At 47.2% G+C, this 980,757-nt stretch overlaps 9 protein-coding genes and 1 pseudogene across 16 annotated transcripts in view; 5 read left to right on the forward strand and 5 right to left on the reverse strand.

Annotated features, from left to right (window-relative positions):
* Positions 1-36,186, forward strand: part of VAMP1 (vesicle associated membrane protein 1) — a 73,350-nt gene extending 37,164 nt beyond the window's left edge. The window contains exon 6 of the mRNA XM_032874794.1: positions 35,762-36,186. Within this exon, the coding sequence (XP_032730685.1) occupies positions 35,762-35,814 (53 nt within the window). The 3' untranslated portion in view covers positions 35,815-36,186. The remainder of the gene's footprint in view (positions 1-35,761) is intronic.
* Positions 7,179-22,224, reverse strand: LOC116877535 (annotated as a pseudogene).
* Positions 36,187-39,570: 3,384 nt separating the features above from the next.
* LTBR (lymphotoxin beta receptor) lies at positions 39,571-45,673 on the reverse strand. The gene is made up of 10 exons (XM_032874800.1): positions 45,356-45,673; positions 45,118-45,214; positions 44,775-44,900; positions 44,542-44,694; positions 44,112-44,208; positions 43,884-43,975; positions 41,198-41,305; positions 40,906-40,931; positions 40,110-40,335; positions 39,571-39,931 (listed from the first exon to the last, which is right to left on the reverse strand). The coding sequence occupies exons 1-10, from the start codon at positions 45,449-45,451 to the stop codon at positions 39,690-39,692; spliced, it is 1,263 nt and encodes a 420-aa protein (XP_032730691.1). The 5' UTR covers positions 45,452-45,673; the 3' UTR covers positions 39,571-39,689.
* Positions 45,674-52,594: 6,921 nt separating this feature from the next.
* Positions 52,595-78,479, forward strand: SCNN1A (sodium channel epithelial 1 subunit alpha). 3 transcript variants are annotated; one of them, XM_032874797.1, is made up of 14 exons: positions 52,595-52,725; positions 53,308-53,349; positions 54,001-54,360; positions 65,220-65,487; positions 66,341-66,531; positions 70,945-71,048; positions 71,454-71,617; positions 71,990-72,088; positions 72,274-72,391; positions 76,002-76,080; positions 76,213-76,270; positions 76,434-76,489; positions 76,637-76,712; positions 77,069-78,479. In XM_032874797.1, the coding sequence occupies exons 1-14, from the start codon at positions 52,625-52,627 to the stop codon at positions 77,447-77,449; spliced, it is 2,097 nt and encodes a 698-aa protein (XP_032730688.1). In that variant the 5' UTR covers positions 52,595-52,624; the 3' UTR covers positions 77,450-78,479. The 3 variants fall into 3 exon arrangements, with proteins under 3 accessions (XP_032730688.1, XP_032730689.1, XP_032730690.1); XM_032874798.1 differs by lacking the exon at positions 53,308-53,349; XM_032874799.1 differs by lacking the exons at positions 52,595-52,725; positions 53,308-53,349 and adding an exon at positions 53,683-53,818.
* A 3,417-nt stretch (positions 78,480-81,896) lies between these two features.
* On the forward strand, positions 81,897-111,790 carry TNFRSF1A (TNF receptor superfamily member 1A). 2 transcript variants are annotated; one of them, XR_004384713.1, is made up of 11 exons: positions 81,897-82,380; positions 89,655-89,808; positions 90,059-90,187; positions 90,404-90,553; positions 90,798-90,876; positions 92,712-92,785; positions 92,912-93,022; positions 93,330-93,358; positions 93,537-93,813; positions 93,968-94,501; positions 111,780-111,790. XR_004384713.1 is itself a non-coding variant. In XM_032874806.1 (10 exons), the coding sequence occupies exons 1-10, from the start codon at positions 82,342-82,344 to the stop codon at positions 94,282-94,284; spliced, it is 1,359 nt and encodes a 452-aa protein (XP_032730697.1). In that variant the 5' UTR covers positions 81,897-82,341; the 3' UTR covers positions 94,285-94,865. The 2 variants fall into 2 exon arrangements, 1 of the variants encoding a protein (XP_032730697.1); XM_032874806.1 differs by lacking the exon at positions 111,780-111,790 and having other exon boundaries at positions 93,968-94,865.
* PLEKHG6 (pleckstrin homology and RhoGEF domain containing G6) lies at positions 95,062-111,655 on the reverse strand. 4 transcript variants are annotated; one of them, XM_032874804.1, is made up of 16 exons: positions 111,541-111,655; positions 109,361-109,566; positions 107,969-108,124; positions 107,240-107,404; positions 106,788-106,883; positions 106,457-106,507; positions 105,918-106,067; positions 104,886-104,996; positions 104,583-104,732; positions 104,242-104,379; positions 103,836-103,955; positions 103,307-103,439; positions 103,074-103,189; positions 96,901-97,046; positions 95,493-96,185; positions 95,062-95,288 (listed from the first exon to the last, which is right to left on the reverse strand). In XM_032874804.1, exons 2-16 carry the CDS (start codon positions 109,496-109,498, stop codon positions 95,279-95,281), a joined length of 2,373 nt encoding a protein of 790 aa, XP_032730695.1. In that variant the 5' UTR covers positions 109,499-109,566; positions 111,541-111,655; the 3' UTR covers positions 95,062-95,278. The 4 variants fall into 4 exon arrangements, with proteins under 4 accessions (XP_032730695.1, XP_032730694.1, XP_032730693.1 ...); XM_032874803.1 differs by lacking the exon at positions 111,541-111,655 and adding an exon at positions 111,369-111,388; XM_032874802.1 differs by lacking the exon at positions 111,541-111,655 and adding an exon at positions 111,004-111,052.
* A 64,822-nt stretch (positions 111,791-176,612) lies between the features above and the next one.
* CD9 (CD9 molecule) lies at positions 176,613-208,240 on the reverse strand. Its single transcript, XM_032874807.1, has 8 exons — positions 208,031-208,240; positions 187,856-187,958; positions 181,493-181,590; positions 180,700-180,774; positions 178,811-178,909; positions 178,588-178,677; positions 177,975-178,058; positions 176,613-176,815 (listed from the first exon to the last, which is right to left on the reverse strand). Exons 1-8 carry the CDS (start codon positions 208,094-208,096, stop codon positions 176,750-176,752), a joined length of 681 nt encoding a protein of 226 aa, XP_032730698.1. The 5' UTR covers positions 208,097-208,240; the 3' UTR covers positions 176,613-176,749.
* Positions 208,241-260,795: 52,555 nt separating this feature from the next.
* Positions 260,796-395,105, forward strand: VWF (von Willebrand factor). Of its 2 annotated transcripts, XM_032874808.1 has the most exons (52): positions 260,796-260,976; positions 262,152-262,206; positions 263,645-263,809; positions 273,394-273,496; positions 274,054-274,262; positions 281,342-281,466; positions 294,354-294,570; positions 296,188-296,310; positions 297,197-297,308; positions 298,218-298,264; positions 305,878-306,014; positions 306,476-306,614; positions 307,262-307,362; positions 310,904-311,099; positions 311,778-311,993; positions 315,535-315,775; positions 321,990-322,084; positions 325,595-325,755; positions 334,052-334,155; positions 335,365-335,503; positions 338,098-338,232; positions 340,270-340,416; positions 342,840-342,980; positions 343,193-343,306; positions 344,726-344,882; positions 345,685-345,843; positions 346,523-346,658; positions 348,712-350,090; positions 351,429-351,545; positions 351,626-351,766; positions 352,031-352,174; positions 354,696-354,860; positions 355,782-355,825; positions 356,163-356,340; positions 360,551-360,771; positions 361,995-362,187; positions 362,355-362,696; positions 364,363-364,562; positions 371,453-371,555; positions 371,976-372,050; positions 373,251-373,355; positions 374,678-374,883; positions 377,120-377,269; positions 381,966-382,076; positions 382,994-383,174; positions 383,867-383,907; positions 384,421-384,537; positions 391,085-391,183; positions 391,835-391,963; positions 392,482-392,521; positions 394,446-394,543; positions 394,763-394,951. In XM_032874808.1, exons 2-52 carry the CDS (start codon positions 262,152-262,154, stop codon positions 394,949-394,951), a joined length of 8,442 nt encoding a protein of 2,813 aa, XP_032730699.1. In that variant the 5' UTR covers positions 260,796-260,976. The 2 variants fall into 2 exon arrangements, with proteins under 2 accessions (XP_032730699.1, XP_032730700.1); XM_032874809.1 differs by lacking the exon at positions 260,796-260,976 and having other exon boundaries at positions 394,763-395,105.
* Positions 395,106-398,549: 3,444 nt separating this feature from the next.
* On the forward strand, positions 398,550-755,697 carry ANO2 (anoctamin 2). Its single transcript, XM_032874339.1, has 25 exons — positions 398,550-398,571; positions 433,006-433,277; positions 434,455-434,781; positions 499,384-499,482; positions 519,006-519,157; positions 521,678-521,732; positions 524,221-524,272; positions 536,573-536,628; positions 537,625-537,666; positions 544,292-544,356; positions 591,854-591,988; positions 598,340-598,500; positions 603,096-603,178; positions 608,727-608,837; positions 682,747-682,821; positions 692,675-692,870; positions 707,435-707,546; positions 709,783-709,840; positions 709,997-710,097; positions 720,078-720,223; positions 739,812-739,964; positions 740,327-740,379; positions 742,289-742,470; positions 753,349-753,454; positions 755,381-755,697. The coding sequence occupies exons 1-25, from the start codon at positions 398,550-398,552 to the stop codon at positions 755,648-755,650; spliced, it is 3,084 nt and encodes a 1,027-aa protein (XP_032730230.1). The 3' UTR covers positions 755,651-755,697.
* A 66,800-nt stretch (positions 755,698-822,497) lies between these two features.
* Positions 822,498-889,622, reverse strand: NTF3 (neurotrophin 3). The gene is made up of 2 exons (XM_032874810.1): positions 889,371-889,622; positions 822,498-823,604 (listed from the first exon to the last, which is right to left on the reverse strand). Exons 1-2 carry the CDS (start codon positions 889,620-889,622, stop codon positions 822,810-822,812), a joined length of 1,047 nt encoding a protein of 348 aa, XP_032730701.1. The 3' UTR covers positions 822,498-822,809.
* Between the last annotated feature and the right edge of the window lie 91,135 nt (positions 889,623-980,757).

Raw genomic sequence — 980,757 nt, forward strand, 5'->3', positions numbered from 1 at the left:
AACCCACTGAGCCACCCAGGCGCCCCTCCATTTACTTTTTTTTTTTTTTAAAGATTTTATTTATTTATTTGAGAGAGAATGAGTGAGAGAGAGCATGAGAGAGGAGAAGGTCAGAGGGAGAAGCAGACTCCCCAAGGATCTGGGAGCCCCATGTGGGATTCGATCCTGGAAGTCCGGGATCATGACCTGAGCTGAAGGCAGTCGCTCAACCAACTGAGCCACCCAGGCGCCCCTCCATTTACTTTTTAAAGTAATTACTGCTAAGAAGGACGTACTTTTGTCATTGTGCTATATTTTTTTTATATGTGTTGTAGATTTTTTTGTCCCTCAATTCATGCATTTCTGTCTTCTTTTGTACTTAATTGATTCTTTGTAGTGAAATATTTAGGGAAATAATGAAATATTACAGTGAAATTTGGGGCATACATTTAAGATCCTGAAGTTATAATACTTTCGTTTGAACCTATACTGGCTTAAATGATACACAAAAACTCTGCTCTTTTATAGTTCATCTCCATCTCCTTTCAGTTGTTGATGTCACAGAATTACATTTTATACATCGTGTGCCCCCAAACATAAACTAATAATTCTTTTAAATGCATTATTTTCTTATATTATGGAGAAAACAAGATTTGGAGTCATAAACAATAAGTTAGAGTGATACTTGTTTTTCCAGTAATAATTTTTTTCTTTAAACATATTAATCTCTTAAATCATATAGAAAACAAAAAGTGAAGCTACAAACCACTCTCATGATTATACTAGCTTTTATAATTGGCCATGTATTTACCTTTATTGAGATCTTTATTTTCCATTCAGTTTTGAGTTACTGTCTAGTGTCCTTTCATTTCACCTTGCTGGACTCCCTGTCTTTCAGGGCAGGTCTAGTGGTCTTGAACCCCCTCAGCTTTTGTTTACCTAAGAATGTCTTAATTTGTCTCTCATGTTTGAAGGATAGTTTTGCTGGATATAGTATTCTTAGTCAATTTTTTTTTCTTTTAGCTCTTGGAATGTATTGGCCCACTGTCTTTCTGATGAGAAATCTACTAATAATCTCATTGAGCATCCCCTGTATGGGATGAGTCCCTTCTCTCTTGCTGCTTTCAAGATTCTCTTCATTTTTTGCCCTTTGAAAGTTTGATTATATATGTCCCGGTATGATTCTCTTTGAATTTATCTTACTTGGAGTTCACTGAGCTTCTTTGATGTCTTTCATCAAATTTGGGAAGTTTTCAGCCATTATTTCTTCAAATATTTTCTCTGCCCCTTTCTCTCTCCCCTCAGCCTTCTGGACCCCCTTGATGCATATGTTGATCCTCTTGATGATGTCCCACGGTCTCCATTGGCCCTGTTTACTTTTCTTATTTCTTTTTTCCTATTCCTCAGACTTGATAATTTTCATAATTTTATCTTCAAGTTCACTGATTCTTTTTTTCTGCCTGCTCACATCTGCCTTGAATCCCTCTAGTGAAATTCTCATTTCAGTTATTATACTTTTTCAGCTCCAGAGTTTCTTCTTGGTTTCTTTTCAAGTTTTCTATGTCTTTATTGACATTTCCATTTTATTCAACACCATATTTTCTTTTCTCCTTTTTTCTTTTTTAAGATTTTATTTATTTGAGAGAGCAAGATAGAGAGAGCAAGAGAGCACAATCAGGATGAGGGGCAGAGGGAAGAGCAGGCTTTCTGTTGAGCAGGGAGCCTGATGTGGGAATCGATCTCAGGACTTTGGGATCATGACTGGAGCTGAAGGCAGATTATTAACCAACTGAACCACCCAGGTGTCCCATATTTTCTTTTTTTAAAGAAATATTTTATTAGAGAGAGAGAGAGCATGCACCAGAGAAAGTACATGAGCAGTGGGGAGGAGCAGAGGGAGAAGGAGAAGCAGGCTCCCCACTAAGCAGGGATCCTGATGTGGTGCTCAATCCCAGAACCTGAGCCAAAGGCAGATGCTTAACTGATTGAGCCACCCAGGTGCCCCTCAACACCATATTTTCTTGCCTTTCTCCACATCTTCCTTTAGTTCTTTGATCATTTTTAAGACAGACTGTTTTAAAGTCTCTGTCTAATATATGTGCTATTAGGATTGTTTCAGGGACAGTTTCTTTAGATGTGTTTATTTCCTTTGAATGGGTTATATTTTCCTACATCCTTGTGATTTTTTTGTTGAACACTGGACATTTGAATCTAATAATGTGATAACTGTGGAGATCAGATTTCCCCCCTTCCTCAGGGTCTGTTTGTTTTGTTATTGTTATTTTTTTCTGTTATTATTATTTTTTTTAAGATTCTACTTACTTATTTGACAGACAGAGATCACAAGTAGGCAGAGAGAGGGGGCGGGCAGAAGCAGGCTTCCTGCTGAGCAGAAAGCCCGATGTAGGGCTGGATCCCAGGACCCTGGGATCATGACCTGAACTGAAGGCAGAGGCTTTAACCCACTGAGCCACCCAGGTGACCTTTTCTTTTTTTCCCCTGTTTTTTTTTTGTTTGTTTTTTGTTTGTTTTGTTTTGTTTTCGTTGTTGTTGGTTCTCTCCACACTGAATATCAGCCTGAAGTATAAATTTAAAAGTTTTCTCAGGTCTTTTCTGGGTCTTTCCTGGGCATACATTGTCACTTTCTAGTTTTCCCCATATATGCAGTTGCTTTTGAATGTCCTATTTGTTATTGTCTGGCTCCTGCAGGGGAAAGAGTAAATAAATGAAGAGCGGGGGAAGGGCAGTTGTCCTAGCACCCCAAGCTGACCTTAACAGCATCATGGCTGCTGCCTTGATTCTGCCTTTCTCCCTTTCCAATCTCATACATCTCTCTTGTGGCCAATCTTAACCTTGAACTGTTTGAAAACTGTGGCTTCATCTCCGCAAAGCTGACGTGGTACCAAGCCACCCTGTTAATTCCAAACCTTCTTGTAGTTAAAAGGACATCTCTCTGCTTCAGGGAGCAGTTTTCCTAGCTCATGTGGACAGTGTATGATCATGATCTGTAATTACCCTCTCAAGAAGGCTGAAGTTGTCTATTTGCCTGAGATTTGAGGTTAGGATGCCCCACCTGTACCCACAAACATCTGTCTAAGTGGGTCTCCTTAACTGAGTGTGCTAAGTTCCCTTACGTGTTTTAAACTCCATTTATAAATTTAATATTTTGATTTTATCTAAGTTCATATTCTTCTGATGGGTTTAGATTTGAGCTTGCCTTCTGTATCCAAATTGCAGCCTCACTATAGAATACATGGCAGTCTGGGTTCCCCACTCAAGCTGCAACTACTCTTGGTAACTCTTGCCTATGGCCTAATGACTGTTGATCCTTTCCTTATTCTTGTCTGAGTGGGTCACAACTATAGAGATGTTCCAATGACATCTTATGTCATTGTGCTCCCAACCTGGAAATCATACTGAGGATTCCGAACACTGGGTAAGGACCCTGCAAAATCCCAGGAGTAACTCCAAGGCAGTGGAGAGAAGTGTGTGCACTATGTATACCCAGGATCAGGATCATAATTCATATTACACATCCAGGGTAGAGCCAGGGAGGAATGTAGGGTTCAAGGCCACCTCTAGGAAAAGGGCTGAAGCCAGCAACAACCACATGCAAACTTTTCAGAAAGAGCAGTGAGGCCCCCTGTGGGACACTGGGCGTGGGTGAAAAGACTTTGTGGACCAGTTGTATAACCAGGAATTTAATGCTTAGTGTCTGGGGGACTCTGCTCTTGAGTCCTACACTCAGATTTGAGCGGAGGCAGGATGCTTGTTGTTCTGTCTGGGCTTTGGGTGCCACCTTGTGGTGGAGTAATGATCCTGGGCTTCGGAGAGTCCCATGCCCTCAGAGGAACCCCATCTTCTGGCTCCAAGGCCATTACTGCTAAAACACAAGGGCAGAGGTGCCAGTCACCTGACCTCTCCCCAAAGCTTTTCTGTGTCTGAGGAGCAGGCTGGGTTTCAGCGAGTCCTAGGGATTTGGGGAAGCTCCCAAGTGAAGTCAACTGATATGAAGGGAGGGACTTAGTCCCAAAGACTCCAGTCTGTAGCTGTTGAGGATTCTGTCTTTAATATAACTCCAAAGAATGTGCCAGAACATTATCTGATCTTAAAAGCCCCTGTACTTTCCAGCTTATTTTAGCCCAGGCTGTAGACCAGTGGCTCTTACTTAGCTCTTTTCAGGTCAAGGGGCTCCCCTGAGGTTCCAAAGAAAGATGTGGATTTTCCTCCAGAAAATGCACAAGCATGCGATATTGTGAATAGAACTTCAGGGAGTTAGTGAACTCTTCGGGGATCCAGGGATGCCTATACTTTGTAAAAACCCCTACCCTAGATTCCTGCTTCTGTTAGTGTTTCAGAGGCTTGATGCCCTCACATAGGTTAGCTGTCCTTCTGAGGAGATTGGCAGTGTCCACATAAAGACGAGACATCTGGAGATGGAGAAAGGACACGGTAAAACTTCTTTTACCGTGGGAATAAGTAGCATTGTGTTGAGAAACAGATGTTCCTTTTGTGAAAGTATCTGAGAAAGACAAATAATAAAAATAGGTGACTCATGTGATAAGGCGGAAAGCAAGTCATTCTTTGGAAGGGTTTCCTAAAGCAAGTGTTAGACTCTATTTCAGACAGTTTGAAATGTCTCTGAAGGACTTCCAGAGGAAAGGCAAAATATTTAAGAGATTCAGAAACTCACACTGGCCTGCTTCTAGAATAAAACTTAACATAATGATCCATGATCCTTTAAGGCACATCTTTTTTTTTTTTTTTAAGATTTTATTTATTTATTTGACAGACAGAAATCACAAGTAGGCAGAGAGAGAAGGGGAAGCAGGCTCCCCGCTGAGCAGAGAGCCCAACACAGGTCTGGATCCCAGGACCCTGGGATCATGACCTGAGCCGAAGGCAAAGGCTTAACCTACTGAGCCACCCAGGCGCCCCTTAAGGCACATCTTTAAAGGGATTTTCTTTTGGTTTGGTGCTATTCATTTGCTCAACAGATATTTACTTAATGCATACTGGGAAGGAGAAGTTTGGAGTTGGCAGAAACTTCAGGCATGTTACTCGGATTCCTTTATTCTCGGACAAGCAACATGAGGACCAGAGGGGTAAAATGTCACTCATTCATTTATTCATCGTTCAAGCTTAGCAGTCACTTTCTCTGTGTCAGGAACTGGACCTTGTAGGAGGAATAAAAGAGGAAAAACTGAGAATCTAATGGGATAGAGAGGTATTTAGTAATTCATTAAAGTTAATTATTTTAATGGAGGCTCTTCAAAAAGCAGAGGCAGCTTAGCAAACAAACCAGTTATATCTGCTTTAGTAAGATGACTTTACAGAGGAAGTAGCACTTGGGCTTGCAACTTGACGGATGAATGGAGGTTTGCTAGGTGGACTAGCTCTGTTTGTTCCAAGCTTCAGAAATGCTATCCAGGTTGGTCAATCCAGTATGGCATGGGGCCAAGGAATGAGTGGGGCATGAAATCCAGCCTGCACTCTCCTGGGAGGAAGAGGTACCTTTTCCTATTTTGCACAAAGGCACTGTGTGGGTCTCCAGCCCTGAGATGTGGGCAAAGGCAGAGACTTGTAGAAGAATAAGGTATGTTCTGAGAACTATAAGCCCTGAGGAGTGTTAGCTCAGAGCTGCTAGCACAAAAGTGAGTGGGAGGTGATGAGTCCCGACAGCTGAGTGAGGCCTGGTGAGGAAGGGTTTTGTCTGTCACCAGAGTTAGTGGCGGTCATGTTGGGAATGGGACCTGGGTACCTTCCTTCCCGACCATGACCTTTCTGCAGCACCAAATTGCGTCTGAGGAGACACTGAGCTCTGTCCCGGGTGCTGGGGAGCACACAGTGAGGAAAATGCACAGGCCTGGGGGGCAGGGTCTACAGTCAGGGCTGAACACAAGACCTACAGATGGAGGCTAAGAACAGCAAACTGTGATAGGGAGCAAACAGGAGGAAAAGGAGCACAGGGCACAAACTCGGTGCCTAGAAGCACTTTGCCTCAGGCCAGGGGCCAGGCCACCTGAGCAGGATTCAAGGTCAGGGCTGCCTGACTTCAAAGCCTTAACAATGCCCACGCTCTAACTCAGCAACTCCTCTGGTAGGAACCAGTCCGAAGGAAGTAAACAAAGGTATATTGAAAGCTATAAGGACAGTCTGTTAACCAATTTCTGTAACATTAAAACATTAAAAAACATTATAAACAAAAGAAGTAACTTAAAAACAAAACAAAGCAAAACACTAAACATTGGGGAAAAAAGGAAATAATCTAAATGTCCAACAATAAGAGATTGGGTAAGTGTATTTTATCAAAATTGATGGAATATAAAGTAGGTATTAAAAAGACATTTTATTTTTTTAAAGGATTTTATTTATTTATTTTAGAGAGGGTTACAGAGGGAGAGTGGGTGGGGGGAGGGGCAGATGGAAAAGAGAATCTCAAGCAGACTCCGCACTGAGCACAGAGCCAGTTGCAGGACTTGATCTCAGGACCCTGATATCATGACCTGAGCCGAAATCAAGCATCAGACTCAACCGACTGTGCCACCCAGGTGCCCGTAAAACGGTGTTTTTAAAAGTATATTTATTTATCAATAGGGGAAATGTTCAATACATTATTGAATGAAATGAGTCGATTAAACTACATACTGCATAATACTGTTTTTATAAAGATATTAAAGAACATATACGTGGTAGGGCACAATAGTGATTAACTGAAAGGGTTGTGATGATGGGTGACTTTTATTTTCTGTATTTTTGCTCACCTGCATCTTCCAATTTTTCCTATAATGAGTAGGTCTTATTTATGCAACAACAACAAATAAAGTTATAGCAGAGTATTATACGAAGAGTTTCTATCTCCTCCCTGATAAGCTGGGGGCATCTGTTAGGATTAAGTAAGATAAAGCATTTAAACATTCAGCATGGGGCTTGGCATATAGTTAAGCATCATTAAATGTTAGCTACCAATGCTATTATAGTAACCACTACAGCATTAATTACCACGGTGACTCTACTTACTAGTCTTATTGCAACAACACTACTAGGCTATCACTATCACCATTGTTACTGGCTCTGGTTCAGGGCCAGGACTAGAAAGAATAGTCTGGAGCTGTGATTCTGGTTTTCAGGACAAGCTCCAATCAGAGCTTTGTTTTGGATGTGAGGCAGAGTTAGAGATTAGAAAATAGAGCAGACACTCAGTTCTCAGGCCAGCTCCTGACCTTGGGGATGTCAGGTTCAGTGCCAACGTGCTGGGTTGGAGCTGCAGGTGCCAGGGGAGGGCCTGGACATGGGAGGGGGGGCTGCAGAGGCTGAGGACTCCTCAGAGACTCTCACTAAGCCTGTGATTGCCATGAAGGCCCAGTCACTCTTGCTTTGGTCCATTTTCCATCTAAACCCAGACCCACTGAGAATCCTGCTCCCCCTTTCTTGAGTCCACCCCAGTGGAGATCTTGCCCACCAAAACAGATCCCCCTTGCCCTTTGTACCACCTCCCTCCAAGTTCTTACTCAGCTAGGAGTTCTCTTTCCAAAGCCAGACCTTATCTAATCTTTCTTTTTTTTTCTTAAGATTTTATTTATTTATTTGAGACAGAGAGAGTGAGGGTGAACATGAGTGGAGGTGGCAGGGGAAGCAGACGGAGAGGGAAAAGCAGACTCCCCACTGAGCAGGGAACTTGTTGCAGGACTAGATCAGAGGACTCTGGGATCAGGACCTGAGAGGAAGGTAGACGCTTTACCTACTGAGCCACCCAGGTGCCCCAAACCTTATCCAATTTCTCACCACTTCCCAAGTCTGCAACAGTTGGTGGTGCTTTCTGGAATACCTTCCTCTTCAAAAATTGCTTCCCACTATGAGGTATTGGACGATCCCCCTAGCATCTTAGGCTATGCCAGCTAAATCCAACCACTTCTGGCTGTTTAATTGATTTAACAGTAGATTCCTAACTCTTAATGCCCCAACGATAGATGATTGATTGTACATTCTTCATCTCTGATAGCATTTTCTGAGAAGACATGCAGCAGGGCAGGGTGCAAAGGCACCTGAAAAGAGCTTGATTTTTTTGCTTTAAAGAAGCTGGCATTTGCTTCGAAGTGTAATTTATGTGCAATACAACACATGATGTTAGGTGTTTGATGAATCTTGACAATTGCATGTGCACATGTTACACCATTCTAATTGAGTTATGGAATATTTCCATCACTCTGGGAGGTTCCTGTGTCCCTGTTTCCAACGGGTGTCTCCCCTACCCCACCAAATACAACGGTTGTTCTAATTTTTATCATCACAGATTAGTTCTACCTGTTCTAGAATGTGATATAAATGGAATAATTGATTTTGTCTAGCTTCTTTTTTTTTTTTTTTAAAGATTTTTATTTATTTGACAAACAGGTCACAAGTAGGCAGAGAGGCAGGCAGAGAGAGAGAGGAGGAGGAGGCAGGCTCCCTGCTGAGCAGAGAGCCCGATGTGAGGCTCGATCCCAGGACCCTGGGATCATGACCTGAGCCGAAGGCAGAGGCTTTAACCACTGAGCCACACAGGTGCCCCTTGTCTAGCTTCTTTTGCCCAACATAATGTTTTTTTTTTAATTAAAAAAATTTTTAAAGATTTTATTTATTTGACAGAGAGAGTAACAAGTAAGCAGAGAGGCAGGCAGAGAGAGAGAGAGAAGAGGAAACAGGCTCCCCACTGAGCAGAGAACCCGATGTGGGGCTCGATCCCAGGACCCTGAGATCATGACCTGAGCCGAAGGCAGAGTAACCCACTGAGCCACCCAGGTGCCCCTGCCCAACATAATGTTTCTGAGACTCATCTGTGTTGCTGCCTGTATCCGTAGTTTCCTTTTACTGTTGAGTGTATTCCATCATGTGAATATATGACAATTTGCTTATCCACTCACTTCTTGGTGAAAATGTGGGTTGTTTCCAGTTTTTGGCTAATAGTGTCGAAGCTGCTGTGAACATTCTAATACAAGTGTCTTCGATATATAGTATTTTTCTTTTTCTTTTTTTTTAAAAGATTTATTTTTTTTTAAATTTATTTGGCAGACAGAGATCACAAGTAGGTGGAGAGACAGGCAGAGAGGAGGAAGCAGGCTCCCTGCTGAGCAGAGAGCCCAATGTGGGGCTCTGATTCTAGGACCCTGGCATCATGACCTGAGCTGAAGGCAGAGGCTTTAACCCACTGAGCTACCTAGGCGCCCAGATATATGGTATTTTTCTTAAACATATATTTAGGAGTGGAATTTCTTGGTCATAGGTATATGGTTAGCCTTCTAAGAAACTCCCAAAGAGGGGCCCTGCATCGGGCTCCTGGCTCAGCAAAGAGCCCGCTTCTCCCTCTCCCATTTCCCCTGCTTGCGTTCCCTCTCTCTCTGTCAAGTAAATAAATAAAATCTTAACAAAAAAAAGAAACTCCAAGGAGTTTTCCAAAGTAGTTTCAATATTTCAGACTTGACTAGCAATTCAGGAGCATTCCAGTTCTACCTACGTGCTATGATCTGTGGTTGTCTGCTTTTAAAATTTTAGCCAAGCTCTTTCATTAGCTTTGCATTTTATTAATGCAGCAGTGACACAAATTCTCCTTTACCTTTAAAAAATGTTATGACTTTAAGTTATGGCTTATTTTGATTGTGGAATAAATATGTGAATGAGAAAACCCACAGAAAGCATTAAAAAAAACCTCCACAATGCTACACACTGGTAAGTGTTTAATGGTATCTCATAATACCTTTGGATTATTTAGAAGTGTTTCACTCAACTTTCAATTATTGGGGGGATTTTTTGATATTACTTCTAATTTAATTCTGTTAAGTCAGAGAACATAATCTTTTATTTTTATTTCTTTTAAAGATTTATTTATTTACTTTAGAGAGAGAGAGAATGAGAGAGAGAGAGTGGGGGCTGGGCAGGAAGTGCAAAGGGAGAGGGAGAGAGAGAATCTCAAGCAGACTCCCTGCTTGATCCCACAACCCATGAGATCATGACCTGAGCTGAAATCATGAGTTATACTCTTAACTGACTGAGCCACCCAGGTGCCTTGAAACATAATCTTTTAAATTCAGTCCTTTCAAATGGGTGAGATTTGCTTAAAGACCAGCCTATGATATATTTTAGTGAAAGTTCTATGTGCACTTGGAAAGAATGCATATTTTGCTGTTGTTGGGTGGAGTGTGCTCTGAATTTATGTTAGATTAGATTCGTTGCTACCATTCAAGTCTTCTACATCTTTCCTGATTTTCTTTTTCTTTCTTTCTTTTCTTCTTCTTCTTTTTTTTTTTTTTTTTTTTTTTGGTCTATGTGGTCTATCAGTTACTGAGAGGAATTTCTATTATTTTTTTTATTTTTTAAGGATTTTATTTATTTATTTATTTGACACAGAGAGAGAGAGCATGCGCAGGAACAGGGGGAGGAGCAGAGGGAGCGGGAGAAGCAGGCTCCCCACTGAGCAGGGAGCCTGATGTGGGGCTCGATCCCAGGACCCTGGGATCATTACCTGAGCTGAAGGCAGATGCTTAATGACTGAGCCACCCAAGTGCCCCAAGAGAAGAATTTTTAAATCTTCAACTATGATTGTCTATTTCTTCCTGTAATATTTTGGTTTCATTTATTTTGAAGTTCTGTTTTAAGATTATTATACACTTAGTCTTATTAATTCTTAATTGTTCATAATTAATTCTTCTTAGTGAATTGACTTTTTTATCATTATAAAATGAGCTTTGAAAAAATCTCTGTAATACTTAGATTGAAACTAGCTGGAGCATCTGGGTGTCTCAGTTGGTTAAGCGTCTGCCATCAGCTTAGGTCATAATCCCAGGGTCCTTGTATCAAACCCCATATCAGGCTTCCTGCGCAGTGGGGAGTCTGATTATCCTCTCCTTCTGCTTGCTGCTCCCCCTGCTTGTGTGCAAATAAATACATAAAAATGTTAAAAAAAAAAACAACTAGCCGTCTTACATTTATTGTGTACATGGTATATATATACTTTCCATCCTTTATTGTTAACCCATCTTCCTCTATTTTGAGTGTGTCTCTTATAAAAAGCATACAATTGGGCCTTGGTTTTTAAGAATCCAGTCTGATAACCTTTTACATAGAGTGTTTAATCCATTTACATTTAATGCACTTGTCAATATGGTTGGGTTTAGGTTCACCATCTTATGATTTTTGTATGTACACTCTGCAGTACTGACCTTAGACAGAAGAAAGACTGTCCAGGTTCCCACACCTCAGGTGCCCTTGTGTTTTGGAGTGGCTTTCTCAGGAATTGTAAGTCTCCCTCCAGTGCCTTGGACCAGTGGGCCTGGCAGGGTGCCTCGGCACCAGACCTGGTCCTGTATGGATGGATCCCTGCCACCAGAATGGTGCTAATACACTGGTTTGGGGTGATTCTCAAGTTGGACATCTCAGAGCCCTGGGATATTAACGTGGCCATTGCCAACCTTTGGGCTTGAGTCATATGTGTGGGCCTGTGGGTGGGCCCTCCTCTGTTCATGTTACTACCATGGTGTTGCCTCTAGTCTGTAGTGCTCAAAAGGGGAGAGGATGAGCAGACATCCTACCCTATGTCATCCCCCCACACTCCAAAGGCAGTCACCCCAACCCCTGTGCAGGTTCTGAGCTCTGAGTCCTCCCTTGGCTGCAGCTGATGTAGAAATGTGTGCTTTTGTCTCAGTCTTTTTTTTTTTAACCAGTTTTGAGATATAATTCAGTTATATCTGAATCATACAGTCATACAGTTCACCTATTTGAAGTGTGCAAGTCGATAGTGTTTAGAGTATTCACAGAATTATGCAGCCATCCCTACAATTTTAGAGCACTTTCATCATCCCCAAAAGAAACCTTGTGGCCATTAGCAGTCACTCCCTATTTCCCTCATTAAGGCAGCCCTAGGCCACCATTAACCTACTTTCTGTTTCTATGGGTTTGCCTATTGTGCACATTTCCTATAAGTGGAATCATATGATATGTGCTCTTTTATGATTGGCTTCTTTCACTTAATGTAATGCTTCTGAGGTTTATCTATGTTGTTCCATATATTAGTACTTCATTCCTTTTCATTGCCAAATAATATCCCATTACTATACCATGTAAATTTTTAAAGAAGATTTATTTATTTATTTCAGAGAGAGAGAGCAGAAATGGGAGGGGCAGAAGGAAAGAGAGAATCCCAAGTAGACTCCACACAGCATGGACCTCACATGGGGGTCAGTCTCACGACCATGAGATCGGGACCTGAGCCCAAAGCAAGAGTTGGACACTTAACTGACTGAGCCACCCAGTGCCCCTCTTGTCATTCCTGAAGAATATGCACCCATCACCACAGTCAGTTTTAGAACATTTTCATTATTTCCCCCAAAAGAATGTCCACACTCCTGAGCCATCACCACTCATTTTCCCTCAAACCCTCCCGGTCCTAAACAATAGCCAATCTACTTCCTATTTCTATGGATTTTCTTATTCCCAACATTTCATATAGATGAAATCTTACAATATATAGTCCTCTGTGATTGATTTCTTTGACTTAGCATCATGTTTTCTTGCTTTACCCATGTTGTACTTCCTGTCACTGAGTAATACTTCATTGCATGGATATACCACATTTTATTTACCTATTTCTCAGTTGATGGACATTTACATTGTTTCATCTTTTGAGCTGTTATGCGTAATGGTGCCATCAACATTTGTGTACAATTGTACAGCTGTTTTGTGTATGGACACACACAAAACCTGTTTTCTTTCAGGTGTATACCTATGAGCAGGATTGTTGCGTCATGTGGTAATTTTTTTTTTTTAAGATTTTATTTATTTATTTGACAGACAGAGATTACAAGTAGGCAAGAGAGGCAGGCAGAGAGGGAGGAAGCAGGCTCTCCGCGGAGCAGAGAGCCTGATGTGGGGCTCAATCCTAGGACCCTGGGATCATGACCTGAGCTGAAAGCAGAGGCTTTAACCCACTGAGCCACCCAGGTGCCCCGGTCATGTGGTAATTTTATGTTTAATCTCTTTAAGAGCCACTAGATTGTTTTCCAAAGTGACTGCAACATTTGACATTGTCACTAGCAGTGTATGAAGTTTCTAGTTTCTCGATATTGTTACCAACACTAGTTATTATCTGTCTTTTTAAAATTGTAATCGTCTTAGTCAGTGGTATCTCATTGTGGTTTTTACATGCATTTCTCTAAGCTCTGATGATGTTGAACATCTTTCCATGGCTTGTTAGCCATTTATACATCTTCTTTGGAGAAATATCTATTCAAGTCCTTTACCCGTTAAAATTTTTTTTTTTTTTAAGTAATCTCTACATTCCAACATGGGGCTCAAACTCACAACCCTGAGAGTCACATGCTCCACCAACTGAGCCATTGTTTGTCCTTTTTAAAACTTGTGTCATAGGAATTCTTTATATATATTTAGATACAAGTGCCTCATCAGGTGTGTGATTTTCAAATATATTCTCCCATTCTGGGGTTGTCTTTTCACTCTCTTGATGGTATCCTTTGAAGTACAAAAAATTTTAATTTTGATGAAGTCCAATTTATGCTTTTTTCCTTTGTTGCTTGTGCTTTTATTGTCATATTAAAAAAAAACAAAACCAAAACCATTGCCTAATTGGGGTAAAACAGATTACACCCATATTCCTTCTAGGAGTTTTATAGCTTTATTTTTTGCATTTAGGTATTAGGTATTTTATCCACTTTGAGTTACACTTTTTAAAAGATTTTATTTATTTATTTGAGAGGGAGAGAGAGAGCCAGGGGAGGGGCAGAGGGAGAGGAAGAGAATCCTCAAGCAGACTCCCCACTGAGGGCAGAGCCTGATGCAGGGATCAATTCCAGGACCCTGAGATCATGACTGGAGCCAAAATCAAGAGTCAGATGGTTAACTGATTAACCACCCAGGTGCCCCAATGCTGGGTTAATCTTAAACCATGCCTGATGAGGAATGAACATTCTTGTGATTGGCTCCTTGGAGTATTGCTCCATAGTTCAGGAGTCATTTAAGGATTTGAGGGGTTCGCTGATTTGGGGGCTCTCCTCTTCTTCCTTCTTTTCTGAGAGTACCCTTCCGTTTCCAGCTGAGCTGACAATACCAAACTTGGACTCGTTAGCAAGAGTGCCAATTTCTTCTTTGGCTCTATCCACCCCTCCCCCATGTACATCATGAAAACCTGTAAAAGCCAGGTAATATGGCTCTCAATCAGTATGTTTTTCTTTTCTTTTTTTTTCCTTTTTTTTAAGCACTAAATCTCTTCCAGTTTCTACCCTTTAGGTAATTCCCCAATGTCTTCAAATAATTGCTTTTGAATATTTTATTGAGAGTTTATAAATATATACAGTAGTCTGCCCCTTCTTATCTGTGGGGGATACCTAAGAACACAGATAGTACTGAACCTATATATACTATGTGTTTTCCTATACATACAGACCTATGATAAAGTTTAATTCATAAATTAAGCATGGGAGTTAATAACAATTGATAACAAAACAACAGAACAATGATAACAACATGCTATAAGTTATGTAATGTGGTCTCACATGTACACACACATACACAACACATCTTTTTGTACTCTTCTCACGCTTCTTGCGATACTGTGAGATGACAAAATGCCTCTGTGATGAGATAACACAAAGTCAATGAGGTAGGCACTGTGATATGGTGTTAGGCCACCTTCTGAGGCTGCTTGAGAGGAAGGATCATCTATTTCCAGCCTGTGGTTGGCCAGCGGTAACTGAAACCACAGCAAATGAGACCACGGATAAGAGGGGACTACTGTATTCAATACAAGCTGCCCTGCCCTTATCAGAACAGTCTGATCTATATATAACCTCATTGTCAGACGTCAGCTGGTCTGCCTACAAGAATGTGGAAGGATCAGCTGTTTTCAGGACTGGAAAGTCCAAAATTCTGGCCGAGCCTCAATCTTCAAGGGAAATCAGCTCACTGGCTCCTCTTTCTAACACTCAGATTCATTACCACGGATTTGACATGAAGCGCTAGGCTAGCAGGAGGAATGTCTGAGACATGGTTCCTGTCTTCAAGTTTACATCTAGTGAAGAAACAAACATGGGTGTGGTGTTTCACTGTTTACAGAGCACACGTTTTGTCACGTTTGATTATCACTGCAACTCCCATGTCCCGACTTTACAGAGATGGAAACTCTTTGACCACAACCTCCTGTTCTTGCTCAACCACGCCCACTGCACCTGGTCTTCCCTCTGGCCGCCAGTCCCCTGCCTCTCCACTTGATTTTCAGCCATTAGCTCCTTCCATTTTCACTTCCCTGTCCCTCTTAGATTTGACAGCCCACCACTACTTTCATCACTCTCTTGTTGCTATTATAAAATCCTTTGTGTCCCTGACCTTTTATCACACCTTTGTGGAAGCAGCCTGATCCCGGATGGATGAATGATTTCCTTCTCTGTGCATACAACTGGGTGTCTGAGTACACTGGGTGATCTCACAGGTCTGCATAGCTTCCAAGTTTACGGTCACCAGGAGAGCCTTCAACACTATCTGGTGATCCTGCCCCATCCCTCTGGCGAATATGTTCTTTGCCTCTGTTCGATGACTGCTCACACTTCCTCCATTCAAACTTCCCAGTCCTATCTCATCCTCTTGCTCTCAATAGCTGACTTGGCATCCATCTTTACTAAAGAATCAAATTCACCACCAAATTTACAAATACACCTGCATTTATGCATGTCCTCACTCCCTGTCCTCCTTTATAATGGACAAAGGTCCCTCCTCCTATCAATTCCTCCACATGCACCCTAAACCCCACTTCTTGCAGCCTGCTCCGTAATCTCATATTGATGATTCTCTGCCTTTTGAGGTTTCAATCTCTTCTCTACTGGCTCCTTCCCCAAAACTTTTAAATATGCTCGAGCTTCTCCTCATCTTAAGAAAATAAAACAAAAACAAAACCCAAAAACGCTTCCACTCCATATTGTTCAATAATAGTTCTTCTCAACCTCATCCATAGATTCAACACAATCCTGATCAAAATCCCAGCACGTTGTTTTGTGTATATTGACAAACCAATCTAAAGTTAAAAAAGATCCAAGGTGTGCCTGGCTGGCTCAGTCGGAAGAGCTTGAGGTTCTTGATCTCAGGGTTGTGAGTTTGAGCCTTACATTGGGTGTAGAAATTACTTAAAAAAAAAAAAAGAGGGGGCTCCTGCATGTCTCAGTTGGTTAAGCGTCTGCCTTCAGCTCGGGTCATGATCCTGGAATCCTGTGATCAAGCCCCACATCGGGCTCTCCGCTTAGCTGGAAGTCTGCTTCTCTCTTTTCCTCTCCTTCTGTGATCTCTCTTGCTTTCACTCTCTCATATAAATAAATAAAATCTTAAAAAAGAGAGAGAGAGACTCAGAGTAACTAATTCAGTATTGAAGGAGAAGGACAAAAGTCAGAAGAAGACTGACACTACCTGCTTCAAGTCTTACTATAAAGCTTCAGTAATTAGGATAGTATAGGATGGTGGGGCACCTGGGTGGCTCAGTGGGTTAAAGCCTCTTCTATTGGCTCAGGTCATGATCTCAGGGTCCTGGGAATGAGCGCCACATCTGGTTCTCTGCTCAGAAGGGAGCCTACTTCCCCCTCTCTCTCTCTGCCTGCCTCTCTGCCTACTTGTGATCTCTGTCAAATAAATAAATAAAATCTTTTAAAAAATAGCATAGGATGGGCAAAAGAATAAATGAATAGATAAATGGAACCGAATAGAAGGCCTAGAAATAGATACAGAGAAATATAATCAACTGATTTTTTGCAAGGGACTAAAGGCAATCAATGGAGAAAAGATAGTTTTTTCAACAAATGGTGCTAGAACAACTGGACATACAAAAAAAGAGACTAGAATAGGGATGCCTGGGTGGCTCAGTTGGCTGCGCATCTTTGGTTTGTTTTGGGTTTGGTTTGGGTTGTGATCCCAAGGTCCTGGGATCAAGTCCCGCATCAGGCTACCTGCTCAGTATGGAGCCTCATTCTCTCCCTGCCTCTGCTTGCTGCTCCCCTGCTTGTGCTCTCTCTCTCTGACAAATAAATAAAAATATTACAGAGAAAGAGAGAGACTAGAATAGACCTTATACGTTTCACAAAAATTAACTCAAAATGGGTAATAGACCTAAATGTAAAATGTAAAACTATAAAAGTACCAGAAGATAGTATGGGAAAAAACCTAGGAGACCTTGAACTTGGCAGTGACTTTTTAAATACAACAGCGAAAGTAGTGTTTGTGAAAGAAAAAAAAAAACTGACAAATGAGATTCCCATTAAATTGAAAAATTTCTGCTCTGTGAAAGACACTGTTAAAAGAATGAGGACAAGTGACAGACTGAAAAAAATATTGGCAAGACACAAATCTAATAAAGAACGCATGTTAAAAACTTACAAAGAACTGTTTAAGCTCAACAATATGAAAATAGGCAATTTAATTTAAAAAATGGACCCCCCAATGGGCAAAAAGATCTGAACAGACACTTCCCAAAGATGTACAGCTGGTAAATAAGCATATGAAAAAGAAAAGATGCTAAACCTCATATGTTATTAAAGAATTGCAAATGAAAGCAACAAGATAATATTGCACACCTATTAGAATGGCTAAAATCCCAAACACCAATCTCCCGTGAGTATACAGAACAGCAGGAACTCTCCTTCATTTCTGTTGGGAATACAAAATGGCAGAACCAACTTGGAAGACAGTTTGGCAATTTCTTACAAAGCTATACGTAGTCTTATCACATGATCTGGCAATTTTGTACTTCAGTATTTGCCCAAAAGAGTTGAAAACTTCTGTCTACACAAAAACCTGCCCACATATGTTTCAGTAGCTTTATTCATAATTGCCAAAACTTAGAAGTAACCAAGATATTCTTATATGGTTGAATGGTTAAAAAATAGTGGTACATCTAGATCATGAGATATTATTCTGCAAAAAAAGAAATGAGCCATTGAGCCACAAAAAACAAAAACCAAAACCAGGGAATAACCTGAATGCATATTGCTAAGAGAAAGAAGCCAGTTTGAGAAGGCTACATATTGTGTGATTCCAACTATGACATTCTAGAAAAAGCAAAACTATAGAGACAATAAAAAGAATCAGAGTTTGCCAGGGGCTTGTGGAGCGGGAGGGATAAAAATGTGCATCATAGGGGATTTTTAGGGTAGTGAAAGTACTTGGTACCATATGATACTATAATAATGGATATATGACATTATACCTTCGTCAAGCCCACAGAACAGAGTGAACTCTAATGTTAACTATGAACTTTATTTAGTAACAATGTATCGGTTTGGTTCAAAAGCTGTAACAAGTGTACCACGCTAATGCAAGATGTTAGTAGTAGAGGAAGTGGTGTGTGGAGGGGAAGAAAGAGTATATGGACACTCTGTATTTTCTGTGCAATTTTTCTGGAAACCAAAGCTTTAAGAAATAAAGTTAATTAAATTAGGTTAAATTAAACAAAACAAAATAAACACTACCTTCCTTCAATTCCATATCCCCTTGTAGCTATTGTCATTTCTCTGTTCCCATGATGGCCATGCTTTTGAAAGTGTTTGTCTAAGTACTACAGAAAATGATAATTTACATTGATCGAATGCTTATTATGAGCTGAAATGTAGAGTGTTGTATTCACCTCTCACAACAGTCCTATCGCGTTGGTATTATTTTTATAGATTTGGACCCTGAGGTGTGAAATGTTTGAGCCACTTGAGCAACCTCACATTGTTAGTAAGTGTTGCAACCAGTGTTTGAGGACAGGCTGTTGGACCTTATGGGTAATGCTCTTAAATCACTCTACTCATGGGCTCCATTTTCTCTCCAGGGGCTCGGCATCGGATAACTCCACAGACCACGTTATTCTGTAGTCTGTGTAAATGGTGCTTCCTCGGGCGTCATTTGAAAGGAGCTGTCCAGGGTTGTGCCATGTGGCAGCCCTGCTTACCTCCCACTCATCCTTCATCTCACTTCATTCCCATCTCTTCATTGGATCTATTCTCACTAAGGTGCATGACTACATTTTAATAAATCCAACAGACACTCTTCCATCTTCTTATTTAACCCCTGAGCAGCATTTGACATGGTTGAATGCCCCTTTCTTCTTGAAACATTTTTCCTCCCCAAACATCATGTTTCCTTGGTTTCTTCCTCCTTTGGGTGTTCTGATTCAATTTCCTTTGCCAGCTCTTCCTCCTCTCCCTGGCCATTGAATGTGGAAGTTCTGCAGGGTCTTGTCTTGGCCCTCTTCTCTTGTTACCCTCATAGACCTTGTAGGTGATCTATTCTTACTCTTTTCTTTAGTTTTTATTTAAATCCCAGTTAGTTAACGTACAGTGTAATATTAGTTTTAGGTGTACAAACAGTAATACAACACTTCATACAACATCTGGTACTCATCGCTCCAACTGCCCTCCCTAATCCCTTTCACCTGCTTAACTCATCCCTCTATCCTCCTTCCCACTGATAACTAGCTGTTTGTTCTCTATAGTTAAGAGTCTGTGGCTGAACACCTCCTTAAAATATATATATATATGTATATATATATATATATTTTTTTTTTTTGGGTGTTGGTTTTCTTCATTAGTGAGTTGCCCATTCCTATTCTTTGCCTGTTTTTCTGTCAGATTGTTTGTCTTTATCTTACTGATCTTTTTCTTTTAAACATTCTGGATGGTAATTCTTTGTCAGTCATATGAATTGTAAGTATCGTCATAGTCTGTGTTTATATTGTCTTTCAGTGGACAAAATTTTACATTTTTAATATAACCAAATTTATTAACAAATAGATAACAATGAAAAGAAATCCCCCCAAAACACAGAAAACAAACAAAAGAAATCAGCAAAAAAAGATGGCAAACAAGATGGCTTATTTTAATCTAACTATCAATAATCACATTAGATATGAATAGTCTAAACATACTACTTAAAAGATAGAGTTTAGGAAGCAAGACCCAACTATACGCTGTGTACCAGAAATTCACTTTAAATATAGAGTATTCAACAGGTTAAAAATAAAAGAGTAGAGAAAGATGTACCATAAAAACACGAGTCAAAAGAAACATGGAATGTTCATATTAATTTCACATAAAGTAGACTTCAGAACAAGAACAGATCAGGGATAAAGAGGGACACAATAGACTGATTAAAGGGTCATTTCTTCAAGAAGACATAGTAATCTCAGGAGCCTGGGTGGCTCAGTGGGTTAAAGCCTCTGCCTTTGGCTCGGGTCATAGTCCCGGGATCCTGGGATCGAGTCCCACATTGCGCTGTCTGTTCAGCGGGAGTCTGCTTCCTCCTCTCTCTCTGCCTTCCTCTCTGCCTACTTGTAATCTCTGTCAAATAAATAAATAAAATCTTAAAAAAAAAAAGACATAGTAATCTTAAACGTATATGCACCTAACAGTAGAGCTGCAAAATATATGAAGCAAAACTAAAAGATCTAAGGGAGAAATAAAAAGATTTATCATTGTAATTTCTTGAGTGATAAAAATGTCTTTTGTTATTTATTTATTTATTTATATAGAAATTCAGTTTTTTTATAAAGATTTTATTTATTTATTCGACAGACAGAGATCACAAGCAGGCAGAGAAATAGGCAGAGAGAGAGGAGGAGGAAGCAGGCTCTCTGCCAAGCAGAGAGCCCGATGTGGGGCTCGATCCCAGAACCCTGGGACCATGACCTGAGCCGAAGGCAGAGTTTTAACCCACTGAGCCACCCAGGCACCCTAGAAATTCAGGTTTTATTTTTACTTATTCTTACACTGGTGGGAGCCGATGTCAGGAACTTACAGGTGAACAATAAATTTTGTTAGCTGAATGAAAAGAAACACAATGTGGCATTATCGTTAGGCAAGACTTGCTTTTTCACTTTTCACACATGAATGCGATATTACCCTTTCTGGAACAAAATGCCCAGATTGCTAAAGAAACCATCTTTGGAGGAAGTGTTTAATAAGCATATTCTATTTAAATAAATCCTCCAGGAGGAAATGGGAGAATTCATTGCCTCTTCTTAGAAGAAGGCTGTTTGTAGTTATCTGTCAAATTCATCTGTGCAGTTCACCAACATCTCCTTATTGGGAACATCAGTATTTCCACACCACGGTTCCCAAAATGACTTCTGATTTTATCTTAATTTAAAAAAAAAGATTTTAGTTATTTGTTTGTCAGAGAGAGAGAGAGAGCACAAGCAGGGGGAGTGTCAGGCAGAGGGAGAGGCCGACTCCTGGCTGGGCAGGGAACCTGATGTGGGACTTGATTCTGGGACCCTGGGATCATGACCTGAGCCAAAGGTAGACACTTAACCAACTAAACCACCCAGACATCCCACCAAAATGACTTTAAAATCCCAAAATTCTGTGGGGCACCTTGGTTGCTCGGTGGATTAAGCCTCTGCCTTCGGCTCAGGTCATGTTTTCAAGGTCCTAGGATGGAGCCCCACATCAGGCTCCCTGCTCAGCAGGGAACCAGCTTCCCCCTCTCTCTCTGCCTACTTGTGATGTCTCTATCAAATAAATAAATAAACTCTTTTAAAAAATAAAAAATAAAAAATAAAATCCCAAAATTCTGTGTCTCCTTTGGCTTCTCTCTTGATTCCACCAAGGCATTTTAATAGTTCACTTTCATCATCTCCATCTTCATAATTTTCTTTAGAGGATCCACCAGTCCTTCAGTAGGATGTATTTCCTACTGATGGGTGCTGTGGGAGGGCTTTTCTTTTTGCATTCTTTTTTCAACTTGAGTCAGGTAGTCCCACCGCGTGTTTTCGGCGTTCTTTCTACATAAGAACTGTATCTGTCTTGAATTTTTTTGAATTGCCTTCCACGGAGATGGGTTTCAAGAGATTGTTCACGACCATGGAGTGACTCTTCCCATTCAGATTCTTTACCAAAAGATCAAATGAGGTCTCTGTGAAATGCACGTGTGCGTTCTCAGTGGGGACTTGATGAACTCAACCTAAGATGAGGTAGATCTTCACAAATTTATCTGCCGATCCCATCCACAATCACTGATTTTCACTGTACATCCCGTTGTCAAGGGAGCCACCATGGCGGCTGGCTTTTCATTGTCAAGAGGTTCTGCTGCTCTCTGCAATTTCAGCAGCATCTTGGTCTTGATTTCTGTCTCCATCTTGGACTTTCAAAGGTAAGGGCATCGCATACTCTTTCTGGCGGCCTTTTCCAGCAGCACCTTCACTTCCTCTGGGTCTTTATGTAGCCCTTCCAAAGCTGCAGCCATGGTCATCTGGGCCCGCAAGGCAAGGCCCGGAGCTGCAGCCACGGCCTGGAGCTGCAGCCACACGGGGGAGAGAACAAGAAACAACGCAGGGAGGCTGCTTGCTCAGAGGCAGAGCCTGAGCCCGCCCTGGCAGGAGTCCCAGCCCAGCGCCTGCTGCCTGTCTGCACAGCCAACCCTGAGGCAGCTGTGACCGGCTTCTGCACATGGCGCCTCTCAAGTGCGTTTTGTTTTCACGTGGTGACTCTTGGTGGGCTCTTGGATGGCTTCAGAGTCATAACTGGTCACCAGGAAGGTTAAGCCATAATTAGAAGTTTGGAACTTCTAGCTCTATCCACCCACCCTCCAGGAAGGGAAGGAGGCTAGAGACTGAATTAATAATAGTTCTGTTTAGGATAAGGCTGCCTTAAAAATCCCTAAACTAAGGGGTTCAGAGAACTTGCAGGTTGGTGAACGCATTCATGAGCTGGGACCGTGGGGCAGAAGCTTGTGCTCTGGACTCTTCCAGACCTTGCCCTATGTCCCTCTTTGGTTGCTTGTTTGTATCCTTTATAATATTCTTTGTAATAAACCTGTCACTAGTTAGTAAAGGAGTTCCCTGAATTCCGTTAAACCGTTCTAGCAAATTATTGTAGTTGAAGACGGGGGTCTTGGGAACCCTGATTTGTAGGAAACTTGGACAGAAGTGTTGGTAACCTACAAGCTCTGGGTCATTAGTGTCAAAATTGAGCTAAATTAGAGGACACTAAGTTGGTATCTGCAGAGAACTGGAGAATCTGCTGTGGAAAATGCACACATTTGGTGTCACAAGTGTTGTGAGTAGAAACAGATCCTGTAAATTGGTGTCAGAGGAGTGGGATTTGCTCAAACAGCCATGGCTCACAGAAGCATTGGCTTGGGAAGAGAAAGTAAGGAAGGGGAGGAGATAAGGGATCTTTGACCCCTGCACGGCCACCTAGTCAGTCCCTCATGGTCTGAAACAGCAGCTGTGCTGTTAGAAGAGATCATCTCTCCATGGGCTCAGCTGCGTGCTGTTCTCTAGCAGTGATGCAAGAGTTGAACACTGGTTAAAAGTCCCTGTGTTTGGTTTTTTACAGATTCATGGGCAGTAGCCAGTGGCCTGGCCATGGGGTCATGGTAGATGGTCAAGGGAAAATGGGACTATTAAGGGGATGCCTGGATAGGGTGTGGCCATGCAGAAATCACTCTGGGAATTTAAGGGGCACACGAAAGCAGGGCAGATCAATGCCCACCAGAAGAACTCCCTTCCAGATTTAGAAGGTGATTGGCAACACGAAGTCCACGTTTTGGGGCACTCCCTTGAGGTGAGTGGACATGTGGCTGCTGCAGCTGTAAGTAAGGGCTGAATCTAGACATCTTCCTCTTGCACTGTCTGCGGCACAAAATGCCACAAGAGAAAGACTGTAGATGGCTCTGGGAAAGGTGCTGGGGGGAGGGGGAAAGGAAGACCATGCACACAGCTTGTGTGTGAACTACGCTGGACCAATGCTGGTAGCCCCAGGGAACTGTACATAGGTTCTAATAGGAATAGACCCTTATGCTGGACTGGGCTTTGTATACTTGATAGTAGACCCAAATGTTAAAAATACTGTGATATAGTGATGTTGGTAAAATTCAACTACTTCATGCAAACGATCAAACGTATTGGGGGATTAAATTAAAGCCTCCTCAGGATGTAATACCTATGGAAAATGATTGGCCTGAGGAAGACCTGGATCTAGCAGACCATTAGCTGATCTCTATGCTAAATAGTAACATATAAACTTACTATAAGGTACAAATAGCAGTAAATTAAGGGGGAAAGTGAGTAATCAAATTAGTACAAGAATATAAAATGTATGTAATGGCTCTCCAGAACATGCTAGTTGTTTCTGTTCTTCTATCCCTATTACATACTGGCTTGTCCTAATGTTAGGTATGTTGTGTTGGTACTAGCTCTGTGTCTGTTCTGTAAATGCTACACCAAATGAAAATGCTCTGACAGGTATGATCATTTTGCTCTAAGGAATCTGTGACCAGAACATCTTTTCAATATACTGGATGTCCTGGCCAATGTAATAAGGCAAGAAAATAAAAGTTTTACAGATTAGAAAGGAAGACATAAAACTGTTTTTGTTTGAAAATGCCATAATTATCTGTGTAAAAATCCCAAAGGATCTACAAAAATGTTCCTAGAACTAATATGTAAGTTTAGGAAGTTTGTCGGATACAGGGCCAATATACAAAAGTCAAACATATTTCCATATATCAGCAGTAGACAATTAGAATTTGAAATTTAAAAATACTATTTATAATAGTCCCCCACCTCCCACCCCCCACTTAAGTATTGAAGTATACATATAACAAAGTATGGCCGGGATCTGTATACTAAAAACTATCAAACAGTAATAAAAAAAATCAACAATGATGTAAATAAATGGAGAGATATACTGTGTTCATGGGGTTGGAAAATTCAATATTGCATGGATGTCATTTCTCCCCAGTTCAATTTAAAGAGTCAGTGTATCTTCAATCAAAATCACAGCAGGCCTTTTTAGTATTTTTCTGATAGAAATTGGCAAGTGGATTCTAAAATTTATACGGAAAAGAAAAGGAACTGAAAGGAACTAAAAAAGGAACACCAGTTGGAGAAACTACCCTATTGAATTTTAAGACTTATTAGGAAACTACAGTCATCAAGATAGTGTGGTATTAGCAAAAGGGTAGACCCATAGGCCTGCAGTGCCAAGAGAGCCCAGAAATAAACCCACACAAGTATTATCAACTGGGTTTTGAAAAGATGCAAAGAAAATTTGATGTAGAAAGAACAGTCTTTTCAACCACAAAAAACCAAACTTCAACATATACCTCATACCTACACAAAGAGTAACAGCTCATAAGCTTAAACTGAAAGAATGAAGTGACAAAATATTTAGAAGAAAACGCAGGAGAGGGGCACCTGGGTGGCCCAGCTGGTTGGGCACCCGGGGATCAAACCCCGTGTTGTGCTCCCTGCTCCTCGGGGAGTCTGCTTCTCCCTCTCCCGCTACACGCTCTCTCTCAAATAAATAAATAAACAAACAAAACAAACAAATAAATAAATAAAATCTTAAAAAAAAAACCACAGGAGAAAATCTGCATTAACTTTGGGTTTGGGTTTGGTGATCAGATTGCAGATACTACATCCAAAATGCAATCCATGGGGCACCTGGATGGCTCAGTCGGTGGAGTATGCCACTTTTGATCTTGGGGATGTGGGTTTGAGCCCCAAGTTGGGTGTAGAGATTATTTAAAAGAAAACGCAATCCATAAAAGAAAAAATTGATAATGTAGATCATATAAAAATTTAAAAACTGCTTTGTGACAGATATGTTAAGAGAATAAATAGGTAAACCACAGGCTAAGAAAAAACGTTTGCAGATTGCATGTCTGATAATGGACTTGTATCTGGAATGCATAAAGAATTCTAAAAACTGAATAAAAAAAATGACCCAATTTAAAAATAGGCAAAAGATTTAAAGAGCCACTTTGGCAAATAAGCATGTGAAAATATGGTCAACATTAGTCATTAGAGAAATGCAAATTAAAAATCACAATGAGGGACCGCTGTTCACCTCCCATAATTGCTTAAAACCAACACCACCACCACGAAATGTAATGGAGCAAAAGGAATTCTGATTGCAGGTGGAAATGTGAAAGGGTATACTATAGTCACTTTGGAAGACAGTTTGGCAGTTTCTAGTCCTGAGAAAACATCACAAAAACCCAAACTGCAGGACATTCTGCAAGTAACTGATTAGCGCGCTTCAAAACTGCCAAGGAAAAAATAAGAAAAGAAAAAAAAGAAAGGAAGAAACTGTCACAGATCAGACTAAAGGGTCATGACCACTAATACAATGTAGTATCTTGGATTAGATCCTGTACCAGTAAAAGGACATTAGAGAAAAACTGGTGCAATCTGAGTAAAGTCTATAGCTTAATTAGTATTTCAACAGTGTTAATTTCTTGCTTTTAACTAATGAATCATGAGTGTGTAAGATATTAAAATAAGGGAGGCTGCGTGGAGGATATCCAAACTCTGTACCATCTGCAACTTTTTTGTAATTCTAAATTTATCCTAAAGGAAATAATCTACTGAGAAAAGAAACCCCAAGTGAGTAATAGACCCACTAAAGTGGCTAATATCAAGGTGAGTAACAATCCCAAGTTAAGGTACATATGTGAAGTAATGCAGATCTCAAGCATTGCTAGTGGGATTGTAAATTACTTCCATCCTTTTAGAAATGTTTTAGCAGTATTAACTAAAACTATACAGATTTCCATCTTATGATTTAGCAGTTCTACTTCTAGGTATATACTCAAGAGAAAGGAGTGCATATGTCTGTAAAAAGACATGTATAGGAATATTTGTAGGGGCGCCTGGGTGGCTCAGTGGGTTAAAGCCTCTGCCTTCGGCTCAGGTCATGATCTCAGGGTCCTGAGATCGAGCCCCGCATCGGGCTCTCTGCTCAGCAGGGAACCTGCTTCCTCCTCTCTGCCTAGTTGCGATCTGTCAAATAAATAAAATCTTTAAAAAAAAAAAAAAAAAAAAAGAATATTTGTAGTAACTTTATTCAGAATTGCTCAAAACTTGAAACAACCCTTAAGTTAGAAAGAACCAAGAGAATGGACAAATTCAGGTGTATTCATACAGTGGAATACTACATGACAAAATTATTATTTTTATTTTTTAGAGAGAGAATGAGAGAGTGTGAGCAGGAGGGAGACTCAGAGAGAGAGAACCCCAAGGAGACTCCACAGCGCAGAGCCTGATGCCAGATTGATCTCATGACTCCGAGATGATGACTGAGCCGAATAAGGAGTCAGACACTTAACTGATGAAGCCACAGGCACCCCTACATGGCAAAATTTTAAAAAGAAACCAAACTATCAATACTAGCAACAGCAAGGATACATCTCGAAAACATGACATTGATTAAAAGAAGTCAGACATAAAATGGCTAAATAGGCAGTTTAATAGACTAATTGATGGGGATAAGTCACAAGTTAAATCGTGAGTATCTCTATAGACTAATTGACGGGGACAAGTCATAAGATGAATAGTGAACATCTCTGGAGATATCCTGTATCTCAAGATATATATATATATATATATATTTTTTTTTTAAGATTTTATTTATTTATTTGACAGAGAGATCACAAGTAGGCAGAGAGGCAGGCAGAGAGAGAGGAGGAAGCAGTCTCCCTGCTGAGCAGAGAGCCCGATGTGGGGCTCGATCCCAGGACCCTGAGATCATGACCCAAGCCCAAGGCAGAGGCTTTAACCCACTTTAACGCCCCATCTCAAGATATATTACCTATCTCCCAGAATGTTAACTGAGACCCAAGCAGTAAGGATTACTGAGGGGGGAGGGGCGTGAAGTCTTCTGGGGCGCTGAGAAGGTTCTGTATCTTCTGGGATGTAACCCAGTTGTAACACTTCTTCAGGCTGTACACTTAAGATCAGTACACTTTACATAGTTCACCGTATGTATCTTATGACTTAATTAAATGTGAAATGAAGAAGAATTAAAAACTAAAGTGTGGGAGGAAAAAGAAATTTAAGTGGTTTCCTATTGTTGTTAAAGTCCAAAATCGTTATTATAGTTTGTAAGTCAGGCTGATCAGCTTCCTACCTACTTCTCCAGCTTCATCTCTCTGTTCCCAAACTCCAGCCCGTATTCTTCCGATTATGGGACCTTGGCACGCACCGTTCCCTCCTTCCACTGGGAGAATTCTCTCCTCCCCACTTCACCTAGCTCACCTTAATTATTTTGCAGGTCACATCCTGAATTTCCTCAGGGAAGCTTATCCTGATCCTCAAGCTTAGATTAGGTTTCTGATGATATGGTATGTTTCTACTTTATAGCACTTACTTTACTGTAATTATTTTTCAAGCTTTGGAAGGTTAGGTAGTAAGTCCGTCTTGTTTGTGTTATCTTCCGATGCCCGGTATATAGTAAATACTCATTTCATACTTACCGAATGCTAATTTTAAAAGTGAGCCTTGGATTAGTTTAACAAATGAGTAGTCCAAGGCCACAGAGTATGAGCTGAGACCCAAGGCCATCAACAAGTCCTGCTGACTCTGTTTCCAAGGGATATCTTCAAACGGTACACTCTCCCCATCTGTCTATCACAGGAGCCTTCTACCTGGTCTCTCGGGTTCCAGTCTTTATTCATTACCCACTGGATTATTACAGACAATAATGCCCTATTGTCTATTCTCTCAAAGCAGCCAGATTGATCCTTTTTAACATGGAAAGAGATGGCACTTCTCCCTTGCTCAAAACCTTCCAATGGCTGCTCTGAATTTAGAATATAATGAAAGTCCTTATCTTGGTTTATGAAGCCCACTGTGATATGACTGACTCCATCTGGAGCGCCCTCACCCACCCAACTCTAGCCCAGACGTGTATTCCCCTAACTCTGACGTCCCAAGGTCTCAGGCACTTTCACACTAGCTGAATATTCTAAGAGGAACGCTGGTTCCTTCTGGGTGTTCAGTTCAGATGCCCCCTCCTCGAAAAGACTTCCATGAACTCTTGTCTAAAGTAGCTGGGTAGTTACTCTCACTTTCCCTATTTCAGTTTTCAGCTTAACACTTACTGTTCCCGATTTATTTTGATCATCCCTCTCATCTAATGAGAGCAAGAGCGTGCCCTTATGGTCTGCTTAGCTCTGTATCTTTGATACCTAGAACAATGTTTAGCACATAGTAGGTGCTCAGTAGTTAAATATTTGAGATTTGATGAATCCATGAATACCTCAATGCCTGGGCTCTTTGTTCCTTCCCAGCTGTTGGTAACCATAGGCTCATTGAATCTGGTTTCTTCATAGACCACTTAGAGCTATGCTAGAGTCTAGTGTGGTAGCCACTAGCCACATGTAGCTATTTAAGTATAAAATTAGATTGGGGCGCCTGGGTGGCTCAGTGGGTTAAAGCCTCTGCCTTCGGCTCAGGTCATGATCCCAGGGTCCTGGGATCGAGCCCCACATCGGGCTCTCTGCTCGGCGGGGAGCCTACCTCCCCCTCTCTCTGTGCCTACCTCTCTGCCTACTTGTGATTTCTGTCAAATAAATAAATAAAATCTTTAAAAATATATAAAATTAGATTAAATTTAAAATTTAGTTCCTTCAGGGGTGCCTGGGTGGCATAGTCGGTTGAGTGGCTGACTCTTGGTTTCTGCTCGGGTCACGTTCTGAGGTCCTGGGATGGAGCCCTGCATTGGGCTCTGGGCTGAGAGCAGAGTCAGCTTGACACTCTTTCTCCCTCTCCATCTACCCCTCCCTTCTGCATGCCCATGCTCTCTCTCTCTCAAATAAGTAAATAAATAAGTCAATCTTTAAAATAAAGTTCGGTTCCTGCACTGCGCTAATCACATGTCAGGCACCCATTAGCCACACGTGGCTGGCAGCTCCCATATTGGACAACACAGATAATAATTTTTATCATTACAGAAAGTTCTGTTGGACAATGCTGATAGAGTTTTTTACAAATGGATTAATCCCAAAGGGAGTTGTTAGGCCTTGAGTATAAAAATAGTTGCCTTTTGAGGTCTTGTTGCTCTGGAATGGCTGCCTTGTTTTTCCTCCTTTGGACTGGTTTCTGCATGAATTGTCCTACTTGATTGGACAAGCTGTTTTATCAAACAGGTGTGTGTGTGTGTGTGTGTGTGTGTGTGTGTGTGTGTTTAATGTTATGTTAGTCACCATATAGTACACCATTAGTTTTTGATGTACGGTTCCATGATTCATTGTTTGCGTATAACAGCCAGTGCTCCATGATATACGTGCCCTCCTTAATACCCATCACTGGGCTCACCCAACCCCCCCACCCCCAAAACCCTCAGTTTGTTTCCTGGAGCCCATAGTCTCTCATGGTTTGTCTCCGTCTCTGATCCCACCCCCCTTCATTTTTCCCTTCCTTCTCCTAGTGTCCTCCATGCTATTCCTTATGTTCCACATATGAGTGAAACCATATGATAATTGGCTTTCTCTGATTGACTTATTTCACTTAGCATAATCTCCTCCAGTCCTGTCCATGTTGATGCAAAAGTTGGGTAGTTATCCTTTCTGATGGCTGAGTAATATTCCATTGTATGTACCAAGATATGGACCACATCTTCTTTATCCATTCGTCTGTTGAAGAGCATCTCAGCTCCTTCCACAGTTTGGCTATTGTGGCCATTGCTCTATGAACACTGGGGGGCATATGGCCCTTCTTTTCACTACATCTGTATCTTTGGGGTAAATACCCAGTAGTACAATTGCTGGGTCATATGGTAGCTCTATTTTTAATTTTTTGAGGAACCTCTGCACTGTTTTCCAGAGTGGCTGCACCAACTTGCATTCCCACCAATAGTGTAAGAGGGCTCCCCTTTCTCCACAACCTCTCCAACATTTGTTTTCTTGCCTTGTCAATTTTTACCGTTCTAACTGGCATAAGGTTGTGTCTCAATGTGGCTTTAATTTGAATTTCCCTGATGGCTAATGATGATGAACATTTTTTCACGTGTCTATTAGCCATTTGTATGTCTTCTTTGGAGAAGTGTCTGTTCATGTCTTCTGCCCATTTTTTGACTTGATTATATGTTTTTTGGGTGTTGAGTTTGAGAAGTTCTTTATAGATCTTGGATATCAGCCTTTTGTAGTGTCATTTGCAAATATCTTCTCCCATTCTGTGGGTTGCCTCTTTGTTTTTTTGACTGTTTCCTTTGCTGTGCAGAAGCTTTTTTATCTTGATGAAGTCCCAAAAGTTCATTCTTGCTTTTGCTTCTCTTGTCTTTGGAGACGGGTCTTAAAAGAAGTGGCTATGGCTAATGTCAAAGAGGTTACCGCCTAGGTTCTCCTCTAGGATTTTGATGGATTCATGTCTCACACTGAGGTCTTTCATCCATTTTGAGTTTATCTTTTTGAATGATGTAAGAGAATGGTTGAGTTTCATTCTTCTGCATGTGGCTGTCCAATTTTCCCAGCACCATTTATTGTCTTTTTCCCACTGGATATTTTTTTCCTGCTTAGTCAAAGATTATTTGACTGTAGAGTTGAGGGTCCATATCTGGTCTCTACTCTGTTCCACTGGTCTGTGTGTCTGTTTTTGTGCCAATACCATGCTGTCTTGGTGATCACAGCTTTGTAGTATAGCTTGAAATCAGGCAATGTGATGCCCAGCTTTGCTTTTCTTTTTCAACATTTCCTTGGCTATTCGGGGTCTTTTCTGGTTCCATACAAATTTTGGGATTCAAGCAGGTGTTTTGAGGGTCAGTCCATAATTTGAGGATCTCAGAGGTATACAACTTAGAACAAGTAAATCCTTTCATGATAAGCACATAAAAACGAACAGGTGCCTAGAAGACACCGAACTATATAACTCTGTTGAGAGAAGCATGGTTAGGGGATGTGTTGACCTTGGGTTGGGGGAGGTGAGAGGCTGGCAGTCCTAGATACTCAACTAAATTAACTCTAAGGTAGAATTCCTTTAAGATGAAGGGTTCTGTCAGAAATATAAATATAATTATAAAGCTATGAGCAACATTAAACAGACCAATATTATAGGCCCAGTTCATGAATGAGAATCTGAAGTAAAATATTAGCAAACAGGATCCCAGAGGTCCATTCAAAGAAAAAACAGAACAAGATCAAGTGTAGGTTTCTTCAGAAAAGTAAAGATAGTTTAACACCAGGAAACTGATTTATGTAATTTATCAGGTGGATAGATATATAACGAACTCTTCAGAAGCTTAAATGTGTTTGCTTTTTGTAAAGATTCAATATCCATTGTTAGTTTAAAACCTCAGTGAAATAGGGGTGCCTGGGTGGCTCAGTCGGTAAAGCATCTGCCTTCAGCTTGGGTCATGATCCCAAGGTCCTGGAATCCAGCCCCGGATCGGGCTCCTTGCTCAGCGGGGAGCCTGCTTCTCCCTCGCCCTCTGTCCCTGCTTGTGTTCTCTCTCTTTCTCTCAAATAAATTAATAAAATCTTTAAAAAATAAAAATCTCATAAATAAAATCTAAAAGAAAAAAAAAAAAGGGACGTCTGGGTGGCTCAGTCAGCTGGGCCACTGCCTTCGGCTCAGGTCATGATCCCGGGGTCCTGGAACGAGTCTCACATTTGGGTTCCTTGCTCAGCAGGGAGCCTGCTTCTCTTTCTGGCCTCTGCCTGCCACTCTGCCTGCTTGTACACTCTCTCACTCTCTCTCTCTCTCTGACAAATAATAAATAAAATCTAAAAAATAAAAACCTCAGTGAAATAGTAAGTGATGGATATTTTCTTAGTGTAATAAAAATAAATCTATTACAACTCCTGCTAAATGGGGAAATACTAAAAGTATTCCCCTTAAAATCAGGGAGAAGACAGTAATGTTCATTAATGCCGTTGACCATTTAACATTGTTCTGAAGGTACTAAGCAATGTATTTAGATGAGAGTAAAATGTCTTAGAAGTATAAAAATTAGATAGTAGAGAATAATTTCACAGTATTTAAAGGAGATGACCCAAGTGCATCAACTGAAAAGCTCTTATAGATGCTAAGAGAATTCAGTAGGTAGCAGGGTTAAAAAAAATTAAGTCAGAAAAGATCCCATTTCTGTAGCATTTATAAAGATAAAACACCTAGGGCCGCCTGGGTGGCTCAGTGGGTTAAAGTCTCTGCCTTTGGCTCAGGTCATGATCTCAGGGTTATGGGATCCAGCCCCACATCAGGCTCTCTGCTTATTGGGGAGCCTAGATCCCCCCACTCTCTCTCTCTGCCTGCCTCTCTGCCTACTTGTGATCTCTGTGTGTCAAATAAATAAATAAAATCTTTAAAAAAAAGATAAAACACCTAGGAATGGACTTAGCAAGAAATACTCACACAATTTATATTAAAAAAAATTAAACATTAAAACACTAACAAGCCACACAAAAGGAATCAACACATTGAAAATCACCATGTTCTGGGCATCTGCCCTTGGCTCAGGTCTTGATCCCAGGCTCCTGACACGCATGGAGCCCTGCCTGGACCCTCCCACTTCCCCAGCACAGAGCCGAGCGAGCAGCGGAGCAGAGCCAGTCCCCCTGCTCAGTGGGAAGCCTGCTTATCTTTCTCTCCCTCTGTCTGCTGCTCCCCCTGCTTCTTCTCTCTCTTTCTCTCTATCAAATAAATACATAAGATATTTTTAAAAAATATATCATAATGTTCTTGAAAAGGAGCCAGCGTGAGGAACATGTTAGTTCTCTCTTGAGTAAGATATAAATCTGGTGCGATCTCAATACAAATACCAGTGGGAGCTTTTTTAGGGGAAGGGGGACTAAAGACGCTGATCTTGAAGTTTATTCAGAAAAGGAAGTAAGAAAACATTAGAACATTCTGGAAAAGGAGATCAAAAGGAGCTCTAATAGATATTAAAATATAAAGCTAAATTAATTGGAAGTCTGTGGGTGCTAGCATATTAAAAAGACAGATCAAAAGAGGAAACCTGAAAACCCAGAAGTAAATGCAAATTCTTACACAAATTTGGTTTATGCTAATGGTAGTGTTACCAGTTAGTGAATAAATAAATCACTGTTTAATAGGTGATTTCAAGGATAGCAAGATAACATTTGGAAATTGTTCTATAGAAAAATAGAGATGAACAGACAGTGGAAAGTAAATTACAAATGACTCTTTTTTAAAAAATTTTTAAAAGATTTTATTTATTTATTTGACAGAGAGAGATCACAAGGAGGCAGAGAGGCAGGCAGAGAGAGAGGGAGAAGCAGGCTCCCTGCTGAGCAGAAAGCCCGATATGGGGCTCCATCCCAGGACCCTGAGATCATGACCCGAGCTGAAGGCAGAGGCTTTAACCCACTGACCCACCCAGGCGCCCCATTTTAAAGATTTCATTTATTTATTTGACAGAGAGAGAGACACAGCGAGAAAGGGAATACAAGCAAAGGGAGTGGGAGACGGGGAAGCAGGCTTCCTCCTGAGCAGGGACCTCGAGATGAGGTGGGGCACGATCCCAGTACCCTGGGATCATGACCTGAGCCCAAGGCAGATGCTTAACGACCTACTCACCAAGGCACCCCAAATTACTCTTAACATAATGAAAATATTTACCAGCAATAAAATGAAAAAGTTCACTCATAATAAGAAATGCAAATAAAAATTATACTCAGATAACATTTTTCACCTTTCAGATTGGCAAAGATCAAAATGTTTGATAACACACTAAAGTTGGTGTTTGCATATGGAAATGGACACTCTTAAAAATAGCTCATATTCAGGGACACCTGGGTGGCTTAGTCGATTAAGCGTCTCCCTTCAGTTCAGGTCTTGATCCCAAGGTCCTGGAATCAAACCCTGAGCCCAGCATCAGGCTCCCTGATCATCAGGGAGTCTGCTTCTGCTGCTCCCCCTGCTTGTGCTCATTCTCTCTCAAATAAATAAATAAATAAATAAATAAATAAATAAATACCTTTAAAAAATAGCTCATGTTCAGTCTCTATGGAGGGCGATTTAGTAATGCTATCAAAATAAAATATACCTACCCTTTGACCTCCAATTTTATTTCTAGCAATTAAAAAAAAAGATTTTATATATTTATTTGGCACAAAGAGAGAGATAGCAAGAGGGAGAATAAAAGTAGGGGGAGTGGGAGAGGGAGAAGCAGGCTTCCCGCTGAGTAGGGATCCCAGGACCCGGGGATCATGACCTGAGCCGAGGGCAAACACTTAACAACTGAGCCACCCAGGTGCCTCTCTAGAAATTTTTTGATAGCAATACTCCCACATGTGTAAAACAAAATATGTTATTATTGTGGAACTTAAAAGAAAAGGATTTATTTATTTATTCGAGAGAGATTGAGCATGCATCTGTGAAAGCAGGGGAGGGGCAGAAGGAGAGGGAGAGAGAGATTCTCAAGCAGACTCCCGACTGAGCACACAGCCCAGCTATGTACGGGCTCTATCTCATGACCCTGAGATCATGACCTGAGCTGAAACCAAGAGTCAGACACTGAACCAGCTGAGCCACCCAGATGTCCCTGAAATTGTTTTTAATAGTAAGATTGGAAATGAATTAAAATGCCTCAAAGGGATCTAGTTAAATGGGGTGACTGATATAATGGAATACTACGTAGAAGCAGATATAACAATTAACGAGGGAGCTTTTTGATACTGACATGGAATTATGGCCAAGCTATTTTCTAAGTGAAAAAGACAAGGGGAAGGATATACAGAGAATGTGGAAAAAAGGAGGAAGGGAATATAAGTGTATATATTTGTAAATTACCTCTGGAAAAAACATCAGAAACAGTGACAGTGGTTGCTTCCAGGGAGGGCACTGTGGTGTTTGAGGGTCAGGAGTGGAAGAGAGACATTCCACTGTTTACTTGTTGATATTTTCTGAATTTTGATCCATATGAATACCCAAAGAAAGGAAATAAAGTTAAAACCAGAAAAGAAAACGAAAACGTAACTTGCTCTGATTTACACAAAAAGAATGTCTCATGAACCATGTTCTTTTCTTTTCTTCCAGGACCTCCATCCTCAGAGGATTGGCTTTTAATCAACCTGGACTTTTCCTCATGATAGCAAGATGGCTGCCACAGCTCAGGCATTATGTTCTCACACAAACATCCTCCACACAAGAAAGAAGGGACAAAGAAAGCCAAACACTTTCTCCTAATGATGTTTTTTGTCCTGGGAAGGAAGACTTCCCTATATACACCATTGGTCAGAAATGGACCTCATGTCCATCCTAAACCAATTTCTGGCAGAAGGAAATGGGTTTACTGGCTCCTGGGATTAGGGAAAGGGCCTCTTCTGCTAATATCATGGAATCTTTGTCCTAGTGCAGAAATGGGGTTCTGTTCCTAGGAAAGGTACAGAAGTCTGCTGGGGGGGTTTGCAGAAAGAATTTATCACAGTCGTCAATGTGAACCACTCCATCTTTTGAAAATAAATAAATAAATAAATAAATAAATAAATAAATAAAAACTTCATTACCCTAGGACAACATAGCCCCACATCTCCCACTGCCAGTACTCTATACCCAGTTATGTCCATCTCTCTTATGGACTGCTGCCTTAGCCTCCTTCATGGGCTCCCTGCAGCCATGCTGTCATCAGTCTGTGTTGCCTTTGTCCCCTGTGTGATATAGGAGTGGCATTCTCAGAAGTCAAGTATGGGAGGCTAGCTGGATTCAGATCCAATTGTCCCCTTCTCACCTCTTCTTGTATATGGTTCTTTCATTCATTCATTCTTTCTTTCTTTTTTTTTTTTTTAAAGATTTTATTTATTTATTTGACAGACAGAGATCACAAGTAGCCAGAGAAGCAGGCAGAAAGAGAGGAGGAAGCAGGCTCCCTGCTGAGCAGAGAGCCTGATGTGGGGCTCAATCCCATGACCCTGGGGTCATGACCTGAGCTGAAGGCAGAAGCTTTTAACCCACTGAGCCACCCAAGCACCCCTGGTTCTTTCTTTTGAAGATAACAATCAACAGGCTGTCCTCATTGCTTTTCTATCAGCTTTCATTCTAGGGAGAGCTCCTCTCAATATAAAACATGCTCTGTTGGTGTGGCTTGGAGCCTGTTAACTCAGCTCTGGTAAAATAATCATGGGCTGTGTTATAGGCTGAATCATGTCCCCCCAAATTCATATGTGGAGGTCCTATACCCCAGTACCTCAGGACACGACTGTGCTTGGACATAGTCTTTAAAGAGGTAATTAAATTAAACTGAGGTCATTAGGGTGGGCCCTTATGCAATCTGACCGGTGTCTTTTTTTTTTTTTTTTAAGATTTTATTTATTTATTTGACAGACAGAGATCACAAGTAGGCAGAGAGGCAGGCACAGAGAAAGGGGGAAGCAGGCTCCCCGCTGAGCGGAGAGCCCGATGCGGGGCTCGATCCCAGGACCCTGGGATCATGACCTGAGCCGAAGGCAGAGGCTTTAACCCACTGAGCCACCCAGGCGCCCCTGACCAGTGTCTTTATAAGAGGAGGAGATTAGGGGTCCCTGGGTGGCTCAGCTGGTTGAATGTCCGGCTCAGGTCATGATCTCCTGAGATGGCACTCTGCACTGGGCTCGTGCTCAGCACAGAGTCTGCTTGTCCCTCTCTCTCTCTGCTCTTTCTCTCATTAAAGAAAAAAGGAGATCAGGACACAAACAGGAGGGAGAAGACCACGTGCAGGGAGAAGGCAGCTATCAGGAAGCCAAGGAGAGAAGCCTCAGAAGAAACCCACCCTGCTGACACCTTGATCTTGGACTTCTAGCCTCCAGACTGGTGAGAAAATACTTTTCTGTTCTTGAAGCCCCCAGCTTGCAGTGCTTTGTGATGGCAGCCCTAAGAAATTCACACAGACTGGTGTGGTCCTAAGTGTGAACGGTGCCCCCTAGGGCCTTAGCACCGTTTCTTTAAAAAAGCTTTCATCTGTTTTATTTTGTTGAAAAATGTATAAAATTTGGTTTTTATCTAAATACATTGGAGCAATGTTTAAGGATTCACGTAGTCTGGCTCTGGCATACTGGAAGAGAGGGGGGATTAACTCTAAAGATACAGCTCTCTATAGCTTTAAAAAAAAAAACACTTAAAAATTTTTTTTTTATTTTATTAGAGAGAGAAAAAGAACAGGGGGAGGGGCAGAGGGAGAAGCAGACTCCCCGCTGAGCAGGGAGCCTGACTCAGGACTCAATCCCAGGACCCCGGGATCATGACCTGAGCCAAGGGCAGATGTTAAACTGACTGAGCCACCCAGGTGCCCCATGACTTAATTCTTAAAAAAGGAATTTGGATCTAATACTTTCATGGTCAACCTTAAATAACCCATCCGCTCCATTGGCTCAGATGGCTACGTGTCCCGCAGCCACGCCATCCTGATGAGCGCCAGCGACAGAGTTCTTAACACTAGACCCACACAGTGGCCTTTTATGGAAGGCGAAGTCCTCTGGCAGCTTCTTCCCTCACAATCCTTCATGTGCAGGTTGTCTCCACCAGGCAGTGAGATAGATAAATTCTAGGGCCCAAACATTTCCTAGTAGAAGAGCTTGAGAAGATTTAAAGTCCTTTTGGGGAGCAAAATAAGACAAAACGGAATAAACAAGTAAAAATCACGAGAGCCCCTTCTGAAGGAGCACCGAAGGAGGTCGGCCTGGATCTCTTCACCGACAGAATGTGAACTTGGTCTCTCATATTTTATCTCTGAAGTGCGTGTCTTTCCCTTTGACCGGCCAGGTTGAAAGAACACTCTTCCACTTTGCACTGTGGCTGGGGGTGTGAGAGTTGGCTCCGACTGAATGCCTGGGGGACGTAAAGGAGATCTGCTTATTTGAGAAAACCAGTCCCCCGCCCCGCCCCCACCTACTCCTCCCCACCACCACTTTTTTTTTTTTTTTTAAACCTTTTCCGGGGGAAATTCTATACAGGTGTGTGGTTTGTGAAGGTTTTACCTCCAGAGCCAGACTGACTGGGTGGAAATCCAGCTTTGCCGTTTGCAGCTGAATTGGGCAAGTCATTTACCCTCTCTGAGTCTCAGTTTCCCCATTTGTTCAAGGAGAATATTGAAAGTATCTCTCTCAGGGAGATGCAGTGAGGATTGCATAAGTTAGTATTATAAAGTGTCTGGAGCACTGTCTGCCACCTTGTCAGCGATCCCAGGCTACCACTGTTATCACCTAAATTACATACACCAGCCCTTTGTAGGATTGTATTTTAATGTTTTGACCTTTGCCTTTGACATTGCCCCAGTGGAACAGCGTTTCTCTGAGAATCCCAAGAAAATGAGTGATCTAGGTCTCAATCTCTTTATTTGCATGTGGTTACAATTTATAAATACACTTGCCATTTTCCTCCCCCTCCCAAACTCTCCCTTCTACCCAGTAACTGTGTCCAAACCCCCCAGTTGTCAGTCATTCCCTTTCCCATCCAGGCAGAGAGGGGAGGGGCGGTCCTCCATGAACCCCATCTTCCTACAGAGTCTACTTCAGTCCGTGTGAAGGGTGGGCTCTCAAAGGGCCTCTGAAGCTTGGGGATGAGCACCACGAATCTGCTGGAGGTCCCGCGGATGTCCTCGTCTGTAACCATGTGACCGGCTTCCTGCTCGGCCATGCGGAGGCTGCCGAGTGCCGTGGTGGGCAGCAGTGAGCATCACATGCCCGGTCTGTGCTGGAAGCTGAGCTGTCTCAGGCCCCGTGGGCAGGAGGGTCTGCAATGAAGTCTCAGGCCCGCTCAGCTGCTGGTGAGAGTCTTGTGGGGGGTACCTACCCAGCCAGTGCCCGGCCCTGCTCTCGGAGGTGCGTCTGAGGCCTGGCCCCTCACGGTCTGCCTCTTAGGGGCCCGACCCAGGCCCTCGGTCAGTCCTGGGTGGGTAGGGCAGCCTCAGGGAGAAGGTGCTCTTGCACGTCCCTTCTCCTGACTGTTCCCAGACACCAAGAGGCATGGGTGACAAGTTGGGTCCTTGGCTCTGTTAGAGGGCGTGGCAGCCCAGTGTCTCTGTTTCAGCCAGATGCCAAGCTTTGCCATCCTCCTGGTAGGGTGTGGAGAGTCCAGGAGGGCCAGGGGCACCCTCTTCAGGGGTGGGGTATGGAGGCTCTGGGGAAGCAGGGGGGTCTCCGGGGCCCCGTGCTCCCCCCAGGACTGGCCCATTGTAGATGTAGATGTTGCCGGTGACAGTCACAGACCCACCGGTGACATGAATGCCGCTGGTACCTGTGGGAAAGGAGGCCGACTGAGAGGGGCTGATGGCAAGCTGTTGGGAGTCTCTGTCTTGCTCTGCTTCAGTCTTCTTATTTCTGTCTGGCCCACACTTGCCTCCTGCCCACCATCCCTCCCACCCCACCCTTCCTTCCCTCCCCAGTCTCCTCCCTTCTACCTGCCCTAGGCTCACCATGGGCCACCTGGCTTTGCTCTGGGAGCTCGGGCTCCAGCTCCCTGGCCTGGCTGAGAGGACTCTGTTGCTGCAGCATCTCTTCCTCCAAACCTGGGGGTGCTGGGAGCCTGGCCGAGGCGGGGGCCATGTCTCCAAAGGGCAGAAGTGGCTTTACCAGGTCAGGGAAATGTGGGTTGACCCTTGGAGGCTCCCAGCTTCCATCAGCGGTATTTGAGTCCTCTCCCTGGAGGAGAGAGGCAGAGAACCAACTGATGACATGGGTCTTGGATCCCAGCTTTCTTGAATTCCCACACCCCATCCCATGCTTAGGCAGCTCACTGTTCTCCTCTACTCCACTTCATGCTCCCTGCCACAGGGCCTTTGCACTTGATGCCCCTCTTCCTGGGGCACTTTCCCCGAGATGTTCTGATGGATGGCTCCCTCATTTCTTCAGCTCTCTGCTCAGATATCAGTTTGTCAGAGAGGCCCTCTCTGTCTACTCTAAGATAATGTACCCCCACCCTTTGCCACTCACTGTCCCCCTACTGAGCTTTATTTAGCAACTATCATCCACTGATACGTATTTCTTTAACTTTAGTCTTGCTCCCTTGGCCCATAACTCCAGGAGGGCAGGAACTTTGCTTTGTTCACTGCTATATCCATGGTGCCCAGAACAGAGCCTGGCACATGGTAGGCTCAATCACTTATTAGTTGAGTGGATATTGAAGCCTACACACTCTTACCCTGCCTACCCCACCCTGTTCACTTAGCCCAGCCTGGCCCTCCCTGCTGCCTTCTCAGCCTTCCCCATTACCTCTGGACGCCTCTTCAGCAGAGATCCTGCAACAGAAAATGAAATGGGGGTCAGGCCTCCAGTAGGCCCTAGGCCCCCTGGCTTGCTCCGTTCACAGCCTACCGGGGTGTATGCCCCCCACCGTGGGTTCCCAGGGCTATCGTTGCCCTTATCTCCAGCCTAAAAATAGGGGGCTGGGTGGAGAGAGTGTCCATGCTGGGGGCGGGCATTGCAAGTCTTCCCTCCCTCATGCAGGTTGAGGGCAGCCAGCTGGCCAGGCCTGCCTCCCTGCCTGTATCCAGCTTCTTCCTACCTAGCTTCCTGCAGAGAGAGGGGTGGCTCTTCCAGGTGCAGGCCAGGACGGTGGTGAGGAGCAGGAATGAGGCCAGTGGCAGCAGGATGGCCAGCACCATCATAGTTCCTGTGGGGACAGCAGACAGGAGAGCCATGAGGACACTGGAAAGGGCAGGGTGGGCGGGGTGGGGAGGTAGCTAAGGACCAGGTTTCCAGTAGTCTGGGCGACCTACAGAAAAGGGGGAGCAGCTTTTCCCTTCCAGACCCACTACAGCTCCTAAAGGCAGAATTAGAGAAATTTCCCTTGGGTTACAGAGAAGGGAAACCAAGTCGGACTTGGAGAGGACCTGCTGACAGCCAGGAGCAACTCACGGATGGAGATCTTTGGGGGTGGTGCTGGTGGCCACCACATAGAGACCAGGGAAAGAGGCAGTTTGTGGGTGAGAACAGATGCATGCTCAGTTGGGTTTCCAGGGCTGGAAGAGGGGGTGGGAGGCGGTACAGGGAGGGTGGGGCTTGGGTTTGTAAGCAACTCAGGACACAGGGTAGAGCAACACTTCTGTGGACGTGCCCATCCTAGAGAGAGGCCACTGTAGGGGATGAGATTGCCCCTCTGTCTCTGTGGGGGTGTTTCTGGGGGTGAGAGAGGAGAGGCTGCAAGTTCCCCATCTCCTTGCTTAGGGCCAGTTCCAGGAGCGGGAGGGAAGGGAGGCTGGGACTTGGGTTTCTCAGATTCCGGTATGTAGCCTTGGTAATTTCTGTCTTTCACAGCAGAGTCTATAGTGCCCATCACATGTGTCTGGAGAAGGTTAGGAAGGATTGGAGAGCTGCATCCTGGAAGCTTGCCCTTTCTGATCCACCTAAACCTAGGGTTTAAGGGAGGATAGAGTCGGAGGCCTGGGAAAAAAACTGAACCTGGAGTCCTAGACATCTGGGTTCCAGCCCAGTTGGGTGACTTTTTATCATTCCTCCTTTTGGAGCATATCAAAGGTAAAATGAGGGGGTTAGGTACATACGGTCTAAAATTCCAGCTCTAAAGTGCCAGTGGCATGATGCATGGTTATAAAGTAACAAGAGGACATGGAAAAAGATTTAGGATATATTTGAGTGAAAAATCAAGTTACAAAATATTCAAATGACTCCACTTTTAGAAAAACAACTGGAAGGATATATTAAGAAATGTTAAGAGTGGATATGCTAAGTGATGGTCCTGTGGGTGGTTTTTAGTTTTGTTTCTCTGAATTTTCTGATTTTCTACAGTATGCATACATTTATGGCACAGGCTCTGGAGTAAGAAAGAACCGAGTATAGGTTTTCATAACATCAGTTACCACCTGTGTGATCTGGGGCAAGTCACATGAACTCTGCCGAGCCTCCTTCCCTCCGTGAGCATAATAACAGAACTACAGTTGACCCCGGAACAACATAGGTGTTAGGGGCGCCGACCACCGTGCAGTCGAAAATCCATGTATAACTTTTGATTCCCAAGAAGTCTTCACTCTGAATAGTCTGCCGTTGGCTAGAAGCCTTACCAGTAACACAGCTGATTAATGCAGGTTATGTATTTATATACTGTGCTCTCACAATAAAGTGAGAGCAAAGAAAATGTTAGAGAAAATCATAAGAAAGAGAAAATGATTTACAGCACTGTGCTGTATTTTTTGAAAAAAAAGCCACATATAAGTGAAACTGCGCAGTCATGTTGTTCAAGGGTCATCTGTACTTTGTAGAGTCATTAAGCAAGATTAAAAGAGTTAGGGACGCCTGGGTGGCTCAGTGAGTTAAACATCTGACTTTGGCTCGGGTCATGATCCCAGTGTCCTGGGATGGAACCCTGCTTCAGACTCCTTGCTCAGTGGGGAGCCTGCTTCTCCCTCTCCCTGCCTCTCCCCCTGTGTGTGCTCTCTCTCTGTCTCAAATAAATATTAAAATCTTAAAAATATATATTAAATGAGTTAGTGATTGTCAGGTGCCGACAGAGTGTCTGACACACTAGCTCTCGATAAATGAAAGATATCATTATTTGGTAACTTAAAAAAAGTTAATAAACTCTCTCCCAACTTATAATCTTTATAGTCATTAGAAATATCCCTCAATCATTTGCTGGGCTAGGAAACCAATAAGTTCACAGAAAAAAACAAACAAACAAACAAAAAGCAACAAACTGAGAAAGAGTCAAATGTGGGGTGAATTTTCTAATAATATAAGCGTGTAATCTAATAAACAGATTCTCAGTCTAGTAAGTAGATTATATGACGGTGGCAGGTCCAAAGTGATGACAGTGATGTCAGCTACAATTTCATGTCAGTAGGAGTGGTCCTTGGCACACATTGTATGTAACTTACAAGTTATATGTATATATATAACATTATATATATGTGTATACATATATATGTGTATATATATGTTATATATATGTTATATATGTGTGTGTTATATGTAACATATATATAACATATGTATACGCTATATATATAATATAACATATATAGTGTATACATATGTATATATATAACATAGAAAGAGTATATGTTAAGTTCGCCTAGGGATACTCCCTAAGGAACTTCTCCACTTGCCCCAATTCTGAGATGCATTCAGCTTTTCCCCACTTTTTGAGATAGAAGGAATAAAGGCATCTTCCAAGACTTCCCTCCCCACCCCCCGCCCCGCCCCTCCCCATGTGCCCCTCAGCCTCAGGCCCTCACCTGGCATCTCCGAGTGCTCTGGGGGATTTCTGCAGCTGGCGTCAGACCGGGCAGTGCCTGGAACTGCCTCCACCAGGCCCTGCTCCTCACACCTGCAGCAGAAAGAGAGGCCCAATTCAGGTGGGCACAGGGCTGGGAGTGGCAGGGTGAGCCCATGGGTGTGAGCATAGGGTGGTCAGCAGCTGGCACTTCTAGGATGGTGGGGGAGTGGGGTGGAGGGACACTCACCTTGTATGGGGCTGGCAGCGGGCCCTGGGGGAGGAGGTGTTCTGGAAGTGGCCTGCCTTACAGGGCACACAGTTTCTGTTAACTACCCCGACTTCATCTGGCAAGAGAAAAGCAAGGCCAGCCACGGTGAGTGGGCAAGGGTGGGGGGCGGGTCTTTCCATGCTGTGAATTTCCACCGTTCCCTGCCTGCCCGCCCATCTCATTCCTCGGCACCTTTCCTGATCTCCCTCTTGCTGAGAGAAGCTTTCTGAGATTCTGCCTCTGTCCAGGTGTCTCTGCAGACCCCTGTGGTGGGTCTTTCACAGGGAGAGAGAGGCAGCTCTTTATACCCAAGAGAACTACCTGGGGGGCTCCCCCCTCACCCCCCGCCCTGGATGGTGCTCCCTGCACCCAGCATCCTTCCTGCCCTCCTCCCACAGCAACCTCTGACCTGTCAGCTTGGCCTCAGTGCCTGGTGGGCAGTCTGAGAGTGGCTCACAGTGTACACACTCCGTGTCCCAGTGCACGCAGAACATTCCTGGTTGGCAGCGGCACTGGGTCTTCTGTCTGCTGGTGCAAGGCATGGTCTCCTCGAAGCCCAGCACTGGCAGGGAGACAGGAGAGCTCAGCGGAGGGCCCACGCTCTGGGAGATCCCAGCCTCCCCCAAGCCCCCTGCTACTCACTCTGGTCACAGGGGCGGCACAGCTGGCAGATGGAGAGATGGTTCCAGTGCTCGTTGTAGGAATTTTCGGGACACTGGGCACAAACGGTGTTCTGGCTGGGGCTGCATTCCACGGAGACGTGTGTGCCTGGAATGGGAGTGGGGCCCTGCAGTGTCAGGGGAGCCCGGATCCCCACTTGCCTCTGCAGCTCCGCTAGCTGCAAGACCCTGTCCTCTGCAGAGCCACCCACGAAGGATGGCTGCCTGGCTTTCCTGGGAGATGGTGTCTGTCTTCCCTCCGAGGCAGCAGTGGGGTGGGCCAGAGTCCCCTGCCACTCACCTCCCGTCGGGCCATTGCCTCTCACCTGGGGGGCAGCGGGAGCAGCAGACCTGATGCTTGGGTTCGTAGTACTCCTTTTCCCGGTCCCAGCACGTTCGGTTCTCTGTGTGGTATGGGGGCTCCTTCACAGGGAGATGGAGGTGGGGGGTAGAATTACTCAGGGGTCTGCTGGGGAGGGCAGAGGGACTAGAAAGAGGGCTGTGCAGACCCCCTTTTGCCCTCCCAAGCCAGCCACCACCCACCTACATGGGCCCCTCCCTCACCAGTCGGGCCTGGGATGCTGCCAGGAGACCGCAGAGGCCCAGGATGAGAGGCCCCCAGGCCAGGCCGCAGGGGGAGGCGGCCCATGGCAGGCGCATGGCGGCCAGTAGGCCAGTCGGCCAGATGGGTGGAGGCCGGGGCAGGAAGGTGGGAGGCCTGCACGTCCTGGGCAGTGGTGGCAGCAAGCTCCCAAGCCCAGGGCCTGGGACTGGGCTTGGGCTGACGTGCCCCCGAGGGCCGTGCGGCCGGCCCTGGCCTGGCCTCCAGGGCTCCAGCGCCGGCTCAGGAAGTGGGAGTGGAGTGAGCCGGCCTTCGGGGCGGGGACAGGGAGCTCTGGGAGCAGAGGCAGCTGTCGCAATCGGGGAAGAGGAACAGGCTTGGCCGCCCCGATGCAGGGCGGGAGGGGGCGGCCGGGAAAGCACGTGAGGGCAGCAGGGCCGGAACCAGGCCTCCTCCCTTCTTCGGAAGCCTGGCCAGCAGGGGAGGACTGCAAGGGTCGGCTAGGTGGGAAAGGGCAGCAGAGTCAGTGGACAATGCTCAGATGGGCCTCGGAGAGCAGGGCAGAGCTGGCTTGGAACAGAGAGAGACAGAGCTGTGTCCAGCTGGGTGCCAGCTCTGAAAGTGGAAGGGCCTGTGGTTGACAGACGTGGGGAGTGCAGGGACCCCCAGGGACCCACAGTCAGCCAGCCAGCCAGCTGCAGCATCTGGGAAACAGAAGTCCCATTTGGCATCCATCTGGATGCCTGGGAGTTCCTGCCCTGTTGTGTGACTTTTTAAAAGACAAGCTACAAAGGCATAACAAGTCAGACAGCCCTCCCTGTGCGTGATCCATTCCTGTGCCCACGTTAGTGGGCGCAGGTCACCAAGAAGACACTGCGGAGAGGGCAGCGGTCCCCGCTCCCCTGTTCTTAGATGACAGGGAAGAACGGGCAGACCCAGTACCGGAAGATGAGTAGGGGCAGCTGCCCTGGAGCTGGACAACCTTGGCCCTCAGTCCCAGCTTCCTCACCCAGGAGACTGAATCCCTCTGCATGGGAGGAGACTGAGAGCCCACCCGTCCAGCCCCCTCGCCTCAAGGGTGAGAAGACGGAGGCTGAGGGGGCCACTGAGAGGAGACCGGGATTCCAGGGGGTTTGGTCTTGTCCCTACCCCCTTTCTTCCCATCATTTCCCTGCGACCCATTAACAGCACCCTGATGTCCCCTGATGCCAGGCTCTCTGGTCTTTAGGTCTCTGTGCTCCTGGCTAGCTCCCATCTGTCCTTGAGCTTCAGCGGGGCTCTGGGGAGCACCCCCCCACCCCACCCAGGCTGCTCGGCTCCCACCCGACTGCAGTCTGGGACCTGCTGCTTTCTGCCTCCTGCCCCACCAGGCTGTGAACTCAGCAATGGTCTGGGTGGAATCTTTAAGTCCGGCTCCCAGTGCTTAGCCCAGTCTGGCCCATGCTCAGTGTTCGGTATGTATTTATGGAGTAAACGACGAGGCCTTGCTCATATCACCCAGACAGTCTGTGCAGACCCAGCCTGGAGTTCAGAGTTCCTGATTCCTGGGTTCCAAGCTCAACCAGCAACCATGTTGCCTCCTTGTGACTTGGACTGTGTCCTTTGGCGTGAGGGTCTGACTTACTCTCCGGAGATAGGTTGCCTAGGCACCGTACCACCCCTCTCCCTGCAGGGCCTTGCACTCATCCTTGCATTGGTTGGTCTGACTGGCTGGATAGGTCTTGGTGGGGAGCTGGGAAGTCCTGGTGCAAGAGTATGTCTGGGGAGGAGGGCTCCCAAGAGAGTGAAGGGCCTGCCTGAGTGTAGACAGCTCAGTTCACTCTCCTGGTACAAGCCTGAGATCTGTACTCTGTGGGCAAATGTTTATCCAGAGGGTCCAAGGCTGCCTGGAAAGGCAAGACATTTCAGAGCAGCATGCACAGCGTGGGGCTGCTGCTCTTTCCCGGTCAAGGAAACTGGGGGCTGGGACTGGACTCAGCACTGAGCTCTCCAGTGCATCGAGGCATGTCTGTGTGTGTGGGGTCCCCAGAGCCTTTTTTCTCCTTTTTCTTTTTTTACATTTTATTATGGAAATTTGCACTAGTATATACGTACACAAAAGGGGAGAAAATAATATTGTGAACTCCAGCTTGGGCTCATGGCAGTTTCCTCCATACAGCCTTCCTCCATTCTTCCAATCTTCCCTTGATTATTTAGAAGCAAACCCCAGACACAGATCATGTCATTTGAAAATATGGCAGGATTTGATCCAAAAGACAGGAGGAACTCCTGTTTCTTTTAACTGAGGTATAATTCATAAACAACGAAATGCATAAAGTACACTAATCTTATGCATACAGATCAGTGAATTTTCACTTTTGTATGTTTTTGTGTATCTCCCTACGACACTTCCTGTACTTCAAAAGGTTTCTGCTTCACAGGTAAGCACTATCTCAGATCTTTTTAAAGCCCAACTGGCTGGACTACGTTCTTTTTTCTGCTGCCAATCTCATGCTGTCACGTCAGCCTTCAAGGACTCTCTGGATCCTAGACGAGAGCCTTAAGATCTGGACTTTTATCCTGGTCCCATCACTTCCTCTCTCTGGGCCCCCCCCCCCCCCCCCCGCCTTTTGTCAGTCACCTGCAGGTTTGCTTACAGATCTGTTCTCTAGTTTCCTCGGCTCTGTGCTGTATTACTACTGGAAACTACATTTCCCAGATTCCTTTTTCCCCCAGCTTCTGGGTAGGTTCCGCCAATAGGAAGACAGATGGGAGGAAGACAGGTAGGTGGGAGGAGGAAAGAAGCCAGGCTCTTTCTCCCTGTCTCTCTGCTTTCAGACATCAGACCTCACCTGCGGTTGGTTGTGCTTCCTCCTTCTCTCCTTTCATAATCCCATCTCCTCTCAGGCAGCCCCCACCATTTACTTCCTGCCGAATGGCTTAGGAGGCCTCCAGGTCTATAATGCTACATGACCCTGCTGGTTTTCCAGTCCTGGAGGTGAGGTGGCTTCCTGCTTTGCTGCATTCTGGGTTGTCTGCTGTCCCCCTTGGCTTCTTATCTCCTTCATCACCCATGGACCAATCCCCTGGGTTAAATTTCTTCCACTTGAAAGACTCAGAGCTTTTCCTGTTTCTAGGCTGGACCACGATGGACAAAGCTTAGCAAGAAATGGTTATTATGCCCATCCAGCCCTCTCCAGGAGGATGAAGGAAACTCACAGTGGAGATCCATGAATTCTTTACGGACAGGGCATTGTCTTGGTTTCTTTCCTTTGTGTTCTTCGCCAGCTTCCTTCAAGTTGTACTGATTTTCTTTGGGCAGCGCCAGGCCTGGACGGTGTACCCCACAGATTCTCAGAACATTTGGGAGTGGGGCCCTTCTCTCAGGCCTTCCTCCAAGGGGCCTGCTGAGACATCCTTCTTCCCAGAGGTCCAGGAAGAATCCAAAAAGGGGGTTGGTGGGAATGGATTATTTAAAAATTTTTTTTAAAAAGATTTTATTTATTTATTTGACAGAGCACAAGTGGTGTGTGTGTGTGGGGGGGGGTGGCAGGCAGAAGGAGAGGAAGAAGCAGGCTCTCCGATGAGCAGGGGCTCAATCTCAGGAGGGCTTAATCCTAGGACCCTGGGATCATGACCTGAGTTGAAGGCAGAGGCGTAACTGACTGCGCCACCCAGGCGCCCCACGAATGGATTCTTTTGGATACTCTTTCTTTTTTTCCTCTTCCCCACACTGCTCTTAGCCAACTAGTGCCCTTAGAAGGGGTCTGGGAAACGCTGAGAGATGAGTCATGGGTGAGGGCCAGCCTCCTCCAGGTTGTTTGCATTTTCACTGGGGACCATCCTTCTCTATAATCCCAAAGAATCATCCAGTTGTCATTTGTGCCAAGGTAGAGAAATCCTGCTTTGACCCAAAGGAATAAACTTCTAATGGTGAACTTCTAAGCCTCCTGCCAGGTGACCGGAGTGGGAGTTGCAAGGAGGAATTTTCCATACCATGTAAGCGCAGATAGAAGTATCACTGTTTTCCACAGTGGGCAGCCCAGTGTTGAAACGCTAATTAGCTCTAAGTAGTGAGAACAGAGAGTTGCATTTAATTGAGTGACTCATTTTTTACACTAGAAAGGATAGAAGCTGAAATGGAAAAAGTGAAGGAAATGTAGATAAATTAATAGATGACAAATTAATAAGTTATCCAAGGAAATCAGAATGTTTGATGGAGATGCTTTCTTCTAGCGCATCGCTCTCTGTCAAAGATGAACCTTGAGTCTGAAGATGCTGATTTTGTGGTCTTCCGCAGAGTGGGTCAACAAAGAGTGACCAGTAGACAGTGGGGCAACCAAGACGAATAAGCCTAGCCCCTATTCTTAGAGAACTTAGCAGGATCTGTGCACACGCAGGCACACAAACCCACACATGCACACACGCACAAGTTAATAGTATCCAGCAGTAAGTGCCGCCATAGAATTCTCAAGGCTTCTCTGGGAGTGTGGGTGAGAAAGTGATTATTTCCATCATGTCCTGTTCCCCAGGGAGCAAGAGGCCAGAAGACCCTTTAAACTCAGGACCCTCATCACTGCAGACCCTCTATTTTACTTCTCTCCCTGTAGCCTTTTCCCATTTTATGGTCAAAGCCTAGGGTCAGGGGATGGCTAGAGCTGGGAGGGAAGGAACAGCTTCGTTTTTGGGAGAGTCTGGGGGAACTTCCAAACTGAGGACAATAAGGCCCTGGGTCCACAGCAGAGCAAGACTCCAGTTCTTTGGAAGTCAGGAGAACAACACTGAGCAGGGAAAAAAGAAGAGGCTCAGCTGTCCTACTGGCTTCCCTCCTAACTCCTGGGTGACTTTGGGCATGTCACTTTGCTTCTCCGGGGCTGTGGTTCCTTCTTGCATTAAGTCAATTGGAAGGGGCCTTTGGGACCATCTGGGCTGCCTCACCCTCACTTGCCCCTGCCATTTCACTTTTCAGATGAGAGCACAGGGGCCCAGAGAGGTAAAGTGCCTTTTTCAAAGTCACATAGTTTAAAGGCAAATATGGGAGGCACAGAATACCTATGACATGGTCCCATTTACGAAAAAAAAAAAAAAATACATGTAGGCCTATAAAAGCACACAAAAAGATCCAGACCAATATATAGATTATGACTGCTCTCCTTGGGCGGAGGGGTGGTGGGAAATGGAGCAAAGGGGAGCTTTTGTCATTCTGTGTATTTCTGTATTGCTGGAAAGCTGCAATGCCACAACAATGTGTTTGGGCATGATTTCTGCACTTTCAAAGATCATGTTTTATTTTACTTTTATTTATTTTATTTATTTATTTCAAAATTTTATTTATTTATTTGGCAGATGGAGAGAGAGCAGGAACACAAGCCCGGGGAGTGTGAGAGGGAGAAGCAGATTCCCTGCTGAGCAGGGAGCCCCATGTGGGGCTGGATCATAGGACCCTGGGATCATGACCTGAGTAGAAGGCAGACGCTTAACGACGGGGCCACCCAGGTGCCCCTCAAAGATAATAATGGAGCCAGGACAGAAACAGAAGTGTAGGTCTCAGAAACAGAAACAGGTCTCAGATTTCCATTTCTCACAACAACAAACTTGATCTGGCCCATTCCAGATCTAGGACACATTCTCGAAGCCCGAGCTCCCTCCCAGTACCCTGCCAGGTAGTTCCAGGGGCACCACGTGCTCCTGCTCAGCCCAGCCAGCCCTTGCAATTCTGCTCACAGAGCCCTTGGAGTTGAAAACTCTGTGCTATGCTGCTTTAAGCCACGGCTGGATATCAGACACTAGCAAGGGAATACAGAAGACAGGGAAGTGCCTCTGGGAAACTTCCGGATCAGACAGGCAGGGTGCTGCATACCCTGTTTGTAGGTAGGATCGATCCTTGTTTAGGGACCTGACTTCAGGGAGAATGGGGGATCTAGGGGTGTCAGGGTCCCACGGGAACGTGGGGATGGTGTAACGAGAGCTTTTCACAGAGTCAGGTAGAGAATTGGGGACCCAGATTGCTGAGGAGCCCAGGCACTCTGTGTGGGAACCTTCATGACTTTCAAAACCAGGTGCAGGGGAGCTCCAATTCCCCGTGAGTCTCTGGCTGGTTCATCATGGGAAATAAATGGCATATGCCCTAAGCAGACAATCCCACAGGAAGAGAATTCTGATTTTGTGTTTCACTTGGCTGCCATTTTGTTCTGTGCCCTCAGAAAACTGGCTTCTTCTTGTGGAGGGTCAGTTTCTTCATCTGGAAAATGAAGGAAAACCCAGCCTTTCCCTTCCTAGGAGGGGGCTGTCCCCCACAGGCATCCAGGGAAGCCATGGGACTGGGCTGGGAATCCTGGTTGACAGCAGCTCTCACTTTAAGAGGCCACAAGAGAACTCCTGTCCCAAGAGGAAGCCCCAGGACCCAGCTGCCCCCTGAGTTTGGAGTACCCCACTTCCCTCTCGTGTGCCTGGTAGACTCCTCCATATTCCTCAAGATGCAGCTGAGATGCTGCCTTCTCCAGGAAGTCTTCCTGAGTTTCCTCAGGGTGAGTGCCTCTCGCTGCCCCTCCCCGGGGCTCCCTCAGCCCTTAGTTCTTATCTCGGCCCAGAGAGAGTCTTTATCTTCTGCTGCCTGCCTGCCTGCCGGTCTTCTTCTCCCTGCCTGCGTCAGTGCTCAGGCGGGGCCTGTGTCTGCCTATCCCAGGTCTACTCCCCCCAGGGAGGTGGCAGCAGCCAGTGACGAGTACTGGGGCTGCCTCTGGTAGGGGTCCACTGTGGCTGACCTGCCCTCAGGCTCAGGGTCTGGGCTGTGTGGTTGTGTCTCCTATGCCTCCCTGGGCTTCTCTCTGGGACATCGCCCTGCGCCTTCCGTCTCTGCGTGCTCACTGCTTACACTTCACTCTTTATCCTCTTGCTGGATTAAGTTTGGAGCTGAGATTTTGGAGGAAAAACACAGCCCCGACCAGTGAGTTTTTCCTTCCTTCCAGGGCTGGAGCAGACAGGGCTTCCTCCGTGACGCCCAGTGCTGCCCACATGCCTCCCTGTCCCCTCGGTGTCAGCTGTCCCTAATGTGCCCTGGGCTCCAGGTCTGTGCCCGGGTGCCCTGCCTGGCCCCTGTGCTGCCTCTCGGTGACCACATTCCTGCAACCCCGTGACCACAACAGGGGACATTACACATTCCTGGCCTGGCAGCCAATGGTGTAAAAAAGAACAGAATGTCCCAGGGCCCCGCCCAAGCTTCAGCTTCACCTGGGCCCCTCCCTGGCCTGGACAAGGTAGGGGGTGGTAGCGAGGAGTCAGGAGGGAAGAGGATGGACCAGGAGGGAAGGCAGTGGGGCCAGGATGTGTTCCCACTTTATTGGGGAAGGAGGAAACTTGCAGATAACCCCTTCTTCTTCTGCAAGACCTGGGGGTGAGACTGACCCAGGGGTGCCTTTGGAAGGAGTCCCCAGGGAGAGAAACTAGCTCCTAGAAGCCCACTTGGGGCTTCCTCCCCTTGATCTCCTGCCAGGGAGGGGAGAGACCATTCAGGGCTGCCTCCCTCCCCATCACCCTCATCTCTCTGCCACTCCTCCAACTCTGCCCTCCCTCCCGGGCCTCCATTCTGTCCTCCTCCATGGATCTCTCTTTTTCTGCCTTCTCTGTCCTCCTGGTCTCCCCGGCTTTAGTCCCCCTCATCCTGATTGGTTCTTCTTCCTTTGTTTTGCCCTCCTGGCTTGGTGTTCAGGATTTCTCTCCTAGTCCATGATCTCTGGCCCTGCCCTGTCCATCTGTTTCTGGTCTCCTCGTCTGTCAGCACCCCCCACCGTTACTTTTCTGGGTGGGGGGCTCTTGCCTTCTCCAGTCCCGGGGAGTCCAGACTCCCCTGGCACCTGCGCTCAGGAGCCTTCCGCCCTTTGGAGAACTCTTAGCTCAAACTCCTCCTTTGCCCCTCCCCCTGCCCTGCTCACCTTTAATTGAGATGCTAATGAGGCTTCTGTAGCTTCCATCCCAGCCTGGCGGGCGGGCTCCCTAGCCTGGCCGCTGCACCTGTCAGGTGAGGGGGAGGAGAGGCTTGCCTGCCAGATTCAACTGGAAAGGAACCAGTCCCAGTCCAGCCACAACCTGGGAGCTGGGAGCAGGAGGCAGTCCAGACGTCCTGGAGACCTTTAGGCCCTGGGACAGAGGGAGTCAGGACACAGTCCAAGGCCAGGGCCAGAGACACAGGAGAGAGCCCACCCAGACTGAGAGGGGGCAAGGCGGGGAGGAAGAGGAAGAGGCAGGATCAGAGAGCCTGGCACATATGGCACATAGACAGGAGACAGGCAAGGAAGAAGAGAGCTGAGAAAGAGACCCAAAGAGAAGCAGAAAGGACAGAGAGAGGGGGAGCACGAGGTCCTGCAGGAAGGAGACTAAAGACAGGGCAGACTGATCGCTGAGACAGAAAGGGAGGTGCTGGGACAGAACCCCAAAGGTAGCTTCCCAGGGAAGCCCAGCTACAGCTCTTCTGGCCCCGACTCCTGCAGGTCAGCCGGCTCCTGGGAAGGTGGAGGGAGGGAGGGAGGGAGGGAGGGGCAGAGAAGAGGGGGCTCCCAACGGGGTGTGGGCCTGGCCAGGAGCACCCTCACTCTGGGTCAAGGTGATGATGGGGGAGGCACCAGGGCCCAGAACTTCAGCACTGACCCACCCCGCCCCATGACCCTCCAAGGCTCATGAAAGGAGAGCAGCCTGAGGAGCAGGGGCCGGGCCCCGAACCCGCGGCCCCCCCGCAGCCCACAGAAGAGGAGGAGGCCCTGATCGAGTTCCACCGCTCCTACCGAGAGCTCTTCCAGTTCTTCTGCAACAACACCACCATCCACGGCGCCATCCGACTGGTGTGCTCCCAGCACAACCGCATGAAGACGGCCTTCTGGGCCGTGCTGTGGCTCTGCGCCTTCTGCATGATGTACTGGCAGTTCGGCCAGCTGTTCGGGGAGTACTTCAGCTACCCCGTCAGCCTCAACATCAACCTCAACTCCGACAAGCTCGTCTTCCCCGCGGTCACCATCTGCAACCTCAACCCCTACAGGTCGGTCCGCTGTGCGGGGGCGAGGCTGGGCCAGAGCGGGCAGGGGCGGACCGCACATGCGGCGGGAGGAGGGGGTACTCCTGTCCCCAAGGAGATAGGGACTCCCTGACTTGATGGGCTGGGGGCACTGCCCACGGCTTATCCACAGTGTGGTTGTTGGAGCAGCAGTGCCCTCCCCTTCGCGTCCCTTCTACCTCCCATGGGTGGGGGGGGAGTGCTGATGGAGGGAGATGCGGCTACCCTGAAGGGCAGGGTAGAGATCATTCCTGTCCCTTCCCCAGATTCCCCAGAGCAAGAGGAGGGTGAAAGACAAGGCCTCCTCCACCTTCAGAGAAGAATGTGGTGGAGAGGGGAAGCTGTGGCTGGTGCTGTGGGTCGTGGGTGGTGGGTGGGAGCCGGCAGGCCCGTCTCTTGGTGTTGGTATAGAAAGGGGAGTTTGTTTTGGAGAAAGTGACGTGGGGGGTGGCAGCCAAGCAGTCCCAGAGCACTGAGGCTGGGGTGGAGCCAGAGGAGACCAGGACAGGATGGAATCCAGCCCCCTGGTCCTCTGTCCCTGCAAAGACCCAGGTGACCCCTGAGGTGCTTTCTAGCTCACCTGCCCTGGTGCCTGACTTTTAAGTGCTGGGTGTGTCCTGCAGTTTTGGGTTTCATTGCTGTTCTTTGCCAGCTTTTCTTCTGGAAGCTGGAGGGGATGGTGACCACAGAGAAGAAAGGAGGGCAGGGCTGGGTGTTTATATACACCTTTTATTTGTGTTCATTCACTGGGTCACCTTTGCTAGCACCTGGAACTTGCCCCCACACAGTGTGAGGCCCTAGGCAGATGGGATCACTCATTCATTCATCCAGTCTTCCCCGAAGGCAGGTAGGTTCTGGGGGCCAGAGGATAAAATAAGATAGAAGAGACAGGCAGCACAAATAACAGCAGGATGAAAAACAAAGGAACAAACCAACCCCCAAAACCAAAACACAGGGCCTGAGTGATCAGTCCAATAAAGACTGTGAGAGTCATAGTCTCTGCCTTCAGGGAGTGTAAGATTTATGGGTGCCTGCGGGTGTGACCGCACGAGAGTGTGTGCGTGTGTGTGCGCCCCATTACTGATGATGGAGATTGGTCACATACTAAGGGTGGGGGGCCCCCCCATGCATTCTGTTTGTGTCCTAAGGTGTGTCACGGACCAATAAGGGTTGGGACATCCTGTGCCCCAGAGAAAACACTGCGGGCCATTCCAGGGATTGGCCTTCATATGCCCTCCTGGCAAAGGGCCCATTTCGTGCACCAGCCACCGCTAAGTACTCTGCAGTACCCCCAACTCCCCCACCAACCCCATGAGGCAGGGACTGTTATTATCCCTATTTTACTTTGGAGGAAACCGAGGCAAAGACAGAGAGAGAAGGCCACCGAGATAGTGACCTAGATGTGACTCACCTTCTGTCAGGTCACAAACCCTTCCTCTTCCTAATTCCCTAGGTGCAGGACATAGAATAGATGAAGTCTGTAGTCAGACATTTACATGTCATTTCCTGGCTCTCCTTCCCCTCCCCCTGCCCGGGGTCAGCCTCACTTTTCTTCCATAGTGCCCATGGGCTTTTGCTTCTCTTCTTCTTGACCCTCTGCTGCTTCCCTGCCCTGATCTTTCCCCCACTTATTCCCCTTCACCCTGTTGGGCCATGGTGGACCACTCCGAGCCAGCAGGGAGGGGAAGGCAGGCAGGCGGGAGGGACCATAGGCTGGGTAGCAGGCTCGTGATAAACGCTTGTGCTTGGAAGGCACAGGTGCGAGACGGAGAGGGCCGGGCTCCGTCTTTTGTGGCCTGTATATTACCTAAGGTTCTGCAGGGGCTGGGGTCATGGGTAGGGGTAATGGGCAGGCCAGGAAGAAGCCCCAGGGATTGAGACCAGAGCAGCAGACTGGGAGGCAGGTGTCCACAATAGAAAGAATCTCTCTGGCATGACTGATGGCCTCAGGGCTTAGCAGAGAGAGTGCGCCTCAGGACGGGAGGGGAGTCTGGGAAGGCCCCCTAGCCCGAAAAACAATGTGGACCTTCTGGCATGGGCTCACCCCTGTGCTGTGTGCTTTATTTATTTATTTTTTAAAGCTTCTTCTTCTTCTTCTTCTTTTTTTTTTTTTTTTAATTTGAGAGAGAGACAGAGATAGTGAGAGAGATATTGAAAAAAAGCATGAGTGGGGAGGAGAGGGAGAAGCAGGCTCCCCACTGAGCAGGGAGCCCCATGGCTCCATCCCAGGGCCCTGGGATCATGAACTGCAGGCAGATGCTTAACCAAATGAGCCACGGGGTGCCCCTGGGTGCTTCATAAGGACTGTCTCATTGAAACTTGGCAAGTCTGGGTAAGACATTATTATTATTTCCCTTTGGAAATGGAGGTGACATGATTTGAGTTAGTAAACTGAGCAATTTGAACAAATAATAAAGAAATAACAACAACAATAGCTAATATACTAATTCTATAGTACTTAATGTGTGCCAGATAGAAGTTTACATTTTATGTGAAATTATTTAATTCTCACAAAAGACTTCTGAAGTCGGTACTAATATTAGGCCCACGTTATATATGAGGAGCCGGAGGCCCAGAGAGGTTGAGTAACCTGCCGGAGTCACACAGGTGAACAGTCACCCTGCCACACCCACCCACCCACCCACCCCACCGAGCAGCCAGTGCATCTCAGGTTACCGCTGAGTCACAAACCCAGTGTGTTTGATTTCAAGGCTCTTTCTCCCTCTGCACTTTGAGGAAGAGCCCGGTGAAGTGCCACAGGGTTGAGGCTGCTGGTGGGGTCCTATGAGGAAGAGCAGGAACAAGATGAGGGGTACTTGGGGCGCCTGGAATGGTTCAGTTAGTTAGGCGTTAAGCGTCTGTCTTTGGCTAGGTCAGGATCCCAGGGTCCTGGGGTTGAGCCCCATATTGGGCTCCCCGCTCACTGCAGAGCCTGCTTCTCCCTTTACCTCCCACCCCACCAGCGCATGCTGTCCCAAATAAATAAATAAAATCTTAAAAAAAAAAAAAAAAAAAAGGCTGAGGAGTACTCATCAGGTGTGCCACAGAGGGATCCAGGGCTCTTGGCTCCTGTTCTAGGAGAGAGGCAGGGGTGGGTGGTGACCCGAGTGTGAATCATGGCTGCTGGCTGGCGGCAGGTGCAGGGGATGGGCCAGATGTATGATTCCTCCAGGGAAGTAGCAGGGAGAAGGTGGAGACCAGTGGACAGGACAGAAGAGCTGGGGAGGGAACAGGAATGAGGCAGAGTCAGAGCAGGGGTGCCCACAGCCAGTAGCCGGATGTCCCCGGCCAGCAGAGATGGAGCGGTCCTAGGCTGCTTGGTCATTTCCAGAAGAGGGGGCGAGGGGCTGAAGACCTTCCATACTAAGCAAGGAAGCGCTAAGAATCCGGTGTGAAGGGTCAGCCAGAGCAGTCCCTTTCTTTCTTGTCAACAAAGGGCTTTTCTCACCTGAGAGAGAGCCGGTCATATCCGCATCATGGGAAAACAGAGCCCGAGAACATATTTTTCATTTAGTCCCAAGAGGGACTGAGGCTGGACCTAAGGAAGAGCTTGAGATTCTCAGACAGCAAAGGAGGTCATGGGATCCTTTCCCAAAGATGGTAAATCCCTTCCCAAGATTGCGCAGGGGTGGGATGAGGAGAGGGGCAGTTCCCCAAAGAGAGACGCTGTTGGTGGGGAGGGCTCTGAGCTGGGCCTTCTATGCCTAACCCTGCAGGGTCTGGAAATCAGGCTTTGTGGGTCACAGGCTGGGCAAGGACAAGAGCCCAGACTCTTAGGACTGCCCTCCTCGGCCCCCAGTGATGGGCTCCTTCTCGTGTCAGGACCCTACCCACCTCTGTAGCAGCTGTCCTTAGAAAGTTCTTCCTTAGGGGCGCACCTGGGTGGCTCATTTGGTTGAGCATCTGCCTTCGGCTCAGGTCACGGTCTCTGGGTCCTGGGATCGAGCCCTGTGTTGGGCTCCATGATGGGCTTGGAGTCTGCTTAGGATGCTCTGTCTCCCTCTCTGCCCCTCTGCCCTCCCCCACCCCTGCACCTGTGCACCCTCCCTCTACAAACAAACCAAACCAAAACAAAAAACCAAAACTTTCTTCCTTAAATAGAGCTGCAGTTGACCTCGTTAAAACTTCTAGCCTCTGCTTCTGGTTCTGTCTCTTTGAAGCAACCCTAAAGATACCTTCTCACCCACTGACTAGGACAACAGCACTTGCCTGCAGCTTGCAAAGTCCATTATCAGATTCGGATCCTCCTAACAAGCTCCTTAGATAAGGAAGGAGAGTCCTCTCTACCCCATGCCCCCCACCCCTGCCCCCCCAAGTCAGATGGGCAAACCGAGACTCTGAGAACCTATAGGCTTTGCAAAGGTCTCCCAGCTGTTAGACAGAGGGGCCAGGATTGGAATCTGCTCTTAGGCTCTACCTTTTTAAGCCCACAGAATTCCATGGTGGATAAGTAGCAGGCAGGACCCCCGTGTCTCCGTGGCCTGCTCTTCTCCACCAATAGCAGTGAGAATAAGACAACAGCAGGAGCTGCACAGTGCCTCCTCCGCCGGGTGTTTTTCTCAGGACTTTTCCTGTATTAACTCATTTACTCCCCATAATAACCTGATGCCGCAAGTACTATGAATAGTCCCATTTTACAGGTGGTGAAGCAGAAGCACAGAGGGTAAGTGACTGCTCCAAGGCAAACCATCTAAACCGTGGGCAGGGCTCAGACATCTGTCTGCAGAGCCGAGTAGAACTTAGTTTCTTAGTTTTTGGATGAAATGGTTTCTCAAGCTTTCAGTCCCTGGGCTGTCCCTCCTCAGGACAAGCATTTGTTTGGGAACATGTATTGTTCTTAAAATGTTGCAGCCGGGACTGAGTTGAACATGCGGTCTGAGAGCTCAGAACTGATTGTAGAGGGGCTGACTCTGGCTTCATAGGGGTGGGCGGGGGGCGGGGGGAGTCACTGCTAAGGGACTGCTCCAGGGCACCTGCACGTGAACACAGTGTGGTGAAGGCTGAGTTCCCAGAGGTGGGGTGTGTGTGTGTGTTGAAGGGTTCTATCGGGGCTGTCTGTTCCCAGCCTGCTGGGAGGCAGGTTGAGGGTGCTGAGATTTGGAGGAGAATGGGGCTGAGGAAGGGGTCAAAGAAAGGGAAGTCAAGGATTCTAGGTGGTCCCTGGAGGACGGAGGGAGGAGAGTAGGTCCCCAGATGCACACTGACTAGAGAGGAAGCTGATGAGTTTCTAGTGCTCATCCTGCCTAGTGCATCCGGAAGGCTGAGTGCAAATGTTCTGCTAGGGTCCTCTGGGGGTGGGATGAAGGCCTAGGCAAATCCAAGGCTGCCCAGTGAGAAGGGCTCTCCCGTGAGAGGAGGCCACCGAGGGGAAAGAGGGAGGGAGGAGAGGCACACGGGGAGGCAGCTGGGGTCTCAGGCCCTAAGTCTCTCAGTCTGCCTGCTCCTCCTAGTCTATCCTGAGCAGGAGAAGAGGGGCTGGAGGGGAGATGGACAGGTGCTGAGAAAGGAGATTTTGCTCCCCATTCTCAAGTGCTTCTGAGCCCAGCGGCAGAAGTAGTGGGAAAAGCAGGGACCATGAAGTTGGACAGGCCTGGGCTCAGATCTTGGCTCTGGGACTTCCTTGCTGAGTGGCCCTGGAGAAGCTGCCCGTGTGATGGTTGGTCCTCAGTTTCTTCAGCTGTCAAATGGAGATAGTAGTGTCTGCCTGGCTGAATTGTGGGAGGGTGTGGGAGCTGGGTAGTGACCATGGCTGGGTAGGAGGTCAAGGTCAAGGTTTGAAGTCTGGACTGTTTTGCTGAAGCCCCCACGTTTGCATTCTTTATTCCCTCCTCTGCCCTGCTCTCTTTCCAGTGCCCTCCTGCTTGCAGGATAAGATCTGATGTCATTAGTGGGTTTTACTCCGCATCACTTCTCTTAGTTCTAGCTGTCAGCCGAAAGGCAGGGAGAGATTTATTTTCTGAAGGGGGAATGTGGGAATGCTTCTCCCTTCCTTAAGCAACTCCCCATCAACCAAAAGGAGAGAGGCAGACCTTGGGGGAGGGAGTGTGTTTTCTGTGGAGCCTGGCCTCTTCTGGAGGTGGGATTGGGGTCTCATCAGAGACCTCTCTGGAAGAGGCAGGAAGGAGCCAAATAGGAAGGGGGACTGTCAAGGGGGAAACTGGCATAGGGATAGCCTGGGGCTCTGTGGGGAGGAGCAGTGTGGCTAGAGGAGATGATAGACTTTCTGAGTCGAAGATGAGGGTGAGGAGAGTGTACAAGTCAGAAGATGGACACAGAGGAACTTGAGACAGCTTAAGGGGGTGTGGAAAGGGAATGCTCAGCCAGAGATGTGGTGGCATATGTGACAATAACTCCAGCCAAGGTGGCAGACCTGGATTCTTCCTATGTGAGTGGGAGAAAGACGGTTGCGTTTCTCAGGCTTCGGACTCCTGTCCATGTCTTTCAGATACTCAGTATCCTGTTCATTTCGTGTCACTGAATATTTTCTTACTTAACCCCCTGAGACCTTCACATGGTATGGAGATCTAGTGTTATGACCCTTTTACAGGTGGGGAGACTGAGGCTGGATTCAGAAAGGGTGAGTTACTTACCAACATGACCCAGCTGGAAGTGTGTGGTGGGAACACCAGGACGCACATCTAGTTAATTCTGGGTCCAGTGCTCCTTCTGGGGCAGCTTGTCAACCTCCTAAAATAGCCAGCGCTGGCAGGGAAAGAGTGGAGGACAGTATGATGGCTGGAGTGCTTTCTGACCCGGTTCCTGGCTGGGTTACCTTGAACAAGACACCTGCCTCAGGTTTTTCACCTGCGAAAAGGAATGACAATAGTATTAGCTGACAGTGGCCAGCAGTTTGCTGAATTATACTGAAGATTACATTAAATTATGTCCTTTCTAATACCACAGCTCCTGGCTCAGAGTAAGTGCTCAATAAAGACTAGCCAATTCTGCCATCCTTTGAATTACCCAATCACAAGCAAGTCTCTGGGAATGTCAGACACACACCTCTGACCTGAGCTACATTTTCTGAAGAGATGAGGGGCAGCTGGGGCTGATGCCTGCGGCCCAGCCTGCTAGACTTTATGAAGGAGGGAGAAACCGAGCCTAGTAGAGGAGACAGTGAGGGTATGGCCTAGAGACTGGTTAGGGCCCCTGGGGTTCTTGTAAAACAACCTTGTTTGGGCCCCACCCTTTCCTACGAAACCCGAATCTCTGGCAGTACCCCTGACACACACGTATTTGACCTCTTCTGTTCTCTTCTGTTCTCTTCTATTCCCTTCCTCTCCTCTCCTTCCTCTCCTCTCCTCTTCTCTCTCCTTCCTTCCATTCTTCCTTCCTTCCTTCCTTTCTCTTATTTTTTTTTTTTTTTTTTTTTTTTTAGAGACAGACAAAGTGTGAGTGAGGGGAGGGGCAGAGGAAGAGGGAGAGAGAGAATCTTAAGCAGGCTCCATGCCTAGCCTGGAGCCCAATGTGGGGCTTGATCTCACCACCCTGAGATCATGACCCGAGCCAAAACCAAGAGTCAGATGCTCAACCAACTGAGCCACCCAGGTACCCCTTGACTTTTTCTTTAATTGAAGTATAACTGGGCACCTGGGTGGCTCAGTCGGTTAAACATCAGCCCTGGGCTCCAGTCATGATCCCACAGTCCTGGGATGGAGTCCCATGTGGGGCTCCCTGCTCAGTGATGATTCTGCTTCTCCCTCTCCCTCTGCCCCTCTTCCTGCTCCTTCTCTCAGATAAATAAAATCTTAAAAAAAAAATGGAGGTATAGTTGATATACAGTAACATGCACAAATCTTAAGTCCTCACTGAAGTTTGACTATCAAGATCCTGAACATTTCCATTATCTGGTGGCCCTTTGAAGTCCATTCCTCTCCCTCTCCCACTGTCATTCTCTTACTTATATCACCATCAGTTAGTTTGACCTATTCTCAGATTTTTTAAAGGAAATCACACTTTTTTTTTTTTTTTGCATGTGTCTGGCTCAACTTACTGATTACTGTATTTCTGAAATTCTCCCATGCTTTTTGCCTGTATCAGCCTCCTTTTATTGCTGAGTAGTATTGATGGACACTTGGGTTGTTTTCAAGCTTTTTGCTCTTATGAATAAAGCTGCTATGAATAAAGCTGCTATGAACATTCACGTACAAGTCTTTATGTTTTCATTGTGCTTGAATAAATAGCTAGGAGTGGAATCGGGTAGAATATCCGGAAGTAAAATTGCTGGGTCATAAGGTAGATGGGTGTTTAACTTTGGTAGTCGAGGGCTACCAGGCGGCCCTCGACTGTGCCATTATAGACTCCCACCAGCTGCAACTCCAGCTGCTCTCCATTCTCACCGGCATTTGACTTTGTCAGTCTTTTAGGTTTAGCCTTTTTTTTTTTTTTTAAAGTAGGTCCCATGCTGGGTGTGGAGCCCAATGCATGGCTTGAACTCAGGACCTTGAGATCAAGACCTGAGCTGAAATTAAGAGTCAGATGCTTAACTGACTGAGCCACCCAGGTGTCCTTAGGTTTAGCTTTTCTAATGGATGTTAAATGGTGCCTCATTCTTTTTTTTTTTTTTTTTTAGAAGTTTGCCTTTCTTAAAATTTATATTTTTTGTTGAAGTGTATGTAGTGAGGACTAATTATGTTGAGCACCTTTTCTTTCTTTCTTTTTTTAAAGATTTTATTTATTTATTTGACAGACAGGGATCACAAGTAAGCAGAGAGGCAGGCAGAGAGAGAGAGAGGGAAGCAGGCTCCCTGCTGAGCAGAGAGCCTGATGAGGGACTCGATCCCAGTACGGTGAGATCATGACCTGAGCCGAAGGCAGCGGCTTAACCCACTGAGCCACCCAGGTGCCCCTGTTGAGCACCTTTTCATGTGTTAGTGTCTATTTGTGTATATCTTTTGGTGCATTTTTACTTTTATTGTCTTTTTTTGGATTTGTTTTCGGTTCATTTAAAAACAATTTGCCTTTTTATTGCTGATTTGTAAGAGACCTTTATATTGCAGGATAAGTTCTTCCTAAGGTATTTTAAATTTTATTTTACTTAAATTCAATTAATTAACATATAGCATATTATTAGTTTCAGAAATGGAGCTTAATGATCCATCAGTTGCTTCCTTAGATATATATATATGTGTATATATATAATATGTATAATACATATATATGCACATGTATATTATATATGTATATATAATATATGTATATGTATTATAAACATATATAATATATATTTAAATATATATTTTTTTCAAAAAAAATTTTTTTTAACCAAAAAACATAACCTTAAGATCATGAAGGTGTATCTTTGATGTTTCCTTCTAGAATCTTTCTGCTTCTGAATTTTATGTTTGGGTCTATGATCCAACCTGATTTAATATTTGTGTATAAACTGAGGTGGAAGTTGAGTTTCCTTTTTTTTTTTTTTTTGTTTTTCTTCTCAACACAGCATACAGTTGTTCCAGCACCATCTCTTTGAAAAAATTATTTTCATTAGGTTTTGTCAAAACTCAGTTGATTGTATACGTGTGAGTTTATTTCTGGACTTTATTCTGTTCCATTAATCTATTGTCTATCCTTACAGAAGCACTGCCCTGTTTTGCTGACTGTGGCTTCACAGTGAGTTTGAAGTCAGATAGAGTTAAGGACTCCAGCTTTGCTCTTTTCCAAAATTGCTTTGAGGGATGCCTGGCTGGCTCAGAAGAATATGGGACTCTTGATTTCAGGGTCTGAGTTCGAGGCCCACATGAGGTGTAGAGATTACTTAAAAATAAATAAATAAACTTAAAAACAGAATTGTTTTGACCACTGTACATTCTTCCCATTTCCACATACACCTTAGAATCAGCCTGTGGGTTTCTTCAGAGTGTCTGCTGACCCATGAACTCATGTAACTCTCCATTCATTTTGGCCTTTGAGTTCTGTCAGCATGATTTTCAGGATAAAGCTCTTGCCTGCCTTTCATTAAATTTATTCCTGGTATTTGATGTTGTTTATTTTATTTTATATGGTGTTGTTTTGTGATTTCATTTTTCCATATTTTTGTTGCTATTATCTAGAAATACAGTGAATTTTTGTACATTGGTTTTGTATCCTACAACCTTGTTGAATTTATTAACGTGTGTTTTGTTTTGGTAGATTCTAGCCCTAAGGCACTGCTATTATGGACTTTCATGATGGAGAGGGTAATAGGGCCTGTACGAGAAGGAATGTGATGATTTACACTGGACAGTGTTTAACTTCTGGTGTTTGGGCCCCACCCATCACTCATTAAAACTGAGTCTTTGATGGGGAGGGGCCGTGTGCGGCATCTGTAGTTTTAAAGTTTCTGGGGAAGTTTTAGAAGTGCAGCTAAGCACCCCTAATTTAGCAGGTGCTAGGTGGCAGACGGGCCCAAAGGCCACTTCGGGGGGCCCGCGGGGACCCGGGTGGGATGACCCGCACAGCGCGGGTCCGAGGGAGCGTGTAGGCGCAGGACGAGGCCACACCCTGTCCCTGCTTTGGAAAAGGGCAGAGGAGTTCCGGGCTCCCCTCTCCGCCAGGGCGAGTGGGAGGAGAGCGCCCCCCAGACAGGCGCCTCCCGCCTCTCCCTTCTGATAAACAGGCCGTAATAACGCCGTCACCGCAGAGGCTCACAGTCGCCTTCACTGCCCCCGCGGAACACCTTGTCTACACCCCCACGTCCCCCGCCCTCCGAGAGAGCCCTGGGGCCACCAGAGCTATTCCCCGCAGGCTTCTCCTTGATGAACCGACCTCACCGGTTTCGGGCGAGGAAACTGAGGCCCTCAGGGGCCAGGGACTCGCGCGAGGCCGACCCCCCAGACCGACCCCCTTCCCATCGCCCCTTCCAGGGACACGCAAATTAAAGGAGAGCTGGAGGAACTGGACCGCATCACCGAGCAGACTCTCTACGATCTGTACAAGTACAACTCTTCCAGCACCGTGGGGGCCCACCCCCGCGGTCGTCGCGACCTCGGGGAGACTTGGCCGCACCCCCTACAGCGCCTGGCGGTCCCGGCCCCGCCCTCCCGGGCCCGCCAAGCCCGCAGCGCCAAATCGATTGTGCAGGACAACAACCCCCAAGTGGACAGGAAGGACTGGAAGATCGGCTTCCAGCTGGTAAGGCCCCGCCCCCTGAGCCCGGGAGGCCCCGCCCACCGCCCCGCCCCGGCGCCCGGGCCCCGGGGGCCCCCGGGTTCCTCCTTCCCTCCCCGCCCCGCCTGCCTTTCCGGACCCCGCTTCAGTTGCCTAGCGACAGGAGGCGGGATCTTGTAGGTCCGCAAAATAATTAATTAACTAACACCTCTCTGTGTGCGGGCTTGTGGGGTCTCCTCGCCCCGGCCTCTGTGGGTGCGTTCCAGCGGCCGGAAGTCAGATCTGTTGTGAAAAAAGCACCTTTCTGAATTGTCAGTCTCCGCCGGTGGGGCTCAGCTGGGACCCACCAGTAGGGAAGTGGGGCTCTGCCGGCCTAAGAGAGAAGAAGGAGACAGGAGAAAGACTTAAAAAGATTGTTTTAATAAAAAGTAAAATGGAGAATAAGCGGAAGTGGGGGGAGTAAGAGAGGAAAGAAGAGAGACCCTGTTTGGGGAGAGTGGACCATACAGCCCGGAGACCTGGGTTCTCGTCCTAGCTCAGTTACTAGGGCAAACTTCTTGATTCCTCCGTCTTGCCATCGGTAAAATGGGGAGACGAATGCTTGCTCCACCCTCTTGCAGAGGCTGTAGAAATGACCCACAAGGTGTGTACAGCTCCCCGTCTCCTTGGCCAACCACTCCCTTAAGTCCATGCTTTCCTCTGAGCCATTCTCCTCCGAGCTTCAGCTTCTGTCTGCCTTCTGTTCTAACCTCCTCCTGGCTCCCCACCCCATCTATTAGCCCTGGGGACCCCAGACCACTCCATGTTTGACTTCAGCCTGTCCTGCAACCTGTCCCCTGCTGCCGGCCCTCTGACACTCTGTGGTCTCTGTGTCTAGTGCAACCAGAACAAATCCGACTGCTTTTACCAGACTTACTCGTCAGGGGTGGATGCAGTGAGGGAGTGGTACCGTTTCCACTACATCAACATTCTTGCGAGACTTCGAGACACTTCTCCGGCCCCGGGGGAGGACATGCTGGACAACTTCATCTTCGCCTGCCGCTTCAACCAGGCCTCCTGCAGTCAGGCGTGAGTCCCTCGTGCCTGCCCTCCGTGCTCCCCACAGGGTCTCCTTCCCCAAGGCCAATCTGAGGCCCATGTGGGTGGCACCCGGGAAATGCTCGGTGCCAAGAGGAGAGGAGGGGCATGCACCTACCTCGCTCAGGTCCAAACCTCTGTCCTGTGGATTATCCTGCAGGGGTTCTTGGTCTGAGTGAGGCAGCCTAATAGGGATGCCCTGGAAAGGCTGGATGGAGTTGAGGTCTGGCTTTCAGACTCCCATGGCTGGAAGCATGCATCTCCATCTTTCTAAGGCCTCTTTGTCACTAGCCCCAAACTCAAAAGTGCCTGGGAGGTCATCTTCTCAGAGGAGGTGGACAGTAATGGTTTGGTGGAAATAGCATGGATTGAATCAGGGAGTGAGCCTGAGTCCCTGCTCTGGCTCTGTAACTTCCCAGCCAGGTGACTCAAGGCATTTGACACCGCTCTGCAGAGAGCGTTTCTTTGTTTATAAAATGGGGGAAAATAAGATCCGTTCAAAGTTCATTCAGCAAATACTGTTTACTATCTGGGCTGTGTGCCAGTCAGTGTTCTAGGAATTTGGGATACACCAAATAGGAAAATATATATAACTTTTGGCCTTTTGGCATTTCTATTCAAGCGATGAAGATGTTGATTATACCCATCTCCAAGTTCATGAGATAAGTGTGCATTTTGTAAACTGCAGGGAGACTTGGGTCGCATCGCCCTTGAACTCCAACAGGTAGATGTGGCTTGCCCTAGGTTTCCAGGGCAGCCCTAGCTAAGGATCCTTCCCACTCCCCTGCAGTGCCCACCAGGCATTACCTGGGCCAGAACTCCAGTCATTACGTCCTCGAAAAGAGGTCGTGGCAGGTGGCAGCCTCTGGCCCCTCCTACCCCTGCCTTCCCCTCTTACTAGTGCTCCTTGAGCTTCACCATTTCAGGGGCCATCTGGCTGTCTCTGCCTGGCTGAGGAAGGGTGCTGAGGCAGCATCTCCACTCTTTAGGGGCCTTTCCTTCCCATGTTACTGCAGCATGGCAGCAAGGACAGATGTCACCTGCTTCTGCCCCCACCCTCACCTGGCATACACACTCTGGCCCGCGTACGGGGGATTTTGTTCTTGTTTCTCGTCTTCATGTTTGTTTGAAGACAGGAGCAACCTCCTGGGAAGCTCACACCTGCCACCGAGTGTCTCTAAATGTCCTTCCCAAAGGTCCTCTCACTGTGCCAGCCCCCTGCTCGTACCTCCCCATCAGTGGGAAAGTCCAGAGTTCATCTCTGTCTTGACGGTTAGGTCACTTCCTTAGCTCAGAGCCTGGAGCCTCGTCATGTCTCACCCAGCTTATTATAATCCCCTCCCCTCCCATTGTCTTTTGGACTCCAGATCCTCTCTTTATTCTGCAACTACCCCAGTTAGTCCTGCTTAAAATCCTCCATGGTCTCTCATGGCCTCTGGAATCGAGTTAAAGCCCCTTATCATGGCTTTTCCTTTTCTCTGTAATCTTTTCTCTAATAACAGCTTGATTGAGATACAACACACCATAAAATTCATCCTTTAAATATATACCATTCAGTGATTTATAGTGTATTCACAGAAATGTGCAAGCACGATCTAATTTTAGAACATTCTCCTCACCCCAAAAAGAAACCCTGCACCTACCAGCAGTCACTCCCCATTCCCTCCCCTCCTCCAAGCCCTGGAAACCAGGAATCTACTTTCCATCTATATGTATTTCCTGTTGTGGGCATTTCATATACATAGAATCATATGTCTCTGGCTTCTTTCACTCAACATGATGTTTTCAAGCCTGTCCACGTTGTAGCATGTATCAACACTTCATTCTTATAAATTTTTTAAAAAAATATTTTATTTATTTATTTGACAGAGAGAGTACGAGAACACAAGCAGGGGGAGCAGAGGGAGAGGGGCAAGCAGAGGGAGAGGGAGAAGCAGGCTCTCCATTGAGCAGGGAGCCCGAGGTGGGGCTTGATCCCAGGATCTTGGGATCACAATCTGAGCTGAAGGCAGACACCCAATGACTGAGCCACCCAGGTGCCCCCATTCTTTCTAATTTGAAATTTTATTTATTTTTTAAAAATTTTACTTATTTATTAGAGAGAGAGAGCGAGCATGAGTGGGGTTCTGGGGTGGCAGAGGGAGAGGGAGAAGCAGACTCCCTACTGAGCAGGGAGCCTGGCACAGGTCTTGCTCCCAGGACCCTGAGATCATGACCTGAGCTGAAAATAGATGGTAAACTGACTGAGCCACCCAGGCGCTCCCGCCCCCAACCTTTTTAAAAAAGATTTATTTATCTGTTGGGGGGAAGGGCAGAAGAAGAAGAAGAGAGAATCTTCAAGGAGACTTCCCACTGAGCATGGAGCCTGACATAGGGCTCGATCCCACCACCCATGAGAGCACGATCTGAGCCAAGGTAGAGAATTGGACGCTCAACTGACTGAGCCACCCAGGCGCCCCAGCAGTTTGTTCTCTTGATGGCTGCGTAATACTCCGTTGTATGGCTAGCCCGCATTTTATTTATCTGTTCCTCAGTTGATGGACATATGGATTGTTTCCACTTCTTGCCTATTACGAGTAACGTTGTTATGAACATTTCCGTACAGTTTTTTGTTGGGATGAATCTTTTGATTTCTCCAAGGCATCCACCTGGAAGTGGAATTGCTGGGTCATAGGGTAATTCTGTATTTAACGTTTTGAGGAACTGGCAGACTGTTTTCCAAGTGGTCATCATCCCAGTTTACATTTCCCCAGCAGTGTATGAGGGTTCTAAACCTTCCCCTTCCTTTACTTGCTACCATCTTTTTTACTTTATAACCTTAATAGCAAACTTATATAGCTCTTCCTAAGTGCTAAGCCTCATTCAAAGGGTGATTTCATCCTTACCACACCCTCGTGAGGTAAGTACTGTTATCATCCCTGTTTTACTGAAGAGGAAACTGCAGTGCAGAGAGATGAAGTAACTTGGTGGGTCCCACGGCTCCTGCTTGTTCAAGCTGGGGTTCACATGTGTGTAGTTGAGTTCCAAAGTCTGTGCTCTTAACTGTCCCGTTCTATTGCTTCTCATAGATTCCCCTATTGTGCTGAATGTGTATCTCTTTACATGTGTTTTTTGCAAAATGTGATTGAGATGTATGTGTAAGTGGTGGTGCCTCATTTCACCTTTTTTTTCCTTAAAGATTTTATTTATTTGAGAGAGGAAGAGAGGGTGAGAGGGAGAGAGCATGGGGATGAGGGGATGAAGGGGAGGAGCAGGCTCCCCACTGGGCAGAGAGCCCAACGCAGGGCTTGATCCAGGACCCTGGGATCAGGACCTGAGTTGAAGGCAAACACAGCTGACTGAGCCACCGAGGTGTCCCTCGCCTTTTATTTATTTATTTATTTATTTATTTAGCTCTATTTTAAGGTGCATCCGTGTTGTTCCATCTAATCTGTTGATTCCACCTGCCGCATAGAGCCCGTGGTGGGCATCCACAACGTTGTACCTGTCTGTCCCCTCTCTCCCCTGAGCAGGGCTCACAGGCCTTCCAGGACGGGCCTCTGTTCACTTCCGGAGCCTCTTCTTTCCCTCCCTGAACCCAGCCTTTGCTCTGGAAATGCTGGCTTGCTAGCATTTCCCAGAATGGGCACCCATCTTTCACATCTCTGGGCTTTTGTTCTTTAAGGCCAGTGGAATATTCCAGATCATCTAGTTCCAATCTCCTCATTTGACAGACGAGGAAAATAAGCTTAGAGAAAATGACTTGCTCAAGGCCATCCCAGCAGAACCCTGCTCATTCCTGCCCTGGGTGCTGACCTTCTTCCTCTCAGCTCTGTGCTCACTGCTGGTCTCACCGTCTCCTCCAACCCTGTTCGCTCCCAGTTCTCCACTTCATTCGTTTGGCCCCTGTTTATTAACCATCTCCTCTATTGTCTGTATGCCAGGAACTGTGCAGTTAACCCAGAGACGATACAGAGATGATTGAGATGTGACCCCTGTCCTCAAGGAGATCACAGTCCAAATGGGGAACTAAGATATAGATACATGAAAAGCTAGGGACACTGCCAAAGTCTTCGTAATGCAGCACAGCAACACCAGAGAGGTCACAAGGCCAGTGAGGTCAGGTGGCCTGGTGGGAGAAGACTGGACTAGAAGGTAGAGGACCTGTTTTTGAGTCCCAAGTTTGTCATCATTGTTTGTGTGACCCTGGGCGGCTCCTTGACCTCTCTGTGCCCTGGCTTCCTCTTCTGTGATGTGGGGATGATCCCTCACAGGCGATTGGTAAGAGTGGCTTAGGGAGCATGGGTAAAGCTCCCACGGTGTGCCAGCACATAGTAGGTGATCAGGAAACCAAGGTCACTGAAAGTTCTCTCTCTGATCCCCTACACTTCCCTTTCTGATCCTACTTTCCCTCCTCCTGGATAGGAATTACTCTCACTTTCATCACCCGATGTATGGGAACTGCTACACTTTCAATGGCAAGAACAGCTCTAACCTCTGGATGTCTTCTATGCCTGGGATAAAAAATGGTGAGCCATTCCTCATTCCTGCCATCCCTGACCTCTGCCTCAGGACTTCCTGCCGCCCTGCTCACCCCCACTTACCCACCCCGTGCTCATGTCCTAGAGATGCTATGTGCCTCTGGGCTCCCCTATAACATGCCTGTCTCTATCCTGGAAGGAGTCTTCTCTGTTCTTTGTCCCCCATGGGCACCACTGAGTCCACTCCAGGTGTGCTAGGAATCCCTGTCCCAATTCTGCTTGCCCACCGCCCCCGAATCCAGTCCAGGGGTTGCCAAATCCCTATGTAGGTCTTCCTGGCCTGCAGGAAGGCCCTCCTCAGGAACAGTAGAGACTAGGCAGGTGGGAGAGGGGGTTTCCGTCCCCTAACATGTCTCCAACTCTGCCCCCACTCTGCTCCCTCTGTACCCACAGGTCTGTCCCTAACACTGCGCACAGAGCAGAATGACTTCATCCCGCTGCTGTCCACAGTGACTGGGGCCAGGGTCATGGTCCACGGGCAGGATGAGCCCGCCTTCATGGATGACGGCGGCTTTAACTTGCGGCCTGGTGTGGAGACCTCCATCAGCATGAGGAAGGCAAGGGTGCTGCCAGGGAGGCCTGGGAGGGGAGAGCCACAGGTCGGAGAGAGCAGGAGAGGTGACTTGACAGCTGGAAGCCCGTAGAGGGAGATCATGTGGGGTGGGTCTGGGGCTGGTGGAGGTCTTTAGGAGCAGCATCGAGGACAAGGGGCTGGAGAAGTAGGGAGCCAGTGTCCTTGAAAGTAGCCCTGGGATAGTCGTTGGGGGCCCCTGGGGGCATGTTTGGAAATGGTCAGGCAGACAGGAAGGGCTGGTGGGTAGGAAATATAAACCCTCTGGACTGAGGGAAGACAGAGAATTCAGGAAGGGGCCTGGGCCACTGGCTCTAAACCTCTGACCTCTGACTTCATTGTGCATACGGGTATGCAGGAAGCACTGGACAGGCTTGGGGGCAACTATGGTGACTGTACCAAGAATGGCAGTGATATCCCTGTGGAGAACCTTTATCTTTCCAAGTACACACAGCAGGTAAGACCAGCCTGTTTCTATGGCAACCATCTCCCAGGCCTGCTCTGTAGGTCAGTTGAAAGTTGGAGGGGTATATTTGTGTGTGTATGTATGTGTGTGTTACAGGTGGAAAGAGGGGTTCCCTTCCCTGCTGTGTCGGGAGGGCAGGCCTGAACCCCCTTTCCCATCACCCCCCTCTCCTCCAGGTGTGCATCCGCTCCTGCTTCCAGGAGCACATGATCAAGCAGTGTGGCTGTGCCTACATCTTCTATCCACTGCCCAAGAATGCGGAGTTTTGTGACTACAGGAAGCACAATTCTTGGGGTGAGCCTGCAGGGAGCCCCAGTCTGACCCTGGACCCCAGGACTTTCTTGGAGTGGGAGTGAGCACTCCCCTCTGGGACCCTCTGGGATGCTAATTCTCTCTCTCCCCTGTGTTCCAGCCCTTAGACTCACCTCTTGGTTTCCTCTCACTCTCTCTCTTCTATCCCTGTTCCTCCCTCTCAGCTTCCCTCTTTGCATTCTGGTTTCTGTTTGTTTATAGAGAATTGCCCCCATTTAAAAATAACTCACAGCATAAGGAAGGAAAAGCACGTGAGGAAAGTCTTTGATGTCCTGAGGTCCCAGTGCATACTTTGCCTATAGCTTCCCCATCTCACTTGCCAGGTGCTGGGCAAGGCACAAGATCGCTCACTGGGTGCCGGAAGAAAATACTAGAAGTTATATGGATCTCTCCATCTTCCGTTCTGTATATGTTTTATAATGTACCTACTGGATCAGTTCTTTAGTAGCAAGTATGGACTTTATAAATCAATACATAGAGAGTTACTTATTTAAGATTTTTTTAAAAAAGATTTATTCATTTATTTGGGAGAGAGAGAGCGCGCGCGCGTGCGTGCGCGCGCACATGGTAGGGTAGGGGGAGGTGCAGAAAGAGAGGGAGAGAGGAACCCAAGCAGACTCCTTGCTGAGTGCAGAGCCTGATGTGGGGCTCGATGTCCCAACTCTGAGATCACCACCTGAGCTGAAACCAGGTGCCCCAATTTAAGAATTTTTTTTTACCTACAGGAGGGCACAATCAAAAAAGTTTGGAGAGCACTGAAATCTCCAGGTTTAGGAGTAGACCAATCCCTGTTCCTTTCTGTAGTTATAGTTGAATCATGCTGTGTGGAAGCTCTGTACCAAGAAGCTGAGAGAGAAAGAAAATCCCAAACAAGAAACTAGAAAGTAGAGGGTTGGCAGTCGTGGTGCGCATGCTCTCACCTGGTTCCACTGACTGGTCCTCCTCCCTGGGCTCCCCTGGGCCCAGCTCTCCTCTCACTGGTGGCTCTTGCTGGAGGAGGTGAGCCTCCGCACGTGTGAGGGGACCGGGCAGACCGCGGAGGTTAGCGTCTGCCTCTTTTGGTTCTGTCCCTGTGGATCTTTCTGCCTCCTCCCTTCCCTGGGTGTGCTCCCCACAGGTCTCTCCCCCTGCCCTGTAGTTGGGAGTCCCTGCCTTCCTGTTCTCCTCTCTCCTACCTTAGGTCAGAGAACACCAGAGCTGGAGGGAAACTCAGGGGCCATCTGGCCTCACTGTCTCCTTTCTCAGATGAGCAAGCCAAGGCCCAGGGGGAAGATGTGATGTGATGTCTCCCTCCCATGTGCCCCTGCCCACTGCTCCTTGCTGCCCTCAATGATTTCTGAGTGGCTGTGAGTCTGAGATTCTGGGAGAGAAAAGAAACAATGCTGATTGCTGAGAAGCCAGGAGGATAGGGGAGAAGAATGGGGGAGTGGGGGGAAACACGATCTGCTGTTCCCTAAGGATCTGCTGTTCCCTAAGGATTCCTGACTTCCCAGAGGAAGCGGCCCAGCTGCCCCCCTGCTTTGCCTTTCCAGACCTACCCCCCACCCGCCCCCGTCCTGGCAGACAGGGGGATTTGAGTCAGAAATGGAGGACTTCCAGAACGGGCAACTGAAAGTAGCAGGAATGACACAATAACCTTACTTAGAACTTGGTAAATAGGGGAGAAGGGGGATGTGTAGAGTCATCTCCCCTCCCTTTTTTAGGTAACAGCTTATTGAGATCATTTATCTCCCATTTAATTCACCCATTTAAAGTGCGCAATTTGATTTTAGTATAGTTTTAGTTTTCAGTATACTCACGGAGCTGTGTGGCAGCCACAGTCAACTTGAGAACATTTCTAACACTCCCAAAGGAAACTCTTTTTTTTAAAGTTTTTTTTTAAAGATTTTATTTATTTATTTGATAGACAGAGATCATAAGCAGGCAGAGAGAGAGGCAGAGAGAGAGGAGGAAGCAGGCTCCCCGCTGAGCAGAGAATTCAATAAGGGGCTCCATCCTAGGACCCTAGGATCATGACCTGAGCCGAAGGCAGAGGCTTTAACCCACTGAGCCACCCGGGTGCCCCTAAAAGGTTTTATTTATTTATTTGTCAGAGATTGAGCACAAGCAGGGGGAGCGGCAGGCAGAGGGAGAAGCAGGCTCCCTGCTGAGCGGGGAGCCTGATGCGGGGCTCCATCCCAGGACCCTGGGATCATGACCTGAGCCTAAGGCAGATGCTTAATGGATTGAGCCACCTAGGTGTCCCCCCAAAGAAACTTTTTACCCATTAGCACTCTGAGCTCCCCATGTCCCGCACCCACAGCCCCCCTGCCCCAGCCCAGGAACCACTAATCCACTTTCTGTCTCTACAGATTTGCCCATTCTGGACATTTCATGGGACCGGAATCCTGTACTGTGTGGTCCTTTGTGACTGCTTCCTGTATTTATTAATTTATTAAAAGATTTTATTTATTTATTTGACAGACAGGGATCACAAGTAGGCAGACAGGCAGGCAGAGGAGGTGGGGGGAACAGGCCTGCTGAGCAGGGAGCCTGATGTGGGGCTCGATCCCAGGACTCTGAGATCATGACCTGAGCCGAAGGCAAAGTCTTAACCCACTGAGCCACCCAGGCACCCCTGCTTCCTGTATTTAGCATATCATTTTCCAGGGCCGTCCACGTGGTGGGACCTAGGGGTACTGGGTTCCTTCTCAGGGCTGAAGAATAGTCCATGGTACAGCTTTGTCTCGCATGTTTACCCATTCATCAGTTGACAGACACTTGGCTTGTTCTATGTCCTGTTTCTATTTCATGTGTGAACATGTGTTTCAGTTCTCTTGGGCATATACCTAGAAGTGGCGTTTCTGGGTCATATCATAACTCCGTGTTCAACATTTTGAGGAACTGCCAGACTCTTTTCCAAAGTGGCTGCACCATTTCACGTTCCCAGCAGCAAAGAAGGACCATTCTAGCTTCTTCACATCCTCCTGGGCACTTATTTATTTATTTATTTATTTACCCCCCCCCCACTTATTTATTTTTTTAATGGCCATCCTGGTGGGTGTGAAGTGGCATCTCACTGTGGTTTAAGCTCGTGCTTCTTACACAGTTGTTCCCAGTTTTCTTTCTCACTTTAAGATTTTTGTACATATCCTAGTCATCTTTACACGGATGTGTCCTGAGTTGTTTTTTGGTTTGGATTTTTAATTTTTTTTTTGATTTTTTTTTTTAATTTTCCTGACTTAGCTTAATTTCTTTTTTTTTTTCAAAGATTTTATTTATTTATTTGACAGACAGAGATCACAGGTAGGCAGAGAGGCAAGCAGAGAGATAGTAGGAAGCAGGCTCCCTGCTGAGCAGAGAGCCTGATGCGGGGCTCGATCCCAGGACCCTGAGATCAAGACCTGAGCTGAAGGCAGAGGCTTTAACCCACTGAGCCACCCAGGCGCCCCCTTAGCTTATTTCTTAAACAGTTTTTGGTGCCCCCACTTGGGTGGCATTGCTATAATGCAACTTGGGGTGTGGGTACCCACATATCTTGGGAGACCTCTTGGATCTGGGGTGGAGAAGGTGGAGGTGCCCCAGGAAAATGGGGACGTCTCTGCACCCACAGGTTACTGTTACTATAAGCTCCAGGATGCCTTTTCCTCAGACCGCCTGGGCTGTTTCACCAAGTGCCGGAAGCCATGCAGGTGAGTGTCTCCTTCCCCTGGGTCACGGGTTGGGCAGCTGGCCACTTGGCTGGGGAGAGTACAGGGTACTTGGCTAAGCCTTTGAGTGGGGGACCCTCACCACAAGCACTGAGCTCCTTTCTCCATCTCCAGTGTGACCGGCTACCAGCTATCTGCTGGTTATTCACGATGGCCCTCAGTGACATCTCAGGTAAAGTAGGGAAAAGGGGACGTGTGTGTGTGTGTGTGTGTGTGTGTGTGTGTAACACTGTGGTCTTCTCTGGGTATGTATATAGATGTGTTTGATGCCACACCGTACTCTGTAAGCCTGAAGAATATGGGGTGACCCCATTGACACCCCCATTCTTTTCCAGGACTGGGTCTTCCGGATGCTATCCCAACAGAACAATTATACTATTAACAACAAAAGGTCAGTCCTACCCTGATCTGGCTGGGGAAAGGAGTCCGTGGGAGGGAAAATGAATCTAGGAAGAGGATGTGATCAGGGGAGGGTGTTTATGAGGGTCTGAGAAGTTAATCCATTGCCATTTCTTCTACCCTCTCCTCGACTCCAAAGAAATGGCGTTGCCAAACTCAACATCTTCTTCAAGGAGCTGAAATACAAAACCAACTCTGAGTCTCCCTCCGTCACAGTATGTCCTTACTGAGCCTGTGATTGATTCTCTTGGAGGTCTTAGTGGGTAGCTGTGAGGGAAAACAAGGGGGTGCCCCTGGGGGGCCACAGGGGTCTACGCCTTGAAGGTAGGGGATAAGGAAAGGAGAGGGGACAAGGGTGAAGGTTGAGAAGGTTGGAAGAAGGGGAACTTGGACAGAAGAAGTCTCTGGGTACGGTGACAGGGAAGGGTGTGCCAGATGGGTATGACTTGGACAGAAGGGGTCCAGGGAACCACCAAGAGGCCGAAAGGGGTGGGTGTGGCCTCGCGGAAGGAGGGATGGGGCTCTTCTTCCACCTTGGCCCTCGTGGTCAGTGTGCCCTTTTCCCTCACAGATGGTCACCCTCCTGTCCAACCTGGGCAGCCAGTGGAGCCTGTGGTTCGGCTCCTCGGTGCTGTCTGTGGTGGAGATGGCTGAGCTCATCTTTGACCTCCTGGTCATTACAGTCCTCATGCTACTCCGGAGGCTCCGAAGCCGCTACTGGTCTCCAGGCCGAGGGGGCAGGGGCGCCCGGGAGGTGGCCTCCACTCCAGCCTCCTCCGTCCCCTCCCATTTCTGCCCCCACGCCACATCCCCCTCCTCATCCCCACCAGGCCCTGCGACTTCCCCAGCCTTGACAGCCCCTCCCCCTGCCTATGCCTCCTTGGACCCCTGCCCATCTCCATCCAGCTTGGTGAGGACCAGCGCCTCCGTCTGTACTCTGGGGGAGCCCTGAGAGGGAAGGAGAGTGTCCCCCTCCACCCAAGGCAGGCGCTTCCCCTGGTGGGAGGGGGAAGGCTTGGCAGGATGAGAGAAAGTTTGGGGACTTCCTGTCAGAGCTGCCCAACTGCCTTTGGTGTGGGGGAGGGAAGCAGGATGGGTAAGGGGCTACAGAAATGGCCCAGTGAGCAGGGGCCAAGGAACCTGCCCAGAATGGCCCTGTCTCCTGCCCTGTACCCTCTGGTCCTGCCTTGAGAAGATGCTAATTTCCCTCCCCAAGTGCAAATAAGTCTGCCTTTCCCTTGGATCAGCCAGGCCACACTTGGAGCTTCGACAAGGAACCTTCCCTGGAAACCGCTGGCAACCGGAAACAAAACACAAGCAAGAGAACACAAAGGCATGCACATTTCCTACCCAGCCCCAGGCCTGGCCATGCTGCTTTCCAGTAGACACATTAGCACCTCTTCTTGAACTTGAGTGGGGAACACCACCCAAAAGCCCCCTTTGTTAGTTCTTGGGCAATTCCCCTTCCCAGGGCAGGGACTGGAGCAGACCAGTGTAGGAAAGGCTTGGCCATTCTTAGGTGGCCCCAGGACTCTTCCAGTCTCATCTACCCTACGTCCCCACAGAGCCATACCCCCGTGCCTCTGCATCCTTTATACCTCTGCATATTTGCTCCAGTTCTCTGCTCAGCCTGGAAGCTTTCCTCACCATCTGGAGAATTCCTCCACATCCCTTAGAACCCTACTCCGACACCACTACTTCTGCAAAGACTTTGGTTCCTTCTTGTCTTCCCCAGAGTTGATCACTTCCCTCTCCCCTGGACTCCCATAGCACAGCATAACATCTGTTTTAGAGCTGATGTTGCCTGATGTTTAGAGCTGATGATGTATGCTTTCTTGTTCCTTTGTGCCTGCCTCCCCAACTAGACTGTGAGCTCCTTGGGGTCGGGGACGGAGTCTTGTTCATTTATGTATCCTCAGGGTGTAGCCCGGTGTCCCGCTTAGAGCAAGTAGGCAGGAGCTCAATAAACGTTTGCTGCATAAGGAATGCCTGGAGAGCTGTACAGGGACACCATCGAGGGGGTAGGGAGTGGATACAAGTCCTTGGGTCACTGCCCAAGCTTGTCGGAGGTCCCAGGGTGGGGCAAGGAGACAGACCCTCCAAAGCCCTTGGCTTCACAATGGAAGCAGCCATTCTTCAGGGGTCTTGGCAGAGACCAACTGTACCACCAGCTCCTCTGTGGGCATCGCTGAGCACCTGTTAGGTGGCCATCACCATGTTAGGGTGGGACGGTGAAGCCATGGTGCTGTCCCCCTTAGGACACCTACTGGGCAGTGATTGGGATGACTCACACTCGTCCACTGTTTGAACTTCCTTTCCCTCCCCAACTTTACTTACGTCATCAGTCATCCACCTCTCCCAACTGCTAAGTGCAATTGGAGTGACTCTGCACTCAGTCTCAAGATAATGCCCTCACCTGCCATCTCCCCATCAACTGCCCAGTAGTTTGTTAGGAGGGGTGGGGTGTGGGAGAGGATGAGACACAGGCCAGTTTGAACCTTCTGGAACCTCCAAGCCTGGTATATTCTTATCCTCTCATCATTGCAGAGAGCAGCAGCAGGAACCCTCCTGCTTGTATTAAAGGAGCAATGGGGATGTGAGTGGAACCCCGGTTTTTGGAATCCCGGTTCCTTCCTCCATTCTAGCATCATACCCGAAAGCCGGAAGTTACTCTTCCTCATCATCTTCGAGGACAAGTCCCTGCTGCCTTGGTCTTACCCCTCTCAATTACAATCTTCCCTGTCCTGAGGAGCCACAGGAACCTTGGAGAAGAAGGGGTAGGCAGTAAAAGGAACGGAGAGGTAGAAAAGGTTGTGACAGGAACTGACGTGAGGACTTCTGACTTCCCTTTCCTAGACTTGAGCTGATGAGGGGAAAATGGTGGTGTCACAACCTCTGTCCGAACCCTCAGGTTCAGCTTGTCTTTGCTCTCTGGGCCTTTCCTCTCCCGGGCCCCAGACCCTCTCCTCTGGCTGCAGGACAAAGCATGGAAGAGAGTGATCAGCTCCTCCTCCCCTCCCCCGACAACCCACACTGGAGTTTCTCCTGGCCCATTGCATTTCCACCCTGAGCTGTTTATCTCTTATCTGTACAGACCCTTGGACCCCAGGGTTAGGAGTCAGAATGGGTGTCAGAGAAGAAAGTCTTTAGGTTGCTTTCTTTTCCTTATTGAGGTTGGCAGGTGAAGTGACTTGCCCAAGCTTCTAATTCTTACAGAACCAGCAAGGTCTCCTGCTATGACCCATCCCGGCTCCCTGTGAGACATGGAGTCATGTGATGGGGCTGGGGCTAGAAACCAAGTCACCCAGACTTGGAGCAGTGTCCTTTTGATCACTCTGCTGCTACTGTGTGTGTGTGTGTGTGTGTGTGAGAGAGAGAGAGAGAGACACACACACACACACACACACACACACACACACACACACGTGGCATGGGGGGAGGGGTCTCTGCTCTTTTCCCTTCATCTGTTACTTCACAAGCCCTAACAGCCAATTCCATCATGCCTTAGTTCACCCCTCTCCTGTTTCTCCATCTCTTCCATTCCCTCCCTCACCATTATTTCTTCTTCCCCTGGAGGGGTCATGTCCACTATCTCACCTCCTCCATGAGACTAGTTAGCCTTTCATATGCCTACAAGCACCCACCTCTCACCATCTTTTTAAGGCAGAATTTTATTGAACAATTTAATACCAAATTTTTCAAAATTTAAAGTAAATACACATTTAACCGAAACGATGAAAGAAACTCTCTTTTTGTGCCAGGCTATGTGTAATGGCTTTGACCGGTGACGCAGACTATTAAAAATTCATCGTAACATTAAAAACAGGACATTAAAGTTGTTCTTTTTTTAAATTTTTTAAAAAAGATTTTATTTATTTATTTGACAGAGAGAGATCACAAGTAGACGGAGAGGCAGGAAGAGAGAGAGAGGGAAGCAGGCTCCTTGCTGAGCAGAGAGCCCGATGCGGGGCTCGATGTGGGGCTCGATCCCAGGACCCTGAGACCTTGACCTGAGCCAAAGGCAGCGGCTTAACCCACTGAGCCACCCAGGCGCCCCATTAAAGTTGTTCTTAATTGGGAATACTGTTAATTGTGCAATTACTAACATTGCTACCACTTATTGAATGCTTAATGTATGGTAAGCACTTCTTGTTTTAGAAGCTGGAGGGTGGGGTGAAGTCAGCCCTGGGGAGCAGGCATGTGTGCTCCATTCCCTTCTACAGATGCCATGCCCTCAGGATCAAAGAGGGGAGGCCATTGAGAGCCAGGGAGGATGGAGTACAAGAGGTGGGGTCAGCTGGTAGATCCAGGAGAGAAGGGGCCAGGAGCTCTGGTTCCAAGTCACAAAGACCTCTCCGGTTTCCCTTTGTGTGTGTGGGGGGGTACTCATGCCTGGGCTGGGCACTATGAAAGTCATTGTGCCCAGAGGTTATTAGGGTGAAAGTTGTACCCTTGTTGTGGGACTCATCTGGGAGATATCCTGCACAAAGGAAAGTGGCCTGAAATACCCAGAGGATGGTGTCTGACTCAAGGGGACAGATAGAAAAGTGGCAATGTTGTCTATCATAGTAAAATGGGCCCTTGGGCTGAAGTTGGGGCTCCCGGGTTTCGGCTGGCATGCAGAGAACCTGCATGTGTATCTCCAGGCCTCAATTTTCTTACTTATAAAACAGAAGGCTGTGGTAGATCATGTTCAAGGTCAATTAGGATTGATATAATATTTGGGAGAGGGGCACTGAGAATGTACTGGTAAAACGTGATCGAGGTATCTTTAATTTCCAAGGCATTTTCACAGATACGATCTCATTAATCCTCATGACATCATTCCCCCCATGTAGGTGGGCCAGGCAATGTTACTCTCACTTAGTAAATGAGCCTCGGAGGAGGTTTTGCCTCAGGTCCCTCGATTTTTTGTGGGGGAGCCAGGATCAGCAGCTGGGGCCCCAGCCAGGCAGGGTGGATGAGAACAGAGTAGGGGGGGGAGGGTGTCAGGGCCCCAGTCAGGATGGAAAACTAGGGTGAGGGTTCCCTCTGAGTCTGGGTTGGAGGGATAAACACCCAAGAAAGTGGGAGACTAGGGTGTCAGTGGAGAACTTGGGGGACAAGGGAAGAGCTACTAAGGAGCACTGAGTACCTGTCATGGGTCAGACACTCAACCTGTTTTGTCTCAGTAAAACCCTTACACCTACCCCTTGAGCTAGGTTCTCTCCATGTGGCAAATTGGAAGACAGACTCGCAGAGCATAGTTTGCTGGTCCAGGACCACCGAGCTAAAAAGTAGAGCCTTCTGAGCTGGAACCCAGTAACTGTGACTCCAAAGCCCTGAGTCGGTGTTCACGTGGGAAAGGTCGGTGACCGGGTGAGTGAGGAGGGAGGGGCTTAGGGTCCCTTGGTGTTGGCTCGGGAGGGGTCGGATTGGTGGGTTGGGGGCCAGAGGCCGCTGGATCCAGGACTCCGGTGCCTCTGACTGAGCTCCAAAGGGTTACAGCCCTTCGCCCCCTCCTCCCGCCTCCTCCCTTCTCCTCCCCCAGGCTCTTCCTGTCCCGCAGTTGCAACACCCCATCTGCCGCTCTCCTTTCCCTCCCACCTCCTCGCTCCTTTCTGCTTTAATTTTCTCCCAGTTCTCAGGACTCGGGCTCCAGCTCCGGCCTTTGGGGTTGGAGATCCCGGCCCGGGACTGAGCCGTGATCCTCCTCCCAGTCTCCACCTCAGCTCCCCTGCCAGCGGCCCCAGGCTGCTCTTGGGACCCAGCGGGCCCGCACATCCCGGACTCCGCCGCCGCCGCCGCCGCCGCCACCACTGCCTGAGCCCTGATGGGGGAGTAAGAGGCCACCGCTGGCCGGTCATGGGCCTCCCCACCGTGCCTGGCCTGCTGCTGCCACTGGTGAGCCCTGGGACGGGGGCCGAGTGGGCTGGGGAAAGGGGAGGAGGAGGGGGAGGGGGAGGAGGGGTAAAGAGAGAAGGGGAGGACGCCGCCTCGCCCCAGTGGGCCCTTCTCCCGGCCCCCGGCCTCGGGCCAGCGTGGCCTCACTTCAAACGCGGCCAGAAGTTCGGGTTCCTCATTCGGGCCGCCGGCCCTGAGTCGGAGGCCAGGGGGACAGTGAAAGGGAACCTGAGGACAACCAAGGAAGTTTGCTGGGGCTAGGAGGTGGCCAGGAATGTGGGGGCAGGTGATCCCCGAGGGTGGGGCAGATTCCGGAGAGTAAGGAAAGGAATGGAAGAAGGGCATTCAGCCCTCGGAGTCCCCATGATTCAGAGTTCTGTCCTCTGGTCAGCTGGCCAGCGGGTGTGTGTGTGGGGTGGACCGTGTGCGGGGAGGCTGCCCTTGGGCCTGGGCTGAGTAAACCGTGGCAGAGGATAGGAATTGGATGCTAGTGAAGGGGGAAACTGAGTCCGGGAATGGCTATGGGTTGTGGGTAAGTTTGGGATGCTATGGGTTTTTGCCTGTGTGGAGGGGCATATTTGGGAGTAGAGTGGGAACTGGTCAGGGGCAGGGCAACCCCACAGAGAGTGTCCCCAGTGCACTCCCTGGGGCCAGGACGCCCACCTGAAGGCATTCTGCACCCCCTGCCTCTGGCTCAGCTTCTAGATGGGTGGCCTCTGTTGGACAACTAGCCCCACCTCCACCTGGTCCAGTCCTGTCCCTGTGCCAGCCTTCCGGCCCCCTTCCCATAGGCCTAAACAACAATCTCTTGGTTTCTTCTTTTACAGCATGGTTTGGGGAAGTTAGTAGAAAGTTGTTTTCGTCACTGGAAAATGCCCCTTTCTTGTGCCTCAGCCTCATTTCAGTGTATCCTTGATCTCCCTGCCTGTCCTGGAGTCATCCTGTGTCATACTCCAAGCTCCTTTCTCCCACCTGCTGGGGTGGATTTTCCTGGCGTGTGCTGGCTGGTTTCTTCTAGGTCTCTGCCCTTCCCTAGCCTAGGTCTTCCCCACTCTCCTCTCCTCCCCTCTTCTCTGGGTCTTGTCCTGTTTCTCCTAAGCATTCCCATCTTTTCTATCGGTTTCCCCATGAGAGTCTCCTTTTTTGAAACTTTTTCTCTTTGGTTCTTCCCTCTCCCTCTCTTCTGTGCTGGAGTCCACATTTCTAGACCCTGATCCCCCCAGTCAGCACCTCTCTCCATTTGGGCCTCACTGTTCTTCTCACTCTCCCACCTCCTGTCTCCCCAGCCCCCTCTCTTGACTTCTCTCAAGGTTGTCCTTCTCCCAGGCTCCCTCTGCCCCCCTCCAGCTGCCTGGTCTTACTTCTGTTCTCTCTTAAGGGGTAGATCACTTGTATTTAAATCCTGGCTCCCTCACTGACTAGTTGCCTGAACTTGGGCAGGCTACAGAACCTTCCATGTCCTAGTTTTTTTATCTCTAAAACGTATCTAATAAACACTACCTCCAAATGTCGTTCTGAAGATTAAGTAGATTGATACACAGTTGACCTTTGAACAACAGGGGTTTGAACCACACAGGTCCACTTATGTGCAGATTTTCCCCATTAACTACAGAACTGTAAATGTATTTTCTGTTTATGATTTTCTTAATGACATTTTCATTTCTCTACCCTACTTGATGGTAAAAATATGGTATAAACACAGAACATACAAAATGTGTGTTAATCAATTGTTTCCGCCCTTGGTTTGGCTTCCAGTCAAAGGTAGGCTATGAGTCGTTAAGTTTTGGGGGAGTCAAAAGTTACACATGGAGTTTTCATTAAGGGAGGGGTGTTGCCCGGTGCTCCTAACTTCTCTGTTGTTCAAGGTCAACTGTGGGTTAAGTATTCAACTTATCAAGTGCTGGGTCTGTACTAGACATTATTTTAAGTGCTGGGATGACAGCAGTGAACAAAATCTCTGTCCCCATGGAGTCTACATTCTAGTAGAGGACTAAGGTATAGCAAGTGGAAAGCACTTAGATTTGTCTTGTTCGTGTTAGTAGTATTGTTTGGTGGCTACTGTGTTTAGAAAACAGAAGGTATGGGTAGTCTCCACAGACAAAGGAAAGTCCTTGGGGGCTGGGGTGGAGACGGTGAGGGACCCAGGCTCAGCTCTGTGGGACCCAAGCTCCGCCTGGAGCCGGAGGGGAAACAGAAGGTATGGAGGTCTGTCCGAGCTTTTCAGTTGCTCGCCATTCAGTGGGCAACACTGAGCACTGGAGTTATGCTTGTGTGGGGGGATACTGGGGAAGAATACTGGAGAGACTGGGACAAAGCCCGTAGGATTTTGCCGTTCTCAAGGAGTTTATAGTCTGGGACCCAAGACAACTTACAGACAAAAAATGGTTTCAGCACAGTCTAGGGGGAAAATACCCACAAAAGCGTTTTGGTGTGGTGTCCTAGAACACTGATCGGGAGATGGGAGGCAGAACCAGGGAAGGGAATGAGCGTCACCCAGCTGCCTCCACTCTGGTGGTGCTCCAGGAGCACCCTCTGCCTAGACCGCTGTCTCTGACCCAGCAGAGAATGGGACGCATGAGCAGTGGTGCTCCCTAACTCTTTGTTGCATGAATCAAGGAACAGGCATGGGTCAGATGGAATGAGGAAGGGAAAACCTCACAGAAAAGTGGTTTTGGGGCTGAGATTCGAAGTCAGTGGCTGGCAGCGTGGCTGGAAAGAAGGGAGACTGGTTTGGGGAGAGGAGGGGAAGGGAGAGGTGGGATTTTGTGTTGGGAGTAGGTAGGGATGGAAGGACCCCTTGGCTGGAGTGGAAGGAACAGGTTGAGGAACAAGAAGAAATGAGAATGAGAAAACTGGAGGGATTGGGGGAGGAAATGAAGAGAGAATCTTAATGGGGTCCGAGGTAGAGGAATCCATCCATCCATTCATTCATTCATTCTTTCTTTCATTCATTCAGAAACACTTCTCTGAGGGCCCATGGCATCTGAGAATGTTCAGAATAGCAGCAAGGGACCTCTGCAAGTGCTCATTCAGGGAAGGAGGGACCTGTGGACATGATGTTCCAGGTCAAGCTCTGGAGAAGTACAAGCTGAAGCGTGAACACAGACAGAGTGTGTAGGATGGATTGGAGCAGTCAGCGGGAAGACAGTTGCAATAATCCAAGTGTGAGGCAACCCGTGGGTATGGCAGGACTGAGAGATCACAGAAGGAGGACTGGCAAGATGAACCGGCAGACCCAATGGATTGGGACTGGGTGGGGAGGTGCGGTGGGGAGGGCGCTCGAGGAGAGAAGGGCCCCAGAGCTTTCAGCACTGGTGCTGAGAAGTATGTTGTGTGACATTTGTCTAGCCCAGGAGATGGATCCATTGAGTATGGGGCACCTTAAGAGTTTGGGAATAGCCAGATGAAGTACGCAACTAACAGGCTAGAGCGGGGCTTCTCAAAGTCCGTATGGGCTGCCTTCAGTCAGCAGTGATGCTCAGGAGAGGAACACTCATCAGACTCTCCGTCGGGGGAGCGTGTGGGTGGGTGTGCATGTGTGTGGGAAGGACTGGGCATGGTTTGAAAACTCTCCCCGGGAGGCAAGTCTGTTCTTACAAGGGGCGCTGACTCTCTCCTTCCCTCTCTGGGAAGCAGTGGCTTCAGCTGGAGGGGAGCACAGATGAGTTGTTAGACTGGCCAACCCATCATTACTTACTTTGCTCCTCTCATTTTGGGAGCTGAGGAGATACCCAGGAGGATAAGATGCTATCTCTGACCACACTCTCTCTCTGATCGCTCATCTCATAGAGTTTATGGTCTGTTTGGGGAGATCATATCTACTCCCCAGGATAATTATAACAAGAGCCAAAAGTAGATATTGTTAATCCGCGGTATTGAGGATCACAGGGGGCTGAGCATCTAATGAGCTTGAGCGGGGGAAGTGGGATTAATGGGGGGCTTCAGGGGAAGGAGGTGGGATTGCAACTGAGCTCTTGGAGGAGAAGCTGTCATAAAACTCCCCAAAAATTTTGACATTCCAAGAACAAACACATTTTCATTTAATGAACAAATTAATGCAGGGGAAGGGCCCAGCTAAGGTCCGGAGGTGCTGGGCCAGAGTTAGACCCCAGGGTCCCTCACACTCTCTCGGTTTCTCCTCAGGCTTCTCCGCCCCCTTTGCAGCCCCAGCACAGGAAGTCACACTTTAAAGTCTCCCAAGGCGGAAGTTGTGGGGGAGTCAGAGGGGTGCTGGGCCACCCCCTCAACTGGCTCTCCACAGGCACCTCCCAGCTTCCTGCCTTTCCCCTGCTCCTGATGACAGGTGCAGGCTGGCTGGGGTCTTGGGGCTCAGAGCTTGCTTACCTCCTAATTTAGCTGCAGGGTACAGTGACTGAGGACCTGCTGCTTGAAGCCAGCCCGTGCCTGAGGCCCTGGCTACTAGGGGTCAGAGAGGGCTGGCTGGGGCATTGTGGGGGCTACAGAGACCTGGGAAATAGGGCTGGCCCTCTTCCATCTCTTCTCGCCTGCTTCCTCACTCCTGGACATGGGTGTTCAGGGTTCTGGAATGTTTCCTCAGCTGCCAGTGGACTTGCTGGGGCAGGAGAGAGGGCTGTGGAGACTCAGAACTGGCCTTATTTCCTAAGGGTTGTTTGGGGACCCCAGGGAAGTCCCCAACCCCAACCCCACTGGTTAGAACGAGCCAGGCTGTGGGAATGCAGTGAACCCCGGGTGGGAGGGCAGCCTTGGTTTGCTTTCTTTTGGAGCTGGGGAGTGTCAGGAGGCTCCTGTGAGAACCCAGGGAAAGGGCCTGTCGGTTGGGGACTGGTCGAATGGGGAGGAGGAACCAGGGCGGGGCCTGGTCTAAAGGAAGGATGCTGATGGGCGGGAAGGAGCTGAGAGGCCCCTCAGGGAGGGGTGGGTAGTGACCCCGATGGGAGGAAGCCAGGGGTTGAGGAGACTTCCCTTTGGGATGGAATGGGAGAGGGAGCCATTTCCCGAAATACGTGGCCCAAGTGGGTCAGGGGTCCTTTGCCTGGCTCTTTTGAGAGCGAGGGGGAGGGGAAGGAAGTGTACTCCGAGTGGGGATTGGAGGGAGAGCCTGGCACACAGGATGAAGGGCTCACATGGGGTCTTAATGGCTGGCTAGTCCCTCTGTCTTTGTGCTGACTCATGACCCTTGAGGAGCTGGGGAAGCTGCTCGTTCTCTCTCCCTTCCCCTAGATGCCCTCCCTCCCTGGCCTGAGTCACTGGGCGGAGCTGCTGGGAAAAGATTTCCCTTTCCCGGATCTGACTTAACCCCCAAAGTGCTGGAGAGGGAAGGAGACACTAGGCTTCAGAAAGCCTAATGTCTCCCTCCCTCACTCCCATTCCTGGGAAGCTTATACCTCACAGGCCAGTGGTCCCCGAAAAGCTCCCCACCAAGGCTGTCCCAGAACTGGAGCCCCTAGTTTTTCTCCCTGACTCTGTCTCTGCTGCTTGGCTATGCTCCTGGGGGTGGAGGGGTGGGCGGGCTCCCATGGAATTTTAAGTGCCAGTAACCTTAGGCGCTGAGAGCTCTTCTTCAGGGAAAGGAACCACACTTTCAGGATTGGGAAGTTCTTCCCATAACCACCCCAAACTCTTCCTGTTGTCCTGAATGCCCCAATCTTGTTCAGGGGAGATGGCAGTTCCGGAGTGGGCCAAGGAGGGTGCTGCCCTCTCAACAGCCCTTGCTGCTGTGTTGCACAGGGTGGTTTCTGTTCTTGGCTGAGCCTCCAGCTTCCAGGCTGCAGCGTCCCCCAGAGGGTGCCTCAGAGCATGACCTCCCTACCTGCCTACCTGCCTGCCTGCCCAGGCGGTGGGCTGCCATGCCCTCCTGTCCCAGATGGGGGTTTCCGTGATCTGATTATTAGCCTGTTGCTTCCCAGTGTTTAACACAGTTTGAAGACATCCTCTTATCTTGACATAAAGTGGCTTGTATAACAGAGGGAAAAACAAATCCAGGCCCAGGGAGAGTCAGAAAGAGGCTGACCGGAGATCAAGGGACAAAGCCTGGGTTGGAACTCGACCCCCACTCCTGGCTTTGCTGTTCCTGGCTCTGAGGCCAGAACGGAGCAGGTGATTCTGTTGCCGTGCGCTTGCGCGAGACTGTGAACATGCCTCCCAGAATGCCCTGGTGTGCAGAGGGCTTCAGGACTCCCACATCCACCCTCAGCTCTAGACTTGCTGGTCCTTTGAGCCCGACCACCCACTTCTGGCCAGCTCCAGCTGCGTGGAACCTACATGCCTTTGTCCTCTCCTAAACTTCATCAGTCACCTACCTCATTCCTGACCCAGAACTTTCCCTTTTACTCCCCTCCCCATTTGCCCTGGCCAGCCTGGGGCCTCTGCAGATTTAGTGGTGGAAGGGGATATGGCCTGGAGGCCCAGGGCAAAATCCTAAGTGAGGTTCTTTTTTTTTTTTTTTTTAAGATTTTTAAATTTATTTGACAGAGAGAGGTCACAAATAGGCAGAGAGGCAGGCAAAGAGAAAGAGGGGAAGCAGGCTCCCTGCTGAGCAGAGAGCATGATCATGACCTGAGCCGAAGGCAGAGGCTTTAATGCACTCAGCCACCCAGGCACCCTCCTAAGTGAGGTTCTGATAAAGATGTATAAAGAAATTCTTCCTTTTGCTTCTGCCCACTCCCCAGGAATGGTGCCCACAGAAACATCACTTACTTCCACGCCAATCTGATTTTATAAAAAACGTTTTTGCCGATAGAACACAATCCAGGCAAGTGCACAGATCCTACCTAACTGTTCACCTCTGTAAATGTTCACAAGGCGAATACACTGTGATCATAGAGTCCTGATGGAGAAACGTCACCCCAGTTCTTAGGGCTCCTTGTTGGAAGGAAGGGCCATAACTGAAGTCACTTGCTAGTTCCCGATCAAAACAACAACAACAACAACAACAACAACAACCACCACCACCACCACCACCACCACCACCCTTCCTTAAACACCTGCCCCGTGTCCAGCACTATTAGCTGCTATGGGGAAAGAAGGATGAAATAATAGAGCTCAGGCCTGGGGTCCACTAGCCTTGACCTGGAAGGACAAAAATTAGTCCACAGAACAACTAGGGAAGAATTAAGCGCTGGATCACATGGGGCCACCTGTCTGAGCTTACATGGAGTGTGAGCAGGAGTGGCCTGGGGAGAATGTTCCACTGAGAAAGGACTTGTGCTGGGAAGGCTTTGACTTGCTACCTCCAAGGCTCCCATCCACCCTCTCCTGATGGGATGGATCTCCTCTGTCTGACTCTTCCCCAGGTGCTCCTGGCCTTGTTGGTGGAAATATACCCCTTAAAGGTTATGGCACTGGTCCCTCACGTCAGGGACCGGGAGAAGAGAGCTGTTCCGTGTCCCCAAGGAAAATATAGTCACCCTCAAGATAATTCCATTTGCTGTACGAAGTGCCACAAAGGTAGGAGAAAGTGGTAACAGCGAACCTGCTCAGTGATGGGGTCCTGCTTCTTCTTTTGCCTTTTCCAGAGGTTCTAGAACCTGGAACCTTACCTCCAGTCTCCTGACTTTGCTGCCTCTCCTGGACTGGGATTTTGTCCCTTCTTTTCTCTCTTAGACACTGGGGTGGCGGGGGGATCCTGGCTGTTCTCTCTAGCGGGGGTTCCTTCCTTGAGCTCTCGCTGTTACCTAACCCTGCTACTCCATCATAGGGACCTACCTGTACAAGGACTGTCCCGGCCTGGGGCTGGACACAGACTGCAGGGAATGTGAAAACGGCACCTTTACAGCTTCGGAGAACCACCTCAGACAGTGCCTCAGTTGCTCCAAATGCCGAAAAGGTGAGTCTTAGGAGGCGGCAAGGGCTCTGAACAGAGTGTCAGGTAGCTAGGTTAGAGCAGTGCGTGCGCCTATGTGCGAGGGCAGACAGATCTCTGCAGGTGGGTGTGGGGGGGAATGCTTGTGCACGGGTGAGTGTGTGGGTGGGGACGTGTGTACAGAGAAAGACACACACTGCTGTGGGGCAGGGGTTAACACTCCATCTCCTCCCTCTCCAGAAATGAACCAGGTGGAGATTTCTCCTTGCACTGTGTCCCAGGACACTGTGTGCGGCTGCCGGGAGAACCAGTACCGGCGTTACTGGGGTGACACCCTTTTCCAGTGCGTGAACTGCGGCCTCTGCCTCAATGGCACAGTGCACATCTCCTGTGAGCATGGCTCTCCCAACCCCAGTCTCCTCCTTGCCTCGGGGTGGCCCTGGCTCAGGCTCAGGAGGAAGCTCTCCGCCTCTCTGCCGCCCCTGTCCACGCAACATTTTCACTCCTTCCCATCCCGAAGTCCGTGGGACCACCTCCACTCTGGCCATCTACCCCCTGCCCCTTCTGGTTTTCCCCGTGATCCTTGGGGTTGCAGGGAGGCCCTTCCCTAGCTGTGCTGCATCTCTCCTTACAGGCACAGAGAAACAGAACACAGTGTGCACCTGCCACGCGGGTTTCTTTCTAAGAGACCATGAATGCATACCCTGTGTTCAGTGAGTATCTCTGCCATCTGCTGGGCACTGGATTGCGTGGGGAGGGGGTTTGGGGTGGGACGGGGTGGCTGCAGGTGAGAGCCACCAGCAGAGCAAGGAAGAAACCCCAAGATGCTCTGGCTCTTACTGGCTGTTTGAGTGGCTGACACTTCATGTCAGTACACCAGACAGTCCTTCCTGCTACTCCTTCCCCCAACCCCCTGGGGACTTGCTTCTAAAATCTGAAGAAGTCTTTGGGAATGGAGGCTCATACTTCACAGACTTGCAGTTCTTTTAATTCAGACATTTGGATTTTGGGGTGACAGGATCTACTACAGTTCATTGATTTCTGGGACGTGCATTTTCACATCTCTGAAATCAGGCTTCATCTAATAATTGATGAGGTATCATGGTTTAACTGGCAGCTGTGTGTGTGTGTGTGTGTGTGTGTGTGTGTGTGTGTGTGTAGTGATGGTGCTTCTTATCACTGATGGCATCTTTGCTGCAATATGGTATTTCTTCCCCAGTCTCTGTTCAGGCCTCCTTACCTCTTTTGGCTCCATGGAGCCCAGTCTTACATACTTGCTTGCAAAGAAGGAACTCTGAAGGTTCTAAAGTTCAGTTGATCTGGGTTTAAATATCAGTGGAGCCACTTAGGCTGTGTGACCTTGGGCAAGTTACTTAACATCTCGGAGCTTTAGTTTTCTCACCTTTAAAGTAAAGCTGATGACATTCACTTGGATGGTTGTAGAGCTACAAAGTGTCTGACACTGAACTATTTGTTTTCTTTTTTTTTTTTGTAAAGATTTTATTTATTTGACAGACAGAGATCACAAGTAGGCAGAGAGGCAGGCGGCGGCGGGGTGGGGGGGGTGGGGAAGCAGGCTCCCTACTGAGCAGAGAGCCCCATGCGGGGCTCTATCCCAGGACCCTGGGATCATGACCTGAGCTGAAGGCAGAAACTTTAACCCACTGAGCCACCCAGACACCCCTTTTTTTTTTTCTACTGAGTCTTTTCTGCTGCTTCAGAGAGCTTTCACATTCATTCCATGAGGTTCTCACCAGGAGCTTGTGAGGTGGGCAAAAGTGCCTCTTCCTGCTTTCAGATTCCCACTGAGAACTCACCTTCCCCTGAGCTCCTTTTAGCCCTCCATGGAATTCTTATCACTCCATGCTCACCGGGGGCAACAGCACTGTGGTACCTGTAGACAAGGCAGGCTGTGGTCAGAGGGAAAGATGTGCTTGTTCGAGAGTACTCTCTGGCTGCCCCCAACAATATGTATTTCAAAACTTTTCACATGCATGTTTGACCCCTCTCTCAAAGTCAGGGATTATTTATCTCAAGAAAAAGCTCTCCAGTCTCTCTTTACCATGGGATTCTCATCAGTAAAACAATTCAGTTGCTGTTACCATTTATTGAGCACTTAATATATGTCAGGTAGACGGATCTCACTTAACTCCTCAATTCTGGCAGGTGGGCAAGAGCCTTATTTTACAGATCAGCAAACTGAAGCTTACCGGTTAAATGACTTGCTTGGAGTCACACTGCTAGCCGATGAAGGGGCTGCAATTCATGCCCCGCCTCTCACTGCTTTTAACTTTTTTTCTACACAGCCTCCTGGAGATCAGTTCTAAAATTTAATGATTTTGTGATTAACTTGGATTTCATGCCTCTCCATCAGGAGCAGTTTAATTTCCCAGCAGAGGTTTCATTTTCCATTATATCAAGAGAGAGCTAAAATAATCATAAAGCAAAGGATTTGCAACACTGTGGAGTTTTTTTTGTTTTTTGTCTTTCCCCCCTGTCTTCCTCTTATGGGAGGAACCCTATTTACCTGTGCTATCTCTTCTTTTAGCTGTAAGGAAAACACAGAGTGCACAAAGTTGTGTCTTCTCCCTGTGGAAAAGGTTACGGTCCCTCAGGACCCAGGTGAGGATAGATCACCCTGTTCCCATGCTCATCTGCCCTGCCCTAATCCTTGACCTTCCACCCACCCAGCCAGCCCTGCTGCCTCCTGCTGGCCCCTCCTCTGACCACAGCCTGCCTTGTCTGTAGGTACCACAGTGCTGTTGCCCCTGGTGATCTTCTTTGGCATTTGTGTTTTATCCTTCTCCATTGTTTTAATGTGCCGCTACCAACGGCAGATGCCCAGGTTCTTCTCCACTGGTGAGTGAGTGGGACCTTTGGGAGGGGAAAGCATGCTGGCAGGGATGTGGGAGGAGGGTGAATGGGCAAGATGGACCAACATGGAGGGGTATGAGGAGTGTCCCCTTAGTTTGCTGCTGAGAACCTTGTTGGCAGGAGATAGCTCCGATGGCTTGTGAAAGGTCACATTGCATCAGTAGTTCTCTTGTCCCTGGGGCCACTTTAGCCCTGAAGCATGTCACCACAAGTCCCCATGGCCAGCCCCAGTATGGGCGCCAGGGCTGAGAGAGGAAGTGAAATTTGTGACGCTTTGTTTCTTTTTTCTCAGTTTGTGGGAAATTGACACCTACAAAGGAGGTAAGATGAAACTAGGAACCTACCCCCAACCTTCCCTGATTTTCCATTATAATCCTGTGGTACCCAAATGAACACCCCCCCACCGCTAACTCTCTCTAATCCCAGCCCCCTTCAAGATTAAAGAGGGTTAGGGCTGTTTTTCCTCTCCTTTGCTAATGCTGTGCCTTCTCTCTTTTAGGGGGAGCCTGAGATCCTGGCCTCGGTTCCAGGTTTCAGTCCCACCACAGGCTTCAGTCCCACCACGGGCTTCAGTCCCATCCCCAACCCCACCTTCACCCCCAGGTCCGTCTTCACCCCACATGACTGGTCTAAGTTAAGGGCTCCGTCAGACTCTGGAGAGATGGCCCCACCCTACCAGGAGGCTGGCCCCATCCTCACCGCGGCTCCAGCCTCCACCCCCATTCCCACCCCAGTTCAGAAGTGGCAGGACAGCACCCACAGTCAGCGCGCAGAAGGTGAGTTCCCAGCCGCAGCAGGTGGGCGGGGCTCCTAGAGTGCGCGTGCGCGTAGATGGGGTGGGGGGAGCGGGGGGCGGGCCGGGCGGCCGCTGTCGCCGGCCTGTGGGAGGCTCGCCGGCTTGTGGGAGGCTCACCGCCTGCTTCCCCGCAGCCGACCCCGCGGACCCGGCGACGCTGTATGCCGTGGTGGACGGCGTGCCCCCGTCGCGCTGGAAGGAGTTTGTGCGCCGGCTGGGGCTGAGCGAGCACGAGATCGAGCGGCTGGAGCTGCAGAACGGGCGCTGCCTGCGGGAGGCCCACTACAGCATGCTGGCGGCCTGGCGGCGGCGCATGCCGCGGCGCGAGGCCACGCTGGAGCTGCTGGGCCGCGTGCTCCGCGACATGGACCTGCTGGGCTGCCTGGAGGACATCGAGGAGGCGCTGTGTGCCCCAGCCTCCCTCTCGCCGGCGCCCCGCCTCCTGCGATGAGGGCACGACCCTCCCCGGGAGGGGCCTGCCCTTAGGACCGCTGCCTCCTCGCGGGGGGCCGGAAGGACCGTGCTGGATGCCCTTCGGACCCTTTTTCTGGATGAGGGCCTTGGAAGGGCAAGCATGGCTGCCAGCCACCTACTTGGTGCTACTCTCCAAGTGTATATAGATTTTCTCAGCTGCCGGAGCGCTGCCAGGGGCTCAGCCTTGTGTGTGTGTGTGTGTGTGTGTGTGTGTGTCTGATCCTGAGAGAGGCTGAGTGTGCCAGAAGCCCAAGCTTGTGGCTGCAGAGATGGGGTGCCCCGCCTCACCGCCTATTTTGGGTTTGGAGAACCAAAGGCAGCTTAGGGGCCTCTGGTTGGTCCCTGGGCCTTTTTCACAGTAGATAAGCAATCTTTGTATCATTTATGTTACACTAATAGAAACTGGGCACCCCTCTGCCCCCTGCCTGCACAAGCAAAGAATGAGCCGACCTGTCCCCAAGGCAGGCGCGAGCACAGAACAATGGGGCTGCCAGCTGGAGCGCTGGACTTTTGTAAATACACTAAAACTCTGGAATTAAAGCTCTGCTCTGGAGGGGATGGTCCTTCTGAGTGGTGGGTGTGGAAGGCTGGGGCAGAGACCAGCGCCTGATGTGGGGTGGGGGATGGGAAAGGCCCTGAGATTGGGCCAGGCACCCCATCAGCTGACAGAGTAGCCTGTGCAAATTCTGTGATTCTGTGACCCCCTCCCCATCAGGTTCTTTCTGCCCTTGTCTAGGGATGACCAGGCAGTCACTTTTATGCACGACTTTATGTGGGGCTCTGCTATGTCCACGGTACAAAAATGTACAGCACTTGATCTCAAAGCCCTCAGAGCAGGAGAGGCAGAGTGCCTGAGCCAGGCTTCTCAGTGGGAGGTGTGGTCCTTGAGGTAGAGTCCAGGGGTGGGTGGTGACCAGCACTCTTGGGGAGAAATTTCCTCTGGGAGAAATGCCAGAAGTCCTGAGGGTTCCTCATACCTCTCTGAAAAGAAAGGAGGTGGGAGTCGGGTCAAGTCCGATGTGGCGTGAAGAGTGAGGCTGAGTGCCCTTCCTTGCCATCGCCCCCACTCTGGTATTGCCCTCTTCTACTGACTCTGTCCCCACTGAGGTCCTATTCTGACACCCCCTCCCGCTCCATACCAGCCTTCTTTGCTCCCTCCCAGGCCACATTCCCTTCGGCACTTACGACACGGATATGGGGGTGTCCAGCTGTACGATGCAGGATCCACGCATCCTCTGCAGTTGGCGCCGGGTCAGCTTCCAAGGCCTGCTGTTCCCAAGCTCGGGGATGCCCTCGATCCTTTGGCTGGCTAGGTCTTCCCGGATCTCTCTGAGCATATCTTCAGCCTGGAGGGTACGGGAGTGGGGGGTGCAGCCAGTTCCCAGGAAGAGGTACTCCTCTTCCTCATCCCCTGAGGACTCCCAGGGGCTTTCCCCAGCAGAGTCTGTGTGGGTCGGGGATGGGGGGAGCTTTCCCCGAAGTTGGGCCCGATGCAAGGTTTCCACTACCACGTTCCCTCCCACTAAGGTCCCGTCTTCTTCCTCCGACCAGGTTGGTGCATCACCCCTGGGAAGGCTGCTTCCTCTTTGGATAACTTCCCTTGGCAGTTCAGGGGCACTTCGGCGTTGGGGAGCTTGGGGGTTAGGAGGCTGAGGGCGCAGAGGAACATCTCGGAGGTCCAGGGTGGAGAAGGTGAGGCGAGGGTCACGCCGAAGGGCCTGTGGGCGTAGTCGGCTCAAATGGTAGGGCCCTTTGGGGGAGCCTGGGATCAGGGTGCCATAGCCAGAGTCTGAGGTATCATCTGGAACCAACAGAGAGTCTTCATCTGTGTCTTCTGTCACTACCAGGTGGGGGATGATGGTGGAGAACTCAGGGGTCCTACAAGTAACCATAATAGTAAATGGTTAGAGTCCCATGCCGAGGGGTCAAGTTCAAGTCCAGGAAGTCACATCCCATCCAGAAATGGCCCCTCCTCCAAACTTGCTTCGGTATCACCTTTAAACCGTAAGGTTATGTTCTCATCTTGGGGGCTAGACTGTAAGCTCCCCTAAGGCATTTTAGCCACAGCACCTGGGTCAGGACCTCGTACCAAGCAGGTGCTCAGGTATTTGCCAAAGGCTGCCTGAGTTCCCCTGAGGTTATCCCCCAGTGACAGGTCTTTTTTTCCTTAACCATGATGCTGAACAGCTGTGTCACTGTGAATGAACCTCTCACCCTCTCTGGGGATTTGGACTCACCAGATCCCTGCAGCTGGAACATTCTGCAAATCCACATTGGCTTTCCCTCTCCATCCCCGGCCTGGGGAGCCTGCTCCTCTCAGGGAGCTCACGTTGCTTGGGTCTGTTTCCTTTGCTGCCTCCCACCCCACCTCCAGGCAGCCAGAGACTGACTCATCCCCAAGGCTGTCCCATGTGGTTCTTAGCAGGACTGATGCAAACCTGTTCTGCTCTAACCCATAGCCTGGGTTCCTCAATCTCTTCCCAGTGCCCCTGAAAGCTGTGTTGACATTTCTCTGCCTTGTGGGTTTCTCTTCCCTCCCTTCCTCCCCACAGCCCCCCTACTTTGAGAGACCTGTGGTCCCTGTGGGTCTTACCTCCCCTCTGCGCTGCTCTGAGAGCCCTCCAGGGAAGGCGAGGAGGGCCTGGTGCCTGGGGACTCCTGGTCCTGGTCCCGGTAGAGAGCCAGGAGCTCCCTCTTCTGTTGGACATACTCCTCTGCCTTCAGCTTTTGCAGGGTGACCTGGGATAGCCATACTTTCATTGATGAAGACTTGCTGTATGCCAGACTGGTGCTAAGTGTGCTACAGACATTATTTCATTTAATCCTCACAGATTCTGAATATATTATGAAGCCTATGAGGCAGATACTCTTTATTCCTCCTAATTTATTATGGAAAAACTCAGGATAAGTAACTGTCAAGGTCACAAAGCAAAAGACAGTGGGATGGAGCCAGGATCTGAACTCCTGAGCTGGCCCTGGGAGGGGTGGGTGGGGTGAACAGAAGTCTCCTTTTCCGGCTTGCACAGTTCTTCCTGCTTCTCATGTCCCCTTTGCCAGCCCTCTATCCAGTCTGTGCCCTCCTTTAGGAAGCCCTCCCTGATAGTGATGGCGATGTAAGTGTTCTGAATGGTGCTGGGCCTCGACTTACTACTGCCACTAGGGTGGACAGGGTCAGGCTCTCTCCTCTGTTCTCCTTCAGGGATGAAAACAAGACCATTGCAAGAGGAATGGAGAGAGGATACACTGTATTTTCTGTCTTCTTCCCCCAGGTGCCCTTTCACACAGGTGCCCTCAGAATCAAGTAGTGACGTCTGAGAAGTGGCTGATAGGGCCCCTCCGCAGGCCTGCGGTAATCTGATACACACCATCACCCTTCAGGGTGGGTAGCATGCATACCAGCCCATTTTACAGATGAGGAAACAGGACCTAGAGAGGCAAAGGCTTTGCTCGAGGTCCCACGGGAAGAGAAGCAGAACTGGGACCGGGCCTTCTCTTTGAGTCCTGGTTTGGCAACTGCACGGAAGGGCAGCCTTAAAGGGTGGAAAGTTGCTAAAGGACAATGTTTGCTTGTGGAGGGGGAGGGAAAGCAGCAGAACCTGCAGAGAGGTTGAAGGCAGAGGCTGGGCAAAAAGGAGGTGCTTTGGCAGCTGTGGGCAGCTTTGGTATCAGTACTCTCTAGTATGGCCATATCATTGTTTAAATATTGGAGTACTTCCATAATTGCTCTCTCAGCCTCCTGTCTCCCTTCCCTAGGACTACCCCATCCCTCAAGATCCAGTGGCTAGAGTGATAACATGGCACAGCGGAGGGTCTCTAGGGCACCCCTCACCCCCAAGATGCCCCACTCTAATTCGATAATGACCATGCCATACTGATTGTTAAATATTTTGATTATCTCCCCAGCTTGAGGTATATGAACTCGCAACTCCTGGACACTTGGGCCTTCTCAAAGCCTCTCCAGAAACACAGCGGGCATCTGGGTCAGGACAGAGACATGTTGGAAAAATGGATGAACAGGGATAGGAAACTAGCATCAGGTTTATATGGCAAGTTTCCTTTCTCTGGGTGTCCAGTCCCTCAGTCTCATGAGTGAAAAAGCAGGCAAAGATTCTTAGCAGTCTCAAAAGACTAGAGAGTTGGCCAGAGCAAGGGATGATGGTGCCTGGGGGTAGGAAACCAGCATATCAGGGCCACGTTCTATGATCTCCTCCCTCCTCTCCAGTGTGGGATGGAACAAGAAATAAGGATGGTGGGCGGAGTGGTTCTTGGGGCCAGGGTGGAGCTGGAGCAGTCTGCTGGGTGGCTGAGATGCTGTGCCCTTGGCCCCACAAGACCCAAGTTCAATAGAGTGTTTGGGAAGTCCAGGACAGGGATGGTGTGGGGAAGGAAAGAACTGGAAGGAAGGGGTGGGGTAATATAGGCATCTCCACTCACTGTGCCCCTGGCCCAACCATAGGAAAAAGCAGGGAGGGAGGCATCAGAAACCCGGCTGTTTGAGGTCCTCCCAGACATGCCAAGCCTCCCCAGCAACCCTGGGAGGATCTTCTCAGTTTGGGGAAGAGGACAGACAAGTTGGGAAGGGAAGAGGAAATTGGTTCCTGAGCCAAAATGCGACCCCTCCACAAAGCCAAGAAGAGGAAGGGAGGGCTTCCCCAGCAGGATTCTTCTTCCTTTGCTCTGGTAGAGAACACAGCCTTGACCGGAAACGCCTCTTCTTCCCGCTGCTGCCTCTGGGGTGGCTCCTAGATGCATCTGCTCCTCCCAGAGCTGCCCAAGTGGACTAGCACGGATCTCTCAAGGTGCCCACAGACTCTGATCCGCTGTGAGGCCTTTCCCCAGTCAGCACACAGCCCTGCCCAGGCACCACTGACCGCCACTGTCTTCTAGTGATGACAATAACAAACATTTATGTAGCGCCATTAAGTGCTGGGACTCGTGCCAAGCGGCAATAATAATTGTCCCATCACTCCTGCACAGAGGTGCCCACTATCACTGCAATTCCCCAGATGGGGACTGGGGTTGGAGACGTGATGTAACTTCCGTGAGAGCAACAGTAACAGGTGAGAGCTGGGCTCTAGCTAGTTCCTCAGCTGCCTGCTTCAGCCTCCCTCTGGCCATTTTTCGACCTCTGTCTCTGACGGCTTTTTTTGTTTCCACCACTGGTTCCTTTTTCCACTTCCCAGACCCTAAGCGTGGACCTTTCCCAGGATTTAGTCTGTCTTCCCTGGAGAAGTTCATTTTTTCCTAAAAGCTTAGGCTGTCCAGGCTAGACCTGTAGGAATAAAGCTGCACCTACATTTCTGTGGGGGGAGAAAGCAGTAGTCCATCCCTGGACGGTTGCTCTATCGAGGGGCCCCACAGACGTTCTACTGCCCTCATCAGTTTACAAAGACTGGTGGCAATACAGAGCAGTTTTCTTTTAAGAATTCGCTGTGAGACAACAGCAGGACAAACTAATTTCAGTTTCTTTGTCCTTCACTTTGCTAAATGAGGCCAGGAAGCTTGTGTGCTGCCTGGTTATGTATCAGAAGTGACCTCCTTTCCCCTGTTACCCAGGAGTGAGACTTCTGAAGGTGAATTGGTTGGAATAAAATCCTAATAGTTTGTAGGGGTCCCCTGGGGGTGGGGTGGGTATGTGTCAACTTGGGACTGGGAACCAAAGGAAGAAGAGAAAGTTCTGACAGTGGGGTGGTGAAGGAAAGGGGCTCCAGTAAGGGCCCCCCACCTGCTGCCTGGGGAGTTCTGTGGCTTGTTTAGGTATTCAAGGAAGTGGCAGTCCTGCAGGGCTGAAAGACACAAGATCTTGAAGCCCTGTCTTTCATTCTTCTTTCTTTCTTTTTTTAATGGCAAAATCCTCATATTTATTTTTTACTCTCCTAATTCATAGTTTTCAATATACTATTTAAACAGAGACTAAGCTCTAAATTTCCTTCTCTTAAATAAGCTCTCCACATAATGATACGGTATTATAGATAAGACAGCAGGAAGGATGCTTAAAATTGTTTTAAAAAAAATTAAAAAAATTTAAAAAAACAATGCTTAAAATTGTTTAAAGAACAAAACTATTTTCACAAGTTCCAGAAGCCCTAATGACCTAATGTGCCAATGACAAATCATTATTATTCTATTCATTAAAGCAAGCGCTATGAGAACCACTAATTTGATTTAAACTGTAAAAATAATGAAGTTGCATTCTTTAGAAATAGTCTTTCTTTGTTCAAAATGTCCCCTTTTTTGGTAACCGAGATATAATTGACATATAACATTATATTAGTTTTGGGTGTACAGAATAATGATCCAATATTTGTATATATTACAAAATAATCACCTCAGTAAGTCTCATTAATATCTGTCACTATACACTTCACAAAAAAAATTTTTTTTCTCTTGTGGTAAGAGATCTTAAGATCTATTCTCTTAGCAACTTTCATAGTTCATTCTTTGTCCCCACTTGAACCTCAGGACTGTGTTTCTATCCTTTCCAAAGCCCCTAAGATATCTCCACTTGGCTACCCCCCACTACATCCTTTTCAAAGTGCTTCTGCTTACTGAATAGTACCCTAGACTCACCCCTCCCAGGAAGCAATAACTAATTCAACAGGTTTCTCTCTTTGTTAAGATTTCATTTCACTCGGGGGTTCCATTGCCAAAGCAATCTTTCAAATGGGAACTTTGGGAAGGAAGTCATGCTTTGTCCTTTCTAACCTGTGACCTGCATCAGGAGCGTTTACCTAGGGCTGGGTAGTAGGCTGCCTGCTTAATCAGAATGACTTATTTGACTCTTCCCCATGAGGCAAGGACTGTTATTATTTAAGTCCACTGCAGGTGAAGACATGGAAGCTTGGGGGGTGGGGTGGGCACACAATTCACCCAAATCACCCAGCTAGGAAGAGGTAGAACTGGTGTCTGAACCAGTTCTTGCATTCAGTGTGGGCTTTTAACCACAGCCTCCCAAAAGCTCACCTGTCTCTTCCTTCTTCTTTAGCTCCTTTCTCTACCCCCATCCCCTACACATTTTTCCCCCTTTTTGCAACATGTTCCTAAGAACATGGCACTAAACCTCTGTATTTCACACCAAAACCAGTACAGCAAATCTCCTGCCACCAATCTCTTCCTCCTCCAGCCCACCTATCACCCTGCCAGCTGTCAATTCAAGATTGACATGGGTTTCACCATGGCAATTTCTTGCTCAAGAATCTATGGTGGCTGTCTTGTCAACCCACTCAATTCAACCTTGTCCTGTCTACACGCTTCTGTAGCTCTTGGGAGTCCTATAGAACCTGGCCTCTCATCACTTGCTCACACAAATCCTTTGTTCCAGACTTAGACAGACATTGTCACTGTCCCCAAAATAATTCAACCCAACTGCTCCCTTGACGTTCTGCTCACGGTCTTCCCTAGACTTAAAAGGCCAATTTAAATCTTTACTCTTTGGCCATTCTGCTCCAGTGGTGGGTTGAATAGTGGCCCCAGAAAGATACGTCTAGGTCCTCACCCTAGAACCTATTTGGAAGGTTCTACACTTATTTGGAAAAAGGGTCTTTGCAGATGTGCAAAGATCTTCAATTAAGGATCTCATGATGAGATAATCCTGGCTTTAGGATAGACTGGTGTCTGTGTAAGTGATGGGAGTGGGAGATTTGGACACAGAGACATACAGAGAGGAAGGGCACAAGAAGACAGAGGCAGAGACTGGAGTGAGATGGACACAAGCTAAGGAACACTTGAAACCACCAGAAGCTGGAGAGGCAAAGAAGGATTCTCCCCTAGCGTCCTGAAGGGGAAATAAGTGGGCTTGCTGACACTTTGATGTCTAAATTCTGGCTTCCACAACTGTGAGAGAATAAGCTTCTGCTGCTTTAAGCCATTAAGTTTGTGGTAACTAGTACAGCTCCATTTGGATCTTTTGAATTCCTCTAGCTTTTATCACATGAATCTGTCCTGTTAAATACCTTCACTTGTTCCTTGTTATCTATAGGACAAAGTTCAACTTCCTTAGCATAGCATCCAGTAGTAGGCACGATCTGGTAGTACCTACCTCCCAGCCTCTCTGCCACTACACCTGCCCTTGGACTTCATATCCTGGTAATATGAACTCCTAGGCCAGTGGTTCTCTCCACACACATGGTGTTTCATGTTTTCCACATCAGCACATTCTGCTTCTCCATTTGGAATACCTTCTTTCCCATCCTTGTTCCCCTACAAACTCCTAGATATCCCCACAAATGGTGATCAGACCATCACCCCTTTGTCAAGGTGTCACAGCATCTGACCTCTGTGCTGTCCCTTTCCCAACCAACCCACCAGACAGAACGAATTACTCCCTCCTTGGCCACAGTTCCATTCTGCATACATGTTTCCATTATTTGTATACTAATCTGTCTAGCTAGGCTGCCGGCCATGTTCCCTGAGGGGCAGGATGATGCTTTATTCTTTTCTGAGTCCCTAGCACCCAGCCAGTGCCTGCACCTAGCAAGGGCTCCACTGGTGTCAAATGGAAGATGAAGTTCCGAACATCATTGTTTTGGGGTGTAAAGACCTTTAGGGGATGCTGTCTTGGGCTCTCCCAGTGACTGGTACAGTTGTTGGCCAAAGGCTTTCTTTCCTGCTCTTGTCGATGGTCAAGGCTATGTCTCCCTCCCGAGGGGCCGAACTGGACTGAACCCGCATCCATCCCAGCCTCTTTCTCTTCCTCCTTCCCTCTTGCGCTCCCATCTCTGACCTCTGAGGACCCCTCCACCCCTCCCACTTCTGGCTTTCACATACCTGGGCCTGCTGGGTCTTCTCTAGCCACTGGGCACGGTCTGTAGCACTGGGACACTGCACAGTGAGGGCACTGGAGACACAGTGGAATTCAGTGAGATGGATCACCAGGAAGCTGTCTGGGTGGAGGAGAAGGTCTGCTCAAGGGCTAGACCTTATTTGATGCCCATCCTGACTGCTCCTTCCCCTTGCCAAGAGGAAAGGAGAAGGAAAAGGTCCCCAAAGAAGAGACATACTAGGGTCCCGTAGTGGTCGGCACACAAGCTTCTCCAGCATGAGTGGGGGGCGGATGACCTTGGCTTTGTTGACCTTGCGTTGGGGCTTGGTCACTAGGAGCACGTCAGAGAAGAGGAAGAGGTACACGTCCAGCTGGGAAGCCATGCGTAGAAGAAAGAGACAGGGTCAGCTGGAGCAGGGGAAGAGAGTGGGACACGGATCAGGCCCCGCGTTGTGTGTGTGCATGGGTGCACATGTGCACAGGGGACAAGTGCACAACTGTGGAGTGCTAGAGCTGGAAGGGGTGTCACTTTGGTCCTGTCTCTAGCTTTACAGTCCAGGAACGTGGCTGACTCAGGGGCATACAAACAACCAGAGCTTCACCACACCATGTCCTTCTCCCAACACACACAGACACAGACAGACAGACACACGAACACATCTCTGTGCCCATTTCCAGCTTTCCTGATTCTTATTCTGTCTCCTGGGATCCCTCCCTTCTCTGCGATATACATCTCATCTTCTCCAAGGTTCCCCATAGCCCCTCACCTTCCCTTCTCGCCCCTCCTTCACTCGCACGGGTCCTTCCAGCAGCAGCTGCCTGATGTACTCAGAAGCAACCCCCAGCATGGGGGACGTCAGGTCCAGGGTGCAGAACGGACGCAGGTTCTGAGGGACATGGGGTGGGGAGGATCGTGGGGCTGGGCAGGGCTGCCTCCCCCTCCCAGCCATGGTGGTTCTTTGCTCTGTCACTGGCACCTTGCCTTCTCATCCTTGCCCTCTTGGAGGGAGAAGAAGCATTGAGTACTTCCTTCTCACTCTCTGGAACTCCTCATGTGGGAGGAGTGATGCACACGGCCCCTCTGCGGCCCCCTCAGAGCCCCAGGCCTCTGCTTCTTCTGTTTCCCTGGGGACCTTGCTTGTTCTGCGCCTCCTTGCCTCTGCCCTCCCTCACCTTCTGCACCTCCTCGCTGGACGGCTCCAGCACGTCGTAGGGCCCGATGCGTCGGACTGCAGCCACCAGGCTCTCCTGCTCTTCGTGCCGGTGGACCAGCTGGTTGATGTGTCGCAGGAATGACTCCACAGCGGCAATCTACGTGATGGGTGGGGTGTGGAAGGAGGAAGAGCTCAGCCCCTTACCCTGTACGTCTCCCCTAGTCAGTGACAGCACGGGCGGCCAGCCGGTGCCACATGGCCACATACGTATGAAGAAAGAGACCCCTGAGAGTTCCTAGAAATCAGTTCCCACAGGCCAGTCCCCAGCACCCGAGGCCATGGCACTGCCAGGCCACCTACCATGGCTCTCAGTGCTTCCTGGACGTGTGCCTCAGGACTCCTCTTAAGCACAGCCTGGAGCAGCAGTGGGTACTTGGTGACTCGCTGGTGGGGCTTGATGAGCAGGTCCCCCAGCATCTGTCTCCCTGAGAGCTTGTGCTTCTCACACCACTGCCAGCAGAGGAGGGCAGGGGGTCAGGAGTCGGCAAGCCCTCTGCTGCCCCATTCCAGTGATGGCCTCAGCCTCAGACCCAGCTGGAGATCAGGGATGACCTGGAGGTCTAGGGTCCGCCCCACCCCCCTTCCCAGCAGCCCCTCTCCCACCTGCACAAAGGCATGGAAGAGAGGATTATTGTCTTGCTGCTCCCGGGCGTAAGCCATGGTCCGCTTCACTTGCAGGCAGTATTGGACATAGGGCTGGAACCGCTGGCTGAACTGAGGGAGAGACATGGGCAGGCAGGGGAAGAAGGTCATGAAATCTGGCCTCCAGCTGCAGAGCATGGGGAGCAGGGGGGGAGAGCCTCTCATTGACCCTTAGTCCAGCTCTCGCCAATCTCTAACCCCCATGATGCTTTCCCCTACCTGTGACTGCCAGTCCCTTTCTCTGGAGTCCAGGAGAAGCGGAGGTCCCCAGAGGCAGAAGCTGAGGTCCCCACTGCTACTCTTTCAGGCCCCATGCACAGCCCCTGATGTACCCTGCCACTCTGGACGTACTCTCCCACCATCAATAATTCAGCTGGAATGTTTGCAGGACTCTGCAGGTCCTGTCTCACATGGGTGGCGGCTAGTGACCTGAGTCTTGCCCAGAAGCCCTGTTCCTGGGCTTGTTCCCAGGAGATGAGTGCTCCCCCCAACCTCTGTACCCCCTTCGGGCTCTGCAAGGCCCACGTCTTCCTGGTTAGGTAAAATTGTGGAAGAAAGTCTGACCCCAGGCCTCTTGCTTTCTCTTGTCCCATTTCTCCATGCTCTGGGTGATCTGGAGCCTTTTACGGCCCCTCCCTCATTTACCCAGAAGATGCCTTGCTTAGACCCCATTCTTCTCCCAGCTCTTTGGCAATGCATCTCTAGCCAAGAAGTAAGATTGTGTAGTTAAGAGATCAGGTATAACCCTTCCCTGAGATAGCTGCGTTTCATTTCGAAAGAGTCATCCAAAGACCAAAGATCTTTTGGGACAGAGGTCATACCTGTGGAATGAAGGGCAGGAGGCGAGGAGATATTCTGGGGTGGGGGCTGTGCTCTCAGACCCCCTTCAAGCCATAGAGGAATTCAAGTGACAGAGGCATACCCTGCAGGCAGGACCTCTCTGGGCCCTCCCAGGCCTGCCCCAGCCAGATGTAGCCCTTTGCCATGTCTCACCGTCAAGAAGCCCTTTTGCAGGCTGACAGGGTCCAGAGGCTGGCCTGAGGCTCGAGTCTCCCCCAGGGTGGGCCCCAGCACCTCCTCCCAAAAGCTCTTGTGGGCTCGAATCAGGCTGGGGACATTTCCAAAGAGGGTCTCAGCTGATACCTGGAGGAGGGAGCAGAACTCAGCCACAAGCCTTGGCAGGTCACCGTCAGACAGCTCTGGCCATGGACAGACAAGGACCCATAAGCTTGGCTGGTGGAGGGTGGGCTCAGGATGAAACTTTCAGGGGAGCTGAGAGATCTAAGGGGCTAGGGTTTTCCCTTCTACTCCTCTGGCACTTGGGCTGAGCTCTGCTGAGTCCTAGAAAAGAGCAGAGGCCAGCCTGCTTGGGGTCTAGAGCAGGAAGGGGAGTAGGAGGGCAGGGGGTATCCTGGAAAATGAGGCCATGGGAATCAAGACAGAGCAGCCTGGGGGGGCTCTCTGGGAGCCCACCCCCACTCTGTGGCCTCAGAGCTTGGGATGTGGCCAGGTCCTCCTGAGTGCCCACTCACCTCAGTCAGCAGTCCCACTCGCTGCAAATTCAGCAGGCCGGCAGTCAGGAGCTGGAGGCAGGGAAAGCCAAGGGTGTCAGCACCTGACTCCTCCTCTGGGGACCCCAACCTAGCCCTTCAATGTATCCCCATCCCAGCTTCACCACTGCTAACCTGATTCCCAAGATCCCCAGCAGGTCTCCAATGGGGGGATCTCCTGGTTAAGTGTCCCCGCCTTCCCTCCACCCCTCTCCATGGCCCTCACTTCCTGGCCTGGGGGAGTGGGAGACCATGTAAGGGAGATGGGTGGATGGCTGAGGTGTTGCCTGGGCTGGGGATGGGAGCAACTCACATTGGTCATGATCTTGAGCTTCCGCACATAGATCAGCTCGGTGGTCAGCAGCTCCCAAAGCGCTTCCTGTTGGTGGCAAAGCTCTCGGCTCATCTCCTGGGGTGGGGACAGCACTGGTTCAGTTGGGGAATGATAACAAGAACAGCAGCTGGCACCTGTTTAAATGCTACTAGATCTACCTCACAGATGATGACCTTTTAATCCTCAAGTGTGTAGGTGGTTTTATCCCCATTTTACAGATGAAGGCACTGAGGCCCAGAGAGGCTTCCTGTCTCCATCAAGTTGTCACTAGTAAGTGGCAGACCCAGGAGTAGAACCTACAGCAAGTTGTCTCCAAATGCTTTCCCCACGTGACCCTACTTCCCAAGGCCTTTCCCCCCTTCCAGGGCAGACGTGAGGTGTCTGTGGGCATCTATGATACTGGAGGGACAGACTCTGTGTTCCAGGCCCACCTTATGCCCAGGCACCAGCTCCTTCCAGGACTTCTCAATGACCAGGCTGCTGTCGCTGCCCTCTCCGATCTCCCAGTGCCGCCGTTCCTCAGGGGGCAGGCGGGGCATCCCAAACATGCTGAATGTATGCAGCCTCATCTCCAGCTGGCGGGCCTTGCTGACTTCCTGGGGGAGCGGAAAAGGGGATTAATCCTGGCCATATCCTGGGCACGCAGACCCCCGGCCTGGGGATGGCTGTGCGCGCAGGTACGTACGTGAGTGCGTGCGTGCATGCGCATGCGTGCCTGCGTGTGTCTGGGAATGGGAGGTGGCAAGTAGCACTGTCACCTGAGTGGGGACGCAGAAGCCTGGGGGACAGGGGAAAGGGCGTTGCTGGAATATGGACAGAGAGGCACCTTGGCCTGCCAAAAACGTGCCAGACGGAGGAGTCTGACCGAGGCTCCCTGACCGGAAAGACTCTTTCTAGGGCTCTTCTGAGTCAGAACCCCCTCACAGGGACCTGCAGGTGGAGACCAAGGGACCTGTGGTCTCAGGCAACATTCTGACATTTGCCTACAAAACGGACATTTTTATGAGGCAGCATGGCTTGCAGATGTGTCCCTGAGAGGGTCTCTCCACAGAACCGAATCCCGCGCTGTACAGGGGCTGGCCACTCTCTCCACTCTGATCATCTGTGGACAATACAGCTCAGGCTATGAGCCTGGGGACAGGAGAAGAGGGACCTCTTACCTTGAATTTAGGGGAGTGTGGTGGGCCAGACCCAAAAGGGCCTCCATACTTCTTCTCGGGCTCTGGTTCTCGCATCTTCAGAGGAGACACACCTCGGACCTGGCCAGAGCCCTTGGCAAAGGGGACATAGCCATGGAGGTGTCGGCGACCAGGATCCTGGAGGAGGAGGAAGAGCAGGGTAAGTTCTTAGGGGGCCTCCCTTCTCCCCGAAGTCCCAGAGAGGTAGCGGGGCCAGGCTTGACTGCAGGTGGTGTCCCCTACCCCTGCAAGTGGGGCTGGCTCACCTCTCCCCTCAAACCAGTCTGGGGTGAGTCACTCATGCTCTGAGTCACAGCAGCTGCTGCCAGGGAGGCCAAGCTGAGCTGGGCAGGGGCCTGCCCACTTGGCTCCCCTAGTGGGCCCAGGGGCAGAAGTGGGGGCCTCTAGAGCAGGAGCACAGGCACCTACAAGCCTGGGATCTGGTGTGGACACTCCCCCAAGGGCCCACCCGCTCACATGTGTGCTCCCTATCCTGCGGGCGTGCATGCATAAAGCACAGTGCGGGCTGCATTCTGGGTCCTTCCCAGCTCACCCTGCGTGGGAACGGCTTCCCTCGCATGCGGGGATGAGGGCACACACATGTGTGGCCTCCTCCCCAGGGGCATGCGGCCCGTGTCCTTTCCAGCTGGGAGTGGCTGTGCTTCCTCATGAGAGATTGAGACCATGGCCACAAATCTCCTCCTGGGCAGGCCTGGTCACATTCCTTGATCTGCCTGTGGCCTAACAGCACATACTTCCTAGTCTCCCTTCCAGCCCTCAGCCCGGGAGAATCCCCAACTGTCCTCCCTGTCTCCCAGGGCCGAATCTTATTCCAGGAAGGCAGGGAATACCCCCAGTGGGAAGCAGAACTGTCCTCAGGGTGCAGGGGCTGCTTGGAGGCTGAAGGAAAGGCATTTCAGGCAGGCCAGGGGGGTGGAGCTGCGGGGAAGCCAAGGCAGGCCCCCACACCCCTCCCCACTTGCAGAGTAGAGACACCCTGAACCTTTGCTCTTCCTTCAGTGCTGACTCAGACAGAGCAGGCCTCAGGGAACCCACAGGCTCCTCCCAAGTAGAGGCGGGAGTCTGGGAAGTGCCAGGTTCCCTGCTCCCCGTGACCCTCCCCAACCAACTCCAGGCCTCAGACCTGTCTAAAAGCACCTCCTCCAAGGCCTGGCTTCACCCATCTGCCTGGGATGGGTGTGGAGTCCTGAGAGCCTGGATCAACACTAACCTGCTCTCCCTCGCAACCCAGGAAAGAAGGCAGGGGTGAGGGACAGGAATAGACCACCTCATGAAGCTGCAAGAGAGATGTGAAAGCCTCACTATTCTCCCTCCTGCCCCTCCCAGGTCACTCTTGGGGCAGCCTGGACTCACCAGCCCAGGGGCAACTTGGGAATGGAGACGGTCAGCAGAACCCTGGTTGGAGGCCTGATAACGGCCCCCGTAAGTCTCAATGCGGGATGCCACAAGTCCTTGGAAGGGACCCTCATCTGGAGGAACAAAGGTCTGCATCTCTTCTTTCCTGGGTCACCTCTGAAGGGTCATAGCTTCAATGTCAAGGAGAAAAGGTTCTCCTGAGGCTGCAAAGATTTTAAAAAAAAAAAAAAAAGGAATGGAAGGGCCAGCCTTGATCAGTGGGTGGCACCAGGTTGGGGACCAAGAGGGGGAGGGGGATGGGGAAGATGATGGAGTCGTGGAGGAAGGGCCAAGGGCTTGTCACTTACTGCAGGAGTATAGCTGCCTACCTGTGACTTGGTGGGGGTAGGATATGGCCATGCATGCTGGGGAGGGAGCCCCATGGAGCTATGCCTCCTCCCTTACATGTAAGCACATCTGGCATACCAGCTCCCTCAATGGCATCAAAGGATGCTGTAGTCCTCAGAGCAGCTGGGAGCAAGGGTCACAGGCAGGTCCCCAGGCTTTCTGGATGTCCCTCCTTTCCAGGCACCTAGCCATACCCTCCCTGTGGCCTAGGGAAGAGGTGCTGGGAAGCCCTCGGGTGGGGGCACGCTGGAGACTGTGCCACCTACCCACTATTTCTGTATAGCCCTAAACTAAGAATGCTTTTGACATGAGGAAATAATTGGAAAAAAAATTAAAAGAAGAATAATATTCCATAACACATGGAAAGTATATAAAATTCAAATCTCAGGGTCCCTATCAAGTTTTCTTTTTCTTTCATTTTTTTTTAAGATTTTATTTATTTATTTGACAGAGATCACAAGTAGGCAGAGAGGCAGGTGGTGGGGGGGGGGGAAGCAGGCTCCCTGCAGAGCAGAGAGCCGGATGTGGGGCTCAATCCCAGGACCCTGGGATCATGACCTGAGCCGAAGGCAGAGGTTTTAACCCACTGAGCCACCCAGGTGCCCCCCTAAATCCATTTTTCTTGGAACACAGCCACATTTACACATCTCCAGTTATCTACCACTTTCTTGCTAGTTGTGACAGAGACTGTCCCTATAGACTTCAAGTCTGAAATATTTACTGTCTGGCTCTTTACTAACAGTTTGCTCGCCCCTTACCTGGACCCTCCTGCCCAGACAGGGAGGGGAGGGAGGACAGTTATCAGGTGGCTGGGCTTAGAGACAGCAGGCTATGTTTGGTCTCCCCCCCCCCCCCCCCCCCCCCCCCCCCGGCCTCTGGGAAACCTCCATGGAGCTGGGAGCCAGCCGGGGGCTCCATCCCTTCCCCTTAAACCTGGATAGAGGACCCACCCTTTGAGTGGGCAGGACCTGGAGAGCAGAGGCCTAAGCAGGTGCTTGTTCCCCTTCAGATGGGCTTGAGGCCCCTGCTCAGCCCTCCCCTTACTTTTCTCTGATTTATGAGCGAAAGAGGAAAAAGTTCATTGTCTCCCCGGCCCCTTCCCAATAATCCTCCCTGCGAGGGCTGCCTCCGTCTCCTTTGCCCTCTCCCTCCCCCTGGTCCTTTTCGAGCTGGGACGCCGGCTGGCCTCAGCCTCTCGCCCCAGCGCCGCCAGCCCGCCCCGCCCCCGACCGCCCGGCCCCGCCGCGGCTCACCTGTGTCCGCAGGTGTCCCCGTGCCCGCCGCCCGCGCTGCCGCCCGCCGCCCGCGGGGCTCCCGGTCCCCGACGGCTCCCGCGGCAATGTCGGCCCCGCTGCCCGGCCTGGGTCTGGGACCGAGCGGCCCGTGGGACCGGTGCAGCGAAGGGCCGGGCCGGGAGGTAAGGTGGCGGGAGAGGGGCGGGGACGCGGGCTGGCGCCGCCCTCTCACCACGGGCCCGGGACCGGCCGTGCCGTGTGGGCGCCCGTGTGGCCCTGGGGACGGAGGGTCCGGTGCCCGTGACGCAGCCGCCACGCTCCCCGGGAAAGAAGAGCTCACTGCGCAGGGCTCCTCTTCCCCTCCCTCCTTCGCACCTGAGCACCTGAACTCGCCAGCCACCTGGCCCGGGCGGAAGGCCGGGAACCTCGCGCCACCCTGGCGCTCTCTCCTCGTGGCCAAACCCCTTCCGGGCACCAGAGTAATGAGGCACACATGCGAGGCTGGGCGTCGCAGGAGGCGGCGAGAGTAATGACCCGGTGTTCTCTGGTGTCCACCTTGCTTCCAGGTGCAGCGAGTGGCCGGCTCTAGGGGAGTGGGACTGCCAGTGAGTGCGGCTTCTGTGCCCCCTCGTGCCCATTCTGGGCTGAGTCCAAAGTGTGACCCTTATCTCTCACATGCTTGCCCTGGCCATCAGGTGGAAGGATATGTCTGGACTTTGCCTTTGCTCCAGGGATGGTACCAGGCAAAGACCTGACCCAAAGCTTCTCCCACTACCCGAGACTGTGGGTGGGAGGACAGGGGTGTCAGATGGGGGCGTCTGCACCCTTCACTGGCCAACAGGCATGTCCCAGGCTCCACCTGCAGTGAGGGTGTCATCCCAGCCCCCGCTGGGGCTGCTGACATAGAGGCCTTCAAGGAAGGGCACTGGCGGGGCACTGTATGAAAGGACCACATTCTCACATTCCCACCCACCGCCTGACAGGAGTGCTGGGTATTGGTGATCACAAGTGTCCACGGTGCAGGGTCATTGTGATCTTACAATCAAGAAGCCAAAGAGTCTGTGGTGGGGTGGGGAGGGGTGCAGGCCCCAGCACCTCCACCCTGCCCTGTGGTCTTCCTGCCACGGCCAGCCATGCAGTGACCCATGGGCCTCCTTCCATTTGTAGAGCATTCGGGAATTTATGAAGCACTTTCAAAAGCATAATCTCATTGTAGCACTAGGGAAAGGGTCCTCCATGCTCCTCTCCTGTCTGCCAGCTTAAATCCATAAGCGATTGGAAGTGTTCTAGTCCTCATGTGGACTCTGATGACTCCGTTTTGTTTGGGAGAGGAATGTTTATGGGATGATTTCTAATTTCCTCTACCTAACTCTCCTCCTAAAACCATGGGATGGTTTCTAATTTCCTCCGCCTTCCTCCTATTTGCCCTCCCAAATCCTCTTTTCTCTGAGCTTGCTGTTTTGTGATTGCTCCATTGTTTCAGAAGAGTTCCTCCAGCTTCCCGCATCTTACCTCTTGCTTCTGGCCTCTGGGTTGATCAGCATTGGTTTCCCAGAGAGGAGTCGAGTAGGGCGGAACTATACTGAAGAGAAGCCCTTTTCTCTTCCATTCACAGCTCATGTGTGTCAATGTGTGTGTGTGTGAGAGAGAGAGATTTAGGGGTGACAAGAGTAGCCATGAGGGAGAGAGAGGTAATAAACCAGGAGATGGTGATTACAGGCAGTATTAAATGACACCCCAGAGAGAGCTGGTGCCAAGGGGCCCCTAGCTTCTGTTCCCAAAGTCAGAAGAAGGGGGAAGGAGGAGTAAGTGGGAAAGGGAGATTGAGAGAACACCAGAGACAGGCCTGGACTTATAGCGCTCTGGGCGAGCTGGCTGGACTGGCCCAGTGGACACACGGAGAGTTAACCCTTTCACTTTCCTCAAGTCTGAGATCCAATCTCTGCCCGACACTGCCTTGGGGCCTGTCTTCAGCCTCTCTGGGAGGAGAGGTTCCCAGGGAAACCTGGAGTCTAAAAGTGGGAGGTGTGGCTGGGTGCAAGCTGTCAGCTGAGAGGCAGAACTCCTGGCTTCTAGTCCTTCTTTTCTGGCTTTGTCAGATCCTTGCCCTCACAACCTCTGTTTCCCCAGAGCCCTGCCTCTGCTGTGGAGAGCTGCCTTCAGACAGACTGAGGGGGAACCCAGCTCAGACAGCTGAATGAAGCCCAGAGAGCCAGAGGGTTGGAGGGTTGGCCTCAACTCTGGGGCCCTGGGGAGCACCTGGCCCTTGGCCCAGAGAGGGGCACCTGGATGATTGTTTTTCCTCCTGGCCGGCCCGGGCTTTTCTCCCACCTCTGGCTTGAGTCCTATTCCTTCTCTGAGCCCGAGTTTCTCCCTTAGCATGGAAACCCTTCATCAAGGGATGCCCCAGCTCCACACCACAGCTGATGAGAAAGGGTCTGTCTGTCCAAGATCAGAGCTTTGTGGATCCAGAGCGTGAGGGTGATTTTCTGGGGCTCCATGTCCTTCCTCCCTTCCCTCACAGGGAGACTCACTTGAGCCCAGAGCTCTGCCTGGCCGGCACCTCTCAGGGCAGGGCGGAGGCCATCCGGGTTAATGAGGTGCTAGCAGGGGCATCCTCCTTGGCCCAGGGTCAGGAAGAGGAGGGAACCTGAGGGCTCGAGCTGGGAGGCACCAGGGCACGTGAGGAAGCTTATCACCAGGAAGCCAGGCCACTGGGCACAGATCAGAACTGATGTCCTCCTTCCCTTTGCTGCTTTCCTTCTGCCCCCCTCGCTCTGGGCCTTCCACACTTACTGACAGTGTTCATCTGCACCAGAAGGTACGAGGAATGTATAGAACACATATTCCCAGTATGAGGAATAGTCCTCTTCCTAGTATAAGAGACAGTTCTTGGCCTCCAGGAGGCCACAGACTAGTGCAGAGACAGACGGATGGTGAACAGGACACTGATGTACAAGTCGTACATATAAGGAACGAGCCAAGAGCTATGTATGGGAGCACTTTGGAGGGACTAACAGTGACATAAAGGAGCCAGGGAAGCTTCATAGAGGAGGTGAACTTTGAGCTGGGACTTTAAGGATGAGTAGGAGTTTGCTGCGCCAAGGAGGAGGAAAGGGCATTTCCGGAGGAGGGAACAGTGTGAACAAAGACCCTGACACGTGGAGGAGCATGTTTAAAAGGCAAGGGGGAAAGGGCAGGCTTTCCCGAAGACCTCCTGAAAGTCAGCTGTGGAGGCTTCCTGGGGACCTCGTACCCTCAAAGCAGCGGATCTCTGGGCCGTGGCTTGGGAGGACAAACCCTCTTCCTGGCATTCAAGGACCTCCTCAATATGACCCCAATGACACTTCCTGCCTTTTTCTTGCTACTTCCCTACTCCATCCCTGGACATGTCCCCAGTCTCTGAGTCTGCCTTAGTGGCCCTGATTCCATGCCTTTGCTCAAGCCCTTCCTCTCAGCTGGCACAATGTTCTTGGCCCTTTGTCCTCCCATCTCCATCTCTGCCCCCTTCAGGGTCCTTCCCATCAGCTGTTTCCTTCATGAACCATTTCCTGCTGGTTCCCCAACCAAAGGGACCACGTTCCTCTCTGCTTTCGAGGCTCCCTGCTTTGGCCTCTGTGTTTCTTTCTTTTCTTTCTTTCTTCCTTCCTTCCTTTCTTTTTTTTTTTTTTTTTAAGATTTTTATGTATTTGACAGAGAGAGAAAGCACAAGCAGGGGGAGTGGGAGAGGGAGAAGCAGGCTCCCCGCTGAGCAGGGAGTCTGAAGTGGGACTAGATCCGAGGACGCTGGGATCACAACCTGAGCTGAAGACAGATGCTTAACCATCTGAGCCACCCAGACATCTCTGCTATGTTTCTTTAAAAGAAACACTCTCAGGGCACCTGGCTGCCTTAGTCATTAGGCATCTACCTTCTGCTCAGGTTGTGATCCCAGACTCCTGGGATCGAGCCCCCTATTGGGCTCCCTCCTCCATGGGGAGTCTTCTTCTCCCTCTCCTGCTTCTGCTGCTTGTGTTTCCTCTCTCCTTGTCTCTCTCTCTGTCAAATGAATAAAATCTTTTTTTTTTTTTTAAGACACTGCTCTTATCCTGCCCAGTACTGTTGCTATTCCATATGTCCATGTCCCTCACTAGACTCTAAGCCCTTTGAGGGCAGCCAGCGCCCAGCATAAGGCCTAGGACTGGCCCGACCAGTGTCTGTGGTGTTGAACTGTATTGATTCGTGAGAGGATCCAGATAGAATCGACTGGTGGGTAGGCTTGCCTATTCTGTCATCTCTCTGCCCTGGCTCAAAGGAACCACCTTTGTTTTTTAAATATCTTGGAGTCTTCCCTAACTTTAGTTTGGCATTCCTGCTTCATTACAGAGTTTTAACATTTCCTCGGTGCTCCTGCTAAAGGATTCTGACCCGTTAGGATGAACACACCATGTAAGTTTTACCTTGCACATCACTGCTGATGGATTAGTACCGGTTTCCCTAGAATATTATGGCAAGGAGGATTCTGTGGATGATGAAGGCTCAGGAGGTCTTTGGGAAAGCCTGCCCTTTCCCCCTTGCCTTTTAAACACGCTCCTCCTCATGTCAGGGTCTTTGTTCACACTGTTCCCTCCTCCGGAAATGCCCTTTCCTCCTCCTTGCCACGTGAGGAGGCAGGGCTCCCTCTGCCTTCTGTTAGTCCATCAGATCTTTACTTCCATGAAGCCAAGACTGGAGCACTGGGAGAGCCTGGGGCCTTTGCCTTCAGTGGGAGCTTAGGGAGGACAGTGAGCAGAAGAGCTGATTCCTATCTCCTCCTAGGCAGCTGAGGCTTCAAGAATGAAAGAGGGGCACCTGGGTGGCTCAGTCGATTAAGCATCTGACTCTGATTTTGGCTCAGGTCGCGAACTCAGGGTTGTGAGATCAAGCCCTGGGATGGGCTCCCTGCTCAGGGCGGAGTCTGCTTGTCCCTGTCCCTCCCCATCTCTGCCTCTTGAGTGTGCGTGCCTTCTCTCGCTCTCAAATAAATAAATAAAATCTTTTTTTTTTTGAAAGGTTTTATTTATTTATTTGATAGAGAGCACAAGTAGGCAGAGTGGCAGGCAGAGGGAGAGGGAGAAGCAGACACCCCACTCAGCAGGGAGCCTAATGCAGTGCTTGATCCCAAGACCTTGGAATCATGACCTGAGCCAAAGGCAGCCGCTTAACCAACTGAGCCACCCAGGTGCCCCTAAATAAATAAATAAAATCTTTAAAAAAAAATTTAAAAGGGGCGCCTGGGTGGCTCAGTGGTTAAATCCTCTGCCTTTGGCTCGGGTCATGATCTCAGGGTCCTGGGATCGAGCCCCACATCGGGCTCTCTGCTCAGCAGGAAACCTGCTTCCTCCACTCTCTCTCTATGCCTACTTGTGATCTCTGTCTGTCAAATAAATAAATAAAATCTTTAAAAAAATTTTAAAAGAATGACAAAAATGTATCAAAAGTGATTAATATCTAATAATATTTTATTTCCCAGCTTCCTATCTTTGCTCCATTGCACTTGAGGGCCATGGTTTCCCCTAGTGGCATCCCCTGGAAAGGCTATGACTTGGTTTCTGGGGCCAGGAGTGGGCACGCCCCCAAGCCCTACCCTTTCCCACTTGAATGGACCCATGCGCTCTTGCAACCCAACATGCCTCCTCAGGCAAGAACACTGGCTAATGACCTTGGCAGACAGCCCTGGCCTCTACCTGATAACTTTCTGCAATGCTGCTCCCAGAGTCTGTGCTTTTGTTCAGGTGGTTTTTATTAGTAGGGGCGTGCTCACTTCCTTCAAGCCCCTTTCCTCCTGAGGAGTCATTTGATTTTCTCCCTCAGGTCTATGCTGACCATGATTCCCCACCTCTTCAGCCTGAGGTTAACTCAAAAGTACTTGTAATTGTGAAGTTTAAGGCTTCAGTGGGTCTTTGCAGATGTTCTCCAAGTTAGAAGAGCTTGGCTCCCTGCCATGGTCAACTTCTAGCTCTGTGGCTGCCAGCCCTTGCTCATGGCACGTGTATTTTGAGGCTCATTTGTCCAGGACAGCTGACTGTCTCTTCCCATCTCATTATGACACATCTTGCCCAGTCCAGGAAGATGGGCGGGTATTTTATCCTTTGAGTGGATGCCAGCACCACAGTCCTAACCATTATTTCTAATTTAATTGGACAACCCTGATTTTCAGGAAGTTCTTTCTCATCTCTGACCCAAATGCCTCCAGCTCAAACTTAAGATAATTTCCTCATATGCCTGGACCTGGCCTTCTCTGTAGCATGAACCCCTTTCCAGATCATTGAACCACAGTCTGGGTCATTTTAGAGACCATCCTTCAGAGACCCTGGTTCTCAGTTTGGGTTCACGTGGACAGACACCCAAGGCTGAGGCACCTTGGTCTGTATGCCAGGCATGGTGTTGGATGCCCCGTGTAGATTAACCAGCCTTCTCTTGCTACAACCTAAAGCAAACAGTTACAACTGGTATCATCCCATTTGCTAGATGCAAGGCTGAGTCTTGGAGGTAAAGTAACTTGGCTAAGGTCACAAAGCTAGCATGTGGCACAACTGGGATATTATCTCCACATCTAACAGAGCTCTAGAGCTGGGAGTTGGTCCAAACCCTAGCCTCCAAATAAGAAACCTCTGTGAGCATTTAGGACAGATGTCTTCCTCTGACCTTCCTTCCATTGTACATTGGTTTCCACCCTAGTTTTGCCTTAATCCTTTCTACCTGCTTGATTAACCTTCAGTCATGGCCTTACGCATTCTTTCTGGCTCTTTGTTCCGCGTGTCTTTGTTCAAAGGTGAGCCCTTCTCAAGGACTTCTGGGGCAAAAGGAATTGACTTCTCTATGTCTCCATTCTTATATGTGAAATGAGGACAATAATATTAAATTTTAGGATCATTATGATAATCACAGCTAATATTTTAATAAAGCAGTTACTCTGTGCAGGCATAATTAAGCACTTCACAGGTTTCATTTCATTTAACCCTCCCCAAAGTTCTGAGTCAGATATTACCCTCCTAGAACATATGAGGAAATAGGCTCAGAGCAGTTACCTGACATGCTTCAGGTGACTGAGTCAGCAGGAAGAAAAGCCAAAATTTGAACTCCGATTTGTCTCACTCCAAAGCCTGCACCTTGTACCACTATCCTATGGGAAAATAAATGGGTGGCTGTGTGTAGCTTGCCGTATCACAAGAAAACCAAGGAACACCAACTGTCTTGTTTCAACTCTTAAGGTCATCTCAGTATTCAAAGAAACAGAAGCCTTGAGAAGTAACATTGGTCTTTGTTAAAGGCTGTTGACCTAGGGCACAGGGTCTTGCGGCTTACCACACAGAAACATTTCTTAAAAAGAAGCCTCTTTGCATGTCATTCTCTGTCCCCCAAAAATCCCTCCTGATAGCCTCTGTTCAGACCTCTAGCATCCTCCTTTCTGTTTCCTTCGAACCCCTCTGCCTGGTCCTTCCCTCCCTAGCTCCATTCTTTTTCCTTTTCAAAGCCATCCATTCTCATCTTCCCTTCTGCAGCTCCGTCCCCCCTTCTGCTCAGTAAAACCAAAGATTTTTCAGAGCCTACTATTCTCTAAAGAGGGAAGAAAACCCGTATACAAATTGAATAGGATTGGCCTTGGCATACTGGGCACAGAATGCTTGTCCAAGCAACCCAGGAACTGAGGACAGAGTGGAGAGGGGATTTAAAAATTGACTTTCTGGGGCACCTGGGTAGCTCAGTGGGTTAAAGCCTCTGCCTTCGGCTTAGGTCATGATCTCGGGGTCCTGGGATCGAGCCCCACATCGGGTTCTCTGCTCAGTGGGAAGCCTGCTTCCTCCCTCTCTCTCTGCCTGCCTCCTTGTGATCTCTCTCTGTCAAATAAGTAAATACATAAAATATTTTAAAAAATTGACTTTCCTCCTGGGTCCCCCATTCCATCTCTTGTTATCCCCCACCTTTAGTACCTGGGGGAGGGAGGAGAACGTGGAGTGATCTGTCCCTCCTTACTCACCATCCGAGTCAATGTTGAACATTTGTGCAAGACCCAAATGAACCCCCGCCCGACCTCCACTTCTCCAGTGCACAGTGCCCTTTTCTACCTTTGGTTCCCATTGCTTTTGCCCCCCTACCAGTTGTCTTGCTTTTCTTGTCACCAAGCCTTCCAAAGTGGTCTCCTCTTCTTAGCTAGACTCTAGGCTCCTTGAAAGTAAGACCTTGTCTCGCCATAGTGCCCACCGAGGTGCTGGGTGCATGAAATGATGGAACTTGAAATGGATGCTCTGAAAGATTTGCTAGGGAGGTGGCTGGGAAATAATGGTAAGAGAGGTCTCTGAAATGTTCTCCCTGGGTCCCTCACCGTGGCTGATCGTCCCCGGGTTTTTATGCCTCTGTGGCTCTCTGCGTCTGAGAGCACCCTCCCACACTCCCTCTGAACCTGGCCTGGTGATTTGCTTTGGCCAATAGAGTGGTAGAGTGATGAAGTACTAGCTCCAGTCCCAGGCCTCAAAAGGCTTTGTGCACTTGTATCCTCCTGGAAATCTTCCCACCATCATAACAATAAGCCCAAGGTAGCCTATGGGAGGACGAGAGACCACGAGGAGAACAGTCAAGTTATCCCGATTGAGACTAGGCAGAGTACATGACCCCCCATGGCCACAAATGCATGAGTGAGCCCAGCTTCAGGGCCTGGCCTGGTCCAAATCAGCAGACCTTCTTAGCCAATGGAGAGATTCACGCACAAAACTAATTACTTATCACTGGCCTGTTATTTGAGGTTTTGTGGATGCTTGTTATGCAGCATTAATGGGGCAGCAGAGAACTGATACAGCCGTTTACCAGCTCTGTGACCTTGGGCCAGCTATTCAAAGATTTTAATTAAATAATTAAAGAATTAATCTGAGGGACAGTGGGAAAGAGAGAGCGAGAGAGCACAAGCAGGGAGAGCGGCAGAGGGAGAGAAGCAGGTTGCTTCTCTCTGAGCAGGGAGCCCCATGTAGGGTTCTATCCCAGGACCCTGGGATCATGACCTGAGCTGAAGCAGCAGATGCTTAATGGACTGAGACACCCAGAGGGCCCCTGGGCAAGCTGTTTCATCTCCATGAACCTCAGCTTCCTTATCTGTGAAATGGGGGTGCATTGTTGATAACTTGCAGCGGAGTCTCCCCTTCCATGGATTTCTTCAGCTGAAGAGCTGCCTTACTCACATGTCTGCCCCCTCCTCTGGAATAGCTTATATCCAATGACTGGCTTATGTGCAAGTATAGAGTTCTGACCCCCTTGTCCCAATCTGGGACAACTCTGCAGGGCCATCCCAGCTCCGGGGCTGCCTGTGGGGTCAGCTAAGGCTTTTCTTGCAGCTATGTCATCTCCCTACTTCTCCCTCTGCCTAGTCCTGCTTCATTTGCCTTCCACAAGGGTTGAGGCCAAGAGTGCTTCCAACGAGCCTCTTCCATTCATATCTTCAACTTAGAGTCCTATTTCCGGGAACTCACCCTTGACCAGGTCGGCCAGTGACTGCATGGTGAGTTCTGACCAGTGGGGTAGAAAGCAAAAGAATCACATGGCAGTTTCCTTACTATTCCTTATTAAAACTGTTCTCTTCAAACTTTGTTACTACTACCAAAAGAATTTTGGAAAACGATATAGATCCTTGAGTATTTTTTGGATCTAACATTTTTCTTTATAGATTTAAATGTAACTTTTAGTGTATTAACATCAAAAAAGAATTTTTTATGTTAACTGATTTTAAAAACATTTTTTTTTAAAGTTGCAAAACAGGGATGCCTGGGTGGCTCAGTTGGTTAAGCCACTGCCTTTGGCTCAGGTCATGATCCTAGCATCCTGGGATCGAGTCCCACATCGGGCTCGTTGCTCAGCAGGGAGCCTGCTTCTCTCTCTGCCTCTGCCTGCCATTCTGCCTGCTTGTGCTCACTCTCTCTGACAAATACATAAACAAAATCTTTAAAAAAAAGTTGCAAAATAGGGCGCCTGGGTGGCTCAGTGGGTTAGGCTGCTGCCTTCGGCTCAGGTCATGGTCTCAGGGTCCTGGGATCGAGTCCCGCATCGGGCTCTCTGCTCAGCGGGGAGCCTGCTTCCCTCTCTCTCTCTCTCTCTCTGCCTGCCTCTCTGTCTGCTTGTGATCTCTCTCTGTCAAATCAATAAATAAAAAATCTTAAAAAAAAAGTTGCAAAATAATACAATGACTTCTCATATGCACTTTCCTTAGATTCATCAACTATCGATATTTTGTCCTATTTGCTGTCTCCCATACTCTACACATCGTTAGAATGATTAGAATGAAATTGATCAAAACCAGAAATATATTTCAGGGCGCCTGGGTGGCTCAGTGGGTTGAGCCGCTGCCTTCGGCTCAGGTCATGATCTCAGGGTCCTGGGATCGAGTCCCGCATCGGGCTCTCTGCTCAGCAGGGAGCCTGCTTCCCTCTCTCTCTCTCTGTCTACTTGTGATCTCTCTCTGTCAAATCAATAAATAAAATCTTTAAAAAAAAAAAAAGAAATATATTTCAAATTCACATTGAACTTAGAAGTTTATTGGGAATGTACTTTCCCAGTGAGATGGACAGAGCTTCCCCCTGACCTAAATTTTTTTTTAGAGAGGCATCAGAGTGCAAGTGTTTAGCTCATGAGTGGAGTCACGCAGCCTGGACTGGAAGCCTGGTTCTGCCTCTTATTAGCCGTTTGGCTTTGGGCAAGTTATTTAATCTCTCTGTGTCTCAGTATCTCCATAATAATATCTATCACATATGGTTGTGATGAGGACATAAGAAGTTAATATTATAAGGTCTTTAGAGCTTTACCTGATCTATTGTAAGTACAATTTATGTGTATGATGCAAATAGAATGCATCAATGGACACCTAATTATTTATTCCTAAAATAATTAAGGTTTGGAGCAAATTAACAAGAAAATATGGATTAGCAGAAAATTGGAGGCTTACGAAAGATGTATTAATGATTGTTGTTGAATGCAGTATTTACAGGAGAGCACATCACAGATGTTATTAAATTAATCTAGTAGCAACACGGTTGGAATGAATAAATGAGCCAGGAAGTGATTGATAATTGACAGCAAGCAGGAGACTCGTACCCAAATTAGAGAGAAGAAAAGACCATGACTTTCTATCTTCCAATAATTTGGGGGTAAAGTAGATGAAAATTTTTTCTACAAGTCAATAAATGTTCACGAAAATGTGAAACCCTGAAATGCCTTTGATATAAGTTCTTTTTATTTAAAGATGTTGTGTTCATCTGTTGAAAGTAAATGTGAAACTTTTCACTTCCTCCTCCTTGAAGTCATGCAAATATGCAAAGGAGAACAGACCCAGACCGGATGGCTGAGGGTTCTGGCTTGCCACACTCTGTCTGACCCTGGGTTTCTCAGTGAAGGCGCGGAGTGGGCTTCAGAGCAGGTCAGCACTGTCCAGATCCTTTTTAGGAATCACAAATAGGTTTTTTTTTTTTTTTTAAGATTTTATTTATTTATTTGAAAGAGCGAGCAAGAGAGCACAAGCAGGGGGGAGGGGTAGAGGGAGAAGCAGAATCCCCACTGAGCAGGGATCCTAATGGGGAAATTGGTCCCATCATGACCAAAGCAGAAGGCAGACGCTTAACTGACTGAGCCACCCAGGTGCCCATACATAGATTTAAAAAAAAAAAGATTTATTTGGGGGGGGGGCGGAGGGAGGAGAGAATCCTCAAGCAGACTCCCCGCTTGAGCACAGTGCTCAATCCCAGAACCCTGGGATCATGACCTCAGTGGAAATCAAGAGATGGATGCCCAACTCACTGAGCCACCCAGGAACCCCTACGAATAGATTTTTAAGTACTCTTTATACCCAACGTGGGGCTAGAACTCACAACCCTGAGATTAAGAGTCATAGGGTCTATTAAATGAGCCTGCCAGGTGCCCTTGGGAATCATGGATAGTTTTAAGATGGATAGATCTGCTATGGTAGCACCTGCATGATAGAAGATACCTTTAGTATTTCATTGCTTTGTGCTAAGGGATTCTCCCTCAAGACTTAGGCATTCTGGGATAACTTGGGGCCCAGTTAATACTGCCACCCTGCTGCACTGCACTATGCTCGAACCAAATCCAGAATACTCTACATGGGCCATGCTAGCTTCCTTTTAATTTTGCAGCATGCCCATAACAAAAATATATACATGACAGAGAAGACATGAAGACCTATCATAGGTTCGTGTTGATTTGATTATAAGGAGATTCACCAAAACCTGTATTTTGGTGTCTTTTTTTGTTTGGGGCCTCCAAGCTTTTTGACTCTAAGCATTATATATATATATACATATACATATATATATATATATATTTAAAGATTTTATTTATTCATTTGACAGAGAGAGAGAAAGCGTACAAGTAGGGGGAGAGGCAGGGGGAAAGGGAGAAGCAGGCTCTCTGCTTAGCAGGGAGCTTAGCAGGGAGCCTGATGTGGGGCTCAATCCTAGGACCCTGGGATTATGACCTGAACCCAAGGCAGATACTTAACCTACTGAGCCACCAAGGTGCCCTCTAAGCATTATATCTTAATAAAAGTCGGGAGGTATGAGAGGCTGAGGCTGATATGTTTGACAATGTGTGGATTATGTTTTTAACACCTTTCTCCTCTTTTAGACAAAATTATTTTCCGCAGTAATCGTGAAATGAACTGACTTCATTTCATCCCTCCTCTTACTAAACAAAATTGTCCCACTTGGAATCAATCCTCCTTTTCACTGTTTTAAATTTTAAACACAAATAAAAAGTCCAAGTAGCCAGAGGTAAAATAATTTGATTTACTTCTTCTGTCTTTACATTCTCAGCCCTGTCATCCCTTCCTTTGACTCTCCTGTTTAAACGTGGGCATGAGTAGTTTGCCCAGATGGATGTGCAGACCCAGTGAAGAGGTCTTACAACTGGAAAGGGGCACACTTGCCTGAGTCAGGAGTCAAGGGGCCGCTGTATCACTGGAAATCCCAGAAGTGAAATTCTCCGTAGAATATAATGTTTCTTAAAAACACGTTATAAAAAATGTTAATTGGCTAATACCTATTGTTGAAAGCCAGTGGTCACTGCCATTTTAGCTTAGATTTAGAACTTAGACCCACCAAATATTTTTTCGGGAAAGGAATATTTTATCACTGATGTTGTTTGGAATTGCTGCTTGAGGTGATAAGAAAGACCAGCAGGCTTTTGGCTGATCACTGTTTTAAATTCTCTCCAGTGCACCCCCCAGCCTGCCCATGGTGGTGGGGCGACAGTTCCCACTTCCCTGCTCTTGCACACGTTGATAAGAGGTCTTATAAAGTGGCGGAACCATGGTGAATGCCAGGAGGCAGGTGGGATGGGAGAATTGGCAGTTGCCTTGACTGCAGGCAGGAATGTCTCAGGAAGGGGGCGACAGGATGGGAGCTGGTGGAAAGAAGTCAGTTGCCTTCCAATGGTGCCGAGTACCTGTTGGCAGGTTTAATGGCCTGTTTTATACAGCAGCTAGCACAAGCCCTCGGTCCTGTTTTTACTTGCTCGTGTCTCCAGTCCTGCTTTCTGGAGCAGATCCGGTCATCCTGGATCATGAGGCTGAGGGACTCACCTGTAGGGCTGGCAGTGTGGGAAGGAGCCTGGGACCCCGAGGACTCCATGAAAAGTACCCTGTATCTCCAGACTTTACTCAAGTGAGAGAGAAATAAGATTCCCTGTTTTCTGGGGTTCTGATACTTCCGAGGGTGGGGAAGGCCCTGACATTTAAGGGACCTGAGGTGTAAAGGATGAATAGGTGTTTTCTGAGTCAAAGGAAGAAGAGATTTCCGGGAGCGGGAAGCTCAGGTAGGAAAGTCAAGAGACAGCATGGTGAGTTTGTGGAAAGGAAAGAAGCTCAAGATGGGGAAGCTCAAAGTTCAAGAGGATATTGGGGGTCTTGAGAAGGAACCCCAGAAGAATGGCAAATGATATATCTGTGTGTGTGAGCCTTACCTAATAACCTAGTTGGGACCTCTGATGTCCTAGGAGGTTCTCAGAGGCCAAACCAAGTGATCCAGGGCCCTGCCCTCCCAGAGTTGCCCCAGGCAACTTCTGTTAGTAAAGAATCCTGTTTATTATCCTCTGACTCAGAGTCACCTGTGGTTCCCATGGTTGCCACGCACAATATAGCAGAAATCCAGTCCTGGAGGGTAGGGTCTGCAGGTGGGGCTCTTCTCTCCCTTGTCTGGTTCAGCACGAGGGACAAGGACCGCTGAGCTGCCCAGGATATAGCAGAGAGGGGTTGGTGGGGAGAATGTCTTTGTCTACAGTATCTCAGGTGTGAGTTTCCTTGGGAGAGGAGGAAAGAAGCTGGGGCATGGAGCTGTCCTCAGGCCCGGGTGGTGGTGGGGTGGTAATACGCAGTGTGTGACTAAGAACCGTGCAGCCTCCGCTTTCTCCAAATACTTATGGGAAGACTCCAGGAAATGGAGAGACAGGGAACATTGGGACACAGAAGGGTCAGAGCAGGATTTGGGAGACCTGGCAACCTTCTTCACCAGGGACAAGCAGGGTTTGTACCCTATTACAGGCCAAATTTATAAATGCAAAGCCAGGAGGAATGGACTACTTGACAAATGGTGGGGTTATACGCAAAGGAACCAAAAGAAGGGGAAGCCACAATATAGATCTTAAAAGTTATCTCATCTAATGCATTTGCACAGTCTTACAGATCTACACAATAGATACTTGTGTACCTATTGTCTCATTTGCTTTTCACAGAAGCCCTGGGAGGAAGCCAGGACAAAAAATACCAATCTATTTTAAAATGGGGAGGCTAGGGCTTATAGAAATTAACATAGCCAAGGTCAATACCAGGACTAAAATCTAGCCTTCCTGGCTCCCAATCCAATGTTCTTTTTATTAATTCAGTATTTCTCAAACTTTGGCATCCATAGACCATTTTAATGGATGTCTGTTACACATAAAATACCTGAATTTTTGATACATTTAAAAAATTGTCACAAAATTTAAACTAATGTAATAAAATGTTTAAGAAGTAACATCGATGGGTTTTAAAAAGTTATTTATTTATTTGAGCGAGAGAGAGTGAGCAAGAGCGTGTAAGCAGGGGAAGGGATGGGGAGAGGGAGAAGCAGACTCCCCACTGAGCAGGGAGCCCAATGCGGGCTCCATCCAGGACCCCTGGATCATGACCTGAGCCGAAGGCAGATGCTTCACCCGCTGAGCCACCCAGGCACCCCAATGTCTTTGTTTTAAGTCAATGAGGAAGATATATTTGGAATCTTTGCTTAAGTATTTGTATTCAGCTTGATGTCAGATAGTTTGAGCCATAGCTGAGATCCTATATGCAGTAGTGTTTTTTTTTTTGTTTGTTTGTTTAACCATTTCTACGAAGTTAGGAAAATTGAAAGAATGGTGTCAAGTGTTTCATCAGACAGTCCTGGGTAAGCAGATTAAACTTGGATTTAGAACTGTGGGAGAGCATTCTCAGTGAAAATGGTTTGCCAAACTATTAGGACCTAGGTCTGTAAGCACATTATGCACAAAAGTTGGAATATTGACTGTTTCAACCTAGGAGTGGGGGGCAAATGGATTCCTTATCCATTCCGGGGCTTTGTTTGGCACTGGAAAGCACTCTTGTTATGATGTAGAATTTCAAGGGCTTCTGTGTGTGTGTGCGTGTGTGTGTGTGTGTGTGTGTGTGTGAAAATATAACATAACATAAAGCTTTCCATTTACCAAAGTGGTTTTAAATATGGCCAATAGTATGTTTTTTATTTCTTTCTTAAATAAATCAAATGTTGGGAAATAGTAAAGCTTTGATGCTGCTACTGGGCCAGAGTTCTAGTTTTGAGACAGCCCAGTATTGTATCCCCAAATATCCCCAACACTACAATTGTGAAATTTTGGTCCGGATAAGTTCTGATATATCACTAAGGTACATTGTGTGAGTAGATGGTTTGGAGTTGGACAAATGTTTTTTGTTGGCATTATCAATGTCACAAAGCATCACCTGGCATTTAAAAAACTCATGTAATGAGAAGGAAGTAGTTAACTATCTTTATTGGCAGAGGACATGACCTTCTATATAGAAGATCCTACAGAATTTATAAAAACACCAATTGGAGCTAATTATTAAGTTCAGCAAAGTTGCAGGATACAAGATCAATATACAAAAACCAGTTGTGTTTCAATACACTAACAATGTATAATCTGAAAGTGAAATTAAAAAAACAATTTCATTTGTAATAGCATAAAACATAATAAAAATACTTAGGGATAAATCTAACCGAAAAATTGCAAGACCTGTACACTCTGAAACACTGTTAAAAGAAATTAAAGATGATCTATGTATATCTAAGAACATCTTATGTTCACTGTCTGGAAAATTTGATATTGTTAAGATGGCAAAACTTGCCAAGTTGATCTCCAGGTTCAATGCAATCCCTGTGAAAACTGCATTTTTCCCCCCTTGGAAATGGGCAAGCTGACCTTAAATTTCATATAGAGTTGCAAGGGACGAAGAATAACCAAAACAATCTTGAAAAAGAACAAAATTGAAAGACTCACATTCCCAATTTCAAAACTTACCACAAAGCTACAGTAATCATGACAGTGTGGTACTGGTATAAGGATAGACCGATGGAGTAGAATTAAGAGTCCAGAAACAAACTCATACATTGATGGTCAATTGATTTTTGACAAGGGTGCCAGGACCATTCAATGGTGACAAAACTTTTTCAACAGATGATACTGGGATAAGTGGATATCCACATGCAAAAGAATCATTTTGGAGTTCTATCTCATGCCATACAAAAACTTAACTCAAAGTGGACCAAAGATCTAAATAAAAGAACTGAGAATAGAAAACTTTTGGAAGGAAACACAGGTGAAACTCTGTGTGGTTTCATATTAGGCAATGGTTTCTTAGCGCACCAAAAGAACAAACAAACAAATAACATCAAAATTAAAAACTTTTGTGGACCAAAGCACACTAACAAGAATCTGAAAAGATAACACACAGAATGAGGGAAATATTTGCAAATCATATATCTGATAAGGGCGTAGTATCCAGAATATATAAAGAACTTTTACAATTCAACAGTAAAAAAGATAACCCAATTTAAAAAAAAGGCAAAGGATTTGAATAGGCATTTCTCCAAAGAGATATAAGTGGCCAATAAACACATGGAGAAATGCTCAACCATCATTAGTTATTAGAGAAATGCAAATCAAAACCACAATGAGATGGCACTTCACACGCACTAGAATAGTTAAAAGAATAATAGTAACGACAAAAAGAAAAATAACAAGTGTTGATGAGAAAGAGGAATTGGAACCCTCTTACGCTGCTGTTGGGAACGTAAACTGGTTCAGCGGCTGTGGAAGACAGTTTGGCAATTCCTCAGAGGGTTATAGAATTCTCATATGACCTAGCAATTCCACTCCTAGGCATATGCCCAAAAGAACTGATAACATGTTCACGGGAAAACTTGTACGTGAATATGCATAGTAGCATTACTCACTATAGCCAAGAAGTAGAACCAACACAATGTTCGTCAAGCAATGTGATATAGTCATTTCGTGGAATATTATTCAGCCATAAAAGGAATGAAGTACTGACACCTGCTACAGCATGGGAGAACCTTGAAAACAGTGTGCTAAGTGAAAGAAGCCAACCCCAAAAGACCAGCTACTGTATGATTCCATTGATATAAAATGTCCTGAGTAGGCAAATTCATAGACAAAGTAAATTAGCAGTTGCCAGGGGATCGGGGAGGGAGGGAATTTGGACTGACTGCTAATAGGGGTAGGGTTTCTTTTGGGGGTGATAGAGAGGTTTTGGATTTAGTGCTGATGGTTGCACAACATAGTACATAGACAAAAACTTCTGGAACATACGATTGAAAATGACGAATTTTATGTTATGTGAGTTACATCTCAATAAAAACGTTAAAATAGAACAGAACAAATTCATGTGAGTACCTTTGCCCTCTAGAGTCAGCGTACTTTCTAGGTGTTGGGAGGAGGAAGCAGTTTCTTCTATGTGCTGCTTGTTTCTACCTGAACACATTGGAAAGAATCCGTCCTTGGTGACTGCAACCTGAATCACGATGAAATGTTTCTATTTCCTTCAACACTAAATTGGATTCAGGAGGCATATTGAAGACACTCGGGGGTTCTCTGTGAATTAAAGTGTTCCAACTGACATTCATGTGATGCTCACAATAATAATCTTTATTGAGTCCTTGCTGTCTGCCAGACATTCCTACGGACTTTGTATTTCTTATCTAATCCTTACCCTTTATACTAATCCTTACCCCAACTGCATGAAATAGGTATTGTTATTACTAATAGTATCATCATCCTTTCCAATTTTTAGAGGGAAAAAACAAGCACAGAGAGGTAAACTTTTTTTTAATTTAAGATTTAAAAAAAATTATTTTTGAGAGAGAGAATGAGCACAAATGGCAGAGGGAGAGGGAGAGGCAGACTCCCTGCTGAGCAGGGAGCCCGATAGGGGCTCCATCCCAGGACCCTGAGAGCATGACCTGAGCCAAAGGCAGATGCTTAATGGACAGAACCACCTAGCTGCCCAGTAAACTTCCTTTATTACAGCTTCAGCCTCCGACCTTCTTGCTCCCAAAGCCAGTGCTCCAGCTGTACTGATACTCACCGCTAATTACAAGATATTTCTCTCTAGTAGTCGGGAATTTTAGAGATAAGCAGAACAAAACTTCACTATTTTGCCATCCTATCTGTTGTCCTCACGCTCACAAGAATTTCACAGTTCGTGTTAGTGCCTGATCTGCCAGCTATGTGATATCCAGCCTGTGGTGTTTGATAAAGCTGCTTTCTCTTTAAGTGTTTAGGTCATTAACTTCACAATTGGGTCGTCTGTCTTCTCTGTTTGTTGTGGCCTTGTATCTGTATTTGCTCGAATGAGTGAGGACAATTAAGAGATGTGCTCTATTATATCTGGTGCCTTCTTCTGACTTTGGCACAAAATTAAATTTTTATTCTGGGAAGTGCTATTTTGTGCTTTTTCTTTTCTTTCTTTCTCTCTCTCTCTCTCTCTCTTTTTTTTTGGTTGTTGTCTTTCTTCTTTTGCACTAATGGTTTCTTTTTTTTTTTTCCTGTGCTTATTTTGAAAAAAAAAAAAAAGAAAGAAAGAAACCAGTAGGCTCTGTCTATGACCGATATACAAGTTTTGATGACTTTGAACCATAATTTGACATTTCACAGCTGATAATGCTTTGGGGACAAGGGAAGAATCGTCAATAAAACCTAGTTTCCAGGTAATCTTTGTGGCAGCTCCTATCTGCAGTTTCTTTTTTGCTTGTTGTGCAAAATAATCATTATTACATTTTCCTTTGTCTCGGTACATGCAGACATATTATATTCCCACAGAAATCCTGTTCGCCGTATATGCATGACATTGTTCTGAGTTGTCAGATTTATATATTACTATCGTCATTGCTACTTTTATGACTCTATAAAGCTCTTTTGAACCATTAATGATTTTTAATAATCTGGGGATATTACATAGCACAACAGTGTGAACACACAAAGTACATTTTAAAATATAAGCAAAAGCATCGTAAGCTGGTTCCTGTAATTAAAGCAGTCCTGAAATCTTCAGGAATGTAATAATTATTAACATAATGAGATGTCTGTGACAGCCACAGTCGATGTCATATTTCAAACTTGTGAAACGGGAGCAGAACTGTTTATCGTTTTTTTTTTTTTTTTTTTTCCCCTGAAACTACCAGTCTTCAGTTGGTAAACTGTTCTTGGAAACATTTCACTTCTCCAAGAGATTTTTATGGGGCAGAGATGGGCCGCGGGGAAGGTGACTGAAGGAGAAATAGGTAGACACAGGCCGTGGTAAGGGTTGAGGGTACATGCCCAAGGCGGAGCACATTCCCAGGGAATCCTGCCCTTCCTCTGGCCCGGAAGTCCTAGGCCAGAATTACAGCCCATCACCACTAGGGGGCACTGTACCATTAGGGGACGCCAGCCGCGTTCTTCTGAGAGTCCGTCTGGAATGCTGTTTGCGACAGGCATTCTCGAAAGCTACCAGGCCTCAGCAATATAATCCTATTTGTTTTGTTTTTCTCCTTGATATTGAGGGTTCGTAACCTGGTGATTCTGGTCAGTGAACATCTAGACCTTATATATAAAATATGCCTGTGATAAGCTGCATATTTCTAGTTAGAGGAAAATTTTATAGATTTTTTTTTTTTTTTAAAAAGACTTTATTTATTCTTGTGTGGGAGAGAGAGAGAGCGCCAGCATGAGCTGGGGCGAGGGGCAGAGGGAGAAGCAGACTTCCTGCTGAGCAAGGAGCCCAGTGCAGAACTCCATCCCAGGACCCCGGGATCATGACCTGAGCCAAAGGCAGATGTTTAATCAACTGAGCCACCCAAGTGCCTAAGTTTCATATTTTTAATCAAACTATCAAAGGGATTTGTGACGTGTTGACAGCCAACCTCCTCCCCCCGCCCCAAACCCGAAAGCAGTACTATCCCCTTGACGGTATCAAATGCACTGATGTCAGGTACTCATTTGTTGACGGCTACCTGTGGCAAGCACTTAATATATGTTGTTTAACATAATCCTCAAAACTACCTCGTGAGACACCTTCACTTCACAGATAAAGAACCCGAAGTTCAAAGAGGCGAAAGTGCTTTTTGCTCCAGGCCACACTGCTATTTAGTGGGGAGGCTGGGATTTAAATCTGGGAGTGGTTCAAGCTCACTGATGTGGTTTTGGAACATTTGTGAAGTTCGGTGGGGTCCGGAGCCAACGACCAAGAAGGATTTCTTGAGATGTCTTTGGTGCAAATAAGCGGGGACAAGGCTGGGGTTGGGGGCGGGGGCAGGGCTGGGGTTGGGGGCGGGGGCAGAAAGAGCTGCACTCGGGGAGTGAGGGGTGGCTGATTATATACTGTGGGGCTGGGGGAGTAAGGAAAAGGGAGGTTTCAAAAGAACCTTCTTGTGCTAAAGAAGACCTATCAGATACCTGAGGCCTTGTCATTGTCAAGTTAAGGTTGTTTTTCCCCCTCTAGGAAGGTATTAACTTTAAGGTAGTTGGGAGATTTCTAGAAGAATCACACACGTCCCACCCAGGAGTGGGGGTGGGGGAGGTTGCAGAGGGTCACCTTCTGCTTTGTCTTCAGCCAGCCTTCTGCTCCCTCCTCATCACTGGGGAAAAGGAGCAATTGGGACCCACTCACCTGCAAACATACAGGAGGCGCTAGCGTGTGTCCAGCAGCGTGCTGGGTGTCAGGGGGAAGGGGGGGGAATGGGACAGACTTGCTTCCTGCTTTCCTGAACTTAATGCCAGGAGGAGGTGCTGGTAGTGGCAGTCGTGTTAGTGGGAAACAGAGAGTAAACATACACGCATGCAACTGCAAATTAAGGAAAGTGCTCTGAAGGAAATAAACAGGGGACAGCAACATGGAAAAATGGGGAAATCTCTGAGGAGGTTGGCTAGGGGAGGCCTGAGGAAATAGCAGCTCAGCTGAGACTAAGGGATAAAACAAGGGTGCCTGAGTGGCTCAGCCCATTAAGCGTCTTGCCTTCAGCTCAAGTCCTGATCTCAGGGTCCTGGGATTGAGTGGGACTCAGTGGGGAGTCTGCTTGCCCCTTCCCCTGCTCTGTGCCCTCTCTCTCATTCTCTCTAGCTCTCTCAAATAAATAGATGGAGTATTAAAAAAATAAATAAATAAATAAAAGAGGCAGAAACAGAGCTTTCCAGGGAGGGAAGAGCCTGGCCTGGGTGTCCATCTGAGAGGCTGAGCAGGGGCTCAGCGGGGAACCAGGAGCAGAGCTGAGGGTGTCAGGGAAGCAGAAGTCACATTTGATGTGGGCAACAAAGGCAGAAGGAAATGTTGATAAAATTAAATGTCCTTATGACCTGCAGCCCACTGACAAACACTGAGGCAGGCAGATGATAACCTTCCTTCAGGAAGCTCCCAACTGTCTTAAGGGGAATGCTTTGCTAGAGGGAAAGACAACCTTAGGTATCCGGTGAATCTTCTTTAGCTTATGAAAATCCTTTTGGCTGTCAGCTCTGGACCTCACCAACACTTCTCCACAAAAACTACATCAATATTCTCAGGGAAAGGAGACACCGTTGTAGGGTTTAAAACAGGCGAGAAACGCCCCCTTGTTTAAGTTTTTCTTATTTTATTTTTAACTGTAAAAATAAACACATGGAATAAAATTTACCATCTTCACCATTTGGTGAGTTTACAGCTCAGTAGTTTAAGTACATTCACATTGTGCAATGGACTTCTAGAAGTCTTTTGGCAAAATTAAGACTCTACACCCCTTAAATAACAAATCTCCCCCTACCCCACCCACTTCCCAGCCCCCCACAATCCTATTGTCCTTCTGTCTCTATGAATTTGACTACTCCAGGCGCCCCATATAAATGGAATCAAACGGTACACACAAACACTGTATTTTCTGATGACTGGCTTATTTCACTGAGTGTTATGTCCTCAGGGTTCATCCAGGTTGTACCCTGGGTCAGAATTTCCTTCCTTTTTAAGGCTGAATAATATTCCAGGGTATGTATGTCACATTTTGTTTCCCTAGTCATCTGTCAAAGGACACTGGGTTGTTTCCACCTTTTGGCCATGGTGAGCAATGCTACTGGGAGCATGAGTATCTCTTCCAGATCCTGCTTTTGATTGCTTTTCTTTTCTTTTTAATTCATGTTTTAGAAATGATAATGCACAAGCTTGAGATAAATTTCAAAAGTCACAAAATCACTCTGTCTGGGGGGAAGGGTTGGAGAAAGCCCAAAGTACAAGGATGGTATGGGGTCCAGGTCAGTGACAGGGTGGCCTGGCCTGCTGATGGGGAAGAGTGGACAGTGTTGTTCCATTTTTAAAGTCCTGGGAGGCCTGCAAGGGACCATGTCAGTAGGCAGTTGGGTGAGTCTTGTGGGGAGGAGAGAGACTCCAGGAGTTGCGGTGACATAGATGATATCTGAGGTGGTGGGGATGGTGGAGATGGCTGAGGCAGAGCACACTGGAGAAGATGGGGGCCTAGGACAAGACCTTGATGTTTACAGTTGGCTGGAAGAGGCAGATGCTGAGGACTAGAAGGAGAAGGAGGAAGCATGGGGCCCAGGGGCTGAGAGGAGGTTGTGCTCCACTGTGGGGTGGTCGCTGTGACAATGGAAGGCAGAGTAGAAGCACCCCCTGGGCTGGGCCACATGGAGCTGTTGGTGACAAGAGCAGTCCTAGCCCAAGCTAGGCGCAGAGTCCAGCAGGAGGGAGAACAGGGGTACGGGAGTGCAGACAGCTCTCTCAAGAAGCTAGGCTCTCAAGATCGACAGAGAAAGGGACAGTTCTGGGCAAGAGGGATGTGGAGAAAGAACAGGGGTTCTGGTAGTTGTTTTGGCTTTTAAAATGCTTTCCACTGTGGAAAACAGTATGGTGTTCTTCAACAGTTTTAAAATAGAAAGAGCATTAGGATCCAGTAATTCCACTATTGGGTATTTGCTCAGAGAAAACGAAAACTACTAATCCCGAAAGATACAGGCACCCGATGTCCACTGCAGCATTATTTACAATGGCCCAGATGAGGAAACAATGCAAGTGTCCATCGGCAGATGAATTGGATAAAGAAGGTGTAGTAGATAGACAATGGACTATTATCAGCCATAAAATGGAATGATATCTTGCCATTTGCAATGACATGGATGGACCTAGAGGTCATTATGCTAAGTGGAATAAATCAGACAGAGACAAATACCATAGGATCTCTTATATGTGGAATCCAAAAAACCAAACAAATGAACAAACAAACAGAAACAGATTCATAAATACAGAGGATGACCTGGTGCCTGCCAGAGGGGAGAGGATGGAGGGTGGACGGAACACATGAAGGGGGCTAAGAGGTACAAACTTCCAATTATAAAATAAATAAATCATGGGGATGAATAGCACAGGGAATATAGTCAATAATATCATAATGACCTTGTGCGGTGACAGGTGGTAACTACGCTTATCATGATGAGCATGTCACGAAGTATAGAGCTGTAGAGTCACTGTGTTGCCCACCGGAAACTAATATAATGTGTGTCAACTGTACTTCAATATAAATAAAAATAAAGAAAATGTAACTAGAAAGCCAATGCACTTATAGGAGCATGTGTGATGTTGGAGGGAAGGATGCGGGTGGCAGAGAGAATGAAGACAGCTGGCAGAGAGGGCTAAGAGGAGAAGTCGAGAGGGTGGGATGGATCCAGGGCTCTCAGGGACTGCTGGTTTCTGGGTGGAGGGATCCGTCCTCCATGGTGTCTGGAGAGGAAAAGGGGATGGGGTCTGGTGTAGGGGGGTGAATTTGGTCATTGGAGGTTGAGAAAGCTCTTGTGTGATGGCTCTGTGTTCCTGGGAAGTGAGAAGAAATCTGTCTGGTGAGATTCCGGAGTGGGAGAGGGAGCTTGCCTCAAAAACGTCTTAGGGGGACACCTGGGTGGCTCAGTGGGTTAAAGCCTCTGCCTTCAGCTCAGGTCATGATCCCAGAGTCCTGGGATCGAGCCCCACGTCGGGCTCTCTGCTCAGCAGGGGGCCTGCTTCCTCCTCTCTCTCTCTACCTGCCTCTCTGCCTACTCATGATCTCTGTCAAATAAATAAATTAAAAAAATCTAAAAAAAAAAAAAAAAGTCTTAGGATGGTTGGCTGCTACTGGGGCCCCCCGGAAGGTGGTAAGCAAGAAATCATGGCAATGCCATCTGCCTGGCTGCTGTGTGCGCGCCCGCAATTCTCGACTCTGTGTGGCCTGCAGAAGTTCATTCGGGGCTTAGGATTTGTTAGGCGGGTATGATGGGAGGGAAGGGAGGGGATTGAGGACTTGTGGAAGGGAGTGAGCCTAATGAGGATCCACCGACTCTTTGCTGGTGGAGAGCGAAGAGAAGCCAGAGGAGGGGCTACAGGCTGGAGGTCTCTGTGACACCAAAGGATTGGTTTACAGGCAGTCTCTGAGCAGGTGACGGGAGCTAAGATGATGGGACACGTGTCTGGGGAGGTGGGGCAGTTTCAGGTACATGATAAGATCCAGGGTGTGGCTCAGGAGTGGGAAGTTGAGGGGGGAGAAATTTGTCATCAGGAAGGAAGGGGACCAGGAAAAGAGAGGCCACAGCGATGGCAGGTCGCATGTGTGGATGCTGAGGCTGCTTGAAGGAACAGGAGGAAGGGGGTGGAGAGCAAGATGGGGACCAGAAGCTCAGTCTTCAGGGAAGCAAGGGGAGTAGCTAGGAGGCCAGAAGATGCCACAAGAGGGAGGACAATGCATTATAAAGCTGGATGCCCGAATTCTTCAAGGATGTTTATAAGGGATGGCAAGGAGGGTGACGGGATGTAATTTCTGGAAGCAGCCACGAAGAGCCAGAAGGATGCCAACCCTACTTCTGGCCCTTAAAGTATGTGGGGAATGTGAGAGTATGTTCAAGGCTAGATTTGAAGAAGAAATTTCCGACCTTGACAGGGCATGAGGCACGAAGACTGGCAGCTGACAGAGCCCTAGGAAGTGTCCTTTCTTCCTGGAGAGGATTAGGAGTACAACTGTTCCCTGTCTCCCAATCCTTCATTTCCCTATCTTCCAATCTTTTTGAAGTCTGTTAGGGGCCACCTGACCTCATTTGGTGTAGAGACTGGATTCATTCCACGGGATTCTACTGAGCCTCAGCTTTGTAGACTGTTCCAGGCACTGCAGAGACAGCAGGGAACGTAACACAGAAAAAGAAATCCCTGTCCCAAGAAGCTGGCGGCTTAGCAGGGGGATTTGTTGAGGTTGTTGTTGTTTTAAAAGATTTTATTTATTTTAGAGAGAGAGAGAGCCAGTGAGCTGAAGGAGGAACAGAGCGGGAGGGACAAGCAGCCTCCATGCTGCTTGTGGGGTGGGGAGCCAGGCGCAGGGCTAGATCACATAACCTTGAGATCACCACTTGAGCGAAAATCACGAGTCAGAACCCTTAACTGATTGAGCCACCCAGGCACCCTTGTTTTTTGTTTTGTTTTGTTTTTTAAGATTTCATCTATTTACTTGACAGACAGAGATCACAAGTAGGCAGAGAGGCAGGCAGAGAGAGAGAGGAGGAAGCAGGCTCCCCGCGGAGCAGAGAGCCTGATGCAGGGCTTGATTCCAGGACCCTGGGACCGTGACCTGAGCCGAAGGCAGAGGCCCTAACCCACTGAGCCACCCAGGCACCCCTAGGTTTGTTTTTGAAGCAAAAGCTACCAGCAGGGTAAATTACTCACGGGTGCTGGAATCTGGATGTAGAGTGGATTAAGAGAGTGAGTCACTCTTGTTGCTCAGGGGGTAGAAAGAGGTGGGGTGACCCTGCACAGAGACAGAAAGAACACCAGGGGCTCCATGTCTGAGGGCTGGGGTTCTGTGATCTTGAATAAATCATTTATTTTTTTTTTAAAGCCTTGTCCTGTTGGCTGAATTGTAAAGCAGGAGAATAATCTCTCATTCCTTGGATTGTTGTGGAATTAAAAGAAAGTGTTGCTTAAATAATTAAGTTCTTTACAAATTGTCATTATGCTATTAAGTCTTCATCTCTTTCTCTGAGTATGGACACATAACAGCACTTCCCCCAGGTGGCTGTGAGCATTAAATAACATAAAGCACATAAAAGGCTTAGCAAGATGTTTGGTACACGTACTGGGTAAATGTTGGCCACTATCATTAGTCCCCTGTTCATCTCCAGAGAATTCTTTGCTGTCTGACTACAAAGCTCCACCAGGACGAGTAAATGGGTAATTGTGCCAGGCTGAGGGCTGGGGTTCAGGATGCTGGGGGCCAGGCCTGGGATCCCCCTGGGCCTGACATGGTGAGCAGGCAATGCGTGGTGGGGGCTCACAGTAGTGTCTTCGTTCCTTGAGGATGAAGGAGGAGGAAGAGGGCCACTGATGAGGAAGTCTCGTGAGACTTCTAGGGCTAAGTGTAGCTGGAGGAGTGGATGGAGACCCCTGCTGTCCTTTTGCTTGTTCCTTTCTCCTGCACTCCGAAGTCCCTCACCCATTCATTCATTGGGTACATTTTCATGGAGGGCCTACTGGATGAAAATCCTGCGCTTTGCATGCGGGGAGGGGGATGTGGGGGTGTGGTGGGGTAGATGGGGGTGGGGGTGGGGGTAAGCCAGAGAGGCTCACTGTTCCCCGGGCCCACATCCCAGGTGGGGACAGAGGTGGAGAGGAGTTGTAGGTGGTAGCCTAGGTCATTGGTCTTCTCCCTGGAAGCTAAGGGACTGGTCTTTCCTCCTGGGGCTTGGGGTGGGTGGGGAGGCCCTCCCAGCTTCCGGCTCCAATGTGACATTGGCTTGGGGTCCCCGAGAGGGCCCAGAAACTCATCTTTTAAAAGGACAATGCATTGTGGGAAGACAGAAGGAGAGGCACAGAGAGAGAGAGAGAGACAGAGACCGAGACCGAGACAGAGACAGAGAGACACTCCCCACTCAGCGGCGGGCGGAGCAGAGGGGGGACAGCGGGCGTGGAGACCCGGGCGACGCGTCCCGTGTGACCGCGAGGGGGCGCCGCGGGCCAGGCGTCGGGGCAGAGCCGGCAGCGTGGGGCGGCCGCGCCCGCGGGTGACTCACCGCGGCGGTGGGAGGATGAGTCAGCTGTCCCGCGCCGCGTCCGGACCTCGTTTTCCCCCCTCCGCGGGCCCTGGCCCAGCGCAGCAAGCTGGCCCCGGGAGCCTGTCGGGCCTGGGCGCCGCCCTGTCGACGTGCACCCTCTCCTCAGGCTTGGCCCTTTCGGGACTCATTTTGGACCCAGCCCAGGAACTCTAGGCCTTCCCGAAGCCGGGGTGCGCGTTGGACCCAGCGGCCCGCAGTTTTTCTTTGTGCGACGAGGGCTTCAGGAGGAGACTCTGTGCTTGCCTGGGCCCTGGGCGCCCCCGGGATTCCAGGACTGCCGCACCCTCTAAGCCCGCTATGCGCCCCCCCCCCACCCCCGCCCCGTTCCGCAGGCCCTGGCAGCCCCGAGGGGGGGTCCTGCGGCACGGCCCGGGTGGCATTTTCTACGGCGCAGGGTGTCCTCCCGTCGGGAATTGCTTCCCTCTAGAAGGGACTCAGAGCCCCGCCTTGGCCTGGACCGGGATCTGCGGGCCTTCTCTGTGCATCAGGGCTGGGCTGTGGGCGTAGCGCAGAGGGAACACTTGCCCCCAGCCAAAACCACACGGGGAAGAGCCTGTTCTGTTTCTTGGGCGTGCCCGGGTGTTTTTACCTCTTCTCAGAGAAAGTTGGAAAGAATAGGAAGCCCTGGGTTCTAGCTGCAGGTTGAAGAAGGCGACCCCGGAGGGTCTGGCTCAGAACTTTGGGCTGTAAAGGCTTCCGGAAACCTGGGCTAAGAGCCTCGCTTTGGAGATCCCTCCCCGGAAGGGCTGTGGCTTGTCCCAGGGCCTGGGAGAGGGAACCCAGAGCTCCTGGGTCTGGGCCTCCCACTCACAAGGTGCATGGACAGAGCCCAAAATAGTGCCTGGCACCTAGTCAGCCACTATATATTTATGTAGCTCACCTTTATAGGGCTCTTACTGTATGCCTGGTATTGCTCCAAGTGTTCTTCACCTATTAGTGATCTTACTGGATTCTCACAACTACATAGAGACATAAAGACTAGATTACATATGGCAGCTGAGTAAACAGAGATTCAGAGAACTTAGGTAACTTGCACAAGATCACACAGCGAGCAAGTACAGTGTGGGATTAAACCTAGATCCACTGCCTTTAGACACCCTGTGTACGTGACTGACTTTGAATGAGTGGCATCTGGTAATACACTGGAAATGGTTTTGTTCAGGGTATCCGAAGAGGACAGCGTTAACCCAGCACCAGAGGGACAAGCCATTTTCCTCTGGCCTTGTCAGCTCTGCAGGTCCTGCCAGAGGCCCAAGCTCTGTGCCTTTCCTGAGGTGCCACAGGCCAGAAGAGAACCGCTGCTTGGCACACTTGTCCCATTGCTGACCATCTGCATTGTGCCAAGACCCGGCCTCTGGCCTCCACCATTATCCCCATTATCCCTGCTGGTTTGGTAGGCCACACTTATTGCTTTAAGGAAAGTTACCTTTAGCAGGTTTCTCAAATACTTGTCCACAGAGTGAGGTGGACTTGGGATTCATTGGAGTCCGTTAGAGAGTCTGTTAAACACACAGATCCCTAGCCCACCTGAGAGCAGACATTCTCAGCCTTGGTCCTACACGGATACTCAGTGAGGATATATACTTCAGAACTTGAAGAAAGCCTAGAGATACTGGTTGACTAGATCTGGGAGTCCGCCTGAACACTGGGATGATTCCGGTGTGCAGCTGAGATGGGGCGCCGCCGTTTCAAGGACTGAGCCAGTAGGGTTGAGGTGGCCCCAGGAATCGGTAATTTTAAGAGACAGCCGCTGCCATTTTCTTGGGAAGCCATGTTCGCCACCACTGGTGTAGAACTCAGTTTCTTCTTCTTTTTAAAATTTTCTGTGTAAATTCAATTTAGCCAACACATAGGACTTCATTAATTTCAGATGTAGGGTTCAGTAATTCATCAGTTGCCTACAACATCCCATGCTCATCCCATCACATGCCCTCCTTAATGCCCACCCCCCACATTACCCCATCCACCACTGACACCAAACCCACTTTCTTCTAACTGGCCTTGAACAGCGTCCCAGAGTCTTCCAGTGGAAATATCTGTGTCACTGCTTTGAAGTCGTGTGCTTTTCAACCTCTCCTGGCCACTGCCTCAGTTTATAGGATTTCTCCTCTTTCCCAGGCACTGGCATTCTCACCCACCAAGTAGGGTTCACTCCTCGCTTGTCCTGGGCAGGGCGATCACACCTCTGAGCTTGTCAGCTGGAACTGTGACCCTTGAGCTCTGGTGACTTCGACCAGCCTGCGGGCAGCCTCAGGACCTCAGTGAACCCTCATATCTATCTTCTTTCCCCAGGTCTCTGGTAGACTGTGTTATCAAGACAACCTGTGAGCTGGGTAGAATGATCACTTTCCCTTCCCTTGCTCACATTGTTTATCCCTCTCATGCAGTATCATAGTCCACCTTGGAGTAAAGTTGTATCTGTCATCTCCCAGTCTGATAGCCTCTTTTTTTCTTTTTTTCTTTCAGAGAAAGAGAGGATGGAGATAGACAAGGGAAGAGGGAGAGAGAGAATCTTTTTTTTTTTTTTTAAGATTTTATTTATTTATTTGTCAGAGAGAGATCACAAGTGGGCAGAGAGGCAGGCAGAGAGAGAGAGGAGGAAGCAGGCTCCCTGTTGAGCAGAGAGCCCGATGCGGGACTCGATCCCAGGACCTTGAGATCATGACCTGAGCTGAAGGCAGAGGCTTAACCCAGTGAGCCACCTAGGGGCCCCAAGAGAGAGAATCTTAAGCAGGCTTGATTCCTAGTGCAGAGTCTGATGTGGGGCTCGATCTCACAACCCTGAGATTATGACCTCAGCCAAAATCAAAAGTCAGATGCTTAACTGACTGAGCCACCCAGGTGCCCCTGGGTACTAAGTGTTTTAAAACTGGATGCTAGGTGCATACTATAGTAAGTGTTAGGCTAGGAGACTAGGGATCTATCTGTGTGCTGAACTAATTGTGTGCCCTGGGTCACATCACTTAACCTCTCTGCCCCTCAAATTCTGCATCTGTTCGATGGTCACAAGTTTTCTGTGTGGTTCAAATGAGCTAGTCTGTAAAGGTGTGCTTTGGTGACTGGAAATCAGTCGTGACACTGATGTTGTCTATATTCATTGAGTTGGAGAAGCTGAGCTCTCTCTTTCCCAGTTGGCAGAAAGAGCAGAGTTCCCTCTCATAGGGAATAACCAAGATGGCAACAGCTGACAGTAAAGATCCTGACAGTGGTATATCTTAGAAGCTTGCCTCCCATCCTCATTGAATCAGAGTGTACTTGCTGAGAGCCTACTCTATGTTCCTGGTATGGAGTTAGGCGTGAGAGGGTTCTAGGCTTTTTGTTGGGAAACAAGGCAATCCGTATAGAAAAAAAGTGGGTAATGCTGGGTGAAAACTAAGGGCTATAAGCAGTGTATGCTCTGGCATTTCAGAGGGAGAGTGTACCGTTAATGGCCAGGGGAAAAATACTTTGTGCCGATAAAGAACGGGAATCAGCTAAGTCTAGGAGGACAGGTTGGAACTGGGTGGAGGGAGGGGGGGATGTGGGTAAATGGGCCATGAGAGGAGCTGCCAAGCTGGGCTAAGGGGGCCCTGAGGGTGAGAGAGTGCATTTACAGGCCACCCCTTGTCCTGATTTCTACCATATCCCAGCTCAGCAGGATTGACCCGGGACCTGGAGGCCTCTTAGGCACCACCATCACAAAGGGGTGTCATATAAATGCTCACCAAATGAGGCTCTGGCCCCTTCCTTTCCTTTTCCAAGCAAAAACGCAAATCCTTCTAGTAATCTTCTCTGAAGAGAGACCTGGTGCCATGCCCTTCTAGAATCTGTCGCTCACTGGTAACCATTTTGGGTGCACTGACAAGGAAGGATGAATGAAAGCCTTCTTCCTCTCATCTCCCTGGCCGGGGGGAAGGGGCATGGCAGTCATAGTTTGATATGTCCTTGTGGGGCCAACACAGTCAAAGTTGCTTATTGACAACCATCTAAACATGTGAGGTTGCCAGGTCACCCCTTATAGAGGACTCCCCCACAACTGACTCTCCTTCTCACTGGGTTCTCTGGCATCCCCTGTGCTACCTCATTCTGTTACTTCCTCCCCAACAGAACATCATTTGTCACTACCTAAAGGCCGCCTGCCCTCCCGCGGCTGCCATCCATTGTTCTCTTAAAAAACGCTCTTTGGAAATGGAGGAAACAAGGGAAGTTACTCTGGGACTGAGGAGGAAGGAAAGAGGGACAGGAATGGAATGGGTGGGTGATGGAAAAAGTGACTTCCAGCCATTTCCAGGGCTTGGGTCTGGTAGGCAGTGCCGTGGTTGCCGTGGTGATGTTCAGACAAGCACACTGCTGTTTCCCCTCTTCTCAGGACTGAACAATGTTTGTTGTGCCTTTTCCTTGAGACTCGAAAACCTTAAGCCCGTGCCTGGTATGGAGTACAGATGCCCTAGGTTTAGCGGTTGGGCCTCAGTTTCCCAGCCTGACCAAAGGAAGACAAAGAGAGTATGTTGGCTCTTCTGTTTGTCCCTCCATACTTCTTCTCCACCTGCTCTGCACCCCAGCAAGCTGATGGTTGTGGACCTCTTCCAGTGGGCTCCTTTGCCCTCTGGCTTCTCATCAGCCTCTGGGAGACACCCCAGGGCCTGGAGGATGACAGGAAAATGGGATGGGCCCTCATGCCCCTGACTCACTTGCCACTGGGGTGCTGAGTGGCAGAGGCTTTGTTCCTCTCCTGAAGTCCCCAGTTCCTGGAAGTTAAGGTTCCCCTGAAGCTCCAGGCCTTGCTGGCTCCTGCTTCCTTGCCCTGACTTCTTCATGCCTCAGAGAAGCAGAGGCTGCCAGCTCTGGCCAGCCCTGGGGTGCTTCACCATCCCTAGGTGGTTTCCTTCAACCTGCCTGTCACCCTGTGGTTAGCCCCTGCATTAAACTCTTCTCAGTCACCCCTTTTGGATGCATTCTCTGTCACTGAGATGCTGACAGATCCAGACAGTGTCTTAACAATGAGGAAGGAAGGTGGTAGTCTCAGGACTCCTCTGTGGTCAGGACTGGCTGTGTGGGTGGAGTAGCTTCCTTGGCGTCATCGGAGATGCACCCAGAAGAGTGCCCAGCTCAGAAATAGCCAGGCTGAAACCCTCAAGTCAGAGGAGGGACATTTCTCTGAATTAAAATGTTTATCTGTAAAGATGACACACTTCCTAGGAAGGGGAGCATGTTATCTTGTCATTCATTTCTCAACATGTCTTAATTTCATCAGATGAGAAGCTTGACTGTAAGCTTCATGAATGCAAGGTCTGTGTCTTCATTGTGTAGACATAGGTGTCATGGGGCTTGGTGAAGGGTAATTTTAAATAAATATCTAAATGGTGTATAAATTTAGTCATCATTCAGCAACTGCTTCCTGAGTGCCTACTCTGTTCCTGGCACAGTTCTGGGTGCTTGGGATATATCAATGAATAAAATAGACAAAGATCCCCATCGGGGAGAAAGACAATAAATTATATTTACATATAATGTTGGAAGACGATGACTGCCATAGAAAAAATTAAAAGAGCAGGTAGAGGAGGGGTGGCTGGGTGGCACAGTTGGTTAGGCATCCGACTCTTGGTTTTGGCTCAGGTCTGATCTCAAGGTTGTGGGATCGAGCCCCGCATCAGGCTCCACACTCAGCACAGACTCTGCTTGGGTTTCTCTCTCCTTCTCCCTCTGCCTTCCCCCTGCTCCCATGTCTCTCTTAAATAAATCAATAAATCTTTAAAAAAAAAAAAAGAGCAGGATACAGGAGATAAGTGGTGCGGGGCAGGTGAGATTGAAATTTTATGTAGGGTGTTTGGGCTAAGCCTTATGGAGAAGTTGACATTTGAGCAGACTGGAGAAGGTGATGAGGGATGTTGGCAGCTAGTAGAAGGGGAGAGTGATACACACAGAAGGAAAAGCCAGAGCAAGGGCTCTTCAGCTGGAACCTGCCTGGCACCACTGAGACACAATAAAAAGCCCAGTGTGTTCAGCACAGAGTGAGCAAGGGGAAGTGGTTTGCTGTGATATCTTCTTGCTTCCTTTTCTGTGTCTGACCTACATTTTAGGTCTCACACACCAGCCCTTAGGCCTCCAAGAAAGTCCCTGGAGAACCTCACTGAAGCCCATAACTCAATACAAGTGATCTCTGTTCCTGCTGCTCTAAGTAGCCAAATCTCCTCCTGTTTCCTTACTGCATCTGATCTCATGGACAGTGGACAAGGAAAGCAAAGGCTCCTAATCAGTGCAACAAAGGTTGCTCCTAGGAGTCTTTAAAGTGGATATTTTATACTCAATTCCACATTGGTGAAATTTAATGCAGTGTAACAGACTGTATTAGAGACAACCAGGTAGGGTGCCTGGGTGGCTCAGTGGGATAAGCCTCTGCCTTTGGCTCAGGTCATGATCCCAGGGTCATGGGATCGAGTCCTACATCGGGATCTCTGCTCAGCAGGGAGCCTACTTCCCCCTCTCTCTCTGCCTGCCTCTCTGCCTACTTGTGATCTCTCTCTGTGTGTCAAATAAATAAAATCTTAAAGAAAAAAAAAAAAAAGAAACAACTAGGTACTGCCTGGTCCAAGACGGCAGCATAGGAGGCTCCTATACTCACCTCCTCCCAAAGGACTCACCTAATTTATAGCTACACATGGAGCAGTTTGCTCTGAAAGAGATCCAGAAATCAAATCAGTGATTTCTATATGGTGGATAGATACATCAAAATGGTTAGGAAAGCCTGGGACAGACTCTTGCCATCACACCTACCCACCATGACACAGCAACATGCAGTTGGGAGACAACCCACAATTCCCAATTTCTCCCTGAAGAGCAAGGGGCTTAGACCCAATATCTTACTTTTAAGACTTCTACTTGAGGGCTAGGGTCCCCAAATACCTACCTCTGAAAACCAGTGGGGCTTGCATCCATAGGACCCACAAGGCTATAGCAAACAAAGAAATGGTCCTTAATGGGATGCCCCCAGGGCTCAGCATGGAGAGAGCAGATAGAAATGTTCAACTCTGTATTTCCCAGAAAGAGGCATATTTGCATGCTTTAAAATCTGCTGCCTGAGGGTTAGCCTTCTAAATTAGCACACATCTAGGGGCTAACTTGTGATCCTCCCAGAGAGCAGAGCTGGAGAGGCTGGCAGGGTTGTCTCTGTGTTCATCCTCTGGCCTGATCCAGGTAGCCTGTGTCTCCTTGGAAAGAGCCTGTGCACATGTTTGATGCTCTGGCTTTTGCAGCTGCTACCTAGAGGATGCAGCCCTTGATCACTTGGGTCTGGTGGCTAGAAGAGCTTGTATTTGTGGATCCCACAGAATTGTGTCCAAAGGAGAAAAGAAAGAGAAAGAAAGAATGAAAAGGAAAGAAACAGAGCATGGAGCCTGATGTGGGGTTCAATCCCAGGATCCCGAGATCATGATCTAAGCCAAAATCACGAGTTGGATGCTTAACCAACTGAATCACCCATGTGCGCCAAAAGAAACAGTTCTTAACCAGCTATCCTCCTAGGGCTCAGAGAGAGCAGACAGAAGTGTCCATCTCTCAGTCTTTCTCTGAAGGAGATCTACTTGCATACTTTAAAAGCTGCTGCCTGAGGGTCCAGCTTCCAATAAGCTTGCACCTAAGTGCTGACTAAAGTCTTCCCCTCTGGGACACCGACAGGTTTTGGCACACCCTAAATTGCTGGGAGCCACTGTGAACAAAGAAGGTGGCTTGGACAATCACATAGTTTTGAGAGACAACCAAGGGCTCAGACTGGGCTGAACAATAAGGTTCATCTTCTACATGATACCCATTCTTCAAGACTGGGAGTGAAGGCTGTTTTATCTAATGTGCAGAATCCAATGCAAAGAGTCAAGAAAAGTGGAGAAACAGAGGGATATGTTGCAAACAAAACGAGGTATTGAAGGAACATACCTCAACACCACAGAGGCCATGTATGTCAAGCCCACAGCTGACATCATGTTCAACAGTGAAAACTGAAGGGTTTTCCCTCTAGGATCACAGACAAGACAAGAGTGCCCACTCTTTACCACATTTATTCAACATAGTACAAGAAATCCTATCCAGAGCAGTTAGACAAGAAAGAGAAATAAAAGGCATCCAAATTGTAAAGGAAGAAGTAAAGCTGTCTCTAATAGCAGACGACTTGATATTATGTATATAAAATCCTGGGGCGCCTGGGTGGCTCAGTGGGTTAAAGCCTCTGCCTTCGGCTCGGGTCATGATCCCAGAATCCTGGGATCGAGCCCCTCGTTGGGCTCTCTGCTCAGCAGGGAGCCTGCTTCCTCCTCTCTCTCTCTGCCTGCCTCTCTGCCTACTTGTGATCTCTGTCTGTCAGATAAAATAAATAAAATATTAAAAAAAATAAATTAAAATCCTAAAGAAGCCACCAAAAAACAGAACTAATAAACAAATTCAGTAAAGTTGCAGGATACAAAATCCATATACCACCAACCCTTGAATAACACGGTGTTAAACTGTATAGGTGTGCTTACATGTGGATTTTTTCCCAGATAAATACAGTATTGTAAATGTATTTTCTCTTCCTAATGGTTTACTTCATAACATTTTCTTTTCTCTACCTTACTTTATTATCAGAATACAGTAAATAATACATATATAAATTTTGTGTTAATCAATTATTTATGTTATCGGTAAGGCTTCTGATCAACAGTAGGCTATTAGTAGTTAACTTTTGGGGGACCAGAAGTTATACAAGGACTTTCTTTTTTTCTTTTTTTAAGATTTTATTTATTCATTTGTCAGAGAGAGAGAGTACAAGCAGGGGGAGCAGCAGGCACAGGGAGAAGCAGGCTTCCTGCTGAGCAAGGAGCCTGATACAGGACATGATCACCGGACTCTGGGATCATGACCGGAGTTGAAGGCACCTTCTTAACGGACTGAGCCACCCTGGCATCCCTATACAAGGATTTTCAACTGTGTTAGGGTCAACACTTCTAACTCCTGCATTGTTGAAGGGTCAACTCCACAAAAATCAGTTAGGTTTATATATGCTAATAAGGAACTATCAGAAAGAGAAATTAAGAAAGCACTCTTATGTGTGGGGTGCCTGGGTGGCTCAGTTGGTTAAGCATCCAATTCTTGATTTTGGCTCAGGTCATAATCTCAAGGTTGTGATTGAACCCCATATCAGTCCCCATACTGGGTGTGGAGCCTGCTTAAGTTTCTCTCTTTCCCTTTCCCTATGCCCCCCCACCCCTCTCTAAAAGAGAAAAGAAAAGATTCCCATTTGCAATTGCATCAAAAAGAATAAAATACCTGGGAATAAATTTAAACCAAGGAGGCGAAAGATCTGTACATTGAAAACTGTAAGACATTGATCAAAGAAATTGAAGAAGACACAAGTAAATAGAAGGATAGTTCATGTTCATATATGTAAGAACTGATATTGTTAAAATGTTCATACTACCGAAAGCAATCTATAGATCCAATGCAATCTCTATCAAAATTCCAATGGCATTTTTTTACAGAAATAGAGAAAACAATTCTAAAATTTGTATGGAGCCACAAAAGACTTTGCATAACTAAAGCAATCTTGAGAATGAAGAACAAAGCTGTAGGCATCATGCTTCCTGATTTCAGACTATATTGCAAAGTTACAGTAATCAGAACAGTTTGGTATTGGCATAAAAACAAGCATACAGATCGATCAAACAGAATAGAGAGCCCAGAAATAAACCCACACATATTTAGTCAATTGATTTATGACAAAGGAGACAAGAATATACAATGAGGAAAAGATAATTTCTTCAATAAATGGTGCTGGAAAAATTAAAAAGCCACATGCAAAAGAATGAAACTGATCCCTAACTCACATCATACACAAATATCCACTCAAAATAGATTCGAGACTTGAATGTAAAACCTGAAACCATAAAACTTCCAGAAAAAAACATAGGGGATACGTTCCTTGACATCAGCCTGGGTAATGATTTTTTGATTTGACACCAATGTGAAGGCAACAAAAGCAAAAATAAATAAGAGGGATTGCATCAAATGAAAAAAGCTTTTCCACAGCAAAGGAAGACATCAATAAAATGAAAAGTTAATTTATGGAATGGGATATTTGCAAATCATCCCTGCTAAGGGGCTAGTATGTAACATATATAAAGAACTTGTACACTTCAATAGCAAACAAACAAAATCCACAAAAAAACTCCTCATTGGATTAAAAATGGCCAGATGAACTGAACAGGTATTTTTCTAAAAAAGGCACACAAATGGCCAATAGGTATAAGAAAAGGTTCTCAACGTCACCAGTTATCAGGGAAATGCAATCAAAACCATAATGAGATACCACATTACACGTATTAGAATGGTTCTCACCAAAAAATACAAGAATAATTGTCAGTGAAGATGTGGAGAAAAGAGAATCCTGTGCACTGTTGGTGGGAATATAAATTGGTGCTACTGTGGAAAACAGTGCGGAGGTTCCTCAAGAAATGAAAAATAGAATTACCTTTCGATCTAGAAATCCCACTTCTGCGTATCTACCTAAAGGAAGAGAAACAGGATATTGAAGAGATATCTGCACTCCTGTGCTCATTATTTACAAAAGTCAAGGTATGGAAGCAACCTGAGTGTCCATCAGTGCATGAAAGGATAAAGAAGATGTGATATATATGTATGTATATGTGTGTATATATGCACATACACATATGTATGTGTGTATGTACATATGTATACACACAGGGGATATGTGTATGTATATATACCATATACACACACAGAGGGGAATATTATTCAGTCATGAGGAAGAGGGAAATCCTACTGTTTGTAACAACATGGATGGATCTTGCAGGCATTATGCTGAGTGAAATAAACCAGGCAGAGAAAGACAAATACTACGTGATATTACTTATAAGTGGAATCTTAAAAAGGAAACAAAACTCACAGAAACAGAATGAAGAACAGCGGATGCCAGGGGATGGGGGCTGGGGGAAGTAGGGAGAGGTTAGTTAAAGGATATAAACTTTCAGCTATAACATGAATAAGGTCTGAGGCTCTAATGTAGAGCATAGTGACTATAAGTAACTATAATGTGTTGTACAATTGGAATTGTTGAGAGATTAGAACTTAAATGTTCTCAGCAAGAAAAGAAAAGAAAAAAAAAGGAAGGAAGGAAGGGAAGGAGGGAGAGAAGGAAGGAAAACAAGGAAAGGAAGGAAGGAAAGAAAAGAGGGAAAGGAAAGGAAGGAAGGAAAGAAAGGAAGGAAGGGAAGAAGGATTGGTAAATATGTGGATATGTGGGGTGATGGAGATGTTAATGAACTAGAATAGGGGTACCCTTTCTCAATGCATATGTATATCAAATCATCACAATGATGTACACTTGAACTATCCTATGGCTTTATATGCCAATTACACCTTGATAAGGCTGAAATAAAAACAATCAGATACTGTACATGTTGTGTGTGTATCAATGTCCTTAGTTGCAAATATAGAAGTCATTCCTGTTGTGGTCAGAAAAGGAATTTATTTTGGAATATTTGATTCCTGGGGAACCTCGGGGAGGACCAGGGAAGCTAGTTTGCAGTTTACCCAGACCCTATCTCTGACTACATCAGAAAGGCCCGCCACCCTCCCTGGTCACGGCCAGTGCTTCTCAGGCTGCCCATGCTGGACCCAGACACGGGAACTGCCCCTCCAGCAGCCCCCAGACCCCAGTGCCTCTATCTCCTCCATCACCCGGATGTGCGGCCCATGTGGTAGCTGCCTCCTTCTTCACTGGCAAGGTGCCTCTGGTTGGTGGGGCACCGGTCACATGCCTGCTACCTAGCTCCAAAGGAGGCTGGTAAAGCAAGTTTTCCTACTGCTACCTTGGAAAAGGGGAATTCCCCAGACACAGGGAGGGTATTCAAAGTGTTGGGCCGTGAGAAACCAGGACAAATATCCCCCACTGTAGAGCTATGTGGGGGCTGGGAGGTGAGGGTGAGAGAGAGTCACGGTCTCTATCAGAACTATGTTCTCTGCGGCAGCCAACAGAGACAGACTCTGGTGAACTCAAGTCAGGGGACTTTATTGCAGGGAAGATGGAAGAGTAAAAGTGCATGGAGAGGGGGAAGGGGTAAGAATTATTTGTGGAGTATTTTCTATGTGCTTTGTTGCACACATTCTTTCTTTGAATTCTCCTGTCAACCTTGTGAATTAGCCATCGTTGCTCCCTCTTCACAGGTAAAGAGACAGGTTCAGTGAGGTCAAGTGACCCAAGATTGGACAGCTAGAGAGTCGCCGATGTAGAAATCACATTGTGAGCTTTCTGTTGTAAAAATCCCATGCTGCCTCTGTGGTTTGTTTCTCTTTACTTTTGTGTGCATGGATTGTCCAAAATCTCCAAATATTTTTCTGACTGCTGAAGGCTGGCAAAGGCAGGAAGTGGGGGTGGCCCCCGAGGCTGTGGAGGAGGAGGAGAGAGGAGGCAGGGGTGTGCCTGTGTGGGGCCCTTTGTAGTCAGGTATTTATAAATCTGGACCTTCTCCCTTGTAGCAAACATTGGAGCTATTTCTTCTGGCTCTTAGACTTGGGGAAGGTGTCCACACCAGTGTTCACAGGAGCTCATCCAAGAGGGGCCGTGCTGGGGGTCAGGTGAGGCCAGTCCAGCCTGGAGGTGTCCTGGAGACTTTGTGGTGTACCATATGACCACCCTGCCCTCAGGCCTTCTGAGAGGAACCATCCTGAACCAGGGACCTGCGGTGGGGCTTTGGTGTCAGGACTGTGCCCACAAGGGACTGACCGTGAGGGGCTGGACCTTCTGACAGAGAGGGGGCACAAGCAAGAAGCCGCCTGGGGGGCGTGGGTAAAGCGACAGCCCTCCAAGAGATGATCCAGGCTCCAGAGTGCCCTGGGTCCGGAGCACTGTCCCCTTCCTGAATTAGAAGACCCTCGGTATGGCTGTTCCTGGAATCCTCAGACCATTCTTGCTGTAAATTCCTTACAAGAATCCTCTCAGTTTGAGGGGCACCTGGGTGGCTCGGTGGGTTAAGCCTCTGCCTTTGGCCCAGGTCATGATCCTGGGGTCCTGGGATCAAGCCCCGCATCAGGCTCTCTGCTTGGCAGGGAGCCTGCTTCCCTTCCTCTCTCTCTGCCTGCCTCTCTGCCTACTTGTGATTTCTGTCTGTCAAATAAATGAATAAAATCTTAGAAAAAAAAAAAAAAAGAATCCTCTCAGTTTGAAATCTAATTCAGTGAGAGTGACTGTGGCAACCAAGAGATGCACGAGGACCATCCCAGATCCCAGATCCCAGATCCCAATGTGGTCTGCCTTGCCACCTTCACAGGCCTAGTGGAGGCCCACACTTGGGTCACTGGTTCCTATGATTCATAGCGATGCCTCGGGGCTGGAGCCTGATGTAGGGGTAAGATTTGGACTAGAAGCCAAGGAGGGGAGAGAAAGGAAGGGCCAGAGGGACCATGGGGGGGGGCGGTGAATTTCCAGTCATGATGTCACAACATAGCTCAGCTGAGGGCTATGTGTTGTTTTTTTTTTTTTTTTTTTGAGGGCTACGTTTTAAGTGGTGTGTTACTCATAATAGTCAAAGCACTACTTTGTATGTCAAAGCATATATTTACTTATTTAACTATTTTCAAATTGAAAAAGCCCAGAAGGGAATACACTGTAAAATCTCCCTCCTTCCCGCCTGGCAGCTCCCTCCCCGGAGGGAACTGTTGAAGAATTGTCCGCCTCTTTCCAGAAATGTTTTATGCACAGACAAGCAGACGCAGTCACACACACGTTCTTTCCCCCCACTTATTACATAAATGTTAGCATACTATTCCCATTGTCCTTTACCTTGTGTTTTTCACTTGTGACTCCTTAACTAGCTTCTCCTCTCAAGAGAGTAGATTTGAGATCAGCCCTGTAACAAGGTGGCCCTGGCTCATTTGCATTCTGAAGGCCTTCTGGCCAGGGAGAGAGGGGGAGGGGCATTCTGGGCAGGGCTGTGTATGCGCATGTGCGTTGAGTGCACAGGTATGTGCATTTGTGCGTGCTCTACCAACAGGCCCTGCAGGATGGAGTGCAGAGGTTCCACTCAGAAAACCCGGCTCTAGGTCTAGGGTCCCACTCTTAAGCCGGGGCCTCGACCCCCTTCAGGCTGATTCCTTCCCGCCAAGGGAGAACAGGAATATTACTTGGGATTGTTGTGGGGTGGACTGAGGAGGAGGTGAGAAATAGGCCTGTGAATTGTCAAGTCCTATGAGGTGAGGGGTTATTTTCAGCCTGACTGAGTCTAAAGTGGTTTCCTCCATTTTCCTGAAGGGCAGGTTGGACCTTCTCGGCTCCCCTCCCACCCACCTCCTCAGTTTGAGTTGGTGGTGTCATCTCTACCTCAGGGACTAAACAGAAGGCCTCCGGGGTCTCCCACCCACACCCACTTACCCATATATTGGCATCTACCCCACCTCACCTCCCTCCCACCCTCTCTTGGGCACCTGAAACCTGACTCCTCCCTTGTACTCTCCAAATCCTCAAACTCTCTCTTCTGGCTCCTTGGAATCAGCATTTAAAAAGTAAGCCTTCTCATGATCCCCATCACCTTCCGCTGTTTTCCTCTTCCACTTGAGAGTCAAACTTTTTGAAAGATCAGCCTAGGCTCAGTACCTTTCCCTTGCCCAGTTTCATCCCCTCCTCAGCCCTCATGTTTCTTGGTCAACTATTTCTCAAGCTCTGTGTGTCAGGTGCTGTTCTAAACACTTATATGTACTGACCCTTTGAATCTTCACAACAACAACCCAAAGAGGTAGTTACTACTACGTGCCCATTTTACAGATGCGGAAACTGAGGCTGGAGGGGTTAAGTGTGATCACAGCGAGTGCAATCCCCACATAGCAAGTAAGTCATTCTGCTTTCAGAGCCAGATGGGCCATTCGCCTCCAGAGACAGTGTGCTTAGGCACATCACTACCTGCCTCCTGTGGGCAGTGGTCTAGTAAACTGATTTGTGCAAGGACAGTGACCTCTGCTAGAAAACAAAATCCAACCAATTGGCTTTATGAAGTGTTTTATGTATTTGGTAGACGGGAGTCTAGCAGGGAGAGGGGAGCTCCCAGGAATTGTACAGAATGGAGGGTTTTTACCGGAAGGAGGGTGGGGCAAGAATGTTGCTAGCAAAAGCAAAGATTGTTTCAGGCCAGGTCATTTTCTTTCCTTTATTTATTTTTCTAAGTAATTGCTACACCCGATGTGGGGCTCAAATACACAACCCCGGAGATCAAGAGTCATTTGCCCAACTAACTGAGCCAACCAGGTCAACCAACCTAGGTCATCTTCCTTTAGGGAGAAGGGCAAGGTGTCTCATTAGGTGGATTTCCTCCTCTTCTTCTGAGGGATGGTGAGGGCCCATGTGACAGATTACCTCATTGGAGCTGACCAGAACATTCCACAAGGATTGATTGAAAATTCCATTCCTGGAGAAGTTGAAACTGCAGTTAAGTCTTGGTTTGCTGTCCTAGGGGCAAGTTTCCAAGTGTGGTGGACCTGGGTTCATATCCCAGCTCCTCTACTTTGCTGCACTGTGATCTAGAGGAAGTTCCTGGACCTGTTTCTCAGGGACCGAAGTTACCTGAAACCACTCAGCATGATGCCAGTGGGCCAGGGCTCTGCTCCTCATTCTGTCCCGAACTTTCTGAAAATCCCTGCAAACTGGGATCCCTATTCATGAAGAGAGAAAGAAGACTCAGAGAAGTGACAAGGTTAACTAACTCAGGGCCACAGAGCTATGGTGGCAAGCAGTCATCAAGGAGTCATCTCCTCCTTACTGGACCCAAGAATGCTTTCTGGACCAACACGCAGGGGGCCAGAGCAGAGCTGTGTGAAATTGCATTCGACCTAGATGGAAAGTACACACACACTTTTACCAGAAAGGAGGCAGCTGGGCAGCTGAGTCATGCCACCTCCCATATCGGAATCAGACTTCACTCCCATTGTGGAAATTCCAGTGTCTTCCTCCAGATTTCTCAGACTACTAGGGTTGGAGGTTGGAACTCATCCTCTTGTTAAGTTGGCCCCAAGTTCCTGCTTCTGCCCAGGTAGCGATCTTACTACGACTGACTGGACAGGATCCTGTTTGTCAACCTCACAACCTTTTCCTCTTCTTTCAAAACTCGTCTCCTCCCCAAAACCATGAAGTGTCTTGTGTGGCAGGTTTTCCTGATGACTTGGGAGATGGAAAGGAGTTACTGAGCAGCTGTGAGGACTGCAAATTGGATATTAGACTGCATGTTCTCATTCAGGCTTCTTGTGGCCATTTCTAAAGCCCCAGCTCCTGCTATCTTCCTCATCTTCCTTCCTATGACCTCTGTTGTCACTATCCTCTTCCTCTCAGAAGTAAAATTAACTTCCTCACATTCTTTCTTTCTTTTTCAAAAGATTTTATTTATTTGAGAGAGAGCGTGCATAAGCAGGGGGAGCAGCAGGCAGAGGGAGAAGCAAGCTCCCTGCTAAGTAGGGATCCCCATGCAGGGCTTGATCCCAGGACCTTGGGATCATGACCTGAGCCAAAGGCAGATGCTTAACTGACTGAGCCACCCAGGTGCTCCCACATTTTTTTCCCACAGGGAATTCCACTTTTTTTTTTTTTTAAAGGTTTTATTTATTTATTTATTTATTTGACAGAGACAGAGAGAGAGAGAGAGAGAGAGAGCATAGAGGGAGAGTGAGAGGGAGAAGCAGGTTCCCCACTGAGCAGGGAGCCTGATGTGGGGCTCGATCCCAGGACTCTGGGATCATGACCTGAGCTGAAGGCAGACACTTACCAACTGAGCCACCCAGACGCCCCAGGAATTCCACTTTCTTTCACCCATAACGTTCATTTTGGCTCTAGGCCTTCCTCTGGGGATTCTGGGTGTGGGCAGATGCTTTCTGAGAATTCTCTGAGAGTCCACAGCTGCCTTGTTCTCTTGCACCGGTGGGGTTTGGCTCTTTCTGCCCCAGGAGCTGGGATGAGACAGTGTCTGAGGTCAGCCCAGGCACTGCCCTTCCCAGGACTGGCCAGGTGAGAAGTCCACCTCCATTTGTCTGGCTTGTGGCAGGTAACACTCTGTTGTGAAGACAGGTCTCCTGTGGTTGTCAGCTGAAGTCTCCAGGCTCTGACCCAACACAACTCTGTGCTTTGTTCTTCCCTGTGACTCGGCCATAGTGAGTGAGCACCGTGGCCAGAGGGCTGGAAGGTTTGGTCTGAAATGGTACTTGACTGACTCGGAGCTCAGGTAGGCACCTACCAGGAAGCCCCTGGTATCCCTCTCCACTTTGAGCTCTTGTATTCAGAGCCCTCCTATGCCTCCTCGCTGTCTACATGCCCTGTTCCTTGTTACAGGCTTTGAAGGCTGCCCATGAAGCACAACAGAGGTCACATTCCTAGGCTCTGGGAGTCTTTGGGTTCCCGAAAGGCATGGGGGTACGGGACGCTGGTGCTGTGGGCTTCAGAGGCAAACAGATATGCTTCAGTCCTGACTCCCATCTCCATCACTTACTGTGTTAATTTGGGCCAATCACTTAAACTTTCTTTATTTTTTTGAAGACTTTATTGATTTATTTTACAGAGAGAGAGACAAGCAGGGGGAGTGGGAGAGGGAGAAGCAGGCTCCCCGCTGAGCAGGGACCCCCCCCCCCCCCCCGATGCGGGGCTTGATCCCAGGACCCTGAGATCATGACCTGAGCTGAAGGCAGAGGCTTAACCCACTGAGCCACCCAGGCGCCCTCACTTAAACTTTCTGAGCCTGAGTTTCTTCATTTGTAAATGTGGGGATCACAACACCTTCTTTGTGAGGCCTGCTCAGAGGATGAGGAAGATAAAATATGGTGCGCACTTTGCACGAGACCCCCATGTTCAGGCCAAGGTCCAGGGAGCAGAGAGGCTGGCCCCGCCCTCTATAGCCTCTGGCGCCTCAGAGGAGGGGGGACTCTCCTGGCACCCCCACCCACCCCCCAGTCTGGCTTCTTCGGGCTCCTCAGAAAGCCTCACTAGGAGATTTGATCCATCTCTCTGGGAGATTTGATCTGTCCAGCCAAGGTTACTCACGAAGGCAGCGGGGACTCTATCCCCCCGTGAGTGTTGTAGGCTGACACCCTGAGCTCTAGAGGCCCAGAAAGCTCATTTGTGGACACTGAGCTGCTCCTGGTTCCCTAATGACACCCCCAAATGAGCAGCCCTAGGCATGGACAGGGGCCCTACTGCTGTTCTCTGTGCATACCCTTCTATGTGAGCTGGCAAATACACCCCGTGGCAGGGAGTCTCTGTTTATGTGAGCACTTACAGTCTCTTAACCAGTGTTTGGACTGAAGAAGAAGGAAAAAAAAAATCAAGTTCAGGGTATTGGTTTGATAATTTTTAAGGATACATTCTGTGCACTGGGAAGAACCACCCGGGTCTGGTCTCCACTGACCCCCTTCCCACTCCAATGTGCCCTCTGACCCTCTCTACCCATGAATAAACTTGACCTGAGAAGCTCTGGGACTCATGCTCAGGGGTCGTCCAGGGGCTCTGCAGCCGCGTCTCAGCTCCAGGAGAACAGCCTGAAGTCAGCTCGTTTCTGCTGGCGGCCGTGGGATCCCAGAAAGTTGAGTTGCTGGAATGGTGCTGACATGTTGATTTTGTGTGACTGCAACTGTTTATCTAGACAGTGGCCCAGAAAAGGAATATTTGCCAAGGACTGCCTTGCTGCACCTGGAGGTGGCCCTGGTGCTGGGCATCTTGCCATGCCTAGAACAAAACAATGTTCTGCCTTCTAGAAGCTTCTACTCTGGTCAGGGGAGGGAAATCAGGGTGACAGGGGCTATGGGAAAAACAGAAAGCAAGCAGGGTAAGGGTGTTAGAAGCGGAGGCATGCACCTGCTTGCACCTGCTTGGCCTGAGCCAGAAGGAAAATGATGGGGCTCTCAGATGCACAACAGAGTCTGAAGGTGCCAGTAAAGACTGGCTTTCACCCAGACAGGGAAAGCCACTGAAAGGTTCGAGCTGAGTGCATAATCTGACTTACATTTTTAAAAGTGTGCCTCCGTCCATTCATGGTCACTGCTGTGTACTATCTCATAGGGCACAGGAAACAGCTCAGTTATCCGCTCTCCTGCGATGGCCTCTCAGGCTCTTCCAGCTCTGCAGTGATAAACAGCACCACTGAGAACATCAGCTACACATCTCTCTGTGTGCACCTGTGCAAGCATTTCCGTCGAGTAGATCCGCTCCCCTCAGAGCAGCTCCTTCCTGCTCTCCTTTGCCCCCTTCTCCTTGCCTGCCTGACCTCCTGGCCATCCTTGGACCTCTTCTCCCTCCTGTTGTCACTTACACATAAGTCCTCTCATCCAGACTCGTGACTTTCCTATCAAGTGTATGCTAACATCTCCCAGTTTTAGCGGCTGCCTAGACGCCCCTCTCCTGAACTTCATATATTAAACTACTGACTATGTCTTTCTCTACTGGGATTTCCAACTCTCGTATCTAAAGTTCAGCTCCTGATTTCTTCACTCCCCACACCTCCTCCTCAAGTCTTCCCATATCGGTAACAGGCACCTCCATACTTCAGGCTTCTCACGTCCCCAACCTTGGAGTCATCCTTGATGTTATCCCATCAGCAAATCCCATTAGGTTTACCTTCAAAATGGTACCCACTGCTCTCCGCTTCCTCCCCTACTGCCGTGGTGGAAGTCGGCATTGTCTCTCACCTGGCTTAATCCAATAGTATCCTAACCTGCATCCTCCTCCTTCACTTCCCTACCATCCATTCTCCAACCAGAGAGAAATCTTTAAGACGTAAATCAGATCTGAACACTCCCTCTGCTCAAAACCTGCAATGACTACCCATCTCATTGAGAGGAAAACCTGCTGTCCTTGGAACAGCCTATGAGACCCCCTGTCCTCTTGCTTCCTTCTGACCTCCTCTCCTGTGACTCCCGCTTTTGCTCACTCTGCTCCAGTCTTGCTGGCTTCTATGCTGACCCTGGGACCTGTGGGCACCCTGCTGCCTTAGGCCTTTGCACTACCTGTTATCTGGAAGTAGCTTCAGTGTTCATGTTTCTTTGCTTATTGCCTGCTTCCTCCCAATAAAAAGCTCTTTGTAGGCAGGACCTTTGGTTTCTTTGCTGCTGCATTTCTAGCATCTAGAACAGTGCTTGGCACAGAGAGGACAACTATCTCTTGAACAAATCGGTTAATGGATTATTATTATTAGGAGCTATGTCATCTAACCCAGATAAAGAGGAAGTCGCATCATGGAGGGGGCTAGGCAGGGAGAGGTGGTAAGATCAATGGTTGGGAGGCTCTGGGTAGCTTTGGGAGATGGTTGCATCTGGACTATGAGAGACAATGAGTTTCAGTGACAGGGAGAAATTAAAGAGTATGATACCTGGACTGAGTGGAGGGAGGTTCTCCATCCTACCTCATTGGCTACTTCACCTCAGTTTCCTTCATTGGTTTCTCTTCAGCTTTTTGATTTCCAAAACTTGAGTGAAGTAATGAAAACATCTGGGGCAGTGTTTTCTAACTTGAGAGTCATTGTCCATTGGTGAATCATAAAATTTAAGTTGGTGCATCTATAAAAAATGAAGAGGAACAGAATAGGAAAGAGCAGAGCGCAGTGCGTGTGGCAAGGGTATCATATTATAAAACTATTTCATTTATGTATGTGTGGATGTGGGTATTTACATATGGTAGGGGTTATACTGAGTCACGTGTATGGTTGGGTCATGGACAAACAAGTGTGAAAACCACTGGCCATGCGAGTGGGTGAGAAGGTCAGACAACTGACAGGTCAGGTCGTCGGAAGGAGTTTCTTGCGAATCCTGAAATCGCCAAGACTTTATAGGGGTGGTACCGGAGAGAAAGATATTTTACCAGGGTCCTCATTCTTCAAGAGATGTCCTGAGAGTCCGTCGATGATTGCAATGAAGTGGGGCTCACTCCTTGCTCTAAGACTTCTCGATCTAACCTTCCCTGTGCTTCCCTGGCCCAGAGCCTGCTGGCTCTTTTTTCCCCACCAGCATATTACAATCCGCCCCAAGAGGCTTAGCCACCTGCACCCGACTCCCGGGTCATAACCCCAGGGGCTGGTTTCCTCACTCATCCCTCCACTGTCTCTGAGCCTGCTCATTAGTGATCACAGAATCCAGTATCAAGGTGAACCATCATTTACTGAGGCCCTCTCCATGCTCTGTAGGAACCCGGCAAAGTACAAATTCCCCTTCATTTTAAGGAAGAGGGCTGGGAGTTCAGAGGTTAAGTGACTTGTCCAAGGTCACTTAGTGGCAGAGCCAGGATTTGAACTCAGGTCTGTTTTCCCAGGGAAGCCTTTGCAATGCAGCCCCACCGCCTCCCTCAATGGCTGATAGATTCCCTCCTACAGACTGTCCTCACAGCGTGAAATTCAGCACTACATTTCACAGAGGCTGGGTTCTACAATTCTGACTCCAATTCCGATGTGTGGGTTTTTTCCCCCTACACCAAGGAATTCTCTGACAGCAGTGAGGTGTCCTACAATTCCAGTCAATTCTGACACCGTCTACCAGGAGACAGCATCAGATGCCACGGGCTGAGGGCTCAGTCCCACAAGACTGCCCCGCCACCCCTGCCCCGCTTCAGACCCCATTCGCAAGCCCAGATTGTCATTTGTGCCTCTAGCTGACTGGCTATCTGTGGGAGGTTCTTAGGATCCCCTCTGTGGATCTAATTAATTTGCTAGAGCTGCTCACAGAACTCAGGAAACCAGTTTACTTCTGAGATTACGGGTTATTACAAAGGATATTAAAGGAGACGAATCAACAGGCAGATGAAGAGATACACGGGGTGGGGTTTCCAGTACAGGAGCTTCTGTCCCTGTGGAGTTTGGGGCCTGACACCGTGGCACGTGGATACTTTCTTGTCCACCAGTGTGGAAACTCTCCAAACTCTATCCTTCTGGGTTCTTTTTTTTTTTTTTTAAGATTTAAAAAAAAGATTTGTAATTATTTATTTGACAGAGAGAGACACAGTGAGAGAGGGAACACAAGCAGGGGGAGTGGGAGAGGGAGAAGCAGGCTTCCCGCTGAGCAGGGAGCCCGATGCGAGGCTCGATCCCAGGACCCTAGGATCATGACCTGAGCTGAAGGTAGATGCTTAACAACTGAGCCACCCAGGAACCCCTTACATTTTTTGTTAAAGATTTTTTTCAAAGATATCCTTCTGGGTTTTTATGGCAGTTTCAGCACATAGGTAAATTGGTTAAGTCATTGGCCACTGGAGATTAATTCAACCTCCAGCCCCTCTCGTCTCCCCAGATGTCAAGGGGGTGTGACTGAAATTTCCAACCCTCCAGTCACATGGTTGGTTTCCCTAACACCCAACCCCACCCTTGGGTGCTGTTCCAAAAGTCACCTCATTCATATAACTGCAGATGGGGTTGACAGGGGTTTGCTATGAATATCAAGACACCGTTACTGTTCTTGTCACTAAGGAAATCCCAAGGACATTCCTAAAGGAGCTTTATGCCAGAAATGGGAGGAATACCAAATACATATTTCTTATGGTAACTCACAATATCACAGGTTCTCTCACAAAGTTGAGATGTAAATACAAAATTCTTTTGTTTTTACTTCATTTTTTAATTAATTAATTTTTAAAAGTAGGCTCCATGACCAGCATGGAGCCTAATGCAGGGCTTGAACTCATGACCCCGAGATCAAGACCTGAGCTGAGATCAAGAGTCGGATGCTTAACTGACTGAGCCACCCAGGCGCCCCAACATCAGAATTCTTGAATGGCTACTGTTTCCATTGAATACCAGCCTTGTACCCAGAACTGCACTGGGGTTACAGGGAAAGAGTGAAGTCCAGGCCCTGGCCCCGGGAGGTTACAATCAGGGGACTCGAGACCTCAGAGATTTCCCACATTTAACAAATGACAAAACTGAGGCTTGACTCGTAATGCAGAAAATATTAGAAGCCGTGGAGCAAGGATTTGGGATTAGTCATTTATAAACTCCTAGGTCACGCCTCAACATTTCTTGAAGTTTTTAGTACCTAGTAAAAAGTGTTTCCAACTCTATCCCTATAAAATCTTTTTTAAAAAAGATTTTATTTATTTATTTGACAGACAGAGATGACAAGTAGGCAGAGAGGCAGGCGGTGGTGGGGGTGGGGGTGGGAAGCAGGCTCCCCGATGAGCAGAAAGCCCGATGATGATGATGATGATGATGATGATGATGATGATGATGATGATGCGATGATGCGGGGCTCGATCCCAGGACCCTGGAGTCCTGACCTGAGCTGAAGGCAGAGGCTTTAACCCACTGAGCGACCCAGGTGCCCCTATCCCTATAAAATCTTGGTGGCTTCAGAATCCAGGTTTCCTGTCCAGTAGCTTATACCTTCCACAGGTTGAGACGATGAAAGGAAAGTATGGGACATCTATGAATTGGGCTCACAGTGTTAGGACTCTACCTAAATACCAGATTCTACCCTACTCCAGGTGTCCAGAGGCATGGGCTCCAGGTGAGGCTGCAGCCCTTCCCAGTCTTGGGCCTGGGTCCTGGGGAATGAGTCTTCCTTAGTCTGACCCTCTTATGATAATTCCACTCTACTTGCCTGGATTTAAGAATGAGTGTGTGGGGCGCCTGGGTGGGTCAGTGGTTTAAGCCTCTGCCTTCTGCTCAGGTCATGATCTCAGGGTCCTGGGATCCAGCCCCGCATCGGGCTCTCTGTTCAGCAGGGAGCCTGCCCCCTCCCCACCACCCCGCCTGCTTCTCTGCCTACTTGTGATCTCTGTCTGTCAAATAAATAAATAAAATCTTTAAAGAAAAAAAAAAGAATGAGTGTGTAATCAACGAGGGTAGTGGGAGAAGCAGCAAAATGAGTGAAGTGGAGTGGAAGGTACAGGTTTCCAGGTATGGAATGAGTAAGACATGAGGAGGAAAGGCACTGTGCGGGGAATTTAGTCAATGGTATTTTACTCACCTTATATGGTGACAGACGTGATGAGCACACTCGTGATGAGCACAGCATGACGGACACACTTGTCGAACCACTACGCTGGACACTTGAAATCAATGTAACATTGTGTGTCAAATGTCCTCAATTGAGAATTAAAAAAAAAATTTTTTTTTTAAAAGTAGGAGTATTAGGGGCAGCTGGGTGGCTCAATCGGTTAAGCGTCTGCCTTCGGTTTGGGTCCTGATCCCAGGGTCCTTGGGGGGAGCCCTAGGTCGGGCTGCTCAGCAGGGCGTTTGTTTCTCCCTCTCCCTCTGCCGCTCCACCTGCTTTTGCTCTCTCTCTCTCTCTGTCAAATAACTAAATAAGATATTAAAAAAAGAAAAAATAGAAGTAGTGGAAAAAAGAAGAATGTGTATGTAATCCATTTTGGCCAATGAGATGTGAAGGAATGGCTTCTGAGGGAGTTTGGGGAATAATTTTCGTGTTCTTAAAAAGACACCCTGAAGAAATATTTTCTCTTCTTTTATTTAAATATAGATGTTGTGAGAGGAGATGAAGCCTTGAGCTGGTATAGCCACCTGTGACCACGAAGGGACAAACTCAGGGCAAAAGCCAGCGTGCCGAGGACAGTCAGCCATGGAGCTGCTCTACGTCTGAATTTCTTGTATGTGAGTAAGTTCCTCAATGGAGAAGATTTTTGAGCCTAGCCTCCTGAAGCTTGTATCCCAAAACATCTTCACCAGTTAAGGTAGAGTGTGGCCTCAGGTGGCCTTGGCCTGGAGCTCTGTGGGAGGTCAAGCAAAGCAGGGGTTGGAGGCAGCCTGAGCTGTAAGCTCACGACTGTGACAGATAAACCAGGAAGTCTTGGTTTAATGCAATACAAACTATTTTTCCTTGTGTCCCTGTTAGTGCATGGTCCCGATAAGGCAGCCTTTTGGGTGGTCATTCGGGGACCCATGATCCTTTCTTCCTTCCTCTCTGTGCTTGGGGTGTAGCTGCTAGGTGGGGGTGTGGAAGGTATGCCTAGTTCTTAAGCACTTCCAGCTGGAAGATCTACTCATCTACAGGTGCAAGGAGACTGGCCGGGCAGCCCCTCTTCCAGTAACAACTGCATCCGCCACGATGGGAGCAGGAACAGCTGAGGGTCAGCGAGCCTTCTCTGCTGGCAGCTATGATGGTGGGTTGATGGGAGTCCGAGCTGGGCCTCGAGTGGGGAGGGACCTGGTGAGGGAGGAGAGACGGACTTTCAGTGGGTGGTGGTGGGCACAGTGTGTATTAAGGGAAAAAGCTGATTCAAAGGGGGCCCAGTTGGGTAAGGCCTGCATTTGGAGTGGAGAGGTCTATACACTTGAGTGAGACCAGAATACAGAGGACCTCGCACATCTGCATCAATCTCTTGTGCTTTGTGTTCCCCAGAGTTGGGTTGGGCTGTTATGCAGATGGGCTTTGCTTGGCTCTCTACCTGGTAAGCATGAGGATTCAAGACCCACAATATTCCATGGCATGGATAAAGGAAGAGCATGCTTTTTTTTTTTTTTTATTGAGGGGTGGGGGGAAAAAGAAACTGTATAAGCCCAGGGTCAGAAAAACTAAGCTGTCATGTTCTAATAAGAAGACCCTGGCCCTTTCTACAGGGCAGATGTGTCAACTGTGTCAGTGAGAAAACCCACAGGTGGCTTGGGGCCAATTAGTCTAGATTTGGGTGCTCACTGTTGGCCATAGGGGATGACCTTGTCTCCATGGGATGGTAAGCTGTAGGCAGCTGAGTTTGGGACAGCCCCTCCCACTCGGAGAAGGTGAGTTCTGATCCCAGTGTGCTCTGTGTCATGTAGCACTGCGGGAGGGGTCAGAGCCCTCGGATTCAGTAATAACAAAAGGACTTATTGTGCACCTACCACATTCAAGGCACCTTCTATTTGCACTTAGTAGGCCCAACAAGCAGGGCCCATGGGTTGTAACCTTACAGCCACTCTCTTTTGTCTCGTCCTGTTCTTAAATTTTGTTCAATGGAAGGAGTCCATCATTGTCCGGGACAGATGTGTGGCAGTCTTAGGACTATCCTGGTGACTTTTAGGGTAAAGGCCTACAGCGACTTTGAGTCGCAAAACACAGTTTTCATTCCAGAATTACAAGGTTTAGTCACAGGTGATAGTCAAAGCTTCCAATTACAGTTAAAGTTATGGCTGCTTTCCTTGTGCTCGGAAAGGAGTGTGTCCAGTGTTTCCTTTCTTGCTTGTCACCTCTCCTCACCTAACTGCATTTTCTGAGCTCCCAGTTGGAGGAGGTTAAAGATATCCCAGGCCAATGATCAGAGGCATAGAATCAGCCTCTCCTGAGCCCTCCAGTACCAGCAGCAGTGGGAACATGGCCCTGCATCTGAGCTTCTGGTGTCCGATAGTCTGACCTCCTCCTCCTCTTCCCCTACCCCCTGGTTATTCCTTCTGCATTCCCTCCTTCCCTTTTCTGATTTTTGAGAAAGATGTGTTTAACCAACTCCGTGTATTCGATTCTTTCTGATGTATTACCTATTTCAGATTCTGTCTTCTTGGTCAGACTCTGATTATACATTGGTTATTTAATGATATCCAACCAGCCACAACTGAAAAAAGATGTAAATTATGTTAAATATAATGGTCAGTTATTTATGGGGAAAATGATGTAACATTTGCTCATGTAAGCCAGGGTTTAATAAAGTACTGCTCTCCCTGGGAAAGATTTGTACTTAACTGAATGCTATAACCTTCCTTCTCTGCCTCTGCTTTTAACCTAGAGGGCTCCTAATATGTCATTCATGGACCAAACTATGAATATGCCTTCCATCCCATCAGCACCATCTGTAGGATCTGGGAGTGGGAAGAGATGAGGGACTCTGCTCTGGTCCAGAAGGAAGTGAGGGGGGGCAGCTTGATATAAAGCGTGGTGGCCACTGAATTGAGTCTAGGTTTTTCTAGGGCTAGTGGGAACAGGAGATGTGGCAGAAGAGATGAAAATGTGTCCCCCCACCCCCGCCCCTTGACATCATGGGGTTGGATTTATTTTCAAGAGACTCAGAGGATTCCTAACTTTAATTTGCTGAATATCATCTTTACATTTCATCTTCATTCTCTGGTTCATTTAATTCCTGATAACTCTTTTAGAGAGGAAGAAAAATGGACTAAGGGGAGTTTGCTCCTCTTTATTTCCAAACCAAAGCAAGGTAGCTCAGTAAATGTTGTTGCCTTCCGTTGTTGCTTCCACTCCTCATTGTTTCATTAGAGTTGTGTGCTCCTGCTCCTTCTCCCTCCTCTTCTTCCCATCCCTCTCCTCCTCTCTCTCCCCTCCTTCTCCTTCCTCTTCACCCCCACTTCTCCTTCCTCTTCCCCCCCTTCTTTTCCTTCCCTCCCCTTCCTCCTCTTCTTCCCTTGACTTCCTCCTCCCCCTTCCTCTGCTCCTTCTCTACCTTCTTTTCTCTTTTTTAACACACTTTGTTTTATGGGTTTCACAGTTTTGGTCAGAAGCTTCAAACGTTTCACCACCTTTAGTGCACTCTTAAACAAAGGCACAATTTTACCATCAACCTTAATCAGAGCTGTATCATCCGACATATCAGAATCGTTGTGCTGAAGGCATACAAATGGGCAAGGAAGAAGGAAAATTCTCATTATATGCAGATGATATGATACTGCATATAGGAAACCCTAACTCACCAAAACCTGCAGGAAATGATAAGTGAATTCAGTAAAGTTGTAGGTTAGAAAACCAATGTACAGAAACCTGTTGCATTTCTACACACTAATAATAAAGCAGAGAGTGAAATTAAGAAAAAATCCCTTTACAATCACACCAAAACCAATAAAATACTGAGGAATAAACCTAACCAAAGAGGTGAAAGACCTGTACTCTAAAAGTTATGAAACACTGAAGAAAGAAATTCAAGATGACGCAAAGAGAGGGAAAGACATTTTGTGCTCCTGGGTTGGAAGAATAAATATTGTTAAAATGTCTATACTACCCAAAGCAATCTACAGATTTAATGCAATCCTTACCAAAATACCAAAAGCATTTTTCACAGAGCTGGAACAAACAATCCTAAAATTTGTATGGAACCACACAAGGCCTCGAATAGCCAAAGCAATCTGAAAAAGAAAGACAAAACTGGAGGTACCACAACTCCAGATTTCTTTTTTTAAAAATAATATTTTCAAAGATTTTTGAATTTTCTTTTTTTTAAAGATTTTATTTATTTATTTGTCAGAGAGAGAGAGGGAGAGCGAGCGAGCACAGGCAGAGAGGCAGGCAGAGGCAGAGGGAGAAGCAGGCTCCCTGCCGAGCAAGGAGCCCGATGTGGGACTCGATCCCAGGACGCCGGGATCATGACCTGAGCCGAAGGCAGCCACTTAACCAACTGAGCCACCCAGGCGTCCCAAAGATTTTTATTATAAATCAAAACAGGGAAATGGGATAATAGTTGAAAGAAGTTGTGAGGTCTATGGGATTTATTTTTAAAATATGAGAGTTTTTTGTGACTGTATGTTGGTGGGAGTGAAAAAGGAGTAAAAAATGAGAGTCCATAGGTTTCTGTGAATGAGCACAGAGGCTTGGAGCAATGTATTAATGTTCGCTGTACTTGGGGCAAAGAGAAATCCATTCGTTATAACGGGAGGGAAGGCAGGTGCAAGGGCAGATTTAGTAAAGGGATGGTGAAGTGGAAGTGGAGGAGGTGACACAGAAGATGGAATAAAATGTCTATTTCTCTATAGAAGTGAGTCAGAAAGGAGTGAGAAAATATAAATGCGTCCTTTGAGAGAGGAGGAGATCATCAGAAAAATATGGTAAGATAGTTAAGGACCCAGTTGAGATCTGTGGGTAGAAATTTAAATGGTATCAGGCAGCCAAGTTGTTCACGGCTCAGATGTACATGTGGTGTAAGTCGAAGTCTAGGTGCAATGAGAGTTGGGATGTTGTTAAGAGAATACCATAGAGAAAGAGAGGCCGAGGAACAATTCCAGATTTCAACTTATATTACAAATGGTAGTAATTACAACAGTATGTTACTGGCATAAAAAAAAAACAACAACAACACATAGATGAATAGAACAGAAAGCCCAGAAATAAACCGTAATTATATAGTAAATTAATCTTTGACAAAGGAAGAATGAATATACAATGGGAAAAAGACAAATGGTGTTGGGAAAATTGGACAGCTACATGCAAAAGAATGAAACCAGACCACTTTTTTTTTTAAACCATACACAGAAATAAATTCAAAATGGATTAAAGACCTAAATGTGAGACCTGAAACTATAAAAACCCTAGAAGAGAGCACAGACAGTAATCTCTCTGACATTGGCTGTAGCAACATTTTTCTAGATATATCTCCTGAGGCAAGGGAAATAAAAGCAAAAATAAGTTATTGGAACTACATCAAAATAAAAAACTTCTACACAGTGAGGGAAACAATCAACAAAACTAAAAGACAACTAATAGAATGGGAGAATTATATTTGCAAATGACATATCCAATATAGGATTAGTATCGAAAATATATAAAGAACAGATGCAATATAATACCCAAAAAACAAATAATCCAATTAATGATGGGCAGAAGACACAAACAGACTTTTCTCCAAAGAATACATCCAAGATGCTCAACATCCCTACTTATCAGCAGGGAAATGCAAATCCAAACTACAATGAGGTATCACCTCATACCTGTCAGAATGGCTAAAATAAAAAACTCAAGAAACAACAAGTGTTGGATGTGGAGAAAAAGGAACTTTCTTGCACTATTGGTAGGAATACAAACTGGGCAGTCACTCTGGAAAACAGTATGGAGGTTCCTCAAAAAAGTTAAAAATAGAACTACCCTATGATCCAGGAATCACACTACTGGATATCACCCCCAAAATACAAAAACACTAATTCAAAGGGATACATACACCTCTGTGTTTATTGCAGCATTATTTACAACAGTCAAACTAAGGAAGCAGCCCAAATGCTCATCGACTGATGAGTAGATAAAGATTTTCTATGTATGTACACACACACACACACACACACACACACACACACACACACGATGGAATATTACTCAGCTATAAAAAAGAATGAAATCTTTGCAACAACATGGTGGGAGACAGAGAGTGTAATGTTAAGTGAAACAAGTCAGTAAGAGAAAGAGAAATGCCATTATGGTCTCATTCATATGTGGAATTTAAAAACTAAAACAAACTAGTAAAGGGAAAAAAAAGAGAGAGAGAGAGAGACAAACCAAGAAACAGACTCTTAATTATAATTATAGAGAACAAACTGATGGTTACCAGAGAGGAGGTGGGTGGAGGTTTGGGGGGAAATAGGGGATGGGAGTTAAAGAGTGCATTTTTCAGGGCACCTGGGTGGCTCAGTGGGTTAAAGCCTCTGCCTTCGGCTCAGGTCATGATCCCAGGGTCCCGGGTTCGAGACCCACATTAGGCTCTCTGCTCAGCAGTGAGCCTGCTTCCTCCTCTCTCTCTGCCTGATTCTCTGCTTACTTGTGATCTCTCTCTCTGTCAAATAAATAAATAAAGTCTTTAAAAAAAAAGAATGCACTTATCATGATGAAAAATAAAACAAAATTAAAAAAAAAAAAAGAATCGTTACTCTGGCCTACATGCCAATGAGTAGCCTCCAAGTTCTCATGGAAGTCCATGGAACTTGCTACCACCCAGCACCACCATGGCAAGCAGGCTCAAGTCATGTAAATGCTTCTTTCTTTAGATGGATCCATAGAAAACTGGTACCTGGCACCCCACTGTGGACTCTTCTATCTACTGTATCTTGATGTCTGAGTTCAAACTTCCATGTTATCATCCTGTTATATACAGAATTAACATTTTAAAATTGTTTTAAATTAATAGACTTTATTTGTTAGAGCTGTTATTCGGGTCACAGGAACATTGACTGGAAAGTACAGAGAGTTCCCAAATACTTCTTCCTCCCTATGCCCCTTACACATATAACCTCCCACACCATCAACATTGGCATCAAAGGGTACATTTGTCACAACTGATGAACCAATGCTGACACACTGTCATCACTCAAAGTCCATAGTTTATCTTGACACTGTATATTCCCTGGGTTTTGACCAATTTATGATGCCGTGCATCCACCATTACATACAATATCCTGCAGAGTAGTTTCACTGCCCTAAAAATCCCCTGTGCTCCACCTCTCCATCCGCTCCCCCTTCCTAATGCTTGGCAACCACCTATCCTTTTACTGTCTTCTTAGTTTTGCCTTTTCCAGAATGTCATATAGTTGGAATCACATAGTACGTAGCCTTTTCAGATTAGCTTCTTTCTCTTAGCAGGATGCATTTAAGTTTCCTCCATGTCTTTTCACAGCTTGGTAGTGACCCCCCCCCCCAAGCTTTTTAAAATACTTTCACTTTTCAAAACTTCCTTGTGAGATATGTTGTATCAGTTCCTACTTACACATGAAGAAACCAAGGTCCAAGACCATGCTAGCTAAATGCTAGAATGTAGATCTGTTTTAATGTCTCTCTCTGACCTTCCCCCATCGCCAAAGGGCTTCTCTAGGCTTGACTGAGCTTTGTGGTCATGGGCAAGTCACTGCCTCCTTCCTTGGGTTCTCAGTTTCCCCGTGTGTTAAGAATAGAGAATATTCCTCATGTTTCCCTGACTCCCAGGGCAGTGCTGAGGGCCAGTTGGATAGCCCACATCCTGCAATGAGATCTGTGGGTACCAGTGACTGCTCTTGCAGGGTGTGTTGGAATAGCTCCCCCCGGGTCCCTCACTGCCTTGCTTGGGTAGGTCAGTTCTGGCTCCTAGAGCCCTGCAGAGTAGTAGAGATTCCACATTGGGGTAAGATCTGATCCTGTCTGCATTGCTACAGGGGAAGCAGATGGTTTGGGGAAATCTAATTTAAAAATAAAGAAATTGAATTAGCTCTCCAGGGGTCTGCTGGCCAGTGCTTGAATAAAAGCTATTATATTTGCTTCTCAGGCCTCTCCAAGCCAGCATTAAAACTGACGGCAGTCGGGTGGGCTCAGGGGACAAGGGACTCAGGGTGGGCTGAGGGGACGAGGAGAGAACTTAGCTCCGTGGGGTAAAAGTCCTCAGCTTCTGATGATCCCTGGCTTGGGACTCATGAACCTGTAGCTGCCATTAACTTTCCATGGTTCACAGACCTCTCTGGAACTTCTCTTTCTCAGAGACCCACACATAAAATCCTGCCTCTCTTGGAGTGTGGTCACACTTAAGGAGAACATCCTCGCCAGGCATATTTACTCTGAGAATTCCATTGCAGGTCACATTGGGGTAAAGACTCTGTGTCAGGGCTCATCCAGGGTGGCTGACCTAGACATCTTTGTGCCAGTTAGCTCTGACCAGGATGACCAAGACTCCCCAGCCTGGGGAGTCTTTTCTGCCCAATTTCCTATGCTTGGAAGGCCATCCAAAGGGCATCCTGAACATTAACACTGCTCCCTTGGCCACAACCATGGGACCAGGGATGAGTGTCCTGACAAGGGATGCCAATGGATGCTTCTTATTGGGCAGGGCCAAACTAGTCATTAGATCCTTTCTGCTAAGGGATCTTGAATGTGAGATGCAGGGAGAAGCAGAGATGCATTTGCATTTATTTGCTAGGCCTGCTGCACCATCCAGGCTAGAAATGCAAAAATGCAGAAGTTGTGGTATCATTGCTGAGATGCTGAATATCCTTTCAACAAACCTATTATTTAAGGGCTGGGGAGCTCTTTTCCCTGCATCTTGAAAAGCCCAGCAATGGCACTGAATATGGAAAATATGCAACAGTTTCAGATAGAAAACATTATTTTGAAATATTTTTGGGTTGCCCATATTCATGGTTCCTATTACTTTAACCTTTATTAGAGGTCCTCTCCTCACTCTCACCCCTCTCCCCCGATAATGAAAAGGAAAACACATATATAGAGAGAGCACTGGCTTCCTGATGGAAGGACCAAGGGCAGGTACCCCAAGATGGGCCACTTTGGTATAAACATTATTTTGAGTTAAAAGCCATCAAAACCCAGTACATTCAGGAAAAGTTCTCTACCTCCCCCTCAACTGCCTGCTTGTACCAGGAAGAGAGCTATTAACAAAGATTCCGTGTTACCTAAGACATTTATCTGCATAATAGGGCAACCTTTGTTTTGCAAGCATCTCTTTTCACCTTCCTGTTCTTTCTCGAAACCATTTGTATCCTCATATCTTTACCCCCCTCCTTAGCTTGTATAAGTATCATGTTGCCTGTCTTTGGAATTTCCATGTCTGTGTGGATTCCCTGTATGTATGCTCTTAAATATGGCTTTCTACTGTTAATCTGGCTCCTGTCAATTTGATTCTTAGTCCAACTGGAAGGACCTTGAACAGCAGAGAAAATTCTTCCACCCCAACACTGAGTATTTGCTTGGAGACGTACATCTCTATATGATTTTAGAGATGGGAGGGATGTCAGGGTTCCTCAAGGCCCCATCATGCAGGGATTGGCATACCCCAACTCCAGATTCTCCTGGAGCCTCCTTCACACTTTGGGGCCCACTACTCTGTTCAATAGCCCCAGGTTCCAAGGAGTTTTCCTTGTTTTAAGCCAACATCTGTTCCCTGTTAATTCTGCCATGAGTTCTCATTGCGGTCTCTGGGACCACATATGTCCCTGGTCTACCCTACAGCTCTTTAGATATTTGGAAACCAAGATTGTTGCGTGTTGGTTCCCCCCACCTCACCCAGGTTAGAATCCTTTGGTCCTTCACTCTCCTTTGGGATGACATGGTTTCAATCCCTCCCCAAGGTCTCTCCTATCTCTAGGTCTTTTAGTTGGCTCCCTTACTTTTTGAGGACAGGCCCCAGAATGGAGCACCATACTGCCCTAGGGCCTGACTGCTTCATCTGTGGTAGCTTTATTATCTCCCTCCATCCAGACACCTATGTCTCTGGATGGAACCTGTAATAGCCTCACCTCACAGTTTTGGCTTCTTTTAAGTTTGTGGTAAGCTACATTTCTTTGTCCTTTTTTTCAAATGAAGTTATTTCTCCATCCTGCATTTATGTAATGAGTTCTTCCAATCAAGTGATTCCAGTATGTTCCTGTTAAATTTCTTCCTGTGGTATTATTAATCCTGGAAGCACCACTATGTGAGATGTGCAGTAAGACTGGAGAAAAATAGAATTGGATTCAAATCTGTATCCAATATATTAATTGTATGTTCTGGGGGCAAATACTGAGCTTCTTCTTTAAAATGGAAACTTCAACTTTAAAAAAAATATATTTTATTTATTTATTTGACAGAGCGAGATCACAAGCAAGCAGAGAAGCAGGCAGAGAGAGGGGGAAGCAGGATCCCTTTTGAGCAGAGAGCCTGATGTGGGGCTCCATCCCAGGACCCTGAGATCATGACCGGAGCCGAAGACAGGGGCTTAACCCACTGAGCCATGCAGGTGCCCCAGAATCTTCTAACTTTTAAAATGGAATGAAATACCCATAACGCATTTGACCCTTTCCCATCTTCTTTGTAGTTTGGCATAATTACATACTCATTTCTCAGCCACCCTTGTCGCTGAGTACTCATGTGACAGATTTTGGTCAATGATGCATGAATGGAAGTTAGCTTCTGAGCTTTTGGGGGAAGATTTTGCATTTTATTTTTTTAATTAATTTATCTAAAGATCTTCTTTATTTATTTGACAGAGATCACAAGTAGGCAGAGAGACAGGTAGAGAGAGAGAGAGAGAGAGAGAGAGAGGAGGAAGGCTCCTGCTGAGCAGAGAGCCTGATGTGGGGCTCGATCCCAGGACCTGGGATCATGACCTGAGCCGAAGGCAGAGGCCCAACCCACTGAGCCACCCGGGTGCCCCAAGCTTTTGCATTTTAGATAAATGGGATACTTATAGCAAGGATTTGCCCTTCTACTTCCGGCTGTGAATGTAGAGATGGTTGGAGCCATGGCAGCTACCTTGTGACGGAGGAAAGCCAAGAGAATCACAGAGATGCCTTCTTTGTGAGTGTTTAGCTGCTGAATCAACACCTGTAGTTGTCTCCAGACTTAATGCATGAGAGAAAACCCCTATTACCTAGCCAGCCAAACATGCACTTAACTTCTTCTTCAGCTAGAAGTGTTAAGGGATGAGGAACTGTGTTTAAACATATTATTGTAGACTGCTTGATTTCACTTATTATTTATTCCTTGTAAGATATATCCTTTGGGTGTCATAATCCATTATTCCAAATCCTGAGATCTCTTTGAACTATAATTGTGTTACTCACATTACTGGGTATTCCTCAGAGCTTTGTGAAACCTGTAATATTTCATAATATTCCAAATTATTTAAAACACTGACCAGAAAGGGCAAAGCAGGGTCTCCCCAACCCCAAGCCCACCAGTAGATCTCTCCTCTTGTATGGGAGTGTTCACCCAGCTATGGATCTGATTGTGCTGGAAGACCACCCAGACTACTCCATCCTGTGCCCAAGCGGCTCAGGAGATCCTTCATTTTCAGTGAAACAAAAATACGCTGCCCTTTGGGAGTGTCCTGATGCGCTAGTTCAGACTCCTTCGCCGAGGAAATGGCGAAGCATGGGAGGAGTGCCTGATACCTGTGGTCTTGCCTCCACCCTTGCACCACTCAGCTCCACAGTAGAAGGCGTGGAGTTTGGGGATATTAAAGCACTCTCAGTCCTTGAAGGGCACCAGGTAAAGTAATAACCTGTAATAACCTTTACTATCCATTTGTTTATATTCAAATTTGCTGCCCCTGCTCTGCCTTTCCCAGTTGAACCAAGAGGCCGATGCATCCAGCTGTTTCCCTTCCTCTTCTGCCCAAGGAGGTTCTTTCTGGACCCATACCTATTACTGCTATTGGCAGTCTATTGCCTTTTTGTGACCTATAACTTCCTGAAGGACTTTCTTCCAAAAGCCCTTCAGGCCCTGAGAGCATTGGCCGATCTTGGTTTTGCCTTAGTTGTAGACCTTCAACTAGACCCATCCACCGGGAGTCAGGGCGAGCTTATTGGGCTGGACTGGGCACAGCATGGATGAGCTGGCTCCCTTCTGGGGTCTGCCAGCTCTCAGTGATCCCTCTGCTTCTGATCTTAGGTTCAGTCCACAGGTGAGAGGATGGATGAGTCTTTACTACATGTACCCCTCCACTGAAGTCAGGGATAGTTACTGCACTGAAAACTGGGGCAGATTTTCTTTCCTGAAATGTCAAGTGAGGCTACTGGAGGTTGTCTGCATAAACTTGGGGTTGAACACCAGCTCTCTTTGCAATCCATGTGGACGGAGTAGCAGAGACAAGTGGTCTCTTTGGGGAGCAGAACACAGCACTCAGAAGCGCATAGCTGCAGGAGTTCCTAGTCCGTGGTTCCAGAAACTTCCTATGGCTCAACTGTGTTTCCATTCTTGGGTTCCAGGAGACACTACTTGTGTTCTTAAGCTTTCGCTTAAGCTAGCCAATTGACCCATTATTTATGACAAACTGAGAAGACAGGGTATAATGCCGAGGTATTCCTCAATTTAAGGAGTAGCAAATCTGTTATACTCTGACCCCACCTACTCTTCAGCTGAGAAGCAGAGTAGAAAGTGTGTAGATGGAACCTGCTTTACCTAGAGGGAGCTGGCAGTCACCAACAGGGCAGATATTAGAATTAACCAGGGATTATGATGCTGACTTAAGATGGGCTCATTCACATTTTCATAGAAAGAAGAGTTGACCAGCTATTTCCACATTGAAACAGTACAATTAGCCCTCAAATGCTCAGATTAATGCGGCTCCTGGGGCCACAGAATAGCAATGAGATGCAAGCACGCTAACCCTGGGTTTTCCCCCTCCTCACATGAGAGGCCTGAAAGGTAATGAGACATTTTGCAGCTCACACAAAACTGTTGCTTATTTTGCTGGCTCATGTCAGCTCCTCCAGCTCCTGGCCTGTGTTTAGCTCTAACACAGAGTGCTAGCCTCTGCAGGACCCACACCCCCATCAGAGGAACAAGAATTGACACAGAGCTGTCTGTCTTCTCAAGCTCCTGTTTGAGTTCTGGCCTGTTCTTGCTCTCTCCAAGGACATCCAGGTGTCCTTCCTGTCAGCCCCCTGACCACAAGGCTTCAAGTTCCTGTGTCTGATGCAAAGCCAATGGTCTTAAAGAGACTATGCAAACAACTCTAATGATCGTACAAGGTCAAATCCGTGTAGCAAATTACACACACACACACACACACACACACACACTCTCTCTCATATATAAAATGTAAATTATAATATATATGATATTTAATATTTAATATTCTGCCTCCCTCATCAAATGCCCTCATTTATTAACAAATATTAGTTGCCAACAAATATTTATTGAGCACCTACTACACACCAGAGACAGTAGGTTCTAGGGGTTGTGGGTAGAGCAGTGAAGAAAAAAGCAGTGAAGTCCCCCACCAACAGGGAGGTCACATTTACTGCTATCTTCCCGACATACAACCTATGATACAAGAAAGAGGCATGGGCTAGGTTCTGGTGCAGACTCTAATAACAACTGTGTGATGTGGGATCAAAATCCCTTCCTGTCTTGCTTTCTTCATTAGTCAAGTAGGGAGACCAACTTTCTAACCTAATTCTCAAATAAATGAGGTTAGAAGACATCTGAAAAACAAACAGCTTTAAAAATATACAGGAAACAAAAACCAAAAACTGGTCCAGGATATTGTCATCATCATTTATTACGTATCAAATTGTCTTCAACATAAGTTACAACCTGATTAAGTATGATAGACGTTTTTTTATCTGTTTAAAGAAAAAAAAATTCTCTTTATGTACAATATCTTTTGTCTAGAGTCTAGCAAATATAGTACCTTTCATTGCAGGATTTCTGCTTAACATAATAAGCAAAACAAACAACAACAACAAAATATAAACCAAAGCAAACCAAATCCCCAAATCTCTCAACTATGAATACCAATATTGAATAAAGCATTAAAAAGACAAACATGGAATAACTTTTTTGTTTAGAAATGCAGAAATGAATACTAAGGTTAGTGGCAAAAAAAAAAAAAAAAGAAAAAAAGGTCAAAAAAACAGAAAAAGACAACACCAAAAAAATCCCCAAAACAAAAATAAAAACAAAACAAAAAAACCCCCAAAGCTAAAAAACAGAACCCCAAGAAAATAACCGACAATCTTCAGGACTGGACTTTCCTGCTCAGGGGTGCAAGCTGACTCTAGACCATCTCTCGGCTCCTGCGGATGGCACAGCACAGGACCATACTGAAGATCATGCCAAATATCTAGAAGACAGAAGGGAACATGAGGAACAGGGCGGCTTTGCTGAGGGAAGGGTGAGGGAGAGGAAAGACATGAGTCATCCGGGCCAAGACAAACAAGGATAGTGATCACAGGGCCAGGCACGCTGAGGGGTGCCGAAGGAGAGACGGGGGCTGGGTAACGGGAAGAGTCACTGACTGCTGGGGTTCTGCAGGTCTGCGGTGACTTGCTCATGTAAACGGCACAAGCCACTTCCCTGAGGAAACTTCCAGAGCATGACAAATAAGCTCAGAGCTCAATTTAATGCTCAAAGGGCAGATATTCCAATGATCCACACAGGCTTGTACTGCTTTCCACCTATGTGTGTGTCTCTGTTTTATATTCCATTTTAAGAAGTACTGTTATGGTTTTTACTGAAAGTGGCCTCAAGCCTTTCTTAGGTGTAAATAACCACAAAGAAAGGAATAAATTCTCACTCTGGGATAGTCTTACTGGGGCAGAGGAGGGCTAAGTCCCCTACATGGTTCTTACTACTCCCTTTTGGGGCAAGAGGGGGTGACTGCAGGGAATCCTGGGTGCCCTTTAATGGTTTCTGAGAGTGCTGATTAGCAGAACAGTAGATTATCTGAAGCCTGGAATCTTCCTTCTGGCTGTCCACCTTTGGATGCCTTTCAGACTATGGTGTGTGTGTGTGTGTGTGTGTGTGTGTGTGAAACAATTCCCATCCATGTAACTTCTACTGAACTACTTTCTTGGGGAAAAGCAAAGCAGGTGCATAACAAAAACATGTCCTGAAGATTATCCCAGGCTAACTAACAGGTCTGGGTGACCCACACCCTTGCTACTCAGAGTGTGGTCTGTGGACCAGCAGCACTGGCATCACCTTACACTTACTCCTGAACCTTGATGGTAAGCCAACGCGTACTGGAGAGATACGTACGTACGGAGCTCAAATCCCAGATGCTTCACACATGAGCTCAGAGGCTTTGATCAACTCAACCTGTCTCTCCACTCCCTAGTCTGTACAAGGGGCATACCAACAGCTCGCACTCATAGGTATGGTGAGGATTAAATTAGTTGATAAAGTAATTGATGAGTTAACACACTCCCTGGCCAGAGTGTGTGCTTCATGGATGTTAACCGCTAAGACAATCGTTCCCTCCCGGTGTCCTCAATACTCACCATCACGACCGCAATCCCGATACCCACCGCGCCGATGATGTGGAATTTGTTGTGGAAGACCTCTTTTATGGCCTCGGGGCAGGGCTGAGGGGGGCAAACCAGGACTCAGGTCACACGCAATCCCTGCTCCAATGTACCTCCTCCCTCCCATAGCACCTGTTTCACACCAGGAACGCTGGGGGTCCCAGAAAGGACTGGGGACAGGAGTGCCCAGGTGTCCTGGCTGGTGGATGGAAGTGAGACCCAAGGGATATGGAGGTGGGTCCCTAAAGTCTGGGTAAGAAATAAGGGAAGGAAGAAGGGTAAGCCCCTGCTTTGGGGTCTAGCTCCCATCAGGCCGTTGGGTCACTTCTGATTATTCTGAAGTTTGGACATTAGGTCCAGCATCCAATCATGAACTGTTGGCACATCTAAATACTTCATTATTTCCCTGGTCTGGTCCTTGTTCTGCTGCCCTTGAGGAAGCAGAGGCCTGGGGGAGGGGAGAAAAGAGATGGAGCCACCGAGGGGCCCTTGCATAGGAGGAGAACTCCTCTCAGGAGGAGAGGGCAGGATTTCAGGTCAACCCTGGTGGGATTGGTCCAGAGCAGCTGGCGGGGGCACACGAGTTTACCTTCACTGTGATGGTTGACAGAACATCCTTCTCGGGGCAGATGTCGGAGATAAACTGTTCCACTCCACCAACCAGACCACAGCAGTTCAGCTGCAGAGGGAAGGGCAGGGATGGGTGAGAGAGACGAACAATGCAGACCACCAGAATACAGATGCCGGGTATGGTGTGCTCAGGCCCCTGTGCGCACATGCATGCCCAAGGAGCTTTTGAGGGGGTGACGTACCGCATAATGGATGGCTTTCAAGGTGTCCCGCTGGGGCTCGTCCTTGGACTTCAGCTTGTTGTAGGTGTCCTTGTAAAACTCCTGGACTTCCTTAATCACCTGGGATGGGCAGAAAAGAGAGGGGCAGAAAGGGTATTTTCTTGGACAAATGTCACCTGTTTGATCTTGTTCCTGCTCAGACAACAGATTCCTGTGCTCAGAGAATGTCCCGGAGCAGACTGAAGCTACCAGATTGGTCCTGCCTCTCCCAGGGCCTCCGGGGCCCTTCTCGTCTCCTCCCACATCCCTAGGAACCCACTCCAGCCATTTTACCCTTCTTCTCTTGTACCTTTGGCCGGTCCCTTCCACCCAACTTGGCTCCTTCCCTTCTACTTGTGAACAAAATGGACTCTCCCCAGTCTACAGAATGGTAACAACATCCTACTCCTGACCAGGCTAGCTCCTCAGGCTTCCCTTTGTTTCTTCATCACTTAGAGGATGTGTGACTTCTGGCAAATTACCAAACCTCTCTGTACCTCCTTTTCTGTGTATGTAGGATAGAGATTATAGGAGTTTATGCCTCAGAGGTTATGGTGAGGATTTACAGGAGATACTGCATGTTAAGGCCTTAGCACGGTGTCTGGTACAGAGTAAATTTGGCACAAGTATTAGCAACTATAATATGAAGGACAATTATTCTCCTTCTGCACCGGGGTACACCCTAGTTTAACAAACGCCCGTCTCTCACCCTGACCAACATCCAGAATCTCTCCTTCAGCAGCTTCCGCTAGCATCCCTTCCTATTTCAATGGTTGCAGCATTTATATCTGGACAGTTAAATCTCTCTTTTATTCTTTTCTCTCTTTAAATAGGGTCCCAGCATCCAGTCTCCCTGCACTTGCTGCTGCTGAACAAGCCAAGAAAGCCCTTCCTAAAACACTGTTCTGATGTGGCCCATCCTGGCCCACAACTCTTTAGTGGCTCCCTGTGGGAGCCCATGTTCAGCTGTCTTTAAAGGAAAGTCTTCAGGGGGCACCCGGATGGCTCAGTCCGTTAAGTGGCTGCCTTCAGCTCAGGTCACGGTCCCAGGGTCCTGGGATTGAGCCCCATGTTGGGCTCTCAGCTCAGTGGGGAGTCTGCTTCTCCCTCTCCCTCTGCCACCCCTGCCCCGCTCAGGCTTGCTTTCTCTCTCTCTCTCTCTCTCAAATAAATACATAAATAAACATCATAAAAAAAAACAATAAAGTACTCAGTCTCCCACCAACTTTCCTCCTGAAATCCTCTCTCTCATCCAAGGCTTGTGTTGATGCCCGCTTCTCCATGAAGCCAGAAGAGAGTTCCCTTTGGCATGCTACCTTCTCCAACTCCTTGGAACTTCTAGATAGAAATGACTTCTAGGACACTTATCATGCATATCCTTCACCCAGGTGGCAGCTGCTTCAAGGGGGGCCCACGGCTTGCACACCTCTGGACTCACGTGGGGTCTGGACAGCACTCAGCTCATGGAGGCACATATTCAGAGACTAGGTGAAGGGGCAGGGGTGGTAGTGGGTCCAGCCCACACAAAGTCTTGTTTTCCTAAGCCATCTTTCCAGAGGAGATGGGGGCAGGGCTGCTGATGTGTGAGACACACACACATACACGGACCCAGTGAGCATTTCCTGAACATCTATTATGTGCCAGCACCATCCACGGAACTGGATGGAGTGGCTGGCAGGATACCCACATCCCCTTCCCTGGAGGAGATCACATTCTGATAGGCACAGGGGAGCATGGTGAAATAAGAGGCATGTGCGATGGCTGAAAGCTGACCGAAGTGACCAACTGGGACACCCTTCCGCCCTCATCATTCCCACTCCCAAATTCCCAAACCTGTATTACTCCCAAGAGATCTTATGGGAGAAACCTACCTCATCTTTGTGGGAATATCCCCAGATGGCCGCAGCTATCTCAATGGCAAATATCACCAAGAGGAAGCCGAAGAACTAGAAGACAAAGAAGGGATAGGATGAGGAGAAATCCCAGACAGGCAATAAGAGCAATCAAAGGGTATTCTGGAGACCAAGGAAGAATGGCAAGTCTCTGTGGGTTGGGCATCTGGGGGCACAAATGAACACCCTGGAAGGGACAGGGGAGAAGTTTATGGAACTGTGAGCCTTAGCTAAGGTGAGGAGTGAAAGCAGTGGTAGGAAGAGATTCCTCAGGAGGAAAGAACGGGGCACAGCTGACCCCAGAACTGGTACTTCTAAGGTGTTAATGAAGAGTCAGTGATAAAATACCATCACTCACTCACAAAAACCACAGGGATTTGAGGAAATAAAGAGAGAATATACTGTGGAATTTAAGAAAACTGTAACAAATCTTAAAGTAAGAGAAAGCAAAGGTACCTGTGGATTCAGGGAAAAAAAGCAAACGTGGTCCTCGAAAAAGGGGAAAACAAAGTCCTGGCATTTAGTCGCCTAAGGGAAGTGATAAGAGAGAGAGGCTCCAGAAAGGAAGAGGAGCAAGGCATTGCTGCTGGGGGAGGAAGACAAGATGGCTGCCTCCTAGGAGGCTGGCATGGGGCCTACAGTGGAGTGGCTGAGGATAGCTCAAGCCCTTAGGGAACCCTCTTCACTCCATCCCACCACATGTGTTCTATGAGATCTTGGGGGCAGGGGTCTGGGGGTCAGAGTGGCTGCGGGGAGTGGATGGGGTACTCACCAATCCCAGCATGCACTGGGACTCTTGCACAGCTCCACAGCAGCCCAGGAAGCCCACCAACATCATGAGGGCACCAGCTCCAATCAAAATATAAACTCCTGAGGGGAGAGAACAGAGGGCAAGGCAGGGAGTCAATAGTGTGGAGGTCCAGATATGTCCTGCAATTCCTTTATCCCCTCCCTAAGAATCTGGGCTGTGCCCCCATCCTTATCACCCCTCCCTCAGGGGAGAAGTGTCCCATCCTTCAAAACAGCCTCCTCCATCTCTGCTCTTAAGTCTCCTTCCCACCAGTCTGTCTTCTAAGACCCCACCCCATCAAGCCCTCACTCCCATCTTACCCTTGCCTTTCTGGAAGGTGCTCATGTCCCCCTAACCGGGACAAAGAGATCCACAGAAATCCCCAGATTTGACCCAGGACACAAACCGATCCAGTCTGTCAGCTGTTTCCAGCAAGATGAATCCATGCACACCAATTAAAACAGACCCTCCAGACTGGGGCTGACTTCCTGGGACTCCGAGGAGCCTTGGGCTGGCTTTTCCCGGACAGAAGAGCGTGTCAGCGCAGGCTTTGGTAGGAAGGGGTTGCGGTGGTCAAATAGCCGTGCTTAGGGTGGGCCAGCTCTGCCTCATTCCCAGAAGGGGTGCCTCCCTGCCCTGCTTCCGGGGGGCAGTGAGGCACGCATGGTCAGTAAGGCCAAGGGCACGTGTTGGCCAAGGAACGAGTACTTGCTCGAGTGAGTAAAACATAGGCCTGGGGTCAGAAGACCTTCCACTTTGATCCCGACTCTGCTACTACGTGCTGTGCGATCTTGGGTAAGACACGTTCCCTTTCTGGGTCTTGGTATCTTTATCAGTAAAATGAGAATCCGGTGGCTAGAAAATTTCAAAACATCCCTTAAAGCACACTGAAGAGGTCTTAGGGTTGCAAATCATTTGTTCCAGGTGTAGGGTGAACAGGATCCTCCTTTAAAGGGAGGGTGAGGACATGGTTTCTAAGTCCTCAATCTGAGTGAGAAGGTCAGTGACTTTTTGCCTGGACCCAACATGGTGTAAAACCCTGGGAGGGGAACACAGTGGAGCCTGGTCCTCGTCCTTCCTTCCGGCACCCCCCAGGGAAGGCCCAGAGGGGCCAGTCTTGGTAGTCCTATTCTGGAGAAGTCACAGCTGTCCCACTCCCCCGTGCAGAGGCCCCATGGGAAAGCTGGCAGAGAGGTCCCGTGCCTCCCTGTCTTGCAGGCGAGTTCTGTTCAATCCGGAGAGGGGCTTCACGTGGGGAGATTCACACGTCACGTGGGGAGAGCATGTCTGGGTTTGAGAACCAGCTCTGTGACCCTGGGAAAGTGACTGCCTCTCTCTGTGCAACGACCTTCTATCTGTGAGATGGGAGTGCGAACGACGCCCACCTCAGGGCTCGCAGTGCAGCTGAAGGGACAGGATCCAAAGGTGCACAGCAAATGCTGGCTGCCGTGATTCTGGGTGATATGAGGGTCAGAGGGCCGTCACTCAGAACCACAGTGGTGCATCTTTCTATACTTGCTGATCCCTCCCTACTCACTGGGACTAGAGAGACTTCCCCGAAGTGCTGGCTGAAGCTGAGAGAGCATGTCTGTGATGTTTCCACACAATGCACAACGGGACAGTGCAGTGAGAACCTTGGCAGGTGTTACAGTGACTTCACTGTCCCCCATCTGCACCCCTAGTCCAGAGCTGAGGCTTTGCGGGCAACAAACCGTGCAGCCCGCCTGCAGCTGAGCTTCCTGGGCAGCCCCGAGTGGAGCGCACACAACGGAGCGTTTGTGTCTCTCCCCTTTCCCCCCCACATCTGTCGTGATGTCAAGTCACGTGGGTTTACTGGCAAACCCCTTCGTCGTATGAATATGGGTATTGTTCCTGTGCATGCCCGGCCCAGACTGGGCATGGGGACAAATGCAGCTTGTCCTTGAGTCAAGTCCTAGCCTCCTGGGCTGTCCGACAGTGTGGGGACGGCGGGCCGGACTCAGACTGGCCACGTGGCTCCACGCACTGCACAGGCACCACGGGAGGGGTGGCCCTGCCATGGGGACACAGGCGAGCCATGGCAGTCAAATGGCCCCGGTTTCTCCCCGTCTCATCGGGGGAAGACAATGAAGGATGAGGTCACTCCTTTGAGCTCCACAGCAAGGGCTGAATACACACGGGGTATTAAGAGATCAAAAGGATTTGCAAGCACATGGAACAGAGTCGAAGTGGGAGTGGACGGACATGTCTTCTGTTAAGTCCAGACCCCGCTTCGTAAACCAGGACAGCCCTGGCAGAAGTCAGGGGAGTTGGGCTGGCAGCATGGAGAGCTACTAAAGGAAAAAGCACTTCCCTCTGCAGAGGGAGAGAGAGAAAGAGAGTGCATGGGATGGATTCTCCTCCTAATGGGCTTGCTGGTTAATGGTAAATATTCATTTTTGGGCTCAGCAGATGAAGACTGCAGGACAAAGGTCATTGGTGTAGTATCTTGTTTGGAGAGCTGCAGATGTGGGGGTGTCTTGGCTTCACCCTCTCCGGCTGGGGAGGAAGATAAGCAATTCCCGGGGCGGGGGGCTGTTGACAGGCACTTCAGCAGTGGCCATGAAGCTGCAGTGGGGTCTCCTGGGCAACAGGTCCCCTCCCCACCTCTGAAGCCGTGGAACCACTGGAGGGCTTGGCTGTTTCTTCGCAGGTCCCTGCTGGGCTTCCCTCTGGACAGGCTCCTCCTAGCCTACATCCTGAGCTTGTTAGCAAAGGCTGGCAATGACAAATGACAAAGCGTTCCCCTTTACAAAACGAATGAATGTTAGCTTTCTGTCTGACTCATGGAAAAAGTTATTTGTCACGGAGCCTTCTCCAGGATTACTGTATTAATTTGCTTAAGGGCTGTTGATTCTTTTTTCAGGCTGACATTGTAGGCCTGGTCAGAGGAGAAGAAAAGCCTTTGGTAGAGCAGAAGCATATGCTGGGATGTCCTTTATACACAAAACTGAGTGTTCATTTCACCTGCGTATCAGGGCTCTGGGCTTCAGCTCCAGGGGGACACATTGGCCTCCTGCCCCGGCCCCAGCTTGCCACTGACAACAACAGTTTCTTATCTCCAAATACCCAATCAGGGGTTCAAAGAAATCCTACGTGGCTCCCCAGTGGCTCTCTCTTGGTCCCGCTCTGTCCCGTAGGTGGCCGTTCTCACTAATATAAGCATCACGGTGATGCCCCACTTGCCAAGCACGGTATATTTCTATTTTGGAGAGGTTGTGGGTGTGTGAGCTCTGCCAGTGTCAGGCTGGGGAGAACTGGGCACAGAGCAACAAAGCGCCCGAGGCCGCAAGCTCGCTGAGGGCAAAAGCCACATACCCTGGAAACTCTTAGGCACCTTGTCCTAAGAAGAGGAATGGTCCCAGGGAAGGGTGGACCAGGACATCCACAGCCTCTGCCTGGGGTCCCCGGATGCCCTCGGTCAGTGGCTATGGTTCTGGAAGGACGCCAAGGAGTTAAGAAGGGCTGCTGGCCTGGGACCAAGAAAATAAAGTTCCCCAATGTGTTTGCGGCCTGGGATTATGGATACCGCTGACGGGTTGAGTCTCCCAGGGCCCGGACTGGGGAGAAGGCCCATATAAGGCCGTCAGCTGCTCTGGATTTACTACTGACTGTTGTGAATGTTGGAAAGTTTCTTTTTTCACTTGCTTCTCGGACTGGTTATGCATTCTTTCTCTATTTTAAAAGCTGTTGCCCACCCTGGAGAAAATCCACCCCTGGGTCCTTCAGGTTTTCCGAAGGGTCGGTTGCGCGGTCAGGCTGGCCGGTGGGCTGCACGGCAGATGGGGAGGCCCCCCCGTGCAAGGTACGGTCACCCCATGATGCCCAGAATATCGACAGGGGTGGAGTGGGCACTCCGCCAGAAGAGGGGACATGGGTCAATACAAAGGCTGGTGTCACAGCTCAAGGGGGAAGGGTGACGCCTTCTTGGCCCTCTGCCCATGAGTGACGGTGACTCGGTTTCCCAGCACACTCGGTGAAGTGCAAGGCCCAGCCAGACCCAAGTGGCCACTTGTCTGACTGATGCTCGAGTGTCCATTGCATTGCCCTCCTTTGTTGGGCTTCTGCAAGCAGAACACACTCTCCAAAGCTGAGCTCTTTCCCAGGGAAGCAAAGTGCCAGTATTCCTCTATTGGAGCTGAGGGAGCAGTGGTTGCTGGCCTCCAACTAGGGATCGCTGTGTCTCTTTGGGACTGTGCCTCTGGTCACTTTGGGTAGGATCACGGCCATCCTGCACCCTGTGACTCCCAGAGGAAGGCCATGGCTCCTCCAACCATGTGCTTGTCACTCTCCTGCCATCCTGCGTGACTTCCCCACCTGTCACCCGCTGGCCAGGGCCACCAGTGCTGGGCGCTTCCCTCCCCCAACTACAATTTGGGTGAGGTCAAAGGTCAGACTAGCCTCCACCCTGCCCACCTTCCCAACAGGGAACATCCAGTTGGTAGAGATACTTTCTCTTCCTACATGGGGAGTCCTCCCCACAATCTAGCATGGGTAGACCAAGAAACAGCTTTCGTAGGCCTGGGTTCAAATCCTAGCCCTGCCTCTTGACGGGTACGAGCTCAGGATGTTCTCTAATCCCTGGGCCTTGGTTCCTTCATTGATAAGGTGGGAATCGTTCCATGTATCCTAAAGAGTTACGAGGATTAAATCACGTAACAACATGCATGAGACAGTGAGCAACACGCAGAGGAGGAGCTGTCTTCCTCCTGGTTCCTCCACTCGCCAATGAGAGCCTTGCCTCCTAGATCCAGAAACATGGGAAATTAGCCAGAGTCCTAGGAAACAAAAGACCGAAGCCTGCCAGGCACTCTGCAGAGGACAATGGCAGCGTGACAGGAGGCCAGGCTCTCCTCAGGACACGGGCCCAACGCTGCCACCCACTTCTCCATTCCTGGGCAGATCTGCTCTCCTGTCTCCCCCAGAGGACTCACAGCTCCCTGGCATGACAAGGAGGAGGGCAGGAGAGCATCAGGTCCCCCTCAGCACAGCCTATGCTGCTTCCTCTCCACAGGGCAGCATTCCAGGCCCCCCTCCCCTGCCACCCTGCAAAAATGCTGTTGCTAAAACAAGTCTGGGCACTTTGGAGACCTACTCACTAAAAACTCCGTGTGTGTGTGTGTGTGTGTGTGTGCGCGTGCATGCGCATGCATGCACAGTTTTTTCAGAAAACATACTTGTGCTATTCTTTCCCTCACTTTCTTTCCGGAAAGTGGGAGACACACCCTGAAAAATTCCCCAAAACAACAGCAACAGGCAATACAAGCAGGGAAACTTCCACAGTGCCAGGCGTGTGCAGCCAAGTGGCCCATGGGGGCCTGGCTCAGGTTGCGTCTGGGAGGCAGGAAGGGGGTCCCTGTGCCCACCAGCCATTGCGTCCTTCCAAAAGGCCTGGGGGCTCACTCTCTTCAGGCTGTGTTCTCCATCTTTTTTTTTTTTTTAAATAACTTCTTTGGTGGGTGGGAAGGAAATGACCAAACTTACACTTTGAGCCTGATGACATGGCAGCATTGTCCTAAAAATAGGGGGCTGCTCTTATTTCTCGTAAATGAGTGTTTCCGATCCCAAAACAGAAAGAGCTGTGGGATTTTGTATTCTGTGAGTTGACTAGAAACTGGGGAATTGCATTTGACAAGCCTTGGCAGTGGGTGGAAGGGGCAGAATAATGGTAGAAAAGATAAAAAGATGTCCAGGAGCCCCATGTAAGCTGCTAAGTCTGTTTGTGTTTAAAGTGCAAACCTTTGCCCTAAAGCAAAAGCACTTCAGGAAACAAACAAAACCAAATACCCGCCAAATACCCTCGAATACCAGCGGCATTAACCAACCCCCCGGGGTCTGCCAGGTTGGCATCTCTGCTAGACTCTTACTCATTTTGACTGTCTGGTCCAGGAGGCAGGTGGTCTGGGGTCTCAGAGCCCCTATCTGCACAGTGGGGAGGGCTCACCTCTCCTACTCCTGGTAGTCTGGATGCCCAGGACAAAGTTTTTTGAATTAAGGAACTGAGTAAGATCACGAAGACAGAGCATTAAGAGAGGGTCAGGGACAAGCACAGAGGTTCTTAAACCCTCAAGAGTGGCAGCAACTTGGGCAAAGCCAGCTTCCTATTGGGGGCAGGATGGTCAGGGTGCCAAACTTAGTCAGCATGATAAAAGAAACCACAACAGTCAAATGCAAATTTGTGGGCTGGACTGCACAAAGCGTGGCTTGAAAAGGACAGGACAGGCCAACAGAGGGGCCAGAGGAAAAGTCTTTGCCAAGGCCCATCCCTGGATCAACAGAGAATCTCCGCAGTTAAGGGGAGGTACTCAGCGCCTCCTCCCCACTCACCTGTGTAAAAGCTGGAAGGCTGACTGTCTTGCTCGAAGATGCTCTTGGTCTGGGAGTCGAATCGGAGCCATAGTCCGACGGCAAGGACTGCGATTCCGGCAAGCTGCAAGATATCCCGGATGTGGGCGTTAGTCCTGCCTGGGGAGCACAGCACCACGACACCGGAAGGGAGGCTTGCAAAGGGCTCTGGGACCACCCTCGGTCTCTGCCTCTCACTGTGCACCTGCTAGTAACAGCAGCCAGTGTGGGGATCAATCCATTTGCTAAAAATATTAGCTGGCGGGGAACCACTACCTACCAGCAGCCCAGCGGCGGAACGGATGCTTCATTGATGCTGGAACACTACCCAGCTGTGAACACGGGCCATGGTTAGCCACATGCAATTCTATGAGCACATCATGGTGTCCAACAAGAGAAGCAAGGGACACAAAAACACATGCAGTGTGATTTCTTACAGTTACAAATCGCTTTACTGTTTAGGGGTCCATGTACATGACAAAGGAAAAGGAAAAGACAGCGATTATCATAAAGTCAAGTATGGGGTGCCCTGGAGGGGGAGGGAGAGAATAGCACTCGCAAGGGCAGGGTCTAGGGCACTGGGAACAGTCTAGCTTTGGACTTGGGTGGTGGTGCCGTGGATACTGATGTCGTAATTAGGCTTTAAATCATTCGTGTTTCATGCACTACCCCGTATATGCACTGTACAGTAAAAAAGATGACAGATGCTCAGCGGGCACAGTCTAGCACGCATGAGGGCAGCTGTGATTCCTCACGAAATCACACGGCTCAGTAAGCGACACAGCAGAGTCTCCCCGGAGTGGCCCACATTTGTCCTTTCCTTTTGTCTCTGACAAACCTTAGAGGCTGACCGGACCCATTCTAGGTTTTAGACACAACGCTTCCAAACGAGTGATCCTTATAAACATCAGGTAAGACACGTGTGAGTAATCCCCCAATCTTCCCCCAAATCCCATTTTGTAGGTGGGCAAGTTGAGATACTGGACCCTGAAGGGCAGAGCTTCCCACTAGGAAGTACAACCAAGGTGCCACATCCCTGCCTGGCACTGCTGAACTAGAGGCCTGTGCAGGTGGCCCCCGGCCAAGCGGTCCTCGACCCCCAGTGCGGAGCTGAGCTCCCTCGTCTCTCACCCAGCCCGGGTCTTTCGTGAAAGTGACTCCCAGGCTGCATTGCAGGGCCCATGGGATGAGCGAGTGGCTCTCAGGCCACCCTCCTTGACACAGGTGCCCTGTGTCAGAGCCTCTGCTCCCAAGGGAGGTTGGTTCTCTGCCCTGGGAGTGGGCCAGCCATGGTGCGGCCAGGCCTCTCTCTCTGTAACTGTTTGCTCCTCTCCCTTTCCCAGGGAACTGGCAGTGGGTGCAGATGTGCGGGGTGGAGGTGGCAACAGCGGATGTGATGACCCAGGGCTTTGGCCTGCAGTGGAGTCAAACCCTTGCCCACACCTCCAGCACTGTGTGTCCACAGCTCTGGAATTCCTGGCTCAGGGTTCTACTGCCTCAGTTTTCCCATTTGTAGAACAGGAACGGTGACATGTGGCCCCTCCTTACCATTTAAGTATGGGTAGAAATAAAGGAGATGACATTAGAACTCCTTCCGAGGGAGGTACCACCAAGTGGGCCTCGTGAGAGTAACTCGGTCAGCACTCAGGTCCCCAGGGTTGTACCCCTCCTTGTGGAGGACAGTCATTCAGCATCTCCTCTTAGCTCTCATCTGATGGAAGGCAACACTAAACATCAGTAAGAAGTAAGGACACCAGGTGACCCATAGCTACACAGTGCAGAGAAGAAAAACTCATGGTGCCAAGCTTTCCTTCTTATTCACAAAAGACCTGCAGGTGAGTGAGGGCCTCCTGGCCTAATCCAAAGGCAGGAGACACAGCTCTAGCAGTGGGGGATGAGGGTGGTATAGAAGTAGGCATCTCTCCCCCATTTCTAGCCTGGGTACCCTCGTTCAGACTGGGTTCTCCTGACTCAGGAGTGCCACCATTGGGGCAGGGACACAGTGGGGCCAGCTCCGACATCCCCATCCCCGTGCACTGAGTCCAGGACAAGCACACACTAAGTGGGGTCCTGACTGTGGTGGTCAGGTCCTGGCCTAGCTCCCCTGGGGTCCTGGAAGAGTTAAAGGAAAAAGGGCAATACTTTCTCATCTCCCCACAACATATGGAGGCCCAATGAGAGCCCTGGACTATGGGAGACTGAGGCCGCGGGGCTCCCTGTGGACAAGATCGTGTTAACCTGAGAGCACTATAGGCAGGGGCTTCCCAAGCACCAGAGGGAGGTCTCAATTTCAGTCTGCGCTTGGCCACAAACCTTGTCCTCAGTCCTCCCTCTTGCCCTCATCTTGCTAGTGCTATTGCTGAGAACACCTGGGACTGAGGAGAGGCCCGTCTTTTCTGCTCTATGCTTTCTCAATTATGTGCAATTATTTCTCTTCGGGAATGATTCTATGGATAACAGCAGGGGTACCCAAAACACACCTGCAATGGTTAGGCCTCTTCCATTGTATCATTTCAAGGACCCTGAGCCAAATCTGTGTTAAGTCCGATCATTTCTCTGGTTTACACACACCAGTGGCAAGAAGGACACCAGGCTGGAGAACTGGAAGCAGGAGAAGAAAGACTTCAGGTCTCACCCTGGCCAAGGACAGGGCCAGAGAGAGTTGGGGATCCCACACATGTGCCCTTGGTTGTCAAAGCCACAGCGTTTCACTAAAATGAGGAAGAAAAAGCAGCTGGCTCTGGAGAAATGGAAAAAGCAGTAATTGATCTCAGTTTCTTAGGCCTATAAACTCACGGAAAGAGAGAAAGAGGAGGAGGCTTCAAGATACCCAGGTGGAAGGGAGGGTCAGAGGCAGGACTGGGAGCATGTGGTTCACAGAAATCAGAGGCGTGAGTCTTAAGGCCTTTTTGGATTGGATTACTGAGTTAATTGGCCTGAGGGAAAGATATGTAAGCCATTAGCTGCCCTATTTTCTGGAACACTATTGGGAGAAATTGCTTTAGTCTGCCAGGTCAGGATGGATGGCTTGGGGTCACAGGGCCACATATACTGGTCACCACCTAATAATGGCTCCCGGTTGTGCATGTGGCACTATCTAAGGGGCTCTGGAGTACTTTCTAGAAGAATTCAGTTTTTGGCGTGGTGCTGGGGGGCGCCTCAGCCCCCCGACCTGGCTCTCACACCTAGCTACTTAGAACACTAGGGAAAAACAAACAGCAAGAACCAGAGAGAGCTTTCACTTTGAAAAAAAGGCACAGAGTCGATTATGAAGGGACTCCATAAACTAAGAAAACAGGGGTCTGGGAGGCCAAAAAGTTGCCAGTTTCCTCCCAGGTGAACAAGCTGACTTATGACAGGAACGCTGGCCACACCGTTGCCACGGCTGCCATCTTGCTTTTGCAACAATGCAGGATCCGAGCAGGTCTGATGGAGACGCTCAGTGAACCAGTTCCTCTCACAGGGCCCCTCCCGAAAACGACAGAAAACTGTCCAAGATCACCAACTGTGTGTGGGGATGGAAGTGGAGAATTCCAAGCCTCGACTCCCAGCCTGAGGCACAGCCGAGTCTACCTGGTTACCTTGTTCCCAAAGGAAGCCAAGGGGAAACATTTTGGTTTTGCCAAGAAAAGCTTCTTTGCCTTTATGCCCTCAAATGGGCCCATCTATCTGACAGTGCAGAGAGAAAAAAGAGAGCTTTCCCCCACTGTCATGTTAGAAATGCTTGAGTTCTTCATGCATGTTTGTTTTTTCTTAGATGATAGCCAAGAGAAAAACCCACGTTGAGGACATTCTACAAAATAGTTGGCCCACGCTTCTCCAAGGTGTAAGGTCATCTCTGAGAAACCAGGGAAGACCGGACGTGTCACAGATCAGAGATGAAGAAGACATGGTAACTGTCACGTGGTATCATGGCTGGGATCCTGGAACAGAAAGAGGGTCTTAACCGGTGAAACAAGTCGGGTCTGATGGAGCCTGGTTTAGGTTTAGGCAACAGTAATGTACCACGTTAGTTTTCTTCTTAGTTGTGACACATGCAATGTGGTCCCAGAGGTGTTAATCACAGGGGAAACTGATGGGGATGGGGGGCTCGCTATACTCTCTCTGCAACCTTTCTACAGATCTGAAACTGTAGATCTAAACTAAGATCCATAGATCTAAAACCGAGCTGGGTTTCTGCTTTCCAAGCTTCCGTCTCTCTATCCTAAAATTCCAAAGAGAAACAAACCCTCTCTGCCTCCAAGTTCACTGCTCCCTTCTGGTTGCTTGGTGCTCTGACACCGAAACTGGTGGCTTATTCACCTCCAGGTCCCCACAAAGTAGTCACTTTAGAACACACTCAGCCTGCCTCCCGCCCTCCATGTGGGGCAGCAGCCATTTTCCTGAAAAGCTCACGTGGCTGAGGTCAATTGCTCAGTTTTAAGTTTTTTTTTTCTTTCTTTCTTTCTTTCTTTCTTTCTTTTTTTTTTTTTTAAAGATTGTATTTATTTGTCAGAGAGAGAGAAACAGAGCATGAGGAGGGGGAGTGGCAGGCAGAGGGAAAGGCAGGCTCCCCACTGAGCAAGGAGCCTGATGTGGGGCTTCATCCCAGGACCATGACCTGAGCCAAAGGCAGACGCTTAACCAACTGAGCCACCCAGGCATCCCTCAGTTTTAAGTTTTAAGGCATTAGCTGTGGTTCACCTTTTCTGATCTCTCAGCAGCATGACACCATTGAGCCCTGAGCCCACCTTCTCCCCAGCCACCCCTTAGATGGAATCACTCAGGTTCCCAAGTAAGTCTCCTGCCTTCTCTCCTCTGCTCATGCCAGCCCTTCCTCCTGGAAGACCGTCCTGGCCACAGTGGCCTGCTGCTTCCCCACCAAAGATGTCCTCAGCCTCCTTCCAAGGAAATGCAAGCCCACGAGCTTCACGTGTATTCTCTCCAGTGCCCTTACACTATACACACACACACACACACACACACACACACACACCCTTCCTCTCGCAGGTGTGCTGGGCTTGGGTCTCACTGGAGCACAAGCTCCTTCGGGGCAGCTGTTTCTCAGGCCTTCTAGTCCCTTGGCCCAGCCACACCTCGCACACAACAGCGAATAAATTATCAATCAACAAATAATTATCCCATACATGAGACGATTACTTCAAAGGGACAGAATCTCTGAAACTCCCACCCAAATCTTCTCTCTCTCTCTTCCCTTCAACAAGCCTCCTTTCCCATCTGGCTTTTCATCCAGATCTAACTTCTGCTATCTCACTACCAAAGTCAAAAATTGCCAAGAACAGTAACTTGTCCAAAGAAAATACTGAGAAAGACCCATAAGGGCATGTGACGAACATCACAGTGAAATTTAGGGACAAACCCGGATGGAGTCTTTTGAAAATGAGATTTCATGCAGAGCCCCTGAGTCACTGTCCTCACCCCACCAGGAAGTCCATTTTGACACTCGGATCTTTGAAGAGTGCACAGGTAACCCGGTCACCTGGGGCTCATGCCGGTTCCAGGGGACCTGAGAACCCAGAATTGCACCAGCTCGGGCCCACAGTGGAGTTTCCTGGTCATCCCCTCTGCCAACGCTGAACACACACCTTGCTCAAGGCACCCACGTGAAGAGGAGTACTTCAGGGAGTCACCCCACAAACCTGGTGGGAGGGCCAGGCCCAGAAATCTTATGCTAAAACACACCTGGAGTTAGAGGAAATGTCTCTAATTCTGAAGGCGGATTGAAAACAAATCAAAGTGTGATGCCACTTAGGGGCACCTGGTTGCTCTGGACCCCATGCCAAGTTTGTAAAACTCGTTCTAGTTTCAACCTGAGGAGGTATTTAAAGATAGCCCCCCGGGTGGAAACGCTTGAAGAAAGCCTGCAGAAGGATGTGACAAGAAGGAAAAGAGCAGTGTGTGTGTGTGTGTGTGTGTGTGTGTGTTTACACACGTGTGGCACCGCAGCCCACCCCCTCAGGTAGAAAGAGCCCTATCTGCCTTGGACAAATCCCAGTCCCAAGAAAAATCTTCTCATGGCAAACAAACTGGGTGGTCTTGGCTAGGCCCCACTCTCCTCCAGGTCCCCTCTTTTCTCCTGCAATGCGACCTGAGGGTCATACCTTTTTTTTTTTTTTAATAGTACAAAATATTCATTATGCTATCTCTATCCAGCTGCCTTAGAAAGCCCAGAGGGAGAGAGTGGCTCATTCTCCACATGTGGTTTCTCTGAGGCTGGCCTCAGACTTTAGGTAGTCACGTCAGCACTCTGGTGGGGTTGGAGGCAGGCTGCAGGGAGGGGCTGGGATAGGGGAAAGAGGGGTGCTTACTATCCTGCTTCCTACCGTCCTTCTGGAAAAGCTATGGCCATTTTGTTCCCTTGGTGAACCTGTGGTCAAGGAGATGCTGTAACACTGTTTGGTGAGGGGCAGGTGGCTTCCCAGAAAGAATGACAAAACAAGGAGTAGGAGGCCCCCGCTCCGCCGTCAGGGCCACCCAGGGCCTGATCTACATGCGCTGGGCATCAGAGTCCCCTGTGGGAATTCTGTATGTGCCTGTGGAGTCCCACACCCGCCAGGGGAGTCTCTGGCACACCTCTGCTGAGAAGCCGTGGGTCCGTGGCTGGCCGTGGACTCGTGGCAAGCCGTGAACTCTGGGTCTCAGGCTCCTCTCCCCGCAAGGTGCTGTCTGACACTAGCATTTTCCTTGACTTCTCCATACCTCAGAGTTCTCATTAGTGAAAAAAGATGGCAAGATCCCTGTCTTGGCTTTAACCTAGCTTGAAGTGGGGGATTCAGAGAGGTGAGGCACAGACAAGAGTCTGGAAGCCACAATGTGGCACAGCCAGCTGGATTCTGTAGGGAAAATAATGCCAGTACTAAGAATAATAAACCTCAAGAAAGACACAAGACAATAGGGAGGCGATTCACGGCACCCGGTGGCTGTTGGTTGTGTCCCTATGGTCTTAGGAGGCGGCCGGGCAGGAGGGAGCTTGGGCAATTTAAGTCACCCAGGTTCTGGATTCTGTGGGTCTGCGCGAGCGCCCTGTGGTGGAAGGATGCTGGATAAATTTACCTTCCTCACAGCCATACATGCCTCCCAGGAGCTCTGCGAGGATGAGACAGGAATGGTAATCCTAATGACCTCCGTGGGAAGGAGGTATTCATGGCGCAGAGAGGGAAGGGATTTTACCTCCTTACTTCCCTTCTTCAGAAAGATATGTAGCAACTGTGGTTATTACTATTACTATTTTTTTAAAAGGTACCAAGCCTGGGAGACCTGTAGGCATAGTTGCCCATGGCACCCAGGAAATCAGTAACAGACTGAATACCAAGGGTGTGAGTTTCCCCTATCGGCCTTTTCTGGGCCCCAAAATACCAGTCACACTTTAAGAAGGCTTCAGAAGTGGAGATAAGAGCCTCTATGTTCGCACAGGCTTCAACGTTTACAAACAAGTCAGGCCACCCAGACCTGTGGGCTCGGGCCTCACCCATCTCCATGGCAACCCTGGCTCACCGCTGACTGCCAAGCTTCGGATGGGCTGATTCACCCGTCAGGAGGCCGGGCCGGGCACTGGCAACAAGCACAAACAGGAGCCCAGGCCCTACCACCTCTTCAGATCCTCACTGGAACCCTCCTCTGCCACCTCCAGATGAAGGCTGAGGCTGTCGCCTTTGGAAGGGCACAGGCACCCGGCAGGAGCGGAGGCTGGAGTGCTCCCAGAACCGGTCCCACGGCATAGGGAAACACCACCAAAAGCCCAATTCCGCTCTATTGAGCAGGAAAAAACTGCCATGACCTGCCTCGCTAAGGATCACAAGTAACTTACATGTGTTAGTTACTTCCGAGCAGAATTTGAAGGTATCAACAAGGGCTTGCTATTAACTTTAGTTTTGTTTGAGAGGAGCTGAAAAAACGCCGGAGGTGACGGTCCTGGAGAGTAAGTCTCTCTGTGAATCTGGTCATCCCTGGGGTCATCTTGGCCCTCTGGATCACTTCTGCCCTGGGGCTTTTACCAAGACCCTGAGGGCAGAAGATGGGCCACCGAGAAATGTGTGGACCCCAGACCAGCAGCAGCAGCATCACCTGGGGAATGTGCTAGAAATGAAAATTCACTGTCCCCATCCTACTTATTGAATTAGAGGCAGGTGGGGTGGAGCCCAGCAATCGCCCCAGATGATTCTGATGTGCCCTCACATCTGAGAACCAATGCTCTAGGCCTTTATGTAAAGACCAAACAATCGGGACCACATGGAGAAGCTTTCTCTGGGTGTTCTGAGCCCAGAGACTAGCTTCCTAGACGCCAGTGCTGAAGGGCAGGAAGCCATGGAGGGGGTGGGGGTTGGGGGGAATGAGCTCTCACTGGGCTCCACCCAACATGGGGCAGAATTTCGGCATTCCCGTTTACACTGCAATCCAGAGTGTGGGCTCAGCTGTCCCACCAAGGGACAGGGCCTCAGGGCCACCCTGAACTGCTGCACGGTGACAGCGAACAGGGAGGATACAGGACAGGTAAGCAGGAATGAAGCGAGAGGTATGAAACAGATAATGGCTGGACAACTCCATCTTGAACCCACTGAGCCTGAGCAGTCCTAGTAAACAGATCAAGTTAGAACCTGCATTTGGCTTCCAAATGCGGTATTCATCCCATAGCCTCAGCCCTGTGAACTCTCTTCCCCAAGAAGCCAAAATGCTTCCCACAGCCTCTGTAGCAGGGCACTCCTGGTAAGAAAACTTCCTCCTGATTTCTGCAACCAGCGTTCTCCCCAGGCAGGGCTGCCATTACGGCTGAGTGGATTCTTTTCCTCAGCCAACCCTAAATTCTAGGGGTGGGGGAAGAAATTTTTTTTTTAAAGCAGGGGCTGATGGGTAATGATGTCGTAGGTTAGTGTTGAGTTGACTTCTGGCAGCCTTTTCTGTCATGAGCAACTCCTTCAGAGGCTAAACAAAGGAAAATAACATAGTAAGTGGAGCAATTAGTTATTCTGAGTACCCATGCGTGTCCCACATTACAGGCAGTGACGGACGTACACCATCTCATTTAATCCTCGTCACCTTTACTTTAGAGGTGAAACAGGTTCCAAGAGGTTAAGTAACAACTCGCTCCAAGAGACACAGCCAGCCAGAGGCTGCGTTCACACTGAACCTGAACCAGGCAGATGACTCAAAGCTCCCGTCCTCCTCAACTGTGCTCCCTCCCTGCCCAGTCGGGAATGGGAAGACTGGGGACCCCTACGGACTTTTCTTGGGGGACAAGAAGGTCCTCTGGACATGCTGAATTTGGCTAAATGCTCTGCCTTGACTGAACCTTACCTCACCTGCTGCGGCGAGGTCATTTAGATTCAGGGCACCAGGCCCCACCTGAGGGAAGGCCAAGAGGGACGGAGCCCTGACTGCTAACTTCTTGGGGTTTGTTCTCGCTCTCCTTCCCCTCCCCCTCTGTTGAGGCTGGGAGAGGTGGTGGTGGCAAGCCCACCATCACCGGCTGAAGAAAAGGCACCCTCTGGGGCCAGCTCCACCTTCCCTCTCCTCCCTGTGGTGTCCACATAGAAGCTGTGGTCACTTTGGTCCTGCCCTGCTCTGACACCTGGCTTCAAGGTATAAAGAAAGTTCTAGATAAGAGGAACTGACATCCTTTTGGTGCTGAGGTGCTGAGGCCACCCTTCCTGGTCTGGAGGCAGAGCACATTTCTTCTTCCTATGGCTGTTGTTAAACTCTCAGACCCCACAAGGGGGAGGGGGGGTGGGCCAAACGGTCCTGATGCTGGGGCCATGGCCAGTTAAGGTCAAAACTGGGCCCTCGCCTCACTCACCTTTCCCACGCTGGGGATATCTCTGAAATGGGCATTTTGTGGACAGGTGGAAGGCGGGGTTCTTGAATTCACCTTCTGAAAAGGATGGAGCCTTGTGGTAAAGTTTCAGCCTGGAACAATCCTGTGTGAGGTGGCTTTACAGAACCAAAGCAAGACACAGAGGAGTGTGTTTCGGACAACTTCAATCTCTGGAACGTTCTGAGTGGCCGTGGCACTAAGAGGGGAACACGCCCTGTAGGAACAGTGGGATTTCCCAGGGAGAAGAGGAATATGAGGGAGCTAGATTTTTACCCCTTCTGAATCTAAGAGGGCTGGTAGGACTGCCTTATACCCTTTGAAATAGTTAGGATCATCCTAGTTGGAGATGAGGAAATGGGCTCAGAGAGGTAAAGTAACTTGCCCAAGGTCACAGAGCAGGTATGGGACAACTTAGCCATCAGCTCTCTCCCTCTGTCATCCTGCTCTGCATATGACAGAGGGAGAGAGCTGATGGCTAAGGGCCATGAAGAGGTCAGTTACTTGACTGCCTGAAGCAGCCCTGGTGGAAGGGAGTTAGCAAGGTCCCCTCTTCAGGGTGTGGCAGGAGATGAAGGGCCTTGTAAGCTTTTTTTTTTTTTTTTTTTAAGCACACCTTGATGGTAATTAGGCAGCAACCTGGTCTGAACAAGTTCATGAGCTGAGAAATCCTCCCTTCCAAAGACAAAGTCAGCATCATTTAAAAACCAGAGCTCTATTCCGCCCAAAAGAGAAAGTTTTAGCTAATATGGTATATTAATATTAAGCAGTTTGGGGGGGATGAAGGAGGATGAAGAGGGAGGGCCTCTGCCCAAGATAACCTCTTTCTAAACAAGAAACCTCACTGCAAATTTCCACTGCCTGCTTGCCAGACATGGAACACCCATCAGCCAGCCCATAAATCTGGTTCCTGCTGAAAGCAGGCATTCTGATCTTAACCAAAATCATCTGATGTGGGGGATTGTTTTGGGGATGTTTTGCTTTAAATTCCAGAATACCACACATTTGTTTTCCATTGTGTATGCCTAAGATGCCTGGTGACCACACACACACACACACACACACACACACACACTCACTCACTCACTCTTGTTTATACACTTTAGCCATGTGGACCAGCTAGCTCTCATTCCATCTGTGGGACCGGTTACCACTTGCCTGCATGGCCCTGAGTGGTGGGAGATGCCGCTTTGTTTAGACCTTTGAAGCCATGCATGTGGTGTGTGGACTGGCAGTGCTGGCAACAGGCACACCCAGCTCTGCTCAGTGAAATGGCCCTCCTTCCTCATCATGGGGCATTCTGAGCCCAAAGCCAGGGGAGGAGCGGGGCCAAAGGTCTCCAACTGCTGTGTCCAACCTATCATCCATCCCATCCCTTTGCCATGATCTCTGCCTTCATTTTGGGTCTCTTAATTATAGTTGCCATTTCACACATGGATTTCAGTTTATATGCAAATTTTGCAGATAAATACACTACAGTTCTGTAAATGTGTCTTCTCTTCCTTATGATTTTATTATGATTTTTTTTATTTTTTTATGATTTTATTTTTATTTATTTATTTTTAAAGATTTTACTTGTTTATTTGACAGAGAGAGAGAGAGCGGAAGCACAAGCAGAGGGAGTGGTAGAGGGAGAAGCAGGCTTCCCGCCAAGCAGGGAGCCCGATGTGGGGCTCGATCCCAGGACCCTGAGATCATGACCTGAGCTGAAGGCAGAGGCTTTAACCCATTGAGCAACCCAGGAGCCCCTCCTTATGATTTTCTTAATACTATTTTCATTTCTCGATTATTTTAAGAATGCAGCATATAATACATACACAGAGTATGTGCTAACAGTATCTTACCGTTATCCGTAAGGCTTCCGGTCAACAGTAGGCTATTAGTAGTAGAGTTTCAGGAAGGCAAATGTTCAAAAGAGATTTTTGACTGCACAGGGTTGGTGTCCCTAAACCCTGTAATGTTCAAGGGTTAACAGTATGCTCCTGGCCAGCTAGCCTGTAACTCTTGCTCTCCCCATACCCTGCCTGCAGCTCTTTGCCTGTACTCTTTAATTTTCACAACAGACCCACCAAGTAGGTAACATTTACTTTCATTTTTTAGCTGAGAAAACCTGGACACAGAAGCAGCTCGTCAGAGATCCCATAGCAAATAAGCAGCTGAGCGAGAACTTGAACCCCAGAGAGTCTGACTGCAAAGCCCAGATTCTCAATTGTTAAGCAGAACTGTCTCCTTGATCAGTGTCATTAATTTCAGAGCCAGAATTTTTCACTTTTGTCCTGTCTCCCTCCCAGCCATAGCTGATTGCATTTCAAAAGTGCACCTTATATCCTTAAAAGGTCTCGGAAGCCTACTTGAACTAGCAGAAGGCCCTACCTTCTCAGGACAGGAAGGCACCTGCCTCGGCCACCTGGCCTGGAGGCATCACTGACCCTGGCCTTTCTCTGAGGCCAGCTGCCCAACGAACAGAGTTGAGAGAGACAGAATGAGAGAGAGAGAGAGAGAGAGAGAGAATGCACTTCTTCTTGCTGGTCTGTGGCCCGAGAACTTCATCTATGCCCTTGCTGTACTGGCCAGAAAGTTGGTGTGGACACAGCACTGCTCTGGGAAACAGATTCCCCAGAGTCACTTGGCGTGTCCTTTTCTCATCCCAGCTTTGCTACTATGGCAAGCCTTGCAGTGCAGACACGGTTACAGCTGCCCACTGGCCACGGTCCTTGCATCCTGTACAGGAATGGCCCCAAGGGGAAGCCCAGAACCTCTGCCCTTCCCCCACAGCACCATCCTGCCACCAAAGGGCATGAGTGGGAATGACCACGGGCCTGTGTTACGGCCCTGGCTATGGGGTCCTGTGAGGCACCTGCCAAGGAGGAGGATAATGCCAGTTTCTCACCCTAACAGGCTCTCCCCAGCACGGGGAGAGAAGCTAATTTCTACTTGAAATAAGCTTTCTGGGTCTCTTAAGGGTTATCTGTCTTAGGGAGTCGGAGCTACTAGAATATGGTGGGAATGGGAGAAAGTAGAGCATGAGAAGAGGTTCTCAGGCTGGCAGAAAGAAAACTTTAGAAAGCCTAAGCGTAACAGTACGTATTTAAATCCACAGCCCTGTATCACGGGAAGCAATGGGAAGACTTCACACCGCATCGGGGAGAGCAGGAGAGAGTCTTAGTGGGAAGGGACAAGAAACAAGTTTCTTGTCTCTACGGACTGGAGCAGGGGGGCTGCTGTGGGGGTGAGGGGGGCTGCCCACTAGAGGGGGGCACTGATGTGAGCTGGGCATGAAAAATGGCACACCGCAACTGCTCACCTAGACGGGAAGAAGGGATGTTGATTTGAACCTGTGAATAATTATGTCTTAGCCCGTTTGGGTGGCTATAACCAATGACCATCGGTCAAGCAGCTTAACAACAAAAATTGTTTCTTACTGTCCTGGAGGCTGGGAAGTCCGAGATCAAGACACCAAAGACTTGGTGTCTGGTGGGGAATTGTTTCCTGGTCCACAGAGGGCTGTCTTCTCGCTATAATCTCAGATGGTGGAAGGGAGGGGGGCACACTCTGGGGCCTCTTCTTTTATAAGGGCACTAATCCCATTCATGAGAGCTCCAACCACATGACCTCATCACCCCTAAAAGCCCACCTCCAAATACCATTACACTGGGTTTTAGGATTTAACATATGAATTTTGGGGGAACACAAACATTCTAGTCTATAGCAAACTATCTTTTAAAAACACCAAAATTCTACTGACTTGAAAAGCAAGAGTTCATAAATATGATTTTGCTGATCTTTTTTTTTTTTTAAGATTATATTTATTTATTTGTCATGGGGGAGGGGGGTAGGGAGTACAATCAGAGGGATCAGCAGGCAGAGGGAGAAGCAGGCTCCCAGTGAGCAAGGAGCCAGGTATGGGACTCTATCCCATGACCCTGGGAGCTGAAGGCTCCCGACTGAGCCACCTAAGCGTCCGTCCCTTTGCTGATCTTTCTGTATAAAATTTTAATACATCAGGTTTTCATTTATCATGCTACTGCCTCAATCAATGTAGGCTTAAAGATAAAACTAGAACGCTATAGAAACCTGTTTTGAATTCAGTAAAACTGTCTGATTTACTTTATCATATTTTTAAGTCCCACGCAAGGGTCTTCTGCTATGATCCATGTGTTGTGGTGTTTTTATACTTGGAAACTGAAAAGCAGCTTATACTGGGAACAGAAGCAAGGGGCTGAGTCCTGAGCAATTTGGAGGCGAGGGTTTAGTAGAAGTCACGGGCCATTGGCCTGCCCGGCCTGAGAGGTGTTCACTGGAACCCGGAATGTACACTGAACACAACAGTAACAGGATTAAGCTTTGAAGAGTGACTTTCCTTCAGCAAGAGCCAGCAAGAGTCACTGTTTCATCATCCCTATACAGTGGCTGGCAAGAGGACTGAACAAGAAGGACCTTTAAAATCCAGATTTCTGATTTTTTTTCTCCAAGTCCATAGTCCCCACATCTCTCTACCCAGGGATCTTTGCCAGAATCAAATGAATCCAGGCCCCTCTCAGTCAGAGGGGTTCACCCTCCTCTGATATTCAACCAAATTGAATATCATCTCCCAGGAGTCCAAATCTCCAAACACCCCCCCCACAGCCCCTTCCAAAGCCTTTAAGGGCAAGGCCCTGGAAGGTTGGCTGTATCACTCTCCATTTGATGGGAAGGAGGTGGAGGGAAACAGAGAACTTGGTTCTTCCTAAACAAATACAAATCACCTGAACTATGGGAAAAACTAACCCAAGAAGCAAAACTTGGCGAGAAGCTCATAAAGTTGGATTCTTCATGTGGATCAGAAATACAGTACACTCATTAAATTAATCGAGAGTCAAAGCCACTCCTTGGGCAATGATTAAGCTGAGAGTCAGAGCAAGTATGGGTGGGGAAGCTGGCTCTCCAGTCCAGGCTGCTCTTGACCTTTGGGGAACTCACGCTTTCTCAAGTCACCCCGGATTCCCCCACACAGTCCCTGGGTGGTGGTGGTGAGGCCACCCCCGGCTCATGGCTGAAGCATGGGATTCAGAACAGAGAAGAGGTTGCTTGGAAACCAAGAGAGAAGAAAAACCAGTATGAGGCATTCATTGGCCTCCAGAAAAAAAAAAAAAGCAAAAAAAAAGGAGGCAAAAGCATTTTTCTGGAGGTGGGTCTCTGATTTTGTGGAATTCCCTAAAAAGGTTAAGGTCCATGAGCCTAGGACAATGGCACGCAGTACTTAAAAAGGATTCAGAATGAAGGACTTTTTGGGGGTGGCGGTGGTGGTTGGGGATGGGGGGGCGGACAGGAGTTGGAATTACAGGATGGATGTCATTATTATAAAATTATCTCATCTGGAGACAGGATGCTGCTTTCCTCAGCTGCATGCCATCACTTGATGGAAAATGAAAATGTCCCTGGACCAGCATTACTTTTTCCACAGAATGAAACAGGCAAGTGATCTGCAGTCAGACTTCAAAACATAAATGTAAAAAAAAGCGTATTGTTAAGATTAGCCCTTCTGGTCTCCTCAGTTGCAGAGGACATTTCCGAGTAGTTGAGAACATCGGGCTCTTGCCCAGAGTTTCAAAACCCCAGAATAAGTAAGTCACCGCTTTTTGGAAGCCAGGTATAGGACTCAATCCTTTGGAAGAGATGGAAAGAAGGTTTCTGCAGGGCTCTGGCTGAAAAGACCTGTGGCAGGCCCAGAGGCAATCCCACTGACCCCCCACGCCCCTCCCCTGCACCGGGGAGAGGGGAACGCAGAATAGAAACTCGCACCCCTCAAACTTCACTCTCTTCTTCCCAGCTGGACACAGGTCCGTCAAGAATACTTGTCTACCAAGGAGACAACAGGCCACAGAAGCCATGATGACCCAGGACCTCAGATCCGTAACCCTCACCTACAGCCAGGCACACCCAGCAAAGATTTAGGTTCTTCAGAAGAAAAGGGGCTTCTGCCAGTTGGAGGGGTATTATTAAGTTGCGAACTGTGTGACCCAAAGCCACACCTCCTCATAAAATTGAACTGAACCGGAAAACAAGCACACAAATCAAACACAGGACACCCAGCACTGCGTCTAACAGGAAGATTCCACATCTAATACAAAAGGGTGTGAGAACGCTGACTTGTGACGTTTGAAGCCACAGAAGACTCATTTAGCAGAGTTGGTTAGGTGTCCTGGCAAGGACGGCCCTCCATGGGCTGCTTATTCAAGTGGTTCCAAGTCCTCAAACCTCTTCCTTTGAGTACAGAAGAGTCAGGTCTGGAACGGTGCCATGAGCCACTCTGAAAGGACAGGGGTAGTGTTTGTGTAGAGGAATCCCCCTGCCCCCCAAAATCAGGAATCAGAGCTTTGCTGTTGACCACCACTGCAGGAAAAAGTGAGGGGCAAGCCGTCAAGATTCCCGGCAGGGGAGAGGTCCTCTTTTTCTTAGCAGATGCAGACACCTGGCCTCCTCTCACCTCTCCCCAAACCTGCCAGCCTCAGTACAGACACCGCCAGCTTTACCAGAGCTCCCGCTGTCTGTGTGCCAAAGGTGGGGAGCCATTTCAGGCAAGCGTCCCAGCTGCTTGCTCAGCCCAACGCAGAAGGCCAACCCCTTCTGGGGGAAGCAGCAAGTGGGGTGGGAGGGGCTTCTGCCCCTGTCTACACTGCTAGGTCTGTACACTGCCCAGGCCCAGAAGTCTGAGGTCTTAGGGTTTCTCTGCCGTGTAGTTTATTTTCAGAATTGGGGCCGCCCCACAGTCAAACGTGGAGCCGCACAAGAGATGGAGTGGGTGTCCTGGAGCAGGAATCATGGAGGTGGGGGGGGGGGATCACGAGGCTGGCCGTGATGCAGGAAGTCGGAAGGGGGCGGGGGGATGTGTGGAGTGTGGATGCCTGCCTACATCCCTGGTTTCAATTTCCACACTTCTTGGGGAAGGCCTCCTACCCTCCCCATGGCCTCAATCTACTTTCTCAACTGTGGAGTAATAGCGGCTTTGGCTGGAAGTTTACTGGGTCTGGCGCTAAGCTATGCCAAGGGCAGCCCATACATTCTCTCATTTAACCCACGGCAAGTCCTTGGCGTAGACACCAGCTCCGTCTGCTGGTGGCAGGGGAGGGCTGAATGTGTCATGCACCGACCAGTGGGCAGGACTACCACGGATTGCTGAGAGCCAGGAAAACAGAGAACCCTAAACAGAGGGACCCTATCCAGGGCGACAGAGGGAAATGTGAGGTCAACAGAAAAGAGACCAAGAATCAGGCCTCAGAGGTAAAGACCCAATTGTAAAAAATTGTAAAACCCATTGGTTTTACAGATGAGCAAACTGAGGTCTGAAACACAAAAGCCACTTCCCAGGATGTCAAAGTGACCTGAGGACAGAACTAGACTAATACCCAGGTCCCTGTCCAGATTTCCACTGTTTTTTTTTTTTGGGGGGGGGTAGATGGGTAGGCAAGATGCCCCAGAGGAAAATATAGAAACAACTGAGAGTCAAGAAGTTAGGGTTGTGGGATGTTAGACGAACAGACTGGTTGCTGGTCTGGCTGTGAGCATCAGAAGCCCTACTCAGGGAGGGTGGGCTCAGCTGTCAGGGGCTGAGGCCGGCGCAGACGTGTGCCATCTCCCCACCTTGATCATCCCACTGCTTCTCTCTCTAGGTCGCTGCTAGGCCACCCCTCCCAGCATCCTTTGTTCATGAGGTGTTGCTGGCTCCTGGCCTCACACTCCTGTTTTCCAAGGCCCGCATAAGATCCCAAATGCCAAGTTTAAAAATTCCTGGTCTCAAGAGAGAAAGGTAACCGGTGCCATTATTACAATCTGAGCCGTTCCCTTTAAAGGTATCTATGAGAGCTTGTTTTTGCCTGGCTGGGCATAGCAGCGGGTTGGGGTGGAAAGCAGACTGCACTTTAAGCCAACCAGACGTGGCTTTAAACTTACTCCTGATGCTATCCTGCCACATGACCCTGGATAAGTCACTTAACCTTTCTGGAGACTAGTTTCCTGGTCACTGGTACCATGGGGATAATGCTTCCTGCTCCGGCTTCTCATGGGACCTGGAAAAGGCCTTTGCAGACTGTAGAACGCTGCCCCAGTGGATCCTGATACTCCTTTATTCTAGCATCTCTTCAGGGACCTTAATACATACAGGCCTACTGAACAATCGTTAATTCAGAAAAATGTGGCTTACCCGTGCTGTCCCCCCTCCCCCAAGTCCACTACCAGGTCCCCTTGTTGGTTTCCTGATGGAGACAGAAGAGGATGGGACTTAAGTCAGGGACCCAGGGCTTATGGTATTGATTCGGTCTCCGGGATCCTGGGCCAATCACCCCACCCCTCTCTGGTTCTCTGATTTCTCACTGTGAATATCAGGGCTAGGCTGGATAATCACCAAAGTCATTCCTAATTGTGGACCCAAACACTTCCAGATTCAGTCATATCTGTTTCAGATGACGTGGCTGACCAGCAGCGCCTGGTCCAGGTAGGGGCAGCTCTGAATATGGGTGGGGTGGTACAGGCTGGAGACAATGAGACTGAGCAGATACCGAGGAGCACTGGAGCCTCTCATCAGGCTCCTGCAGGAGCCACATGGCAGAGGGTGTGTGTGTGTGTGTGTGTGTGTGTGTGTGTGTGTGTGTTTAATGAAGGCACATGGCAGTCTGTGGTTCCTCCCTGGCCCAAACCCCTGATGCAACCGAGGCAGATAACTGAGGACTAAGTAACAGGGTGGCAGGGGAGATTGTGCTGGGGAGGGGAGAGGAAGACTCCCCAAGGACAGGGGTGGGGTGGGGCGGGGCTACCCAGCCTTCTCACATTCTTTTCTGGTGCCAGAGGTTGGTGAGAGGAGGAAGCCCAGCCTGGGAGCCAGCTGGCTGGCTGCTGGGGGCTGGTGGGAACACAGGGAGGAAGAGTGCCCACTGCTGTGTGGGGTGGTCTTCCTAAAACAGGCCAAGTGTTGGACAGGGGTACATCTATGTGGCATCCTCACTAGAATATGTGCTGTGTATGGCAGGTCAGACTCTTAGCATCGGCTCAGGAGAGAGGATTAAAATCTCAAGAGGTTTGCCCCAAGGTTCGTGGGGACCCCGGTGACCAGCTCCAGGGGAACAGGTACAGTATATTTTTTGCTACAAGGCTCTGGTGGCATGCCTGTTTCTACAGCCGTCTCTCTAGTGGTACAGGAATGCCTTTCCAAACTCCTTCCTTAACTGCAAAGGAGCAAATGCCATCCATTTGTGTGCAGGGCATGGGGGCCTCAGACTCAGGACACAAAGGTTCCCTTTTCCTTGCTTCTTTCTGTCTCTGGGTGGTCCCTTAATCCCCCAAGAGAAGGTGCCTGCCTCAGGCTTTCCAGTTGCAGAAAGGCCGAGTGCGGCCAGCAGTGGGTGTCATGCAGCTCCCCAGCCCGGTGTCCTATCCAGGTGAACCACAGTCCGTGGCCCCGCCCAGGCACTGGGTGGGCTGGCACAGGGGTGTAGGCCAGGCTGGAGGACCCGGGCTAGCAGTAGGCGGAGGGCACCTGATCTTCCCTCGGAAATGGGGAAACACAAGACTAAAAGCGCCAACAGGCATTTGCCCCACCTCTTCCCAACTCTCCCAGAGTTCTCTCCAGTTCAGATACTTATCGCCTTTGGGGGAAAAAAAAAAAAAATCAAGACAAGCTAGTCTTTCAGGTAGTTTCGAGGGAGTTCCGACTTTCTCACGGCGGGCTCAGAATCAAGCCTGCAGGCACCTCCTGGAGGGTGGAGGGGGTCTCCCACTCTCACTCAGGGACGCGTTCCCAATCCTCCCTCCCTCTCCCTTTCCGGTGTAAAAGTGTCAACAGCTCTGGGCTGAGCTCTCCTCGCCCCACTGAAATCCTCAGAGCGCCCGCATCTCCCCCCATGCCCTCCTCGCGGCCCCGGCCACTTGTGAGACCCCACCCAGATCGCGACCTGTACTGCCCGCCACAGTCGTCCCTGGCCAGGGCCTGAAGTTCCCAGAAGAAGGGTGCTCCGTTTCTCCTTGCCGCCTTCCCCTCCCGCACTCGGAGGGGCTGGGGGAGGGGAGGGAGCAGACGCCAACCGCACCCCAAACCCTCGGCGAAAAAGAGGGCTAGGGCCGGTCTCCCCGCCCCAGCTCCCTAGAGCCCCCCGCGCTCCGCTGCCCGGCTCGGGTTCGGAGGAGCCCCTACGATCGTGCCCGCCCCGCTCGTCTCCGGACCCGGTCGAGGAGCCAGCTGGCGGCCGCGGTGCCCTTTCTCCTCCCGCCCGGAGTCCACCCGGCGCGGGGAGTGCCAGTTACCGGCAGCCCCGACCGCGGACAGGGTCCCCGGGATGAACAGGTGGCTCCGGAGAGGAGCGCGGCGGTTGGCGCTCACTCACCCAGAAGATGAAGTTAAATCCGAAGAGCAGGTATTTGATGCACTTGGTGCCTCCTTTGACCGGCATGGTGCGGGCTAGACTGGCCTGGGCCGGACCGGTGTGGAACTGGGGGCGCGCGCGGCCGGGACGAGGGTTTGCAGACTTGGGACCGGGGCTTCGGCGGCTGCGGGCTGGCCTCCGGGCTGCACTTTTAAAAGTGCCACTCCTTACTGAGTCCAGTGGCTGCGGTGCGCATGTGCCGTGGACCCCGCCCCCGGCCGACTCGGCCCCTGGCCCCACCTGCCCCGCCTACGCCCAGAGGCCGGCTCCCGCCCGGCTTCCGGGCGGTACTGGGGCTCAGCGGTCTTGGAGCCCGCACTGCCCTTTCCTCTCTTTCCTCCCGGCACAGCCCTCTCGCTCACCTTCGTTGGCCCGACCCTCCTTCCCGCCGCCGACCTCCCCCTTTCCTCTCAACAGCCCCGGGATCATTCCAGACTGCTCGCTCCCCTCCTCCTCTCCGCTTTTACCTAAGAGTTCTGTGGAAGCCTTGCCCTGAAGTTCCCGCTTTGTTGATTCTTATCTCCCTGCCTGAGCCCTCTGCTACCGGAGACCTTTCTTGGGTCGTTGGGGGTTGGGGTTGGGATCCAGTCCCCTTACTCCAGGCGGCTGCCCTCCGAGTGAAGGCTCTTCTTGCTCTGTGCTCGATTTGAAGGGGAGCCGCCGGCCTTTATTTCTCCTTGAGGCGGCTACTTGCAAACTTTGGTTCACGGAGTACACTCTTTACTTGGCATCTCACTCTGTGGAACAGGAATTAGCAACTGGCAGTCCAGGCGGCAAGAGAGGATGGAGGGTTATGGGAGTAATTTTCAAATATGGTTCCTGAACAGTAATATGGCTGAGGAAGTCGAGGGGTCCTGCGGTGCTTCCTGGTCTTGGGGTTCAGATGCCCTGAGAGAAGAGAGAGTTCCTATCCAGGCTTCTGTTCTCACCTCTACTCCCCAGCACCTTTCCTCTTGCCCTTTGACCTCTACATGCTGAGTTCTGATCCCATTTCTCCTGGGCTCCACAACTTTCTGTAGCTCCCCACATTCAGTGACCTGAGTCGAAATTACCCATCTGACATTCTGTTCCTCATCTTGTGTCTATGCTGAATGCTGCTCTTCCCGGCACTCCCTGCCCTACTCAGCTCCCCACCTCTGTGTGGCCTTGCCCTGCCTGTGGCATGTGGTGTGGGCCTTCTGACTGCCTGGCCCTACCTCTTCAGTTGGAGAAACTCCTCTCCTGTTTCTCACCAAAGGATGAGGAGATTCCTTCTGCTTTTGAAGTCCCGAAGCCCCTTTGTATTTTTTTTTCCCCAAATGAAGTTTCCCTTACAAAAGCAAGAAACATCAGAAAATACCAACAAGCAAAAAAGGAGCCTAACTCAAATTTCACCCACTAGAAACAGAGGGTGTCGCCCTTTGTAGCTCTGATTTTGCTTTTTATTATCACTCTCAGTTGTTTCATTGATTTGTTCAAAAACATTTTCATGTTCTACTCCTAAGGGGGCTCCTTAGCTGCGTATCCAGGGCAGGAGTGGAGGGACTCAGGTGGCCAGACAGTGGGGGAGAGTACTGTTTGGGGCTTGGAGATAGGCTTGGAGGCTGAGGGAGCTCCGAGGAGGGGCCTCTGACACAGACTGGGAAGTGATGCTGCAGAACCAAAGGGAAAGTTGTTTCACAGGAGAATTTTCTGGCAAAGCCTGGGTCCCTGGGGCTCTCTGGGGTCTGGGGTGGAGCTCACAGCTGGGGGAGGTATGTGGAAGGTCAAGGTGGAGACCCAGGGGCTGGGGTGAGGGGGAGCCTCCCCTTGCTGTGTGATTTAGGTTGAGGGTTACCTATATTTTAGGCCGTTGGGTGGGGAGGGCAGGAGGTGCAGGCAGCAAGCCCCTTGGGGATAAGGACTAGTGTTTGTCTGTCCCGACCTCAGAGCTTTGGGGGATTATGAGGAAGGTGACAGGCGATGTGTTGTAACCGGGCCCTGCAACTGGGTAGTGTGAGGGGAGCATGGGACACAAAAGGTGAGGTGGGAACATGTGGAGAGCAGTCAGGAGGCCCTAGGAGAGGTCAGGTGAGAGACAGAGAGAAGTGAACAAGATGGGGAGATGGGGTATAGGCTGGAGAGTGCAGCAAAACCAGAAGAGAGGACTCTGTGTGTGTGTGTGTGTGTGTGTGTGTGTGTGTATGTGTGTGTGTGTGTGTGTGTAGGCGGGAGGGGGGGCTGGATCTCAGCCAGAACAGCTGGAGCCAGATGATGGGGAACTCCATTCACGTGTTCTAAGGCTTCTTGGGAGCCTGCTGTGATGAGGAAAGAGAAGCTTCGAGCCAGAGCCGGGTTCCCCTCAGTGTTGCACAATACTAGGAGCGAGGGACTGCAGGAATTTTGGTAATGCTTCACCTTCGTCACTCGCCCTAATCTAGTGTCCACTGAGGATGGTTGGGGCCGGGCAGTATGTGGGGGTGGTAGGAAATCAGACAATGTCCCATTGTGCTGCTCTGAGGCAGAGGCCACCTACCTAGGGAGAAACAGGTCGGAGGGAAAGAGGATTTTATCTTTTGGTATTCTTCTCTCCTCTCCTCCCCTGCTCCCCCCACCTGTTAACCAGTGCAGGTGGCAGGAGAGTTCAGTAACTATTAAGCTTATACTAGAAACCCCTTCTCAGGGTAATGTGCGTATTGAATGAGGTAGTCCTGTAGGAGGGCTTAGTTCAGTGCCTGGCACACAAGTGAGCAAGAAATGGGAGCTGTTGTTACCGTTACTGTTACAGAAGCAATGGGGCGGGGGTATGGTGCAGCTCCAAATTACATACAATCAAGGGGGTCCTTATAACGTGAGTGTGGCCATCTGAAGTCTTAACCCGACCCTTTGGTTTATTTTGGACAAGTCACTTGCTGTCTCTGGGTGTCAGGCTGTTCACCTGTAGAATGGGCACTTTGGGTTAGGAGATGGCGGGGTGCCCTCCATCTGACAATCCATGGTGCAAAAAGCTTCTGGGCCAAAGTGTGTTTATTATGGGCAGTTCTATGGGTAACCAGGAAAGGGAGAGATGGAAAAAAATGTGGTTTGCTGCAGTTGGAAGGGGAAAATTTGGGTAAGCCCCTGAGTCAGAGATCACATGGAGGCAGAGAGGGCTTCCAGGCTTTGTGGTGCTGGGAGTGGGAAACTTTCCCTCCCTTCCCTCGGGGCATCCTGTTTCTGGAAAAACCCCGGTTGGGGCTGAAGGCCCACTTTGGCTTTTGTGCGCCCCCTGGTGGTAAGGTTTGAAACCTCCGGGGCAGGCGAACTAATGACCTGCCACACCCATCTCCCCGGGACTGCTCATCTCTCCAGCCAGGGGTGCAACAGGCAGGACCCCCGCTCTCACTGGGCGCTCTCTGCCCTCCTAGACACCCCACCAGGGATCATTTGGGGACTTGTTTTCTTCCTGCTGCTGCTGCTGCAGCAGCATTTCACCATGCTGACCGTACCTTCTTTCTAGACATTTCTCCCTTGGGTGTCCCTGGTGCTACATGTACCATCTTGGTTCACTCCCTTAACTTCTAGAAACTTCTTTCCTGCTCCTCTTACTAAGGTCAAATGCCACCACTTTCATGAAGAACACCCCAGTCTTTTCCTCCATGGATTACCTTGTTTCAATCTCCCTCATGCTGACTCATTGACGTTCGCCTTGTTCTCTTGTGGCTTCACAGTTTGGTGGTAAGCTCCTCTAAAGTAAACTTCACCTGATTAATTTCTGTGTTTTCCGTAGAACCCAGTCCCTTGCTGGCCCATCAGGCCCTCTGCAAACATGTGTGGAGAAGCTGCAGAGGAGTGAGCCTTCCTCGGGCTTTGTGTCTCTGCCCCCCTCTCAGCTCTCACTTGGCACTCGCCCCCTCTCACTTTCTCTCTTTGGAGCTGACCTCTCCCTAAACTCATCATGGTAACAGAGGGCCTGTTGGGCATTTCCACTTTAATGGCCCCTCACGTCCGAACCCCCCAAAATCTGTGAGGAGGTCACCCTGCGTGCCAGAGGGCTTTTTGCACAGGTAATTAAGTTAAGGATCTTGAGATGGGGAGGTTATCCTGGCTTATGTTGGTGGGCCAGGTGTGATCAGTGGGAGTCCTATGAGAATAGACAGAAGGTCAGAGCCAGAGAAGGAGATTTGAAGGCGGAAGCAGAAGGCTGAGTGATGTGGGGCCACGTGCCAAGGAACGCAGGCAGCTGCTTCCAGTAGCTGGCGGCAGCGAGGAAGCCGATTCTCCTCTAAGGCTGACTGAAGGAACAACTCATTTTAGACTCCAGGCCTTCAGGACTATAAAATGATGTGTGTTATGGTAAGCCACTCAATGGGTGGTAATTTGTTACAGAAGCAATAGGAATCTCAAAACAAATATCCAGATCAGAGTTCATGACCTTGAGAGCCTCCCTGCTCCGGAGGTCATTCTCCTCACTGTCTCATCCGTCAGCACGGAGATTCACAGCACCTGTGACTGCTTCTGCCTCCAGTCCCACACCTGCCTCTCGAATGTGGGTCTTGCTTCTGGGAATCTCTCCCACCGCTCCTGGCAGTGGCCACAAGGCTGCCCAATTTAGAGATAAGGAAGCAAGCCGAAGAAGGAGGTGTTGGTAATTTATGGCCAAAGATTGGGTCTTGGGCCTTCTGCTGCCAGCTCTGAATTTCTCAGCCTTCATTCCACCTGTCCCCTGTAGGCCAGGCCCTCAAAGCTCTTTCCTCAACCCAAACAACCGTTCCACCCTCTTCCTGACCCCCTGTCTTCACTTGTCCAGTCTGAACACATCGCTCGACCCATTGCCTTGCACCATCGCTGGGCTTGGGCTGCTCTGGGCTCCTCTTCTCCCAGCCACACCTTTGCATTGCATTAAACATGCACCCAGTCAACGTGGGACCACCTGTGTTTAGTGCGCAGTCCCTGAAGATGCCATGGAGAGCTGGAGGAGGGAGGACCCCTCAAAGGCCAGAGAGCACCGATCTAAAAACCCTTTCTGGGTGTCTCTTTCTGCAAGCTCCCATTCCGTGGCAGCCGCTCCTGCCTTGCCCCACCCCCAGCCCCCACCAGCCAACCTTCTGTCCATGAGCAGCGGTGAGTACTCACTGGGCATTTCCAGTCTGTATTCTCCACCCCCACTTCCCCAGCTCCGCAAAGCAAGTGTATTTCTCAGGATCTGTCCTCTGTAGGCGACTGAGGGGCGGGAGAGGTTGGAGGTAATGAATATTTAATATACTTTGTAGTACTCCTGAAGCTTTGCTTTGTTCTTTCCTACTCATTTTTCCTGCTTGAAAACCTCCTAACTCCCCCTACATTGACACTGTTTTTCTGAGCACTTTCACCTTCCAACAGACTAGAGACTTCTTTTCTCTCTCTCTTTTTTTTCTTTTTAAAGATCTCATTCATGTTTTTGAGAGGGAGAGCCAGAAATGGGGAGGGGAAGAGGGAGAGAGAGAGGGAGAAACAGATTCCCTGCTGAGCAGGGACCCTGATTTGGGACTCAGTTCCCAAGACCCTGGGATCATGATCTGAGTCGAAGGCGGACGCTTAACCAACTGAGCTGCCCAGGCGCCCGAGTGGAGACTTTTCTTGGTATGGGTCCTGTTTATGGGCTGCCTCTTCCTGCTGGAATTTAAACCCCACTAGAGTGGACAGTTTGAACTGTCCTGCTCGGAGATGTGTCCCCAGTGCCTTGAACAGTACCTGACACACAGTAGGTGCTCAGTAAATCTGTATTTATTGAATGTACAAAAAGCTGATGTTCCAATTCTAAACTCCTCACAAAAGCCCTTTGCCCTCTTGTCTTAATGGATTGATATTTACAATTCTGTCCATGTTCTTGGAGCCTGTGTGCACTCCCACATCTAGACCTAAGTTCCCACTTCCTCTGTCCTCAGCCCCAGTCCCAGCTTCTGGCCCAGGCCCTTCCTCCTCTCTTGCCCTGTATGCAGCTGACCCGGCTTTGGGGCCACTGGGGCCTCCCCCTGCCCCAGTACCCTTGGTCACATCAGTCTGTTCTGTCCCCCTCCACCCCAGTACTCTTGTAGGTATTTCTTTCTGAGTTACCTGTTAGACTGTACCCGGACATTGTCCTGGATGGTAACATGACATCTCATGCGTCTTAAAAAAAAAAAAAAAAATCTCAACTAGATTATCAGCTCCTGGGGTGCCCACTGTAGGCACTCTGGAGTTACTCAGTGAAAAAATAGTCCAAAGAATAACACTTGGATGGCACGTGTGATGTGCTAGGGGGCTGTTTTAGCTGCTAGATAAGCTCACTGAGCCTGCAAATGGCCCCATGAGGTTGATAGACTTATGATCTTTATTTTACAAATGGGCAAACTGAGGCACAAGGAGGTTAGTGAACTTGTTAGGAAGCAGCAGAGTGAGGATTTGAACTCAGGTGGTCCAGCTCCAGGGTCCAGGTGCTCACCTGCCTCTTCACAGGGTAAGGGGCTGTGTTAACACTGGCACTGTTCTTTACTGTTTTTTTTTTTTTTGCCTTTGATCATGGAGGAGGGTAACACCCTGAGGGCAGTGTCATCCTGAAAGTGCCTCTGAGCAAGCTGACTCTTCGAGCACAGGTGGTATTTGCACCTGGGCCTGCCTTTCCGAGCCTCCCTTTCCACAGCTGTGGGAACAGGAGACTTGCTGCATTTTCCGTACTTCACTGAGTGGGGATGGCTGCTGACTTCTGTTCTGGGTGGGGGTTCTGGAATCGGGCGGAGGATCGGAGACCGGACACAGGCTCCTCGCAGAGGGGCAGTGTGTGTGTGTCTGTGTGTGTGACCTGGGACCTTAGTGTGTGGGTTCAGGCAAGTACGGACAGGTGAATTATAGTTAGGGAGAAATAGGGTTAAGAAGCTGTCACTAGGGGCGCCTGGGTGGCTCAGTCAGTTGGACGTCTGCCTTCAGCTCGGGTCATCATCCCGGGGTTCTGGGATTGAGCCCCACATCGGGCTCCCTGCTCGGTCAGGAGCCTGCTTCTCCCTTTCCCTCTGCCTGCCACTCCCCCTGCTTGTGCAGGGGGAGTCTCTCTCTGTCAAATAAATGAAAATCTTAAAAATAAAGATAGGGGCACCTGGGTGGCTCAGTGGGTTAAGCCGCTGCCTTCGGCTCAGGTCATGGTCTCAGGGTTCTGGGATCGAGCCCCGCATTGGGCTCTCTGCTCAGCAGGGAGCCTGCTTCCCTCCCTCCCTCCCTCCCCCGCTCCCCCGCCTCTCTCTGCCTGCTGCTCTGCCTACTTGTGATCTCTCTGTCTGTGTCAAATAAATAAATAAAATCTTAAAAAAAAATAAAAACAAAAAGCAAAACAAGCTGTCACTAGTGTCCACCTGGGACCCACGGGGAGGTTTCAGAGAGAGAGAATATGGCCACAGAGTCACTGCCCGCAACCGCACAAGATAGGAGGCCCCTGGCCATCTGATGTGGGCTGATGCCTGTCACCTATTTCCCCTCTTCAGCTCCTTATATGCTCTGGCCGTTTTGCACTACTTTTCTTTTTTTTACTTTCTCTCTCTTTCTTAATAGCTTAAAACAAATTTTTTTTTGAAATTACTTTAAGTTTATAGAAAATTTGCCAAAATAGTACAGCTTCCCCCAACATCTTACATAACCATGAGGTATTTGTCAAAACTAAGAAGTTAACATGGGTACAGGACTATTAACTGAACTGCAAATTTTATTCTGATCTCACCAGTTTTTCCACTAATGTCCATTTCCTGTTCCAATACCCAATCTAAGATCCCACAGTGATGTAGTATTGTGTATTCCTTTTAATTCTCTGAATTCACTGGGCTCATTCCCATCCATTTGCCTTTGGGCCTGTCATTTCCTTTGTCTACAGTAACTTTCCCATTCACAGCAAACTTATACATCCTGCAGCAACCCTTCTGCTGGGTTAGAAATAATGTGGGGCACTTCGTAGCAGTGGGATTTGGGGATCTGGCCATTGTGCAGTATTAAGGAGTGGGGAAATTGCCACTGCCCTTTCCACACTGAGGATCTCATTTGACTCTCGGTTGGGTTTTCTGCATCCTTCTTTACGCCCATGCAAGCAAATACTAACATATATTACTGTTCACTCCACTCTCCCCCAGCCATGGTTCCTCAAGGTCCACAGGTGACTTTCCCCAGGACAGTGCAGGCAGCTGGTGGCAGAGCGAGAACCTGAACTCAGGTGTCCAAGTTCCAGTTTCTTCTGACTGTCTCTGTGCTCCACGCTTTGCCTGTCTCCACTGTCCCCGGTTGTCCAATCTGGGTGGGCTTTGGTACAACACTTGGCTCAATTTGGTGGACGGTGAGCTTCCTGTGGTGTCTCACCACCATGCGTATTTAGAATGATTTTATCACCCTTGGCTTTGGGGGTTTTCCTCAGGTTACTCCAAGCTAGATTGTGGCTTCTGTCCCCACCCCCCTTCCATCCACCTCCGCCGAGCAGGCCAGGAAACCCCCCAGAATGCCAGGCCCCTGGGCTCCCTGACTCTGTCTGCCACCTGGAACTTTGGTGGGCTTTCTGCCACCCCTCATCCTCAAGGGTGGACCTTGAGTCTCCACTGCTTGGGGGCTTTCTTTCAACCCCCCCACATTTGGGGGGCCCTAACCCTCCCTTAAGCATTAGGTTCAGATTTTCCTCTAAATTTAACTTTAGATGATTAAAAGATAAAGACATAAAAGAGTAGGGAGGGAGAAGTGTCCCTTCTGGAAATTGTTCTAGATTAAAAGATTAAGGAGTCCTGTCAACTAAGGGGAACATGTGGGCCTGGTTGGAATCCTCCTCCAACCATACCAATGACTAAAAAAAAAAAAATTTTTTTTGTAGGCAACTGGGGAAATTTAAATATTGTCTAAGTATTAGATGATATTAAGGACATGCTGTTAATTTTTTTAGGAGGATGATGGTGTTGTGGGATATTTTTGAAAAACCCTATCTCTTAGAGATTCATCTTAAAAAACTTCTTTTTTTTTAAGATTTTATTTATTCACTTGACAGACAGAGATCACAAGTAGGCACAAAGGCAGATAGAGGGAGAGGAAGGGAAGCAGGCTGAGCAGAGAGCCCTACGCGGGACTTGATCCCAGGACCCTGAGATCATGACCTGAGCCAAAGGCAGAGGCTTTAATCCACTGAGCCACACAGGGGCCCAATCCTGAAATTTTTAAGGCTAGAATGATCTTGTGCCTGGGACTTGCTTTATACTTCTCAGCCCCTTCCCCAAAAGTGCGGAGGCGAATGACATAAGAATGGAAAAATGGTGGTAATTGTTGATGCACGGTGATGGGTACATGGAGATCATTATACTTGTCTCTGTGTCTTGTGTGTATTTGAACCCTTCCATAATGACAAAAGACATCTTCTTTGGACCTCTCCATCCTCTACCAGTCTAGCCCTCCTCCAGGAATGAATACCGGTTTTTATGCACGGTTCTTTATGCAAATACTCATGTATTATGACTCACTCCCTTTCCCCACCATTTTTTGGCACCTCGCTCCTGGTGCATTTGCCTTTTCCCACCTTTATTATATGCAGTAGGCAGAATAACGCCTCTCTCTGCAAATGTCCACATCCTTATCCCCAGAACCTGTTCCTATGTTACTTTATGTGGCAAAAGGGACTTTGCAGATACGATTATGATTAAGAGCTTTGAGATGGGAGATTATCCTGAATTGTACAAGTGGACCCAGTCTCATCCCATGGATCCTTAAAATCAGAGCCGTGGTCCTGGCTGTCATCCGAGGGAGATGTGACAAAAGGTCAGAAAGACAGGAGAGGGCTGGCTTTGAAGCTGAAGGAAAGGAACCCAAGCCAAGGAATGAGGATGGTCTCGAGCAGCTGGAAGAGGCAAAGCCCCCAGAACCAGGAGCACAGACCTGCCGGCACCTTGATCTCAGTCCAGTGAGACCCACGTGCCAGACTTCTGACTTCTCTACGTGTGTTGTAATGGGTCACAGCACCATGGGAAACTCCCGCCTTCTATCTTGGAGACCTTTCTGTATTGGTACAGATGGTAGCATCATCAGTTCCTTGTATGACACACTGGTTCTGAAGTCTCACCGATCTGGGCGGGGGTCCTGGCTCTGTCACACAGAAGCTGTGCTATTCTGGGAAAGTTACATCACCTCTCTGAGCCGGTCTCCTTATCTGTAAAAAGGGAGTAAGAAAGGGCACCTGGGTGGCTCAGTCGGTTGAGCATCTGCCTTCAGCTCAGGTCATGATCCTGGAGTCCTGGGACAGAGCCTGCATTGGGTTCCCTGCTCAGCAGGGAGTCTGCTTCTCCCTCTCCCTCTCCCTCTGCCCCCAACCCCCTTGAGTCTGCTTCTCCCTCTGCCCCTCACCCCGCTCTTGTTTTCTCAAATAAATAAAATCTTAAAAAAAGAAATAAAGGGGAGTAATAAGAGCACCTGTGTCATAGTGTTGCTTTGAGAGTTAAATCGTACAGGGCATGCAACACATCAAGCACAGTGCCTGGCAGATTGAGGGCACTAGGGGACCCTGGCAGGTTCCCGTGCTGCTCCCACCCGGCATAGCTTCTCTGAGGGATCAGTTCCTCCAGGGTCCCCCGTAATGACCCAGTAGTCAGCTTGGCGTGAGCTCACCCCTCCTCAGGCCGGGCCCCCTCCTATGGGGTAGTTGTGGCTGTTGGAAAAATTTGCACCCTGCCTGTAACTGAATCTATGTTCTGCCCTCTGGGGCTGCATGGAATGAGTTTGCTTCCCCTTCCACACAGCAGCTCTTCTGCCTTTTACATGAGTGTGGGGGTGGCAGAAAGGTTGGGTATGGGAGGGCACTCACTTGCTGGGTGGGCCTGGGGTTGTGTGAGTCTTTTCTGTTTTCATCATCTGTAGAAAAGGAACAAAAACACCTACATTTTAGGATCATTGCGGGACCCTATGGAAAATATCCCACACATAGTAAAGTTCAGCAAATTTGGCTTTCCTTCTCTCCCGCTCTAGACCACACCTTCTGGGTTCTTTTTATTTTATTTTTTTAATTTCTTTTCAGTGTTCCAGAATTCATTGTTTATGCATCACACCCAGTGCTCCATGCAGTATGTGCCCTCCTTAATACCCATCACCAGGCTTGGCCCCACCCCCTCGGGCTAGTGGGGAGTGCAGGGTGCTGACCTATGGGCAGGCCTCCAGGGAATCTTCTGCTGCAGGGCAGTCTGCCTTCAGCCCCTCCTGCCCCATGGCGGGACGGGGGTGGAGCAAGGGGGGTGCGGACCCAGGGCCCTTCTCTCTGCTTTGCTTCCCAGTGGAAGCAGCCTCTTTCCTCTCTGGGGGAAGCACTGTCCTCTCTCAGTGCTGACAGCTGAGGCCGGCCCAGCGCTCCCCTCTTCTCTGGCCTCACTGAGCTTGGTGACTGGTGGAAACTCCTCTCTCCACCACAGAAACCCACAGATGCTAATACTTTTAGCTCTGGCCCTGGACCATCCCCCTGCACCACTCTCTTCCTGAACTTGACCAGATCTGTAAATTTTTGGCCCAAGAGGCCAGCTGGGGAGGGCGTTATACACTGCTCTCTGCATGCCTGTGTGTGTGCTCACAAACACACAGACACACACATACACACTGCGTCCTGCCTTGCATGCATGGGGTTAGCTGTGGCTGGAGTCGCCAGCTTTCCGAGGCAAAAGTGGTTAACCCAGAGATTACTGGACTTTCCCTCCCAATTTAAATTTAAGATGAACAAACAAACAACCCCCTTTGGAACAAAGAGTCTCAAACCAACGTTGACACAGAACACTGGGCTTCTAAATTGAGACCTGCTGTGTCTCCCCAGGCCTGGCAGGCCACAGTTTGTCTCTCTCAAGGCAAGCTTGGTTCCAAGCCTATTCAGCATGAATTCCACCTCTGGGGATTGCTCCACTTCCAAACCTCCACTGGAAGTTCCTTGAGGGCATGGGACATTTTGTTTGCATTCCTCCCCGCCCCACCGCTTCCTCAGGGTGAGGAAGTATGTGTATGTCGCACCTGTGCTGTTCCCTCAGCCTGGATCCCTTTCCTCAGGACCCCTCCTTCTTCTGGACCTTTGCTATTGGATGGCCTCTCGACTTTACAAAGGACACAGCCCAGCCCAAACCACCGATTCCCTGTGGTCCTCCCGGGCTTCTTTCCCTCCATCACCCTTGTCACCACCTGCCTTGGTGCCCGTTGATTTGTTTTGTCTTTGTCTCCTTCCACTTGAACGTAAGTTTCTCAGGGACAATGGCTATTTCTTTTATTTTCTGCTCTATCTCTACTGGATCAGGCCTCCGGTGGGTGTTAATACATACTTGCTGGAAAGGAAGGGAATGCTTCGCCTGTGTGGATGGGTGTGACTTGCAGCGGAAGCCTCTGGGCTGGGAGGGCTGGGCCCCTGGATAAGGACATTGTCAAGGGAGAGAGGGGCCCCCTTGGCTTCCCTCTGAGGGCTAACTGGGCACCCACTATCCAGGCAGGACACAGAGTGGAGTGGGGGGGCTGATGAGTGGGACTCCGTAGGAGGCCATGCCAGGCCTAGCCAAAGGTGAAGGGTCCTTGGCTCAGCAGCCAGCCATTCCTGCCCGTCCCTTCCTGTGCAGTGAGTCAGCCAGCTTGGGGAAATGTGCGGGGAAGTGGCCCCTGTCAGGAGTATAGCAGGGTTAGGGGTCAACAAAACAGGCGCTTACTCATCCACCGCTCCTGCCCTGCCCATCAGGGGAGACTTTTCTGTATGGCCCATCTCTGTCTTGATCAGTGCATGTCTGGTATGGGTTGAACTGTTGTCCCCGAATTCATATGTTGAGGTCCCCACCCCCTAGGACCTCAGAATGTGACTGCAATTGGCAATCGGGTCATTGCAGATATAATCAGTCAAGTTAAAATAAGATCATACTGGTAGAGCGGTCCCCTAATCCAGTATGATTGTGTCCTCATGAAAAGAATGCCATGCAGACAGGGACGAACTTTGAAGATATCGTGCTAAGTGCCATCAGCCAGACACAAAAGGACAGACATTGCACGGTTCCACTTAGGAGGTACCTAGAATAGTCAGATTCAGAGACTGCACCCAGAGGGGGGGCTCCAGAGGCTAGGGGAGTGGGTAATGGGGAGTTAGTGTTGAACGGGGACAGGATTTCAGTCTGGGAAGATGCAAAAGTTCTGGAGGTGGATGGTGGTGATGGTTGCCCAACATTGTGAATGTGCTTATTGCCGCTGAACTCTGTGCTTCAGAATGGCTGAAATAGTTAAATTTGTTGTTATGTATGTTACACACACACACACACACACATACATACACACACACACGCACACACACCCCCTGTGAAGAGAAAGAGACAACAGACAAAGGGAAGACATTGTGAAGACACAGGGAGAACACCATCTGAAAGTCAAGGAACAGCGGTGATGGCCCACCAACCCCCAGAAGCTGGGGGGCAGGCACGAGACCTTGTCCCTCACAGCCTCCACAAGCAACAACACTGTGCACACCTTCCTCTCAGGCTCCTGGGACCGTGACGCAATAGGTTCCGTTGTTTGGCGCCCCCCAGCCTGTGGTAGGTTCCGGCAGCCCCAGGAAACAGATACAATCCCCCTCCTGCCTGGTAATTCTTTCTCTCCCGGTCCCTTGAGTTCTGGAGTTTTAAGCAGAAGAGAGAAGAGGAGCTGGTTTGTGAGGATCCTTCTGCTTTTGGCTTTCTTTCATTCCATCTGTTCTCTTGGTTGCTCCTTCCCTCCGCGGCCTCCTCCCCTTCTCTACGGTCCCCGCACAATATGTGAACAGTTACTTGTTCAGCGTCTTCTCCCCCACGAGCCAGTAGGTCCGGGAGGCAGGGGCCTTTTGTGCTCATTCAGGGCTGTGTCCTCTGTGCCTGGTCCTTTGGAGCACTCGGTACAAATTGTAAATGAGTGAGTTCTGTAGAAGGGGAAGGAATGAGTCTTGTCTCCCCACCACCCTGCCGCCCTGGCCCCATCAGACACGCTATGACAAAAAGTGCTTATAATAAGCAGGGGCAGTAGAGTGCCCCTTGTGACCACGCCAGATGGTTAGGACTTCTTGTGGGTGGGGTGGATGCTACCACAGAAAGTGCTGGGGGCAGGGCAGTGGCCTGGGGGACAAAGCTGTTTCTTTAGGTCCACTCGACTTAAACCTAGACTTGTCCAGTAATAGAAAGGCCAAGGAGAAAGGTTTCCTGTATTAGGTCAGGCAGAGCCTGGGGCTGGATTGGGAGTGAGAAGCGGGGGGTGGATACTGCAGTACACATTCCTCTTTCTCTTTCTCATTCCTGCCCCACTCTGCTTCTCTGCTGTGGGAGCAAAAATATAGGGGTGGGGGTGAGAAGGCGGGAAGTCAGGAGAGGGCCTTGCAAGTCTGGGGTAGGGCGCTTGGGCGTGTGGGTGGTGGGCAGCACTCGTGGGAACCCCTGTTGTAAGGAGAGAGTGTGGCCAGACTGTGTCCAACTCATGAACTTGGACTTGCTCCTAGAATGTGAGTGTGTGCTGGTTATTTTCTCTTTGCCCCACTTCTTGCTAGCTCACCCACTCTCTACCCTCTACTCGTCCTCTCCATAGCTGCTTCACCTACCCTCCCTGACCCCCTGCTGGAAGGTGGGAGGAGAGATGGGTTGGGGTGTTTATCTCCCTGTTGCCTTGTCACATTCCAGGCAGTGGCAGCGTCCCTCTGCGGCCACAGCTCCGGTTTTCCTTGGCTCTGGTAACTTGGCTTCTTTCTCTGACCCTCAGGCTTAGGAAGGGGGAGGCTTCCCACGGGGCTAGTTCCCAGGGCCATCTCCACCCCTGGTTGGTTCACTTAACCCTGCATTAAGCTCTCTTTAGATCTTTTTTTTTTTTTTTTTTTAAGGTTTTATTTATTTGTCAGAGAGAAAGAGAGCACAAGCAGGGAGAACAGTAGAGGCAGAAGCAGGCTCCTCACCGAGCAAGGAACCCGATGTGGGACTCGATCCCAGGATCCTGGGATCATGACCTGAGCCAAAGGCAGACGCTCAACTGACTGAGCCACCCAGGCGTCCCTTAGACTCACTTTAGAAGACCCCTGTGGTTGTTCCCTCCCTTTCTCCCTGGCAGTCTGCCTGATGCGGTAGGGGTGTGGCTCAGTCAGCATTTGGTGGGGAAAATAGCCCTGGTGATGGTGTAGACTGGGGTAGGGAGAGACGGTATCAAAGGTGTTGATTAAGACACTTTTTTTGAGAGAGAGAGTGGGTGTGCAGGGGAGGGGGTATCCCTAAGTGAAGTCTTCTGTAGTACAAAATGCCTGACATCGAGAGCTTGGCAGGTGCTGTGGGAGCAAGAAAGTTGTGTGCTTTGGGGTTCACCGAATGCCTTCATCCACAGGATTCCCTGTGCTTTTCCCGAGCTCTGAGACATTCCTGATAGGTGGTGCTACTTCCGGCGACAGAGAAGAAGCCAAGGCACTGAGAAGTTGGGTGACAGTGAATTGGGGACCCTGTGGAATTCACATCCACTATTGTGACTTTTGGTTCAGGACTGGCACACTTCCGCGCCACCTGTCAGGGAGGCCGTGCCCTTTGGGGACTTGCTCCCAGATGGTGTTCCATAAATGCTGAGGGGTAGGCTCAGAGGAAGCCGGCTTGTGGCAAGGCCCGCCCCGGTCTGGCTGCTGTGAGATGGCCTTGCGGCGGCCTGGCTGCTGGGGGCGCTGGAGGCCCAGGTTACTCGGTGGTTTATTTGGGGGACCTGCTGCGTCCACTGTTCCTGATGGATTGCTTCAGCAGGATTTGGTGAGCAGATCTCCTGGACGACGAGGGGAGGCAGCAGACACTGTCTGTTTGCTGGGCCGTGAATAGCTCTTCCGGCCATTGTGCTCACCAGTGCCCGGGGTCATGAACACAGAGACCAGGATGCCTTTGTAGAAGGCACAGCAACACCCTGTACTTCCCGCCCCCCGCATTCCAAGGAGGCTCCTGAGTGTGGTCACTCATGGGAGGTCTCCCAGACGCCCGCTTCCTCTTCCTCTCCTGGACTCCATCCTCTTCAGGACACGATGGCCATCTTTGCCTTGTGACCTGGGAAGGGCTGGGGGTGGGTGGCTGGGAGGCCTCTGACCATGCAGCTCCCGCCATGTTGGGGCAGCCCTCCTTCTAGATGTTATCTCTCGACTACACAAAATACTAACCTCGCAACAAACATTTTCTGATTTAGGCTCTGCTTAAGAGCTTTACATACTAATTTTGTCAGCAGTTCCATGAAGCAGATCCTGTGGGTATCGCCCCCCTTCCTGTTCCTAGGAAGGCAATGGAAGCATAGAGGGGTCTTCCTTTTCTTTTCTTTTTTTTTTAAGCTTTTTATTTTAGAATATTTTTAGATTTTTAGAACTGTTGTTGACCAGGTAGTACAGAGAATTCCCGTGTCCCCCATGCTCAGTTTCTCCTGTTACAGACCTCCTGCATTAGAAGTCACATACATCACTATTCAAAAACCAATATCCATACATGATGATTAAGTTATGCCCACAGTTCATTCAGATTTCTTTATTTTTTTCTTAATGTCTATTTTCTGCTCCAAGATGCCCTATTACAATTCTGTTGTCACATCTCCTTAGGCTCCTTTGGGCTGTGACCATTTCTCCAACTTTCCTTGTTTATGGTGACCTTGGCAATGTTGACTAGTATGGTCAGGAATTTTGTAGAATGTTCCTCAATTAGAATTTGTCCGATATTTTTCTCACGGTGGGGCTAGGGTTATGCCTTTTGGGGAGGAAGAGCACAAGGGTAAAGTGCCATTTGCATTATGCATCAAGAAAGCATACTGTCAACATGACCTGTCCCTGTTGGTTTATTACATATCAAGAGTATGTATTGTCAACATGACCTGTGCCTGTTGGTGTTGACCTTGATCACCCGGCTGAGGTATGGTTTGTCTCTTGGAAACGGACTCTCCCTTTCCAATACTGTACTTAAGAGTTATTTCTTTGAGCACTATGAGGAGATGAAGCTGGGGACCCTTCTAGAAGCAGGGAGAGGGGAAGGAGGGCAGAGCAGGCTGATGGCAGGTGTCCTGTATCAGAAAAATCTGCATGTGGCCATGAGAAGCTGGTGGCCTCTGAGGTGGGCTTGATGTAAGAGAAGAGTTGAGATCCAGGATCAGGGCCAAGCAGCCACTCAGCATGGCCCAGTGTTGGGAGACCCACTTGGGCATTTCCTGGAGAAGCAGGCCAGAGCTTGGGTGGCTGGGGTCTCCTTTTCATGGACCTCATCTCTCAATCAGCAATGCTATAATTAGACATGGAGACACAGTGACAGAACAACAACAACAAAAAGTACATGCTATCTAGCTTACCATTGGGCCTTTTTGTCTAAGAGTTCAGGAGAAGTAAATATTTGTTATAACTCGGAAAGTATTTTGTCCATTAGCACCACGAAGTTGCATTATTCAGGATGAAAGTGTAAATTTTGCAGTGTAAATATTTAAAATAGATCACAAGTGTCTTAACCTTGTTTGGGGACTTCCTCATCTTATAAAATATAGGTACTGGTAATCACAAAAGATGGCTTGTCCGGGGCCCACTCATAGGACCCCCAAGAGACCATCCCTCCTTCAAGCACCATGAGCTGGGGAGAGGGGAACCCCATGTTCAGAGGCCTCGAAGCACCAGCTGCCCCAGGGCTGCACCAAACTCCGTGGCCATGTCATGAGCTTGCATCTATCTGTTCCAGATCGTGAGCTCAACACGCAAGACTGAATTTGGATAGTTGACCAGAGAGGCAAGGCTCTGGCTTGCCAGATTTTCATCCTGATGTTGGGAGGAACATGGGAAAATAAAAGGGTGCTTTTTGGATGGAAGTGGCCATCCAGGATTTTCAGCATAGCTCCAAAGGCTTGTCACTGTGCTGACATGACATAATCAGAGTAAATATCTGTGACTGTCTGGGGGTCTAGGAGTTACCTGTCAAATGAAAATACTCTGGGATATGAAATCACTGGAGCTCTGGGCAGCTAATATGGCAGAGGAAGAAGTCAACTAGCTTATTGCTCAGAGCAGAGTCCTGTGAGAGAGGGACCCAGGGCAGAGGTCAAAGAAAGGCCAGGGTTAGGGCTGCAAGTGACAGTGAGTGGGGAGACACAGGGACATTCATGAGTCTGTGGAAAGCTGTCCTGGTGACATCCTACTTTTAGCTCTTTGGCCTCAGATGAGTCACTCTCCCATGCTCTAGATTGTCCACTTATCTGTGACATGAGGATGGCCCATCAATCAGGATGGGACCTTTTCCCTCATTTTCCCACCACACATTGCCACACAGCACCACCACCACGGCTACATGCAGGAGCCCGGAGGCTCTGGGCTGCAGACATAGCACAGATGGTGCCTCATTGAATTCTCACAACCCTGGGACATAGGGTTACTGCCCCCACTGTACAGCTGGGGAAACTGAGCTTTATAGAAGTGAGAAAACATACCCAAGGCCACTGGCCAGTGATGGATGAGTGTAGGGCCCCCACGGCTGGGTCAATCTGGTTTGGGGCTGGCAAAATTTTCCTACAAAAAGTAAATATTTTAGGCTTTGTGGGTGACATATGACGTCATGTCCTCTTCCTCCTTCCTCTATCTTCAACTCTTGAAGAGTATAAAACCATTCTTAACTCATGAATGGTACATGAACAGGCCACCAGCTGGATTTGGCCTACAGGCCATGGCTTACCGACCCCTGGTAACAAGGTAGACAGAAATGCAGAATGATATGCCCTTCCATGTTTCAGAGGGGATCTGAAACCCACTCTGAGAATCCTGGGCCCAGGAGTGTGGTGGGGTTACCTAACTGGTCCAAATGGGTGCTGGTTTGCTGAAGACCCACTGGGATGTGGGCTCCAGGGCCTTTCTCATTGTCTGTTTTGCTGGGCAGCCGTGCCCTACGCCCTTGCCCCTCTGCCTGCCCAGCCTCCCCTCTGCTTCCTATTCTGTGGAGAGCCTTGTTGGGGTCCCTGGGCCCAGGCCTCTCTACCTCCACACCATTCTGTCTTGCTTTCCTTTCTCCCGGGACTTCTGTTCTTGGCCAGGTAAGGTCAGCTGAGAAGATCTGTCATCAGCTGCTGGCCCCCAAGCCTTTCTGCCAGGCCGCCTTGGTGGCTGGCACGGGCTGGGCGGTGCTGAGGCAGAAGGAGGAGAAAAGGCATGGGAGAGCCACAGCCAGAAGGGAGGAATGCCGTGGCCTGGAGCAGGAAGCCCAGCAACCTCTTTGTTCCTAAGGCGTCTCAGAGTTGAGAAGGTTTGGGAAAGGAAGTTCTTGTGTAAACACGGGGGTTCTGTTTGGGGGTGGGGGTGGCTGCCTTGCCTGTGTGTCCTATTCAGCTGGTGTCCCTGTGCCTGTGCAGAGGCCAGGTCGAAGGAGCAGGGGCCCCGGGTTCTAGGCAGCATAGAAAACAGTTAGGCTGGGCCTACACTCGGGTCCATCGTTGGCCAGTTATGTGGCCTGAGTCCAGTCCTTCAAGCTCCCAGATGCTTCCTCTTCTCATCTGTGAAATGGGAGGAGCCATCTCTGTCTCTCCGCAGACACTGAGGCATACAAAGTTACGCTGCTTATGAAATGCTTCCTACACACCAGGCACAGTTCTGAGGGCTTTCTCTACAGAGTTGACCCACCCTATTTGTGGATTCCATATTTGCAAATTCGCCTGCTTACTCACATTTTATGTGTAACTCCCAAAATCAATACTTGTGTTTTCACAGACATTCCAGAACATGTGTGGAGCGGGGAGACATTTGAGCCGCCTGCTGCGTGTGTTCCCAGTGGAGGTCGAACAAGGCAACGGTCTGCCTTCTTGTTTCAGCTCCTACTGTCCTTTTTGTGGCATTTTGGTGCTGTGTTGTTCACGATTTTGTGCTTTTTTTGGTTCACAGTTTCACATGCCCCTGAATGTTGGGAAAACTGGACAGCGACATGCAAAAGAATGAAACTGGACCACCGCATTACACCGTACATAAAAACAAACTCAAAAAGAATTAAATACCTAAGTGTGAGACCTGAAACCATAAAACTCTTGAAAGAAAACATAGGCAGAAAGCCCTTTGACATCAGCCCTAGCAACATATTCCTAGCTGGGTCTCTGCAGGCAAAGGAAACATAAACACAAATAAACTACTGGGAGTACACCAAAATAAAAAATTTTGCACAGCAAAAGAATCCACCAGGAAGGGACGCTTGGGTGGCTCAGTTGGTTAAGCAGCTGCCTTCGGCTCGGGTCGTGATCCTAGGGTCCTGGGATCGAGTCCCACATCGGGCTCCTTGCTCAGCAGGGAGCCTGCTTCTTTCTCTGCCTCTGCCTGACACTCTGCCTGCTTGTGCACTCATTCTCTCTCTCTCTCTCTGACAAATAAATAAATAAAACCTTAAAAAAAAATAAAGGAATCCACCGGGAAAATAAAAAGGCAAACTGATGAATGGGAGAAGATATTTGCAAATTATATAGCCAATAACAGGGTTAAAATCCACAATACGTAAAGAACTTACAACACTCAACATCAACACACACACACAAAACCCCAAACAATTTGGTTTAAAAATGGGAAGAAGGCCTAAATGGGCATTTTTCCCAAAGAAGACATCCAGATGACCAGCAGACACATGAAAAGATGTTTAGCATCACTAATCATCAGGGAAATGCAAATCAAAATGACAATGAGGTATCAACTCACACCTGTCAGAATGGCTAAAATAAAAAAGATAAGAAATAACAAGTGTTGGCAAGGATGTGGGAAAAAAGGAACTCTTACGCACTGTTCATTGGGAATGCAAATTGGTAAAGCCACTGTGGAAAACGGTATGGACATTCCTAAAAATATTTAAAATAAAACTACCACTTGATCTAGTAGCTCTACTCTTGAGTATTTACCCAAAGAAACTGAAAACACTAATTTGAAAAGATAAATGCACCCTATGTTTATTGCAGCATTATTTACAATAGAAAAGATATGGATACAACCCAAGGGTCCTTCTATAGAAGAATGGCTAAAGAAGTTGTGGTATATATAATGAAATATTGCTCGCCCACAAAGAACAATGAAATCTTGCCATTTGCAACAACATGGATGGACCTAGAGGGAATGATGCTAAGTGAGAGAAGGCAGACAGAGAAAGACAAATATGGCATGATTTCACTTCTGTGTGGAATCTAAAAAACAAAACAAATGAACAAACAAATTCTTAAATACAAAGCGGTGTTTGCCAGAGGGGAGGCAGTGGGGAGTTAGGTGACCTAGAGAAGAGAGATTAAGAGGCACAAACGTCTTTTTATAAAATAAATGTCATGGAGATGAAAAGTCCAGTGTAGAGAATCGAGTCAACAATATTGCAATGACGTTGTATGATGACACACAGTGACCATGCTTCTCGCCGTGTGCCTTGAGTAATGTACGGAACTGTGGAATTAATAGACAGTATGACCTGAAACTAGTATAGCAGTGTATGCCACTTACACTTCAATAAAATTAAAGAACAATTAAAGTGTCCCCCGAGTTTAGCACTGAAGGGCCGTCTAGTGCGCTCCTAAGCTCCAGAAGGCCATCATGTGCCCGACGAGGAAGGTAGGTGTGTTGAGAAGCTTCATCAGGACATGAGTCGTCGTCATGCTGTCAGCCATGAGGTCACATAAAGGCATCTACAACAGGTGTCAAGTGTGTTCACACCCAAAGCCAGACTTGTACGGCCGGGCTGATGGAAGTGTGACTGCTTGCGGGAGCCTAACCCTTCCTGTATGTCCCCAGAGGCAGTGGTTTAATCTTTGCTAATTCGGTGTACAGCCACTTCACAGAGCAGCACAACCCTGAATACCAAGAAGCAGCTGTGGAAACTCATTTCATCATCACAATGACCCTTCTAGGGCTCTCATTATCAGCATTTTGCTGACGAGAACGCGGAGGCCCAGAGAGGCTGCCTCTTTCGGCTGAGACCATCCAGCTCTAGGTGGCAGAGTTGGCATCAAAGCCAGCTGGCGGCCTCGGAGTCAGGTCAAGTCACATGCTGAGAGTTTGAGGGGGCGCCCTCCCCAACATCATGTGCCCTCATCGAGGCTCTGCCACTCGGGGCCACTGAGGCCCTGGGATCAATGGTCTCTGAAGGTCTCTCTTTTCTGATATCCCAAGTCCTGTGATTTTTGCCCATTCTTCCAAGTTTGCCCCACATTGTAGGAGTGGGCTGGGTCTGCAGGCCAGTGGCTGGCAAGCTGTATCTTCAGGAGCAGAAGTTGGGGTGCAGAGGCTGTGGGTATGGGAGGGAGCAGGCTGGGCTGGAAGATGCTGTGGGCTCAGGTGCTGTCCAGAGAAGCCTGGAGAGAAACTTGGCTGTCACCTCTTCTGTTGTCCCACTGTCTTCAGATCTGTCCCCTCACTGACTGGGGGTGGTGGGAGACTCATTCTCTTGCACAGAAGTGTGACATGAAGCTGAGAGAGCTCTCCAAGATGACAGGACACCTTGGGATGGACCAAGAGCAGAGCTCATGAGGAGTGATATTAAAAATATTCAACAATGGTGTGGCACAGCCTCCAACCAATATTCCCAGTTGCTACTGTGGACAAGCAGACTGTTGGCACTGGTGATGTTGGCTGAATCCTTATGGGGTGCAGGGGTGGTCCTGGCTACTCAGTTCTACTCCTCTGTCTCTTGTCACATACCTGGATGTGCAGAGCTGGAGGGATTTTTCTACTTCAGTAAGAACAGTACCATTGTCTGGGTCTATCAAGCTACATGAATCTTTAGCAGATGCCTTTCCTGGAAAATTCTAGTGCGTGTTATGAGTGCCAGGGCTCACATCTCCCTCACATCACAATGATTACCATTCAGTGCCCTGTTAGTGAAAAGTGAGGGCTGGGATTCTGGAGAGAAGGTCTGAATTCAAATCCCAGACGTCCATCAGCCCTTGTCCGGGAGCAAATACTCCTGCCTTTCTGGGTCCGGTTCTCTTATAGGTTAAGTCGGATAAAACCACACATCTCACTGGGAGTTGTAAAGTTGGAGTACAATTTTACAGGTGAAGATGGGCCATATGTTGAAAAATTCTGTCTATAAAATGAAAAAAATTGAGCTGTGTCCTATCTGAAGAGGGGAGGGGGATCTTGACATTTAGGTCAGATGGAGCTCATCAGAACTGCCACTTGGCCACACATTCTCCTTCCCTTCTTCCATAGCCATTGGATTTTAGTTGGAAACTTGACTTCCAGGATTAAGTCTTAATTTCCCAGACTCTTTGGTCACATAGCCAAGCTCCAACCCATGGGATATGAGCAGAAGTGGGTGGAGGAGGGGTGCCTGGGTGGCTCAGTTGGCTGAGCAGCTGTATCTTGGTTTTAGCTCAGGTCATGATCTCAAGGTCCTGGGATGGAGCCCCCCATGGGGCTCTGTGCTCAGTGGGGAGTCTGCTAGAGGATTCTCTCTCTCCCTCTCCCTCTGCCCCTCCTCCTGCTGGCACTCTCTCTCTAAAATAAATAAATAAATCTTTATTTAAACAAAGCAAAGAAAGAAAGAATTGTTGGTGCAATTTCTTTCCTTATGTCCTTAAAGGGCAGAACTCTCTATTCTACACTCTTCCCCCACCCTGCTCCTTCCTTCCTCCTCCTTCCAGAGTCCGGATGTGGTGACCAGCTGTCTGAGACCATGAGATATGGCTAGGGCCCTCCCTCCCTCTTCCCCAGCCTGGGGATGGCTGAGCAAACATGGATGGTGCTGGGTCTCCTGCCATGCAGGAGCTCCTGTAGCACTCTGGGCTCCTGTGTACAGACTAGTGCATGAGGGAGAAATGCTTTTTCTCTCATTTACAGCGTTGTATTGTTATAGCAGTCAGATCTCTAGCTTTACCACGTGAAGGTGAACCCAATGGTGAGGTCAAAATGATAAACCAGTTCTCAACAGGCTAGTTGCCAGAGCATTGCTATTTTTTAAGGCTGGGTGTTGGACTGGGAAGTCGAGAGGACAGGTAGATTTAAGAATACCCTTGAGGGGTGGCTCAGTGCGTTAAGCATCTGCCTTTGGCTCAGCTCATGACCTTAGGGTCCTGGGATTGAGCCCTGCATTGGGCTCCTTGCTTAGCGGGGAGCCTGCTTCTCCCTCTCCTGCTCCCCTTGCTTGTGCTCTCTCTCTCTGTCAAATAAATACTATATATATATATATATATATATATATATATATATATATATATGAATGCTCTTGAGAACGGCACAGCAAGCTGTCAGACATCTTTGGGTCATTCTGTGAATTATTTGTCAGTAGGCAGTACTTTCGAAATATCAATGGCATACGCTTCTGCCATCTACCAGTTCCCTCAAGACTCCCTCTCTTCTTGGCTCCCTTCCTCTCTCCCTTATCACATACCGTACATTGTCCCCATTCTGTATCCCTGAGAATACAGTGAGGATGAATAAGACACAGTTTCTGCCTTCAAAGCATGATACAATGCAGACTCCAGCCACTTAAGTCACAAACCCCAGGGTCAGCCTCAACCCTTCTCTCTCACACCCTGTAAAGAATTCATCAGCACATCTTGTTGGACCAACTTTCAAAATCTACCCAGAATTCACCCTTGCATTCTGGCATTCTGATTCTCCTGGTCTAAGCCACCACCCGAAGCTCCCTAAAAATTTCTGTGTTTTCATAGATCAATGGAACAGAATAGAGAGCGCAGAAATAGACCCTCAACTTTATGGTCAACTAATCTTCGACAAAGCAGGAAAGAATGTCCAATGGAAGATCAAAAGCTTTTGCACAGCAAAGGAAACAGTTAACAAAACCAAAAGACAACTGACAGAATGGGAGAAGATATTTGCAAACGACATATCAGATAAAGGGCTAGTATCCAAAATCTATAAAGAGCTTAGCAAACTCAACACCCAAAGAACAAATAATCCAATCAAGAAATGGGCAGAGGACATGAACAGACATTTCTGCAAAGAAGACATCCAGATGGCCAACAGACGCATGAGAAAGTGCTCCATATCACTCGGCATCAGGGAAATAGAAATCAAAACCACAATGAGATAACCACCTCACACCAGTCAAAATGGCTTAAATTAACAAGTCAGGAAACGACAGATGCTGGCGAGGATGTGGAGAAAGGGGAACCCTCCTACACTGTTGGTGGGAATGCAAGCTAGTGCAACCACTCTGGAAAACAGCATGGAGGTTCCTCAAAAAGTTGAAAATAGAACTACCCTACGACCCAGCAATTGCACTGCTGGGTATTTACCCTAAAGATACGAACATAGTGATCTGAAGGGGCACATGCACCCGAATGTTAATAGCAGCAATGTCCACAGTAGCCAAACTATGGAAAGAACCTAGATGCCCATCAACAGATGAATAGATAAAGAAGATGTGGTGTATATATACAATGGAATACTATGCAGCCATCAAAAGAAATGAAATCTTGCCATTTGCGACGACGTGGATGGAACTAGAGGACATCATGCTTAGCGAAATAAGTCAATCGGAGAAAGACAACTATCATATGATCTCCCTGATATGAGGCAGTGGAGATGTAAAGTGGGGGGCTTGGGGGGGTAGGAAAAGAATAAATGAAACAAGATGGGATCAGGAGGGAGACAAACCATAAGAGACTCTTAATCTCAAGAACAAACTGAGGGTTGCTGGGGGGAGGGGGTCGGGAGAGGGTGGTGGGGTTATGAACATTGGGGGGTGGTGTGTGCTATGGTGAGTGCTGTGAAGTGTGTAAACCTGGCGATTCACAGACCTGTTCCCCTGGGGCTAAAAATACATTATATGTTTATAAAAAATTTAAAAAATTAAAAATAAATAAATAACTAAATAAAACCTATTAACAAAGAAAAAAAAAAAAGAATTTCTGTGTTTTTTACCCTCAGCCTCTTACCCATAGTCTCTTTTCAATAGAGCACCCAGAAGTACCCTCTTAGACCATAAATCAAGTCGTGACACTGCCCCCTTCAAAAGTTTTCAGTAGTTCCTCATCTCTTCCAGATTAAACCTCACATTCCTTTCAGGAGTCCATATAACCCTATGTGGTTGGGCCCTCAAGTCTCTCACCTCAGCTCCCACCATTTTGTGCGCAGCTCTCTTGGCCTTGGCTATTTTTTCCTGGATATTCCAAGACTTGTCCCTCACACAGCCTTCTTCTCCCATATCACCTTCTCTGAGAGGACTTCCTGATGACCCTCTGTAAATATCACTGGCCCCATCACTTGCCCCCTGCTTTACCCTACTTGATGTGCTTCCTAGCATTTACTACCAACTTACATTTGTTTCAGGGGCCAGCAGATGGAGTTGGGGGGGGTGGCTATCTTCCTGGTTATGCCATCACACTAGGGGTTTGGGTTTCAACATATGAGTGTTAGCCTACAAACAAACGGCCAGTCCGGGGCCCTTGTTCATTGACTTCCTCCCCCGACTAGGTGTAAACTCTTTGAGAGAATGGTTTAGGCATCGGGATCTCCATTGCCTGCGATGACGCCAGCATGAAGTCGGGGCTCTGCACGTTCACCGGATGGGGAGTGGGACTGCGGGATGAATTGCTCCAACAGAACACAGGGGCAGAGTGGTCTCCTTCAGGGGTCCAGAGAACGTAACTGGACCTGGGTGTTAGAGGGTGACAAGGAGGGAGTGCTCGGCCTGAGTCCATTCAGATGGCCTGCCAGGCCAGCCAGGCCATGCTCCGACCTTGGTTCTAGAGAGTTTGGTTTGGTGACAAGGGAGCCATCAGGCTGGAGCTGGAGGGATAGATGATTCCCGTAGTCCAGGACTTTGTCCAGGGTGGTCAGAAGGGTGAGGTAGGGGCAGAAGGGATGGCTGGGATTAGAGAGAGGGGGCCTAAATCCAGGGGAAGGGACAGGAGACGGGGATGGTGGTGAGTGGACAGGCTGAAGGGATGGGGATGTGGGCCCCACCTTGCCCAGACCATGGCTGCGGGAGCGCGCCGTGGCGCCTGCTGTCCGCTTCCAGGCCTGGCTGGGTGTTTCCTTGGCCAGTACTTTGGACAGCCTTGGCCTTTCCTTGTTGAATGTTACTGCTGAACTTCAGAGGCAGAGTTAAGTAAATACTGGCTCCCAGATACGGGAACTCAAATCATACAGGAAATGTGGGGGCGGGAGCGAGCGGGAGGACCACTTGTGGGTTTCCCCTGCCAGGGGCTCCCAAGAACACACACCCAACTCATTCACCCCTGGCCTTGTGAGAAGCGAGGTGGGTCATCCTGTGTTTTCCAGTGGAAGCCCTTCTTCATGGCATTCATCTGTTCCTAAAGCTGGCAAACCTATCAGGCCAGGGATACAGAAACCTTTGTGTGCCCAAATTTGCATTCAATGTTGACAGTCTCCTGTTCTGTACTTTTTCCTCTTCTTACTCTTGAAACTTCTCCCCATGCCAGTTGCACGCCCTAGACTGGTGCTCTATGCCTGGGAGCAATGGTGTGCTGGTAAACGTTTAAACATCTGATCCTCGGGAAGGAAAGCCCTGATCTGTAGCTGATGAACATGGTGTCCATATTTCCACCATGGCTACACATGGCTACATTTTCATGCTGCCAATGTGATGTCATTGAATGACAACGTGATGTCACCGAATGCAAAATTGGGCAGAGTCGCCCAGAGGAGACCAGATAGCGTATCCACCATGCAGACGCCGTTGTCTGTCTATATGACTTCGGGAGCCTAGAGAATAGTAAAATCCAAAATGTGATTAGGGAGAGAGTTTTGAGTCATTATTGTCTCTGTGTTAAATACAATTTAATTATAAACTTATGTAATTTAATTTTAAATAATGACTGTACTTAATAAAGGAGCCACAAAATTCCCGAAAATGTAAGTCAGCTCTTATAAGTCAGCCTGTCAGTGCCTGCGACCTTGTCCGAGAGGCCAAATCCTAGGGTTTACACCCCATCTACTGAATCACAGTAGGAATTTTAACACTTTTAACAATGTCCTCAGGTAATTTGTGTACATGTTGGAGTTTGAGAAATGTGGCCCTAGAAATAATCACTGTTTAGGACTTGGTATCTTTTAGAACTTTTTCACAGCAAAGATGTGTATAATTGTCTATGGTGTTTTCTTTCTCTTTCTTCTTCTTTTTTTAAAGATTTTTTTTTCCATTTATTTGAGACACAGAGAGAGAAAGCGAGCAAGAGCATTAAAGGGGGAAGGGGCAGAAGAAGAAGCAGACTCCCTCCTGAGCAGGGAGTCTGACATGGGGCGCCATCCCAGGACGCTGGGATCATGGCCAGCGCCGAAGGCAGATGCTTAATGACTGAGCCACCCAGGTGTTCCTCCAACGTAGTTTAAACAGAAGTGGTAAGAATGGGCATTCTATCTTGTTTGTTATTTTCATGGGAATGAGTTTACATTTCTTATATGTTCTCATTAGAATGAAGAGGTTTTGTTACTCTTAGTTAAAGTATTTTCTTTACTTATACCTAAATAAAGTATTTTTTTCTATTTCCAGTTTGCTGAGTAAATTTGCCAAATGCTTTTTCTGCATCAGTTGAGATGCTTATCTTAGATAATCCATTATTTATTTACTTTTTAAAAAAGATTTTATTTATTTATTTGAGAAAGAGAGAGAGAGTGAGAGCGAGTGTGAGAGGGGAGAAGGTCAGAGGGAGAAGCAGTTTCCCCACAGAGCCAGGAGCCCAACATGGGACTCAATCCCAGGACTCAGGGATCATGACCCGAGCCGAAGGCAGTCACCCAACCAACTGAGCTACCCAGGCGTGCTAATTCATTATTTTATACTGAGATATAACTGACCTACAATATGATAGTAGTTTCAGGTATACAGAATAAGTGATTCGATGTATATATGTATTGTGAAATGATCATCATAACAAGCCTAGTTAACATCTGTCACTATACATAGTTACAGAACTTTTATTATTTTTATCCCTTAGGTTGCTAATGTGGTGTGTCATAATTATAGATTTTTATGCTAAACCACTCCTAAATTTCTGGAATAAATAAAACTTTTTCATAATATATTATCTTTTTTATATACTGTTGGATTCAGTTGCTAATATTTTGCTTAGGACTTTTTATATTTACTTTTACCTCTGTGTTCATGAGTAATCTGGCCAGTGGTCTTTCTTCATTTCTCATGTCTGGTTTTAGCATCAAGATCATATTAGATTTATAGTCTGAAATAGGGACACTTTTCCTCATGGAAGAGTCTGCTGATGATTCTCTAGTAGTTACTGAAGCCTTGAACAGAGCATCATTTTCTAGCTGGCCATATAACTAAAGATTGCATTTCCCATCTTCCCTCTTTGCCCTGCATGTGATTAAATTTTGTCACTACCTCTTTAATTGGCACCATAGTAAGTCACTGCTCTATAGTCTTGACCACTGGGATTTATGTCCTGCATTGAGAAATAGGTCTTTGAGGGCATTTGTTTCTAATGGTGACCAGTTTCATTAAAACTAAGAATATGATCTAGCATATAATCCCCTTAATATGCATGTTTCTATATTGGGGTAGGATTAGAGAAATAACTTCATTGCTTCTTTACATCTTCCCTAGATACCTTAACATAGTGGGAAAAAATATCAGTGCCTGAAGTCACTAAACCAGCAATTACTTGCATGAAAGGATGTCAGTTATGAAACATTTTCAACTTTTACAAAGATCTTTAAAAATTTTTTTTTTTAGTGGTAAGAAAGCTTGCTCCTAAATATATGAACCAATGCAACTTTTGTATTAAACTAATAATAATAATTATTGTATTATTGTTGATGTGTTTCTTTGATTTTGTTATTAATTGGTTTATATAATTGGCTGCTCCCATGTTAGGAGCATAGTATTTAAAGTTGTTAGATCTTCTTGTTGGACAGACCCTTTGAGTATGATATAGTGTCCTTCCTCATCTCTTACTATAATCTTTGGCTTAAAATCTAATTTGTCTGATACAAGGATTACCACCCCTGCTTTCTTTTGATGTCCATTAGCATGGTAAATTGATTTCCACCCCCTCACGTTAAATCTAGAGGTGTCTTTGGGCCTAAAATGAGTTTCTTGTAGATCGCATATTGATGGGTCTTTTTTTTTTTTTTTATCCATTTTGATACTCTGTGTCTTTTGATTGGGGCATTTAGCCCTACCATTGTATGTTACAAACTTCTTGTCCCGAGCTGCTTTCAGGATTTTCTCTTTGTCACTAAGATGTGTAAGTTTTACTATGAGATGACAGGGTGTGGACCTATGTTTATTGATTTCAAGGGGGATTCTCTGTGCCTCCTGGATTTTGATGCCTGTTTTCTTCCCCAAATTAGGGAAGTTCTTGGCTATAATTTGCTCCAATATACCGTCTGCCCCTCTGTATCTTTCTTCTTCTGGGATCCCAATTATTCTAATATTGTTTCATGGTATCACTTATCTCTTGAATTCTCCACTCGTGGTCCAGTAGTTGTTTGTCTCTCTTTCTTTGAGCTTCTTTATTCTCCATCACTTGGCCTTTATCACTAATTCTCTCTTCTGCCTCATTTATCCTAGCAGTAAGAGCCTCCATTTTTGATTGCACCTCATTAATACCTTTTAAAATTTCAACTGATTAGATTTTTGTTCTTTTATTTCTCCAGAAAGGGATTATCTAGTATCTTCCATGCTTTTTTCAAGCCCAGATAGCACCTTGATAATAGTCATTCTGAATTTTAGCTCTGATATCTTACTAATCTCCGTATCAATTAGGTCCCTAGCCTTGGTACTTTGGTACTGCCTCTTGTTCTTTTTTTTGAGGTGAGTTTTTCCGCTTTTCATTTTATTTCATTTTATTTTTTAAAAAGATTTCATTTATTTATTTGACAGAGAAAGTGAGAGAGCACAAGCAGGAAGAGCAGCAGAGGGAGAGGGAGAGCAGGCTCCCCAACTGAGCAGGAAGCCTGTTGCAGGGCTTGATCCCAGGACCCCGGGATCATGACCTGAGCCGAAGGTAGTCGCTTAACCAACTGAGCCACCCAGGGGCCCCTGCCTTGTCATTTTATCCAGATAAGAATAGGCGAATGAAAGAACAAAATACTAAAAGGGTAGAAATGACCCCAGAAAAATATACACTAACCAAATCAGAAGAGACCTGAAACCAGGGGGAGAAGAAAGAAAGAAAGAAAAGATGTATATACATACACACACACAAACATATATATATACATTAGACTGGTGAGTAGAACAGAGCCACACACTTGATTTTGGGTGTATTTTGGTCTGTTAGAAGAAACTGCCTCCCAAAAATTTAAAGAAAGAAAAACTTATATATATACAAAAATAAGGGTAAATATGATGAAGGGATGGAAGAGGACTGTAAAGATGAAAATTTAAAATGATTCTTAAAAAAGAATTGATAAGATGAGAAGTTTGTTGAAAAAAGAAAAGGAAAAAACAGAGGAAAGAATGTGATCAGGCTGGAGACTAGAACAAAGCCATGCACTAGATTTAGGGTATATTTTCGTTTGTTAGACCAAAGAAGAAACTGTATCCCAAAATTTAAAGAAAGAAAAACCTGTATGTATACAAAAAATAAGGTTAAGTACAATGAAGGGATAGAATATGACTATAAAAATGAAAATTAAAAAATATTTTTAAAAAGATAAGATAAAATAGTTTAAAAATGTTAAAATAGGAAAGAGGAAAAATTTAAAAAATAGAATAAGAAAAAAATAAAATTAAAAATATTTAATTTTGAAAGACTAAAGAATTATGGGGGAAAAGCCATGAATTCTATGTGCTGCATTTCCGTAGCTCTGATGTATTGTAGTTCTCATTGATCGGTAAACTTGGGCTTGGCCAGATGTTCTTGCTAATCTTCTGGGGGAGAGGCCTGTTGTAGTGATTCTCAAATGTCTTTGCCTGAGACTGAATTGCACTGCCCTTGCCAGGGGCCAGGCTAAGCAATCTGCTCAGGTTTGCTCTCTGGAGCTTTTGTTCCCTGAATGCTTTCCATAGAGCTCTGGAGGATGGGAATGAAAATGGTGGTTTCCCAATCTCTGGCCCGTAGGAGCCGAGAGCTCAGGCCCCACTCCTCAGTGCACCCTCGGAGAAAAGCAGTCAATCCCTCCCGTCTCCCTGGTCTCCAGCTGAGCTCTGAGCTCACCTGGCCTGGGACCGAGCGTTTCTATCTCTGGCTCATGGCCCCATTTGGAGTCTCCAAACCCAGCAGATTCCTGCCGCTTGCTCCTGCGCCACTCCTCCCAGAGGAGGAAGGTGGGTCTCCCTGGATCTGCCACTTGTGGGGTCCCTGCTCAAAGAGCAGTGGCCCGACTGTGCCTCGGATCACAGTTTAAGGTAACCCCCCCAGTGAGAGCCCACTGCTTGGCTCCATCTCTGTAGCTGGCTTCCCAGCTCCGATACCTGGGAGCTCTGCCGCACTCAGACAACCATGGTGTTTCTATGACCCCGTGGGTCCTGAGACCACACTGTCCCTGCATGGGATCCACCCCCTGCTTAGCCTCTGGAGTGATGTCCCTCAGTGGAGCAGACTTCTAGAATTCTGATTTTGTGCTCTGCTGCTCTCTCACTTGCCAGGAGCCGGCTTCTCCCCCCGCGGTCTATCTTCCTGTGGCTTCGGATTCACTTCTCTGCACATCCTACCTTCCAGAAAGTAGTCACTTTTCTCTTTCTAGAATTGCTGCTCTTCCTCTCTTTGATCTATTGTTGAGTTTGTAGGTGTTCAGAATGGTTTGGTAGCTATCTATCTAGCTGAACTCCTGCGGACCTGATGTCATCTCAGTCTGCTACTCCCTCCGCCATCTTGCTCTTCCTCCGACAGGAAGGTTTTAACACCGGGTCTTTGCTTTTAAAAAAAAAAAAAAAAGGCTCCATCCTTCGTGAATCACTTGCTGGGTGAGGGGAGCTTTTTCAAGGCTCACAGTTGAGGATGCATTAAATTTTTCATGCAAATTATAACAGAATAATTCAGTTTCACAGAAAGAGGTTGAAAGCTTAAGAAGACAGAAGAATTAGAGGAAGTAAGAAGAGATACCCGTTTTTCCCCCCTAAATCTACAAATGCTTTGTAGTATGGGAGAAGCTATTTCACATAATAATGATTCTGTTTCAGGCAGCCATGAAGATAGGAGGCAAGTTCCTGTGGCAAATGAATGTGCTGGTAGAAGCCTCCTATGAGAGGGTGTGGCCTGCTTTGCAGAGGCATGATCTGTGTCCCCAAGCAGATGCGGGGACCTCTGGACTAACTGAATTAAAAGCAGAAATTGCTTGGTTCAGCCAAATCATCTCATCCCAAAGCTCTTTCCTACCAGTGAAGTCCAAGCTGAGAGGATTCCAGCCTGTGTTTCACAATAAACCAGGGAAGGCTCAGCCAGAGATTCTGGGACCCTTCAGTCCTGTCCAGAAGCCAGTGCCAATTGGGAGAGTCCTAGAGAAAAGACCATCCCCAAGATCCCCTCCAGCTGTGACCCCTGATGCCTTTGCTTTCGGATTTGAGGGCTGAGCCATGAGGATGTCTCAGCTTGCACTAAACAGAGGGGAAGGCAGTGACAATGTACAGTGGAGAGCACTGGACCAGGAATCAGAGGGCAAGGGGTGAACATGGGCTTTCCCACTGTGTGGATGGTGACAAGTCACTTCCCTGAGCATTTACCTCCTCATCTGCAAATTGGAAACAACATTGCCTGTTCTTCCTAACTCATGGTGGTGGTACAAGGCTCTGAGGAGGTCATGTCTATGAAGTGCTCTGAAAACTGAAAAATACCACAGATGGGATCCCTATCATAACCAGCACATTTACACCTCTCCAGCCCTTTCCCCACCATGTTTCCCCTTGTGTCCTGTGTTCCATCCAGCCATGTAAACTATCTTCCAGTTTCTTTGTAGGCAATTCTCTTCTGCCACTGGGCCTTTGCACATGCTGGCTCCATGCCCCCAAAGAGATGCTTTGCTTGGTTTTCATCCTCCTCACCCCATAAAGCTCAGCTCAACTGGCAACCACTCCACCCCCCACCTCCAACAGTTTAGGTTGGAGTACTCTATTACATGTGTGCCTCCCTGGCACCACTATCTTACCAACATAGCTCTTACCACCATTTGCACTTCTAATTTGTTCAGATTCTTGTCAGTCCTTGTTCATAGACCATATGCTCCATGAGGTCAGAGAATGATATATTTTTACTCATCTTTGTATTCCCAGAGCTTAACCCAGATACAAAGTAAATGTTAGTGATTACAGAGTGGGGACATGAGTGTGGATAGTAGGGATGCTGGATTTAGGAGCCATGGTTAGGATCCTTAGAAAGAAAGAAACTAGTAAGGAGTGTCTCCTCTCTGTATAAGCTCTGTGTTTCCCCTTTTACTTCCCCTCCCTTTGAGCCAGGCTGTGCTCCACTATGTGATGTTGTGTTGATGTCCATATACATTGTATACATCAAACTATGGCAACTAATTATTAATCGTAAATCAGGGGATGCCTCTGTGTCCATCAGGAGAGGCAAACAGCTCAGGGTCCAGAGAAGAGTCAGTCAGAGCAGGAAGTGGCCTTCGGAACAAGGAGCACAAGATGTCTTAGTAGATGCTGCTCTGTCTGGAACACTGCTTGGGAGACTTGAATTATTAATAAAAATTCTAGGAAGCCTGTGAGCTTTTCAGGAACTTTTATCCAATTAAGAGAAGATAAATTCCAAGTATGCTTCCAAGCACCATTAATTTTTTTTTTCATTTTGAAAACCTCATATTGATGTACAATATTCATAAAGAAAATACACAGATCCTAAGTGCACAGTTCAATATTTTCTCACAAACTAGACACCCTGTGTCATCACCAGCATCTGGGTTAAGAAATCGAACATTTCCAGCACACCAGAAAGTCCCCTTATCCTGCCTTTCAGTCACTTCCCCCTCCTCAAAGGGGAACCACTCTTCTGATTTCTAACAGCTTAGATCAGTTCTGTCAATCTTTGTATTCTATGTAAATGGAATATCCAGTAAGTACTTTATTGAATCTGGCTCCTTTCACTCAACATTATAGTTGTAAAATTCACCCACGTTGTTGTGTATGGGTTATAGATCATTCTCATTGCTATATAATAAGCCCTTGTGTGAACATAGCACAATGTAATTTACCCATTCTACTATTGATGGCACATTTGGGTTGTTTCCAGTTTGGGGTTATCACAAATGGCAGCACTGATAAATTTGGTTTGTTGTAAAGAGGTATTAAAAAGTAAATCAGGCTGTTTTTCATTTGCTTTTCTGCCCACATTTTTTTTTTTTCTCCAAAATCTTTTCTAGGGAAGTGAGAATCTGGGTGAAGAGAGAGCCTACCCCTTTTCCTCAGAATTCACAGGTGACCTCTCCTTCCTCCTTCTCTCATTTGCAACTTTACTTTGTAAGTTACTTTCTGTATTTGATTTTCCCTGCTTCCTTTTTTTTAACACGAAAAAAGTAAAGATCATTTTAAAGACATTAAATACTATTACAACCACATTGTGAAAAAACTGGAAAATATACAGAAGCTTAAAAAAGAAAAGGACAACCTCCTCCCACCCAGAGATAGCTGCAAATGCATTAGCATATTTTTTTAAAAAAGATTTTATCTTTAACTAATCTCCACACCCAACATGGGGCTCGAACCCATGACCCCAATATCGAGAGTCACAGACCCTACTGACTGAGCCAGCCAGGCACTCCGTGTTAAGATCTTTCTTTACAGTGTTTTCTTCTCTATATATTTTATACAGTTGAGATTGTATGGAATATGCTTCTTCATCTCTCCTTTCACTTGAGATTATTCCATAAGTGTTTCTCCATGTCATTTATAACTGTTCTTCAACGTTGTTTTTCCTGGCTACGTGACAGTTCATCCCATGTGTGTGCCAAAAGTTACTCGGCTAATCTCCTAAAGTAGGACACGTAGGATGCTTACGCTTTCATTTTGACAATTAGAAACAATGCTGCAGTGACTATCTTGGATGCAGATCTTTGCCCTCATTGTAGATGGTTTCCTTACTTAATTCCTAGAAGCGGAATGAACTGCATCAGGAGTATGAGTATGGTATAGGAGTCTTGTACATCATGTGTTGCCAAGTTGTCATTTTTACACTACCACTAACTTTATGAGCTGAGAGCACAAAAGAACACATTTCACTACATCTTCATGCACTTTGAATATTGCTTAATACGGAGTATCTTCATATTATTTGGTTTTGAGTATTTACAGTTTTGAGAATTTTGAGAATTTCTCTTCTCACTCTCTTTTTTTTTTTTTTCTTAAGTAGGTTCCACAATGGGGCTTGAGCTCACAACCCTGAGATCATGACTTGAGCCTAAATCAAGAGTCAGATGCTTAACTGATTGAGCCACCCAGCTGCCTATAGATCAAACTTATTCATTGTTTTTTTAAAATTTTTAGTTAAAATATTTTATTTTGAGGAAATTATAGATTCATATGTAATTGTAAGGAATAATACCGAGAGATCCATTGTATCCTTTGTAATTTCCCTTAAGGGTAACAGCTTGTAAAACCATAGTAAAATATTGCTTGCAGGAAGCTGAAGTGGATACGGTCTATCTATTTTATTCAGACTTCACTAATTTTACTTGTACTCATTTGCATGTATGTGTGTGTGTGTGTGTGTGTCTGTGTCTATTTAGTTCTGTACAGTTCTATCATGCACAGGTTTTTGTCTCCACCATCATGGCAACTTAAGGCCATCACAACAAAGATCCCTCCCATTGCCTTTTATTTATTTATTTATTTAAAGAATTTGTTTATTTATTTGGCAGAAATCACAAGTAGACAGAAAGACAGGCAGAGAGAGAGGAGGAAGTAGGCTTCTTGCCGAACAGAGAGCCCGATATGAGGCTCGATCCCAGGGTCCCGGGATCATGACCTGAAGCTTTAACCCACTGAGCCACCCAGGCGCCCCTTTTTATTTTTTTAAAAAATTTTATTTATTTGTTTTACAGAGAGAGAGAGAGATCAGAAGTAGGCAGAGAGGCAGGCAGAGAGAGGGGGAAACAGGGTCCTCGCCAAGCAAAGAGCCCGATGCGGGGCTGGATCCCAGGACCCTGAGATCATGACCTGAGCTGAAGGCAGAGGCTTAACCCACTGAGCCACCCAGGCGCCCCCATTGCCCTTTTATAACCACAAGCACCTCCCTCTTGTCCCCCCCACCATCTGCTCCTAACCCTTGGCAACCACTAATGTGTTCTCTGTTTCTGTAATTTTTGTCATTTCAAGAGTGTCATATAAATGGGGAACTTTTGGGTTTTTTTTTTTCACTTACATGTTGTTTATGTATCAATAGTTTATTCTTTTTTATTGCTGAACAGTAATTCATATATGGATGGACCACCATATGTTTAACTATTAACCCAGTGAAGGACATCTAGGTTGTTTCCAATTTTTGAGTATTATAAATAAAACTGTTAGAATATTCATGTCCAGAATTTAGTGTGAACCTAAGTTTCCATTTCTTCTGCATAAATGTCCAGGAGTGCAAATTAGTGTGCTTAACAACTGTTTAAAAAAATGCCGACTTAACCAGTTTCACCCATAGATAATTGAGAAAGACTTTGAAGTTGACTTAGTGACTTATGTATTTTTAAGCTATTTTATGAGATGCATACAAGTTTAGAGTTGGCGTAATTTTTTGTCTGCCAAATGAGAACCCCAGGGCCTGGGATAGTGGATCTGGGTTCAAGAATTCTGTGCTGCTGGAACCAGAAACTCCACCAGATGTAGTGCTTTGACACTCTCTAACTCTATGGCAATAACAGTGTGGTGTCATAGTTACCAAGAACACGAGAGGATTGGTCTGAAGTTGTGCCATTCTTTAGAACTTGTACCACAGATTTGTCATCACCATGATGATGCCTGTGGAGGAAGGAAGTGAGCATACTATTTTGCCTACAGATGTCCCTGGGAGAAAGGAAGTGGAGGAGGATGGCTTCCCTTCAGGTGCGAGCTGTATATGCTGGTAGCTGGGAGCCTGACTTGAAAAATCTGGTGTGTTTGTTCATTTGTAGTGGACTCTGGAGAAAGTTCTCTTACCTGTAGAGTTTGCATAGGAGAAGAGATGCTCCAAATGTAGGAAGAAAGGCAAATATGAGCCCTGCTAGGACAGGACGTCTTTCCTCTTTTGAGGTTCTTTTGTATTTGTATTAGTTATGCTCAGGAGAATTTACTCTGCAGGTAGGCAGGGGTCGACTCCTGCATCCCCCTGCCTCTGGGCAACATTGCCCAAAGTGTCTCCCACCATCACACTTTCCCATGTGTGCTATTCTCTGTTCGCATCAATTCATCCTTCAGGGGTCCCTCTTCTTTGAGCCTCATAGCACTTACTGTCCTCTCGACACTAATTGAGCAAGGCTGCTCTGTGAGAGGGGGGCTGAGCAGCATGTGGTCTCCACCCTAGTCTCCTCTTGCTGCTGGAACACATTGTTACAAACCTAGTGGCTTAAAACAACACAAATCTTTATCTTACAGCTCTGGAAGTCAGAAGTCTGAAATGGGTCAAAGTCAAGGAGACAGCACAGCTGTGTTCCTTTTGTAGGTTCTAGGGGAGAATCTGTTCCTTGCCTTTTTGGGCTTCCAGAGTCTACCCACGTTCCTTGGTCTGTGGCCCCCTACCACTCCAAGCTCTGCTTTTGCGATCGCATCTCCTTCCCTGACTCTGACCCTATTGCCTCCTCCCGTAAGAATGCTTGCGATTGGCTTGGGCTCACTGGGCAATCTGGGATCATCTCCACATCTCAGAATCTTTAACTTAATCACATCTGCAAGGTCCCTTTTGCCATATAAGATGACATTCACAGGGTTTGGGGATTAGGATGAGGACACCTTTGGGCCATATCTATATTGCCATTAGGTGGCTGGCTGTATCTGCTCAAGACCTGGGATCCCCTTTAGGCTCTCATTGTGCATCTTCTAGAAGATTCCATCGGCCACCTGACCAGTCTCTGTTTGTCTGGCTCCTCTACTAATCCATGTCCACTGCAGCTGCAGTGTCTCACCCAGAGTCTATAAGATAAACACAAACCCTTTACCTTGGCTTGGGTTCTCAACAGATTGTTCCCACTTTTTCTCATCTTATCTCCTACTAGTCATCTTTACTTGCTTTGATTATCAGCCCATTTAGTCATTTATTTATTTTAACATGCATAGAGCAATTCTGGTTCTGTGCTTTTACTTCTTTCTGTGCATCCGAGATGCCCATTTCCCTCATTTTCACCTATCAAAGTCCTGTTTGGCTTTATCATCAAAGACCTTAAAATACAGATTACCACTGACCCAGAAATTCCACGGGAATTTCATACAATGGAAATAATCCTGAGGGTAGTGTATAGCTACAACTTCAAAATTCTTCACTCACTGCAGCGTTGTTAATAAAAACTAGGACCAACCTAAATAGATAACCAACAATATGGAATTGCTTACATAAGTTGTGGAAGGGAAGTGAAACATTATTCAGTGAACACAAGCAAAAAAACTTCCTAAACTGTAAATGAATTGAATATTTATGATATATTCAAAAGGAAAAAGCCAGATGATAAGACTCTCTGTATGAAAAAATTTTATTTTTAAATTATATATATAATATTTAAAATATAAATACAAAATATTATATAAAATAGATAAAATATATTTATATTAATATATAATATATAAAATGGAAAATAAATAAAATAAAAATAAATATTAAAATATATATTTAAAAAAAGGAAAGTAACATGCTAAACTCTTGTCGATGGTTGCTTCTGTATAGTAGAATTATGCACAATTTTTTAAAAAAGTTTTTATTTAAATTCAATTTAATTAACATATAGTGTATTATTGGTTTTGGAGATAGAATGTAGTGCACTATTCATCAGTTGTATTTGACACCCGGTGCTCATTCCATCATGTGGCTTCCTTAATGCCCATCCCCCACCTCCTTCCCCTCCAGCAACCCTCAGTTTGTTTCCTAGAGTTAAGAGTCTCTTATAGTATGTCTCCCTCTCTGATTTCATACTTATTTTATTTTTCCTTCCTGTCCCTTATGTTCATCTCTTTCGTTTCTTAAATTCCACATATGAGTGACATCATATGGTACTGGTCTTTCTCTGATTGACTTATTTTGCTTAGCATAAGACCCTCTAGTTCCATCCACATGGTTGCAAAGGATTATGGGCAATTTTTATTTTCTTGTTTTTTTGGTCTATCCTTTTTTTCCTACAAGAACCAGAGGAGACTTGTAATAATAAAGAAGTGATTAAAGTTGTTAAAATATCACTCTACCCTCCCTACGCAGGTCAGTTCACACTCCATCCCTTCCTGCTAGGGAAGATGTTGGCCTCCGCTGGCAATCGTCCTGGATGAAGGTGAGTGCTCTTTCCTTTGGCTCTCCAGCACGGTCTGTAAGCTCTTAGCACACCTCCTGTATTTTTATTTAAGAAATTGCTACAGAGCAACCTCTGGGAGAAGAATATCATCCCTATGGTGTAAGGCTCTGTCTGGGGCTGCTCTTTGCCCTCGGGAGTGCCGCTGGAGAGGGATCCCCCAAGCATCCCACATACCACACCACACCCTATGGCAGGCAGCCAGGAAGCAAGACTGGGTGACTGGAACCAGACCTGGAGGGTCGCTTTTACTCCTGTGTTTGGAGGTGGGGTGGAGTCTGGGAGGGCAGGCTGATTTCCAAATTCCATTCCTGTTGTCATGGAACTGATGGTCTAATTAGGGAGATAAGACATCAACACATTACGTTTTAGAAAAAAGTACAAAAATTGCCAACAGATATCTTGGGAATATGAGAACAGAGGAAGGAGAGGTCACACAGGAAGGCAGAGGGATGTGCTCTGGGCTGTTGAAACATCAGGCCCTTGTGATTAGACCCCCACACTATATACAAATGTGTCTTAAACACTCATGTGGCTCAGGGCCATTGGCTCATGTCTAGAACTTTCCTTTCAAATAATGTGCTTTTAAACACAGAGAACTTTCTAGAATCCCAGGGAAATCAACCACATCAGTGGAAATATTAACTCAGAAATGCCTCCCTGGACAATTTTTAAATGTATTAACAGTCCAGTTGCTTTTACTATGTAAAATACCTATTAAAATCCCTGGGCTTGTACTGTCAAATGTGAAACTTGGTGGCTTGGCCTCTGACTTGGGATTTCCTTAGGTAACAGAGAACGGCCCAATTCTAGGTATTCTCAGTGGAGTCAGAGGTCAGGGTCGGAGGGGGGATGCTGAGTGCTCTGCAGCCTGCTGCAGCAGCTCCCGGTGTCCCTCTGCCTCCAGCAGCCTCCCCTCCCCACCAGTGCAGTTCACGGGCCCTCCGTGTGGCAGACAGGGAGTCCCAGCGGCATTCATCTACCTGCCCCTGTAGAGAAAATAGCCTTCGTGTTCCAGGCAAGAGTGTCATACTCTGATAAAATAGAAGTACCAGGGTCATTTAGAGACAGGAAGTGCCAAGTATTATGCTAGTTATGGCCACAGAATGCCAGATGAGGGCATGACCCTAGTCTGATGTCACTGTCCCGTCGCAGAGCAATCCTGTGACTCTCCTGGTGTAATTTCCTCCGACCACAGTGGCAAGTGCCCTTTTCCCCCCTTTTAATTTCTGTGTTAAACTGGAGAGCAGCTCAAGATCTTCCTCAGATACTCAGTAACTGTCTGCAGTTCCAGCCCTCAAGCTATGTTTCAATATTATATGCTAATTAAACACAATGGGGAGTTCAACAAACATTTATGGGGCACTGGCTCCATGACACGCTCCATGCCAAGTGCTCTAGAAGATACAGAGTTGCGTTAGGCATGGTCCTTGTTCTAGGAGAGCAAAGACTGGAGGAGATAAGGCTTGAACAAGAAAATGCACAGCCGGAAGAGTCCCAGTAGAGATGTCAGGGTGGTTCAAAGGCAAGAAAGTGGTTTCTAGTCAGGAAAGTGGGGGATGAGGGAGGGAGGAAAGGTAAATTAGCTCCTGGAAGATTGACAGGTGCAGCGGAAGAAAGAAGGACTTGGCATCAGATGGAAGTGGGTTCAGATGCCCCAAACAGCATAATTCTTTGCAAGTTACTGAGCTTGTGTGAGCCCTAGCATCCTCCTTGGTAAGATGAATGGTTTTTAGGAGGTGTGGTGGGTTGTAGTGCTCCCCAAAAGATATGTCCACATTCTCACTCCTGGAACCTGTAAATGTGACCTTTTATAGGAAAAGGGTCAGGGCGCCGGACTGGCTCAGTTGACTCTTGCTTTAGGGGTTGTGGGTTCGAGCCCCACGTTGGGCATAGAGACAGCTTAAAAATAAAAATCTTAAAAAAAAAAAAAAAAGAAAAAGGAAAAGTTGTAAGCTAGGGATCCCAAGATAAGATCGTTCTAGATTACTCAGGTGGGCCCTAGTCTCCATGACAAGAGTCCTTGTAAGAGACTCACAGGGGAGGCCTTCAGAAAAAAGAGTGGAAGGCCCGTGCAACAGGCAGACCTTGGAGTGAGGCGGTTAGAAAGAAAGGAATGTCTGGAACCACCAGAAGCTGCAAGAGATGAGGAAGTTCTCTCTCTGAGACCTTCGGGAGGAAGGTGGCCCCGTGGAGACCTTGACTTCAGCCTTCGACAGAACTGTGAAAGAAGCCATTTCTGTTGTTCCAAGCCATGTAGTTGGTGACAAATTGTCACTGCAACCCCAAAAAACGGACACAGGAGGGCTAAGTAAAGCACGGAGCAGTGTCTGCGCTTGGAAGGTGTCCACCAGATGACCGATCTTTCTCTCCAGGGGAGGGACATGGAAGGACGATCGCAGGCTGGAGTGGGAGAAGAGGAAGTTCTTTTGGACGGTGGAACCGAGTGAGCTGAGCACAGGAGGAAGTGATGCCGGTGGGTAGGAGCAGACATTTTGGGGTGCACAGTGGTGCCAGGGTGGGCAGGAGGCAGTTAAGCACACCGACTGTGGGGGCACAAGGCCCCAGAAGGAGGGCCCTACAGAAAGGATGAGGTAGGGGCTCGGAGCTTACTCCGCTGCCTTTCCCTGATGGTGTCCCTGAATTTTGGCTGCTCCTGCCTTGCCCGCACCTTCCTGGGGATCAGGATGGAGTTGAAGCAGCAGTCTGGACAGCTGGTGGTCATGCCAACAGGGTCTGGGAGTTGGTGAGCTGCTGGTCTTTAAGGGAGTTGTGTGGACTTGGGAAGGAGGAAGTGCAAGGGGATGGGCTAAGATCTGAGAACCTTGACCTTGCTTCCTGAGCTCATGGCATGCCCTGGGCTCTTGGGTCACCCTGCCTGTAAAGAAAGTTGCATTTTATTTGATTGAAAGAAAACAATATGATGTGGCATATCTTCTACATGGGAGTTTGGGGACTAAGATTATAGTCCCACCACAGATTGGGAGATAAATATTTACAACTTCTGTAACACTTCTAGGATTTCTTGGCTACCCAAGACACTGGCACCAGTATTGTCTCTGGGAAGGAAACTAGGAGGCCAGTAGGGTAACCAACTGTTCCAGTTTGCTGAGAACTGTCCCATTTTTAGTAATGAAAATCCCACACCCCCAAGCGTCCCTCAGGTCACAGCAAACTGGGACAATTGTCATCCACCTGGCAGGGAGGGAGGTTTGACTTTTTGCTGTGCATCCTTTCGAACACTGTGTTTTGTACTTTTACTTTGGGCCTGTGTTACCTAGCGCCCCTTCCCCCACCAAAAAAACATGAAACAAGTCCCCAGACTCTTGTACATAAGAATCTCCACCATAAATAAAGATTAAAGGTACATGGAGAACTGAGAAAAACATTTGCATATTAACGTGAGGAAAAAAGAATAATATTCTTTATCTACAGAGAGCTTAAATAAATCAGCAAGAGAAGACAAACATCTCAGTGGAAAATGAGCTAAAAACACAAGCGAGAATTTCACAAAGGCAGAAATACAAATGGAGAATTTTATTTTATTTTTTTAAAAGATTATTTATTTATTTATTTATTTGACAGAGAGAGAGAGAGAGAGAGAGAGAGATCACAAGTAGGCAGAGAGGCAGGAAGAGAGAGGGGGGAAGCAGGCTCCCGGCTGAGCAGACAACCTGATGTGGGGCTCGATCCCAGGACCCTGAGATCATGACCTGAGCTGAAGGCAGAGGCTCAACCCACTGAGCCACCCAGGCGTCCCACAAATGGAGAATTTTAGAAACTATTTCTCTGTAATTAAAGGAATCATTTCAAAACAATAATCTTATACCAGTCTTTTACCACTTAAATTACCAAATAATAAAAAAGAATTGTCTTAGCTCAGGCTACTGACTATTAAAAAAAAAAAAAAAGATGCTATTTATTTATTTATTTATTTATTTATTTATTTATTCATTTGAATGAGAGAGAGAGGGAGCATGCAAAAGTGAGAGTGGGTTGGGGAAGGACAGAGGGAGAGGGAGAGAGGGAGAGACAGAGAATCCCCAAGCAGACTCCCTGCTGAGCACAAAGCCCAACACAGGGCTCCATCTTACGACCCTGAGATCATGACCTGAGCTAAAATTAAGAGTCAGATGCTTGACGGACTAAGCTACCCAGGCGCTCCAGGCAGCTGACTTTTTAATGGCGTTTCGCTATAACAAAATACCAGACTGGGTGGTCTTACCAACAGACATTTATTTCTCACAGTTCTGGAGGCTAGAAGTTCAAGATCAGGCTGCCAGCAGATTCAGATTTTGGTGAGGGTCTGCTTCCTCCCTTGCAGACTGTTGTCTTCTCCCTGTGTCCGCATATGACACAGAGAGAGAAAACTCTGTGTCTCTTCCTCTTCTCCTAAGGGCACTAATGCTATCACAGGCCCCAGCCACACGACCTCATCTAACCCTAATTACTTGTGAAAAGCCCACCTCCTAATCCCATCCCATCAAGGGGGAAGGACTTCAACATGTGAATTTTGGGGGACACAGTCATTCAGTTTGTAATAGTCACAAAATGCTTTGGAAGCTTAAATTGGTATAATTCTTGGCAGAATATATAAAAGTCTTAACAATTTTTGTGCCTTTGACTCAGTGATTTTTTTTTTTTTTTTTTTTTACTGCTAGGAATTTGTTTTAAGGCAATAGGCCATGTGTGCAAAAACGGGTGTGCAAGAATGCTAGTCATTCTGCTGCTTGTAAGGGCAAAGCCACATGCCAAGGTCCCTGGCTTCAGACCTTCCTTTTTTTTCTTTTTTGGCCGGGGAGGGGGGGGCTTTATCTTTTCAATGAAAATTTCAAGCATACAGAAAACCAGAGAGGATACTCTAGTAGATTAGATACATAGATAATGCAGTCAGCTCGGTCCCATCTCAACCTGTTTCCGTGTTTGCTTCATATTTTTGAAATGATTAGATAAATAAAACATATAAAAGAGGAGTATCCCTTTGTGTACTGCTCTCTGGATCTCACCTTCCTCGTTCCACCCTAAAGGCAGCCACTACCCTGAATTTACTGGTTATTACACCAAGCACGTGTATGTGTACTTTATGGCAACTAAACATATTTGTAAGAAATAGTATGCGGTTTTATTTTACACGGTCTTTAACTTTACATAAATACTATCACACTGTAGAGATACTTGCTTTAATTTCCTGCTCACTATTATTTTGGGGATTTATCTAAGTTGGTATATGTAGTACATGTAATTTTTTTTTTTTTAAGTAGGCTCCACACCCAGTGTGGACCCCCAATACAGGGCTTGAACTCACGACCCTAAGATTAAGACCAGAGGTGAGATCAAGAGTCAGTGGCTTAAGTGACTGAGCCACCCAGGTGTCCTGATAATGTTTTTTTTTTTGTTTTGTTTTTTTTAAAGATTTTATTTATTTATTTGAGAGAGAGGCAGTGAGAGAGAGCATGAGTGAGGAGAAGGTCAGAGGGAGAAGCGGACTCCCCATGGAGCTGGGAGCCCGATGAGGGACTCGATCCTGGGACTCCGGGATCATGACCTGAGCCGAAGGCAGTTGTCCAACCAACTGAGCCACCCAGGCGTCCCTGTCCTGATAATGTTTTTTTTTTTTTTTTTAAAGATTTTATTTATTTATTTGACAGAGAGCGATCACAAGTAGGCAGAGAGGCAGGCAGAGAGAGTGAGAGGGAAGCAGGCTCCCCACTGAGCAGAGAGCCCGATGCGGGACTCGATCCCAGGACCCTGAGATCATGACCTGAGCCGAAGGCAGCGGCCTAACCCACTGAGCCACCCAGGCGCCCCTGTCCTGATAATGTTTTAACTGCTGTTTGGCATCTCATTGAATGACTGTACCACAATTTATTTATTCATGCTATTGAAGTATATGTAGGTTGTTTACACATTTTTGTGACCACGTTCACTGATGCAAGGAAGCCTTCTGGGCAAGTTGCTTTGTGCACGTGGATGAAAGGGGATATGTCTAGGACTATAATTGCTGGGTCACGGGGAAGAGCATCTTTAAATATAATAGCTATTCCCACATTTTGCTCCAAAGTGATACACCATTTGTCCTAACCACAGCAAATGGGAGTTCCAGTAGCCCCACATCCTTGCCAATCTGATGGGTAGATAACTAATTGCGGTATTATTTTGGATTTTCCTGATGACCAGTGGGGTTGAATGGTTTTTCATATGTTTACTAGCCAAATGGGTTTCTTCCTTTTCTGTGAATTGTCTTTCTGTATTACTTACTGAGTGCCCCTGGGTTGTTCACCCATTTTTTTTGTGTGTTTGTTTGTTTTTTGTTTGTTTGTTTTACTTTAAAAGAATTGAGATATAATTCACATGTAAAATTGTATTAGTTCCAGGCACACAGTATAATGATTTGATATTTGTATATATTACGAAATGATCACCACAATAAGTCTAGTTAACCCTGACACCGTCCATAGTTATAAATTTTTTTTCTGATGATGAGAATTTTTACGATCTTCCCTCTCAGCAACTTTCAGATATCCAGTACAGTATTCTTAACTAATATCACCATGTTGTACATTATATCCTCTGAGTGATTGATTTTTATAACTGGAAGTTTGTATCTTTTGACCCCTTTTACCCATTTTGCCCACCCCGCCTCTTGCCCCTGGCCACCATCAATCTATTCTCTGTATCTATGAGCTTACTTTTTTTTTTTTAAGATTTTATTTATTTATTTGAGAGAGAGAGAGAGAGAGAGTGCACTCATGTGAGAATGAGTTGGGGTAGGGGCAGAGGGAGAGGGAGACAATCTCCAGCAGACTCCACACTGAGCGTGGAGCCCGTGAGGGGCCTGATCCCACAATTCCGAGTTCATGAGTTCATGAAACCGAGGATTGGATGTCTGACAGACTGAGCCACTCAGGTGCCTCTCTCTCTCTCTCTCTTTTTTTTTTTTTAAATAACAATATCTCTCTTTTTATTTATGGCATTATTTACTTTTGTTTCCTTTCAATTTTTTAAGTTTATGTATTTATTTTTAGTAATCTCTATACCCAACATGGGACCTGAACTCATGACTTTAGGATCAAGAGTTGCATAAAAAATCGCATACTCTACCAACTGGCCAGGCACCCCTGGAATTCTTTCTCTCCCAACTCGGAATTCATTCTTAAGTGTCTTACAGTAATTGTTTTACTGGTAGAATCATTTTAAAGATTACATTTTATAACTACATAGGAACAGAATAGGTTTTGAAAATTCATCTTATTTTAGCAAGCTGCTGAATTCTTGGAATTTTTCAATGCAGAGAGTCACATCTTCAAATAATAACTATTTTTGCTTTTTCCCTTCAAAGTCATGTATAGCCTTGTGTTCTTTTACTGTACCAGCCTGAATGTCTGTTCCAACGTTGACTAGCAGAGATGATACTTGGCATCTTTGTCTGCGAGTTGTTAAAGGAAAAGTGGCTTATAATTTACCATAATTGTGAAGTTTACTCTCTTTCTTAGGTCAAGAACATTCCCTTCTTTTAGCAGGTTACTAAGATTTTTTTTTTTTTAAAGTTTGTTATTTTAGAGAGAGAAAACGGGTGGGAGGGGCAGAGAAAGAGAGAGAGAGAGAGAGAATCTCGAGCCGACTCCACACTGAGCATGGATCCCAATGCTGGGCTTGATCTCATGACCCTGAGATCATGACTTGAGCTGAAACCAAGATTTGGAGGCTTACTGGACTGCACCACCCAGGTGCCCTTTACTAAGATATTTTCGATTGCATGTTTTCCATAAGTGAATGTTGTTTAGTTTTACCTGAAGCTTTTTCACTTTGCCTTATAATTCAGTAATTAAAAAAATACATTTGGAGCTTATATTATGAAGTGCCCATGAATCTATAATTATTTCTTCCTGGTGTGTTCAACTTATTACCAACTTTTTATCCTCTTTATGTGTAAAATTTTTATCTTAGATCTATTTTGTCTGATGCTAGTATAGCCAGTTTTCTCTTGGTTACCATTGATTTTTGCTTTTTTCCCTTGCAATCTCTGTGTTTTTTATGTTTTAGGTCTTTCTCTTGAACGTTGCTTGATTGTGCACCATTTGTTTCTTTTGAAAGAAATCTAATATGACAATCTTTCTTTTTACTGCTGATTATCCGTGTTTGGATGTTTTGTGCTATCTTAACTTATGCTGTTTGCTCTGCTCTTGGCATGTCTCCCCACCGCCCGCTAGGTCAACTTAGTTTTATTTCCTATTTTTCCTCATTGGTTTGGAAAACTTACATTTAGTTTTATTTTTAGTAGCTGCTCTTAAAATTTTGGTATGCATTGTAGCCTTAACCAAGCTTACAGTTATCATCCCTTTCTTTCTCCTGAGCAATTTGAGGACCTTAATACACTTTTACTCTCATCACCCACTCCCTATATGAGGTGCTATTGCTACCTGGTATTTTGGTTCTATCTTATTTTTTATAACTCTCTAATTAATCATTGCTATTGTTACTGTTTTATGCAATCGCTGCCTGTTCATATTTACCTCCGTATTTACCAGTTTCTTTGCCTTTTCTTCTGGCATTTTCTTTCTGGGTTTAATTTCCTTCTCCCTGAAGTACTCTCTTTAGTAGTTCTCCCAGAAAGGTCTCTTACTGTTAAACCCACTGTCATTTTTCTGAAAAATGTCTCTAATTTCCGAGAACTCTGAATGATAACTTAATCAGGCAGAGGAGATGCTACAGTACCTCTCCCACATTCCTCAGAACTTCAGGTATTTCTTCTAGCCTGCCAGTGTCTGCACCATTGTGCCCGAGGGCCAGATGTGTGGAGGACTTAGTGCCCCCTGGAGCAGCTCATGACAACTGATGACCCATGTAACTATAAAAATACCTCTGCTTTCTTGACCCAAGACTGGGATAATTCTAAGCATGAGACTCAGCCTTTCTCCACATTTTCCTCACAGAGTTACCTCAGGTGCCCATGTGGCGGCCGTTTAATAAATATCTTCTGTTGGTGGGTCTCCCTTCCCCATATGTCCCCACTTCCTTGTTGGTGTTTCCTGCTTTATCGGGGCTAGCATTCACAGACTAGTTAGATGAAGGGGCTGCTCCCAATATGTGTTTATCCCAGATAAATTATGTACACTTAAATTCTCAGGGCCTGCTTCTGGGGGGCATTCAAGCTGAGGCGTGGCGCACAAGGGCAATCCCTCAGCGCTTCTCTTTGGATTGTCTCATTCTATTATGTTTCTTAGCCCGGCTCTCATTTTTTCATCTCCTTGTCTCTTTGGAGAATTTTCTCAGTTCTGTCTTCCAGCAGTTTTTTTCCTTCAGAAATGTCTGTTGTTTGTATTTGGATTTTTCAATGAACTTATCATGTATTCTCATTTCTTAAAGCTCTTTTTCAAGTCTTCCTGTTCTCTTCTCATCATGTCTTATTCCTCTGTTTTCAATTTCTGATCTTTCACTCACCATATTTTTAAACACTTGGATTTTTTCCATTTCTACCTGATGATTTTATTATCTGAAGTTCCTGGGGGGACTCTAATCCTGCTTTGGGTTGTGACTGACTATTCTTGCACATGGTGGATTGTTTTCTCAAATGTTTTAACATTTGTGATTTTGAATTGCTCCTCGAAAGAGCTTTATCTCTGGATGTCCCATGGGACAGGGGAAGAAAGTTTATCTTTTTAAATAGATTTCAATTATTTGCTTCTACCAGGGGCCCCAGATACTAACCTAAGACTAACCTCTGTGTCCTCTTCTCAACTTGGCAGTTCCTGGACCATGTGTCAATGTCCATTTGAGCCTGAAACCTGCCCGAGTGTGGACCCGTGGCTACAAATTCTAGAGAAAGGCTTCATTTTTCCATCAACAAAGCTGATGGAGATAGACGAGCTCCTTTTATTTATGTTGGTGGCTGGAATTTTTCCTAGTCCACCTTTTGGAAGGTTTCCCTTCACATATCAACCTTACGTAGGGTCTTGTCCAGCTCTCTGCCTGGGTCAGGCGCAAGCCTTGTTTCATATTCTTGCAGAGCTCAGCCTCAAGCCCGGAAGGTACCCAACTCACTAAACCTGTAGGCTGGCATCACTTCCTGCTCTGGGGATCCTTGATCCTTGGAGATATCCATTATTTTCCTCCCATGTCAGCTGTGCATTTAAAAAGTATTTGTAATACTTAACATGGCATTTAAAGATATTTCATAGTGGGCAGATTTTCAGGTTATTTGGTAAAAAAAAAAAAAAGCAAGCTGGAAGTGGAAATCTTTCAGTACCTTTTCTGCTCTATCCTATGAATTCTTGCCTCTACTACCATTTTCTTCCTCAGGAACATTCAACCTCCTCTTCTGGGTGGTAGAAGGAGTGGTAGAGCATGAGGCATGTGTGTGGGGAGTGGGGAGGTTGGGGACAGAATGGTCTCCCAGAGTCTTAGGGCAAGTGGGAATCATACGTGAGAAGCAGTGAGGTGGGCTCCTTACCTACATGTGTCTGTGTCTGCCCATCATGGTGTCTGGAATCCCACAGTGAGTCACCTTCCTCCTGTTTTTATCAGCTACCTGTTTTAGCAGGAATAGGTTTAGCAGATGATCTGGAGAATTTGGCTCTTAGAAATGGGAGATTAGGAAGGACTGAGGTATGTGTGTGTGGTGTGTATGTGGTACATACATGCATGTGTGATGTGTGTGTGTGGTGTGTGTATTATATGTATGTGGTATGTGTGTATATGTACACATGGTGGTGTGTGGTGTTATGTGGGTGTTTGTATGGTGTGGGTGGTGTGTGTGTTATGTGTGTTGTGTGTGGTGCATGCGGGTGTGGTATATATATAGCATGTGTGGGGTATGTGTATGTGTGGTATATGTGGGATGTGTGCATATTGTAATGTATGCGGTGTGTGTGGTCTGTATGGTGTAGTATGTGTATGCTCTATGTGTGCTGTGTGTGTGATATGTGCATGTGTTGTGTATATGTGGTATATGTGCGTGTATGTGTGGTGTTATATGGTTTGTGGTATGTGTATGTCTGTGTGTGTGATATGATGGGTATGGTGTGTGTATAGTGTGTATGTGTATGGTGTGTGTCTGTTATGCATATGTGGTGTGTGTATGTGCTCTGTGTTGCTGTGTATATGTATGTGCTATACATATGTATATGGTGTACATGCATGGTGTGTATGTATGTGGTATGAGTGTATATGTGTGGTGTGTACGATGTGTATATGCATACGGTGTGTGCTTGTCTGGTGTGGGTAGTATATGTGGTATGCGTGTGATGTTGGATGTGTGTATGTGCGGTGTGTATGTGTGTATGTGCGGTGTGGTGTGTGTATGTGTGCGTATGTGATATGTGTATATGTGGTGTGTGTGTTTGTATGTGCATGTGGGGTATATCTGTATATTGTGTGTGTATGTGGTGTGTGTGCATATGGTGTATGTGTGTGTTGTATGTGTATATGGTATGCGTGCATGTGTGGTATATGTGGTGTGTGTGTGGTATGTGTTAGGTATGTGTATGTGCATGTGGAATGTGTGTTGTGTGTCAGGTGTGTGATGTGTGTGTATGGTGCATTTACGTGCATGTGGTGGTGTGTGTGGTATGGATAGTATATGTTGTGTGTATGTGATGTGTGGGTATGCGTGTGGTATATGTGTTGTGTGTGTTATGTGTGTGTTATGTAGGTGGTGTGCATGTGTGGTGTGTGTATGTGCTATGTGTATATGTGGTATATATTGTGTGTGTATGTGCATGTGGGGTGTGTGTGTATGTGATATGTGTGTGTATGCTGTGTGTATGTGCACGTGGGGTATGTGTTGTGTGTTGGGTGTGTGTGTGTGGTGTGTGTGTGTGTGTGTGTGTGTGTGTGTGTGTGGTGTATGAGGTCAGGGACGTATCAGTCACCAGCAGCGGGAGGAAGAGTCTCCGTGGGGGGAGGACGAGAATGAAAGGGCCCCGGCCATCATTTTACAAAGGCCTGGGCTCGGGAGCAGGCCCTTCATCTAACTAGTCTGTGAATGCTAGCCCCGACTCAAAGGGCCTGTTTTTGTCCAGGCCAGGACTGCATCATTCATACCTTAACGTGGACAGGAAGCATCCGTTCTCTTCTTTCGCCAAACACAGTGGCTGATTTGGCTCAGGTCGAGGTGTTTTTCCAAACTTCCCCGACATCTGGCCTTGGCCGCCGGATCCAGAGGCTGTGTTCATCAGGTCTGGACTCTTCCCTGGCCTGGACCAGCCTGCTGGGGGACAGCCAGCATTCCTGGTCATCACGTCTGTGTGGAGCCCTCCGTGCAGGGAGGACCAGGGTTGGGGTGAGGGGGGTGTGGGGAGGGGAAGGCAGCTCATTATGGCAGCTGTCCGAGGTCTCCCGCCGAACTCTTCAAAGCCTTATCGGCTTGGAGGTATTTCTAATACCATTTCCGCTCATTGTTCCCTTGTGGTAATTAACAGGAGGCCAATCCCCTGCTGGGGCAGCTCTCCGCTATTGTGGTGGGAAGGGAGGGGGGTTGGTGGACGTCACAACTTGGCCTTTATCTCCCCCTGGCTGTGGTAGTGCAGCCCCTGGGTCACTTAGCAGCAAGACAGCCCAGAGCTGCAGCAGTCCCTTAAGCCTCGGCTGCCCCGGAGCATGGCCTAGGCGGGCGGCACCTGTCGTGCGACGCTGAGCTTCCCAACGGACCTGGGGATAACTGCACCCCCGCTTGCAGGAAAAGGTCTGGTCTTTTGGGGGCAGGGCTGGATCAGTTCAGGGAGGAAGATCAGGACCAGTCCCAGCCCCTGGGGGAGGGGAGGTCCTCTGTTCCGGGGCTAGAAGGGCTTGCTGGGAGGGTGACTCAAAGCCAGGGACCATCCAATGGCCTGCTCTCCGTTGTCGCTAGGGAGTCCTGTGGCCGCCTCTGTTCACGCCTGACTTTATTGCATGTAACATACGACGAGGCGAGCCTGGAGTGAGTTTTGTGCTTACCTCTGGCTGTGTTCTGGGAGCAGCTTGATGTACCTGAGTGTTGGGACCTTGTAGAGGGTCACCTGCTCTGAGACCAAGACGTGGCTCTAGCAGACGTTGAAGTGCCCCTCCTGCAGATGCATGACAGATTGGGCTTGTCTCTCCTGGGTTGGACGAGGCACTGGGCAGGAAAGGTGTCACCCCCAGCGAATCTCAGGTGATAGGTTCTGTACTTATTTAATAACGTTTTCAAGAGGAGAGAGGCTGTGAGGGTTTGGGGTGCGCTCTGCGGCCAGAGTCAATGGTCTCTCTCTGGGGGGAAGCACACTATGGGGAGCCTTGCCCGGACCTGGGGCTATTAGACTGCTATCCATTCATCAGCTCATTGCCTGAGCAACTCCTGAGGGCTGGCACCCTGCCAGGTGCTCAGGCTATCATGCTGGGGATGGACCAGCAAATGTGGTTGTCAAGCATTCTCGACATCTGGGGTCTGTGGTAGGAACAGAAGCATTAAATAGTTCTTTCTCCCCAGTTTGCTGTCGGGTGTGGAAGGATGGAGAGGCAGGGGGGATTAGGTGCGTGTCAGCTGCTGGCTGGTGCAGGAATGCGGGGTAACAAGAGGCCAGGCAGTCCTGGGGGCATATGGACCAGAGGCAGAGCTTTTGTCCTCTGCCTGGGCTCTGTGACGGCTGTTTGGAGAAGGGCGCCTGGGGTCTGGCTCACAGTGATTGCTACTCTTGGGCCTGGGCCTGGCTGGGACCTTTTTTTTTTTTTTTGGAGACCAGCACTCCATGTTCAAGGCAAACAGGGGTCAGTGAGGATCAATCTTTTCTCTTGCTTTAAAAAAAAAAAATGTTTTTCCCACTTCGCACATGGACTGTAGTGCATACCAGTGGCTATCTGTGAGGCCAGCGATCAGTGATCATTTCTCCTGCCTCTCTGCAGATGATTCCTGCCAGACTTGCGAGGGTGCTGCTGGCTCTGGCCCTCACCTTGCCAGGTAGGTATCAAACTGCTTCCGTTCTTTACTCCTGTCTCAGGGTCATTTGGAAAAACTCTCTTTGAGAAATCAGCAGGTGTGTCTGGAGCTCACCTGTGTGCCCAGGCCCGTGTTAGGCATGTGTTGGGCCTGCCGGAGTCACTAGTTCATTCCTCTGGTGAAGCTTCTTCAGAGCCCTGTGCCCCTGACCTGTATTCCTCAAGGAGCAGGTGCCTGCAAATGCCAGTCTTATTGGACAGTTAAGAAGCACAAGGGCCACACAGGACAGTCCTCTGCAGTGGGGTTGCAGGATGGGGAAGAAGGAATCCAAGAATTGGGTAGAGACTGCAGAGGTCATCTAGTTGAACCTCTCAGAGTACAGACAAAGGGACTGAGGGTCAGAGAGGAAAAACAAATGCTCCAAAGTCACATAAAGCAGAGATCGGAGGTTAGTTCTCCTAGGTCCCAGGAGACCTCTTTCACTGGATTACACTGCCTTTCTTCCCTTGCTGAGATACCGAGTCTGGGAATGGCAAGAGGGACTGTTTTCTGACCTTGACTTGTCCTCACATCCAGCCTGCTGCTCACAGTGTAGTCTGGGGAAGAAATGTACATTTTTCATACCCTCTACATCTTCCTAGGTGGGTCATGTGCCAGTGGACCCAGGCAACTAGAAATTTCCTACTGCCCCATCTGACCACACACACACACACACACTGGGAAGGTGGCAGGAGGGTCTCCTGGGAGTTAGCATATGGTCCTAGAGGAGCTAAGGCTTCATAGATTCTGTGTGTTGGACACACAGGCTAATTTGTTTCAATGTACACTGTTCAAAATATACTAGTAGATTAATGCATAAAGGTGCTCATTACAATCTACTTATATGTTAAGAATAAAAAAAAATGCTAAGAACCTAATAGTAGGGGCTTATACTGTACACATTCAGATGCAAAATATAGTCACTATAAATCATGTTTTGCAAGTATACACAATGGTATGGTAAATTCTTTATAATACCTGAAGAAATAGACATGTTATAAACAGTTTGTATAGGATGATCACAAATTCGTAAAAAATCTTTAATTGTATAAATGTTGTGAAATACAACTGAAAGATAAAACTGAAATGTTGACTCTAATTACTGTTGAATGTTGGTTACAGGTGATTTTACCCTGTTTGTATTTTTCTTCTGTATTCTCCAAATTTTCTCTGATAAGCATGCATTACATTTTAAATCAGTGAGGAAATGTCATCCAAACAAACAGATATCCTGAAAAGCTGTTCCTCGAGCATTGCTGTGAGTCCTGGGTCATTCTTGAGGGCCAAACGCAACAACCGGAGTCTTGTTTAGGAAGGAATGTGCTTCCCTAATTTTTATCAGGCACAGCCTCATTTCCACGAGGCTGAAGTGGTTTGGGCTGATGGTCCCAGCTTGCTCACCTGCGGTCTCTCCCTCCAGGGACGCTTTGCACAAAAGGGACTGTTGGCAGGTCCCCGCTGGCCCGATGCAGCCTCTTTGGAGACGACTTCATCAGCACCTTTGATGAGAGCATGTACAGTTTTGCAGGAGATTGTAGTTACCTCCTGGCTGGAGACTGCCAGAAACACTCCTTCTCGCTTATTGGTGAGTCTGGGGCACTGAAGGGAGGGGTTCAGAGCAGGTGCTAGCTAAGCTCAACCCCAGTGCGGGGAGGGGTGGGGTGTTGCGGGGATAGTCTTATGTCGGTGCCTGAGCTTTGCAGATTCCTGCCGAAGCATGGATGGCAATGGCCTTTCCATGACCAAGAGCTTCCCGTAGCTATCCCCCCCACCCCCATCCCACCACCTGCAACCTACAAGTCTCTCTCTCTTGGGAGCCTGGTGGGGTGGAGAGAGTCTTCCTGCTTTTCCAGTGGTTGCGTGCATTGCTCTGGGTCCAGGCAGCACTCTGGGAGCTCCAAAACATCAGGAGAAGTGAACCAGGAGATGCTGTGTAACACCCAGAGTTCCTGGCGGACGGGAGGGGCCGTTGCTATGTTCACAGCAGAATTCGGGGTGCCTGGCTGATGTTGAGTCCCTCGCGTGCTCCTGGAGGAGTGCTGGTACTTGGCCCCTGTTAGGTCTGCTGCACCCGACAGCGGCTCTGAGATGTGCATCCGGGTGCAGCCACCTCTGATTCACACATGAAGAGCTGAGCCCAGGGAGGGGGTATGATCCTTCCAAGGGTTGACAGTTAAGGAAAGGTCGAGCTGGATTTGAATCCTGGCCTTGTCCGGATGCGGAACATTCCTCTGTACTAGAGAGGGAGATCCCTGGGGTGGGGGGAGAGGGGCTGGAGGCGGTGATGGGAGCTTGTGGTTCAGCGACCCTAAGAATGAATCAGATGTGTGCAATGGGTGAGTGAGGATGCTATAAAACTCGCAGAGACGGGGTCCGCAGCCTTGGGGAGATGGCGTGGCAATGGACAGACCCACACTGTTAAAGCACAGATTTCATGACACTTGGTAAATAAAGATAGTTAGGAAGGCTTTGTTCAAGAGGGACCACTGCCATGGGTTGGGGAGGGGGTTGCAGTAGGGGAGAGATGTGGGGCTTCACACCAAGTATCATAAGGCCAAGTGGGGATTCGCAGCCAAGGAGCTGGGTGGGGGTCAGGGGATGGAAAACTACCGCGGGGAGCACATCAGGGATAACATCTGGCTAAGCCCACTTGACAGGGTTCTTGCTGAAGGCAGGCTGGGGCGATAAGACATTGAGGGAGGGGTGTGAGGAGTTGGTCAGATATTGAAGATGGGGGATTTTTGATTAACCGGCCCCGCAAGATTCTTGCCCAACTGAACTAATTAGACCAAGGACAGAGCCTGAGGTGGGGGCTTAATTGAGAGGAGCCTGATTCAGGTTTGGTCAAGGAGAGATTTGGTCAACACCCAGACCCTTCCCGAGATGCAGGCCCTGGGGCCCTTGGGGCGGTCACTCCACCAGTATCCCAGGCTGGATGCAGCCCTTGGTGCTCAGTGCAGGGCGAGACGGTCTGGGAGCTGCGTGGGCTGACAGCCGTCCTAACAGAGAGGCTCCTGCGGCCTTCCTGCCCACCCTGCCTCTGCTGGAAAGCCTGTCTCAGTTCGACTTCAGTGGGCTGAGTTTCTCTGGGCCGCCACCTTCCCTTCTCCCCTGTGAGCCCCCCCAGGGGCAAGGACCGTGTCTCTCTCATCTTTGTCTCCTGGTGTGCGGCTCACTGTGGTCTCTGGCAGCACTGAAGGTGGCGGTAGGGTGCGGATTCACACAGCACAGTGCTCTGTTGTAAAGCAGGGCCTGTGAGGAGACTTCGGGGAGGGGTTCCAGTTGGGCGGAGAGGACCAAGAGGACGGGCCGGGGGCCCCATGCAGTGGGGACAGCCTGGGCACAGGGAAGAGGCTGGAAAACATGTATGTTCCCTCGGTGCTGCCCAGTGGGGTGGTCAGTGTGGCCGGAACAGTCGTTCTCGAGCAACCTACCTCAGGATCGCTGGGAGGACTGCTTAGAAACAGGTTGCTGGGTTCCATCATCAGTGTTTCTGGGTCTGTGCATCTGGAGGGGGCCCTGCAAGGCTCATTTCTAGCAAGTTCCCAGGTGCTGCTGAGGCTGCTGGTTTGGGGATCAAACTTTGAGAAGCATGGGACTGGGGAGTAGTGGGCGGTAAGGCTCGGTCATGGGGTGAGGCTGACATCCTGAGGGGGGAGTTTGTGTCCTGACTCAGCAGCACTGAGGAGCTAGTGTAGACGGATTGTGCAGCTGGAAGGATGAAGAGGGAATTGCTACTTAGCCAAAGCAGTCCAGAAAGGGAAAAAGGCGGGAGTAGGGTGGTCTTGGCCGCGATAAAAAGGCCGGGGTTGAAAAGGACCGCAGACATCCCCAGCCGCTTGACAAATGGAGGAAGCCTTTCTGAACATTGAACTTGGGGATCCCTCTTGCTTCAGAAGCAGCAGCTGGGGAGAGACTTGGGAGAGTAGTTGCAGAGAAAAAGTACCCCTGACCTTCCCCTGGAGGCTGAAGGCTGAGGACCTCCTCCCTCAGGCAGCCCCAATGTTTATTTTAAGTGGATTTCTCTACCTGAAAAAGCACAGTGCATTGACGACAACATGGAAGGACCTTGGGGGCATTCTGCTAAATGAAATAAGTCCGACAGAGAGGGACAAATACTGGATGATCTCACTTCCATGTGGAATCTAAAAAAGAAAAGAAAAAAAAAAAGGCAAAAAAAAAAAAAAAACCCACACACACAAAAAAAAACACCAAACCCCAAACTCTTAGAAAAGAGATCAGATTTGTGGTTATCAGAGCAGGTGGTAGGGAGACGGGGTATTGGAGGCAGGTGGTCACAAAGTACAAACTTTCATGTATAAGACAGATAAGCCCTAAAGATGGGCTGTACGACTCCAGCTAACACTGCTGTATGGTGTGCTTGACAGTTGCTAAGAGAGCAGGGTTAAGGGTTCTCATCACAAGGCAAAAACCATTTCTCTCTTTTTTGTCTTGCTTCTCAATGAAAAAACCCATAGTGGCCTCTTGTATTTCCATAAAAAACCCAAAAGTTACCAGAGAGAATATCTGAGATTTTTTTTTAAATCAAACTTTATATTTTAAGATAATTATTGATTCACATGCAGTTGTAAAAAAAAAAAAAAACAAATCTGTGTACCCTTTACCCAGTTTCCCTCAACTGGTAACATTGTACAAAACTATCCACAACTATCCCCACCAGGATATTGAAACCATCCACGGATCTTTCTATGTGTACTCAGTTGTATGCGTCTTAAAAAATCATAGTGGGGTTCCATATAGACCTCCTGCCCAAGAACCCCTCCCTAAGATGACTCTGGGGTGTCAGTGGGAATAAACATTTAGGAGTGATGGGAGAAAGATTTTGAAAGAAGAAAGAGTGACACGCTCTCTGCTGTATGGCCTTGGGCTTCAGGGGACTTTCCAGTTTGGGGGACCCTACGGAGACCCTAGGGATTGCTGTCTTGACTCCCGGGTGTGGACTCCTTACCCTGGAGGTGGATTTGAAACATGTGTAAAGAAATCTTGGGGTGCATCTTCTGGGCTCAGGGAGGCCAGCATCATGTTGGACAAGTCCCCGTCCCCCACTGACACCCCACTCCAGACCCCTCCCCGCTCAGGGCTGGCCTCACATGCAGACAGGGGACTCAGGCTGTTACTGTTGCCTCCTCCAGGAAGCCCCCGACCACGCTGGCAATATCTAGCCCTGGGCTCATCCACTTGGGGGGCTGGTTGTTTTCCATCCCCCAGCATGACGTGGCTCTGCCCCCAGCATGAAAGGGAAGTGTAGAAAGAGCCACAGTTGTGGCTAGAAAGCGGCGTGCTTGTCTGGGCTCCCCCCTGTTCACAGAGTGTGCTTAGGCAAGTGCGCTGGTGCCCCCGTTGCCCCTTCCTCATCTTTAAGATGGGGACGGCATGAGGATTGAGGGAGAGAAGTCACTGACAGGTGTGCAGGATTACCCCCATCTTCATGGTTGAAAGCAGCCCCTTAACACAGGGTGTCCACTTGTTGGGCACAAACGTGGTAGGGCCATGGGCTGTGGGGCCCTGGGGGCAGTCTCTGTCAAGGTCATGGGAGCATTAGTCCATCCTTGGGTTTGTGCCCAAGGGCTGGCCTTTCTGCTCATCCTTTTCAGGCTTTCAGGGGCCAAGGAGAAACAGCGGGGCTGTGTTAGGCCTCTCTGTTTCAAAGCATTTCAGTGGGACACCCCCCTTCCCACCTCCCACTGTACCCCCACTGGGTTGTTGTTCTTATAAACAACTTGTCAGGGGGCAGTTTTCTGGCAGGTAATTGGCCTAAAGCAGCCTACGGGTTCATCACACTTTTTTTCTTTTTTTTAAGATTTTATGTATTTCTTTATTTGAGAGAGTGTCCTTGCACGAGTAGGGGGAGGAGCAGACACCCCGCTGAGTGCTGCTTCCTCGGGAGCCGAGACATGGGGTCAGGCATGCTTGGACATGGCAGTTCCAGTTTCCACGTGCATGCCCGTATCCCCTCCCACACACCTCTGCCCCATTGTTCTCCAATGACATCCTGTTTCCTTGCTTCCAAACCACAAATTCCCATACTTCTCGAGTGCCTGTGGACCTTGTTCATATCCTGGGTAAAGTGTTTATGTCTGAGCATGAAGGACCACCTAGTGCAAAAGGCGGGGGGGGCCCTGTCCTCAATCCTGGCTCTTGGTCAGCAGGTTGGAGCTATGGATCTCCTGGCCCACTGGCACAGGGACGAGGGAGTGAGGCCCCTGGAGTCCAGGAGCCCCCTGCTCAGAGAGACCACTCTTCCTCCGGCAGGCTGAGGGATCCGGTTCCCATGCCGGCCCAGAGAGAGCCGTAGATGACAACGCACCCTGTATTGAGTCACTTAACCCGGGCGAGCCTTAGGTTCCACATCAGTAAATGGCGCTATTAGACCGGACCCCCATTTCTCAGGGTTTGGAAGACGATCACCTGCATGAGAGTCACAGGAGTCGAGGTGGAGTGTGTGTTAGAAATGCATACTAGTGAGTTTCACATTCTAAGTTCCAGGAAAGCACCCCGATCTGACGGATTCCAGCCGCCAGCTTGCTCCCCAGCAGCCTTCCTGCTCCAACATGGGGCGGGAGGCCCTTGTTCCCTCACATAGCCGCCTCGGTCACTGAGTTCAAGAGGCCAGGTGAGAGACAGAGCCATGGGGGAGGACGTCCCTGGTTTGCTCTGGCCCCTCGCAGGGGATGCCCAGCCCATCTTCTCCCCGTGGCCATAGGAAGTTGCCCCCCTGTGCATCGGTGGAGTGTGGGAGTCCCCCCTGGGCTCACCGGCAGTTTTTAACGGCTCATCTTCCTCATAGCTACCCATTGGATTCTCCCCTGAGTTCTGCAGGGAGGGAAGGAAGCAAATAAAGATAAGGCTAATCGGGAGTTCTCTCCCGCATTAGTGGTTATGTGAATCCAGAGTGCCGAGATATCCCATTAGGCAGCTTTGTGTTTGGAAAGGTGATTTAGCCTTGGAGTCAGAAAACCTGTGGATGGGCTCTGCCTAACATTAATAGCATAAACCAATGGTTCTCAACCTGGGTGATTTTCTCCCAGAGGACATTTGGCAGTATCTGGAGACATTTTGGATTGTCACAACTTGGGGATGGATGCTACTGGCATCGAGGGGCTGGGGGGTCAGGGGTCCTGCTAACTACCCTAGGATATGCTAGAAGGCCCCCACGACAAAGAAGTGTCTGGGGATAGCTGGGTGGCTCAGTCATAATCCCAGGGTCCTGGGATTGAGACCCGCATCAGGCTCCCCACTCAGCGGGGAGTCTGTTTCTCCCTCTCCTTCTGCCCCTCTTTGCATTGCTCATGCTCTGTCTCTCTCCCCCTCAAATAAATAAAAAGATCTTTAAAAAAAAAAGAAGAAGTGCTTGGTCCCAAATGTCCATATTGCTGGTGTGGACAAACCATGTTGTAAACTCAGGCTTTCGTCTTCTCTACCTATGAAGTGGAGTCAGTCTGGATCAGTGTTTTTCAAACCAAGTCATAATGTATGGATTTAAAAGTAATGGGTGTAACCAGCATTTAAAGAAATTATATGGAAGAGAATAGAAAACCTTAGAAGGTGTCAGAGTGCATGGCACCTGGGAAGGGTAAGTGGCGGGAAGTGTGTGAGTGTATGTGTACAGCCTCATGAAGTCAACTGCGTTTTTACTCTGCTATTGGGCAAAAACATCTTAAAGCTACCTGTTTAGGCCACCCCCAAGGGGCTTCTTGTTGCCATGGTGTTTTTCTTTCTCTCTCTCTCTCCCTTTTTAAGATTTTTATTTTTAAGTAAACTCTACACCCAGCATGGGGCTTGAACCCACAACCTCGAGATCAAGAGTCGCACACTCTCATGACTGAGCCAGCCAGGTGCCCCCATAGTGTGTTTTTCTGTAGTGAAGTCTTCAGGACACACTTTCAAAAATCTCCTTGCTGCCTCCCCCGCTTTGGGTGTGGAGTGATCTGCTCCTCAGATGTCCAGTGTCAGAAATCCCACAGACTCCTCAAAGTTCAGCCTCACCGAGTGTCCCAATCCCCGCCCCCCCGGGCCCCCGGACAAGTGAAGACCCTGGGCAGCCAGCTCCACCTCCCCTGACAGGGCGCTGCCTCACCCAGTCTCCGCTCAGCGGGTGTTCCCTGCCTTCCCAATGCCTACCAGCCCTCCAACAATATGCTCCCTTGCAGCCTTGTTCTCCAGAGCCCTTTTGAATCCCCATGAGAGGGCGGGAGATTCTACAGGGAGAGGCACACAGGGATTCCTCTCCTTTCCAGGAACGAGATGCCTTTGGCTCAGGGGCAACATGCTGGTTGAATCATTCAGTGAGGCAGGGGCAAGACCGCCCATCTATCTGCTCCGTGACACTGGGCATGATGGCAGAGAAAGTCGTACTGATGGGGAGCCAGGTTCTGTGGTCATACAGGACCCAGAGCCCCGACTTCTTGGACTCATCGTCCCCCTTTCCCACAGGCATGTGGTGAATGGAGCTGTGACTGGGTGGGCTAAGCTCCAGAACAGGCCCAGGAAGGGAGCTGCAAAGGCCCAGGGGCACGGAAGGCTCTGGGGAGGGACCGCCAACTGGAGGTGGTCACCAGGTTGTTCCATTTGCTTGTTTTTTCAAAAATTTACTGCAAAAATATCCAACTATTTAGAAACATTGAAAGAATAAGACAGTGAGGGGCACCTGGGTGGCTCAGTCGTTGTGTGTCTCCCTTCCACTCAGGTCATGATCCCCAGGTCCTGGGATCAAGTCCTGCATTGGGCTCCCTGCTCAGCAGAGAGCCTGCCTCTCCCTCTCCCACTCCCCCTGCTTGTGTTGCTGGTCTTGCTGTCTCTCTTTCTGTCAAATAAATAAATAATCTTAAAAAAAAGAAAAAAGAAAATAACACCCATATGCCCAGCACTCAGATTCTACCATTAACGTTCAACTCTATTTGTCGGATCACCTATCTCTGCGGTTGTGTTTATTTTTCTTTGCCTAATTTCTTGATGTCAGAAAGTTTGCTTAACTGTTTATAAAGATTTGCTTGCTGCAAAACTGTTCTAAATGAAAATGCAGAGCAGGCAATCTCCTCAGGCAAACAGGACAAAAACCCCTCTACTGTGGTTAGCATCTCATTTTCCTCCTGTGTCGGTCTGGAGCTCTGCAGACTGTGGTTTGTGGGCTGCGGCTGGTCTGGGGGCTTTTCCTGGAGGCCCCTGAGCTGCTAAGAATGGATGGTCTAGGAATCGAATCTTAGAATGGGCCAGTTATTTACCTGTGACTCCCTCACTGAAATCTCACCGGAAACGACTATGTTTTCTGGTTGGCGCGTGTGGGTGTGTGCGCATGCGCGCGCCATAGCTCATCGCTGTCCTGCAGCAGCTCCGGCCAGCTCAGGCCTCAGCTGGGGAACTCCTCCTCTCTGAGGTCAGTGGCCCAAACCGTGGCAGCAGTACCCATGCGAGCAAACCTTCACGTCTCCTGCACTTAGTTTCACATTCTTCTTCTTCTTCTTTTTTTTAAGATTTTATTCATTTATTTGAGAGAGAGAGAAAAAGAGTAAGAGCAGGTGGGGGGTAGTGTAGAGGGAGAAGCAGACTCCCTGCTGAACAAGGGCCTTACACGGGACTTGATCCCAGGACGTTGGGATCATGACTGGAGCTGAAGGCAGCTGCTTAACCAACTGAGCCACCTAGGCACCTCAGTTCCACACACATTCTTGCCTCTTCTTTTGCTGAGCGGCGGGAGCCCACACTCTTCTAGGAGAGGGACTGTTTCTTCATTTCCAAGGTTAACTTCTTTGCCTGGGTCCTTTGCCCTATTTCTGAAGGTTCCCTCAGACACTGAACCCCATCTTCGACCCCCTTTTCTCCAGCATCTTCCATCTCTGTGTGCACTGCTGCCCTTCCTCTTTCCTATTTTCAGCAACTTCCCAGTCTCCAAGGCTGGAGACTCAGCCTCCACATTGTCCCTTCTGGCTCCTTCACCTCCGTGGCCAGTTGGTAATCTTCGAAGACCCCCAGTTCTCAGGGCCTCGTGGTGGGATTAGTCTCCATGGTGGTGGGGCCACTGGGGCTCCTGCTTGTTCTCCTGCTCTCAGGTCACTGCCCCGACCCTGTCCTCTGGGTGGCCCCTCACAACGGAACCCTTGTTCAGAGACGATTGTCTCATGTGTTCGTCTAGTCACACATCTCTCGTGGCAGTATCGATCATTTATCTCCTCCTTCCTGAGATTCCCAGGAGGAGTGAGGCACTTCACCAGCAGGAGTTTTAAATGTCTCTCAGAGCATCACATTCAGTAAACTGAGACAGAACTCATGAATCTCTTGTTTTTTTTTTTTTTTTTAAGATTATTTATTTATTTGTCAGAGACGGGGAGATCACAAGCAGGGGGAGCAGCAGAGGGAGAGAGAGAAGCAGACTCCCTGCTGAGCAGGGAGCCTGATGCGGGACTCGATCCCAGGACCCTGGGATCATGACTTGAGCCGAAGGCAGACATTTAACCCGCTGAGCTGCCCCAGCATCCCATGAGTCTCCATTTAAAACAAAGAGCCCAGGGATTCTGATTTGGGCTGTCCTAAGAGAACAATTTATATAACTCTATCCTAGGTTACCTGTTACAGATAACTCACAATGTGGCTTTTATTTGCCTCCTTACAGTATGGTGAATTACTGCCTGCTTATTTTACTTAGATGATAAGCTCCCAGGGATGCCTGGGTGGCTCAGTCGGCTAAGTGTCTGCTTCGGCTCAGGTCATGATCCAGGGTCCTGAAGATCAAGCCCCTCTTCGGGCTCCTGCTCAGTGGGGAGTCAGCTTCTCCCTCTGCCTGCCATTCCCCCTGCTTGTACACTTCCTCTCTCTCTGTCAAATAGATGAATAAAATCTTAAAAAAAAAAAAAAAAAAAAAAAAAAAAAGATCGTAAGCTCCCAGAAGGGGTCATGCTTTTATGGTTTTCTTTTGAGAAGAAGAGACTATTAGCGGGCTATATATCCAGAAAGCATTCAATAAATATTTTTAGATGAATGGGAAAATGAGTGAGTAAATGGTATTTTGGGGAAGATTTTATTGCCCATTTAAGCCCTTATGTGGCGGGGAAAGTTTTCCACGGAGAGGAGATTTTGTGATGTACATAAGATGATTAGAAATAAATATCCTAACTTTTTTGGTAATAATCCATGATACTGACTCTTCTCTTTCAGGGGGCTTCCAAAATGGTAAAAGAGTGAGCCTCTCCGTGTATCTCGGAGAATTTTTCGACATCCATTTGTTTGTCAATGGTACTGTGCTGCAGGGAACCCAAAAGTAAGTCTGAAGCCCAGAATGTCTGCAATGTCTGAGTTAAAAAGGACAGGACGCCGGGACGGGTTGGGGGGGGGGGTTTGGGGGCTGGCGCCTGGGTGGCTCAGGCGGTTAAGCGTCTGCATTTTGCTCAGGTCATGATCCTGGGGTCCTGGGACTGAGCCCCACATCAGGCTCCCTACTCCAAGGGGAGCCTGCTTCTCCCTCTGCCTGCTGCTCCCCCTGCTTGTGATCTCTCTTTCTCTCTCACACTGCACTCCCTCCCAATAAATAAATACAATTTTAAGAAAAAAAAAAAAAAGGACCCTGGGGATCCCTCTTGCAACCTCCTTGTTTTTTCAGCTGAGGGAGCTGGGGCCCAGAGAGAGGAAGTAAATGTGCCCAGGGAAAGCAAGAGGCAGGGCTTGGTGAGAGCTCCCTGTTCCAACTCCTGGTCTAGACCCTTAGTGACTTTGCACCAAGGTCCCAACCCTGGACCAAGGGGTTGGGGTTGAAAGGTGGAGAGACACCTAGGAAACAAACAAGATGCACACTTCCCAAACTCATCCTTGTCCCTCCAGCATCTCCATGCCCTATGCCTCCAACGGGCTGTACCTGGAGACTGAGGCTGGCTACTACAAGCTGTCCAGTGAGGCCTACGGCTTTGTGGCCAAAATTGATGGCAGTGGCAACTTTCAAGTCCTGCTATCAGACAGATACTTCAACAAGACCTGTGGGCTCTGTGGTGACTTTAACATCTTTGCTGAGGATGACTTCAGGACGCAGGAAGGTAAGTGTCTCTCGGATACCATTTCCCTGGAGTTGTGGTATTGTTTGTCATTTCCCTGCTTACAAACCTTCACTAACACCCCTCCCCAGGCATGTCATGTTTATTCTGCCAACCTTAACTCTGAGCGTTCCACCCTACTGCCTAGACCTGCCCACAAACCACATCTTGGAGGTTGGTTGGTTCATCTTGGCTTGGTTCAACTTGGATTTGCCCGCAGAAGCTTACACAGGGTAGGTGGTTGGTAGATGCTGGATGGTTTCAACAGATCCTCCCAAATGAGTACAATAGGACTTCATGGAGGAAGTCTGTAAAGGGAGGTCCGTAGTCCAAGAAGGCCAGTCTATGTGTGTGTTCATGAGCAATAGAATATGGACAATGTGGAAACCACTAGTTATCTCTAATCGTCTTTTGATAACTTCAATTATGTGAACATTTAATCAGTGATGCTTCCTTACAGAAGCTGAATGTTTGTACATAAGTTCTTCTTCCTTACGGCCCAACTACCCTCTGATTAGGGGGTGAGCATCTAGAGAAACAGTTGACCATTCCTTTCATTTCACTGTATATGTTGGAAAATAGTAAGATCATTTGTTTTCATCTTCTCCAGCATTAATTTCTCAAAATTTGTATCATTCGATATGTATGTTTTTAAGGCCATACATTTTCCTCTAAATGTCATCTTAGCTACACCAATTATGGTATTTTCATTTTCATTTAGTTCTATGGATTTTCTAATTGCCATTGAATTCTTTCTTAACCTGTAGAGCATGTTTAAAATTTCCAGATCTTTAGAATTTCTAAAGTTATCTTTGGTAACTAAATTGATTTCTAATTTAGAAATTTGGGGAGATTTGTTTGTAACCTCCTAGATGATCCTTTTATGCTCCAAAACAATGTGTTCTCTGGTTGGTGCAGGATTCTGTATATACTTGTTGAATTAAGTTTGTTAATTATGTTATGCAAATATTCTACATATTTACTATTTTATGTCTTCTTCAACTACCCTTGCTAAGAGAGCTGTATTAAATTTTTCTACAGTGGTGGTGAACTTGTCAATCACTTCGTGTAGTTCTATCAAGTTTCCTCTATATATTTTGAACCTTTGTAATTAGATTTTAGAAATATTGAATCTTTCTAGTGAACTGTTCCTTTTATGTAATGACCTCCCATTTTTAATAATGCCTTATGCCTTAAAATCTGACATTAATATATAAGTACCTCACTTTTTTTTAAGTATTTGCTTGACATATATTTTTTCATACTTAACTGGTCTGTGTGGTTTTGTTTCAGATGTATTATATGAAAGAAGCACATAACTAGGTTTTATTATTTTTTTAAATTTTTATTTATTTATTTGACAGACAGAGATCACAAGTAGGCAGAGAGACAGGCAGAGAGAGAGAGGGAAGCAGGCTCCCTGCCGAGCAAAGAGCCCAATGTGGGGCTCGATCCCAGAACTCTGGGATCATGACCTGAGCTAAAGGCAGAGGCTTTAACCGACTGAGCCACCCAGGCCCAGGTGCCGCTATTATTCTTATTTTTAAAGGTCAGATTTATCAAGGTATATGTCATATACAGTAAAGGTCACTCTTCCAGGTCTAAGAGCTTTCAGGAAGGTGGAGAGCCATGGAACCACCACAAACTATGGAACAGCGTCCTCCCCCCAGAATTCTTGTGCTCCTTTGTAGGTGAACTCTCCCTGAGCCCCTAGCCCTGATAGCCACTGCCCTTTTTTCTGATCCTATAGTTTTGATTTTTCCAAAGTTCATGTAACTGTGATCATACTATACTTGGAGTACTTCGCCTTCCATGTCTGGCTTCTTTCACTTAACATCATCCCTTAGAGATCCATCTGTGTGGTTGGATGTGTCAGGAGACTGTTCCTGTCAGTTGTTGAAGGGTACTGCTTTATCCATGCACCAGGAAAGTGTTTAGTCTTAGGCAATTATGGATAAAGCTGCTATAAACAGTCATGCAGGGGCGCCTGGGTAGCTCAGTCGGTTAGGCATCTGACCATTGATTTCAGTTCAGGTTATGATTTCGGGGTCATGAGATCAAGTTCTGTGCTGGTGTGGGGCCTGCTTAAGATTCTCTCGCTCTCATTTGCCCTCCGCTCCCCCTCCCCCAAATTCATGTATAGGGGTTTTTTCTCCATTTTAAAAATTGTGGTAAACAGGGGCACCTGGGTGGCTCAGTGGGTTAAAGCCTCTGCCTTCAGCTCGGGTCATGATCCCAGGGTCCTGGGATTGATCCCTGAATCGGGCTCTCTGCTCAGCAGGGACCCTGCTTCCCTGTATCTCTCTCTCTGCCTGCCTCTCTGCCTACTTATGATCTCCGTCTGTCAAATAAATAAATAAAATCTTTAAAAAAATTGTGGTAAACACACATAAAATGATATTGACTGTCCTACTCATTTTTCAGTACACACTTCAACGGCATTAGGTACATTCACACTTTGATGCAATCAATCACAGTCTCTGTCTCCAGAATTCTTTTTCTCTTGCAAAACTGAAACTCTATACCCATTAAGCAATAACTTCCCATTCGGCCCTCCTCTTTTCCAACCCTGGCCACCGCCATTCTACTTTCTGTCTCTATGATTCTGACTACTCCAAGTACCTCATGTAAATGGAGTCATACAGTATTTGTCTTTTTGTGACTGGCTTATTTCGCTTAGCATAATGGCTTTACTATTCATCCATGTGTTGAGGCATATATCAGAATTTCCTTTTTTTTTTTTTTTTGGTATTTAAATCATTTATTTCAACACAGGCATTGTTTTAAATTTGTACCTTGTGGGTTTGTTTTTTTTTTTTAGGATTTTATTTATTTGACAGAGAGAGATATAGCAAGCGAGGGAACACAAGCAGGGGGAGTAGGAGAGAGAGAAGTAGGCTTTCTGCTGAAATCACGATCTGAGCCGAAGGCAGACACTTAACAACTGAGGCATCCAGGCACCCCTAAATTTGCACCTTGTTTTGTAACACATTTCAGCATCTAGAAAACAGCCTTGAGAACAACAGCAGACAAGGATTATTTGTCAACAACTTAACAAAGTGCTTAAGGCCCATTTGTGTCAGAAACACAGTGCCAGTCACAATGAGCCCCGAAGTAAGTGCTAATAGACTTGCAAATGTGCCTGCAGAGTAAAATAGTACACATTTACGCTATACATGTAAGTGGGATATTCTGAAGCAGTATCGCTATTAACAATAAACCCTTAAGAAGAAAGTCACTTTTTTTATTGCAGTATAATCAACATCCAGTGTTATCTTGGCTTCAGGTGGACAACATAGTGATTCAACACTTCCGCACATTACTCAGTGCTCATCGAGATAAGTGTAATCACCATCTGTCACCAAACCACGTTTTACAGTCTTATTCGCCATATTCTCTGCATGCTGTACTTTTCACTTCTGCGACTTATTTATTTTGTGACTGGAGGTTCATACCCCTTCATCCCCTTTAGGTCAGAATTTCTTTCATTTTTAACCTGAATGTACATTGTATGTATCTACCACGTTTTGCTTATCCATTCATGCCTTGATGGACACTTGGGTTGTTTCCATGTTTCGCCAGAGTGAATAATGCTACAACAAACCGGGGTGTACACATATTTTTTTCAACACCCTACCTTCAGGGGTGCCTGGGTGGCTCAGTTGTTAAGCATCTGCCTTTGACTCAGGTCATGATTTCAGGGTCCTGGGATCAAGCCCCATATCGGGCTCCCTGCTCAGCGGGAAGTCTGCTTCTCCCTCTCCCACTCCCTCTGCTTGTGTTCCCTCTCTTGCTGTTTCTCTCTCTGTCCAATAAATAAATAAAGTCTTTAAAAAAAAAAAAAAGACCCTGCCTTTAGTTCTTTTGGGTAGATATCTAGAGTTTGAATTGCTGAATCAGGTGGCAGTTCTTTTTTATTTATTATTTAGTACTTAAAAAAAAAAGATTTTGTTTATTTATTTGAGAAAGAGAACACAGAGGGAGAGCGAGAGCGAGAGAGCGAGAGCGAGCAGGAAGCCCGATGCAGGACTCGATTCCAGGACCCCAGGATCATGCCCTGAGCCAAAGGCAGACACTTAACTGACTGAGCCACCCAGGCATCCTTCATTCTTGTTATTTTAATAAAACCTAAACTCTCCTGTCTTCTTACTGGGAAGTTTTGCCTCTTTTCATTTATTTTATATTCAGTTGTGGTGCTGGTATATTTGGATTTCCATTAACCATCTTATTTTATGCTTTCTACTATTGCTGCTTTTTAAAATGTTACTTCTCTCCTCACTACTTCATTGACCCCCGTACCTTTTTTGAATACCACCAAATTTGGCGTTATTACTATAGCTTGACACAATCAGTGCTTCTTTAGATGTACCTTCATGTTTAACAGATTCTTTGCTCATAATTTCCTCTTGTATCTTATTCTTTTTTTCTAGGTTCAATTTCTACTTTTTTAAAACAATGTCCCTCAGTTCTTCCTTCATTCAGGGTCTGATAGTGATAATAGCGGTAACTGGACAAACACCCCTTCATTCTTACACGATACTTTAGCTAGGTATAGAAATCTAGGACATCAGTTATTTCTCATAGTACTTCAGAAGATGCCACTCCATTGTTGTTCTGGAGAAGTAGATTGTCAGTCCATCTGTTATTTCACTGCAGATAATATCTTTTATCTTTGTATACAAGTCATCTCTTTGTTCTTGGCATTCTGAAATTTTACTATGTTATGTCTAGATGTGAGTTTTATTTTTATTATCTTTTTAAAAATAGATCTTATGTATTTGAGAGAAAGGAGAGAGAGAGAGCACAGATTGGGAGGAGTGAAGGTAGAGGGAGAAGCAGGCTCCCTGCTGAGCAATGAGCCCAGTGTGGGACTCGATCCCAGGACTTTGGGATCATGACCTGAGCCAAAGGCAGATGCTTAACCAACTGAGCTACCCAGGTGTCCCAGTCTTATTTTTATTATCTTGCTTGAGGCTGTGATTCCTGAACCTGAGGACTCCTATCTTCCATCAGATTTAGAAAATTTTCAGTCATTTTCTCTCTATCTGTTAGACATATATCAGATATTTTTATTCCATCCTTTTTTTTTTTTTAAACCCTTTACTTTCATTTTTCTATCTCTCTATTCCTCTTTGTTGCTTTTTGGGTGGTGCACTCATGCTGGCTGATGAGAACCGGGTGCATGTGTCTTTACCAGGTCTACATTCAATACTGCCAGATTGGTAGTTAGAAACTGGCCATGGTGAGAGTATCTGCAGCATGGAAATCAGCAAATCCTAAAAATCAGGACTTTGCGTTTCCCCAGACAGCTGGCTCATCAGCCCATCACTGCTTAGATCTATCTTCTGGTTCACTAGTTCCCTCAACTCTAATTTCCAGATGATGTTTAACCCACCAATTGGGTTTTCTTTCTATTTCATGTCTACATTTGTAGCTTTAGAAGGTAAATTTGGTCCTTCTTCAACTCTCATGTTTTTTCTTATTGTCTTTTCTCCTTGTATTAGGTTTCAATTTCTTCTTTATAGCAATAATTTTAAGCATATTTGTCTTATAACCTCCATACAAAGATGGTATTACCTGAAGTTTTTGGAGCTCTCATGCTATATTAGAAAGTGGACAAGCCTGTGTGGCATGGTGACGAAGAACTCAGAGGGCACTTATCATAATGCCTGGCACACAGTAGAAACTCCATAAATTTAAATTCCCTTTGGCTTCTCCCATGGCTTAAAAGAACAGAAGTTTTTTTTTTTTTTTTTTTTTTTCACAAGTTCAGGAGGCCCAACATCTAAAATCAAGGTGTTGATAGGGCTGCACCCCTCCAGAGGCCTTTCTGGAGAACCTGTTCCTTGCCTCTCCCAACTACCGAAGGCAATCCTTAACTTACACACACAATCCTTAACACACACATCGTGTCTCTGTGTGTGTCTCTGTCTCTCCTCCTGCTGCCTCCCTGTGATAAGGATACGGGTCATTGGATCTAAGACCCACTTAGATAATCCAAGAGAAGCTTTTCCTCTTAAGATCCTTAAAAACTTAACCACATCTTTTTGCCCTATAAGAGAATACTCATAGGTTCCAGGAATTAGGAAGTGAATCTTTGAAGGGTGCCATTTTCCCTGGGGACGACATGCCAGATGCCAGCTGACAATACTTCCATGGTCCTGCTTTTCCTTTCCCAAGGATAGTTTATTTTCTATTCTCAAGTACATTATTTGACCTTGAAACATGCTTCAGTCTTCCAGACCTGGTTATGCAAAAGGACTGTTTGCCTCAATACTCCATTAGTCCCTTGGCAGTGAAGACTCAGAAGGGGTATTTGGACTCTCCTTTGCCATGGAAGCCTGTAGACCCTGTCTGTTGTGGGAGCTGATGAAGGCACGATGGGTATAAGACTAAGGCCCCAACGCCGTGAGAGCCCGGGGAATGCAGTGACTGGGGGCTCAGGTTCCATGTCACATTCTTACCTTTAATCTGCAAAAACATTTTGAGTGTCTACAAAGTGCCAGATAAGAATTCAGAGATAATAGACACAGTGTGTACCCTGAATTAGGGAGCTCACGGTTGAATGGAGTATGAATATAAAAAAAGGGAATACTAACACAGAGGGCGATGAGCATTTTGATGGAAGGATGGCAGGGGTGATGAGGGAACACAGGCTGGGGCAGGGGGCTGGGAACAGAACTACTTCAGAGGGCTTCCTGGAGGAAGTGGCATTGGAGCTGCATCTCAAAGAATGAGTGGAGGCAGCCAAGGTACTAGGGGGTGGAGAACATTCTGCACAGAGGGGAAAGGCATGCAAGGACGGGGAGACAGCGTGGATGGGCCCGCTTCTCATCCTCTTTCACGCTGCCCTCCTCACTGTGCCCATCCATCCAGCCACCCCTCTCCACACACGGGCTGAGCTCTGAGCCCTGTGCCCCGTGGTAACCTGCTGAACGCTGCACAAAAGGTACTCCCCACCCCAGGCGCCTATGTAACAACCTAATGGAAGGTTGTTTCAGGTGACAACAAACCCAGAGTTTTCACTCAGAAGTCCTGGCTCAGGCTTAATTGTGACTTTGTTCCTGAAACCTTCTCCACAGGGACCTTGACCACGGACCCCTATGACTTTGCCAACTCCTGGGCCCTGAGCAGCGGGGAACAACGGTGCAAACGGGTGTCCCCTCCTGGCAGCCCATGCAATGTCTCCTCTGAGGAAATGCAGCAGGTGGGTACCACCCCAGCTGGGGTGGTCTGAATGGAGTGGGTCTTCTGGGATTAAGAGGCAGAAAGTCATCTGGTCTCAGGTCTTCCACTGAGGCACAGAGTGGGCCTACCTCTGTGGGTCCCTCTGGCTCTTCAAAGAAGGGTTCCCACAGGCCCCTTTTTTCCTGAAAACCAACTGTGGCCAGAGTCTGGTTAGCTCAAATCTAACACTGTTCTGGGCCTGCACCTCTGAAAATGGGTCTAAGGAGTTGGTAGAGTGGACAACCAGACTTTTCTGTTTTACATTCTAATGCCCTCTCTTGTCCCCAACTATGTCCATCATCACCTGCCGCCTGTCTGAAATTCTGCAAAGGGAAACGATTCCTTTTTAGGTGTTCAACGAGCGATTTTTAGAAAGTACGAATAGGAGGGCAAGGCCCCAAGGTCTTACCAGCATAAGAGCTGGTAGGGGGTTACTTTATACTCAGGGAAGCTGAGCAGAGAGGAGGGAGGTGAGCCTGAGGTGTCCAACCTGTACGTGATAATATTTTCCTGAGGCTGTGGTGGCAAATTAGTCACAAAATCAGTGGAAGCATATTCTCTCACAGTTCTAGGGGCCAGAAATCTGAATTTAGCTTTCCTGGGCCAAGATCAAGGTGTCAGGAGGGCCACTCTCTCTAGGGAGGCTCTAGGGGCAAATCTTTCCTTTTCCATGTTCTGGTGGCTGTGGCATTCCATGGCTTGTGGCCACATCAGTCCAGTCAGTACCTCTGTGATCACAAGGCCTTAAGCATCTGTGTGTGCCTCTGTCCTGAGACTCAGGACAGATGGTGGCACCTCCCATCCCTTTCCCCAAAGCCCCTATTTCTAACCATATGGCAGCTTCTTCCCCTTCAGAGTTGCCCCTTACGACCCCACTACCAGACCCTCCCCCTTGGAGAGGAGGGGGTCTGGTGGGAGAGAGTGGCAGGACTGTACCATGCCTCTACCATCTGCAGGGGTGGCCTTGTGCCATGGTGGGTGGGGTGTTAAGAGGGTGATGTTTCATGGGTAGGGGGCAGACCTCCCTTGAGGGATGACCCCTCTTCCCCCATAGGGTCCGGCTGCTGAGGCTGAGAGAGAAGCAGCATGGCTCTGGGTGAAGCTGGGCCCTTGTCAGCACATGGATGGCCCTACTGAGGCTGTGTGCACACACTCACTGTCTGGGGGACAAGATTTCTTGGGGATGGTGTGAGTCAGGTCTCCTGGGCAGGGAGTGACTAGAGACCTTCTCAGAAGCAGCATCTGTAAGGGAGTGAGAAAGGCAGCACTGGACAGTGGGGAGGGTGAATCGCCATGTACTCATGAGGCAGATCCTTCAGGGAGCTCTGAAACCTGGGGGGGGGCGGGGCGGATGATGCCTCCACTAGGCAAGCCTGAACTGACCACTTGGTGATCGGATATAGGGTTCCTTTGGGTCAGGGAGGCGGGACAGCTCTCTTGGACTGAGGGCAATGCCTGCAGCGACTCAGCTGTGAGCCCTTAGCCACCAACACCCTTAGCTGTGAGGGGATGAGTCCTTGGCTTTGAAGGGCATCCACACTGCCCTGGACATCCCCTGTAGAGAGCCGTCCCCCAGCCCCCACCCAGGGAGCAACCACCCTGCTCCAGCCCTCAGCAAGAAGGCGGCCCCTGGCACACAGCCTTGACAGGCCTCCAGGGCCATGGTGGGCCTCCATAGTTCTCCAGAGCAATGAGGAAAGCAAAGCCTTGGGAGGCTAGGTACCTGTCCAGCGGCAGCCGCTGACAGGCTGCAGAGTCAGAGTTCCCGGTCTCTGGCTCCCTGGAGTCTGCAGCTCTGGCCTCATTGCCTCAGGTGGCTCATTATCTCCGCCTGTGGTCCTTGAGTTTTCCCTGAGGAGATGGCTTCCAGGATTCTTAGGGTTCCTTTCAGCTCTAGAACACTGTATGTTTCACTGGATTGGGCTAGAAAGACAGTTTCTAATAAGTCTCGATAAATGTTCAGTGGGTGGTGTTATATGTCTGCAGATTGGGACTACCTCCGTGGTATCGATGCCCCATCTGCAGCTTGCAGAAGTCTGATTTACCCAGCTCTGCCCAGAAGTCGAGAAACTCCAGGCTCTCCTGCTCCAGAAGCAAAAGAAACACACACACACACACACACACACACACACACACTCCCCTACCTTAGCACAAGAGACTTTCATTGCTAGCTGGTAACTCAGGTAGTGAGCCTTTCCATATTTGTGGAACAGTCTGATCTTTGGAACCAAGGACTTTGTCAGGCACGGGAAAATATTCTAGCTTGATATTTAGTCCAGCTGCCGAGATTGTAAACACAATTTCCAATCTCTAAACAAGCACAATCCGAATGCCTCTTTTTCTTGGGTTTCCAAGGTTTCAGTGGTGCTAGGTTTCCGGCTTGTCCATAAACATCTGTGTCAACCTGGACCATAGCCTAGTCCTGGCAACCGACTAAGGTCGACCAAGTTCTAACACCCGGGAGGAGGGTGCTATTGTGTGGAAGAGGGTAGTTTACTCTTCTTCCCAGGAAAACTTTTGAAATATCTGGTGATTGTCCTTGGTAGCCCCTCGATTTTTTTTCTCCTCCATGGGCCTCTGCATGATGCTAAGGATATGGGTTTGGGGTCAGGCCACTTCCTGGCTTTGTAACTCTGGGGAAGACACTTGCCTTGTCAGAGCCTCAGTTTCTGCATGCGTAAAATGGGCATAGGAAGAGCAACTGCTACAGAGGGTCACTATAAGGATAAGAGAGAAAGAATCTGTGTGGAGTGTTTAGGGCAGTGGAGTTCAACTGTAGGCACTGTTCTTGTTATTCTTAATTATTATTATGTCTTGACTCCAGGCATCCTCCTGCTGTCTGGGCTCTCAGCGGCAGGGTCTCTACCGTGAGCGTGGAAAGAGGCCAAGCACACACAGTGCTTTAAGCCTAAGATCCAAAATTCATTCCTTTCTCTTCTCCTCCCCTCTTCCCAATTATAACCCAGTTCCTTCTGGGGGAGCTGAGCAGAGACTGAGGTTAGAAGGAGAGAAGGTGTCTAAACACATCCACGCTGAGGGGCGGGTATGTGACAAGCCAGATTTTCTTCTAGAGCTGCTTGGCAACCCGAGTGAATTTCAGATGGAGGGCCCTCCAGGAATCAGGTGCGCTGAGGGGCAGGAAGGGAGATTTTGGTCATTTCTGTCTTTATTTCCTAGCTTCCTGTTTTGTGGCTGGCAGGCGCTTCCCCCTCTCCTGCCCTTCAATGTTCTCTAGGCAGCGGTGGGATTAGGCAGGGGGTGCCTCCGTGGTGAGGTGGGGTTGTGAGTCACCTAAGTACCTCTAATGCTGAATCCGCTTCTCCAGAGCATGGACTTTGTCTCACTGTACTTTGCAAACACAGGCCAGTGCCAAGAAGCGCTGGACAAATATTCCCCCACCCTTGGGATAGAAAGGGATACTCTATACTCTCACCTATGTCTAAGAGGTGGGAGGTGAAGACAGGATTTTCACATGGAGAACCTGATCCTAGGCCACTCTGTCTGCTGGAGACAAAGAGGGGGCCCGGGGGCGGGGGAGGGAGGAAGAATCCATGAGAAGCCTTGTTTGTCTCTGGGGTTGCCTTTTGGAGGCTCCAGCTGCAGGCTTGCTACTCACTTTGTCTCCTGGGTGTGTTGAAGTCCTCACTAACCAGTGTCCTGGGAGCAGCCTGAGAAACTGGTTTCCAAGTTCTTAGTGCTGGGCTGAGGCCCCCCAGACACGCCACACCTCCCCAGGCACAGGCTTCTTTAAGCTCAGAAGTAGTATCAGGTTGTTTACCTGCGAAGACAGAGCTGGCTTGGTCTCCGCCAATCAGGTTGTGTTCACCCAAGACCGGGCGCCCTCATTGGCTGGGAAGCGCAAGGACTCTTCTCCTGGGAGGTGATTAGTGCAGGCTCTGGAATTGTTCCCCACCTGCTTGGTTCCCCTGGGCCACCGGGTTCAAAAGTCAGGTCTGGTAAATGGGCATCACTTACAAGAGCTTGCCATTGTGGCTCTAAGGACCGTTTGCTGTGGCAGAGTGTTCTGTGGTGAAGGCTACCTTGACCTAAGAACTTTTCTTGAGAGCCGCCAGAATCTATTCTCCTCCTCCTTCTCTGGCCCTCTCCTTTCCATGCTGGTAGCCAGGAGTCAGTTTATTCTGAGCCAGGTCATATTACTTATACCTAGAGGATGAATGTTTCCTTGTTATGCCAACAACCCCACCCTCCAGTCTCCCTGCTGGGACTGAATAATGCCTTGTTTGACTGCATGCAAATTTCCAGGTTTTTTTCAGCCTTTGAAACAGAGGGTAGGGCTGCTGGAGTCTGGAGCTCAGGGTTCAGACCTAGTAATAAAAAACCCCAAGCTCTAAATGCTCAGATAATTGATGTTAATTTGCAGGTAACTCTACTACATAATGAACATTTTAGAAAGAGTCTTAGGTTGCCCCCCCCCTTTTTTTTTAAATTCACATTCTGTTAGTCTGGTTACTGTCAGCAAGGGCTGAACCTTATGAAAGGATCCTGTCTTTGTCCTTAGTCCTCACTACGACAGCTAGTCCACCCAATATTCTTACTAATTAGACAAAGGGGCCCCTTCCTCAAGGCGCTTTGACGCTCCCTGTTGGGAAATTGCCATAATAAGCATTAGAAATGTGCATAGAATGTACGTGTACCTCTGTGGTGTCTACGGTGCGAAAGATAAGGCCTCATCATGTTGCCACCATGCACTGGACACCCTGAAGAACTCTACTCGATGGCCGTGACCTTGACCTCGCTTCCACTGGAAAACACAGTTGCTGCAGCCATCCTCCTCCCCAGGATCACCTCCCCCTGACTGGGAAGACCATCTCTTGCTTTTGCTGCTGCTACCTGAATGTGAGGATGCTTTCAGGCCCCCGGCCCCAAGAGTTCTCTCTGTATACCTCCCCAGAGTTGGTCCTCAAGATGACCAGTCTTTCTTGGAAGACTGAGTATACCATATATTGCTTGGCCCTCCAGGGGTCAGTTGTCCTGCAGGAGCAGCAGCAAAATCAGGCAGGTGTCTGGAGCAGAAGAAAGTTTTTTCATCGATGTTAGGAATCTTAGGCTTATCATAACTCAGAATCACAGTGAACCGGTGTGCATGTGGTGGGTTGGGGGTGACCTTGACCGGTGTGCTTTTGGGGTCTAGTTTTATAACAGAGATCAGGGGCTGCCACAGTGTTCCAGAGACTTTCCCTAGTCAAGCAGTATTTATTTGACGAACCTTTGAGGAGGGTCAGATAAGGTCCTAGTCCTCAAGTTTTCAGTTTAAATGGCTTCCTAACGTAACAATCTCAAAATCCTTTAACAAAATTAACAAAAGTGGCTTTATTTTCCTTTTCCTTTCCCTGATGAGGACAAGAATGAGCAAGAATCTGATGGTGCCCATGCGTACATATTTACTGAGGTATTTTATGGGGTCTGGGTGATGGTAATCTGCATGGATTGGATCTGCAATCTTGTTCAAGGGACAAAATGCATTTGGGAAACTGAACAACCATGAAAGAGAACAACATAAATGCCATCTTGGATCTGTAGGTGACAGATTGCCATAAGAATGGCATTCTTATTGCCGTAAGAATGGTGAGTGGTGTTGTGGCTCTTAGCACAGAGCTGACGATCTTTCCTCACTGGGAGCAGGATGAGTAGAGTGGTTCCATCCCAGGGCTTGGATAGACCCTAAAGTGGGAACTTGGGGATGGTGCTTGGCCCGCATCCCAGCCCACTGAGCCCTGCCCTGGTCCCTGACAATGGCTCAGATATCTTCCAGGAGACCAGGGCAGAGGGTAAGGAGGGTCCTTTGGAATATGGGGACTTCTGTGACATATCCAGTTACCCTATTCCTCATGAGGACTGTACCCCAGGCATCTCAGAGAGAGGAATGTCCAACTTTGCAAAAAAAAAAAAAAAAAAAAAAAGAAGAAAGAAAGAAAGAAACCCACAAAAAACAAAGAATGTCCATTTGGTGGAAATCTATCGGCCAGTTTCATGGGGGCTTTGTGAGCCAGATCTTGGAATGTGGGTGGGAGTCCCAGGCCAGCCAGAAGATATAAATAGAATCAGCAACCCTCCCCCATCCGTCCTTGCAGGCTGACCAATGAGAAACTACACCCTGCCACAGGGGTGAATTCTTGAACCCACTATTCTGGACCTGTTCAGGCGCCAGGCGCCTCCATACCTCCTCCAGGGCCAGCCGTAGAGCACCCACTCCAGGGCTGGAAAGATCAGGGCTGGGGTGAACAATCTTGCACTCTCTATATTAGCTTCTCCTTCCTTTGTTCACTTCAGTCCTAGGAATGCCCCCTCCCCTCTCTTTGGTCAGCTGTTTGGGAACAAACACAATAGCTAAGCTTTAGGTCTCCTCCCCGCCTGCCTGTCTGCCTCAGGGGAGATGGGCTGCTTTTCTCTCCCACTCCCTCGCTCCCTCCGACCCGGCTCGGCATCCCCAGGGAAGAGGCCTGGACTTCTTTAATGAACTCTAAATGTGATTAAGTTGGGCTGCAGTTGGCTCTGCACACCAGCCCAAGCAGGGTGAAGTCATGGGCTGACGGAGCTGGGGCTGGATCTCTCCCGCCAGCTGCTGGCACTGCAGACGAGATGAAGGAAGATAAAGGTAGCTGCTGTCAGGCACTGGAGCCAGGGACATGCTGGGAGCGAGCAAACGAGCTGACCGCCGCTTGTGTCTCTGCCAGAACAGTTCCGCAGAGCGCTGAGGAGGAGCCATTTTCGCTCTGTGAGGCTGCTATTGACAATAGGCTAGTGGCACTAGGGGTAGGCCCTCGACTGCCTTTCCCATGTAAAGTTGTTCAGTCTTACTTTGCAGTATCCGGCTTCCGTAGGTATTGCTGTCTCTGTCCGTGAGGAGTAGGTCCCACTGTGAGTGAGGAGACACCTAAACTAACAGAGAAGTTTATTTCTCTCTTGGTGTAAAGAAGCTCAGGTAGGATGTCCAGGGCCAGCACAGGATGCCTTGGTGTTGGGACCCAGGGTCCTTGGGTCTCGATTTTCTGTTGTTGTTGGCATGGAGCTTCCACTTCATGGTCCAAGATGGCGGCTCTCGCCTCAGGCATCACAGCTGCATTCCAGCTGTGGGGAGAAAAAAGGGCTAAGGAGGAAGCACCCTTTCCTTTTGAGGACATTGCCTAGAACGTAGCCCGTTATCCTTCTGCTTATGCCCTACCGGGCAAAGCTTCGTTACGCCTACTCACAGCTGCCGGGGAAGCTAAGAGATGGAATCTTTGTGCCTGGTGGCACATGCTCAGGGGATGATTGAAAATTGTGACTAAGAAAGAGGGGAGGAAGAGATCCCAGACAACTTTCAGTCTCTTCTCCGCGCTGCCTTCTTTACAGGGGAGGAAACAGGCACAGACTGGCAAGATCATTTTCCCACAGAGACACATTTTGGAAGTGAAGGGGTTGGGACTGTAGAACAACCACGCTTCTAAAACTCGAGCTCTGTCTCCTGTGCTCCACTTGTCTAACCTGGTGTGAGGAAACAGGTGGGGAGGGTGGGGGCGTGGAGGAAAACCATATAAATTGTGGTTTGGTGACAGGTGACAGGCCTGTAGGTTGCAATCAGGTTTGAGCCCTGCTCGCTACAGGAGTCTGTGAGCTGCGCAGTCTGATGACGCCCTGACACTCTTAAGAATAATAGAAAACACAAAAGAGATTTTCTATGGATTATCTGTTGATTATGGGTTTGGATTATCTATTGATATATACTATATTAGATACTAAAATGGAGACATTTACAACATACTCCTTTAAAAATAATAAACACACTATATTTAACACATTATATTTAACATCTTTTTAATAAAAGCCACTATAAATTTCAAGCAGAAAAATGTGTAGAGAGAAGAATGGCATTGTTTCATAGTTTTGCAAATCTCTTTGCTATCTGGCTTAAGAGAAATCAGCTGGATTCCCATGTCAGCGTCTGTAGTCAGTCTGTGGTGCGATTATCTATCGTGGAGCTTCTGGAAAATTCCACTGTGCACTTATGAAAGGGTGAGAGCCCAAAGGCCAGAAAACATCTTAGTATGATTATTACAATAGTCTTGCAAGGATCTTGGAAAGTCTCCCAAGGATCTTGGGGGTCTCTAGGGGCTTTCTGGACCAAGTCACTGGAACCACTGACCTAGTGAATGCTTTACTCTCTCCATGCCTCAATTTCCAAATCTGAAAGTCTGTTTATCTGGCCTTTCTCTGAGGAGTTTTGTGTTCTTAGAAGGTGTTTTAGGCTTATGAAGGGCCCGTTTGTGGGAGTGGGTACCAAGGTGGTCTCTGAAACCACTTTATTTGTTCGGGGGACATTGGTGATATGTGAGATGGGGAGTTGGAAGGGGAGAGCTGGACAGTAGCCAGGATCAGATCCTAGAATGCCTGGCCTGCTGCCTTTCTAAGGAGCTAGAACTTTGTCCTTTAAGCTGGGGTGGGACACAGTCAGATGTGCTTGTTGAGTAAAGGTTTGGTCACCTCCTACCTGCTGATGTCTCTCCAGGTTCCGAGAGGATGCCATGTCAGCTCCATCCTGGACTTATTTCTCTCTCGGGACCTGGCTTGGCCCCTCCACGTGGAGCAGGGAAGGCTGGGAGGCAAAGGTGGCAAGCAGGGTGTGCTACCACACGGCACCGTGGGGCCCTCAGACTCTGGTCACCCTCATAGGTCAAGTTCAGGCCAGAGCCGACGAGAGGAAGACCAGAGAACAAGACAGGGAGACAGATTTTTCCTTTTGTCTCTAGCAATCCTAGCCAGATTTTCAGGTGCACATGGAGAGGCCAGAGGCATTGTTCTCAGAAGGGAGGTGGCTGTTTCTGCAGAAATCCACTCCCATCCTGCAGGCAAATAATCAGAAAACACCCTTCTTGCTACAGCTTTCTGTAAACCATTTAATATCTCAAGGGACCTCCCAGGAAATGTGCTGGAGGATGGGTCCCACTTTTCCTCTGAGCAGGGAACAGACAGGTTTGGGCCAGCTGGAGATGGGCCATGCCGGACTCTGCCTGACATCGCTCTCAGTGTGGGAGGGGCACTGGACTCCTGAGTCTCTTCTTTTTTCCGGTTGACGCTGTGCTGTGCTGGTGATGAACCTCAGGTGCCTGGTCCCTGTGGAACCGTCCTGTGATACAGGGGCTGCTCTAAGCTGCTGCCCGACAGACCAGGTGATGGCAGCATCACTAGAACAAAAAATATCCCATGGAGTTGCCTGCTTGGGTTTTTCTCTGGTTCCAAATTTCAGAGCCCAAGCCTCTGGCCCTCCCTGGGACACCCTTGGCAGCCCTTTGAGATCCCAGGAACATTTCTCTCTGAGGGGCCCATCTCATGGGCCAGACAGTGTAGCAGAATGGAAAGAACTAGACCCAGCCTCCAGCCTCCTCCCCCTGAGCCTCAGGAGAGTCTTAGACCTGCCTATGGCAAAGAAGAGAGGGTCCCTCCTCCATCCCCTTGCTCAAAAGAGTCTCCAAGATACTAGTAAAGTGATTGTGTTGTCATGGTGACCATTCATCCCAGTGTTGCCCAGTCTCCCCAAGATGCAGACAGAGGGAAAGGGACAAAGATGTCCCCTTTCCTGCTGCCGAGCTGCCCACCATTCTGGAGGACAAGCCTCCTGGCAGGAGGGAGAGGGAAAGGGACCTCTTTGGTGGCCACGGTGATGATACGGAGTCATCATTTTTGCAGTGAAGCCTTTCCCTGCATGATTTCATTCAATCTCCACTACCATCCCATCACATAGGAACCGTCATTCTTATCCCCAGTTGATGGAGGAGCAGGGGTCCAGACAATAGTCCAAGGTCATGCAGCTAGCAGGTGCAAGAGGCAAAACTCAGATCCAGGGCTGTGAAGTCGTAACAAGTCCAGGGCAGGACTCTTCTGGCATGGTCTTCCGAGACCTCAGTTTCCCCTGCATAAGATGCTTGGTGTGGCAAACAGTGGGAGGCAGGTCATCACCCAAGACCTCAGTGGCCCTGGGACCGACTATAGTGGTCTTCATTCGTGGATCGCTGGCTCAGTGCCGGGCACTGCGGTGTCTTCCTGCCTGCAAGGCAGCACCTGCGGGGATTATTCCCGCTTTACTCAAGGACGCCCTTCTCCAGTGAGGCGAGATTTGCTTCAGTCCCTGCCTCCAGCAATGGCAGGGCCTGGGCTTCAGCCCTGCAGTGGGTATGGAGTCTCCATCCTGAAGCAGGTAAGCCCAGAGAGGTGGAGTCATGGAGGGAGCAGCGGCTCTCACCAATGGCCCGGCTGGCTCATGGTCCTTGCCCTTATATCTGCAGCTGCAGCCCTGCAGTCCAGCAGTCCCTGTGGCCATGGCCTTCCTAACAGGTGCGGGGGAACTGACCACACCCACCTGCTTGGGCAGGGACCCTGGGCATCCTTCTGTGTCCTCCCCACCCCCCTGCCTGCTGTGACCCCAAGGCAGCTGTGACACTCTGCCCTGCTTCCTAGTTCTGAGGACAGACTCCATGCAGGCTGGGGAAGGGGCAGGGTCTCAGCTCAGGTGGCCTGTGGGCAGGATGTGGGTTTTCCCAGAACAACAGCTTATCTTTGACGTCACACGATTGCTGTTCCTCTGGGCTTTTTTTCCCCACGGGCCTGCCTCCCGGCTCTTGGTTTGCACAGGCTTGCTCTGGCCATCCTTCCGTATAGTTTGAGCGGGTGGGTTTCCTTCTCATCAAAGCTCTTTTTTATTGTCCCCTGTACTCACCCAATCTGCTCCCATTTATTCTTCAGGGCACAGCCTTCCATTTAGATGCTCTGGTACTTCTTTCTTTTTGGCAGAAGGTTTTTTTTTCTTTTTTAAGTTTTTCTTATTTATTTATTTATTTATTTATTTACTTACTTACTTACTTATTTAAAAAGTAGGCCCCATGCCCAGCGTGGGGCGCAAACTCATGACGCCGAGATCAAGAGTTGTGCACTGTACCGACTGAACCAGCCAGGCACCCCCTTCGCTGAAGGTTTTAAGTCCGTCCATTACTCTCCAGTTGGAGAGCGTTCTGTGCATGAAAGGGCGGATGCCCCCACGGGGAGGACCCGTGGTGACGTTACTGTACTGTGTCAAGTCCTGGACACATCATGGTTCCATGTGTCACTAAGAAAGAAAAGTCGAGGAGCAGAGAGAAGGAAGCAGAAAGTAATGCAGTGAGAGGGAGAGAAATCCGAGGGAGGTCTGTTATCTGGGTCAGTGATCATTCACTGATTTTCCTGTAAAAATATACTAAACAAATGAAAAACTAATTCTTTAATGTGTTCTGTAAATTTTCTTTGAGGTTTTGTCTTGGTCAGTATTCTGAGGCACAGAAGAGAGTCCACGTTAGAAAACTAGAATAAGAAGGAATTATTGCAGCAGGTCAGATGGCTTACAGGTTATTAGGATGACTCAATAAAGATCTGTAGGGTGAGATTCCAGAATCCATTCTCAAGTCCAGAAAAAAAAAGCTGCTGCCATTTGAAGTGTAAGATTGATTGGAACAGGCACCTTAACTTCAGAGACTTTATTTTGTCACATAAAGATAACGTTTATTTGCAGCAAATAAAGAGATCACAGGGAATGGCTTCCAAAGCTGTGACTCCAACTTCAGAGATTTTAAGATTTTATTTATTTATTCATTTATTTATTTAAATATTTTATTTATTTATTTGACAGACAGAGATCACAGGTAGGCAGAGAGGCAGGCAGAGAGAGAGAAGGAAGCAGGCTCCCTGCTGAGCAGAGAGCCTGATGCAGGGCTCAATCCCAGGACCCTGAGATCATGACCTGAGCCGAAGGCAGAGGCTTAAACCACTGAGCCACCCAGGCACCCCAAGATTTTATTTATTAATTTATTTGAGAGAGAGAGAGGGAGGGTAGGGCAGAGTAGAGGGGGAGGGAGAGAGATAAGCTCACTCCGTGGGAGCCCAGTGCAGGGATAGATCTCACCACCCTGAGATCATGACCTGAGCCTAAACCAAGAGTCAAATGCTTAACCAACTGAGCCATCCAGGTTCCCCATCAGCTTCAGAGATTTTAAACTACACACACACACACACACACACACACACACACACACACAGTGCAGTTGGACTCATTAAAGCAGAATGCAGAGATGTTTATAAAGACAGCACATAGGAGTGTCTGTATTACTGTGTTTCGGGAGTGGTGATCAACAATTTCCACCCCGCCCTGTGTTGTTAGGTTGAAGGTATTAACAAGGTGGTAAAAGCCAGTGTAAAATGCCAGCCTTTGCCTGGCAGAGGGTCTGGCGGACATTTCTGAGAATCCTAGCTTGTTTTTGCTGATGGGAACGGATTCCGTCTGGCGCCAGGAATCACCTGGTGAACACTGGGAAAACCTGTCGCTGAACTCCACCCCTAGTAGAACTCATTTCAATTCCTGAAAGTCCTGGGGCCATCTCCTCCTGTGTGGTAGGGAAGGCCCGGTTGGGAAGAGGAGGAGGAGGAGGCAAGGTCAGCGGGAAGGAGATGCCACTGGGCGTTCCTGGATGCCCGGCTCTGTGCTCTGCACCTTTCATTCCCCTATCTCTGCTCTTTGCTTTCTTTCCTAGGACCCCCACCCCCACCCCCAACTTGCCATGGCTGTTCAGAGGCCCTGGGCTCTGAGGTTCAGGGCTCAGCCTGGGAGGTAACCTCAGTGTCTCCGTCTACTTCTGATAGCATGTGTTCAGTATCTGCCCTTGGATTGGTAAGACTGTGAGAACAGCTCATCAGCACCCGCTCCATGCCCGGCGTGAGGCAGCTTCCACAGGTTTCCTTGTGGGGTGGGCTCTTCACGGAGGCGCATTCAGGAAGACAGAACCAGTGCCCCGTAGAGCCGGGTCTGCACGGCTGCTATCCTCACCAAGTGGCATCTTGTTCCTGCAGGGCCCGTGGGAGCAGTGTCAGCTTCTGAAGAGTGCCTCGGCGTTTGCCCGCTGCCACCCTCTGGTGGACCCTGAGCCTTTCGTGGCCCTATGTGAAAGGACTCTGTGCACCTGTGCACAGGGGCTGAGGTGCCCTTGCGAGGTCCTCCTGGAATACGCCCGGGCCTGTGCCCAGCAGGGCATGGTCTTATATGGCTGGACCGACCACAGCACCTGCCGTAAGTCCACCGCCCACCCTCCCAGCTGGGGACAAGTGGTATCTGTCCCTCCTGTCACTAGGGAAGCCCTCCAGCTTGTCACGCTCCTGGACCACCTGATCACAGAAGGCTGGCCTGCAGGGGGCGTCCCTTCCCTTAAAGGCTGTGGCTAGGAAGGCTGCCCAGCACCTGGCCCCCTGCCTCCATCCGGGGCCATGCCTCCCTCAGTGCCCTGGACTCCCTTGGGAAATCTATTCCCTGGACTTGGAGAACATTCCCTGCCTCTGATGGGAAACCCAGCTGTCTTGATTTCAGCTCACAGCTCCACTGCCGGCCTGTCTGCATTGATGAGGAGCGGGGAGTTGCCCACAGTCTCCACAGTGGTGGTGGCGGTGGCAGCAGCGTGATCTCAGAGAGACCAGCAACCTCTCCATAAGCCCTTCCCTTTTGTGAACCCAGGCTCTCTCCTCCCCACACGGGGCTCCCCTTTCCCTCCACCTCAGGACGCCTGTGGTTCGGATCTCCCAGTCTCACCGGGTCCCTGATCACTGTCATTGTCACCATCCCCAAATTATCATAATTAAATAGGAACTTCTTTGGTTCCCTTGCAAGAAGGCTGCTCTCTCCCCAGACTTTCCACTGTGGACCAAAAGCCATGCAGATGGACAGTCCGCTGTAATTACACAGGCCATCCTGGCTGATGGAGATGGAACAGCAGGCCAAATATTTACAGCACACACATGTTTTTCAGTGTGTGTGTTTTTTCCGCTTATAAATTAGAGCTTTTAGCTCTGCTGTGGGGGTGTGAGAAGGTGGCTATTAGCAGCTGGTTTCTTGGCTGTCCAGTGGAGTGGCTGTTATTTGAGGTCTTTGAAGATAGGGTGTGGGGGGTGGGGAGATGCCTCTTGGAGGAGAAGGGGTTCAGAGCCATTGTTCTGTGTTGTGAAGCCCAGGAAAAGTCACTGGTATGTTCTGTTTCTTCAGTGATTCTGAGCATCAGTCAGCCACAGGGTTGAGAGGCAAAGCAGGGGAGTGGGTCCTTGCCCAGGAGGAGCTGGGTCCAGTGGGGGAGGACAGATGCTTGGGTGACAAGGCTCTGAAGACAGTCCTGCAGCGCAGTGGAAAATAAATATGGAGCATGTCACCCACGTGGGGAAAGTGGGCATGAATGGTACTGGGCAGGGGCCTTCGATGGGGACCAGTTTCATGAGGAAGGGGAGCCCTCAGAGGAGGGATGTGATGCAGATGCCACTTACCCCATGCTTGTCCCACGGAGGACATTGATTTTCAACCTAGAGGACTTTGATATTACCTTGAGAGGGTTTTAGGTGAAAGGGACAGAGCATAGGGGTGGGGGGGATGCCAAGCTATTCACGGAGAAGCAGATGACCAAGGGGGAAGGGGTGCTGGTCCCAGGTGACTCTGCTGAGTCTTAGCCTGGCCCTACAAGAGGGAAGACGTTTCTTCAGGGGAGGGGTGGCTGGGCCATTGGGGTGTCACTGCGGTGGAGCTGGCCCCTGGGACCCTGAAGACAGAGGGGAGCAGAGGAGAGAGCGCAGGGGCTCTGAGGACAGCTCTGAGGTGACAACCTCTGGGAGGGAGCTGCTCCGGGAAGTCTCCCACGTTTTCCTGTTTCAGGACCGGCCTGTCCTGCTGGCATGGAGTACAAGGAGTGTGTGTCCCCTTGCACCAGAACTTGCCAGAGCCTGCACGTCCAAGAAGTGTGTCAGGAGCCATGCGTGGATGGCTGCAGCTGCCCTGGTAATAAGCTTCTTACTCTACTCACAAATCCGAGACCTTGCCGGTGTCCTTGGCTTGGGGAAGCCAGATGAAGGCCACTTGTGTTTGTCCCCCATGGCTGGAATCAGAAGCCTTTTATTTATTTTTTAAAAAAGTCTTTGTACAGAGGGATCAGGATCGAGCCGGGGTTTATTTTTAATTTCTGTTTTCCTGTGGTACTGTATCCATGAAAGCGCGTGTGTCTTGGAAACAGAAGGACCGTCTGGGCTCCAACAGCGACTTTGTTTGGAGAGCACGTGGCCCGATCTGAGCGGCACTTTTGTTTCCTCAGTTGAGTGTCAGGGAACGGGTCTGGGCGAGATATTTTAAAACGTCTCCTGGGTTTGCCATGGGAGCTCAGCTGAAAAAGAGCTTTGCACTAGAACTTGTTTCTCCGGAGAGGCTGTGTGAGCTTTGGTGAAAAACACTGTTTAATTACTGAGAGTGAGGCCTGTGTGTTTTGACTAATGACTTCCCCGTTGGATGACCTAGAACAAAAACTCTTGGCTCCTTTCTTCATCTGTGCAATGGAAATTAATAAATAAATGACTTCTTCCAGTGCATGACTGTGAAAGTAAGGGTCATACCAGTTCTTAGAGCTTTCTGGGAGAGGCTCACAGCCTAGACTCATGCTTTCTTTACTGGTGGACCTTGAGCAAAGCTCTTTCCCCCATTTCTTCACTAGTAGAGAAAGATTAATAATCTCCCTCCCCCCCAATATGGCCCTATTGGGACAGAGCAACATCACAGAGCAGGTTCTTTGAGCTTCCTGAAGAAGCCTAAGCTGTGGTCACCCACGGGTATTCCGGAGCTGTGGGATGAGTAATGATGATAAGTTGAGTTTTTGCCTTGATGCCCTTGAACACAGAAGGACAGCTCCTGGATGAAGGCCGCTGCGTGGGGAGCGCTGAGTGTTCCTGTGTGCATGCTGGGCAACGGTACCCTCCGGGCACCTCCCTATCGCAGGACTGCAACACCTGGTACGTGGGGCTGTGCCATAGGGTCTGGGAGGGCAGCCCAGGGGCAGTGGGCATCAGGAAGGGCAGTGGCAAGTGCAATAGGATCTGGCTGGGCAGAGGGAGAAGCGGTTGAGATGTGGGGGCAGTTTGAGGAAGGGGGGGACATCAATGAGGAGGAGCAAGGATGGGCCTAGAGGAGGGAGTTGGGGAAGAAAGGCCCCTTTACATGCAAACATGGTCTCTAGCTTTCCCCTCAAGCTCTGCTGTAATGAATGACTCTCTGAAGGAAGGCTACCTGACCATTACCACACCACAGGCAGCTCTCTTTTTGAGGACAGAACCCCTCACTTCATCTTCAGGCCTCTTCCCTTTGCTGTCTTTCCCTTCTCGGCTGTCTTCCAGGAGCCCCCATGGGCTAGCCGGCATGGGTCTGGGTGGCACCCCTTTCAGCAGCCCTCCCATCTTCGCTTCTCCCAGCTGTGGGGAAGGGACAGCTGGCAGGGGGAAGGGGGTTTAGGACTTTCATTGCTCAGTGGCTGGGTGGATTTTCAGGGATCCTGAAATCCCTGAAGATTTGTCTTCAGGGTCTCTGAAGACATGTCGGGTCCCCTCAGTTTTCTTCTCCTCTCTTTGTCAGGGTTGCTCCCTCTCAGCCTCATCCCCAAGGTGCTTCCCCCTTTGGCCACAGTCCTGCGCCATTCATGTCCAGCCTCATAAAGACCCCCTTAGCACTAGCTCCCTCTTCTCCCAGATCCCTCCCTTTGGGGGCTGTGGCATCTGTTCCTGTGCCCTCGTGTTTTAGTGCTTCTTAGTATTTTTAAGTTTAATTTAGTGCTTTTTAGTGTTTTTTAATGCCCTCGTGCTTTAGGTCTGTTCCTGTGCCCTCGTGTTTGCACAACTAGCCATGCCCTGTGCTTCTCTCCCCAACAGCATTTGCCGAAACAGCCTCTGGATCTGTAGCAATGAAGAATGCCCAGGTAGGAGCCCTTCCGCTCATCCCCCCTTCTCCCAATGGAATGGTGTGTCGTCCTTGCTAGATAGGGAGGGCCTCTTCTCAAGGCAGGGGTAAGGAAGCCTCTGTGCCTGCTGGATACAACCCTCTGACCACAGCTCCGTTTTGGGATCCCAGCTGTGCTGACCCACTCGTGGGCCTGGCAGAGGCACACCCAGCATAGCTGAAAGGTGAGAATGCACCTGGGCTAAGGTTTTATTGTCCTTTTCTTCTCACCTGTTTGCTCAGGGGATTATGGTTCAATGAACTGTAAGAACTGTAGGGTCACAGTCTAAACAAAGATGATGCAAATTCTTTGGAAATTCAGAGGAAAAAGGGCCTGGTAATTCTTTAAATTCAAAGTGAGAAGTTTCTGGAATGCCTGATAGGAAGGCCTTAGAATGGCACCCTGGAAAATGTCTTTAGGAAAAGTTGCTTTATAATAATCTCTGCCCTTTATTGGGTCTTCTGCTTGTCCCCAGCTCTATTCTATTTGTTGCAAACTTTGCCCATTTGAGGCTCCCTTCTGCCTCATCCCCCCCATAACCCTGGCTCTTCTCCTGATAATTTTCCCTCTTGTAGTCACTCACATGGTGTTTGCTGTGGGTTAGGCTCTGTGCTAAGCACTTTACATGCCAGCCTGTGGGGCAGGTACAGTTATTCTAGGTCAGAGAAGGAGGCAGAGCTGGAGAGATTTCATAACTTGCTCAAGTCACACAGCTGCTAAGAGACAATGACAGGACTCAAACTCACAGCTCCCTGATTGCTGCTTTTGCCCTTCCGTTTACTCTCCTTGCTGGTCCTCCATCTGTTCCTTTGCAGGAAGGTCTTTGCCATCCTTCACCGGCCCAGGAGAGGACCCACGTTTAGTTAAAGACCAGCTCAGCCTCAGCTTGTATGCTGGGTACTACTTTTTGGTTACCCTTGGTCTGTAGAGCACAATAAAAAACTACAAGGCAAATAGCCTGATAACAGGCTCCCCTCCTTTTGGCTCAAAGAGGCCACATTGGCTTTGGTGGGCTGACAAGGCCTGAACTTGGATATTGGGGTCATATTTGGGGCCTGTTGGCTGGATGGTCATTTAGGATCTAACTCAATGCCCACCACACTGGGAAAATTCTGGAACTAGATGGAAAGTGGGCACTAGAGTTAGGTCAGTTAGTCTGGCTTAGGGATAGCCAACCAGCAAGTTTATCTTCTGTGCAATTTTTAAATTGCATCCATCCATCCATTCATACAACCATCCATCCTTCCAACAATGATTTGAACACTCACTGTGCACATGTTGGAATGCTTGGTCTGGGGCAGACTACAACCCCTGGTCTTTGGTTCAAAATTTAGAAGATAGCTTTGCTGAGGATGTAAGAAATTTTCTTGATTCCTTGATGGGAGGATAACCAGTTGCAACTCTGCAGTCTACAGAGTGGACTATCTGTATTTTGCTCACACAATCGCTAAACTCATACTCTATATATTAAAAGCCTCAGCTCTGACCCTCTTTTTCAAGTTCTGGAGTTTAGCTGGTCATCTTCCATCTCCTGTTGTCTGGTTGTCTCCCATCTCCAAATGCTTGACTCCATTTCTACGTGTAGCACACAGGCATACTTCCATTATTTGCCATGTTGCAGCTGGCAGTGGGGGGCATAAGACAGCCCCACTGGTAAAGCTTCCATTGGGAAGGTTCTGGAAGGGGATATGCTTGACTCTGCTAGCACAGCAAAGAGCAGGCTATGACTTCTCCACAGTCCCTGGAAGAGCTGACATTGCGAATCTTAGAAGTAGGGAGCTGGGTTTTGATTCTCCGGGATAAGATGAGAGTGTATTAATTGTCTATTGTGTAACAAATTACCCCAAACTTAGCAAACAAACTTTTTTTTTATCTTAGAGCTTCTGTATGTCAGGAATCTGGGTGTGGCTGAGTCTGGCTTACTATTTCTCATGAAGTTGCAGTCTAGTTGCTGACTTGGGCTGTGGTCTTACCTGAAGGCTCCTTTAGGACTTTGATAGCTGGCTTCTTCTAGGGTGAGTGACCTCAGAGAGAGTCAGGGAGAACAGCCAAAATAGAAGCCCTGGTCTCTTAAAAACCCAATTTCCAAAGTGATATCCTTCACTTCTGCTGTATTACATTTACTAGAAACAAGTCAACATGTCTAGTCTACACTCAAGGTGAGGGGATCACACAAAGACATGAATACAGGAGGTGGGACCATCTTAGAGGCTGCCTGGCACAGGGAGTATTGTGTGTGGGGAGTGGGAGGGAGAAGAAATTGCCCAGGAGAGCATCAGTCTGTATGGGGAGGGGTTGGAGCTTCAAGGCTCCTCTAGGCCTTCATTGCTCACTGAGGCTCTCTGTTCTTATTAGGAATTAGGGCAGCAGCAGGCAAAACTGTGGTTTTCTCAGACTTCCTTTTCTGTAACTCCAAGCCTCTCTTCCCTCTCCTCCTCTTCCTTTCCTCTGCAACACATGCTGCCCAGGAAAGTTCTGCTAATTTGGTTCCCATTGAACCATAAATGTTTGATCAGGGTCAATGAGGAAGGAGCCTGCCTATGAACAGGGACTATTCTTCCAGTAAAAGCTCTAGAATTTCAAACTCCTGATGGAAGAATGTAGAAGGTTCTCTTCTGCAGCTGGGAAGGTGTGAGTGGAGGGTTCCTCGCTTGCCCAACCTATGCCCACTGACAGGTTATTATAGCAGGGGGCCAAGGGCCTAGGCGGTGGGGTGGACTCAGGCAGCCTGGCCAAAATTCCAGTCCCCCCACTTCCCAGCGGGGTGACTCTGGTAAGCTGCCCGATCATTTGCAGCCTCAGTGTCCTCATCTGTGACACAGGGATGGTAACAGCAGCTTTGTCCCACAGAAGCTGTTACTTGGCAGACAGCAAGCACTCAATTAATGTTAGCCGTATTCCTTCCCAGTAGCCCCGGCTACCTCATTAAGCAGGATGGGAGAAGGACTGAGACATACAGGCACACGCCCAAAGGAGTCTGGCCTGGGCAGGGGTGGTTGGAGGCAGGGTGTAGCTGGGGCCTGCAGGGCAAGAAGGTCAGAGAGAACCCAGCCCTGCCTTGGGCTTGGCTGCGGGGCAGGGGAGGGCCTTGGTGTAACTTGCTCCTTGTTTGGTTCTGTATAATTTCTGATGCCTTCTAACCCAGCCCTATAATTCAACGTTAGGATTCAAGATGTCTGTTCAGAAGCCTCCGGGAAGACAGACTTCCTTGTTGGCTAACAGAGAAGGTGATCAGGACGAATGCCTGTCCAATGGGAGTGTGCATTCCCAGGCACCTGAGCTCGCCTGGGGGAGCTGAGTGCCCAAGTTCACGGAAATGCTGCTGGGGCCTGCCCCAGCCAATACTGGGGCTTCTGGAGTCCCAGCAGGCCTCCTTCAGGCCAGGCCAGTGTACTACCTTTAGAACCCAGGGCTCTTCAAGAAATAAATAAATCTTAAAAAAAAAAAAAAAAAAAGGAGTGGCGAGGCACGCCTGGGTGGCTCAGTTGGTTGAGCATCTGATTCTTGGTTTTGCTCTCAGGGTTGTAAGATGGAGTCCCACATCGGGGTCTGCGCTTAGTGGGGAGTCTGCTTGAGATAACTCTCTTCTCTCCACTGCCCTCTCCCCACTCTCTCTTTCAGATAAATAAATAAATAAATAAATAAGGAAGAAGCCGGGGCTCGTCTCCACTCAGTCTCTGTATCCAGACTCAGTGGTACCTCAGCCCCTTGGCACGGGGCCCATGTGTGCCCAAGTCGGGCCTATGAGAAACCGCAGGAGCCAGCCCGTGGGGGAGTGCTGGGTAGTGTGGCGTGTTCTGGGCCCTGAAGCCAGGCACAAGGCCCACGAGCAAATCCCTGTCTGAGGACCTTGGGGCTTGGGTGAGTTTTTCTCTGCGCTTCACTTTCATCAGCTGCGAACTGGGGCTGGTGATGACCGCCTCATGGAAAGAGTGCATGAGACACACCCACGGAGCGCTTGAAGTGCACCTTGTGCATCTGGGGGACAGGTGATGTTATTGTCGGTCTAGAGGCAGGCTTTGGGGGAAACTTCCACTGAGGTAGTCTGTGTTGCTTTGCGGAAGCTGACATTTCTGGAGGCCATGTGGCAAAGGATAGAAGCAGACTGGCTGAGCGGAGAAGCCCCAGGGACGTCTCAGGTACTGCAGATAGAAGGGTTTCTTTTAGATAAGGTCATGCGTTCCCACCAGGGGAGAGGGTTCTTTCCAATTTTTTCATGAGGGAAGATCTTTTTTTTTAAAAGATTTTATTTACTTATTTGACAGCAAGAGTGACAGAGCACAAGCAGGAAGAGAGGCAGGCAGAGGGAAAAGCAGACTCCCCACTGAGCAGGGAGCCCGATGTGGGGCTCGATCCCGGGACTCTGGGATCATGACTGAGCTGAAGGCAGACGCTTAACCCACTGATCCACCCAGGTGCCCCAGTGAGGGAAAATCTTTATTCACATAGCAGATCTGCTTTAATTCCCGGCCATTCTACTTTGAGGCTCTTTTAAGAATCACCTGTTCCTCACCAGACTGTCATTGCCTGCCTTCTCCGTCAGCTGCGTGAGGCAGGGGGTGGGGGGTGCAGCCGTTGGTTGGGGGCTGCCCTTTGTGGCTTGACCAGCTAGCTGACTGGGAATGTCCTGGCCATCCTGCTCTGGGCAGAGGACGGGTGAGAGATGGGTTCCAGCTCCCAGGGCCATCCATGAGCCCAGCAGCTTCCCCACCCATGTTGTTAGGTTTCCTGCGCTCACAGCTCCGTCCCTCAGTGGTACCAAGGCGATAAGCTAAATGTCATATTTAGACTTTCGATTCCTGAGGAAATTCAGAGCACAAGTCAGTGGGGGTCGGAGCAGGAAATCAGATCGGGTGATTAGATTCAAGCTCTGGAAGTTCTGCTTTTGAATGTTTGTGCATTTTTCTTCTTGACCCCTCTTTTCCTAGGCCTCATTGGAGATAATGCAGGCCCACTTTCATACTCAGATAAGAGCCCTCCTGAGAAAACAGAGAAAGGTCAGGGGAAGAATTCCCACCCATTTTATTGCCGTGGGGTCAAGATGTTTGACACCAAGGTCCATATCACTCTGTTTGCAGGATCGTGGTGGATTCTGAGAAACAGCCCTTGCAGAAAGGCTTTCCTGTGACACCAGCCGATTGGGAATTTCAGCACATTTACAATGGGCTGGGATGACCTTTGGCCCGACCTTTACAGCCTGCCATGAACAGTGATCCCTCACTCTTGCTTTCTTTGGGGCCAATGTCATGGGAGGAGGACCTGACCTGTCCTATTTACAGCACTTCTGACATGAAATGTGTGTGGTTTTTCCCCAAGCCAACCAATTCTTTTACTTTCTGGATGCAAGCTGGGTGTCCTACGATTCAGTCCTGACACTAATGACTGGAATCAGTGCAGACCCTGCAGGTTAGGGGCTCCGTCCCACAGGATGCCCCACTTCAGGTATTGAGCCCAAGTACTGGGCTCTCAGGGTACCCACTTCTGTTGGATTGGTTACAAGTTGGGAGTTCCCATAATGCCTTCCTCATGTCCAATAATTTGCTAGAATGGGTCCCCAGACTTAGGCACTTCACTTACTAGTACTGGCTTATTATAAAGGATACAAATCAACAACCAGGTGAAGAGGTGCATGGGGCAAAGCCTAGAAGGATTGTGATCACGGGAGCTCCTGTCCCCGTGGAACTGGGGTTAGCCACCTTCTACGTGTGGATACATTCACTGACCCAGAAGCTTGCCGGATCCTCTTGTTTAGGGATTTTAAGGGAGGTTTTATTATGCAGACGTGATCGATCAGTAATCCCCAGCCTCTCTCTGGTCCCTGGAGGCTGGACAGTAGGACTGAAAGTTCCGACTCTTTCGTTTTGCCCGGGTCTTTCTGGTGACCCACTCCCATCCTGAAGCTGTCTAGGGGCCCACCAAGAGTGGTTTCAGTAGAACAACAGCTGCTCCTAGGATGTCCCAAGGGCTTTAGGAGCTCTGTGTCAGGAAGCAGGGATAAAGACCAAATGTATATTTCTTAGTATCGCAGAGGGTGATGCTGAGAATGATGTGGGGCCTCCCTGATTTTCAATTTCTTCTGGGCTGAGTGTGCCTTCCTGGCCCATGTCGTTTTGGGAGGGGTCATCTGCCCTGGGGACCAGTCAGAGGACACTCACAGTGACCTGAGGCTACTCTCCCCTACCCCTGCCTTCCAGTACAGAGCAAAGGCAGGACCACACCCAGATCCAAAATTGTGCCCGCCATGCCTTTCAGTGCAGATGTGGGCCTGAGGCAGCAGGTGGTAGGGACCTGCTGAGCATGTATTCGCCAGGTGGACAACTCCAACGGCCCCGACTGCGCGACAGACCCCCAAGAGCAGCCCCTGGGGATGGCCAAGGTGGGACTGACTCTAAGACCATCTTAGGGGGAACTTTAGGTTTCGGTGGGATTAGTGCTCTGGAGAATAGGTGTCTGCAGTTTGGAGGTCAAGGGTGACTGGGTGGGAAGGAGGGCCCCCTACTTTATGGGATGGCCATGGTGGGTGTCTGTATTTCTCTAAAGAGTAGAAGGCACAAATGAGAGAGGAAATACATAGAAGGAGATTGGGAAGGGATCCAGATGCCCACTTCAGCTTCAATGGGTCCATTGTGGGTCCTGGGGATGGGATTGCCCCGAGCTGGGTTGGGGTGTGTAGGGGATCACTGGAGACTTTGGCAGAGGGCCCCTCCTGCCCCTGCGTGGACACTCTGCGGGATGTGTGACCTCTGGTCTGAGGTGCCTTGGGCCAGCCACATGGCGGGGCTGCGGTCTGGGGGAGGATGGAGTGGGGCTCAGGTGGAGGGTGAGCCGAGGGCTCTGCGTGGCAGGGTGACCAAGGGGAGTCCTTGTCCCCACCCACAGATGTGTCAGCCTGAGCTAGGGAGCTGGCTGGGGCAGTGGTGAGATCATGGGCAGATGGCCTCCTGGCCCCCCATTGGCCCCAACTGAAGTCACAACATGGACTTGCCCATGAGGAGGCCTTAGAGCCGCCCCTCGGCAGAGGGGCAAGGATGGTGCCCTGGCCGATGCCTTGTTGAGCCTGGAGAATGCCCACATCACCCCTCCTCCGTCCTCTGCCTGGGCTGACCTTTCTGCCTGCTTGCCTCAGGGGACTCTCCAGGGTGGGGCCGTGCCCCAGAGCCCCCCACAAGGCCAGTACCGAGAAAGGCCCGTCCTGGGACCAAGAGGAGCCTGACCCCCGTAGAGCCAGACCCTGTGGGGTGGCTGTGGGGAAGGATGGTGAGCCACAGTGAACCAAGAGCTCAAGCCGCAGGCTCCAGGCCGGGCTCTGCTGCAGACTGCATATGGCTCTGTCACTGCCCTTGGTTGTCCCTTCCAGAAAGTGAGCCATTGACCTGAAGATCCAGCGCTGACCTCTCACTGTTTGAGGACTGGGACCTGAGTTCGAGTCCTCCCGTAGAACTCATTTTCAGACCGATGTGGGGAGAGAACGTCTGTGGAGTTCCACGAGAGGGGCCTGGTTTGCTCATGCAGGCCTCCTTTGTCCCCCCTCTCCCGCCCCCGCCAGGGGTCTCCCCTTCCTGTTCTTACCTCCTCCCTCTCTGTCCCTCCAGGGGAGTGTCTCGTCACGGGACAATCCCACTTCAAGAGCTTTGACAACAGGTACTTCACCTTCAGTGGGGTCTGCCAGTACCTGCTGGCCCAGGACTGCCAGGACCACACCTTCTCTGTTGTCATCGAGACTGTGCAGGTGAGCTGGCCTGCTGCCCTGCAGGAGGCAGTGATGGAAGGGGAGGGGCAAGGTGCTTCCGTCTCTGAGTGGCTGTGGTATATGCTATCCCTCTTTTCTCCAGGAACTGGAGCAAGGAGGGCAAATCTAGAGGGCACATGGCTCCCCCTGAGGACTGAAGTCCCAGATTCGCTTTGGAACCATAGGCCCAAGCAACAGGAAGATAGGCAGAGGCTAGGAGGATGAGAAAGGGTGTGGGGAGCTGCAGGGAGTTGGGCAGCGGTGAGCACTGGGCTCAGGGCCTTGTCCCGCCACACCTCCAGGGGACCTACTCACAGAGACCATTCTGTGACAGTGGAATTGTCTCTCAGAAGACCAGAGACTGCCTGGGGTTGTGCTCTTTCCCTGAGTAAATGGGTCTCAGGCTGGGGTGCCGGACAGGGGGTTTGTGGTGACATCACTCTGTGTGGCCCTCTTGGCAGTGTGCCGATGACCCCGATGCTGTCTGCACCCGCTCAGTCACTGTTCGCCTGCCCCAATGGCACAACAGCCTTGTGAAGCTGAAGCATGGAGGAGGCGTGTCCGTGGATGGCCAGGATGTCCAGATCCCTCTCCTGCAAGGTGTGTTCTGTCCTCCTCCACCAGGCCAGGGGCTGGTCTGCTCACTCCTCAGCCATGCTCCCTGCCCACCTGTTCGGTGAGGAGGGCCATCTGTGGAGGGGTGGGTATCCTCAGCAGGCGTCCTTGCAAGCAAAGAAGTCTTCCTGGAGGGGGAGGATGAGTTGAGGAAGCTGTCATTAGCGGTGTGTGTCTCCCTCTCACATCCCTTCTTGCAGGGCAAAAGGTATGTCTCGTCTTCAGGGAGAAGTGCTGTATGCAGCTCTGCACACTCATGGCGGAGCCTAGAAGCCGGTGCAAGGGCAGAAGCGCCTGGGGGTGTGGAGGTGTGGTGTCAGGGATTCAATGGGAGGCAGAGCTGCTTCAGCAGAGGATGCAGGAGCCTCTGCCGTCCTCTTGTGGCAGTAGAGTGAATGGCAGGCTGCCGCTGGGATACTGGGACACCTTTCTCTGGAATCCATTTGCACCAGGTTTATCCTGCTTATCTTTCCTCCTGAGAACCCCTTCAACCTCATGGACATCTCCATCTGTCCCCAACTCCTTGATGTCATTGTTACAGTCCTTTGTGAGACACTCCGTCTCTCTCCACGATACATCTGCCTCTCACCACTTCGGCTGAAGGGCTAAATCTTGTCCCTGCTCGGTTCCAGGTGACCTCCGCATCCAGCACACCGTGATGGCCTCCGTGCGCCTCAGCTATGGGGAGGACCTGCAGATGGACTGGGACGGCCGGGGAAAGCTGCTGGTGATGGTAGGTGCCCTCCCGGACTCGGCCGCCTTGCAGCGGGGACCTTACAGAGTGCCTCTTGTGCTCTGCGAGAGTGGCTTTCTGTGGTGGGAGAAGAATTCCTCTCTCCCCAGGCCCTACGCCCCCAGAGGGAGGAACAGGCCTCTCTTGTTTATGAGAGACTGGTGTTAGTTGTTTGGACGCCCCTTGTTTGCCCTGGGGGTTCTCACTTCTGAGGCTCTGGGTCCCCAGGAGCCCCCAGACTGGGTGGGCTCCCGAGGGGCTAAGAGATAGCATTTTGGAGCACAGCTTCCTGGCTGTGACAAATGGGAGCCGGGGGCATCTCCCTGCGGAGGTACCCACAGTGAGCAGAAAGGAAAGAGCCAGTCTGGAAGTGGCCACTGAGACCCTATGTTGTGCTCCCCAAGGGTGCAGACCATCCTGGCCCTGAAGGGTTGCCCTGGGAACCACCAGCTCTCTCACCCCTTCCCTGGGCCTTTGCAATCTGGGGGCGGGGAGCACTCCCCCTTGGTCTCTGTGGTCCCAGAGGCACATTTGGTAGCAATCCATATATATCACAGGGCTTCCTTATACATTGTTTTCTCCGGAAATTTCCTGAAGCAGTGGGCAGTATGGTTTTCACTGCTGTTTTTATGAATGAAGTGACTCAGGCTCAGGTGAGTGGGAAGAGGTACCCAACACCGCACACGAGGCTGGGGCAGAGCTGCTCAGCGCTCAGGACAGTGTCCTTCCTGCTGGACCGGTGCTTTCATTGTTTGGTCATCACATGCCTTTGTACTCTTACAAATTACTGAAGACCCCAAGATCTTTTGCGAAGGGTGTAGCTGTCAATGTTTACCATGCTAGAAATTAAATCAGAGGCTTAAAATATGTATTTACGAATTCACTTAAAAATTACAATAATCATATATGGCACACCTGAAACCAGTATGATAATGTATGTTAATGACACTTCAATTAAAAAAAAAACAAACAAAAAATAACATTAATAAAACCACTCCATGTTAATATAAACAATATCTTTTTTTAAAAATAATCATGTTTTCCAAAACAAAAATAAGTTGTGAGAATACCATTGTTTTACATTTCTGCCAATTTCTTTAATGGATGGCTTAATAGAAGACAGCTGGAGTCACAAATATACTTCTGCATTCAATCTTTTGCAACATTATGTGTCATGTAGCCTCTGGAAAATTCCACTGCACACTTGTAAGAGAATGAGAGGAAAAAAAACAGATAATGTCTTTGGATGATTAGGAAAATAGTTTTGGCCTCATGGACACCTCGCAAGTCCTCGGGGATCCCTCACCCCCAACTCCAACAGATCCCCAAGGCCAGACTTGGAGAACTGCTGCCCTAGATCATTCCTTGGATCCCTGGAGAGTCCCTTCTGATGCACAGGGGTCCTGTGGGGCACAGGGCCCTTGGTATAATCCTGGTAGGGGCATTAGGGCATTCCTGATGAGATCTTGGTTTCCTCTGTCCTCATAATACCATATTCTTTCCCTTGTCTTAGAGTCCTGGAGAAAGTTCCATATTAGTGACTTTCTTTTCTTTTCTAAAAAAATAAACCTTATGACCACAGATCATAGAGCAGGAAGATCTTGGAGAACATCTTGTCAGCTGCTCATTTGCAATTAGAAATAAAATCCTTTTCTGGAACCAGAAAGAACTCACCCTGGGTCTTGTGGTCATTTGGTGACAGAGCAAGGACCAGAGAACTCAGGTCTCCTGACCCCCTCACCTCCTGTACCCTGGTCTTCAGGGAGGGTGCCCCCCTACCCTGCCAATGGCCATCCCACCTTCTCCACAACCTCCCACTTCCCGGAAAAGGTGCTCTTGATCTGAGGGCTGAGCCTACCCTTGAGTCAAGCCAAAAGGACTGAGGGAATGGATGACACTATTGTCTTAGTGGGGGGTGGTGAGACAGGAGGCCTGGGGTGACCAGAGGGACTTTGGGGGGCACAAGGGCACTCAGTCTGGGGATGAAGCGGGAGAGGAGGGTGCTGAGGCACAGGTGGTGGAGTGAAGATACCACCGATTTAGCTGCTCAGCTGGGGCCTGGCCTTGACCGCTAGCATGATGTTTCAGCCTGTGTCCTAGGGAGAGCCTCATTCATTCATGAACTCAGCCATTTGTTCATCATTGACTCAACACAGCACCTTGTGAATGAGCAAAGTCACATTTGAGAGGCTGAGGTTGCAACAGTGAGACAAAACAGACAAGAAACCCTGTCCTGCTTCATTTATGTTTCCCTCAGGGGAGCCAGACAAGAAACCAAACCAAGCAGTAAATTATACCATATATTAGAAGGTGATAAATCCGGAGGAGATAAATAAAGCAACAAGAAGGACAGGAAGTGTCAGGGTCAGAGGATTTACAGTTTAAATAGGGAGGGTAGGACAGGTCTCCATGCCTAGAGTGGCAATACTTAAAATTTGTAAAGCAAACAAGGAAACATCACTCTATTCTCTTTCTTTTAATGCTATTTCCTTGGGTACGTTTTATATGGGTCTGGAACCTTCCACTAGATTGTTCATCCTGCATCCTGTGAAGTTGTAGTTAGAAGCTGGAAGGGGGTTCTAGAGATGACCACACGGGGCCCAGTCCTACCGCGTGATGGTTTCAACCCAGGAAGGCTGTCTGGCCATATTCATTACATGCAAAGTAGGAGTCAGGACTCTGGGGTCCCGGCCCTGGCTCTGTCTTTGGATCAGGGCTCTCTTACTAGAAACTGGTGGAAGCCACCACTTGTAAAGTGTGAAAGGCAGTTCTGACTCTCCAAGTTGTCCGTGAGTGTGCACTTTGGGTTCAGAAGGATGGAGAGCAAACTGTTTGCTGGTGGCCTAGAGCTTTGCCCCTAGAACCATCCTGGTCACCCACAGTAGACTGCCCCAGAGTCCTTGCTGACCCTAGCTTCTCTGATCACAGCCCCTAGAGTCCTCCTTGGCTCATGGTGTTTTCTCTCCAATGACACCCAGTGGCTGAGTCAAATCCAGACGGGCAAGTGTTGTTCTTTGTCACCAAATGAGCTCTGAGACTACTTGGACCACAAGGGACCTGCTTCCCCCACATGTGTGACCGATAAGTGTTCCGTAAAGGGCTCTTTGCACTTGGTTCTCCTGGGTGGCAGGGCCTGATGGCAGGAGCATCTCCTCTGATAGGCACAGAGCATGCTGGATGGGGACCTGACCCAGCTACTGGTCCTAGCTCTGCCACTACCTCTGTGACCTTAGGCCAGTCACTTTCGCTCTCCTGGACTGTTTCTCCATCTTTAAATGGCTAGATGATCTCTGAAGTCCCTTCTGGCCCAGCTGCTCTCTGACTCTAATGATTTAAGAGTGGGATGTTGCTGGTGGTAATCTTACACCCCATTTGGCTTCCCCCCCACCTCTACAGCCTCAGGCTTCTGCTGCAGTTTATTAAATTCGTATATATTTTTCACCCGGGGAGAGATTTTTTATGAAAACCACCTCATTAGCTGAGGGGAAGCTGTGGCTGCTTTGGCAGCCGCGGCTCCAAAGGGGTGTGCGTCTCCCCACAGCTGTCCCCAGTCTACGCCGGGAAGACGTGCGGCCTGTGCGGGAATTACAACGGCAACAGGGGTGACGACTTCGTGACACCCGCAGGCCTGGCGGAGCCCCTGGTGGAAGACTTCGGGAACGCCTGGAAACTGCACGGGGACTGTGAAGACCGGCAGAAGCAGCACAGTGATCCCTGCAGCCTCAACCCGCGCCTGAGTATGCAAGCTCCTGCGGGGGGCATGGGGGACCTTGCAGAGCCCCGAGGTCGCCCGGCTTCCAGTGCCTTCCATGGCACGGTGCACCCACTTTAGGGTACAGGGGCCCTTGGCTTTCACACCATCAGCATTTGATGATCTCTATCTGGATTGTTTATTCTTCAAAGTCCCTTGACTGTGCAACCCCTCACCACCCCCACCCCCCACCCCATGAGCCTAACCCTGGGAAAGAAGAGAACAGTACATGCTTCCTGTCCCTGGACCTTCTCTCAGTTTGTTGGCGCAGCAGTCACACAGATCCAGAATTAAATTATCAGAAGATTAATGCTCTGGGGTGGCCATTTGCAGATTTATCTGTGGCAACGTTTCAGGCCTGCATTAATTTCCCCCTCTTACCCTGCCCATCCTGGAACTTTCCCCCTTCTGTCAGTGGGCGTGTGCTCTGGAAATGCAGTTTGTTATGTATTTAAGCCAAATGTAATTAGGAGAGTTTATTGGCTGCAGAAGAAAAATCACAGTGATTTCCAGAGGGATGTGAGGTTGTTTTGTGGGGAGAGCTGCCGAGGGAGGAGCTGGTGGGGGGATTTCAGAGCCCAGACGGGTCCTGGCCCTCTGGGGGCTGGGCGCCGAGGGGGGCGGGGCCTCGGCCAAACCTGCGCTGCTCTCTCTCCTGCCGCAGCCAGGTTTGCAGAGGAGGCGTGCGCCCTGCTGACATCCTCCAAGTTCGAGGCCTGCCACCGCGCCGTGGGTCCTCAACCCTACGTGCAGAACTGCCGCTACGACGTCTGCTCCTGCTCCGACGGCAGAGACTGCCTTTGCAGTGCCGTGGCCAACTACGCCGCAGCCTGTGCCCGAAGAGGCGTGCACATCGGGTGGCGGGAGCCCAGCTTCTGTGGTGGGTGCCCTCCCTCCCCGCCAGTCCCCACACAACCCAGGCGAGCCCTCCTCGGGTGCCCTGCGTACTGCTGGTCCTTTTCTAGGCACGGTCTCTGCATGATTGCATTCAGAACTGGGCCCAAGGGCATTCAGCAAGCCTGGATCCTGAGCTCTTCATTTGCAGCCTCTTTTTTTCTTCCATCTCCAGCAAGACGCGGTGGTGGGGACTGGCTCTCCCACAGAATAGTGTGATTACTCTGGCCTATCCTAGGAGCTCGAGCTGCACGCCCCCTACCTGGAGGTCCAGAACCTTGGAGTCCCGGCCAAGCAGAAATTTCCTGTGGCTGCTGCCACCTAGAGTTCAATACGTGTATGGCCAGGTTGAGGGGAGAGTGGGTCCCAGATCCCAATGGGTCTCTGCATCCCGGAGGGTCTCACGAAGGCAGTAGGGGAATGCACACACCAGTCCTTCCTTATAACTCCAGGCAAACCATCTGTGGACTCCTGGCCCAAATCTCTAATAACACAGGCTGGCTGGCCCAGCATGGTCAGGCAATGCCAGTGGTGTAACTAAAGCCTGAACCTTCTTCCCTCTTGAGGCATAGGTGACTACCACACTGAATAAAAGATAATTAGATTAAGTCAGGGGCAACCAAGGAAGACCTTCTGGAGGTCGTGTACTTGACCAGGCCTTAAAAAGACTCCATCTTGGCCAAAAAGAGCTATTCCACTGTGGGACAATAGTAGTGATTTGGGGAAATGAGGGGGATATTCTGAGAGGATGAGGTGTCATAAATATTCTGAATTTTAGAGTGATTTTTAGGATGTGCTTGGAGACAAAAATGTCCATGGTTTTGGCAGAAGCAGGAAAATAGAGGAGCTATGAGAAATGGTGAAAGGCCTTAATCTCATATCATGTATTTGAAAAGAAGCTTAGGTAGGGGGCTCTAGAAGTGTCTAGACCCTTCTAGAAGGGTTGGGGCCTAAGTGCCATCTCATGTTTGGAGTCTAAGCAAGGTCATAAAAAAGAGGAGCAGAGGCAGAAGTAAGGACGAAAGGGACCATGTCTATGCAGGCATATTGTTGTGCCTCCCTGTCCCTCTGGGCCTGGCACGACACAGACTCATGGCCAGCAGCCAGAGGAGGAGAATCTGAGGCCTTTCTGGAACCAGCCCTTGACTTCCCTGCTCTGTGGCCTTGAACTCTTCGTCTCGCCCTCCATGCCATAGCTTCAGCCTCGGGGTTTGCTGTTTAGAAATTAGGCAGAGTAGTGAGGAGTAAATGGCATACTGTTCGTGAATATGCTTGCCTGCTATATAATGGTTCATTTGTCCACCAGCATTAGAAATTCTGTATTATCAGTGTGCTGCAGCATCTGAAGGATTTCCTAATTAAGGACACTGTCCCAGAGGCTGAGGGCTTACCGACATATTCAGTAATCTTGAAAGAGCCATCGTCCTTCACCTCTATTGAGAGCAGAACAGGATGGAAAAGGCTGAGATTTGGTTAGGGAGGCAAAAAATCTGAGGGGAGGTGGGAAGGAATTTTCTGGATCTATGGGCTTACTTAGAGGTAAACCAGAGAAGAGGCTGGCCAGGAGGCCTGGGAGGCCTGAACCTAAGGAGGATGGGCATTTTCCTCCTGAAAAATGAACAGAACTCCTTAAGCCACTAACTCCATCCTTAAGAAGAACCACGCCCACTGGGGATGTTCAGGGAGCAAGGACCATTCACGTAGCTCCTCTGGGATGCTGGGAGGAGATCTGGGAGAAGTACACCCTTTTTTTCTCTTCTTCTTGTAACTGGGCAAGAGCCCAGGCTCCCTGTAGGCAGGGACCAAGTCTTACCATTTCTGCATCCGTGAGCCTAGCACAGCCCCAGTACACATTGGACGCGCAATTCGCTTCTGTTACGCTGAGGTGTGTACCACTTCTGGAGAAGAAGGCCAAAAGAGATATTTCACAGGGCTCTAAGCCAGCTCTCTGCTCCAAATGCTCCTTAATGGGTGAAACGTGACCTTATTATCATAGGTTCAGTGGACTGAAAGCGAGTCGCATCTTTATGACCCAACACGCCCCATCTTAACCCACCCTGCTCTAAATATTCATCCACTGACCCAGCCTCTCTGCTGGTTCAGAGAAGAATCCACATCTAATATGGCGATGGAGCCCCCTCCCTTCTCAGCTACCCTCAAACCCCGAGCCCTGAGCATTTACAGGAGGCGGAGGCCGCAGGGGCTCCCCAGATGTTCCCACCCCCATGTCCGGGGCTCCTGGCCTGGTCTTCTTGTTACAGCTCCCATGACACGTGCTGCCCGTAGGTTCCTACTGTAGAAGTGGATCCTAACAGAGAGGGCAGGGCTTCCAGTGGTCTCAGGAGTGTCCTCAGAGTGAGGCCCTCACTTCCTGGACAGCAGCTGGTACACAGCAGGAATGCCTGCAGAAGGGGCAAAGGGCTTCCTGCACACCCCAATAAAGAAATTTCATCACTGGGGTGCTCCCAGGAGTGTGTGCAGTGGCCAGATCCCAGGCGTTTCAGGCCTTCCTCGGCCTAGGCCTTTCTCTGGCATGCCCCTCCCTTTGGGACCCCTCAGAGCTCAGGCTGCATTTCCCCAGTCATCACAGTGATTAAGTAGCAGTGACCGGGCCGGCCTCTGGCCTGGTTGGTTTGCTCCGCCTTCACCACAAGCCAGGCGGGTATGAGTCCCTTCCAGCCAGGAAACTGCTCAAGGTCACGGAGTAACTAGTGGCAGAACTGGGTCTCAGACCCAGGAATTTGGGAGACAGAACCCATCTACTTCCCTGTGTTGCGACACTTGGCCCCACAACCTCTTGGCTCTTGGACGCCGTGCTGTCTTTCTGTGGGAGGCCGGGGAGAGTGAGGGCAGCGGGGAGGCAGGGCTGCCCGCCTTGCTGGAGCAGGTTCAACAGCGGCTGGCTCTTTGCGGCTGTCCTCCAAAGCGCGGCTCCTTAGGGGCAGTTTGCTTTTAGGGCATAATGATGAAGAGCATGAGCTTTTGGGTCACGGAGAACTGGGTTCAAATCCTGCCTCAGCTTCTGCCTGGGAAGCATGATCTTGACCGGTCACTCAGCTTGTGTTGAGTTTTCTTCCATGTAGGACGGGGGCCATGAGATCTAGCTCAGTGAGAGGCGTAAAAGGCATAAAAGCGGTGTGAAGAGCAGGGTTACAGTAGGGGTTAAGTTAATGATCTTTATCTGGGGAGAAATGCCCTTGCCCGGCGCTCCCAGTTCTTTTTAATAGTCACAGTATCAACATCCCCCCAATTTCTACATGTCCCAGGCTTCAAGGCTTTGGAGACTGCTAAGGTGGGAGCCCTCAGGTTCAGCAAAGGGGAATCCATGTGCATCTGTTATTATCAGAGACGTTTGTGAACCTAAAAACACAGTTTTGCTCAGAGTGGGAAAGGAAGGTAGTGATCATAGAGCTATACTTGGAGTTCCAGCTGCAAGCGTGGCACCCCAAGTCCCAGAACCCCAGTCCTTGGCATCTGTGTGCTTCTATGCTTCCACTGAGGCCTTCCTCCCCTCCCTTCTCTCCCAGCGCTGAGCTGCCCACCGGGCCAGGTGTACCTGCAGTGTGGGACCCCATGTAACATGACCTGCCGCTCCCTTTCTTACCCGGATGAGGACTGCGATGAGGTCTGCTTGGAAGGCTGCTTCTGTCCCCCAGGGCTGTACGTGGATGAGAGGGGAGACTGTGTGCCCAAGGCCCAGTGCCCCTGCTACTATGATGGCGAGATCTTTCAGCCTGAAGACATCTTCTCAGACCATCACACCATGTGGTAAGTATGAGCGGTGGGACCGCGGACCCCAGGAGTGGCAGAGCTCAGAAAGGAAATGGTCCTCCATGTCCTTCATTTCATGGGTGGGAAACTGAGGCCCAGGAAGGGAAAGGACTCACCCAGAGTTGCACAGCTGGTTGGAAGCAAAGCAGGATTCACCCAGCTCGAATGACTTCCTTACCTCATGGGGACTTAGAACAGGCTACCAGCAAGACTGCTTTGGCTTCATTGCCAACTCCTGTTTGCCTGCTTCCCCTTTTGAGAACAGTAAGTGTCCCCTCCACTATAGCCTCCTGGCAGGGTTCTCATGCAAGGGCATTTGAGCCAGAGGAAGACTGACCGCGGCAGCTTTGCCTCCCTGATGCATGGCATCTCAATCTTCTTGCACTGCCTGAAAAATAGCTCCTACTGTATGCACTTCTTGTGGCCTTTTGCCCAGGGCCTCGGTCACAGTCAGTTTCAGCAGAGCCGTCACGGCCATGAGAGAAACCGGTAACACAGCATTTGTTGGGCAAATGCTTCCGTGGCACATGCTCTGCCCTGGGTGCTGGAAGGTGAACAAGACACACTGCGGGCCCCAAGGAAGCTGAGAGTCTAGTAGGGAAACGAATGCACATATCCTGATTCTGGAATATTCTGTCATGAAAGGAGAGAGCATAGTATGAGGAGCCCTAAGGCATCCATCCCAGCTTTAGCGATGATCAGCACTTTGACAATCTTATTTATGTATCCCCACCTCTCCTTTTTGGCTCGAATAAAGAAAATCTCAGCTCTTACGTCATTTCATCTGAAAATGTTTAAGTCTGTGTTTCTAATAGATAAGCACTTTTAAAAAAAAGTGACCGTAGTATCAAGCTAAGTGTTAACAATAATTCCTGATAACACCTAATGTTCCACCTGTGTCCACTTTTTCCTGTCCATCTCCAAATGTCTTTTTAGTAGAACTGGTATGTTCAAATCAAAATCCATACAAGGTCTGGACATTGCATTTGGTAATGAAGCTCACTTAGCTGAATTTACAGTCATTCCCGATCTCCTGTGCCTGAGGAAGTTTTTTTACGCTCGGAGTACAGCAGTGGCTGTCATCGGAGTTAGATTTCAGCACAATATGTCTATTTCCCCTTGGGACCGTGACCTCCCCAAGAGTAGAGACCATATCTTAGGCCCTGATCCCCAGCACCCAACATACTTCTGGTAGGAAATAGGTACGATCAATGTTTCTTGAGATGAAAGAACATTGTGTTTGGTAGACTTGCCGTTTTGGAGACATAAAAAATCTCTACTTATTCAGGAAAAGGCAGATTGCTTCCAGTTGGAGAAGACTCGGTGTAAGAGGTAGCTTTGGGTTTGGGGAGGATTCTAACAGTGGGCATGGAGTGGGCCCATGGGATGAGGGCTTTGGGGTGGGCCCATGCCCAGGGACTGAAACCCACAAAGAGGCCTCGCCCATCACTAAGGTAAGTCCTCTGTCAGAGGGAGGAGAAGCTTGGAGGGATGTTGAGGGACTTTGAAAGGTAGGGTGAGGACTTGAGCAGTAGGCAGTGAGGACTTCAGAGGTGTTGAACAGAGAGCAGATAGCATCAGTGCGTTCTGGAACCTTTGAGAGGCATGAAGGCAGGGAGATCCGCTGTGGGAAGAAGTGGACACAATCTGGTCAAAAGGTGTTAAGGCCCGGGCCAATACCAGTCAAGGAAATGGAGCAAGGGGACAGACACCAGAGACCCTGGGAAGTAAACAGACTGGGGGCATGTGTGGGGGGATGAGGTTTGCTGAAGGTGACTCCAGGACTCTGAACTGGAATGCCAAGAAGACCAGAAGGGAGGACAGGAAGAGCAAGAGGGCTCCTCGTTGGTAGAGAAAAGATAACGTGTTTGGTCTCAGCCCAGATGACTGAGTTACTGAGAAGGCACGTTGGTGAGTAAATGGAAACAGTCACAGGAATGATGGGTGTGGGTAGATCTTGAGTCTGGACAAGATTCGTGTGAAGGTAGGGGGGATAGCCATGGGAGTAGCGAGGTTCATGGAGGGCGTGGGCCAAGGAGCAGGAAAGGGGACTGAGTCCAGAGCTTGGGGGGATGCTTGAGGACCAGGGCAGGAGAAAGAGGATCCCATGAGAGAGGCCAAAGGATAAAGGCCAGCAAAAAGGCATAACTAGGGCAGAGCCCTGTTGTGGAAGTGAAGGGACCAGGGGAGTAATAACATCTGTTGGGTTGAACATTGGGCCTTTGCCCAGTGGTCGTTTTACTGCAGTTGTCCGGCTGTGATTTTTAGGGTGTTTCTCTCTGGGACCTTAAAACAATGTTATTAGGAGTCAAGCATTGCTTTTTTAGCAAAGAATTTGAGGCTTAGAGAGATTATCGCTTTCCCAAATCATTTAGCCAGTGACAGGACCCAGGGACTCTTGAACTTTTCATATTACACGGAGAGTACGCGGCTGGATTTGGCGATCAGAAGGTCATGGTGGCCCCCATGTTGCGGTAGCGTGGTGAGAGAAGCAGCCGGAGGATAGGAGGCTGGGGTGACTTGGAGAGCAGCTAGTGTCCCACTATGAGGTGGACCGTGGGCCCTGGGTGAATAGGGCTGGGGGGGGGAATAGCCCTGGCTTCAGGCTGTCTTTGGGATTTGCATCAGTGACCTCTCCATGATGTGGAAACCTCCTCTTTCTGGTCTTCCCTTCAGGCACCAGGGCTGAAAGCTAGTGGCTCTTCTCTCTCCACTTCATTTAGAAAACTGGATTTTCCAGAGAGTAGGAACCGAAGTAGGAACCGACGGGAACTCAGGGCCCATTTGTGGCTCTTTATATTTACTCTTTAGACGATCATGAGTCCCATGGACGCATGCTGGGGGCACCTACAACAGGTGGTAGGAAGGGCAAACACCTGTGGCTAGCGTGTGTCTTCAGGCCATTTGGCTGGTCATCGAATGGGCCTCCCCGTAGAGTGCTTGCCCTCTTGCAAGCCCAAGATCTGGGACAGGAGTTGATTGTAAACCCTCCTGCAAGGTTTTTCTTTTCTTCTTTCTAAAAATAAAATTAAGCTTTTGTTTTTAGAGATTTATTTATTTATTTATTTGAGAGAGAGAAAGAGAGCAGGAGCAGGGGGGAGGGAGAGGGAGAAGCAGGCTCCCCACTGAGCAAGCAGACTGATGTGGGGCTTGATCCCAGGATGCTGGGACCATGACTTGAGCTGAAGGCAGATGCTTTCTGTGTGAGCCACCCAGGTGCCCCAAAATTAAGCTTTTGGGTCATGTCCAAATGACAGACCAGACATTTGGGGGAGGATATCTGTAAATCGAGTGTTAGCTAAAAACCAGAGGGTACAGTTTCTGAATGTGCCCATGTCGGGAAGGACTGATTCTCTTGCTCATTCGGTTCAATTTTGATTAAACAGCAGCCACATTGAAAATGTTCGAAATCATTACAGTCAGAGAAGTACAATTAAAACAGTGAGTGTTACTCATATCTGTTAGAGTAGAAATACTGGAACTCTGGATAATGCCAAGTATTGGCAGGACTGTGGAATATGGGGCCCTCGATCTGCTATGGGTAGGACATACCCTGGTTCAGAGAACCCAGTAGCTTTTCAAAACCTCAAGGTGATGATGTCATACCCCTGCTTGGAATTTTTTTTTTTTTTTAAGATTTTTATTTATTTATTTGACAGAAAGAGACAGCGAGAGAGGGAACACAAGCAGGGGAGTAGGAGAGAGAGAGAAGCAGGCTTCCCACTGAGCAGAGAGCCCAATGTGGGGCTCCATCCCAGGACCCTGGGATCATGACACAGGCCGAAGACAGAGGCTTAACAACTAAGCCACCCAGGTGCTCCCCTGCTTGGAATTCTTAATAGTTTCCTTTCAGGAGGCTTTAGGATAGAGACCAAATCCTCAAGATGGTCTCCCGGGGCCCATGCACTTTGACCCCTGCCAACTCCTCCCCTCTCCAGCCTCTTGGCCTTCCTTAATCTGGAAGGTGCGTTGCTCCCTTCAAGTGCAAGGTCAGCTGCCCCTGGGAGTGCAGTTGGCACAGTTTATGCAAATTAGATATCCACCCTTGATATGCCCACAGTTCCTTCTGCTGCGCGTATACTAAAGAAATTCTCACACTGGCTCTTAAGAGCACATGTATGAAGATGTTAATCACACCTTTGTTTGCTGTGGCAAGGAGCAGGTGACAATCTACATCTATCCATGGGAGGGTACATATGTAAAATGTAGTGGATGCAAACAGTAGAGGGCCGGGCAGCCTTAGAAGGACCCTGGCAAGTAGGTATGTATTAGCAGGGTGGATTTTTTTTTTATTTTATTTTTTTTGAGAGAGAGCAGGGAGGGGCAGAGGAAGAGGGAGAGAGAGTGTCTTAAGCAGGTTCCACGCTCAGCGCAGAGCCCAACACGGGGCTCTATCTCACGACCCTGAGATCATGACATGAGTTGAAATCAAGAGTCAGACGCTCAACCGACAGAGTCCCCCAGGCTCCCTGGCAGGGTTGACTCTTAAACACATGGTGCTAAAGAAAACAGCCAAACAGTGTGATATACGAGATAACACTGCTTGTGTAAATTAAACATACACACGCGTGAAATAAACACACTTTATGAGAGTACATTCAGGCAGATATACATTAAACAGAATAAGATTGTATTAGTTTTCTTTATCTATGGCTGCATAAAACAATGAACCCCAAATGTAACAGCTGAAAACAGTGAACTTGTATAATCTCTCTCTAAGTTTCTCGGGTCAGGACTGCCGGAGCAGCTTGGCTGGGTGGCTCGGCTCAGGTTGGCTCCTAAGCCTGGAATCATCTGGAGCCTCAAAGGGAGCTGGAGCCTCCAGCCCCAGCTCATTCACACAGCTCTCGGCAGAAGGCTTCAGTTCCTTGCCCTGTGGACCTCTCCACTGGGTGGCTTGTGAACTGGTTTCCCCAGAGTGAGTGATCCAAGAGAGGGCACCAAGAGGGAAGCCATAGTCTTTCATCACCTAATCTTAGGTGACATGTGGTATGTCACCATTGCCACATCCTGTTGGTCACATGGACCAACCTTGGTGCAACAGAGATGACACAAGAGTGTGAACACCAGGATACAGGCATCACCGGGAGCCCTTTAGGAGACCAGATATCATAGAAATAGTGGTGCGTGTGAGGGGAGGGGATTGGGATTGGAGGAGAGGAAGAAAAGAATATAAAAAATATATTGAGTACTTTATGCAAAGCCTTGTGCTGGCTGCTGAGGAGATAATGAGCAAGACCAGTCACGGCTTCTACCTTCTTAGATCTCATAGTCCAGTGATGGAGAGAGAGAGAGATGTTAACCAGATAATAACTCCAATGCACGCAAAGGCACAAGGGTAGGAGGAAGAGAAGTATGTGGTCCATGAATGCTTGACATGGGCTAGAGGAAGGGCAGGAGGGGTTCCAAGCACATGGGGCCAAGGATGCCATCTTAGGGATTTGGTCTGTATCCATCAGTTCAGAGTTTCTGCTTCGTCTGGGTGAGAAGTAGTGGTGGCTCGAGAAGTCGGTCTGAGTGCCAGTGATGTTTTGGAGATGAAGTCCAAGGGCTGGGTGATGGCCAGATATGGGGGTGGGGAGAAAGCGGTGGCAGGGCCGACCCCTCGTTTGCTGGTTTGTGAACGTGGATGGATGGTGGTATCATACAATGAATCCAAGCGCTGGAGGACGACTGGCTTTGGTTGGGGGGGATCATGAGGTCAGTTTTGGACATACTGAGTTTGAAGTCTTTGAGACACCAAGATGGCGATCCTGTAAGTGCTTGAATGTATGGATCTCTGGTTCAAGGTGGGAGATCCCAGCTGCTGATGTGAGTGTGCGAGTCATCTCTGTCCTAGAAGCTGTGGATGACAGCACGGGGTGAGAAGAGAGAGCCGAGTGGGGAGCCAGCGACAGGGGGTGGGGGGCCGAGCCTAAGGGAGCAACTAGGAAGGTAAGAGGAAACCAGGAGGGATTTTTTTCTTTTTCTAGAGGAACAGAATAGTCACAGTGATGAATAATGTTAAAAGGGATCAGGTAAGGAAAGAACTGAAGACATTCCATTAGGATTGGTAACACAGAGGCTGCTGGGATCCCCAGCAGGCTGTGTTTCTGTTGAGTTAGGAGACTGCCTGAGTTGGAGGGGTCAGAGGGTGAGCAGGAGGAGAGGAAAAGGAGCTGGCCAGGGTCTCTGCTCTTGCAAAGCTGGGCTCCCACCTTCCTGTCTGCAGCTACTGTGAGGATGGCTTCATGCACTGTACAACGAGCGGAACCCCAGGAAGCCTGCTGCCCGACACTGTGCTCAGCAGTCCCCTGTCTCACCGCAGTGAGTACTGGGCTCTCCATCTCCCCGCTGGGCTGCTCTGTCCCACGTGTGCATGCATTCGGGCGTGGGTCAGGACTGACACAATGTTTGTGTCTGTATAACTGACTCTCAGGCTTTGCCGTGCCTTTGCATGTGTATATCCAGATTATTGAGGCAAGGAGGAATTTTAGGGGGAAATATTGAGTTCTCTGCAAGGTGGATTCAGGGGGACTTTTGTTTTGCCCATGGTGACCTTAACCTAGAGGGCAGCTATAAGTTGGTCGCCTTGATTATAGGTGACCTTGGCTCCTTCCTTGGCTTCCTTTTGCCCACAGACATGCTGACAAGGATATCTGTCTATCTACCTAATCATTTTAATTTATTTTTATTCATCATGATAAGTGCACTCATTAATCCCCATCCCCCACACCCCGCACCGTGCCCCCCCACCTCCCCTCTGGTAACCAGCGCTTTCTCTATAGTTCAGAGTCTGTTTCTTAGTTTCTATTTCTCTCTCTCTTTTTTTCCCTCTGCTACTTTGTTTCTTAAAATCTACATATGAATGAAATTATTTGGTGTCTGTCTTTCTCTGACTGATTTTTCAAAGCATTAATACTCTCTAGCTCCATCCATATTGCTGCAAATGGCCAGATTTCATTCTTTTTATGACTGAATAATATTCCACTGTACATCTATACACCACCTCTTCTTTATCCATTTGTCTATGGGTGGACGCTTGGGCTGCTTCCGTAGTGGGGTTATTGTAAATAATGCTACTACAGTAAACACAGGGGTGCAGGTATCTTTTTGAAGTAGTGTTTTTATTGCCATTGGGTAAATATCAAGTAGTAGAATTATTGGAATAATTGGTAATCCTATTTTTAATTTTTTTGAGGAAACTTACGCTGTTTTCTAGACTGCCTGTACCATCTTGCATTCCCACTAACAGTGTAAGAGGGCTCCCCTTTCTCCACATCCTCTCCAACACTTGTTTCTTGTGTTGTTGATTTTAGCCATTCTGACAGGTGTGAGGTGGTATCTCATGGTTTTGACATTTCCCTGATGATGATTGATGTTGAACATCTTTTCATGTGTGTGTTGGCCACTGGATGTCTTCTTTAAAGAAATGTCTGTTCATGTCATCTGCCTATGTTTTAATTGAAATATTTGTTTTTGGGGTGTCAAGTTGCATAAATTCTTTATATATTTTGCATACTAACCCTTCATCAGCTGTGTCGTTTGCAAATATCTTCTCCCATGTCGATTGTTTCCTGCACTGTACAGAAGCTTTTTATTTTTATATAGTCCCAATAGTTCATTTTAACTTTTGTTCCTCTTGCCTCAGGAGACCTATCTAGAAAAAAGTTCCTATAGCCCGTGTCAGAGAAATTACTGCTGCTTCTCTTTTCAAGGATGTTTATGGTTTTAGTTCTCACATTTAAGTCTTTAATGACGAGGATGTCTGTTTAGAAAGCTCTTCAGATGGATTTGAAGGCAGGGATCTTGGACCCTTTGTTCTCAGCTTGAAGGTCCTCATACTTGGTACGCAGTTTAAGGACAAGGCACAGAAGGGAGAAGGGGTTGGCCCAGCACTGGTGGGACCATATTCACATTATGGTTCAGGGAGAACTAATTGGCTTTCAAATGGATCTTTGCTTAGAAAGGACTGACCCAGTAGAAGGAGAGGAATGACTTTAGGCAGATACATGTGCTATTTTCAATGTCCAGCTTGACCACCTCTCTCTGCCTTTCTCTTCCCTCAAGACCCCATCTCTCCAAGTGACCCGGGTGTGTGCTCTGCCTTTGTTCTCTAGTTCACCCTGGGTGAGAAGTCAGGCTGTCCCGTGTGATTGCTTGGGGAGCATCTCTCAGCCTGGAGCTGGGGCAAGATCCCAAGCATGTGGGCAGCTCAGAAGTTGAAATAAGAACTTGTGACCTTTTCTTTTTCTGTTCAGGCTGCCATAGCAAAATACCACAGACTAGGTGGTTTAAGTGTAAGAAATACAGATTTCTTTGTCTTGTAAATGTACTTCTCACAGTTATAGAGGCTGGAAGTCCAAGGTCAGGTGCTAGCAAGGTCCCGGTGAGGGTTGCAGACTTCTCATGTTCTCACAGGGTGGAGAGGACTGGGGAGCTCGGTGGGCTCTCTTCATCAGGGCATGAATCCCACCCGTGAGGGCTCTACCCTCACGGCGCTATCACTTCCCAAAGGGCTCACTTCCTAGCACCACTACCTCTAGGGTCAACATGTGAATTTCAGGGGGGGGCAAGACATTCAGTCCGTAAGAGACCTGAGGGTCACTAAGTCCTGCCCCGCTCTCTGGCGGTTGCTTGTGTCCCCACCCTCTTGGCTTTTTTCTATCCTATAGTCCCTGGAAGGTGCCTTTTTTTTTTTTTTTTTAAGTCAGGAAGCTTCTAGAATTTTGTGCAATTTGGAAGGCCCACCTAATCTTTTAGGGTTTCAGTTTCCTAACAAAGTTTCTGTGTAAAAATAAGGCTGGAACTTGTCCACAGGAGATAGTAGGTGCTCTCTATAGTCAGATATATATGCTGTGAAGCACACACAGGTTTTGGAAAGGAAAGTGCTGTAGCAACCCTCCTGTCATCATTTATTCAATCGGCCCGTGATAGGTGCCCACGGTCAGGAGATACGATACATCCATGTACAAAGGAGACAAAACCCCTTCCTTTGGGCTGTCTGGGTGGCTGTCGGTTAAGCATCTGTCTTTGGCTCAGATCATGATCCGGGGTCCTGGGATCAAGCACTGCTGAGCAAGGAGCCTGCCGCTCTCTCTCCCTTAGCCTGCTACTCCCCCTGCTTGTGCTCTCTCTCTCTCTCAAATAAGTGAAGTCTTTTGAAAAAACCCCTTGCTTTCATGGAACATACATGCGGTATTCTGGGGGTGGGTGGGTGTGTGGGCAATCAACAAATAAGTACATAATACTATGTACTTATCACAGGGTGGCATTGGAGATGGTCAGATGGAGGATGACAAAGCCGGGAGGGCAGGGAGGAGTGTGGAGGGACAGAGTGTAGCAAATTCAAACAGAGCAGCTGTGGCGGCCAGTGGCTGTTCAGAGGATGGCACGGAAACAAAGTCCCTCTTAAAGATTTTGTGGCTCAATTAGTTGTGACAATTTTATGAGCGGTCCAGCTGGGGCCCACAATGGTTCCTTTTTAGCACCCAAATGCAGGTCCTTTAGAGCGTGGGTCTGGACATTTCCACAGTGCATCCTGATTTAATGCTTGAACATGATGCGGTGGGTTCAAGGGGGATGAGGAGTGGGCTGATACGGGGATGCGGAGGGCAGGACAGATGCCTTCCATGTAGGCGAAGGTCAGGGGCTCAGATGAGTAGATGGGGTGGCCCTCCAGTCTCACCGGGGGAGCCTGGCTCAGGGCAAGGCCTGCGGGAGCACCTGATCCCAGGGAGCGGGTGGCTGGTTCTCTGGATGCAAGTGTGTGTGGGGGGACCAAGGACAGTGTGGAAGGGAGATCCATGGACTCTTTTGCTTTCTTCTACTTCCAAGGTAAAAGGAGCCTGTCCTGCCGGCCTCCCATGGTCACGTTGGTGTGCCCCGCCGATAACCCGAGGGCTGAAGGGCTCGAGTGTGCAAAAACCTGCCAGAACTATGACCTGCAGTGCATGAGCTCAGGCTGTGTCTCTGGCTGCCTCTGCCCCCCAGGCATGGTAAGCCACCAGAGCCGCCAGGAGCCTTGGAGGGTGGGAAGCCTTGCATTTTGCTGTGGGCTAAGCACGGACCAGGTGGCTCTGGAGCAGAGAGAGGAAGAAACAGGAGCAAAGCAAGAATGGTAATGGGGGTGGAGGCTGTGACTGGGGTAGGGGTGGGGGACAGTCTTCTGTGGCTGACTCAGCCACCAGAGCCGGGAAGGGAGATGGTGGGAAAGTGTCTGGAGTCCATCCTGATGAGATCCGACAAAAACACAGGAATTCCATGCACAGAAGTGCCTCAGGAAGCAAAGTGAGTATTTCCAGAAAATACTTATGTGTGGAAACTGTCATTTCCCCTGAAATTTTCCCAAGGGCTGCTGCATTCCCCGAATGAAGAGGAGAGGGCACACATATATTTGTATATCATTTGCATATATGTGTAGAACTTTCTGTTGCAAGAGATGATATTGACGTTGCTGCCCCTTCACCAGCAAGGACCGGCCCCAGTCCCTTCCCCTCACTGAGCCTGGTTTTCCTCACCTGGGAAGTGAGTTACGAGGTCTTGCTCAGCTCTTAACAGACACACAGCCTGTGGCCAGCAGTTCCCAGCATGCCTTGCATTGTCCAAGGTCTGCTGATTTGCCTTTATCTGGTTCTAGACAGCTGCTGGCAGCAGGGGTCTGAGCGTGCCCAAGATCCTTGCCTTCCTCCCAAGTCTGCTTGTGGGTCAGTTTTGTACACATATATTACAGTCGGTCATTCCCCTACCCACGGTGGAAGTTACCCATCGTCCACTGGGGTCCAGAAGCAGGGGCTTGCAGTAGCCTAACGCCATGTCTCGGTGCCTCTACCATCCCCCTCACTTCATCTTACCACGAGGCATTTTATTATCTCACATCATCACCAGAAGGAGAAGGGTGAGTGGGTATAGTAAGATGCTTAGACCACATTCATATCACTCTTCCTACAGTGTAGTGTTTTAACTGTTTTATTTTTAGTTATTGTTCTTAATCTCTTCCTGTGTCTGATTTATAAATTAAACTTTATCATAGGTATGTGTGCATAGGGAAAAAACCAGTATATATGGGGCTTGGTCCTACTGCGATTTTTAGCATCTACTGGGAGGTCTTGGAATGTATTCCTGTGGATAAGGCGGGGGGGAGACAACTGCATACATAGGTTATTCTTGTCACCCTGAAGGATGTAACTTCTGGGTTTTTCTTTTTCAAAAGCCTCATGTCTCTTGGCTTTTCCTGACTCTGATTCCCCTGTACCCAAAGTAAGTAGCTGGGGCTGGGGCAGGAGTTGGAGAGGCCATATGGGAGGGGGTAGGATGGCTGTCCTAGATGACTGTACAGGGCGTGAGTGATGCCCAGGCCTTGGCTTGAGGGGTGAGGTCCTCGGCCATGGGAGCTGCCAGTGTCCTGTGGAGGGAACCGGGACCCATCACCAGTGGCCCTCAGGCTGGTTGTACATTGGGGGTGCGCAGGGCACGTGACTGATCTTTCCCTCCAGCTGTCCTCCAAGACAGAGAGACGAGCTGTTCACTCTGCCTGGGGTGTTCCCCTTTGCCTTAGCCCCTGACGATTTTGAACTGTCTTTTCTAATGGGGGAGCTAGAGACTGGCCTGGGAGCACCCCTGACCTAGAAGGTCTTCTTTGCAGGAGGTGGCTATTCAAGGAGGCTAAATAAGGAGGGGAGCCTTAGAGCTGCAGAGCGGCAAGAAATAGGATGGGGAGAGGAAGCTTCTCATTGCTCTTTTTATCCCGAGGGCCTCTTATTTGACTGTCCCTTCACTGTACCTGGAGGAGAAATTCTCCAGACATCAGAGAAGCCTCTGGGGGCACCTGGGTGTCTCAGCGGGTTAAGCCTCTGCCTTTGGCTCAGCTCATGATCTCAGGGTCCTGGGATCGAGCCCTGCATCGGGCTCTCTGATTGGCAGGAAGCCTGCTTCCCCATCTTTCTCCTCCAGCCTCTCTGCCTACTTGTGATCTCTCTCTCTGTGTCAAATAAATAAAATATTTAAAAAACCCAAACAAACAGAGAAGCCTCTGGCAAGAAAAGGGGCATCGCTCAGGGGCTTATGTCAGCATCAGAGACTCTTTTAAATCACCCTTTTCTTTTTTCAATGAAGCAAACGGGACGATCATCTCAGATAATAACCACAATAGTTGTATCATGGTCCCAAATCCCCAGTGGGGAGCGAGACCTCATGCACAGCATATGGACACACCAGGAGCTCCCTGGCATTCCCCAGGCATCTGGCACACACTCTGAGGACAATCTTTAGGTATCTGTCCTACAGCGAGGTGACTCTAACCTCAACTGCAGGGGACTCAATGCTCAAAAGCTCAGAGTGTGAGAGATTGGCTTATTTTCACAACTGCCTCATTAGGATGCCAACAGAGGTACAAATCGTTGAGGCTAGATTCAGCAGAGCAGAAAAGTCCATGATTTATGAAGTGCGCAGTTGGCTGGCCGCTGCACTGGACACATGTTCCTGGCCACAATGCAAAGACAAAGGAGCTGTTTGGGCCCATGTGATGGTGTAGACATCCTACCCAGGGGTGTTTCTCTGTGTGGCCTGTCCTCCGGGGGAGATATAAGGATGTGGCTCGGGACTGAGCGTTTGGGGAAGAGGTCGGGAGTCTGCATCCTACACACTCAACCAGGGGGCCGGGTTGGGGTGAGGGTGGGGAAGGAGCTCTTTGCTGGGGGGCAGATCTTGGAGAGCAGAAAGAGCACCTGAATAGGAACAGGGTAGAGGGCCTGAGTTCTCTGTTCAGGCTTTACTCCCCCTGGAGTGAGCGTTTGTTCTTTCTCTGAGCCTCGATTGCCTTACCTGTGACATGGGCGTATAATTCCTGTTCTGCCTTCCTCATGCATCGGCTGTGGGCCCGAAGGGGTTGTAGAATCGTAAGGATAGCTTCAATTCTTTTTGTAAATAACCAAGTCTCAGTCGCGGAGCCTCTCGACCTCCTCCTGTCCACAGGAGAGAGCCAAGAAGGGCCCGTTTTCTTAAATTTTTGATCTGTCGTGGACTAAAGCTTTTGTAGATACAATAGCAATGAATGACCAGAAAAAAGAAACAGAAAGCAAGGACATACAAAATATGTACAAAATGGGCGCCCCCCCCCATTTTTATTTGATTCCACAGATGTGATGTATTACTCAGGCCAATTGCCGTAGGATTTTCCCAGTGCCTTTCATTTGCATACTCATTATCACAGAGTGACACTGGCCAGGAGACCACACTGTTGAAGACTGCCTCTCTCTGTCTGTACAAGGCATGGCTCCGTGTCCACTGTAAGACCAGCAACTGTCTGAAAATGTTGGGAATGGATTGGGGGTCCCTCCTCTTTGCAGTCTGTGCCCGGCCTTGGTATCTGCTTAGAGCTAGGATTTCCTGGCCACTTTGTCTGCTCCTGACACTGGTGCAAAGGTCTCCTTGCACAGGAAAAAGCCAGGAGGGATGCTTTTGATACGTGGCCAGTGTCCTCCTAGGTAAATGGTTAGTGGAGGAGCTGAGTGGGAAGGCCACTGAATTGGAGTCCCGTCCTTCCCGGTGTGAACCCTGGCTCCTGACATGTACTTAATGGAGTGGCAAGTCACTTAAAATCCTTGAGTCTAATTTTTCTCATCTGTAAAACTGGGTTAGAAGGGTGGTTGGGAGGACTGGCGGTGACAGGGGCGGGGTCATGGAAGTTGCTTAGTAAGTGGTGCTTTGATGACCGCTGTTAGAAGCTCGGGGAGGAAAACTATGAATCGTATTATGAACGGAGAGATGCTATAGGAAGTTATCACACACCGGGAGCAATTTTAAGACCTTGGTGTCCACATTCGGAGGCCCTTGAGATCAATCAAATAAGGGGGTTGCATTAGAAAAACTTCCATCTTTTTCTTTAGTTCAAAAACGGAGTGGATTTGCCTTTGTTGGAATATTACCCACTTTTACCACGAGGTGGTAGCAAAGCACAAGCCACTGCCCAGCTCCCTCGTTCAGCCGCTCTGGTTAATTCTCTTCAGGAGCAGGATCCAGTGGTGAAGTGAGAAGGAGCCCTAAGGACTCGGGGTTTCTGCCCCTTCTACCACATGGGAGTCTGAGGAAAGACAGGAACCAGACCCACTCAAGGCTACATAGTTCCATCCTGGAAATCCTGGTTTCCTGATTCCCAGGCTATCTTCAGCCCTATTTGCCTCCCTCTCTCCTGCGAGGTGGTCTTGGATAGTGTGGCATCCCAGTGTGGGGGACGCTGACTTACTCTCTGAAATCTAGTAGTGACACTTTCCTAGCTGGTACCTAGTTCAGCTGCTACGAGGAAGCCCTTGGCGGCTAGGAAACGTGTTCATCTCTCTGGTCCTTTCATGCCTGTTTTTCTCACTGGCCCAGTATGACGACTAAAGAGACTCTGGCATTGCTTTTTTGAAATGTAAAGTTTGGGGCTCTGGGGCCCATTGGGGTTGGGCCTCACATCTGGGCACTGTAAATCCTATGAGATGTAATTTTAAAAGGCCCCGAAAGCCTCTCTGTCTCAAAAATATCTTCTACTCCTTATGTGACTGGTCACCTAATCGGGCCTACTGACATAAAGTGAGCATAAATTCATTTTGGTTAACAAGAGTTTTAGAAAAGCTTACAGCTTTTTTAAATTTAAATTTAAATTTAAATTCTCACAGGAAGTCATTCACACCTTAGTGTGAATTATTTAATCAGGTTCTTGCCTCAGTAGGAAACACCTAGTTGTAATCAGCTGCATTGAGCTGGAAGTATTGATGGGATAGGGAGAATGAACAAAGGATAGCTGGGAGGCAAAAAAGATTTTGGAGAATGGGTCAGTATGGTGTTCATGCATGGGGGCTGGGTGGGGTGAAGGGGAGGATGGTGCCTTTTCAGAGAAGAGTAACAAAACCAATTTTTTTCTACTTCATAATTTTTCTTGGAGCTGTTCAATACTTAGTACCGTGTTCTTAGCATGAACCATTCTTCCTCAAGATGGCCCAAGTTGATGAATAGTGACAATGATTTCTGCCTGTTTTCTTCTCAAGTCTTGGAAGGGCATTTGTTAATTTTATCTTATTATCGTTCTGGTGTTCCAAAGGGACAAACACTCGGCAGAGATGGTTTACTTTATTTTCAATGTGATTCTAAGTGACTTTTCCCAGCTGGGGACTGCTGTCCTGACTTACCCTATGTGTCTGCCCAGTCCTCATCTGGATCTTCTATCCTCTTCATCCCCTGTGTTGTGCCTTTATCTTTCAGTCTCCAGGGATTTTTTTTTTTTTTTTTTTTAATGCTTTAGGACTCTCTGGGTGTTTTTGGCTGAACTGATGTTATTTGATCTTCTCTCCCAAGTCAGAGCCTGTACTGAGATGAGGCCTGGAAACCCTCTTCTTTCCTTTTAAGGTTTTGCTTTGTCCCCTCTCTAGCTCTCACTTGTGGATCTAACTCCACACCCCTGTTGTCTATAGAAGTCTTCCTCCAGTACAAAGGTCCTATTTTTTTTTTAAAGATTTTATACATTTTTTTGACAAAGAGACACAGTGAGAGAGGGAACACAAGCAGGGGGAGTGGGAGAGGAGGAGCAGGCTTCCCACTGAGCAGGGAGCGCCAGGCAGGACCCTGGGATCATGACTTGAGCTGAAGGCTGACGCTTAATGACCAAGCCACCCAGGCGCCCCCCTCCACCAGTTCCTATTTTAATACTGTAATCCATCCATGGGTCAGGGCAAAGAGGAGCCTTGTGGTTTGTCAGTGAGAGCGCAGAAGGAGGAAATGGGAGCAGCAGTGGTGGCATTATCTCACGACCAAGCTGGCATTTAAGTTTATGTCCATTGGAAGGGGGCTGGACTCACCCATGGGCCAGGGGAGGGGCTACCTAAACCCTGGGTGTGCAGCACTTTTGTCAATGGGCTGAATATCCTGGAGAGAGGTAGAAACAGCCAGCATGCAGACCAGGAGGTATGGGAGCCTCCACTCAGCCTGCTCAAAGGAGAAGGGGTAGTGCATATTCTGGTGAGGTGAGGTGAGGTGAGGTGAGGTGAGGTGAGGTAAGGCGAGGTGAAGTGGGCAGAGCTGTTTCCTGGAATCGATCTCTGTGCATCACGTTTGTCTCAATAATGTTTCCAATAGGGGCGCCTGGGTGGCTCAGTGGGTTAAAGCCTCTGCCTTTGGCTCAGGTCATGATCCCAGGGTCCTGGGATCGAGCCCTGCATAGGGCTCTCTGCTCAGCAGAGAGCCTGCTTCCTCCTCTCTCTCTGCCTGCCTCTCTGCCTACTTGTGATCTCTGTCTGTCAAATAAGTAAATAAAATCTTTAAAAAAAATAATAATGTTTCCAATAGGGAGACTAATGTCTGGTCTCCATCGTCGGTAGATGTGGGGGCTGGAGAGCACATCAAGCTTCTCCAGCCGATGCAGCGGTCATTTTCAGAGTAGCCACTAACTGGTAGGCCTCAGACTTAAGTCAAGGCTGATGAAGCTTGGGGGTGGGGGATGCATATGTGGGAATGAACCCTAATTGGGACAGCTTCTGAAGGCTGTGGCAGAAACAGAGGCTGCCTTCTCCCTGTGCCTCCGAAGCTGCCATCTTTTCTGCTGGGCGCCTAAGCTCACTGTCTTCTAAGAGCGGGATATGGTGGACCTGCTTCTTTCTCATTCTCTGCGCTCCCACCCTACCCCTTGGGTGTTGAGGACTTAGGGTTGGATGAAGGTAGTGGTGAAGTAGTGGAGGTCATTCTTCCCATCCCCTCCCAACACAGACAGACAGACAGACACACACACACACACACACACACACTACTTTAGCTTATGGTTCCTGACACGAAAGCCCTTTGTTCAGGCCCAGGCTGCCCTGTTCCCAGAGCCTTGTGGGAACTCAGGCTTGTCTGGGGAGTGACTGGAGCACACAGATCCTGACATACAGACCAGGAGCTCCTCACCCCTCAGGTAGCTCTGGCACAGAAGTGCCATGGTCCCTTCACCTGAGGGTGACCCAGGGCTCTTTGAGATCACCTGCCATTAGGCCACTCCAGAGCAGACAGCCACATCTGCCCTGTCACTCCATGGGGCTGGGACAGAAGCATGTCTACACACTGGGGTCAGAGGGTTTGGACAGCTCTTCTGGGTCCCACTGGAGCCAGTGGGTCTTAGTTCTTTTGTCCCCCTGAGGAGTATGACACACTCACATAGTGCTTTTTTCATGGGCGGAGGGCAGGAAGCAGAGCATACCCCATGGAGGGTGTCAGAATCCTGGGGGACTGGGTGAGGAGTGGGCTTGCGGGGCTCCAACAAGCCCCCAGACTCTGGCTTTGGCACATTCCTGCCTGTGACCAATATGCAGCCTTCATCTCCAGCACATTAAATGCATTGAAATTTTATTAAATATATCGTCCATCTTTTCTGTTGTAAACATAATACAGGCTCACTGATGAACATTTGGGAAAAAAAATTTAAAAACCAAAGACGAAAATAAAATTCCTCTATTTCTCTATCTCAGCCTTCTATTTGGATGGAACTTCTGTATTTCCTTCTAGTCTTTTTTGACATCCATATATGTATATATATATGAGTGTGTGTAAAGTTTTGATAGATATATATGTCATATATATATTTATAATTGGGACCATATGTATGTAAAGTTTTCCTTGCTTTAAAAATGAACAGCCTCGGGGTGCCTGGGTGGCTCAGTGGGTTAAAGCCTCTGCCTTCGGCTCAGGTCATGATCTCAGGGTCCTGGGATCGGGCCCCACATCGGGCTCTCTGCTCAGCAGGGAGCCTGCTTCCTCCTCTCTCTCTACCTGCTTCTCTGCCTACTTGTGATCTCTGTCAAATAAATAAATAAAAGATCTTAAAAAAAAAAAATGAACAGCCTCAGTGTCTCTCACAGCATTTAAAAGTCTTCCAAAGGGCCCTTCCAAGAGCTCCAGAGGATGCCAATACCTGGAGATTCTTTAATAGAATTCAACATTTTCCTATTGTTAAATGCTTGGTTGTTTCCATTTTTTGCAATGATAAATGTTTCTACATTAACTTTTGTCCATAAGTCTGTTCCCTGTGGAGAAATCCTCTGTGTGGAATTACTGGGTCTATGATTACTGGGGCTTTGGCCACAGGTTACCAGTCTTCACCATGGTCCCAGCAGAGTATGAGGGCAGAGTATGAGCGAGCTGAGCTGAGTGAGGAAGCATCTGTGTGGATGGGGGCACATGTTTGCTGAGCCCCAGCCTGGGCGTGGGTTCCCGGGCCTGGCCTGTGGCCGAGGCTGTCTTCCCAGCACTCATTATGGCCCCCAAGACATTTGGATTCCTTTCCCTTAGGTCCGGCATGAGAACAAGTGTGTGGCTCTGGAAAGGTGTCCCTGCTTCCATCAAGGCAGAGAGTACGCCCCAGGAGAAACCGTGAAAATTGACTGCAACACTTGGTGAGGCCTGGGAGAGGCTTTCCTGGGTGGGGACTGGAACCCTTGGGGTGGGGTTAGTGAGAGTGGGGATGTGGGGGCCGACATGGCCACAGGGCCTTTGGCACTTGCCTCTAACACCCTGTGGGAACATGGTTATTCTTTTCCATTTCTCTGTGCCTCTTTTTCTCTATCTGTAAAGTGGGGGAGAATCTTTATTCTCCCCTGTGCTCATCCTACACAGACAGTCCGCCGGAGAGTAGCGTTTCCAGGAAGGACTGTGGCCCTTATAAATCCTTGCGCGTGTGGCCAAGCCGCCAAAAGGCATGGGCTTTGGAGGTTCCCTCTCTGGCCTCAGAATGTCCCCTTAGCATACTGTAAATGTCCTTGTAATGGCATGTTTCACCAAGGACCTTCTGAGCGTGGCTGGTTTTCTTCTTTCTTCTCTGTGGCCACCGTTCACTGGCCCTTTGCTCTGCTCACTCACCATGCTGTGACTTCTGGGCTGTGCACAGCTTCAGGGGAAGGCCTACGTGGACAGAGGCAGCCAGGGCTGGGACCTGGAAGGGGCTTAGCTATCTCTTGGGTCTGAGCTTACCACCTCTGATGCACAGAGTGGGCTTCCTGATGTCAGCTCTGGTTACTGGGTGGTGGAGGGATGGGGCGCCGTGATAGTGGGCAAATCACTGTAGATTTAAATATAGCTATGTACCCACAAAACCTCTCCTGGCAGAAGATGATGGTCGATCACTGTCTTCCCAGCTCAGAACTTTCCTGCTGTTGTGTCTCATTCTCCCCATTCACCTCAGAGGGCTCTCAACCTCAGTGTACCTCTTCTGTGGAGACCCCATGGCCACTCTCAGGCATCTTCCAGGGAGGCCGAACTTCGGCAAATCCACAGCAGGCAGTTCTCAGAGCGTCTCTCCCTGGCTGCCCGATCCCCGTGGGTGACCTGCTTGCTTCTTTGCCTCCCTTTCCCCCTTGTAACAGGAGAGCAGCATGGCTTCCCTCTCTCCTCCTCGGCCCTGTGCTCTAAAAATGTGACTGTTGATGACTATGAACTGCCTTCCCACACCCACACCTCCTAGGTGTGGCTTCTAGAGGCTTCCTGGAGGGTAGGGGTGGCACCCCAGAGTGATCTGCATTCCTTCATTGTCTCTCACTCCCCAATGCCCAGAAGAGCCCCTCACACCACAGCATCCAGCTGGTCATTCTGGCCATTACTCTTCCTAGTGTCTGTCGGGACCGGAAGTGGAACTGCACGGACCATGTGTGCGACGCCACGTGCTCTGCCATTGGCATGGCGCACTACCTCACCTTTGACGGGCTCAAATACCTATTTCCTGGGGAGTGCCAGTACGTTCTGGTGCAGGTGAGAGTGAGGGAGGGCAGGGGTGCTGTCTGTCTTTGGGGGGGGCGCTGGGAGGTGCTGACTGCCCTTTGGGGGTTTCTGGGTCTGATTCTACTGTTCTGTCTGTGGAAACAGCTCTGGGGCTTGTTTCTACTGCAGCAATTTTCCAGCCCCTAAAAGAGGGGCCTGAAACTCAGAGCAATGGTCTGTTTTCCTTCAGCTGACCTGGAGACTTACAAGAACAGGGCAGAAACTCCTTTGTTGACTGGATTGGGTGTGGGGGCATGGCTACCCCCAGCCCAAGTTAGCACCTACATGAGTAGCTAAAGCATCGGTTCCTTTTGGCAGACAGCCTCTGTCAGGACTTATAGGGGAGAGGGGAGCTCAGGCTAGACTCAGCTCCCTCACCCTCCCTGCTGGTGAGTGGCCCAGGACTGGGGGACAGTTGGAATAATCCCTGGAGTTGGCTTCCCGCCCTATGATCCTGTTGTCCACCATTTCCATTTTGAGCCGAGTCCAGTTCAGAAGGGGGAGGCACAGAAAAGTCGTACTGCCCAGAAAATCCTAGCTGGTGAGTAAGGAGACCCGCCCCTCCATCTCCCTCTCCCCACCGTGTGGATTACTGTAAACTTCTCTTACTGGTTGACACCAAAGTGAGTAAGCAAGGAGACAGGAGTGCTTTTCTCATGAGGGATGAGACAACTTGATGCTGCGAAGCTTTAAACAATGTGGTCTTTCTGTCTCCATTCTTGGGAAGAAGGGTAGGGGCTTGGCGTGGTCTCAAGGGAAGACCACAGACCCATAGGAGCCTCAGCCGCAGAGAGAGAGGCTATGGGACCCCATAAACTAGGTAGTGAGCCTGCCTGAGCATGCATGTCTGCAGAACATACTGGGAGTGGGGCGGAACCGGCAGCAACGCAGAGCATGCTGGGAGTGGGGTGAAATCGGCAGCAGCATAATGCATGCTGGGAGTGGGGCAGAACTGGCAGCAACGCAGAGCATGCTGGGAGTGGGGCGGAACCGGCAGCAGAGCAGAGCACGCTGGGAGTGGGGTGAAATTGGCAGCAGCATAATGCATGCTGGGAGTGGGGCAGAACCGGCAGCAGAGCAGAGCATGCTGGGAGTGGGTGGAACTGGCAGCAGCGTGAGCAGCTGTGGGCAGAGCATGCTGGGAGCGAGCATTGGCACCAGCTAACCAAGCTTCCATCTCCCATGCCCCAGTGTGGCCCCAGAAAGGCAGGCAGCATGCTGGGGAGACAGACAGGACATGCTCATCGTGACATGATTTTACGGACACTTATGAACCTGGGGTTGTATCCCTGTCTAGAGCTGTGCTACAGATTATATCTGGCAGCCTGTCTTTCAATTATCTGCCTCCCAATGTTAGTAGCAAAAGATGAGGTGACACCAGCTCTAGGGCTCAACCACCCAGCCAATTTCAAACGTGAGCACCCAGACAGCACTCACTAATTCAGTGCTATGAGAAGCAGCTGGTCAGATCTGCTCCCCGCTTTTCCCCTGCACAGGCAAAGCTTTCCCAAGTGGGCCAGTTTTAGAGTCCCTTTCAAATTGGGCTGCTTCGTGGGTTGCTTATTTTCCTTCATAGCCAGTCCTGTTGTCCCCTTCTGACACTTTGTCCTAGATCTTCCCCTTTTTCCCTTCTTCCTTTAGGACATGTCAAGACTTGACTCTTTTTGAGCCAAATTTCAGCTGGTGCCAAGAGCCATGAATAAAGCACCTGCACCTTTGTTCCCTCCTTTACCTTTCACAATCCCATTAACACAGACCCGTTTAACTTAACAATCCCACCATTGGCTGATGAGGGACAGATTGTATATGTGTGTGTATGGGGAAGGGGGTGTCAGAGAGGTAAGTGACTTGCTCTGTGTATCAAATAAGTGGCAGCACAAAGGCTCATACCTTTTTCTGGGTCTTTTTTTCCCCTCCTATCATACCATAGCAATAGCCACCATGAGGCGGTATTTGCCAGAAATGTCCTCTCTTTCCATAATTTTTATGCAGTTGACCAGCAAGGACCAGCAGTCCCTCATCCTCTATTCCCAACTAGAGGGGGTATAGCTCAGTGCCATGGAGCTGTGTCAGATGACCTTTGGTTACATTTCTGGGCTGACAGTCCAGAGTGATTCAACTGGAATCAAGAGCCACAAAGTGCCTTGTGGTCAAACTGTCCCAGTTAGCTGGGTAAGACTAAGCACTAACCAGTTCTGGGTAGGGGCCTTTAGGCTGATGTGTTCAGCAAAGCATACCACAGGCCTTTTCCCCTCTCCCCTTCTCCCTCCTTCGCTCCCTTGGGCTCCTGGAGGATAGGAGTGGAACCCAGGGCTCGTTGACTCTAGTTTGTATGTCACAGTTGAAGATAACACACCTGTCCCTTCTCCCCCACCCGCATCTCATCCTCTTTCCCTCTCTCTCAATTTCATTCTGTCTCTCTGTCTCACACACACACGTGCATCGCACACACACACATATGCACGGACATGGTAATATCCTTTAACACGTATCCTTCAATGGTCTGAGATGATGAGGTACCCATCTTCCAATCTGGGGAGAGAGAGCAGAGATAATATTCCTCTCCTGGGACCCCCTTTCCCCAGGATTACTGTGACGGCAACCTTGGGACCTTCCGGATCCTGGTGGGGAACGAGGGGTGCAGCTACCCTTCAGTGAAATGCAAGAAGCGGGCCACCATCTTGGTGGAAGGAGGAGAGATTGAACTGTTTGACGGGGAGGTGAGTGCCAGCCTTCCCCCCTCCACCCTCACAACCCCCTTGTTCTCCCGTCAGCCAATGAAGAGCAGGCATCAAGCATTGTTTAGAGCTTATGTGGTGGGATACTGTACAGCCGTTAGAGGGCATGAGGCAGAGCTGTATCATCTGAACTTGACGTGATCTGTGAGAAGAACAAGTTGCAGATGATTGTGGATAACGCAATCCCATTTTAATAAAGGGCAGAGGTGTGTGTGGAGAAGAACGTGTAACTGTATCTGCCAAAGCGCAGTGCTTACCTCTGGAGGGTGGAGTGGGGGCTGGAGGGCAGGAGGCCTTTCCCTTTCATGATAGGTATGAACACATGATAGGTATATATCCACACATGCACATATACAACACGCACATTTATACATGCACGTGTGTGCATAACATATATGTAACACAGGGATCTAGTATACACACATATACACATACACATGTGTACACATATATACATGGCATGTATACATGTGTCGTATACCATATACACATGTACATAATATAAACACATATCACATATGTGCATAGACACATATCTACCATATCTACATATCTGTACACATCTATATATCTACCATCTACATGTACATCAGCTATACAGGTATACACGACATGCATATATATACATACATATACACATGTAATATATACACATGTAGTATATGCACATAACATACACTATATAATACACATACATATTTACATATCCATTATATACAAACATATATGCACAAATATATATATTATATGTAACACTCATAAACATCTATTTTGGGAAGTAATGGTGTTTTGGGGGATTTTGACTTTATGTTTTTCAGTTCTTTTTAGATAAAATCTTTTTAAAAGAGCTCAAAAGAGAAGTAATCAGATTCAGTCCTTGTGTACTAAGAGTTTATGAAGTGGTTCTCAGAACGGTACAGAAGAATCACCTAGAATTTTGTTTAAGATACTGACCCTAGAGTCTACCCCAAGATTCTGAGTCACTGGGTCTGGGTGGGACCCTGGAATCTGCATGCGGAATGCCAGGGAGTCTGGGCATCACCATTCTGCTTCTGCTGGTCTGGAAAGGGAAGCATCTTGTACTGGGGAGACCAGGCTCTGGGTTCAGACCTGTCCTGGTACCTTCATTTTGTTCCATGGCCTCAGCCTGCATCCCTGCCTTCCTGCAAATATGCACCGCTAATCTTAGGGGACCTAGGGGCAAATTCCATGTAGGTCAGCAGTGTCAACTCTGTTTCAGAGGACAGATGACAATGGTGATGTCCGATAGGATGTGTGCACTTATGATTAGCTCTGTGTGTGGTATGTCACTAAGGAGAGAATGCTTGCAAAGGGATGACAGGCCCTTAGCAATGACTTCAGTTTTACAAATCAGTCAGCCAAACATGCTGAAATGGGCTCTGAGTGTTCAGCACTGGTGATAAGCGTGCTAAGTCAAGGGCTCAGGTCAGAGTCCTTCTGGAAATGGAAATCCATGATTCTGGCCACTAGCGCTGAGCTCCTCAGTGTCCCTTTTCTGTCAGTGGTGGCTCCTGATGGCAGGGACTCTGGGGAGCAGGGTGGGGAGAAGGAAAGGGAAGAGTCTAGTGTTCATTTATATAAATGGATAGATTTTTATGTAAATTGCTTAGAAATGCTTCAAATCATGTTCATGTTAAAACCAATTTAGGGGACCACATGCATTTAATGATCAAGTATCAAAAAATTCTTTTTTTTTTTTTTGGCACAGTGAAGGCTATTTTCCACTAGTTGGCTTCATTGTATTTTTAATCTCCTAATTATGATTTTGCTGTCATCTATGCTGTCATTGGCTAGTCATAGGATTATTGGTCAGTGATAGGCAAGACGGACCCAGAAGCATCCAGGCAGGGTGCTGGCCTGGAAGGGACATGCTCTGACCTGGTGGGGTGAACAACTTGTGGTTCCAGGGGGGCTGCAGCAGCAGGCAGGGGTGTGGGGTAGAGGGAGGAGCACATCCCCCCTGCCTGCTCTCCACTCTCTGTTTTCTCTCACCTTCAGGTGAATGTGAAGAAGCCCATGAAGGATGAGACCCACTTTGAGGTGGTGGAGTCCGGTCATTATGTCATCCTGCTGCTGGGCAAGGCGCTCTCCGTGGTCTGGGACCGCCGCCTGAGCATCTCCGTGAGCCTGAAGAGGACATACCAGGTCAAGGGCTCTTCTCTGTTTCCTCTTCATCTTGTCTGTGACTTACTGTTTGCACCTTCCTCAGCCCACTGGCTTGCCCACCATTACGGGAGAGAGTGGGTGACCCTCCAGCCCAGTCTCCCTCCTGACACACGTAAGACTGTGGATTCCATGTGTGGGGTCAGCTTTGGCTGTTTCTTCAGTCAGCCGCATGTAGGAAGGATGGTGGGAGGCCCCCCGCAACCCCCCCAGCCCAGCAAAGAGTTCCTTGACTGGTCATGCTAGGCAGGCAGTTTCTATCCACAGAAGAAGGAAGTGAAAGATCAGACAACAGCTTTTCTTAAGTTTTCTTAGCTTAAAGAGGCAAACCGATCACGCACACTATTAGGAAAACCCTGGGAAATATTCTGGGGTGTGGCCTTGCCATGGAGCCATCCACCAGCCCAGTGTGGGAGCTATTTCCAGAACTGCTGATAACGCTGCTTTTGTGAAAGCGATGGTATTTGGGGCCAGGTTCCGACAGCGTGTTGGGACCTTATTTTTCTGATGAGCGTGGGACAAGTGCTCTGCGTACTCTGGTGGCTGATTTAGTCTTGGGGCCTCTCTGACCGCACTGTTCATTTCAGTTGTGCTGAGGTGAGTCTACGTGGCCCTTACTTCTTGTGGTTGCCCATTCTCTTTCTGGAAAGCATTAACAATTCACACATTCATTTATTCACCAAATCCTTACTAAGCTCTCGTTGTCGTCAAGCATTATTCTGGGTACTATGGATACAGTAGGGAAGAAACCACATGTATATCATACATACACACACACACATAAAATATATATTGTTACTATTCGGTATAATATATATTATTATAGATACACATATATGTAACTATATATGTATCTACACACCCATACCTGCATGTGTATATATATATATATGTATATATATACATATATATATATGTTTTAAGCCTTGTCTTAGTTTCCTTTTGCTGCTGTAACAAACTACCACAAATTTAGTGGCTTAAAACAGCAGCATAAATTTATTACCTTAAGGTTCTGGAGGTCAAAAGTATAAAGCTGGTTGGCAGGGCTGCTTTCTCCTGGAGGCTTTAGGAGAGAACCCATTTCCATGCCTTGTCTAGCTTCTAGGGGCTTCCCACATCCCTTGGTTTGTGGTCCCATCCTCCATGTTCAAAACCAAGAGCACAGCCTCTTCCAGTCTCCCTCTGTGCTCCTGTCACCTCACCCTCCTCACTCTGATGCCTTCGCCACCCCTTGTAAGACCCTGTGATTATCCCGAGCCTACCTACATTGTCCAGGACCCCCTCTCCATCCCAAGGTCCTTAACCCAAACACATCTGTGAAGTTCCTTTTGCCATGTGTGGATTAGGGCATGAACATCTTTGGAGGAGGGCCTGTGGTGTTGCCCTTTACAATCCTGGTGGAGATCATATTCTAGTCGGGCTATTATTTTAGCTTGGTTGGTCCAATGAGACCTGAAGGTGACATGAAGAGTCTTCAGGGAAGGGAGGGAGTGAATCATGTAAATATCCAGACAAGAGAGTCCAGGCAGGTGGAATAGCATGTGCAAAGGCCCTCCGGTGGATGGAGTTTGGAGTATTTAAGCAAGGATGCCAGTGTGGCTGGAGAGGAGGGACTGGAGTGAGTGGTAGTTTACAAGGACAGGGGCTGTACTCTGGGGCCATGAAGCCTTCGTCCAACTGTGAGAACATTCTTCTTAGCTGTTCCCCAGTGAGTGCACCCTTGTACCAAACCAAATTCTCCATATTGAAGTGAACTAGAGCAAGTCACATCTCTCTGTGCCAAGACAGGGCTCTAAATATGTTTCAAGAGCATCACACTTGTTTCTTTTCCAGGCCAGATAGTTCCAGTTCTTTACATAGTCCTTATGTGATGGTTTCCATTCATTCAGTAATGACTTGTTTGGGACCCGTAGCTGGGCACGTGTGTGCCTGTTGTATGCATGAGGGGTGAACACGGAGACAGATGAGATATGATGTGGACTCCGGTGGCATTCAGTATACAGCAGAATCCCGGCCAGCCTGTTCTGGATAGACATTCAGTTGCTCAGATAATGGGCTTGCTTGTCTGCAGTAAAATAGGACCAGAACATTCTCTCTTGGGACCTGTACACTCTCATTGACATAATGTTGAAGCAGCTCCCTCTGTTTAGCCTGTTGCTGGGGAGAGAGATGAACTCTGTTTAGCTCTAAGATGGGCTGTGAGGAAGCCTGGGAGAGACCATGGTGGGGACGCAGCTTTGTCCATCGCCCTGGTCTGCTCCTGGGTCTCTGTCCTCCTCCCTCTCCCTGCCACCGCTTCCTCTGATGAGCCTGCCTCCTCTGCTGCCCCGGGGAGCCCTCCTTTCCCCGAATCAGAGAGTTTGCCCTGCGGTTTACGGTGCTCATGACCTCATCTTGTCTATCAGGAGCGGGTGTGTGGTCTATGCGGGAATTTTGATGGCATCCAGAACAATGACTTCACCAGCAGCAGCCTCCAGGTGGAAGAGGACCCCGTGGACTTTGGAAATTCCTGGAAAGTGAACCCACAGTGTGCCGACACCAGCAAAGTATGTCTGGGCTCTCCGCATGGCCTGGACCCCAGCAGCCTGCTTCCTGGAACGTCACCCCACCCCCAGTACTCTCATGGGGGCTGGAGGGGTGGGGTAGGGTGTGGAGCGGTTTGAATGGCTGGGGTGGCAGGGCTGGCCAGGAGGGTCTCTGGGATCCTTCTGGGTTGATGGTTGGGGGTCTGTCTGTGTCCTTTTGCCCTGCCCACCAGGTGCCCCAGGACTCGTCTCCTGCTGTCTGCCATAACAACCTCATGAAGCAGGCGATGGTGGACTCCTCCTGCAGGATCCTCACCAGTGATATTTTCCAGGACTGCAACAGGCTGGTGAGGGCTGGTGGGGAATAGAGGCAAGAGAGCCCTGAGGGTTGGTCACGTGGCTTGGGCCCTCGGAGCGTAAGCTTTGCCCTGTGGATGCGACCTCGGAGGCTTAGAAAGGACCTGTATCACGTCAGCTCTCCGGTCCCTTTCTTGGCTTCAGGCTGGGAGACAGAAAGCGTGGTGGCTGGTGTAGGAGGAGAGTGACGCCCTGTGAATCATTTCTTCTTCCGCGCAAAGTGTAGCTCTTCTGGGCACCTGTCAGTGCTTCTCCTTGGGCCTTCATCTTAGGGCTTGTCCACCCCGCCCAAATCCCCTACCCCGCAGGATCTTATCTCCCTCACGAGAGCCAGGATTTCATCCTCTTGTTCCTGCTGCGTGTCCGGCCTGAGCACCTCCTGCCCTCACAAAACCCTTTAGCAGAAACTCTTCTCAGGGCCGATACCCAGGGATTTTTGAGGCATTGTTGAGACTTCTTTTCGGGTCTTTATCTCAAAGGGTGACAAGCAGTTCCCCAAAGTTGAATTCGTGTTCTGTCTCTTTATGAATGCATGTATGTGGGTGCCTGTGTGGGTCCGTGTGTGGTTATGTATGTATGTGCACACAGCCACGTACACGCACGCTGCTCTGTGGTACCAACGTGAATTCCTGTACCCAGCGCTCCTTCTCCTGTCCTCTGATTTGTGGTCCCTGAGGATACAGCAAAGCTGGTTTGGGGGATCCCTGGGCATCTGAGCTGGAAGAATGCTGAGATCCTGGCAGCCAGGGCAATCAGGATTGTTGCAATGTCTTGGGAACAATGACCCACTTAGTGTCGTTCCTGTCACAACCACCTTGGAGAAGGCCAGTGTGGGCAGCAGTGTGTGGGGGGGTGGGGAAGTGGCTGAGGGTGGGTAGGGGGTGGGTAGGCTTGGGGGCAGAGTCCGGGGAGCCCAGGCCGGCCCGGCTGTCCAGGGAATAGCCCCACAGCACCTCAATGAGGCAATGTAAGCAGTCTGATGCGTCTCCTCCTTTGCTTTGCTGAATGGAGGCAAAGGAGGAAGGTGACCAGCTTGTACATCTTTGTTTTGTGTAGAAACACGCAAATATCCATGAGGTTGGGAGTGGGTTATGGGAATGGCTGGCTGGCTGAGCAGGTACATGGAAAGATGGATCAAAGAGAATGTTCTGAAAAATTCTAAGGCACATTACATTCTATGAAAGGCCAGCAGCACTCCTGTATCCAACTCTGCTTATTGGAGTCCAGATTAGAACCTGGGAATTATGCCTCTGTACCTACTCCCTGTTTGGGCCCCTGACTAGCATGTCTCCTTCCAGCCAGAGGCCCCCATTGCCCGACTCTGACCCCCAGAACATTCTCTCCCAGACCAAGAGCCCGAGTTCCTAAGTTCTGCCCAGGCGGAGGCCCACCCCAAGGTTCCCTTGCAGGTGGACCCTGAGCCATACCTGGACGTTTGCATCTACGACTCCTGCTCCTGCGAGTCCATTGGGGACTGCGCCTGCTTCTGTGACACCATTGCTGCCTACGCCCATGTGTGTGCCCAGCACGGCAAGGTGGTGGCCTGGAGGACAGCCACATTGTGTCGTGAGTCCTGATGTCCTTCATGGTCTCGGACACCCACCCTCCCCCCTCATGAGTCTAGACCTCAAAGTGGGGTGCGGGAGGATTCCTTCATGGGAGAGAAGACAGAGCTCCCGTATGGGGACCGATGGCCGAGGGCTGAAGGGAGTAACACATCGAGTGAGTGAGGAGGGACAGGGGACAGTGACTGAAGACATTAATATCTAGAGAAATTCCAGAAGAGGGAGAAGATGGAGCAGCGATGAAGAGAAGAGGGAAGTCAATTACATTCAGTATCTTTTAATTAGATGCCAATGTGAGCAAGCAACGCACACATTTCTGTAGAGTCCTCCTCGGGTGTGGGCAACTGATTGTTTTTATATGGAAAACTGATTGAGAACGTTTGGTTCCTGGTTGGGTGCTTTATTTATCTTTTTAAAGATTCTTTAATTTAATTCTTTTTAAAGAATTTATTTATTTGAGAGAAGGAGAGCGAGCACGAGCAGGGGGAAGGAGGGAGAAGGAGAAGCAGACTCCCCACCGAGCGGGGATCCCAATGCGGGACTCAATCCCAGGACCCCGGGGCATTATTTTATCCCAAAGCAGATGCTTAACCAACTGAGCCACCCAGGCACCCCTGATGGGGTGCTTAAAACATCAACAGTCTCAAATATTGGTGACTGCCCTGGCTGCTTAGTTCCCCACCATCACCATCGCCTCCCTCAGGACCATGGCCCCCATGGGTCTCGCCACCGTCTCTTTGGGGGACTTGGGTGCAGGCCTGCCTTCTCGGGTTGCACAGACTGGTCGTGTTCTGTTTCTACAGCCCAGAACTGTGAGGAGAGGAACCTCCATGAGAATGGGTATGAGTGCGAGTGGCGTTATAACAGCTGTGCCCCTGCCTGTCCCATCACGTGCCAGCACCCCGAGCCGCTGGCATGCCCCGTGCAGTGTGTCGAAGGCTGCCATGCACACTGCCCTCCAGGTAAGGCACCTGCCCCGTGGTCGGGACTGGTGGAAAGGCTGGGCTGGGCTGTCAGGAAGGGTGCTTCCCCCGGGACTTCTCCTCTGCCTCGCCCAGCACTGCCCTGTCCCTGTCCCTGCCACCCTGGGCTGTGCTTCTAGGTGCCCTTTCATCCAAGCCAGGCCAGCCATGGTTTTGTCAGGCTGAGCTCCTGCACGGGGCTTGTGCACCCCTATTTATGGGTTTTTCACCGAGAGCATGTTCTGATAGAATGTTCTGCAAGGATGGGAAAGCTCTGCTGCAGTGTGGCTGCTGTGTCTGAAAAATTGAATTTTCAGTTTTGTTTAGTGTCAGCTCACATTTTAATTTAACTAGTGGCCCGTGGCAGCTACCTTAGGGGGTAGCACAGATGTGGAGTAATTAGCTATATACTTTGCTGGCATGAAATGACCCTTGGAGAGAAGATTTCATTCGTCTTGAGGCTTGGGTGTGGTGAGAGAGGTTGAAGGAATACCCCTTCCTGGTCTGGCAGAGAGATGAATCAAGGCCCAAAGAAGGAAAGTTCCTCCCTCGGAGGTGAGAGGCTCCTTGAGGGAGGAAGGCAGAGCTAGCCTCCGGGACTGGTCCCTGTAGTTAAAACCGAGTCTTCCTTGTGTGAAAGGTGAGAGTTTTAGCTGCTAACAAGGGATGTGTCATGCAGGGAAAATCCTAGATGAGCTTTTGCAGACCTGCATCGACCCTGAAGACTGTCCTGTGTGTGAGGTGGCTGGTCGTCGCTTGGCCCCGGGAAAGAAGATCACCTTGAATCCCGATGACCCTGAGCACTGCCAGATTTGGTAACACAGACCCCCTGGTGTTGGAAGGAAAGAGTATTACTGTCTTCTCTGGGTCCTGCTCAGAGGCAGTTGTGTGGGGACGAACTCTGCTATGTGAATTGAGACGTTGAATGCTGAGTTTATTTTGTTTCTAGAGTCTGCTTCTCTTTCTTTAAGGACAGACCCCATTGCTTTCCAAGAAAACACCTCTTAAGAGGCTGGGGTTTTTGGCCTCTTCTCACTTAAGAAAGAAGGTGGTCTCTTATTGCTCCTGGAGGTCACATCTAGCCCAAACACAGGTGCCTCTGGGAGTCAAATTTTTTTTTACTCAGAGCCGCAACTGCTCTGTGTGATATAGAACCCTTGGGGCCACAGCCGAGGTCCCCGGATGGGGCTTTCGTGTTTGGGAGGGAAGACACTCATCATGGCACCCCAGGCTCCCACTCGGATTGCTTCTGAGCACTGGCCTTTGGGGAAGTGAGAAGAAGTCCTTAGGGCAGGCTCTGAGCTTTCTGGAGCTCTGCTCCCAAGTTGGGAACATGTATTCAGACCTCGAGGTGTTTAATACCACACCCTGACACTGATGGAGCCTTATGGGAACTTGAACTCGAGAACTTAAATTTTCTGGGGAAGGGCTGTGGCCACAGCTGCCAGAATCAGACCCCACCACCGCCATCTGTACAAACAAGGGGGAACACTGCCTGGGTAAATTTTCTAGCAGACACAGGAAACGAGAAAATCTGTCACTCACGCATTGTTAACCAGAGATTGAAGCAATAAATCGTGTGGGCCACAGGGAAGTAGGAATTAACTTACTGGTAAGATCCTGCCGGCCTACCTTTCCCATGTTGAAACAGAGGCTGTAAGGAATAAAGAAGGGGGTGAACCCAACACTGGCTTGGGGTTCTGAGCCACACAGGCATGAGAGCTTAGAGCCCTCTCCCAACCTCCCCCTGCTAGCCTGAGGGGAGGGGCAGGTACCAGGGAGCCGACTATGGCTTCATACAGCTGTGGATAGTAATTCCAAAGCAGGCTGGGGACATTGCCTGGGAGGCAAGCCATGGGGACCCTTCTCAGGGCTCAGGGCACTGCGGCCTCTCAACTTTACTGTGGGTGCTGAAGGCAAGTTGCTTCGAAGGCAGAGTATACAAGTAGGAGAAGGTCTCTGTGGGTCTGTGGGTCTCTCTCATAGAGCAACTTGGTTTTCACGCGTGGTCTGGCATACTTTGCCATTTCTAGGACACTGGTGAGGAGTGACCAGAAGGGACTGGAAACTTGGCCTGGTAGTGCCAGAATTTATGTGAGGGCAAAGGTTCTGCCACAGGCTTGGGGTACGTGCTTGGGGCTGGGTGCAGGGCTTAGGTGCTCCCTGGCACATGACAGGTGCTCACCATGTGGTTGTTGGATGAACGAAAGAATGAGCCACTGCCTTTCCCCCTAATATCTAGACCTTCCTGAATACAATTTCCATCTTTATTCTGGGATAAAGTTGGGATTTTGAATCTTTGTTCATCTTCTGAAAGTGTTTTCACTCCACTTTTTCCTGTTTTTTCTTAAGGCACAATGTATTAAACATGGTACAAAATTAATTTAGCTTAAATTCTGGTACAATAAATACCGTAAAGCATTTATCTTCGATAGGACATTCACGTGCCCTGGCCAGCGTCAACATTTTAGAGCGGTATTTGTTTTTGGAGACCCTTGCAAGAGAGTTCGGGAGAGTTCGGATTACGATTAAGTATTTATCCTGCTGGAGGTGTAGGTTGAGAAGACATTGACTTTGGATGGCTGCGAGGATGGCCTAGAAGCAAGAAGGGTTCTTCCTCGGGTGCTACAGGGGTTAGAGCTTCGGCTTCTAGAATAAAGGGAGGCCTTTGCCGTATGTGCACAGGTGCTGTTTAGGGACCTTTGTTAAAAAATATTGGGTCACTTGGGTGGGGAGTGGTCCATGGGAGCACAGCTCAGGTAGACCAGGCGGGTTGTTCTATGGGAAGGCTTGGAAGGTTCTAGATAAGGTTGAGAAGTGCCCAGAGGTTCTCCCTGAGCCTTATCTGGTCTTCTCTCTCCACCGCAGTCATTGTGAGGGTGTCAACCTCACCTGTGAGGCCTGCAGGGAGCCTGGAGGCCTCGTGGTGCCCCCCACGGAAGGCCCCGTCGGCTCCCCCACTCCGTACGTGGAGGACACCCCCGAGCCGCCCCTCCACGACTTCTACTGCAGCCGGCTTCTGGACCTGGTTTTCCTGCTAGACGGCTCCTCCAAGCTGTCTGAGGGCGAGTTCCAAGTGCTGAAGGTCTTTGTGGTGGGCATGATGGAGCGTCTGCACATCTCCCAGAAGCGCATCCGCGTGGCTGTGGTGGAGTACCACGACGGCTCCCACTCCTACATCGAGCTCCAAGACCGGAAGCGGCCCTCAGAGCTGCGGCGCATCGCCAGCCAAGTGAGGTACGTGGGCAGCGAGGTGGCCTCCACCAGCGAGGTCCTCAAGTACACGCTGTTCCAAATCTTCGGGAAGATCGACCGTCCCGAAGCCTCCCGCATCGCTCTGCTCCTCACGGCCAGCCAGCAGCCCCCGAAGCTGGCCCGCAATCTGGTCCGCTACGTGCAGGGCCTGAAGAAGAAGAAAGTCATCGTGATCCCCGTGGGCATTGGGCCCCACGTCAACCTCAAGCAGATCCACAACATCGAGAAGCAGGCCCCGGAGAACAAGGCCTTCGTGCTCAGCAGTGTGGACGAGCTGGAGCAGCGGAGGGACGAGATTATCAGCTACCTGTGTGACCTGGCCCCCGAAGCACCCCGCCTTACCCAGCAGCCCCCTGTGTTGTCGGTCACTGTGGGTCCGGAGCTTTTGGGGGTCCCATCGTCGGGACCCGGAAGGAACTCCATGGTTCTGGATGTGGTGTTCATCCTGGAAGGCTCAGACAAAATTGGAGAGGCCAACTTCAACAAGAGCAGGGACTTCATGGAGGAGGTGATCCGGCGGATGGACGTGAGCCAGGATGGCATCCATGTCACGGTGCTGCAGTACTCCTACGCCGTGGCCGTGGAGTACACCTTCAGCGAGGCCCAGTCCAAGGGCGAGGTCCTGCAGCACTTGCGGGAGATCCGATTCCGGGGCGGCAACAGGACCAACACCGGGCTGGCCCTGCAGTACCTGTCTGAGCACAGCTTCTCCATCAGCCAGGGGGACCGGGAGCAGGTCCCTAACCTGGTCTACATGGTCACGGGAAACCCCGCCTCTGATGAGATCAAGCGGATGCCCGGAGACGTCCAGGTGGTGCCCATCGGAGTGGGCCCTCACGCCGACCCGCAGGAGCTGGAGAGGATTAGCTGGCCCAGTGCCCCCATCCTCATCCAGGACTTTGAGAGGCTCCCCCGAGAGGCCCCTGATTTGGTGCTGCAGAGGTGCTGCTCCGGAGAGGGGCCGCAGCACCCCATCCCCGTCCCCAGCCCAGGTAGGTGGACACCTTGCCCTATGCGAGGGCTGCCGAGGGTGGGCGGAGCTGCAGTTCTTGGGTTCTGACCCTGCTTCCCTGCTCTGTGCCTTCAGTCAAACCCTGGCCTGTAGAGTGCCTTGTTTCCTCACCTCCCAGCCGGGGGATGCATCCGTGATCCTTTTGTGGGGGTGGAGGGGCATCTTTTCTTACTGAGTGTGCTTGTAAATTCAAAGGTTACACGAGGCTGTTGTTATAATGTAAACAATGTCAAGGATACAGAGTGAAAAATACAAGTCTTGCTTTATCACGCAGCCTCATCCCCACCCAGCCCACTCCTTGCTTTGGAGGTAAACTGTTACACGGGGTGACTCTCAGCTTTGACCACGTGGGGCGGATAAAAGCACTCCTAGTAGCTGATGTTCTTTGGGGCAAGACCAGGAAGTTAGGTGACAGGTTTGAGCTTCAAATTCTGGAGCCCTTAGTTTGAAATTCAACTCTTGCCACTTACCAGCTGGCTAATTTGGAACAACTTATTGTTGGTAATAATTTTGGGTTAGCTTTGAGCGAGCACCTCTGTGTAATACTCTGTTCATATGTAAAATGGAGATAACAACAGTGCTTGTAAAATGCTTAGAACGGTACCCAGCACATAGCCAAGGACTCAAAACCTGATTACCACCAGAGCTATGTGACTGCCTTCTTAACTGATGCTAATGTCTACTTGGGTCCCAGTTCTTGACCATAGGAGTGTTCAAGACATTCTTTGGGGTGTTTGAGACTATCCCAGAATCATTAACTTCTATTTTCCCCCCCAAAGAGCTTTATTGTTTTTTTCTAATTGAAGCGTCATTAACACACAGTATTATATTAGTTTCAAGTGTACCACATAGTGATTCAACAATTCTAGACATTTCTCAGTGCTCATCACGATAAGGATGCTTTTAATCTCCTGAGAGCACACAAGTCCGTCCCCCAGCCCTCGGCGGCCACTCCGTCTCCTTTAGCCACCCATCTCCCTGCTGTGCCGCTCTGGTATTTTGCTCAGTTCTAGAAGAGTTGCAGCCTCCAGTTAGCGAGGGAGCCGATGTCTCTCGCTTTCAGCTCTAGGTATATAAACTGCCTTTGGGTGGACTCGGAGTCTTTCCAATGTGTCCAGACCTGGGGCAGTCATGGGCCCCTCTCGCTCCTCCTCGGCCCGTGTTCCCACTGTGCGGGACCAACAGAGACAACCTCCCCTTCGTGGTGCCACGCAGTTGGCAGCATCCTGCTCACCTTTGGATGTGCTGGGTGCCATGGGGGGCCTGATGCCAGCCCCCCTGCTGGCCCATGTGTACTCCCCCTCTGCTCTCTTGGCAGACTGCAGCCAGCCGCTGGACGTGGCCCTCCTCCTGGACGGCTCCTCCAGCTTTCCCGCTTCTTACTTCGAGGAGATGAAGAGTTTCGCCAAGGCTTTCATTTCCAGAGCTAATATAGGTGAGCGATGCCCTGGGTGGTGCATCCTGGGGGTCCCCACCCGATCCAGAGTGCGATTCCCACGTTGTCTTTCCTGCCAGGGCCCCAGCTCACGCAGGTCTCAGTGCTGCAGTACGGGAGCACCACCACCGCCGCAGTGCCGTGGAACGTGGCCTACGAGAAAGCCCATCTCCTGAGCCACGTGGACCTCATGCAGCGGGAAGGAGGCCTCAGCCACATCGGTAATCTGCCACAGTGGCCAGGAACTCCATCCGGTCTTAACTCCTGGCATCTGGGACTGAGTGACCTTAGCCGGTCCCTTGGCTCGTTGGGCTAGTTTCCTTTCCGGGAAAGCGCGCAGGCCTTGCTGCTCTTCCGGACCTCCGCGTATGGTTCCCTGCCTCTGAATTTTTCCGTTCTGACCACCTAAGGATCTGCCATGAGACGGGCTGCCTGACGTTCCTGCAGTCGGGACTGACTTGGCGTGGTCTGTTTTCCACCGGCAGGGGGCGCTTTGGACTATGCTGTGCGGTACATCACCTCTGAAGTGCATGGTGCCCGGCCCGGAGCCTCGAAGGCGGTGGTCATCGTTGTCACCGATGTCTCCGCAGATTCGGTGGAGGCTGCAGCCGACGCCGCCACATCCAACCGTAAGTGTCTGGTGTTCGATGCTGAGACTCTCTTGAACCCCTAGAGCACCAAGAGTGGGCCCGGGGGTGGGGGTGCTTCCGGGTGGCCTGGATGGTTAGGAGTGCTACAGAGCCACCCGTGGCCTGGTTTCAAACAGCAGGAAGTGGCCCAATCCCCGTGTTACTTGGAAACCCGACAGTAATACATATGCATCTGTCCTTCATTGATCTTTATGCTTTCTGCTGTGACCTGTAATTTCTCCACATTTTCCCTGTGCGTCCAGGGCTGGGTCAGACTGCCACACCCTTCCTTTCTGAGGTGGTGTCCTTGCTCTGTCCCCACTCTCACCATGTCTGAGGCCAGAGTGACTCATTATGGGGCCATGGGAACCATCAACCCTAACAGGCATGGGTGGGGTGCTGGTTGGACAAGAGAAAGTGTACAGCTTCAGGAAAGGGACAGGTGTGGGCATGACCCAGCCTTGGTGCCCCATGCGAACCTGTGCTGTGAGTGGCTATGGAACATGAACCAGGGCAGGTGGCATCATACCCAGGGAGGCCCGGGTGAGTGGAATCATGTTAAGTCCTCGCGTGGCCACCTGGAGACCTGTTCATCCTTCAAAACCCTGCTCTGGAGTTGTCTTTGCTCTGATGTCTTCCTAAGAGAGTTCTTCACTCCCTTTTCTGTGCCTCATCTGAACAACTAGCAGGAGCAAGTCACACTGTGTTTGTTGGTTGCATAGCTGTTTCTCACCGAACCTGGGGGTCTTGGAAGGCCCAGGCAACAGCTTGCTTATTTTCCTGTATCTGTGCACGGTGCGCAAAATAGGAGGCCATCTAATGTTTGTTGAACGAATGAAGGGGAGTTTATGAAATTGATTATTTTGGGGAAAAGAACTCTAATAGGATATACATTTGGGTGATACAATGAGCTGATAAGAACGGAAAAGTTGCTGGTAGAAAATCAGCTCTAACCTTAAGCCAACTGCAAATACCTAGAACTTTCTGGAGAACTGAATTGGGGAATTTTAAAATAGAGACATCACTTCTCTAGTATCATGAATCCCAAGAAAGACTTTTGTCTGGAAGGGAAGCAGTTGGAGTCTGGGAGAAACAGATGTGCTCTAGGGAAAGTCATTTAACTGTTCAGAGCCTCAGTTTCTCTTCGGTCAATGGGCATGTGCATACTCTGGGCTCAGGCCTGTGACGTTTTCTCGTCTCTTCTTACACTCACGCCCTAGCTGGTCTCATTCAGTGTCATGGGTCTAAAGCCATTCATACACCGCTGACCTCAATATTCCTTCTCCCATCTGGATCTCTTGCCTCAACTCCACCTTGATGTTCTAAAGAGAAACTCATCATAAACCAAATTCACATCTGAATCTCCTTCCACAGGTTTTCCCATCTTAGACAATGGCAGCTCTGTCCTTCAGCTGCTCAGACCAAAACCTCAGCATCTGAGATTCCTCCTTCTCTCTGAGACCACTGTCCGATCCATTTACAAACTACAGCTCTGCCTTCAGAATAGATTGAGAATCCCACCCTGCCATACCATGCCCACCACTGCCACCTCTGCCTTCCACCCGGACTGTTGTAAGAGCTTTCTGATGGAACCCCAGCTACCACCCTTGCCCCCTGTATTTCATCATCAACATAGCAGCTATAGTGACCCTTTTAAAATGGGTCAGCCCAGGGGCGCTTGGGTGGCTCCATCGGTTAAGGGCCCGACTTTTGATTTTGGCACAGGTCATGATCTCAGGGTTGTGGGATTGAGCCCCATGTCTGGCGCCATGCTCCATGCAGAGTCTGCTTGAGATTCTCTCTCTCTCTCTCCTGCCCCTCCCCCTTCTAAAATAAACAAATCTTGAAAAAACTTGGTCAGTCCATGTCACTCCTCAGGTCCATAGTCTTGGCTGGCTTCTCATTTCATTCAGAGAACATGTTACATTCTTATGTGTCATATGAAGCTTTGCATGGTCTGTGCCCCACCCCCTCTCTTACTCGCTCTGCTCCCACCACCCCAGAACGTGCACTCATACTACTGCTCCGGCCCTTGCGCTCACTGTTCCCTCTGCTTGGGATATCCTTGAGGCTCCTTCAGTCCTTACTTCAGGTCCCCGGTTTCTTCACCAAATGCTTCTCCAACCACCTTACAAGAAACAGTAATTCCCACTCCTACCCCCAGGCACTCCCATCCTCATATCCCATTTTGTTTTTCTCCTAAGCACTTGTACGTATCTGAAACATGGAGTACTTACTTATTTTTGGGTTTGGCGTCTGTCTCTGCCCAGTGTGAGGTCCATAAAGACAGGGACTTCATCTGCTCAGCTCACTGTGTCCCCATTGCTTAGAATCATGCCTGACAGAGTAGTGTCGTTAATGTTGGTTGACTGACTGAATGACGTGTTCCCAGGGTCGGTTTATGTGACCCGTCTGGAAAACACAAGGCTCTGTACAGATGTTGGGTACAGCCATCCATTTGGGTCCCAGCTGACCAAAGCAGATTGACACAGACCCTTTCTCGTTCCTCTGCTAACCCCAGGAGTGACTGTGTTTCCCATTGGAATTGGGGATCGTTATGATGAGGCCCAGCTGAGGAGGCTGGCAGGCCCAAATGCTGGCTCCAATGTGCTGAGGCTCCAGCGAATCGAAGACCTTTCCACAATGGCCACCCTGGGAAATTCCTTCTTCCACAAGCTGTGCTCCGGTGAGTCTCCTCATGCCTTTCTTACCCCCTTGTAACACAAAAACAAAACCCATTCTAAAGACCTGAGGTTGCCAGGCAGGCTCTGGCCTTGATGAAGACTGTTACATAGACCAGGACCTTTAAGTCCCTGCTCATCGAAAGTTCATACAACAAACGCCCAAGGGGCTACCAGAAAGTTCTCTGGGTATAACCCTCCTCCCATCCTAACTGTCCATCAAGACTTTAGCAGAGACAGCCCATGCTTACTAGTGCAGAGTGATCTTAGACAAAGAAGTGTAAGACAAAAGCAGGGAAACCCAGCATCCCACAGACCATGGTCTTCTTCCCCACGCCCTATATTCACCCTCAGCATGCGTATACAGGGCCTTAGGGAAAGAGCAATGTAAAATCTGATATCAAAGTACCATAGTTTATACTGACTTAGTTAGATTTTTTTTTTCCATATGTGATTTTTTTTTTTTGCCTGTTTTTATTTATTTTCCTAAAGTAGTTAGCTGTGAGTCCATACCTACTACAGAGTTATTGCCCTTTCGTGCTGGAAGATAGCTCTCCTAGCAGGACTCTTAAAGATTTCTTTCAGATTTGGGAGGATCTTCCCTCATTTCCTCCCTTTTTCCCTCACTAGGCCCTGATCTACATATGAAATGGGAAAAGGAGATACTGACCATGAGAGGCTTCATACACTGTAGGGATTTCTGTGTTCTTGATATTGTTAGCACCATAATTATTAAGAACCACAAAGCATGTAGGAGAAAAACCGCAGGGCCAGCTGGTGGACCAGCATCCCATGGTTAAACCCACTAAATCCTTTGCAGAGTGAAGTCCACTTCATGGACGAGCCCAGGATGAGCAGACATCGTGAATGGCTTGGAACTTCTGCATAATGGGTGGAAATTCAGATCTTATTTGTGTCTGTTTCAGGGTTCATTAGAGTTTGCGTGGATGAGGACGGGAATGAGAAGAGGGTGAGTTCTTTTCAGCTGACTGAAAGAAAGATTGGGAATGAGTATTTGGGGTGCTTTTTTCCCCTTGTTCCTCTTTCTATCTTGGTATATGTGCTGCCGAAGCGAGCACTCCTCTTTCTATCTTGGTTCCATTCTCCCTCTTACCATTATGTCCTGCCTGTTTGTTGGGGGGGGGGGGGTTCCACCTTTAAATCTTGTGCTCTGCATCCTTGCTGCTTGGGCCCATGTCCACGTCCTAGTCTCTGTGTCCTCAGAGAGGGTCAGTTGCCCAGTTGATGGGCTTAGGGCTGGACTGTCTCAGCCTATGCCTTCCTGAATCTGCTTCTCTCTTCTGCAGCCTGGGGACGTCTGGACCTTGCCAGACCAGTGCCACACAGTTACTTGCCTGCCAGATGGCCAGACCTTGCTGAAGAGTCATCGGGTCAACTGTGACCGGGGGCCGAGGCCCTCATGTCCCAACGGCCAGCCCCCTCTCAGGGTGGAGGAGACCTGTGGCTGCCGCTGGACCTGCCCCTGTAAGTCCCTTGCTTCACCAGCCTGGACAGTGTTATAAGGGCCGTGCTTTTAGCATGGCTGTGCAGAAATGTAGACCAGAAGCGCTTTCTCTCCTCGCTACATGCAGCGTGTGCCCTTTACCCGTGTTCCCTCCCCCTTGTGTCCTTGGACGTGTTTTCATTCAGTCCCAGGGATCACTGTTCTCCTTCTGCATCTTTGAAAAGCACTTCCCCGGATCAGGCATAACCAGAAGGAAGAACTGATTTTCTGAGGTCAGTGCTCAGCCTGGCTATTTGCAAGTCAGCCTTTAGGAGTCTTTGCTGGAGAAGTATAGCAGTGAGAGTGATGCCCCCAGAAAACTCTCTGCTCACACCTAGAGCTGTATGGGAGCTGGGTGCTGTGGTACATCATCACAGTGGCCTGGTGTATGAGGAGGACAGGCAGACCCATGGAGGACATTCATCCACAGCGATGGGTTAGTGCTCTGCCTCGTGGTTGGGAGAAATGGTTGCGTTTGGTGGTACCCACTCAGGGTAATTACTGTGTTGAACAGACACAACCAGTGGGATAAAAGAAAAACTGTATGTTATACCCCATCCTCCCTTGACAATTTATTTAGTGGGTGAAATGATCTCCTGGGACTGGTTGAGAATGCTACCAGACCTCATGTCATTTCTGTTTGTTCGTAAACAGTTCTATAGTTCCATTATGTTATAAAACAAACTCTCAATTTGGTAATTAGGTGCCCCCTCCCGTGTAAGAACCAGAACCTAAAACTTGAATTAGAGTTAAAACAGCTCCCTAATCCCAGTTTGGGCTGCCTGCCCCCGGGACAGGGGCATGTCCTGCTTGTGGGATGCAAACCCATCTCTGGGAGGGGCCTCTTGAAAGTCCTTTTCATAAGGCTCAGGTATCCCATTTGTCCCTAGTGGGGCACCTGGGGGTGTGAGGCTCACAACGCAATAGGAGCTTTGTGCAAACAAATTTCTTAAATTCAGTCCCTCAATACCCCTCTGGACTCCTTTTAAACCCTTGACTTTTTAAAAATTTTTTATTCTTTATGTTCTCTTTTGTCAGTAGTGGTAAAACTTGATTTAGGCTCTTTTTTTTTAGGGATTAAAAAATTTAAATTGAAGCCATTTAAAATAGACACATTTAAAACTTTTTATTTTGAATAATTTCAGATTTACAAAAAAAAAAAGTTTGCACAAACGGGACAAAGAATTCCTAAATATCCTTACCCAGATTGTAGTATCATATATAGTCACAGGGTAATGATCACGGTTAGGAATTAACCTCTGTAAAATACATCCATAAAAGTCTTGGTTTTTGTCAGTTTTCCCACTGATGTCCTTTGTTTAGTTGCAGGATTCAACCCAGAGTCACATGGCATTAGGTTGTCATATCTCCTTAAGTCTGTAGAGATCCTTAGTATTTCTTTGATATTTATGACCTTAACCTTTTTTGAGAAGTTCTGGCTAGTAATTTTGTAGAATGTCCCTCAATCTGAGTTAGAGCCAGGTTATACATGTTGTCAAGAATACCCCAGAAGACATATTGTGTCTTTTTTGGTTTATCAAGAGGAGGCACATGGTATCAATTTGCTTTGTTACAGGTGATGTTAAGTTTGATCGCTTGGTTTAGGTGGTATTTACCAGATTTTCCACTGTAAGGTTACTGTTTTCCTCCTTGCAATTACTAATGATCATATACAGAGACATTTTGGAACTGTGGAACTATGCTTTCACCCACTGAGTGTACTATGCATAGGTGATCCCTACCTGACACAATTTTTTTTTGTAGTATTTGCCAAATAGGGATTTTTTTTAATCAATCTTTTTTTAAAATTTTTTAAATTTATTTTCAGTGTAACAGTATTCATTGTTTTTGCACCACACCCAGTGCTCCATGCAATCCATGCCCTCTCCAATACCCACCACCTGGTTCCCCCAACCTCCCATCCCCCTCCCCTTCAAAACCCTCAGATTGTTTTTCAGAGTCCATAGTCTCTCATGGTTCACCTCCCCTTCCAATTTTCCTCAACTCCCTTCTCCTCTCCATCTCCCCTTGTCCTCCATGCTATTTGTCGATTTCCATCATTCCTTCCACATTTACTAGTTGGAATTCTACTGAAAAGAAGAACTTTTCCTTCTCTGTCATTTATTAATTCAATTAACTATTTGTCAATATGGTCTCATTGGTTCTTACTTTATTTTAGGGGGTAGGATCAATTCCTAGCATTATTTATTTTCTTCATCAGCTGGTCCTAGATTTGGCTACTGGGAGTACTTTCTGTTGGGACTCATGTCCTTTTGACATCCCCAGCTCCCTCTCTCACACAGTGAAGGGCCTGGCTCTTATTATCCAAAATATATTTCTATGTTGGCTTAATCCCAGAATACACTAGTTGCAGAATTGCTAACCAATGCCCAGGTAGAAAACAAATCTACCTACTAGTGTCCGATATTCACACACAATTCTTTTTGTCTTTTGTTTTTGAGTACATAGTCCGTTTCCCCCCAAAGTTATTTAGGCGAGTTTCTCCCCTCCCTACAGCTCCCTACAGTTACGTTATTCATGATCATGAGTTTAATTTGCTTCCGTTTGTTCTGTTTTGGGTTTCCCTCATCCCTGTCCTTGCTAATTTTATTCATTTGTTTGTTTTCAGTACGTGAATTACTAACGTGGGTCCAAATGTGAGAATGCACGGAGAGGTTAACTCAGATGTCACCCCACTGCTCCCTTTCCTATGTCCTTTCTGCTCACTTCCTTCCACCTACGTTCGCGCAGCCACCAATCTCATTCATGCCAGGTTCATCCTTCTTCACAAATGAGCTTCACCTTTTTTGTTTAAAAACATAGCCTGGAAATCCTCTCTATGAGCTCAAAGACCGCAGCGCAGCGGGGACAGGAGGGGATCACAGAAGTGGAGTAATTTATCCCAGATCACAGTACAGTCACGGGGTGGGAGCTGAATTCAATCCTGGGTTTCTCTGGCTCACAAGTACCCACTTGTCTGTAACATTTCATGTGACGGTGGGCAGAGCCACTCTCACTGACTTACCGCATGGGAGCTAACACCATTTCTTTGCCTGTCACTTGTTACATCCTGATGGAGCTGGGGCTGATCTCCCTAAGGCTGGACGTTCTTCACAGCTGGAGTCTTGGGGCCACTTGCAGCGTGGGTGTCGGGGACCCAATGGCGTTCGGTACTTCCACTTGGAAGGGACCATCTGCTTCAGGACGCAGGAGATTTTGAGTGGAAGAGCTCCCGGCAGGCGACTCAGCTCTGACAGCTGGTGCATCCAGCCCCTTCCTTTGTTGGTGGCCATGTTGCTTGACTTGTAGGCCACTCGTGCAGGTGGAGGTTGCCTAGACCTTGTGTGCGTGAAGGACATGAGCGTCTTCTTGCTGACCCCCTGAGTCTGCCTCTCACTTCTTGGGCTTTTATTTAACCACCACCGTAGCTGTGGCCATGGTTCTCCAGCTTCATTTTGGTCCAAGATTAACTTTCAAATCACGCATGGTGGTGGTGCCTTCCCTGGGGGCATTTTTATGGAATGGTCTTAGGCAGATGCAAGATGACTGGTATTCCCAGGTGGTGTTTTAATAGGAACCTTGAGAATTTGCTGACCATGTGAATGAATGAGTGGCGAATGAGGGAGTGCTGAGACCCAATCATTTGTTTTGGCTTCAGAAATTTTCCTCTTGTGTGATCTCTTAAAGGATCAAGTCAACATGGCCTCTTGTACCGTTAGAAACTTGGCAGCCAAGAGGACACATGTGTCTTTAGGTGAACTTTCTTTACAATGAGCTCATAAGCTCATGATACACTTAGCTCCTCATGATTTCAACAAGTCCTAACAACTCTGAAACTTAACTTTGTTTCCTGGGCCAAGGCATCCCTGTAGAGGAGATCATTCATTTCGCACACTGAAGTTTTTTGGAAGTATGGTTCTATAATTTTCCATTTTTTTTTAATGTGATACTTGTCCTTCTAAATATTTTCTAGAAAAATATTTACGGGCCAAGGATTACTTACCTAAGACACTCTCTTAGAATTGTTTTCGTATTCCGTAAAAAGGAGGAAGTTAGACAGCAGGACCTCAAGGGTCCCATTCAGCTCTCAGCTCTGTTAACTGTGTGCAGCTTGGTAACACCTGCCTCTGCCTCTTCACACGTATGGGAGTTTGGGGGAATGTCACACCCATCCTTTGCTCTCCTGTCCAGGTGTGTGCATGGGCAGCTCTACCCGGCACATTGTGACCTTTGATGGGCAGAATTTCAAGCTGACTGGCAGCTGTTCGTACGTCTTGTTCCAAAACAAAGAGCAGGACCTGGAGGTGATTCTGCATAATGGGGCCTGCAGCCTTGGGGTGAGGCAGACCTGCATGAAATCCATCGAGGTGAAGCACGAAGGCCTCTCGGTTGAGCTCCACAGTGATATGCAGGTGAGAGGTGCTTTCTCTGGGTCCCGTGCAAGGCAGCGGCAGAACCTCGAAGAAGCCTCTGCTGGTGGTTGGTTTTAGCTGGTGTGTCTTTTAGGGACTCCACCTTCTGCCTCCCTAGTAGAGCACCCCCTTCTTAGGAGGGGCTCATTCCCATCTCCCTGGTGGCACATTTTCACGTTGTTCTGGTCCAGATGTGGAAGGAAGGATCAATTTTAGGTAGCTTTAAATCACAAGAACGGAGCTGGTTTCCGGTTGCTGGCAGAAGATTGGGGTTGGCTGTTTACCCAGCAGGCACTACGAGCCCCACGCCTAGGGCCTGTGAGCTTCCCGAAGGAGAATATTTTGAGCCTCAGTTAGGGCCTTTGAAAATATTTAGGGCCTAAACAAAATGTATGGCTCCAGAATTCAAAAAGAAAACTGAAAAACTGGTAAAAATAAATGTTTGACTAAATATTCACAAAAGGTTACATGATGCGAACTTATTTATTTGTTGGTTTAGAAATCGTAAGTATTTCATGAGATGAAAACAACTGGTAGGTTAGCTCCTCTCATTCTGTAAGAATTCCTGAATATACACACTAATTATTGAACAATCGTAGCCAGGTCTTTACTAAATGAACCACTCACAGCCCCCGATTTTAAAATTAAAAAAAAAAAAGCTTCCAAATTTTTAAAAATCTGTTGAAATTTGAAAATTTATGTTTTGTTGATATTTGTTGAAAATTTGAAAAATTATGTTCCTTGTGGTACATGACTGCCTTTTAAAAAATATGTTTGATGTATAGTGGGGCCTCCAAAGCGCTAGTGACCCAGAACACATACATACATACATACATACATATATGGACTTACCATAGTTCCGTGAGATGCTCCTGGAGACACTGTCCCTGAGTTGGCAAAAGGCAACTTTCTCAGCCTGTCTGGGAGGGGTCATCCTTTCCTGTTGAATGCACACAGACTCAAGGCTGGCTTTATCCCCTGGGCTTTCGGGTTCCAGGAGCGTGGCCATCTGTATAGGATTCTGATAATCTGTTCTGCTAAGCTGTGCAAAGCCCTTTTATCTTAGAAGAGTTACTGGCAAATATCAGAGTTTGTGGATGACATTGGAGTTGAGTGTGGCAGAAGCGTAGGGAGTGTCAGGAGCCTCAGGAAGAAGCTAAGAGCGAAATTCTAGGATTCCTTGCTGCTATGACTACTGATAAGTCACTTCCTTCTTTGGACAGCTGACAGTGAATGGGAGACTGGTGTCCGTCCCATATGTGGGTGGGGATATGGAAGTCAATGTCTACGGCACCATCATGTATGAGATCAGATTCAACCATCTTGGCCACATCTTCACATTCACTCCACGAAACAATGAATTCCAGCTGCAGCTGAGCCCCAAGACCTTTGCTTCAAAGACGTATGGTCTCTGTGGTGAGAACATTCTCCTTTGTTCTGGTCTCAGGTCTCTTGGCTGCTTGTATTTCTGGGTCCAGTTGATTGTAAGGTTCAGATGCTGGTGAACATGGAGAATGACCAGGTCTCCAGCATTAATACATGGGCACCCAGGGCTACCAAACTTGCCTTTCCTATCCGTCTAGGGATCTGTGATGAGAACGGAGCCAATGACTTTGTGCTCAGGGATGGCACAGTCACCACGGACTGGAGAGTGCTTGTCCAGGAATGGACCTTGCAACAGCCAGGGAAGACATGCCAGCCAATCTCCTGGGAGCCGTGTCCTGTCTCCGGCAGCTCCCACTGCCAGGTCCTTCTCTCAGAATTGTTTGCTGAGTGCCACAAGGTCCTTGCTCCAGCCACCTTTTATGCCATGTGCCAGCAGGACAGTTGTCACCAGGAGCAAGTGTGTGAGGCCATCGCCTTGTATGCCCACCTCTGTCGGACCAAAGGGGTCTGTGTCGACTGGAGGAGGACCAGTTCCTGTGGTGAGTCTCCATAGGTGTCCTGTAAAGTTGTGAAGACAAACTGATTTGGGCTTGCTCAACCCTTTCTGGGCCTTCTCTTTCTGGGTGATAAAGAATGAATCCCTGCTTTTCCCATTACCTAGTATCCCATTTAAGATCAAATAAGACAGTAGACATCTCAGTAATTTGAGTGTAGAGTCTGTGTAAATGGAAACATTTCTATAGTTCAGACAAATGTGACTTTAATGTATTGGACATAGATAGGTATCAGCAAAGTGCAGAATGACTAGTTGCTTGAAATTCCCCCAGGGTAGCAGAGGTTCACAGAGTGAGCCACAGCTGAGCAGGATGTTGAAGTGTGAGTGGAATTTTGTCACCGAAATACCAAGAGGCATCTTAATTACAAAGACCACGGGATTGCTAGTGGAAGTACCTTCCCAAGGTCAGCTCCCTAACTTGGAGTTGGCATTTATTTATCATTTAGCATGTGGGGATACCACAACAAATCAGATGTGCCTCCTGCCTCAAGGGGCACTGGAATGGAAAGAACACTGAACTTCGGCACCTCCAGTTACTGGATATAATCCCTGACTTCCTCTGGAGGGCAACCAATATATGCAAGCCTCTTGGAGTCTCAGAGTTTATTGTCATAGAGCAGTCGCATCTTGAACCAGTGGCTGCAGGACTTGGGCACCTAGTCCCAGCTCAGGGGGTGACCAGCTGTTCTCTCTCTGGACCTTGCTTTCTGCTTCTCAGAATGAGATAACCCCTAGGTTCATTCCAGCTCTGCTGTTCTGAGTCTCTTAGCTGGTAGTGCCCTGTTTCAGTCTGCCTGCAGATCAAGGGGCAAATGATCGTTCCTGAGTTAGCCATAGTCCTTCTCTACTTACTCATTTCTTTGTCTACCCCTGGCTACTCATGGTGCGTTTATAGGAAAATGCTTGGTGCTCTAAATCCTTAGACACTCCTGCCCCCTGCCTTGGCGCGGTGAGAAGCGGTTGAGGGGGGCCAGAGTGGGACAAGTGAATCAATCATCTTGTACATTTCCTCCAGGCAACTCTTCATAGCTTTGCATTCCTTATTTAATTTAGGAGTCTTTTTAAAGGACTCACCATACCTGTATTCAAAAGGAAGACCCATAAAACTTTCTAAGGATACATCATCCATTAGGATTAAATTTGGCTCAAATAACAGAGAAGTAAAAATTCTCTCTCACAGATGTGATCAGAGGGAGGTGCCTCCAGCTGTTCTGGGTTTCAAACTGGAGTCTAGCTTTTTGCTCTGTCCTCACTTGGGTGTGCTTTTTTCTCCTGGTTTAAGATGGAGCTCTAGCTGTCAAACCCAGGTTCCAAATGGCAGCATAGGGGAAGAAAGGAAAAGGGACAAAGGATAAGCACAGCTGCCCTTTAAAAAAAAAAAAAAAAAAAAAGAACCCTGGAAACTGCTATTGGAGTCTACATCTGCGCTTACAGGTCATTGGGCAGAACTGCAGTCATGTGATTACACTTAGCCGTAAGGGAAATTGGGAAATATAGTCTGTATTCTGTGGTCAGGTGCCTCACTTCCAGATCTACTTTTATGGAAAACAGAGGAAATAAAAATGGGTAGTCAACCTCTTTGAAACAGCTGTGTCTCTGTTTCTCTGAGGTTGGTGTGGGCTGAGTGTGACCTTGTTCTCTGTCTGTAGACATGTCATGCCCACCATCCCTGGTGTACAACCACTGTGAGCGTGGCTGCCCCCGGCTCTGTGAGGGCAACACAAGCTCCTGTGGGGACCATCCCTCGGAAGGCTGCTTCTGCCCCCAGAACCAAGTCATGCTGGAAGGTAGTTGTGTCCCCAAGGATGCCTGTACCCAGTGCATCAGTGAGGATGGAGTCCAGCACCAGGTAAGAGCCTTGGCCTTTCACCTCCTCATTTGCTCCCATGGGCCGCTTCTCTTGTGGGGTGGTAGGGTGAAGTGTTCACAGTCAGTGGCCCCTCTGACTGTGGCAGCAAGGGTCAACTCTGAAGGGGATCACTGAAGAATAGGGAAACAGTATGGCACAATGTCTTTGGAACCAGACACATCTTGGTTCGAATCCCAGGTGTGTCCTGTATTAGCCTTGTAAGCAAACACCAAAGTATTAATAACATGTTACTATTACTACTACTGTTACCATCATTATATTCATGTAAGTAGAAGGCTGTAGGAACCCAGAGGGGATGGGAAAAGAATATTTATATTAATAGTGATGTCTACTGTGATTACAATCTTTTATGTACCTTGCACTGTATTAAGCCCTATATATTCATTATCTCAACATTTTTTGAAGGCTTGTTTTGCAAGATATTAACAATCACCTGTGGTCAAGAGAGTTTAAAGAACACTAGCTAAACAGGTTTCTTTACTGCAGCATTCTTTAAAGCTTTTAATGTGCTAATGTATGGTGCAAGTATGTAAGAGGGTTTTGGCCTCTCAACCTTATCTGACCATGGCACTTGTATGTGTGTGGGAGTGAGTGAACAGGTGTGTGTGTGTGTGTGTGTGTGTGTGTGTGTGTGTAGCATTCCCTTGGACAAGGGTACCACAGAACACATTGGGATGTCTTTCATCATCTTGGTAAATACTTACAAAATCTTTAAGAGAGAACCAAGGCTTAGAGAACTTCTTTGCCCACGGACGTGGTTTGTAAGGGACGGATTTGGGAACTGGACTCAGTATTCAGAGCTCTGTCTGACTCCCAAGTATGCTCTTTTGATCTATGAAAATGCCATTTTGCTCGGTCTTCTTTGGCTGATTTTTTGGGAGTCATGGAGTCATCAGTTCTTATAGTCCTCTAAAGTTATTGAGTACATTTTGAAAGAATACTTACCAGACTCTCCCCCATCTTGGCCGACGACGGCAGTCATAGTGTCAAAGTTGACAACGTGGACATTGGTAGTAGATGGACAGTGTGTGTCTGCGTGCACGTGGCTGTGTGCAGGAGTCCTGTCCTTCCTCTCAGACAGGGATACTGCAGAGCATGATAGAGGGAGAGCAGACTTGGCTTCTAGCAAAAGAGACTCTATTCTATGATCAGATGCTGCACCCCACACCTAACATCTCCATCATCACCAGGGAGGACTTATATCACTAACTGAACCAGGTGAGGTGACTTACTATTATTTAACCACAACTAGGAAAACTCATGGTAACTAGCTGACCAATCTAGAGAATGATGAAAACAGTAATTCCTGTAACAACACTGTCTGTCCCAGACATTGTCAGCCACGAAATGAACCATTTCCTTTCACTCTCTCCAAAACTCCATAGGGTCATTATTACTTGTGCCACTGAATGGGCGAGGAGACTGAGGCTCAGATAAGGCTGGGGTTCCTACCCATGACACCAGGGCATCCCATAGTGTCCTAGCCCTGCCTTCGATCCCGTTGCAACCGCGAGCTAAACTTTGAGCTGCGTGTTCATGGACGCACAGGCGTTCATCCAGTTTTGTTTTGGGGCTTTATCCTAGTGGGCCCCATTTGCTCTCACTGTGGAGCAGATGAATTAGGAGGGAAGACCAGTCCCACTCTACCTCTGTATTTCAACTTGCCAAATGAAGTAACTGCATGTCCCATAATACTCTCCAAAACGAGTAATTAAAACCTTGCATTGCTCTCCCTGACCCGCACACTCCTAGAGTCCCTCCCACTGGACTCGAAAGGTAGGTACGCTTCACATGGGGTACCAGGACCCAGTGGTCCTTTCAGCCTGGATTTGCTGGTGGTGGCAAGGCGCTCTCAGAGGGAGGCAGAAATGGTTTCTGTCCTCTTCTTAGGCATTCTGCAATGAGAAGGAAGCTGAAGTTTGTAAAGCGTTTCTAGCTCCCTGAGTGTCATTTGGCTGCAGGGTGCTGAGAGCTGGAAGCTTGTGAATTTTATCTCCGTGTCTCCACCCACCCCCTCTGACTCGAGTTCTCCTCTCACCTTCCATCCAACACATTGGAATATGTGTTTGAGTTGGGTAGAGAATGCTTCCAAGTAGTGCAATATTTTGGACATAGAAGCAATCTTAGAAATGTATTTCAGAACCAAGTGACAGTAAAATTAGTTAATCAAAAACTACGAAGGGAACAGAGCCAGTTTCAGTTTATTGCAGAAAATGTAGTTTAAATGGATGAAAACAAATATCTGATCAGCCACCTGCGATTTCAGCTTTTCCATTCAAAGCAGAGAAAGAATAAAAATCTAACACGGAGAACAGTTCCATTAAATGAAATGTCTTTAAGCAAAAAAGAAAGCTTAGACAGCTTTTCTTCAGGGAAATAATCCAGGGTGTAAGTCTCTGGTGGTAACGTTGGAAGGGCAAAATATTTACCAGTTTCCATAGCTCTTGTTGATTTTACAGAACGCAGTATAAACATGTGAGACTTTGTGGCTGGCTCAGAGGGGATCCAGGCCGAGCAGCGAGCAAGAGCAAGTGGCTGTTCCTCTCTGGGTTGGGGGCTGCGCAGGGGGCAGCAAGGACCGCCTCCATCACTCAGGGACAGAGCGCCTCTAGCCTGCTCTTGCTCCTCCGTGGTCTCTGCTGTGCCCTGGTGGCCCAGTGCTCACATTTTCCTGCATCTTCCCCCAGATCTTTGGCTGGGGTGGGTGGTGCATGGTCACTGGCTGTGTCCCTTCTCTGACCTGGGGTTTTGAAGACTTCAGTTTTCCCTTACCATATCTGCAGGCCATTCTTTGTCATCTTTACTGATTTAGAACTGCAGCCAGTTCTCATTCCTGTTCTGTCCTGGGAGTAGTCCCTCCTGGCCTTGGTACCCAGGAGGTGAGGCAGGACAGGCAACTGGAGTTGACCTGTTCTGGTGCAGGAGTGCCACCTGCTGGCGTGTTCGCTGCATAACCGGACAGGTGATACCAGGGCAGAGCTGGCCGCAGGTGCTTTTTTATCCGGAAAGGGCTTTCTCAGGGACCATAGAGGCTGTCCCCTGCCCCGGGCACTCCTCATTAAAGCCTCCTGAAAGAGGAGGCTTAACACCTGATTTTGGCCATCTGATGTTGTCTCTTGTTCACTGTCAGGATTGTGGGGAAATTGTATTATTTTTTTCTTGAATTTAGATATCTAAAGTTCTCATTTAAAAAGAGAGAAGAAAAACCCAAACAGGAAAAAAAAAATATATGATCCTCTCCTTTCTCATCTCATCACTTTTGCCGTTTAAAGGTCTAAATATAGATCCTTGATTGGTCATTTTCTTGGCATTACCATCCGTGCAAAAGGCAGGAAAGAGGCAGAACAGAGTGAGGCCTGGGGAGATGTGAGATGTCCCCCTCCTCCTTCCACTCCAGGCCTCAGAGGCCAGCGCCCTGGGCCCTCCCTGGACATTCCCAGCCCCTAGGAGAGCACTGGGCTCTGGGGCTGGCTCCTGCCTTCTCTGTCCTGCTCACTGTCACCAAGGTTGTCCTTATTCGACATTCTTCTCTCTGAGGCAGGGTCCTGCTTACAAAGTGTCAGGGTGAGTATCCCCTACCTTGTGAACCCCCACCCCCCGAAGTGGAAAGGGAAGGCCTCTAGAATCTTCTAGATATCCACAAGGACCTTCCACCCTCTGTTCCCACTCAGAATTCCTTCTCCTTCCCTCTGCCCGGCTCCTTCCCACCCAGCACAGTGCGCCTTGTGAGGCCTTTGTGGAGCACCCCAGCTTCTGTGAACATCTCTTCTGCCCTGCTGTGGCTCTTGTATTTCTCGTTTTTTAAAACAGTTTTATTGAGGTATAGTTTACTTACAGTAAACAGCTCCTATTTAAAGTGTACAATTTGATGAGTTTTGACATACGGACATTCCCATAAAGCCATCATCGCAATCAAGACAATGAACATTTCCATCAGTCCCCAAAGTTTCCTTGGGCCTCTTTGGAAGGCATCCGTTGCCCCCATCTCCCATCCCCAGGCAACCACTGCTCTGCTTTCTGTCACTAGAGAGACGTTTACATTTTCTGGAACTTTCTATAAATGGAATCATGCAGTGTGTACTCTCCCCCCCCCCGTCTTCTTTCACTCAGTTTGATACTTCTGAGATCCCTTCATCTTGCACGTTTCCATAGTTTGTTCTCATGGCTGAGTAATGTGCCAGGCTGTGAATGTATCACAATTCATTTCTCTCATTCAGCTTTTCATCGATGGGTCTTATTTCCCCGGCTTGAGCGTCAGCCATTTGAGGGCTGAGATGGGGCTTTCGGGCCCCCCACCCCTCCCACGGCCCAACAGTGTGACCTGCCCGTTGCAGGCAGTGTGATTGCCGATGAAGGCAGCTGGAGTGCAGAAAGCACAAGGTGTCTGGGGCCGGAATGCCAGGTTTAATCCTGGGGGTACCTCCTGGTCACGTTTCTTGTCTGGGTCTCCATGCGTCATTTGTAAGTGTAGATAATGACAGTACTTCCATGATACGGTTACTGTAAGGAGTATGACGTGAATAAAATATGAAGTCCTTAGAAAGAGATCTTGAACATATTTAATGCTAGTTATTGCTGGGAGGCAATAGAGCATGGTGTCGAAGAGAGGGCTTGTGGGTTCATATCGTAGCTCCGCTGCTCTGATGGTATGACCCTAAGCAGAGGCCTCAGCTTTCCCATTTGACAAGTGGGGGTAATACAGATGTCCTCACTAGCGGGCTGCAGTGTGAATTAAATGAGTCATTTATATAAAACCCATAGAACAGGGGTGCCTGGGTGGCTCAGTCTATTAAGCGGCTGCCTTCAGCTCAGGTCATGATCCTGGAGTCCCAGGATCGGAGTCCCACATTGGTCTTCTTGCTCAGCAGGGAGCCTGCTTCTCCCTCTCCCTCTGCCCCTCCCCACCAGCTCACACACACACTCTCTCTCTTTTAAGTAAATAAAATCTTAAAAAAAAGAAACCATAGGACAGTGGTACAGAGCATATGCTCTTCAGACATTGGCTGGTATTACATACTGAGTGAGGGGAAGGTATCAAGGTCAAAGGATTTAACCTTGGAGGAAGACAGCAGCTTGGGGGAAGAGTGTTTTCCTTGGAGACCTCTGACCTTCCTTCTCAGCTGACTGATTGCTGAACCTGGAAACATGCAATAAATAAGACCTTCTTCTTCTTCTTCTTCTTCTTCTTCTTCTTCTTTTTTTAAGATTTTATTTATTTATTTGACAGACAGAGATCACAAGTAGGCAGAGAGGCAGGCAGAGAGAGAGGAGGAAGCAGGCTCCCCACTGAGCAGAGAGCCTGATGGGGGGCTTGATTCCAGGACCCTGGGGTCATGACCTGAGCTGAAGGCAGAGGCTTTAACCCACTGAGCCACCCAGGCACCTCTAACTAAGACCTTCTTGACCTAGGAATTTTTTAGCCTTTGAGCTACTGCTTAAGAATGTGTTTATTCTTAAACACATTTTGGGGTGGGAGATTTATTTTATCTACTTTTATTTAAATTTAATTAATTAACATATAATGTATTATTAGTTTCAGAGGTAGGGGTCAGTGTTTCATCAGTCTTATATAACACCCAGGACTTATTATATCATGTACCCTCCTTAATGTCCCTCACCCAGTTACCCCATCCTTCCACCCCTCTCCCCTCTAGTTATCCTCAGTTTGTTTTCTATGAATTAGAGTCTCTTATGGCTTGTCTCCCTCTCTGATTTCATCTTGTTTTATTTTTCCTCTCTTCCCCTATGATCTTCTGTTTTGTTTCTTAAATTCCACATATGAGTAATATCATATGATAGTTGTCTTTCTTTGATTGACTTATTTCACTCAACATAATACCCTCTAGTCCCATCCATGTTGGAATAAATGGCAAGATTTCATTTTTCTTGATGGTTGAGTAATATGCCATTGTATATATACACCACTTCTTTATCCATTCATCTGTTGATGGGCATTTAGGTTCTTCCCATAGTTTGGCTATTGTGGACATTGCTGCTATAAACATTCTGGTGCACGTGCCCCTTCGGATCACCATGTTTGTATCTTTAGGGTAAATACCCAGTAGTACATTTGCTGAGTCATAGGGTAGCTCTATTTTCAACTTTTTGAGGAACCTCCATGCTGTTTTCCAGAGTGGCTGCACCAGCTTGCATCCCCACCAACACCACAAGAAGGTTATTTTTTCTCAGGGGCAGGCCATTTAAATGTGAATTTAATTTTAACTCTGAATTTGACTCTCTGGCTGAGCATAGAGGGATGCCTGGTCCTGGCTCGGTGGTCCCCGCCTGCACTGGTCACAGTCTGCACGGCCGAGGTGGGCCTGGTGCCCTCTGTTTGCAGGGGAGGAAACTGGCCGGGGGAGTGAAGCCCCACAGTGGAGTTCAGGCCTCCCTGACTTCGCAGCCCTGCTGCAGGGGGGCTGCCTGCAACTCTGGGAAAGCTTCGCCAACCATCATCTGCCCTCCGGTCTCCCAGTCCCGACAGTGAGACGAGTTTGAGAGTCTCGCTGTCCACCCCTCACACCTCTTCCTGCCCCATCCATGTCTTATCAATTCCAGGAAGAAATGGAATCTGTTTCTCCAGCTGCACCCCAGCTTTGGCTTAGGAACCGGCCAGCTGTGTGGCATGGGAATGCTCACCTTCTCGCCCTGCTTCCTTTCAGCGCTCTTGGTGCTTCTCCAGCTCTTTCCTCTCAGAACCTCACACTGCCTTTCAGCGTGTGCTCAACTGTGTGGTTGTGACAGGCACGGCTCAGGCCCTGCCCTACGAGGGGAGACCGAGCTGGAAGTTGGGGGGACCGACTTCCATGACCTCTGAGGCTTTGTGCCCCCAGTGTCCTGGGCCTTCTCTGAAACTTGTTTTCCTTCAGTTCCTGGAAACCTGGGTCCCAGCTCACCAGCCATGCCACATCTGCATGTGCCTCAGTGGGCGGAAGGTCAATTGTACGTCGCAGCCCTGCCCCACGGCCAGAGGTGAGCGTCCCCATCCCTGCTGCTCCTGGAGGAAGGACCACTCCCTGGAGCCCTGGGCCACCCTGTCTGCATACCTGGCGGGCCAGATACGAACGTCTGTTTCCTCCATCCCTCCTGCCCACCCTTCCTTCCCTAACTGGACTCAGGGTCCCCTTTTCTATACCTGGAGTAGATACTCTCAGAGGTTAATCCTGCCCTTTCCACCCCATCCCTACCTTGGCCTTCAGACTCAGAGTCTCCTGGAGGGCACGTTCGAGGGGGCCACCAGGACACCCTGAGGAGACTCATTTGTCAGAGGCCCCTTGGCCCGATTCCTGGTGGGCCTCGCAGGCAGGGCCTGTGCTGGTTTTCCGCAGCATTCTGAAGGCTGCAGGCTGCAGCATCACTGATATCTCCCACTTCCGTGGTCTTCTCCCTCAGCTCCTGTGTGCGGCCCGTGTGAAGTGGCCCGTCTCCGCCAGAACGCAGAGCAGTGCTGCCCGGAGTACGAGTGTGGTAGGTGTCCCGCCCTGGGCGCCTCCCCCAGGGTGCAGGCCCCAGCCCCAGGCGACCCACGCGGCAGGTGCTACAAGGCACGTGTGGGCTCAGGCACAGGGTGAGCCAAAGAAAGGGGGTAAGGGCTGACTGGCTTTTCCAAAAAAAATGGCAAGAGTAACCTCTGCAAAGTAGGATTTGCTTCCTAGGAAAAATTCTGCAGTGGATTATGAAATGTAAGGTTTGAAAGCATTAAAGAAAAAAAAAAAAAAGAATGGGGTAATCTCTGGTGGAGGAGGCAGTGCAGAGATTTATTGAAGAAACAGTCATGCCAACCCATATGCCTTTTCAATAAAATCCTGAGGGTAGAAGCTCTAGAGAAGGGCACACACAGGGTACCTTGATTTCAGCAAGTGATTCGTCAAAGGGTTTCATTATAGGCTTGCAAACTCCACAGTGAGTAATGGGCTGAACAAACAGTGTAATGAGATGAATCCGGAGCTGATGGAATCATGGTTAACATGACAGGAATTCTCCAGTGCCCCGTTGCTGTCCTGTCCAACGTGTTTATTAATTGGACAGATAAGGACATAAAGCACAGGGACATCAAATTTGCAATGATGCAGATCTTTGAGGGAGAGAGAATAGATCGAGGGACTGTCGGGGGGTCTAAAAAAGAATGAAATCATCTGAGAAATTTATTTATGCTGATCAAATTTATAAGGCCCAAATAGAAAGCTTGTGTGGAGGAAGATGTGGCTTAAGATAAACTTGTGGAAAATAGGGCTCAGAATGTTAATGGTGGAGAGAACTGGGGCAGCCTTTAGTTCAAGCCCACATTTTGAAGATGTGATTAAGCTTCTACGATGGGCCAGACACTCTGTCTCCATTATTTCATGACATCTGGAAACTGGTCCTCGAAGGTAGCCTTCCTCACCTTGCAGAAGATGAGACCGAGGCCCAGAGAGTTCAGGTGACGTGGCTGACATCTGGAAGTCCCAGCCTTGTCGAGAGTAATCAACTTGAGCTTATCATATGACTTGGATCTGTCTGTCCGTCTACCTACATGTCACTTCTCCGCTTCTCTCCTCCACCTCCAGCTCCATCCCATCACCATCATGCATCTAACAGTGGAGGTCTGCAGGAATAGGAATGTAGGGTGCCACGGGCAATAGTGACCTTGCTGACCTCTGAGTGGGTGTCTCTCTTTCCTGGCCTCAGTGTGCGACCTGCTGAGCTGTGACCTGCCCCCAGTTCCTCCCTGTGAAGGTGGCCTCCAGATGACCCTGACCAATCCTGGAGAGTGCAGGCCCAACTTCACCTGCGGTAAGGCCTCTATGGATGAGGAGGGTGTGGCATGGCCACTGTCTTCTGGCCTGGGGAAGGTGTCCTGTATTCTAGTTCATTGAAATCTGGGCTTTGGGCACAGCTGGAGCAGAGGAGGTCAGATCGCTCCTGAATTGAACCTTCCAAGCCACATGCTGCTGTAGCCTACCAGGCATGGACATAGCTGTACACACCTCCCTCTGGAACTGTGTTGAGAGACAGTTGGACCTGAGATGGAGAAGCATCCAGGCCCAACCTGAACTTACTCTCATCCTCCCACACACCATTGAGGGGAGGAATATTCCTTTGGGTCGTCCTCATCACTAGATCTTATTCCCAAGCAAATCTGTCAGTTTTCTCCCCCTTTGAAGAAACAGTCATGCCAAGCCATATGCCTTTTGTATACCTACTGGATCACCAACTTGTGTCATGTGAGCATAAGATTGGGCTAAAGCAAGACATGGCAAGGAACACAATTCCATGTGTCTCCTTTGAGAATACCCACTTGATGTCGAGTGGGGTTCCTGTCCTGTTGGCCTGGAGTCTCACTTGAGCTCCTAGATGTGAGACCTGGACAGAGGCAAAGGACACAGGGAGGGGATGGGCATTTATAAAAAGACACTGTGGGTTTTTTTTTTTTTTTTGAAGATTTAATTTATTTATTTGACAGACAGAGATCACAAGTAGGCAGAGAGAGAGAGAGGAGGAAGCAGGCTCCCCGCTGAGCAGAGAACCCAATGCTGGGCTTGATGACCTGACCCTGGGATCATGACCTGAGCCGAAGGCAGAGGCTTTAACCCACTGAGCCACCCAGGCACCCCGACACTGTGGGTTTGACACGGTTGCAGCATTCTTCCGTTCAACATTGTTGGAAGATCTAAAACTACAGGGCATCATTCTAGGTACTGAGCCAGGGCTAGGATCACAGAAGCTACCAGCCTGTGAGAACACTTGCTAACCCATGGTGTGCCCATGCCTGTCTGGGTCTTAGAGATTCTATGTCTGCTGTCTCTGAGATTCTACAGCTGGAAGGACCCTCCTTTATAGAGCGGAGACCCAAGCAGCCTTCACTTCTCCTCCATTAGAATTCCGAGCTTCACATTTCTCCTTTTGATTAATGTTCTTATTTTTCCTGTAGACTACTTTTTGGTATGACTGAAAATCCCACAGCCCCCAAGCCAGGCTCATGGACATTTCTGATTTTATAGTCTGGGGTCTGGAGTTTCCTGGGATCTTATATCCAGGCTGAATACTTATGAACCCTGGCTGAGCGTACCGTCCAGTGTGGCAGGACGGGGACGTTACCTCATTCTGCCCCTCAGCCTGCAGGAAGGACGAGTGCAGAAGGGAGTCCCCGCCCTCCTGCCCCCCGCACCGGACACCGACCCTTCGGAAGACCCAGTGCTGTGATGAGTACGAGTGCGCCTGCAGCTGTGTCAACTCCACAGTGAGCTGCCCGCTGGGGTACCTGACCTCGGCCGTCACCAACGACTGTGGCTGCACCACGACCACCTGCTTCCCTGACAAGGTAGAGGGGCTGCTTCGTTCTGGCTGGGAAGATGGCCAAACATTGGCTCCTCACAAACTCTGCCGACCTAACCATCCCCTTCTGCCCAAACTGAGGGCTTTAATGGTGGGTGAGCAGTCAACATTCCATCACAGCCTGAATGGACATTTAATTATCTCGGGAGGTATTTAGAGAGAACCTACCATGTTCTCAGCATGGCTAGGTGCTAAGGTTAAAGCAAGCTATAACCCATGGCCCCTACCATTACAAAGCTTATTTTGTAGGTTAGCTAAGGAACTAATATAATTGCGTGAATTATTACTTAATAGTTTATTAATTTATTAATTGCTATCAACTCATCTAGGCAACCGTCCATCTATCCACCTATCCTTTCTTTCATCCATCTGTCCATCCGTCTGTCCATCCATCCAATATTCATTGAGCAACAACTATGTTCTAGCAGAGCTGGTGCTATGTTAGGTGTTATGGGAGAAATGTAAGAGCAGATGACCTATGCTCTTGGTAGTATATAGATTACTGTTTATAAATTGAATATCGTAAACAAGGGACAGTACCGCTAGTAAATGCAAGTAGTGGTGTTTTGGGGGAGAGATGCACCAAGGTGAGCTATCACGAGCCAGAACTGCTGCAGGAAGACCTGGGTCCACTTGCAGCTGCTGGATTATTGACAGTGAGCCTGAGAATGAATGCCAGGGAGAAGCTGTGGTTCTCCCTCCCTGGATACTTGCTGCTTCTGGGCTGTCATTGCCTCCAGACCTTTTTGGTGAATAGAGCTTGGAAATGTATTTCTAAAAAGGATAAAACTCATGCATTCATAGTGATATTTCAGATTCAAATGCAATTATAAGGTTTTACTTAACTTCTTTGATTTATACCCATACCACTTCTCTTCTAAGTTGCAGATACTGGTTTCCTAACATAATTGACATCATTAGTTATTTGCTTCATACTATAAAATGCCTAGAAGAGTCTCCAAAATAACAATGCCAATACTATTGCTAACAATTTAAGACATCTGGAAGAGGTTGATGATTTCTTTGCAGTTTTTTAGCCTAGGAATAGAACTCATTAGGGATATATGGTCAAAATCTTGGCTTTTTAAAAGTTATTTGAAATAATTATTTTCCTTGTGTGATCTTGCCACTGCTTTGCTATCTAGTTAATCAGATATTTCAGTTTGTTTTCCATTTTTAGGGCTTGCTTTTACTTCCTTTTTGATTTACTATTTTGTTGCATGAAACATACCATGTCATAGTAGCATAATTACTGATAACACTGTAACAGAGAGCCTCACACACCTGTCATTTTATATCTGGGGCAATGTGTCTTTTGAGGTAAGTTCCTGGAAGTGAGATTCTGGGTGGTTAATATTTTCTAGCAGGTTCTTAATAGAAGAACCAGGGGTCTGATTCAACTTCATTACGCAGCAGCTGGAAGACCGAGCTGGTAAAGTGTAATGACTTATGAATACTTGTACTGCTATGGTGTGTGTGAGTGAGGGTCTCCACCTGTTCATTGCTTCCGAGGGCAGATTTGGGATTATGTCAAAACTGTCATTTAGGGTCCTAATCAAACAGTGCCTCATTCCTACAGAATAAAGTCTGAATAAATAGCCTGGCTTTACATATTCTAATCTCAATCAACCTTTATAACTTCATTTCCCATATCCCTTCTATAGCCTGTAGTTCTTCCAAGTAGGATCCCTTGTCTCTCAAGCATATTCCATTCTCTGTGCCCCAGGTTCTTTCCTTGTCCTGCTCCTTGTCATCTGCGGGTGTCAAGGGAGCACCCTTTCATAGCCCACCCCTCACCTTCAGTCCACTCCTAATAGGACAGAGGGCTGTGTGTGGATGGGGGCTAAGTCTAAGGACTTCAGTGGGTGAGGATTAGGGAACAGTTTTCTGTGTGACATAGGAGGAAGTTAAATGCAATTAAGGCAGCGATGAAACTGGATTGAGGCAGCCAAGTGAATTATTTCTGAGCCTATGGTCCAAGACAGACTCACTAGCGGCCACTAGCATACACCCGTGATGGCTCTTGAGGGCTGGTGGACGGGGAAGGGCAGAGGGCAAAACCTCCTTCATAAATATCCCTCCGGGTGGGTGGAGAGCATGTTGGTTTTACATACTGCTGTATTCTCAGCACCTGCAGCAGCTTCCCACACACAGGAGGTGCTTCCTGATCTCTTGCTGAAATGGACAGAATGAGTTCGCTCACGGCAACCTTGTGTCTGCAGGTGTGCGTCCACCGAGGTACCGTCTACCCTGTGGGCCAGTTCTGGGAGGAGGGCTGTGATGTGTGCACCTGCACCGACTTGGAGGACTCTGTGATGGGCCTGCGCGTGGCCCAGTGCTCCCAGAAGCCCTGTGAGGACAACTGTCAGTCGGTAAGGGGTGCAGAGGAGCTTGGCACTGCCTGGAGCCATCAGGGCAGGAGGTTGGGGGGTGCGGTCTCAAGAAGGAGCAAGAAATCCCCTTTAGTAACTTCTGGTTCCCGGTCAGAGTTGAGGGGAAGGAGGGGGCTGTGGCTGGGGATGAGTGAAAGAAGGCAGGAGGAGTGGATTGCTATGCCATCCTTCTGTGAGTCCGTCCTTCTGTGAGTCCGTCCTCGGCTAATGGCCATGTGTCTGTTGTATGGTCTTGAGTTGAGAGCGCTGTGGAATTGGTTTGAGCAGAAATTGGATTTAATGCCTACAGAGGAGGATCTGATATTTTCCCCATGTCTTTCCCCTCAGACATCACCTCAGCCTGCCCCTAGAACAGACACACATTCTGATTTTTCTGAAGTTCCCCCAGTTTCAATGTCCTACAGTGTATCTACACAGATGGGTAATTTTTTCAGACTGCGTTTCTAATTTGTGGGACAGGAAACATGGTCCCTGCTGCCCCAATTCAGTTTTTAATTCTTCCGGCGGTGGCCTGACCACTAAGGCTGCTGTGTGCTCTGGGGCACTCTATTCTTGCTCATTTCAGACTGACGAGACCCTAGACACAAGGGAGCAATGGTGTGCAGGAAGAATTGTGGGTCAAATTCTGGTGGTATTATTATTATTATTATGACAGTGTTATCAGGAGATGATGATGGTAAGAGGAGAGTAGCTGGGACAGACAAGGGCATACGTCTTGTGCTTGTCTTCATAACAGCAGTGGAGCTAATGCCCTTGATGCTGGCTTGGAAGTGGGTGCTTTGATGGAAGGGAGGGCCTGAGAGCAGATCCCAAAGTCGGAGAGTCTGCTCAGCTCGTCTGCTCTCCACCTGCCTTGCTGGTACTGAGGAGAGACGGAGTTGCGAGGCACCCTTGGGAGATCGTGATGTGGTATCCAGGTGTTCCCACTGGGGACACTGAGTTTGGAAAACCTATCAGGCTTCCCACAGGCCATGGAAGGTGATGGAAATAACTTGCCATCAAGCAAGAGAGTGCTGCTTAGAGGTCATTTCTATAAAACCAGCACCCAGTGTGTGCATGTATATAAATAATTTAAAGATTCAATTTATTCAAGAGAGAAAATGCAAGGCAGGGGAGGGGCAATCGGGGGGGGTGGCGGAGAATCTCAGGCTGACTCCATGCTGAGCACAGAGCCTGACACCGGGCTCCATCTCACGACCCTGAGATCATGACCGGAGCCAAAATCAACCATCGGACACTTAACCAACTGAGCCACCCAGGCACCTCAGCCCCCAATGTATTTTGCTATCAGTAGGGAGTTTTGACTGCAAAGAACAGACTCCACTAAAGCTAGCTAAAATGAAAAGGGGATTTATGGAAAACACAGGGAAGCTTTCAGAAATGAAATACAAGAGATATGAGTGGGTGCCGTGGTCATACAGCATTTCTCTTCATTCGTCCCGTGAGCCCCTGTCTCTGCTTCTCTCTGCCCATCTGTTCCAGCTCCTCCCTGCAGGTGGACTGCCTGGGGGAGGAAGTTTTGCTTTCTCGTAAATTTCCTTTGCACGTGGCTTTATTGAATCTGGCTTCAACTCCACATGGCTTTGCAGATCCAGGGTTCATCCCTGTCTAATCTGACTTATTCGGTCTTTATGTTCCACAGAGTAACTTCTCAGGAAGAAAACTGATGCGCTCAGCTCAGTCTATGGATTGGGTCCTCTGTCCAGTCCCCACTCTGGCCTGGTCAGCTGTTAGGGAGGGTGCAGGTCACGTGGGATAAGCCTGGCTATCGGAAGGCTGCGGTGCTGGAGGCAGTTTCACAAAGAAGACGGGTGCAGAGGTCAGGGGAATGGGTGGAGGGGGTCCCATGTTTAGATCTCTTGACTGTATGATTGCTCGAGGCGATTGTCTGAGAGACATGCCTGTCTTAGAGACGGAATGCTCACATCTTCCGGGGAGAAGGCAGCCTCGTGGTTTAGTTCAAGCTGAGGGGATGTGGGAGGCCGCGCAATGTGTTGAGTTGAGGTGGGGCATTTGCTGAACTGAGAGGGCCTCAGACTTCATTCTTCCAGGAGGGTAGCATCAGCTCAGGTCCAACTCTAGAGATATTTGAGCTCACTTGCCTGAATTCGTTTGCTGTCTAGGTTGTGACACCAAGCAAACAAAGGACAGCCTTACCCACAAAGAATACCATTACCATCACCTTCTGATTGGTCTTTTCTTTTTTTTTTTTTTTTTAATATTTTTTTAAAAAGATTTTATTCACTCATCTGACAGGCAGAGATCATAAGTAGGCAGAGAGACAGGCAGAGAGAAGGGGGGGAAGCAGGCTCCCTGCCAAGCAGAGAGCTCCACGCGGGGCTCGATCCCAGGAGCCCGGGACCATGACCCAAGCCAAAGGCAGAGGCCCCAACCCACTGAGCCACCAAGGTGCCCCTGATTGTTCTTTTCTGAAGACACAGTCTGCAGAAATAGGCTTTCCCTGACCACCTCCATAGTCCTCAGCTCTTCATGTCAGAAAAATGTAAAGCTACCAAGGGGCATTTCAGGCTTCCCATAGAATTTGTAGCAAGGGTGGCCTATGGGCATACGGCCTTGCTTCCATGTGGACAGCAAGAGGAATTCCCACTCCTTTGTATAAATCTTGGAAGAGCTTTTCTTTGAAGGCTTCTGACTGCCGATTCCCTACCCTTAGACTCCAGAATCAGACTAAATCATGGAAACTTAGGAACCGTTCTGAGGGATTGCATATTAAGCATTGTGTTTTATTTATCCTCATGATTCTCTTCCAGAAGGAAAAAGAGACAAGGCTACTCTTCCCACTGGCTAGATAAGAAGCAGAGTACTAGCACAGGTCATGAAGCTGCCCATAAGTTCTACAGTTCACTGGAAGCTAGTGGTCATGGGAGTGTCCTGACTCCTGGCCCAGGGCCCATTCTGATAGGCCAGTATACTGGCAACACCAGCAAGCATTGCAAGGGCTGGTCTGAGGCAGCCATGGGACAAGGACAAGGAACCAGAGCTCCATGCCTCCCACCTCCATGTCAGCTATGGCAATTGTGCTGCTAAATGCATTAGGGATTTATTATGAGGAGCATCTGTCTTCAGATAGGGGGATCATAGTTACACTTAGTTCCATTCTTCTTTTCCCCTTCCTTCCTTCCTTCCTTCCTTCCTTCCTTTCTTTCTTTCTTTTTTTCTTTTTTTTTTTTTTTTTTTTTTTTTTTTTTTTTTTGGTAAAGATTTATTTATTTGAGAGGGAGAGAGCAGGAGCGGGAGGGGCAGAGGGAGAAGGAGAGAGAATTCCAAGCAGACTCTCTACTGAGTATGGAGCCTGGAGCCTGATGTGGGGCTCGAGCCCACCACCCCAAGATCATGACCTGAGCCAAAACCAAGAGTTGGATGCTCAACCATCTGTGCCACCCAGGTGTCTCTACTTAGTTCCATTCTTAACTGGGGAACCAGTGGAAACAGGGTGGAGAAGAGTAAAGAGAAGGTGTGAGATATAGATTTTGAACAGTTGTAAGCTAGAGGATTTGGAGAAATATGGGAAAAGAAGGAGAGGTGACATGTAGGATGAACCTGGGAATACACAGCAAGAAGATGGGACTATTGGAGGCTTGGAGGGAATCTTAGAAAGATGGCGACCAAGAAATTTGGTGGCATGCCTAGGAGTACCTGAGTGTGAGAAGTTGGTGGGGTTTTGAGAACAAGGCTTCTGGTCTGGAGTTAGCCAACATATGGACAACATGTTTGCCTGTGATGGTGGGAGTGGGATGGGGCAGCAGCAAACAGAAAGATTATGCAAATCCACGTGACTCAGCACTCTGAGAGAGGCACATGAGAGTGACTCTAGGTCCCTGAAGGCATTAATGACTCTCTTCTGTGCTCCCCTGAGGCTTTCTTTTCTGGCACTTTGTGGATTCCACTTGTAGTGAAGGGTGCCTAGATTGTACCATCCTCATTTGTTGGCTCCTCCAAAGTACCTCGTACGTCATAGATACACAATAAATGACTAGACTCTCAGCTGATAGAAGACTGGGGACAGCTCAGTGAGCACTGTCGTGACGCAGGTGGGGATGTGAGTAGGTCCCATGCAGATGGTGTGAGGTTGAACCGGGTCTCTGGAGTGCTTGTCTTCCCCGAGGGAGAGGCTCCAGTGTTGTGCGCATCTCCTGACTTGGCCTTGCTCGTGAGTGTGCTTCTGGAGCAGAGCAGGCTTGCAATCATTCCTTCTCTCTCAAGGACAGAGCTCCAAGATGAAGCTTGGTCCTGGGTTCTCTTTCTGGGGCTCCTGGGACAAACACACATAGCAGTGTTTCGCTCATTCTTTGCATATTGCTTCAGGGTTTCCATGGAGGATTTCAGTCCAAGTTCCCTAAAGCTTTGGCCAGATGGAGGACCTCCAAGAGGCAAGATGGGCGGGCCTACTTGCAGGACCGTGGTCTCCCCAACACGCTTTCTGGAAAAGATCAATCTGTGTACTTTCTTATCTTACTGTGTCCATAAACCACTAGATCATATCAAGCAATGACCAGGGGAAACTCTGTATGTTGGTGAGAGGTTAAGGTGTTCATCTTGTATAGATGTTATCCCTGTGAGGGCAGAGACTAGAGCCCAGGCATCCTGACTGATTTTCCTTAGTCATTGAGGAGACCTAGGGTTGTCCTAATCTCTGTTCTTTGCATTTTTCCAGGGCTTCACTTACGTCATCCATGAAGGCGAGTGCTGTGGAAAGTGTCTGCCTTCTGCCTGTGAGGTGGTCGTTGGTTCACGGCGGGGGGACTCCCTGTCTCAGTGGAAGAATGTAGGTCTGGGGCCTGGGCTGGGAAGGAAGGAGGGTGGTGACCTAACCAGCTTGGTTGGCCACCCTGTGGTCCACTGCTGGCTTTGATTTTACCCCCCCACCACCTTTCGGTCTCCCCACAGAGAGTTGTATCTGGCTGTGGTTTGAGCAAGATGTTCTTTGGGATGATTATGCCCTTGATAGGAACAGTTGAGATTGCCTCCGACTTCCCATTTGGTTGATGTGAGGAGAGGCCCAGTTCATTCCCTAAGAGTTCTGTGAACTCCTGGGGGATTTGTGTCCTCCTGTTTACCTGTGAATCTGAGGTCTGCTTCCCCTGAGTGCTCAGTGTGGGTCACCCTCACCATCCTGTGTCTGTGGTAGGCCCACCACCGCCCCAAAGCTCCACAGGCTCTGAGTACTGTTCTGCGGTTGGCTGGGCCTGGAAGCCCGGGGGACAGATTGCTGGGCTGTGGTGGCCAGGTGCCAACATCCCTAGTCTCTCACTATTTGCCTGTAGGAGTAAGTGGAAAGTAGCACCTGGCTGGGAAATGCGTGGCGTTCCTTCCCCATCCCTTCTGTGTCCATTCTTGCTGCCGCTTCTCAGTCAGAGTACCCTAGAGCCTCTTGAGCTCAGCTCACCGCCAGTGCCCAGGGTGGGGGGGAGTGTCCCCAGGCTTCCCTAACATGGTAAAGACTCTGTCCGTAGCATGCATGGTCCTGAGTGAGGCTCTTGGTCAGGGAGACTTTGACCCAGACTCACTGAAGGACTTGGGATGTGCCCCACTCGTTCCCTCTGTGGGCCTTACCCTGTGGATGGGACTTAGACATTAAGCTGGAGCTCATCCCCAGATCCCAGATCAGCTCCCTGAGAGAACAGCACACCTCTCTAGGACCCTTGGCCTCAGCCTTGCTCAACTCCAGGGCTCTTCCTGCAGGTTGGCTCTCACTGGGCCTCCCCTGACAACCCCTGTCTCATCAACGAGTGTGTCCGCGTGAAGGAAGAGGTCTTTGTGCAACAGAGGAATGTCTCCTGCCCCCAGCTGGAAGTCCCCACCTGCCCCGTGGGTTTCCAGCTGAGCTGTAAGACCTCAGAGTGTTGTCCCACCTGTCGCTGTGGTAAGACGTGTGTCCAGGGGCCCCACCTCCAAGCCTCTCTGTCCACTAAGGGCTCCTGAATTCTTTGCCTTTTCAACAACTCAGGGAGATGGGGAGGATCAAAGTCCTCCTATCCATTCCTAGTGCTTTTGTGGGAAAGCAAATAAGAGGACAAAAATATTACAGTTTCCTGAATGTCATCACTGTGCTCAGTGGTGGCTTTCTACCATGGGACCTCTGTTTGCTCATGTGAGTTAGTGAGTGGTGGACTCGCTCACTCCAGACTTCTCAGTCATTCATGGTAATGCTTCTGCTGGGAAAAGGTGCTCCAACTTCCCACCCCAACCCTGCCAACAAACAAACAAAATAGTGACTCTTTTCACCACCTGCTCTGAATCATTTGGGACTTTAAGTTTCCAGAGTAGAATTTCCTTCTTTCGGAAGCCCAAGTGCCCTCTCACTCACTCCTTAAGTGTGGACCATTTAAAAAGGGCTGTCCCCTTGAGGACTTGAAGGAAAAGGATCTTCTCACTGTGGGCTGGGAGGTAGGATAGGCCACCTGCCCTTCCTTCGCAGGCCTGGGGGGAGCAAGGCCGTTGTGGCTCTGGCACTAGGACCCCCAGCGCCTGGAGCATGGGTGGGGCGACGGACTGCGAATGACTGAGAGGAGAAGACCCTGAGGGGATCAGCTCTGCACTTTTCTCTCCTCTCAGAGCCCCTGGAGGCCTGCATGCTCAATGGCACCGTCATTGGGGTAAGCCTTCTTCTCCAGGGCGAGTCGTGGGGGAGGCATGGGGGTACTGTGGGAAGGGTAGGCAGCTCAGTCATTCTGAAGTGGAAATGAAAGGAAGCAGGGAGCCCTATCCTCAACTTTCCACTGCCTCCCAGCTTCTGGGGCATCTTGGTGCCCAGGCTCCCCCCATCTTGCTAACTGTCTAGGGCCTCACCTTCCAGCCTCCACTCAGGCTCACAAGCAGCTCTCCTGTGTGCAGAGAAGCCCTCTGATGGCATGACACACATTTCAATCTATCCCCCTCTCCCACTGTTCAGCCTCCCTTTCAGGCATAAAAGCTCTGGCTTACTATTCCTATCCTTGAGGTGGGAGGGCAGGGAGGGAGCAGGCCACTGGACACAGGAGAAGTGACAGGGTGATGACTCATCTTGGCTGTGGGCCATGGGGCCCCCTTTCTTAAGGCAGATGGCTGAGGTGAATGGGAGGGTTAGGGGGTTAGCCTGGGCAGTCTGACGCTGGTGCCTCTGGTTTCAGCCCGGGAAAAGTCTGATGGTTGATGTGTGCACAACTTGCCGCTGCACAGTCCAGGTGGGGTTCATCTCTGGATTCAAGCTGGAGTGCAGGAAGACCACCTGTGAGCCCTGCCCCCCGGTAAGAGGGTTTGTCAGGTACCCAGAGTCCCTGGGGACCCAGAAACTTGGGGGACCCAAGCACTGGGACCTCACTGGGTCTGTGAATAAAGGTTTTGCTATTTTCTGATTGTGGGCAATATTTCACAACTATAATGGAGAGTCTTGTTTTGTAAATTTAAAGAAAAAAGATAATATTTGCAAGGCCTGGGGAACCATATGTACAGTTCTTTTTCTTTTCACACAGAATTTTAAGGAGCATCACTACCATTCTTTGAAAATATCAAATATTAATTAGTTAATGAATATTGATCAGACACTCACTGTGTGCAAAATTCTACACACTCTTTCTTGGAGCGGATGTACCCCAGCCTATACTTTCCTCACTGGGCACTGAGGTGGTTTAAAACCTTTCGCCCTGTTTCCGCCAGGTCACAATGACTCTGTTCGCTCTGAGGGTGGATTCTGAGAAGTGGAATCATCATTCTAGTTGGGTAGATAAAAACCGGCATTTCACTGCTTTAATGATGACTCAGCCCCACCTCCAGAGCTGGACAGACACTTCCTCCTCAACGTGCCGTCTGTGTTGGGGGCTCCTGCCTTTTTTTTGGAAAACACAATTGGACGGATGAGCCTCTTGTCAGCCAGAGGCACAGTAATAGCTCTTCCATTCGGTGCCAACCGAGGGCTTTCCCTCTCAGCTTCGTCAGGGAGCAGGCAGGCTGTCGGGTGGCGTCTGGGAGGAGTCCTTCATGTGAGTAGGAGCAGAGCCAGCCAGAGGGGGACTTCAGGAGGACAGGGACGAAGAACACTTGAGCGTCCACATCTGTGTGCTTCATGGCACTTGGCACGGACTCATGCTCAAAGAAGGGGCGTAATAAAATATCTGCGGAGTGAATGGGTCTATAGGAGACACAACTATTTCTGACAGAATGATTCAAAGAGAACATTTCTGCCTCAATCAGAACGAAGCCAACTAAGCACATGCTTTAAAAAAAAAAATCCCAGTTGTTGCTCTAGGATTTTGGGTGGTGTATGTGCATGTAACAGCTCCCCTAGAATACATATCAGCTTGAATAGGGAATGAAATAATGCTGTGTGGAGTTTGCGACAGACCTTACACCTTGGACGTCCACTGAAACACAGTCAGTGCGGCAGGAAGTCCCCACCAACATCTCCAAGGAGTGCGTTCTAGAGGGCAAGCGGCTAACTCTCTAACAGCGCCCTCTCGTGGCCATAAGGTGGCACAGTCCGCTCCTCTGCATCCACAGAAACCCAGCTTTAGAATCAATCCAGGCTAGCACTAGGTTTCAGCAGTTTTAAATCCACGCCCCCCGCCTTGCTTTTTGTTTTTGTTTTTTGTTTTTTTGTTTTTTTTTACTCTTCCTCCTTTCCTCCAAAATTTTGATATTTCCCCATGGCAGTGTCCTTACTTCCTCCCTCTTGAGAACTGCTAGATCCGTCTCCCTTCCATGTTATTTCTCAACTTCTGCTGAAAACTGCCTCAGTTGTCCCCATTGTAGTTCAGCATCCTTAACTGGTCTTGCCACTGTCCTCTGCTGTGAGGTGAGAGAGGTCTCCTGCAAGTGAGGTGCTGTGGTGAATTAAGTTTAGGTAGGCCGGCTTGAACTGCCTACACCAGACTGAAGTGTTGTCATCACCATGTGAGTCCTTCATTTCCTCCCAGTGGAGACTGTGCTTATACCTAAAAGGAGTCTGTAGAAGGTGGTTTGTGCTGGTGGGTAGTAGACATGAAGGCTGACTGGTGAACTCTCAAGGAAGGCAGGAGGAAGAGAGGTCCTCGACATGGAACGCCAAGAAGGCACCTGGAGGGACCTGACCACGAGCTGACGTTGAGTAGAGAGTTGAATATAGAGGACCTTCCGGGAAGGGAATGGGGGCTGGACTGGCAGCTGGAAGTAAGAGAAGAGGACAGCAGAGGGAAGCAAGACTGGAAGGCTTTGGGCAGCCAATGCAATTTCTGGAAAGGGCCATGAGACACAGGCAGGGCAGTGTTCGGGGAATGACTGGTCAGGGGCAGGACTGACTGGCTGCTCAGACCTACAGAAGTGAGCTCAGGCTGCTAGGAACTTGGCTGGCAGGCAGAGGAAGTGGCTGCTCCTGATTGGATGTTTTGGGGGAAAGCCCATTCAGCAGTGCCTTACTCTGGGTATGGGTGTGTGTGCGCGTGCGTATGTCTGCATATGGAGCCCATCGTGGTGCCAGGAGTGGCTGGGAAGCCTCACAGGGCCAGACAAGCCCTGTTACCTGGTGCAGCTGCATTCTGGCCTTCTAGGGCCGGGGACCTGCAGAGGGAATGTTTTCTTTGTTTACTCCTGTAAGTGGGTCCTGCCATGCGCCCCTCCTCCCCTCCTCCTTCCTCCCTTGTCCCAACTCCAAAAGCATTGCCCCTCTCCTATTACCTTCTACCCTCTCTTCCTTTACTTCCTGCTGTTTTTTTTTCCTATCATAACACCCTCTGCCTTTCCCTATTTTTGGCTTCATGGTGCCCTCTGCTTCTCTGGAGTGTGGGTTTTGTCCCCATCACCCTGTCCCTTCACTTAGTGGTCCCCTCCTCCCTTTGTCCCCTGCCCACTCACTTCTCCTGTAAAGATTTTTCCATTTTCCTATCCTTGGGCCTGCTGAGCAGAGCCTGTTTCCAGGTCTCTTCTTCTAACGCTCACTGAAAAGAAAAGCACCCAAATCCACGCTCCCACAAAATCCTGCCCAATTTAATCCCTGTAATCTCCTCCTTCTGACTGTAACCACCCACACTCACTTACACTGTTTATTCCCTCCCTTTCTTCTTGTCGCCTTTACCTCAGTCGTACACCTTCCAGGAATTGTATGTTTTTGAAAACACAGTTAAAACTCACCAGTGAAAGACGACCTGATGCCTGAGACTCCAGCGGTGTCTTTCCCAGCATGGCGAGTGTGGCCTGGACCCAGGAGCCCCGATTCTGTGCTGACTCTACCTCACTGGCTTTCTGCACAGCCCACTCCCTGACAACACATTGTGTTCAAAAGCTTGGTTTATGAGTAGCAAATTGTTTACATTTGTTCTGCACAAGCTTATGGACTCCTAACCTTGCCTGCTGATTAGAAGCATTCAGCCCATGTGCAATGAACAAGGGAGCAATACAGAAAGGCCCGCATTTTCTGTCTGAGGGCTCCAAACTGACTGGCTAGAGCTTCGTGTTAGGAAAATCTCAGGACCTGGACTACTGAATCTCCATGTGGTGATTACTAAATGTGGCAAAATGAGAAAAAGAGTGACGCTGTAGCTGGCTTCTCATATAATTCAATTTATTCTTTAAAAATGTCGTGAGATTATGTCTCCCCCCCCTTTTTTTTTGGAGTGGTGGGTAGCATTAAAAGAGCTTAAATTTTGATGCAGTGATGAAACAGCTGATGGTAGCTTTTGGTTTTTATTTTGTTAACATTGCTGAAAATACACTTACTTTGCAAGATAAAGAGTTGGTTGCCCTGTATTGTCTCCCAAATTTGGGGGCATTTTTGCAAGACAGTGAGGTCCTATTTTACTGGAAGCTGGAAGCTCCTGCTTTTTCCAGCTTAGATGTAAATGAAGGACTGTCACTTAAAGCCACTGTCATGGAGTTCCCCGCTCAGCTGATCTTAGTGATTGTAGGAAGCCTACTTAGAGCCAAGTGCTGGGTTCAACGACAACAGAATAGACTTAGTTGGGAATTTACATGCCTCTCAGGGAGAACAAATGAAAATTTCAGGTTGTGTTAAGAGGTTTTTTTTTTTTGTTTTGTTTTGTTTTTAAAATATTTTATTTATTTACTTGTCAGAGAGAGAGAGCACAAGAAGGGGGAGCAACAGGCAGAGGGAGAGGCAGACTTCCTGCTGAGCAAGGAGCCTGATGCAGGACTTGATCCCAGGACCCTGAGATCATGACCTGAGCCAAAGGCAGAGGCTTAACCAACTGAACCACCCAGGCATCCCTGGATTGTGTTAAGTGTTATGAAGAGTATGTGTGTGTGTGTGTGTGTGTGTGTGTGTGTGTGTTGTATCTTGCAAGACCTCTCTGAAAATGATATTTGAAATGATTACTGAAGGGGGATGAGAAAAGCTAGTTATACAAAGCATGGGGAAGAGCATTCCAGGTAGAGGGATAACATACATAAAGACTCTTAGGTAAGGAGGTTGGGATATTCATAATCCTAGAAGATGCAAAGGCGTAGATTGTCAAAAGCAAGGGGATGGTGATAGAAGACAAGGTCAGAAAATTAGGAACAAACCATACAGGGCCTTGTAGAACGTGTTAAGACGATTGGATTTTATTCCGAATGTAATGGGAAGCCAAAGCAAGCCTTATTTTTAAAATTTTTGTAAAAGTATTATTTTTAAAAAATCAGGATAGTTCCCTACAATAAAATGCATAGATGTTAAATATATAGTTTGATGAGATTTGATAAATGGATAAGTCTGTGTAACCACTAAAATAGTAATGTGAAGAAATGCACCTAAAAGGCCAAAGGGGGAGAGGAAGTAAAATTCTAAACAAATAACTTGATTAAACCAAAAGAATGTAGAAAAACATTAACAATAGAACAGATAACAGAGAAGACAACAAATAAAATGAATAGCAGAATGGGAGATATAAACCCAAACATATCAATAGTTACATTAAATATAAATGGGAAAACAAAATCTCAATAAAAAATGGAACTTGCCAGACTTGGATAAGAAAGCAAGACCCAGTTAGTATGCTGTTTACAAGAGATGCACTTTCAATTCTATTTATTTATTTATTTATTTATTTTTAAAGTAAGCTCTCTGCCTAAGGTGGGGCTTGAACTCAGTACACCTGGATCAAGAGTCACACATTCCACCCACTGTGCCAGCCAGGTGCCTCAAGATTTATTTTCACTTTAAAGAGATGGAGAGATTGAAAATAAAAGGATGAGAAAAGATAATGCCAGTCAATGCTAAGAATAAAAAAGTTGCGATGGATAATCTACAAGATAGACTGTAAGATGAGGAATGTTACCACAAATAAAGAAGGTTATTTCATAAAATGCCATAAAAGACTACTATTTCATAAAAGACTACATAAAAGAAGGTTATTTTATAAAAGACTACTCTGAAGACACAGGAATCCTAAATGTGTATGTATCCGGTAGCAGAGTTTCCAGTATGTGAAGCACAAATTGACAGAACTAGACATAGACTTATCCACAACTATATTTCATAATTTTAATATTTTTTCTCAGTAGTTGATAGAACAAGTAAGAAAAATATCAATAAAGATATAGAATATTTGGAAAACCCACTTGACCTAATTGAGAATAATAGACTATTATAATCCCAAAGTGCAGAACACACATTCTTCTTAATGCACATGGAATTTTCACCTATCTGGACCAAATTCTGGGCCATTAAAGGTCAATATATGTCAAAATTTTGAATTTAGAGTACATTCTGTGACCACAATTAGACTGAAATTCGTAATAAGAAGGTATTTGGAAACATCCTCCACCACTTGGAAATTAAATAAAATATGTTAATTCATGAATCAGAGAAGAAATTATAAGTGAGGATAGAAAATATTTTGCCATAGATAATTCCAGTTACTCCGGAGATTACAATATGCATCCTTGACTTCTCATGGTCTACCTTGGTTTGATAGTAAACACTTCATGAATGATGTACTTACCCCCCTATACTTTGTGCTATTGTTGTCACATTACTTACTTCTACATGAGATATGAATTTACAAGATGTTCTTTTTGCCATCCAGTGCCTTTCAACAATTGTTTAAAATATTTTGTCAAGAGTTTATAATCATTGTCTATAGAAGGTCAGTCCGATATAAGCTGTACTGCCATTACTAGAACAAGAAATCCATGAATGTTTTTTAAGCAGAGGAGTGACATGACTAGACTTATAAGAAAGTCTTTCTAACAGATGTGTAGAGACCTATAGGGTCAGTACAGGGGCAAGAATGGAGGAAGAAAGACAAATTAAGACTGTTACCAGAGTCTAGAGGTATATGGTGATTGCTTGGACTAGGTGATGACAGAGGACATTGGTCATGACACGTGGAGGTTGAGTCAGAGAGAATTTTTGGCAAGATTTGATGATGGGAGTGGGGGAATGAGAAAAAGAAAGAAGTCAAGGATGACTCCTAGATTTCTGGTTTTGAGCAACTGGGTAATGAAGCTATTTACCAAGGTAAGGTAGGACAGGAGAAGGATGAAATTTGGGAGAAATATCAAGTTGCATTTTGTAAATAAGTCTTGAGAAGATAAGATAAACAGTTGTCAAATTAAACAATTGAATTTTTAATTCTGGAGCTCAAGGGAGGGGTCTCATTTAATAGGTCTGGCTGCTAGAACATGAGCAAGATGTACATATGTAGAGGGAAGGAATGCCATCTAGGGGACTGAGAACTGACAAAGGTCAGCCAAGAGTTCAATGTTAACTTTCTGAGCTCTGGGTGCAACTGCTGGTTGGGAGAGATGAGAAGCTAGAAAAGTAAGCCTACTTATGATAGGGCGTTCTGGGGGGTTAACCAAGGCTGATTTTTCTCCTGGATACAGGGTTACAAGGAAGAGAAGAACCAAGGTGAATGCTGTGGGAAATGTCTGCCTACTGCTTGTACCATTCAGCTAAGAGGAGGACAGATCATGACACTGAAGGTGGGAGCAAGTTGTACTCATGTCACCACCTGGTTTCCCATTTTGGCATTTCTTCTTCAAGAAAGAAGGACTAAGTTTGGGTCAATATTAGCTTCCCACCTATTTCTGATTTTATAGAGAAAAGATGGAGAGCCTGTAGAAGGTACAGAATTTTCTCTTTGATTTAGTAATTTTTTCACTCTCCTTGACCAGAGCATGGTTGGCGTAAGGCCTATGGTTTAGAGTTGGTTGATCTTTAAGATTTCTTCCAGCCTCCATTGCCTTTAAGACCGACGGGCAGTCAGAATGACACTAAGTCTGATCTATGAGAGTGTAAATTAGTTGTTAGGGCTGGGTGGTGGTGCCTGGTTCATCTCTGGTTCAGTTATTGATTTGCTAGTTTACCCTCACTATGTCTTAATTTTTTAAACTTCTAGGTGGTCAGAAGGGTTTGGGGAATTCTCCGCATTTATGCAGCCCTGTTCATAGTAAATGAGCTGGGACTCCACTTCTACTGTGTGCTCTGGGTGTGGAGACCATAGATGGTCTCAGTCTTGCTCCATAGTCCTCCAGATTGTTTCAGCAACTTCAAGGAGTCATGGTTTGAAGTGTCTTTGCAAACCAAAAACCGTCTTCAGATTTGCTCTACCCATTTCCCCTCTTTGTTTTCAGCGTGATGAGACGCTCCAGGATGGCTGTGATAATCACTTCTGCAAGGTCAATGAGAGAGGAGAGTACATCTGGGAGAAGAGGGTCATGGGCTGCCCGCCCTTCGATGAACGCAAGTGTCTGGCCGAGGGAGTGAGTAGTTAAAGCTCAGGCCCTAATTTCCTCTTGACAGCTCCATCTTTGACTCTAAGAACAGAGTCCTCTGAACGGTATGGTCTTCCCTGACATGATGTCCCAGTGTCCAGGGGAGACCCCAGACCTAGTTCAACAATCATGAGGTTTCAATATCAAAGCCTAGTGGAAAGACTATATAAGCACTATATGGTGCTTTCAATAGATACTTTTCCCTTCGGGGACACTGAATCTGCGATCCTCGAATGGGAGGGTGAGAGATCAAATGATTTCTAGTCCCTCCTGAGAATGATGGTCCTGGTGATGCAACTGGGAGAGAATCTAGAATAATCAGAATTGTTCCAGCCTGGTTAGGTAGGGTGGTCAGTCTGCTCTCAGTTGTGATGTCAGTGCACATTTTATGTCTGGGGGCTGAAGCTTGGGGCTGCGAGGCCAGAGCCAGGAACTGGCCTGGAATGACCTGGAACTGTCTGTTGTGTCCTAGTTGTGCCTAATCTGGGATTTTGCTCTTTTCTTAGGGGAGAATCATGAAAATTCCAGGCACCTGCTGTAACACATGTAAGTATATTGCCAATAGCTTGTCCCTTGAAATTTGTCAGACCTAGTCCAAGGACTGTTTTTTTTGGAGGAAGCTTGTTATGGAAAGATCGTTCTTAACCACTGGCCAATCACTAGGTTCAGTTCTTCAGGGAACCGCCACCCCCCTTGAATGTTCTTAAACAGCCCACTCCTCAGATCGCCACTCAAATCCCTATGAAGCAGGCTCTTCCCCTTTTCCAAAACTCCTAACTCTTTCTATCCTCCTACCTGCTTTTTCCCTCCCAGAGGCAAGGGTGGCTCATAGTCCCATCCTGAGACAATATCTTCTTTTTCCGGCCAGAGCTCCTTGAAGAAAGGCACCCTTAATCCATAATCTTGACAGAGCAGACACTCAAGACACATGTATTCTTTGAGGGTCAGACAGCCACTTCCCAAAGAAAAAGAAGCCATCGGCTAGCTGACATGAGCTCCCACCACAGGTTGTGAGGCCTGTGGACGCAGAGACCACAGAGTCTTCTCAAGAGTTCAGAAGACTGGTCTACATTGATTAACCTCCCCTTCTTCACTCTCAGGGCCCTCATGGCATTGCAGTTATGTTCTGCCGGTGGGTCCTCGTAGCTCACAGCAGGCTGCCAGTGCCCATCAGACTGTAATCTCACCACACATTCCTGTGTTCACGAGACAAGTAACTTTCCAAATCCTAGTGCTAGTGCTGTGGTCTCTGAATATAGACTATTTTTTTTGTTTTTGGTTTGGTGCTTTGTGTTTTTTGTTTTATGTGGGGTTCGTGGGCCCATGTTTGGTATTGGGTAAAGAAAGGAGGAGTGAAAGCACAAATACCTTCAGTCCTCAATCATTCATTCTCTTCCTGATGGCTCACTCTGACAGTCCCTGCAGTTGCTATAAGAAGGTTGCAGATCGAGGAAACACGCTCTGAAAGCTACTCTTTCTGTGATTCCCAGCTGCATGAGTTTCAGAATGCTGAAGTCTGGAAACCATCAGGGAGCATGAATTCTCTCTGGGCACATTTTGTGCACGGAATTTGGTCAAGAGACAGTTATTTGCCAAACTAGCAGGGAGGCAGCGAGGGGCCCATGTTGGTCAGTAGTCTCAGGAGGGTGGAGACGCTTCGTGAGGGGAGGAAGCCAGGCTTGGGGATTTAAATCTACAGTGAGAGAATATAGCCTGTTGGCCTAAATATATTTTCCTTATTCATTCTTTTAATGTGGTTGGCAGACTTTCACTGTAAAATGAAGTTATTTGGAAATTGGGAGGCAGGCTAATATGTAGTTAGGGTTGATTTAGTTTGGGAGCCATTCAAGAATGGAAGAGCTCCAGTGTTCAGATGGGGAATGGTGAGCTGGTATTAAATCTTAGAATTATTGGTGGGCCAAGCAGAGGTTCAGATGTGAATGCCACTAATCCTTGCCTTGCCAGAGACCAGAAACAGCTATTCCCAAAGGGAAGACTCCATAAGGGATCCTAGGGATCCTCTTAGTCCCCTGTGTGGTAATGACATTTGCCCTTCCTCTTTTACAAAGGCAAAGATAGACGTTAGTTATATTTATTGGCTCCTTCCTTGCCCATTAGCTTCCGGATATAATTTTAAGCATAAGAAGATTGCTCCAGTCATTATGGTTTTTAGAGTCTACAATTACATAAAAGTGAGTCTCGTCCATCTGTATCACCAACACACAGTGATAGGCCAGGCTCCTCCTGCCATTCAGATTGTACCACTAAGTGAGTTAAACCCAGCCATAACTATTACCTCTGAATCGGAGGGCCAGGAACCAGGATAACTAGTTCCCCCCCTCGCAGCCGGCTTCAGTGATTTGGTTACTGTGAAACTGACCTTTTTCCAGTGAAGTGAGGGAGATGGGCCAGAGAGCTTTCTATCGAATCTCAGCCAGGCCCCACGCCCCGTCTTTCACCTGTCCTGTAGGTGAGGAGCTGGAATGCAAAGACATCACGGCCAGGCTGCGGTATGTCAAGGTGGGAGACTGTAAGTCTGAAGAGGAGGTGGACATTCATTACTGCGAGGTAAGGGGGTCCTGGCTTCAGTGAGGCCGGGGTGGGGAAGGGTAGAATTATGTTTCCTCATCAGACATGCATAGAAATTGCAGATAGTGGGATTCGGGCGTAATAGGACCATAAGGATAGGGGGCATGTCAGACTTTCCTGAGGTCTACATTTGCAAATTGCCTAGCAGGCCCTTCCAGTGTTGCAGTGCCACCCGCCCCCCAACTTGTTCTGTCACAGGGTAAATGTGCCAGCAAAGCCTTGTACTCCATCGACACGGAGGACATTCAGGACCAGTGCTCCTGCTGCTCGCCCACGCGGACGGAACCCATGCTGGTGCCCCTGCACTGCACCAACGGCTCCGTGGTCCACCACCAGATCCTCAATGCCATGCAGTGCCGGTGCTCCCCCAGGAAGTGCAGCAAGTGAGGTCGCCCCGGACCCTGCAGTCGCCTGGACCCTGCCGTCGCCCGCCTCACCGGAGACTGGACCAGCCAGCGTGCTGCTCTCGCTCCTTCTCCTCGTGCTCCACTCTGGAGCCCTCCTGAGCCCACAATAAAGGCTAATCTCTCACTTTGCAAAACGCTAGTGGTTCACTGCCTCTTCCAGGCTGAGATGGGAGGGGGGGGCAGGGCTCAAGCTCCGCACCTTGTTCTGCGGGAGAAAGCACAGGCTCCATCTGAAAAAGCACTCCAGCCCCAGGCATGGCCAGCCTCTGGGAAAAAATGGTGGCTGCCTCCATGGGGTGGGGAGAGGATTGTCTGGGGCAGAACTTCTCAGAACCCAGCCCAAATCTCCAAAGGGATTTGCTCAGAACACTAGGTTCTCCAAGCTCTGGATCCAAGGGCTTCTGAACAGAGCAGAGGGGTGGGCCCCAGAGCCATGCTCCTGCCAAGGCAGACGTGATCATTGCCAGTGTGGCTGACCTTGGGGTGAAGGAACTTGAGCAGGTGTGCAGGGGTTTCTGCAAGCCCTTGGCTCCCTAAGTTCCCATGTATCCTCGGATACACTGAGGACGGAGGGACTGGAAATGGGGTGCTGGCAGGTACAGGAATAGGGGCCCATCCAGCAAAAGCTCAGCCCTGGGGGATGAACCCCAGACTTGTGGGAAGGCCTGGGTTCTACCCATGGCCTTCATTCTACGGTGTGGCTCCCAATAAGACCATTAGTGGTTCTCAGCCTTAGTTTCCTCATCTGGAGAATAGGAACATTAGTCTGAGTCATAGGGTTGAGAGGGTCAAATACAACTGAAAGTCTGGGGCAAACTGTCAATTGCTCTTTAATAACATAAGAAGCGGCAAGAATAAAAATGAGGGGAAATCAAGGCTCCAAGTGGGGGAATAAGTGTCTTGTCAGTGGCAGAGCATTAGGGACTGACTGTATCCTGAGGGGAGGAAGAGCTGAGTTTCTTTTGGGCTGTATGCTGGATGCCCAGGCCCTGTCGACTCCAGACATCTTTTAGTGGAAGGACAGAGATAACGCCAGACTTCACCCAGTCCCCAAATCACTAACCGGTAAGGTCACTCTCAAGGAGAGATTGTTCTTCCTTAAACTTATGTGAAGAGTTTATAAGCTGGCAAGATGGCGGAGACTCTAGCTGTGGAGAGAAGACCCATGAGAATGAGGGGAATACCCTGGGTTTGTAACAGGAATTTGATGGAGAATTGATTTTCATTCCAGATCCTTTTAACCCAGGAAAGCCTCTACTCACTGGAAGGGCTGGCTGGTGGGGCTGGAAAGGACTTAGACGTCATCCAATCCACTGCCCCCTACCCCCACCTTTACAGAGAATAAAAACAGCTCAGAGGACTTGCCAAAGGTCACACAGCTCCTGGGTGGCGGGGCACATTCAGAACCCAGGTGCCTGACACCAAGGCAAGAACTCCCAGGTCACTCCACTGGAACCACGCTGTCCCTGTTGCTTACAGGGCAGGTCCTTGCTGGCGTGGAAACCAGTGACTGCTGCGTTTCTAGGACTCACCCCCTTCTGATGCTGTGGGGAATCACACGGAGGGGACATACGCTACAGGCAAACAGCGTGGATTGTGTTGAGCAGTTTTGGTGGTGGCTCAGTCAGCAGAGGAAAGGAAGAATGGATACAAGTTTTATATAACTGCTCAATAATTCACAGGCTGTCATCTGTTCGTCCATCTCCGGGCCTCCAACTCTGAGTAGCCTCTGAGGTCTCTGTAGGAAACCAGATCTGGGGGCAGGGAATTACCTATCTCTCTTCTTACTGGTCGCCTAACACTCTGCCTGGTGCTGAGGTGTTACCGGAGGCCTCAGCCCCAGAGAAACTCAGCAGGGAGGCTACCTCTCCAGCATAAGGTGTCAACTTTCCAACCCCCTATGCCTCCGTAGCCTGAATTTCTCCTCAGATTTACTGATAGGACAATTCACAGCCAAGAAAAAAGCCAAATCAGAAAAGCTGTATGTTTTGATTTTTAAAAAATGGCAAGGAGCAGGGAAAGGAGGCTGCAGACTGAGAAAGCCCCAGTGGGTGTGTGTGTGTGTGTGTGTGTGTGTGTGTGTGTCTCGGGGGCTTTCCCTTCCTCCAGGGGTTTAACAGGACAGGGTCTGCCTCTGGTCTCAGGGACTCCTCCTGCTTGTCCTCAGAGCAGGTGACACAGAGTCCCCCCAAGGTGAGCGTTTCAGGGGGAATCTCAAGGAGAGCGTATACAGGGGCTAAGGAATTAGAAAGTGCAGGAGGAAGAGAAGAAAGGGAATGGATCAAGGAACCAGGGTAGAAAGGCTTCCAGGGTTCTTGGCCTTGAAAAGACAGGGAGAAGGGTCGCTGGGAGCGAATGGGGAGAAGGCCCTCGTTTGGGAGGGAAAGAAGCAGAATAGCAAAGCATTGCCACACGGACGCGGAGCAGGCTGGCTGCTTGGGGATCCCCGCACAGCTCTTAGAGGCGAGTTGCTTGACCTTTCACACTGTGGTCTCATCTGTCAGATGGGCACAGCAGCAGCAACTGCCTCACAGGGCTGTGTCAGAATCCTCCAATCCCCCAGGTACAGCTCTGAGAGGGACAAGGAAGTCCTGAATAAACATTAGCCCCCATCACTCCTCGCGGCCCGAACAAAGCTCTGGACTGGCATCTCACACTTCTGGTTTTCCTTCTGCGCCGCCCCGGACTCCTCTGTGCTGTCTACTCCCCCTTGTCCTCTGACAAGCAGGGAGCAGTCGCCACCGGCCTCCCTTATCCGTGCGGGAGACACGATTCCTCACTTCACACTGAAGAATAAATAGCATACTTGACCTTAGCAGAATACCCTTTCGCTCGTTTGGGTCCCTGGCGTTCTCTAACTCGTTGAGCCTTGGGGCGTCTGGGAGTTGCCGATTCCAGCGCCCAGAGCGGCCCTTCAGAGGGTCTTCCGTGTCTCTGCTCACCGCGGGCACCCGTACCCGGCGGAGCGACGGCGCCCCTCGAGTGCTCTGGGATGGAGCTTCCAGACTTCCTCCTCCACCATGTCCCCGTCCCGAGCGTCTCAGAGGGACCGGCCCCGTAAGACTACCTCGCCCTCCTTCTGCCCCTCGCAGCCCCTCTTCCTGTCCTCCTGTCCCTTATACCTTATCCCCCCTCCCCCCGCCCCAGCCCCTCGGACTCCCGGGGAGGTGGGGGCAGCGGGCCGCCGGGCGAGGGGAGCCCGCAGTGCCCGGGACGGACGGGGCGGCTGGGCGGGACCGCGAACTACTCAGCCGCACCGCGAGCCCCATAATCCCGCCGAACGCGCACCCCCACGCAGGTTCGGAGGCCCCTCCCCGGCTCGGGCAGGGCCGGCAGCTCCGCCCGGCTCCCCCTCGGCCTCACCAACCTCGGCGCAGCCCGGACTCGGGCCGCCCGCGGGCGCGCTCCTTCCCCACGTGCCGCTCGGCGCGCCGGGAGCGTCCGCTCGAACCCCGGCGGCGGGGCGGGGGAGGGGCGGGCGGGGGGCGGGCACGTCCGGGCGCCGCCGAGCGCCATGGAATTAGCCCCGCGGCGGAGTAAGCCCGAGCGGACGCCAGCGTTCCCGGAGTGCCCGCGCCATGGCCGCCCCTGGGCTGCGCGGTGAGTCTCCCTTGCCCCGGACTCTGGTCCTGGGCGTCCGGCCAGCTGTAGGGGGGAGCGGGGCTGCGAGGGACGGAGCCGGCATCCCCACTCCTCGCTTCTGGGGCCGCTGACCCCACGTGAACCCGGAGAGGGAGGTGCGGGGCCCTGGTCCCTTCCCCGCCCGGGTCGGGGAGCTGAGAGACGCCGGAGCAGTTTCCCACACTCTTATTATTAGTATTCTTTATTTTTATCGAGGAGAGAAGGCAGGGCAAGAGGCGGAGGGTTGGTGCAGCGGCTTTTTGGTGATTGATGACCCATGCTTACCTCTGCGTTTTGGCTTCAACTCATTACTAGTCGTTAGGTGTTTAGTTGAGCTTATTTGGGGCAAGCAAGCAGCTGGGGTTTAATTCCCAAGCAGTCTGCTGAGGATGGAGGTTCAGATTCATCACCAGCGACTTTGACTTTGGCTTCCCCAGGGTGTCCTCAGGATTTCAGGAAGTTTCTCCCCCCCCCAACCCAAACCTGCCTTCAACAGGGGCCTTTACACCCCAGGGTGCAGGGCCACACAGGCGCCCCTTTTTTTAGAGGAAAAGCAAGTGCAGGTGGACTTCCTGGGAGGGGGATATTATTCTGCGGCATCTCTCAAGTTATACTGAGAGGACACATGCACTTGGGCAGGGTTGACCTTGCCTGGAAAGGGATTATGTTGAGTGTCTTCGGGTGATTCTTGAGTGAGGCATAAGGCTGGGAAGTGCCCACTCCATTGGCATAAACTGTGAACCAAGGAAACTGAAAGGTAGGTGTTGGTTACAGTCCTGGAGATACCTCCGGGAACCATGTGGACCCTGGGCGGGGACAGAAGGCCGTATTGAGTGATGTTAGATTAAGCCCAAAGGCAAGTGGCAGGTGGGGGGAGGATCTTAGACCGGTTGGGGTGAGGGGAGGCTCTCCTAGAGGTCTGTGGTATTCTGCGTCCCTCTACTCTCCTGGAGTTTGTTCTCAGGACCTGACCCCAGAGCCCTGGCCCATCTAGCTGGGTCACCCTGACAGACATTTGCTCCTCTCACTGGGTCTTGCCACACACCTGTCATTTTGGGAGGCAGAGACCTAATGGGATGGTCCTTTCCAGCAACCTGAAATACTCTCTGAGTTGCATGGATGTGAGAACCTGGGCTCCTTTGCTGGCTGAATGAAGTGGAGGTGTGAGGGGGAGCGGTGGGTTCCAAACACCAACCTCAGGTTCTTGTCTGGTCACTCTGCGTACCTTCTCTGCCCTCGTCCATGGTAGGGCAAGCCTCCAGGACATGAGGCATAGGGCCTCAAGTGAAGCTTGTCTTTGATTTAATGAAATGAGGACCTGATTTTGTGGAAATTCACCCATCTGTGAACTCTTTCTGCTGGCCAAAAGAAACTTGTTCCACCCTGTGTGTGGCGTTCTTAGAGCACGTGGAGAACAGAAATTTGGCCATTAGACGTAAGGATCTTGCTTCTAGTTGCAAAATAGACTCGATCTCCACTTGTGATCAGGGGGTTAGGTAAGCCTTCTCTGCAGAGATGAGTTTGAACAGAGCTTGTGTTGAATGAAAGAACAAGACTTGCAAATATCTGGAGAACGATCTCGCAAAGGCAAATATAGGTGAAAGACCCTGCTGCAGGAGTGTGCTTGAGCTGTCCAAAAAATAGTGGGGAAGCCGAGTGCTTGGAGCAGAGAGATGAAGAGGGAGCGTGGCAAGAATGAGCCAGCTCCCGCAGAGTGCTGTAACTCAGGCCACCTGTTCTTGGCATTCAGAGAAAAGGTAGACTCATACTCATTAAGCATCTACTATATCCAGACTCTGTGCTAGGTGCTTTGCCTCACAACAGCTTTATTGTTGGCGTTCAGTCCATTTCATCGAAGAAGAGCCTGACGTTCAGAGAGGGGGCAGAAATATGCCCGTTACCTTGTGTTAACCGCCAAATAATCACGGAAAGATAAAGTTGGAATTCAAGCTTCTTTTCCCCAGCACCTCACCTTGTGGCTTTTGCTCTGTTTCATAAGAAATCATTAGAAGCAAGTGTAGGTACCAGCAAGTGGGGTGGGAAATGTGGGGGAACCTGGGGCTTTAAGGGGGATACTGATTTTGCAAGGCTGTTGGGGAAATACGGTGGGTCACGGGCCAGGCAGGGCTGTTATCTCTACACTACTGTTGACCCTTGAACAATATGGCTTTGAACTGCGTGGTTTCACTAACATGCAGATTTTTTTTTTTTTTTACAGTACAGTACCTGAAGTGTCTGTTCTCCTTACGATATTCTTAACACTTCCTTTTCTCTAGGTTTGTTCTAAGAATGCAGTATATAATACACATAGAAAACGTGTTAATTCACTATCTATGTTACTGATAAGGCTTCTAATGAACAGTAGGCTATTAGTAGGTAAGTTTGGGGGAGTCAGAAGTTACATGCAGATTTTTAACTGCACGAGGGGATTGGCACCCCTAATCTTGCATTGTTCGAGTCAACTGTATTTCCAGTCTCAGATCATCATGGTTAGTTTATCTAGTGGGACCAAGCCCAGGGAGGCTGGATGTCATCACCAAACTTGTAAGGAAATGTACCACTGTGATCTCTGCTGGGCACATGTCTTAACCAGCACAGATTAGCTGAGTTCCGCGTTTAGGGTTTACGTAGGCATGGGAAACTGACCTAGTGATGACTGGGGAAGGCGTGTTTAATTCCTGATGCGCTCTAGCAAATCTGGCTCACTGTAGTATGCCCTTATAAGTGCAGCTCAGATCAGCTCAGAGGACACCTGTGAGCCAGACTGTGTGCCAAAGACTGGGCTCAGGGTTGGAGTTACAAAGATTAATAAGGCACAACACCTGCCTGTCAAGACTGTATTTTCTAGACTCTTGGAACCCTAAGATGATCTTAATACTTTAGCAGCCTTATCCACTGCTGTGCGTCCTGGGAAGGAGGAGGTGGTGTCAAACTTTGACTTGTTCAGACCACACCAATGACATTAGCCCGACCACACTGTAGTTATATCAAGATGTACTTAACGTCTTTCTTGGACTCCTACTGACAGCCCTGCTTTTCCTCTAGAATCTTCAAGGACATAACTTTTAAGTCTGTCTGGCTGACAACTCTCCCTCTAGGTCAGCCTGCACTGAAACTACTGAAGGATCTCCATTCTCACAATCAGCTGGTGTCACGCCCTCCCTCTGCTGACCAAACACAAGCAAAGGACACACCACCCTTTGTTAAAAAATGAAATTCAACCACGTGAATTGGAAGGTTTCATTGGTTTTATTAAGTGGTACATGAATCGGGCAAATCCCATCCAGCAAATAGAGGGGAGCGCTACAAAATGAAGGTTTTTATAGGAAGGTGGGTGGGGCAAGAAGTTATTAGCAAAAGAAAAAGGATTGTTTCAGGCCTGGAAATAGCTTTTTTCCCCCATGATTTGGAAGATGTAATTTATATATATATATAAATATTTAATTATATAATTAAATATATATTATATAATTATATATTTATATATATTAGAAATATATATATTTAATTAACATAGAATGTAGTATTTGCCTCAGGGGTACAGGTCTGTGATTCATCAGGGTTACACAATTCACAGCACTCACCGTAGCACATACCCAGTGTCCATCACCCAGCCACCCTATCCGCCCCTCCGCCTTTTTTGGGACAAGGGAATGATAGTGTGTTTATCATGCGGTTTACTACCTCACCAGTGTTGATGGGGAAATTTCAGACAAACCTTTCAAAGGTTACATACCCAGGATAAAAGGTCACATTCCTGGGATAGGTTGAAACTTCATTTGCTGGAGGGGTGTGTGTTGTGTGCATGTGTGTGCAGATGACTCCGTTTTGGGCTTGTTTTTTTTTTTTTTAATACCTTGTATCTTCTGACTTGTTCACTGACATAGAGATAATCCATAGTTTCTAGCAGTCCTTGATGCCTGATACACAGCATTAGCTAATTAAAAATAGCTTAGAAAAAACAATAATATACTTCCATTGTGGAAAATGTTTAAATACAAGTAAATAAATTAAAAATAAAAGTTCCTTGTTTTTGATTATTTTGGTAATTAGTCTTCACTCAAACTCCTTTTTAGCCTGTTTTTATTTTTGCCCGTATCAAATAACTGTTTCTATTTACTATTTATTAATCTTCAAACAGTTTACAAAAGAGGAAACCCCAGATACAGTAACACTTAAACGAACAAATGCCAAATAATGAAGGATTGGGAGAACAGTATTGTATCACAAAACTTAGACTAAGAATAGGTATTGCAGTTGAACAAAAATTTATCTCTGAACTTCTGACAGACAGGTCAGAAAACAGACAGCAAGTTGCATGGGTTTCATTGTCTGATAGAAGGAGACTAGTTCTAGTTCATCAACATTAAACCTTAAGAAGAATGTCACAGTGATATTTGTGCTATTTATATAAGACATTGCCCAACATAATGAGCTGTAGTTTCATTAATAGATTTTTGGAAAGAGTATTATTCATCACGTGAGTATTTATTGTTTCTGATTTTTTTTTAAACGGGTGTTTGTGTGCTATTCTTTCCTGGGCCACACTACCCTACTATGTTTTTAAAAATGCTGTTTGCAAGCCTGTAGGTCACCAGCCACTGGGTTAAACCTCTAATTTGAAAAGTAGTAGCAGATAGCATATAAAAAGCTCCTCTGTTCATTCACTCATTTAGACCAGAGGCTGCCAGTCAAGGGACACAAGCCCCTTCCTCAGGAACAGCTCCCCAGGTTCCCTGTGGTACCATTTCCCTTCAGCCTAAAGAACCTCATTTAGCAGGTGTTGAAGTGTAGTTCTGCTGGTGACAAATTCTCTCAGCTTGTATTTTTTTTTTTTTAAGATTTTGTTTATTTATTTGAGAGAGAGAGCAGGGGGAGGGGCAGAGGCAGAAGGAGAGAGAGAATCTTGAGCAGACCCCCGTTGAGCACAGAGCAGGGCTCAATCTCACGACCCTGAGGTCATGACCTGAGCTGAAACCAAAAGCTGGACGCTTAACTGACTGAGCCACCCAGGCGCCCCTCTCAGCTTGTGTTTTCTTGGAAGACCATCTGTTTTACTCTCCTTCTGGGAGAACGCGTGCATCAGACAAGTTTTTCCTTTCAGGACTCCAGGTGTTCTCTGCTGGTCTCCGTGGTTTTGATGAGAAGTCTGCCTTAATCCAGATTTTTTTTTTTTTTAAACACTTGTTATTTGGGGCATTCCATTTGGATTTAAAGATTTTTATTTATTATTTATTTGACAGACAGAGATCACAAGTAGGCAGAGAGGCAGGCAGAGAGAGAGGAAGGGAAGCAGGCTCCCTGCCAAGCAGAGAGCCTGATGCGGGGCTTGATCCCAGGACCCTGGGATCGTGACCTGAGCCGAAGGCAGAGGCTTAACCCACTGAACCACCCAGGCGCTCCCTTAATCCAGATTTTTATTTTACTCATGTGTAATACTTTCCTAATCTGGTAGCTCTTGATATTAATATTTTATTTTTATTTTTGGTGTTCAGCAATCAGACTATGATGTGTCCGGGGTGATTTTCTTTGTGTTTTTTCCTCCTTGATTTTTTTTTTTTTTACCTTCTTGAATATGGATATTGTGTTTTATGAGCTTTTGGGATAATTTCTCTCGCTCTTTCTTCCACTATTTTTCTGCCTGATTTTCATTCTCTCCTTTTTCTAACATGCATGTTAGACGATGTGGTCCCACCAGTTCCTAAGACTGTGTTAAATTTCTTCAGTCTTTAGTCTTCTGTTCTTTAGATCAGGTAATTTCTATCACTTCATCTTTAACTTCCACTGATCTTTTCTCTGCCTTCTCCAGTTTGCTGTTAAGCTCACCCAATGAAATTTTTCTTTTTCATTATTGTACGTTTCAGTTCTAGGAGTTTGTATACACTTGTAAAACAGCTGAAGAGATTTTTCTCATTACATAAAGTATTATTAGAGTTTACTTAAAAATTTATTCTGATCCTTTTCAATGGTATATTGAAGTGTCTTTAAGTACTTAAAAAGTGTACTTAAGTACTTTAAGTGTGTTGCACAACTAATTACTTGTAGAACATTTCCATCACAGAGAAACCTGGGCTACATATCACTCACTGCTCATTACTGTGCCCCAGTCCCCACTGCGCTTCACTCTGTCTCTGGTACTATACCTCATCTGGGATTTTCATGTAACTTGAATCCTACAATATGGCCTTCTCTGTCTAGCTACAGAATATACGAAAGATATATAATTTTTTCATTGTCTAGCTACAGAATATACGAAAGATATATAATTTTTTCATTGTTTTATAAAAGTAACATTTTATTACAAACGAATGTTCCTGAAAGAACTACCATCATGGGAAGCCCCAAAATAAGCTACTCTCATTATCTGGGGTAGTGTTCCCTTTCATAATGATATCTTGAATGGAGGAAACGGAGGGGGGCAATTCTGGGTCCATGAGATGCCTTTAAATTCTTTTATTATCCTGCATAGGCCATGTTTAAATTATTCTAGTGGGCAATTTATAAAAAATATTAAAATCACATCTTAAATCTTCCCATTTATTACTAACAAGTCAGGTAATAGTGTAAATAGTTCTTTAGTTTTAAGCCCGAAGGTGTTTATGTAGTAAAATAATGACTTAAATATGACAAAAAGAAGACAAGTTCCTTCTCCAAGAAATGATCGCCTGTAATGAATTTTGTCCCAATTCCAGTGATTTTCCTTCTTGTTTGTGTGTGTGTGTCTGTTATGCTGTGGGTGGGGGAAGGTAGTGAGAGTTTTCGGGCTGGGCTCTTCTTCTACCTGATGTCACCACAGTGGACAAGCACTGTCACTGCTGTCCTCTTGGGCATTCTCACTGACAGCACCCAAAGACCCATCGTTGAACGACTTAGCCATTTCCAATTATTTGACACTCATCATTCAAATGGTATGTATGTCTGTGCCACAAATCTGTTTCTTTCTGTCTGATTCCTACAAGTTTCACCACTTGAACACTTTAATTCAGGGACATTCCTCTTGTACTGATGGCTTCAGAAGTGCTTGATAATCAAGGGAGTGACAAGGACCATGGTGGAGGGACTCTGGTTTCCTGAAAGACCATATGAAGGAGCTCAGTATTTAATCTGAAGATCCACTCAGCACTGTCATGTGAGGAAATCTATGGCAAAATGCCACCATAATTAGGAGAGTTATTTGGTAGTTCAGTATAAGGGAATATAACGAGAACATGTTGAAATCAGCAAACAAACGTCCATAATTATCAGCCTAGAACCTAGAGAAAATAACCAAAGAAGCACCTGGCTTCCTCAGTCAGTAGGGCACGAGGTACTTGATCTCAGGGTCATGAGTTTGAGCCCCACATGGAACACAGAGTTGATGCAGGAAACAAAAGAAAACAACAGGACTTACACATGACCCAAATCAATTGGGCTTGGACAATAGAGCTGGTCGGTGGTGGGCTGGATCCTCTCTCCTGTTCCTTCAGCCACTGGGCCCTGAGCACTCAGGTGGTGCCACTCCTTATTGTTAGGGTCCGTAATCAAAGGAGCGAGACTGATACAAAGCGAAGGTCAAGCAAAGCTTTATTTCGAGACAAGCATCGAGAATCAAACTGACCAGTCAGGGCCGTCTCTTGCAAAGAGGTGACCCCTTCCAGCCTCACAGACTAACTTTTATAGAGGTAGTTTAGCTGGGATTTACACAGGTGGCCAATGAGATTGCAATACACAGAGAAAACTGCACAGTCATGCTTGGTCTGCCACACACAGAAAAAACTGCTAAGTAACACACATGTGGCCAAATGAATTTCAATTTACTCTAGTAGATATATGCGCGCCCCACTGATTGGGTGTCTTAACCTGGCCTGACCCACCCTTGTATCTAGGCTTTGCAAGTTAGTACCTCTGGAAGGGGCGGGGTCAATCTAAGTTCACTGCATAAACACAAAATGACCCCCTCTGGCTAACCAGGCCCTTACATTCCCCCCTTTTCTTTGGAGATTAGTCAAATCCTTGACTTTTCAGCCACTTCTATGTTATATTGATCATGTAAGTCTAACATTTTTATCAGTCTAGTTTTCTTTTGTACAAATGACACTCGTGCACAGTTGGCTGATGAGTTATCCATTTTCCGCTTTGTATAACCTTTTCCATTTTTTCTAATTTCGTTCATCTAATTTCCCACCTATACTTTACATAAATAGGTAATGATAGGAGCAAAAATACACTAACAGGTAACAATAGGAGCAACAATAAACTCATAGTCTTTTGAGTATTGGCTTTAGTCCATGGTCAGAGGGGTCCATTGGCTGCAGCTTCCATCTCTGGGGGACGTCCTTGTCCTTGACTCATTTGACATGACTCGCGCGAATCCAGGCCATGATGCCTTCTACTTTTATTGCCCTGGGGGTAGTCAGGATGACAGTAAATGGTCCCTTCCAACGAGGCTCCAAGTTTCCCACTTGGTGGCGAGATATCCAAACCAAGTCCCCTGGTTGGTAGGGATGTGGTTCTGCCTCCACCTCTGTCTCAGTGTGGACAGTTAGGACCCCTGTGTGGGCTCTTTTTAAGACAGACTGTAATGCCTGCAGTGACTGGAGTACAGACTGATCAGTCATTTCTGCTAGGGCAACCTCTTGTAGCCAAGGGCAGAGCGGGTGGGGTCTCCCGAACATTACCTCAAATGGGGTCACCTTGTTTAAGTAGGGTGTACATCGAGCCCTGAGGAGAGTGAAAGGAAGGAGATCCACCCATCCACTGCCAGTCTCCAGAATTAGCTTTGTGAAAGGTCTCTTTAAGAGTCTAATTCATTCTCTCTACTTGTCCGGAACTCTGGGGCCAGTAGGCACAGTGTAGTTTCCAAATAGTGTCCACGGAGCCTTGGCCAATGCCTGTGAGACTGAACTCACAAAGTCAGGGCCATTGTCTGACCTGATCACGAGAGGCAGCCCAAACCCAGGAATTATTTCTTCTAATAGCATTTTGGCTACCACTCCTGCTGTCTCATGTTTGGCGGGAAAAGCCTCTACCCAGCCTGAAAAGGTATCTACAAAAACTAACATATACTTGTGCTCATATTTTCTGGGTTTCATTTCTGTAAAATCTATTTCCCAATAAATTCCTGGTTCCTTACCTCTTTCTCTTTTCCTGCTTCCCATTCTAGTTCCTCCCACATTAACTGCCTGGCATTGAGCACACTTATCAACTATATCCTGAACCATACACCCTAATTTAGAAACCTGGAACTGCTTGCTTATAAATTCCTTGAGATTTTGTGTCCCTAAATGAGTACCCTGATGTATCTGCTCAACTAACTTCTTACCTAGTCTTTGAGGAGGAATTAACTTTCCTGTTTTAGTCTGAGCCCAGTCCCCTTCATAGTCCAATTTAACCCATTTTTGTAAATACTTTAAATCTTCTTCTGAATAGTTCGGTTTTTCTGATAAGGCTGGAGCAGGGAGTGTAACCAGCTCTTGCACTGTTTCTCGGGCTGCTTGCTTTGCAGTTTGATCTGCTAATTGGTTTCCTTTTGAAATCAGATCAGTCCCCTTTTGGTTTCCCAGGCAATGCATAGTGGCCACCTTTTTTGGGTCCCAAATAGCCTGGAGGAGAACCAATATTTCTCCTCTGTTTTTAATTCCTTTTCCTTCTGTTGTTAATAGGCCCCTTTCTTTATAAATAGCTCCATGTATATGGAGAGTACCTGCTGTCTGTATAGATGTTGGCGGTTTTATCTTGGCCATCTGCAGTGCCTTGGTGAGTGCAATCAGCTCCGCTTTTTGCGCCGATGATCCGTGTGGCAGGGCTGCCATCCATAGTTCCTGCTCAGGGGAAACCACCACAGGCCCCCCCCCCATCTTTCCTTCGATCATGTAGCTACTTCCTTCTGTGAACAGAGTCATCTCCACACCCGGAAGGGGAATGTCTCTGAGATCCAGCCTTACTCCTATGACTTGGGTTAGGACCTCTCCACAGTCATGTGGGTGGTCAGCCAGCTCCTCTGGCACTAGTGTGGCTGGATTTAGCACCACCGGGGGCCAGAAGGTCACTCTTGGTTGTTGAGGAGGAGGGCCTGATATCCCGTCACTCAGGCGTTCATCATCCATCAGTCTGGTAGAGTCCGGAGAAGGTCCTCGATAGTGTGTGTGGTGGTCAAGATGAGATTTTGACCCAAAGTCAATTTACTTGCATCCTTGACCAGGAGGGCACTGACAGCAATTATGCGGAGGCAAGGGGGAACCCAGCTGCTACTGGATCTAGTTTCTTGCTAAGATAGGCTACTGGCCTTTGCCAAGGCCCCAGAGTCTGAGTCAAAACTCCTTTGGCCACCCCTGCTTTTTCATCCATATACAAATGGAAGGGCTTGGTAACATCTGGGATGGCCAATGCTGGGGCACTCAGTAAGGCTGTTTGTAATTCCTGAAATGCTCCTTCTGCCTCAGCTGTCCACTCTATCATAGTGATCCCCAACCCCCTTTTGCCAGTTCATAGAGAGGTCAGGCAATCTCTGCAAATTGAGGTATCCATAGCCTACAGTAGCCCACCGTCCCAAGAAACTCCCTCAATTGTCGGGACGTGGTGGGCCTGGGGTATCGGATAATCACCTGTTTCCTGGACTCAGACAGTGAACGCACTCCCTGGTGGAGATCAAAGCCTAGATACGTGGCATGGCTCAGACAGAGCTGTGCTTTCCTTGCTGACACCCGATACCCTTTTTCCTGCAGAGTCTGTAAGAGAGCTCTCGTCCTCCGCAAGCATGACTCGTAGTCCTCAGTGGCTATCAGCAACTCATCGACACACTGTAACAGAGTGACTCCCGGATTGGAGGTTCTGTGCTCACACAAATCCTCATGTAGGGCCTCGTTGAAGATAGTGGGTGAATTCTTGAATACTTGGGGAAGTCTTGTGCAGGTGAGCTGGCCTTGGAACCCTTCCTGTGGGTCAGACCACTCAAAAGCAAAAAGGGGCTGATAGTCCCTTACTAAAAATATGCAGAAAAATGCATCTTTGAGATCTAAGACATTATAAACAGTTCTTTTGGGGCCCAGGAGGGAGAGGAGGGTATAGGGGTTAGGCCCTGTTGGGTGGATATCTTCATCCCATTTATTAACTTCCCGCAAGTCCTGAACGGGCCGGTACTCCCCAGTCTCAGCCTTTTTGTTGGGCAGCAAAGGTGTGTCGCATGGAGATTTGCAAGGAACTAGGATCCCGTCCCATGGGAGGCAGTTAATGTGCTTTCTGATACCTTCCTTTGCTTCCCAGGGAAGGGAGTACTGCCGGACGCGAACATCCGTGGCCATTGCTTTTAATTGTACCTCCACTGGAGGCTGTCCCTTGGCCAAGCCAAGGGGCTTCCTTTCTGCCCAGACTTTGGGAAACTCGACCTTTAGGATTTGGAGAAGGCTCCCTTCTCTTGTCTCATCTGGTTCTGAGACTGGCTTGTAAAGAAGGTATTCATCTACTGCTGCCACAAACATCTGTACAGTTGTCCATTTATGTCTTTCTGTGTCATTTGCCCCTTGTACCCAGACTTCCTCTCCAGATAGTTTTCCCTTAGGTTTCAATTGATTTCCCCTCCACTTCAATTTTTTTTTAAATTTTTTAAAAATTTATTTTTTATAAACATATAATATATTTTTATCCCCAGGGGTACAGGTCTGTGAATCTCCAGTTTTACACACTTCACAGCACTCACCATAGCACACACCCTCCCCAGTGTCCATAACCCCACCCCCCCTTCCAACGCCCCTCCCCCCATCAACTCTCAGTCTGTTTTGTGAGATTAAGAGTCACTTATGGTTTGTCTTCCTCCCAATCCCATCTTGTTTCATTTACTCTTCTCCTACCCCCTTAACCCCCAATGTTGGATCTCCTCTCCCTCATATCAGGGAGATCATATGATAGTTGTCTTTCTCCGATTGACTTATTTCGCTAAGCATGATACCCTCTAGTTCCATCCACGTCATCGCGAATGGTAAGATTTCATTTCTTTGATGGCTGCATAGTATTCCATTGTGTATATATACCACATCTTCTTTATCCATTCATCTTTTGATGGACATCTAGGTTCTTTCATAGTTTTAAAATACACTTTCCATAGGTGTCTTTTAAAACATTTTTAATTTTGATGAAAGCTAGTTTGTCTATTTTTCTTTGCCTGCATGTGCTTTTTGGTTAAGAAACACGTGCTTAAGGTAATAAAGATTTACTCCTGTTTTACCTTCCACATGTTTTATATTTTTACCTATTGCATTTAGGTCTGTGATCCATTTCTGGAAAATGTGAATTTTTATGTATGATGTGAGGAAAGGGTCCAACGTCCTTCTTTTTTGTGTGGATATCCAGTTGTCCCAGTACCATTTCTCCCTTTCTTTTTCCACTTCTTAGTTCCTTTGTTGAAATTCAAGGACTTATTTCTGGAATCCCAATTCTTTTGTTTGTTTGTTTGTTTGTTTGTTTAAAGATGTTATTTATTTGACAGAGACACACAGAGAGGGAACACAAGCAGGGGAGCAGGAGAGGGAGAAGCAGGCCTCCCACAGAGCAGGGAGCTGGATGTGGGCCTCGATCCCAGAACCCTGGGATCATGACCTGAGCCGAAGGCAGCCGCTTAACGACTGAGCCACCCAGGTGCCCTGGAATCCCAATTCTAATGAGTGATTAATTTTTCTGTCCTTACGCCAATACCACAGTAACTTTGCAGTAAGGTTTTTTTTGTTTGTTGGTTGGTTGGTTTTTTTTTTTTTTTTTTTTTTGTATTTGATTTTGTATCCTGAAACTTTACTGAAGTTATTAGTCCTAACAGTTTTTTGATAGTCTCCAGGGTTTCTCCATATAATATTATGTCTTCTGAAAATAGTGCCAGTTTTACTTCTTCCTTTCCAATTTGGCTATCTTTATTTCTTGTTCTTGCCTAATTGCTGTGCTTGTAGTAAGTTTTGAAATCAGGGAGTGTGAAACCAATTACATTGATTTTTGTTTATATTTTCTCGTTCTCTGCACTTTTGCAGTTTCCATATCTTCCACTTACTAAGGTCATAGAAGTATAAACAGTGCAACTAGGAAGGAGCAATGAGAACAAACACTAATCCCCTTGACAGGGCCAGATCCAGAACAGGCTATGTCTATGTATGACCAAAGCTGGCCCAGCAGCCTTGCCAGTGCAGGTGTGAATCTTTCCTGAGGTTGGGGAGAGAGTTCATTGGCCCTGGGTCCCTCTGGGCCTACTGAAAAAGGCCAGAGGGCTGATGTGAATTTTTATTGCTTTCTTTGTGTCTTTCATGGACCACTTTTGTCTGTTTCTTGCATGTCTAGTAAATTTTGATAGTAAAATGGACATTGTGCATGTTACAACACCATCTTTCAGGAGAGTTAAAATTTTTTTTAAAGAAAAGTTTTCCAGCATGTAGTTCAATTATGAGCTGATTCCCTTTGAGCTTAATATTTAGGTCTAATTTTCTGCTCATTAAGGTATATTTTTGGAAAATGCAAGGTTTTTCCCGTGATTCTTTAACTTGGTAAGACTCAGCCTCTCATGTGTCTCCCCTAGTGCTCTGTTCAGGGCTTGGCCTTAGAAGTTTTCAGGGATAGTCTGCTAGAAACATTTTTCTAGCGTGTGGTTCTTACTCCTAAAATGGGATCTCATGTCTCAGCTGGATATCTGGAATGTTAGGACATGTTAATGAGGTCTTGCTGCTCTGGCTGGATGGAACATCAATGTCTTCCAGTACCGCGTGACCTCTAGCATCTTGTTCTGATCTCAGCGTGGTGGTAGCCTCTCTCTGGTCAGCCTCATACATCTCGCCCTTAGGCGTGTGAAGACTTGCTCTCAGCCAAGGACTCATGAAGGTCCCCAAAAATCTCTCTAGAGAACATTCTTTGCACACATTTCTCCTCTTTTTCGCTCTGCCCCATAATTTCCAGCCATTTTAATTTCTCCAAGCCTTGACCTCTGCCTCCTCAGTTCAGTGGGATTTTCCTTTACTTGGGTTCCTGCTTCCTGAACCCCAGTCAATAATTTGTCTTTATGGGATTACATTTGTGACTTTCTATTCTCGAAAATTGCAGTTCCGAACGAGGGATGTGTTCAGTGCCTGAAAATGTTTGGCTTGTGTACTTTGTCCTGTTTTATGGCTGTTTACAGCAGAATGTCCACCCCGGTACCAGTGATTTTATCGGTACTGGAAACAAGTTTATCAGCAGGTTTTTAGGTAAAAAGTATTCTGTTGAAAAACAGTTTCAGTTGTAGGTCATTGGCAAAGGCCAGAAGGAACAGGACTTTCTAATATTAATTCAAAAGTGTTCTTCATGATTTAGAAAAGAATGAATTTGTTGTGTTTATCTAATTTTAATGAGAAGCTGAGAGCCCAGCCTTAGTGTCTGTCTTAAGAGAGAGTTGGAGGTGCCTGCAGGTAAGGCCACAACTTTTCTTTAAAATCACCTTTGTTAGTGCTCAACAGTACTGGAACTCAACATAATGAAAGCTCCAGAATTCTATAGCACAAAGCATAGTGGAGATTATTTTGCACAAAGCATAGGGGAGAAATCCTTCTGCTCATCTTTTGGGCATTTCAGTTTTTTAATTTGCTCTTTCGTTGAGTACCTACTATGTGCCAGGCTGCAGTGAAGGTCAAAGATGATATCCAGTCCCTACCTTTGAGTATCTCTCCTGGCTTGTGATTTGCAGAAATTGGGGGGGGGCTTGCTGTTAAATCTGTCAGGTTGGGAGAAGTTTGGGGAAGGGTCTGTTGAACTGGACTCTGACATGTGGACATTTGGCTTGTATGGTATCTCAGTAGACTAATTACTGCATTTGTGAGTAGAGTTATTTATTATTATCTGCATTGCTAGTGAAGGGTACTGTGTTAGTTAGGGTAACACTCAGCTGCTCTAACGAATAGGCCAAAAAATAAGTAATGAGTAAAACATGACTGTTTACTTCTTGCTAAACTAATAGTCCAGCTGAGTAAACAAGTGACTGGGGTAGCTCTTATCCATATAGCTTTTCAGGGACCCAGCATGATGGAGGCTTAACCAGTTTCAACTCTGACTTCCAAGACAGCCCCGAGGGCTTTCCTCCCAGTTATCTGAAAGGGAAGAGAGCATGGATGGGCAAGCAGAAGCACGTATAGAAGGTTTCTATGGGCTAGGTTTGAAGGTAGCACATATCACTCTGGTTACATTCCTCTGGCTGGAATTGTCTTGTAACTACATGTAATTGCAAGGGAGGCTAGGAAATAGGGTCTAGCTATGTGTCCAGAAAGAAAGAGAGAACATGGAATTTTGGTAAGCAGCTAGTAGTCTCTGTCTTAGGGACTTACCAAAAAGGATAATTTTAGTGTGGCATGGTCACACTTATTTTCCTGAATTAAAGTTGCAGAATTACATATTTGTCTCTCCAAAAAAGTCTCTGAGGTCTTCAAGTTTCAGCAGCCATGGCAGGACAGGGGTTGCTAAATACTTATTAAATGGTTTTTGAATGGAGGAATGAATTTTTAAATTTAGTTTTATTTGTCTGATGCCAAAGTCCCCAAATGATGATGATGATATTGATAATAAGAACTGCTATTTATTGAGCATCTACTGCATGTTAAGCTTTGTAAGCATGATCTTACTTCTTTTTTTTATTTCATCATGATAGGTATACTTTTTAACCCTCATCCCCTATTTCCCTGTACCCCCATCCATTTCCCCTCTAGTAACCTTTAGTTTGTTCTATGTAGTTAAGAGTCTGTTTCTTGGTTTCTCTCTCTCTCTTTGTTTTTCCTTCGCTCATTTGTTTTGTTTTTTAAATTCTACATATGAGTGAGATCATATGGTATTTGTCTTTCCTGACTGACTTAGTTCACTTAGCATAGTACTTTCTAGGTCTATCCATGTTGTTGTAATTGGTAAGGTTTCATTGTTGCTGTTTTTATTAATGGCTGAGTAGTATTCCATTGTGTATACATATACCACATCTTCTTTATCCATTCCTCTGTCGACAGACACTTGGGCTGCTTCCATAGTTGGGCTATTGTAAGTAATGCTGCTATAAACACAAGGGTGCATGTATCCCTTCAAATTAGTGTGTTGGTATTTTTTTGGTAAATGCCCATTAGTGTGATTCATATGTAATATAGTAGTTTTATTTTTAACTTTTTGAAGAACCTCCATACTGTTTTCTATGGTGGCTGCGTCAGTTTGCATTCCCACCAACAGTGCATGAGGGTTTTTTTTTTTCCTCAACCTCACCAGCATTTCTTATTGCTTGTCTTGTTGATTTTAGCCATTCTGACAGGTGTGAGGTGATAGCTCATTGTTGTTTTGATTTGCAGTTCCCTGATGATGAATGATGTTGAGCATCTTTTCATGTGTCTGTTGGCAACCTGTGTGTCTTTGGAGAGATGTCTGTTCAGGTCTTCTGCCCATTTTTAAATTTGATCATTTGTTTTTTAGATATTGAGTTGTATCAGTTCTTTATATATTTTGGATACTAACTCTTTTTTTTTAAATTAACGTGTAATGTATTATTTGCTTCAGGGGTACAAGTCTGTGAATCATCAGTCTTACACAATTCACAGCACTCACCATAGCACATACCCTCCCCAATGTCCATCACTCAGCCACCCTATCCCTCTCCCCCCACCCCCCAGCAACCCTCAGTTTGTTTCCTGACATTAAGAGTCACTTATGGCTTGTCTCCCTCCCCATCCCATCCTGTTTCATTTTTTCCCTCCCTACCCCCAAGGCCCCCTGCCCTGACTCTCAAATACCTCATATCAGAGAGAGTATATGATAATTGTTTTTCTCTGATTGACTTATTTTGCTTAGCAAAGTACCCTCTAGTTCCATCCACGTCATTGTAAATGGCAAGATTTCTTTTTTGAGGGGCGCCTGGGTGGCTCAGTGGGTTAAAGCCTCTGCCTTCGGCCCAGGTCATGATCCGAGGGTCCTGGGATCGAGCCCCGCATCGGGCTCTCTGCTCTGCAGGGAGCCTGCTTCCTCCCCTCTCTCTCTGCCTGCTTCTCTGCCTACTTGTGATCTCTGTCTGTCAAATAAGTAAATAAAATCTTAAAAAAAAAAGATTTCTTTTTTGATGGCCGTGTAGTATTCCATTGTATATATATACCACCTCTTCTTTATCCATTCCTCTTTTGATGGACATCTGGGCTCTTTCCATAGTTTGGCTATTGTGGACATTGCTCCCATAAATGTTTGGGTTCACGTGCCCCTTCGGATCACTACATTTGTATTTTTAGGGTAAATACCCAGTAGTGTGATTGCTGGGTCATAGGATAGCTCTATTTTCAACTTTCTGAGCAACCTCCATACTGTTTTCCAGAGTGGCTGCACCAGTTGCATTTCCACCAACAGTGTAGGAGGGTTCTCCTTTCTCTACATCCTCGCAAACATCTGTCCTTTTGTACCTGTTAATTTTAGCCATTTGACTGGTGTGAGTTGATATCTCACTGTGGTTTTGATTTGTATTTCCCTGATGCCGAGTGATGTTGAATACTTCTTCAGGGGTCTGTTGACCATTTGGATGTTTTCTTTGCAGAAATGTCTGTTCATGTCTTCTGTTTATTTCTTGTTTGGATTATTTGTTCTTTGGGTGTTGAGTTGAATAAATTCTTTATAAATTTTGGATACTAGCCCTTTATCTGATGTCATTTGCAAATATCTTCTCCCATTCTGTCAGTTGTCTTTTGGTTTTGTTGACTGTTTCCTTTGCTGTGCAAAAGCTTTTGATCTTGAAATCCCAGTAGTTCATTTTTGCCCTTGCTTCCCTTGCCTTTGGTGATGTTTCTAGGAAGAAGTTGCTGTGGCTGAGGTCAGAGAGGTTGCTGCCTGTGTTCTCCTCAAGGATTTTGATGGATTCCTGTCTCACATTGAGGTCTTTTATCTATTTTGAGTCTATTTTTGTGTGTGGTGTAAGGCAGTGGTCCAATTTTATTCTTCTGCATGTGGCTGTCCAATTTTCCCAACACAGTTTGTTGAGACTGTCTTTTTTCCATTGGACATTCTTTCCTGCTTTGTCAAAGATTAGTTGACCACAGAGTTGAGGGTCCATTTCTGGGCTCTCTATTCTGTTCCATTGATCTATGTGTCTGTTTTTGTGCCAGTACCATACTGTCTTGATGATTACAGCTTTTAATAGAGCTCAAAGTCTGGAATTGTGATACCACCAACTTTGGTTTTCTTTTTTAGCAATCCTCTAGCTATTTGGGGTCTTTTCTGGTTCCATATAAATTTTAGGATTATTTGTTCCATTTCTTTGAGAAAAATTGATGGTATTTTGATAGAGATTGCATTAAATGTGTAGATTACTTTAGGTAGCATAGACATTTTCACAATGTTTGTTCTTCCAATCCATGAGCATGGAACGTTTTTCCATTTCTTTGTGTCTTCCTCAATTTCTTTCATGAGTACTTTATAGTTTTCTGAGTACAGATTCTTTGCCTCTTTGGTTAGCTTTATTCCTAGGTATCTTATGGTTTTGGGTGCAGTTGTAAATGGGACCAAGTCCTTAATTTCTCTTTCTTCTGTCTTGCTGTTGGTGTATAGAAATGCAACTGATTTATGTGCATTGATTTTATATCCTGACACTTTCCTGAATTCCTGTATGAGTTCTAGCAGTTTTAGAGTGGAGTCTTTTGGGTTTTCTACATAAAGTATCATGTCATCTGCAAAGAGTGAGAGTTTGACTTCTTCTTTGCCAATTCAGATGCCTTTTATTTCTTTTTGTTGTCTGACTGCTGAGGCTAGGACTTCTAGTACTATGTTGAATAGCAGTGGTGATAGTGGATAACCCTGCTGTTTTCCTGACCTTAGTGGAAAAGCTCTCAGTTTTTCGCCATTCAGAATGATTTTTGCTCTGGGTTTTTAATAGATGGCTTTGATGATATTCAGGTATGTATCCTCTATCCCTACACTGTGAAGAGTTTTGATCAAGAAAGGCTGCTGTACTTAGTCAGATGCTTTTTCAGCATCTACTGGGAGTATCTTATGGTTCTTGTTCTTTCTTTTATTAATGTATTGTATCACATTGATTGATTTGCAGATGTTGAACCAACCTTGCAGCCCAGGAATAAATCCTACTTGGTGGTGGTGAATAATCCTTTTAATGTACTGTTGGATCCTATTGGCTAGTTTTTTGTTTTTTTTTTAGATTTTATTTATTTGACAGAAATCACAAGCAGGCAGAGGCAGGCAGAGAGAGGAAGAAGCAGGCTCTCCGCCGAGCAGAGAGCCCGAAGTGGGGCCCTATCCCAGGACCCTGGGATCATGACCGAGCCAAAGGCAGAGGCTTTAACCCACTGAGCCACTCAGGTGCCCCTATTGGCTAGTATTTTGGTGAGAATTTTTGCGTCTGTGTTCATCAAGGATATTGGTCTGTAATTCTCCTTTTTAAGGGTTCTTTGTCTGGTTTTGGGATCAAGGTAATGCTGGCCTCATAAAATGAGTTTGGAAGTTTTCCTTCCTTTTCTATTTTTGGAACAGTTTCAGGAGAATAAGTATTAATTCTTTAAATGTTTGGTAGAATTCCCCTGGGAAGCCGTCTGTCCTTGGGCACTTGTTTGTTGGGGGGTTTTTTGATAACTGCTTTAATTTCCTTGCTGGTTATGGGCCTGTTCAGGTTTTCTATTCCTTCCTGGTTCAGTTTTGGTAGTTTGAATGCATCCATTTCTTCCAGATTATCAAATTTGCTGGTGTATAGTTGCTCATAATATGTTCTTATAATTGTTTGTATTTCTTTGGTTTTGGTTGGTTGTCATCTCTCCTCTTTCATTCATGATTTTATTAATTTGGGTCCTTTCTCTTTTCTTTTTGATAAGTCTGGTCAGGGCTTTATCAATCTTATTAATTCTTTCCAAGAACCAGCTCCTAGTTTTGTTGATTTGTTCTACTGTTCTTTTGGTTTCTGTTTCATTGATTTCCTCTCTGATCTTTATTATTTCTCTTCTCCTGCAGGGTTTAGGCTTTTTTTGCTGTTCTTTCTCCAGCTCCTTCAGGTGTAGGGTTAGGTTGTGTATTTGAAATCATTTTGTTTCTTGAGAAAGGCTTGTATTGCTATATACTCTCCTCTCAGCACCACCTTTGCTGTGTCCCAAAGGTTTTGAACAGTAGTGTTTTCATTCTTATTTGTTTCCATGAATTTTTAAAATTCTTCCTTAATTTCCTGGTTGACCCATTCCCTCTTTAGTAGGATGCTCTTTAGCCTCCATGTATTTCAGTTCTTTCCAGCTTTCCTCTTGTGGGTGAGTCTAGTTTGAAAGCATTGTGGTCTGAAAATATGCAAGGAACGATCCCAATCTTTTGGTACCGGTTGAGACCTGATTATGACCCATGATGTGATCTATTCTGGAGAATGTCCCATGTGCACTAGAGAAGAATGTATATTCTGTTGCTTTGGGATGGAATGTTCTGAATATATCTGAGATGTCCATCTGGTCCCGTGTTTGTTTGTTGTTGTTGTTGTTTTTTGTTGTTTGTTTTTTGGTCAGAGAGAGTGAGCATAGGCAGACAGAGTGGCAGGCAGAGGCAGAGAGAGAAGCAGGCTTCCTGCTGAGCAAAGAGCCTGATGTGGGACTTGATCCCAGAACGCTGGGATCATGACCCGAGCTGAAGGCAGCCGCTTAACCAACTGAGCCACCCAGGCGTCCCCAGTGTATCATTTAAAGCCATTTTTCCTTGTTGATCTTTTGCTTAGATGATCTGTCCATTTCAGTAAGGGGGTGTTAAAGTCCCTCTATTATTGTATTATTGTCGATGTATTTCTTTGATTTTGTTATTCATTGGTTTATATAATTGGCTGCTCCCATGTTAGGGGCATAGATATTTAAAATTATTAGGTTTTCTTGCCAGACAGACCCTTTAAGTATGATATAGTGTCCTTCCTCATCTCTTATTATAGTCTTTGGCTTAAAATCTTATTTATCTGATAGAAGGATTGCCACCCCTGGTTTTTTTTTGATGTCCATTCGCATGGTAAATTGTTTTCCACCCCCGCACTTTCAATCTGGAGGTGTCTTTGGGTCTAAAATGAGTTTCTTGCAGACAGCATGTCGATGGGTCCCAATTTTTTAATCCATTGTGATACTGTGTGTCTTTTTCTTGGGGGCATTTAGCCCATTTACATTTAGGGTAACTACTGAAAGATAAGACTTTAGTGCCATTGTATTGCCTGTAAGGTGACTGTTACTGTATGTTGTCTCTGTTCCTTTCTGGTCTGTTGCTTTTAGGCTCTCTCTTGGCTCAGAGGACCCCTTTCAATATTTCCTGTAAGGCTCGTTTGGTGTGCAAATTGTTTTAGTTTTTGTTTGTCCTCGAAGCTTTTTATCTCTCCTTCTACTTTCAATGACAGCCTAGGTGGATGTAGTATTCTTGGCTGCATATTCTTCTCGTTTAGTGCTCTGAATATATCATGCCAGTCCTTTCTGGCCTGCCATGTCTCTGTGGATAGGTCTGTTGCCAGTCTAATATTTCTACTGTTGTATGTTACAGACCTCTTGTCCTGAGCTGCTTTTAGGATTTTCTCTTTGTCACTAAGACTTGTAAGTTTTACTGTTAGATGATGGGATGTTGACCAATTTTTATTGATTTTGAGGGATGTTCTCTATGCCTCCTGGATTTTAATGTTGTTCCCTTCACCAAATTAGGGTAATTCTCTGCTATAATTTGCTCCAATATACCTTCTGTCCCCCTCTCTCTTTCTTCTTCTTCTGGGATCCCAATTATTTCAATATTGTTTTGTCTTTTGGTATCACTTATCTCTCAAATTGTCCCCTCGTGTTCCAGTAGTTGTTGGTCTCTCTTTTTCTTGGATTCTTTGTTCTCCATCTTTTGGTCTTCTATATTACTGATTCTCTGTTCTGCCTCATTTATCCTAGCAGTAAGAGCCTCCATTTTTTTATTGCACCTCTTTAATAGCTTTTTTGATTTCAACTTGGTTAGATTTTAGTTCTTTTATTTCTCCAGAAAGGGATTCTCTAGCATCTTCCATGCTTTTTTTGATCTTCATCTAGCACCTTGATAATCATCATTTTCGACTCTAGTTCTGACATATTACTAATGTCCGTATTGATTAGGTCCCTAGCCATTGGAGCTGCCTCTTTTTCTTTTTCTTGTGTTTAATTTTTCCACCTTGTCACTTTATCCAGGTAATAAATGAATGAGAGAACAAAATACTGAAAGGGTAGTAACAACCCCAGAAAGATATACACTAACCAGATCAGAAGAGACCTGAAACCAGGGGGAGAGGAAAGAAGGTAAAAAAGAAAAAAATGTGTATATTAGACTGGTGAATAGAATAGAGCCACACACTTGATTTTGGATATAATTTGGTCTGTTAGAAGAAACTACCTCCCAAAGTTTTAAAGAAAGAAAAAGTTATATGCATATAACATTAAGGGTAAACACATTGAAGGGCTTGAATATGACTGTAAAGATGAAAATTTAAAAAGATTCTAAAAAAGGAATTGATAAGATAAGTTGGTTGAAAAAAGAAAAAAAAAGACAAAAGAATGGGATCAGGCTGGAGACTAGAAAAAGCCATGTGCTAGATTAGGGTATATTTTGATCTATTAGAAGAAACTGTATCCCGAAATTTTAAAGAAAGAAAAACCTATATGTATGCAAAAAATAAGATGAAATACAATGAAGGGATAGAACATGAGTATAACAATAAAAACTAAAAAAGATTTTTAAAATGGTATTGACAAGATAAAATAGTTAAGAAATGTTAAAATAGGAAAGAGGAAACATTAAAAAATAGAATAAGAAAAAAATAAAATTTAAAAAAATTTAACTTTGAAAGACTAAAGAATCATGGGAAAAAAAGCCATGAATTCTACATGCTGTATTCTGGTAGCTTTGAAGTTCTGCAGTTCTCATTGATTGGTGAACTTGGTCTTGGCTGGATGCTCTTGCTGATCTTCTGGGGGAGGGGTCTGTTGCCCGGATTCTCAAATGAGGCGTAATTGTACTGCCCTTGCCAGAGGCCAGGCTAAGTAATCTGCTTGGTTCGCTCTCGGGAGCTTTTGTTCCCTGAACGCTTTCCATACCGCTTTGGAGGACGGGAATGAAAATGGCGGCCTTCCTGTCTCCAGCCTGGAGGAGCTGAGAGCTGGGAGCCCCACTCCTCAGTGCGCCCTCAGAGAAAAACACTCAATCCCTCCTGTCTCCCTAGTCTCTGGCTACACTCTGAGCTCACCCAGCCTGTGACCAAGCATTTCTATCACAGGCCCACGGCTCTGTTTGGAGTCTCCAAACCCAGCAGATTCCTGCCACTGGCTCCTGCGCTGCTCCTCCTAGAGGAGGAAGGTTAAGTCTCCCTGAATGTGCCTCCCGTGGGGTACCTGCTCGAAGAGCAGTTGCCCAGCTGTGCCGTGGATCACCATTGAAGGTAACCCCGAGCTGAGAGCTCGCTGCTCGGCTCCGTCTTTGCTGCCGGCTTCCCCGATCCGATACCTGGGAGCTTGGCCACACTCAGACACCCATGGTCTTTCTGTGACCCCAAGGGTCCTGAGACCACATTGTCCCTGCGAGGGCTCCACCCACTGGAACGCCACCCCTCAGTCGAGCAGACTTCTAAAAGTTCCAATTTTGTGCTCCACTGCTCTGCCATTTGCTGGGAGCTGGCCCCTCCCCCTGTGGTCTATCTTCTTGTCTATCCGGATTCACTTCTCCACACGTCCTACCTTCCGGAAAGTGGTCGCTTTTCTGTTCCTAGACTTGCTGCTCTTCTTCTCTTCAATCTCCTGTTGAGTTTGTAGGTGTTCATGATGGTTTGATAACTACCTAGCTGAACTTCTGGGACCTGATGATATTTAGGTCTCCTACACCTCCGCCCTTTTGCTCCTCCCCCTCCAATACCAACTCTTTATCAGATATGCCATTTATAAATATTTTCTCCCATTTTGTAGGTTTCCTTTTAGTTTTGTTGTTTCCTTCGCTGTGTAGAAGCTTTTTATTTTGCTATAGTGCCAACAGTTTATTTTCTCTATTTCCTTTGCCTCAGGTGACGTATCTAGAAAAATGTTGCTATGGCCGATGTCAGAGAGATTACTATGCTCTCTTCAAGGATTTTTATGTTTTCAGGTGTCACATTGAGGTCTTTAATCCTCTTTGAGTCTATTTTTGTGTATGGTGTAAGAAAGTGTTCCAGTTTCATTCTTTTACATGTTGCTGTCCAGTTTCTCCAACACCATTTGTTGAAGAGACTGTCTTTTTTCCCATTGGATATTCATTCTTCCTTTGTCAAAGATTGATTGACCATATAGTTGGGGGTTCATTTCTGGGTTTTCTGTCTATTCCATTGATCTGTGTGTCTGTATTTTTATGCCAGGCCATACTGTTTTAATTATTATCACTTTGTAATACAGCTTGGAATCTGGAATTGTGATGCCTCCAGTTTTGTTTTTCTTTTTCAAGACTGCTTTGGCTATTCAGGGCCTTTTGTGGTTCCATGCAAATTTTAGGATTATTTATTCTAGTTCTGTGAGTGAAGAAATGAATTAATGGTTAGTCAGTATGAAATTAGTTGGCCAACAGATTCAGTTGCTTCTTTTAAAAAAAACTAAAAAAAACTTTATTTTATTGAAGTGGTATCTGACTGGTGTGAACTAGAGTAAGCAGATGAAGGCATTGTGAGTCATGTCTTAAATGTGAAATACATACTTCACTTGTGCTTGAAACCCAAGCAGTTCTTTGAGATGCTGTTTGGAACTCAGTGCTTTTCAGAATTTATACACCCTGATGAAATCAACACATTGGGTTAAAGGAAGGAGATAGAGAAATTATAAAAATTATATATGAACTGGAGATATAGTTGCATATTTAAAAACTTTTTCTTTCAATAAAAACCTCATTATGAAGTACTGAGCCAGGGTACTGAGTTATGGGACTTGGGTATTACTGATCCTCTGAAGTGAGGTGAAATGATAATAATAATAAAAGGTGAAATGACCCTGCCCGAGGGTCGCCTTTTTAAAAAGTTGCTTTTTAAATTCTTGCTGTATTAGGATGGTTTTATACATTGATCTTGAGGCTCTTCCTGGAATGGTGCCAATTTTGAGGACGATGCTTGCTTTTCTATTTGTTATGGCAGGTAGGCGAGCCTCCAGTTCGTGTATAAACTGTATCATATCATTCAGGCACAAGTTCACTACAGTTAATGACATTTAGTGTTTGGATTTACTTGGACCGTGTAGAACTCATTCCTACCCACTCTGATCTCAAGCTGAAATTACGATCTAAGCCCTCCAGTGTGCTTTAGAAGTCAGGGGGCCAAACCAAAGCTACAAGAGTGGAGGGTCTTACCCCTGGTTAAAGCACACACCGCTTCTATAGCCATTGGCCCAAGGTGTGTTCATTGGTTGCCAAGTATGGTCGCTTTCTTTTCCTTCTGCAGGGACAGGCTTCCCTTGCTTCTTGATTCATGCAGCACCCACTTTTTTTTTTTTTTTCTTTTTTAAACACCCAGGCCAAAAGAGGTCTCTAAACGTAAAATGTTTAACTTGGCCATGCAAAGTGGCGCTTAGTTTTATTTGTCTTAAGCTCACTTTATTCAAGTTCTAGGTGGTACTCCTTTCCTTCATAAGCTCCTTTCTTTCCTTGTGACTCGATCTCTGCCCACACTTTTGATTCTGTAGACCAGGGATCTCACCCCTGGTGGTCCAGTGGAGCACCTCACACAAATGAAGTCCAAAGCTTCAGGTGGAGCCCAGACATCAATATTTTAACTTTCTTAGGTGATTCTAATTATGGATCCAGGGTTGAGAACCAGCCAGTTTCTCCATGGGCCCTCACCTTTCTCAGTTGCTGACTGCTAATATTTTAAGTCTGACTTCCCACGACCATCTCTTCCTCCCCACAGAGTAGCTCCTGGATGCTTCTGTCTCTCCTTTTCCAGGACTACTACTTCTGGTTCTGTCCTTTGGAATGTGGTGACCATTGCCTCACTGATAGTCAAATGAGGACACATCTGGTTTTAAGTAAGAACAATTTATATTTGACTAGGCCTAGTAGAAGTGGAGTTAGGAGAAATTAAAAAAATGTGTCTCTCAAACTTTCCTCTCTCCTAGTTATTATGGGCTCTCCAGTCCTTTAAAAAGTCTGACCCAGTCCCTAGGGGTGTTTCCAGTGTGTTCATGAACAATTCTTCAGGCCTCCACGTGGCGTTAACCATCTTAGTTGATGCTTGAAGTTGTGAATTTCCTTCTCCCAAGTTGTGGGAAAACACTTGTCCTCCTCCTTCTGAAGACAGTTATGTGCCAGTCCTCATGCTTGGGGCTAAGCATATGTGGTGAGCAAGATAGGCACTATTCCTGTCCTCGAGGAGAGCACAAGTGAGCAGATAAGGCTTGCTGTCTATATGATATGAACCAGCTATAGCATAGAGAAAACTTTTGAGCAATTTCCTATAGCTTATACATGTATTTGAGATATTTTATAAAATTCTCAGATTCATCCATGTTCTTCTTCCCTGCTGAATCCCTCTGTATGCCTCATTTCTCATCCAGGTCAGAAGCTGGGGTGGCCTGGGCAGGGAGCTATGATTGCAAGAGCTGTCTTAGGCTTTAGTCTCAGACCCAGTCTATTTTGGGCAATGGAAATCTGTTCGACCTTCTTTGGAGAGCTGGGAATAAGACAGAGATCATCAATCTTGGTTATACCCCTGGTGTTGAGAGGTTTGTTGGTGATGGAGGAAAATGGGGGATGTTGCAGGAATCCACCAAATATGTCCACGAGAGGACACCCTTATAGAGCGTGTGCTTGTGTGTGTGGTATTGGGGGGGCGGGTAGAAGAAGGGTTACATTTTGCTCACCATTGCATCATCATGCTCTTTTCATGTTAATGGACTTGCACAACAGGTTGTGGTTGGCCAACAGAACAGTTTTGATCAATTAGGCTGTAGACTGCGTCTTCCTGGTGTAGGGGTAGGGACGCTTATACATTAATCTCATCAGCCATACTCCAGACCGCAGTGTAGGACGGGCAGCTGGTGAGTAGGTTTCATCTGGAGAACTACTCCAGATCCAGTCCATGGGTTTTGTCACTGAGGGAAGCGCTTCCTGAAATTCTTATTCTTTTCTTGACCTAGGATCTTGGGTCTGAGCATTGACCATAAGTGCTCGTTGTTTGAATTTTGTAAAGGGGAGGGGAGAGATGTTAAGAATGCTACCAGGAAGGGACTTATCAGGTTGTCTTGGTTGAGAAGAGATGTTTAGGGGCAGAAGGGAGTATAATTCCAAAGATCAAAGACCAAGGATAAGAAAAAGCAGGTCACCTTAAGGAAGCTGCTGGTAGTTCAGTGTGCCTGGTGTGTGTGTGTGTGTGTGTGTGTGTGTGAGAGAGAGAGAGAGAGAGAGAGAGAGAGAGAGAAGTGGAGGGAGGGAGAAAGGGAGGGGGGAGTAGCCAGCAGGAGATCATTGATACCAGCAGGTTGACAGAAAAGAGAGTAAGGGGCCTTGTAGGCCATTTTAAAAGGTGTGTATTATAAACCAGAAGGGTCCTTTCTCAACCCCTCCAATCCCATCACATAGCTGGCCACCTGCTGGGACTATGTGGGTAGAAAGGAACATGAGGAGGAGGAGGCAAGCCTTGCTCTCAGAAGGTTGATGATCTGAAACAGCCAAGCCCAGCAGCTGATTGCAAAGGACATGCAAATGATTGCGTTTCTCCCTGCAATCCCTTTACCTCCCGTGCCCTTTGGAATATGCCCACTTCTCTTTTCTAGATGCTTCTCAAAAGTCGTGTACCCTGGGAGGCCTTTCTTGCTAGCTCTAAGCAGAGCTGTGGGCTTCTGCTTCTACGGGTTCTTGTTCATACTCCAGCTTTAGCTTTTCTCTTGTTCCTGAAATGATCTCCTTATTAGTCTATTTTCCTTATTAATCTGCCTTCCTTAGGAGCACCTAGGGCAAGCCTTATATTTCCATTGTATTATACAGAGCCCAGGAAGTGAAATGGTTCTAAAATGAATAGGGACATAGGCGTTCACTCCCCCACCCTGCAAGGAGAGCCAATCCAGGTTGGAGCATGGTGGGATGGCATGTGGTGGTGGTGGTGGTGGGGGGGGTGCTGCCGGGAAGGGTAAGCGGGCTGTGGATGGGTGTTAGATGAAGGAGTATTCAGACAGGTGGGCAGGGCCCAGATGGTGAGAGGTCCTGTGTGCATATCAGACAATTTGGTCTTCATCTAAGAAGAGTAGATTGAATGGGAGTAAGTTGGTCAGATTGTGACCCGAGGATCAGAGGGGAGCAAGCTAGTGGCAGGGAGGCCAATTAGCTCTTCCTTACCCAGGTTCAAGGTAAGGATGCACACTGTCACCGTGTCATCCTTAGGAAGAGGATATTTGAGCATCGGTGGACAGAGGGCTGTTTTTGAGTCTGAGAGGCAGAGCCCAAGAGGCAGATCTGCAAACGCTCCTTTTTTGTGTGGAGGGAACTGGAAGACCGTCCTTCTGTTGCTCAGACCTCATGCAGAGTCTAGGAAAGTGCTGTTCAGACGCCGTGGGGCAGGGTGTAGGGTGATCAGCAGGGCCATTGGGTCCAAATTTTAAGCTTGGCACCTCCAATTTTGACTATCAAGTTCATTCAGGAAAGCAGGGTAAGACCTCTGCACAAGTGCTGACCCTACCTGAACTGCCATCCGTCCATCCCAGGATGCTTGGGGAGGGGCCACATGAACATCCACAAAAGTCTGCACGTGCCCAGGTCTCTGTGAGCCCCACCTGGAGTCTTGTTCTCGACCTGGGAGAGTGTGGACGTGCTGTCTCCGCTCAGGGTAGCCCTGGCCTGTCTGGCTTTACCTGAAGCAGTGGCCTTGAAGGTGGGGAGAGAGGCGGCCCTGTTCTTCCCTTCACACTTGCCCTGCCCGTGCTTCGTAACGAGGCAGTAATGATGCCATGAGGGAAGCTTCGAGGAAGAGCGCTGCTGCCTGGAAGTCAGGCTCCCACAGGACAACACCTACTGCTGTTTTTCTTGGAGGCTCTGGAAACCTCCGAGAGCCCCGATGACTCACCTCCCCCTCCTACTTGCCTGGGGAACCCACTTCCCGCTCCCAGTCTGTTCAGCCTTCTGCCGCCTTGCTCTTGGCTGTGCTTCCTGATCCCTTTGCTCCCGTTCTCCAGCCATCCCCTACCGCCTGAGCTCACCTTACCCCCCTCGCTCTCCACAGCCCATGCCTGGCTGTTTCCCCTCCTCAGAAGCCCCACCCCACTCCGATCCTTTGCTGTGACCCCAAAGAGTCTCACCAAACTGTTTGAGGGCGGGGGCATGGTTCGAAGGGTCCGGAAAGAACCCCTGCAGCATCTGTGCCCCCACCCAGCATGGTGCCCAGTGCCTACCATTGGAGGGTATTCCTCGAGGTGAGACCAGAGCCCTGCCCCCTGCACACATGCAGGGCTTGGGACATCTCCAGAGTGCTTTAGAGTTTCCTGAATTCTTTCCCTTCTGTTGTCTCAGGATGCTAGCTCTGGGTACTCTGGAGTCTGTTAGCTTGTAAGCCGAGACAGCAACAGCTCAATGGGGGAATGGGCATCGGAAGCCCCTGATGGTGGATGGGAAAGCACTGCTCAGAATGGAGACTCCAGCTGGGGAGGGGCTTTGGCTGGGCTGGGGGAAGGGATGGTGTGAAAGGGCAGGCCACAGGAGGACCCTGAAAACAAGCTCTACCTGCTTTTTCGTTTAGAGGGGGCTCTCCCTGCCTTTTGTCTCTGTTCCTTTCCCTCTGGATCTCTGATCCTGCTCCTTTGTCTGCCTCTGTGATGTAGCCTAAGGCACCTGCAGCCCTCCTGAGCAGTGGAGGTGGGATCCGTCCAGAAGGGACAGAGTTCACCCCTGAAATTGTGGTTCTAAAGGCTAAGAAATTGTGCAATGGTGCCAGATGACAAACGAAATCCTGGTACTGGAGGATAGAGAGCTGGTGCTTCTCCTGCCTCCTCTAGGAGCGCTTCCAGGGGTAGGTGAATAGGAGCAGGCGGGCGGGTGGCAGAGAAGGGCAATTTTGGGGTTTAAGGCCAAGTGACTGGTATGAAACAGAGAAGCGAGGGTGGGCAGAAGCATGGGAAGGGGCAGGCCCTGAGGCCCTGGGGTAAGATTTTGTAACAATCCCTCACATTTTCTGTAGCTCGTGGGCTTCCCAGGAGTTGTCATTTTTCCTCTTGCTCTATCTCACCCACCCCCTGTGGAGAAATGATAGGATAATGACACCCTCCTCTCAACTGTGGAAGTAGAAACTGATGTCAAAGAAATCACATTATTTTTCTGAAATTGTGGCAGTGCTAAGACGTGGCGCCGAGGGTCCCCCTGGCTCAGCGTGGGGCCTGCCATGTGGCAGGGTGCTGACGGCGAGGCCTGCGAGGAGTGCTGGGGAGCAATGTGGTTGTCGCCCCAGCACTTCTCAGTTGTCTGTAGATCCCACTCCACTGTGAGACACCCATGTAGTCCCAGATCACAGGCTGACATTTATTGAATTTCTTATACCTGGCCTGGAAAAGAGTGTCAGCTGCAGTCTTGAACCACTCGGGTGGCAGGTTCTCCAAAGAGCAAGCTAAGACCAGAACACTGCCCTCCCCCAAAAGTGCAGCACCCCCCCCATCATATGCCTTGTGGTTTCCCTGTGCTTCATCGTCTTAGCCAATAGAGCAAATAAGAATATTCGGAAAGAAGGGAGTGGGAAGGAGGACGACAACAAGGCTGGAGAATACATGTGGCGTCTCTCAGCCCATGGTAAAGACTTTCTGCTCTGGCAGTAGGGAGCCATCAAAGGGCTTCCAGTAGGAGAGTGGGGCCCTGTGACTTGGAAAGGTCCCCCTGAAGGTGGAGGGGAGAATGGATCGGGGTAGGGGGGAGGTGGGCAGCTGCTGCCAGGCTGGGGCTGCCTCTGTCTATGTTTAGGCTCCGGGAGGCCTCTGGTCATTTTCATCCAGTTACACTTGACTAGGTGAGGAGGGCCTTCCCTTCCCCCACCCTCATGCTCTAGGAGGCTTGTGAGGGTTTGGATGGCTGAAGGATGGGCTAGTCCCATTTGGGGGAGTTGGTTGGAGTGGTCAGATCGGGGCAAAAGCTTGGAGGAGAGGGATTCCTTTGACTGGACAGTCAGTGGCTGCCATCAGTAGGTTACCCTTATTCAGTGACCCCAGACAATAAATGCCCCACTCTTTGTGGTACCCTCCTGACCAGTGGAGTCCATGAGATAAAGCTCGGAGGCCTTCTGCCAGCTAGACCTGTGTCAGTGTGTCCCCCGAGCTCTCCCAGCACCACCTCAGCTTGGGGAACCGCAAGTCTTGTCTGCAGAAGAAGCAAATTAGCTTTGCCTGTAGTGTCTGAATATTTCCGTCTTAGACCTTGAGCAGTAGCTTTTTGAAACAGCCATGTGTTACTTTAGATTTTCTGGGTCCCTTGTGACCCAAAGAGCAGGTGGCCCACAGCTAGACAAAGAAGCACGTCCTAGCCTGAGGGAGGAACATGGGTCAGGCCCTGGGCTGGGAGAGCGTGTGGTGTGTTCCAGACACTGTCTACAGAGCAGCAGGGCTGGGACTCAGAGACACAGCGGACCCGGGGAGCAGGCCGGGTAATGCAGGGTTTCACAGCTTGGGAGGTGGGGGGAAGCACCAGAAGTCTCCACGCATGTGGGTGTTGTAGCCAGGCCAACCGTCTTTTGGGGAACAGTGGAGGCGGGTGAGGGTGGAAGCAGGGGGTGCTGTTGGAGTGACCCTGCCGAATGAGCATGGTAGTTTGGACTAGGGTGGTAGTCATGGAGGTGGTGGAAAACAGATGGCTTTGGGAGCTGTTTCAGGGCAGAGTTCCTAGGATGGGTGACAGTGGCTGTCAGGCACGGGGAAGGCTGTCCAGGCTGGAGTGTGGACAGGTGTGGTGGTGGCCGTCAGAGCGACAGGGAATGCTGGAGCAGAGCCCTCATGCGGAGCAGAATGCAGGTTTGGTTTTGGACCTGTAGGTTCTGAAGGGGGCGCCAAAGCATCCAGGTGGAGAGGCCAGTAGGCGGGAGGGTGTTTGGATCCAGGGCGTTTGGAAGAAAATAAGGGTTAAAGACAAAATGCTGGGGGTCATGAGCACAGCTGATCATTAAGGCCGTAGGAGTGCATGAGAGTATCCAGGCATAGGGTGAGAGTGTAGAGAAGATGTCCCAGGTCCAAGCCTTGTGAAAATCTGTCCAGCTGATCCAGAGGTGGGGAAGCCATGCACCTTCCCCACCCCCCATGGCACTCAGAGCCCAGGGAGGCAGCTGCATCCTGCATACCCAGGGTTCTGTTGGGCAACGCAGCCTCGACCAAGAGCCAAGTAAATGGTCAATGAAGGAAAGATTATTTTCAACTTTGTGACATGTTCCATAGGCTGTGTATGTAGGCCTTTCCGTCTGATCAAACTCAAGTTCCCCCTTTTTCAGCTTCTTGGAGGAGTCCTGTGGAGTGGGCTCTCTTGTCCCATTTGTCCTGATGCCCAGGCTTCACTCCCCCCCCCCCCCCCCATTTCATGGTGAGGCCAGCCGACTTGAGTGTCTCCACCTCTGTGTCATTACTGCCTGGTGTGTCTTTCTGGAGGTGGAACGACTCAGCCATGTGCTGTGTTCTCATTGTTGGGTGCAGGGGGGGCGGGGGGAGAAGGTGGGCATGAAGGCAGGGCCTCAGGCAGCTGTGGTCCGTGCATCAGAGGCAAGCAGAGGGAGCTACTGGATGGCTGGTGGAGCCCTGGAGGCCAGCCTCAAACCCCAGGTTGTATCTTCATGGGCTTGTGCTTCCTGGATAGTGGTTTGACTAACGCTGGGACTGACCCTGAATCTGAGCTACAGCTGTGAATGGGAATATAGCCGACCAGCGTGCTTGAGTGAGCCTTACCTTTGTCCTGCCTGAGCACAGGTGTACATTGGGGTGGTCTTGGTCTCTTTCGATGTGCATCTGGAGGTTTTCAAGCCTTCCCTGGGGACAGTTCTGCCCTGGGCCAGGTGGTAGGCAGGCATGTGAAAGGCACAAGGGGAGAGGGATAAGGCAAGATGAGGGACTGAGGAAGGAAGCCCTTCCTTGCCGTCCTGAGCCCCAGGTCCTCCATCCCACCACCAGCACGCACACCCACTGTTGCCCTTCTGTGTTCTCACCCCTGCCTTTCCGAACCCATCCACCCTTCAAGACCAGACTTGGGCTCAGTCCCTCTGGAAGCCTTCCAGCCTCGCTGGTCTCCCACAGTGTAGAACTGTACACTGGAGCCCACAGTGTAGAAGTAAATTATGAGAGCTCTGCTCTGCATTCTTCCTGCCTGCCAGCTCTGTCTTCGTGAAGAGATGATCAGATTTTCCAGGACAGGGACCGAAAGTTCTAGGGTCCCTGAACTGTCCAGCAGAGAGCTGGGTGTCTAAAGGGCTCTTCCAAGCTGCTTTTTGCTCATTCCTCCTTAGAGCAGGTGCTAGGGGCTGAGCTGGATGTCCGTGGTGTGATTTCTTCTCGTACGCGGCTCAGAATGAAAATGAGAACAATTATGACAACCACCTTTCATTGCACACCTGTGTGCTAATGACTGCCCTGGGGGTCTTGCATATGTATCTGTCCTTCGGTTTCTCACTGCAGTCCGCCAGTTTGGGATTCTCATGCTACAGGCGGGAGGAACAGGCTCAGAGAGGTCTGAGCAAGTGGCAGAGCTGAGGGGGAAGCCCCGGCGACCTGCGCTATGCAGCTTGGCTGGAAAGAGTATTTCTCAGAGGGGGGTACAGATTGGGTCTGGTCAGCTTCGAGGTCCTGGCAGCTTGTGGGCCCTGTCTGGGGTGTTTAGTGCTTCGGTGCCCTCCAGTTCTGACATTCTGCAATTTTGTCACCGGCCCGCGTCCTTTCCCTGCGGGGATGAAGCCGGGAGGTCTCTGAAGTAGTGCTGGCGCCCGCTGTGGGTTGCTAGGGGGCTGCTCCAGGGAGGGCTGGGAAGGGGCTATGGAGCTCTGAGGCCCTGGTGGAGGCAGCAGGTGCGTGGGAACCCCTCAAGGGCATTGGAGACAGCGCTTTTGTCAGAGCAGGCCTCTGCCCTCAGGGGACCCACGGGTGGTGTGTCTGTCTTTGCTCTCTCATCAAGGGGTGTGAGGGCTGGCCAGGGTGCCCTGGGAGAGACCCTACAACTCCAGCCTTTGGCATTAGTTCCAGTGTCTCTCTAGGGAGTGCTCCCACTCACCCTGGCTCACCTGATACACTGTCCCCTCTTGTCTGGGAATTAGAAGATTGTGACAGCTGTCACCTGAAGGAGCTTCTGCTGCTGGCTCTCCTGTGTGTGTGTGTGTGCGCGCGTGCACACACGCGCACCTGTATGTGTGTGTGTAGTGCGTGAGAGCCTCTTCTGCATCCTACTGCTTCCTTCTACACTCTCCCCACCCTGTGGCCAGTGTGACTCTGCCTAAACAAGACCGTGAGGAGGTGTGGCCTTTTTCTTAGAGATATCCCGGTTTCCCTCCCTCAGTGCCTCAGTTTCTCCGTGTCCTGGGTTTCCTGTCACCTGAAGCTGCTTTGCCTCTTTTGTCTTTCCCTCTCACAGATATCCCCCTGCTCCCTGGCTCCCCACGCCGGCTGAGCCCTCGGGCAGTGGCCAGAGGGGACCAGGGCCCCAAACATGGACAGCAGTACCACAAGGTGCCGGGTCCCCAAGCCCCCACAGGCCGTTCTGGCCAGCAGGGCAGTTCTGCCGGAGAATCTGGCCTGGCCTCCGGCGGAGGGAGCTCCTGCAGCGGCTCGGTGAGTGCTGGGTGGAGTAAAGGCTGACCCTGTTGGGCACCCCAAAGTAGCCTCTTGACCCGGGGCCCCTCTGCCTGGGGGCAGGTGTGTGTGTTTGTGTGTGAGTCTGTGTGAAAGAGAAAGAGACAGAGAGAGAGAGAAAGAGGCCGAGGGTTTTTGTGAGGGCCTTTTCCTCTCTTCTCTCTCCAAGTCCACGCTAAGTCTGTGGGCAGAGGAGAGGGAAGGGGAGGCGTGAGAGGCCACGTGGGCCCCCCTGTTGGTCTGCAGACTTCCCGACTCCCCTGCCAGGTCTGAGGAAGCAGAGCTCTGCTGCGGCTGCTCGGAGGCTCTCCCCTGTGCCTGGCACTTCATCTGGTTGCCCAGGTGGCCTCTCAGGTGGCTGCAGAGGCAGATGGTAGCAAACCATGAACAAACAGGGAAACCCCCAAAGGGAGGGAGGCAGGTCCCTCTCCTGCCCCGCCTTGGTCTTTCCCCTCCTCTTCTCTCAACCTCCCACCTCCGGGCTGGCGGAGAGCAGAAGCCGGTCCCCCTGCCACGGTCTCTGGCAGGGTCCCGACTGGTCGCTGCAGAGCAGGAGGATGTGGGGCTGCGAGGGGCACAGTGTCGAGTGAATCCCTGGGGGGTGGGGCTGGGGTGGGCCTGGTGACAACAGGTTGGCCTTTGTTCCGATGGATCCAGAGCACTTGCCCGTGAGTAGTCTGGGTGTGTCAGGAAGCGTGTGTTTGCGGGCCAGCCAGCAGATCTGCAAGGAGCTGAGTATGTGCGGGTGTGTGTATCCGAGTGCCTTGGGGTGCTGTGTGTGTGTGCACACACGCATGTGTGTGGGGTACCGTGTGTATTTGCTCTGTTGCATGTGCAGGAGCACCGTGTGGCTCTGGTGTGCAGGGCTTTGCCGCTGCACGTTCAGACCGTGCACGCAAGCGAACGTGTGTGCGTGGTGGCCAGAGTGGGTTGGAGGGTGCGGGTGACCAGGCTGTGGACAGGTGCGGGGGGCTGTGTGGGCTGGGTGTAGCAGAAGAACCTACGCCACTCTGTCCTTCCACTGGGGGCGTCAGGGCCTCGGGGCCTGCGGGGCTTCCTGGTCCCCCTCCCTGGGCCTAGAGCATGAGGTTAGCCCTCTCCATCACTCCCTTTTCCTCACCGGCCCTCACTGTCCCTTCCTGTTCTCTCTGGCCAGGTCATCAACAACTACCTGGACACCAACGAGCCAGTGTCCTCGGAGGCCCGCCGGAGCCGCATGCACTTTTATGACAACCAGAGGAAGGTCGACTATGTGCTAGCCTACCATTACCGCAAGCGTGGGGTGCACCCCGGCCAGGGCTCCCCTGGCCAGTCACTGGCGATTGTCTCTAATGGGGAGACAGGCAAGGAGCCTCATCCTGGGGGCCACGGTGACATTGAGCTGGGGCCCCTCGATGCCCTGGAGGAGGAGAAGAAGGAGCAGCGGGAGGAGTTTGAGCATAACCTGATGGAGGCCGGACTGGAGCTCGAGAAGGACTTGGAGGTGAGGTTGGGCAGGGGGCAAAGGGCCGTGAGGTGGGATGGCCTTGCAGGAATGGCCTCCTGGTGGTGATTGGGTCACTGCAGGGAACATTGGCCTTGTTCTGGCAGGTGGTATTTTGTTTTTTTATCTGGTGGGCAAACCAGATTTTCTTGTTCAAAGACTTGAGGAAGAGCCTTGGTGTAGCTAGTGCCCCTGCCTGGGGGATCCTGGGTAGTGGTGGTAGGGAGCTGCCTGTCTGTTCTGTGGGTGTTGGCCTCCTTGGAGATGGGAGGCAAGACATTTCTTCCTGGTGCTCAAAGACCCCATCCTGTGTTCTTCCTCAAAGGTTTCTTTGAGGTGAAGACCCAGATTGCATGTCGAACTTTGGATCACCTTCCTCTTTAGGGGATATACGTCACTAAGGAATGTGCTTGCCTGGGGCTCTCTGAGGGAGGGGATTCATTGGAAACTGAACTTTGTACATGTTTTATCAACTTGTGAGTGATATATGTTCTGACCTCTGGTCAGTAGCAGCTTAAGGGATTTCATGAAAATCCATTTATCTACATATCCATATCTGTCCATCCATTCTTCCATCCATTCATTCATCCATCGATCCATTTCTTCATATCACGTGATCCTTTAAAGATGACCTGCCCTAACCATCCCCTCCATACTCATCTTCTACCCTTCCTACCCTCCTGCACCTGCTCCGGCCCATTGGCCTTCTCTTGGTTGTGTGTTGGTCACCCTTACCTCAGGGCCTTTGCACTGGTTGTCTCCTCTGCCGTCGGCACCCTTTCCCAGACCTGTGCCTGCTTAGCCCCTCACTTCAGACCTCTGCCTAAATGTCGTCTCTTTGCAGACATCTTCCTGACCATCCTAGTTAAAGTACCCATCACTCTAATCCTTGGCCATGCTTTACTTTCCTTCATCACACTTAGCATTGCTACCTGGAACAACGAGATAGATTTTTTTTTTTTTAAAGATTATTTATTTATTTGATGGATAGAGATCACAAGTAGGCAGAAGTAGGCAGAGAGGCAGGCAGAGAGAGAGGAGAAAGCAGGCTCCCTGCTGAGCAGAGAGCCTGATGCGGGGCTTGATCCCAGGACCCTGGGATCATGACCTGGGCCAAAGGCAGAGGCTTAACCCACTGAGCCACCCAGGTGCCCCTAGATTTTTTTTTTAAAATCTGTGCCCCAACCAGCTTCATGAAGGCAGGGGTCTTGTTTGCTTCACTTCTGTATCCCCAGCCCCTAGGACAGAGTCTGAAGAATAATGCAGTGTAGTAAGTGCTTAGCTAGTGTTAGTTGAATAAATAAGTTACCAACCTGAATCTCACATTCCTCATCTGCAAAACAGTTCAGTGTCCTGCTGAGCTATAGTTTCACGCAGGTCCCATCCATGGATGGGGCAATGAAAACATCTCACGCAATGTGTACTACATAGTAGGCGCTCAATAAATGCTCATTAGGATTATTTTAAGTAGAGTCATGCTGAGGGATGTGATGCCATTCTCACCTCTTTTGTAAGAGTCAAGTTAATACCATTCCCAAACTGGAAGGGGCCCCCAGTGGACATTCATTCATTTCTCTGACCCTGAGAAATATGGCACGTGGCTTGGCTCAGACCCTCGTCCTACTGGCCTGGGCTGCTTATCCAGACCCTTAGACTAGGAGCTGCTTCTATCATTCTTTCCACCAATGTAAGGACACTGCTCTTTGAAGACAGACTGGGGAATCCCTTGCCTCCTTGATTTTCACTTTTTGGAACCCAGAGCTCACTTGGTGCCTTGAACTAGAGTCTGGTGGGAAGGTTTCTCAAGGTAGTAGTTTGTTTTGAGGATCAAACAAGAAGCTCTTGGCACTGTTATCGTGGGAGGCTCAGTCCCACACCTGTCTCTGGGTGTCAGGGAGTCGAGGCCCTGGGCCTCGTTCAGCTGTTCAGTTGGGAAACAGCATCGTCCTCAGGAAGGTGGTCTCTGGAGTCCAGAGACAGATGCTCACATCCCAGATCTGGCATCCACTAGCCTCACGACCTTGGGTGAATGACTTGCTCCTTGGGAGTCAAAGTTTCCATGTCTGTGTAAAGGGGAGAGCCGTACATTCTTCACTGGGTTGTTTGAAGATGAAAACAAGACAAGTGAATTAAGTACTTAGAACAGTAACAGTGCATGTCACTGCTATTATTATTATTATTATTATTTAGAGTTGCCAGATTTAGCAGATTCAAGATGCCTAGTTACATTTGCATTTCAGATCAACAGCAAATAGCGATTCAGCCGAAGTATGTTCCATGAAACATCTGGGACCTGCTTAGATACTTAAAAAATTATTTGTTGCTGATCCAAAATTCAAATGGAATGGTGCAGGGGGTATAGCTCAGTGGTAGAGCATTTGATTGCAAATGGAACTGTCCTGGCAACTCCCCCCATCCATTTCCCTGCCCTCCAGTTAAAGATTTTAATTCATTTGACAGAGAGAGAGAGAGCGCACAGGCAAGGGGAGTGGCAGGCAGAGCGGGAGGAAGAAACAGGCTCCCCACTGAGCAGAGAGCCCAACAGGGCTTGATCTCAAGACCCTGAAGGCAGAGGCTTAACCCACTGAACCACCCACGCCCTCCTGTCCTGGCAACTCTTACTACTGCTACCATGTCACTGCCCAGCTTTGCTGCCCACCAGCAGGTTCCATTGTTGTTGCTCTTGGGTTTTCCCAGCTCTGGCTGGGAATTAGGAGGGCCCTGAAATAGCTCTTGCCCAGTGTTCGATGGGGGCATGGAGCGGGTCCTAGATGGTTGTCCCCGGTCTGCAACCAGCCAAAAGCACCTCCCTCCCAGCCTCCCCGACCCCTTTGCCCGCCTTCATAGCCTACTTAACTCTTCTCCTTCAAGGGCAGGTGACTCAGCTCCTCGGAGCCCCCTTCTGTCACCAGAGCCCCCACCACTCATGCAGCCTTTGTGACCTACATTCCTGTAGTGTTACCCCCCTCCATTTTAAAAATTAATTATTGTTAGTTTTGGGACCTCTGATGCAAAGTGCTAAGTTAATGGCACTTTTCGTTCAGGACGCGTCATCATCACTGGTCTGTGGGAGGACCTTCTTGTCACCTACACAGATACCTGCCTGGCTCTCCCCACAAGCAGTCATACCAGTGCGGTGTGTTTCTGGGGAATGTATGGTGGTGTTTTTGCTTTATGCGAGTTTTTCATTTGAAAAACAGACTTTATTGTTTAAAGCAGTTTCAGACGTATAGAAAAATTGCACAGAGGGTTCCCGCAGACTCCATACCCAGTTTCCTCTGCTATCAACCTCTGTGTTAATATGGTGCTTTTGTCACAATTAATGAGCAAATATTGATACATAATCCTTCACTAAAATCTCTGCTTTATTCAGATTGAGTTTTTACCTACCATCCTTCTTCTGTTCCAGGATCCCATCCTAGACCCCACATGGCGTCCAGTTTCCTTGCCTCCTTAGGCTCCCTGGGCTAGGACAGTTTCTCAAAACTGGGCACATTTTTAGTGTAGCTAGGAGGCACTCCGTTTTACAGCTCACTCCGTTTTTGGCTTTTCCTCTTAGCCCTGTATTGTGAGACCACTCGTGTTCTGCATGTGCCTCTAACCCATCTTTCCTAATGGATGAGGGCTTTGTAGCCACTGCGATCCTCGGTCCTCGTGTTTCTTCCCTAAGGATAATGGGCACCCACATTGCCTCCAACTGTGTGCCACCCCAACAAGATGGAGTAGGAATTGTCCCCTCCTTCCAGGCCAGCAGTCCTGGATTGTCTCCGACTCTCCCCCTGCCCAGCCCCTGCCCAACCCCCGCCCCCATGCCACCCTGCCAGTGCTAAACACTGGCTGGAGATTGGTCAGCTGGAGCCTCTGAGGGCCTGAGCAGCTCTTTGGGGACCTTTTGGGGCCAGCACAGCTCTTCTCGCTGTCAGGATGCTCGGTCTCTGCCTTGAGCAGCAGGCTGCTGCTGGCACCTCACGGGAGCGGGGCTGTGGCTCAGCAGCACCTGGGGGGGGCAGCCTGGGGGACAGGTGTGGTTGGCCCCACCTGCTTGGCCCTCCCTGCCCTGCTGGGCTACACTGTCTTTTAGGCTCTGGTTTCAATTTGATTTTCAGATAAATGGAGAGGAAATGGGTTTCTATCAGAGACCCATTAAAAATTATTCATTTAGCCTTGTAGATCAAAAGGACTTTGCATCAATCAAATCCTAACTGACTGAATATCACAGGAGTCGTTTCCGACCCTGGTTGCTATCTGAGTGTGCCTGATGCAGGACGGCGATGGGCGCGTACCTTCCCTTTGGTGTTTCACTGTTTTGTTCAGTGGGTGTAGTTCTGTGTATTGACTTGTCCGTGATCATATTTTAAAGGCTGTTTAGTATTTATCAGATGACTACATGACGGTTCCCATGTTTGTGTTCTTACGTGTAGCCATTTGATTAGAATTTCATGTAAAGGCATCACTGGAAGTGCCCATGGGAGGCAGAGACACGGGTCCCCTCACTGTCACTTGGTACATGAGGGCGACCTGTCTGGAGAAGGGCATTGCGGCCGAGTGGCCGGTGAATGTGAGCATCTGAGGGGCTTGCCCACCTCAGGGCTCCAGGTGGGGTTGTGGAGGGGTGGGCTGAGCAAGGCCTTCTGTGACATGCCTCCTCCCACCTGCTCTCAAGCGCCCTGCCCTGACCCAGACAGCTGGAGGGACAGAGGCACAGACTCAGATGAACGAGGGCCACCAAGGGGATCCCAGAGCCAGGCGCAGTGCAGTGCACGTGCTGGCCCTGGGAGCGTGTGTGGACTTGGGGTGTAAAGGCCTTCTCCCGTCCTGTAGGCCCTGAAATTCTGGCAGACATGGCCCACAGCTTCATCTGTGTGGGCAGCTGGACCTTCCAAACTGGGAATGGAGGAGAGGGCATTGACGGGGAGGCCAAGGGCCCCCTTGCTCTAGACTAGCTCTCTTGGGGTTAGGGCACCAGAGGACCGAGAGCAGAAGGTGCCTTTTTTCAGCATGATCTGGCATCTCCGGCATGTCCAGGGCAGCTTTGGGCAGAGGCAGGTGTGGAAGGCAACAGGGGTCCACAGCTTTATTCAGGGGCAGAGCTCTCCTCTCTGACTTGGTATCAGGTGGGAGCTCAGGACTCACTACATCCCTTACCTCTCTGCAGAGAGGAGAGTGCCCCCCACCCCCCGCCCCCCATAAGTGTCAGAATGGCCCTGACACCTGACCTTTCACCCTCTAGCCCTGGATGTCTGGTGTCTCAACCCAAATTACTGTTCTGAGCCAGAGAAGTAGGCTAGGGGACATCTGAGGTCTAGGATATCATGATCTCCCACGGGGGCTCATTTGGGGGAAAAAAATGTGGGCCAAGAAATCAGAATGTCTTCTCGCTTTCTTAAAAACAGAGACCACTGTTTCTTGACCCTTGTCATCACCTCCTGTTCCCACTTCCTTTTCAGAAAGGTCTTTATACATCTGATTAAGCAGCTGATAGGACCCTGTGTCCTCCTTGGCATGTGCATGAGCTGGGGTGACTTTGGGCAATGCTCTCTGTCATTAACCCATGGTTATTGGGGAGGAAACCAACTTCCTGAGTGCCTTCTGTGTGGACCTGTGCTCCCTCCGATAGTCTTCTCGAATCCCCTGCCAGGTGGCTGTTCTCCCCATCTCTTCAAGGAGGGGAGAAAGGCTAGCGTTTCCAACATGGGGACATCTACGGAGTGATGGACCCAGCTGGGATTTGAACTCTTTCTGGGGTTGTTGTCATACCAGGGATGACTTCCAAGCCCCTGATAGTGCTCTCCTATCCCTCCTTGCCCAGAATTCTTAGGAGAGGCTCCAGCAAACGCAGGGAAAATGCAAATGTGGATCCTAGGATGGCCCAGTCCATGCCGTGTCTTGCTGTGGGCCACGGTGCTCATGAGTGTGGGGAGCACATGCACTATGGCGACTTGATTTTGCTAATGACTGAGGAAAACGTGCTGATTTCCCCCTGGCTTTGACTTTGTTCCTGTCCAACGTGCCCCACCCTGAAGCTCCATGCGACAGCCTTTGGCTTCTCACCTGCCTTTCTTTCCTGCCCTCAAGGGACCTTCAGGGGACACAACAAAGACAGCCCCAGCAACCCCTGCCCCTGGGACTGCACAGCTGAGTAGAGCAGAGCCTCTGCAGGGCTGGCTGGATCTTCTCTCCCAGGGGAGGCCTCCTCAGCACAGCCTGGTGGAGGGGGGCTACCGGGAGAAGGGAGAAAGTCACGTGCCCCCTAACAGGGTACCTAGTTCCTTTTCCAAGGATTTTAAACAATACTCAGTATCCTCACTTGATCCTAATGGCATTCCCGCTGAGGTGGTTAGAGCAGCTCTTGTCCTCTTGTCATAGGAAACCGAAAACGCCTTGCCAAGCCGGTGAGGAGCCGGGCCGGGCCTTGCAACTTCTCCCCCTGTTCTCTTAAAACGACTTTCCAGGGGTGGCGTTTTGTCTGCACAGTCTGCCACCCGGAGATGAGCAGTGTCCGGGGTGTGAAAGAGGTTGGGTGGAAGGCAGGTGGAGTTTGCTGATGCTGGGGTATGGCTCCCTCTCAGTTCCTTCACGCCTGGGGTCGGTCCTTATGGTCCAGGGCTTCCAGAGCTCACTAGGATTCCTCAGAAGGGGCTGGGAGGAGTGTCCAGGCTCTGACTTGCCAGTCCCATGCTACAGAACAGAGGGCAAGGATCTGTGCCTGGCCTAGCTGAGGGCCGCCTGCCCGGGCCCTATGGGAGCTGGCGGTGTGTCCTGCTGGTTTTCTGTTACCAGGTACAACTGGTGAGGTATGAGAAAATGTGACCATGGGAGATTAGAGCCGGGAGGACTCTGGATCATTCCTTTCAGTTCCATCAGAGCAGGGCCTAAGGTTGCGAGGATGTGGCTTGTATGATCTCATGTTGCTAGTTAATGCCTTAAATAAATGAAATCTTGGAGATGGAGAGTGTGTGCCACAAACAAGTCAGGAGGGCGAGCTTCCATCTGTTGGGTCTGTCGTCCCGATAGCTGAGTTCCAAACTTGTGGCTTGGCTGAGGTCTGATGGGCGCTCCTGGTCCAGCCGTGCCGGGATCGGTGGCTAGGGCCTGTTCTCGCTGGCTCTTAAATATTTTGAATATCACTTGTGCTTTCCAGGGGGGTTGTCATCACTCTTGGCGTTTGGTGAAGAGAGGGTCAGGGGACAGTTGGTCTCTGTGCGGCTAGTCCTTCCCCTTCAGGGCAGCGCTAGACGTTTTGGGCTCAGAGAGAGACACGGAGAAGGAAGGCCCTTCTCCCTTCGTGAACTGGTAAGTTTAAGGTCTTTGTGGGCCAGAGGTGGCTTGGGCAGTGACTTGAGCTGTAGACACTCAAGGGAACAGCTCTGGGGGAGACCTGCCAGGCTCTGCCTCTGCCACCCTCTCCTGCCTCTCATTTAGCAGATCTTTTTTTTTTTTTTTTAAAGATTTTATTTATTTGTTTAAGGGAGAGAATGAATAAGACAGAAGTAGCAGGGGCAGGGACGGAGGGAGACGGAGAAGCAGGTTCTCCACTGAGCAGGCAGCCTGACGTTTGACTCAGTCCCAGGACTCCTGGGTCATGACCTGAGTCACGAAGGCAGATGCTTAACCCACTGAGCCACCCAGGCGCCCTCATTCAGCAGATCTCGACTGAGGTTTGCAGGTGCCACGTCCCGGGAGTTGACGACATGTGTGACTACGGTGTGGTCCCTGCCTTTAAGGACCTCGTAGTTTGTTAGGGGACGCTGACCTGACTGCAGAGAGTCACCTAAAGTCGATGTAAAAGTGCAGTAAGAGAGGGTGCGGGGAGAGTGACAGACTGGGCAGCTCCCAGTCCTGCATCTGCGTGGAAGCTGGATCACCGTCTCTCTGCCTGCCATTGTGCAGGGTCTTGGCAGGTGTGAGCAGGCTGAGTCTCCTACTCTGATCAGGTCTCTGGGCAGGATTCAGTCTGCACACGGAGCCACTGGGGGATGCTCGGCAGGGTAAAAGGTGTCGCTCAAGCGGGTTTTGTATGTGGCAGGGTCTTGGAGCCTTCGAGGTCTGGAGACACCAGGAGTCATATCTGGTGCTTGGTAGGTGGCGAGGATGGTTCTGGGGCTGCTTCAGCTCAAAGCATCTCCTCACTGGAGACAGGGTCTCCCTGTCACCTCAGGTCATCTCATCCGGGTGCCTCCTCCATACCTCATATCTGATGACCCTGGGGCTGTGAGGCAGCATCAGGAGCTCCTTAAACCTTGGGGGTTCTGTGAAGAGAATTCAGAGGCAGAGTGCATAAACATGGATGGTAGAAAATTGTGCTTTATTTTTACCAACATTTAACTAGAACTTAGTGGTTATTTCAACTAAGGATATGGGCACAACCTAGATACTATGAGTTCCTGTGAGTTTGTCGCCAATAGGAAGCACACGCAGATTCTTATCAGGTGGCACAAACCTCCAAAAGCACGGATGCTCGTCATTACTTTGAAATTGTGACAGTTTTCAGATACACTGCCAGGTCTTGCTATTTAATGTGTTTGACAGAGAAGCAAGTGTATGAGTAGATTGTGAATTTACATTTAAATGTTTTAGTAACTGTATTTCTGTATACTTACTCCTTCCTTATTCTGTTAATTATTTTACATATCTAAAAATATTCTGAGAAGGGGTCTATACATTTTAGCTGACTGTCGTAGGGCTCCAAGGCCCCCAAAAGATGATGACTCCCTGCACATAACCCCTCAGGCAGTGAGGGGTGGTCCCGCCTGGCTGCTGGGGGAAGGGAGATCCCATGCGGACAGCCACTGGTTACTCGAGTCTGGCTGGCTGAGAGAAGGTTCCTGAGGAGTGCTTGAGGCAGGGTCCTAATTTGATGGGCATGTCTGCTGAGCCACTTGTGACATCAGCTGCGGCCCCTGATCCTTGGGGCCCGTGTGGCTAATTGCATTTGGAAGCGTGTGCTTCAGTCTGTGATATACTCGAACCAAAGAAGGACACTGAGAAGAAAAAGGGTTGGGCTAAGCACCAGGTGACCTGGGTTCTAGATCCCCTTGTGCCACCCACTGGCTTCTTTCTGGACCTTGACTTCCGTGTCTGGAAAAGGAGAAGCTTGGGCATCATCAGGGATTCTCAAACTGTGTACTTGAGAGTCCTAGCTTCTCGTGACTTAAACTGATGTTGTCTGTGCTAAAAGAAAACTTGATACTGTTCTCTCATTTAGCAGGAAAATTGCAGTGATGACAATAATTTCCTCAATTTTAAATTGTTCTTAGGAGCACCTGGATGGCTCAGTTGGTTAAGCGTCTGACTGTTGGTTTTGGCTCCAGTCATGATCTCAGGGTCGTGCGGTAGAGCCCCACGTCAGGCTCTGTGCTGGCTGTAGAGCCTGCTGAAGATTCTCTCTTTCTCTCTCCCTCTACCCCTTCTTCCTTTGCCCCCTCCCCCCAAATTGTTTTTTTCCTTAAACCTTTGGAGGCTGGTCTGCCAGGAAGCACTCGATGAGGGCAAGGGAAGTGCGTGAGAAGTACAAGAACACGAATGGGAAAACTTAGAATTGGCCAGTCATGTTTAATTGTGCAACTTACTTTTGGCTGTGGTTTTTTGTTTCCTATCCTGTGAGTTCTTCCACTTAAAATTTGTCTTTGTGTGAATGTTGGGATCAAGCATGTTGGTATTCGACGGACTTCTGTAAAGGATTCTGCAAAGAGCACGATGAGCTACAGGTGTTCTGACAGCCCGAGTGGGCTCCAGGCCCCTGCCGGCTTGGCAGTGTGAACATCTGGCACCTGGGGATGCCTTCTGCTAAGAAGGCTGACCTTCGTTCTGGATGAGTAGAGGGTGAGTGGGTGGGTGAGTCTGAGTGGGGTGATGGCTCTTCTCCAGGGGAGATAGTGCTCCTGTTTCCTTCAGGCCACAAACAGAAGTGATAGAGCCCTGACGTGTTCCCAGCCTTCCCTGTTCCGTGTGCCATGTCTGTGAGGAGGACAAACGACAGTACTTTTGAAGCAAAAGGAAGAAGAGTGGTCACGGTTGTTAGCCATGTTACCATCTTCTGAAGTGGACAGGGCACTGCGGAGACCCCACCTGCCCATGTCCCTCCATTCCTCTTGACGTGGAGCTCAGCTTCACAAGGCAAGAGTGTTGTGAATCGCCCAGCAGGACTCATGGAGATTGCTGTCTACAGTGGGACAGCTTCCAGGAAGCTCTGAGTGGATTCTGATGGCTTCTAGAATGTGTTTACCATCCGTTGAGCCTTGCTAGTTTGGGGGTATCATCTGCTGCATACTAGCCCCCCATGGATAGCAGCCAGACTCTGGGTTCAGTTCCCCTGTCCAGGGCACTGGGTGACCTCTGGCATTCTTATAACCCTCTCGTTGAGTTTCTGCTCAGCAATCCGGCCATCACCGTCAGGCGTTGAAGGGTGGAGTATGTCTGGCTGGGAATGTTGTAGCTCAAGCTGTGTTTCCCCCTACTCTCTGAGCTCGTCCAGCTCAGGGAACTTACACTTAGCTCATCCACAGGCCCTTGGATTGTCAAGGTTTCCCAGGCCGCAGAGAGGGCCTGTGGTGTCTTAGCACCTTTTTTAGGAACAGGAATTCATAAGGAGTGGAATTTGATGGGTAGGCTGTTCTGTTGTGTTTCGTCAAGTGCAGAGGCAGGAACCCCAAAGGCTTTGGAGCTGAAGCCCCGGGGCCCTAAGAGTTTGCATGAGTTTGCTGCTGGCTCCCTACACACACCACCCAGCCTTGGTTACAGCGTCTTGTGTGTTGCTGTGTACTGTTCTCACCGCGCACCGTGGGGCTGGAAGGGGATGCGTTCAGACCAGCTCACGCCATGGTCTGTGATCAGGGCCCAGGAGTCCCAGCTTGGATAGTGGAGCATTTTAGAAAACCAGTGGCTATCAGTAGGAGTTACTTCCTGCGGGTCCCCTGGACTTGCCCAGCCGCAGAATGTAGTGGGAAGAGCTTTGTATGTGGAGGGCAATGAGCAGGACTCACTGATGTGTGCTTTTTGTGCAAGTCTGTCAGGCATGCTGGGTCAGTTTTCTTTTCTGAGACCTGTAGCCAGCACCTTCCACCGGGGAAAATATTTCATAAATGTTAGAAAATGAATTGTCCTTGTTTTCACAGTTCCTTATAGGAGTGGTGTGGGGTTTCCTCGACCACATGACCCTTAGATCATGATCTGAGCCAAAACCAAGAGCTCTCCCACCTGTCCATGCTTTGTCTTAATTTATCATTTTTTTTAACCTCTCTGTGAGCTGAGTTGAATTTCCTCCCCATGTTCTGAGTGAATGAAAATGCCCACTGTGTGGATTAGACACCCCCAAAGGGAGGCAGACATTCAGGGAGTTTACTGTCCAGCTGGGAGACGTGATAGACACATGAGGGCACGTGTGCTGACTGCTTCTTTTCTGGGTCAGAAAGTCTCACAATTTCAGTTTTCTGAAGACCATGATGGTGATTTTGATTACCATGGCTTACCCATTGTAGGATTTTCAGGATTGCCATTTACTATCTGTGCTGTTACTTGTCGAATATTTTTGCTAAGTTGGCTCGCTTTTTAAGTTTTTATTTATCTTAAAAGGAAACATTACATTGTTATACATGGAGGACTGATACCACTGACCAACAGGTAGACAATACTGCAAAAATGAACCACACCAGAAACATAAAAACCTTATTAATTATGGTTGGACACAGCTGGCTGTGGAAAATCTTAGGCTGGGGGACCTGCTCAGTCTTCCTTGAGAAAGTAGGCTTGGCTAGTGTCAGAGAGGTTAAAGGTATATTGGCATCTAATTGAAACTCTATCTTTGCAGGATAATTGGAAAGGGGCTAACTTTCTCACTATTCAAAAATGCTATTTAAAAAAAAATATTTATTTATTTGAGAGAGAGAGAGCGCGCTCATGCTTATGCACATGTGACTGGGGGGAGGGGCAGAGGGAAAGAATTTCCAAGCAGACTCCCTGCTGAGCACAGAGCCTGAGGCTCTATCCCATGACCCTGAGATCCAGACCTGAGCTGAAACCAAGGGTCCTACGCTTAGTTGGCTGAGGCCCCTGGGCGCCCCTAATCATGCTATTTGGTACTCTGTTGTATCTACTATTTGATGCTCCTTGTTCCGTACTTGGGCAACATCACAAAAGTAGTTAGGACACCCTCTGAGCTTCACTGGTCCCTGGATAGACGGAAGACATGGAGAACAGGGATTGTGTTTTCTGCTTTATTTCTTTGTACGGTGGTGTCTGGCACATAGTTAACACTCAACAGTGTTTGTTGACTTGTTTCAGACATGTAGCAGAGACAGTATGTGTAGCGTGGAGGGGCGGGAGAGATCCGTAAGAGTCAGGCTTGGCAGGGGAGGCTTTCCAGAGATGGCCCGTCTCACAGCCACCTGGAGCCTGTTCCTTCGCTGCTCCTTGTGAGCCCTCTCCTGTTCTTCCTTCTCCTTCTTGGTTCCCTCACCTCCTTCTCCAACCAGAGCAGCCACCCACCCTGAGGAGAAGGCTGAGGGGAGCCAACACCAGGGTGAGGGGTGGGAGGAATAGGGCCTGGGGGGAGAGTGAGGAGGGGGAGAGGTTGGAGGGGGGAGAGCTGGGCGGTCAGGAGACCTGTGGGCTAGGCCTGAGCCCTTACAGGCTGCCCGCAGGTCCAGCAGTAAGGGGAGTCCGGTGCCTTCACCAGGGCAGAGGTGGAGCCCTGGGGGTTGTCAGCTATCCTTTTGTGTCATTCCAACCTCCTTCCTCTCTAGCTGCTTCCCTTTCTTCTTGCTCTTCCTCTAGCTCTGCACTGGTGGGCAAATCCCACAGCCCCGAAGACCCCTGTGGTGAAGCACTTAGTGGTGGTTCTGTTTATACAAGGCTAGTCTCTGGCATGTGATTACCTAGTCCTTCAGAAAAAGATGCAGACAATATTTGCTGTGGACACCGTATCAGGAGCTGCCCTTATGACCCATGGCTGTGCCCCGAAGGGCCTCTGGCATTGGGACCTTACTTTCCTCTAGTCCCTAGTAGTCCCGGTGTTGCAGCGGGGGCGGGGCTTCCTTGTTCTCTCCCTCCTGCCATGGGAATCTGGCCCCTTCCCTCCCTGAGTGGCTATGTTACCGCGGCTTTCCAAGTTACTAGTAATGACCACAATTACTCTACTGTGCTCAGCGCGTCAGGTAACTCATTAAATCCTGATAACAAGCCTCAGAAGTATTTATTCCTACCACGGCTCTTTTGCGGATAAGAACACTGGGGTTACCTAACTCGGTCAGGGTCAATCAGCTGGTGTCAGGGAGGGATTCAGACAGACCCTGAGCCTGAGCTCTCGGGCCCTCTGGTGTCCCACCTCTCCAGAGATGATGCTTCTGCCATCTGAGCCTGGTGTGGGGAAAGGATGGCCTTATTATCACCGTTAATGTCACCTTACTCTCAGCAGTTAAAGCAGGTTCAGGAAAGGAAAGGGCAGGCTCTGAACCTGCCAGTATTGTCTGCTTACCTCTTGGTTCCCTGTGGTGCACACCTGTCTTCTCTCCTATCTGCGTGGGAGGCCACGGGCTGGGGAACAGTTGCACCCCGCAGATAACTTTTCATTACAAGGTTTGTAATTTGTGTTTGTGGTGAGAGTCGGTCCACTCAGGACGGGTCCCGAGATGGTTTGATGGGCGTGGAGCCAGCAGGCAGGGACAAGAGGCAGCAGGGTTGCCCAGGAGGGTGGGAGGGGTGGCCTAGGGGGACACGTCAAGAACTGGAGAGCGCATGGGTCCGGAGCTTCCTGGGGCCCCAGTAGGGAGGGCGGTGAGCCAGGGTGGAAGGTCAGTTTCCCCGGGGATCAGGGATCGGGGCTGGGATGATCCCCAGGTGTGTGTCCTGCCCTGCCCTGCCTTCAGGCAGCAGAGCTGGTGTAGGGGACCAGGAGGTGTTGGTCTGAAGCGTCTGAGCCTTCCTGCTGCGTGGCTTCTCCCTGTCCGGTTTCCCATCACGCCACATCCTCTGCATGGACTCTCAGGTCTTTCCTTCAGACCCTTCGTGTCACCTTGCTTTGTACCAGCTGCACTTTAATGGGGATCAAAGCTTCAGGCTTTTGGACACCAGCAGGTGGAACGGGGCTCTGGAAATCACACCGTACTGGCTCTTTCTTTTTCCAAGCACCATGGCCCCCACAGGCCTCCCTCCTCCTTTCCCCAGCTGTCATACATAAGCCGCTTACCTTAGAGCCTGATGCCGCAACGGCCAGGCCACATTCGGGTTGGAATGCCCTTAAGTGCAGAGGCCTCTCTGCTGATTTGGGATGAAGGAGGAGGCCATGGTCAGTACATCTGGGGGTGAGAGGGGTCAGTGTTTAATAAAGGAAACAGAAAGCAGGCAGTTTTTCAGGGTCCTGCAGGATGACCCCTGTAAATGTGCAGCGTTGTTCCACGTGGGGCTTCTTGTGAGGGGGAGGGGTTAATCTGCTCACGGCCTCCTACATTCTGGGTCATTTCCTCCTGCTGTTAGGATGCTCAGGAAATGGAAGCTAATTCAGTCATTAATCTTAGCCTAAGCCCAGCTGAATCCGACAGACATGCTGGGCTCTTCCTCCCTCAGACGCCGAGTGTAATACCCTCCAGGACCCAAGGGCTGTGGCTTCACTGCACCGCCCCTCACCTTCACTGGTTTGGGTAACTGGCAGCTGCCCAGGCCTTGTTTGCCTGTGTATGAAGGCACACATCCTGACTGTCCTGCTGGGATGACTGGAGCCAAGGGGAACAGGGCCTGAAGGTTTCCTGAAGGAGGAAGTTCTGATGTAAGCAAAGTCGGAACGCCAGACTGAGTCTGAGTCCCGGCTCAGCCGCGGAGTGATGTCTCTCTAACCTTGGGCAAGTCATGCGACATCTCCTGTCCCTTCAGTGTTCTCGGAGGATCTCTTTGAATTGTTTTGAGGAAATATTTGACACGTGGTGGACACTAAGTATTGGTCAAGGACACAAGTGCTTCAGTTTTGGCTGCTATTCTAGCTCCTTGGTCTCAGATCCAGAGATCGCTAAAGCGCTTTTGTCTTTTTCTGGCCCCTAGGCCATCCTGTCTATAAATGAGACGCAGTCTCCCGTCCAAGTGGTGCCCTGGCTTCAGGGACCAGTGGTAGACCACGACACCAGCCTGTCGTCCACATGCCCTATGAGCCCCTCTTTAGAAGGCTTTCTTTCCCCCCCTTTTTCTTCTTTCTGAGGTCTCTGGAGCTCTTTCAAATACCTTACCAGAAGGCTGACTGGTCACTCACCTGGAATCAGAGAGACCTTTGCCTCCCTGGGCCTGTGACTAGGTCTGCAATCTTTTTGCCCTGGTTTGAGCTGTCAGTTGTCTCACCTGTTACACTGAATACCGAATTTTAAAATCCTCGTCCGGCTTGAAGGGTTTTCATGTCACTTGTTAAAGTAATTGCTTTTTCTTTTTTTTTTTAATTTTTAATAATTTTTTTATTTTTTATAAACATATAATGTATTATTAGCCCCAGGGGTACAGGCCTGTGAATCGTCAGGTTTACACACTTCACAGCACTCACCCTAGCACATACCCTCCCCAGTGTTCATAACCCCACCACCCTGTCCCTACCCCCCTCCCAAAGTAAGTCCTTTTTCAAAGTGAACAATCGGTGTCTGCTTTCTAAACCTCCACTTTCACAGGGCTTTCTAAACCTCCACTTTCACAGGGCACTCCCGTACCTCTCTCACCATGCTTCGGTGGGAAATGCTCTACACCATACAGTTCTAAGCACATTCTGGCCCAGGAACCTACAGAAGGAAGAGAGAACATAAACGGGCTCTCTCGCTTGCTTGTGTGGTATTGGAAAACTCAAGAGGGAAGTTCTACTTGGGGTCTAACCTAACTCCCTCCAGGGCAACCGTCTGTTGGTGAAGGAGCAGATCAGATGGCATGCACTTGATTGGCCCCGCTGGGTTTCACGTACCTGGGGATTTGTCTCCAGAGCCTCATTTTGAGGCTCCCATGTCCCAGGCAATGGAGCCAGTGGGAGGATTGGAAAATATCTTCTTTATGGGGCCGAGGAGGAGGGAGTCTGGCCATCTGCAGATTGGGCCTCTTTTCCCAACTTTGTCTCAGACTCAGGCCAGTTGTAGGACTTTTCCCAGATCTTGCATTTCAGTGTTTGCGGCTGGTTTGGGTTTCTCCATGTCTGTCTCCTGGGCATCGATAAATAGGCCTGCTTGCCGTCTTCTGCAGAGTCCCATTTTCCTTGGCCATCTTGTCCTGCAGGCTTCCTTGTCTGTGTCCTTCAGACAACTGCCCAGAGACTTCTTTGTCACTTTAGATAATACATCCCTGTGCTTTGTAGTGACAAGGTTCTTTCTAGAGTCTGACTTGAACCTCTCTTGCTGCCATCTCAGTCCCTTGGTCCACCCGGTCCTGGCCTCTAGAGAGGCCAAGAACAGCTGTTGGGCCCCGCCCCTGTTCCTTCCTAGTTCTTGGTGGGGTATCACCTCTGTGCACGCAGCTCGCGAATCCCCCGGCAGTTTCTTTGTCACTAGATCACATTGCAAGCTCCTGTCCAAATGCTGTCTGGCTGCTTCCTGTTCCAGGCATCTCCCTCCCACCTGAGTATTTGTGTTTCTGATTATTTATCCCCAGATGCAATGGCCACATTTTTCCAGGTTGAATCTGCTCGTTGTTACTTCCTGCCTTGGTTTGCTAATATCTCCAGGTCCCTTTTGCTGCCTTCGCTTGCTGGGCGGTATGCAGACTGAGTGGAGCGGGATGGGGAGGGCCTGTTGTTCCCCTGCCATGAGAGGCCCCACCCGTCTGAAGTCAAGGCCCTCCCCAGGAGGACATCAGAGCAGATGAACACAAAAAGCCATCAGACGCTGCCAGCAGGGGGATGACCTACGTGGAGACCTGTCACAGCTGTTCGACTTTCTCATAGTCTCCTGAGCCCAGAACAAGGGGACGCCTTCCTGCCCTCTTGGCCTTGGCTCTGTCCGAACAGCCATCACCAGTTCTAATTAAATACTCGGCAGAGGAAGCCACCGAGCGCCAGAGGAGGGGACTGGGGCCACTTCCTGTCTGGGAAGGGGGCCCGGCCAGGATGGCAGGGTCCGCGCAAGTTAAAGGCAGAGGAGGCGCAAATGATCCCCCCCCCGCTCCCTTTTTTTTTTTTTTTTTTTGAAAAGGAAGAGTTTATTTCATTTTAGTTTTTCCTCTTTTGTTTTATGGTGAGCCCCGATGACTCAGAACATCAGAGTTGCAAGGGACCTTTGAGAGTCTTTAATATGCTTGTCTCGTTTTTCAGATGGAGGTCCGTGGACATTTGGTAACTTTCTCTAGTTCCCAGAGGCGTTATAAATGGTCCCCTGCCCTCTAGATGGGTGCTGAGTATTAGGTGTGGAAAGTTAAAATCTCTCGAGACTAGGAGAGGCTCAACAACAGATGCCTGTGCAGACAAGCCTGTCTTCCTCCTGCTGTTCCTTCCTCGTGCTTCCTCCGACCCAGGGCTGGAGGGCGAAGTTGGGTGGGTGCCGTGGGTGCTGTGGTGGTACCTCTCCAGCCTCCTGGGGCTCTTGGTTGACCTTGACTAAGTTGAGGTCCACGTGAACACGGGGAGGGGAGTCAGATGCTTCTCCCGAGGGGGTGGCAGAACTCAAGTGGTGGGGGGGAGGCCATTAAAGATGGAGCTCCTTGCGTGCCCTGCCCCCTGGCCCGGTTCTCCTCCTCCCTACCCCACCCAGCACAGCTTCTGGGTTTTGAACATGTTGCTCTTTAGAAGGCTTCCTTAGAAGATGCTGATGAACCTGGAGTGATTTTAAAATTCATCTGGGGAAATAAACAGCTGCAGCTTGAAACACAAACACACACATTTGTGCTGTTGTGTCCACAACCCCCCGCACTTGCCCCCCTGCCCATGCATCTAGGAAAAGCAAACACACCCAAACCACGTAGAAACACAGATGCTCGTGTGGATGGGCTGAATGAACACTTCGAAGGGAGAGAGAGGAGCTGTCCTGCAGACGCGCATGTTTCCCGCCAGGACGTTGCATGGTCTTAACAAAGTACGTCTGGACTCCTAGAGACCTTTGCATCCCTGGTTTGTGGGGACTCCTGGCAAGACAGGGCTATCTGTCTTTTCTGAAAACCTGCTCTCCGAGGGAAGGGGGGGAAGGAAGGGAACAAGCCCTTGTGGTCACCCGAGTACCTGCTGGCTTCGTAGTCTCTTCAAGCTACTGTGCACGTTTTCCAATTTTATAGAAACTGAGATTTTTGGAGATGAAGCTCCATTTGAGAGCCATGCACTTTCCAGGACACCGTACGGCCAGTGGAGTCCCCTGGCTTCTGTGGACCTTCCTGACTCAGGGTCTTGGCGTCCCTCGTCTTTGAGGGACTGTATGACTTTGCAGGTTAGCTGCGAACCTATGACATGTGTCTCTTTTCTCCTCTGAAGATGGAAGTCATGCCATGTGGCTATTTGGCCACGTTGTCAGAATCCCTAATAACACAAGGTCTGGAGTCCTCTGAGCTGTGCTCAGGAATGACTACGAAAGCAATGTTTGCCAGCCTCTGAAGCACCATCCAGAGGGGTCGTTTGCATTAGTCTACTGTGCCTCTGCTGTGCCTGGGCACTTGTGGGCAGGACGCAGAGTCCCAGCTTGGGCAGACAGCAGGGAGGGTCTCTCCCACCTCAGCGAGAGACGGCCAGCTTTTTGGCTGCAGCTTGGTTCACATGCCTGCACCCCCTTTTTTTTTCCTGTCTTTAGGAACCCCTCTTTCAACTCTGTTACCCCTCAGTTATGACCTGCTCACTCTTGCCTCTTCTTAGCCAGGCTTAAAACTTCCTGTTGAAGAGAACATAGATCAGAAAAGCGTAAGTGTGCAAAGTGTAAGTGTGCAGCTGCATGGATACATAGTGTGACTGCCACCCAGATGAAGAAATAGGGCATTCCCAGCCCTCCAAAAGCCCAGCTGGGCTTCTGCCTGGTCATGGGGCCCTGCCAAAGGTCTTAATACCCTACTAGCTTCGTGCACGAGTATTGCCTGTTTCTGAATCATTCAGAATAAATGGAATTATTCAATATATACTTAGTGTCTGGCTTTTTTTGTTGTTGTTCAATTTTACGTGTGTGAGATTCATCTACATTGTGTATAGTGGTGGTTAATTCGTTCCTATAAAGGTATTTATTTTGTTGTCTGAGTGTACCACAATTTACTTATTTATTCCACTGTCAGTGGATGTTAGGGTTGTGTCCTGCTTTAGGCCTGAATACTGTTGCTTTGACTGTTCTTTTGCAAATCCTTTGGTGAATGCACTTCTGATGGGTATATACTTTGGGCGGGGTGGAGGGGAGCTGGATCATATGGTATATGTATGTTTGCTTCACTTTAGTAGACATGACTGAGCAGTTTCCAAAGTGGTTGTATCAATTCATTCTCTTCATGAACAGCGTGTGAGAGTTCCAGTTTCTCCGCATACTTGACGACACTTGGTATTGTCAGTCATTTACATTTTAGCCATTCTGGTGACATACGTAGTGGTATCTTAGTGTGGTTTTCATCTTCATTCTCTGGTGGCAAATGAGATGAAATGTTTTCATATGCATTGTGTTTCTCCCCACCCCACCCCCAACCATGTGGATATCCTCTTTTGTGAAGTGCTTGTTCATGCCTTTTTACCTTTTTAAAAGAGGAGTTGTCTGCCCTTTCCTCATTGATTCGAAGGAGTTTTTCATGTATTCTTGGTACACATCTTATACTGAGTATCTGTTTTCAGAATATCTTTTTTACCACTCTGTGGTTTCCCTTTTACTCTTTGTGTTTTTTAGGGGAGAGAGGGTCTTAATTTTATTTTAGTCCAATCTATTGATTTTTTTTTCTAATGACTAGTGCTTTTTGTGCTCTCTTTAAGATATCATCACCTATATAGTACAAGTCATGAATATATTCTTTTCTTTTAAAAGCTTTTATTTGTTTATTTGAAAGAGAGAGAGAGCGAGCGAGCATGAAAGGAGAGAGGTCAGCAGGAGAAGCAGACTCCCTGCTTATCAGGGAGCCTGATGTGGGACTCCAGGATCATGACCTGAGCCAAAGGCAGTCGCTTAACCAACTGAGCCACCCAGGCACTTCATGAATATATTCTTTAGTGTTATCTCCCAGAACTATGTTAGTTAACACTTCACATTTGGACTACAATCCACATAGAATGGATTTTTTTCTTGCGTGTGTGGCGTGGTGTGAGTCGAGATTACCCACCGCCCCTCCATGTGGATATCTGATTTACCCAACAGCATTTATTTATTTATTTATTTATTTATTTATTTTTTTTTTAATTTTTTAAAGATTTTATTTATTTATTTGACAGAGATCACAAGTAGTCAGAGAGGCAGGCAGAGAGAGAGAAGGAAGCAGGCTCCCTGCTGAGCAGAGATCCCGATGCGGGGCTCGATCCCAGGACCCTGGGATCATGACCTGAGCCAAAGGCAGAGGCTTTAACCCACTGAGCCACCCAGGTGCCCCAACCCAACAGCATTTATTAAAATAACCATCCTTTTCTATGGCTCTACCGTGTGTCATGTCATCACACATGTGTGGGGGCCTCCTTCTGGAATCTTCATTTTATTCTGTGTGTCTGTTTGACCATCTTTGCTCTAATACCTCATTATCTTAATCATTGCATTTTATATTAAGTATGTTATTAACTTTCAAGGGTGTTTTTTTTTTTTTTTAACTATTTACATTTTTTACCTTAAGCTCCTTCAGTTGGCCTTTCGTTCCCACCACTCTGCCCCAAGTGCCCTTGTTGAGAGGAGCATTGCTGTCTGGTTGGTGCCAAAACCTAACACAGATATCTTAGTTCTCAGCCTCCCTACCCTTATAGCAATATCAGCACAGCTGACCACTCCTTCCTGTTTGAAACACCATCTAACCTGACACCACACTCTCCCGATTTCCCTCCTCCTTGGGTTAGCTCCTTTAAGGAGGGTTTTTCCGCTGGGTTATTATTTTAAATGTTAGGCTGCTTTGAATCTCATTTCTAGGCTTCCTTTTCTCATTTTACAGTTACTCTCAAGATGATTTATACCCAACATTTCTGCTGCCATCTTTATGGGAAGAGAGCTCCTAAATTTATATCTTCACTTAGAATTTTCTTCAGAGCTTGAAATCATGGATTATCTCAATCAGAGTTTTTCTTCAGGGGTTCACTTACTGAATTATTTTTTTTTAATCCAGGATTTTAAAAAAAGATTTATTATTTACTTGAGACAGAGAGAGAGAGAGAGTGAGAGGAGGGGCAGAAGGAAAGGGAGAGGGAGAATCTCAAGCAGACTCCCTGCTGAGTGCAGAGACTGATATGGGGCTTGATCCCATGACCCTGAGATCATGACCTGAGCTGAAACCAAGAGTCAGATGGTTAACTACGGGAGCCACCCAGGTGCCCCTAACCCAGATTTTTTTTACCTTCCTACCCTTCTCTATGTACCCAGATTCCCTCCAGTTGGGCTTCAGACAATGGATTTAATCTCTTTGAGATTCAGTTGCCCCCAAATCATTAACTGGGGGGAACTGTTTCTCTCCTTCACTTCTCAGGGAATTGAGAGAATTACCTGATTTATTTCTGTCAGTTTCTTTGTTCTCTTAAGAAACAGGTCATATCCCTACAAAAATGTTGGTTGTCAACACTCTTCGGTTTCTACGAAGCACCCCTCATCATTTTCATATTCATTTTGACCATCTAGAATGGTAGAGCTTCAAAGGAGGGGGAAGTGAAGGCACAGAAATACCAAGTGGATTCCTCCTATTGCAACTGGTGATCAATCAGGCCCTCAGTTTTCCCCCTCAGAGTCCCCTCACAAGGAGCACTGATGATTCTCTGAAGCTAGATGTCCGATATCCAGCCTTGATTCCTGGTCCAGGGCAGGGAAAGAACTGCCCCTTTCACTCTGCTGGGGAACTGACAAACAGGTCTGTTTATTTGTTTATTGCTTAGGCCCTATTGTTTAGGCCAGAATCATTCCCTATGTCTCTTAAAGCTGGAGTTTCAGTGTCACAGTGACTACTAATCACAATTTCTATTCGACTGAAAGTTCTTTTTTTTCTTTTGTGATCCATTTGTTCTCAAACTTGAGCATTGTCAGAATTACCTGAAGATTTTGTTTAGGAATATGTTTCTTTCTTTTCTTTTCTTTTCTTTTCTTTTCTTTTTCTTTCTTTTTTTTTTTTTTAAGATTTTTTTTCATTTCTTTGAGAGAGAGTGTGTGCATGAGCAGGGGAAGGAACAGAGGGAGAGGGACAGGCTGACTCTATGCTGAGTACAGAGCCAACATGGGGCTTGATCTCACGACCCTGAGATCATGACCTGAGCTGAAATCAAGAGTCAGTGCTTAACTGATTGAGCCACCCAGGCTCTTTAGGAATATGTTTTTTGTGTGGTTTTATTCGTGGTTGCTTGAGGGATTACAGTAGATATGCTTATGTTTCTACTGTCTACCCAGAAGCAGTATCTTACGCCTTCAAGGGGAGTATGGAAACCTTACCATCTCATAAGTCTCTTTACCCTTCCTGCTTTGTCTCATTGTTTTCTTATGCAGTACAATTACATATATTGAAAAGCCCATCAGAAACATTTTGATTCCTGTTTTTGACTACTAAACATATTTTTTAAAAAATCAAGATGGGAAGAGTGGTATATTTCATTCACTCAGACATTTACCAATTGTGTGGCTGTTTCTTCTTTCCTGTTGTTCTAAGTTTCCATTTGGTGTCATTTCCCCCTTCTGTCTAAAGAATTTCCTTTACATGTGCTTTTACAGCAAGTGTGTTGACAATAAATTATCATAGTTTTCCTTCATCTGAGAAGCCTTTATTTTATTTATTTATTTATTTTTAAGATTTTATTTCTTTATTTGACAGACAGAGATCACAGTAGGCAGAGAGGCAGGCAGAGAGAGAGGGGAAGCAGGCTCCCTGCTGAGCAGGGACCCTGAGATCATGACCTGAGCAGAAGGCAGAGGCTTAACCCACTGAGCCACCCAGGTGCCCCAAGAAGCCTTTATTTTAACCTTCATTTGCGATCGATATTTTCACAGGATATAGAATTCCAGGTTGACGATTCTTTTCTTTTTGCACCTGCAAAATGTTCTTCCACTGTCTTCTGGGCTTTCTGTTTCCTAATGCGACTTCTGTACTCTTTCACATCATTGTTTCCTGTTTAACTGTGGTGTTTTTTTTTGTTTTGTTTTGTTTTGTTTTTTTTGTCTTTAGTTTTGTCAACAGTTTGATTATATGTCTGGTTATGGATTTCTTTGGGTTTATCCTGTTTGGAATTTGATGGGTTTCTTCAATCTGTAGCTTTACATCTTTCACCAAAGTTAGGAGGAAGTTTTGAGTTATTATATATTTTTTCTTCCTGTTCCTAACTCTTTCGTCTTCCTGGAGGCTTGGCAGCATTCATGTTGGATCATTTTGGTAATATCCCACAGGTCTCTGAGGTTCTGTTTGTTGTTTTCAATAATTTCTTCCCTCTGTTATTCAGATTGGATAATTCCTATTGAATTTTTTAAGGACTGTTCCTTCTGTCACCCCTATTCTTCTATTGAGCCCATTAGTGAGCTTTTGATTTTGGTTATTGTATTTTTTCCTGAAATTTCTCTTGAGTTCATTTTTATACCTTCTCTTTTTTTTTGCTGAAATTTTCTACCTATGTATTTCAAGAATGTTTCTATCTATGTATTTCATCTGTTTCAAGAGTTCCTTCTTGAGGCATTTTTACAGTAGCTACTTTGAAGTGTTTATCAGATATTCAGTATGTTAACTTGGAGTTGGCATCTGTTGTCTTTTCCCATAAAGATATTTTCTGGTTCTGTGTATGCTCAGTAATTTCTGATCATATCCTGGACATTTTTAATATTATGAGACTCTGGGTCTTGTTTAAATCCCATTTGTGTTTTAGCAGGCAGTTGACCTAGTTGGGTTTGGGCTACAAGTTCTCGCTAGTCCTCTGTGGGCTGGGTCTCAGTGTTGGTTTCATTTTCAAAGCCTTGTGCTATTTGGATCTGTCCTGCAGATGCTACCAAGTGCCCAGTCTGGGACATGGCTGGTGGTCTACCATATAATTCAGTCTCTAACATATGTAGCATGCTACTCAGGGTCAAATGTGTACGTGTGGAGCCCAGGGGTAAGTGAAGGAGTTCATGAACTGCTTTATGGAGTCACTTTGCTATATTCCTCCCTCTCCATGATCTTTCTGTATCCTCAATTTGCCAGGATCCCTTTTGTCACTTTTCCAGAAACCTTGGAATTTGCTTACCCTCCTCTGCCACATACTTTGCATCTGTATCCAGGGTCAAGTGGTGGGAGGACACAGAGAGGGAAACAGCAACAAGGATTTGCTCCACCCTCTGGGGGGTGGGGTGGGGTACAGCTCCTCTGTTTAGAGCACAGCATTCCTTTCCCTTGGACTTCTAGCGCCTGTGGGCCAGGGTACAAAAGAAAGGGGGTTTGCATCCAATTGCTCTGAGTGTTAAGAGACTTTTTTTATTTCTCAAGTCAAAACTGGAGGGCTTCTCTTGGGGCTCTTTGTGATGCTGATAATATGGACATCTGGCTTTTGGACCACCTTGAGTCTGTGCTGGGGGGATACTGAAGGAGAAGGACACCAGTTTGATATTAGTTTAAATTTCCTTCTTCTTCCTCAGACTGCCTACATTATTCACTTTTCAGAATTTTCGAATAGCTGCTCCTTACCTTCTGTTCAGGTTTAATAGCTTTATTTAGAAGAAAAGAAACTGGGAGTGTGCTTATGCCATCTTTCCTGGAACTGAAACTCTTGGGAGGTTTGTTTAAAACACACATTTCTGGCCCCCACTCTGAGACTTTCTGATTCAGTTAGTCTCAGGGCCTGAGAATTTGCGATCTTAACAAGTTCCCAGATACTGCTGATGCTGCTTGTCCCAGAACCACATTTTGAGAACCCCTGATCTAGTCTATCCTTAAATAAACATGGGAAAACTTTTTATCCAGAGAATATAAGTCAAGTTACTTCATTTTAATAATGTTAAATACCCAGTGGCTTATTATTTAATAAGCTGAGAAAGAACAGTGGAAATTCCTTGGTTGAGCAGATGAGATTAAAAGAAATAAAACATTATGAAGTTTATTATCTATTAGATGGCCAGGGACAGGCTAGGAACTGTGGTTGATACTTTACAAGTTTATAGATCTCAAAACTTGTGGAAATGTTGTAATAGAGAGTTTCCATTATTGAGATATCTGCTCTACGTATACATTTTTAAAGCAGAGTATTATGGAACATCTAGAAACCCTTGAATTTCTTTGTAGGCTATTTCTTTGACCATAGGAAAGACAAAAAGGGGAAGTAGATTTTCATCTCATTTCCGAATAACAAGGAAAAGCTGGTAGGCAAAGGAGGAACCCCATTTGGCCATGCCTTCTTTGCAGTGATGAAAGCCCAGAACCTGGTCAGATATAGGTACCAAGCTTTTCATGTGAATATGATTGACGTCTAAGAAAAGATAGATATTGCTTGAATGTGTGTCACGAGAATCTGAATTTTAGAAAAAAGAAATCCAGTTCCACTCCCTGCTCCTTAACACATGGCTTGAGAAGTGATTGCTGGGATGAGTTCTTTCTATCTCCCACTTTAATGTGTGCCTTGGGGAAAATCCTAGAAGTTAGAGCCACTCAAAAATAATTAACTTCAGATTAGGTATTTATAAAGCCAGAGCAGTCCATTGATCTGTTCTGACACGTGCATCTCTCACCTTGGGCTGTGGGTGGAAGGCCCTCCTTGGAGGGGACCCAAGCAGGTTTCAGGCAGAGTCTTGTTCTGTTGCCTGATGCTGTTCCAGTGTGACCGGCTGGAAGCACATTCTCCTCTGGCCTGTGCACTAGCGGTGAGGCTGCCAGCATCTAGAGCAACTGTCGTGCTAGAGGAATGAGCTCTGCAGCCACGAGAGGCCTGCCACTTTCCCCAGGCTCCTGGGGGAGATTTTTCATGCTGCCAAGGACTCGGTACTGGTGGAAATTACCACCTCTGGGCAGAATTGTTTTTCCCAAGTTGTGGGTCTGGGCAGAAAATTAAAAAAAAAAAAAAAAAAAAAAAGTGGAATTTTAAACTCCAGGGGCCACAGACCAGAGAAGGCACAGACCTGATGAGTCCATTTTTCCGTCTGTGTACCTGCTTTTTCTTCCAAAGACGCACTGCCTCTGAGCCTCTGATTGTATTTTAGGGCTGAACTCTCAGCCCCAGGGCATTATTTGCACAACTGCCATGAGTCCTCCAGGCCACCAGGGGGCAGTAAAGAGCCGTGGAGGGCTGTTTGGCTGAGCACAACTCTGTAAGCCATGAAGTCACAGACCCACTTTAAGAAGAGGTTACTTCTCTTTAGGCCCTGACCTAAAAGAGCCTCATTTTCCCTCTGCTTGGGAACTCTACGTTGTCATTCCTGAGTTGATTGTGCATCTGCTGGCGGGCACATGCCAACCCTCGCACTCTCTGTGTGGGATGGGGACGGAGGGACTGTGGAGAGTGTAAAGTTTTTCCTGCGAGATAAACACACCAGGCAAAGTGGGTGCAAGGCAAGATTTATTAAAGGCCCTCTCCGGCGCAATTTCAGGGCTCAGGTGAAAGAGAGCCAGGAAAATTGCGACGGGAGGAAGGCACTCTCGGGCGAGGTTCCGCAACTCTGGGAACAGAGTAGGGGAAGTTGCCCCTAAGGCAGGGAGGAGGGGGCTTTTAAGGGGTTTTGAGGGGAGCTCAGGGGTCTTTTGGCAAGTTTCCCTTATTCGGATATATCGCCTGCTCGTCGGGGTCCCATTGGTCCATCAGGGCCCGGAACGGGGTCTCAGATTCCTGCTTGTCAGGGTCCCATTGGTCCATAGGAGCCCGGGGCGGGGGTCTCAGATTCCTGCTTGGGCCTTTTGTTCTCCTGTCCGAGTTCAGGTCTTGTGGCGGGAACTTGCGCCATCTTAAGTAGCCCTTTCTGCCAGCCCAACATTCCAACTTTTTGCTTAATATAATGGTGCCAGGGGCGTTGACTCAGTTCTGGCTACTTCCTGCTGACGGGGGGCGTTGTCATAGGGGTAGTCGGAAGTGGGCAGGTGAGAGTAGGGCTGGAGGAGTTGATTGACAGACACTCGGGCAAGTTCTTGTAGGCGACCCTGCAAGTATCGGAAAAGACAGGGAGCAACTGAGACTAGGAGGAGGATTATGCATACAGGTCCCGCCAAAGGGAGCAGCCAGGTTACCCAGGTGTAGGGGTCCAGGCCCCAGGAGGACGTGTCTCGCCGACGTGCTTGGATCCGATCCCTGAGTTCTTTGATCCTGGAGGTAACTATACCTGACTGGTTAACAAAGTAACAACATTCTTCATTTAGGTATAGGCAGGTCCTTCCTTTTTCGGCGGTCAGAAGGTCTAAGGCCCTTCGGTTCTGCAGGGCTAAGGCCGCCAGGCTGGTAACTTGCGTCTGTAGGGCTGTGAGGGAGTCAGCAACCCATTCCATGTCATCATTCAAGGCTTGGGAGAGTTTGTAATAAAAGTCTATGGAAGTTCCTATCCCCGCTGTTCCGGTTGCCACCCCTGTGGCTATTCCTGCCCCTATTATGAATGGGAGGAAGGCAGCCCTTCTTCCACGGTGTTGGGGGAATAGGATGGAATGTAGCTGGGATTCAGAGTAGATGGTGGTAGAAGGAGATAGTAGAATGAATATACAGTCTAGGGAGTCATTAGTGGTCAGGCAGTGATAGGTTCCCTGAGGGTACGAGAGAAATATTCCCGAGGGAGTACAGTACGGGAGGGAGGAGTTCGTGATATTGGCAGCTGCGGTGGTAAGGGGGGAGGACACATTAATAATAGGTATGTTTCCCCCAATGGGGCCGATATGGACCGTATTATTTGTGGTCGTGGAGTTGGGGAGTGGCCAGTCAATAGGGAGGGGTACCCCTACGATGTTGGAACGTGTTGAAAAAGGGAAACAGATCCAGCAGTCACTGTCACCGTTCTTCGACACATTTCGCCATAGGTTGTAACTAGAGTTCAGGAGGGCCACTGTCAGCTGTTCAGTGGTAGGGACTTTTTGTATGCTATCAAGATTGATGCCCTTATAGACCGGGTCGCTGAGGGTTTGGAGTCGTTTAGTCAGGTCGGTGACTGCTGTTTTAGTGCGTTCACGGCTAGCCTGGTCCTGGACCCCCCTCCCCCATCAGAGAGACCGACATGACCCAGATAGGTCCAGCAAACTTTTCCATACCTGGGGTAGATGTTGCAGGGGGCAATACTGCGTTTGGCTGTCACAAGGTCAGAGACCCAATAGGTTTTCTGGTCATACGTACAGGTTGTTGGTTCTTTTCCCCGGTAGCAGGTTGCAGGCATATAGGTAAAGGCTGAAAAATAGCGAGAGGTACCTGAACCCCTCATGCAGCTAGACTCACATGGTTCCGCCTGGTTTATCTGGATTAGAAGGAATATGAGAAGGGGCCCTAACCAAGCGGAGTTTGGTGAGGCCTGCCATTTGGGAAGTCCAATCAGTATCTGTGGGTGCCCGTTTGAGATTGTTGATATGTACCCATGCAGAGTGCCCCAACAGTTTCGCAGCAGTTGGGGTGGTAAGGACGACCGTATGAGGCCCGGTCCACCGGGTTTGTAAGGAACCTGGTCGCAAGCTTTTGAGGAGGACCTGGTCCCCAGGAGATAGATCTCGTATACCCCCTTCGGAAGCATGGTCGCTTGGGGCTGGGATGACAGTGTCGGCTGGGCCCTTAAGAGAGCTCGGAGGAGAGTGAGGTAAGGTAGATAGGATAAAAGAGGCGGGGAAATGGCCGGAAGGCTATGATTTATAAGAAAGGGCCGGCTGTATAGTAATTCGAATGGGCTTAGCCCGGAGTCTGGTGAGAGCCAGGGGCAGAAGTGTGGGCCAGGAAAGGCGGGTCTCTAGGGTTAGTTTGGTGAGTTGGGCTTTTAGCAGCCCGTTGGCCTTTTCTACCTTACCCGATGACTGTGGGTGGTATGGGATGTGAAGTTTCCAGGTTATTTTGAGGCTCTCAGCTACCTGTTGGGTTACACTGGAGATGAAGGCGGGTCCGTTGTCTGACTGGAGGGTCCGGGGCAATCCGAACCTCGGGATGATGTGCTCGATGAGTATTGTAGCCACCACGTCCGCCGTCTCCTGAGCCGTGGGGTATGCCTTGATCCAGCCTGTGAATGTATCAACCAAGGTTAATAGGTAGCGAAAGGTTTTATGGCGAGGCATGTGAGTGAAGTCCAGTTGCCAGTCTTCCCCCGGCTGATGACCTCAGAGCTGATGGTTAGGCCCTGGCCTGCGGATTCCTCCTTGTGGATTCACGGCCAAACAGGTTTTACAGGCCCTGTGGACAACTTCGATTACCTTAGATAAGGAAGGATGATAAAACAATGGCTGAAGAAATTGGTGAAGAGCCTTAGGGCCAATATGGAGGGATCGGTGGATGTCAGTAATTAAGGTGTGCGCCAGGTTGCCTGGCAGGGCAATCCTGTCCTGAATGTAGATCCACCCCTTATCTCCGATCTTTCCTCCCCGTGCCTGGAGGTCTTGTGTTTCCTTTGCAGAGTAGGAAGGCTGGTGAGGGGTGTTAAGAAAAAGGATAGGAGACGCAGGGGTATTTAAGGCCTTTTGTATGGCCACTGAGTCTGCCCTGTTGTTACCTAGGGAGACCAGATCCTTGGCCGTTTGGTGGCCTCGACAGTGAACAACTGCTACCTCAGCGGGCAGACTAAGGGCCTCAAGCAACTTGGCGATGAGGGGTCCATTAGCTATAGGGGTGCCTTTGGTCATTAGGAACCCCCGTTCTTGCCAAAGAGCAGAGTGTGTGTGAGTTATGAGGTAGGCATATTTTGAGTCAGTGTAAATGGTGACTCGTTGTCCCTTCGACAGGTGTAATGCCCTGGTGAGAGCTACGAGTTCAGCCTTCTGGGAGGTGGTTCCGATGGGGAGGGGAGCCGTCTCTAATACCGCATCCGTGGTGACCACAGCGTAAGCAGCGTGTCTTTGGCCATCTGAGGCCAGGAGGGAACTGCCGTCTACGAAGAGTATGCGGTCAGGGTTAGATAGCGGTTGATCAGAGAGACCAGGATGGAGAGGAGTGAGGTCCTCTATAAGTTGTAGGCAGGAATGGACGGGTTCAGGGGTGGGCGAGGGTATAGGCAGTAAAGTTGCAGGGTTTAAGCGGGGGGTGGGGGAGGTAGAGAGAGATATGCGGGTTTTCTAGGAATAGCAGATGGAATAGCTGGAGACGAGAAGGGGTCAGATGGGCCAGGGATCGGTGACTAAGGAGGTCTGTGAGTCGGTGGGGAGAGTAAACCGTGATGGGCTGCCCTAAGGTAAGTTTGAGGGCCTCCTTTGTAAGAGAAGCAGCTGCCGCTAGGGCCCTGAGGCAGGGCTGCCATCCCTGGGCGGTGACATCCAGTTGCCTGGACAGGTAGGCTATAGCCCTATGCGTAGGCCCCACCAGTTGTGTAAGAAGGCCGGTGGCCGAGCCGGAACGCTCATCTGTGTACAGATGGAATGGTTTAGAGAGATCGGGTAGGGCTAAGACTGGCCCGGTGGTAAGGCGGTCCCTTAGTTTAGAAAATGAGTGGCGGATCGAAGTGGGATCAGTTAGGGGACCCCAGTCTCTTTAGCCGCCTGATACAGAGGGCGAGCCAGGATAGAGAAATTTGGAATCCAATGTCTGAAGAACCCAACCAGTCCAAGAAAAGATAGTATTTCATCCGCCATTTGGGGAGGTTGGAGTTCTTGGAGGAGTCGTATGCTGTCCCTAGTAAGGGACTTAGAAGTAGGAGTCAGAAGTATGCCCAGGTAGGTAACCGATGGGGCACACAATTGGGCCTTAGAAGGGGTGACTCGATATCCCTTGGCCCCCAGGAAGTTAAGTAGGGTGGAGGTGTTGTCTTGGGAGACCAAGAGGGAGGGGCTACAGAGGAGGAGGTCATCCACATATTGTAGTAGAGTACTGGCCTTAAGGATGCACTGCTGTAAGTCTGTGGTCAAGGCCTGGCCGAAAATGTGGGGGCTGTCCCTGAACCCCTGGGGTAGGACAGTCCAAGTTAGTTGTCCAGAAGCATGCGTGTCGGGATCCTCCCAGGTGAAGGCGAAAAGAAAATAGGAATCAGGGTGCAAAGGGACAGTGAAAAAGGCATCCTTTAGGTCCAGTACTGTAAAGTGAGAGGTGTTTGGGGGAACGTGAGACAATAGGGTGTAGGGGTTAGGAACGACTGGGTGGAGGGGGACTACGGCCTCGTTGATAAGCCTAAGGTCTTGTACCAGTTGATAGGCCCCTGAGGGCTTGCGTACTGGGAGGATAGGGGTGTTACAGGGGGAACTGATGGGGATCAGCAGTCCCTGACGTTTAAGCCGTTCTATGATAGGTTTCAGGCCCCGGCGGTGGGCTAAGGAAATAGGAAACTGAGCTCGAGAAGGGAATTTGGAGTTATCCTTAAGCTGTACTTTGACCGGGGTAAGGTGGGAAGCAATGATGGGCTCTGAGGTGTCCCACACCTGAGGATCTATAGTAGGTAGGTTATCTGGAGCAGGGGTCGAGGGAGTGGAGAGGTGTAGGATGAGACGGGTTGAGGTGGAGGGAGGGGAGGAAGGGGAGAGGCAGATAGTTGCCCTCAGTTTCTGGAGAATGTCCCTCCCCAGTAGAGGGACCGGGAAGGAAGGAATCACTAGGAACGAGTGGGAGAAGGGGAACCCATCCAGGCTACAGGTAAGGGGAAGGGTCACCCTAGGATTGGAGGAGGTCCCATCGATACCCATAACAGTAATTGGTGAGGTTCGAGTAAGTCCCGAGTAGGAAGGCAGAACAGAGTAGGTAGCCCCCGTGTTCAGCAGAAAAGATATGGACTTACCCGCTACCTGGAGCGTGACCCTGGGCTCGGCCTGGGTGAGAGGGGTGGCCGAGTCTGGGCTTCGTCAGTCGTCCTCCAATCCAAGCAGTTGAAAGGCCGGACTTACTGTCTCGGGGGATCCCCCACATTGAGGCACCGAAGATACCCCGAGGTTAGGGCAGTCGGATTTCCAGTGGCCCATCAAATGGCATTGAGGGCAAGGCCGAGTTGGCGGCTTTGGATTGGGGCACTGGCGAGCCCAATGCCCCTCAGCCCCGCATTTGAAACAGGCCCCCGGGGGGGGTGCGATTGGTTGCCCCTCTCTGCTGGCTCCCGGAGCCGGCCGGCCACAGGGCTGCTACCAAGGCTTGGGTCTGCAACTGAACCTTTTGCTGGAGTCTGGCTTGTCGTTTAAGCTCAGCCGCCTCCTCATGGGAATTAAAGACCTTAAATGCCATTTTCACCAAATCAGAAATGGGGGTCTGAGGGCCCTCCTCAGCCTTTTTTAACTTTCTCCGTATATCCGGCGCCGACTGAGAGATAAAATGAGTAGCCAGTACTGTAGCCCCTGCAGGAGAGGCAGGGTCCAAGCGAGTGTACTGGGTTAAAGCCTCAGTCAATCGGTTAAGAAACATGGCGGGGTTTTCGTCAGGGGGCCTGGACAATCTCCCTAATCTTGTAGTAATTAACGGCCTTATTAGAGGCTGCCCACATGCCGGCTATGAGACATTGGACCATGCGGTCACGGCGCCGGCGGCCATCTTGGCCATCCTGATAATCCCAACCTGGTTCTACAGCTGGGACCGCCTGGGCTCCAACTGGCATGGCCGCATCAGTGAGATGGACCTGATCTGCGTGCTCCCGGGCAGCAGCCTGGATGCGTTCCCTCTCCTCTGTGGTGAGGGTAGTGGTCTGGACCACATGTAAATCATGCCAAGTGAGGTCATAGGCTTGGGCCAGATATTGGAATTCTTTGATCTAGTTAACAGGATTGGCCGAAAAGGAGCCCAAACGTTTCTCAATTTGGGAAAGGTCCTGTAGAGAGAAGGGCGCATGGACTCGAACAGCTCCCTCAGCTCCAGCAACCTCCCTTAGGGGGCAGACTAACTCAGGGGATGGTTTCCTAGCCCTAGTGCTGGTGGAGATGGGAGGGGAGGCTGGAGGGGACGTGAGGGAAGGTTGGGGGGGGGCGCATCAGGAGCAACCTCAGGTTTTGGGGGTTGAGGGGATGAGACGGGAGTCGGGGTGGAAGGGGTGGAAGAGACCGAAAGGGGGTTGGTTGGAGCAAGAGGGTTAGGGGGAGTAGGGAGAGAGGGACCTTGGGGTGGGGGATCGCGGTAAGGAGGAGGAGGAGGAGGAGGAGCTGGGGGCCCTCTTGTGGGTGGGTGGGTGAAGCTCTCCGGAGGTTCAGAGAGAGGAGACTCAGAGAAGGGAGACGGGGAGGAGAGGTCCGGGTCTTTGGGAGCAATGGGTGGTAGGGTAGGGGGAGGGGAGCAGGCCAAGAGGACCTGTGAGGTAGAGCAGTGAGAGCAGAGGGAGGGGCGAGAGCGCAGAGTCCAGAAAGCCTGGACATAAGGGACCTCAACCCATTTGCCCTGGCGTTTGCAGAAATTGCCTAGGTCCATGAGAATCTGATAGTCAAATGTGCCTTCCGGAGGCCACTGGGACTGATTGTCTAATTGGTATTGTGGCCAAGCGACGGTAAAATAATGTACAAGACATCGCCTTCGCAGGTCCTGGTCCAGTTCCAGGGTTTTAAGATTGGCCAGCAGGCACCCCAGGGGTGTTTTAGAGTCGAATTTGGATTGGGAGGTCCCCATGATTCGTTGCCAGGCAACCCGAGGCTTGGAGGAAGGCGTCCCCTCGTCCACCACTGGGTTGAGGAAAAAACTGTGTCGACTGCCGTAGAGGTTAGGACGTCTCCCAGCCTCTCGGAGTCACGGAGGTCACCTGGTGACCGGCGGGGTCCGCCCTGACTCGGCCGAGATTAGGGCAGGGCTTTCCGGAAGGAGGCGCGGAATCGGGGGAAACTCACCACAGCTTCCGAAGTGGCGTTTGGAAAGGCGGGTCCGGTCCGGCTAGGGAAAGGAGAGAGCCTCCCCACTGGGGTGGGGGCTCAATCTCCTTCCCGGGTTTCGGCACCAAATGTAAAGTTTTTCCGGCGAGATAAACACACCAGGCAAAGTGGGTGCAAGGCAAGATTTATTAAAGGCCCTCTCCGGCGCAATTTCAGGGCTCAGGTGAAAGAGAGCCAGGAAAATTGCGATGGGAGGAAGGCACTCTCGGACGAGGTTCCGCAACTCTGGGAACAGAGTAGGGGAAGTCGCCCCTAAGGCAGGGAGGAGGGGGCTTTTAAGGGGTTTTGAGGGGAGCTCAGGGGTCTTTTGGCAAGTTTCCCTTATTCGGATATATGGCCTGCTCGTTGGGGTCCCATTGGTCCACCAGGGCCCAGAGCGGGGTCTCAGATTCCTGCTTGGGCCTTTTGTTCTCCTGTCCGAGTTCAGGTCTTGTGGCGGGAACTTTCGTCATCTTAAGTAGCCCTTTCTGCCAGCCCAACAGAGAGGAGGCCACATGGTTGGTTTCCAAGAAAGCCACAGGTCGGGGAAGGAGATAGAGACACAAGACATTTAGAGTCTAAGAGTCCCATCCTGTGATCAGTCTTGACTCTGGTTGTGGCTCCTGGGCACCCATGCCATACACTGGCCCACATTTTAGCAAGCGTCTTTCGGAGTACCATTGCCCCTGCCCTGCTGTTGTTAGCAGCGTGTGCACTCCTTGAGGGCAGGGGTCATGTGGCATTAATTTCTGCATTTCTGGGCGTGAGCGGTATAGAATAGTGGTTCAGGTCTCCTACTTAGGGGCCAGGCAAGTCTAGACAAATCCCGGAAGCTTTATCTCCTTCATTAGGAGCTTGCATTTCCATTAAAAAAAAAAAAAAAAAAAAGGAGGGGCACCTGGATGGCTCGGTTGGTTAAGGGTCCCACTGTTAGCTTCGGCTCAGGTCATGATCTCAGGGTTGTGAGATCGAGCCCTGCGTGGGGTTCTCAGTCAGTGCGGAGTCTGCTTAAGACTCTCTCCTCCCTCTCTGTCCCTCTCCCACCGCTAAAATAAATAAATAAATCTTAAAAAAAAAAAAAAGCCGTATCAGTATTGTATACCCTTGTATGAGGCATGTAGAAGACAAGGCTGTGAAGAGCTTAGAGCTGTGCTGGGCAAATTACAATGTCCTGAAGACCTTAGTTCCCCTGCTCCTGTCTTACTCCTCCTCCTTCCTTGCTTCCAGAGCTTCTCACACTGCTTGGCATAGAGAAGGTGCACATAAAATGTTAGTTGAATGATTAAGAAAATGACTGAGGAGAGAAAACCAGTTATGACTCAGCGATATGGCTCGTTGGGCCTCCTGGGGACGGGCTCCTGGGTGTCCCTGGGCACTGGTGGGAATGGGCTGTTGCAGGGCCTTTGGGAGGGGCCAGCCCCCAGGATCAGCATCCCCACTGGGGAAGCAGCCGGTTCTCAGGGTTGGTCCCAGCCCTGTGAGAATGATCTGCCTGGAATCATACATTTTTACTGAGGGTGCTGCTGGGTCAGGTAGGGTTACTTACTTGAATAATTGAGTATTGGAAGATTTAACTTTCACTGTCCTGGATTTCTGCGAATCTGTCATTACATTTCATTGGTGTTTGAGGCTAGGGAACGTAGCTCCTTTCCATCTGTGGATTTTCTGGATTACTTATTGCTTCTTGCTTTTTTTTTTTTTTTTAAAGATTCAAGCCTAATTTTTAATTGCTGTTAGCTTCAAGAGACATCACGTTATATTTTTTTTATAATTGCGGTGAAATATATGTAGTTTAAATATATGTACATAAGATTATACACACAATTTTAAATCAAATAAAATGTACCATTCTGGCCATTTTTAAGCAGATAGTTCTATGGCATAAAGCACATTCACACTGTTGGCAACTGTCACCACCGTCCACGTCCAGAACACCACCATCCATGTCTAATCTTCCTAGACTGAAACTCTGTCCCTGTTCAACACTAACTGCCGGTTCCCTTCATCCCCAGTCCCTGGCAACCAGCCTTCTACTTTCTGTCCCGGTGACCTTTACTACTCTAGGTACCCCATATATGTGGGCTCATACAGTATTTGTCGTTTGTGACTGTCCTTTTTGTGTCCTCTTATGAATGTCGTTAAGGTTATCCATGTTGTAGTAGGTGTCAGAATTCCCTTCCTTTTTTTTTTTTTTTTTTTTTTTTAAAGATTTTATGTGTAAGTAATCCCCACGCCCAATGTGGGACTTGAACTCACAACCCTGAGATCAAGTATGTTCCACCCATTGAGTCAGCCAGGTGCCTTAAAATTCCCTTCCTTTTTAAGGTTAATAGTCCATTGTATGCATAGACCCCATTTTTGTTTATCTGTTCATCTGTCAGTGGACAGTTGGGTTGCTTCCATCTTTCGGCTTGTGTGACTAATGGTGCTATGAACATGGGTGTACAAATACCACTTCGAGCACCTGCTTTTCCTTTTTGCTTTTCAACTTGCTTGGGAGGGTCAGGGTGGCTTTGGTGTGGAGGCTGGGAAGGACCTCTTCTCCTCAAACGCAGGTCCTGAGTCCTAGGTCAGGACCCTATTCTGTGTCATCTTGGCCCACTGCAGGCATGTACTGGGTGATAGGGTCTGTAGATTCTCCTGGCGATCCCTGCTCACGGAGGGGGTGGTGGCATCCGTCTCTGGAAAGACAGACACAGGAAGGTTTGCTCTGGCTTTGGCTGGAGTCAGCCTTGAGAGAGGGATGTACTTGAGTACGTGCTGATTTGCAGTCGGGATCTGTAAGTCAGGTGGAGGCAGGGCTGTATTGGCTCAGGGTCTTCATTAGCCACTCACTGTACAGCCCTCACAATCATCCCCATTGTTGCTCATTAAGGTCCGCATGGTTCTAAGGGATGTTCCAGAGAACTCAGACCATGCTGGTAGTGTGCTCAGTGGTTAAGGACTTGAACTCTGGATTTAGACTGCTGGGGTTCGCACCTCGGCTCTGCCATTTATGGACCTCCTGAGCACATGACCAAACCTTTCTGGGTTTGTCGAGACAATCAGATGAGTTAATGCTTTGAAAACCCTTAGCACAGGGGTGCCTGGGTGGCTCAGTGCGTTAAGCCTCTGCTTTCAGCTCAGGTCATGATCTCAGAGTCCTGGGATCAAGCCCTGCATTGGGCTCTCTGCTCAGCAGGGAGCCTCCTTCCCCCTCTCTTTGCCTGCCTCTCTGCCTACCTGTGATCTCTCTTTCTCTCTGTCAAATAAATAAATAAAATTAAAAAAAAAAAAAACAAAGAAAAAGAAAACCTTTAGCACAGTGCCTGACATACGGTAAGGTGCTCTTTCAGTACTAGGTATTATTATGTTTGCTTGCGGCCACTTCCTTCTGCTCGGCCCTGGTCATCAGTCAGTAAGGGTGAACCTCGGACAGAGTGTGGTCTGTGTCTGTCGTGCATTTTTCCTTCAGTTGTTCTCTCTCTGCAGAAGCCTGACATCATCTCACCCGACCTGAAGGCTTGCTGAAAGCTCTGACACCTTGTAAAGCCTCGCTCTTCCCTTATAACTTTCTGTGTGAGTCAGAGGCCGCCCAGAGTGTTTACGCTTCCGGACCCCAGCACTGGGGAAGGGGTGATGGCTGCCACTGGCTTTGTAAGCTTCCAGGCAGCCGGGGCCAACTGGAGAGGTCGACCCCACCAGAGGAAATTTTGTCCAGCTTCCACGGAATAGGAATATTAATCTGACATGGGGCCAGAGCAGACTGGACCAGAGGGAGATGAAATAGCAGAGCAAGAATGTGGTGCTTTCTGGTAGAGTCAGGCAATGGATGGCTGCAGCAAATCGGAACCAGATTTTCAAACATGGGTCTGATGGTGGCGGATGGGAAGGTAGCCTTCCTGCTTTGGGTCCTCTCTGCCTTCCTCCGCAGCCCTGCCCTGGGGCTGTTTGTCCTTCACTGTGCTGGGGGAGGAGAGTGTTTGCGGGGCTGGCTGCGGGCCTCCTTTTACTTTTGTTTGGTCCATTCTCTGTCCAGATGTTCTAGAGCAGTCTGCAGGCCCAGTGTGTTGTCCTGGGTCGTGGGTTGGAGAGAGGGCTCTAAGCCGTTGCTGTTGCCCTCCAGTGGAGACTATCAGGTGAGGGGGCAGCACCTTCCCCAAGCAGGCAGGACACCCCCCCCACCCCGCCTGCCTGCCCCCCAGGAAGAGTTTCCTGCCTTTTGTGTGGCTGTTGCCTGTTCGCCACCTCTGGAATGGTGCAGAAAGTGTGGGCTGTGCTGGGTCGGGACAGAGACAGCCTCCGGGACCTTATTGTCCCCACCTCACCTTCCTGCTGTGACGGCTTTTGGTTCAGAGGTATTTGCCATAGGAGTAGCAGGAAGAAGGGTGGGGCAGGGGGGTGCGGAGTGGAGGCTTTCCTGCCTGCCCTTGGCTGGCATTCACGAGTGCACCTGAGGCTGGTCAGGGAGACGGGGTGAAGAGGACACTCCAGGCTCTGGACAGACAACCGTGATTGAATCCTTCGCTCATGCACTTTATGGTGCCCCCCTGTGGTGGCAGTTAGAATCGCTGCCCACTTTGGCTGTGAGTGAGTGCTGCTGCGAACCTTGGCTGGTGAGAGGCCCGGGTTCAGAATGTCCTTCTCTAGGGGCACCTGGGTGGCTCAGACTCTTGATTGAGGTTCAGTTCGTGATTGCAGGGTGGTGAGATTGAGCCCTGCTTCCGTCTCCATGCTCAGGGCGGAGTCTGCTTGGGATTCTCTCCCTCTGCCCCTCCCCCCACTTGTGGAGCTCCCTCTAATTAAATAAGTAAGTAAGTAAATACATAAATAAAATCTCTTAAAACAACAACAACGACAAACCCTGCAAACCAAAATGCCCTTCCCTTCATTTACGGCCGACCGGGCAGTAGTGTCCAAGTTCAGTGTTCGGGTTTGGAGATAGATGACCGGGGTTTACCAGCTCCTTTTTCACTAGCTGGGTGACCTTGGGCCACATTTTAAACTGTTCTGTGCCTCCATTTCTCTCTCTGTCGGGTGGTGACTATTATGTATCCTCACCAGGGCTGGTGAGGGGAGTAAAGTCAGAGAGTGCACGGGAATGGTTTAGAACACAGCTTGACAGAGAGAGGAATCCTGTGATTTTTCTGGGACCGATGGGGTGCACTCCTGTTCGTGAGATTTACAGCTTCAACCCATTTTCCTGACATAGGCACAGGGTTACAGAGCTCAAACATTTTGCCTTTTTGTCTTGTTAAAAGCCCGTGGTCAGTCAACATTTGCCATTATACTTACACATTATAAATACCTGGCACTGTTTAAAGTGTAGTAAATAAACCCAGAAAACATCAGAGCTAGAAATGGTCTGTGACGTTAGTCAGTGCAACCAACCTCTTGCTTCCGTGGAGAAACTGAGGCTTGGCAAGGTGACGTGTCTTGCCAAGGCCCCAGTTCCGGGCTGTAGGAGAGCAGAAGCTTGAAGTGAAAACCTGAGCTCCCAGCCCAGGGCTCAAACTGCTTCCCCACAGGGCCCTCTTCTCCAAACACAGAGCGAGTCCTGCAGAACAGCTAGAGATCCAACGCCTGAGCAGACATCTGAAGGTACAAACCCACCCAAGTCTTTGTGCTATTTCCTGTTGACGGTGTCGATGACTGAGCAAGAGAGATGACTCAAGGTGCGCATGAAACGAACCGCTAAGTGACATTCCCTTGAGTGTTTGTACAGAGTGGCTGTAAGTTTATGAGTAAGCTCTTGGGCATAGGACTTCTCCAGGTCTGGTTCATCGGTAGAGGAGGTGGGCCTACCCTTGTCTTCTTCCTAGGGTGGACTGTACAGGAGTCTGCATGGGCTGTGTGTGCAAGCCTCAGGTAGTTAGCTGATCTCCGTGTTCTGCACCCCAGCTGGTGATAGGAAGCCAGGGAAGGGGGAACCCAGCCACTCTGAGTTTGGAGGTCGACCCAGAGGTGGTGGCTTCAGTGGTTTCCAGCAGGGTGTGCGGTGGGTGCCTGACACTCCTTAGTTTATCACTAGCAGAGGAGCCCCAGGGAGGCGCCTCTGCCCATGTGTACCCCTCTGTGATCTCCTGTCTCCCCTTCCGGCTCTTAACCTCCCCATCTTCTAGAGAATTTTCTCTTTGCCCATCATCTCTCCAGCAGACAGCATTGAGTGACTCTGAGGATTGCAGTACTGTCCCCCTTGACCCCAGCTAGAGCAAGGTCATGGCCCTTTTTCTTGGGGCCTGTGTCTGCTGCTGGACTTGGCGTCAGGAAAACAAAGACAGCTCTGTTTGGGGATGTGGGCGACCGGGTGCTCTCCTTTCTCCATCCCCTTCCTGTTCCCTAATGGCTCTTTCAGACCACCCAGCTAATGCCTCTCCTTGCTTTGATGTCGGTTTCCTCTGAAGCTTGGACCAGAAGACCTGTCACATGGCTCGTCCTCTGGCCACCAGTTCCTCTGATGTCTGACCAAGCTGTGAATGTCCTCAGTCCTCTGTCCAGCTGGCGGGCCAGGACCCGAAGCTGGCACAGCCTCTACTCCGTGCCTGTGGGGAGGGGTGCAGATCCTGGTCTGGCCGTTTGAAGATATCATTAAGGGCCCTGGCTCTCCAAATCCCCTTCCCTAAGAAGTGGGAGAAGATCGAGCATGGTAGCAGTCAAGTCAGGTGGTCCCAGGAAATCACTGCAAATTTGACTTTCCCGTTTGTGAAATGCAGACCACAGCCTCATGGGGTCCATCCACCTCCTCCTGGTGAACTTGGACCCCTGATGGACACTTGAGCTGGGGAGAGGCACTATTTCTCTCAGATAGTAGGAGAGGATGGATTATATGGACCAAGTAGATAGAGGTCAGGGTCTACTGTTGTCAGAAAGTCTCAGGCTCAACCTGGAGATGTTTTTGCCTGTTCCTTTCTTTCCCACTCTTAAGGATCCCTGAAAAAAAGGTCTTCAGTGTCTGTCAACTGGCCTCCCTCTTTCATGCATGGTTTATGTTTCAAAATCTCTTTCTCGACCTCCCCCACCACCTACCTCCAAGCATAGCCTGAGAGAGTTAATTTGATTTTCAACCCCTGCCAGGAAGTCTCACTTTGCCAGCAGAGTCAGCCCGAGATGAGCATTATTGAAATTGCTAATTTATTTCTGTAGCTTCAGTCTCCAGGCTGGAATGGAACAATGAGACCGCAAGTGTCCCAGACACATTGTTTGTTTAATAAAGAACATTCTTCCAGCTGAGCTGTATGGCTGTTGGATTTTCTGGTTTGATTGGTTAACCCCCATAAGCAGTTTGGCTTTCTCTTGTTAGAGCTGGTGGGTGTGGGGGGTCGCGGGGTCCATGAGCCCCTCTAATTGTTCTATCGTTACTCCTGTGACCCTGATCTCTTACCTCCTCAAAAGGTTTGACTTCTGAAATATCGTCCTGCATCCAGAGAATTGGTTAAAGCTGTAAATCTCACAGAAATGAGCATGCTGGATGGCCCCGGGAGAAATGATAGGACTGCCCCTTCTGAATTTCAACCTCTTTGGCTCTGAGAAGCCTGTTGATTTTATTATTGATCATTGAGTTTGATCTGATGCATTTCACAGAGACTTGGCTCTGTGGCTGGGCCATTGGCTTCAGGGGCAGCAGCTATGCTGATGATGAGTTTTTCCGTTCCCCCCCGCCAGATGCAAGAGGTGGTAGGGTAGACGTAGACCTACCCCTCCCCTCCTTCTGGCAAGTCTGATTTGGATGCGTGCGTGTGTGGGTTTCTTTATGTTACTGATGGCGTGCGTTAAAAATTGTTCTTGACCTACTGCCAGCGGCAGGGGGATAGATGGAATGACCTTTGGAAGACCCTTCTTGGTAAAATAACTATGAATTTTTTTTTTCTTATTATTCTATGGACTGGACATTTCCTTCTTTTTTTTTTTTTCCCCCTATAGATATAGGTAGATGACTATATGACTTAGCTTGGAAGGGATGCCCTGGGGTCATGTATATCTCTGTGGCTCTGGAAAAAAAAAACCTTCACAAATACAACCCATGATGCAGACAATGAAGTTAGTTGGGGGACTTGGAGATGGTCAGTATGAAGTAGTTCCCTCCCTCCCTCCATCCCTCCACCCACCATTTATCAAATGTCTGCTATATTTCAGGAACAATGTTTGTGTGCTATTATTTAATTTCATTTAATATTTCTATTCAGTGAAATCAGAGATGGTTTCAACCCTGTTTTAACTGAGTCTTTCGCATTTGCCACAATTGACCACTTCCGACTTGGGATTTTCTCTTCCAAAGGTTTCCAGGGTCTGTGACATGATTTGTTCCTACGTTGGCTGTGCATCTCCGGGTATCCTTACTCCTCCTTCTCGTGTTCTCCCCACCTCTCCATTTTCTGCTGAAGTAACAGTGTGTCAGGCTTCCTTCTTCGGCTCCTTTTCTCCTTTTCCCTTTACGCCTTCTCTTCAGACTCTTTCCCCAGGCAGTTTCACCCATGTCACCATGGCTAGGTTATTATTTACATGCGTATGACGACTCTCGGTTGCTTTTATTTAACCCAGCCCATCCTGCCGGCTCTTCCGCCGGTCTGCTGACCACGCATGCCTGGGTGTTCAGGAACATCTCAAACTGATATTCGTAGATGAACTCAGCATCTTCTTTGTCAGTCCTGCACCTCCTTGATTCTCTCCCTCGAGGGTTGTATCCCCCCTTCTCCTTCTCCACCATGTCAGAATCTGGAAGCCTCCCTGGATGTCTCCCTCCCCTCATATCCACGTGGAGATCAAGTCGCGTCAGTCCTGTTTTCCCTATCTCTTCCCACCTGTCCTTCTCCAGGGCCACCCTCCCGATTCCAGCACTCAGTACCCACCCCCCTCGCATTATTGCAGGATTTCTTTACTGGTCCCCAGGTTGCCCCCTCCAAACCATCTTCATGCTGTATCGGGGTGATCTTTCTCCGTGCAAGTCTGACCAAGTCAACCCCTTATTTAACATCTTGCAGTGGCTTCCAAGCACCTAAAATCAAGATTACACTCCTTACATGTGCTATCAGGTTTCCGTGATTAGCTTCTTGCCCACGTCTTTGCTTTATCCCTAGTAGGTCTCTTCACTAACTTGACCCCAGACACACACCTAAGGGTCCAGTCATGCCAAACCATGGGCTGTGCAGCTTCTTGCCTCCACACCTTTGCTCATGCTTTTCCCTCCACCTGGCATGGCTTTTCCCCACCTAAGGATTGGGTCTCAGCTCATGCTTGCTGTCTTCTGTGAAGCCTGCCTTGACCCGCTGTGTTTCCTCCTTCCCCTCCTTCTGTTGTGCCTTGCAAATGTCATAATGATCTGTTTTCATGTCTGTTTCCCCACTAGACATCAGGCTTATCCTATAACCCTAGTGAGTCACACAGGCCCTGTACCCTGAGAGTACAGGCTATACAGCCCCCTAAGGTTATTTTTCCTCCTCAGGTCTGTACCTGAGCTATAGAAACTTCGTTGCTTGTCCGGTTCAACTCTTTCTGTCTTACCCTGTCGAAAATCCGCCAGAGACCATGAGAACTTCTGAAATTAGTTTTGTTTCTCATGTTGGGTACAGTCAACTTTTAAAAATTTTTTAAAGATTTTATTTATTTATTTGACAGAGAGAGAGAGAGAGACAGCAAGAGAGGGAACACAAGCAGAGGGAGTGGAAGAGGGAGAAGCAGGCTTCCCGCCGAGCAGGGAGCCCGATGCTGGGATTGATCCCAGGACCCTGGGCATGACCTGAGCTGACGTCAGATGCCCAACGACTGAGCCACCGGGGTGCCCATACAATCATCTTTTATTATCTGTCTGTAGTTCCATGTGCTGTTTTGATTATGTGAAGGTGAAATTATTAATATGGACTGAACCTCACTTGGGTTCTTAGGCCTGACCCTGGTGCTGCCTCCTTCCCTTTGTCCCCATCCTTCTACCTGGGAGCAGGGACTATGGATGGATATAATGTCAAGCCATGTTTTCAAGGGAGAAGGATGGAAGGACACTGTTCTGTTCTTGCAGACCCTCCACGTTTGTGGTTTTGCCAATGGTCCCACATTCAGTGTTCTCAGTGGCCATTTCCACTTTCTTCCCTCTGATCTGCTGTTAAGACTGACCTGAGTAGAACAGGATTAGCATTCTGCTTCAGGATAAAATCTTAGAAGGTACGCCTTTGCTCCCTGCTCCATTTTCCATGGAAAACTGAAATCTTAATGAAGTTAATGGATGGCGTGTTCCTTTAGGGCAGTGCCAAGTCTCACTGTCACCTTCCCTGGCTTCTCTAAGTAACAAAATACAAAATACGTATTTTTGGCAAGGTTGTGTGTCCACGTAGGATCCTGTGTAGGTCACTGTGGGAATCTGAAGTTCTCATGAGTCTGTCCATTTATCTGGGGATTGCTGTTTAGCTTTGTAGCTGTTGGGTACTTGGTTTTATACTGTGTGGACTGAGCTTAAGAGAAAGTCCCTGATGCTAATATTTGGGGCAGTCGAGTGTTTGGGGCACACTTACTATTATCTGGGCCTCGTGCTAGGGCAGGTAATGCAGTGGGGAACAGAATTGGTCCCTGCCCAACGGGGAGGGCATTAAAGTCACACAGACTGAGTGTAAATCTTGATTACATCACCTCTTTCTGTGTGGTCCTAAACAAGGCACTCAACCTTTTGGAGCCTCCATTTCTTTACTTACAATTATAGTGAGGATTATTCTCCTTCCCTTATAGTCTCATTGGAAGTATTAGAGAGGACGTCAAGCGTACTGGGGTTGGCACAGTGCTGTCCACTTAATAGAGACTCACAATGACTGTCCGCTGTTACAGTCGCGATTATAGTAAAATATATGTAAAACTTAAGTTCTCTGGTCTGCTTTAGCTGACCGTAATTGCTAAAGTTTATAAGGTCTGTTCCCTAGTACAGACTCTGTTCTCGGGGGCTTCCATGTATTTATGCACTAAATCCTTACAGTACTTTTATTCTTTTGTCAAAGGGGAGATGGAGGCACAGGGCAATCGAATAACGTGCCAAGGTCACCTCGCTGGTGAACGGTCGGCAGCAGCCTTGGCCCCGGCAGTCTGGCTTCATGGGCCATGTTGTACTCCCTCTCTGTGAAATGCTTGGCCACCTAGTCTACCCAAGTTGGTAACTGTATTGTTTGTTCGGGCTGCCATAAAACATTACCCCTAACAACTGGAGTTTATTCGCTCACAGTTCTGGGGGTCAGAGTCCACGGTCAAGGTGTCAGCAGGGTTGGTGACTTTCTTGGAGGGAGACTTGGCCTGTGGCCCTCTCCTGGCTTTGGTGGTTGCCAGCAGTCTGTGGCTTTCCGTGGCTTGTGGCCGCGTCCCTCCAGTGCCTGCCCTGTCTCCGCACTGCCTTTTCCTCTCAGTGTCCCTTCCTCTTCTGCTTCGGCCACCAGTCATTGGATTTAGGGCCTGCCCCAGTGCAGTAGGCCTTCATCCTCACTGATTGCATCTGCAGTGGCCTATGTCTGGGGACCAAGGTGGGCGTGAATTTTTAGAGGACACTATTCACCCCACTACAATACTCATTTGCTCTTTACTTTAAAATGGGAAATGACAGAGGAAGGTTTATTTACTGCCTTATTCCCAAAGGCCAGTTAAATAATTCAAATGATGCTCTGAGCATCTAATCATATTTTAGAACATGATTCTTTTTTTTTTTTTAATATTTCAGTTACAGTTAGTTAACATACAGCATAGTATTAGTTTTAGGCATACAATATAGTGATTCAACCCTTCCGTACAACCCCTGGCGCTTGTTAAAAGTGCCCTCCTTCATCCCCATCACCTCCCTGCGCGTAACCACTCCATTTGTTCTCTGTAGTTAAGGGTCTGTTTCTTGGTTTGTGTAACCTCCCCCTCATTTTTGTTTTGGGAGGGGCCGTGGCCAGACAGTGGAATCAGAGGACACTTCTTTCTCAGGTAGCTGTGGCCCTGCCCAAGCTCTTGCCCCGGCCTTCTCTCTAGTCAAACACCTTCAACCGTTTTTCACGGGCTGTGGCCTTGAGTTCTTCTACTTTTCTCCTGCCTCTCCTCTGAGTGGGCTCTAATTATCTGTCCATCTGCCCTCTTGAAATACTTTGGTGAGAAGGAAGTCTTCCGCTCTGTCGTTCTAGACGTGGTCTTGGTCATATCAGCTCTTGGTATCGAAGCCCTGGGACTGGTGCTGCGTGCTGCAGTGATGTGGAGCCCGTTGGAGCCTGTCCGAGCTCAGTATGATCATTTGTGGAGTGGGGATTCTCACCCTCAGTCACAAGGGTGTCCTGAGTCAGGTGGCCTGCCGGGGCCAGATGGTCTTTCCTGCCTGTGCAGTGCCACGAAGCTGGTAGTGGTAGGTGTTGGGCATCATTTGCAGGTTCAGAGGAAAGCACTGGAAGCTCCCACAGATGTCTGCCCTTTGTGGTTGATCCCCGGCCCGGGAGGGCTAGCCGTCTGGGTGAGGGGGTGGAGGAATGGATCCAGGAGGCAGAGTGTCTGGTCCAGACTTTTGATCAGGAGGGGCGCCCTTTGATGTAGCAGAATGGAGTTGCCTCCAAGAGCCATGCCGAGGCCAGCAGGCCAGCTTGCCCCCCCGCATCCCCCCGCATTCCCTGGCAGGCAGGCACGAACTTGTGTGGCTGGGTATCAGCTCTAGGCCATCCACCCCTTGGGGCTTGGCTGCATCTTGAGATCTCCTGGGCCTTTCCTGGTGGTGATCTCCTTTGGTCATGAGACGTACAACGTACGCCATCATGTCAGAGTGTGATGGGACAAGCACTTACTGGATCTATGTATGCAGCATATCTAAGGCACAGTATTATACTAGAATTTAGCAGTTCAAAGACACAAAGCCAGCCTTCAAGTAGACAATCGCAGTAACGGGAGAGGGACCGGGTGGAGGTGTGTCTGTCAGGGAGACCCGACCTAGATTAACGATTGGCTGCCTGTGACCTGCAGACCAGATCCAGCTTGCCACCTGTCTTTGTGAGTAAAACAGTGCTGGAGTTCAGCTACACTCGCTCATTTATGTATCGTCTGTGACTGCTTCTGCACCTCAGCCGCAGGTTTAAGTAGCTGTGCCAAAGACCATGTGGGCTGAACTTTAAAATATTGGCTATCTGCCCTTTTACAGAAAAAGCTTGCTGCCCCCAGTCCTAGATGATGGGTTTGTAGGCAAGGGCTCCGAATAGAAATAGACATGGATCCCATCTCGGGACCTTCCCGGAGCTCGCTTGTGCACCTAACACGGGAGTCAGAGAAAAGTGAGCTAGAGCAGCTGGCCCGGGGCCGGGGGGAGCTTTGGAGCTGTGAGTGAGCTTTTTGACCGGGAAGCAAGAGGTCAAAAAGCGGGACAGGTGGGCAGGAGGCGTGAAGCATTGGGAGAGAGCGGTGCACGCACGGAAGCATTTTCACAGGTGCCTACCCGGGACCAAGCAAAGACAGGAGGACATTGCGGGACCTGAGGCCATGCTGTGGTGACGTAGGTCACTCAGTGTCAGGCATTCAAGCTGTACGTGACCTTGGAGTTGGAAGGGTCCTTACCCATTTTCCACCCCCGCCGCTCACTGCATCCGTTGCACAAGTGAGGAGAAGTGAAGGGAATGGAGGTGGCTCATGTAAGCTCACCCAGCCAGTGAATGGCAGGTCAGATGCAAGTCATGGCTTCCTCTGCCGGGTGTGACCTGGGCCCCGGGACATTGACCCTATGACCTGGCTCTTCACAAGAACAGTCTAGGAAACTCAAGCTCTTCTCCCAGCAGCCCCTCTCTCTTAACTCTTCTGTGGCTCTCAGACTTTCAGTCCTTTTTTCTAGCCCCTTGGAAAGTTCCCCTACCTGAGGGCAGGGTCTGGGTAGGGCTTCTCTCTGTGAGACTTTCCACGGATGCATGTGAAAGCCGTGAGCCTCGGGACCTTTATCCCCGTCTTCTCATGAGGTCGGGGTTCAGTGGGCATCCCTAGGGTGGGGTGGGATTGGGGCGATGTTCCTGCTCACAGCTGTAGCCGGTGTCACTGGGGCGGAGAGGGCCCTCAAGAGGCCTGCGAGGCTGTCACTGAGACCTGACCAGCTTGACAGCTCCCGATGCGGTTTGTCCCCCGTGCGCTGGCCACCGTAGGGCCTTTCCTCTGGAACGTTTTACCACCCCTGAACAAGGAGCTTCTTTCCATGCTGAGTGTCTCCCAAGCAGCCGCATCAGCTCAGGGAGGATTCAGTCGGGACGCCATGCATCTTCCGTGATGGACAGAAACCCCTCACTTGTCCTGACGTGTTGACGGGACTGCTGGAAGAGCAGCCAGCGATAACGCTAGCACTCAGCCTGTCCCTAACCGACAGGACTTTTTCCTCCCGGCCTTTCCCAGTCTTTGAGCAGACTCTCCTTGGCTTCCCCCAGCGTGCTGGACAGGCACCAGCCACGGTCCCTCCAGGGAGGCAGAGATGGCCAGAAACGTGGACGGGGAGGGGAAGGCGGCAGGCATGCTGTGCGGACCGAGTTGGACAGGGTTTGCTCACGCAGTCCCAGATTTGTCTGTCGTCCGTACAGTAACATAAAAGTTGTCCAGAGTCCGAGGCAGAGTTGGCTCAGCGGTGGAGCCAGAGAACACAGGCCAGAATTCTGGGGCCCAGGGACACCAGGTGTCATGACAGAGACAAAGAAAATTTCTTTAGGTGCATACAGGCAAAACCTGCACAGTTCTGACCCTGGCAGGGCCTGTACCCTCCTCAGTCCCCACCCCCTCTCTGTCATCCCCTTAGCAGGTCTTATTTCCTTAGAGCAATAGAGAAGCTGGTCACACATCGCGGCCGTGGGGACCTGGCCAGGTTACCAAATACTGAGGAAAAGAAAAGACCCAAGTGTAAATCATACCCTGTCACCGAAGGAGGCGATGAGGCCATGCACCTGCTCCAGGCACGCCCATGGCCAGGGTTCCCCACAGCTCTGCCCATCGACTCTTCATGGTGGTCCCATGGAGGGCGTCATTTCTTCCGTTCTGTGGTCCAGGGCTCTGAGTAGTTAGAGAACCCCCAAAGTCCGTCAGCTTCCGGAGACTGTTTCTTTCCATGTCTCCCCCCAGGACCACGGACACGTCCTTTTCATGGGGAAGCAGTATTTAGGAGGACTTCCCAGAGTCCTAGCCCTCCCTGTGGGCAGAAATGAAGGTTTAGGTAGCATGATTTTTTTAAAAAAATTGAGATAGAATTCTCAGACCATAAAAGATTCCCTTTTAAAGGGTACAGCCATGTTGTTTTTACTATATTCACAGAACTGGGCAATTATCAGGTAGGTGGCATGACTTGAACCTTCCTGGACTTTCATCCTCTCCCCCCAGTAGCCTCCTCGTGGGCCTCAGTGTCTGCTCTGAGTCCCAGGCAGGCAGAAGTGTTCATGTGGGACCCTGTCACGGTCCCGCTGAGTGGGACCAGATCTTCACCAGCCTTTCATGCCTCAAGGGGTTGCCTCATCATTGACCGACAAACTTCGTCTCTGGGTGGTCTTGCTGTGTGGGAATCTGGGGTCAGGCTGAGCTTCCTCAGGACATCCCGGGACTGCCTGAGCTGCAAGAATGTGGGTTAAATGAGAGGTGAGCCACGATGAGGGAGTGTTCAGGGTATAGACCCTTCTGAGCAACCCAGGGGCAGGTGGAGGGTCCTTCGGAGAGCTCTCTGAAACAGCTGGACATGGGGAGAGGGAGAACTGCAGACGTACTTAATTCTGACCTCATTTGCCTAGACCTTGTGAGAGCTGGCAGCCATCCTGAGACTAGTCTCTGGATGGCTTCTCTGATTCTCTTGGTTGCAGGATGAATAAAATGATCTCAGAAGGTTGTCTGTCTCTAACTTTCTCTGGTTTTAGAAACATCCATGAAACTCCTGAGCATGGCCATACCTCCATGGCAGGGCTTATGAAGGACTCTAAGTGGATGTGTTGTGCTTTCTGGCCAGCCGTGGTCTCTTTGTGGGCTAAGACTTAGAGCTTCTAAGTCCTGGAACCTTTCCCAACCGACTTGTAGGCTCTGCATTCCTCCGTGGGTCCCGTTCATCCCAGTGAACTGTTTGGAGTGCTTACTATCCCGTAAGTACTGTGCCAGGTGACTTCATGCTTGTTGATAATTCAAGAAATTATTGCTTCGTTTGATCCTTTAACAAGTACGGGTACTCCCAGGAGGTGTTCTGCTTTGGCCTACTGGTCGCTTACAACTTAGGTAGATGACTTTTCTAGATTATATTCTGGAGAGCAGGTTTTGTTCCAGGGCACTAGAAAGGACACTAAATGCCCCCATCCTCTTTCTGCTGGTTTTCCTGTGGGTCAGCATCCAGGCTTAAGATGGGTGCCACAGTCAGTCCATATGGCATCTTTGTGCCGGTTAGGAAAAGGTCTTCCTTCCTCAAGATACTTTATTTCCATTTTTTAAAAAAGATTTTTATTTATTTATTTGACAGACAGAGATTACAAGTAGGCAGAGAGGCAGGCAGAGAGAGAAGGAGGGGAAGCAGGCTCCCTGCTGAGCAGAGAGCTCTATTGCGGGGCTCGATCCCAGGACGCTGGGATCATGACCTGAGCCAAAGGCAGAGGCTTTAACCCACTGAGCCACCCAAGTGCCTTTTTATTTCCATTTTTAAAAATTGTTTTAATAGGATGATTTTTGTTAGATCAAAACAATTTACTGCCATGTGTCAGGAAACTGTGGACTCTAATATAACTTCTGTATGGTTGGGACACTCTTAATGCGACATCCTTGTGCAGTACATGACCTGCACAGTTGCACAAGACCAGTTTGGGTAGGGTGAGTACTAGAGTTTAATAAGTATTCTTGCTGGCTGATGTCTGCTGCATTTTTCATCCAGGAGAGAGGTGCCTCATTCTGATTTGTACCTTTGATCCTTTCAAGTTTTAGAATATGAGAACAGAGATGGGAGCCTTGGGGAAAGAAGACAGAAGAAATATAGCTCTGTTTAGGCAGTAATAGTTTCTGTGACTCTGTGCTCTCACTTACTCCTGGGAGGATGAAGACTTTGCAGCCCATCAGTTTACTTTTGTGGTGGAATGACTGAAAGGCCAGTGCTTTGGGATGAATTGCTAAGAAAACTCCCAGCTTCCATGAAATCAAAGACCTTTCAGTGTGTGCGGACCTTCTGAGATCAACCTTATCATTTTGTAGGGAAGCAGAAGGCAGAGGCCCAGGGAGGCTCAGGTAAGACATCCCAAAGGTACCCCAGATGGGAAGTGCAGGGCCGGCACCAGGACGTGGGGCTCTGTGTCATCAGCTCATGCCCCGTTTCTCCCACTGCTCACCCTTGAGGGTCAGCAGTGCTGGAACAGTGTGGGTCCACGTGAGCAGGAGAGAACAGAAGAGACCACGGGCTTTCTTTCTGCAGAGACCTCACAATAGTGGCATATCCTATTGGCTTGGGATAGAATGAACCTGCTATGCAGAGAAACACCTCCATCCCCGCTTCTCAGAGGGGGATTTTTCAGCACGGGTTGGTCTTTTACTTCCCTCCTGTTGTCCCCGATGCCAAAGTAGGCGAAGCCTCAAAGCCGTTTTTGTGTTGGCTTCTTTTGTCCCTTAAAACATGCATGTTTAGTGAGAACAGGGGTATTCATGGATTCAGTGAGGGGCTCCTGCCTTTCTTCTAAGAGCTTGACTTGACAATGGCCCCAGCAATAACTTCTCTGTGGTGCCTTGCTACTATTCCCAGAGAAGGAGTTCTTCCTCATCTCCCAATTAGTGTTGAGTGTAATAATTAATTATGAAGTTTTGAGCTAAAAGGGGGCAAGTAGCTCAGGGAAACCCCTGTAGTTTTGAGAAGCCACAGTCTGTGTCTCGGCCAAATCAGAAGAGTCTTTATCAACAGGGGGAGGGGCGTGTGTCTGCTTCATCGTGTTTCCCAGACCCATCATTCGTCCTCTTTACCCTGGACCCTGAGTGACCTCTGGTTTGTGCTCTGGCCTGAATACGGGTTGAACAGACCACATGTGTTTGATTCCAGGACACCCTGCGGTAGGCTAACTGTCCCAGCACACAGGGCCTCGAGATAAAGACAGAGAAGCCTCAGAAATAATCTCAACCCATAAAGGGTGAAGGAGAGAAATTCTTCTCTTTGTTGTGTTATTTGAAGTGATGTCACTCCCCTCTCCCACTGTGTTGAAAACCTACTAGGGGCTGAGCCCATGGTGATGCCAGGAGGAGCCAGTGAGCTCCAGAGCTGGGTCTCTGTGACCCTGCAGGTAGAGAAATCAGAGACAGTGCTACGTGTCCCAGATGAGTGGTCAGTGAGGAGATGGGTCTCATTCACTTTAGGAGCCCAGAAGGGCTTCTTGGAGAAGGTGTGACTCGAGCTGGCACAGGACTGTCTTTGGAAGTGAGCCTCGGAGAATGCCTCGTGGCCCGGCCGGGTGGGACCCAGGGCACCAGCTCCTTCTCCGTGTGGCCTCAGCGTGCACCTTCTGTCCATATCTCGTCACTCACCTCTTACTGCCCATTCTCCCACTTGCCACCTGTCACTGTGGCCCCCAAGTCCTCATCTCCCAGAGTTCTTCCAGCTCCCCGCTCAGTGTCTTTGTTCCTGATGATTCCCCCCAGTTAGTTGCTTGCATTCTTCTGCATTGAATCTCATTTTGTTATTTCCTGTCCCATATTTCCTAAACTCCCCAGGTCCCTTCTCATTTATTTCCCCATCCTCGCTGGTGCTATTTGCAGCGCCGCCCACTTTGTTATCATCTGTGGATTTAATTAGCGGGGCTGATGATCCCTTGTCTTCCCAACCAGAGGAGGCTGTGGGGCAGGACTGGCAGTCTCAGGCAGGGCCAGCTTGATGGCAGCGTGTGTACGCGCAGAGTCACGGCTGTGGAAAAGCCGGTTTTGGCTGCGTGGAGGGGACATGTTCCAAACTGGGCTCTCGCTTCATATAGGGGAAAAAAATGCCCCAGGAGCCAGGTTTTTCTGGGAAAAAAGGGAGGATGCTGGAAACTGGATTGCACAAACCCCGTCCATTCAAATTCCTCTGGCTCTCAGACACCATCTGCAGAATCCAATTACTGTTAGCATGGAGCACCTATAATGCGCCAGGTGTGTAGGCTCCTTCCTTGCATCATTGCTGGTCTTCTCAAGTGCTCTGTGGGGTCACTGCTGCTGTGGATTATTATTTTTCTGTTTCACCAACCAGGAAAGCGTGGTCCAGAGAAACTACATACCATGTCCATGGTCACACAGGGGTGTGTGGAAGAGCTGGGATTTTAGGTCACGTCTCTCTGAATTCTTCCTTAAATGTACCCTGCTACTCAGGGACCCCATCTCCTTCATCCCCTGGCCCCCAAACCACTCAAGGCTGATGGATTATTTTCACAACCCTCTTGGCAGGTGGGCTAATTCTGGTTTTTTTGGGAAGCTCACAAAGTAGTCAACTCTTCTTTTTAATCATCATATGTGATGGCTCTTTTCCTGAATATCCCTCCTCAGCTCCTCAATATCGGATCCAAGGTCTAGATCTTAGCTAATTTAACAGCATTTATTCACAAGTAATTTCTTTAAGCTCCCCCTTAATATCGCTCAAGTCTGGGTCTGGTGGGGTGGGGACAGGAAACTGGTGAGATAATTGCTTTTACGTCTGGTCTGACACATCTGCGGGCAGCATGTGGGTTTGCACCTGTAGGTCCCTGAGCTCTAGGGCACCATTCTTGGTGGAGCACTGGATATTTCAGGAAGGAGAATTTTCCTTGTGTGGGACTTTCCAAAACATTGAAGCATATTTGACATCCCTTCCTCCGTACACTAAATGACCGTGGTGCTCCCCAGTCATTGTGACGATCAGAAGCTTTCACCCACTCCCAGGGGGGAGTGGTACAACCCTTGTAGTTTGCATCCAGGTGACACAGAGACCATCTTCGCACCGAAGACGGCTGGTGAAGTTCTGTTCCTCCGAAGTTCAATCAGGACTGCCCCTTGAAATGTTTGGTTTGAGGAAAGGGGTCTTTAGCTGATAAAGCATACTGTTGTAGCAGGTTTTATAGCTTCTTGGTACATGTTCAGAATCTACCTGCCTCCCTATGAAAGACCTCTCTTAGGAAGGCTGAATGGCCACTAGAATAAAGAGCCAGAGCCCCGCATTTAAGAAATCTGCTTCCTCTGACCTGCAGAAGGTCACAGTGGCACCTGGGAGGCTTGCTCCTTCATTCTTATGACCACAGCCTAGACCAGCTGTGGAGCAGGGGGACAGTCCCTGCCCATCTATTGTATTTCTTAGGCTCACTGGCCGTTGGGAGGGTGTTCCCAGCTTGAGCTCTACTGAGAAAGGAGGAAGGTATTTCCTCAGGGGGTACTTTTGTCACTCTTTATCCCATCGAAGAGCTCATGAGTGTAGGTGACCGTACAGGGTTGGTCCATCCAGGTTGCCGTTTTGTGAAGTTCATGGGCAGCGGTAGCATGGAGGGGGCAGAGTGGCCAGCACAGACCACGTCTCCGCCCTCTGGCTCCCTGTCTTCCACCCGCTTTAGGCAGGCTGGGCTCCACACGCTACACACATTCCTCCTTGCACCTTTATCTGCCTATCTCTCCTCTTCCTGCCAGCCACAGCCCTTTTGCGTCTGTCAGTCCCATCCTACAGTGTTCACAGTACAACTCATAGTCCCTGTCCTCCCATGGCATCCCTTTCTGGCTCCTCTAGCCCAGACTCAGCTCTTCTACTGATTTCTAAGATCAGGGAGAACTCTTGGTTGCATGGACAGAAAACCCAACTCAAACCAGCTTGAACAACAAAGGAAATTTATGAGCTCAGGCGATCAAAAAGCCCATAAGTAAATTTGGTGAGGCTCTATCCAGTAGCTCAAATGATGTCCTCAAGGACTCCCTATTTCTCCCCCGATCTGTTTAACCTTCTGCAGGTTCTACTTCTGTTTACTCAGTGGTCCCTTGGCTGACCAAGGTCTTCCCTTTATGGAGACAATTGACTGCCACTATTCTCCCCAGAGTTCTGGCAGAAAGTGAAAGCTGCTTTCTCCCGAATCCCTGGCCAACATTTCTACAACGTCTTATTGGTTCTGACTGCATTAAAAACAGATTCCAGAACCAATTGTTTTGGCCAAGAGTAGGGATACGCTGATTGGCTCAGGCTAACTGGGCTTAATTCTGGAGGTGGTGGTAGGGTCAGTTCCACTGATGTCGAAGGCGGAGATCCAGGAGAAGTAATTCTCTCTGAGCAAAATCTGGCAATTATCGATGAGTGAAAGGCAAGAATCATATGAACATTCACTAGTTGTCCTGTCCTTTTGGACATTACTTACCCCTGGTCACGATGTTGTTCATCTGGTTCATGTGTTAGATATCATTCATCAGATTTCCAAAAAGAATCTGAAAGCTGTGTGTGTGATGGTATGATAACTTATATTTCTTCTGTATGCCCTTAACTCTTAGTACATTGCTGAACACACTGTTGTTGCCCAATAAATACTTGTTGAATTGAAATATGTTGAGATGATTGAATCATGGGAAATAGTGGAGTTATTCCCTGGGGGAGAAGTGAGTCATGGCTAAGAGAAGAGAGGGCACATCTTTGGGAGGGAGAGGGGTTAATTAATGATAGCCTGAAGGTTTTATACAAATGTCTTCAGGAGGGGAAAAAAGTATCAAAATCAAAGAAGCACATAAGTTTTGAGTTAGGAGGGATATTAGTGATGGTGTACTTGTAGAGGTAGTAGAGACTTTTAAATGCCTGGAAATGCTTCTCTTTGAGTGGGACATTTATCACAGGGGCCAAAGGAAGGAAGGAGGCACTGGGCACGGCTCCCTGAAGGTCTGATGGCTATTGGAGGTAGTGGTACTCACTGCTGATCTGTCGGGTGACCCTAGGATTGACTGTCTGATCTGGGGCATTTCTGATGATGCTATGGTGCTCTATGGGGTTGGATGATGAGGCAAGAGAAGTAAACTGCGACTCTCCCAGCCCACCCAGGACCTGTGGATCATCCTTGGTCTGCATATGTGTCAGTCACCGACGGCGGCTCTGTTGTCCACCTCCCCACATCTGCCCTCCCTTCCTCTGGGCATTGAAATGCTCACAGTGTCCTGCTAAGGGTGAGTGGGAAGCCCACATAGGGCTGAGAGCTAGCCTTCTGCAGCATCTGATTCCACTTGCGAGATGTCGACTGTCCAAAATACTTTTGCTGTGATGAATAGGGAAGGCCAACATTTTCCTCTGGTCTTTGTCATAGTTTATCTGTGACCTCTTCCCCTCTGTCAGGGGCTGGCCCTGTGCACCTGAAGCCTGATCCTCAACCCCTCCTAACCTTCCTTAGTTTGGAGAGAGGCCCTGTCCTTTCTGCCAACATCTTCAGGGCTTATGGATTTTTATCCTCTATTTTTGCAGAAATTTGGTCCCTGGCTCATCAGTTCTATTTAGCTTGTTACTTTATACATTACAGATTCCCAAGACAAACATTCTCTTGTATCTTTGACCTCGCTTGGTACTGTTGAGAGACGTGTCAGGAACTATTGCTGTGCTAGGCTCAGCTGTGATTTCTCTTAGGTCGGACCCAAGAAGCCTAGTAGGATCCCCATGGAGGTCAAGGCCGTACGTTCTGTGATCCAAAGGCAGGAACAGGCTCTGTCCTTTGGGTACCAGTACCTTTGAGTTCTGGTACTCCTTTGAGTACCAGAGATTCAGAAGTGGCTGTCCCCGAGTTCACTCTCAAGAAAATCCTTTTTGTTTATACATGATAGTTTGCAGAATATTTATGTAATCTCGTCTACTTCTGAGCTACCGTGGGATCAGTATTAACTTCTGAATATTTATTTATTGACTAAAAACTAACATGGCATATTGTTAACCAAATAGCCTATTCATGTAACAGATTTTAATGAAAAATAGGGGTCTTTTCCAAAAGAAAAAAATTGCGAAAAGTGTGGCATTGTTTTACGTTTTTCCTCTAACTTTATCGAGGTGTAACTAATGGGGGATAAACTGCAACTATTCAAAGTATTGGGGCTGTTGAGCTCTGACTGATGTCTGTACATGCCTGTGAGGCATCGTCAGGATGGAGGTAATGGACATACGTACTCCCGAGAGAGTCTGTGGGTGTCTTTGTACTGTTTGTCCTTTTGTCCTCCAGGTGGTGTTAGTTATTACGATTATTTTAACATTGTCTCTGAGTTTCAAGAGCTTTGGTGACATGTCATGAATGGCGTAGCCCGTAAGTGATAGAGCCAGGCTCCCAGACCAAGTCCTGAGGCCTGAGTACCCATGGCCTTCCCACGGCGTGTCATATACGGTGAAGATTCGTTCTCATTTCTTCTGCAGGATTTTTGAAGTAGAATGAAACCCAGAGAACAGTTAGTCCTGCTCTGTACGTGTGGATATCTTTCCAGGGTGCCGTGCCTCCCTTGGTGGCCTCTGTGCCGGGAATGGGGGTGGCGAGGACAGGCTCTCTCACCCCCTGGTGTGTAAGAGCGTCTGACTGTTCAGTTTTCCTGGGTTTGCACTCACTACTTCATCTCCACCTGGGCTTTGAGCGGAGGTTTTCTGGAGGCTCGTCTGGAGTGCAGGGTTAGGTGATACACAGAGTTGACACTTCGGTTTGGGTCCAGAGATAATTGCTTCTGGGAACCTGTCCATTTTGGTAGCTGACCCAAGGGATCCTCCCAGCCCTGAGTGTCCTCCCCTTCCAGGAACTTTGGTCATGACTATTTGTTTTGAAAAAAGGACAAGATGGGCTGAATTTTCATTTCCGCAGGACCCTGGCTAGGTTGTCCTGAGTCTTTGGTTGGGGGTTAGATAAAGCCTTTCCTATAAGAGGGGACATGCCTTGGATATTTTGGGGGGGTTTCTGGGACAGGGTGCAGTAGGCAGTTGGTCCTGCCCTCTGCCTCTGCTGACCCATCCCCACCTTGGCCCGGAGAGGCTAGGGTTCAAGAGCAGGTTCCCTTGCTGTCACCCGGGGCCTCCCAGATGATCTGAGAATGTGGGAGTCACTGAGGGCTTCTGTCACCCTCGCTGTGGGACCATGTGCCTGTGGTCCCTGCCAATCCCAGGTGACTGAGGTTGGTGATACCTTAGGTGAGCCTGGCCCTGCTTTGTCCCTGTCTGTTGTCCACATGCTCATCTCCCCACCCTTCCTCTTTTCCTGGGCCACAATGTGCTGCCGCTGATGTTCTCAGCTCACAGCAGGGCCCGGGACCAGAGTACACTCAGGCGTCTGGGGTCAGTGTTGAGGCGGCTTGGCAGGCCTGTGTGGGAAGGCGGCTTGTGGAGTATCGGTTTCCAGTGTTTGGCTAGGGCTGCCTCCCATTCATTCTCATCTCTCTGGAGGGAGGACGTGGTCTTGCAAAGCCACATGCAATCTTTGGATAACAACAGCAAGACATAAACAACATGGAGAGTCGCACCAGGAGCGCTTGGCCCTTGGTCCCTGCCAAGGACCCTGCCAAGTGGCTGGAACACTGGAGAGGGGTTGCTGGGGGGTGCAGTTCCCTCCCAACACTGCTGTTCCTCCATCCCTCATTTACCTACTCTCCTGCGAAGGGAGAGGCTGCAGGATTGCCCTCCGATGGACTGGGCACCCTCGGGGACATGCGGTGCCGTCCTGCTCAGGCACTGTGGGACGGGCCCCGGTGTCAAGAGACCTGGATTTCTTTCCTGGCTCTGCTGCTCACTAGCTGCGTGTCCACGTCCAAGCAACTGAGCCTCCTGCATTCTAGGTCTTCATTTGTTATTTAAGGAAGGTATGTTAGCTATTTTTGGAGGCCTCTTTATCTCCAGAGTCCTTTGGTCAAATCAGTTCATTCTTCTGACATTCACCACGCTCATTGGCGGGCTCTGCTTTGAGCTGTCTGCTTGGGGAAGCTGAATGGTACCGTGGAAAGCTGATGCTTGGCAAGTACAGATACCAAAGGCTTTTACAGTTGAAGTCCCTTTTATTTTCCAAGGTACCCCTGGTTCTTCTCCTTAATGCTGCAACACCCTTTAAGGCTATAAGGCAGAGAGGTTCTAGGTACGTGCAGTCCTAGCTCTGTTCAGATTGCGTTTTGCGAGCACCAGAATGAATGTGTGCACATGGGTTAGGCCTCCAGGAAAGGGAGCAGTGGTCTGCAAACGCAGTGAAGACCAGGGGCTACTGATGGGAACAGAGAGGCCCTCTTGCAAGGCCTTCATAAGGTTCCTGGTCAGATGGAATCTTGAATCACTTCCGATGTTAACAGGAGAAACAGATTCAGAGATGACACTTAAGAGTAATTGAATTATTCTCTTGAAATAGAACTAGATTTAAATGTGGTTGGCCAAAGGTCACCAATTGCTTTCTGTGCCGTGGTAGCCAATTTTTAGAAATTATTCACAGGATCCAAGCAGAACTGACTAGGCATCTGTGCATATTGGAGTTATACTACATACTTACTGAGTTTGTACTATACGCCAGTTCTGTGTCGCCTGCTGAGGACAAATCTGTCACCAAGAGAGACATGTGCTTTGTCCTCCTAGAGCTGAAGTTCTAGTCAGGAAGAGAAGCACTAGATACCAAGTCGTAGCGATTGCACTAGTGGCCAGTGCTATGGAGGAGAAGGACGGGAGCCAGGCAGGCAAGAGGGGGACCAGGCATCATCCAGGGTTCAGAAAAGGCCTCCTGGAGACAGTGATGATAAAGGTGAGAAGCAGTTAGGAGTTGGCTGGGTCTGAGGGCAAGAGAGGACTTTGCAGGGGAGGAAACAGTGTGAGGAGGTTCTGAAGTGGGACATGGGCCAGGGCGGTTGGAAACCCTTGGGGAAGGGCTGTGTGGCTGGAGTCCAGGGAGGGGGCAGAGGAGCTGGTGTGTTAGAGGAGGTGCCTGTGGTTAGGCCTGCTGTCGAGGTGACTTTAGAGAGGAAGGAAGGAAGGAAGGAGAGGATGGGACGCTGGCTGACTAGGCAGAGCACAGGCGCACAGGGGACCCGACTTGGCTTTGAGAACTCTGGGTTCCACTGATTTAGTTTGCGGTGAACAGGTCTAGGAAACCAGCTGACAGCACCACTTAAAAGAGACCGAGAGAGCTGAAAGTCAGGTTATGACTGAGGAGTACATATCTGTGGGGATACCCTCCAACCCCCCCAGGGATGCCTCCAAGTATGAATGGTACTGAACCCTACAGGTACCATTCTTGGTTTATCTGTACGTGCTATTCATTTCCTCGACCAGAGTGCCTGCATCCTCTTCTCGGGTACCTTTTCTTGACACCCAGGAGATGGAGACACCGAATCTGTAGGGTTTTATGAAGATAGAATCATGGTGAAAGCAGTTGCACAGTTTTGTGAGGCATTTCAGCTGAGCAGGAGAGATTTTTCTACTCCGTTGTCTATTTCACATTTCTTGGGGCTGGCAGAGTTGCGTCCCCAACACGGATGTGTTTGTGCTTGCTTGCAGAAATCTTTAGGCACTGTTTCCTTTGTCTGATGACCAGAACCAAATGACATATGACAGTTCCTTTTCTATGGATTTAAATTCTAGTTGCCTGATAAGGTGTGGGAGCCCTCCAGTCACATGGGTAACGCATTTATAAAATCTCTTCTAGAGATTGGGGCCATATGCTCTAATAGGCCATCTCTTATCTACTTTATGTTGAATTTCATGTCGGTTTCAGAAAGTCCTGTTTTCTGCCCTTATCCTCAATGTCTGGAGATGTGCTCTATTTTGAACCTGTGAATTTCCTTTAGGATACGTGGGACATTTTGAAAATCCTGTTGATAATTTTAAAAGTTCAAGGGCAGTGAAGGATTGCGTAGTCACCATTGTAATGTAACAGGAACTGGTGTTCCCTGAGTCTTTCTGTTGATGGCAGGAATTCAAGGAGGACCTCCTCTGTGTCTAGCCCCGTGCTAGGTGCTGGAGGAGCTGGCCGTCCCTGCAGTCATTTCGGTTGGGTGGAGCGCATCCTCACGGTCATGGCTGACCTCTCCCCTGGCCCACAGTCCAGGCCCTGTGTCAGGGACTTTGCAGAAACCTTCTCTCCAATCCTCACAACAGACCTGCAGTCTTTCTCATCCATATTTAGATAAAGAAACTGAGGCTCATTTGGTTCAGTGCCTTGTCCGTTGTCCTACAGCTGTAAAATCCAGGATTCAGATCTGAATCTGTTTTTATCTGGAGCCCACGCTCTTTCCACTCCCGTGCTCTGCTGGAGAGAATCTGAATACGGGGAAGAATGGATGGCAGTTGGGCCTAGAGAAGAAGGAAACTTCTTTTTTTCCCCCCTTTAAAGCCGGATCTGTGTTTCCCTTCAATTTTAGATTCCTGGGTTAGTAGAAAGAGCTTCCGTACTGGGCGATGGTTCTGCTCAGGGGTTTTCAAGCATTTGATTTTCCCCGGGAGACCTAGCTAACATTTCATGTGAGCTCTTGTGACTTTCTCTTTACGAGAGGGCAACAGTGTCCCACGGATTGACAGGGCCGCGGCTGGGTGTTAGCGCCACGCCAACTGCACTCCAGCTTTTATCTTCATTTACTACAAGTCCTGCTTGAGAAGAACACAGGAGAAGTATGCTTTGCTGGAGGGAACTAGCCAAGAGGTCAGGCTGCCGTTAATAGACCCTCTCAAGTCACAGTCTGTTGTGACACTCTGAGGTTAGGACCCAGATTTTCTCTTGGTACTTTGCTCTTTCTGGCCTTGACTTTGACTTCAAGGTCTGACATGCTTGGCTCCACGTTCTAGGCAACTGATCAGGGGAAGGGAGGACAATGGAGGAGCAAAGGGTACGCCTTTGCTGTCTTTGAAGAGTGTTGCCAGCAGCTGCTTCATGACACTTCCTCCCATACCACATGGCTTAGAAATTAGTGTTTGATTATGCCTAACCATACAGGGAGATACAGACTTGATTCTGGATGGCCATATACTTAGTTTTAAAGTGGATGAAGGGGATGAGAATGGCTGTCAGGGGATGGCTAGTGATCTGCCATCAAGGCCATGGACTCAGACCCTTAACCTTCTGAACCCTCCCTCAAACTTTGAACATCTGCAGCCACTTAATGGACATTCAATACACACTTGAACTACCAATTATAGGTAGAGTTTTTTTTAAGAAAAACATTCATCTCAATTTAAAAGCAAGGACAAAACATCATATATTAAAATCAGCAAGAGTCATGATTTCATCTCTAGGAGAAAGATGGTACTGTTTGCCATCTTTCACCAAAAACATTTTTCCTGGGGCCATGATGGAGAGCTGGGGCTACAGGTCAGCTTCCCAGATGGTTTCCTTTCTTACCTTTCATTTTCACTAAATTAGAGAAGCTTAAATTACAGTTAGAAGTAGCAGCAAGAGATGGATGACTCTGTCTAGTAACCCTGGACATTGTAACCATAGACGGACGTAGGAATCAAGGAGATTTCTTGCTTAAAGCCACTTCCAGTGTTTCGGCAGAACGATGTCATCCTTGGAAGCTGGAAGGTTGAGTGTTTCATCTTAGGACTGCCTCATAGAGTCCTTATCCATCTTTTGATTGGATTTTAGTCCAAAAAGCGTATCTTTATGTTCCGTTTCAGCCCTTGGAGGTGGTTTGTGACTCTGCCTGGTAATATGTTCGGTCTGTCCCCCATGGACAAGAAAATCATCAGGTAGAGCATGGACTGTTTGGGTCTAAATACCTTTTTTTTTCTATCACAATATTTATGTAATTTTGGACCAACGATTTAGATTTTCCCTGCCTTGATTTCCTCAACTGTAAAATGGAGTAGGTGACAGTACCTGCCGACAGCCTGGCCCTGAATATCCTTTGTGCTAAAGTACATGACGTCTAGCTCTGTCCTCGTTCATGACACACACTCAGTATATGCACATCACGATTATTGTTATTATTTTCAGGTGTTTACAGACTCTCCAAGACTTTCATACCATAGTTAAGCCTTCCTGCAAAATCTTCATTTCTTCTTTCTCCTTCTCCCTCATAAATTGTAAACTTTCATCCCCAAAGTGGGGGGCGGGTAGGTTCTGGATGTGTGAATTAATGAACAGATTGTGGGACTGCCATTCGGAGTTGTAGAGATGGTTTTCACTTGCATTACGAACACCATAAAGTAGCTGTTTATCTTACTCATTGCCACGGTCCACCTACTTTTGTGGGGGGAATGCAGTCCTCTGGTTTCCTCCCTGTTCTTCTGTCCAGAGCATTGGAGAAGCAGATGGTTGGGGCTGTGTGTGGCCGGCTGCCACTGTTACCTTCAACACCAAATCAAGACCAGAGGGTGGATTGTTGAACACATTCATTCGTTCATTTTTTTTTTTTTAAAGATTTATTTATTTGAGAGAGACAGCATGAGTGGGAGGGGCAGAGGGGGAGGGAGAGAGACAGTCTCAGACTCCATGCTGAGCATGCAGAGCCCAACGTGGGGCTTGATCTCACAACCCTGAGATCATGACCTGAGCCGAAACCAAGAGTTGGAAGCTTGACCCACTACAACACCCCAGGGGCCCCGAACCATTCACTCTGTGAATGAAGCTGGAGAGTGATTTTTGAAGGGAACACCTGCTTTCACGTGAGTGGTAACACCTTTGCTGCATGCAGAGTTGGTGTCTTCTCAGTACTGATCTCTGTGATTCCTGCTTCACAAAATACGCAGGAATTCAGTAGAAACCTCGGAGGCTAGAGGGCCAGTGGAGCAAGAAGCTGCAAGCGTTCTCTCGGCAGAGCACATGCACTAGGACTGGGTTCCCATGCCGCCCCTCGGCTGCACGCTGATGTCTGGGGCGGGCTGGCCGGCCCACCAGCATCTTCCTGCCCTGGGACCCGGGGTCCATGTGATCTCCAGCAGCCACGTGATGAAGCAATGGTGCCCTCAGTTTGTTCTGCTCTTTCTGTGAATGCTGCGGGTTTGTAATGAATTCTGCAGGTGGAATTCATTACACCTTTCTTGGTGAGAATGGGGTTTTTGCCCATTTTTCTGACTTGTTTCAGTTTCCTCTCATTCTTTAGGGACAAAACTAATTGAATGTCAGAAGTAGTCATTTTCTTTGTGTGCTTGTTTTGAAAAGAATTTGAGGTTTTATTTGAAGATGGGGAAAAACTGACAGCTTCTTGTCATAGTCTGACCAGTATTTTATCACAGGCACTGTGGTGAGGATTACTGAGTCAATAAGACCCGATTTTCAAGGGCTCATCGCTACATTTCCTTTCATTTCTGTTTTTGGGTGAATTCACGACACTCACAGAATCACTTACATGGGGACATAGATTTATAATCTGTGTTCACGCTGGGGCCCTGTTCGTGATTTATGTTTATGATGTCATTTTGCATTGTACTACCTTACTGTTTATGTCATACCTTTTGGGCTTCGTGAACCACTTTTGCCGTTTCGGCTGTGACACAGCACAGTAGGAACACAGATGCAAATTTAACAACGAACAGTGACACTATGCAAACAGGATGAGTGTCTGGCTTTTTGTCGCGTGCCGGCAAAGGTAACTCCTCTCACTGCTCGGAAAAGCGTAATAGATTTCTGCGAAAATCACAATTGCTTACATTTCCAATCTGGGGACAGGCTCTTTTTAATTCTTCTTTCCTTCTGAAGCCACGAAGCCTCCAAGGACCACACTTTGGGAGCAGTACTCTGTGGTTTTTCGTGAGAGCCTTTCTGGAACAGAGCTGGTGAAGGGTTATGGGAGGGAGGGGACTGGGTCTGGGCGAAGTTTCAAGAGAACAAACACCAAGTCAGGGCTTCTAGTTTGGGAGAGTTGGGGAAACAGGAATTGAAGCCATGTCTTTCTAAGTGTTTCCATTTCTTCTTCCTTTGTACCTTACAGAGTAAAAGCCAGGGATCCGTCTTTGTCCGGATACACGCCCCGTGGCAGGTGCTGGCCAGAGAGGCGGAGTTCTTGAAGATCAAAGTCCCCACCAAGAAAGTATGAGGATGTCTCTTCTGGGTTTGGGGGCCTCCTGAGGGCTCGCTGGATGGGAATAGTGTGGGGACAAGGCCAGGGTTTGAGGGATGAGGGCTTGTGGAGTTGAAATTGCTCTTGCCTTCCCAGGAACCTTAAGTATGGGGCAGTGCTGTGGGTAGGGTGGGGAAGAAAATTGGGGTACAGAGAGGGTCTGGGAGATCCCTTTACCTCAGAGCTCTACCTGGGATGTGCTTCATGAGAAGCCAGACATTGCCCTGGTCCAGCTTCTTGGTTTCTCTGTTATACCATTCTCTCCCTCTTCTTGGTGTTCCAACACTGCCAAGCATTTTTTTCTTTTTCTTTTCTTTTCTTTCTTTCTTTCTTTTTTTTTTTTGTTTTTTTTTTTTTTTTTTTAGCAAATTTAGCAATGAGAGCAGACAGCAAGCCTTGCTCATTGGGTCAGCAGCATGCAAGGTCGTGACCCTGCCACTAAGTACTGCATGGTGGTGGCTTCCTCTGGTCTCTTCTGTAGGATAGAAGATTCTTAATCAGGAGAGTTGATAAAAAAATATCATCTGGGGAATGTTTTTAAAATATTCATGCCGGTGTCCCACCTCTGGGATTTTGATTCAGGTGGTTCATATGGAATGAGGTTCTGGCATCAGTATTGTGGGAAAAACAAAACAAAACAAACATATCCCTAGTAGGTTCTAATGCATATTTGAGTTGAGAACCACACGGTTCAGATGATTTTTCAGGTTCTTTTCAGCCAACATAGGTTATGTATGATTTCAGAATCTCCTCAGGGAATTCCTAGGTGAGTGTCCTTGTATAACAAAATTTAGCAAACACTTCCAAAGAGAAAGGAAAAGTGTCCATGGATTTACCATTCTTTTGTTTTTATTAGGCATTTTAGGGGAAAAGGGTAGTTATGGACTTTGGCCATTTGTGATATCTGTAGGAAGGGTCCTGGGGTGGATGTTACTCTGGTTTAACGATGGGTGATTTACAGATGATGTCTCTCTCTGTCTCTCTCTCTTTCTCTTTCTCTGATTCTTTGTCTCTGTGTCTTCCTGTCATTCACACACACACACACACACACACACACACACACACACTACCCACACAGTGCTTTATAAGCGGTGACCTAGTTCTGCAGAGATCGTTTTCCTCATTCCAACCACCATCACCGTGATTCCCACCCCCATCATGAACAGAACTCCATGTCTGTTGCTTGTGGCATCACCACTGCATCACCTGCCTTCTTATCACTGTCTGCACTATCATTATCATCCTCACAGTCAGCAACACCACTTTGATGAGCATCTCATGGGCTATGTTTATACCATTTTCACGACCAACAGATCTACCGTCTCCATCAGAATTCACTCATTGACTACCAACGTGTGGGCCACCATCACGAATGCCCTACTCAAGAAGCACGAAGTCTGTGGGTTCTCTTTTTATAGATTTATTAAGACAGACAGTACTTTCATGGCAGGTGGACAAATGACTATCAAACAGTGAACACACGCAGATGTGACTTTCAGCCACAGACATTCTGTCAATAAAAAGTAAATGTCTTGGGGTCACCTGCCTGAGTGTCTTGTTTTCACAAGGACCACACCAGGGTCTTCTCCCCTTCAGTTGCCCTGCTGTGTTGTCTCCTACTTTTGGACCTCTTGCTCCTAAGACCATTGTTCCCAAATGCAGGCGTCATGGCGTGGCCCCCAACTCCTCCTCCACTGATCTTCTCCTCGATTTATCCCCAGTATCAGTCTTGGATGGGGGCTTTTGCTTCTTTCTGGTGGTGTCCTAACCTGGCCAACCCTTTCACTTTTCTTTCTTCTGCTTCTAACTTCAATATATTTCTTCTCTTTTCTTTGGTTTATGTGAGTATCAAACGTTCTCTTAATCGCATTCTATTTGTATCTTGCTTCTTGTGTTTTATCTTTGCTGGCTGATCCTTGGAAAGAAGGTGAGTGAAACTCTAGTGCCCATGCTATGGCTTCTGTCTCCCAGGACACCCTTATAGCAGGAAAGCTAGAGACACAGAAAAAGTATGTATCCTTCTCTTCCCGCTTATGTCTCTTTCTTCTTTGCTCACCTTCCTAACCTTCTTCCTTTCCCCTTCCACCTCTCTCTCCTGATGCCTTTTCCTAGCCTCCTTCTCTGTTTTTGGGGACATCCTACCATGCCTCTCATTTCTTAATCACCTTCTTCTCCTCTTCATTCCCAGGCTCAGCCCCTGTATAGTGCCTATCCCTAGTCTCTGCTTATCCTTTCACAGGCTCATAGCTTTGAGAGCATAGATCTGCTTAAATGACCTATTTCCCGCAGAGTTATGTGCCCCTTACACTAGTCTACTGGGACCACCTGTAGTTTAGGTGGTGCGTGCACTTGAATTTGTAGATGAGATGATGAGGGCAAGGACAGATTGCAGTGCAGCCATTTGTCTTTTTTTTTTTTTTTTCATTTTTAAAAGAATTCCAATATATTTGATATAACCTTGTGTAAATTTAAGATCTACAGCCTGTACATTTGGTACACTTCTGTATTGTAATATGATTAACATTGTAGTGATAATTAGCACCTCTGTTATACAATTATGCTTTTTAGTGGTTGGAGTAATTAAGTTCTAGTCTCTTAGTGAGTTTGATGGCTATAATTCAGCTTCATTGTCTGTATTCGCTATACTAGGCATTAGATCTCTGGCGCTTATTTCCTACTCGTTACAAGTAGGAACCCTTAAGCCCCATCTGTCTTATCCCTCCAGCGCCCCTCTCCCCACCCCCCGCCAATTTCCTGGTAACCAGTCTTTCACTTTCCGTTTTTACAGGTTTGGCTTCTTAGGTTCCACATATAAGTGGTAGTACACAGTACATTTTTTTCCTTTGATTTGCTCTCACTTAGCATCGTGTGCTCAAGGTTCCTTCACGTTGCCAATGGCAGGATGTCCTTGTTTCTCATGGCTGAGTGAGATTCCACTGTGCCCACGTACCACATCTTCTTTATCCATTCATCTGTGGATGGGCAGTTGGGCTCTTCCCACCTCACCCCCCTTCCTTTTCCCTTTGGAGGTGTAGAGTGGCAGACACTAGGCTAGACGAGTCCTCAGAAGCCCAGACTTGTCACCCTGGCTCTGCACGTATTTGCTGTGTGACTTGGGGATGTCACTTCCTCTGTCGGAGCCCCAGTTCCTCATCTGTGATATGGGCATAATAATACCTGCCCTATTTTTCTTAGAACTTTGTTCTTTTTTTAAAATTTTTTTTATTTGTCTGAGAGAAAAAGAACAAGCAGGGGGAGGGAGTATCAGTAAAGAGAGAGAGAGAAGCAGACTCCCTGTTGAGCAGGGAGCCCAATGTGGAGCTCGATCCCAGGACCCCGGGATCATGACCTGAGCCGAAGGCAGAGGCTTAACCAACTGAGCCACCCAGATGCCCCTCTTAGAAGGTTGTTCTAAGACTCTTAACTCCTAACCAGTGCTATGGAAATATAGGAGTTTATTATTGTGTCTGTGTACTCAAATATTTTTATGTGCATTTTGGATTCCTAGTCCCCCAGTCAGCTTCCCTGCAGCCAGCACCGATGGAGGTCCCACTGTAGAGGGTCTTCAGAGAGACACTGCAGTGCACAGAAGTAATCCAGGCTCTCAGAGAGCTTATAGCCAAAGGGCACAACAGGAGGAACGCGCATACCTGGACAGCAAAGCACAAATTATCTCAAGTGGTAACTCATTAGCCCAGCACTGGTCTCTATGTAAATACGATGGGCCAGGGAGTCTGGGGATGGCAAAGCCAGGTGGTGGCTCCTAGAAGGCTGCAGATATAACAGAAAGAACTTTTCCCTAAAGTCTGTGGGCCCCAGACTCGACACACGTGGGCTGCTGTGGCATCCTTCTGTGGCTCCAGCCACGTGGCCCCAATCTTCTTTGTATTCATAGAATGCAGTGGCCGACCTTACAGGGGATGCCATGACCAGGAGAAGGGGGTATAACTCGGTGGCAGGGTGGGATGCATATGTTTTTCACAGTCAATCTGAGAACCTGATTACAAGGGTAGAGGTGGGGGTTACGCCTAGTTCCTGAGATGAGAAGGGGCCATGGACAAGGAGGACGAGGCCGGGCCGTCTGCACAAGGCTAACAGTGGGGCCAGTGGTGTTTCCCTCCCATTTTCGTGGGTTTGGGAAGTGACTACAAGGAGAATAAACTGCATTTACCGGGGCCCACGTCCTGGTGTCCTGGGGACCGCAGAGGAAGACTGAGGCATGGCGCGGGATCAGCTGAGTATTCTCCAGACAAGTGGAAGTTTGTATCTTTAACTCAGCAGGGTCTGGAGAGACCAGGAAGACAAGGAGGAAATCGCAAAGTCGAGATCTCAAACCTGGACAGATCCATAGTAATGCATCCAGGGACTCGGAGTCCTGAACACAGATATTAACCGGGAGTGGGAACCTTGGAAGGAAGCATTTGTTTTCCAGAAACAACAACAGGAGAGCCAGCGTTTTGTGAGACATACTCGACATCCATGCACAGGAAGGGGGTGGGGAGGCCTGGCCTTTGGCCCCAGGCAGCTTGGGGAAGTTTGAAATGGGTGCTTTTTCAGCTTTATTCATTACCAGCATTGATGTCCCTCTCTCATTCACTTTATACCCACTTGGACGAACATCCTCCCCCACCCCGGGCCCCCCATTTCACTTATTCTCCATGTGCTCCCTACAGCAGAGACAAGGCTAGGAACAGACAAGGGGCAGGTTAACGGAGTCCATTCTTGTTCATGAGATCATATTAATCTGGCCAGAGTCCACTGAATTTGCATGAAATGACATGCCTGGGGCAGGTGAAAATCACTTTTCATCCAGCCTGTCAGAATTTCCGTGGCTCTTCTGAGTAGACAGACTGATGTTGCAGGGGCCATGTTTGCCATTCCCAGGAGCCTATGAGGAGTTTTGCTTATGAGCCCTTTGCATGCAAGAGGCTGTGAACTTCTGGCAGGTTCTACCTTCTTAGGCAAGCAGCCTTAGAGCAAACCTCATCTTCAAAACAGAAGTAGTGAATGTTGTGGTGGGCTGTTGTAAGGAGCTGTGCTGATGTGGGATGCCTAGCATCGAGGTGCAGGCAACACATGGTAGCTGGTACTATGACTTTTGTCACTATTGTTGGTCGTATGTGAGGGGCAGAGGGCAGCACGGTTGGCAACGCATTGGGTGGTTCATTCCTGCCGTTTCCCTCCACTGCCAGCATCTGCAGTGTTGGGGGAAATCAGACCCAGTTCTTTCAACCTGCCAAGGCAGCCAGAAGCCCAGGCACGGAATCTGTGGCGAGGCAGGAACAGATGGCCTTTGCGCTGTGTGCTAGGGGATTTCTGTTTCCTAGAGCATGGCTCCTTGGGGCGTCCCTAAACATGATGGCTGCATATGTGAGGTCTGTGATGCAGTCCCCGGAGGAGTCAGCAGGAAGGCTGCTCAGCCCCACAGTGCAGGAGGGAGTGCTCAAAGGCGCTCATTTCGGGGGACAGACAGCAGATGTGGCAAGTGGAGACGTGAGTTTGACTAGTGGCTCTGCCCCCATGACCTGGGGTTATTTCAGATCTTCCCCTATTTCCGGAAACAGGACTTGTGAAGGGTTACGACTGAAGTCATAAATGCATATGGATCATTTTTAAAAAGGACAGATAACAAAGAGCCATGTAATTGGGGGAAAGTAAGTGAGTGCAGGGGAAATGATGATAGTAGAAATGAGAATAAGAGTGACTCATGCATGTGTGGCAGATTTCACTTTGAGCTTCCTGGCAGCCAAGGCAGAAAGGACTGGGACTCACATAATCCCTGGCAATGAGCAACCGTTTTGGCAGAGGAAGCAAACTTTTTCCTGCTGTTGAAGCATAGTTGTTATATAAAGGACACAAACATTAAAAGGAGCCTATTTTCAGTAATGAGTGGATAGAAGGTGCTGGAATGCTCTTTGTATAGCCACTTCTTAAGTGCTTCTGGATAAGAACTGGTAAGTCACATTAAACTTAGTTCAGGGTGGGTTCTAGTACAAAGTAATATATGTCCCTTTCTGAGGAGCCGATGATTCAAAGACAAAAGGTGGAAATGTCATTCATCCTTTAAGTCTCTCCATGGAATTCATGGTTTGAAATATCTCTTATCTACTAAGCAGCATTTATTAAAGAATAATTCATCTTTTAATTTTCATTAACTGAAAACATGCATAACTACCCTTAAGAAATTTCTGAGCAGTGTGAGAAAATTGGTGTTACCACACTGAACGACTATAATTCCAGCTAAAAAGCAAAGCCACTTGGCATTTTGGTTAGCCTGAGTGGCCCCTTAGAAGAAGATATCAATTCTATTACGCTTTGTAAATCATTGGAAGGTGTTTGGGTATCTGCTACTGCCTCTCTAGAGATTCTGATTTGGTAACCATGGCTTTTACAAAAGCTCCATGGGAATACCCTCTCTCTGGCTCCTGGTATCCAGCCAGCTTCTGGGACTCTGCCCAGCCAGGACCAGAGCACCTCTTCTCAGTTGTACAGATTTGCAGCTTGTATTAATCAGGGCTCTCCAGAGAATCAGAACCAATAGGATGTGTGTGTGTGTGTGTGTGTGTGTGTGTATGTATGTTTTTGGGTAGTGTGTGTATTATATATATTATAAGGAATTGTTCCAGGTGATTATGGAGGCTGAGAAATCCCGAGATACGCAGTTGGCAAGCTGGAGACCCAAGACAGCTCATGGTGTTAGGTTCCAGTCCAAATGCCCATCAGGCTTGAGACCCAAGAACAGCCTATTTCAGTTCAAGTCTGAAGGCGAGAAAAGATCAGTGTCTCAGCTCAAAAAGTCAAGCAGAAAGAGTGCCCTTTTACTCACCCTTTTTGTTCCATTCAGGTCTTCAACTGATTGGATGAGGCCCACCCCCATTAGGAGGGTAAGGTGTTTTACTTAGTCTACCCATTCAGATGTTAATCTCATCCAAAAACACCCTCGCAGACACTCTCAGAATAATGTTTGGACAAATATCTGGGCACCCCATTGCCTGTCAAGTTGACATATAAAATTAACCCTCATAAGCACTTGTGATTTTGAGGTCCATAATCCTTTTTGTATTGGTTTGAATAGTGGTGTCCACAAATATATGACCAAGCCCTAACCCGTGAATGTGATGTCATTTGGAAAAAGACCCTGAGAAAAGGGTCTTTGTGGATATAATTAGGTAAGGATCTCCAGATCATCCTGGATCTAGGGTGGGCCCAAATCCAAGGATGGGCTAAAAGAGAATTGAGATCCACAGACCCACAAGGGAGAAGACCAGGGGAAGGCTGAGGCTGAGATCAGGGTAGTGCAGCCCCAAGCTCAGGGAACAGGTTCAGAGAGGCTAACAAATTTAATCTAAGGTCACATGTCCTGAAGGGGTTAGATCTAAGGCCCATTTCTTTCTGACTGCCAAGCCATACTCCTACCACACTTAAATGAGGAGTCCAAAATAAGGCTTGAGTTAACATGGCCTAGAACAGCATTTCTCAGAGCCTAAGCTGAAGAACAGTGGTCTTCTGATTTTTTTTTAAAAAGATTTTAATTTATTTATTTGAGAGAGAGAGAGAGAGCAAGCATGAGCAGGGTGAGGGGCAAAGGGAGAGGGAGACTCCCTGCTGAGCAGGGACCTGCTCCCCTGACAAAATGCAGGGCTCAATCCTGGGATTCCAGGCCCATGGCCTGAAGCAAAGGCAGATGCTTAACTGACTAAGCCACCCCAGATGCCTAGTGGTCTTGTTTTAAAAGAAGTTCATGATCTAACAATCTCTAGAAACACTAATTATTATAGTTTATTTGACAAATTAAAAGTTCTGAGAAGACTTTTAGAAAGAACATGGTTCCATTTTATTCAGCTCTTTTCCTGCTGAACATTCATAGGTTATTTGTAGCTGTATTCCTAGGTATCCCAGGGAAACAGTTATCTGCAGAACTTTCACTGGGAAACTCTGTCCTAGATTAAATACTCCTGGGCAGGAGACGCAACGCATCTGAAATTTTCTTTCGTCATTGCTTTGGACTGGTGCGGTTAGTTACTTAGCAGTCCTGGATTATAGTTTTCTCGCTGTAAGGTTTGGAGGTTGGACCCTGTGACTTCTCTGTCATAGCTTTATAAAATGCTGGGGTCCACATGTCAGTCAGTTGAGTTAGCAAATTTGTTCATTCTTTTCCGTTATGATGTTAGCAGAGGGTTCCAAGGACAGATACTCCTGTGGAGTCATTCACACTCTGATTGTGTCCAAGTATCTAAGAGAAAGTGTCCCACATCGGCCACTTTTTCAAGCTGTGTGTTAAATGAGGCAGTACACTTAGCCTGTGGGTCCCTACTCTGTATCTGGGGCAGCCCTTTGTCCCAGAGCCTGGTAATGTCACTGAGTTTCCTCTGAGTTCTCCTGCCCACGCCTTTCTGTGGAGCCTACACTGAGCTCCCTGATTTAGCCTCTTTTCAAGAGGGAGTACTTTACTCTCTCTTCCAGGGGCTGGAGACTTTTCAGATCCTTTCAGTATTTGCCTCTGGTCCTGGAGTGATCTCACCATCTTATCTACATAGTAAACAATAAAGAAACTCTGTGTCCCAGCCAAAATCTCACTTTCCTTATAGACCCTCCTTTATTCCTTACATGGATTCTTAGGCAACCTACAGGTAGGATTTTTCTCATCCATTAGTTTTTCCTTAATTGCTTGGGGGTACCTTATACTCTCATGTCTCCAAAGGTGCCATAAGCCCTCCCCCATGCCACCTCCGCCACCTGAGAGTAGGAACTATAGTTTATGTTTCCTGTCTGTTCCCTGCAAACTGTAGTATGATGTTGCCTAAATAATAGGTGGGTAAGTAAATACTAGATTAATCGGCTGACGGATGCCAGATCATGCTTGCTCACCCTGGCCCCAGGACCTTCTAGCAGCTGTGACCCACAGTGTAATAGTGGGCTTTTAGCTCACAGCTGCATACAGTTCATGCCATCTTCCGGAACAGGGGACACATTCTCTTCCTTCCTCATCTGGACCAGCTCCTTCCTTCTTCAGGTGGTGGGCTCTCTTTGGGGCTATTTTGATAGCTCAGTGAATCTTCTCTGGTGATCAGAATATAAGAAGCAGGAGAAACTCGATGGGCTTTGTCAAGGATGGAGAGCTTGTAGGCCCCTGGTCACAGTGGGGAAGGTCACCATTTGCTCAGCCTCCAAGATGCCTTTTAGGGCAAACTCTTTTTATTATTACTGGCAGTAATTTTCTTTTCTTTTTTTTTTTTTTTTAAAGATTTTATTTATTTATTTGACAGAGATCACAAGTAGGCAGAGAGGCAGGCAGAGAGAGAGAGAGGAGGAGGCAGGTTCCCTGCTGAGCAGAGAGCCCAATGTGGGGCTCGATCCCAGGACACTGGGACCATGACCTGAGCCGAAGGCAGAGGCTTTAACCCACTGAGCCACCCAGGTGCCCCATATTATTACTGGCAGTAATTTTCAAATGAACTAGAGCTGTTGGTGTTTTCGCCGGGTTGGCTGTAGGTGGGGCCTTGCCCCATGTTGTCATTGTCTGTTCCCAGACATTTGTTTTTAAAAGAGGCGCAGCTGAGAGGGTAGTGTTTATATCGATATCTTTATGGGCTTTTGGTGCACGCTCTTTGATTGCTATTTACATAGGCTGGAAAGAGTGCAGAATACTTTGACTTTTTATTCCTTGTTTTTGGTAATGCTTCTCGTTTTCAAAAACAAAAACAAAATAATCGATGCCACCTATGTGCTGGTTTGAGTGAGGAACCTGACATGGCACGCAGCCATGTTCTAGGCATGCGTAGGGGCCTGGTGAGACCGCACAGGCCTGGCCCACCTCACGCGACTCTGTTAGGAGATAAGCCTGATGTGGGGCTCAAAAACAGTGATGCTGAACATATGAAAATGTAGTGGGAAGTGAATTTGAATAGCTGTATGAAGTTGTTTTAAGACTCAGGGTTAAAAAAAAAATGGTGATAGAAATGGCAGCTTTGTTTTTTTAAAGCCTCGAGTTGTGTCTCTAAACTGGGGGAGAACCTGCCAGCCTGGGGCTGGCTGGGACCTGGACACCGAACCCAGTGCCGGAGGGCAGCGGGCAGGCTGACCACTGAATTTGCCATCCCAAGTGGGGCCTTGTGATTATGGCAGGACGTAGTACTAGATGTTGAGTATGCCAGGACTGTCCTGAGTGACTGGGCCTGGTGGGCACTCCTTGAGCTTGGCCATGGCTGTTCCTGAGGGTGTATGGGGAAGGGTGAGCAGGCAGGGAGAGGCAGAGAAGCAGGCAGGGACAGTCAGCTTCTGGCACCTGGGGATCATGGACGGAGGGCTCTTCTTACCCAGTTAGAACTGGGGTTGGTGACATGTTGACTCCTAATACCTCTTGAGATCCGATTGTTACGTTTTCAGGAATTTTGCAGGCTGGTTATTAACACCACTGGTACCTTGAAGATGGCCACTGTGGACATTATTTAGACCATAAAAATCCGCCAATGGTACACATCAGCAACCTGAGCCCCCTCTTCCAGGTGGTTGCTAAGCATTTCTCAGGATGGCATGATGAAAGCCTGAGGGTGGGCACTGGATGGAACAGCAGGGGCCACGGGTATGTCCCATGGCCAGGGCCTGGTCCAGCCTGAGGGTGTTCTGTGATTCCTGCTATAGGCAGGAAGGGCTGTTGGTCAGACAGGGGCCAGGAATGACAATGTCTCTGTCAGGGACCAGAAAGGGATGCCATGTCTGCCACCTCTGGTACAGAAACTAATTGCCCACTACTCCCTACTTGCTCTCTCTGCTCTAGCCACACTGGCCTTCCTGCTGTTCCTCCAGAATGCCAAGCCCATTTCCACCTCAGGGCATCTCAGCTTGTTCTTCTCTCTGCCCGGAACACCTTCTCTCACTACCCACAGAACTCTCTCACGTCTCTGGGGGCTGTACTCCTATGTCCCCTGCTTGGACAGGCCAGGCCCCCTGCCACTCTCCACCCTCTTCCATCATTTTTCCTTCCAAACACTTGGCACTGCCCACCCCTGAATCACATGTTTGTGTCCTTGTTTGATTGTCTCCCCACTGTATGGGAAGCTCTGTGAAGGCAGGGATTTGGTTTTGTGGTGCAGGCAGTGCCTGGAAGGGGCCTAGGAGAATGAAAGAAAGAACATTTCCCACAAACCACACGTAATCTATGTGGCAGCACTGCAGACTGATGCCAAGTGGGCGGGAAGGCCCACCTGACGGCATTTGGGAGGACTGCTGCCATGCCTTAGGGCTGTCTGTAGGGGTGGGACTGGCAGCCCATGGACTATGGTGGACATCCCTGATCTGGGTTTTCAGCTGCTCCGTCAGTTGCTAAGAAACATTTGGGAAGAGTCTCACTGTACCAAGTTTGGGGCTAGGTTGTGTAGAGGGGTTCCTAGCCTTTTTGAAAGGCTACATTTTTTTCATCCATCCATCCATCCATCCGTGTATCCATCCATCCACCCATCTGTTTGTCTATCCATCCATCCACCCATCTGTCCATCCACACGTCTGTCCGTCCGTGCGTTCATCTGTCCATCCATCCATCCATCTGCCATCGACATACCTGTCCACCCATCCATCCATCCATCCATCCATCCATCCAGTGAATACCTGTTGAGTATCACTAGGTATGAGACGACCCTGCTGAGTGTGGGTGAATCAGTGGTGTCCACAAGTGGTCCTGGCTCCATGTGGCCTTGGTGTGGTGAAGATTCAGAAGAGAGCTGTATGAGCTGGGAGGCACCCACAGAGGAAAAGGCAGGGTGGACAGAGGGACAGCCAGAGGACACTAATTTAGGTGTGAGGTGCAGTGAGGGAAGCTGCCATTTGAGCTTAGACCCGAGGGCTGGGTTGGGGTTTGCCAGGTGGGGAGGGCATGTGAGAACCTTCCCGGGAGAGGGAAGCACACGTCTTCCAGTCCAGAGGTAAGAAAAGCCCGCCAGGTGTGGGGAAATGAGAGGAGGCTGGCATGCCAGTGTGCATGCAGCGGGAGGCGGGAGGCATGGCTCAGAAGGGCTTTGTTTGGATTTTAGCCCATATTTTTAAGGTCACCAAACATCCATTCATGTGTAGAGGACATACCAAAACAGTAAAAAACCATAAAGGAATACAGAGGTAGACAACGGGAGCGTGCGTGTTTTGTAAGTGTATCACTTTCCACACTTAGTGGTGCTTCAGGCAGGACATGGACCTGTAGGCACAGGTGGGGATGGAGAGACTCGTTAATTCCTGTTGTTGGTGTCACACAGTGTCTCCCTGTGGGATCTAGGATGCCGCTGATCTTAGTGGCTCCTGGTGCCGTTCGCACTTTGGTGAGTAGCTTCACACTTACAGGCAACGGTAAATGCTTACGCGGGGGACTCCTCAGGTCGGACGCGGAGTGCACACGCATGCGTGTGTATGTGTGTGCACATGTGAGCCTCTCTGCCCCAGTACCAACAAGGAGCACGAGAACAGGTGACAAATTCTGCGGCAGCTTCAGCTTCTCTTCCTCATAACTTTTGAATCCAGGGGCTTCCTCCCTCACGCAGCTGGTGGCCTGCGGTGCCAGGCTCCACGCTGGCACCTCAGCATGCCTGTTCCTTTTGCAGTTAAATGTCGGTGAGTGGGTGTGATGATAATCTCCATCCCAGCCCTACCTCTCAAGGTGAGCAGGCTGTAATAAATAACAACAGTTGGCCCCAATTATCCAGTGACCAGAGGAACAAAGGAAAGCATAGATTAAAAGTGGCAGATGGGGCACCTGGGTGGCTCATTCGGTTAAGCATCTGCCTTCAGCTCAGGTCATGATCCCAGGGTCCTGGGACTGAGTCCCACATCGGGCTGCCTGTCAGCGGGAAGCCTGCTTCTCCTTCTTCCTCTTCTGCTGCTCCCTGTGCTTGTGCTCCCTCTCTCTTGCTATTTCTCTCTCTCTCTGTCAAATAAATAAATAAATAAAATCTTAAAAAAAAAAGAGGTAGATAATTAGAAGTAATACCTTTTGAGTCATGGGGTGTAAGCAGACACACATGGCCACAGCTTTACGCCTGGTCTCTGCTCACCCCACTGACTTTTCCTGTTAGTTGTAAGGAAAGGTCTTCTTTGCTCACTACAGATAAGGGACTCATAAAAAAATCAAGATTATATTATTTATAGCTCATATTGCTAAATCTTCTTTGGGGTCATTGGACCTCTTCATGTTTGTACGACACTGGGCATGTTAGTGAAACTTTCTGTACCTTAGTTTCTTTATCTGTAAAATGGGGACAGTACTGTGTATCAATTCATGATAGATATCACCATAGCCTTGGTTCCTTGCATCCCAGGAGGGAAGGTGATTCCAATGCAGGAAGGAAACAAATCAGCCCTCAGACCACAGTGTTGTGCCTCTCTGGAGGGGAGAGGCAGAGGGAGACTGGGGTGGGGGTGGGGGAAGGAGTAAGAAAAGAAGGAATCTCGGTAAACCTCTTAGACTGTGACAATGAGGCCAAAGTGAGCTTTTATGAGAACCACATTTGAGCCCTGGAATAAAAAATAAGAGCAACATACTTTAAAAATTTATTTATGATTTTAAGCACATGAAAGGCATATCATGTACCCAGGGAGGGCATAATGGGGAACAGCTGGCTAACATGTGTCTCGCCATTTCTGAGGATGTTCATAATTCTCTGATGTCCAAGAATAACAGTAATAACAATGCTGCCTCTGAGAATATTAATGGTGATAAAGAGGGCCAGGGTGCCTTTCCTAGATCCTGCTGGACCCAGGAGAAGAGCCAGACTGCTGGGTTTGGTGGGGACTGACAGGGAGTCCCAGCCTGCATCCGTGGGCAATCATGGAACCCTTCCAAGGATCAAAGGTTGAAGGAAAGAGCCTGGATGGGGGAGTTAGGAAACCCGGTTTCAGGCCTGGTTCCACACTGATTCTGGCATTTCCTTGCCCCTCTGAGTCTCAGTTTTCCCATCTGTAAAATAGCAACGCTAACACTACTTGGCAGGCACACTTGCAGAGTTTTCGTGGAGCCCAATGAAATGGTGCTCGTGGAAGTGCTGGGCACTTCACAGAGCATTCTGTGTTGGAAGGGTCATCGCCCTCTTTGTGCTTCTCCAGCACTTGGCAGATCAACCACCGAGCTCAGCGCCTGGCATCTAGGAGATGCCTACAATGTTGAAACATAGAAACATCATGAGTGTTTCTTTTTCATTAAATGTTTAAAGCTGTAGAATGTCAGACTTGGACAATACTTTACAAGGCACTTAGTCCAGTTCTTTCTTTTATGATTTGTTAAGGGATCTGGAGCAGTGCACTGTCTATGGCCTAATTATCCCGCACTGCTGAATTGACCTGAGTACTCTATCCAGTGCCCTGTGGATGATGAGAGTTTCCATTCTGCCTGATGGGAAGAGTGCTATTTTCAATCCTTTTAAATGGTTCTTTCTCCAGTCTCAGCTAGTCCCCTTGTATCCATGTGGCCAAATACCCACAGGGGACCTTCTGCAGACCACTGGGGTTCCTTGGGAAGCTCTCGCCTCTGGGCTACTCTGTTCTGTGACCTCCAGTGGCCTTGTCCTCCCCAGACTTACAGCTCTGTCACCTCAGCCCGAGGGGTTCGATGGGCTCTACTTGTCTCCCCTTCCTGCCCCAAGGCCGAGAACCTTTCTTAAGGTAGTGAGCTGGAGCCGTCCCAGAAGCTGTCTCACTTGTTTCCTATTTCCCAGGAACTTTGTTGCCCGATGGCCATTATCCTAAAAACCATGGTCTTGGCCCACTGGGGCTGCTGTAATGAAATACCACAGATAGGGTGGCTTATAAATGAGGAATTTCTTTCTCACAGTCCTGGAGGCTGGAAGTCTGAGGCCAGGGTGCCAGGTGTGGTCAGGTGAGGGCCCACTTCTGGTTCATAGCCTGTCCTTCCTCGCTCTGTCTTCACATGGTGGAAGGGGCTCCACTCTTATGACCGAGTCACCTCCCAAAGGCCTCACCTTCTAATACCATCACATTGGGCATTGAGGATTTCAAAATATGAATTTGGGGGGAACCCAGACATTCAGGGGGGCCACAAACATTCAGACCACAGCAACCATTAATTCAAAGTGGCCAACTTTCCCAGAAGTTTTTCTGGGAAAATTAATGCTTAAGCCTAGAAGGTGAAGGAGAGGTAGGAGTTGTCCAGGTGAAAAGGAAGGGAAGAAGTTTCAGGAATAGGTATAGTGCATGCTCGGGCATGGAGGTAGGGAGCAGGTCCTTGGTCCTATAAGCTTAGTGTCCATGACATTGGGCCATGGGACCCACTTGTGTTTTATTGCAGATATGTGTCTGGTTCCATCCCCCATGAGTCCCTGAAGGCTAGGGAATCTCTTTCCAACATAAGTCAGTCAGACCTTTCAGCCTGGGCATGTTTGTGTGGGGTCTTGGTTAGGGCTGTGGAGCAGATATTACCTTGATGTTTCTGGTGAGACTCGCCTCCTATACCTGTTACATTTTTCCTGGAGGCCGATGATACTGCTTTCAGTGATCTGGAGTTCCCATCAAGAAGCAGTGAACATTTATCCTTGGCCTATGCCTCACCCCTCTAAAGACATACCATATATACCTACTCCTCTTAGGTGTTCTTCCACGTGTGCTCTACCAGAGCAGCCACCAAGGTGAGGGTCAAGAGCTTCGTGGAGGTTCTCAGCTAACCTTCTGCTAGAACAAAGCCCTGAGACAGCTGCTGGATGATTAATCTGTAGCAGTTGAATATAGGCATTCCTGACCTCTGCTGGGGCTGGGCTCCAAAATACATTTGTAGGTGGTGAGGACAGGAAGGGAGCCAGAGTCTTTGGGCTTCTGGCTTTATTCTCCAGTCTGGTTTATTTCTGTCAGGCCTATTACCTTATGGCTGTTCTATTCCCAGCTTGGGCTCCTTCTGCAGCAGCAACTGCCATCATCGATGCTGATTTCCCCCTGATTTATCATTCATTCATTGATTCATTCATTCAAAGATAGGCAGAAGTTTGTACAGTATCCTGCCTTCATGGAAATCATGGTTAAGTAGGGCAGCCACACATTAATCCAATAATCTCTTGAATAAATGTGGAATTATAATTGCAGTAAGTGCAGTAAAGGAGAGGAATTTGGGCCCATGAAATCCTGAGGGTGGGACTTGACCTTGTCTGGAAGTCAGAAGGGACTTGCCCTAGGAAGTGACGATTGAGGGAGGCATCAAGTGTGAACAGAGTTGGGGTGGGAGCAGGGTGGAGATGAAGAGCATTGAGTGCTCAGCATGTTGGGAAAACTGCAAGAGGGCCAACGGCTGCGTGCACTGAGCAGGGACTGTGGGGGCTGGGAAACATGGAGACTCTTACAGGGTCTGTAGGAAGACCTTTGTGTGAAGACATGGGCTGTGTTAAGAACTTTGCCCTTTATCGTTAGAACAATGTAAATGTTGAAGGCTTTTTTAACAGGAGGGTGGTATGATCAGATTCTTGCTTCAGAAACATCACTCTGGCTCCAATGTGGAGAGTGAATTAGAGGTGGATAAGAGTAAGGTTGCAAGGTAAAATATGGGATGCCTAGTTAAAATGAAATGTCAGATAAACAATGAATACAGTGAATAATTTTTTAGTCTAAATGTGGCCCAAATACTGCATGGGACTGTACTTACGCTAAAAAATGGTTCACTGTTTATCTGAAATTCAAGTTTAACTGGACATCTTAGAATTTTTATTTGGTAAATTTGGTAGCTCTAGGCAGAAGATGTGGGGAGACCAGTTATTGTAGTAGTTGAAGGCTTCCCAGACTAGGAGAGCAGAGGTGGACATGCAGAGAAGTGGACAAAGAAGAAGTACCATAGTGGGCCCAAGTCTGTCATTCCAAAGCATCTGGAAGACAGAGTCCATCAGCTTCCCTCCTGTTATGAATCTCCCATTTCCACGCAAATGCCATTGAAAGACACATGGTGATGGGTATAATGAGCACAGTGCAGTCTCAGTGTAGGGCGCGTGCCTGGTCAGCACCTGCCTTCAGAGGTGACCTGTGAGATGTGTGCTGGGAACGCATGAGTGGGTCGTCTTTCTGCCTTTCTGTCCCTTTAGGCCCAAGGATTCCCGAGGGGTGAACACTTTACATTTCAGTGACCAGTGTGCATGAAAGAGAGATTTGGCAGGACGGTCAAGAACTTAATGACAAGAGAGGCATTACTGTAAGTAGCACACTGTTTTTCCCCCATGATAACTCATGGTTTAGCAAATGAAGCAGTAGCATAGGGCAGTCAAGAACACAGACTTTGCCAGGAGCTTCCAGTGTTCCAGAGGTTACTAGCTGGTTTACACTCTCTGCGTGCTGCAAAGAAACCGGGCCATTTAAACCCCTCTTCAGTGCAGCTTAAACTTTTCTACCTTTTTGTTTGCCTAGAACGTCTTTTCCTGCATCTCTGCCAGTCTCATTCAAACTATTTATCAGGTAATGTTAATAGGAGTGTGATCAAACAAGATAAAGCATGTATAGAAAATAAAATAAATGCCCGTCACTAGGGAAATGACTAAACCAATTAGCATTCACGTCTGCTGTGCAGTATTACACATTCGTTAAGGTAGTTGTATGTGAACTGACCTAGAAAGATAATATATCTGTGATGTATTGCTAAGTGAAACAGGCAAATGGTCGGACAATGCGTGAAATATGATCATAGTTGTGTTTAGAAAGGAATGTGTATGGAAAGGGGGAGGAAACGTACTTCAAATTGTTAATAGAGATTTCCTCTGGAAAGGAGGGTGGGATTGTGTTGGGAGTAAAAGGGAAATGCTCACACTTTGTTAATACCCTTTTATGGTTTGGGTTTGTTTGTTTACTAGACTGGCATTAATTTTGTAGCTGAAATAAAATTAAAATGCATCAACATTTTGTTAGTGTAAATAAACCACGGTTATGTTTCAGCTGTTAGATTGGGGACGTTCTTCCCCTCCCCCAACTTACTGTTTTATTGGAGAACAAAACGGGAACAAAAGAAAGTTACCTTTCTGTAAAGCCCGACAGAAATGCTGCTCCCGGATGAAACATTTTTCTGATTTGTCAACTGGATGTCCTGTCCCCTTTTTTTGAACTCCTAAATGCTTTGTGTGACTTTTGTAGCATTTACCTTGATCTTGGATTTCATCCCTGTTTTACTGCCTCTCTAGATTTAAGCCATTGGAAGGATATCGTGGTAGTGAAGAAAATCGGCTCTCAAGCTAGAAGATCTGGCTGTTGCTCTTGTTCTGGTCTCCTTTTACAGCATGACAAGTTAGCCCACACTTAGTAGCTGAAAACACAGTCACTTTTTTATTTCTCATGCATTTTTGGTCAGGAACTTGAGCAGAGCTGGGCCGAGGGATTCTTCTGCTCCATGGGGTAGCGAGTTGGATCACTTAGTAGAATTTAGCTGGATAGGAGGGTCCAAGAAGATGTCCTTCCTAGGCCTAATGCATGGCTGGGGAGTTGAAAGGCTGGGCTCAGCCTAGGTCCTTTGTCTTTCTGATGACTCTTACCTCTGCATGGACTTCCTCCTAGAGGTGCCAGGCTTCCAGAGACCAATGCAGACCAAAGCAGGGCTGCCCATCTTCTGAAAGGATGCAGCTGGCGTAGTGTCCCTTCTGCTGTGCTGGCTAAGCAGTGACAGAACCCACTCAGATTGAAGGGGGTGGGAACAGCACAGCACTTCTTAAGAGGAAAATTTGTATGTAAAGTTTGTGGCCATCTTTGATCCATCACAGCTGTGGCATGAGAAGTACAACTTCCATGTCTCAGTGACTGCATCTGTAAACCAGGAAGACCAAGGGCTGCAGTGTCTGCAGAAGCACCCTATGCATTATAATGAGCTCTATGTACTAGAGATACCAATAATTATCTCAGTACTAACTCTATGCTTGATTTAAGGTAGGTGCTTGTTAGGTTTCATATGTTGAGGGCAGACTCATTTATCAGATATTTCCTAAGAGAAACACACAAAAGCAGGGGTGTGGGTGATGACGCAGGGGCATGACCTAGCTGTGGAGGTCAGACTTCAGTTTGGTTGACATGAGTTAGATCCATGCTGTCGCTCAGTTACTATCTGTGTGACCTTCCTTGACGCCATCATACCTTTCTGAGCCTTAATTTACTCATCATAGTGCGAGAGTAGTAGTATTCGCTTAGCTGGGTTGCTATGCGCATTGAAGGTAATTTGTGTAGAGCACTTAGTATGGCGACTCACATAGTAGGTCTTCTGTGTAATGATGTGTGTAATGTAGTCATGGAGCGAATTTGGCCTCCTCACTGGTTTCTCTGTCCTGGTTACCTCCGTTCACACCAATGACTGAGAGGGGGTCCAGTGCCCACACTCTTATGAAAAGCCATGGTGGGGAGGGGGTAGAAGGGCTCTGCTGGCTTCTGCCAGTCTCCTCCTCTTTCCAGAGTGTCCCCCGCTGGGGGTTCAGAACCCTGTGAGCTGTGTTTGTGAGTGAATCACTCTGGTCTCCGTTGGATGTGGCCTCCTTTTTAGGCCTGTGGTTTGCCTTCCCTAGATGTACGAGATCAAATCAGAAGGCACCATTGCAAAGAAGTTCAACGAACTTTTGCAGAAGCTGAGCTCGCCTCTGAAGCCCAGAGTTCCGGAGCACAGTAACAACAAGATGAAAAACCTCTCCTACCCGTTCTCCAGGGAGAAAATGTACCTGTAAGTATGGATGCTGTGGGGGTAGGGATGTGGGCAGGGAAGGGGAGGGAAATCAAACAGCACTCCATGCCCTGGACTCCCACAGTGAGTGCCCTAGTGCCTGGGAGATCGGGGAGGGGGCGTGCTCTCATGGCCAAGTGTTCCCTGGATCTGCTTCCTGAATCCCTTTCCCTAAGTGAGACTACCACAATGGTGACCCCATGTTTGTCCAGTGGCTTGTGGGGACACTTTCCATTTCACTCCTTTGGCATGATGGATGGCGAATCGTGGAGTATGCAGCCATAAACCTAGGGACTCTGTGAGAAAATGGTCGAATACCAGTTTCCCTTCTGTGGGGAAACCGTTCTGCCCAGTTCCTAGTCAACAGGGTTTCACCGTATTGTAATCAACCAGAGAGAAGGAGGGTAAAGCTTCGGGAGTTCTGTGTCCCCAGCTGCCTCCTCATGTACTTACCTCAGTTGCCAACAGTAAGTCCAAGTTGTTCCCTGTGCCTCTGACTGGCCAGCTGTAGTCCAGAGCTTTCCATGACCTCCCCTTTGGGTTTGATTAATTTGCTAGAGAAGCTCTCAGAATTCAGAAAACTGGGTTTGCTCACTAGATTCCTGATTTATTACAAAGGATACGAAGCAACAGCCAGGTGAAGAGATGCAGAAAGGGAGGTTCTGAAAGAAGGTGCTTGTGTCCTGTGGAGCTTGGGGCCCAACATGGTGGCACATGCAAGTGTTCTGGTTCCCCAGCCTGGAAGCTCTCCAGATCCTTTCCTTTCAGATTTTTTATTAAAGGATTTTATTTATTTACTTGAGAGAGAACAAGTGAGCAAGAGAGATAGAGAGGACAAGCAGAAGGAATGTCAGAGGGAGAGGGAGAAGCAGACTCCCTGCTGAGCAGGGAGCCTGATGCAGGAATCAATCCCAGGACACTGGGATCATGACTTGAGCCGAGGGGAGGTGCTTAACCTACTGAGACACCCAGGAGTCCCTCCTTTCAGGTTTTTACAGAGGCTTCTTGTTAAGTAGGCTTGATTGATTAAATCATGGGCCATTGGAGATGGATTCAACCTCCAGCCCCGTCCTCTTCCTAGAAATCAGGCATGGGACTGAAAGTTCCAACCTTCTAGTCACTGCTGGTTTCCCTGGTAACCAGCTGCTCCCCTCTCCATTTTAGGAGATTTCCAAAAGTCACCTCATTGACATAAGCCCAGCTGTGGGGGAAAGGGACTTGTTATGCATAACAAGACACCCATCTCACCTTTGTGGCTCTGACAGGAGCCACAAAAGATGCTCCCATTGCTCTTGTTGCTCAGGAAATTCCAAGGATTTGGGGAGCTGTGAGTCAGGGGCCCCGGATGAAGACCAAAAGATGTATTTATTATAAGTCACAATATCACCTCTCCTCATGAGGTGGCCATTCAGATAGAACTGTCTGTCTCTTAGAGAGAACCAAGACCTGGGGGCTGTTCGAGGTCAGACAGCATGAAGTGGCTTAACTGGGACTAGCATGTTGACGCCCTGGCCGGCTGGGGTTTGTTTTTTTTTTTTTGTGCTCTGTGCTTCTCCCATGCTTCCCCTTCCATGGGCCTGCCTTCATGCCCGCGGTGGCATCTGGGCTGCCCTCTCCCATGCATTTCCTGTTCTTTCAGTGCCTGGGCCCCTTTAAACCCAATTCCTAAACACCTCCATCTGGAAGAACCTTCTGTTCTTCCTACCCCAAAGATGCTCTCCATCCTCTGAGTTTTCCTAGCAGTGGTCTACTTACTACCATGTTCTTCTCTTCATCTGTTGCTAGGAGACACCCCTCAACCTGACTGGGCACCAGGGGTGGGGGCTGGGAGCATGATCTGGGCACCTGGGCGCCCAGTGCCTGGAGTACACTCAGCTCTAGGCAGGTGTTCCCTTTAGTGGAAGGTCATAATTTAGAGTTTAGAACTGACACATATCTTGCATAGTTAGGAGTTTGGTAGCTAATTGATTTGACAATGGTGACAACATTAAATGGAAGTTTGAAAAATAAAGAGTTACCATCCCAGCATGTGGAAACTACACTCTTTGGTGGTTGTTATATTTTTTACTATCTTTGTTTGTACATCGGAATCCTTTCTACATACTTTTATGTTTAAAACTTCTTGTAGTATAGTACTTTCCATCACAGTCTAAAATTTCCTATTTATGAATTTCCCCTAATTATAATTTTCAGTGACTGCATGATTGTCCATCCTATAGATCATAGAATTATATTTTATGTCCATAATCCTTACTATAAGTAACCTCATAATGAACATTTTTATGCATGGGACTTTTTTCTTCTATTGAACTTGTATTTCCTAGGATTCATTTCTATGATAAGCTCTCAGAATTCCTGGGGCAAGAATGATGAACACTATGCGTGAGCATGTGCAAGTATGTGTGTCTTATACATCTTGTTGTGCTGCCTTCCAAAGGTTTGCTCTGGGCCTGGGGTGACAGTGGTCTCAGGACCAGGGTCATGAAATGAGTCGACCTTCTGTTTTCTTGGTGTCTCCAGGTACAACGTCCAGGACAAGGACACCTTCTTTGATAATGCCACCCGTAGCCGCATTGTAAGTACACAGGTCAACCACGGGTGGCGGGCTGTGGAAGGGACGGGAAGGCTGAGTACCCAGTGTGGCTGGCATTCCCCTGCTCTCCCTGCTACCTTCCCTTGTCATTTGCTTGGGGTTGCCTAGCAACTGAGAGGCCTGTCCCAGAGCTTCCCAGTCTTCCTTGTGAAAGGCACAGCAGACAATTGCCCTCACCCATAGGTTGAGAGAAGTGCCTTCTCTTTAAGATTCTCCACCTAAGCCTGTCTTGGAATCACAAAAAGAGGAAATTTTACAGCTGGTGGGAACTTTCAGCTATCAGGTAATTCCCCACCCCTCTTGCTTTACAGCTGGGGAGACTGAGGCTCTAAGAAGCAATGGATTAAAAAAAAATTTATACCAATTATTGGTATCTGATTGAGGACCATTGCTGGGCTACCGTGTTTCTTTGCCTCTCAGAGGAGTCTTTTGCATTTATATCGTAGGGAATGCTGGAACTAGCTGGTTTGTCCAAGAATAAAATTAATCACCAGCCCATTCAGTGGAAAGGCAAGATTCATGCCTGTAGCTGTTCTTCTACCCTTTTTTTTTTTTTTTTTGGCCTTTTGAAATCAAGTTTTTGAATTCTGCAGGATGATTGCTTCTAATGAAAACCTGTGTATGGCCTGTGCCCTGGTGGCCCCTGTTCGAGCTGTGGCCTCTCTCCATTCACTGATCATTTATTCTCTCTCTGCCTAGAGAGCATTCAGCCTAAGGACAGAGGAGGAAAAGGGGGCCCGAAGAATGTTGCACACTTCTTCATGCCACAGTGGGAACCTGGCAGTGTGTTCCCATTGATTCCTAGGGAAGCACTTAAGTTTCCACAGAGGAGGAGTGAGGGTTCGATTTCTAGAAGGACTTCCAAGTCAGTAAGGTGATAAGGATTAAGAAAGGACAGGTGGTTAGAGGAAACTACGGAACATTTCCAAGGCACACTGAAAACATGACCTCGACTCTTTGCTTGTAGGTTAGGCAAGGAAACACCGCAGGTCCCTTCGGGTTGTGCTTTAGGAAGGTTTAAAATGGGCACATGATTTCTTTTATCATCCTATGGAAAAAGGCATAAACTTCCCATTTTTTTGGTTGATGCTATTATAAGCCATTTAAATCTCCCTGTGGCTTGGGTCTCATGTCTGCGGGGGAGTTATAGGGTGTTGTGGAGTTTACCAAATAATTACAGAGTACTTATAAAATAGTACAATGCCATATAAATGCTGTTCCTAATTATTATTGCTGTTGAATTACTGCACAGTATTACAAGTGAATTAAATATTCTGGGCCCCATACTGCTGGAAGTTATTTATTTCCCACTCCCTCTAGGTCTGTGGCTAGAAGATGGGAGTGTGAATGATGATGGAGGAACACACTTCTCTCATTCAGCTCTCGTTCTAGAAGCTTCTCCCTTTCTCTAGTCCACCCCACATGGTTAAGAAGGGGGAGAAAAGACCCTTCGACTTTTGTCTTGGGGTCTACTCTGCCCTGGACTTCTGTCTGAGGACTGAAGGATGATTATAAATGTCATCCCAAGCCCCTTCCCAGTGGGTTCCTAAGCACCCCAGCCATTTGTCCCAGAGCAGACTGCCTTGCTTGGCACCTCGTCATAGCCTGGCTCAGGCTTGGGACCCATTGGAGTGCACCACTGGGCCAACAGGTTTACCTGTGTCCCAGTTGCCTCTGCAGGGAGGACTCAGCAGCCCTCCCTCCCAGGTGACAGACAGTCCCCTGCAAACCCCATGTTCAGGGCTTTGTTCAGCTGGTTTAGGCATGCCATAGCCATTGAGCTGGTGGCCTGCCCTGTGCCCCAGAAGTGCTCTGAGCCGTGGAGTCTTGAGGAAGTGTCTGACTGGGGAGATGAGATAAAGACTCGGAGAAAAACCAGAGAAATAATAGTAACAATGTGCAAGATTAGGTGGTCCTTTTTTAGTTTACAAAGTAGCTTCAAGGTTTCTTGAAGCAGCTCTGTGAGTCAGCTCCATTACAGAGAAGGTCATGGACCGTCAGGGTCCACAGACAGCTCGCTCAGGACTAGAAGCCAGCGCTGGAACTGGATTCGGTGGCCTCCTTGTCCTGTGCTTTCCCCAGCGTGGCAGGAATCAGGGCTGGTGGAGAAGACCGTCTCTTCTTCCCCTTCCCGACAGTCTGGCCCAGGCACTTCCTCCCTGGCCCTCCAGAGGCATGTGGGTCTGGGCTCCCTGCTGTGTTTTCTTTACCTCCTGTAACTGCAGTCAATTTATAGCCTTTCTTTATTTTTTCAGGGTGGGGCGAAGTGGGGAGTGTGTGTGAAGGGCTTAGATTCTTTGTTTCCTCAAAGCACTCAAGTCTGAATGGGTTTGACAGGCCAGGCACGAGCTTGGCACATGCTTGGCTTCCCCCTCCCTGGAAGTGGGTCCAGCTGCCTGGTCCATCATCCAACCTCGTGTGGTGACACGCATGGTCATGGCGCTCACAGCCCTGCTGTTGTCCGTCTTAGGTGCACGAGATCCTAAAGCGCACAGCCTGTTCTCGAGCCAACAACACGATGGGTAAGGACCCCCTCCCCTCCCCTGCCCCTGGGGTGGTGGTGGTGATGGGCTGCCCAGGGGGCCAGAGCTGTCCTTTCAGTGGCTCCCTGTGGGGGGCGGTGTTGGGCAGCAAAGAACAAAACAAACAACCGGCCCCCACAGAGGAGGGGAGGCTGCTTCACTCAGGGCCAGAAGTCCTGCTTGCTCTCCCGGAGCAGCAGTGCCTCATTTCTGGGGGGGCACGGTTCTCCTCAGGTTGTGGTAACTACTCTCAGACCTTTATCCCTGTCTCCACAGTCTCTGAAAGTTTTTCATACTCACCCAAACATGGCAGGTGTTACTTACTTATTTCGTTTTTAAGAATCGAGGCAGGTGTGCCTAGGCTCAGTCAGTTAAGCATCTGCCTACGGCTCTGGTCATGATCCCAGGGTCCTGGGATCAAGTCCCCTGGGAGCCTGCTTCTCCCTCTCCCTCTGTCTGCCACTCCCCCTGGTTGTGCCCCTCCCCTCTCTGTGATATAAATAAATTAAAAAAAAAAATAAGGCATCTCAGAGGCCAGTTAGTGCAGCCTCCTCCTTTATGTGTGAAAGAAGTGGCCTCCCACAGGGTGAATGACTTGTCCAAGGCCACACGTTAGTTGGAATGTGTGGCTCCTGAGTTCAGCATTCTGGTCACCAGAATGTGGCTGTTTCTGTTCCCTTGGTGGTTTGTTTTTGAAATTTGAGGATATTAGTCTTTGCAGTAGGAATGTCAGCATTTGGGGGCCCAGAGGGCAGGCCGACTGATGTTGGCGGGCTTTGCAGAAGACACGCATAATGGCCGAGGTAAACATGGGAGCTTTTAAGCACAAGCACGTGGCTTTTCCACAGGAATCACTCTGCAGGCCGAGCGCTTTCTAACGGTGTTACCATCACTCAGAATGGCTTTTGAAACCTTTGAGAGAAAGTCCTTCAGAATACATTCTGGGGTGCCAAATCTTTGGCTCTTGAGGCAGCTTTGAGTTACAGAGTCCAAAAGTCATTGAGAGGCAAGTCTAGTGAATTATGTAGTCACTCAAGCCAAAGAATAATAACACCACAAATGATAATAATGGCTAATATTGGAGAGTTTGAGTGGGGGGACTCATAAGATGCCTCACTACCAACAGATGGTACTGAAGAAGGAACGATAATGGGTTTTATGTAGAGACAGGACTTTTAGTGTAGCACAGAACTTCTCAAGGGGGTGCTATATGTATGACTGTTTGCTTTGACGTATTCATCTTGCTACTGAATTACAGGTAACACTCCAATTTTTAAAAGTCAGGTCTTCTGTGTGATGTTATTTGTCTGGACCATGGTGCTGATGAGGCCAGGACATGAATGAGGGAGGTAACTAATTAGCCCAGCTCGATTCCATGGAACAGAGTGGAGCCCTTCCTCGGAGCAGCCATTTGTTCTTGGTCACAAGGACAACCAGAGGAATCAAGAGATCTTAGAGTATATTTTGTATTTTCTCATGGCTTCTATAAGAATTCTTGAATTTGTCTCACTTCTTGACCAGTTCACTCCTCAGTTCCATTAATCTGCCTTTTATCCTGCATACCAACCCCAACTGGACCAAATCTGCTCCCTCAGATATCATATGTGACCTCCTACTTCCCACAGTTCATGGCCTTTTCCTTAGTCTTCATCTTTCTTAGCCTTTTACATCTTTCCAAACCTTCTGTACCATCCCCCGTCTTCTGAGAGTTCATATCCAGGAAGGTGCTACTGCTGTGCTAATCTGCTACCGTTAAGTTTCTGCCTCCTGGACCACACTTTCTTTGGTTCTTCTTCCTTCTTCTAGATTCTTCCTTCTTCTAGATTTTAGATGTTTTCTTCTCCATATTCCCATGGCCTCCTTACTTTCTGTCTATACAGATGACTAGCAACCATGTATTTCCCTTTTCTTTTAATTAAGATTTATATATTTATTTGAAAGAGAGAGCATGAGAGAAAGTGCACTTGGTGGGGAGGGGGGAAGGAAGGGAGAGAATCTCAGTCAGACTCTGCTGAGCACAGAGCATCCTGCGGGATAGATCCCGTGGCCCTGAGATCACGACTGGAGCTGAAAATAAGAGTCAAACTCTTAACTGACTGAGCCATCCAGGCACCTCTGGCAACCATGTATTTCTATTTTGCCCTTTTCTTACCAGTTCCAGCCCAACATTTCCAGCTGCCAGATGGATATCTCCACTGAGATGTTCAACAGAACCTTAAAATCAATATAACAAATGTAACAAATGTTCATTTCTATTGGATTCCCTCTCTCTCCCATTTCTCTTCCCATTGACCTGACCACCACCATCTTCTCTGTTTATACTCACACAGTTCCCTTCACCTGAATGTCCTTCCTCCATCTCCCCCATGTCCCTCCCCAGACCAGACATGGCTGTCTCACAGGTTCTCCCAATGCCCTCTCCTTGGCACTCCCACCAAACTCATTGTCTTTCTTGCTAATTGCTATGTGCATGGCTTAGACTCCCAAAACAGTCCTTGAGGTGTGTCTGGATCATCTTCGATGCCCCAGTGCAGCTAGTGTCTGCCTTGCACATTCTACTCTGTCAGTTTAGTAAGTTGATTAAACATGCCTTGCTGGTAATTGTGTCCGTGGACAAATGGCTCAACTTTTCTGCAACTCAGTTTCCTTTGATGTCAAGTGAGGATAATAACACTATCTTGCAGAGTTTTTGAGAAGATTAAGTACAGAACTGTTTTTTTTTTTTTATAAACTGGAAAATCCTGAAAAACTGAAGTTTATTTTGAGACAGTCTCTGGGCTGTTGGAAGGCCATTAGGGACCCTCTGCTTTAACACTGAAAGTTTTGTGTTTTTTTTTTCCTTTGAAGATCTGAGTTTTTTGTTGATGTCTCAAATCAAACATCTTAAGGATTTTGTTGCTGTTGAGTAGCTTTCCAAAATTTTTTCCTTTTTTGACATCCAGAAAATATTTATTGAGCATCTTCTAGGTATCAAATGATATTATAGAAATGGAGAGATGCTAAGATGAATTTGACCTAATTTCTAGCCTTGAGGGGCTCTTAGTCTTGCCATGCAGACAGACATGTAAATAAATAATTATGAGATAATCTGCTAGGTACAACTATGGAGACATGTCCAGAGTGCAGAGGGAACACAGAAGTGGAAGCAATTACTTCTGTGCTTATGTCTGAGTATCAAGATAAATGATCTAATATTCACTTTGTAGCTCAGGGGAAAGTTGGGATGTCAGTAATTCTACAAATGGGGACAGAGAGGATTTGTCCAGGGTCACATACTGAATCACTATCAGAGTTGGGTCTACAGCTTGGGTTTCTTTGCTCCAAATCCCATTTCCATTCCCTTTGCGATGCTGTGAACCAGGGGTGGAATTAGGTTGAGTCTTTAAAATCTGTTACTATAGAAGCAATAGTTATCCGGCCACCAATTTATAGGTGCTTGAATTAGAAGGGAGAGCCTGCCTTTTGTGGACATATATTGAACCTGAGAGCCTAAACACCAAGGTAGGATCTTGGCAGGGACCTTGGCAGAGAAAGAGAAGTGAGTTCAAGTTCTATATCCATTTAATTCAGTTAGGTTTTAGTAGGCTCTGGGGTGTCCATTAGCCTCAGTTTTCCTTCATTTTACTCATCATTTTATAAGTACAGGAAAACTGAGGCTAACACATCATAAAGCCTCTTCCTTAGTGCCATTCTAATGTAAGTTAAACCTGAAGTATGCAACTCACTGTACAATACATTTTAAAATTCCCTTGTTGATTTCTGTGCTTTATGCATGGGAACGATGTAAACAAGTGATGAATAATTTTTTTTTCTCTAGATTCTCAGAATTATCTGACAACAGACTCGATATCTCATGCAGATCCTCTGAAAGAACCTCAACCCCAATGTAAACAAAAAAATACAGATTTCCTATTGGGGGGACAACCCAGCTCCCATCCATGTACCCTAAACTTCAGTGAACTCTGGTTCTTCATTTCGCAAACCAGAAACAATAACAGAGTATTGTTGGGTTGATCTTGTGAACATGTCTGAAATGGGTACAGTTTGACTGTTACAGCCATTAACCTACTCTACGTCAACTGCATTTTATTTTTTACTTAAATTTACTATCCCAGCCACTAAGAGGTCTTCTTAGCCCCAGTTCTGTCCCTTTTTAACCCATGCCATAACATACAGCCTGTATGAGCTTTTTAAAATGCAAATCTGATCATTTCACTGGTCTGCTTGAAATGGTAAAATAGATCCACATTTCACTTAGATAAAATCCAAACCCTTTAATAGTTACGTATTGTTATGGATTTGATGTCTGTACCCCTCCCCCCCCAACAGATCCATTCACTGAAGCCCTAAATCCCACTGATAGTGTGTTAGTTCAACAGTAGCTGCCAGTGGGTTTGTAACCATTGCTGGGTTTGTAACAAGGGACATATGACTGAAATTCTCTGATTCCCAGTGGAAGAGAGCCCTGAGGCTGATTTTTAAGTTGTTTGTCTTCTGTCTAGGAAAGTCAAGCTCCCCCTAAAATCTTTGGCCAATGTACCATCTTACTTAGAAGATCAGAAAAACTAAGGAATGTAATGACACACAGAGGCCTCAAGATAACATGGCCCTTTGAGCCATGGGGTAAATTTTGATTTTATTGCTCTTCTCTCTGTTTTTATAGAGAAACACAAATGGCTAGAATTGAGTTGGATTCTCCAGAGGATTGTTGCCTCATAAAAAAGAAGAGAAAAAGGGAGAACAGTGCTTGGCATTGTTTTCTAAGGTATTTTTGTTGATTCTTTAGCCCGGGAATTACCTTTAATATGGTCATTATAGCGGCCAGATTACAAAGCTTTATTCCCTTTGCCAGTGTACCAAGTTAGGAAGGGAATTAGAAGATAGTGAAAATAAACAAAGATTAGAATCAAAGATGGAAAGTATACGAAAGATAATGATAATTTGGAAATACTTCCATTTATTCAGTATTATCACTTTTTTTTTTCATTGTGGAAACTACATATATCTGAGTGCCTACTTTTGCGAAGCATGAAGCTGTATACAAGTCGCATGTGTGGAATCATTTATATTCCCGTCTTGTTCCACAAAATTTCTGAGGTGGCTTACAAGAAAAACAATAAAACAGCATAATATAAATAAGAAATAAGAACCAGGAAAAACACAAATTAAAATAGAATGCCAAAACTAGGGGAAAAAAAATAGAATACAGATATTCAAACCATAAGTCCCTGTAGTTCCTGCAGTTGGGCTGCAGATTTGACCTTGAACCAAAGTGAAAGGGGAATATGGGTTAGTGGTTTAGTTTTTGAGGTCCTCAGCGACGTCTTTTTATACAGAAAATTTTCTGAAATCTCTCGTACTATTCTCTGCTTTCTTATATAGGATAGATCAAGGTACCTTCTCTGTATAGATGCATATGTAACCTTTTTTTTGGATGATTCAGGATCATCATTAAGAATACAAGTTTTTAAATGTTTCCTTAATAATCATCCAAGTATTGTTAGGGTTGTTTGCTCTGCACTCTCTGATATCTTGAATTTCTGACTCTGGTAACCTCTGTCTCTGAATTCTGCTCTTTCTGTTTTGCTTTTGCTGTCAGGGAGACAGAAGAACAAACTTGCGAGAATCTGGGGTAAAGAGAGAGAGAGAGAGCAAATGCACTGAGGGAGGGTCTGCGGGATTCTGCTGTGGTGAGGGTCCGCAACATTAGGGAATGGGTTTTTTGAGATCTACGTACTTTTTCTTTCTTCTGAGCTTTCTGTGGTGAGAACTGAGATAAGCAGATAAGAGATCTCTGAACACATAAGGTATTACTATAACCAGAACTATAAGGACCCATTGCACAAGTACACTTCTACACTCACTTCTTGTGTGATCCTTGAAACCACCACACAGAGCAGGGTCAGCAGAGGTTAGCCAATTTCAGGGCGGAGAGATGAACAGGCTGCGTAAGATCAGAAATTTAGAGCCAGATTTAAACCCCAGATATCCTGGCTCTTTAATTAATAAAATAAATTAATAAATGGATGAGGCTTTCAGGGAAAGATTTCCCAGAGAGGTGGAAGCTGAGGTCTTCCTGGTATAACATCCATTCATTTATTCAGTGGGTATTTACTGAGCACCTACTATGTGTCCTTCTTGTTCTAGAACTAAGGGATATAGTAGTGAATCAGCCAGACACAACACACAGCAATCCCTGCTCTTGTGGGGCTACATTAGCATTTGAGAAGAGGTAATAAGGTGCTACGTGGCTGTGCGGTCAGAGAGACACATACAAGGAGAGCAAATAAGACAGAAGACATGATGGGAGCCGCTCCAGAGAATCACGGTCCCAAAGGGAACAAATGACATGATCAAAGTAGGATAATTTAAGGTGGGAATATTGAGACACCATTTCCAAAGGTGGGGACAGGGAGTTGGGAATGCCTGGAATGAGCAACAGTAAAGCTCTTCCTAGCTGTAGATCCATGAGGCGAGAGAGAGGTCACTGGAACATGGATGGACAGAGCAGAGTAGAGGAGACCCATAGAAAGAAGCTGTTCAAGGAGGAGGTCAGAGGGTCCCATCTCCCTCTGACCTGCCAAACCCAGTAGAAAGCCAGAGAGCAAGGGAGCCCATTCATGTCAGATAGAGAAGGGGAGAGAGTGTATCTAGAAGGGGCCAAAAGAAGATAGGCACACACCCGACAAGGCTGAGAAGCAGGTGGCATTTCAGCTCCGGGATGAACAAATTGAGAACTGTAGGTCAAATCACAGCCCCTCTCTGGGCCCATTTCTTTCTTCTCTTATAACATAAAAAAGGACCCCTCAGTGTGCTCGAAGCTTCTAATTCCAGCTCCAGCATTTCATAAATTTGGATTCAAAGGAGCAACATAGTCTCCTTTCCATAAGAACCAGCTAGGCGGAGAGAAGGGACTGGATTTCCTATAAATTCACGGCGAGCAGGTCCCCGGGCTATAGACAGGACTTGAATTGCACAATGTTTGTGGACCTCAAAGAACATGGGAGTAGACAGTGGAAGGGAAGGTGAGGATTCAGGACTGCTGGCCAGGGTGATTGGGAGCAAAGATGCACTCCTACCTCGCTCCTTCTCCCGTGGCCATGGGTGACATGGCTCAGGTGTGGTGTGCTCCGTGGGTATCTGAGTCCCCTGGTGCATCTCTGAAAGCCCCGGCTCCCCGAGCCCCACACTGTACGTGCTGGATCAGAATCTGCAGGGGCGGGGCACCAGGGGCTACAGTTTTAACAGGCTATCCAGAGGACTCTTAGGAACTTTAAAGTTAGATAAAGCTGATTATGGGCAGGCAGCCTCCGCCCTCTTGGCCTACTGACATCTGGGAATGGAAAGAATGGTGCAGCGTGCTCTGTCCTCTGGGGATTTGGCCATTGGTTTTCTGAAGTATCCAAAGATAACCAAGGTGTCTCTGTGAAGAGCTTGATTGTTGTTAGTACTTTGCTAACATTTGTCATGTGGGCATTTAGTTCATTTAGTTCAGTCTCTTTTTGTCCTAGCCAGCTGTAGGGCCCCTTAGACTCTCTTTCTCCTCCCCCCACCACTTTGGTGGAAGGATGTGCAGGAGGGTAAAAACAAGCATAAGAAGGCAAAGAAAGGGTTACTGACCATCAAAAAGTCTGGGTGTATTGGCATTGGCTGATGGTCTAACTTGTAATTGGGAGGATTTCTTCTGTAACCCAACCTTTCCCTCTTATTTACCCCGGAAGGGAGGGATTACAAACTAAGGCACATACGGTGTTCAGAGACCAGATATATCTGTGAGTTTGGGTTCTGCATGGTGGTGGTAGTATGTGAGCAGTCTTGGCCCAGTGAAACTTGGCCTGCCCCCATGATGCCTCCTTAGTCAATGTAATCTAAGATCAACTCTCAGGGTCCTGCACAGTCACCTTATCGTGGGATGCCTTTCTAAAAATGGAATTGTAATTAACTTGCAGTGTTATATTAGTTTCGGGTGTCCAACATCATGATTCAATGATTCTGTACATTGTCCAGTGCCCACCATGATGAGTATATACAACAGTATTGCAGTATCATTGCCTATAAGCCTTTAAAGTGCACTTCACTGTGGAGAGAAAGCCAAGCCCCCTTGACCACGTCAGAGGGAAAGAGATACCTTCTCTACTTTCGTACGGAAGTTATTGCTTCGTCTTCATGGACAGAAAATTACAGATTGATGGAACTACATTTTCATAGACACTTCGGTGTCAGAGCATTTCAACAAATGTACGCTTCGGGCATCTCTCCTCCCCACTCAGGAGACGATAGCTTAATTATTTTGACCGAAGCCAGACCGTGTTGTATGTTGTAAACATCTGGTTTATCATTCATCCAACTGAACTGGTTTATATTTTGTTAGAAGAAAAGGCTCGGGATTAAAGGCATTTAAGTAATTAAGCACACGTCAAGACAATTTGGTGATGGGTAAATATAGTCTCTGTTAAATGCACTGTCTGGGACCTCTGGTTTAGATTTACGTCCGGCTGGAGCACGGGATGAAAGCAGAATGCCGGGCGGACTGGGCCCTGTTCTGGGGGGGAATCAAAACCAAATGGGTTTTCAAGAGTTCACCACTCCTCTAAGTACCTGTCCCACTGGATGAAAGTTTCCTTTGAGTTTGGCCTGGAGGGACCAGAGCTGCGGTCCCTGTCACCCAGCAGCTTTTGTAGATTTAATGAGGCTCTCTTTGGGAGGCCGACCATAAACCATGCTTTGGTCGATCCTTTGTGTCCGGGAAACCAGAGATGTCTTGGAAGCTAAATGCTAGGCCTCGGGTTTTGTGTTCTGAGTGTGTGTTTTCAGGTATGGGCCTGATGCCTGAGCCCACCCTGCTCTGTTCCTTGACCCTGATCCTCTGGGTGCCAAGGAACCGTGTTGCCAGGCCTGGCCAGGTCAAGCTGTGTAGAGCTGTGGTTGGCACTGGGCAGAGGAGAAGTATAAGCCTTTTCTTTAAGGGATTATAGTTCTAAGAGCAAGAGGTGTGAAGATCTAGTGACTTAAAGGACCTGAGGGATCAGTGAGGTGTTTCTCACTGATGTGAGATGTCTGAGCTGAGACACTGCTTCTCTTTGAGGGGAGAGGGAAAGGATAGTGTCCTCTGTGCTTTCTCCTTCTTCCTGGCTCCCCTTCTGGGGGCAGTGGGACGAGAGGTCGGGTCTTTCTCTCTCCCTGGGTCTAGAGCAGAGACGAAAGACTAGATGGGATCTTGAAGAAGAAAGCTTTGCCATTATGGCCAGATGGATGGGGGCATGATGGAAACAATTAGCTCATTTTTGCTGAAAAGCAAGGAAAAAATTCAGAATTTCAGTTTTCAAAGCAGAGACTCTTATTTGAAAAAAACGTTTGATTATTTTCTTCTTCTTTCAAACTGATTTCCATGCTTGTTTGGGGGTAGGATGTTGGTTTCTGAAGTCTGTGGGTGACCCAAGAGGCCAGAGCAATTCCCATTCTTGGGTGAAGTTTTGGATGAATAGTTATTTTCAACTCTCCTCCCCCCTTCCCTGTTCCTCCCCCTTTTATGTGCTGTTCCCTCCCTCTACAACAGCCACTGATTGAGAGCACCCATATGATGCCGTCTGGAAAAAAGGAGGCATCCAACCCTGGAGGACAGAGGCACATTCCCTCACTGCATTTTGGGGCTCCACTTATCTGGGTTGGGACAACTCAGGTTTGAGGACCTGAATTGTGTTGGCCCCAAGACCAAGAACCATTGGTTGTGCTTCTTCTCTAGGAAACAGACGAATCAACCCGAGTTTAAAGGTTCTTCATCAGCAGTGGTTGCCATAGAAAATTGGGGGAGTGAGGAAGATGGGTGCCTGGGATATATGGGAAGAGATAGTGCAGTAATATTAGCCATGGCCGCTTGCTCTCATCAGCCTTTATGCCTTCTGTGTTCCCAGCAGTGAACTAGCTACCACGAGAGATACCGCTGAGGGGGGAATGGGAACCTTGTGAGCCTTCAGGGGACACACAAAACAATGGGCAAACAACATCCAACAAGGGAAGTGAGCTGTTCTAGGCACGTGGTACGCAGGAAGCTTTATTTGAGATGCAAGGCGGAGTGTTTTAGACCTCCCGTGATCTGCGGTCCTTCTGAGGGTCTGGCATCAGGACCCATGGATTCCGGTTGTCAGCTTATGCTGTCAGGTGCTCGGCTACTGTGCTCAGAGACTCGCAAAACCAAGAATTCCTACCTGTTTAACTTCCTCCCCCAGAAAGTTTGGGAACTGTCTTCAGGGTACACGCTGCTGCTGCGGCTACCATGGGTGTGAGTGCAGGGATTGGGGGGGTAGTGCGTAGGGTACGGTCTGGGTTAGAGCTCGACTTGCCTGTGGTTCTTCAGTCTCTGTCCTCATCGACAGCCCTTGTATAGCTTTGGGCCGCCCCCACCCCCTCTCCTGACTCGGGACCCCTACCCTTGGTTATTGTAGGGTGGCTTCGCATTGCTGTGGTTACGGATCTTGAACTGATTAATGATGTTCAGAGTGAAATTGTAGTCTTGTGAGTAAGATCTGCAACTCATTCAGCCCCTGGGCACCCTTCCCATCCACACTCCCTTTACCCACCCCCTGCTCTCCCCGCCCCCCACCTCCCACAGTTATTTCAGATGGTATATGTTCATGCCAAGGAGGAAACTTAAAATAGGGAAAGGACTTGCCCCTTGGCGATGCTGCGGCTCCCAGCTCGCAAGAGTGGTCCCTTCTGAGAGCGCCCCCTGCAGTCTGCTGAGGGCCTCTGCTTCCATGTGGGGCCCATGGCTAGTCTTGCTGGCATCCCATGCCCATAGAAATGAGGTGAAGAGGGGCCGGGTTTGAGGAGAGAGGGTTGTTTGAGAGCCTCTGTGGTCTCTGAGTATGTGGGTGGGGTATCGCTTGGGAAGGGGAGGTGGAAAATGTTGTCTAGATTGTTATCCGTCCTTGTCGTTTATCCAGAGCCATGCAAATACAGATTACTTAGTATTAGTATGGGATACATGTTTCCCTCCAAACCCAGTTTGCTTTCTTCTCATCTCACGACTGTCTGCAGTCTCTCTGGAAAGAATGGTTCAGGGCAGAAAGTGTGTTTGAGGCAAGGAGAGTCACCGAGTTCCAGAGCTCCCCCTTCCTCCTCCCTCTCCGTGATTACATGTGCATCCTTGCATGGTAGGGACCATGGTAGTGGGGCTTGGCGGGATATAATGTCTACCATATGGGAACTGGTGACCCAGGACAGACTACCCTGAGTCAGGACGTACAGTTTTACAGTCTCTGAGTAAAGCCGTGAATGAAGTAAACAACACTGCCTCCGTGCCGGGCGGAAGGTTCTCTGTTGTGACTATGCAGGAGTTAACGGGAGGGAGTCATTGACTTATTTAGCATATATCCAGTAGGGTCTGCTCTGTGCACATCGTGTGAAATACCGTTGGGATTAAAACATGAATCTCTTGTGTGGTTTTCAGACTTTGTGGCCTTGAGAACCCTTTGCATTTTTAAAAATTATTGAGAGTATCCAAAGGACTTTGGTTTATTAGGTGGGTTATATCAGTCAATATTTATTGTATTGGAAGTTAACCCTGAGAAAATTTAAAAACACAAGGGTCCATAAGCACATACTCCATTAGCTTTTGGGGGGGGGGTGACGCCATCCCGTTCACAAAACGCCACTCTGTACTCAGGAAAGAATAGGAGGGAAAAAGCAAATAATGTCCTAGTGCTATTATAAAATTAGTTTTGACCTTGTGAACTGCCTGAAAGGGGTCATGGGGATGCCCAGGGCTCCCCAGACCACATTTTGAGAACCACTGCCCTGCACCACCCTACTTTAGGCAACTAATGGTCCAGGCAGACCAGCCATGGGCAGGGATAAACACTGCTCCTAGAAGGAACAGGAAGGCACCAGAAATGAGTTCTAAGAACGTGCTGTGGGATGCTCTGATGTAATTTTATTGATCCTAATGATAGTAATCGATAGGGTCATTCCTGCACTGTCACTGAACACAGGTGGTATCACTGGACAGTCGTGGTGCTGGTGATGGAGTGTCTATGGTGTCCAGGGGGCGTGAAGACAGGGGCACATGAGGTTAGAGAGCACATTTGATCCTGGACCATAACTTTGTATTTGGGAAATACAAATATCATTCTTGTGATGAGAACTAAAGCTCCACAGAAAATTCTAGACTGGGGGTGACGAGGAGCACACAGTGAGCCTCAGCTGGGGAGGTGGTGGGGGATAATGTTTCCTGATGGACAGAGGTTAATTTGAGAAACCCCTGCCCTACAGTTACCTTTTTCATCTTCCCTCCTTCCACAGGCATTAACTCTCTGATAGCAAACAATATCTATGAGGCTGCCTACCCTCTCCATGACGTGAGTATCCTTTCCGCCGTGTGCTCCCCACAGTCTTCAAACGATTGCATGCCTCAGGTGACACCGTGGCTGAAGGCATGCCAGGCGGGGACGAAGGGAGTCACGCTGCTCAAATACCTGGGCTGATTCTGGCCTCCTTGGGGCCCAGAGTAATCTCTCCAGAAACAACTGTCTCTCCCAGCATTGCCCCCGTGGCAAGCTGGTTTGGATATGAGCGTTCCCCATGCTCCCTGTGGTGGTTTTGGGAGGTGGTGTAAGAAGGCTGACGAGGCATGCAGGTGTCTGAAGGGGGGAGGAGGTGGTGAAATCTCTCAAAATTCCTTATACTCTTCTTTGGTTAGGCAGAGAAGACAGAGAGACTGTAAGGAAAGCTTTCCTTGATGGAGGATTGTGTTAGAAACATCCCCGTGTTAGAAACAGGGCAGTGACATTCTTCGGGATGCTTCATGAAAACCTTAACTGGCCCATGGATGAGATGCCCTCACAGCGGCTTTGGCCCCTGGCTGGTCACTTCCTTTGCGTGGTTATGCCACGGTTATGCCACATGAGACTGCCGGGGCGGGGGCTGCTCCCTGAGTGTCTGAAGGAGTTTCCAGATGACAGTCTCTCCCCACTGATGGCTTTGCTGTGGGCAGATAGGATGTCTGGTGCTGCCACTTGTGGACGGGGGTGGGGGGAGTGTGCCGTGGCCCAGGGTGATGTCGGACGGTCTACTGGGCGTGCGCTCTGCCATTGCCTTTGCTCTGAGGAGGCACAGGCTGATCGCGGATGCACTGGAGGGGGGCATCTTTGTGTGAGAGGCTGTCCACAGGAAACACTGCACGTGTTGCTGCCTAACAACACGGAATATTGGCTCCTTACCCTGGCACGCTTTTGACTTTCCTCAAAAGGGGAATGAGAGAAAGGGATGACGCCAGAGAATAGAAAAGAAAATCCTTGCTCTGGCTTTGATAATTCCCTTGGCTTTATGCAGCAGCACTCCTTTCTCTGTTCCAGGGTGAATACGACAGCCCAGGGGAAGACACGAATGATAGGAAGGTAAGCTGGCCTGCAGCCGCACTCAGCACTGGGGCACAGGGGCCGTGGGTGGGTGTGGGACTAGCTCCAAATGTCCTGAATGTTCTGTTTACCTGCTTACGTATTTTCCAGCAGTTCTTCACAGCTCCTTGGCCTCCAGGGGTTGGAAATGTGGGGGCCACTTCTGGTCACCGACATCACAGTGTGTGTGTGGGGGGGGTGCTGTGGGCATTTAGTGCCTGGAGGGCCAGCACTGCTCACCATTCTGAGGTCTCCAGCTGTCCCACCCCCGGTGACCAGGGGGGCCGCAACTGAGAAGCACTGAGAGTCCAAATCCTGTCATTTCTAGGTGGAGAGCCTGAGACACAGAAAGAGTGAGTGCCTTGCCCATAGTGACACTGCCACCGTGAACAGAGAGGAGACTTGGGACGCTTCTGACTTCCAAAGCCAGTGTCCCTGTTAAAAACATATTATTATCCATGCCATTGTGATTTTTTCTCGGGGTGGGGGGGATGATCTTTAACTTATTCTTTTTACCCTCGAGGCAGACAAGTGGGGTATAGAAACCTGAGGGAGAGGGAGGCTCAGTATGCTCTGGGCAGCTGGGAATCCGAGGTTACAGTTAGGGAGGGAACAGTCCCTTCGGAAGGACCCGTCCTGTGCCAATCACAGCACCTGCCCTTACCTCCGTCTGCTGGCCCACCATCCAGACCCTGGTTCTTCTGCATGGGTGCACCACCCTCCCCTGCCATGACATGGCACTCTAAGCGTCACCTGCCTCTTTAGTGGGGACCGCCTCATCTGGCTGTCAACCCCGTCATGCCATTCTCCCACCCAGCTTCCCCCAGCCCTCAGCAACTCTGGCGAGCAGAGGAGGGAGGGCCGGGGCGGGAGGGCTGAGGAATTGAAGCCCGAGGAGATTCCCCCCCACCCCTGCTCTGTTGTCTGGAAAATTATTCATCCCCCAAGTTGCCTTTTGAGCTGCCTCCTTTTTATCCTGCCTATTAGTCCCTGTTATGAAGTGTTAAGTATTAAAAACATAAAAGGTCTTTTCCAGAAATACTGCTGTGATTGCTTACACATGTCCCCTCTCTGCCTGCCCAGGGAATCTGCTGTAGTACTGCCATGTCTTAACCTCATCTGTTTTCTATCTGATGCTAATAGTCTCGGGGTTTAATTTCCTGAAAAGTCCCGGATCAGAGTTAAAGGAAAAGGAGGAAGCGTTTCTCCTCACATCTCACCTAGCTCACCCCAACCGTTTTCTGTCCTCCCGCTCTCTCATTTCACGTTCCTCCCCTTTAAAGGGTGATCACCACTGCTGCCCACCTAAGAGTCCTCCTGCTGAGTGGGTGGTGACCCCGGCCAGGCAAGGTGGAGCACTTTACAGGAACATTCCAGAGACCAGCAACACACAATAACTTGGGGGAGAAATCAGCCAGACTCTGTTATCTGCACGGAGGCAGAGGGAAGCAAATTGTAGACCATCTGAAATAGATGTTTATTTGTCTTTGGAATGATGTTGTGTTATTGTTAACAACACAATCTTGTAACGGAAATTTTTCCTTCCAGGAAATGTTTTGTGTAGGCCAATAGAATTATTCCCAGCGCACAGCTGAACTGGCAGAAAGGGTAGACGTTGGGAGGCAGGGACAGAGCAGCTCGGAAGGAGCTGTACCTTGGTGGATACGTCAAAAGGCTGATAGATGTCTTTGAAAGACAGGAGGCTCCTTCCTTGTGGCTTTGCCTTCAGCTTGCTGGCCAGTCCTTATTTTCCTCTGCCAGGGTCATGGTTAGGGAAATAGGCTTTCCTGGGATGGGGAGAGAGGGGATCCATGAGAGAGGGCATATTCCCTCCCCGCCCCACCCCGTCCATTTGGGTTGGAAAACGGATTCCCAGCAAGGTGAGGAGATGGTTCCAATGGCGGTAAATGATTGTCAAGTCAGGATGAAAACCCTGGCGTCCGCAGCCCCAGCCAGCCCTGTATAGGCAGCTCCTGAGCATCTTGGGTATGGCGAGGGGAAGTCTCAGCACAGTGCTGGCTTGTTCCTGCAGTTTCAGTATATGGCTGGGGCCTAAAAGGATCCTTGTGAAGAAATAATCCAAACCTCTGAATACGTGCAGCATATTGATCTGTTTTAATTGCATTGTAATAGTTTAGTGTTCTTGGAGAGGACTGCAAACGGATTTTGGTTGGGTGCCAGGGAGAATCCTTGCATCTGTTGCTGCAGGGCGTGGAGAAGGGTCGGGAGCTGCAGTGGGATTTCCTCTCTGGGGGCCCGTAGAGGTGACTTGCAAGGGCATCCCAAGTTGCCCATCATGCCAGTACCTACATGTCCTCCTTTACTCTTCCCTGCAGTTTGTGCCTGTTCCCCTGATCTCCTGGAGGCCCAGGCTCCTCCTGGGCAGATCCCAGGAAAGCCCGGGGGCCCCTGAGAATGCAGTCTTCTTCCCTTTCAGCTTGCCTAGTGCATTTGTACGGTCTGGATGACTCAGCTCCAGCTAGGGGCTGGAAGTCTCTCTCTCCCCATTCCTGGAGGGTAATTAACAAGACGCACCCTGCCTGAGAGCAGGGGTTTTCCGCCTTTCTAGAAAGCACAGCAGCAGGAAGAGGGAGCAGCGTGGGTGTGGATGGGTCTCCCCTCGCTGCCCATAGCCACCTAAATCCACATGAGCCAGACCTGCCTGGTTTTCTCAAGCATTGCAGGGAAGTGACCATAAGCATCTTCGGAGGGCTGCCTGAGCCCCACCACTCCCTGCAGCTTCCTCACCCACGTACAGGGGACCCTAAGGTCCATCACTGGACTGTGCTTCTCTTTAGCAGTGTTGAAACCTGGGCCTTGGGTTTTCCAGCTTCTGCAGATGATTGTCTTCTCTAGTGGATGGTTATAAAGTGACCCCATGAAAAGGTGTGTAAAGAGAGTTCTGTTTTTGTGACCAGAAATGTACTTTGGTCTTGGGTTGTCCCCTTCTGCCCTCATTTTGCTAATGGAGGAGGCCTACAGAGTCGAAGAGACTTGCCAACAATTCAAATAGGTCATTACAGGATCTGGGAGTAGAATTCCTTTCTTTCCCATTCAGTTCACCCTGTCCCATCACCAGCCATCCATCGGCGGTATCTTTCTTCCTGTTGGGGTCTGGCTGTCTGAGGAGCCTGAGGCCTTCGAGAGAGCCAGGAGTCACAAACATCTTGCCATTCTCTGGCATTGCGAATGGTTTTCACAGTTGGGCTCCTTTATGGTTTCATGAAATACTTAAACCCACTGACCCACTATCAAGTGGGATCCCTAGGGAGCCGACTGGCTGCTTGAATGCTCTGATCCGTCAGGCGGGGTGGTCCCCGTAGAGGTTTGGGGTAGGGCTGACATGTCTAGAATTACATCCAGGGCCTCTGATATAAGGCACTGTCCATGGAGAGGGATCTGCAGACCTTCCCTAATCTATTCGCAGGCATGGCCAGTCGTGAAGAGGACACTGGTGTAGCTCTGAGGGAGAGAGTGGGTTTGCTAAAAGCGGCATTAGGAGGCTCTAGACACTGCCCATTTCAAGGGATTGTTCTAAGACACTGTGGATGTCTCCCTGCATTTTACTCCACCATACTCATCCCCCTGGGGCAGAGACTCCAGAGCACGCCACCTTTTGCCCTGACTGCTAGTCTTTTCTGGGACCCTGGGGCCTGGGCTTTAGCGTGGCCCCCTTGGTTTCTGAATATGTGCAAGTGAACATTGCATAGAGATGGGGAAGGGTCTATGGTGCTGCTCACCCCTGCAGGGAGGCGTGAGCCGGCCGGGGCGTAGCCACATGGACATTCGGCCCTAACGGCTGTGACACTCCCAGGTCTGGTGCTCTGTGGCTGTCGGTCCCTTGCAGGGACTTGGTGTCCTCGGTGCCCATCCAGCCCATCTGCCCCAGGCTCACTCAGCTTTCTTGGCTCACCCCTCATCCACAGCCACAGACTGAATCCAGCTTCGTGCTCAGAAGGCAGCACACTGAGAAAGGGTGTTTCTTATAGCATGCCCGGGATCCCACTCAGGGTAAGGCCGGTGAGGGTGGCTTTCAGTTTGAGCCTGAGCCACCTGTGCCGTACTGGTTCTCAGGGACATCTTCCATCTCTCCCTCCAGGGCAGTGGCAGATCGGAGCTCGCAGGCTTAGCTTTTGGCTTGATCCGTGACTCGGAGAGGAATCCGCTCCAGAGGTCAGAGCCTGTGAGGCAGGCAGTGACGAGCCACAGCCCTCAGGGGAGTCCTTGCCCATACCTCCTGACGCACGCTGGCCTCCCTCTGGGCCACAAATGATGTCACTGTGACTGCCAGGTGCTAGGGAGGGCAGGGCTTGCACCAAGGGAGGGAATAAAGACCCAGGGCAGTCGAAGCACCTGCGGTGAAGGGGAGGAGACTATCTAATGACAACAGTAAGATTCAGTTAGGAGCCTGCCTGGAAGGAGCGGCCTCCGAACTCGTGGATTCACATCCTGACCCACCAGTCAGGCTCGGAGGGACCCCTTTATTTATGTCCGGGTTTCCTCCTTCACAGGTGGTGCTAAGTGTGGCTGCCATTTGCTCTGTGTCCATATATTTTCGGGTTCAGTGTTGCCGTTGCTGGGAGATACTATGACAACAAAAGTCTAAACCCATTAAGTAGGAATGCCAGTTCTTATGTCAGTTTGTGAAAAAAATCAAGTCTTTAAAGGGTCTGAGGTGAAAAGGATGACCTCCTGCTGTTCAACTAGCTATCCAAAATACCTGGTTAGGGCAGGTTCTCCTGGTCAGAATGCCCTGTGACTTCTGTGTGCTGGGTAAGGGGACTAGAGAACATGATAAGATAGCCAGTGTCTTGCAGACTTGTCAATTCTAAACATATAATTTGATTACATGCTAATGTCTCATTGTGGATATCTAGATGATGTCTAATTACTTGATTTACTTGTGGATAATCTGTGAAGCCTGCCGGCCAAGTGTTTGAAACTGAAATGCCATTTGCCCCGGTGGTGACATCTAGGTTTTGTCCACGTGCTAGTTCTACTAAAGTTGCCATTCAGTTATCACAAGATGCCACACCTCTGTGTGTGGGTGCATCATTTCCTCCTGTAACTTCTAGAATGTGTTCCACTCAGGCGTTGCCCCCACACATCCATGGAAACCACTCTTAATAAGGTCACGAGTGACCTTAAAGTCACCAAACCTGGAGGTCGCTTCTCCATTCTCACCTGAACTGGCCTGTCAGCAGTGTTTGACACAGCGGGACATTGTTTTCTTTTTGAGACCAGCGGTCCCTTTGCTTCTGGAGCACCACACCTTTCTAGCCCTGGACATCCCTGGCGGCTCCTGTGTCTCCTTTGCTGCCCCTCATCTCCTCGGCCTCTGAAGGTCACCACGCCAGGTCCCAGCTGTCACACCTCTTCTTTACCTACTTCCTCTCCCTTGTTGGTTGCATCCATAGCTCAATGACCTTATAAATCATCTCCCGTCAGACACCTCCCAAATTTTCATCTTCTTGTACATTTAGGAGGTCGACACTCCTTTGAAATCCAGACACTTGCATCCGGTTGCATACTCAGTAGCCCCACGGGGATGCCTACAGGGCGCCTCAAATGAACGCACCCCAAAGTGAACTCCTGGTCCTTTCCTTCCCCACCTGCTCTTCCACAGCACACGCAGTCACCGCCTCCATGGGGAAGACCACCTTCATGTCTCCTAGACCGCTACAGAGACCCCTGCTCCTATGGTTGCTCTCAGTCTCTTCTCCACATGGCGGCTGGCGTGAGCCATATGTGGTCCAAGCTGGGTGGTCTCTCCCCACTGCTGCACGGCTCCCCCTGGCTTCCTGCAGAGTGCAAAGATTTTAGCGTGGCCCGCAAACCCCCAAGTGAGCTGCCACCTCAGTACCTTCTGATGCTATCTCTGCCTATTCGCCTCACACTCACGCTGCCCCGGCCACACGGCTTCCCTGTTTCCCCCAGGACATACCACATGCCTTTTTCTCAGGGCCTTTGCACAGGAAGAGTGTTCCTCTGCCGGGCGGATTCCCTCACTTCCCTCGGGTCTCAGCTCAGCTGTCACCTCAGAGAGGCCTTCCCTTGCCATCTGTCTGAAATAGCACCCAACCCTACTCCCTTGCCCTTCGTGTTCTGTTCCCTTGCCTTGATTTAGCTTTCTGTGTGGCATTTATAAATCCTGTATATTGATGTGTTTCTATCTGTTTCCACATGTCAGGGTGTAAGCTCTACGGCAGCAATGACTCTTGCTTACAGTGCTCTCCAGTGTCTGGCACGTAGTAGATGCTCAAGAAACACTTGTTTCATGAAGGAATGAGGGAACATAGCAGGCTCATTTTGCTGGACTAAACCAGGCGAGGGAGTGAAGAAGGTGGGGTTATGATTGGCAGGTGCAGCAGTCTGTCCTGGAGTGTGAGGAAGGTCACCTTTAGTACGTGGGGAAGGGCAGTCAGCCTCTATAGCCTCCCACTATTGGAGACCCTCCTTGTGGATGTCTTGGGAGAATTTTCCTAGAAGCTGGGCTTTGGGGACTCAGTTTTGACTTGCTAGGGTGGTTGTGGGGGATAAAATTCTGATTTGCTAAAGGTGAACAAAAAGAAAGGTGAATGGTTTCCCCCGCCACCCCTAATCTGTTTCCCTTTTCTTTTTTTAGCTGCTGTATCGAGAATGGGCACGCTATGGAGTGTTTTATAAGTTTCAACCTATTGACCTCATCAGGTAAGATGTGAGGAGCACTCTTGGGAGGAACGTAGAGCTGCAAATGCTGAAACATACCCGTCAACCCTCTTAACCCCTGGCCGTCTATTGGCCAAGCAGAGGGTCCTGCCTTTCTGGGCTGTATTGTCCTGCTGTATGTCTGACTCATGGGGAAGCAGCTCAGGGATGGGCATGGGGGTTGGAGTCTGTGTGAGGCAGCAGATAACGTAATGGATACACCATGACTTCCGTCTTGAGGTCTTTAGCACTGTGGTCTCTCTTTCCCTGCCTGTTCCTCTGTTTGTGGGTGGAGGGGGGTTATGAATGCAGTTATCACTCTTACACATTGCCCTTCAAATTTGTCCTGGAGAAGGATGGGGTGAAGCAGATTCTTAGGTTATGAGCAAGTGGCCACAGCGTGGATCAGAGAAGGGGAAGACCTGGCAAATCTCATGAGGAATGAGCTGGCTGGTCTGAGAGGGCATGTCAGTTTCTGGCTTCTTCACATTAGAATGAAGAAGAGACAGGGTCTTGGAATCCCTCCCTTCAGTGCTGCTCCTCAGATGATGTCCTGGTACCTTGGGAGTTTCTCTAGCTTCTACCAAATGTTAGTGAAAGTCCTTTGAAAGAACTTACTAGAATGCTATAGGTCTGACTAGCCTAAAGTGGGTTGAGGGCTCTAGCAGCTCCGTGGGCTTGTTGAGCCGAGCTGGAAGGTTGGGAGGCAGCACTGTGAGGTGGGAAAGCACTGGGCTGGGAGTGGAGATTGGGCGCACCATTATGGCCTGTTGCTTCTTCGGGCAAGCCATGTTCTTTCCACGGTCTTCAGGATCCTGGTTATCATAAATTGGGTTCAAAAAAATGGGAGGTTGAACTGAGGGACTTGGGAAGAAATTTGGTAGCATACTCGTTTGGGAAAGATGGGCACTTTTGGCCCCATGCCTGACATAATGGCCTCACTGTCACACAGTCACTTGTGGCTCTTAGAAGGAGCTAATTAATCAGCCGGTAAACACAGAGAGTGTTCCTGGCTAATTGCCCCGGGCTGGGATTGTGAGAGGGGCAGCAGCCAGAAGGATTGTGTCCAGAGGGAGGAACTCCAGATTCTCCTTGGAAGAAGAAAGCAGACTGGGGGCCGCCGTTTGGGTAGGTTCACCGCCCACAAAGAGATACGCCGGCCCTCCCGGGGATCTGGGAGCTCGGTTAGATGTCTCTTGACAGCAGGTGTTTGTTCCAGCTGGAGACCGTTAACTGCAGTGCTGGGGTCGCGGAGCAGGGCCACGGGGTGCCTGTGACTGAGGCTTCCTCACCCTGAGCCTCCCTTTCCCAGGCTGCCTTGTATGGAGCACGGGCCACCTAGACTGTTCTCTGGGCCACAGCCTTGGTGTGGCTGTTTCCTCCGTGCCTGGTGGGCTTTGATCTTTCTCTCTGCTTCCCAAGTGGCCACCCACTCTGTCGCCTGTTTTCTCCAACTACTCGTTCCGTCTTTTTTTTTTTTTTTTTTTAAATATGATTAAAAAATAAGAATTCTCCCTACCAGAGAGCCTTGTCTTTTTCCCCAGAGACTTCAGGTGACTGGCCGCCAGCTAAGTGGGAAATGTCTCCAGTGCGCACTCAGTTTTGGCCACCAAAGCAGCCTCACCTGCAGGGGAAGAATTGCCTTTGGAGCAGAGCCCTGCTCTGGGGTCTGGCTGTTCCTGAGGACACAGAGCTCAAATCTGTCTAGACGGGGCATGGCATGCTGCAGAGCTAGAGACTGGCCACTGCTCCTCACACAGCAGATGGCTCAGGGAGCTCCTGCAGTCCCTGGGTGAGGCCAGCGGCTTGGCTGGTTTGGCCGGGAGGGAAGAAGGCTGGGGACCCAGGCACCTCTCGGAGGCCAGCTGGAGGGGAAGGGAAGGGGATACTGGGTAGTGTGCATATAGGGGCCCTGTGGGGTCGGGGGGCTGCTGTCTACCCAGTGGTATAAGAAACTCTCCGACTTCAAGGAGCTGCTGGAGGGAGAAAGTAGGCACTAGTGGGGAGAGAGGGAAGGGCCAGAGGTAAGAGGAGCAAGCGGAGGTAGTAGGTGGGTAAGCAGAGAAAGGTAAGCAAGAGCGGGTTGCTGGAGGGTTCATGAAGGGGAAAGAGGGTGCAGGGTGTCGGGAATGGCTACCCACACTCAGCAGCCGCCTCCTGAGACTCACGTTATATTGCCTTCCAAGGCCCAGCTCACTCTTCCTGATTCTGCCAAAGTCACCTCCTTCCCCTCCTCTTTGTCCTCTGCCCTCTTTCTCATTGCCCACTGCCCTCTCTGACACCAGGTCCTGTGGGTGTTTTTCTGCGCTCTTTCTCTCTAGCTGCTTCTCCATCTTTCCTGCCGCTACCTGTCAGGACCCACCGGACCCACAGAGCCCACCCAACCGTGGCTGCCTTCCCTGAGCCATCACTGGCCCTCACACTGTGTCAATTCTGTTCCATTGCTACTTACTAAGGTGAACTCTACCCTCTTGGTGCCTCACGTAGAAATTGTACCTGTGTGTTGGTGCTGAAAGATTGGCCGAAGCAGTGGAGTCTTACATAAGTTAGAAATGATGATTCATATGCAGCTCATAAGAGGTACTCCCACCTATTTCCTTGGACACTCAGTCCTTGTTTTCAGCATGGAGCTTCTATTCCTCCTGTGGGTCCCCAGGGCTCCTCTCTTATGCTGAACATTTAGAACATTCTAAAGCATTTGAGCAGTTGAGACCTCGGTGGGGGTGGGAGAATTGTTTGCATTTTGAAAGCCCCAAGGCTAACTGTCTTTCCCTTCCCTCAGGCCTTCGAGCCTAAACTGGCAGTTTGGGGTTTGAGGCTCCTTTCCCGGGTGTTGGAAATGGACAGAGGGGAAGCAGACACCCTTCCCTGCACCCCTCACCCCTGTGTCCTGCTGCTGCACCTTCATTCATGCCCAGCAGGCTGCACTGTGAGACTGCTGATGGGTGTCTCCCAGCCCAACAGGGCTCTCCAACCCTGGATGCTAGCTTTGCTCTAGAAAGCTCGGGTGGGGCCTGTGGGCCTGAGCTGACTGTGAGTGTGTGTGTGCGTGTGTATGTGTGTGTGAGCGTTGCCTGGAAAGTTCCCCAGGGAGGCATCCAGCGGGGACGCCACTCACAGTAGCTCTCTGGGAACTAGCAGCCAGCAGTGCTGGTGCCCTGGCAGAAACACGGCTTGTGACCAAGCCAATGGATGAAATGGTGCCTTTGCTGGAAGGAAATGACTCTTTTGGTCCCTTAGGAGCCATAAGAGGGTCCTCGTAGTCAGAAAAGTAGATTTTTGCCTATACTGCCCTGGGTTAACTCCCCAACATCCCAGGAGGAAAACAGCCTTTATTGTCTGGGGAGCCTGGGGGCCTGGGGCCTTTTGGATTTGTACAGGTGTGATCCACTATTAGTCAGGGCCATGACCTGACTTTTCACTAAAATGAATGTCTGCTCGCAGGCTGATTTTCTTAGTTGGAAGGTTTTGATATGGACGAGACAAAGCAGTAGGCTTTAAGCTGAGTCTGACTGAGCTCCTAGCTGTGTTGAAGCTGAGCTACAAAAATTTTATTTTCAGCCCTGGCCACTGCCTGCATCAGACCGTATAGGGAAAAGAGGGGTCTAAAAGTCCCCGAAGCTTAGCGCAATGGCAGCCATTGGCTTTGGGGAATTTACCAAGGGGGTGATGCTCGGGCAGCCTAGCGTTCGCTGTACGGAATCAGGACTATGGTCTGGAGAGGAGTGATGGATTGGCTCTCCCTCATTCCCACCCATCTCAGGAATGCCCACTTCACGAGTGAGGCCCTGGACATGAAACCCCTCCCATGTGGCAGCTCCGGGGTTCTCTTAGCAATGTCCTGGCCTGAAGCCTTTAGGTACAAACACTTCCACAGAGGCTTGAGAGTGATTTCTCTGGGGCCTACCATCTCAGGAGACTTTGGGCCTGGTCCGTGGCAAGACATGTGATCCTGTGCCCCCGTCGTGCTATGTACACGTCTCTGTCACTGTAGAAGCCCAGCTCTCTCCAGCCCCATCTGTGGGGAGCCAGTCTGCAGGCCTGACATCACAGCTGTTGCCTTTCCTTCCTCCTATGCAAGGCCAAGGTCCTCATCGTTGCTAGTGTTCTCCAGAACAGCCGCTAGAAGGCTGTGTGACAGGATTCATCCCTCTTGGTCTCTGGGCCCCACTGCTACCCTCCTGAAATGTGACCCATCCAAATCCCTCCAGAGGGAAGACAGGGGAAGCCACATTCTTTCTTAGGAGGCTTCTCAGCAGGCCAGGCTCAGGAAGGACCGGCTGCAGCTGGTTTGAGGGAGGGAATGGAGAGGAAAAAATGTTGATCAACCCGTGATTAATTATTTCCTGAGTCCTGCTGCCTCCTCCTTGATCCTTCTCTGGGATTTATAAAGGCGGTTTAGTCAAGCGCGGTAAGCGTTTACTGATGCTTATGGTGAGCAATCTCTGTGCTAGGCAGCGTGGGGAGGAGTGGTGATGAGTAAGGTAGAGTTTTGCCCTGAAGGTCTAGCAGTTATGTAGGGAGGTAAGCATGTGCAAGGCAGGATGAAGTGAGGGCTTACAGCGCTGAGGACATAAGTACAAACATAATACTGCAGAACAACGGACGAAGAGTAATTGCTATGAGCAAAATAAGGGAAGGCTTCCTGGAAGAGGGGACACTTGAATTAGAAATATTCCTTTCTGAAGGGCTGAGGTTAAAGGACCTAAATGTGTCTTCATGGCCAGCCTGGGCTGCGCCGTGTACGGATTTACTCTTTAGCCAGCTATCAATGGCCAGAAATGCCACTGACCCAAAGCTAGATCCTTCATGACTGTTGATTGCGAGTGGTTAGGTCCAAAAGTTGACTTGGAAGCCTCACCTGTGTAGATTCTGTGCCAATCTGACCCATGCCCCTCGTTCTGCCCTGAGACTTAGAGAATCCAGGGTTGGAAGGAGGCGAGGCTAGATCCCAGGGAGGGGAGACCGAGGAGATACGAAGTGTGGGACTAGCGCCTTGGTCTTTGCATGGGCCCCCAAAATTTGAAGTATTGGATTTAGCTGGGAAGCATTTTGCAGGCTGGAAAGAAATAGCACCTTGTAGGCCTGAAGAATGTTTTTCTTTTCCTTCTGGGAGTGGGGGAGGGAGGGGACAGAGTAGACATGGAACAGCAGGCCGTAGCTGGTTGAGGCAAGGCCGAAACAAGGATGGTATTGTTCTGTGATTTTATGTTCTGGCCCATTTTCCAGATCAGGAAATAAGTCAGGCTGTTTATTAAATCTAGCTGTGACAGGGCTCTTGCTCCCCCCACCGAGTGCTACTGACCTTCAATGTGCCCCTCTGAGGGGGAAAGCCGGTGGCCCATGGCCTACCAGGAGTTGGAACAAAGTACTCTCCACTCCATGCCTGGAGACTGGCTTGGTCTTATGAGGGTGGCCTCTCAAGCCTCAGAAAAGACTTCCATGGAGGGTGGCTCCTGTTTCAGACCAAACTCTTCATCTTTCTGCTGTGGTATCAGCCATATGGTACAGATGGTGGATCCCAGCACCAGGAGGTTGCACAGACACATACACACACATGCTCCCCGTGGCCACCCAGAATTCCGTGGGCCGAACAGGGGAAGGAGCAGGCTGTCTGGCTCGCAGCTCATTCCTCCTTGACTCAACTTCCCAGGGAAGAAGAGAGGCTGCTCTTATTCTAAAAATAAATGGCAAGACTCTATATTCCATGTCCCTTTGGGCCCTTGTGAGCAATAATCTCCAGATACCCGGCACCCCTGGGACCAAACCATGGCGGCACAGAGATGGAATGTGCTTCCTGTTCAGCTGCCTCAGGGCTTGGGCCTGGAATGAAGGGATGGAGACCTGCTCTCATGGCGTATTTCTCTAGCAAGTGCCCAGCTTCTGCTGTGTTTTTCTTGTAGTAGCGAATGCCTTGCTTCAGGGGAAGCTTGTTTCTCTGCTGGACATTTCTAGCCATGAGGAGGTCATAGAGCCAGAGCAGGAACTTTGCCGATTTCTCTCCTTTTGATTCCAGGTTTTTTCCCTGAAGCTCAGTCTTTTAAATATTGGAAAAAAGCTCTTGGCTCTTGGGTTCCTAACAGTTCTCCTATACCTGAGCTTTTTTTTTTTTTTTTTTCTTCCACACAATCTACTCTCGGACCTTTCTGCATATCCTCATGTGACATGGGCTCTTCATCCTCACGATGCTTCTCCGCAGGACTTACTGGCCTGGGGAGCTCAGAGCAGGGTCCCTCTGCACACCTTACCTGGGGTAGTTGGACCATACGTCTGACACTGGTGCTGGACATACGGAAATGAATTAAGCGTGGCCCTGTTCTAAAGGAGCTGAAGTTCAGAGTCAAAGCTCTAAGCCTATAGATGACCACAAGGCTTTTCTGGGAAACGAAGGGACAAACTGACAGTGGAATTTACAAAAAGTAACTGTGAGCTATAAAAATAGCATATGGAAAAGATTATGAGGAGAAATTGACCCCCAAACTGGTCATCTAAATTGGCTATGCCTCAGGCAGAGATTATTGGGGGTGACCATAACTCTTTCTAGAAACATCCATGTGATGTGTTACAGCACCCACAGACCCTGGAAATTGCCAGGAAACATTTTAGGATCACATCACTTACAAATCATGGCAGAGCCAGAGCCTCACATGGTCTAACTTGGGTCATCACGTCTAAAGAAAAAACTCCCAGCCAGACTACAAATATTTCGGGGAAGGAAAAGTAATGTGACCAAAGATTTGGAGAGGATGCATCTGAAGACAGACTTAAACAAATAAGAGCTCCCTATCCAGGAAGAAAATGGAGGAGTGAGGCTGCCACTGACGAAGTTAGGGGACGGATAGAGTGTGCACATGTTTAAGTCCTGAGGCTCGGGCTTAGGGACATTCCTGTAGGCTGGGGCAGTGGGTAAAGAATGAAAAGAACTCAGTTTCAGCTCCAGTTTTTTTTCCAGTTGATGTAATGTCTGGATAAGACATTGTCTTCCAAACCTCAGTTTCCTTGGTTTGAAAGAGGGATCATAACACCCGTCCCACATGGCCCATGATATTATTTCGTGGACTGTGATAAAGTATTGCACAGATACTGTGGTGATGGACATACGGTTAAGTAAAGGTATTATCTGCTCCCTAGAGGAAAACATTAGTATTCTCTACGCTCGCTAGCAGGATTTTGCAGAGTCCTTCAACTCATGAGTTTTGACAAATACTATATAAGACTATTTTTTTTAAAGATTTTATTTATTTATTTGAGAGAGAGAGAGACAGAGTGAGAGAGCATGAGAGGGGGAGGTCAGAGGAAGAAGCAAACTCTCCATGGAGCTGGGAGGCCGATGTGGGATTTTATCCCAGGACTCCGGGATCACGACCTGAGCTAAAGGCAGTTGCATAACCAACTGAGCCACCCAGGTGCTCAACTTTTTTTTTTTTTCTTACTGTGAATCAATGTATCATGACTGTGCACTTTGTGTGTGAATTCCATGCCTCCTAATGACCCTGCAAAGTGGGTATTCTTACCTGCATTTTACAGATGAGGATACTGAGCTCCTCGAGATAAGGAGCTTCCTCAAGCCACAGAGCCAGCCCATCTGGGATCAAACCCAGGCCTGCCTGATTCTAGAGACAATGTTTCCCCCTTGTAGCATGGGGCTAAAGGTGACAGAACCCTTCATCCAGCTGGGTGTCAGGCGAGCTGGGTCTCCAGCTCCCTGCTGTTAATCTCTGAGGGAAAACTGGTGTGGGCTACTGGTCAACCCCTGCTTTACAATGGCATCATCCTTAGGAGCATTCCCCTGTATTTAGCAGGAATGATGGGCCCCTCTCCGCTTGTTGAGCTGGATAGGATCGTTTGTGCCTCTGTTAAGCAGAGAATGCCATATTTTTGATTTCTCAATTCTATTTTTTATAGTCCGTTTGTTCTGGCTTCTTCCATGCTGTCAGGTTGTTAGTGGTCACTTCTTTTGTCAGCCGAGTCTCTCCCTGCACGCCACCACCGCCACGTGGCTGGGTCTCAGTGGCAGGTTTTAGAACCAGGTTCACACCATGCACCAGGCGAGACTCTTCCGTGGCCTGTCCTGGAGTCTGGCTCCTGTCAGTGTGGGATTTTGTGGAAGGTCTGCCTTTGTCATGGGAATGTCATCTTTTTGTTTCCCATTGAGAGTGAAATGATATTTCTGAAGCTCAGGGGGCCTCTGAGATGGGACCACAGTAAGTATGACACTGCCAGGTCCCAAGAAACCCAGACTCCCAGAGATTTTTCTTAAAACAGAACTCAGAGTCTGTTAACAACATGAGGATGGATCTTTATATTAAGGGTTTACTGGGTGAAGAACTTTGTCCTGGGGTTGCTGTCAAAGCTAAAAGAAGAGGCAAGGAGCAAGAAGCTCTAAGTGTCATGGCGGGACACAAGGTGCTCACAGTGGAACGCTGCTGATGGAGGTCACAAGCTGTAAGGAGTGCCCAGCAGGGAGCTGGCACACACTCAGCTGTATGTCAATGTGCCAGGCCCAGGTGGTAGAAGGTTTCGAAGGGATAGTAACTGGATTTAGTGTGGTATGTGAGAGAAAAAAAGCAACTTATGGGACTGATGAGTTTGGAGTAGAAAGCAGAGATTTGAAGGTGAAAAGAAATATGGTTGGGAGATTTACAGGACTTGGATAAAGTCATTCCTGGTCAGGAGAGGCTGACCAGAGAGCCTCAAGAATGGCTAGGGCTGAGGAAGGGCTGAGAAGAAAGCACAGGGCTATGGACAGTGGTTGGAGGAGATGTTTGAGACAGTGAGGGAAGAGAGCCCAGACAGAGGCCTCACGACAGGGGAGAACCAACTGTCAGGTGGTTTCTCTGGAAGTTAGGCAGGTGGCAAAACAGCATACAATGGCTGGGGGACGTGTGTGCTCCTAGCTGTGAGGTGAGAGCAGGCAGTTTCTCACCTTCTCTTCTGGGAAACTTTAGACAAGTCATTCAGCCCCTTGGGACCTGGTGCGCGCGCGTGCGTGCTCTCTCTCTCTCTCTCTCTGACGGAGAGGAGAATCTGTTCTCCACAAAACCTCTAGGCTGGCCATGGCAGGTGCAAGCCTGTCTGTGGGAGTCAAGGACTTCAGGTAAATCTGAGGGACTGATCTTGCCCTAGAAAGAGGGAGGGGACTAGCATACGGATCAGTTACCATGGACACAGCCCAACTGTTTGATCCTGGGAGCCACGGTCTTACCACGTGGCTCTGGAACCCTTGAGCTCCCTGTTCCTGCTAATGATATTCCCTTGAGTGATGTTCTCCACCCACACCACATGGGTATGTAACCAACATAAACAGAAAACGTCTTAACACATTGAATAACATTGGCGGATCACACGTTACAACAACCACCACAAGATAGCTAAATTTAATTAGCCTGGCACGCCCAGGCTTTTTGCAGAGGGACATGCCTCTGTTTTAGAAACGGAAAACCACAGCATTTTGTGGGTCTGGAAGTCACAGACACAAACAAGAAACAAACAAAACAAAACAAAACAAAAAGCTTCAAGATCCCTGCCCGGGAGATTGCTGTCCACTAGTACCTTTGGGATCATCTCAAGATATTCAGAGATGTGGGTAGTTGGCTATCTGCCAAGGATTGCGGTCTGCCCCTGGCACAGTGGTTGAATCAGGCTATGGAAGATGTGGCACTTAGCCTGGGTCACCCAGCCCACTGAAGGGACTCGGGAAAATCGTCCTAGAGGGCATAGGCCCCAGGGTTGTTGCCTCGGCCTCATTGGTTTCTTTCATAGACTCCATATTCAACTGAACACAGGAGAGACTGAGAGGGGCTTGGAGGACTGGGATTTTTAGCTTTTTATTTGGGCATTTTAGTCTGGATGAAGGTAAGGGCAATGGCTGGTTGCCAGCTGTCACCAGTAACAAAATGGCAGTATTTCTTGAGGTTGATATTATGCCCACTCCTCAACCTTTAATCAGGAAGGTAAGCTGCTCGGGGGAGAGAAGGATCAAACCAAGGGTGTCTCTTTGCCCCACCCACGGGTGCTCTGCCCCCCGGAAGCCCCACCTGATGAGCCTGATGTAGATTCCTCTCGCCGGGGTTCCTTCCCTTTCACTTTGGTCATTCTCCATGCTTAAGCCATGTTCTCCCTCCCCTCTTTTTCAAATCCTCTGAGATCCTGTCTCCCTTTGGAATACAAGCCCATCTCTGAAGGCTTAACATCTTTCTGTCAAATCCTGTGACACTGTATCTACCTTTGGACATATTAGACCTTCTCTGGAGGTTTAACGTCTAACCATGGAGTTGGGAAGAAGACTCCGTGCTTTGGGAAAGAGATTTAAGAAACCATGTAATTCAGTTCAGTTTTACCCAGCATATTCATCCAGCACTTGTCTCCATGCCAGGCACTATTCTGGGCACTGGAGTTAAAGAGATAAAAAGATAGATACAGACTGACTTTGGGTGATGAGATACTGTATCATCTAACCTGGAACGCTTTTGAGCAGGAAGGTGAGCACTATTAATAATTGTGCCTATGTGCTAGTCAGCTGTTGTCATAAGAATGCTGCATGACAAACTACCCCAAAGTCAGTAGCTTACAGTAGCAGTCATTTACTTGTCATGCTCATGTGTCTGTAGGTTGAGTGGAAAATCTCGGCTTCAGGCTGGTGATTGGCTGGGCTTTGCCTCAGGGTCCAGACTGCGTTCAGGTCTTCATAGGTCTGTACATTCTCCTTAGATCAGAAGCTACCTGGGGCATGTTTCTCTCATGGTGACTCAAAAGACCACAAGCCAAGGAATGGAAACAAACAGTACCTCTTTTGGTATTGCTGACATCACTTTCATTAGCGTTCCATTGGCCAAAGAAGTCACATGACCAAGCACAAATCCATGTTGCTGGGAAGTATTCTCTTACATAAGGAAAGAGGAGTTCATGTTTGCTGAAAGATAATCTGACCTACCATATGGAGACAACAGGTGAAACCAGGACTGCCCCAAGGAGTATCTGGACCTGTGGTCCACACTAGTTTGAGCTCATGGGCCTTGTGATCTAGCAGGGAACACAGATGATACATAGTTAATTTTAAGTGTGACATGGTCTATAGTAGAGGACCGTGGAGTGTAATGGGAATAAAGACATAGGATAATCCAACGTAGTTGGAGAAGGACTCCCTAAGGAAGTAACTTTGCACTCAGGTTTGATACGTGAGTGAAACCAAAGATAAGCCAGAGAAAGGTGAGCCGAGTAATGACAACAGCTAATATTCTGTGGTACTTCCTGTATGGTGGGCACTGCTTCAGCTCTTTGCATTTGTAACAGCCCTTTGAGATACTCTTATAATCATTTTACAGATGAGCTACTGAAACACAAAGAGATTGTTAAGTCCCCCAGGGTCACCCAGCTAGTAAGGAAGAGGGAAGATTTGGACTCCTAAGTCTGGTTCCAGAGTCAGTTCTCTTCACTGCTGTGTATACTGCCCCAGTGTTGGGAGAGGGTGCTTGGTGTGCAGGGACATTAGGTCTGCAGTGAGGGGAATGCTGGGGGGCCAGGCTGGGGCGAGGCAGGTGTCAGGGCCTAGCGGATCCTGTAGGGCGGTGGAGGATTTGGGACTTTATCCTAAAGGAAAGAGTACATCCTTGAAAGGCTTGGCTTGTGTGGGTGCACTTGTGTGGGCGGCACTGCCATGGTCTGGGTGGCTTTTACTTTTAAAGGACTTCAACTTCTTCCTTGTGGGACATTAGGAAGGGATTGCTTGTTTTTGCCAGACAGGATAGCGGGGTAGTTTGACAGGGAATAACTGGGGAGAAGAGCAGCATATACTCCTGGTTATCTTTTGTCCTTCCAAGAGGACACGAGGGATGTTTTGCTGAGCTTGGGTCTCTTTTCTGTTCTCACCCTCCACATCCTTGCTAACCCATAGATTTCACTAGGTTGCAATGTCCCTTTGCCCCAGTGGCAGATGTCTCAGAGGGCATGGTGATGGCCATTACTGACAGCATCAAACACCACACTCACCGTGCACCCATTATCTGAACGGTTTTGCTGAATTCTGCAGGAAGAAGATGCTGGCGGGACACAGGGGCTGCTTCCCGAAGGGTCTTTGAGGTGATGGTGGGGATAGTGGACCAATGTGGTCAGATGTTAGATGGGATAATGAAGGGACTCAGGATCTTTTAGAGTAGAACAAATCTTGTTCCTTAAGGGGGGTATTGTTGAAGATCATGAGGACTTAGGAATTTCAGATTTGGGGGGGGTCCTTGAAAGCCATCCCCTCACTTTATAAAAAAGGAACTAAGATCCTCTTAACAGATTTAATGGAGCAGAGGGACAGAGGTATCATGTCTGAGGACTTTTAGATAAAGAATCATTAACCTGTGCTGCTATCACCTGCTAATATTTAATATAGACAGTGGTGAACTGGGAGGTAGGAGGGTGTGGGGCGTTAGAGGAGATGGGCAATGCTCCAGACAGGTTGACTTACCTGCCGCCTTCCTCACCTAATAGGGGGGATGGGCCAGGTGATCTATAGTATCACTTCCAGGGCCAACTTTCTAGGTTCTATAGATAGAATCTCAAGCCTGAAGCTAGTCTGGGGTCAGGACTCTGGGTCTCACAAGGAGACAGGTTGAAGTAGGGGTTGGAGCCTGGGAGTCTGGATCCCAATTCTAGATTCCATCCATCGGTCTTACCACCACCCAGGGCACTCCCACCACTGCACCCCTGGATTTCTTTCGTTCTGTCCCCTTTCCTAAACACCCCATCTCTGTTTTCTTTTGCTTCTCCAGTTTTGATCACATCTGGAGCATTTTGTGGAGTTGATGAGTGTGTATTTTCCTATTGGGACAAATATCAGAGACATTTTGTGGAGTTGATGAGTGTGTATTTTCCTATTGGGACAAATATCAGAGACATTTAAGAAGCTTTGGACGAATGGAAAAGGCTGCGTGGCATCTCAGGGGCTGCTGGCCTGGGAGTGGATGGCAGCTGCATGGCAGGAGACCTGGCAGGAGGGTTGGCTAACTCTCTGGGAAAGCCCTGAGGCCCAGCCTGGGGACTGCTGCTCCAAATGGCTTTGAGTTGTTCTAGTGGGGTTGGTGCATGGGAATTGCATGCATGTGTGTGCACATGCGTGAGTGTGTTAGAAGAGTGGAAGGCCCTCTGCCTTGTGGCTATGGAATGCCACCCTTCAGGGCTTTGCTGTCCATGGTAACTGGGGCTCTTATCTGCCTGTGTGCACATCGAATAACATAAACCAAGGGAGACAATGAGTGATGAATGTGACACAGAACAGAGAGGCAGAGCAGTGCCTGAAAGGGGATAGTAATTTCCAGTGAGCCACCAGGCAAGACCGCTGAGCAGTGAGGATAGATGAAATGCAAAGTGGGCTCCCCATGGTGAAGGAGTGGGAACATGCCAGTCCCCTGACCAGGATTCTCTTTGCTGTCCATTATCCTCTCCCTTGGTGTTGACCTTTAATCCTCAGAGGTCCAGGGATGGGCAAGAGGCAGTTGTAGGTGAAGATACTTTCAGGAAGTATCTTTAAGAAGAATGGTGGTGGTGGAAGCTGACAGATTCTGTGAGAGTGATTCTGAAGGACCAAAGTCACCCTTGCTCTACTTTTCTTTCTTCTTTTCCTGGGTGGTCAGGAGGGGTGCATGTGCCTGGCCAACTCTGTTTACCATTTATTTGGAGCCCGGTTTCTGGGCAGAGTGTTTCAGAGCCCATCATGGCTCTCCTGAATCCTTCCCACTCCCTCCCAGGGCTTGAGTTAGTGATCCTCAGCCTTCATGGCTGCAGACATCTCCCTCTAAACCTCTCTGCCCTCCCTCCCCCAAAACTTTCTCCTTCTCCCTCCTCCAGTAACCTTCAGGCTTTATTCTTTCTTCTTCTATCGACTTTCCTTACCAGTCCATCCCAGCTCTTCTGTACTCATTCATTCTTAGTGATGTCTTCCAGATTTGGGGATGAATGACCCCCATCTTGGCCTGCTGGAGATGATTTTTGAAAGTAATAGAAGGTATTCATAGGCTCAGGGTTTGGGTGGTGCTGGGGAATGCCACACAGAGTTCAGCCTAGAAGGTTGCTTACTCTCTTGCAACCCTAACAGAGAACAGTCCTTTCTATCCATGGCTCAAATTAAATTGCAGATGCCCCAAACTCAGGGTTAGGAACGTAAACAGCTAGTGGGTTGTTGACTTCAAGCCATGAACAAACTCAGCAGGAGAGAGGACTGGAGAGGGCTGGCCAGGGATGGATTTTCCAACTGATGTTTTTCCAGAGGCTTCCCTGACTTCTTGTATCCCAGGCACCAGAGCACCTTTCTTGGGCAGCACATCTGGGAGTGTGGCTCCTCTTTGGTTGTGAGGCAGTTGTGAGTGGAAAGAAGAGAGGTTTCTTCCATTTAACTTGTCCTGCCCAGGGAGAGGATTTAGACAGAGGGTGGAGAATTGAGCCAATGGCCTGCAGAGTCACACAGGGATGTCAGACATTTTGATTCCAGCTGTGACAGAGTCCCAGGAGCCTGGGTCTGAGCTTAGGATGCCGTGACAAGGGATGAGCTTGCAGGCCTGGCCCCTCCTCTGGGGGAGGTAGGCAGCTGAACCATGTGCTGGGACTTGCTCATCATTGATTCCCTCATCATTCAAAACACTTCGTGGTTCTAACACCAGTTCCTGTAGCAGGAACTATCCGGGCAGTGATAATAAAACATCCTGGCCTTGGAGAAGCTTGTAGTCAGCTTGGTGAAAAGATGAGTCAGCTAACACCTAAGGATGCATGATGAATGCTCAGAATATGTGCAGTGGGATTCAGAGGGCACCTGAATCAGAGGAGGCCTGGAAGATACATGACTGAGCTGAGTTCAGCATCATGATGTAAGGTGGGTGGGAGAAGGGGGATGGGCATTCCAGGCAGGGAGGACAGCACGAACTAAGGCATGCAGTAATGAAAAAGCATACTTGTTCAGGGGTTTACAAGGAGCTGCCTGTGACTGGAATGAGGAGTATATGGGTGATGGGGAGGGATGTCGGGCAGGAAAGGTAAGCAGGCATCAGATCATAAAGCCAGCATGAAATGCTTAGCCCAAGCAATGTGGAAGGATTTTGAACAGGAAGCTGGTTAGATCAGACTGAAGAATGTTATTTGAAGGATAAAGTCCCCCTAACTACTTTTCCCAGAAGCCTGTCTAGTCACAGCCAGGGCAATGCCAACCCTTGTGGAAATGGGGCATAGGTGAGTCTCTGATGGGAGAGAGGGTCCCTGGGTGGGAGAAAGGGCAAATCTTCTTGAGGAGGGAGACCTCACAGGAGTAATTAGACCCTTGGGAAAGACAGCTCAGTAGCCCAAGGCCATACAGCTAATTCGCAACAGGGCTGGAGCTGCTGAATGGAAGCCAGACAGGAATAGTGACCCCACAGTCTTGCTGTGTGGTGGCCCTAGCTACCTGTGGAAATGAGCAGCAGGAGTATTCATGGGAATGTTTATACAAATTCTACACACACACTGCAAATTTACCATCACCTTGGAGTTTTGCCAAGATGTTTTCTAAGAGCTGGTGTACTTGTTTGTGCTTTCTCTTCTCTGTTCTCTATTCTCCTGGGAGTAGAGGTTATGAAGAACAGAGGTAGCACCTGTTGGCTAATATCAGTCAAGGGGATTGTGTCATGCCATCTAGTCACTAGGCTCCGGGTCCTTGAGAATGGGAGGCATACTTATCAGATTTTCCATTGACACACATCTGGAAAAAGTAGTTACCTTGACAGATAACAGAGTCAAGATTCAAAATGTCCTTTGCAAGTAGAATCCTGGTCCCAAACCAACAAGGTGAAATTTACTGGTGATAAATGAAAGGTCAGGACATAAATACAGGGCAGGACCTGAAAATCTGATGTGGCAGGCATCGGTGGTGGTCGTGAGCTGACAAGCTAAACATGAGCTCTCAGTTTGTTTTCAAACATTAACTTGTCTTAACTGAACTAATGAACTCATGGGAGTATGCATGGGGCGTAATTTTGGTGTTACTGACCTTGAGCTTCAGTCAGTCCTCCGTGGAACCTAGAGCTCAAATCTGGGCATTCCATTTTAAGAGGTATATTGATGTTAAAGAAGAGTCACAGGAATTGCAAATGAGTAGCCTTGGAGAAGATTTCAGTCAGGAGACGTTTCAAAATACTTGGTCCAAAAGATCTTTTAAAAACATTGCATGTGCATATTTTCAGTCAGAACCTATGCTGTCTGGTTCCCACACCTCCCAGCATTCCCTGCTGTCTCATATCCAGCAGCTCATATTTCTGCTCTGTGCCTTTATCCTATCCTTCAAAGTGTGACCCTTGAATTAAAGCAGAGATTCCCAATTCTAGTAGCATACACAAATCACCCAAGAAACCTTTTAAGCACTGATTCCCTACTTCCATATCTGGCCATGATGGATTTCCTGCTCTAGCACTAGCTTTTCTGCCATAAACTACCACAAACCTAGTTAAAATTTATGTCATAACCATTTCCAGACATCAGACAGCAGGCAATTAATCCCTGAAAGAATGGGGTTATCCCTATTGCTCTGAATAAGTACAAAATAAAATAGCAAAATGGCATACTTCAGTTCAAGCATATTGGTAATCACATCAAATATAAATGGCCTAAACATCAAAGTTAGGAGGTAGAGATTATGAGATTGGATACAAAAGCAGTATGTAACTATGCTGCCTACTACAAACATACTTCAAATATAAAGGCACAGATAGAGACAGCAAACAGACTAATCAAAGGGAAGCTGGAGAGGCCATGTCCATTATCAGAAATATGGATAGTATTTGTGTTGATAAAGGAGCCAGTGCCTTACAGAGATGCAACAATCCTATTTATGATTGTGTGTACCTGACAGAACACGTGGAACACAAATGAACAAAACAGAAACGAGAAATAGACAAAGTCACAATGATACTTGGGAATTTCAACTCTCTCAGTAGTTGACAGAGCAAGTAGCCGATCTGTTGAGGATGTAGTAGATTTGAACAACATTGTGAATGCAGTGATCCTAATTAATAGTCATAGAACACTGCACCCAAACTGCAGCAAGCACATTTTTACATTCTTTTCCTGTGCACATGGGCCACTTACTGAGCTAGACCATATTCTAGCCCCTAGAGCAAGTTGCTGTGATTTCTGGGACTTGAGGTCATAAGGCATATATCCTCAGATCGCGATGGCATTAAGGTGGAGATCATGAACAAAAAGGCCCTCGTGCCTCTTCCCCGTGTTTATGTAGGACCCTCCCTCCTCCTCCATTCGTCTTTTGCACGCTGACCTAAGCCAATTCAGTCATGCACCATTTTTTTCGACAGCCTCTGACGTTTTGAAGTAAGTGACATTTATTAACAAGTGTGGAAAATGATAGTTCATACGACGTGTTCAGAATGTCCTAACTCATTGTTCTTTTGTATTCTCTGACCATCTCCATGCATGAAAGATTCACTCCAGGCAAAGCCCTCAATTCCGGAGGCAGAACTTTATCACCTTTATAAACAGTGTCAGGGAAATAAAATCCAGAGACTCAGATGTGGGGCCATTTTGGGGTTTAGCCTGAGGCATCATCCCTAGAACAAGGGGTACAAGCCTCCTTGGATATTTATAAGCAAGGATAGGAGTATGTCTAAAATAGGTCAAGGCAGTCCACACTACTTGAATACCTCTAATTTTGCCAAATGAGAACCCTTTTCTATCATTCGTTACGCTATTCAACAGGCCATTATTTTTACCCATGAAAAGCCATTTCTGACAATCTATGCTAATTCACCAAGCTGTGCTTGTCGACAGAGATAAGCCAGGCAGAGATGCCACCTGTGAGCATGGGCTTGCTGAACACCTGGGCTGTCTTGGCTGGCACCTGCATCAGAGATTCAGTCAAGGAAGACACATCCTCTCACGCTTTATGTGATGATGTATCTTGAAGTAAATTCTGCACATTGTAACATTTTCCTAGATGGTCTCCCCTTCTTTTAAAGATGTCCAGGAAAACACGCCCATTCCCTTTCCCTCCAAGCTATTCCAGTACCTCACAAAGTGATCAAGGTTTCCTTTTCCCCTTCCAGAACCGCTTCCAGGAACATCTTTATGCTTGTTTTTGGAGCCTCCCTCAAAATGTGCAGAGCCCCTACTGCCTGTCCTGCCTTGTAACTTTGATTTAAGATTCGTCATTCCTGAGGGCAGAGAGCAGAGTTGGCCGAGTTTCCCTGCTAGTGTGTTTACAAGTGAACAGTCATGTAAATGGCTATTAGCTTTCTCTCTGTGGTTGTCATACTAATTGTTTTATGCTCAGATAATTACTTTCAGTGATCACTTTGTTCACTTGTGGTCTCTCCTGAAATCGAAGGAAAGTCTGCACATGTTGAGAAACTAGAGGTGCCGCTGGACATTTCTCTGGTTTCTTCTTCTGTGATGGCTTGTGGAGCCCAAGAAATCAGACACTGCTACTTAGACATCAGGGCCTGGGCTAAGTGATGCCTGGGAAATGAGAAGAAATGGGTTTCATTTATTTTTTACTTTTGATTTGGAAGTAATTTCAAACGTACAGGAAAAATGAAAAATAATGCAAAGGACTCCCTTATTGTCAGGACTGAGATTCATTGGTTGTTTGCATGTTGCTGCATATACTCTGTCATTCCCTCTCTCTTGCTCTCGTTCTCCACAGACATGGATATATTATGATTATTGAACCATTTAGGAGAATGTGGCAGACATCATGCCTCTTTATCCTTAAATTCCTGTGTGTGTTTTCCAAAAATGAGGATTTTTTCCCTCGCGGTGTAATTTTCAAAACCAGGAAATTTAACACTGTTGTTACATCATTATCTGTTCGAGAATCCATACTGGAATCTCAGTGGCCCCAATAATGTCTTGTGTTACAGTTTAGGGTTAGTATACCTCCTTCGTCTCTTTTCATTTGTAATCTTTTCTTAGTCTTTCATAATTTTGATGTTTTTGAAGAATAAAGAATAAAGACCTTTTATTGAAGTTCTCTCAGTTTGGGTTAGTCTGATGTTTCCTCATGACTGGATCCACATTATATATTAGTAGGAATCCTACATAAGTGATGTGTGTTCTTTTCAGTATATCACAACAGGAGGATCATGCTGTCTGTTTGTCCCTTTTATGGTGATGTTAGCTTTGATCACTGGATTATGGTGTTGTCTGCCAGACTCCTCCACTGTGTGGTTACTGGTTTTCCCCTGTAATTAATAATATGAGGACAGTCTTTGAGACCCTGTGAATATCCTGCTCGTCATCAGATTTTCACCCATTACTTTCAGCAAGCTGCAACTGTTTTGGGTTCCTTTACATCTTGGGGCAGCATTCTGAAGGAGAAAGTGTGGAGGAACTCTTTACTAAAGGCTCCCCTTGGTGTGAGATCATTCTCTATTCCTGTTCCCTAACACCATACAGCATTTCCTGAATAAAGTAGACTTTTAACCAACTGAGCCACCCAGGCACCCCTAAAGTAGATTTTTAGATATTTAAATTGAGAATAGAGAAGGGAGATTAATTTACCTTTAAATGCCTGTGTGTGTGGGTGTGTGTATTTGCGGAGAGGAGAGTGATCAAAAAATGGGGAAAGGGAAGCTTGGTTAGAGAGAAGGGAGTAAGCAAAAGACTGCTGAGTGAGTTCTTGTTTCGATAATGTCAATGCCCAGTAAGTTTCTGTAGTTGAGCAGGTTTCCCATTTTAGATACAGAATCCTGGATCTAGGATGGTTCCCCAGAGGTCATCTGATTCAACGCTCTGCCTCTGGCAGGAATCACTAGAAATGTTGGATGGGTTGAGCTTTCCTTCACTTTTTGATACTTCGGAAGGGAGATACCACCATTCTTTCTTACATAATGCAGAAATGAGAACTTGGGGAACAAAAAGAAAAGATCAGTTGAAATCCCCATTTTTAAGAAACATATATTCTTCTAGAGAGATGCTTCAAATCATCAATCAAGGTTCTTTTGGACTTTTTTCTTTTTCTTTTTTTTTTTTGGCCTATACATCTAAAATTGATGCCACTGTTTATGGACTGTTCTGTCTGGACTATGACACTTGCTTTATTTGTCACTTAACACTCACTGTCCCAATATTATTCATAACACTTTCATATCGAATTGGTCTTACTTTGAGATGATCACTTTTTATTGATTCCAAGAGTCTGCTGATTGTAAGATACACATTTATTTTATGTAGTACTTAAAGGTGAACATTTAAATTGATGAAATACAGTATAGGAACATTGGTGGCAGAACCTGTCATTTGTACTTGCTCGTTTATTCATTCAACATCCATTCAGCATAAAAGGTTGCCCTAGATTTTGTGGGGAGGTACAATAATTCCTTTCAGCACTAAAATCCAAGAAAATAGGGAAAAACAATCAGAGTTGGATAAATTTGAGTTTGATCCTCGTGCCACCATTTCCTAGCATGATGATCTTGGGAAACTCCTTTAACTTCTCTGTGTCTCAGTCCTCATCTATAAAATAGGGTTAATTATACCCATTTTTACAGTGCTGTTGTGGGGACTGGTTATAATATTTGAAAATCATCTACTTTGTGCCTGACACACAGTACAGCCCTTACTAGGGTAGCATTCGATAAATATTTATAAATAGATTGATTTATAGGCATGCCATGAATGCTCTGTTCGCAGAGTGTGTTAGAACTGGTCATTGCGTTTGACTCGGAATTGTGTTCCCTCTGCTCTTGTGGAAGCCTTTGTTCCATTTCCAGTGGAGATGAGGAACAGCTGGACACCAACCCTTTGATAAAGTCTGAGGGCCGAGGTGGACTCACCCTTATGCATGGGTCTTGAGACCACAAGGAAATGATGTGTCACCTTACCCATCTAAGTGTCTGAGATTTGGGGGCCATTTGTTTCTAGTCCCCTCTGGCAGACCACATGTCTGCTCCCACCTCAGGGCAGTTACTTTCCTGGCTGTTAATGTTAATGACAGAGCTGGGTGCCATGCTGTTTGGATCTGTCGACCAGCGACAGTTATTTCCCTAGCATGTTCCAAGCTTGCTTAAAACCATACTACGCATTTTGGTCCCTGGCCGTTCTTTTGTTTTTTTTTTCCTTTTCGTTTCGAAATCTGTATGTGTTTTTCTGGCATGAGGAATGGAGGATGGGGAGGGGGTAGATACAATCACATCCATATGTTCGTGATGCATTTGCCCCGAAATAATAAGACAGGATTGCTGGGGAAGAGCCTTTGGATGACTTAGGAGCCACTTTGACATTGCCCCATGTAATGTCAAAAACCTGGCCGCTACTTGCCAGGTTTTGAGAGGATCACATTCATGTGGGGACACTGCTCTCTTCTCTTCTCTTCCTTCTTGCTGCCTTGGTCCCTAGGACCTTGTCTCTTCTGTATCCTCAGTATACAGTGAGGCCGTAGCTGATGATGGCTACTATGACCTCACTGCCTGATTAAAAGACCGTTCTTTTTCTTATCCGCCTTGCTAAGGATTCTTGGTTGATGCTCGTGCAGCAAGCCACAGCTAAGTGGCCCTTGTGTGCTTCTTCTCTCCAATCACCTGTTTACTTCCTCCAAGCTCATGCTGGTTTCCCCATCTGATTATTTCCTTTCTTTCACCCTAGCCTTTATTGCATATTTTCAAGGGATATTAATCTTTTATGCGTCTGCTATCATGTGTCCGGGATTTCACAAGTTCTTTGGCAGAGGTTTGAATAAGGGATTGGTGACCTTCCTCTAAGATCTGGATGCTGATTTCTTCAGGGCCTTCCATGGTCAGGAGCTCATCTCCTCACATTCTGACGTGGTCCTCCCGGTTCCAGCATTGTTCTATACTCACATACCTCAGGAGCCATGCCAAAGATCCGCAAGCATGTAACCTTTGACTTAAGCCTTAAGTTCTGCTAGGCTTCTACCTATATGTACCAATGAGAAGACACTGGGACTGCGGTTGCATGTAAACTCAAAGGAGCTCCTCATCCCTGGTTCTTAAGTCAGAGATGCTGGGAGAAAGCTCTTGGGGTTGGGTGGGGGGATTGGTGGCCAGAGCTGCACCAAGGTTGGTTCTTCCAAGGAGTCAGGATCCTGGTCACAGAGATTGGTGCTGCCCCTGTATGGCTTCATGTCTAAAAGCCATTCGCCTGAACAGGGAATCACCTGAAGCGTACTTTCTCCTCCCTGATGTTACTTGACACAGGGGAGCTCACTTCACATGCTCACCATTCACGCATTCAGTGAGGATTCACCAAATGCTGGGAAAGGGCAGAGCTTTGTACAATGCCCAGGTGGGGAGAAAAAGATGTATAAACCCTGGGGTGTTACAGTAAGGCTGGGGAGACAAGACACAACCACTTAAATGATAAGAAAGAGTAGAGCCGCATGAGCTCAGGCAATGGAGGCAGAAGACATAGTCTTGGTCCCAGCATCCCCTGTCGTAGCTCTTTGGCTTTGGGCCATTTGTTTTGATCTGTGACCTTTACTTTCTTTTCCAAAGAGTGTTTGGGAGGATTGCATGTGATAGAGTATGTGAATGTACTTTGTACACTATAAGGTGCTGTGCAAATTTTCAGTATTGTTGATTTTGATATTAAAGCTGCTATACAATGCAGAACAACTAAGGTCTAGAATGTAGGTGAGGTATGAAGACATATGTCTGCCAACAGTGCTCATGGCCTGTGTGGGGTCTGAAGAAGGAATAATCAGACTGGGGGAGGATATTTTGATTGTCTGCCTTGTAGCCTTGGTATGCCTAAGCATATTTACCCCCAGCCACGGTATGTGAGGATGGGGTTTAGATGTTGTTGATTTAGGTCAAAGTGTTGAGCCCATGCTGCTCCATTCATTACTGTCATTTGCTGCTTACAACACCCACTGCAGTGGGTGCTGGGCAGGGCCCTGGCCAGGAAGATTTCTGAGTCAAGGGAGCTTACTCTGTCAGAGACAAGAGAGGTACACATTGGAGAGATTAGAGGGAGAAAACTGTTTTGCTGAACCCCTGAAGATAAGATTTATGGTGCTTAGGACAATGCATTTCAATCACTGGAAAAGCAATTAGGTGGTTTTTTATTTTTATTCTCCCATAACTTTTTTTTATTATGTTATGTTAGTTACCATATTCTTCCATAATTTTTAACATGACACGAATGAGCATGTGGTCATCTTCTGGGTCAAGATGAGACAATAGAGATTGTTCCTGTTTTGTAGGATCTATTTTTCTTTGTGTGTGTGTGTGTGTGTGTGTGTGAGAGAGAGAGAGAGAGAGAGAGATACAATTATTCCTGTTCTCTTAGCCATTAATTATATTCTATCAATAGAGGAGGGAGGTATAATTAGCAGTGGAAGGAAAGGGTTTGGAATTGGTACAGTGAGACAATGGAGAAGATCAAAGACTCTCAAAGTAGGCTTTGGTTGCAAATTCAGGTGCGTAGTTAACTGGGTGTGGATCTGGAACATGGGATTTGTGTGTTTTCCTTATCTGCAAGTGGGAGAATAATTTCAAACTCGTAGGGTAGGGATTAATTTATCTATGTATGTAAAAAGCAGTGTAGGTGCTTAATATGGGTTCTTTTTCTTCCCTTTCTTGGTGGATGAGAGGGCAACAAATCTGGGGAAAAAAGAAGTCATCAATAAGAGGTACAAAGGCCCAATGACAGAACAAACACAGTTATTTTTAAGATGAGAAATGCCCCTTGAATTGGAACAAAAAGCCACAGGGGCATGTCCTGTGTCTTGGGAGACAGCAGACAGTTTGGGAGGGCTGAGCTCTCAGAGGGCTTTTCTAGAGGTGCCCCCATAACATCAGGTGTTCTTCAAAAACATCAATACCGACATTGTTCATGAGCTTATTACAGTAAAAGCTGTGCTTTGTATCAAGACGTTCTTTTCATCAACCTTTCAACATGAACCGTAACAGGTTTCTTGGCATGATTGTTACACATCATAGTGCTGGCTGTTCTTTCCCCTTGAGAATATTGAAGAACACTGAAGAATGATTTTTTTTTTTTTTTTTGTCATACGGGAAAAAAGGCTTATTTTTTTCTGCCACCCACACACATTATGGAATAGTGAAGTCAGAACAGTTCTCCAACCTCTTCTTATTCTCATCTCTGGCCTCTTTTCTTTTTGGAGGAATGTGGAGTAAGGAAGCCACAGTCATTTGTGCTGGAAACTTCTGCTTTAGAATTCTTAAAGCACATCTCATATGCTGTCTCAGTGGATATTTGTAACTGCTCAATGAGATGAAGTTCATTTTCATTTAACAGTGACAACTGCTTGCTGGGGGACCTTGAAGTAGGGCCATTCTGTGGCAGCTGTGCAGAGCTCAACAGGGTACCTGGCTAAGGCAGTATTAGGGGGCTGGAATGCACTCCATGTTATTACCAAGCCGTGAGCCTTGGCACTTCTTTCTCATTCAAACTGAAGGTAGCAGGGGTCTTGCCTTGGCCAGAACCTTTCTGGGCTTCAGTTTCTCCACCTACCTAATAGGATTAATTTTAGAATCCTTATGCCAGAAGGATTGTATATTTTTAAGCCCATGTCCCCCCGCCCCCTTTTTTCCTAAACTAGATAGGGAATTAGCACACGACAATGACGATCGTGATGATGATGCTAGCTACCTTACTTTTCTGAGTATTTACTATGTGCCAAGTGCCATTTCAAGCAATTCATGCGTATTAACTCATACGACTGACTCTTCTAATGGTCATACCATGTATGGTCTCTGTTATTCCTGTGTCAAATTCTTATCTCTAAGTGTGGCTCTGCTTTGTTTTTGGTGGGGATTTTGGACAAGTCTGGTTCCCGAATCTGTCAAAGGAGAGGTTGTAACAGATTAGCAACTTCTAACTCTCCTCACGTTCTTTTTTTGATTTTTGAACTGTGTATTCTTTAGGAAAGAGGCGACACACTCAAAAGGGTAATTGATTAACAGAAATCCAGAAAGGATAGCAAGGACCCTAGGGATCAGCAACAGTGGGGAGCTGTTAGTACCTCCAGGGCCAACGGGGCAAGAGGAAGTTGTGGTTTATAGAACTCTGAGAGGGCTGTGGCTGGAGCCAGTGTGCAGGAGAGGCCCCTGACTGCCAGCCCAGGGCTTTGTGGCCATATGGTTGGGGGAAATCAGTGCTCCACTGTTTTTATTCCCTCTGCCCGTCGATGGCCTGCTGATGCCTCCCATTGGCCAACCCAGACACCAGAGAGCCAGAGGATTTGGTTGACTCTCTCCAGTGAGGTCACCCTCGTGGGGACACAGGCCATGCGGAGCTGGGTGGGTGGGGGGTAGGTGTATAGCTCCACATAGGCCATCCTCACAGCAGTGCATGTCTAATCTCCTAACCCCCCTTAGGAATTGTTTATAAGTCAATATTTTATGGAATATGATGAGGAAATGATTCTAAGTAAAAATATTTTATTTTAAATTAATTTTAAGGGATGTTATCCTATAAAATTCATTACAGGGGCACCTGGGTGGCTCAGTGGGTTAAGCCTCTGCCTTCGGTTCAGGTCATGATCTCAGGGTCCTGGGATCGAGCCCCACATCAGGCTCTCTGCTCAGCGGGGAGCCTGCTTCCCCTTCTCTCTCTGCCTGCTGCTCTGCCTACTTTTGATCTCTCTCTGTCAAATAAATAAGATCTTAAAAACATTAAAATAAATAAATAAATAAATAAATAAATAAATAAATTCATTACATATAATCTTTTATAATAGTCATTATACATAAAGACAAGTCTATCCTTTTCTTTTTTGACAAAGGTAGCACACTGTTTATGTTATCACATTAAATTATGCAAGGAAAAAAAAAACATGTCCCAACAAATAAATTTTTAAGTAGCAGAGTGTGTCATCCTTGGTTTGGGAAATGATGTATATAAAAACTTAGATTTTATCATCATATTACATTTTCCAAATAGTCAGAAAAACACTCATTATTTGAAATTTGGAATGTTGTAATTTGAGTTCAGAATTTAATATTTATTCTTCATTCCCAAATTAAGAGCCAAAAAAAAGTTTTAGGTTACTCTTGCAAGGATTTTTCTGCAGATGACATAGTAGTTGGGGACAACACTTAACTCTCAATGTGTGAAAAGCCAGTTGGGTAAAACTGGGTGTAATAGCCCCTCCCACCTTTTAACATTGAGTTTTGGCATTGAGGATATCTTTATATGTCATATTAATAATTTTGGCTGGTGGTATGGCATTTATGGATCTGTGTGAATATCACCTAAAGGTGAATTTATTGACTTTCTTGCCATTTTTGTGTTTTGCACTAACATGTTATATTTCAACATCAGTAATCCTTATGTTTCAATCTTTATTTAAAGATTGGTTGTGGGTAAAAAATAAACAATATTTAAGACTGAAAATTGAAACAATATAAAATGGTCAAAATCACTAGGTGATAAATGACTGGGGGACTAGACATGCGTGTGCATCCGTAATCACCATCTGATGTTTCTTGGAGGCCCTCACGCTGCTCATTAGTAAACAGAAAATGTCTACATAATCATTTTATTTTTATTTTTTTAAAGATTTTATTTATTTATTTGAGAGAGAGAGAGAGCGAGAGTATGAGAGGGGAGAAAGTCAGAGGGAGAAGCAGACTCCCCGTGGAGCTGGGAGGCTGATGCGGGACTTGATCCCAGGACTCTGGGACCATGACCCGAGCTGAAGGCAGTTGCTCAACCAACTGAGCTACCCAGGTGCACCACATAATCATTTTATATATTACCTTTTTACAAAGAGAAATTGGAACAGATGCCATCACTGGCTTCTCCATCATGAGTGTGTTTCTGGGGAGGGTCATAGGGTTTTGCAAACCACTGAGTGGAGAATTCTGTTTTAGATGAGCCTCAGAGTTCCTTTTAGTTTTTTTTTTTTTTAAGATAGAAATCGTGATACTTGATAAATCATGATACTTAGTAAACCAAGAGGCTCTCGTCTGCGTTATTAGCTAGTCCATTACCGAGGGGATGCATGTCAGGGGTGTAGTCTAAGCTTGAAGTCAGGCAGCCGTGAATTGGAGTGCAGATTCTCATCTTGTTATCTGTGTGCCTGCACAAGATACTCAGTTTCTCAGAGTTGCAGAGGAGAGGGATGGGCCTAGGAACTCCCATCTAGGGTGATTGTAAGGAATTAGTTATCCACTAAGCACATGTTTATGAAGCCACTTCTGTATGCGAGACACATCCCAGGCACTAAGGAAGCAATAGTGAACAGGACAGAAAATGTCTCTGGTCTTGTGAAGCTTACACTCGAGCAGCAGAGATGGACAAGAGCACCAATAAAACCTAGAAAACGGTGTTAGGTGATGAGAAGTGTTATGAAGAAGAACGAAGCAAGGCCAGAGGTTGGGTGACATTTGGGATGGGGGAGATCACAAAAGACCTTTCTGAGGAGGTGAGTGTGAGAAGGCCTGAGGAAGGGGTGTCCCTGGCTAAGGGCACAGCCACAGCAAAGGCCCTGAGGTGGGAGCAGATGTGGTATGCTTGAGGAACAAAAGGGACAGCTGAGCTGGAGCAAAGCCCAAGGGGAGGGGGATAGCAGGAGAAAATGGAGTTGGACTTGTTTCAAGGAAGTGAGGGGTATGGGGTCAGATCAAATAGGACCTTGTAGGTCATGAAAACAATTGCAGCTTTTATTGTACATGTGATAGAAAAGTCATAAAATTATCTTGAGCAGAGGAATAATGAATTTGAGAGATGTTTAAAAAGATTCTTCTGGGGGCACCTGGGATCGAGCCCCACATCGGGCTCTCTGCTTAGCAGGGAACATGCTTCCTCCTCTCTCTCTCTGCCTACTTGTTATCTCTGTCTGTCAAATAAATAAATAAAATCTTTAGAAAAAAAAATTTTCTGCCTTCTGTGTAGTGAAGAGATTGTAGGGATATGGGTGGAAGTGACCAAGGAGAGAGATTACAGCAGTGGGGCCAGAGTGTGAGTGGTGAAGATGGTGATCTGTGGTTGGATTTGGTGTATTTTTGAAAGTAGAACCTACAGGATTTGCTGATGGATTGGATGTGGAATGTGATAAATAGTCAGTGATCTTTCATGTTTTTGTCCTGAGAGCACTTGGACTGTGGTTCTGTGTCCTGAAATAGGGAAGACTGGGGAGGACAGTTGAAGAGTGGCAGGAGAGGTGGAGAAACCAAGAATTGTATTTAGGCTGTGTTGACCTTGAGACTCCTAGCTACCCATGGAGGAAGTGTCAGTTTGGCTGGTGGAATTGCGAGATTGGAAGCCAACAAGCTGGGAGAAATCGATCATTTTGCTTTTTCTGTGGTTCCATCTCATGAACTGGGGACAAATCACATAGCTGGGGAATGAAGCTTCTTGACTATTTTAGGGTCATTGGGAATCTGCTGCTATTGCTGTTGACTCTTGGAAGGGCTTCCTGAAAGGCACTCCTCTTTGCTTTGCGGTATGGTGTGGTAGTTGAGAGCAGGGGCTTCTGGACCTCTGCAGTTTAGAGTTTGAATAGTGCCTCGACAACCTAGTGGCTTCATCCACTGGGGTTTGGTGTTAGAACTTTGAGCTCCCATCCCTTCCTCTGTTAAATGGGGATATAATGCCTATGTCTCGGACTGCTCACAGTCTTGTGAATTTTATGCCTTGCTCATAGTTCCCCAGCTGAGAGGGCAAGTGGGGGCTGGAATCTATACCACACTCGCTCTGTAGGCCTTGTGCCTTGATGTGGTGCTGCATCTTCCCAGAGGAAGGAACCTTTTCATTCACACAAGGATGCCATTTTTGCCAAGCCCTGTATTCACTCACAGGATTCTTGTGAGCATCGTTAAGAATGAATGCATGAGAGAATTCACCAGAGTACCTGCAATGAAGTGAACAATCAGAGCTAGAGATAGTTTATTTTGTGTTTTGTTTAATTTAATTTTATGATGTTTTTTCTTTTGGCTAGGGAGGCATGGCTGATAACAGAGATCTGCCCAGCTGCTAAAGGGAATCCACAAACGTTTGGAAAGACCCAGGATCATAACTTGCCTTTAGTATTTGTCCTGGGTTCTGGAGAGGATCCTGCCTTTGCTCTGGCTTCTGGAGTTTGGTTTTTTCCCCTCCCTTGTTTTTCCTACTTAAACTCACTTTCCTGGCCCTGATTTTTTGTCTGCCCAATTTATCTACCCGTCACCTGCACCTTCCTTCTCTATTTGACCCTGGGATTGGCATCTGGAACTTCTGGTCCCTGGCCCTCCCCAGACTTCTGTTCTCTTTGCACGTCTAGACACATCTGCTGTTGCAGGCCCTGTGATGGGCCCCAGCAGTCCAACTGATTCTGAACCCTCTGCCTGGGCCTGCAGCTTCCCTGGCTTCATAGGCTAGTTCTTTATTTGGAAACCTTTTAAAATAGAGGACTTGGGAGGGGAGAGGGAGACACTTGACAGTAGTGCACAGGAGAGTGTCATAGACGTAGTGTGCTCTAATTCCAAGGAGTATTTTTTCTCCTCTGGAACTTCTGAAGCATTCCTATGCCACTCACTGGCATCTGTGTTGTCTCTCAGTGTCAGGACTTGAGCCAAGCCTGGTTCTCATAGCTCTGAAGCCTAGCCCTTTCTTCAGTCTACTTTCTGAATTTGCCCCATATTTGCAAAATGTTCTTTTCAGAATGAGGCCTTCTCTTGGCCTCTCTGGGAGGGCAAAGAACTGAGAGCCTTCTGGCCCTCCATTACTGATTAAAGGAGCCAGCTGCTATGTCTGCTGGCCTGTGCCCAGCAGAAGGGGAGGTAGCCAGGCTTCTGCTGACAGCTTTGGCAGAGGGATGACAATACAGGTGCTGCTTCCTCACCAGTGGGACCCCCACCTAGAGATGGGTTCAGGCTCTGGATTGCCAGGCCAGTGATCAGAAGGCAGAAGCTAGGAGGTGGGATAAGGGGAGGCCTGGAGAACCTGATGTCCTGGGACCATGGGCCCTTTCTCATGGGCATGTCTTCTCTCCCTGGAGAGAAGCACCATGTATTCCAGGTCTTAGGGTTGTTGGCCCCAAGAAAAGAAACTGATATGTACCACTCTTAAATGACTATAGTATGTATCTGTACAGAAAATGTTTGAAGTCCCTTTTGATACATATTTTCTTCTTGGATTTCTTTTGCAACAACCTTTCTGTTACCCACCCCCATCTCTCCTAGCCCCAGGGAAGATAAGGGGAGGAAGTACTCCCTGGGAATGGGGTAGGGATAAGGGGATAAGACATGGGAAAATTCCCATCAGGCAGAAAGGGAAAGTAAACTTTTCCAATGAAAGAAGATTGTTATAAGAGAGAAATAGAAAGGTGTAGAAGGGTAAGAGGTCATTATTCTGGTGCCTCCCTGCTTTGGGGTCAGACAGTTCTGGAGTTGGAGTGGGAGGTGGAAGCAAGAGGAGTGGAAGCACTTAGATATTTTGGGGTGAATCCTAGGGCCCAGGGTTTGCACCTCATATCTGAGAGTGCAGTCTGAGGAAATTACAAGTTCTTTGGAGAAGCCCAGCATCCAGCATGGTGTCAGTGTTTGTGATGCTGCCCAGGCAGCTGTCTAGGAAAGGCTGAGCCTGAAACAGCGCCCCCTATGTCCCACAGACCACAAACATGGTCTGGAGGATCCAGACGTTCTCAGGAACCATCTGCCTTGAAGAGGCTGTGGCTGGGACAAGGAAGAGGCAGCACATGCTAGAGGTGCCAGCTGGATGCCCCAGTAGGACTCTGCTGGCCTGGCCACCCCCGCTGGATGCCCCCACAATGCTGGGGGCCAACCCAGCCCAGTGCAGCGACTGAATAGCTGGGCCCAGTGCAGAGCTCCAAGGTCTAGGCCAGGAAATTCCCAGAAGCCCCCTCCCCTCTTCCATCGAAAGGATGCGCACAGTTCTCCCTCACCTGGATACTATCTTGTAAAGGGGATGGTGGTGGGGAAGCTTCTTGAGCTGGGCATGACAATCCTGACAGGGAGCTTGAACCTTAAATTTACTGTATGTTTATCCCAAGGAGACTTATGAGAAAACCCGACAAAACCAAGTCACCTTTGGGGTGCCTCGTTGGCTCAGTCAGTTAAACGTCTGCCTTTGACTCAGGTCATGATCCTGGGGTCTTGGGATAGAGCCCTATGTTGGGCTCCCTGCTCAGTAGGGAGTCTGCTTCTCCCTCTGCCCCTCCCCCTCCCCCTGCTCATGCTCTCTCTAGTACATACTCTCTCTCAACTAAATACATAACATCTTTTTTTTTTTTAAGAGTCATCTTTAACTGTTTAGCTCATTTGAACCAAACCTTAATTCTAACACTGATTTTTAACTTGCTTTGTAAGTTTTTGCAAGCATTAAATGACGTACTGTGTATAAAACACTTAAGCCAGAGCTTGGCATATGGTATCTGCTGAATGAATGTTGCATTTCTCCCCTTGCTCTCCAGTGCTGACCCCATATGCAACCATGGTTCACTTACATTATTTCCTAGAGCTGAGGGTACAGGAAAGGGACATTAGTAAGGCAGAAACCACATTGGCCCCATCTCATGGTTTCACCAAGGAGAGGCCTTAGAGAGCTTGCCTAGTTTCTTCTGTGTCTGGGAATTCCCAGGCTGTCTTCCAGGGAGCCATCCATCGTGAACTCTAATTAAAGGCTCTGAACTTTCTCTTGGGCATCCCTGCACCTCCCCCTCCCGAGGGCTGGGAAAGCCTGAGCTTTTTGTTAAGACCAAGAAGGAAGGTGCTGTGCTTGCCATCCTGTCACGCTGATGTGGGCTTGGCAGGAGTTGAGAGCAGAAGTTGCAGAAGTTTCCCGCCTATCCTGACAGAGCCAGCTCCCCTGGAACATGCCCTGCTGCCATGTCTGGTCTGCTTCTGATCTGAATGCTTGGGAATGGTGCAGGCAGCATCCAGCCTCCACCACCGCCTTGGGCTACCCGGCCAAACGCCAACCTTGCATTTCAGGGCTGGCAGTCTAGCTCTGGAAGCTTGTCTGTGCTTCATCAGGGTGAAAATTCTCTGTTCAGGTCTGGCGACTGACTGGGACTGAAAGACATATACACCTGATGTGGATTAAAATGCCATCGGGCTTGAAGGCTAGAGAATGGACAAGGTGATCTTGCGGGAATCTCTTGGCCTGAAGATTATAAGACATGTGGTATCTCTTGAAAACCATTTTAAGGTATCTTTGTCTATTTGGGGTCTTTTGTAGTTCCATGCAAATTTTCATATTATTTGCTCTAGTTTTGTGAAAAATGCTGTTGGTATTTTTATAGGGATTACATTGTATCTATAGTTTGCTTTGGGTAGTGTGGAAGGTTTAAAAATATTAAACCCATGAACATGGAATAGCTTTCCATTTGCTTGTGACATCTTCAAATTCTTTCATTAGTGTTTTATAGTTTTTGGAGTATAGCTCTTTTACCTCTTCTGTTAAGCTTATGGGTTTTTTTTTTTTTTTTTGTACAATTATAAGTGGAATTGTTTTCTTAATTTCTCTTTTTTTCTACTTTGTTATCAGTGTATAAAATTGCTACTGGTTTCTGGGTATTAATTAAGTATCCTGAACCTTCACTGAACTCATTTATTATTTCTAGTAGTTTTTTGTAGAATCTTTAGGGTTTTCTACATATAGTATCATGTTGTCTACAAATAGTGACAGGTTAACTTCTTTATGAATATGGATACCTCTTAATTTCTTTATCTTGTGTGATTGCTGTGGCTAGGACTTCAAGTACTGTGTTTAAAAGTAGTGAGAATGGATATCCTTGTCTTGGTCCTCATCTTAGAAGAAAATCTCTCAGGGCGCCTGGGTGGCTCAGTGGGTTAAAGCCTCTGCCTTCAGCTCAGGTCATGATCCCAAGGTCCTGGGATCGAGCCCCACATCGGTCTCTCTGCTCAGCAGGGAGCCTGCTTCCTCCTCTCTCTCTGCCTGCCTCTCTACTTGTAATCTCTGTCTGTCAAATAAATAAATAAAATCTTTAAAAAAGAAAAAGATGAAAATCTCTCAGTTTTTCTCTGTTGAGTAAGATGTTACTGTGGTTTTGAGGTATGTTCCCTCTAACCCTACTTGGTTGAGAGTTTTTGTTTTTGTTTTTTTTAATCATGAATGGATGTTGATATTTTGTCAAATGCTTTTTCTGCATCTACTGATATGATCATATGATTTTTTAAAATTTATTTTTTATTATGTTATGTTAGTCAACAACAGTACATCATTGGTTTTTGATGTAGTGTTCCTAGATTGTTTGCATATAACGATGATTCAGATTCCTTTTATTTCTTTTTGTTGTCTGATTGCTGCGGCTAGGACTTCTGTACAGTGTTGAATAGCAGCGGTGATAGCGGACATCTCTGCCATATTCCTGACCTTAGGGGAGAAGCTCCCAGTTTTTCACCATTCAGAATGATTTTAGCTGTGGGTTTTTCATAGATGGCTTTGATGATATTGAGGAATGTACCCTCTGTCCCTACACTGTGAAGAGTTTTGATCAAGAAAAGTTTCTGTACTTTATCAGATGTTTTTCAGCATCTATTGAGAGTATCATATGGTTCTTGTTCTTTCTTTTATTAATGTATTGTATCATATTGATTGATTTGAGGATGTTGAACCAACCTTGCAGCCCAGGAATAAATCCCACTTGGTCATAGTGAATCATCCTTTTAATGTACTGTTGGATCCTATTGGCTAGTATTTTGGTGAGAATTTTTGCATCCATGTTCACTAAGGATATTGGTCTGTAATTCTCTTTTTCGATGGGGTCTTTGTCTGGTTTTGGGATCCAAGTAATGCTGGCCTCATAAAGTGAGTTTGGAAGTTTTCCTTCCATTTCTATTTTTTTGGAACAGTTTCAGGAGAATAGGTATTAATTCTTCTTTAAATGTTTGGTAGTATTCTCCTGGGCAGCCATCTGGCCCTGGGCTCTTGTTTGTTGGGAGTTTTTTGATGACTGCTTCAATCTCCTTACTGGTTATGGGTCTGTTCAGGTTTTCTATTTCTTCCTGATTCAGTTTTGGTAGTTTATATGTCTCTAGGAATGCGTCCATTTCTTTCAGATTGTCAGATTTGCTGGTGTATAGTTGATCATAATATGTTCTTATAATTGCTTGTATTTCTTTGGTTTTGGTTGGTTGTGATCTCTCCTCTTTCATTCATGATTTTATTAATTTGGGTCTTTTCTCTTTTCTTTTTGATAAGTCTGGCCAGGGGTTTATCAATCTTATTAATTCTTTTAAAGAACCAGCTCCTAGTTTCGTTGATTTGTTCTACTGTTCTTTTGATTCGTTTCATTGATTTCTGCTCTGATTTATTATTTCTCTTCTCCTTCTGGGTTTAGGCTTTCTTTGCTGTTCTTTCTCCAGCTCTTTTAGGTGTAGGGTTAGGTTGTGTCCTTGAGACCTTTCTCGTTTCTTGAGAAAGGCTTGTATTGCTATATACTTTGCTCTCAGGACCACCTTTCCTGTGTCCCGAAGATTTTGAACAGTTGTGTTTTCATTTTCTTTTGTTTCCGTGAATTTTTTTAAATTCTTCTTTAATTTCCTGGTTGACCCATTCATTCTTTAGTGGGATGCTCTTTACCCTCCATGTATTTGAGTTCTTTCTAACTTTCCTTCTGTGGGTGAGTCTAATTTGAAAGCATTGTGGTCTGAAAATAATCAGGGAATGATCCCAATCTTTTGGTGCTGGTTGAGACCTGATTCTGACCCACGATGTGTTCTATTCTGGAGAATGTCCCATGTGCACTAGAGAAGAATGTATATTCTGTTGCTTTGGGATGAAATGTTCTGAATATATCTGTGATATCCATCTGGTCCAGCATGTCATTCAAAGCCTTTTTCCTTGTTGATCTTTTGCTTAGATGATATGTCCATTTAAGTGAGGGGGGGTGTGTGTTAAAGTCCCCTACTATTATTGCATTATTGTCAATGTATTTCTTTGATTTTGTTATTCATTGGTTTATATAGTTGGCTGCTCCCATGTTAGGGGCATAGATATTTAAAATTTTTAGATCTTCTTGCCAGACAGACCCTTTAAGTATGATATAGTGTCCTTCCTCATCTCTTATTATAGTCTTTGGCTTAAAGTCTAATTTATCTGATAGAAGGATTGCCACCCCAGCCTTCTTTTGATGTCCATTAGCATGGTAAATTGTTTTCCACCCCCTCATTTTCAATCTGGAGGTGTCTTTGGGTCTAAAATAAGTTTCTTGCAGACAGCATGTCAATGGGTCCTGATTTCTTAATCCATCTGATACCCTGTGTCTTTTGATTGGGGCATTTAGCCCATTTGCATTCAGGGTGACTATTGAAAGATAAGAATTTAGTGCCATTGTATTGCCTGTAAGGTGACTATTACTGTGTATTGTCTCTGTTCCTTTCTGGTCTGTTACTTTTTGGCTCTCTCTTGGCTTAGAGGACCCCTTTCAATATTTCCTGTAGGGCTGGTTTGGTGTGCAAATTGTTTTAGTTTTTGTTTGTCTGGGAAGCTTTTTATCCTTCTATTTTCTTTTTCTTTTCTTTTTTTTTTGAAGATTTTGTTTATTTATTTGACACAGAGAGAGAGATCACAAGTAGGCAGAGAGGCAGGCAGAGAGGCAGCCAGAGAGAGAAGGGGAAGCAGGCTCCCCACTGAGCAGAGAGCCCAATGCGGGGCTTGATCTCAGGACCCTGAGATCATGACCTGAGCTGAAGGCAGAGGCTTAACCCACTGAGCCATCCAGGTGCCCCTCTCCTATTTTCTTTCTTTCTTTTTTTTTTTTTTAAGATCTTATTGATTTATTTGACAGAGAGTGAGATCACAAGTAGGCAGAGAGGCAGGCAGAGAGAGGGGGAAGCAGGCTCCCTGCTGAACAGAGAGCCCGATGCAGGGCTCGATCCCAGGACCCTGAGATCATGACCTGAGCCGAAGGCAGAGGCTTTAACCCACTGAGCCACCCAGGTGCCCCACCCCTCTCCTATTTTCAATGACAACCTAACTGGATATAGTATTCTTGACTGCATATTCTTCTTGTTTGGTGCTCTCAGTATATCATGCCAGTCTTTTCTGGCCTGACATTGTCTCTGTGGGTAGGTCTGCTGCCAATCTAATATTTCTACTGCTATATGTTGCAGACCTCTTGTCCTGAGCTGCTTTCAGGATTTTGTCTTTGTCAATGAGACTTGTAAGTTTTACTATTAGATGATGGGCTATGGAGCTCTTTTTGTTGATTTTGAGGAAGGTTCTCTGTGCTTCCTGGATTTTGATGCTTGTTCCATTTGCCAAATTAGGGAAATTCTCTTCTATAACTTGCTCCAATATACCTTCTGCCCCTCTCTCTTTGTTCTTCATCTGGGATCCCAGTTATCCTAATATCATTTCGTCTTACGGTATCACATATCTCTCGAATGTTCCCCCTAGTTGTTTGTCTCTCTTTTGCTCAGCTTCTTTATTCTCCATCATTTGGTATTCTATATATCACTAATTCTGTCTTCTATCTCATTTTTTTAAAAGATTTTATTTATTTATTTGACAGAGATCACAAGTAGGCAGAGAGGCAGGCAGAGAGAGAGAGAGGGGAGAAGCAGCTTCCCTGCTGAGCAGAGAGCCTGATGTGGGGCTCAATCCCAGGACCCTGGGATCATGACCTGAGCCAAAGGCAGAGGCTTTAACCCACTGAGCCACCCAGGTGCCCTGTCTTCTATCTCATTTATCGTAGCAGTAAGAGCTTCCATTTTTTATTGCACCTCATTAATAGGTTTTTTTATTTCAACTTGATTAGATTTAATTTTTTTTTTCCTCCAGAAAGGGATTCTCTAGTATCTTCCATGCTTTTTTTGAGCCCAGCTAGCACCTTGATAATTGCCATTCTGAACTTTAGTTCTGACATATTACTAATGTCCATATTGATTAGGTCCCTAGCTGTTGGTACTGCCCCTTGTTGTTTTTTTGTCCTGAATTTTTCTGTCTTGTCATTTTATCCAGATAAGAATAGATGAATGAGAGAACAAAATACTAAAAGGGTAGCAGTGACCCCAGGAAAATATATACTAACCAAATCAGAAGATACCCAAAACCAGGGGGAAAAAAAAGAAAAAATATATATACATATATTAGACTGGTGGATTGAACAGAGCTCTACAGTTGATTTTGTTTGTATTTTTGGTCTGTTAGAAGGAACTACCTCCCAAAATTTCAAAGAAAATACAACTTATATGTATACAAAAATGGGTGTAAACACAATGAAGGGATGGAATATGACTATAAAGATGAAGATTAAAAAGGATTCTAAAAAAGGAATTGATAAGATAAGTTGGTTAAAAAGAGAAAAAAGAAAAGAGGAAAGAATGTGGTGAGCCTGGAGAGCAGAACAAAGCCGTGTGCTAGAGTTAGGGTATATTTTTATCTATTAGAAGAAACACTACCATGGGGTGCCAGGGTGGCTCAGTGTGTTAAAACCTCTGCCTTCGGCTTGCATCATGATCCCAGAGTCCTGGGATCGAGTCCCACATCAAGCTCTCTGCTTAGCAGGGAGCCTGCTTCCTCCTCTCTCTCTGTCTACTCACCTGTGATCTTTGTCTGTCAAATCAATAGATAAAATCTTTAAAAAAAAAGAAAGAAGAAACACCATCCCAAAATTTTAAAGAAATAAAACCTGTATGTATACAAAAAATTAGCTCAAATACAATGAAGGGATAGAATAGGACTATAACAATGAAAATTTAAAAAGATTTTTAAAAAGGTATTGATAAGGTAAAATAGTTAAAAAATATTAAAATAGGAAAGGAGAAATTAAAAAAATAGAATAAGAAAAAAATAAAATTAAAAAAATTTAACCTTGAAAGACTAAAGAATCATGGAAAAAAAGCCATGAATTCTATGTGCTGTATTCCTATAGCTCTGAAGTTTTGCAGTTCTCATTGATCAGTGAACTTTGTCTTGCCTAGATGTTCTTGCTGATCTCCTGGGGAAGGGGCCTATAGCAGTGATTCTCAAATGTCTTTGTTGGAGGTGGAATTGCACTGCCCTTGCCAGGGGCCAGACTAAGCAATCTGCTCAGGTTTGCTCTTGGGAGCTTTTGTTCCCTGAACGCTTTCCGTATAGCTTTGGAGGACGAGAATGAAAAATGGTGGCCTCCCAATCTCCACTTGGAGGAGCTGAGAGCTCGGGCCCCACTTCTCAGTGCACCCTCAGAGAAAAGTAGTCAATCCCTTCCGTCTCCCTGGTCTCCGGCTGTGCTCCGTGTTCACCCACCCTGTGACCAAGCATCACTGTCTCTGGCACACGGCCCTGTTTGGAGTCTCCAAACCCAGCAGATTCCTGCCACACCGTCCTGTACCACTCTTCCTGGAAGAAGAAGGTTCTGCCGCTTGTAGGGACCCTGCTCGAAGAGTAGTGGCCCGACTGTGCCTCAGTTTAAGGTAATCCCGAGCTGAGAGCCCACTGCTTAGCTCTGTCTCTGTATCCAGTTTCCCTGCTGTGATACTTGGGAGCTCTGCCGCACTCAGACACCCTGGTCTTTTTGTGACCCCGTGGGTTCTGAGATCACACTGTCCCCACAGGTCTCCATCCCCCTGCTTAGCCTCTGGAATGATGTCCCTCAGTGGAGCAGACTTCTAAAAGTTCCAATTTTATGCTCTGCAGCTACTGGCTTCCTGGGAGCCGGCCCCTCCCCCTGTGGTCTATCTTCTCGTCTCTTTGGATTCACTTTTCCGCATGTCCTACCTTCCAGAAAGTGGTTGATTTTCTGTTCTTAGAATTGCTGCTCTTCTTCTCTTCAGTCTCCTGTTGAGTTTGTTGGTATTCAGGATGGTTTGATAGCTATCTAGCTGAACTTCTGTGATCTGATGATATTTTTTGTCTCTTACTCTTCCACCATCGTGCTCCTCCCCTCATCAATGTGGTTTTGATTTGAATTTCCCTGATGCCTAATGATGATGAACAGTTTTTCATGTGTCTGTTAACCATTCATATGTCTTCTTTGGAAAAATGTCTGCTCATGTCTTCTGCCCATTTTTTGACTAATTATCTGTTTTTTCAGTGTTGACTTTGAGGAGTTCTTGATAGATCTTGGATATCAGCTCTTTGTCTGTAGTGTCATTTGCAAATAGCTTCTCCCATCCTGTGGGATGATAATATGATTTTTATCCTTCATTTTGTTGATGAGGTGTATCATGTTGATTGGCAAATATTGAACCTTTCTTGCATCCTCAGAATAAATCCCATTTGATTGTGGTGAATGATCATTTCAGTCATGAGAAAGAAAAACAAAGTTGAGGTATCACAATTCCAGATCTCAATATATATAGTACAAGGCTGTAGTAATCAAAACAGTATGGTATAGGCACAAAAATAGACACATAGATGAATGGAACAGAATAGAGAGCCCAGAAATAAACTCATGATTGTATGGTCAGTTAATTTATGGCAAAGGAGCAAGAATATGCCGTGAGGGAAAAGAGAGTCTTTTCAGTAAATGGTGCTGGGAAAACTGGACAGCTTCATGTAAAAACATGAAACTAGACCACTTTCTAACACCGTACAAAAAATAGACTTAAAATAGATTAAAGACCTAAGTGTGAGACCTAAAACCATAAAAATTCTAGAAGAGAGCACAGGCAGTAATTTCTCTGACACTGACCATAGTAATATTACTCTAGACATGTCTCTTAAGACAAGGGGAACAAAAGCAAAAATAAACTATTGGCATTATATCAACATAAAAAGCTTTTGCAAAATGGAGTCCATTGCTAGATCTAAAGAGCAACCACTGAATGGGAGAAGATATTTGCAAATGATATATCTGATAGGGGTTAATATCCAAAATATATAAGGACCAAAGACAATGCCAAAAACAATAAATAACCAATAAAAAATGGGCAGAGTAACCAAATAGATCTTTTTCCAAAGAAGACATTTTCCAAAGAAGATCTTTTTCCAAAGAATAGATCTTTTTCCAAAAGACACATAAAAATATGTTCCACATCTCTGATCATCAGAGAAATGCAAATCAAAACCACAATGAGATAACACCTGTCAGAATGGCTAAAATCAAAAAGACAAGAAATAAAAAGTGCTGGCAAAGATGTGGAGAAAAAGGAATCTTTGTGCACTGTGGGAATGCAAACTGGTGCAGCCACTGTGGGTTAACAACAGTATGGAGTTTCCTCAAGAAATTAAAAACCAGAAATACCAAAGGATCCAATAACTTCACTACTGGGTGTTTACCCAAAGAAAATAAAAACACTCATTCAAAAGGGCATATGTACCCCTATGTTTTTGCAGGATTATTTATAGTAGCCAAGCTATGGAAGCAACGTAAGAGTCCATTGATAGATGAATAGATAGGAAGATGTGCTATATATATGTATATGTGTGTATGTGTGGGATGTATCATGGAATATTATATAACCATTAAAAAAGATGAGATTTTTGCCATTTGCAACAACATGGATGGACATAAAGGATATTATGCTAATCAAAATAAGTCAGACTGAGAAAGACAAGTACAGTATGATTTCTCTTATATGTGGAATCTAAAAAAAAATGAATAAACAAACAACAGAAACAGACCTATTAACACAGAAAGCAAACTGATGGTTGCTATTGGGAGTGTGCACAAAATGAGTGAAGGCAAGCGGGAGGTATAGGTTCCATACCTCCTGCTTCCAGTTATGAGATGGGTAAGTCACAGGAATAAAAGACACAGCATAAGGTATAGTCAATGGTATTGTAATAGCATGGTGTGGTGACAGATGGTAGCTACACTGTGGTGAGCATAGCATAATGTTGAAACTTGTTGAGTCACTGTTTTATACCTGAAACTAACATAGCTTAGTGTATCAACTACTCTCAAGTAAAAAAAAATAATAAAAATTTAAAGATGAAGCCATTTAAAATCAAAATATAATATACCTATAGACAGATACTTGCTGAATTTTTGCAAACTGAACATACCCATACAACTAGTACCTAGATCAAGAAAGAATATGATTAACACTACTATCTGGACTTCTAGCACAGCTATTTTGTTTTTGACTTTACATAGATATAAATAGAATAATTAAATATATATAGTTTTTAGTGTGTGACTTCTTTTGCTCAACATTGTGTTGATGAGATTTATCCATATTGTTGCATGTTCTTGTAATGTGTTCATTCCCATTGCTGTATAACATTCCATTGGGCAACTATAACACAACATATTTATCCACTTTATTGCTTGTAGGCATTTATGGGGTTTTATAGCCATTTATGGGGTTTCCAGTCTGGGGCTATCATAGATAGTGCTGCTGTTCCGTGTCTCTCAATGTGCATGTATGCATTTCTGTTGAGCACATACTTAGGAAGAGAGTTGTTGCATCATTGGGGATGCCCAGGTTCAGCTGTAGTAGATATTACCCATCAGTTTTCCCAGAGTAGATCTACCAATATACATGCCACCTGCACTGTGGGAGCATTTCTGGTTTCTCCACATTTGGCCAAGACTTGGTATTTTCCCTCTTTTTCGTTTTTACCATTCTCTTGACTATACAGACTTATTGTGTTGTGATTTCATTTGCTTTTCCCTGATGATCTGATGATGAGAAAAGTTGAGTACATTTTCATATTTTACTGGTCAATTGGGTATCTTTTTTGGGGGAGAGGGGCAGAGGGAAAGGGAGAGAGAATCTTAAGCACATAAAGCCCGTCACAGAGCTTGATTTCACAACCCTGAGATCATGATGTGGGTCGAAATCAAGAGTTGGATGCTTAAATGACTGAGCCACACAGGCATCCCAATTGGTTATCTTTTTAATGAAGAGTTCCTTAAAGTCTTTTGCTTATTTTTCTGTTGGATTCCTAATTCATATTCATCTCTAGAAGTTCTTTATGTATTCCAAATACAAGTCAATGTATACAAATAATTTTTTTAACTATTCTTTGACCTGTCTTTTTACTCACCTAACCGTACCATTTGATGAGCAGAAGTTTTCCATTTTAATGTAGTAGACCATGTGGGTTTTTAGAATAAGTATCATCCGCAGTGGTTAACATTTATTACTTGCTTATTGTGTCCTAGACCTTGCTCATTTCATTTTCACATTAACATATTTTTAAATGGAAAGAAAATGAAGCTTAGAGAGGTGGAAAGACTTTCCCAAGGTGGGAAACAGCAGAGGGCACATTCATGCCTCCTCTCCCCACTCCAGAGCCCCTGTTCTGGAACCTCTGCTATACCAGAGAGGACACCTGCTGATATCCCATAGACAATTAATATCCCATAGCCCTTGAATTTTTTGTTTGGCCTGTACATTTTTTTTTCCCAGTTGAATTAGTTGCCAACATTGAAAAATTAGGAGAAATACAGATTTCCAGCTTTTCTTGGAAAATTGTGGGATCTGGCAATACTGGTCTTTTTTTCTCACATGTCTCCCAGGACTGCTGGAGCTGAGTAGTTACTGGTCCCTGTAGATAGAAATAAGCCCTCTCCTATTCCACTGGAGATGCTATGATTGGTCGTGCTTGGCCTGCTTTGGTCATTTATGTTTCCTGCCTGGTTCCTGAAGGCATCCGAATTTTTCACAACTAAGCTGTTGCTCTTAAATGGCATAACTGACTCCTTTTCCTTCTTTGTTTCATCTGTTCTTACCCTAATGGATTTTGACCTCGCTCGCTTCCTTTGCAAGGTATCTGGGCTCTGTGTTCAGGCTTCCTGTCTACCCTTCCGGCCATTGATGATTTTATGGTAAAAAGAGGAGTAAATTACTTATGTGGAACAGTTAAAAGAACTCCCCAAAATATTCTCTCCCTTCCTTTAAGGGGTGAAGGCATTGTTTCCATAAAGCTTGAAATGTAATTCCTTTCCTGGAAGAAGTGACGAAGTACCCCAGTGAGGTTTAAGTTACCAGATCAGTTCCTCAAGCATAAACCTGGAAAGCAACAGGAGAAAAGATTTGTAGATTTTATGGGTTAATAGACTGGTCAGGGAAATCTTCTGTCTCTGAATGGCAGAGTACCTCAGATGGGATGCTTTGGTGGTCTGGTTTCAGAGCTGGAAAAAACATGAGAACATGGCAGGGGATGGAGGATGAATAGGTAGCTATGATCTGTCTTTCTCTAACTCAGCATATTTTCCCTGGGCATGTCCCCTGCCCAGCCATTTCCTTCCCTTCCCTAAGTCCCTCCTAGAAGTCAGTATACTGTGGAGGAATCTTGAGAGTTGGAATCTCAGTTAGCCTCGCTGAATTTGAATCTTGTCTCTGCTTTCTTCCCAGCCACGTGACCTTGGGGTACTACTTTTGTCCATCAGTTTCTTCATCTCTAAATGGAAGATAATAGCATACTACCTCATAGAGTTGTGGGGACTAAAAAAAATGAGACAGTATTTAGAATCTTCTTAGAACAGAGCCTGGCAAAGAATCAGCTCTCAATAAATTTCAGTCCCTATGACTGCTGTTGTTATCCTGGCAAGAGCATATGGAGGGGTCAAATGCCAAGGGACCAAATGCTTGCCTTGCCATCACTAGCCATGTGACCTTGGACAAGTCTGTTTATCCAAAGAGCTTCTGTTTCCTCACCTGGAAAAGATGTTGTGAGCATTGAAAGTGGAGTTAAATAAGACGATCAAGACAAGAGCACTAGGACAGTTTGTGTTTGTTATGTCTTATGTCTCTCCTATCTTCCTGTTCCCCACTCTTCTTCCAGAGGTAGGCAATGTAGCCTGGAGGGGAAGGCAAGATGAGCACCCATGAGGGGGCAGCTAATAGTATCCCATGATCATGGAAATAGGAACTGTAATGATGTCCCTTTTTTCAGTCCCCATGTTGGTAATTTGTGTTTTGTCTTTCATCTTCTTGATTAGTCCGACTAACATTTATCAATTTTATGGATCCTGTCAGACAACCAGCTTTTGGTTTCATGGACTTTCTTTATATTTTTTCTGTTTTCATTCTCACTGATCTCTGCTCCCCACTTTATTATTTCTTTCCTTCTGTTTGCTTTGGATTGAATTTGTTCTTCTTTTTCTAGTAGAAGTGAAAGCTTAGATGATTGATTCAGAGCTTTCTTATGTTAGTACAAGTATTCAATGCTATAAATTTCTAAGTATTGCTTTAATGGCATCCTACAATTTTTGGTGATGTTGTGTTTTCCTTTTCACTCAATTGAAACTACTTTCTAATTTCCCGTTTTATTTCTTCATTGACCTTTCTTTGGGTTATTTGGATGGGTGTTGTTTAATTTCCAAGTATTTATAGATATTTTCAGATACCTTTCTGCTGTTGATTTTTAGTTTAACTTAACTGTGCTCAGAGAATAAAATTTCATTACTTCAGTCCCTTTAGATTTGTTAGATTAGCTTTATAGCTCAGAATATGGACCATCTTGGTGAATGTGTATTGGAAAGAATGTATTTTCTGCTCTTTAGTAGATGATTCTATACATGTCAATTAGGTCAAGTTGGTTTGTAGTGACTTCTATGTCCTTACTGATTTTTTATGTCTCCTTGTTCTCTCCATTACTTGAGAGGGAAGTGTTGATGTCTCCAGTTTATACTTGAGAATTTGTCTTTTCATCCTTTTAGTTCTCTCAGTTTTTATTGTATGTATTTTGATGTATGCAGCTGATCTGTACATTTTACTGTATGCATTTAGGATTAACAGGCCTTCTTAATGAGTTTACCATATTATCATTAATTGATCTGCTTCTTTATCCCAGGTAATGTTCTTTGTTCAGAAGTCTTTGTGTGTCCCAGCTTCCTTTTGAATGATATATTTTTTTACTTTTTTCCATATATGCCTTTATAATAAAAGTGGGTTTCTTGTGTGCTTACATTTGTTATCATTAATGTACTTATATATATTTTTAAATTTAATTTTATTTTTTTCAGTGTTCTAAGATACATTGTTTATGCACCACACCTAGTGCTCCATGCAATCCGTGCCCTCCTTAATACCCACCACCAAGCTCACCCAACCCTCTACTCCCCTCCACTCCAAAACCCTCAGTTTGTTTCTCAGAGCCCACAGTCTCTAATGGTTCATCTCCCTCTCCGATTTCCCCAACTCACTTCTCCTCTCCATCTCCCAGTGTCTTCCGTATATTCCTTATGCTCCACAAATAAGTGAAGCCATATAAAATTGACTCTCTCTGCTTGACTTATTTCACTTAGCATAATCTCCTCCAGTCCCATCCATGTTGATACAAAAGTTGGGTATTCATCCTTTCTGATGGAGGCATAATACTCCATTGTATAATGTATTTATATTTTAAAACTACCACCTTACTATTTGTTTTCTATTTGTTTTGTCTGTAGTTTCTTTCTGTTTTTCCTCTTTTCATGACTTCTTTGCAAATGAATATATTTTATGGTTCCATTTCATCTCCAATTTTAGTCTGTTAATTATTACCTATTTTTAAAATTCAGTGGTTGCTCTAGGATTTACAGAATCCTTTAACTTACCACATTCTACTTTAAAATAATATTATACCATTTCACACCCTGGGTAAGGGCATTCCAACACTATTTCTCAGTTTCCTCTCCTATCATAGATGTTGTTGTTGTCCTACTCCTATATATGTTATAAACTCCATAAGACATCATCACAATTTTTGATTTTTACCAATGTTACTCTGCCTTTTTTCTATTACTGCTTTCTTCCATGAAATTTTAATACCACATATATCTGTATATCTCTTTATGTTCTGTGGCCCTTTGGTAGACCTAAAACCACTGTAATACCTAAGATAGTTTTTGGCTTCCAAAGAACTAATTTTATCCCCACAGGAGCACTGTTTCATATAGTATTCTGGGTTGACCGTTTTTCCCACCCCCCCCTTCCATACTTTAAGGTTGTCACCCTGTTATCTTTTGGCTCGCATAGTTTCTGCCAAGAAATTGGCTGTAAGTCTTACCTTTGTCCCTTTGCATATAATATCCTCCCTTTCCCATCTTTCCCTCCCATCCCAGCTTAATTAAAGATTTTCTATCTTTGTTTTTCAGATGTGATTATGATATGTCTCGGTGTATAAGTTAATGTTTTTGTTTTTATATTTACTCTGGTTGGGGTTCTCTGGGTTCTTAGATCTATGTTTTGTTGTTTTGGATTAATTTTGGGAAATTTTTTAGCCATAATCCATTCAGATATTTCTTCTGTCTTCTTTCTCTTAATCTTCCTGGCACTTCAGTTATATATATGGTATTATGGTATTATAGAATATTATCCTCTGTCCTGCCCCTCCCCCAGATCAGACTGCTGATCCTTATCACTCAGTGATTTGAATGAGAGATGGTCTTGGGAGATGGGTGTGCTTCCATGCCCCTCTGCAAATAAAGAGGCCCTTTCCGGTTTCCTATGTTGCCCGTTACCCTCCTTATGAGTACCAGATGGTGGTCATTGGCTGGGATCTTATGAATGACTGCAAACCCCTCTTGTGTCTGGAGCTCCCAGTTATTCTAACCTATCATGCTAACCTATACTCAGCCTTTCAGAATTTACAAGATTAATCTTTTTCTTTGAACTGCCTTTTCCTTCTGTGGTCTGCCAAACCTGAAAGTGTTTGCATGTCCCATTTTCCTTGGAGGTGCTTGTCACTTTTTAAAAAAATATTCACTTCACATGATTACCTTGTAGTCTCCACTCTATGATGGGTTCAAGGAAAGTTTAATGTCACAGATTACCTCGACTTCTCTTGTTGTTAGGGAGGAAGCCACATTATCTTGCCATTGTGTGAATCCTAGGTGAGAGCAGCCCCTTTGGTAGTGGACAAATAGATTCAATTCACTGTTCTTATTCTTTTGTCCTCACATCAAAGAGTGGGCTGCACTCCCATTTCCCTCCTGTGTTTTATGTCATAGCCTCTTGGGAAAGAAAATACACGGTTTCTCTGTGGTTTGTATTTTTCTACTCAGGTGCCTGTCACCAATAGTTATTTAAAAGAAAAATTCCTTTTTAGAGACAGTGTGACAACTTACTAACTTCCTGACCTGGGGATCAAAAAAGATAATGGCTTGTTAATTTTCTCTTTAAAAGAATTTTTTAATTATAAAATTAATTCATTTAATTTTATAATAAAAAAGTAGAGAGTTTAAAAAATGCAGAAAGGTAAAAAAATAAAGAAATAAAACCCATCCATAATCCCATCAGCTAAGGAAACCATTGCTAATATTTTACCAAAATTCTTCTAGTCATTTTTCTGAGTTTTATGGTTTGTATACATAAGTATGCATGCCCACCTGTTTGTGTGTTTTAGTCACATAGCAAAGTTTTGAAAAGGTATTTTTCTGTGGGTTACGGTACTCATGAGGTGATGTTGTGTTACTCATGTTTGTCTGGTAAAGATGCCAAAATGTATGGCCTATTTTCAGTTTGCTGTTAGGACTGGATTCCTTCTTGGGACTATTTCATGTGAATAGCCAGGATTCCCTGGTGTGTGTGTGTGTGTGTGTGTGGTTCCCAGGGAATGTAATTCATAGTGGAAGAGACCAGTTCTTTGTGCTGAGGTCCCTCTTGCGCCATGTAACTTCCATCTCTTTTTATTTATGCTGACCCGTTGTCAGGTTTAGAACAAACAGAAATGGAGGAAGTATATGGTGTTCTTAATATGTGTTGCAATTTTCTTTCTTTTTCAGAAAGTATTTTGGAGAAAAAATTGGACTGTATTTTGCCTGGCTGGGGTTATATACATCATTTCTCATTCCATCTTCTGTAATTGGAGTGATCGTGTTTCTTTATGGATGTGCAACAATGGAAGAAGATATTCCCAGGTGAGATGTTTTTAAAGAAAAAGCCTCAGTTCCCACTGGGCAGTACTTTGGGGTTTCATTCCAGTTGCAAGTACAGTTCACATGCTTCCTTCCAAAGTCCTCACCCTCTATTCTCTCCTCCCCTTACCACACACGTAACCTCCCTCCAGAGACAGATCTGGGAACTACAGAGTCTGGGAATGGCTTCAGAGCCTGCTGGGGATGACTCCCTTCCTTTCCTAGTTAAGCTCTTCTCCAGGGCTAGAGGCTGATGTGGGCAAGTAGATTCTACCTGATGAAAAAACCCAAGCCTGAGAAATGCATTTTCCTCTCAACTTCACTACTTTTTTCTCTGGTTTCTCCTAAGACCTGAGGCAGGAAACGGTGAGTGGCATTGGATAGAGATCACATGTTGATATGGTCAAACACTGTTGGGGTAAAATGCTGTGAGGCTATCCATAGAAGCAGGCAGCTCTGGAACTGAGGGGGGCTCAACCTCTGGTTCAGGAAGTCAGAAACTGCAGGTGACAGGCCCCATGGTGGGGCTCTTGGAGAGCCAAGAGATGGAACAAAGCCTGGTCCTTATGGTGAAAAGAGAACCTACAAAGAATATAAGCACTTAAAAATAGCATACTTGGGCTGCCGGGTGGCTTAGTTGGTTAAGCGTCTGACTTGATTTTGGCTCAGGTCATGATCTCAGGGTCACAAAATCAAGCCCCGTGTCCAGCTTCATGCTGCTGTATGCAGCCTACTTCAAATTCTTTCCCTCTCCCTCAGTGTCCCCCCAACACAACTCATGCTCTCTCCTCTCTCTCTCTCACAAAAAAATAGCATCCTTTAGGATGGAGAGCATTACATATTAGCTATAAGACTAGATAGTTCACTCCCCAGGTCTTCCTTCCCTTGGCTGTAAATAGTGATAATAACACGTACCTTGTGATGTTGTTGTAAGGATTCAGGAGATGATGTTTGGCACATAGTAAAATATTAATAAATAATTGTTGAAGGAATCAACATATGTAGAAATAAAGTACAAGTGACACTTAACTTATATTTGGCATTTAAATCTCTTACTATCTTCAGCACTATCCTCGAAAACCAAAGCATGATTAATGTATTTTAATACTTTTTCAGTTGCAAGTGATAGAAATGTAACATCAACTAGCTGAAGCAAAAAAAAAAAAAGGGGGAATTTATTAGAAGGATTCTGGGGTGTGTCAGAGAACACAGTGGCAGGTGTATGGCTAGCCTAGGTGCCAATGGAAGTAGGGACTCCTGTTTATCTCCCATTACTGGTTTTTTCTTGTATTTGTTTCACTGCAGATTTTCTCCATTGGATGTAGACACTTCTACTAATAGCTCATGGAAGTTGTATCTTAGAGCTTTCTTTTTAATTGGTTCCAAAAGCCCCGTTGGCTCATTTTGGATGAGGGTGGAGGCCCTGGGCCCATAGTCGTGGCTGTGGGGCTGGATCACTCTTTACCAAAAGGATGTTCCCTCAGTAGCCCAGTGGATGAGGACACTGGGCAGACTGGGTGTCCACTAGAGTTGGAAGAAGTAATGACTGTCCTGAAGAAAGGACCAAGAGCTGGGCTTCTTTGAGGAAAGGTTTTCACCAATGGTCAATACTTAGACCTACTTAAATACTTAAAGCTAGATACTTAAAGCTAGATAACTTAGTGTAAGAGACAAGGGTTTGGATATTTCTAGGTGTAAAACCCTGGCACCAACTGCCCAGTGTTTTGACTGGGGATTCTGGGACCATGACACAACAAATGTGATGGAGGTTTTGCCTTCCTCAGGCCATCTAGCATGAGGGAACAACTAATACTTATCAAATGCCTTCCTTGTGCCAGGCATGGGGCTGGGTGTTTCTCAGATATCAGTTTCTTTGATCCTGTAGATAGAGATAATGGTTGTAACCTGTTAGATTGGTATTATTTTCACCTAACAGAGGTGGAGAAATTGATGCTACAGTCATATAACGTGTCCAACTTCAGCAACTAGTAATTGTCAGGGTTACAACTTGACCTCAACTGCCCCCTTTCCCCCCTGAGATGTGACATCTCCCAGAAGGTTCATATCCTCCTTGGCAGCCAAGCAGCTTCAAGCCAAGCCTTGCCTTCTCAGAAAACATGGCTCCCATGTTTCTCTTGTCCAGTTTGATCCCTTGATCCACAAGGGAAAACTCCACTGTGCATAGAGAGCTAGTGCCAGGGTAGAGGGTGGGCCATCGGCGTGCTCGTTTACATTGGGATTTAGAATTTATGCCTTGGTTCCCCATTTGGGAATACATATGAAAGGGACTGTGTGGCTGGAAATGACCATGGTCTGCATGTACTGAGAAATACATATCTGCACACATGCAGTCATGTACATGCAGGTATATGTGGACATGAAATGTGACCATTATCACTGCAGATGTCTCTTCTCACCTGTCAGAGTGCGTAATGTTTCACACACGATGTCTAGCAACCCATTAGGGGGTTAGAGAACCAGCTGAATGGTTGTCTTTTTTTTTTTTTTTTTAAGATTTTATTTATTCATTTGAGAGAGAGAGAATGAGAGAAAGGCAGAGAGAGAGCATGAGAGGGGAGAAGTCAGAAGGAGAAGCAGACTCCCCGCCCATCAGGGAGCCTGATGTGGGACTTGATACCAGGACTCCAGGATCATGACCTGAGCCGGAGGCAGTAGCTTAACCAACCAAGCCACCCAGGCACCCCTGAATGGTTGTCTTTTAAATGAGCTAAAATAGGATAGAGTAGAATGAAATACGGTATTAGTATTCATCACAAGAAGGAAGTAATAGGTATTGTTTCATGAGATTTTATTTAGCTATATAAATACGTTTATGGTGGGGAGAGAGAGAGAGAATGTTTGTATTCGCATGCTGGAATCTGGTGGAAAAGATTATTTTTAAATTATAGCTCATGGTCAAAAAAGTTTGAAGTTGCCTGTTTTAAAGCTGAAATTTTGGTTGTTGGCTCTTCAAACTCAGGGTGGGGTGTGATTTTTTTTCTATTATTTACATCTTCCTTGTTTAAGTATATTATGAGGAATTTTTAAAAGAACTGCCCTTTAATCATAATTATATAGCCATCAAAAATCCAGGCTCAATGGGCTTGACGAAAACTCATAAAATACCACTCCCTATCAACAAAAGAATAGTCTTTAAATCCCAATACTGGATCTAAACAAATTTATACTCTTCTGGGATCTGTTTATGTCAGCCACACCTAAGCATGATTAAAAACTTGTACCATTCCTAGGATTACTTTAGAGGTTTCTAATTTTGACATTAAGCCTGAAATTTATTATCTATGTATCATTTTTTAAAATGTTTTGTTTTATAAGCATTATAGATTAATAGGAAGATAGTACAAAGGGGCCCACTGTACCCTTCATCCAATTTTCCCTAGTGGTTATGTCTCATATAACTTTAGGACAATATCAAAAGCAGAAAATTTACATTATGTGGAACTTTAAATGGTACCTTTTATCACCGACAACTTTGATATATGAATACAAATATCATTTATGAGTAATAATTCCATATGTGCATGATACATCTATAGAACTTTTCTCTACTTACTATAGGATTGGTTCCATTTATTAGGCATTGGCTTACATGGGTAGGAAAGGCTAGAGGATTTAAAAACAAACAAACAAACAAAACAACTAAAAAAAAAGCTGATTGATCTAAACCATGTTGGAAAAAAAAATGGTTACCTTAGTCTGAAACCTTGATAGCAGATGCTGTGTCTAAATTTCTAGAATCATTCCCATGTTGCACCTCCTCCCTTTGTGCAAGCATGGCCCTGTATCACCTAACTTATGAGCAATGATTAACTGATTAAGAACACCATTGACTTTGGGGTCCTGGTTCAGCTCTTGTTGGCCATTTATCAACCTTCCTGTGCTTTCTAGAGAAAATGATAGACTGAAGAACTACAGCATTCGGTTTATAGCTACAGTTGCTTCTAACTAGAAATCCGCAGATGATGCAGCTAGTGAGTAACCCAGATGCAATTTCAGTTCTAGCTGAGCTTCCCTCACCTTTCTGCTTCTCTTCGCAGCCTTCTCTAGAGAGGCAGCCTCTCTCCAAGAACGCAAAGTTGTTTTACACTTGATCTTAGCCAAAAGGCCAAGAAGCAACCACAAAGTCATTTTAATATCATCCCGAGGCAGAATTTCCCCAGAATTCTGTTCAGATTGCTTACATCAAACAGACAAATCAACAAACAGAACACCCTAACAGCTCTAAAGCATTCTGACTTCAAGTTTAAATGATTTGGGGAGTATCCATGTGACTGCAGCGCCATTTTGTACAAATGGTTGATAGTTGACCGTCCCCCCCATTGTAAAGCCAATAACTGAAGCAGCTCTTATGTTCCAAGTGCTCTGGACTTTGGTAGCTGGTTGCTAAAACTTTTTCATTCCTGACATTTTAGCATTGACTAGCTTTGATTAGGATTAAGTTGGTTAGAGATGATCCCTTCCTCAAGGCTATGTGTTAAAAAAAAAAAAAAAAAAAAGCCCCAAACAACAAAGTGCTATTCCTGACACACATATTTGAAGGGCAAGACTGAGAAGCTTACGTGTCCTCAGACACAGCTTAAAACCACAGCTCCTTACTCTAATTTATACAGACCAACAGGTTTCTGTGTGAATCTGTTTCCTAAGAGGGGACTCTCCTCTCAGAAAATAGTGACGAGTCCTCAGTGATACAGCGGACACTCGTCTGACCCCGAAGACTTAGAATAAATCTTGCTGTCTGGTTACCCATTAAGAATGTGCCCAAGTGAAACCAGCACGGCTGAACTTACTATTAAGATGTTCCTATTAATATTGTCGTTGTGAATGAGTCACTGGTATTGACACTTGCCAATGGGGAGCTTAGCAGCAAGTTAGTGGAGGAATGAGGATTTACTCTCAGAGACGTAGAGTTTCCATTCTCTCACGCAGAAGGCCTTTCCTTGCTGTGGGCTTAATTGTTCTTTAAAAACAAGCCTGAAAGCCGGGACTTGACAGACAGTGACAGCCCTCAGAAAAACCCTTCATCTTCTTAATGAAGGGGAGCTGGACCCAGGCACTGCTTGATTTATGGTTTTCATCTAAGCACTTGCTTTAGCACTTAGGGTACCAGCCGGCTGACCCTGACAATGGCCTCCCACTTTTTCAGCCATGCTCTGTAGTGCCCTCTGCTGCCTCTTTCCAAAGGAAACACAGTGGTAGTTTTCAGTGTAGGACCCCTGGCTCCTCCTCATGACTGTGTCTCCTCACAGTCCGTGAGACTGTGTCTCACAGCTGCTCTGTGAGAACAGCCAATGCTTCATTTTCGTGAAATCTTGAGTTCTCCACCCTGTTCCCCCAAACAATGAGCTTAACCATCGACCCATTCCCCCGGGGAAATATTACACACCAGAGTGATGAGTTCATTCATTTTCCTACCAATATGTAGTGTGGAGGGACACTAGGGAAGCCAATTAGGGCTGGTGGTTCTTTGGTTCTTATCTGCAGGCATTCATATAAGCCTGAATTTATTGGATCTAGCTAATCACCTACAGAGTGAATGGAATTTGAACTATATTCGTTTGTCCGCTAAATAGAAATATACTGAGAATAGGTTAGAATATAGCTAATGGTTTTTTTGACTCATGCTTCTCTCTATTAGTATCATAGAACCTAGGCTTTGGAAGAATTTACTTTATTCTTCCATTCCCCCTCATCCCATTTCATGGTTTAGATTGTTCTTATTAGGCTGAGGTTATTAATCCCCCTTCTACAAAGGGTCATGCCCTGATGTACTTGGGATGGGGCTTCCAACCCAGCTCTGACTCCATTCTTCTCCACATGGCTTGTAAGTAAGAGCTTGTGTTGATCCAACCACACACTTGGATTTTCTTCTCCTTGTGACCAGGTCTCACACATTTGTGAGACAGCCAGTAGGCTTTAAGAAGACCGCCTGTAAGCACAGGCATGACAAGGGGGAAATCTAACTTCTGACAAGTGATGGATTCCTAGTTGTTGGTGCTCCCCACCAACCTCTTAGACTCAAAACATTTTGAAGGAGCTTTATAAAGCACCATGTAATGTACAACATCTCTGATGGATGCTCACCGATCTTCTGTTAGGACACTCCTAGTGACAGGGGGTCTGTACCTCAGAAGTTGCCCACCCACTTCATTGATAAAAATACAGGAATAATGCTCTCATGGTAAAGGATCCAATTCCAACGTCTTTAACACACCTCGCTGTGGGAGTTGATCAGCTCAGCCACGGACCTGGAAGTGGGAGATGTTCTTGGGGTGATTTACTTGGGGTGGGTCTGGCTTGATGTCCTCTTGACCCAGCAGCCTCTCTCTACTGCAGCAAAGAGATGTGTGACCAGCAGAATGCCTTCACCATGTGTCCCCTGTGTGACAAGTCCTGTGACTACTGGAACCTCAGCTCAGCCTGTGGTACGGCAAAGGCGAGCCACCTATTTGACAACCCTGCCACCGTCGTCTTCTCCATCTTCATGGCTCTGTGGGGTAAGTGGTTATCGTGAACCTTGCTTATTTTGCTGATGCCTTTAAATGGGTGCAGTGACCATGCTCTGAAGTCCGTATCCTTTGATTTATGTCTTTTAGTCCTTATATCTCAAGAAGTATTTTAGGGGCAATAGCTTTCTCTCTTTTACTTCTGTTTGTGAATAGAACTAAGACCATTCTCCTTGGCTTTATATATTTTTTTTTAAAAATTAGAGGATGTTAATCTTGTATTAATCTCATGTATGCTTTATTCAGAATTTGAACCAATGCAAATCCCTAGCACACCCATAAGACATTCCAGCTATCTCTACTAAGATATGTAGTCATAGATAGTCACTATAACACTCAGAGGGAGTGGGGAGACTGCCATGGCCACACAGTTCACTGGTGGAGGAAGTGGATCCAAACCTGATCTCCTGACTGCAGATTCTGTGCAATTTCCAGGACACCATGAACACAGACAGTAGAGATTTTACTTAATGCCAGAGTAGTGTTTTCAGTATTTCCACCAAAGGGATTTGTGAAGGAAAGAACAGATAGTTCCTTCATTTTCCTTCTCCTCCCTTTACCCCCAGAGTATTAGGGTAATAAACTTTTTCTGGGCCATAGCCATCTGACCATAAACACACACACACACACACACACACACACACACTTTTTTTTCACAAACGTGGATGGAATAACCTGGAATAATAACCCCTGTAGTAACTGGACCTTTCCAAGAAGACATACCCATGAGGGTCATACAAGGAACATGTTTCAGCCCATCTTGAGTAGCCACCTGACTTTCACTTTTTACTCCTCATTGGATATGCAGGCCCTTTGTTTCCCCTCTGGATCACTGAACAGCAGGGCTGTGACCCCACCGCAAAGATGTTTGATTATCACTGACTCCATGGGGCCTGGAGGACATGCCAGGATGGGACCATGAGTCACACATTCCTGAAAGTGTGAAGAAGAGAGAGGGAGGAGCGGGAGGTCTGTTCTCAGTAGTGCTGAGAGTACTAATACAAGCTTTCTTTGTTCCCAGCAGGGACCTCTCCTTGGGTGGAGATAGAACCAGAGTGGAAAGATTGCCATATTACTAGGCCACCAGGGAACATTTCCAGGGGAAACTCTATTCTCTGTTCTCTTGTGGAATCGCCCCTGCCTAGGGATACATGGCCAGTAGTCAGCCCACAGAAGTAGGGGCAGGGAGTAGGAGGAAGTGGTGCTTGTCACCATGGGGCCCTGGAGTTGGTCACAGGAGGGGTTCAGTAGAACGAGCTGGAGCTGGAGCTTGTTGCCTGGGAGTTTTAGGCACCATCTCTGTGTCTCCTCGTCAAGCAAGGCATCTCATGATTATCTCCAGATCCCCCGGAACTGATTTGGAACCCGGAATACACGTTCAGTTTTTGATATATTGCAATCCTAATTCCCATTCATTTGTCTTAAGAGATTCCCATGACTGAGTAGCTAAAGCTTAATGACGCTGGGCCCATAATCCCTTACGGACTTTCCTGGGATGTGTAATTCCTTGTTGTAGAGAAACTGGCTTTTCGGTTGTACTTGGCCACTCTCAAGCCCCAACAACTACCTCTTCTCTTTCCTCGATAGCTGTAATTAGCAGATGCCTCCCGGCCCCTGGGATCTGTGATCATTTACTGCCCCCACCCTGCCCTTCTTGCTCCCCCTCACGTGGCAGCACAGGAGAAGCATGGAGGGTGGGATGTGTCAGAGCTTCCTGGCATAGCGTGGGGTTCGATTGTGTTTTTTAACAGTCTTGCTGAGTTTTACGTGATTGTGTATTTGGTCACAGCAGCCAAGAGCCGCTGGGCACAAATTGCCTGCAAATTACAATGAAAAATAACAGTACTGCCTCTCATTACCATGATTATTATGATCAGCGGTGCTGTGCTGGGTGGGCCTGGGCTGGGGCCCAGCCTGCCAGGAGGAAGCCTGGGGAGAAGTGGTTCTCTGCAGAAACAGTCTGTCAGTGGAGCAGGAGTGGGGGCCCGCTGAGGTGCTGGCCAGCAGGGCCTGGGTCTGTGGGGTCTTCAGGCCTAGCTCCTCTGTAGTTTGGCTTCAGACTCCAGGGAACTCTGGAAGCCTCATTGAAAAGGGAAGTAAAGGGCGAGGGTTCCTGAACCCTGTTCTGAAGAGAAGTTAAGGGCATTAACTTAGGTAGCAGGCAGGTCCTAGTTGCATGTCTCAGTCCTGCTCCTTGCCAGCTGGGGGTCCGTGGCAAGACAGTGTGGATGTAGCTCCATGTCACAAAAGTCAGCTCTCTCAACCAATGTGCCAGGTGCCCGGGGCAAGCTTCTTAACCTTTGGGCATCACCCTGCTCATCTGTGAGATGGGTGAAGGAGTTCCTACCCCACAGTGTTTTGGGGACAAGTGAGGGAGATCTGTGTGCAGAGCACTTGGCATAGTGCCTGGCAGGGGACATACATCAGGAGCTGTGAGCTGCTCTTCCTTGTTGTGATGGGCCTCCCTTGTCCTCATGACCCCTCTGCAGTGACTTCTTTGCCCCTCTCCTCTGTTCCCATGCTCTGACTTCTCTTCTTCATAGAGATCACAGTCAGGAAGCACTGCGTACCCTCTGTATGCCGAGCCCTCCTCAGGCACTGAGAAGAGCCTGGGAAAAGGAGGGATGCCTTCCTCCCCACCTTGTCCCCAGAACATCCCAGGCCCGTGCCAGTGTTAGGAGGTCAGGACGCACTTACACTGAAAAGCCGCAAATCCCCGGGAGAAACCCCGTGAATCTGTGCACTGTAATGTAGCACCAAGTCAAGCAAATGGAGCTTCTAGCAACTGCACATTTAGCCGGTCTGTAGGTGTCTGTTCTGCTTGGTTCTGTGCTGTGCCCGAGGCAAACAGGCGGCCAAGAGCTTAGGAAGTTTACAGCCCTATTACTCCACCGCAGACCTGAGTCGCAGGCAACGGTGCGGCACGGCACGTGGTGAAGGGTGTCCAGGCTTTTCCTGTGGGTAGCATTGAGGTGCGTGCGGGGGTGGCCTCAAGGAGTGTCCCTTCCCTTCCTTTCCAGGGCACCAGACCCTGAGGACAGTAGGAGCAGGGAGGAGAGGGTGCCCCCAGCTGAGTGGGTCAGGAGAGGATGAGGGTAGCCCGTGGAGGGCGCAGGGCAGTTTGCAGGATTTGAGTATGAGTTGGGCAGCGAGGAGGTGACGTTAGCAGCAACCCAGGTATGAGGTTGTGTGTTGACAGAGCAAGGGAATGGATTTAAAAAGAGGGGTCGGGCCGCATCTACAAGGTCTGCCTGTCCAGAGAGAAGAACTTGGAAGGTAAGGAGCCATTGAAAGTCTAGATGGGGGAGTGTTGGCATTCTCCCTCTCCCCACCCCTTCTTCACTGCCCAAATGCCATTGTTCTTCAAGACTTGGCTCAGATGGCTTCTCGGGCAGCCAGCACTCCCTCGGCTGCATGCCCACAGCTCTCCACTGGGCCATTCTTAAGGCCCTGAGCACTTCATGCCTTGTATGGTAGCTATTTACAGTCCCTCCCCATAGACTGTCAACAGTTTGAGAGCAAAATCCACAGGAGAGTCACCTAATCTCCCTCATGATGTCTAGAAGGCTGTTTTGTATATTACAGATACCTTAGTCAGGCCCAGTTCTTTTTGCAGGTTTGGAAATTTAGTCCAGCTTGCTCAAAGAACAAGAGAGGTGTTGTAAGAAAGCCAGAAGCTAGCTCCTGGATGTGGGTGACAAAAGGGAGCCAGGCCTCCGGGAACTGGAGCTGGGGGAACTCTCTGGAATCCTGGCCCTTTCTCCTGTCAGGTGCTGCATGGTTCATCCCAGTTCTGTTTCTCTTTGTGTCACTTAGTTTCAGTTTTCAAAAGAGTGGGTCCCTATGGTCCATCAGCAGGCTCCGGAGGAGGTGTCGGTCCTGGGGTAACGAGCCATGGCTATTGAGTGGAGGGTGCTGGTTCTGCCCGGAGCACGTTCGCCTGGCCCTTCGAGGGGCTTTGGGTGGAGCAGACTCACCGCGTGGGGATGGGAGACACTCAGCAGCTACTGCTAAACAAGTAGAGGCCTGGGTGAATGCCCCGTAGGGGAGAGCTCTCCGTCAGCCACTTGCAGGCGGGCTCAGAAGTCAGGTGGAGCTATGAGGCAACTGTTACAGAACTTCAGGACTGGATAGTTGGGGCCCAGGAAAGGGAAGTGGTGCTGGAGACAGAAAGATGGGAGAAAATGAGTGAGAACGATGAAGAAGGTGCAGGAGGAAAGAACTTATATGTAGGGAAGATGAGCTTTGTCCAAAAAGACTACAGACCCTCCCCTTTTGTTGTCTTCATTCTTCCATCCTTCCTTCATTTCTTGAGACCCCTGTTTGCCCTCTTCTCATGACCTAGAAGTAGGGAGAGGTGCACGCCTGCGTGTGTGCTGGTGTGTCTCCCTTTACCTATATCTGTCGGGCTCTCAAGGATGGGGACTAGTTGGAGCAGTTTCAGTTAGAAGTAAGAGGAAGGGAATAAGTGCTTTAAAGAGAGTCCCTAGATTTGAAATCTCTTAAGTTTATCCTCTACCTCCATTGATGATCCCAAAGGGTCCTCAAAATTCAATCTTTAATAGAATTTTTTCTTTCTCTTTAAGCTACCATGTTTCTGGAAAACTGGAAGAGGTTACAGATGCGGCTGGGCTACTTCTGGGACCTGACTGGTATAGAAGAGGAAGAAGTGAGTTCCCTTGCATACTTCTCTGGGTCCTTGCTTGGTTTCACCCTCAAATAGATCTTCTTAAGTGAGGTGACCACTTAAATTTGCTGTCACATCAGCCAGTCCCTGGCTCCATGGTCTTAACTGTGGTTGATATGCACTGAGGCCAAGAGCTCAGATCCCCCCTCTTCTCCTGAAACATTGGACCTGATGGGTAGTCAGATGTCCCAGGGACCCTCTCTGGAAAAAGAGATGGCACAAGAGAAAAGCCTTTGTGGTTCCTTTGAGATTTAGCTTAACATTCTTCTACCTCCCATTTCGTGGGGGCATGAAGCCAGAGAGTAAGAATTGCTCTCATGTAACCCAGAGTACGCACCTGTCAGCATGCCTCTGTAAGCCTCCTGAGGGTCAGGGGAGAGGTATGGGTGCCAGATGCTGATTGCCTTTGGTGCCTATGGAAGAAGAAGCACTGAACTACTACAGTGTAAGCCAGTACAGCATGGGTGAAACTAGAGGATGAGCTAAGGGCAAAAGGTAGGTTCTTCTAGAAGGTTCTTCTCTAGTTTTATGAACAGATGATATTAAAGGTTGAAAACAAATCAGCCTTCCTTCTGGGCTCTTACGAGGGCCGCAGGCCTGATGTTGGTGAGCTGGCAATGAGTAGTGCTCACAGTTCTTGTCTATTCCCACACGCTACCAATGACAGAACAGTAGATGTGAATATTGGATAGGAACTCCTGATATTGTGGACATTGTTGATGAGGTGCTGGGAACAGTGTCTCGAAAGAACAGGTGGCACTCACATCTGCCTGAGTACTGACTTGCAAAGGCTGGGCACGAGCAAAATGGCGGCTACACGGAAAGCACGCCTTTTCTGTATTCAGTAACTGATGCACCTCGCCTTAGACTAGGGACCGCTGGCTTTGTGGCCCTGATGTTTTATGACCAAGCAAGGACCTCTCCAATTTAGTCTTGTTCTCAAGTTTGCTAGGCTCTATATGTCTGTCGCATGATGTCGTTTCTTCTCCTTGACGCTCTCACTGAGCAGGTGGGCATTCCATCCCCATGCCTTGAGTGCCTGTGCTCACTGTGTTCCAGGCCAGTGGATTAAGCATCTGCCTGGACACTAACAGTATCATGGGTTCCGTGGCGGATCAGAGTACGTCCACGTGGGTTCTACTTTCAGAGCGGATACAAATTAGGAGGATAAGTGTCAGAGAATAATGAAGGCAATTGCATTTTTTTGGTAATTAGTGGCCAAATGAGTGCTTCCAATAGAAAGAGCTATGGAAGTGGGACTATCGGGTATTCTGGTTGACATCCTTGCCCTATGGATGAGAGAGAGAGGAAGGGAGAGAGAGAGAGGGAGACAAGGGAGTTGTGGCGGGTGTGGGGAAGCGGGAGCTCCTGCTCTCCTAATGCGGGGCCTAGCATGGCTCCCAAGAAGAGAAGAAGACACATCCTGGCATCCAAGTCTGCATGGGGCCAGAGACAAGCTAAGTGTCTGCTAAGTAGAACCGAGGAAGTCAGAAAGTATCTGGAGAGGAGGTGTAAACACTTACACAGAGAAAGCCATAGGTTATGACTCAATGTCCTCAAGAATCTCCATCGCAGGCCCTTGGCAGTGGGGTGGGGGGCAGGATAATCTTTTGTTTCTGGAGCCAGTTTTCCTGTTTTCTTTTTCTTTTTTTTAAAGATTTTATTTATTTGACAGAGAGAGATCACAAGTGGGCAGAGAGGCAAGCAGAGAGAGAGGGAGAGAGGAGGAAGCAGGCTCCCTGCAGAGCAGAGAGCCCGATGTGGGACTCGATCCCAGGACCCTGAGATCATGACCTGAGCTGAAGGCAGAGGCTTAACCCACTGAGCCACTCAGGTGCCCCCAGTTTTCCTGTTTTCTGATTAACTCAGAGATCAGGGGTAAGTTCACGGGTGGACCATGATTTCAGCAACTCGTATGCAGGCTGGGAGTGGGCTGGCCAAGACTGGTTTACCTGTGGCACAAAGAGAGGTTCGTCATGGGCTCTGGTCACTCCTGACGGGAGGTTACTGCAGGGCAGCTTGCCTTGACCGCACGGTTGGTGCGCCCTTGGCCAGGCATGGTTGAGATGAAGGGAGGACAGCCTCGTCTTTTCCTTTGATGTATTTATATTTCAAACTAGGATATCAGACACACTTTAAATTCAGTTCAATCTGAACAGTCTCTGAGTATCTCCAAAGGGTCAGATTCAGCTAGGGTGCTTTCTGGTCTCCAAATACTTAGAATACGGTGGAGAATATGTGAGAGAAATTTCTTCTGGCTAACGTAGCCAGGAAGGGTTGAACAAGTGGGGTGCCTCAAGTCCAGGTTGTAAACCAGGGAGAAATGGAAGGAGACTGGGGACCGTTTTCTTTCAGGTCAGGGAAAAGCATGAACAACCAAATCCAACCTGCACTTCCTTGGTCAGTGTGGCCCCTGCCTAAGGGGGTCTGTGTGTGGAACCAGGACGGTCATCTCGAGAGACTTAACTGAGACTCTTTGGATCCTGTTCGTGCTGAAGGGAGGCCTGCCAGACCTCCAAAGCCTTTAGCTCTGAAGTCGGATAATCTTCAGTTTAGTGGGGCCCCACTTGCCTGATTAGCTTCTGTCAGTCAGACCCCGTAGAGTGTGGCCTTGCTGAACACAGACGTTCTTTCCTCCATCTCTCTCCCACCCCTTGTCTGTCATATCAAGCTTTTGGTGTCCTACATGGCTTCCTGTCACACAGGAAGCAGAATCTTCTACCTCCCTTTCTGAACTCAGTACACGTCATTCTCCTTGCTCAGACCCTCCGGCCACAGAGACCTTCATCTTCTCCCCAGTTCATTCTAGTCTCTGCACCGGCTGTTCCCTCACCTAGAATGCTCCAGTCTCCACGTGGCCTACCCTTTCTTGGCTGTTCCATCCCACCCAAAACATGACCCTCCTCAAATGGGCCTTCCCTGAATCCCATTCAGAAGCAGCCAGCCGCATTTTATTTCTTCAATTTTTCTTAGCCCAGCTGCTGGTTTCTTACTTGTGCGTGTGTTTGTTTGTCTGCTGTCACCTTCCTCCCCTTGAAGATAATCTCAAGCTCCACTGTGGCCTCAGAGCCTAGAAAGAAGGGCAGAGGAGCTTGAAGACTCTTCAATGAAGACATTTGTTGAGCTTATATCTGGGTTTAGCTCTTTAGGTCAGAGAAGGCTGGTCCTGAGCTGGCCTGGGGCCTTCCTACAGCCAGCTCCCGAGGAGACCATCCCGGTAGAGGTAGCTTTGGGAAGTATTTCCCAGAGTCGTGGTGGTACGGGTTATGTATTTGTGACGACTTTGCATCAGGTCCAGAGAGGCCACGTGTTCAGAACATCAGGAATAAGGAGGACCCACCCGTGGCTGGGGGCGCTGGCACAGCCCACACAGGGGCTGGATTCTGCTCTGGCCAGGAGCTCAGTTGTCCAGCTCCCGGCCTTTGGGGAACTCTGTAACCCCACCCGACCTTCTTGGCCACAGACAGAGAGATCCTTGTCTGACCTGCTTCGGCTGGAATGCAGAACAGCCAAAGACTCTGCTCTGAGTGTCTTGGACTCCTGTTCATGCGGCGAGAATGCTCAGCTTGTTCTAAACAGATGAGGGGTTCTGAATGGGGGCCCAGCATGGGGCGAGGCGGGATGAGGGTGAGGTTGAGGTGGGTGAGAGGGATGTGAGGACGCACCTCTGTGTGATGTCACGGCTCGTCTTTGGAAAGTCAGAGGCAGGTCAAGAGCAGCCTTCTAGTCAGAAGGGGAAGATCCTTAGCTCCTTTGCCAGGTATGAAAGGTAGGAACAACGCTAGCTTGAGGCGGTTTAGGATCCACATTATGGTACTCACCAAAAAGGTCCTGCTCTAGTTTTTTAATGAAAATCTTGCATGGAAATAATACAAATGAAAAGTGACCAGATTTCAGGGGCCATGGAGGACAACTTCAAATCAAATTTCTCAAAACGTTCCCATAGGGTGTTCATTGTTGTAGGCAAAAGGATTTTTGCAGAAAATGTGGGTTTTAAAAACATTAAGCAAGTGGCTTCACAGTAGAACTTTTCAGAGCTAATATGCTCATTGTGACTCTCAGGTGATACATTGTGCGGGCTTTTCCAATCTCTTAACCCCTGGAATCCCTTTTTAGCTACAACTCTTAGCACACACATTAGGAAATGATGTGTTGGAGAATGGATGAAGGTGAGAGACAAAATCAGTGAGCCTCACAAGCCTTTAGAGATTTCTGGGTGCTCCACATGGTACTAATTACTGTGAGAAATAGAAAATAAGACATACTATGTCGCAGATCCTTATATTAGTATAAAGAGACTCTCAGATGCAAAACAGCTAGGAAATCCTGGAAGAAAAATAACATAATTGAAAACTGCACGTGGTATAAGTTATACAATTCTAGGCTATTCAAGAGGGAGGAGGCTCCACTAGGTTGGCCGTGGTAGAGAAGTCATGGAAGGGATGGGGCTGATGCGTCTTTGGAGGTCGGTAATGGCGGGCTGCCTTAAAACCCTGGAATAACATCTCCTCCTGTTGTACCGGTTATGTTTCTAAGCCACCTGCATGGTTTCTCCTCTCCAATGCCATGGCATGTCCCAGGAAAACCAAAGACTGGTCAGGAGCCTAGCTTGTTGGCTTTTGGAATCTCTGATGCGTGAGCGGCGGTAAGGAAATGGTGTGTCCTCTGAGTCAGCTGTGAGCCAGCGCCTGAATCCGTGCACAGGAGTCATTGATAAATGATGCGGGAACATGCAGTCCTCACACCTGTAGATGTTCGTCCTTGGACGCAGCAGGGAAGACCTGCCAGTGAGGCCAGGTGTACACTGTTAAATTCCCTTTGAAGTAAGTCATGCGCCTTCCTGCTTCAGCATCTGCGTTGATTAGACTGCAGCCCTCTTGATTAGTCAGGTGCTCTTTCCCGTGCCTGGTGACTCACTGTTCAGGGTTGTGTTGCTGAATGGCTCAGTGATATCTCTTGAGAATTGGTGTACTTGCCAATAAGTTACTCACCTAGGCTGCACAGGAAACAGGTTCAGGCAAGCAAGTTTTAAGATTCCCCGTGGCCATCTTTAACTTTGATGTTTATTGGTCGCCATTTTGGCTCGCAGAATAATGGAGCAGGAAGAAGTTTGGTCGTTGCCCTAACTTCCAGCTGCAGGGCACATCTGTTTCTCTAGCTGGGATTTGGCTCATTGAAACTTACAGTTTGAGGTATGAGAATAGTTAGTAGCATGACCAGATGCTTCTGTTTGTATCAGTTGCCCAGTTAACATTTCCTCTCTCCTTTCTCAACACCGGCGCCATCCCCAGGAACGTGCCCAGGTTTGGATTTCAGTGTGGTAGCAAATGTTATGTGTCCCCTCTCTCTCCCCCACATTGTGTTCCTGGTCTAGACTCCTTGTGGTCGTGTGTGGTGTAACAGTTCATGTCTGATAGCATTTGATCCTAAGTCCTGACTTTAATGTGCTTGTGGCGTCTGGTTTATAACCCACAGGCCAGAGCCACTCTTCTGCCTGTTTACTAACTCTGCATTGACTCTTGGGTTTTAGGAACACTCCCGACCTGAGTATGAAACCAAAGTTCGAGAGAAAATGTTGAAGGCAAGTGGCAAGTCGGTTGTCCAGAAATTGGGTACCAATATGACTGAGAATGAAGATGAGGTAAGATGCTGGCACTCACTGCTCACTGTCTTCTTTATTTCTTAAGATCCTGTCCTCAACTTATTTGGAGTGCCTTCGTCGACAGAGACTGGGCTGGGAGAAGGGGTTGACTGGAATGGGATGGGAGGGAATGATTCATGACACTTCTCTTTGACCTATACGCAGAGCTCATGGGGAGCAGGGTTTTGCTGTGACTTGATTTATCTCTCTTTCCTGGGTGGCAGTGTCTGGGCAAAATGGGAGAGCAGGTTGGAGAAGAAAGAAGCAGTTTCCGGTCCAGTTACTCTGAACTCCACCACTTAATTATCTAATAATGACAACTACCACCATACCAACTAGCACAACGGCAGCTAACCCTGGGCGAGTGCTTGCTCCAGGCCAGGTGCCATTCTCAATGCATCATATCATTTTATTCTCAAAATAAATTTAGGAGGCTGCCACTCTTGTTGGGTTAATGAGAACTAATGAAAAAAGTTATATTCATAACTTAAGTCAGTTGCCCAGAGGTCACCCAGCCCGCGTAAATGGTGTGTGGACCTGGGATTCCAATCTCAGTCTGTCTCTGACAGTTGGTGCATCTAATCACTGTGCAGTACTGCCCTCTGGGGCAATGAAGAAGTCCGAGCAGGAACTGGCTCTTTGGGCTGGCAGAGGCTAATTCATGCCTGTGCTCGCTTGAGCTGCTCATAGAATGTTCCTTATATTTCTTTTTATCTGGGTGGGCCTTCATAAGTAGGAATGGGATGGTGAACATGTCTCCTGAGTCCTATTTCTGAGTTTTAGGGTGGCATTCAGACATTAAAACAGAGCTTCAGAATCTGTGCTGTGATCTGCAAATACTCTTGGTGTGCGTGAACTGGGGGGTTCGGGTGGGGGGCTCCTCTTTTGCAGCGCCTGTCTCCTCTGAGCGCCACCCTGCTTTGAAACCTGTGTGTGTGTGTGTGTGTGTGTGTGTTTATGTCTTTCCTAATCTGGCTCCTGAAAAAAATCAACAAGATTGGAAATCTGTTGTTTTTGCATGTGTCTTTTCTCCATCTTGGATTTGAATTCAAATTTCATTTAATTTTACATTCTTAAAGTTGGAACCATTCATGTTAACATGCAAATTTATTCAAGCACCAAAACAGAAGAATGTGGTGTTTTTGAGCCCAGAACACTGGCTTTTTTTTTTCTTCTTTCTCTCTCTCTCTTTTTTTTTTTTTTTTTTTTTAAGAAAATAGGACTTAAACAGAAGAGAGAGAGGGTGGCCCTCTGAGGGTTTTTTTTTTTTTTTTCATAGACAAAAAATAACTACAAGACCATCAATTATTTGGGGGAAATAATGAATTCGTTCTTAGGAAAGCCTAATCATCACCACCACCCTCATCAGAAAGCAAGCATTCTTGTTCTGTCAGCTTTGGCAACTCCAGGCAACCTTCTTTCTCCACCCCAGAGCAATATACAAGGGATAATTTTATGGAAATCACATGTAACTTTTATTGACCACTGACTCATTTAATTTTAATTCCATAGACGGGAATGCCAAGGAGCTGGAATTGCGTACATCGAGGCTGTGGTTCTAATATAAACTTTGCTTGGATATATATGCATGATAGGTCACATAACTTTCAGGAACCATGAATAATTGAAAAACATCTGAATGCATTATGAATGATACATATGTTTATGTTTTAGCATTCAACATCTATTTCCATTACACTGTTGAGAATGCAAAGCTCAAAGCATCTAATGTCTTACGGGCACCAGGGAGAAAATGACCTTCCCAGATGAGCAGTGCAAGATGAAATTGGCCTGGAATTTGATTGTCAACATTCTTCTTGTGTTCCCTCCATTCTGTTAATATTGTAAATATTCTGTTCTTGCTGTAAATCTAGCCAAAGGTGGGAAATGATGGGGGTGGGGGACACATGTTGCTTCTGTTGGGTGGGATGCAGCTCTTGCAAGTGGGAAGAGTCAAGGTCAATGCTCACAGCATAACATGGCTCTGGGGGCACCCTCATGTGTGGGATATTTAGGAAAGACACCTTCTGCTGGGGAATAGGGAGGGACTAAGACCCAAAGTCTAGCTGGTGGTCTTGGATATGGGTCTTCCATCCCAGAGGATCATCTTGGCTCTGCCTTCACGGTGACCTTCAGGCTGCATATCCCCACCTCTCCTTACTTTCCTTCCTTTTGGATGATCAGGTACCATTTATTGAGACCCGGAGCAGTATGGGAATTTGCTGAAGGTCACAAAACTTATGGGGAAGCTGGTAGTCAAACTCAGCTTCACCTGATCTCCAAGGCCCGCTGCTCTTTTTTTTTTTTAAGTTTGAGGATACGGAGCCCACTTTTAAAAACACCTTTATTAAGATTTAGTTCTCAGACCATAAAATTCACCCACTTAAAATCTACAATTCATTAGTTTTTATTATATTCACGGATTTATGCAGCCATTTCCACCATCTAAATTTAAAATATTTTTATCACCCCAAAAAGAAACCCTGTACCTAGTAGTTACCAAACTCTGGGAAATAATTATGTACTTTTTGTTTCTATGGATTTGCCTATTCTGGACTTTCATGTCAGTGGAATCATACAAAATATGGTATTTAGCTTCCTTCACGTGGCAGAATGTTCTCATGATTCACCCATGTTTTAGCTACTTCAGTGCCTAATTCTTTTTTTATTGCCAGATAATATTCTGTATTGTGGATATACCTCATTTATGACTTGATGGACATCCGGATGCCTTCCATTTTTTGGCTATTATGAATAATGGTGCTATGAATATTTGTGTGCAGGTTTTTGTGTGGATAAGTGTTTTCATTTCACTTGGATATATGCCTAAGAGTGGAATTACTGGTTCTCTCATGGTGGCTGCATATTTAATACTTTGAAGAATTGCCGTACTATTTCCCAAATTAACCATGCTATTTCACATTATTATTTTTTAAAGATTTATTTATTTATTTTAAAGAGAGAGAGAGAGAGAGAGAGAAAGTGTGTGAGTACATGCATGCATGCATGGGGATAAAGGGAGGGTCAGAGGGAGAGGGAGAGAGAGAATCTGAAGCAGTCTCCCCACTGAGCATGGATCCTAATGTGAGGCTTGATCTCATGACCCTGAGATCATGACCTGACCTGAAACCAAGAATAGGACACTTAACCAACTGAGCAGCCACCCATGCGCCGCCTGTTTTATGTTCTAACCAAATGACGTACGAGGGCACCAATTTCTCTACATCCTGGAAACACTTGATATTATCTTTTTTATTTTATCCATCTTAGTTGTGTGAAATGGTATTTCACTGTGGTTCTCTTTAGCATATCCCTAATGACTAATGAGTTGAACATTTTTTTTATGTGCTTATTGGCTATTTGGATGCCTTCTGTGGAAAAATGCCTATTCAGATTCTTTGCTCATTTTTGAATTATTTTTTATGATTGTGTTGGAAGAGTTATTTACATAATATGAATACCTATCCCTTATGTGTTATGATTTACAAATATTTTCTCCCTTTCTATGGATTTTTTTTCACTTTATTGATATAATTCAAAGCTCAAGAGTTTTCTGATGTAACTCAACTCGTATGTATTTCCTTTTATCACTTGTGTTTTTTAATAATATCTAAGAAACCATTGCCTGGTTCAGTGTCATGAGATAGACTCTTAGGTTTTCTTCTAAGAGATTTATAATGTTAACTCTACCATTTTAGGTGCATGATCCATTTTGAGTTAATTTTTCTGTATGATGTAATTAAGGGGTCCAAATTCTTTATTTTATTATTTTTTTGTAAGTGAATATTCAGTTGTCTTAGGACCATTTGTTGAAAGACTGTCTTCCCCATTGAATTATATTGACACCCTCATCAATAATCTATTTATCATAAATATAAGAGTTTGCTTCCACACACTGTTCAGTTCAGTTAATCTGTATATCTGTCTTTATACCAGTGCCACATTGTCTTGATTACTACACCTGTGTAATGAGTTTTGAAATTGGGAATGTGACTTTTGACTTTCTTTTTCAAAATTGTTTTGACGATTGGGGTGCCTTGCATTTCTGTATGAATTTCATGACCAACTTGTCAATTATTGCAAAAAACCCAAGCTAGGATTTTTGATAGGGATTGAGTTGAATCTGTAGATTAATTTAGGAACCATTGCCATCTTAACACTATAAAGTCTTATAATCTATGAACATGGTATATCTTTTTGTTTAGATCTTCTTTAGTTTCTTTCAAGAGTGTTTTATATTTTCAGTGTATGTCTTGTACATAGTTTGTTGAATTTATTTGTAATTATTTTATTCCTTTTGGTGCTGTTGCAAATGTAATTATTTTCTTAATTTCAATTTTGCATTGTTTATTATGAACAGATAGAAATACAGTTGATCTTTACAAAAAAAGATTTATTTATTTATTTTAAAGTGAGAGAGAGCATGCAAGTGAGCACAGGGACGGGCAGAGGATAAGGGGAGAGAAACTCCAAAAGACTCTTCTCTGAGTTTAGAGCCTGACACAGGGCTTGATCTCACGACCCTGAGATCATAACCTGAGCTGAAACAAAGAGTTAGATGCTCAACCAACTGTGCCAACTAGGGGCCCCTTGATTTTTTGGTATATTGATTTTGTATCCCACAGCTTTGCTGAACTCATTTTTTAATTCTAATTGTTTTTAGTGAATTTCTTAGGATTTTCTATTTATAAAATCATGTCATCTATGAATAGAGATAGTTTTACTTCTTCCTTTCCCAATCTGGATGCATTTTGTTTCTTTTTCTCTTCTCTGTCTCTCTCTCTTTTTTTCCCCAGCTAATTGCCCTGACTAGAATCTCTTATAGAATGTTGAATAGAAGTGATGAGAGCAGACTTCCTTGTCTCGTTCTTGATCTTAGGAGAAAAAAAAAATTAGACTTTCACTGTTGAGTATGATGTTAGCTGTGGCCCATTGCTTTTTTTTTTTTTTTTCCTCTATAAGGCTTCTCAGAGAACAATTTACATTGCATCAAGATGATACTGATCCGAAATGAAAATTCTCTACTGTAATGAGGTGGTAACTACACGTCCACATTGGGGAGGGACAGTGCAGTGTGTCCCAAGGTTGGCAGGGTCATGGTACTCTAATTAAGTAGCTGAACTTGTCTCTGAGCCTCTTCTGCTTCAGCTGTCACATGGGGAGAGTGAATTTTAGCCTCTGCAGTTCTGAGAGTTGGTGACTTTCTTTGTTTTTGCAAGAGATGATGTTGGTCATTAGCCCAGAACTTTGGGGCATAGACTATCTATTTGTCTTAGATGTAGTTAATTTGGATATTCTTACATCTATTTTTTTATATCTGCCTTTTAAAAAAAGTTTTGAGTTCCAGTTAGTTAGCATACAGTGTAATATTAGTTTCAGGTGTACAGTATAGTGATTCAACACTTCCAAGCAATACCTGGTGCTTGTCTCGACAAAGTACACTCCTTCATCCCCAACATCTACTTAACCTGTTCCCCTCCCCCACCTCCCCTCTGTAACCATCAGTTTGTTTTCTATAGTTTAGAGTCTCTTTCTTGGTTTGCCTCTCCCCCTCTCTCTCTTTTTATTTTTTACCACTTTGCTCATTTGTTTTGTTTCTAAAATTCCACGTAGGAGTGAAATCATACGGAATTTGTCTTTCTCTGACTGACTGAGTTTGCTTAGCATAATACTCTCTAGCTCCATCCATGTCATTGCAAATAGCAAGACTTTAGTCTTTCTGATAGCTGAGTAATATTCCTGTGTATGTGTGTGTGTGTGTGTGTGTGTGTACCACATCTTCTTTATCCATTCATCAGTTGATGGACACTTGGTTTGTTTCCATAATTTGACTATCGTAGATAATGCTGCTATAAACATCAGGGTGCACGTGTACCTTTGAATTAGTAGTTTTGTATTCCTAGTAGTGCTGTTGCTGGATCATAGGGTAGTACTATTTTTAAATTATTGAAGAACCTCCATACTGTTTTTCAGAGTGGCTGTACCAGTTTGGATTTCCACTCACAGTGTAAGAATTCCTTTTTCTCCCATTCTCGCCAACACTTGTTTCTTCCCTTTTTTATTTTAGCTGTTCTGACAGTTATGAAATGATATCTCATTATAGTTTTGATTTGTATTTCTCTGATGATCAGTGATATTGAGCATCATTTCATGTCTGTTGTCCATCTGTATGTCTTCTTTGGAAAAATGTCTATTCATGTCTTTTTAATGGGATTATTCATTTTTTGGTTATTGACTTTTATAAATTCTTTATATATTTTGAATACTAACCCTTTACTGAATATGTCATTTTCAAATATCTTCTCCCACCCTGTAGGCTGCCTTTTAGTTTTGTTGATTGTTTCCTTCACTGTGAAGAAGGATTTTTTTTGTTTTTGTTTGTTTGTTTGTTTGTTTTAATGAAGTTCCAGTGGTTTATTTTTGTTTTGTTTCACTTATCTCAGAAGACATACCTAGAAGGAAGTTCCTACAGCTGATGTCAAAGAGGTTACTGCCTGTGTTTTCCTCTAGGATTTTTATGGTTTCAGGTCTTGCATCCATTTTGCACCTATTTCTGTGTATGGTGTAAGAAGGTGGTCCAGTTTCATTCTTCTGCGTGTTGCTATCCAGTTTTGGCAAACACCATTTGTTGAAGAGATTGTCTTTTTTCCATTTGATGTTCTTTCCTGGTTTGTCAAAAATTAATTGACCATATAGCTGTGGGTTCATTTCTGGATTTTCTATTCTGTTCTAGTGGTGGCTGTGTCTGTTTTTGTGCTGGTACCATATACTGTCTTGATTGCTACCGCTTTGTAATATAACTTGAAGTCTGGAATTGTGATGCCTCCAGCTTTGTTTTTCTTTTTCAAGATTGTTTTGGCTATTTGGGGTCTAATGTGGTTCCATACAAATTTTAAGATTGTTCTAGTTCTGTGAAAAATGCTGTTGGTATTTTGATAGGGATTGCATTAAATGTGTAGGTTGCTTTGAATAATACAGACATTTTAACAATATTTGTTCTTCCAATCCATGAGTATGGGATGTTTTTCCTTTTTTTTTTTTGCGTCCTCTTCAATTTCTTTCACTGGTTCTATAGCTTTCAGAGTACAGGTCTTTTATTTGTTCTCAGGCATCTTATAGTTTTTGGTGCAATTGTAAATGGTGTTAATACCTTAATTTCTCTTTCTGCTGTTTCATTATTGGTGTACAGAAACACAACAGATTTCTGTACATTGATTTTGTATCCTGCAACTCCACTGAATTTGTTCATCAGGTCTAGAAGTTTTTTGGCGGAGTCTTTTGGGTTTTCTGTTTAGGGTAACATGCCATCCACAAAGTTTCACTTCTTCCTGCTCATAGGACTTCCAGCACTATATAACGATGGTGAGAGTGGACATCCCTGTCTTTTTTCTTGACCGTAGAGGAAAAGATCTCAGTTTTCCTTATTGAAGATGATAATAGCTGTGGGTTTTTCATATATGGCCTTTAATATGGTGAGGTATGTTCCCTCTAAACCTACTTTCTTGTGGGTTTTTATCACGAATAGATATTGTACTTTGTCAAATGCTTTTTCTGCATCTATTGAAATGATCATATGGTTCTTATCCTTTCTTTTATTAATGTGGTGTGTCATATCGATTGATTCGTGAATGTTGAACCACACTTGCAACCCAGAAATAAATCCCACTTGATTGTGATGAATGATTTTTTTTTTTCATGTACTGCTGGATTCGTTTGCTAATATTTTGTTGAGAATTTTTGAACCCCTGGTCATCAGGGATAGTGACCTGTAGTTTTTGTTTTTGTTTTTGTTTTTTAAAGTGGAGTCTTTGTCTGGTTTTGATATCAGGGTAATGCTGGCCTCATAGAATAAACTGGAAAATTTCCTTCCTTTTCTATTTTTTTTTTTTTTTTTTGGAGTACTTCGAAAAGAATGGGTATTAACTCTTCTTTAAATGTTTGGTAGAATTCACCTGCAAAGCCATCTGACCCTGGACTTTTGTTTGTTTGGAGTTTTCTCATTACTGATTTCATTTCTTTGCTGGTTATCAGTCTGTTCAAGTTTTCTATTTCCTTCCTATTTCAGCTTTGGTAGTTATGTGTTTTTTAGAAATTTGCCTATTCCTCCCCGGTTGTCTAATTTTTTGGGATATAGTTTTCATAATATTTTCTTATGATTATTTGTATTTCTGTGGTGTTGGTTGTGATTTCTCCTCTCTCATTTGTGATTTTATTTATTTGGGTCTTTTTTCTTTTTTTTGATAAATCTAGCTACAGTTTTATTAATTTTATTAATTTTTTTTTCAAAGAACCAGCTCCTGGTTTCATTGATCTGTTTTGCTGGTTTTTGTTTGTTTGTTTGTTTGTTTCTGTATCATTTATTTCTGCTTTAATCTTTTTATTTCCTTCCTCTTGGCATTAGGCTTCATTTGTTGTTCTTTTTCTAGCTCCTTTAGGTGTAAGGTTAGGTTGTTTGAGATTTTTCTTGTTTCTTGAGGTAGACCTGTATTGCTCTATATTTCCCTCTTAGGATCACTTTTGTTACATTCCAGAGATTTTGGACTGTTGCATTTTGTGTGTTTTTTTTTTTAAATTTCTTTTTGATTTCCTGGTTGACCCATTCATTGTTTTCTTAGCATGTTGTTTAGCCTCCATGTATTTGTGTTTTTTCCAAATTTTTTAGTGTGGTATTGACTTCTAGTTTCATAGTGTTATGGTCAGAAAAGGTGCATGGGATGATTTCAGTCTTTTTGTATTTGTTGAGATCTGTTTTGTGACCTAAAATGGATTATTCTGGAAACGTTCCATGTGCTCTTGTAAAGAATGTGTATTCTGCTGTTTTAGGATGAAATGTTCTGTGATATTTCTGTGAAATCCATTTGGTCCAGTGTACAAAGCCATTGTTTCATTGTTGATTTTCTGCTTAGATGATCTGTCTACTTATGTAAAGGGGTTTTAAAGTCCCCTACTGTTATTGTATTATTATTGATTAGTTGCTTTATGTTTGTTATTAACTTTTTTTTTTTTTAGGATTTTATTTATTTATTTGACAGGCAGAGATCACAAGCAGGCAGAGAGGCAGGCAGAGAGAGAGGAGGAAGCAGGCTCCCCACCAAGCAGAGAACCCGATGCAGGGCTTGATCCCAGGACCCTAGGATCACGACCTGAGCCGAAGGCAGAGGCTTTAACCCACTGAGTCACCCAAGTGCCCCCGTTAGTAACTTTTTGATATTTGGATGCTCTCCTGTTGGGCACATAAATATTTACAATTGTTAGATCTTCTTTCTGGATTGCTCCCTTAATGATTATGTAGTGTCCTATTTGTTTCTTGTTACACTATTTGTTTTGAAGTCTAGTTTGTGCTACTCTAGTTTTCTTTTGACATTCATTTGCATGATAAATGTTTCTCCGTCCCCTCACTTTCAATCTGCAGGCGTCTTTAGGTATCAAATGAGTCTCTTTTAGGCTTCTTACATCTATTCTTATGATTTTCAAGGGTATGGACATAGCAAGGATTGTAGTAATGATAACATTATGGGTAATATTTGTGGGGTGCTCTTGTGTGGAAGTCTTTACATGTTTTGTTTCATTTAAGTCTCAAAACCGTTACAGTCTCCAGTTAATGCATGAGAAGCCTGAGGATTAAAGAAGGAAACAATTGCTCAGTGCTAATGTGTGGGAGAGCCTGAGAATGAGCCAGGTGGTCTGACTCAAAGCAGTGTTCTTGAGCATTGTGCTCATTCTGTCTTTCGAATGTTTTCCCTCAACATATCCTCAAACACTACTAAAAAGTCATGCTTGCTTCTTCTTTCTTGTACTAAGGACAAGATGGACAGGGGTATTCATTGGGAAGATGGAAAGATAAGACAAACTTGCTGCCCTGTTTCTTTCTTTCTTTTTTTTTTTAATTTTATTTATTTATTCAACAGGCACAATTTATTATATCGACAGATCACAAGTAGGCAGAGAGGCAGGCAGAGAGAGAGGGGAAGCAGGCTCCCTTCTGAGCAGAGAGCCCAATGCAGGGCTTGATCCCAGGACCCTGAGATCATGACCTGAGCCGAAGGCAGAGGCTTAACCCACTGAGCCACCCAGGCACCTCCTGTTGTTTCTTTCTGTGTCAATGCTCATGGGGTGATGGTCTGTCTCCACTGAGGACAACAATGAGTAGAATTAGCTCAGTTTATAGCAGGAGGTTCAACAGACAGTAGGGAAAATTCAGGAACATAAACACAGATATATATGTTGTGTTTCCAAGGAAGAATATAGAGTCTGAGACTTTTTAATAAAAGAATAGGCTCTCTCTCTCTCTCTCTCTCTTTTTTTCCCCCTGGATCAGTTTAAGTCTTTTCTGGACTTGTCTGTCCTGGACAGATTTGGAGGTTTTCTCAAGTTTCCCTCTGAGACAGGATTTTTCTCTTTTTACAGGATGATAAAGCTCTAAGCTATCTAACCCTGCTATGAATGGCAAGGTTAGAGAGCAATCCTAGTCTTTCCTCTCATCCCTCTGACCTTTCACTCAGCCCCTTCTAATTCCAGCTCATGCCTCCCCCCCACCCCAATAAACTTTGTATTAGCCAGGGTACACTCAGAATGCAGAGCATTTGCCAGTCAAGGGCAAACAATACGAGGACCTAATTACAGAGGTATTCGAACTGGGCAAGGAGGCGGAAACATCCAGGAACAGAGAGGCAGCCACAGGGACTTGCTGCCATTCTTAGGACTAGAAAGGCAGGGAGGGAAGTGGGCTTACCAGAAACTAGGCAGTGGGATCACACAGTGGGGGCTGGAACCCTGTAGGAGGTGCAGCCCCTTCTAGAGATGCATTCTGAAGCAGGTGGGGACAGTGGAGGAGAAAGGACCTGAATTCCCCTGTCTCCTGTCTCCCACCAGTGCCCCGCCACAGGCCAAGCCCGACTCAGAGTCAGTTACTGCCTCCAGTCTGGGGATGTCATTTTCAGGGGTTAGTACGAGGCATCACCGAGCAGAGGAGGAGAATGGCAGAGAGCGGATCTCAGAGCAAGGGGCAGAGGACCGGCACAAGCGTTCGGTCAGTAAGTCAGTGTATCCTTCCTCATTGTAGCTGACTCGACACAGAGCCTTACTAGCCTGGCCCCAGCTTTGGGGAGTTGAGAAGCTTCAGGGGCAGAGAAATAACAATTTGGCAAAAACCATAAGAATGCCTACCACTGACAAGACGGTCAGGGGTTCAGACCACTCATGAGTCTTTGTGAATGTTTGTGTGAGCACATGTGAATGTGAGTTCGTAGATGTGTGTTGGAGAGACAGAGCCCAGGTGTGATGGGGGTGATCGGAGTGACAGAAGTGGGAGCAGATCACCAACAGCTTCCACAAGGAGGGGAAATGGATTTTTGTGTCAAGGAACAAGGAGGTTGTAGCAAGCTGGGGAGAGGGCAGGAGTGAGTCTTCAGAGCGCATTCTCCCGTCAATCATACCACAAAAAGGACCCGAAGACAAACTCCTGTCAAACTTGTCGCCCAACTGTTTATCCAGCGTGGCTGTGGCACCTGTCCTCCCTCAGCGCCTGGCTCGGCCCACGATGCTGTGTCTAATGAATGTTTTATAGGAGCGTTGAAGCCGGGTCCTGTGCCAAGAGGAGGCCTGGGGATAGATGGGTGTTAATTTACTGTACATTGCACCACCCTAGGGACAATTATTTCAAAAGAAAACTCATCTAAAGTTAAAGTATTGAAACATTTACGACAGATGCCTCTGGCAGGCGCAAACAAACATGTGGAATAAATTATGCATAATTGTAGGGCCTTTGACCAGGAGGCTGGGACAAGAGCAACAGGAAGCTCGGGACTGTCAGAGAGCTCTGGGGAGAAGGAGGGTCCAGGGAGGGACGGGCTGTCTGGGCTCTCACTCTGGGCCAGAGGTTCTGGCCCCGGCTTTCCACAAAGGCCCTTGGTTGGCTGTCGGGATGTTCCCCTGGAACAGAATAAAGTTCCCTCGGCCCTCTTTGAAAACACTAACTGACTTGACCACTTGAGGGTCAAGGAAAAAAAAGAATCTAAGTAACTCTCTCAGACTCTTCTTAGGGATGAAAAAGATTCCCCATTGGCACAGGGAAACATTGGGGACAGGAAATGACCTGGTTTGCCAAAGGGTCCCGTAGTGAGGAGCTGAGGTGAGGCTAGAGCCTGGGGCCATTGCTGAAAGCCTTGTATTTGCATCAGTGCCGACAGTCCCTAGTCTGCCTTATTTTCTGGGTGTTTCGTGGCCTCTCAATATTAAGGATGAGTTTCTGAAAGCTGGGGCCATTCTGGGCCTTCATTCTGTCCTGTGCTTCTGCATGAACTGAGGACTAACTGTCAGGAAAGAGGCTGATTTGATCCCACGCTGCAGGGCCTTCTACAGGAGTCAGGCCCCTTGGTTTGCAGACCCACCCTTTACTTCAACTGGTAAGGACTGACTGACTGAGGGCTGGTCCCCTCTCAAATCCCCTGGTGCCACGTCATTCATCCCTGCTTCCCTGGAATTCCTCAGGTTTGATAATAAGGCAAAGATCAGGTCGATGTACGGTGGAGCTCTGTGGCGAGACACAGCTTACAAAGTTGACTTGTTACTGCAGGGCCCTCACCCCCCAAGCCCCACTAACCATTTTATGTACTTTTATTTACTTTATTTTATTTTGTTTTATCTTATTTTATTCATTTTTTGTTTTTACTAATTGATTGTTATTTTCTTGTATTTTTTATTCATTGTTTTCAGCTCTGGCTCATCTGTTTCTCTCTCTCTCTTTCTCTCCATCGCTCACCCACCCTCTAGCTCTCACTGTCTTTCTGCCATCTCTCAGGGAGAGGCTTCTGTTTCTCACCCCGGGTCCCTTCCTCCCTGGGGCAGTCTTGCCAAGGAAAATGGGTAAGCAAAGGAACAGAGAAATGGATGTAGTGAGGGGACGATGGAGTCAGTCCCGTTTGACTTTAGAATAGAGATGTCTTCTTAGGAGTAGTTAAGGACTTAAATTTGGAATTTTGGGGTTCTGCATCCCTTTCTCTCATTGGTGGGATCCTGCCCCATGCCTCCACATAGAGAAAGGGCAGGCTGGGATATATGGTCCTTGCCAGCAGCCTCCAGGCAACAGCCCCAGACTACCAGAGGACAGTGGCCTTCTTTGCCACAGTGTTACAATGTAAGGGGGCTGTGAGCAGTTAGACTCTGGGAAGGTGGCTGGAGGGGTTAGTGTGGAAAAGTCCACAGGTGATTCTGACACTCACCCTTGAGAGTCACTGATGTGGAGAAGATGGAAGTTTCCTGAAGAGGGAAATGTCATGAGGAACAATAAGTAAGATGCGTTTGCCTGTCAGTGTCCTGCGGAGCCTGAGTCCTTTAGTGACTAAGTCTCTCCACTGAAGTTTGGGACTGACCCTCTCTGCACAGAATTTAGCCTTATGTGAAGAGGTGGTTTAGGTAAAGTTTTTGGTATGGGTACATTAAAATTGTGGGGTTTTTTGTTTATAGTTATACAGGAAGAGCATTCTCTTCAGGAAAAGTTCCACATTACGGATAAAATGCAGGGCTCCCCCATTCTCATCTCCTCCAAATGTTGTCTGTCTCCTAGAGGTAGCCATAGTTACAGTTTGGTTTGTGCACTTCCAGACCTTTTCTTGGGAGTTTTGATTCATGTGGGACCTTGTATATGTTTTGGTTTTGGGCTTATTTACACACACACACACACACACACACACACACACTCAGGAGAGAGTCATGGACAAATAGTTTCATTATGCTGAGACAGTTTCTTAAGGCAGGAAGGCAACATTTTCCACACAGTGCCACAAGATGCCCCCAGGGTGCCACAGTGAACTCACAGAGGTGTAGAATTTGTGCACATCTCTGAGGGAAGCCCAGCAGGACCTGATGTCTGTCAGACACCATGTGAGCTACCGCCTTGGCTGTGTGAGGGTTAACACACATGATAAGCTCTTGAGTGTCATCCCATCTTTGTGAGGTTGAGTTCCCAGTGCCTGTGGTACCAGTTCCGCACAAAGGCATCGTGGAACAGGAGGTGAGAGTGCTCATGTCCAGTCAGACTCCAAGGTTGGCGAATTGGGATAGTGTCCAGCAGGTGAGCCCGTACTTGTAGTAAGTGGTTAAGGCTGAGAATGAAAGGAAATATTTTTTCCTTCAATTTGTGTGTATTTTTTTTCCCACAATGTCTACTAACATTGTTAGGACATACAGAGGAAACACTAATTTAGTTGGACTCAACTACTCTTTAAGTGGAACTGTTAAATGTTTCTTCTAGCATTGTGTAAAAATTTTGGAGACATTCAGGGTACAGTGAACCGAGAAAGTTTGGGAACTGCCTCATGGAGAACTTCCTAAGTTCTATAGAGATTTCAGAGTGACATATACGGCCAAGCGCAGAAAAGTTTAAAGAGATGGGTAGTGAGTTTTAAAGGTACAGGAATTAATTTGGGGTGGCAACATTCTGCAGCAAAGTGTGTGCTAGGAAGGTACCAGGAGGACTGGCTGCTTCTACACTTGCTTTGACTACACTCCTAGGCCTTAGAGTACAGCTGCCCTAGGACAGGGTCTCTGTGTCTCTCTGCCTCTGTCTCTTTCTCTCTCAGTCTCTTTGTGTGTGTGTGTGTGTGTGTGTGTGTGTAGGGGACTAAGGGTACTGATTCTGGGCATCCCTTTAAATCCACGGGCTTAAAAATAAACTTGACATCTTCTTATCCAGAAGACTTTGCTTTCCTTATAGTCTCCAGGTGGTTTGGGCTGGAGAGGGATGCCAGAGAATTACAGAATGTGTCCATAAACATATCCCTCTGTGGAGCCTGGGAATTAGTCATCCCAAAGAGAGACTCCTCGGGTGGCCCTGGCCATCAGATGGGGGTCTCTGGCCCTCTTCAACAGACAGCCCACTCTCAGCATCAGAAGTGCTGGCTAAAATAAGACCTTCCCTCTGCTCTCTTTGTATACATTTCTACTGGCCCAGGTCTAAATAAAGAAGTTACAAATAAGGAGAGTCCGGAGGACTGTGTTATGGAGGAGACACTGGAGCGCAGTAGGGGAGGCAAAGCAGAGGCTCTGGCCTTGGAGTGAAGACTGGGCACATTCAGGATGGCATTTCAGACCAGACCTTCTTGGAAAACACAAGGCCCAAATATGTGCAGTGATGGAGAATGTTGGAACGGCAGACTAACAAATGAAGGCCAGCACATACCATCGGGCTGTGTGATGTTTGCCACTATTGACTTGCAGTTTGGACTTTTCTTTTTTTGGTCTAAATGATTTTTCCATATACGGCCTGAAGCATGTAAATTAAATTTGTCTTTTGCTGTCTGGGCCAAGGTCATTATTTCACGTCCCTAGAATTCACTGGAAGCACACATAAGCCCTTCAGGTTCCTCTGTTCTCTTCCCTGTCAAGGGACAGAAAATTGAGTGTTCGCTCAAAAAAATTCTTCCAGGGTCAGAAGGTATTCTGGCTCCCTGTGATCCTTTTGACAAGATGGTCAGGAAGAAAGCTCCCAAAGAAAGCAGATGGTTTTGCTCTTGGGCAGAGAAAACAGAGACCTCAAGACCATGCTCTCCTACCAGTCATATCCCAGGCTAGAGGAGGTTTCGGGAATGTCCCTCTTCCCCCAGCACTGTGGCCACTCAGCTGTGCTCCAGCTGGAGAGCACGGGCAGCTCACTCCGAGCATCTGCAGTCGCATCACTGAGTTCTCCTTGGATGTGCCTTCTCCGCTCCCATGAAGAATAAAGACTAACTAATAAGAGTAAGAACTAGGAAGAAAAACAAAAAGGGTCCTTGCTTAAGGTTCATCCAGATGCAGACCCTGAGCCAAGGAGTCAGGTGCAGAATTTAAAAAGGCCTCATAGTGGAGTGACAAAGTGATAGAGGAGAGAAGGTAGCTGCCAAAGGGTACCACCTTCTATGCCACAGCTCTTTTTGCTACATGACTGTGGGGTTTGTCATCCCCAAAGCGGACTCTTGGGAATTTCCAAGGAATTTGGCTGGACTCCATTTTGGGAAAGGATAAGTGATAGGATGAGGAACATACCTCATACCCTTGCCCCATTCACCCCCAGCCCCTGTTCTGAGGTGTCTTAGGGTTATTCCTATGCTTTTTGTTCTGGATCTTTTGCCTCCATCATGGAGATAATTGAGGGAACACCACATCTTACTTACATCCCTTTTCTGTGTCACTGGTAGTCCGGCTCTCCAAGGTTTGGCTTTTGCTGTTTCAGTTAGGTAGGTTTCCTTTCTTTCAAAACCTGGAATGTGCTGGGTTCTTTCTCTCTCTCTCTCTCTCTCATATCATTACCATGTAGACATGTTGGCTTTTACCTGTTCAATAAAACCAAATGTCAACATTCTGTTTGCTAGAAATAGTGATCTCAATTCATGCTAACTCCCCCCCCCCAACCACCCCCTGCTCCCAGGACACACCAGGCCTTCAGTGTTTACCTCATTTGTTCTCCCAACCTTCCTGGAAAGAACTATGTCCATGTAGTCTCCTGTTCTTTTAGATGGGGCAGCCCAAGTGAGGTTTTCATGACTAATGTGCACCAAGTCTGGAGCAAAGCCAGTGCCAGTCTGCACTTCCCTTGGTTACCACTTCTGAGTTGGGTTCACTTAAGAGCCAACTTAATCCATAATACGACTAAGAGTGCAGTGATCTACATTTTAATTTTTTTTAAATATCTAAGACCAAATCAGTAGGCATATTTATATTCACAGGCTGCTAGGAGAATGACATCTTAGGAGAATGACATGCTGCTATCCCAAGCAGGCCATATAGTTCAAGGTAAAATATACATTGGAATTGGGTCTGTGGAGGTACCAACCCCAGAGACAAAAGGAGTTGGATCCCTCTGTGGGAAAGGCAAGCAGAGGATGTTAATTGAGTTACCTTCTTTGGGTTTTAGAGACTGGAGCAGTGTGATATAGGGAGCAAGGCAGTCCTTGAATTAACTCACTTTCCCTGTTATCTCTGCAAATCACACTTCTTTGAGAGAAAATGTCCAAATCAACTCCTATGGGGCCTTTCTTCTTTTCTGTTATCTTGACTTTCAGCTGAAGTCCTTGAGATGTGGTTATAAGACAACCTTGATATGCAACTCCAGGTCCTCTGGGCTGACTTAGGTATTCCATTTCTCTGAGAAATTAGCATGCATTATCCTCTGGCTGGTAAGAGATGAGAGAAGGAAAAACATGATTCCAGGCCTTGAGGAGCACCAGAGGCTTCTGCACGGTTCCCCCATACCAGGTGTTTGCTACCGGCAGATGCTGGCACAGCTGGAACTCAGTGCTGGTCTGGGGCTGGGGCAGCCTGTGCCATGAGCTGTTCTTCGTCCCCAGATTTGCCAGAGTCAGTTCCTCATCTGGGGACCTGCTGCTGTTGCTTTTCTTCAAAAATACTATGCTTTCCCAACATTGTGTTGCCAGATGCAGGATTTTCTGCACACTGGCTTTCTTTTTGCTTGGTCTAGGGCTGGGGGGCCTGTACTGATATTCAAGGTACCTTTTGACCACGTCCATCCCTGGGGTGGAGATACACACGAATCTGGAAGGGTTGCCATCCACCCAGGGCTAAGCTGTCCTCCTCACCAGTGGCCTGGGGTTGGACCCAGCCTCATGATTCCTCCGGAAGGACAGACATGGTGTTCAGTTGGCTGTAGATATTTGACATCCAATTCATTTTTATTATAATGGTGCAGGGTCTGCCAGCCAACTTACATAAATTTTGTTCTGAATTTGGGCATCTGCATTGAGTTTAGAGAATTGCAGCAGGAAGTTTGCCCTGGAAATGTACTCAGCCGATTATTCGCACTCCTTAGCATGAAGTGACTCCCATCCAAGAATCTCAGAGAGCTTGTCTATAAACATGAATGAATTAATCCTCCCAACACCACTGTATGCTCTTTGCCAGCTGGATTATTTTAAGGGAAGTGACCAGTCCAGGGGCCTGTAGTGAGTCATGAAAGAACTTGCTCATAACCAGAGGGTTTGGACCGCAGGATGCTGGGTGGAGCCAGGGACCACTCTGGGCCCTTCCACCCCCAGTGTGTGCAGTGTCTGGATGGGGGTCTGCAATCAGCGTGGTATTTCCGGTGATGCCTGGCCATGTCCCAGCTCAACGCATCCTCCTTCAGCATCCTCATCATCAGCCCCCTAAAACCATGGTTTTGTCAAGCTAAATAACTTTGGTTTTTCCTGTATATAAAAGTAAAATGTGCTAAGTGTAGAAAGTCTAAAAAGGGAAGTCATATATAAAGAAGGAAAGTAAATCATTCATTATTTCATCTCCCAGAAAAACTCTTGTAAGCCCCGTTTTCATGTTATATTGTCACATGGTTAAAAAAAATCATTCTACATATTTAATTTTCTGTCACAATTTCTTTACTTAGGCTTAGAACATGAGGAGTTCCCAGTCTTGTTAAATACAACTCACGAGCATCATTTCAATAATTGCATAATATGTCATTATGGGGTTGTATTGTATTTTTCTTAGCCCTTACTCCATAGTTAACATATGATGAGCACACTCATTTCTTTCCATGAATTTTGTGTTATTTGGATTGATATTATGTGAATTTATTATAGTTTTCTTAGTCTCTGTGCTGTGGTTGAATATATTTGTACTTCTTATTTCAGTAGGAGGATGGTTTGGATTTTCAGGAGGGTTGTATTAATAGGAGAGATTACTGGAAGCGTAAGGTCTTTATTCAGTTGCTGGGTTCCTAATTGTACAGGCTGTTGTGCTTGTTGAAGGAACTACACAGATACAGCCCTGACATATGACTGGTAAGTGGAGGTAGCGTGAGGGTAATTGCCCTTCTTGCCACTGCTCAGTTCTGAGCGAAGGTGGGTCGGGTCACTGAGTCCATGTCGTAGGACTTTCCCATTGACTTGGGTGCCTCTTCTGGTAAGCAGGGGGCCTTTGTTCTTTCTGCACGTGTGATGGGGAGAACAGATGTTCTGGGATATAGGTGGGACATTATCTTAGTCTCCGGGTTTCATTTCTGGCCAGGGAGCCATTCATCACATCCTGGGAACGGGTGAGTAACTTGTATCAAATCCTAGAACTGTCTACATCTTCCAACTCCATCATTAATATGGAAAAATGCTTGTGGGGCAATGGATGGATCATGAGTGCTTCTCCAATGAAGATATTTTATCATTCGAACTAAGGCCGATTTTTGGCAGGGAAATCAATGGGACAAATTGTGAGCTATGGTTTTAGCTCCAAGAAGAAATGTGTCCCGGTTGGTGAATGATCAACCAAAAAAGTATGAAATGATAACTTAAACTTCTGGAAACAATTTAGAGGGCAAGTAGGGTCACTTTGACTGCCGAGAAAGGGAAAGATTTTCTTGTTGTTGAGAAGCCGATTTTTTTCCCAGCTTTACAACATGTACACACAAACAGTGTTGACCTATGGAAAATATTATTAGTCCACAGAAGAGCCCTCGATAAATGCTTTAACATGATGTTCTTCTTTAGTACCATTTTTCATTTGACTTGAATTTTCCATCAATAGTCACTTTGTCTCCCTGTGGTTCCCAAGCGCACCTTCACACTCTTTGATATATCCGGAAAATGCAGTATTAGCCACAAAACTGATCTAATGGGGCTCGGAATTTAGAATGCATTTTGTGCTTTTCCCTGTCTTTGCTTTTCCAATCATACATAATTTGGGATAGAGGCTCCTAACTAGTTCTGTGATTCTAAACTGGGCACCTTTGAAATTCTAAAAATGTAAATTCTTAATCAGAGTTAAAATAAGTAGACCTCATTAAAAGGAAGAAGGAGGAGGAAGAGACTAAAGAGAAGGGAGAAGAAGGAGGAGCCAAGGAAGGACTATAGCTACTATTACTCATGGATAACAACGAGCGCCATGTTAGAACCCCATTCTCCAGAGTTTTTAGCCTTTTCCCATAAATGGAGTTTTTCACGGCTATTTCTAGCTCTCTGGAGGCCCAGGCAGAAAACAAAGCTGGCAGTAGCTCCAAGCTTGTCAGACCTGGGGGTTGGCTAATGTTTCTTGGGCATGGTGTACAACCTGCCATAGCCTCAGCTGCACTGGAAGTCCCAGAGCCAGCCTCCCTGCCTCCTCTGTCCTTGTTTAATCCCTGTTGGATGACAGTAAGTGGGTTGAGGTTCCTTCTTGACCTTTGTTTGGACTTGGAGACTTGGGCTAAGAGCAGAGATGGAGCACTAATACGGATTTGGCTAAAATGATTGTGTCCTTTGAACTTTTGCCAGGCAAAGTTCACTCCAGAGTGAACTGATAGAGTGGCAGATAATCCACATGTGGGAAAGTAGAAGGAATGGACCAGAGTTTTGGCAGGCCTAAGCGAAGCATGGAGGTTGCTTAAAGTCCGCAGGCTCTGGGCCAGATCCTGATACTAGATCTTGTTTCTTCCGGCTTTAGCATCCCTCCCTTTGTCTCCTTTTCCTGGCAGAAACCAGGAGCTGGCAGACAGAAGGGGGCCCTGAGGTGGCTCCCAGAGAAAATGAGACTAGTGTCTCAGGGCCAGCTGAGCCCTGAGGGGAAGGGTGTAGCTGGGAACACCTCCTTCCCCCAGGCTTTTGTAGCCAGTATCATGGATGGTAGATGGTGGACGTAGGATTCCGTCTGGGAACCAGCAGGGGAGTCTGGCCACTTGAAATCTGGAAGGTGGTGGGGCTGCCAGGCTGAGTCATGCCAGAGGGGAATTGCTAACAACTATTCCATAAACAAGCCAGGAGTTCCCAGTTCCCAAGAGCCCACCACGTGTCATCTTCCATCTTTCTCCCTAGAAGCTCCATAAACCTTGCCTCCTTGCACTGACCCCTCTTGGCGATTTGATTCATGTGTTGTCACAATGCTGATTATCATGTTGGCATACAGAGTCAGGGTTGGGGGGGGGTTGGTGTTCCTCTCAACCCCCTGCCCAGGTTTCCCAAATGGAAAGTATGGCTGGACCGGCAGCTTTCTGGAAGGAAATGTTTTCAAGTAGTTGAGGACACAAAGACACCTTCGAACACTGAAGTTTATCTGTTATCTGTAGCCTTAGGTTAAAAAATTAGTACGAAACTAAATCAAGAATAATTCCATGTGTCGTAAAGTTGTTAGATGACACCGATTTTGAAGGATTGAGTTGTATAAGCCAGAGACTCTGGATTCTTCCACAGTTGCTCTCTTCCCCTCATCCTGCTATCAGATGAACCCCTGTCTGCCAGGGCGGACTTAATGTCCTGCATTTACCCCTTCTTCTTTATCCTCTGAGCTCAGGCCCTCATCAGCTCTTGCCTAAACCTCTTCAGTGACCCCCTGCCCCTTGTCAGGCCCCCTTCCAGCTGTGTCGGAGGGATCCGTCCAGATCGCAAATCTGATTATGACACTCCCTTGCTGAAAATCCTCTAATGCACTCCAGAGTGTTCGAGATTATTTTCAAGCTTCTTGGCTTTACCCACAAGGCCCTCCAGGACCCACCACTCCAACTGCATATCCCGCTCTCCCACATGAAGCCTCTCTGCCAAACGTTTCCCAACTACTTGCAGTGCTCGCAGTGTGTCTTGCTGAATCATGCCTCAGTGACTTTGGGCATGCAAGTCTCTTTGCTTGGAAGATGCTTTCCCTGTTTTTATCCAGTGCACTCCTTCTTGTCTAGAAAACTTAGGGCTAATGTCATGTCTACTGGGAGGCCATCCCCCACTCCCTTGGCAGACTTAGCTGTTGGCCTTTGTATTTATATTCCAGGCCTGTTATAACAAATTGCTGCGAACTGGGTGGCTTCAAACAACAGAAATTTATTCTCTCACGGTTCTAGAGGTCAGAAATCCAACACAGAGGTTTTGGCCGGGTCACACTGCTGCTGAAGGCTCTGAGAACCTGTCCTTGCCTCGTCCAGCTTCTGGTGGCTCCTGGCACTCCTTGGCTTGTGGCCGCCTCACTCTGGTGTCTGCCTCTGTCTTCACTTGGTCTCCTCCCCTGTGTTTGTGTCTTTGCCCCTCCTGTCTCCCATAAGGACACTGGTCATTGGATTTAGGTCCCCACGCTAAATCCAAGATGATCTCATCTTAGGATCTTTCGCTCAGTTACATCTGCAAAGCCCCTTTTCCCAAATAAAGTCACATTCACAGGTTCCAAGGGTTGGGACTCAGATGGAGTCTGATGAGTCAGATGAAGTTGGGAGTCACACTTCAACCCACTGCAGCTCTTATAATGCCCTGTATATTCCTTTTAGGAGAGGCTTTTCCATGGACTTTTAAAGCATTAATTGATGTTCCTATTCCCCCAAGAATTCAGTCTCTTTGAGGGCAGGTCTTCTGTTTGACCTCCTTGTGTCTTTGGCTTCTAGCACAGGACCTGACATTTTCATTGCATTTAGGCCAATTGTCTAAGGGCCATCCATATGTCTCCAGGTCCTTATGTTTCACTCAGGCTGATGGCAGCATGCTTGGAAGCAGCAGCTTGGACAGCATTGCCTCTGCAAAGCCCATCCCACTCAAGGAACCAGTTTCTGAAGTTTTGTTTGGATCAGAGTGCATTTTTAGGCTAATTGATTTCAAGGACTCTCCAGAGGAGGACTTCGGAATATCAGAAATCACAGGGAGAGTTCATTCTAGTGTGATTTGTCTATTGGATGATGACTAGGTCTATATATGTATTTTTAAGGTCACCAAGTGGCAGAGAGGAAGCGCTAACATTTTTGAGCATGTATTGGCATTGCCTGGATTCCCTCCATTTCAAGTCAGAGCTTGGCTTTCAAGGGAGGAGCCAGTCTTGGGGAACTGGTCAGTAAATTCAAGTGTATTATGTTTAGGAGACCTGCCTCTGTTATTCTCTGGGCCTCAGTTTATTTATTTACTTTTTCTTTCAACAGAGTTGAAAAGAACATAACTTTTTTATTTTCTTTATCTGCTTGTGGTCAGAATTCACCGTGGGAGTCCAAAATCCCATCTCCCAAATCAGTCTACAAATAATTAGTGTGGCCCTACTGTGTGCCATATCCTTATCCATAGGCCTGGATAAATGAGGCCTTTGTCTTTGACTCTTGTGGTCCTTTGGAAGCATGAAGCTTACGTTATTCTGAGGATTTTCATCTTTGGTTATAGGAGACAAATAGGAAAGTAATTTGGCAGGAGTCTTTTAGCTCCTATTTAACCAATGCCTTCTCTTTTTGAGGTCTTCCTTCCCAACCCACATTAACAAGACTGTTTATGTGAAAGAAACTATAAAATCAAACTGTTCTTTTGGAAAAGGGAGGATGCGGCTAATTCTCAGGGCTGTGTAAACTATTTACAAAAGGCTTAAGTGTTCTCGGTCATCTCTGCCCTATGTCACCGACACAGAAGAGCCTTGAGTGCCAGGCCCTCTTCTCTATGCAGAGCTGGCCATACCCTTCACATCTCTGGGGAGCTCTCGTACCAGCTGGGACCTGTCCTTGCTCTCCCTGTCAATCACCCACGACAGGTTGGCCCAGCATTCTAGAATCAAAGCCTCTGTAATCTTGGGCTTTTATGAAGGACTTCCCATCTTCAGGGAAAGCTTCTAATCACACTGGTCTCCTTTTCAGCTTCTTACCTCTTCTGAAGGCCTGTCTTCATTCAGTGTCTCACTACCCATCCCTGGCCATTATTTCTGCTCCTGAGTCCTCAACCAGCTCCCAAGATCAGCTCATGCAGCATGGCAGATGTTCAAAAGGCCCTGCCCTCCAGCACATTCTCACTTTTATTGTGGAACTTTTCCAGTTCCCACCTGTGTCCCGGACCCCTGGATCCTTGCCCACCCCACCCCTTCTTCCCTGAATTTTCTTCCACGGTCCATACCTGCTGGCCCACAATGCTTCCTGTCCTTGCAGAACAGTTAGGCTGGGGCATGAGTTCCGGCGACCAGCTTAAGGCACTGGAACCGTACCCCCACCTCTCTGTTGAGGTTTGAGCACCCCCAGAATTTCCCACAGTCAGATCACCCTGATAGTGTGGAGAGGACAGGGAAGGAAGGAAGTGATAATGGTTGTGGGTCACTCATTTGCCTTAGATGTATTGCTTATAGAAAATACAGATTCTCAAAGAGATTTGTCAAATGGCATGTGGATGTAGAACCCTGTGTGTGAATAAAGGAGCTGAGGTAAGCTCAGTGGAGGGGGATGCTGGGGAGGCGTTTCAAGCCCTCTCATGGCTTTCCTGGAGGCCTCTGGTTGGTTTCCAAACCCTCACTTGAATGGAACCTGAGTGTGGCTCAGTATTGATCCCTTCCTGGGCTCAATGGTTATAGTAGTGGAGAGGTTAAATACTTGGAAAGAGTTGAAATTAAACATATTTTGATCAAGAATATGCTTCAGAGAAGGGAAACTGTCAAAGGGAAGGGCACCCTCCTTCCTTTTAAAGACACAGTCTAGCGGCTGTATGTGAGACATCTCTTCCTATTTTATGAGCCGTAGGCCATGGCCACTCCTCATGGCAAGGAAGCCTGGGGGGTGTAGCTGTTCTTCTGGACATCTACAGATGCAGCTAATTCTGGGATTTCCAACACTGTGCAAAAAGAGAATGGATTTGGGGAACACCAGTGACCTTTGGCGGTGGGGGTCAATACATTTCATTAATTGCACTAAGTACCATACCTGCGTCGGGGCTTGTGGAAAAGCCAGGTTTGCAAATGAACCCAAGTGATACTTATTGAATTGCTTACTCTGTGAGTATTTATTGAGCACCTGCTGTGTGCCAGACGCTATGCTGGGAACTGCGGATGGAAAAGCGAATGAGACGGACTTGACCTCTGCCTTTGTGAAGCTTAAGCTTATGAAGAGGATGGACTCTGAATGAGGAAATAATGAGTTACATTCTAATTTCATCCAGCAACTCAAGTGGTATGGGACTGTGTAACAAGAGAAACTAGCCTACTTTGAAGAGTTGAAGAAGCTTTGCCAATGAATTGACACTTAGAGAAGATGGAAAAGCTGAGCAGAACTTGGGGGGAGAGAGGAGCTGAGAATAGCTAACATGTTTCATGTGCCTCCCTAAGTGCCAGGCCCTGTCTGAAGCACTTTTAACTTTTACAGCATAGAACTTACAAGGTAGGTACCTTGATGATCTCCGTATTTCAGGTCAGGAAATTGAGATAGATCTCAAGTACTGTATCTAAGGTCACAGGGTGTTGGGTGACCTTGGGTGACCCAGGGAACTCTTGACACCCGGGCCGTCTGACACCAGGGCACAGTCCCTGAACCACTGTGTAACTGAACAGGGAACCTGCTTAGTAGTCAAGGAAAAGGATGCACTTTGGAATGTCCTGTTGAGAACGGGGGCTTAGATGGGGACTAAAGGAGCTCTGTAGGCCTGGCTAAGGGTTTGGCCTTTGTCTTAAGACCAAAGGGAAGTCACTGAAAGATTTGAAAAGCAGGGACACTCCATGATCAGATTTGCATTTTTCGATGCTCTCTGATGCTGTGTGGAATCCTGGGGAAGTAATGCCACTTGCAAAGAACATCAGTGTTGCCTGTATCTTTTAGGCCAAGGAAGGAGGAGTACAGACAACTCCATATACGTAGCAGGGAAAGTTCACCAGGTTTGGTTAGAGAAACAGGTAAGAGCCACATGCAGGGGTCTTGCTTGAAGAGATCGAGGTGGTGATTTTATTTACTAAGGTGGAGAAGACAGGGGAAGAGGCAGTTGGGGAAAGACATGAGTTCAGTTTTGTGCATACTCAATCAGGGGTTTATAGAATGTCCATGCGGAGAGGTCATTTTGGCAGTTGGGCCCAGAATTCAGAAGAGAAATCTGGGCCAGAGATATAAATGTGACATTTAGATGGTATTTGAAACATAGACATAGACAAAATAGGGATGTCTTTGTCGATAAATATCTTGCTATTTAGAATATATCATTTAGAATAAAATGAACACAAGACAGCTTAGCAGCATCACACAGCATGGTGTGAAATTCATATACGCCATCTGTTCAGAGGAAGGAGAAACCAGTGGGGAGGCTGGGAAGACTGGCAGTGGTGGACAGTGTTTCAAAGATGAGCCCCAAGGTATGTGGAGCATCAGAGCATCCTCTGGGGGGAAAAATCTGGGGGCAGGTTCAGTTTGCAGAAGGCCTCAGGCTCCTCAACCGGGTCAGAGACTTGTTTCCACCACTTCCTCACTGCCTCGCCTTGGGGAGGCCTTTGACTTTCCTGAGCTACTAGGATTGACACCCACCGTATCCGACACCCAGGCTGGCATGACTGCAAAGAATAAACAAGATCTACACCTAAATGACTCATGTATGTTATGAAGCTATGCAGGTTTGAAAAGTTGTCTTGTTAAGTGAAATTCCGGGTCCACACTGGACAAGGTCATCTGGCTGGTAGGTGCAGGAGTTGGCAGTGGAGCCTGGGTCTTCCAGCTTTCAGGGGGAGCAATGAGGGTTGCGGGGACTCCTAGCTCCTAATATCCTGGGGCAAGTTACATACCCTGACTCTCCTCTCCCTCCCATAGAACTGAGGAGGTAATGCCATCAACTCAAGTATTAACTGTTTCTTGAATGTTTGCTATGGACCAGACACTGTTTTAGATCGCTGGATCACAGCAGGGAGCCAAGCGAAGTGCCTATTTTCAAGGAGCTACCGCTCTGGTGGGAGGAGCACAGGCCACAGGGACAAACTAGTGAACTTGCAGTGTGTCAGAGGGTGGCGAAGCCTCAGAAGAGAGATAAAGCAGAGGACGGGGACAGAGAGAAATGGGCCAGGAGGTCCCATTTTTTAAAAATAGGGTGGATAGGGAAGATCTCTGATAAGGTAACATTTGAGCAAACGTCATCAGGAAGTGAGAAAGCGAACAGTAAGGATACCTGGGGAGAGAGCTTACAGGCGGAGAAAACAGTCAATGCAAAGGCCCTAAGGCAGGAAACTTCCTGAAGTGTTTGAGGAATAGTCAGGAGTCCAGGGTGATGGTAACAGAAAGAGCAAAGGAGAGCGGGAGCGGATGAGGTCTGAGAGGTGGCCGGTGGCTGGATCCTGTAGCGCCTTCTCAGGCACAGCGGGGACTCTGTTCCACATGAGACAAGCAGCCACCGCATGGTTCTCAGCAGAGACGTAAGGGGTAATATCTGTCCTCTCGGTAGAGTTTTTGTGAAGAGTAGATGTAGGTAATACATACAGAATTGCTTGATGAATTGGAAAGTTAAGTTCAGGAATGTTTCCAGGGTCTTATAACTGGCCAGGCAGTAACAGAGCCAGCACAGAACACAGTGTCCCTGACCCCCAGGCCACCCCTCTTTCCATGGCACCCTGGGTCTCCCTCAGAAAGTGTGGGGCACCATGTCAGCGTAGGACCAGGCCAAACCCTTGAGCAGGATCCAAGGCACTCTCTCCCTCCCAAGCCAAAGGGCTTTGGGAACCTCAGTGACCTGGCAGTATATGACTCTTGGAAGGATCTGTAGGGGCTTGTGATCTGAAATGGGTAGAAAGGAAGGAGCTGGAACCATCCAAGGCAGTTGGGGTTTGGGCAGAAGACATTGTCTTAAATTAAACACAGACCTCTGCTCAGGGCTGGACTAGAGAAGCTAAAATATCAGGACTTAAAGAGGAAAAACCAACAGTTATGATAGGTTTTGGAGAATTTCTTTAATATCTACTTAGGAAGCCACAGAGTGGCCAAAAATGACAGAGACCGAATTTGTAAGAATTTATAGTTGTTTATATAGTATTAGGCATAGATTAAGCAGATGGAATAGTACGTGAATTGGGGTACTCAGAAGTGACCTTGTCTTGTACACCCCTCGGACAGAGCAGCTCTGTAGATGGCCACATCTGGCTGAGGGCTCTGCCTGGCTCTTCCTTTCTGTGGGCAGACAGACAATGATGAGGGAGAGTGACAAAGAGAAGGCACACTGGGGTCTTGGCTGGGGAGCCTGGGGTTGGAGTTCTGGCCCCCTTGTATCTGCTCTGTTTAGGATTTTGTTTTTGTTTTTATTTCTCTGCCATCCTCTTTTTCTGGCCTTCTTTCCTTTTTTTTCCTCCCCTCCCTCTGTCATGAACAGAGGACATTAACCAACGTTTGATTTCCCTCTATTGAAATTATAATAGTTCACAGGACAACTACGTAGCACACGCCCAGAGTCCAACCCCTACAAAAAAATCTCATCACAGTATCTCCATTCCCAATACAATATGCCCTATATGGCTACTAAGTGGTCCTCATAAATCACTAGCTCTTAAGAAAACAAAGTGTCATAATTTTTTTCAATGAAACTTTGTTGGATTCCAACTGTATAAAAGCCATAATGATGAACAATCTGTTAGCGAAAATATGTTTCTTAACCAAAGGTATGATTTTCCCAGAAGTGACAGGCAATTGATATTCCGATTTCAATTACTTTAAGTAGGTAAGTTTTAAAAACACAACTATCTTAATGTCTGTGTATTTTTCAAATAATTCTTATTATAACTAAGGTTTCTTTGCCTACAGTTCCCTCATCTCTGAATCTTGGTAGACTCAGAAATAGATTTCTTCTAAAACCATAGAAAACATGGGGTACAATTGAAAATACGTATAAGAAATACAAATAGGGTGTATAACACACACACACTCACACACACTTCTTCTTGCTAGAAAAGCTCACTCGGGGGGTTTCCAAGGGCAGAATCAAGTCCAAGTGGTAAAAGTTTCAGGGAAGACAGATTTCAGATTCCTCGGGGAAGAACTTTTTTAACAGTCAAATCTGCCCACCAACAGAATTGGCTGCATCACAAAGTTCAGTAAAAGGCTGGGTATTTTTTTGAGAACTTTGTAAATACCAGAAGCTTCCAATGACAGGACTGTTCTAAAAAGAGCATTATTTTATGCCTGCCCATTTAAAAACCATGCCTATAGCAAGTAAAGAAGGAGCTGCTGTCATGGCACATGGTGAGTGTGACCTGCTGAACCGGGAAGGACTGGGCGGTGATGTCACAGAAAGCACACGGACAGGGGTGGATGTAGATTGTGATCGATGATGGCAATCTTGGTAATGCAGGAGTCACGAGGGATTTCAGACATTTATGTATTCTGGCAAGAAGCTAATGCTCTGAAATGTTTAATTGCAATTCTGCAAATGTGTTCTATGCAATGAGTCCCCCACCTTGATCCCCGCCCCCCCTCCCCCAATCTTTTTGCTCTTTTGGATCTAAGACTGAAAAATCCCTAAAATAGCACACGTCTTTGTCAAGTCAGACCCTGGGTATTCTGAATAAGTAATCTTCTATTGTAGTGAGCTCCCCATTTCTGGAAGTGATCAAATAGAAGGACATATGGATATTGCCAGAAACATTAAATAAGGAATTTCTGCTTTGTGTGACTAGGGGAAACAGATGATAGGCTTATGAAGTTGTGGAATACTTTGAACACACTGAAGAATTTAAAGGAGTAAATTAATGAGTACCTGTGTAACCCAGACCCAGTTTTGTCATAAAGCACATTTTGTCGTATTTGCTTCAGATCTCTCTCTCTTTTTTTTTTTTTTTGTGAATGTCATTACAAATACAAACAAAGCCCTTCTCTGACATTCTCGCTCCTTCTCTTCCTAGAGGTTACTAATATTCTGAAGTTTGTGTTTCCTATTTTCATGGATATTTGTGTGCTTTTATTTAATGTACATGCTCACAAATGCTCTACAGTATTTTTCACACGTTTGTAAACTTGATCTCAACGGTATGCATATGATTCTGTTGCTGGCTTTTTTGCTCAGCATTGTTTTTTAGATAGATCATTTTGATATATGTACCTCAAGTGCATTCATTGAAACTGAATTACCATATCCCTTAGATTAGTATACTGACATTGATCTACCCACTGAGGTTGATTCCTTATTTTCTACTATCAGTGATGCACTTGTGAAACCTCTTACATATGTGTCTGGCAGCATTTATGTAGGAATTCCTCTAGCAATAGAATTACTTCTAGAGGTTATACATCTTTATAGGATATAATCAAATTATTCTCTAAAATGACTGAACTAATTTATGCTCCCACTAATTTATACGTCCTTACCCATTCTTGCCAATAGCAGAATTTAAATTTTGCCGAGTGATAATTATTAAATGGTATTTTATCAGTTTAATTTAAATGTAGTCCTATTTTTTGGGTTTTTTCTGTTTGTTTTTGTTTTTTATTTTCCTTGGATTTGTGCCTCTTTGTGTTTTATTTAAGAACTCTTTCTCTGGCTTGTAAGATCATAAAGATATTCCATTTTTTCCTAAAATTTTTTTTAATGATTACTTTTTTACATATATCTTGAAACTACCTGGAGTTTATTTTCATGTGTAGAGTGCAGCGGGGGCCAATTTTCATGGTTTCCTGCATGCTAGTTTTATTTTACATTTTCTAGGCTACTAATAAGAATGAGCATCTCTTCCTATGTTTATTGTCTATGTGAATTGATTGTTCTAGTTTGGTCATTTTCCTCTTGAATTGTTTGCCTGTTGACTTACAGGAATTCTTTATATATTGTGGATACTATACTTGTGAGTCCTGTGAATTGCAAATATCTTCTTCTAGTCTGTGCTTGTTTTTATTATGACTATGGCATTCTTTGATAACATTGGCATTGTTTTCGTTGTTTGATAGAACTTGTGATACATGGCTCTGGTATGTAGAAGGGCTACAGCATTCTTTATCAGTCTGTTAGATAAAGTGTGCTAATTGTGGTTTTCATGTTTCCTGTAACCTGGTGAAATTTTGCCTTCTTGCATTATCAGTCACTGACTGTGCTATATTGAAATCTCCCCTGTGATGGGACATTTATGAAAATCGACCCTGTCTCAAGCAGGAGGCAGGTCTGAACATGTTTTACAGAATTTATATTATGAAAATGATGTTTTCTGAACACCATGGAGTTAATTTAGAAATGATTTTTAAGGGTTATCAAAACTACCTCCATATCTTAAAATTGAAAAAAAAAAAAAAAGAAGTCTTCCAAAAAACTCAAGGGTTGAATAGCAATGAGAAAAGAATTGGAATTTAATGATGACAATTAAATATGGAATTTATCAATTTCTCACGTGGACTAATAATTTTTGGTTGTTAGTTGTTGCCTATTCGTTTAGAACTGGTAGATTGGTACATTTATTAGAATTGGTTCTTTCCTTGTTGTAACACTGGTTCAGGCATACCTAACGAAAATGCCATTTCATGTATTTTCCCAAGAATTAGTATGGTTTCCATGCTTGGAAGGGTCTACTCTGCATTTTGTGTACCACACTGCCAGAAATGGGAGTGCCTGTTCCATTTTCTGTGCAGTAGACAGTCACATTTTCTGCAAACAATAACAATTTTGTTTTTTTCTGTTTTGATTTTTGTATTTTATTTGTTTTCTTGTCCTACTGCATAGCCAGTGTCTTTAGTACCATGTTCACTAAAAATGTAAGCTTGCATTTTATTTTATTTCTGATTTTAAATGGAATGCTTTTCAGATTTTATCCATAAATAGGAGTTTGCTGTGGTTTTTGTTGTTGTTTGTTTTTTTTTTTTTTTTTTTTTTGGTCGAGACCGTTTATCAGGTAAAAAGAAATTCCCTTCTGTTCTTATTTTGCTAGAATACTTAAAAATAAATTTTCAGATGCTTTCTCTTGAGTTTTTATTGAGTTGACTCAATCACGTGACTTTCTCCTCTAACCTTTGAATGTTAGGATCTTCAGTGATAGAGCTTCGAAGTTAATCTATGCATGCGTTCCCAGTAATGCCAAGATGGTTATTATGTGCTCATTTTTGCATGTGGTCATATTTGGTTTGCTTATATTTTATTTAGGATATTTGCATCTATGTTTATGAGTGAGGTTGGAGCAGAGGTTTTCTTTTTCTTGTACTGTGTGTCTGGTTTTGGTGCCAAGATTGTAAAAGCTGTACGTCATTAGTTCAGACTGTTCCTTCTTTTTTATTTTCTGCAGTATATTATTGAAGGTCAAGATTATTTGTTTCTCCGAAGTCTGATACAACTCATTTTAAAAATATCTGGGCCACCTGGTGGCTTTTTAATTTTGTAATTCTTTTTACTGGTTCTGTTCTAGTAAGGTTTTTATCTTTTTGATTCTGGTTGTTAAATTATATTTTCCTAGGAACTAAGTTGTCTGTTCTGTGTGTATTTTCACATTTATCAGTATGAAATTCATCCTAGAATTGTCTTTTGAAGTTTCTAATCTTTGTTGCACCTGCAATTATATTATTGCCTTTGCGATTCCAAATATTGTTGTGTCATCTTTCTTTTTAAAAATGCGGTCAGTGTGGCAGATGTTTATTAGTCTTAAAAAAGACCCAGATTTTGGGTTAATTTTCTCTTTCTGTTGTTTGTCTTTTATTTCATTTATTCCCATCTTATTACTTCTTTCTTCCTTTCTCCTTCTTTCTTTTTTTTTCAGGTTTTATTTATTTTTTTGAGAAAGAGAGCATAAATGGGGGTAGGGGCCCAGGGAGAGGGAGCAAATATTAAGCAGACTCTGTGCTGAGTATGGAGATTGGGAGCTTGATCTCACAACCCTGAGACCATGACCTGAGCCAAAACCTGAGCTAGAGGCTTAACCTGATTGAGGTATCCAGGTGCACACCCCTCCTTCTTTCTTTGGACTTTCTCTGTATTGTTGTTGAATGTTTAACTCACTCATTTCTAGTCTTACTTCTTTTATTCATGTACATTTATTACCATTTAACTTGTTCATTTAGTCCTTCCTTCCTTAATGCAACAAACTATATGCCAGGCACTAGTCTAGGTTCTAAGAATTCATCAGTGGACAAAAATAATCAAAATCCCTGTCCTCTTATTTTAAAAAAATTCGAATTTGGTTTCTTAATTCCATGAAGTATGTTTTACATTTCTATTGATGTAGGGGTGGGGAGTTTTGTATCTTGGCTATTTCTAATTTACTTGAGTTTTGTTTAGAAAATGTGGCACGCATGATATTGATTTGGGGGGTATTTTTGAGATCTGCTTTGTGACCTGGAATGGGTTATTATTATTATTATTATTTTGGTAAAAGTTCCATGCATGCCTGAAACAAACGCTAACCAAAGAAAGATCTTAAGATCCTTTTCAACTTGGCAATTCAGTGGTTCTCTGTCAAGGTCCATAACCCTGCCTGATCTGACATGTTGTTTGAAGTCGTGGTTAAAAGGGCCTAATTCACGTGGAGGCTGATTCCATAGTGAGTCAGGAGTGGTGCTTGAGTGGGCCCATGGTAAGATGAGAGTTTAATGAGGGCCAGTCCCCTCTTCCTTTCTGGGAGTAGCAGGGCAGGAATTATGGAATATCAAAACCAGAAAAACCCATTAGAGGGCGTCCGTGGCTGGCAGGGCCCTCACGGCGTAACTGTGCGAGTGCAACAGACACTTACATAGCGCGTCAGGCATGGATTTTACAGATACCGACTGTTCCCATTCATACCCGCGCACTTCGTCTTCATACCAGGCCTTGGCAGGTCGCTGATGAGGAGACTGGGTTGGATTCAGGCAACGTCCGAACCCAGGGACCGTGCTCTCAATGGTTCCATGATGCCGCCTCCCACGCAGATCTGATGGTAAACTCTTGTTAAAAATACATATATTCCTGGGGCACCTGGGTGGCTCAGTGGGTTAGGCCTCTGTCTTCGGCTCAGGTCATGATCCCAGCGTCCTGGGATCGAGCCCCGCATCGGGCTCTCTGCTCAGCAGGGAGCCTGCTTCCTCCTCTCTCTCTGCCTGCTTCTCTGCCTACTTGTGATCTTTGTCTGTCAAATAAATAAATGAAATCTTAAAAAAAAAAAACATATATTCCTGCCCACGAAAGACTTCCAGTATCAAAATCCCTCCAGGAATAAAGTATCTTGTTTTGTTTCTAAAGCTTAATTTTTTTATTAAGTTTTTTTTTTTATTTTAATTCTAGTACTGTTAATGCACAGTGTTGTATTAGTTTCAGGTGTGCAATACAGTGATTCAGCCCTTCTATATGTAATCCCGGTGCTCAGCCCAGGTGGACTCCTTGGTCCCTATCACCAGTTTCATTCCGCCCACCTCCCCTCTGGTAACCATCTGATCTCTATAGTTAAGAGTCTGTTTCTTGGTTTTGTCTCTAGGAATAAAGTGTTGAAGGCCATGTGTTCCATGTCTCCAGGTCGATTCTGATAGGTTTTGGAACTACTGTTAGCCCATTCCCTTCGTTTTACAGATGGGACAATAGGGCTAGAAGGGAGGAAGGGAAAAAACTGATCCCCTGAGGCTTGCCCCTCGGTAAGCTCTGTGAAGATGCTGGGGAGTTCAGTGATCCTGACATTGCCGGAGGAAGCCAGGCTCACCACTCTTTTTGTGGATCTGAACGGCTCACCCTTTCCCAAAGAAAATCCATGGAGACCGACTCCATCTGACTTTTAGTCCTTCTGTCTCTCTCTTTCTCTGTCCCTATAGCTCTGTCTCTCTCTGTTTGTCTGACTGAAGCTCTATCTCCTTAGAATTGAAGCAGAGATCTGGAAGCTTTGGGGGTTGGTGTGAGCTTTGGGGCAAGTTCTTTTCTAGTGAAGAGAGTTTTAGAACCAAATAGGGCCAGTTCAAGTCCCTGATCTGCCACCCTCTGGCTTTGTCATATTGGACCATGTGACTTACTGTCCTCTCAGCTTCCTCATCTTTAGACAGAGGGACATTGTAAAACTGACCTTGTAGTATCTGGAGAGGACAAAGTGAGAGTACACTTGTAAATTTCCTGGGATGTGAGCACACCAGCACGTGTTGCTTGAGGCCCCACTCTAAGCCAGACACAGACCCAGGCTGTAGGGATGCAGCAATGAAAAAAAGGGACAAAATCCCTGCCTTCAGGAGGGCTTGCTGCCCAGTAGTGAGAGACAAACAATAAAACGAGTGAACAAGTAGGTAGATAGTGTGTTCGGTAGCAATATGCGCTGTGGAGATAAAGCAGAGTAAGAGGCTAGACAGAAGAGGAAGATAAGGTGGTTGGGATTGGCCTCTGGCCCGGTGACATCATGAAGCAGAAATGACACCGTGAAGGAGCAAGCCAAGCAGTAGTGAGGGTGATGGGTCCCAGGCAGAAGGAGCAGGAGTGCAGAGGCTCTGGGGAAGGGCAGGTTTGTTGTGCTTGAGGAGCAGTGAGGAGGCCAGTGTGGCCAGACTGGAGAGTTCTTGAGAGAGGAGGAAGTAGCTGGAGGGAAAGGCCGGGTGTGTGTGGTCGGGGCGGTGGCTGGCGTCACAGGTGGACAGCCTATAGGCCTTTGGAGGCCTCTTGGTTTCCTCTGGATGAAATGAGAAGTCACAGGAACTCTGAGCAGGGACTGACATGGTCACTAACATTTTTGAATGTTCACCCTGGTTGCTTTGTGCAGACTAGACAACTATGGCAAGGACAAAGCACGGAAAGAGTAGGAGCCTATTATAGTTGTCTCTGGGGAGAAAACTGTGGCCTAAATGAGGGGGCTAGCCATGGAGACTGCTAAGTTTTTGTAAGTTAGTAAGTTAGTTAGTAAGTTAGTTCTGTCCCTATTCTGGCTCCATTCCAAAGGCAAATCCCTTAAGATTTGCTGATGGAGGGAGCATGAGGTGTGGGGGAAAGAATGAAATCAAGGATGACTCTAAGGTTCCGGCCTGTGCACCAGAAAGGATGTTGGTTAGGGAGGAAATCTGGAACTGAGTGGCACGTGTGTGACATGGTGACGGCTGTTAGGGATCAGTGGAGAGATGAAGAGAAGGCCCTTGGATATGCTCAGGGGCACATTGTCATCATCTATAAAGAGGGGCATCATAAGACTGATCTCGTAGGATCTTGAGAGGACTGAGAAGTACATGTGTAACCTGCCTGGTCACAAATGGCCGATGTTGATTGAGGCTGTGCTCTGAGACAGACACAGACCCTGGCTGGAGGGGTGGTGGCATTTAGAGGCTTTCCCAGCTGTGAGATTCTCTGAGCTCACCCAATGTGTAAGCAGAGGTGGAGAAGAGAGATGCCCAAGAACTGAGCCTGGGCCTGTCTGAAGTTTAGAGATGAGGCCCAGCCAGAGTCACCGAGAAGATAAGAAGGACAAAAACTTAGCAGTCATCCTTTATTCTTTTTGTTCCCTGTCCCCTGGATATGTAGTCCACAATAAGTATCTTTGGTTCTACTTCTGAAATGTATCCCTTATCTGAACACCTCATCCAAACCCCCATCACTTGCCGGGGTTATTGCAAGAACTACCTGCCTGCTCTGTCTGGAGGCCTCATTCTCTTGTAGTCTCATCTCCACACATTAGCCAGGATGGGCTTTCCGAAGTATAGATCAGATAGTATAGATCGTCCCCATAAAACCCACGAGGGGCCTCCCCCTTTGTGTCTGTAAGACCCCACAGGATCTGGCCCCCATGCCCCTCTCTCCTTCCACACTTCCCCTTATTCACCACATAAGCTGGATTCACTCTTTTTTCTGTCCCTGAAATATAGTTCATATCCATCCTAGGGTCTTTGGTTGACTGTCCCTTCTTCTGGAAGGTTCTTTCTCAGTGTCCCTTTTGGCCGTCTGCTCTCCTTATTCTGCTGTCAGCTTATCACTCCCTCAGAGAGGTCTTTGCCAGCCCTAGCTAGAGCAGTCCTCCCGCCTTTACCTTTGTGATTTTCCTCGTAGCACCTGACAGTGCCCCAAATGGTCTTACTCATTTATTTCGTACTTGTTTGCTGACTGCCCCTCCCCTCTTTATGTCAGCTCCTTGAAGATGGGAAGTCTGTCATCCCAGTTTTAGCATATGTGCTGCTGAAGCGAGCGCAAAGATGGGGCGTCTGTCAGACTTGTCACTGCCATGTACGCTGTCTCTGGAGTAGGGCAGAGTCTTAGGAGGTGTTCCTTCAGTAAATGCCTGCTGACTGACCGACAACCAGAACTTAAAGAAAGTAATTTTAGGTCTAGTTTCTGATTTTCATTAGGTTTCCAGCTTCATTTTTATATTGAGAACAGGGTAACTTGTTCCAAGGATAAGGAGTGTTGGTGATTGAGGCCAGGAGTGAGGGATCCTCTTTCCCAAGGTAGGTGTGGGGGGGGGGGGCTCACCCGCCTCAGCTCCCAGCCTCTGTTCTCACCAACCACTGCCTCAAGACAGGGTGACAGTGGGACGGACAAGAGGGAACCTCGGGCATCCACCTTCGAAACTCTTGCCCTGGGGTCACTTGGCTGATGCCCCAGCTTGTGACCTTGATAAACCAGGCACAGAGCAAAGGAGAATTTCACCCCATGGAGGATGTAGACTTTGAGGAATCCACAGAGCAGGCCAAGTTATGTTAACATGAAGCTGGCCAAGAGCTTTGGCTGCTTCGTTTTCCTCCTAGAGATCCAAAGTCAGTAGCAACTGTGGATTCCCTCATTTCAGAGCACTCACTCTTATTTGGCTTTTTTTTTTTTTTTTTTTAAATATGTTGTTTCAGGGGAATCCTGAGTGAGAAAATAGTGAGGCCGGGAGGCAGGCGGTTCCAAAGCTGTGGGTTTCAGTCCTGGTGGGTTTGGGACAGGATTCAGGGTGGTTCGAGACCCTTGTCACCTTCCCCTTCTTGTCTCCCTCGGTCCCGTAAGTTAGTTCTGTTGTGAGTGCCTGTGTTAAGGAGTGACTTCATCCTTAGGTCCAGCCAGCCAGTCGGTTCTCAGAGCAAAAAATCTGCCTGGGTAATTTTAGACTTGACTTTGCCCTGCTGTGTCTGGCTGTGAGGGGCATATGGAGAGCTGCTTTCTGCAAGCGGTCTGAGACTTAAACATGTCACAACGAAGCTCACACACTGCCCACGTCGGGAGTCTGTCTTATGTCAGCCTCTTACACAAGCAACATTTTAGCTGCCTTGCTTAGGAAAAATCATTTTCCATGAGAAGCCTCCAAGAAGGGAGAAAGAATACAAAGCAGGCTGAAGTTCAACGATTATTTCTTGAGTGTTTACTATGTGCCAGACACTGGGCTGGCAACTCAGCAGGTTCACATCCTAAGCGAGGCCACAAGGAAGACCAAGACCACAGTAGGCCCGGCATCTCTCCTTAAACTCACCCGTTGCCATGGGTGCTCCTTGGGATTCTCCACCCCCTGCTGTGTCCCACTGGGCTTGCAGGGGAGCAGTGCTCAAGGGGCAAGGCAGCCAAACTCAGGACCCCCAGGTGGGTTTGGAGGAAAGGTAAGAGCTGGTCGTGAGAAAGGACCAGAGTTGGTGAGCGCTTCAGAACAGGACCGCAGTCACCGTAGGCAAGCTGGGGCCGGCTCTGGAGGTCGCACCCAGGGAGGAGCTGAGAGGCTGGGCCCACAGTTAGAGCCGTAGATTCCAGGTTCCACCAACAAGGCTTTAAATGAAGCCCTACCTCCTGCAAAAAGCCTGTCTCTGTGTGCATGAGCCCATCTCTCCCTGTCCACTCCTGGGCTTTTACTTGACAAAAATGATCTCTTTTTCTTTCACATTTATAATCTCTAATTCCTCATTATCACCTTTCTTGCCCTAAAACCAGGTCAAGGTCCTGTTCTCTTACAAATTCCCCCTCAAATAGGTACCCCCCTCAAGTATGCCATCCTTGATGCCACTGTCTGTCTCTTACTGCTCTTCTTCTGGAAGTTCCTACCTTGGCCTCCTTACATGCCCTTCAGTAACTTTGCCATCTGTTTCCCTCTCCAAATCTTCTGAAACGGGTCTCTCCAGAAATCAATTGTTGCCTTCCTAATCAGTACACCCTGTGGCTTTCACTTCATCTGGGCTCTGTGCACGGAGAGGGCTCATCACCAATTTGAGGCCTTGGCCCTTTAAGACCTGCACTTCCTGTGTGGAACAGCAGGGTCTAGGCCTAGGAGACTGGTGTGGGGAGAATGGGGTTTTCTTCTTTTCCTCCTGCTTGAAGAGCTCTGAGAAGGGAGGGGCGCTCCCATGGGTCAGGATTTCCTCTTTAGCAAAAAGAGGAACAGAGACTGTGTGGAAGAATGCCAGCCTTGGATGAACCAGGCACCACCCTGGGGCCCTGTTACCCTTTGACCTATTTGCAGAGGAATAGGCAAATCGGGATTAAGCTGTGTGCCATTGTCTCCTGGGTTTGCATAAAGCAGCATGCCTAATTGAGATTTTCACCTTTTTGGTCTCTGCCCTTTAGATCTAGATTCCCAAGGATTTGAGTAGGTACACATGGGATTAGATTAGTCAGTACTTTAAGCCTCCCTCAAAGGGGAGTTAGAGGAGTCAAGCCTTTGTTTGGGGGCAGCTGGGGTTTTAAGGATTGACTGTCAGAAAATCCTTGTTGAGGGTGTAGCCAGGGCTTTGGGTTAATTAAGAGAGCCCTCTGATTAAAGCAGAGAGGGGTGACTGATCCTCCTTGTGAAGGGTTGTCTTTGCTGGGGCCTCTTGGAACACTGAGCTGGTCTTGGCTCCCATTCTGTCCAGACTTCCTTCTCTTCACGATTTCCTAAAGTGCTGATTGTTGCAAAGCTGCCCCTAAAGCCCCACAGAGCTGATGGGCTCAGCTCACTGATGAGGTCCCTATTCAACGGTAGGATTTTGACCTCTTCCTCACCACTGTTGTTGTTCCTGTGTTTCAGTCCTCATTTCTGTTCCCCTACAAGATCCTAATCACTGAAGTAGGAACCTAGAAGAAGAAGAGGGCTTGGAGCCATGACTAATACTATTTTTTAGTGGTCTTATTGGATTTCACCAGACATTCATGATGATAATACAACACTCCTCATAATACGTACATTTCCTTAATGCTTTTAGCTCTCAGCAGCAAAAGGTCAAGGCAAAGGCAGGAGAAGGGACTAGTGTGGGGCATGAGGCCAGACCACTCCTTTTCAGCAGTCCTGCATTTGCTGTGTAACCTCAGGAAAGTTTCTCTCCTTCTCTGTGTCTGTCTCCCCCACGTGTGCAACAGAGGTAATCATGCTGGTCCCCTCCCTGCCTCAGAGGGACTGAGAGGATGAATGAGATCATGTCTGTAAGTGTGTGGAATTCCTTGGAGAAAGGTACGATGGAAATTCACAGATGTTGGGTATTTGTGCAGCACTCCAAGTTCTCAGAAAACACGCCTCATGCAAGGGACACCTTGCATGCTGCTAGCACTTGATATCCAGCCCCAGCCCCCATACCATGCGACGGGGACCGGGTGTGCCCTGGCGGCCACGCAGAACCCCACCTGACCAGCCCAGACTTATGGACCTGACTCCATTGGCAAAGTTTCTCCAGGAAGCCAATTGCACGTGCTTCCTTGGAAGCATATCCCAGGGTTTCAGAAATCCCCCCTTGAAGGCAGTCTTCCCTGTGTGGGGCTGCACCCCCACTTCCTTTCCTTCCATATTCACTGAAGGTCACTCATTTTTATTTAGCAACTGTTCTCAGCTACCCATGAGATCAGGTGGTGAACGGGTCAGGCCTCTTGAGCTGAGGGTCCAGTGCAAAAAGCAAATCACTGAAGAGTGTGTCACATGAATTGTGCATAATTTAAGCAGGTGGAAACAGTGCCTTGTCCAGTCATTTATAAAGTAGCCTAACTGAGTTGGTTAAAACAGTTTCTCAGCTCTTCTCGGCCCAAGTCACGCCAAGTGCTTAACTCAGTTACTTAAAATGTTTGGCAGCTGTTTCTAGGTGACCTCCTCTTTTCTTCCGTTTCTTTTCTATACCCCAGGTACCAATCACCCTTTCCCCGGCCCCCCACAGCCATATTTTGGTGCAAGCACGCACACCCGCACTTACCGTGAACCTCCTCTACTCGAATTTGGATCTTTCATCCTGGCTGTCATGAACTGCTTTGCAAAACATCTGGATATCCTGAAGCACGGAGTGAGACACAGTGGATGCAAAAGAGACAAGGAAATGGGGTGGGATTATTGTATTTTCACCAACGACACGAGGAAGGAACTAAAGGATACTTATTGAATTGGCATTACAAACCCTCAGAAGACCATGCCCACCGGGGACAGTGACCCTGCTGGCCATCAGAGTAGCTGGTATCCTTGGGTGGGCTATTGGCTGCCAGGTTTTGATGCTGGATGCTAGCTTCCAAGAGGGCCCATGGGGCCTTCCAGCCCTCCCTTGAGATGCCCCTAGACCTTCATCACAATGAGCTGCTCCCCCTTTGTGGTTCCATAGGATTTAAATGGACTTCTCTTTTATTGCTAGTAATAGTGGACTGCCTTTGTGGCACCGTTTAATGGTATAGGCCCGTTTTCCCCTGTAGACTCTGTACTCCTTGGAGGGGATGGACCGTCTGATTTGTCTTTGTTTCTCCATTAATCCAGCACATAGTAAGTGCTTAATAAATATTTGGGAAAGAAAGAAGGAATGTAGGCATTTTCTGTTGGAATTCATAAGGAGAGCTCTGGAAATTCCTGTCCATGGTACCTAGTTAGCACTGCAAGTTGCTAAGTGTTTTTTTTTTTTTATATTTTATTTATTTGTTTGACAGATACAAATAGGCAGAGAGGCAGGTAGAGAGGAGGAAGCAGGCTCCCTGCCGAGTAGAGAGCCCAATGCGGGGCTCGATCCCAGGACTCTGAGATCATGACCTGAGCCGAAGGCAGGGGCTTTAACTCACTGAGCCGCCCAGGCACCCCAACAAGTTGCTAAGTGTTTAAGGAAGATTTTTTTTTTTTAATGCAGACCATGTAGGTCATAGTTCTGTAGGGGCCCACAGATTTGGCCAATGGCTTGTGAGAGCACGCACATGCTTTCCATTTCCTGGGGTGCAGTGGGCAGGATGTCCATGGAGGGCTCTGGCAGGGGAGGAGAAGTGAAACGCTGTCATTCCAGGGAGCTGCCCGAGGACCTTGTTCTGAGGGAGTCTGCATACTCCATTGCTATGTAGAGGTTGCCCTGCCTCATCTGGGGGGCTGGCACATCTCTCCGCCTGCTACCACAACTGTTCCTTTTCCCGACGAGAGGAAGCCAGTCTCCATAGAATTATCTCTTCTGCCACTTGAGGGGAGTGCTGCTCCAGCTGAAGAGGTGGGGAAATGGCTGATTCCTCTGTGGGCAGAGCTATTTCCAGAAGCCAGGCTGGCTCGAGAAGGCCGCCACAGACAGTCGTCCTGTCCTGCCCTCAGCTCCCCCTTGAGGCCCCTCTTCTCTGCTCTGGAGGGTGGAGGTGAGTGGTGAGGGAGGGAATGGAGATAAGGAAAGAACTTGATCTGACCCGGAGGGGTGGACTATCATCAGCCGCTGCTCCTGCCATCTTTCCATGTTCACAGAGACTGCTGGGGACACGCCTAGAGTACTATTGGTACTTCTAAGCCCCCAGACTTCCTACTACTCTTCTCTAGTCTTCTGCTGATCGGCTCGGTACAGACAACCCCGCAAGCCTCACTCTGAAGGCCAGGCCCCTTTCCAGGGTGGCTTAGCAGATGCTTGGAGCCTTCTTTGCCTCTTCTGCCACTGGCCATCCCAGGAGTAGAAAGGGCTTATTCCTCATAATCAAGTCCACGTGGGCACAGGCAGGCTCCGGGTTGCCCCTAGTCTATGCTATATACAGATCTGGCCCCAAAGAACCCCGACTTCCTGAGAACATGCCATGTATGTGACAGAGAACTGGACCTTCCCCCTATACTATCTTATTTAGTTCACATTACATCATCTTTTGGAGTTGATTAATTTGATACATTGTGTAAAGGGGAAATGGAGGGTCACAGAAACAGGCAATGTACCTGATCTCCTAAACTAATAAGTAGTGGAGGCAGAATTTGCACCAAGGGCCCATGACTCCAAAGCCTGTGCTTTGAAACACTGTTTCAACACCAGCCTCTCTAGGACCTCCAGAGGGACAATGAAAAGGCAATGTGGACCTTATTCTTGGGGGAGTAATGGTTAGAATGGAAACCAGTGTAAATCCATAGGAAGGAGGCACCCGAGATACCTGCAGATGGGTGTGTCCTGCCATGTCTTCCATCTTCCCAGGAGCATAGAGATTTAGGATGGAATATGGTTAGTAGGGAAAGGTTTCCTAGAAGAAGTGATGTTTCGAGCAAGGCTGAATGAAGCCTGGACGCAAGGCAGCACAAGTGGTTGGGCAGAGGAACGGTATTGGAGGAATATATATACATATTGGAGGAACAGTATTCCCAGGTCGAAGCCAGCCTACTTTTACCTGAGACCACAGTCCTCCCGTGTCCCCCATAGAGGGACAGCTCCCCGTGCAGTGTCCAGGCCATCTAAACTAATTTCTTCTTAATCAGCTATTTTCCCATTGGATTATCAACTCCTCGATGGCAAAAACCTTCTCCATTTCATTGTGATATTGTCTATGTCTAGCCCAGGGCCTGAACTCAATGAATATTTGTGAACTGGTCCACTGATCCCTTAGAGGAGCAGTGGTTCACTGTTGGCAGTGACCCAGGGGCTGAAAACCCAGAGCAGCTGGGTTTTTTAATTTCTGTCGCGGCTGCTTGCTGCCAGATCTTGGTGCCACATTGTGAGCTGAGGAGCCCTAGGGCCTGTAGGTGTGTGGGAGGGACACCTGGCATGAAGGGCCACAGGACAGGTGCTGGGCCTGCTGAAGCTTTGAGTGTGACCAGGGGTGGGAGTGGGGAGGGCTGTTTACAGTCTCCTCTTTCCATGCTTTCCTATCCCTGCACACATCTGCCACAGTGAATTATAGATGGTGGAACACGGGGCCACACAGGGGCAAGAGGGACGACCCAAGAGAAGCCGATTCAAGAGAGATCAGAGTAGGGGTGGAGGCAGGCAGCCGGGAGGCCAAGTCTTGGAAGGGCTGGACTAGCTGGCGTGCTCCCTTGGAGGATGAGGACCATTTCCAAGTCCCTGTCATGGCCTCCTCCTTGAAGCCGTCTCTGATCTCCCCTACCTCTACCAGCCTCTTCTTCCTTCCTCTTCTGAAGTTCTCTTGTCCATATCCTCTGTTTGACTCTTTGATGTACGGTTACAGTGACTATGTTTTCTGACCTGAAAATCAAGACATACGACCTAACGATGAATCTGTTAAAATTGAGGTTGTCCAGAAAAATCCACTGTATGTGGCCAACACAAAATTGATTCTGTGGGCCTCCCCGCCTTGACTTGCCTATTTAAATCTGTTGTTACTTATTTAGGGTTTTTTAGTTTTTGTTTTTGTTTTTTGTTTTAGAGAGAGCAAGGGGGGTTGGAGGAAGGGCAGAGGAGAGGGAGAGAGAGAATATTAAGCAGGCCCCACACCCAGCACGGAGCCCAACATGGAGTCCGATGTTGGCCTTGATCTCATGACCCTGAGATCATGACCTGAGCTGAAATCAAGTCAGACGGTTAACTAACTGAGCCACCCTGGTGCCCCCAAATCTGTTGTTACTTGTTTAGTTTTAAAGTCTTCACTTGTCTGAGCCTTATCTCCTCAGCCAGAGTAAAGTCTGTTGAAAGGACGACAGTAGAAATGGCATTCCTTTGAGATTTTTGAATCTTTTATAGATCTCTGACAGTTCATCCATGCTTTGGAGAGTAGGAGAGACATCTGAATCTTTCCTCTGTGACTTGACTTTTTTTCCCTCCAAAATAAGATAATTCAGGATCTTACTTGAGCCGGGTTTTCTATCTTTGGTTGTTGGCTTACATAGAGAGAGGGCCACGAGAAGGCTTGTGATGATGGTAAGGCAGAGCGCTGGGGGTAGTATGTCTCATAGTCCAGGCTCAGGATATGCTTGAGAATGCAGAGTAGAGACAGGTCCAAGAGCACTGCAGGGAGGAGGTGGCAGGTGGCCCTAGAGGAGGTGACCCTAGGGGACAGTGGTGACAACGTCACAGCCCCAGTGCTCATAAGGTCCTGAGAAAAAAAATCAGTGGTTTTTTTTTTTGGTCTCTCCATCTGCCTCCAAATAAGATCAGATTTCACCCACTTCACTCAGGTGAGCAATCTTTGTTGTGTATTCAAATATGGTACTGACCAGATGGTTAGGTTAGCTCTTTGAAGTCAGAGATCCATTGTTTATCATTTTGTTTCCCACCCTACTTGACCTGGCGGTAGCCACATAGCAGAATTCAGTAAATCCAACACAGGGAAAGAGACGGTCAGGCCGATGTGTTGCCTGCTTTCATGCCTAACTGCCCTCACAAACACAGGCTCTTCAGTGCCTGACATAGTGTTTCTTGGCCTAGGATAGGACCTGAGCTGGACACTGAAAGTTTCCAGGGCTCTGCAGCTGAACAATATGAACTGCAGAGCTTGTAACCTTGCCTCCAGCCCGTGCCTGTGGCTGCTGTGAGAAACTCACCACAACCCGGCCTCCATCCCTCATTGTTATCTCAGACCTTCCATATCCCTTCCCTTTGCCTAGCCCCACCCAGAAAGAGAGAGAGAGAGAGAGAGAGAGAATGCAGCCTGTAACGCAATCAAGAATAATGGTTTCTCTTGTAGATTTTTCATTTATCTCTTAAACCTCGAAAGACCAGAACTCCCAACCTACTTGTTGGTTATGGTGAATATAGGCGTTGGGAGAATTTACAAATCCCGAACTGGGGGATTCGTAAACTGCTGGCCTAGAAAGAAAGGCACAAGTCTTAAGATAAACAATTTAAGAACCATTGACCTACACTTATCTCTCTGTGTCTGTTTCCTCCCTTCCTCCTTGGATAACAGGAAAATCCATTATGGAGAAGGAATTGATACCATTTTTAAAATAATTTAAGTGAAGCAATGATGTCTTCCATAATTTTGTCCAGTTATGCCTTCTGCCCCTCTGTTTTCCAGCACAGTCTATGCTTATCCTCTAGATCCTTGAAGGAAACTTTCCAAGACTGTGTTCCTGGGGGTTATTCAGAGGAAGAGTAGGTCTGTGGGTTGACCAGGGAGCCGAGGGGAAAGAAAGGCTGTCAAGGAGGAGATGTAAGAGTTTAATAAATAGCCTTTTGACTCAAAAAATAGCCGCAGGGGCCATAAGTAGTAATGGGCTCCAGGGAGTAAAAAGAGGATATGAAGCTGAATAAGGAAGGAAAAGGTTAGAGGAAAAGAGTAAATTTCCTCCCGGGTAGAAGCGGCCCCAAGAGCAGTAGGGAATTGGCTCATTAACTTTTAGTGGGACTTGCACTTTTACCATTATTCCCAGGGAGGGGAGTGGGAAAACGGGTGGGGTCAGCCACAACTGTGAACGCCGGCCTTAGTGGAGATTTTCCCCAGGGCTCCCCGGCTTTGGCCTCATCCTTGTGGGAAATTGATTACACCTTGAGCCCTCTGTCCCTCCCTTCTGTGCTGTGACCTTGATGTCACTGAACCAAAAGTCACAGAATCCATGACAGTCACAGCAAATGTGGGAGGTGGCCGCCACCAGCCTTACATATCTGCAGGCCTCTCTTCCCTTCCCAGAAGAGAACCCCAAGGGCAGAGAGGGGACATGACTTCCTGGATGTCACAGGGCTGCTGCCATGTTGTGTCTCCATCCCAGGTCTGTTGATAGGGACGCTGCCTTTTCTAGGTTTATCTGAGACCTCTTCCTTGCTTCGGGCTTGCCTTTCCACATGGAGGGCAAGGTAGTGCCCTGGTGCTGAAGACTTTGCACGGGATCTGTGGCTGGATGGCAGTGGCAGCAGGCCTTGAGGAACGCCTGCCTCCTCCACTCTGATGGGTCTTGGCCTGAGGCTGGGGCAAAAAGCTCTCCGTTCTTCCCCTCCAGAGCTGCTCTGCCATCCAGAGGCTGGTCCTTCATAAGAGCTTCACCCTGTCTGTGTCCTTTACCCTGAGAGCACCTGTAGGTCCGCTCCCATTCATCCGCATGACCAGGATGTCAGCAGGTGGCCAGCCTCGGCATAGCCCGTTAGCTTCTCATCATGCCTTGGGATCTTTCCTTTCATCATTATGTGGCCCTGAATTCATGGAGCCCCAGGGTTAGGAGGGATAATCCAAGGGGTCCAGTAAGTTCTACCAGGTCTCTGACAGGTGCTCATTGAAGTTTCTGCTTGAGTACTTCTGGGGATGGAGGTTTACCACTTCATAATGCAGCCTGTTCCGCCTTTTGGTCAGAAAGCCCATGGTTTCCACCAGGGTGTCCGAGTGCTGCTCTCGGAGCCCACACAGCAGAGGCAGGGCCGTTTTCATGAGGCAGGTCTTCTGATGTTGGAAGGCAGTTGTCCTGCCTTGCATGAGTGCTTTTCATTTCCAGCAAAGCAGTCCATTGACTTCCCCCATTCCTTACTTGACGCTGTTTCCCGACCCTTTCCTATTCTGGCCACCATCTCCTACTGATCAGTGTCCCTTTTAATACAGTGCCAGAGAAGAACTCCTAAAGTGAATAGAATTGGACTTACTCGGTTCGTTTCAAGTATCGTACATCTTTCAATATAAGCTAAGGTTTAGAGACTGAATCACATTTTTGGCTTATGCCGAGCTCAGATTCTAGAGAGCCCCCTGCATCTCATGGGGATGAGCTGATGTTGGCATGGGCTGTGCCCACCTCTGTTTTTCTCTGAACCTCAATGTAGGTCTTAGCAACGGTCAGATTCGAACCTAACTTGTGAATTCCAGCTCCTCTCGCTAGGCTACTGAGACCTTCAGGGCTACCCCTGCTGCCAGCCACAGCGTCGATCTGCTCTCTCTGGCTTCATGATATCTGCACCTTTGAAGCTTCCCCTCTCTGTCTTTATCCAAATCTTTGATGAAAATATTGACCAGAAAAAAAGGAAAGGACTGGCATGCCGTCAAAAACTGTCCTTCATTATTTCACTTGTCAACACCCCTTGGGTATTTTTGCTCAAAGAATTATAAGTCCAGGGGCGCCTGGGTGGCTCAGCGGGTTAAGCCTCTGCCTTCAGCTCAGGTCATGAACTCAGGGTCCTGGGATCGAGCCCCGTATCAGGCTCTTTGCTCAGCAGGGAGCCTGCTTCTCCTCTCTCTCTGCCTGTCTCTCTGCCTACTTGTGATCTCTCTTTCTCTCTCTGTCAAATAGATAAATAAAATTAAAAAAAAAAAAGAATTACAAGTCCACCTAATTCCATGTCGTACAGAAAAAGATGGTGTTCACTCCATATCAGCACTTTCCCTTGGAAAATGTTAACCTCAGTCCCCAGTGTTTGCCTCGATATGTCTCTTTACACAGAGACTGTGGTCCCAGGCATCTCAGTCTTTCCTTTGGCAGAGAGAGAGGGCTAGAAGCTTGGCTTCCTCACCCAGAGCCCAGAGATACCCTTACCACCCAGTTGGTGCCCTGAGTATTTTGGCTTTAAGCATGGGGGGACTTGGAAGCAACTTGAGGCACCAGTCCAGGGCTCTGGCTGGACAGCCCTTCAGAATTCCTAACGTGAATGATTCTGTCACATCTGGTGGAGGGTGGGGGTATAGGGATCCAGCCATACAGCTAGCGTTCCAAACTGAGAGTCTTTCTAAATTAGCATCAGAACATCTTCAGGGTCACCCCCAGGAAATATATGTCAAAATCTGTCAGCTTCAATTACCCAGGGGCCACTGTCTCTGAATGCAGCCCAAGGAGTGGTACTTCTCAGCAAGGAATTGGGGCCCAGGGCCTTTCCTGGCTTCAGGAAAGAAAGCAGCATGTCTCACAGTCTCGCTCTTTCCCTGGGTGGGTTTTCTCCCCTACCTCCAGCGGGTCTACCATCCTGCTTCTTTTCCGCACACTGGATTGATTCATTTTCTCAACACTGCCCTCACTCAGGAGTGCCCGGCTTTCACGCGGCTCCACCCTCTTGCACATTCCCGGAGAGTGTGGGCTACCGGAGAAAAGAGGCCATCCAGGGATATTGCTGCTACCCCGGATGGGGGAGCTCCAGGATAGAGGCCCCTGTTTCCCATGGATGAAAAGATGGGACGAGTGCTCCTTTTCTCTTTCCCAGAAAGGAGGTACCTTTGGAAAGGTATAAATCCACACGGGCAGCCACTGCCTTTGGTTAGGAGAGCCGAGCCTTCCCGGGTCACCTGCGCAAGGAGGGGACCGTGGGTGGGGTCCTGTGGGTGGCAACCGTGTGGTGAGGGGTGAGGTTGGGTGGGACTGGTAGCCTGGAGAGGGGAGGACAGCACAGAGAAGCTCCCCAGCACCCCAGGGGCACCTAACCAGGGCCTGGGCAGAACTGAAACATCGGTTTTCCTTCTGTCTGCAAAGCCCCCTCTTGCTAAAGGGGGAGGAGGCAGGGTGGAGAAGGATGATGGATGCTAACAGGATAATGACTAATAACTAAGAAAGGATAAATGTACGTTGAAAGGATAGCACCTTCTTGAAACTCCAGATACCAAGAGGGAGAATAATGTCTTTGCGTATACTCAGAAGCAGGGTGTGGCTTGGCCCTGTTGCCTTCTGGGCCGTGCTGGTTTGCCCTTTGTCTCCCGTACGTCTGACTTCTGCATGAGCAGGAATTTGTCTTCCAAGCCGCATTTTCCTTTCCAGTGGGTTATGGGGGCCTTCCCAGCACCACACTCCGACCCTGCCTGATCCCAAATGTCTCGTAGAGCCTCTTCCTTCCGCTGTCTCTTGCCCCTCCTGGGTCCTGAGAGCCGCTGTGTCTTCTCTAGTGACTATAGGTCATGTGTTACTTTCTTCTCAATTTCGTGTCAGCTTTACAGTACATTTTTAAAGAGAAGAATCTTTTATAAGCATTTTTATTATTTTTTAATATTTTATTTATTCAGAGAGAGAGCACGAGTTGGGAGAGGGGCAGAGGAGACAGAGAGAGAGAATCTAAAGCAGACTCCAGACTGAGTGTGGGGCCCCATGCAGGGCTCGATCTCACGGCCCTGAGATCCTGACCTGAGCGGAAATCAAGAGTCAGATGCTTAACGGTTGAAGCCACCCAGGCTCCCCTCAGCATTTTTATTTTTAAAATCTTAGGGTGGGGTGGCATTTCAAATGATATAGTGTATTTTTTTTTCCTTTTATAAAACAATCCTTGTTTACTGCAGGTACATTAGAAACTATAAATAAGAAGCATCCTTCCTAAAGGGATTTCGGTATTTTTGATATTGGTATTTTTTCCTTTGAATCTTCGTGTGCATTTGTGTGCCTGTGTGTGTAAATAAGATGGAATGTGCAGTACCCTTTGTGGCCTGCGCTTGTCACCCAAGAATTATCATGAACAGGGAGCCATGTTTCATCTCGTCTGTCGGCTTGACGCTTCCAAAAGGGAACAGTGGCGAGCTTCTGTTGTTTGTTCTTTGTCAGTACCAGGCAGCTGGCCGGCGTGTTTGTTTCTCGGCCAGGCAGTGACCGAGGGCTCTTTTCATTCTGTCTGTACCCCTGTGAGGTCCTCTTCCAGGGTCTGATGCCTCTCCAAAGTGTATTTCTCACCACGGTGCTCCGAGCTTCTGGCCCCTCAGGGGAGGTTGTCCGCAGCTCTTGCTAAGTAAGGGCCCTGCTGTCCTCTCATCCCCTCCTGCCCCTGTGATGAGGAAGAGCAGCATGTCCAGTCCCTGGCGAGAACAGAGGCCCTGACGAGGGGAAAGGGGAGCAGAGTGGTTGCACAGAGCGACATCTTGGAAGAGGGGATGTGGCTGCAGGTCCAGGAGAGGCCTGGAGGGAAACCACAGAGCCCTCCTGGCTTAGAAGGGTTGTTCCACCAGAAGTAGACATGTGCTGCTCTCCAGGGCCCTGAGGTTACGGTGAGCACAGGAGCTGCATGAATCACCAAAGCGGTAGAAAATGGAGAGATCATGGGCACCTTTATTTTACAGACGAGGAAACTGGGCTCCAGAATGGAGAAACTTTTGTAGCAAGTAACAGCAGACCTGGGACTTGGGACCAAGGCCCTTGATTCTCAGGGCAGAGGTACTGCTACCGCCCGTGTTGGAGCAGCCCTAGGAACCGACTGGACCACTGGTGACATACTGGGTCAGGGGCCAAAGGCAAGGGTAGCTCCTCCTCGAAAAACGTCAGGAGTAAGGCTCAGGTCACTTCTTTCCCCTAAGAAAGGCTAGGGTTTGGGGTGGTAGGGATCTAGGGGAGGTGAGGACTGGCAGCCCTTCCCCGAAAAGAAGCCGTTCATCGAGGAGGTGTTCCATAAGTGCCGGATTGAGGCTGACACTGAGACTAGTGACGACGCGGCCCGTGCCGTCAGAGTGTCGGTGGAGTGCTGCATTGGGTGCTGGAGGCTTTGCCCGTTGTAGACACACTAGAGCAAGACGGGCAGTCGTGGGCGGCAGCCAGTAGAAAACTTTTGGAGTCACAGTGATGAATAGGTTGTGTGTATACACAGAGAGGTAGCAGGAAGACTGTCACACGTGGCCATGGAGTCACCCTGACCGAGACTCAGATGCCAGCTTCTTATTACACTCCTTCCTTCAGCCATCCAGCCATCTCGTCATTCACTCACTCATTTATTCAGCTATTACTCATTGGAGGCCAGGAGCGCTTGTAGGTTTTAGGACTCCAGGAGTAGACACAGTAGATGCCCTCTACTCTCATGCTGCTCACATTCTAGTAAGGTTGCCGAGTGATCTTGGGCAGCTCAACCTTCCATCCCTGAGCTGTAAAGCTGGCCTGCTGACCGTTTCCCAGGGTTGCTGTGAGCAAGTGAGGCGGTACAAGGAGGATAGAGTGGGGGGCCTACACAGAGCCCTTCTCGGCACCCAGCATTTGCGGATCATCCACAGATGATCGCTGTTGTTGATGACATTATTATTTGTTGTTATTTGAGACTAAGAGCTGATAGTCAGAAACTCCCCTAGTGTCTGGGAGCACAAGGTGGCTGGTGGGGAGCAGGAGGAAATGAGGACAGGAACACGACGTGGGAGAAAGCCCTGGAGAGAGTGAATTGAAAGCCAGGGAGCAGAGTTGAAGCCCAGCGTGGTAGGCAGTGGGGGTGGTCCTGGTACTCTGCTCTGAACGCAGGCCAGGGGTTGCTGAGGCACGATGAGAAAATAAGTCACATTTATTCAACTGTCCCAGCCTACCGGATGTCTGCTAAACATTCTGTAAGCATATGTTCACTTATTCCTTATAACTCCCCCAGGGGGCAGACGTTTACAGATGGGGAAACTGAGGCTCATGGAACTAAAATCATGACCCAAGACCAAGGGTTAGAGGTAAGAGTTAAACCCGGCACTTGTAACCACTGCACTCAGGGTGGCCCTCCTGAAGTGTGGCGGATGTGGCTAGCAGCTGGTTTCCACAGAATTCTGTACCTTTCCCAGGAAATGCTTCTTCTGGGGAGAGGTGGTCACCGCCGCCTATAGAAGGCCGTGGCTCTGGAGGGAGCCTCGTGCCAGCCAGCTTCCGTGTTTGAGACGGTGCTGCTTGCCAGAGCTGCGAAGTGCCTTCCGTTGTGGCTGGGGGGAGGGATTTCCGTGGGTTCTGTGTGGGGAGGGAGATGAATTCAGGAGGAGATGGTGACCGTGTTGGTTCCCGAAGGAAAGGCGAGAGCCCAGTGCACAGTCTGGGGACTTGACCTGAGATTCTCCGGTGGCCTGGAAAAGATGTGTACCTCACAGATTAGTTCAGAAAGTTACCGGCCCATGGTGGTTTTCTTTGGCTCTCCTTTCCTTTGCTCATGAGCTACCACAAATTTATAATTATTTATACTGGAGAGTGGAAAGTGGTGGTGCTCTATGTCTGAAGCAGTAACTAGCTCCTAGTGAGTTCTTCACGTTTGGAATCTCTGTATAAACACTGTCTCCTCCAGGGCTCACCCTGTCTTGCATTGACTGAAGCCAGAGCAAGGAAATGGGCCTTCTCGAGATCATCTGTCGGATCTAAGACCGGAGTTGGTCCCGATGGCGCGGGCAGGTCAGGGGTGAAGCCGGGAGCATGATTATCCCTGGAGATCCAGGAATAACAATAAGGAATCAGGGAGAGGATTTCTCATCCTTGCCCCAAACCTGGTGCTGCCACTTCACCCTCACTTGACCTGCCTGCCCTTCCAGCTCAACTCTGTCAAGGGGTAGGCCCGACTGTTGCCAGCAGGTAACCCTTAGAATCCACGTGATTCCTAAATTGAATAAGAAATAGGAAGAAAACCATTATTTCTGCTTCTCTGGCGGGAGGGTAGGAAGTGACCACTGGCTCAGGAAAGGCTTGTGTTACCAAAGTAAACTGTCCCTGCTCTGGCTCTGAGAGGAGCCAGCTCTCTGTCTCTTCAAGCTTACTCCAGGTGCCATTAATTTGGAACTTAGTAATCAATCAGATTCTACTAATATTTATTTTATGAAGTGGCTACTATGTGCCAAGTACCGGGCTGAGGCTTTCACATAGTTAGGTCATTTAGTCATTCGAAGAGAGAAGGGCTCAGAATTTATCTTTGCATGATCTGTGAGGAAAAGGTTTACTAAGCAAATGAGTGGTGTGTGCAAGGTTGCCAGGGGAGATTTTAAACTACTTAAGTAAGAGGACAAACTGCTTGTGAGAAGCCTGCCAGTGCCTCAGAGATGCTTCCTCATGCAGTACTAAAAAACAAAATTCAACCGAGTAAATTTTATCTTTTTATTTCTTCAGTGTTCCAAGGTTCATTGTTTATGCACCACACCCAGTGCTCCATGCTGTCTGTGCCCTCCTTAATACCCACCACCAGGCTCATCCAACCCCAACCCCTTCCCCTCCAAAACCCTCAGTTTGTTTCTCAGAGTCCACAGTCTCTCATGTCAACTGAGTAAATTTTAAAAATCCTGTTGGTTTTATTCATGAATCGGGCAGGGTCCAATCTACCAGATAGAAAGGAGCTCCAAAGAGCTGGACAAAGTGAGACTTTTATAGGCAGAAGGGGGTGGAACAAGGAAGTTACTAACAAAGAGTGGATTGTTTAAAGCAAGATCACCTTCTTCGGGGGGAAGGCAGGGGTCTGTCAGGTGGATGAGCTCACTGGTCCTGGTCGGGAAAGTCCAGACTGACTGGTCCAGATCATAGTTCTGGGAGAGGCTGAACCCACAGTTGGGTTAGTTATTAAATCTGGGTTTGGTGGCGTGGGCTCAGCACAAGAGACCCCTTGTTGGGCCTGTTGTCTCTCTCTCTCTCTCTCTTTTTTTTTTTTTTTTTAAGATTTTATTTATTTATTTGAGAGACAGAGATCACAAGTAGGTAGAGAGGCAGGGAGAGAGAGAGAGGAGGAAGCAGGCTCCCTGCTGAGCAGAGAGCCTGATGTGGGGCTCGTTCCCAGGACCCTGGGATCATGACCTGAGCTGAAGGCAGAGGCTTTAACCCACTGAGCCACCCCGGCACCCCCTGTTGTCTCTTTTTTAACAGTAGGCAAAGAGCAGGTCGGGGAGATGTGTGGGGAAGAACCCAGGACAGAAAGTCCACAGAGCTAGGTTCCATGTCTGGTTCTGTGCCACGTCCAAGCCACTGCCCAGTACCATCCGCTCCCCAGTTCTCCAGCTTGTCCACAAAGACGGTAGAGCCTTCCTCAAGCCTCGCCGAAAGTACGTGACAGGGTGCGTGGTGTGCCTCCTTCTGTGTCCAAGGGGGAGAAAATGGGCATAAACGCACACACGCATTTGTGCTTCTGTGTTCGTAAGACCTTCTGTAAGCTCAGTCAGGAAATCAGGAGTAGCGGGAGGTAGGAGCGAGAACCGCTCAGGTGTGGACATGGATGGCAGGGAGACTCCTCACCGCCCCCACCCCCCAAGGACACACTGCACTTTTGGAGCCACTAGGACACATTACCTATTTACAAACTAAGTTCATGAAAAAGCCCTCCTGAAATCTAGAGACAAGGGGAGTTAGGGCAGTATCTGCTCTAAGACACTACAGTTGGCTCTTTCTAAGTGCTCTGAAATGCTTTTCAAAATCGTTCTAGACTCTTGCCCAAGACGGATGTTATTCCTCATTGCCAGGTCATGGGGCAGAGATTGTCTATATATTGGGTCTCTATTACTTTCTTTACTGCCTCAGCAGGTGCGTGTGCACATGCACACACACACACCTAGAGAAAGCTGACTCCCGTCCACCAGGGAGCTGACATCCAGGGGTTATTCACACTCGGGCCGAACATAACCTGGGAAAAAAAAATGAGCAGAGCAGCATTTTTCTGAAGAACTTGATTTTTCGGCCCAAGGACTGCTTTCTAAATCAAGAGCATTCAGAAGAGCACAGAACCCGGGACATTGCTGGGCCTCTGTTACCATCCACGGTCCCGGCCTCCATGAGGCATGAATGGCCTCCCGAGAATGCAGTGACAACACAGCATATGCCATGCGGATGGACCACAATTATAGAGTTGCATTGGACTTTTTCCCCCAGTGTTGTGGCCTTGGTACATTTTTACATATCCTTGGACTGGAGGATGGGCGGTGAGGTCACGGGCTTAGCTTTTTACTCTGCTGGTTGCCTCTTGGTTCTGTGAAAACCCAGGAGATGCTGCAGAGAATCCAGTGTGTGGGGAGTCCTGCCACGGCTTGAAGAGTTGCCTGACTTGGGGAGGAAGTGTGAAGGCAGCCTTGAGCGGCTGGTCCCTCCAGCCCCTGGCCAGGAGGAGACATCCAGGCCGTGCCATGCCCAGGACATGTGTGCCAGGGCATGTCCCACTGCAGGGCTGGCAGAGGGGACTGGGCAGTGTTTCTCACACTCCTTGGGGTTTGCTGATTGGCCAACTGATGTGTGGCTGCAAGAACGTGAGAAGACGTTAGAACATGGGGTGTGAAAACACAGCCCATCTTGTGACTTTCCTCGCTCCACGCTGCCGCCTCCATGCTGGCTTTTCCTCCTGGCTATCTTCCTGGAGAGGAACGGGAGACGTGTGACGTTTGACGTGGGCTCGCAATTCAAAGAGAACCTGTTCATGGGGCTCAAGGACCATGCGTCCATGGACACGACTCCTTACTGTCCCTGAGGGATCGGCAGCCCCAGTTCAGTTCCTCAGGCTCTCTGTGTGTCACTTTCTGCCTTGCTCTCCAGACAGTAGGAGATGAGTAGGAGATGGCCGATCGGTGATCTCCTGTGCACGGAGACGCGCAGATAACCAGACCGGGCGGAAAGCAGGAAGCTTAGTCTGCCGAGGTTGCCAAGACGGAGGTGGAGAGAATTCTAGGATGTGGGCTTTGGCAAAATATGGTCAGAGGAAAGAAAATGGCTGACTACGTCTGCACACTTTTGAGTACTGTTGTTGTTACTTGTGCCATGTTGTTTTTCCTTTTAGGGAAAATTGTATAGCTCCCAGGGTCAAACTTCCAAACAGATACAAGCCACAGCCAACTCTAGCATCGCAGATGACCATGTTCCTAGTGTGGGCTTTTGAGAAGTGTGTTCCTTTTGTTGAGCTCCATCTATCCCCTCTGCCCCCCCCACACATGTAAATGTATACATATACTTCCATGTACATGCTCATATGCAAACACACAGTTCCTTCCTTTGCGGAAAAGATGGGCCGTTCTCTCTCTATTCTAGAGCAAATCCTTTGGAAGGTGAAGACTCTTCTGATGATATTCTTGTCTCTTTGTATAGTCCACGCATAAACTTAAAAACATGACTGTGAGCAGGTTTGAGGAAGTTGCTGAGAGTCAGGCCTGTGTGCTACACACTCTGGGACCTCCAGCAAAGCCTACCCAGTGCTCTTGGGGACTCACACCAATGTTTGCAGATGATGATTGTGACTTCGAGGAGGCCCCGTGCTCCTTGAACTTCTTAAATGAGAGGTGGAAAGGGGCCCTGGCATAGGAGAGAAAGGTGCAAAGATATTTGTCCTCATCTCTACCCACCTTTGCAGTGGGAGCAAACCTAGAAGCAAACCTAGACCTTCAGAGAACCCCTTTCCAAGGGCAAGCGTGGTTGTGAGTGAGCAGGTTCTGGCCGTGTGGGACAGTCACCTCCCCGGAGCTGGAGAGCTGGGGCTGGGGGAGATTGCATGGATGGAGGAACCTGTGGCCCCAGACCCAACTGTCCCTCTAACACTGTATGGAAACCCCACGTTTCCTTAGTTCTGCCTTGGTTCTCCACAGGTAAAGTGGGACCTGGAAGACTTGCCTCACGCTGTTGCCAAGAGGAGGGTTTTAAGTGCATATGTTACTAGAACATTTCAAACATGCCCAGAAAGGGAGGAAACAGTGGAGCAAACCTTCAGCTCCTCTTACGCAGCTTTGGGAGTTACCAACTCACTGCCAGCTGCTGTCATCTGTACCCCCACTTGTGGCTTTTTTCCCACATGTAGCCCCCAACACCAGAACGTGAGGACTTAAGGGAAAGAAACAATGGTGTGGAAGCACCTTCGAGGTCCCTAACAGGTAGTCAGTTGATTATTCAAAATGTCTGTGGAATCTGCGACAGTGTGGGCTTTAGAATGATTTCTGCCTGGCACCTATGGGCGGCAGGGCAGGGTGGGAAGATGCCACGTTCTTTCTTGCTGTCCCACAGTGAGAGGACCTAATCGTAGGTGAAGTGGTTTGTATGAGGTCATGTAGCCCTCAACGGTTAGGAGGCTGTTACTGGGATGCCAGTCTCCACGTCCTGTGTGTGTGTCTCGCTCCACGCTGCCGCCTCCATGCTGGCTTTTCCTCCTGGCTATCTTCCTGGAGAGGAACGGGAGACGTGTGACGTTTGACGTGGGCTCGCAGTTCAAAGAGAACCTGTTCATGGGGCTCAAGGACCATGCGTCCATGGACACGACTCCTTACTGTCCCTGAGGGATCGGCAACCCCAGTTCAGTTCCTCAGGCTCTCTGTGTGTCACTTTCTGCCTTGCTCTCCAGACAGTAGGAGATGAGTAGGAGATGGCTGATCGGTGATCTCCTGTGCACGGAGACACGCAGATAACCAGACCGGGCAGAAGGCAGGATGCTTAGTCTGCCGAGGTTGCCAAGATGAGGCTGTGGGACTCCTAAGCACGCTGTCTCCATGAAGGATTGCTGATGCAACCAAAAACTGCAAGCCTGGCACTGGGGCGATTTGTGCTGGCTCTACAGTTCTAAAAGCTGACTGCTAGGTTTAAGGCTAGCCCTGTAATCTTTTCATGAGCTAAGAGTCTTTTTTTTTTTTAAAGATTTTTTATTTATCCATTTGACAGAGGGCATGTGTGAGTGTGTGCACAGCATGGGGAGAGGCAGGCAGACGGAGAAGCAGACTCCCCAAGGAGCAGGGACCCCAATGTGGGGCTCGATCCCGGGACCCTGGATCATGACCTGAGCTGGAGACAGACGCTTGACTGATTAAGCCACCCAGGCGTCGCAAGCTAAGAGTCCTTATTAGGTCAGTTGCACAAACCACTGAAGGAAGAATGGCTCCCCCAACAGAGGTACCATCTAGAAATCTGTTATTCAATATTATCCACCCTGGAAGTGGAGGCCAGCTGTGAAGAGGTAGCTAACTGCGCAGTGAGAAGGCCCACTCTGCACAGACTACTCTCACTTCTGATACAGATTGCAAGTCTGTACGGGCTCTCCCGTACTTCCCTTACATTTAGTGACTTGCTGGGAGACTCAAAATTCACTGAAACCTGGCACCACTTATTTCAGAAAAAAACCAGGTTGGAATCTTCGTCCAGGTTGGACGAAGAACGTAGGGTGGTGTCCAAAGAAATAACAAACAGAGAATTTCCATCTCCCTGTCCAGGCAGGACTGTGTCACTTTCTCAGCGTCAATGTGTGACAGTATTCACAGAGTGTTGCCAATCAAGGCAATTCTCTGGATCATATGCCACCTGCGTGGTTGACCTATCATCTCCAACCTGCCCAGGGACAGAACTGATGCCTTGTACCCAAAGATCCCAACATAAATCACATTATTATGCTGTCTGATGACCAAATCCCCCAAACAAAGATGCTCCCATCAGGTGTGGCATCCTAAGTAGCCAAGGGCAAAGGCCAGTCCTCCTTTTGGTTAAAGTTAATTACTTACCACACAACTATCAAAGGCTCTTCATCTGCAAAAATATCAGTAGTCAACTTTGGAGGCTGGAGGGCTGAAAGCTTTGGGAAAGGAAAGGAGATGGACATAGTAATGAGCATAGTTCTGAAAATCATTTTACTTTTTCAAGGTAAAATGTAGTAGTGAGGAATTTAAACAATTTTATTTTTCTTTCTGGCTCCTGAATGGTCATGTAGCAAACAAATCGCAGAGCTGGCCTAGAACCCAACTTCAGGAGCGCTTTCTCAACACAGACCAGTGGGGACAGCGAGCCCTCGACTCTAGGGCAACCGGGGGGTTGCTGCCTGATGCCTTCCTCCCCACACTCAAGAAGGAGGGAGAGAAGTCAACAGGGGTGCCCCAGGCAGGAAGAAGAATTTGAGGCTCTCTTTCCTTCCCTTTTGTCTTCCTTCCTTCTCTCCCAGCAATATTTCTCACCAACATGGTGAATCAGTTGGGAAGAAGGGAGAGAAAGCAAGAGTAGGGAAGGAGACTCCTTGTTTCTATCAGGGATTTGTTGCCATGGTTCCCTTCTTCCAGGTTACCTGCCCTGTTCAAGGGATAGATTTCCCTTCCTTCCTCTGCCTCAGTCTTCACTGTTTTTGAATCAGACATAATAAAAAATAATGCATCATCCTTAAATTCTTATCTGGTTCATGCAGGATCCTAGAGAGCCCTGGGTGGTCAGGAGAGGCCAAGCTCTCATATTAAGCTGTGCATTTTGTTCCTTAAGTAAAGTGATGCTGTATGCATGACCTGGGAGCCAACTCCAGCTGCTCCTGGGGGTTAAGCATTCGGGATGACTTGAGCTCACTGGAAAGGGAAAAAAAAAAAAAAAGCAAACCCTTAGCCTCTGATACAGTGAGGTGGCTGTACCCTGTGGTGCAGAGCAGGGAGCCTGCTTGGAGCAGCTGAGCCTGCAGATTTCAGGGCAGTCATTGCCCAACAATGCAGTGAGTCAGGGCCTGGAGTACAAGGAGGTGATGTGTGTTTAGTCCTTGGGTGGGGGTAGGGGAGGGGAGGACAGGGATGTGGGGCAAGCTGCAGAGTGGGGGGGGATTCCCCCAGGTGGGCACCACACTGGGTCACCCTTGGCTTTTGGTTCTTGGCTGTAGGTGGGTGGAGGCAGGGCCCCGCCTCACTTTCTGAGGCAGTGAGTACAGTCTCTTCTTGGCACGGGTGTGCACATCTGGCTTGGTCCTGCCAGTCTATCTCATTTTCAGGAAGAGAACTGTGAGCAGGATGGAAAGAGAAACTTGAGAAGTAAGTACAGATAGAGCTTCTCCTTAATGCTGAAGTTGGGGACAGAGAGGCTGAACATTGGAAACAAGTCCACTGTCCTGACAGCCCAACAGTAACATCTACAGTGGATGGTTTGAGGATAGAGTAACCAGGAAGATGGGTCCTTGCCCTGAGCCAGTAACAGTTTAAGACTCAGAGTCAGGAGACAGGATGAGAAGGTTCCAAAGTACATGCAACCCCAACTTGCAGGTCAAATCCCTCACTTCTGTGAAGTCTCATAGTCCTTTTACCCTCTGTGTTTCATGGAGATCCCAGCAGCCCAGGGGAGGGAACAGAGGTGAAGGGCCATTGGGAAAAGAACATCTTCAAGATGCAGGCAGATGGGTTGTTGATTGGCATAAGGTCAAATCATTATCTGCTGACTTACTAATGTACTAGTGTAACCTTGGTCAAGTAACTAATCTTCTTGGGTCCTAATTTCCTCAGGTGTAAAATAGGTCTAATAATTCCTATCTCATAAAGTTATTGTGAGGAATAAGTGAGATCAGATAGATAAAGAATCCTGAAAAGTGCCTGTAACATAGTAAGCACATAGTAAAGGAAGGAAGGAAGGAAGAAAGGAGAGAAGGTTGGATGGATAGATGTGTAGGTGGATGGATGAAAGGATTGGTAGATGGGTGGATGGATGGATGAGTGGGTGGATAGATGGGTAGGTAGATGGGTGGGTGGATGGCTGGGTGGCTGGGTGGGTGGATGGATGAGTGGTGGGTGGATGGGTGGGGGGACGGATGGATAGAACAGTCAGTCTTGGACCACTACCTTAGCTAAGCAGAGTCACTATTCTGGGGCACCCCTATACCACAAAGCATGATTGTATGTGTATGTGTGCGCACATGTGTGTACAAGCACTCATTATACATTCCTCTGAGTCTTTCCTGAACACAGAAAAGTTAGGAGTTCCTCCACCATGCTTCCATGGCGTCCTGGTCATGGCCATGTCCCAACAAGTACTCCACTGCACTGTAACTGTTTACCCATCTGTTTCTGTCATGACATTGAGAGTCTTAGAGCATAGCACAGTCCCTGCGCACAGCAGATGCTCACAGAACCACTGTAAAAGAACTTGTCAGCACCTCCTCTCAATAGTCTGGCAGATAGGGCCACTGCATCATTGACATCTGAGAGGCCTGACCCCAGCAGCCTATTAATGTATTATAACCCTTCTTGCATGTCAAAAATAAATCCTCTGAACTCAGTACTGCCTGGGGAGTCCAGGAGGCCGATAACGAGGTCTGTATGTGAACGAGATGAGGGCTGGGCAGTATGGCAGTGCAGTGGGTTCTACTGATAGCATTGGGCCTCAGGTCCTTCCCTTCCTCACCAGCTGGCCTGGTGAGAGTTATCTACAGCAGCTGCACGGGTCTGCTTGGATTCAGGGAAGCCCCGTTTGCCCTCCCATGCTGGGACCTGCACACGCGGAGTCCACTCAGTAACTCTGTGGGCGGAGCCTCATTCTGGGCCCTGTGGGGCAGAGGCAGCAGAAAAAGTTAGGCAGAAACTACCTGTGCCTGCAACCGTCCTCCCCCTTGCTCCTCCATTTCCTCCCCTTTATAGACTTTTCTCCTCTCCTTTGCTCCACTCCCCTCTGTCTGCCAAAGCCTGGTGAGGCATGCCATGGACAGCATGCCACAGACAGCATGCCATGGACACTGACGTCTGGTATGGTCCTATGGTTCTGTCTGGGATATTCTCAGCCTCGCTGGACATGGAGGGCACCGAACCCAGAGGAGAAGCGTGCACGGATGGGGCAGGATCTCCCCTCACCTACAGTCCATACGGAAGGAGACATCCCTGTATGGATTATTTTACTTTTTAATTTTAGAACAGATTACTGAAGACTGTATATTCTAGTGGCTCTGGGTGTGTCCTCAAGTGGTGCCAGGGCTGGTGCTGGAGATCACTGTTCTCCTGAAGCGTGATGGAGGACACCTCCCTTGACTGGGGCCCCCAGGTTTGAGGAAGATCAAGGGAGTGCTTCTGCCTGGCTTATCCTGTATCCCTGGCTGGAGTTCCTTTCCATTTGTTCTGACCCCTGTTTTTTTTTTTTTTGTTTTTTTTTTTTTTTTATAATTTTATTTTTTATAAACATATATATATATATATATATATTTTTCCCCCAGGGGTACAGGTCTGTGAATCTCCACGTTTACAAACTTCACAGCACTCACCATAGCACATACCCTACCCAATGTCCATAACCCCCCCCAACCCCCCTCTGCCCAGCAACCCTCAGTTTGTTTTGTGAGATTAAGAGTCACTTATGGTTTGTCTCCCTCCCAATCCCAACTTGTTTCATTTACTCTTCTCCTACCACATTAACCCCCCATGTTGCATCTCCTCTCCCTCATATCAGGGAGAGCATATGATAGTTGTCTTTCTCCGATTGACTTATTTCGCTAAGCATGATACCCTCTAGTTCCATCCATGTTGTCGCAAATGGCAAGATTTCATTTCTTTTGATGGCTGCATAGTATTCCATTGTATATATATACCACATCTTCTTTATCCATTCGTCTGTTGATGGACATCTAGGTTCTTTCCATAGTTTGGCTATTGTAGACATTGCTGCTATAAACATTCGGGTGCACGTGCCCCTTCAGATCACTACGTTTGTATCTTTAGGGTAAATACCCAGCAGTGCAATTGCTGGGTCATAGGGTAGTTCTATTTTCAACATTTTGAGGAACCTCCATGCTGTTTTCCAGAGTGGTTGCACCAGCTTGCATTCCCACCAACAGTGTAGGAGGGTTCCCCTTTCTCCGCATCCTCGCCAGCATCTGTCATTTCCAGACTTGTTAATTTTAGCCATTCTGACTGGTGTGAGGTGGTATCTCATTGTGGTTTTGATTTGTATTTCCCTGATGCCGAGTGATATGGAGCACTTTTTCATGTGTCTGTTGGCCATCTGGATGTCTTCTTTGCAGAAATGTCTGTTCATGTCTTCTGCCCATTTCTTGATGGGATTATTTGTTCTTTGGGTGTTGAGTTTGCTAAGTTCTTTATAGATTCTGGACACTAGCCCTTTATCTGATATGTCGTTTGCAAATATCTTCTCCCATTCTGTCAGTTGTCTTTTGGTTTTGTTAACTGTTTCCTTTGCTGTGCAAAAGCTTTTGATCTTGATAAAATCCCAATAGTTCATTTTTGCCCTTGCTTCCCTTGCCTTTGGCGATGTTCCTAGGAAGATGTTGCTGCGGCTGAGGTCGAAGAGGTTGCTGCCTGTGTTCTCCTCAAGGATTTTGATGGATTCCTTTCTCACATTGAGGTCCTTCATCCATTTTGAGTCTATTTTCGTGTGTGGTGTAAGGAAATGATCCAATTTCATTTTTCTGCATGTGGCTGTCCAATTTTCCCAACACCATTTATTGAAGAGGCTGTCTTTTTTCCATTGGACATTCTTTCCTGCTTTGTCGAAGATTAGTTGACCATAGAGTTGAGGGTCTATTTCTGGGCTCTCTATTCTGTTCCATTGATCTATGTGTCTGTTTTTGTGCCAGTACCATGCTGTCTTGATGATGACAGCTTTGTAATAGAGCTTGAAGTCCGGAATTGTGATGCCACCAACTCTGGCTTTCTTTTTCAATATTCCTTTGGCTATTCGTGGTCTTTTCTGGTTCCATATAAATTTTAGGATTATTTGTTCCATTTCTTTGAAAAAAATGGATGGTACTTTCTGACCCCTGTTTTTAATGAAGAGGAATAGCAATGAACCACTGTCGTGTACTACTTAACAGCTTCAGAAACCAAACCAACAAACATTGCAGGCTCAAGTTCAGTGTCACCAGATACCATGATGAGAGTTAATTACAGTGCCTTTTTGCCAGTTTACTGTTGTTGCAAGTTCCTGAGCGAATGTTTCTTGTGCAGTCCTAGTTCTAGACCAGCGCTAGTTTACATGTGTACAGTGTAACAGTCACACTGTGGTATAAGAGCGACAGCTCTGTCCCTGGGCTGAGGCCAGAACAAACTGACAATGTTACTAAAACAGTGAACAAAGTTCCCTTAAAGTTCATTATTTATTCATTTGCCTGGGGAATCTTTCAAAGGGCACACTTTAAATAAAAGTCACCAACACTTTTCCAAATGTCCTTTTTTTTTTTTTTTTTTTTTTTTTTTTTTCTTTTCATATGGAGAAAGCTGTCACCTCTGGTGCCTGTGATGCTGGTCTGCACACAGTGGGGAATTTAAAAGCTCAACAAATTCACCAAATGCAATGTAAACTTTACAAATGAAGTCAGGGGGTCAGCTGCTGCCTAGGTCGTCTCTGACATGTCAAGCAAATGGTTCGAAAATCAAACCAGGTCTCAGCAGCCAGCCTTCCAAGCACGGCTGAGGCCCAGCGGGTACCCCCCTCTCTCTTGCCCTTCTTACCCCGTGAGCTGCAGACACCTTGTAGCAGTAGAGCTGAAACGTATCCCCGCACTGGAGCGGGATCGGTGCTGGCTCCGTCCCTATAGTCAGCTTGCGGGAGGGTGGGGAGGGCGTGGCTGCCAGCCAGTTGGCAGCTTGGCTGGGCCAGCAGCACAGCTGCCATGACAAATTCTGTGTGGACACCCTGCTCGTGAGGGAATGGTCTCCAGTCTCGCTTCCACACTGTGAGGTCCTCTCTGAGACTGTTCACAGAGGGGTAGGCCGTAGGAATACGGGCCCCAGAGTGGAAACAGCAAAGGAGGGGTGAGTCCTGAAGAACAACAATATTTCCCAAATGGGGCTGCTCTGTGGCATCACCCATGAAGCATTTTCAAAACCAGACTCGTTCACCCCCGAGATTCTGATTGAGTCTGTCTGGGACATGGCCAGGCATTGGTTTCCTTTGAACAGTTGCCCCAGCGATTGTGATGATTAGCTAATGTGGGAGCCAGTGACATTGCCCTGGGTGTCCCATTCCAACTTCATCCCCGTACAGTGGCCCCCATCTTCTCCTCAGCCTGAGCATCTGTGGGGGCACTGAGCCCCCAACCCTCTCCTGTCTCCAGGACTCAGGACCTGCTTCCCAGCGTCCTGCCTGTCCACAGCCCAGAAGGTGTGGAGACCCACCTGCAGTGTGACCGTGGTACAGAGATAATAGATACAGACGGGAATGCAGAGCTATGCGTGTTTGGTAGAAAAAAAAATCAGAATGACATGTAAGTTATTCTTCAGGCACTTGAAGAAAGCAAGAATAAGGGGGGGATTTCATGAGGAACTTCCCATTTGCAAACAAATATTTTGTAGATCAGTTCTCTCTTGTGTGGGCTAGAATATAAGGAAAGGGTCCACATTGCTGCTAGAGGCTTGTAGGTTAGACTAAGAGATACTATGTGACGTAAAGGGACAAGACACACCAGAAGGAGCTAAGTGTGGCTGCAGGGTCTCTGTCACAGAGATCTCCCTGATTAGTGCAGGATGGCTTAGGGCCTCCTTGCCTGGAGGCAGGAGGATGGATCAGAACCCAGCCAAGTATTAGTCGCAGGCAAAGGCTCTTCCCTATAGCATTTTCCATGAGAAAAGCTGTCCTCATGAGCACATGCCTGTGCCCCTTGTTCTTGACCATTTTTCTCAAAATCTTGAAAGGTCACCACGAATGTTTTGCGTTTTCCTCTTAGGTCTTGGCACTGGTACATAACCTGAGGCAGTAGTATAACATTGTTTTGCGGGCTCCTCCGGTGTGAAACTAGGTTTGATGCACTCAGAGCCAAAATACTCAGGCCCAACCTTATGGGCACTGGGCAAGGCTATTGTTTGCAAAGTGAAATTCACCAGCTGAGTCATACTTGCCCATGAACTCCATGGGCCCAGCTGACCTCAACGCTGGAGATCCAGTGCAGAATTAGACACACAGGCTGCTTGCCCCCGTGGAGCTTATGTTTTCCTCTAAAGAGATGGAGAGGAGATAAATAAACAGGATAGCTTCAAGAGTGAAGAGGGTTGTGGTCGAGAATGGTAAGGGCCAGGGGATGGACTCGTGCATTGGGATAGACTTCATGGTGGCGGGGGAGGTGCCAGCAGAGAATGGAAGGGTTGGCCAAGGGCCCAGCTGGGTAAAGAGGTAGGAGAGGAGTCTGACAAAGGTCCTGGGATGGAAGCCAGCTGGTGCGTTCAGTGGACAGGACAATGGACTAAAGTGGTGTTAGCAAGAGTTTGGTAAGAAATGAAGTTTGAGAGGAGCCAGACCCCCAATCATGTCAGCCTTGGGGTCTGGCACAGGGTTTAGACACATTCTCAGCCTGTGGTCATTTGGCTTAAGGCCTTTCTGTGATGTTCTAAGTGAGGTTGTGTATTAAGGATTCACGTGTAGTACTAGTGGAGGGAGCTGATGGCTTCAGCCCAAACTACTCTTTTTACAGGAAGGGAGGCCTGCAGAGGGACAGTGGAGTAGGGTCCCCTTGAGAGAATGAGTGGGAGGGGCTGTCTGTCGTCTGAAACCAGGCAGGGCACCTGGTGGAACTGTGGGGACTGGCGTCAGGGAGGGAGAGGCACTTGGTCTAGTACTGGAACCCAGGAAGGCCAAAGCAGTTGGTCGGGAATCAGAGAAAGCGAAGCAGTAAGCTGTCTGGGGAGCCTGAGGGGTCAGAATAAGCAGGCTTGACCTCAGGATGGGAGACAGGGAGCCAGAGTCTGTTTTTCTATGTCTGCTGGGGAAACCAAGCAGTGGGAGGATCCAAGAATGTTTTCCATTTTAGCCACAAATTATACTGCATTCAGCCCTGGGCTTCAGGCATGCCTGTAGACTTAGGTGCTGGGCCACGTGACTGCCTCCGGCTCCTTTGCCAAGAATTCTCTCCTCGATGGAGGCCCTGTCCCTAAAAGTTTTTACCTCTAGACTCTTGAGACGGCTCTGAGCCTTAGTTGTGGGCAAGTCCACAAAGCTCAGCCAAAGAGGCTATGTGCTTGGGCTGTGGGGACCAAGACCAGTCTGGGGGCCCTCGGGTTCAGTGAAAGGAGAGATATGCACTCCCAAGCTGGCCTCACTCTTCTGGACAGGCCATGAAGGCTTCCTGGAGGAGGAGCTATTTTAGGGGCGAGAACTTGAGAGAGAGAGAAGATGGTAAATTTGGTGGGATCTCTGTTCCTTGAGTAGATGTTTTTGAGAGTTTTTGAGGGCTCATCCAACACAGGGAGCTCCGAGCAGCCTTGTGTGAGGGCAGAGTGGCACCAGAGTGGCAGAATGAGACCACACAGGAGGGTTGGGTAGTCTTGGAACAGGAAGAGTGGCCCCTGGGTCTGTGCTATAGGAAGAACTGCCCAAAGTGAACTGGAGTTTCTTTGTTATGTTGACAAGGAAACTTCGCCTAATGTGTTCCAGCCAGAGCCAACATCCCTGGTAGGCAAAGCCACTGTAATGGTAATGACATTAGGTAACAAGTACTGGGTTCAAGCTGGGTGCCAGGCACAGACCCAGGCAGAGTCCCTTCTGTTACCTCCTTTCATCTCCAGAAGCAGTCTTGCACAGCTGCCAGTATTTTCAGTCTTATGTTTAGGAACGAGGGAATTGAGGTGTAGAGAAGCTGGTCACATGCTTGTGGTCCCATAGTAAGTGTGTAAGCTGGGAATCAGACCCAGGCAGCTATGCCCAGGCTCACCTGCCTTGCACAGTTCTTGGGCATACCAGGCTCTCCCAACCAGGCTTCTGGGAGGCCCCACTCCAGCAAGAAAGAAGCAAAGGGGGATGAGAAGGAAGATAAACAAGCAAAGAATGTTGTTTTTCTTTTTTCTCAAATGCAACTTGATGGCCCCATTTTATCGATTGCCGGCCTCCAGACCTGACTGCATGCCAACGGTCTTTTTCCTTGTTATTTTATTCACTGTGTATCTAGAGGGCTCCAGAAATTCACAACAGAACTCCTGTCCTTTTCTGGCTTTCATTTAGGTAGTGAAAGGGTACTGAATCCCATCTCTGTTTGCACAAACATTTATTCAGCTTACACTGTGTACTTGCCGCTTTGCTTAAACACCAGGTGCGTGCAGACGAGTAAGACAGGGCCTCTGCTCTTCTAGAGCTGGAAGTCCATGAGGAGGAGAGACAAGGCCATGAGCAGTTAGAGCAGAAGGTAATGAAACCGAAGATGCTCGGGGCTTGAACTGCGACATCAGCAGGAGAAAGGACAGAAGGAACAGATGAGGAGAATGTTTCCGGAGCTAGATGCTACAGCACTTGGGGCAGCTTGTGGTGAGTGTGGAGGAGGAAGGAGCCCAAGCAAATGCCTCAGTTTCAGGCTTTTTCTGCTCAAAGGGTCATGGTTCAGCTTACTGAGTCAGGGGACATAAAAGAAGAAGGTTTCTGGAGCAAGATGATTCTTCTGGGACATTTTGAGCTTGGGACATTCCACTGAGCCTGCACCCTTGAGTTCCCTCACCAAAGCCTGTAATTTCCATCTAATTATGAGGAAAACTTCAGCTAAGCCTATATTAAGGAACATTCTATAAAATACTTGACCAGTACTCCTCCAAAAAGGTCATCAACAACAAGGAAGTCTGAGAAACCATCGTAATCTAGAGAAGCCTAAGGAGATTATGATGATTAATAATAATATGGCCTCTTGGATGGGACCCTGGAACAGAAAAAGGATATTAGGTAAAAATTAAGAAAATCCAAATGAAGTATAAACTAGTTAATAGTAATGTACAGTATGGGTTCATTGGTTGTGAAAAATATACCCATATTAATAGGGTAATGGGGGAAACTGAGTATGTTTGTTTAGACTCTGTGCCATCTTTGAAGCTTTTCAGTAAATCTAAAGCTCTTCTAAAATAAAAAGTTTAGGGGCACTTGGGTGGCTCAGTGGGTTGAGCCTCTGTCTTCGGCTAAGGTCGTGATCTTGGGGTCCTGGGATCGAGCCCCACATCGGGCTTTCTGCTCAGCATGGAGCCTGCTTCCTCCTCCCCCTCTGTCTGCCTCTCTGCCTACTTGTGATCTCTCTCTAGCTCTCTGTCAAATAAATAAAAATCTTAAAATAAAATAAAAAGTTTATTTAAAGAAGAGAAAGAAAGCAGAGGAAGAAATTCTCATGAGTTACTGGTGCAAATGCAGAATGGCATGGTCATTTTGGAAAACAATTTGGCAGTCACTTACAAAATCAAACATAGATATGCTCTATGACTTAGTGATTCCACAACTTGGTATTTAACTAAGTGAAATGAAAACCAGTGCTTATACTGAAAGCAGTACGTGAAGACTTAAAATGACTTTATTCGTAATCACAAGAAACTGGAAACAGCCTAGACACCTCTCGGTAAATGGACCATGGCATGTCCATGCAGTGAAATGCTACTTAGCAATGAGCAGGAACAAGCCCTGAGAACACCACACGACGAGTCTCAGCTGTGCTGTGACAAATGAAGGAAGGCAGGCTCGAAAGGCTCCACACTGTCTGAGTTTACTTACATGGCATTCTGGGAAAGGCAAGACTAAAGGCACACGTGGCAGGTCATGCCAGGAGCTGGACCCTTGGGGGCAGACTCCAAATGGACTTGGAGCAGGTGGATAATGAGTGATTTGGAATTGCTCCTTGTCCTGATTGTGGTTTCTACACGACAGTGTACGTTCATCACAACTCCCAGAACTGCACACCAGTAAGGTGAATTTTGCCATATGTAAATTGTACCTTGATTAAAAATGAGAAAATAAAACAACTCAGGAATGACTGGCCACTTTGCAAAGCTACTCTCCACAGGATTTATTTGAATAGTATTCTCACCTGCTATCCTGCTCCTGTTTCCAACTGCTTAGTAGACCAAAAGGGCACTTTGCTGCTGTTTTGTGAATGTTGCTGGGCTGTTTGCTATTTGGAGCCTCGGAAGTGGCAGTCACAGTCCAGGAACAAAGACCCAAGACAGCAGAGACAAAGCGACAGACACAGACAACAGCTAGGCTTGTTTCTTAACAATGGGGACATTAGCTAAGTGCTTTCCTAACCACCTGCTTTTGATACAATCGTGAAGCTGATGAGATCTTACTTTTGTACGGCGCCTTATAGCTTCCAAAGCTCTCACAGCCATTCACTGTGATCCACACAACGCCTCTGTGGCTTAGGGGGGGACAAGTGTTGTCACCCCCGGTGTTAAAAGAAGACACGGCGCCTGGGTGGCTCTGTCCACTGAGCATCTGACTCATGGTTTTGGCTCAGGTCATTATCTCAGGGTCATGGGTTAGAGCCCCACGTCAGGCTCTGCGCTCAGAGCAGAGTTTGCTTGAGATTCTTCCTTTCCTTTTCCTCTGCCCAGCGCCCCCTCTCCCCACCACTGGCATGTGTGCTTGTTCTCTCTCTCTCTCTCTCTCTAAAATAAATACATAAACAAAATCTTAAGAAAAAAAAAAAAAAAGAGGGATGCCTGGGTGGCTCGGTGGGTTAAAGCCTCTGCCTTTGGCTCAGGTCATGGTCTCAGGGTCCTGGGATCAAGCCCCACATCGGGCTGTCTGCTCAGCAGGGAGCCTGCTCCCCACCCGCCGCCTGCCTTTCTGTCTACTTGCGATCTGTCTGTCAAATAAATAAATAAATAAAATCTTAAAAAAAAAAAAAAAAAAAGAAAGAAAGAAAGGAGAGGGGGGCACCTGGGTGGCTCAGTGGGTTAAAGCCTCTGCCTTCGGCTCAGGTCATGATCCCAGAGTCCTGGGATCGAGCCCCACATCGGGCTCTCTGCTCAGCAGGGAGCCTGCTTTCTCCTCTCTCTCTCTGCCTGCCTCTCTGCCTACTTGTGATCTCTGTCTGTCAAATAAACAAATAAAATCTTTAAAAAAAAAAAAAAAAAAAAGAAAGAAAGGAGAGGGAGGTATTGAGAGTTCCTCACTTAGCTGTGTGTGCAGGTGCACTGGCTTGGCCCTCTCCGTAGGCTGGTAATCAATGTAAGACACATAGTAATTCTGTGTGATATTACTGTTTTACATATTTTATAAATAAAGAATAGAATGACTTTATAGATGATGAACCTGAGGTTGTAGGTATTTTCCGACATCACTTGACAAGGAGGTAGTAAGGCAAGAGTTAAACTCAGATGTTCAGCTTCTAAGCCTACTTCTCTTTCTCTTACCCCATATGCTTGTGATAGGACTTTCCCACATAGTGTATTTAAATTAATGGCATTTTGCCATGAATCTTCACCTCTTTAATGTGCCAGTGAGTGGACAGTGAACTTCCACTACCAGAGACGGTTATTACACATAAAGTCTGCTTTACTCACTGACGTCTTTACTAGGGACTTTTGGGGGCTTGGAAGCAGTCTGCAATCTTGTGTTTCTCTCAGCCCTTGTGTTTGAATAGTGTCTGAATGTATGAGAACTGTGTGTATGTTGGAAGCTGTGACTTCCAGAAAAAAAAAAACAACCCCACAAAACCCCCCCAAAACTCAGTGGGGTAAACATGAGAGGGAAGGTGATTTTTCAACAAACATCAGAGCATCTACATCATACTGAATCTTTTTCCCTCAGATAGCTGCTTTGAGAGGATATCCAATTCAGTTGCTTTTTTAGCTGTTTCATTTTTATGCAAAATAGTAACACCATGTTTCTTACCAGGATTAGCTCTGAAAATTCTTTCCTTTGATTCCTTGGTGGTCTCCTAGCTCCTTCTGGGCTGGGCTGAGCCTTCTCCCCTCCATGTCCTTACGTATCCAGAGCACGGCCCCCTGGGTGCTCAGACTGTGTCTTTTGAGAGGAACTGAACCAGAACTCATTCTCCAGGACAGAGTTGTCAAGGCAGGGTAGAGGCTGGTCTGCAGACATCTTATCCCCCTTGACCTCTCGCCTGAAGAACATGGACAATGACCAGGCAGGAAGCCTTAGCCCAGACTATCTCAGATGCCTGACCTTGCCCACAGGTTTATTAGTCACTCTGTATACTTCTTTCTTTGAGCCCATTTGACCTTGGCCATATTTTCTGCTCCTTGACTTATGCTTCCCTTCCACCATTGCTTCCAGGACTGTCCAGCTCCGCCCTGAGGGCCACTCTGAGCCTCAGGTCACCCTCACTGATTGGTTTTTCTCACCCAGTCCCTCACGCCATGGACTGAGCATAGGTTTTTCCACCCCTCTTTGCCCTGCTTCTCACTCAGAAGCCCCACTGGGAAGGAACTGGTAACCAGTGGAACCTCTAATTGGATTTTTTCTGGATCACCACCAATATTTCTGAGCACCACTGGTTTGCTGGGGTTTAAGGCAGAATCTCTCATCTCTAAGCCAGAGAGAAGGAACAAAGAGAATCACAAAACCTTCCGTGCATCACAGCGGCCTTAGGAAGAGCCCATCATGCTCTGCCATATTTCCATCCTGAATCCCTATTGAGTGTTACTGCCCACCACTCATCCTCAGTTTTCCTCCTCAAAATCTTAGAGGACAATTTCACCAGTGTGAGTGCAACTAAGAATGAACACTGAAGGAGATAAGTAAAAGAATGCTCTTCCCTTATAATGTTGACTTAATATATGAATGAGCCTTATTCCAATGCTAATAGAAGTAAGTTTACAAGCTCCCACCTATTCAGAATGGTTGCAACCTATAATTGCCTGTTCTCACTATGTGATGGAAAGTCTACTGGTCTTGGAATCTAGAGCCTGGATTCTGTTGCGCCGTCTATGACAGCTGAGTCTCGAATGCTTATGTCGTCTGGGAATGACAGTGCTGATCACTGAGTGACTTCTGCCTAACACTCCCTTGCACCCTCATTATTGAGCCAGCTCAGCGCTGTGCTCAGTTCCAGCATGCAGTGAGAAAGACACATCCTTCCTTTCTCAAGTTGCCTACAGGTTCGCTCTCCAGATAACCCTCTCTCTCGAACGGCAAGTGATTCCTGAAGCTTTCTGGTGTGGGTGTCCCTTCTGTCTCATTAGACTGTGAGCCCCCCCCCCCCCGGCCAGGGCAGTGATCGTACCCACTTTCTTCTGTGTCCCCACCATGAGTGGCCCCAAGGTCTGCCCACGGTGGGCACCCACTGGCTTTTAGAAGTCTTTCAGGCCAGGAGGGCTCTTAGCCTACAGTACAAGCTCTTAAAGGCTAGATGGCACTGTTGCTAGAGCCAAATCAGGTGTGTTGGGAAAGAAGGGGGAGGAGGGAAGAGAAACCAGAGCAGGAGGCCCTGGACTGTTGAGTTGCTGAGTTTGACTCAGGCTTATTACAGAGATGCATGAGGACTCCTGCCAGCATGGCTTCAATGGGTCCTCACCACAACCTTGGTAGTGGATAGGAAACTGGACCAATTCTAACTTTATAGAAAAGCAGCTCAGAGAAATCAAGTGCCTGGGCTCAAGTTAAGGGGCAGCTAATGAGCAAGGATTTCTGCCCTCTGTGCCTTGTTGGCATTGCTCTGCCAGGGAGGGCCCCTGGAGTTCACCCAAGGAGGACTGTGGTTGATGGCATGGCTGTCCCAGGACTGTGGCTTGGGTGAACTGGACCCAGTGTGAGCAGAAAAATTAGGGTTTGCAGATAGACTGACTGCGAGGCATCAGGCTAACTTCTGCCTCAAAATATTTACTTTGTGACGAGGGGAGAATGCAGTCAATGTGGAGGAAACAAAGATAACACATACAGGTTCTTTGAAGAACAGTGACTGTAGGTAATTTGTACACTTGCAAGGATCTAAGGTGAATGATTGATATTTCATCTAAAGAATGACTTATTTTGGGATGCTGCTCCGTGGCTGGGTTCTAGCTGTCATTTGTCCGTTGCTTCATTATGTTCACATGTTTCTCATTAAAATGAAACAAATTAAACAAGACCATCCAGTGCAGTAGGCAGGATGAGTGTCATCACTGTGTCTGTTTTACAGATGAAGAATAGAGGCTCAGAAATGGTCACATGGCTGGTCATCCAAACTTCAGCTCAGTCTGAGGCCAGAATCAAATTTCAGCTCTTTGGAAAAACCATGTTTTTTCCAGGCTATGCAGAAATCACAAAATTAGGTGGGCCGTTGTGGATATGAAGGGTAAGGCATCAGAGACTAGGAAGACACCTATTCAGAGTAGTGAATGATTAAGGATATGCAAATGTGCACAAATTCGAGGGAAAATTGATACATCTATTGTTTGTGCTATCTGACTGTATTCTCCTGTTTCCCTAGGATGATGAAGATAAGCTGACCTGGAAAGATCGTTTCCCGGGTTACTTGATGAACTTCGCCTCCATCTTGTTCATGGTAATTTTCTTGATGGAAATCCAGCCTATGACTTATGCATGTAGATCCCGTAGAGCAAACGCCATGGGTGTGTTATTCTAGCATGCTGTGGGGATAGTGAGGGGCTAGGAAAGATGAAGCCACGGTCCTGTCTAAACAGGGAGGATTTTACCTGACAGTGGGGTGCTATGGGTGCCAGCCACCAGAAGAGGGAAAGGGGATTCCCTCAGACCTGGGTTGGGGGTCAGTGGCCTTCCGTGGCTACGGAAGGGGTTCTGTCTTTCCAGATACAAGAGGGTAGGGAGATTCTATCTTCCCAGTCCTGCACACAGGGTTTTGAAGTTAGAACTTCCGGGGGTGGGCTGTGAGATGGTGCCTTCCATGTTGAGAAAAACCAAGGCCTTGGAAGAGGTGGCCCAGGTAAGATGGCTGCAGAATTGTGGAGGCCTGTTGGGGCTGTGGGTTGGCTCTCCCTGAGGGTTTGTGGGATAGAACAGAGCCTGGAAACCACAGAGGACAGCAAGCTTGGGCTCTGTGCGAGCCTGATTCTTAAGCTCCCCTATAGTTGTGTCTGTTTCCCTATGTTCTCCCTTAGAGTTTGGAAGAGCCTTTTCAAAAGACCCACATGGGTCTCAGCTGTGTCAGGGAAGATGAGGAACAGGTGGGATTCATGTTCAAGTCAGATCAATAAAATGGTAGCAGTTCATTCCTGGGAGTCAGGTTGGGTGAGATAACTGTGAACAGAGCAAGGAGACCCCAGATCTTCTTGTCCCTGAAGCTCAGGTCCCTGAGACCTCTGTTCCCCCTTTATGGGTAGATTCCTTCTAGTAGCCAAGACTGGAACTTCTGTTTTACAAAGGAGAGCTGTGTCCTTACAGCATTTCTAAGCAGGACTACACATTAGTTGTAGGGTCAGGGGAGGATTGCTTATTCTGGGACTGAAATCACAACCATTTTCTGGATCTCGTTGCCAGTGTTACCTCTGGCCCTGACCCGAGGTGATTATAGCTGGTGTGCTCCTGGAACACAGGAACCATGTCTTAGTCTCAGAGATTTAAAAAGAGAAGGACTCCTAGGCACCTTTTATATCAGCGCCTCGTTTCACAGATGAAGTACAGAGGGGATGGGTGCCTTGCTTTGCCAAAACAGATTTTGCATTCCTTACCTTCTCATTGCTTAAGAAGAGCAAGGCGTGCAAAATTTATTCAAGAATATGTGGTGAATCACAATGTGTTAAGCTGGAATGATGTAAAGTTTAATTTAGCATTTCAGAGCCTCCCACAATGTGCACACTGTCGTCAAAGAGTTTGTTCATTCATTCAAGAAATATTCAAGGGGGAGGGGCGCTCGGCTGGCTCAGTTACTGGAGTGTGTGACTCTTGATCTGGGTGTTGTGAGTTCAAGCCCCATGTTGGGTGCAGAGATTACTTAATATAAAATCTTCTTAAAAGGAATTTAAAAAATATATGTAACAGGTGCCAGCTATATAGTCGACACTGTTCTTAGGCATTAGGGATAGAGTAGAAAATAAAATAATCTCTTCTTTAAGGATTTTACAGATAACAAATATGTACATAAACAAGGAAATTGGTAAGTGAAATAGACTTCTATCTCCCGTAGCGGTAGGTTAGGATATTTGTAGCATCCCATCTTGCTGAACATAAGAAATATATATGGATGAATGCATTTTTCATTCTTTTTAAAGCCTTGAGGGTCTAATAAGTTAGTAAAGAATACTAAGCTATTGCTAGTACAGATCCATCTAAGGGAAATGGATCCAAGGAGACAAATACTTGGCATCAATATTGCTTTTGCCTTGAGGACATTCTCCCATCTAGGCAAACGTGGGCTTTGGATTTTGTGGTTTTCTGGTGCAGAGAGGATAGAAATTGGGGTGCGGTTGGCTCAAATTGGAGATGCTAACAGGAAGTTCTCACTAAGCCTGGAACTCCACAAAGATCTATACTCTAAGAATAAAGGTGAAGTAGAACTAAACCCACCCCCACACTTTCGGGACTGCAGAGAACATTGCTCTGGCTCTAAGCAGAACAGCGGGAAACAGGGAAACAAAATCCTGTCCCGAAGGAGTGGCCATGGACAATCCCCATCGTAGACTTCCAGCCCAGTTTTTCACTTGAGAAGACCCAGGAAGCTCAGACTCTGAATGTGGCCAGGGAAAGTTGTGCTTCCGGTACCCAGCAGAAGCAATCATATGTTCTCTCTGTGGGAAGGCAGATTTACACCCTTTCTCAAAAAAATCCCCCCAAAAGAATTTTTTTAAGGTCAAAGAAGAGAAGGCAGTTAAAAATAATCAATTATACAGAAGCTAAACACAATGAGAGAGAACCAGTGTGGAGAGACAGCAAAAACTAAAGATACTGGAAATACTCAGTCACAGGTCCAAATACCCAGTTTGAAAATATCTGCAAAGAATAAGAAACTATTTTAAAGATTTTATTTGCTTATTTGTCAGAGAGAGAAGGAGAGAGAGAGAGAGCATGCACAAGCAGGAGGAGTGGCAGGCAGAGGGAGAAGCAGACTCCCCAGGGAGCAGGGAGCCCGATGCAGGACTGGATCCCAGGACCCTGGGACTATGACCTAAGCTGAAGGCAGACACTTAACCAACTTAGCCACCCAGGTATCCCTAAAATAAGAAACTTTTAAAAATGACCTAAGGATTTGAAAACCAGCTAATAAATCTTCTGGAAATGAATATATATCAATGAATGTGAATATATAATATATAATAATATATCACACACACACACACACACACACACACCCCAGGGACGGGTTTAAAACCAATTAGACATAGCTAAAGACATCATTCGTGAACTGCAATTCAGGTTAGAAAAAATTAGAAAAAAAAGATTGAAAATTCAAAATAGAAAGTAATAGAGTGAGAGGATTTCACTTGTATTTAATTGCACTACTGGAGGAAGAGGTGAGAATAGTAATGAATGATACACTGACTGGTGGTCTCCTAGTTGGCTAGTTCTGCTAACAGAATTCCAATTCAGAGATTGAAGAATCCCAGTGAAATTCAAGCAGGAAAAATAAAAAGGACTCTATCTCTATGAAACCATAGAATGTATGAGACACAAGAAAAATCCCAAATGCAGTAAAAAATCAAAAGACAAATTACCCTTAATGAAGACTGTTTGATCAGCCATTGATTTCACATAGCAGTTGGAAGTCAGAATACGGGGACGTGTGTATCTTCATGCACTGAAAAGAAAATAGTTGCTAACCCAGAATTCTATACCCAAGAAAAATGTAATGTAGAAGTATTAGTGTAAAATAAAGATATTTATAGCCAAACAAAAGCTGAGGGTTTGCAGCCAACTGAATCTTTCACTAAAGGAAATCCCAAGAATGTTCTTTGAATGTGATCCCATCTGGAAAACCACAGTTTTAAGAAGGAATGAAGAAAAAATTGGTAAATATGTGGGAAAACCTATGTGGTATTTGACTGTAAACAAGGATGATGGTGTCTCATAGGGTTAATAATAAGATAGAGGGGTGCCTGACTGGCTCAGTCAATAGAGCATAGAACTCTTGATCTTGGGATTGTGATTTCAAGCCCCACACTGGGTGTGGAGCCTACTTAGAATAAAAAAAAATAAAGTAGAATTACATTGTACACATTAATAATAGCATATAAGTTGAATGGGCAGTAATGAAACAATAACATTGTAAGGTCTTTATATTTCCTCCATGAGAATTTATAAGGAAGCAAAAAAGCTGAGAATAGTCAAAATGCCCTTGGGGCAGATGAGTGGCTCACTCTGTTACGCATCCAATTCTTTTTTTTTTTTATTTCTTTTATGTATTTATTTAACATATAATGTATTCTTTGCTTCAGGGGTACAGGTCTGTGAATCATCAGTCTTACACAATTCACAGCACTCACCATAGCACATACCCTACCCAATGTCCACACCCAGCCACCCCTACCTCCCTCAGCAACCCTCAGTTTGCTTCCTGAGATTAAGAGTCTCTTACGGTTTGTCCCCCTCCCTGGTCCCATCTTGTTTCATTATTTTTCCTCCCTACCTCCCACAACCCCTTGCCCTGCCTCTCAAATTCCTCATATCAGAGAGCTCATATGATAATTGTCTTTCTCTGATTGACTTATTTCACTCAGCGTGATACTCTCTAGTTCCATCCACGTTGTTGCAAATAGCAGGATTTTAGTTTTTTGATAGCTGCATAGTATTCCATTGTGTGTGTGTGTGTGTGTGTGTGTGTGTGTGTGTGTGTATACATCATATCTTCTTTAACCATTCATCTGTTGATGGACATCTAGGTTCTTTCCATAGTTTGGCTATTGTGGACATTGCTACTATAAACATTCAGGTGCACGTGCCCCTTCGGATCACTACATTTGTATCTTTAGGGTAAATACCCAGTAGTGCGATTGCTGAGTCATAGGATAGCTCTATTTTCACCTTTTTGAGGAACCTCCATGCTGTTTTCCAGAGTGGCTGCACCCACTTGCATTCCCACCAACAGTGTAGGAGGGTTCCCCTTTCTCCACATCCTCACCAGCATCTGTCATTTCCTGACTTCTAATTTTAGCCATTCTCTGACTGGTGGTGAGGTGATTTATCTCACTGTGGTTTTGATTTGTATTTCCCTGATGCTGAGTGATGCTGAGCACTTTTTCATGTGTCTGTTGGCCATTTGAATGTCTTCTTTGCAGAAATGTCTGTTCATGTCTTCTGCCCATTTCTTGATTGGGATATTTGTTCTTTTGGTGTTGAGTTGGATAAATTATTTATAGATTTTGGATACTAGCCCTTTATCTGATATGTCATTTGAAAATGTCTTCTCCCATTCTGTTGGTTGTCTTTTGGTTTTGTTGACTATTTCCTTTGCTGTGCAAAAGCTTTTGATCTTGATGAAGTCCCAATAGTTCATTTTTGCACTTGCTTCCTTTGCCTTGGTGATGTTCCTAGGAAGAAGTTGCTGTGGCTGAGGTAGAAAAACATCTTTATTTTGTGCTAAATTTTCCTTAATTTTTTCATTTAAAAAAAAAAAATCCTCAGTCTTCTAAAGAGAAGTGCTTGGCACTGCCCTAAAACAAGGCGTGGAGTGGGAGATAAAGGGTTACAATGGTGTTTATAAAAAAGTGAGGTTTGCTTATAGAATTAGGGTAAGCCAAAGGCACCTACTGCAACACACAGGAGTCCTGAATATCCTTTCCTTCTTCACCCCTGTGACTACATCTTAGCAGAAGGTGCCAAGGTCATGGTCATGGGGAAAGTTTTAGGGATGCCAGTCTGCCAGATCAGCTGGGGTAATTTTCATGGGATGGTGAGAGCAAAACAATGGCCCAGGGCTGTGTTTCTTTTCCTCACCTGTGACAGAGGCCAGCCTCTTCCCTACCTGTTACAGAGGACAAAAGTGAATTTCCTCTTTCTTCTCCAACCCAACATGTTGAGCTACAGTTTCTGTCCTTTTTTTTTTTTTTTTAAGGTTTATTTATTTATTTGAGATAGATAGAGAGAGAGAACTTGAGCAGGGGTGGGGGCAGAGGGAGAGAGAATCCCAAGCAGAGTCCCTGCTGAGGATAGAGCCCACTCGGGGCCCCACCCCACAACACCGGGATCAGGACCCAACTGAAATCAAGAGTTGGATGCTCAACCAACTGAGCTACCCAAGCGCTCCTTTTTTTCCTTTTTGAATTAAACTTGCTTTGTTTCCCTTTTATGTAGGAGGAGATTATCAAAAGCAGTGTCCTGGCTCTAGGCTAGGAGCCTGAGCCTCCCTCCCACATGCCCAGGACAGTCATTTACTTCTACTTGGGAATTGGGAACCAGCTTCCAGAAGCCACCTCCTTCACCTGGCTTGTGGCAAGGGCCCCCTAATAGTGCACCTAGAGATGATCATCTAACTCATCTTTTTAAAATCTAGATCAAATCTCATGTCATTTCTCTGCTCAAAACTGTCTTAAGCATCGGCCTCTTATGAAATATAGAAGCCAGCATCCTCTGTACATCCTTGCATGTCCTTGTCCTATGTCCTCCTCTCCAACCCCACCCCTCCCTTGCTTTCTTCTTTACCTACCCTCTGCCTGGAAGCCCCTTCCCTCAGACGACCCCCCTCAAGAGCCTTGCTGAAATGTCACCTCCTTACCTACGACTTTCCTCACCACCCTCTCTTAAGCTGCAACCTGTCCCACTACTCCTGTTTTGCTTTATTTGTTTCTACAGTATTTATCACACCAGTTATACTATCTGGTTGATGTTAGTTGGTAGTTGGTTGTCTGTCTTTCCCCTCTAGAAGTGCCATGAGGGCAGAAAGTCCTGTGTTATTTGTTTGTGACTATATCCCTGCCACTTAGCATGGTGACGGGCACACAGAAGGCACTCAAGACATATCTTATAAATGGCTGAGTGAGAATATAAGTTAATTAATCAGATTAATAAAGTTGCCAGGGACAAGTTATTATGTCAGTGATAAAGCCATCAGTGTGTGTATGGTTTAAAATTGAGCCACTAATTCCATATCCCGCTTTAGACTGGGTACACTCCTGCTTGTTAGCCCCAGGTTGCTTCTGATTTTTACATTTCTGCTTGCTTTTTAAAAATTCTTTTCCCCAAGCCTTTCTCATAGGAAACTGACCCAAAACTACTTCCGTAGGATTTTCTCTAATCCCTCTGCTCTCTGTTCAGAGCATAGGAAGCACATGAGCTGAGCCTGTACTCTGTCCAGCTGCTACAAGGCTCATCTTTGTATATGTGCAATGATTTTCTCAACTTTGATTCAGAATACAAGACCTGGAGGGTGGGGTCCAGACCCATTCTCCTTCCTGTCTCTCATAGCATTAAATAAGACTCTGGACTCCATAGCCTGGCTTTCGTTACAGTTTGGCTCTGTCTACAAGTAAAGCTACAGGATCAGAACACAAATAGCAATGGGGACCATGGTGTGTTCCATGTACTTGAGAGCTAGATTCCTAGAGCTAGGGACCAGCCAATCTTTACCAAGCAGGTTCTATAGTGAGGCAGTGCTGTGAAAATGACACGAGGTGCAGAATGCAGTTACAAGACCAATCCCCACTTTTGGCCTATTTGGAGGGAAACCGATCACAAACATGAAATATACCCAGTGTATATTTGCTGAATTTAATAAGCAAAATGAACATTGCAGCCAGAGTGGTGAAAACAGTGCTGGATTTAGTACTAGAGGACATGTGTTCTAATGTCAGGATGGGATTGTAGGCCTGGGAGCCACAGAGGAGGGTTCAGGTCCTGTATGGTTAGTAAATCACATCCACAAAAGCCATATTTTATGCTATTGCTATAAGAATTACTGCTCGTGAAGATGGGCATTGAATAACAAAATTGAGAGGACACAACTAGATTAGTTCATGATGATGGTCCCACTGTTAGCATCCCAGCTTTGCCAGAACTGTCCAGACCTTGGACCCATCACATTGCTGCTTCTCAGGCCTCAGTTTCCTTATATATGAGATTAGAGGCTGGATTGGGATGATTCCTGAAGGCCTAAGTCCTTTAACTCTTACCAGAATCCCAGATATGAGGGTTGTAGTCCAGGCCTTGTGACCTTGAACAAATCTCTTTACTTTCCATGCCAGTTTCCTCATCAAAGTGGTCACAGGACGGGGCTGGTGTTCTCCAGGCTCTTTCAGCTTGAGAACTGTGATCCTTGTGGGAACTACTGAAAGACAGGTCAGAGCCTGGTTTCTCTAGTGGCATGGGAAATCAGGGGCTGAGAAGTTAGGGTCAAAAGGAACATCAGCAGAGGACTAGGGAAGGGTGTGTTGGAGGTAGGGCTGAGGAGACAGGGAGGGTGGGAAAAAGGGCTTTCGTGAGAGAGCAGTGCCTCTAGAACTTGAATGGGAATCTTGTTCAAGTGTAGATTCTGAGCCAGTGTGTCTGGAGCCGTGCTTGAGACCCTGCATTGTCCCTCAAGCTCCTGGCTGATACAGCAGGTCCACAGATCACACAGTGGGTAGCAACGAAGACACGAAGAATTTTCTTCCTTCCCCAGTTGAGCAGCTGAGCCTCTTGGAGAAGAATAGAAGCTGATCTCCTCCCCACTCATTCCTCCATGCTCCAGCCCCAAGACCCCAAAGCCAAGGATGTTTTTGCCATTGTTGTTTTCCTCCAGACCCACCCCCAGATGCACACACACTCACTCTTTGATGCCCTGGCCTCCCCCACCCCCCGACTCTTATCAATACCGCCATCACTGGCCTTTGCTGCAAAAGTGATTTTGGGGGAAAAGAATCTCACACCACGTTTTCCAGGCCCTTACTGTCTGGCAGTGACAATCCCAGAGGAACAGGAAGTGAAAATGTCTATATTGCTGGAGAACAGCGATGTCATGTCCAGGATTTCCCACTTCCATGGGTCGTCATTCCCCCCCTAGTCCTGGAGGCTGGGGCTGCTGCTGCTCCCACCCCCACCCAGCATCAGAAGAGGGGCCTCCCACACAGTGTCCTTCCCATCTGACCTCTCCTCCACCCTGACACCCCCTGGACTCAGAGAACATTGCCATCCTGCCTGCCTTCACATGGTGGCCCAGAGGACAAATACTAATATTTGTATAGCTTGCAGGGATAATCAGCTAAGGCTGCATCCCCAGGCATCCCCCCAGGGGTCTGATGATGTTCACACCTTGATTCTTCTGCAACCCATTCCCCATTTGCTCACCAGTGTCCTGCACACTGCTTGAAAAACATTGCCTGAGCCAGGGCCCCCTCCTCCCTTTCCCTCTCCTCCATACCCCCTCCTCCCCTTCTTTCTCGGGAGGGAACATGTAGTCCAGGACAATTTGTAGTTTCAGATGGAACATTTTCTCCCCCCATGTGTCCATGTAGCTCTCCATAGCCAGTGCCAGCCCACCATGCCCTGACCCCAGGGGGAGTACTATCTGAACAGCCTTCCCTGTGGAAAGAATTCTAAGAAGACTTCACTTGACTGACACGAATTAGAATTTTGCTCGGAGCAGGTTATACACCTAGACATTCCGTGTTCTCCCTCTGCCCTCTCTGAGAGCTTACTCAGGCCACTTTCTTCCCCTGACATCCTCATGCTTCATGGAAATGTGTTTTCCTGGGTTGTGATGGGAGAGGGAAGGGGCTCGTCTGGGAGAGTGATTTATTGTTCTCAGGTTCTAGAAGGAGGAAGTGGAGGACCCTTAGAGGTCCAGTGGCTGGGAACCTTTCCTTTCAACGTGAACAGCCAGAGGTTTTGGCACCAAATGAAAAATCTGAGTCCTCCATTACCGTTGCCTGGTAGAGAAATCTTAGTGTGATATTTTGTTCACCTGAGGACTGAGAGTCTACAAATCTCACTCCTGGTTTCTCTCCCTTGGTTCTCATTGGGACAGCCTTTCCACACCCAGCGCCTGAAGCTCTAACTCACCGCTTCTCAGCTCAGACGCCTTCCATGGCTCTGTTTCCCTGCACTGAGAGTCCATCCCATTACCCCACCTGGTCAGCTTGCTCCTCTGTACCCAGTTCCTTCACTGAGCACACAATACCTCTCCAGTAGTCCTCACCGTGGGTTAGTAAGAGTTCAGCTTACCTGCGTAGTTGACTAGAAGCTCCCTAGTGAAGGAAACCATGTTGCGTGTGCCACACACCCCTCAGTGTCCAGCGTTTTCACTCTTAGGGTTTTGTGTGTGTTGTTAACCATTTGGCATCTGATAAAAATGGAAGACTCACTCTTGTGGACAGTGCACCTGTCCTCAGGCTTGGCACGTGAGTTCAAAGGGTGCACATGAGTGGACTCCATATCCATAGTTTCTGATGTAGCAGCTAGAACAGTTGGCTGGGCAAGTAGAACCTGCTCAGTACTTGTCCACTGGGCACTGACTCTCCCTGTTTCCCAAACAGATTGCCCTGACTTTCTCCATTGTCTTTGGGGTCATCGTGTATCGCATCACGACTGCTGCAGCCCTGTCTCTCAACAAGTCCACACGCTCCAATGTCCGGGTGACAGTGACAGCAACGGCAGTCATCATCAACCTTGTGGTCATCCTCATCCTGGACGAGATCTATGGTGCCGTGGCCGTGTGGCTCACCAAAATCGGTACTGTGTCACCAAACCCCATTTTGCCCCAGGCCTCCTCAAACGTGGTCAATTCAATGTGTGCAAGGTTTTTGGTGGTGGTGACCGAAAAGGAAGAAAAGGGACAGGGACAAAATGCTTTGTGCAATGCATTTTAATTGGGGAAATGAGGAAGTATGGTGGTTCTGTACTTCCCCTGAGAATCATCCATGGGGTCTCTTCCTTTTAGCCCAGCCTAGAGACAAGATGGGTTGAACACTTCCTGCTAAGAATTGCAGAGTTTTAGCCCTCCTCACTTTCCCAGGAGTGTTTACAGAGTCGAGAAAGCTCTTGATATTTGAGCCCTGGGAGGGTCTTATCTATCCCCATATTGCCGAGGCCCCAGAAAATCCACACATTCCCCATGCACTGAGCAGACTTCAAAGAGGCATATCAGACTTCCCCAGCTTCAAGCCAGTGAGAAAATGTGGTGGCCTCAGTATTCAGACGTGTCATTTGAGCTGCAACCTGCTGTTGCCTGAGCGCCACTTTTTGGCATTTGTGTTCATTAGGAGGGGGTGGGCTGAGAGCTGAGACCCTTTCCTCATGGCACGTATCCTGGGTGGCCTAGAGGCATGCATCTCTTTCCCCGATTGAATTTGGGCATGGGGAATGTCAGCCTCTCACTAACCTCAGCAAAGTTGAATTAATGATATGATATCTTTAATTCACTGACCAGTTAGAAGCTAGACACTTGACAGACTGACCCCCATCTTTAAGAGAGCCTTCCCTTCTAAGAGGATCAGAAAATTCCAGAAAGGTTTCCCTAATTCCAGTCAAAAGGACTCTTTCGGTGCCTTTCCCTGGTCCTGGGCTCTACTCACAGTGGGCATTGATTTTGGGTTTCCATGTGGCTCTAGGCAAGGTGCCATCTAGAGTAGAGGTCTGCTCCCTTTAGGCGTGTGCACGTTTATAAGTGTTTTCTGTGTTCCTTCATAAGGTTCTTGAGAAAAGTCAGCAGAGGATGTTGCTTTGGTGTGTTTAGTGGTATGTGGGATTCTATGGAAGCACTTAGGGAGGGCTCCAACACTCCTGGGGGCTCAGGAGAGGCTTCCAAGACAAGGACATCACATTGGATTGCTCACAGATAAGTGGTCTTCACACAGGCAGGTGCACAGGGAGGAGGAAGCAAGCAGGAGGACAGGAGGTTCCTGGCAGAGGGAACAGAATGAGAGGGAGAGATCAGATCCCTCAGGAACAGGAAAGGCACGTGGAGGGGTGCATGTGGGCTGGGCCTGGATGATGGCGACAATGGGTAGAATTTTGGTGCCAGGGAAGGAGCCGAGAGCTCAGCCTATGGAAGAAGGAAAACACGAAGTGTGTCCAGGATGTGCGAGGAACCCAGTATGGCAGTTCCTTTTGGGTCTGTGGCACGTCCAGGGCACAGCAGAGTGGGGGCTGGACCCAGAGCATTGACTGAGAGCTGAGTTTTCTGTGGAAGACCTTGGATGTCACTGAGAACTCTGCTTATTTTCATAGACAGGGAGAAAGTGTTTGCTAGAGCTCAAAGGGTCATCCAATAAAAACTACCCATCTTTCTGGCCTGATTGCTGAACAAGCTGAGAAGTAAGGAAAGGCAGACGTAGGCAAAGGCCAAGATTTCACTTTTAAAGCTAAAAATGGCTATGTGGGAGGAAGCAGCTTAGCAGGAGAGCAGATAGGCTTCCTAATACCAGATGACAGATAGACTTCCCTGCCCGGGGCTGGCAGCAGAGGACAGGGAAGCCTGGGAAGTCTTAGGACATTGGGGGTGAGAGGGCCAGAAGAACACCTGCTTCCTGCAGGCCCTTAGCTCCCCAGAGGAAGGGCAGAGGAAATGGGTGGATGAGGAATGCCAATGTCACCTTCCAGACAGACCAATGAGATAAGCTTCTGTCCCCCAAGAGGGGAAATGAATAAGGTAGGGGAGACAGGGTAGGGCATGACGACTAAGCCCTCTCCCTCCCTAATATGGGTGACATCAGGAGTGGAAGGAAACGTTCCCCATTTCCCACAAGGGCTCTGACCTCACACCACTGGGGTTTTTGAAGAGGGTGACACGATTGGAGCTGGATATTTGCAGAACTGTCCCGGCAAGGACTTAGGATGCCTCTAAGAAGAGAGAGACGGGAAGGCCTAATGCAAAGGAGATTGCTGAACATGTAGGTAGGAAGGAAGGAGAGAGGATCAGGAAACCAGTGACGATGCAGAAACGTCTCCCTGCCACCCGTCTGCAATACTTCATATCACCTGTCTTCCATAGCTCTAGAGACTGGGAGGCCTAGAAACTAGAGTGTGGCCTGCAGTGCAAACCTTACTAACAAGTATTTAGTGAGCACCTCCCATGCACAAGGCTGGGCAAATTCTCTTTGCATCGGGCTGTGAAACACTTCCCATACCGTGAAGCTACATCCACTGTTTGTAATAGCACTCCCTCCCTCACCCCAAAAGGTCGGCCTCCTTCTGGCTGAGAAGCCAGGGGTCAGGAAGGAAGCCTGTGCCGTGGAATGGCGATGAAATTCTAACAACTCCAGTTTGTTCTTTGTGATAGTGATACTCATAAAGCAGCTTTAAACTTAAAAGAATTCCATTATCCCATTTTATCCTCACAAAAACTGTGTGTGGTCAGCAAGGGAAGTATTAGATCCTCATTTTACTAAGGTTCACACTCACATTGTCCCTCTGAAATGCAAATACCTTTTGTGTGACGCTGACATGAGTTTCTTACTGTCTGGAGAGAAGTGGTGTATTGGGTCTCCGTGCAGTAACCGACATGGGCCTCGTCCCCAGATGGCTGCTCTTGTCTGCCTTATACTGGATATTCCCAGAGGGCTCAGAGAGGTGCTTTTGTATAGTGGAGGGGCCACTCAATTTGGGAGCCCAGTGGAAGGAAACTTTGAGCACTGGGCCTGGTTCCTTCTCCCTCCCAACTCCCACAGATGTGTGGCTTTGAGCAAACAGGGTGCTTTTCTGGAATGAAAATTTTTGGTCCTTTCTTCGTCATTTTCCTCCTTCCTGTCCATGGGTCGTCCCCTCTGTGTCAGCTGTTGTCATAGCCTAAGGACTAAGGACTGTGCCGTTGTCTTTAGCCCCTTTCTCTGGGCCTCTAGCTTAGAAATCCTGCCCAGGCAGTCTTTCTCAAACCTCCCTGGGCTGGGGGAGGGGAGAACCACTCCCGTCAGCACCCCTCCCCCCACCACCAGCTTCCTTTTGGTCTTGGGTCAAATATCAACTAGCATTTGAGGCCCTTGGCCACCTTCTTCCCAGTGTCCTCCTCCACCCTGGCAACCCATGCCACTCACGGTCACACGCAATCACCCTGGTTCCCACCTCTGTGTTGTGCTTAGGCTGCTGTAGGCACTCTAACAGCCCTCAGTGACCCTCCTTTTAAATGACCTCGAGAGGCCTGCCTCCCGTATCCTTTTCTGGACACTCAGGCCTCGGGGAGTTTCCTCATACCCGCTTCTGAACTCCGGTGCAGATCATGTGTTCCCTAGTCCACCCACATCCGGATGTGGAACGTCTGCTTTGTGCCAGGCACAATTCTGGAAACAGCCATAGACAAGGAAGACATGGCCCTTGGTCTCACCGTGCTTACCCCGTAATAAGGGAAAGATAGGCAGTGAGCGGGAACATTCCCCAGAGGGTGAGAACAGTCATGGGACCGTCGTGTGGTGCTGTGCGCTATGGTCAGGTGGTCGGGAAAGGCCCGTGGAGGTGGTAACATGGTGGCTGAGACTGGGGCGGCAGGAAGGCACCAGCACACCACACACCTGGAGGGAAGTCTCTAGGAAGAGGGGACACCACACCATAGACTGGTGGCCCATAAACTAGCAGGTACAAGTAAGCTTGGGCGCCTTATCTGCTCCACCCCCGTCTTTTCTCATCGCTGGACTCGTGTCTGTGTTTACGAGTCTTAGAACAGATGAGGCTCTGCCAGCGTAAAAAAACTAACCTCAAAATCTCAGGTGCGTGATGCGCAGTTGTTTATCTGTACCCGCTCATGCTCCATGTCCGGCGTAACAGGGCATGGGGCGTGGGCTCACACAGAAGCCTCACGCGGATGCCATGTTGGCTGTGAGACGCTGCGGGCCGGAAGTGCCTCCCTCACTTCCGGTCACGGCACGCTGGCTGGAGCGGCCTGGCTGGAGCGGCCTGGCTGGAGAGCCGGGGAAATGTGTGGAAGTGCGTGGACGTTCCGCGAGCGGGCAGGGTCACTGCTGCTGGCTCCTGCCAGGCCGCCGAGCCCTGAAGGACAGCCGCTCGCGCTTGCCATTTCTTTGTATACACTACATGGGGCCTGCCTCCCAGTAGACCTTAGCACAGCTTTGTCGATGCCTTTATTGGCTAAATCCATCTCTCTCTCCATTGGTGCCCTCGAAAATTTGTTTTCAAGAAATGCCCGTAGGCTAGGCACCCTGCTAGTCACGGTGGGTGCTACAGCGAGCATTTATGCATTGGGGATTTCCTGTTTACCGGAGGATTTGAGGAAATTTTGAGGTGAAGAACGTACATGCAAAGTTGTCTTGATGGGCCAGTGACTGAGAGCTGCAACCAAGGCATCAGAAGACTTGACGTGTCCTTAATGGCAGAGGGTGGGTGTGAGTCCATGAACAAGTGGAGGTGGAGGTGCCCAGTGGGGTGGCCGGTGCACCTACGGGCAGAGGTGTGGCTGCAGAGTCCCCAAGGGCTCCCTGGGGACAGAAAGCTGTGAATAATGCCACCTAATGGAACGAGGATTCTGCTGGACTTAGGGGCTTCCTTTGCTATTCTCACGCTGGTTTAATACCCATCTGGCTTCTTGCCCCAGAGCTCCTGATTGATGAGGAGGCTGTGACGACCGCCTTGCTCACCGGGTGCAAGCAGCTGGTGTAAACAACCCCAAGTTCCCAAGTGTTTCCTGCAAGGCTGGGTGGTGAAGACTGATTTCTTGGGAGCATCTCCCAACAGGCTCAGACATCAAGCCAATCCGAGGTCCATTCTTGCCACAAATATTTGTCACCAAAAAACCCCAGAATTTGCTAGGAGTTGGCTCTGCAGTGGTAGATAAAGACAGTGATTGTCTCCTTGGCTGCCTTGTAACAATGGTCACTGGCTTGAGTGCAAGACACAGTGTTATCTGGTGGCTGCGCAGCACTGGTGAGGCAGGGAATGAGCTAGAACCTGCGGTGGAGGGATGGGGCTCCTGGGGAAAAGTGAATGAAGCTCGGGGCCTTGGTGGCCAAGACCCTCTGTATAAGATGTGCAGTCCGGTTCAGTAACATCAGTGATGAGTTTGTGAGGATCCCCGTAAATGGGTAGGACAGGATGGTCTCCAGTGATCTGTTCATTCTTTTTTTTTTTTTTTTTAAGATTTTATTTATTTATTTGACAGACAGAGATCACAAGTAGGCAGAGAATCAGGCAGAAAGAGAAGAGGAAGCAGGCTCCTGGCTGAGCACAGAGCCCAGTGCGGAGCTCGATCCCAGGACCTGGGATCATGACCTGAGCCGGAGGCAGAGGCTTAACCCACTGAGCCACCTAGGCGCCCCTGATCTGTTCATTCTTAAAGGGGTCCCAGGTGGTGGTTCTAAGAAAGGCTCTGCCTCCAGGAATGGGAAACAAACCAGAGCTGGCCAGGACATCAGGACGTCAGCTTCCCAGACCAGTCAGCCAGGGCTTAGCTGTCTTGGGAGGCCAGGGGATGAGGTAAGGTGGCAAAGGTCACCAAGTGGATGAGCTTGAGGGGTCTGCTTTGTTCCTACTCTGTTCTGCTGCTATCCCAGAATTCCACAGAGTGGGTATCAACAGTGGAAATGGATTTTCTACCCTGGAGGCTGGAAGTCCGAGATCAAGATGACGGCAGAGTTGGGAAGATGTCCTGTCCCAGGCCACAGATGTCTGGCTGTGTCTGCCCATGGCAGAGGGAGTAGGGAGCTCTATGGAGCCTCTTTAATCAGGGCACTGATCGCTCTCATGAGGGCTCCATCCTCCCAAAGGCGCCACCTCCTGATACTGTCACATCAGGGATTAGGTTTTCAGCATGTGAATTTGGGACGGACACAAACACGCAGACCATAGCAGCTTTCTCCTTGGGACATGGGGAGATAGCATGCCTTTGAGGCAGCAAGCTCCTGAGCCCACATGGAGAGAGCAGAACTAGTGCTCCCGAAAACTGCAGGGTCTTCCCCTGCCCCATGTAGGCATGGGTTCGCCTTGGCCTGGAAGGGGTGCCTGTCTGCACTCTAGCTGTGGACATTCTTCTAGCTGGAGGCAGAGTGGGGGAGGCAGGGCTCACAGCGGGCTTCTAGACCAAATCACCCAGGTGCCAGCCGCTCCTTTGTCTCAGGATAAGTCTTGATCTCTAGCCCCACCACCTCTGCCTCCTCCTCCTCTCCCTTCCAAAAATGTGTGTGCAGTGCTGGTTGTATGTGGAGCTGAGCAGTTCACCCTTCACTCTCCCAGGTACAGGGTTGGGCTTCTTGTAGGTCCTCAAAGAATGGTGGTTGTGTCCAGTCAGAGTTTCCAATTCTGAAAATGGCTGTGTTTGTGAGTTGTTTAAACACTGCGAATGTCCTGCTGCATTGCTGCCCTGGAGGCCCCGAGTTGGGGCAGGGACGTGAACAAAAGGAGGGGGTAGGGTAGAGGACCTGGTTGTAATGGAGCTCCCACCACCTATGTGGGGCACCGGTGGGCATAGCACATATATTGTGCCACCGAATCTTCACCGTAGGGCCAGGAATTGGTCATTGCTTTCATTTCACTTCTGGGAAGCCTGAGGAGGTTTAGGAGCTTGGCTCGTGAGCACGTGGTTAGTGGGGTGTGTGTGTGTGTGCATGCGCACGCGCGCGCGCACACCTGCCAAACACTGCTCAAAGCACTTTCTGTTTATCAGTATATTTAATCCCCAGAAGAGCCCCCAGGATGTCGGGAGTCTTAACATGTCCATCTTAGAGTCAGAAGACTGAGCCACAGAGAGATGAAGAACAGGCCCAAGGTCTTGGGGTAGTGGGGGTGAGCTGGGCCTCAGTGCAGGGACCGTGAGACGCTCTACAGTCTGGTAATACGTAGCTGTCCTTAATCTCAGGAAAGTTCAGAGGTGTTGAGAAAGGAAAAGAAAACACCGTGAGAGGCTCTAGGTTTACAAGGCAATGCCCCCACCCACATGGGTGCCAGGTGGTAGGGGTCTCCAGAGAGCAGGGGGACTCAGAGGGAACAAGCCCTGCGTGCCCTGTCCCCTGCCTCCTAGGCCCGCACACACGAGGACACCTGTGTAGGTTCACAGACTTTGGGGTCCCTCACGCATTATTAAATTAAAAAAATTTTTTTTCGAAGAATTGAAATGCCTCAGTGTAAAATTTTGTAGCCAGTTCTAAGCTCTCCCCAGGGGAAAGTCAGTCTATTACTGTCAAGGAGAAGGAGAGAGAGAAGGGGAAAAGGGGGAGGAAGCTCAGCGCCAGAGGCTGTCAGACATCGAAAATTCTTTTAAAGAACATCTTGAACATTCATGCGTGGGTTTAATTTTCCATCAGATGTGGACAACGTGTGTTTTCAGAGTCAGGGGGAAGCGCTGCTTTGTTGGCTCTGAGCGTGGGGACAAGGGGAGGTGGCTTCACTGGGGCCCGAGCCTGCTCGGGAGCAGGAACGTACTTTCCCCAGGAGGGATACGTGGAGATGCATGTGGATGTGTGTGGGCAGGGATGTGTGCCTTCCTGGGGTGGGGTTTGGGGGCGTGTGGAGACCGTAGTGCTGGTAATTTGAAATCTGGCCTGAGAGGTCTGCAGGGTCCATGCTCTGCCACCAGCTACAGACTCCCTGGGTGGCCTCAGGCAATGGGGGAGGAAGAGCCTCCTGCCTGGCCATCTGTGAGGCCAGGGGAAGGGTGTGGCTCCAGGGGATCCTGCCACTGTCTGGGGGCCCGCTCGCTGCTGTGGGCGTGAGGTCTTATGAATGTTGTCTGGGAGGGACGAGGGCATGGGAGGCCGCTGCTAATAATAAAAGGGAGCTGATCATGGTTATAGCCCAAGTTCGTGGCACAATTCATTCCAGTTATAGGAAACTATTATTAGTAACATGCTACTTATAATAGATTAATACAACTGGCAAGGATCCCTTCCCAAACTTGAGCTCTAACTATGAACATGTCTCTTTGATGTTTCCAGTGAACCACGGAAGCACTCCTCTCTCCTACTAGCAGGAAGTCCAACATAAGCTCCCCCAGGAGCTTCCTGCCTACTTAGTCTCCTTCTTTCTTAAAATGAGGTGCCCTGGGGTGCTGTCACCTTGGGCGAAGCTGCTGGACAGCATAGTAGGTCTCCCATCCCTCTGGGAACTGGAGTCATCTTCCTGACTCTAACAGGGGGGATCCCCTGCACTAAGACGCTCTCGTGGGCTACAGGAGCATCCACACTTAACCTCCAGTTCTGGGGCTCTCCGATCCCTTCGGCAATGCACCGGCTGCTTAATTACCCAGCTGGCTGGCTTCCTCTATGGTGATGCCCTCCCTTTGGCGATGGTGCAAACAAGGCAACAACATCACGCAGGAGGCTGAGACACGCCTACCCGCGCTCCCACAAACACACACATAAATAGAGGGAAGGTCAGGGCTGGTACTAGGTTAAATACACACTTGGACATCTCATTTCGTTTTGTCACCATCGCTGTATCTGCTCTGGCTGGATGTCCGGGACTTCGGGGACACTGAGCTGCTTCTCGAAAATTCAGACCCTGCAGCTGGCATCCTCTCGCGGGCCATGCTGTTTTCATATAATTAGGATGGATCTCTGGGGACGTGGACTTCTGAGCTGGCCCCCTGGGACTAACTTGGGCTTTCATACTAATTATTTTCCAAGGTAGTTTACAGCTGGGTCATTCGTACTCATATTTTTTCATGACACAATGCTCCAGGGGTTTAACACTTCAGAGAAAGGGGGCTTGGGTAATGGCTCAGCCCAGGAATTCAATGCGATTGCCCTTCTGGTCCTGGGACAGCATCTGCCCTCTCCTGGAAATCTGCCTCAGCAGGTCAGGAGGAGGTGGAACCCTCAGAAGACCTCTAATCAAGGTGGGGTGACTGGGAGACACGGGATTTGGGGAGCAAATAAGGATGGAGAGGGGTTGCCTTCTACCTGCTCCCATGGTCTCCACGTTGACGCCCCTCCTGCACCCCTGTAGCCATCGCAGTCTAAAGGCACTGTGTTCGGAATTTCATGAAGCACAAGGCTCTGGGCTGTTTTCTCATGGGCTCGGTTCTGGCCCCTCTAGAGGTCTGTATCTTACGAGGGGATCCTGCCAGTGGCCTGAGCTACAGATTGTTCTTCTTGGTCTAAAGACATCATCCCCATCCCAAGTGGAGAACTTGTTCTATCTCTCGAGTCATGTAGCCTTTGTCGTAGACAGTTGAGGCTCCTTGTGTTGGCCACTGAGAGAGATCCAGCAGTCCGACTGGAGCCTTGGGCTTTGACACTCCCCACCCCCGGTTATCTACGTCCCTGAGGGGTGTTCCCTGGACGGCTCAGCAAAGCCCAGAACGTGGCTGCAGAGCTTCTCTGAGGTGGGGGCATCCAGCTGATTTAGTGGCCTTTCAAGGGGATTTGGATTGTTTATTGGAAGTGCCCATTATTTATGGTGGCCCATGGCCCTAAGAACACAGGCAAAGGCTCTTTTTAGAACTGAAACTAATAAATAATAACCAGGCCCCTGATTTATCAGCTTGGAGGAAGGGAACCACTCATTTCCAGTTGGAGTGAAACATCCCAAAAGGATCGGATTCTCTTTCCCAAGAACTTGGAGGACATTCCTGCAGGGATTGAGCGATCTGAACACGGAGAGTTCCAAGGAGATTATAAAAGAAAATCAAAGACACGTGCCTCTCTGTACCTCATTCTTAATCCCCTCCTTGCCACATTTACAAGACAAGTTTTCTAAATTTTCAGCTCCTTAGACCTGATTACTCATTTTTGGGTGAGATAAGTTTTAATTTTCTTATCCCCCAAATATTTTAAAATGGGAGACAAGAAGGGGTTGTTACTGTTGAATTGGCTGCCTCTGGTATACTGGGCAAAGGCTCAAAATAGCGCTGAAAACCTTTTCCTTCCCCCCCCCTTCCTTCCTTCTCCCCATTCCTTCCTTCTTCTTTCCCGTTCTTTCCCTTCCCTTCCTTTCCTTCCCTCTGTCCTTCCTCTTTCCCTTCCCTTCCCTTTCTTCCTTCCCTCCCTCCTCCTCCTTTCCTTCTCCCCCTTCCTCCCTTCCTTCCTCCTTCCTTCTTTCTTCAACAGGGAAGTGAAGGAACATTTCTTCTGGGTGCCTCTGCCCCTCCCCCATCACTTACATTTTCTTCTTTGGCAGCAGCTCTGCCTCACCTCCTGCCCCCTCCCTGCCCCTCCCATGTCAGGGGCTATAGCCCTTCTGGGTCCTGCATCCAGCTCCAACACCCCCATTTCTTATCTTGTGGGTAAGGTGGGGAAATTTAAATTAATTAAATGAAACTGAAATTGAAATGAGGGAGATTTCACTCTTTTGGCTATTGCTTTCTTGTAACTTCATACCCACAGGCAATGGTCCTCCCTTGGAATGCGACAGGGAATTTTTATTAAATGATAAATATTTTTTCATTATTCTAAATCATATTTTTTTCATGTCACTAATTCCTTCATTCAATAAATATGCTTAGTCGGGCCCATCTGCTGCACTGTGCTCATTGTGGAAAAGCCATCCACACCATGCATGGTGGGGCCGGGGTGGCGTGGGGCTAGGGAAAGCCAAGGTTAACAGCCACATGGGAGTCACGAGATCTTAAAATGGAAAGTGACCTTAGAAATGGATGGCAGGTATTTCTTGGGCCTCGGTGTTACTTCCTTTTGTCAAGGAAAATAGGAATCAGACTAAAGAAGGATGTTGAGCCCAGCAAAGATTTGAGAAGCATGAATCCAATAGGGACACATTGGCTTCTTTGTCAGGCAGACATCATAGCGGGGATGGAAAAGCCCTTACAGGCGACATATCTGTGGGGCTTTGCTAACATCCTTAAACTGAAGAAGTCGCAGTGTTCACTGTGAGCGGTGAGTACAGACCATCTTCCAAATGCTTGTTGGGCAAGGCTGTGTGGGATTGGCTGCCCTTCTAGCTCATGGGGCTGTGCAGGCATAGCAGGAAGGAGAAAACCACAAGGCCGTCTGCCAGCTGAGGGATAGCACGGTAGACTTTTCCAGCTTCATCTCCTATAAAATTATGGCAATGTCTCCAGATTCCCTAGCAGACAATGTTTATTTCCAAAGTTGTCTGGGGGACTTCAGGAAGCATGCGCTGGGAGTTCTGGGGAGGTGGGCGGAGAGGCTGTTTTGATTAGACCTTTGCAGCTACGTGCCAACAGGGTCACCTACTAGCTGTCCTCCCCACTGGGTGGTAGAGTACTCATTAGTCAACATGATAATGAAGCCCGGAACCTTAGGGTCTAGAGTTGTACACAAATGCCTGGCCACAGACAGCCCAACTGTGCTGCAGAAAGCAGGGCTACCAGCTTGGAGGAGATGACGGCATTGGAGGACGCTATTTAGGACAACAGGAGCTATTGTTTATTGAGGTCCAGCACTTGCCTGGTCCTGGGCTGAGGGCTCTGTCAACATCCTATGCTGTCTTGGACAACTTGTGAGGGAGATGTCGGTACCCTTCCTCTATAAGTTCATTCCTCTAACTACACTCTGCATTTGAAGTCAGGTGTGTCTGATGCGCAAATCTGTCCCTATGGCCATCTCTGGAACAAAACAGCCAAGTATTCACTGCTATCAACATACAGCTGAGCCCAGAATAGCATGACTAGGTGCTCTGTAGGTTCAACTTGGCCTGCCAGGGCCTCTAGGCCTGCTCGAGAGCGTAGCCAAACTTAAGTAGGCTTCAGGATGTTAAGGCTCCCGGAGAATGAATCCGTTTTCAGTGTTGCTGGCTGCCTAGGGTGATGCCATGTTTCTTAGGGTTCACGGGGGCTAGGACATGACTAGAGAATGAGTAGCTCTCATTTCCCCAGGCCTTAGGGAGAAATCTGGGCCAGGATCAGAATTGCGATAGTAGCACTATCACAGATATCACAGATAGTAGCACTTAAGCTTTCTGGGGTTCTCAAGGCCTCTCCCAGGGCTATGGGTTCCCAGGGGCTGACATCCACATGCGGCAGTCTCCTCAGTAGGTCTCTGCTCGCATTTGGACCACCACTGATGCTCCTGGGCATCACCTCTCATCCTCGGGACTGTGTTCTAAGATTGCAAATGAATGAGGGGCTCTCTGTGCTTTGTGGGAAAACAGGTCATGGAAACCCTGCATTCTTCTCCCTAAGATCCCCATGATAAAAGGGGAGAAGATTCCTTGCCACTCACAGATTAAGTCTTGAAAAGACCTGGCAGTTTGCAAAAGGCTCCCCCAGAGACCTTGGTAAAGAAAGCTCCTTGCAGGAAGGCTAGAGTGGTCATTCATCCTGGCAGCCCCCAGCTGGGGTTCAATGAATGTGACCTGAACACTCAGAAATATTTCTTAGGTCCCTATCCTGTGAGCCGGTGTTGGAGGGTGGGGAGGTGGAACAAGAGGTGTGATGGAAACAGCAGTCCAAGGTCCTGATTTCACAGTGTGGTGGTGTCTCTTTGGAGACGGGGATCTGGGTTCAGACCTGAACTCTTATGTAACCTGAACTTACTCCCCGTGTGATCTAGAGCAAGGCTCTCACTTCTCTGGACCTTGGCTGTCTCTCTTTGTAGTGAGCTGTGCTACCCCCCTCGCATAAGTAGGTACAGCACACATGTCCCTTTGGCTTCCCTGGGGGTCCCCACAGCTCTCTGCCTACAGGCGATCTCCAGTTGTGAGCTCAGCCCCTGCACAGGATGAGGCAGAAGTGCCAGGGAGTCAAGTCCAGTGGTACCCATCACCCAGTGAGGGACTGCACTTGCTTGTTCCTCAGGGTAATAATTTCACAGTCTCTTACAAGGTCCCCAGGGGACCTGAGCCCCCGTCGCCTGTGGCATTCAGTTGTTCAGAGCACATCTGTGCTGCCCTCCTTCCCTTCTCTGTCTCACTGCCGCACTCCCTCACCAGGCTTCCTGGGAGCACTTCCCAAATAGATTACTTATTCCCAAACTACTTACTTCTTGACATAGCAGGTAACCCCAACTAAGAAGATCAATGAAAGGTCCTGTTGTGATTTTTGGAAGGCATGGAGGTAGGTCATAAATACTGAGAAATATAAAATACGGTAGAAGAAAAAGAGATTACCACCCTCTGAAGTCATTGGGGAAGGCTTCGGGGAGGAGATTACGGGCAACATTTGATCTGATTGCGATAGGATGTGAAGGATTTGTACATAAGGGGATGGGTCCGGGAAGGGAATATCAGGAGAAGAAACCGAGTTTTGCATCCGCTTTTCCAAAGATGTCTACTAAACTACGTGTGAGTCAGGTGGGCAGGCACTGACAAATCTGTGCGCCAACCTCATCGGGGCACAGGGCCTTCCAGCTGGCAGGGTCGTGGTGCTTTGGCCCTGCCCTGCCCTCGGCACACTTTCAAGTACACAATGCAGGGGTTGTGCTTGCTTTCTGCCCCTGAAGTGTAGCCCTGTCATCTCTTATCTTTGCCAAGCCATTTGTCACGATCCATGAGTCCCCAGCAAACACTCGGCCCCGTTGTCCACCACAGCATCCCCTGGGTCTCGAGTCTTCTGAAGGCATCAGGGAGGTTTCTGCCCAGGGTTTCTTAAGCTTCTTGGGGAATTATGGGCTGACTCCTTGCCTGAACCTCATAGGACTCGCTGGAGCTGTGTCCCCCGATTTGGAGACATTAGGCTTGTGTTTGTTTCGCTTATCTGATGGTCCATCATCATTTGAACGCGTGAATGCAAGGTGCCCCGGTCTACCCAGAGGGCGTGCAGATGCAGGCTTTCCTGTCGGAAATGAAGACACAAGAAGGAAGAACCGTGTCGTGGTGCCCAAGACACGTCTTTGCTGCCTATTGACTCTAGTTCATTGGTTAACAAGGCATTTTCACCAGGGACTTTGGTTCAACTAGAATCTTATAGAAGTGGTAATCGCACAGTTAAAAGCAGAGTCCCCCCTGATGAGGTGAGCGTGGTTGGAAGAAGTTCTGCCGGCTCAGATGGCATAAGAGAAGGGAAGTAGAGGGAGAAAGATGATGATTGTGCACACTCTTTGCCTTCTGTAGCTTCATAGTACCTGGCAACCCATTTGGGACCTCCCAGATTAATTCAATTCTAATGTGCCAGAGACCGATCTCTTGGTTTCTACTCTGAAAGAAGGAGAGCTGAGAGCTCATGTAGTCGGGATTAAAACTCTGAAGAGGTGAAAAATCTGTCTCTTGGGGCACCTGGGTGGCTCAGTGTGTTAAGCCTCTGCCTTCGGCTCGGGTAATGATCCCGGAGTCTTGGGATTGAGCCCTGCTTTGGGCTCTCTGCTCAGCAGGGAGCCTGCTTCCCCCTCCCTCTGCCTCCCTCTCTGTCTGCTTGTGATCTCTGTCTGTCAAATAAATAAATAAATAAAATCTTTAAAAAAAAAAATCTGTCTCTCAGTCTTACAAGCTTTGCTCTTCTCTTTCAGAGGTTCCAAAAACAGAACAGACTTTTGAAGAACGACTGATACTCAAAGCTTTCTTGCTGAAGTTTGTCAATGCCTACTCACCCATCTTCTATGTGGCCTTTTTCAAGGGGAGGTGAGTACAGTGGTGTCATACATGGAAGGGCAGCTTGTCCCTAAGACTGGATCCCCAGCTAGAGTTAGCTTGTGCCCACTGCCAGTGTACACCTTCTTCCAGCCCCACCACATTGTTCGTGAAGTAGTGGCATTAGTGTTACATCATTTTAGATTAGAATCTTCAGATTGTGATAACCAGGGAAGCTACAGGATCTGACCCTGGGCTCCAAAGGAAATCAGAATAATCTGGGACTCCCAACTTCGAGCATGAGATAGGAGGGAATTTCAGGTCTGGCGAATGGCTCTTAGGTCTTGCAATGCCTTTTGGACACTAGCTATCTTGAGTTAGCACAGACATCACAGGTTAAGGGCACAGTCTCCCACGAGACTGCCCTTACTCCGGACACGAGCTGCAGGCTCTGGGGTACCTGTGCTGCTCCTGATTCAGACCAACTGGCTACGACCACTAACGCCTCAGGTCTGCTCATTTTCTACAATGACTCACAGAACTCAGGAATGTCCTGTACTTACAATAGAAAGAGGGTACAAATCCAAACCAGCAAATGGGAGAGGCACATAGGGTGAGGTTTAGGAGGGTCCTAAACAGAAGCTTCCAGGTCCTGCAGATGCACTAGTTTCCTGGCACTTTGATGTGTCCCACCACCCAGGAAGCTCATTCAATCCTCTGTGTCCAGAATTTGTAAAGTTGCAGTATGTAGGTCTGATTGGTTGAATCATTTACCATGTGACTGGGCTCAGGGCCAACCCCACCCACCCCCACCCACCCCACCCCCATCCCCCACCCTCAGCTCCTGAGGTTGGGCTGCTACTACCTGGGTCAAAGGCCCAACTCTGCACTCACACAGTTGGTTTTTGTGTCCTCATTAGCATAAATTTAGGTATAGTCCCAAGAGCCCACCGTGAATAACAAAGAGAATCCTCTGGGGAAATTCTAAAGGTTTAGGTGATTCTCTAAGAACCAGCAACAAAGAATCTGGTCAGATTCTGTATTATGCAAAATGTCTAGATGTAAAATCACTTGCAATAACTATTTCTCATGGTCAGATCAGTTGGCTGCCTATAAGGAGATTTCGCAGTAGGCATTAACTTTGTCAGGAAAGCATCTCTACGACCAACATCTCATCAAACAGGCATCTGTAACAAGAGCTACTATTGTGCTTATTTGATAGTTTCTTACAAATAGGTTTGTGACAAAACCACAACCCCCTTCCAGGGATCTCTGCCCTTGACCCTTATGAAATTAGAGTAGCAGAGAGACTGTTCATATTAATGAATATATACTTCACTAGTGCTTTCTCTCTAGATTTAATATCGATAGAAAGTTTCATACATAGATATTCTAGGCCAAAAAATAGGGTCCTGACCCTCTAGATAAATCTGTGGTCTGTTGAAAGAGATGGTATTGTTAACAACCCGTGTAATGAGTTGCCATCAGAGAAGTATTAAGGAAGTGTCGGGGAAATACTTAATTGTGAGCAGAGACAGAAGACTTCACAGAGAAGGAAAGATTTGAGCTGAGCCTTAAACAGATGGGTAGGATTTCCACAGGTGGATCAGGGGTAACAGTTCAAGAAGGAGTCTTCTCATTACCTGGCTGGTTCTGTGATTGGCTTTTTCCTCTTGACCTCCCTGCCACCTGCTCCGTCGTCTTGTCCTCCAATAAGGTAGACCCTACTTGGAGGAGGAAGGAGGCTGGCTATTTCCGTGCCTTTGAATATTCTCAGTAAGAAGTCTGAATTTTTCTTTTCTGATCCCAGGAATCACTACTTGTGACTTTGGCCTATCTCCCCCTCCATTTCCTGGGAGATCAGAAGCTCCCACTGAGGAGCTGTGAACAGAACTCAGTTCTTGACATTAGTTAGGGAAGAAGGTGAACAGATAGTACACTTAGGGATAATCCAAACCTCATGGTCTTGAGGCTCAGAAACTGTCACAGATGCCCATACATCGGACCTTCCCAGCCCCTTTTGCCAGCCCCAGCCTCAGCCCCTGTCCCTTGCCAGTCCCAGCCTCAGCCCCTGTCTCCTGGAACTCAGGTTGAGAGGTGAACCGTCGATGGTGCAGGTGACAGCTAGCCGATAACATGGTGTACACGCCCCACGCCTGGGTGATTTAGCGGCTGTCCTGGCTAGTTCTTTCCACGAGGGTATTGGCCACTGCCTCATCCGTTCAGAAGGCAGGCCTTCCAGCAGCCCTACCTTCTTCCCTAACTCTCCCACACTTCTGGACTTCAGGTTCGTGGGCAGACCTGGAAGCTACGTCTACGTGTTTGATGGTTACCGCATGGAAGAGGCAAGTACAGCCTGGCTGGTGGTGGGTCGGTGCCCCCCGCCCTGCCCCGGGCCCCAGTCATGCCCGTCTCCCCGGCAGCGTGCCTCACTTCTTGCCCTTTCTTCTCTGAGCTCCATTCAATCTAACCAGTCTTCTGTGATCTTCTTTTCTGGGCAGTGTGCTCCGGGGGGCTGCCTCATGGAGCTCTGCATTCAGCTCAGCATCATCATGTTGGGGAAGCAGCTGATCCAGAACAACATCTTTGAGATCGGAGTCCCGTATGTAACAAACCCCTCTTCCTCCTCCTCTCCCCCCGCAGGGCCGGACTTCCAGCACAATGTTCCCAGCCTCCTCTTCTCAGAGATCCTTGTTGTTTACTCCTGGTGAATAGTCTTCCCCATGAGGCAGGGCCCCTCCCACAAGACTTGTTTTCTGATCTGATTTGGGAGGTTTGAGGCTTAGAAAGATTCATAAGCACTTGCTGCGGTAACATAATGGCTAAGTGGCAGAGCGAGGAGTCAGGTAGCTTGGACCTCGGAGAGTGAAATACATTTAATGCTCACTGTCCTCCCACTGAATAAGTAACAACAACAACAAAATCTCATCATAGTGGATATAAGTGAACACGAAAATTTGAAATATTGTGTAATAATTTAGAGCAATTTCCCTAAGGAGCTGTGGGCTATGTGATTTTAGGAGGGGAGGGATGCAGAACCGGTAAAGCCCAGACTGGGTCTTCACATGGATCTTCTCTCCCGTCCCCCGTGGTTCGATACAGATTTCACAGAAGGGCCTCTTTCAGTTAGGTATTGCGTGGAGATAGTCATGAGAAGAAACGTGGACTCACAGGCACTGGGTCTAAAAGAAACAAAAACTCAATAGTGAAAATCTACCTTCAGGTCAAAGAAAAATACAAGCCCCCTCCACCCCCCATCTTGCTTTTTCTATGGCTTTTTGGTGTTCATGTACCATTTTAGGTGTCTTTCTGCCCTCACTCTGAGACAGTCTCGGGAGCCCTTGGGTGTGTGTTTTTCTTGGAGGAGAATGGGTAAGAACGTCCGTGTCTGGGCGTCTCTCACCTCCCTGCTTAAGCCAGCCTCCAGTCATCAGTCAGGACGTGATCACTTTTGAGAAACTCCACCCTCTGAAAGTGTACCCAGTTCCTAGCTTTCTGATCGAAAGCCATTCGGAGATAGTCAAGCGAAGCTGGTGAAACACATGGTCACCGTTCTCTAAAAGCTTACCATCTCAGAGAGAGACCACATTTGTTATGGATAAACATCCAGAAAATATACAGACCAAGAAAAGATGTACCAAGCCACATCTGGCTCCTTTGAAGCTCCAAGAGCAGCCCCTCCACTCCTGCTACAAAGGAAAGTCTCTGTTCTCCTCCAGACATCTGGGGACGACACCTGTCCTTCCAGTGCGTCGTTACTCTGCTCTGGGCGGAATTGTATACAGCTTGCAGGCATGAGACTTACTTATCCCTGGACATCTGCTCTACTGCTTAGTCCATTCACTCTGGACCCAGAGGCCTTTTATAGAGGATAGGAGGGACAAGAGCTCAGGCGTATGTTTGGACAATGTATTGGTATGTCCCCTCACCCATCAACTCCATTGGCTCCATAACAGATGAAATTAACACATGGCTGTTTGCTTTGAAGGCTCAATTTTCTTGTTTATGCTTGATGTGTGTTTAATATGCCACACATTAATTGGTGGCAATTGCACGGCAACTCATAAAGCTGTGGGCAAGCCACTTCTCTAAGTCTTGCTGTCCTCCTCTCTAAGGTGTTCTCATTTCAGCTCTGACATTCAGCAAACTTCTCTATTCAGTGACACTGGACACCGCTGCTTCCAAATACAGGTCACTTCTGTTTCAGAAGATCATTCCTCATTTCAGTTTCTTGTCTGCTAGAGGACACATACAACATAATTCTGTAGTTAATTTCATATGTATATATATAAACTATATAAGATATGTAGTTAATCATAATAATAAATATGTAATTAATCCCTGAGGATTTAGAGCAAAAATTCTTCTACCGGGGCCCAGTGTCTTTTATCTCCAAAGCTCTTTGTAGTTCTGCAGGTTGTTTTCTGAGTTTGGCCACATGAAATCATTATGATGGTGATTATTGGATTTTCCACTCCCTACTCGGAGCCCACTCTCAAGAAATTGGACCCCACCCAATCCAGAGTTCAAGCATCTGGCAATACCCTTACGTGGGACACCATTGAGAAACATGACATAAGCAAGAGAATAAAAAGGAGTCTTTCGCAGTCAAGAGAGACATGACAGTTGAACATGGCAGTGAGGAAGGAGAGGTATAAATTACAAAACTTAGACTTAGTGGTCTTGAATTTTGTGGAGGAGGTAGCTCATCTCAGTAGGACAGAGATTGTCATACAGATCTGGATTTAAATTGAAGCTTTTTAATATACTCACTATGTGACCTTGTTAAAGTTATCCTAAAAAGATTTTCATTCACTATGGCTTATGTAAAAATAAAGGTTGGATGAATGCCCAGCTGTCTAGAAAATAGAAAATACGGAGTCCAAGAAAGGAGGAACCATTCTTCGGGGTTCCAGGCAGCCTGGGGGCCCTGAACATCATTGCCTTTATGTTTTTAAGTGATGCTTTGTGAGTGCTGCAAGTCCAAGAATGAGATTGAAAAGACCAAGTCAGGAGCACGGTCTTTCTCTTCCGTTCAGGGCCTAATGGCTTTTGACTCCTGTGCCTTCAGATTCTTTCCTCAGAGGAGATAAGTATCAGTCTTAGAGGCCAGATTTGATTTTTAAAAACAGAAGCAAGTCTGAGAAATTAGGTGATTATACTAGTTAAGGATACTTGGGATGGGGACGCCTGGGTGGTTCAGTCGGTTAAGCTGCTGCCTTCGGCTCAGGTCATGATCCCAGGGTCTTGGAATCGAGTCCTGCATCAGGCTCCTTGCTCGGTGGGGAATCTGCTTCTCTCTCTGCCTCTGCCTGCCACTCGGCCTGCTTGTGTGCTCTCTCTCTCTCTCTGACAAATAAATAAATAAAATCTTTTAAAAAAAGAAAATACTTGGGATGAAAAAATAAAAGATTATACAGTTAGATGTTTATCATCTGCTTCTGAAAGTGATTTTCTAAGATTCCTCCCAAAGAAACTTTCAAAATATTAAAGACTATCTAATTGGCTTTTATCAGTAGCCAGTCAATAGCAATAATTTATTTGTCTCCTCGAGGGTGAAACATTCTTACTAGATTCTGTGTGTGGGCGTATCTTGCAAAAATTACTATAACCACAATTTTGATGCCCTTGAGAATCTTAGAGTCCAGTAGGTTTCTTGTAAGACATTATTTCCCAACTTCAGTGATTTGTGAACGAACTTTTAAAGTTTTTTTTTCCTCCATACCTACCTAAACAGCTATCTGCATATTCATTCCCTCTAGACCAACTCACTTTTAAAATCCATAACATTTCTGAAAACAGAAAACGAACACCCCCAGCTACCAGGAATTGCAAAGCACGGTAGAAAGAAATGCGATCAAAGTAAACCCTATTAATTAAAGAACCAATGACATTGGCCTGAGATCTGCGTTCTCTCTCTGATAAAGGAAAACTGTGTGGGCCCTGGGGTGTTGTTAAAGACATGCCAGCCACAGACCGGGGTTTTCTCCTTGACCACAGTCTGAGGAGCTGAACAACCGCAGAGAAGGAAAGAAGTCAGCCAGATGCTCTCATGAGATGAAGGCCAAGTGTAGCGACCTCCAGAGGTGTCCCAGTGAACTGCAGGTGCAAAGTGCATGTTGCTCCGGAAAGTTGCTCTCAAGCAACAGCATCAACTGCTGATCCCACTGGTTTCCACAAGGCTGGGGCAGAGGCAGGCATGTCTGTGGATACCATACAGCTCCTCTGGGGGACCCAGATAAGCCTCGCCAGCTCGCTCAGACTCTTCTTTGCTACCCCTTGAATCTTGCAGGTGCTGGATCTGCCCTGAAATCCGCAGAGCCGGGCAGTAGCCTGGCTTGTCCAGGCACCTTCCCCCAGGCAGTGGCAGTCCCACCTCGGCCAGGCCTGATTCCGAGGCCCTGGGGATGAAAGAAACACAGTTCTTCAAAGGGATGCAGTAAAGCTGGGAGCAGTAGGCCCTTTAAGGGCAGCTCTGTGACTAATTGAGGACACGATAATAAATAAAACTGGGTTGCGTGATCTGGCCTTGGACTCTCCCCACTCAGCAACCCCAGGCTCCTGGGGCCTGACACAGTTGCGACAGATGCTTTCCAGAGAGACGTTGGATGGTTTTAAACATCACAGGCCCCAGAACAACCCTCACCGGCAGCTCCCTCTGGGATGACTTCCGACATGGCTGGCGGTGTGGCAGAATGGGATCTTGTGCTATTTATTACCGGAGTCCCCTGATGGGGGTTCCTATTCCCTCCCCTGCCCCCCTGTGCCCCGCCTTTCCCACATGTGTTTGTGCAAGATAGACTTTGTATCCTGATCGCATGGAGCCCCTGACACAAGCCACCCCACGTCCTAACTTCTCACCATAATTTTATATCCGACTTCGCTCCAGTCTTCCTTGAAGCAAAATTGGAAATGGGCCTTTCATTTTTAAGAAGCTTTTTTTTTTTTTTTTGATAAGAGAGAAAATGCTATCTTTTTTGAGTGCCAGATTCTCTCCTAGGTAAAGTCTGAGGTCGACAGAGCAAATCCATGAATACTCCCACCAGCAAACTGTCCCCCATCCCTATTCTTACTAAAAACACCAGATCATATCCCAAAATAGCTGTAATGTACCTTGGATACGGCCAGCAAGATTTTATAAACTTTCTGCCTTTTTTTCCCCCCCAAATGTGATAAATACTACATTTCAAGACATAAAACAGTCTCTCTTTAAAGCCATCACAGGCAAAGGAGGTCTGTGTTCCCAAAGACAGTGGAATCTGGCCATGAATCAGAAGTTTAAGGAACAAATTTGAACCTTGTCAGGTGTCGAGGAAAAGAATACATAGCTCAGAGGTTGCTGTGTTCCTCTTCTTTGGTCCATTTAGGGCTTGGTTCTGCCTTCTCTGATAAGGCTTGAGGCGTGCGGAGCCTGGGTCTGAGGAGGGCTGCCTGGGGCCCAGATTCCTGTGGCAGGAAGGTCTTAAGGTGTGACAGACAATCACCATGGTCTTGGGGTGAGCCCACGGGGCACAAGCAAAGGAAAGGCTCCGAGCCTTCCGGACAGTTTCTCAGACCTGTCATGAAAAAGGGACGGAAAAACAGCAGAGCAGATGAAAAGGACAAGGGGGTAACATCAAAGGAGTTATTTTAACGAGCAAGTGCATCATACGGTCGGAATCATAATGTGAATTTTTCCAAACGGCCCATCTGTATGTTATACAATTTGCAGGATTCCTGTTAAATCCTGTTCTCGAGGGACTTTCTTTATTAATTTTTTAAATGCTCACTGAGATCTGCAGGAGGGGAACTTTTTGGGAAGGAATGTGCATAAGAATTATTTAAGGATTTTTTTTTCCCCCTCATCATCCTTGACCTCCCCACAGTGTGTAACACTGTGACTGAAGTCTTTCCTGAAACTCCCCTTATGCCCTTCCCTTCTTTGCCACTTGGGCTTGCAGTTGACCTTCTGTTCCTACAACGGCTGCTTTCTTGCCCTTGGAAGGCTCCACTCCCTCTCTCCATCCCTTGACTGTTGGTATTCCTTCCCTGTGCTCCCTCCACAGGTGGGGCTCATTGCTGGGGTATTGGTTCCTCTCTCTAGGATGATTCTTATTATTGTTGGCTTCTATCCAGACCTGTTTTAAGGGCTCTAGACCCATGTATAAAATGCTTACTAGATATCCCTACTTAGTCGTCACGTGGGATCCTCTTCCTCAACCATTCCTCCTCCCCTTCATCAAAATGGCCTCCCTAGAGAATAGTGTTCCTGTCATAGCAAACTGTACCACCATCCACACCCATCCCGAAGACCCCAGAATGGTCCTTATTCCTCATTCTGCTTCCCTTCCCAGTTACGGGTCACTACCAGCTTCTTAACTCTGCTTCTTGAGCCCGTCTCTGTCTGTCCTCATGTCCACTATAGTCACTGTGGACTCTGTGGCCAAAATCTCTCATGTCAGCCGCTGCCTAAGATGGCCGACAAGGCCTTCCATGCTGTGAACGTGCACTACCTTTTCACTCTTCTGTTTCCTCACTTTTTCTCTCCTACTATCTGCTCTGAGCATTTTGAACTCTTTTCAGTCCCTTCTCTGAGCCATTTTCATATTTGCCTTGAGCCTTTGAACAAATATTGCACAGATAATCCCTCTGCCTAGAACACACCTTCTCCCTCTTTCCCATAGTTCCATCATCTTTCATCCTTTAGTTGGTTTACATATCTCCTCAAACTTTCCCTGATTTAGATCAAGTTAGTTTTCTGCTTTCAGAATTACCTGAATTTCTGCCTTCATAATACTCATTGCACATTACTGGCAGCACTTCTTTAAGTGTCCACTTTTCCCTGCTAGATCACCTCATTAAACACATCAGATGTCATGTTTTTGCCTGCAGACCATCCTCTGGGAATCTTCATTCTCCTGTTCAAACCAAAACAGTTTGTTCACTAAACCTTCTACATAGCTACCAATCCAGTTAGATCCAACACTTCCTTTTTCTAGTGGATTTCTTGTTTGCTGGATTCCACTGTTTCCTTTCTTGCTTTATATCCTTGGTTGGTGAAATTCAGCCTCCCAGAACTTAATGAGGGTGGATGCCTAGAAGGATATCTTTTTTAAAACTTTGCACGGTTTACATTTCTTTATTCTTCCCTTGCACTTGATGTATAATTTGGCTGGGTATAAAATCTCTTACTAAAAATAATTTGCCTTCTCAATATTAATAATTTTTTCTAATATTTTCTAGTGTCAAGGGCTGATGTTGAGAGTTCTATTTTTTTGTTTCCAAATAAATTTTGGAGAATCTGCCTCTCTGGACATGGAAGCTTTTATTCCTAGAGTGGTGAAAGCTCACGATGACGGGCTTTGGTGGAAGTCCTTTTTCTTAGCATTATCCTGAGTAGGTCCTTCCAATCAGACAATGCATATCTTTCAGCTCTGGGATATTTTCTTGTATTGCCTTGTACTTTCCTTACAGTTTTCTCTGTCTTCTCTTTCTGATTAAATGTTGGAATTGCTAGACTGATTAATTTTATCTTTTCTTTCTTGTCCATTTTTTTGTCTTTTCTAATTTTCCTGCGAGTTTATTGATTTTTTAACTTCCTATCATTTTATTGGATTTATTGCAGATCTAAATTTCCCCAGCTCATTTTTCCCTCTGAATAAACTTTTTACTCCTGCTGGTATTGGGAAAATAGTAGTCACCTGGGAAATATGGGTAGACAGAGACACTAGGGTCTGCTCTTCCTTAAAGAGTGCACTGACCAATCACTATTGCCTGCCTTTGACGATACCTGGTGCCTGAAACTCCTGAGTCCTTCTGAGATTGCAGCATGAGTTGGCTTGCTTTTCTTTGCTGTCTTTCCCTGTAGGGACTTGGTATTCAGCCATCAGGGCTTTACTAGCCCCTTTATCTACTGTCTGTCTTCCAAGATATTTATTAATATCTCTCATACCCTGTTGTACTCATGACTCTTTTCTTTAACCTTGTTGTTTTAGACATTTTAAAATTCATTCACTGTCATTTTAGTAGCATTTCAGAAGTGGAAGGGATATATGTATGTGCTCAATTTTCCATATTTAATTAAAACCACTGGTTATTCTTTGCTAAAGATTTGGCCAAGTTTTCTGATTACTGGTATCTCTAGCAGAAGTCTCAATTTGAATTTTTATTCTGGACCTCCCTTTCATCCATTCTTCCCTCTCTCTCCTTTTGCTTTATTTCTTTTATTCTCTCTCTCTCTCTCTCTCCTTTATTTTTTTTCTTCACGTCTCCTTCTGTCTTGACCTGCAGGCAGGGTCTCAGCCAGTCCACACTATTTGGCTTCAGAAACTTGAGACTCTTCCTAGGTTTTTCTTAATTTATTATTACCACAGAATTACTGTTTGCTTTTTATCATGAAATATTGCATTTTACTGCTGCTTCTATGGATCTCAACTCATTCTTTAAATCCTTCTGTGATGATGATGATGATGCTTCTGTGATGTGATATGATGATGATGGTGGTGGTGGTGGTGGTGATAGTGATGGTGGTGGTAGTGATGACAAGAACAAAGATAAGCCCTAAGTTAAGCATGTTACATAGATTATCTCCCTTAACTGACCCTAAGGACTAGTTAATATTTATTTTCTCATAGATAAGAAAATTAAAGCTATGGAGTTTTGTTTTTTTAAAGATTTTATTTATTTATTTGGCAGACTGAGAGACAGTGAGAGAGGGAACACAAACAGGAGGAATGGTAGAGGGAGAAGCAGGCTCTCTGCGGAATAGGGAGCCCGATGCTGGGATTGATCCTCGGACCCTGGGATCATGACCTGAGCCAAAGGCAGATGCTCAACGACTGAGCCACCCAGGTACCCCAAAGTTTATGGAGTTTTAATAGCCTGGCCCAGAAAATACACCTGGTGAGCTGTGAAAGTGGGTCTTAAGTAATTATTTTCTGCCATCAAAGATCAGACTTTCCCCCACTACACTACACCACTATACCCCATTTTCTTGATAGCAAATGGTATTATTACACTGGACACTGATCAAAACATTATTTAGATTTCCACTAACTGTCAGGAGCATATTATAACAATGGAAGCCATACGTAAATGATATTGCGAATGCTTTTCTGGAAATAGCTGCATAGAGGTTAGATGATCCCATGTGGGCAATGTGGGGGGAATTCCTGCATTGGATGGAGCATGGACTTCAAAATCCCTTTAACTCTTCAAGTCTGTGATTCTGACTGTTCTGCTATTAATTCTCCTCCCAACTATTTCCTAGAAACTTTCTTCTAGATTGATCAGAAGAACTGGTACTTTGTTCCTTTACCTAATTTCATTCTCTGTGATGGTGTATCATATACCATGAGGACTATATCCTCAGGCATATTTTAGCATTTAATTTTTTAAGATTTTATTTATTTTTTTGAGAGAGAGAGAGAGAGAGAGAGAGAGAGAATGAGCTGAAGGAAGGTCAGAGGGAGAAACAGGCTCTCACTGAGCAGAGAGTCCGATATGGGGCTTGATCCTGGGACTCCAGAATCATGACCTGAGCCAAAGGCAGATGCTTAATCAACTGAGCCACCCAGGTGCCCCATATTTTAGCATTTAGTATTAAAAGTTATTATCTATTGAATGCTTACTGTGTCCAGATATTATGCTAAGGATCGTATTATAAACATCATTTCACTTGTTGACTAGTCTACTTGAGCTGCCATCACAAAATATCATAGACTGTGTGGCATAAGCAACAGACTTTTGTTTGCCTCCAGAGCTGTGAGTAAACTCATTCCTGTTGTTTAAACAACAAACAAACAAAAAACCCTGACAGGTAGTGATTCTCACAGTTTGAGAGGCTGGAAAGTCCAAGACCAAGGACTGGCAGAGTTTGGTTTCTAATGAGGGTCGCCTTCCTGGATTGCAGATAACCATCTTCTTACTGTGTCCCCCCTGATAGTGGAGAGAGGAAGATCACTGTCTCTTCCTTTTCTTATAAGGCTGCCAATCCTATTGGATTAGGACCCCAGTTTTATGACCTCACTTAATCACCTCCTAAAAGTCCTGTTGTCCCCAAATGCAGTCACATCTGGGATTAGCCCTTCAACATATGAAACTTGGAGGGATTCATTTCAACCCATAAGAGTGGTAGACAACATTTAGGTTGGCTTTGATGGAAATATGTTGCTGTTTATGTTATTAAGACCCGAAAACGTTTGAGCTGGGAGGAGAGCATCTTTCTAGTGCTCTCTAGACATCCTCTCTTCCTCACGAAGAGGGTAGATAGATCACCTATTGGACAATAGTGTGGTCTCAGCATTTGGCAAGAAGGGCCAACTGTCTTGTTGCTTCTTAAACAGTAGGAAGAGTTCAGTTTCTTTGGGTTTAAAGAAAGTGGACCCATTGTGGGGGGAACTTTTCATCATCCTGTTAAAAAACCTCATGTTGTCTTAGAGAGAAAAATAGTCTCTTTAGTGTCCCTCCCTCTCTGTCCTTGGAGCAGAGATGACTTTAGTGTCAAAAAGCCTTATTTTGTTGTTGTTGTTGTTTTCTCCTTCAGTCTCTAGAACTAACTTTGTCTGCCAGAGGCTTTTGATGACTGGTCCATTTCTTTCCCAGGAAACTAAAGAAATTATTTCGGAAGCTGAAAGATGAGACGGAACCGGGAGAAACTGACTCTGCCCACTCAAAGCATCCAGAGCAGTGGGACCTAGACTACAGCTTGGAGCCGTACACTGGACTGACTCCAGAGTACATGGAGATGAGTAAGATCCTATAATTTTTCCTCCCACTTAGGGGAGGTTGACATGGGGGTTCTGCATGGAGGTCTGCAGGGAAAGGGGTTAGGGAAATGATGGGGGCAGTCTCTGCATCTTCTTGGGCTTCATGGCTACACAGTGTCACTTTCAGTGCCACATGGGAGTGATGAGGGTAGGTCAGAAGGAACCCTGGAATGAGAACCAGGAACAACTCTATTACTACCTTGACACTAGGGTGATACACTCTTCTCCTTGGCCTTCTTCTCATCTATGAAGTAAGAAGTTTGGTCTCAGGTCCCTTCTCATGGTTTCTGTCATTGATAAATGTGAAATAGTGAAAGGGAAAGAATGAAACTTGAAATTTAAAAATGGACATTCCATTAAGGAAGAGTAAAGTAATCCTAAGACACTCAGGCCAAGGATACAGACATCTTTGACATGGAAAATACAGGAGAGCCCCCCATTCTACTCAGGTGGGGCTGGGTAAAGTGTCAGGTTTTTTCTTCAGAAGTTGGGATGTTTTGTGTAGGGGATGAGAGGTAGATTTCTAGTTATAGAGACTCTTGCTGTTCTTGGCAAAGGCTGGAAAGCAGGAGCACATGTAGTACAGGCTCGTGGAACACAGTCATTTCACATGTAGGTTAAAAGCTGTGAGTTCTCCTTCATAAGTGTACTAACTTAGATTAGCAGCCTTCAAGCTCTTGGTTGCTTGGGGCTAGTCCTGACCTTTTACTGGGGTGGATATCTGAGAATCGTCTTCACAAAATTTGGAACTAATGAATTAAAAACATAGGGCCAAGAGGTCAGCCACATCGTCTCAACATTTACTCAATCTAGAATGTGTGAAGAAACATCAGTCAGATCCATCAGAAGAATTACTCCGTATTCTATCTTTGGGCATATCATTGTGTTCTCGTAATGGCTCCTGCCTCCTCTGGTTTGTCACTTGTATAGGGGCCCCCGATGCCTCTCTGTGCACCAGGTCCCCTGCTTGTTACTTCTCATGGACATTTCCCCCTCTTCTTTTCATAAGATTGTGTGAATATGAAGGGTAGAGGAATGGACAGAGTCTAGAGTAGATGGCTATAAAAGGTCTGTTCTAGTCCTGGGGTTCTAGAATTCTGGGCAAAATCAGTACTTTGTAATCTTAAATAAACTCACCCGAGTAGGAACAATCATTATATCTGCTTCAGGAACAACAGGCTAGGACCCAGTTCAGGTAAATGTGTAGTACCTTTGTCTGAGTGCTACTGACCGCGGACCCTTGTCTGGCCCTGAACCAGGTGTTTACACAGAGGTGATCGCTCATACTCCAGTTGCCACTCCTCTGTGTCTCCATCCTGTCAGGCAGAAGTTGCTGCCAGCGGTTGAGGCTTCCACTGGGGAAGGGGCTTACCTTAAAAATCCCTGGGCTCTGTCTCCCAATGCCTACTCTCTAACCCCAGTCCCCCACTCCCACCCCCTATCCCCCCAGTGGTCCATGCAGGTTTTTCTGGCCTGTCTGCCTGTCTGTCCAGATAGCTGGCTATTTCCACGCTTCCTCTTTTTTGGGTCCTTAAGAGCAGAGACACTTGAGCCCTGGGTTCAAATCCTGACTCTGACCAGCTATTTGGACAGCTTTGGGTAAGTGGCTAACTTTTATGTGTCTCAATTTGCTTTAGCTATAAATAAATAAATAAAATAATTAATAATAATAATATCTACCTCATGGGATTGTTGTATTTAATGAATTAGTATCTGCAAAGTGCAAGAAGAGTGTCTAGCACATTTAAAAGCTGTGTCGAGTACTGCTGTTTCTCTCAGTGGTCTTGAGGTGCCAGGAAAGCAGAGCGTAGGGATATATGGTCAGTCTGCCAGCCACTGTAGCACTGAACGGACACCCACTATGAGTTCAGACCTGGGCACTCTACAAAGTAATGAGAAGAGGAAAAAACCCCGAGAACTAGACTTAGTGGCTTCAGGAAGAAGTTCATACCCCGATTTTGTAGAGAAATTCGTTCTGTAGATTAAACGAAACATACACGCCTACACACACACAGACACACACACGCAACTCTTCACAGGCTATCAGGGAACAAATAAACCATGTAATAGAAAGTTTGAAAACAGAGAAAAGAAGGGAGCATGTCTCCCAAACTTACTTCATTTCAGCCCAATTTTTATTAGCATTTTGGTGCTGTCTCTTCTTAGACCCTTTTTGTTATGTATATGATTTTAATACAAAGTTGTAAACATATGCACACATTTCTTGCTCCTTTTCCAGTTAGTATTAGATGAGTATTTCCAAGTTGTCGTATAATATTCAAAATTAAGAGCTGCATGATAAATGATCCTTCTAATAAACGTACCATAGTTGATTTGCTGATTCTCCAGTGAAGCCCATTGGAGGCTCGTTTTCCGATTCTTCCCATATTTTAATGATCTAATATATACTGTCTTAATGCATATAATCTTTCCCATATTTACTAATGATTCCCCAAGATAGATTTTTACAGATATGATTGCTAGATCGAAGGTATGACCGTTGGATAGTTCTTGTTTTATTTTACTAAAATGCTTTCTAAAAGGATTTGACCAATTCACCCAGCCACAGGCAATGTACTAAATACTCTTCCAGTGAATACAGATTATTTAGTATCCTGACGTAATGTGATGTGAAGGGATTAACAGTGTACAGTAGGCTTGGGATTCTTAGCCTGTGGTCACCTCATTCCACCTTGTTGATTTGAATACTCCAGACTCCTCCTTTAAGACTTGGCCTTTTACCGTGCTTCCTCTGTGAAGTCCTCCTAGACCAGGCCCCATTCCTCCTAAGAGGATCATTAATTATTTGCTTTTTTGTCCCAGCATTATGTATGATACACACACACTGATGGTGTATCCTTCTGAATTATGGTAATATTGCTCACATATCTGTTTTTCTGCAGACCCAGTCTCTAGATTATAAAGAGCAGTGTGTAGCAATCATGGCTTATTCATTTCCATGTCCTCCATGACCCAGTACATTTACTGGCACATGATAAATACTCACTGTGTCCAGTAAACAAAGATGAGTAAATGAATGCTTTATTAGTTAATGAAGGAAGGTTTCTTAACAGAAGTAAGCATTTACCAACTTTAAGTGGCAAATGAAGGATCATCTTCAAAGTGGGGCTTGGTTGATGGTGGGTCAAGGATGTTTTAAAGAGATTTCTAGTGTAGATAGAAGGTTAGACTTGATCCCCAAGGTCCCTTTAGATTCTTTTGTCTACATATTAGTGATGAGAGTAAGGGAGGGCATTCCAAGGAAAAGGACTCACAAGGTCGTTCAGTTTGCTGGCCATGAGTAAGTGTTGCTGAAGCAAATGGTGGATTTTTGGGTAGGAAGGGTTTAGTTGAAGGTCTGGTAGGTTAATGGTGAACCCTGATGATCTGACAAATTTATGTTTCATATCAGGCCATAGGGAGCAGTTGTAAAATCTTGGCCAGTGTTATAACTGTGTTTCCCTATAGGAAACAGACAGCAAGTACAGAGAGGGGGTAGTAAGACAAAGGAAGGAAAAAGAAACAGAGGAGCTTTCATTGACTCATTATTTCATTCATCAAACACTTACTAAGCACATAAGGGGAGGAACAAGTTTGGAGACCAGGACAGAGTCAACCATTCAGAATGATATTGATTCAGTCCACAATTCAACTGATACTCATTCAGTCTTCTGTGGAAGAGGAAGCCAAATCACACATGGCTTTTCCCAGCTGAGTTCCACAGACACTCACTCCCAAAATTCTTTAGGTCATTAATTTTTTTAAAGATTTTATTTATGTATTTATTTATTTCAGAGAGAGAGAGAGAGAGTGAGCGAGCACAAGTAGGCAGAGCGGCAGGCAGAGGGAGAGGGAGAAATAGGCTCCCCGCTGAGCAGAGAGCCCGACCTGGGGCTGGATCCCAGGACCCTGAAATCACGACCTGAGCCGAAGGCAGAGTCTTAACCAACTGAGCCACCCAGGTGCCCCTCTTTAGGCCAGTTTGCTAAGCTATCAGTCATTTTAGAGACATGACTATTTTATTTCATATTTTATATAAGTGCATGGACTATGTTTCTAAGTTAGGTTCCTTTCATTCCTTTTGCCTCTGGAATATCCTCTTCACCCTGGGAGGGAGTATTTGCTCCCATGTACAATCAAAGTCTGGGCTGCACACTAAACTCTACCAAATATTACTCGGCCTAGTAGTGTAGATTAAGTGAGTGTAGGGGTAGGCTCTGGAGTCAAACTACCCGGCTTCTAGTCCCAAGCCTGCACTGGCTAGTTACATGACTCTGGGCTTGATGCATAAAGTCAGCCAGGCTTGGTTTCCTCATCTAGAAAGCAGATTGGACGATAATAGCACCTACCTTACAAAATGGTTCTGAGAAGTAGGTCATGGATATAGAGTAGTTAAAAACCAGTGCTTGGTACACGTAGGCTATCCATGAATATGACATGCCCCTCTTCTCGTCAAAAGTCCAATCTCTTTCCTTTTAATCTAGGAATTGGCTGAAAACAGTCTGAAGCCCAGGTCACCTAGGCGGCTTAGTCGTTTAAGTGTCCGACTCTCGGCTTCCTCTCAGGTTGTGACGTCAGAGTCGTGAGATCGAGCCCTCAGACTCACAGAGAGTCTGCTTGAGATTCCCTCCCTCTCCCCTTGCCCCTTCAGCCAACCCCCACCCAACTCACTCATGCTCCTTCATTCTCTGTCTCTCTCAAAGAAAGAAAGAGAAAGTAAGGAATAAATAAATAAAATCTTAAAAAACAAAAAACAAAAACAGACCCACACAACAGTATGATGCACTCAGTGTGGCAAGCCCTGGATGTTCTTCCCAACCCTCGAGTGTGTTGATCGTCTGAGGGTACCAGACTCCAAAGCAAATCTAAGAATCCCACTCAGACTCCTGAGATGTAAACACTCCAAGATGTTTGTCTTTTCAGAGAATTCTAACCCCTTAGGGCTCTATTTGTCAAGTCTGGCATCTCAGATGGGCTCTTTTGTCATCTGTTTATCTAAAACCCACAAGCTTTTGTTCCTCCAGTCATCTAAAAAATAATCACTGTTGTCTTCCTGATTCAGAAATTCAGTTATCCTCCTTCAAGCCTTCCTCCAGCTTCTTGAATACAGCCCAAGTTTTGAGGCCCTTAATGTGGGCAACAAGACACATTTCTTATGTAATTCACAGTCATTAGAGGAAGTCTCATTTTTCTTGGTCATGAGTTTACATCCTGTCAAACTTTAATAGCAGGGGGAATGCACTGTGCTTGCAAATGTACATATTCATTCACTTGGAGTGAAGGCCAGATCACGACCTTGGAGGGCCAAGGGCTATCCATCCCCCACTGTTGTCTAGATGCATCGACCGAGACCTATGAGTGTCAACCAATGGGTCGAAATGTGTGGGACAGGTCTGCTCAGAGACCAGGGTTGCAACACCCTCTTGAAATTGCAAATTTGAACTTCTGGGTTCAGGAGTTGCATCCCAGAAATGGCATCCAGCCTGTCTGCTCCCAAGACTCCTCTCTGACTTTGCATCAACTCCAGCTGGGGAGACGCCAGCTCAGTATGATCCAGAATCCTTTTTATTCAGGGCTCCTTACATCACTGGTTTTACAATTTTGCATTCCCACTCAAGCCCTCACTGTTCCTCCTTTTTCTTCTTCTTCCTCCTCTTTTTAATTTTTTAAATTAATGTTTAAAAGATTTTGCTTATTAATTTGAGAGAGAGAGAGCATGAACAAGGGGAAGGGCAGAGGCGGAGGGAGCAGCATACTCCCTGCTGACCAGGGAGCCTGACCTAGGGCTCGATCCCAGGACCCCAGGATCATGACCTGAGTAAGAAGTCAGACGCTTAACTGACCGAGCCACCCAGGCATGCTTCTTCTTTTTTATTATTGTCTGTGTTCCCCAGGCTGTCCTTTTCATCTCCATGGCTTATTTATTTTATAACCAGAAGTGCTTACCTCCTTTGCATGACTGCAGACATCCTAACTTGCCCTCTGCTTCCTTTTCCCCTCTCTTTCCCCATTTCCTTCTCACTTTTTAAAAACGGCTTTTCTAAAATGCAGTCCAGAGTACGTTTTCTTTTCTACAGAAAATCCTTCAATGTGACTGACTTCCCTTAAGTTTAAGTTCAAATATCCTGCAGGGCGTAGCTTCCAGGGTCACCCAGGAGCAGGCTGTTTGTCTCCCTCTTCCGGGGCTGGATTTGCCGGTGCTGGTCTGTCTGCCTGCAGCAAGTTCTTGCTGAGTCGCTCAAGCTCAGACATGTCTCTGGGAAGCAGTTTTGGGTTCTTCCACTGACAGTTCTTCTCAGCCCCCCCACCTGCTTTGGTAGAGGAAAAAATGTGAGTGTTTGAGGGCAGAAGACCCCCTTATTCCTACCTATTCTCAACTGGCACAATTTCTGGAATGTAGTAAGACCCCAATAAAATGTTTCTTTTTTTTTTTCTTAAGATTTATTTATGTTTGAGAGGGAGAGAGCACGGGCAGGTGGGGGGCAGAGGGAGAGAGAGAGAGAATCTCAAGCAGACTCCCCACTGAACATGGAGCTGTATGCGGGGCTCGATCTCATGACCCTGAGATCAGGACCTGAGCTGAAACCAAGAGTTGGAAGCTTAATCGACTGCACCACCCGGGCACCCCCAGTAAAATGTTTCTTGAATGAATGGCACTTTAGCTCCCTTCCTTCAGTGGCAGAGAAAGAGAAGCCTCACTTCTTTCTGTCCCATGATAGTTGGGATGGCCTCGCTTTTCACTCTGGACATATTTAGATATATTTTTAATAGGCAGCAGTTTTCATCTCCCAAGACCGAAGTAAACCATGTTTATGATCAGGGCTTGCCTCAAAGAACAGTCCCTGCTGGCTTCGATTTGCTCCTTTGCCTTCGGGGATCAGGTCATCAGCGGAAGTGGACAGAGTGGAATGCTGTCCCTCAGACTCAGATTTAAGCTCAACTCCGATTTCACGTCTCCCTCCGCAGTGGCCCCATCCTGGCCCTCCCCGAGGGTACTGCTAGGTCAGGACCTGCGCCAGGCACCAGGCCCACAGAGGCAACGAGTGGGACCCAGGCCTTCAGGACCTCAGGGGCTAGCGGCAGAGAGAGGGGGCAGTTACAAGCAAGGGCCTCGTGGTCATAAAACAAAAACAAAACAAAACAAAATGCAGCTAACAGTGCTTTCTTCGGAGAGGCTGGGCCCTGAAAGCTTCTGTTTGACTGAGTAGAGGTGTGTACAGAGGATTGTCCATTCTCTTCCACCCTGGCTGTGATTGCCCCCTCACCAAACTGCCTTCTGTTTTGGAACCCGTGTACTGAGACAGAGCAAACTCTGGCCTGGAAACAAGAGCCTCCTCACCCAGCCTCCCCTCAGGCTTGTTTTGAGGCATTAGACAAGGCCAGGAGGAGACTCCGTCCCTGGGGAGACATTTCTCAGTCCTCTGCCTGGAGACTCTGCTCCTGGGACCCTCCTGCGTTCCTGACCATAGGGATGCTTCACGGCCCACCAGGCCCCAAGAACATTGCTGTTCCTTCACATTTCTGTCTCCACACACCTCCAGGGGGTTTGATCTTGCCTTGGGAATATCTCTGGAAGCTGCTGCTTCTGCTCAGTCTCTGAACCTCTTGAACCTGGTGCTTTGCCTAGCACACCCTCAGCGCAGCCCCTTGCAGCCACCACCATCTTGCTACTGCCCTGTTTATGATTTCCAGCGTTAGCCTTGGTCTTACCATCCATTGTTCAAAGACTTCCAGGGTTCCCCTATCTTTACCAAGGCCCTGTGGGACATTCTTTCAAGGTATGGAACCCTAGGCCTCTTTACACAACCTTGGTCCAGCCAAAATGGACCCCAGTGATTTCTCACCCGCAGCCTCCCTTTCACTTCTTTCCTGTCTGACACTCCCTAGCCACCTTGCCCTGGAACTCCCTGGACCTTCTCATTCTGGTGTCACCTCCTCCCCAAAGCCTCTCCCTTCCCATGCTCTCTCCTCCTTTCCCCTCCCACCTCCCCCATTCGTTAGGATTTTAGCTGCCCCCACCCCCACCCCAGGATTTCAGACAAGCTGCCTCCTAAGACAGGGACGTTTCTGATAGCTCTTGGTAGCTAACATCCTGGGGGTGGGTTCCTGGAACCACAGGGCCTAGGCAGGCCCACCACCACCCTAGCACTGAACACACACCAAGGAGCCCCATGAAGGAATGACTGAAGACAGGAGGGTATCCCTTCTCTGGCTCTCCTTTCTCTTATCAGCCCATATCCTACCTAGGCTGAAACATCTCCCTTCCAGCAGGGCTGCAGTCAGTTCTCCAAAGGAATTGACTGATAATCCAGTGGGTAGATTACCAAGAAGGAGGTTAGCCCTGTTTCTCTTTCACTGCCCTCCTCCTCCTTTCCTGTCCTCCCCTCGCCCCTCTTTCCCTTTGCTTGTGCCTTCTGCCCTCCCCCAACTCAGCCTGTCATGTACTCTGTTCCTGTGAGTAAGCCAGGGAAGTAAGAGAAAGTGTGTAACATGAACCCTTCCATGCTGCTCTCAGGTAGCAGCCCTGGGAAATAGCTTGCCGGGGGGAGGAGAAGACTGAAGTCCACAACTGTCAGAACCTTGCTGGGGGGCAACAGTTTCTGCCATCTCTGGGGATGACTGAGGTTTGGTGGTAGTAATCCTATCACTGCTTCTGATTCCTCCGCACCTCTGTCTTCACAGCAAGCCCTTTTGTCTTCAGATGATCCCTGCAGGGCAGAGCAAGGAATCTGTCCCCTTCCAGTCTTCACTGGGTGTCTGTCAGGTGGGAAGCGGATATGAATCCAGCTCTGCCTTTATCCAGAAGTGTGGCCCTGAGCACATCAAAGCATCTCTCTGGGCCTCACTCTCCTCCTTGACGTGGTAGGGCCGTAGACCAGAGGGGGATCTTTCCTTGCGGAGGTGTGACCCACGGGTCTGTGGTCAAAACCAGCTGCGGAATAGGTCACAGGTCAGGTGCCGCTACTAACAGTCACGTAGTTTAAAAATATAAGGTAAAGCAGAGTCCACGCCACCCTCACTCTCTCACATTTCTAGATTATTTTCGAGTGGGAGAGCAGGAGAGGTTTTAGCACGCACAGAACCTGGCCGCCGCAGGGGGACTGAATGGTGCACATAACCGTTTGTCACTGATGTCTTAACAAGAATTAAGACTTGCAAACCACTGGACCAGGCAACCTCCAGGGGGGTCTTCCAGTACTGCACCCCAGTTCACACATCCGGCTAGACATGCACCCTGAGGCCAAGAGGCGCAGGGAGTTATACAAGGCGCCTAACATTTCCCTAAAGGCCCATTAGTGAAACTGAGGCTAGAGTCCCTTTCCAGATCTCCAGATCGTTGCACAAGAGACTTTCATCGGGACCCATAGGAACTTGGGCTTTAGTGGAGGGATAGGGGTAGAGGGAGCTTCCCTCTTTCCTTCCCAACAGTCTAGACCTCCCGATTCCAGAAAGACCCTTGTCTTGGGCTTTGAACAAAAAGGAGAGCAGTGAAACCAAAGCTGCCCACTCCCTCTGGTGTGCCTGACATGGTGATCCGCTCCGCGCTCAGCTGTCAGCTTCCTTCCCCGTGATCCCCAGGACCACCCATGCAGACAGGAAGTGCACTGAGCCCACTCTGAGCCTGTCACTTGTAATGGTGAGGCAGGTCATCAGTTGAGGGAGGCAGCAGGGAGAGATGTATTATATTTACATTTTTCTAAATTGAGCTGGAACCAGGGCCCAGGGCCCAGCAGGCATGGGGGAGGGGTCCTGAGGTGAAGGGGAAGCTGGACGTTGGGGGTGGGGCTGGGAGTCAGCCCGTGGAGGGGGCGCTGGCTGGCGGTAGGGAGCTACCTCTGGGCAGCACTGCAGCACCAGGTGGTGGGGATGGGCTGGCCCCAGACAAAGAGAAACCTGAGAGTGAGGGATTAAGCTGGAGAAACCTGTGAGGGGGAGCAGCAAGCTTTCGAAGGAATCTCCAATATCAAACCCTTTTCCTGAAGAGCTTACTAAGGGGGACTTCAAGGGTAGTCCCCCACCCTCACCGCTGAGGGGAGGAAAGAATGCTCGCCCAAGAGCAGGCCATGACATTAATCATCACTGTCCCCAACCCCAAAATGAGGCTTCAGAGCTTTTTGGCCACAGGCCCCTCACAGCCCCATCGTGGAGTTTTCCCCAGGGCCTGATGGGAGGAAATTCTTCAGTTGCTTTAAGGGTTGCAAGTGTAGTTGTCTGACACTGATGGTGGTTTGGTTGTTACAGAGAGGAATTTGGCATAAGAAGGTAGGCCTGAATTTAATTCTGTAAGTTCCAAAGGAATCTCTTAATCAAGTTTTGTTACCATTTTAGCAGGTAAATAAGTGATACAATGAAACACCAGTAGCCTGTGTTCATGTTCATGAAATTGGGAAGGGAGCTTCTCAAGGGCAGGATCTGTGTCTTATTCATTCATAGTACCTAACCACAGGGCCTGGCATACAGTAAGTGCTTAATAAATGTTTCAAGAAGAAAAAGGAAGAATAAAGAATGAAAGAGGTGATCCTATAGCGAGGACCTTGAAGACAAAGTGACAGTTGGTCTCTACAGCCATCTCTGTTCACCACAGCCAGAGAGCTGGGAAAGTCTACTGCTTGACTTCCCCCTAGCCGGGGGCCAAGATGCCTTATTTTCAAGTGCTTGTAATGAAGAAATGCTATCCTTTCAAAGGCAGGTCTCCTACAGCAATACAAATTGGTAGGTTTGTCCCGTCATCTGGGTGGTTTAGGCAAAGTATCCCATGTAATAGTCAGCTGCTGCTATGGTAAAGCTTCATAACAAATAGCCCAAAGTCTCAGTGGCTTGCCACTGAGACAGAGAATAGAAAGCAATGGAAAGAGCTGGCTGCAGACATCACTGAGTGTCTTCCCTGGGTAACAATCAGGCAAAGGTAGCCACTTATTAAAGAAAGAGTAGAAAGGTTTGGATAGAGCAGTGACTCACATGACACTCAAGATCCCTTTCCTATTCTGATATGCTTTCTCTGGTCATGGGTGGTGGGGACCACACTGGGTAATTTCCAAGTTCCCAACAGACCAGACATACAAATCTAGTCCCAAGGGTGCCTTAGATGTAAATGATGAAATATTCCAGAGTATCTGTACAGTCATCAGCACTGAAGCCCAAATATTCTTTCATAGAACTCCAAGATTGTATGCTACAAGGCAATGGCTCAAAGAGCCAGGAAATTCCTTTCCCTGAGCCATCCTGTTTATACAAACTGAGTCATCTCACTGGATAATCAGGCACCTGCCATCTTCTCCAAATGGCATTTAAACACAGTTCAGGCAGTATCCAGAGTCTCATTCCAGTATTTCTGGGAAGTAGGGTGAGTCACAGGTCATCTCTCTCTCTCTCTCTCTCCCTCTCTCTCTCTCTCTCTATCATTCTCTCCCTGCCACCCCCTCCCTTTTTTTTGCTTTTGGAGCATACATTGCTTGTCATGTAACATGCTAGGAGTCCCTCTCCCCATACCTACTTAAGAGAAAAGGCCACAGTATGTCTGGATACCATACCCCTCGAGGTTCTACGGAAAGCTCCTGACATGCAGGAGATGCCCAGGAGTGCTTGTGAAATGAGTGGATGAGTAAGTGGAAGGCAGTCTTTAAGATTAAAACTTACTGAGACCTTCATTGCTTTCCCATTTCTCTTCTAGCTGTAATAGCCCGGAAGCTCAGAGTGCGCTCTCTTGCTCAGCCACAGCCCCGGAATGGGTCCTTGGAATTTGCACATTTGTTTCTTCCTCCTTTCCCTGTCGTTTCCTTTTTGTCTAAAATTCTGTAAACCTAATTATATGCTCTTTTTATGGATTTTTCTACAGCCCGATGAAAGGGCAAAGGAATAAAGGAAACAAAGTTCTCAGTCATGATTTGTTGCTTGGGAACTTCTTTCTGGTCATGCTTACTTTCATTGTCCTTCCACCTCACTGGCTGTGTTTCCACAGCCCAAATAGGTAGATGAGAGGACGGACAGACGGATGGATGGATGGGTGGATGGATGGGAGGAAGGAATGGATAACTGGTCTTCGCATTCCCATTTTGCAGGTGGATAAAGTAAACAAGAGTGAGTAAGCCAGGTCATTCATCTGTTCACAATAAACATTTACTGGGAAGTCACTAAGCTGTTCTCTGAAAATCAGAAGTAAATCAGTAGATCTCATCCCTCAATTCTCTCTAGTTTTAACAAGCTGAATTAGGGGGCACCTGGGTGGCTCAGATTGTTAAGCATCTGCCTTCGGCTCAGGTCATGATCTCAGGGTCCTGGGATCGAGCCCCACATCAGGCTCCCTACTCAGTGGGGAGCCTGCTTCTCCCTCTGCCTCTGCATCTCCCCCTGCTTGTACTCTCTCTGTCTCTCTCTCTCTCAAATAAATAAACAAATCTTTTTAAAAAAGAAGAAGCTGAACTGGGTCCACTGATACAAGGTTTTTGAGGTGGCACAAATGCAGCCAGATAGGAGCAGTGACACAGAAAACAGCAGGGACTGTCCAACGCACCAGCCGCAGAAGACGTGTGAGCGAAGATGCTTTGGAGAGTGAAAATATCGGTACAGATTGCTGGTTAATTATCCGACAGGAAGATTAGAAATTAGATTGGAGAAGATCCAATAAAGGAAGCCCAAGAGATATGAAAGCAGCTAGGGAGGGGGATGGACACTGTCACATCAGGGCTGAGTATTTTCCTTTTTGTGTGGTGAAAGGACATGGAATTTGGGTGACATCAGAAGCTGTCTTTGTTTCCCAGCTTCATCAGTTGTTAGGTCCGTGGCCCTGGGAAAATTATTTTACCTCTCTGAGACTCAGCTTTCTTACTTGAAAATGGAAATAATAATACTTGACACTGAAGATTGTTTTTATGACCAGAGAGCATGCGTCCTACGCTGGTAGATGTGTAGGAAATGCCAGCTGAGATTCCGTGAAGACTGAGCATTGGAGTTTTGCTTAGAGACTATGGAAGGGGAGCGATGGGCAGATTTTTCCAGAAGACCATAGTGTCCAAGCCTTTAAGCTCCCCATGTCTGAGAGCCACATTCTCCTGCCCTTTGTTGTGGTCATCAGCAGGGTTCATCCCAGAAGGCTCCCATGGCCCCAGCCTCTATTCCCAAGGTAGAGAAGAGGGATGCATATGGACTGGTTGGCATTGTACTGTCAACCTGCATTCTGCCGTCCAAACTAGACTCTGAATTATTGAGTAGCAGGACTCTCAGAAATCACTGGACCTTCTTCCTCCATCTGGAGAAACTAGTGTTTCACTGTTCATCTGGTGAAAAAGTGGGGACTGGCTCTCCCTTAATCACAAAGAAATGAAGAGAGTATGCCTTGCCTATCTGTCCCAAAGTTGCATTTGTATGCAGTGAACTCTTAATATTTATGCTGTTCATTCCAGCCTTTTTCTTCTTGTTGTGACTTCCAGAATTTCTGAATTGAGCCCGATCCACTGTATAAACCCCAAGTGACTCCATACAGAAGGAGAGGAATTCCACCTGCTATCTTTATGTCCTAAGTAGTTTGGAAATTTGGATCCATGGTTTTCATGACAGATCTTAACTACCAGCCATACAGCCAACCTTCAAATGCTTTCTTTTCTTTATTTTCTTTTTTTTTTTTTCCAAATCCAGATTACTTTATTTTTGTTTTGTTTTTTAAAAAATTTTCTTGTGTTATGTTAATCACCATGAAAGACATCATTAGCTTTTGATGCAGTGTTCCAAGATTCACTGTCGTGCCCTCCTTTTGCTTTGCTCTTCAAGTCAAGCGCAATGGTTGTGAAGCTTTATCGATCTGCTGGTGAATGTGAATTATTCCTGCCCCAGTGCTCCGGGAGTGCTGCCGTTAGAGGTCTAACTCTCTGACACCAGCAGGGTCTGTCCACATGTCCCCTTCTCCACTGTGCACTGTGAGCTCTTGGGAGGATGGCACAGTAATTTGTTCATCTTCATTTCCTAGCAACAGACATGGTGTCCAGCATATAGAATGTGCTCAATAAATGATTGTTGGATGGATGAACGAATGGTGACTGATGGACACTGAGAACCTTCTTAAATTCTTTCAGCACTTTTAATTGTTTTCCTAAGCAGTAGAGGCCCATGCTCACGCCCTCACTATCTCTTCCTGTTTAACGATCAACCGACACTTGGCAATTCCTTTTTACACCGGATACCCTCTGTGCTGAGCCCAGTTGGCTTCCCTTGCCCTCAGGGGACGGACATCACTGGGTACAGCCTTGAAATATGGGCTGACAAAATAAACAGTGATGACCTTCCCTTGCTCTATTTTCACATAAGTGTTTATATTAAGGGACTGTTTCTAGCTGAATCTTTGAGAAGACCAACTCACATCACCAAGTCCCTTACTTATCTCCTTGCATTGCTTGTTAGTGGTTCAAGAAAAGGAGGATTCTTGAGCCCACAGTTTGTCATCCCCTTAAGAAGACTGTGTTGCTGGGGTTCCTGGGTGGCTCAGTGAGTTAGGCCTCTGCCTTCAGCTCAGGTCATGATCTCAGGGTCCTGTGATCGAGCCCTGCATTGGGCTCTCTGCTCGGCGGGGAGCCTGCTTCACCCTCTCTCTCTGCCTGCCTCTCTGCCTACTTATGATCTCTCTCTGTGTGTCAAATAAATGGGTGGAATCTTTAAAAAAAGAAGAAGAAGAAGAAGACTTGTGTTGCTTTTACTAAGCTATAGAAAGTTAAGGGAAAAAAACACTATGATGATTTTCATTAGATTTAGACTCTCCTAACTGACTGCTTTTATGCTCACTTTCTTCCAAGTCTTCCATGCAAGTTATAGCACTGAGAACTGCCGTGTCAAGGTGTCAGCATTTCATGTCCCATCTCTCCTCACCATCACTGAGTCCCATGATTTCCCTTCACACAGTTGAGTTGACCTCTTTTTGTATCTGTTTTGTGATTACAGCTGGTGAAAATAATAACCTTATATTTATGAACCAACTAACCTCTGAACACCTGCTGTGGAATAGGCACCACACAAAATTGTGAGGACTCAGAAAAGAATTTGATATGTCCATGGTCCCCTGGGGCTCCCCATCTAGGGACTGAGTCGAGTAGACCAGTAGAGCTATGTATGCAAGGCATGATGGGAGTGAGTAGGGGAGGTGACTGTAGCACTTACTTCTGCCTGGGCAAGGTGGTGGGACTAGGGTGGAAAACGTTCTTTATTGAGAAGCTTAGGTTTGAGTCAGACCTGAAGTGCAGATTATAATTCATTCAGCACATGAGAAGAGGATGAAAATTAGAGCAGCACAGATAGTAGAAGTATGTATGAAGGCTCAGAAATATAGAAAACATGATGAGTTTGAAATGGTTTTTTGAAATGGTTGGAAAGCAGGCAGAGTTGGTCTCCAAGCATACCAGCTAAATATTAGCCCTGAGCTCAGAGCATGGGTGGGAAGGAGATGTGTTTGGAAAAATAAATTTGGGTTAGATCACAAAGTCTTGAATGTCACAACCTGGATCTGGGCTTGTGTGTGTGAGTGTGCATGCATATGGGCATATGTGTGATGGGAAGGTGGATATTTTCACTGAAGAATTTTAAATTAATGAGTAAAAACTGTGCTCTTCCATAGATCCTGGAAGATCAAGAGCTCTTCCATAAATCCTGGCTAATCTCTTCTACCTGATGCACTGTTTTTCTTCCTAAAGTAGATTATCTTGGAATGTCCTTGCTGGAAGCCATCTTGTTCAATTTAACCCACTCCTCCTTGTTATTTTAACCCAAGCCCAGGTAACGAAGGCCAAGATTTTAATTGTCTCCAGCGTCAGGCAGTATAGGGCTGGTGTTGATTTGAGAAGGTGCTGGACAGGGAGAGGAGAAAAGCAATGGACTTTGTGCCTTGGAGTGTTTCCAGTCTTTGTGCTTCCCTCCCAGCATTGCTGGAGCTCCTTACAGCAGGCTTTGTAAGGTTTAGCTGAAAATCAACTTACGGATTCCTGCCTAATTGGCTTGGCCAGGTTTAATCTGTTACTGGTCAAGCCAAGCTGGCTTCTATTACGCAGTGCACGGAGGGTTCCCGGCGACGTTCTTATCCTAATGCAGCTTGGCTGTTTGTAGAAGTCAATCTTGGTGTTGGTGAAGGCCAGTATCGTTGTGTCCTCTGAAGTGAATCCAGAAGGATGCCCATCTGATACAGCCTTTAGGCCTTTGACTTAAAAAGTCTTGGATTTGGCATGTGTATGTTAGAGGGTTAGAGTTTTATATTTTTCTCCTCCCCCAGATAAAACAAAGCTTCCTATTTGATTCTGCCTCTTTGGGCTGATTCCTGGAAATGTGCAGTGTGCCCTGTCCAAGCAGGCAGCCCCTCCTGCTTAGGACATCTGCAGAGAGGGGTCCTCATGGCCTAGGGTACCCTGCGGAACATCAGAGTGGGAACAGGGGTGTCCTGTCACTGCAGGCCCAGCACCACGGGCCTTTCCTGAGCCCAACCCCTTGAGGTCATACAGGGCTGGACATAGGCTTCCATGGCAAGGAGAAAATAAGAAGCGTGTCATGGCTTTGGGGTAATTCAGGCGCACTGTGAGCATCGAGCCACCACTGAAAGTCATTTATGTTGACCCAGGAGAGACCAAAGGGAGCCTGTAGGTCTGGATAGTTTATGAAGGTAAAAAAACAAATCACCAGGGCAACCCCAGGGAGAGGGCTCATCTCTCCCCTGGAGATCACATGAAGAAAAGGAGAGTGAGGGCACAGTCCTATTTTCTTATTTCCTGGAAAACCCTGGGTGTCTGCATGCCATTTGCGCAAGTGTGGTGATGGCGTACTGTGTACATTGACAGCCGCTCAGAAGTAACCTCTCCCTTCCTCCCCCTGCCAGTCTCCCTGCCAGGCCCTTGTGGGGGCTTTGGAAGGTTTGCACGGTTTTGCTCGAGGAAGTCACTACCAAAAAGAAGAACACTTGCCCTGTAGAACTGAACTCATTAGAATCAAGAAGACCAACTTAGAAGTCCACAAATAAAGACACATTCATACATATACTTAAATACAGACATGTATTTTAAAGGTTGTAGAAAACTAGTCTAACATCTGTTTTGCTTTCCTTGTTAATTCCGTCCCCTCCACCCCCCTGCCCCCACCCCTACCCCTGACTCTAAAGTGAATTCCTCAGCAAAGCCTGATTTAAAAGATGCTGGAGACCCTGCATTTTGAACTGGCTCCCAGAGCTTGTTTTTGAAGATTTCTCCTCCCGTTCCCCACCGCCCCAACCCCTTCAGCCAGCCAGCTTGGCAGGCATCCTTCCAAGGTCCCAACCTTGACAAATCTGCGCCTTCTGGTGATCTTGCCACCAACTGACACCTGCCAGTCCCCTGGGGCTGGCTGAGAACCTGCTGGGCATCAAGGACCACACGGAGACGGACAAGAGCAAAAACCCACAACTGTGGGCCCAAGCAAACTGCCAGATCAAAAGCAGTTCCACGCAGGTTCTCTTTCTCGAAACTTCTACTGCCGCGGGGCATATCCCTCTGTGAACGTTTTCTGTTTTATTATTTTTTTTTTAGTTTAGATCCTGGGTTTTCATTCTTTATTTGAATATTGTAGAATCTTGAAGCTTTTCCAAGAGAATGAGAATCACAGCATCATGACAAAGCAGACCTGGAGAGGAATTTAAACCAGTCTCTTCAGGCCTTCTCAGTGAGGATACTGAAGCCCATTGGGACAGAGAGAATTACGCAAAGACATATGGCTAGTGAGAAACACCTCCAACGCTGGAGGTCAGGCCTCCCGACTCTCATTCAGGGCTTACAGCCTAAATTTGTGTCTGTGTAACATATCCCTGTGCAGAGTCTATGTCACAGCCACTCATAAGGGTTGATATTTATCCCAATAAGGGATAATGTTATTGAGCAATTATTAGGTGGCAGACACTGTTCTAAGCACCTGATTGGTGCAATATCACTCACCCTTGTGACAACCTAGATGGGCATCGTCATTCTCCATTTGCAGTCGAAGTAACCGAGACCCGGAGAAGTTAAATAACTTGCCCATGGCATGTAGGGGCTTCCTATTAGACTGTGGCTTTCCCAGGACTCAGGACTATGGTTGCTGAGCCCCTATGGATGGATGGAGCCCTCGCCTGTCTAGTGAAAAAGAAGTGAGAGTAGATGAGTCACAACAGCACACGATGAGAGCGGTAACAGAGGCAGGAGCCAGGGCAGGGCGAGGGTAGAGAAGGAGGAAGGGACTTCTCTGAGAAGATGACATTTGAATGGTCTTTGGGCTGCAGAGATGTTGTTAGCTGGAGAGCTTTTGCACAGGCGAGGGGGGCACCTGCTGCCTTCCAGGAAGATCCCAAAGGGGAGAAGCCCAGTGCCTAAAGCCAGAAGCATGCTGGCTGTGGGGGAGATGTGGAGAGATAGGGCTAGAGAGGTACGTGGGGAGCAGACCATGAAGTACCTGCCTCCCGAGATAAGGAATTTGGCTGATAGTCAGGAAACAGAGGGGAGCCCAGAGCCATTTTTATGATAGGTAAGTGCCAGGATCAGGGGAAGAGGCAATAGAAGCCTGGACAAACTGGACAAGGGAAGCAGTTAGGGGGTTGGGCTGTGACCCAGGCAGATGCAGTGAAGGGCTGGGCACCACGCTGATTGGCACAGGCCTCCTCTCTCCTTTGTTCACGCTGCTTCCACGGCTTGGAATGCTCTCTTCAGCCCAGGCCCATCTTTGAAGACCAACCTTAGGTGTTTGACCTGGAGGCTCTCTTAAGCCCCCACCATGAATGGGCTTGCGCTCCCCCTCTCCTGGGTCCCGCTATCTCTGACACATTCCTCATTCTCTCTTGGCATGCAATCTTGGCGCTCATCTTTGTGTATGTTTCTCTCTTCTGCTTGACACTCAGCTCACCAAAAGCAGGACCAGACCTTTGCCTCCTGAAATACTTGGCAAGGTGCCTGACACTCAGTGAGCTCTCAATAAATGTGTGATGAATGAATAAACTTTCTAAAAACAGTGACTATTTATATGGAAAGATGAGGCCCAATTTGAGAGGTGATTTTTTTTTTTAAGTGACCTTACGGGTTGGCAAACTATGGCCCATGGGCCAATTCCAGCCCACTTTATGTAATGCTTTTGTGAATAAAGTTTTATTGGAACACAGCCAAGCTCATCTGTCCATGTGCTGTCCCTAGCAGCTTTCACCCTACAATGTCAGGGTTAAGTCCTTGTGACAAGATGGTGTGGCCTGCAAATGGAAAAATACTTACCATCTGGACGCTTACTGAGAAAGATTGTCAACCTGTGAGTTAGAGGACCAGGATTAGTGACTGGAGATAAAGAGTGATGGAAAGGAGAGAGTAAAGACTTTTCTTTTTCTCGAATCTCCTCACCATACCTCACGCAGAGTCTGCTCCACGGCAATGGCCTTGGCCCGTGGGCCTGCAGGCACTGGGAGAGAAAGACAATAGCTATGGGGCAAGAAGAAGCGGGAGCTGGGAGACCAAGGCGGGAAAGAGACCCCGTAAGAAAAAACAAGGGGCCGTGGCTGCAAGGCCAGGTTGACCTAGATCCTGCTTCTTCCTGGGGAAGCTCCTCACGCTCTTCTCTCCCTTAGTCATCCAGTTTGGCTTTGTCACCCTCTTCGTGGCCTCCTTTCCTCTGGCACCTGTGTTCGCCCTCCTCAACAATGTCATCGAAGTGCGGCTTGATGCAAAGAAGTTTGTGACAGAGCTGAGACGGCCAGATGCCGTGAGAACCAAAGATATCGGTATGTCCCCTGCATAGAGATCATGGCAGGCCCTCGCCTCCATCCATCCCCTTGGGCTCCCTGCCGCATCCTGCCATCACTGTCTCACTCTGGATTCAAGAGGGCTGGAGGAAGCCCTTGCCTCACCGTCCCTTGGAGCTCCTCGTCCTCATATCTTCGGGCTCTGGGAGGCCTTTATCCACACCCACTTGTCCCCCTGATTTCCAGGCGGGCGCACCTAAGCCTTTCTAGGCAAGCCCATTCCTGGGGGCCTCACAGACCTCCATGGTACCTTGTCTGTGGATCCTCACCCTGAGCTGCGGCCTTGTTGTCACCAGACCAAGGGTAGCAGCGAGCCCGACGCGCTGCTCTCTGTGTTATAGGGATTTGGTTTGACATTCTCTCCGGGATCGGCAAGTTCTCCGTTATCAGCAACGTAAGTGTTCCCTCCGTGACACCCTAGCTCTGTGGGAAGGGAGCTGCCGAGGGGTCCTCTAGGGGAGCTGCGGCTTTCAAAGCAGGGTCCCAGCCCTCGTTACCTCCCAGCCTTTTATTCTGGAGCTTTGTTCAAGGCCGCCTTGAACAAAGGTTAATAGGTTAACCTTATTAAGGTTAATGGTGCCTCCATGCCTTCTGACTCCTGCAGCGGCCAGGGCTGTGCGACGCTCTTGTTCATTTCACCGTGCAAAAGGTAACTATCCACCAGAATGCATACCTTGGCCTTAAGAGTCAAAAATCTGATCTTTCTTCGGAGCCAAGAATAATGAGGAAAGAATTCCCCATATCTATCCATCTCTTTCCTTTCTTTTTCTACTCCCAAGCTAAACAGTACCTGGACCGGTGCCCAGGTCCGTGGTTCCTCATTACGGTTACTCCAAGCTGTCAATGCAGAGTCGTAATTATCCCCACGGACTCTGGCATGCGTAGGTTAGGACAGACAAGAAGACGGGTCCTACCTGTTGTGACCTCCTTAACTGCCTTGCCAGACATGTCAGCATTTCAGGGGAAATCCTGCTGGGCCCAAGCCAATGGCAGTTTTGCTCCTGCCTTTTGTATGGATGGTGGCCCGGCAGGGCCTTTTGTTCCATCTCCCAAGAAACTCCCGCCGGCCTGGTGCATACCAAGAAAGCCACGGCCCCTTTTCCTCCGGGAAAGAAACCTTGGTTCTGGCTGGGACTGGGTTGCCTGTTAAGAACACATAAAATGACTAGAGAGGCAGAGAGAATCAGCCCCCTGCATTTTGAATGCTCAAAGTAGGAAGTGCACATCTTAAGGCTGGCAGATGAGGTGGAATTCGGAGACTAGATCAGTAGCTACTTTGGAGTTGTGTTTACTAGGACAGGGGCCTTGCATACTAGGCACTTTCCACCATAGCACAGAATGACAAGAAGTCTTGCCTCCCTGGCCTTTCTAAGACTTCTTTACTTATCTGTAAGAATGGGAGAGCATAAGATTACCTGCCAAAAAGGATCATTCTGGAGATTAAATGGGAAGATGAAAGGACGTAGAGCAAGAGCTCAGTAAGTACTTACTCATTTTCAAATATGGTTATGGCCATCCACGCTCATATATACATGTAGAAAACAATACCTAAACTACATTTTAAAAAAAATAGCTTTAATTATTGGTGCGGAATACAGTATAAACACCTGCCAGAAAGATTTAAGATTCTTTGCAGAAAGTACCTCCACATTCAAACATGCCGTCATTCACTCGCTGTTTGCTTTGCTCCGTAGACAGTTATAGGACACTTAAATATGCCAGACAGTACATTGGGCACGTGTGGTTGGATCTAGCAAGACCCACTCCTACCCCCGCGGGGTCTCAGTGTTCCTAAGTCCAATGGATGAAAACACAACTTCCTTCACTTGCTGTGCTAAAAAGTGCCAAGAGACGATGGTCAAACAGAGGGAACTGTGGTACCATGTCCCTGGTACTCCTGATTCTCTGGTGTCCCGCAGAGGCAAAGGTTCATCGTCAGCCAGTGTCCTTACACGTTGCCTCTAAGTGGCACTTTTGTCACTCTGAGTAATTTTCTCAAAAATTCTTCCACTCTGCCTTGGCTTGGCCGACATCATTGTCAACTTGGATATTTCAGAGGGGCTCACTCCCGCCAGAACCCAATAGTCCGCACTGGCTTAGTACTCTCAGTGGCCAGCCACTGTCCAGTGGGTTCACTTACACATAACGAAGGTGGGAAACTGCATGAGCTCCAAGTAAGGACTTCTCTATCAGAGTGGTGCCTCTGGATGGGGAGCCCAAGAGGGGGTCCCAGAGGGACCCTGTGCCACTTGGACAGCATCCGCCCTGAACACCCCTCAAGCCCCTGTGCTTCTGTCCTTCAGGCCTTTGTCATCGCTGTCACCTCCGACTTTATCCCCCGCCTCGTGTACCAGTACGCCTATAGTCACAACGGGACCCTGCATGGCTTTGTCAACCACACCCTCTCCTTTTTCAACGTCAGCCAGCTGAAGGAAGGAACGCAGCCGGAAAACTCACAGTTTGACCAAGAGGTTCAGTTCTGCAGGTAAAGTAATTGGGTGGAGGAGGGCGGCAGCAGGTGACCAGAAGTCACCAAGGAATTATCTGGAAGATCTAGATTTATATCACTCTCCTCTCCCTCTTTCTCCTACCCTCAGCCCCCTGCATCACTATAAATCGATTTCAGTGAATCAGTAAGTATTTATTGAGTGTCTTTTGCCAGACAGTACAGAGCAAAGTATATAGCCTTGTCTTTACCATCAAGGCCTTTGTGGTCTGGTTGGAAAAATCAAGCAGAGCAGATGGGACAGAGCGTGCTATTCAGGGACTCTATCTAGTGTGGACCGTGAGCACTGGGGGTGTTCAGAGGAGAGGAAGATCCGCGGGGGCTAGAAAGGAAAGGTAGGCTTCCTGGAAGGCCCGGGAGGAGATGTAAGATGGAAAGAGAGTATGCTACTTGGGGAGTCAGCATGGGCTAAGTCATAGGATGAGGATGAATTTGGAGTGTTAGATGAACACTTAGGGGCTAGGTATTGTAGTTAGCAAGAAGAGCACTTAGAAGATAACAAAAAGGAATAGTTTTGGAAATACAGTATACCAGAACTCCTAGGATAATATAAGCCAAAACATTGTTGAATTTGAATAGGTAGGATGAAGTTGATGATAGGAAATCTTGATATATTGCAGGAATTGTAATATGATGAGAGAATGATAGGTAAAGTGTAGGCTTAGGAAAATTAGTCAGAAAGAAGTATGGACTAGAATTGGGGGAACTCAGGGAGGGCAGCTAGGCTGCTGTCATCATTCAGGCGTGAACCACGGCAGACATGGTCCAGGGTGATGGAAGGAATTAGGAGGAAGTGAGGAGCTATTTACTGTAATACATGGTAGCATTGGTGGCAAGAGAGTAAGAGGGAGCCGGAGCCAGGGATATCTCTCAAGGTTGGGCTGAGGTCAGAGGTGGGTCCATTGACAGTGATGGGGAAAATGCTAAGAGAATCCAATTTTATGGCACATAGGATGAATTTGATTTCAATCACATTGATTAAAAAAGAATGGTGGGAAAGTTTTCACCTAACTCCGAGGCACAACTAAGCTGGAATTCCTAAGGGGTCTAGGTCAGAGTTGTGGTAGAAAACCACCAGCACAAGAAACATGGAAGCCAAGAAACAGAAAAATCCACTATTAATTCAAGAAGGGCAAATAAAGAGAGGAACAGATATGAACCAATTTGAACCCTCATGAGATGATAGTAAAGGACTTTGGCAAAGATCACAGATCATACACCAAAAAGCATAGAGCAATAAATACAATAAAATCCAAAACCTAAGAAAGGTATTGAGGGATAAATGGAGGGCTTTTCTGGGCCATCCCTGAGCGTGTCTGACATAAGTGCTGGTGACCCTCTGTCAGAGAAGCAAGGCTTCAGTGGTTCTTGCCACCGGGGTGACCATGGGTACAGCTGTCGTGTGTTCCCGCTTGGTACCCAAGGCCTGCCATCCGAGAGATGGCCGCTCAGGTTCAGACTCACAGTCTGACGCCACACAGGAGAGGAGACGATTGGTCCTCCCCACCCAGATGATCAAGTGTCAACCGTACCCCTGTGTGATTGCAATGGAAGGGTATCTGGTCCTCACTGGGAGAGCTGTAGGGCTGCGCTCTAGCTGACCAGGAGAAGACTCAAAACCAACGACCAGATCCAAGAACAGGTAAGTAAATTTAGTCACAGATAACGATTTCTGTCAGCCTGGATGTTTCCAGTAACTGCACAGCTGGCGCCACAGGGAGTCTCACTCTGGGACTGAGGGCCTGTGCAGGCAGATTTGCAGCTATGCAGTGCACAGCGGCCACTGTGCACCCGCCACGCCGGACTGCCTGTCCTTGCTGCTAGATTTTGGCCCACAGATGCGACAGACATAGTTCCAGCACACTGAGGATGTGTCCCAGCCGTAGGCTTTCCTGGTAGCGTCCAGACCGGCTCCAGCAGGGTACATGAAGTCGGCCAGCAGTCGGCCCTGCAAAGTAGTATTTCCAGAATCGTTTCTGTAACCAGAAGGTATAGGAATGATCTTTTCGAAGCTCCCCATTCTACCGAGGCTTAGAAGGGTAAAGAATTCTCTGAGTCACTGGGGTTTCAGGGACAGATCCTGAAGTAAAACTCACGTATATCCAAGAAAGCAGGTCAGCCCCCAGGCATGGCAGAGAGCAGCACCGTGTGGGTTGTGGCGAGGCAGGGCTGACACTGTGTTTTGTGGTTTTTTTTAAAGATTTATTTGAGAGAGAGAGACAGAGAGAGAGACCTCCCAGGTCAGGGGGGCAGTAAGAAGAGGCAGAGAGAGAAACTAAGCAGACTCCACGCTGAGTGCAGAGCCTGACACAGGGGCTCAGTCTCATGATCCTGAGATCACGACCTGAGCCGAAATTAAGAGTTGGACACTTAACCCACTGAGCCACACAGGGGCCCACTTTGTCTTTCTTCCCTTCCCTTCCACTCCACTCCCTTCCCCTTCCTGCCCCTGCCCTTCCCTCCCCTCCCTTTCCTATCCTTTCCCGCCCCTTCCTCTTCCGTCCCCTCCCTTCCCCTCCCCTCTCTCTTTTTTGGGAGAGAGGCTCCCCACAGAGCAGGGAGGCCAATGCAGGACTCCATCCCAGAACCCCGGGATCATGACCGAGCCAAAGGCAGACGCTTAACTGACTGAGCCAGCCCAGGGTCCCATCCCCCTGAGTGTTTCTTTAGTCGGTCTAGAAGCACTGAGGGTCTGTGACCTTGTGTCTGACCATCGGAACTTCCAGAAACACTGTGAATATGCTTTCCAGATATATCAGGGGCTTCATTGGCTTAAACATAAAAGGGCCGCCACATTGAAAGTTGAAAGTAGTTCTAATTTTAGGCAAGACGATTCAATCAAGTCTGCCTACACCAAATCTTTCTCCACCTCCCTCGCAGTACTACTCCAGTCAACTACCAGCAGCTCCTAGGTCCAAGTCCAAGCGAGAACATACCTCTTTCCCAGAGAGAAAGATCCTGCAGAATTCTCATTGGCTAGGATCAGTAGGCGTGCCCTCCCCAGAACCAGTCATGGTAGCCAGGGGAGGAGCTGGAGGTGGGAGGTGAAATGATCTCCGTCTGAAGCACCAAGTAGGAGAGTAGGAGGTAGTTGCATGGGGAGAAGTTAAGGTGACTGGATACAACAGCAAATGTCCTGCACACCAGGTATTACTAGTACACACGGAGCAGGTCAAGCTTTGTTGCAGCTGCTTCCAGAGTTCCTGGACTGCCCAGCCAGCTCCGAAGCCCCGATAACTCCTCTCTCCATCGTTTCCATGTAAGCTGATGGGATCATGGCTTATTAGGGACCCATTAAAAAACAACAAAGGGGCGCCTGGGTGGCTCAGTCGTTAAGTATCTGCCTTGGGCTCAGGTCGTGATCCCAGGATCCTGGAATTGAACCCCACATGGGACTCCCCGCTCAGCGGGAAGCCTGCTTCTCCCTCTCCCACTCCCCCTGCTTATGTTTCTTCTCTTGCTGTGTCTCTCTCTGTCAAATAAATAAATAAAATCTTTAAAAACAAAAAAAAAAAAAAAAAAAAAACCAACCCTGTTCCAGCAAAGTGGCAGAATTATTACTGGGCGCATGTGTGGAAGTGTGTTCTATATTTCTGCTAAGAAAATGTTTCTGCAAGATGAAACCAAAATGATTTTTGGAGCCTCTGACAGGATTTCCTTACCCAGTGCCAGTAAAGAGTATGGGTTCACCGTGCAATTATTTTTGAGACCTTACGAGAAAGGCTTGTTGTTGGTTCCATGATAAGGAATAAGACACAATACCTCCCTCAAGAAGTCTAGATGGAGGAGATGAGCAAGTAAGCAGGCAATTAAAGTCTAGCTTTAATAATTTATAACAGGGTAACTTCAGGGAGCTCCGAGAGCCCCACAGAAGGAGGCACGCACCTAACCCAGACCCGAGTATTGTGGTGAAACTTAAGAGGAGCTAAAAGCTAGAGGTCAAACATTGTGCAAGTTTGGCCAGACTGATGCTCTTGATGACGCTCCTCGTTCGCACGACCAAGCTGGTCTGGGAGGGCTGGGAGGAGTGCGGGGCAACTGGAAGGGAGCCTCAAGTGCTGAAGAAGGTCTGGGGAGAACAAGGCCTTCCAGGTAGACGAGCTCCTTGGTGCTGGGTGGTGGGAGCTGGAGTGGTGGATAAGCTCTGAGGGCGAGGAGGGAAGAGAATGCAGAAGCCAGACCGAGAAGAGTGTGGTGGTCTTACGGAGGTGTGTGGACTCCCCCTTAGGGCAGTGGGGAGCCACAGGGAGCAGGGATGAGATCCCACTTGTCATTGGGGTTCTCTCTGGCTGCAGTGTGAAGGCTAGTGGGTTACATTTGAAACAGAGATGCTCTACTCTACGGTGTAAACAGGTGTCCAGAGCCGGCTCAGCCTATTATCTGGATACGACATACCAAATAGGTGTACTTCGGGGCTACCTTCTCCTAGAGGGGCAATAATTATTGATGGAAATCTCTGCCTCAGTGGGTCCTACTCGCCGCATGCTGTGGGAACTTGGCTGGCTCCCCAGCGTCTCAGGAGTTTTAGAGGGGGGCATAACCTACTGATGAAAGCCAGGAATCGTCAGTGGCTGTAAGAGATAGCAATGAAAGAAGGAGAGAGAGAGAAGAAGAGAAGGAGAGGGAGGGAGAGAGAGGGAGAGGGAGAAGGAGAGAGAGCTCTAGAGCTAGTCCCAAACCCAGTGTTTAAAACTGCTTCCGTGGTGGGAAATGAAAAGTTTGTCCTGATTTTCTGGCAAATTGTGTTGGGAACTCGATGACCCTTCTTATTCTTAGCTTTCAGTGACCTCTGGAGATAAATGTGGTCACATAAAACTGAGGGCTCGGGCTCCAGCTCAGCCTCGCCAGGCATCGAGGTATCCTAAAAATAGCAGTAAACGTTGGGACACGTCTCCAGCTGCCCATTTGAGATGCATTCCCAGCATTTTGGGAGCAATGTTCACTTCGGTCCTCTCACTGCTCTGGTGGGGCCGATCCATAAACAGTCCGGGGACGTGGGTCTGCGGGCAGGAGCCATGGCGGCTGGCAGGGCGGAAGGGCTACCGTGTCCTGGAGGGCGGGTGGTGGTCCAGGCTCCCGGCTCCGCGGGAAGGGAGCGAAGGGGTCGGCAGGGGAGGGCCTGGCTAGGGAGCGGACTTGGGCCTGGTCAACCCAGTGGGACTGCTGGGGGCTGCCAAGCGTCACTGGGGGCGTCTGCCTCTGCAGGGCCTGAGTTCTTGCATATCCCAAGGTCACGTGACAAGTCTTCGGAGAGTTCTCTTCCGTCTGAGGCTGTCTGTCATCTGCTCCGTGAAAGCAGAGGGAGAGTCAGCTTTTCCGGGTGTTGCCATTACTGATCTTTATCGACCCCTGGATTAATGTGGCTCTCATTAGTTCCTAATTGCCTGTACTGTTTTCCCTCATTAAGGGCCAGTCTCAGAAGGCAGTTTAAAGTAGCTCAGGTGGAATGAAGATATTGTATGTAATTGTGTTTAGCATGAAAATGACACTAATTGCCATTGGGACTATTAAAAATTTTTTTAACATACCACTGTTTGGAGTTGAGAACCGCATTTACTAACTGATTCATAATGTAACTAAAACCTCATTTTTGGAAAAAGCCATCCCTGATTGTTGATGACTAAATCCTCCGTCTGTAACTTCGGTATCCTTCCCACCCACAGTGGTGTTGGATGAGGAGGAATTGTGGCAGATGTCCCTGTCACTGTCACTGGCCACCCCTGCAAGGGAGGATGGGCGGGGGACATCTGAGCGGGGAGTCTCTCTCTTCCCCCTCCGCATCTCAGTGTCCTCATCTATAGCAGACATGGAATGAATGCTCTCCAAAGATTCTCTTCTGCTTCTTTCTAAAAAAAAAAAAAATAATATTTTCATGATACACGTAATACTAAAAACTCTAAACATTAACGGACAGCCTCTCCGACTCTGTCCCACATCCACCCTCCCCTCTGCCTGGTCCTAGGCACCTCCCCAACAGTACTCACGGCGGGACATTTCCACGCGTCTTTCTCAGACTTTCTTTTGTGAGTTAACATCAAGTGAGCTCATAGAACCTTTACGGGGTTTCATGGCTTTGTTTTACAATAATGAAATACATTCGATTAATGGGAATGTTATTTCTTTAGATAGTGTATAAATTCAAACTCCATGTGATTTTTCATAGTGTTAGAACAATCTAGATATAATCTTACAGTAATTTAGAGCTACAATATAATGATGATTTTTCTACCAATTTCACTTTCCGTGTATGAGTCTCAGTTAACGCTATAATTTTGCTCCTCAAAGCTTGGTATAAAAATGTGAGTCCACCGAATATTGCCATTAATTATATCCTCTTGAAATTGTGACTTTTTTTTATTTAAAAGCAGTTCTGTATACATATGTATATATACAAAAGGAAAAGTCTTTCTTGATCATCCTTACCCCAGTCATTCTCTCCCAGGAGAAACCATTGTGTTTATTCTTGGTGGAAGCCTCCAGAAATCAGTCACATGCATTGTCTTATTTAATTTTCACTGTGCTTTCCTTTAACATTTAACGTACATGCACACACACGCAGGCCCATACTCATTTATTTATGGTTGGTGGGTGAGAGCTGGAGCACTTCTGTGTGCTTAGCACGGAGATGTGTGTTCTACAAGCTCCATTTTACAGGTTAGAATGCTGAGGTTCAGAGAGGAGAAACAGGTTTCTCGGGGTCTTATAGCTAGTAAGTGACAGAGGCCACTCCCAGTGCACACTTGCTTTTTAGACACTCTAGTGGGTTTGTAATTGCAAGCCTCTCCTTATTACAAGACTCTCAAAATTAATATTAAGCCTCAAAGACAATAAAGAGAGCTCTGGAGGGGTGAGGATGAGGTCTAGGAATGGCTTCTAAAAATCCTAACTCTGAACTTAAATCCCAGCCAGCAGGTACAGGAAGGGACCAGATGTGGGGGTTCTCCCAGTGCTTGGCCCCTTAGGGAGACTTTGGGAGAACCACACTCCCTCAAACAGGAGGAAGCATCTGGTTTTGAAAGGCCTTTGAGCTTCTGGGAATGGAGCAGAAGTTCTACCTCCCATGGGCCTGAGGCTTACCTATTTTGTGCCATTTACCTGGACACAAATCCTGAGAGAAGCCCCTGGCAGTTGTGGCTCCGGCTGACCCTTTCTGATTCATATCAGCGTGGGGGGAAACCTGGAACATCTGTGCCCGCGAGCTCAGAGACACCCCTCCCCACCCCACCCCCCCAAGAATGCCAGAAGCCCTGGGAGCAGTTGTGTATGTGCTCTGTCCTCTTCCCAGGAGCGGTGTCAGCTGCCTCCAGGCAAAGGGTAAAGAGTAGCTGTTGTTGATGGGGCACATGTCCCTGTGGGATGGAACATTGAGGCCACTTTGTAGACCAGCACCTTGGCCATCAGAACGTTGGGTAACTTGTGAGAAGACATAGAACCAAAGTGATAGAGGTAACATTGAGCTGTCACCTGATGACTCTGAAGTATATGCTTTTGCCAGTGCTATGCACGGGGCTTAGACACCAGACTGACCTGGCCAACAGCTCATGTGTCGTGGTGGACACAGTGAAGGTCATTGGTCACTGGTCTTTTTTTTTTTTTTTTAAGATTTTATTCATTTATTTGACTGAGCCCAAGCAGGGGGAGCAGCAGAGGAAGAGGGTGAGCAGGGAGCCTGATTCGGGGCTCGATCACAGGACCCTGAGATCATGACCCGAGCCGAAGGCAGATGCTTAATGACTGAACCACCCAGGAGCCCCATCACTCATCTTTTGTGGCCATTTCTAGTCTTAAAGATGATTATCTCTTTAGGTAGTGTCTTCTTGTTACTCACTGATAACATTTGATAAGCTTGACTTCTTAGGATGACACTTGAAAAAAATGATGAAATCTGAATTTACATTGGAATGTAAATAACCAGTTCTTTCCTGGTGGCAGAAGCTTACGGGAATAATGTTCTTCAATCTATGAGTCATTGTTCATGAGTGGGTTAGGAAATCACTTTAGTCAGTCATGATCAGCATTTTAAAGACGAGAATAGGATAAGACAGAAGAGGTTCAGAAGATGTTGGTTCATCGCACATGGCGAGGGTATGATTTTCAGCTCAGTGACGTATACTTACGTGTGCGTTAATGGACAATGTATTTCTCACTACCGTAGGTCATGGGTTTTTTTAAAGTTAGCTTCAGAAAAGGAGATATGAACAGATGCATAACTCATTAAACTGTGCATTGTTCTTTTCCGTGGATCGTTTGTCCTCTAGTTCCTACCAGAACTACCTTTAGCCCATTGGCATAGTGGTGTTTTCAAATAAAGCTTTCTAGAAATATCTGTGTTAATCTCTCCCCAGATCTTTGATTCAGTGCATGTGTTTGTTAGATTTTAAAAATGTTTTGGACACTCAGGGAGGGCAAAGGGACATTTCCAAAAGCTGTGGTGAATTAGTATCAGAGGTGGGACCAGGATTAGATTATTTATGGATTCTTTCCAGACTGGGAAAAAGAGGGGTGAGCGGTGGCTCCTAGAGCAAGGTCAGTGAGCAGCTGTTCCTTCCTAAGTGGAGCTAGAGCACGAGAAGAACAGACTTTGGTTGTAGCAGGAGAGATGGGACTGACCTGGGGAAGGGCGCTAGGTGTCGCGCCCGTCCCCCTGAGGTCTTGAGAAGAGTAGATAGATCCGCTTTTGCCATGAGGTCCTTTGGGGGACAGCTGGAGGGCAGCGACCTTGAGCTTGTTCCCACCCGAAGGTGTCCCTCTCCATTTAGCCATGCTCTCCCTCTCTCCCGTTAGCAAGCCTAATCTAGGGCTGGCCGTGCTTCTGTCCTCGGCCATGGGTGGATGCGCTGAATCCCGAGGTGAACTGCTGGGCTGCGGTTAGCTTTGCTTTTCAGCCGGATGTCAAAGCAAGCCTGCGACAGCTGTGATCAGCTGTTGCAAGGGCGGGGGTGGGGAAGGGGCAGCTCCTGGCCTCCTGCCCAACCCTAGTCCACTGCTTACTGTCCACGTCTGTTTGTCTCTTCCTGTCGCTGACTCTGTCGCTCTGCCGTTTTCTGTTTGTGTGCATCTCTTTTCCTCTTCCTCTTTTTTTCCTTCCTTCTTCCTGCATCTCTGTGGACAGTTGGAAGCCACCGTGCTTTTACCTGGATCTTTTAGGGCAGCTGGCTCATTCCAAGTGGGGAAGGGACAGAAACCTCCCATTTCTGGGGCGCCTGGCTGGCTCAGTCCATTAAGCGTCTGACTCTTGATTTCGGCTCAGGTCATGATCTCAGGGTGATGGGATCTTGCCCTGCATTGGGCTCTGCACTCAGTGGAGAGTTTGCTTGAGATTCTTTCTCTCCCTCTGCCCCTCCCCCTACCTCTCCCTCTCAAGTAAATAAATAAATCATTTATAAAAACCCCCAAACCATTTCTGAATCCCCTACCTCAAACCACAGCTGTTGGCGAGGTGCTTTGTGACAAGAGAGGAAAGGTCCGCCTTCATCCAGACTTGGATTCTCGTGTTGACTGTAGTCCTTGCTGGCCAGGAGAGAGACCTAGGCAAGTAACTGACCTTCTCTGAGCCTCAGTGTTCCCTATATTCTATGGGGATATCAGCACCTGCTGGAAGATGCTATGGAGATTGAATGAGAAAGCTTCCAGAAAAGCTCCTTGCTCAGGGATTGGTGCGTATGGCATGTTCAGTGCAGGTCATTTTCCTTTTTGGCCCCTCGTCACGCAGAGTCCCCACCCTGCCTGCCTTGGCAGCCTGCACCCTACTCAGTGGCCTGACACCACCCCAGTCCTTCCCCCCCCAGGGCTTGTTTTGCTTTGACTAAACATCAAAGATCTGTTGAATTCCATGGAGAAAACAGTTCCATGAAGGGTCATAATTCTTCTGGTACTAGCTCTTGTCATTTTTCCAGGCTTAGAAAAAAAAGTGAGTCCGAGAAAAATAAGCCTTTTTTTTTTTTTTTAGAGGCGGGGTGGGGGGGTCGTGGGGAGCAGAGGAGGAGGGAGGGTGAGAATCTCAAGCAGACTCCCTGCTGAGCACGAAGCAGGGCTCGATCTCACCACCCTGAGATCATGACGTGAGCTGAAATCAAGAGCCAGATGCTTAGCTGACTGAGCCAGCCAGGTGCCCCAAAAATGAGTGGTTTTTAGCAAGAGTCATCACAGAATTGGGAGTGAAAAGGCAGCAGTGAGGAAAATCTCTCCACGGGTCTGAGAAAGAGGCATGAGCAAATGTCAGGCACTGACATTTTGTTTCTTAAGCCACATGGACCGATTGTAAATGTGGACAGTAGGATACTGACCATCCATCCTATGACAGCCATTCCCCCAAGTCACTCAACCTTGAGCTTGGTTTGAGTCAGCCGTCCTCGGCCTGCAAGAACACAGCCGTCTCTATGGCTGTGGTCCTGGAGCAGCCAGCCAGGAAGGAAGCCTGGGGTTGTCTGCAGGCACCTGTGTCACCACTGAGCCCACGGGCTGCTGAGAACTGTCCAGTTTCTGGGCCTCTCCCTCCGCTCTTGAGCTCATGGGCCAGTGGGGCCAACGGGGACCCATGGTCCTGGGCTCCTCTCATGATTCCTGGGCTCTTCTGGAAAAAGAATCCATGTGGAAGCCGTGAGGGATATTAACAAGAGAGTAGGAAAAAGGCATTTCCCGGCCAACACTGGGTGTTTTTTGTTTGTTTTTTAGGACTTTGGTCATTTTATGCAATGGACACTTGTTGGTGGGGCCGTGAATTCCTCCCTCCCGCTTCCTGCTAATTCCCACGTCTGGGAGCCAGGAGCTTCCCTGCTGCTCTGTTTCTTGAGGGTCAGACGCACCCCTTGCCCTCCCTTTCTTCCCGGTCCTAACACCACATTTCTCTCTGGGCAGGTTTAAGGATTACCGAGAGCCGCCGTGGGCCCCGAACCCGTATGAGTTTTCCAAACAGTACTGGGCCATTCTGTCTGCCCGTCTGGCTTTCGTCATCATCTTCCAGGTAAGCTGTTCGGATAAGGAGGAGAAGCCCGGCTGCGGGGGTAGAGACAGCCATGTCTCCTTGTCTGCCCCTCCGCTCCGTGTGTCCTTGGTGCTGTGACACCGGGGTCCCCAAAAGCGGAGGAGGCAGGAAGCGCTCTCAAGAGGACCTCCATTAACGGGTGGATTGGCAGAGAACAGAACGCAGAGTAAGGTTACAGGACAGATGTGGGGTAAGATGCAGGGTGGAGATAGATTCCCACTGAGACCTAAGACAAGAAAGGAAGTGAGAAGGGCAGCGGGGACCAGAGTCTCAACCCTGCAGCAGACAAACAGCCCCGCCTGGTCTCCGCAGCCCAAGAAGGGGCTCGAGTTCGGAACCGTTCTCCTCACTCTCAGCTGGCTCCCTCCTTTGTTAGTGTGCTCTGGCCCCTGAGACACCTGGCGAGGAGGGCCCCAGAGCCATCCGGCCATGCCTCTGTGGATGAATAGCAAACTCGAGCCCCCCGATCACTATCTCTGACAATAGCTGTAGCTCAGGTTGCACGGCTGAGAGCCGCGGGCACGCAGCCCCAGGTCCCACATGGGGTCCTGCCGCCCTTCAAGCAGGAGCCCGGATCCTTTTCTCTTCCACTCCCTCTGGCTTTTGTATTCCCTGAAGGCAGATCTCTGGGGGGCTCTAAGATATCCTGCCCCGACCCCAGCCCAGGAAGTAGAGAAGCCCATAGGCTAGTCTTTCACCTAAAGAAGATAGCCCTTCTTCCTCTGGGGAGATGGGGTGATGGATTTGAAAAGCTGCTCCCCACTGCAGGCGTCCCCTGGCTTTCCCACAGGTCACATGCAACACTCGTTAACTGCGTAAAAGTTGATTAAGAGAAGAACGTGACTTGAAGCAGCTCTAGAGTGTGGGAAGCCCCCAGGAGCCCCTGGAAGCCACAGTTGGTCCCCTGGCCCTCCCCTGGGCCCTTAGGTGCGAGTGAGATTCAAGGTCAAGGTGGGAATAGGTTGGAGCCTGGAAGACAGCCGTGCCCTAAAGATCTTGTCCTGGGTCCCATCGCTGTCCCTGGATCTCAGAGTGTGTGTGATCGGCAGGCAGAGAGTGCCACAACTGGGGGAGTGAACTGGGCAGAGCATGGCTTGGGGAACTGGGTGGGAACCAGGTTATAAAGGAGCGGTCACATATTGGGCCGAGCTGGCACTGTGGTGACATGGTCCCCACTTCCGTGGAAAATGCTGCGGGAAAGGGAGTCCTGTCCTACCTGTGCTTGCGAGACAGGGATGGGGCTCAGCAGGTGGAAGAAGGAAGCCCATTAAGAGTGCGCACAGAGGCTTGGAATGGAGAAGGGAGCGCTGGAGGCAGGCTCCCTAGCCCGGCCCATGTGACCAGCTTCGCGGGTTGGAAGAGAGAGCAGGATCGGGTGAGGTGGGCTGAGGCCAGTACTGAGCACAGAAACCAGACGTCCGTCTCTGAGCTGGAGGACAGAGGGCAGGCTGGGAACGAGAGAGGAGCAGCTGGCTCAGGGAAGCCCTGGGGAGGCCAGAGGGCCCTGTGCCCACTTCCCAGGGAGTGCTGGAGCAGGGCGCTGGAGGCTGAGAGGCCGGCCAGGAAGGACAGGATGGGGACAGCCCCACCCCATGTGAGCTGTTGACTGATTTCATCCCCACAACAACCTGGGGGACAGGTGCTCTCAATTCTCCACTTTCTACCTGGGGACGCTGCGAGGCCCCTCGGCACGTTGGCTCAGAGCACTTGCTCGTAAGTAGCCAGGCCAGAAGGACACAGTGGTGTCCTGCTTCCAGGTCTGTGCTCACCACAGCCCCCACCTCGGCACCACGCCGCCTGCTCCACTGCTGAGATCATCACTGATGGGGATGGGTGGCCGGGGGCGCCCTGGTGTCCCTTGGGTCTGGGCCTCTCCTCTCAACCCCCCTCCCTGGCTTTTGGCAGAACCTCGTGATGTTCCTGAGTGTCCTCGTGGACTGGATGATTCCAGACATCCCCACGGACATCAGCGACCAGATCAAGAAAGAGAAGAGCTTGTTGGTGGATTTCTTCCTGAAAGAGGAGCATGAGAAACTCAAGCTGACAGACGAGCCGGCCCAGAGGAGCCTGGGAGGGGGACGTCGCAGCAGGAGCCGTGCACCCAGCTGGGCCCCCTCGGGCCAGAGCCAGCCGGGCAGCATCGTGTCCTCTGGTTCCCAGCACACAAACGTGTGAGCGAGCCAGCCCCACTGCGGGAGGGACACCGCAGCCGGGGACCTCACAGAGCACGGCTGTGCACCTGCGCGGGCATGGTGGCCTGCATTTGCCAGGGTCTGGCCTGCCGGCGTCTCGGAAAGGTGTGCATGTGCAGAGAGGTTAGAGCGAGCGAGAGAGTGAGCACAGGCAGGAAGGGAAATGGGGCTGCTTCTCGGAAACTTCAAGCTAAAGTTTCTTTTAGGTCCTCTTTGTATCCTTTTAGGGGCGTGGTACCCCATTTTGAATCACTTGGCGAAAGAAGGGGTATCTTGACCCCAGAGCACCCAAGGGGCATGAGCCTTCCCTGTGGAGCCTTAGGTGGCCTCTCTCGGGTGGCCACAGGCTGGGAGAGAAGTGAACCCCCATCCTGAGGGATCCCTCACCCCTTCCCATAATCTCCCTGAGCTGAGTACCCCTGAGTCACTTGCAGCACCCACTGGGTACAAATTAAGTTGCAGGGCTGATCGCTGTGGCCACTGGACTGTGATGGTGAGTGGCAGAGGTCCAAACCCGAGCTTGTCCCCAGTGCGTGTCACGGGGAGCTTGTGGAACTAGCTTAGCCATCACTTCATGCAGGCTCAGATTTAAAGTAATAAAATAAATGGAAACATTCTTTATAAAGATACGTCTCTTTGTCTTTGGTCCTCTTTCTTTCTGTCGCTTCCTACCAGTACTTACTGAGCACGTACAATGTCCCAGATGCTGTTCTCAGATGAGAGATACGGTAGAGTCCAAGAGGGAAGATCTCGGCCTCATGGAGCTTCCTTTCTGTGGAGAAACAGACAAGACGCCGAGGAATGTGTAGGATTTCAGCCAGTAACAAGGGCTAAGGAGAGATACAAGGGTGAGGGAGGTCAGGGGCACAGGAGAGAAGGGGCTTACTGTTTTACATAGGAATCGATGACAAAACCAAGATGCCCAAGATGGTTCAAAGGTTACACCTTTCCTCCCAGAGCCGGGGTGGGGGTGGGGTGAGATTTTCAAGACTAGTTGGAAGCAAAGGCCAGACATCATTCATCATGGTCTTTCACACACCTCGACCCCACCTGCGGTGCAGAAACCCAGGACACGGTCTTGATCCTTGGGACTCGGCCCCTGTTCTTCCAGGGTCAGTCTAACTAGAGTCCAACTCGGTGTCCAGGTGGAAGCTTCGTAGAGGGCTGCGCTCCAGAGGAGAGATGCGTGTTCTCAGTTTTCAGCTCACCTGCTGATTTGAGGCCCCACGGGTGCAGGGCTGGGCATCCTTGCCGCTCACCGAGGCTTCTGTTGCTCCTCACCCAGCCGTGTGCAAGATCCCACTGCCACCAGCTCTTGCTCCAGGAAGTGGTCCCTTCTTCTGTGGGGACACCAGGACACAGCTTTAGTGGGAGCCCAGACAAGGCTGTCCCACGCCACTCACAGACCGGTGGTCCTAGGGTACATTTTAACCACATCACACCTTCGTGGTCATGCTCAGTATGTGAGCCTAGATGCAAACTTCAGTGTTAGCAAAACAAAACAGGACATCGCCCTACAACACACTTCAGCTAACTTGGGGAGAGGGGAGTGGCCCACGGGAGAGAAATTTCCCTGCAAGAGTGTTAATGACATGGAGATTCCGGGCCCATCAAAAGGAAGCTTTCCCCAGGGACGAGCCCTAACAGGGTTGGGGGGCTGGGGGTTGGTATTTCCCAGAAGCTGGAAGCTGTGCGGTTCCACACTGAGGGTCGGGGGCTGCCTCCAGCACCCAGACACACACTGTACCCTGACTGTGGCAGGCCCACAACCCCACCTCTCCCCCTTCTTTTTTCAAGTAAACATTTTAATATAGGATCACAGAGATGCCACTTGGACCCCAAGAGTCAAACAATCAGAAAACCAATGAAGAAGACAGTGAAATCACCCCTCAGTCCCCCAAATTTAGAACCAACATCAGCAACTGTGTTTCCCTCCAGTCTCTCATTCCATCTCAAAGGCATTCGCATTTTTAATTTATTATTTATTTTTACTTATAAATCTGTCTTTATTGGCATACAATATATATACACATAAGTTGTGGAAAGAACAGCATAATGAGGAGGTGGGTATACAGCTAAACGGAAACAAAGTTTTTTGTTTTATTTTTTTTGAATCTTAGAACGCATGTGGTTTTTTTTTTTTTTTAAGATTTTATTTATTTATTTGACAGAGAGAGATCACAAGTAGGCAGAGAGGCAGGCAGAGAGAGAGGGGGAAGCAGGCTCCCTGCTGAACAGAGAGCCAGATGCGGGGCTCGATCCCAGGACCCTGGGATCATGACCTGAGCTAAAGGCAGAGGCTTTAACCCACTGAGCCACTCAGGCGCCCCACGCATGTGTATTTTTAGTGACCATTCTGCAGTATATGCTATCTTGCTATTTCCACTTCCTGTATCTCAGCAATCTTTTTGTCCTGTAAATTTCAGTTTTCAGTTTTGAATTATTCAAAATGGCATATGGACCACTTACCCTGTGTCAGGCTCCATGTGGGGCACTTGGGCTACATCCCTTGACACAATGTTTCCTGCCCTCGGGAGTTTGCAGTTCCTGTGGGTGAGTCAGGAAGACATCATGAAACACAAAAATAAACCACATAGTATGTTAGAAGGTATGAAATGCTATGAAGAAAAAAAGTCGAGCATGGTAGAGGGGATTAGTGGTGGGAGTAGGAGCTCCATTCTATTTCGTTTGCGTAATAGGCCTTTTGCTTTATTTTTTCCCTGCCCCACTCTGTCCTGTTAAGGGGTTGGAGGTTGGGGTGGAAGCCTGAGGTGGCCAGAGTTCACACAGGAGGGGGAGGGACTGGGTCAGACAGCACCTCCCAGGGAGATGTAGGTGGAGAGGAAGGGAGATTTCATCTGCCCAGGTACAGGTTTGCACTCGGAAAGGTTTCTGAATTAGGAATTCTGTGATTTGTCTCACCCCCAGGCCTAGATCATCTCAGTAGCACCCCCACTACCAGCACGACCACCAGACGTGCCCACCTAACACAGCAGCAACTGAGATTTAGGCAAAGTAAGAAGAACTTCCCCAAGGATCTGTTAAGCGGGGTAGAGAGAGGGTAGGTGGGGTCCTAACTTAAATAATAAAACCTTCTCTGAGCTCTGAGAGGTAATAATTAATTTTGACATTTCACTAAAATGCAAAAAAAAAAAAAATTGTGAACAAACATTGAAACACTGAAGAAAGGAAAAACTATCACTCCTTTTCCTACCCCCTTTCTCCAGAAATGATAACAGTTAATATTGGGGTTTGAGTTCATCTGTGTTCTCCTGCTGTATGTGTGGCCACCTACATTGGTCTGTAATAGCATCTATTTTGTTTAATCCTATGAGAAATATACACTCATCAAAGAATACTTAGAAAATGCAGAAAAAGTAAAATATAAATAAAACAGAGGAAATCGTCTTTTTACCTCCAAGAGAAACAGCCATGAGCCCCAGGTGGAGGGCTTGGGGACCAGCCCTATTCGCCACAGGGTTCATCAGTTTTTCCTTATTAAGAATAAAAAGACATGGAATCCATTTGATAGTTGATTTAAATGAATCTTGATGGCTCTTTGTTTGATGCACGTATTATAAAGAAAAGAGGTGGAATAAAAGGCAGACGTCCCTTCCCACTTCCCCACTCACAGTCTCTTGGGAACGGAGCAGCCCTGTCTGGAGTATTCCTGCTTGGTGAAATAAATGGTGCTAATCTCAGTGAAGACTCCTACCTCCCTTCCTCCCTCCCTTCCTTCCTTCCAATATTTTTCAGCTTTACTGAAAGGTATAATTGAAGTATAATTGACAAAAAATTTGTAAGATCTTTTAAGTGTACAACATAGTGATTTGATACATGTATACATTATAAGAGCACTCCTCCCACATTTTTTTTTTTTGCTGTCTACAGATTTTTTCTTTTCAAATTTTTATTTAAATCTTAGTTAGTTAACATACATGTAATAATGGGTTGCAGGAGTAGAACTGAGTGATTCACCGCTTACATACAACACCCAGTGCTCATCATAAGTGACCCCCTTAATGCCCATCCCCCATCTAGCTCCTTCCCTGCCCCCCTCCCCTCCAGGAACTTCAGTTTGTTCTCTGTCATTAAGAGTCTCTTATGGTTTGTTTCCTTCTCTCTGTTTCCCCCCTACCGACATGTTCATCTGTTTTATTTCTTAAATTCCATGTATGAGTGAAGTCATATGGTATTTGTCTCTCTCTGACCTATTTCACTGAGCACAATACATTCTAGCTCCATCCACATTGTTGCAAATGGCAAGATTTTGTTCTTTTTGATGGCTGAGTAATATTCCATTTTAGGTATATGTGTGTGTGTGTGTGTGTGTGTGTGTGTGTGTATATATATGCCATATCTTCTTTATCCATTCATCAGATGGACATTTGGGCTCCTTCCATATTTGACTCTTGTTGCTAATGCTGCTGTAAACATTGGGATGCCTGTGGCCCTTTGAATCTGTATCCTTTGGGTAAAGCCCTAGTAGTGGAATTGCTGGATCACAGGGTAGCTCTATTTTCAACTCTGTGAGGCACCTCCATACTGTTTTCCAGAGTGGCTGCCTCGGCGAGGATTTTAAAGATTTTATTTATTTATTTATTTGTCAGAGAGAGAGAGAGAGAGAGAGAGAGAGTGAGCACAGGCAGGCAGGGTGGCAGCAGATGCAGAGGGAGAAGCAGGCTCCCTGCTGAGCAAAGAGCCCGATGCGGGACTCGATCCCAGGACTCTGGGATCATGCCCTGAGCCAAAGGCAGCCGCTTAACCAACTGAGCCACCCAGGCGTCCCTCCACAAGGATTTTAAAAACACAGAAAATCATTATTAACTCCTTCTCAAATGGCCGTTATTTTGCCATACCAGACTTTGCTTTTCTGTGAGATGAATGAAAGCCTTTAGGTTTGCTGAGCTGCCCAGCACAAAGTTCTAGCCTTGTAGAGAGATGAGCCTGTATTAAGAAAGATGGGAAGGAAACTTACCAGGTGTTCTTCTGAGCGCCCATAAATTGTGGTAAAAGATTCCACCAGGCTGTGGAAGGCATTTCTAGGAGCAAGGATAAGAATGAGTTGGGAAAACTCAGGGACCAGTCTTGGGTCCCATGGTTGCTTGAAATATGTAGTCAAACAAGGTCTGGGGTTAAAAATAAATGAGGAAAATGCTTCTGTCTTTCATACTGTCACAGTGTCCCCTGAGTTGGCCAGAGTATGCCTTTAGGAAAAATGCTTTTTAACAATATGGTGTTAAAAGGTCCCTGTGGGACTTGGGCACTCACCACCCCCCCCCAGCTGCTGATCACAGCGGGAAGCCCCTTTCAGAACTGCGGTAAACGGGCTGCCTGGACCAGGGCTACTCCTCGATTGGAGGCTGCCTCTCATCTCTGCAGGGGCATGAGCCTCACCTTGGCTCAATTCTGGATCCTTCTAAGGGCTACCTCAGCCCCAGAGCTCCATGTGCAATTGGCTGAAACTTACTGCAGCTCTGCTCTTTCCCCTGCCCCATTCCGCTCACCTCATCCCTCCACCTCCCCACACCAGCGTCCCTCTGGAGCACATGTCCCAGTCAACCCTCTGCAGGCCAGATATGCAGCTCCCCATCCCAGAGTGTGCTTCCCGGACAGCCTTATCCAAGACACGACACACGGGGTATTTGCTTTTGTTGGAACAATGACTTGACCGGATTTACCTTTCTCATGTCACCATCCTTACCTTCCAAACGCTGTGGCTCTGGCAATGAATGATACTAATCCAGGGCTTCCGAAGGAGGGAGAAAAAAAAATAATCTCTGGAATAAGCCTGATCGGTATTCTTTGGATGTATCTTGTCCCAGTCCTGCTTGGTGTTTATAGGACTTTAAAATGTATACTTGGAATTCAAACATTACACTGGGCTGTGTCTTGATGTGCATTTCTTTTAGTTAGTGTGCCTGAAATGAGGTGATCACCTCCAGTCCTCGTACTCACTCCTTTCTCATGTCTGGAAGGTATTCTCTCAATGCAGGAAGGGGGTCGAGTATAGCCAACCCAACTGTTTTGATTACCTTAAGGAAATGCTGAAGTTGTGGGTCAGCTTTCCGGGTTTTTGTCTTCATGTCCACCATCCTTTTTCTGAGCACGTCTCTCCCTGTCCTGATCCTCTCTATTTCAGGAGTTTGCCCTTCCCGGAGTACCAAGTTCCTTTTCTTTCTCTGCCCCCTCCCCTCAGAATCAATCCATCTATAATCTCCAATAAATTATCTGAGCAGCTTCGAAGTTCTTACTCGGAAGACCCTCAACAGCTGATCTGGAAGAGAGGTGAAGATTTCTCCTAACCTCCCCCATAACCCTACTTTTCTGAACTTCCTGTGCTGCTAATGGCCTTATCTTTACCTGCTGTATGTATTTCCCAAGATAAGCCCCTGCTAGTAAATGAAGAGGTTAGACTGGGCAAGCACTAACATCCATTCCTGCGCAGACACGAACAGTTGTACAGGTTAACTACAGTCCCACAAACATGAAGAGTATGGTCAGTTTTACCTTCCACATTGCCATTCTAGTCATCTTTCACAATCCAGGCCTGGCCATCTGTGTCTCCGATACCGTCACCCAGTTCAGCCCAGGGAGGAGATGCTGGAGTTTCTACTCTTGCCCCAACCCACTGTGGCATCTGATCTGCTCCGTCACAGCAGACGGCGCCAGAGAGCAGAACCCACCCTTGGAGGCTTAGCCCCAGTTCTGGAAGACAAAGCAGATGTTTCCTCAGAATGCAGCCTTGTTTGCACATCTGGATAGCCTCCTGCTCCCCATCCCTGTTCTATAGAGCAGAGAATGGCAGGGCCCCCAGAACCAGACCCCTCCTGAGCCAGGCCAGAAGACAGACGTCTCTTCAGGACTCCTGCCGAGATGCAGTGGAACCCCCTTACTCTTCTTCCCCTCCCATGGCGCATGCGGCTTTATCTGCAGAAAGGAAGTGCAGGGTGAAAGCCAGATGGGAATTCAAAAAGACAGCTCTACGTATGAGTTCAGGAACCTTCATGTTTTATTGTCCCACCTTTGTCTCACTTCTTGTCTGTCTAACAGAGCAAGGAGCTAAGGATTGAGGCTTCCAAGCCAAGATGTCTTCCTCAATTAGGGGAATAAAGCCATAGACCCTAAGGGAAGGAGGCAGACTTTTGACATGGATCCCACATCATAACCTGCTCCTAGTTTTCTCCCTGCGTGATGGACTCTGGTTAGCTTGCATCTAATTCTTCAGAGAGTATGTGTCAACTTCTATCAAGAACCACATCTGCTTGGTCTGAGTGAGGCTGCTAGTCGAGAAACAGATGATGGCCCAAAACAGGTCTCTTCGACCCTCTTCTATGGGGCCTCATTCCTACTCCACTCAGAAACTTTTCTCCATATCAGCCTTAACAACTTCAAATTTAGTTTTCTTAGCAGCCAACCTCTGTCTTCACTGTCCTGACCCCACCTGTCTCTTCTGATTGTTCTCTGTCTTGTCACAGGACAAGGGTTTTTTTCCTCTGTATTTGTCTTCTCAACAGTTCCCACCTCCTTCCAGAAAGCCCCCTGAAGCTCCTCTCCAGGTCAATGGGCAGCATATGTAGAACACTTTTCAGTATCATGATGTCAAAACTAAGTAGTAGTATTAACACGGGCAGATCCTGGCTTTGTGGGGCCAGAAGCTTCTACAATTTTAGGAAGACTCTTTAAGCAAAAGTTACCCCAAATTATAAAATAGGACCAGATACAAAAGTGAATATTTAGCACCAAAAGTTCCGAATACAAATTTTAGGCTAAACCAGAAATGTCACGAAACCCATTAACGGTTTTATCTTTTATCAGTGAACAGACTCACTCATCTTTCTATCAGAATACAGCTCCCTCCACATCTTTAGTCCTGAGCTCTTGGAAGGCTTTCCGTAACAATGTTTTTCATTAGGAAAGAGAAAGGTAACTCATTCTTCCCCCTGGCCAAGTTGATCAACATTTGCGTTCTATTTCTTTTCTGCGTGTTTGTTTTCGGCAGATCCCGCCGCAGGTTAATTTGTACAAAGAGCCCAGGAGGACACAGGCCCCGGGCAGATGAAAGCCCAGGGGTCCCAGGAGTCCTTCTGTCCTCACAGCAGCAGGTAGAAGCCTCTACCCTGGAGCCTTTGTGGGGCCCTGAGCACCTTTGGGAGCTGGAGTCAGAGTCTCAACTGCAGCCTCGACCTTGGTTCAAGCCTTGACCTTGGACTCTGGCCGGCAGAGCCCGATACCCTTGGTAGTGTGGGCACCAGCACATTTCCCAAGCTTATAGGCAAGTGATGTAGGCCAGTCAATTGAGCCTGTGGTTGCTGCCCTTGGGATCTTGGGATTGACTTCCTTGGGTTTGACGAGGGCCTTGATAGCCTTGGCAGGTGTGCACAGGACCTTGGCCTTGCTGGCCTGCGTCTCGTTCAGGCCCATCCTTCTGTGCTTCTTGGCAGAGCGCGTGTTCCTCAGGAACTTGGAGTCCTCCCCGTTAAGAGATCCGTATCTTTGTGATGGGCTTTCCTGAGGCCATTTCTGTGCCATTTCGTGAGGTTGTGCGTGGTGTGGTTCTCAGACTTGGCCACGTCTGCTCTGAAGCCTGTGCCTTCCGAAGCACCTTGGACCATGCTTTTTATTTCTGATGGAAACTAGAAACATAGAAAGTCTCTTCCAGGCTTGCTGTTGGGGATTGCATCTGACTGTTAAGATTATTGTCAAATTTGGGAACGCTCCTCTCAAGTTTCTTTCATATATAAGCCCCAAGATATGAAAGACTTTTCGATACATTTCCGAAGTTGTTTTGCCCCCACTTTCCACATATCCTGGGCTCCCGTGGGAGGACACTGCCTTAAAGGTACCTCTTCTCATTGGCTCCATTTTCATTGTCACTGGAACCGAAGCTAAGAGAACTTCAAGCCCGGGTGCGGACTCCAGCCTGTGTTTCTTTGACATCAGGGCACCTCCCTCAGAAGCCCACTGGTCCTGGGTGCTCTGCCTGAGGCCCCTGGAGTGACATGATAGTAGTGACAGTGGTGACAATCCCTAGGAGCCAGTTGCTGTGCCAAGAACTGTCCCCTCATCACCTCACTGAATCCTCACAGATGCCTGTAAAGCATTCCTCTGCCCCATTTTGCACTCGCCCAGATGAGCTGCACCCCTTCTTCGCACCGCATGCCTCTCTTTCTCCTACCAGTCACGTGAGTGCCTGCATCACTTCGAACAAAGCTGGAGCGAGAGGTCATTGATATCGCCTACCTTTGATGTCTCAAGTCCCCAGGGTGTAGTCTACCCCAAGGGGGGATTTTGGGGACCCCTTGAAGAGATGGCAGGGGAGTATTCTGTCCTCCTTGGCTAATGCCATGCAGGGTGCCATTGGGGACATTTGCCATATCGGCACCAACGAAGTCATGCCCCACACTTGGGCTCCAGCGTATGCCGGAGGGGCTGGATTCCCAAGGATTCCCAGCCTCACCGCCTGTGCACTAGCTCCAGCCCTGCCCCAGGAACTGCCATATCCTTGTATTTAGTCAGGTTTGTCAGCCTGGACACCCCTTCCCCACAGGGACATCCCCTCAGAGGCCCTGGGGTGTCCCTTACCACACTGATCCTGTCTGATAAACACCAGTCAGGGATTTTCCACTGGGGGTTTCAGAATCGTGAGAAAAATCTTCCCTCTGGACCATGCTGAGTCTAAAGGTTTACCTCTCCAAGGCCACGGAAGCTCCTGGTCTCCTTCCACTCTGGGGAGTCCTTTGTCACATAGAAGGAAATCCTTGTGTCAGCCTTTTCGGAATCTAGAACCTCCAGTTCGACCTGGCAGAGATGACGCAGGGGCCATGGCAGGGGACTCGGGTGCTCAGTCACACACAGATGCTCCATTTGAGGCTCCGGGAAGCTCTGCCTCTCTTCAAAAGTTCAAGGTGACAAAGTGGCCGAGCCGGAGTGAACTGCCATCTTTCTCCTCCCAGAGCCTCTGCTCATAACCATGCACTGGAGAAAAGCGAGAAGGCACGCTGCTCAGCGGTGTGTGATAAAGCTTTGTGGGGGACAGCATGTCCTGTGAGGCCGAGACCATGTACTTACTGGAAGACACACTCCGTTTTGGAGCTGGACCTGGTTCCAGTGCCCTCTCTCCCAGTCAGGCAAGCTCCAATTTCTCTGAGCTCTTCTCCTCTCTGGAGCATGGAGAGGATCCCTGCCCTGCCTCCTTGTCAGGTTGTCTTCAGTAGGTGGCCGAGCGTGAGATCCGCATGAAGGAGTGGTATCAGAACACACACACGCATTTCTAAGAAGACGGATGTCATCATCAAGGGCTAAGACAAATGTATGCCCACTGTGAGATCCACTCCTGGAGGTTGTTGTGGCCAAGAATAAATCCAGAGTCCAGGCGTGGCCGTTCCAAGAGGGTGGCACAGATGCCAGGAAACGGAGCCATTGCGTGCTGGAATGATCTCTGCCGAGTACCCGGCAGTGCCTGGTCAGCATTCTTGACATCAGCACGTTTGTTAAACTCTGTTTCAGTCTGGGTTTCCAGATGAGTAAACTATTGAGGAAGACCTCAAAGGCAATGTCACTGCCCGACATTCACTAGAATTATTGTCTTTCCTCCCCACTTCTGTTAACGTGCCTTGGCTTTTAAAACAAATGCCTTGCTTTGACGTCGAATAAGTATGTCGTGGTTTTTTAAAAACATTGCACCAACTCCATTAAAAACATATCGAGTGATACCCAAGTATAAGCTTCAGTCACTAGACCATGATTTTCAGAAAATGCATTAATCTAAACTAATTTTTCATGGTTTTTGTGGTTTCCTTGAGTGGTCTTCATGAATGTCTACCAAAGAAAAGAGGGTTTATTGTGGGAGCAGGATAGATAGACTTCTGGATTGAAATGCTTCATCATCAAGACTGAAATCCCCTCCGAAGAAAACTCACTTTTCTACTGATCTTTGGATGAGTACTTCATGGCCTCATGGCTCAGCCAGAATCCAAGATGGCGACTCCGGCTCTACTACTGCCTGTTTGGGATGTCGAATGCAGGCAATTTTTTTCTAGGATCACAAGTCAGAAAACGCCAAAGGACCTTCAGAGAATGGCAACCAAGACTAGGCTTTCTGAAAAGTATCTTCCATCTCTCAGTGGAAGTCTGCAGACTCAAATCTATTTTCAGGAAGGGTAGAAATGAAGAATCAGATGCCCATTGAAGAGCGCCCCTTCACATGAGAATTTATATCGGAAAGATGTGATGTAGCCGTTTCTCTACCCCTTACAAGTTGGGCATGTGGGCAGGGGCATGTTGTTTGGAAAGCGAGAGGTCAGATAAAAGCATGTCTCACTGGCAAAGAGATTTTTAAAAACAGAAGATATTTTTGTTTCTTTATAGATTACCCACTTTGTTCTTTATATATATACACATACATAGAGAGCAAGCGCACACAGGGGAATGCGGAGGGGCAGAGGAAAAGAGAGAATCTTAAGCAGTTTGCATGCTCAGCATGGACTTGGGGCTCACACTCACGACTCTGAGATCATGACCTGAGCCAATATCAAGAGTCAGACACTTCACAGATCGAGCCACCTAGGTGCCACTAGATTACCCACTCTGGAAAGAGATTTAAAGCCACTATTATATTCACAAAGGAGTTAAAGTAGAGAGGTGTCGGAAAGTACATGCAGAGTGTGTCAGGCGATGGACAACACAAGGCTTATCGAGTCTTTAAGTTACTACAGAAGCTTCTCTGAGTATCTAACTGGATGCCTCAAGTTACTTGATGCTCACTGTTTGAGCAGGAGCACCGCTCCGGCCTGGCTGTGGCTCCCACTGTCTGACTCTCCACACCACGCATCATTGCACAGGGTGCCCGATTCCGGACTGACCTTCTCTTCACCTCTGCCATCCTCCCTGGGCTAAGATCCCTGCCCTTCCCTCAGTTCTCATGCCCAGGGATCCTCTAGTGAGCCACATCGGCCTCATCCCTTGTCACCAGGCATGCCCTTCCCTGGCAATTCTTAGGGCAGGTCAGGAGACTCCTGGTCTACTGTGGTCATGCCCACCTGGCCCAGGCTTCGTGTTCTACCAGCTCGTTCGACAAACACTTTACCATTTCCTCCTCCATTCTGCAAGGGGAATTACACACACATTGTGGGTCTGGGGCTGGAAAGGGGACGGATGCGTATGCATATAACAGCCATTCATTAAGATATATTGGACCAGGCGCATCAGAGTCATTATCTGTAATCCTCACAAGGACCCGTAACAATGATCCCATTCTATGGATAAACACCTGGTGTTCTAAGACACTCTCTGCTTAAGCACACATAGCAAATACATTCATGAGCCACAGGTGAACCCCAGGTCTGTCTTAGAGGCCATGCTCCTTCCTCTCTGCCACACCGCCATCAGTTTTCCTCCAGCCTTCTCCCCATTATTTAATTGTATAAACTCTCTTCTTTGGCCAACCCATCTGGGGTCATCTCTTCCATATTCCCATGTTCCTTTCCTGGGCTTTGGCTGCATCTGGAATTCTCATTTCTGGTGGGCTGCCAGAAAACCCATGCTTTTACACCTGACCTTTGGTTCCCACTCAAGACTACACACAACAAATGTTGACAGTGCTTCTTCCCATCCCCAGCTCCTCACCCCTTTACCGTAAAACCCCTGCAACTGGGCTTGCATGCCAGTGGGCCTCGTGTGAGCACACTCACCCTTGGAAAGGTGTGGACAGCTTGCATATGGGCTTGACTTTCCTTAAGGAGAATGAGCACATGTCTATCACCTCTGGATCCAGAGCCTGGCACTGCCCCCCCCCGGACACAGTCTACACTCCATAAAGGTGGGTTGCTATAAGGCAGGAGGGTGGGAACAGATGGAGGGAGCTAAGGAGACAGGTGGGGCTGGAGCAGCTGCCACAGTAGGTGTTCAGAAGGTGGTCAGCCTTGAGGCTTTCACGGGAAAGCAACAATGACCCGCCACAGCGCTCCCCCTTCTTGCACCTCATCGCCTTGCTCTCCACAGAGAATCAGAGCTAATAGTCCACGGGCACACCAGCAAGGCCAGATTGAGGACTACAATATTTAAATAATTTTCTACTAGATTATAAATAGTCACTGCCCATCCCTCCCCACCCCAAGTTCTACTTCAGGTGTACCCCCAGGCCACCCAACTACTCCCTGGAGGGCCCCTGCTCCTCCCTGTGATCCTGGAAGTGAATAGAGGAGTGCTGCTTATCACATCAAAGGGACCTCAGGACTCTGTAGTCATCAAGGCTGGTACATACAAGTCCCAGTTCCTGGGTGCCTAGTCTTGGAAGTCTCATCGATTTCTACTTGCCCTCCATCCCCCACCACCACACCCAGAGACTGCCCTTCAGCAATGTCCAGCCATCATTGGAGTTTGCTCAGATACCCTGAGTGCAGGCTGCCCCTCTCGCCTTGAGGCTCCTGGGTCCCTGCAGGTGGCCAGCATAAACAAACCCGGAGGAATCTGCCTGAGTTCATTCCAAAGAAACAAGCCGGGTGACTGCCTACCTTTGCCTTGGCTCCGTGACATAAGTGAAATCCAACACAGGGCAAACCTTTGGCATCTATCAAGTTGGCGTCTCTGTGGAAATCTTATCAAGAAACGTTGGCCCTTCCAGACTTCCTGAAGAGGCTGTAGCAGAGGAAAACGCTTGTGTGTCTCCAATTCCTTGGGTCCCTCAAATCCTAGGCTCTTCCTAAAGGAAAAGGTAATTATCATTTTTAATCCACTCTGAGGACATATATTAATCACAGCTGGACTGGTGTCACATCCCCAAAGCCCCGGAAAGTCTCCGCCTTTCTTATGTTCTAGTGAATATACTCTGAGCCGGCCAGCATCCTTTCCGAGGACGACTAAGTGGCTAAGATGCATCTGTATTCAAGGCAACCTGTGTTTTCTCACTACAGATAAGAGGTTTAAACACAAAGAAACCCATTTTAGTGAACACCTGCTGTCTTCTCCATGCAACACATCTTTTGCAGGAGAGAGAGGACAGTGCTCATATTATTCTCCCTGCTGACACTTAATTCATTTCCTTCCCCTCTCTTCCTCCTGCTGAGTAAGGGCTCCCAGAGGCTAAAATATGCCAAACTCTGGCCTGGTTGGTGGTGACGTGACTCAGACACACACCGATAATTCCCGTGGCTTGTGGATTCCTCTGGAGGTCACCTCCTTCATCCCCCTGCCTCCAGGCCAGGAACCATATCAAACTCATCCCAGACTGGTATGTCAAAGATCGAATGGGCAAACGAGCCCCAGGCCTGGAACAAATTAGTCTAAGATGAAAGGAAACCATGTTCCAGGAAGAGAGAATGGCGACTGGAACAGATAATACAGACCAGCCTCTGGCACCATATTGCCCAAGGCCCGCGGTGGCCAACCTCAGGCTGGTGTCATGACGGCCTCGGTGAATGTGAGAATGGTGTACAGAATACTGGAGAGGGGGTGAAAGGCTAATTATGTCGAACTTAAATTCAGAACTTTTCTGACTCAACACTGCTTTTAAGAGACAGAATTCCACAGCCACCATGAATTACACTGGTGGCATGGGCTGGCTCTCATAGGTCCTGAGGTGAATGTTGCTGTGGTAGCTTTCTGGGGTTCATGTCCCACAGCCTTTTCTCACCTAGGGCCTCTGTACTTGATGTTGCTATGCCTGAAATTCTCACATCTCGAGCCTCCTTACATTATTCAAGCCACTACTCAACTCTCCCGTCTTCAGAGAGGCCTTCCTGGACCACCGTGTGTCCACTCAGGGGTGCGTACACGGGTGATCGATTCCATGCTTGGGAGGACAGACCCACAGAAGAGAGTGTAGAGCCCTGCGTGTGGGCTTGGGGTGATCCAGTCGGAAAATTCTGGGGTCTTGAAGGGGGGCATTCCTGGCTGCATGGCGAAGCATGTGGCCGGCAGACAGCAGGACAAACACAAGGCTCCAGAGGATTCATGCAGGCTCCTCTCTTCAAAGCCATTGCAGAGCTGCAAGCCATCACTTTATTCTAGGGGAAAAAGAGTAAAGGGGTTTCCTTTTCTTAGGAGATTTCTGGAAGCCACACTCTGTAACTTCTGTTTACACCTTATGGTCCAGGACTTAGTCTCATGACTGCCTCTCTGAAAGGGAGCCTGGAAGTGTCGTTTTCTTTGCTGGGCGTATTGCCCGAGGGGGTAGAGGTTAAAGTCAAGGTTCCACTGGTGAGGGAAAAGAGGAGTATAGGCTTGCGTTGGACATTGAGTGCTCTCTGCCGCCATCCTTTACGTGCCTCCTTTGGACTTCTAAATAAAGAAGAAAAAGGTCTAGTTTGAGGTTGGAGGTGCACGAAATAGAAGCACTGGGGGAGGAGAGGCTGTTCACCCAGGAAGGGTCCGGATCATAACCGACCTTGAATGCCGACTTAGTAACTGAGAGACTCCAGGTGTGGCCCGTGAGGCCTCCGGTGGTGACAGCTGCCTGTGGCAGGGGCTTGCTTTGTGCGGGGCACAAAGTCCAATGTCTTTATATACACAAGTTCACTGGACCCTAATAACCAAGCCATGAGGTAGATTTTATGGTTTCCATTTTCCACAGGAAGAACTGGAGACTGTCAAGTGTCTTGGCTGTCAAGGGCTGGCTTTCTTCCTACTGTATCTGATTCCAGAGCTCACACTCCTATCCCCAGGCAACAGCCTGCCAAGTGTCCTGTGGCGGCTCCACAGCCCTGCTCCCTGGAAACTTGGGTCCTCAGCCTACTCTCTTCTACTACCATCCCTCCTTCCTCTCCCCGAGACCCTTTCCTTTTCCAAGTTCCTTACTGTTGTCCTCCTGCTGCTTCTCTCAGCGGTGGCCCATGCAACCTACAAGTCAGGGCTGGAGGCTGTCTCTGCCCTCTGGCCCCAGCAGGTGGCATAGCCCTGCTGTGAGGACCACTGGAGACCCTCGTGCTGATGAGCGGGGAGCCCGGGAAGACTTGGCTCCTTGTCTGCGGTGCAGAGAGCAATCAGGGCAGATGGGCTACCTGAGAGCTTCCTAGGGCCTGATGACACAAGGTTATGTTGCACATTCTGGCAACATCCCCCCACTTGGTGGGTATTTCTGAGACCCAGCAAGTAAGGAAATGTGCCCAGGTGGTATGCACTTAGTTAGTATGTACCAATGCTGGGACAGTGACTCCACCTTCCCTCTGCAGTCCCCAAACAGTCTGCATACATCCCCTGGCCTCCCCGTCCCAGATGAAGCCTGCTTCTATAGGAGAGAAAGGGAGGATGGGAAGTCAGGAGGAAAAAAAAGAAGGAGAGAAGGAGTAAGTGTGACACAGACCTCTGCAGCCTACAGGTCACGTGAACCTCCGGTGCCCAGCTCATGCTCCAGCTCCATCTCACTGGTGTTCCATCCTAGGGATTTCTGGTCATGCCCGTCCTTGGCAGGTCCCTTCTTACCCTCCCTGTCCAGCTTCCCTTGAGATGCCACCTTTCACTGCCCCTATGTAGACAGAGACACGTCCCTTAATTCTCTAAGATCAGACAATCAAGAATCAAGATTTTCAGGGCTTTACTAAGAGACAGTCTTATGCAACATCAAGTTGCAAGGGGGCAGAAATCTTCCTTGTGTAATGGGGAAGTTCAGGGATAAAGTTGACCTTAAGAACCACGGACACCCAACTGGGTCTTCCTCCCTCCCTCTCTCAATCCCTTCCACTCATCTCTCTTCCTTTCTTTTCACTCTCAGGGTGCCATCAGGAGAGTAGGGCTAAAGGTAGCTCTAGGTCTACATCATCCCAACTTTGTGACTACAGAAGGAAGAGTCACTCTCCTGGCATCTGTATAGAAGAAACCAGGGAAAAACTGTGATTGGATGATAAGTCTTGCCTGGCGCACTACTTGTAGCCATGAGCAGTTTTACCCTGTCAACCAGGTCTGACCCAGAGGGTTTCAATGCAACCCACAAGAAGCCGGGATGTGGTTCCCAAGCTTTGCCATTTCTCCCAGGTGATCAGCTTGGTTCCTGAAGGCCCGTCACAGTAGCCCAGAGTTCCCCTAGCAGAGATGCAGAATAGTCCTCTGGAATCCCAGCAATGGACCCGAGTGCTCAGGAATGAAATATGTCTCATCTAGAAAATGAGAACATGGTTCTGGAGGAAGGTAGTTCTAGACCAACTTCTTATGTTCCTTCCAGGGTTCATAATCTGTGGCTCCAGGATGCTGAAGTCTCGGGAGAGTTGGTTACAATACTCTTGGATATTTGTTCAGAATATACTTATTGGCTATACTTAGTATAAAGCCCTTTGTGGGCAAGCATGGCAGGGAGCTATCATGTTCATTCCACAGATGAGGCTCAAGGACCTGCCTTGTTGCAGTGAGCGGGGAGCTGGTCTCCTTGACCACCTCTTCCAGTGTTCTGTCCTCCATCTCCTGTAGTCTCCTGGGGAGACTACAGGACCCAAGCCCACCCAGATAAGAAAACTCCTGGAGAGAGGGTCTGGTGTGTGCTCTTCGCCCTCTCCCCAACCTCAGAGACCATGACCCTGGGCCAGCTGGCTCCCTCTGACATTCAACAGACGGCATGGAGAATGCTCTTTCCTTAGGACTCTCCCATGTCCTCCACCACACACACTCATGCACATGAGCTCATGCCACGGGGATCATATATTCCCTTCTTCCAGATGTTCACTCTGCTCAGACGTTCTTTTGCAAGGTTCACTGGTGATGACAAGGAAGAGATAAGGGAAGTGAGGTAGACAGAGGTGAAACTGCGTTCTCCTCTTGCTGTCTGCACTGCCTGTGTCAGAAGAGTTCACCTTTTATTGAGTGACGTGCCGATGCAGGTGGGTAGAAGGCAGTTGGTCCAGGGAATATTTTTGGGAAGTGTGAGAATGTCATCCTGCTGACCCACTAGTTGGCAAGTCTGCCCTGAACATTTTTTCTTTGTCTGGTTCAGAACAAAGTGCTAAGAGAGATTCAGAGGCACAGAGGTACAGAATTGGGAAGTGCAATTTGATAGATGCCCTTGAGAACACAACGCTCTCAGGAAGCAGTGCCACGTGCCAAATTTGTGAACCAAAAACTTTTGGTGGACAGGGAAGCATTAGCTGTTGAGGTGCCATTTGAACTGAGCCAAGGAGTGTGATTTTCTGCAGATGGAAAAAAAAACGGTGAGAAAGTTATGGCTGCCCAGACAGTAGATAGCTGGGCTGCTAGATGGGGCTGTGACTGCAGGGGTAGAGGGGGAGGGGTAGGTGGATGATGAATAAAATAAGAATTGGTCCTCTGTAAAACTCTAGAAGGCAGTTTGGATCAATGACCCTATCAATCAATCAGCATTTACAGCATGTTGGGCACTGGTGACTCAGAAATGCACAAGACATGATCTGGACCCTGATACTAAAATATAGAATATTTGGAGAAGAAGGCATTTGGCATAATAAAGGCATTTGGCATAAATCAGATAAGAAGCTACGAGTCTTGTCCTAGAGATGGCCATGGAAGACTAGACATCAGGCTCCCTATTGCATTCAGGTGTAAACCAATTCTCACTAATGGATTACAGTGAGTGACCTGGAAGTCCATTTCTAAGGAAGGCATACCTTCTCCACTGCTCTACCCACCTATATGTTGGATGCAGAGTCACAAACAGAAGGAGTCTGAGTCCCTGACCCAGAATCTTTCTAACCAGGACACGGATGCTGGACCGTTACGAGAGTCAGAAATATACCTCTATTAAGCCAAGCTACTGACACTTTAGGGTTTTATTTACTATAGCAGCTGGGACCTCTTAGCTCTTTGACACTGGGCATTCCCTGGAAGGAAATCAGTCAGGTACCCCTTAGTAGCATTTTCCGGACCCCATTCTAGAGCTCAGGACACACAACTGGACTTAATGTGGAGCTTGGCAGAGAGCTGGAGCTTCGGTTAAAATGACTGTATCTGTTTCTTAGGATGTTCCGACCCTTTCTACTTCCTTCATGTGCCGGGGAGGGAAACGGTCTCCTGCCCCTGCCCCCTCTCTTTCCCCTTAGGACTCACAATAACCTAGAGAGATCCTGTGCTCACTCTCCTTGTTTTCCTACAGACCTACTCAGGGGAGATCCTGGCCTGCCACTTAAGGAGATTCTATAATCTTCGATTTTCTGCCAGATCCTTGATTACAAAAATTTTATACGGTTTCATAACTTAAGACACTAGTTGCATTCTGCAGCTTTCCAAAACCCACTTGAGCCATTTCCCAAAAAAGACATACATTGGTAACGAATCAGAGTGGATCCTAAGGAGAAGTGGCACAAAGCACACGAGAGAGCGAGACAGTGATGGCGGTGTGAGGAGTATCCTAGGACTCCGCGTCCTCGGACGCTCCAGGCCCTCCAGACCCACAGGAGGGTCTGCTTGCCTCTGTATGGGGCCAGTCTTGGCAGATCGGAGCAGCTTGTCTCTTGTACCCTCTCGCTGCCCCATCCCAAGCAGGCCTCCTCCTGAGGTCCTTGTCCAACTTCTCCCCACTGTTACCCAGAACCCATAATATTCTATTCCTGGTCCCAAGAAGGAGGTTTGTAATTTCCACTCCCCAGACTTAAATCATTTTTCTTTTAAGAGCAACAACAAAAGGAGTCAAAGAAGGGCCTTCTGAAGATGGAAAAATAAGGCTCGAAAGAAGAAATTACTGTGGCTATATAACACAAATCGGTGTAACCACTTCAGAAAACTGTGTGACACTCGTCAGAAGGCTAACGTACACATTCTCGAGGACCACCAGAGTCCACACCCAAGAATATACCTGGCAGGTATGCGTATATTTGTGAAAAAAAAAAAAAAAAAAGACTATAAAAGAAAGCTCATACTGGCATTATTTGTAACAGCCCAAACTAGAAACCAACTTCATGCCCATCCATAGTACACAGATAAATTGACTGGGATAGATAAACAATTGATAATAGAATACCTTACAGCAAAGAAAAAAATACAAACTCGACTACGTACAATAGCATGAATCTCACAGACATAATATTGAACAAAATAAGCCATACGTGAAAAATATTTATTTATTCCATTTATATTGGTAGAATTCAATTATATTGGTAGAATTCAAAAACAGGCAAAAAATATTTTAGGAAAAACAAGAGTACTGGTTATTTTGGAAATGACTGACTGGGAGGGCAGGAGGGAAGCTTCTGAGGCTATGAAGGGGGTGTTCTCAGTGCCTGGGATGTTCTATGGCTTTGACTTGGTTGGTGGTTCATGTGCTTCAGGGTTTGTGGGCCTTGTTGTACATATGCTCTACTGTGATCTTACAGTATTCAGATAAAAAGGAAGCTTTATCTGAAGGTTTCGTGGAATGCTAGAAAGTTTTTAAGTTTTTAATATTAGGGAATTTAGAAACTGCATTTACACACAGTTCAATTTTGTTTGGTCTCTTTGAAGTTTCCCTAAAATGAAGGGTCTATGGGCTTCTCCAACCAATGCCAATCTTATTTTATTTTCATATGACAAGGTTCTAGAGGTAAGCCACTGCAGAGGTGCAGAATTAGCATAGCAAACACTGGCAACTGGTGGTTAAGGTACTTATGAGGGGGAGCCATCAATGGGGTCTGTGCCCTTGGCCTGTGGAGGAGCTAGAGGCATGGCTTGTCCTTGTCTTCAAGGAGCTCTGGACAGCGTGGGGTCAGCTCTCTGCTTTACCCTGTGTTCCTTCTGTTTGAGACCTGAATGGCCTTGCCAACAGAACCGGAAATGGAACAGCTCAGCCCACTGGAACCTGTGGAGGGTAGCAGCGCTGCTTGGCTGCCCTCTTCTCCCGGGCCATTCCCTGTCCTGCTTGGCTAGGTAATAATTCTCTTTTTCCTCCCCTCAGACCACCAGCATGTCCCTCCTCACCGTCTTTCTCACGGAGCATGCAGGAGCTGTGAGAGGCGGGACTCTGAGCCTGCCCATCCGCCCTCCTTCGAGTTCCTGTCCGGCCCCTCCTGCCCCACCTGTTTCTCTCTCTGGGATGATTCCCCTCTGTAACAGCTCCCACAGGAAGATGAAAGTAGAAAAATGTCTCCTTCCAATTATTGTCCTATTTCCCCGCTTTCCTTGAGAGCACAATTTCTCAAAAGACTTTTAAATCTCAGTGGTCTCCACTGAAAAGACTTTTCTCCTGTTCTCTCTCGAATCCTCATCATCTGGCTTCGGTCGCCCCTGCTTGTCAAGGTTACCAAGCACCTCCTGTTGTGTGGTCCACAGGTGTTGTCGGTCTTTACCCTGTTGAGAACCAGCGGCACCTGCTACAGGGGTTGGCACCCTCCTCTCTCTGTAGCTCACCGGGCTGCAGTCCATCTCCCCTCTCCCCATCTTCTCCCTACTTCCCTGGTTGCTCTCACCCTCCTGCTCCTTTTCTCCTGTTGGTTTCTTTGCTTCTTTTACTTTAGAGATTACTCCTTGAATCTTTTTTTTTTCCCCCTCTCCCTACCCTTACCTCATGTAGTGACACTACATTTCTCATGTAGTGTCAGGTTTTAAGTACAAATTCAAAATATCTACCTCTGATTGCCTTTGGACATTATAGGAATATCTAATTTTATCTCAAATTTAGTATCTCCCAAACCAGATTCCTCCAGCAGGATTCCCAACATATAGTTACTCTGCTTTCCAGTTACTTAGGTTAGCAACCTCTCATGGTTTCAACCCTCTGAGGTTTTGCTCAGTCCAAACAGTCAGGCTTTCATCCAAATGCCACCCACGATCTTGTTCATCTCTGGTCACGGAAACTCCATCCTTCCAGCTGCTCACATCAAAACCCTTACCATCACCTTTCCTCCCTCCTTCTTTCATGACCTATATTTGTCAGCTCTACTTCCAAAACAACGTCTGGATTCAGAACCTTTCTTGCCAGGTGTACCACTCCCCAGCCGCTGTCGCCCCTGCACGACTGTGACCATGACCTCCTGAGCTCCCTGCTTCAGGTCTTTGCTTCCTCACCATCTGCGTCAGCGTTCTCCACCTTGCAGCCGGGTCAGGCATTTAAACCTGTCAACTGTCCGTGCCCTTCCTCTGCTCAGAACCACCCCGGGGCCTCCCTTCCCATCCAAAGAAAGAAACCAAGTCTTTCCTACCTGATCTGGACCCTGCTCCTCCAACTTCCCCTGCATCACAGGGTGATTTTCAGAACGATAAATGACAAGGAAAGGTGCCCGCAGAGGCGCTGACCACTCTGAATGGGAGCCCACCATTGGGGTGGGGGGAAGGGCATGAAGGTGTCCTGCGGCACCAGGCATTCCCTCGTAGTCGTCGCCGGATCTGAGTTCCTAGGGGGAAGGTGGGTTTCTGTGGCTAGAGCCATGCCGAGGTGGCACTGAGACTTTGGAAGAGAGGTTGTTTGCCAACCAGCTTGGACCGTTTGCAGTATTTTAATAATCAGTTCTCCCGTACACATACGTGTTGGCTGACCGTCAGCACTGCTCCTGCCATGCTGAGCCCCATGCTGTGTGCCAGGCGCGCCTGAGTGGGGGTGCTCCCCTGCCTGGGACTCGCCATCTCACTCCTGCACACCTCTGCTGGTGTTTCTTTTTCTCAGAGAAGCCCATCGTGATCACCAGCATCCCCATCACCTGTATGTCCCTGGTTGTTCTCCAGAGTTCTCTCGACAATCTGATACACCCAACATTGACCTGTTTGTTTTTTATTGCCTATCTCTCCACTAGAATGGGAACTTCAAGAAGGAAGGGGATTTCCTTTTCCAGACGCAGCTCCAGCACCTGCCCCCTAGTAGGCACTCAATGAAATTGTTAAATGAATGAATAAATGAACACTGTCATTAAATGAGACCAATAATTAGTACCAACCAACCTTCAGGCTAAAGCTCTGAGTAAGGAAAAACTTTGTGAGGGTCAGTGCTACCCGTGGGAGGAACGGGCGATTTCAGAGAAATGGTGTACTCTCAAGTTCAGGGACTCTGTGCATTATGCTGCGCAATCTGGCTTCCACCAGTCTGGGCCTCAATGATGCAACCCACTTAACCTGTCTGGGCTTCAGTGTCCCCATCTGCAAGATGGGGTAATATCACCCACGTCACAGGGTTGTGTTAACGGGATATGCAAAATGCTTATCATGATACCTCGCATGTGTTAGTTAGGCTTATAGAGTTGGTTCCCTCCCCCTTCCTTCTCCTATCCCTTCAGGGGGTGTGGTGGTCCTCAGATGGGCTGCAGCTTCAAAGATGCATGAGTAGGTGGGGCACACAGATCCAGCCAGGGGCTGGAGAGCGGGGTGAGGGCAGGGATTGGTGCCATTGCTCCTGCTGGGGTGGCTCCAGTCTGCTGAATTGGAGGGCACAGAGCAGGCCCCATCTGTGCCACCAGGCCTTCTGTGATGATCTGGGAGAAGTGACAAGAACTACCCCAGATCATGCATATTCAAAGCCCAGTCTGGTTTCCTGGCACAATGGGCCAGAACCACAAAGCAGGTAACAGCTTGCCTCCTTGAGTCAAACCCTGAGTAACTGGGTCGTTTAGGTCTGAATCAAAGGATAGGATGGGATCCCAAGAAGATGCTATGTCTTTTTCTTTGAATTCAGGTGGCCTCTCTCTGAAACAAGGGTTCTCATCCAAGATTCCATGACTTCCAAGATATGTTTGGATAGAATTCACCCAAGAACTTGGATGGGAATAAAAACATGTTTATTTTACTAACCTCTAACTGAATTGTCGCACACATACTTCTATTTTGAGTGTAGGCACCAGCTCACATTACTAATAGTGGTACTAGTGGCTTTGTCACAACAGAACTCACAGATAGCTTCATAGCACATCCTCGTTGTTGCAAATGTCATGAAATACCATCATACTCACCACTACTTTGAAATAATGGTAACTCTTTGGAATTGCTGCAATATCTTATTATTTAATGCTTAGCTAAAGACATTTTAATCAAGTTTTTGTCATATTTCAATACCTGTGTTTCAGTACCATTGGTTTCATTTGTAATACTATGTGTTTTGTTTGTAATACTATGTATTTCATTGTATTCTAGAAGATATTTCTACAAGAAATATTATTCTGAGAAGTGGCTTTGGGCTTTAACAGATTGCCAGAGTGGTCCTTGGGTGCTGGTACTTCTCTATTATATATATATATATATATGGATATATCCAAATATATATATATATATATATATATATATCCAAATATATATATAAATCCAAATTGAATGAGGTAATATATGAGGGAGAGAGAGATGCATGTTGTGCCTCGTGTGTCTTATGTGTGTGTGTGTGTGTGTGCGTGCATAGATGTATTTATGTTCCTGACCCAGAATTAACCATCAATCTAATTTCAGGAACACTCCTCCATGTCAAACTCTGATCCTTTCCTCCTGCCAGAAAACCAGATTACCTGGTGTCAGCAGGCCTGGAGAATAGCTACCTATCAGACACTAGCTTTCCCCACACCACAGTGAGGTCACCCCAAGCCATCTCCTCTCACACGTGATTGGCTAGGATAATGGGCTCCTTATTCCTGAGCCTAATCCCAGCCCCGTCATCATCCACTCACCCAGGACCACACTGGCACTGATTATCTTCCTGAGCTTTCTCATCTTTCCCCATCTGTTATTCACAGAAGGTTTGAGCTTCTTTTTACATCCAAAAACTTCACTCTATGAAGAAAAACAAAATACAGTACCATCAGCTGAAAATTAGTAGATTGTCAGGTTCCCACATAAAGAGATAGAAGCTTCAGAAGAGCCCAGGAAACTTTGCTGATGTCAGTGTCCAAGTCACCTATCTTCACTCCTGCTTCTCTAGACATATTAGCAAGACTCCTTAGCCTGAAGACACCTGGGCAGTCACCTTTGATGTTTCTTCATTTTAATGAGACAGGTTAGGCCAGTAGAAATAACAAAGGTAGCTGAGTGGAGTGTTCCAAACTGAGCAAGAATACCCCTAATTTGGAGCTGTTGAAAGCTAGAACCTTCCCTCCCCTGTCTCCATCTTGAGCGGCTTGACTATAAGAACAAAGTAATAAAAGCACAGACACATAATGAGAAAGTACTAGTCTTCGCCCTGAAGACACAGTGGTGGATAAGATGATGTCTCTCCTCACACTTTGCAGAGGAAAATGAAACATAAATAAATGAAAAGAGAACAACATAACAGAGTATGTTAATGAAAATCTTTTTTAGTTGCATGTGACGGACACCCAATTAAAACTAATTCAGGGAAGAGAGCACAGGCGGCAATCTCTCTGACATCAGCTATACCAACATCTTTCTAGAGATATCTCCTGAGGCAAGGGAAACAAAAGCAAAAATGGACTGTTGGGACTAGATCAGAATGAAAAGTTTCTGCAGAGTGAAGGAAAATAGTCAACAAGTCTAAGGCAACCTACTGAATGGGAGAAGATAATTGCAATGACATTATGATATGTGATATGTGACATTATGATAATGGGTTAGTATCCAAAATATATAAAGAGGGTGCCTGGGTGGCTCAGTCAGTTAAGCATCTGTGTTCGGCTCAGGTCATGATCCCAGGGTCCTGATATCAAGTCCTGCATCAGGTTTCCTGATCAGGGAGTGGGGAGTCTGCTTCTCCCTCTCCCTCTGCCTTGTCCCCCTGCTCGTGCTCTCTGTCTTGCTCACTTGCTCTCTCAAATAAATAGATAAATAAATCTCAAATAAATAAATAAAATCTTAAAAATATATATAAAGAACTGATACACCCAAAAAACAATCCAATTAAAAATGGTCTGAAGACATGAATGTATATTTCTCCAAAAAAGACATACAGATGGCTATAGACATGTGAGATGTTCAACATCACTCATCAGGGATATGCAAATCAAAACTACAATGAGATGTCACCTCATACCTGTCATAAAATGAAAAACACAACAAATAACAAGTGTTGGTGAGGATGTGGAGAAAAAGCAGCCCCCTTGCCCTTTGCTGGGCATGCAAATTGGTGCAGCCACTGTGGAAAACAGTATGGAGGTTCTTGAAAAATTAAAAATAGAACAATCCTGCAATCCAGGAATCACACTACTGGAAATTTACCCCCTAAATACAAAAACATTAATTCAAAGGGATACATGCACATCTGTGTTTATAAAAGCATTATTTACAATAACCAAACTATGGAAGTAGTCCAAGAGTCCACCAATGGATGAATGAATAAAAAAGATGTGACATATATATTATTCAGTCATTTAAAAAGAATGAGATTGGGAAGGAGCAAGATGGCAGAGGAGTAGGAGATTTAAATATCATGGGGTCCTAGGACTGAAGCTAGGACTTCTACTAGCTCTCAAACCATTCCAAATACCTACAAAGTAAACAGGAGATCGAAGAGAAGAGCAGCAATTCTAGAAACAGAAAATCGACCACTTTCTGAAAGGTAGGACCTGTGGAGAAATGAATCTAAAGTGACGGGAAGATAGACTGCTGGGGGAGGGCCGGCTCACAGCAAGCTGTGGAGCAACAGAGCACAAAATTGGAACTTATAGAAGTCTGGGGATGCCTGGGTGGCTCAGTGGGTTAAAGCCTCTGCCTTCAGCTTGGGTCATGATCCCAGAGTCCTGGGATCCAGCCCCACATCAGGCTCTCTGCTCAGCAGGAAGCCTGCTTCCTCCTCTCTCTCTCTCTGCCTGCCTCTCTGTCTACTTGTGATCTCTGTCTGTCAAATAAATAAATAAAATCTTTAATAAAAAAAAAAAAAGAAGTCTGCTCCACTGAGGGGCATTGCTCCAGAAGCTAAGTAGGGGGTGGGGCTCCCACAGGGACAGTGTGGCTTCAGATCCTGTGGGGCCACAGAAGGATTGGGGGTGCCTGTGTGTGGCAGAGCTCACAGGTATCAGAGTGGGGAAGCCGGTGGCAGAGATGGAGCTGAGGAGTGAGCTCTCAGCTCAGGGTTACCTTAAACCATGATCTGAGGCACAGATGGGCCATTGCTCTTCTGGCAGGGACCCCGCAGGAGGCACATTCGGGGAGACTCACCTTCCTCTTCTGGGAGGAGTGGCACGGGAGTCCACTGCAGGAATCGGCTGGGTTTGGAGACTCCAAACAGAACTGTGTGCCAGAGACACTCGGTCACAGGTTGGGTGAGCTCAGAGCGTGGCCAGAGACCATGGAGGTGGGAGTGATCGAGCGCTTTTCTCTGAGGGCACACCGAGGAGCAGGGCTGAACTCTCCACTCCTGCGGGCAGAGATTGGGAGGCCGCCATTTTCATTCCCATCCTCCAGAGCTCTACGGAAAGCATTCAGGGAAAAAAAGCTCCCAATAGCGAACCCAGATTGGTTAGCCTGGCCCCTGGCAAGGGAGATGCAATTCCGCCTCAGGCAAAGACACTTGAGAATCACAGCAACAGGCCCCTCCCATGGAAGATTAGCAAGAACATCCAGCTGAGACCAAGTTCACTGATCAATGAGAACTACGGAACTCCAGAGCTAGGGAAATAGAACACATAGAATTCGTGGCTATTTTCACCATGATTTTTAGACTTCCAAAGTTAAATTTTTTTAATTTTATTTTTTTCTTATTCTATTTTTAAAATTTGTACTCTTTCCTATTTTAACCATCTTTAACCATTTATTTATTAATTTTTTAAAAAAATCTTTTAAAATTTTCATTGTCATAGTCATATTCTATCCCTTCATTTTATTTAACTTTATTTTTTGTATACATATAGGTTTTTCTTTCTTTAAAATTTTGATGAACATGTCTTCATTGGAGAAGTGTCTGTTCATATCTTCTGCCTTTTTTTTAATATTTTATTTATTTATTTGACAGAGAGAAATCACAAGTAGGCAGAGAGGCAGGCAGAGAGAGGAGGAAGCAGGCTTCCCACTGAGCAGAGAGCCCAGTGTGGGGCTCGGTCCCAGGACCCCGAGATCATGACCTCAGCCGAAGGCAGAGGCTTTAACCTGCTGAGCCACCCAGCCGCACCTGCCCTTTTTTTTTTTTTTTATATGATTGTCTGTTTTGTGTGTGTTGAGTTTGAGGAGTTCTTTATAGATCCTGGATATCAACCTTTTGTCCGTACTGTCATTTGCAAATAACTTCTCCCATTCCGTGGGTTGCCTCTTTGTTTTGTTGACTGTTTCCTTTGCTGTGCGGAAGCTTTTGATCTTGATGAAGTCCCAAAAGTTCATTTTCACTTTTGTTTCCTTTGCCTTTGGAGACATATCTTGAAAGAAGTTGCTGTGGCTGATATTGAAGAGATTACTGCCTGTGTTCTCCTCTAGGATTCTGATGGATTCCTGTCTCACGTTGAGGTCTTTTATCCATTTTGAGTTTATCTTTGTGTATGGTGTAAGAGAATGGTCGAGTTTCATTCTTCTACATATAGCTGTCCAGTTTTCCTAGCACCATTTATTGAAGAGACTGTCTTTTTTCCACTTTATATTTTTTCCTGTTTTGTCGAAGATTATTTCCCCTTAGAGTTGAGGGCCCATATCTGGGCTCTCTACTCTGTTCCACTGGTCTATGTGTCTGTTTTTATGCCAGTACCATGCTGTCTTGGTGATCACAACTTTGTAGTAAAACTTGAAATCAGGTAACATGATGCCCCCAGTTGTATTTTTGTTTTTCAACATTTCCTTAGTGATTTGGGCTCTCTTCTGATTCCATACAAATTTTGGGATTATTTGCTCCAGCTCTTTGAAAAATACCGGTGGAATTTTCATCGGAGTGGCATTAAAAGTATAGATTCCTCTAGGCAGTATAGACATTTTAACAATGTTTATTCTTCCGATCCAAGAGCATGGAATGGTCTTCCAATTTTTTGTGTCATCTTCAATTTCTTTCATGAGTGTTCTGTAGTTCCTCGAGTACAGTTCCTTTACCTCTTTGGTTAGGTTTATTCCCAGGTATCTTATGGTTCTTGGTGCTATAGTAAATGGAACTGATTCTCTAATTTCCCTTTTTGTATTTTCATAGTTAGTGTATAAGAAAGCCACTGATTTCTGTCCATTGACAGAAATCCTGCCACGTTGTTTGTATCCTGCCACGTTGCTGAATTGCTGTATGAGTTCTAGTAATTTCGGGGTGGAGTCTTTTGGGTTTTCCATATAAAGAATCATGTCATCTGTGAAGAGAGAGAATTTGACTTCTTCATTGCCAATTTGGATACCTTTTATTTCTCTTTATTGTCTGATTTCTGTTGCTAGGACTTCTAATACTATGTTGAACAAGAGTGGTGAGAGTGGTCCATATACACTATGGAGTATTATGCCTCCCTCAGAAAGGATGAATACCCAACTTTTGTAGCAACACGGACAGGACTGGAAGAGATTATGCTGAGTGAAATAAGTCAAGCAGAGAGAGTCAATTATCATATGGTTTCACTTATTTGTGGAGCATAACAAATAACATGGAGGACAAGGGGAGATGGAGAGGAGAAGGGAGTTGAGGAAAATTGGAAGGGTAGGTGAACCATGAGAGACTAATGACTCTGAAAAACAATCTGAGGGTTTTGTAGGGGCGGGGAGTGGGAGGTTGGGGGAACCAGGTGGTGGGTATTAGAGAGGGCATGGATTGCATGGAGCAATTAATCAATTAATTAATCAATATGGTACAATACATTAACAAAAGAAAGAACAAGAACCATATGATACTCTCAATAAATTCTGAAAAAACATTTGACAAGTTCTTTTGGAGCTTGGAGTTCTTTCTTGATCAAAACTCTTCACAGTGTAGGGATAAATGTACATACCTCGATATCATCAAAGCCATCTATCAAAAACCCACAGCTAAAATCATTATGAATGGTGGAAAACTGGGAACTTTTCCCCTAAGGTCAAGAACATGGCAGAGATGTCCGCTATCACCACTGCTATTCAACACAGTACAGAAGTCCTAGCCTCAGCAATCAGACAACGAAAAGAAATAAAAGTCATCTGAATTGGCAAAGAAGAAGTCAAGCTCTCACTCTTTGCAGATGATATGATACTTTATGTGGAAAACCTAAAAGACTCCACTCCAAAACTCATACAAGACTCATACAGGAATTCGGTAGTGTCAGGATATATATATATATAAAATGCACAGAAATCAGTTGCATTTCTATACACCAACCGCAAGACAGAAGAAAGAGAAATTAAGGACTCAATCTCATTTACAATTGCACCCAAAAGCATAAGATACCAAGGAATAAACCTAACCAATGAGGCAAAGAATTTATACTCAGAAAACTGTAAAGTACTCATGGAAGAAATTGAAGAAGATACAAAAATGGAAAAATGTTCCGTGTTCATGGATTGGAAGAACAAATATTGTGAAAATGTCTATGCTACCTAAAGCAATCTACACATTTAATGCAATCCCTATCAAAATACCACCATTTTTTTTTTCAAAGAAATGGAATAGTATTAAAGTTTATATGGAACCAGAAAAGACCCCAAATAGCCAGAGGAATTTTGAAAAAAGAAAACCAAAGTTGGTGACATCACAATTCCAGATGTCAAGCTCTATTATAAAGCTGTGATCATCAAGACAGTGTGGTACTGGCACAAAAACAGACACAAAGATCAATGGAACAAAATGGAGAGCCCAGTAATGGGCCCTCAACTTTATCATCAACTAATCTTTGACAAATCAGGAAAGAATGTCTAAAGAAAAAGTCTCATCAACAAATGGTGTTGAGAAAATTGGACAGCCACATGTAGAAGAATGAAAGTGGACAATTTCCTTACACCACACAATTTCCTTACACCACAAAATGGATGAAGGACCTCAATGTGAGAAAGGAATCCATCAAAATCCTTGAGGAGGACACAGGCAGCAACCTCTTCGACCTTAGCCACAGCAACTTCTTCCTAGAAACATCACCAAAGGTAAGGGAAGCAAGGGCAAAAATGAACTACTGGGACTTCATCAAAACCAAAAGCTTTTGCACAGCAAAGGAAACAGTCAACAAAACCAAAAGACAACTGACAGAATGGGAGAAGATATTCCCAAATGACATATCAGATAAAATGCTAGTATCCAAAATCTATAAATAAGTTATCCAACTCAACACCCAAAGAACACATTTTGTTCTTTGGGTGTTGAGCTGGATAAGTTATTCCAAACAAGAAATGAGCAGAAGACATGAACAAACATTTCTTCAAAGAAGACATCTAAATGGCTAACAGACCCATGAAAAAGTGCTCCACATCACTTGGCATCAGGGAAATACAAATCAAAGCCACAGTTGAGATACTACATCACACCAGTCAGAAAGGCTAAAATTAGAAGTAAAAAAAAATGACAGATATTGGCAAGGATGTGGAGAAAGGGGAACCCTTTTACACTGTTGGTGGGAGTGCAAGCTGGTGCAGCCATTATGGAAAACAGTATGGAGGTTCCTCAAAAAGTTGAAAATAAAACTACCCTATGACCCAGAAATCGTACTACTGGGTATTTACCCTAAAGATACAAATGTAGTGATCTGAAAGGGCACATGTACCAAATGTTTATAGCAGCAATGTCCACAATAGCCAAACTATGGAAAGAACCTAGATGCCCACTAACAGATGAATGGGTAAAGAAGGTGTGATATAGATACAATGGAATGCTATGCCCCATCAAAACCCTGAAATCTTGCCATTTGCAATGATGTGGATGGAACTAGAGGGTATTATGTTAAGCAAATTAAGTCAATCAGAGGAAGACAATTATCATATGACCTCTCTGATACGAGGAATTTGAGAGGCAGGGCAGGGGGGTTGGTTTGGAGGGAAAGGAGGGAGAAAATGAAACAAGATGGGACAGGGGAGGAAGACAAACCATCAAAGACTCTTAATACCAGGAAACAAACTGAGGGTTTCTGGAGGGGAGGTTGAAAAGGATGGGGTGGCTGAGTTATGGACATTGGGGTGGGTGTCTGCTATGGTGAGTGCTGTGAATTGTGTAAGACTGATGATTCACACACCTGTACCCCTGAAGTAAATAATACATTATATGTTAATAAAAAATATGTGGATATTAGAGTGAGAAATTGTAATATTTATATAATTTTGAGGGTAAGTGTATCTTTGAGGAATTGCATACCTAGCAAATCCAGTCCAAATCTTAACCAGCCCATCAATTCACACCCAGGATAGAATTCTTTCTTTTATATATTGGGAGAGAGAGAGAGATACGAGAATATTCATGCAGCAATGTTTGATATAGCAACCAAAAACCAAAAACTAGAAAGTAGTAAGAACATAGATAAATAAATTGTGACCTATATTTTATATGCATAATTTATATGAATTATATTGTGACTATGAAATACTATCAAAAAGTGAAAAATATGGGGCACCTGGGTGGCTCGGTCATTTAGCATCTGCCTTCAGCTCAGGCCATGATCCCAGGATCCTGGAATTGAGTCCCACATTTGGCTCCCTGCTTGGCGGGAAGCCTGTTTCTCCCTCTCCTACTCCCTCTGCTTATGTTCCCTCTCTCATCGTGTCTCTCTCTGTCAAATAAATAAATAAAATCTAAAAAAAAAAAGTGAAAAATAATGAACTATTATTGTATAGATCATTGTGGATGAAGCATGAAAGTATGTGGAATTAAAAAAGGAAAATCACAGAAAGATACATGCAATATTATTTTACTCATACAAAGTTTGAAAACAGGAAGAGAATGAACAATGGAATGATTTACTGAATAGGAATGTAAGAATATGTGAAAACATAAAGAAAAGTAAAGAAATGATAGGGAAAAATTCAGATTACTTCTAGCGGTTAAGGGAACATGATGGGATCAGGGAAAGCACACAGGGGCTAATGTCTACGACTTGAGTGGAGCCTTGGCTTCATGTGCACATTTATTGATTTTGACACCCTTTTGTTTTTTCAGATAAAATGCATTTTGAGGTAAACTCCAACCAAAGGGAGAAAGAGAGATACTAAATATCAGTAAAATTAATATACAAAGATAATATAGTGATCACAAACGTGTATGCACCTAATAATAAAGCCTTAAAATATATAAAATAAATACTGAAACTTAACTTTTGAGATAAATAGATCAATCATTTGTTGTAGCTGGTGATTTTAACACATTCCTTCATGTAACTAATCAATTAATTTGACAAAAAAGAAAAGATATGATAGATTTGAATTATACAACTGTGCCTGAACTAATACACACACACACATATATATATTTCACACCTAATAAATATAGAATGCACGTGCTTTTCAAGAACACATGGAACATTCACAAAAGTCAACATTAAACTTGAGTGACAAAGGGAGCCTCAGTAAATTCCAAAGAACTAGCCACTGCACATAACTTACTCTGACTATGATGCTAAATAATGAAGACTTGATAACAAAAGGATAATTTTTTAAAATCCCATATAACTGGAAACTAAAACGAATGCTACTGAATAACACTTTGGTTAAAGAGGAAGTCAGAGGGAAAAGTATGAAGTACTTTAAACTGAACGGAATAAAAGCACCAAAGGTCCAAATATGTGGGGCACAACTAAATCACTTCTTTGAGAGAAATTTACAGCTTCAAATACATTTATCACAAAGCAAGAAAGAACAAAAACAAATGAGCTAAGCTTCCAGCTCCAGAAGATAGAAAAAAAGCAGTTGAGTAAACTAAAAAAACTAGAGGTAATAGAAAATTAGAATGAGAAAAATAAATACAGAAATGCATCTTATTCATGATTGGTCAGTCTAGCATTGTAACTATTTTAGCTCTCTCCAGAGTAATCTGTAACTTCAAGTTAAGTCTCAAAAGGATTTTTTAGAGGACATAAATTTATTCCAAATGTGTATCAAAGAACATAAATCCACAAGTAGCTAATTAAACATTATAAAAATAAAGTAAAAAAAAAGATTTGCAAAAAGAAAATAAGTCAAGATAGTCATCTTACTAAAAAAAAAAAAAAAAAAAAGAGGGACACCTGTGTGGCTTAGTCTGTTAAGCATCTGCCTTTGTCTCAGGTCATGATCTCAGGGTCCTAGAATAGTCCCAAATCAGACTCCCTGCTCAGCGGGCAGTCTGCTTCTCCCTTTGGCCCTCTCCCTGGTTTGTGCTCTCTCTCTCTCTCTCTCTGTAGCTTGCTCTCCCTCAAATAAATAAAAATATTTTAAAAAATTTAAAAAAGAAAATGTGAAAATATTACAAACCTATAGTAATGTAGCAATAAAAGCAATGTGATTTTGGGATAGGGATAGGTAAAGAGATCAATGCAATAGAATTCAGTGTCAAAAATCCTCATTATATTCATACATGTTCTTTTCCCTAAATGTATGTGTATGAGTCACCACAAAATAGTGATGAAAAAAATTACATTGGAGGAGAATAAATCATATACCTACTTTACCAAATATAAATGTGATCTTTTAAAAGATTAATGATCTAGATAGGAAAAGTAAAATTTTCACATTGTAAAAGAAAGAGGTAATACATCTGTATTTATTTATTTTTAAATGTTTTTTGATATTTATTAAGTGATACTACAAAAATACAAATGACAAAGAAATTTTTAAAAATGATACATTTGACGGATTCCTGGAATCCATCAGAATCATAGAGGAGAACATAGGCTGTACCTTTTTGATATCAGCCACAGCAACTTCTTGCAAGATATGTCTCCAAAGGCAAAGGAAACAAAAGTGAAAATGAATTTTTGGGACTTCATCAAGATCAAAAGCTTCTGCACAGCAAAGGAAACAGTCAACAAAACAAAGAGGCAACCCACGGAATGGGAGAAGATATTTGCAAATGACAGTACAGACAAAAGACCGATATCCAGGATCTATAAAGAACTCAAACTCAACACACACAAAACAGATAATCATGTCAAAAAATGGGCAGAAGACATCAACAGACACTTTTCCAATGAAGACATACAAATGGCTAACAGACACATGAAAAAATGTTCATCATCATTAGCTATCAGGGAGATTCAAATCAAAACCACATTGAGGTACCACCTCACACCAGTTAGAATGGCCAAAATTAACAAGACAGTAAACAACGTGTGTTGGAGAGGATGTGGAGATAGGGGAATCCTCTTACACTGTTGGTGGGAATGCAAGTTGGTACAGCCACTTTGGAAAACAGTGTGGAGAGTCCTTAAGAAATTAAGAATAGAGCTTCCCTATGACCCTGCAATTGCACTACTGGGTATTTACCCCAAAGATACAGATGTAGTGAAGAGAAGGGCCATCTGTAGCCCAATGTTCATAGCAGCAATGGTCACAGTCTCCAAACTGTGGAAAGAACCAAGATGCCCTTCCATGGATGAATGGATAAAGAAAATGTGGCCCATATACACTATGGAGTATTATGCCTCCATCAGAAAGGATGAATACCAACTTTTGTATCAACATGGACAGGACTGGAAGAGATTATGCTTAGTGAAATAAGTCTAGCAGAGAGAGTCAATTATCATAAGGTTTCACTAATTTGTGGAGCAGAAGAAATAACATGGAGGACATGGGGAGATGAAGAGGAGAAGGGAGTTGAGGGAAATTGGAGGGGGAGATGAACCATGAGAGACTATGGACTCTGAAAAACAATCTGAGGGTTCTGAAGGGGCAGGGGGTGGGAAGTTGGGTGAGCCTGGTGGTGGGTATCGTGGAGGACACGTATTGCATGGATTACTGGGTGTGGTGCATAAATAATGAATTCTGATACACTGAAGAGAAACTTAAAAATAAATGAATAAATAAAAAAGACTAAAGACATGATAATAGCAAATCCACGATCTTGGATTTTCTTCTGTAATAAAGGACCTTATTGGAAAAATAGGTGAGATCTGAATAAGGTTTATATATTAAGCCCTAATCCTAATGATGCTGTATCAGTGTTAAAACGCTAACTTTGATAATTGTATTGTGGTTATATAATAAACTTCCTTAACTTTAGGAAACAAAAAAAATGATACATTTGACTTAATCAGAATTTTTGGTTAGCAAAAGACATCACTGTCAAGGAGAATAAACCAGTAACAGATTGGGAGGTGTTTACAAAAATAAAAAAAACAGGGCACCTGGGTGGCTCAGTGGGTTAAGTCTCCTCTGCCTTTGGCTCAGCTCATGATCTCACGGTGCTGGGATCCAGTCCTGTATCGGGCTCCCTGCTGAGCAGGGAGCCTGCTTCCCCCTCTCCCTCTGCTGCTCCCCCTGCTTGTGCTCTCTCTTCTTCTCTCACTCTCTGTCTATCAAATAAATAAATTCTTTAAAAAAAATTAAAAAACTAGCCTGAGGTGTTCAACAAACAGAAATCAGCAGCACATATGTGGCTTCCCAATGGAGTAATGGGGAAAAAAAGCTATGAATAAGCAACCCACAATACGGGGAAATCCAAATGGCCAACAAGTATATAAAGAGACGCTGAATCTCACTAGAAGTGGTGGTACTAGTAGCAGCAGCAAATGGTAGTAGTAGTAATTACTAAACATTTATATACATACCAAACTACTAGTTCATCTACTCCTCATAGTAAAACCATGAGGAAATTATATTACTCTCTCCATTGTATAGAAGCAAAAAAAGAGGCATAGAGAAGAATCTTATCCAAGGTCATGTAGGTAGTCAGTGATGGAGTGAAGATTTGAACCCACACTTCTAACTATCACAAAACCCCAAACTTTGCTTTCATATGAGTGTCGAGGATATTGGTAAGGATGAGAGGAAACAGCTTCATGCCCTGCTGGCAGGAGGACAGTCTGGGGCTGAGGTTCTACAGAGAGCCTCAATGGTGAGTACACCGAGTATGTCTTTCTATTTATCTCCTTCTATCATGTCCTTACAAGAGGACATGAGCAGTCAGGGGCAGGGGCCCGGGTACATGTAAAGGGGTGGGTGCTCCCTGGGACGCCACGTAGTAGAAATCCAAACCGAGACTTGGAGGGACATAGAGCATCACAGCCAATCTGGCAAATGTACTTTTAAGTTAAAAAAGAGAAGAAACAGAAAGTGCCCAGTAGGATGTCATTTATGTAGATTAAATACAAAAACACAGTGTATTTAAAATGTGTTTTAGGAACTGCATTTCTATTGGGGTGCCTGGGTGGCTCAGTCCTTTGAGCGTCTGACTCTTGATTTTGGCTCAAGTCCTGATCTCAGGTTCATGAGATCGAGCCCCGCATCTGGCTCCGCGCTCAGCCTTGATGGATTGGGGGCTGGGGGTGTCAGGTAAAAAGTCTGACCCTCCGCCCCCTCTTGTTTGTGTGCTCTCACTCCCTCCCTCCCTCTGTCTAAAATAAATAAATAAAGCTTTAAAAAAAAAAAAGAGAGAAACTCCATTTCTATGAAGGATTTGTATCAAACACATTGGGAGGGCAGTGAGGGGATTGGGGATGGAGGACATGGAGGCAAAGATTAACACACCACCGCCAGTGGGGCTTGTGCCGGGTCACAGTTTGCGTGATTAGCTCTCTGTTCCCCACGGAGCCGTGCGTACTCACTGCCTCTCCGGATGTTGACTGCTCCTGCAGAGCCCTTCCTGGGGGTTCTGCCTGGTCACGGCGGCCAAAACTCAGACTTGCTGCTCTGAGACCCTGGCTTCCCTTGGCTGTGTAATTCCTAGAACGTGGAATTTTGGTCACGTCCAGACCTCATGCCTGAGGCAGAGCTTCTGGTACTCGGGGGTTACTGACACAGAACTCCATCGCAGCCAGGTGCCCCTTCGGGGGAGCATGGCTCCTCCTCTCCCGGGCCGCCCCAACCCATCCCACCCACCTGGAGCTGAGCTCAGCAGGTCCTCCTACCCAAATGCTTGCCCCTGTTACTGCCTTCCTCCTCTGGGCTCAGGGGACCACAGCGTCTCCGACCCAGAGCCTCCTTTTCCTTCCATCATCCCAGTAAGGGAGATGCCCTTCCTGCTCCTTGCCCTGAGTAGCACTTCCCCCAGACAGCCCCACCCTCCTCCTGTTGCTTGGCCTGCACACAGGCCTGGCACCGGGCCTCTGAGCTCTCAGTGTCAGACGGCAGGAGCATGCCAGGTGTACCTCGGGCCAGCCTGGGCCCTGCGTTCCAGCTGTGTGGGCTTTCAGCATTTTTGCTTCTGTCTGGGCTGTGTCACTTGGCACTTTGAGATGTGTTGCTTCCTATTAAAGTCATTTCCCACGTATGCATTTAATGTCCCCTGCTAGACTGACAGCTTTCAAGAAACAAAGCTTGTCCCACTCCCTATTTCCCTGGAAATGCGTAGGTGTGTGCTCCCCGTGTAGTGGTGGTTCTGCTATTTTTCAGGGGTGGGATGGACCAGCCCTGAACCAGGCATACCTAGGCAAGGCAGCCTTCCCCCGCTCCCATCCAACTACATGACCGGGGTGCAGTATCAGGAAAACCCACAGAGCTAATGAGGTAGAAATAACAACTCTTGGGAGTCTGGACCCCCACAGCGTACAAAAGCCCTTTCACAGGCCATTAGGCATTTAACTGTTCCAACCTCCCGGAGACCCAGCACCTTACCCAAACCCATGGGGCTGTACGTGGCTGGGGCAGCCTGGATTTCCCAACTTCTGCACCCACCTCTGGGATTTTCAGAGGAGTGGAGTCCGACCAGCCGCTGCCTTTCTCTCGAGTGGAACACACAGTGCCTGTGCGCTGGGGTTTGGGCCCAGCATTCTGGCCTGTCCTGCTCTGCAGAGGCAAGACACATTCATGACCACCTCGGCCTGCAGGGAGGGAAGGCTAACCAGCTCTAACGCTTCTTCCCCCAGCTTTCCTCCTAATCAATCCCAGGAGCTCCCCCTTTGGCTGCAGGGAGATGACGACTGAGACACTCCAAATGCTCAGTGCCACACAGTAGCAACTTCGACTGTAAATACCCCAAATTGTGTTTAGACAGCATTAAAGCCTGGTTAGTTAGCAGCAGGAAGCTGGGCTAGGGCCCGGCCTCCATCCTGGTCTGGCTGGCTCCCTGCTCACACGCGGGACAGAATGCACCCACTTGCTGTCCTATCTGCTTCCCCAAGGAGTGTGTCTCTGTCCCTATCTCTTGGACACAGCAGGGCTGGGGGCAGAGTTCCTGATGAAAACGGGGTCCCCTGGCTTCCCAGCCCTGATCATCCCTCCCTCTGTCCAGGTGGCAGGTGTTGATAAGAAAAGCATGGTGCCAGGGGTGGAGCCTGGTTACTTCCATTTCCTACGGCTGCTGGGACAAACCACAGCTCAGGCACTTAAGACGACAGAAATGTATTGCCTCCCAATTCTGGGCCCAGAGTTCCAGAATCAGCTCCACTGGGCCAAAGTCAGTGTGTCTGCTGGGCCTCCTCCCTCTGGAGGCTCTGGGGGAGAACCTGTCCTTGTGTCTTCCAGAGCTCCTTGATTTGCAGGAATGTCCCTCCCCTCTTCGGGGTAAGCGTCTTCTCTCTCTCTCCACTCACCCTCCCATCACCTTCTCTTTGGTGCGGGGTCAAGTCTCCTTCTGCCTCTCTCTTATCGGGATACATGCATTTGGGGCCCATCCAGAGAATCCAGGGTCATCTTTTCAATTCAAAATCTTTGCTTTGGTCACTCCTGCAAAGACTCCTCTCCCCACCACGTGTGAGGTTGGGTTCACAGGTTCCAGATACCAGGACGTAGGTATCTTCTGGGGGAAGAACATTTTTCAGCCTTTGATAACCTCTAATTCCTCGTGCTGTTGGAGAAGTTGACTTCCTCTCTCTGCGCCTCAGTTTCCCCATTTGTGAAGGGGGAGGCCTGGCTAAGATGGCCTCTGAAGCCCTTCCATTGTTCTGGTGTCATTAACCTCCCTCCACAAGCCGATCTAGCCGGATGACCCCGGAGGTGGTGTTTCCCGGGCAGTGGGTGAGGGGGGATGCACGCACATTCTCCTCCCCACCAAGGCCATTTCCTGAGGAGTTTCAATTGCCCGAGGTGTTGGAGCAGTGACTGACAGGTGGCCAGAGCAGCCTGTGCTCTCACGGGGCGCCTGTCAGACCTGTGCCAACACCTGCCACCAAGCTCCGGGCCCAGGACAGGGAGACGGAAACAGGGTAGGGTGGGGAGGGCAGAGGTGTAGGACCCTTCCCTCCCACCCCTGCACCTAATGCATGCCCATCTGCCCATCCAGTTCCTTTGAACAGGAACACCGAATGGCGGCCAGCCCCCACCCTGCTGCCCCCTCCCCTCCTCTCCACCCCAGCTGCGTGCTCCCGATAGTAAACACATGACCTCACGTCTGGCTGCCTGGCATTCTGGAAGCTGTCCAAGGAGCCTAGGCAGGTGGGTATGGCAAGCCCCTCAGCACGGAGCAGCCACAACCCCAGGCTGCCCCATCAGCCCTGTGCTCTTGGATTTTAAAAATCAAGCTCTGCTAACCTTGCCACAAGCCCCATGCTCTGCTCCCTCTCTGTTGTGTGGGGGCAGCCCCCAAGCCCTCGTGTGTGGTGTGTGTGATGGTCTCCTACAGCCTGGGGACCTTGTGTCTATTCCCCCGCAGCATTGCCGCTGTGCCTCCTCTCCCCCTGGCCCCAGCAACCAGGAATCTCGGCCCATCAGCAATTACCCAGGCAGAACTCTGTTTCCGGGCCCCTGGCACATGCCGAGGACACTGTTAAATGTTCTCCTCCTGCGATCGAACTTAGTCCTCCAAACCACAATCCCTAGAAGTTTGTGTTATTCCTGACTTCTTTACAGGAGAGCCAGTGGAGACCCGGATAAGTCATGGATTGGCCCGTGATGGCCTTGCTGGTCAAGTGGTGGCCTGGGGCTTGAACCTCCCTGCCCGAATTCAGCACAGGCCTACAGCAGCTGGGAGCCCTCCCACACACCACTCTTGCCCCAACACGACATGTCTCCCGTCTGTCTCTTTGCCAGGCATGTCCTTCTCCACCTCTGAGGCCTTGATCACCTCTCAACAACGTTGTCATGATTGCTCCTTTCCAGAAGACTCCTTGTACCTAGGTTCATTCCAGACCACCCTTGTCTTCACTGTAAAATTCTGTCCAGACGCTCGGTTAATGCTGACAGAGGCCAGGTGCTGTCCTGGGCAGCTCTCGGGCCTCAGTTTTCCACCCTGCGGACTGGGGGGTTGGATGAATCTATTGCCCTCTGTCTTCACCCCTGCTCTGACCTCTGTTCCCTCACAGACCTGCCCACCAAGGCTGCTAGAGAGAGAAGAGAGAGCCAGTGACAACACTGCCCCTCACCCAACCTCCTGGCCTCCGGCGTGACCAGCCCTGCTGAGGGTCTGGAAGGCTGTAGGGATCCAGTGAGCAGTCACGTGGTCCTTGCTCACCACGCTGACTTTTCTTGGGGGACAGTCCATGGACTGGCCCTGCTGGCCTCCTCTTCCCGGCTTCTGATTGGCCACCTGGCAAAGAGCACAGGCTCAGTAATCACACAGACCCTGGTTAAATACCAGCTCTGCCACCCAACAGCCATATCCTTGAAACTCCGAAGGTCTCAGTTTTCTCTGCTGTAAAATGGGGATCATATGACTTCAGAGTGCCCTAAGATCTGAAGGAATGTGGCAGAGTGGCTGGCATAAGGTAGGTCTGGCTATGGGTAGCTCCTCTTACTGGCCTCCCCCCTGTCCCATCCTCCCCTATATTCCTGCCCAGACTTGCAGCCTCGTGTCCAGCCCTTGCCCAAGGCTCCTTGCCCAAGGTGGAACTTCTAGGGCTGCAGACCGCCTAGCACTGCCTGCGGTTTGGAGGTTCTGGCTAGAGCCCAGCGAGTGTGTATCTCAGGGATGCCAGCTCAGTGCCTCTGCGGGATGGTCTGTGGCATCCAGCCCCACTCCAGCTTTAGGCCCATGGTCGGCCTGCCCTGTAGGGCCATATCTTTGCCATACATCCAGACCCACTCCCTGGGCCTCTGCTTTCCCCTGTGGCACTTGTCACTCTGCCCCATCTCCTGTTGGCTCTTCCGCTGCCAGCTCTTACTGTGTCCCCATGATCAGCTGACTGCTCGTTGTGTAGAGATGCAGCCTCTGGGGGCACCTGCTTATCTACGAAACAGCCAGTCTGAGGAAGAACCTAGAACTGGACACAGCATCTTTCAATTTGTTTTCGGGCCACAGAGGAATCGTCAGCAAAGATCAAGGAGGTAATCATAGCATGTGGGGTGCTGCCCTTATTTCAACCTTCTAAGATCAATGAAGGTTGGATTTTACTGGGGTGATACAGGAAATTATGGTATCTGAAGAGTGGAAACAGTCAAGGTAGTGCCGTGATTTCACATGGTGATAGAGATAAAGCCCAGCCAGGACTCAGAATCGGCTAGTAGAGGTCTGGGACTTGCCACCAACCCTAGCTGCCCCTATTCCGCCCCCACGCCAGAGAAGCTGTTTCCCTCTCGGTCCTTCCATGAAATTCTGCTCCAAACCTGCTGTTCTACAGCTTCTACCCACAGACTGGGAGGGCCGGTGGTACCCAAAGGACCAGCTGGACTCATGGTTCCCAAGTTTGGCTGCTCCCCAAAACCACCATCTAAAAAATTACAGATATGGGCTTGTGCTCCAAGTCCACTGACTCAGAATTTCTAGGGGCAAAAGTCCAAGAGAGTGGGATTTAAAAAAAATTCCCAGGTTATTCTTCCAAACACCCAGACTATAGAGCCCCTGGCTAACCCCTGTTCCCTAATCACACAGCTGAGGAATGAGATTGAGGGGGAAGGCAGCTTGGTTCAGGGTCAGAGCTAAGCAAAGCAGGACTAAAGAGACCCTTGGAGGGGGTCCTCTGGCTACCGCATGATCCCATCATATTGGCCGGCGGCATGCCCACCCTAAGCTTGCCAGGGATCCTCTGTCCAGGTATGCCCATGGCCATGGTGTTGGGCTCTGAGGTCACAGGCCAACTTTGAATCCCATCTTTCATCTGCAAACTGGGGCAGGCATGTAGTTTCTACTCTCCTCTGATCCTCCCGGGAGTCTGGGCTGGGCTCTGCCCATGGGATCCAATTATGTGATCTTTCCAACTCATTTTGCCTCCAGGAGAAGAGGCCATTGAAAATAATCTATGCCATTCCAATTTGGGAACAGGTTAGATGTACCTAGATTCTTCTATATTTTTAAACTCTACTATGGATACATACTCCTCTTGGAATAGGTCACTCAGGCTGACAAAACCTTGCATTGTCAAGGTGACTCTCTCCTTCCTCTTCTCCAAAGCATAAAGCACTTCATTGAGCGTCATTGCCCCTGCTTGGCTTGCAGGGATGTTGAGGAACAATGAGGGGATGTGGATTTACAACATCTCAGCAAAATAGGAGAAAGTTGGTTCTAGAATCTTTTCATTCCTTATTTCTGTATGGTAATATTCTGTCAAACAGGGACCACTCACATGGCATCCTCAAGGAAGGAAAATATTTTCTGCATCTGATTTCATAGTAAAAAGACAATATGTTCACATGGCTTTTATGTGGCTTTCTGTTTTGAGGATGAAACAAGCACCAGCCCTTCCTCCCCAAGTGAGAAATAACATGTTTCATAGTTTACAAAATGCTTTCACATGCATTCTCTCTCCAGACCCTATGAGATAGGTACTGTTCTATTGCCATCAGAATCCGTACAGACAAGTAAACTGAGGCCGGGTGGTTCAAGTTCCTTCCATCTGACTACTCTGTTTCTTTGAAACTGATAGGGCCAGTCCTGCCACAGTGGTCTCATGTGGCCACAGGATCCTGCCCATCCCTCCCTGATCTCTAAGTCCCCTCCCTGATCTCTAAGTCCCCTGCTCTGCTGCCGACCATGGATGCTTCCATTTCAGCTGTAAAATTTCAGCTCAAGTTTTGGAGCTGTCGAAACTTGGGCAATTTACAGACATTGCCCTATTTTTCCCATATGAAAGCTTTGCATTTAGGAGCAAATACACGGAGACTGAGGGAATGTCCCGTAGATTTTCCATGCGCCCCTCCAAATCTTTTCTCTCCCCGCTCTGTGCTACAGGGCTGACCCACAGGAGCCCACAAGGACCACACCAATGGACTCCTTTGCCCACCGGCATGCAGTTGGGCCCAGCCCATGCACAACACTGGCAGGAGATGGGAGAAGGAGGAGAATGAGCTCCAGCTGCTTTCCCAGCTTTTCCTTGCAGAGGTCCCAGTTCCTGCCAGTCGGTCCTCTCCACTCTGTCTGCAGCTTCCAGGAAGCATCTCCTAACCTTGCCCTCCAGGGCAGGGGCTGGGCACAGCCGTATTGGAGTCTGAGGCAACAGGAAAACTGAAGGCCTCTACAGAAATGCTTTTATATCATTTTTAATGATCTCTTGTTTTCTGAAACATTAACTGAACAAATATTAAAAATTGAAAACGGGCATATCAAAGCTCACATTATTTTTATATCTTTAAAAATATTTTATTAATACTCCACACTGAATGTATTATAATTTATTTCCCAGACTTGAATGGAAGTGAGCTCATCGTTAATACTTTCAAAATCGATCTCTTGGCTAAGCTTATTTTCAGTGGAGAGTTGTGAGTTACAACAAATAAGAGGAAATAATTTTGAAAATATTTGATGAATGTAAGATTTTATCAACAGATATAATATACTTCCTGAATTTAAGAAGAAATGAGGGGTGCCTGGGTGGCTCAGTCAGTTATGCATCTGACTCTTGATTTTAGTTCAGGTCCATGATCTCAGGGTGGTGAGATCAAGCACCTCATTGGGCTCCACACTAGGCATGGAGCCTGCTTAAGATTCTCTCCTTCTCCCTCTCCCTCCCCGCTGCGACCCGCCACCCCTCACCCTTTGCTTACACTCTCTCTAAAAAATAAATAAATCTTTAAAAAAAAAAAACAACCCACCACAACAAGTAGATTCTGAAAACACTATTGTTGAATTTGCTTTCACTTTAAGCCAGGAAAGTAAAATTATGGTACAATCTGGTTTTGATATAAACAAAATAGTTTAGTTTCAAATAATGCTGAGTTACAGTCACTTACTTTTAATTTTCAGTATTTTAAAAACTATATGTCCTGGAGAAAAATTAACCATTAAAAATATACAGAATTATGTATCGGTAGGGATGCCCATTTTTTCCTTTTGCCTCAGGCTCCGACATGGCTCAGTGTGGCAAACCTGGAGCTTGTTTTTAGGATTTTGATATTTTGTTCTCTATGGTTTTTTTAAAAATATTTTTTTATAAAATGTTCTTGCTGAAGCGATACCATTTAAAAAAAAAATTGAAGACTTTATTTATTTATAAGAGAGAGAGCAAGAGCACCGGCAGGGGAGCGGCAGGCAGGGGGAGAAGCAGGCTCCCCGGCTGAGCAGGGAGCCCGATGCGGGGCTCCATCCCAGGATCCCAGGATCATGACCCAAGCTGAAGGCAGACACTTAACCAACTGAGCCACCCAGATGCCCTGGGTTTTTTATATTGATTTTAATTTGAAAAAAATATTGCTTTAAGATACTCTTTATCTTGACTGCTGAGTTGTTCAGTGGCCCTTCCCTAGCTCTCCCTCGTCTGGCTCTCCCTGGGTCATGGCGCCATGCCGTTCCTAGCCCCAGGGGACTGCACCTCCCCCTTGTGCCTGCATTTTTATAAACAACCCATTACTACAAATCTCTTCAAATTATCCAATTTGACTGTACCTCTGCTTCCTGCTGGAGTCCTGACTAAGACAACAACATCCAGGACCTTGCCCAAGGTGACAGAGCTAGCAGGTAGCAACCCCCAGGTTCAAATTCAATCTGTATGACTCCAGGGTTCTCGCCTACTCCCCCGTGCAGTGGGGCCTCCCTCGTGGGAACAAGGACTTGGAAAAAGTGAGGCTGTCCCAGAGACAGCTAACTACTGAGGCACCTGTGCTCTCTTTTCCTGTCTGGAAGGGTGGGACTGCACAGGCTCCTTCCTACCCTGCCCACCCCCAGAACTCCTTCCCAGGGCACACTGCCGGGGCGATTGTCCTCCACCTGGGAGTCCCCATGCCTCTGGCAGGCAGGGTTCAGGAGAGGATTCCATGCTAGACTTCTTCTTTTCCAGCTCAGCCTCTAATTGCAAATGACCCCATGCAGCTGTCAGCCTGGAGGCCCCGGGTGTCTGCACCCCAGCCTGTGCCAATTGCGGAGATCCTTGTTGTGATGACATCAAGCGCATACGCCCAGGAAGACATTAACAACTGGTTGTTTGCCCCTGACAGGAAGGCACTGGGGAGCACAGCCTTGGGGCTCCTGAAGCCTGGCAGCACTCCTAGAAACCGGAGAGCCACACGCGTGGTGCCTGTTCGCAGACACAGCGAGTCCCAGCCTGCCCTGCGAGGGGCGGAGGCAGGTGGACAGAGGAGGTGCCCGGTCAGGGGATTGGAGTGGGGAGGCTTCTCCCCATGTTGCTGGTGTTGAGAACACCAAGGACAGTGTCTCAGAAGGGAGCCACAGAGTGACTTTCTCTGGCACACAGTTTTGGGACAGAATTTGCCTTCTCGAGGTGGACTGTCTTGTTGAGAAAGCAAAGACTAAGGCTGGCTTACCCTCTCTGAGCCTGCTTCCTCCTTGGCAAAATGGAAGTAACTACAGTACATCTTCTGTTGGGAGGGAGGAAAGCATGATTTGAAGAAAGAAAACAAATGCTTCTCTCTCTCTCTCTCTCTCTCTCTCTCTCTCTCCCTTTTAACAGAGAAGCAACGGGATTTAACTCTGAATTCCAAGTATAATGTTTGCTCTGTGCTGTAGACTGCCCCTTCACTTAATGATTATCTTACAAATCAAAACATTTAGAAATATTAGGAGAATTAATGCGAACACATAGGTTTCTGTTCCATAAACTCTTATCCTGAAGCTGGGGAAGACAAAGTACTGTTCACGGTGGTAGGTATACGATGGGATGCAAGACAGCTGGGACCATGGTGCAAGGTGGCCCACATTCAGCATCTAATCAGTAAAGAAACAGGTACAGAATACAACAGAAGGTGGTGGTAAGCACTAGTCAGGGGATAGAGAGTGAAGGGCGTTGTAGAAGAGGAGTGGGGTATTGGTGATAGTGGGTGTTTTAGCTCTGGGGGTCAAGGAAGTTCTCTCTGAAGAGGTAGGGATCGAAATATCATAAAAATTATTCCATGGGGAGGTCTGGGTCAGCCAGATCACAGGCAGAGGCAGAGAGCATAGGTAGTGCAAAGGTCCTGAGGCAGGAATGTTTGGCAGATTTAAGGAAAAGCAATACTGCCCTGTGATTAGAGCAAGATTGGCAAGGGGGAGAGTGATGAAATGTGGTGAGAGAGGTAGTCAGGGATGGGTCTTCTGTGGTCTGGTAGGTTCTAAGAAGTTCGGATTTTATTGTAAGTATGGTAGGAAGTCACTGGAGGTTTTTGAGTTGAGAATGAACATAACCACACTTTTGTTTGAATGGGATCTTTTTGCCCACTGGTTACAAGAATATGTAGGGGGGAAGGATGGAAGTGGGAAGACCGGTTAGATTTGTGCAGAAGTCTGGGGGATAAGTGTTGATGGCCTTTGCTGGGTGGTGATAGAGGCAATGGGATGTGGTTGGCTTTTGTGGACATTGTGAGGGGAGGGTTATAGTGTATATAATGGGTAAGGAGCAGTACAAAAGAGAAAGATAATAGAATATTTACATAAATAGATATGGTTTTGCTTTGTTTTTCATGATGTTCCTCTAATTTTGATCCGAGTTGCTAGTTAAGCAGATGAATACACTACAGAGGAATTCCTTACCCAAACTTGGGCTAACCCTGTGGGAGAGGGGTTTGGGGAGAGGGCTGGAAATCGAGTTTGCCTCTGCATATTAATAGTATTTGCACAGAGAGATGCAATTTGAGTAAAATTTGAAGAACGATAAACTCATAAGTCATATAAATATCTTTCTAATTGACCTAATTGCTGATCGTTCATGAATCTGGCATTATCACCAGACTTTGAGAAGAAATAACCAAATCTGAGCCCAGCGGTATATTGACTTAGGCTCCTGGGGTTTTTCTGATGATGAACTAGTAAGTTCCTTGAGGGCAAGGACTCCCCCTTATTTATTTTTGTCATTTCCAATGTCTCCCTGCTTTAGGATAGACTTCTAACAAATATTCATCGAACCCAGAAGGGAAATGGAATGCTTCTACCCAAACAGGGTCAATCCTTGGCAAACCTATGAGTGCAGGCATGCCTGCGTGCTCTTGGGGTTTCAGCCTGATTACTTCCCCTGACCTCAGGGAGGCCCCTACTGGGACACTGAGCCAAATCTGGGTCCCCCACAGGGGGTCTACCTACCTGTCTCTGATTCCCATTTCTCCTGCTAGCTCATGCCACCGAGACGGTGGTGGGGTGTGTGTTCGTCTACATGATGTGTATCATCTCAACCGTAATTCAAAAGACTGATTTTTCAGACCACAGTTTCAGATGCCACAGCTGGCTCAAGTGGCTAATACTTTATGCCTCTCAGTTTTGAAGAGAACTTGAAAAATAAAATCATATCACATAGACAATTGTCTGTATGTCTTTATACATAAAGCTGGACTTTCGGGTGGGAAACTTATTTTTAAGAAATAAATTAGTGCAGAGGCAGAAAGACCAGACCCCATGCATGGATGGTCAAGGGAGCAAGACAGGGGAGGGCTGGGCTGTCATGGGGGAAGATTCTGGGTGTATCATCTCTAAGCTATTATTGTACAATGAACCACCTGCAACGGCCACTTATCACTCACATCAGTTCTGCTGGTCGGAATCGGGCTTGGCTCATCTCAGCTGATGTTGGCTGGGCTGGGCTGGGCAATTCTTCTGGTGGTGGTTGGGGGTCATATATGTGTCCCACCCTCCAGTAAGCTAGCCTAGCACATGACAGTTCCAGGAGTCCAAGAATGAGAAAGGTATTGTGTAAGACCTCTTGAAACCTGGGCTCCAAATTTACTCAACAATATTTCTAGTTCATTCTTTTGGCCAAGCAGCCACAAAGCCAGCCCAGGTTTAAAGAATGGGGACATAGTCTCCATCTCCAGATGAGAAAAGTGTGAACTCACATTGCAAAGGACTCCATACAGGGTGGGATGGAGAAGTGGGGCCATTTGTATGGGGTCGGCGGGGGGGGCTTCTGCTTTTTGTTTCTTGTCATATAGGGTCCTCATGATGTATGATGTGGCATATTCCAAAGGAAGGACAGCCCCAGGGGTTGGGAGGTGGAGGCCTGGGCACCAGGAAGGAGATCCTCTGTTTCCTATAATTCCCAGAGATGCTAGGTTGTAAGGCTTTTCATCAGAGGAGCAGTGACCTTTGTGAACGTTATCTTGGGCTGGACATCAGAAGCTCACCCTTTCTGGCTTCTCCTTCCCTTATAGAAAACTGACGCCCAGAGAGGGAAGTGGTTTGATCAAAGTCACACAGCTATTTCTGGTTCCAGGAGAATCCAGATGAATATGGAGAGAAAGTGGTTTTTGTTGTTATTTTTTATTTATTTATTTTTTTACTTTTCTAAGGTAATATGACACCCTATTCCAAAGCAAGGGAGGGAGTTTGTATGAAAGCATTTGGAAGAGTTAAGAAAGAGATTTCAGGGCCTTGTAGGATACGGATGTGATGGGCAAAGGGAGAGAAAATTGAGGTCTCAGTGTCCGGAGACCATCCAGTGTGTCTGAGCAGCCTGGCAGGAACCAAAAGGGCCTCAGATCTCAAAGAGCAGGTCATCTTTGAAGAAAAATAATCAGCATTACTTTTCTTTCCTGATTGAGGTCCCTCTCCCTGTCTTCTTTGCTCTACCATGCTCTATTTTCTCCATCTCTTCATTAAAAAAAAAAAAAAATGCACAAGCTAGGTCTTAAACACTTCTTTATTTGTTTATTTGTTTTTAAGATTTACTTATTTATTTGAGAGAGAGAGCAGGAGCATGAGCGGGAGGGGCAGAAGTCACGGGACAGAGCATCTGAAGCAGACCCTGCACTGAGCTGGGAGCCCGACACGGGGCTCGATCCCACAACCCTGAGATCATGATCTAAGCTGAAAGCAGGAGTCGGATGCTTTACTGACTGAGCCACCCAGGAGCCCCTTAAACACACACCTAACATAATAAAATATGTTTACTGAGTGCTTGCTATCACCGGTGTTGATAATGCCACAGCAGAAAGAAGAGACAGTCCCTGTTCTTGAGGTGCTTGCATTCTCGTGAGCACAAAACCACCAGATGGAGAAGACAATTCCAGGACGGGATCGGCAGGACAGAGACGGAGCGCAGGGAAGGCATCCTCTGGGAGGCGACCGTTAAAGTTTCCACCTGAAAGACAAGGAGGAGATGGCAGGTGGAAACGTGAGCAACGAGCATTCGGGGTGGACAGAGCAGCTAGCGCAAGACCCCTGTGAGTGGAAGGGAGGGTCCTGTCTGCAGTTTAGACTAACCTGCGGCCTCTAACACTGAGCAGGTTTTGCCCTCCCAACAAAGAGTTGTTTTTGTTTTTCCTTTAAGCTTTTTCCTAGTTGAGAACAGGCTGTCAGCGTTGGCTCAGAAACCATTTGTTCGCCCGACGGGGGCATAAACACATGGCCCCCGTGCCTTGATCGCCTTCAGTGGAGCCAGCGCCCTGGTGTGTGGGGCAAGAAAGATTTGAGCCCTGGAACCGCATCCAATTTCCCCCAACCCCAGTCACAAGATCTCATGTGCTTGACAAGCAGGCCCTCTCCCCACTTCCCGCACCATCCCTGCCCCCTGGAATTCCTGGGCAGAACAGCTGCGCCAGGGGCTCAGTTTTCAATGAAACCATAAAATACTCCTGCGTGTCCCAAAAAGGATGGCATTTATGACTGGGGTGGGCCAGATTCCCTGCACAGACACCCCCTCCCCGATTCCCAGGCTCGCCAGCCCAGACGGCCACATGTCCCACAGCCTGTCCTTAAGCCTCTGGGAACTGCTGTAGCATGGGTGCCCCAGAAGGTCCTGGCCCAGAGCACACTGGTGGAGGAGAAAGACATGCAGAGCCAGTAAACAGAAGGACCTTTGCCAAGAAGGACCAAGCATACATTTGCAGCCTGGGCCGTCCAGCAGGGCACCCTCTTTGGCACCACACCCTCGCCCAGAACCCTACCACCCCGCCCCATGCACACAGCTGCCTCAGGGAGACTGTCTGCTCTCTGGTTCAAGGACAGGAAAGCCCTCCCCGGCTGGGAGAGGGGAGAGGAGAGTGGGTGTGGCCCACATTCCGCCAGCATCGCACACCCCTCCCCCACTCCCCGCCTCTGTCCTGCGCTCTTCTCTAATGGAGCAAGAGGTCCTTGATGTTCGTAAATTTCTCTTGTGCTCGGCAGGCACATTTGGGTCCTGCCTGCGAGTGCCAGATTGGAACTTCCACGCGGAGGGGCCAAACCTTGCAAGCTTCCACGTGGGGGCGCAGCCTGCCAGCCCACCGCTCCCTGTCGGCCAGCACCCTCTGCCTCAGGCTCCGAGTTTGTGCTGTTCTGTTACATTAATTTAATTTTGTCCTTCCTGCTTTATAAAAACAGAGCCATGGAGAGCAGAGGTAGGGGGTTAGGTCTCATAACCAGAGTATAAATGAGACGAAGATAGGCGTCATTAGGAATGCTCCAGGAAGAGCAAAGGAGCCACAAGCAGGCGCTCACTAGAATGAAGCTGGTGGACTTGGGTTCCAGTGGGTGCCCAACGCCAGCCCGCTGTAGGCCCTCTATCCAGATGCTCTTCCCCTGGGTTTGCACAGTGCTCTCACTCACCAACCTTCCAAGTCCTTGCTCAGAGCTCAGTATTTCAGTGAAGCTTCCTGACTCTCCTGTCTACCCTCCCCTGCCTTCTGGGACCTCTTTACTCTGTTCTGTTTTCTATTCCCTCTTCCCCGCCCCCCACCCCCGCTCCCCCTGGCACTTAATCACCATCTCACAGACTGACTTATTTATTAAGTGTCCTTTTTATTGTCTGTCTCCTTGGCTTGGCTGGGGTCTGGTCCCTAAGACATTTGACATTTCATTCATATTGACATTTCGTTATGAATGTTGGATTGTAAAGGAAATAAATTAGCGAACGCGTTCAAACAATGGGGCTTATTGCAAAAAATGCTCAAAACAAGGTGAGGTGTACTCACAACATTACAATTTCTTTTAGATCCTGGGAAAACACATACATCGGCCGTGTAAGGCTATGACTCTGCTTTCGGATATTTTAGTGTAGTGACCAGTTTCAGAAACACTGTATACACCAGTAGGGATGGCTCTTGAACAAGCTGAGCCCAGAGTTAGAGCAGATACAAGTTATGAGCAAACTCCAAGGAAGGAGAGTGAAACCCAGAAAGACTTCCTGGAAGAAGCAGTGGGAACTGCCTTTAGAGTGGTTGATGTTTGGCACGCAGTGGGTCAGGTTTCGCTGTGGGCTCTTGCTAAGCAGGGACAGACTGGAGACTAGAGCCTGGGCGGGTCTGGAATTTTGCCGACTGGGTATACCTCCTTGTGCACTCCGTCCAATAGGAAATGGGGACAAAACAAGTGGCTGTTCCCCAAGGCAAAGGAGCAGAGGGTACAGCTTCCAAATGAGCCCTGAGGGAAGGGGACAGGTAGATCCTCTGGAGCTAGGACACAGTTGCTCCCCACTCCCCATTTCCTGTGATTCTCCCAATCACACCTTTAATAAAAAACATCAGCTACCCCGTGGTGGGCACCTGTGAAGCGCCGGGTCCTGTACTAAGTGCCATACCCACAGCAATAACTCACGACCTTCTCACTGTGACAACTATCCTGTGTTCTTCGGTTCCCTTCCTTCCATTTTCCAGATGAGGAAAGGCAGGATCCAAGGGGCTCATTTGCCCCTGTTGCACAGTGAGTATAGGATGGAGTTCGGGTCAGAGCTGCAGCTGTCTGGCTTGGGAGCCCGCACTGTTAACCCCCTCAAGGGCCACAGAGAGAGGGGACACGCTGGGGGACCGGTAGGACCCCTCTCTCACCCACCTCCCCCAAGTCCCTCACCCGGGGGGAATGCAGAGCTTCTCTGCGGGATGGATAACAAAAACCAAACACTTTCATGCTGCTGAAAAAGACAAACAGAAAAACTTTACACAAGAAACCAGAAAAAATCTTATTTGGGTTGACCAGATGAATGGAGTAGACAATACCCTCCGAGTCACCTTCGTTTTGGGTTCAGGGAACTGTTTCTCTTTCTATACGCAAACACAGAAAATGTGCATCATTTCCTCCTAACTGCACAGAAATTCACCGCAGCCTGGGACTGCAGGTCTGAACATGGGGGTCGCTGGGGCAAGGGGTGGTGACTGGCGGGGGCGGGTGGGGCACTGGACGTATGTGTTGGTTCAGTTCTTCTTAGTCCCAGCCTTCAACCTTGGCCAGGGCTGATTTACCAGGAAATTATGAAGTTTTGGTTTCCCTCATTGGCTCCAGCCCCTTCCAAAGGCTGGGAGGCGCCCTTACAATGTCTTCATATGTGACATGATTTTTAAAATCCTGTAGTACTAAGATTAAGATTATTCTGACATCAAGGAACAAATTGTAACAAGAGAAATCTCAGATCACACTAACGTCCTAATTCATTGAGGGGAAGACACACATTTCAATAGAAATGATACATTTCCAATAGAAGTAATGAGTAGGTCTTGGCTTGTTACATAATCCAGTTAAAGGAAAGAAATGAATTATATGTTCACATGGAAAAAAGATTTCTTTTCTTTTGCTGATGCAACAAAAACTGCTATCATTGACAAATACATAACATAACCCCACAGTGGGAGCGATGATGAATGTTGGCAATTCAGAGAGCAGGTGAGATCAATCACTGCATTAAAAAAAAGGAAAAAAAAGGAAATGTCCTGACATTTTTCAGCTGATATGTGAAAGAACTTTAAAAAGAGGTTTTCCTAAATTTAGTGACCCTTCTGAAAATGCACATGATATTACCAAGGATAAGTTGTGAGCCTGGAAGAAACTTTGCCCAAATATCAGTATTGCAAAAAGCACAACATGATCACCCATGTGAAAAGAAAAGCTAAAGGTCTCTTTCTCTTCTCTCTACAGAAAAAACACGATGAAACTATTGTCAGGTGTGAAAAATAAGCAGACAAAAAATATGGGAAAGAAAGTATCATAGGCATAAGCCTGGCAATTAATGAAATTAATAGTATTAGTCTTTTCATATTTTCTGATGTTTCAATAGGACCTGTCTCCTTTGACATTTATAATTTGTTGTGGTTTATTTTTCTTCCTTAAGTACCTGTACTGGTTTGTTGGGGCTGCCATAGCAGAGAACTACAGACAAGGGCTTCCACCATGGGAATGGATCATCTCAAAGTTCGGGAAGTCCAAGATCAAGGTGTCGGTAGGGTTGGTTTCTTCTGAGGGCTGTGAGGGAGGGATCTGTTGGCTGGTAGATGGTGGTCTTGTTCCTGTGTCTTCACATAGTCGGTCTTCCCTGTGTGTGTGTGCGTGCGTGTGTGTGTGTGTGTGTGTCCTAACCTCTTCTTCTTCTAAGGACATCTGTCCATCTGTCAGATGGGATAAGGGCCCACCCTCATGACTTCCTTTCAACTTCATTACCTCTTTACAGACCCTCCCTCTAAGTACAGTCACATTCTGAGGTACTGGGGATAGGACTTCAACACTTGAATTTGGGGGGTGGGGGAGGCGTGCACAATTACACCTGTAATTGTACTCAGTCCTTTGTCTCTTGTTTTTGAAGAGGATGTCCGTTTTTTTTTTTTTCAAGTTTCCAGCACCAGGAAAGCTGGACCTATGGGTATCTCTTTGTTTCTGAAGTTCATAATCCTTTGCATACAGGAAGTCTTTCCAATTCAGTTATGTTTATTGAGGACCTACTACATGTGGGCACCACTCACACTGGGGCTCCAGCGAGGACAGCCATGGGCTCAGCTTGCCCAGTCCCCAGGGGAGGTGAGTGCTGGGAGGAAAGCAAGCACCCAGGGTCTGGAGCCCAGAACAGGAGTAGACAGGCCTCACAGGGGTGTCACCCGGGCAGTCCCCCAGGGCCCTGCCTGTAGAGGGGCTCTGTGTTCGGGGTTCATATTTCCCTGTCACCACTTTGAAGTTATTTATCTGTGTTTGCCTTGAGCATCCAGCCCTGCAGATTCTATCCCCAGTCCCAGGGAGGGAAATTGCAGCAGCTTCTGGTGATGGCCAGGTTAGTGCTGATGGCTGGCTAGAGTTTTCCCTTCAGAAAAAGTGGAAGATGAGCCCACAAAGGGGGACCAGGGTCTGCAAGACACGTGGGAGCACTGCGTGTGTACTCTGGAACTCTCTCCCTTCTCACGAGTGGGTGGAAATGAGTTTTGTATGGGGCGGGGGGGGGGTACCAGTTTGAGGCCTGAGCTCTGGAGACAGAGGATGCAGGATCAAATGCCAGCACTCCCCTTCCCCTACTGCACCTGTGGGCAAGGTACTGACCCTCCTGGCACTCAGGAGCCTCATCTGTCACAGGGCAGAGAGTCCTAAGTTCAAGAGTCAGGACTTCATAACCACAATCCCTCTCCTTTTCTGACATTGCTTTCAAGTTAGAGCAGGCTGGGGGCTGGGACCACTGTGCCTGATGAAGGTTGTGGTTAGGGAAGGATCTGGGGAGGCTGCAAGGGTGGGGTGGCTATGCCAAGGCTGTGTATGTGCATGGCGGGTCTGGGAAATACAGCAGCAATCATGGAGGCTGATCTTGGGGTCTGTGTGAAAGAGAGAAATGGACAGAAAAGAGGCTGCACTGCACTGTCAGTGACCCCCGTGCCCAGCCAGGAAGCTTGGACTCCAGCAATCAGGAATCCCCTGGAAGCATTTGGGTGGGGCCTGATGAAAGTGACATTCATGTCTGGGAATAATCTCCTTCAGCTCCTTTACAAGGAGGGAGGAAAGAGAGCATGGCTGCGGGGCTCCTGCAGGAAGGGGGTGAGACCTGCTGCTTCTGATCAGCTGCATAGGACACACCATGCAAAGGACTCTAGGGGGCCGCCAGGAGCCCCATGCTCTGAAGACCACCAGAACTGCGCTCTCTGTCTTCCTACCTCTTAAAGAATTGCAGCCTTGCTGCCCGTGGGGGGAGCAGGGAAGTGTGGGTCGCTAGCCTGGAACGGGGCCTGTGGGTTTCAGAGGCAAAGCGAGGCTCCAAGACGCACGCCGGGGAGGCCGACTCCGCCGGGTGGACTGTCAGGCTGACATGAAGCAGGGTTCATGTCAAAAGTTCAGGAGGAAGCATGACAGGATAAGAGGGAGAGGACGCCAGGTGGACAGTGCGATCGTCACGGGACCGAGACCCAGCATATGGCCTTCCAGCTGTGGCAGACCAGAAAAGGCCGGAACCAGAGCCGGTCCTTCCACCAGGCCAAGGGGACCAAGAAATGCACAGGGGGATGCCGAGGGAGGGGTCAGAACCAGAAGATGGCATGAGGGATGAAGTGGCTCTTGCTGAGTCCCGCAGCTCCTTTCTCCAAACCTGGTTTCAACCCACCAGGAGGCCTCCCAGTGCTTTCCCTTCCACCTGAAGTTGAGCATGTCCTTCCCCCGGAGAGGATGTAATAGCACAGCCTGAGATGTGCACGGGACCCATCAGACAGCTACTGTGCTGCCACCCAGGCTCCTCCCATTCCAGGCAGGCCTGGGTCTGCTCAGATCAGCGAAGCAGCTGGAGCAGGTGGTCCGGGGGTGGGGGTACAGAGCCCCAGGTGGTAGAGAGACGAAGCTCAGGGCCCTTCTTGACAGATGAGACTCTTGGACCCATGGTGACCTGCTGAAGGCATTCTTTTGCTTAGCTCCCACAGGATGCAGACTCCCCATTTTCTGCAGGACTCATCCAAGTTCCTTAGCATTAGACAGTTGGCTTCCATGGTGTAGCCCTTGCCATCCTCACTCCCTGCATTCCAACAGCACAAACTTATTGGTGGGCCTGCGGCAAAAAAACCCTTATCTTTGCCCTAATGATAATCTGTCATGAAACTATTGAGACATTGATGGCATTGCTATCTGTGTCCCTGTCTCCAGGACAACGTGCGGCAGCCTTGGGCCAGATCCTGACACAGAGCTGATGCTGAGAGAAGAGGGCACGGATGTGACCTAGAGACTCTTGCCTCCTTTGCGGTCTTGTGGGGGGACCGGTGCGGTCGGGTTCACATCTGTCATTCTTAATGCATGCATGAGCTCTCGCCTGTCAGTGTTTCTCCCGCCTCTTGCCAAGCAGAAAGGACCAGGATGGAGCAATGTGGCACCTGGCAGAAGTGGCAGGACCTGAGCCCTGCTGGAGCCACTGTCAGCTAGAACACGAAAAGACAGGAGGTAGATGCTGCAAAAGAAATTGGGAGAAATCAGGAATCCTCTGCTCTATGACCACCTTCCCACCCAAATGGTACTGGGCTTTCGGAACCTAAGGGTATTTTCAGGAGGACCTCAGAAAGCTTTCCAGCTGGCCTGGACTACAACATCAGAAGCACTGGAATTGGCTGAGCTAGAGCATGAGGGATCTGGGCAAGGAAAAGAGGTGAGGGTAGCAGTGGGCGGCAAGAGAGTGTACGCCGCTGTGCAGGTCCCCCAAGCGAGTGCCCACTACCGTTCCTCTGGGCTCCAACACTCTGAAAGAGGGGCCAGTGAGGCCCCTGGGACCCTATCCCAGTCTACAGCCCTCCACTGGCCCCCACCGCCTGTTCCAGCTGTAGAAACCTTCACTCTCTCCAGAGAGGCAGCTCTTACATCGTCTCCATTTAAAGAGACCGAATGAAATCAGGGAACTTGCCCAAGATCTGTGATTATGAGTGACCGGGACAGGGGTCAAGTGTAGGTCAGCTGGACTTGGGTCCGCACATCACACCACAAACCTGAGGGGCAGTGTCTGGAGGGTCTGAGAGCCACAGATGGAAGATTCCTGGTGGAAAAATCCAGTCTCTGGGAAGTCCCTGGAAACAGTAGGCACATTTGCTGGCAGGTCAGATGCTGGGCTGACATCTGCAAGGTCCTTGCGAAAGCACTTCTGTGGGTCTAGTAGAAGCATCTAGATGGCTCCTGTCCCCCACCCTGTAGCTAGGTCATGAAGGAGGCAGTGTGGAGGGTTTCTGGACAGAAGATCCCGTTCTCATCCTAGCTCTCCCCCCCTATTAGCTGTGTGACCTTGGCTGGTTTGCCTGAACTCTCTGGAGTCCAGCTGGCTTAGTAGGTTGGGGTGGGAAGTAGTTCTGGTGGCCTTTCTGGAGCTTCTCAGAGGCCACCCTGCCTGCCTCTCCTTTGTGCAGTCTCAAATCTTTTACCCCAGCCACTCATTTTTAAGGTAGGCTGGTAGAACACCCATGATACTTTGTAACTGAAGGAGAAATGTTTGATTTATTTATTTATTTATTTATTTATTTATTTATTTGTTTATTTAACAGAGGGAGAGAGAGAGAGAGAGAGAAATCACAAGTAGGCAGAGAGGCAGGCAGAGAGAGAGGGGGAAGCAGGCTCCCCGCTGAGCAGAGAGCCTGATGCGGGGCTCGATCCCAGGACCCTGGGATCATGACCTGAGCTAAAGGCAGAGGCTTTAATCCACTGAGCCACCCAGGCACCCCAGGACAAATGTTTTTGTACCCATTTTTCAGGAAGGAAAACCGAGGGCTGCAGAATAGAAACCACTCCACTATGGTCTCAAGAGAAGTCACCGTGATAGGGCCACAGGCCTAGTTTTCTTGACATACGACTTAGATGAAAAGAAAGTTCCCTTGGGCACCTGAGCCAGAAACGTAGCCTTGGGGGGGGCACAAACTTCTCCACTGACCCAGTTGGGGAGCTGCTCCCAGGAGCCAGAGAGAGTGGCCCTGCTCACCACCTGTTTCCCTCACCCCAGGGCTTTCAGCATCTGGAGGGGGACCAGAGGGCCCTCCCTGACAGGAGGGAGTGGCTGAGTCTTGTTTCTCTGGAATGGAACAGGTTTGACAGGCTAAAAAGTCCCTCAGAGGGAGGGAAGGCTGGAGAAGACCCTCTGGGGAAGAGCAAACTATGTGGAAGGGAGAGAGGGGGTGCCTGAGGTCTCCGGTAAACAGCTTTGCCCAGAGATGATTCATTCATCGGGCCCTGTTTGCACTTCCCACTGCTGAAGCCTGACTTTTGGTAGCAGATCCTGTGCCTCAGTTAGGGTCATTAATGGCTCAGAGTACATGCAGTGCGTTTGGCCTCCCTTAGGTGTACCGCTGTGTCCGCCTTGAACTTCACAGCATTTCAGTCATGAGGATACCTAGCCGGTAACAGCACCCCGCCCCCCGCCCCAACCTGCTCCCTGCTCATTCCTATCCTTTGTCGGTTGCAGATTACTTCTTAGCGGAGACTACTGCCTGCCTGAGGTTTCTTCCTTTATCTTTTTGACGTGTAGCACACTCCAGTCATTATACTACTCAATGCCCAGGAGGAGAGCCGGCACGTAGCTGGGTCTCTATGGAAGTCAATTGAACGAGGGTGTGCTCACTAGAATGTTTGAATGACCGCTCCACCAGTACACGAAAGGCTTTACTGAAGAGGTGTAAACACAGCCCTGTTTCACGGCCTCATGTTGTGTTTCCCTTAACTTAAGTTTGAAAGTTGTTTCCTTCTGGGGCCCCGGGTGGCTCAGTGGGTTAAAGCCTCTGCCTTCGGCTCCAGTCATGATCTCAGGGTCCTGGGATTAAGCCCCGCATTGGTCTCTCTGCTCAGCAGGGAGCCTGCTCTCCGCCCCCCAACCCTGTCTGCCTGCCTCTCTGCCAACTTCAAATAAATAAATAAATAAAATCTTAAAAAAAAAAAAGTTTCCTTCCAACTCGTGTTCTTGTCCCCACATTTCCACCAATAGAATAACAAGAGGCTCAAAGCCTAGGACTGAGAAGGACATTAGGATTGTAGACTATTGGATGTTACAGATTTTGGAACTTTTTGCCTCGAAAACATATTCCTCTATCTCTTCATCAACATCTAAATAACCGAAGAAGAGTGGTACAATCTTCCACACTAATCTGTTCTCCTTTAGGTTGAACCCAAATCCTTCCTTTTGTTTAGTAAGGGGCCTCATTCATTAGTTTGTGCTATAAATACCGATTGAAGGCCTCCTGAGAGTGGGGTGCCGAGCATTCGGGATACGGTTCTAAAACCCGTTCTGCTTACAGAGATTACAGCCAAATGGGGCAACATATCCAGCAAAGGATCACACAAACACCCAGAGGAGTAACTTCGGTCGTGTTCTGTGGCAGGAGATGAAATTCTGGGTGCTGCGGGAACACGCAGGGGAGGGGAAGACTGGGTGACGAACTCAGGAGGAGGTTTCAGGAGAGGTCCCCCCCAGGGAAATGGAAATCACAAGCTGAGATCTGAAGACTGAGCAGGAGTGAGTCTGACCAGGGGAGTGGAGGACAGAGGAAGAATATTCCAGGCAGAGGGGCATGGCGTGTCTATGCCTCCCGGGTGGAGGATGTTGGCTCCTTCCGGGATTTTTCTAGTAGAGGAATCTTTCATTTTCCTGATTGACCAAGGGGCTTTCAAGGAGACACGTTAACCTTGGTAAAGGTCCTAGGCCCAAAATAGAACACAGTAAGTCCTTCCTTGCCAGAATCTTTAGATTTTAGCTCCCCAACATTTGACTTTTCCCTTTACAAAGGAGCCTGAATTGTCCTTGATCGGAGGGTCCTCAAGCCAGCTGCCGACTCTGTGCTGGGCCTGAGAATGTTCATCGGCTTCTCCTCGGTCATCTCCAAGCTGTCTGCCTGGCTTTCAAAGTGATACAGAAGGAAGGTGGACGAGACAGGCAGTGGAGGCCGGGCCATAGCCCCACACAGGGGTCCAGACACCACACCCTGATTTACAGATGAGATCCGACCCACCCGCTGAGCTCTAACGACAACCATTTGCAAATGGCTTATCTACCCTGGGTTATTCCTAAATAAGTAAAAACTGTTCTTTCATAACCCCGAGCATAAAGTTATCTTAATAACTAACTGTCTGTTAGGTCTGTGTACCTGGATGTCCCACAGCCTCCTTAAACCAATCGTCTATCATTCCTGCCTTCAAACCCACTCGTCTCGCTGTCCTCTTGAATTTGGTTTGGAACCAGCATGCCTCGAGAACGTTGTGGTCATCCTCCTTGACACCTTCCTCTCTCGCCTTCTGCATCCAGTGGTGACCAAGTCTTCCTGACACCATTTCCCAAATGCTTCTCCAACCCGATGGGTCTCCCCACCCCCACTGCCTTCTCCTTAACCTGTGCCCTCTCTGGTGTTTTATGTACTGGCGTTCTTCCAGCAATCAGCCTAGCTCCAGTCTGTCTGTCGGTTACACTGTCCCCCAAATCATCTTCTTTTAAAAAAAAAAAAAAAGGCTGAAAAATCCCTATTGACTCCTCATTGCTTAGTAGACTAGTAATTCTCAAAGGGTGCAGCACCGTCACCTGGGAACTTGCTAGAAATGCGAATTCTCAGGCTTGACCCCAGACTTAAGGAATCAGGAACTCAGGACGGGGCCTGGCAATCAATTTTAACAAGGCTTCTCAGTGATTATTCTGATGCTAAGGTTGGGAGTAGCCAAATAATCACATACAAATGTCATAGCCTTTCATACCTGGCTTTGCATTAGTTGGTCCCCGATGCTCACTCCAGCTTCCTATAATCACGAAATTCCTGTTACCCTGAACCTTTTACTTTCCTCTTTGTATGTCAGACCTTTTCACTCTTACGCGCTTTCGTAGGCTCTTCTTCTGTCTGGGATACCCTTCCTCTTATTCTTCCCTGTCACAAGTTACCTCCTCCATGAAGCCTTCCTTGACTGTCCCAAGCAGCATTTAGTGGCTTATTTTCTAGGTTCCCGTAGCCCGTTTGTTGATAATTTAGTTATAGCTGTTGTATCTGTGGATGTGGCTTCAATATGGGAAATGGATTTCTAGCAGATAATTAGTCATTTTACAACAGAACCAGCTCTCTGGGAAGAGGCACTTAGAGAGAAGGTGTGGAGATTATGAAGGCCCCTGTAAGCTGCTATCCCCTACAGTCCCAGCCTTTCTCCAGTCTCCTGGGAGAGAGGACCTGTCTTGTGCTGAATGCATATACTTGGACAAGGTGCACAACATGTTACAGGCATTCCGTAAATTAAAAAGAAAAGGACTGAATGAATAAAAGATTTCTGCTTTGTAAGGGAGGATGAAAGTTTCTATCCAAATTTGAAATTCCTGTCTTCTACCTCCTTGCAAAGGCCCCAGAGAAATAATACAGCAATGCTGGTCTGTACATTTCAGGGACAAGCCACAGGCCCCCTCCCCTGGCACTGTGGTTGCCCTGCTGCTGGGCTGGGGGAGGGAAGGCACAGCCACTGCACAGTCTGGCATCCCCCTCAGGTGGGACGATCATTGGGCATTTCTGCCACACTGACCCTTCAATCTCCCCTGTGTGCCAAGAGCCCGCCACCCTCCTCGCTCCCCTTACCCCATCACGATCCAGCCAGCAGGTCCCCTGAAGCACTTGGCATCTTCTCCATCACTGCGTCACTCACCCAGCTAAGAGCATCGTGCCTCCAAACCACACAGACCTCTGGGGCTCCGATCTGGGCCCTTTCCTTTACCAGCTGCTCAGCCTTGGGCATGGGACAACTTTTTTTTTTTTTTTTTTTAACTAGTGTTCCCAACTGCAGAAAGAAGTGAAAACCAGGTGCATACAGGGCTTTACATGGAGGGATCAGTCAGGAAATGATCACCATTACTATTATTTACTCTTTGGTCCAGACTTACCTTCTACCCCTTAAGCCCAGCACCAGCTTCCAGTGCTTTCCTACCAAATCAGAAAGCCCACGAATCCAGCTCCTTCTGTTTTGGCTGGTGGAGTCTCCCCCATGTCTTTTCTGTCTGTAAATCCTCAACCCTGATCAGCCTGTTTTCTCATCCCAAGAATGTTCATTTTCCATATGCTTGCCAGCTGGCTACCAGCTCTGTCTCCTAAAGGTTAAACTTCTGTTCCGGAGGATTCTTTTTGAGCATTACCTTTTCTTAAAAAAATGCAATACATCAGTGGTTAGGAAATCAAAGCAGCCACACACACACACGTGCAAACACACGCATGCCTACCCACCTCCAAACATCTCCACATGAAAAACCATCTAATTCTGAAGAGTGTGTCACAATTTTCCAATGAACTTTTATGTCTTCTTGCCACTGAGACTTCCGTAATTGACAGGCAATGCCATTAACTGAGCTCTATAAACTCATCCAGACTCGTCAGTGGTAGGCAGCTTCTAGAAACGGCTTCTAATATTTCTGGGCCATGGCGTTCCACCTCCTTGCTCCTCCGCACGCCCGGCTCTCGCTACAGGGAAATCTGTGCTTGTTTCCTTGGCCTTCCGTATGCTGTAACCAAAGACAGGCCAACCGTGAAGGAAACAAACCCACTGCCTATCAGGGGCCTTCCGACCTGCTCTGTGGTTCCGCTCTGCCCAGCTGGGCCAGCCTCCATCTGGAACCAAACAAGGACCCAGGGGCTCCAGTCAACACAGAGGAGCTTGCGTTGCAGCCTGTGGTGAGCATGTGGGCCTTTTGAGGCATCCACTCGCCCAGTGTAAATTGAGAAGGCCTGTGTAAAGAGTATGGCTCTCCTTAGATGCAGGGTTGGGCTGAAGAAGGTTCCAAGTGAGAGAATCAGCCTTCCGTGGCGGTGGCTCTTCCTCTGTCTGCAGAAGAAAGCAATTCAAGGACCTTGGGCCAGGGGTGAGGACGGTGGTGGAACGGGTGGGTGGAGGTAGGGGTGTGGTTGGAGTGGGAGGAGGGGCTGCTATAGGCTGTTGGCTATTCTCCCTGCTTCAGAGTGCCCTCAGTGGGGCTGAGCTCTGGGAGGAAGAGCCACACCTAACCAAGGACCTGACATTGGCTTTGCACACCTAAAGCCGTCTGAGCTTGAGGTCTGGGGGATGCGTCTTCCTGGTGAAGCCAAACGAATCTCTAGGTAGCCATAAACTGACTACACAGATTTCATTTCTGAACACATGTTTAAAGGTGGTAAAATGAAAGCAGATGGTTTCTCCAAGCCTCAGTGGAGGGTTTGTAAGTGGACTGACTAAAGCAAAAAGCACACACGGACACCCATACAGGAAAGGGAACAGCAAAGAAAGCTTCAAAAATGCCAACCCAAAGAACCCAAAGAACCAAATGAACCAAAGATCAACCTGGAGAAAGCCTTGTGAGACATAACCGAGATGGAGAGTAGCAAGAACAAGGCTGTGTCACGCATTTGCAAGAAGGAACAAAAGACACACGCACACACATCAGAAAATCACAGTAAAGGAGGCTTAGACATACCTTTCCTGGTGTGTCAACTGAGGAGTCGAGGCCTGTTGATGAGAGGGGCTGGGGGACGGGGCAAATGCTCCCCTGGGGACTGCATCCCATGGGGTTGGTGATGGATACACTTCAGTCAGGAATAATTCACCCGGAAGTTTGGAAGTTTCTACCAGAATTCCAGAATGAGGACCCGTGCAAATCCCCCGATAGCTACTCATCACCACCATCATTGGTAACACTCAACGGAACTTAATGAGCCAAGCACAGGATGATTTCATTACATTGCCAAACACTCTGACTGCGTGGCACTGCCCTCAGTTTACAGACTAGGAGAGAAAAGCTCAGAGAGGTTAAGTCACATGCATAAGTCCACACAGCTTGTAGATGGAGGCAGCTGGGAGACTTAAGGGAGAGCAGAGAGAATCCCTGCCGATGGCCCACAGGGCTCCTCACGGCAGCCGTCATTAAGGAAGTGAGGACCACCTAGTCTGGCCACCGGCCCTCTGCACAGCAGAAACTCACGGTGCGGGAAAGTCCCCATCAGGACAGGTGAGTCATCTGAGGACATGGGGCTGCTGTTGGCAAGAAGCGGGGCTGCAGCCTGTTTCCTCCTGTCCGGTGAAGGTCTTCACACCGCAGCACACCTGCCTGTGTCCTAAAGCTCCAGCAGGAAACCAGGCAGAATGGAAACATGAAGGCAAATGTGGCGTTCTCCCGGGGTCAGACTCCAGCCTGCCAAGTCTCCTCTAGGGCGGAGAAGAGCTCAATCATAGATCTAAAGCAATGGCAAGTGCACACACTAGACAGAAAGGGGCCTCCTGTGAATCTTGAGGAAGGCTCTGCCCCGGGGCCCGTAGGCCCGACATGTTGACTTTGGCAACACTTGAATGCCCTTTTCTGCTAATAAAGCTACTCACATGGAACTGGGTAATGCGTTGCTGGTCTGCCACCCAGCATGGGGTGGGGAGGGGAGGGCAGCGCCGTCCCAATGGCCTGAAGGCTGGAATTCCTTTCTGGAAGGTCTTCATCTCATCCCCAGGCTCACTTTGTTGCCCTGTTGTTTAGGGACGGTGCCTTCCCAGGCCAGACCCTCTAGAGAACCCCTACACCTGCTTGGAATAGCAAGTCCAGACGAGGAACATTAATTCTAGTCCAAGAAGAGGGCTTGGGCTTGACCACCAGGCAGCTGTCCCTCTATCAGCGGGTACATTGTGTTCTCGCTCTTGAAGCAGGAGCCACAAAAGGTTTCTGTGCAGGCGACTACACTTTCCACGTCCCTCGGACTGTAATGTTCATTCTGCAATGCCAAGTGTCGCACAGAAGGGGGGATGAGGGGGCCTAGTGAAGAAGAAACGAGACTGCGTCCTTTTTCAAGCACAGATGTAACTCTTCGCTCTGCCTCCTGCCGCTCAGTGAGCACGGGCGAAGGAAGTCCTCAGCCACGTCTCCTCACCTGTAAACTAGAGAGATAATGCCTACCTCAATGGGCTTGTGACAGGGACGGGGGGCCGTGTTTGCAGGTGGCCCGCAGAAGTGGGTGCGAGGCAAATTCCTCCTGTCCTGTCTCCGGAGTTGAGGCGTCCGGAATCGAGTGCTGCATTATGGTGGTCCTAACCCAAGCCACGGCGATCGGCGGAGGCTGTTTCAAGAGGTTCATGCCACATAAAGAACACACATTTTCTTAGGCATGGGTTAGATCTCCGGGGCATGGGCTGCTCTAGACCGAAAACACTTGGACCTTGAAGGCAGGGTAATTCAGGGAAGACCCAGGACAGGGATCCCAGGCAGAACACGGGGTACATGTGCCTCCGACAAGATGGGAGATGAGAGTCTACAGGCTCTAGGACCAGGGGGAGAGTCTGCTTCCCAGTGGGGTAGGGCTTGTAGGAGCCACTGTGTCCTGCCTCTGTGGAGGTATGACCCTCACCATAGGGATCCCTCTGGGACTCAGGATCACCTTCCTTCCATTTGAACTTCTACCTCTCAGGATGGTGAACCCACCAAAAATGATACAGAAGAATACGATAGCTAAGAAAGAAGAGGAAGGAAGGAAGAAGGATCGATCTTGAACGCCTCCCCTATGCTAGGAAGTCCACAGTGACAATTTAGCTGAGACCTCACGACAGCTCTTTGACTTAGCAAAATCCCCAAGTGACTTTCCAGCCCTAGGAACCCCAGGCTTGGAAAGCCTTCAAAGCCTCGCCCCCAGTCACAAGGAAGGGAGGACCCGGGATTTGAACCCAGGTCTGACTCCGAAGTACGAGCATTTTCCAATTCCTCATGCAGCTCTGGGAGGGGTCCCCAGAGAAGGGAGGAGGCCATGTGCCCAGAGGATCTCAAATGAGGAAGTTCTCTTCTGTCTGTAGATTTTTCATGATCCGTTTCAGCTGGCTTCTGGGTAACCATACAATTATTCTGTTACAAATAGTTAAAACATTTTTTCCTATATGCCTAAACGGATCAAAACCACTTTTAGAAAGCAAAACAAAAACCATAGTCCCCCCGCCCAATCCAACCCTTAACCCCAAACCCAAAACAACAAATGTGCTGAAAAGAGACTTCCAAAACTTAAAATTGCCAGGTTTGTTGTTACTGTTCTGGGACCGTAACCTTGGAGCATCAGGGTTCTAATTGGCAAAAGCAACAGCCAAGAGAGGAGAGCAAGTCCCTGACAGTGAACTTGCTGGCCAGAATGAAGCGTGGAGCTCAAAGCTACTGTGTGTCATTCCAGGGGACGTGGCAACAGGGCATTTAGTGAACTGATCAAACATGAAGTAGACCAGAAAGGGGGTGGGCATCACTGTGTCTACACACAACTCTGACAGCATCTGATTTTAACAAGTTTACTAAAACGACAGTCATGGCCTTGACAAATACTGAATGCAGAATACTGGTGTACATAGATTTTACAGAGTGGCTCCCGAGAGCCGGGTCACAAAATAAGGTTTAACAGATGGGAGAGGCCTGAGGGAAGGCAAGCACACGGATTTTATTGAGAAAAAAGCTTATATACTGTAGGGTTGCTGAAGTTTAATAAATAAAGGTCAACTTATAATATATAAAAACAATATAAACATTTATATGCTACATGCATATCATATAATTTAAAGTAATAATTTATATATGGGGAGAGATGCCAATTTATGTTCTTCCGATTTTCCTCGACAAGGCACACACACAGGAGGTGTCTATCCGTATCCATCGCCAGCCCACAAGTTTATTGTTTTCTGACGTCAGTGCTCGGACATAGGTCTGGGACGTTTTGCACTGAGAGTTCCAGTGTTTATCGTCAATGCCCCTGCAACCGTTTTTGACAGGCCTGGCTTCTTTACATCGTGTCTCATAAAAATATTGTTTGACGGGAGAGTTGCCGGTTTTGATCTCCCCCAGCACCGTCACCTGGTGTCCCCGAATGTCGATGGCCGATGACTTGTCGGTTACCCATAGACTCTCGCTGTCGCATACGGAGTACTCCCCTCGGTGACTCTTGTGCTCCGCGTACCTCTTCCTCCGTGATGTTCTGTTTGCGGCCACAGGGTTGCCCACGTAATCCTCCATGAGATACAAGGGAGGGGGCTGCAGGGGGGTGCTGTCACTCAGCAGGACCCGGGGCGAGCTGTAGCGCCTCTGCTGCCGCAGCAGTTCCGTGTCCGTTGCAATCACGGGCTGGAATTCCGACTTGGAGGGCTCTCGCTGCTCTGGCTTGCGGGGGGCCTCTGCTTTGGGCAGGGTGCTCTGGTAATTCTCCTTAACGTCCACCATCTGCTTGGAGAGCTTGTTCTTCAGAATATCTGCCTGGATCAGCTTAATTATCAGGGAATTTAGCGAGTCTTCGGGCAAACTCCTTTGATCCATGTTGTTACCTTGGATGCCACGGAGATACGCGAGAAATATCACATAAAACAAGATGGACATCACCTTGTTCACCTGTAAGATCTGAAAAGGAAACACAGGGGTTAATGGGAGCCCATGGCAGCACAGTCCATGTCATTGTGGGTTGAGTAACCCTGTGAGAGTGACCAGGCTCCTCTCTAATGTCGGGAGACCAGGGTTGTCGATTTCTCTCCTTGGGAAATACTGCCTTTGAATATCTAATGGTACTTTATCCCCCCTAGAATTTCACCTGCCTCTCCCCCAGCAATCTTTCCTGTAGCGTGGCAGCCGTGTGCTAGGGAAAGAGGGGTGCGTGTGCGCACATGTCATTGTGTGTCTTGTGCCCCTGAGCCGACAGAAGCAAGATCATTTTTTTTTTTAATTAAATAAACCAAAAACATGAGTGGTGAGGTCTTCGGTGTGGAAGAGTTAGGGTTTTCCCCAGGACCTGGGTCCCCAAGGGTCTCCTCTCCAAAGCGGAGGGAGGAGCAGACTCACACTTAGAACTTCCGCCTCCGCCCTCTTTCCTAGACAGAAGACCCCCAACGGCATCTGCATTTGAGGTCTGCGCTTATCTGCAGACTTCTGTTGTGTGCAGATGTTGTCTGCCTGCTTCTTTAAATATCATCTGAGCCCGAGAAGACCACAGTCCACTCCAACTTGGCAAATTGTGAAGCTGTACCTGAAAACTATGAAGGCATATTTGCATTCTTTTAGCAACAGGAACAGACTTGCGAATGGTCTTAAGGAAATAGCTCTCCCGCCCTCCCCTACACCTGATGCAGCTTCTGGGTCTCTGGAAGGAATACCCTGAGGCTGGGGACGGGTCACCTGCCTGTGCACTGCAACATCTGCGTGGGCTCATCTCTGGCCAGGCCACGTCTGGGGAAGCTGGTCCCCCGCCCTGGTCATGAACACGGGGGCTGCCCTGCACTCTGGGAGAGGGCCCGGCTGAGCTCGCTGAAGGACATGCCTCACCAGGGCACCCAATGGCTTCCCAGAGACCCCTCCCCAGCAGAGCACTACCTGAAGGACTTGGAGGCATAGCAACAGCCAGCTCAGGTTAATGGGCTGGACAGCAAGATTCCTTGTGGATTCATTTTTTTCCCCCTTTGTACACAATGTTTCCTTTGGGGGTTACATTTCCATTTTGCTATCTCCTTGTTTAAATGGAGCCTGAACTCGTCCACACTCTCCTTCTGTTGCCGGAGCAGAACCTCGGCACGGGGTTTCCGTTGGGTCCTTATGGGATTATAGGGCTGATCTCCAGATACCTTTCTGGCTGGTTTCTCCCTCACTAGAGCCAAGCCCAGCTTTTCCGAAGGTTGGCGCTGGAAGGAGACTCTTCAGGTTGGGAGGGCTGGCAGCAGGAGTGATCTCCACCTGCTCTGATCCACACCACCCCCGTGAGGTAGCCAAACCTTAGTTACCATTGCTATCACTTCACTGGCCCCCAGGGCCTCACGGTTTCCTCTTTAAGGCCCTAAGCATGGAAAATAAAAGCCCTTCCCTCGGTTCACCTTTGGTATTTGCCGAGAGACTTTAGTAAATCCAGGGGGAACGTAGAAGGGAAATAAACAAGAGAGACACAGGAATCAGAGAAGCAACCCTGCTTACCAGGTACCCATGTCTGAGCTTGCCCACGCTAACTTGCTCCCGGGACGCGGCCTCTTTCCCCATCTTGTCTGAAGTACTGCTCTCTGGTCCCCAAAGGCCAGCCACGCTGTGAGCACTTTGCTCCAACTTCCTCCTTCTGGCTCGTGGCCCACCTCTTTGATAAGGGGATCATCTTCCTTCCATGGGAACCACTCTTGTGGACAACAGACTCCTTCAAGGTCAAAGCGAGAGAAGGATTCTAGATTCACTGCCCACCCCTAGAGACTGCTCTAAGAATCCCATTATCCTAAGAAAGTGGTTCCCACAGGATAACTACTCTCCCTCCCACTCTGCATATAATTGACATTTCCTTCAATGTTGCAGGCCCAACAAAACGAACCTTGAACACAAAATGTACAGCATGCATGCAACTAGAATTGCATGCCCTTTCTCCCCTGTCCAAACGGAATACAGCTGCAATAAAGCAATTTGGGACCAAGAGTCTATCAGAAAACAATTTATTAAATCCTCCCAAAGCCCAGCCACTGTAAGCAAAGAATACACAGGGTACCTGCTCATAGGGAAAGAGATCAAAGACGGTCAGTGAGGGGAGGTCCCAGAGAGAATGAGAGTCGATGTACTGACTAGCCAGGGAGTGACAAGGGGGCACGGACAGGAAGATAGATGGATGGGGCAGGTGGACTGGGGACGCAAAGGGGAGAGTCTTTATGGCTGGGGCTTGAACTCAGAACCAAAGGGTTTCAGGCGTAGAAGAGCTGTATAAAGAAAGCATTGAATCCAGCTCCTTCATTGCATAGATAATGAAAACCTAACTGTGGTTGAAGAAGGAAGAGAAATGCACAGGGTAGAGGGGTCCTCTGCCCTCCCGACCTAGTGGCCCTTTCTGTCAGGTTATGGCTGGGTGTGCACACCCGGGCCCCAGCCCATTTGCTCTTCCAAAGCTGCCTAAACAAGCTTTAGGAGCCGTGTGCACGTGCTGTTCCCTTCTGCCGGCACTCTTTCCTCAGCTCTCCTGCTGAAATTACACTAATTCTTCAGTGCTGCGTTGGAAAGTGAACTTTTCTATGAAGCCCCCTAAAAAGCAACAAGCCCCCCAGAGCGGCAACCAGCACTTCCTTTGCATTCCTGCAGCATATTTCCGATCGGCTGTGGTGGCAGGTATGACCAGCCTCAGGGGTCTCCCTGCTCTACTCACTAGATTCCCTCTCCTCTAAGGCCAGGAGACCCTTCCTGCCTGTGCCTCCCCCCTGCGTCCACGCCACGGTGAACACACGGTGGAGGTGGAGGTTTGGGTGTAAAGAGGTAGGGACGGAAGGGAGGGGGGGCTGAAGGCAGAAGAGCGACCTGATTTGGAGGGCCTCGTGAAGAGAGGCGGGGTGGTGGCAGGAGGGGTGACTGCCTTTGAGCCAACTCTCCAAGCCCCCCACGTACATGCTACATTGTCCCACCACACCTCACTTACAAAACACAGATTTGAAGATAAAATTTTTAAAGAATTTCCAAATGACCACCACAGGGCATTAAACCCTGAGTGTGGGGTCGCCTTCTGGGGTGCAGGGCCTTGGACGACGGGCACTGGTGGCACACCCATGAAGCCAGCCCTGGCTGCAGGAGTTAGAATGTTCCATTTTGGTAGAAATCCATTTTGGGTTGGGAGGGATGGGCAAAGCCCAATGAGCGTTTCATGGGAGGGGACACCTTCAGAGTTGTGGGCAGAAGCCATAACTTTAGCAGCAGTCTGGGGGGCGGGAAGAGCCCACTGGGGATGCACAAATTGAAAAGTCTCTTGTGACTACCTGCTTTCCTCCTCTGGGCAGTGGCAACCAAGAACTGTGGGAACCAGGAGTGCCAGGGTATATCAGTCGGTTAAGTGTCTGTCTTTGGCTCAGGTCATGATCCCAGGGTTCTGGGATCGAGCCTGGCATCGGGCTCCCTGCTCAGTGGGGAGCCTGCTTCTCCCTCTGCCCCTCACCCCACTTATGCTTTCTTTCTCTCAAATAAATAAAAAAATCTTTTAAAAAAATGGAAATGTGGGAACTAAATGAGGCAGTGGGAGAAGTCAGGATTGTCAGGCAGAAACATTATGTCATGGAAATGGCCCCAAATTGCCAGAGTATGCTGATCCTAAAAAGCAGAATGATTTGTAGTTGATTTTATTACCGTTTTTAGCTTCTGCCCGGAAAACACTCAATATTGTCCCTGCGTGGACGGCTCCTACTACCCCACCTTACTGTGCCCTGCCTCTGGGAGCCCAAGGCATTGTGTGGATTAGAACCCAGGTCTCCTGACTCTTTTAGACAACTCAGCTCCTCTCGGGTCCCAAGCACAGAAACTCAACACAAAGAAATCAGGCCACCACTGTGGGCGGGGTTGAGACACACACGAAAAATTAATAATGTAAGAAAATTTCCAAATGCCTCTTAGCATTGGTTCTACTTATTTCTGGAGCTCTGCTCTTTCTTACCATTGAATCCAAAACCTTACCATGATACTTGAGAATAAGTTAGGGGAATAAATCAAGTGCAGACTGGTAGAGGTTTCTAACCCACTTGTAAGGCTGCATTAAAACCCAGCAGGGGTGCCTATGGCTGTCCCCTTGATCATCTGCTTGTAGCTTTTTCACAGTGAGCAAGTCCAGGAATGTTGCTACTAGACCTCTCCAAAACACAGATGTTTGAAGCTGGAAAGGACCCCATGTAAACCCTCATTTTTTAAGTAAGAAAACTGAGGCCCAGGGTGGCGATGGAGGGAGTTGTCTGAGATTAGTCTCCTCAGTAATGGCAGAGAATGACAGAGGACACCTGGTTCTAAAGCTCAGTGAATAGACGTGCCTTGTGCAAAAGCAACATTATCATGGGCGGTAACGCTGAAATCTATGTGAGAGCTCCCAGCACAGTCTCTGGCATGGAGCGGTACCCTGGGAATGTTCGTTGAATGTGAATTTGAGTTCTCTGTGGTTGCAGAGTCGCTGTATACCTGTCCTCCACACTCACGTACGGGGTACCAAGCAGCAGGAGTCAGGAATTCCTTTTCCACATACAGCCACAGCAATCTGCTCCGACACAGAGCATTCTCCCAAATGCCACTGCTAGCAAGTGCTTGGATCTCAGAGCAGCTACACAGGTTGTGGGAGAAGGAAAGATTATTGCCTATTGGAAGCACAGAGAAAAGGAAAATTGCAAAAGCAAACACGCATGGGAAACTGTGAAGTGGTGTTTCTGAATATGGCCAGGGGCAAGAACCTAGATCTGATCTCTGGGTCCTTCTGGTCACCAAAGCCTGCAACTTCCTCCCCATCTTTTGGGATGGGTTTTCTCCAGAAGGCTAGTTCCCTCGAGTGGGGAGAGAAGAAAGGAATGCAGTTCTGGTCATGGTCATGATCCCAGGGTTCTGGGATCGAGCCTGGCATCGGGCTGTGACCCAGGCAAGGCACGTGACCCAGGCAAGGCACGTCGGTGAATTTTTCAATTTAGAAGGACCTCTATGCTCCTTCTCTTTTGGTCGCTGTCAGTAAGGACCCCATCCAAGCATTCTGTTGTGTTATCATTGGCCTTACATCTTCTTTTGGCTGGGGGGGCAGGGTGCCAAGCCTTCTTCATCCACACGTGCCCTCTGCTTAGCATGGAGCTGGTCCATTGCAGAGTCTCAAGGTCTACTTGGTGAATGAGTGCCTACCACAACCAAGACCTGCCCAAGACATTGCTCACTGGCCTGAGATCCCGTATGGGCTTCTGCCAAGCCTGGTCTGGAAGCCACTCAACCCTGCTTTCTTTTTCCCAAAGAAAATACAAGGCCTGGCTCTGAAGTAGGCCATGGTCCCCAGGCTCTTCTTGGCTATAATTGGAAAAAGACCTGTTAAAGACCTCAGTAAAACCCCCTTCCTACACTCTCCCCAGTGCCCATTTCCCTTGCTCGGAGTTTTCCAAGATCCTGACCAACTAGCAGATGCTATTTTCCTCACTTAGAAATGCTTTCCCACATATGGTGTTTTCTCAGTCCCTGGAGCAACATTCCTACAAGGTTTCACCATCCCTCAAAATACTCAAAAGAGAGCAATTTCTGATTTCTCCTTTCTGGCTCAGTTTACAACACACACACACACACACAGACACACACACACAGAGGGTTTTTGGGCAAAGTGGCTGAAATGGAAAAGAAAGCTGGGTGGGGAGTGAGGTGGGACGGGACCTGGCCCACAACCACCCTTGTCTGTCCTGTCACACACGAACACCTGGGGTGTTCTCCTTTGAGTTCTAATTTACCTCTCCACAACTAGCTTCCCAGCACATGTGACTCCTCCTGACCGTGGATCTGGAACCCTTGCTTGCTCCACTTGTGGAGTGAAGGTTTAGCCTGGTTGGAGTGGGAACATCAGCCAGGGACCGACATACATTAAATCTCTAATCTCGGTTGGTACTAACATTTCCCATTTCAGATGGGGAGACTGAGGCAGGAGACAGTTACTAACCAGCTAACAAGCAGCAGAGTCAGGATTTGATCACAGTTTGGCTCGGAATTGATGCCCTTATGGACTACGCTATGAGGTCTGGTCTGTCCCTGCTCTGGAACATTCCAAAGAGAATTATTTCCAGAGAAAGTTCAAGTTCTGAGGCTGGAACCAGGGAGTTCGAGCACCTCCCCCAGGAATCCCCAGCTCTGGGCAGAGCTTCTAGGGTTTGAGGCCACCACTCCTGTTTCTTCCTGCCCGTATTCCCTGTGAGAGTGTTTGCCATGGAAGTAAACAAATTCCTGTCCCCCTTTGGCCCCGTTCCTTTGCGGGTCACCCATCCTTGCAGAGGCCATGTGTTGTAGTGGACAGAGCACCAGATGCCCCATCCCAAGGCCTGGCATTGGTGCCAGTGCTGTAAATCAGGGTGACTTACAAATAAGGCATAGGGGCTGAGCTCTAGCTGTCCTCAGGGAGGAGGCATGAGATCAAAGGGAAGCACTTTTTAATGTGCCAAGTTTTTAATACGCAAATTCAAGAGATTTCATTATTTCTGGTGCGGCCATATCTGGAGGCAAATGCATTTCTCTGGCTGGGTTAACAAGGACACTGTCCAGCTGTATCCAGAAGGCCTAATTCTTTGGAGAATTCCTGCAGCTATGACATGGTCACTGACTAATGTCAAGGGCTCAAAAGACTACATCCTGCCAGATAACCCTAATATCTTATTCAGGGACGGGAAAGGGGGAGAGGTGGGAAAGGGAGAGATTTAAAGTAGAATGACAAAAAGGAAAGGAATGTGGTGGAAATATTAAACTCAGGCTATACAGAAGACTGGCTAAGCGTGTTCCCCATATCTTAATTGCAAAATTAATTCAAATTGGCTTTGTTCTGAACCCAGGTCCTGAGGCCTGAAAATTAGTCAGTGGGGCCATATGAAGATGTTCTGACCCATGACAAGGCTGGTCGCCGGGAGAGAGAGATCCCGGCGGAGCCTCCACTGGGGATTGGTCTGGTTTTGGTTAATCTCTTTATTAATGATCCGGAAGCAGGAGAGAGGAAAAAGTGGCAGATTAATTAAAATGCACAGATGACGCTCAAAGGGAAGGTGCTACAAACACCGGCGAGGACAGACCAATTATTCCCCAGCACCCGTGGGGGTTGGCAGCCTGGAAATAGCACGATGAGATTCAAACTGGAAACACGTAGGTTAACTCACTGGGGGCAAGATGAATCCAAAACCAACAAGGGAGGGAAATGCTTGTAAAGGGATGAAGGGAAAGAGCGACTTGGAAGGGCTACAAGGAGTAAATGAGAAATGAACTCACATGACAAGGGCAGTGTGGGTTTCCACGGCCCCGTCTTCTTCTCCTATAGCCCTGCGGTCTTTCCTAAATCCCACTCATTCACTCTGAGCACGCCTTTGGAGGGGAGGCAACTCTTAGGTTCCCTGTCTTATAACGCAGAGAAGTACGTAAGTTGAGTTTCAGAGAGGGCAAGAATCAGAGCCAGGACTGGAGAGCTAGTGGATGGCGACCCCCGGAGGACGCCGACCAGCATGCTCTGCGTTGCCCTGGACCGGAAGTGAGCGGCGATTGGAGGAAGCGCCTCCTCTCCGTGCTTCACTTGGTGACGCCTCCTTCGAGAGCCCTGATCCCTGGGCAGAGACCGCTCCTGTACAGTCCAGACCAGCGAGAACAGAGGCAGGGAGATGGACTGCTCTCCTGTTCCTCTTGTTAAAATACTTAACGAAAAATTGGGACAGGGACAACACGCGGCCCAAGATCTGGGATAGGACAAAGTCCTCAACTTTCGGGGGCTGCTGGCTTCCCAGGGGCAATGAGGCACACAGTCAACAGGGAAGGCCTATTCTAGAATGAAATGAAACATATCAGAGCACCTCAGAAGGTTTCCTCACCTCCCTCAGAAAGGAATTTCTGAAACTGGTCCCTCTTGGGAGCCCGAAAATGAGGAAGGCAGATTCCAAAATGGACAAGGAGCCTGTATTCAAAAACCAAGCTCGATGCCCTGAGATGGAAGTTGAAAGCTGTGAGTTTGCTTTGTGCAGCTGTGGAAGAGGAATTTTACATTGTTCAAAGCTTAGCCTCCACTCTGGCCCCAAGGCAGTGAAAGACGGAAGGTATGGCATACGTCAAAACAGTGTGCCTCAGCAGCTCCAAGAGCAAGGTAGCACAGTTGTTCCCCAGGCCACGGAAGCCTCTGGCGTGGCCCTGTCTTGGCAAAGAGATCTGAAAGGAGCTTTGTATGCCAACACAAGCCCCAGGAAATCCAGATTTACTTTATCCTTTGCATACTAAACTCTCCTTTCATGGCCAGAGGCTGGACAAGGAAGGTTCTGCGGAGAAAATCTGAGTCCATCATCTACCGGCCATAATGTATTGTTACATTTAGTTTTCTTTGTTCTGGGCCCTAACACTCATCCGCCACTGCACATAAAAGTGCATGCATGGGCTTGTGTGTATGTGCACACGTGCACACATGGGGGCACCAACGTGTGTGTGCACACACACACACACACATTGTAGCCCCCAAGACATTACAGCCAGGCTATTTCTAAATTATTGCATCATGAAATATCCTAAGACATTCTGATTTTGGTTTTGTTTTCTGCACTAGGGGAGACCCCGTTTTCCAAGTGTGAAAACACACAAGAGAAGGTTGCTTCCATTGTATAGACAGCTGGGGGGTACAGCTGACATGAAAATCCCGGCATCAGAGAATAGCTGTCCAAGTCAACCTTCTGCTTTACATTTGTGCCTCGTGTTGGGCTTGGGTTCCTGAGTTGGACATCAGCACTACCTGCAGAGTTCTTTACAGCTGTAAGTTAGTATTATTACAAGGTAGGGGCTACTGAGTAATTGCTCTTTAATAAATATAATAAATATAATTATATATAATTATAAATATATATTAATATAGATATATATGTTTATATATAAATATCTATATAAATATATATTTATAAAATAAATATGTATTATAATAAATATAATAAATGATGATGATAAGTTATTTATTTTGTCCACCCAGCCAAGAATGGGTCTCAAAATGGCAGGAAAAGAAGTTGGCTTCACCTTGAGAGCTGGAAGCCCAGGGAAATCCCGAAGCGCGACTTCCATCCACGCTCTGGATGCCTCTTCCAAACCAAGACCGCAGCTGCCTTGGCAATGCCCAAACCCCTGTGCATCAACCAGAGCAGCAGCAGGGAGAACAGGATCAACCCAAACCATAATGGTTTGGCCCCATGAGGACTTGGCTGCGGTGTGGTCAGATGGCAGCCTTTCTCTTCCAGGCTTGGCGATCAGGCCTGTGTCAAATACAGCCTCTGTCTCCCCCTCAGGCTTCCCACTGGCCCTGCAGCCAACCTCCTTTCATGAGGATGAGGGATTGGCAAATGGTCTGGGCTTTCTTTGTCTGGACCACCTCTCCAGGAAACCGTGAGGTCTGGAGACTCCGAGAACCATGGCTTCCTTCTACTCTTCTGGGCCTCTCTCCCCTCTGCTCACCCTGGCCACCGTCATTCATCTGAACACCCTGACAGACCAGGAAACCGAGGCAGGAGAGATGTCTGTGTGATTCCCTGAGCCTATTCTCGCCTGCTTGTGAAGTGATGCTGGGATATGCATGCAGGAAGAAAATCAATCTTCCACCCAAACCAGAGTGTGCAGTGGGCCCTTCATAAACATTATGACTCCGCTCTCTCAAACAGTCTACGGCTCTCTTTCTGGGCAGCTGGGCGAGACAGAAAACCAACCCAAAGCTTGTCCTCTGAAAGCAATTTTGGCACCAACACTCCAAGCCCAAAGCTGTCTTTAATCACAGACACAGTCATAATAATAGCTTGTAATAAAGGCTAGTTAGCATTTACTGAGCCGCGCCATATGCTAGGGACTTTGTGGGACACTTTATATGGATTATCTCAATTAATCCTCACCGATACGATTATTATCCCCACTTCTCAGTCGAGGAAACTGAGGCTCAGAGGGATTAAGGCATGTTGTCTGAGATCACACATCAACAGAGGGCTAGAGCCAGGGTCTCAACCCGTCTGGACGACCCCGTGGGCCTTACTTCTAGCCAACACTGCCTCACACCTCCAAGTTCATTCCAAAGAATCTAAGTTACCTGCCACTTGCTTGCAGTGAACTAGGCAGTGAGCGCCATGCTGGTATATTAATGCTTCTTCCCTTTTTAGAGAAAGGGACATGCAGGACGGGGGCTCTGAAGTGTCAAGAGTACGTTTCACAGTCTAAGCCTGGTGTCACCAATTTGCCGTGGCTGAAAGATAAACCAACACCACTTAGGGCTGTCAGGCTCCTTGATGTACCCCCTGGCTTCCCAAGAGGTAAAATGCTTCTTTCCTCCCTCCTTATTTGATGGTGAAGAAGACCAAAAACCCAGGGGTTCCTTTTAAAAATTGCTGGATATTTTGAAGGTGAGGCAGATTTCTGATTCTTTGGTTTTCTTTGTAGTGTATCTTGCAGTTGGCAAGGAGAAATGAAATATTGTGGACTCCTGGCACGTCTCCTGCTCTGATTTATGAATAAAACCCAATTCTGCCACCAATGAGTTTTGTGGCAAAGGGAGAATCATTGCTTGTCTTAGGGTCTCAATTCCCGATATTTCACCACGGGGTGCCGCTGGTCTTCGGGCAGGGTAGTTCTTCACCGCTCGGCCTTGTCCCCCACACACGAAGCTCTGGCCGCCATCTACTGCACGCCAGCCATGTCTCCCCAGTCCCTGTGACCACGGGAAATATGCACTTGAGCCTTCCAAATGCCACCTCACCTGGGCACGCTTTATCCCTCCCAGTTAGGAATCACATTACATAACACTGGTGGAATAAAGCAGGGGTTTTTTAACCATTTCTGGATCATTGACCCTATCTAGAATGTGACAGAAGCTAAAGCGTCTTTCCCCTAAGCAGCATACACGTGTGCACAAAGGACACTTTTCAGAAAACTTACGAGGCTGTGCAGACTCCCTGAAACCTCACCCAGAGGCCCACAGATCCCAGGTGAAGAATTCTTGAATGAAAGAATATTTAATTCAGGCTTATTTATTCATTTGAGAGAGTGAGGGGGGGGCAGGGACAGAGGGAGAGGACCTCAAGCAGACTCCCACTGAGCGCGGAGCCCAACTTGATCTCAAGACCAAGCTTTATCTCAAGACCTGAGCCCAAACCGAGGATTGGATGCTTCCACAGATGGAGCCACCCAGGCGCCCCTCAAACTGAAACGTTTTAAAGACTCCTTCGAGCAGGAATACTCTATTTTTCTATTATCCTCTGTCAACCTTGAGCCATTCCTTCGTCAGACTAAGTGATTCTCATTATGGGTCTCATTTTTTGGTCCTCCCCATTTTGTCTGCGTCTCTCTGAAGCTATGGAGTCAGGCACCCACATCCTAATCCACTCGGATTCTCGTAGCCTGGGAAGGTTATGGCAGGAAAGTGACCTGCCCCGAATGAAGCAACAAGTTAGTGGGAGAGCCAGAAATAGAAGCCAGCTCTCCAGAGGACCAGCCCCATGCTGCTCATTTGGAACCAACACAGGACATTATATTTAAGAACACCAGGAGGGAAACCTGTCTACAAGGCTCACTGCCTATAGGGCTTCCCTAAGAGGCAGAAGGGTCCCAAGTGAGCCGGGCCAACATGGCACTTCAGCATTACAGGGTGAGAGGGCTGGAGTGCTCAGAGCCTGACTCAGCCAGAGAGGTAGCCTATAGAAGCAGAATCCTTCCCTGTTTCCTTGTGCAAATATCTGTGTCACATCAGCACCATCCGTCAGTGATTCCCACATTCCTCAAGGGCTTTGGGATTTTGTGCATTTTCCTTTCCATGTCTGATTCTGCCATCATGTTGGATGGCCTCATGTCCACCCTGATGACTTTTTCCTCCCTTTGGTCTCCCTGTGCCTCAACACCCCCAAGACCATCATGTTGGAAAACCTCATTGTTTCTGAAGAGCTTATCTGAATTCCAACTGTTGTTATGATTCTGGGGATTACAAGCCTTGAGTGTGGCTGCACATGCTCTCAGAGGAAAGCTGGTCACATGTGGAATGCTAGAAAGTTGGGAGAGCTTTAAGCATATTTAGAGGCTCTCTTGATAAAACAGATATCAAAAATGGGTCAGTCTACAAGACAGTAAAGCCAGAAAATACACTGGGGCCAGATATCACACACAAGCAAGTTGCTAGTTTGAAAACAGCTTCTCATTGCTGCCACTCCTGCCTAGAGGTGCTGTCCACATGTCCTCCCCTTATATGGGGGTAGCCGGTGTGGCCACTATATGGTGGCCCCTATGACTTCCAGTATAGTGGAAGTCATGCTAGATGAGTTTTAAGGCTCAGCCCTAAGAGGGCATGAATCTTGCACCTGTTGTTGGAGACCTGAGCTACCGTGTGAGGCACGTGACCGTTCCAAGGCCACCATGCCGGAGAGGCTCCCCCTGATGGTCTTCTAGCTGACCCTGCCAAGGCGCTAATCTTACAAGTAAAACTGACCCAAATAACCCAGACCAGCCTATCAGCCAACTGAATACTACCGCATAACTTCTGGTAAGGCCCCACGGCACAGAAAAATCACCAGACCCAGCAGTCCCCGAATTCCTGATCCACAAAATCATGAGAAATGTGAAAATGGTTGCATTCTATGCCATTAAGCTTGGGGTGGTTTGCTACATAATGAAAATAAGCAAACACCCAAAGCTGGAAAAAACTATACAGATTAAATGTGTCATTTGTTAGTTTCAATGATGACATTTCATGAAATCTGCCCAGAAGCGTCTGAGTAAATTCCTGGAGGACAGATCTAAAATGGACCTCTAGGATCACTGCCAGCACACTGCTGACGACTTGAGGCTGGAACTGTGAAGGGGAGGGGTCCCCAGGAGCTGCCAGTCACCGGAGGGTGTGCTCCAGCTGGGGTGCCGTAGTCCCCATGGGCCTGACTGCGAACTGGCAAAGCGGGGGTGTGAAGCCACCCTCTACCCTTCGAGGCTTCAGGGTGTGTGCGCGCGAGCACGTGTGCCTGTGTATGTGAGAGAGGAGGGAGAGAGAGAGGGAAGGAGGGTGGCAGGCAGAGAGAGGCAGAGAAGGTTTTCCTGAACAGGGTTTTTCAGCTGACTCAAAGGACCCTGGCCTGGGGCACTTTTTCCTGACTAGGGAAAAACAGGGGGCCTGGGAGTCAATGTCCCCTCCCAAGGTATCATCACGGTAGCCCCAGAGCTGGGTGCACCTCGATCCATGTTAGAAACCGTTCCGCCCTAACGTTATTCCCCAGATCTGCGCCGTAGCTCCATTTTCTTCCCACCCACCAGAGAAGTGATCAAGCTGGTGATGCAGGTAACCAGAGATCAGGGACCGGAGGAAAGCCTGACAGCAGGAGCACTCAGGTTCCCAAGGAGCTTCTGGGAATGCTGTCGAGGCCCACAGAACTGGCCTGATCATTTGGGCCATTTGTGGCTCGTTCTAAGAGTGGGTGGGTGGGGGCAGTGCCAGTGACCCTTGGTCTTCAGAGATGGGGAGAGCGGGAATTCCAGCCAATGCATGTGTTGTTGGGAAACAGGCCAGGCAGTGTGTGTGTGTGGGTTGGTGTTTGTGTGTGTGTGAGAGTATGCCTGTGTGTGACGATCTCTGTGTGTATGTCCGTGTTTGTGAACACGCACATGTGTGTATGAATGTGTGTGTCTGTGTGTATATGTCTATGTACATCTGTGAGTGTGTATGTCCGTGTGTGAGTCTGCGCATGAATGTGTGTCCATGTGACTATTTGTGTGTGTTGTGTGCATCTGCATGTGAGTGTGTAATGTGTGTGTCTGTATGTGTGAACATCTGTGTGTATGTTTGTGTGTGTGGTGTGTCTGTGTGTACATGTCTATGTAAATATTTGTGTGTGTGATGTGCATCTGTTAATATCTGTGAGTGTGTCTGTGCGGGTGTGTGGTGTGCAAGTCTGTGTGGATATCTGTGTGCAAGTGATAAGTGTTTGCACACATGTGGTATGTCTCTGCGTCTGAATGGATATCTGTGTGTGGTGTGTGTGTCCATACGTCTGCATGTGAGTGTATGGTGCATGTGTGTGTGCCTACGTGAGTATCTGTGTGAGCGTGTGTATGGTGTGATTGTGTGGAGTGTGTGACTGTGTGCGTGTGCAGTATGCTGGGAGAGGGATGCTGACGAGGGGAGAAAACCCAAGGGTTAAGAGGACTCCAAAGATGGGGGGGTCCCTCCCAGCTTGTAGTCACTGTGAGACCTTGGACAAGCCTTTTTTTCCTTGAACCTTCCAGGTATCAGTTTGCTCTTCTAGAGTGAGGGGATCAGAATAAATCATCCTCTGATCATTCCAGAGCTATCCGTGTGCCCCCCACAGGCGTTCTAAGGCAAGGCTCTGGGCTGAGGCTCTGTTTCTGGTCCCTTGCACACAGAGGATTGAGAGATGGCTCTGGGGCTCTTCCTTACCCCCCTCACCCCCACCACACACACACCACGCCGGCTCTGCTCATCTGAAGAGTAAGGCACATGGCTCCAGTGGCCTTGCTCGGTCCCTGTGAATTGGAAACATGTAAGGACAGGCAGAGGAGAAGCCCAGGAGATAGAAAGAGAAACTCTGGGTCAAGTTTGCATTTCTCATTATTTCTCCAACCCTTCTCAAATTCCTTTTGTTTAGAAACCTCCTTGAGTTTCTGAAGGCTCCCCCCCTCCCCCATCCCACCCTTGAAAAACTCTAGAAGCTCCTCCAGCCTGTAACCCTTCCCGATAACACGTTCCATATGTCGGTCACTCTGTGCATGAAACGTTTGCACTCACTTTTCTGGTCATATCATCTGTGGGCTCCCCACACCGCCCCTCCCTAGAACAGCCCATCCAGCCCCTCTCAGGCCCTCTGCTCAAGCAGCGTGGGTTTGGGTCTCGCTGGAGCGGTCCGTGCGTTCCGTCCCAGGAAATTCCCACTTAGGATTCTGGCAGGTCTGCCTCCTGCGTGCCTCTGCCCCAGCCCGTCATGCTGGCCGCCACCGCCCCTGCAGGGAGACCCTCCTTTAGGCACTGGGGCTAATTGAGCAGTGCTCTGACTGAGCTTGCCACATTATTTGCTTAAGAGCGTGTTTTTATAGGAAGGCAACACAGCATTCTATTGTCTTCCTCTTCCCAGCCCGGCTCCCCCCTCCTCCCGTGGCTAGCCACCATGGTAAATAAAGGCTGAAGAGATTTTTCCAACATAACTTCCAATACTCCTCAGGAGGATACAAACAGACCTTCCGTCCCTCCTCACCCACCCCTACCCCATCCACCACACCTCCTTGCCCCACCACCCCTTGTGACTTTCTGATGTATATTTGGATGATTGGGCTTGACTCTTGAAAAATACAAGGCATGGCTTCGCACTAGTTTTTGTGTGTTTCCACTGCTCTGGAGGGGTTGCACTGGGAGGGCTAAAGACCTCAGACTGGTCCAGGGAGCCTGAGGACTGCATGTAGTTTCTCTTCCTCAAAAGCATACTTGCATTTAATGGCTTCGTCCCTACAGGTACTCTGGAGAGCAAGGAGAGTACCTTGAGACAGGAAGTGAGGCCCCCCATTAACCTAATGGATGCAGCCAGGGGCAAGTGGAGAAAACACGAGGGCCCAGGGGCTAGAGCGAGGGCTCAGGGCCTTACAGAATAGACATGTGGTTCCCCGGCAGAGAAACACATCTGTGGACATGACAGAAACATCAACTCTCTTATAGGAAGGAAGGGATATAACTCAGGCACCTGCTCTATGCCAAGGACAGTAAAACTTACATCCTACTGCCTTTAGGTTTTTTGGTCTAGATGGAGTTAGGAAAATTAAAAGAGGCTATTTCTGAGGGTGCCTGGGGGGCTCAGTGGGTTAAGCATCTGCCTTCGGCTCAGGTCATGATTCCAGGGTCCTGGGATCGAAGCCAGCATCAGGCTCCCTGCTCCGCGAAGAGTCTGCTTCTCCTTCTCCCACTGTCCTTGCCCTCCCAACTCCTGCGCTTTCTCTCTCTCACTCACACTATCTCAAATAAATAAAATCTTAAAACAGATAAAAGAGGGTATTTCTATTTTAAGGCTGAGAAATTTAGGGCATAGAGGTGAGTGATAAGGCTCGGTGTTGTCACAGCTGGAGGTAAAGCTAGAATCCGAATCCCTGCTGCCTGACTCCTGGTCCTACACTCTTCCTCCAGGACAACCCTCTCTACCACCAAAGTCCTGAAGAGTCCAGAGGGCAGACCACATGCCCGTGATGCCCCGGGAAGCAGAGATCCTTCAGCTGTCTGTGAACTCTGGGGCAGGCCCCACAGTACAAAATGCACACTGCAGGGGCACCTGGGTGGCTCAGTTGTTGAGCATCTGCCTTCGGCTCAGGTCATGATCCAAGGACCCTGGGATCGAGCCCCACATCGGGCTCCCTGCTTCGCGGGAAGCCTGCTTCTACCTTTCCCTCTCCTACTCCCCTGCTTGTGTTCCCTCTCTCACTGTCTCTCTCTCTCTGTCAAATAAATAAACAAAATCTTTAAAAAAAATGCACACTGCACTTTCCTCTAGGCTCACCTGATCTTTGATGCTCCAGTTTATATAAAGTGGGTCATTTCCGAAGCCGCGCTACCTCGGGCTGCAAGTGTGTCCCCCTGTCCAGGCAGATGGATGGGGTCTGCCATCAGCCCAAGTTCTGCACCTACTCCTTTATAAACCACCCCTACCTCAGCCCTCACTCAACCGGCCTCCCTGTAGTGTACAGCTTTCCTGCATTCTGGAGATCAAACAACAGGTTAAGCAAAAGTGCACGTTAAAAACGATCTTTTTCCACAATACCTGCATTAAGAAAATGACAACAGTCATGAAGGGAAACATGTCTGACGATGGGTTGGGATGACGCGTGGTGGCTAATGAGACAGCTGAACTAATGTAATTGGGGGATCCGACTTCAGAAGCTCCGATTATGCTTGACGGGCTTGGCGAGGCACGCTGCAATTTGGTGCTAATGAATGGATTAATCCGGAGGAGAAGCTGGAACCCAGGAATGTGCAGGAATATGTCCTGACACACCGTGCTGGGCATGCCATGGTGGGGCCAACGAAGACCTGATGGATCCAGTTGGAAAAGCTTGTAGGCTCATGGCAGGGCCGCCATTCCCGGCCAGCCGACCAGCTCTTCTGCCTCTGGGCTGACTCACAGAGCACTAGAGCCGTCTCTGTGAGGGAGGTCTACTCTAGCTTACTAGAAAGCACGCAGTAGGGAGTCTCCAGGCCTGCAAGCTAAATGACCAGATTAACTAGATTTAATAGAGCCGACCGCAAAAATTTGCTTGCAGACCCGAGGCTCTGGGACAGTATGTTGATGTTGAGAAGGCAGAAACTCCACCACAGGGAAGCCGATGAGGCCACAGAGATGTGTGGGAGCCACGAGTAACTTCCACCCCAGGGTGGGTGAGTCATGGGGTTGGAGGGAGGGGATCACTGCAGGCTGTGGTCACATGGAAGGGTCTGGAAATACACTGACATTGATTCAGAACATGGAACTTTTGATCCTATAAACATGATACAGTCTAATTCCCCTTGGTGATGTTAATAATGTAGTTGGCTAATGCCACACCAACAGAATTTATGAAGTGCCACTCATCCAGGAAAAGGAAGAAGTAATGACCTCAGTGTGTACCCTACTCATGCTTCTGAAAAGGTTGAGTGCAAATCAAAGTTTTGTGAACTGAATTGTATTAGAAAGAATACTAGAAGGGCTTACAACAACAAAAAATCTGACTGTGGATTCCTATGGAAAGCAGTGAAAGATCTTTCTTCAATTAAAAATACTATATATAAGACTAGTTTTAGCTAGAAACGTAATGGAGAGCAACCATGCTATAATTATATCACAATAGCACAGTGAACACATATGCTTTGAGATTAAACTCTTGACATCAGCCTTATTTGTCCTTTGATGAGCTCTTCAACTATCTGGGTGCTCTATGAACGTGCGTTATCCCTTATGGGTTATTCTCCAGGAAACTGGAAATCCGGAAGAAGGAAAGAGGCAGGAGAACTTCCTGCTGCAAATTCCCATTTTTTCCCACTCTTGTGTCTTAAACCATGTCGGCCTACGTTCCCAGAGTAAACCTCACATCAGTCTTCTCACAGGTCCCAATAAGGAAAGGAACAGAAGGAAAAGAGGACAAGCAGAAATCATACAGTCTACTTAGTGAAGGTTCAAGACTAATTAGAAGGTCGGTAATGATGCTAGCTAACCTTACTAAGCATGACTCCACGTCAGGAACTGTGCTGGGAACTCTACAATCATAACTGATTTAGTTCTACAGTACCTTCCCAGGAAGGTCCCCCAGTTCATAGTCTCTTCTCTGAAACCCTGTATGAATATAACCTAATACTCTCAATGGGCCTGGGGCAGTACCCCATGATGAAACGACCTCCTATTTCTGCTGCAAAATTACCAACGCTCACCGAAGGGAGGTAGATTCAGGTCGTATTTTGCAGCCAAATGGATCTGCTGTAACTTCAAGAAATGTCACCGGGTTTTTGAGTTTCGGGTGTTTGGGAATTATAAAGATGAGACTGGGGACATTTACTGCTCTCCCTCTTTCATAAATCAAGAAACCACACCCAAGGGGTGCCTGGGTGGCTCAGTGGGTTATAGCCTCTGCCTTCGGCTCAGGTCATGATTTCAGGGTCCTGGGATCGAACTGCATCGGGCTCTCTGCTCAGCAGGGAGCCTGCTTCCCTTCCTCTCTCTCTGCCTGCCTCTCTGCCAACTTGTGATCTTTGTCTGTCAAATAAATAAATAAAATCTTAAAAAAAAAAAAAAGAAAGAAAGAAACCACACCCAAGAGAAAGTAGCTTGCCTGAGATCGCACCATGGCCATCCCATACAGTGAGCTGGTAATGAAGTTTAGGAGCAGAGCTGGGATTCAAACCCAGGCATGTCTCACCCCAAAATCCATGTTCTCAGACACCAGGCCAGGCTGGTGGTGTTCCTCGGGTGAGTCCTGAGGGAATTAAAAAACTCTGTACAATGGTTTTCCAAGGAGACAAATTTAAACTGTGATTTCATACACCCTTTCTTATGTTTAAAGAATTTTTCCTTAAATAAATTTCTCTAGAGAGTCTTTTTCCTTATAAAATAAGAGCATATTGAAGAATATTCTAAAAATGTACAAGTATATAAAGAAATCTATCAGCTCCCACAAGTATCAGTATGGAATATTTGTGTCCAGCCTTTTTTAAACACATGTGAAGTTTTTCACTGCATTCCATAGTTGAGAATGGTTAATATATGGTGTTCTGTGACATTCTTCATCTCATAATTGAAGCATTCTCCCATCATATTAAAATTTTGATGGCTACATAATATTCCATCCTAGGAATGGGCTGTAATTTGCTGGATTACACCCCTTTGTAGGAAATTTATTATTTCCAGTTCTCCGCTCTCGTAAATAAAGCTGCAGTCAACGTATTTCTGCACAGAGCTGACTGCTGGTATGAGTTACGGCCTGGAGTGTGGGCTCACCCCATCCACCTGCTGTGGGCATGTCTGCCTCGGGTGTCAGGTGCCCTGGAGCCTCTGCCCTCCCTCCTGACTGCTGGGCTGCTCGGAGGCAGGGACAGCACAGACACACTATTTGCTGCCCAGCAAATTCACGCTCTCAGGCTCAGCTCAGCCCCAGCTGTGGACCAACAGCGCCTGCTGGTGTTTCCGGCTCCTCAGAGGACACTTGTTTCAAAATGACACTTGTCTCCTGAGGTCTCTGAGAACACAGAAAACCCTGCCTCTACTTCACAGAGCCCCTCAGATAGAAACTCCTTAACTCCTTACCTGCTGGAACCCACTGGAATGCGTATGGTTGGAGGAACGGATCCGGTAGCCCCAAACCCATACACTCCTGAAAGTGAAAGGGGGTGTGGCTGATCACGTGGTCGGGGGAAAGGCAGCATTGCCAGCCTGCCCTGGGTCAGCCTTCATTTCCTCTGAGTGGCCAGGTGTCCCTGTCCCAGCCCTCTCTAGTACCTACGGTGACACGCTGGTCCCACTCCCTCCCATTTGCTCAGATGTCTCATTCCGTCTGGGCCTCCATCCTGGCTCTAATCCTCAGCCTTCCCCGCTGTGGACTTCCTCCCTTTGGTTCATAGTGTCCATCTCTTGCCAACCTTAAAAGCAGAAAATATTTGTTCTCCTCTAAGGATGACTACCTGTCCTAGCCCAGGCTTGCACAGCAGCACATATCACTCCGTCCATTTCCTCAGTCCCTTGCAAAACAGGATCCCCACCTTCTGTCACCAGGGTGCCAGGTGACTCATAAAGCAGCATTACCAGGACACCCCTGAGCACCTCGTGTCAATCAGACAGACGCCTGCAGTCCTTCCATCAGCTGCTGTGACAGCACTCTCACGGTTTTGTCCAACTGCCACCAGCGCGGACCTTCTCACGCATTCAGCGCGGTTCCCCTGATCCTGTTTTCTCATCTCTGCCTGTGACTGCACACTCGTGCGTGCATGTCCCTGTGCGGCTAACTCCCACATCCCTGCCTCCAGCACGGACCTCAGTCCTAGACTCCACACCTGCGGATGCAACTGCCCATGGGGCATCTCCACTTGAGTGTTTCAGAGACAGCTCGAGGGCAGTATGACCCCAGCCAATGTCATCACCTTCCTCCAAGCCCTGCTCCTCCTCTGGCCTCCTTGCTTGCTCGAAGGCAAGGGCATGTACGGTGCTCGTGTCTTCGCCCTTCCCTGCCCCCCACATCACACTGATCTTTAATTCCAGGTGATTCTGTGTCTCCTCTGTTGCTGGCCCATCCCCCTTTTCTGCGTAGCCCACCCCTCTATGGTCCGTGCGACTTCTCTTGCCAGGTGACATCAGCAGACTCTGAGGTGGTCTCTGAGACCCCACTTTTGTCCTCTCACAGACTCCCTGGCATTTCTTCTCCACACTGGAATGGGATGTGCTTTCTCAAGTTGAGCCTTATTGGGTCACTCTCCAACTGTAAAAATGTGTCCTTTTCTACAACCTTCAGCATAAAGCCCAAATTCTTTGGCCACACAGGAGGCCCTTCCCAGCCTGGCTCCGGGGTGCCACTTTCCTTGTTCTCCCCTTACATGCCACAGGGGAGGACCAGCCCCTGGAAGGGTCTTCAGTTCTGCAAAGGCCCCCAGTACCTTCTCACCTCTGCATGGACTACCCACCCCTTTCCTGGCTGATTCCTATATGTCTGTCTGGCCCCGGTCTTATCCCAACCCCCGACTGCACGTCCCCATTGTTTATAAACATGCATTCACTGTCCGTCTTCCCCAGTAAACTGCAAGCTCTCTTTCCATGTCTGGTGTCCCCAGCATCTACAAGGGTGCCAAGCTTGTGACAGAAAAGATTCTAGAAACAAAATCCCTGGGACAAAAGGATGAACCTTTTAAGAAGTATGACCATTTAAATTTTTCCTTGGTAGAGTTATTATTAGGTTCTCCCTTTCAGGCTCACTTTTCTCCAAAGGCTGTTGATATGGGCTACCTGCACCCTGGAAAGATACTTGTTCAGAGTCAAGTGCAAGAAAGTAGCCCAGTGAATCAGCTGAATTTGCTTATGTGAGGGTTGGGGGAAGCGGTTTCTGGGTGTCCTGGGTGATGGTGACTGATGGGGCTGATCGACCTCTCCTACAGAACTCTGTGTCAGCAACCGCCAAGAAAGGATTCAGCTGCCAAAAAGAGAAAATAAAAATTTCAGTTCTCGGGAGCCTGGGTGGCTCAGTGGGTTAAAGCCTCTGCCTTTGGCTCAGGTCATGATCCCAGGGTCCTGGAATTGAGTCCTGCATCAGGCTCTCAGCTCAGCTGGGAGCCTGCTTCCCCTCTCTCTCTCTGCCTGCCTCTCTGCCTACTTGCGATCTCTCTCTCTCTCTGTCAAATAAATAAAATCATTAAAAAAAATTTCAATTCTCGCAACCCTAGCCCACTGCCCAGAAGCAGCACAGTTACCTCTCTTCAGGAAGGAAAAGCAAGGAAGAAGGCAAGTGTATAGAGAAAGGTGGGAAGAAGTGGCCCCGAGGTCCGAAGGCCTTCTGGACCTGAGCCTGCTCCCCTCCCTCCCTCTCTATCGACTAGTAGACCATGATGCCTCCAAGCAAGTCTTCCTGGTCTTGGTTCCTTCCTTCTAGGTCTGGCACAGCAACGGTCTCAGACTGGGGATTCCTAAGCATGGGAGAGGATGCAGAAGCCCAGAGAACCTACAAATGAAAGCAAGTCCAATAGGACTTACAAATGTGAGATTAGGGCTGGGCCCAAATGCCCCCTTAGCCAGTGTTGTGATGGGCTGGTCTGGGCTGGGGCAAGGCCCCAGGAGGGCTTCCTAGCAGGTCAGGGGCTCCTGCAGCTCTCAGAGACCACTGGGCTTCATTGTACCTGAGGCCAGGGCCCATACCACATTCACCTCAGAAACCTCAGTGTCTAATACAGTGCCTGGAACAACGTGAGCTGCACAGTTCCATATATGGATCAGAAAACATTTGCTCCCAGGAGCTGTACAGTATCTAGGAAGAGCTTGGCAGGGAAAAGGTAAAGAAAAAAAAAAGGCTGTGGGGCGCCTGGGTGGCTCAGTCGGTTAAGTGTCTGACTCTTGATGTCAGCTCATGAGCTCCATTTTGGGTTCTGTGTTCATTGAGGAGTCCGCTTGAGGTTTTCTCCCTTGCTCTTTGCCCATCCCCCTGCTTGTGCCCTCTTTCTCTAAAATAACAAATAAAAAAAAGAAAAGGAAAAGAAGGCTGAAATCCCTCATGGAATGTTCAGGCTCACTGTTTTTGAAATGAGTAAGACAGGAACTGGGCTAGAATCTCCCCAAAATATATGCATACCTTACAAGTAAACCTCAGAGAGGTGCTCCTCTGGCCCAAAGAAAAATAAAGCTTGAGAATTTTTTTTCCCCTTAAGAAGTTCACTGAATAACAGCTCTTGGGGTAAATTAATACGGTCATGAATAGAGTAATCTGAGGATACTGATTCTCTAGAGTAGAAGCCAAAAGGCTAACTCTGAGACTAGCTCCTGAGTAGAGGTCTCTGACCCTGCCACTTGCCTTAGCATCACCATCCTGGGTGGCCGTAGGAGGTGGGGTAGGAGGGGGAACAGGTGCAGAGGGAAAGAGACCCCTGAAAGTACAATGAAGGCTTGAAAAACTGCCCAGCTGCTCAGCATCATGGGAGATCAGCACCTGCCCAGCCCTAGGCGAGTTTAAATCATAGCTACAAAAAACTGACCAGAAAGAGGGATCGAGTAAGTAACCACTCAAGGGAAAACAAGGCAAGGATGGTGGCTGTGGTGGATTCCAAATGTCCTAATAATCCCCAACATATATACTGTATATTTTCAAATCAATCGTTAACAGTAGTTCAATGAGATACGAGACCAACAGTCTTTTCATTTTAAACCTAAGCAAAATGAATCAAGGAAGGTGAAATGAACCGTCCAATGGCAAACAGCCAGTAAGTGACAGAGCCAGAACTAGGACCCCCAACCTCTACATGTTCGTGTACACTACATGCCCCATCAGGCTTTCCCTTCCCACTACACAGACCTCCAACGCTCTTTCACCGACATGATCCTAGGATTCTTGCCCATTCCACAAAGGTAGTCTGGGTATAGATTTTTCCAAGTATTCCCATTAGTAAACAAAAACTCGAAACTTCTTGAGAGCCTGTGTATGGATGCAGGCAACCCTATTGTTAGCTAAGTAACAAACTTCTTGCCAGATGATGTTTCCTGACAGGATCTCGGGTACCACATTTATCAAAATGAAACCAGGTGAAAATTGACAGTACGCAGACAAAGGTCTCAGGGCTCCTGGGTTGGTTTTCTGTCTTGTACATAACACATTCCTGCATCAGACCTCAAGGGATCATGCAAGGCAGTGGGGAGCTCATTCCCTGTCTCCGTGTGCTCCAACCACTGATCAAGACAAAACCTCCAGGATGCCAAACCCACTTTTCTAACTTCTGCTAGGCAACAGAGACTAAGTCATCTGTCCCTGAATTCTGCAGAGATCTGGACATCTCTCCCCAGTGAACAAATTCACAACTGTGCAGAGGTCTGACTACCTCCAATGCCTGCTCATGTAGATTTCTGACCATTCTTCCCCAGCCCCGACCCAGCCCCCCTTGACTCCAACCAGAGCTCCCTAAGAGTATGGCCACCCATCCTGGGCTGTGACTATAATGAGCCCACGCTGAAGCTGACCCTTCTAAAAGGCTTCTGGGAGGGGCCATGGAACCTCTCAGTAGTCTATGTCCCTGCTGTCTACTCAAAAGCTTCTTACTGCAAAACCAGTCCCTTTCCTTTGGGGATGCTTTCAGTGAAAAATGGGAATGTCAACAAGATCCCGTTTCTATACTTTAGCTTAATTCTATAATTTCAATACACTATAGCATTAGAGTTTCCCTAACCCACATAGGGCTTCCGTGTGACAGACGAGGAAACTAAGGCCTTATGAGGAAAGTGACGTATTTAAAGTTACTCCCTGGCTGATGACACAAGGCAAAGTAGGAATCCAGGTGTGGGGACCCCTTGTGAATTGCTGTTTCCAAAGGCAGTCTGCTCCACATTAATAGCCCATGAAACGGTCTATAAAAGCCAAAGGAATTTTTAGTGCTAGAGAGGACCTTAAAGTCAGTGAGCCCATGTTTCTCAACACAAATTATACTGTGGAAGAATAAACTATTTAACGTGTCTATTGCAAGACCCAGTAACAGGGCAGGAGAGAGGAGAGGAGGTCCTAGAGGAAATGAATTGCAACTTAGTTGCCAAAAGAAAGGGTGGGGGAGGGGAAGGGAACGAGCTCAGAGCAGGTGTTGACAACATGCCCAGCTTCTGTGAATACCAACAGTTGAGAGACACACACATTTTGTATTTCAAAATAATAGCCTTTATCAGCCCTCAGCTAGGGGTCATACTCCCCTTACAAGCAGCATGTGTTTTATTGAAGACAAGCCTCAGGGCTGGGGGCATGTCCTGAGAATGCCTTTGGGCTCTGCAGGTGAGGGAAATATCAGGTCTTTAGGCCTCATAACAATGCTGGCTGGCACAGATGGGTAAAGGCAGGGGAACCCATGGATGGTTCCCCAGCCCCCCTTTCTTCAGCCACAGCCCCTGCCCTCTAGCCAAAGGGGGATGAGTGGGGGAGGAAATTTATCAACAGGAACTGCACAAACTGTTCACTCGGGTTACAGCAGACCCAAGTGCAATAAGCCTAGAACACGGATGTTCCTTCCATTTCGGCATACAGACCGTGATACAGCAATCGGGAACGGACTTCAAGGGTATGGGGCTGTTTTCCTGCTGCAAAACTTGCACGTGATAGATACTCCCTCCTGGAGCCTGTGGCAGTTAATCCAGCTTCCTGCTCTCACTGAAAGGGGTCTTGTCTCCACATCAGAGGAGGGGAAGAATCCCTACCATATAATCCCTTCCCATGAAAACCTGTACACCAAAAGCCCCTCTTAAGATGAACTCACGAACAACTAACAATGCAAAAGGGAAACGGAGAGCCTCTCATTCAGTTGTTGTTTTTCTTTTCTTTCTTTTTTTTTTTAAAGAAGGACAGAGTACATGAGGAGGGGGTTGAGAGGGGCACAGAGAGAGAGAGAGAGAGAGAATCTCAAGCAGGTCCCATGCTTAGTGTGGAGCTTGCTGTGGGGCTCCATCTCATGACCCCGAGATCACAACCTCCGCTGAAATCAAGGGTCAAGGCACTTAACCAACGGAGCCACTCTCTTTTCTCTCATTTATCAGTATAGGGTGTCTCACTAAATCAAGGACGGGGGGTAAGTAAAAAAACAATGGAGGCCTTGAAATAATCAAAAATTATTTCATAAGAGTTAAATGTTGGGACACCTAGAGAGCATAGTCAGTTGAGCTTTTGACTTTTTGTTTCAGTTCTGGTTGTGATCTCAGGATTGTGAGATCTAGCCCCATGTCAGGCTCCACGCTCAGTGCAGAGTCTGCTTAAAACTCTCTCTCCCGCTGCCCCTCCACCTCTCTCTCTCTCTTAAACAAATAAATCTTTTTTAAAAAATTAAATGTTAAAAAATGCATGGTTTGGGGCGCCTGGGTGGCTCAGTAGGTTAAATGTCTGATGTCAGGTCAGGTCATGATATTGGGGTCCTGGGATCAAGCCCTGTGTCAGACTCCCCACTCTGTGAGGAGACTGCGTACCCCTCTCTCTCTGTCTCACATCCAGCTCGTGCTCATAAATAAATAAATAAATAAACTTGTAGAAAATGCATGATTTAAAATTATTTTTACATTACTGTGGAACGTGAAAGAGACACATATTCACCAAGATTTGTGACCTTCAAGGAAGGCTTGGCCAGTGTTCTTGCATTTTGCCTTACTGGTCTGGATTAATGATAAAACCCCATCCAATTCCATGCTCATCCATAGCCTTTAGTGAAGCGAAGATGTGGGGCGTCCCCCTTAACGCTGTTCACTTGAGATGGTCACCACACCCCTGGCGAATGTATGTGGCCCCTGCTGAGGTGGTACCCCCACCCCCACCCCGGGGCAGTTCTCTGCCTATCTCCAGGACTCTGCACCCCCAGCCCCTCCCTGCCTCCCTCCAAAGACAGTGGATGAGATTTGTCCCTTCCCCCCGGAACTCTCCTGTCCTTGTCTGTTGTTTGGGAAAGTGGCTCCGTCGTCACTATACTCTGACTCCTCCAGACTCTCGCTCTGAATGTTATAAAGTTAAATTTTCATAATTCACAAAACACTTTTCTCTCTTAAGTGCCTGGCTCTGGAAATTAAAGCCATGACTTGCCAGAATTGATTCTATGATTCAACTGACTTCCCTGTTCTAGATGGTATCCACCCTCCAGATGAGGTGTTGAGTGTTTATGACCTTGCAGGCGGTGGGGGCGGGGGTGGGGGAGCTTCACTATCACTCAGAATACAGTCCGGCTTCACTATATCCACATAACCAGTCCGTGTAATTACGGAGCTGGTACAATTCAGCAAGTGGGGCATGCACCAGGATTCTACCAGGAAGCTGCCATTTCTGAGTTCATTTCAGCGCTGTCTTCTAGGTCCTCCCTGAGTCAGAGCTTCCCCGGGGCCGTCTCATATCCTTTCTTCCAGACGAAAGAAAGGACCTGTAATAAGATGAATGAAGACTGAGAAGGCAGCCCCGGTAGTGAGGAGCACGGAGAAGCCAACCACCCACCTCATTCTTCCCTACCCCGCTACATGGATGAGATTTAGGACTGGGGAGAGAAGAAGCCTGCCCTCTGTTGATAACTTGTTTTTGGCCCAGATTTAGAGAGCTCGTCTTAAAAAATAAAAAAAAGCCCGTTAAGAGTTCTCGAAATGATTACAATTTAGGTGATATGCATTAAGACACTGATTTGGAGAGAGATGAAAAGAAATTACAGGCATGATGGAAAGTGCATCTCTCTTTCAATCTGTAATATACATACATTACATGTAATATATACACATATATATGTCTTTAAGTGTGTGTATATAAAACAGCCTGAGAAGTGGAGGACACAGTGTGAATTACACGAACAAATCAAGGCAGAGTTGATATCACTGGACAGACTGTGATTATGTTGATTGAAACCAGGTTGAAAGGACCAGGGGAATTTGTTTGGGAACAGAGAACAGGACCAAAATATCCCCTCGGAGAGGAAATCTCATCAGAGGAGAACCATGGGGGTGGGGAGCAGTGGGGAGGAAGGGTTAGGGGGGGGGGGGGAGAGGCAGGGGTGGAGCAGGCACAGTGGCTGAGTTCAGGAAAGTGGGACGGATCTGTCCACTTGCAAGGGTGCATGAGATACACAGCAGGAAAAATCCAGGGGAGAGGGTGGCGGGGTGAAGCGGAATCTGGGCGGGGAAGGAGGAGAGCAGGGAGGGAGGAGGAAGAACGGGCCTGTCTATCCCTCTGTGGCTACGTGCTGGGAAATTAATTCACTCCGATTTGGTAACTTAACAGTGAAACATACCTCATCTCTAATTGTCGGAATTCAAGGATGAACGTTCATCATGTTCAGGTTTGAAGGAAGCAAGATTAATGGACAGGTCTAGCAGGATGAATCAAAAGAATCTTTTTAGGTGCGACCATTGGGGGGGGGTGAGAGGCAGGAGGTACAAGAATCTGGCATTTGGCCAATCTCTTGGAGGAGAAAATGGCAAATTCAGAATTCCTACCTTCTAGGCCAGTCAAAGCCACTCACAGCTGCCGGTGACTGCAGCCTGACCGAATGACAACCTCACAGATACGTGACAACACGAGGTCACGCTCCCCTGGCGGATCTCCCCAAAGAGATGCTTTGAAATGACAGTGGCATTTAAAAAACAGTCATCACGGGAGGAGAGGAGGATTTTAGCACTGGGGGAACATGGAGGTCATCGAACTCTTCAGCCTTTATTTTACAGCTGAAGAAACCAAGGCCCAAAGAGCCAAGGTGAACTGACCAAGGTCACAGCCAGCTAATGGTCCAGCCTGTATCGGGTTTTGTGTACCCAATTAAATGTCAGTTTCTACCTATTCTGTTTTTTTAGTTGTTTTTTTTTTTTCTTTTAAATTTTGTGCTGCTTTTATGACAACATCGTAACCTTCTTTAGATCAATTAAATCCTAGAAGACACTCAAGGGAATCTGGCCTAAGAATAAGTAAGTTAAATACAGAACAGAAATAAGCACCACACTCAAGCCCTGCCTCCTCCCAGGCACTAGGATGTGAGCATTTTGGGAGAATAAAATTCTGCCTCTTTGAAGGCAGTCACTGAAATAATGGGAAGGGCAGAGTAGAAGGGCTGGTGGAGATCACAGAACCCAGATCCCAGGACCAGCTCTTTCGTCCTAATGCTCCCGAAGTGAGCCTGCTAAGTCCCCACTCTTCAAGGGCATGGAGGAACACTTGGTGGGGAGGGTATGTTCCTGCTGCTCCCTTTCTCCATCTCCCTTCCCTAAACAGAACTAATAAGTACAGGGAGTTCAAGTTCCCTGATTGTCCCAGGGTAGACGGCTGCCAGTCCTCCTGGGAAATCCCAACCTACAGCATTTCTCGCCTATTCATTCTTAAGTGGAGGAATTTTTATTTTCAAGTTCGAACAGGAGACTCTACCCAGGGGGAAATAAAAAACCACACCAAAAAATGGCAAATAACATTTCAGTGAGTACGCAGTACTTTCTGGATATAGTTCTCTGCTACATTCGAGCAGATCCAAACTTCTCATTTCCCCTCTCCTCCTCTCCCCTGGACTCCCCTCAAGCGTGTATGTGTGTACGCATGTCACTTCTGGAATGACTGGATGCCTAGGAAAGTCCGGATCAAAAGGAGAATTTGTCAGAAGAATTACGAGGGAACAAGAAGTTGTCAAAAAAGACACCCCAGGGGCTGGCAGAACATTCTTCTGGCCTTACCCTTGCAGGCTGGTTTTAGAACTCGGCCACACGGGAAGGGACAGCCCCATTCCGCTGACACACTGGCGGCAGCCGTGTCCCAGACCAGCAGCTTCCCTCACCACGGGGCACCTCAGCCCTGGCCACAGTGGAACAGGACTCTCAGTCCTGGCTCCACCACTTAGAAGCTGGGCAGCCCTGAGTGAATCTTGTCATCTCTCTGAGTCTCGACAAGTTTGCTGTGGCAATGCTTCCTAAGTAGCCACTCCTGGTGCAGGGGCTCTTAACTAAGCAGGGGTGCTGGTGTGAGAGGAGGGCCAGTCTTTCTGGAGATGTCACTGCTGTGGCACCCTCAATGAACCAGCTCAGTAGGGTCCCCGGCCTGGGACTCAGGAGATGCAGAGACAACAGGTGACTCACACGGTAGGCGGCTCTGATACAAGAGTGTAGGCTGGGAAGTCAGAAAGACCCAGAAAGGCCGGCTGTTAGCCTTCCATGCTTAGATCACATGGTTTTTCTGGGCCTCAGTTGTCCTAGCTGTAAATCAGGCCAGCTGGGTTCACTGCCGACCGAGCACAGCAGGGAAGAGGAATCAAAGAGACCTTTCATGGTTTATACCCAGTATGCACCCTGCCTGGCACACAGTAGGCATTCAGTAAATGCTAGCTCCATTCATTTAGGAAAAGTACTCCCTTTGACTCGAATTTTCCCACCAGCAAGCTTCTGGATAATAAACTCCTCCTTCTTTCTGCTTCATGGGAATCCCGTGCAGGGGAAACACCGTAGAACACTCCCTCATGGTGCCACCTACCCCTGTAGAAGGCAGACAGGAAAATCCGTCTTTCTCAGCACCAGGGGTCATGCCAGATCAGAGCCGTGCCAGCTGCTCTGCTCTGGGTGACAGGCTCCAGCCACCGCTCTGCCACCCGGAGTCTGGCTCTGTGTGCAGCTGCCCCCAAGGACCCGAGCGCACAGTGGCCTTTCCCAACTCTGGAATCCAGTGCTCTGAGGAGGAAAAGGATGATTCTCACTTAGCATGGAATGGGGGAGTGGGCCTGAACTGAGGGTAGGAGCCGGGCTCCGAGTGGTGGGCCTTACACTTGCTACTTCTGTGGGCTACATGTACAGATTCCCCTCTCTGAGCCTCCATCTCCATATCTGGAAAGATGAGATAAGGACACCTGACCTGTCCTCTGTAGGGGGCTCTTTCCAGTCTCACTGGATACAATGAAGGCTTAAGGAGATGGTGCAGATGCTAATGAAAACATTTCCCATGGGAGTGATTTGCCTTCTGGAGGTTATAAGCTGTGCAGACACTTAAAAGTGTGGGTTTTACCATATTCTAGCTTACATCCTCCATTGCCAGCCCCCACTCTGGGACACAGACGCCTGCATCGAGCACACGGGAGAAAAGAGACAAATACTGAATTCATATAGACACAAGGGAGGTAGAACATGGTCTTTTTGAGCTGTGATCATTGAGAATCCTCCTTGGGTTGGTGCTCCCTAACCTTGGCCCAGTATCACGATCATGGGGAGAGAGGTTAATGTTACAGACTCCCAGGCCTCATCCCGGCCTTACTGAATCAAGGAAAGGGGCCTAGGAACCCACATTTCAAATAAATGCTCTATAATGACTCTAATAAGCCTCAGGTCAGGGACCTGCTCCTCCCTCCCTGTCTCCCTATCTGCCTCAACGTTAGCAGGAAACTCCACCCCACACGACCCCAGCACAGCACCCCACACAGGAGCTGCTCCAAAAGCACTGACTGAATCGAGTTGATGTTCCAAGGCGGTGGCCCGGCAGAACACAGCCCATTGGAACCTCCCAGAGAACAAGGGTGAGCTGAGCTCTGTACTGGTGCCAGGGCAGAAAACAGACAGAGCAAGGATTCGGTCAAGCCTCAAAGTGGACCCCTGATTTCTACTGTCATGTGGAGACGGGTTCCACTTCGTTCCCACTCCCTTCTCAAAGAGGCACGGTAAATACATAAATAAACTTTCCCATCACCTTTCATCATCACCACAAAATCACAGGTGTCAGACCTGGAATAGCCTAATTCAACCTCCTGGTTCTACAGGTGTGGAAACTGAGGGCCAGGGAGGGAGGCAGGAGCTGACCAAGTTATCCAGCAAGTGAGGGCCCCTGTGCTGTGGGGAAATGGGAAGAGAACCAAGCCAGCTGTCCAGTTATCCAAGCGTTCTGCAGACCTGCCGAGATCCCACGCTGGATCTGTTGGAGAGCCCATAGGTATCATCAGCCTTCTGTCTCTGAAATCCACCCTCAGCAAAAGAAGGCATTTTGTCTCTCAGTCCATGCCCTTTATATAAATCACCATCCTCCTAACAACCTGTATCCGTCGGGGCCCTTTATCTCCACAGCCTCACTCTGGGGGCCCCTTCTGCCTGTGGGTCCTACTGTCCCACTCCCACAATCACTGCCCATCCACCTAGAGCCCTATGTCCAGACTGACCCCAAAAGCTACAATCGCTTACCTCCTCCATGAAGCCTTTTGGGATCTGCCTCCCAAGGCATTTTGATGGTCTGTTTGGTAGATCTTCTATTTTTCCTTGTCCTTTGTATATTTCTTTATCTCCCATGACAGCTTTTAAGCTGTGTGAGGACAGGGACTACATTTTTATGCCTTTCAATAGTCCCTATATCATCTAGTACACACTCAGGTAATTAATATGTATTTATTCAGTTAAACTGACTTTTGACCTGATGCAGTGGTCTGGGTCCTGCCTCTCTCATTCTAGAAGAAAGAGCAGAATGCCCTTGACCAGGGTTTGGTATGGAGTGCCCACACTTAAATGGAAAGATTAACAAGGTAAAGTCCTGAGAGAATTTGAAGCCACAGGGAAGAGGTCTATTCAGCTTGTTTTTTTTTCAGTGCAGACCAGTAGGATAGGAGGTAAAATGCATGCACTGCACAGTATAGATATATATATATATATATACACACACACACTTATATATGTGTATATATAATTACTTTTATATGAAAATATTTATAAATATACTTATATATAAATTATATATAAATATATAAAAATGCTTTCTCAATATTTATATATTTCTATATATAAATAATTTATATATACATATAAACTTGAGAAAGTATCTTGAAAACTATTTATTTATTTATTTTAGGTAGAGAGAGAGCGCAAGCACAAGCAGGAGAGAGCACAGGCAGACCAAGAAGAAGAGAGAATCCCAACCAGACTCCACACTGAGCACAGAGCCCAAAGCGGGGCTCGATCTTACGACCCTGAGATCATGACCTAGGTGGAAACCAAGAGTTGGATGCTCAACCAAGTGCACCACCCAGGCACCCCCAGAAGGTCTTTTAAAGTCATTACTATCTTGGGATATACCAATTTATGATACTAAGGCTTCAGTTTGCTCCAAGAATGGTACCTGTGCTTGCCGCTTGGCAAATACCTCCTTCCCAGTCAGGAGGCAGGGCTGGATTCCAGTCTGACATCGCCTTATTCCCGGGGATGCCCTGCACACCACTCTGTAGTCTTCTGACCTTGGAATGAGGTCAACTACAGTGAAACCTCCTCCAGCAAATCCTGTCCTACCATCTCTGTGTCAGCCAGTTGTACAAAGATCTCTACCAAGATCTCTTCTGGAGCTTTCTTCAGCCACAGGAAGATGCCCCAGAGAGCCAAGTACTAACGCGGCCCCGTGTTGCCACAGGGCTACACACTTAGCGTGTCTGGTCCTGACATGTGGGTGTTAACCGTGTCCTCCCAGGGTAACAAGGAGGCATTATATCAGCTCACGAAAGAAAGATTTCACAGCAGTCTTGAGCATGCGAAGTTGAAGGGAGGTAGGTGGGGAGGGCCCAGCTGTTCCCCATCTGCCTTCACCGAGGACGGTAAAGGAAGCAGCAAGAGCGAAAGAAGTACTATTTGTTGTTCCACATGTTGGGGGGAGCACACTGTGCCTGTGCCACTTCAAGTTGTATTTGGTTATCATTTGCTGAGTGCTTACAACATGCCAGGCACTGTTCTAGGCACCCTCACATATGTTATATTTTATATGTTATCCTACTGAATCCTGACCTCAGACCGTGGTGATAAGCTAGTTTTGCCTATCAAAGACGAGGAAGCTGAAGTTAGATGATCATTATTAACAATTAATCATTAAAAAGTAATAGGTCAGGGACTGGGATTCAGGTGTTCTGAATCTGAGCCTAATGTTCTTTCCATTAAAGTAGAGGTTTCAATGGGTTTCCATCTAAGTTCCAAAACCAGTCGGCTGACACATAAGGTGACCTGGAGGTCTGTAGAGGATTAAAAGACTTGGTGAAACTCAGTGGGAACAAGGGATCTGATTGGTTAGTGATGTCTGCTATGGGCAAAGGATTGACAGAAGTAAGGAGGGATGTGATTGATTAGTGATGTCTGCTCTGAGCAAAAGTATAGAGCGTAAGCACGTGCAATGAATGTATTTGTTACCCTTGCACCAAAGCGTACTTCAGCGAACAAACAGCTTACCCTTGCAAAGTTTGAACACAAATACAATTCCCCACTACATCCTTTTAACACTTATGCACACACATACCCCTCCAATGTTTTCAACATTCCCTTGCTTTTCTTTTCCCAAGTCTTCCAAGTTCTCCACATTTTTAAGTCGCCAGCCCCCAAAACAAATCTTGGATTAGCATGGCTTATGGACACAGATTTTCCCTTCTAAGGGCTTCTTCCTATAGGCTGCCCCAGTTTGACCTTCCTCGTTATCCAGAAGGACCCCTTGGGGATAGAAAACATTCTCAAAACACAAAGGGTGGCATGCTTTACCTGACACTTGACAATTGCTCCCTGAAACGAACATTACCAACTGAGGGAGCATGAGGAATGGAGTCTGCGAGAGTCGGGAGTGTGAGGACAAGGGAGGAGGGCAGCAAGGAGGCAGGACTGCACATGGGGGTCAGAAGTCAGCACACAGGGAGCTGAGCAGCCCGTTCCAGAGTGCAGACAAAACCGTGCTGCCTGCTTCAGCAGGGACCTGAAAAGTGCAAAGAGCAAGGCCAATGACCAAAAGCTATTCCGTCTAAAAGTGATTTACCACCTTGTGGAGCCAACCGTTGAAAAAAATAAAATAAAAAGGAAAAGAGAGGGAGGAAACATCTCTTCTTCATTTTAGCTGCACTGTCTTAATCATCGAAGTCATTTGGACGTCGTGCTGCAGGCAGGACTGACCGCAGCTGAGAGCCTGAAGAAACCTGATCCTACCCTGGGCCCCCCTTAAAGCGATTAAACTTGTATCAGACCAGGCTGGACCCCCTGACAGCAAAGACGTCATGCTTGGAGCAGCAACCCAGGGAAATGCTCATTGGGCAAATCAAGACCTTAAAAAATAATTACAGTTCACACATCCTGAAACAATAATGACTTCAAAACTCCCTTCACATGTGATTTATATATAAGCACATTTCCCCCTTGAACCTTCTCCCCCATTCCCATTCTGCTCACCCCACCCAAATCCAAGTGGTTAGAAAGTCAATATTCTTAGGTCCTGCTAAAAAGTCCAGATGGAAAAACCCTGGTCTGTATCAGGAGGAAAAGAACTGCTAACACCACCTGCCATTAAAATTCTTCTACACCCAATTGTGCATGAATGTGAGTATGTGCGTGCATTCCAATAAGTTCAAAGGAAAAGAGAGAAAAATTAATTAAGCCTTCACCTCTTTGCCAAGGAATCAAATGCTCTCGGGGGCCTGGTTTTTAAGGCAAAGAAATGTACTCCTACAGGGCTGCTGGTTCTGATCCAGTGTATTGCAGAAAGAAGGGAGAATGAGATTAAATCTGGGCCGGGGCACTGGGATTGACCCTGACCTCTTTCGTTGTCCCAAGGAAGGTGTCCCAGGTTGTGAGAGGGAATGACCACTCAATGTGCACCTATTGTATGCTGAGTCTGGCATAGGTAGAGGTAAAAAGCACCATACACAGATGGAGAAATCCCTTGGGTTGGCCTTGTAGTGACTGATTCCACATCCATGAGATCCCAAGGGGGGGACTGATAAGTGGGATCAGGAAAAGGGAAATGCAAGAGGATAAGCTGGCCCCTTAGGACAAATTGCAAATTGGAATGAGCATCTGGGATGACGAATCAAATATGCTCTCAATGTCGGTCGTAAAGACATGAACCAACTGCACAGACTGAGCTCACATGTCTGTGAAGAAGAAAGAACCAGACACCCCAAAGAGAAAGCAGCTGAAGAAGGGTGTCCCCTCAAAGGCCCTGCTGATGATATCTGCTCTAGGGCTGTAGTCCCTTCTGGAAAACAACTGCCAAGCACCTTGATAACCTGGGTCTGGGACATCAGCTGAGCTCTTTTCTTCCTCACACTGCAACCGCAGGTGTAAAGAAATGGAAATGAAATTTCACAGCCAGGCAAAGATCCAAGACGCATGTTCCTCCCTGAAGATAATTGAAATACAGAAACAGCTTCGAAGAGGATGGAATCACTTATAAGACCTCTGGGAAATAGCCTCTTGCTGGGGTGTAAAGGGTAGGAGCCAGGGCCGGGTGTCACCCTAGCACAGGAACAACAGCAACATCTTTGAAAGTGAGGGACAGATGTGTCCTTAACTGAGTAGCCTGTGGGGCAGGCACTGAGCCCTTGAGCATCTCAAAGCCTCCTCCTTCTCCACTAGCAAGAACTGGTTGCCTCCTGAGAGCTGCCACGAAACTTTATGAGGGTCAAGGAGGAAGGGTGTGGTCAGTCTCCATCCTCTGACTTCATCCCATATGAGAATCCAGAAGAGGAAGAGAAGATGAACTCTAAGCCCAGGAAAGAGAAAACCAGTTGGAGTGGGGGAGCGGGAGATCCGGTGTTTGCTTTGGGAGCAAGCAGAGTGCTCACCGATGAGAAATGGGCACAGGAAGGAAACCAGCAAAGATTACGCTACAGACTTCACTGTTAGAGAGTCAAACCTGCTTCCCCAGATTGAAGGCTGATGGGATTTTCCACGGCACGCCAAGAGCCCAAACCGAAAAGTAAGTTAGCGTTTTGTGTGTTTGGGCATGTCCATGTGTGAGCGTGACGTCCGTGAGTGTGTGTGTGCGCGCGCGTGTGTGTGTTTATGCTTCTTTTTTTCTATATCACTGCTCACAAAGAAAGAAGGACCAGTTTGTCTACCTGCCAAAATCATTTCAGAGCTTATTCTAAGCAACTTTCAAAGAAGGAATAAGCTCCTTGTGAGGAGGGATTACATCTCATTCCACTTTTTACCTGGCTGTGTCGCATGGAGTAACTGTTCGCCAAAGCGAATGAGGGTTAGTCACCTGCTCTGGGAACTCAAAGATGCCACTTTCTGAAAGTGGGTTCCTTAATCCCAGGCCGGATCTCAGATCTGAGTCCAGGTTTCTGCTGGATAAGCACCTTCCATTCACTCCTCTACGTATTTGACAACTACTGTAAAGGCAGGCACTGTGCTGGGTGTGTTTGGCGGGAATGGTTCCTACCCTCGAGAAGTCTAGAGTCTAGTAAAAAAAAAAAAAAAAAAAGGTGTTGAACCAGTAGTTAGAATATAAAATGTTGGTGTGAGGAAAAACATGTGTATGAGAGCATGTGGGAGGGGACCCTAACACAAGGTCGGATTAGGGACAAACTCCCCAAGGAAGATGTGTTCAAGCTGACACCTGAAGAGTGTTAATCAGACAAGAGGCATTGAGGGCAGAGAGAGATGGTTCTAGGTAGTGGGAACCATTACCTAAGAACTGAGGCTCGGTGGCAGGAAAGCACATTTTTATATTCCGAGAAACAACAACAAAAGCCAGAGAGGGATAGAGGAGAGGGGAGAAAAGGGGGAGAGAGGGGGAAAGAGAGGGAGCAAGGATGTATAAAGAGGAGGGTGATCATGAACAGTCTTGAGGGTCATGATAAGGACTCAGAACAATGGAGAACCGTTACAAAATTTCAAGTAGAACAATGACCCGATTAGCTTTGCAAAATGTGGAGAACAGCAAGAGATAAAGGTGATTCTGATTAGCGTTATGGCAGTGGAAATGAAGAGATGGGGACAAACTCGAGAAGTATTTTGGAGCTTAGAACTAGGATGACGTGGAGATGGCCTGGTCACGGGGAAGGAGGGTGGAACAAGACGGCGATGACTCCCCAGGCTTCTGACTTGACCAAGTGCGGTAGCAGGTGGCTCCATTTACTAAGCTGCGAAACAATGGAGAACATTCACTGGAGGGCGAGCAGGTCTGTAGCACAGAGGGGCCCAGGTTGAGTTCGGGTACACAGAAGACACATGGATGGCATAGCTGCTGGGCAGCTGGATGTATGGGTCTGGAGCCTAAGCGAAAGGACCTGTAGGTTTGGGAGTCAGCATTGTGCAGATAAGGGAGGCCACTGGAATGCCTGACATTGGCTATGGAGAACATGTGGGGAGAGGAGAGTCCAGGTCAGGCAGAGGAGAAAAAGTCAGCCAAGAAAAGTATAAGGACACTGTCCCAAAGATGGGATGAAAAGCAGGACAATGTGGTTGATCAGGGGAAGCCAAGAAAGAAGAGAGCACGGAAGATGAGGTTGGCTCTCTTCACTGGTTTAGTGACACAAAGGCCTCAGGCCAGAGAAGGCTCTGGGGCACGTCACTGGTGACAGCCCCATCCAGTGGGTCTGAGCACAGAACAGAAGTTGCAGGAATAGAGACTCCATTGAAGAAGTCAGGTTGTAATGAGGAGAGAATCAAGGACAGAACTGGAATGGCGCATCCTGGGGTGGCAAAAGGGATAGCAGTGGCTTCTAGTTCGCGGGCCCCAGTACTTCCTGGCAATGGCACCCGATGACTGGATCGGATTAATTTCTAACTTCTGACCACGTGGACCTCAAATCTTAATATGCCATGAATTTATACGGTTCCTGTTCTCTTTGGGATTCAAAACACTTCATAAATATGTCCTCTTTGTTCTCATTCCATACATGTAGCAAAAGCAACGAGATATCCTTTTCTTGTTTTTGCAGGTGAGCAAAGCCAGGCCGACACTGCCTTGGCCCCGTAACCCTGTCGGGGGTGAGGGTGGAGATGGGACGGCAGATCAGCAGCCCCTTCTTCCTCCCGCACCCATCTGTCCTGGACCAGCAACTGCAGGAAGCTTGGCACGCTCTTGCTACTAACACAGCAGTTATTCAAGGGCTCTGATAAACTTGGGCCCCAATCACTTGACCTAAGGGAGCTTGCTCTGTTTCCCTGTCTATTTCAGGAAGCCTGGTGAAAATCTTGGCAAATATCAGAGCTGGGAAACTGAATCTGGTCCTCGTCATCCCATCTGGGCTGAGCTGTGGAGAGGGAATCTTACCCAAACCTCTCCTCCGACAGTCAGACACTTAGCAGACTAATGCCAGAGCTATGACCCCCGAGTCACGGCTCCAAAGGGGAGGGGTGGAGGTGGGCTCCGCAGGCTCTCACCCAGGGGGACAGAAGCAGAACGGGGACCACCTCTGCACGGAAAGTCTTCTGCAGAACAAGAGGCAGCCCTGCCTGAGGCAGTTAGGTGCAGTCTGCCCTAGCAGCAGGGGGACGGGTTAAATAACGCTGGCAAGGCTCCACCTGGGGCTGAAGATTCCAAAGCTCCCAGTGTTCAGTACGTGTCGAGAGTGAGGAAAGGAAGCGGAAGTTATGTTGCAAAATCATAAATGCTGGAGATCATTCATTCGCTTTTCACTCATTTAATCAAGGTTGATCTATGTGATCCCCTGAAAGGGCTGGTACGTCCCCTCCTAAGGGGCATTTGGAAATGTGTGGCGGTGACCTTGGTTGTCATGGTGACCGGAGGAGGGGAAGGTGGTCCTGGCGTTCAATGCTCACAGTTCATCCTGCACCACCAAGCACTGTCCCATGCAAACTGCCCGCAGTGTCCCTCCCACAGACCCCCAGCCCACCCACTGACTGTGGAACTCCTAGGACCCTGGAAGGAAGGAGCCATTGACACGCAAACACCTGGCCTGCTCTGCGGTGGGACCACGCCCCTCCCCCCTTTCTCTCTATTCCCAACACGGAGACTTACCCTGTCTGGGGTGGGCCATTGTGTTCTCTGCGTGCCAGAGTTGGTTCTGTTCCCCTAGATTCTGTGGCCCATCTAATGCTTCCCACTGCCCTTCATTCCTGACCCTTGTCCCTGCTTGTCCTTCCCTGTCCCCGCCAATCGTGGAAGGGGGTCTCAACAGAAGGATACCCTGAGCCAGCTTCTTGCATCAGTGTCTGGGAGTCAGTGGCTCATTCTAGTTTATCTGGTGGGTGCCCCCAACCAAGACAGTCACTTCTCCAAGCCATCCCTAACCTCCCCATCATCCATATAAATAGGGTCCAGACCTTGGCTTCATATTACCCATGATGCAAGCCGGCTAAATCAGATGGCACGGGCAGGGCTCGGGCCCCTCGGAATACAGGGCAGTGTGGGTGTCTGTGGGTACTGAGGAGAGATGAATAGGCCATCCTGGCCCCGAGATGCATTGAACTATTCGGGCAGCCCCTGTGCAGTCGAAGCTGGAGCCAGGCCCAGGTGCTTCTGCCCCAGCCGGGCGTGCAGGCATCTTCCTCTCAGCTCCCGGCGAAAGCACAGGACAGAGCCCAGGCAGTCACAGGCTGTGTGCAAGAACCTTGGCATAGGCTCCCGGAGCTGACAGCGATCGAAGACAGATGTGTGCAGTCAAAGACTAATGGGAATCATGAAAAGGAGTAGCAAACTTACATGTGGAACGAGACAGCAGCTGGTGGGAGAGAGAAGTGGGAGCAGTTTACAGAAGAGCAGGCCGGGCACTAGAGGCACCCTGAGTGACCCTGTGGGCAGGCCAGCCCTGCTGGGGAGATCTTTCTGCAGGAAGAGGGGCTGGACTTTCTGCAGTGGGCTGGGAGCTCCCATTCGCTCTGCGCGTTAGGCTCTAATTGAGAATTCTGTTTCAGCCAGGAAGGGACCCTAGGGAGCAGCCATCCACCTCCCAGTCTTACCCCTGGAGAAACCCAAGGTGCAGAGAAGTTGAGTGCTTAGGCCAAAGGCACACAGCCTAGCAGCAGGGCTGGGACAAGAACTCATGGCTACTAAACTAAACAACCTTGTGGTGCCTCCTTGCCAATCTGGTGCCTCACTCACTGTACTTTCCTGATGTCTCCACTCCTGGCACACCCCTCCACTCCACTCTCTGCTTTCCCAGACCTCCACCCGCGCCCCCCTCCCAACCCGCTGTTCTCTACCAGCTGGCCTCCCACTGCGCTTTCTCTCTGTGGACCTTGGAAACTCCCAAATTGGTAGAAGAGGAAGGCAGGAGTCATGTTGAAAAAAAAAAAAAAAAAAGTAATGGATTGAGAAGGCAGGCAGGACACCTTCCTCCTTGGCTACCAACTCTTATTGAGACAGACAGAGGTTCTACTCTAAGGTCTTGCCACTCTTCATCTTAATTCTGCAAAGAACTAGCTGTATTTGCACACGGCCTGCCCTGCACAGTGGGAATGTGTGAAGGACTTGAATCCTTAATGTCTTTCCTTCCTCTTACGGGTTGAATTGTGTCCCCTGGAAAGAGAGAAAATCCGAAATCCCCAGCACCACAGAATATGATTTTATTCAGAAATAGGGTCTTTACGGAGGTAATCCAGTGACAGTGCAGTCTTTGGAATGGGTCCTAACATAACCGGTGTCCTTATAAAATTGGAAAATTGGGACACAGCCAGACATGCACAGCGGGAAGACAGTGTGAAAACACACAGGGAGAATGCCGTGTAAAGATCAAGGATTTGAGTGATGCATCTACAAGCCAAGGGACACATTAGGCTACTAGAAGCTGAGAGAAAGGCGTGGGAAGTTCCTTCCCTGGCATCTCTAGATGGAGCGCGGCCCCACCAACACCTTGAGTTTGGACCTTGAGCCTCCCAAACAGTGAGGCAACACATTCTTGTTGTTTTAAGTGACCTGGGAAACTCAAATGGTACTTCCTGGGTAATCTTCCTCGGCAGCCTGCCCTACCCTAGGGCCTCACTCCGTGGTGCACACGGACAATTCAGGCTGAGTTTTTATCAACACGCCACAGAGTACAAGCCCCATCACGGATATCGTGGATCCACAGGGCTCCTAGGACCCGTCTAAGAAACTTCAGCTGACATCCCCTACTCCCTCCTCCCCTAAGAGCAGCCACTCCAAGGAAATCCTCATCAACACGCCACCTCTGATGTTGCTGAGCAGATGAAAGCTTCAGGACAGATGTCCCCGGTCTGTGGGCAGCTGGGGCAGAGACCCCAAACCAGCTGGGGCACCGGAAGGGGCATGAGGCTAGGCGAACGGGATGAGAAAATCACCCAACTACCCACACATCTGCTGGGAGAACAAAGCCAGTTCGACACGGATCTAAGAGGTTTCTGAGTGATAGCGAGAGTGGTCCTACGGTGCAGCACACGGGCAGAGCCAGCTGGGAAAGCTGCCGGCCAGGCTCTGATTCCTCCTCAGTGGAACAAACAAAATGATAAGGAGAGAGAGTCCAAGAGGAAGGAGTAGCATGCACATGTGGGAGATCGGGAAGCGGCGAGAAGCCCATGCTCTGTAAAATAAGGAGTGTCTAAGGGGAGGGGAGAGAGAAGGAAAGAGAAAAACCTGAGAGGGAGGCGGGAACTGGTGTTAGGGACCCGAGAAAGTCGCTGGCAAGTCACAGGCACACAGTGGTGCTCACGCACTTGCAACAGACTCTACAAGTCAAAGCAGTATGGACACAGACATGAGGAGTGACAGTCTGTTACTGATTTATCCATCTTGAGATTTATTTAATAAACTGCCACTTATTAAGGGCTTCCTGTGGGCCAGGCACTGTTTGAAGCATTTTGCGTGGATTCGATCGTCTGGTCCTCACCCCGTCTGATGGCGTAGTTCAATCATTAGCCTCGCTTTACAGAAGAGGAAAATGGGCATGACTGGCAGAAAGTAACCTGCTCAAGGTCACCCAGCTAGTGAGAGATGGGGCCAGCCTGGCTCCCGCATCCCAGTTCTTCCCCACTGCGCGGCAGGAGAGGTGCACTTAGCAGAAAGGTGGTGGGTAGGGTGGGGAGAGAAGACAAGAGGAGAACCATCCAAAAATTAGATCAAGAATGCACATACACCAGAAGGAGCAAGCTAATGGCAAGAAGGGGAGGGGACAGGCTTTCTCGTGACCCTTCTGCTGCCCTGTGATAACCATCATCTCAGACTCCCCACTTGGAGCTGATATACCTTTTAAAAATGACCACCTTAAAAAAAATGTTAATATCTTTAAGCCCAGAAAGGTAATTTCTAGAAATCTATTTTAAGAAAGTAACCAGATATATGTATAAATGTCTATATAAAAGGATGGTTAGCTGTAATATAAAAACATGGTCAAAATGAAAATACATAGCAGCAGTGAAATGGTTCAAACATGGTGCATGATGGAGGGATACACAGTGAAATTCGTCTTACACAAGAACACTTGAAGATATGGGAAGACACATATGATACGTAGAGGTGGGAAATGCCACTTAAATCTGTTTATCAAGTACAATGAACTCCCTTACTAAGAAAAGGAAACACACACACACAAGGACACATAAAGGTGCACACATGCATACACACATAGAACTGCAGGGGATACGTACTGGTAACTGTCTTCCTCTTCATTTATCCTAACATCTTCCTAATGGTCTCTCGTGAAATCATGCATTAGAACAGGTACTTATTTCATCATCAGAAAACAATGTCGTATGTTGTAACTACTTTGGGAGGGTCCCAAAGCTTTGGCTGTCATTTTTGGCTTCTGTCTCATCTACTTTCCACCAACTGGATGCAAGGAGAGGGCATTCGAGTGGCCTCCATCAACATGATGGTATTTCTTTCGCTCTGATCTTAATTTAGGAAGAACCACAACTTTGAATTAAGGAGAGCACTGTTTTGTGTTTCCAGTTAGATGAAAGAATATAGATATATTATAGATATATTATAGACATATTATAGATATATTAATATAGATATATTAATAGATATATATACACACACACATATATATGTATGTATATTAATATGTATATTAATGACACCTGCTGATTTAACAGGAACTCGAGGAAGGATCCTGCTCATGAGGTCAAGTGGGCTGAGGGTACCCTGTGGCCGGGGACTGTAGCTTACTGCATCTAGTAAATGACAGCTGTGCCATTTATGCAGCTAGGGCAAGAAGGAGTAAAGCGCTAGAGAGGTGGGCAGAACAGAAGACGGGAAACTGTAAATAAACAGGAAGGCAGCCTGAAGTAGTGGTTAGCAGCACAGACTCTGGAATCAGAAGAGTGATTCCAAGCTTGGTGCCACCACTCCTTAGCCATTTAACCTCAGACGAGTTATGGGGTCGTTCTACAAATATTTACTGAGTTAACTACTCTGTGCCATGTTCTACTCCAGGTCCTGGGGATAGACAATGAAGCCAGGATGCAAAAATGCACTGCCCCCATGGAATTCACTTATATGGAAGGGAGAAAAAGAGTAGTGCCTGGGTGGCTCAGTTGGTAAAGTGTCTGCCTTCGGCTCAGGTCATGATCCCAGGGTCCTGAGATCGAGCCCCATGTCGGGCTCCCTGCTCAGTGGGGAGTCTGCTTCTCCCTCTCCCCTCACTGCTCGTGCTTGTTCTCTTTCTTTCTCTCTCAAATAAATAAATAAAATCTTTAAAAAAAATAGCGACAAAAAGATAATACGTTAGAAAAAACAAGTAAAATATGTAGTTTCTCAGATGATCTTAGGAGCGATGGAGAAAAATCTGCCCAAGCCCTAGCTGCCTTGTCTGCAAAATGGAATGGGGCTAATAAAATAGCTATTTCATCGAGTACTTGGGAAGATTTGTGAGGTCACACGTAAGACACTGAGCACGATTTCCACTTCAATAGATATTACCAATTACCATTATTTTGAGATTAAAGGAGTCAGATCCACTCTTGTCCGAGTGAGGACACAGGGAATTGTAAGAAATGGTCGCAACCATTCACAAATTGAAGAGCCAATGGGGCTTCATCCCCAGCAATGAGGAAACATCAACCCGCCAACTCAAGTAGGGTTTTCAGCTTCCTACCGACTACGACAAAGAGCAAAAATTTTTTCCCTTGGGGTTTTTCCAACCCCAGAAGAAGTCGGAGGAATCCCTGATCATTTCTGTTATCATTGAACAAGGACAGTATCTACCCCTTGGTTTCTCCCACTTCAGGATTTAACAAAAGGCACCTGATCCAGTGAGCCTCACCTGCATCCCCGCAGCTCTGCCATCATTTCCCCCCCATGTCTCTCTAAGGATGGCAGAGGTCAAGAGGAAAGGAGGCCTGTAGCTTGTCTAAGTCTCCACGTGCCCAGGGCTGTGTGGGAGTCAGGAGATCGGTCAAAGATTCACATGGAGTTCTCCCAAAGCCTGGCAGTCCCAGATCATAGATCCCTGTGCAGATTTCCACACGGACTTTAGGAAAGAGCCCCCAGAATACAGGGGTGCTTCTGACCCATGGCCCAACTACTGGGCCAATGGCCAAGAATTCTCTGAAGGAAGAAGGAAAGAAATGGTGTCCTGGCTAGTCAGAAGGAAAAGCTTTCCAGAAGTCCATTTTATAAGCCTTGGATTCTAGCCTCCTGGAGAGGCGAGAAGTCATGAGAAGTTCGCAAAGGGCACAAAGAGAGAGAGGAGTGTGTTTGTATGTACAAAACGCCAGCATATGTGTGTGCAAGAATGTTTTAAGTAATTAAATGCAGAGCTTAAATCAGATGGATTATCCCAGGGTTTCACAGACCAGTAGCTTATTTTTGGTGGACCTCTGAGGAGCCAAATGATTTGTCTGCACTTGACATCAAAGAGGATAGCTTGTTAGTGCTTTTCCTCTTCTCTCTGTAAAGGGAGGTTTGGCAGAGCTCTGGCTCTAACTCAGGACTCAAAAGTGTTAGGATTTTCTGTGAAGTCTGCTGCTACGCTTACGTCCTTCCTTTCCTGGGACTGGGAGGACAACACAGGGCTGAAACAATGGAGCATTCGGGAAAGTCGAATCTCAAAACACTACAAGCTCCAGAGCAGGAACCCGTGAGATGGAGCATTGTGTTAAACTAGGAACAGATGAGAAGACCCCAAGAGGAGTTTCTAGAAAGTTCAAAGAACGCTCCAAGGGGGAAATAATGCAAACCAAAACCAGAAAAAGGGAAGAGAGGGGCCATGAGGGGATGCAATCTGCCCTTTCCCCCAAACTATAGCGCCCAGTTAGTGGAGGAAGGTACCTTGAGACATAGCTTCTCTTATGGCTGTGCATGAGCTCTCTCTTCCTGGCACATCCCTCAAGCCCCAAACACTGTGTGCTTTTCCCCACCGCTGTGTCTCTGACTGTGCTATCCAGATCTACCCCTTAGAACTCTTTTGCCTGAGCCAGGGGTCTCCTCAATCATCTACTCAATATCCTTGGAGCTCTAACTGCCCTCCACGTAACACACGCCCATTAACTTAATCCTTTCTCTCTGGTTTTGTTTAGTTGGGGATGTCTCATTTCCAGAGATGTGCTCAACGTTCCTAGAGGTGAGGAACCACATATTTTTGTATTCCCCACAACGCAGGACACAATACCTTACCATATCAGGCACTCAGTAGCTCACTGCCGAATGAGTGTTTTTTTTAAGAACCAGAATTTATACCCATTAGGTCACTGAGCAGAGTTCATTTTTCAGAGGAGAGAAATGATGCATACTGAACATTCTGACTGCTTTTCTTTCTCTTGGGCTCCTGCTAGGGGCAAACACAGTCTCAGGCATGGAAAGCAAGCTTTTTCTGTAGGCCTCCAGAAGTCAACAAGAACCACGGTGCTGGGGCTCTGACAGCCCCTTTTTTCCATCAGAGCTTGCTTTCCCTCACCCTCCACGACTTGACCATCAGCAAATCCTTCCATCCCTCCTTCCAAAACAGATCCCCAATCTTCTGGCTCCTTTGACCTCACTCATGACTACCGAAGCCCAGGCCACCACCTCTCTCACCCACCATGTTGGCATCTAATGGTCTCACTGCCTCTGCAGCTTGCCCCCCAACAAGGTAGGCAGAGGAAACTTCTAGAATGGTTAACCAGATGACGTTATTTCCTGCTCCAAACCCTCCAGTGGGTTTCCATTACACCTGAGAGGGGAAAAAACTCTGGCTTCCCAACATATTTGCCAGGGGCACTGGGAGGTCCTGGATTCTCATTACATGCTTCAACTCATCATACAAATAAACTCTGTAAATGGCCCATGAGGCTCTACATGATCTGGCCAGCCTCTCTTGCTGCTCTCTGTCCCAGCCTTCCTGCTGTGTCTTGAACATACCAATCGAAAATTCCCTCTCCCCCTGCCTCACATCTCCTTGTTTTATTGTCTACCGTGGCCTTGATCCCCATAAGAAAATGTCATTTTTGGATCTACTTATAGGCTTGTTTGTTTCTGCATTTATGGGCTGTCTCCCCTGGAATGTAAATTCCATGAGGGCAGAGGGTTAATTTTTCCCATTCACTGCTCTATCTACTCCATCAGAAACAGTGCCCAGCATACAGAAGGCACTTACTAAATGTGTCTGGATAGAAAAATCTTTTGGGATACTGGTGTAGGAACTACTTGCCAGCAGAGCTCTTTCTAATGTCAATATTAATGCTTAAAGACATTCCTAGAGATCAGAAATCGAAAGCCACGATTTTATAGCTCTTTTTAAAGTTATGTAGTTGAAATTTCTCATGACGAGAACAGAAGGCTTTTAAAAATGGCCACAAACCTTCCCACAAAGATGTGCTCAACAAAGATAGATCTCGCGGGGCTGAAAAGAGTCTTGCCAATTTCTGTTTACCCATTGTGCTACTTTAGGTTTGTTTGCTTGGGGTCCAGTTCAATGAAACCAACGTTTCTTGAACACTGGAATTAGGTCCTGGTGAATATAAAATGATTAGCACAGGGCTCTTACCTGCAAAGATCCTAAGGACGCACGGGGAAGACCGACACATGAGCATCATATTTGTGGGGCGACCCAGGGTAGTAAACGCAGTAAATGATAAAGCAGAGATCTGTCCGGGGTCTCAGGGAACAATTCCTGCATGAGCACACCTCACAGTCAGCAAGGCAAACAAGGTGGAAAGAAACCCTAAGCTTTGGGAGAAACCCCGAAGAGGCAGACAGAGTGTGTCACGGAGGAACAAGCAAGTCACTTTCCAGGAGTCTGGACCGTATTTGGTGCAATCACGGAGAGAGTCTTCTACTGCACCTTATTTATTCCAACACACAAGTGTTGGGTAGTATGGGATAGGTCTACTCTTTTCTTCCATAACCAACAAAGTTGCTCATCACCAAAAAAATCCCACCTAATGTAGGAAATGGAGAGAAGAGTGAGAGGAAAGACAAGGGCTGAGACTTTGGAAGCCCACTCAAAAGTTAATCTAACAATTAGATAAGAGGCCACCATAAAGGAATTTCACATGGAATCCAGTGAAATTGTGTACCTCTTACAGAAAGGTATGTGGCTTTATTGAGAGGATGGATGAGTGGGAGGAAGCCAGACAGACAACCACTGTCATCCTGAACGAGGAGGTGCACGGGTCACTGGGTAGCCTGCGAGGCTGGGAGGCAGACCTTGCTTCCGCTCCAGGCCCCACGGGGCAGGCCTCTTTACTTCTGAGTCTCAGTTTTCCCCATCTGTAAAATGGGGGGAATTATGTCTAGGCATCCTGTCTAGCTGCTGTGGGGACCGGGATTGTGCAGGGAAAGCACCTAGCACCATGGGATACTTGGTGCCATGACCCCAAGTGCAAATCAATCCTGAACACAATTATCCCATTAAAAACTCTCCTTGGGGATCAGAAATTGGGTATCTTATTTGCTGAGCATTTAAGGATTTGAATCTGCCATTTGAGATATTTTTAAGGCCTTCATTGTTCAATCTCGTATTCAACTTGGAAAATACAGGGAATTAAAAGGCTCACACAATTGGGAACTCCCTGTATACAGTGAGGCACTGCGCTTTTGAGAAGAGCCAAGGGGATCTTCAGAGGGAAACGCTCAGCTCTGTGGTTGGGAAGGGAAGCTGAGCATCGGGAAGGCAAGCCCCGGGGGCTCCCAGGGCTACACAGCATGGGTGAGGGAGAAGGAAGGACCCGCCTAACTGAACCTCGCCAAGCCTTCCTAGACTACAAGCAGAATGCATTTCATGCTTGTTGACTCAGGTAAAGGCCCTGATTGAATGGTTACCCAAAGATAAAGACCAGGGATGGTCTTGAGCATGTGGCCTGAGGCTTGACAGATGTCTTGCAGGGAAATGTAGAGCGGTCCTTTTCCTAACAGGATACTCTGCGTGATCTGCTCATTTGTCGTATTTGTCTGCATTTTGCTAACTGCTTCTCTCCTCCCTGGTGTGGACGGTCCTAACTACAGTTCAGCCACAGGCGTGGTGTGCCGTCCCGAAGAGACTGGTCTCTTCCACCTGTCCCCATCCATCATCACCTGAGAAGCCTCACGCGCCTTATTGCTGTTTTCAGTTCTGACATGATTTATTGACCATTTTAACGGATAATTTGGGGGGTAAATGCTCAGTCCACAGGCCTGTGCTCTGAGAACAGCCGCATCTTTGTTGAAAAGCTGGGCTTCTGACGTTATTTATGGACTACATGATATGACCCTGCTCCCCGGTCCGCGGCTCATGAACTCACACAAACCTCTGACTCGAGCTGGGCCAGTCAGGATCTCTCTCTAAGGAATCTGCGATGGGGGCCCTGGGACAGTCCGTTGCTGGGTCTTGAATGGTGCGGGGTACGGATGCATGGAGAGTGGAGCCCACATGATCCTGCAGAGAATGGCCTCCAGGATTCTTGGTTAACGTCTTAGGAAACCCACTGGCAGTGTCTGCTCTTGGGTCCCTAAGATGGCACTGTGTCTAGTTATTTTTTTCCTTTGGGTTATTTAGCAGCATTCGAGATAAAATCATGATAGTAATAATTAACATTTATTGAACCTTGACTGTGTTCCAGACTCAGAGAGCCACATTCTATGTCTCATTTAGCCCTTCCAACATGTGATGATATCCTTTATACTTAAGAAAACCAACTCAATCTTATCAATACTGTCAAGACTGCACAGCTAAGAAGTGAAGCTGGGATTTAAAACTGGGCTGATGGTCTACTTTCAAGGACATACACAGCTGAGAGAACAATTCTGCCTGTGTAACCCCTCCAGCACCCCGCTGTTGGCGAGCACCCTGCTAAGATGTCTTAGCTGTTAACCCCCATCACTTCCACTGCAGTGATGGGCTTCGATGTTCCTGCTGGCAGAAGCATTCTGAGACCTTTGAGGGGAATCCCTTTCAAGATGGCCGATGGTGTCCCCCCTGAAGACCTCCTCCTCCTGTATCAAATTCACACACATAGGGGCAGCTGGGTGGCTCAGTCTGTCAAGCCACTGCCTTTGGCTCAGGTCATGATCTCTGGGGTCCTGGGACTGAGCCCCAAAAGCCAGCACCAGGAAAAGAAAACAGCAAACTGGTACCAGAAAAACTCAAACCCAAGGAAGGCATTAAAAGAGGAATCAGGAAATTGAGTGAGAAGCAGCATTCTTTGGAATATCATTTTTCTATTTTATGTATATACAATCAATCAAGAAAATGAATTATGGACAAAACAAGCAATCAGAAGGGGACTGTGAATATTTTATAATCTCGAAAAAGTAAGGTGCTTCATCCACAAAATGAGAATAGCATGTTTCAAGGGGATTTTCACAATGATAAGAAGATACACCAGAAAGTCGTGTCAACCATGAGTTCTGCAGCCAGATCCATGATGGTTCTGGAAAGGAAGTTCTGTTGGGCAGATACACACGTGTCCTTGAGGAGGGAGTATCAATCACACAGATTGAGCAGCCGGACACAAATGGGGTGACTGGCCTCATGGAAGGGGTAGGCAACCTGCACTGAAATGAACTCAAATTTCCTAGATGACATTTTGACTGCCCTGTTTGTGTCCATTCTTTTTTTTTTTTTTTAAAGATTTTATTTATTTATTTGACAGAGAGAGAGAGATCAGAAGTAGGCAGAGAGGCAGGCAGAGAGAGAGGGGGAAGCAGGCTCCCTGATGAGCAGAGAGCCTGACGCGGGGCTCCATCCCAGGACCCTGAGATCATGGCCAGAGCCAAAGGCAGAGGCTTTAACTCATTGAACCACCCAGGTGCCCCTTGTGTCCATTCTTAACATTCTGTCCCACCAGCCATCCCTCAGGAATGGCAGGACCCTGAGCTTATACCCCAGGTGGCAGCATCAGAAAGATGTAAATTAATACATTGATTCTTTCAAGCCACACCTGGAATATTCCTTCCCATTTCTCACGGTGCCCCCCAAGGCTACCTCCCAGACTCTCAAGGTTTGCAGGAACATCCAGGTGCTGCAGGGTCTTTTTTTCTGGGAATTCCCCCAGCCTGACTTGGAGGAGAGCCACCTTTCAATCAGAACAATGTGCTATTAGCATAAGAATATACCAGTTTAACCGTAACATATATTTGTAAAGTCATTTACAGCTTGCAAAACACTTTCCTATGCATTATCTCATCAGGAACCCTGCATTAATTATCTTAAGTAGGTAGAGTTCATTATTGCAGTTTACAAAAGAGGAAATTAAGGCTCCAAGAGGTTGTGACCATTAGCGATTGACAGAAGTGGAAACAGAACTGGGTCCTCTTGCTTAAATGTTGGTTCTCAATATAATTCACTGTAATGAGGCTTACATCCCTTCACCACTCCCTCTAAGGCAGAAATAGCCCAAGAAGCATTTTCTCTTGAATCTCCCCTGCATAATCCTACAGGGGGTTGGGGGTGGGGGAGAGACGACTTCACTACTCTTATCTGCTCTTACTGCCAAATGTACTTCATATGCCTCAACACTAGTGTCAACTTTCTACTCAGTTCATGATCCCTTATTTACACAGTCTAGACTGGATATCAGAAAACAAAGTAAATTGCCTCGTGTCCAGAAATAAATGCTTCAGCTCATCTCTCGCCTTTGAAACATTCCTGTCCTTTAACTTTAAAAAAAAAAAAAAAAAAAAGGCCACTGTTGAAGGGGATTGCTAGGTTGGGGGCGGGGGGAATGGTGACAACTACACACTGCCAAGAATGACTTCAGTTCCATCCACTTGATACACACAGAGAGAGACAGCCCTGGGCTTCCTGCCTACACTGTTCTTTGCAGGGCTTGTCTCTGGCTGTGGCAGTGCAATCCTTTGGCAGTCCCTCGTGCAGGATGAGGCCTGTCCCCACCTCACTGCCTGGTGCTGCAGATTGCGGTCACACCAATGTCTGCCCTCCTCCTATGAACCACCTTCCCAGTCTTCACATCTGGTCAGCATGGCTCACTCCACTGCATCATGGCTCCTAAAACATCCTTAGGCCACTCTCCGCCATCTGGAGAACCCCAGGTCCAAAACGCTTACGGAAGCCCGCACTTAACCATGGGTGTTAGACACCCAGCCCCAGCCTGCCTGACGGCCTACCCGGTAATATCTTTTTGTAAACGAGAAACCCAGAGACTGTGATGATTCCAGATGGTCCACTTTACAATTCAGGACTATGTGGTTAGAAGCATAACTTTTGCAGGCCTCATTCGTGTTTTCAAACCTTGGTTTTTAGCTTCCTTCTCTGGCCCTCTGCTCCCTGGCTCTCCTGTGAGCCCTGGCTTCCCAACACGAAAATGTCAAGGGACAGAACAACTGGTGTTGTTCTCTCTCTCTCACAGAGAGCCGCTGGTGAGGGCATGGTCTCAGGCTGTGCCTCCTGGAAGCCCCATCCCAAGATAGGCACCAGGGCTGGATGGCACAAAGTGAGAGGGGAGCGAGGGGCTTCCTTTCCCCCAAGCCATCAGTGCAGAGATCAGCAGCCCTGATCCCCAACTAAGCCTGAAGGAAGGTCTCTGGCGGGTATGCACATTCCCAGGAAGCACCAGTGCAAGAAATCTGATCATTCAGAGACCACAAACCATTTTGCATCCGAAATGCACTATGGAAACCCGGTATAGTACCTGCCTCTGAGGGCTACTGGGAAACTAATGAGATGACATTGACAAAAGTGCCTGCACAGCATCCATGTCCTGGGAGTGCCGGTCTCTGCTTCTTTCTCCTGCTCTGCGCCATTCATCCTCAAAACCCCCTCCCGTAGATGGGGGTCGTGGGGGCTTCACTATCTGCTGATGACCCGTGATCTGCCCTCCTGGTATCCAGTTTCTAAGGCAAATGCAAGATAGGTAGGGTGTAGGAGAGCTCAGCCCAAACTCGCTAACCATCCTTAACTAGGCGAGGATGTCTTGGAAGGACACCAAGCGTGAGGATGGGCACAGACAGAGCAGTGTGGGATGATACTGTCAGCCAGTGGTTCTCAGACTTGGCCATCTGTTGGAAGCACCTGGTGAGCATTCAAAAGTGCAGATGCCTCTGTCCCAACCCAAGATTTTCAACTTCGGTTGGCCGGAGTATCATCCAGAGCCACCACTGAGCCAAAGCGGAAAGATAAGTGCAAAATGAGATCAGAACCACAAGAGCATGGGATGGGCTGTCTCAAAGCCCTTTGAGACGATGATACCTGAGGTTCCCTTTGGCTTCACCAAGTGGAGTTCTGACATTTCCACATCCCAAGTCACTGGGCAGCATGCCAAGTGTCCGTCTGGGTCACTGTCACACAGACTCTCTTCTAATATCCTAAAAACAGTATGACCTTGCAAGGAACTCTGTACAGATTCAATACTGGCAAAGAGGTTCTGTGGATTGGGGTATTTTCAGGAGACGCTGAAACACACATGCACACACATACCCATAAGAATCATCTACAGGTGGATCTGATCTTCAGGAATCCGGGACCTAGAAATCTTAGCATCTGTTCACATTCCACTCTGTGCCTGGGAAAAGGTCTGTACAAGCAACCCCCTCTGGGGTCACAGTTCCATATTTTCAGGGGTGCCACTCCAAAGGCCACTTTCTTTCTTGTCAATGAAATAAAAATCAGATGGAAATGCGTAGAGAAAGAAAACCGGCCAACCATCCTAAATTCTGAGTTATGAGTTCCTAATTCTAGTTTTTGTTCCCCTGCAGTCAAAGCCACTCTGTCTGTGTATGTCCCCCCAACCTCCCCTGCAACCCTTTCCAGGGCTGGCATTATCTCCCCCAGCCAGCACAAGTCAGAGTAGCCAGAGCCCACATCAGGCCTGATGCTCCTGCTCTGCCTTTCCTTCATGTGTTCCCTCACTCATTCACTCTTCCATCAATCCAACCAACAGTCATTCTTTCACTGTAGCTATAAATTAAGAGCCAGAATGATCCTCCTCTTTGGAGCCAAAGCCTAACTGTGGCCTCTCCAGGGCTGACCCCAAGTCTTCAGTAGTGCCCCATCACCCTTGGGGGGAAAAGGGAGCCCCCTGTCGGCTCCTGCCTCCTCCACACCTCTCTGTACCCATCATCCCAGGCTGCCCTGTGCACCACCTACTCAGGCTTCTTTCAGTTCTAACTGCTGTTCTCACCTTGTGGCCTCTTCCCACCTGCTTCCTCACCTGGAACTCTCTTCCCCCTCATCCCCTCCTGCGTTCACGGATGCTTACAAATCACGTCACACTCTGTCAGGAAGCCTCCCCGCTATCTCCTGGAGTTGTCTGGCTTGGAACTGCTCTCAGAGGAAATTTCTTTTCTATCTCTACTGTAGCCCCTGCTCACTGTTTCTCTTTGGACAAGAGTCTCCGACATCCCCGTGCCCCAGGAAAACAAATGAAAAACAACCGGAATCCTTTTCCAACCCCCTCATATTTTTTTCCCATTTTAGTAAATAATCGGACCTTCTCGAATGGCTCTATCCTGGACGGTGCCTCTGTCGAGTGGTCCCCCAAATGACTCAGGAGACTTGCAGCAGACAGACGGTAACTTTATACAGCAGCCCCCAAAAGGAGATGTAAACACCGAAGGGGGCACTGGGAAGACATATTCCCGATTCATACAAGAGCCAAAAAGTAAAAAGGGAACGTCAGAGGATTAGAGTGACAAGCTGAGGTCTCTTTGCCAGTAACCCAACCACATTCAACTTGATTTCCTAGACTTGCTAATAGACCACAATCTAAAATATCTTTCTCTCTTATTACACACACACACACACACACACACACACACACACACTCTGAGACACAAGAACATGAAACGAATTGAACGTTTCCTTGGTGACCATTTAAATGCTAAGACAGAGAGAGAAGAGTATGAGGGTGAAGTGATGAAAACAACTTTTTCCCATTTTAATCCACAACCATGGAAAATGCTCACAGAGTTAGAAACAACAACAATGACAACTTCGTTAAAGCGAAGCCTGGATTCTAGCGTGACGGACTCCCACACTGGACCTGTGACCAAAGCTAGGGGACCAATGCAGGTTTTCGGGTGGGGGGCGCTATCTTTGACTCAGGCACTGGGAATGGATGGATCTTCAGAAGGAAGGTCCAGGAGAGGGAGGGAGGGAGGGGAGAAACAGGGCAGATGACTCAAGAAGCCACTGACCCCCTGGCCTTTGTGTTCGCGCTGCCCCCACGACTCCCCTGGGAAGTTTGGTTTCTCGCACTATGTGGGGGCCCACCAGGACAGGCAGGGCCACATCTCGAGGTGCCCCTCCTCGAACAGGATCCAAGTGGGACTCTGGCGCTGCTGCTTCCCGACAGGCTGGACCCAGGAGCCACCTCCCACTGCATGCAAGAGTGGCATGGGGGGCAGGATCAGGGATGGGATGGCCCTCAGACAGCAAGCCCAATAGCCCCAGGGCACATGGTGGCCCTGTAGGTCCCAGAACTTTCAGTCCTGTGCCAGGACACCAGAGGGCTCCCTCAGGATGCTCTCGCTGACCCCTGGAGTGGTTACAGCAGACCCGGTGGGTCATGCTGCTCCACATTTCTTTCTGATCAGCCCAGCCTACAAGGACTCCTCCTTCCTCCAGACTCTCAAAGCCCCTGAGGTCCCTGCCACTTATGTGCCGCTTACCAAACATATCCTGCCCCCCTCAACCACCCCCACCGGTCTATTTGTCTGCAATCTGTCCCAGACTTCCAAACAGACTGCAAGGTTCTTGAAAGCAGGGTCCCTGCCTTTCAGACCTTGGCGGTCCCCAGGGTGCCCAGCATGGTGGCTGAGAAGTGTCAGGTGAGGCCAGAGGCTCTCTTAAAGTAACACTTTTGTTTAGTGGTTAAGAGAAACATCCAACAGATGTGTTAGGTTTTTTTTTTTTTTTAAAAGGACCCTTATAAAATCCAAAGAAAGCATTAGTAAGGATCTGCTGTCTAGTGGTATCTGGACCAGTTGAAAACAGGATATGAAAAAAAAAAATGCTGAGGTTCTCACTGAGCAGGAGGGACTCAGCAGACAGAAGTGGACAGTAGATGGCAGTCTGTCCCTGTGTCAGAAGTGGTCACAGTGCCAGGAGCTACGCATGGAGGCTGCCAGGAGAAGCAGTGAGCTTCTCCAATAGATGCACCATCCCTGTCTGTGTGGACCCGAAGCCGGGAGCCAGGAGACTTCTGAAAAGCACATCTGCGAGCACATGCACTTACACATCTACCAAGCCCCAATACCTGGACCACACGCACCTGCCACAAACTCTCCCCATGAAGAATCACGGGCATGTGCATCCCAACGGGCTCTGAGCATCCACGGCCCGAGCTCTGCGAAACATCAGGAACTTGGGTATGAAGACAGCCACTGCCCTGCAGAAGGGATGACCGCTCCTGACCAAGAGGATTCCCAATCATCATTCACACTAAAAAACAACACTCCGGGCAGGAGCCCGGCATGTGCTGTTCTGTTCTCACACTGCTCCTCACTGCTCCTCACTGGAGGGCAATGATAGGGTACCCGTCTCCCTCACCAGCTCACCAGCTCCTGTATCCTCAAGGTCAGGGGCAAGGCATTCGCCTGCATCTTCTCCAACAGCTAGCATAGGGCCAAATACTAAACAGCAACCAACATGATGTTTCTCAAATAACCTTTGCACATATATTTTCCAAGTGTCTAGAGAAGGACTGCCTTCATTTGTATGCAGTGATACCAAACTCACCTGTGACCAAGAGCCCAAATTTGCAGATAAGCTTGGCAGAGGAAGACATGGAGTGGGGAGTCTCGGAGGGGAGCAGGAAAAACCTTTCCCAGTGAAGAGGCAGTGAGCACCATGACCTCAGCCTTGGGACAGGCCCAAAGGAGACATAGAGAACACAGCTCTGGACCCTTGGCCAGGCACGTCATTCTCTGAGCCCGGCTCTCAGCATTGCACAGTCTGGCCTCCCAGATGACCTGTCATGCACTCATTCACCGACACATTTCTGTAGCAGACACTGCTCAAGGTGTTGGGGTACACGAAGATGAAAAGTCCAGATCCTTTCTTTGCAGAGCTTGCATTCTCGTGAAAGGTAGGAATGCAAATAAAACTTGGGCTGTTAAGTGCTATAACACAGGGAGGCTGGGGAGGGAGAGGCGGGCTCTTTGGGGAATGCAGGGAGACTTTCCAGAGAAGGTAATGGTGAAGCAAAGATGTGAAGGATAATTTTCATATCCTTGGTGAAGAAGGAGGGGAGGGCATTCTAAAGACAGAACATATCCTCCAGGGCCATCTCAAATTCAAGAACAGATTTATATTTCTGCCATTCATGACATCTTATAATCAAGGGACATTTCTCTTTACATTTAAGGCACATCCTCCCATGGATCAGCCATCCAGGTTCTTCTGCTAATCCCAGATTCCCACAATAAAGGGTGAGGAAGGAAAGACTTTAGGGATCACCAAAGGTAGTAGTCCTCAGTGATCTCACTTAAAACCTGAGCAAAGTGAAACCTGGTGTGGTGTTCAGGGACCCCCCCAAAATTGCACAGTTCATCTCTGCTGGAGTTTAGGGCGGAGTCTGGTCTTCTTCCTCAGAGCTTAGGATCCTTCGGATTTAGCTTACTGAATTCTGCTACCCACAGACAGTTTTATTCCATATAAACCTCTCCCTACGCTCCCAACTTCCAATCCAAGATCTGCCACAAATCTGGCAAGCTTGCTTCTTCAACACTATAAACATACACTCATCCGTATGTTCAATAACTTATCTGGCATCACATAACTTAATTTCCTCCTCCACCCCCTCCATGTCTCTGCACATAAGTCCTGCAGGCCAGTAGGGATACCTGGAAATCCCAGGCATGGACCACAGTGAGGCTTAGGGAGCAGCAGAATCACAGAAGATGTGAACTGTCGCAACTGGTGGGGGCCCTTGGCCTTCTAGTGAGTCCGGCTCACTCCTTTTCCACAAGGGGAAACAGAGGCCCAAAGAAGGAGAGTGACTTGCTCAAGGTCACACAGCTAGTTTGAGTTCTTTTGCCAGGAGAGATGGGGCAAGCTGTTCCAGGTAGAAGTTAGGTGTCAGGAGAGCTGGGCTTCTTCCTAACTGTGGGACATGCTTGCTGGCATCCAGGTGATTCCCAGAGCTGCACTTTCCTCCAGAATCCAGTGGAAGCAAGGGACAGGCCCTATGAGCCACCAGGAGCAACAGACACGGTATGGAAAGAATCCCAGACTACGAACGTGATACATATTCCCTAAGGGATAATTTAGAACCTGGGGTGGGGGGGGAGAATAATTTTTAATTCTAGGGTCTGGAACCTAGAAACAGAAGGAGGGGGGCAGTACATCACCAGGACCCGGCTATAGCTTCCAGCAACCAAACAAAGTCATTCTCATTAATTGCCTTGAAGAGGTAGTGAGAGTGGTGATGGGAAAATCAGTGGAGGGAGAAGGAAGAATAAGAGCCTCCAGTTATGGCTTCAGAGATGGCAACATGCACCCCCAAGCACCCCTGTGTTTTCCCTACTTCTGGTACTGCTCAGAGATAGACATGAGGCAGGCAAGTGCCAGGGCTGGGGGGTCTCCAACTGCTGTGCATCAAACAGAGCCTGGGGATCTAGCAGCAACCCCTACCCCAAACTTTCAGCAAGAAATCTACATCCACTTTGACCCCGGTGTAAATGGAAGGAGTTCCCGAGCGTATTAGGAAGGCCGTTTTCCAAATTCTGAAGGACCCACATGTTCTCCATGCAGATTCTCTTTTACTTCAACTCCATGCAACCCTCATCACAGGACTCGAGAATGCTGGGACCTACCACCTCTTGTGGGCGTGTGGATCAAAACCAGATGTCCAGCTCCAATCTCATAGAGTTTACAAGGAGGCAACTGTGGCTTAAATCAATACCCCCATTCTGGAAGGGCAGATTCCCTTGTCAACAGAACGGGAAGTGAAGGGGGAGGGCTGATGGGAGCTAAGACAGATCGGACACATGCTTGCCAGCAGGTGGCTAAAAAGCCTCAACATTTGTCTTGCACATGAAGAAAACACAATCTGACTGGCGGATGATGGACTTGGGATGGCCACAGGCTTCAGGATAGAAGGCCTCAACAGCTAGTTGTATAACTGTAACCATATCTCTCAATGTCAGGTAACCTCCGTCTTCCCATCTGGAAACGAGATTATCCTGGTCATTGAGATAATGCCATGCGATATTTGTAATAATGCCTGGTACCCAGTAAGTATTCAGATATTAACTATCACCATCATCATCATTATCACCACCATCATCATTATCAGTCATCTTAAAGGTGGGTACTTGTCTTAGCCAGAAACACTGACACTAAAAGGCACTCAATGTAGAAGCCGGTTGATAAGCATCAGGCTTACCCGCATGCCAAACCCAACTCCACTCAACTCTGTGTGCACTGGGAAGGGTAAGCCAACTTCACGAGCATTCTTGGCCAAAACAAAACACTATGGCAAATTCTTTGCATGACTTTCTGCCTCTGACGAAACCATTTCCCAAAGATAAGAAGCGGGAGTTCATTAAGGGTGTGCCAAGATGCAGTCTAAGCAAGGCTCAGACTATAGGAGGATGGGGCCATGGCAGAATCCCAGGATGGTGGAATTGCAATGGGACTTGGAGGTTCTCTAAATCAAGCTCTCTTTTACAGATGGGTAAATCAAGGCCCAGTGAGAATGCCGAGGGTCACATAACAACAGCTGGTTAATGACAGAGATCAGTCTCAAGAGTGATCCCCTACCTCCAAGTCAGCAGGCTTTCTGCTGCCCAGTGTTGCCTGATATCACCTCATTGGCCTGAGATCTTTTGAGATCAGTAAGCTACTGTTTACTCCTACAGCTCTGGCCTTAAATGAACAGGAACCTTAAGATTTTCAAAAATCCCTGACTAAACAAATCCATAAAAGATCTGGGTCTTTTCTACAAATGCTGTTAAAAAGTGAGCAATCACAACAGACCACACCAAAGTTCACTTCAAAATCTGTTCTTTCTCCAGCTAAATCAAACTTATATTCAGAGGTATAGAGTTAGGCTGAGAGCCACAGACAGCCTCTGGCAGTTACCAGTTAAGACCGCTTGAGAAGGACCAAGGCATAGATGGGGACATGAAACAGCCAATGCATTTTCATTATCCAGAGGTGCCTGCCCTCTTTAGTCCCTTAGCATTTTTAGGTAGGATGAAAGGCCGAGTTACAGAAAATGATGAACAACAAAAAATGCTTTAATGACCTTGGCCTCTCTACACAGGCTTTCATAGGTTCTGAAGTTGAGTTCTCTGTAGGGTTTATCCATGCCCAGCCTTGATCTTAATAGCAATCTGTCAAGGGTAGAGCAAGATACCATCTTTACTGGCCTCATACTTCTTAAAAGTTCCCACATCTCCAACCTTATATACAAATGATCTGAAAGAAGCTTCTACCAACTTTTCCCACAAGCTGGCCCTTCAGCAAGAAGCAAGAGTCACCAGCTCCACATATCATCTAATCTGAGCCAGGCAGCCATGTACCTCCCACCCGTGACAGAGCTCTGCAAACGGCACCTGCCCACCCAGGGCCACTCTAGAGCTCACGTGTCCCCCAGCATGTACACGTGTATCCCGTGCTCCTTTCTCCCTCTGCACACGTCTGTCCATGCACAAAGTACATCCACAGACCTTATCAGCAGCACCACACGGGGCTTACGCTTGTCTCCAGTAGAAGATTTGGTCCCTCTCCAACGGACCCGATTTTAAATAAAACTAAACCTAAAACCCTAGCAACGGTCATTAGTTCACCATCTCCACCGCCAGAAACCGCCTGCCTCATTAAAGAGTAAAACAGCAGCTGGTGAGGTCTCCAGGCGGGGTGGTGGGTTTTAAAGATCTTCTGTGCCGGCCTGACTCCCCTCTCTCCTTCAGCCAACTCGCGGATTTACATTCCCTCCAGTTGGGGCCAGAGCCCTGTAACTGCTCAGGAAAAGGTCTGGAGGAGCCTGGAGCAGAAGCCGCTGCTCTTGAATAGAGGGGAAGCGGAGAGGCCTGAACATCTGATCCATCTGGGAGTGGAACTGCAGGGATGAGAAATGTTATGTAATTAAACTCTGCTGGCCTGTCCCGCCTGGGGAATGTGAGACCCATCAGCAGTGACCTCTTCCAATCAACTTAATTGGCCCAATCTCGCCAAGAAAAGCAACAGAATTGGTTTAGTGCCTCATGGAAATAGCTTAGCTCCTGACTATTTATGGCCACTGAACTCAAGGATGGGAGCCTGACTCTGAGCCAGGAGTTGACAGCGCGTGCTGACTGCTGGGAGGGCTTGGAGGCTTCACTGGATTCCCTTGCCTCTCTGGGCCACCGTTTCTGTCTCTGGGGGAAGGCGCCGTAACCGCGCGCTGTGTCGGGTGCATGGCACTCCGCAGACCCAGAGCCTCTTACCAGGCAGGCTCTTGCCTCCAAGGACCCACGGTCTAGAGAAAAACAGACTTTCACAGCAACCCGGGATGGCTGGACTTTCCTCCTCTTTTATTCAAATATGCCAAGGACTGCGGCCATTTCCTAAAAGTCATGTTTGTTTTAGTGTCGTGGTCTACATAGCTCACGTTAAGGAACAGGCAAATGTCTCTGATCATCAAGAACATGGATTTGGGGACCACCTTTCTTTGGAAGCATTCAAGGACCTTTTATGGATACAGATTCCCATCAGCTGCAATCTAGGCTAGGTTGCCTTGGTTTATTGGGTGAGTAAACTGAGGTAGTTATAGAAAGTTCTCTTTGCACAGTGAGGGAGCAGTAGACATGCAGTGGGTGTTAAGACTATTCTGTCAACTTGGGAAGGGGTGCAGATCCCATTTTTATTATGGTTCACGGGCATGCTAATGCCTATGTTCAATGAGACTTCCTCTCTGAGTAAAGCTTTGTATTCCTAAGCACTCAAAACTTAGGGGGAAAAAAAGAGGGAACTTTTCTCCTTATTGAGTCGTTACTGAGATTAGGACACTGTCCCAAAGCCACCCTGCCTCCAAAGAGGCACAGCTGAACTAGAATCAAGGTATTCCCAGCACCTTTGGAAATATGTGCCACAGGATCTTCAGACCGATGGTTCAAGCCTTTATCAATTCTCTCTTACACGGATGAGTTTTACCTAAAATTAAGCTAGGACCTCAAAGTGACAGCTCCGATGTCACAAATTTAAAACTGTTAGGAGTCAACTAAAGTCTCCCCCGTTATATGCCCTCGTGTGATTAGAACCTAGTAAATGAGGTTCCCTTTGACCTGGTCCAGGTAAGCTGGTATGTGTAGCCAGAAGCCCACCCTCCTTGTGGTATGAGGAAGTTGCCTCACTAGCTGTCCTAAGGTACAAACGCCACCAGACTTCACCTTTCCTTTACTTCCCAAATGCTCCCGGAAGCCTACAGCTCTTGTTCTATGTATACGTTTTACACTTAAAATACACATCTGAGCATCCAAGACAATTCTCATCTTTCCTCAGGCACAAAGAATTCCTGCAAAAACATGTGCCCTACCCCTGGCGAGGGCCGGGACATATATGCCTCCTACCCTCAGGCTCTAGCTTTCTCTCAGTCACTTAACCTCAGCCTCACACTGCGCGCGTGCGTGGGCCCAGGCCCACGCACATACACGCACACCGGGTTAGCCGTATGCTCACAGCCCAGAAAACATCGAAGTGAGCAAACACTCCCAACCCGCATCCTCCCTGATCCCAGCTTCTCCATCGCCAGCTCCACGTATCAGGTCTCATTCTTGCTAGTGAGACCTGCACATTCCCAGGAACTCAATCCTCCGCTGTATCAGGACCTGTCTTCTGACCTGAATTGTGGCACCTGCTCTGAATCATCGGCCCATACCTCCTACAAGAAACAGTCACATCCCTCAGTCGCCTCCCCAGAGCATAAAACCATACATCATCCCTATCGTTATGCCCCATTTTTACTTAACCACAGTTACATTTCAAGTCAGCTTCCCTTTGGCCCCCAAGGTCCACAAACATCTCTAGAAACTGAATTACAGTTCTTGAAGAAACCTCGACTAGCATCCAGCTCTCTTCGCTCCTCTTGGCAAAACTGCAGCAAGTCAGCTGAGTCCAAGAAGGAATTTTTCCAGGGCACTGTGCCATGCCCCAGTACCCAGCAATGGACTCGGCATCCCGTAGGCATTCCATAAATTTTAATTAATAATCAATATTAACTGGTGACAATGAATTCCTTTATTAAATAAGCCACCCATCATCCAGCATAATATAACGCGTGTCTCTGTCCCCAGGCGTGCAAAATGTATTCCTCTCCTCACTCCAGTCTTAAGTAGACATTCTCCCTGTTCCTCACCTAGTGCCAACATACAGGACTTTTCCCCTTAAATGTACACCCCTCATTCTAAGCCTTCTCCAATTCCTTCCTCTCTGAGGAGGTACAGAGGGGCAGAAGGCAAAAACCAACCCAGTCTCCTTCTCTGCAAATGCCTTTTTTCTCCATAATGAGTGCCTGAGCCCATTTTCTTATCCCCTGGCTACCCCAGGACCATCCTAACCGAATTTCCCCATGCACACTCTTAAAGTTCACACGCTTTTCCCCACAGAGAGTCTTCCCCCAACCCCCCCACACATCCCTTTGGTAATCTTCAGGAGGCCAACTTTCCAGACACGTCCACCTTTCGCTCCTCCACACAGCAAACCTCCCATGCCACACCCACTCCATGTGTCTGTGCAGACATGCACAAGCCATCTGTCTTCGACACACTGTACCTCTCCTCCTGCTCTGACACCCTTCACAGGCACAGATTTCTCATTAGCTACACCTATGTTCCCACATGCTCTCATCTCCTGCCAGTCACACATATGCCCATGCAACAGACTCCCCAGAAACATACACCTCCACGGCACACGGAACGGGGTAGAGCTCCAGCTCTCTGACCACCCGCTGCCCTGCTGCCTAGACTTTCCAGAAACCTCCTTCCCTGAGCACACAGAGTAGCCAGCGGACCTGGATCTCCCTCCATAGGAAAGCAGACCTCATTCACACAGAACCCTGTCCTCCACTTCCAGCTACAAGCCAGTCCTTACCAAGGCAATATCTCACACACTCCTTGCTGCAGGCCGGCAGACTCCGGGTTTTCCTCCCACACTGTTCACAGAGCCTGCTTTTCTCTTAGTCTCCCCCCAGCTCCCAACACCATACCCAGGTCTAAGTGTCTGAGCCCAAGGCAGAGCTGGTTGGATTTTGTCCCCTGAATTCTACCTCTCAACTTTCTCTGTGCAGTATATCAGGAAGGAATTGGGGGCTGGAGGGGGTAAGCTAATATGCTGGAGAATTTCTGAGTGTAGGGAAAACAGAAGGGATTGCAAAGTTCCCTCTCTTACAACTTTCTCCCCTCCTGATGTTTAGGGCAGCGGGCTTACATATTTCTCTTGCTCTCTGTTCTGGAGGGTGGGAGAGGGCATCTCTTTATGAAAAAGCAGGTCGTCCATAATATTCTCTAATAGGTGAATTACAAACAAGAGGTTCCAGGAGTGACACCCACCTCCGTTTGGGCCACCCCTCCCAGCTCCCGCCCTCAGCTCTTCTCACACATAAACAATTCCCCCCAGCTCGGTGTCCCAGCTCTCCAGCTCTGAGCCCAGCGCTCAGGCTGGGTCCAGGCTGCGCCTCCACTGACTCTGAACCTGCCATCCGCCGCCAGAGGTCGAAAGCAGGCGGTCTAGTTCGATGTTTTCCCCCACCTGGAGTACCTCCAGACACGCGGGGTGGGGGGGGGGGGTGCTCCTTACCGGTTGGCAGCCCTCACCCGGTTCAGCGCGAGGTTCTCAACTCCATGCATTTGAAGCGCAGCGGAGGAACGAAGCAGCCAGCACCCCCCACCCCCAAAAAAACAGCAGCGCCTCCTCGCCGGGTACCCACTTGTGCCCAAAAGCAACAAGCAGAGTCCCCTCCCCCACCCTAACCCCTCCTTTCCCGAACCTTCAACTCCCAAGCGTCCCAGATTTCATTTAGAGTGTGAGCAGCGCTTTGGGGCAATGGGGTAATTTGGCCCACCCGGGGTCCTTCTGACTCCAACTTAGCTCTGCCAGTCCCTGGTCTCCCAGCCTTCCCACACCTCCGCCTCAAATTCCTAGAGCTGGCCTGGAGAAATCGAGAGGAATTCCCCAGGGACGTCCTGGCCAGCGTGCCTGCCGCTCCCCGGCCGGGTCCCAGATGCGTGGGCTGCGCGCGGAGCTCCAACATCTACGCAGAGACCCAGGGTGGGGTAGCCACAGGGTGGGCGCTGGCCACCACGAACCCGGGGTGCGTGGCCTTTGCCAAGAAAAGCTTTCGGGAGAGGTAGGGTACTCCAGGACAGGTATGCCGCGCAAGGCGAGGAGTTGCAACTCCCCAAATTGGGAAGCCTGCGTCCGGGTCGGTCGTGAGCTCCGAGTCCCCTCCCCCAGCCTACTCCCGGGCCTGGGGAGGGGGAGGCGTGCGGGGAACCCCGAGCTCTGGGGAGCCCGGCACCGAGCGCGTGCTGGGGAACAGCCGCGGCACACTCGCGTTTTTCCCGCGCGGGATCCGTCTGCCACCCCCTTTTGTTACAGGATGCGCGGGGAGCCCTCTCTTGCAGGAGCAGACGGGTGTGTTTGTTGGGGGTTGGGGGGTGGTTCTGCTGAATCTCTTTGCTGCCCTTCCGTCGTCCCTATTTCCCCTCGCCTCCGCCCCCATTTCCAATCCAGGTCCCTTAAACCTGATCACTTTCCCAGATTCTGGGAGGTTTTTTGGGTAGCCGAGGGACTGGAGAAGAGGTGGGGAGGAGTGTCCGTGTGTATATGTTTGTGGTGGGGAGGGGGTGGCTGCGGTCGCGCCTCGGCCTGGGCAGATCCCAGCGCAAACTTCGGGGAAGGCACAAGCCCGGGAAAGTGAGTGAGTGAGACACGATGGGAGTGGGGGCGGGGTGCAGTTGGGGTCTCCCCTCGCTTGTCCACAGGAAAATCTCCCCACTTAACGCCCCCACCCTCGAACCTGCCCACCCAACGTGCCCGCCTCCCCTTACCGTGGCAGAAGTAACCATGGCATCCGTGTGACTGTTTCCAGGGACGTCGACATGAAGAGAAAGGTGGACGCGAGCTCGGTCATTCAAAGTCTCCCCCACCCCGCCGCCGCCACTACCCAGCAGGGGAAAAAAAGACAAGAAGAAAGAAAGAAAGGAAAGGGAAGAAAGTAGTTGCGCCGGGCTCTCTCGCGGGGCCGCGCGCGGAGCTGCTCGGTAGGGAGAGGAGCCTTCAACTCTGAGTCCCGTGAACATAATCTGCGCGGTTATAACCAGCCAACCCGGCCAGATGGCTCCGCGCTCAGCGCCTTAACCCCTTCCGTGCCGCGCCGCCCGCCCCCGCGCCCGCCGCGCGTTTCGCCCGCTCGCACCCCTAAGCCCCTGCGGCTTGGGGCTCGGGGCCCAATGGGGCAACGGGGTCATTTCTCCTAGCCTGTCTTAAAACAACAACAACAACAACAACAACAACAACAACACAACAACAAAAACTTCTAAATTAATGGTATACTTCAGTATCCCCTTTTTAGAGACCCAGGGGGAAAATAGAAAACGAAATATTCATTTTTTCACTACATTTTACATGTTCATGTCTTCAGCCTGCCTTATTTGTTCTTTTTCTTGAAAAAAATTCTTTTTAATTTTCTTTTTCTTTTCTTTTTATTTAAGATTTTCCTCTCTAGGCAGAAGGGCCTTTCTTGCCCCTTCCCCCTGGCGGCTTGGGTCTAATGTGCAAACTCCTCCTCCAAACCTTAGACCCTTCCAGCTCTAGATCTCTCCCCACCTCCTATCAAGCCCACCCGTCACTCCTTCCCCCACCCCACAACACGAACACGCCCAAGGACAATCGTTCCCCAGCGAAAATGCTGCTCCCAGGGACCAGCACCCAAGACGCTGTGCAGGCCGTCAAAGACAACGAGTCAGAGAGGTAGGGGGCGAGGGTCAGGGGGACCAAGGAAGGGGTGGCCCTGTGTGTTTGCGCGAGTGTGAACGCGAACGTGGAAGAGGGAGGGGGAAGGATCGAAGACTCCCATTTGACCCAGACACCGACTTCTAAGCCCCTTCCTTCCAAACTAGGATGGGGCCCTGCAGCTGAGCACCCATCCAGCACCCACCAGTCTGCACGCGGGGACAGCGCGGGGAAGCAGAAAAGGCAAGCCACAAACAAACCTCTTAGTAGCGCTCCCAAAGTAGTGACGCTCACTCCCCCACCCATAGATTATTCGAGGAAAGGATGGGAGGGAGGGGGCAAAATCTCTTATTTCTCGATAATTTTAGCTGCCCATTAGACCCCACTTGTTCTGAGATCGTTCTCTCTAAATTTACCGAGTTAAGTCATATTTCTTTCTTCCATTTGCCATCGAGAGAAGTGGCGGGGGTGGGGTGGGGGTGTCGCTTAGGAGTCAAGGAGAAATCTAGAGCCTCTGAGCAGAGTTTTGAGCTCCTGACCCCCCTCCGGGGCAGTTACCCGGGCGTGGCGGACTCCCATCTCCGGGCCCCCCACCACTTCCTCCCTGTAGCCTTTGCCACCCTTCGCCCCGTATCTCGCCAGGACCTTTTGACTCACACGCGCGATTGGGGGAGGGGAGCAAGTATGTATCCGGTCTCGTCCCTGCCCTGCCATTCCAGGTGTCTAAGAAGCAACCCACTCGATGTTTCAGCCGGGGTCCAGGTTCAAAAAAACAAAATCCAAATTCTTTGGACTTGTTTGAGAATTTGGTCAAACACGGAGAAACATTGCAATGTCCTACCAGATCAGTCCAAGGTGGATGCAGAGAGAGGCGGCGGGGTCCGGGAGGAGGTAGGAAGGGATATGGAGCCTGGGGGCTGCGTACTAGATAGATTGTACCTGCCTCATCATTATCCTGGCAGATGGAGGCTGCCACATCGAAAACGGCCGGAATGGCCCACGGAGGCCCAGGGGCGGCGCTCCCGCAGTCCCTGGGAAGAGTGGGGTCCTCCTTCAGTGCCGGCCTCGTGCCAAAATGTCGAGGTCTTCCTCCGGACCAGATTAAGCTGCGGAGTTGTTTCCTCCACTGGGCACACAGTACCATGAAGGTTTGGATTGGGCGTGATCTGCTGGGTTCTGGTTTTCTCCCTCTGCTCCGACCCGCCTCCCTGCCCTCCCCCACTTTCCGCACTTCACCCCCACCTCCTCTGTCAAACGAGGGATTCAGGCCCAGTTTGAGCTCCACTGGCCAAGGTCTAGGGGCTCTTTTCTGGAGCTCCAGGTTCACCGGTAACCCAGGGGTTGCAGGGAAGAGTTGGTTGGCTCCTGCTGCAGTGAGGAAGGGGTTAAAAACATGTGCGGGCTGATCCGCCTGCAGCTCCTCGGTCACTGGCAGTCTGGAGGGAGGAGGGGAAGGGAGGGGGCAAACTTAAATTTGAAAAATCAGAAGGGAAAAAAAAGAAGAAAAGGCAGCAGTGAGTTTAAGACCCGATTTGTTCTGCAGATGCCTTGCACGGACTGGCGGCCACAGTTTGCCAGGACCTAGGCAATCGCTGGAAGAGTTTGTATTGTTTTCTGACTGGGGGGGGGCGGGGGGGGTTGTTCTGTGCTGGTGGGTCTGTCTTTGCGTGCAATCAACACGCCTTGTAATATGAGAGGTGACACCTTAATCTTGCCAAATATGTGTGGTGCCTTTGGTTGGGGGGGGGGGTGCAGAGGGAGGGGCTGAGGGAAGGAGAGAAAGAGAGAGAGAGAGAGAGAGAGAGAGAAGCAGACAGAAACCAAGGGTAAAAGAGGCATTTTCTTCACTTTTTCCAAATGGAGAGCTACTGGTCCTTTCCTTTGTGAAAGACCTTTTTTAGACAATCTCCCCGAGCAAGCAAGCTGCCTTTTCCTTCACTGTTTTCCTTAACATTTCAGAGCTAAAGATTCTTTTCTCTCTAAAGAAGACTTGGGACAGATGCCCAGGTCTCTCTCTTGACTTCCAACAGCATAGCAAGGTGATCAAAGAAGGTGGCCAGAGAGAGGAGTAGAAAGCATATATATTCTTTAAAAGAGTAAAAGATGATTGCGTATAATGTGATGCATTTTGGAACTGCAGAACATTGGGACTTCTAAGCAAATCTGTTTTTTTTCTAAATAGGGGAAGACCTTAATGGTATAGATAGCTCAAGCAAAGAACAGAACTAGGAAGTAAGCTGATGAGCTCATGCCCCGTCCACAGTGCTGGGTGTGGAAGTACATCCAGGACTAGGTCTTTTCCGATTCGCCAGGTAATGGCCTCTCTCCAAACTGACTCCTTGGTCATGGCCTTGGCCATCTGTCCATCTGTTGACTGTATTTTTAGGTCGCTAAACTTTTTCTCCCTGCTGCTTCTCAGTGTAGGGCCAGACTCCTGAAAGTTGTTTGTGAGGGCAGGAATTAGATCCAGTGATTGAAAGCCCCCTTTCAAAACCTCTCTTAAAGCAGATTTCTAGAGCGTGCCTTCTGCCCACCCTTATCTTCTGCAATAGCACCACTCTGTGGTTGAAACACTGAACAGAAACGAAATGGAAATGTTGGAATGAATTATGCCTTTACCTTTGAAAAACAGTATTGATGTTTCAGTTAAATGGACTGTGTGTTGGGGGGTGGCGGCGGGGGGAGGGTGTGGGGTGGGGGTGGTTGCTCAGCATGTGGCAAAGGAGGGGGTCTTGGGCCGTAACTGGATGTGGTTAATTCATTATGACATGGTGACCCAAGAAATGAGAGTCTTGGGCCTAATGGCCTCCAAGGACCCTTTCCTCTGTGACCACATGTGGAAGAGACAAGCTCAGTTCTTTGCCCCAGCACCGCAGAGCTAGCCTTGAATGTTTGTCCTCTACCCTTGTGGGTTTTTTCTTTCTTTCTTTCTTTCTTTTTTTTTTTTTTACTGTCTTAGATTGCTAAGCTATACTCCACACCTTAGCTCATCCTAAAGTGTTTGCAAGTTGCCTTTTCTGCTGCTGGAGGGCACTGGGGAGAGGTCTGCAGAATGCTGGCACCTGCTTTCTTCTGCCCTACCCCATCCACCCCCACCCTCACTCACTTAGACATCGGCTTGAGCTCCCGGAGCCAGAAAGTCTATGTTTCTGAAACAATTAAAGTGTCTGCAAAAGGTATTTGCATAGGGAGTGGGAATTTAAGGGCCCGGGAAGACTGTGTGTTACCTTGGCATCTGGCATTCAGAAGACTCCTGGCTGCTCACCCATTACTACACACACGGTAACTATAGCATTAGTAACCAACAGCCGCATGAGCTGTCCTGGCAATTAGCAACTCCGCCCAAATGCCCTGAAAAGTCATGGGAAGCATTCTTCTTCTTCCTCTCCCACCCCCCACCCCAAAGTGGGTGCAGATGTCTGCAGAAACAGTGACTTTATGTTTATTTAGCGAACCCAGATCCTCCCTAAAATGTTCATCATCTTGAGAAAGGCCAGCTTTGCTGCTATCAACATTGATAAATGTGGATAAAACAGAGCAATGAGACGGATCAAGTTCTATCAGCCTCTGTGTCCCTTCCCCGCATTTAGTAGTTAAGAAAACTGAGGCTCTGGCTTCTCCATGAATTTTCCCAGGAAAACAAACAAACAAACAAACAAACAACCAAAAAAACCCCCCAAAGCCCTCATAGTAACAGATCAGGAAGTAGAACTCATCGAAAGAGTGGATCTTGCAATTGTACAAACCTGGGTTCTATGCTCCCTCCTTTGCTGGTAACTGTGTGTCTTTGACAGGTCGCTGAACTTCTCAGAAGCTGTCCGTAAATGGCAAAAACAATGCCAGCCTCATAGGAGTATTATTGGGAGCACACGAATTAATTGATTTAAAACGCCCAGCACAGTGTCAGGCACAATAAACGCACCAGCTCCCAATCTGATAGTCCTCCTATCAGAACATGGCCAGCTATGCTGGGGGGTGGTGGGGTGGGGGGAATCTCAGCTTCACTCTGGAATATCCTCTTTGTTACTTGTAAGCCGTCTTGAAACATTTCCCTAATGTAGCTTCATGGTTATATATTTTTCCCTTAGACAAAGACAGAAAGAAATTAGCAGACTGACGTGGTGAACATTTTTAGAATTTATATGTTTCCCAGCATGGACCTCAGAGAGCGTGAAAGGCATAGATGAAGGATTTCAGAATCTCATCTTATTCATTCTGTCTCTAAGGCAGGATTGCCTCATCATGTAAGAGGAAATTCCACCATGTCCTTCAACTTGTAACAGATTGCCTAGTATATTATTGGTTTGTTGTTACTGCTAATTATGTTCTAGAGCTTACATTGAACAATATGATGAATTACGTTGAATAACAATGGATCAACTCATTTTGTAGAATAGCACACATATTCATAATTATGTTTCAAGAAATTACCCATAATGATAGAGGGAAGGTATGTATTCCTACCACACAGGTGGATATAGAAATCATAATAAAGTCTCCTATTTCACCAGTCATGACATGAATTCCTCACCACTCTATAAATTAACTTTATGCTGCACCTAACTCCACTCATAAAAAAAAATGACATTAAGGTTTCCTAGGTAACTAATGCACTTCCAAAGGGAATAGGCCTCAGGAGACAAAGAAGGCAGGGAAAGGATGGGGGTGGGGAAGGGAAGAAAAAGAAAAAAAAATTAGCTTAGACGCATGTGACATAAACAAAATATTTCATGGGGGGAAGAACTCATGAAGTTTATTGCTTGGGCTCGAAATAGATATGGCACTGCCATTAATTCCATCTTCGGACAGTAAAATACTCAATAGGCTAGCCTTCCCATTAGGGATGCCAGTATCTCCTATTTGAGGTTCAGATTAACAAAAGGTGAGAGTCATCAGTCCCTTACATTCATCTGCTAAGCTGTGTCCACTCACCAGCCAGCTGTTTCTTGAGCCCTCTATGGTTGTATTTAGACATAACCAAATGTTGAGATGAACGTGAAAAATTGGATTGCTTTGGATGTTTCAAAATATGCAGATGCTTTTAATCTTGCAGACTCTGAGAACCTTGGAGCAGGTATGTTAGCCTCAGGAGAGGGCTGGCACCCCAGGATTGAAGTGACAGGGTCCAGGTCCTGTTTCCAACCACCCTACTCCTACCTGGTGGTCTTTTTACCCTGGCTTCCTTCTTTTAGGGACGGGTCTGGATGCTAATGAACTCTTGAATGCTTAGGAGGAAGTGAAAGATTATAGATGGAGTGTAGGCTTTCATTTATGCTGTAAAAATTTTGAGCAATTCTGAAAGACCATGCAATCCAGAGAAGATCTATGGGCTGGAGACTGGAAGAACGAGAATGTGAGCTAACTTTGGCAATGCTTTGTGAGCTATGGGAAATCGCTGAGCTTTTCAGTGTCTTGGTTTTACTGTGTGTAAAAGGGACTTAACCTCATTTTCTTGTATAACTGGGAATATAAATAAGAAAGCAAAGAAATTTGAATACAGTTGGGAGTTTTGTATTATCTGCTTTGCACCTACAGTAGTCCCAGAGTGACTGATGTCTATGGGTGGAAACTCTAACTGGTTACAAGGCACAGTCAGGTGATTTCTCTGTGTCAAGTATGGTGAGTTTCCCTGGTGATTCCCATAGCAGAAGTGCTCCTGCCCATTACTACTGGGACAGTCAGTGTTGAGATGCAGCCTGCCTTTTGCACGTTCTATGCCCTGCTGAAGAAAGGACATGAGATGCAGGTTCACGGCTGAAAAGTTGAAAACCAGCACTGTTTGCATCACACAATACCTTCCATTGGGGATTGAAGTCATTTGGGGATTTGCTCTGGCTGCGTCCTTGGTGTGGGATTGAGGAGTAGAAAAATCTCTGCCCATGCCCTCCATTTACTAACTTTGTTGGGTACTAAGGGGTGGGGACACTCTGGGAAGCAAACATGTAGCAATCCAAAGTTGCAGGTTTCCCAAGGATTTAAGGCTAAGTAAGATGGAGACCCAGGTCTTCTTACCCTCATCCAGTCTAGCCATGTTATAATAACATGTCCTGTGAATATTCTCTCTTCCAACACATCTCTCCCCAGAATTCAAGGCTTGGGTTACCCGACCGACAAATGTCACTTCACCCACCCTCCTGACCCCAAGACCAGTCCTCACTTACCACTGACAAGATAGGTACAAACTATATGGGGTGGCTTGGTGGGAAAGGAAGGTTCATTCTATTATCCATGTATCCTTGAGAACATTCTCTCCACTCCAGTGGTCTAGGAAAACTGAGGAAGGAGAATTAATCACACACAGCCTTTTACTTGAAAGACCTTATGCCCACAGTTCCCATGAAACAGCAAAAACAAGTATTAACAGTTCTTGGTGACCAAGGAAATTTGAGTTCAAGGTAAAATAAGCTTATATATCCCTACTTTCCACAACACACACACACAGACAGGCAGAAATACCCCTGTAGACAATCCATCTGATGGTTTTCTACATTTATCAGTCAGTTCACTGACATTTCTGCTCCTGTTCTCACTCTCAGAGCAGGCTGTCCTCAGACCTTTGTTCGGAATGCAAATGATGCTCACACAGGGAAGAACAGCCCAGCTGGGATCTCATAGGAACAAATGCCCAGCTCAGGAAGGAATGTTAGCAGGTGGGAACTTCTTACCAGATCACCATCATCATCATGATCACAACAGGTAGCTTTTATTGAGTGTTTACTTAGTGCTATGTACTGTTAATAATATCAACATAATATGCCAGGTACTGTTTCAGGCACTGTGTGTATTTGTGTGTGTGTGTGTGTGTGTGTGTGTGTGTGTACTTGTCTTAGTACTGTAGTAGAAACAGTGTTCATGGCTGAGATCTTCTGTGATCTTAGGCAAGATACCTGTCCCCTTCTAGATCTCATTTTTTAAAAAATCTGTAAAATAGAGATAATAATAGAGATAATCAAGTAGAGATAATAACAGTACCTACTTTGTAGGGTTTTCTCTAAGGATTAAATGATAGCAGGCACTATTTTTTTTTAACATTTTATTTATTTATTTGAGAGAGAAAGTGTGTGGGTGAGCAGGGCAGTGGGGGGAGCGGGGAGCAGAGGGAGAGGAGAGAGAGAGAATCTCAAGTAGATTCCCCGCTGAGTGGGGAGCCCAACACAGGGCTCCAACCATGACCCTGCGATCATGACCTAAGCTGAAATCAAGAGTCAGATGCCTAACTGACTGAGCCACCCAGACCCCCGGTAGGTGCTATCATTATCTTCACTTTATAGATTTAAAAAATTGAGCCATAAAGAGTTTACATAACTCGCCCAAGTATACATAGGTAGTAAATGAGGGTCTGAACAGAAGTTTGAACTGCCACTGTCTGTTACCTCTACACCATCCAACCCCAAGAGTGTGACATTTTAACAGATGAGGAAACTGAGGTCCAGAAGGGATGAGCAGCTTGCTTAAGCACACTCGGAGGAGCTCTGATGCGAGCTGGCTTTCCTGTCTGTGGTCCAAGGCTGAGATCAGCAGCAGCTGGGCTGCGGTGTGCATAGAGGCAATTTTTCTGGGTTCAAGGATGTCCTCAAGTGGGGAGGGAAGCAAGGAAGTGGATGATGAAGTCAAGAAGGATCAGGTCCATCTGTGGGCCCTTTGCATACATTTTTAGGTGACTGTAACTCACACTGCAACAGTGACTTGGTACATGGGAAAAAGGACTAGTTTTAGCACTTACCCATCTCTTCAGAAGTTTCCTTTGTCAGGACACACCTGTATAACTACATGACTGCCTTGGGCCAGAGAGCTTCCACAAGCAGCAAGACAAAGCCACATGGTGTCAGGTGGCTTAGAATTCTTCTAAGGGGCCAGGCCATTGGCTTGGCTCCAGTGATTAAAAGCTAATCAAAACGATGTTGCTAGTGTTTGCAACATCGAGATACACAGTAAAAATGTTGAGTCTCGGGGCGCCTGGGTGGCTCAGTGGATTAAAGCCCCTGCCTTCAGCTCAGGCCATGATCCCAGAGTCCTGGAATCGAACCCCACATTGGGCTCACTGCTCAGCGGCAAGCCCGCTTCCCCTCTCTCACTCTGCCTGCCTCTCTGCCTACTTGTGATCTCTCTCTCTGCCAAATAAATAAATAAAATCTTAAAAAAAAAATGTTGAGTCTCAAGTCCCTCATAAGTAATACTTCTGTAAATGCCCACTTAGAAATTAGAGAGCCCTGGAGTAGAACATTATGGCCAATTGATGTTTTGCTACAAATGTTTCACTTAAATCCTGGCATTTTGCTACAGGTGTTTCAATGTTTGAATTCTGTATAGTCACAAATACATAGTCATACAAATGTCTCTCCCTCTAGCATAGGCATAGACTTAAATGCCACTTAGAGCTCAGTCTGAGCAGGGAAGCCAGTGTTCAAAATCTGCTTTTAATGAATTTTAAATCTGGAGCAGCTGCCAAGATAGTAAGCATGAGGCATCAGATTTGTACTTCACTGCTGCTCCGTGTCCACACGAGGATAAGAGAGCTCCACTGGTTCTTCTCCGAAGGCTTAAATGATGCCAGTGATTTTCAACAATGAGCCCAAAAGTTAGAAATTAGCTCCTTCCCAGTGAATAGAAAGAATAAATTGCAAATGATGATAACGATTATCTTTCTACCTGTATTGATCTCCAATTAACTCTACAGACACCTTAAAAGTGAGGTGAATGGAAGAGGTACACAGCATAGTTGGAAAAAGTCTTCTATGGGTAGAAATGAATAAAACCCCCAAACCATGTCTTTTTCCCCCAGGATAGGCAGATGAGGATGGACTCATGATTGGCAAGAGACTCACAGTATGAATCACTGGTCCACACTCTGTATTTCAAATTGGAAAACAGAGACTGGCTGCCATGTAGAATCAAGGAATGAATGACTCCTAATGACTTCTGCTCTTCCGGGTGGGAAGGTGCCCGAGACTGCCTTAGCCAAATCCCTCATTTTACAGGAAAGATACTAAGAAGCTCTTCAGTGAGAGCATGTAACTCAAACTCCTAATTCTAGGTGCTCTTTCTTCTATTCTCTTCATGCAATGAAATTTCCCCAGGAAATAGACAAATCTCATGCTTTCCTCATGGAAATGTTTTCTAGTTCCCTCTGATTCCTTCCCTACCTTTTCTTCTTCCCTTTGTTTCATTACTTGTTTCAACTTAGTTTAATATTTCATTTCCTTTATTTTGTTCCCATTGTGCACCACTGGCAAAACAAGAGAAAATTAACTTCACATGCAGAAGGCAAGGTTTCAGTAGGAACTGGAAGAGAGATGTAATCACAGGAGAGGTAAAAGGACAAACTTAAAAGTGAAATGGATACTCTCCTATTGGTTAGTCCCTTCTGAAGAGAGAGGATTAGTTAGATGAACTGTATTTTTCAATTATATTATAGATAACTTTTTTAAGACTTCACAGACATGAATCTTTTTTCCCCAAATTGTCCTTCTTGCTTTTTAAAATATTTCCTTTGTGTTAAAGATGGCAAAGGATCAGTTTTTCTAGGGAAATATTTCTTTGGTAGATTAAATTTTTTTTCTTGCAATAAAGCAATCAATAAAACCTGGGTCAAATTATTTACTCTCTTGTTTGCCTCCTCATTCCTTCCTTATAAAATAACTGACACCAATATCTGTCCTTGGCATTATGGATGTTAGGAGCATAGAAGCACCCAATATATAGGATTTGAAAAGAGTCAGGTATCTACAGGGTTATTATGTAAATGAAAATGTGACTGTTCTGTAAGACTTCAAGGGGTAGAACTAGGATTGATGGATGGAATTTACAGGGATGCAAATTTCAAGTCAAGACAAGGGTGATGGTTCTGACATAGAGAATTTCCAAAAATAGAACCAATTGCTTCATAGCTAATGAGTTGTTTGCCTGTCACTGGACAAGCTCAGGCATAGGACCACCTTTAAACAGTGTTGTAGGGGGTTCACATTTGGATGGGTGAGAGAACTCTCACATCTCAGTGATCTGGTCACTTTAGCAAGTACGTACTTTCCCAAAGCATTATGTATATATTAAGATTAACAGGGCTTTTTGATGGTACATAGATAAACATTTTAAATTACAGTAGTTAGATTTAATTTGTTTTGATGTACCAATTCAAAAATTCCTTTAAAAATACATTTATTTGGGACTTCCACTTCTGATTATAGCAGACTAAATTGTAATATACCAATCTTTCCACCAAAATACCTAGGAAACCTGGAAAGCATATTTTTAAAAGCCATCTGAATGTTCTACTTATGATATGGTTGTGTAAATCCTTCTACAGGTAACAGATACAGGCTGGGAACAAGAGAATGGAATAATAGGCAGATTTTCAAGGGGAGTTGACATTTCAAGAAGAGAACAAGATAGGATGAGTTTTCTGTCTTTTATAATTTTTAACTGGAGAGCAGTCCTCAGTTGGTGTCACATGAAGCAGCAAAAGCTTACAGGGAGAAACAGACAATTCCCAGTGATAGCTTGAGATTTTAATACCCTTGTCTATGCATTAGTAGAACTTAAAATAATCTAAATACCAGTAAAGGCAAAGGTGATACAATCAATCACCTTTACTTAATTGCTATTTATAGAACACTACACCCAATAAATGCAGAATACACATTCTTATCAAGTATATACGGTATGTTTACAAAGATAGTCTCTATGCTTGGTAACAAGACAAGCCTTATTAGATGTAAAGAAAAAAATCATGTAGAACATATTCTTCAACTTCAATGGATTAAACCTAAAAATCAATAAAAATAAGATGTGAGAAACCTCTAAATAGTTAGAAATTAAGCAACACACCTTTAGCTCTTCTATAGGTCAAAGAGGAAATCACATGGGAAATTAGAAGGTATTCTGATCTAAAATAATCAAAACACAACATATCACAATCTGTGGGATGTGGATAAAACAGTGCTTAAAGGGGAAGTTACAGCTTCAAATGTTTATATTAAAAAGAAGAAAGATCTAAAAATTAATGACCAAATGTTTCACCTTAGATAGCTAGCTAGAAAGAGAAGAGCAAAATAAGCCAAAACAAATAGGAAGAAGGAAATCATGAAGATAAGAAAAAAAGCAATAAAATAGAAATTTACAGAGCCAAAATTTGAAAAGATCAACAAAATTGGTTACTTCTTAGATTGGAAATGAAAGAGAAGAAAATAACCAATATTGGGAAGGAAGAGGGACTGTCACTCAGATCCTACTAATGTTAAAAGGAGAACAGGAGACTATCATGAAAAATTCCATACAATAAATTTGACAACTTAGAAGAAATAGACAAAATAATTGAGCTAATACATGGTCAAATAGAATAGCTGAATATCTTTTTACCTATTAGAAAAATTGAATTTGTTATCATAAATTTTTCCACCAATAAAACAATAGAAAAAGATGGCTTAAATTTAGGGAATAGTATCATATTTAAAACACTTCATAAGTTGTTATATGTGGTCAGTGTAATGGTAATACTGAAGTTTGACAGGGATATTATTAAGAAAGGAAAAAAAGAAAGAGGAAAGAAAGAAAAATAGAGGAGAAAGGAAAGTGTGCAAGAAATAAAAAAAAACAAAATTATAGACCAATATCTCTTATGAACATAAATGCAAAAATTCTTCTTTTTTAAAAGATTTTATTTATTTATTTGATAGACAGAGATCACAAGTAGGCAGAGAGGCAGGCAGAGAGAGAGTGGAGGAAAAAGGCTCCCTGAGGAGCAGAGAGCCTGATGCGGGGCTCAATCCCAGGACTCTGGGATCATGACCTGAGCCGAAGGCAGAGGCTTTTAACCCACTGAGCCACCCGGGCGCCCCATAAATGCAAAAATTCTTAACAAAACACATAGAATCCAGCAATATATATTATCACCAAGTAGGATTTATTCTAGTAAAGCAAGGTCAGAGAATGAACTATATTGATCGATTGATTGATATATTGAATATATATATTACATATATAGATAGATTTATATATAGTATATATATGATTGATTTATATATTATATATGTCATATATTATATGTTTTATATATATTATATAATATATAACATATAAATCAATATATAAATCAAGCAATATAATTGATATATATTATATGTCATATATTTATATAAATGACATATAATGTGTATTTATATTTAATATAAAATATATATGATATATATATCATATATATTACATAATATGTATTATATATATTATACAAAATATATATAATAAAGAAGAAAAATCATAGTGTATTTTCAGTAGATTTAGGAAAAGCATATGACAACACTAAATATAGTACTTACCTGTGAATGAACACATACACGTGTGTTATTCTAGGATTTAAGAAAACACATAGACTCCAGCAATATATATTATCACCAAGTAGGATTTATTCTAGTAATGCAAGGTCAGAGAACCAATTATATTGATTGATTTATAATTGTTTGTGTGTGTGTGTGTATATATATATATATATATGATTGATTTAGATATTACATATATATAATGCGTCTATATATATATATAATGTGTCTAAAGAAAATTGCCTGTAAAGCAGTATTGAACTCAAGTTAATGAGACGCATCCTGATGTTCTTAAGGGAAGTGTCCTGATGGTCTTTAATATATTTTAAAATGCTTTTAATAAAAAGTTGAATTGATGGATGGACAGAAGGATAGATAGATGGAGAGACATAAAATAAGCCAATTGTGAAAAATGTAAATTATAGAATCTGGTCAATGGGTATGTGGCTGTTCACTGTAAAATACTTTAATGTTTTGTTTATGTCTGAAAATTCTCATACTAAAATATTGGAGGAAAAGTATATGTTTAAAGTAATTGGAAAGGTACCATAGCAGCATGACCATGAGGGGACAAGATCTCAGAGAAAAGGAAAACATAGAGAAGTGACACCAATCTTTAGCTGCATTTTTTCTTGAAGCAGATGCTGAGAGAATGAAAAACTGAGGTGAACTTTCAGTAATCTCTCCAGACTTCAGAGATAACAATTGGAGTTCAAGAATCACTGAGAAGTGCTTTCAATTTTGATTGTTGAAAGGCTACTTCTTAGGATAAGGAGAAGCCAAAAATAGAACCACTTTCCCAATGACAGAAACCCAAGTTTCAATCAGCTCAAAATAGGATTAAGATAATCTTTTCTTAGCCTAAGTGCCTAACAGAAACAAAAGAAAATCCTTCCTGGAGTACACCATGCTTCAATTATTTGCAAAAGTGTCCTTACACAGACCAGGAAAGCTGTCCAAATGATTAGGAAACAAGAGAGAAAAATCAGACAATAGGAAAAAAACCCAAGGATATCAATATATTGATATTAGTAGACATAAATTTTAAAACAGATTATTATGTTAGAAATTAAAAGCAAGATGGGAAATATATAAAAGAATCAAATGTAAATGATAGAACTGAAAGACTACAACAGAAAGTTAAGAATGCAGTTTAAATATAAGGAAGAAGAGACTGGTGTACCAAAAAAGAGATCAGTAGAAAATATCCAGTTAGAAGAGCAGAGTGAAAAAATTTTAAGAAATACATAAAAGAATGTAAGAACATATGATACACAGAGGAGAGGTCAATACACTTGTACTTGGTACATGAGTAAGGAGAGGAAAAGAGAATGGCATAGAAGCAATATCAGAAAACGTAATGGGCACGAATTTTCTAAAGTTGATTAAAGACATTAAACCACATATTCAAGAAGTTTGGCATACCTGGAACAAGATAAAACAGAAAGAAAACTGCACTGCACATCACAATAAATCTGCTGAAAACAAAGACAAAAACAAAAATGTGAAAGTGTATACTAGGGAAAAAAGATACATTACCTTCAACTGCAGTAAGACTTATCAAAGACTTTTCAACAGAAACCATGGGAGTAAGAAGGCAAGAAAATATCAAAGTATAGAAGAAAATAACCGTTAATCTTGAGTTCTTCATCCAATAAAATATCCTTCAAAAGATGCAAAATAAGGTTATTTTCAGATAATTGAACTGAGATAATTTGTTACTGAAAGACCTGTACTGAAGGAAAATATTAAAGAGAGTTATTCTTACATTAGGAAAATAATTTCATATAAAAGTAAGGAAATATAGGAAAGAAAATAACAGAAAGCAATGGAATGGTTAAATATGTGACAACTGTGAATGGATACTAACTGTTGAACCATAAAATGTCTTACAGAATTAAATTCATGATATTGAAAGCACAAAGAACAGTAATTTGTAAATAAGAAAAAATATTCAAATATCCTTGCATTCTTTGGGAAGTGATAGTACTAATGTATATTAAACTTTAATAATTCAAGGTTACATATTGTAGTCTCTATGATAATCACAAAATGAGTAATAAAAGGCTTATTTAAGATGTTAATGGGAGGGATACTAGTTCCAAAAAGGCCAGAAAACAGAGAAAGAACATGTTGCAAGTGAGACAAAACTAATAGTAAAGTAGTAGAGAGAGTCGAACTTAAATACATGTTATTTGCAAAAAAGACTATTAGCAAGAAATGATTATAAAATAAAATCGAAAAAAATACTATTTCAATAGAATAAAAACATATATATTAAGAATTAAACTAGTAAAAAATGTATAACATCTTTACATAGCAAAGTACAAACATTATTTAGAGAAATTAAAGAAGATTTACACGAAAGGATATACCATGTTCATAGATTGGAACACTCAATATTATAAAGATGTCAGTTCTTCTCAAACTGGTTTATTCATTTGATATAATCCCAAATAAGGAATAGGAAAGTATGTGTGTGTATGTGTGTGTGTGTGTTTATAAATTGATGAGCTGATCCTCAAATTTATATTTTAAGTTTTTCTGAAAACCACCAAGTTGAGTCAAGTCAGTCTTGAAGAACAGCAAAGTTAGTGACTTATACTGCCTAATAACCTGAGTCATTATGAAGCTACATCAATCAAGACTATGTGGCATTTTCATAAGAACATACTAATATATTAATGGAGCAGTATAAGGAATGCAGAAGCAGACCCATAGTATATGGGCACTGATGGCACTGAAAGACAAGGAGATAGTTAAAAAATAAATAAATTGTGCTGCATCATTGAGATATTCACATGGAAAAATACACATCTTGCCTCTATTTCATACTAGAAACAAAAATCAATTACAGTTGTATTGTAAACTTAAACATGGAGGGTAAAATAATAAGTTATATAGAATATACCATGAAAAATTTTTCATGGCCCTAAGATAGGAAAAGATTTCTTAAGACATAAAGTAAACATTAATCATAAAAGAAGAAATGGATAAATTGGACTATATTAAACAATGTTTCTCTAAAGAAACCATTAAAGAGTAAAAGGGCAAATCAGAGTTAGAGAAGAAATTTACAATACATATTAAGAACAAAGGACTTGTGCCCAGAGCATATAAATAACTACTACAAATAAATTAGAAAAAGTAAGACAATACAATAGAAAAATGGGTGAAAGCTTGAACTTGAAAACACTTCATTGACTAGAATATCTAAATGCAAAGGCACATGAGTGTGGTACATAAACAATGAATCTTGGAACACTTAAAAAATAAAATAAAATTTAAAAATTAATTAATTAATTAAAGTATAAAAAAATAAAAAATAAATGCAAAGGTGTACAACTTCATTAGTCAGAATGGGAATACAAATTAAAAGCACAATGCAATACTACTGCATTCACACCAGAATGGCTAAAAATAATTAAAAAAAAAAAAACCAAAACTCTGACAATAGCAAATATTGGTAAAGATGTAAAGCAACCAGAACTGTCATATACCACTAGTGTGAATATAAACTGGTACAATTATTTTAGAAAACTGTTTTATCACTATTTATTAGAGGTGAATACATACTTAACTTTGGCCCAGCAATTCCACTACAAAATACATACTCAGTAGAAACATGTCGCGCTTCTGTACCAAAAAACATGTGCAAAATGTTTGTATTGCAATATTTTAGAGATAATAGAAATGCCCCTCACCTGTGGAATGAATAAATAAATTGTAGTGTATTCATACAATGGAATACTCTATAGGGAATGAAAATTATGAATTATTGCTGCATGCAACAAATATAGATAAATCTGACTTCCAATATATTGAAGAAAAAGGGCAGACAGAAAGTCTTACATAATATCATAATTTCATTTTTAATGAGTTGCTAAAAGATGGGATGCCTGGGTGGCTCAGTCAGTTAAGCATTTGCCTTCAGGTCAGGTCATGATCCCAAGGTCCTGGGATCGAGTCCAGCGTCGAGCTCCCTGCTCAGCATGGAACCTGCTTCTCCCTCTGTCTGCTGCTCCCTTGCTTGTGCCCTCTTACTCTGTCTCTCTCTGACAAATAAATAAATAACATCTTAAAAAAAAATCACTTTCTAAAAGAAGCCAAACTAAGTTGTGGTTTTTGAAGTTAGGATAGTGATTACCTTTGAGGATAAAAGTTTAGTGTTTAAGAAAGAGGCAGAATGAGGTCTTCTAGGGTACTGGTGATCATTTCTTGATTTGGATGATGGTTACACAGAGTGTTTGCTTTTCAAAAAATTATATTTTATGTAAAATTATATTTTATGTAAACCATAAAATTATATTTTATGTAAATTATATTTTATGTAAAATTACATTTATATTTATATAAATAAATATATTATTAAATGTAACAAATATATTATTATAAATATATGTATATAGAAATAAATATATAAATATAGTATTTATATTATCAATATATTCATAATATTTATAAATTTATATTTATATATTATGATTGGGGAACTACTCCACATAAATTTATACTTCAATATTTTTGTAATAAAAGAGAACATCTCTTTAAGTAAAACAAATTAATTAAGCAATTTAAAGAAAAATATTGTTTATAATAGGTTTATTGATAATGCCTATATGGGGAAAATATTATATGGTTAGCAAAAGATAGACATTTGGACAATATTGAGCTTGTAGCAACTTATATCCCACATTTCTCGTTTTTGGGGTGTCTTTTTGTGTCTCTTTAGTCTGGGGACAAAGGCAGAGGCAGTCTGTCCTGACATTACGTATTTCCTACCCTTCAGCCTTCTGCTGTCTGTAGGGCTGTGTCACACTAAAGAGCATCTTTTTTTTTTTTAATCTTCACGTATTTTTATTTATTTATTTATTTTTTTGGAAACATTTATATTTATGTTTATTTAAATCTTTGTCTGATCTCTTGAACCTCACAAACAAAGGTACCAAACAACAGGGGAAGTTTCAAATGATGTAGCATGTCTCAGCCTCCAAGTGTAATTTAGCATGCTGCTTCTGTGAAATCCCTTCACCAGTACCCCCTTGGATGACTCCAACCTAAAAATGGGCTCCTATAGGTGAGAAAGTATAGGATAATTAAAAAGAGAAAAGAAAGGAAAAGAAAAAAAAAGAAAGGAAGAAAAGAAAAAGAAGATGAATAGGAAAGTAAGGGCTGTAGAACCAAACTTGTTTTGAATCCCAACATTTTAGCCACTTTCTGGCTGGAGAACTTGGGCAAGATCACTAACATGAGGTTGCTTCTCTGAGCCAATGTTTCCTCATCTGTAAAATGAGTTGTTGTGACAATTAAAAAGGATAACAGATGGGAGGCCCTTGGTACTGCACCTAAAATAGAAACCCCACAAAATTTTGGGGTCTGCATTGCCTCAGCATTCAACTGCTTCAATAGAGGGATCAAGGGGGAGGAAGTGATCTCAAGGTATTCTGCATCTCAGACACAAGGTATTGTCATTGATCACACACCAGGCAGTCTACTTTAACATGTGAGAGGGAGGGCAAGGTTAACCCTCCTGAGAATATCTGTAATAGATGCCTCACGGGGCCTGTACTTGAAGAATGTTGGTTGAACTAAACTCTTACAAAGTCATGGTCTCCCGAAGGCCTCTGTCAAAAAGTGTAAATTGAGACACACAGCTCATTCGTGCTCATTAGCACTTATCAGTTTATCAGATCAAATGGATCAGGTAAGGAAGGCACATTCCACTGGAAAGAAGTAGTTAGCCCTATTGGTGGGGGCAGCCTGGTTGGTGTACCCTTACATGCCAAAGTGAATAGGAGAGAGAGTTCTGTCTATTGGCCAAAAACACAAATTCTGGGGACTCCTTGGGTGGCTCAGTCGGTTGAGTTTATGCCTTCAGCTCAGGTCATGATCCAAGAATCCTGGGATTGAGTCCCACATCAGGCTCCCTGCTCAGCAGGGAGCCTGCTTCTCCTTTTGCCCCTTCTCTGCTCATGCTCTCTCTCTCTCTCTCTCTCTGACAAGTAAATAAATAAAATCTTAAAAAAAAAACCCCACAAACTCTGAAGCCACTCTGTTTAGATTCAAATCCCTTCATACCTCTAAATTTAGAAAAATCACAAAATTTTTCTGTACCTCAGTTTTCACGTCTTTATAATGGAGATGATGGCTGAGTAGAAGCAATGACAGGGAGCGGGGTATGAGGACCATTCTAAGGAATGTCTACAAGAGGTATTTGCTTCTATTTCAGGCTCCTTACTTGCAGTGCCCTTTCGTCAAGTTACGTGAAGTCTTGTTACTATTTTGCCAAAATCAGTTGCACCATTAATAAATGTATCCTTATCTGATATGCCAGTTAGGGTTTAGAAAAGTGACCCAGCATAATGGAAAGAACACTGGATTAGGAATGTTTTAAACTGGTCTCCATCATGGATATACCATATAATACTCATTAAGCCACTTTCGGCCTGAGAGATTCACTTTTATCTGCAAGATGAGGGGATGCACTAGACAATTTATAAATTCACTCCCAGTGATAATATTTTACAATCCTTTTCAATTTGTTGCAGGCTCTGAGCTGATGGACGTGTTTGGCACATGCTGTGACCAGGTGATATTGCCAAGTGACTTCATGAGACGTCTTTTCCCATTCCTTATCCTGTGGGTTTGAGTGAATAACTGGAGTTTTCTGTTCCCCTTGATAGATAATAGGGAAAGTTTCTATGTGCCTATGTATGGGGTAATAGATTCTAAATCTCTTTGCAGCCTTTATGGGAGAAAAAAAGGCAAAGAGACACAAAGTGATTACCCAATAAATTCTTAAATTCAAATTTCTGACTTCCCTAAACTACACATTAACTTCTGAAATGAATTAGCATTTATAATCCTTGACAATTATTTATAATATTTGAGATATCATGAAAATGTATCAGACACTGGAAACAGGCAGATATTATTGTTTTCAAAATAGGAGACAAAGATGACTTCAGGACACTATAGTCAGTACTAGGCAGCATGTAGACACCCTATGTCTTTTCTTCTCTTTTTTAAAAATTTAAATTCAATTAGCCAGCATATAGTACATCATTAGTTTCGTATGTAGAATTCAGTAGTTCATCACTTGCATATAACACCCAGTGCTCACGACATCACTTGTCCTCCTTAATGCCCATCATCCAATTACCCCATCCCCCACCCACCTCTCCTCCAGCAACCCTCAGTTTGTTTCCTACGGTTAAGAGTCTCTCACGGTTTTTCTCTCTCTCTGATGACTTCCCATTCAGGTTTTCCTCCCTTCCTCCATGATCCTCTGTACTGTTTCTTATATTCCACATACAAGTGAAACCATATGATACTTGTCTTTCTGATTGACTTATTGTGCTCAGCATAGTACCCTCCAGTTCCATCCATGTCAATGTCAATGATAAGTATTCATCCTTTCTGATGGCTCAGTAATATTCCATTGTGTATATGAACCACATCTTCTTTATCCATTCATCTGTCAATGGACATCTTGGCTCTTTCCACAATTTGGCATGTGGACATTGCTGCTATGAACATTGGGGTGCAGGTGCTCCTTCAGATCACTACATTTATATCTTTGGGGTAAATACCTAGTACTGCATTTGCTGGGTCATAGGGTAGCTCTATTTTCCTAGCTTTCCAGAGTGGGTGTACCAACATGCATTCCCACCAACAGTGTAAGAGGGTTCCACTTTCTCTGCATCCTCTTCAACATCTTTTGTTTCCTGACTTGTTAATTTTAGCTATTCTGACTGGTGTGAGGTTGTATCTTATTGTGGTTTTGGTTTGTATTTCCCTGATGCTGAGTGATGTGGAAGGATACTCTATGTCCTTTGATTGGAATGTTTAGTCCATTTAGAAAAGATGATTAAATAGATGGTTTTGCGTTTTTAGACTAGAAGGTGATAGTCTCTAGGATCTAGGAAGGATTCACTGAAAATTAGTTGCAGCGGCTAGACTAGTCAGTAGGGAATCAGGCAGTCTCAGTGGGTTGAGGTCAACCTGTTGTCAAGTCCCAAGACGCATGAACAGAGAGCTGTGTCTGTGTTCCATATTTTTTGTCAATGACTTGGAAGAAGATGAGTTCAAATTTTGTAAAAATAGAACTACTCTATGATCTAGCAATTATACTTAAGTGTTTACCCAAAGGATACAAATACACAGATTTGAAGGGATACATGCACCCCATTGCTTATAACAACATTATCTATAATAGCTAAACTGTGGAAAGAGCCCAATGTCCACTGACTGATGAATGAATAAAGATAGTGAAATATCACTCAGCCATCAAAAAGAATTAAATTTTCCATTTGAAAGGATGTGGATGGATCTAGAGTGTATTATGCTAAGTGAAATAAGTCAGCCAGAGAAAGACAAATGCCATATGATTTCACTCATATGTGGAATTTAGGAAACAAAACAGATGAATGTGTGGGAAGGAGAAAAAAAAAAAAACAAAAAAAGAGAAGGAGAGAGGGGGAGGCAAACCATAAGAGACTCTTCATGATAAGGAATAAACTGAGGGTTGATGGTGGAGATGGGTGAAGGATGGGCTCGATGGGTGATGGGTATTAAGAAGAGCACTTGTTATAATAAGCACTGGTATTATAGGTAAGCAAGGAATCACTAAATTCTACTCTTGAAACAAACAAACAAACAAACAAAAAGAGTTCCAACTTTCCAAATATATCGGTTACTTCAATCTTGGATATATTTGTTAATTTGATAAATGGCAGAAGGAACATTCAAAAGAATTTTGAAACTTAAAATTTTGGGTAAAAACTAGCAATATGAAATTAAAAATGAAAGAAAAGGACAAAAAATTCAAGACCTGCATTTAGATGCAACAGCAGTTCTGCCAGCTCAGGAGTTGGGTGATCTGACTTGATACTGAGTAGTTCACATGGAAGAGAGCAGGAAGTTCAGTCTACTGGAGATGGTAGACTGTGTCTTATATGTCATATAGGACAAAGAGTAGACTGTGTTTTATATGACCAGAACCAAGATGACCTTTAGTTTCCTCAAAGGACCTAATCCCAGGGACACTTGTCAGACCTTTGGATGTGTAGGGTAAGTTGGACTATCACAGGCCCTTGGCACCCAAAGTCCCTTACAACCAATTTGATTGTCCTTCTGAGTCCCAGCGCATTTTCACCTTGTGTCTTCTAGCTCTGAGTGTAAGTTATTTCCTTTTCTCTCCACTGGATAGTTTATCTTGTACATGGTTATGTCTAGAGCACCAGCCCATCAGGATGACAAATAAACTCTCCTGAAATCTCCCCAATTTATTGAATAGTTCCTTTTAAAAGCATTCTAGCAGCAACTCAAAAGAGCTTTCAGAGGCAAGGTGCTTGATCACTCAGAGAATGAGTGCAAGGGTCTTTTTCATGCCCACAAGATGAAGCTGTGTTCCTGTAGGAAGTTGTCATCTGGAGTCTGATAGCATCAAGAAGGGAGAATTACAGTTTATCAAGTAAGTGAGAAAGGCTGATGGTTAGGAGCTGAGCTGTGCAGGTCAAATCTGGGTTCAGGGACAAATCCCTGCTCAAGGACTTACCACTGTGTGACCTTGGGCAAGTTGCTGAGATTTTCCATGCTTCTCTTTTCTTGTCTGAAAAATGGAGAGCATGATGATAACAGTACATACTTAATAGTGGTGCAATGAGTATTCAATGAGCTACTATGTTAAGAGCTTGGATATGGCTGTGTGATCTTGGGCAAGTTGCTTGATGTTTCTGAGCTCTGGTTTTCTCAGCTCTTAAGTGAGGATGACATTACCCACTTACCATGAATATTATTCGCAGCTATGAAACTCAAGTAAGACTATATACAACATCCTTTTCATAGTGTGTGACCCCTGGTGGGAGTGTTAACCTTGACAGACATTAACCAGAGGGAATACAATTTCTCTAGTCCTTCAACACATAACCTATTCCAAAATAAGGACCCTGGTCTGTTGCTAAGAAACAAAAATGTCATCATGCCCATACAGAATAGTGACTGCCCTTCTGGTATCCATTAGCTGAGAATATTCACAATGACAGAGGGATACAAATTCAACAGTTCTTTTATTTTTTTTAAAGATTTTATTTATTTATTTTGACAGAGAGAGATCACAAGGAGGCAGAGAGGCAGGCAGAGAGAGAAGGGGAAGCAGGCTCCCCGCTAAGCAGAGAGCCCGACTCAGGGCTCGATCCCAGGACCCTGAGACCATGACCTGAGCTGAAGGTAGAGGCTTTAACCCACTGAGCCACCCAGGCACCCCATCAACTGTTCTTTTAAATTGATGTTTATTTTGATAATCTTAGCATGTACATCCACCTGAAAAATGGTAACACATATATGTACAGAACACATGCATATTACAGCGGCCCATGCTGCTGACCTAGGAAGACTGCAAATTCAGCAGTGTGTGGACATACTTCCATGTGTGCTTAGATGTGGCTGGGGGTATGCTCTACTCCTGCAGCTCTGGAAAACTCAGGCCATGGTGGGCTCTGCAGTGGGTGTCCCCTCTTCCTTGGATACTCATGCCACTGCTTCAATTCGCATCAGGGATTTTTCCTCTCCCCTCTCTTTCCTTACAAAATGCCTCCCTCCCAGCTCTCTTGCCATCTTACCATGGAATGATGAATTTGTCATGGGTTTTGGCATGGCAATGACCTGCCCTTTGCTGCCTGTAATTCCTATCAACTGCTTCTTGACCTATACAATTGAGATTTTCCTATTGCCTTCCTTTCAAAAACAAGTAGTATAATATATGTCACATTCCTAACATCATGGCTGACAATCAGCAGTGGTTAACTGCTTTCCTTGTTCCCTTCCTCCTCCTTATTGACATTCTATCTCCCTATAATGCCCAAACCCAGTCCACTGTAGATAAGAGGTAATTAATAAATGTTTAGGTGATTAATGGATTGCCTGTCAGTTCTATGTCTTTTCATATTGTTTGGGTGAATGGTTATTTTAAGTGATTAAGATGAGAAATTAGGATATGATTAGAATAAAACATTCTCATATTTAAATAAGCCTTAACCCAAGGAATAGTTACTGTAGGAATTTCAGGTACCCATATAGGCCGGTGATCTACATATTTGGACCCAGCATCTTGGTGAGTCATCACACCATGTACATCATGGCAGGCTTTACCTGAGGATAAGCTGTCATGCAGGTGTGGCTCTTCTTCTGTGGTTGGTCCCCTTAGTCCATAGCTTCAATAAAGCTAGTTATGTTAAGTATGTTATATGGCATTTTATTTCATCTACTTGTAGCTGCCTGGTCTCTATCAGACAGCAGGAAAATTTTCTGGACTGAGTCATATTCACCTTGGTACCACCAGTGTCTATGATTAGTTTGACATATACAAGGTGCTTGACAAATGTTGAATGCAGGAATGAAAAATGAAACAAGAAAAGCCAAATGATATGGCCCTCTTGAAATAGGAAAGTGTCCTACTCTTCTTTCTGCAGAAGGGAGGCTTTCATTTCCCTTGGTGGTGAAACCTCATCTGACCCAGTGGGAAGGAGCCACCTTGACTCACCTCAGACAAAATGTCTCCAGCACTATTTTCAGGACTTGGCCTTGACATTTAGAATTGGACACACCAGGCAGCCAGCAGAAGGCACACATTTCTCTTCCAAAAATACTATACTGGGAAAGAGGAAATATATCTTACTTTTCTAAGAAGTAATTTAATTATCCAACAGCTAACATGACCGTGGAGACTCCCCACACAGCTTTTGGAAGACTCTGATCTCATTCCTTTCTTCCTTCAGCATGGCTTTGGTTCAAGTACAATGTGAACCAATGGCGCTGTGCCTGGAGGCTTTACAAAGAAGGTGCTTACCTTCTCTGGCCAGTGACCTTCCCCTAAATCTGACCTCTTTGGCATTTGCCTTTTCTGAGAGGCTAAAAGGACATTGTCCAGAGTCTTGGCGGGGGAGGGGGGGCATTCCATTCCTTAGCAACCTCACCTCTGTGACTTCTTCACAGAGGAAACACTGGAAAATGGCCCAAAGCATTGTAGTCTCTTCCTAAACAGGCTCCCTATCCGCATTTCTCCCCATTCTGGGCATTCTTCCTGCTGCCATGTCAGTAATAGCTCCAAAAAAGCAGAGATTCATGTCAGAATATTCTGCCTTGTCCAAGTTACAACTTTATTGTTGAGCCTACAGAATAAAACTGGGATCCATCCATACATGCCCAATCCTTTATCTTTAGGGTCTTTTCTATCTTATTGCCTAACCTCTCCCCACAAGAAACCATCTGATACATCCAACTCTTTCAATAGGAACTTGTCGTGAATCACCTGTTCCCTCTGCCTGGAATTACCTTTGCATATTCAATCTCTACTGGAGTGAGAAAGAGAGCCTGGAGTTGTGGGGAGTTCCCCACTCCTTAGGGGAGCTCAATCCAGCAAACTTATATGAAGGACCTACTCTGGCCAGAAGACTCATTCAATCTGTTGGTTCTTCACAAAAATTGAAACTTTTTTTTTCTTGTGAGTAGCCTTAAGATATCTGATTTATTATGAGTATAGGGAGCTTCCTTCCTATTCGTGGGCTGAATTGTGCCTCCCTCAATTTCGTATGTCGAAGCCCCAACTCCCAGGACCTCAGAATGTGACTGAATTTGGAAATAGGGCTTTAAGAGGTGATTAAGTTACAATGAGGCAATTAGAGTGGGCCTTGGTTCAGTCTGCCTGGTGTCCCTCTAAGAAGAGGAAATTTGGATGCACAAAGAGACACCAGGGTTGCATGCATATAAAGGAAAGATCATGTGAGGACACAGTGAGAAAGTAGCCATCTGCAAGCCAAGGAGAGAGGCCTCAGGAAAAACCAAACCTGCTGACACCTGCCGCTTAGACATGTTGCTTCCAGAACTAGGAGAAAAAACCATTTCCATTGTTTAAGCCATCAACTCTGTGATATTTTCTTATGGCAGCCCCAGCAGACTCATACTTGCAACAAGAAGAATTTTCTTATTCAACTTATTCTTTAAATTCTTAGTACTTAGAGCTTCTTGGAAAATAGAAGATAGTAAATGTACATCAAATGACAGGAAGAATCTAGGGTTGGCATCATCTAAGAGGAACTGGATATAGGCACCATGTTCTGAGGGAGAAGGATGCACCCAGCCCCAGAGAGATCTGGGGAATTTTCAGGAGTTTAGGGCATTAATAAAAATGTTAGGGGACTTAGGCTCCGCCTTTCACTCCCACATCACCAGTCAGGCTCATGCTCAGCTACCCTCTGAAGATATCTCTTCCCTCCTAAAGGCCTTTGCATCCCTTTGGGTGATGTTTCAAGATTCTTCACTTAGTTTTTGTTTATTATAAGGAAATAAGAGTAGGTCTCCTTTTTTCCATGTCAAAATTTATTAGTATAACCTCCACCCCACATACTGCCTTTCACCTCTTAAAAATAGGACATTCCTCTTTAGTGAAATAACATGCCAGCAACAAAGACAAATGGAGAGCAGCAAGAAAAAGAACTAGGGAGGCTGTGAATTGCTTTCTTTCTTTCCCATACAAATATAGCAAGAGAATGTCCAAACACATAATAGTGCTTTGGGGAAAGATCTCAGCCCATTTATAGGGGAATAGTGAGGACTCTGTTTTTTACCGAGCCAACTTCTACTGGAGGGAAAATTGATGTTGGAGCCAAGTTATACCCAGAGTGACCTTTTCCCTCTATTTTCCCTCAAACTACCTCTCCAGACTCTCTTCTGGGATTAGCTCTCCTGGGTCGTCCTACCTGTTGCAATGTTCCTCTTCCTCTGTGTGCTTATCCCCTTCCCTTGCTCAGTTTGTGAGCTTCTCCAATTTATACTTGTTAGTTCACATTTTTAAAAATCAAGTTCATAAAGTTTTTGTTTCAAAGTGTGACTGCCTGGTTTATGTCTTAGCCCATTTGCTCTGCAAATGTTCGCTTACTATCTGAAACAACAGATGAGATTAAGTTTGTCTCCCTACCTCCACCCTAATGCATAAACACACACACACACACACACACACACACACACACACACACACACACTTTGTGTTGGTTGACTGGCTATTGCCCGCAGCTAAAGAGATCTGACTTGGCTGAATGTGTAACTCCAAGACATAGGGGAAAACGGTGAACTGAGATGCTCCCAGAGAACTTAGAGAATAATTAAACACTGAAAAATGGAGACACAGAGAAACCAAAGCCAATCACCTGATCCTGCAGAGCCAGAATGGAAGAGCCTCTTGACTTTTAGCTCTGTCCTGGGCCCAGAGTCGTCTATGGCTGCCCAGTTTGGAAGACTATTTCACCAGCTTGCCCATTAATTCTGTAATCTATCTAATGTACTTTCAAGAAAATCGACATGCAGTTAGGGAGAGAGAAAATAGAGAGGTGGGGTGGATTAGAGGGGAGATAGCAACAATAGCTGGTTTTGTTGGGAAACCTTGCGGGGGATCCTCATAGATATCCCCCTTCCCTTTCTGCACACACATGCACACACAGAGGCACACACACACGCAGAGTCACACATACATGCATGCGTGTACACAAATAGTTCTCCATTCTATATCTTTTCCTTTTGGCCCACCAGCCTCAATGAGTTGTCAGAATTTCATCTGCCTAACAGGATGTCTTAACCCACATTTGCCTTTAAACAAGGCCTCATGCCCTGGACTGCTAATTCTTCATCAGTCCTATTAGAACTGCCCAGTCTCAGCTCTTGTCATGTCAGTTGTACCTATTCCAGAAAAACATTTATTAGCCCAACACAATTAATGGTGGCATGTCAAGTATTGCCAGAAGGCCAATGGGGAAAAGATTATTTTAAGGGAAAGGGGCCTCCTTAGATTACACCACAAGTGCTCCCTGTTTTTTAAGCTGGCTCTACTTGATGCCTTGGGGCTATAGACAGCCTGCTGCAGAATTTCTACCTTGATAAGAGTTTGGAGAGAAGCCTGATTAGACTTCAGTCTTTAATGTGGAAAAGGGAATATCTCAACTACTTTGTAAAACATGTTCTCTTATGGCTCTATGCAATTCTTATGTTTAAATATGGGTCAATCTGATCATTTCCTATTCAGTTAGTAACTCATTTCTATTCTCATCTCCAGTTTTTCATTGTGCAACTCTGTAAGGGAGCAACACGGTGTCTCCTCTTCTCCTTCAGGGTGTGGAGACTAATGATCTCAACCCCACAGAAGCCCTCCAGAGTTGGAGACAGCTGGTCCTCTAAAGTAAATTGGACAGTACAGCTGATGAATGAGGCAGTGTTAATTAATGCACCTAGAATAAATGGCTTATGGTAATTCCTTCATTTGGCATATATTTACTCATAAAACAGCTTTGTTTTGATTTTCTCAAGGAGACTCTGACATCTCCTTGGAGGTACAGAAAAGTCAAAATCTGTTATTTTCAGAAATAAAAGGCTAGAGAAGAAAGAATAAAATTTAGGCTCCCAGTTTGAAGTCCCCAAGCCAGAGCATGCCATATGTGATAAAACATAGGTATTAATAGTCCACTTCTCCTTCTCATCGCTTTCTTATGTGGGCCCAGGAAACCCTGTTATTCCCCAGCCCGTCCATTAGCATGGCTAACGCAGTGATTCCTCCAATAATTCCAAATTCGTATTTATCCCAAGCATTTGTATAAAATGGATATTTAAAAATTTAGCATCATGAAGAATTGCAAGGAGAAAGGATTTGATATGCTAAGGAGGTTCTTCCCACTCCAGCAATGTGGGAATGGTTGATTTTTTTTTTTTAAGCTCACATTTCAAAATTAGTAAGAAAGACCGGTATTTCAATTTTCTTGTTTGAGCAAATTAGCTAGCTCAACTCCCTAAGCCCTGCTCTCTTCATCAATGAAGTGGGGATAACTATACCTACCTTAAAGAGTTGTGTGTGCATATGTTTTGGGTTAAAAAAAGAAGGTGCCTATGGAGTGATCATCCCAGTAGGTGGAACACAGTAGGTTTTCAATAACTATTAACCCCTGTGTCTTTCAAGTTTCAACCCTGAGAACTGAATGAAGCCACATTCACTTCTTCTTTGCATCATGAAGTTTATTCCTTCCTCATGGACCTGAAGGGTGGGTGAGACAGAATTATAGGAGTCCCCAGTCCTCATCCTGTGCCCCACTTGACACCCTTGTCACCTCAGAGGGCTCCATGGAAGAGATCCTTGTCTCAATTACCTTATTTCTCTCTCTCTTTACACACATACACACACACACACACACACACACACACTCACATGCGCACGTATATGCACTCACCCTGGGATGGGTTCACAAAGGCCTTTTCAGATACTCCTATGCAGTCTCTAGCATGCTGTGAATAACTGATCAGGGTCAGCTGAACCTCAAGGTATGTTTCAGATTCACTCCCATAGCCTTATGTAATTAAAATACGGTTGTGGAGGGGCACATGCGGGGCTCAGTTGGTTGATCCAACTCTTGATTTTGGCTCAGGTCATGATCTCAGGGTCATGAGATTGAGCCCCGCATTGGGCTCTGCACTGAATGTGGAGTTGGCTTGAGATTCTCTCTTTCCCTCTCCTTTTGCCCCTCTCCTGCCCCTACTCTCTCTCTCTCTGTGTCTCAAGAAAAAAAAATATGGTTGTGGATATATAAAAAATGAAGCAAAGAATCAGTGCACTTCCTTGCATCAAATGGCACAAGAGCCTTAGTTGAGAAGCACTTCTTTTTTTTAAAGAATTTATTGATTTGACAGAGAGTGAGAGAAGGAGAGAGAAAACAAGTAGGGGGAGCAGCAGAGGGAGAGGGGGAAGCAGGCTCCCTGCTGAGCAGGGAGCCCGATGCGGGACTTGATCCCAGGATCCTGAGATCATGACCTGAGCCGAAGGCAGAGGCTTAACCCACTGAGCCACACAGGTGCCCGGAGAAGCATTCTTTATGAAGGAGAGACCCAGGCCTGTTCTCTACATTGCTGAACTTCTCTGCTTCATGCTTAATCACAACTGAGAGAAAACTCGGGAGGACTGCATAATCTAGCCAAGGGCAACTGTGTGCTAAACTCAGAAATCTCCTCCCAATATCCAGCAATTTCCCAAGCTCTCCAGTGAGGGCCTGCTTGGTTCTCACTAATTTAATAAGCCATGCAAAGGAAACAGAGGGGTTGCATTTGGCTCTGGGGAATTTTCATTATGCTGTGTTATTAGAAGGGAATACTACCTTATGGAATAACATCAGGGAGAGGCTCATGTAACATCAGACCTTGGAGACAATCCAGATCAACCCCAGACTTTAAAGAACAGGAAACCAAGGCTCAGAGCAGGAAAGTGCCTTGCTCAGAGTGACAGATCTCAAGCAACAACCTGGGTTTCTAGGTCATGTTGCTGCCTTATCTGTTTCATTCTGGCCTAACAGTTCTGTGGTCTTTGGAATCCAATATGCAGACATTTGTATTCGCCATTGATTTTTAAACACTGGGGATTCTCCTTATTACTCTTGTTTCAGCTACTACTGCTTGATGGAAGGGCACATTGAAAAACTGGGACGAGTGAATAGTGAGTGAATGCTGCTCTCAGCCTGCTGTCTGGCTACCTGCACTGGCCTAAATGAACTATACGGTGGAGAGTTGTTGGCTTCATCTGGTGCCAGGCAAATTGTGTTCCTTCTCCCAGTACCTAGGAAAGCAGGCAGTCCCTCCTTTCTCATCTTCACAGTGCCTTCTGTACAGTAGGGGCTCAGTGACATCTTGCCAGGAACGAAAGAATGGATCAATGAGCAAGTGAATGAAGTGGATTCCATCTGTTGGAATTCCATTCTTTCTACCTTGCTTGCTGGAGTCCTTGTTCTTTTTCCTGCAGTACGTGGAATCACAAATTTTTAGAACTGGAATGGTAGGTCTAGATTACCAGATCCAACCCACTCACTTTTCAGAATAACATTTGGAGAGAGTAAATTCATGGGCAAGGCTCACAAAGGGGCTGTCAGGACAGAGATTGGATTCCAGCTTTTGTGACTCCTGGTCTAGGAGCTAAGTTTTTCTTATCACTCTATTCCTTCTCATGTCCTCTCCCCGAACATCCCATACCTTGGTTCTTAACCTGGAAAATGTGTTCCAAGAACCACCTTAAAAGATCACGATATGATGTGTTTCAGCGTGGTATTCTCATTAAGAAAGAGCCCACATAGTTGGAATGACGGCAAGTGTGCAAAGCATAGCGAATCCCCTCTACTGAAAGATAAACTTTCACTTTCCTTCTAATTATAAGGATCAGTCTAGCTCAGCTGAGACTGATTTGTAAAAAATGATGCTCCCCCCGTCTCTCCAAGGGCTGAGGCCAAGGAATGGGTTGACAAGCATCTTCATCATTCCTCACCATGGCACACTCTGGTTTATTCTTCTCTCATATGATGATACAGATCTTTGAGGTTGGTCGGAGTAATATAATACCCATCCTTAAAGACGTGGACGTGGAGACTCAGAAATTATAGTGATTTGGCTAAGGTCTTGCAATTACTATAATGGAGTGAGGACTTGGGTGCCTGGTGGCAGAATCGGGGTGAGATATTGAAGTGGGTGGATATTCCTTAGTCTCCAAGGCTGACCTCAGAGAGAACAAACGTTACTTTCCACATCACATTCGGTGGCACCATAGTTCAAGAGAGAGAATTAGATTGACAGAATTGTGAGTCTCAGTACAGAGTTCTCAGTTTTCTCCCCAAGATGCCCAGTGAGAGCTGTGTAAGTTAGGCCATTTACTAATAACAAGACAACTTGAAAATATGGTCTCGTTAAATAAGAAATTTTCCTCTATTTCATAATTGTCTTAGGTGAGTGGCTCAGACTGGCAAGGAAGTTTTGCTCCTTGAGATCATACAAGGACTTGAGTTTCTCTTGTATTGTGGCTATGCGATTGCCTAGGATGTTGTCTGCCTTTGCGCGATAGAAACTGGGTCTTAACCAAGTCTCTCCTCCGGGCTGTGGGAAAGGGAACGAAAAGAAGTGTGGACAAGACTTTGCCTTTAAGCAAGTGACATGGAATTTACTTATAACGTTTTTCTTATTGGTAAGAACTTATGTCATGAGGCTACTTCCATCTGTAAAATCCTGAGAAAAATAGTTTGTAAATGAGTAAATGAGTGGGTATGTGTGCAGTTAATTTTGTGCATGTGTGTGTGTTGGGGTGTGGTTCCATTACTAGAAGAAAGAAGGTAAAGTAGATACCAGGGACAGTTAGCAGTCTCTAGCTATGTGGCTGAAAAATCATGTACCTCTCTGAGACTTACCAATAATAAGAACAATAAGAATAGTGAACCTTTATTGAGTACTCACTAAAGGCCAAAGACTAGGCTAAGTAGTTTACGTATGTCATCTTATTTAATGTCCAGAAGGACCCTGTACTTACTAGGAAAATAACCACTCACCACTGCTCTTCAACTGTTAATTACGCTTACTGTAAAAGCAATCCAAGGTGGCATTTGCAGACAGTTTATTCGTTCATTCATAAAGCATTTAGCACTTTCTAGGTAGCAAGTTCTAGGCTTATCATTGCCTATCTGATGCTGAGTAAAGTGGACGTGGTGTCTGTCTGCAACGTGTTTATAAACTAAAGAAGGAGATGGACATTAACTACGTAAGAAAAGCAACAACTAAAAATTCCACAACTAAAAATTGTGGGTGGGAGGAGGTGCTCACTCTAGGCTGAGTGACCTGGGAGGCTTGGAAGAAGGAGCATCTCAGCTGTGCTATGAAATATGGTTATGGAGGCATGACAAGAGTGGGGAGGAAGTCTCCAGGGAGAAGGAACAGCCATGTAAAGACCTTCAGGCAGGAGGGAAGTTGGCCTTTTTAAGGCCCAGGCAGGAGATCACCTTACCTGGAGCTTAGTGAGTGGGGAAGAACCAGTAGGAGATGAGGATGTTCTAGAAGGCCCAGAACAGGCCACACAGGGCCTCGAAAGCTGTGCTAAGGTATTGTATTTGGGATGTTTTCAGGGGTGAAAGCATTGATTTATCTTGTACTAAGATCCCTCTTGTGCACGTATGGAGGGTGGAGGGGGGAGAAGCAACATTGGGGAAAGGAGAAAGATTCAGAAGCTATTACAACAGTTCAGCAATGATGGGGGCTTAAGCCAGGGGATGGATAGTGGAGGTGGAGAAGATCATGTCTGTTGGGGGTGTATTTTGGGTTGAGTGATGGATTGGATTGGATATGGTGGACGGGTATGGTCCTGAGGGAAGTTAAGAAAAATGGGCTCCCCTGAGTTTCTGGTTGAGGGACTTGATAGATGGCAAAGAGGGAGAGAGGGGCCAGTTTAAGGTGATGAGCTGGTGATAAGCAAGGTGGGCCCAGTATAGATTTTGGAACAAGTATAGTGGCTAAGGGACTACAAAATTAGGTTAGATCTGTTCTGGGCAAGAGAACTACATGTCCGTCACACATGCACATTGATAATTCATAAATGAGGGGCTCTGTGGGGCTTGAGTCCGTTCACCAGATCAGTCTGTGGGCAGAGCTTCTTGAACGGTGCCCCCAAGGCCCAAGGGTGATTCCTAAATCATGGGAAGAGTGATACTGTACCCCAGGGATCCCATGCTGTAGAGAAAACAGGTTTCGAATTACTTTGTCTTCTGCTTTATCATAAAAGCTAGTGTGGAAAAAATTTTCTGTTCCATAATACATATGCATGTTTATATAATATATGTACATAATATGTACAGATATTATCTTGGAAATATTTATAAATATATTGACACATACATATCTTTAAAGTATTTATGTACATAGGGTGTGATGATATTAGTATTAAGTTATAACTCAGATTACTTATCAGCAAGTGACATCATTGACCATCCAGGAAGAAGCATCTCATTTACAACATGGTTTTCTATACTGCCTGGCATCAGGTCTGGCATTCTCAAAGGGTATATGCCCCCTTTGATTTGATTTGAGGAATATGATTGTCAATGAATGAAAATTAGAATAGAAATGAGTAGATCTGGCTCCAGGATCATCTTCAGTTTCAGGCAAGATGGCTCTCCCCATCCCTGAAATGATGATAATACTGTCCATCTACCCAGGCTTCCGTGCTCAACAGGCTCCAAATTGCCACCTACACCTGGCATATTATTTTTCGGATCGTCGGAGCAGGCGTTGTCTGTCCTGACAAGAGGTGCTGTGCCTTTCTGCTCCTAAGCTGTCTGGTATGCGAAGACCAAATTAAGCTGAGTGGTAACAGCAGAACTATGATAATATGCTGTACTTCTGGAACTGACCCAGGGCACACACCACAGACAAACAGACACACACAGCCTTCTTGTTTGTGGAGGAAGTACCTCCCCAGTCCTGGGCTCATTTCACAGAAGTGGGAGTGGGAGGCCTGGCTGGGAGGTGACCTTCATTAGCTCTGAACCTGCACTTCCTCCTCTTTCTTTCTCCCCTTAGAGATTTATTTATTCATTTAGTTTGGCGTAGTTAATGGGGACTCAGGTTGGGAATGGCGGGTGGCCAGTAGACTGCCGCGGATGGAGGATGTTATATATTACTTCCTGAAAGGTGACATCTGGGGGTGGAAGGGTGACATCTGGGGGCAGGCAGGGCGGGAGGAAGGGAGGGAGTGAGAAGGGAGGAGATGGGCGGTGGAGGTCTGCTCTAATTGAATACCTAGTGCACAAAATGAATGATTCCCCCGGAGGGAGCAATTAGAAAAGAAGTAGCAGGAAGAAAGCAGAGGGAAAAGGCTGGATGGGGAAAGAGAAAAAGAGTCATAGAGAGACAAGGCCCTGTGGGTCCAAGTCTAGGAATAAGGCAGATAAACCAGGCAACCAAGGTGGGGATGGGGAGGGAGGATAGAGCCAGTGGCTGCCTCATATCCAAGGGCAGGCACACCAGAGCAGGGAAGCTGCTGATGTGATTTGAGAGAAGCCATCTTGTCTCCCCTTTGCACCTCACATCTCCACGTTTGATGATGCCTGGAATTCATTATTTAGCTTCAGGGTTTTGAGTCCCCTGAGGAAGGCAATATTTTAAGCTGTTGTCATTGTTTTACACCACAGTGTGAATGAGCCCTCTGGTGGTGGTGGGGGGGCAATTTTAGGAGCAAGTTAACTCCTGGGGTAGGGAGAAAGCAAAGAAAGGAGAGGAGGCATAGCGAGGAGTGGATGGGACCCAAGATGCAGACATACCATTTTTCCTCCCTATCACCTGAATCCTAGTGCTCCACGGCTGAGTCTGGAGGACTCAAGGCCTTGCTGCAGAAACACTGAGGAAGTGACACAGGAGGGGTGACAAGGAGTTGGAGAACAGGTGCGGCTGGCTGAGGGTAAGGAGAACAGGAGGGAGCATGTGTAAATATTGGGAGGGCATAGATAGAAACCTGGTTCAGGGACAAGGAAGTGCCCAAAGCAGAGGCTCTTACAAAGAAGCTGATGGAAAAGAGTTTTCAGAAGGACTGTGGGTGGTGGCAGGCAAAATGTGAGGGACCTTAAACATACATGATGGAGCTTGTACTTGATTTTATAGATCACCAGTAAGAACCCCCAGAGCTCTCTGAGCATGGAGAAGAGAAGAGGAGGTTGTGAGAGAAATAACTCTGACCTTCTCTTCATAACACCCTGGGAAGGGAGGTCTCACCTCTGTTTCTATGGATGAGATGCTGGGGACCCAACAGGCTGTACAATTTGCCCAAGAACCGTGCCCTGAAAAGCAACAGAGCTGAGATTTAGATCTAGGTCTATCTGACTCCCAGAGCTGTGCATTTCCATGACAACATGTTGGAGTGTCTTACTAAGACTGAAATTTTCTGCCAATATGTTATGTTTTCTTAGTAAGTGTATTAGTCCTAGGGCTGCCAAAATGAATGACCACAGACTCAGAGGCTTATGACAACAGAAATTTATTCTTTTTCAGTTCTGGAGCCCAGAAGTGTGAAATCAAGCTTTCTTCTGAAGGCTGCAGAGGAGAATCCTTCCTTGCTTCCTTCAGCTTCTGGCAGCTCCAGGCCTTTCTTAGTGTGGGGTAACTCCACTCCAGTCTCTGCCTCTGTCTTCACACAGCCACACCTACGTATCTCAGCTCCTTCTCGTCTCTTGTGAGGACTCTTGTCATTGCGAAGGTCCGTCTTAATCCAGAACGATCTTATTCTCAGATCTTCTACCTGATTACATCTGTGATGACCCTTTTTCCAAATAAGGTCACTCTCAGGTTCTCAGGTTCTCAGTCTTCTGGGGGCCACTACTCAACCCACTGTGTGAGAGTGGTGAGGACTATGGATACCAGGTCTCTGGGATATGCTTTTTCCCTTTCAGCCCCAGAATTAGTAGTGGTGTGGGTATGGCTTCCTCTAGTTTTACCATCACCGGTACAAAGAAAGGAGAAGGAAGAGATGGTGCTTGTCCTCTATATAGATGGGGAAATGAGGCTCAAACTCTGAAAAGGTGCCCTGTGGGTCCATAGTCAGACTGGAATTTGACTCCCAGCTGGCGTGGGGCTAGGGAGAGAGCCAATTTCTTTACCAACAGAAACTGCTCCTGGTTCCAGACCATCTGAAATAGTAGTGACATCTCCTCTCTTGCCTGTCCAGACCAATCTCTTGTCACCACAATCTGGGCCTGTGCCCTATGCTAAGTAAAGACTCTTAGCTAAAAAGACCCTTAGCAATGGCTGAAAGTGAAGTAAAGTTTTAATCATTTGGGCCAATAAAAAAACAGGTCATTGGGTTTCAGAGAGCCAAGAGGGCACCTTTCCCCCATTTCAGGTGTTCCTTGGCTAGCTGGTGTAATTGTTAATGAATGTGTGGGGCTGCTTCTTGCTGGCCACCTTTGGGACTCACCACCAATCCCTGAAGGTAGCCATGGTTACATTTGTGAATGACCTATGTAGGTCCTGAGCTCCAGGCTCTGGCACTGCCCTCCACATGGCTGCAGGGGAGGAGGTGTTCTGAAAGTCCTGGGCAGTGGCCACTGAATGGACCTGGCAGATCAGACAAGAACATGCTTTGACATGAATGTGTTTTATGTCAGGAGAGGGATTCCAGGAGTATTTCAGAGGCCCCTAAGTATCCAAGTCAGGTGTCGAGCCAGCCTGCTCCTCTCAGCTTGGAGAACAGCTTCCCTGTGCTGGGGACCCAGATGTCTGACATGTGCTCAGTGGGAATAGGGATGGGGGAGAAAGGGAAGGGAGAGAACGGAAGAGAGTTTGGTAGAGGAGTAACGACCGCAGAAAGACAGAGAAAGATAAATAAAAGGAAGAGAAAGGAGAATTTGAAGAGAGAAAAACTTACTGGCTGTTGTGTAAAGGGAAACTGAGGAGTCTTGATGATTTGTTCAAAAGAATGGATAGCCGTTGATCCTCACATGCCATTGTCAGGATACTCTTTGAAGCCTTCAGCACTTAAAAATGTTGGAAGCTTCCAGCCATGTCATTCGAAGAAGATGGAGAAGAAGAAAGTTCATCTAAGTTCTAATTTTTTTTCATGATAACTTTTTAAAAAAATCACAAATATGATTTCATTATATTTTAAAATAGCAAATATTATCTTATTCCAAAAAAAATTTTTTTTATGACCTTCCTTTGCTAATGTCCCAAGCATAGGCTTAAGACTATGCTCATCAGGAGCATAGAGCACACCAATCAGACAAGCATCTACAAAATGAAGTGACCTCATCGGGAGGTCACTTATACTATGTGCCTGGATCCCGTGAGGAAAGAGGGAAAACAGGTTTTTATGTTTAACTGGGAGAATGTACAGCTAAAGGAAAACAAATCCAAGAGTCTCACCATCCAAGTCTTCCAACACCTTACCTTTTTCTCCAGGGTGCTGGTAATTATGCATATTTGAGGATGTTTATATAACACGAGAAAGGACATTCAAGTTTGACGCTGTCCAAGAATGAAAGACCCTGGATCAGGAAGGAGTGAGTAGCTCTGCAGTAGAGGGTATTGTGATCACTATTGTATTCCCACCCACCCAGGTAAACATACATCCACCTCCTAACCCCTAGGAGTTGTGAATGTGTCTTATTTGGAAATAAGGTCTTTAGATGAAGTGAAGTTAAAGATCTTGAGATGAGGTCAACCTGGGTTTAGGGAACGCCCTAGATCCAAAAAGTGGTTTCCTGATAAGAGGAAAGAGAGGAAGATTTGAGACCCACACACAAACCAAAGCAGAGACTGGAGTGGTGCTACCATAAAGCCAAGGAAGACTGGAAGCCACCAGAAGCTGGAAGAGTCAAGGAAGGATTCTCTCTGGAGCCTTTAGAAGGAGAATGGACCTGCCTGCAGCCTCTTCGATTTCAGTGCTGTCTTCTAGAGCTGTGAGACAATAAAGCCCTGTTGGTTTAAACTATACACTTTGTGATGATTTCGGTGGCAGCCACAGGAAACTAATATATAGGGGCAAAGGGGATGTATGTTCCCTTAGTAAAGATGTCTCCCAAGGTTTCTGAGGATCAGAAAATCAGGTTGTTGGCCAGATGACTTTTATCTAATCCTCAGACTTTATGATTCACTGCATCTTTCCTCAACTACATTATGTCCTTATAATTTAATGTTCTGCTTTTATATTCAGTATAATTTTATATTAATTTTGTTTGCATATAATTTCATGTTTTTATCTGTAATGGTTATATGCCATCAAATGAGTGTGTCATAATTAACTCACCCCTCTCTGTTGATGCAAATGGTTTTCATGGTTTTCACTATTATACATAATGCTGCTGCAGACCCAAGTTCTCATGCAGCCATTTTCCTTTTGCTATCCCATGATGGTGCTTCTCTGCTGGGGTGAGGTCTCCCTAGAGACATTCAGCCATATCTGTAGACTTTGGTTGTCACAAGCTGTTGGTGAGAGTTGCTCCTGGCATCTAGTGGGCAGAGGCCAGGGATGCTGGCAAGCATCCTACAATGCACAAGGTAGAATTCCACAACCAATAGTCCCCAGTCTAAAATGTCGATAGTGATGAGATTGAGAAAACATGCCTTAGGATAAAATCTTGGGAGTGGAACCAATGGGTCCTTGCGTTTGACTCTCGATATATGTTGGGGGAACATAAGCACCATGGCTAGAGCAGAAGTTTGGAGAGGTAAAGGGATCGGGGCCACAGCCCATGGCTACTAGCCAGGGTCACAGCCTTGGTGCAGACTGCAGTTCAGAGCTGTCACCATCCTGGCCCAGCTGCGTCTCCTCACAGTCTTATGCCAAGAGAGCATCCAACGAGCTATCTCAGGGCCAAGAGCCGATGAAAGATAAACACACCTGGGCCTTTGGGGCTGAGGCTCTTAATGATATCAGGGGATATCCTCTAAACAGAACTCGGATTCACACTGTGTCAGGAAGTCTTCCCGAAACACCCTGGTCAAGTTGGTCTCCTGTGCTCGCCTCTCGTTGCCTGCCCTGCTCACGATAGCACTTTACCATGTCTGGCCCGTGGTAGGCCCTGAATAGATGCTTGAAAATGTCTGAATGATGCTCAGGTTAATAGCTTTCTATGAACCGTCCTGAGTCTGCAATTAGTGGTCTGAAATGGCGACTATGGGAAAGTACATGCTTTTGAAACGTGGAATGGTGGCAGAGCCTCCATGCTCTGCTTCATTTCCCAAGACTCAGTGGCTGCTCCCCGTCAGATGCTGGGGAAGTCCATCCCAGCACTACACTCAGAGCATGATCTGGGAGGGGGTGTCACCTCCACGTCATCTGTGGAGCTCCTTAAGAACGCGGATAGCTGCTTTATAGATTTAAAATCCATCACCTCCCTGGAGCCCGGAGCCATGTTTATCATGCATAGTTGAAGCGAGGCTCCCCTTCCCCCACCACCATCGTGGAAGGAGCTTGGGTGTTCAGGGGAATTGATTTGGGCAAAGCACAACTCCTTGTCAGCAAACGGGATGGAACTGTAATAAAGCACAGGGCAGGGAAGGGGCAAATACACCTTTAGCATAATAAGGTGAGGATTATTATCTTACAAGAAATAAAATTAAAGTAAAAGTAATACAGATTTCTCATGAAGGCCAGACAAGAGTCTTCAGAGTGACATTAATCCTCATAATGCTATAATGAGCTGGTGCCAGATTCTTAATGGGCAGAAACAGGGATGGTCCAGAGGGAAGCCCCTGCTGCCCTAATTTCTTTCCCCCTGTTCCAAGTGTAGTCCAGAGCTCTCTGCTTACTCCACCCCTTCTTGCTGCTTGGAAACCAGAGCATGCTCCTTTGTTTGATTGGGATTAAGTGGAGGTTTTAGGTATAAGAAGACTGAAGAGATGGGAGTCCCATTGCTCTATCAGCCTGGGCCAGGGGAAGGGAAGAGACACCAAAAGCCAGGGTCTTGAAGGAAGAGAGCACCATAGGTCTGAGAGAAGAGCAGAAGAGGACACAGACATGCATGTGGGGGCCCTCTTCCTCAGGTAGGAGGGGACTGGTTAGTAAAACTAGGGGCATCAGCTCCTAGTTTCCTCCTGATTCCCATTTCCCACCCCTTTCCCTCAGGCTGAATGTGACCAGACTCCTTCAGTAGGAGCTGCTCCCCCCCAATGTGTGTTCAGGTGGAAGAAAGCAAGGGAAAGAAAGAAGGAAAATTCCCATGCCCACCCCATCCCTCATAGTCATCTAACAGTTATAAACTACACCCTTTTGATGGATTACTGGGTAGCAGGAAGTATTTTGTGACCTAGCTGGAAGAGGATAAACAAAATTCCCCTTCTTTAGCATCCATCTCTGTGGGACAGTCAACAAGCATCCTCTAGGCTGGTTATATTCAGATAAGAAAACTGAGAACCCAGGGAGTCTATTAGCATCATGGTAAAACAGCATGTTGCTGACAGAGGGGACCCACCTGTATGGCCTCTGGGGGCCAGTGGTGTCAAGCAGGGGGCACAGCTGTCCACATAGCCAAGGGGGAGGCCATGATGTCCCAACGTATCCACCATATAAAGTTAATGAATCCCAGTGTGTGATTCATGGCACGTAACTTCTCCCTTCCATTCAGCAGTGGAACAGAGTAAGAGGGGCTTTGTTCTCACAAGAGCCTCCGGAGAGTCTCTGAAAGGCATCGATCATTTCAGAGGGCACATGACCTCCTCAAAGGACAGTTTGGCTGCAGTGAGCAGTAAAAGTGTGTAAAGTGTGCTGCAAATAGAAAGTCTCTATTGTCTGATGTGCGGTAGAACAAGTGCGCTGGGCTCCTTCCAGAGAGATCCTTCGTATTTTTAAAGGAGCAAAAATATCCTTCATGCCGCAAAAATCACAATCCTCTCCTTATCCATCAAAGCCCTATGAAAACTTAACCTCTTTCTTTCTGTTTTATTTATTTTTAAAGAAGTGAACATATTGGCACAGCCTTTTTTTCCCCCTCTTTCCTTCTTTCCCTCGCTTCTTGCCAATTTTGTTTAAAGTAGTGCAGGCTGAAAGGTGGGTGTGGAGGAGGTGATGACCATGGTAATGAAAGGATAGACTATCAGGAATAGTCAGACATTTAACACGTATGTGGTTAGGCGTGCTCTAAATAATTAAAAATATTTTTTCTTCATCCAACATATGTTTATTGAACACCTATCATGTTCGTACTATGAAGAATAAGCAAAATGAATGAGTGAGTCTAGCTGATAAGATGAAATATGTATGCTGATGACTGCAGTATGAAAAGTCAGTGCCTTCAGATACACATGTACCTATTAAAATAATAGAGCATTTGAGAGAAAATGTTCAGCTCAAAAGATCGTGAAGGCTTAGTGGAGTCCCAAGGTGACATTTTTGTTGGGCTTAAAGAATACATAGAACTGAAGCATGGGTGGGTGGGAAGTAGTAGGAATTATTGACAAGAGAACCTGCTCAAACAAACAAGATGGCAACACAGAATTATGGGCTAAACACTGGAGATGGTAAATCATACAGGTTGGGTGAAGTTTAGATAAAGTGTATGAGGAAAAGTAGTGGAAACTATGTTTGGAAAGATATGTTGGTATCAGATGGTGGACTATATCGGGTGGATTGTGCTGCCTGCATAGGAGTGGAGTATAATGAGAGTGGTACTTCACCCACACTCGCAAACAGGTGCGTGAAACTGAGGCAGGGAGAGCAGTTATGAGGTTACTGCTGTGGCCCAGAAGGGTGATGAAGCCCTGAACTATAACGACAGGTTGGGATGGAGAGGCTGTTTGATCTCAGATGTTGAATTGATGGGATTTATAACTGATCATTTTTCAGGTTGAAGGAGTAGGCAAAGTTCGAGATGGCTTGAAGGTTTCCAGATTACAAAGTCCAAATCAGGGTGATCTACTAAAAGGATTGGGAAATAAAGGAAAAGAAGCTGATTCATGAGGGAAGATCAGAAATTCAGTTTTGGAAACCCTGAATGTGTCATTCCATGGGGGTACATAGATGGGGATGTGTATCAGCTCTTTTTCTGCAAATGCAAGGTTGCACTTTCAAAGTTGGGAGTTTTCAGAAGAAAGGCTATAATTAGAGCCAAGAGGCTGGCTGACGTTGTCACAAACACATCTAGACGAGGAGAAGAATGGGCCAGAGAAGAGAGCAGAGTAGAGGTGAGGTCAGATCTTTGGATAAACTGTGCTTTAAAAGGCCCGAAAAAGAAAAACGTTTTTTTAAAAAAAGACATTGGAGAGATAAGAAAACAAGAGGAAGAGGAAGAGTGATCAAGAGGCATAATAAGGAGCTGGTGGACAAAAAGAACACTACAGTGCACTGGAAGCTGAATCAGACAGTATGAGGTTTGCTGTATGAAATGGAAAACCAAAATAACAATGGTTTAAAATTTTAGCTATTTGGGTTTTTTTTTCCCCCACATAGAATAAATCTGAAGTAATCGATAGACTGCCGTGACTGCTCCATGATGTCATCAGGAACTCTGGCATTCTATGCTTCTGCTCCATGACATTTTGTACATGTTTTCTTGCTGAAGTTTGCCTTGTGATCCAAATGGCTGCTGGAGCTATAGCCATCACACTCACAATGCAGTAATTGGAAGAAGGGGGAAAAGACAAAAATGCGTGTGTCACCATTTTGCACTACTTTTTAGATCCTCTCCTATAAATCCCATCGGGCAACTTCTGCATCCCTATTGTGGGCTGCATTTAACAGCAGTGAGGCTGGGAAAAGTGCTGTTTGCACAGCTGCCCGGAATAAAGTGAGAGTCCATTCATTTTTTTTTAAAAGATTGTATTTATTTATTTGACAGAGAGAGAGAGAGAGAGAGATCACAAGTAGGCAAAGGCAGGCAGAGAGAAGGGGGGGAAGCAGGATCCCTGCTGATCAGAGACCCCGACGTGGGGCTCGATCCCAGGACCCTGAGACCATGAACTGAAGGCAGAGGCTTAACCCGCTGAGCCACCCAGGCACCCCAGTGAGAGTCCATTCTTAAAGGGGAAACAGGTACTGGATAAGCAATCAGTAAGAATCTACTGTAGAAGCCAAAGGTGGAGAGTGTTTCATGTAGAAAAGAAGGGCCAATAGCAGTGGTTTTAAAAGTGTGGTCACTGAATCAGCTGCTTCAGCATCACCTGTGAACTTCTTAGAAATGCAGGACCTTGGGGCCCACCTTTGACCTATTGAACCAGAAACTTTGGAGGTGGAACCCAGCAATCGTGTTTTGACAAGCCCTCCAGGTGATTCTGATGCTCCCTAAAATATGAGAGCCACCAATCAATAGGTTTAAATGCTGCCATTTGTCTCAAATGGTTTGCTTCGATTATCATGTGTCAGGCAGAGTATTAGGTCTCTCTGTTTATGTTATAGCATTTGACAGATGGTTTAGTTAAGGGACCATACGAACAAATAATAATAACTAAAATTACACCAAAATGATTAAATATTTCTTTGATGATTTTAAAAGGTCTTACCATAATGCATTGAAATTCTTCTGAATATTGCTTTTTATTTTACAGGACTAAGCAAAAGTCTGATTATACAACCATTCTATTTATCTGAATATTAGATTTTTATTAATTTATTTGACAGAGAGAGAAGAGAGAGACCAAGCAGGGGGAGCTGCAGGAGAGGGAGAAGTAGGCTCTCTACTGAGCAGGGACCCTGATGTGGGGCTCGATCTCAGGACCCTGGGATCATGGCCTGAGCCGAAGGCAGATGCCTAACCAACTGAACACCCAGGAGCCCCTATCTGAATTTTTAGGTAGAGTTTTGACTTAAATGACTCCTCAACCTCTTTGAATGTCTGGTCATGTGTACAGAGTGAGGCAGTGTCCCAATGGAAAACACACAATTATCTGCTACTCACTGAGGAAGAGAAGAGGCACATTACATGATCTTATAACTGTCAGGTGATATAACAATGGGCATTTACTTCCCCCTTGTAACTGCTAATAAGAGCTGTGACCAGACAGAAGTAGACTGATTACAGCCTTTCTTAGTTCATATTTCCCCTACGAAGAGACAAAGAAATAGGCAAATGATCCCAAAGACTGTTAGAAAATTAAGGTAGAAAATACCATCGCTCCAGATAGATAGCCTTCTTACCACATGATCCCCCAGAGAGTTAATGATGTCTGTTCACATTCACTCATTCATCCATTCATTTCAGTAACATTTTTAAAATGCTTAGCACATCAGGTTTGGTACTGAGCCTGGGAGACAAAGAGAGGTCAGATCAGTGTCTGCTCTCAGGGAGTGCATGTACACTCCCTAAAGAGGGGAAGTGGGTGGGAGAGGCACATGTCATTGACAGTTACAGTGGTAGACATGGGGGCAAGCCTCCAAGGGGCACAAGGTCAATTCTTCCTGGGAGAGAAAGGATAGAAGATTTCATTCTTTCATTTGCCTTCTATTCTAGATTGAAGTTTTGTAAAAGTAGGAGCAAATCTATCTTCATTTTACAAAAATCCTTCCTCTCTCTTACTGCTCTTCCATGGGCCCGCTAAACCTTGAATGATGATAGTTTTATGGCTGCTACAGCCAATGACCTCACATGTAGCAAAATCTTGAGTATTGAAAGCCTTCTGCTGTTGCATGCTTAGTCTAGTGTGCAGACCTACAGTAGTATTCAGGGGTCAACCCTCAACTGTAACCATTGCTTCGATTAGCTGTGCATATGTGTGTGTGTGTGTGTGTGTGTGTGGGCATGTGTGTGCATACACCACATCTGGATAACATTAAGAAAGAAAAAACCCAACCCCATCATGCTGTAACACACTATTGTTATTGAACCCGAGTACCCTATAAAATTTTGTCTTTGACTCCAGAAAGAAAATATTTGTTCCTACACCTGTTAGCTGTTACCAAGTGCTTGTGTATGGTCTTTGGTCAGATGCATTTATTTCCCCCTATTTTGACATTTTCTTCCCTAAGACATGCATTTCTCCCAGACACTGTTCCTCCACAAAACGTGGTGAGACATTCCCCTGACAGTGAGGGGCCGGGCAGACCACTCCCAGGAGTGGCAATCTCCACTGCTTCTTCTACTCCTACTGTGCAAATGTCTACCCTGGGAGCTGAATTGTGATCCAACTCACTATCTTATAAGGGGATGAAAAATAAGGCCTGCAAGGTGACAAAATTATGTTGCTCCTGGGATAGTAAAGAACATAGCCTGACTGGAATACAGAATGAACACAGTGTGGGTAAGACAGTGGGAGGATTTTGTATCATAGGCTAAAGAGTCTGGACTTTATACGTCCTAACCAGCCCAGGACCTTCATCAGGTCCCTACTGAGGACCTCTGTTTCTTCTTCTGTAAAATGAATCAGGTTGGGTTAGAGGCCTCTTGTGATAGGTGATAAAGAGGAGGCACTTAAAGCAGTGCAGTGGTGTGTTGGAAGCGTTGTTGGGGAAGATTAATCAGAACTGTAGAATGGATGGCATTGAGGAAGTATTGGATATAGGGAATTTGCCTAAGAAATTATTCCTATGCCAGGCTGCTTTCCAGTCAATCCCCCAAGGAGTTCAGCATAACCTTTCCTCCTGGAGGGGTGCAGGGTGGGTCTCAGAGGTGGCAGGTCTGCCATCTTCCCTGCTGATTCTCAAAGAGCCAAGAAGTGCATTCTGCAGAATCTGGCTGCCAATATCAGTGTGGAGGATGGACCATAGTTTGTCATGGAACTCAGTTTCTCAGGTGCACAGGAAGCTCTATGAGAGACAAAGAGGGGAGCCAAGAGGGATGTGCACTCTCTCAGCACTTCTTGGCTCCTCTATAGCACAAGGGCTAGCATTCCCCTTGGCCTTTGCCACCGGCACTTGCCAGACTTCAAATCACATATGTATTTGTGTGGAAATCCCACCCTCCAAGGAAGGACAGAGGTTGTTTCATCCATTTTATTTACAAGGAACCTGAGACTCAGTGATGGGGTGACCTACCCAGTTTTCAGAGCTTCTGTGTCAGAGCTAGAACTCTCCCTCAGTCTTCCAAATCCATTGGTTGATTCTGGAGGATGGTCTTACAGGGGTCCAGGGAGTCCACCCAACCCTGGAGAGACTCAGCTACTGGGGAAGGAATATTCCAACATTTCTCTTCTTGTACTCTAGTCTCCAGCCAAGGACTCCCATTACCAGAACCCCACTGGAAGCTGGTTGGTGAGAGAGTCTGGGCTATGTGGCAAAGAAGGGCAGAATGTGGCTCTGGAGGGGCAAATAGAGGGCCTTCAGCAAATCTCTATCCCTGTGCTTACACTGGTAGCCAGTTCCCCTAAAATGGACATCCTAAAAGTTGCCAGGATTCGATACCTGGTGTTCTGGGGTAGAAGGTCACAACCTTCTATGACATAAGTCAGGGGACCTGTGAACTTGGGTTGGTAAAATGTCATGTTTGTTCTCATTCAACTCTGACTGAAATTTAGCATTTCCTTCAGTTATGAAATATGTAAAAAAGCTACTATAGAATCAGCAGTAACTATGACATTACCATCAATATAATATTTTTTATGTATACTATAGATTTGACAGGTATCTAGAAATAGGCTTTACATTGTTCACTACTTCAAAACTGAAGTGATTATTAGACTTGCCTATAGACAATATTATTTAATGTGTTTGTAAAAAAGAACATCATTGTATCACAGATTAGTTTTTGTATTATTTTTGACAACTGTATCTCAATATAACTGGTATCTTTTTTAATCCGATGTATTTTAGTTTATACACTTAACCTTTTTTTTTTTTTTCTGAGTTCATAGAGTCATCAGATTGCTAAAGAAGTTCGCTGGCACAGATAATTTTTAGGAACCCTTACTCTCTTGAGTCATGGCAGATATCTTAGATCAGGGGTCTGATAAAGTCCTGGAGAGACAGAGCCCATTCGGAAAAACTCGCTCAGATCCTATTCCATAATGGAAAGCGGTGACAAGCAGGAGCTAAATTAGTCAGCAGGGACTGTCCAGAGAAGCAGAAATTATCATACTGTGAAGGCCTTTCACCTCCTCTGGGTGTTTGGGTCCAAGGCCTGGGGCATCTGCGGGAGGGAGAGAGGGGAGGAGCTGGAGTGGGGGAGGGGTGCCCCCCTTGGGGAGTCACAGCCCGGAAGGGGCGTGGCTGCCGCGTTGAAGCCCCTTTAGGTCCTTACCGCCAATGTTGTTTTCCTTTCCTGCGCCTCATTTCTCTTGTGTTCTCTTCCACCCTCCACACACACTGCATGCTGCTTGCCTTCAACTCTTGGGGAATTAAGGACAACGCAGTGAAAGGAAGGAGTAGCAGCCTAGGGAAGTAAGCCAGAGTGGCTGATGGATGGCTGGAGACACCAGGATGGAGATAACAAGCAGGGCCGACCCGCTGGCCTCTCGATTCCCGAGGTGTCCCCCCCAAAAAGAAGATCTGGCAAAGATCAGATTCCAGAAGTCACACACATTGTAGGCTTGGCTGGGTTCCCCTGTGACAGTGGATCCCTAAGGCCAACAGACTCACCCTAGCTTTGCTATAGACACAGCCTAGCTTTGCACACCACTAGGAAAGAAAAAATGCTGTGTGTTGGGGGAGTGAGGACCCATCAACCAGAAGGGGGATCCTGATTTCAGACACGCTAAAATGTGGTTAAGTGTGTTCTCAGAATTGATGGAATACAGGAGTTAAATAGTTAATTGAAGGGAGCTCCCCCTCCCAGGGTTGGCAGGCTCAGGGACATTTGTGTTTCCTGTGGTCATGGTTGGTGGCCTTGCTCTTCTCCCCATTGTGTGAGCTGGTTCAGACCCAGGTCTGTGTCTTAGCCTTCGTGTTTCCTCAGCATCGAGCACAATGTCTTTCTCGTGGTAGATACTCCCAAACTGTTCCTTGTGTTAACACCTGACTGGCTGAATGTACCAATGAAAGGGTGATTGATAGAAGTGTTCCTCAGTGGCTTTTCCAGGTGAGGAGGCAGAAGTGGAGGGAACCGTTCAGCCCAGCCGAAGGATTATTGTAGCACTGACATATTTAGGATTTTTAGCTCACAGTGGTACCAAAAAGCAGATGGACTTTTAATCCAGTTTAATATTGTTTTCAAATCCTTCGCCCACAATGTGTGTCCTTGGTGCTTGCAATCAGGACGGATGGGTCCCTTGGGTATGCCTCACATGAATGTACCAAGTGGAGAAAATGCCAGTTCACTGCACAGGGAGCCCAAGCAGAGTCTGTGACCACATGTCTTTGCTGCTGCTGCTGACTTCTGAGAGAACCTCTGCTTTTGGTACCATGAATTGGGAAAGGAGAGTGTCCACATGGGGTTACTACTGTTATCACTCTGAATCCCAGTCTGGCATCCCAGGGACTGACCCGGCAAGCTTGGTGTTAGCGGACCAGCCCACATTTCTCCAGAGATGTTGGGAAAGGGAGATGAGGAGGGAGGTATTCTCTGCTGCTTGTTGGGATGACTGGCCAGGGGCGGGGGGGCTGGGACAGCCCTGGGTTCGTGAGTCACTACAGCTAAGTATAGTGCTGGCTTCTGTGGCAGAACAGATGGACAGTCAGAGCAGACATTCCACCCGGCTCTAGGCCCACACGTCCCCATCCAATGGGTCAGCCTTTGGGCTGAGCCAGAGTGGCCAGGTCTGTGCTGACATGGACATACACATGCAACAGGGCTCCCATGTCCTGGGAATGGCAGGCGGAGACCAGGAACTGGGACTGCCCATCATTTCTTCTCCACTTGATCCCTCAACTTTCACTGAGCACTGGTTATACAAACACAAGCCCTTCCCTCCAAGAACACACAGTCTGAAAGGAGGATGGACCCCAAGTGCACAGGTGTATCAACAGGAGGAAAACAGATGGCAAGTGAATGAGAAATAACAATGGCAGAAACTTGGACAGTGTTTCTTAATTAAGAAATCCTTCTCTCAAATCTATCATGTTATTTGCTTTAAACAGTAGCCATGCGAAGTTGTATTATCATCCCAAAGTTACAGATCAGCTGGCATCTGGGCTTCCTCCCTCAGTTCTCAATTCAGAATCTATTTCACACCACTCTGCCCTTATGTGAGCTTTTGGGGGGCTACTCATTTGCTCAGTTAAGAGACAGTGCGGTTTAAGAGTCTTGGCTCATAACAGTATGGGTAACCTAATAATCTCAGCATCTCCTGCTTCATCCATCTTTCCCTCAGCCTCTGTTGCCCACTTGGCATTTCACTGGGTCTCCCAAGAAATGGTTGCATGTTTTTCTCTCCTGGGCATGATGTCTTTTTCAAGAAATGTAATTTTGTTGCTTTTATGTTCACAGAATGTTTCTATGAATCGAAAAGAGAAGGTAAGAATATATTTGATTATTCTTAATAAATATAGATGTAGAAAAGGTAGATTGATAGATGTAGGTATACAATAATACTCTTTATTATTATTACCCAGTAAGAAGGTAGAAATCACTAGTGATTATCATATTTAACAATGTGGAGTTTAATAGCAGTATTTGTATGTGATGATTTTATAAAAGCTTTCCATGCTTACTTATTTTTATTTTATTTCATATCATTTCATTTGTTTTGTTTTGTTTTGTTTTGTTTTAAAGTGGGAGGGAGGGGCTGAGGGAGAGGGAGAGAGAGAATCCCAAGCAGGCTCCACACCCAGTGCAGTGCCTGATGCGGAGCTCTGTCTCTCGAACCAGAGATCAAAACTTGAGTCAAAATCAAGAGTTGATCATATCATCTCCCGATATGAGGAAATGGAGATGCAAGGTGGGGGGTTTGGGGGGTAGGAAAAGAATAAATTAAACAAGATGGGATCAGGAGGGAGACAAACCATAAGAGACTCTTAATCTCACAAAACAACCTGAGGGTTGCTGGGGGTTGGGGGGGTCAGGAGAGGGTGGCTGGGTTATGGACATTGGGGAGGGTATGTGCTATGGTGAGTGCTGTGAAGTGTGTAAACCTGGCGATTCACAGATCTGTACCCCTGGGGATAATAATACATTATATGTTTATAAAAAATAAAATAAATTATATGAAAAAAAAATCAAGTGTTGGATGCTTGGCTGACTGAGCCACCCAGGTGCTCCTATTTTTATTTTTAATTGAGTTATAATTGATACATAACATTATATTAGTTTCAGGTATCCAACATAACGATTTGATATTTGTATATATCATGAAATAATCACCACAATAAGTCTAGTTAACATCCATAACCACAGATAGTTACGATTTTCTTTTCTTGTGATGAGGACTTTTAAGATCTACTCTCTTAACTTTCAAATACACAATTCAGTATTGTTAACTATGGTCCAATGCTGTATATGACATCCAACACTTACTTATTTTGTAACTGGAATATTATGCCTTTTGACTCCCTGCACCCATTTCTTGCTTTATCCTCTTTATAGCTTTCCCTGCTTCTTTGGGAATTATATTTTTCTCCATCCCTGAAGACCAGTGTCCTGGACAGGGGATGGGCATGTTGGTGGGAAAGGGTTGGTGTGATTTTTACGGAGGAGATAGGAAAGTACTATGAAGCCTCAGCGAACCCCTTTATACCTCCCCAGTGTCCCACAAGACACTGGTCAGAGTTGAGTGCAGTGGCATCTACTTCACCCTACATCCTAGAAATTCATATCCACACGCAATGTCTTTAGGGAAACCCATACTTCCTCCAGGTAGGGAAAGCCTAGCATGAGTCACCTAGGTTGGAATCCAGACAGCTGGCTGTTTCAAGTTTTTTCTGTGCTTTTTCAGGCAAGAAATTTGGAGATCTTATTATTTTAGGATCTGCTATAATCCTCTGGTGGCCACTTCCTGGGTGCTCTGGCCTGAACTCAAACATGCTTGCTGTTTTCCCTTTAGACATGGCTCTTGCTTATTTCCAGATTCCAGCTTTTAACACAAAATATGGAAGTGTCTGTAAGGATGAGCTCTGGCTACTCTTCCTATCAGGAGCAACGAATCCTGCTGGATGTTACTTTCTAAAGAGATGATTTGGATATCTTTGGGATGTGGGGAGAGAGTAGGCTGGAGGGGAGGGAGATTGTGTGTGGGGGGGTGCTGTTGGGGTGGGAGTGGGAATGCCGATGTTGGTTTATTGATAGTCGGCAGGATGACATTCTTGTTTCATCACATGATGAGTGTTGTCAAGGCACTGAGCCAAGACCAGCCATAAACCTGTCTAGGGAAACGTCTCCATGAAATATTCCCGAGCTCACAAAGCAGATGTCCACAGAGGCAGCACGGCTCACCTGATTCACTCCTTGAGGGTGCCATAAAACATGTGATCTGGAGAAGGTGGAGGTGGGTGGGCTTCTTGCAGCCACTTGGTGACAGAGCCAGGACTGGAACCTAGGTCTCTTGAACCCTAAGTTCATATTCTTTAAACAGGTCCAGAGTGTAGACACTCAAGGGATGGTCATTCTCATTCTAAGTGTGCCCCCATCAGTTTCATGACTTTGGTTACGTTCCTTCTCTGCTCTGGGCTTTGGTTTCCTTTTCTATAAGACAAGGTTTTGGAAAGGTTGACTTCTATCCCCCTTGGGCAGGGACTGTACCCCCAAGACATGGAGGGCGGCCTGGCCCCCCATGGAATGAATGCATGAACATTTCATGGTTCTATGATGTCCTTCTCACATTAGCTCCCTATCTTTAAATCTGCTCTCCATCTGTTTATCCATGAACTTCCACATTCTGCCTATTTTGTAGGAGGAGCTTTAAAAAACACCACCACCACCACCACCAACAAAATGAATCATTTCCCGTTTCTTCTGTTAGTATTATGCCCATTGCAACACTCTTGTGACAAAAGAGGCTTGGCTTGCTCTAGGAACAGTGATAATGACAGTGGTGACAAGGCACATGTGGAAACTTCAGGTGTTGCAGTCCTTTCATTTGAGCGATGGTCCTTTTCTATCTTGTCCCTTATGCTTTGGGTCGTTGGTAGGTATCATATTAACAAGTAATTCTTTACCTGCTGTGTTTTAAGTGCATGAGAAGGTAGGTATCCACGAGTTTGTATATGTGTGTTCTATTCTTCATTGTAGCCAACTTATGTTATTTTAATTTTTCCAACATCTTTTTTCTCTCCTTCTAATACCTCAGTTTTCTTGGGGTAACACCCTTCTCCTACTCTGACATTATGTACCAGGAGTAGAGCAGACCCTTCCTGCATCAGGTAGAGATAATTAAGGTATTAAACCCTCCTGGCCACAGGGTGTTGTTCAGCAATGGACATGTGATCTGATCAGATCTAAAGAGATTCAGTTCTTGATGAAACCACTGGAAATAAGGCTTTATCTTTCTGCTGGGCTTGTTAATTGTAGATGTAATTCTGTACAGCCAGCAGACAATCTTCTTACCTGCACCATGAGGGGACATTTTGCCTAACAATGGAGATTACACAGAAGAAAGCAGAACTGAGGGAAAGAGAAAGACCTGATCCTAGATCCTGGAACCAACAGCCCCTGAAGGCATCCTCTCCCAAGGTTTTAGTTGTGTGAGCCAAGACTTTCATGCGGCCAGTGCAGAGTCAGTCTGGTTTGGGTTTATTGCCACTTGCCGCTGAGGAATAAAATTCCATTGCACTGTGTAGCTTGCACTGTGTAGCTGGATCATCCTGACCCTCTGCATCTCCTCTCATTGTCAGGTCTCAGTTGTAGGATGCTGAGCCCTGGTTTTGTCTCCTTTCCTGGCTTGCCTGCTCAAGCACAGTCTTGCACAGGACCTCAGAGGAGCATGGTTTCGGAGTTTGGGGATGCCGAGTGGAGCCTGGCCTACAATTATCTGCTACCACAACCGCTTCTTAGAATCTTCATCTAGTTTCATGGTTGTTTCCATATGTAAACCATTGTGTCAGGTTCCATGGGAAGTTCAAATAAATCAGATGTTCAATTTTTTCATTTTAGGGAAGTTCTCCGTTATTTTATATGTCATTTTTTTCTGGTCTTTTTTGTTCAGTTTTGACTTTAGGGAAATCAGTCACATAACTTATTCATATGTTGAGTTGTCTTTTCTCTCCTCTATGTCTATTATGTTCCAATTGGTTTTCTCACATTAAAACTTTTTTTATATTTGCTAGGATTATCTTGAGCCCTTTCTCTATGTTAATCCTTTGACTTTCAACTGAAACTGTCATTTTTCTCACTGTTTCTTATTTATTTATTTTTTTGCTCTTGGAGAGTATTGTTTTTTATCTCCAAGTTGTCTCTCAGATCTGCCAACCTTTTATTTTATTATCTGGTACTTAGGCTATTTTAAAAAATTTAGTTGAAGTTCTTATTGCATTTCTCTAGAGTACGAAGCATAAGCACTTTGATTCGGTTCCTTGAATTATCTTTCTACCTTGTTGAGATATCTTAACCAATTTTGCTTCCTTGTTATAGTTTGCACACAATGTTTGACCTGAGTGGTTTGCTCTGATACCTGTTCTAATTCTAATTGCTCCGAAATCTGTAGATGATCTTGGCTCAGCTCCCTTCCCTTCTGTATATGAGTGGTGTTTGTCTTTGCTGTTTATCTAAGGCTGAGAGGTTAAGAATTGCATTCTGTCCACTTCTCTAAGGAACTGAGAGCTTAAAGGCAAAGTCACCAGGGGCTCTGCCCATTGTGTTTAATATCCTATATCACAAAGCACTGCCCAGGTGGGCATGTGTTCTCCTGTCCTGGTGACTGTCCCCCCAATTTAGAGCAGGTCCCAAAAGCTAAGTTTCCAACAGAGAGGGCCAACATACGTTTATTACTGTTTCATCCCCCTCTCTTTCATGCCCCATTTACTCCCATCCCACAGGAGGTGGAGAGAGATAAAGATACCTACTTCATCCACCTCTCTTTAATTCAAGAGTTCTAATAAGATTTTCAGTACTTTGTGGGGCGCCTGGGCGGTGCAGTCTCTTAAGTGTCCGGCTCTTGGTTTCTGCTCAGGTCGTGATCTCAGGGTGGTGAGATCGAGCCCAGGATGGGCCTCCAGTGTGCTCAATGCAAAGTCTGCTTGAGGTTCTCTCACCTTCTGGCCCTCGTGCTCGTGCTCTCTCTCTCTCCCTCTCCGTCTCTCAAATAAATAAGTAAATCTTAAAAAAGAAAAGACTTTCAGTATTTTGTCAACTCAGTAGTTCTGTTTCAGGGGTGAGGGCATGCCAAGAATTCCCTGTTTGTATCCTTGGATTCCACCTTTTGATGTTTTCAGCTTGAGGTTGTGTCCTTTTACTGGTTTGGCTGCTGATAGCAACTTTTTGCTGAATTTTAATATATTTGTTCCCTAGGTCTAAGTGCAGGAGACATCACCAGAGGCAACATGGCATCACGGAAAAGACAAGGGCTCTGCAGCCCGTCAGACCAATTATGGGACCCTGAAGCTCTCTGAGATCCAATCTATTCTCTGGTCATGGGAACTGTCACACTTGATTTGTAGAAATGGTGGAGGAGAAACTCAAAGGAGGGGGACATGGCTGAGCTTGGCAGAGAGAAAGGAAGAGAGAAGTGGTTGGAGAACAGAGGCAAAGCACCTCACAACCTTATCTCTCCAGTCCAGAATTCCTTCCACTTTTAGGAATGCTGTATGCAAAATGCTTGGTGTGAGATAAATACTCAAAAGGAGACTCTTAGAAAGTAGGATAGGTGTCACACTAGGCAGGATGGGCATCCTTCAATGAAGTAGTATAGAGCATGAAGGGTGATCATTCTGGAGCCATGGTTTACTGTGTGCACATTCCTGTGCTGTTTATTTTATTTTTTAAAAGATTTTATTTATTTATTTGACAGAGAGATCACAAGTAGAGAAGCAGGCAGGGAGGGGGTGAAGCAGGCTCCTTGCTGAACAGAGGGCCTGCCTGATGCAGGGCTTGATCCCAGGACTCTGGGATCATGACCTGAGCCAAAGGCAGAGGCTTAACCCTCTGAACCAACCAGGTGCCCCTTTCCTGTGCTGTTTATAAAATTTCTTGGCAAAATGTGGAGGTGGTAATTATGTGGGAATAGCATGTCACCTTTGCCTTCACATCAGCCTGACCCTATGATTTACTTGTTCTCTCTGAGTGTCTAACTGAGGACTAGATGTCTTTATCAGGGTGTGCTCTTGGTTTGCTACATATTCTTTCTTTCTTTTCTTCTACAGATCCTTTTATGAAAATCACATATGGCCACAGGCAGAGTTGTGATCTGAGGAGGAGGGATAGCATCTTACCATTCCTGGTATAGCTAGGATGAAAACTCCTGGACTTTCTACCCACAATTTTTCTCTCCCATATTTTGTTATAGACAGTAAAACTTTAGTGATGAACGATCCCTAATACCTAAACTTGGTCTGACCATGGATAGGGCCAATGCTTAAAGCTGTCCTGATGCATCTGTAGGCTCTCCTTATGTACCCCTCCCAATGGATGAGAAATATTTGTAGCATGGAGCGAGCATGGGGACCCCTCTGGCACAGTCAGTGGCCTCTACCATGGTGTGACGATCAAAGGTGTACTTGAGTATCTATGACCTCTTAAATATTAGATAAGAAAAATATCTTTCAAAATCCTGAGACAGCCATGTATCAAGCCTACCATAGCCATGGCTGAAAAATACAGGATCAAAGCACAAAGGTAGCAGAACAGAAAAGAGTACAGTGAGTTTATAAAGACATACGTCTATCTCTGTGACCTCTGTGACCTCATCTGTAAGGTGAAATAATAATATTACCTGCCATATAGCTCTGTTTTTAAGATTAGTGGTCATAGAGCACCTGGTATATTGCCTGGCAAAAAGTAAGGACTCATTACATGGAATTTTTTAATGTTATTTTCTTGTAGTTGTTTATTTACTAGTTAATAGAGTTTGTGTGATGTACATGTACACACAATGAAGGAGTTGTGTGATCTTTCTCTGTAAGTTGTGTGCTTACCCAGGGGAAACTAGGAGTTGTATCTCCTCTTCAACTTGTCTCCAGTTCCTAGGCACCGGGAGGGACTTCATCTATTTTGTTGAATTACTTACAGCAGGGTGCCTGGAGATATGTGTAAAACAGTGCTGGCATAGAGTCGGTATTCAGTAAATATTTGTCAAGTGAATGCAAATGAATGAAAAAAGTATCCTTTTAAAAATAGCTTCAAAGAAAATGAGCTTGATCCATAGTAAGCAAAGTGAGCCACAAGGGACTACTTTTCAACACCAAGCAATGACAGACTGTAAGAGAATTCAGAGCACAAACTGATGGTTACCAGAGGGGAAGCAGTGGGGGGACGGGTGAAATAGGCGATGGGGATTAAAGAGTACATTTTTCACCATGAGCACTGAGTAACACATAGAATTGTTTAATCACTGTGTTGTACACCTGAAACTAATATAACTCTGTGTGCTAACTAAACTGGAATTAAAATAAAAAGTTACTTCAAAAAAGAGAACTGAGAGACACTGTAGGCTCTTCTTTAAAAAAAAAAAAGATAGTATAAATCTAGAGGCAGAGGGAACAAAGAAATTAAGTTTAACCTCATGTATTCCTTAGACTCTAAAAGTTTATCGATAGGAATTCGATAGGAATCTTTGACATTAAAGACCTATAGAGAGATGGGTGTTTTCACAAACCACTCGTGTCACAAACTCAAAGAAGCAGTGGACCCTGAGGGAGTAAATTAAGACAAACAAATCAACGACTTAACCCAAAGCAAGACAACCCAATCAAATTCCCATGCTTCAGTTTTAGGCCCTTGTTGCTGGTCAGGGTCCTGTGTTGTTCAATTTGTTCATCTAGTCAGGGCAGTGGCACAACCTTAGTGGATGGAGTTGTGAATACGGATGCCTAGAATAGCTTGTGTTTTGTTACTTAGGAAATATAATTCTAATATCTTTGTTTCCAAGTCAATGTTGAACTTAATTGAATACCAATCCATGAAATCTTATGGGCCCCACATTGAACTGGATTAGGATTGTGAATGAAAGTGTGTGTGTGTGGGGGGGGATGGGGGCCGTCTGTGTGTTGACCAGAGAAGGGGAAGGGTTGAAAGAGCTCACCTTTCTGACTCAGGATCTCGCATTTGTTGACAATACCATACTGCCTCCTGTGGCCAGTACCACCCAATTTGGCACTCAAGTATTCTTGAGTGGTTTTGCACATTAGTTCTCTCCCTCTGAAAGCAGACAACAGAGCTTATACTCTGATTTTTCCAAGTGCTTAGCTCAGTGTAAAAAAGGGCTGACTGATTGCTGTGGATCGGCAGATTTCATTTACTAAGTGTAAGCACCAGCATGCCTTAGACTTACCATGTGACCGAGTGTCAGATATCAGACAGCGCCCAGTATAAAAATCACCCATGAGGAGGAGCTGACTTAGCCCCTAGAAATTTCTGGTATTCATGACTTTTTATTTTTGTCTTTGGTAGGCAGAAAAAATTAGGGAGCCAAGGCTATTTGGTTTGTCATCGGGGAATTAGGAGGAATGGTATAGGAAAGCAGCAGTTATAAGTGTCCTAGGAATTTGGGTAGACATGTTTATGGGGTTGGCATTTTGAAGGCTGGATAGAAATACTATTCTGTGTGTGTGTGTGTGTGTGTGTGTGTGCGTGTGTGTGTGTGTATGTATAAGAATGTGTTCAAGGGCCTATGCTAGGAACTTCTAGAAACACAAGAAAGTGTGGAAAGAAGAAAAAAACCCATGACATAATTTTTTGCAATAGATTATATTTTTAAGAGGAAAAAATATGGATATTGCTATAACTACAGTTAGAGCATCTTTTCTGCACCTGCTCAACTATGACCCTGGACAAACAGGGACAGGTGAACATTAAGATAGGAAACCAAGTCAAAGAGCTGTGCATGTCACAATGACACCATTACCACCACTCCAACCTCATGACTCAAAGACCATTAATTGCATCAGTGTTTGGCCCAATATGGGCCCATGCTGGGAATTATTAGCCAGACATTGTTTTCACCTCAGATGGCATGATGGATGGGATTGAGAATTTAAATAAGCAGAATGTATATGATTCCTAAAAAAGACCATGGTTTAGGTGCCATGTAGTGGCCCTAAAAAGCAATTAACATGGCACCTGGGTGGCTCAGTGGGTTAAGCCTCTGCCTTTGGCTCAGGTCATGATCCCAGGGCCCTGGGACCAAGGCCTGCCTTGGGTTCTCTGCTTGGTGGGAAACCTGCTTCCCTTCCTCTCTCTCTCTGCCTGCCTCTCTGCCTACTTGTGATCTCTGTCTGTCAAATAAATAAATAAAATCTTTAAAAAAAAAGCAAATAACACCCTTGAAAAGATTGCAAATGGTGAATTTTTTAAATTTTGTTTTATCACCACTTTTGAGCATTCCTCCTTCTCGGCAGTCCAGGTTAATAGGAATGGCAACACTATAGCCAGCCAACTTGCATTGCTAAATACTGGGAGTCTGTGCTTATGTGTGAATGTGTGCATGTATGTGAGGGTGAGACACACAAATGGGGAGGATGAATAGAGAAAAAATCTATGCCCTTGATTTTGAAGAGCATTTAATAATGCAGACATAGCTACTTACTGCTCGAGCTCCTATAACTGCAGAGTCAAATTCTCTCATTCTTAGGACTTTCTGAGCGTGGCTACATCCCTTTCTCAGAGAAAGAAAAGATGCAGGCTTAGGTTCAGGTTGGATTTTATTATTTCATAATTGATCTAGACAGAAGGAAGTTTTTAAACTAGGCTTCACATAATGAGCCAGAATTTATGAAATACCCCTTGGATCCATCACCAGATACTTTTAAAAGAGAATTAATCATAGACCCCAGAGAAAAAGGCTGCTGGAAGGGAAACTCAAGGGAGAGGGACATGGTTGAGCTTGGCAGAAGGAGAGGAAGAGAAAAGTGGATGGAGAACAGAAGCAAAGCACCACATGACCTCATCTCTCTAGTCCTGAATTCCTTCATAGTCTCTGTTCTGCTTTCCGGAGGGACCCGGCAAGTCTCTCAGTCTTCCAATCTATCCTGAACACTATAGTCCTATTAATCCTCCTAAATCACTGCTCCCTTCTCATTGCTCCCCTTCTAAAGAGTCAGAGGTGACTCCCTATTGCCTGCTAAATCAAATCTGGCTTCTCTGCCTCACTTGCATTGACTTCCGGAATTCAGCCCTCCCCAGCCTGTCCCGCAGCTCCCAACCAGCAGCTCTGTCTCAGCAGCCCGGACTCCTCACTGTGTTCTGCACAGATCAGGGCTTTCCCACATCTATGCTTTTGCTCTGCGGTTCTCCCGATGGGACTATTGCTCTGCTTTGCTCTACCCAGCCTCTCTCTCTGACCCCTAGGACCTAGGTCAAGCCCCACCCTCTCCAAAAATGTGGCCATCTGACTACTCCAGTCCTCTCTGAAGTCTCCTCTCTGAATCCAGTGATGTGCTGGTAGACATTTAACAATAGGCTCTCTGGGGTGTGGGAATGAGTTCATTATAGATTTTAGTGATATAAAGAATGTGTAGTACATAATTTACAAATAACAAGATATATAATGCTTTCTATTGTAAGTTCCGTGTAGTGAATTTCTTTCTGTAAAATGCTTTCACTGATGCTTGTTAAACTTTTGTATCTGTAGCTGACCTATGATTGCAATTAACAAACAAGCATTGTTCTGACATGAATACTGGTTGACACTTTAATGGGTAAAATAAATGTGAAACAACAGAGACATATGTCACAGTTTCACAGGCTCATCAATGACGCAAGAGGCTTTCCTGAATTGAATAATAGTTTTCAAATGCTCAGGGTGTGTGCGTGTCTGTTATTCACAGTGTAATGATTACAGACACTCCTAATTTAGTTTGCATTAACATTTTATCCATCACTTTGCTAAGTCTAGATAATCAACAAAACAGTAAACCAAGCCTTGATTTGTAGCATTCGCCAATTTGTGTTGTGTCAATAGTCCTGCCATGGCCAATTTCAAGCCTCCAGTGTGATTTTACTGAATGTGATGTTGGGAGATGTGCAGCAACCCAATATTACATAGTGTTTCCCCCATACTTCCTCTGGATACAACCTCAGGTGCGCAGATAACAGGAAGATGTGACAAAATTAGAAGGCGATGAATTTTGAGTATTCATAAATTTTGTTTTGAATATATTGAACTGCAAGTTTATATAATGTAATTTTTAATATTGGCTGACAAAATTCCTAAAGTTCAACAATAGGGCCTCATAAGCCAGTTCAAGCTGTCAGTATGAATCAACTGTATCACACCACTGTCTGACTTCAGGAGCTAGAAAATTAAGTGCCAGGCATCATGTGAGGAACTGGGGTAAAGAGATGAAAAACCCATCCTCGTTCCCAAGGAATTCACAATCCACTGGAGATGACAGATAAGCCAACAGATAATGACAATGGATTTGGACTACAGTGGAGGCATGAGGAGACTTCTAGGGATTATGGAGGCCCAGAGAGAGGAGGCTATTATTAACACATTACTAACTCAGTGGGTGACACAGAGGAGAAAATTTTAAGTAGAACCCAGAAAGGTTATGAGGAATGTATCAGGCGGAGTAGATAGGGCTGGACCTTTCAGGCATGAAAGAGGAAACAGGTGTACAAAGACCCATGTTCATGCAATACCGGGTAATTTGGCTTGCCTGGAGATGGGGAGATGGAGATAGGCATGGTTGGAGGTGGGGAACAGTCAGACATGAAACTATTTGGGAAGGCTGGAAGCTGATTTGAAAACACTCATAATCATGACCATACACTCAATGTTTAATTACTCCCTATTTTCCCCTTGGTATATATTTTCAAAATGTTTCTTCTCATAAAGATAAATCTTCATTTTCACCCATAACTTACTCATTTTTCTGTCCTACTGACTGTGAAGAGAGCCAGAGGAACTTTTTGGATTGTTGGCACATGGGACCTTTGTGTAACTTTTTTTCTTTTCTTCTTGAATGTTTCAATTCCTTTGATTTCTTTTTTTCCAGACAATGGGACATAAGACCTTTGTTTCCCATTATTTAGGCAGGCCAACAGAGAAGGTCCCGAGAAGTGAAAAGTTAAAAGAATCTTGAAAATCAAATATTTTCTATCTTTCAGGGCCACACCATTGGTCAGTGGCAGGACTAGATGAAAGATCGGGTTTTTTTGTTTTTGTTTCTTTTTGTGTGCAGGCGTCTGCCCACTAAACCAGTGATTCCACCTTAATACCAAATCTTAGCCACACGTCATTCACCCTCCTGAATGATTCTGTAGTTTCCTGTGACATGGTGATGTGGAAAATATTCAAAATGTAAAAGAACATTTAGCAAACCAGAGAACTGTGTCAGTTGGCCTAAAAAGTTGAGCCAGTTTGAGCAGGGAGCACATAAAGTATCTAAAAAACAGTCAGAATCTTGTCAGAAACATTTGGAAACCAAAACCTTTGAACTCAGAGCTGTAAAGGGGAGATCTTAAAAAATTGTTTTACTTTGTGTGTGTTCAGTATATTCAATTAATATGTGAGCTTGGTTTCCAAACATGTGGAAGAGATTTTTCATCAAAAGAAAGACTTTATACTAAGTTTCAAATTTCTAGTTGTTGCCTGTCACTTGACATAAAATATCTGATTTTCAAGATCTTTTTAAAGCCAAGTAGAAAAGTAGATAAAATTGCTTTCCATTCTGAAGTGGGATGGAGGTGTATTTGTGGGGCTTATAGGGGACAGTCACCTTGGTGACAATGTTACAAATCAGTAATGGCTGAGAAGATGAGACAGACTAAGTGGCAGGTAAGCACACTCACTTTCCTACCAGGAAAGGCTGATGAATCCTACAGGGAAAGGATTCTCGTTGCCATGGTGAATGTAGGAGTCCAGGAGGAAGAAAACTGTGGAAACACTTGAGAAAATCCCCTGAAGCTACATGGCTGGAAGTATCAGGACTACCTGCAAGGAAGAAGTGGTAGGATGCATTTTCATGGCTGTATTGAAACATCTCTTCAGCATCATTTGACAAGTAGAAAACCTACCTTCCCATTTATCTTCACAGTTCTGAAATGGTCCCATTTGGTTTCCCAACCAACTATCCAGTATGATAAGCAAAAATCTCTTCATGCTCAAGAGATGGAATAAAGGGAAAAGGGAGTGGTCTGCCTTCACCTTGGCAAGAGATATTGTTGTCAAATCCACTCACAGCTCGGTCCTTGATAATGGAGACCATGCCTAAGTCTGAGTGGGCTCTTATTTTGTGCTGTGTGTCCCTACAGTGTAGTAGTTATTACATTGCTTTGCAACTTCCTGATTACTGATCTCTTCCTCTACTGGACTGCAAGCACCTTGATATGAGTTGTTGCCTCTCATCCATTTCTAACCCCAAACACAAGCTTTTACACTAAAGACTTTAATAAAAATAAGATGAATGCATTTTTAAAAATGAGTTAACTCTAGGAAAATAATTTTCCTTTCTCAATTTCTCAATTTTTAAGATGCAGCATTAGCGTAAATTTCCTTCCAACTGTCATATTCCATGCATTTCTCTATGACTCTTCTCTCTTCCACTCTAACATACTTTCATTGGGTCAGAAATCATGTCTTCAACTGCTCAAGAGAGTCTCTTTATGGGCTGTCAACTATTACTGATTAGGAAGCTAAATCCTGACTATATATGTTCTTTGCCTTCATGTATTCAGATGAGGGTAGAAAAAAGGTGGATGTAAAAAGTGTTCAGAAGTAAAAACAAAACATAAGACAATAAAAACAAAACTTTTTTTAAATTTTAAAATTTTTAAATTTAAATTCAATTAATTAACATATAATGTATTATTAGCTTCAGAGGTAGAGGTCAGTGATTCATCATTTTTTAAAATTAACATATAGTGTATTATTAGCCCGAGTGGTACAGGTCTATGAATCGTCAAGCTTACATACTTCACAGCACTCACCATAGCAAATACCCTCCCCAATGTCCATAATCCAACCACCCGCTCCCTAACCCTCTCCCCTCCGCAACTCTCAGTTTGTTTTGTGAGATTAAGAGTCCCTTATGGTTTATCTCCCTTCTGATACCATCTTGTTTCATTTTTACCTTCCCTATCCCTCAAACTGCCCACTGTGCCTCTCAAATTCCTCATATCAGGGAGATCATATGATAATTGTCTTTCTCTGATGAATTTATTTTGCTTAGCATAATACCCTCTAGTTCCATCCACGTTGTTGCAAATGGCAAGATTTCATTTTTGATGGCTGCATCATCATATATATATCACATTTTCTTTATCCATTCATCTGTTGATGGGCATCTAGGTTCTTTCCATAGTTTGGCTACTGTGGACATTGCTGCTATAAACATTCAGGTGCACATGCCCCTTCAGTCACTACATTTGTATCTTTAGGGTAAATACGCAGAAGGGCGATTGCTGGGTCGTAGGGTAGCTCTATTTTCAACATTTTGAGGAACCTCCATACTGTTTTCCAGAGTGGCTGCACCAGCTTGCATTCCCACCAACAGTGTAGAGGGTTCTCCTTTCTCCACATCCTCGCCAACATCTGTAGTTTTCTGACCTGATGATTTTAGCCATTCTGACTGGTGTGAGATGGTATCTCACTGTGGTTTTGGTTTGTATTTTCCTGATGCTGAGTGATATGGAGCACTTTTTCATGTATCTGTTGGTGATTTGGATGTCTTCTTTGCAGAAATGTCTGTTCAGGCCTTCTGTCCATTTCTTGATTGGATTATTTGTTCTTTGGATGTTGAGTTTGATGAGTTCTTTTATAGATTTTGGATACTAGCCCTTTATCTGATATGTCATTAGCCAATATCTTCTCCCATTCTGTCAGTTGTCTTTTGGTTTTGTTGACTGTTTCCTTTGCTGTGCAAAAGCTTTTGATCTTGATGAAGTCCCAATAGTTCATTTTTGCCCTTGCTTCCCTTGCCTTTGGCGATGTTCCTAGGAAGAAGTTGCTGCGGCTGAGGTCGAAGAGGTTGCTGCCTGTGTTCTCCTCAAGGATTTTGATGGGTTCATTTCTCACTTTGAGGTCTTTTATCCATTTTGAGTCTATTTTCATGTGTGGTGTAAGGAAATGGTCCAGTTTCATTTTTCTGCATGTGACTGTCCAATTTTCCCAACACCATTTGTTGAAAAGGCTGTCTTTTTTCCCTTGGACATTCTTTTGTGCTTTGCCAAAGGTTAGTTGACCATAGAGTTGAGGGCCTATTTCTGGGTTCTCTATTCTGTTCCATTATCTATATGTCTGTTCTTGTGCCAGTACTGTACTGTCTTGATGATTACAGCTTTGTAATAGAGCTTGAAGTCTGGAATCATGATGCCACCAACTTTGGCTTTGTTTTTCAACATTCCTCTGGCTATTTGAGGTCTTTTCTGGTTCCATATAAACTTTAGGATTATTTGTCCCATTCCTTTGAAAGAAAATTAATGGTATTTTGATAGGGATTTCATTGAACATGTAGATTGCTTCAGGTAGCATAGACATTTTCACATAGACATATTGGAAGACATATTTGTTCTTCCAATCCACAAGCGTGGAACATTTTTCCATTTCTTTGTGTCTTCTTCAATTTCTTTCATGAGTACTTTATAGTTTTTTGAGCACAGCTTCTTTTTCTCTTTGCTAGGTATCTTATGGTTTTGGGTGCAATTGTAAATAGGATTGAGTCCTTACTTTCTCTTTCTTCTGTCTTGTTGTTGGTGTATAGAAATGCAACTGATTTCTGTGCATTGATTTTATATCCTGACACTTTACTGAATTCCTGTACAAGTTCTAGCAGATTTGGAGTGGAGTCTTTTGGGTTTTCCACATAAAGTATCATATCATCTGCAAAGAATGATAGTTTGACTTCTTCTTTGCCAATTTGGATGCCTTTAATTTCTTTTTGTTGTCTGATTGCTGAGGCTAGGACTTCTAATACTATGTTGAATAGCAGTGGTAATAATGGACTTCCCTGCTGTGTTCCTGACTGTAGCAGAAAAGCTCTCAATTTTTCTCCATTGAGAATGATGTTCACTGTGGGTTTTTCATAGATGGCTTTGATGATATTGAGGTATGTACCCTCTATCCCTACACTTTGAATAGTTTTGATGAAGAAAGGGTGTGTACTTTGTCAAATGCTTTTTCAGCATTTATTGAGAGTATCATATGTTTCCTGTTCTTTCATTAATGTACTGTATCACATTGATTAATTTGCAGATGTTGAACCAACCTCGCAGCCCAGGAATAAATCCTACTTGGTCGTGGTGAATCATCCTTTAAATGTACTGTTGGATCCTGCTGGCTAGGATTTTGGTGAGAATTTTTGTATCCGTGTTCACCAAAGATATTGGTCTGTAATTCTCTTTTCTGATGGGGTCTTTGTCTGGTTTTGGGATCAAGGTAATGCTGGCCTCATAAAAAGAGTTTGGAAGTTTTCCTTCTATTTCTATTTTTTGGAACAGTTTCAGGAGAATAGGTATTGATTCTTCTTTAAATGTTTGGTAGAATTCCCCTGGGAAGACATCTGGCCCTGAGCTCTTGTTTGTTGGGAGATTTTTGATGACTGCTTCAATCTCCTTACTGGTTATGGGTCTGCTCAGGTTTTCTATTTCTTTCTAGTTCAGTCTTTTTTTTTTAATTTTTAAATTTATTTTCATCGTAACAGTATTCATTGTTTTTGCACCACACCCAGTGTTCCATGCAATCTGTGGCCTCCTCAATACCCACCACCTGGTTCCCCCAACCTCCCACCCCCCACCCCTTCAAAACCCTCAGATTGTTTTTCAGAGTCCATAGTCTGTCATGGTTCACCTCCCCTTCCAATTTCCCTCAACTCCCTTCTCCTCTCTAACTCCCCTTGTCCTCTATGCTATTTGTTATGCTCCACAAATAAGTGAAACCATATGATAATTGACTCTCTCTGCTTTACTCATTTCACTCAGCCTAATCTCTCCAGTCCCATCCATGTTGCTACAAAAGTTGGGTATTCATCCTCTCTGATGGAGGCATAATACTCCATAGTGTATATGGACCACATCTTCCTTATCCATTCATCCGTTGATGGGCATCTTGTTTCTTTCCACAGTTTGGCACCATTCTCTTACACTGTACACAAAGATAAACTCAAAATGGATAAAAGACCTCAACGTGAGACAGGAATCCATCAGAATCCTAGAGGAGAACATAGGCAGTAACCTCTTCGATATCAGCCATAGCAACTTCTTTCAAGATATGTCTCCAAGGGCAAAGGAAACAAAAGCAAAAATAAGCTTTTAGGACTTCATCAAGATCAAAAGGTTCTGCACAGCAAACAGTCAACAAAACAAAGAGGCAACCCACAGAATCAGAGAAGATATTTGCAAATGACAGTACAGACAAAAGGTTGATATCCAGGATCTGTAAAGAACTCCTCAAACTCAGCACACACAAAACAGATAATCATATAAAAAAATGGGCAGAAGATATGAACAGACACTTATCCAGTGAAGACACACAAATGGCTATCAGACACATGAAAAAATGTGCATCATCACTAGCCATCAGGGAGATTCAAATTAAAGCCACATTGAGATATCACCTTACACCAGTTAGAATGGCCAAAATTAGCAAGGCAGGAAACAACATGTGTTGGAGGGGATGTGGAGGAAGGGGAACCCTCTTACACTGTTGGTGGGAATGCAAGTTGGTGCAGCCACTTTGGAGAACAGTGTGGAGATTCCTCAAGAAATTAAAAATAGAGCTTCCCTAGGACCCTGCAATTGCACTACTGGTTATTTACCCCCAAGATACAGATGTAGTGAAAAGAAGGGCCATCTGTACCCCAATGTTTGTTTATAGCAGCAATGGCCATGGTTGCCAAACTGTGGAAAGAACCAAGATGCCCTTCAACGGACAAATGGATAAGGGAGATGTGGTCCATATACACTATGGAGTACTATGCCTCCATCAGAAAGGATGAATACCCAACTTTTGTAGCAACATTGATGGGACTGGAAAAGATTATGCTGAGCCTCCATTTTTTATTGCACCTCATTAATAGCTTTTTGTATTTCAGCTTGTTTAGATTTTAGTTCTTTTATTTCTCCAGAAAGGGATTCTCTAGTATCTTCCATGCTTTCTTCGAGCCCAGCTAGCACCTTGATAATCATCATTCTGAACTCTAGTTCTGACAACTTACTGTCTGTATTGATTAGGTCCCTAGGCATTGGAACTGCCTCTTGTTCTTTTTTTTTTTTTTTAAAGATTTTTTTTTTAAATTAAAAAAAATTTTATTTATTTGACAGATGGAGATTACAAGTAGCAGAGAGCCAGGCAGAGAGAGAGAGGAGGAAGCAGGCTCCCAGCTGAGCAGAGAGCCCAATGTGGGGCTCGATCCCAGGACCCTAGGACCATGACCTGAGCCGAAGGCAGAGGCTTTAACCCACTGAGCCACACAGGCGCCCCTCTTATTCTTTGTTTTTGAGGGGAGTTTTTCCTCCTTTTCATATTATCCAAATAAGAATAGATGAATGAGAGAACATAATACTGAAAGTGTAGCAACCCCAGAAAAATATACACCAACCAAATCAGAAGAGACCCGATACTGGGGGAAGAAGAAAGGAGAGAAAAAAATTTTATATCTATATCTATCTATCTCTCTCTATATATACATAAAATTTTTATATAATGTACAATAAATTTATATTAAATATATAAATACATAAGTATATAATTTATATACATAAATATATGATTTTATATTTTATATATTTCATAAATACATAATAATTTTTATTTATATATATATTTTTAATTTACATATTAGACTCATGAATAGAACAGAGCCACACACTTGATTTTGGGTCTGTTAGAAGATACTGCCTCCCAGAATTTTAAAGAAAGAAAAACATATATATATATATATATATATATATATATATACCAAAAAAAATACATATACATGTATGTATATATAATGTATATATATAAAAAAATAAGGGTTAACACAATGAAGGGATGGAATATGACTGTAAAGATGAAAATTTAAAAGGATTCTGAAAAAAGAATTGATAAGATGAGAAGTTGGTTGAAAAAAGAAAAAAAGAGAGTAAAGAATGTGATCAGCTGGAGACAGAATAAAGGCATGCGTTAGATTTAGGCTATACTTGATCTGTTAGAAGAAACTGTATCCCAAAATTTTAAAGAAAGAAAAAACCTACATGCATACAAGAAATAAGGTTAAATAAAATGAAGGGATAGTATATGACTATGACAGTGAAAATTAAAACAGATTTTTAAAAAATGTATTGATAAGATAAAATAATTAAAAATATTAAAATAGGAAAGAGGAAAAAATTTTTAAAATACAATAAGAAAAAGTACAAATAAAAATATTTAACTTTGAAAGACTAAGGAATCATGGGGAAAAAGCCATAAATTCTATGTACTGTATTCCCTTAGCTCTGAAGTTTTGCAGTTATCATTGACTGGTGAACTTGGTCTTGTTTCAATGTTCTTACTGATCTTCTTTGGAAGGGGCCTGTTGCCATGATTCTCAAATGTCTTTGCCTGAGGCAGAATTGCACCACCCTTGCCAGGGGCCAGGCTAAGTAATCTGCTGAGTTTTTGCTCCCTGAGCGCTTTCCATACAGCTTTGGAGGACAGGAATGAAGATGGCACCATCCAAATCTCTGGCCTGGAGGAGCCAAGAGCTCAGAGCCCACTCCTCAGTGCACCTTCAGAGAAAAGCAGTCAATCCCTCCTGTCTCCCTGGTCTCTGGCCACACTCTGTGCTCACCTGGCCTGTGACCAAGTGCTTCTATCTCTGGCACATGGCCCCGTTTGGAGTCTCCAAACCCAGCAGATTCCTGCCATACTCCCATGCCACTCCTCCTGGGAAAGGAAGGTGAATCTCCCTGGTCTGACAATTGTGGGGTCCCTCCTTGAATAGTAGTGGCCCGACTGTGCCTTGGATCATGGTTTAAGGTAACCCGGGGCTGAGAGCCCACTGCTTGGCTCTGTCTCTGTCACCGGCTTCCCCGCCCTTACACCTGCAGGTTCTGCCACTCAGACACCCCTGGTCTTTTTGTGACCCCAAGGTCCTAAGACCATACTGTCCCTGCTAGGGCTCCACCCCTGCTTAGCCCCTGGAACATCATCCCTCAATGGAGCAGACTGTTTGAGATCTGATTTAGATCAGAATCTAAAAGTTCTGATTTTGTGCTCAACTGCTCTACCGCTTACTGGGAGCTGGCCCCTCCCCCCACGGTCTCTCTTGCTGTATGTTGCCACCAATTCATTTCTCTGCACATCCTACCTTCTGGAAAGCAGTCAATTTTCTGTTCCTAGAATTGCTGCTCTTCTTTCCAATCTCCTATTGAGTTTGTACGTGTTCAGAATGGTTTAATAACTATCTACCTGAACTCCTGGGGCCTGATGATATTTAGGTCTCTTACTCCTCCACCATCTTGCTCCTCCCAGTAATTTCATTTAAAATATTTTTAGGAATGTCCATACTGTTTTCCACAATGGTTTCACCAATTTTCATTCCCAACGAAGAGTGCATGAGTTCTTTTCCCCCACATCCTCTCCAATACTTGTTATTTTTTGTGTTTTTAATTTGAGCCATTTTTGAAAGGTGTAGTGATATCTCTTTGTGGTTTTGATTGGCATTTCCCTGATGATTAGTGGTGTTGAGCATCTCTTTATGTGTCTATTGGCTATCTGTATGTCTTCTTTGGAAAAATGTCTATTCAGGTCCTCTGCTCATTTTTAAATCATATTTTTTGTTTTGTTGGTGTTGAATTGTAGAAGTTACTTATTTATTTTGGGTATTGATTTCTTATCAGATATATCATTTGCAAATATCTTCTCCCATTCAGTAGGTTACCTTTTGTTTCCTTTTTTGTGTGAAAACTTTCTATTTTGGTTTAGTCCCAATAGTTTAATTTTGCCTTTGTTTGCCTTGCCTGAAGAAACATCTAGAAAAATGTTTCTATGGCTGGTATCAAACAAATTACCATTTATATTTTCTTCTAGAAGTTTTATAGTTTTGAGTCTGACATTCAGTTCTATAATTCATTTTGAGTTTGTTTTTGTGTAAGGTGTAAGAAAGTGGTCTAGTTTTACTCTTTATCATGCAGCTGTCCAGTTTTTCCTGCACCATTTAAAAAATATTTTATTTACTTATTTGACAGACAGAGATCACAAGTAGTCAGAGAGACAGGCAGAGAGAGGGGGAGAGCAGGCTTCCTGCTGAGCACAGAGCCCGATGTGGGGCTCGATCCCAGGACCCTGGGATCATGACCCAAGCCAAAGGCAGAGGCTTTAACCCACTGAGCCACACAGGTGCCCCTCCAGCACCATTGTTTGAAGAGATGGTCTTTTCCCCATTGTATATTCTTGACACCTTTATTGTAAATTAATTGACCATATAAGCATGGATTTATTTCTCGGATTTCTATTATGTTCTATTGATCTATGTGTGATTAACTTTCATATTGTAAAAAGTGAATATAAACATTGAATGTAAATTTTAACTCAAACAGGATTTAGATCAAAGAATACAGAACTAAAATTGAGAGAATCTGTGTGTGTCAGAGTACTTAGGGTACCAAGACTATAAGCTGCCTCCAGATTGATTGCCTACCTTGGCAAAGTTTTCCTAACTGATGATAGTATATGTTTGTTATTGTTTAGCTTCCCTCCATTTGGTAACAGTATTGGGCATTTCCTCTCTCATACAACTTCTAGAGAGGCTATCTCCCCATTTTTAGAGTGAAGCACAAGACACAGACTTGGCCAATATATATTTCCTTGGCCAAACCAATTGGTTCAGAGATGGACATATGACCCAATTACAGTCAATGAGAATTTTGTTAGGATTTTGAAAGAGGTAGGGAAAATTTCCCTAGAGACTTGAACCTCAGATGCTCTGAGACTGCTGTTGCCAAAGCTTAAGAATGAGACCAATATAATGGGAGCAGAACAAGACCTGCCAAAGTCACTCAAGCCCTTGGAGTAAGTTGCTCTTACAGTACTATCCCTTTGTTATATGAGCCCACACATCCTCTTTTATTGCTTAGGCAAGTTGATGTTGGATTTTCTGTTACTTGTGACTTAGAGTCCTACTTGATTGATATACCATTCCTTAAAAATAGTATATTTTTATAGAAGGTATATTTACATAGAAGGTATAGTAAAGATTTATAAAGATATATAGAATGTATGTATGTGTGTGTGTGTGTGTGTAGTATACTAAACCCTTCAGATATTTTAAGAGTAAATGTGTGCATTTAAGTGGTTTTTAGTATGTTCCGAGAGTTGTCCAACAATCACCATGGTCTAATTCCAGTATTTTCCCATCCCAAAACAAAGCCCTGTATTCATTAGCAGTTACTCTCTGCACTCCACACACCAGCCACCCCCCTGCCCACTTCCAGACTCTAGCAACCAATAACACATTTTTGTTGCTATGGATTTGTCTCTTCTACACACTTCATATAAACATATTCATATAATGTGCAGCCTTTTGTGTTTGGTTCCTTCATCTAGCATGATGTGTTCATAGTTCCTTAATGTATCATGTATCAGTACTGCATTCCTGTTTATTGTTGACAATATTCCACTGTATGGATATATCACTTCATGTTTATTCATTACTCAGTTAATGGACATTTTGTTGTTTTCATTTCCACATTTTGACTATTATGAATAATGCTGCTATGAACATTTGTATATGGGTTTTTGTGTGGAAAATGTTTTTATTTCTTTTGGGTATGTTTAGGAGTGGAATTTCCAGATCATATGGTATATCTATATTTATCTTTTTGAAGAACTGTCAAGCATTTTTCAGAACTGGCTGCACCAGTTATAATTCTTCCAGAAATGTATGAGATTTCCAGTTTCTCTATATCCTCACTATTCTTTTTTATTATAGCAACCTAGAAGTTATGAAATGCTATCTCATTGTGATTGTGATTTGCATTTCCATAATGGGTAGTTACTGACCATCTTTGCATGTTCTTTTTTGGCCATTTGTGTGTGTGTGTGTGTGTGTGTGTGTGTGTAGACACTTCTCCAATATATATATGTGTATATATATATACACACATATATATATATATTTTGGAGAAATGTCTATCAAATTCTTTACCCATTTACAAAATTGTGGTTTTTTAAATCTTTTCATTGTTGATTTGCAAGACTTCTTTATATATTCTGGATACAAATCCCTTTTATCAGATATGTGGTTGGCAAATATTTTTGTAATCTAGTGTCTTTTGAAAGACAAAAGATTTAAATTTTGATGAAGACCAGTTTATCTTATTTTTTTCTTTTATTTCTTGTGCTTTTGCTGTTATAGCTAAGAAACCATTTAAAGACTAATGCAAGGTCATGAAGATATATTCTCTTGTTTTCTTCCAAGACGGTTTTTTTTTTAATGTTTTAGTTCTTAACATTTATATCTATGATCCCCTTTGAGTTAATTTCTGTATATGGTGCAGGGGAGGGGTCCAAGTACATTATTTTGCATGTGAATATCTAGATATCCTATCATCATTTGTTGAAAAGACTATTACTTTCCCATGAACTCATCTTGGCACTTTTGTTGAAAATCAGTTGACTATACATATACAAGTTTATTTCTGGGCTTTCAACTATATTCTACTGATCTATATGTCTAACCTGGTGCTACCATTATCCTGTCTTGTTCAATGTTGCTTTGAGATAAATATTACAATTGAATAGTGCAAGTCTTCCAACTCTGTTCTAAATTGTTTTGGCTATTCAAAGTCTTTTGAATTTTCATAGGAATTTTAGGGTTTATTTTACAAATTATGCAAAACAGACAGCTGGAATTTTAATTGGGATAGTGTTGAATCTGTAGATCATCTTGGGAATATTGCATCTAAACAAAATTAAGTTTTCTTATCCATGAACATAGGATTTCTTCATATTTATTTGGGTTTTCTTTAATTTCTTCCAACAATGTTTTTTATTTTTCAGTTAATTCATCTTTCATGTTTTGTTAAATTTATTCCTAGGTATTTAATTCTCTTTGATGTTATTACAAGTGGAATTGTTTCCTTCGTTCTATTTTCTGATTTTTCATTGCTAATGTATAGAAACCCAATTGGTTTGTGTATATTGATCTTTTATCCTGAAATCTTGCTGAACTCATTTAGTAGGTCTTAGTTTCTTGTGGATTCCTTAGGATTTTTCTGTATACAAGATCATGTGCAAATAGAAAAAAAAGAAGTTTTTCTTCTTCCAATTTGAATGCCTTTTATTTAGTTTGCTTGCCTAATACCTCTGACTAGCACTTTCAGTACAATGTTGAATAGAATTTGTGAGAATAAGAACCTATAGCTTGTTCCCAATCTTAGGAAAAATATTTTATCTCTTACTATTTTTTAAAAGATTTTATTTATTTATTTGGGAGAGAGAGAGAGAAAGCAAAAGTAGGGGGAGCCACAGCCAGAGGGAGAGGGAGAGGCAGGCTCCTCCCTAAGCAGGGAGGCCAATGTGGGGCTTAATCCCAGGACCCTGGGATCATGACCTGAGCTGAAGGCAGACACTTAACCAACTGAGCCACCAGGTGCCCCTTTATCTCTTAATATTAAGCATGATATTAGCTATGGGGTTTTGTATATGCTCTTGATCAGGTTGAGGAAATTCCCTTCTATCTCTAATTTGTTGAGTGTTTTATCATGGAAGAGTTTGGATTTTGTCAAATGTTTTTTATGCATCTTTTAAGATGGACATATTGTTTTTGTCCTTTAATCTAACAGCATGATATATTACATTGATTGATGTTTATATATTAAACCAACTTTGCATTCCTAAGGTAAATACTATTTGGTTGTGATATATAATCCTTTTAATATATTTCTGGATTTGTTTAGCTACAATTTTGTTGAAGATTTCTTTCACCTATATTCATAAAGGATACTGGGTCTTGTTGTGATGTCTTTGTCTGGATTTGGTGTCAGAACAATAATATTGCCCTCACAGCATGAATTTGAAGTTGTCACTTCTCTCTCTCTTTCTTTTGGATGAGTTTGTGAAGGATTGGTGTTAAGTGATTGATAGATTTCACCAGTAAATCCATCTGAGCCAGGGCTTTTTTGATGGGGAGGTTTTTGACTACTAATTCAATCTTTTTTGGGGGGGTCTATTTAGATTTTCTATTTATTCTTGAGTTGGTGTTGCTAGTTTGTGTCTTTCTAGGAATTTGATTATTTCATCTACATCATCTTTTTGGCATACTATTGATAATATAGTATTTTTTTTTCTTGTAAGATTGGTAGGATGTCCACACTTTCATCTCTCAATCCTGATTTTTGTAATTTGAGTGTCTTTCTCTCTCCCTTCTTCCTCAGTCTCTCTCCCTACCCTGTTCCTTTCCTTTTTCTTTTCTTTTCTTTCTTTCTTTCTTTCTTTTTTTTTTTTTTTTGGTCATTCTGGCTAAAGGATTATCAATTTAAAGAAATCTTTTTTTTTAAGGATTTTATCTATTTGAGAAAGAGAGCTTGAGAGGGGTGAGGGGCAGAGGGAGAAGCCGACTCCCTGCTGAGCAGAGGGCCCTATGTGGGACTTGATCCTGGGACTCCAGGATCATGACCTGAGCTGAAGGCAGTTGCTTAACCAACTGAGCCACCCAGGTGCCCAATTAAAAGAAATCTTTAACAAAATTTTGGTTTTATTTATTTTCTTTATTATTTTTCTATTTTCATTTCATGTATCTCTATTCTAATTTTTATAATTTTCTTTTTTTCAAATTATTTTGCATTTGGTTTGCTTTTCTTTTTTATATTTTCTCAGAGTGAAAGATTATGATATTGATTTGAGCTATTTCTTCTTTTGAAATATAGGAATTTGCAGTTATAAATTTCCCTGTAAATATTACATTAGCTGCATTTTATAATTTCGGTGTGTTGTGCTTTTTGTTTCCACTTACCTCAAAGTGTTTGTGGATTTCCCTTATATTTCTTCTTTGGCTCTATATTAGGCTGCTAATGCTGCCACAACAAAATACTGCAGACCAGATGGCTTAATCAACATTTATTTTCTCAAGTTCCGAAGGCCAGAATTCCAAGATCAAGTTATCATTGGAGCTTTGGAGAAGGGTAGAGTTAAATGAAGTCGTAAGGGTAGGATATAATCTGATAAGACTGGTGTCTTTATAAGAAGAGGAAGAGATACCAGAGACACCTTTATTTCCACACAAATAACAGGAAAATCCATGTCTGTAAGCCAGGAAGACATCTCACCAGAAACTAGCTCTGTTGGTTCCTTGATACCTGGAGGCCTGGGTGGCTCAGTCAGTTAGCATCTGACTCTTGGTTTTGGCTCAGATCATGTTCTTGGGGATCTGAAATGGAGCCCTGGATTGGCTCATGCCCAGCTTAGGATTCTCTCTCTTCCTCTCTGTCTGCCCCTTCCCCCAAGTCACACTTTCTCCCTCTCTCTCTAAAATAAGCATGTAAATAAATAAATAAACCAAAATTACAGACATAAATCCTACCTTAGTAGTAATTACATTGAATGTATATGCACCAAACATCATCATCAAAAGAAAGAGGTGGCAAATGAATTTTTAAATTATAAACAATTTTATTATAGCAACAGTCTTGAAAGTTGGTTATTACATGCCTATTTTACCTAGAAGAAGCTGAGATTCAGGGACATTAAAAAACTTGCCAAATTTTAAGGTCATACATTGGCAGAGACTGGATTTGAACCCCTACTTGTTTGTCTCCAAAGCCTTTTCTCTTTCTGTTTGCATTGTTTTTTTTTAAGTTCAATTAGCCAACATATAGTACATCATTAATTTTTGATGTAATGTCCAATGATTCATTAGTTGCATGTAACTTCTATCTCTCCTTATGCTATTGATGTCATTATGACATCTCTATGCATTGTGTGTCCATCAAAACAGATTCATAATTACTGTTTTATGCAGTTGTCTTTTAAATCATATAGGAGAAAAAGTAGTTTGCAAATAAAAAACATTTATATATTGTTTTACACTTATCTATAAAGTGACCTTTACCAATGTTCCTTATTTATTTATCTGGACTCAAGTAACTGTCTAGTGTCCTTTCATTTCAAACTGAAATTGTCCTTTACTGTTTCCTGTAAGACACGTGTGTTAAAAATTAATTCACTCATTTTTTTTGCTTTATCTGGAATTGTCTTAATTACTCCTTTGTTTCTGAATGGTTGTTGTGTTGGACATAGATTTCTTGGTTCACAGTCATTTCTTTCAACTTATTTTTATTTGAGTACGGTTGACACACAATGTCACTTTAGTTTCAGGTGTACAACATAGTGATTCAACAATGTTACATGTTATGTCATTCTCACCACAATTGTAGCTACCATTAATCACCATACAACACTATTACAAGACCACTAACTATACACTTTATGCTTACTTTCATTTACATCACTTATTCATTCCATAACTGGAAGCTTGTATCTCCCACTCCCCTTCACCCATATTGCCTATTCCCCTTACCTTCCTCATCTCACTACATTTTGGCCTCCCTGACTTCTGAGGAGGATTCGCCTGTTAATATTATTGAGGATCTCTTGCACATCAGTCACTTTTCTCAAGGTTTTTGTTTGTTTGTTTGTTTGTTTGTTTGTTTTTTCGTCTTTCAGTAGTTTGATCCTGAAAAATCTAGATGTGGAACTCTGAGTTTATCTAATTTGGAGTTTTTTGAGATTTTTAAACATGTAGATTAATTTTTCAACAAACTTGGGAAAATTTGGCCATTAATCCTATAAATATTCTTTCTCTCATCTTTTTCTGGAACTTCTATATGTGTATGTTGATGGTGTCCCACGTCTCTGAAGCTTTGTTAATTTTTCTTCATTCTTTCTCATTCTGTTCCTTAGACTGAATAATCTCAATTGACCTATCTTCACTGATTCTTTATTTTGCCAACTCAAATGTGGTACTGGAAAATTTTCATTTTAGTTAGTGTATTTTTCAACTCCAGCATCTCTGTTTAGGGTGTGTGTGTGTGTGTTTAATATTTCTTTCTCTTAGTTGTTATTCTCTGTTTGGTGAGGCACTGTTCTAATATCTTCCTTTAGTTTTCTAGATATGATATCCTTTAGTTTTTTGAACATATTTATAATAGCTGATCTAAATATTTGTCTAGTAGTCCAATCTGGGGTTCCTTAGGGACAATTTCCATTGACTGCTTTTTTTTCCTTATATTTGGGTCATAATTTCCTGTCTCTTTGTGTGTCTCACAATTTTTGTTGAAAACTAGACATTTAAAAATAATGTATTGTAGTAACTGTGGAAATCAGATTTCTCTTCTGCCTGAAGTTTGTTGTTCTTATTGTTTGTTTTAATTGCTTGTTTAGTGTCTTGAACTATTTCTATAAAGTTTTTATCTTTTTTCCTTTTTTAATTTAAATTCAATTAGCCAACATATAGCACATCATTAGTTTTTGATATAATGTTCAATGAGTCATTAGTTGTGTATAACACCCAGTGCTCATCACATCATGTACCCTCTTTATTGCCCATCACCAAGCTACCCCATTCTCCCACCCACTTGCCTTTCCACAACTCTCAGTTTGTCAGGAGTCTTGTATGGTTTGTCTCCCTCTCATATTTCTTCCCCTTCAGTTTTCTTTCCCTTCCCCTGTGGTCCTCCATGATATTTCTTATGTTCCACATATGAGTGAAACCAAATGATAAATGTCTTTCTTTGATTGAATTATTTCCCTTAGCATGATACCCTCCAGTTCCATCCATGTTTATGTAGATGGTAGATATTCCTCTTTTCTGATGGCTGAGTAATATTCCATTGTATATATGAACCACATCTTCTTTATCAATTCATCTGTTGAAGGACATCTCAGCTTCTTCCACAGTTTAGCTATTATGGACATTGCTGCTATGAACATTGGGGCACATTTGTCTTTGTTGTGTGTGGTCACCGAAGTCTCTACCATTTAGTTTAGTGGTCAGCTAGTAATTAGACAGTTATCTTTTTAAAATTAAAAAAAAAATTAACTTTTAAGTAATCTCTACACCCAATGTGAGGCTCAAACTTACAACCCTTAGATCAAGAGTCACATGCTTTATTGAGTGAACTAGCTGCACTCCCATAAAGGTTTTGATATTTATCCATATTGACTGTATCAGCAATTCATTCAATTTATTTTATTTTATTTTATTTTTTATCATATTATGTGAGTCACCATACAGTACATCATTAGTTTTTGTTTGCATATAACACCCAGGGCTCCATGCAATACATGCCCTCTTCAATACCCATCACTGCGTGAACCCATCCCTCTGCCCCATTCCTTTCTAAAATCCTCAGTTTGTTTCTTGGAGTCCATGGTCTTTCATGGTTCATCTTCCCCTCCAATCCCCCCTTCATTTTTCTCTTCTTTCTCCTAATGTGCTCCATGTTGTTCCTTATGTTCTACAAATAAGTGAAACCAAATGATAATTGTCTTTTTCTGTTTAACTTATTTATTTTAAGAATTTTTAAGTATTTATTTATTTATTTTTAGAAGGGGGCGGGCAGAGGGAAAGAGGGAGAGAATCTTAAGCAGGTTCCATGCCTAGCGCAGAACTTGACATGGGGTTCAATGTCACAACCCTGAGGTTACAATCTCAGCCAAAATCAAGAATTGGATGTTTAATCAGCAGGACCACCCAAGAAACACTAATTTTTTTAAAGATTTTATTTATTTGACACAGAGAGAGAGAGAGAGCACAAGTAGGCAGAGAGACAAGCAGAGAGAGAGAGGGGGAAGAAGGCTCCCTGCTAAGCAGAGAGCCTAATGTGGGGCTCGGTCCCAGGACCCTGAGATCATGACCTGAGCTGAAAGCAGATGTTTAACTCACTGAGTGACCCAGGCACCCCTATTTTTTTTAATTAAGCATGGAACACTGGGTGTTATACATAAACAATGAATCTTGGAACACTACATCAAAACCTAATGCTGTATTGTATGGTGACTAATATAACACAATAAAAATATTTTTAAAATGACAACAACAGCAAAAAGTAAGCTCTAGGCCCAATGTGGGGCTTGAACTCATGACCCTAAGATAAAGAGTCATATGCTCTACTGACTCAGCCAGCCAGGTGCCTGGAACAAATATCTTTAAATGACTTAATCGATAAGTCTCCGAGTTTTCATTTTGTGTTAGATATGGATTCTGGGCTCTGATTGTTTATAATTCTGCCTTAGCTTTCACTTCATGCTTTTGTGGAGGTTTGACAGCAGCCAGAAGTGAGAAATTAGGTTCTTCTCAGGCATGTACACAGCCCTGCACACATATGCAGGTTTCTAAATTCCCAGGAATGTGTCAGGGCTTTTCAATGTCCCCTATGGACATTGTATTCCTCAGATTTTCCCTTTAAGTTTTTTTCTAAACCTCTTGTTTGTCTTACCTGGTATTGCTGCCTCAAGCAGCAGTCACGTTAAATAACTGATTTTTATTTTTATTTTTATTTTTGACAAATACTCTCTGGTAGGTCTGTCAGAGGGCTACAGATTTTAGGGGTTCTTAATTTACCATTCCAGATGTGTTACCTAAACTCATCGTCTCTTAATTCCAAAAGATTCAGATGAATTTTGTTATTTTCCTACTTAGATCTATAGATGCTGGCAACTGAGTGTCCCATCAAATTTAACCCTTTTCAAACCAGTGTCCTCAATTTTTCCATCTAACTATCTCTGATACAACTGTCTTCTTTGTTTACCTTTCCCATAGTGGGAAATTCTATTTTCTACTTAAACTTTTCTGAAAACTGAAGGTCCAACTTAAACATGTCTTCTTAAACCAATGCAATTCCTGTTTAGCACTTTGCACAATATTATTGCTCTTATTCTAAGAGAGAGGTTATAAAAAAAAAAGCATTGTCTTCATTTTAAACCTTAACACATATGGGTAATGAAAGTAGAAACAAAAACTAAATTTCCAAGTTGTAGGAAAGAGCAAACAACAAGTTATGTGTGAAAGAGATTTGTACATTAAATACTATAAAAGTTTTATAATTCAATAAGGAAATGATCATCATCTGGAGGTATTGGAATTGAGGGATTTGATTTGTCTAAGATTTAGAAGAGATGAGTGATACTTGGAATATTAGAAGACTACTGATAGGCTCTACAGTGGGAGTATGTTCCTCCTTAAATTTTGCTTCCAAGGCACCTCGCTTAACTCACCCTACTTTCAGTCCTGTTATTCATTTCATCTTTCCCCATCCCCTCCTCAAAGGTCAACATTTCGTTTTCTTCGTTTTTCACAAATGTGGGTATAGAGGCAAATGAAAACATTTAAGCCGTTCAGTGGCTCTAGACTGCTGTATGCCTACAGAAGACTAAGAGCAAACATTACCAGCCCTCTTATCAGTCCCTAGGGCATTGCCCACCTGGTCAGTGGCTACTGCAGACAAAGGTGGATGTGGAGTGGCATGGGGGAGGAGATTGTGTTGGGGAGGGGGTGTTCTGTGAGAGCAGGGTCCCTGTGTTAAAGGAGCTCCTTCTGGGAATTCAGCCCAATAGAACCACAGGTATGCACAAACAGGGAACAGAGAAATCAATGAATGCCTGGTCTGTGTTTGGGCTTGTGGAAAAGGATTGTGTTTCCTTTCTTTTTGTCTATTCATAGATTCTCAGACCACTAATTCCTTTAATCAATAGCGAAGATTTGTACCAGGTGTCTCAGAGATGCCAGCATTTGCTTGTCGGGTTAATGCCACTTAATCCCCTCTCTTGCAGAGCTTGCTCAGGGACTGTGTGTAGAACCCACGTGGCAGCTGGCTTCTCTAGAGTAGTTAAGATGTATGAGGCCACAGACTGAGGGAGGCCAGTGGCAACCTCTGTTTTACTAGTCATTGCTTATTCATATAGCACTTTTTTGGTACAGTTTTCAAAGCACTTTCACATTCACATTCCAGCAGGGGGATGGGACAGAAGTTACCATAACATACAGAATCAAAGAAAGAAAAATGCAGCAAATTAATAGATGGCACACCATTGATTACAAGACATATCTCAGATTCAGAGACATTAAAGTATGATTAAATAAATGTGTGTGTGTGTGTGCGCGCGCGCACACGCATGCACACTTATGTATCCTGGAATCTTGTATCTTATATTTTGGCATCAATTACACTTAATTCCATGTCTAATAGGCAAGAAAAACTAAGGTCCAGAGAAATTAAAGACAAATCTAAGTTCCTAGTTCACTAGTTCCCATATCTCCTAGTTCCTAGGTCCATGCAATTTTTAATGAAAATACAGTATGTAAGACAGTTGGACAAACCCATACCTACTCTGGATTTTATTTCTCTCATCTATGAAATCAGGATAGGAATATTCAGTCTCCCTGCCCCAGAGAGTTGTTATGAGGCTCAGATTAGATAATGCCACTGATTCTTCTATTTTTTCATTAACTAAGAATTTACTGACTTTCTCCCATGTGGTAAGCACCATGTCAGGTTCAAGGAGTTGAATGGAGACAGATGTGGCCCTTGCCTTTGTGAAATTCCAAATATAACACTTTGTAATTTGCAAATAACAATACAATTATGATGTATTATTGTTGCTATTATTATCATAGGAGAGGCTGACAGAAAAGCCCTTGAATGGGGCCTCACAGGGTTAGCAATGAGAGAATAGAAGGTGTATCCCCACCTTTTCCTGAGATAAACCTCTAGATATTGGGCATAGAATTTTCCCAGACCTAATGGAAACATTTAAGTATCTCTTAAATCTGAATTCATGCCCCAATGCATTTTCTCAATCCTTTCTCACTCTGGGACTCCCTATTTCCAATCTAGTTCCTTGAACTTATCATGGGTTTTCCCATCTGTGTGTCTTATTTCCATCCTTTCATCTTCTCGATTCTTGGAAAAATCCTGCCCATCCTCAAGCCCCGGGTTTTCTGAATATTTTTCTAATCACCTCATACCGCAGTGATTTCCTTCCTCTCAATCTCTTCAGTATGCTTTGTGATCCCAGTCATTCAGCATTTTCCATGTTCTAATTTTGCTGCAGCTAACTCTGTACATGCCTTATCTTCCTACCTGAGGAAAGGGCTTGATCCTACCCATCATTGCCTCTCCCTCAGCATCTAACATCCATGTGTTGACTTAATGATGATGGAGATTTTCCATGTTTGAAACTTCCTCACCATTCTTATCGTTGGATTCTGTGAAGTGGAGAGTGAATGCAACCTTTTATAAAATGGAAAGCACAAGTTCTCTGTTGTAAAACCAAGTATAGAAACTGGTGTAACATCTCATCTTGAGACATTCTCTAAGTTGAAAGGCTGAGGCCACTTGACAAGTGAACTTGTTAAGGTAGGTATGTTGGGTCCCATTCCAGTTTGTTTGTTTTTAAATTTCTCTAGCATCCTCTCCATTCTCCAGTCTTAAGAAAGAATGAAATTGTTACAAAACACTAAGAGTAAAATTATCAGGGATAGATCCATGGTGCCTGGCACTGTAATTACTGCTTACTAAATATTTTTTGAATGAATAAATGAAAGAGCAAACATGAAAGAGCATGAAAGAGCAAATGAAAGAGCTAGGTGTCCAGGTGAGAAGGCAACCAAAGGAAGTGGCAGAGGCCAGAGGCTAAAAGGTCTAATTCATTTTCTTGCTAACTGGCTGATGGTGTCACTATTGTCCGGAGGGCAGTTGTAAGACTACAGTATTTTGCTCAAACAGATAAAGCCCATTCCCACTTTAGGACATTAATACAGTATTTTCACTTCCCAAGTTCTCATTCTTCAGATTATGAGTATGGTATATATATTTTTTTACTTCATTTAAGACTCTGTTTAAATAAAACCTCAGCAAAAAATCCCTTAAAAACTGCAACTTAAATAGTACCTTCCTTTATTGTCTATCTCCCAACACACTTTTTTCTCTTCATAGCACTAATCACTTCCCAGAATGATTATAGTCTACTGTGTGGTGACTAACACAACATAATAAAAAAAAATAGCCAAGAAATAGGGAAAAAAACTATTATAGTCTAGATGAAGGCTCTGCCTAGGAATGTGCAGGACATAGTCCATGTAGTCACATGCAGTGGTGTGTGTTTAGAGGACATATATGTATATATTACTTTATTTATTCATTCTTGGTCTCATCCTGTAAGCTGCATGATAAAGACTTAGTTGTCCAGTGAATTACTAGTGCTTAGAAAAGAGCTTGGCACACAGTAGGTTCTTTCATAGATCTGCATCATGTAAAGCTTATAGGACATTAACAACCATCTCATGCAACCCTCTTACTTACATGGCAGAAGCAGAGACTCTGAGAGGTACTGTGGTTTTGCTTAAATCACCCTAACAAGTTCGTGAAATAGTGGCAGAGCTAACCAGAATCCAGACCCTTTCGTTGCTCAGACTAGTGCTCTTTCATTCTATGTTGTTGACATTTCCATTTGAGAGATGGAAGATTTAATCCTTCTATAATATAAAATAGACCCTTGCCATGGACCAGAGTTTTCTTTTTGAAACAAGAAGTTACAGCTAATTTATGGCCCAGAGTGGCTTTCAATAAGCTCTGACCATCTGAACCCAAGGTATACCCAAGTTATTTTCCTAGCATGGTTCTACTTGTAACAAACATCTGACCCCACTTATTAAACAAATTCCATCCTGCCAGGTTCCTCCTATCAAACAATCAAAAGACTCATGAATGATCTTTTCCTGGTGGAGTCATCCAAAAGTATCACTAACAATCCAGACATTACATAGGAAGATATATACAAGCTCCAATCTTCCAGACAACTTCTAAGACCCATTCCAGGCCCATCACAGAAAAATCAAGGCCCAAGTGTACTTAAATACATCAGGTCTTTATTAAGAGCTACCTACTTCCTAACACTAGGTTTCAGTGCAGTTGGAGAGATGAGGGAAAAATCTATACCAAGTGCCCATATCTTTGGAGATTAAATGTGATGAGCTATGTGTGGGAAAGAGGGTCAAAGTGTTCAGGAAGAGGTGGACAGGTCAGAGAAGGTTTCAGGAAGGAGGCAGTATTTCCACTGAACCTTAAGGGATAAATGGGATTGGTAGAGTTTAAACACATTCAGAAAATGTACAAAAATGAACAAAGCCATGGCATCAGGAATGGTCTAGGACCTAGATTCCCAGGAATATTTATAAGATAGACTATGTTTTAGTGAAAGGTATTTGTAAGAATAGAGTATAAGTAGTAAAGGCCCATTACAGAGAGTTGGAAGTCAGAAAGAGGAATTAGACGTTACATTGTAAGGTATAGGAAGTATAGCTAGAAAAAAAACAAAACAAAACAAAACAAAACAAAAAACAGTGACATGATGGAAGGAAGACACCAAGAGATTGATATGGGTTGGTTGGAAGGAAAGGAAAGAGATAACTGAAAGCAGAAAGAGCCATGTGGAGGGCTGAACCAGAGAGGAAAGTGTTTGACATGATGAAAGCCATCTCTGCACGTGGTTCTCTCAGCCTTCAGCCTCCTCAAATGTATTCCACCGTGGGTGGGCAGATTGTATTCTTCAAAATATCAGGGAAATAGATTCTACAGCTCTTCTCAGAGCTCTGCCTCTGTCATTTATGACACCAAAGGTTGGAAAGTTCTTCCTTTGGTTTAACTGGCCATTTACATTTTCCTTCCTCTGAACCCAGCAGTGAGGGGGAAAAGGAAGTAATCCTGTAGAGCAGATTTCATATAGTTACCCTAGAATGACACTCCTGGAAGGGATCTTTGAAACCATTCTATTCTAACTTCTCCTAAGGATCAGAAAACAGAAGTCATGAGATAGTCTGTGGCTGGATTGGGAACTTCTACCACCACCCACTTTGTCATTCTAATCCTCTGGTTGTTAAGAATCTCCCCCAATCCTGGGTACCCCCCCACCCCTGCCATCCCACAATCTCAAAGGAGAAATTTTACCAGTCCTCTCTGGGAGCAGTCAAAATGCAAAATTTTCTAAATGGTTTATTTTGGGACCAAACAATCTTTATCTTTAACAAGAGGTATTGATTTGACTAATCATCACTGGAATTCCATTGGCAATTTACAACCTTCTATGTTTGTTACCAAATATTACCAAATCCATTATTCACTAAGTCTGAGTGTATATATATCTGAGGATCTGAACTCATCCTCTTTTTGGTCTTTGACATAATGCAGAAGCTGAACAGATTCCTTTCTAGCTTCCAGCCTGAAGAGCAGTGGGCATAGCCTTTTATGATATCAATGCACATCTTGACTTGGGGTGCCAGGAAATCTTTCTTCTTCCTTTTCAGCTCTAAAGCTATCCTTCAACCCAGCTGCCTTGGGTACATATGCCCGAGACTTGGATTCTCTCCCTTTCTCTAATGTTTTAATTGCAAACAAAATCACAAAGAAAAATTTCCCATAGTAATTTCACTTCAAACATAAATAGCCAGTGAATGTTCATCAGGATAGAATTTGGAGTTGGGAGGATTATATAGACCTGACCAGAACTCACTTTCATGCCATGGATTTGCTTTTCCACTTGTACCTACAACACTGATGAAGAAAATGACTGTCTTTGTCTCAGAGCAGTTTTACTGCTGCCAAATTATTTTTCTGGTTTACCCAATCTTTTCCCTTTTTCATTCTGGAATCCATTGCTCCATATTGGTCAGTGTATAATAGGAAACAGAATGTACTTACACATTGAAAACTTTGAAATATGCAATTCATTTAGTGTGGAAACTTGCCTGGGGATAGATATCAGGCTTTCTTGGTGACCGGTATAGGACATGCACATTCAAAGCATCCTGAATATAGAACTTGACGTGCAGAGGTTATCTTTTGGAGTAGCTGAGGATTAACCATGTCAGGAAGAGATATCCCCTGACTTTCTTCAAGAGTTCTAAAGAAAAAAAAAATAACACTGCTCTGGTGTCCTGCTTTAAGAGGCTGAGAGATAAAATAGTCCTGCTTCTCCTTACAGAACTGTGGCACTAAAGGTAATCTTATTGATAAAAACGCTGAGGTTTATAAAAAACAAGTGATGTGGCTCATTCATTAATGCCTTGTAGAGTTTAACCTAGAATGGAGGATTGACTCCTCAAGTCTACATCCTGTAGGCAGAATTTTGGAGCATAAGGTACTGGTCTAAAACACTGGGGTCCATGTCTGAGGCCCTAGTCAGGGTCCTGAATTACATCACTCAAGAACCCACTGTTCTCCTTGATTTTCTTTTCTTCTTGGACTTATTCTGTACCTTCCCCATAAGCAACTACTTATGTCTTAAGGCAAATAAACCTTGTCTCATCATTTTCTTGGACTGTAAAAGCAATTAGGATGCCACATGCAGTCTACTCCCCTATCTCCAGGCCAGGTTACAGTTTATGCAACAATCATCCTCTTTATGATCCAGACAGGTTTGAATCTGAGACTAGTGTTGTCACAGTAGACCCATTCCTGTTTTTCAACTGAGTTTGATTTCAAAAGCACTGGAGGGAATAAAAGATAAATAACCCAGTTTAAAAACAAACAAAAAACCCCACAAAAAAAACAGACATAGTAACTTCTCTCAAGACACGTCTCCAAAGGCAAGTGAAACAAAAGCAAAAATGAACTTTTGGGTCTTCATCAAGATAAAAAAGCTTCTGCACAGCAAAGGACACAGTCAATGAAACTAAGAGGCAGCCCACGGAATGGGAGAAGATATTTGCAAATAACATTACAGATAAAGGGCTGATATCCAAGATCTATAATGAACTTCTCAAACTCAGCACTCAAAAAACTAATAACCCAGTAAAAAATTGGCTGAAGATATGAACAGACATTTCTCCAAAAAGAACATACAAATGGGGGTGCCTGGGTGGCTCAGTTGGTTAAGCCACTGCCTTCACCTCGGTCATGATCCTAGAGGCCCCAAATCGAGTCCTGCATCAGGCTTCCAGCTCCACAGGGAGTCTGCTTCTCCCTCTGACCTTCTCCCCTCTCATGCTCTCTCTCTCACTCTCTCTCTCTCAAATAAATAAAATCTTAAAAAAAATACAAATGGCTAACAGACACATGAAAAAATGCTCAACATCACTAGCCATCAAGGAAATACAAATCAAAACCACAACAAGATACCACCTTACACCAAATAGAATGGCAAAAATTAACAAAACAGGAAGCAAGAAATGTTGGTGAGAATGTGGAGAAAAGGGAACCCTCTTACACTATTGGTGGAAATTTAAGTTGGTACAGTCACTCTGGAAAACAATATGGAGGTTCCTCAAGATGTTAAGAATAGAACTACCCTAGGACCCAGCAATTGCACTACTAGGTATTTACCTGAAAGATACAGATGTAGTGAAAAGAAGGGGCATGTGCAGCCCAATGTTCATAGCAACAATGTCCACAATACCCAAACTGTGGAAGGAGCCTAGATGCCCTTCGAAAGATGAATGGATAAAGAAGATGTGGTCCATATACACAATGGAATATTATTCAGCCATCAGAAAAGTTAAATATCCACCATTTGCATAGACCTGGATGGAACTGGAAGGGATTATGTTAAGCGAAGTAAGTCAAGCAGAGAAAGACAATTATCATATGCTTTCACTCATATGTGGAACATAAGTAATAGCATGGAGAACCATAGGGGAAGGGAGAGAAATCCAAAGGAGGAGAAATCAGAGAGGGAGATGAACCATGAGAGACTAGGGACACCAAGAAAAAAAATCTAGGAGTTTCAGAGGGGAGAAGGGTGGGGGGTGGGGGAAACAGGGTGATGGATATTCAAGAGGGCACATGCTGTGATGAGCACTGGGCATTACGCTTAACTAATGAATCACTGAACACTACATCAAAAACTAATTATGTACTATACAGTGGCTAACTGAACATTAAAAAAAATCTAGAAACATAAAAAAAACTTTAAAAATTTGAAGAGACAAAGAACTTGATTAGAGAGACATCTCTCCAAAGAAGATGTACAAATGGCCAATAGCATGTGAGAAGATGCTCAACATCTTCTTCAACCAGTAGGAAAATGTAAATTAAAACCACAGAGAGACACCACTTCATACCCATTAGGATGGCTATAATAAAAGAAGATAACTACAAACATTGGCGAGGATATAGAGAAATTGGAACTCTCCTACACTGTTTAAAGTATCATAAGTGCTGCATGCCATTTGGCATTCATAATAGCACCAAATGGAAACAACTAAAATGTCCATAAATGGATGAATGGATAAACAAAATGTCATATATCCATACAATGAAATATTATTTGGTTATAAAATGTAATGAAGTAGTAACTAACACATGATACAATGTAGATGAATCTTAAAAACATTAATTGAAATGAAGAAAGTCTGCCACAAATGACTGTATTTTGTATAATTCCATTTATATGAAAATGTCCAGATTAGGCAAATCCAGAGACAGAAAGTGGGTTAGTGATGGCCTAGGGCTGATTAGAATGGGGGAAAGGGAAGGAACTCCTAATGGATAAGGGTTTCTTTTTGAGATGTTAAAAATGTTCTGGATAGTGGTAATGACTGCACAGTTCAGGGAATATACTAAAAACCACTAAATGGTACACTTTAAGTTGAATTTTATGGTATATGAATTGTATCTATATAAAGCTGTTATTAAAAAATATCCTCAGAGGCAGAAAGAAAACACAAAAGGAGGAAAGCAGGCAATTTAAATGAACTAGACAATGAATTTATCATAAAACAAAAATTTTAATTTTTTTTACTGAGAATTTATACATTCCCAACAAAATTTATGTGTTTTTTAATGCTGTGTTTTAAAAATATGGTGGTTTTATCAAACTGAGGCCATTCCTAACAGGAGCCTCTACTGCCTTTTGGATAGGGGCAGCATAACCAGCCCCATTTTAAGGTTTTTGTTGAGTCTTCCTCTTTTCACCTCCACCTGCCTGTCTGCAAACCTGACAGGAAATTTACATGAGTCCCCCTTGCACAATCTGGTAGAGTAAACTGGTGACATAAGTTCAGGTTGGATATTCTCCAGTGTCAGGTTGGGGTGAGGTTGGTTTTCTTTGATTCTCTCCTCTGAGGATGGAATGATGTGGGGAAGGGGAGGCAATAGAATGGGAATTTAGATCTTTGACTCCCCAATGGAAGTCACAATGATTCTATCCTGCTAAGTGGTTTAGGGATTAAGAGACTATTCTGGAATCCAATGAGGAGCAGCATTTGTTATGTCAGTAGCAACTAGGAAATGTGGTGTACAGAGCACACCAGTTCAGGTCATCATCTTGACTATCTGCATGACTTTGGGCCAGCCACTTAGTTTCCTCAACTATAAAAATGAGAATAATAATGACAATGGTAATAATAATAATAATGGGAGTAATGAATTTTGTAATCATAGAAGTTGTTATAAATCATCTGCCACAGTCTATTTCGAATTCCAAACATCCCCTACCCTTGCCCCAGATCCTACCTCCATTTTTATCCACTCTTCCCCTTGATATTTTTGAAAATGATTGGCCAATCTTTATATAAGTTGGTTAGTCCTAAAAAGTCTACAATATATTAATCTGGATTTTGCTAACTTTCAGGTCTTAATTGAGACCTTTACATGCTACCTTGCACATGACAGAAGTTTGAAGACCAAAATCTAGCACCACCTATAGCTTTGCTTATCCAGGCTAGATCCCTCCACTTCATCTAAATCTCTTCATGTAGCTTGGCTTCAAGTTCTCTACTTTCCTGGTTATTCTCTGGACACATTCCAGACTTCCAGCTTCTTCAAGTACTAAAACCAGTCCTGAAAAATCAGCAGAATAGCATGGGCTTCACCTTCTTTCTGGACAGTACATTAGTATCATATTAGTATAAAATTATTACCATCAGTATAAATTTGCATCTGTTTTGTGGCAACAATACTCACAAGTCACTATTACAATCCATGAATCCCATAAACTCATTTTTACATTAGATCCTTTAGCACAGTCTTCTTCAATTATTTTACTTGTGTCCTCTATTGTTTGGACTCAAGTGTCAGATGTTTCATTTTTCCATCAAGTCCCATGATTTCAGCCCATTTCCTTTTCTGCAGACACACATGAGGGTTGAAATGTTTTGATGTGCTGATGACAATGAGAGGAACAAATAGAATAGAGATACCAGCTCTATCTTTAAGGTTCTCTGTTGAGAAATCAGATTCACCTTGCGGCCACTGGAAGAATGTACACAGAAAGACACTCTACTCATCCAAGTCAGGCTTCTGCCCTCTCCAGAACAAGTGTTTCCTGTTCATCTCATCCTCAGATCCCAAGTTAGAAGTCATACAATGATTGTTTGAGCTGAGCTAGAAGTCTTCAGTGAGGGGAGTGAATAGGAAGTAGGTAGAAGAAAAGAAAGGAGGTGAAGAAAGGAAAAGGGGTGGAAGACAAAGAGAGAAATATAGCGGATGATTTTTGGAATGTATACTTAGTTCTGGTAACATTCTTTTTCTTGAGCTCTATGGGACACCTGCTTATTCTTTTTTTAAAAAATTATTTATTTCTTTTCAGTGTAACAGAACTCATTGTTTATGTACCACACCCAGTGCTCCATGCAATATGTGTCCTCTGTAATACCCACCACCTGGCTCCCCCAACCTCCCACCCCCCGCCCCTTCAAAACCCTCAGATTGTATTTCAGAGTCCATAGTTTCTCATGGTTCATCTCCCCTTCCAATTTCCCTCAACTCCCTTCTCCTCTCCATCTCCCCATGTCCTCCGTGTTATTTGTTATGCTCCACAAATAAGTGAAACCATATGATAATTGACTCTCTCTGCTTGACTTATTTCACTCAGCATAATCTCTTCCAGTCCCGTCCATGTTGCTACAAAAGTTGGGTATTCATTCTTTCTGATGGAGGCATAATACTCCATAGTGTATATGGACCACATCTTCCTTATCCATTCATCCGTTGAAGGGCATCTTGTTTCTTTCCACAGTTTGGCAACGATGGCCATTGCTGCTATAAACAAACATTGGGGTACAGATGGCCCTTCT

The sequence above is a fragment of the Lontra canadensis genome, unplaced genomic scaffold, assembly GCF_010015895.1.
Source record: "Lontra canadensis isolate GAN:19392208 unplaced genomic scaffold, GSC_riverotter_1.0 scaffold53, whole genome shotgun sequence".
Lineage (NCBI taxonomy): Eukaryota > Metazoa > Chordata > Mammalia > Carnivora > Mustelidae > Lontra > Lontra canadensis.

What these genes read in the sequence shown, in the direction of transcription:
- VWF (XM_032874808.1), top strand. Translation starts at nt 262,152, where the DNA reads ATGATTCCTGCCAGACTTGCGAGGGTGCTGCTGGCTCTGGCCCTCACC. An exon ending in AGTGTGCCGACACCAGCAAA is followed by an intron (nt 342,981 to 343,192) that starts GTATGTCTGGGC and finishes CCTGCCCACCAG; the next exon opens with GTGCCCCAGGACTCGTCTCC. An exon ending in CTGCCGCTGGACCTGCCCCT is followed by an intron (nt 356,341 to 360,550) that starts GTAAGTCCCTTG and finishes TCTCCTGTCCAG; the next exon opens with GTGTGTGCATGGGCAGCTCT.
- TNFRSF1A (XM_032874806.1), top strand. Translation starts at nt 82,342, where the DNA reads ATGGGCCTCCCCACCGTGCCTGGCCTGCTGCTGCCACTG. An exon ending in CTGTACGAAGTGCCACAAAG is followed by an intron (nt 89,809 to 90,058) that starts GTAGGAGAAAGT and finishes ACTCCATCATAG; the next exon opens with GGACCTACCTGTACAAGGAC. An exon ending in GAATGCATACCCTGTGTTCA is followed by an intron (nt 90,877 to 92,711) that starts GTGAGTATCTCT and finishes CTCTTCTTTTAG; the next exon opens with CTGTAAGGAAAACACAGAGT.
- SCNN1A (XM_032874797.1), top strand. Translation starts at nt 52,625, where the DNA reads ATGGACCAGGAGGGAAGGCAGTGGGGCCAGGATGTGTTCCCACTTTAT. An exon ending in TATACTATTAACAACAAAAG is followed by an intron (nt 76,490 to 76,636) that starts GTCAGTCCTACC and finishes TCGACTCCAAAG; the next exon opens with AAATGGCGTTGCCAAACTCA. An exon ending in CTGAGTCTCCCTCCGTCACA is followed by an intron (nt 76,713 to 77,068) that starts GTATGTCCTTAC and finishes TTTCCCTCACAG; the next exon opens with ATGGTCACCCTCCTGTCCAA.
- PLEKHG6 (XM_032874804.1), bottom strand. Translation starts at nt 109,498, where the DNA reads ATGCAGACCTTTGTTCCTCCAGATGAGGGTCCCTTCCAAGGACTTGTG. An exon ending in AGCTCAAGATCATGACCAAT is followed by an intron (nt 106,508 to 106,787) that starts GTGAGTTGCTCC and finishes CCCTGCCTCCAG; the next exon opens with CTCCTGACTGCCGGCCTGCT. An exon ending in TCTTCCATGCCTTTGTGCAG is followed by an intron (nt 104,733 to 104,885) that starts GTGGGAGAGGGG and finishes CTCTGCTGGCAG; the next exon opens with TGGTGTGAGAAGCACAAGCT.
- CD9 (XM_032874807.1), bottom strand. Translation starts at nt 208,096, where the DNA reads ATGCCGGTCAAAGGAGGCACCAAGTGCATCAAATACCTGCTCTTCGGA. An exon ending in TGTCAACCATCACAGTGAAG is followed by an intron (nt 178,059 to 178,587) that starts GTAAACTCGTGT and finishes TGCCCCCCTCAG; the next exon opens with CCCTGCCCCGAGGCCATAAA. An exon ending in TCGGGATTGCGGTCGTGATG is followed by an intron (nt 176,816 to 177,974) that starts GTGAGTATTGAG and finishes TCTGTCTTCTAG; the next exon opens with ATATTTGGCATGATCTTCAG.
- NTF3 (XM_032874810.1), bottom strand. Translation starts at nt 889,622, where the DNA reads ATGTTCACGGGACTCAGAGTTGAAGGCTCCTCTCCCTACCGAGCAGCT. An exon ending in CCATGGTTACTTCTGCCACG is followed by an intron (nt 823,605 to 889,370) that starts GTAAGGGGAGGC and finishes TTTCCTTTTCAG; the next exon opens with ATCTTACAGGTGAACAAGGT.
- LTBR (XM_032874800.1), bottom strand. Translation starts at nt 45,451, where the DNA reads ATGCGCCTGCCATGGGCCGCCTCCCCCTGCGGCCTGGCCTGGGGGCCT. An exon ending in CACTGAGGCCAAGCTGACAG is followed by an intron (nt 44,209 to 44,541) that starts GTCAGAGGTTGC and finishes TTCTCTTGCCAG; the next exon opens with ATGAAGTCGGGGTAGTTAAC. An exon ending in CGCTGCCAGCCCCATACAAG is followed by an intron (nt 43,976 to 44,111) that starts GTGAGTGTCCCT and finishes TTTCTGCTGCAG; the next exon opens with GTGTGAGGAGCAGGGCCTGG.
- ANO2 (XM_032874339.1), top strand. Translation starts at nt 398,550, where the DNA reads ATGGCCGCCCCTGGGCTGCGCG. An exon ending in GTGGCCTTTTTCAAGGGGAG is followed by an intron (nt 707,547 to 709,782) that starts GTGAGTACAGTG and finishes TCTGGACTTCAG; the next exon opens with GTTCGTGGGCAGACCTGGAA. An exon ending in ATCTTTGAGATCGGAGTCCC is followed by an intron (nt 710,098 to 720,077) that starts GTATGTAACAAA and finishes TTTCTTTCCCAG; the next exon opens with GAAACTAAAGAAATTATTTC.